At 41.5% G+C, this 1,028,146-nt stretch overlaps 6 protein-coding genes, 2 long non-coding RNA genes, 1 other non-coding gene and 1 pseudogene across 50 annotated transcripts; 3 read left to right on the top strand and 7 right to left on the bottom strand.

Moving 5' to 3' along the window:
* Window positions 1–13,633: 13,633 nt before the first annotated feature.
* LOC130542613 (uncharacterized) lies at window positions 13,634–25,830 on the bottom strand. 2 transcript variants are annotated; one of them, XR_008957286.1, is made up of 2 exons: window positions 25,616–25,830; window positions 13,634–14,211 (listed from the first exon to the last, which is right to left on the bottom strand). It is a non-coding gene; the product is annotated as an uncharacterized LOC130542613 (long non-coding RNA). The 2 variants fall into 2 exon arrangements; XR_008957287.1 differs by lacking the exon at window positions 25,616–25,830 and adding an exon at window positions 16,590–18,668.
* Window positions 25,831–29,523: 3,693 nt separating this feature from the next.
* Window positions 29,524–47,787, bottom strand: LOC113246905 (proteasome subunit alpha type-1-like; annotated as a pseudogene).
* Window positions 47,788–49,263: 1,476 nt separating this feature from the next.
* On the bottom strand, window positions 49,264–56,438 carry RPL22L1 (ribosomal protein L22 like 1). Of its 2 annotated transcripts, none has more exons than XM_026498739.4 (4): window positions 53,101–56,438; window positions 51,441–51,533; window positions 51,154–51,275; window positions 49,264–49,527 (listed from the first exon to the last, which is right to left on the bottom strand). In XM_026498739.4, the coding sequence occupies exons 1-4, from the start codon at window positions 53,107–53,109 to the stop codon at window positions 49,383–49,385; spliced, it is 369 nt and encodes a 122-aa protein (XP_026354524.1). In that variant the 5' UTR covers window positions 53,110–56,438; the 3' UTR covers window positions 49,264–49,382. The 2 variants fall into 2 exon arrangements, with proteins under 2 accessions (XP_026354524.1, XP_026354529.1); XM_026498744.4 differs by having other exon boundaries at window positions 51,441–51,530; window positions 53,101–53,174.
* Window positions 56,439–58,976: 2,538 nt separating this feature from the next.
* EIF5A2 (eukaryotic translation initiation factor 5A2) lies at window positions 58,977–72,206 on the bottom strand. 2 transcript variants are annotated; one of them, XM_026498718.4, is made up of 5 exons: window positions 72,024–72,206; window positions 71,102–71,301; window positions 70,457–70,561; window positions 64,292–64,423; window positions 58,977–63,723 (listed from the first exon to the last, which is right to left on the bottom strand). In XM_026498718.4, the coding sequence occupies exons 2-5, from the start codon at window positions 71,264–71,266 to the stop codon at window positions 63,664–63,666; spliced, it is 462 nt and encodes a 153-aa protein (XP_026354503.1). In that variant the 5' UTR covers window positions 71,267–71,301; window positions 72,024–72,206; the 3' UTR covers window positions 58,977–63,663. The 2 variants fall into 2 exon arrangements, with proteins under 2 accessions (XP_026354503.1, XP_057162467.1); XM_057306484.1 differs by having other exon boundaries at window positions 64,336–64,423; window positions 72,024–72,188.
* Window positions 64,721–64,863, top strand: LOC113257029 (small nucleolar RNA SNORA67). The gene has a single exon (XR_003316792.1). It is a non-coding gene; the product is annotated as a small nucleolar RNA SNORA67 (small nucleolar RNA).
* Window positions 72,207–118,019: 45,813 nt separating the features above from the next.
* SLC2A2 (solute carrier family 2 member 2) lies at window positions 118,020–149,846 on the bottom strand. Its single transcript, XM_026498643.4, has 11 exons — window positions 149,649–149,846; window positions 141,963–142,055; window positions 138,641–138,903; window positions 133,106–133,230; window positions 130,128–130,243; window positions 129,112–129,274; window positions 128,430–128,617; window positions 125,794–125,898; window positions 122,475–122,576; window positions 121,625–121,828; window positions 118,020–121,538 (listed from the first exon to the last, which is right to left on the bottom strand). The coding sequence occupies exons 1-11, from the start codon at window positions 149,661–149,663 to the stop codon at window positions 121,338–121,340; spliced, it is 1,575 nt and encodes a 524-aa protein (XP_026354428.1). The 5' UTR covers window positions 149,664–149,846; the 3' UTR covers window positions 118,020–121,337.
* On the top strand, window positions 149,735–178,774 carry LOC113255122 (uncharacterized). Of its 26 annotated transcripts, XR_007188683.2 has the most exons (10): window positions 152,952–164,690; window positions 166,461–166,593; window positions 167,090–167,415; window positions 167,704–167,789; window positions 171,186–171,737; window positions 173,123–173,323; window positions 173,551–173,629; window positions 174,315–174,444; window positions 175,593–175,803; window positions 177,197–178,774. It is a non-coding gene; the product is annotated as an uncharacterized LOC113255122 (long non-coding RNA). The 26 variants fall into 26 exon arrangements; XR_008957243.1 differs by lacking the exon at window positions 173,551–173,629 and adding an exon at window positions 151,470–151,600 and having other exon boundaries at window positions 164,537–164,690; window positions 171,186–173,323; XR_007188681.2 differs by lacking the exon at window positions 173,551–173,629.
* Window positions 178,541–653,980, bottom strand: TNIK (TRAF2 and NCK interacting kinase). 9 transcript variants are annotated; one of them, XM_057306485.1, is made up of 35 exons: window positions 653,330–653,980; window positions 641,646–641,732; window positions 470,649–470,714; window positions 329,853–329,909; window positions 316,711–316,836; window positions 300,862–300,972; window positions 297,370–297,460; window positions 295,335–295,465; window positions 284,547–284,601; window positions 282,495–282,573; window positions 274,798–274,973; window positions 270,203–270,269; window positions 266,327–266,531; window positions 248,161–248,271; window positions 247,212–247,298; window positions 246,013–246,201; window positions 236,996–237,160; window positions 234,603–234,842; window positions 231,451–231,557; window positions 222,495–222,658; window positions 220,392–220,489; window positions 219,518–219,541; window positions 213,734–213,918; window positions 205,405–205,534; window positions 199,730–199,894; window positions 198,175–198,286; window positions 197,860–197,946; window positions 197,200–197,370; window positions 195,405–195,548; window positions 191,908–192,042; window positions 188,221–188,321; window positions 185,888–186,037; window positions 183,903–184,062; window positions 183,482–183,621; window positions 178,541–181,265 (listed from the first exon to the last, which is right to left on the bottom strand). In XM_057306485.1, the coding sequence occupies exons 1-35, from the start codon at window positions 653,471–653,473 to the stop codon at window positions 181,182–181,184; spliced, it is 4,344 nt and encodes a 1,447-aa protein (XP_057162468.1). In that variant the 5' UTR covers window positions 653,474–653,980; the 3' UTR covers window positions 178,541–181,181. The 9 variants fall into 9 exon arrangements, with proteins under 9 accessions (XP_057162468.1, XP_057162469.1, XP_044240048.1 ...); XM_057306486.1 differs by lacking the exon at window positions 197,860–197,946 and having other exon boundaries at window positions 653,330–653,978; XM_044384113.3 differs by lacking the exons at window positions 641,646–641,732; window positions 653,330–653,980 and adding an exon at window positions 551,135–555,912.
* A 4,621-nt stretch (window positions 653,981–658,601) lies between these two features.
* Window positions 658,602–886,582, bottom strand: PLD1 (phospholipase D1). Of its 6 annotated transcripts, none has more exons than XM_044384107.3 (27): window positions 886,390–886,582; window positions 794,297–794,487; window positions 793,907–794,034; window positions 789,126–789,271; window positions 788,809–788,914; window positions 787,513–787,578; window positions 780,239–780,297; window positions 778,870–778,962; window positions 769,996–770,148; window positions 768,560–768,709; window positions 767,779–767,862; window positions 752,533–752,614; window positions 745,123–745,233; window positions 742,225–742,425; window positions 741,008–741,221; window positions 740,316–740,429; window positions 734,500–734,628; window positions 733,634–733,752; window positions 731,600–731,713; window positions 721,935–722,045; window positions 719,194–719,282; window positions 706,951–707,064; window positions 704,618–704,667; window positions 681,475–681,609; window positions 672,914–673,067; window positions 665,372–665,489; window positions 658,602–663,755 (listed from the first exon to the last, which is right to left on the bottom strand). In XM_044384107.3, the coding sequence occupies exons 2-27, from the start codon at window positions 794,454–794,456 to the stop codon at window positions 663,531–663,533; spliced, it is 3,225 nt and encodes a 1,074-aa protein (XP_044240042.1). In that variant the 5' UTR covers window positions 794,457–794,487; window positions 886,390–886,582; the 3' UTR covers window positions 658,602–663,530. The 6 variants fall into 6 exon arrangements, with proteins under 6 accessions (XP_044240042.1, XP_026354372.1, XP_026354363.1 ...); XM_026498587.4 differs by lacking the exon at window positions 886,390–886,582 and adding an exon at window positions 866,712–866,862; XM_026498578.4 differs by lacking the exon at window positions 886,390–886,582 and adding an exon at window positions 829,955–830,565.
* A 9,524-nt stretch (window positions 886,583–896,106) lies between these two features.
* On the top strand, window positions 896,107–928,635 carry TMEM212 (transmembrane protein 212). The gene is made up of 5 exons (XM_044384622.2): window positions 896,107–896,265; window positions 904,582–904,644; window positions 905,842–906,236; window positions 927,797–927,976; window positions 928,629–928,635. Exons 1-5 carry the CDS (start codon window positions 896,107–896,109, stop codon window positions 928,633–928,635), a joined length of 804 nt encoding a protein of 267 aa, XP_044240557.2.
* Window positions 928,636–1,028,146: the final 99,511 nt, after the last annotated feature.

Genomic DNA, 1,028,146 nt, shown 5'->3' on the forward strand with positions numbered 1-1,028,146 from the left:
TTTCTTGCACACCTGTGCTCTCAAGGGCTAGTCCCATAATCCCTGATATTTACTCTCATTCCTCCCAGAGTGGCCGAACAAATGCCTCTTTGACGTGTCTCTCCTACAGGGAGCCCTGACTCTGGAACCTCTCACCACAGTCCAGCTTCCTGTCTGAGGAAGCTCTATACTCTGTAGCTCATTTTAAGAACTGACAGGAAGTAGAACTGGATCAGATGCTAAACTAGTTGTTCTAGGGCTGAACTCCTGGCTTTTTGGTAACGAAGTTCTCTACCCATCCTCCCTCTACCATCCTCTAACCTCCTCCCTTCCCTAATGTCATCCTGCTTCCTTCCAAAGTAAAATCCCTCACATCTGAAAACATTGAGCTCACAGAAACAAGAACAGATCGGTGGTTGTGAGGGGGAGGGGATGGGTGCAGGTGGTCAAAGGATAAACTTCCAGTTACAAGAAGGCTAAGTCATGGGGATGTAATCTACAGCATGGTGACTGCAGTTAAGAATACTGTATTGTGTATTTGAAAGATGCCAAGAGAGTAGATCTTCAGCGTTCTCAACACACACACACACCTACAAAAAATTGTCACAATGTAAGGTAATAGATGCACTAATGATTATTTTGGAAATCATTTTTCAATATATACACATATCAAGTCATTGCATTGTACACTTTAAGTTTACACAATATTATATGTCAATTATATCTCAATAAAGTTGGAAAAAATTAAAAATTAAAATGAAAACAAATTTAAATCTAAATAAATAAATAAATCCTTCAGACTCAAAGAGACATTTTTTTATTTAAATTCAGTTAGTCAACATATGGTACATCATTAGCTTCAGAAGTAGAGTTCAATAATTCATCAGTTGCATATAACACCCAGTGTTCATCACAACACGTGCCCTTCTTAATGCCCATCACCCAGTTACCCCATCTCCCCATTCACCTTCCCTCCAGCAACCCTCAGTTTGTTTCCTAGAGTTAAGAGTCTCTCATGGTTTGTCTCCCTCTCTGATGACTTCCCATTCAGTTTTCCCTCCCTTCCCCTATTCAGAGAGACATTAATACACAATTTTCATTGAGGGAAGGGCAAGAGCCTTCCATTCCACAATCAAGCAAATAGTGTTCAAAAAGTAGGAAACTCCTATTTCAACAACCAATACATATAAAAATACATGGGATTTTTCTTCACTACTTGCCTCCCTCTTCCCACAATGGCAATTTGTGGATAAAAAAGACATGAGTCACAATTTTAAAATAAATAAGTGAAAGTACTTACGGAGCATTTGCTCGCATAGCTCCATGTTCAGCCACGTGCAGAGTGTTTCGCTTAAAGACAGAGGCTACTGACAAGAAGAATGGTGGGGACCGACTCACAAACATCGCACAGAGTTAGATGAAGATCAGCATTTCTCACTGTATAATATTGGCATTAAGTACATCTCACTGCCTAATAGCAGCACGAAGTGTATCTGTAAGAACTAAGGACCCACTGGAGTAGAAAGTCCGGTAATAAATAAGCACATGCTTCTCAAAGTAATACCTATTAAGATCCGCATATTTTTCAAAATTATGACAACAAAATCTAGAGGTTGTGGCAAAACTGACATCCTCATTACACTGCTGGCATCCTATTAGTTGATTTTTATAACTCTTTGGCTATATATAAGAAAGAAGGATAAGAATGTTCCAACATTATGCCCTTGTAATCACAACCCTGGGAATTTATCCTAAAGAAGTAATTTTTAAAAAGGAAAAAAATGGAAGGGCAGGAGAAAGATCCTAACATTTACTGAGTGTCCGCTATGTACTTACCCCAAAGCCAGCACTTTACTGCATCATCTCATTTAATCTTCGTACTAATTGTGCAAGACAAGCACGGCTTCTCTTCTTTTATGGGGGGAGCAAAATGCTTGCATGATCACCACAGGGTTAAACAAAGCCATCAAAGAGAATTTTCATAGAGGTGATCAGAAACAGCTAGGATGTGGGCCTAGTGTGCTTGGAAGAGAAATAAACTCCAGAATAGGAAGTGCGTTGTATATCCTGGGGAAAAAAGTGGCCAGAGGGAGAAATGGAGACTGGAGCAGTGGTTTTCAACCCCACAGAAGCCAAAGCTTCTTTTTATAATCACTGTTTTATGGTCCCTTTATCATCCCAAACTAAAATGTATAGATAATACAGCTTACTTGCATTCATATTTTTTAAACCAATGTAATGGCCCAATTGTTAGGTAAGAGAGAAATAAAAGGAAAGTAATTTGTGATTAAATACTATGTATTGCTTGACACAAACCACATGAAAAGACAGAAATTTTTTCTAAAATGCACTGTAGGAGCTGCCCTAGCTCCACTGAGAACGGATGAACTAGAAATAAAGGTAGATGGGTTAAAAAAAAAGGAAGGCTACAAACTGGAAGAGAAGAGTTTGATTTAGAAGATGAGGACCTTGGAGTTCACCTTGACATTGTCAGAGCATGGGTGGGGGGTGGATGAGACCACTGGAGCCCTTGGGCAGACTTGAGGAGACAGTGACAGCTGCCACCCGGGGGGGGGGGTGGAGATGACAGTCCCAGACCACCTGTAGCTCCATACTTGCAACAAATCTGACATATTTGAGCTGGATGAAAATTTCTGTCACTCTGGGTCATTTTCCTGTTTTCCCAGTGAAACAAGAGTAATGATTTTTCTGAGGTCTTAAACGTGTCCTGAAAGAAAATATTACAGACCCGCCCAACCACTTAGCTTCAAACCAGGTGTGTGAGATTAATGGTCGAGATGGAGTTGAAGGCAACTCTGAAAGTTAGTTTTCAGGACAGTCAGGAACTTGAGGTGATTGTTCCCTGAATAGAAGAAAGAAATGGAAGGGAAAGTCATAAAGGAATGTTGATCTGTGTGTTTAATCAAGGTTGGCGATTGGTAGCACTATACACAGTAAAGCATGCCGGCCTTGGAGTCAGGACAACCATATTCACGTTTGGGTTCTGCTGTTTATCACCTGTGTCTGGTTTTAGACAAGTCATTTAACTTGTCCGATCTTTTTTTTTCAGATAACAAGTTAGATATTCTAGGGGTGCCTGGGTGGCTCAGTCAGTTAAGCGTCCAACTCTTGGTTTCAGCTCAGGTCATGATCTCAGGGTTGTGGGATCAAGCCCCTTCTTGGCTCCAGGCTCAGTGGGGAGTGTGCTTGGGGATTCTCTCCCTCTGCCCCTCCCCCCATGCTCTCTCTCTGTCTCTCTCTCTCAAATAAATACATCTTTAAAAAAGAAAAGAAAATTCTAATAACCTACCTCAATAGAACTGTTGCAAAACACCAAGAAAATGTGTGTTTGGAGGAGCCTTGTAGTACTGGGAAATATTGGAGAAACATCAACAGTGTTTCCTACTATTACCTATTAAAATAATGCCAATGAATGTGCATTTCTGAAAGGGAATAGCCTCATAACTTCCGAATAATGAACGATAAACGATCAGGTTTCTTTGCCAAATATTCAAAGCACCCTGTAAAAGTCAAGATGTCATATAGAGTGGAGGTCAGGTGACATCTCCTGGAGTGAGGAAGCTGGCTCAGCTGTCCCTAGAACTCAAGAGTTTTCCCTCGGACACTGAGGAGAGACTAAATCAACAGAAACCTTTCGGTATTTTCCTTCCAAGCCAAAGGTTCAGGGTATTGACAAGACACAGGGGAAGTCGAGGATAGATCTTAAGTGGCACTTACTCCCAGTTCTAGTCCTTTCTGGCACCACAGGTGCTCCTGTGATTAATATGTCTTTTTAACAACATCCTCCAAGGAGCAACTCTGGGAGAGGCTCTATGTAGGAAGCGCATCGCATGAGCTTTCAGTCTTAATACGGTTGAAACCCAAATGGTTTGCAGCTGGAGAAAAACTCTGCTGACTTGCCAAGAATCACTGGGACAGTGTGCTCCAAACAGTATCGTTTAAGTAATAAACTCACAGCAGTGAGATTAGCCTTTGCTAGTTTCTTCCCCAAGGAACAGATATCGATTGTGATTAAAAAATTTCAGGAATAAAAGCCTTTGGCTGGGCAGCAAGTCCTCCCTCCGGGGAAACCAAAGGCAATGGCCAATGGCCAATTTGGCTCTGAGATTGGATTTGAACCACCTCTGAGATGCATAAATACTGAACAAAATACGCAGAAGCCTATGATCACCTTGGCCCCAGACAGACGTCACATAAACACTTGAGTCTGCTTTTAGTGAAGAAGACAGAATGTGAAGGAGAGGCGACTTGACTGAAAGGGTGAGCTATTTTCTTCGGTTTTTGGGGGGATGGAAGGTGTTGTGAGTTGCAGACCAGCAGCATAATCATTCTCAAACTCATGCCATCTCAAAAATGGGGACACTAAATTTGGAATATCAACTTAACTCTGCTGAGAGATCCTCCAAAGAATATTAAGTAAGGGGCATCTATGAAGTGGACCAATTTTCCTGCAGTCAGAATTAAAAGCCTTAGAAGCATAGTCTGAGTGTCCTCAGCCTACTTGACATGGGAAATTCACTGGGGGCTTCTCTGGTGTGATGTTGGACTCCAGCTATATTCCTTCAAGGAAACGGTATTTCTGTCACTTCAGACACAATACGTTCATCGTTTCTCATATCTGCGCCCTGTTGTAAAGGACTCATCCAAGCCAATGGCATCCCGCTTCAGATAATCCTGCAATGCAAGGAATCTGCTTCTTTCCTCCTAATGTCCTAACGGTGTTTCTCCATCTTCCAACAACTACTTCCTTTCCAATCACACACACGCGCACACACACACACACACACACACACACAAATAAATAAACAAATAAATAACTAGAAATAAACTCCAGAGGAGAGTTATATTTTCTTGGTGCAGTGGTGGTAGAATTTGTTGTGACCACATTCCCAAATTATAAATCCTAGCAAGAGAACAAAGTTAAATCAGAATGTCTCTGTGATAGATTACCAAGTTGGGGAAAAAAAAAAAAAGTCTGCTTTTAATCCAGTGGGGAAAAAAAAATAGAAGCAATATGCATAGATCACTAGCCTTCTTTTAAGTGTGGTATCTTGGGGAATCCTAGAGCCAGACTGCCTGGGTTCAAACCCTGGTTCTGTAATGTATCAGATGTCTGACACTGGGGAGTTATTTAACATCTCTGTGCCTCAATTTCCATCTAGAAATAATGTTAAGTACAAATATTAATCCATAGAGTTATTTTGAAGGTCAAATAAAATAATGTACGTAAAGCCCTTAGAATAGTGCCTGGGACGTACTAAGCACTGTACATATTAGCGTAGTGGCTATTATTCAGGTGAACGTGGCGTAGGATGTTGGTTTGTTTCAACATGGATAATTAAAATGTACTTGAAAGTAGAATAAGAGACAAATGCATGTGAGATATACTAAGGGCTTAGCAGTGGCTGGCACATAGGCAGAGAACAAAGAAATTATTACTGTCACAGCAAAGCCACAAGCTCAGCTGGCTGGAAGACAATGCTAAAAAGCTCTGTCTTATGGATTCAGCTGCTGGACTTCAAGGAGGTCCAATTGAGAGGGAGTGAGCTGTGCCCCATTACGTCACCAACCACAGAAAAACCACCTTCACCAGTGGTAGGACAACAGTGTCCTAGTTTGTGAAGGTCTGCATATTCTCTGGACATGACACTCTTAAAATGACAATGGCGTAATGCATCCTTTCCCTCCACAGCTCCCTCCAATGTACTTACTTTGGAAAGTACAAGTTCTTTCATTGGAAAGAATGTGATGAAAATGCCAGGGAATCATCAAATTGTGAGTCATATAATCTCTAAAGGTACTTAAAGGCAACCTTGTTCAACCCCACTTATTTGAATGAAGGTGAGGTGGGGTGGTATTGTTGACGGAATTGCCACGCCAGGTCCCGCGGCCAGCCAGTGGCAGAGCCAGACCTAGATGCAGACTTCCTGAGTCTAACTCCTCCCTGTGCTACATTGCCTCCCATTCCCACACTCTTCACCACCCAATGCAGCTTTTATTTATTTATTTATTTATTTATTTATTTATTTATTTTAATGATTTTTTATTATATTATGTTAGTCACCATACAGTACATCCCCGGTTTCCGATGTAAGGCTCGGTGATTCATTAGTTGCGTATAACACCCAGTGCACCATGCAATACGTGCCCTCCTTATTACCCATCACCAGTCTATCCCATTCCCCCACCCCCCTCCCCTCTGAGGCCCCCAGTTTGTTTCTCATAGTCCATAGTCTCTCATGTTTCATTCCCCCTTCTGATTACCCCCCTTTCTTTATCCCTTTCTTCCCCTACCGATCATCCTAGTTCTTATGTTCCATAGATGAGAGAAATCATATGATAGTTGTCTTTCTCTGCTTGACTTATTTCACTTAGCATTATCTCCTCCAGTGCCGTCCATGTTGTAGCAAATGTTGAGAACTCGTTCTTTCTGATAGCTGAGTAATATTCCATTGTATATATGGACCACAACTTCTTAATCCAGTCATCTGTTGAAGGGCATCTCGGCTCCTTCCATGATTTAGCTATTGTGGACATTGCTGCTATGAACCCAATGCAGCTTTTAAACCCTACAGCAACATCTCTTTGTGTCTCTGGAAGGTACCCCTCCCCAAGATGCCACGCCCTCGCAGACTTCTAAATCCTTGTTGGCTGCTGCCACCTAGGGAATTGGAGTGAGTTCTCTTCTGTAGGCTGTGGCCTGGGGACAGTCACCATGCACAGACAGCCTGTTCAGTGTCTGTCTCCGTAATGAGTCATCCTTCACACTCAGCTCACCAATTAGCAGAGCTATTCATATCTTGGGTATTCAGATAATGCCCATCTGACCCTTGTGGATGAACACATCCTTTTGTTTGTTCTTCGAAATATTGTTAGGGAGATATTTAAACTCTGGGGTTTAAAAATACTACTCCAGGAGTGTTGACTGGTTGCTGAGATCCAGTCTGAAGTCTGATTTTTTTCACGGTGCTGGGAAGAAGGGACTCATCTATTTCATCCAGCATTGCAGATAGGAGAACACCAGACCAGTTGACTCAGATTCAACGTGGCAAGACCAATTAACTCAAGTTCAACATTAGTCATACTGCCACGTTCCCTTGATCAGTCCTTACCTCATTGTTGTACAGCCAGAGTCTAGTAGTTGACAACAAAATAGCCATTCATTCCCTCAATCTCGATTACTTGAAAGCATTCATTGAATCAGAAACACCCATAAACTAGATCCCTAGGGATGAGCCCATTGACTGGTTATAGAAATGAGGAAAGGGACTTCTGACAAACAGTAACAGTCCAGGTCGGCTTCCCATGCAGTTAAAACCAGACTCCAGGAATTTCCAATACAGGAACAGGATAAATGAAAATAATCATAGTCAATTATTTTTCTAAGCAGGGAGAGTTAGAAAGCCGCCTGTTCTAGCATGTAAGCAGTTTTTGCCAGCTGCATCATTATACCAAGCCACATAAACATATAATTGTCCCCCTTTTTGCTATTATTTTAGGTTTTTAAAGGATCTTCTGAATAATCCTATAGGCCTGAGTTTTCCTCCATAGACTTAGTACTCTCGTGGTTTAAATACCTGGGCCTTTAGACAGTTACACTTCAGTTTAACTCCTGGCTTGATCACTTGATGTTGTATGGCCTTGTGCAAGTTTCCTAACACCCCTGCGTGTCAGGTGCCTCAGCTCTGCAATGCTGACAATGATACCAATGTCCGTGAGCGCTACTCTGAGGATTGAGGGTAAGGAAGGCTTGGTGTTCAGCACATGGCTTGGTCTGCAGAAAGTGCTCAGTAAAAGTCAACTGTTATCACCATTTGCATGGTCGTTGCCAATACAAAGAAGTTAGAGAATAAAGAAGGTATTGGAGACTAGCAAATGGAGAAGCTAGAGAATAGGGAAGAAGATTTCAGGTAGTTCTGGAAAAGTAGATGAAAGCATTAAAGCCGGGGCACCTGGGTGGCTCAGTCAGTTTTAGCGTTCGCCTTTGGCTCAGGTTATGATCCCAGGGTCCTGGGATCGAGCCCTTCATCGGGCTCCTTGCTTAGTAGGGAGCCTGCTGCTCCCCCTGCTTGTACACACACACTCTCTCTCAGTCAAACAAATAAATATAATCTAAGGGAAAAAAAAAAAAGGAAAGGAAACATTGAAGCTACGACTGAAAAATATACTAGTTTTTAACTCGGAATGTCTAAGTTCAAATGCCAAATCTGTATGACCATTAGAAGGTACTTCGCTTCTTTGGTCTTTGGTTTCCTCCTATGTAAAATGGAAATAGTACTAGAAAGCCTGCAAATCGGGGTGAAGGTTAAGTGACATAATGACACTGACAGGATCAAGCCCCATACTTGGCCCACAGGGAGCAAGCTTTCCTTCCCTTGCCCCATGACTCTCAAGGCCAGTGCCCTCCTGCAGATGAGGTGAGGGGGGCAAGCTCTCATCGAGAATGCTCCAGGGAAATCTGGTTGCATGCTTTCAATCTTTTCATCCCATAACCCCAAATATAAAGAAGGAGGCCCTCAGAGGTTTTCTCTTTAAGTATTTGAGGGAAGAAAGCAGGTTACCGTGTCTTGGAGACTTGAGGCGGCAGGCCCAAGAACATGAGGAGTACCAGCAAATTCTGGACCTGACCATTAGCCACAAATTGGTGTAGGGGGCCAGGAAAGAATAGGGGATGGCGGGGGGGTGGGGGAGCAAGTAGGACCTGGGGTTACCTGTGATCAGTGTCTCTGGCTTGGTGACTCACTTCCTCCTAGCATCTGGCAGCCTAAGCTAATACACCACTATTTATTTAAAGGCTCTCTGAAATATAGGCAGTATTTCACTGCAGGTGTATTTTGAAAAGATGACTCGATTTCAATACAACATTTTTTCCAAACAGAGGCAATATTTAGACAGTGTGGGACGTTAATGTATTTAAGTCAAGAGCATGGCTAATAATGTGCGCGCACGTGTGTGCACGTAGCTGCATAGTGTCCTCTCGCATGACGCACCACGTGCTCACACAAGGTAGTTAGCTCAAAATGAAGTTGTTTGGGACATCACACCGCAGAGCTCTTCAGGAGCTAGTATATAGGGACTGCTAGGTTTATAAAGGCCAGGTCAATACACACTATATTATTCCTTAAGTAATTCGATATTTGACATCCCTTCCCAGAAACCAAAACCGCTTCTAACCCCCACCCCCAATACCGCGCAGAATACTCCACCCTAAAGCCCTATCCCCGGTACTGTGGGTCCTTCCCTTACTCTTCAGAGGAGAGGGAGACCGTGCTCGCCCCCTAGTGGCTAAAGGGTATTCATTGCACTCCCAGTCCCTTCCTTTCTTGTTGGTTGACAGTTTTACCAGACAGGCTGTGGCCAAACTCAAGTGTCAAAATCAAGGACATTTTTGGGCTGCAGCGGGGAGATTTAGTCATATCTACTGAAGAGCTTAAAAGTCTCTGGGTCTGTGTAGCATACATCTTTCTGTTTGGTGTACCTTCTTTAGAATTTCCCTTGTCCACACAACTGGTTATATGAGAAGGGTTAGTAGCCTCCTTATCTTGTGACAACCCCCATCCCAGATTCTCCCACTCTGAAGACCTGTCCGCTCTGCCAAGGTGCCTCTCCACGCTAACCTGTAGCTACAATCAAGGGAATAGTGCAGCACAAATGAGAGAACTTGAACTCCAGGAAAATCCTGTGTTTAAGTTTAGGCCTGTTGCCAAAGTGCATTCCCATCCCTTAGTTCAGATTTCCTAGAAATTCATCTTATCGATACTTTTACGGGTCTAAATGCACAACTTCACCACCCCAAGAAAATAGCACCACCCCCACTCACCCAGAATATTTGCGGAGTTTGCTTGCTCAAGATCTAGCCATGAGAAAGGCCACACAGGAGTTACCACAGGCTGCAGACATCTGTTTCCAGGGGCCTCACAGTTCGTTGTACCTCTCATGACACTAATGGCTATGGAGTCAATCCCTAGAGTAGGAGCTCCTGAGCCCAGAGCCTAAAATGTGTTCATAAATTACTATTCTCACCTCCGAGCACAGGGCCCAGTACAAGTTATGGACTGAATCTTGTCCGCTCACCAAGTCCTATGTTGGAGCCCTAACCCCCGATGTGACTGTGTCGGAGACAGAACCTTTAAGCAGATCATTAAGATCAAATGAGGCAATGAGGATGGGACCCTAATCCCATAAGACTAGTGTCCTTATAAGAAGAGGTACCAGAGATCTTTCTCTTGCTTCAGGAGCATAGAGGAAGGGCCATGTGAGGACAGAGTGAAGGCAGCTTTCTACAAGCCAGGTAGAGAGGCCTCACTAGAACACAGCCTTGCTGGCACCTTGATCTTGGACATCTAACCTCCAGAACTATGAGAAAATAAATTTCTGTTGTTTAAGCTGCCCAAACTGTGGTATTGTGTGCAGCCTGTGCAGAAAGGAATACAGAAAGGAAAGCTCTTGGGGCACCTGAGTGGCTCAGTCGGTTAAGCATCTGACTCTTGGTTTAGGCTCAGGTCATGATCTCAGGGTCGCGAGATTGAGCCCCATGTCGGGCTCTGCACTGAGTGTGGAGCCACTTAAGACTCTCTCTCTCCCTTTCCCTCTGCCCCACCTCCCTAAATAAATTAATTAATTTAAAAATATTTTTAAAAAAGAAAGGAAGGCTCTTTAACAAAACTCCTACAACTAGACCACAGTGCAGTTCTAATTTCCAAAGAAGGAGCTAGGATGGCAAGTAATCTGTATTGAGAACCGATGTAAGAGACGGCTCTGTACCAGCTGCTTTTCAAAGAAACTCACCAACTGTCTTCCTGTCACACAAGCCCCAGGAAAACTTGTGTGCCCATCCAAACACCCACGGGTGAAGCATTTCCCCTGTGTTGTTTTGCCCCCACAGAACTCTCCCAGCTGTTGGCTGTCAGTGATTTCATGGGTAGGTGAGCTTGAAATCAACTTTTCACTAGGTGAGATGAAATTAGGGAGCACAAAGCTTCCCCCTGTTCCCCTCCCTGACATCCCCATGAACGTCTGCAAGCACCCAGGAGGGAATGCTGCATTTCTCACACCGCGTTGGGTTTTATGGTCTTTGTTCCATTTCGATCAACAAAATTGAGTGAGAAAACCAGGCTTCCTGTGAAGAATTAGCCAAAACCAGTGTCAGGTTCTCACCATGAACCTTATCTTTCCTTTAATAACAGACATCAGGCCACCTGCAAAAACATATCCACAGTTACTGATGACTTTTTAGAAAATAAATATTCACGACGGCTTTGTGAGGGAGCAAAGGCTGTTGCCTCTGAACTTCAAGTGGCCATTGAGAATCTCCTCCCCTTTGATCATGGAAACCATACACATGGGTAAGAGCAGAGAGCCGTGCAGCCTCGCATTTCAGGCAGGGCTCTTCCGGAGCTGCCGGCCTTGGACCCTGAGTGCTGTTCCCAGTTCAAGATGTGAGGCCTTGAGCAACTTCCGTCACCTCTGCCTGTCTCGGTTCTCTCATCTCGACTTCGGTGATGATAATATCGTATCATAAGGAGGATTAAATGAGCTGACACAAAGCACTGTCGAGAGTGCCTAGCAAAGAATTGGTGTTCGATAAGTCTTCAGTAGCTGTCCTTCCAACAGAAAGAAAATAAAAGGGAGAGTGATTGTTTAAAAAATGTAACCTTCTCTACAAAATAATTCTCGCAAGATTTTTCCTACAGCTCATTTTGTTGGCTTCTGGTCGAGACCTACAGATGTATATATGGAAAGTACATGTAAAGGATAGTACTTTAAGATGTTAACATTTTTTCCCCATGTTTCCTTAGGAGAAGCCCTCCCTCCCTTATTCAGTTGGAGGCTTTTATCAAGCCAGGTAAGGGTGAAACTGGAGAAAAGGGGAAGGTATGCCTTTGGAGACCAAAGTCAAAGTTTGGTTTGTAAATCCTAGAGCAGGAAGGAAGCCCGAGAATAAACAATGAACTTGGACCGCTGCCGCTGATGCAAGAGGCAGTTTGCCTGCCTCGGGGGAGCAAAAGCTTCTCCTTGCAGAAACAAAGAATTGCATTGAGAAGGGGCTCTGTGTTCTGCCCACTCCTGCCCCAGCCCCCAGCCAGTCCTGGGGGAGGGGAGACAAAACCCACAGGAGGGTTTGGGATAACCGGAGTGGAGCTGAGGAGGGCAGCAGGTGTGACGAAGCAACCCCAAATGCAACACGGGGGATGGCCGCAGAGTCTCAGGCAGCTGGGGCTGACATGGCCTCGCAGACTTCCCTGTTTCCCTGTTTCTCGAGGAGCAGCCAGATATTTCCAGAAGCTTTGGACCAGGAAGTAGTCCCCAGCATCATTCTGATCAACCAACTCTCTTTGAGGCCGGACGGGAATCAGGACACTTGAACAAGGACTTCGTGACTTCCCTGCCTCCCTCCTAATCCAGCACCACCACCAAACTTCCTGGAATTTACCTAAAATATTGGATAAAGAAGTAGGGTCCTAAATGAGCTGAGCCCAGGCCATCATGAGGAATGCAGGCTGTTCCCTGCATCGAGACACCCCGCCTGGGGAGCAGGAAGAGGCAGAACCGAGCTGGTTCCTTGCCGTGGCACCCGTGCGGGTGTGGGGCTGCACCGGCCTGAAGGGGCGGCTTTTCCGATTGGCACAGTGTGGCTGTCGGCTGGTGGCAGCTGACTGAGCAAACCTTGATTTGACAGAGGACCCTCTGAATTGACTGCAAAGTTTTCATCACAAGCAGATTGGGGCTCAAAGCAGAAATTAATTTGTAGTATATAAAAATAAAGTTAGGTCTCTTGCACACCTGAATTTGTGGCCTGAGGTTTGTTACCTTTATAGAGAGAAATATATAAAGACACTCACTGCCCCCCCCAAAACCCCACCTCTAATTGTACCACAGTTAATTGAGGGGTGTATTTTCTTCCAGTCTTTTCTTGATGTGTTTTTCTATAATTACTATCACACAGAAAATGCACTTTGGTATCATGCATTTTCCGCTTACAGTTTCATCACAGGGGGAATCACGTAGACAGTGGACCTCGACCTCATCTGCATTTTAAAAACACCTAAGGGGCTTACACGAGTGCCAGTCCCCAACGTCATAGCTCAAGACCAGTGGGATCAGAAACGTCCTATGCCGCCGGGACCCGGATCCCGAGCTCAGGGCACAAAGGTATTGAGAGCAGAGATGTCTGAGGACTGAACCTTGGAGAACTCCTTCCTCAGATGAGTGCTTTTGGACAGCTAATGTGGTGTGACTCGCTTGCAGGTGCTGTTAAGATGCAGATTCTGGGGGCGCCTGGGTGGCGCAGTCATTGTTAAGTGTCTGCCTTCAGCTCAGGGCGTGATCCCGGTGTTATGGGATCGAGCCCCACATCAGGCTCCTCCGCTGGGAGCCTGCTTCTTCCTCTCCCACTCCCCCTGCTGTGTTCCCTCTCTCACTGGCTGTCTATCTCTGTCAAATAAATAAATAAAATCTTAAAAAAAAAAAAAAAGATGCAGATTCTGATTCAGCAGACTGGGGTGGGGCTTGAGATTCCGTCACTGGTCAGTGACCCCCCCCTTCAGAGCACCACAGGCGTAGAGGTCAGGAAGATGAAGAAGTGCCAGAAAAATCATTTCTATTTGAAGCATTTCCCCAAGTTCTTTAAACACTCTTTCTTAACTTTTATTTTTCATATTTATGTATTTCAGACAATGAGTAAGCCACATTTTTTCTTAACCATTCCCCTCTCGTTTGTCATTTAAATTGTTTCCAACTTTCTTCTTATAACCAACGCAGCAATAAACTCCTTTGTGGAGACTTCTTTGTCACCAACTTTTGAATGAGCAACTAATGCAGGAAAACGATGAAGGTAGGCCCAGCTCCCAGAGGAGCAAACCATCCGAGGCACAAGTTCCCTTCCAGCACGGCCAGTGTGACTGTCCTCAGGCAACTCGAGCAAGGTTTCTTCGCCTCAGTTTTCTCTGCCATAAAATGGGCTTTTTCTTTTCTCATATCCTTAGGCTAAGAGGAGTGAAGAAAGTGATCAGTACATCCTTTGTGGAGCCACGGTGGCAGGCAGTATTTGTGACGGCTCCGGGACGGTGGCCGAATGGGCCGACTGCATCCCTGGCGTCACCCGGCCCCAAAGCCTACCAGAGACAGAATTGCGGGTGCCACAGTAGTGAATAAACATTGGGATTTGGCCCACTCTTAGCTGTTTGGATTTCAGTGCCAGGGGTAGGAGGTCTGAAAGACATGAAAAGAAACAGCTGAATTCCAAGGCACTCCTTCAGATAAAGTTTCCTTTAAAACATTTGTACCGTTCTTCATCAATATTTATAAAGTGATGACTAGATACAGCTGCATTCCTCCTAGGCTGTGTCTAGAACACACCCATAGGACCTGATCGAAATACAGGTGTTGTTTGTTGGGGGGAGAAGGGCCCCGCACAGCAAAAAAGGAAAATCACAATCGGTTACGTGAGCACAAAGAGATGAATGCAATTTTTTTAAGGGTAGAAAAATCATGGGATTTGGGGTCCTGGGTTTGGTTTCGATTGGCCTCTTGTTAGCAGAGGTTAACAAACAAGTTAATTAACCACTTTGAGGGGGGCCTGGGTGGCTCAGTCAGTTAAGCGTCTGCCTTCAGCTCAGGTCATGATCCCGGGGTCCTGGGATCAAGCCCCACATCAGGCTCCTTGCTCAGCAGGGAGCCTGCTTCCCCCTCTCCCACTCCCCCTGCTTGTGCTCTCTCTCATTCTGTCAAATAAATAAACAAAATCTTTAAAAAACAATGAACCACTTTGAACTGCAGTTTCTTCCTCATGAGGTACTATGGACGTTATTATGAATGCGGAGAAAAATATAACTTTTCTGGAAGGAGTTAGTTGATGTCTCTGGCCTTTTAAGCACACAGAATGTTACTAAATACTTGCTAACATGTTGAAGATTGAGGCCTCTTAGGATTTCATCCCATATTCCTGGTCTAATCTTTGAGAGACACCAGGAAAGGCAGCTAGCTTCCAACTAAGTCTGTCGGTAGGTGCCGCGTGGCGCCTGGAATGTCCAAACCGCTCATCTTTGGGTTATGATGCTCATTGCTTGCTTCTGTTAGAATTATCTGAGTAGGGGCACCTGGCTGGCGCAGTGGTTAAGCGTCTGCCTTCGGCTCAGGGCGTGATTCCGGCGTTCTGGGATCGAGCCCCACTTCAGGCTCCTCCGCTATGAGCCTGCTTCTTCCTCTCCCACTGCCCCTGCTTGTGTTCCCTCTCTCGCTGGCTGTCTCTGTCTCTGTCAAATAAATAAATAAAATCTTAAAAAATAAAAAAAGAATTGTCCGAGAAGGACTTTTTAAATGCCAGTGTCCAGGCCCCACCCTCAACCAACTAAGGCCATGCTCTGGTATTGTTTACAGAGTTCCCAAATGACTCTGTTGTATAGCCTGGGCTCAGAACCACTGAGTTACAGTCATAAGACACCTACTGAAAAATCCGGGGCAGGTAAAACTGTAAATCATTTTCTTTTCAACATTCCCAGTTTCAAGAAATGTATCCCCTTAGCTTGTCAGTCCTCGCAGTGCACTGCAGGAAGGGACATACACAGATGATTCTGGACACCCCAGTGAGGTGCAACAGAGACAAGCCTAGAGCATCATAGGTGCTCTGGATCTCTATGAAGAGTCAGAGAGAGGAGGGGAGAAGCGACAGGGATAATAAACTTGTACGTCCGTGACATCAACACTGACTACTATCGATGGAGTCACTACCAGGTGCCAAGTACCGTACACCGAGCATTTCACACTCTGTTCTTACGCTACTCATGTAGAGGCTGGAGACAGGGACGGAGGTAGTGGATGTGGAGTAGTAAAATAGTGCAGATTTTCTGGAAAGCAATTTGACAATATGCATCAAGAGCCCTCAAAATGTGCATACTCTTTGGCCATAGAATTCCACTTCAAGTGACAATCCCATGAAAAGGGTTCCGGACACCGATGGTGCTTTTGTTTACCAAGATGTTCATGACAGCGTGGTTTATTCTAGTAAGAAGCGTTGAATTACCCAACAAAATGGACGGTGATTACATGAACACTGCTACATTGTACACTGGAGTCTAATGTGGGCTTTAAGGATGTTTCCCTCTACAAACAAATTTTATGAAAAGATAATTTTATATTATAAAATATCGAGTAAAACAAAGTAAGACATAAAATGGTACCTACCATGTGATTCAAAATACCAGATATGGCAAGTGATTGTAAAATGGGTCGCATTACAAAGTCGGGTGCCATTGGCAGAACTCCATTTGTACCCACGTCTTCCTCAGAGAGCAAGCTTCCAAAGATTACAAATAGGGAGCGCCTGGGTGGCTCAGTCGGTTAAGTGTCTGCCTTCGGCTCAGGTCATGATCCCGGAGTCCTGGGATGGAGCCCCTGCACTGTCCAGGTCCCTGCTCAGCAGGGAGCCTGCTTCTCCCTCTGCCTCTGTCCCTCCCCCCTCGTGTTCTCTCTCACTCTGCTCTCTCTTGCTCAAATAAATACAATCTTAAAAACAAAACAAAATAAATAAAACCTTAAAACAAAACAAGACAAAAGATTCCAAATACGTTGCCAAAATGAAAATCTCTTACTAGCAAACTGTTGGGTTGGGTGTGCAGTGGTGCTGCGGAAACCTCCCGTCTTGGCCGCTCGCTAAGGCTTGAGTGTGCGTTCCCCTCTTCAAATAAACCCAGGCAGGGAGGCAGATGTAAATAGAGGAAATGGAAAACAAATGACAACTGATTTGTAATACAACCCAAATATTTGTTTCACAAGTTTTCCTCACGACTGGAATCAGGTTCTCTGTGGGTGTGAGAAGAAGAGCTGAGTAGGAAGGGCAGATCTGCAGAGGAGAAGACAAAAGGACGTGGAGAATGTGGGGGGTGGGAAGCAAACAGAATCACATTTCGGCTTGCGCAGGCATCCTGGACTGGGGATCCAGGCTATTTTTATGACATATAGTGGATACATAATAATGGTAGATATGATCATGATAGATGAAAATATAACTACAACATGTCATAAAACAGGATTCTTTCAGTTTTTCAATCTGGAAAGTAGGATTTCAATGAGGGCAGCAAAACTGAAATTATGGGAAGCTGAGCCTCAAAAAACTACAAGAATCTGATACCGTGTCAGTGTACTTGAAAGTAAAATTGCTCTCCAAGTATTTCAGAGCCAGGCAGATGATTTTTAGTCTAAAAACTACCTGGTTACAATAGATCGGGCTCTGGGGGCTTTGAGCATACCAATGTTCTTTAAAGATGTCTCTTAATCCAGATGTCCAGATCTCTTTGATCAGGGTGAATCCACCTGGGAACATATCAAAATGCAGCTTTCCTGTGAGGTTTTCTCTTTCTTCATCACATCCAGGCTCCTATGAAGTCAGAGCCCTCCCAGTGACTTGTCTCTTAGCATAATGGCCCCTTGTTTCAAGACGGATCAGATGTACATTTAAATCAGTTGTAAGAGTTGACAAAAATTGCATAAAGGATCCAACTGTCTTCTTCACCATTGGGAGGTACCACTACTCTCCAGCCTTTGGGATCATCTTTGATTTTAACAGCCAAACAAAATAACTATAACTTTAAGAAACCCAGTGCTTTCTACAAGTTTTCTGGGAGCACTCACATTATCCTGATACTCACCTGTCACCTCTCCCTCCAAACCTCCTCTCCTGGTCTCACTCCCATCCCCTCTGCTTTCCTCATCACTGCTCTCATCAGCTCTGTCCTTTCCATAATTACTTTGTGCCGAACATGAACATACTACCCTCTTCCTCATTCTCCAAGGCAACGCTGTTTTGTGTAATAGACTTGTACTGAATATTTGGAGGCAACAGAGAAGAATCCTAGCACAGATTAAGGAATAACTCATACAGATATGCAGCATCAGCGTTCTTGAATTTCCTCGGGCATCTTTTCCCAGCTTGTCACAATAAGAACTAGAGGATGTGGTGCGGACAAGTCAGAAGAGAACCATCATCACTATTGCAAGACCAAGTCCCAAATCAATCCTAGTGATGTAGGAAAGATGTTAGGGTTCAAAGCTGATGGCCAAGAAAGAATTCTTGAGACATCATTGGTGAAAAAAGGTGATTTTATTAAGCATGGGGACAGGACCCGTGGGCAGAAAGAGCTGCACCAGGGTCGTGAGGTGTGACCCATTATATACTTTCAAGTTGGGAGGGGGTTAGGGATAGTGTAAGTCTCTAAGGAATTTTGGAAGCAAGGTTTCCAGGACCTTGAGGGGGCTAGCTATTGTTGGGAAAAGGTCACTTATTACCGGCTAATGAAACCTTAGCCATGAGACCCTTCAGACGTATATCGGTGGGCCATATGCTTGGGAGATGATTGCCAACATGTATCTTGGGGGGTTTAGAGATAAAGGAAATTTCTAAAGGAATTTTTATACATTAAAGTAGACTTACAGGATCCTGGGGGTGGGGGGTCAGGCTAGGATTGCCTTTGCCCTTAGCAAAGTACTACCATGGAGGCAATTGAGTCCCTAGAGGAATGCCACTCTACCTGTTTCAAGGACTTGTCAATGGGCTGTAGATAGTAAGGAAATTTAATAATTTTTCTTCTGCCTTCCTTTCCCACATCACTAGGACCCACATGGCCCAGATTCATGTGGTATTACATTCAAAGAAACAGCTGAGGAGCAAAAACATGCTTCAATCTGTAATTGCATCCACTGTAGGACATGAAAGGCATCTAGCCCATGGGCCACTGAACCCTTCTCCCCTCCTCCACTCCTGCTTGCAGCTCCCATGGTTAGTCTGGAGCCCCTCATTCTCTAAAGCCCCTCGCTCTCTGTTCTTCTCTGTAACTCTTCCCAGTGCCCAGCCAAAGTGGATTCTCAATCCATCACCCTTTCTTTAACACTTTACTGTGTACATCAGCTCAGCCTCTCAAGCTTCCTTTAGGTTTGGTTTGGTCTAGTTCCAGTATTCAGCCCCATAGAAAAGAACCTAGGAGTTGACCATCAAGCAAGAAGCTTCACCCACTGAGAAGCTGGGAAGGGGAAGAGGCGCAGGGACATTAAAAGGGAGGGGAAATCTGAAAGTGTAGACACTGATCATTCCTGTCCCCATTGTGCATTAATATGTTTCTCTGTTATAGTTTAGCAGGCAAACCCACCTTAGGAAGTTAGGACTGTAATGAGGGCCTGTTAGGAAGACAATGTCAGGACCATCCTTCTAGTAGAGGGAGCCAATAGAACAGTGGTTCTCCGAGTCTGGTCCCTGGACCAGCAGCATCAGCACTGCCTGGGAATTTGTTAGAAATGCAGTTTTTCGGACCCCACTGCAAATCCACTGAGTCAGGCATTCTGGGGTGGAACCCAGCACTGTTTCAAGGGATTTCAAGTGATCAAGCCCTCCACGTGCTTCTGAGGCAGCTAAAGTTTGAGAAGTAAACTTTTTTTCCCTAGCCTGGACTTCTCCAAGCCAAGGAACCGGTTGGACTCAATTCAGTCCTGGCTCTGCCCTTTCTAGCTCCGTGACCTCCACCAAACCATGTAAGCTCCCCAAGCCTGACAGACCACATAAGGCTTTCTGCTGCAGAGTGCCAGAGGTCCTTGTCCTGTCAAAGGCTGGCCCCAAAGGGTTATCTTTCTTGGCTCTCACCCACAAAGCCTACATCTGCTTTCTCTCTTCCTCTCTCTTTGGGGAGCTGCCATCATCTGCTCTGTCCCTTGGGGTGCCTCTTCCCCAAGTTTGGGGACCATTTCAATAATGATAACAATAACAATAAAATATAATAATAATAATAATAATAATAATAATTCCTAACCCCCTTTGTGATACTGACATTGAAATGACACCTCCAGAATCCACTAAGTCAGCTTACTCTTGGCCAACAGCTGGATCAAATTTGCTTCTCCGATGCAAACATGCTCCCTGAAAATCAGCACCCTTGGAAATGGGGTAGAGCATGTTGACCAAACACAGAAGTTCTGTTAGGTAAACGGGTCCCCTACAGCTAGAACAGGACCCCGGCAAGGCGTTAAAACCAAAAGTTAAAAAACAACGTTTCAATTTTAAATATATCTTTCTCCACTCATCACTTCCTAACCTCTCCTTCTCTTCAGCAAGCTCCTAATTATCATGGGTTTGATTTCTCAGCAGCAATTTCTTTCAATTTAAGTCATTTACAGCTTGCTCCATCACTGGGGAAATGCAGCCTCGACACTGTGCCCCTTAGTGCCCAACCAGAAGGGTTTTGGTCAACTGGAGGATGGCTTCTGCCTAGTTTCTGATTATCTGGGCTTTTTGGGAGAAGATGGCAAATAACCCTGGTCGAAGTGGGGTGTATCCTCATATGCAGCATAAGCCAGAAGCCACCAAGGGAGAACAGAAGAGCAGTTCCAGAGAGCCAAGAGCTACACCTGGTACCGACTTGCACACATGCTGGAAAGAAGAGAGGCAGGAAATAGAAACCATCTCCACACCCTGGAAATGTGGTCACACTCTCCCGAAGAAAATTTTTGGCTACCTAAACAAATGTGTCTCAAGTATTCATGTGCATACGAATCACGAATCACCGGAGGAACTTTTTTAGATGTACATTGATTAGGCAGGTCTGGGTGGGCCTGAGATTCTGAATTTCTAACCGGCTCCCTGGGGATGCTGATCCTACTGGGGCTTTGACTGCATTTTGAATAGCAAGAACCTAACACCTCCATTTGTGAGGTCCTTCGCTAAGAGAAAGAACTGTAAAAACACCAGAGATTCATTAGCTGGGAGTAATAGCAAGCATTTCTGCTGAGTGTTATCACCAGCAGTCTAAGTGAAGTGCAAATTTTGTTTTGCTGGAGTGCCTGGGTGGCTCAGTTGGTTGAGCGTCTGACTCTTGGTTTTGGCTCAGGTCATGATCATGGGGTCCTGGCATCAGGCCCCGAGTTGGGCTCTGTGCTCAGCTTGGGATTCTCTCCCACCCTTTCCCTCTGCCCTTCCCCTCACTGGCCTTCTCTCTCTAAAATGAATAAATAAATAAAATATTTTTATTTATTTGAGAGAGAGAGAGAGAGGATGAGAGCGGGGTGAGGAGCAGAGGGAGAAGCAGACTCACTGAGCAGGGAGCCCGATGCGGGGCTCCATCCCAGGACTCCGGAATCGTGACTGGAGCCGAAGGCACCTGCTTAACTGACTGAGCCATCCAGGCGCCCCACATAAATAAAATCTTTAAAAATATTATCTTGCTTGGAGTCCGTTGTCACCTTTTCAGAAAACAAATATTTTAAATAGTATGAGTGTGCTGTTGTGTGTTGATGTGTATTATATTTCCATTTTTTAGCTAAGTTTTTGCTTAAATACAAAACTAATTCCAAGGGGAATGATACGGGGGGACGAGTGTTACTTCTAGCCAGGGGAGCGGTTCAGTAGCTAGATCATGGGTTCAGATCAGATGATTCAGTTTCCTAGCCTCTTGCAGGCTATTTTCCAAAACACCAACTTGGCCAGTGCTTCTCATACTTGTTGAGAGGTTGAGTGCTTAGAAATCACAGTGCTCCCCACAAAGCACAATGGATGAAATACTCATATATTTTACAGAATGATATGCTACAATTTTACTGGCAGAAGCTATGGCTCTGATACATGGATACAACATAAAGTAACAGCCTGCCCTAAGTCCTTTTGGAAGTGAGCTTCAGTTTCATAAACGGTAAGGTGAAGGTAATAACACTACCTCACAGGAGACCTTTGATCCTTCATTTGGAATCCAAGACATGCTGGAGATCTTTGCTTCTGGTGTTTATGCAGTGATCACCGTAAGGCACACTAGGGCTTCTACCGCTACTGGCTACCATTTATTCGGCATCTGCCACATACCGGATACTAGCTGAGCGCCTTGCAAATATCTCATTGAACTTGACAACTACTCTGCTAGGTAAGTATTTTATTACCTCTGTGTTACAGATGAGGGAAATAAAAATGGTTCCGCTACAGTTCATTGGTGGAGTTCACTCCTCATTCATCTTGCCATGGGCCACTCACAGCCCATGCGACCAGCTCCTTCTCCCTTGCTAGAGATGTGCTTTCTTCACCAAGAAATTAACATGTGGCTTTTGACCAAGCAAGTCTCCACAGCAGCATTAACCCTTTCTGAGTCAAAATCCCTTTGACCATTCTTTGGAAAACATGAACCATCTTCCCAGAAAAATGCACATAAGCAAATACACCATCTTGCGCTCAACGTCAGGATCCCAAGCAAAGAACTTCTATCCTACAGAGTTTAGGAAGACAAAGAGGGCTTTTACAGGCTCCAAACTGAACATGACCTGCTATTACAAGCACTGACCTGAAATGTTTTCCTTAGCCATTTTCCTGATCGTTTTATTTTTCAAATATTTATATTGATAAAAGATTAAACAAGTCCTAAATGTCAAAAATGTTTCTTGGCTCCAGGGTGCCTATAGAGTTTCCAATTTTTTTTTTTTTTTTAGGCACTAGTCATCAAAGAGACTATCTTTTATTAGCAGACAATATCAGTTGAGATTAGTGAATGTCCAGAGAATGCTTGTTTCTCTTTCTCTGGTATCTAAATGAAACAAGATACTTAAAGCATAACAACATGATTGCTCCCTCCTGGCTTTTTGACATAAGAAGAGACTTGAGCTGTTGACAAAAAAATACAGAGGTGGGAAACACAGAGTTTGGTGGTTTCTATAACTTCCAAATATGAAAAAAAATGAAGCAGGAGTGGGGAGGGAACAAGGGAGGAAGGAAAGACAGAGATCAGGTACTTATACTCAGAATAATTTGAAATGAACCTCTGCTGTGCGTCCTGTTGAGCCACCGCTCTCGCAGTGTGCCCTCTGGACCGGCAGCATCAGCATCGGAATCACTGGGAACTTGTTGAAAATGCCAATTCTCAGCCCTCGCCTCAGGCCTGTTGAGTCAGGAACTTTAGCGATGACACCCAGCGGTCTGCTTTGAACAAGCCCTCACGGTGATTCTGACTCACGCTAAAATCTGAGAACCACTGGGGTGGACAGATCTTCTCTGATTGAAGTGACCCTGCCTGCTGGTCCTAAATCAAACCACTGACTCTGTAATGAACAGGGGACCATGAAGAGCACAATGGTGAGGACATCAGTGTTCACGGAGCAACGACTCCAAGTCAGGCACTGTGTGCTTGTGGTCTCATTTCACCACAAGCCCTAAGCATGTTTACTTTTATCTCCCTTTTAAAGATTCTTCTTAAAAGAGAGAGATTCCGAGAGGTAGTATCACTCCTCTAGCTTACAGACCTACTAAGGAGTGGGCTCACAGTAGGAAATTTGACAAGCATAAAGAGCTATAAAGAAGAATAGAGGAATACCCACAACCCCACTCCATTCAGTGTACCCCCGCGTAGTATCCCCCCCACCCCGCTCCATGTAAGACCTGATTTAAAGGCTACTTTGTGGTCTCTAACGGAGTTCAGGCTCCAGAGATGATTCCTTTCTCTGAGGTCTGAAAACCCAGGAACCAAAGCCTTAGCCCCCAGTTCTGTCCTGTTCCCCCTCTAAAAGCAGATGTCCAGATCCTTTAATTCTCCTTCCATCCCTATGTAGGATAATACACAGAAATAAGAGCTTAGTGAAACGAGTGAGCTACAATAAATGCTGAAAGCTGACCTAAAATGAAGTAGGAGTTAAGACCCTCCTTTAAGATTGAGCAGAAGTCACTTCAAGCCAGATGTAAAACAAGCTATTTATGCTCAGTTCCCTAGAAAAGGGATGGAGGCTCGTTCCAAGACGTGTGGATCTTGTGCTGGGGGGGGGGGGGCAGAGAGAACTGCTGTTTCTGGCACCCACTGCAAGTATCTGTCCTGGGCCAGGACATCATGGTCCCTGCACCACGAGCCAGGCATTGTGCACCAGAGTCAGGGAATGGAAGTCATCAAATTTCTGGACGGCACTTTGTGATGTTTGGATGGTTCTCTGTTTAACCCCCTGTGGAGGCTGGTGTGTGTCTGTTTCATGCCAGACTCAGAGAAAATAGTAAAGATAAAAGACAGGAGGCTTAGGCTTATAGATGTTGTTTTCATAAAGTGTTTGTTTTCCTTGCTGTTAAGACCACTTGTCCAAGTGAATCATTTTGAGTTGTGTTTGATTAAAGTACCTCAAAAAAAAAAAAAAAGCCAAATGTTTTTAGAATATATAGCTGTGGGAGCCAAACATAATGAGCTTCCTCTTTTGAGAAAGAAAGAAAGAAAGAAAGAGGCGGGGGAGGGAAAGAAAGAAGGAAAGAAAGAAAGAAAGAAAGAAAGAAAGAAAGAAAGAGAGAAAGAAAGAAAGGAAAGAAAGAAAGAAAGAAAGAAAGAAAGAAAGAAAGAAAGAAAGAAAGAAAGAAAGAAAGAAAGAAAAAGAAAAGCTTAGCTCTTTTGCCTGCCACTAATTCTATGAAACCTGGAAATATTTGCTGTCCCCTGGACCCAGAAGTCCTTAGCTTCCTCCTAACATAAAATGAAAATGAAGACAACCTGCAAAGATTTTATATGACACAGGGGCGCCTGGGTGGCTCAGTTTGTTAAGCGTCTGACTCTTGATCTCAGTTCGGGTCTTGATCTCATGGTCATGAGTTCAAGCCCTGCGTTGGGCTCCATGCTGGGCATGGAGCCTACTTAAAGAAAGAAAAAGAAAAGGTTTTCTATGAGAGAGATTTGTCGTATTTAGCCTGTGGATAATTGAAATTTACAATTAAGAATTTTGTCAGAAGGGGCGCCTGGGTGGCACAGCGGTTAAGCGTCTGCCTTCGGCTCAGGGCGTGATCCCAGCATTGTGGGATCGAGCCCCGCATCAGGCTCCTCTGCTATGAGCCTGCTTCTTCCTCTCCCACTCCCCCTGCTTGTGTTCCCTCTCTCACTGGCTGTCTCTATCTATGTCAAATAAATAAATAAAATCTTTAAAAAATAATAATAATAATTTTGTCAGAAGAATGCCTGTTAGTCTCAGGGGATCTTTATTATGTGTGCTAATGAGACAGTATAGTATAAAAGAAGGAAATGGGGCTTTTTAAAAAATATTTATTTTCAGAAAGAGAGAGCGAGTGCACAAGCGGGGGGGGGGGGGGGGCAGAGTGAGAAGCAGAGTCCTCATTGAGCCAGGAGCCCAACGTCGGATTTGATCCCAGGACCCTGAGATCATGACCTGAGCCAAAGGCAGCCGCTTAACCCACTGAGCCCCCCAGGTGCCCCAAGACAGTGGTTTCTAAAAACAATAGCACCATGATGGAAGTTAAGGAGTAACACAAGATATTCACTTATGAGAGAAAAGTTTCCACAAATTTTACTTTCTTACTTTTGAATAGGCAACACATTCATGTAGTTCAAAAGTCAAACAGAGCAAAAGGACAGAGAGTGAAAGACTCCCTACACGCCCCTGTTCTGCACACCCTAGTTTCCCTCTCCAGGTCTTCCGTAGAGCCAACGGGGACTTTTGTGTTCTGTCAGACGGACATTATACATAAATAAGCAACACACAAAATTCTTTGGCCCTGTTTTCTAACGCCAGTAGGAACACAGTACTCGACACATACCGCTCCACACCCTGCTTTTACGCTAAAAAACGTCTCTTGAGTGTGTTTTCATTTCAGTATATAAAGGACTTTTCCATATGTGATCCTTACCTTAAAATCACGCCCCATAGCAGAGGTTCCTTCTGGTTTGTCCCTTATTTTGTGTTTTTTTCTGTGCTCTTTTGGTTCTAAGCCTTCTTTCTATTCCTCTTACATTTCATCTGGCTTAAAGGATCATTGGATCATTGTGCCGCAGTGACCCTAAGCTTCTAAGAACTCTGGTGATGGCATGTCTGAAAAACGTTCCTGAGGTTGGAACCTAAACGTTTCTGGAGAGACAGATATGAACAGGAAGTAAACACCAAGGAGTAGAGACAGGAGAAATGGACCCAAGATTAAAGACAAAAGTAATGTGAAAGAGGGGCGCCCGGGTGGCTCAGTCATCAAGCGTCTGCCTTCGGCTCAGGGCGTGATCCCAGGGTCCTGGGATCGAGTCCCACATCGGGCTCCCTGCTCCGCTGAGAGCCTGCTTCTTCCTTTCCCACTCCCCTTGTTAGTATTCCCTCTCTCAGTGACTGTCTCTCTGTGAAATAAATAAAATCTTTAAAAAAAAAAAAGTAATGTGAAAGAACTAACATTTGGGATACATAAATCCCTAATATATTCATCATTGATCATGATTTAAATGTTCGAACCAGTAAAAGCTATTTTTCTATGACAGGAGTCCAGTAATGTGCAGAGGTGGTTAATGTGCTAAAGGAGTAGAGGAGGGATTATGCTGGAGAGACACATGAAAGTGTGCACGGCAGGCTAGAAAGATCCATACTGTCTCTACAGATGTTGACTATGAGTTGATATATTTCTATGGCCAATTTGGAAAAAATATCAAAAGGATTAAAAATGTACACACCCTATGAAATTGTTCAGAAACTCCTATTAATAAAACAAGGATAAATTTATCACATTCTTCAGAAAAACGTTATTCAGCAAAAAAAAAAAAAAAAAAAAGAAACCATCCACATATCAAACACAAGGTATTAATGAGTAAGTCATGGCTTATGTGCAAGATGAAATACTATCAGCTATGACACATGTTTACAGGCATGAGAAAATGTTCTCCATAAATTTCTAAATTTAAAAGAAATTATAATAGCAAAAAGGCTCACTCTGTGTATCTATTTTAATGTAATAATAATGTCAAATGTTCATTGAGACTCACCATGTACCACATATTTTAAATATGTACAACACCTTCATAAATTAGGAGCTATGAGTTTTCCCTATTTGCCCGTGAGAAAATTGAGATACAGAGCAATTTAGCAACTTGGATGAGATCACACAGTTGGCAGGTGGAAGGCTGGGACTTAGACCCAGGTATTCATATCTATACCGACACGCTGAACCACAAGTGACAGTGCCTACCTCCGTACCAAGAAACCCAGAAGACAAAACAGAATTAGGCATTCTTTTTTTCCTATGGCAACCACAGGGGGGAAATGCATCTCTGCATGGAGAGAAGTCATCCTTTGAAAGCAGCTCAGAGGGGCACTGGGGGAGGTGGGTCTAAGGTCATTTGTCTGCCCATGTTGCAAGGCTTCAGTTCCGATTAGGCTGACATGGGAAACTGAAATCAAGGGTGAACAAATAAGGAGAACTTCAAGGGACCAAAATGAATCAACTTAATACTTTGAAGATACTTTAATCACAAAATATGCCATGAAAATGTCTAGATTTAAAAAGAGAAACAACAATAACATACAAATATTTATGCATCTAAACTTGCAAAGTGATCAACTACTTATTTATTCACATAATAAATAGTTTCTTTAGCCTTAATGATTGCTTTAGGGTCCTCTTTATTTTCTTAATTTAAATTCAATTAATTAACATATAGTGTATTATTAGTTTCAGAGGCAGAGTTCAGTGATTCATCAGGCTTACACAACACCCAGTGCTCACTCCATCCCGTGCCCTCCTTAATGTAGGTGCTCTTTAAAAGTGAGCCCTCATCATGCGCTTGAAATCAAATTAAAATAAAATATTAAAAATAAAAGAGTAAAATAAGGTTCCTTGTTAAAAGATGAAATAGAACCCAAAAGTCTCAATACTCGCCTGTATATTGAATAACTGTATAAGGACACGTCGGTCGTATTTTGTAACTTTTCCTCAGAAATGCTTTCAAGGGGCGCCTGGGTGGCACAGCGGTTGAGCGTCTGCCTTCGGCTCAGGGCATGATCCCGGCGTTCTGGGATCGAGCCCCACATCAGGCTCCTCTGCTATGAGCCTGCTTCTTCCTCTCCCACTCCTCCTGCTTCTGTTCCCTCTCTCGCTGGCTGTCTCTATCTCTGTGGAATAAATAAAATCTTAAAAAAAAAAAAAAAAAGAAATGCTTTCAAAAGCATTAATGGATTATTCTACATTGTTTTTAGCAAAAAAATCACTTCACCTACATCATTTACCATACTTGTCGCCAAATGACTATGTTTCTAAAAGTTCAAACCCACTGACGAATGATGGTGATTTGGCACTACAGAGGCTATGTTAAAAACAGACTGAAGCTTTTCAAGACTCAAAGAGCTCTTTCTATAACATATTTGGTAATGTCAACATTGTTAGAGTATGTCTTCCTAAAATGGCTCCTGAGAAATTCTGACATTTTGTTTATCAACAAAATTAGTGACATTACTTTTTTTTTTATCACATATGTAACTTCAAGTTTAAAAAAATTTATTGTATAAATTGACTTATATTTATATACACATATCTAGAATTTATTTCAAGGCATGTGGGCACAGGACTCCTTAAAGTACACTAAACAGTATTTTCCTCTTCATGGCATAATGGCCTGGGGCCTTGAGCAAACTAAAATAAACTACGCTAATTTTTCAGTTGTACGTTAAAGCCTTAAATCCGCCACATAAATATTCCAAAACCAACTCAGGGCAGTAAGCTGATGGCTGGATGGAAAGCACAATCAGAGGGATTACTCTAAGGCTTTGAGGGAGCAGGGGAAAAGCGTTCCTTGACCTTCTGTACTGAAAGGCTCCTTTTCATCTGGTTTCAATTCTCTTGTTTGTGCACCTTGCCATATTTATTATTGAATTCCTGATTTCTTCTTCTTGTTTCACGTTCCATGTTCCAATGATTTATGAGAAATTGCTGATCTAGATGTTATCTTTGGCATCCAGCGAATGCACAGAGCCCCTCAGAATGCTAAGAGAACGAACGTGGTTTGAGCTCCACACTGCCCAAGCTGAACAGATGTCCATCGATTCATGACAAATGCCAGCTGAAGAAGCTTTAATAAGACACATTTTTCTTCTTAAACACAGCACCAGCAAGGATCACAGATTTTTTTTTTCCCTCTTTGGTGAAAGTGACTGTTATTAGAAATGGTAAGATTTTGTCCTAAAATAGTGATTTGAGGAGAAATCCGGCCAAAGATAGATTTTTTTTTAAGTTTTCTAAAGATGAGGTAGCTGTGTTTTCTATATCGGGGATCTGTCCTGTTTGGTTTGACTGAGAAATGAAATATGCTAATGACATTTCAGTTAATTTCTAAATATCTCTATAAAGACGATTTAGTTTATGTGTGTAGGGAATGAGAGGTTTTTTTTTTAATAGTGGCCAGCTTTCTCTTGCTTAACTAAGTGAAGACTAATTAGCAAGTCTAATGTGCTCAGAGAGAATCATCTAATTAGATAAATTTCACAGGCTAATCAAAATATTTGGAGATTTTTCCCTACACTTCTTCTCTCCACTAGAGGGGGTTAAACACAGCCCCAGAAAACCTTGCTGTCACTGAACATCTTTCTAGGCGAGCCCTCCTGTATTACCAAAATATTATGCCAAACACCCTAAAGCAGACATGTATACAGATGCCCTAGCAGGCTGTGTTTCTGACCTTGCTTGTAGAATTTAATAATTTTTAAACTACTACGGCATGAGAGAGATAGTAATAATAATTAAGATACCAAGTCCTGAATATTCAAAATTATTCTTCATTTATTTCCATCGCATTCCTTCGAGTAAAATCAGAAAGGCAGCACAGACAACATGTAAAGAGGTTAAGACATGATAACATATGATGCACTTGCAATAAAAGGTATATAATAGTAACAGGAGGAAAGAAGTGCCCTTTTTCTATGATAATAAGGGAGAGAATGGATGCTTTCCTTGTTGCTCCTTCACACACATGTATCGGCTATGCTAGAACACCTCGAGCAATTAATATATTTCTAGTTTGGTAGTTAAACAAATTAAGCAAAGAAGTAATTGGTTAGAGACGATTTTAATACATCAAATGTTCATTTCTGCAGTTCCACGTACTTAGAGCCTAGGATATTTAAGGAACAATTGAAAAAACCTGAATATTTCTCCTGTGAATTTCAAGAATTTTTAAAGGACATACATACCCCAATCTTGGCTAAGGTCCAAACTGTGATTTCCAGAGATGTTCTTTGTGGAGCTCATCACCCTAATTCCCAAAACTCGAAGTGAAACATGGTGGGCCATAAAGTTTTTATTTCTGAGCGGTGAGAGTCAGTGTGATTTTCGCTTTTCTCTTTATGCTTTCCCAGACTGTACTGTTTTTAGAATGCTTATTACTTTGGGGGAAATTGGGGAAAGGATACTGCGAACAAATCCTGAACACACACACCAAGTGCAATTCAGAAGCACACGGCACAACGATGAAGAAATGAGTTTTACTGAGACAGATTTTCTTAAGGATAGCTACTTACCTACTCTACCTTCCAGGATTCAGAAACATGGCCATGAATGGAATCTTGTGTCTATCTAGGGTAGGTACCTAAGTGTCTTTTCTAAGGATTTAATAAAAACTTAATTAAGAAGAACCAATCTCACACTAAAAATGACTTGTGATAAAGTTAATAAACATTTAAATGAAGGCCAAAACAGAAAGAGTATTATATAAATAATGTATAAATAAAACTGTATTACCCCCAAACTGTTCTCAACTCAGAAGAAACTGAATCAGAAGCGATTGGAGAAATTACTTCGGGAAGCCTCGGTCCCGTCTAGATTCTTGGATTCTCATAGCCTAGTTCAGTGTCATCCGCGGCTACCTCTCTGTGCCCTCGTGGAACCAGATCACATGCTACACTGAGTCCTCACTCAAACATTGCATTTTGTTATGTTATGTGTCAATTCATAGTCTTTCTGTGTCCAATTGTTCAAGTCTCAGACTCTAAGAAACAATGTCTTCTTTAATTATTAGACTGCTAATGGCCAGCTACTTCGTCTCTAATTGCCGTAGCACAGACCTTTGCAGATACAACTCTGTTCGAATGTCATAAATGTCCGCTGTTGTTCCCTGTTACAAAACACCTTCTTCTCTCCCAGACAATGGGTGCAGAAGGGTTTTTAGACCCCGGGACCTGCCAGGCAGTGCCCTAAGTGTTTTCCTTTATCATGAAGATATAGGCTGCCACTCATCCTTTACAGGCTGACTCTGTCTTCTCCCCACACCAGTTAGGACTCAGGCCCCTGCCCTGTTTTACACAAGAAACACAGTCATTCCCAGCATTTGGAGACTTTTTTTTTTTTTTTTTAATACACTCTACTAAAGATCTCAAAGGAGAAACAGTAAAGAGGTCTTCCATGACATGTTTTCAGCACCCTGCTGCAAACATCCAAATCAGAGCTGACTCTCCCTGGCTCCTCCAGTGGTTTTCAGCCTTCATCCCCTAGAGAGCACCTGGCCCGCTGCCGCCTTTCCTTCCTCCAGTGTCTCACCTGCAACCTGACCTGCCTACTTGTATACCAGTCGCCAGCAAATGAGAAGCCTTCCTTATCAAGTGAAGGGGAATTATGAATAACGATTTTATTTTCTACTGTTACGTTCACACTAAGTGCTCACAACAAGCCCTCGTAATGGGCTTCCTCACCCTCAGTTTACACTGAGGGAGGCCCCGGGGACAAAGCCAGGTTCTCTCCAGAGCTTCATTCTAAACTACTATACAATGTCTATTTCCTTGTACAATCAAAAGATGTCTGTATAACCCTCGCATAAAGGAGTGTGAAATACCCACATCAAAATCCAGACAGGACAGATCCAGGGATGACTTTTATAAAGCAAGACAGGGAAAACCCGCCACAGAATTATGTTTTTCTTTGTCTCTTTGTTTTAATAACGAAGGAAATGATCTCAAGATCAAATCCAACTTTGAAGTGTTCTCCCTACCTGAGTCACATAAAAAGAAAAAAAATCATTTTTAGGCATCAAGCATTTATGCAGAGTAACACTAAGCAACACATTCTTTTTTCTACCCCTACAGGCAGGTGAAACACTTTTATTTCACAGTTGTCTTTAAAACCACAAAGACAGTATGTTCTTCATATAAAAACATGGGTACAGATAACTATACTTTCTAGAAAATGATTATATAGATCATCTCAAAGAAAAATACACACCATTATATGGTTTCCGGCAAGCTGCTTGGGAAAAACACATCTGGACTGATTTCTAAAACATACCATAAGACCACCCTGCATCTTTTGGTTCAAAGTATAGATTATTGTCATCAGTACATGCTCCTGCATTCTTACAGATTTGATAAAACACGTATAGACTGATTTACGACTTAATGTTCGATTGGTTCACCAGCCTTTCCTGCAGGCTCATCAGCAGGTTGAGCAGGCTGTGTCCTTCTCCAAGACCTTCCAGGAATGGAGAATTCCTCCTCATCATAAATCGTAATCTCCAGGTCTTCACCAACAATTTCAGTGGAAACATTCTTTGTAGTTAGGTCCTGTTCTAGGAAGTGTCTCTTGTAAGGCACGCAAACCACGTTTACATTGAGATTGCACTCCATAAACCCAGACATATGTCTCTCCAAGCAAGTATGAGCTGATCGAGAATGGGCTCCAATGGACATGCTCTACAGTCGGAATAGTTGACAGATGCACAGGTTTGGGAAATGTGGGGGCCCATATCATCATAACCAGCAATAAGCAGTCCAACACCATATGGTCTCCAGCCATATCGTCGTGTTGGTATCTAGGTCTTGCTTCCAATTAGAGACACAAGACGAGACACAGGAAGAGGTCTGTCAAATACAAATCTGGAATCCAAACACTCGTGGCGCATAACATTACATAACAGTCTAGCATCGGCAGTAAGTCCTGTAATTGAGGTACCAATATGGTTGTCAAGGTGGAGAATTGTTTTTCTGATGAGCTGCACGCTCTGACTGTGCTCTCGTCAGTGCAACTAAAACTGCACGGGTTTTCGATTGCAGGCCAACTGTGGCTGAACCTTGTTTGACAGCTTCCATTGCATACTCAATTCGATGAATCCTGCCCTGAGGGCTCTGAACAGTGACGTCCTTGTCATACTGGTTGCGAAACAGGGTTCTGGTGCAAGTCTGGCTGTGGCCTCCTGCAGAAATGTGGACTCAGGAACGCTAAGCCACACATTCTTAACCTCCAGTATTTATAAAGATGCATGCAGTATATACATATATGTAAAAGAAAAAGGGAACACGGGTAATTAATTAAGCAAAAACATATTTTCAAAGTTAGTAGAAGAAACTGATGTGGTAAAAAACACCTAGCAGGAACAGACCTAGTAAATACATCATGAACACTGACAGTACTCTGTAGCATAATTCGTGTGTGTGTGTGTGTGCGCGCGTGTGTGTAATCTTGTATCTATACAAGATTAGGTTAATTGTTTAGTCATAATAATAAAGTTTGGTAAATGGTTATAATGGAAGAATTTAAAGGGAACTGAGATTATTTAAGCCAGAAATAGAAATCTGAGAAGAAAATCAACAGGTATTCTATTAAATATTTACTGAAAGCAGACAAATTTAAGCCAGATTAGAGAGCATTTCCTAAGCAGCAAAATCACAGCATTCTGGAACATAATGCCAAGGAAGTTAGGCAGTCTCCTTCCAAAGGGTCTGTTTTGTTTGAAGGAAAGATGACCACCTCTTCCAGAGACTAAGGTGAGTTCGTTTTGTCCGGAAAGCACTAAATGACTTCTCCACTGCCCCTGCAGTTTGAGTTGTAGGCGCACTGCCCTCTACATTCTTTTTCTGACTTTCTTAAAGACATCAGAAGACCAAGACGTACTTTTCAAAAGGAAATTAAAAGGTTTTCTTCTAGTCATATTACCTATAATGAACTAATTTTGGATTTTAAAATTTCTTATAGTACCTTCAAAAATGACCTCTTACATAGTTATTTTTCTTATTTACTAAAAAAAAAATACCATAGATTCATAATCTCTTTTCTAAAAGCCTTGGAGACAACTGTATTTTGGAGTTCAGTATTTTTCTAAGTTTGAAAAGATAACATGGCACAAATACCATATATCCTGCAACACTTCCAGTGGAGCTGGAGCGGGATCCGTAGTCAAACATGTTAATATTTCTGCAGTGATTCACACAAACATTCACACTGAGTGAGGAAAAGACCATAAATAGCCGCCTCACATCAGTATAGGCTGTATTTTCCCAACAAATAAGTTACAAAACTCTTTGGTTTTCGGAATGGGTTGCACAACAAAATACAGAAGGCCCAATTAAATGTGAATTTCAGATAAACAACAAATAACTTTTTGTATATTACAGACCCAAATATTTCACTGAACATCCTTACACTAGAAATGTTATCCAGTGTTTTAGAAAGAATTCAAATTTAGCTGAATTTCTTGGTTTTTTTATTTGCAAAATCTGGTTTTTGGATTTCAGAATCACACACACAGTGATTGAGGACCTGTATCTAGAAATATCCTAATTGAAACACTATTAACAGCTATCCTTCTAGGAGAAAAGTTTGGTTTGGGCCTTTTTGAAGGGGGTCACAAAAAGCAAAGTTTTTAAAATATGCTTTATATCAATAGCATGTAAAAAACAAAGACCTGTGCAAACGCATCCATTTTAACATAACTCAAGTTATTTTAAAAGTTAGAAATAACATGGCTACTCCAAAAACAATTTTAATTTGCATCTCTTTCCTGCTCCACTTTAAAACTCTTCATCTATAAAATATTCTTTTTATAAAATTCATGAAATTCTCCTGTAACAAAGATATAGCTCCATCTAATGGGAAAATACTCAATTACAGCCCTTCATGAAGCTAGGAACATTTCCATGAGTGTTCGTAAGACTATAAAGCGTGTGTGGACACACACACACACACACACACACACACGCACACACACGCACACACACACACACACACACAGCAGATGCTTTTCTGTGCCTCTCTCTCGCTTTTTTTTTTTTTTTGAAGCCAGAAAGGACCCAAAAGTAACATAGTCATAGCTTTTGCAAGATCTGCTTTTTCCTTAGATTTGGACTCTGAAATATAAAAACTAAGTATATTTATATTTCATAGTCTATTTCATCATATATATACATTCTTCTGTAAGGCTTCTAGGCCAAGAGTTTGAGGGGCCTATAAAGCCTTCAGAATTTGAAGGGGAGCAGAATATGCCACTCCAAAATATGCCACTTTGGCACATAGATTATCTTAAATTAAAATTACCTGGGAAACAGTCAGCGTAAGAATAATCAGAACCTCCTCTGTCTCCCTGAAAATAGGAAATAAAATCCCCATGTGAAAGTCACCTTCACTGTACCAGGCGGGTAGAAGGGATCATTACCACCAGAGACAGAACTTAGGGCTGAGAAGTCGCACAAACAAATCCTGCGACTTCTGTATTAATTTACTACCCTAAGCCCAAACCCCTTTGCCTTGTCAATTCTTCACGAATTCATTGTTTCCTTGTCTAAAAGGCTTACAAGCTTCCTGCTTTGGTCACTTCTTGCAGTTTCATATTTTTATGGGGCTCCTGTATATGCAGAATTAAATTTGTTTTTCTCCTGTTAACCTGTCCTATGTCAATTTAAGTATTAGATTAGCTAAAGAACCTAGAAGGGAAGAAAGAAAATTTTTTTCTCCCTTAAAAATTGTGTGCAAAATCTCTGGAGAGAGATTTCGATCCTCATTAAAGGAGCCCATGAGCCACTAAAGGTTACAAAGTTTTCCCTACACTGCCATTTACTTCTCCCCAAGGACCAGATGCCTTTGCTCCACTGTTTTTCCCAGATGACCACAAACTAACCCTATACCGGAAGTTCCTTCTTAGCTGCTGGCTGGGCTCAGCACTTAAAAACTGAGCCTGAACCTAAACACAGACTTCACTGTCAGCAAGAAAGAGCAGGCCCCATGAGGTTTATGTGTATTTTTATTTTCTTTTTTTTTAAAGATTTTATGTTTTTAAAGTAATTTCTACATGCATTTTTAAATGCATTTCACATGCATTTTTAAAACAACAGCAAGATCTAGCAGAGGTGGAACCAGGGACTAAAGGTAGGGTCAGAGATAAAGGGCATCAAAGTAAAAAAAGCCACTCTCTCAAAATTTTCAGTTTATCTCCTTAGCCTTCTCGTTAAATAAGGATAATTCAGTTTTCTTACTGATTTTAATTTTCTGAAATCTATATTTATTTATCACGCCATTTAGAAGAGAAAACCTTTTATTCTGGAAGTACTTCAGTTGACATTTTTCAGTATTGATTTTATATATAAATACGCCACATCTTCCTTGTTTAAGGTTTTTTTTTTTTTTAAGATTTTTATTTATTTATTTGACAGAGAGAGACAGCCAGCGAGAGAGGGAACACAAGCAGGGGGAGTGGGAGAGGAAGAAGAGGCTCCTAGCAGAGGAGCCTGATGTGGGGCTTGATCCCAGAACGCTGGGATCACACCCTGAGTCGAGGGCAGACGCTTAATGACTGAACCACCCAGGCGCCCCTTGTTTAAGGTATTTGAATAAGAACTGTTATAATCAAAGGTCAATTTATTTTGGAAAGATCTCCCCCTTGAGGACATTACTGTTTATGCATCAGTATATTGTAAACTTGAGCACTCTGCTAGATACTGGTGGGTGGGAACGGAGGTTAGATAGTGCAAACGTCGTGCAGAACAGTTTGCCCACATCTGTTAACATTACAAAACCCAGAAATACTAAGATCTATAGGCAAGGACAGTCGTGCAAGCAGTGCGTGGAGTCACAAAAGCTGTAAGCCACCTCACGTCCACACTGGGTGACAAGTCAAAGAAAGTGTGCTGACGCTCTCCATGAAATACCATGTAACTATTAAAAGCTGGAAAATCTATGAATACTGACATGGATTTCTTTTTCCTAGACATGCTGGCACACATATTTATACATATATAAAACTGCCTCCAGATGAATACTGATAATAGTTGTTGCCTCAGAGAGAAGAAACCAGTCAGCAGGGGTCAGGGAGAAGACCCTTTTATGTATGAACTGAATTTTTAACCATCTATTTATATTATTTGTAAATTAAAAAATCCAACAAATTAAATGTTTTGTAATATTTTTGAAGTAGAACTTATACAGAAAATGCACAAGTCATACGTGTAAAGGACAACAAATGTTTACAGAGTTAACGCATCCAGGTAACAAAAACTCATACTGAGCAAAAAGCACTACCAGTATTTATTTAAAAGAAAATCCCAGACACTTTATCATTTTATCTGTAAATATTTCAGTATGTATCTTTTGTGAAAGAACTGCAACCTAAAATGGAACCAGAGGAAATGAGATAGAGAATCTAACACATGCACCCTCAGGAAAACAACACTTAAGAACAGAGAGACTGATTTCCTGTAAGTGCCTGATTTACAGAAGACTAACACTTCTCTCCTGACCAATGAACATCCACCAAGAAACTCTCACCCTCCTCAAGCCAATGAACCTACTGTGTGGACTCTGGCTGGACTCCCCCTCTTTGCACTCCTTGCCCATAAATACAGTCCACCCCGAAGAGACTCACCTGTACCCTCTAGAGCATACGTTTTCCAAATTGCAGTTCCTCTGCTATCCCCCCATAAACTCTATTACTAGTAATTGAAGCTTGCCTCAGTTTACCTTTTTATTTTGGTTGACTCTTCACAGATGAAAACATAACCATAATACCACTATCAAATCCAATAAAGTTAACAATAATTAAATTTTTAAATGCTTAATGCTTACATTTTTTAATGCCCAGTTCATGTTCAATTTTCTTTGCGGTCTCAAAAATATCCATTTACATTTGATTTGTTTGAATCATAATCCAAACAGGTCTACACCTTACATTTGGTTGATTTTTCTCTTAAGTCTCTTTATTCTGCAACAGCCCCATCCCCTTTGGTTAATGCTACTTCTTTGTTGTGGAAGAAACTGGTCATTTACCTTGTAGAATTTCTCACATTCTGGATATGGCTAATTGATTATATCCTCCTGGTGTGATTTAACATGTTCTCCATCCACTGCATTTTTTGGAAGCCACTAGATAGACCTAGAGAACACACTTCTTGAGTTGGTAAGTAAAAATGTTCTATCATGCAGTATGTTGAGGAAACACTGTACAACTTTGTAAACCTACGCATAGAGGCTCACAAACACCTGAAAAGGCCCTAAGTGAGGAAATGTTGTTTAATTTTGCTTAACTGAGTATTCCCCCATGCGTTCTGTTGTTGTTGGACCACCCATGACATTCGCATGGAACTAGAGTCCGGTTTCACACAGTCCGATCAACTCTGGGAGGAGATCTGGTCTTCTCTGAGTTCTTTGATGTTGTGGGGTGCAAGACGCACTACAGATGTTCACGAGTTTGTTGGTAGATTAATCCAACAGACGTTTACTGCGTGTTTTCCATTTACAGGGTATTGTACTTTACTGTTTCTGTTCTCGAGAATGAAGACTGAACTGGTGAATCAGCATGGGTTCAGAAAGCAAAGGCACATGCTCCTTTAAAGCATAAAGCAGTACAACAATCCGCTGTGCCTATTGGAGAATTATGGAGTGGAGCGGCTTGGTGGGTTCATCAGGTAAACTCCGATGGCAAGATTAGCTCTGGAGTTCAGCAACAAGAATCGGCAGCAGATCTGAGCTGAAAAGGACCCCAGAAATTATCTGGTGTAGTTTCTTCGTGACATGAAGCCCAGGAATAGCAAAGGACTCTGTGGCTGATGAGGGATACAGTTTAAGATTAAAGCCAGATGTTCCTGCTGCTAAACTTAGTGAAACCCTGGGTACGTCCCATTCAAGATCATTTCTTTGTAGGTAAACTGCTTTGTTTTGTTTTCCTCTGGAGGCTTTTAGGATTTTCTCTTTATCCTTTGGAGTTCTGAAATTTCTTCAGGATGTGTCTAAGTACGAGCTTTTCCAAATGAACATCCTGCCTGGATTACATCTGGCCCTTGCAGTGCAGGGATTCAAGTTTCCTTAGGCTGAGGAAAACTTGTATTTCCATTTCTGGGTCAGTTGTTTCAATTTGGTCATCCCATTTGTTTTTCTGTGATGTTGTTTGTTTTATTCATTTTGGGTGATCCTTGGCTGATCCTTCCACATTTACGAATAAAAAGCCATGTTAATTAGTTGACTTGGGCTCATTTTGCAGTTTAAGGAGTTTACCCAGAAATGCACACTTAGATCAAGTTGACCTCGAAGTATTCACAGTCTAGTGAGGAAAGAAAACAAGTAAACCAAAAATTCTGTCAAAGTGTCAGCACACCTGTGTTGCAGCTTGGGCAAAGAGAAATAGGTGTGTGCCCGAGGGTTCCAAGTGTACCCCTCCCCCAACTTCAGTAGCTGCTTTGGGTCCTCCAGGGTTGGGCTGGAAATGCAGTGGGGGCACAGAAAAAAGGAAGGAGCAGAAAAGTTCTGACTTAAGAGCTATCGTTTGGTGGTGTGGCTCTCTGGACAAGAAGTTTAAGGCTTTTTCTTTCTCTTGAAGGATACATTTCTGAATTTCTCAAAGGTTTATCACGTCGAATCCTTAGCTGCAACAGTTGTGACCTGGGCAATGCATTTTCCTAGACTTTTCACTTACTACCTGGAGCCGTGGCCCATTCTACACAGTTTCTTTTCATTTGAGGACCCATCTCTCTTCCAAGTAGCTCTCTTAGATGGACAAAAACTTGACCCAGGCCTGGTCTTTCCCTATGCACCACATCTGTTCCAGAAGAAATACTCGTTTATCCCTGCATTTGTGGAAACACACCTCTCATCCCTCTGCCATTGTAGGTAAACTGCTCCAGCCCCTGCCTTTGGCCTTAATGTCTCAAGGGTGAGTCAAACATCCAGGAGTCTTCAACTTCTTGTATGTCCTGCAAGTAGGTAGTGAACGAAGGCTTACAAAACTGGAACCTGAGCAGCTCTTTTGTAAGCTCAGCAGAGATTGTAAACACCTCACTTTGGAAAGTGGGCATATTTGGCACCTTTAGTGTGGGGCCTCAGCTGAAAAGGGAGAGAAAAAGCCCCACTGTAAAAGCTTGTTTCGTGCCTAAATGAGAAGTATAGGGGTGATGAAATAAGGAATCTTCCCTGCTGTTCCGTCTAAGCAGTGGGCCAGCTCCCATGAGTGATTTTATTACAACAAACATGTTTGCCAGACAACCTCTATCAAGCCAATTTGTGGGTCTCAGGTGGGGGGGGGCTTGGTTCTCCCAAGAAGCTGAATGGAGCCAGTTGAATGTGCATCACTGGGAGAAAGGATTACCCCGCAGAGAGAAGTGTAGAAACATTTTTACACTGAGCCATGTACAGAGCATGAGCGTTGAAGTCAAACAGGCCTGGGCTGAGGGTTCAATTTGGAACTTACTAGCTGTGTGACCATGGGTGTTTAGCACTCTCAGCCCTTGCTTTTCTGATTTGTGAAAGGGAAGTGTAGCTAACTTGCAGGATGGCTGTAGAGATTAAATGAGATGTAGGACATAAAGATTCTAAAAGAGAAGGCCCCCAGTGAGCAGTAACCACTGGCACCACCCCCTTGTTCCATTAATTCCTATTCTTCCTTAAAGACAGCTCAGGGTCAGCCACATCCTCCAGAAGGCTTTTCTGGATTCCCTTTCCCACACCTCATGGTATAGGTGCTTCCAAAGCAACTTGTTATGTCTCTATCATGGCACTAACCACACTTACCTAAGGTTGTTTGTTCCTATGTTTGCTTCCCCCATTAGAACTGCAGGCTCCTGAAGTACAGAGAGCTTATCTAAGTCAACCCTAAGCTCTTAGCACAGGGCTCAGCAGAGCAGATATCAATGGCCACACAATTATGACATGCCTGGGATCTGTGTAATTCACCATCCTGCCTCAGAGACATAGGGAAAGAGCATTGGTATGTTAATAGATCCTGGGATGCCTGGATGGCTCAGTCAATTAAGTATCTGTCTTCAGCTCACGTCATGAACCCAGAGTCCTGGGATTGAGTCCCACATTGGGCTCCTTGCTCAGGGGGAGCCTGCGGCTTCTCCCTCTGCCTGCTCTGTCTGCCGCTCCCCATTTGCGCTGACAAATAAATAAATAAATAAATAAATAAAATCTTAAAAAAAAAATAGATCCCTCCCTTGGGGGAAACCATATCCAATCAATCGTAACTGAGATAGTAGATCCCTGATTCCCAGTCCGGTTTTTTGAATCACAGAAACCTAGAGCAGGGAAAAACTTTAGAGAGTACCACATCAAGCTGGGGAGGGGGCACATGCTACTCTCAAGGAGCATGCATGTCTTTAAAAAAAAAAAAACATATTTAACACTGTAAGTTTATATTTGGGAAATTTAAGAAGAACCTTACTTAGGTGTGTTTTGGAATAGAAATCCCAAAAAACCTTGGTTGGTGTGCATATTTATGCATCAGTCATATCATGGAGAGGGCAATCAGAACTGGGCAGGGCAACACGAAGTTTCTGTTTATCAAAAGGAGGCAAGGTTACCAAACTGATAAACGATGGCCTATCTGCAACCACTTCTTTACATACAGATGAGGAAACTGAGGTTGCAGAGAGCTCTACCCAAGGTTACAGGGCCAGGAGGCAGCTAGGGCAGAGTCTCCACATCCAGATTAGTGCTCCTCCACTGTCCTATGCCTGACGGTGGCCTTGTGCAGCGACCAAGTGCCTCAGCCCCAGTCCAGGAGAAGCACTGGCCTAGGACTGAGAGGTGGATGGCATGCTGTGATCCTGGGCAAGCCAGTTCATCTGAGACTCGTTTCCTCATACGCGAAGTGGGGAAGATCATATTCTGCCTCCCAGGGCTGCTGACAGATCAAAAAAGAAGAGAAAGGCCTTTATAAACGGTAACATATAATTTAAAAGTGGCCCTTCTGGCATTTAAATCATCCAGCTTGTAGAAGAGCGGGCACACTGAAGCTGTCAACGTAGACACTGCAACCACCTCAGCATAACCAAACAAGGATTTCCAGACAAGTAGGAAAATCAGTGCTAGTTAGAACTTCCTTAGTACTTTTTAATCAGGGGTCATGGTGTAAGTGGGCAACTACATGGGAAAAAGAAATGCAAATTGGATTTACTTGACTAACTGTAAACCAGGATAAATTCAAAATAGAAGGTGGACTTAAATTGTAAAAGTGAAACCAGATAAGCACTGGAAGAAAACATGAAGTCTTCCAAAACCTAGAAATGGGGAAAACTTTTCCAGCCGTGCCTCAAAATCCTGAAGTGACGAGGAAAAGATTAATAGATTTAATTACATAAAAATGATGGCTCTAAAGCAGCAAGACAAAACAAACACCATAAATACGGGGAAAAGACAAGTGACAAACTGAACAGAAAATGTGCAACACGCATCACAGACGAGGGTTTCATAGCCTTACCATAGAGGGAGCTTCTAAAAATAAAGAATAAAAAGACCAAGAATCCCGTGTATGTTGAACAAATATCAGCGGACGGCCCACAGGAAAAGAAATGCAGATGGTCCTTTACTTATGAGATGGCACTCATTCTCACTCCTAAGAGAAATGCAAATTTAAACTACCCTGAAAACCACATCTCACCTATCAAGATAGATTAAAAACTCAAAATGGACACTATAATCTGTTGGTAAGTCGACAGGAAAATGGACATTTTCATACTTTGCTGGTAGGAAGGATAGTGGGGGTGGCGATGGGGAACTTGGCAATCCATATTGAAATTACACATTCATTTATCTCTTGACCTAGGAATCTCACTTCTACAAATCCATTCCAAAGATTTAACAGCAAACATAAGAAAAGGCATGTGCAGGAGGCTTTCACTGAAGCACTAATTATAGCAAAAGGTTGGAAAGAACTCAAATGCCCATCAGTAGGGAACTGATTGAGTAAACTATGTTATATCCACAAAGAAGTGACTGGCTCCAGGATGTTATTAAGTGAAAAAGGGTAATATACAGTAAGGTATCATTTAAATAACGGTATATACCTTTAAAAAATGGATGGATAAACCATAAATTTCTTCATCAATGGCTATGTGCAGAGGGAGGGAGGACATGGAATGAAGGAGACTAATACGAGGCGCTAGACTGCTGTAAACATACTTTGTTTTGGACTTTGGAACCTTGTAAATATTTTACAGAATTAAATTAATTTGCATTAATTAAAATGCAAAAAGATTTTAAGTAAACTTTTAAAAATCCAAAGTAAAATGGAACAAATGAACCTGTATATCAAGTTTGTACCAAAACCAGAGAGAGATGAATCATTCCCAGTAGCTTTCAAACATAGGACTTTGTTCATTCCTAGTGGGATATACCGTAAGGACAAAAAGAGCTACAAAACAATCTTAATTGCAAAGTAATTATATTATAGGTAGTAACACTGTATTACTTTTGGGGAACTACTATGTGCATATTCTAAGGTAAAGCAAGTACGTACTTGTGTTGGTGTCATTGAAATTTTCAGCATGGAGAAAGAAAACAGGATGATACAAGAGATGAGATAAAAAAAACTCTGCTGTGCTAAATTTGAATTGGAAGTATCAATATAAATTTCTTAAGTATTTTGAAAAACAAACATGTATTTCCTTGCTCTGTCCACTGAAAAGGCTGAGAAACAATGAACAACACAGTAGCAATGAACATGCCTAGCACCTAGAACAGGATCCAGAGCTCCTTGGAGAAATGGGTGACTCTAGATCTGGGGAAGGAAATTTGGAAGAGCTAGAACATCTTATCATACCAGAAACCAAGCAATAAAACGTTAATGAGGTTACGTCACAGGACTCAGGAGCCAAATTGAAGAGGCTCCCATTGGTCAAATATGGGACCATTTGAGTATCAATAAAAGTAATTACAACGGATAAAACATATCAAATATTTTAACTTGAAAAATTACTACATAATGGAAAATAAGTAAGTACTTATCCTATCTTCCTTATAGGAAGGAACTGTACCTTGGGGCTGATAAGGGAAAGGACCTCTTTTAGGTATATTCCAGCCAATAAATGAAAAAAGAATGATAGAATTAAGAGTTTCCCCACTTGACAACCCCTAGGGAAATGATGAATGTAGGCAGTGGTCATCAGCGGTGCTAATATGACAAAAGAGGAAAGCAAACATTATATTACTCTTAACAGATGTACACAATGACAGCTGTAAGTATTGTAGCCAAAAAAAAAAAAAATCAAATTTGAATCTAATATTTGATCAAGCTTCTAGATCTAACTAGCAAGTCACAGGAAACACAGCGGACAGAGGAATAGGTTATATGACACCACTGGGACTGGAGGTATGTGTGTCATGGAAATTCAGATTGCAGAAAATTCTACAGAACAAATGACTCAGTTTGATCAACAAATAAATTGGGGAGTACAGGGGTACGGAGAGAGAGACAGAGAGAGTCAGAATCTCTAGGTTAAAGGAGGCTTTAGAGACAGCATTTCATTGCCACTCTTGGACCTTATTACAACCTTAATTTGCACAATTTAAAAGTTATGAGGTATATGGGGAAATTTAGCATTGATTGGACACTGAATAATATAAGAAAATATTGTTCATTTGGTATAGGTGTGATAATGGTAGAATAGGTATGCTTAAGAGTCCTTATTTTTTAGACACTGAAATTTAGAGAAACAAACAGAAGCCTATGGATAAAATGAACAATAAAAGAAAAGGCAACATACTGAAAGGGAGAAAATATATACAAATCATATATCTAATAAGAGGTAAATTTCTAAAATATATAACGAACTCACACAATTCAATAAAAAAAAATCCAATTAAAAAATGGGCAGAAGATCTGAATAGACATTTTTCCGAAGAAGATATACAAATGGCCAACAAGGACATGAACAGATGCTCTACATTATTAATCATCATGGAAATGCAAATCAAAACCACAATGAGATATCACCTCATACCTGTTAAGATGACTGTTATGAGAAAGACTAGAAATAACAAGTGTTGGTGAAGATAGGGAGAAAAGGGAACCCTCATGCATTATTGGTAAGACTGTAAACTGGTGCAGCCACTATGGACAAGAGTAAGGACAGTCCTCAAAAAATTAAAAATACTATATGATCCAGCAATACCACTTCTGGGTATTTACCCAAAGAAAGTGAAAACACTAAGTCAAAAGGATATACGCACCACCACGTTCATTGCAGCGTTACTTACAATAGCCAAGATACAGAAACAACCTAAATGTCCATCGATGGATAAAGACATTGTGATACACACACACAATGGAATATTATTCAGCCATAAAAAAGAAACCTTGCCACTTTTGATAAGGTTGGACCTTGAGGGCAATATCCTAAAGGAAATAAGTCCCAGAAAGACAAAACAGTATATGATCTCCCTTATATGTGGAATATATACATATATACATTCATTCACACATATATACATTCATTCATACATATATACACATACATATATATACATATATACATTCATATATACACATATATATTCATATTTATATATATATATTCACCAAGACCATAGATATGAAGAACAGATTGGTGGTTGCCAGAGGTTATATGTGTGGAGGGCCAGCAGGTAGGGGATGGGAGATACAGGTTAACCGTTAAAAAAAAGAAGAAAGAAAACATGATACTCCCTTTCCCCCTAAGTAAGGGCAGGAAGGGAAAAGCATAAACAGAAAAAAACACAAATAAAAATAGTGGAAATAAATTCAAGTACTGTTGGTAATCACAGGAAATGTAAATGTTCATACAATGGAAAACCACACAGAAATAAAAAAAAAACTGATCAGATTTGTATGTATCAACACAAATCTCATAAGCAATTGTGCTCAGTGCGTGAAATAAATTCAGAAGGATATAGTTCGGGACCACTTTGTAAATTATAAAATGACACAAAACAGTGTTATATATTATTTATGGATACAAATATATGTAGCAGAATTTGAATGGAAGAATATATACCAATTAAAAAACAAAATCCAATAAAGTTAAAAATAACTTTTCAGTTCATATAGAGATGCTGCAAGGTAAAGAAAATCTGAGAATCTTCCAGCCTTTCAGAATGACTTTATTCTTCACAGCTTTCAAACTGTGAAGTCACCTGACAGAATGCTCAGTCTGAGATTCTCTTAATTCCTGTAACTTGTTATCATAGACTAACAAAATACTCTGCTACAATCATTCATTTAAAATACGTCAAGTTATACTTCTCAGCTCAAGTCTACTAGTAGTTCCTCATTGTACTCAGGAAAATAGCTGAAGCAAATGGCCTGCCAGCTCTCCCTACTTGATATCCCTTGTAGTAGCCAGCCTCCAAGATGGCCTTGGATAGATCCCCACCTCCTGGTGTTCAAACTCTTGGGCAAACCCTTCTCACTCGTCCAAGTTTGGTCTGTGTGCTCAACAGCATAAAGGAGAAGCAATGGCACAATACTTATAGACACTGGAGCCTCCATCTTGGTTGTTTTCTCCTCCTGGCTTGGACCACTCACGCCGGGAAAAACCAGCTGCTATGTCATGAGCAGCTCCTTGCAGAATGCACCTGGCAAGAAACGATATTCTACCAACAGCCTTGTGAAGGAGCTTGGAAGTAGATCATTCAGCTCCAGTCAAGCTCAAAGGAAAGATTTTCTTAAAGAGCCAGACAGTAAAGTTTAGGTCTTAGAGGTCCTACGGTCCCTATTGCAACTATGCAACTCTGCCATTTTACACAACATGAAAAATAATGTTCAGGACTGCAGTTCCAATAAAACTTTATTTACAAAAACAAGCAGTAGTTTGTTAACTTTTGCATGACTGCAGCCAAGGCTCACAGTCTGACTGCAATTTCATGAAATCCTCAATCAGACCCACCCAGCTGAGCTGCTTCACAGGTTCTTGTACCTCAGAAACAGTAAGCTGACTCTTTCAAGCTGCTACATTTTGGCTTAATGGAACTCATACACTCCATCCTCCACCACCCCACCCACCACCAAGTACACACACATACCCTTCACCTTTCTAATTTCGCCTCCTTCTCCTCTCTACCACACATTCAGAGCTCAGATCAGAGATTTCCTTATTCTTTCTTGAATATACCAGAGGCACCCTTGACTCAGGGCCTTTGTTCTGCTAGTGTCTCTGCCTGCCTGGACGCTTCTCCCATAGGTATCTAGCTGTATCCACTAGCTTCTTTAGGTCTCTACGCACTGAGCCCTTCTTGGTAACGCCTTTCCTGACCCTATTTACAAGTGCAACACACCTTCCTCCTTACATTCCCTATCTCCTTTATTTTTCTCATATTCACCATGTTCCATACATTTTACTTTACTGTCTGTCTTCCTCCACTGGAGTATAAGCTTCACAAGGACAAGTGTTTCTATTTGTGATATTGCATTATGCAGCTGGCTTTCAATAAATTTTAAGTAAATTTGCTTGTCTCAACTAACCTGCCAACTCCTTAAAGGCCTAGTGTACACAGGCCTGAGCACACATTGTTAAATTAACTTTGAAGGATAATTTTAAACATCTGAACAACACAACCAGATCACTTGGAAGGATCTCTCCAGGGGAGGAATGGAGGTATTTGGTGTCTGCAATACTTAATCCTCACTCTACCTCCCCACAGGCAATTTCACCCCTCCCAACTGTTTATTACCACCTATGCACAGACGACTAGTGGACATCTTCACTTAGACTCTTCCTCAAAAGGACATCTTGTGGACCTCAAATTCAGCATGGCCTAAAATGAACTTTCCCCCTACTCCTCCTTCTCCTATTGTGACCAAACTCAGCAAATGCAATCTTCTAGTCAATTATGTCACCCTCAACACTTCTCCCTACCATCAATATCAATCACTAAGTCCCAGATTTTATCCTCTGAAATCTCTTAAAATCTGTCCACTTCTCCCCATCTCCTCAAACACCCCAAAGCTACCTACCATAGCCACAGGATACTGCCATATACCTTCCTGTCTCCTTGTATCTCCTATGACCCTTCTGAAAGTCATTTTCCACAATGCAGTCATAGATCTTTTCCAAAATGCACATCTCATTGGATCATTACTGTTCACTTAATATTCAGTAACTTCCTATTGCTCTGAAGATTAAAACATGTTTTTCTGTCCTGCATGGGCTGGCTTCCCCCTTACCTTGCCAAATTTTCCTCATAACCACAACTCTATCCCAGATATACTCTATACCAACCAGATTCTCCATGTGCTGACAACTTTACCTATGCCGTTCTACCCAAACACCCCTTACCCAGTTACTACTATGCCTGTTGTCTGTTGTAGGTCAGCTCCTGTTACCTTGAGTAGATCGAATTCCTTTTAGAAAGCTTGTATGGCATTACTTGGTCACTGCTTCCCTAACCATACTAGAGAGTAGGCTGTTTTTACTCCATTGTACCCACAGTGCTCAACAAAAAATCTGCAGGATTTTGGTAACTATCTAGAAAACATGAACTATTCAAACAGGGCAGTTAAGAGCTTATTGCAACTGTCTGGGAAAGAACAAAGGAGTTGCTGCACTAGAGCAGTACAATAATGTCGGGGAGCACTTAAACGAGTTCTTAATAATCAAGATTCAATTATCAATAACTGACACTCTTGATGAAATTATTCCCAACACTCCCCAAACCAATTATGTAAATCTGTACATTAGGCTGTAACAGTCTAGACATTATTTTGTTTCTACTGCTATCAGGGCCCAAGTACCTGAGGTGCTGACACCACTTTCAGGTTGAAAGTAGAAAAAGACACATTACTTGGGACCACTGGAAAACCAAGAAAACTGATAACAGCTCCAGTACTTCCCTCCCGTTATTCTCTTATCTCTTGCAATCTGGATTTTGCCAAACCATTCTATTTTTTCAAAGGCCTTTAATTTGGGGTGAAGGGTCCATCCACTGAGAACTAAGCAACAGATGACCATCACTTCTAGAATTACCAGGGAGGAGGCTTGAGAAAGGAGATGAGATTCCAACTGGCTGAGTGAATTATTTCTCAGACGAGGAACACATAAGCAGATTTGGTAGGTAAGATATCAAGAGTTATTTGAAGGTTTTGAGTTTCTAGTGCCTACAAGGCATCTGGTTGGAGATGTCTAATAGGTAATTAAACACTAGTTTAGAGCGGTACCATGCTCACCCATAGAGCTTTTATGCTAACTAGGAGTCAACACTCTCTGAAGCAGAGGGCAGGAGCGACTCAATAGGAGCACGTATGTGTACGAACTATTCCAGGCACTAAGAATTGCATTTACAAACTGTAAAAATGTTTAAGACTATCAAGAGAATTTTAAATATTTCACTATATGAAGTTACACACAATACTGTGCTTCATTATTTCCTATACAACACTACATACTTTAACTTGAAGACACCCATAAAAGGAATACATTTCAGAAATCCTGAAAAAATTCTACTAGCTATAGGCTATTTAAGTATTGCTTACAAAAACTATCAAAGGAAAGCCCAGAATCACGTAAATGGCATATACTTAAATAAGAGGCAGAAGCTTAACATACAGAGTATAATGCTTTTTATTCACCAATAAACTAAAAGCCCATTTCTAGATGTTTCTTTCTTTCACATGCTTCATTTGTTTTATTAACAAGCAAAACCCTGTAAGGTGCAGCTTCACCTAGTCTTCAGACTCAGATCCATCTTCATCTTGACTAATCTGGAAATAACGAAGTTCGTAAGTCTCCTTGTCAGATGCCACCACACGAAGCCAATCACGAAGATTGTTCTTCTTAAGGTATTTCTTGGTGAGATATTTCAAATACCTTTAAAATAAAGACACGAATGTCATTAAGAAATACAATTATCTACTATGCAAAGGCTTATTATATAAAAGATATGCAGTTGTAGTCATTTTTAATGTTCCCTTCAAACTATTTCATTTGTATCCAACATTGTTCAAGGTTGCTGGGGATCTAAGAATTAAGGTAGCTGCTCAACCCCGATTACAATCAGTCGATACCCTACAGACCCTATTTCCCCACCTCCCTAAAATTAACATCCTTTAAGTTGAAGCTAAAAAGAATAGTGGCTTCCTCTTCAGTTTTACTGCCATAACCAGATTACCTTTTAATATGTAATTTCATTCCTTTAATGTATTATGTTCTAAAATGTCAACATTCCTTTCACCAGTATCAACCTCCCTAACCTCAGTCCCATGATCAACAAAAGGAAACCTATCAACAGGACTGAACCCATTTACAAGTTCAAGATTATTGACACACCTGCAACTAACATATGGCTCAGTCCTTATAAAAAGCTTTCAACATGGTCTAATTTCATCACTCCAACCATTCTCTTCCACTTCCACTTTACAGCAATTCTGAAATATCAAGCAGTCCTTGAGTTTCCCTGTCCTTTCTTAGTGCTTTTCCCTCTGCTAGGAATACTTCATCCAGAGGCAACACTGAGCAATCTCAGCTTCTCTGCAAATTCTTATGTACTATCCCTACCTTCAACACAGCCATTACAGGATGTAATAATTATGTGCATGTCATTAAGATCCTTGAGAACATTATCTTTCATCCCCAAATCCCTAGTGATGAATTCATAACCACAGCTAACACGCACTGCTACTTTAGTCCAAGCCACAACCGGCTCACCTATTCTCACAGCAGGTTCTTCAGCTTCCACCATCAGTCTTTTTCAGCCACAACCATGAATTCCCTAATTTCCATGTCTCATTCCAAAACTTCATCTCAATGAGATTTCCTTGAACACCTTATCTAAAAATATTAACCCTGAAATCCTCCTTATGCATTCACACAGCACTTATCAACTACTTAATATTTCATCGTCCCTTTCCACTAGAATTTAAGCTCCTTAGTGGTAGGTACTTGTCTGCTTGGCTATCCAGTCCTACAAGAGTGCTGCCATGTAAGTACTTAACATGTTGAGTAAATTAAACGAACTAAAACTGGCAAAATGTTAGACTTTACCTTTGACTGGCTGCCTCTACTAAATAAACCACCAAAACCTTAAAAACCACACATCTAAGAAAACATTTATATTACTTAATTTGGGACATTACTTTCATGTTACACATTAAACATGTTTCTTGCAATGTATTATAATATTAAAACATCTAACACTGTTGAAGTTTATATATAATTTGGGTTTCAGGGATTACCATACACTGGATAGGAGCCCTGTTTATAACTTGTCTATATTACAACAATGAATTACGCTTACTGACAACTAGCCCAGGTAACTGGCCCAGTTACTGAACATATTTTCCATTCACACAGGCCATTAGTAAGTTCAAAACACTTGTTTGTATATCCCTGACCTTATCAACACATCTATTCCTGCCTATGAAGAGAAAATACAAGATTATGTATTCTCACAATTACCATAATTTCACTGAAGTGTTATGGGAAACATATACCAACCTTTTAGAGAACTGTTTCTCAGAAACAACTGTGATTTTATTCTTGAAGCGTTCAATGTGAACAACATTCCCCAGATTTCCAGTTTTTCCATTGACTTTAACCTTCTCCCGTAGAAACTGTTCCTATTTTAAAACAGAAAACACGCAAAACTAGGGAAGAAAACCCTAGATATTCACTAGGGAAGGTACCCTAGGAATAGAGCTTAGGTTAAAATCAAATATTACATACTTAAATCTTTAAGAACTCTATTACAATGATAAAAACAAGCTGAGGAGCGTGATACTCACAAAATTTCCAGAATCAAAAATTCCATCTTCTACTGGATGAGTAAGGTCCAAATTAAACTTCCAGGTTGACTTCTTAGGCTTCTTGTCTTTCTGCTACAGACAGTCAACATAATTACGACTATTTAATTTACTCACTTTATATACAAAACTTTAAAGTTTGTAGCATCCCAAAGATGTACAATGTACTATGATGTTATATATATGTATGAAATGGTGCAAAGTGCTAAAAAATTGCTTCGTATCTATTGTATATACCCTTTTTCTCAGGGGTACAATCCTTAACTTGGTTTCAACCAAGATTTTGTAAAATCCAACAGAAATTTTCCCCTCTCGCCACCCAAGTGTCTCAAAAGTGCAACACTCAAGAAAGCTCAAAGCACATGACAAGCCACTATTAGTTCCCTTCATCAGAAAATTCCAAAAAATCCTGTATTTAACTGGAAAAGATTAATGCAAGGATCAATCAACTTTTTACTGTAAATTAAAAACGAAACCCGCCCAGGGCTGGTTTGAACCTCTCAAGCCCACTCTGTTCCAATTATCAAGTGAAATTTTATGGGCTTTTAATGTTTTCCAGACCACTGACATTCAATTTTAAATTACCAGGTACTGTTTACTATAGGCCAGGCCCTATGGGACACAACTAGTATATACCACCTTGCCCAAACTCACTTAAATGCCAGAACAGGACATTCTATCTACTCTAGTCTAGAGAATTAAATCCTTATGTTGTTGTGGTGAGGGAGACCTTTAGTCCTGTAAAGACTTTTCAATTAAAAAAACAAACAAACATATGTAACTTTCGTTTTCCATACCCAAAACTTAGACTAATAAACATAATCGGCCTATCCAAGTAAAATGCTGCTGTACCTACCATCAATTACATTCAGACAATATGCTGAAAACCGACAAATCCGTATTTATCAGAGGATGCCATCTCCAAATCAGACCCACCCAAAAGGACACCAAGTACTAATGCCAGGTTGCTTTTAGATAGCCGAGTAATTTGTACCTCCCCCCCCCAAATATCCAAAACTTAGGACTGGTAAATTGTTGACATATACCTCTCTTTTCAAATGCTCTTTGGACTGGTTTAAATATCTTACTGACCCTCTTGTTAATTAAAACATAAAATCTTTGGTGCACGCTTTTACATCTGCGAGTCTTTACTTTTACCGTTAAAAACTTCATGAGGTAATAAAGAAACTTCTTCCCCAACTTTTCTAAAGTTCTCTGAAACTTCCGTAGCCTCGGAGCTCCCTCCGCTCCGACAAGGCCATCAGACCGGTCCGATTACCCCATCTCCTCCCTGGCGCAAACGAACAGGCTAGCATCGGCATTACCAGAAGCGAGATCGAAAAGAAATGGCCCAACGCTGTCCCATTAGCACGGTTCATCGCTGCGCCTCCTCCTTCCTTGCGGGGCCACAGCCACCCATCCTAAGCCAACTCCGGGCCCACCTCGAACTCCACCAGACCGCATGGCAGTCGCCAGGTGTCTCGAAAAACCAACTCAGAACCTTAACATCGTGCTTGTGTTCCTGACCCAGTCTCCACTTCTACCCTCCCTTTATCTTAAATGAGAGATCCCCAACTGGCCAGATGCAAAACTCATCTGCATTGGGGTAACACGGTCCCACCAAAATCCCACACTCACTCACCGGCGCCATCTTGAAAGGCGGTCTGGCGATCAAAGAGAAAGCTACCGTCGCGCGTCCCGTAGTTATACCAAAACGTGCTGCGTCACGCGCCGAGAGCGTACGCTCCCCACCTCCCGGAAGAGAGCGTGGGGAGGCCAGTAACCCAGGAAACCGGGGCGTGATCGGGGGAGCATAGGCTTCGGATGCAGTCCGGTTTCCTGGGCGTGCCGGCTAGCGGCCGTAGTAAAATGATTCAGGGTTTTCCGCCAATGACGACGTTCGTCCGTTGACTACAAAGGTCTCCGCAGTTACGCGAGGTGGTTCCCAGGTAAACACAACCGAGGGATGGAGGAATCATCTTTCACTGATCGCCTAGATCTTCTTTCCAATCAAGGCAAGGCAGTGTCTCAGGTTGCTTTGGGATCTCCTGTTTTATATTGTAATTACAATCCCACAGCGAAAACGTTACTTCTGTATTTGTGTTTTGTCTGAGAGTCTTGTTTTCTAAATGACTGTTGAGGGAAATAACTGCCTCAGGGAGCCAAAATAAACTAGGTTCTCGAGGAAAAAACTCTTAAGAAAAAAAAAAAAACAAAACCGTATTGCTCACTCGTTCACTTGTTGAGTTCACTGTTGCTTCACTTTTATCATGGGTTTTAGTTAACCCTGTGTAGAAATTAAGATGGAGTCACTCTTGTGAAGCAGAACTTTGGTCAAGCAGTGATGTAAGCAGCCAAGGGCATTGCAGCTAAGACCAGATGTCTTCGAAGCCAGCACAGGCTGACCACACCAAAAACTGGTAACAGGCGGAACCAGAGGAGGTCTACAAAGGTCCAAGACTGATGGAATCCCTCTAAGAAGGGAGGATTTAAAAAAAAAAAAAAGATTTTATTTATTTATTTGACAGAGAGAGAGAGAGCAGCCAATGAGAGAGGGAACACAAGCAGGGGGAGTGGGAGAGGAAGCAGCAGTCTCCAAGCGGAGGAGCCTGATGTGGGGCTCCATCCCGAAATGCCAGGATCACGGCCTGAGCAGAAGGCAGACGCTTAATGACTGAGCCACTCAGGCGCCCCAAGAAGGGAGGATTTTTGCAGCAAACCGTCAAGACTTTCCAGATGCTGACCCTTTCATCTCTGACCACATCAAAAAGGCAACTGCCCTGAAGACCCTGCCCAAATGGTCTTGGGACAGAACAGAAATCCTTCACCGCTTGAACATACTAAGTAGCAAGTGCTGAGAGTTGACCTAGACCGGAGGGAGGCCTTATCTCAACTGCACACTCACAAAATGACTGCGAGTTTGGTTGATTAACTTCCTACCCCTTGTTTTGTCTTGTTATGTGATTCTCTTGTGCTTTGTGTGATGTGTAAGAAAAGAGCTTAAACACTAATGAAATGTCATTGAGTTTAGAATCCTGAACCTGCTTTATAATTATGTTAACCTTGCTTTATGATCGCATAAAGCTGCCATTATGGAAAGACACAACTCATGTGTGCACCTTTATAGTGTGTTCATGACACGCTAGGACTCTTGACTTAAAGAAGTATGAGCTGGCAATTGTTTTAAATCACTAAATACACAGGAAAACAAGCCACTCTGAATGAAAATCAACCCCCAAAACCTATGAAATCAGACCAATATACATTGGAATTAGACAAAATATAAAATAAGTGTCTTGAATATATTTAAAAGCTAAAAGTATTTAAAATATGTTAAGGGAAAGGGGAACAATCAAATTGGCCAGGACTAAAAGAAAATAAGTTCTAGAAATTAAAAATAGCCTCAGTTAGAGTGGTTGAGTTAAACAGGAGAGTAGCCACAGCTGCAGGGAATATTACTTCAAATGCAACATAGAAAAAGCACTACCCCTCTCCAGAAAGTAATACTCAAATGACATTGTAGGACAGTCCTATGGAAGCAAACTGCACAGTTTTGACAAAGGATGTGCTCAGCCCAACTGTGCAAACAATGAGGCACTGAGAGAAACTTATTACCACTGAAGAATATTGCTTTTAACTCCTCCAACCTTGAATGTTCTTTGTCAAATTCTCATGAATGAAAGTTAAGAGCACCAGATACGGGAAATAGGAACTGAAATCACTGCTGCTTTTCCTTCCTTTACTAATTTGATTAGAAAGCATTAAAAAGTATGATTAAAAAATTTATGCTTGCTTCTATGCATCTTTTCTCTCAGTGTGTATTTAGGAAAAACTTTAGTGATAATTTGTTATTATTTCTAACAATAGCAATCTCAGAAGATTTTCCTGTTAGTGCCACAGGAATTCTGAATAATTGATCAAACTTAAAATGAGAATAAGTATCTTTTTAATTGCTTAATTTTTGTCATTTTTGTCTTATTTTTAGCTTGGTCATTCATCTATTGGTGGCCATTTAAATTATTTCTACTTTTACACTATTATAAACAATGCTTTAAGGAACTTCTTAAATTAACAAAATTAGTATCTTAAGCCAAAAGAAATGCTCCTGGAAAGAAATAGAGAGAAACAAAAAAGATAATGCATTAAAATATCTAAAATCCCATTTGAAAAAAAAAATCCCATTTGTTTGGAAATAGCTATTTAATGCTTTGTGGGCATGCATGTTTGTGAATGTGTATGTATAAACATAAATCATTTAGATTACACAAGTAATTACATTCATTTATAAAAATTGGATGGTACTATAGTTTTCTGAATTAAAAGATTTTATTTAGAAATAATTACCATACCAAAAGTTGTAAAAATTATGAAAATAGTTCAAAGAACACACACACAAATACATAAAAATCTGGACAAAAGATATATAAATACATACATGTGTCTATATATCCTTTATTCATATTTTTACCTATTATTAACACTTTGCTCCATTAATTTTCATTTGTTTTTCCTCTCTTTCTCTCCATCTATACATCTGTAAATCTTCATGGGATGGTTTCTTGATAACCTTTTCATTTATTTTATTAAAATTGCTCTGTTTAGGCTTTCTATTTCTACTGAGGTTGATTCTAATAACCACATTTTCCTGAGAAATTATATCATTTAGGTTTTCAAATTTATTTGAATAAATTTGTTTTATTTTTATTTCCTCTGCATTATTAGTCATTCCTCCTATTATTTCTCATTTTTTGTATTTGTGTTTTCTTCTTCCACCTTAAATAAATTGGTCAGGGTTTTGCTGTTTTAATTTTTCAAAGGACCAGAATTTTATTTTTTAATGTGCTATTTTTCTATCCACCTCACTAATTTCTGCTTTTATCTTTATCATTTCTTACCTTGTGCTCTCTTTGGTTTATTTTGCTGTTCTTTTTCTAGCTGTTTGAATTAGGGCTTTAATTTCACTTATGTTCATTCTTTCATTTTTATTGATAGAGATGTTAAGGCTACATTTTTTTTCTATTGCCTTATATAGATTCTGATATATGGTGTTTTCACTATCATTGTCTTTCAGGAATTGCTTCTGTTTGTAGTTCCCCTTTCAACATAGAATTATGTAACAGGTCTTTAAATTTCCAGGTAGAAGAGTATTCTTAATTTTCAATTTTGTTTTTAATTTCACTTGGAATTCGTATCAGAGTGTTATTTTAAATATTTCTACCTTATAGAAATTACTGTTTTCTTTGTGCCCTAAATATTCTTTATTCTGAAAGTTCCATTTGCCTTTGAAAGGAAGGTATATTCTCTAATATCAGGGTGTTAGTGATATGTATATAAAATCTCCAATAGATTGATCTCATTGATTGCACAGCAATTAAAATGAACTAGAGGGACAACAATTTTAAGTGAAACTCATACACATAATTGTGAACAAAGAAGGGCAGACATACTGTCAGTTTTAGGTAGGTGAGCTTCCATTCTCCTAATTAGAATCTGTCCTAGGAATCTGATGGCAACTAAGGTTGCCAAGCGTTTTTGGCCCTCCAAAACATGCTGGGACATGCCCAGGGGTGTGGCCCCAAAATTATTTGACTGGATCCAGAAATAAATCTCAAATTGGACAATGAATTGATGTAACCTTGTAGGTGGGCCCTTTTTAGCCAAAGCACACCCAGTGGTTGCAACTGATCCTGCTGAATGTATCACGGGAATATTAGCATACCTCATCTTGTACTTTGCTTTATTGCACTTCGCAGATATTGGTTTTTGGGTTTTGTTTGTTTGTTTGTTTTTTAACAAATTGAACGTTACAGCAACTGAGTCCAGGAAACCTATTTTTCCCGACACCATTTACTTACTTCATATCTCTGTGTCATATTTTGGTAATTCTCACAATATTTCACTTTTTCATTATTATTATATTTGAATTGCTGAAATCACATAAAACTTTAATGGGTTGGGGATGGCTTTTTATGGATGAGCAAGGAAAGTGGGTTTCTTGAGATGGAATCTACTCCTTGTGAAGATGCTGTAAAGATTGAAATGACCATAAAGGATTTGGAATATAACATAAACTTAATTGACACACTAGCGGCAGTGTTTGAGGTTTGAGAGGATTGACTCTAATTTTGAAAGAAGTTCTACTATGGTTAAAATGATATTAAACAGCATCGCATGCCTCAGAGAAATAATTTACAAAAGGAATAATTAATCAATGCAGCAAATTTAATTCTTGCCTTATTTTAAGAAATTGCCACAGCCACTCAACTTGACCAGTCAGTAGCTATCAACTTCGAGGCAAAACCCTCCAGCAACAAAAAGATTATGACTTGCTGAAAGCTCAGATGATGGTTAGCATTTTTAGCAATAAAGTATTTTTTAATTCATGTATGTACATTGCCTGTTGAGACATAATGGGATTGCACACTTCAGAGACTACAGTATAGTGTGAACGTAACTTTTATATGTACTGGGAAACCAAAAAATTCATTTGACTCACTTTGTTCTGATAGTCGCTTCATTGCAGTGGTCTGGAATCAAACCTGCAGTATGTCTGCGGTATGCCTATAGATGTTTTAAATTCCCAGTGGAACACGCACTTTAGACAGACAGTGTGAGTTCTAAATGTGGTAATTCCACAGGACACCTCCTATTTGGATAGGATGCTTAATTATAAGGTTGCGGATGGAGGAGAGGAGATTAAGACAGGCTGGCACATAACAAATAATTAGCCTTTTCACTCTTCTTTTTTTCCTCCCATGCCTCCCCCTGGGAGACCAGGCTACTGATATTTGCAAATAGCAAAAAGAGTGGGACTAAGAGCTGGAAGACTCTTACCTGGTACTTCGTTTCTTGCACAATTATCTCACTGGATTTGGAAGGGTATGGTTATCAATAATTCTGGCCACGGATATGAGGTCACAACGCCATGGTAGTCTTTTGGCATGGCTCAAATGTCGGAGTGGGAGATGTTCTAGAATGGTACAGCATGTAAAAGGAAGAAACGGTTGAGCCATCTAGGGATGAAACTGTCCAGATAGTGTTGATTACACATAGGATTGGAAAAACGATGAAGGGTTTTTCCAGGGACTCATCACACCATTCATATCACTATGGAAAGAGAACAGCAATGCAGGTAGAGAACACCTGAGTCTGGGAGGTCAGGAGTAGGGGAGGGACCATTAATTGCTTTTGCATTAAATGTCTCTGGAAGAATGCAAGGAAAAGGATGAAGATGGGAATGTTTTACTCTTGTAACTACAGAATTTTGAAACATGGGACTGTTTTACATATTTTAAAACTACTAAAAACTTAAAAATGAGAACTAAATTATACTCAAATCTAGGACTAAAATTTAAAAATTAACATTATCAGCCATAAAGCTAGGGTGCTCTCTAGTAAGGATCTAGACTATAAAAACATGGTAAAAACAAGTTAGATTTTAATAGTGCTAAACACATTAATCCATACTAGTTTCTAATATGAAAATGGTTTTAGGAAGGTATATATACAAGAATAGGGTAAGCTGTAAGTTAACTTTATTTTTATTTAATATAACTGATGAAGTTACCAGACAAATATATTTTAATGTAACAAAACTATAATTGATGTTCATCATCTATAATGTAAAGGATTTCAATATTTTAGGATAGCCAAAGACAACATTTGGATTTTACCCATTTCTGAAATGTAAAATGCACAATTATAATATCCATACTACAAATCTTACGATTTTAAAGTTTTAGCTAAAACATGAGTCTCTGTAGATAAAAGCAAGAATTCTCCTATACCTAAAACAAATAAAATGTGTTACTAATAAAGTGCCACTGGATTAGACAATGCCATTTCAACTATTTCCTTTTTGGAGAGGAGAACACAGGTACATAATAGTATGGAACTAGTCATTTTCATTATACTAGCATAGAACTACTCATTTGCATTATATTTTATAACAAGCACAAGAGTGCTTATTCATAATAGTAACCATAATAAGAATTCCTCTCAAGAAAGATCATAACTATGACTTATGACAAGCTGTACAGTCATCACTGAATACAGTTTAATGTCCAGAGTTTTTAAAAAATATAATCTCAAACTAAGATAAATCTAAGTGTACCAATACCAAGAAATAGTTTTAGGGACTTCATATAAATAAAAGAACCTCTCTCTCAATTGTAAAATAGTCTTCACCCAATTCTAAGGCGAGAGGAATAGTGATGGTTGGTTAAGTTTGGCAACAACTATGTTTCTAGCAGGTGAAAGCCTGATATGCATTGCTATAAGATGCATCTTTCACATAAGGAAAACATGCTAATTAGATGTAGACAGCACTTTTCAGGCACTTGACCTCACTTGGTAGTTAAGTTGATGCCCAGATGTATACTTAATAGAGAAACATTAAATTATATAGTGACTTCAAGTCATGTTCTCACAGAACATCTGTGTTCCATAAGCTAAATCCAAATGTTCCCTGCTAAAATCAAATAATGATGCCATATATCCAACTCAGGGGGGAAAATTTAATAGATTAAAGTTAATAGATTGAATTTTCTCAATTTTAAGATTTTTCCACAATAAATTTTTCATAGCCTTTGTTGTCTATTACTTGTCTGAATGCTAGGAGAAAAAAAGGCTTAAAAACTGTAAAATATTATGCCTAAGTTAGAAAATTTTAAACTGTCGATCAGTTCAGTATAACATATGGTTTATGGAAATATGCTTACAGTTTGCTCTTATACTGCTTAAGAGCCACATTTTCTCATAGTAAATTTGTTTCCAGTTCATATTATAGAATTCAGTATGTAAACATTTTCATGTACACAAAAGAGCATTATGAATTTTTATCTGTTGTCCCTAAATAAATTTGAGAACCACTACATCTTTGTATGGCTCTAAAAACTATCTTTGGGGTCATGCCAAAGGAATGCTTTCAGATATATCTTTAAGGTTTGGGTTCTAAGATAAGACTACCAAATTCTATTCTAAAATGAAAAAAATATGGCAAGATTCCAGTATAGATGTTATCAATGTTCCCATTTTTTTTCTTTAATACTTAGCATATAGGTTAAGTATGTTGATGTTAAGGATTTTTTTATTTGCATGTATCACTGTATTACAATTTGGGAAAATTTTGCAGTATACTTTCAGGCAGTTAGCTTTAAAATAATGCAACTTTAGCTCTTAGCACAAACAGCCCTGAGAACAACGCATTCAAATTACAGCTCAACTAGAAATAAGCTAATTGAGAAACTTTAAAGTTACAAAAACAAATTCTGGAAAAGTTGTAAATTAAAAAAAAAGTTACCAACATTTGAGGCACTACCAGACTACAGTACTTTTAAGAGTTGGAAGGACTTGGTAAAAAGAACAAACATACAAAGCTACGTGTGCATATGCACACACTCATGTTGTGCTAGAATGAAAAATTGTGTCCCCAAATTTTATAGCCTAAACCTTTTATTATAGCATCTCCTATTAAAGATATCATGCTCTGGCTGCAGGAGAGTTTTGGTAATCATTATACAGCATTGGTACAGAATTTTGTACCATAAATGGTAACGGATTCAAGAGCTTGGTTAGCAACAATTTCAAGTGACAGACAGCCCTTGGAGGGGAGAATGAGAGAAACATCATAATTATGTTTATGATGCAAATGTTAAGCTAAAGTAGCAATGATTTGATCTATTTCAGAGGGTATACAACTTTGTAGTAGCAAATAAGATATAACAAAGTCTTCACAATAGAAATAAAATACATTGCTCTAGAAAGAAACAAATATTTCACTTGTTAATATTGTATATAAATTGGTGAAATGCCTGCAGACAAAAATGGTGTATCATTGAATAATCTATCAATAGGACAGTCTACACTCTATACATGGTAACCTGTGATATTTAACATTTGCTACAAAAAAGTACAACAAATACTAGGAGTCAACTTTTAATATTTCTGATGTCAAAAAAGAATGAAGTCACTTCTGTTCTATGTTAAAAAATATGTTTACCTGCTTCCTTTTAATACAATTTATAAAGCTTTACTAAATGAAATATTTTGTTCTAGAGAAACATGTATTGACTTACTTGAAAATAAACAGTCCCATATCTTTAAAATCTATACTTATATATCAGAAGAGTATTTACACTTCATTATAATACTTAAAATATTTATGCATAAATAGCTTTTGCCATTCAAGGTGTGAAGATAGAGATGCATTATTATAATTTACATATGCTCACCTCACAATTAAAAATGTATTTATGTGAAGTTTGACAAGTTAGGAACAACAAGGGCATGCTAATCCAGAATTAATAGTAGACCAGAACACTAATGTGGTTAACTGGGATCATATGAGTGACCAGCAAGCAGCATGGATTGAGAACTTCCTGGGATTCCTGTGGGTAACAATGCCAACCAGCAACAAGTAAATCACACAGTACAGAGTACTAAAAACCTAGAGCAGTATGTAGTAGATACTTAAACGGAATACTGGAAAGAATTTAGCCTAATTCCTAACTGTGCTTTAGATGGGCGAAAGCTAAAATGTCACACTAAAATGATTAACTACAACCTCAGTATTTCTTGTGCTTTAGAATTCTCCTTGCATTTCTCTTAAAGTATTTTGTTTCTTCTCCAAATGAGTTTGCTGAGGCCAATACAAGATTTAAAAATGTGCACAAATTAAGTAACTAAAACCTTTGGTATCTTCTATTCCTAATGCTATATTCAGTCACTGATTAGACCAGTTACAGCATCATATATATTTTCCTCTAGATGATAGAAACAAAGGCCTTTCAGAGCTCAAGGGATGATGGGAAAGGTCTCATACTCAGTCTTAGAGAATGAAGGTATTTCTAAAGTAGTGATTTTGTTCTAAGTTTCATTTCAATATGATTGCTATTAAGTCAAAGGTCCTCACAAACCATGTGACCATGTCTGGAGTCCTGGAAATAAGATACACATGATCCAAAAGACTAAAGAGGGATGTAGCTGAGTCACCAAAAACAGTTTTTAAAATAATTCGGCTTGTAGAATTCTTTCCTAATTATGTTTCTTACCAGTAACCGAATTAAGTACATAACAATCAGAAAAAATACAAGTACGTCCTAAAATAAGTAAAATAATAATTATTACATAAAGTAACTCTTCTTCCATGATTTACTTTCATTTCACTTTAGAAAAAGTGTACATAAATTTAACAAATGTTCCAAATCAATTTAAAGTAAGAATTTCCAGTTTTTGTCTGACAACTAAATATTTTAATGTATATATATTAAAAAAAACTCCTTAAAAAAGGTTGGAAAGGAGTGACTACTATAAATACCAATAATTTATTCAACATAATAGATAAAAAGCACTGCATAGTATCCTATAAAGCAGGTCATTCCTTTAAATACGGAGAGAGAACAAAAGGAAAAAGCAAAAACAGTAACTAGAAAGAAACTTCCTATTTTTATGCTGATTACACAGGCCTCCAGTAAAGACCTATAGCTCTAACCAACCCCCTGGGCCACTGTCCCTTGCAGACTCCTTTACAATCTGACTTGCTAGTCACCCAACAGTTCAATGCCTCTCTGTCAACCACAAGCAGGTATCAAAATCACTACATAGGTTATGTTTAGTCCTCCAACAATTTGGCAAAGAAAAGTATGACTGAGGTAATACAGGTGGCTGCACATGCCTACTAAGATAATCGAAACTTTTTGATAACAGGATTTCTGTTTAAGGATTTGTGCTTGCCACACACAGGCTGAAGCTATGACAATTCCAATCCATTATCTACTCACTCTATATTAAGTCTGAAATTAATGTAGAACAATTCCACTTAAATGTGGTACTTCAATACCACTAGATGCTACATTGTCTGATTTAAAACCCTGGTTTATTTATCAACTAAAATTCAGGAATGATTTGCTCAGACAAATCATATCTGCTAAAGCCATCTTATCTGTTTCTTAGACTCACTGAAAACCACAGGAAAGTTATAGGGAAGACACCTACAAAATTTTTTTTAAAAAATCAACAGAATTACACATCTTGATTATTTTAAATAACCAACTGCCTGCAAAACTAACTCAGTACAATTTCAACACAATTAAAAAAGAAATGAGGTTGCTTGTGAAGGCCATAGCTTTGGTGACAACTTAGAAGCAAACTTCAGATCTGTGGTTGATCCAGACCTAAACAATTTGCTCATGCCTGATGTTCCCATTTATTTGCAGGGCTTTATGGCTACAGCATATTCTTCACTCATTGCACACATAACAGACACCTAGAATGGAAAAATGCAGGCAAAAAGTTATTCAGAAGGCAATACATATATGAGATATATTTAATTTATTATACACTGGATATTTGTTGATATTTTATACATATTGACTTTGGATAGAGGTATCCCAAGACCAGATAATCTACTTTCCTTATAGTTTTCCGAAGTAAAATTTCTCAAATTGTGGTTTTTAAGATAACTTCCAGGGAACAGGGAGAAAAGAGCTATAAATGCCCCAATACTTATTAGATGTTATACTTCTGAGGGTTATAACAAAGAGAAAGTAAATCACCTTCATGCGTTAGTATTCCCATAACATCCTTTCTCATTCTTAATAGCACAGACGCTGATCTTCAAAACAAATTTAGGGTCGGCAGTGTCTACCTAGCAAAAAATGAACTTTGATACTTTTCTTGGTAATGGGTCTCTAAGGGCATCATGGGAAAACTATCTTATAGAGATCATTTTCAATTTCAGCGGTATTTAAGAACTACATTTCATAGTTGGCATTTTTTGCTAACTAGATTAGGCCAAAGTTTTTATAAAAAGCAATCTCCCCATAGGTCTTTACCTGTACATCTTCACCTGCATTGTATTTTCCTTCTATTTCTTTACCTAGTTCACCTTCTGGCAGCTTAAGATCCTCACGAACTTCACCAGTTTCTGTCAGCAGGGAAAGGTAACCATCCTGAATGCATATTAGCTATTAAAAGAAATTATATCATTTGCACTGATTAGATTATATTCACTCTTTGTAATGTTTACATAGTTAAGTTGCAATCCACATTAATTTGTACAGGTACACAGTAATATATTAATATACTCTTAGAGCTTAAAAACGCTAAACATACAAAAGTATAAAAGATGTATAGACTAAAAGTATAAGTTCACTTCTTCCTGCACACCACCTTCCCCCAAATCTATATATATAGTATGTCCTGAAGAATTCGCATTTATGTACACAATACAAATACAGTTGCTTTAAAAAAAATAAATGGGAATCCAAAGTGACTCCCTTTCCAAGGGGCCTGCTCATGCCCCTCTTCAGGGAAGTAGCAACTTGGAATAAAATCTGGCATGCCTTAGGTTGTTGGAAGAGAGGGGATGTTTGTTTCCTTTGCCTTCCTTTGGCTGCCTACACATATACTTCAGTCCTTTCTGGATAGATTGTGCCCTCTTCTCATTCACAAGCTGAAGTTGTCCTCTCCCTTGACACTAGGCCAGAGGCATTAATGGGTAGCAGGTTTCTTTAATCACCAACTATGACCTTCCCACTAAAGGGGAAAACTATATCCACAGAATTGGTCGTGGTGGATGATTTGGCTGTGAGGGTGTGGCCATTAACATGGTGACAGAAGATGACAAGAGAACTCTTCAAGACATCGAGACCTTCTGCAACACCTCCGTTGAGGAGCTGCCCCTCAATGTTGCTGACCTCATCTGAGGGGCTGCCCTGCTACCTAGCCCTACCCAGGGTTCAGTCCATGGGGGGCTGAAGAGAAGGAGGAGTGGGAGGGAAGGGAGCCATGGCATGGACATCTTGTCACTTTTTTTCCTTTGAATAAATGTTACTTTTTGAGGCAAAAGAAAAAAAAAATGGGACATTACAGGTATTTTTCAGCAAGTTTTTTTCAGTTAACAATATGTCTTAGAAATCTTTCCAAATTGGAAACTATGGGCCTGCCTTAGTCTCTTTAACCACTTCACAACTGCACAGATAGACTGTAACTGATTAAACTGTTTTCCCATTAATGGGCATAAAGTTAATTTTAGTTTTCTATGATTACAATGTGTTTTATACTTTGATTATGAACAAACTTAAGTGGAGAACTTTTGGTTTTTAGTTCACTACTAACAATGTTAGATTTTTTTAAAAGACAAACACTAGCTTGTTGATGACATTAATGAGACAAACCCAGTCTAACCTTCAAAAAGGCACAGGTTTGATATCACTCAATTTTTTAAATTATAGGAATGAGGAAATAGCCAGGCTGTACTCATGTATTCTCAAAGCAGGTACGCCATCAGTATGCCTATACTAACAGATTTTATATAAGGCAGTTGTTCAGAATTCAAGATGCTAACATTGACAAACAAAAAGGGGTCAAAGATGTGATCCTTACGTCCCTGTAACTACTACAACATAACACAAGCATACCGTAGAGAGAGATTTCAAAGCTCTCTTCTATGGCACAACCAAATCTGGCTATGGCTTTCCACAGATACCCCAAGAGATTTCAGCTTTTGCACATGTCTAAAATCTCAAAAACAAAAAACCATCCTACAAAGCAACCACAAATACTTTTAATTCACCTTTACATCACTCAAACTTTTGTAAGGTGGTTGGTAGAGGAATGGGAAACAAGGAGGTTGAGGCAGAAGTGCAGTTTTTTTTTTTTTTTTAGATCATACCAATCTTTGTATATACTACAAAGTGATCACCACAATAAGTCTAGCTACCATCTGTCACCATACAATCGACCGCCTTTACCCATTTTGCTCATCTCCCGCCCCCCTCCTTTCTAATAACCAACTACTAATCTGCTCTATAAGTTTTGTTTTTGTTCATTTGTCTTTTACATTTCACATGTAAGTGAAATCATACGCTATTTTTCTTTCTCTCCCTGACTTATTTCACTTAGCATAGTACATTCAAGTTCCATCCAGGTTGTTCAAATGTTAACATTTCCTTTTTATGGCTGAGTAGTAGTCCACTGTGTACATACATCACATCTTCTTTATCCATTTGTCCATTAATGGACATTAATTGTTTCCATATCTTGGCTATCGTAAATAATGCCACAGTGAACATCCGGGTGCATATATCTTTTGAAATCAGTGTTTACATTTTCTTCATATAAATCCCCAGAAGTGGTATACCAGGATCATATGGTAGTTCTACTTCTATTTTTTGAGAAACCTCCATATTGCTTTCCATAGTGGCTGTACCAATATACATTCCCAGAAACAGTGCATGAAGGTTCCTTTTCTCTAGATCTTCTCCAACACTCGTTACTTTTTATCTTTTTGATAATAGCCATTCAAACAGGTATGAGGTGATACCTCATTGCGATTTTAATTTGAATTTCCCTGGCAATTAGTGATGTTGAACTTCTTCTCCTGTATCTGTTGGCCATCTGCATCTCTTCTTTGGAAAAATGTCTATTTAAATCCTCTGCCCATTTTTAAATCAAATTGCTTGGGTTTTGTTTATTTTGTTTTTTGTTTTTTTGCTATTGAGTTGAATTCTTTATATATTTTGGATATTACTGGATATATGTTTTACAAATATCTTCTCCCATTCAGTAGACTGCCCTTTCATCTTCTTGATGGTTTCCTTTGCTGTACAGAAGCTTCTTAGTTTGAGGCAGTCCCACTTGTTTATTTTTGCTTTTGCTGCCTTTGCTTTTGGTGTCAGATTCAAAAACTTAATGCCAAGACCAATGTCAAGAAGCTTACCACCAATGTTTTCTTCTAGTTTTGTAGTTTCAGGTCTTACATTCAAGTCTTTAACCAATTTTGAGTTAATTTTTGTGTATGGTGTAAGATAGTCTAGTTTCATTCTTTTGCATACGCCTGTCCAGTTTTCCCAACACCATTTATTGTATAATTTTAAACAATTAACCACAGGCTTACAAGGTAGATCTTTTTGATTTTGGCCCTTTTAGCAATTCCCTGAAGTAGAACTTGTCTATTTCAAGAATTAAAAGTTCCACTGTCATTAGTGACTGAAACATAAAAACCAAGTAATAATACTGATACTTGGTATTTATTTATAGAATGGTGGTTTTTATTTCTAAAGAGTTAAGAATTCATAAGTTAAACTGTGGGATGAAATAAAAAGCATTTCAAATAAAAAATGTATAGACATTATAAAACATCCAGTAAAACAACATATTTTAAAAATTAAACATCTTATTAAAATAAGCTGCTATGTGAAATAAAATTAAAATTTTCAAAAATAAAGCTAAACTATAGAAAAATAGAATTAAATACCGAAAATTATTTTATCTTCTTAATAAATTATTTAAAAATTTTCAGATATACAGAAAAGTTGCAAAAATAATACATCACAATCCCATGTCTTTTCCCTAGACTCACCCACTGTTAACATTTAACTACATGTGCCTTTTTTCTCTGTGCATAGAAATATATAAAATACATACAATATACATTTGTATTCTTTTCTTCTTTCTACTGAACCTTTTGAGAGTATGTTTCAAACATCACAACTCTTCAGCAATAAATACTTCAGTGTGTTTTCCTAAGAAAAATTCTTATATAATCAGCTTATCTTTCAAAATTAAAAAATGCAGTATTGCTAAAATATTATTTAATATATAGTCCATTCAAATTTGCCAATTGTTCCAATATTGTCTTTGGTAGAAACTTTTTCCTCCCAAAACCTTGTATTTATTCGGTGTGGATAGGTGCATGAAGGCCACCACAGCACAATAAATATAACTGAAAAGGCTCACAGAGCTAAATTTTTTAAATGAACAGAAATAAGTATTATATGCTGACTTGATAACGAAAGGATGTGTTTACTGAGTACTTACTGTGCAAGGCACTGCTCAAAGTATTAACTAATTAAACCTCCCAATGATCCCATGAGGACTTTACTATTCTTATCCTCATTTTATAAATAAAGAAAAAAAGGTGAGAGGTTAAGTAACTTGCCAACTAAGGTCACATAATTAGTAAGTATTAAAGTAAGGATTTGGACCCAGCCTGTCTGGCTTGAGTCGTTCTCTTGTACACGACACGGTGTAGACTACACAACAAAGGCTGAGATAGGATAAGGCAAGTGAGGCACTAATTTTGAATGCAAAATTTAAGGTGGCACCAAAAAAACTCATCAGTGATCAGACAAATATTTTAAAATTAGAATTAATGCAAAAAATCCATGATGAACAAAATATCAAAATTTTAAATAAAGATAGAATTTGAATTACTGATTTTTCCTTTTTGCCTAAGGCGCCTATGTGACTTGACACTGTTTGTTGTCCTGTTTTTATTTAAAATCTTGTGCTCACTTACCTCATTCCCCTACACCCTGCTGTATCCCCCAAAAAAACCCAAACCAAATTTTTCCTTTATGTTAAATCTTGAGCTCCAATCAATGATTGATTAATTTTATCATAGTAATTACTGCTGAATTAATGATACTATCTTTCTGAAACACTCAAAGGCAAAAGCATTCTATATTGAATGCATATTAACGTATATAACGATTACTGAACATTCAAAGCATTCACACTGTAAGGATGAAAACAGAAATCCATTTTTGGCAAAAAAAAAGTCTATGCTTAGCCTTAGCTGTACCATCCTTACTTCAATGAATAATCCCATATGCACTTAACAAATGTTTATTGAGCACCCAGTATAAGCCATGTCTAAATTAGGTGCTCCAGGTATAACAGAATGATTAAATGGAACATTTACACAGGAAAAGGGGGAGCAGAAAAGAACTACTTTTTGGTACATATCTACTTATGAGGTAATTATGGGATACATTTTCTCATTTAATCCTTCTACATTATCCTTCCTTTGTAGATAGGAAGACTGAGGCTCAGAGAGATTGTATAATTTGTCCACGGTCATCTAGCTAGAAAGTGACAGAACTAGATCCAAACCCAAATTGCCTTACTAAAAAAAAACCCCATAAGCTATTATTATAATAAGACAATTCAAATTTCTACAAAGACTTCAAAGCAACCTGGAAAACATTTGTAAGTGGGAAAGTGAAAATATAAAACTGCTTACTAGATTAAAACTATGTAAAAATATTTTTACATGTGGACAAAGAGTAAATCATGTTAATTGCAGTTGGTGGTAACATGCTTTAAAAATTATACAATAAGAGGTATAGTAAGAAATCAGTTTAAAATGAATAAAAAAAATCTAAGTGTCACACTTGTATTTTTCATTGTGTAACACAAACATTAAAGAGTTCTATGTATGGTATGCTCGACAGTGAGATTGAAGACTTACAAGAAAGACTTTAGTTATGATTAATCTGAGCTCCCACATCCTATGAGGTCAATGGTTTGGTTACCACCAATACTCCAAAACAACAAAATGCTATCATTAAACATGACCTATCCAAATGCATAATTGGAACTAAAAGCTGGAAGTCTAGACCTATAATTTAACTAAAGGTCACAGCATGGTCACTGAATGTAAATAAAACAATTACATAGTTTTGTATTTTCTTTACCATATGCACTGACCATGTAGTTTCTTTATATTAATGGCTTTCAACTTATTTCCCTATTTAAGAATACCAAATTCTGACTCACATTCACTAATACACAGATTTAGTTGGTGGAACATGAATTCCAATGATTTCTTAAAAAAATTAGTTTGATAAGTGAAAAGAAATAAAACATCCAGGAGGGAGTTATCTAAATTGGAAATATTTTACAACAAAGAGAATAGTAGTTTCACTAAACATTGAGCTTATTCAGGCACAACATGCAGTCACGTGGCCTGAGAAATAATGACATGTTCAACTTTAAAAACTCAAAAATGTTAAAAAAAAAAAAGAAGCAAATTAGCCAGAATTCTAGCTAAGCTACAAGGGTTAAGTATCACTATTTTTCCAATTTCTAAGATAGGTGGTGCCTAGTATTTGGTTAAAAAAATCTGCCAAACTACTACCAGGTTTTATTAAATTACAGTCGATAGTAGAATGTATTTACAAAGCAGCATTTTAAAGGAAGTTAGTACTCACTTGATAATCATTTCTCTTAATATTTGGAACATCCATGTTGTGAGTAGAAGGGCAAATATCCTCATATTTTTTGCCAGTGAAAATATCAATTCCAACAAGGTGAACCTTACAAAGAAGGGAGAACAGGAAACCTGTTTAATCTTTGCCAAGTATATCACTCATTACATACACAAGAGCACAACACCAAAGCTGATTATGACAGATTCTTTCTCCTTCCAAGGTCATCTAATTTTATTTTCTTAAAAAAAAATGCAGTGGTCATAGAATTGAGAAGCAGTGAACAACTAAACAGTTTCATGACATATCAAGACCCAATATCATATACAGCCCAATAATTCAATTGTAAGAGTGCATAAGAGAAATGAAGTTATGTTAGAACAGGTTTACTCATCTGTAAACTGAATAGATATTCTAAGTCACTAGGATTCAGGAAAGTTTCAATTACCAGCTAATTGAAATTATAAGGGCCCAAAAAGGAAATGCTACCTTTCACTATTCAAAGCAATAGCTGGTCACCCAGAAATTGTGGTAAGAAAAAAATGCAATTATTACAAAGTTATAAATATGGAAATCTCATTCATGTTCCGTACTAGACTACAAATGATCAAAATCCCAAAGCAAAGAGAGATCTGGAAGGGCACTTACCTTGGCATGACCGTGCTTTCCAGTTTTGGAAGTTGACATCTCCACTATTTTGCATGGTCGTCCTTTGAGAACCACGAAGCCGTTTTTGCGCAGGGCCGAGCACTGCATAGGGTAAGTGCTGGAAGCCCCTGCATCTCCAGTAGTGAAATCAATTTCATCCGCCATGGTGGGCTGAGGAGATGGTAGCTTTTCCGAAGGAACTACGCAAAAAGTTTGTGTTTGCTTTTTAACAACGGGAACGCAGGCGGGGAAACATCGCATTTCGGACAGGTTACGTACCAAGCATCATGGATCAATAGATTTTTGCATTTATAGAACACCTACCCTAGAATAGCGGGCACTTTCTAACTCCGGCCTCTATAAACTTTTCCAACCATTGGTGGGGAGGTGGGGAGATGGGGAGGGAAGTCGCAGATGAGCTCGAAGGGGGTGGGGGGGATACCCGCTCTGGGCACTCACCCGCGCCGGGGACAGCAAATCCTGGCCCCCATTGTCCCACCTCAAGAGAAGCCGGCGACCTTCCCGCATCGCGCCGCGCCACCCGGCCCTCCGCCACCGCCCTGATCCCACTGCGGGGGACCCAGTCCAGGCCGCACGTCCCCGCGAAGGATGGGGATAACGGGACCTGGCCAACAGCACCTGGCCCTCGGGCAGCGGGCTTGCACTCCGCCCTCCAGCCTGCGGCGCTGTCGCCCCGGCCTCTCAGGCGCCCCCTTGTCCTGCCGGCATCCCCGGCCCGGCCGGGCCGGGCCCGGCCCCGCATGGGCCTGAGTCCTGGTGGGTCCCGCGCTCGCCTCCGTTCCCCCATCCAACCTTCCTCCTTCCCTCGTTCAGAACTCGGCTCCGACCGCCTTCTCCAACCGCCTTTTCCGGCCCTGCCTTGCTCAGGTCCCGGCCCCACCAGCTTTTCCCCTGTCTTCACCTTTCAGCAGCGAAAGAAATCCTCTCGCCTGCGCACGGGCGCCGGTCCCCTACAGCTGCGGCGGCGGCAGCGGTGGCGGCCCCGGCAATTCCAAGAGACGGGGCGGGGCCGCCACACTTTCCACACCCCGGCCTCCCCGCCCTTTCCCGCCCCCACCTCAGCCCCACTTCCGGGATAGGTCCCGGCGCGTCACAGGCACCGCCCTCTCGGGCTCCCATTGGTTACAAGGTTCCTGAGGCCCCGCCCAGTCACGTGAAGCGCGCCCTGGCAACCCCACGTGCTGCGGATTAGTGCACTTCCGGCGTGAAGAGCACTTTCTGGAGTCCTGTAGCTGAGGGCGAACTCAATGGTAAGGCAACTTGCTACCTCAAACTTTAGGGTTCGTTGCGCTCTGGTCCCAGTCGAAGTTAATGGGAACCAAACCATGGGCTTGGTGGCCCTTGCCTTTAGGTGCGTGGTGGTTGTCACGTGAGTGTTGTTAGGATGCGCGAGGCACGCGAGTTCAACGGGTGTCCTGCGTGGTTACGGAGGGAACTTTGGGGTCGAACTCCTGGCACAGGTTGGTAGTCGAAACCACACTTGTTCCTCGAGAAAGAGCCCAAGTGCAGTATTTTATTACTAGCCCAGCCGCACCAGCTTACGGGACCCCAGCCATCTATGGGATTTGGCAGTAACTGCCCCTGGGTGCCTGGGCAGGGTCGGCAGGACCCTCAGGGGTGGGAACTGCTGAGACATCCAGTTACCAAACAGCAGCGCGAAATTACCCAGCCCATTCGTCACACTAGACTGTTGTGGCGTTGTGGAGGTGAATGGTTGTCCCGACTCCTACCGCATAGTCCCATCCAGAAACTCAGACAAGTCCAGTTCTGACAAATTTGGCTCTTCTTTCCTCTCAGCACTAGCATTCCTTTGAGTTTGAGGTATGTGCATACTCCATTAGGGCAGTTGGGTTGTCTTCATAATCGAACAGGAGCCAAAAGAACTTGACTAGGATTAAGGACCAAGGTTCTTAAATGTGCTCCTTTATGTTCTATTTAACAATGCACTACATTCTACTTTGGACAGGTGATCCACACCCACCAGTTTATGTGGTTCTGTAATTTTGTATTGCTGTCTCATGAATAGTCAATCCCCTTTCTCACATTACTGTGTGGCTCTACCATTTGCACAGATATTTATTTCACATATGTGGAATTTAACCTTTATAATAAGCAAGGGAACTCCCATAAACTGAATTCAGCCTGTAGCTAATATTTGAAAGAATCAAACTGGAACCCTGGTTCGTGAGTCTACTCTGCTTTTCCTTATACAACCTAAATTTTCCCTCTCTAATGTTATTAGAATGATTGTTAGCATTTATGTGAGTGAGTAGGGCATTAAATGTCTTATGTGCATTATTCCTTTAATCTTAACTGTTATTCTTTTTTAACCTCAAGTCTATTAAGTTATAATTTATACAAAGTAGAATTTACCCTTTTTAGTTCCATGAATTTTGCAAAACATAGGCAGTTATGTAACTACTACTGTAATCAAGATAAAGAATATTTGCCTCATTCCAAAAGTTTCCTCCTGCCTCTTTGTGGTCAGTGCCCTCCCTCCACACCCAGCCCCTGGCAGCCATTAACAACTACTGTTTTATCTACATTTTTAATTGTGAGAAAAAAAGCAGAGAAAAGTAATTTGCCCCAAATCACACAGTTAGCAAATCATAGAGCCAAGATTGAACTCTAGGCAGTTTGGCTCCACAATCACTGCTTTAACTACCACAATTACTGCATTTGCATAAGATTTGGATTTGGAATCAAGTGATCTGGGTTCATTCATTCAAAAAATACAGTCAATTCTAGTGAACTTGCTGGAACACTGAATCAGCATATACTGAACCATTGCTCCTAGGGGAAATGCAGAGTTAGGTTCCTCTGAGCCTCTGGTCACAACATTTTTGTCAACTGACCAATACATAATCTTGTTTAATGTGTGTTTTAGTTTAAGAACACCTTATTTAATATATATTGACTCATTAACATTTAACTCACAGCCAACAGCACTATAATTATGCCTGAGGGGAGCTTATCTAACACATGTATTTTCTCTATAAGGCATATCACAGCCTTCTTGTGCTTAGAAACACTACACAACATTTTAGCACTATGCTACGGGGCCATTTTAAATAGCCGTGTTACCAACAGAAGTCACAAAAATGTGAGAAGTGGCACTAATAGACTGAAAAGAAACACTTGTTTAATTTGACAGCTGTAATAAGGCAGAACATCACCTCATTTGACCTCAGCTAGGAAAATACACGGTGGATGGCTTCTATCTTTTGCTGTTCTGTGCTTGTCCATAAATGACTGTGAAAGCAGTGCTAGTACTGATTACAAGTAAATTGGATGCATAGGAAAATTCACAAATATGAGGTCTATGAATAATGGGGAGTCACTGTTTTTATTTTAGTACCCTTAGCACTGAAATTACCGTGTTGACCAAGACAGTCCCTTTTTCATTTGGTGCTTACAGTCTCCTACAGGATACAGTTACCAATTTTAATACATAAAATAAATACTCCTAAAGAAAAAACTACAGGGAATTGAAAAAAGGGTCTCCTCCTCATCTAGTCTAGGTATTGTCCAATCGAAATATAATGTAAGCCACATGTAACTTTGAGTTTTGTTGTAGCCACATTAAAAAAGTTAAAAAAGAGATAAAAATGAATTTCAATAATATATTTTATTTAACCCAATATATCCAAAATATCTCATATGTAACCAATATAAAATTATTAATAAGATAATTTTATAACTTTTAAACTGAGCGTTCAGTCACCTGTGTAGAGCACATCTCAATTCAGACTATCCATATTTTAAGTGCTTGGTAGGTATTTATGACTGGTGGCTATCACAGTGGACATCACAAGTCTGAAAAATTTCAAGACTGCTTCTGTAGGAGTGAATATATTAATCTGATATGAGAAAAATGAGTAGAAGTTGGCAATGAAGAGGGTTTTGGAAAGGGCATTTTAGGTTAAGGGATTGGGGGTACAAAGACTTATAGATGAGAAAATTGTGGCATCATAGTATCTTACTGGTGAAAAGCTATAAGGTATTCCTCTAAAATCAGGAACAAGACAAGGATACCCTCTCTCACCACCTTTATTCAACATAGTATTGGAAGTCCTAACCAGAGAAATTAGGTAAGAAAAGTAATAAACGGCATCCATATTGGAAAAGAAGTCAAATTATCTCTACTTGCAGATGATATTATATTGCATATAGGAAATCCTAAAGTCTCTACCAAAAAACTATTAGAATAAATGGATTCAGTAAAGTTGCAGGACACAAAATTAATATAGAAAAATAGTTGTGTTTCTGTACACTAGCAATGAACTATCAGAGAAATTAAGTAAATGATCGATTTATAATTGCATCAAAAAGAATAAAATATTTAGCAATAAATTTAACCAAGGTGGCGAAACACCTATACACTGATAACTCTAAGATGTTGATGAAAGAAATTGAGGAAGACACAAATAAATGGAAGTATTTTCTGTGTTCATGTATTGGAAGAATGAATATTATTAAAATGCCATACTACCTAAAGCAATCTACCGATTCAGTGCAAATCCCATCAAAATTCCAATGGCATTTTTGACATAAAGAGAAACTCCTTAAATTTGTATGGAACCATAAAAGACTCCAAGTAGCCAAAGTAATCTTGACAAAAACAAAGCTGCAGACATCACATTTTTTATTTCAAACTATATTCCAAAGCTATAGTAATCAAAACTGTATGGTATTGGCATAAAAACAGACATGTAGATCAATGGCCTACTGAAGGAGCCAGCAATAAAACCATGTCTATATGACCAATTAATTTATAACAAAGGAGGCATAAATATACAATGGGTAAAGGATAATCTTTTCAACAAGTGGTATTGGAAAAACTGGGTAGCCACATGCAAAAAAAAAAAAAAAAAAAAAAGAAAGAAAGAAAGAAACTGGAGCCGTATCTTACACCACACACAAAATTAACTCAAAATGAATTAGAGATTTGAACATAAGATCCCAAACTCTTTCCATTTACAACACACAGTGGACCTTGAGGGCATTATTCTAAGTGAAGTAAGCCAAATGGAGAAAGACAAATACTGCATTTAGATTCTATTACGTGTGGAATCAAAAAAGGCAAACTCATAGAAACAGAGTAGAATATTATTGCCAGAGAATGGGGTGGGGGATAAGGAGGAGTTGGTAAAAGGGTACAAACTTTCACCTATGGGATAAATAAGGTCTAAGAATCTAATGTATAACATGGTGATTACTGTTGATAACACTGTGTTGTATGAGAGTAGAACTTAAATCTTCTCACCAAAAGCAAAATCCCCCCGAAAAACCTAAGTATGCAAAATGATGAATGTGTTAATTAATTAGATGGGAGGAATCATTTCAGTATGATGGATATGTATAGCATATCATCATGATGTACACTTTAATTTTCTTACAATTTGTCAATTATTCCTCAATAAATTTGAAAAAAAGAAGGTAAAATATCTAATAATGTCTTATATTGGTTACGTGTTGTAATGATATTTTGGATATGTTAGATTAAATATATGTCAATTTCAAAAGAATTAGATGGGGCAAATAGGAACAAATAAAGAGATTTAATTTAACCATATCAATAATTACATTAAATATAAGTGGATTAAACATTCCAATTAAAAGGCGGAGATTGTCAGACCGGAGAATCTCATACCTAACTATATGCCACCTACCAGATACACTTTAAAAATAAAGATACATATATATTGAAAATAAAGGGATTTTAAAAAGATGCCAATCAGCATTAAAATGTTGGAGTGGCTTTACTGTTATCAGATAATGTAGACCTCAAGACAAGAGTATCACTGAAGGAAAAGAGACATTGGATAATAATAAAAGGATCAAATCATTAGGAAAATCTAATTTAAGTGTGTATATTAGTCATATACATGAAGCAAAAACTGACAGAACTAAATACATAGCCAAGTCTACAATCATAGTTGAGTATTTTAAAATACTTCTCTCAGCAATAGATGAAACAATAGACACAGCAGCATTAAGAATGTGGTGTAACTTAACATCATAATCCATCTTGATCTAATGGACATTTTTAGGGTGCTGAACCTAAAACCGGTAGAATATATTAAGTTCAAGTACACATTGATCATCATCCAAAGTATGCTTGATCAATTTTCAGAAACCATTGGCTGACTTCAGTGGAATTAAATTGGAAATCAGTAAGATATATTTAAAAATTGAAATTTTTAGAAATTAAAACATTTGCATGTAACCTCTAGATTAGAGTAAAAAAAAACAAGGAAAATAGTTTAAATTGAATAACAAAAATACAATATATTAAAATTTGTGGGCTATAATTAAAACACCTTTAGAGAAAAAAGTGATACTTTAAGTGTTTATTTTAGAAAAGGAGAAAAATTGTAAATCAATGGCATAGATTTCTACCTTATGCTAGTGAAAAAAGGCAAAGTAAATCTATAGCAGAGGTCTGCAAACTTTTCCAGTTAAAGGCCAAATAATAAATACTTTGGATTTTTCAGGCCATACACTGTCTATTGTAGCTACTCAAAGCATAGACAAAACATAAATGCACGAGCATGACTTTATTTCAATAAAATTTTACTTAACAGAGAAGTGGGCTAGATTTGTCCTGTGAAGTGTAGTTTGCAAACCCATGATCTAGAGTAAGTAGAAGGAAGGAAAACAAAAATGTAAGCATGAGATCAATGAGGTATTTAAAAAATAGAGGAAATAGCCAATGCTGAAAGTTTGTTATTGAAAACATTAGTTAGTTGATAATATCCTAGCTAGACTGGTAAATAAAAAAAAAAAAAAAAAGGAGAGAATATGCAAATAACTAAAGTTAGGAATGAAAGAAGGGGTATCACCATAGATCCTATACATAATAAAATGATAAGATAGTAGTATTATTACCAACTTCTGGCAATATTTTTAACAACTTAGATGAAATGGACAAATCCTTGAAAAATGCAATATATACCTAAATGGATGCAAGGTAAAATGGAAGATCAAAGTAGCCCTATTTTTTTTAATTAAACTCATTATCATAAACCTTTCCATAAGGAAATGTCCAGATGTCTTCTACTGAGTTCTATCAAAATTTTTGGGAAGAAATAATGCCAGGTTCACACAAAATCTTCTAGAAAATGAGAAGAGAACATTTCCCAACTCATTTTCTGTTTCCAACTCCTGACAATTACGAGAAAATTACAATCCAATATTTTTCATGAAGATAGATGCTGGAATTCTTAACAAAATATTAGCAAGTTGAATGCACCATATATAAAAACGGGTAATACATCACGATGAAGTCAGGAGGGATTCACCTCAGGAATGCAAGAGTTTGTTCAGTATTTAAAAATCAACCAATGTAGTAGTAAATGGATCTTTATGACCTTGAATTAGGCATTGGTTTCTTAAATATGGCACTAAAAGTACAAGTGATTAAAAAAAAAAAGATGAATTAGACTTCATCAAAGTTAAAAAATATTTGTACTTCAAAGGACACCATCAAGAAAGTGAAAAGAAAACCCATGAAATGGGAGAAAATATTTGCAAATTATATATCTGATAACAGATTTGTATCCAGAATATAGTAAAGAACTTTTCAACTTAATAAACAGATGAATGACCCAATTTTTTAAATTGGCAAAGGATTTGAATAGACATTTATCCAAAGAAGATACAGAAATGGCAATTAAGCACATAAAAAGATTATCAACAAAGTGCACTTTACACCCACTATGATGGCTAAAATGAGAAACACAGACAATAATAACTGTTGGTAAGGATATGGAGAAATTAGAACCTTCATACATTGCTAGTGGGACTAAAATAGTGCAGCCACTTTGGAAAACAGCTTGGTAGTTTCTCAAAATGTTAAAAACAGAGTCAGCATTTGAGAATTCCACACCTGGTCATATAATATTCCATTATATCCTATATAATGGAAAATATTTTATAATAAAAAAGAATGAAGTACTTATTAATAGTACAATGTGGATGAACCTTGAAAAATTATGCTACATGAAAGAAGTCAGTCACAAAAGGCTGCATATTGAATAATCCCATTTATATGAAGTATCTAGAATAAGCAAGTCCATAGAAACAGACAGTAGATTTGTGGTTGCCAGGATCTGGATGGAGGGGAGATTAGTAAGTTACTGCCAATGGGTGCCAGGTTTCTTTTGGGGTGATGAAAATGTACCAAAATTAGTGTGATGTTTGCATAACTCTGAATATACTAAAAAATCACTGAATTGTACACTTTACAAGGGGAATTTTATGATGTATGAATTATACCTCAAAGCTGTTATTTAAAAAAGTAAGCATAAGTATTCATCCACTCAGCATAAATAACTTTGACATGCCATAGTAAAGGTTCTTTCACAAACCTATTCCTTTATATCCTTACATGAAAAGCTCCATTTGTTACCATGACTTTCCTAAATATTAATTAAAAAGATTTAAAAAAATCAATGTAATTCACCACATTGACAGAAAAGTGTTGAAAAACTATATGATCATCTCAATTGATGCAAAAAAAGCCGCTGAGACAAAATTCTAAACCCATTCCTGAGAAATTTCAGCAAACTAGGATTTTCTTTATAATAATATTTTTTTATTATATCATGTTAGTCACCATACAGTACATCCCTGGTTTTTGATGTAAAGTTCGATGATTCATTAGTTGTGTATAACACCCAGTGAACCATGCAATATGTGCCCTCCTTACAAAGGAACTTCTTTAACGCAGTAAGACATCCATGAAAAAACCCAACAACTAACATTATACTCAGCAGTGAAATACTGAATATGTTCCCTCTATATTTCTTTTCTATTGTGGCCATAACAAAATTAACACAAATTAAGTGCCCTAAAATAACACCCACTTAATTCAGTTCTGTACATCAGCAGTCCATGAACAGTGTGGCTCAGTTTGTTTTCTGTCCTGGATTTCTGTCCTGTCCTAGCAGGCCAAATTGAAGGAATCAGCAGGGCTGTGTTTTTTTCTGGAGGCTCTCAAGATGAATCCACTTCCAATATCATTCAAGTTGTTGGCAGAATTTAGTTCCACACAGTGGTAGTACTAGGGTCCCTGTTTTCTTGCTGGCTGTCACTTGGAGATTGTTCTTAGCTTGTAGAAGCCCCTTGGCTCTTGGTCCCCTTCTTCCATCTTCAAAATTAGCAGTGGCAAGTCAAATTCTCATACGTTGAATCTTTCTGACCTCCCTTTCTTCATCATCTTCCCTTTGCTACTTCCTCTTCTTCACCATCTGACTGACTTTTCTGCCTTTCTTGTCTACTTTTAAGGGCTCACGTAATTACATTAGGCCCAATAGGATAATCTTCCTAATTTAAGGTTAGCTGATAAGTAACCTTAATTCCATATCAGAGTCTCTACACAGCAGTACCTAGTTTAGTATTTGATTGAATATTGGGAGAATGGGAATTTTGGGGGACATTTTTAGAATTCTGCCTACTATATCCTCTAAGAACAGGAACAAGGCAATGATGTTCACTGTAACCACTCTTATTCAGTGTTGTATTGGAGATCCTACCCAGTGCAACAAGGTAAGAAAAAGAAATAAAAGGTACACAGGTCAGAAGTTACTTTATTCATGATGTCATGATCGACTCTGTTGAAAATCCCAAGGAATCCATTAAACAGGGACTAGAATTAACAAGTGTGTTTACTAGAATTAATAAGTGAGGATATAGGCCAATAGGAAAATCACTTGTATTTCTATGTTAGCAACAAACAACCAAAAATAAATATTTTAGAAGAGAGAACCTTTATAATAGTACTAAAAATTTAAATACTTACAAATAAAATATGTATAGGGCCTATATATTGAAAACTACAAAATTTTCAAAGTATTCTGAGGATAAACTAAAAAAGACCTAAATAATTGGAGAAATATACCAAGTTTAGGGATCATGAGGCATAAGTATCACAATTCAGTGCTTCCTAAATGGATCCATAGATTAAATACTATCCTAATCAAAATCCCAGTAAGTTTTTGTATAGAAAGTGACAAGATTATTCTAAAGTTTACTTGGAAATTCTAAGGACCTATAATAACAAAAATAATTTATAAAAATAAAATATTTGAGAAATTCAAGGTTTATTATTAAGCTATAGTAATTAAAACGCTCAGACAACAAAAGACTGCTGTTTTTTAAAATGGGCAAGAGACTTGAATTGACATTTCTCCAAGGACAATATAGAAATATCCAAAAAGCACATGAAAAGATACTCAACATCATTAGTCAGTAGGGAAATGAAAATCAAAACCACAATGAGATACTACTTCACACCCACTAGAATGGCCATAACTTAAAAAAGGAACAAGTATTGGTTTGAATGTGGAGAAATTGGAACACAGTACATGCTGGTGGGAATGTAAAATGGTGCAGCCACTGTGCAAGGTGGTTTGGTGGTTTCTCAAAAAGTTAAATACAGAATTATCATACAAACCAGCAATTCCACTCCTAGGTATATACTCAAAAGAATTGAAAGCAGATACTCAAACAAATACTTGTGCACAAATTTCATAGTAGCACTATTCAAAATAGGCAAAAGGTGGAAACAACCCAAAAATCTTATTAACAGATGAATGGATAAACAATTATGGTACATACATACATCGAAGTATTAACCAACCATGAAAAGGAATAAAGTACTGATACATGCTACAGTGTGAGTGAATCTCGAAATTATGCTATGAGAAAGAAGCCAGACACATATTCTGTAATTACACTTATATAAAATATCCAGATTAAGTAAAACCATAGAGATAGAAAGCAGAATAATGTTTGCCAGGGCTGGAAAGAAGAATGGAATGGGGAAGAACTGCTTTATGGGTACAGGGTTGTCTTCTGGGGTGATGAAAATGTTATAAATTACTAGAGGTAGTTGTTGCTGCATTGTGAAATGTACTAAATACCACAGATTTGTACACTTTAAAATGATAGCTTTTGCTATGTGAATTTTACATCAGTGGAAAAAAAATGAAACTCTATATCTACCTCATATGTTATATAAAAATTAATTGAAAATAGATTGTGGACATAAACATAAAATACAATTTATAGAAAAAATATAGGAAAATATCTATGTACCCTGGGAGTAGACAAAGAATTTTTAGAAGACATAGAAGGCAATAGCCATAAAAGAAAAAGATCATGCGTTAAACTTCATCAAATATAAAATTTCTTATCAAAATGAATAGTCAAGTTAAGAGTGGAAGAAAATAATAATAAAAAGAAAGATAGCTAAGATACCTTTCAACAGGTGAATGGATAAACCCAGTGTGGTGTTTTCCTATAATGGAATATTACTCAATGACAAAACCCCCCACAAAACTATCAACCATTTATAAGCCTTAGATGCATATTGCTAAGTGAAAGAATCCAGCCTGAAAATGATTCCAATTACATGACCTTCTGGAATAAGCAAAACTATACAACCAGCAAGAGATCAGTTGTTGCCAGGGCTTTTGGGGAAGGAAGGAGAGTTTAATAGTTGAAGACAGGCAGTATTTTTAGGGCTGTGAAACTATTCTGTATGATACTGTAATGGTGGATACATGACATTATGCATTTGTTAAAACCCATACAGCTTCACAGCAGTAGAATGAAACATAATGTACGCATTAAAAGAAATCATTTAGGGGCACCTGGGTGGCTCAGTCGTTAAGCGTCTGCCTTCAGCTCAGGGTGTGATCCCAGCGTTCTGGGATGGAGCCCCACATCAGGCTTCTCCGGTAGGAGCCTGCTTCTTCCTCTCCCACTCCCCCTGCTTGTGTTCCCTCTCTTGCTGGCTGTCTCTCTATGTCAAATTAATAAATGAAATCTTAAAAAAAATAAAAGAAACCATTTAGGAGGTTGGGGGATCCAGGAAAGAATGCAGATGTGGCAAGAGAATGTAACTATTACAATGTATATAAAACCACCTCCTTGCTCTGTTAGCAAGGAAATAAATATCACAAGTCTATAGGGATATAAGTAAATGATTGACTAGGGAAGTGAATGAAGGAAAAGAGAGAAATATTCCTTACAGAAGAATTCTAAATGATTTATGTAGATGCTCTGCCCTAAAAGAGCATACCTCCTCACTGTGCATTAATGATTACCTTCCAAAGAGTACGGTGTGGAAAGGGAAAAAAAGAAAGAGTGACTTGACAGGGGAGAAATCTGACAGTACTATCTCAGCCGGGTGATCATGGTCAATATCAACAGTAATAAACCATATTCATAATATGTACCTTGATATGATATGAAGAAAACGGCACTTTGCCACTGTGGTCTTCATCTCCAAACCCATATCCCTAGTCTAATCATGAGAAAACATCAGACAAATTCCTTAGAGGGACATCCTACAAAATACTTGACCAGTACACCTCAAAACTGTAAAGATCACCAAAATAAAGGAAGTCTAAGAAACTCACAGCACTCACAGCTCCAAGAGGAGCCCAGGAAGACATGACAAGTAAATGCAGTGTACAATCCTGGATAGGATTCTGGAAAAGCAATATATGTTAAGTAAAAACAAAAAGAAAAACAAAACAAAACCTAAGGAAATCTGAGTAAACTATGCATTTTAGTTATTAATAATATAATAAAAAAAAGACTGGTAAGTCTTTTTATTATAACAAATGTACAATACTAGTGTAAGATGTTACTAATAGGGGAAACTGGGTGAGAGAGTATATGGGAACTCTGTACCATAGTCTCAATTTTTCTGTAAATCAAAAGCTTTTGTAAAAATAAAGTCTATTAAAAGTATTTGGCAAATGACAAAGGAATCCTACTTAGTAATAAATACAAACAATAAAAAGTGGGCAAATGACTGGAACAGCTCCTTCACAAACACGTGCCCAGTTACCAGGGAAATGCAAAAGTAAAACTACAACGAAAAACCACTATTGACCCGCTAGAATAACTAAAATTTAAAAGACTGAGAAGACCAAATATTGGTCAGGATGTGTGACTCCCATACATTGCTTGTGGGATTATAAAATGGTCCAACCACTTTGGGAAATGTTTGAGTTTCTCATAATACAGAACAATTCCAAGTTTAGATATTTGTTCATCAAAATGAAATCATATGTCTACAAAAAGGCTTGTACAGAAAACGTAAAGCACCTTCACTCATAATAGCTAAAAACTGGAAATAATTCCAAAGTCCAACATTGTTTATTGGATAAACAAACTGTTGTATTTATAAAATGGAATACTACTAAGTAATAATATGGAACAAACTATTGATAACCACAGCAATATGGATGAGTGAAAGAAGCCAGAACATATACTAAATGGAAGAAAACAGACACAAAATAATTCATACTGTAATGTACTTTATAGGATGTTCCAGAATAGGCAAAACCAATCTATGGTGGAAAAAAATCAGAAAAAGTATTTACTCTGGGAGAGAAGTGGTATATAGCCTAGGAGGGGGCATAAGAGCACTTTGCTGGGTGATGAAAATGTTCTATATCTAGACAAATGAAGATTATACCTGGGTATACGCATTTATCAAAAGTCATCATGTTGTGAAGTGAATACATGTGTATTTCAATATGTAAATTTACCTAAATAAAAAACTCTTAAGGAACAACTGGATTCTGATTTGGTAATTTTAATAAATTGAACAATTATTTTTTAAACTCTTGAATATTTTCTTATGCTTAAAAACTATCAACAAAGATGTTATAAAAAATTCAAGATGAGGTAATTTTGTCAAGAGATTTTTGCCAAGAAAGGAAGGAGAGAAATATAATAGAGCCAAATGTGGAGTCAAGGCAAAGTTTTTTATTTTATCTATTTATATTTAAACTTTTTCTTTTGAATGAATTTTAAACTTACAGAAGTGTTGTGAAGATAGAATAGAGTTTCCATACACCCTTAACCTAATGTTTATATCTTATATAATCATTGTACATTTATCTAAGAAATTCATATTAGTACAATATTGTTACTAAAGTAGAAACTTTCTTTGACTTTTGCCACTGATTTTCTTTTTTGTTCCAAGATCCAATTTTGGATAACATACCATTCTATTTTATTAGTCTCCTCCAATATGTGACAGTTTCCCAGTGTTTTCCTGTTTTTCATGACTTAGTTTTGAAGAGTACTGTGCAAGGTATTCTATAGAATGTTCCTCAGTATGAGTTTATGTGTTTTCTTAGATCCTGTATTCATCTATTTGGTATCCGTTGATCACAGGGCCAGACTAACAGCCAGAGTTCTTTGCATCTCCCCTGTAATCTAGCATTCACAAGTACATGAAAATCATATTATAAACCCTCCAACCAATTCTGGTCTGTACTCTCAACCACCAGCTTTATCTAACTCTCACATACCAAGCCAATATTCCCTGCATTTTAAATCACCCAGGGCCAGGTACCAGATCACTCCTATGGCTCAGAGCGAGTTGATATTATTGAAGTAGCCAGTCCTAAGCTGTTTCTCCTGTCCTGTCTTGCCTGTTCCATGGATAATACAATAGTTTTAGGTCCTGCTTCCCCCTTGCTCCTACTTCTGCCTCCTGACCGAATGTGGTGCTTCCCTATGTGGTCCTGCTTGGCATGGCATATCCCCTTCTCTTGGGAATTGTAAGTAATAAATTCTTTCAATTGTATTAGTCTCTCCATGTCATCACTTACTCACCTCCATAAATTGAAATCCCATGGGTACATTTTAATACATTTTGTCACTATTAGACGAGGGTTATGAGTTAGAGGGAAGAATACTATAGAAGCAAAGTGTTCTTATCATTTTAGGGTCACATGATACCAACATGACTTACTGGTTATGTTAACCTTGAATATTTGGTTAAGGTAATACCTGTCAGGTTTCTTTGCCATAAAGTTAATAGTTTTCCCTTTCTGTATTCTATTCAATAGAAGCAACTCACTAAATCTATCATGTGAAAGTGAAATTAAGTTCCACCTCTTGGTGGGAGAAATATCAAAGAATTTTTGGACATATGTTAAAAAGCACAATTCTTAATAAACATATTGGGGTAGATATTTCAACTTTATGGACATATTCTGTTTCTCCTTAAATTTTGCTGTAGAATTATAGCATTAATCTGTAGATCTTGCCTGCAGCAATTATTATTGGTGAATTGGTGAATTATTGGTATTTTAATGGTGAATTTCTATTTCCCTCATCTTTCTGCATTTATTATTTGAAATTCTTCCCTAAAGATTTGTTCCTTCTGTCACTCTCTGTTTGCTTATTTTATTTACATCAGTATGATATCATGGATAATTTATTTTACTCATTATTTTGTTGTTTAAATTGTTCTAGTGTTGGCCATTGGGAGTCTGTGTCCTTTTGATATGCCCCCATCTCCTCTCCTCATCTTTTTTTTTTAAGCACTTCTTTACTTCTAGGATTATATGATACACAGACTCATCTTGTTTTTTTCCCTGTTTGGCCCTAAAATCAAATGGTATTTATTTGCAGCTCAAGATCCTGTTGCTACAAGGCATGCTTGCTGCTTTTAGGCTCTCTGTAGACCAAACTAGAATATAAGTGTATGTATACTAACATGCATGCACACACCATTGGTGGTCCCCATGACTACTTTCAGGTTGTGTTTTGCTAGAAGGACTCACAGGCCTCTGAAGTCATTATTTTCACATCAGATGAAGTCTGGAGGAATTCAAATGCAAGTTTCCAAGAGTCTTCTCCCAGTGGAGTTTCACAGGATGCACTTGATTCCTCCAGCGTTGAATTGTAACTGCATGTTCAAACTGTTGTCTACTAGAGAAGCTTTCTTGAGCCTAGGAATCCAGACTTTGGATTGGGAGCCAGTCACATAAACAAACAGTGAATGCAATTTCTGAAGCTCCTGATGCCCAGAAGGAAAGAAAATATTCACTACAAATCACATTCACTATAAATCTATAAAATCACTATAAATCTAAACAGACTGGTGTAAGGTTTCAAGGCTTCTTTTACTTAGTAATGTAGCTGCATGAATCTATACTTTGTTCCTTTTTATTGCTGAGTAGAACTTCATTTTCAGGATATACCATAGTTTGTTTATTCACCCATTGAAGGATGTCTTCTAGGTTTTGGTGATTAATATAAAACTGCTATACACATTTGTATACAAGATTTTGTATGAACATAAATTTTCATTTCTCTTGGGTAAATATCTAGGAATGGGGTTGTTTGGTCATTTGTTTGAAAGAATGGCCACAATGTTTTACAAAATGCCTGTATAATTTTGCATGCCCACTAGCAGTGAATGAGACTTCCAGTTCCATTCTCAACAGCATTTAGAATTGTAAAATATTTTTATTTTAGCCATTCTTTTATGTGTTTACTAGTACCTCATTGTAAATTTTGTTTGCATTTCTCTAATAACCAATGGTGTTAAGCATCTTTTCATATACGTATTTGCATGTGAAGTGTCTGCTCATATCTATTACCTATATTTTTATTCAGTTCTTTACTTATTGTTGAGTTTTAAAAACTCAACTATAAAAGATCCTGTATAAAATCTATAAAAGATCCTATATAAAATCTATATAGGATTTTGGGAAGTTGGAAGGGTAGGAAGCACTAGGATTCTCTTTATCTAGACAACAACTCTGTGTGATGTAACTGTTTTAGAACCCTGGAGTCTATTGAAGGATTGCAACTGGCAGAGGAAGGCTCAGACAATAAATTTCATTTAAGTTCTGTCAGTTTCAGCTTAGCACAGTAGTAGCCACCCATCCTCCCATCCCCAGATCCCTGGCAGGCAGTTGTGCACATGTTCCAGGAGCAGCTTGCCTGCAGCATGTGGAAGCCACTGTAGGCAAAAGGGACCCTGTCACCTCCAGCATTATGTATCTGTTCTCTGATACAAGTTGGGGCTACCAATCTCAGAAGTATGGGCAAAGAGTTGGGCAGCCATTGTTATTTTACTTCCTTCATTGTTGGAACCCATTCCTCTTCCAGCTGAAGTGACATCCAGGGGACTTAAAGGGCCAGCACCTTTCCTCTTTATTTTTCTCTTTTTCCTTTTTTTGGAGCTAGACATTAAAAATGAACATTCAAACACAATCGTGTATATGGTGGAAATTAGAAAGTCACCACGTATCCAGGGATGAGCTCAGACTCAGCTAAGATGTATGATCTTTAGCATAGATATTGCCTACATTAAAACACAAAACAAAAACAGCAAACTCTGGGGGAAGGGGGAGAATCTAATTTCCAGTTACTACATTTTTAGACTCTAATGCCCAGTTGTCAACAACAACAACAAACATCACAAGACATATAAAGAAACAGGAAAATATGGCTCCTTCAAAGGAAAAAAGAAAGCATCAGAAACTGTCCCCGATAGCAGATCTGCTAGAGAAAAACTTTAAAGCAATTGTCTTAAAGATCCTTAAAGAACTAAAGGAAGATGTGGGGAAAGTCAAGAAATGATGTATGAAAATAAAAAATATCAATAAAGAGATAGAAAATCTAAAAAGAAACCAAAAAGAAATTTTAGAGCTGAAAAGTACAATTATTGAAATGAAGAATTCACAAGAGGGATTGAAGGGCATATTTGAGCAGGTGGAAGAATCGGTGAACTTGAAGATAGGGTGATGGAAATTATTAAGTGTGAGAGACAGAAAAAAAAATATTGAAAAGTGAACAGAACCTAAGGGACTTGTGGGCACCAGAACATACATGTTCTGGGAGTCCCAGAAAGAGAAGAGAGAGATAAAGGAACAGAAAGAATCTTTGAAGAAATAATGGCTGAAACTTCCCAAATTTGAGGAAAGACATGAATATAAACGTTTAGGAAGCTCAACTAACTCCAAGTAAGATGAACACTAAAGAGACCCATAGTGAGACACATAATCAAACTTTCAAGAGACAGAGACAGAGAATATTGAAAGTAGCCTGAGAGAAGTATTGGAAGCATTAGAGAGAAGCAATGTGTCACATCCAAGGGCTCCTCAATGAAATTATCAGTAAATTTATCATCAGATACTTTGGAGGCCATGCCAGAAGACAGTGAGATAATATATTCAATGTGCTAAAAAACAAACAAACAAAACCAAAAAAACCCCTGTCACCCAAGAATTTTATACCCAGCAAAACTGCCCTTCAAAAGTGAGGGAGAAATTAAAACATTAGCAGATAAACAAAGCTGAGGGGATTTGTTACCATTAGACCTGCCTTGCAATAAATGCTAAAGGAAATACTGCAAGTTAAAATGAAAGGTCACTAGATAGTAACTTGAAACCATGTGGAGAAATAGAGATCTCAGTAAAGCTAACACCTGAGAAATTATTTAAAAAAAAACTAGTATTAGTGTAACAATGGTTTGTAACTCCACTTTTTGTTTTCTACATGATTGAAGAGACTAATACATTTAAAAATGGTAGTTTAAAAGCTAATATTATTACAACTTTGGTTTGTAACTCCATATATTTTTCTATGTAATTTAAGAGATTAATGCATTTAAAAGAATTATTAGATTATTATTAGATTATACTAGATTATATTAGATTATTATTAGGTTATACTAGATTATATTAGATTATTATTATTAGATTATACACTGTGTGCCTTCACAAAAGATACCATTTTGTGACATTAACAACTAAAAGAGGTGAGGATAGAGTTGTAAAGGAGGAGAGTTTTTATATGTTATTGAAGTTAAAACTGAAAACTTCCTTTAAGATTAGGAACAAGGCAAGCATGTCCACTTTAACCACTTGTATTCTATGAGTTCTAGCCAGAGCAATTGGGCAAGAAAAATAAATAAAAGACATCCATATCAGGCAGGAAGAAATTAAATTATTTATGTTTACAGATGATAGGATCTTATACATAGAAAATCCTGAACAGTCCACAGAAGTGTTGTTAGAACACACAAGTAATACTGGGAAAACTGGATATCCACATGCTAAAGAATGATGTGGACCCTTACCTAACACCATGTACAAAAATTAACTCAAAGTGGATCAAGGACACAAATGTAAGAACTAAAACTATGAAACTTTTAGAAGAAAACAGGACAAAATTCCTGACATTAGATCTGGCAGTGATTTCTTAGATATGACACCAAGAAAAAAATAGACAATTTGGACTTTGTGAAAATATAAAAATTTTGTTTAAAAAAGGCAATCCACAGATTGTATAGTTACTACATTTTATATGAAGTGGTCAGTTTTGATGTTAAGTAGACTGAGGAAAGTTAAGGATATATATATTGAAATCTCTATAGTGACCATTGAAAGTTTAATGGAAAATGGTATAAGTAAAAGGGAGCAGATAAATTAAAATGTTTTTGTGTGTTTTTACAGTAGTTCATTCAAAAACAGACAAAAGGAGGGCTAGGGGAACAAAGAACAGGGAGCACATGCAGAAAGCAAAGTAATGAAATAGTAGACTTAAAGCATATCAGTAATCACATTCAATAATTATAATAAGACACCTAGAAGCACTCCAACTAATGCAGAGATTTTCAAACTCGATAAAAAAGCAAGACCCAACTATATGTTGTCTCTAAGAGAGGAGATAAATATAAATATTGGATGCCATATATATTTATAGATGAATATCATAACATGCACACATGGACACACACAATGTTTTTGAAAATAAAAATAGAAAAAGTTACATGATGCAATAAGTAAACAAAAATCTGGCTTCTATATTAATATTGATAAAGTAGACTCAAGGAAAAGTATTACTCAGAAATAGTACTTCAGTAAAGAGAGATATGTTATAATCATACAAGAAGTAATTCATCAGGAAGACATAAGAATCACAATTGTATATGTGTGTAACAATGGAGCTTCAAACCATGAAATAAGAATTGATGGAATTAATTGGAAAAATAGACGACTCCTTAATTATAGTTGGAGATTTTAACACCTTTCTGTCAGTAATTGATAGATTTTTTAAAATCAGGAAAGACATAGAAGATCTGAATAACTCTTGCTAACCACATTTACCTAACTGACATTAGTGGAACAATTCACTTAACAACTGGAGAATACACATTCTTTTCAAGTGGACATTGCTAAGTTTACCAGGATGGAATGTGTGCTGGGTCATAAACAAGTCAAAAAAATCTCCGAAGTGTTGAAATTTAACAGAAAATATTTTTTGACAAGAAAGCAATTATATTAAAGATCAATAACAATAAGATATATGGAGTAGTCCAATTACTTTGAAATTATCTGTGGGTCAAAGGAAAAATTCCAAGGAAAATTAGAAAATATTTCAAAGTAAATGTTAATGAAAATGAAATATATCAAAAATTATAGGATGCAGCTAGAGAATTTACAGCTTTAAAGGTTTATTTTAGAAAAGAAGAAAGGTGTAAAATTAACAATCTAAGGTTTTTGTCTTAGGAAGCCAGAGAAAAAGAGCAAAGTAAACCCAAAATAAGTAGAAAAAAAGAAAAACTAAAGATTGAAGTAGAAATCAATGAAAGGGGAAAACAGAAAAACAACATAGAAATTTCATAAAGCCTAAAGTTTATTCTTTGGAAAGGTCAACAAAGTTGATAGACTCCTATCCAGACTGATTAAGAAAAAGAGACCAAAATAACCAGTATTAGGAATTAAAGAGGAGTGATCACTACAAACTCTAAAGAAATTAACAGGATAATTAGAGAATGTTTTGGATAACTTTAAAGCAATGCATTTGACAGCTTGGTTAAAAAGGACAAATTCTTTGAAAAAGAAAACTTAAATTGACACATGATTAAATAACCCTATTTCCATTTAAAAAATGGATTCATTATTAAAAACCTTCCCATAACAAAAACTCCAAGCCCAGATGGTTTTATTGTTTCATTCTATCAAGGATTTAAGGAAGATATAAAATCAATCCTAACAAACTCCTTCAGAAAATAAAGGAATGACTACTTTCCAATTCATTTTAAGAGGCCAGCACAACCCAATATAACACCTAACAAAGACCTGACAGAAAAAGTAATTACAGATAGATATCCCAATAATCTTAGTATAAATATGCATAATAAACAATTAGCGAGTCAAATCCAGTGATACATAAAAAGGATAATACATGGTGACAAGTCAGTTTTATTCTGGGAAAAAAGATTGGTTTATATTTGAAAATCAATGAAAATAAGTCACCATATTAACAGAAAAAGGAGAAAACCATATTATCATTTAATACAGAAAAAAGCATTTGATAAACTTTATTCATTTGCTATTAAAAACTCTCAGAAACTAGAAATGGAAGGGAACTTCCTCAATCTGATAAATGGAATATATGAAAATGGCATATATGAAAAACTAACAGTACTATATAATGGTGAAATATTGGATGCTTTCCCAAAGATTAAGAACTAGGTGAGAATATCCATTTTTATTATTTATACTCACTGTCTTTAAGGTCTTAGCCATTTCAATAAGACAAGAAAAAGTAGTAAAAGGCATAAAAATTAGAAGAGAAAACCTGTTTTTTTTGTTGTGGTTGTTTTTTGGGCAGGTGTTACATAGAAAATTTTAAGGCATCTACAAAATAACTATTAGCAAAATTTTAGGATACAATGTTAATATGCTATTTTTGTATATTACCCTAAACTACTGGAAAATAACAAGTTAATTTCACTCACAATAGCATCAAAAAGGTGAAAATACTTAGGAATAAGTTTAATAAAAGAAATAGGGGCGCCTGGGTGGCACAGCGGTTAAGCGTCTGCCTTCGGCTCAGGGCGTGATCCCGGCGTTGTGGGATCGAGCCCCACATCAGGCTCCTCCGTTATGAGCCTGCTTCTTCCTCTCCCACTCCCCCTGCTTGTGTTCTCTCTCTCACTGGCTGTCTCTATCTCTGTCGAATAAATAAATAAAATCTTTAAAAAAAAAAAAAAGAAAGAAATGCAAGATATTTCCATTGAAAACTATGAAACATTGCTGAAAAAAAGGTTTACTTTATACGGAAATATATACCGTGTTCATGGGTTGGAAGACTCAGTATTGAACTGACTCAAAATGTCAGTTCTTCCCAAACTAATTATAGATTCAACACAATATAGCCACAGTTCCACCATGCTTTTGATAGAAATTGACGAACTTTTTCTAAAATTTACTTGGAAATGCAGAGGATCTATAATATTGGAAGCATCTTGAAAAAGAACAAAGTTGAAAGACCTAACTATTTAACTTCAAGACTATTATAAAGCTACAGTAATCAAAGCTGTATGGTACTAGCATAAGAATTGACATGTAAATTAGAGGACAGAATAGAGAGAATTAGACTCACACTTACACAGCTATTCAATTTTCACGAAGATGCCGAAGTCATCTGATAGGTAAAGAACAATCTTTTTAACAAATGTTTTTGGAATAATTGGATATCTGTATAGAAAAATTAACCTTCATGCTTGCTTCATATCATAAACAAAAATTTATTTTAGATAGATCATAGACACATAAAAAGTAAAACTATAAAGATTTTTTAGAAATTCAAATGACTTAAATTGAAAATTCTTAAAACTATAAAGATTTTAGAAGAATATCTGTGATTTGTGAGTAGGCAAAAGTTTTTTGGGCAGAACACAGAAAAGCAATAACCATAAAAGAAGAAAAAATGGGTAAATTGGACTTCATCATAATTAAAAACTGCTCATCAAAAACAAAAAACAAACAAACAAACAAAAAACAGTTAAGGGGTGCCTGGGTGACTCAGTTGGTTAAGTGTCCAGCTCTTGATTTTGGCTTGGGTCATGAGTTTGAGCTCCACATTGGACTCCTGTACTGTGTGTGGAACCTGCTTGGGATTCTCTCTCTCCCTCGCCCTCTGCTTCTCCCCCATCCCCTTCACACACACACAAAAAAAACTCAAAACAAAAAACTGTTAAGAAAATAATTAATAATATAGCCATACAATGAGAGAAAAGACTCAACAAAACATAGATCTGATAATGAACTCATACCCAGAAAACAGAAAGAAGTCCTTTCGCTCCATCAATCCAATAAAAATAGGTAGAAGATTTGAGCAGACATTTCACAAAGGAGATACACAAATGGCTAATCAGCACATGAGAAACCAAGATCTGGGTGCTAGCTATACTATTGCTACTGCAATATCTTTGTTTAACTAGGAAGTAATTTTTTTCTTTAATCATGAGTTAATATTGATAATTCTAATTCAAATGTAACATACAGCATTTTTCCTCACCTGATTTTATTTTATATGTATTTTTTTGCTCTTACAGTGAAATCCTGGGTCCTAATTTTATGAATATATCTTCTCATTGTTTTATTCTATAATTACATAAAAAGTTTCAGAATTACAATACCTATAGGATTATTGATAATGTACCAACTAAGTAAAGCTTAAAATTTCATGTACAGAGTACTTGGTCAAAATCTGCTTGAATCAATATTTTCTCTTATTTTATGTTTGATTTATAGGTAGGTTAATTTATTTTTGTTTCTCTTTAATAATTAATGTCAAAAGAATGATAGAGATAGAAAATCATCATTTTGCAATTCCAGTGTAATAACCGATTTAGGTAAGGAGTATCAATGTATGTCAAAATGTGTAAAGATTTGTTGAGGTGAAGATATTCACATGGTCTCAAAGGAACACTCCGCTCATGACATTAATTATATGGGGTAAATTTTGCAATCACCACTTTAACCAAGTGATCAAACTTAGCAACACCAGTTGTAGGACAAGCTGACATTAAGTTTTCCTGAAGAGATGCAGTTATACTACACAGAGTCACCTATGAATTATTCTTGCCAAAATGTTTACTATGAACCTAATCATGGGGATAATAGATAAATTCAAAATATGGGACATTCTATAAGTTAAACTGGTTGGGATGCTTTAAAAATGGTAATGTCATGGGAAGTGGGGGGAAAAAAGGTAGTGAAAATTGTTCTATTGTTCTAGATTTTAAAAGACCTAGAATCAGCAACTAATTGCAAAGCATAAATCTTGATTAGATCTTGGATTAAAAACATATAAACATTTTTATGAAAATTGGGAAAATTTGAACATATATAGCATATTATATGATGATATAAAATTATTGTTAATCAGTTCAGGTGACAATACTGTGTTTATGTAGAGGATATCCTTTTCTTAGGAGATTCATGCAGAAAATTTTGGAGCTTAAGTGTTTTTGTGTCTACAATTTATTTTCAAATGGTTTAGTTTTATGAACACATATAGAAAAAGATAAAGCCAGTGTAGCAAAACATTAACTATTGGTAAATGTAGATGATAGTATAGGGGTGTTTATTTTAGTATTCTTTCAGCTTTTATGTATGTGTGAAATTTTTTCAAAAAACAACTGAAAGAAGGAATCAGGACTGTTGGGGGGGGCAATCTGAATTATTGTCACCAGGTGGTGCTGGTGCTTTTCAAATAAACCTAAATAAACCGGTGAACAGTCTGTTGACAATTAATTGGATGTTTATTTAGGAAAAAACTTGGTTGTGTGTGGAGGGGAACAGAGACTATAAATCCAGCTTTTTAATTTTGCCAGTTTTCACGTTTTTATTATTATGTCCTACAACTTGAAGAGTTTCAGTTACACATTTTCTTTGCCTCACAGTCCGCCTCTTTACCTGCCCTCTCCCTTTCCAGGCCCTTATTTACTTCTTATGGGACTACTATAGTACTTCCCAATATCAGGTGCCTCTGTGATCCACATTGTGGAGGCATTAACCTTCCTGCAGCATATCTCCCTCCTTCATTAACTCCCCATTTCCCTCCAAATAATTTCCACTCCTCAGCAACATATTAAAATTTGATTATCATTCTGCTTCGCTGGTGTATCTCCCATTATTGCCTTGCCTTAACCATACTTATGAGACATCTCAATTGCTGCCCCCCTTCCCTTTGTTATGAATGTCACACACTTTCTTCCCTTTGGGCGTTTTGCTTTGTATGTCTTCATACCCAAGATGGCTTTCTCCCCACTGCTAGTCAAACTCTGACCTTACCTTTATCAAACTCCAGATTAAATGCCATTTCCTTTATGTAAACCTCCCAAACATCCTATTCAGAAATACTCTTTTTCCCATAGCACTTTGTAATTTTCTTACTGATTTTATCACATTTTGTATTATGTAATAATTATGTGTGAACACTAAATTGTGAACACTTTCAAGGTAGGCAGTTTATAGTCTCCACATTGTTTTTAGTACTATGTGGTATTCACTAAAGTTCAGTGGAATTGAATCTCAGGATTAGTCAAAGTTAGTTTACAGTAGGGGTGACAGTACTGACTAATCGCCACCAATTGCTAGCCTTACTCGGGCTTTCATTTCACAGATATACAATGAGAGGCCACTATAATGAGAAACCAACCTGGATGAAGAATGTCTGTGGCTTATCAACCCCCACTAACCAAAAAATTCATTAATTTGAAGTAAAATTCCCATTCAGTTTGACACTGTATGTCAAAACTCAAAACTTTTGCATGTCATTTGATTCATGTATCCCAGTTTTGGTAAGAATGTGATAAGAATGCTCAAATCACTCTTGAAAGACATTGAAGAAGACACAAAAAGAGGGAAAAATATTCCATGCTCATGGATCGGAAGAATTAACATAGTTAAAATGTCCATGCTACCCAGAGCAATCTACACTTTCAATGCTATCCCAATCAAAATACCAATCACATTTTTCAAAGAACTGGAACAAATAGTCCTTAAATTTGTGTGGAACCAGAAAAGGCCACAAATCTCCAAGGAAGTGTTGAAAAGGAAAAACAAAGCTGGGGGCATCACAATGCCGGATTTCAAGTTGTCCTACAAAGCTGTGTTCACAAAGACAACATGGTACTGGCACAAAAACAGACACATAGGCCAGTGGAACAGAATAGAGAACCCAGAAATGGGTTCTCTACTCTTTGGGCAACTAATCTTTGATAAAGCAGGAAAAAACATCCAGTGGAAAAAAGACAGTCTCTTCAATAAATGGTGCTGGGAAAATTGGACAGCTACATGCAAAAGAATGAAACTTGACCACTCTCTCACACCATACACAAAGATAAACTCCATATGGATGAAAGACCTCGATGTGAGACAGGATTCCATCAAAATCCTAGAGGAGAGCATAGGCAGCAACCTCTACGACATCGGCCACAGCAACCTTTTTCATGACACATCTCCAAAGGCAAGAGAAACAAAAGATAAAATGAACTTGTGGGACTTCATCAAGATAAAAAGCTTCTGCACAGCCAAGGAAACAGTCAAAAAAACTAAGAGGCAGCCCATGGAATGGGAGAATATATTTGCAAATGACACTACAGATAAAAGACTGATATCCAAGATCTACAAAGAACTTCTCAAACTCAATACACAAGAAACAAATAAATCATAAAATAGGCAGAAGATATGAACAGACACTTTTCCAATGAAGACATACAAATGGCTAACAGACACATGAAAAAGTGTTCAAAATCATTAGTCATCAGGGAAATTCAAATCAAAACCACACTGAGATACCACCTTATGCCAGTTAGAATGGCAAAAATTGACAAGGCAAGAAACAACAATTGTTGGAGAGGATGTGGAGAAAGGGGATCCCTCCTACATTGTTGGTGGAATTCAAGTTGGTATAGCCACTCTGGAAAACAGTGTGGAGGTCCCTTATAAAGTTGCACTACTGGGTATTTACCCCAAAGATACAGACGTAGTGAAGAGAAGGGCCATATGCACCCCAATGTTCATAGCAGCATTGTCCACAATAGCTAAATTGTGGAAGGAGCCGAGATGCCCTTCAACAGATGACTGGATTAAGAAGATGTGGTCCATATATACAATGGAATATTACTCAGCTCTCAAAAAGAACGATTTCTCAACATTTGCTACAACATGGACAGCACTGGAGGAGATAATGCTAAGTGAAATAAGTCAAGCAGAGAAAGACAATTATCATATGGTTTCTCTCATCTATGGAACATAAGAACTAGGAAGATCGGTAGGAGAAGAAAGGGATAAAGAAAGGGGGGGTAATCAGAAGGGGAAATGAAGCATAAGAGACTATGGACTCTGGGAAACAAACTGAGGGCTTCAGAGGGGAGGGGGGTGGGGGAATGGGATAGGCTGGTGATGGGTAGTAAGGAGGGCATGTATTGCATGGTGCACTGGGTGTTATACGCAACTAATGAATCATCGAACTTTACATCAAAAACCAGGGATGTACTGTATGGTGACTAACATAATAAAAAAATATGATTATAATAAAAAAAAAGAATGCTCAAAGATTTTTTTAAAAAATATTTGGAAGGACATAGTTATAAAAGGTAAAAATTGGAAGTAGCCTAATTACCCAACAATACAGGGTTGGTTAAACAAATTAACACTTATACAATGGATTACTATGGAGCCATTAAAGATGATGCTAGAGAATGGAAAGAGGTTCCCAATGTATTATTAAATCAGAAGAAATTACAGAATAGTGTTGACATCACAACACTTTTTAATGGAAGAAAAAATATGCATTGAAAAAAGACAAAGTAATGGAGATATTTCTAGGTTTGGAGATTAAATATTTCAAATTTCTTCGTTGCTATCTTTTTAAAAGTTTTAAGAATGAGCAGCTATATTAACACAATAAGAAAAGTTCATTTTAAAGAATTATAAAAGAATTATATCCTAAAATTTATTCTACTGTATACATGAAATTCAGTAATGCATGAAGGAATTTCAAGCTCTAACACTATTCCTTGGGCTTCACATAGAACCAAGGAACACTGAGGGTCAAATGATGACACAAGGGAAGATAATATTAACAGGTTGGATAGGTAGGGAACCCAGGCAGAAAAAATTGAGGGTCAAGGAGTACGATTACCATGCTCAGGAACAAAGGGAGTCAGGAGTGCAAGTAGAACCATAGAAATCAAGCAAGTACCAAGATGGTAATGTAGCACTAGGTAACTACAGTTAGATACCTAGGTCCAATATTTAGTGATGTTTAGTATTATTGCAAATGAGGTAGGTGGTCTTGAGTAAAAAAATTATATTTTTAAGGATCAGAAAATACTTTGGAGGTATTTTTATTTCCATTTTACAAGTGAGTAAAATGGCACTCAGCAAATGTAAATGAAGCCATATATAAATATAAGCTAGGGTTTCTCAACATTAACACTCCTGGCATTTTGGACCAGGTATATCTTTGTTGTGGAGAGCTGTTTCATATGAACAGGTAAATTAGTATGGGATGTGATGATGCCAATTTCAAAAAAGAGAGAGTTGCACAGTGAGAAGGAAAGCAAGCAAGAGTGATTTTGTAGTTCATCAAGAAACTAGAAATAATATGCCATTTTACATAAAATTTCCCTAAGTACTCAGTATATATCTCACCACTGAGTGCTCTTCCCTGGGGGGACTCTGGAGAACTTCAGTATCTGTAGTTGGCAGGCATATGCCCCAAATCTATTCAAGTCAAGTCAAGCTACCAGCGAACAGAACATTTCATGTGAGTTATTTTAAGTCCAGTCTTTGTCAGAAAGGGGCCTCATATCTTTCCTATCTATGCAGAGATGGGTCCTCAGGGTGGGTGGACCTGGTTCCCAGGTTATTGTTTATATGACTCCAAGGTATAGAGAGATGGAGCTGTTTATCCTCTGATTACCTCATGCTGTCATTTGGAGTGTCACCCCCACGATTTTTTGTTCTTACTCCCAATCTTGGTCATCAAACTTCAACCCTTTCCACAAATAGATGGAAAGAGGGCCAGTTTTCAATAACTTGCAGGCATACCCTCCTTCACTCATGCTCCCCTCCCTCCTTTAAAAAATAAAATTTTCCTGACCATTACTTGTATCAGTTGACAGTTGGATTCTTTTACAAGGGCAAGCAGCCAGCATTGCTCACCACCTTTTCTCTTCTTTCTTACCCTACTCCCTTGTCTCTTTCCACCCTTTCTTTTTTGTTGTTACTGCAAAGGAATAAATTCGGAAGTTAGAATCTTGGCATAACATTTATCAGAAGTTGCCAAACCCGGTATCACTGGAGGGAAAAAATAAGAACTAAAGAAATATCTAGAAAATCTTTTTTGCCTGGAATTTTTGTATATAATTTCCCCCATAAAATATGTAGTTCTAGGCCAAGAACCATCACTGCCTTACACCTGTTTTTTTTTTTTCCATTTCTGCATCTAGCTCTCATTTTTCTTTTTAGTGGTACGTTATTATGAAGGATTTTTTATTGCTTGCCTGTTTGTTTGTTTAAATCATTTAATGGGAGTTAGTATAATTATTATAATGCATGGAGAAAGACAAAACCATGAGGAAATTCACACCAGCACAATAGCCTTTGAATATTTAGTCAGGTTTGGGTGAGGATGTGCCTTTGTTTCCACTTTGAAAAAATATTTCCCAAGAGCCACCCATTTCCCTTACACAAGCCCACATATGGTATTTCAATTAAAGTTTTGGGAAAAAAGAGATAATTGAGTACATGGGTAGAAGTTGAACCCATTCCTTTCTGATTATTTTATATAAGTAATTCATTTGTATTTAGCAAAAAACAAAACCAAACCCATAACCCTTTATTTTTCCTCTTTACATATTCATTGTGGAAAATTTAGAAAATAGAGATAAATGAAATAGAAAAAACGTTGCCTGTAAAAAAATAAAAATTCATCTCTAATTCTGTAACAAAAACATTGCTAATTAGGGTTATAACATATCCTTTCAGTAATATTTATGTATATATACCATTTAATTTTTTTCTTTTTTCTTTTCTCACATGAACAAAATGGGTTTTTACTGGTTAATTATTTTTAAAAAATTAGTGCATTGAGAATGTGTTTCCATGTCATTATTTTTCAACATCATTTTTAATAGAAGTCCAATATTCTACTGGGTCAACAGATAGTAATTTATTTAACTAATCTCCTATTGTTAAATATATACATATATATTTTAGTAAGCAACATACAGTAAGCATGAGGGGATATAGGATATGCTTTTTAAAGACACTTCTAGTGTGTATGTGTTTTCTTCTAGTCTTCATTCTAGAGTCTAGTTCTGTAGTAAGACTTGGCAAAATTTAAATTGTAGAAAAATGGGATTTACCATTGATTTATTTTATCTTTTATTCACTTATTCAACAAGTACTTACTGACTACCTACTATGTGCCAGGCACTGTGTTAGATATTCGGGATATAATGATTAAGAAGGTAGAAACAGTCCTTATTCTGAGGAAGTTTAAGTTTGTGTGGGAGAAACACAGTAGGTAATTATAAAGTGATTGGATAGGTGTTATTATAGAGAAAGTACAAGCGTCCAAGGGAACACATTAGAGAGGTAACTATTCTAGACTCGGGAAGGAGTGGCTAAGTGAAAATGTTCACATTGCATGAAAATTCTCTGTGACATATTCTCATGGTTGGAAAAGACTTCAAATGTCATTTAGTTCAAACCTCCTCTGCTGCTGGAATTCTCTGTGTCAAGTGGTGATTCCCTAACACAGGGCTTTGCGATATGGTCAGTGGACGTAGACTGCCTGGATTTGAGTCCTGGCTCTACTCATTTACTATCTGCATGTGTGATTTGGGGCATATTGTTTAAAATTCCTGTGCCTGTTTCATCTGTAAAATGGAATAAATAATAGTACTCACTTAAAGATGTTGTGGTAGAAGATTGAAGATAGGCAAAGCACTCAAAAGAGTGTCTAGCCCATAGTGTGTGTGCAATTCCTGTGTGCTCAATTCATGTAGTGGTTATGTTGATAGGGAACTCACTGTCCACCAAAGCCTATGAATTGTTAGAAAGTCATTCCTCGGGTGCCTGGGTGGCTCAGTCGGTTAAGCGTCTGACTCTTGATTTTGGCTCAGGTCACGATCTCAGGGTTGTGAGATCAAGCCCTGCATCAGACTCCATGCCGGGCATGGAGCCTGCTTAGGATTTTCTCTCTCCCTCTTCCTCTGCCCCTCTCCACCCCACCCCCTAAAAAAAAATCATTCTTCATAATAACCTTAAATTGGACTGCTGAAGCTTTTATCTGGAAGCTGTTCTCACCTGAAAAATGGAAGAAATTTCAGGGAGGCAGATTTTGATTCAATTTAATGAACTAGTTTTCAACATTTAGAGCTAAAGGAAATGGACTGCTTAAGGAGAGGTGATTAAAATAACCACACCCCTTTTTGGTTGCGGAGAGTTCCTTGGATAAAATCCAAAATAGCAGATTTCAGAGCTTATCTGTACTACAGGTGGACTCTGAAATGTGTTTGGAAATCACGTGAACACAGACATGTTAAACTTTGAATTTGTACTACAGTAACACTGTTATTGGCAAACTCGACTTGAAATTACAGATTTGCTTCAGAACATGAGTGTATTATCTCTCATTCAGTTCCACAAATGAATTTAATATGCCCACAATACTCAGATTAAACTTGGCTCTATAATAGATAATTGGACACCACTCTCTTTTGCTATTTTTGAATCAATCAGTATTTGTGGTGAAATTTAGTTTACGGCATTGGCAATTGAAACCAGCCTTCTACCAGAGACTCTTCAAAATATTTTTCCTGCAATAAAGAGACATTAAAAACAAGACAAAAGGAGCCATCTTCCATTTTGTTAAGCTTGTTTCCAAAGTTTAAGTGAAACCAATATGCTTACTACTGAGAGAAATTTTCACCATGGGTTTCCTAGGGTGAGAGGTTTATGACAGATTTTGGACTAATGGAAACAGCTATTCTTTGGAACAGAGTGTAAGTGAGAATTGATGAGTGCTTATCAGTTTTGAACTGATTTACAATTCATGAAGCCCTTAGATGGCAGAAAAGAATGACTACTGCATGAGGCACCTTGGTGAAGGTCACAGGGATAATCAATAGAAGTCAGCAGTGCATGAGGGTTGTGAGTGCAGCCTAGCGAGAGAACCCACTGCTATTGCTGTAGCAGCCATTTGGTAACATAGAGGGGCTGACTCTGTGGCCTCTTATCTCTTCCTATATAGTATTTTCATGTCCTTCAAGATATAATCTGTATAATACAACTAAGCAGTTTATTCTTTGAGGATATTATTTACGTTGGATTATTTGTACAAACTATGTAGAGATTTACGTTTGAAAATTAGAAATGGTGTCATATAGGATAGCATTATAATAATTGTGGGGTTTTTTTTTTCCTTTAAGAAAATGTTTGGGTCTTCTACTTTTAGATGAGTTTACCACCTTTGAAGGGGCAATTTTGGGAGAGGGGGGACATTTGAATTCAGAACTGACTTCCTTATAGTCCTCTTGAAACCACTTCTCTTTTCTCAGCGAAGGTCTATGACATCATCTGTTCAAGCCAGGTAGGCTCAAATCTGAGTCTCAAAACTATAGTATCTCAGGATTGGAAGGCACCTTAAAGAATCCTTAGTTCAGTCACTCATTTAATACTTAAAGGCTTTACCATCATCTGATTTGTGATGCCCCAAGTATTGGAGCATCTACGCAATACCAGTCACAGTACTCATTCCACTGAATAATAATTTCTGCCAGATATTGAGCATCTCGGGAAAGAAAGAAAATTTAGTCATAACAAGATGTAGCCTGCCTTAGAGACAGCTGAGAACATTTTAATATGTTGTAGAAGTGCTTTGCAGAGGTAATGCAGAGAACTGGGGGAAGAGAGGAAGGATGCCTAGCTCAGAAGCAGCTCTAAGAAGAGGATTTGGAGCCTGGTTTCTACACTAGGGAACACTAAAAGTGTCTTGAGGGATGACTGGAGTGATCTGGTGACTGACAAATGTGTGTTCCTGGCAAGGAAACTATGAGGGCAAAATCACAAAGGGACCATGTATATCTCTCTAAATCTTAGTTTCCTTAGAAGTAATAGTGTTTAGTTTACAGGATTGTCATGAAGAATAAATGAGAGAATATTTGTCTTTATAAAGGACATAATAAGTGCTTACCAGGTTATTATTATAGCATTATTATAACAGCTACAATAGATTAGTGCAGACCAGATGACCCTCTAGGCCCATAATTCTTGCCTGATAAGTATACTAACATAACTATAGTTGGAATGTTCTAATCTGAAACGATCTCAGAGCCTAATGCTTAAATTTGAGACACTTAAATCATAACAACTCCCCTCACTTGCTAGCATTCCTTGTTCACTAAGAACCATATTGGTTTGGCTTCCCCTGGGGTCACGTCAGGTCAACAGGAGTATCCAGGTTGCTTGACAACTCTGTTTCCTCATTGAAAAATAATTTATCACTCTGGTATTGTGACCAATGTCTTATTAGTTTTGCGATAACACTCATAAGGCATGAACTATATGCCAGACACTGATCTTAAGACTTAGATCTCATCGTCCTTCCTCAACTGACTAAAGAGAGTGGTGGGCCATCTCTTGCTTTCAAGATATCAAATGCACTGGCCTTCACTGAAATTTCAGCTTGTCTTCCATTGGATCCAAAGATTGCCCTAATCTGAACTGGAAGAACCTTTAAGACTGAGAAAAAAAATCTCTGAGGCATATAGTGGAACATTTCTTTAGCAATATTCTGAATGAGGATTTACATTCTTTGGTTAGAATTGGTTATTCCATTGCCATGGGCAATCTTACAGTTTAGATTTTTCTCTGATGAAGACAGAGGTGGCCAGCCACTCACCATTACGGTCTCCCTAAGAGAACCATATACAGAAGCCATATTCCAGGAGAATACACATTGCTTTTTCCTGTATAACTTTGAACCCCAACTCCTGTTGACCCCAAGACATCCTGGCCTTGCTAAACTAGGTGAACTGTGAGTGAAGGAGGAGAACGCTTTTTGCTTTTCTAGCCTAAGGCCAAATCTGAATAGGTTTTCATCACCCCTTTCTCAAAGCCCACACTTCCTACTTGACCTCTAAGGTCTTAATCACACTGATGACAAAAAGAAGCAAGAACAAGTGAATTGCTAAACTCCAGGGTAATTTTGGCTTTATCTCCCCACCTCCAGGCCTCTCCAGAGCAGGGGGACCCTCTTCAGGCAGGATTCAGATCTATCCACAGAAACATCCTGGAAGGGAATAAAGATAAGGTAGCTAAGAACTGAGAGAAGCTGGAAAGAAAGACATAACTCCATAGAGCCCTTCATGCCAAAGCAAGGTCTTTTACCTTCTTTGGACACACTGAAAGCTGTATTTCCTAACAACACCCCTTAAGAATGTCCCCTTCAGTGCTACTTGAAGGTAGGATGAGATTGTGTTGCGTGGTGGTGGAGATGGGAGAGAGTGGAGGCTGGGATGGCACTTGAGCAACGCCGGAAGTGGGCTTGTACCACAAATACCTTGTAAAGGGCATATAAAGTCATGGCCTCATCTTACCTGCTCTTGAAATTCACAGATGAGAGAGTTCAACATATCATGGGGGCGAAGAGCAAGGACTCCGGAGTCAAACTACCTCAATTTGAAATCCAAGTGGCCTTGTACATTTACTTAACTTTCCTTGTGCCACAGTTTCCTTATTTTTAAAATGGTGATTATAATAATAGTAGAGTTCAGAATGGTAAAAAATGTCAAGGAGGAGTACATATGGTGGTGGCACAGGTTATACAACTAGGCAAATCCAGTCACAGTTGGAGATTTCAATACTTCTCTCAGTAATCAGAGAACAAGTAAAGGAAAAATCATCAGTAAGGAAACAGGAGACCTGAACAGCACTATTAACCACTATTAATACTGTTGACCTGACTGACATTCAGAGAACACTCTAACCCATGACATAGACCACACAACTAGACTCTCTGCCAGCTGATCCAGTGCCAAAGTTATTAGAGGTTTTCTTTGTTTCTAATTTCTAATGACAAAAAATGAAAATTTATATAATTGCAGAGCCAATAGAACAATGATTCTTACTTCGTAGTATATGTATATAACTCATCTCACATTTTTCCTCGTTCTGTTAGTTCTCTCATGTTTACATGATTTAGATGCTTTCTGCTTTTGTAACGTGTGGTGTGAGGGACATGTACCTCATTCATCCCTCCCTGTGCTGGAATGTGAGTGGGCAATGGAGGATGGCAGAGATGGGAAGGGGCATCTGGAGATGGGCACTGAATTTCCAAAAATAATAATGAGGTGGGAGACGAAGATGGGTTTGGCCATGTTGTCACGCTGTTATTTGTTGTTATTTTCTTGGCTTTCACTGAACTGCTCTGATTTCATCATCATCTGTTTCTTATTCCAGCAAAGTGATGTTAGGTGATGTAATAGTTAATTGCCTAGGACATCCAAGATTGGTTTCCCTACACACAAATTAGGCTTCTTAGCACCAATTAAGAATAGTGGGGCAAAGCAGATCCTATACACAAGGAAAAAAAAAAAAACGAAACAATTAGTGAGAAGAGCATGAGATAGTGCAAGCAAATGAAGAAATCTGTACCGCGGTGGATGAATCATTGTCCTGACTTCCCCCTGGGTTTTGCTTGCTGAAGCCCTCCTGCTGAGATAGATGTGCTTTTGCAAGGCAGAATTGGAGATGAGTAAGTAAGAAGGTGCTCATTCACTTTTATCACCACGGCAACCCACATGTCAGTTCAAGAAAATGCTAATGAAGAAAATTCTGTAAGATTTTGGAATCAGAACCAAATTACTTTTAGAATTAAAAGAATCAGAGTAGGACAGCACACTTATCTGATGAAACAAGAGAAGGCCTGATGGAGATCATCTTGGTGCATTAGGAAAACAACCTCAGGGCTCCTGCTGACAGGACACTTTTCCCAAGTACTATTAATTATAATGCATTATTAGCTAACTGCAGGCCGTGGACACCCTTTGCATGTTAACTAAAGCGCACTAGCCATTTAGCTAGTGGGGCCTGCTCGGTCTTTAAAATTGTCTTAATCATTAGTGAATTAGTTAAACTATAACGTTAGGAGATAAAAATAATCACCTGTGCCCCTTGGGAACAAGTCTAAACTGGAACTGGTTGTTAGAGGCTCTGAATACAGACATTCCTGACTTTGCAGATTGACGGATGACAATCGACACAGCTCCAGACCGAGCCAGCTTCACCCTATCTCCTCAGGGTTGTGCAATATCATGAGATCATTGTTATAGGGTTGATTTCTGCTTCAGAGTGTTGTAGGTGTGTGAAACGAGCAGCAGTACCATGGCCCTTATATTCAGTTCTCAATCATTCAGAGATTGATGATGCAGTTAGCAGATTTTTGAAACTCATGTTCCTTTCAGTGCTCTTTTTGGGCCATTTCACTGATTATTAATGGCTCCACCTGGGGAGGTCTGGCAATAATGCTGAAACTCAATCAAGGCTCTTTGGCAGTTCTGGAAAGAGGTTTTGAGTGTAGCTCAGTGACTGTGAAGAGAAGCTAAATTGTGTTTAGGATTATGTCTGGATTTTGATGATTGGCATATTCCTCTTCTGCTGCAAATCACCTAGAGTTAACAGAATAAACAAGGTTTAAATGGTTTGGTTTTGGTTCATGTTTTGATAACCGACCATAGGCAGAAAACATGGGAAAAAAAAAACTCTCCTCAGGTAACCTAAGAAGAAGTTCATTGCCTTTTCTTTTATCCAAATTTTTAAAAACATTAAATTGATGTTTTTTAAATTGATGTTTTAAATTTTACGTACAGTAAAATTCACTCTTTTTGTTATACAGTTCTATGCGTTTGGACAAATATATAGTCCAGTAAACCACCACCACAATCAAGATAAAGAACATTCTGTTACTCCCCCAAATTCCCTCATGCAGCTCCTTTACGAATTGACCCTGATCCTTTGCAAATACTACCCTACTCTGAATTCTAGTCCTGTCCTGTCCTATCCATCCTATCCTATCCTTTTAGATCTCATATTAGTAGAATCATAGATTATGTAGCCTTTTGAGTCTGGTTTTGTTCATTTAGCCTAATATATTTGTGTTTCATCCATGTCATTGCATGTGTTAAATTAATTAAACAAGGAAGCCATCAGACTGAGGTGGCTTTAATGCCTTGGATGTCTATATGAGCAAACCCAAACCTAAGTCTGTAAATGCCTAGAGGGTGGGAAATCAAAATCTAAGGATGGCCAATCACAACCAGCCAACTAGGCTTTCCCAAATAAAGCACCCTATAACCAATCATATAATTTTTTGTTTTGTTTCTGCATCTTCTCTATGGAGGTCTTGCTCCTAGCTTCTGTTGGTGGAGCACTCCTAATCATGTCCTTTTTGGCACTGCCCAATTCTAATTGACATATGTTCAAATAAATTCTTAAAATTTTTAATAAGCCTCAGTTTATCTTTTAACATATTTTCAATTATTCAGTCTTTTTTATGGCTGAGTAGTAATCTATAGTTTCTTTATTATCTATAGTTTCTAGTATTATCCATTCATCATATAAATGACATATGGGTGTTTAGTTTTTGATGACTATGAAAAAAGCCACTGTAAACATTTATGTACCATTTTTTCATGTAAACGTAACTTTTTATTTCTCTCAAATGCCTGAGTGTGAGATTACTGGGTCTTATGTTAAGTATATATTTAACTTTATAAGAAACCACCAAACTGTTTTCCAAAATGACTCTGCCATTGTGCCAGGAATGAGTAAGAGTTCCAGTTATTCTGTATCCCCACTAGCAGTTGGTATTATTAAGTAATTTTCTGTTATTGATTTCTAGCTTAATTTTTTCTGATTAGAGAACACACTTTGTATGATTTCAATTTTTTTTTTCATTTATTAAGACATGTTCTGTAGCCCGGAATATGGCTTATCTTGGTGAATGTTTCATGTGCGCTTGAAAAAAATGTGTGTTCTGTGTAGCTTAGAGTGTTTTTTAAATGTTGATTAGTGTTTTTAAATTGTCATTTGTTGGGTTTTTTAATTTTTTTTTGTCTACACGTTCTGTCATTTACTGAGAGAAGGGTGTTGGCAGTCTTCAGCTGTAGTTGTGGATTTGTCTATTTTTTTTCCTTTTGTTTCTATTACTTCATGTATTTTGAAACTCTTGTTGTTAGGTGCATATGTATTTAGGATTGTTGTATCATCTTGGCTAATTGACCCTTTTATTGTGTAATAGCTCTTTTATCTCCCGTAGTATTTCTTGTTCTGAAGTCTATCTGATTTTAATATAGCCACTACAACCTTTTTTTTTTTTTTTTTAGTGTTTACATGATAAAGTTTTTCAGGTCTTTCACTTTTAATCTATCTGTGTCTTTATATTTATAGTGGATCCCTTGTGGACAGAACACAGTTAAGTCTTATTTTTATGCCCAGTCTCATAGTTTGTCTTTTAATTGGTCCTTCAGACCATTTACATTTATTATAATTATTAATGTAGTTGGATTTAAGTCTACTATTTATTATTTGTTTTCTGTGTTTCCTCTTTTATTTCTTCTATTTTCTTTTCCCTGCCTTCTTTTATATACTTAATTATTTTAATATTCCATTTTATTTATTGTCTTTTTGGCTATATTTCTTTATATTATTTTTCTAGTGGTGGCTCTAGGTATTACAATATACATACCTAACCATTTACAGACTACTTAAAATTAATATATTACCCCTTCAAGCAAAATGTATAAGCCTTAAAACCATATAAGTCATTCTGCTCCCCTGCTTTTTTGTTACAATGGAATTATTACCTCTCTGTATGTATTATTACTTCAGTATACATTGAAAACCTTATCACACAATGTTATATCTTTTGTTTTCAACAGTTGCACATGTTTTAAGGAATTTAAGATGAAAATAGTTTTTAAAAATATCAGATATTTACCAATTCCTTAACTTTTCCTTTATTCCTGAAGTTCCAAGTTTCCCTTTAGTATCATTTCCTTCCTCCTAAAGAAATGCTAAGGAAATGTGTTCAGCATTTCTTTTAGAGTAGGTCTAACGGCAACATAAATCTCTTGGATTTTCTTAGTCTGAAAATGCTTTTGCTTTCCCTTCATTCCTAAAAAATATTTTGCCTACATATACCAACTTATGTTTTCATAAGCAGTGTATCAGTGCCCTGCTGATTTTCTTAGCACTCTTGCTAGCCTCAGTGTTACCGTTTTTGATAGATCTGCTGATTTGACAGGGAAAAAATGGCATCTTATTTTTTAGGCATTAAGAATGTCTTTTGTTGGGGCGCCTGGGTGGCACAGCGGTTAAACGTCTGCCTTCGGCTCAGGGCGTGATTCCAGCGTTATGGGATCGAGCCCCACATCAGGCTCCTCCGCTATGAGCCTGCTTCTTCCTCTCCCACTCCCCCTGCTTGTGTTCCCTCTCTTACTGGCTGTTTCTATCTCTGTCAAATAAATAAATAAAATCTTAAAAAAAAAAAAAGGAATGTCTTTTGTTGGGGCGCCTGGGTGGCTCAGTTGTTGGGTATCTGCCTTTGGCTCAGGGCATGATCCCGGAGTCTGGGGATTGAGCCCCACATCGGGCTCCTTTGCTGGGAGCCTGCTTCTTCCTCTCCCACTCACACTGCTTGTGTTCCCTCTCTCGCTGGTTGTCTCTCTCTGTGTCAAAGAAGTAAAATCTTAAAAAAAAAAAAAAAAGAATCTCCTTTGTTATATAATTTGCCATTTCCCCCCACTTTATTATGTATTTGTAAAAGACATACACAAGTGTTTATTTAATTCCTAGATAGAAAAAGCTATCTTTTTTTCCCTTCTACTTTTCTCCCTTTGCTTTTATTTAGAAAGATGTTTTACACCCCAAGGTCAGATAAATGTTCATCTACATTTTCTTTTGACTCTTAGTTGTTGTTGCCTAAGTTTAGCACTCTTCTCCATTTGCCTAATTGTTTTGGTTAGTGTGAGGTAGGCATCTAAATTTATTTTTTCTAACTAGTAAATATGTTCAGTAACATTTATCAAATTATATATACTTTCCCCTTGTTTGAAAAACCTACTTTGTTAAGTATTTTTTTTAATTTTTTATTTTAATTCCAGTTAGTTAACATACAGTGTTATATTAGTTTTAGGTATACAATATGGTGATTCAACATTTCCATACCTCACTCTGTGCTCATCAAGACAAGTGCACCCCTTAATCCCCATCACTTATTTCACCCATCCCCTCACCCGCCTTGCCTCTGTTAACCATCAGATTGTTCTCTATAATTAAGAGTCCTTTTCTTTCTTTCTCTCTATTTTTTCCCGTTGCTTGTTTGTTTTGTTTCTTAAATTGCACATGTGAGTGAAGTCATATGATATTGATCTTTCTCCAGCTGACTTATTTCGCTTAGCGTTATACTCTCTAGCCCCATCCATGTTATTGCAAATGTCAAGATTTCATTCTTTTTTTTATGGCTGAATAATATTTCATTGTGTATATATACCACCTCTTCCTTATCCATTCATCAGTCGATGGACACTTGGGCTGCTTCCATATCTTAGCTATTGTAAATAATACTGCTATGAACATAGAGATGCATGTATCCCTTTGAATGAGTGTTTTTGTAGTCTTTAGGTAAATACAAAGTTGTTTTTTTGTTTGTTTGTTTGTTTGTTTTTAAGTAAGTTCTATGCCCAGCGTGGGGTTTGAACTCACAAATCTGAGATTAAGAGTTGCATGCTTTACTGACTGAACCAGCCAGGTGCCCTTCCCACTTTGTTAAGTATTAATTACTTTTATGGAGTTGTGACTGTTTCTGGGTTTTTAATTATATTATGCCAGCCTATGTATTTGTTTTGTGCCACGCTTTTATAATGATAATTTTTTAGTATTGCCAGATTTAGTAAATGAAAATACAGAACACCCAGTAAAATTTGAATTTCAGAGAAGTAATGAATAATATTTTTAGTATATGTATGTTCCAAATATTGCATGAAATTCTTAAATTCAAATTTAACTGAGTGTCCTGTATTTTATCTGGCAACCCTAAAATCCAGTATCTAGCCATACAGATTGCCTTCAGTCTTTTCCCCTTTTAAAAGTGTTCTATTTTTTATTTTTTTATTTTATTTTTTTAAGTAGAGTCCTTTAAAAATTGGTGGATAGGTTCTTTGGGGAAGTATTTAAGTGTGATTAATGGCTACACCAGCAAAAGAAAACCAAAATGGGTTACATTTCATTCTTCAAAACAGACTAATTTTAAAACATATTAATTCCTCTGAGGGTAGTCGGCCCTTTGCCCCACTCCACCCTTCCCTTTTATCCTGGAGATAAAAGTTCTTTACCATTTGTCATAGACTAAATGTTTGTGTCTCCTCCCACTCCCCTCCTTCCATTCATATGTTGAACCCCTAAACCCCAGTGTGACTTGGAGACAGGGCCTTCAAGGAAGTAATAAAGGTGATAGGAGGTTATAAGGGTGAGACCCTAATCTCATAAAGTTGGTGCCCTTATAAGAAGAGGGAGAAACAGTAGAGCCCTTTCTCTGCTATGTGAAGACACAGCGAGAAGGTGACCACCTCCAAGCCTGGAAGAGAGCTTTCACCAAGGAAGCAAATCAGCTGGAAATGTAATCTTGAACTTTTTAGCCTCTAGAACTCTGAGAAATAAATTTCTGTTGTTTAAACCATATAGTCTATGGTATTTTGTTATGGCACCCTGAGCTCATTAATACACCATTTGCTAACTCAAATATTTGCATATTATATAGCACATTTCAGGTAAAAAATTTTAAAACAATTATTCGTGTTTCAAAAGATCCTATAATTTAAGCAAAATTGATGCCATCTTCATTTTCATTTTACTTTCGAGCAAATGTTTGACACTTTAGAAGATTATGTAACCTACCCAAATGACTCAGTTGTTAACTTTTTATAATCAAGGCTGAACATTGGGATGCAATTGATTTCTTGGGGTTAGTCCAGGAATCATTTATCTCCAGGATTCCTGCTCTGGGTATGAGCTCATCTAGCACTTTCCTTTTCTAGCTGAAAAGGAACAGTTAATCTGATAAAAGCAACCTCAGTTTTTCTACTGTTTGTCCCTAAATGTTTCCATATCTTTATTCGTTTTTCCCTTTTCTCTCACCTTTCCGTCTTCTCCTTCCTAATATCACTATCTGTGATTTTTGTAACAAACTTTCCCATGCTTTGCTTTTCCTCCTCTCATCCTAAAATTCTTTCTTTATTTTTCTTCTCCTTTAGTCTACAAACACATTCACACGCCTCCCACTGTAATAAAATGTCATATTATTTTTCAGATCTCAGACTCCTTTCTCTTTTCTCACCATCTATTTTTAAAAGAAAGTTAATTTCTCCCACATTTATTTTTATCCTATTACAAACATAATATACATGCACAATGAAAACAAGTTAGACCACATCCTCATACACACACTATCTGAAATCCTACTGCCCATGGATAACCACTAACCTCTGTTAGCATTGTTCTTTCTCTCTCCCACCCTCCCTCTCTCTTCAGCTATTTCCTGCTCTTTCTAACCCTTTTTACTTTCTCAGTGTCTCATCTATCTAAAATCTATTGTGTATATATAATCCCATCTGCTTTTGTGCTTTATAGTTTTTTAAGGTTGATTTAATATTTTATTAAAATGTTATTGAATTATTGTTTTTATTTTTATAAAATAATGCAAGTCTATAATTTAAAGGTCAATAATAATGCAAGGCTTATATTAAACATATTTAAAAACCACACACAATAGTTTCTTGCCCCATTCCTCTCCACCCATGCATCTCCTTATAGATGAACACTTGAAAAGTTTTTAGCTGTCCCTTAAAACTTTAATTTTCATATTCTGATTCATATGCTACATTGCTTAGGGTCCCAGTAGACAAAGAGGTGATTAAAGAAGTTTAATGAAGAGATGATTTACAAAGGAGAAGGCCAAGTTAAGGAAGCAGGAAGGGATAATAAAACACCTGGGACTTTTATTAGTGGAACTAATAATAGTAGGATGCCATTATCAACTCTAGGATTGACGGGGCAAGGTCAGAGGAGCAATCACCAGAACACAGTAAGAACAGTAGGTGGAGGAGAGGGCCAACTTTGTAGAGCTGTAACCATAGGTGGAGGAATGCAGACACTGCCCAACCAAGGGTGGGAGGGTGGAATCTACAGGAACCAATAGCCTACTTTCTACCTCTTCCTGTCCTCCCATTTCCCACTAATACATCCCATTAAGCAAACCCAAGTAGAAGTTAAAGACAAGGAACCCAGATGATAGTCTGAATAGACCAGCCTTCAGAGCAGGTTAAAAGGGTTACAATAGATCTGCAAGAGCACAGGGAAAATCACCAGCACATAGGCCTATACAAATATTTTTTGCCTTATGGATTTATATGTTGACAACTAACTATGATAATAATTGAACACTTTTCCTCACACTTTCTCACCTTTTCTTTCCATATATCTCATAATGTAGTACTTCATAAATTTTATTTGGAAACAAAAATTGCAGCAATACCCAGTTGTTTACATAATTATGTAAATAATTATTCACTGTTGAGCCAAGTAGTGTACTATGATGTTTCCATTTTTTACCACTACCTACCTTACTTTATCCCCAGAAATTCATAATTGCCCTATATCTTCATTTGTTTAGTTTTCCATGTGTTTGTCACTATTTTTGTCCCAAGTTATTCTTCATATGGCCAAACACATCAGCAAATCTTTCAGTTCAGTTTTCCCCTGGAACATTCTTTTCCTTGCTTCAATTTGAATCAGTTGCTTTCTTGGCCCTGTTGCTAGCTATCCATCCATGACTTGTGTCCTCACATTTATCTGTCTTTATTCCCTTTTGCTTTATTCCGTGTCTTACTCTGTTGTGACTTTCTTCTTGTTTTGGCAGAGTACACCATCTACTTGTTTTATAAGAGAAGGTGCAAAAGAGGTAAAATTTTGAGTCATGCCTGTCTGGAAATATCTTTATTTTACTTTCACACTCAATTGATAATATGTCTGGGGATAGAATTCTAGGTTGAAAATTGTTGTCCTTCAGAATTTTATAGGCATTGCTCCACAACCTTTTAGCTTCCACAGTTGCCGTTCACCAAGTACATGCTGCGATGACTCTTGTTCATTTGTATGTGACCTGTCTTTCCTTTCTTAATCTCTGGTGTTCTGAAATTTCATGGTGAAATTTTGAGCTTTTGTTTATTGTGTTTGACACACAATAAACTTTCAATCTCATCTTGTTTTTCAGCTCAGCAAAATTCCAATATAATGTGTCTTTAATAATGTTTTCCCCCTCTATTTTGTTTTCTCCTCTCTTTTGAACTCCTGTTGTTTGGGTGCTGGATCTTCTGATTCTCTAAGTTTTATTCTGCACCCTGCCCACCCCAGCATTTAGTTTGTGAATAACTTGTAATAACTGTTTTCAAAGTTGGGTCGTATTATCTCTTTATATGGGCAAAAACATATACTTTCATACCCAATGTATGCCTAATATTCATTTGACCGGTTCTTCTTTCCAAACACTTTTCATAATTGTCCTTCTCAATGGATCCTGACTCTCGCCATGGTGTATTGCCACAGAGTGTTAAACTATTAAAGACACCAAACAAAGGAATACTTGGAAATAATGTTACCTGTGAAGCCTACCTTAATTAAGATGGCATAAGAAATAGTATATTTTGGCCCAAGTTAGAATATTTTGAATTCGGGCTTCGTAGAACAGGATAATGACCACTTTTGTTTAGCAGACCTTACCCAATTATTTTCAATGTGTATTGCTCCTGAGGGGAAGATCCATAAAAGTAAAGAAAGTAAAGCATCTGTTAGAAATGCAGGAGACAGATTTATGGCATGTATCCATGTGGAATTACTGGAATTCAAACATGAGATAGCTGTCACAGGAATGAGTACTAAGGTACTTATTGGAAGTGAAAAATTAAGTCCAATAGAAAGTAAATCTGATTTGGAAAATTAGTTTGACAATGAGGACTGAATTTGCCCACTAGGTTATTTATGACAGATATTTTCCATGAATTAAGCAAGCTAACAAGCTAAATACAAGTTCTAATGGTTTGATGTAAATACGGCATGTGATAAAATCAAAGAATTTTATTATATATTTGAAAATATGTAAAATTAGTATTTCAATTCTCCCAATCCCTTCTTAATATATCAGGTTAAGCAAGTTACCTTTAAGTAAAAGATTTAGCAGTATAATTAATAGTCTTTTATTAAGTCTTGGTAAAACCTTTTTGGTATACTGCCCAGAAACTAACTGAAGAATGATTATAATAACTGGATAACAAATCCTTCCACAATATATTTGATTTCAACAAAATTAAAAAAGGGTCCAATGGAGTTGTTAGCTGAGAGATTATTAAAGTTTATTTTTATTAAAAAAACAGATAAAATTAATTTTTATGATTAATTTTTATGTGCTTTTTGTCTGTAATTTGGAAATAGTTTATGGAATCAATTTTCCATTCCTATACTATTATTTATGAAAATAAGATTTTTTTAGAAGATTTTATTTATTTGAGAGAGAGAGAGCATGAGCGGGGGGAGGGGTGGAGGGAGAGGGGGAAGCAGGCTCCCCACGGAGCGGGGAGCCCAATATGGGACTCCATCCCAGGACCCTGGAATCATGACCTGAGCCAAAGACAGACACTTAACCGACTGAGCCACTCAGGCACCTAAGAATAAGATTTTTAAAATACATCTATAATAACAAAGTGTAATAATAGGATTTATGCTGAACACTCTTTAACTTTAGCAGTAAGAAATATCCACCCATTAATATTTTAATTGATTGAAAAATAAATAACTCATGCTTCTCATTGAGATGAAATTTAAAATAATGACTTTAAAAATTAATAATTCTATCAAAAGGCGCAATACAGATTTTTTCATCATGTGTATACTACTAATAATCATAAATGCTGACTCAATCCAGAAAAAAATGTTAAACATTTTGACCTTTTTGACATGGGACGTTTTTATTTATCTTTATTTATTTTATTTATTTTTTTTTTAAGATTTTATTTATTTATTTGACAGAGATAGACACAGCCAGCGAGAGAGGGAACACAAGCAGGGGGAGTAGGAGAGGAAGAAGCAGGCTCATAGCAGAGGAGCCTGATGTGGGGCTCGATCCCATAACGCCGGGATCACGCCCTGAGCCAAAGGCAGACGCTTAACCGCTGTGCCACCCAGGCACCCGACATGGGACATTTTTAAACATAAAAATTCAAATTATAGATATTTTTGTCACAGAAACTCAGAATCATCAAAGAGTTGTTTTAAAACATTTAAATTTGTTGTTTGGGATAAAATTCTTTGGGGGAAATGTAAAGGAAATATGAGAATAGAGAAGAATGCAGTAAAATTTCTAACTGCTAATATATATGTATATATATATTTATATATATCTTAATGGTTGTGGTGAGTAAAAATTACTACGGTATTTATATTCCATTGGATAAATAGAGCCCAACAATTTTTAAATATCAGTATATACTGTATTTTTAAAAAGAACATCCTTTGCAGCTATTTAAACAAAAATTTTAGAGGTCAACTTAAAAACCACTGTAGTTTTTTTTCTATTTTCTCCTTCATACTGTAACTATTTGTTTTAAACTTTTATCCCTTTTATGAGAATGCAAGTGATATGGACCATGTTTTCTAAGTTTTGTGTCTTTCACAGATTTTAACAAGTGTCTTATTTACAGTGGGAGTTCAACTAAATATTTCCTGAAGAAATTATTTTTATTTTATCAAAGGGAGTCAGTTGTTCTTACCTAGACTTCAGGTTAGTTTTCCTACTCTTGATAATCAAAACAACTGCCTGATGGAAAGAAAATTTGAATTTAAAAAGTAACTCACATATATCTTTAAAATGAGAATAGGAACAATACTGTAAGAAAGAAACAAGGATATATTATAGTAAACCAATATTCATTTTCTTAAGTGTGGTTTTTTTTTTATAAAATAAAACCACACTTAAGCATTCAGAAATGTTATTTATTGACATAAAACTATAGTGTATATAAACCCCTAATTAAAACCAGTGTCTTTTCATGATGATTCTTCCTAATGTGCACCAAATTAGAAAGCAGTAAAAACACAAGCAGATGGTTCAGAGTGGTTGACAACAAACCTTTTCTCCTCAGGTCACTGATAGAATTTTAATGAAAAATTATATATTCTTTTACACTTTACTCAGCACCTCTTCTTAGGACACCATAAGCACAAGATATTGCCTGACATTGCCTTATCTGCTGCATGTGCTATAATCTAGCAAGAAGAAGTAGCTTATGCATGCACACCGGTTTACATGTATATAACACCGCTGCAGTTCTTGAGGATTATCAAGAAGGTTTGGTCTTGTCCTGTGATTATAATCTTGTTGAATTGCATTTAAGTAGACAGCATTTTACTCTGTACTTAGTATTATTCAAGAAATAATATTACATAACAACCTTTTAAAAAATAACTTAGGCAAAAGCAAACTTTAAAAATACAATAAACACTCATAACCAACTTGGAAATATCAAGTTTGGGTTTAGGAATTAGATAGCCTAAAATCTCCCTTATTTTTTTTTACCATTCCTTTGTCATTGTGAAATTGCTGCTTGAAATAAGAAAATATTATATTGAATTTATAAAATTTCTTATACTCAAAAGAAATTTGGAAAAAAAATAAGAAAAAATTTAAAAAGTAAAGAAAAACGTGGAACTGTCAATATATATGACAAACTTTTATTTTAGCAGTATCTTTGTGAATACTAATTCTAGGTAACATTTATTGAGCACCTCCTTTGTACCAGGAACTCTGCTTAGCACTTTACATTTAATCCTCACAACTCTCTGAGGTAGGTAATATTACTGTGCCCATTTTATAAGGTCTCCAAATCAAGTTTCATGGGTGGCAAAAGGCACACATGGGGACATTCATATTCTGGTCTTCCTGAGCTGCTTATTAGACTGTGAGCTCTTTGAGGAGGAAGGGGGCAGAGTCTTAGTGTATCTCAGTGCCATTACAGTGCTGATTGCATAGAGGAGAAAGAGAGGACCCTTTCACTGGTGTCATGACAGTGGGCAATAGCTAGGTGTAGCAGGTGAGTGGCCAGACCAAGAATTGTAATCATGTTTTAAAGCTAAGAAAAATCACAAGCTAAGAAAAATCACATTTGTTAGGACATTAGAATATGAAAAGACTTCCAGAAAAATGATAGAATACTATGAAAATTAAATGTTCAGACTCACATCTAATTTCCCAATGATTACATCTAATTAATCAGTGCCAATTGTATTATTTATTATGATGTATGCAATTGAAGACCAGGGAGTTTCTATTATGTTAAGCTAGTTCCTTTGTCCTCCTATAAAGCTTTAACAGCTTCTTTCTTCACCTTAAGGTTTCTTTTCAACTCATTTGTATCTCTGCAAGGAAAAGAATGTGGAAGGGAAACAATGTAAATTAGTTCAATTTCTCTGAGGCAGAAAACTCCAGGCTATGAATTTCTGGTGTTTATGCATCAGTCGAAAAAAGTAATTAGAACTTAAAAGTGGTCTTTTGCATTCTTTATTTAAATGTTTACTACTTTTTTTTCTTAGTAAATGAGATCAAGAATAGCAATTTGATTAAATGAGATTCATCACCTATAAAAATATTAAACTTCTTTATCATTGTAACTTTGGGCTTCTCAAAGACCACCAGCATCCTGAAGAAAAGGACAAGAGCCACACAGGAGCCATTCTCCTGCTCTTGCCCAATTCAGAGTCCTCACAATTTTTCTGGAGTTCACAAGCTGGCACCAAAGTCTTTTGAACTATAAGCTCGCTTTAACTGTGTCCTGAAGTCCTAAGTAAAAATAATTTATTCCAAATTAGTCCAAAGGGAATAAAAAGCAAAGTGAAAAGAAATAATTTTATGTTGTCTGGACTCCAAATTGTATAAAGGTAAACAACTCTAGGGAAAAAAAGTGTTCAGCATTTTTTCCACCTTCACTCATAAAAAGTACTTTTTAAAAAAGTACCTTTCTTTTATGCACATTAAAGCAAACATAAAAAGGATTGACTCAGTGCTCCACTTTGTGGGGAAAACAGCCTGGAGATACTTTAGCTCCCTGCTAAGCCTTTGGTGTCCATCAGAACTGTATTTCCATAGTTGTAAAATTGACTATAAGTGAAAGTCTGTTTAATCATCTGTGCATTTCCAATTTGCCTACATAGGTAAAAGCACTTAGAAGGGTGCCTGGCACATAGATAGTACACAGGAAATGTTAGCAATAGCAATAAGACGGCTTAGATAGCATCCATATACTGCCATGACAAAGAAGGAACATCAAAGGGGATGACTATCCAGAAAAGTAAATAGGGATTTTGATCAAGTCTGAAATTAAGCCTTCATGAAGTTTCAGGAGCCTACCTTTAGGATTCCTGCAATCTTACTCTTTCAACTTGTCTTGAAACATAATACAGAAAATATGTTTTAACAAACAGAGCAGTCCTTTATTTCAAATTTCCCTTAGACTGCTCTAACTTATTTAGGGTTTGAGGAGATACAAAAATGCCCAGCTTAATCACTGTTTGAATGTACTTTATAAAAAATGCAGCTGAGGAAACAAGGCTGTGCTCAATTTAAAAGCAAACCACAGTAGAGCTCAAAGGACTGAACTAGCAAGGAATTAACATAGTTTTATAACAGATATTAATATTAACTGATAACCCAGGCTATATGACTAGTAAAATCTTTTCAGTGTTTAGTTTTATAAAAATCATTTGGTCATCAAGCAAAGGAACTAATTTTTTTTTCTTCTGAGTACCAAAAGATTTGGTAGGACTACCAAAAATAACAGTTTTTCTCTATGAATATATCTTAATATACTCAAGAAACCATTTCACGTGAAAATACAGAAAAAATAAAATTTTAAACAAAATACAAATTCTAATACAGAAGAAAAAAGCTGAGTGGGAGAAATAGAAAAGTTATCAATTTTAACATGAACCTTATTACCACTAGCCAAAGCTCCTTTCGTATGAGGTCTGTGGGTAAGAAAATGTCAACATAATCATATTCAAATATGTAAATGAGCTGCAGCTTCAGGTTTCCAGTCACATGCTTAACGAAGAGGTAACATGATACATTGAAACTGCTTCCATTTCAGGAGAACCTCCTTATAAAGAAATAGAGCTAGGAACAATACAATGTACTCGCTCTTTGGTGTAGTAAAATGAGCTAGACTTTTGGTTTACTTAATAACAGAGTCTTACTATCAAAAATAGATGCTCTAACTTAAAAAAAAATACTTTCTTTGGTAACTTTTGATGACATTTCTGAGAAGAGTGCATAAAAGCTCTCTAAAAAATAAAACAATACTTCAAGACGTAGATATAAAATTCTCAAAGAATCGTCAGTTAAAAACACACAACTTCCTTCCTGTTTCTGTTCTTGTCAAAAAAGCAGGTTATCTTTACACAGTCTCTGTAGCTCCAAGGAACTCCATTTCCACAGCAGCTTTTGGCGATTGGGCCGAGCTACTCTTCTTTCGGAATTCTGCTGCGATTTCCTCAAAGGACTTTCCTTTGGTTTCTGGGACTTTGAAAAATGTAAACAGAGTAAAGGCCAGGACCACTCCAGCAAAGAGGAAAAACACATAAGGTCCACAGAACTTCTGCACAGAGAACAAACAGAGTTCCAGTTAGCAGCTGTTCTACTCCATCTCTATTCAGCAAATTTGCACAATATTAGGCTGCTTACCGCAATGTACTGGAAACACAGAGCTACAATGAAATTGCAGGTCCAGTTGCTAAATGCAGCTATTGCTAAAGCAGCAGGCCGTGGGCCTTGACTGAAGAACTCTGCCACCATGAACCAGGGGATGGGGCCAGGCCCAATCTCGAAGAAACTGACAAAGAGGAAGATGGCTACCATGCTCACATAACTCATCCAAGCCAGCTTATCCTGAGGAAAAAACAAAACGAAAACAAAAGTGGAGTTGGGATTATTGGCTGCTGCTTCCTTTAGCTAAGTGGGCTCTCTTCTTGATATGTTTATGTACAAATAACTATAAATTATTCTGGTTTGAGACAAGTTTATTCTAGTCTGAGTCATGCTTAAATCTTGTGAACTCTGTTACAGGAAATCCTCTGGATTAGGACTTTATATGATTCTCAGTCACTCTTTGCCTATGATAGAAGCAAGGCAAGAATCTAGTGACCTTTGCTCCTATTCATACCAAGATTGCTAGACAGGATGCATTACCCTCCATGAAGCAGTGGACAAGGATGCTGGGCTGGAGACGTCCTGGTTCTTGCCCTACACCACCAAATGGCAGAGCTAGTGTTAGAACCTGAGCAGGGCTGACCCCAGAGACTATGCTGTGACCATTTTGTGACACTGCCTCCCTTGGTAACAAGTACAATTTACTCGTGACATTTAAGTCTTTAAACCCCGAAAGCTACATTTCTCCCTTGTATTCTATGCTGTCCCTCTGGCTTTATTTCATAAGTCGATCTCAAATGTTTTAACGTACAGAGCACTTTAACCTGGAGCACAGAAGTGCTATCATATGGTAACCAAAAGTCTCAGTGCAAAAATCTATACTTACCAGTAGTATAAGTCCCACGGACATGAAGACGGCACAGACAAACATCCCACTCATTCCTATTAGAAACAGAGAGCGTCGCCCTGCCTTCTCCACAAGGAATACCTAGGAGAGTTTTAAAACACGCTGACTTAAGTAGTTTTTACTGCCGAACAGGTCATTTTAATTTATACAGCTGGAAGGAGGCAGTTCTAGAATCCCATTTTACAGATGTGGAACTGAGTTGGGGGGTCACTCTTGCCTCAGGTGGCAGAACTGGTCTCAGTGAGCAGAAGTAATTAACAGATACCTGCTTCTTTTAGTCACAGTGATTTAACAGTCCATTCTGGAGAAAGAACCATAACCTTACCATCACTCTGCAATTATCACTGGGGAACAATATTAAGAGGCTGTACATCTCAGATCTCTTCCAATAGATTTCTTGTACATTTGAAATGGCTCTACATAAAAAGGACATTAATTTATCTTTCGGTAATTATCCTGTTATAAGTACAAGGTTTTGTGCACTGCAGACACCTGAAATAGTTTAATTGTTGGGTTGTCAACCATTCTCATCCAACTTTCTCACTGCTAATAAAGTCAAATTACGACCACTCACCTGGCAACTTTCATTTTTCTGTTGTGCCTAAATATATTTGGTGCTGGAAGTGAATTATCTATTATCTATTTAAAGCAGAAGCTTAAAGTGCTTTCTTATCCTAATTTAGGAGATGTGTCATTGATACATTTGGGTCTGTGGACCTTTGCATTAATGGTTAACATTTACAATTAGCCAAGACCAATGTTTGTTAAATAGACTCTTCTTGCTTGATCCTTGGGATATACTGCCAAGGTTGGTGAATCACACACAAATATTATCTGTCATAATTTCTCACTTCAATGAGTAAATTGGCTTGGCTCATAAATCCATCAGTAAATCAACAGCAACCCAATACCCTTGAGCTCTGGCTCTGAGAATATCTGAGAAACATTTGTTTTTACCTACAGTGAAAGCCCCTTTCATTCCAGTGGCAATTCATATTCAAGTTTCAGATCACTTCAGGATGATGAGCAAAGAGCCCACACTTACTGTTGAGAAGGTAGTAGGCAAAACACCTCTTGCCCAAGTTCATAACATTTCTCTATATAATTTGGCTCTGTAAGTATGACTTTAAAAGTTGACTTGATAACACCATGTCAAGCTATCAAGAAAATAGAAGCATTTCTTCAGGCATGAGGGCTTTTACTATGTTTCTTCTGTTTCTGAACAATTATTATTAATAGGATAATAAATTCTAAACTCACTCCTTGAGGACAGAGATGTCTGCCTGACCAAACCCCTTGTCTTTGCCCAAGACAGTGTGTGGTCATGCAGATCCTGGATGCCTCTGCTTCTTCTCTAGACCCATCTGTGTCCCCGTGCCCTCCACATTTCTTCCTGTTTTGTGTTCTTTTAAGTTTACATGTCCTCTTCTACTGGCCCATTAGTGTGGAAGAAAATATGGAATGTGGAAACATGATTCAGCATGGAGTGAGGAAAGTCTTTCTTTTCCCAAATATTCATTCAGGAAAAAAAAAGGTTAATTATGCCCCTTCCAAGTTTGTGAAACATTAATATCTTATCAGTGCATATTCCTACTTGTATATCTTTATTTGAAAGGATACACGGAATTCATTAACATTGATTAGTTTAGGGGAGAGGAATTAGGCGACTGAGGACTATCCTTTTTGTACTTTTTGATCCTTAAAACAACTTTTCAAAAATAAATAGAATTAAAAATTCTAAATGTTATCTGTAGCCCTGGAGGGTTAATTAGACAGATGATTAGGTCTGACTTTTAAAATGTCAGTCATCTGTTCAGAAACTTTCACAGAATAAAAGGATAAACTCTAAAAGGGCATATTCAAAATAATCAAGAAACTTTTCAAAACAACTCCTCCTGCTCCAGCTGGGGTTGGTGGGGAGGGGGGCAAAAATGAAATTCTGCAGTAGTTTCCTTTATAGGCATTTAGAGTTTGGGTTACCCACTTTTGACAACTTCATGCTTTGCATAACAAATCCTGTTACATATAAAATGTTTTAAGCATAATCTCTATGTTAGAAAAATATGTTGAAATAGGATTTGTAAAAAATATATCTCAGGAGACAAAAGAATGTGAGTAGCTCTTGGATTACATCCCAGTGGCAGGCCTTCATCGATTTTGAGTGGCCTTTTGGCTTGAACAGGCATTATCTCTAAAGGCATGTCTACAGAACTGCTGGTGTTCCCTTGTTATCTGTTCTCCTTCCTCTTTCCAAGGTCCAGTGCTGTTTAATGTAGTCTGGACAAATCTGCTTTTTGATCTCGGTAGCCAGGCTGTAATTTATTGACCACCCTAAGGTAATAGTTAAAAGTCCATGTGCAGAGAATGAAAAACAAGTGACTAAAGTATATTGAATATAACATGGTGACCAACATTAAAAAGCACAAGCTTTTTGAATATCCTGCATTAAAGGCAAAAATAAGCCCAATTATGCTCATTTTAGAGTGAATTACATGAGTTGGGAAGTTTTAGGGGTTTTTTTGCTGTTTGTTTACTTTAATTCTTAGATTGTTTATGTTAAATATTATTGTCAAGATACTGAATCATTCCTCATATAAGGTATTCGGTCTTTATACTCCATCTCTTATAATATCACACACATTTTTATGCATCACCAGAAATTAGGGCCTTGTGAGCTATCTGGAAGCTCTATCCATTAACCTAATATCATAAGAATTCGCTGAGTCTGTTTAACCCTGTCACAGGCATAGATATGTTACAGAAGACCTTATTTTTTTTAAAGTATTTTTAAAGTATTATTTGAAGTATTTTTTAAAGTATTTAAAGTATTTTTTTAAGTAAAGTATTTAAAGTATTTATTTCATAAAGTGTCATTTGGCCAAGACATCAGTATTAAAAAAAGAATTTCAACCATAGAAAGAGAGGAACCTAGGTAGAAGACCCAATATTGATAGAAATGACAAGTAGTCACCTGACCCCAACAGATTCAAGTATAGAGCAAAGGAAAAGGAATCCAACTATTTACACAAGGAAGAAGTCTTCTGTGCCCCAAGTAAGTTATTGATTCACAAATGAATGACTAAATGGCATTGTCCCCAGCAAATGGGGACAACCAGTGATCCACCTGTTCAGCTATGCTAGTAGTTTGTTATTTGCATATGAACTCTTCCTGTGACCCACTTGGTTCTATACACCCAATACACATGAACAATAAATCACTGGTTGTTTTTAGATCACAAAGCCCCCCCCCCCATTTCTGAGCTGAGGAACAAGTAGCATATTTAGGGTATTAACTCACAGAGAGAGCAGTGAAAACCATGTTGATGGCACCAACTCCAATGGTTGCATAAACAGGTTGGCTGATTCCAGCTGTCTGAAAAATGCTGGTTGAGTAGTAAAAGATCTGTAAAGCAAATGATTTAGCTTTAATCAAGAATCCTAGCACTGATAGCTTTAGCAAGAAATATTTTAGGTTGTTTATTTTTAGTAGTTTCTATGGAACCATGGTCCCTAGAACACCCTAAAGATTTTATCTGTCCTCTACTTCCAGGCAGTGAGAAACCGCTTTCAACCTTTAGTGTTTGAAACTTCTGATTGCTTAAAGTTCTCTTTAAATTTAGCTGAAAACTCTGAATCTGCATTATGTTGATAAAGACTTTTTTAATTTTTTAATTTTTGTTAAGGTATAAAATATATACAAAAAAGTACACACAACATGAGTATACAGATTAATTTTCACATACTGAACACACCTGTGTAACCAGCACACAGATTAAGAAATAAATCATTTCCAGTCTTCCAGAATCCCCCAGAATGTCCCCCTATTTTTCCAAGGATGTTCTTCAACTTCTAGCAACATGATAAATTTTGCCTAGTTTTATACTTGCTATAAATGGAAACACAGTGTGAATTATTTGGTATCTGTCTTCAACATTACCTTTGCAAGAATTATCCATATAGCTGTGTGTGTTTGTACACTGTTTATTATCATTGCTTAGTGTTTTATTTGTAATAATATACCACTATTTATTATCCAATCTACTACTGATGGTTATTTAGGTAGTTGTCATTTGGGCAAATACGAAGGGTCCTGTTATGAACATTCTAGTACAGTCTTTGTGGTGAAATATGTACACATTGACATCCAGGAATAGAATTACTAGACCATAGTGTATGCATATGCTTAGCTTTGATAGATACTGGCAAATGGTTTTCCAGAAAAGTTGTGTCAATTCTGGTTGCTATTGCTCTAATCCAAAAATTTTCACTAACTCATGGACAGGGAGAAATCTTCAAAATCTCTCTAATAGCCTTTATTATTGATCATGTTTTTAGATTTATAATGGTTTTTTAAGGCCATTCTGTCATCCTCTCTCATTCCTTCCCCATTTAACATGTCCTGTTGCTGGCATCTCTTCTGGCAGATAGGGCTAATGGAGAAGGACTGTACAGATTGTGCTCAGTGAAGAGTAGCTTATAGCACACTATCCCACATTTTTAGGCTGCCCAACAGCCTCAGTTCAGCATTTCCTGGATGCCTCTATGTCAGGCACTGGGATAGAAGCTAAAGCAGGGAGGTTCAGAAAGACTAAATATTGTTCCTTTGGATATACAGGCAGAGCTGAGAAAAGGGATACAAATTTGGTCTCCAAACCCTGAAGTTATATAGAGTGTTATATTTCAATGGACATCAAGGACCCATTAAAGGAAGATAGAGATGACAGAAGAGCAGTATTCAGCTTGTTGAGTGAGGTTCAGGTCTCCTTTTGTTCCAACAGATGAGAATTACTTTCTTTACCTCTCCCAAGGTTCTGCCCATCCACAAGCCACCTCCTTGTGGATGTGTGATTAGCTCATAACAGGAAGACCAAACCACATTTTTAACAGCAGTAAAAGAGGATAAGTGACTTTTTAAATCTAGGTTTGTTTTTTTTTTAGCAAATGATTACTTTTTTCTTCTAGTAGCTAATTGCCAGCAGAACAATTTTAGTCTGTGTAATGCAATGATTTCAGTGCAAAACCTAAAAGCTAGCTAGTTTAACATTCAGTTCAGTATGTTTTTCAATCATGTCTTGTCTACTGCCCTCACTCACCAATGCCATGCCGGTTCACACTATTGTTTCTTTTGTATGCTGGCTCCCCAAACAGAGTGGAAGTTTCTTGCATGGCAGGAAACTTCTTTGCACCTAGCTATTTGGTTTTGTTTCATTTATCTATCTATCTATCTATCTATCTATCTATCTATCTATCTATTTATTTATTTTTAAGTAGGCTTCACACCGAGTGCAGAGCCCAACGCAGAGCCCAGTGTAAGGCCTGAACCCATAGTCCCGAGATCAAGATCAAGAGTCTGATCCTCCACCAACTGAGCCACCTAGGCGCCCCTGGTATACTTCATTTAAATAGATGAAGGGTGGGGGGTGCTTGGCTGCCTCAATGAGTTAAGCATCTGCCTTGGCTCAGGTCACAGGGAGCCTGCTTGTCCTTCTCCCTCTGCCCCCCACCATGCTCTCTCTCTCAAATAAATAAATAAAATCTTTAAAAATAAATAAAGATATATAGATAAAGGAACCATGAACTCCTTTTGCCTGGACTATCAGGAATCTTAAATTTGCTTTTCAAGTCTAGGAGTCCCTTATAATTTAGGGTTTTTTTGGTTATAATTATTCTCCTTTTCCCTCTTTTGTATTAATTACGATTTTTGCTTTTCACCTTCCATCTTAGTAGACACACAGTACCATTGATTGTTGACATTTTAAAAAATTCTAATCCAATTTTAGAAAGTAGATGAGGCAAAACAAAGAAAATTAATGCTCAATATATGTTTATTATAGTAAAACATGATGTCAACATTCTTAAATGCCTTTTAGTTATTTAAATTTATACCCCTTTCTTTCCTTATTTTAGGGAGTTAGAGAGTATTCTGAAACTTACCCCATTGATTCCAGAAAATTGCTGAGCCACGTGCAGCATCAATGCCACTAGAATAGGCTGTCGGTAGTTGGAATTGGTGAAGAGCTGAATTATGGAGACTTTCTGTTCACTGGACGCTTCTTCTTTCTCTTTTCTCATCTCACTGATGTCTTTGGTGACATCAACACCTCCTCTGAGTCTTTTCAAGCCTGCCCACAAAATGATCAGTTTGACACAACTTAGGTCAAAACAAAAGTAAGTTTATTTTTATTATGTTAATGAAAGAGCTATAGTTCTGCATAGCCCTTTCTATTGCTTTACAGCATGATGGCAATTTTTTTTTTTGTTAAATTAAATCCTGTTTTTAAATTTTGAGAAAAATATTTGGCTTTATCTAATGACAAAGAAAACTGTGATCTTTGTTATCATAGAAGCATAATGCAGGTAAAGGTCTTTTAGAAGACTCTGGTTGAGTCTAATACCCTGCACGTGGGTTTCCCATTTGGGCTCAAGTGTTTATGGGTTTGAAATGGCATGCATGAGTCATATTGACGTGATCTTGCACATTCTTCTTACATGTAATCGTTGACTTCATTTGGAAAGTGCTCATACCAACTTGACCAAAAACATTCATGCATACTGTTTTTCATTAGCTGATAGTTCCAAAACAATAGGAAGAAAAAAAAAACACCCACAGACTTACTTTTCTTTGCTTTGACTTCTTCATCCAACTTGATGTAAAGGTACCTGGGGCTTTCCGGACAGAAGAAGAGCAGCAGAGACTGGATGATGGCTCGCACAGCAGACAAACCAAGCAGGATATGCCACCGCTCATGATTGCCCAGGATAAAGTTGAGGCCGACAATCTGAAAAGGCAGGGAGGAAGCATGGCAACTGCACAACACTTTGGGTCTGCCTTCCGTAACCATTTGTTGAAAAGGTACGTTGGTTATTTAATAGTAATCCCTGACAACTTTGATTCAAGTACGCCCAAAGCAGAAACTATTACTAGTGTGTCTTCCTTAACTAAATTCAGGACTATTTGTTTTACAAAGTGTTCACTTAGGTTTGTTTTCATTAACTTATATGGCCATTTAGGATGCGAAACAACCAAACTTTTAAGAACACATTTGACATCTAAAGCAATACCAAAAATCATGTGTAACTTTCGACCCTAATAGATTTCTTCTTAGATTACCCAGAGAAATAAAATGGGATTACATAGATAGAACAATTATTATAATGAGAACCAAATTTATCATCCTTATTGCAGTGGTTTATGTTCTGGATAATCCTAGGTTAGGGGTTCTGAGAACTTCGAGTCCGTGGAATAGAAGGGAAGGGTAGAGCCAGCTGAACAATAAACTGCTATGGTAATCAGATACATATTAATTGTCCAGGTACGATGCTCAAAACAAAGAAAATCCAGCAGTCAAAAATGTGAAGTTCCTATTCTTTGAAATCTGCACAGAATAATTTAATTCTAGACTAGCTCCAGAAGTTCAAGACCTGGCATGTTGGGTCATCTCTAGTGCCAACCCTACCACAGATCCAAGGGGAGAAGTGAGGAATGGAACAATAATAATTTGGCTTTGAGCTAAAAAGCCTAAGTCTCTACAGCATCCCCCACTCTAGTTTTTTTTCTGCTGTGTGGTCTGTGAGGGAGGGAGAAGCTGGATAAAGTAGCGGATAGGTGAAGTAGGGGATGGGAGATTTTACCTGACTAATAAGAATGCCCGTGACAATGGCCAGCTGGTGAAGTGTGCCAAGAGCACCCCTGAGTGTGGTTGGAGCAATTTCACCAATGTACATTGGAACCAAGCCTGAAATTAGTCCTGCATAAAAAATGAACATAAATGTGAAAGTGCAGCCAAGACTATCTCAATAAACCAAACAATAATTTGGTTTAAGTATAGTCAATATCCTGACTAAAAGGCCCTTTCAGAGGCTGTTGGAAGGAAGACCCCTTGTCCCCACTCATAGACACAGTTTATGCAAAGAATATTTGTTGATAAGACTTGATTGAAGTTGTAGTTGGGTATAGGAATAGAAAGAAATGGTTGGTCATGGATTTGGCAGTTATTCATAGCATTGCCTTATTTAGTTAAGACCGTGTTAAAAAATTGATTTACATCATAATGCCTCAAGTTGTCTTCAGAAAAGAGACTAAAGAATGCTTTAATAATATTCTTGATCTAAACTCATGGTATTAAAGGAAATTATAACATATCTAGGCCAGTCTCTTTACTTTATAGAGGTTAGAAAGTTTATCCAAGATCACAGTGCAATAGGGCTTTAGCACGAGAACTACAAGCTCTGAATCCCCACAATGTGCAAGTGCCTCAAGATCACTGTTAGAGTGGTGAGGGAGGTGTGGACAGGTGGAAGAGGTTAAGGAATTCAGGGGCTTGTCCCTCAATTACTCCAACCAGGCCAACCCAGCTTCTTCTTTATTCTCTCCTAACAATGGGCTTCAGGAAAGATTTTGGTGCTTAAAGGAATACCAAAAAATTGAAACGCACTAGGCAATTCTGCCGTCTTCTGTAGCTTTCTTAAATGCAGATGTCATCAGTCATGTTGGACTTGGTGGAGTATCCAGCCATTTGCTGAGTGCAAATAAGGTCAGACACTATCAACAAGCAAGGCTGAATGCAATGTTTAGCATTTTCTTAGGAATTTAAAAATAACAGTTGTCAGAGTCTTCCTCTTAGAGAGTTTGTCTATAAGATGGAAATGTATGGTTTTTGTGTAAAAGATGAATTTGGGAACTGTTTCAATATGTTTTTAATGCGTTAAATTGTTCTTAGCATCTCACATGAACAGTTGTATGATTGCTATGGCATCTGAATTTTGGCTGACATTTACATGTGACTCTACTGTGTGGCCTGTTGATCTTAAATAAGAAAAAGCCCAGTTGTTTGTCCTTTTGCAAGCTGTACTCTCTGTGTAATACTTCCTATTGTATCTCAAGAACATAGTAATGTAGATAAACTCACAGGTCTGAGTTCACAGAAGTTTGAAATAAAAATGTATTTCCTATAATTTTTAGCAATTTTAATACTCAGAACAGGACCGGGCATAATTTTAAAACATGGTTGGGGAGTACAAGTTACTTGGCTATGCTAGTGATAGGTTGCTCCACAATGTTTGTAACATTTCTTTTCAATTTTCCCAAAAATATTTATGATTTTTTTTCATACTGTATTTTTTTTTTAAGATTTTATTTATTTAGTTGACAGAAATAGAGACAGCCAGCGAGGGAGGGGACACAAGCAGGGGGAGTGGGAGAGGAAGAAGCAGGCTCCCAGTGGAGGAGCCTGATGTGGGGCTCGATCCCATAACGCCGGGATCACGCCCTGAGCCAAAGGCAGACGCTTAACAACTGCGCCACTCAGGCGCCCCCTCATACTGTATTTTTTAAATGGAGAGAGAAGAAAGAAGAATCATGATTTGGACCTCCTTGATAGTGTTATTCTTTGCATTTTACAGAAGATCCAGTTAATATATCTAAGGCCAGGCAAAGACAGTGCCAGGATTGATTTATTCTGAATCTAAATCTCTCCACATGTGGGTTGTCTCTTCACCTTGATAAAGCTATCCTAACTTTCAGCTATTTGTATTAACATTGAAAATAATGAAAAGAGGCTTTTAATTAAGTTATTAACTTGTAGGTATTTTGGCCTGTGTTTCAGGGCATCATTGAAGACACATGAAGTTATCTATAGTCTTTTCTCTTTCTAAGTAAAAACTGTATAAACATTTTATGCATCATTTTGTATCCTCACATCCTCCCCCAGCCCCAGTGGATATTAGTGCTTTGAAAGACAGTTCTATGATTTGGGACAATGGGTTAAAACCTTGGCTCCAAACCATCAGAATCAGGGCTTCATTGGCATTGAGAAGCTAAAGATTTGGCTATTTTAGAGATGAAGTGATCCTCCTTTGTTCAGACCTCTGCTGATGGAAATTTACTTCTGAAAGTTTGGAACTTCCGAAAGTTTGAAAAGCTATTTCCAAGAACTAGTGATTCCAGATATTCAGATGTGAGGTTCACAGGGGAGCATCCTTTGCCCATTATGAACTTCTCTACCAGCTGCTCCTGCCTGACTCCCTCTCCCTGTGGTCACTGCCACGGTAATACTTCACCCAGCCACATCTGGAATCCAGCCGCTAAGGGAATGTGATCTGAGAGATGGGCTTGGGTGTCAAGGTCTTTCCAGAAAGGAGAGACAGAGACCTAGGTGGCAAGTAGGCCATAAGAGCTGAGCTGCAGGTTCCGGGGGTAGCAGTGTGCCACTGTCTACTGCACAACAGGAGCAGTAACAACAGCTAGCTTTTCTCGGCAGCGTACTGTAGGCAGATTCTAGGCTGAGCATTTTACATGTGTTCTCACAAGTGCCCTACATCGCAGACACTGCCTCCTTCATTTAAGAGATAAGGAAGCTGTGAGTTAAATAATTTATCTGCAATTATACCACTAGAAATTGCCATGAGCAAGAAGATATTTTCACAACTCCCACTTACTGGTCCCAAACCTCCCTGATTCACGACTTCAATTTTACACTATTGCCTTTCCCTTTTGTGATGCCACCTCTGGCTCAAAAACGTGCCTGCATGTTATAGTATCTGCCTCTAGAATAATTCAGACAAATGTGTGTGTGTGTGTGTGTGTGTGTGTGTGTGCATGCATGACTTACCACAATAGAGTCCTGATATGCTTCTTCCTGAAATTATAAGAATGTGAGATGGTCCCAGCTTTGAAAACCCCATCAAGAGAGCTCCAGCTAGTGAGAGAATGTTTGCTACCAACATGGCTTTGACTCTGAAATTTTAAAAAGCAAGGATTACAAATTCAGCATCAAAACTTGATAAAATTATTTGCTTTCAGAGTATGCTATTTACTTAAGAGCAGTTATTTTACTTTGCTGAAAAAGTTAGTTGGAGAATTTTAAACCATGATTGATAGCTTGATTTATCTGTGGACTAAAGCATTAACGGTAAATAACGTTTATAATGAGAAAATCGGGCTTTATGCATGTGATCTCCACATTTTAATAGAGATGATTCAATTGTAGTGATGACTGGTTTGATTTAAGATAACGCTTCTGAAACTTTTTGAAACAGTTAACTAATTAAGTTTCCTACAAGTTGATTGTTTTAAGTAATAATTGCCTGGTGATAGCTACATTCAACACTGTAGTTGTAACCTATTACATCCTCTTTCTTTCTCCCTCTTTCTTCCTTCTCTTGTCTTCTCTTCTCTTTTTTCTTCTCTTTTCTCTTCCCCTTCCTTCCTCCTTCCCTCCCTCCCCCTTCCTTTGCTTCCTTCTTCCTTTCCTCTCCTTCCTTTATCCCTTTTTCTTTCTTTCTTTCTTTCTTTCTTTCTTTCTTTCTTTCTTTCTTTCTTTCTTTCTTCTTTCTCTTTCTTTCTTTCTTTCTTTCTTTCTTTCTTTCTTTCTTCTTTCTCTTTCTTTCTTTCTTTCTTTCTTTCTTTCTTTCTTAATGGTGCAGGGTTTTAGTTGATGTAGATGATGTAAGGAACTTCGAAGTTAAAGGAAATTTAAATTATTTGGAAGTAAATTAAAATGTACTTTTACTTTAAGCCTTATCATAGAGAATTATAATTATTCTTTTTTTAAAAAAATATTTTATTTATTTAACAGAGACAGCCAGCGAGAGAGGGAACACAAGCAGGGGGAGTGGGAGAGGAAGAAGCAGGCTCCTAGTGGAGGGGCCTGATGTGGGGCTCGATCCCAGAACACTGGGGTCACATCCTGAGCCGAAGGCAGACGCTTAACGACTGTGCCACCCAGGTGCCCCGAGAATTATAATTATTCTTATTTTAACATTGTATGTCATCATATTTCCAGAACCTATGAATTAATATCAACCAATGTAAAATATGTAATAAAGCTGACAATAGCAACAAAAACATCATTTTCAAAATCATACAAAAATTAACAACATTTGCTGATATCCGATACTTTTATTCCTATTAAATGAGAAAGTGGGGCACGAAAACCTTCTTTAAAGTTCAATAGATGATGATAAGGCCAGTAAAAGAATCTGAATTGATAGGTGTGGAAATATTTGTGCCACAAAGAAATGTAAACATCTTGTTATATTCTGTGTCAATGTTTCAAACTTGAATAGGTGAGCTTTTTCTAAGCAAGTATCTTTAATGCCAGACAGATTTTTCTTTTCTGGAGAGTAAAACTATGTAGTCTTATACTGCAATGATTGCCTAACAAGTATGTGATAGGTTTAATAATATCCCATAAGAGTCCCCATCCTAATCCTCAGACTCTGGGAATATATTACCTTATATAATAAAAGGGATTTTGTAGATGTGATTAAATTAAAGATCTTGAGATAAAGAGATTATCTTGGGTTATCCTGGTGGGCCCAGTGATGGAATCACAAGTATTCTTACAAGAGGAGGGCAGAGGAGAAGATAATGTAATGACAGAAATATGATTGGAGTAATATGCTTTGAAGATTGAAGGAGGGGCCACAAGCCAAGCAATATGGTGACCAAAGGCCAAGGAAATGGGTTCTTCCCTCAGAAGCTGCAGAAGGAACCAGCCCTGCTGACACTTTGGCTTCAGCCAAATGAAACTGAATTTGAGCTTCTGACAAATAACTGTTGTTTCCAGCCACTGTTTATGGTAACTCATTAGAGCAGTAATAGAAAACCAACATGTGGAAAATGTCAACTACTCAAAGGGAGGGGAAACAGTGATTTAGAGACGGCCAGTTTCAGAGCTACAGAGCAGAAAAAGACAGGGCTATTTCTCTGTGAAGTGCCTTTTCTCTACTCAGGAATGGAGGGCAAACTAATTCAATAATTTACCTCAAGAAATTGTTACTAGCTGGCTACTAGTATTATTCTGTTAGGGAATATATTCTTTTAGGGAGAAAAACTCTTAAAAGAGAGCCTGAAAGTATATCTGATGCCAGATTGCTCTAAAGTCCCTCTTCTTTACCATCAGTGGATGCTAGAGCACTTTGTGCGGCTTAAAGGATTTTAACTTCTGCTCAGACATGAGAAATGGCCAAGAATAAATAATCCAAAAATACATGAAGTCACTGAATCAGGGAGAAAGAAATATATTTCTAAGTATATTTCTTTAAATGTTGCTCTAAATACTCCTATTAGCGTAGGCTTTAACACTGTCATCATTATTGTTCATCACCACCGTCATCAGCAGCAGCTTCAAAATAAGGCTGCATTCAATGCCTGCTTGTTATGTGCTGGGCATTGTGATAAATCCTCTCTCTGTGCTCTCATGTAATTCTCACAATAATGCCATGAGTTAGGTATTATTTGTTCCCACATTGTAGATGGATGGGGAAACAGAGAACCTAAGTAACTTGCTCATTTTCACACAACTATTAAGTGTCAGAGCTGGGGCTTGATCTGTGTGAAACCAAAGGTTAATGCTTGATTTTAGTGAGTTCCATTTTTTATACAAATGAAAGAACGCGGGGCGCCTGGGTGGCTCACTGGTTGGGCGTCTGCCTTCGGCTCAGGGCGTGATCCTGGAGTTCTGGGATTGAGCCCCACATCAGGCTCCTCTGCTGGGAGCCTGCTTCTTCCTCTCCCACTCCCCTGCTGTGTTCCCTCTCTCGCTGGCTGTCTCTCTTTGACAAATAAATAAATAAAATCTTTAAAACAAAACAAAACAAAAAACAAAAGAAAGAATGCATTCAAAGGCAGGCTATGTATACTTTCCTTCACTCCAGTAGTGTGGATTGCACAGACCATGGTCTCCTCCACCATATCATTGTAATTAAATTTTAAGTGCACAGCTTCTGGAAAAATTGACCCTGAGAAGCCAAATCTATAAAACGGTGGCCACAGACATTTATTGCCTATTACACTATTATAAGGAAAGACTTGTTTTTTAAGCAGTAATGGAAAAATAAGTTTTTATTTACTTATTTTTAATTGATGAAACAATGACCTGGTCAATAAGGAAAATCATGTCATTTCTCAGTGAACCTTCCTAGAAAAATAGTTTTATAGGAGACACTGAACTCTTTTGTCTTAATTTTGATGTTTAAATTATCAATTTTGTGGCTATTATTCATGGAGAATCATTTTTCTACTGAGACTTGCAAGAAGCCTCACTTTTAGTTTACCATAAGTCATTCAATAAATGATCATTTAACGTTGTTTTGGGGTAAGACCATTGTTGATGCTAAATTCTAAGGCTTGAGAGGGTATGCATCCTGTTCCCACATGAATTCAATGCTTTAGAATACATCACTGGACCTGTCAAAATCTCATTTCTAAATGAGATGAGAACAAGGTCTTTCTTTCTTTCTTTCTTTCTTTCTTTCTTTCTTTCTTTCTTTCAGCTCCATGCCCAACTTGGGACTTGAACTCATGATCCTGAGATAAGAGTCACAGGCTTCACCCACTGAGCCAGGCAGGCAGCCCTTAGATTTTTTCTTTAGGGGTGGGAAGAAGTATAGAACATTAGTAGCTGCTAAAAGAATTGGTTGATTCATATTTTAAAATTTAACTTTGCTTAATTTTATTTATTTTAGAAATAATTAGAAAATTTTCCAATTACTAAATAAACCAATTTGGTTCAAATTAAAATGATTTAAAAAATTTTTAAACAATTAAAGTCAGTTTACAAACCCTGTAACTTGCAGATTCTGATTTTAAGTTCAGCTAAATACCAGCAAATTGATAAAAATGTGAGAAACTGAGTGTTATCTTTTATGGTAGAGGAAAGTCCCTTTCAAATAGGAATAAGAATAAAACTTGGGTTATTATGCTACTCATATTTTAAAGATTTTATTTATTTATTTGAGAGAGACAGTGAGAGAGTGTGAGAGCAGAATGACGGCCAGAGGGAGAAGCAGACTCCTTGCTAAGCAGGGAGCCTGATGCAGGCTGATCCTGATCTCAGGTCATCATCTGAGCCGAAGGCAGATGCTTAACTGACTGAGCCACCCAGGTGCCCCAATGCTACTCATTGTTTAAGAAAACTTCTTATAGTCTTATTATATAAAATCTCCAGTGCAAGAGGGGGAAATTATCAGAATTTTAATAATGAGAGAGATATAATTTAAGGTAGGAATTTTAAAAACTAAATGAGTTGTAATCCAGAATTACTAAAATGGTTACCTATATCATTTACATCTTTAGAGGTTTTTACATTTTCTAAATTTTCCATATTTGCATATTTATTTTTATCATCAGAGAAAAAGATAATTAATAAACAAAAGGTGGCCTCAAAACAGAAAATAAATCTAAAAAACCAAACATTCAATTTTCTGATTTTATTTCATCTCTCTGTGTGTGGGGGTGGAATCCCAGTTTAGTATGTCACATGACTAAGTGAATGAAATTTAAGTGTAAAGGAGTTCCAGTGACTTTTTTTAAATGACATTTTTAATCTAAGACACTTGATTAAAAACCAGAGTAAAGAAGCGGAGACACTACTTACTTCATCTCTGGTTAGAGCTTTGAGAGAGCAGTAGCAGCAGCTAGAAACCCATGCCAAGTATATTGGGCAATTGGGAGTTGGGGATATTGATTTGACCTTAGGACTTGACTGATCCAAATGCCAAATTCTAATTTGAAAATGAAAAACTGGATGTCTGAGGAATGGAGTGATTTGGTGAAGCAAAAAATGGATTCCCTGGTTAAAAATTTCACTCTTGGCTCTGCCGTTGAGTTCCTGAGTTAACCATTTGTGTAGTGGTTTCTTAATATGTTTTATTTTATTTTAGTTTTTTAAAGATTTTATTTATTTGAGAAAGAGAGAGAGGGAGCGTCAGCAGGGGGAGGGGCAGAGGGAGAGGGAGAGTATTTCTGGCAGACTCCCCACTGAGCGGGGAGCCTGACTGGGGGGGCTGGATCTCAGGACCTTGAGATCATGACCGAGCCAAAATCAAGAGTCAGACACCCAACTGACTGAGCCACCCAGGCACCCCAATATGTTTTAAAACTAACAAATTTAGAAAATCAAATCATTTCTGTGGGGATACACACCAAACTCACTTTTGCTACAAATGCCTCCATGATTAAGCAGACCAGGGCAACAGCTTTCTCCATCATTTGTTCTAAAACCTAATTCAGGGTCATGAATTGAAAAGAACAACTCTAAAACTATTCCACAAAAGAAAAGATGATTTCTTTCTAAACAAAGTCTTAGAAACCCCAAATACTAAACTTTCCATGTTTATACTTATTTATGAAACTTGCGTACCTTCCAAGCCGATCCCCTAGCCACCCACCACAGAACGATGCAATCATTCCACCAACTGCAAAGCTAGACACAGACAAGGACCAGAGCATGGTGACGAGGCTAGCAGATGCTGCGGTCTCTTCCTCCACCAAAGATGCTGGTATTGAATCCCCTAGGTATGGGTCCGTGGGCAGTTCCTTTGTACTGTTGATAGTATAGTTGTTGATAGCTTTTCGGTCATCCAGTGGAACACCCAAAACATATTCATAATGGGATATTATTACCTGAGGAAATAAAATAAAGAAAAATAGCTCCAACATTTCAAAAATATTCTATATACCTTTTGTTTGCTTTTCCTTTAGAATGTTTGTTGGGTGTTTAAAAGGGTCATCCCAATGATGTGTATTATATCATACAATCACAGATAGATTTACTTATAGTTGACCATATCCTGTCAAACAGAGCTTGCAACTTCCAGTGCCCACAGGAACTAGGCGGAAACAAATAAGTGAAGGAGAACATTGGTAACTAGAGGACTGAAATACTGTCTCTACTATTGAGAATGTAAGAGCCAGTGGGCAAGATTATAGCACTGGAGAACATTTGCCCCACCTAAAGAAGGAAGCTGCAAATGTGAGACTAGTATTGCATGACTTTTAATTTTTAAAAAGGAAGCCAGAAATCTGGGTTTTATGTAAAATTCTTCAAGTTTTAAATGCAGGCAGCTATTCAAATTGAAAATATTCTGCAGATAAAAAGATACATTTTCACACCAGTGTTACCTCTGCATAGCAGGGTTTTTTTTTTTTTTTAAGATTTTATTTATTCATTCGACAGAGAGAGAGACAGCCAGCGAGAGAGGGAACACAAGCAGGGGGAGTGGGAGAGGAAGAAGCAGGCACCCAGCAGAGGAGCCTGACGTGGGGCTCGATCCCAGAATGCCGGGATCACACCCTGAGCCGAAGGCAGACGCTTAATGACTGAGCCACCCAGGCGCCCCTGCATAGCAGGGTTTAAATTGATTTATGGAAATATTCTAATAGAAGCATAAAAATGGCTCTAAGAAAAAAGATTGGGAAAGATAAGAGGAAGCCAAAAATAAAGTTAGTATACAAAATATAAGCACTAGGTGCTATATCCTTGCTAGAAATATGCTATAAGTTTACCAATAAACTTCCTAGCAGCCAGCACAGAGAGGAAAATAATCACATATATTGATGAATTTCAAAGATAAAAACAACTCAATGGCTCCTGAGAAGGGACTGATACCTAAAGGAGTTTCTTCCTCTGTGTCCTCACAAATTTCAGTATGTAACAGAATGAACAGCATTCAAAACTAAATTTCACAGAGCCATAGTTTATCCTGGTTTCAGTAGAGGCAAAGATCCTATCAAAGTATAATTGGGTAAAGGCACAGCCTTCGGGCTTCTTTCCTTGTCCTTCCTCTCAGTGCTGACTTGGTCACTATTCAGTGCCATGGGAGGACCTCTGACGAGGACCTAGAACGTAGCTGCTCTAGGTTGCCACTCATGGGCAAGGCCCTATGTGGTAAAATCAGCTGAGTGAGGGAGGGAATTGATATCCTCTTATGATAAAAGGAGTCTGACCAAGACATTTGCCTCATTAGCAGACCATTCTACATGGATAATATGCATAGAAAAAAGGCTGGAAGGAAATATCTGAAATGTTCTCAGCTGTTTGCTCTATGTGATAGAATAAATGTAGGTGATTTGTTCCAAATACTTTCTGTAACAGGTATGTATAATTTTTACAATCATAAAAAAGGGTGATTTAAAAATATCTGAAAATAATGCCATGTGTCTTTCCACTAACAAACACAAACGAAGCTGAACAACTATTCTTCTATAATGATGTTTAAGCGGCTTGTTAAACACAGAAAGAGGGGCTCTAGGGAGAACACCAAGCCTGATGCCAGTGGGGGATCCCTATTTTCAGGTTTGGCTCTAGGACTTGGATTGAAGGAAGGGAAACCTTAGATTAATTTTCCCTCTCCTTCCCTGGAGAAGGTGGTTTAAATAGGACGTGAAAAGGTCTTCCACAAAAAGAGGCGTTACTAATTCTGAATTATGGTGATGCTGAACCAGATTTCAAGAAGGCTGCTTAATTGACACGTGTTGTCATCACCCACAGAAAAAAAGCTGTGACCCCAGCATTGTTATCTAAATCTCTCAACCTCGGCAAGACCACCACACTCATAATAATGTGCAGCACATCTTCTGGCCCAAGGAGCAATCCTTTCAGGTGATAGACTGTGGTCAGTACACGTTTTCCTTGGAGTCCAACATTGTAAGGGAAGCAGATGAAATATGATGTATTCATAGAAGGCACCCAACAAATGCTTATATCTTCATTTTACACCCCCCCCCCCCGCTTCTCTCCTCACTTTCTCTCTTTCCTCACTAAACACTTTATTGAACACCTCCTTTATGCCAACCATTGTGCTTGGCACCGGTGACAGAAAGAGGAAGAAGATGTCAATCCTGCCCTAAGTGACCTGACAGCCTTCATTAGAGCAAAGGGAATGAAGTCTTGGTTCTCCCACTTACAGGCTGTGGGAGCTGAGAAAAATGACATCCCTCTCCTGTTTATTCACTGGATACCAGAATAGGGATGCACAAATAAATGAGACAAATGATAGAAATTATTCAATATTTTTAAAAACACCCATCCAAATAGTTATCATGGAGAAATCCAAATTTTGTTGGACTTCTTGACTATTATTTAGCAGTTATATATTATTTTACTTTGAATTAGCTAGGGGAAGAACAGGACCTATTTAGTGTTAGGGCTCCTAAAGTCTTTCATCTGGCCTGCAGTTGGGCATAATAAGGCTTTTGGAGGTTAGAGTAGGGAGAACGTATGTTAAAGCACTCGATGCACCGTGAGTTGGCACCCAGTAAAAGCATGTGCATAAAATGAAACGTATACTTCTATTGCTTTCTCTTCCTCCCCAGCATTTTTCATTCATTTTTTTCACTCACGTATGGCTGGGAGCTCTGAATGAAGGCTGCAATAAGTTCTTAAGTTTTTTAAAACACCGTCTGTAGGCACGTGGTATTCTGCTTGGAGTTTTCTGTGAGCTCAGCGAACAGCAGAGTCAGAGATCAAGAATTGTTTATTGCCCTTTCTTTGTGCAGGTTATTGAGGAGTCAAGGCCAAGTTATCAGCTTTGAAACCACGCACATGGTGCCTGAGAGAATGCTGGCAAAAACCTATGCTCCCCACATGGGCACACTTTATCTCTGTGTATAAGGAACACAGATCTTTTAGTCACTGACAGAAATTGCCAAAAAGATATTTGAATTGGACATGTTTCACTTGCCTCTTGAGGTGCATTGATCACACCAATGTCATATCCAAACTGGAAGGAACCCAGTGCAGCAGTGAAGACAGTGAAAACCAAGGTCCTGGTGATCTGTGGGGAATGAAACACAGGGCAATTTCAGTTACCTACCATCCTGTCAGTCTGCAGCTTGGACTTCTGACAGGCTCCACAGGCTGGTTCTTGCTCCTTGATACTCATTCACGGTGTGCCCTATGCTCCCAACAGGGGTCATTCATACAGGAATGCAAGAGCCATCCAGCAAGGGCCCTACACTGCTAAAGCCGAGAAAAGTTTGGGACAATTTCTTCCAAGAGAAGAACCAAACATCCTTTTCCATACATGTATTTAAGATTCAAAATCACGACTGAAGACTAGAATTGCTGCTGACCGAAGGAAACCACCATGATAAAAACAGTCAATCTCTATCATTTGGAGAGGTAAAAAAGATACCAGAAACAAAGAGATAGGGAGGTCTCCTGGGCATTGCTATGGTACAAAAACACCTCAAAATTCATACAAGAGGCATCAGCCAGGCTTTATCAAGACCACATCAATATCCAGGTAAGGATAATTTCCAAGATTTGCAACTAGTTGAACCTAGAGTTATGGATTGAAGGATGTTATTTTCTTTCCAACTCCATGTAGCTACAAAACTCAGTGTAGAAAGGGACAGAATATTCATTCCCTTCAACTCATAATTACATATCTAACCATCTTAGAGAAATCATATGATACATATAGAATCTCATATCAGGATATTTGATGCAGCACTGTGTGTGTGTGTGTGTGTGTGTGTGTGTGTGTGTGTGTGTTAGCAAAAATCGTAGATAGAACCAAAATGTCATTCAATGGAAAATGGCCAGATAGATTCAAATACATCATAATACACACCACATGTTATGTTGCAGCTAAAAAGAGTAATGTGATCATTTTGTACTTATTGTGAAGTGAAAAAGGAAGCTGTGTAATCTCATTAATTTTTTGGAAAGGCTTAAACTTGAGCATTCTTTGATTTGTACATGCCGTATGTAAGTCACAGAATATTTTCTTGAAGAACAAATAACAAAAGGATGACCATTGAGTAGGAATGTGAGACTAGAGAAGGGGGATAAATAAGCATTTTTCTTTTATTTATATTATCCAACATTTTATAAGGAAATAATTTCCTGTATAGTTGCATAATTTAAATGTTTAAATAAATAACATGGGATATTGTAGAAACTTCATTGAACAAATGAACGATTCATAGCAACATAATTCCAGTTCCCATTCTGATGTTTAGGGAGTATGTGACCCAAACCACTTTTCCTATAGGATCTTCAGTTTTTCTCTAAGTAGGGGCATGGTTGTAAATCCCTACTCCAGCATGAAAAGTAGCTTATTAACCAAGTCCCCTTATTCCCTAATAAAGCTAGAGATCAGAAATTCCAGTCTCATCATCAACAAAGTGTTATCACAGAACCAGTCTGAGGGCCCTTGAAGTTATGGAATCTAGGGGTTCTAAAACGAGACCCTCATTGGAGATCTTGTTATAGGTGTCGCTTCCTGGGATTCACCCCAGACCGTCTATTGGATTGGAATCTCTGCAGTGAGAATTGGAAATCTGTAGGTTCTCTTTTCACTAATTCAGAATTAATTTCAGGTGGTACCTCTGTAGGATTTTTTTTTTTCTTCCCAGCAACGTCCTTCCTGAAAGGACTTAAAACTTTCTCCAAAGATATGATGATATTATATTATCCTAAAAGAAGCATATATATCCTATACCCATATATATCCTGAAAGAAGCATATATACCATATAAAATACATTATATATTGATAGAAATCATATATGCATATACATAATAAAATAATTACAAATATATTCAAAGTATGTTCACTGTAAAATGTACCTGTATGCACGTCTGTGTGCGTGCACATACACACACACACACACACAATATGTTACATGGTATGGGATTACCAGAGATTTTGAATATTATCCTTTAATATGTAACTAGATACCTAATGCCTAGTGCCTCAGGCAACCAAAGCTAAAATGGGTTTCATTTATTTGGTTGGTTTCTCCTCAAATCCTTTTTTCCCTTCAGCTGTTTCCAAGGACAAGGATTTTTATCTTTTCATTTTATTTGTAGGAAGTAACCATTATCAGCAGTGAGGGGACCAGGGGGCACCTTGACAAGGCTTCCACCCACTTCCCTGATAGTCTCCATCACTACAATCTAGACAATCCAATATTAGGTGCAATGGAAACACAACTTCAAGGCCTAAAACTGAATATTTCTGCCTGCTGCATGCCTATTTATTGCTCTATGTGATCGTTTCTTTTAACTCTGTCAGTTTTCTCTTGTTCCTATAACAGATAACACAAGTTTGTTATCTTACAGTTCTTGTAGGTCAGAAGTCTAGTACAAGTCTCACCAGACTAAAATTAACATGTCGGCAGGCCGTGTTCCTTTCTGGAGGCTGTCGGGGGAAAATTTGGTTTGATGGTAGAATTCTTTTTTTTTATAATAATTTTTTATTATGTTAGTCACCATACATACATCCCAAGTTTTTGATGTAAAGTTCCATGATTCTGATGGTAGAATTCTGTTCCTCATGGCTGTAGGACCAAGATCTGTGTTTTTGTGCTGGCTGTAAAGTGAGGGCCGTTCCCAGCTTTAGAAGCCGCCACATTCCTTGGTTAGTGGTGCCCTTCCTCTATCTTCATAGCCAGAAATGGGCTGGCCAGGTCCTCACATTGCATCTCTCTGATCCTGACTACAGCCCAAAAAGTTCTTCCCTTTGAAGAATTTATGGGATTAGATTTGGCTGTCTGGATAATCCAGGTTAATCTTCCTACCTTAAGGTCCATAATCTTAATGACATTTGCAAAGTCCTTTTTGCCATTTAAGGTAACATAGTTACACATTCTGGAGACCGGGTAATGGACACTTCTCATGACAGCACCAATAGTATCCCTATTTTTTAGATAACTAGACTAGGTTACGGTCTCACAGCCAGTAACTTGTACAATAATAATTTAGATCCAAACCCTATGCTTTTAACTAATTGGTTATTTTGCATTTCTCATTGGTCAGAAACAGACATTCAAAAGTCAAAGCACATCTAAAAATCTAGGATCATAATCTTTCTAAATAAAAAAAAAATCTAAGAGCGCGCATATTCATAGAATTTGCTAAGTGTGATGCTGAAGCCAAATCACCAACACCCACCAGTTTCAAGTGCATTTTCCCACTGCCCACAATGCAAATCCCCTCCTTCCTCATCTACCCACAGAAAACTTTTGTGACGTTTCTGTACAAAAATGCAAAAGGGAAGAAGCTACTCAACTGCTCATCTGTAGCTCAGTTGGAGAAGAACCTCGTGGCCTTCCCATCACCAAGCCCAGGGCCATGATATATACTCACCCAGTTTCATCCCTGCATCTCCTTTTCTTCCTGTAGCAGACTGTCCAAGCACTTGGTGTCTTAGTGACTGCCCTTCCCACTCCATCCCTGGGCTTCTGCTCTCTGCTGGCTTTCTCTTCCTGCCCCCAACAGACAATCATATAGTCCTTTCTTCTTATTTTAATAATCCAACTAGTGACCATGGCAATGGTGAGCAGGGGTGCTATGGAAATGGAAGTTAGGGGTGAAGGTGGTGGCCGTAGCAGATTTGTTTCCCCGTAATCTCCATCGGACCTCCCCTGCCACTCCAAATACACACTCTAAGTCACAACAGTGTTAGCTGCTCCTACATTACTTTGATAAAAATGAACTTTAATTTTCAAAGACTGAAGTTCTCTGGAGCTCCTGTCTCATTACTTTCTAATCAAATTGTTCTAAGAGCTCCTGTCTCATTACTTTCTAATCAAATTATTATTATAGCAATTCTGGGGCTGCCCCTAAGACCAATTTCTCTTGTTGTAGAAATAACGGAAAAAGGAACTGTGAAGGAGATAGAGTCTTTAAACATTTAGAAATCTTAGAGTGTCCTTAAAGTCCTTGTCCTCTGGCCTTCCTGGCTTCTTTTTCAGAGTTGGCTTTGTGTTGCCATCCTGGGGGGCTGCAGTTTCCCCACTTTAACTTCCTAAGATAGAAATTTTACCTAGTTGGTCAGGTAAGGAACAATGTTATCAATTTTAAGAAGGTCGCTTGAATTCCCAACTCAAGTGATGATCCCAAATATAGAAGTCTCTGAAACTTTGATTGCATCCTTCCTTCCTTTTCTTTTCTTTTCCTTCCTTTCCTGCCCTTCCTTCCTTTTTCTTTTTTCTTTTCTTTTCTTTTCTTTTCTTTTCTTTTTTCTTTTCTTTTCTTCCCTCCCTCCTTCATTTGTTTCTTCCTTCCTTTCTTTCTTTTCTGTCTCCCTCTCTTTCTTTCTTTCTTTCTTTCTTTCTTTCTTTCTTTCTTTCTTTCTTTCTTCTTTCTCTTTTATTTTCAGGTTTAATTTCCCTCTCTGAACTTTACCTTAAACTGGCTCTTTGCTTTTCATCTTTTCTTTTTCTGTCATGAAATGAAAGAGATAACATTTACAGTCAATCTTCTATGTGTCTTGGTACTAGGCTTGGACGGAAAATTTTGTTTATGAGAGGGGAAATTTCTGAAGACTGCTAAGTCTGAATTAGCCCATCAATCCTATCCATTAATGTCCAAGGGGTTGACTCAAGGATAGGTACCTAGGAGCTAATGAAAACAGTGAGAACTTAGGATCTTACTTTGTCCGGGCTCTGGGTTCTAAATGGTTTGCCTGTTCTTTCAACAACTCTGTAGGTAGTAATTATTATTATCATGTAACATATGGAAAAACCAGTACACAAAGGTAAGGAACTTTTCCAAAGCCATATACCCACAAAGTGGCTGGAGATCTTCAAGCTTTGTCTCTCACCTCTTCATAGGCTACAAGATATTAAGCCTGTCTCTTAGAAAAAATATCTTCACTTAGAGCTTAACAATTTTAAGTTAGAGAAACTAGGTTCCACATCCAATGAAAGATATGCCACAGGATAAATGTGGGAGTACATAGAATGGGCAAGTGGCTGAGCCCTAACATAAAACAAAATGTGGTATTTATCTTGTGGCTTAGAAATCAGATGGGGTTTGTTAGAAAGAACAAATAGACTTGGAATTCAGAAAACCTAAAAGAGTACCAGCTAGGCCCTTAACATCCCTGAATCGGCTTCTTTGCCAAAAAAATGGGTATAATAATAGTTATTGCATGGGATTATCATAAAGATTAAATAAGATACATAATGTGTTCTTCCTATAAATAATGAAAGTGCTATAAAACAATTGCATCTTTAATCACATTAGCATATCATCTATCTCTCTTGTCAACCAACCACCTGTCAACTTTTCATACGTCACCAATAATCTTCACAACAATACTATAAAGTAAAAGAAATTATCCCCATTTTGGGGCGCCTGGGTGGCACAGCGGTTAAGCGGCTGCCTTTGGCTCAGGGCGTGTTCCCGGTGTTATGGGATCGAGCCCCACATCAGGCTCTTCAGCTATGGGCCTGCTTCTTCCTCTCCCACTCCCCCTGCTTGTGTTCCCCCTCTCGCTGGCTGTCTCTATCTCTGTCAAATAAATAAATAAAATCTTTAAAAAAAAAAAAAAAGAAATTACCCCCATTTTGCAGGTGAGGAAACCAGGGCTTATAGAAGATTTAGTAATATGCTAAATATCATACAGCTAGTAAGTAACAGATATTCTAGCATTCGAACCCAGAGCTGGTGTTCTTAAACTCCCATTTCTATCAACAAAGCAGATGTTCAGCAGTTACAGACTGACTAGGTAGGGAGGAGAAGCTGATGTCTTTCCTCCAAACTGCATGGCCCCAAATGCAAACCTAAAGGTGATCTTGCACCCAACTTTGGGAAGCTCCAGGGGCCTCTCAAGCCATAGAATTTTCATGCTGAAAGGGACCATAGAGAACAGAGGATTCTAATCTAAGTTCTTCATTTTTCACTCGAAGAAACTGAATTCAGGTCCTTTGAGTTATACAGTGCATTATTGGGCATATTCAGTGTAAGAACTCAGGTCTCCTAACCCTCAGTTCCATGCTTATCCAGGCAGATTTACAAAGCTGAAACATTGTGCTTTACATCAATTCTCAATATTTCTGGGTTCCATTATTAGGCAATTCCTTGGTTCTCAAGAAAAGTCCTACAACAATTTCTAAAGGGAATTTAGTGATAGTTCACAATGAAGCTTGAGTATTTAGTATGTGTCAGACACTGTGGAAAGCACAGTTCCTTCCCTTTTGCAATAGCTTATAAACTTCAGTTATTTGAACACTACCTTTATGATTTTTGCCAAATCTGCATACTATCTGTATAGTTATTAACTTAATATTTGTCTTTATATCATCTTTAAAATGCTAACTACTTTAGCTTTATCCTGGGCTATAATAGGAAATCATCAAGTCCTAGTTATTTTTAAAATACATCATATAAATACATAACTATTAACATTAAAATGTTTGTCACCTGTGTTTCTCAAATATTAGCTCATTTAAATACTCCCAGACTATAAAGAACTGTTGGAATCCCTGTATATTATGTTATATCCTCTTATTATATCCCAATATGTTCTTATTTTGTCACAATATAGAAAACCCAAGCTCAGTTAAATAACTTAACTTTGGTCTCACAGAAAGTGAGTAGCATCACCACACTCCAAATCCAAGCCTGGCGAACTGCAAAGTCCGCCTCCTAGCCTTGTCACTTACATGAAGAAATGCTCAGCAGAGTAAGTTACAACAGGTCAGAACTTGAGACATCCTGCTCTAACAGGTTTACCTACTTGTGTGATTGCGTGAAGGGGTGGGTACGTTTGTTTGGGGAAAACTTACAAGGGAACAACAGCACTATGACCTTTTTATATTTAAGTTTTTATTTTGGAAAGTATCATATCTACAGAGACGTTGAAAAAGTAGGGCAGTGAACACTCCATAACCTGTGTTCAGGAATGGTTAACATGTACATTTGTTTAACTTTCACTGTGTATGTGTGTACATGCACGGGTATGTATGTAGTGTGGTTGGAATCATTTGAAAATCAGTTGCAGATATTAGTGTCACTTCATTCCTAAATATTTAAGCATGTACTCACTAAGAATGAAGACATTCTTCTACATAATTGCAATACCATCATCATATCCAAGAATGCAATAGATATACTAATATTATCTAATATAACAGCCCATTTTCAAAATTTCCCAACTGTCCCCATATTGTCCCTTACAGCTGTTTTCTTCTTCACAGGATCTAAGATCACTTGTTGCACTTGGTTGTCAGTTCTTAGTCTCCTTTTATCTAAAACAGTCCTTCTACCTCTTGTTTTTCATTCATTGTCATTTTTGAAAATTTCAGACCAATTTTCATGGTTAGTTAGATTCAGGTTAAGCTACCCTGTTTTTTGCACATTCCTTCAGTAATACAGTTATGCAGAATCACTCGAGAGAAGTTACACAGGCTGTCAGAAAACAGAGCAAATATCCTTAAAATTCTGAATAAAATCCTAAATATGATATATGCTTTAGCAGCTAAATGTACTATCAGTTGGCCAAGAGAAGTAGCTTCGATCTATGGTAGCTACACCCAACACCCCCCCAACCCTCCCTATGGCCACCGACTTGAACAAATCCCCCTATTCTTTCCTCAAGCCGATTTAAAATGAACATAATGCTGCTTTACCTTATCTTCTGTCATTTTATCGGTTGAGAGTCCTCCTCTTACTTCCAAGTCCTGTGGTGAGTGTGGCACATGCAGCTGGCCAGCGCCTGCCTTCCTCAGCTTTCTACTAGTTATACATTAGAGGGGGAGGAGCAAGCAAGGACGCAGCCTGGCCATTTCCTTTAAAGTCCAAATCTAATCCTACAAAAGGCTGAATACTGAGGATAATCTAATCAATAAATGCTTCGCCTTAGTGACTTGTGGCTTCAGTGCTTGTGCACCAGCAAAAGAAAATGGGAGCAGGTCCCTCGGGCGTAAGTCACAAACCAGAGATGGTCACACTTTAACAGATGTTAAGTACACCAGTAACCAGGGACAGGTGAGAAAAGAAATCTTTGGGGTCTTTTGTAGAAGATGAGATGCTGGGTTGACATTTCATGTTGTGGGGGTGGCAAAGACAAGGGACATGGGAGGTGCTCTGCACTCTGCAGAGAACCGGTACTGTGGTGTTTGTGCCTTAGAGCTGGGCTGTGTGGCCAGAGGCCATTGGAGACTTGAGTGGTTTACCTGAATGAGCTTTGTTTGAATCTCAACGTTTTACTGGTGGTCTTACCTCAAGCAGTTGGCTCCCAGTGACTTTTCTGTGCCTTAGTTTTTTCACTGAATAAAATGAAAATAACAACACACTTTGTTTTGCTATATGGATTAAATGTGCTAGGAAAGTGGTTAACCCAGTGCGCAATAAGTGCTCAGCAAAATGTTCGTTGTTATTGTTTTTGCTATTATTACTATTGGTTTGGTGTATGTCAAGAGGTGCTTGTTGGAGTGTGGAGTTCTCAAATAAATCTGCTCATTTGGCTTGAGTCTGGGTACCCTTCTTTTATTTATTTATTCATTTTTTAAAGAGAGAGCAAGCAAGAAAGAGCCCAAGTTGGGGGGAGGGGCAGAGAGAGAGGGACAAGCAGACTCTCCACTGAGCAGGGAGCCCGATGTGGGGATGTGGGGCTGGATCCCAGGACTCTGGGATCATGACCTGAGCCAAAGGCAGAGGCTTAACCAACTGAGCCACCCAGGCACCCGAGTCTGTACCCTCTGTGTCCTCTATAATGTTCAGTCCCTGTGGGAGCCCAAACAGTATCAAAATCTGTTGAGCTTGAACTGTGTTTGGTGACTATTGTCACTGGTTCCACGCGGAGGCTCAGCCGGAACCAGTTCCCAGAGCAGATATATAACAGACAGTCCCCCAAACCAGGGCTGTTATGAAGAAGCAGACAGTGACAAAGTGACGAGGTAAAGGAGACTCTGATTTCATGTGTCTTTTATTTCACCACTGCCCTTTAATTTCTGTTACCTCTGCAGGGCAACCCAACTGAGTAAGTAATTCAGCTCAAACCACAACCTTGAGCCCAGCACAGTCCCAGGCTCTGAAATGCATGAGATAAGTAAGACACTTAGGAGTTCATAATGTATAAGAACAGAAAAATGGAATCACAAACACTCAATACAGTTTTTTTTTTTAAGTAGAAAAACACTAACGAATACTATTAGGGATAGTTAATCTTTATTGAGTTGTTGCTTGTGGCCAGGTGCTGCTCTCCGCATTTTGCATGGATTAACTCGTTCATCATAACGTAAGGCACTCTCCGTTATAGAGCTAAGCTTTGGGGAGCAAAGTTAGCCCAGTTAGCCCACACTGACGCTAGTGCAAAGCCAGCGCCCGGCTTTCTGCACCAGTTTCGGCCTGTGATGCGCCCGCCCACTTGTCAGAGCGTCTGCAATCTGGAGAGAATTTCTTAGCAATCATTTTCCAGTGACGGAAAATCCTAGCCCTGGGAGGACTGCTATCCACTGATACTGCAAGAAGTCTTTGGGTGACTGTGAAAAATGAGTTCCCTTCTGATTTTTACCAACCTTTGTTTTTCGAATCTTCCTTTTAAGAGACAGAATTGGGCTTGATCGCGGCGTGGGGTCAGGTGAGCCTTTAACTTCTCCTGCCGGGTCGGAGCTGCGCGTGCGTGCAGGGAGCTGTCCTTCTCTTCCTTGGGAGAGCGCTCTCGCTAACCCCGGGCACACGCGGGACCTTGAGCCACCCAGACCAGCTTCCTCTGGATTAGCCAGCACCTCTCTTGTTCTGTCCTTGCTCAGAAATGAGTAATCTGCACCATTTAGGGATGGGCTGGAACTATCTCCGGGGTGGGGGTGGAGGGAGTTAGCCACGGTGATTGCGTTGGTGGATTTTAGCCCCGGGAGGACTGCTATTCCTTTTCGGCCTCTCAGGAGAGTTTGCTTAAGCGCCCACAAGAGGAGCTGCGGGTCGGATTGCACCGAGGCATCTTTGCGTTTACCTGGCTGTGATAAAGTCAGGCTTTTTGTGTTTTGCTGTCGGGCTGCGGGCCGCTCAGAGAAGTGTTTCAGTGCTCAGAATCACCAAGAGATCCGGCTGGGTGGGGTGAAACCAGTTCTGCGTGGTTCTTCTTTCGGCTTCACAATTTAAACCCGTTAGATCAGATTTTGATTACATCTTGATCAGTCTTCGTAATAGATACCAATAGCTCTAGGTGGTGAGAGTTTCCAAGTATAGAAAAGAGCCCCTTCTTTTCTCATTATTATTCCTCCTTTCATTAACATGAGACTTTAGCTTATTTCTATAAAAGGGAAGAAAGAAAACCAGCTATCCCAGCATGCTGCATTCCTCTCTCATTGGGGCAGGTGCGGGTAATGCAAAGGCATCTCTGCGGAACCAAATCAAGTAAGTTCAAACTGGGCCAAGCTAGGAGCGCAAGGGAGTACTGGAAACTCCTTGTCCCTGAGGAAGTCCAGTGTATTTTAAGATTTCTGAGTCAGATTTGCCCTTATTGTAGCTTGTCTCTTCTCACCCTTTCTAGCTAACTCTCTGGTCCAAGCCACCAGTATCTCTCCTGTGAGTACCTGGCCTCCCTGTCCCCATTCTTACCCTTCAGTCCCTTTTGACCGAACACCAACAATGATTTAAAAATTAAACCAGACCATAAGCCCCTTTGCTTGAAAGTATCCAGAGGCTTCCCAGTCACCCTTAGAAGGAAACCCACATTCTTTACTACGCAGAAGAGGCATTCATTCCTTGACGCTGAGACCTTCTCCCCTACTCCTCTCCTCCTTGTCCGCTCAGCCCCACTGGCCTCAGACTTGTTTAATGAGTTCCAGGCTCAGCACCTTTGTACTCCGTGGGTCTCTGCCTAGAACTGTCTGCCCCAGATTTATATGTGGCTGGCACCTCTGCGTTCAGACGACAACTCAGGCCCTCTGACCAGGCTTCTTAAGGTGGACACCACCTACCCCTTCCAACTCATTCTCAGTCCTGTTACTCTGCTTTCTTTTCTTCATAGCACTTAAGCTTGAAATTTTATTTACTAATATTTTATAATTAAAACATTAAATATTTAGATAATAAGTTAATGAATAATAATTATAATAATATAATTGTCATCTATAACATATTGTTTTATTAGTAATAATTAAAATATTTAATTGTTTAAATATTAAAATTATTTTAATTAAAATTTATTATTTTATTATTTACCTGTCTATTATTTATTGTGTTCCACTTTCCCCACCATATCTAAGTCCCATGGGTGTGGAGATCTTGCCCATTTTGTTATTTCCAGTGCCTGTGAGAGTGCCTGGTGCATAGTAGGCACTCAGTAAGTATTTGTTTAATAAACGAAGGCAGTTCAAGGAGAACTGCCACATGCTTTCTTGCAATGGAGGAGGAGTCTGAGACTGGCACTGGACATTTATGGATTTAATGTTCAATAAATGCAATATTGACACTGCATTTTGCTAGGCATCGGTTACAACAGGGAACGGAACAGACAGGTCTCTGCTCTTGTGGGGCTTACATTCTGTGAAAGAAACAGAATGAGTGCCGAGGTAGAGAACAACAGAAGGCGCCCACTTTAGAAAAACATGTTCAGAAAAATGTTCTTTGAAGAGATGCCTTTTTCCCTGAAGCATGGGCAGGCAAGGTGGAGGGGGGAAGTATGTGCCAAACTTGAGGGATGAAAAATCTTAGGTTGAAGAATAAGAGAAGTTTGTTGAAAGCAAGGGAGCGAGAGGAAGTGGCAAGGGATGCTGCTGGGGAAATAGCAGCTGTGCTCAGGCAGGGCCTTGAAAGCCCTGGGAATGAGCTTGGATTCATGCCAAGGGCAATGGGACTCACTGGAGGGGATTAAGCATGGAAGTGATACAATCCAATATATGATTTAAGATTACTCATGCTGCTGAGTGAGGGGTGGATTGTGTGGGCACCCGTGAAAGAGGAGAGACACGATTAATTGCAAGGCTCTTACAACAGTTCATACTTGCTATTGACCACCAAAAATAATGGTGGTAGCAGGGAAGGAGAAGTAACAAATTCAAGATGTATTTTGGCGATGAAGCTGGACTTTTTCCTAAATGTTTTGGGAGAGGGAAAACTCAGGATGGCAGATAGGTTTCTGGCTTGTTAAATTGGGAGGATGTGGTGCTATTTAATGCTACAGGTGCTGGATTGTTTATTCATCTGAGTGATCATCTAAGTTCATCTCCCAGGTCTCAAGGAGGGTTGCAATAAAATAATCAAAACAGATATATTTTGTTTTACTTTTTCGAAGTTAAACTTTTTCACATAATTGTAGTTTCACATGTAGTTGTAAGAAAAAATACAGAATTCCCATATACTCTTTACCCAGTTTCCCCCAATGTAACATCTTGTAAAACTCCAATATCACAGGATATTCACATCAGTAGTCAAGATACAGAACATTCTCATTACCACAAGGCTCCCTCATGCTGCCCTTGTGTGGCCACACCTACTTCCCTCTTACCCTTACTAAATCCCAAACTGTGGCAACCACTAATCTTTCCTCCATTCCTATAATTTTCATTTAAAGACTGTAACATAAATGGAATTAGCTGGTATGTGTATTGGTCAGTGTTCTCCAGGGAAACAGAACCAATAGGAGGTGTGTATATACATGAGAATATGAAAAAAAGAGATTTATTTTAAGGAATTGTCTTATGTGATTGTGGAGGCTTGGTGAGTCCAAATTCTGGTGGGGAAGACCAGCAGACTGGGGACTCAGGAAGGAGTTGCACTTCAAGTCCAAAGGCTAGAGAATTCCCTCTTGCACTGGGTAGGTCCGCCTTCTGTTCTATCAGACCATAAACTGATTGGATGAGACCCACCCACATTCTGGAAGACAATCTACTTTACTCAAAGTCCACCAGTTTAAATGTAAATCTCATCCAAAACACTGCCACAGAAACATCCAGTATTATCTTTGACCAAATATCTGGGTACAGTAGCCCTGACAATTTAACACATCAAACTAATTGTTGCAGTACATAACCTTTGAGCTTGCTGTTTTTGCTCCGTATAATTTTCTCAAGATGCGTTCAGCTTGTTGCATGTATCAATAGTTTGTTGGGTTTTATTGCTGAGTGGTGGTTCATGGTGTAGATGTACCGCAGTTTGTTAAACCACTTACCTTTGAGGACACCTGAGTTGTTTCCTGTGTTTGGTTTTTCCAAATAAAACTATAAACATTCGTGTAAACAAAAACCAAAAACAAAACTTGTTTTGTGTGCGCATGTCTTTTCTCTGGAATAAATGTCCATGAGCGCAGCTGCTGGCCCATATAGTAGTTGCATGTTTAGTTTTTAAGAAACTTCTATTTTACATTCCTACCAGCAGTGTAAGAGTGACCCACTTTCTCTACATCCTCATCACCTGATATCATCACTATTTTTTAATTTAGCCATGCTGAAAGGTATGTAGTGCTATCTCATTATGATTTTATTTTGTTTTTCTTTGTTTTTTTAAATTTAATTAATTTATTTAAAAGAACAACAACATGGTCAGATTTAATTTCTTTTCATGAGACTGTTACTTTTTTTTTTTTTTTTAGTATAGTTGACACAAAATGTTACATTAGTTTCGGCTGTGGAAGTTAGTGAGCTGACAAGTTTAGGCATTATGCTATGTTCATCACAAATGTAGCTACTCTGTCCTATGACATCACTATGACAATACCATTGACTGTATTCGTTATGCTCTACTTATCATTCCCATGACTTACTCATTTCATAAGTGGAGGCCTGAATCTCCCTCTCCCCTTCACCCATTTTGCCCAACCCACCGCCTCCCTTCCCTCTGACAGCCATCAGTTTGTTCTCTGTATTTATAGTTCTGATTCTGTTTTTTGATTGTTCATTTTTTAAAGATTTTATTTATTTATTTGACAGAGAGACAGCCAGCGAGAGAGGGAACACAAGCAGGGGGAGTGGGAGAGGAAGACGCAGGCTCCCAGCAGAGGAGCCTGACATGGGCCTTGATCCCGGAACGCCAGGATCACGCCCTGAGCCGAAGGCAGACGCTTAACGACTGAGCCACCCAGGCGCCCCTGATTGTTCATTTTTTAAACAGATTCCATTTATGAGTGGAATCCTATGGTATTTGTCTTTCTCAGTCTGACTTATTTAATTTAGCATAATACCCTCTAGGTCCATCCGTGTTGCCTCAAATGGCACAATCTCATCCTTTTTATGGTTGTATAATATTCCATTATGTATATACACCATATTTTCCTTATCCATTCATCTATTGGTAGACACTTGAGTTGCTTCCAAGTCTTGGCTATTGTAAATAATGCTGCAGCAAACATAGGGGTGCATATATCCATTTGAGTTAGTGTTTTCCCTGGGTAAATACTCAAGATGGAATTAATGGAGCATATGGTATATCTATTTTTTAATTTTCTGAGAAACCTTCACACTGTTTTCCACAGTGGCTGCATCAGTTTACATTCCCACCAACAGTGCATGAGAGGTCCTTTTTCTCCACATCCTTGTCAATGCTTGTTTCTTATCTATTTGATTTCTTTGATGGTTAGTGATGTTGAACATATTATCATTTACTTATTTGACATCTGTGTATGCTTTTTGGTGAAATCTCTTCCTGCCTTCTGCTCATCTTCTAATTGGATTATTGTTTTGTTTGTTTAGTGTGTAGGTGTGTGTTTTCTGTTGACTTTTGATAGTTTCTTATATATTTTAACTACTGTGCTTTGTTGGATAAGTGGTTGGCAAATATTTTCTCCCATTTTCTAGCTTGTCTTTTCATCCTGACAGGATCTTTCACAGAGCAAAAAAATTTAATTTTGCTGAAGGCCAGTTTATCAATTTTTCTTTTTATGGATTGAGCTTTTGATGTCAAGTCTTACTTTTTGTCTAGCCCTACATCCTGAAGATTTTCTTTTTTTTTTTTTTCTGAAGATTTTCTTCTATGTCATTTTTTTTCTTGAAGAGCTATTATTTTACAATTTATAATTAAGTCTGTGATCAACTGAATTGTTTTTGTATAGTGTGAGACCTAGATTGAGGTTCATTTTTGCCTATGGATGATGTCCAATTGCTCCAGCACCATTTATTGAACAGGTATCTTTCCTCCATTAAATTGCTTCTGCACCTTTGTCAAAAATCAGTTGAGCATATTTACATGGATTTATTTCTGGGTTTTCTGTTCTGTTCCATTTATGTGCATATCTGTCTCTCTACCAAAAACACGGCATGTTGATTACTATGGGTGTATTAGTCTTGAAATCAGTAGACTGATTCCTCCCACTTTATTCTTCTTTCTGAAACCTGTAGTTCCTTTACCTTCCCATACGAAATTTAGAATAATTTCATATATATTTACAAAAACTTCTTGCTGGGATTTTGATGGGAATTCCATTGAATGTGTGTATCAGTTTGGGAACAATTGATATATTTACCATGTTGAATCTTCCAGTCCATCAACATGCTCTTCATTTATTTGACTCTTCTTTGATTTCTTTTATAGGTATAATTTTCAGCATACAAATCTTATACATGTTTTGTCAGATTTATACTTAACTCTTTTATTTTTCTCAGTGATTGTAAATAGTATTGTATTTTTATTTTTAGTGTCCATGTGTTTGATGCTAGAATATAGAAGTATAATTAATTTTTGTGTGTTCATCATGTATCCTATGACCTTGCTGAACTAACTTGTTCGTTCTAGGAGTTTTTAGTAGATTTCTTGGACTTATCTATGTAGACAGTAATGTCATCTGAAAATAGGGAGAGTATTATTTGTTACATTCTGATCTATAGGCCTTTATTTCCTTTTCTTAACTGATGATACTGGAAACAACTTCTAGCACTGTGATGAGTAAGAGTGATACAGATGAATATCCTTGCCTCCTTCTTGGTCATAGGGGAAAGGATTAGTCTCTCACGATTAAGTATAACGTTAGTTCTCGGTTTTCTGTAGATGCTCTTTATCAGGAGGAAGTTCATCTCCATACCTATTTTTCTAGGATTTTTTAAAAAAATCATGACTCAGTATTGAATTTTGTCAATTTTTTTTTGCATCAATTGATACGATCAGTGATTTTTTTTTCTTCTTTAGCCTGTTAATATGGTGGATTACAATGAATGATTTTCAAATATGGAATCAGAATTGTTTCTCTGGAATAGCCCCACTTGGTCATGAAGTATAATATTTTTTTATATATTGCTGAGTTCTATTTTCGTGTATTTTGTTAAGGATTTTTATGTCAGGGGTGCCTGGGTGGCTCAGTCACTAAGCATCTGACTTTGGCCCAGGGCCTGATCCCATTGTCCTGGGATCGAGCCCCGCATCAAGCTCGCTGCTCCGCTGTGAGCCTGGTTCTTCCTCTCCCACTCCCCCTGCTTGTGTTTCCTCTCTCGCTGGCTCTCTTTCTGTCTGTCAAATAAATAAATAAAATCTTTAAAAAAAAAAAAGGATTTTTATGTCAATATTCATGAGAAATGCTAGAGTTTTCTTTTTGTAACATCTTTTTCTGGTTTTGATATCAGGGTGATATTAGCTTCATAAAAAGTCATCTTTCTTCTTTAGTTTTCCAGGAAGGATTGTATAAAAATGATGTTTGGTAGGATTCTCCAATGAAACAGTATGGGTCTCAAGATTTCTTTTCGGGAGGTTTTAAATTATAGATTCAATTTCCTCAGTAGTTACAAGGTGATTCAAATGATCTGTTTCATAATGGATGAGTTGTGGCAGTTTGTGGAAGTAATATATTTCATCTAAGTTGTCAAATTTATGTCTTTCCTAGTATTCCCTGATCACTCTTTTTGTGTCTGCATAGTTTATAGTGATCATCTTGCTTCATTCCTGATACTGATAATGTTTGTCTTCCCTCTTTTTTTTTGTCAGTCTTGCTAGAGGTTTGTAAATCTTATTGATTTTTTTTCAAAGAAGCAGATCTTTATTTCATTGATTTTTCTGTTTTCAATTTTATCAATTTCTGCTCTTATCTTTATTAGTTTCTTCCTTCTGCTTGCTTTGGGTTTATTCTAGTATTCTGTTTCTAGGTTCTTGAAATGGAAGATTAACTGATTGCTTTGGGGAATTTTCTTCCTTTCTAAAGTAGGAACTTTGCTATAATATTCCTTTTCAGCACTGTTTTAACAGTGTCGCACCAGTTTTGACATGTTGCATTTCAATTTTCATTCTGTTCAATGTATTTTTTAAATATCCCTTGAGACTTCCTCTTTGACCCATGGATTATTTTAAAAGTTTATTGTTTAGTTTCCAAGTGTTGGGAGTTTTTTCTCTTTCTGTTATTGATTTCTAGATTGGTTCCACTGTGGTCAGAAAAAACGCTCTGTATGATTTCAATTCTTTTAAATTTGTTGAGGTTTGTGTTACGCCCCAAGATACGGTCTATCTTGGAATATGTTCCATGAGCATTTGAAAGGTATCTCTCTTCTGCTGTTTTTGGGCGGAATGATTGATCAATGTTGATTAGGGCCTGTTGGTTAATGATGTTGTTGAGTTCTTCTAGCTCTGTGGTCTAGTTGTTCTATCAATTGTTGCGAGAGGAGTGTTAGAATCTACAATGGTAATTATGGATTTATCTATTATTGCCAAGTAAGGGTAAAAGTCCATGTTGCCAATTCAGCCTACATTGACACCCAAGGTAGTGGGAGAGTTCTTCATTCATGCTGAGTAAGGGTGGGATTTCCTGCTCCCCATGTGGTCTCCACTGACACCATGCTGGGGAGGACCTCATTACTGATGGGCAAAGTAAAATTCCTATCTCTCCACTAGGCCTCCTCTGACAATACCGTAGCAGGAAGGGAGAGGGGGGCTTTGTTATTTCAGGTAGGGGGTAAAGTCTAGAGTCTCCACATGATTTCCGGTGATGCTGCTGAAGGGGAGTCTCAATAAAATATGGATAAAAGTCCTGCTCCCTACTTGGCCTTCTTCGACACCATCCTGGTAGAGATGTTGGGGTTTTTTGTTAGGGCATCACAATGGTGGAAGTCTCAGCTCCCTACTCAGTCTTTGCTGGCATCATTTGGCTTGAGGCCACAATATTTTCGGTGGTGATTGGTTGGAATAAAGCAGTTATTATCCAAAAGATTTTTGCCTTACTAAGTTTCCCTTTTCCTTACCCTTTGGCTAGAGAGAGCAGGTTTTTGAAGGGCTTTTTGTTTGCTTGTTTGTACCCATTGGCATTTCTGGGTTGCTGACTTCTTCATTCCAGATCAGGAATATATGAGGCAGTGGAATTCACCACTGCCATTTTTCCGATCTTGAGGTTTCTAGCCAGTTAGCCCTCTATCCTCCACCTTCTATAGTCTTCTTATGTTTGTTTTATATTAATGTCCAGGATTTTTAATTGTACTTAGCAGGAAGAATAGGGAAAAATATGTCTACCTCAACTTCGTGGTTGCAGAGGCCTTGTTCCACGTTTAAAAGACTTTAGGGAAAGAAAGCTAATTAATTATAAAACAAACACAGAACAAATAAATAAACAAAAGATGAAGTCAAACCAAACAAAAACAAAACAAAAAGCTTTATGGCATTTAACCTAACTTTCCCTTGCAGCAACTTTAGGTCTTTCTGCTCTTTTTGTTTTTTCTTATTTCATCAATACTAGAGTTGAGAAGTTACTGTTTTTCATCCTCTGTACTTTGGCTTATCATATTTGGGGTGAGATACAGGGGAAGGAGAATGAGCTAAGGAGGCAGATAAAGGTGGACTCAAGACTATCTCTCTTCAAGCGTCAGGATATTAACTGCCTACTCACTATCTTCCTGTAAGTGTCTAATAAGTACAATCTGAATTTTATCATAAGTAAGCAGAAATCTTGACTTCTTACCTTCCTATCCTCAAATATGCCATTTGCTGCTAATGTAGCTTTGGGGCCTCAGTATCCACTCCTGTGAGACTGTTATGGTAATGCCTACTTCTCGGGTTAGTTATAACCTTTAGTCTTCTCCAAAGCCAGTGCCCACACTCTTGTTCTAGCCCCTCATACTTTCTTAAGGACCTCATTCCTGCAGTTATCCACTTTCTCTTCTTGCAATCAAGAGAATCAATTTCCCCATCTCTACTGAATTTACTTCAGTGGTGTAAAGCACATTAATTTGGCCCATCTGGGGGGAAAATATCTCCCTTAACTTCCTAGATGTTGCTGCATTTCTGTTTCCTCTCATGGCAAGCCTCTTCCCAAAAATTGTGAACACTAGCTATCTTCACTCTTCACCATTTTTTTCCTCCTCAGTCTACATTAAGTGGGCTTTTGTCCCTCACCACACCTCTGAAATAGTTCTTCATGATTTCCCCACAATCTACATCTCTCCAAGGCTAAAGGACAATTCTCTGTCCATTGGACCACTCCCCTTTTTCTTGGAACATTTTCTTCTCTTGACCTTGTGACAAATGGATCACTTGAACTCAAGGGCCACTGTCTCTCATTTTCTGACTTCGTCTTCATTTCCAGACTTAATGGTGTTATAGTCCAGGGCTCAGTCCTTGGCCTATTTCTCTTTTTATACACATTCATTCTGTAGATAATCTCATCAGACCTAATAGCTGGTACCCAGTAAAATGTTCTGTGATAATAAAAATGTTCTTCATCTGTGCTGTCCAATATAGTTGCCACTAGCCACATGTGACTATTTAAATTTAAATTAATTAAAATTTAAAAATTCTGTTGCTCAGTCATACTAGCTATATTTCAAGTGCTCAGTATCCATGTAAGGCTAATGGCTATTATATTGGACAGCATAGAAGTACAATATTTATTTCTTTCTCCAAGCTTCAGACAATACTCAACATCTCCACTTAAATGTCTAGGAGTTTTTATCTTAAGTAAATCCTATGTAAATAGAACTCCTACTTTCTCCACTTCTTATCCTTAAATTTGCTACCCAACAAGTCATTCCTTGTTCAGTAAATGGCATCAAAATTGTTCTAGGAGTCAGTTCCTGTCTTTTAAGTCTTATAGCCAATTCACCGGAAAGCTCTGCCCACTATGCCTTCCAGATATACCCTGAATCTGACCACATCTCACCATCTCTGCCACCATCATTCTGGTCCAAGGAGCCACCCTCTCTTGCCTTGACTATTGCAATGGCCTCTGAACTGCTCTCCCTGTCCTAATTCTTGCTTCTCTACAGTTCATCTTCCCCGTAGTTGCCAGAAAATCTTTAATAAGTAAATAAATATTAAAAAAATAAAAAGTCAGAAGACATTTCCTAGTTTAAAATGCTCCAATTGCTTTCCATTTAAAGGAGAATCAATCAAAACTCCTAACCTTACCTAAAAGGCCTGCATTTGATTCTTTGCTAATTTTTTTAACAACCCCTCCATCTTCAACTTGTTCATTTTGCTGCAGCCATCATGTTACCTGAGCCCATTAAGCTAGGTTCTTTCTGTCTGGAACACTCTTCCCTGGATGGATGCCTCCTTCTGATAACTTAGGTCTCAGTTCAGACATGTCCCTCTGACCCTTGCCTCCTTCTTCCCTCATCTTACTCCCACCACCCTCCCTGACCACCCTAGCTAAAATAGCATCTTCCCTCCTTTTACTTATTAACATAATTACCCAATTATAATTTGTTCATTGCATTTGTTAAGACCTAAACCCACCTTATGTATTTGTTTCCATGTTTATTTTTAGTCTCTCCCCTAATACAATACAATTGTCCCCCTTGAGGGACAGACTCTATCACACCCACTGTTGTATTCCCAGCCCCCAGAATATTATTAGTATACCCACACAGTTAGGTGCTCCTAAAAGACTGACTTATTAACTTTAGGCTCTTCTGGGAGTATTATATTTGTTGATTAATTCATAATTAGGCAATATACACAATTTGCCAGGTTCCCTTACTAGCTTACATCTGGAATAGACTACCTAAATATGATGTTTAGCTGTGTGACCTTGGGAAAGTTACTTAAATTTTCTGTGTCATGGTTTCCTCATCTGTAAAATGGGGCACATAATAGAGCTTCTCTCATCAGATGGGTAAGGATTAAAGAAGTTACTACATGTCCCTGAAATGCTTGGAATAGTTCCAAGGCCCATAATGAGTATTTGCTGCTACTATTATTATTATTATTTATTACTGAACATATGCTGCATTTCATTAAAGGGCACCTTCATTTTGAAGATTTTCAGTAAGGACATTGGGTTTCAAGGGATGGATGATGATATTTCAAGAATTTCCTGACTCTGATCAAAACATGGCAACTGTAGTGGTTATTATAGATTTTTATTTATTTAAATAAATATTTATTCTCTTTTTAATCAATGATACTTAGAATTAGTCCCAGGAAGCAGTTCGAAAACATCATCTCTTGCCCACTCAGAGAGAAAAGGAAAAAAACTTTAACTCTTAGTATGGCTTTCCCCACTAGGGGGTTACTGATGGGCAGCTTTAAACCTTGGAAGAGTCCACAGGACCTTAGCATCCTCCCACTGCAGTGTTTGTCTGGCAAGAAAGATCTTGATATTATCCTTAACCTTTAGAAAATAGCCATCAAGGCAAGAGGCAGCTTCACAAAAGGACTAGGAATTAGAACAGTAACCAATAACCAAATTCTTACCCCTCTTTCTAAACTACTGAACACCTGCCATAGTTCAAAATTTTACACAATTTTCACTTCATCCCTGTAACACCATTTGAGTAAGACATTATTTTCACTTACTGGTGAGGAGACTGAGGCTCAAAGCATTGGAGGATCTGTCCCAAGCTACCATGGCTAACCAGTGGCAAAACTGTTTAAAAAATGTTTGAAGATTATCTTGTATGTGCCCGAACTAGAGAGAAGAGTGAACTAATCAGATAAGATTCCTGTCTTCCTAGAATTTATATTCTTAGAGGTATTAGGATCCAAATTTTAGAACCTATCTTGAGAGCACCTCAAATGTTTCCAAATGACAACCTATGGGGGATGAGGTGGGAAATGAACAAATGTGTTAACAAATACATCAGAGCAGTGAATAACCACTGCAGCAGCCACAGATATTTAAGGAACACCTTGTAGGTACTAGTGCTTATAGGTTCTAATGACAGCTGGAAAGAAAATAGACACAAACCCAGAGCTAACAGAACTTTCAAAAAAGGTTGGCAAACATGTGCTTAACAGGGTGGGGCAAGTAATATAATCAAAAAGGTCTATGCATTGTATCCTTTGAACATAGATATACGTTGTGTATTAAACAATTACATATGCTCTTCAGTTTTCAAAGGAATATGCCTTTGTCTAATTTTCTTAAAACACAGGTGTCTTTGCCTAGCTTTTGTTTTCCTAATTTTGCGAGAGACACTCTATCTCGTTTCCCACTTTGTATGGGAAAAGCAGCAGCACACATACGGCGATGAATGGCATCTGACGCTTGGCCTCAACCTCAAAGAATAATAGAGATGTAAGGTCTGTGACAACCTGGAGAGGCTACTTCTGATAAGGCGGATAGTCACTACCTAATTCTAGATGATTTCACCGTCCAGGACCAGGGATTTGTGTTGCCAGAGCAAATGTAAGTCATAAGTAAATGTGGGTTGTTTGTTTTGAGTTCTTCCAGAACTGACAAACCCAAGAAGAAAGAAAGAAGATAAAATCTGAGGAGTTTAAAGGCAAGAATTAGCTAAGCTTCAGATCCTTTTGCTCTATCCCGCTATCTTTGTCATGGTCTGGAAGCCATTTATAAAGAGTGTCATCATATGATCTATACCACAGTGAGTGTTTGGTGCTCTCTACATGCATGTGCTGTACGGCCAAAGTGATTCTTCCACCAAGTGCAAAACATACTCCTTCTTTTGGTCCTACTCACAATCCAAATAGAGGGTCATCTATTGCATGGTCAATCTCCATATAATAATACTTATGATATTTTTCTTTGTGAAAACATAAAATGAGGACTTCATGGAATGTATTGAAGTCGAGCATTGAGATGATTTAATTTTAGAAGACATTAAAGAATTTGAGTAAACAACTTAGAGATAATTTAGTGGCCACAAAAATGTTTCAGATTCAAACCTTAATTAAACTTTGTGTCCATAAGCAATGTAAGGTAGTTGGGCCAATAACATTAGACCCTTATATCTTAGAGTAGGTCTTTGGGATAAATAAGCCAATGAGCGCTAGCCTGAGCTCTGATGTGATAGACTCGAGGGAGAGAGCTTGGTAAAGAGTGGCTATTTCTCTGACAGGCAGCAGTGTGAGTAAGGTTTGGGTAGGGCAATGGGTGGAAGAGGATAGAGGGGGAACACTAAAAAGAATGGAGTCCAGGTCTAGAGCAAGGCCTGGTGAAGCAGGTATATTGTTCCTGTTTGAATGCTCTGGGGTTCAAACTGACCTCGTGGCCTTTCCCTGGAATGGAGGGGTCCAGGGAGGAAGTGCAATCATGGTCTCTATCTCTAGCCACACCCATGGCTCCGGGGTACTGCTAGGAGCTTAAGGATAGTGTCCTGTGCTGTGATTAACAGGGAAGAACATGGGGCAGACTGTTGGTGCCAGTTCTGTCTGTGGCAGCCAATACACGGGCCCATTTCCTTCATTCCTTTTCTTTTCCTTCCTTTAATCTTGCCTGTAATTGAGTCAATTCAACGGATTTGTATAGGATCAGAAGGAATGAGTGGACTCTTCTGGCTAGCTCAGTGGTTACCTGGAGAGACTCAGACAATCTAAGGTGACAAACCCAGATGTACCCTGAGGCCTGTGGGACCCCTTGACCCCATCCCAAAGGCAGACCTCTGGCTACCAAGTACAAGGCAGAGGAGGTAGCCCCGGTCACTGAGGCTGTGACTGTTAAGACTCCTTGGACAGATGCAGTGACCTTAATAGCCTTACAACGGCCCACACTGGGAATCACAGTTACCAGATGAAAATTTACCCGGTGGCTTGTACAAGTCTAGGCGCCATTCCCACCTTTTTGCTCTTTTTTCTAACTGGAGCTCATGATATTTGGCATGAGGACAGCTCTCATTAAAAGAGCAAGAGGTCTACTGAACGGGCAGCCCCCAGAATTCGGGCCATTCATGTCACGAAGGTTTGACAGTCTGTGGCAAATTCCTTGGACAGGTGCATATCTATGGCAATTTTTCAGTGAGCACTGTCCCAAATTAATTAATCATTGGGTAATTTGGTCTAAATTGAACGGTGCTGCTGCATGTGGAAAATTTTTGTTTGCAATTCTTAAGTCATCTCAGTGTAAATTAAGTCTATTCTCTGTTCCTAGCCAGTTTTCGATCAAAGATGCCTAAATGGCCACAACACTCTGCAGGGCATCTTTCTGCTATGAGTTTGTGTCTCTTTAATGTTCGTGGGTTAATCATTTTCAGACAGTGTTTGTGATACATTTTCTATCATTGCCTTCAACCGTTTGCTGCTAATTTGCGGGGTGCTAAGGGAGGCTTATGAGGTCGACATAAAAAAGCGGGAGCAAAGATCACGAAGTCATCACTGAGGTTTAACAAACAATGTTACTCTGTGTTATTGACCAATAGGTCACCGATGAAAGGAGCAGCGTCAGGGAGAAATGGTTCTCGTGACAGCTGTTTACCCGCCACGGAGGAGTTCCAGGAATGTACCGTCACAAGCAGATGGTGCAATTTGGCGGTGGGCAAGCTGTCGGTCCAGGTACTCTCTTGTCTTGCAGATCTCTGAGTGACACAGCCAGCTTCCATTGAGTAGCCCCGTTCCCTTCAGAAAATCCCCAGGCCACTTCGGGCATCCCTTCAGAGACATTTGAGAGGCAGTGGCAAGACCGGCAAACATAAAAGCAAACAATTTCTCTCCCTTGCAACTTGAAATCACCCCCTTTCTTTGAGCAAGACAAGTGGATTTGGTGAAGCACGTTTTGGTGGTTGGTGGGAAGACGAAGCAGTTTTTATTTGTCTTCCGTGACTCCAACCAGCATATGGAAATTGAGGAGTCGTGCGTCAGTGCCTGTTTCCGCAGTCCTAGGAGCAATCCTATGGGCCTCTAGGGAGGTTCCAGGCAGCCTCAGAATGGAGCCCTCCTCTGTGGTGGCTACAGTTTCCCCTCACAGGGTGAGTCTCCCCAGAGGCCATGTCACTGCCTTTCCTCTCACCTCCCTCCCCCTTTTTCTTCTCTCTTCCCAAACTCTCCTCAGGCGGCCTGTGCTGATCTGAAGGGGGGAAATTGCTCTGCTTTGCTACAGCGAGAGCACAGGCGCCCATCTCTCTTACCCTGACCCAGCTGCCAGATTCCAGCCAAGCCTTATGGGGGGCTCCGTTGCCACACAACAAAGCCATGGCCTTTATTTTGCCGCTGACGGGAGAAGCGTGAAGATCACGAAAACGGCTTGGTGGACAGGAGGGAGTGCTGTCCTCGGAGTCTGGGGATGAGCCTGCTCGTTCCATCGTTGCTGCGGGCCTTCAGGCCACCTTGAGCCACTCAGTTCTGGTCTCTGGAGGGGAGGCTCTAAGTTCCTTGCAGGTACGCAGTTATGTCCTGTTGAGACCTGTAAGATCACAGCAGGGCCCGGTTCCTTGCTGATGCAGTCACACTGAAGGGCAAAGAGATGCTCTGAGCGTTCCCACAGTAAGAGTCTTGAGTGCCGAATGCTATTCTAGTGATGAGGATGGCCCCCGCCAAGAGGAGGCCTAACACTAGAACGTGCCTGACCCTTTGTCCTCATCACTTAGCACCCAGCCTGACTCATCTGTGGTCCTTGCTCCCAGATTGCTTGCCAGTGAGAATTCACTCAGCATCTTAATCCATTAGCTCGCTGCTGCCCAGCTGGCTCTGCCGGGAGATGACTGCTCCAGAGGCCGAGGCACTCAGGGATCGCTGTCTGCGAAGTTTATTGGGTAAGGAAATTTTAAAAATCTCAAATACCAGATGTACAAGGTAATTTTTTTTCTGGTTGTCATTGTTAACTTCCACAAAGATTGTAGCTGGAACGTTTGTGGGAACGTAGGAGTACAAAACAGATCAAGGAAGAAATGACAGGATTGCCACAGAAGCCGCTGCTTGATGGGTGAGGCTAAATGTGAGTCTGAAGACAGACGTTCTTACAAAGTAGCTCTCATTAAGGCAGAGCTATATTCATTTTTCTTAACCATCAAAGCTTAGGGAATGAAGCAGGCCAACGCACGCATGTAATGCAGGAATATAAAGCCAAGAGCACCAGACGGAAATGTGCAAGAAACAATAGAAAGTCAATAAAAAGTAATTTGTCTTTTTTTTAAAGGAGGAAGAGGGGAAAAATATGATTTGGGGTATTGAGTGGCATAGGCACCTTCTTCTTCTTCTTCTTCTTCTTTTTTTTTTTTTTAAGATTTTATTTATCTATTTGAAAGAGCAGAAGCAGGGAGAGGGGGAGAGAGAGGAGGAGGGGCAGAGGGAGAGGACAAGCAGACAACCAGCTGAGCGCAGAGCCCAATCCCAGGACCCAAGATCACTACCAGGGTTCAAGTCAGATGCTTAACCGGACCAAGCCACCCAGGCGCCCCTATTCTTTTCCTCTTTAAATGGATAGATACACACATTAAAAGAGTAACAATGGTATTCTTTTTATGTAGTGATTCCTCTGACCTTTCTTTTGAATTTTATGGTCATGACAAGAACAACTACACACAAAATTTACAAAGAGCTTTTCCATCTATGACCCGATGTTATCAACATAACCCAACTGTGAGGCGGGCACGACTGGTCTCATTACCCCCGTGCTGGAAGTAAGAACACAGAGGCTTGGAGAGGTGTGTTTACCTAGGGTCGCGTGTTGTATTGGCTTCAGAGTCTGTTCTTCCAAGTAGCCTAGGAATAAAGTCCCACTTCTCAGCTTTCCCCTTTTCGCTTGATTTTCACATGTCCTTTTAGTCAAAGGCCGAGGAACAACCTTCCCCCTGGGTGATCACTGACGTTGAATCCGTCTCCACTCTGATGTCTCAGGAACCAAATGCTCTTTGAAGAGGTGCTACTCTGGTGTTCTTTATTTGAAAGAAGGTTCTTATTCGCATAGTCCTTGTTACTGCAATGGTCTGGTGGATAGAGCACCAGGCCAGTGACCAAACGAGCAGGCTTCTTATTTCAGTCTTACCATTGCCCGCCTGAAGATTTTGAGCAAATTCTTTCTAACTCTGCATTTCAGCATCCCCCTTTACAAATGGGGATTAAATAGAATGAGTTCTAAATTAAATTTAAAATTAGGGAGAAAAAATTTTAAATATGATGGAAAAATAATTATAATGAATTAAACAATGATTAGGACATAGGATAGACAAAACCAATAATGCAAACGAAGAGACCAATAAATTAAGAGTTAAAAAAGAGGGGCGCCTGGGTGGCACAGCGGTTAAGCGTCTGCCTTCGGCTCAGGGCGTGATCCCGGCGTTGTGGGATCGAGCCCCACATCAGGCTCCTCCGCTAGGAGCCTGCTCCTTCCTCTCCCACTCCCCCTGCTTGTGTTCCCTCTCTCGCTGGCTGTCTATATCTCTGTCAAATAAATAAATAAAATCTTAAAAAAAAAAAGAGTTAAAAAAGAACATAAATGCAGACTAAAGCATATAGATTACGTGCAAATAAAAAGAGGAGAAAGTGAAAAACAACATACCAAAGTGAAGGCAGACATTTAATCATAAAAATATTCAAAGAAGAACAAAGTAAGAGGATTTAAAGTCACAAAGATGTAGAAATCAAGACAGTTGCCAAATAAAAGGGAAACGCAAAAAAAGAACAAAAAAGTAAAGAGCTAAGTCGGAAGAAATCAGAAGTCGGTTATCAAAGAGAGAAGTATTGAACTAAATAAGTAGTAATAAAAATTTTATCTCAACCTCAATCTAAGAGACAATGAAAAGGATGGTAAGAATAGATGGAGTTTTGAAGACGAGGCAGGAAGGGTACACCTGAAAGAAGTGGGAGGCTCTGGGCTCGGGAGGAGCGCTCCCCCGATGGTGCGGAGCCGGCCTGGCATCAAGTGCGGAGGAAGAGTGGGGTCCGTGGTCAGAGAGCCAGTTCCAGGTGGTTGGGCACAGCAGCCTCTAGGCAACCCTCTCTTCTCAAAGCCTTACTTGGCACAGAAGATGGGACCAGAGGCCTGCATAACAAAAAGTGGTGGTTTTTGGACACACTTTCTGTGTGGAAAGCAGCAAGAAGTTCAATAGCACTTTCACATGAAATTGCATTTTATAAGCCACATTCATCTGCTCAAAGAGAGTCGTTCAAAGGGGAAGAAGAAAAAGCTCAGAAGTGTAAAATGTGTCGCAAAGCGTGGGACTGGGGGTGGGGGTTGTTCAGGGGCATCAACATTACAGAGTCCTAATGCAGCAGGGTGGGCGATCCAGAAGTCTGCCTTAGTAACAGGCATGCAGGTGATTCTTACTATCAGGAGAATCTGGGCTAGTAGGGCCACAGGACCGCTTCATGCTTCAAAGCTGGGGTTCAGTGAGGAAATCTGGGGGCTTAGTCCTACAGACAGCAAGTCCAAGAATGCAGGGAATTACATGCACAAAATCATGCGTTCAAAGGGCTCCTGAGACCAACACACAGGAATCACTGGCATTCCCGACTGATGCTGTGATTCATTCCTCAAGCATTGCCCGTGGGGGCCAGGCAGCTGGCTGAATCCGGATCTGGAGAGCTCTGGAGCCTATGTCAGAGGATGGGTGTAGGGGTGAAGAGGGTATGCTGTACGTTCATGTAGTCCGGCGATTGCGTTTTCTGCTCCACCAGCACCTTCTCTGTTTGTGCTAAGCTACGTGTCCTTTACTGTGCCCCCATGCTCTTCATTCCTCTGTGCCTTTGTTCAAGCCGACCCTTCGAACTGGAATGTCTCCCTCCCTTTTCCTGTCCTATAGTCTGGTAGGGCCACCTCCTCCTGAAAGTCCTCCATAACCCTTCTCTCCGGTCCCATAGCAATCCCTGCCTTCCTTTATCAAACGCTAGGCTCTGCGCACAGTTGTATCCCTCCCCTGCGGTCCCCATCTCCCCTGTAGCAAAAGGAGACCGCAGCTCCTTACACGTGGGGATCCCTGCTTCCTCAGCTGTTTCTGTCGCAGCATCCAGTGTGAGCTTGCCATGTAATAGGCAACTGGCAAATAAATAGCTACTTTGCTTTTCTTCACACAGGTCGCTAAGAGCTGGGTTTGCTTTAGTGGCTTGTCAAAAGTCTGATCATAGATGCCGCAAATACTTAGAGAAATAAGATGGCATATAAACAGGCAAAAATATAAAAATACTAGGATGATTTTTTTTTTTTTTTTTAGTTCTCTGATACCTGAAGGTGACAAGGGCAGCCTTCTTAAGATGAACGGAACAATGACCGCTAACACATCCACATCAAACATCGCCGTAAAACAAGACAAAGGCGCCGATGGCGGTGCTTAGGGAAAATGTTTACGGTTACATTTTCCAAATTATGGATCAGGAACCTCAGCGGGGCTTAGGGTGTGGAACTATAACAAGGGGTCCAGTGCACTTGTGTATACCAGACGTTGTTTGTAGACTATAAATGACTCACGTGTCGTAGTACTTTTTTTTCAGATGAATGTGGCTTATAAAATGCAGTTTCATTTGAAAATGTTATTGAACTTCTTGCTGCTTTTCAGTTTCTTAGGTGGTTGTGACGGAGGTCATCATATTTGAGAAGATTGGGAACCACAGGCTGATAAGGCGCCTGGACGCAGGGGATAACATGCGGGTTTTGCGGGGTCTTCCCCTCACAGCGTGTCTGCTCTGATGGCACAGCCTCCTGTGGGCGTGGCCTGAATTCTGCCCCCGCTGAACCACCGCTTCCTCGCTTTGATAAAGCCGGCAATGTAAGTCTCAATCATGGACTCCAGGTGGAGTGTCTGCTTTGTTCCCGGTGCTGGAATATGCTGCCCCCCCACCCCCGCCCCCCCAAGCTTTTTGAAATATTTATCCCATCGATTTTTGAGATGGTTAGTACATTTCTATGCTGAAAAAAGATCTGGACTTTTACAAGTACTTTGGAGCAGTCATTACCACATTTTTTGGGATTTCACTAAGCAGAAAAATTTGGAAAACAAAACCAAAGCCTCCCTACACCAAGCCCAAATCTTGTGAGGACCAACAAAAATGCTGCCAACTTTTAATTTTTCTGAATTAGAACCATGTGTAAAAACAAAAACTAGCCACTGCCCCCAAACACCCCCAAAACTCCAAAACCAATCCCACCCCTACTCCCGAAACCCGAACTTGAACATTTAATAAAATGGACGGCTATATATATTATCAGCATCAGCTCTTGAATACATCTTATCACTCTATGATGAGAGCATGCTGTCTCCAACTAAGAGTGTCTTTGAATGAGCTTTATGGGAAACTCACTGTGTTGTCCTTTCTGATCGCTTTGCCTTGGCCTGGTGATAACCTTGGCATGCTCTGGGTTATGGGCTTCGATTATGAATGGCTGTTCTAGTGAGGGGGAACGAGGAGAAGGGGTGAGAGCCTCAGGTGCATCTGAAGGCTGTCCTGATTCTTTCTGCTCCAGGGCTGCCTTCTGGTTCTAAATGCTTTCGTCTTCCAAGTGCCATCTACTTGACCAAGGGAGGTGAGGAATACAAGATAACCCGAGGTCGGGGAGCACTGGGGATGGGGCTGAAAAATCTGGTCCTACCACAATGCTGCTCCTCCATGTTTTCATGACATCTTCTGGTAAATTAACTTTGAATTCTGGAAACCAAGACGACAATTCTGGGGAGGGGACAGGTGACCCTCTGTCACGTTGTTGTCACAGAACTTGGACTTAGTTGCTTATGGAAATATAAAAACACATTCAGGCTGGCGATAGTCAGTTTTAAAGAAAACCCAACGTTAACGTGCTTTTTCACATAAACGATGGAAAGCTCATTTTGCAGGAACACCTTGGGCCTTCCTTAGCATCTCTTTCACATGCTCCATCTGTAAGAGAAACCAGTGCCTCGCATCTTTTGTAAAGAACGTCAGGAATCTGCAGCTAAGCACCGTGGAATCCCCAAAAGGCTTTGGTCCTGGAAAAGGCTGATGAAGACCTTGATCCTCACTATTTAGCACGAATTACACATTGTCCTTCATCTTGACAGATTTGTGAACAGACACAGATAATAAAAAAAGAACAAAAAATTATTTCATTGTCATAGTGCTTCGTATCATGTGATTTCATTATCCTCTTCCTTTATTTTTACATGTTTCTTTTATTAAGTGAGCAGGAAAATACATAATTGAACAGATCAAAACTACAAGGTGTGCCCTTTACAAGACTGAGTGAAAGAACACATTCATCGGAAGGCATGTTTCAGTTTCCTAAAGGAGGCTTCATGCAACAACATCCAGGGGCAGCGAATATACACAGAGGTCAGAGCCTGCCCGGCAAGCCTCGGAGCGCCTGTCACTTGGACAGAGGGTAAGACCTGAACGTCATTAGGTTTACTCAAAGCTGCCTTTGGCAGGGGGATACATTTCCTGTTGTTTATTTGTTTTAGGGAAAAAATGTTGTCATTTTTGAACATTTAGACCAGGAAACAAAATGCAGAACCCTCTTGCCATCCCAATAACTCTGCAATACCAGTAGCTTAAGATGGATCCTTATCTGTATAAATGCAAGAGTTTTGAAATGCTGCTTTTCTCCAGGTTCTGTAGGACATTCTCTCCTCCAGCCCTGCAGCTTGGCCTTTTAAGGTGATTAATGGAGAAGTACAGAGTAAGTCAGGTGTGTTCCCTCCACAGTAGCCTTCCAGGAAAGAAAATCACAGGGTTTTCTGTTTTCTACATGAAAGCAAATCAATGGTTTTATGATATCAACTTTGGACACAGCTTTTTGTTTTGATATTGAAGTGAAATGACCATGTAGTTCTATAGCTTTTTTCAATGCCAAAACTCTGTTGTTGTTTATTTTCCTTCATTCATTAAGTCATCCGATAAATACACCTACTGTGTGTTGGCTACTCTCCCAAGTACTGGAGCCAGGCCAATGAACAAAGGAGATGCCGATACGTTCTATGAAAAGCAATAAAGCAGAAAATGAGTGGGCGATTCAAGATTATCTATGTCTCTGACAGTAAAGGAACATTTGTGTAGGGGCCTAAAGGAAAGGAGGAACAAGTCATGCAGAGGTGTGGGGGAAGAGATGTCTGGACAGAGGACGCAGCCAGGGCTAAGACCCTGAGACCAGAGCACACTTTGAGAGTGTTCTGGGTAAAGCAAGGGAGGTGTGATGGAGCAAATGAACTAGGGAAACAGTAGATGAGGCCAGAGAAGTGGTAGTAGTGGTTGGAGATGGGGCAAAGGATACGTCAGATTTATGAGGGCTTTAGAGTGACTGTAAGGACTGGGAGTTGGAAAGACATTGTGGACTTGAGCAGAGAAGTGCCATAACCTATGTATGTTTTTAAAAGTGTCATCCCAGGCAAGATGTGGCATGGACTCATATATCCATGGATTGTGGATATATTCTGAAGCGAGGAAAAACAGATTTTTTTTCCTCCCAGTGGATTGTATGTGATACGTACAAGAGAAAATTTAAAGGTAACTACAAGATTTTCTGGTCTGGGAGAACAGAGTTGTTATTTACTCACACAGGACATATGTGATGGGAGTAGAACAGTGGGTGGGGTACAAATCAGCTTGGTTTTGGACACGTTGAGTTGGAGATGCCGACGACACATCCTAATGAAGATATCAAGTAGGAAGTTTGACACAGAACTCCGGCATTCGGGAAAGAGGTTAGGGCTGGAGTTAAAAATGTGGGTGTTTCCATGGATGGGTCCCAACACTGGAAAAGATCATTTAGAGAGGGAATGTCCAGTGCTGGGCACTCCAGGAACTTGGCAAAGGAGACCAAGAAGGAGTGGCCAGAGACCCGAGACCCAAGAGAACATGAGGGATATTCCAGAGCTGAGGAAGTATCCCAGAAAAGAAGTTGTTACTGTGTTCCAGACTGCAGAGAAGTCAAAAGCATGAAACCAGAGACCTAACCATTGCATTTAACAGCATGGAGATCACCTTTCTCTTAGCAAGAGCTATTATGGTGGGGATAAGAGCCTGATTTAAGTTGGTTCAAGAGACCAAGGGAGGGTGGGACTGAAGACAGTAAGTATACATAATCTCCTCTGAGCAGTTTTTCTGTGAAGGGGAGCAGATGAGTAAGATGGTAGTTAGGGTGGGGTGGTCAAGGTGAGTGTTTGTAAGACAAGAGATAGCAGCACGAATGTAGTGAAATCCTCCAATGGATTGGGGGGAAATGGTGAGGCAGGAGAGGGAGGGAATTGTTGGGCCAGTGGCCTTTATTTGTTGAGGTTGCAGGGGACGGACCCAGAGCAAACAGGAAGCAGCACCTGCTACGAATTAAGGGGGCAGTGCAGTAATTGGTGATATGTCTCACTGGACAAGACCACGAGACTGAGAAAGCAGGGTATTTGTGGGCTTGTCCAAGTGCATACTGAAATCCCCAAGAGTTAAGGAAGGGTGGTGCTGGAGCCAGGGACAGGAGCCAAAACTCCAAGTACTTGAGCACGGCGAGGGGTGCTGGAAGGTAAACACGGACTCTGTAGGTTGATGGCAAGAGCTTCAAAGCACTGGGTGTTTAGGAGGGACAGATAATGGTCTGGAAGTGGCAGTGAGGCACAAGCAGGCATCCTACTACTGTTAATGCTTTATTACTCACATTTTGACAGAGATAACAGAATATATTCCAAGGCATGGCAGTGACTCACTCTATGGGAAAACCTTGGCTTAGAACCCACCAGATCACTTCTAGCTACTGCTCGGAACAGCTGTGCACAACAGCTGAAGGTTTTGTGTATGCAGGAAAAAAATACCGGCAAGTACCCAAAAGGTTCAGACCAGAAAATACGTCAAGAATATTTTCTCTATACCCTAACACAGGTGAGACTTACCCAGTTTCAGCATATTTTTGACAATGTGAAACACTTAAGAAAACTGGAGATTTCAACAATGTAAACACTTGTAGGCATAGCAGAATGATAGTCTCCCTTCCCAATCTTGTAAATTTGGCATCTCTACAGTTCTGCTGACATTGTAAATAAGACAGCAAAATTGCACAAAAACAGTTTCGCAACATCCAATTTTAAAGTTCATCCAAGCCGTCATTTTTTCCCCCTGCTGTGATTTCTTGCTGTCACCTAACATCTGAAATTCTAATTCAGGGTAATAACTGAGGTTTTTAAACAAAGCATAATACAGTATTACTATTCCTTCACACGGACCCCAGGGGAAGAGAGTAAGAGGAAGGGGCATCTGGGGCATAGACATTTGCTCTGTACACATAACGACCCACTGCTGGAAACGAGAACTCACCTCTCCAGCAGCCTTTGCTCAGGCTCGATGGCGCAATGCCACGCACTGAGGATAAAAACCAACCAGCACAACCAAACCATCGTGCAAGGAGTTGAGTTAGTTTGAGGATATCTACACAACGCCGGAAATCTGTAATCTTTAGACCATATCTATTTCTATCTGTGTTGCTTAGTCTTCATCCAAATGTGTGGCCTCACGGACACAGAGTCCAAGATTTTGATCTGGATTTAAAATATCTCGAAAGCGTATCCAGGGACTTTTGTTTAAAAACACACTTTTACTGGCATTTTAGTTTTGGTGCATTCTGGCACTTCCTGGAATGGCAGGCCTAGAAGAATAAGGTTCCCAGCAGAGAGTTAGGGTCCCATACTGTTTAACACTATGCAATTTTTTTGATTATTCTAGCTGCCTGTGGAAACATGCCCAGAACAATGATACAGTATGAAAATCAAACAACACTAGAAAATGCTTGGTAGAAATGTACAAATGGTCCGTTTTGAACCTGAAAGTTCTCAAGGGATTTTATTCTTTGCTGGGGCTTCTGAAAAGAGTTAGGTTATATCATTTTGAGACCCATGGAAGGACAGCACACTTTAGGGTTCCCGATACCACTATACCCAGCAAAGCCAAACTGTAGTGGCATTTGAGAAATATTGGCAGGAAAATGAAATCACATTTAGACTTTTGGATTTTATGTTGTAACTATGTCGTCTCAGGGGAGGCCAGTTATAGATTTGTTTGTTATGCTTCATTTGATTTGGTCCGATTCAAGTTTTTAAGGAGTGAACTAAACGGTAGCTGATAATTCACAGCAACTGTTGAGATGGCCAGAACATAGTATCAGAAAGGATTCTGGAATATCAGGGGCTTGGCAGGATGATTCTGAATTGTTAACAGTGTGTTGTGGCTATTCTCCTGTTTTCCTCCAGTGGGTTACATTTTTTTATTTTCTTTCTTAAAGTTAAGGTAGCACATCTCCTATCTTAAAGCAGTCAGCACAGACGCAGTGATGCCTGTTCAAGCAGACTTCCAAGACAGCACACACCACTGACACAAAGAGCGCCTCCACATTTCAAGAATACAGCGACGCGAACTGGTACAAATAATAGTAAAGAAAAAAAAATTTTTTTTTGACTTCATGGAATGGGAGGTCAGACTTGAGGCACTTCTTTGTCTGGCAGTGGACAAAACCAAAAGGGCTCTGACCTGAATTTCCCATCTCTTTCTAATTTACCGCACAAGAGGGACCAGAGACACCAATGACCAATGAGTCACAAGAGCAGACAGAAAACTGTTAGTAGGTCTTGACAACCAGGAATGAAGATGCTTTTTAAAAATGTGTACTTGATGCCAAGTATGTCCGAAATGTATCTTAGAAAGCAATGCCATTGTGTTAGAAAAGTGGGGTCCCTGTCCAGGTGGCCTTTCATCTGGACCTTGATCTCCACTGTTGAATTAGCCCTAGGTCTTCTTGAAGCATTTAAAAGTCATCAAGAAAAATGATGACATCTGTATAAACAAAGCCATTAATTCTGTGTGGAACTTAGTGCCAGCCGTCTTCCTTCATATTGTGGGCACTGGCAATGGTCGGGGTGTAACTGGCACGGGGAGGACTGTCACCATTCGGACAGAGATCCTCGAGGTCGTCTGTTTCTTAACCACCCCCCAGGAGCAGGAATCCAAACTACAGTGCCCCTGACTGGCACCCTAGAATGCCGGTCACCTGTCGGAACCCGGGCAAGACTATGGCTTGGGCAGGCTCCGTGGATTTTACAGTGTGATGATCAATTTTGAGCAATAGGACTGAAAAGATCTAGAGAAACTTACTTTGGGGGGAGGGCTCAGTTTCTCTCTGTAGAACAACAAGAATACAATGAGCCAATTCCAGAAACAAAATCCCCTCTGGTAAGATCTAAAAACTAAACGCTGAAACTAGTTTCAAAATTAAAGAAATTTTTATTAAGGTGCTATTAAGATGGATGAAAAGCACAATCCTCCCCTCACCACAAAAAAAAAAAAAAAAAAAAAAAAAAAAAAAAAAAAGAAAGCAAGCAAGCAAACCAGAAAGTTGGGAACTGTTATGAGCCGTAAGGACAATAGCCTGAAATATTGTGCATGACCGGGGTCTCAGTGGGTCAGGGCTGGGGCCTGTCCTGATGGAAGAAAATGTATTTTTGAAGATAAAAGCTTCAAGGAATTCCTTAGATATCGGTTAAGGAACACAGCTTTGTTAGGGGCCCTTTTAAATTTAGTTTTGCCTTGTACTCCGTGGAAAATATTTGTACAAAAATATAAAAGGCATGGCTTGCTGTTTAACGTCTGTGTTTTATTGTTGTTGGCACCAGAAAAAGCTCACGTTCTATGTCATGTCACTGTACATACTGTAAACAAGACTCATTAATATTGTTTTTATGAGTTTTTGTTTCAATGACTCTAGGTTTTAAAAAATACATTCACAAACTACCTTATGTTTAAACACAATGATTCCCTTTTATTTCTTAACTGTACCCAAAATCCCACAATAAAAAAATCATTTAAAGCTGTGTGTTTCGAACTCATCACTTAGAAATCAAAACAAAACATAGCATAAAAACAAAGGTCAGTTTGCAACATAATTTAAAGAAGCTTCTGGTTTAAAACACCACAGCAGCAATATAAAGAGCTGGTGGCAATCACATTTGGGGATGGGCCCCAATCGATACATTCTGTCCACGTCAGCCTCCAATTAACAGTAGTTGCTAAATTCAATCCGAAAAGTTATTGCTGAATTTGTTGCACGGAATTTGGGAGGACGGGACTGTTTAGCAGCAGAGCCAGAGCAGTAAAAATGAGAACGGGAGGATTTCATTGCTTTTGAGAGCTAACGGGACCACGATGGGGACATCCTGATCGCCGGAAGATGATCCCCAATTCCATTATTGTGCGTTACCCGCTTAAAATAAACGCAAACGATAACCGCCTTTGCAGGAGGGGCGTGATCCTCCACTCAGAGACTGGACTAACCCCCCGCCCTTCCCCCGTTTGCCCAAACCACCAGACTGAACTGGCTCCATTTTCCTAACATATGTTTTGTTCTCATTAATAGTACATCAGCTGCTAATGCATTTAGGCAAAAACCAGTAGGATCACAGACTTTAAAAAAAAAAAAAAATCTGTTTACAGTGATTGCTTTCTCCAGAAACAAGCCACATAAGTTTTTGTCGATGTTGGATTTTTTTTTTTTTTAATTTTTGAAGAAGAACAATTTGGTCAACTACTGTTTTGCTTAGAAAATATTAAATACACCTGAGATTGCCAGTTGAGCTCTCTATATGTCTCCTGGAGATAACACTGCTGTGATGAACAGTGAAACGAAACAAACGAAACGAGGTAGGTTAAAACAGGAAGCGCAACACAGACACCGTTTTGCAACACCTCGATACCACAGGCGGCCATGCTTGTAGCTTTGGAAAAAAGACCCCAGACAGTCACGTAAAAGTTCAAATCATCCGAGTAAGAGTTTATAAGGACACAAGTCAACCTGAACTAAATACATACATATCTCTGCACAAATGTTGTTTACCGTGTGTTGGGTAATTTGGAGGAAGGGAAAATGATTAGGGTCTCAGAATTCTGGCCAAAGCCTTGCTTCATTTTAAGTTCTATAACCAGTGATGCCTGCCGTGTCTCGGGCAGGCTCAGTAGTCTAGTCCCTTCTCTCACCAACCCAGAGAGAACACGGGCAGCTCAGAAACATTTATTATTATTATTTTTTCAGTCACAGTTTTCATCTTGAGAAAGTGGCACCCTCAGGAGAAAGCTGGGAATGACCAGAGTCTGGCTGTCATTCACTCCCCAATTCCCAGGAAGAACTCAACAGTCTCACTCCTAATGAAGCCCGAAGCCAGTCACCTCTTAGCTAGAGGCTTTGTGCATTAAAAAAAGAATGTGTGTGTATATATATATATCCGTGTGTGTGTGTATATATACACACACACACGGATATATATATATACATATAATTTTTTTTTAAGTTTGTTTCCCAGAAGCTCTTTTTGTCCAACCCCATCAGTCATCCCATCTTTTGCCCTGATCTGCATAATTGCTGAGGGAAAGTTGTGTTACAGAGTCCCTCAATCCCTAGAGCCAACTCAACTCAATGGCACTACTATCCCATTCAACACATTCCATTCTGCACAGGGCCATATAGAAACAGGGCCTGTCAGACTCACAAACATGGTAGTTGATTTTATTAGTCTAAGGCTAGTAGTTTAGCCATTTAAAATCTATTTCCCCGAAGAGGGGAAAACTAGTATTTTTCTTCTCTTTTAAAAATTCATTAGCCAGTTGCTGTCAAAAAGCAACCTTTTTGGGTTGGTGAAGGCAAAAGAGTTCTAAAATTACCCCACTATGCAATTATGGCCTTCAGTGTAAGGAGATAAGGTACATTTATTGTGCTGTCTCTCACCATTTGAAATCGGAAATTTTACAACATATTGTATACTTGAAACTAGCAGGCAGACAGAATTAAAAACAGACTCATTTTCTCAGTATGCATTCTCTCCCCATTCTTACAAAGTAAGGGGGTAAAGAAAAAAGGTAGAAAAACAAAACAAAACGAAACTCAAAACCGACCGTAACACAGCTTAATCATAAGAGCACACAATATTTGTTTCTATCCCTAACTCCGAAGGGCACACGGTCCATCTTTGTCCACAAACAACGCAGCATTCTTGGGGATCTCCTGGAAATTCCTGCCACCTTTTTCTCTCCTTCTCAACCAGGCTGCAACACTGAAAGATGGACTGTGGACTGTACTGGGACGGGTGGAGGGAGAGGAAAAGGGGAAAGCGGTTATGTTCAACCAAGCCTTCTGATTCTGCCTCTAGACTGGCATAAGTCCACATGAGTTATGTTCTTTTTAATTAGAAACAACGCCATGAAGATAAGTGCCAAGTGCTCTTCTGTTACCAGTTCATCATGGAATTTCTGTTGAGGGTCATGAAAAACACTTGGCTACTTCCTCCAGATCGCACGGATGCAAAAAATACCTGTTTGAAATTAAAAAGAAGTTAGTTCAACTGCATGGTTTCTTTTCCTCTTTTCTTCAACCGTCCATCCATTTTCTCTCACATGTCCTATCCTTGCCATGTGTCAGCTCTTAAGACTCAACGGCTGGTGTTTATAAAAGTGCCTTTTAATACAGTGCGTCCTCTGGAAACACTCGTGACTTGATTACTGTGACTGTTACTATTACGTACGTGGTCCTGGCCTTCAGGAACATGGGAGGGGCTATATGTTGATTTGCAACATCCCTTAGGATGCTCACATTTGAAAAGGGAGTTTCATGGTAGCTAATGTGCTAGATTTTTGCCCTAGGACCCAACAGGTCCTTTGTTAATCTCTGGAAAGCCACAGAGGCTTCCCTTCTCCCCCCCCGTAATGACGAGAGGGCAGACTTTAGGACTGAAGAGAATCCTTTCAAATTCCCAAAGTTGGGGCTGGGGGGGATTTTGGGTCTACTGACTACTATACAACTTGAGTTATCAATTTCTAAAATAAAAAAACATGGTGTGGTGGGATAGGATAAGGTGTTTCATGCCTATTCACTTTGGTATATCAAGAGTTAACTCTTGGCTCGTCTGCTGGTGCAGGCATACCCTAGGCCAAAGGAGAGCTGGCATTAATAAATAGAACCACAGTCCCATTAGGTCTGGGTCTGTTAAATCATTTCATCAAACAACTAAGAAGAATGAGCAAAATTTGGGTTACTGCTTGCTTGAATGTCCGTGAACCACTGCCCTGGGAAAATAATATTCTGGGCTGTGGCCTAGCCCTTAGTCAGCCAACACCAAACTTCGGTCGAAGGCGTTTACTGTCGTCACTAGTGTAAAGTCTCTGCTGCTTCATTTCCACAGCTCCTTCAGAAGAAGGCGGCCTCTCCCGACAACTTCTGAGGGAGTCCTGGGGAAGTGCTTGGCATTCAGCTAGTGCTACATACGTAAGTACAGCTGCTGTTAGGGTCAGTTAATCACGATGGGGAAGCACGAGGACCCACGGAAACACATGGGGGGCGAGGGGAAGGAAGGGCTGCTGTTCTCTCCAGGCTGTGTGCACCCTGGGCTCTGAACCTTGGGCCCCGGATACGGATGTGGTCCCGGCCTGCTCCCGAGGGTGTGGGCGTGGCTTCGAACAGGCTTGCTGGGCTGGGTCTTCAATGAACTGAAGTATGAGGATCGACACCCACATCACTCCTAATCTTACGATCCCCAGAGACTGGGTTGGGCCTGGAGTTTTACTAGGGGTCAGGTCTACTGACATACTCTGGACGGCCTGGAAGCATCCTTGGCACCCACGGCTGTTGTCCACCCAGACTGCACCAGGTCAGAATAGTTGGCCAGGGTCAAATAGAGTCTGGACTCACACCCCCAGGGTTGGACTATGACCAACCTGGCCTCTGGGGAACCAGGATGGACCAAGAGATGTCCATCCGCTCAACCCATCACATTCTTTACTATGGGTGTTTATGCCTGCTGTTTGGGGACAGCATTTCTAAGTTGGCCACAGTCACAGAGGATGAAGTCACAAACGAGCACAGCTCAGCTACTAAAAACTCTGGGTTAGTCTACAGGGAGGGCAAGGGACAAGCAGCACTGCTGCAGAATACCCTTCTGAGGCGACTCGTCATGCCAGACGGACTCCACCAATGTCACTGCAAAACAGTCCCCCTATGACACTTCAGAAGAAACACGGCTGGAATGACACAGGACATGGCACTAGTTGAGTTTGCAACTGTACATTTCTTAAGGAATGGGTGACATTTTAAAGAAAGTTTCTATTTCTCCAGGTCAAATGATTTACATTTAAAGGCGAATATAATGTGATGGGTTGGGTCCCCCATAGTGACTTTGTGAAAAGTCTCAGAGTGGAGTGTAAAGGTGACCCGCTGTGAGCGATTAAGGACGGGCCAACTCTCCCACGTGCGCAGGAGAATTTGGGATGTCTGCTGAGTGAGCATAAGGCCTGCAGGCCACAAACGTTGCTAAGAGTTTACAAGAAATTTTTAGAAGTTTTAGTGTCTTCTTAAATACTGAATAATATATTTTGAGGGTTCACATGAATCAAACCAAATAATGCCATTTCGAGAGAATATTGATTGTTTAACACAGATGTGATTCAAATCAGGATAAAGGAAAATGAAGGTTTCACAGGTACCTGGTGGTCTCTTAAAATGCAAACACTAATGCAAATGTTGAAACGGATTTACCTTATCATTTCTTTCACATAGAAACTTTAACCTTTGAGCTCGCTTATGCATAAACACTCCATCCAAATGTCCTGTTTCCACTGACCGGATCTCAATAGCTTTCTCGCCCCAGCCCATTATCTGATTGGAATGAATGTAGGCTGTCAAAAGGAATTTCCAAAACTGCATTAAAAACATTAGATGGGCAATAACTCACAGCATCTGTTCACATCTTAACCACAAAAATGACAAACGACTTGAGATAAACAGACAAAGCAAGTCTTACAAGTGTTATTCACAGACTGTTTTTTTGTTTGTTTTTTGGTTTTTTGGGTTTGGTTTTTTTTTTTTTTGTGGAATCAAATGGTGGTTTCACATTTCTTGACTTTCGTTTCATTTGGGGGCTGTAACTGCTGAAGGAGATAAGGAATGGTTAACCTACCCACAGACGTGGGCATTTCTCCCCATTGGAGCACCACATCCTTAGTTATCCGGCCGTAGGTGTTTACATACACCCCCTCGTCCTCATAGCAAACAAGCATTTCCATTCCATCTGTTTTAGGCAAGATGACAATGGCATGAGGAGTGATATTGCCCTGAATCTAGGAGACAAAGAAAGGCCACGCATTATTCTTTTTAAAAATAAGACAGCATCTTGACTATTCATCTCTAAGAATTGCAAAAAAGAGGATCCCCACCCCCCACCCACCATTTTTATTCTAGACACTGACATTTTGCTTTGCTTTGCTTAACTGAACCACTGACCTGTCAAATACCCTGGTAGACAAATACAGACTTAGGCACTAGTCGAGAATCCAACCGACCTGTTCCTAAAACAACTGTATATATATATACATATGTAAGTATGGAACACCTGCTGCGTGCCGAGCACTGGGCTCTTTACATACGTCATTTCTAGGCCTTAGGACAGTTCCCCGTGGCAGATACTGTCCTCTACGGACGAGGCAGGTCCACGTCAGAGGGGTTATGTAGACTGAGCAGAGCTGCACTGGTATTTGCTGGTAGAACTGGGCTTTGCGCACGTGTCTCATGGACAATAAAAAATCACGTGTTTTCCATCTACTTCTAAAAAAAGCTGAGGGGCATGCAAACCAGCCGAATCTGATGGAAACAGCCTAAACAGGGTCAAAGGGTGGGACCCAAACAGACGCCTACCGAACAGGCTCTGAGCTACGACATCTGGGTGCCTACACGCCACGATAGTCCAAATGAATGGCTTGCTGAGAAGAACATTTAAAATGACCACTCATTATAAAAAGTCATGCTATCGGAGTCACTGCAGATGTCACTTGCTGTCGGAGAGGAGAGGCAGTGCTGCTGGGTCCCCTGGCTGAGGCTGTTCTGGCAGCCTGACAGCTGCCCGGCTGGGAGACGAGAGGACCGAGGACGATCACGGTGATGCCCCAGTCGCCTCACCAAGCACGGGAGCTGTGAGTCCTGCGTGCACATGCACACACGTGTGAAAAGCTAGGATGCAGCAGTGAATGCTGTGCGCGTGTGTGAGAGAGAACGTGTGTGTGTGCACGTGTGTGTGTCTTGTACCGAAACAACTTTTTTCAATCGTTGCGCTTTTTTTCAGTAAAGCCTATAAACTGTCAAAACACCAATCGGCAACAGATCGGGCCTCAGACTCTCCTGACGGTGTCTACTGTATGTCAGCCTCGCGGCCACAGGAAACATGACTTGCACTGCACCAGTCCTAACAAGTGACACCATGGGCTGCCATTCTGTTTGGCAGGTTTTCGGCAGTGCTCCAGTGTCGCAATATTCGTACGACAATTTGCAGGGGCTTGTGCCAAGGACCTTAGAGGTATTACCTCATTTAATGCTGATGATAATGCTCTGGAATAGGTCCTTTTATCCCCATTTTACAGATGGGAAAGCTGAGGGGTCAGAGAGACTGTTGCAAGTGAACACAGGCTTGCACCAGGGTGGCCTCCAGTGTCTGCTTCCACTACCCAGCACCCCCCTCAAGTGCAAGAGGGCAACGAAGACAGCAAAAGGGGGCCACTGACTTCCCAAGTAACATGAACCCATCTCCCTTCAACAACTGAAAACAGGAAGTCGTCTATTATACTCTTGCTAAAAAAACACAATTTATGCCTCTGAAGGAAAAATATCGTACGTATTTTAACCTAAAGTCCAATAAGACAACATGTCTAGTAAATGGCGAAGAATTGCTGTTATGTGTTACTCAGTTTTAAGCACTCATAAAAATCAGTTACATTCCCATGTTTAATGTATTAAAAGCACCGTCTATTTAGTGAAGGCTTTTAGCCTTTTTAGTCCATCTGCTGTAGCGATTAGTAAAAATTAGCATGACTTCCACTAAAAATGTGCACGAACAAATCCCTTTTCTACGTGCACGTTGCTGTACAGGCTGGACAGAGGCTCTCAGAAACTTACATGAGATGGTATGTAGATATCGTAAGAGTTTCCTGAATCAACATCAATTACATGAAAACCAGTGTGTGAACCAAAAATAACCTTCAATCTTTGACCTTCTTCTACCGTGAGATCCACAAGCAGTGGCTTGTGCTGGAGATCTGCAAAAGACTTTAAAAAAGCAGCCCATGAGTGTCCGCATCGTTCGAAGAGGTTATCTTAATTCTTGCTTCATTTAGCCACAGCTTGGTGAAGTTAATGTCCGGCTTTCTTACATTGAAAAGCCAGGAGATTTCTCTTTCAGCTTTAGGTCTATTCGTATTCTGGCTCTAGGAGGAAGGGTCTAGCACGCCTCTGTGGCCCCTTCTCCACCCCTCGTCCTCTAGGGCACAGAAGTGGTTTACAGTTGTCAATTTCGACAGTGTTGTGATCCTTGAAAAACTTGGCATCTGGGTGCAGCTGTTCTTTCCTGTTTATTTCTGGCCTTTTCTCTCCGGGGAAGGCCCAGCCACCTCTCTGGCCCCTCTCCTTCCCATGGAACAGTCGGGCCCTCGCATGGCCATGACCCTTTCAGAGACCGCCTGGGGTGGGCAGCTGGACCGGCTCTGTGCTAAGTCCGTTCAGAATTAACGGGCACGCTCCGGTTCTGATTTTCCTTCAGCGAGTGAGTGGGCCTCAGACTGGTACCTCTTTAAACACACTGTTGAGATCTGAGACTTAGGTTTGGGCAATAGAGAAGGAGGGGAGGCTGGAACGTCACAAGACTCACGGCTTACGTTGGCCAGTTCTTAAGTAGGAAGGAAAAACGAGAGCTGCGGCCAAGTTTATCAAGGTTCCATGTGTTTCGATCCAGAGCCCAAGCCCCAACTAGCTGTCAGGCATTCCTCTGTTTTCTTTTGCCATTATTTCGGCACGGTCTACTTTTATTGGGCCTTGACGTCTGGGAGAGAACTTGTGAAACCACAAGTGACTCAGCTATAATGCCACTGCCACCCAACGGAGGCCTCTTTCTTCGGCTTTTGCTGACGGAGTGTCCCAGTAGGGGAGGCTCCCGTCCTTCCCGGTCCGGGCCTGGCCTGTGCACCGCCCTCCTGCCAGGCTGGGCGTGGTCTCCCGAACACGGCATTTTGCACCCTCTCCTGCACTTTGGCCGGGAAACGGAGGGCAGGAACTTCCCAACCGAATCAGAATGGGACCTCGATTGAAAACTTTTGTGGACCTAGATTTTGGCACAACGGCAGCACTGCTTTAGCTTTTAGGTGTCACCCCTTAAGTGTTATTACTAACCTAATACATTCCAAAACTCTCTCTCCATGCAAGTGGGGTCACGGAGGAAGCCCATCTCCACTGATGTATCTGTCTTCCCGAGCACATCACAAATGAGCCCTTTGCACTAAGGGAACAAGACAGCCTCCAAGAGCACCTCACAGTGTTCCCAAGGCAGCTCTGCCCTCACAGGGCATAAGTGGCAAGAAAGAATACATCAAGGGTCAGAGGAAGATGAAGTCCCAAGGGCGGGGAGAAAAAGTGAGGGCCAATGTGCTTGAAGAAAACGAGAGACACCAGCGGAGAGAGACAGGGAACAGCAGGTAAACTCTCACGGGCTCTGGATAGAGCCCGCAGCCCTGTAAACCTCCAGTGCCTGCACGTACTTGTCCTTCTGGCATCTGGGGGTCACCTCTCACGAGCTGGGCTCCACGGCACCAGCATACCCTTATCCCACTCCTGCTGAGTGTCGCGACTGACCAATCCAACCAGGGTCGGTACAGACGCAGGCACGGTCAAAAATGGAAAAGCACAATGTCATTTCCTTATAGAATTACATTCGGCATTTACTTCGGAGAAGGCCGGTGACCTCGGGGATGCACGTGCACTATGTGAGCTGTAGGAACTTTACCCCAAAAGGCTTATCAAGATGACAAGACTTGGAGACACGCTTCATCCTTGAGATCTGGTGCTGCCGTTGGTCTGCCTTTTTGAGATGACATATCAGAGATTACCCTAGTTAGGCGCCTTTATAACGACTCTCATTGCCTAATACCACAATTAATGCTTTGCCCAGCAGCCATCCCATACTAACTGCCCCTAGGAGACGAGGATTTGTAGACCTGATATGGAGGAGGCCACACCCCCCGTTTTCCCCATTCACTCAACCCCCCACCCCAGTAAATTTTATAGCATTTATTAGTGCTTAGTCTTGCTTTTGGAATAAAAGCCTTAGAATTCCTACACTTTTAAAAGGGGTTTATTATATATAGAAAAATTGGTCCTAGTCGACGTGCCAGACAGACAACTTTGTTAACTGGTGTGAACCTAAAATTAAAAAAAATCCCTTTTTTTAGGTAATCGCTTACCTTAAATGCCATGAACTTATGATACGGCTTAGGAGCCCAAGCATATATCTCCACAGCATTCTTTAAGGCAATCACTAGGAATTTAATCCTTTCGTATTTAACTGTAATAGACAAATTAGAAATTAAAAACGTATACCAACTTATTCAGGTTTTTGCATTAACAGAATGTGTAAGCCACGATATGTAAATGCACCTTATAACTGAGGGTGATGTTCTTGGTGTGAGATTTGCTCATAGGTACAGATCGAACTTTCTTGAAAGCACTCGGTCTGCAGAATACTTGGGGACTTTGCTTTATACTGAAGGCTCTTTTCTTCACCAGAAGGCTTAGGACTCTCTTTTATCACTAGGTCTAGACGTGACTTACTCATTGTGATAAGAACCAGCATAATCGCCTTCATGTTCCCCTCCCTGGCTTTGACAGTCACCCACATGCTAGAAGCTGAAAGCTGGTATGGCCAAATGGTAGAAAAATTAGCAGATGCGTAGAGATGTAAAGGGGGCATTTGCTTATGACCCAAATTTGAATTCCACTGATTAGGGACTTGTAAGTGATTAGTACCTTTATAAAAAAGGGCCTAGAGACATGTCTCTCTCCATACACTGCATGAGGTTGTAGTAAAAAGCACCAGGAAGCAGGCCCTCAGCAGCCGCTGAGTCTGCCCTTGATCCTGGTCACCCAGCCTCCAGAGCCGTGAGAGACAGATTCCTGTTGTCCACAGAATTCCGCTAGGGCAACCTCAACAGGCTAAGACGGCCCACGCGGCAGGCATTTCCTCTGTAGAATATTCGAATGAACTGAATACTCATGTCCTAAAGAAACTGGACAGCCCTCAGCAACGAACCAAATTCTTGCTCCCTGAGCTCTTTTTCTTTAGTGTGCCCCTGCTGTTTACGTAGTCTGTCTTTAATATACTTTCAACTACTGCCTTGGCTATTTATTTCCATATTTCTCAACAATATGCTAATAATGTTATTTCTTGATTTTTTTCAGTTGGAGATATTATCTATTGACTTGAGAGTATGGGAAGGATTCAGTCCCTTATAACTGTCTCCTCTCTCTAGTTCTCTCTCTCTCTCACACATACACACATTTCTTCCTCCCCCACACGACTAATAGTTCAAATTTTTGGTTAAATCAAGATCCCATGCTGAAATGATTTTGTGCACAGCTGAGGCGTATAGCATGCCACAACTGCATTTTCTTTCTTGTTTTCCATCTTTTCCCCCCACTTCCTCCTTCTCCATGCATCTGTCTCTAAGCACGTGCAGACTTTCTGCTAGTACTGTCAGTGCCTTCAGTGTGGTCAAATGTGGCAGATAACCTACTGGTGACACTTTATTTTCCCCGAAGGCACCCCTTTTAGAACATTCCCTTGTTCCACTCTACGTGGACTGATTTCTCTCTAGGCCTGTGGCACGGTTCTCACCCACATTTCCTTCACCATCATTCTGGGTATTTTCTTCACTTTTTACCTGGATTCCTAGGTGTATGCCTTTATTTTGGTGGAATATATTGGTCAGTAGTTTCCTGAGAAACAGTGTATGGAACATAAACGTGAGACCCTGCACGTCTGAACGTGTCTACGTACTGCATTCAAAGCTGACCAGTGGTTTGATGGTGTGACGGTTAATTTTATGTGTCCACCTGATTGGGCCTCGAAGTGCCCAGATATTGGTCACATGTCATTCTGGGTGTGTCTGTGAGGGTTTTTCTGGACCATAATGACATTGGAGCAGACACACTGAGGAAAGCAGACTGCCCTCTCAGGACGGATGGATCTCGTCCAGTTCATTACAGACCTGAACAGAATAACAAGATTGAGTAAGAGGACACCGCCTGCCTGCCTGCCTGTTGAGCTGGGAAACTGGTCTTTTCCGGACTTCAGACTGGGTCTGAGAGACTGGCTCTCCTGAGTCTCCAGCTTGCCAACTACAGATCTGGGGACTTCTTAGCCTCCATAATGGTGAGGCAACTTCTAGAATAAACCTCTTTATATAGAGAGAGTATATTTACACACACACTTATGTGTGTGTATATATAGATATATATATATATATCTATATATACACCTCTTTATATGTATACACACACACACGTGTGTGTGTGTGTGTATCCTATTAGTTCTGTTTCTCTGGGTTATAAAATACTAGTTGAAGGCTTTGTTCCATCATCTTCTAAGCTTCTAGTATTGCTGCTGAATCTCAAGCCACCTAATATATAAACTATTTGTTTATTTATTTAATTATAATCTGGAAGCTTTCAGGACCTCCTTGTTTCCTGGGTACTAAAATGTCATGTTAATATATATTGCTGAGTCTTTTTTTTCCATTCACTATACTGGGTTTTCACAGTGAATCCTTTTAATTTGGGATTTCAAGTCCTTAGTTCTAGAAATTTCCTTATATTATTTGATACTTTCCTCCCTTTCCAATTCTTATTTTCTCTTTTTCCTGAACTCACGTTACTTAGATTTTGAAGCACTTGGACTGATCCTTTTACTTTCTTATCTTTTTGTCTCCTTTTCTTTTCCCTTTTTTCTTGCCTTTTCTTCTTGTCCTACTTTCTAGGAGATGCTTCATCTTTATCTTCCAATACACCTGCTACACTTTTTATCCCTGCAAATATATTCAAATTTCCAAGATTTTTTTTCTTGCTCTCTGAATGACCTCCCTTTTCTAACTGTTCTTCATCGTGGTCCCTATTCTTCTCTTCCAGAAATAGTTTTTCTAATCTCTCTGAAATTATTACAGTTTCTTTTTCATTTTCTTCTACTCCTCATTATCTTTGTTTGCCCTAAAGTTCTTTCTTTCTGGGTAAGTTTCCTTCCTATCAGTGGATGTCCCCATGTCCGGTACCAGGGGCTGACCCGCTGCTGGGCTTCAGCTTGAGATGGTTACATAGCAAGCTTTCCATGTCAGTTCAAATATTAGTACCTGGACGGCTTTTCTTCCTGGCTATTTAGTTTCTCCAAAGACAAATCTTTCAGTCTCTTGCTTGGGAATATAAGTATGGCTGCCAACATCCTGGGAGCTAAACAGAGGATGAGGGGTGTGTGCGTGTATGTGTCCTGGCAATTCCATATTCCCACAATTCAGATTGGCTGTGTCAACTTTTCATCCTCTGTTGCAGTGGGAGAGAAGTTGGGTTTCATCACCTCCCAATAATCCTTCTGTTTTCAGTTCCGCCGTATACCTCCATCTCAGATACACCTGGGGCTTCAGACCTTGGGCCTTTCTGGGTTCTGTTAAGTGGATGGATTGATTTTGATGACTTTCCTCACTGCAGACATAGAATTCAGCATTTTCTGGTCATCTAGTTAGTTACTCGTCATCCAACTATTCTGGTTCAATTCTGTTGACATCTCCTGTTTGCTGGTTTCTCTTCTTCTGGTCCCTTTGTCCTTGTGGGTTTATGGCATTTTTATTCCTTCACTGTTACTTTAATGGGTATTTGGGAGGGAGTGGATATAAATGTTTAAACTGGAGTATACAGGTCTTTACTCCGAATGTACTCTTAGAACTTCATCAATCTGACTTTCTGGAAACAATGCAAGTATACCTAAAGTTCTAACAACATCTCACATTGGTAACAAATACATCATCAATACCTAATAGAAAAAACCAGAATGAAACTTAAACTGAATAATTAGGATTGAGTAAACAATTCCATGTCTTGACACTCACCAACTTTGTAATGTATGCAGCCTTCCAAGTCCCCGACCGTGATCCAGCCTTGTTTCTTTTCTACTTCTGGGTCATTGTGTAGTATTCTGTTTCTTAACCATGAAAGATAGTAAACTCGTAGTTTGTTCTTCTTTCCTGTTGAAATAACAGAGCTCTAATTTCAAGTCCCTGTGACAGCTTTTTCTCTCAGTCCTTCCCCATCTCTATCCTATTTTATTCATTTATTTTTATTTTATTTTATTTACAAGTGTGGAGGCGTGTGAAGGCACAATAACCGGTGTCCCCAGCAATATCAGAGTGTCTACGCCAACAGCTCCAAGTGTTTTGGACAAATCACCATTTTATAATCTGACTTTGCTCTTACCCTCTCTTCTCAATGCAAAGGGCAGTGTCAAGACCTAACTCTGTAATGGAGTCGTTGGTCAGAGTTCCAGAACATTCTAGATCGAATTACATGAAGGAGTGTTGATAACTGGACATTTTTTTTTTTTTCATGCTGGGGCTTCATCACAACGAGAAGCCTTGAATTTACTATGAACACTGAGAGTCCTCGTTACAGATTTAATCTCCCCTGGTTCAAAAGCTCCCATACTCCCGGGGAACCTGGCTTCGCTCTGGCCCAGGGAGTAAACCTGCAGCAGTGCTATTTGAAGGGCTTCTGGGAGCATCTGTATTCTTTTTTTTTTATAATAATACTTTTTTATTATATTATGTTAGTCACCATACAGTACATTCCTGGTTTTTGATGTAAAGTTCGATGATTCATTAGTTGCGTATAACACCCAGCTCACCATGCAATACGTGCCCTCCTTACTACCCATCACCAGCCTATCCCATTCCCCCACCCCCCCCCCCCTCTGAAGCCCTCAGTTTGCTTCTCAGAGTCTGATAACTGGACACTTTATCTTAAAGTGCTTATGTGTGACTGTATTTCCCTCACCCTCTAACCTCACAGCATATGTTAATGAGAGCCTCTTATTCACCTCCTCTATTACTCTGAAGATGACAGCTGGGAGTATTTTTACTTTACCTGACTAACAACAACAACAAAAATTATAAGGACACAAGAGAAACAATTTTAATGAAGGCAACCTGGGCTCAACAGAGAACCCTGGACACATTTATGATTCTAGATCGCTGAAAGAAATACCAAACAAAAATAATAGAGAAAAAGATGTTTACTTGGGAAAGACTGAAGATGTGCACTTGGGAAGAAACAAAGTTCCCTTTTGGTAAAGTGCTTCTGGAATAGGAATTCAATGATAAGAAAACATCTTAAAAATGTTGAGGAGGACACAGGAGTAAAATTTAATATACTCTGTGAGATTATCTGAGTACCAGATACGAAAATGTTCTTGGGTGGCTCTTCTTTCATTGGGCGGTGGGGTGGGGAGGTGGCTGTTCCTGAGTGATGAGACATTTAGGCCTGTGGGTTATACTTCCTGGGTACTTATTTTCCCTTGATTTCTCTTAGGCATCAAAAGAAGTTTTTTTTTTTACAGATGTGATACATATAAGAGGAAGAACATTTATTAAAGCACTGCACCCTGGATTTCACGGGACAGTGCTTTCATAAATTAAGGGAGTCACTGCCAAAGGCCCAGAATTGATCGCAACAGCTGGAATGGGCAGAAAGGACAGTGCTTCCTCATTTCTATGCCAACGCAGATCTGAGGGCAGGTCAAGAATCATTTGCTCCTATTTTCATTCTCTTCTTTCCCCAACTATACTTCATGATAAGAGGAGGTGGTTACTTTTTTTAAGAATGGGAACGTGTCACTCACAACATAATGAATTTTCTGGCATCATTTCCACTTTCGGGAGGGGAGTGGCTGCTGTACATTTTGAATGGGATTTGGCAGGTCCAGCAATCAAGCAAGCAATTAGGAAGAGAAAAAAAGACTACACAGAATTAAGCTCAAAGGATAATACAAGAAGAATTTACTCGGCTAACTCTTTTTGGGCAGATTAAAAAAAGATGAAACTCTGAGCATTCGCGGAAAGGCAGAAGAAAGTGGGAACGGTAGCCGCAAGGGAAGGCAGTTTTCCAAAACAGAAATACAGCTCAAGAGCTGAAGTTTATTCAAGGTTGAACCCAGTGGCGCTGTTTTTCTCTTTGTGAAACGATGGCCGAGCATAGAGCCGGGGCTCTCGAACTTGGCTGCATGCTGGAAACACCTCAGGAACTATGAGAGCTATTGATCCCTGGGCCCTCCTCCCAGGGATTCTGACCCACAGGTCTGGGGTACATCCTGGGTTCTTCCCATCCATTCAAGTGGTTCTAGCGTGCAAAGGTATGGTGCTTTCACACTGGATGGGATGGGAAGGCTGGGGATACTTAAAGGGCTATCCTTCAAATGTCCTCAGAAAGCAAAGAACTTTCAATAAACAGAGACTCTTTTAGGTTACATTGCTTACTGGTCAGTAACAAGGCCTTCACTTCTGTGTCCATGTTTTTTTTTTTTTTTTTTTAAGATTTTATTTATTTATTTGACAGAGATAGAGACAGCCAGCGAGAGAGGGAACACAAGCAGGGGGAGTGGGAGAGGAAGAAGCAGGCTCATAGCGGAGGAGCCTGATGGGGGGCTCGATCCCACAACACCGGGATCACGCCCTGAGCCGAAGGCAGACGCTTAACCGCTGTGCCACCCAGGCGCCCCGCATGTTTTTTTTTTTTTAAAGTTCTTTTTTTGGGAACCAGAAAGCTGCACAGTGTAGCCGTAATGATTCCCACATCCCAATCTCTTTACAGACTCAGTCACCCAGCAGGCCAGCTGCACTTGCGGAGGCATCAACGCAGTATAAGCTAGAACAATTCTTGAGAGAAAAGAGACCAGAGAAGTTTCTGCTTACAAAATTCTCCACTCTGAGAAGCCTATATTTTTATGTTCTCCACCCGAGAGTAGGTGGCAATGACTGGAGCTCAGACTTCAAAAGATCCTTGCTGAGTCCCGGCAGAGGTTAAAGGCCTATAAACATACAGCCTTTGGGGTACGTCTGCCTGATTCAGAGATCATGCAGAGGTGAGAGGTTTCCCTTCAGAGGGCAGTGTCTCCCAGAGTTACAAGACGGGTGATCTCACTCTGGCCATACTGCTATAAATCACTTTGTCACTGTTAGCCAGGGAGGATGGAACTTGCTGCTTCTTTTAGAACTGAGGTGATGGCCTTTCCTACCTGTGCGGACCTGGAGGTCTCGGTCATCCCAGTAACACACCGGTAACATACGTGATATCATCACCAGGACATTCAGTCCCTCCCAGTAACACACCAGTAACATACGTGATATCGTCACCAGGACATTCAGCCCCTCCCAGTAACACACCGGTAACATACGTGATATCGTCACCAGGACATTCAGCTCCTCCCAGTAACACACCGGTAACATACCTGATATCGTCACCAGGACATTCAGCCCCTCCCAGTAACACACTGGTAACATACCTGATATCGTCACCAGGACATTCAGCCCCTCCCAGTAACACACCGGTAACATACCTGATATCGTCACCAGGACATTCAGCCCCTCCAGCACGTCCATCTGCTGAAATCGCCTCCGGTTGATCAGATTATAGACTTTGCCTTGCCCACTTCGGTCCAAAAGCATCAGGCCATTTTCGGTTCCCACCAGGAGATTTACACCTGCAAATTTAAGGAGCACCCCAAGACTGACTTTTTATATGCTTCAACCTTTCTGCACCCGGGGTCCCTGTGAAGCCTAAGAAACTGTGCCTTGTTAATATAAACTAATGGGCAAGCAGGTACTGCAGTAGGGAGGGAAGACGTGGGGGCTCTGCCACAGTAATTAAATCACTGTCCCTCTGGTAACACAATTAGTTTTCTTTTATAAAGTGGTAGCAGCATTCATTACATCTGGCCGTGTACTACCCTGTATAGAGTCCTTCTCACGAGAAGCCTTGGGCACAGCTGTGACACGAGTACAATTAGCCTTTATTTCTTTCCTGGCTCTCTCTATAAATCCCACCTCGAGACTTGCCCAAGATTCATCCCCACCCTTGTTCATGCAGGGATTTCTAGCCTACCCACCTTCAGCACACAGCAGAGTGCCCCATTTCCATACCCCACTGGAAGAAAAGCCCTTCCTCCTTTTCACGCCAAAGCTTACATATGTCTAATACCCTCAAGGTTCTGCTGGCTGTCAGGGAAATGACAAGCCAATGCAAGCAGAGGTGTTAATAGCCTGAGAGTTGCAGGGCTGTAAGGGACCACTCAAATATCTAAATCTAGCCCAGCCCATCTCCTGTACACTAATCCCTATTACAAAAGCTCTAGCAGGTAAGTGGTCTTGTCTGGATAGTTGCCATCCTAAAAATTCATGCAAATTAACTCTCACCTGCCCTGCAACACACACACACACACACACACACACACGTTAAGGGTCCACCGTGTAGTGGACTATATTCATGAACAGGTACTTCTCTAACTTCTCTTGCTTTTGTACATCTATTTTTCGAGTAACATAAATGTCTATTCTTTTGTCCATAAATCATTCCATATTCAACATGGCCATCATGTCTCCTGTCTCTTCTCCAGAGGACAGAGCCTTACTCCTTGCATCGTATCTCCCATGAAATAGTCTCCAGCCTTCAACGACTTCTCCAAACATCTCAAATGCTTTTGCCTTTATAAAATTGTGGTGCCCCAAACAAGGCCTAGCATTTTAGGTGGATACAGATGGGCCATATCCTTCCTTAATCGGCATGTGACGTTTGCAGGAACACAGACCAGGACGTTGATAGAACCTCAGCCCACCCAGAGGGAGTTTGAGGGCAGCTACAACCTGCGTATCATCTTCATGGGACTGCAGGTTGGTGTCTGAACTAAGAAGGAAAGTCATCATCTGTCGTCCTTTCCAAGTTTTATCTTGCTACTACTAACCTTTAATAATTCACTCAAAGATGCCAGGCTGGCTTCCCAGCTGTGAAATGCGGGTGATGCCCTTCCTCCCCTTGCAGGATATCGCACAGATCACAGAGGCAGAGTGCTGGGCACAGAGTGGGTGTGCGGTAAGCGGCAGCCTGTTCTCTCGTTGACTTTAGCTCGTCACTGTTATGTGACGGGGTCATTCTGAATCTGATCTTGTTATCTTGGGCGTTAGGTTATCACTTCTCGCTACATGTAAAACTGCCCTTGATCTCTCCTGAGGCCAAGACAGTCCTGAGTCGGGACTCTGACACCCATGATTCAACCACCGCTCTCCGGATGGTGAGCTCCACGGGCTTTTAAGGTTTGAGGGTCGATTTATGACCGAGTGGTAAAAAGCAGCACTTACCCCAGAGAGCTGCACAGAGTATTTCTGAGTTGAATCGTTTCTTGTATTTTCTGATTTCTGGTGTGTCGCTATGAGGCCGGATGTTGGTAGGGTTTACGTTTACCACTGAAATCTTTCTTGCTTCATTGAGTTTGGCCTGTTCTTGCCTAAGAAGTTCGCTAGTAAACAGAGCTTTGAGAAAAAGAATCAGAGAAGTCAGTGGCATCTTAAAAAATAACCAATGGAGTTACGGAGAAGGCACTTCAAAACATTATGATTTCTCCTTGTTTAGTGCACATTATAGAAAAGGAGAGAAACTGCAACTATGCACATTTTACAGTTTGTTTTAGTAGAATACAGTATAAGTCATTCACAGAAGCAGTATTTTATCCATTAGTCAAACAGACTTATGGGTACAACTTGGGTAGTTTAGAGAATATTCATCTCACAAAATTGAACACACTGTCTCCTCATACACTGGAAGATGTACTTTTTACAATTCCGTGTGATCAACTGACAACCTGGCCTAAGCTTCTCCTGATGATTAGTGAGTTGTGTAAGTCCAGAAAGCATGACTCTCCCCTAAACCAGCCAGGCCCGGGCAGCAGGAAGCGCATACCTAGAACCCAACACAACTCGACACGCACTTATTAAGTGTCTACTGCGTGCACAGCATTGTACCCAGAAATTGCTTTTGAGAAGTATGTGGTAAGTTTGGAGGTCTCTGAGGAACAGCTTTTCCCAGGGCCCCTGGATACCTCTGGGTTCCTACCAGAAGCAAAATAGAAGAGACGAAAAAAAATGGAGAGAAAGAAATTGTTTTAGAAATCCTATAAAAATAATAATAATAATCAAATCAAAACAAAACAAAACAAAACACAATTTCCCTTGAAGGCAGGGCCTAAGCAGAAAATGGCGTAACTACCGGACCACTAGTTAATTCCCTTGTCAGGTCCTATCAGAAAGGAAAACCAAGCTGCGGGCCTCCCAGCTTACCCGCAGCTGAGGATTCTTCATCTTCTTCGTCTTCGTCGGTGGGAGACGTCTGGTATACTCTGGGGTCCACAAACGGGGTGAAGGAGGCCTTCGTGCTGCTCCCCATGCCATACTACTCGATATGCAAGAGGATTAAGAAAAGCAGGTAAATAAACACTACAGGAGTGAACAATGCCAGGAATATCTTGCTTGGGCTTTCAAACGATAACATTCTTCAATCTGTTTAGCTGTTCACACTCTCAGCCCCGAGTCCGAGTATATATATGCCTCTCTCTCCAGCTTCGCCCGGTCTCGGGTGGTTACTCACCATCGTGCCTTTGCTAGGGCCCCATGAACGGTCAGACTGGAGGGGCTGCAGTGAGCGAATTACATTTTGGACCGTATGGTAAGATGACTGTGGTGACAGAGCTCCTCTCTCCCTTGAAGTAAAAACCACCTCATATTGACCACATGGTCTGAAGGAAAGCTGACACAATTGGGCAATAAACTAAGTAAGCATGTCCACATAGCAACGTTCCATCCCGAACATATGGTCAAGCTCCTCTCGGAGCTTTCGCATACGTTCTCTCGGTCGATGTTCAGGACGAGTCTGTGAGGGGGGCTCCCACTTAGAGCCGGAGCAGCAGCAGCATTTGGACCGGAGTCCAACCCCACGGGGTTCTTTCTGGTGCCGCGAGAGGTGTTCAGGCAGAGAAAACCTGCCCACACCGCGTGAGGCCACCAGAGGAAATGCTGCCCCGTCAACGCGCCCCTCTGTTCTTTCCCTTGGGGGACACAAAGCTCGTGTGCTCCGTAACTGTAGAATCCAAAAAGGGGGTATCCTAGAAAGTGTGTGGACAGCATCAAACACACCAGTGCAGATGCTTCACAATTAGCTTCAGGGCCTACGCGGGACTCACAGGACTAGTCATGAACCAAGCACCGCGAACTCACCCACCGGTCAAGCCAGGACAGCCACACCTAGGAGCACTGCCTGGCAGACGGGATTTATTCAGCCTATTTCCGGGGACTGTTTCTATACAGGAAAGATAGTGTCTCGGTTCTCCCTTTCCCATACAATCCGGAGTTTAGGAAGAGGAATGCTTGGAGAACCTATTTATTGCTTTTTATCTTTCATTGAACAAATAATTTCAACCTCATTTTAGGTCCGACTTAGTTTGACTAAATCGATGTAAACATGCACCTCAACTTGGCCTTGGGATCTCTATAGGCAGAAGTTTCTAGCACTGGCCTGGGAGATAGGAAATCCCGGGTCTACAGAGATCTGTCACAAACCAGCTGTGTGCCTCGGGCAAGTCACTTTACCTCTCTGAGCCTCAATATTCTCATCTGTGAAAACAGCTTTGGGGCTAGGCGATATCTGAGAACATTTGCCGCTGTGCTTCTATGACTTTCTGCCATTTAAGTATTTGCATAAGTAGTTATATAGTAGAAACCAACCAACACATTTCAGGGAGCTTAGCAAAGCCCCATTCCTGGAGCCTGCTCCCCACCTCGCTCCCCCCCCCCCCCCCACGGGAGAACAGAGCTGTCGAGGCTGTTGCCCAGCACCTACTTCAGTCCCAGATTCCATCTCCTGGGAATGGGTGGAGACGCGCCCCAGGCCCTCAGTTGGTGTCCCGGCCGGGGAATGGCTCTGCTGTACCAGGTCTGGGAGATTGATGTGGCCAGCGAAGCCATTGCTGTCACTGTGGCCAGATCGCTTCTTCTCTCCAGACGTCTGAGGGAGCACAACACATGGGGAGCATTAGATAGGGAGGGCAAAGGCCATGGAGCGATGTCACCCCGCACACAGCACAGGCACAATGGTCTCCAAATGGACTCGCTGGGGTGTGTGGGAAGATAACATTCACATTTCTATTTTACTAAGAAAAAGAAGAAGTTAAACTTTGCTACTATTTAGTATATGGACTGACAATGGAGCCTTTTGCTTCTGCATGAGGGGCCTTCAGGGACACACAGGATGTGGGGGTTCCCTGGGGTAAGACAGGAATGCCGCACGCAGGTGGAGGGGCTGAGTACCGAGGTGCGCATTGGCTCGGTCCCCTTCTGTCGTATCCGCGTCTGTGCCTGTGAGCACACCAGTTAACTGCATTTGCAGATTATATTACCAGGTCGCAAACACAAACCCACAAGACACATACAAGACCGAAAATATTGCTGAAATGAAGAGGATGGGATGAGATAATGCTAATAATCCATGTACCACGTACCCCAAGAAAATGCAGAGATGATATCAACCAGACTCACAGCGCTCTGTCAGTTGTGAGCTTAAAACAATGATTAATGAACCAGATCTGACAGGAGTTACAAAAAAATGTACTGAAATAATCTACAGATGATTTGAAACTACGGGTTTATGTCCGCTATTAATATTGACTCTCTCATAAGCAATTATGGTGCCATGTAGTAAAAAATGGAAGTCATCATGACTAGCAAAGCATTTGAAATATTGTTTATGGCAACCCTTTTTAATGTCCTTTCAAGGTATTTTATAATATACGTAAAATGTGTGCAGTAGGACACACGCATGATTTGCAAATAAATACACTGTAATTATGGGGCACCGGGGTGGCTCAGTCCGTACGGCGTCTGACTCTTGATTTCGGCTCAGGTCATGATCTCAGGGTTGTGAGATCGAGCCTCACATGGTGCTTAAGATTCTCTCTCTCTCCCTCTCCCTCTGCCCCTCTCCCCACTCCTCCCAACTCCTATGTCCATGCTCTTTCTCTCTCTCTCTCTCTTAAAAAAAATACATCGTAATTATGTGGCATGCTTTAAAATTTTTACTGATAGGGTTGTACGACCTAACAAGTTTGGAAACCACTGGTCTGGAAGCAAAGCCTCCTCCCAAAAATCCCAGGGAAGAAATGCAGGATTAAAAGACAACTCTGCTTCCTGAAGGCCGGTGCCCACCCTGTAGGCCTGGCCAGTACTGTGCTAACTGACGTAACAGCTATGCGACCAGCTCCCGGAGGTTTCTTAGAGCAGACCTAAGTAACAAGTCCCTTCTTCACCTTTGCTTTCATTCCCTCATTCACCTAACATTTCTGAGTGCCTACTGAGTGTGATGCGTTTTGCTGAACATGGCGGAATGAGCCAGGATCAGGGCAGGCAGAAGCACTCCCCGCTTTCTTTGGGGCTGGCTGGCACGGGCTCACTGGCCTATCGTCCCCCTTCCAGAGCCTGGCCTGGTCTTGCAATGACCCTCTGTACCTGCTTCTGGCTAAAAGTGAAAGGAGGCACTTTTTGAGGGGGAGAGGACACAGATCCCCAAGTTCCTGAAGAGGTGCATGTAATGGGTGTTGCCAGGGAGCTTGAGAAATAACTGGAAAGCGGAAGCATGCTCTGTTTCTTGGCAGCACTGCTCTGGCGAGGGGTCTTTTCTGGATTCATTCCGTCCCGCTGCTCATCCACAACAGTACGAGTGCCTGTTCTCAGAACTGAACGCTTTGTCTTCTAAATGACATTTATGGGGTTCAGTCCTGATTCATCTCACTGTCTCCAATTTTATGTGTACTGGGCAGCTTTTCCTTCCTTGTAACTTCTGTTCAAATGCTGAAAGGCTTTTTAACATTTCCCCCCAATCTCCCAGTAGCATAAATCACACATGGTGTCTCTTTAGAGTTTTACAGGCTCTCTAGTCTACCCCTAGCATTTTGCCTCAAGCCAAAAATGGATGCAGACACATTGCTTATCAAAGAAAGCCAGAAGAGACTAATAGGGGAAAAGGCCGAGACAGTGAGAAGCCTGAAGGAATCCAGTGGTGACCCCTGAGTCTCCCCACTCTGAGTCATCAGCCTTTTGTCCATTCAGCCAGCTCCTTACAATTAAATACCTTCTGCGTGCCAGGCACTCTGCGGGGAATGCAGAGATAAACGCACAAGAGCCCTGCCCCCTAGGACCTCCTCGCAGAGCCCAACAATTTCTATAGTCTTTCCACCCTCACCATTCCCATGGGGGTGGGCACTAAGATGTTCCGACCAACAACACGTATCCAGGACCATGCCAAATGCTTTAGGTATGGTATTCTGCACAGCCCGTAAGATAACACCATGGGGTGGCTTTCATTATCCTCATTTTACAGACGGAAAAACTGCACTGCAAAGAATTCAGTTGACTTGCTCCAAGTGACATGGGTTCTAAGTGCTGCAGTGGGGGGCTGTCAGGTAGCAGAGCCCAGGTTTTCTGGGCTGCGGCCATACGAGGTGGCTCTGCTCTCGGCCGTAGCTGATCAGACCTGGAGTGGACACGTGAACCACACAGGATCAAATTCCCTTTTGCATTTCATGTTGGGTCTGAGAGACACTGGTCAGTTTCTGCGGGACAGCTGAACTGGGCGCCTATCTTGCAACTGGGGGGCGGGGAGAAGCGAGAGCTTGTGCGTGCAGAGGGAGAGAAAGCGGGTCTGTGCACCAGACAGAACAAAGGAGCAATGGAGGAAAGAGAAACGAGGGAAAGGAGAGACTGGCATCGAGGGAAGCAGAGATGAGGGTAAGGAGAGACAGGCAGGGAGAGAGCCAGAGAGAGGCACATGAAGCTGCCTGGACTCCTGCTCCTTTTTAGTTTCTGGTTCCAGTGCTGCAGAGTTCCAACTTACTCTTCGCCTTTGGATCCCTTGTATGAAATGCCTCTGAATTTCTATTCCCCTATCTCTGATACCTACCCCACCTTTTCTCCCCACCTTAAGCTGTTTTAAGTGGATTCTTTTTCCTATTATTTACTATTACCAGCGGGTCAGTAAGGAAGATGCTATGGACAGAGGCCCATGGGGTCCCAAGAGAGGCTTCAAGGAGAAAGGGAAGGCTGAGCCAGACCCAGGGAACCTGCTGGGTGACGAGTGGGCAGCAGGGGCAGTGGGGAAGGGAGAAGAGCTCTTCTGGCAAATGGATGGAAGCGGGAGATGACAGCTGGTGTGGTGAGTTCTAGAACTAGAGTAGGGAAAGGTCCTATAGGGCCATTGGATAGGGAGAGAGACAACCACAGGGCCCAGGTGTGCATAAATTTGTGCATCTTGGCAAGACTGTGGGTAGTAGAGCCAGCACCCTCTGGAACCATCCTGTCTACTTGAGTACGAATGCTGACATGACTGAGTTCTCCTTGATGTCCATTTTGGGGAACTGAATGATAACACCCTATAAGCTAAGTTCTGTTATGAGTTTTTCTTTTCTTTTCTTACTGTTTTGTCAGGGACATACTTTTATTTGCATTCAACTTTTTAATACCTGCTCCTTTAATGGATTCCAACTCAAGGTTTGTTATTTTAAAAGCCCACCTTTGGGAAAAGTGGAATTTTAGAAACTGAGAGACAGAAAGATTTTGGGCCCTCAATAGATCAAATTCATATAAGACCCTGGTGAGTGCTATTTTCAAAGTGATTGGCTGTGGTCATAAAATACTGGAGTGCTTTAAATAACATGGAACCGTCTGGATATGTCTGGCGACTGAACTGAAAATGTGCCTCCTGATAATCTTCTTCAAGGTACTGACTCTGTCATAAAGACTCAAGCAAATTTTAAACTGCATTAGAAATCAGAGTCCTTTTATTTGGAGTCAGAGAGTAACTCACTCCAGAACATTTTCCCTCAAGTTTTCCAAGTAGCAAGTTATAGTGACGGCAGCCTTTAATACTTGCATTGGAATTATCCACTCTCCACGCCGGGAGATTTACACACCAGCGCTAGGCCATCGACTGCAGCCAAGTCCATTTCCTATTTCAGGCTTACATGAGAGGACTCTTTAAAGTCTACTTCAAAGATTCGGCAAGGCCATATAATGAAATTCTAGCAAGTTGCTGTGTGAACTATTCTTCCAGTGACAGCCCTACTGCCAATTATTATTTCAAAGGCCTTATTCATCTCAAAATCTCAGTTCCTTTCTTTCCTGGGGAGCAAAGCCTGCTATTATGGTTTCCCAAACTCTCCTGGCTGAAGAATGACAGATGATACACATTGTTTCAGAGGCAAGAGTGGGGAGTGATAACGAGTAAAAGAAGAACTCGATTCTGTGGTGACAGCGAGATAAAATAAAGTAGAGTTGACCCTTGAACAACATGGGGGCTAGGGGCACTGAGCCCCGGGGCACTTGAAAATCCAAACAGAACTTTTGACTTCCCAAAAGCTTAACTTCCACTGTTGACCGGAGGCCTTACCAATACCACCCCAGTTGATTAATGCATATTCTGTACACGTATTAAATATATATATGTATGTGTTTTTATAATAAAGTCAGCTAAAGAAAATGTTATTAAGAAAATCATAAGGACAAGAAAACACCGTTACAGTATTAGACCATATTGAAAAACAACGCACGTGAGCGGTCTACACAGTTCACGCTCGTGCTGTGCGGGGGTCGCCTGTGTGTGCGTTTACGGAACGCTTCCATGTATTAAGTCACTGGCCCCCCAGTCATCCCATGAGAGTCAGCTACTATTATTTATGAAATTTTACAGATGATAACACGGGCCCAGGGGACATCAAGTCATGTTTGCCCAACATTACCAGCCATTACTTTCCTTCCAGGCAAAGATTTGGTGTCAAGCTTGCATGACGACGAGGAAGTGAGAAAGAAGAGAAGACAGATTCTGATTTGTCAAGGCCCTGCCGGTTGGCATGGACGCCGAGAGGAAGTCCTGCCTGTGGGACCTCAAATGACATGACGTGCTTCGAGTTTAAAAAAACAAAATCATACAAACTGCCAAGGTACATTTTCAAGGAGATCTGCATTTTTCTTTGTTCTTTCATCAAAATAGCTTAATAGCCTTTTAATGTGGACTTAATTAGCTAAGATGAAATCACCCTTTCTTGGAACTTCTAAGCATTTTCTCCATAAAATCCACAAGGATAAAGCCACTGGGGGGGAGGACACATACCAAGGGCTCGGATGCTGCTGAGCGAGCCCATTCATTTCTGTTTTCCTGCTGTAGGAAACATCTGGGTTTGCCAGTTTTACATCCTCAAGCTCAAATTCTATATTCCGATTTGCATAGCTCCTACTGAAGAATTTGGACTAATGTAATTAAGTCACACTGCAGAAGCTTAGAAGGATGCAGGAAAGGGAGGCGGTGGCCAATTAAAATCACTCAGCCATTGAGAAGCACAGGTTCCCCCTGCCCCCCGGCCCCCATTCACAAGGCTTAAACTACATGCCGTAAGCATTCTCCGGGAAAGCTCTAATGTCGAAACCACTCAAGAAATGCACTTCCTCTGCACAGTTTTTATACCAACTTACCTCTCTTATCATCAGGGTTCCTTCTCTTGAAATACTGCTGCTGAAAGTGTCCGCGTGAGAGGTCTCCAGCCCATGCGTGCCGACCATTCCCACATTGTACTGCTCGGTGCTCCCGGGGGCTCCTGTTGGTCTGAGATGGGAAGGGACAATATTAACAGCAATGTATGTTTAGGGAATGCCTGTTTCTTGGTGTCCTGAATGGGTGTCCCACATCTGTAGCACCCTCTCCCCGCCTGCTCTCCATGCAGCAGCCCTAGCAAGGACCAGACTGCCCCGGCCGTGTCAGAGGCCGCCAGGCTCCACAGGGTTTCCAAGCCCTCCCTACTCCTTCCACCAGCAGGCACCCTGACCTGCACTTTGCACATGGTGTTACCAATAATAGCTTTTGATTATGGAAAATTCCTACAGACTTCTGTATGTTCCAAATCACCTCTTTACAGAATTCTTTTTTTTTTTAATTTTTAAATTTTTTTTGAAGTTTATTTATTTATTTAAGTAATCTCTACGCCCAATGTGGGGCTTGAACTCACAACCCTGAGATCAGGAGTCCCATGTTCTTCCAAATGAGCCAGCCAGGAGCTCCCAGAATTCTTTTTAAAAGGCATGGTATCTTCCTTCAAATACTAAGGTTCACTCTTCAAACTGTTGCTCCTTATACTTGACTTCTAGCATCTTAAGGAAATTCCTTAAGTCAATTCTTAGCTCTCAAGTTCAATGACTGCTCTTTGATACTTTGTCTGTCTACTATTACTGACCCTTCTACTCCATCCTTCTCTGCTCCCCTGACCATGGCACTCTTCTGCTTTCGACCTTCAGGAGCTCCCAATTAACCAGAGGATAAACCTGTGGCTTACAAGCCTTCCTTTATCTGGTCCTTGCCTATTTCTCTAGCCTGTGGTTTCAACAAAACCTACCTTCCATTTTTAACTCGAACAACATGTGAGTTCTAGTAGTTTCCTACATGCACCATGCTACCAAAACCCTTGGGCAACTTTAGTCTATCTTCTCTTCCTGAATGGTTCTTTTACATTCTCTCCTTCCCTTTGGGTAACTCCTCCTTTAAACTGCAGTTCAGGCACTCCCAAACCCCACCCCAGCCCCACTGGGATGGTATAGGTGGCTCTCCACTCCGCTTCCACATTAGCCTCTGCACGCCTCTAACCATGCACTCAATACACAGTCCAGAGCTCAGTACTGTTGGTATCTTCAGGGCCAACCGCTGTGCCTGGCAGGTAGGTGACATCCAGTAAATGTTTTATAAGTCAACAAAGACTGTTTAATAACTAGCAAACATTTCACTCAAGTTTATTGCCAAAAGATAGCTCTTTTATGAACTGATGAGCAATCAGCTATGAGAATTATTATTACCATGTTTAAAGTGTCCTCAATAACTAATATTGAGTTTTGTCTTTTTAAAATTTAAAAAGTAACTTTGGCATTGGATCACTTTTATATATGGGCTATGCCAAAATAATTTTCTTGTAACTGTTATTACAGGATAACTAAAACATTCGTTCAGCTATGTCACTGAACTTTATAGTATGGGCAGTGAACTCTGATGTATGTTAATAAAAATAAATCATTTAGCAGGTTGGGGGATCCCAGGAAAGAAGGCCGACTGTGAAAAGAGAATCTAATTGCATTACAAACATATTTAAAAAATCTCACTGAGTGGGGGATGGGGAAAAGGTTGACCTAAGTATTTCTGGAAATAAATGGAGTCCCATAAGACTAAAGATAAAAGGAACTGCTTGTAAGCACTGTACTCCAACTGCTAAAGTTGTTGCCCACTGGCAGACAGGTTAAGCATTCTGATACTTCTATCCATGTGCACCGGATAGAAGTAAGCGAATGTTGGCAGACGGTGAGAGCCTGGTTTCCCACTCCTGGTGTGGGAATTTCCATGTAAGGAAGGGGAGGCGGCAAGAATGATCCATGTGTTAATGAATCAGAGTTGGAGATATCAGGAAAAACTTTTATTTAATGTAATACAGATGGCTATATGTAGAAACATTTATAGATATGTGTACATAATGGGTCAATACACACATATATATTTTCTTGCTCTGTCAGCTAGAGGGCCTAAAAGAAATGATACACCAGTAGCAACGAGCACCCCCAGTGCCCGTATCTTGGTTCTGATATCATTCTTTAATAAAAGGAATCAAGGCTCCCAGGAGCAATGGCTGATTCCAGGACTAGAACAAGAAATACACAAGGTAAGCCTGGAGCACCTTATAGTGTCAGAAGGTAAGGAAGTGCTTGATGTCAGCCACAGCGGTATAAAAGCCAACTGAGGGGCGCCTGGGTGGCTCAGTCGGTTAAGTGTCTGCCTTCGGCTCAGGGCGTGATCCCAGCATCGTGGGATCGAGCCCCGCATCGGGCTCCCTGCTCCGCTGGGAGCCTGCTTCTTCCTCTCCCACTCCCCCTGCTTGTGTTCCCTCTCTCGCTGGCTGTCTATCTCTGTCAAATAAATAAATAAATAAAATCTTAAAAAAAAAAAAAAGAAGCCAACTGAAAGAGCATCCAGTGGTTGACAGTGGAACAATTCAAGCAGCAAACCGAAGTATCGGACCACAATCCAAAGTACAAAATAAATATCCATGAGTCTATATTGATATAAATAAATGACTGAATAAATTAATAAACAGAGAGGAGATAAATCTCTGCCGAATAATTTCAAATAAATTATGTAGAGACTCCATCCTAAAGGAACGTAACTCCTCACTCCATAAGCGCAGGCGGTGCACGCTGGCTTCCCTCCAAAGACTACAGTGTGGAAAGGGGGAGAAATTACATTACAGCAGAGAAACCTGGCAAGCATTACCTCAGCCAGATATCAAGGTCAACGCCAATCGTCCTAAGTCACATTTATAGTACACACCCTTGATATGAAGTGATAAAAATGACATGTGACCTCTGTGATCTTTCTCCTCCAAATCCACAGCCTGAGGCGAATCATGACGAGAACATCAGACAAATCCCAGCAGAGTGGAATTTCTATGGTATTCCTAATTAGTACTCCTCAAAACCGCCAAGTTCACTAAAAACAAAGGGGGTCTGAGAACCTGTCACAGCCAACAGGAGTAACTAAACAAATAAATGTAACATGGGATCCTGGATGGGATCCTGATACATAAAAATGGATTTTAGGTAAAAACTAAGGAAATCTGAATAAACTATTAAAATATATCAATTTTGGTTGATTAATTGTAACATATGTACATACTAATTATAGTGCTTATAATAGGGATAACTGAGTGCAGGGGGTAGGAGGAGTAACAGGGGGACTTTGTACTATCTGCTCAATTTTTTTGTGAATTTAAAACTGTCCTAAAAAATAAAGTTTATTAATAATAAAAGAATGAAAAAAGGCAATGATTAAAAAAAAACCACTCAGGCCCAAACCACTAAAACATTTTATAGTTAAAGTAATCCTTTGTTCTAAAAATTATTTCCAAGACAGAGTCTGGATGGGAACAATTAGTTGTCCAAATTCCTATAAAGACTATAACAAAACAAAACAAAACACTTCCACTGATTAGAAGGAAAACTATAGGAAATTTACTGTGATGAGGCCACAGGTGTAGAACAATAATTTCCACTCACAGGATGTGTCGAAGTGTTCCTGTAAGTACTGATTTAATTCAATTCAGTACACATTTATTGAACACCTGCTATACGAACAGCCCTTGGTTTGGCACTGGGTAGGGGTGCCAGGGTGGCTCAGTCGTTAAGTGTCTGACTTGATTTCGGCTCGGGTCGCGAGATCAAGCCTCACACTGGGCTCTGCACTGGGCATGGAGCCTGCTTAAGATTCTCTCTTGGCATCCAAAGTGCGTAAGAACATGACATGAACACTCAAATGCACGGCAGGATGAAAGTGGGAGTGCAAAACAGACGAAGAGGTCACTGCAAGAACAGGTGCAACACTGGACAAGTACAAGGCGTTTATTTGCAAGAACCGATCGGTCAGTTTGGCCGGAGCTTGAGGCGATCGCGAGCCCCAGGGATGAAGAGGCTTGTAGGGTACTAGGGTACCGCATGACCAGAGCCACGCTTCTGCAACACTAGTAAGACCAGAACCGGAAAAATGGACAGGAGGGCAGAGAGGACCGCAGGCAAGGAAGGGGAGGACTACAACAGCCTGGGGGGGCAACAGGGTCAGAACCACGGCTTTCCAGTGCTAACGGAATGAAGAGGACACACGATAAATGGCTTTCATTGTGCAGACTGCATTTTATAAGACTGTACAGAACTCAAGGGCTATGCTAGCAGGGGATAGTCGTACCGGTTACGACTGGGCCTCCCGTGTACTGCTCTGAAGCAGGCGCAGACACTTGGGGGAAGACGCTGATACAAGAGGATCTTCTTGGGCTTGCTTGATCTGATGCAATCAACTTAGCACTTTTCCTTCCCTTCCTCCTGTTCTAGAAAGCTTTTGTTCTTTTCCTGATTATAAAAATAGTAAATGCTCATCATAAAATTGGGGATCTACATAAAATAAAACCACTCGTAGCCGTATAATCAAGAGGTAATCACTTTGTAATTCTAGTCTATTTCCCTCCACCCATTACTTTTCTATGCATGAGGCATTGGGAAATAGTGCTGTTGGTTAGTTAGGGGAATAATCTCACTTACGTACACTCTCACAGGTCCTACCTTATACTGTAAATACGAAACCAGCACTGTCCATAAAGTAAGTTGTTTTGAGCATTAGGACCTACAGCTGTTGGTCTGAACGGCTGGGCTCCGTTTCCGAGAAGCTCTTTTTGTATACATTTCACGGCAGCAAACTAGGTTGCTGTATATGTATCTCTCTCTCTCTCTCTCTCTCTCTAAAAATATGTAGCACAGAATGTAAAGGCTTATCTTAACAATAGAAAATAAAAATGATAAGAATGTATATGTCTTCTAACTCTGAAATACCCTATTCCAAAAGAAACAATTGTTTTATAATGAATTTTTTTAATACTGTGAAATTTCTTAGTATACAGCTATCATGCTATGGCAGAAAAGACTGCATATATTTTATACTCACAAAAATGCACATATTTACCAAACGGGAATAAACACACATACACACACCCACACACTTGTATTCTGACTTGTCTCTAAGTATATCTCCTATATCATTAACTATTTTAAATGTTCTTTAGTGGATGATCATTTTAATCTGTCCAAAATTTACCAGTTGTTTAAGAGCCACGTCAACTTTTGCCTCCATTATATGCATTCAATGATAGCCCATTCATTATTTCTGGATGACAGTAATAGATCCTCTGAATTGCTTTACCAGTGTCTAGCCTGTTCTTTTTACAAATCATCTTGCCGAAATGATTTCTCTCAAACATAGCACTGATCATGTCACTTCCCAGCCCAGGGGGCCTTCCACGGTTCCCAACGGCCGCATGATAAAGCACACACTTCTTGGTCTGGTTTCACTGGTCCAGACCACCCCCCTCCCACCCCCATACACCCGACATTCCTACCCAAGTCAACCTTCTGTGCCTTTACTTCCATTTCCCCTCGCCTGAGATTCTAATATTGCCCCACGTTCCCTCTATCTTGATGACAGTTACTTGTGAACGTGTCTTTCTTCTGGATTGGGCTATAAACTCCAGGAAGCCAGGACTTGCCAATTTCAGTTCAGTGCAATTAAATATAAATCAAAGTCACTGAAGACCACCTCTATTCCAGACACCACGCAAGGTGTTAAGAGTAGGGATAAAGAAGATGTGGTCCATATATACAATGGAATATTACTCAGCCATCAGAAAGAACGATTACCCAACATTTGCAGCAACATGGACGGGACTGGAGGAGATAATGCTAAGTGAAATAAGTCAAGCAGAGAAAGACAATTATCATATGGTTTCACTCATCTATGGAACATAAGAAATAGCAGGAAGATCGGTAGGAGAAGGAAGGGAAGAAGAAAGGGGAGGTAAACAGAAGGGGGAATGAACCATGAGAGACTATGGACTCTGGCAAACAAACTGAGGGCTTCAGAGGGGAGGGGGGTGGGGGAATGGGATAGGCTGGTGACAGGTATTAAGGAAGGCACGTATTGCATGGTGCCCTGGGTGTTATACGCAACTAATGAATCATGGAACATTGCATCAAAAACTAAGGATATACTGTATGGTGACTAACATAGCATAATAAAAAATTATTATTAGGAAAAAAAAAAGGAGTAGAGAGATGAATGAGACACAGTCCTCACCCTCAGGGATCTCAGAGCCCAGAGAGGGAGACAACGTGTAATAAATATCCCGATTCGGCACTACACGAAACTGCGGGAATATGCTCCAGATCCAGGGGCCACACAGAGGAAGGTACCGGCGCCCCCTGTGCAGGCTGGGCTGTAAGCAGATGATTTCCAAAGGGACAGGAGGGTACTTCTGGAGTGAGGGAAGCAGTGGGTGTGCCCTTACCGGTAGCAGGGTCAACACCGTCAACAGCCTTGCAAAACTGATTGAACATCTCTTCCAAGGCTGTCTTTGGTCATTCTTCCAAATATTTTAGATTAGTCAGAAGTTTCCACGTATCATCTTGTTTCTCTCCAACTAGAATGTACACTTTTCGAAGGCAGAATGTGTGTGTGTGCCCTTGCTGAATGTCTCAAAGCCCTCAGTATGGTGTGGAACAGAGTGGAAGTTTTATCAATATTTTAAGTTCATAATCCACCCCTCGTCCTGGTAGTTGGAGGCTCAGTGCTTACAGGGAATTCAAAACATCTGTTAGAAAAATGAACCATGGGGCGCCTGGGTGGCACAGCGGTTGGGAGTCTGCCTTTGGCTCAGGGCGTGATCCCGGCGTTGTGGGATCGAGCCCCACATCAGGCTCCTCCACTATGAGCCTGCTTCTTCCTCTCCCGCTCCCCCTGCTTGTGTTCCCTCTCTCACTGGCTGTCTCTATCTCTGTTAAATAAATAAATAAAATCTTTAAAAAAAAAAAAAAAGAAAAATGAACCAATGCTGAGTCAAGATAAAAACTGAAAGGACCAGCATATTTTGCAGAAATGTTTTGGATTAGTGATTTTGCCGCTAGAACAATTTTATTTGCTGTTAAAAAAGCAATTTAATGCAATTTGTTTCAAATGTCATATTTTAGCATACTTATGGTTGTCAATAACTGTGTAATCAAGAGCAGAACAACAAGTATAAGTTTTCAGCTACGATAATTAGATCTGCCTCTCAGAATTGCTTGTGTATAATGACTGTTAATCAATGAATGACATTCCCTGCAGACTGGCCAGCCCTCTCTCTCCAATCTCTGCTGGACAGGACCGTAATCTGTGACCTGATACGGCATCTTCTCTATGGGGAGTGAGAGTAGTGTGATGACCAATACTAGCAGCCGAGCCAAAGAAATGGAGGTGAACGAAGCGCAAAGTTGGAATCGTCAGTGTCTCACTCGGTCACATTTATAGCAAATCAGAGCAACAGCACCTTGTGTTTATTTGGGGGAGGAAGCAAGAAATGGATGTGAGTGTGACTGTCTGAATCTGTTGTTTAAACAGGAGAAGCAATAAGGCAGAGGAATTTTCTCATAGGACCCTGTCCAACGGGAACATAAAGAGTGAGCGTCCCCCTCACGAAACGAAGAAAAGGAGTAAAGGCTATCACATAAGTAAATAATAAGGGAAATGCAGGTAGGCATAAATGCAAATATAAATAGCCAAAAAGAGACTGCAAAGAAATGCACAGAACATGGCGGGGGTGGGGGGCAAGTCACAGGCCACAGAGAAGAAGATCACATAGGAGAGACAGTGAAGAAGAAGAAAATGATAACTAGGATATATTTAGGTGAAACACTCAGAAGGTTCTCTGCAGAATGGTCTGAATCCGGAATCTTTCGCTGGGATGCTAACCCACGCTACGTGCATTCCTCCTTATGTAGTGGTGGGGGGTGGGGGGGAATGATGGAATATGTCTCCTGTTGTTAATTTTAACTCCTAAATATCATTGTCCAAAATTCTGGTCTTGCAGTTCTAGGGGCACAGGCAAGTGACAACAGTCTGGTTGTCAATATCATTTTCCCTGGAGATGACAAGAACCACTCAAATGTCACCAGAGGGAGAGTCAATCCCACAAGAGCACCTGGATAAAGCAAACACAGTAGGAACATCGCTGTGTATTCCAGGCGACGGTGTCCGTGGAGAGAGGTAACTATAGGACTATGCTCTGATAAAAACTCAAACCCCCAAAGTCGGTTGATCCTGCCAGAGACCCATAAATGATCCTCTATTTAATTCACATTTCTTGTCCTTTCATTTTGGAGACCTCGCCCGCCCCGGCCGACATGTGAAAAGCAGCCCTCTTACATCAGTCTGGGTATGTCACTGACAGCCACCGTCCCGTCGTGGGTCTCACTCTCTCCATCCTCCTCCTCTTCATCACTACTTTCCGACTCCTCACTGGAGGAGGAGTAATCAGTCACCTTCTTCAGAGGGCGGTTTGTTTCTTCGATTCGGAGTTCTCGTAATTCTTTGGCTAATGCCGTCAGATCCTACAAAAGAAAAGTTCGTTCGGCATGTATGAATCGTAGAGGGGACCAAAGTCACATCTCTCAGCAAGTCAGTGCTCCAGCTTAAGCAACAAGAAAAGAAAGCTCTAGATAGAACTGTTACAAACATAGTGGCTGCATGGAGCGAAGAAAACGGTGTTTGTAGCGCAGAGAAACTAGAAAAGAAAGATGGAATAAATTTAAACTTTGTTGAAAACCAATGGCTCGACTGAGACGGTTCAGTTCTGAATATACATGCGTATATATGTGTATGTGCGGTGTGTGTACACATATATACAAACGTCGGGTTCTCATTTTATTTTGGGAAGGTGAAGTTGGTCACCCTCAGAGTGAAGGGGAAGACACATGGGCTGAGCAACTGTTCCCCAGGATTTTAGGACTCCTGCCCAAGCCATGGTCGTGGCCTTTCCCCTCTTGGATTGCTACTGTACCAAAATCTAGCATCAGTCACGGAACAGAGTAATTCCCACGGTTCCAGCTACTACAATGACTCATTTGGTGTGTCATCACTCCCTGGAGAGCAGAGGCACCGAATCAAATAACAGCCCACCCCAAAACCCAGTGCCACTGAAACTTAGAGCCCCAGAGCTGAGTTAATCAAGAGGAACAACCCCCCCGCCCAAAAAAAGGAATTCTCTTCCAGAACGATAGGTGTTTCATTTTCTTTTGTTTAAAACTACAGTCACCTGGCAGAAACCCTCGTGAGGAATACTGAAATGAATGTGCAAACACCAAAGAGGAAGAGATTGTTTTTCAGGCTTCCATGAGTATGATGCAGTCTTGAGCCTTATGGAGGTGATGGCGTGGTATCTAGTCACGAGGCACATTGCAGGCAGTGTGCTGGATCTCTGACTACCTTTGACTTCACATGCTTTCAGAGCAATGCAGACGGCAGCAGTCCTGCGGAAGCGTGGACGCTCTAATTTGCATGGGTTACACTGCCCGTGGCACATGGCATGCAAATGAGGAAAAAGCAATTGGACATCAGTCTTACCATTTCTCCCTACATTAGTGACCCATGTGGGAATCAGAGCATTCAGTGAGAGACAGGGCATTAGGGAGAAAGAAACTCATTGAAAGATACTAAATCCCACAGTTTTCTTATGGCCATATTCTCTCTTTATTTCAATTCAGAAATGTATTTATTTGTCCAATTCACCTGAATGTCAGATTAGAGCAATGCAGATGGTCTAAATGGCATCTCCTAAACTGGCCTAATCGGTTAGAAGAAACTCCGTGATGAATGTGTACGGTTAAATTATAAATGTAATTTTATTTGGGGAAGATCACAAATCATCATGTTTCCTTACCATCCCCCCTATGTCAGGCATTACTATGTTGGTTAAGACGAGGGGAGGAAACGTTTCAGGTGTTTCATTTGGTCTAGAAATTTAGGAAGTTCAAGGTAGTAAGTGGAGGAGCCATTTCTTCTAATTTCATCATAAAATCAAAGGAACACAATCATGGCTTTTACATTTGTTCTGAAGTCACCTGAAGCACTTGGAAAGGAAAGCTTTTAAAATTCAAATTGTGCATTTTTCACCCAACCATGCTTGCTGGGCTTTTTACACACATGCATACACGCATGGCCTCAATCTCAGTGGATATATTTACCCCATCTGTGAAAATCAAAAGTGAATTGTATTAAAGGTGTTTAAAACATAATGTATACTGTTAAAGAAGAAAAGTACCACATAGAGAGAATTTTATGCAAATTTATTTCTTGTTTCTCTGGCAATGGCCCAAAATTAGGAAGAGGCAATATTCAGATTTCAGCTTTATACCCCTTATTTCCTCTGGACATTGCCAATGTTTATCTTTATCAGACTGAGAAGACAGTGAAGGGGATGCAATACTCCGGCAGAGTGGGAAATACAGTTTAGGAATTTGTTAAAGCTATGAATAGAAAAGGATATTATAATCATCCAACCCAGTAAAGCAGTAACAGATAAATTTATTTTGTATTTTGTCTTCTATATGTTAGGAGGATGTTCAATCACACCAAAGAATGTAAAGCATTTAAAATGTTACTTATCATTAAAAAATGCATTTTATTATAATTTAAAGAGAGAATATGGTTTAAAATAATTTATTTCTAATGTCAATAATTCTGAGTAAAATATAGTAATATTAGCTGTGATTTGTTTAAATTTATAATACATTTTCCCTGAGGGGAAAATTTTCCTTATCTCTGACATTTCAAAACAAGACAAACGAGATTTGAAAGAAATCAAAACTCTAGCAATATTTAGCCGGTTCAAAGCCCATTGATTTCAAGGAACTCTCATTCGTGAAAATGAGCTAATTTTTTCTAAACACTGTATTTAGGAAAAGTTTAAAGTTCTGACCTGTTTTATAATTTCACTTGTAATTCGAATATGGTTTGTTTCTACAGTATTAAAAAGCTATCTTCCTTGAAACACTGAAAGTAACTGCAAATTCCTTGTAAGTTTACTTGGTCACAGCTCGGACGGTGCGGCACAGATGAGAGTCCCAACGTAACAATAATGAGTAACTCCAAGGTAATACGCCAGCCAAAGAAAATTAATCTCCCGTTGCCAGCGGTCTACACGCTAAGCTGCGGTTCCGTTCCTTACCCACCCACTCTGCAAGAATTTACAACAGCAAAGTTCTAGAAAATAGACACAATCTAAAACTGACACCACTGGGTTCAGATCCATTTTCATACATTTTCTTTTCTGACAATACCAATTTTCTCCATATAATGAGTTTTTGTGGTAATTTATTGCTTGGCTGTCTCAAGCCTGGAGCTAAAAAGTATTAAAAAAGAAAAAAAAGTGCTATTTAGCATGAAAATATTTGAGAAATGCATAGTATAACTAAAAAAGAAATACAGCAAAATGGTAAGATTTTTTGACTATGCAGTCAATGTGAAGATAGGAAGCTCTCACCCGGAGGCTTCTTTGTTATAACACTTTTTAAAATTAATTTGATATATATTTTTTTCATTAAAAAAACTTTTCTTTAATCTGACGATTATGCATACTTTACCTAAAAAGGTGCTTTTTTAGGTCTCTTTTTAGAAACAACGTAGTTTATTTTGATTTTAGTTCGATTTATTTTAACTATTAGAATAACAGTTAAGAATCTTTAGGCTGGTCTTTTCTTTATGTATAAAAAGAATTTATTTCCTTTTTAGGAAATCCTAAGAAATGACATTGGGGAAGTTACTTAACCTCAGTATCCTCATGTGAGAAAAAAGGTTTTAGACCACTAGCTATTGTTCAAGTTCTATCCAATCTGTGGATGTGCTCTGGAATTTTTCAGATTCTTCCATAGGAACAAAAAAATACTGCCAAAGCCAGCGTTTGCTTATGTATCTAATCTTCCTGTCCTATGTTTAATCTACTCAAGTAAAAAGGATACTTATTTTCAATGATTATGTTAATCACAGGCTATATTGCACAATCTTATATTCCATTAGAAGAGAAGGCCAAATTAATGGACACCCCCTCCGATCGATGTTCATGAAAAATCAAACCATTAGATTAACAATAACAAGCAAGCCTTTTCATTTCAATCCTGGGTTATCTAAATGGCCAATCAGTCACTAGAGAAGGAAGCCATATCAGAACCTACGAATGAAGATGGGAGAAAGGTTTATCTAATTCAAGGTTTCCCAATGGTGGCACTATTGCCATTTGCGGCCAGAACGCTCTCTACTACGGGTTGCTCCCCTGTGCATGGAAGGGTGTTTACAGCAGCGTCTCTCTGCTCTGCCCACGAGACACCAGTAGGCACTGCCTCCACCTCCAAGTTGTGACAACCAAAATTGCCCCCGGACTTTGCCAAATATCTCCTAAGGGGGATGGGGAGAGGAGGAAAAAGGACAAGAGGAATCGTCTCGGTTTGAGAACTACGGAGTCAAGTACAACCGAGTAATCCTGTATTTTGAGTGGTTTAGATCAGTGACATTCAAGGGTAGGGAGGGGTATCAGAATCAACTGGAGGGCTTTTTCCAACCACACATGGTTCCAGAGATTTCAGTGGACAGCTAACATCCCCTCAATTACTTGTACTTCCGTTGCCCCCGTGATCTCTCTCCAGTGTACGAGAGTAAAGCAAAATAAATAAAGCAATTTTTAAAAGCCTAAAATATCCTGGGTTAACCAGATGAAATCCATTTCCCTCATGACAGCCACCTTCAAGCTAATTCTGTGCTCACGAGATTTCCCTTGAGTTGCGTGCACACCCGCCGCCATTTTACTGGCAGCCATGGCACCAGAATATCGTTCTCTTTCTTCAACAATTTGGGAGAAAATTGATGCAGGTTGTGATAGTTGCTGTCCTTTTGACTATCAGGAGGGGACAGGCCAGGCTATGGCCCAGAGCAATGAGGAACCTCCTCGGTTTCCTTTCTACAAACGCCGTCCACACACTGTCAACGTGCAGTCTCATTTTTTTATGAGCAGCAATCATTACCTAAGAAATAACATTCTATATCACGCTGAATGGTCAGGTGTCCTCATTCTGAAAAAGTCAGGTTCTTTGGTAAAGATCAGATGCATAGAAACCCACTTCTGCCGCCTGCCAAAATGGCTCCATGTCGCGGGCCCAAACCCGAGCGTGAGGAGAACCTCTTGGCTTTACGCTTCATACAAGGCTCTCACACACGTGATCTTGAGTGATCCTAATCAACCTTGTGATCGAGGCAGAGCAGGCGTCTTTATCCCCATCGTAACCACGAAGAAACTGGCCCAGAGCGGTTATGAGCCTGGTCCTGGCCAATATCTTATTGGGGGAGCTAGAATTTGAGTTTGTTGACTCCAAAGCCCGTGCTTTTTCCCTAGCATTTCACAGAAATGGTGCTCAGCAGAGCTACAGCCGGAAAGCCGTAAGAGTACTCTCTAGATTCCATGCAGCTAGGATCTTGGCAAGGCCTCTCTCTTACAACAACAACGACGACACGCATTTACTATGCTGTGTTCATGCAGGTCTGACAAACAGCAGTAAGGCAGTCATCCTTCTTAGCCAGCTACCCAAGATTGACAAAGCCATATATTTTTCTAATGGAAAAATGTCTCCACAGATAAGGAAATAAAGTCACTTAACTCGCCAGGATTCATTAACTAAAGCTGCTGTTGCAGCTGATGCTGTAGTTAACATCCCACAGAATTAACCTAACAAAACCCAGTAACTCCTTGCTCACAAATCACACACTATATATTGGGAGTGCTTTTGAATGATGTCTCTCCCCTTTGTTAGTAACACTGCCATCCCCTCCAAAGCTGGTGCGTACAGTGAAGAGCTAGGCTTTGCTATTGGAAGACACTGGAAGGAAAAACTGCCAATAACAAAGCACGACTGCTTATCTTTAGCCGGACTGTGGCATTGGAAAAGTGACATTTTGGCTTAGAAGGAAGGTCTCTGGAGCTTCGCACAAGTGTCTGAGGGCCTCAGGCTGGCTGTAGTTGAAGGGGCTTGCCTTCCAGCAGACCATTCCAGAGCACTGAACTTTAAAGCCGTGATCCAACAGGCCGCCTCTCTGAATGTCAACATCAGGAAATAAGCATTATATTTACATCTTGTGACAGCATGACCGAGAAAAGGTAATACTAACCTCATCTATCGCTTTCTTATAGCTCTGAGATAGGAGGACCCCAATCCAGAAGAATCCACAGGAGGGGAAAAGCCAGAAGAAAGGCAGCAGGTTAGACACAAAATGGGAATTGTTAGTACACAACTGATAAATGCAAAGGAGCAGAGAGAACCTCAGTCCGGAGTGGGGCAGATCCCCTTCAGGATTGTTCTCACTCTGCCTCCTGACTTTAATACGGACAAACCAGAGTAAACCAAAAAGTCCTCACATTCATTTCATTGAAAAGATTCTCCAAAATTTTAAAGAAAGTAAGTGGATAGTAAGTCATCCCAAATTAACTTCCAACTTTCAAATGTCAGCCTCTGTGCTCCTATTTCTTTTGCTAAAGCTATTTGGGGTCTGTCCTGTCTTGGCAAGGAAGCTAGATTTCAAGTTGTCAGGCCCCTTGTCAAACCATGGTTAGCACATTTTGGTTCAGAAATATATAGTCCTGAAGGCATGAAGAACAGCAAAAATTACATTAATTCATATGGCAAATAATCTGGGGAGAGGGAGGAGCAGACAACAGAAACCCACAGCAAGTACCCACATCTCCTTAACTGTAGCTCCGTATCTTTTTGCCAAGGCTGCTGAGTAGAAATTACGTAATGATGGGAGCTCCTTCTCCCCCTTTTTAATTCTCGAAAGTAGTGCTAATGATCAGCAAAATGCCTAAAGGCAGAAAAGCAATCCAAGATCTGTTCACTTCTTTCCTAATCAGGTATGACTTCCTTCTGGATGCTTCTAGCATCCATTCTTCATCCTAAGTAAATTTTATTTCATAGTCATGAGTGTATCCCCGACTACTTTACCCCACAGCCTCTCTGGTAACTTAAGAGAGTTCAAGAGCACTCACAGCTGGTCGACTAGGTCGGGTAATGTCCCTGGATTCTTCCGGCTTCACCTTGGAAGGCTCGTGGGGGAGCACAGGAGATCCTTCCGACTTACTGTTGGCTAGATAGAAAAACAGGGGCCAAGAAAAAATAGTGACCATCACAAAGTGTTGACTCAAGTCCTGCAGTTCTGTGGTGAGTCACCCTTGATTACTCAGGGATACATCATTCACTGAGGCAAATCCTCAAACACATCTGTGAAAAGACTGTTCACGTTCAGGCAAACGCATTTAGGCTTGTGACCTGGAAGTCACTATTCATAATAAGAAAAACTAGCAAGCACCACCACCACCACCATTTACTGAGTGCTAAACGTGCGTCCCACTTAATGCTAAATGCCATCTACGTCAACTGTCTCATCGGGTTCTTGCTCCAACCCAATGTGTGGCACTCTTTTCCCATTTTATAGTTCATCGCAGACTTCGAGAGATGGCATACTAGCCTAAGGTCATGCAGAAGTTACGGGCAGAGCTGGGATTCGGTCTGGCTTATCCAGGTCCTATTCTTGGTTATTACCCCAAACCAGCTTCTGTCTAATGTTCTTCTTTTAACACTTACCCATCAGGACAGGTTATTTTGATGGCACAGAAACCTATTTTACTGATGGAATGGCTTTTAAATGGGAGGCGGGCGTTGTCCGGGTTCTTTAAGGAAGAAGGGATGAGGTGGGGACAAGAAGGAGAGTATCGGTGACAGAGGAAGAGCCCCAGGACAGAGGGACGGAGCGGGAATGGGGGAGGGCTCCCCAACAGCTCCAGAGTGAAGAGCATCTCTCTGATTTACTTATAGGTAGAGAAAATCAATCTGGTATAGGAGAGATTCTTTTGTTTTAAAGCGGTCTTTCCTGGGAAGAAACACACTAGGGATACAACAGTGTTCTTAACCCAGAGGACCTAGGGGCCAAAGCACAGAAGGTAAGAATTAAACCCAAACCAGATCAAAGAATTAAAATGATATGCATAACTCCACTTTTCTTTTTTTTCTTGCTGTAAGGATATCAAGTTGCTTATGAATAGAAAAAAAGATAAGCCAATGGCAGTTTTCTAAATTAAGTAAATTTATATTTGGCTTAAAGCAACAAAAATACACATGGCTATGGGCTGGGCCATATGAAGAATGCATATGGCAGCAGCCACACCCCAGTCCAGAGACATGAGCATCGCACGCCGGGTTTCAACCTTTTCAAAACGGACATACAGCGATTTTACTTATTTAAAACGTTAAAAAGATAGTAGGTGGCCAACCCTGGTTGTGTCTAATGAAGAAGCTAAGAAAAAAATAGAGGATTGGTGGTTTTTTCTCAGGCAGAGTAATTTGTTAATATTTGTCAAATTGCGTTTTAAAAAGTTTTAGTCCTTATTACTTGGAAGCAAAATTATCTTCCGAAGGAGGTTGTTCAGAAAGAGGGAAAGAAACAGTGTGTTGTCATGTGTAATTAGCTGGACATGATGCTGTTTTTCACAAGCTTCTTCATTAATGAGAACTGCATGGTGATGAAAGACTTGAAAGGTCAGAAAGGCTCATATTTTATTCCTCTTTAGTAGGAATAACCCAAAGAGTCAAATATACTTTTTAAGTCCAAGAGTTTACTTCTTCTTTAAAGTGCATACATATTCCACGTTAGTCTTTACCGAATTCCACTTTGAGAGATCCTTAGTATTATGAACAATATTCAGAATACCACAAAGGGACGATTGGTGTAACGGGAAAGGAGGATACTTGGGGGTACATGAAACTCAAAACAGGCAACAAATGGAAATGGCAATTTAGGGGACTCACAAGTGATTATCTTTACAAATAAGACCAATGATCTATGATCTTCTTGGAAAACAATGTCACGTGCAATGAGAAAAGATTTAGTCCAAACTCTGATGTCGCACGTGAAACTGAGGATGGTGGTTCTCTCATCGGAGGACTGAGGCCACCGGCAGTTCGAGGACTTTAGCACTGCACAGTGGTGGCCACGCCAGGGGCAGGGGTCACAGAAATCCGGAACTAAGCTGAGTCCATGCCCACAGCTCTCCGCCCCAGGCAGTGTCATCAGGGAAAGGCAGGGGAAAGCTTACCTCGAACTCTGGTCCGTTCACTGGACCCCGCTTGCGATCCAGGCTGAGACCCTCCTTGGGAACTGGGCTGGGAGCTAGGGGTGCTGGAGCTGGAGGAACTGCCACTGCTGGTCCTCTGCAAGGGGCTCTCCAAGATGGGCTCAGTTCTCCGCAGGTCAGGGTTGCTGAAGGGAAGGCAGAGCACGGTGACTACCCCCTCCAGACCTTGCCATTCCCAACAGAAGCATAGTCCCGTTCTGTCCCCGGTACCAAGGAGCAACCAGAGCCCTTGTGTCACCCTGCTCGGAAAGGGTCAACGGGAATGACAGTCATGTTGTTCTCTGTGGAGCTCCCAGCCTGATACTGCTGATGGGATGACCTCTTGACCCAGTTCCTGGGTCATCACACCAAAGTATTAGCTCTGAAATGGTGCTCTTCAAAGGAGGCTTTCTTTTAAACCCTTATTCCCCTGTTCATTGTAAAAAAAACCCAAAAAAACAAAAAACAAAAACCTTGAAAAATATTAAAAGAAAAAAAAAAAGAAAGCAGCACATGCCATCTCTGACCCAAGAGAAATCCAACTATATTTTACTATTTGGCATAGTCCTTCCAGACTTTTTTCTTTGGTATACATGGAAGCATGCTGTAGGTTCGGTTTTGCAGCTTGCTTTTCCCCCACACTGCACTGCGAGCGGGTACTTACGCTTACAAAACAATAATGGCTGCGAAATCGTCAGCACGTGGGTGAATTAGCTTAACGGTTCCCCTACGGGTGGATATTAAGGTACTTCCAATACATTAGCCTGACACATTGCACTGAAATAGGTATCTCTGTAGGCATACAAATACCCAGTCATATCTCCTTCCTGGACCAGGAATTCTTGGGTGGAAGGACATGAACTGGGATGTGTGTGTTGCATATGTTTGTACGTGAGTGTGTAATGGTGTTACCAGTTTTCGCTGAAGGGTATGAAATGGTCCATCTTATGGAATTCTTAACCACGCCTTATTATGAGCAGTTTGCTAATTTGTAAAAAAAAAAAAAAAAAAAAAAAGTATCTCGTTTTAATGCTGTTTTAAAACATTACTATTGAGGGAGAATAATTTTTATTCACATTTATTTACCATTTATAATTCTTCTTCTGTGAATTGCTTAATCAAGTTCTTCGCTTATGTAGTTAGTGGTATATTTGCATTTTTAAACTTCTTTCAGGAAGTCTTTATATACTTTGGCTCTTATCCAAGGGAGGTGTGTTTTAAAAGAACTGCTATTAAGCGCTAATTCAAGAGCAAATGCTAGTGGTCCCCACTTGCAGTAAGACCTTGCTGTATTATTCACTTTCATAGCTTAACTGGCCCCAAAGAGCGGTATTTAGTTGCTCCCTCAGTTGGTCATACCGAGCACTGGGTCAGGCGTTTGAGATACGGGAATGAGCACGACACAGCCCTTGTCATCCGCCAGCATAGCCAGGCACGCGCAGCCAACCTCATTCACGCTCTGCCCGCCGGGAGCCCGGGGCAGCACGGGAGCGCGGAACGGGACCACCCGGGCCACTTCCCGTGCTCGTGGAAACCGTACTAGGACAGCGGCGGGAAACAACTGCTGAGGCTTTTATGATTTTGTTATAAAAAGAAGCAGCCTCCTCCAAGTTTCCAGAAAGCTCTTCCTTTTTAATTTATAACTCATCAGCCTTTTCATTTTTCCTTCACACTTGCACAATGCTGGGCCTAAACGGGTAATTCGGTGAGACCTGAAACTCGGAGCTCAAATCTTCTGCCAGCCGCCTGCCCCAGGGACCCCTCTGCATTTCCGATGCCTTCCGTTCTCCAAACAGAGCCGCACATCTTTGCTAACAGTCACCATCGTGTGATCGGAGACTATGATTTTAAGGCAGGAAGTCCTGTGAAAATGTAATTTTATGCTTTCATCTGGCTCCGCTCATTTCGAGAATGTCAAGTGCACTCTGAACTGTGTTGGGTCTCCCGTGTTTCACGTATAAAAATGAAAATAATATGGCTTCTTCCCTTGAGACATTAGCATTCTAGTGTACCAAAAATCTGCCCACAGAATGGCAGCATTATAGCAGCAACTAGACCAAAAATTTCGTTTCGATAACACAAGAACCTTGCTTTTTGGTGAGGCAGCTGCCAAAAACATCTGATCGAGTTACAAACATTTTTAAATATTGGGTTATTGGAAGACATGGCTGGTGGCCCTGGAAAACGTGTAAAAATAAATATGTCCTCATAACTTATTAATTCAGATTGTATAAATGTATAATTCGTGACAATATTTATCTTTTAAGTTTTTACGGCGAAGGAGCTGCCGAGTCAACCCAGCACTACAACCAACTGCAGCAGAGTGATTAGCAAGCTTAAGGAAAAGGTTTAAAATTCTCAATATTTTCACAGAACTCCTTTGCGTAGTAATTAGTTTTGGAAAAACTGCTAGCATTTAACCGGTTTAAACAGATTTGGATCCATACTGGAAACCGCCCTGGTTTGGAGAAGACCTAACACGATAAGGACATAATAACCGTGCAATAGCCTACCTTTCGATTTCTCCTTAAAGAAACACTCTTATCTCCTTTTAGTCCCAAATAATAAATTATTTCCCATGGTCCCTCTTTTATTAAACAGTGGTGGTCAGGAATTAGTTCTATATAATTAATAAAGTCCAAAAATATTTTTTTCTAAAAATTCTATCGCTAACCAACTGTATTGCAGATTGAAGGTGAGGGGCTTCGGCTTCGTGGTAGCTGCTTTCATTCTGTAGAATGGTAACGTAGTGTTCTTTATCAACAGAAACAGCCATGAAGAGAGGGGTGGCTGTGAGCTCTACATTTTTTCCTCTGGCGGCTGTGGTGTGCGAGCGGGATCCAGCTGTTTGCTTGAACACGGCACTCCTCTGATCGTTTAACCCACACCTTTCTATGAAGCACCTACGTTGTGGGCCTCATGGGACCAGTAGGAGGGATGGAGGCGAGCACAGGTCACAGGTGCAAGGTGCAAGAGAATTCTAGAGATGGGACATGTGCAGTGGAGATCACAGTGGGTAAGGCAAATCTCTATGTTGTGTGGGAAGGAACCTGTAAGTATTGTTAGTATTTGGGCAACAAGAAACGTGGCCCAGAGTGGTCGAGGTGGTGTCAAGATGGAGACAGGACTTGACTGGGTCTTGGAGGGGGGAGCAGGAAGTCTGGGGGAAGCACCTGAGCAAGGACACAGGGGCCGGGGTTTTCCTGGGGCTCGCCGTGTAGGGAGGACATCACGCCGGTGGAGGAGTAGGGAGGAGTACCACGCGTGTGCCGGGTTACCCGGAAGAGCAGCTCATCAGAAGGGATGGACGGCTTAGGCAGCAGTGCCTGTAAGGCCCGGCGGAGCACACAGATGGCCCCGGGCAGGGTTACATGGGACCGGCCGGGAGAGAGGCAGGCTGACCAGGTGGGAGGCTGCCACCACCCTGATGATAAGGCCTGGGCCAGGGCTGTCAAGGAGGGGCACGGGGATTGGCAGGAACAGCTGGGACCTGCACGCGTCTCCCACGGGACCCAGAGCCTTGTTCGGTGTGAAGTTAATTGGATCCTACGGGCATTAAATCCCTGACCTGGGCCTCATTAGCACGGGTCCTCCTCACTGGAGCTCACCAGCATGGGCGCTGATCTTCGCAGGCTGCTGGAGACTGAAAGAACCATTTCGTTTCTGTACAACCACACATAGAAATTGGGAAAACTTTAAAATGCTTTTGTTACCTTATTTTTTTTTTTGAAAATATAAGTATTTTGAGAAAATGTCATACCGTTCATATTTTTCTTTTCCTTATTATGTGGTAATATGGTCTGGCCTTGGGGCCAAAGGGTCTGAGATAAATGCTTTTAGAGGGAATTTCAGAAGAATTCTATGAAATAACAGATTTCCTTTGGTCACATATTAACTGCAACTACTCAGATCCAAATGTGTAAAAACTTGAAAACATTCATATATATTTCTTTAAAATGCTAACTTTTAGTTAATATATTTGCCATCCCACAGACAATGCTGTTGGGTCTATAAAACACACAGTAAAGCGAAAATGTGGCAATTATTCCATTTACTCGAGTCACATAAAGAGTCAAAACAGAAAATTAGGATTACAAAGTGATTTCTTGGCCCAAATACTTGGGCCAAGTCTATAATTAACTGGCTGACTGCCAAAATTCACTTTACTTTGTTCTTTGATGACACAGCCAATGAGAACAAATGAGCCATAGGAAGATAGGTCTGGGACGGGACAGAGAATTATTTTTTGAAATTAAGCATTTAGTCATTGGGTTTTAACTGGGTGTTTCTGGCTTAATTTAAATCTTTTCATATTCTGAATATACTTGTTCGATCAAATTTTAATTTGCTTTAAAGGAACACGTGAATCAAATATTAAAGTATCTGGAATTTTTTTAAACAATATTTAAAAAAAATGAACAAATCAAATCTTGATTTAGACTCAAATGATCACCTTGGCAACATAAGGCAGCTGGGAGCCCAGACAGCAGGTAAGAACCACACACCGATGTGCACGTGCATGAGACGGGACAAACAGGTGCAGGGGGTCATGGGGACTGCCAAATGCGCGTAATGACATGAGTACCAGCTTGAGTAGGAAAGCTTTGGGGACATAAATAGGTCCACGGGACAATAACTTTTAAAAGGTAGTCAAGTCACAAGATGAGAATCGATAACAACAGGATTAAGAGGAGCTACTAACACAGTCACCAAATCCACGGTGGGAAAGGTGGAGGCATGGTGCCTTGTCAGTCGATAAATCAGGAGTCCCCTTTCCCTTGGGAACATGAGGCAGCAACGCCAGCTGCACTCAGGGCTGAACAGGTAAGCAGGGCATGGTTCTTCAGAGCGTGGACTTTGGTGCAATGCTAGTAGGTTCAAATGGTGGCTCTGCCCCTTAGTCATCTTGTCACCTTGGGCAATTTACTTACCTAGTGTTCATCTCAGTTTCCCTTCTATAAAATAGAGGTGATTACGGCCACTACCTCACAGAGTTGTTATATGGTTTACGCTAGTTAGCATTTGAGAGGCGCATCGAATACTGCCTCACAAATAAAGATGTTCCAGAAGTGTTAACTAACTAACTAACTGACTAACTAACTAACTAACTAACAAATCGCCCCAAACCAAGCAGAAGGCAGGCATGCACGGGGATCACTCAGGAACACTTTTCTGACCAACTAATGCCACTATAGCTGTATTGCTCGATACATATCTATTTAAAAACGTATTCTTTATAGGGCTCTTTTCGATTTCGTGTAGTGTGTGTAGACAGGGGAAGAGTGACATAATTGGAAGTTTTTTTTCTGGGAGAAGGAAGGCTTTTGAAAATAGTAAAGCTCTGCTTTTTTCCTCGAGTTACAGGTACGTGCTTGCATACTCCCATTTTAACTCACTTCAAGAATCTTCCATTCAGGGTGCTAAGTAGTTTGTTGATTTAAACATACTGTTTCTTATAGTCTCAGAAATTATCACACATTCTGCAGTCACTAGAGAATATACAACATCTTGCATCTAGTACCTGGAGTTCATTAGTACTTGAATTGAAGAGGCAAAAACTACGTTTTTTAACCGTTAGCCTCTACTTTCTATTCTTTCTTTTCCCTACTGGCTTAGCACAAAAGTGGCTTATTTCCCACTCATCTCATGATATACACAGAACTGCTCTTCTTGCTGGTTCTTCTTCAGGTGGGGACTTGGGGACCCAGGTTCCTTCCATGTTCAGACACTGCTGCCTTAAACTTGTGGTCCCTAAGTTTGCCACAGAAGGAGAAGAGAGAGCTTCTGCCTTCTTTTGCTTTCTTTAGATAAGTCTATTCACGTATTTACCCCAAAGCAAAATAAGAAAGCAAAGCAAGGAACAGAATTTTGCCCCTAATAATGCCTGTAGCCCCAAAGAGTAGCAGGCATCGTATATCCTCTGACCCGTGGGCCCTAAACTCAGGCGGTCTTGGTTGAGTCACTGGCTCCCAAGGTTCCCTGTGGCCCTTCACACCACAGGTCCTCAGTACACATTTGCTGAATTTAGCAAATGAAAAATAATAATGACAAAACAGCCTGAATTTCTCCTTTATTACATGTGTGATTTTTCTTGGGATCCATTTTTACATTGCCAATGTCCCACTCTACCTCGAGGATCATTTCAAGGAAAAGGGCTGGGAGGATAAAAAGGAATACTGACCAACTGTAAGAAATATAGCTTATAAACACTGTAAAGGATTATGTAAAAGCAAACCCTTTTTATGGCTTTATGGATGGGCAACTGCCTGAAAAATGGTACAAAAAGAACTATGAGAACTTCATTAAGACCAGTGAAAACAGGAGAGTCTGCTTTATGGTAATGCCCCCAGCAAATCACATCTCCCATTGTCTATGGCCCTGTGTGTTTCCTTTACACTTTGATTCAGTGTGGTTGCCAATGGGGCATCGGCAAAGATGATGCAAGCAAGGGCTTGAAAAATGCTGGTGCATTGATTGGGGGCTTTCCCTGCGGGAAGGCTGTCCTGAGATCGGCAAACAGTAAAGACCAGGATGAAAGCCCACCAAAAGGTACCGCTGACCCATCAGCTCAGTGCAGCTGCATAAAGTAAGCCCCAAGCGAGACCAGCAGAAAAACTTATTAGCCAACCCACAGAACCGTAACAAATAATAAATTGTTACTATTTCGGACCACTAAGTTTTAGGGTGTTTTATTACGAAGCAAAGGTGACGTAAAGCTATCTCTATCTTTAAAAAATGCAATCCAATCTAGAGTCGCAAAATCTGATCCACATCTGAATTGTCAGTCACTCGGGGATAGGTGATAGCAAGAAGCAGAGTGTTCGCGGAGCCTGGGTGGCTCAGGCGGTTAAGGTTAAGCGTGTGCCTTAGGCTCAGGTCATGATCCTAGGACTCCGGGATCCAGTCCCACATGGGGCTCCCTGCTTGGCGGGAAGTCTGCTTTTCCCTCTGCCCCTCCTCTCTGCTCGTGCCCTCTCCCTCTCTCTCTCTCTCTCTCTCAAATAAATAAATAAAATCTTAAAAAGAGAAAAGCAGCAGAACGTTCGGTAGGATTATTGCACATGGCAGAGATGCGTATTCCCCCCCCCCCACAAACCCTCTGACTTTCATTGTAGGTAAGTAATTATTACCTCCTGGCTCCCTCCCTCCCTCCTTCCTCTGTAAGCTGAACAATGTTAGCTGTCTCACAAAGTCTGCATTCTTTGGACAAAGTACACATTTAAGTGGTTCTGGGGGAAAGGCTCATGTTTGACAAGCCACTGACCATCAAAAGCCAACCATCTCGGACCTAATGTCATTAAAATAACACTTCAGTGGGAGCAGAGAGCTGCTTTTTATTTGATTATATAATGATAGTGCTCTTTCTTTTGGGTTGATAGAAGGAAAAAAGACTTACAGTCGAAAGGATGCCTGATTTATAGCCCCTAAAATTCTAAGCAACTGATCCAATGAACAGAGCCTTGAGGGCAGGGACCAAAGGACTAAGACGCACTGATAACTGGGGCTTCCTGCCGCTCAAACAGGGGACTGACAAAGTTCACACCGCCAATCCCAGGGCTGCTGTTCCTTTGGCCCTCGGTCACAGAACGCTCTGGTCTTCCTCCTCAGCGCTGCTTAGCAACACCAGCTCAGGGTGAAGCTGACATGTCCCTGGGAAAAAATGGCTCATTCGGACCTTCCTGGAATTGGCAATCTGCTCAGTATGGGCTAACTTCTTTGCCCTAAAGGGATTACTGTGCTTAGTACAGTTTCATTTTATTTATGGACTGACCTCTTCCTAAAGCTCCTCATGTGAAGAGGAAAATTAGAGCTTCACAATCCAAACATTCCATATATTAAAGATATGTACAAATAATCCTAACCTTCGTTTCCAGTCTCTCGTTCTTACTAGCAAGGGAGAGTCCTTCTCTTATGAACACAGTGAGGAATGTCACAGCCTGCCCAAGCTCATCCTTTTTATAGTCTCAGCAGAGAGCATTTGCTATTTCAGTTGATCCTAAAAAGCAGTGCATTCATCATGAAAAATCGGAGGGAAGCTCAGCGAACTAGAGCAGCAAACAGCATCTGTTACCACATAAAATCAGCCCAGATACAGTAAAGATATTGTTTACTTTCCAGATTCTCTTGAGACCTCTGCACCATGTGGTTTCCTGACTGTAGGAATATCCATCGTTGATGGAAAATTCTAGGAGAGCACAGAGCAGCAGTGGGAGCATAACTGTATCTCAGTGACCCTCCATAATGCCACGGAGGTGATTTCTTGCTAAGAAATAGTCCTTTTGTAATCTGCCAAGCTAGGAAGCTCTGCAGCTGGCCACTAATGCATCTCTTTGGCAATGACGTTGTAACGACTTTTTCTTTTTTTTTAAGTAGGTTCCATACCCAGCAAGGAGCCCAACACAGGGCTTGAACTCGTGACCCTGAGATCACGACCTGATTTGAGATCAAGAGTCAGATGCGCAACCCACTGAACCACCCAGGCGCCCCTGACTTTTGTAATGTCTTCCTGGCTCCCGGGGCACGTCTCTCGACCTGATGCTAAAAATCCCCTCAAACCAGGCCATTTTGGTCTGCTGACTTCACGAAATGGTCTCCAAAGTAATGGTTTGGGGTATTCCAACGAGACTGATATTTGCAATTTTACTCCCCAATTTTTAAAATTGTCAAGTGAGGTACACCTGCTTAGCTTCTGGGCTTTCTCATTTCTTCATCCCCTCACTCATTCATTCATTCACGAGGCGCCACTGTACATGGATTTCTGTGAGAGGCTACTGAGGAAATGAAAGGCGTATGTTTTGGCCCCACCAAAGCTTACAGTCTAAGTGGCCAGTCAGCATGCCTCTGAAGTGAAAAAAGGACAAAGACAATTTTTAGGAAAGCAATAATGACATGATAGGGGCGGGCTTTTTCCTTCACTTCACCATCTTCCTCGCCTTACCTTGCTCTGATGGGCTGAGATCCTAGTCTGGGTCCCAGAGCACTACCATTTCCAGGAGAATTCTTTCTGGCCAATGCTGGGGATATAGAAGTTGTTCTTTGAGGCACCTGAAAGAAAAACCAGAAATCAGAAATATTTTCCATAAGCTAGCTCCCATAAGCTCCGACCTGAAAAGCAGCCTCCTCCTTCCCTAAAATTCACCAGGAGTTACAGAAACTATCCGAAACGGGAAAGACATAGTGTTCATTTTCCAAAGAAATATTTAACTCCCTAAACAAAACCACGCAGAAGGCACTGAGGCACATACCGTGATCATGAAGGCCGATGGTCTTTACTCTCAAAAACAAATGAAAAAAGCAGACCAAGCTGATTATTTTGGTTCACTGAGCTAAAACAGTTGACCCCCTTTGCTTGTGTAAGAGCGGTGGATACCAGAAATTTCTTTGGGGTACCATTAACTCAGCTGATCATTGGAAATTGCATCAGGTGAGAGTCATGCAGATAAGCTGAGCTCCACCCCAACTGATAAACAGATAAGGAGATGATGAAATCTGGTGAGAAACGAGGCTATCAGGCTAGAATTTCGGACAGAAGCCACATGCCTGGGAGCTCGGAGAAACTACTGCAAGGGATCTTAAGTGTCCTCACTTCCTAATCAACTTGCAGTCATTAACTAAAAACAAGCATCCCCCAAACACTGCGCTTCGGAAGGTCAATTTGCAAATGTAATGCAAAACAGGATTACTCTTGAAAATACCGGCAGGGTCTTCAAAAAGGCTATGTGCACACCATCAGGCACGCTGTAGGGAAATACATCATCATTAGCTTATCTGACAAGGGCGTAAGGTGGAACTCAAGTATGCCTCACTTTATTAAACATTTTTCGTGAAATCAAATGTTGAAAGTGTACTACAGGGGTCCACCATGAGGAAAGAGAGTAATACTTTATAAAAGTGACCAGGAAATGGAAATGTAGGTATCTCATGATAACTGGTTGGGTCAAACATTTGTCGGGTGCTTCAATTTTCATTCATTTCTTGGGGCTCTTTTAAAGTGGGTTTTGTGTTTTATACCAGATATTTTAAAAATGTGCTTTGCTACAATATTATTATTTAATATGTTAAGTGATATTTAACATTCATATCAATTTTATTGGTTATTATAATACATTTAAAGACAAAGACCTAGAAAGATGAGTCCAGTGAAGATAAACAGAATGTCCGAATCAGGGCTCCTACCTGCTCGATTTAAATACTCCTTTTTTCCTTTTGTAAACTTAAATAGTTGTAGAGAAGAAAGAGTCTAACAAATTATTAAAACCTAAAATCTTTGTATGGATGTCAAATTTTCTCCCAGAGTTAGAAATGTATGCCTGCATGTTTTCAGAGAGTTGACCAATAATGTCCATTTTCAGTTTTCCCAGCTCTCACGCCGCTACCCTGCCCATCTGATCTTTGACACTGTGGCATCCCTGCTTCCACAAAAGGAAAGCATCAACAAAAAAGTCATAATCAGCTAATTTTCATCTCCCAAATCATGGAAATCCTGCTATAATACCCTTTTCAGTGGAACAGGAAGAAAAATATTTGAAAATCATTGGGTAAAAACTATTCTTTTTTTTTCCTGGAGTCAACAATGGCATTGATCTCTGCAAATCACGGGACATTCCATTTGTCAAAGCTCCTATAGTAAGCTCAGGAGAAAGGGCAATCTTGAATCAGGAAGAATGTAATGCAAAAATTTTTCTAGTATTTTGAACTACTTCCAGGATGTCTGCAGCGAGATGCATGGCCACATTTCACGACAACTTTTGGAATGAGTAACAACGGGTATAGGTAAAAACAACAACAACAACAAAAGAAACCAGCTCCAGGATTATTCTGTCCAGTGGATGGCTAGTCAATTCACCCTACAGTTTTTTGCTCAGGAGTCAAATTATGACCTGGGTTAGAAGGAGGTTTCCTCAAAACAGAGACAATTTTAAGAGCGGTACTATCTTCTGAACACCTGTAATCTGGTTTCACTTTCTGTTATTAAAAGTAGGAATAAATGCTAAGTGAAATAAGTCAAGCAGAGAAAGACAATTATCATATGGTTTCTCTCATCTATGGAACATAAGAAGTAGGAAGATCGGTAGGGGAAGAAAGGGATAAAGAAGGGGGGGTAATCAGAAGGGGGAACGAAGCATGAGAGACTATGGACTCTGAGAAACAAACTGAGGGCCTCAGAGGGGAGGGGGTGGGGGAATGGGATAGGCTGGTGATGGGTAGTAAGGAGGGCACGTATTGCATGGTGCACTGGGTGTTATACGCAACTAATGAATCATCGAGCCTTACATCGGAAACCAGGGATGTACTGTATGGTGACTAACATAATATAATAAAAAATTTTTAAAAAAAAGTAGGAATAAATCAATTTTCTGCTTTTTGTCTGGAAGTTTTCAATTTATCTAGATGTAGATTCTGCGACTGATGAAAATATCCATTATTCCACTTTTGTCTGTCTCCTTTTTAAGTAAGCTATATGCCCAACGTGGGGCTTGGACTCATGACCCTGAGATCAAGAGTCACATGCTCTACCGACTGAGCCAGCCAGGCGCCCCCATTATTCTGTTTCTTAACACAGATAGTAAAATAATAGTTTGGAATGCTTGAGGCTGGGGCGCCTGGGTGGCTCAGTCGTCAAGCGTCTGCCTTTGGCTCAGGTCGTGATCTCAGGGTCCTGGGATCGAGCCCCGCATCTTGCTCCCTGCTCTGCTGGGGGCCTGCTTCTTCCTCTCCCACTCCCCCTGCTTGTGTTCCCTCTCTCGCTGGCTGTCTCTCTCTCTGTCAAATAAATAAATAAAATCTTAAAAAAAAAAAAAAAAAAGGAATGCTTGAGGCTGAGAGTTCTAATTCTGGATACAGGATAGATGTTTCCAAGTCATTCAATCTACCCGAGCCTCTATTTCTTGGGAGAATGAAGGTCAGGAGTGATAAACGACAATCCAAGTCTTAGCTTGGGAATGAAGAGGAAAACAAGCATGGGAAGGGGCGCTGCTTTGGCATTCTCATGCTCCTCATTACTATAACAGGTCTGGAATAGAGGTAATACTAATAATAAACTATGATGATGATGACAGTGGCGGTGATAAAAGCAGGCCAGCCTATTACCTTTGGTGGAATGTCTTCTTCCTGTCGTAACCAAGAGCTTCGGTCAAACTTCTCAATGCGAGTGGGGAGAGGAGGGTTTTCAGAGGTGGGATCCGAGTTCTGGCGCGGCATCTCAACGCGGTGAGAGGTCACGTTCAGAGCCTCCTGAAACCCAGAGAGGCCCTTGGTGGGCTGCTCGTGCACTGACTGGGAAGCGGTCAAGGCAGGTCCCTGGGATTTTACAGCTACCAGGTGTGGAATCTAAACATCAAACCAACAGTAGAGCAATATTATTAGAAGAAAGAGCCGATCAGCCAGTACCGCATTCAGTGGAAGGGAAAATACCATTTTAGAGCATAAGATAAGAACGGAAGGACCTGGAGCCCATCACAGCTGTCTCCAGCATGCTTTTAGAAGCTCTTCCAAATTTCCCAGTTACAGCCATGTGTAGGGCTGACCGAGGGCATCTGGCCAAGATTAAGTGATTTACTCGGGACGGCTAAAAAGTCAATGAAATAGGTGTGATGATAATAATAGCAATTTTCAGTGGCCATTTACTGGCCAGCAGTATAATATATTTACAAGCACTTCTAATATTATAAACGTCCTCCTTCAAACCCCTTAACTTTGACTTTAGAGAGTGCTATTGCTCTGTAAAACAAGAATTGCTCTGGTCATCTGACTTCTTGTGAACTCACTAAATCCACCTGGAGGTGGATACAATCATTTTCACCCTTCTTCACGTGAGACTGGAAGGTCTGGAGAAGTTAAGTAACAACTTGGATTGCACAGCTGATATGTGCCAGAGCCCGGACTAGAACCCTCGCTCACCTCCTGGTCCATTCACCTAGCTCTATGCTCTTCTGCTTTCTGGCGAGCTCTTACCACCCATGATCTTACATATCTCTCCACACCAGGATATTTCCTTTCGAGGTGTAAGCCCCGTAATTTGGCATGCATTGATATTGTTCATGCAGGGAAGACATGCTGTCTTTGGATAGAAATGTGGCTCTTTAAGGCAAATCACTAAAATCAAGAGTTCAGAGGGCTCTTGGTCATTAGCTCTGCTAACACTTTATTGGTGTGACCGTAACTGTCTCCTCCTCCACTAGGAAGGTAAACTCCCTGGAGATGGGAGCCATGTCTGGCATGGGAGCCCTCAGTCCACACTGTGCCTGGCATGTGGAATGTGGTCCATAAATCTTGGCTGGGGAAACATCTAGAGTCCTTTCTAAATTAAACTGTTAAGTCGATAAACACTAATCTTATATCTGCTTTGTGCAAGGGACCTATCAGACTCTCTTGGGTCTGAAATTTCAATGCCAGACCACTGGGGACCATTTGTTTTCATGGCCCTCTTCCGCCAGCCTGGCCCTGTTCCTTTTGCCCTTCAGGTCCTATCCCTGGAGCAGCCCTGCCCTTGCTTCTTCAGACCCTCTTGGGTCTGAAATCTGAAATGTTATTAATTACAGTTCAGAGAAAATCCTCAAGGTCTAGTTCAGGTGAATGTTACGCTTCAACCAGAAAACAACTGTAACCAATCAAATTTTTATTAATGTTAATTACCATGAATATAATAATAATATTAAATAAGGCATATTTTTAAAATATAGCACAAAATACAAACCTATTTTAAAAGAGTTTTCAAAGACATTTGGGTGAAACCAGCTGCATCATTACCTTTATTTTTCATAAAATTCCATACTTTATTTCACTTCATATTTCAGTTTTAGTATTTATAATTTAAGTCCTCTAAAACCTCTAGAAACTTGTCCTGGAGTGGAGTAATTTTTTCTTTTTTAAATAGCTTACCGCAGTGACTCTCGAGTCCTAGAGTGCATCAGGGGCACCCAGAGGGCTTGCTAAACCGCAGACCGCCAGAGCCCCGCAGACGGGCTCATCAGCTGAGGCGGACCCGAGAAACTGCATTTCTACCAAGTTCCCAGGTGACGCCGATGCTAATGGTCCAGTGACCACCCTTTGGAAACCACTGACTTAGAAGACACAGTTTCATCTAAGATCATTTAATTTTTCTGGTTAAAGACCATACCCAAATCCCAGTGAACAAAAGATAATATAATAGTTTATACACGACTAATATCTATACAAATGTTGGCTTGACAATTATAACTAAACGGATGCTTCTTGCTACCTTGCAGATACTCCCATGGGTCTCCAGAGAGGCCAGTTTACCAAGAAGTGACCTTGCAGTTGGCTCAAAATTAATAAGGTGCTTTTTTTTCCCCTCACCCCTTCAAATCCAGTGGGGTCTCCTCTATCACTATAGATTCTGTATTAAGGGCCATTGTCAGACTGGCCCTGTGTATGAATCCGAGTTACAATCCCCTGTTCTTTCAGTAGACTTAATTGCACACCCTGTTGAGATGGCCGATGGAACAAAGGGGAACAGGTACCTGGGGATCGACTGGTCTGAGCATGGGGGGCGTCCGAGCAGGCTGAACCCCACTGATACTGAAGGACTCCGACCTCGGGGGCAGGTTGGGGTCAGATATCCTGTTGGCAACCTTGTGAGGCATGGCCGGCGAACTCTGCCGGTTGAGCCTTGACCGCTCTTCTACCTAGAAGCAGGAAAAAAAAAAAAAGGTGCTTCAGTGGATAGATGGATAGAAGCTGATTTACTGCCTCGAAAGGATTATCTGTAGTCACCTGCACAGCCATTTTTGTGTCCCTCTGATCAATTCAGCTTAAGGGGCCCAAACTCTCCATACTTGCTCTTCATGGAGAACTCTGGAAAAAGCTCCTTTCTGTCAGAGTAAACACTAGCTCAAAAAATGCAGAACACGTAAGCCATCACCCTTCTGGTCCCCAGTATCTTGTGCTATGTCAGTTAGCTGGGAATTTGGGACCTGCTTAAGAGTTTACCTTGTACTGATTGGAGATTATCTTACTGAGATCGGTCACAAAGCCATGGAGTCAGTGAGGGAGACGGAGGGAACTGGGGTGGGCACAGACTGCTGGCAGAAAGCAGAAAACTGCTCGGAGCTGACTCATGGGACAGGGGAGGGAAGACCACTCACCCTGTGTTTCCTCACAGGCCCTACTGTTCCAGGCACTGTCTTAATGAGCTGGCCGGCCTTTAGCAGATGTCCTGTACTGTTTTTCCCCTCTCTTCAGGACCCTTTCTTTTCACTTGTCTCCCTGCTCCCTAATATGCGTCTTTCCATTTCCAGCCTGGACTCCACTGCCTCACTCTCCCCCCTTCTCCCTCTTTGTCCCTGTGTGCCATTGTTCTTGCTTCTCCCCCTCTTCTCTCCCCACCTCCAACCCTCTCTCTTCTGGGGCCACTTCACTTCGCTTGTCATCCCCTTTCTTGCTGAGTCTGTCTCAGCCCAGAACAGGTAACTGGTCAGAAAGGTTCCACAGGAAAGGCTCACGGTTCCAGGGAATGCCCTTTCTATGGGGAAGATGCCCCTCAGTTCGTGTCTGCAGCACACAGGCCGTCACAGAGCCTATTTCCAAGTGGAAATTTAGATAAACAAGATGTACACTGCAAGGTATGATTTAATCTTTGACAACTTCAAGAGGTCTAGGACTTTTCTTTCAGATCCATCTCATCCTGCCCTTTAATTCTTTCAGGTCAGTTTGGCAGCTGTATTTTCCAAACCTGCTGGCAGCCCAGCCAGCTCCTGGGTGACTGATGTTTCTTCAGTGTGAGCCTGAAGTCCCTTCTGCTGACTCACTGATGAGCGTTCCAAGTGCCCGGCCCGGAACCCACATGCAGCTAAGACATATCTGTTTGCAGCTCTGTATTCATTGCACTGCCTGGTTTGAAATAAAAATTCAAAAGTGCTATTCCTTCCCATCCTTCCTATTTCATTTTGAATCTTTCTAGAGGCAGACTCAGTCTCATATACAGAGTAAGTCTGTTTTTAAGCCTTCGTATTTGCAAACATGTTAGCATAATAAGGGACGCTGCAGAACAGAAAACCACCCCCACACTTCTACTCCGGGGTAACTCAACATCTCCTGTCCCGCCATGGCTGTGCAGGGTACGTACAAGTGCCAACCCGGCTGACTTCGCTTTTGAAGCTCCATGTCCCGGCTTACCACACACCAAACAGGGTTAGCTACCACGAGCCAGATCTACACACCAGACCATGCATACTTTGTGTACGTGTGTGGACAAAGTATTACATCAGCCGGAATTATCTGGCTATTGCACGGAGCAAAAGAAAAGAATAAAGCCAGTTTTGAGCTGAGACCAGAAAGAAGAGACAGTCCCACAAAGACAGTGGTAGATCAACGGAGACCAAGCCATGCAATGTACTGCTTTTCTAAATACCAGACTCCTTGGAAAGGAAGTGACTATTTCCAGACCGCTGGAATTGGTCAAATATTAGCCATTTTCTTATTTCGACGGAAGATCATTAATAGATAAATCACATATACGAGCCCCCCCTCACCATCCAAACGCCCACAGTCCAAGCCGTTTGCTATCTGAGCTAAAGGAACCCAAGAGATTCAGACACATTTTCAGATAAATACCTGGCTATCCAAACCATAGCCACCTGTTACCCAACAGTCAGGAACCAAATATATTCAGAGTGGAGAATACTTGTCATTATTTTTTTAAGCTATAAAATACTCTCAGTTTTAAACATATACTTAGAGACAGCACATTAAGAACAGCACTAGAAAAAGTCTGCCTTGAGGGGATGGAGTCGAAAAAGACTCCATCTTGAGCAAAGAAACCACTTTTGGCAACAGCCAGCAGCAAGGTTCCAGTGAAGGAGGTATTCTTACCACAGGCCACACGGGCTTGAGAGCTGTCATGGGAAAGGAACAGGGCAGAAAAGTGAGGGGCTGACTTTCACAGGCAGGTAATGGGTTCAATTAGTTGTGAATAACTATTACTAATATACTTCTAGTAAAGTTTCCTATGCCTTCTGTCAGTTGGCTTCCATACTAAAACTTACCATTTGTGTGTGTCAGGCTGTACCACTCTAAAATATATGGTATAAATAATCTACTGTTACACTTTGCAAATTATTTCAGGATGATTCAATTTGGTGATATCTCCTGGGTTGGAGCTTGTCCAAGGAAGTCTGAAAATCTATGAGAAAGGTGTAATAAAGAGCTATCTGGCTATAGACTTTGTCTGAAGAGAACCTTGTCCTAAAGTTTTTAGGAAGAGAACTCTGCCTGCTGCTTTTGCACCAAAGCAACAGCATGAAGACTGGAGCAAAGGTATCAAATCAGACATCCTACTATCAGACAAACAAAGGAGAAGCCGGGCGGTGTATCTAGGCTCATCCTATGTCAGACAAACAAAGGAGGAGCCGGGCGGTGTATCCAGGCTCAGGCCCCTTCTGATGATTTGGATACTGGGCAAAGGCCTGTCTCCTGATTCACCAAATCTTATTCCTACTAATTGAAAAGGAGATGGATATGTGAGTGAGACAAAAAAAAAAAAGAAAGAAAGAAAGAAAGAAAGAAAGAAAGTGGTTTTTTCACCGAGAATAAGGATATATGTGATTAAACACTGGGGTACAATGAAGATATGTTTCCATCTGCTGTGCATGATACTAAAAATAAATCCATTAGCCGAGCCTCTGCTCCAACCTCCTGCTCCAAGGAGATGTAAAATGTCAGAAGTACCACCAAAAAAGAATGTTCTAGTAGCAACAAACATAGAGTGTTAAGGTGCTGGACCATGAGAACAAAAGATATCTGTTACGAAGGATTTCATACTCGAAGGGCTTGTCAGTGAATATAGAGAACAAGATTAGGAGAGACTGATCAGTTTTAGGACAAAAGCAAATTTTTTTTCTTATTCAAAGGATCGTTTTAACATCAAAACAAAAATTTGGAGAGGTTTATATCACCTCTGCAGAAATGCTTTCCTATGTGCTGCAGCATTACAGGGAGAAAAAAAAAAACCATAATTGTGGTCTCAGAAATAAAATTCTGCTCCAGGCATGGCTGTGTTGTCCATTGGGTTCTATAGACGTGATGTCTGAGGCCTCTGAGATGCATAAAGCTATATAAACACAGAGGACCTGAAAATAAATTTGTTGATTTCAGGATTTCAAAAAATTTCTCAACATAAATAAAAATATGTTTAAACATGTATAAAAGGAAACATATCAATGTCCATTGTTAAATTAGTTTGTACGTTGACAACAATTCATAGCTTACAATGTCTCACTTAGCAATAATGAGTGATAGCTGCCGGGAGAAAAAGATTTCAAAACAAAATTATAGCAGTAATTTTTTAGATGTTGACAGCAAAATATATTTACAATGTCATATGGGTGCATTTTTATAATATTTTATATGATGCGGCATCCGTGGAGTCTATAAAGGTCTAGAATGCCTTACTTAAAAGCTTATTTATACATGGTGAATTAAACACAATCCTATGGGAATTCCTTTTTTTCCCCCAACTGAACAACTGATGTTTTTGTTTTTATTGGCAATGTCGGAGAAAGAGAAAGAAGTCAACAAATAACCTTTAAGTGCTCATTAGATACTTTAGGACCCTGGTCACATAAAGAGTTGAGTCATATTGTCCTTTGGCAAAACCACAGGAGCAGATGGTGACTGAACAAGATTGGGGATATCCCTTCTCTGAGGCACCTCTGAGAGCAGGGGAGACTCTCATTCATGTGAAATGCTTAAATGGAGTCTCATCTGAAGACAAAAGCCTGACTACGTGTCCAATATCCACTCTTAACCAATGACTCCAGAGAAGAGTATAGGTCTTCATGGGGATGGAGCATGTAACTTAAAAATAATAAGGTGATACTTCCGCAAGTGGAGATGGGAAATGAAGACGTGTGTATGTATCCCTGGGGAGATGTGGGTTGGGGAGATGGGGCTGCATGAGGACTGCCCTTGTGAAATCCAAACCAGAAACAAGAGGCAAACACTGATTCCTTGTGGGTGACAGTGGCCTTGGAAACAAAATATGACTGTGCTGAAGACTAGATTTTATGTATATCTGCATAGTGCCTATTGTTTCAATGGCACATTCACAGACACGATGGCCCAGGGGCATTCCCGAAAGAAGGGAGTGTAAGTAGGGAAGCTTCGCCTCAGAAAAGCGACAAGACTCTTCCCAGGTCACTCAGCCAGGGGGTGGAAGAACTTGAACTCAAACTCCTTACTACTTTCACGGTCTCTCTTAGGCCAGATCGTAAGCGAAGTAGAAACTGAGGAAAGAAGGAAGCAGAGCTGTACACTCTCTAAGTGGTAATTTGGGACCTCATATATAAAATGACTCATATAAAAAGGGGAAAAAAAAAACATCAGTGTAGAGTAGGGGAAACCAAGTGGAGAAGTTCTTACATACAGGATTTCAGAGTCCAATGGGCTGACAAGATATAAAGAGACATCCTGGCCCATCGTTTGCCAAATAAAACCATGACCAGATGACTGAAATGCATCACGGAGTAAGAACATGATGGAGTGTTGAATTAAAATACAAACTCATACAGTATTCATGTAGAGAAAGCATTCTGTCACTGCTGTGTGTTGATGAAAATTTTAAAAAATATGGGGGGGGTGCACACACACAATTACTGCCAGGCCCAATCACATGCCATTTTAGGAAAGGAATCCTCCCTGTTATAAGCAAAGGTATTATAAGAAAAGGCATCTCCATCTTTCAAAAAGTGGCAATGAGAAAAAAAAAAAAAAAGACCTTCAAATTTTGCTGATGTTGAACAGAATATCATACTGATGTTTTTACAGAACAAATCTGACTTCCATCCCAATCCAGAACTAGCTGCGAATTTGCAAGGGGTGAAAATGCCACCACCTCTCCTTTTAATAGAGACAGGAATGCTTCTCTCTGGTCGAAATCTGAAAATCCCAGTTGAAGTGACCATCGGGACAGATAGAATACTCTGTAAAAGGAGAAAGGGAAGACCTCGACAAGATTTGCAAATGACTGAGTATTTTCATTTCTTCTTATTACATCCAATAAATTAATGAGAAAGCTAACGTGAAATGAGGTGATGACTTACGTTTTACGAAATGAAGCAACACAATCACCGAGGGTGAGGCATTATAACATTACACCAGCTAACGAAAAACTGTCGATTTGAAAAAAAGAAGAGAAATAAGGGGATGAAAAAGTAACCAAAGAGGGACAGACCAACCTGGGGAGTTGGTAGAGAGCTGAGTTAGAAGACAAATATGGTGCAAGTCACAGAGGCTGCCGGGGGGGAAGACAACTGGGGGGGGGGGCTCTCAAGGGCACAGGGGGCAAAAAAGTTCTGGACCCTGCATCACAGGAGCCCGTGGCATGGACACAGCTGCCCATTCCTCCCTGGCAAGGATAATTTCCATTTTATACCCTGGTAGAGGATGCATTTGAAAAAGAGAGGATACCTTTTATTCTAACTCCTAAAGACAGCTTGACTCAGGTGCTTTTTCTTGGCTGATAATTAAGATATGACTGGGCTCGAAATTCTCTCCGTATCTAAAGTTTTGAAATGTGTTTTGCCGTCTAGCTACTTCCAGCTCCATCTACCTCACCACTATAGGGAAAGAAACCCTTAAGTAATGCTCGAAAAGTGCATACATTGCTACGAGAAGCATTAAAAAGTCAAGAAGATAAGGATCCTCACACCCAGTTTTATTCCCATTTTAAGAAGTGGGTGTTAAGAAAATGATGAATCAAACCAAAGCAGACAATTATTTGTTCTTATTTGTACACGAGTCACCCCGACCCCAAATTTAGCACCGTCACTCATTCCATGATCTAAATGTTTCATCTCTCTTCTAAAATACGAACACCCACTCTAAGACTTGGGAACTGCTTCATGAATAGATTGGTTAGTTGGAAGCCGGATTACGTTAACCACACCCAGGAGGATAGGACTAAATATGAATCGCAAAAGAATGTTCCCACATATGTCTAGAACTGCATGAAGCCCAAAGAAGAATGCCAGCTGCTAGGAAGCCAGGGACCTTGGAAGATGTCACCCACCAGAGGTGGCCCAGCTTTATGACGGCCGGGGAACCTCACATCGGGAGTGCTTGCTGACACAGCTGGGTTGCTTGCACACCCAACTGCTGTGTTTCTTTCACTGCTAGGAGCCTGGCCAGGAAGCATAGGGGAATTAGAAGGTCTGGAAAACCACTTTGCTGACATCTGCAAAGATTGGCCCCCAGGAATGCCATGGCTTCTGAAAGCTCGGGAACCGTGAACTAGTTCTGAACAGAGAGGATAGGCCAGGAAACTCAGCGAGGAGGACAAAGAGTAACTAGATAACAATGGAGTCACGGTGATGAAGTTCACATCAGAACGTGCTGGGTAGAGGCGGAAGGAAGGACGTGGGAACTGCTCCAGGCTTTTCCCCCTTTTCTGGTACATTTGCACATAAGAGAGCTGCACAGGGGAGAGAAGGAATTCTGGGATGCTTTGCAAAGAACCATGGTCTTCTCCAATGGGCTCTGTAGGTGTCCCTCTCCTAAACTTATGCTGGGGGCTGGGAACACGGAGGGCCATGTGGTCATGCATCAAGAAGAGGTCATTTAGCGATGCCGCACTCCTTAGAGGCATTGAGGTCCTTGGAAGGAGGCACACATTGATGCCCCTCCTACCCCGAGGTCCACAGGAGTCTCTACGGCCCTCCTTACTTGCAGTGATGGACACCTTGGGGCTTGTCGCTTTGAAGATGTTGGGAGAGGACACACAAATGACCTTAGATCCTAACTCTTGAGTTGAACTACATCCTTGGGAGCAAGATTGCCTTGGGGATCTCACTGCGGTCCTTGAGGCTTCCTGGGCCTTCAGGTGCTCTTCAAGACCAACTCTAACAGGACAAGCTGGTCCGCCTCTGTTCCGTGAGTGATGCTCCAGAAGGAGTCTTGATCTGGAATCATTAATTTCTGCAGGTGCTACTGGCATTAGCTTAGCGGAGCCTAGTTTTTCAGCCTTCTGAACACCTGCCGTGATCGGGAGCTGTGAGCGTGGCTTAGCTGAGGGTTTCGACTTGGCAGGGCTAGAAAATGGTTTAGCAGAGGAGGAAGGTGGCACATCTCTGCCAGCCAGGACGCATGTCAGCTGCTGTCTAACAGCAGACTGAGTCTGCTGAGCTGGAAGAACAGGTGGGTTATTAAAGGGTCGGCGCTGTACCTGGGAGCAGGATCACAAAATTGAGTTACCGATCTCAGAGAAAGAGGCAGCTGTTACAGACATAGGTAAATACAAATCATCTTTATAGACTCTAAAGGAAAGTGATCAAAAACATTCTTCACGTGAAATCAAACGATTTTCTCTACAGATTCAGTTTTTTAAGTTTTTAGAAAGTTTGATCTTTGTAAAAATAGCACATGATCATTAGAGAAGATTTAAACAATATAACAGTACAAAAAAGTTTAAAGAAAACACCCTGCAGTTTCTACTGCCCTTAAGCAATCATCCTTAACATTAGGGCAACACCATTTCAAGCATTTTCTGTACATACACAAAAGAGAATAAAAAAATATAAAAAGATGGAAACATCTTTATAAAAATAGGATCTTATGTAGGAAATCTAGTTCTGGTAAGACTGTAGTCTAGATAACTTGAAATAAGCTCTAGCTATAAATACCTGAAGATACTAGAACAAAATGCAAAGTAACACAACCATCCTCTTAAATGACTAGCTACGCTCACAAGAAAATAAAGGAAATCACTGGGTGCCACAAACAATGACAGAACAGAAAAGCAGGCTGTTATGCTCACGAGCTGACACAGTGGCTCTTGCGAGGGTGGTTCATCTTGGCCGACCTTGTTCCTTCGCTTTGCCCAGTTTGTTATCATCTTTTTATACCACCATCCAAATAGTTTTTAATTCGATTTTTAAAACAGCTCACCACAGAGCCAAGTTCTTGGAAAATCCGTCCTCACTCTAGTAGCTGAATTGCAAAAGAAATACAAATGACCTCTGATCCCGGAAGTGGTTACCACAACCGCAGGTCCGAGACCAACTGTGCGTCCATTCGTATCACACCAGAACAAGGGAGTGTCAGCGACAGTGCTAATGATCACTCTGAGCGTCTACGTATGGAAAGGAAATGATTTTGCCTAAAATTCCCTAAGTCTTTATTAAATCACATTCTTTCAGGGGGAAGTCACTAAAAATCCTCATGCCACAAACTCATTTGGACACCTATGAGAAAAATGATTTTTCTACTTCCTGCTATTGCTTACAAAAATCCCCTAAATCCATGATACCAAAGAAATCCCTGAAAAACAAAAACCACTAATGGATTAAGGTGCCTTGTCAATTCCCTACAGAAATAACATTCTGGCTCTTCCAAAAGCAAAGCATGCACTTCTTATGATGAATTATTTTCCAGTTGCGTAGCACTAGTTTAATCCTCTGCTTCTACTGGGTGAACTCACTGGGTGAACTCACTAGAGTCACCAGCCTGGGCAACAGGACATGGCTACGCTCAGTAGTGCACTTACCTCCTTGGCCCATGCTGGTTTCTCGCTAGGACTCATCCCTTCTTTGTAATGGTACAGCGGCTTCTTCTCCACAGGCCTCTGCTCCTGCCGCTGATGCTGGAGAGACACCAAGTAGTCTCTCTCTTGCTTTAGCTGTCTCTGTAGTCTTTCTGCTTGTCTCTGTTCTTCCAACTGTTTGCGCTTATATTCCTACCCAGACCAGAAAAGAGAAGCAAAGGAAAGGCCAAATCACCATATGGAAACCTCTGGCCGGCACTGCAGAAACATGCAATGGAGCCGGAAGAGATGATAACAGGAAAAGCGAACAGGACCACAGATGGCTGTCAGGGCATGCCACAGAGATAGGCTACGGCCAGGGCTTAGCATTTCCCAAAAACACTACTGCTTTAACGGCAATCCCTATAGACCACCACCCCTTGCAAAGTGACTTGTCCCTGACCGGAGACCAAGAAAGTAGCAATAATGAGGACATTTGGATGGTCAGCATACAACCCCATAAGGAGCCATCCGCTTCCCAGTTTAGCAATTAACCCATTCGAACATGTCCAGTTAAGTACAAAACTAAAGAAGTACAGATATTGCTCAAATCATCTTTTGTTTCACAAAACTTGGACCAATAAAGGCCATCAGCAAGGGTATGCACAGCTCAAAAAATATCATAGTGCCGCTGAATAAGAAGTTCAAAAAATGTATCAAGCAGCTCATTTGGAGAGCAGGGCGATAATAATAAAAAAGTACTTCAAGAGGAAGCCGCGTGAGCAGGGAACACAAAATGTTCCCATCGTAAGGGTAAAGCTAATAGTCTGCAAATGAAATATGACTGCAGAGCTGAGTGGGTTCTTACAGGAGAGGTGCATTTTGCTGTGATTGTACTCCAGCATGTTGCAAATGACCTTCAGAGTTACTCTGCAATAAACACAGTGGGTCTCGAAAACGGCCCAAACTTGTAATAAGCCTGGATTCATGCTCAAGTTTCACAGAGACGGAGTTACTAAAGAATGCATGACAAGGGTCTCCAATGTCTTAAGATGGCCAGCTAGGTCAGGAAATGTATTGGGTCTCCACAAGACTTTTGAGGTCCAACAGACTTGGAGGATCCCCCCTCGTGGACTGGCAGGTTAGGGGGACACGCACGGAGACACACGCACACACAGAGGATGAACACAGAGCAGGTGGCTGGCCCTCGGCTTTCCCATTACCAGAAGTAGGGCTTGTTCATGCAGTAGCTGCTGCTGCAAGATCTCTAACTGTCTCTGCTCCTCCTCTAACTGTCGCCTGATGTACTCCTGGAGAGGCAGGCAGCAGAGCATTCAGAGGAACACAACGAGAGAAAGAGAGAGAAAAAGAACTGGTAATTTCTTTTAGGTGACAAGAGCTGCCAAGCAAAGTGTGGAAGGAAGGAGGGGAAACAAAAACAAAAACAAAACCAAAAAAATACCCAGACACCTCCTCACCACACAGGCAAAGTCCCGAAGCAAAAGCATTTCAATGCAGTCAAAAGCACAAGTCGTCCACCTGCAGCGACTGAGCGGCTCAGTGCTTCGCTGTGACTGCTCGGTTTTAATAAACCCAGCTACACTGTAAGCTTTTCATTGCAGGTACCCTCTTTCTGGCCCCCCGGAATTAACAATGCTATCAAGTTTGGAGGCTCCTGTGCAAGCAGCAGGAATAAAATAATCGTGGACCGCCAGCCTGCCCGGTCTTTGTAACGGAATCGCCCTGCAGAGCGCCACCGCGGGGTCCGAATGCGCTTCTAACGAGGACAGAGGGCCCTGCATCCGTGGCGCAGGCGTGGAGACCAGACACGGCAGGAGCAGAAGAGCCCTTCTCAAGCACTGAAAGACGACCACGTGGCTCAGGTATCATGCTTCGGCGCTACCTTCAAAGTAGATACCCAGGGTTGGGAGAACCCAGAGATCAAGGCATGTCAGGGGGCTTTGGCCTGGGCAGGAAGCGAGGCTCAACGAGTGGGCACTGCCAAGGCTGTGCGTTTGACTTCTTGAATAGGTGAGAATAGCAGCTTGAGAAAGAGTAGACACCGGCTTTCACTGAGCAGCCCTAAGAGAAGGTGACCCGCACCCCAGGGACGGACGGCTGGCGCTGGAGCTCCCTCTGGGGCCGTCTGCGCGCCCCGGGGCCCCGCTGTACCTGCTCGTGCTCCGCGCGCCGCCTCTCCTCCTCCCGGCGCATCTGCTCCTCGTAGTGTCGGCGCTGCTCGCGCTCCTGCTGCTTCCGCAGCTCCTTCTCCCGCCGTTGTTGCTGTGGGGCCCCAAGCAGACAACCATGAAGGAAACGGGCCTCGTGCGGAGCTGCGCGGAAAGCTGCAGCGACGCGGCCCAACCGCAGACGCGCGCCCTCCTCCACAGGTGCCTACGTGCCCGAAGGCTCTTTCCGTCCTGTGCTTTCGGGGGACTTGCTGGTGAGGATGGCGGGATAGATTCAGTGTCACGCAAATACCCTGTGATTTCCCCAGCAAGTAGACTCCCCGGAAGTTCCTGTTACTCCTCCCAAGAAGTTCCTGTTAAGTGTATTCGCCCTATTGGCTGATGGTGGTACTTAGAACATATCATTGAACTGTTTATATGAGAGTCTATGGGTTTTAAAACATTTCCAATGCTCATGTCATTCACTCAACACCACCTAGGGCAAACATTTCATAGAGAAGAGAAAGCAAGATTCATAGAGATGAAGTGACATTTTCAAGGCCGCACAGTAATTAATGGCTGAGAGTACAATAGAGATCATTGACTCTGACCCCGTCCATTACCCTATCCGACACATCATGCTGCCTTTCTTTATCTTCTGGAGTATTCACTTGTAAGTGTCAATTTCAACTTCTCATTCAAGTAAGACCCTTAAACTCCTCATCACTATCTCATACAATCACCATGCCCCCAACAGTGGACAGTGTGGTAAGCACCTTTATCTTACTTAATCTTCACAAAAACCTGCTGATGTAGATATTATTATTATCCCCATTTTATATGAGAAAACTGAAGCACAGGGAGATTAAGCAATTCTTGAAGGCCATGCCCCAGTAAGTGGTGGAGCTCCATTCAAAGCTGGGCAATGCAACTCCACAGTCTGACCTCAGGCGTTACAGAAGATGAAGAGGCAACAGGAGTGATAGAAAGATCACAAACTAATCCAGCTCTTCATTATGCTCTCAGAAAAGGAGAACATCTTAGGAATAATTTCAGGATTCAATGTTTCTCAATGGGACAGTATCGTGCCCCAATCTCCGGAGCATGTGCAATGTACAGGACATGGGGGAGTTTCTCTGGTGGTCTCTATGATTAGAGGTCATGGCTGGCACTTAGTATGAGGGGCCAGGGATGCCGAACACCCCTTAACGCTCAGGACAGTCACACGTCACAAAGTGGTTTCCTATACCACAGGCCGTTAGCGCTCCTTCGGAGAAGCGCCGCAGCCCTTGGTGTCGGCACCCTGTGCTGGCGTTAGGATTTCTTCTTCCTCAAATATGAGGTTTTGGGGAACCTATTAGGGGGGTAAGTTCCCCTTTAACATTCTCAACAGCACTTTCCTGCCTCACGGAGAAAATACGAGTTATCTAAAACAGCATGGATTGTGACTAGATCACGCTGACAAGCTAGCTTTATGCAACCGGGGAAAGAGCCTTCTAGGACAAAAGCTCTCTGTCACAGCCCCACCGAAACCGAGCAGACATTCAGAAGTCCAAAGAAGCCTCTGAATGAGGAGGTCTCCCTAATGTGGCTCCCGCCTGCAATCTGCTGGACCCGCTGTCTTCCAATGACCCCTGAGGCTTGGAGCTAAGCTTCCAGATCCACAATTATGTGTCCCCCTTAGATTGTAGGTGACAGGAGCCACTGAAGGACTTCCTGCAGTCAATGCCATGACCAGACTTGCATTTTCAAGGTGCCTCCTGACAGCCATGGGAGGGGGCAAGACTAGAAGCTGAAGTGCAGTGCTAGGCCATTCTAGGGGTGCAGGCAGAAAATGACAGGGCATCAATGAGTTAAGCAGAGGCAGTGGGAGAGTCCAAGTTCATAATTGCTGCTGAGAATGAAGACGCAGCCAAAAGGAAAACAGACTAAAAGCTATCCACGTTTCCAGTTCTTCTAACAGGACTGGAGTGGACGCCAACTTACAAGGAGAAATTAGAATGAGGCCCGAATCAAATAGACAGGATCTGGGGACTCTGGAGCTTGTGAGGGTGAGTCAAGTTCCTGGCCAAGGGGCAGAGCAGATGGTTTGAAAGAGAGGAGGAAAAGCAGGTTTAGGGAAAGGAACAAGGGGGAGTGGGGATGAGTCAAGCTCCAGACGTGTAATTATTTGTTTTACAGAAAAATAATACAGGAAGATGTGAGTAGAAAACATCATCAGAGGAACTGACTGAATAATTTGGATTACAGACCCAAAACAGAGATCTTTCCAACATTCAACCCAAGTGAATCAATGCCATCACAGAGGATGAAATAATTATGTGTATAGATCTGGCTCCTGGCCGGAACTAGCCCTACTTTAGCTAATATTTCAAGTTTTTTACTTCCACCATCGGTCTCTTTCTTGACCAAAATATATACATACATACATAAAAATAATCGGGGGGCCTGGGTGGCACAGCGGTTAAGCATCTGCCTTCGGCTCAGGGCGTGATCCCGGTGTTATGGGATCGAGCCCCACATCAGGCTCCTCTGCTATGAGCCTGCTTCTTCCTCTCCCACTCCCCCTGCTGTGTTCCCTCTCTCGCTGGCTGTCTGTCAAATAAATAAATAAAATCTTAAAAAATAATAATCAAGGCTTTTGAAGATGTAGCTGATCTTTATGTGAAGGATTTGTACATTTTCAACCCCTTTGCCGGGAATCAATACTGTTTTATAATCACATGCTGCTCAGGTCCTTGTGCAAGGTGTACACAGTATTGACTGCAACTCAGGAGGGTCTGTAGTTCCTGGGAAAGACACTCAGAAGTGACTAATAATTAATAATGATCTCACTCAGATCAGCTGCCGCTAACACATGGAGGCATCTGCCAGGGCTTTGGCTCCCGTGGTGAGGTTGGAAAAATAAATCACTTCCCCAACCTTCGGAGGGCACCTTGCCAATTTCCAGCTGCTGTGTTTCAATGTCAATGTCTTTCCTGGAAAAATCTTTGCTCTCTTTCCTCCTGGGCGTGGAGCTGTTTGAGGGGACATACCAAAACATGTCAGAGAAAGACCAAGTCCCCGAGCTCAAGCAGACACCTCTACAAAGCTCTGATGACTCTTGCTAGAAGCAGCCCATTGAGATAAGGCCTATGTTTGATTCCTGCTGGACCTGCTGGACCCGCAGCCCCTCGTGTGGGGCTGGGCACCTGGCAGGGACACAGATTTGTTTGAACTGAACCAAGTAAGAAACTTGGGGCAAAAGAAGACAACACAATATCTTACATTTCTTTGAAAGCATTTTCTGTCTTCTCAATCCTTAGAGTTTATCTCACAGTGCCTTAAATTATGGTTATCTGAGTATGTCTTACCTACTCTACAATCTAGGTTGAAAGATATTTGTGGGCAGGGTCTCTGTTCCACTCTACTTTTTCTCTCACACTAAATCCCACTAAATCCCTAATACCACTGATACTTGTTGCACTCAATATGGTAAACTGGGTAGCAAGAGAAGAGGAGAAAGGCTGGCAGAGAGCCTCAGACCACCCCTCCACCCTTCTATGCTTTTCTCAGACAGCCCTTCTAGGCCTGAATGTTCTTTTATGCTGAGCATAGACAAGGCTTGAGAGTATTTTTCTAACCAGAGAGCCACCAATGACTAGCGTTGGCATGGCACCTATTTGCCATCTTAAAGAAAGGCGGGAAAATGGGGACTAAGAGTCTAAGCATTTCTAAATTTCATTTAAACTATGCATGCAGATGACAGTGGTCCTGTTGTCAAAAAAGAATGGCTGAAACCAACTATCCTAAAACTTTTGGCCAATGCCCACCTTTACCGAACTGCCTAGCAGTATGTTTTCATCTACATCTTCTTCACAAGTTGTATCATTTAAAATTAGATATTCAATGGGTTCTTATAAGTTTCTTAATTTTTTTTCCTGGTTGGGGGATGATCGATAATATCCACTCTGAAAATTTTCCAGGCTCCAATTACTATTGGCTTGCTCTATTGGAGTAGGTCACTGGGGTCTTCTTGCCCCTCTGTCTTCTGTGGATGTTCCCAAGGAATAATTTTGTTTAGAGCACTTTTGGTTCTCCCCTTGGGTGTTTCCCTCAGGCTACCTCCAGGTGGAGGCCTTGTGGATGTACTTCAAGTATGTGAACTGGTTAGTTTATCCAAATGAAATAATCCTGTTCCCTTGCTCAGGGGACTCTCAAAGGTTATATGTCTATCCCAAATTGATGATGCAGAATTTTGGCTCTTCAAATTCTTGCAGGAGACTATCACCTTAACTCTTAAGTATTCAATTTTTCTTAAAGTTGTAACAAATAATCCTCACGGCTGATTGTCACAAAAGCCTTGGTGTTGATCTTTCTTTCCTTTTGTTTCTTTCAAGGCTCCTTTTAGATGAGGTTTAACCAGCAGAAATGTGTGAACTCCACTGGGGTGCTCTGGCTCTCGTAGAAGTGACTTTGATGAACTGTCAGGCCATACGTTGCCCTTTACAATGTTAACAGGACTGCTGAATTGAGCTAAGCACTGTGTTTGTGGGAGGAACATCACCACACACATTATTCACAGTGCTATTCAACCACTGCTAGGCAAGTGTGCAGCTTTTCAGTTATCTCAGAACACTTGCCTGAGTAATAAAGTTACTCATATCCAATGGACAACATGAATCTCAAGCCACTTGAGTTTGCCTCTTTTCTTAGTTGCTGGGGCTCTCAGAGTCAGACGGTGGCCCCGTTCAGGCCCCTGCACCAGGCATCGTGTTGTGCAGGCATTTTGTGAACTAACCCTACCCTGGCTTTGTCTTGTTTTCTTCTGCTGCTTTATAGTCCCTTCTCCTTAATTTTCTCTTTTTTTAAAATTTCTAATTGCTATATTCATCTTTGTAGGCCACCTTACATCCTCTTTTCTGGAATAAAGCAGAAGCACAAAGAAAGGTATACACAAACAAATGAACAAACAAATCTTGGCTCTCCACAGATTTTGAAACCTTAAACCCTCCTTGGAAAGACCAAAATGAGATGAACAAAAAATTGTAGGCTTGTAATTTGGGTCTTTAAGAAGGTGGCACCTCTGTTGATGTCACCTGAGCAAGTGGTTCAGGTTGTTTTTACAGCTGTGGGCGTCCGTTTGCTCTGATCCCACCATGCCCTCTCACTGAAGGGCTGTCTAAGTGAGCAGTGATGACCCATGCAGAACTGGCTGGGACTGAAAGAGAACACAGTCTCCTTTCTATCTAAAAGATCATGCTAGGCACCTGAGCCAATGTGGCGAAATGCAGCTCACCCATCATTCAAGGATGTGGAGTCTTTTGGGGAAAAGAAGTACAGGATATGTATGGCATTATTTTTACCTAAAAAAGTACCGCATCATAGATTATTCTAATTAGAGCCTCACGTTAGCTCTGTCAGGTGTGTGAGGCAAATGTCATTTTCTTTCTTTTCCTTTCCAGACTCTCAAGAAGGTTCATTGCTTTGTCAATGGCCGCGTGCTAGGTTAAGGGAAAATCACGAAATGAATACAAATCATCATATCTGGCACTGCCTATGGGGGTCAGGTATTTGCTTGGCTATTTCCATGCGTCAACTCATTTAATCTCACAATACGACTACAGACTTTATTATTATTATTCCCATTTTACAGATAAGCAAATGGCAGCTTAAGAAGTAAACTGTTTCATGTCACTCAGCTGGAAAATGGTGGAGCTTGGAATCAAGCCCAGGTTGGTCCGACTCCACGCTCTTTCCACTCCATATCCTACCACTTCCCAGCTCCTGGAACCTGGAAGAGTATTCCAGCAATTGGAGACGTAATGGGAAGTACAGATCAGAGTGTGCAGGGAGTAACTGAGCAAAAGATACCTCGTCTATCCTACCGCCATCAGCATTTGCTTCAATATCCTTAAGAAATTCTAGATAGGACACTTGGCTCCTTTTTCTACTTTCTGAATGTTCAGGTTGAATTTGAATCTTGTTCTTATTACATTCTGGCAGATTTGGGGCTCTGCGTCTATCTATCATATACATTACATTTCCCAACATACAGACTCAGAGGTAACACCTATGTTGGAGAATTAATATCCCATAGCTGCAGTGACATGTCACTGGGAGAGGAAGGGGAAGGTAAGAGAGACCCTAGGGCCTGGGGAAAGAACACTGGATCAGAAATAGTAAACCAAGTGCTGGTCCTGTTCTGCCACCAAAACCAACATGTGGACCAGAGTCTCAAGAATTGTTTAACAAATGAGTGAATGTTACACGACCTTGAATAAGTCACCTTAACCCAACCTTCAGCACGGGAGCAGATTAGGTGATCTCACAAGTCTGTTCATCTGAGTCTAAGCAAGGGTGTGCTGGCAAAAATCTAATAATTCAGAACGAGAAGTGAAACAGAGCAGAAATTTGGTTTGCTCTTGGATAGCTCCACTTGCTTTTCAATCTGGGTGACCTCCTGGAAGTGGTGAGAGGGGACCCCATTGATTGAGGAAGACCTGAGTTGGCCTCCAGAAAACAGGCCAGCAGCTGACACAGGATGCAGTTGGGCTCCTTGGCAAGTACCTCAAACCATCCCCTCCACAAAGAAGCTCTGTTCAAAGAGACTCAGAATGAAAGGACCCAGTGTGGTCTTTTGATTTGACCACACAGTTCTGGACAAGCTTTACAGCAGCTGTGAGGAGAGGTGTGCAAGCCTTTGGGCATTCTGTTCACCCATTTTAACGTTTGCTCACTTTTCAGTTTTGGAAAGACCGTGGCGAACCAACCACTCACAGGGCAAGGGCACGATTCCTTGCAACTCACACTAGGATTCCAAACAAACACTAGGTGGTTCCTCCTATGATGCCAGGCACCGGCCCGAGCCCTTCACTCGTATTAACGCACAAATTCTCACCACAACCCTGTGCAGCATGCACGGCTGTCACCACCCCCACCTGACAGACAAGGAAACCGTGGCGCACGCACACGTCCATATCTTGCCCAAGTTCACTCACCAAGTGCAAAGCCCGGATGATACTCTATGTCTGGCTCTTGAATGCTGTCGCTATGGATTCAAAAGAAGCCAGTTGAAACACATACGCAAAGTGAAAGGTGTTGTCTTATGTTTTTGCAAGTGGCCATTTCCCCTTCCTTTCATCTTTTCCCTTCTTTTCATCTCACTTTTCAGAGAACAGACCAGATAGGCCTCATTCTTTACACTTGCTTTATACTACTAAAGTTAAGCCATCAAGCCTATCCATTCAGAGGTTTCCAGGAAAATTAACTGCCTGAGTGAAGCTCTTCCTTTGGGCTCCTGGGCCAACTTTTGATCAGTAGGCAGCCCTATGGCCAAGCACCGTCTGAGTACCTGTGTGCTAAGCCACTTTTCATGCAAGCAGCACAAGGAATGAAAGTTCTAACCAGACTGAGCTAAGAGAAGGCTTAATGAAGAATTCTGGTCCTGTCTCTTTCTCCGGGTGCGATCACGCTCCTGATTATCTCCGGGCTGCAGTCTTACCCCAGGGGAGAGGGTACTGGGGTCTTCCTGGGCATCCTACAGGGAAGCCAGAATGACTTCCTGAGTACCTATGACTTCGTAGGTTAGGGTAAAAGTCAAGGGCAGTTGTAATTCCATATTCCTTCTGCCATCATTTGGAAGCCTTAAGAGGAGACTCTCAGATGGGGTCCTATGAAAACAAGACCGTTATGGATCAGTTTATTAACATAATGTCCCCCATCTGGGATAGTACTGAAGCTGCTAAGTTGTATCATACACAGAAAGGCTGCAGGAACTGGTGACAGCCGGGGAAGAGCACTCTCATTGCCACAAACATTGCTGGGGCTGATGTGGAAGGTGATTCAAGTTTCCTTTGCCATAACTTGTGTTAACGCAGGACGATCACAAGGACTTGAATCAATAATAGGATAAATTTTCTAACATTAGGAGCTGCTCCAATACAGAATATGCTTCCTCAAGCCTCTAAGCATATAAGCAGAGATTATATGTGAAACAGGTTAAGTGACTACCTAAGGACTATTGTCAAAGGGATTCCTGCTTTGAGAGAAGACATGGCTTAGACCACTTTTGGGGTCCCTTATGTTCCCCAGCCTCTATGATTCTACAACACTGCTCACTGAAGAAAACAAGAGGGGAAATGAAAATAATTCAATCTAAAAGTCATGTGAAATAATTCTTTCTGTGAAACTATTGTTGTCAAAGTTCTGTGGTTAGGGACAACCAAGAATATTGACTGTAAAGCGCAGAGATGCAGACCAGATGTAGTAACAGAGGTTCCACGAAGACTCTACATACTGGGAGGCAGGTCTGCAACGCCCATTCCATGCTGTCACTGACAGGCCATCCCCGCCATCCATCTAAGATGCTCTGGAGCCACGGAGGGGCAGGAACTGCCCAACACTGGCTTTTTTCCAGTATGACATGCTCTAAGTATGAAATACTAGCATATCCTTCCCATTCCTCAGAAATGGGGAAAAGGATTTCGAATCTGAAGCCGCCATACAGGCATTTCAGCCCACCTTCTTCACCCTGCCAGAAAACCCCTCCCGTCACAGGTGCAGGTGACCAAGCAGCATGGCGGGTCCGTCAGGACAAGGCCCTTCGGGGATGCACTGAGGAGCGTTGCAGACCACTACGCAGACCACATGGCCTCCCGAAGCACCAGCGTGACTTACACGCGCGTGTGACTGCAGGCCACTGTCAGAGGCCGTGGGCATCCAGTTTGCCAGCCTGGCTCCCAGCTGTTTCATAATTTCTGTTCAGTTATTGAAATAAGAGAACAAAAGCACGACTAGCAAGCGTTCAGTCTTCCTGCTGATGCTAACGACATTCGGGATAAAGGGCTGCTCTGCCTCCCCGCCGGCGGCCGCGCGCAAGACACATTAGGAAGCCTACAGCTAATGACTGAGTGAATTAAAGGCCATTTCTCAGCACTGCCAATGAATTAACACCCCAGGCTCTGAATGGGGGAGTTATTCTTGTTCACGGTGCTTCCTTCCGGCCGAGGGCTGGGGAGCGTGGTCCAGTGGGTGGGCACACAGCACGGGGGAAAATCCACCCCGATTTCCCCATCTCCTGCTTCTGCGTGCCGAGCTTGCTCACGCTGCCTTCAACTGCAAGCACCCCGAAAAGATGACTCAGGGTAGCAACCGCATGCCGATCATGGGGTACAAAGATCTTCCCCTTCCTGTGCAACTCTCTTCTTGAACTGATTTAGGTACCCACTCAGCGCCAGGGAATGATCTCAGTGCTTTCTGTGTATTAACTCATTTAATCCTTGAAACTGGCACTATCCCCTTGCACAAACAGGCCACCTGAGGCAGAGAGGTCATGTCTCGCCCAAGACCACCAAGGCGGCAAGCGGCCGAGCAGGATTCAAACCCGGGCAGTTTATGATAGATCTGACTGCCTCGCCTCTACCTTCTCAGTGAAAGGGTTCACTCCTAAGGTACAATGTCCCGGAGGCCCAGAAGCTTCCTATTGAGAAGGAGAAGATCTCTGTCTTCTAATGGGTTTTATTTAGGTGCTGGTAGGACATAAGATTCCATGCAGCTCCTTGGTGGCAATGACGGGATTGGAACTACGCAGTGTTGGAAACGACAGCAAGAACTACTGATAAAAGAATACATCCCAGGGCAGTGTCTCCAACGGAAGGTCCTGTGAGGCTTGGCTGGTAAGAGACTTCCCCCAGGAAGCAGCTGTTGACCCTCCTACATGAGCTACATCCGGAAGGATGGAGAGTGGGCCACCTCCCTGGGCCCGCAAGGCCAGGACTGCTGGCTAAGTCACCAGCGGACTGATACCCCAGCAAGACACCACGAGAGGGGTGTGTGTGCTCAGAGAAGAGCCGTCATAAAGGGATGGAAAAGTCCACGTGTTACGGTAAGCAGAGAAGGTGCATTAGAGAATTAAGGCAGGCAGGCAATGGGAAATGCTATCTCTAGAGAAGGCCCTAACAAGGGGCGCCTGGGTGGCACAGCGGTTAAGCGTCTGCCTTCGGCTCAGGGCGTGATCCCAGCATTATGGGATCGAGCCCCACATCAGGCTCCTCCGCTGGGAGCCTGCTTCTTCCTCTCCCACTCCCCCTGCTTGTGTTCCCTCTCTCGCTGGCTGGCTCTCGGTCAAATAAATAAATAAAATCTTAAAAAAAAGGAGAAAAAAAAAAAAGCAAGCCCTAACAAGCACTTTGAATCATCCGTTCCAAAATAACAATAGAACTTTCACCTAACTATATCAATCATTCTTGTGTCAGGATTGTATCAAGCTTTCCCTATCCATGATTTCCTTTACTTCTCACAACCGTCCTGCAACGTAAATAGTATGTTGATTGTGTACATAAAGAAGCTGGGGTTCAGAGAGGGGAAGTAATTCGCTCAAGGCCACATAGCTTGACCCGCATCTCGGTTTCTGCGGCTTCAAAGCTGGCATACTTCGCCTCTGCACTAATGCGCCATCCAGTCATTTAGAAAAACTGTTGACATTTTTTTCCTCCTAATGATGTAAATGAATTTCTACTAGTATAACGAATATTCTTCCCAAGACATGAATAAAAGCTTACCTGTTGGTGTATTTATTGTAATAAATTCAAGAGGGTTTTACTACTGCACATAGAAGAGTTCAAACTTTTGGAAATTATACTTCTGACTTCAGCCAAAGGAACCCATTCAAAAAATAATAATAAGTAATATTTATTGAGTGTGTTCTAAGTATCAGTCACATTCTAAGGTTTTCCACGAACTAACTCATTTAATTGTCTTGACAGTCCTGGAAGGGAGATGCTACTGTTCTTTCTAGTTTTACAAATGAAGAAATTGAGGCACAAAGAACATACATTTGATAAGGAAGACAACTGCTAACCAAAATACTACCATCAAAAGACTCTCCCCCAAATGCTCTGTTGCCTATGGAAATTTTCAGAGCTTTATTATCTTGTCCTTAAAAAGACATGTGCAGGCTCCCCCCCCCCCCCCGGTCCCCTTTTCCTTGGTTTAAAAACACCTGGGAGAAACTACATAGGTTCCAAAGAATAACCTTGCTGGCCAGCAGCTGCTCTGGGTTCGGGCTGCAGCTGGTACAGGTTCTCCAAGACTAGTCTGCTTACCCTGGGCGGAAGCAAATGCCAAGAGAGAATGTGAGCCAAAGCTGACCATGAATGGATGAGCACGGAACTGTGAAGAGCTCTCTAAACAGAAGCACGAGGTGGGGCTCATGAACAATCTTTAAAGCAGACTGAACAAGTCCTTTAGAACAGAGATCTGTCCAGCTTCAGGCAGTGGACAGAGTTCTTCACACCCCTCTTCCTGGTTAATCCCCAACACCACTTAGGTGATGGGAACAAGCTTTGTTGGGGGCCTCTCTGCAGAGCCCCGGAAGCGGGGCTGGGGAGACTCAGAGAGCGGCCGGGGCGTGCAGGAGGTGCACGGCGGCCCTCGGATCCGAATCGACGTCTTCGCACCCCAAATTCAGATCTCACTTGCTGATCAGATTGCTGCCCTTTCTCCCAACCAGGAAATGAATGCACTTTTAGAGAGTACAACACAAAAACTACCTTTTTACATAACGTCTTTGTCATTGAAACTAATGGACAATGTTATCTTACACGACCTTGGGGCAGCATTCTGCAAAGCTGGCCCCTTTAACTTGTTCCTTATGCTGGAATACTCGATTTTCTTTGCAATAACATCAAATTCTGCTGGTGTGCCTTCTGCACTCTTCTCAGTCTTCTTTGCTGGCTTCTCCTCTCCCATTCTTGTTCTTAGACTGCAGGCCCACGCTCTCTCTTCTCGATGTATACTTCTAGTACCATAAGCCAATAACTCTCCCTTTATCCCACCCCCGACCTCCCTTCCCTGGCTCTCTCCATATACTCCAACTGCATCCTTCGCGTCACCACTGGCCACCATATCTTAAATTCACTGTCTTCCAAACTGATCTAACCTCCTGCTCCCAAGCCTGGTCCCCCACGCGGATGTTCCAGCCCACATCGGAACCTTCTGTGTCTGCTCACTCTCTTCTATCTCTGACATCTCACCAGGCATCACATGCACCTTGTGCACGTTCTACAAGCTGCATCCCTTCCAAATGTGTCCACTTCTCTCCATGCCCCCTTCCACCGCCATCCACAAGACCACCACCCTCCCGGGCCTGTGCTAACTGGGCTCTCTCATCCACCCTTGCTTCTTCTAGTCACTCAACCTTGCAGCCGCCCAAGTACCCTCTTAAAAATGCAGATCTGATTGCATTCCCTTGGTTAACACACATCAATGGTTTCCCACTATTAGGATAAAATTTAAGAATCCTTAACTTGGCCTGGGAAGCCCTACAGGATTGTGCCTTGGCCTCCCTGGCTGCATCTCTGTGTGCCCCTCCCTCCCAGTCCTTCAGCTGGAATCTCCGGCAGGTCTCCCAGCCAGGCTGGGCTGCTTTCTCTACCTCGCACCCTCCCCAAGTTCGTTCCTTAGCCTGCCATTCCTCTCTACCACAACGGCCTGGCAATAATAATGAATGACTATTTGGGTCACTATTGGCCCGGTGCCTGTTTCCCTTACAGATCTGGTGAACACCAGGGCAGACGGTATTCCTAGTGTCCCGTATAGCGGAGGTATGAATTCATGAACTTTATTGAATGACTGCCTATAAGAATAGGAAGAAGGTTTTAATTCTACTGTGCCCTTTTTAAAAAGCAGTTGAACTTAGTATCCTTGAAAGCCTAGCCACTCACCATGAAAAGTTAGAGGCTTATAGGGAATTTGCACACATTGAGACTGCTAGGCTCTCATTTTTTTATATTAGTGCTCCACTACGACTGGCCAATGAGATATTGGTGGCATTTCTCTAAAAATTTTTTCAGCCAATAGAACCAAAGCAGTATAATATCTTTTAGCTAGAACTGGCTGTTTCTATAACTGGCCGATGTTACGACAGTCTGGAAGGGCACTAAATGACACTCAGGTGGCTTGAAAAACTTAACACAATTCTCTGAAGAATAAAACTTACCCCACCGAGCAGTTTGGTGCCCGCGGGGTCGATCTGATTATTCCTGTGACTTACAGATATTCTCCTCCTGCTCCAAGGCAAGGAATGCTCTCAGTAAGTTGAAAAAAATATATATCAATCACTAAAATCATGCCCAAACTCTTAAGCACAGTTAAGCGTCACCACAAATCTTCTGGCCAGGGCTCTGTCTGAAAAGAGGACCAGGGTAAATGCCTTACTGATTCTTGTGACTCCTCTCCTGCATCCTGCCCCTGATTCTTGGACCCTAACTCTGTGACGGAGAAAAAAACAAGAGGGACTTTGTGTAGGCCAAGTGATAGAAATTTTTATTGAACTAAATAAAAATAAAAGAGGCCTTCTTTGTACTTTTCTCACTATTGATGGACTCATTCACCTTAGTTAGGTTTAATCAATTTCCTGGACCTTGGTTATAAATTGTACTTTATCAGTGGTCAAAAGCTGAAAGTCTTATACCTAACATTTCATGGGTCCAAAGCCACGTCCTTTTCATGAAGCTGATGAATGACTACATCCAGTGCACGAAGTCCTTCTAAGAATACACAGATACTGATTTAGAATCTACCCAAATCCACATGGTTATCCATAAATAGCAAAGGACATGCAGGACTTCCTTAGAAACCAAACCTCTGGCAGGAGGTGACATCTGAGATCGCCAGGGAAGACAAAGGCTACAACCTACACAGCCCTGTGTCACCAAAGGGGCATCTGACGGGACTTCATTTGAGAATGGGAATGGTTTTCCCAGGATGCCTACGAAAGCCCACCTGACCCACAAGGAAGCTAAATGTGCAAGTCTAACTGTGGGCTTTAACTGCCTCCATGTGCCGGGTAGGTCAAGTTCCTCTTCTGGACACCACAAACCCAAGCCGTCACCACTGGCCAGGGCAGCAGACATGGACAGGACCCGGCAGGGGCAGGATGCCAAAAAGGAGTGCCTGGTGACAGAGATAGTTATTACTCAGGGGTTCAGAATTTACAGCCATCTGAGTATTTAGTATTTCTTTTTCTTCCTATTGGGGAATAGGAGCAAGACGAAGGCTCAACAGATAAAGCCGGTATAATCTCTTAATGTCCCGTGGTCACAGTGTTCCTGCTTCCGATGAGAAGCCAGGGCTCATGCATATTGGTGCGTAAAGCAAAGTGTCCTTGGGCACGCTGTTGCCTTCGGTGCAAGTGGGGACTTAGAGGGCATGTCCCCATGGATGTGTGTGCCCTGCTGAGTCTGAACTCTGACTTGCTTCCAAGATAGAGGCTCCAGAAAGTGCCACAGAAGAGGAGACATGAGGGGGTCTTTGCCATAGCTCTGATGGGGAGCATGAGAGCCAGAACCCACACCTGCTGGGTGCAGCTTCTCTGCCCTTGCTCAAAAATCCTGAAGTTCTCAGAGTAAAAGACCATAGAAGCAGACGCCAGGTAAAGAATATGGGAAAACATAACTGGCTTATCAGCTGAGAGGCAGGATGGAGGCAGTGACAGTGCTTGGGCTCGGGAGTCCGATCCCCTGGGCTTGAAACCTGTTTTTCCCCTAAGCTGTGTGACCTGTAGCAAGTTATTAACCTCTCTGAGACTCAGCTGCATTAGTTTGAGACTGTGGGTTATTGTGAGGATTAAATGAGATGATTCAGGTCAAGTGTGGAACAGAGTAATTGTCGTAGGGTAAATGCCTTGGAAAGTGTTAGATATTGTTATTTTAGCAACTTGAAAAAACATATAAAGCTCCAATAAATCATATCAGGTAAGAAGGGAAGAAAATATAGATTGAGAGGATGTGGAGAAAGGGGATCCCTCCTACATTGTTGGTGGGAATGCAAGTTGGTACAGCCACTTTGGAAAACAGTGTGGAGGTCCCTTAAAAAGTTAAAAATTGAGCTACTCTATGATCCAGCAATTGCACTACTGGGTATTTACCCCAAAGATACAGACGTAGTGAAGAGAAGGGCCATATGCACCCCAATGTTCATAGCAGCATTGTCCACAATAGCTAAATTGTGGAAGGAGCCAAGATGCCCTTCAACAAATGACTGGATTAAGAAGATGTGGTCCATATATACAATGGAATATTACTCAGCTATCAGAAAGAACGAATTCTCAACATTTGCTGCAACATGGACGGCACTGGAGGAGATAATGCTAAGCGAAATAAGTCAAGCAGAGAAAGACAATTATCATATGGTTTCACTCATTTACGGAACATAAGAAGTAGGAAGATCGGTAGGAGAAGAAAGGGAAGAAGAAAAGGGGGTAAACAGAAGGGGGAATGAACCATGAGAGACTATGGACTCTGGGAAACAAACTGAGGGCTTCAGAGGGGAGGAGGGTGAGGGGAATGGGATAGACCGGTGATGGGTATTAAGGAGGGCACGTATTGCATGGTGCACTGGGTGTTATATGCAACTAATGAATCATGGAACATTGCATCAAAAACTAGGGATGTACTGTATGGTGACTAACATAACATAATAAAAAATTATTATTAAAAAAAAGAAAATATAGATTAAAACAAAACAAAACAGGGGCGCCTGGGTGGCTCAGTCGTTAAGCGCCTGCCTTTGGCTCAGGGCGTGATCCCGGCGTTCTGCGATCGAGCCCCACATCAGGCTTCTGTGCTGGGAGCCTGCTTCTTCCTCTCCCACTCCCCCTGCTTGTGTTCCCTCTCTCTCACTGTGTCTGTCTCTGTCCAGTAAATAAATAAAGTCTTTTAAAAAAACAAAGCAAAACAAAATAACACAATGCGCCCTCTGGAAAGACTCTGCATTAACTGAGGACGTAGGCTCAAGGGCCGAAAGTTCTTATGTTAAAATTAAAAAAAAAAAAAAAAAAGGAAAGAAAAAGAAGGAACTGCACGTAAGTGTGTGTGCGCGCACAGGCATATTTGCATTCCTGAGTATTTGAAATGTTCTGTGGGATGACTGGGGATTTTCTAGAGTTTACATGGTAAGTGCCTTTGGCTTGAGAGTAACGGTAACAATTGCTAGGCAAGGAGCCTACGAACTAAGGCAAATGGTCAAGGTGGTCAAGGGTGTGAGGCTCCAAGGAGGTGGTGGCCTTCGGAAAGACTCTTGGAAGGAACAAACCACAAGGAACGAAGCAGGAAAGGCAGGATGTGGGGGCAGAGCCTGACAGGACACTGCTTAGGTGAGGGGAGAGGTGTGACCAGAGTCCAAAGGCATAAACGTGGGGTCCAACCAGCGGAGGCATCTGGTTCTCAGGAGAACTGGAGGAAAGGGCACAGCTCTCGGTCGAGGGCTTGTAAAAGAGGCCCCAGCTGGCCTGGCTGGGCTGCCGAGGACAGCAGGGCAGAGCTGCAAGGAATCTCAGTTTGTGCCCAGGAGGGGGACCAGAGGTGGGGCAGGCACCCGCACAGCCACGCTCCAAGCCTCGCTTCTGAGAGCTGCCCGATTAACACCCACCCCTCCCTTCACCTGCCTCCGCCTGGGCCTTTGAAGGTCTCTGCCCCACAGCACCACAGGGACTCTGTCTACTACAGTGTCATTCTCAGGACAGAAGATGGTGAACTTCAAGCTTCTCATGCACTGAGCATTCTTTGCCCTAACAATACGACAGACTTATAAACTTAAATTGCAAAGTGTTTCGCTTGCCTACTGCTGCTTGCAGAAGCCTACAAGGTCCAGTTTTGAGGATCACAGTTCAAGGCTTTGATTACTTATCTATACTTCCCTTCTTGGGGCTTAGGTGGACATTGAGATCAGATAGACCTGGGTGTGAACACTGTGCACTTACTGGCCCTGTGACATGGGACTAATTACTTCCCCTCCCTGAACTTTGGTTTCCTCTGTGTTAAATGGGGTTTGCATGCATTCTGCATGAGGGGCAATGGCTACAGGCAAAGAGAGAATGATAGTAGATGAGATCATGGACATAAGCAAAGAACCTCACCCAGGCACATAGAAGTCACTTAATAATTGCAACTGCTGGGTCTTATTGTTGCTGGTCTGCATATGAGGACCTAGGAGGTTGATGGGATTTTACTGCAAACTGGAACGGAGGTCCTCACTGATTTCAACCAGGGATGCTGGGCCTGGATGGGCCAATTAAAAAGCAATCTGCTCCTGGTGCCCACAATCCACCAGCCTCGAATTGCAGCGGCCACCCGACAAAGCAAGTGAATTGCCCTAAACCGTTGATGAGGAGCAAGATGGCGTCTGGGAACCCCGTTCCTGTGCAGTTGGTTAACCTCTCATCTGCCATCCGGCTTTCCCAATAGCTATGCTCTCAGCTGCCTAATTGTCTAGAGGCTTTGACTTATCCGACAAAGGAAGGCGGCTTTAACAACATCAGTAAGGCCACAAGGCTGAGGGCCTCGCCCAGGACGAGCCACGCAGGACAGTGTGGCCGGTGCTATGGTTTCCCACACGGGTGGCAGCAGTGTCCGCCAGTGAAGGCCAGGGCGGCCCTCCAGCCGGAGGACAGGCCCTGGATACTAAAGGGTGTGCGGAAGGCCTTGGGACGTGCTTTCCCCAGGGTTCAGGGGAGTAGCTAAGGAAGACCCTCTTTTCCATACTTGACACTTCACTCGCCTGCCTAGTCACTGTGGTCTAGTTAACGCGTACGTACGACCTCTCAGTCATGGACTCATCTATTCCTGGATGAGTTCGTTCATTCCACGAATATCCACGAGGCATCTCCCACGTGCACAGCCCTGTTCTAGGCGCGAGAGATACACGATGGAGAGATACATCGGGGATAAAACAGACAAAATCCTCTGTCCTCAGGAGCTTACGCTGCAGAGTAAGACACAGGAAGGTCCACAGAGAGTACGTGTGCGGGAGGTAAGAGCTATGTATAATAAAGCAGGGAGGGCAACAGACATGCTAACGGGAGGGGTGCAATCTTAAGTAAGGTGGTCAAGGAGGCTGCACCCAGGACGTGATATCTGAGTACTATCTGAAGGGGCGGAGGGCTTTACCTGCTTTTCCGACTGACCACACCAAGGTCACGTCACACCAAGGTCACATGGCCACTCTTGACAAGCAAAGGAAGTCCTTTGCTTGTAAGAGCACTCAGGCCTCATCCTCTTTTGCAAGTTAAGGTGTGTGCTTCCAGGGGACCCCAAGTCCCACAAGGGGGGGACCCCGGCACAACGCTGGACACCCAGGAAGCGATGTGGCCGAGAGATGGGGGCTCCCCTGGGGCGCAGGCAGGCCCTCACCTCCTCCAGCCGCCGCCGCTGCTCCTTCTGCTCCTCTATGCGCTTCTGGCGCTCGGCCAGCAGCTGCCGCTTGTGCTCCTCGTTCTCCCGCTGCTGCTGCTCCAGCTGCTGCCGCCGCAGGGCCTCCGAGCGCTCCTTGTTGGCCAGCTGGAGCCTCAGGAAGTCCCGCCGCAGCGTGGACTCCCCCGGCAGGTTCAGAATGGAGCTGCGGGAGGGAGACAGAGAGATGGGGAGCCTGCGTGTGGCGGGGGCCATCGCTACCCAGGCGCTGGGGGCGGCCGGCCCGGCAAGCGGCTCGCCCGTAGGCCAGCACAGGCTCTCAGAGCCTCCATTACTCACAGTACTCAGCCCCAGAGAAACTGAGTCAAGGCGACAACAGAGCAGTGTTCAGCCTCCTTTTCAGTGTGACCCTGGGCATACACACGCGGTCACCATCTGTAGAGAGACGTCACCTTCCTGGTGTCGTCACCTCTCTCCAGCACCGTCCACACTGCTCCCTCACCCTTGTGACATGCAAAGATCTGCTTCTAAACGTTTTAGGGAGTGTGTGAGCCCTCGGGCCTGGATCAGCTGACTTTCACATTGAAGAAAGGCATGAACAAAGCCAGCAAGTGAAAGGAACAACCGGGAGCAGCAAGGGGGCATGTTCTACCAAGAGGACATCACTGTCCCCGCAGCATCTCCACGACTCCTGGCACCCAGCCCCAGGAGGCAAAGGGCGGGCTGCTCATGTAAAGACGTGATAAGCCAGGGAGGGAAAACATCTGAGTCAAGGTCACCACAGAGCAGACGATGAACCCACACCTGCCAAAGTCAGAGTTCAGGGCTCATCTCACTGCACCACGGTTAAAGGGAAGTGACATGGTTCGGCTCTGGAACAGACGGTGTAGCTAGGACTTCAACCCAGCTCACTGATTCCTAGATTCTGTTGAAGCACCGTGGGCCTCAGTTTTCTCATCTGTAAAATGGTAGCTGTGCATCATGTATGTGTGTGTGTGTGTGTGTGTGCGTGTGCGTGTGCGTGTGTGACAGGAAGAAAAAGAGGACAGAAAACACCGTAAAGAAACTCCACCTACTTCCCTGGTGATCTAGGGCTGCCCTATTCACATCTCACTCATAGGAACAACTCAGTGTTAGAGTCTTGGTTTGTGCATAGCAGCCTAACAGGAAGGTGGGGCAGGCTTCTACCTGTTCATGCAAACCTAGCCCTTTTAATCTTTCTGGCGACTTCCACTTGAAATAACTCCGCTAAATAACTAGTGAGCCGCTTCTGTGTCACAGGCACCGTAATAGGCTCTAGCGGATAGGCCAGTAGCTAAACAAATTCCCTCTCTCGTTATCCTCTTGTAGGGAAGAGAGACAGACAAACGACTAATCTCACATATGAACAGGCTCTACAGAAGATGTAACAGTTTAAGAGTGACAGTGGCAGGAGGCTGGGACGAGGATTAAGGGTTCTGCCTCAGACTGGGTGATCAGGGGAGACCTCTCTGAGAAGGTGCCAGATGAGCTGAGACTCAAATGATGAACAGTCGGTCCCATGAAGAGGTAGCGGAAGAACCTTTTGAGCAGAGAGAAAAGCAAATGCAAAGAGGCCTGTGGTGGGAACAGGTGGGGCCTCTCTGAGGACTTCCCAGAGCAGAGTGAAGGAGAGAGGTGGCCCAGGAGGAGGCCAGGGACAGTGGGCAGACCTGGGGAGGCACATGGCATGGGAATCACACATGGAAAGGTTATAGTCAGGAGACTGACGTGATGGGATTTGTTTGGCTGCTGAGGGACAACTGTCTACAGAGGGCAGGAGGTCAAGCAAGTCCACCAGCTGGGCTGCTGCTGCAGTGGCTCTGTAGGGCGGGGCGGGGCAAGGGGACAGAGGTGGAGAGAAGCACTGGTGGCAGAGTTAATGAAGCCTGTTGATGGATCCAATGTGTGGAGTGAGCGATGACTTGCAGGTTTTGTCTTGGCACCTGGACAGTGATGGTGATGCCAGCTGGGGAGGTGAATGGCGGGGGGAGCAAGTCTGGTGGTATTTGACAAGGGGATCATTCTGTGTTGGACAGTGTAACCACTGTGCTGTGTGACTGCCGTCTATGTGCAAAAATGACATAAAAAGGCTTCGTTCACGAGGTCCTAAAGACAGTGCTTGGATTCCATGAGCACACCCCCTCTAAAACTTACAGCTTTTGTGTAGAACACTAAAACAAACCCCCAGTGACAGTGCCACAAGCTCTGTGCAAAGGCGGTGGGACTTAGGGAACCAGGCACAGGAGGAGGCTCCATTAATATAAACTGATGTTGAATCAATGTCAGGCGATTGGAGCTGTAGTAGTGGCTCAATCATTAACTTGGTGTGTGGCTTGGGTGCCATCTTTGGGCTCTCACCCCATTTCTAAAATGAGATAACCACTGTCCCTTTCTACTTTTCAGAATGTAATGAAGATGAATTACATGGGTCCATAGACAGGACTTGGAACATAATCTTCAATGTGATACAATGACACGTTACAATTATCGCAGCGTGAAGACATGGCTAGGTCAGCTCGCTAAGAGACTCCTAACACGCAGTTTGGCAAGTATCAGTTAAAACAGGGCTTCTCCGTTCTATAGAGAGTGATCGCAGGGCCGACATGACATCTGGGTAAGCTTTGGAAAAAGAAGAATAGTACGCAACTTCTCCGAGAGCAGGGCATTGGTCCTTTGCCTTTATAAGAATATTCATTTTCCATGTCACCGCTTGGCAAACATCATCTTTATGCAGCTAAACTGGAGGCAGCCAATGCGTAAAGTATCAGATGGAAGGAAAAATTCTCCTTCAGTCTTTGACCTTGAAAATTCCTGTAAGCAGGTGTAGAGAAAAACTGGATGGCCCTGTAAGTCCCTCCCCCTTCTGGTAGTTTAGCAGTAATCCAGCTTTGTAGATCTTGAGTTAACTCCGAAAAACAAGCCACTAGCTTGTTCTAGCAGCAATGACGGAGCTGGCCCCTCTCCTGAGCAAGCAGCTCTGCCTCAGCAGTACGGGAATTACTTCTCCTGGACCACTGGAGCCCCCTCCTTGGAATGGCTAGAGGACGGGGACCCATTTCGCCAGTGAGCCTTCTGCTTGTGCGTTTTCCCCACTCAATCTCACTTCACGTGTATAGGGCACTGACCACGGTGTATGTGCCTCTCACTCACCAAACTGCCACAGCTGACTTCTCTCGTGCAAGAGAAATCCTGGCAACGTGAGCACACTAACCTTAATTATTCATAAACAGACTGGAAGGAAGTCAGAATCAATGTCAAGTGAAATTCAAAACACACGCATCATAGCGATAAAGCAACATTGATCCTGGAGTCCAACATGGGACAACTGGAATGAGCATGAAAGTTTCTAGTTAGGATTCCCCTCTGGAGTGTGATTTGATTTCCTGGAAATCATTTCCTCTTGGATTAGCTTGGGGTGAAAATACCAAGACATGTGACAAGGACAGTGGCTGCCCAAATGGGCTTCTCAAAGGTATGGAGTAACGAACTGAATAATTTGAGTCCAAAAATACCACTTAGGTCTCCTGAAAGTTGCAGTTTTAAGGCCTTTGAGTCTTGCATTACCCAGATAACTGCCTCCTACCCATTCTACACGTTACATACGTGGGGAAACAAGGTCTTAGAATAGAGACCATAAATCTTAGGAGACAAGATAAAGAATATGCTGATTTCCACATTTTTGTAAGAGTCTGCCTGGGGACATTTTCCCAAATTAATGAGTATGTTCATGGGCAATAAATTAAATAAGACCACCTTGCTGGATTCTTAAAAATGAACCTATAAATCAAAAGGAAGTTAGTTTCACACAAGCACAATTCAGAACGTGAAAATAAGACTTGGCGTTTGCTCTCCTACCTGGGCTCTCCTGAGTCATTCTCCTCCTCCTCTTCCTCACTTCCGCTGTACTCATACTCGGTCTCATCTAAAGAGATACTCACAGAATGTTAGTGCATAAAAAGATGCCATAGCTCAGTCAATCCCATCCCCCTCGTTTTATATATAAGTAATCTGAGGCCCAAAGAGTTGTCAACAATGCTGACCTGGGACGGGCTCCAGGCCTCCTGACTTGTGACCTAACAGTTCCCACCAGCAGAGCTGGATTCAAGAACGTGGAATTCACATCCAAGACTGTCCCAGCTGACTCTAGAGATCTGTCCCTAATGCCTGCTGTTCACATGAAAGTCAAGGCAAGGAACTGAAAAATAGGTGTTCGGTTTGTATGAACTCCCATTAGAGGATTATCTAAACCAATCTTTTATTGGCCCACTATTAACTTATTGTCTGTATTAATCATTTTTTAAGTAAGAACCCACAAATTGTCTTTAGATATCTTGATAAACACCAGAAAAAAAAACTGACAGCGTGTGCTATTAGAAATATAGAGTTAAATGATCCACTGGGGACATTCATTTAATTCAGTAATATGTTAAGCAAGTTAACGTAATAATGAATAAGACTGAGTCTTTGCTTTGGAGGAGATCAGAATCTAATGGGCGAGATGGACAAATAGGTAATCAGATCTGCCATGATTATTAAGAAATTAATCTTTATTGGGTGTCTCCCATGCTAGTCACCTTACTAGATACTTTACTTATGTTCTCTCATTTATTTTGCTAAACAAACCTTTAACAAACTACCCACTTTTCAAGCAGACACTATTACAAGAGGTTAAATGATAGGACCAAAGACTTATTAATAAAAGGTCGATCAATCTGGGATTTGGATTTAGAATTCCACCCAGAACTTTCCCAACATTAAAACTAGTGTTCTTTCCAACATATTATATACTAAATAGAAATGTATAAAAAGAGCAATGAGATATCAGAGAAAGGAGCAAGTTCCGTTGGTCATAATGGGGAAAGGGGCCAGCAAGTCTTTTGAGGAGGAAATGAGCTGGGCCTTGCAATGCTGGTGGCCCTGTTCCAGGCAGATGGCAGCTGAAAAGGGCATTCTAAGCAACATAACCATGTGAGTAAGGCTGACAGTAGTGCAGGGCATGACATGTTCACGGTGAGTTGTGAGTGGCTTAGATGTCTGGCTGTGAGAAAAGCAGACGGAATGAGTAAGCCCAGCATGTCTGATATGACTTCCTGATTCTTACATATACCTTGCCGAGGACTTTTCTGTGGGCAATGGGGAATTTTGGAGGAGCTTTAATTTTAAGCAAGGGAGGGTGTCACATTACTGTGATCCTTTCACAGCTGTGGGTTAGTAATTACAACCTTGAAGGCATTTGTGTAGCCCTAAAAAGGAACTAAAACTGCAATTTGGTTGTGTTACCACCAGGAGGCAGCACCTATGACACTAACTAAACACTTTGCCTTCCATACTCTTGAGGCAATAAAGGGATAATGAAAAGGAGCCAAAAGCACAATGACTTCAAGTGTATTTTTTTTTAAATCACAAGTCAGCTTCAAATATTTAGATATGTATGAAGTTTTCAGGCAACTTATTTTTTGAGTATTATTTCACCAAAATGTAAAGGACCTTCATAAAGTGTTTCAATATTCCACACTGAAAGTAGACTATTCCAAACTTTCCTGAAATGAATCAACAGAGAGTTTGAAATAAACTGCAGAAATTTTATCTAGCAAAGGAAATTCTAGCAAGGGAAAAAAGCGCACAATTAATCCAAATATTTCTACTCTCTAGGGTAAAACCTTCATTTGTCAGGCCCTTGAATTGTAATACTTCACCAGAATCTGGTCTTATTGCTTTTATATTACTGGCATAAATTAGCATATGTCAACATATCTTCGGGAAAAAATAATATCAGGTTAAAAAAATCATAAATCAATTCTCATTAAAACTGTTTGATTGTACCAAAAGCTGGTCTTAGAGCTACAGAGAGAGTGTGAAAGTATTAGAGGAAGTAAATTAAGTCATTTGATGAAACTGAGCAAATGGAATGAGACCTCGCTTGATCAATACTCTTTCTGGGGAGCAGACAAAAAAGAAGGCTTCTGATGGCTCTAACTGTAAACAGAATCAGGTTCCTTACGTTACCAGGTCACTCTTGAGTTCATCTGCTACCATGAATCTTACTCTTCTACTCTTCAGAGAAGGAACACATTAAAAATAGTCTACTGTCATTGAATGGGGAGCTCTGAGCCACAATCCAGCATCTGTGCCCCCCAAATGTGAAAACAACCCAAGGCACAAGCTTTACCCATTCTACTCGCAGGTCAAAGGCAAAGAGGTCACGAGTTGTCAGAAAGTAACTCTGAATTGTGCTGGAAAATTATAGGTCAATAAGGAACTGTTTATGTAAGAATAGCTAATATTTATTGAGTATGTTTATATGCCAGACATTGTATTAAACATTTTAATGCCTCCTCTCATTTAATCTGCGACAATGCCAGGCGATACTGATTACTATCATATCCCCTCTCTTATTCTAAAGATGAGAAAACTGGGATGAAGTTCACGTAACTATTCAGGGGGTAGAGCTAGAATGTGAACTCAGAATTTGAATCTGGAAACAACAGGCCCAAAGAAGAAGAAACTTCCCTTTCCAAGAAGTCATCTTTAATGGTTGCATGTTTGATGAAAAATCGGTCCTGGAACCTTTTTTTTTTTTTTTTGGAGGCGTGGGAGGGGAGGGGCAGGGGGAGAAGGAGAGAGAGTCTCAAGCAGACTCCATGCTCAGCACTCAGCACGGAGCCTGACACAGGGCTCGATCTGACAAACCTGAGATCATGACCTGAGCTGAAATCAAGAGTCGGATGTTTAACCGCCCGAGCCACCCAGGTACCCCAATCCTGGAACTTTTTGATCTTGACTCACTATATCTCTCATGCCTGGTTCTTCCTGGTTCCTCCAATTCCCCTCCCAGCTCCTTCCGACAGACACCTCAACCGTCTCCACCCACGAATAAGTGGAGATGGGCCTCCTTTTTTTAAAATTTTTTGTTTTGTTTTGTTCGGGATTTTTATTTATGTATTTATTTTCCAGGGCTGTCATAATTTTATGTTCCATCAAAATAGGCAAGGAAGCTTCACTTCCTATTTAGCACTTGAAGTAAACATAGTTTGATCCCCAAACATTTAACAGTGTATCTTTTTTTTTTAATTGAAGTATAGTTGACATACACTATTTTATTAGTTCAGGGGATGGGCCTCCTTTTTGGCTTAGCTTCATAACCTCCTACTCCTGAGTGGAACCTGATCGCACATTTCCCTGAGCTCCGGAGGCTGGCAGCCAGGAAAAAACTCTTCCTGTGAGCCTTCACTGAGGGTTTCTCCTCCTGCTCAGGCCTCTGCGGCTCTTACCTCCGCCCAGTCTTGACTCACATTACTCACCGCCCACCCCACACACCCGCCCATACCTTACCACATTACAGACAGAAACTGCAGAGCAAAGAAGGGGATTTCAGATAAGAGAGCGCCCCCCCCCCCCCCGTCCTGTGCTGCCCACCCCCTCCAATGCTCCACCTGGCTTGGAAAGAACAGAGGAGAGAGAACGGTGTCCGCGACAGAAGCGAGGAAAAGCACACAGCCATGTGCCTCCCACCCTTGGTGCCTGGCCTTCGCCTTTCCTCTCCACTCCGCACATGCTTGGTGCTCACCTCGCCAGCCCTATAACGCCTCCTCACTGTCATCCCTCCTCCCCCCCAACCCTCTGCTCTTCCTGCCTCCACCCAGGGAGGACTCACCCCGTCTGTCCTCTGGATCTTTCCCTTCCCCGCCCAGTACCTCAACCTTCCCTACCTCCCACCCACCGAGGCACAAAACCTGCCCCCGACCACGTGAGTTTTCTCCTTGGTCAGGAGGCTAGATAAGGAGGTCTGAGTCTCTATTCAAACAACCAGGATACAGCCCCAGGACTCCAAGTTTGCCTCCTGTCCTTTCCAGTGATGCCCTGAAAAGACAGTGTGGTACAACAGTAGAGCTATAAGGGGTGAGAATTTTGACTCTATAAAATAAAGAAGCACATTAAATGATCTTCCAGCTCAAAGTTCAATGCTCCATCTATCAAGTCTGGCAACTCTGTGATTATAAGAAAATTCATTCTGACTTCTGAAACAAATTCGAAATGAGCCTCAGAGCACAAAAACTTAAATGTTGAAGACTGGAGGAACAGAAAAATGTCAACTAAGTGTTTTTTTTTTTAGGTTGTCTTCTGTCGGTTTTTAGTCTTTAAAACATGAATATTCATGTGAACTAAGAAAATCACTTGTCATATTAAACCACTTCATAGTATTACTCAACATGACTTTTTGTCAGTGCCTGGAAAAGGTAATATGCCTTACAGTTCTAGCCTTTCATGAAGATTCCATTTCACAGTCTCACTCCATTGATGCCTGCAGGCTGCGAGCTCAGAGGCAGCCCTTCACACTAAAGAATAATGCAGGCCCAGCTGAAACCCCCACGGCCCCTCCAGATGTATCAAGAGCCCACGACCCACTCCATCTTTTGTTTCCTTTGCGGAAATACAAACGTGCTTCTCACCTTTCTCTCCTCGCTTCTTCTTTGTTCTGTCAATATGGTCCTTGAGTTGAATGCGGACCTGTCGTTCATTAGGTTGGTCTCGTATAAACGGATGCTTCATCAATTGTTCTGTTGCTGGCCGCTGGCTGTGATTCTTTACCAAGCAGCTCTCAATAAATGACTGGAATTTCTTTGACCTGCCACACGAAAGAGATGAATCCACAGATAAAAAGACGATCCAAAGAAAAAGCAAACTTCCATTTTTTAGAACACTACAATGAAAAAAAGAAGAAATCAGGTTCAATTAATCAACACAGGGATCAACCAATCACAGAGTAGGTCTAGAACTTTATTAGGCACCATGGGGTTCAAAGGCATCATCACCATCAACACACAATTCGGGCGATGTATGGGAGTTACATGCATAAAAGCATTTTTGCACAGTTTAGATATAATATCACACAAGAGAACAAAAGGAATTGGAGAAGAGAAAGACCTTGGTGAGAGTCATATCTGGAAGGTCTATTGTAATGCGGGAACCCGAGCTGGGCTTTAAAGAATGAAGGGGAAATCACTCTGGGAAGACAGTTCAGGGAGGCAGGAAATAGTGAAAAACTAAGGTTGGGGCTGAGCACATGACACGTCGGGGGACGCTGAGGTAAGCTGTCTAAATGAGGCAGGAGATGCAAGCTGGGGGACAGCAAAATCAAGGCTGGCTGGGTAAGGAGGAGTACTTTCTGTAGAAATGAGAAAGATTCTTACTTGGTAAAGTGAACTTGGTTAGGTAAATTTTATAATTAGTAATTTCAAAATTACTTTTGAACTTTGTTCTCCAATTAATAAGAACAGGGTGTATGTGTATGTTTGCTATCAACCCATGGACTTGGAAACTTAGGGCTAAGTTCGTACCCAGACGCGTACTTATCTCCCTCTAGAAAGGCACTATTTCCTCAAAGATAAACCCTGTGCCAAAAAGGCACAGGGCAGGGGAGAGCTGGTGAGAGACACTATAGCAATGAGTAAGGCAGCAAGTCCACACGGTGGTAGAAATGAACGGTGGACTTTAGCTATGATTCATGAGTTGGGCATGCATGTACTTGCTAAGAGTTCTAAAAAACTGTCCAGCATCGTCAATAATTACTTCACGCCTATATAGCATGCCTTTCTGGTGTGCTCCACTGGCAGCCTGGCACATCGCCCTCAGAGACCTTAGGGGAACTCTGGTCACCCTCTTGAGGTCCCCACTCTGCTCAGAGCAGGAGGGAATCCATTTTGTGCTCTCCGTCGCCCTCCTGTGGAGCGCTGTGGAGTAACAAGATCGGATCCCAGAAGCCAGCTATCCCGGATCGGCCACAGACTTCAGGCTTGAACGTAGTCCTCATCACACAGAACACAACTGTGAGCATATTCTTTAAAATTCAAATGCAAGAGGGCACTCAATGCAAGAGGGCACTCACAGATGCACCACTCTCCACTTCGGCCCAGGTCAAAGCAGTTTCTCATCTTAGTCCGTGTTTTTAAAGGACTGAATTATTCCTATTGTTTCCTCCTTAAATTTCTAAGCTAAGTTCAAGCTTTTAAATTATTTTACATAGAAGCAGAGGTACCCTGCTATGCTTGGGGTCACCCCAGGATCAATCAGGATCGGCCACCCTGTGGACTGCGGAAAACAGTAACAACAGGGTAGACGTTCTATGCACCTTCTTGCCTGTCCTTCCGCCCAGACCCCTGCTTCCTCGCAGCAGCGTCTCCAGTGTCCACGTGCCTGGGTCATCTTTGCAGCCAGAGCACACTTCCTGCCCTCATACGCTTGACCGAAGGAATGCACGCATGGCTATCAGATGTGAGTTCTGGACAAGTGTGTGAAATGGCTACCTTGTGAGGGGCAGAGAGGGAGGTCTGGAGAGGAGATAGTATAGAAAATGCTTTCTTTTTCAGACCCACCAGCCGAATCCGTGGAAGCACAAATGTGGTATCATCTAAGGAGACCCTGTGAAATAAACCGTCATGGAATAATGGGCTGTCCTAAGCAATAAACTGAGGAGAATGAGTTAACCTGCATAAGGAAGAAGGCAAATTCCACACCGCACTTTTCTAGGTAGAAAATCAATATCGAGAACATGAAAACAAAAACAAATTAAGACAGGGAGCTGTTAAATATTCATGAGAAATGCAAATGAAAGCTCTGGGTTTTTTTCTCCTGCTTGCAACTAGAAGGAAGTGCTTTCTTTTTATAAAGTGCTCAACTATTAATTAGAAGGTGATAAATAAAAGAAATCACACCCAATTTAAAAATGAGATCCAGACTTGATAAATTGTACATTCCGTTCCACAATACTGACACCTAACAAAAGGCAGTGGCATCTCTAGGAGGAGAGGGTGCTCAGAGTTCAGCAGAACCAGGGAAAGAGGACTGTGTACCTCTTTTTTTTTTTTTTTAAAGATTTTATTTATTTATTTGACAGAGATAGAGACAGCCAGCGAGAGAGGGAACACAAGCAGGGGGAGTGGGAGAGGAAGAAGCAGGCTCCTAGCGGAGAAGCCTGATGTGGGGCTCGATCCCCGAACGCAGGGATCACGCCCTGAGCCGAAGGCAGACGCTTAACCGCTGCGCCACCCAGGAGCCCCTCCCCTACCTCTTGCGGTGGGAAGGAACCTTCAGAGATACTCAGGAGAATAACTCCGGGCCCAAAGGTTGGGCCAATATGTGTAGGACCATAAAGCTGGCAACGTATCTCATGTCTTCTTCAAATAGTACCGTTTGAAGAGAAAATAATGCTTCCTTAAAACAAATCTTCGAAGAAAGATTCATTGTCTTTTAAGTTAGTGTGCAAAGAATCAATATGCTTAATTACACGTTTAATTAAAAGTAAAAACCCTTCCCCTATGTTGAACACCACTTGACTGTTTGCCAAGTGGTCTAACGGGTTTAAAGTACATTTATATAACTTTATTGTTTGCGTCTCTGCTGCTGGTAATTTAGTTCTGTCTCTTAAAAAAAAATGCCTAAGATTAGTAATACTAATTTCCCCAGGGTTGGCCTAGAGAGAGATGTTAATGTTTGCTGCTTACAGCCGGAAGCCCCGGTTCTAATACCAGCCTCGCCAAACACTTTATCTTCCAAGAGTTTCTCTACTTATATATTTAATTGTGTTAGAGGAATTAAAAACGCCTGAAAGATGATTACATTAGTCATTATAACCAGTTGGGCTAAAAGGTTTTGGTAATCACAGGACTCCCTAAATGCAATTTGAGCTTCAGAATTTGCATTTGCCCAGAACTACCCTTTTTCTCTATGTTAGGCTCTATCACTTCTTAACTGTGTGACTTTGGGCAGATTATTTTAGCTTCTCTGTGCCTCAGTTTCCCTGGCTGTAAATGGTGATCTTGTTAGGATTTATCTCAAAAGACCGCAGATGATTCAATGAATGAATTCATGTAAAATACTTAGCATGGTACCTGTTACATCATAAAAGGTATGTGTATAAACATAAGGTGTATGCATGTTTGCTGTTGTTAGGACTATTATGAATGACGATGAGGTCCTGGCAACCTCTGACCATCACCAGGCTTAAACAACAGGAGTATCTCTCTGCCTTTATGGCTGAGGGTAAAAATTTGAAGTTCAACTTCTGTCGAACTGAATAGCATAGTGTTCTTAAAGGGAATTATTTCACATATATTTGGGTTAGATATGCTAGCAGGAAGAGTCAACGAGACCATTGTCTTCAAAGAGACCATGCAAAAAAAGTTAATTTTAAAAATCTGTGCAGCAGTTTTTGTTTTGATTTTAATAAAGTCCAAAGTCACATTACTACTAGCAAATTCAGTTAATTTGAAATATTTTCTAATATTTGCTTTATATTAGTATTATTTCATTTGGAACACACACATACCCCTAAATAGCTTTGTCATTTCTTTTTTTTCTTTTTCTTTGTTAAAGATTTTATTTACTCATTTGAGATAGAGAGATACAGAGAGAGAGAGAGAGAGCATGAGCAGGGGGAGGGGAAGAGGGAGAGGGAAAGCAGACTCCCCTCTGAGCTGGGAGTCTGACGTGGGATTCGATCCCAGGACCCAGAGACCATGACCTGAGCCAAAGGCAAATGCTTAACCATCTGAGCCACCCAGGTGCCCCAGCTTTGTCATTTCTTAAAAAAAAAAAAAAAAAAAAAGTGTCTGGGGCGCTTGAGTGGTGCAGTCCGTAAGGACCAGGTTCTGGTAAGTGGGAATGATTTCCTTCCCCCGCACGCCACCCCGACAACGTAAGGTGCAAAGAGCAGTGCTCCTGCCTCTCTTTCCCTAATATTAAGGCTCAGGAAAAGAATGTTCAACTAAGAGACTAGTATCCCGTTCTCTATCACTCTAACCTTGAACTTAAGAGGCTGGATGATCCAGAAGAGAGAATGGGTATTACGAACTTGGGAAACTAAAAGATTGTACAGACTTGTGCAAGGAACATAACCCACCCAAGCCTCAATCTTACAGCTACAGAATGAGGATCAGAGAATCTACCTGGCAGGGTTGTCATTAAGATTAAATTTATATATATGTATAAAACTATATATATATATACATATAATCATAAATATAATAAATATATACGCACACACAAAAATTACTGAGTCTACAACATGCATATGCCTTATATGTCCTGTTTGTTGTAGACTTAGCAAGTTAGTTGTTAATGACCCTTAACTGAATGCTTATAGTAAAGAGTTCATGGCCCATCTCTACCACAATGGTGCCTCCCTTTGGCAGTACTTGGATATATACCCCGAGAACAGTGTACTTCCTCTGACAATTCATTAGGCAGAGAATAGCTGGATATAAAAAGAACACTTTGGAGTTTTGTTTCTTTTGATGGGTGGGGAGAAGGATCCTCTCCCTTAAAAAATAAAAGGAAACGAAATATTGCTCTTCCTCCCAAATACCAGGGCATAGTAAAGCAAACCCTAACTTATTTCAAATCACTTTGGACCTGGTCATTCAACAAAGTACTCTGCAGTGCTTAAATATTTTCACTTAAAAAGTAGAATTCTCTAGGGCCACCTGGATGGCTCAGTTGGGGTCGGGCATCTGCCTTTGGCTCAGGTCATGATCTCAGGGTCCTGGGATCGAGCCCCACATCAGGCTCCCTGCTCCACGGGGAGTCTGCTTCTCCCTCTGCCTGCTGCTCCCCCTGCTTGTGCGCCCCCCACCCCCGACAAATAAATAAATAAAATCTTTAAAAAAAAGTAGAATTCTATTGCAGAGAATTGGGAGCCGCATCCTGTGCCCTATGGCCTGGTGCAGGGGGAGGGGTGGAGGGCTGCATGGCCATCTTATAAAGGCCAGGTTCTGAGTGAGAAAGAGTCCTTCACCAGGGCTTCTGTTTTCCCACTCACTCTCAAACAGCCAAGTCATTTCCCTTTCTCTGTCCAGCAGTGTGGCACTCACACTCCTAACTGGCTTTTCTTCAGAGTCAGGGAGGTCGGGTGAGATGGAGGCCTGACCTCTCACTGTCCCTGGACTGACCCAATTCCCAGCAGCACCACCAGAATGAGTTCTTGTTGTCAAAGGCTGGAAGCAGAAAAGTCAGCCTGTATTTTCCTCAAAGTCCGTATTTCTCAAACAAGGTCAATGCAGAGTTGATCTTTTTAGGAGCAGAGTCAATGAAAATGAAAGCTGTAGTGCAGGGGCTGTTCCCTCACTTTTCTAAGGGGACAGACAGGTCATGCAAAGGGCAGTGCAGGCCCAGGATAAGAGGAAAACAGGGTAAGTGCAGTGACCAGCTTCGGAGTTGGGGAGAGGAGGCGACGGGCAGAAGGGCCATCTGGTACCTAGAAGGGGCAGGAGCCGCTCACCGGGCAGCGCGGCTGCATCTCTGCACAAAAGGCCCGAAATGCGAACGTGATGCTCAAGCCCCTGATTTCTAAAAGCTGGCAATGAATACCGACGCTTCTGAGACACAGTGCGCAGGCGCACTGTGCTGACCAAACGTAACGCGTGTGTGGAAGGCCAGCGTGTCCTCCGTGGGCTGACCCCTGGAAACCCCTGTCCGGCCGCAGTGTGGGAGCGGGAAGCGAGGGAAGGCACGCGGCAAGGAAAGCCCACTGTCTCCAGTGTGTGTGTGGCGGGCAGGGGGACAGGGAGGCGTGGCCCGAACGACAGGCAGAAAGCTAGCAGAGCGCTTTGCAGCGCTCCTGGTGCTTCCCGGGAAGGAACTGAGCTCAATTCTTTCCTGGGGAGTCTGTTCCGGGGAGCAGGGAGGAAGCAGGGCGTCTAGGCCCTGCTGGTCATGTGCCACGCAGGGGCCCAATGGGAGGCTGTTGCTGGGGAGAGAACGACCGGCTCACACAGGGACCCTCCAGAGTGAGGAGGAGGAGCGGGGCTGCTCTGCCCCCTTGTTGCCAATAGAAACCCTCAAGCTCTTCGCCTACAGGCCTCGGCAGCTGGGGACTGCCCGTCCCCTCCGGCTAGTTCCCTCGCTTCTCTGTGCCGTGTGCCTTTCTCTTGTCTCACCGGGGTTGCTCCGTCATTACTAGGTGACTGTACTCATTAAGACTGCTCTCTGTATAGCGGAGGGTGAAGCTGCGGGTGGGAGGGGACATAAGGGTCCCAGTGAAGGGTGATCGTGAAGTGATCACGAAGTATGAAAAGGGGCAGAAAGGTCTTGAGCCTTCATGCTCTAACTGACCAGAATATGTCTCTAGAAAAAGATAGGGGGTCATAAGTGGTCCAGGAATTGGCCCCAGGCCAGGGCAATCAGAGATTCAAGAATGTATTGGGATGTATCAGGATACACCATATACATGGGGAAGAAAGGAGCCATGAATTTTTGTTATGCAATGATAACGTACAAAGACCCTCATACAAGTACACACAGAAGCCCAACTTCTGGTCTAACCTATAGAACTGTATTTCCCACACTTGAGTCAATCGCATACTATCAACACAGTTTCTTGTCTGTTTGTTTTTTAAATAGGCTCCACACCCAGCCTGGAGCCCAAAACGGGGCTTGAACTCATGACCAAGAGAGTAACCTGAGCGGAGATCAAGAGTCAGACGCTTAACTGACTGAGCCACCCAGGCGCCCCCCATCAACACAATTTTTAACCAGACTCTTACGTCATCCACTTGGTATTTTTCTTTAAATTAGGTCAATTTTTTTATGTGAATAAATTTATTAAACAGGAAGTTTGTATTACTGCCCCAAATAAGAAGCCAATATCACGTGCCACAAAGGGAAAACAATAGTAAAAACAAATATTACAAATATTTATGCACAAACCAGTGAAATCATCCCATATTACCAGGTGTGTGTATGCACTCAACAGGATTGCCATCTTAAGGAGGGAAGAAAGCCAGCCAACCTAACCAGCTGAGTTTTGGAACTATCACCCCCTCTGACGAGATGTCTTGTGCTGCCAGGCAAGATCTTTCTCGGGAGGATGAGAAATCAAAGAGCTTTCGTGTTCTTACTTGGGTTCCACTACTAACTTTAGCTAAAAGCTCCTTACCTTGAAGGGTGTGGTGATAAAGCCTTGCAGTGCAAACAGTAGGTACTTAATATGTGCTTTAAGATGAGTGGCAGCCTATGGAAAATCACTCACCAGATCTCGGTGTATGTTGGCCTCATCATGCAGCTGGACCTAAGGGTCTGAGCTCATCCAAGGGCGCGTGGCAGGAGAACCCTGCCCTTGGATCGGCAAAGCACTGAAGGAGACCAAACTCACCACTTCTTCGACTTCAGGCGAGGCGCTGGGTTCCGGGGGATGAGGAAGAGGGCTCTCATGGGGTGCATGTCACAGAGAGCTGCAAGAGACCAAAGCAAGGGCCCGCTCAGGTTCGGAGGCCAAACCCAGGCCAAACGGCTCTGAGGCCAGACATGCTCAGTGAGCACAGGTGGAAGATGGCGAAGCTTCTATGTGTTGAGCATTTAAGAGAGCTGATGTCTAATTACAGAAGTCTCAGAAAATACAGGCTTCAACTAGACATTGTTAACATTCCTACTTCTCCTTCATATTTAAGAAAACTAAGTTAAAGGGTCAAAGCCTTTGCTTTGCTATAAAGAACCATCGCAGATTCAGAGTAAACAACAAGAAAACAACACAATGGAGATGGCAGGTTCTTTTTAATTCGTAAAAGCCTAAGTCATAAAATGAAAGATAGAGGCTCTATTTCTTATACACTGAAGGCTCATACACATGCAATGCTATCTCCATAGATTTTTTTTAGAGTATATAGCACTAGACCCGAACACCTTTCTCTCTGTATTTCCAAATATTCGGATGGCTTTTCAGGTTTCATGACAGGCTTGTTTCTGTTTTTTGTTTGTTTGTTTGTTTGTTCACTGGCTGCAGGAAGAACAGAGAGATCAAGGTGAAGAGTGTCTGCTGGAAAAGTTATTAAAATATCTCAACTTGTACACATGGCATTATGGTTTATAGAGAAAGCACTCATGCATTCTTATTTTAACCAAAATATTTCACTAGTTTACTTTTCAAACCTCCGGGGGTATCTTTTCCTTTGTGCCCAGAATAAGAATATATTCTCCCTAAAAGCTAAAGGATTCTGTGGGGTAGAAGTTTATTTTTAGTCCCCTCTACTACTCATCAAGAATGATAATATGGGAATAACATTTCAGACTGCAATATATGATTTTTCTGATTCATAAATGCCTATTAGCATTGTGAAGGAGGGGAATTTTGTCCACAAACACTTCAAATCCATCATGCTACAGATGAATTCTACCAACTCTAGAGTGGCAAATTCAAAGGCTACGGTAACGTGAAGACAGTTGCATGAGCAAAAGGACCTGCCCTGCACGGAAAGGGGCTCCTTTGGGTTCAGGTCCTCTAGAAAGCAGACACCAAAGCAGCACGAACCACACGAGAAGATGGTACCAGGGGAAACTGCTGCCTGAAAGGCAGTTGGGAGGCGGCCAGGGCAGGCTGGTAGAGCTGTCACATTGCTCTGCAAGTCTGATCGGGGAGAAAGCGAGAGGCAGACCAGGTAGATGGAAGTGTGCTAGACTGTCCTGCCACCTGCGGGAACTAAGTGGTGGAAACGAGGAGTGAGAGTTGCCTACGAAGGCATCTTGTGTGTTTGAGAAAAACGTCTGCCTTATATCCCTGTGATGCTAGGGACACTGAATGCGGGGGTGGGGTAGTACGGGACTTGGGGGCTGCAGCACCAGCGGGACCCTTGCTGAGCTGTGCTTCCTGCAGGGAAGTCCGTGGAGCCCAAGGTCATGGCCAGCGCGGCTGGCGGAGGTGCTCTGCAGCACCAATGGAACTCAAGGCATTTCAGATGTTCCCCGGGGGGCCGGAGCCCTGGCCACCTGGCCTCACACCTAAAAATCTAAACAGCAGTATCCTATTAGGAGTGAGAGCAGCTGAGTACAAGGGTTTGCGTAACTCGCGTACTGAGAATCAGTTCCGGATTCTTATTAAGTAGGAGCTTACAGACTGTGGGTTGGCCCCAGTTTTGCATTAGGTAAAGAGCAGTGCAAGAATAAACGACACGCGGAACCTGTCAAACAAACCAGATTCCCGAAGTTCCTTTCCCTTTCCTTTCTTTTTCCCTTTAAACACAAGATCCTCACACAGCTCTGAAATGAATGGATTTGGTTGAGCTACGATGACTTTGCTTTCTAAACACGCCAGCTCGAACCCACACTGGGCTCGGCGTAGCAGAAGGAAAGCTAGGATGGCGCCTGGCAAGGAAGGCTCGGTACCTGCAGAGAGCCGCCCAGCAACAGAGCTCACCCAGAGGAAGGTACTTACGGGGGGCACCTTCTGCCATCTCGATAGCGGTGATTCCCAAAGACCACAGGTCACTCTGAAAGAGACGGAAGGTACACACACATGCGTAAGTGCAGGCAACAAAGAATAACTGCTCCAGCTGGTAACTGCTCCAGGACTCCCTGTAGGAAAGCCATTCCTTTATCAACCGACTTCACCCACGAAGCTTAAAAGTAGGGACAGCCTTTTTTTTTTTTTTTTTAATTGCTTTTCATAGGTAGCATCTTTCACGGTCTGATCTGACACATGGTGGGTTTTCAGAAAATCTGTGAAAAATGAATATGAGGTTTTAAAAATTAACTGATCACCAAAATTTATCTGTAGATAGAACCATATGAAATTGGTATGATCCTACTGTTTTTTAACACCTTTATTCAGGTATAATTATCATAGAATTAACTGCTTATATTTAAAGTGTGTCATTTGGGAAGTTTTGACACGTATGCACCTGTGAAGCCATCACCACAATCAACACTGCGAATATATTCTGCACCCCCAAAAAGTTGCACCTGCTCCTGTGTAGTCTCCCTTCCTGCCCTTGCTGTCCCCTGACCCGGTCCCTGCTCTGAGGCAACCACTGGTCTGCCTTCTGTCACTAAGGATTTATTTCCATCTTCTGACATTTTATAGACATTAAATCATTCCATCTCTTCTGCTAACGTAATGGATTAAGGTCTAGCCTTGTCACCGTGCACAGTAGTCCTTCAGTCCTTGTCACTGCCGACTGCTGAAGTTCCATCGTGTGCACAGACTTACTACACTCTGTTCATCCATTCACTTGTGGATGGACATTCAGAGTGTTTCCAGTCTGAACTACGGCAAAGAAGCTGCTACAGACATTCACGTACAAGTCTTTGTATGGACAAATGCTTTGACTTCCTTTACGTAAACACCTAGGAGGGGAATGGCTGAATCATATAGTAGACACATATTCAGTGCCTCGTCTTGACCCACAAAGACAGCAATTTCAGATGGTTTAACCAAAGAAGACGAGGACAGGGAAACTTTTGGGTGGTGGCATTCACTGATACATCTCCAAGGCCTCGGACAGAGCCAGGCGCCCGCCATGGTAGGTGCTCGATATGTTTGTTGAATGAATGAACAACATCTCCTATCTTGTAAGTAGACAATACGTAGAACAGAGAGCCTGTACCCTTATATTCTTTCTTATGGTAGGACTGACTTTGATGTTCTTGTCAGAATGTTCTAGATTAATGCTTTTACCCCTGCCTGTGCAATCTGTACCTGCAACAGTATGCTGATCCTTCACTCCGTGTGTATGGCTCGGTTGTCCCTAAGAATTGCATAGGAGGGAGCAAATCAAAAGAAGGGGGAAACCAGGTTAGGAAACCCCAGAAGAGAGGCTTGCTGCTTCAACGTCCCAGCAGATTGGTAAGGACACACAATGTGGAATTTGGTTCAATGGCCTACAATCCTGATGAGGACTTTCATCCCCCATTCATTTTCAATATATCCTGCATTTTGTATGTTATGCCGAATTCTCTCCTATAACCTCATGCAGATTACAGAGATCAAAGTTAAGTTTCCTTGCTATTCCCATCAAATGTCAAGGCCATAAGAAAGGAGGTATACCTAGAAAAGGGACTATGAAATCCATGCTGAGCCACTGCCCAGAACTAAACTTCTCAGTATCCCGAGTGACAGTCAGCCCTGTTCAGTATTTGGACAGAGGCCCTCACATACATGGAGGGGGCTTTCTGGGGGTCTAGCCTCTTGCCTGGAGTGTCATCTATTTCAGAGTAGGTGCCTGGGACACACACTAACCCCATATTAGGACCAAGGGGAGATTCTTTTAATTCATGAGCTTATCAATCTATTCACATGTTACATGTTCTCAGTTCAACTTGGGATAAAAACACACCTGCACAATACGACTGTTCTCAGATCCCGAGTCACCTCTCTGCTTAGAACACAACTCAGGAAGGCAACTCTCATCCTTTCTCTTTGTAACATTTCAAGATGGGCTCAAAGTTGTCATAAGACACACACACACACACACACACACACACACACACATTTGCACAGCCCTGCAAGTGACTGAGTTTTCCTGCAGGCTCCTGGCCTTGCTTAGTGAGGCCCATCTGCAGCTAATGAGGAAGGCCCAGCCCATGACCACAGGCTGACTCAGGAGCAGTAACTGGTAAAGCAGAAAATGCAGCTCTCTCGTACCTGGGGTTTTAGGGTTGATTAACACAGACAATCATTTGAGAACATGACAAAAACACTGAGTCACTCACAGTGCAGGAGGCATTAAACAGCAAACACAGCAGGAATAGTCTAGAAATGGTGGGCTGTGCTATTTTGATAAGATTTCAGTATCTCTAGGACTTGGTGGTTCTCCCATCTTCCCTCTATCCCCAGAAATCGAGTGTTTCTGTCATGTGCAATGAGGTGCAAATATAAAGGTGGTGGCCAGGTTCTCTGTCCTTAAGGGCCACAGCAGGGTCAAACCTAAGTGGCCTTCAACTCCTGGAAGTTTGAGCTGGTTTGAAAGCCAACTGAAGGCCAAGACTTCTGAAAGAGAATGACGGGGCTGGGGTGAGAAGGGCTCCAGGTCAGTCCTCAGATGGGGAAAAACCGCGCAGAAAATCCACGCAAACGTCTGCCTCCAAGTCTTTGCTTTAGTTATCCCCTCTGCCTGCAGCCACAACCCTAATTGTGTGCTGGCTGACACCGTAGCTCTCCGCAGTCTTTGCTCAAATGCTGTGTTTTCAATGCTGACCCTTGAATGTCTCCCCGGCCCTGCCAGACCCCGTCCCTTTTCCCACTTTGTCCCCCAGAGATCGAATCTTCTTCTCACATCTGTGTCATTTGCTCATCCCTAATCTACATGGTGCTAATCTAATTGTGTCCCTGCCCCCAACACACACAAACTAGATAGAACATAAGATCCACAAGGGCAGGGATCTTTGTTTTATCTGGTATATTCCAAATGCATAAGGCAGCGTCCAGCACACAGTCGGCACTTAAGAAATAACTGTTGAATGAGTGAACAAACAAAAGACGCATGAGGGAAAGGAGCAAAACCTATGTCCTAGGACTGTCAGACTCCTCATAGGGCATCTCCAACCTTCCATTTCACAGACAAAGGGAAAGGACTTACGCAAGACCACAGAGCATCTCAGCACCGGGTTTGGAGCAGAGCTGGGTCTCCTGCCTCCTGGGCCACTCCTCTTTTAACTGTCATGATGCCGTGAAAACCTGAATATTCATCTTCCAAATAAAACTGATGAGGGGCCCATAAAAGAATTGTTCCTAATTCCTACTTTGTTTATGGGTAACAGGAGGTGCTGGAGACGCAATGAAGGTGCTAAGACACCCCAAGACCGGTGCTGGCCTCAACTTCCCAGAGGCAGCGTGAACAGTCTTTGAAGTCAGACGGGTCTGGATTCAAATCCAGATTCCTAACTACCTGCAGAACACTGCTCAGAGCTTAGCTTCCTCAGTGTACAACAGGGCTCACTGGGACAGGCACGCACGCAGGTCTGCTGCCTGGCACTGTCTCAGGCACACTGTAAGCTCAAGCATATGAATTTCCCTCTTCTCTACTGTTAGGTGGGACTGCCTGTGCTTGCCCAATACAGTCTTCTATGAGACCCTCTCTCTGGTTGTGGCAGGCCTTGTTTGTTGGCTAACCCCACGGGCATTTTCAGTCCCCATTTCCCTCGCTGCCTCCACCTCAGAGTACAGGAAAGCTAAACTTGTTTATCCAGACTCCCCTACAGCTAAGAATGGCTGGTAAGGATGGGACAGAGTTCTGGCCAATAACACACAGGTGAATGTCCTCCGGGAGAATCAGGGCAAGCTTTTGTTTTTCCCAATACGAGTGACCAATACAGCTGGTGTCTTGACAACTCTTTCCTGCTTCTTAGCGCCTTGAATAGAAACATGATATCCAGAGTTACAGCATCCATCTTGCAACCATGAGGCAGGAAGTCAACAAATTCATTAGGACAGGGCAGCATGGTAGGAGCCTGGGTTTTGAATACATCAACGAGCCACTACACCAAGCCTGGACGGCCTGCCTCCAGACTTCAGACGATGTAAGAGACATAAGTACAGCTGAAAGCGTTCCTTAGTTATCATATGTATACAACAATAATCTGAGGGAACATACTCCAGCAGTAGGAAAGTGGAGAGGTCCCAGGTGTTAGGTGATCCTGGTTCTACCCCACAGGAAGCAGTAAGAATCAGTGAAGAGAGAGGTTTCTCTTACTCAGGACACATCATCTCAGATCCCCCTTAGAAGGTTCCCCCCCAAAACCCCAAAACAACCCCTTCAAACCAAAGGTCACACCATCCCAAGTCCTGTGCAACCTCTGTCACATGACCAGGCCAGAAATTGCTTCTTCTTTAAGCCCTCATTTGATATCATCATTAGGATTTTTTTTTTTTTTTTTTTTTTTTTTTTTTTTGCTGGGGTTCTCTTTTTTTCCAAAAGGAATATTTATATTCCTGGCCATATATACCCAGAGCTGCTTGTAAGCTACACTTAACTGCCCAAGCTAGACAGCAATAAACGTCCTTGACGGGACTTGTTTTAAGCCTTTGGATACATTAGCAAGTCCCAAAGACACTTCAGAACTTAAATACGGGAGAAAATGTTCCAATTACAACTGGCAAGACAGATCACAGGAGACGAGAAAGCGAAGAGGGAGGAACAAGATGGGGAGAGAGTCAGGGAGAGATAAGTTTCCTTTGTGGCCATGGTGTGACTCATTTTGGCAGGAGCTGGGTAATTCATTATTCCAGAGGCTCTGTGCAGCCTGGCCTGTGGCATGATTAATAGCCCAGTCCTGTGTGCATTGCAAATGCAACAGAGACAAATTCTAGCGCCTCTGAGAAGGCAGAGGCGAGCACGCAATTCTGGCTGGTGGGGGGTCAGCTGGCAACCCGAACAGAGCAAAAGAGCATTCTTTTTGGGGCGAGGCTGCCCAACCCATGAAGAAAAGGACACTTGCAGATGGCTCAACCAATCACACAAGGAAAGAGAGGGTTACAGGCGCATGGTAAAGAGCCCCCCGTGCACATGAAGAGGCAGACAGAGCTCACGCTAGACAGACAGACAGATCTAGATTTGACTCTCAGCTCTGACAACTAGCTTGCAAGCCACTTAACTCCTCGGAGCCCATTTCCTCACCTAGAACGTGAAGAGAACACTTGTCTTGCAGGGTTAATACCAGAACTCAATAAGGTGAGATACACACACACACACACACACACACACGCACAGTGCTTAACACAATGCAGTGCAAATAGTGGGTATTTCACAAGCACCGGCATCGGTATCAGTGACTGGCAGTGCAGCCAGCACACCGGGGTCAGGAACGGTGGCAGTGGGCTCTGCCACTTCATGGCTCTCAAAGAAGTCACTGAGATGATGCGGACAGCTTATGGGAAGAAGGAAAGGGCGAGCCCTGCGTCCTCTGGCCTTGAGGTCTCCCTTTCCTGGCAGAGCCTCATAAGAAGGCAGATGGACAGGCAGAAGTGGGGTTTGCTGAGTGCTGGCACCATTATCCCAAAGCACAGGGTAGCAAGGCAGTGTAGACTTGACAGACAATAGCTTAATAACAGGCACAACTAGGCTAGTCGACTCTACCAAGTCTCAAGGACCAGAAAACAGTCTTCCATTGCGACTTACTGTTATTCTCTTTGTAGGAATGTTCTAGCTGGAAAAAGGAAATTGTATTTATTGGGCGCAGGCCCTAAGGAGGTAGAAGTGTTGGAGAAGCAGATTCTGACTCAACATAAGCAGACAACTAAAGGTGTGTAATACAAATATGGGGTTTGACTCATATGGTGGCGCTGGCTTTTTTAGGTTAAAAAAAAAAAAAAGACCCCAAATAGCAGTACCTTCCTATGACACGCAGACACAAATAGTAGCTGTCATGCGCGGAGGAGCTACCAAGGGTCAGGCACCGAATTCTTTCCTCTGTGCGTGTCTGGTCATTTCAATGCAACCTTGTGATACCCGATTTATTACTCCCATTTCACAGAGGCTCGGGAAGGTTAAATAACTTCCCTAGGTGGCAGAGCAAACAGGAGGCAAAGTCTACATTTCAAACCAGTCCTGTCTGACTTCGAAAGCTGCACTCTGATTCACTACACCATACACCTGTACTCTACATTCTACATGAAGAGCCAAGGTGGCGAGTCACGTAGGATCGGTGGGGGGGTATGTTCAAGCACAGGGAGTCATGAATAATTCCATTTCCCACATAAAACAAGTGCCTTGTTCATCTGCATGTGTTATCCGACCCAAGGGGAAACAGTAGAATAGCTTTACTACCTTCAGCTGGGGACGCACGGGAGGGGGCGGAGGGGGCGCGGCTGTGTCCCACTGAGGACCCTTAGACAGGTCGCTGGGAACGCGGAGCCACAAGGAATGCATTTAATAGCAATTTCAGCTTCTTACTGGTGATAATAACACGGTGTCTGTATCATCCTTCCCTCCTTCCGAACTGGGGGCGGGGCTGATGTGACTGTCAGCAGACGGAGGCCAGGCCTTGCTTGAGAATGCAAATCTCGTTCTGCAATCTGAATTTTGTCCTCTCGCATCACCCCCTGCATGACTCTGGGTGACGCCCGACGGGTCGAGATTTCTCCTTCCATCCTGCCTGATTAAAGCCAGTTATCTGTAACATAGGAGCATGAGTGCTCACTCTACAGCCTGAGGACAATACTCACCCAAGCCCTGGAGCAGACACCGATGGCTGCAAATGAACTGTGCGCGAAGTCTCCTAAGTAGAGTTGAGGTGACTAATACACAACATAGTGCAAGTCTGGCCAGAGGATGGGGGAGTGCGGGGTGGGGTGAGGGGCTATGCCGTTTTACCAGACTTCTCTTACTTTACTAATTTAATATAAAAGCAAGGTCAGTTTATTGGGGGGGGGCAGGACAAAAATATATATAAAATAAAATATATATAAAAATATAAAAATACATAAAATAAAAATTTTAAGCTCTTCACTCCCATGTCATATATCCATAGGGCACGGGCGAGTGAGACAAGATCACGTGTACTATATACACCGTGAGCTGCTCTTTGCGTCTAACACTCTATCCTGGGATCTGTCCAACTTCAGCACGCACGCTGCCCCATCGCTCAAACGGCTGCATGGTATTCCACTGGCCAGATGCTCTTGGCCTTATTCCACCAGTTCCCTATCTCTGAGAATTTGGCTGCAGAGAACTTTCATTAGTGAGCAGTTCTGTTAAAGCAATAGATACACAGGGCTATAGAATACAGTGAGTAGTTACACAGATACATAGATACACAGGGCTATAAAGTACAGTGAGTAGTTACACAGATACATAGATACACAGGGCTATAAAATACTTGACAATTCCCATCCAACTGAACTGAAATTCAAATTTCAAAAATAACAGTTTAAACAGCTTAGGAATTTTGAACAATTTTATTAATTTTAAATCTTTTGAATGCTTATTATTAAATGAGAAAGCTCCCATTATTGCCCCACATACTTATCAGGGAAATGAAACCTTTCCTTTTGCTTGAAGTGTTTTGACAGAATTTCTGAAAACAAGAAAGGAAGGGCCTCTAGGGGAAAGTGAACACACCAGGCATATGAGATTCTGGTGCTCCTCCTTTGGAGAGGGGTTATTTTCCATCAGTTACTCACCATGCCTGGTAGCTATCAGACAAAACCAGATTGCACTGAAAAGCACGACCTCTTCAGACTACCTTCCTACAGAGACCTTTCTTTTATTGAATTACTGTAGTTTTTAGAAAACTCTATAGCAGTCTTTTTTTTTTTTAATTTTATGATGTTATGTTAGTCACCATATAATACATCATTAGTTTTTGATGTAGTGTTCCATGATTCACCGTTTGCGTATAACACCCAGTGCTCCATAGCAGTCTTTAAAGAGATCTTATATAGTAGATATCTCAAGATATCTCAAATAGTAGCTCATAATCAATAAACAATAAATCAAATAATAAAACTATATTTTTCTCTTACATTGGTCTTTATTTTCAAGGAAGGGCTTCTGTGAAATCTAACAAAGCCTGGTAGGTTTCAAGTCGTCTTTTATTGCAAACATACCCCCTAGGTGGAAAGTAAAGCCCAAAGTACTGACGTAAGTTTCCAAGGCTGGGAGATACGCCGGGTCCAGCGGACCACGGATGCACCGTACCAAACGCCTGAACTTGATGGGGTTGCAAACGAACTTTATGTGTCAGCAGCTGCAGGTACAGATGCAGCTTGGCTCATTCTCTACACGTGGTGGGCATTTAATAAATACGTGCTGAGTGAATGAAGAAATGGTTTTGAAAGGCAACATATTGTCAAGTTGTCTCCTGGCGACAGACCACATTCCTAAGAACGGTGAACAGAAGAAAGGATAAAATCTGGTGCCAAGAAAGAAGTATAAAGATTATATTTCCAGAAGCGTGCCTCTCTGGTCCACTGTAAAAGTGTGAAGCGATTGAAATAAATCTTCAAGGAACACGCAAACCTTCCTATCTGCCCAGTCTTCCTAATTCACCCTTTTGTCCTGCCCGTTCCTGTACCCATGAAAATGACGAGGGAGGCTCAATTCTTGCCAGGGCTTCGTCCTCCTCTCGTAACACTCGCACTCATAACAATCCTAATAAAGTAACTCTCACTAAGGTCTAAATGACTAATGTTCTTTCAGCAGGATTTCTTATATAGTCACACAGACCTTCCAGAACCTCTGAAATCACCCCATGCAGCATGAGGCCCCCCATGGTTACTCTTACACCAGGCTTTGTCCACTCCTAGAATTGTGCATTGGGCTCCAAATTCTTTCACTGATCCCAAACTATATTCCTTAGCATTAATCTGAGGAAAGAGGACCAAGGTATCAATATAATTCTAGGCTTTGGCTTCGCCAGAAGTCAGTCCTCTTCTACCTTACTGACAACCTCTAAGTCACAGGGATCGATTTTATGTCACCAAAAATAAGTCCCACATATAGTACAGCCACTCAGAACAGTTAGAAGGCTAAACCAAGGGTAAACGTTTGAAACACCCTGATTCTCTACGGTACATTATAAAGCAGTCAAAAATATCTGTGGCCCAGAAGCAAACTAGTTAGTTCTTGTTAAGTATAACTATTGTTTGAAGAATTGCTTATAGGCAATTATGATACACACGTCTGGTCTGGGACGTATATTTTGTAGTGGCTCCTCTGAAGGGATCTGCAAATTAAATTATTTAAGTGTGCTTATCATTAGCAGTTTAAATAAATGACATTTATTTTGGCAAGAGATTAATTTTTAACGTGGCAGCTGTTTTCAGACAGATTGTTGTCAGGTTATGACAGTGACTAACTTTGAGAGAAGGAAGACATTTACAGGAGATTATTTTGGTTTTAGACTTTCAGCTTCCATTTCTCCAAAGAGGCAAAAAATGTTGTCGATGCCCTGAGATCCTGGGTCCCGAAGACATTGCAATGTTGGCATCTTTGTGACCTGATTGCAATAATAACCCCACATGTGGAGAACTAAAAATGTTCTTTAAAAGAGAAACTCTTCAAATATACTGTGCGGAAGCTGTTTTGTGGGTAAGCTGGAGATTTATATAGGAGTACATCATAGAGGAGCGGGGTTATATACTGGTAATCTTCTGAAAAGAGAGTTGGAAGATGTGGGTTCAAGTCCCAACTCTGAGAAGCCCAGTAACTTGGTGTGCACTTGAAAAGGCTTCTGGCCTCAGCGTCCCATCTGCAAGAGGAGGGCATGTGGAGGTCCCCGCTAAAATCCTTTGGTGAAAAGTCCACACACCTGTGAAACCAGCCTGGGCAGTATCAGATGTTGCCCAAGTTTGTGCTGTGGCTTATACGAAGACCACAGCGTATCTCTCCATCTATTGCACTGAAAACCCACAGTTCCTACATCCCATTTGCCTCCAATTTTCACGTCTAAACTTTCAGCCTCCATTCCTGACAATACTGTCACCTGACATTGCAGCTATCAATGGGATAGTAATCCCAAATTATGTTTGATTACGGGCTAGCAGAATGGAAAAGAAGGGGGCTTCCTGGAGAAGGGGACAACTGTCACCATCTATTTAAACACTGCTTTGAATTTATTAGCAAATTGCCAGTTTATGATACAAAGTAACAAGCCACAAATCAAATTTCAATGAAACAGCATGACAGGCTACAGAAATAACATGAAGTAGGTACCAACATCCCGTTCCATTTGCTCTCCTTGAAAAGAAACTTCAATATTAAACTTTGAGCAATGGAGAAATGAGGAAGCCTATTTTTAATCAGAAAAAGATGACCCAAGACAACAAACTGGCTTTTTTTTTTAACATAAAAAGCTCTCAGAATATATATATATATATATATTGCTAACAATATAAACTATAATCAAAATAGAAATTTGTTATCTATTTTTAAGTTTTTATTTAAATGCCAGTTAACATACAGTGTAATATTAGTCTCAGGTGTGCAATATAGTGATTCAACACCTTCATAAGAAATCTATTCTCTAATAAGAAACAAGAGTAAGTTCAAGACAATATAGAAAACGGTTTCAACATTTTTTGACAAAGAGGCAATCAGAAAAAAATGGGTGAATTCATGGAAAAGACTCTCACTTGAGTGTCTTATCATTTTGAATTCGAATAAGGCTTTTCAGTTCTCCCTCTGGATTACATAAATCATAGGCCCAAAGGCACGTGAGAATTCTCCCACTGCAAGACTCAGGACGAGACATGAGGCGCAGTTTTCAAACAATGAAGAAGTCATACCTTGAAATCGTAGGTGGCGTCTGGGTTTTCGTCACAAGCAATGACTTCGGGTGCCATCCAGTAAGGGGTCCCAATGAAGGTATTTCTCCTGCCCACTGTTCGATCGAGCTGGGCACTGACGCCGAAGTCCACTATTTAAGAGAAGACAAATGAATAAAATCTATGATCCTTACATGGTGATAAAACGAATGTGCATTTTTTTTTTTTACTGCGACAAAATAAACATATCACAAAACGTATAATTTTAGTCATTCTTAAGTGTACAGTCTATCTCATTACATACGTTCACATTGTTGGGCCACCATCACCACCGTCCGACTCCAGAACGCTTTCATCTTCCCAAACTGAAATTCTGTACTCATTTAAATAGTAACTCTCCATCTTCCCCTCTCCCCAGCCCCTGGCAAGCACCATTCTACTTTCGGTCTCTATAAATCTGGACTCCTACAGCTACCTCATATAAGTGGAGTCATACAGTATTTGTCTTTGTGTGACTGGCTTATTTCAATTAGCATAATGTCCTCAAAGGTCATCCATGTTAGAGCATGAGTCAGCGTTTCCTAACTTTTTAAGGCTCAATATTCCACTGTACATAGGCGCCATGTTGTGTTTACCCGCTCATCTGTTGATGGCCAACTCGGGTAGCTTCTCCTTTTAGCTATTGTGAAAGTCTACTTTTAAAATGCATGTATTAATGGATAAAGTGTACCAATGAGGAAAGCCCAAAATGTTGTGTTTGGTTAAACCAAGGGTCCGTAGGGACCAAACACAGGTGTTAAATCAAAAGCCAGCCAGTTTACCATAGAAGATAGTACTTCGGGGATGCAAAGAAAGTGGTTAAGAGCCAAGTTTCTGGAGTCAGACTGCCTAAGTCTGCACCCCATTTCTGCCACTTACTAGTGATGTGACCTGGGGCTAGCAGATCAACTTCTTTAAGCTTCAGTTTCCAAATTTATAAAATGAGGGTGATGATGTTTACTTACATAAGGTTGCTGTGATATAAAAGTGTGTACAGGGCCTGACATAATATTCTCTCAACAAGTGACTGTTAATTAGTGATGAGTGAATATTCTGAGGATACATTATCTAGGCAGTCCATACAAACATATGTACACACACACACACACACACACACACACACACACACGCCTTCCCTAAGTAAAGTATGCTTTTGTTTTAAAAGGGAATATTCATGAGATTTTGGCCCCAAATGCTGAGAAAAAATGGAAATTATATATTTTAACAAAAAGGCAAGAACACATGTTTGGGATATAAACATAGGACGTATTTCAATCTCTTTGAAAATAAACAATCATATGGCCAATAACTCCTTTCTAGACGACAATCCCAGGCACATCCTAGGCTGGCTGTCAATCCATGCTCTTACTCATTGACACTAAGCAGGTGGAGTCTGTGCAGCGTGCGGAGATTCTCTACCTATCTGGACAGTCCCAGCACCAAGGAAAAGGGTTCCCTCACTGGTAACTCCAGCACACAGAAGTAGGAGAACCAGCATGCTTACAAAGAAAATACCGAACACCTCTTTTGTACAGGTGCCCTAGGTAATAATGAAGTCGATGTAAATAGAACTTAAAACATATGGGAATATAGCAGGAATTCATTATTCTAAATACGTCTAACTGTGGGTATTTTTCAGTAAAAAAATGGGTCATCACTGTTCTGTTATAGCAGCAACAAAGTAAACAAATGGTGAGATACAGGAAACCATTGCAAGGTCAGTCACTTCCAGTCTAAATGGCTTTTGCTTAAGAAACCCTCAGTTACTTCTGCGTAGTAAGCAAATGGTCCTGTCTGCCATATTGTGTATCAGTTCACTCCTCAAGTGCTTTTAGAAAATGTTTTGAAATAGACAAAGAAACATTTTCCTTCTCATACTTTAGTACAATGACCTCCACATTCAGTGACAAATTTACATTCATTAAAAACAAAACAAAACGACAACAAAAACCAACCAGCTGTTGAAATAGTCTTATCGATGCCTTCAATTCCTAGGCTCACTGGATTCTGTTCTTACCTAGTTTAACTTCTGCATTCTCAGTCAGCAAGACATTCTGCCCTTTAATATCTCGATGAATCACTTTATGCTGGTGCAGATGACTCAGCCCCTGGAGTAGCAGGAAGTTGAGAAGGGTTAACGGGAACATAAGCCAAATGCAAATAAATTATTTGGGTTGTCAATGATCCAAAAAAGATGTAAACTCACTCATACGTTCTTTATTTTTTTTTTTGAACTTGCATTATCATACTCGTCTTCCACGTGTGTATAGTGCATTTCTAAACTAGGCAATTGATCAATATAAACGGAAATACAGAAGCAGTCTTTGCAGTGCATGCTGCTGGATTAAATGAACTGCCTGCATATCGGCCGTGGTCTCAGGTAGCACGGACCCACGAGAACAATGACGCGGTTCTGGCATGCACGAGTTTTAGCTAACACTGCTAGGAAAAGTGAGGATTGCCTGCATCTGCTAGTTTGTAAGAGGAACATCTATCATCTCTGTGCAGAAAACTAACCTGCTTTAACGAAGTCCTCCGCTTTTTTTCTTTTTTAGCAATATTTGAGAGTTAAAAGTTGCTCACTAAATTTGACTCCTGAAACCAATACTGCAGTCTGTGTTAACTCACTTGAATTTAAATAAAAACTTGGAAGAAAAAAAATAGTTAAAAGTTACATTATATCATATACTTTTAATTAAGCACAATATAGTATTTCTCAGAGCTGACAAGAAATCTCCCATTGTCTTTAGCCAATGGGGCTCACATTAAAAAAAAGAAAACAATAGTTTCTAGTTCCTTTATTGGCACCCGTCACTGTTACCTTAACGCTTTATGATATTTGTGACTTTGTGTTCATTGTATAAAATAATTATTTGGTGACATCCAAACCTGACTGTGTTCCATTTCTCCATGAATTACTTCCTCTTTGGCTTATTTATGGCGTGAGTTCTGAAACCTACGGACTTGCTCTAAGGTAGTGATACGTTTCTCAAAGTAATCCCAAATCGGAGTCTAGAAGCAAATTATGTTATGCTAACATTTGCTAATTCAAGGCACTGTATACTTAAGTATTGTCATTTTATTACTTATACTTTTCTGTACTTTTAATTTTCCTCCATAACGAAAAAACGCTGGCATGGAAAGATGAGGTGGACACAAAAAGAAACAAAACTAAATATCTGAATTCTTTTGTTGAAAACACTCAGCATGAGAATCTGGATGCCCCAGAAAGATCCATGTGTACATTCAGGAAGATCAGTAAACACAAACTATGTGAGAAATTGAATCGCTGGTTTGGGTTTTAAAAAAATGACCTTTCCTCTCTAGTCAGTTCCGCTCAAGGTAGGCGTCAAGCAGAATAAAGTGTATGGTTTTCCAGCTTACGCACATGCCGTGAGCACTTGGAGGGACAGAAGACCCCCACACTCCTTCACTAGCAAAGTGGTTGGAAGTGGGTAGAGCACGTAAGTGAGCCAAACAGTGTAGCTAATGAGACCATACGGCGCATGGGAGGCTATCTCTGAAACTGCTTGTCACTGAATGTCCCTTCCAGTGAGTCACCTTACCTCAAATGCCAATATCTTTTGGGAAAATGTATTGGAAGAAACACACTCTAATAAGGTACTGAGAGATACTCATAGGCTGAAACATCAGCTGCTTTCAGACCCATGGCTGATCCCCAGGGCTCCCCATCCATGGGTCCCCAGCAGAGCAGAAAGGTGTATTGCAGGACCAGCACCGGAGACAGATTCTTGGCCCCACTGGGTGGTCTGGACGCCTAAAATAATCCCTTGTGCTTTCTCTAAATGAGTGAAATTCTAAGTCAGAAATTCAAATGAAGTTTACACAAAAGCACCTCAACACTCGAAAATAAATGTCAGATTTGAAGGACAGCAGCAACCATACCCCCTTGTTTCCCGCTCAAATTTTGTCGTGTTCTGAATCAGAAATCTTTTTTGCCCACCCAAGCCATGGAGGTTTTATCCTATGTTTGCTCTTAAGAGCTTTATTTATTTATGTTTTTGTATCTTTTACATTTATATCTCTAATCCAGCTGGAATTAATTTTTGAATATGGTATGAAGCAGGTATCAAGTTTCATGTTTTCCCATGACTCTTCAATTGATCAAGCACTATTTAATGATAAGAGCACCCCTTCCCCATGGCCTGTAGCGCTTCTTTTGCCATAAATCAGGTGTCCAGATGAAGTGGGTCTGTTCCTGGAATCCTGATTCTTCTGTTCCCTTGGCCATTTGCCTATTCTTGGGATAATACCACTCTGTCTTATTTACTTAGTAGCTTTATAATAAGTCTCTATAACTGGCAGCATAAGTCCTCCAGCTCTATTCTTCAAGATTGCCTTGCTGTTCTTGGCCCTTTGCATTTCCATATAATGTTTTAAAAATCAGCTTGTCAATATCCACAGCTATACCTAGAAGGATTTTGATGGGGAGTTCAATGAAACCATGGATCAAGCCAGGGAGAAATCACATCTTCATAATATTAAGTATTCTTATCTGTGAAATGGTATACCCCTTCATTTATTAAGGTCTCCTTTAATTTCTCTCAGTAATATTTTGTGGTTTTCAGTGTAGAAGTCATTCACATCTTTCTGTAAACTTATTTCTAAGTATTTGACTTTTATGCTATTATAAATAATTATTTTTAAGGTTCACTTTTTTTTTGTCCTAATGTGATTTGAATATTTTTAATGTCTTCCATTCATCCATCCGTAAACAGCACATAAGCTGTCTCTCAAAAGTGTATCTTGGACACGTCATGAAAATAGTTTTAACTTGTACTCCCTTAGATTAAGAAGGTAGGGATTATAAATAAATTAGATCGCCAAGCACATCTGGTAAGAATGCTCAGTGAACACACATAGCCTCTATATGGGTAGCAAGAGATAATTAAACTAGTCTGACTGAACTAAAATATGACCATTCACCTTCTTCTCCCTGAACTGAGCTCAGTAACTTTGACACTATCGTCCAGATCGCCTGACTGAGGTCAGTGGACAAAACTGGACAAACAGACATAGTCCTGACTAGCTATTTTGATCAATTTAAGTGACAAAGTCTCAAAGACTCTTTTTTAAATTTAAAATCAGTTAAACTAGGTTCTATATGCTAAAATGGTCAATGTCACGCAATCCTTAAACTAGTTATAAACTTTCACAAATGGAAAATTCAAATGAGTAATCAAAATACCTCCAAGAAATTCATTTCCTAGGTGAGACCTGATCTCTATGATCTAAAATCAGATTTCTAATTGGAAATATCACGGGAAATGAATCCCTTGCTAAGGGAAGTCACCCAATGTCAACCCTCCAAATGAGAGTGCACAGAGCCTGCTCAGAACGGCTCTCACCTCCATGGGAACAGACCCCAAAACTACCACTACCATCATCACTGTTAGAATAAAGACGTTTAAAAACGTCTGCAATGCTTTTGTGAATGTCAGTGGAAGGTTGGTACAAAGTTCAACACGATACTCCGGTCGTCACTTACTCGTAAGATCTCCCTGCAGATGTATGCGATCCACTCCTCCTTCAAGGTGTTACCTTTTGTGTTCTTGATCAGGTCAGTGACAGAGCCAGCGCCACAGAACTCCATCACCAACTGGCAAAGGAAGCAAACATGCTATTATTATAATTACACTTCAACAGCTTCCACTGGGTTGAGTTAAGAAAGCATAAGTCATTCCAGTTGGCTGCTTTAGAATGCCATTCCTGTAGAGAATAAGTGATCATAAGACAGCATGGAAAACATAAACTTGTATCTTAATTTCTTTCTAAAATGACGGAAAAGAAAGATTATTTTTAATTTTCCAACCGGAAAATTATAGTTGGAAATTGAGGGAAATCCCCATATTCTAAGTATTTTTAAAAATGAGGGCAGCTAGGTGGCTCAGATGTAATCTGAGAATATCTCTGTGTTCTTAGCCAGCAACTGATCTCATCTTTCCTACAAAAGTGGATCATTCCCCTGTCTGAAAGAACTATGGTTTTCTAGGCAACCTGATGTTAGGACAATAAAGTATATACTGTTTATGCTATTGGTTTGTAAGTGGCACTGTAAGCTGTCAGAGTGGAGACTATCTGTTTTTAATTAACTTCAGCAAATGTTCCCAGGAGGTTAGACACATCAAATAAATTCAATAAACAATAAGCCTTAATTTAGCACCTTTCATCCAAAAAGCTTCAAGTTCTCTATAAATATAAACTCATTACAGCACTCAGCAACTTTATCAAATAGGCAGAAAATAATCATCTCCCTTATTTAATGGAGAAATAGAGACTAGACAGGAAAAGCAATTCATCTGATTTTACATTCATTTTCTAGGTTTAGGAAACACATCCATTTCCTTACTTTCTCCCCTTTCTTAAAAAAAAAAAAGAAAGAAAGAAAGAAAGAAAGAAAGAAAGAAAGAAAAGAAAGAAAGAGGAAAGGTCTCCAACAAATGGCATCTTATTATTAACTACTTATATTTTTTTCATAATTATATGAAAATAATTCAGAATACTTAGCAATCGAGCTCTGACTAGACACTAGAAACAGAACTAAAATGGACCCATAATGAAATTACACTGACGGCTTTGGCTTTGTCCAAATGTATATTCTTAACATCAGCACCATGTATGCCTAGTAGAAACTCAGTAAAACTCATGAAGTGAGTTTCATGAATGAGTTTCCAATGCCTTTTCTGACTGGTCTTATGATTCCACAAAAGGTAGGGAAACCCTACCATCTTCTCTAGTACCAGTGGAAGTAAAAAGTCCTCGCAGGAGATTTTGTAAGGAAATTTGAGAACTACCCCAGAAGACCACATTGCAGCCCAATAAGAGCTGTGAAATTATCATATGTGATAGTCAGGAAGCTATTAAAGACATAGGTCATGTTAGAAAGAACTCAAGAGTCAACTTGAAGAGGTTCTCACTGGCCAAAAATGGGATGATTTGAGCATCAGTAAGAATAACAACTGCAATGGCTTGAAACATATTAAATTTACCCAAATGCATTAACAAACAGCCCTCAAAAAGAACGGAACTGGCACTGGCTTATTTTGAGACTGGTAAATGGAAGGAAAGAATTTCTTAGACGAGTTTTAGCGCTGGATAATTAAGTAATTAAAAGGGGCAAATCTTCTCTTTATAAAATGCAGGCATTCCATGTAATAAATGAAGAGGACATAATAGAATTAAATGTCACTATTTCATAGTCCCTGACAAACGAATGAATTTAAGCACTGATGAGCAGTGGCTGCTAACATAAAAAACCTAAAAGTAAGGTTAGACAGCATCTGCCTCTCGATTAGAATAACAACATCACCTAAGAAGGAACCTGGCCAAAACCAAATAACAAAAAACAAACCAAAAGAACCCCAGAATCTGATCAAGCATCTATTTCCAACTACCACATTACAGAAAATTCAGAGGACTGAGGAACACGTTACCTCATGGGGATACAACTGAGAAAACCCAGCACAGGAAACTCCACAGGGCAAATGACCCATTTGCTTCAACAAATAAATTGCAAGAAGGAAAAAAGGAGATGGAGGGGATATCTATAGACTTAAAAACAGTAAAAAGATATACCAACAATCTGCAAGGGATGCAACTTATCTGGATATGAGGGTTTCTTTTTTAATCTCAAAATTTTGAGGCAATTAAAGCTTTGAATACAGATTAGATATTTGATGATGCTAAGGAAATATGAGGGTTTTTTGAAGTGTGATAATGGTACTGTGGTTATGTAAAAAAAAGTTCTTATCTGAATTACTATGGATAAAATGATATGATGGTCTTTTCTATAAATGGTGCTGGGACAACTGGATATCCACATGTAAATGATTAGTGTTGAACCCTGACCTCACCACACAAAAAATTATCTCAAAATGGATCAGAGACCTAAATATAAGAGCTGAAACTACAAAACTCTGAGGAGAGAACATAGAGGGAAATCTCCATGACCTTGGACTTGGCAATGGTTTCTTAGCTATGACAATAAAAATACAGGCAACAAAAGAAAAAACAGATAAGGTGGGTTACATTAAAATTGAAAACTTCTGTGCATCAAAGCATACAATGGAGAGAGTGAAATGAAAACCAACTGAATGGGAAAAGTATTTGTAAATCATATACCCAGTAAGAGTCTAGTATCCAGAATATATAAAGGACACTTACAGATCAACAATAAAAATATAAATAACATAATTTAAAAATGGGAAACAGAGTTGAATAGACATTTCTCCAAAGAAGATACACAAATAACAATCACATGAACTGATGCCTAACATCAACAGTCATTAGGAAAGTGCAAATCAATGGGGTAATTGGGTGATAGGCATTAAGGAGGACATGTGGTGTGATGAGCACTGGGTGTTACAGGCAACTGATAAATTACTGAACACTACATCTGAAACTAATGATGTACTATATGTTGGCTAATTGAATTTTTAAAAAAAGTGTAAATAAAAATCACAATAAGATACCACTTTCTACCCACTAGGATAGTTTTAATTTTTGAAAAAAGCCAGAAAATAACATGTGTTGGCAAGGATGTGGAGAAATTGGAACCCTTGTTGGAGGGAATGTAAAATGTTGCAGTCACAGACAGTTTGATGGTTTCACAATAAGTTAACACAGAATTGCCATATGACCTAGCAATTCCCCTTCTAGGCATATGCTCGAAAGAATTGAAAACAAGTATTCAAACAAAAACTTGCATCTGAATGTTCAAAGCACCACTACTCACAATAGACAAAAGGTGGAAGTAACCAAAATGTCCACTATCAGATGAATAACAAAATGTGGTCTATCCATATAACAGAGTATTATTCTGCTATGGAAAGGAAGGACGTACTGATGCCTGACACAACATGGATGGATCTTGAAAACATTATACTCATTGAGAGAAGGACCAAAAAGGCTATGTACTGCATAAATCCATTTACATGAAATATCCAGAAAGCAGATGAGTGGTTGCCAGGTACCGGGGGGAGGGAGGAATGGTGTGAATGGGCGCAGAGTTTCCTTTTGGGGTGATGAAAAAGTTCTGGAACTAGATAGTGGTAACAGATGTACAATACTATGAACTTCATGCCACTGAATTACATATTTTAAAATGGTTAATATGCTAAATTTTGTTATATATATTTTGCCAGAACTTAGAAAAAGTGAGATGATGAGAAGATTGGTTTTGAAATAATAGTAGAAGGGAAGACGTGGGTGAGCATGTGTTTGGGGCAGGACTGGTCAATGATGGAGGGTTGTTGGGGCTAGTTTAGGGCACATGGGTGTCCATTATATTGTTCTCTTACTATTGTGTGTTTGGGGGATTCTCTATAACACAGAGTTAAAGAAAATCCCATTATGTAGCAAACCCTAGTTCAATGGCAGCAGGACAGACCAAAGGAACATCCTTGGGTAGAAAGAAAATATTTTCCCAAGTGAGCAAAATATGTTCGTGCCCTTTCTCAAATCCTATTTTGAAGAACACAGTGACCAGACCTCCTACGAATGCCCCCATTGCTCCTGTATCAGCTGGAGAACACGTCCTACCACTGAGCTCTATTAGGCCACGTAATTATAGTTCCCAAAGAACGCAGTGGAAGCCCAGTGGCTCTGGTCTTTTAAAATTAGATTGGACAAAACACTTTCAAATATTCAGTAGGAAACCATCCTGCTCTAGCCGGGCACTAATGTCAGTGATTTCTGTAATTTGCTTCTCTATTCAGCTCCAGCTGAAGGCTGCTAAATTCTTTTCATCTCACTACGGAATGAAGTGATTGTTAAATTATGTAATGGGATTTTTTTTTTTTAAGAGAAAGAAAGGAAGAAACCAGCATTTGCTAGGAACAGGTTCCCACAGCCACACAGCAACACTGATAATTACTGCCACCACGCAGCAGGGACCCTCCCTCACCACAAGTAACCTCATCACATCAATAAACAGAAACAGGGCTCAACATGTCAAGCCCAGCAGCGGTAAGTCAATAACTTCCCATCTCACAAGCAAGAAATAATGGATCATTAATATTCTCCCCAAAAGAAAGTTCTCAAAGAGTTGACACTGGGGCAACAATACTCGTTCACATTTACTGAGAATTTGCCACGTGCCAGGCACTGGGCTCAGTGATTTGCAACTACTGTTTCATTAATTCTCCTTCCCCTCAATTCCCTTTTCCTTATTTACTTGGAAATGAAGCTTAGTTATGGTCTGCAGGCGTATCCAGAGTCTATATAGTTATTAAGTAAGTAGAGCGGGGTTGAAAGCATGGTGCTCTCTCAAGTACTAGCTATGTGACCTTGGGCATGCATGTTCTCTAACCACCCTGGGCTCAGCACCCCACCACCAGCACTATAAAATGGAAAATAAAATAAAATAAAATAAAATAAAATAAAATAAAATAAAATAAAATAAAATAAAATGTATGATGTGAACATTAAGTGTGTCTATGAATGTAAAACTCCTAGTAGCCCCAAATCTTAAACTGTATTTATTACTTTTTATCTATTGGTCTGTTTGTACTTCTTAAAAAAAAGTAATGAGGAAGAGTTTCCAACTCAAACAATGGTATCAATAGCTTCCCAAGATCCACTTTACTTGGATGGTGAAAAAATGGCTGACAGGTGCGTATAAAGGGCATTGCACACATGTGTTTCTAAAACCCCTAATTAATAAAAGAGCACGAAGGACACATGTCCTTTTTTCAAGCTGGTATCTCATGGCAAGAAGAAACATGCATTCCAGGATGTTGGATCTTTTATTTGGAAAGCTGAAGAGGTGGAGGGAGAGGTTTAGAAGGAATGGCACATTTGAAATGCTCATTCAATACCACCTAAACAACTGGGTCAGAAACAGGATACACCTACATGTCACTTGGGAAGACAGAAGGATGGCTGGGTTGGAGGTGAGGACAGAAGCAAGCTCATGCAGGATGGGGGTTGGACCTGGACCTAGAACTGGAACCATTCCACAGAGGAGATATTTGAGAAACAGCACAGTAGGGATGCCTGGGTGGCTCAGTCAGTTAAGCGTCTGCCTTTGGCTCAGGTCATGGTCCCAGGGTCCTGGAATCGAGTCCCACATCAGGCTCTCTGCTCAGAGGGGGGCCTGCTTCTCACTCTCCCTCTGCCTCTCCCCCTGCTCATACTCCTTCTCTCTCTCTTTCAAATAAATAAATAAAATCTTTAAAAAAGAGAGAGAGAGAAGAGAAACAGCACATTTAGTGCAACCCAATTAAGAGGGAAAGGGTTACTTGGATGACTTAGACATAGTAGTTATTTCTATCTAAATTAAAAAGTCAAATTATTTCCAGAGCCTGAAAATCTGGGGTTAAGTCTAATGTTTCTAACCATTAAATAACATATTTTTAATTACATAAAAAAAGGTTAACTTTTAAAAACAAAGAGTTTTTTTTTTAAAAAAAACAAAGAGTTCTAACATATGTCACAACTTACGTGGTTGTTCATCATGTATTTTTGTCAGTTGTCTTCTATTTCTGACCACCAAGTTGTTTTTTCTTAGAAGTTGTGGGGGGAGGGGACAGTATTTAAGCAAAAGGTCTTTCATCTCAATTGAGCCCAGAGGGAATTTCAGAATCAGTGTCTGAGCCAGCCCTGAGCTCACCTCCTCATCGGGAGGGACCTTCAGGATGCAGTCACTTGCTGTGGTCACTTCTGACCTGCGCTTTCCAGCCCCTATCACCTCTCAAGGAATTTTAAAAGGTGTATCCTTAGAGCCAGCTTAAGAAGCTTAGGACGATTTCGGGGGTCCCTACAGTATTCGCTTATATGCTGGTTAACTGGTTTTAAGTTCCTGTAACAAGAAACACTTTATGGTATTTAAAAACTACAGGCACTAGCCAAAAATACCCTAATTTTTTCCCCCGAAATGTCACTAGTCAGTCAGTCACCCACAGGAATAACTGACTACTAACAGGTCCTTTCTTTTATAGTAAAAGGAGGGGCAAGAGACAGGGGAGAGGAAGAGGAGGGGGCAGGATGCCAAAGGTCCATCTGAAACGAGAGAGGTTTGAACCCAGCAATTGCAGGGGCACTCGAAGAAAGGGGTAGGGAAGATAAACATCCAAGAATTCACAGCTCTGCAGAGGATCAGCCTATTGACCTTGAAGGTCCAGAAACATCAGCAAGGCAAGGGTATTTTTATCATGTGTGGCTGCGAATAGCCACACATCTCATCTGCATGATTTATGAAGGTGGAAACAAAACCAGGACTTTGTTATAGAATGCTGTCTCACTTGCCAGAGGGAGTTTAAAGTCCCACAATATCAAATACATGTGTATACAAGTACAAAAAACTGGGAGGCATACCTATGAACACATTTATCATTTAAATCAACTTATGTAAAGGTGAGGTAAAACTGTTGGGAATTCCAAATTTGAAGAAGCAACCTAAACAATTCTTTGCATTCATTTTTAAACTAGCATGTATTTCTTTTTAAGATTTTATTTATTTATTTGACAGAGAGAGTGAGAGAGCACAAGCAGGGGGAACAGTACAGGGAGAGGGTGAGGGAGAAGCAGTGGGGCTCCATCCCAGGACCCTGGGATCATGACCTGAGCCCAAGGCAGACGCTCACCCATCTGAGCCTCCCAGGCGTCCCCATAAACTAGCATGTATTTGAAAAAAAGTATTCCTTTGGTATTTACATTATAATTTTAGACTTGAAAAAGAAGTGCTTGAACTATAAATTCTAAGTTTTCCAAAGATAAAAAAATCGAGTCTCAAGGATGTGAAGTGTCCCAAACTTTATCGATATAGTTTCTGGATAATGAACAACTTTATACCTTGAGAATGACAATGGCGGTTTGAGTATACAGCGCCAACTGGTATTTTTAGCCACAAGAAGCCATTGGAAAGTCTCAACGGTCAATGGTCACCACGTCTAAGGAGAGAGCGTCTCAGCGTCAGCATGGCTCTATTTAAGGAATGAGGGAAGTTAGTTGCATCTTGTATTTGATTTCTGGTGCTCTCATTTCTCAGTATGTATGCAAGATCTGCTGGCGAATTTTTCCTATTAGGAGTAAACCATTACACGTCCATTCTGGCCAGGGACCCGCTCACAGAAACTAACCTTATGAAGGCTGTAAGAAATGTTCAAGTCTGCTCGTCAGAATGTTACACCCAAATAGAAGGCCATGGGGAGGGGATGGGAAAGCAAGCTTTCAGACAAGTAAAAATAGGAAAAGAAAAGAAAATACTAGCCTTAGAGGACTTACGATTAAACAACTTGATAGTTGAGGATTTTGAGAAGCACAACTTAAATGGAACACAGACTTTAGCTCAGAATTCATCTAGAAAAGGAACCGGGGGTTTGTATAGCCCAATAGCAGAATAACTTTGGGCACACAGAAGTCTTCCTTCTGCTAAGCTGAAAAGCAGTTTAAGCACAATTCAAATGAAATTCATTGGCATAAAAGAAGAAATCATTTGTATATTCTTGTCACAGAATCATGCACCAATTCATTAAAATGGCTCTTTTAAAGCTGAACCCAGGCCCTACTGCGATGTATTAAATTAGGAATGGCTTTCACTCTGATTGTACGGAAGTAGCATATCCTCTCTCTTTAGGTCATGCAAGAGGGCAGCTCTGAGTCTGGGAGCCTGTTCACAATCACTCCTCCTAATATTGTAGACACTCCTTCTCTAATTACCAAAGTCTGCCTTTCAAAAATTTCTACTCACAAATAATAAGATTCAATCCCTTCTTCAGACAAGTGACCTAGGTTCTACATATATGAAGAAGGGAGTTCTTTACTTACATAAGTGACACGGGGGGGGGGGGGAAGAAAGGAAAGGAAAAAAAAGTCTCATTTCTGATACATAGAACTCAAAAAAGACAAATTTCAAATTGTTCAAAAGACTCAGCTACAGGTGGCTTGAATTTTTAATAATGCTATCTGCAGCACTGCATATTTAAATCTTAAAACAACCAAAAAAATGCAAGTGGGCTTGACCTTTGGCCAGACAAGATGCTACAGCAAATGTAAACGATATAAGTCCTAGGTTTGGGGACTGTGGCCAATATCACTGCAGATTCTAGAAAGGTTCTCTCGTGCGTACATCTCAGTATCTCCTTCCCAGATGATGTTTTGCAGGAGCCGGACAAGTAATGTCAATGCATGAAGTTGAGTGTGTGCAGAAGGCAACAGGGAACACTGGGACCTCTGGTCCAAACTGGAGTGGGCATGTGCTCTCCAAACAGCTATCACAACCTACTGCTACTAGGGATTTCAGGCCCACATTTCCATATCATCCTATTTTTCAAAACTTTTCAAGGAATCCAGACTTTCGTGTGAAAACTATTTGATTTTTTTCTAATGTTGGCATAATTAAACCACCACCACCTTATGCGAATCAAACTAAATACATTCACCTGGACAGTATTTAGCCTCTGGGCCGTCAGTTTGAAAACCCAAACCTACTCTAACATTGCCATTTTTTAATAAGATTTTTATTATTTATTTTTGAGAGAGAAAAAGACAGACAGGGAGAGAATGAGTGGGGGGAGGAGCAGAGGCAGGGGGAGAAGCAAACTCCCCGCTGAGCAGGGAGGCTGACATGGGGCTCCCCTTGAGGACCCTGGGATCATGACCTGAGCCGAAGGCAGACACTTAACTGACTGAGCCTCCCGGGTGCCCCTGCCATTTTTTTCTTTAAGTTACCACTTTTATAAGGAAGAAACCGAATGTCAGAGATGCTGCTTCTGCCGATCCTAGAACCCAGGTCTCTGGATTCCAGGTTCTGATTCTTCAGCCCACTGCTACTATGTTTGTCCCCAAAATGCACCCATAATTTGTTAACTCTTGGCTCTGCAATGCTACACTCTTGCAATCTAACGAATGGCTTACGGAGACATTGCAGTACAGTAATCTGCTGTCTTACTTGACCACCCTACATTTCCGAAGCTAATCAGAAATTTATTGTTTTTAGGGTTTCAGAGGGGAGGAGGTGGGGGACTGGGCTAGCCAGTGATGGGTATTAAGGAGGGCATGTACTGCATGGAGCACTGGGTGTTATATGCAAACAATGACTCATGGAACACTACATCAAAAACTAAGGACATACTGTATGGTGACTAACATATCAGAATAAAAGAAAAAAAGAAAAAAAAAGAGAAAAAAATATATTTATTGTATTCATAACATACTCTAGTCCTGTGATTGTGGTGGCATCAGAACAGACAGCAAAACATGTGTGATTTTGCTTTCTAGTGTCGGAGAAATTGGTGTGCCTGGTGGATGGTACTTGTCCCTCACTCCCGGTGCCTGAATGGTATGCAGCAGAATGGAGAGCTTCTCCCCACCGAGGTGAGGCGGAATGAGATGGCAATGTCGTGTGACAGAGCTTGCTTGTTTCCAAGAGATCAGAATCTTTATTGAAAGAGCTCTCTTTTTTGATTTCCGGTTCAGGCCCTCAGCAGTTGATAAAGTAGAATTACTTAGCCATTATCAGAAGTAGTTGTATTTCCGCAAAGAGATGGTTCTAAACAAGAGTTTATCTCTACAACAAGATTGATAGAATTCGCACAGATTATAATTCAATCAGACACCTTAAACAGCACACATATTGGCTGGTAGGCTATGTGCAAAAGCTCCAGCCACGACAAAGGAAATAACTGGGGAATATTTCATGTAGTCTGAATACTGGGAATAAATGTTAGCAAGTGCTGCTTTGGGTGGCTATAGGTTATGTCTCTATATAATTCAGAATAACATTTTTATATAAATGCAATGCCAACCGAATGCCATTAGTACAAAGAGTCAACTATCTGTGACCTTTGCAATTGTTTGCTAAAACATTCCCGGAAGGTTTAATGTACTCTCCAAAGCATATTTCTTAGACTTTGCATCAGTCTTATTAGTAGCTAACTGGTCCTGCTACCCTCTTTGAAATTTGGGGTACTGAGGAATGAAGGTTAAAGGTGAAGTAAAAATAATTGAAACCCAAAGCCTCAATCCTATTTGGAACACCAACTTTTGATATCAGAACTATTTCTCACAACTTAAAAAAAAAAAAAAGAGTGTAGAACTCAGGGGCTCGATTCTAGCATCAGACAGCCTGGAGTTGGCTAACACACTGGCTTTATCACCCACCAGCTGGGAGACCCTGGACAAATTTCTTAATTTCTCTGAGCCAAATTTCCTGATCTGTAAAGTGGGAATAATGATAATATCTAATTTGTAGAGTGGTTGTAAAGATCTAATGAAATAATATGACAAAGCAAAAACACAAAAACTTGGCATGTGATAAGCAAGCAATAAATATTACCTGCTACTGTTATTATTAACACGGAATGGCTCAAATTTAGTGAGTCAGAGGCCTTGGAATAGCTATACACTACCATATTCTACAATCAAGTTCTCACCAACATCGTAATCTGGTACTAATTTCCTAATTATTATGTTTCTACTCTGCCTTTACTTTTCCAAGTTCCCCGTCGGTTTGTTGTCCAATAGAAAGAGCACAACCAGAAAAAGAAGATGCTCTTGCCCTCGGGAGCATTTCATGGCTTTGTATTTTCATCTCCAGTGACACAGAAGCTAACGGACGATTAGGGACATGGGGATGGACAGAACGTCCTCTGTAGGAGCACCAACAGATAAATGCTAGGTCCTCTGTCTCCCAAGCAGAACATGGGGCCGGTAATATTTCATTGCAGATGGGAAAATGGAACGTGAAGGCCAGGATCCTCCCATGGGGCCTGGGTTTGGGAGGGATCACTACTTGCAGACCTCCCTTTGCCAACTTCAGGAAGGGGATTAGCTTGTTAAAACAGTCTCCTAACTGGTCTCCTTGCTTCTGCTCTGGCCCCCATCTGGTCTAATCTCAACCCAGCAACGAGAGGGACCCCTTAACCATGTGGATCAGTTTCCATCCCTCCATGTTCAAAGCCCTCCAGTGGCCCCTCACCTCACTCAGAGTAAAAGCTGACATCTTTCCCACGGTCTGTAAGGCCCTGCATGATCCGGCCCCACGTCTCATCTCCCCATGTTTCTGGTCACACTGCTCCCGTTGTTATTCTCGGAAAACACCAGGCTTGGAATGCCCTTCCTTGAGTTACCTACAATGGGGCTTCCCCTGGCTGCAACCCTATTAACTTCCCCTGCTCGACAAGGCACTGGTCAGCTTCCAGCATTCTCTGCAGTCTTCTTACGAATCATGTTTATTGCCTGTGGTCTATAGTAGGACGTATGCTATGTGGAAGGAGGAGCTTTCTTCAGTTTTGTTCACTGACATAGCCTGAGTGCCCAGAAGAGCGTCTTGTGCCCAGCCAACGTTTGATATATATTTGCTGGATGAATGAATGGATGGATGGTGAATCAGTAAGCGAATATATACGCATGCAGATTCTCGATTCCCAGCAACCACTGCTGTCTTCATGGGAGGAGCAACTGGCCAGGGTGAGAACCGGCAGGCAGCAACTGGTTCCCAAGAGTACAAAACCTCCTGTTCACGCCATGCAGATGCAAATAGGCATGCTGCTTTCTCCCAGTGCCAACTGGAAAACGGGCTGCAGGTTTCGCTTATTAAAAAACAAAAACCGAAAAACAAACTTCCAGTGCCTTTCACAGAACTTCAGGCCAAGCTAAATTGTCACAATTCAAGACGCTAGCATTCTGGCTCTGCATTCATCCATTAATGAGCTTTGAGGCCCTGGGAAAGTCAGTTAACTTCATGGGGACCCAGCAAAATAAAGGACAACTAATTTTCTTTCCAACTTAAAAAATCACAGCATTAGGAAAAGGAAAAAAACCAGTCAATCCCTGCTTGACCACTCTTCTCTTTCCTTCAACCAATGAATTCCAAATAAATATCCAGATTTTAACACCACACTCTCACAAGAAAACCAACAATCCTATCTGGCCCATCTCACAAAAGAAATGATATTAATAGTTGGGTGTGACTCAGCTTATTTTCCTGCAGGTGATTCCTGAAGGTGGTGGTTCCAAAGCTCCATTAATGCTTTCTTTTAACTGGGAACCATGCCCCTGACCAAACAAAACATCTCTCTCCAGACAGTACTAGAATGGCTAGCATTCTCCATTTGTTATCTGCTGAAGCTTATGGCAATATGGGGTCATTGCTAAAAAGCTAGATTCTTGATGATGTAGAATTCCTGTAGAAACACAGAGATATTCCAGCTTTCGTCATCTCATCATTTCTGTTGACCCCATAGGCCATAGGTAAATGAGCTCTCCAAGTACCTGTAGCAATCTGCTTTGTACCAACAATATTAACAACCAAGTGTGTGGGAATGATAATCACTTTCCTTTACAGACCAACTATTTTATCAGCATCATACGCCCAGTACCTTCCCAGCACTGAGGACACTGAGCTGCAAACAACACAATCCTTGTCCTCAGGGAACTGACTGTCTATGAGGAGCAAAGACAGCCCCATGAGAAGCAATTAAAAAAAAAGAAGGAACAGAAATGGCTCTGATGTTCAAGTTAAAAGAAAGCTTAGAAGAAAAAAAAGCAGACATAAAAAAGAAAAAAGATTTCAAAAATTAAATTACTGAAATGACTACCCAGATACAAATATCTTCAACATCATTGGTATATATTATTCTAGACATCCCCACCATTTATATATATATAGATGGAGAGATAGATACATTTTTTTCTTTTCTTCCTTTTTTTGACAAAAATGAAAATGTGTTTTATCTAATCATAGCATTTAAAAAAGGCTTTTAAAAAACCTCATTATAATAGTTAATCGTCCATTGTAAATATACATCTATAGCATTTTAACTGGCTGAGATACCTTTCACAGCACCCTTTAATGGACTGACTTTAAGCAATTCCCTATTGGTTAACTTCTACATACATCTTTATGTAGTTACCCAAATATTTATTTAGGATACATTCCTGTATATCTGTGTGTGTGTGTGTGTGAGAGAGAGAGAGAGAGACAGACAGACAGACAGAGAGCATGTTTACCCATATGTATTCCAATTGCCTTTGAGTAAAGATAGAGTACCAACCTCCAACCTTCATTTCCATAAGCAGGGGCTGCGAGTGTCCATTCTGGGTACATCATTTAAAGAAAAAAATCTTTGCCAATCTACAAGTTAAGAAATGGTATTTCATTCTTGTTTCCTTTTGCATTTATGTTGTTGGTATGATTATATTTAGAACATCTTTACAGGTAATTGATATTTCTTACTTTGTTAATCAGTCTTGTTCTTTTTTTTTTTTTTTAAAGATTTTATTTATTTATTTGACAGAGAGGGAGACAGCCAGTGAGAGAGGGAACACAAGCAGGGGGAGTGGGAGAGGGAGAAGCAGGCTCCCAGCGGAGGAGCCTGATGTGGGGCTCGATCCCACAACGCTGGGATCACGCCCTGAGCCGAAGGCAGATGCCCAACCAACTGAGCCACCCAGGCGCCCCTAATCAGTCTTGTTCTTAACTCAATCTTTCCCTTAGTTTCACATTTTACTATTGATTTATAAAAACTTTCCATCTCTAAAGGCTACTAAATTCTTTCTCATCATATACCAAATGGATATTTTTCCCGAATCAGTTATTTCCATTTTTACTCTGTTTATTATGTTTGGGGGGTTTTTTGTTTTTTTGTTTGTTTGTTTGTTTTTGTAATGGGAAATTTTAAGAAATGTATATAGGCAAGTTCATTAAAATTCTGTTCTGTGGATATGCCCTAGCATATATGCCCTCATATATCTTTCTTTACAGCAATTTTCTCCTACTACTTTTACATTTTTAATTTTCACATTTATACCTACAAGACATTTAAGAGGCCATGATTAAAATCTTACTATAACTCTTTCAGAAATCACATAAAAATATATAAAATCAATGTGATCTTACAAAGAGGGTTTATTTACCCAAAAATACTTTTTTAAATTTTAAATTTAAAGATGGGACTTATAGGGAAAAAAAATAACCAGCAGCTCTTTTCACTTCCAGAGATTGTAGTATTCAATTATCAAATGACATGAAAATCTTGTTATTTTTCTGAGCTAACATTACTATATTCTTTTTGGTCACCCATTCTGTTCACTGTGTATGTTTTATCTTCTCAGCTGGACCACAGATGTCTTTTGCATTAAGAGAGTAGACTGAGATTCTTTGATAAATTATCCATGAAATAGTAGTCATGGGATTCACACAATTTAGTATATAATTTGGCATATAGTAAGCTCTGCCTAATTAAATAAATTTTGTGTGCCAGACACATATTAAGAACTCCAGAAAATGAATAAGATGATAAGTGGTTAAAAGGGTATTTTTAAAGTAATTAATCCAATGGCAACATATGGGATGAACAGAGATTCAAGAAAGAGAGAGACGGGTAGACCAAGTAGAAGTCTACTGCAAAATCTAGGCTTCCGCTGAATGGGCCCACCAGCCTGAGAGACTAAGAATGAATGAATGATCCATGGACAGTAATCAGGAAGATGAGACGAAGAGCAATCTGAGCAGGGCAGGGAGGGGAGTAGTGGTTTTGGTATCAGACCTACTGAACCTACTTTCAGTGGGACAGACTGTCAAAGATACAGGACCGGGGCACACAGCTAACTGTACTTATACCATAGCACACTGTGTTAGCTATTTCACTCACAGAATGGGAATTTAAATTTCAGTCATCCACACATTAGTGATAGGCTAGGAAAAAGACTCCAAGAGCTTGGTTTGATCATTGCTCTGCCACTTCTAGCTATAAAGACCTTAGGGCAATTTATTACCATCTTTGTAAGCCTAAGTTTTGTCATCTACGAAATGAGGAAATAATAATGTCTCCCTCGAAGAGCTGGAATAAATGATATAATACATAAAAAGCAAACAGCATGATGCCTAAAATGCAATAAAAACTCAATACATGTAGTAAGTAGTGGAAAAACCAGAGAACTTAATAACTTGCTCTAGGGATGGTCCACATTAAGGGATAAAAGATAAAGATGGTTAAAAGATGGAGGGGCGCCTAGGTGGCTCAGTGTGTGAGATGTCTGACCCTTGGTTTTGTCTCAGGTCATGATCTCGAGGTCATGAGATCAAGCCCCATGTCAGGCTCCATGCTCAGCGTGCAGTCTGCCTGAGATTCTCTCTCTCCTTCTCCCTCTGCCCCTCCCCCAACTTGTACACGCACACACACACACTCTCTCTTTCAGTCTCTAAATAAATAAAATCTTTTAAAAAAAGATACTTAAAAGATGGGAAAGAACCTTGAAAACACAATGTTATGGAAATCATGGGGCTAAGAGTTTCAAAGAAGGAGTTAATCAATCCAACATGAGGACAGAGAAACGAACCATTTGGCCCTGGTTGTCCTTCATGTAAGAAGCAAATCTGGAGAGCACTACATACCCAAAGTTGGTCGTCCATGCCTGGTGGGTTCTTTTTGATAAAAGCACCATAGTATGTAGCAATATTTCGGTGATGAGAATATTTCTTCAACATGTTAATTTCTTGTTTGATTTCTTCCTCTTCATCCTGTATTAGAACAAAAATATTCTGTCATAAAAATCCATTGTCTTTAGTAGGATTCTGTTTTTTTTAATCACCATCTATATCAACTATGTAATAAATTCTTAAGTTTTTTCTTCTGTAGTGATAAACAAGCATAATTTTTATATAACTTGACTTTCTCTCTTGACTACAAAAAAAAATTACAAGACAACATATCAGCAATCTAAGAGGGTCTTCTGTTTGTACAGCAAACAGGCAGAGCATGTAACCTGCTAGGGAAAAAAATCTCATCCTTTCACCCTGAAAAGATCAAGGTAGACAGACTATTGAGATAAAATTCACTCTCGGCTTCTGGGAACTATGTCCACTGAGTACCTACCACTGATCATATCTGGTATAGGAAAGATTGGGGAAAGAAAAAAATACAGGCTCTGAGATTTAAAATTTGTTAGGTTCATTTTCTTTGAAGCCTACTTTTATTGAAGTAACTGATTGAAGATGATGAAAGTCAGATGGGAAAGGGAGCGAGGGTAGTTTCTAGATCTGAGGAAGTTCACAAAACAGGAGTACTCATCTCACCTTCAGGAAACTAAACATAAAAAGAAAGGAGGAATGTGGTAGTGCCATGGATGTGAAAAGAGGTAACTCTCCTACAGACTAAGTTTCCTGGTATTCAGGTTCCGTTCATTCTGAATTTCAGTTTGGAGTCCGTCAACTTGGGCCACGTTTGGAAGCCCTGGCATTACCAGCGGAGTGTGCAGGTGCTCTCCCATAATTTTATTTTGATATGTACACATTAATTGGACTGTAAACCATTTTATTTCTAAGACTGGTGGAAAAAATTCCATCCAAGGAGAGTTGTTTCAGATGCAGCAGTAGTAACAATGATCTCTGTGTGTAGGTTGTTTAATCACCTTTACCTGCAAGGCTGCTCATGCTGTGTCCCTGTCTGTCCCTTTATCCCTTGAGCTGTTCAGCCTCACTTCAGTGTCAACAAGGTCCTGCCCTTCTGTGGTCTTCCATGGGATGTTTTCTTTCCCCTTCCTCATCTTCACATAATTTTTACTCATTATTCCTATTGAGTTTATATGACCCTCCTCAGGATGTCTTCCCTAATTCTCTCAGGCCATGTTAAGTCCCCATCTCCCCCCACACCGCTATATCTTATCCACCCCCTACACTTCATACGCGCACCCTATTTGTTGGTCCCCGTATGGAGATGTGTCATAACTGCTCTTTTACTTGACTCTCTTCTCCATGGATTGTAAGGCCTCCTCTGCCTTCAGGTCTCTGTTCCAGACTCCCTTCCCCAGCAAAGCTCCCTGATCTGACTGACTTGGTTTGAGCCTCACAGATCATCACATGTGTCTCCCTTTGTAGCACCTTTCCATTTGACCATTTGATTAAACTCTCTCTTCCCCATCAGTCCATAATAACTGTTAACACAGGAATGGTTCCTGCTTTTGCTCTCTGTAACATGCCCAGCACCAGCCAAAGTGCCTGTGAAGAAACATGAATAAAAGAACGAACAGCCACGGGGCGCCTGGGGGGCACAGCGGTTGAGCGTCTGCCTTCGGCTCAGGGCATGATCCTGGCATTATGGGATCGAGCCCCACGTTGGGCTCCTCCGCTATGAGCCTGCTTCTTCCTCTCCCACTCCCCCTGCTTGTGTTCCCTCTCTCACTGGCTGTCTCTATCTCTGTCAAATAAATAAATAAAATCTTTAAAAAACAAAAAAAAAATGAACACCTGCAAAGGGCGAGCTGCTTACAGCAGCATTAGTGGGGCTTGAAAGGAAATGGTAAGAATGAGATGAGAAGAATGGTGAAATGCTGACATTTTCTGACCACGCAAAAATAAGTTTTACTGAAAAACAATGGAGATCTGCCAACCTAAGAGAATGAAACGTGTTACATGTCACATGGCTTAACAAAATCGAAGACTAGGTATCTCAAAATAGAACGTATGATTGGGGTGCTGAGCTGAGGAGAAGCACGTGGCCCTCACGGTGAGGAGGGGAGTTCAGGAGGGAGGGGCTGGGACGGTGGCTGAGGGAGGGGATGTCGTACTGCTGACCGCTGAGTTCTTCCCTGCAACTATCAGAAACTACCTACACTTTTACCGTTGGCCTGGGGAGAGACTGACCTTCACAGACCTTCCACTTATTGAAGGGTGCCCACAGCACACCTCAGATGTCTTACTGTGGTGCATAGTGAGCTATTTTAAACCTACCACGTGGGGCCAAATAATTGCAGACGAATGCAGGATGTGAGCGGATGTACCTTAGGGAAGCCCACACAGAAGGGGAGAAAACAGACCTGAGGGTTTCTGTGGGCAGCCTGGTATCGACAGCTGCTTCCACTAAAGAGGCAACTACATGAGGCAATAAAACACCCATCCCTCTCCCATGGCAGCCGGCCAGCCTCACCTCCAGTCATTCTTAGCGACAAGTTGGTTCTATAAGAATTGCTGCTGGCTTCCTAGGTTCTCAACAGGATGGAGGGTCACGTGGGAGAATCCACGGTGGGGCGGGGGGGGGGGGAGTGTCGTAAAAAAAGCTTACTGTACTATTAAGAAAATGAGACTTTATGAAATAGTTAAATAACAGTATAATTCAATATATAATTAAATCCAAAATAAATGGTATTGGAGATCAGAATGAAGGCAGTATGCTCTCCATCACTTTGTAAAGGTAAACTGAGGCAATATGAAAATGAAGAAAGCATATGCACTGAGTCAGAAAAATGAGGGTGGGCAGGTGGGGTGCATGTTCTCTTTGGGCTCCATGATCTTAGGAAAGTAACCCACCTTTTACAATTTCAGTTTTCTCTTCTATAAATAGATATAGATTTTATAATAGTATTTTATTATATGCCCCTGTCTTTTGTGATATTTGAACGAAGTATGTGAAAGTTATAACGTGTAATACAAAATAAACATTATTATTAATCTTGTCAACCAATAAATAAATAAATAACAAGAGTAGAAGAGCAGGAATGAAAGCATCCTGAATTTTAGTTTAAATTGCATGGCTTCCAAGCACAATTACGGAACCACTATGGGTCATGGTTATGTAGCTCTAGCACAGAACCTTGACCTTGATATTATATGACCTTGTAAGTGGGCATGCATTTTATTGGGCTACTATTTATCCCAATTTCTAGTCTACGGCATTGGTGGCAGCAAGTTAGTCAGTGGCATTGAAAGGGACACACTTACTAGTAACTACAAGAATTTATTTAACCACTCGACAAGAACCCTACCCTCTCACAACATGGCTATTGAAAAGCATGAGTCATAATGCTTTCAAAAAGACAAAGACAACAACAGAGGCCAGAGTTAGATTACAAAGTTATAAGAGAAGGAAGTCTTGTGTTTTGTAAATGGACTATTCTCATGTCTTAAGAATTAGCAAAAGGATCGAGTCCACTGGGAAATTAATGACCTTTGGGTCATAATGAAAAACAAAGTAATGGTATCAAACTGTCACAAATTTTAAAAGGGACTAGTTTTAATAAGCCAAGTCCAGTACACTAGGAAGAACCATTACCTCGGTCATGAGACTTCTAAATCTAGTCCAAGCTGATTCATTATGTACCCTCAGACATTGCATATGGACTCTCTAAATATCAGTTATGTGAATGAAAATAAGAATATCTATTTAAACCACCTCTCAGGCTTAGAAATTATCAAGTGCTTATTTAAGCATAGCTTTATTATCAAAATAGAGACGATTGTCTTTTTCTCAAGATCATGGGAATCTATTCATTGCTTTGTATTTGTGGTAGACTTGGGTAGGGGAGGGGTGGCAAGGCCGTGATATTTGGCAGCCTCCCTCATGAAGGGATGGGATCCATTTCCTCTTCCTGTCTCTGGATTTGGCCATGTGACTTGCTCTGGGCAATGAGACGTAGCAGAGGCTGGAAAATTACTTGTGCACTGGGGCTAGCTCTCTCTCACTGCTTACAGAAAAACCTTCCGTGTAAGAAGCCAGGACTGGCCTCCTGGAGGATGGCAAACCATGTAAGAGAAAGTGGTTTTCAAATGCAAAGAAATGGATGCTTCCAGGAGACGCTTTTAAGCCACTGGCTACCTCTGATGATGATCTCATTTAATGATATGATACTGTGGTCAGAAAATATAGCCAAAGCCAACCTTACGTAATGTTTGCTGCGCACCAGAAGCTGTGTATTTAATATGCAAAACAGCTCTATGAAGTAGATGATTTAATGATCCCATATAAGTGAGCAAAATTAATTTCAGACAGGTTAAGTAACCCCCCAAGTTCACTCGTATATTAAATGTCAGAGCTAAGATTCAAAGCGAGATTCGTCTGACTCCAAAGCCAGTGCTCGTAATTCATTCTCTACTGGAGACGCATAGACAGAAGAACAGCTCCCCATGGGGATAAAACTCAAGCGGCTCATGACGAAGGAAGTGTCTGGGAGCATGTTAAGCCAGTGATGAAGAGAAACCTGCCTTTGGTCCTCCAATTAAAGAAGCTTGTTAGCACACAATAGTATTTGCTTATGAATGACATCAGGGGATAAAGGAGGGATTTTAAGTTGCATATTTAATACACAGGGAATATCCTTTAAGCATCTACAATATGCTAGGACTGAAACATGGACTTAATAAGATAATATTAGTGTGCTCTATAACAAAGAGGTTGCCCAACATTTAGCTCTCAATCCACAGAACAAGAATAAAACTGTGTAACTCGTATAATAATCCAAGGGCCTGGTCAGTTTGAACTCAGAAGAAAGTACGAGATGTAGAGACTCCTAAGTGCCACTTCACCCTAGGTGTGTGGATACTGGTCGGAACCACTTCTGCTCTCTCCATAGCACTTGCAGCATTAGGCAGTTCTGTCAACGTCCCTGTTGACAGAATATGACACAAAGTTGAAGATAGTTCATTGTTAAAGAATCACAGGCAGTAGAATGTGAAGGGATTGTTGACATTTTCTAGGATGTAATTTTATAATGTTTTAAAATAATTTGTAATAGTGAAATCCCTGCCTCCAGGAGAAATTTTATTCAGGATGGCAACACAGAGCATCAACAAAAACTGGATTTTAAAAATCAGTAACATTTATTTTTATGAGTTTAACTACGTCATATCTCGACAAAGAAGCAGTTTTAGTGAATACAAAATTAGAGTTTTTGAAAGCAATACAAAGTCACATATCAGCTTCAATATCTCATTAATTTTCAGTTTCGTTTTGTTTCCAAAGGAGAGAGAAAACCTACATTCCTAAGATAAGTAATTGCAAATTTCTCTTTTTAAAGGGAAGGCTTTGAAATTTCAGTGGAAATTCTTCTTGCTGAATGAAATTCTGCGCACGAATGGAGGAATCTCACAGTATAAATTGAGAGGTTGCCATACTCTAGAGTGTGTTTGTTGGTATATAGCATACCGTCTGAGGTTCGTTTTTGTATCACAATTTATTAAATATGAAAATGTATTAAAAATTAAATGATAATTTAGCATGTATGGATCTCATCAAATTATCTCAAGGTGGGGTTATACACCTATAAATTATACTTTTACAGACTGAAGGAAACAGACCCAGAATGAGTCTGAATTCTGAAGGCCTTGTGGGGGTTACCCATTTAGGAAGAGAGAAAAACGTGATGCAGTGTGACTAAGGAGGGAACCATTTTTTTCTAGCAGAAAACTAGTGATTGCCAAGGCCCTGTAGCTGGAAGGAGCGTAGCATGTTGCCTCCTACAGGGATTGTTGGTACCGCGGAGAGAAAAAGGAAGAATGTCTGCAAGAGACATTAATAATAATAATACACACTGACACACCGAACATAGCGTTCTACATATTGTTCTCAAATGCTTTCTTTATAAATAACTCTGCTTACTTCTCACATAAACTTCATGAGAGGAGGGGTATTACCCACAAGGCGAGGTTAAGCAACATGCCCAGGGGATGGGAGCCCTGAAGTGTCAAAACTAGGATAGCCCCCGATGCAAGCGCCAATCTGCTGTGCTCCCCCTGACCGTGAGCCTGTTCTCCCCTGCTGGGAAACGCTGTCCCTCCGAGAAACAGCTCACGCAGTCCCATGCACCTTTTTCTCCCAGCCAAGCCTCCCCCGATGACCACTCCCAAGAAAACCATGAATTAAGAAAAAAAAGACCCGGGGCGCCTGGGTGGCACAGCGGTTAAGCGTCTGCCTTCGGCTCAGGGCGTGATCCCGGCGTTACGGGATCGAGCCCCACATCAGGCTCCTCCGCTATGAGCCTGCTTCTTCCTCTCCCACTCCCCCTGCCTGTGTTCCCTCTCTCGCTGGCTGTCTCTATCTCTGTCGAATAAATAAATAAAATCTTTAAAAAAAAAAATTTTCTTAAAAAAAAAAAAAAAAAAGAAAAGACCCATGCTCAATAACCCAGAAGTCAATGAGTTCTACCCCCGGTAGTGCTGTCACTAACTTGCCTAAAGTCTTCCATAAATGAAGTGGCTTAGAGTGCTCTTAAGCCTTCTCTCTGATATGTTGTGCATACACGTACAACGAGCCTACACATCCAGGCCACACGCCCAGTGTGCGCGCACATGTGCGGAGACCTAGACACACATAAGCCACCAAGAGAGGTACATGTACTCTGTAGGCAAGATGGGGCAGACGCAGAAGTGTGCATGTATGGGCAGCTCGGCTTGTTCGTTTTTAGGACTCTAGAAGCCTTCCAAGCTCTACATGCTGTATACCGTACAGAACGGAAGCACTAAATACCTCCCCAAAGGTAGAGGGTATTACGGAGACAAAAATAACATTTGCTTATCTTTGTTAAAAGTTCTCATCATGTGTTTCATCAGAGGGTCTCTCTGCTAAAGACACCTACCCGAAGAGCCCCAAAGGAGTCCCAAGGAGGCGTGTTCAGAAGGGTCTCTGCAGCAGAAGGCCCTGGGTGGGGATTCCCAGGCTTTGTGGAACCCACTGGAGGGTCAGACTCCTACAGCTGAGAATGCCCTTCTCCCAGCCCCACCAACGCAGAACCAAGATCTACTCATTCTTGGATCTCATGGATCTGTCACTTTATCAGGAAACATACGAGCAGCCCAAAGAGATTAGTTTCCTCTTAAATGCTCTCTTAATACTCTCCGCACGCTCCTTAAAAGCTCATCAGAACTGTGATGCAGTCATTGTTCAACTGTTTGTTAAACATCTTTTATGCATGCTGGAATGTAAGATTCCAGAAGACAGTGAGCGTGTCTGTTCTCCTCACCGCCATCGCTCTACAACATAGCACAGCCAGCCACTCCTAAACGCATGAATGAATGAATGAATGAATGAATGAATAATAATAGTGTCAGTCTTCAGCTTCTGGAGGAATCTAGCCGTACGTTCTCTCCTAGATCCTGCTCCATACGAGGTCATTTTGTCTATGCTCGGGGCGAGACTAACACTGTTCGGGGGAGACTGCAACTCTGTGACTGAAGCTGTGACCAGGCTCCAGCTCTCTTTGAGGAGTGAAGAAGTGGTTGGTCTCCCAGGAGCCTCTGGTAGAGGGCTCTGCCCATAGTTAATGGGTTCAGTGAATGTCTGCTGGTGAAGACAGGGCTGAGTCAAACTATTTACGCGTATTAACGAGTAGCTAAGCCAGGTATGGCGCGTAGTTCATAGCACAGGCTGCCATCCCCACGCTCTCATCTACCAATGACAGAAGGTCAAGGCACTCTCTACAATGCTCTTTCCATTCTTGCTGCCTGCCCCATTCAGCATTCACTGTATCTTTCCAGGACTAATAATTGAAATCGTTTATTGAGGACCTGTTATGTGCCAGGCACTACATATTATACCATTTTAGCTGCAACACAAGTTGGGGATGTTTGTATTTCCACCTAACAGATAAGAAAAATGGGACTCGGCAAGGTTAAGAAAGCTGCCCAAGGTCACAGTCAGTAAGGAGGGGAGTAGGGTGCGATCTCAGCTCTACCTGAGTCCGCAGGCCACGCTCCAGTGGTACGCCATCATCTTCCATTCCTGTAACTGGGCTGTGGGGACGGTGGACACACCCTGGCTGAACTTGAACTCCAACCCTTTTATTTACTATCTGTGGGGCTTGGGCAAGTTCCTCAGGCTCTTCGTGCCCTCAATTACTCATTCATAAAATGAACACAGTAGCTGTAATGGGAGCTGTTTTGAGGATTAAATGAGCTAACATATGGTTAACGAAGTACAACTGTGCTTGGCACGGAATAAGTACTCAGCCATTTTTATTTGACCATGGTTGTTGTTGTTATTACTATTATTAATGATGTTATGTTCTGTGCTACCAATCACTCCAAAGAATGGCCTCTCTTTGGGAGGGAGGAACCAAACATGCTTGCAACAGTGTGTCCCTTGACTCTTCCAAACAACTCAAGATGAAAAGATTTTTTTTTTCTTTTTGTCCAATTTCAGCAAACATTCACTAAACCCATTAACTATGGGCAAAGCCCTCTACCAGAGGCTCCTGGGAGACCACTTCCTTACTCCTCAAAGAGAGCTGGAGCCTGGTCATAACCTTCGGTTACAGGAATTTGGTAAGCAAGACAGAAATGGGAACTCAGTCAAGCAGGGTTTAAAACAGATCCTCCTGGTAGGCAAACATTTAGTAAATACTTACTGAATAAATTAATGGAAGAACTCACACTAAATTAAATACTAAATGCCCTTCTATATTAATGGGAGACTTATAGCAATGTGGTGGAGAGGATGGACTTCGAGGATAGAGTTCAACTGCTCGGGCTGAAATAGTCACCCCACCCTGTACATGTGACATTGAGCAAGATACTTAATACGCCGGGTCTTCTCATCTCTGTAATGGTACTGTTAATGGAAGCTGTTTTGTAGGTTGCTGGAAAGGATTAAATAATCAATATATAGCAAGGATTTAAGAGTTCTGGCTCATAATAATCACTCCACCAGTGTTAGTCACCATTATTATTACTTTTGGCTGAAACATAACAAAGGCCCTTGGAGAAGCACTTTACTTAAGGACCAAATCGGTTTTACGCACATCCACTACAATGATATTTGCAATCAGAGAGGTGTGATTCTCCTGGTTTTGCCTACTCAGCCACCTTCCCACCCTCTTCTCAAATATCTCTCGTGCTTTTCTTTGAGGAATCATCCTTTCCAACCCTTAGTCCCTGTAGGTTCTAGGGCCAGGTACCCAATCCAGATATGGAGGAAGGAAAACAAGGGTTGGTTCAGGATTGGGGACATGACCCGAGCTGCGCCACTGATATTCGGACTGGCACTTTGCTGGGACTAACAATAACGAAGTGATCAGAACATGAATCAGGAGCTGTTGGTGGGAAGAAAGCAGAGCCCAGGGACAGAGAGAGATGACATTCCTAATCATATCATGTGACTTCTAATAAATCCCATTTTCAGCTTCATTTGGTTTGAGTGGGGCTTTGGTACGACAACCCAAAGTGTCCTGAGTACTAAGGGCAGAACCAATCATTGTAAAGTGAAAGGCTATGATATTAAGTTATAATCTCCTTAAGTCCTGTGTGGGCTTCAAGGTATCATTGTAAAGGGACTAGTTTACATCAGGAATTTTTATCCAAATGAAAATGAGGATTATTTTCAGGGTTATCAAAGAACAGCAGTCTCTTCACATAGGGTGGCCAGGAAGCAGTGAATATAAAAGCCTAGAAAAGCGCCCCTCTGACTTTCATATATCTGGAGTTCCTTAAGGGGCTTGTAGAAAAGGCGGGTTCAGAGGCTCCGCCCAGAAATTCTACAGCAGGTCTGGAAATGTGCATTTCTAAGGAATACCACCGGAGGGCTGACAGTTCACGGAAGCTGGTAGTCCACTTGGAGAAACACTACCCCAGAGGGCCCAATTTTGTTTAGATATTGCAGGCAAATCTAGAGTACACAAACCCAGCTGGGAAGGAATCCCCAGAAAGCTGCGAAGTGAAGAAATTCTCATAATTATTTCAGGAACTAAAACAACCTCAAAGACTGAGTCTAAGTTGAAGTACTAATTCTGAAGCAAATATTGGCAAATTTGGAAATGTCTCAGCTCTAAAACCAGAAGAGCAGAAGCATTATATCCAGTTCTTTCTGTGGCTAGTTTCTATTAAAAAAAAAAAAAAAAAAGAGGAAGTGGTGTAGAGTAAAAACAATAATCTAAAAATTGATTTCATGCTTATGGTTTTATCAATTTCATTACAATAAACTATAGTAACTGCCGTAGCTTGCTGCAAACAATTAACAAAGACGACCTTTGAGAATTCATCTCCGTTTTTAGCAGAGCAGCTATAATGAGCACAATTATAATAATTGGTAAGAAGCTTTTGCAGCATTCCATAATACACAGAAGACAACATGGCAAAATGAAATAGATTGTTTTCCGAGGCTACCGCACAAATTTCACAAAGGAAATCTTACGCTGACTGTAGTGTGTAAGGGGGTGATACGGAAGTCATTCGATGCTGTATTAGACACCACGGGAAATAAGAAAACTCTCTCCTGATGTGATGTTCGTATTTATCTTTGTTAAGGGTCAGTGGTTACAAAATAGTGATGTGCGTAAATCAAGAAAATTACCCAGCCCTGTTGGCAAGGGTTCCCTAAGAAAATTAAGTCCAAGCTCCTAAAGCATCCACTGTATGCAATGGACTGACTCTCCTATGTCCTGACAACAGCCTCGGCTCTGTACCGTTCTCTGCAGAATCGAGAAAAGAGTCTCTCATACTCATTTCTGCAGAGCTTTGCTATCTTGTGGAACCCAGTTTAGAAAGGCTAATGGGCATCCCTTGAATGAAAATACAGATGCGGGGATAAATAGCTGTGTTGATTCCAAAGCAAGGTGGTTTAATAGTAAGTGGTTCTTCAAGAATCTTAAAGTCTCGAACATAGAACCAGAAACTATGACAGTAATATTCAGTGCTCTCAAGTCCTACTTCATGCATCAACATACAACTTTGTGCACTGACTAACGATGGCAGCGGGAATCACCGTAGTCCCACACAACAGAGCTTGACAGCACGAATGTCTTGGAACGTCCACACCCAGTAACTGTGAAATTGCCGAGTGCCCCACACTACGTGGAGACCCTATTCAAGGAAAACAGAGTATTAGGACTTCGGCAGAATTGCAAAATACATTCTGACTTGTTTTGTGGTAAAAACTTTGTAAAAGCTTTCCATATTTATTATGGGTTTTTGCGTAGACTGATTGTACCTGATCTTGATTTTTTTGTGTCAGGTCTGCTAACTGATCACACCGATATCCCTTCTCCCTCCATGCCTGACAGAACACAGATTTTTAACTGCACCTATTGGGAGAATAAAAGACTACATTTCCCGGTTTCCCTTGCAGCTAGGTATAGCCAGGGAAAGCAGAAGTTAACTACAGCTCTTTTCTGAACCCGTCTGCTTCCACCCCCTCACTCTCCTTTTCTTGCCGCCAAAGAATGTGGTCCAGGGAAATCTAACAACCACCTTGCACCTAAGTGTGGAAGCCACTCCACCACATCGCTGCCATACACCCCGGGCTGTAGCTTCCAGACCCCTTAACATGGGAGAGCAAGACCCTGGCCTCGTACCTGAGCCTGTGTGATTTCGCGTTTTCTGTTTCAAGTGGCAGAACCTAAACGTAACTAATATAATACACGTGTAGTTTCTTATTCAGTAAAGGCCAGCTGAATTAATAAACTAATAGGATCAAATATCTGAACTGGTTTGGAACCTTTGAAATTTGAATAATGTATTTTTTTGTATTTATTGTATTTTTTATCAAAAATGTATTTATTACAGGCTTCATCGGTAGGAGCCTGCTGCTTCCTCTCCCACTCCCCCTGCTTGTGTTCCCTCTCTCGCTGTCTGTCTGTCAAATAAATAAATAAAATCTTTAAAAAAAAGGCATTAAAAGTGTATTTATTATATTTATTTATCAAATATATTATTCAAATAAAAGGACAAATAAACGGAAGTAGTACTTTATCTAATGCCAATAAACGTGGAAATAATTTTTTGCTGGTGAAAAATATATTTAATTTAAAGACAAACTCAGATCGATGATAAGGAAGGAAAGGAAGTCAGTACAAGGTGTGGAATAAATGAACATTAGTGAAATCAATACTATGGGAGGGTACCATATAATATATACTTATTAAAGGTAACAAACTGGGCCAGAAAAGACATAGACTGAAATCTGACAAGCAGATCTATTGTGTGCCTTTTTAAATTTGTATGTTGGTTCTTGATATCTTTGTGTGATTCATTCATTCTATGTCTATTTACATTGAATAAACCACTTCCGGGCTGAATGGAAGACTTTGGTCTTTTCGCTTTTATGTACGGGGGCAGGCAGACATCTTAGAAAAATCCCCAGAGCAATAGAAAATTATTAACATGCTTTTGATGTCCAGTGAGTCCTTTCAAGTCTGCTTTTTGCTCTATACTCTCAAAAAGGCATTAAAATATTTTAAATAGACCTAGCAAAAAGGACTGAAAGCATGAGATTTCATTTAAAATAAAGTCTATTCCTTAGATTGCTTTCGATCATCCAAGCAGAAATTTTATTTCAGTGGTGCTCCATGATAACAATAATTTTTGGTTATTGGGATTGTTTGGTCAATATCTTGGAGTAGGGAAATATTCATGTGAAATATCCTAATGAAATTGCAGTAGCTACCCAAACTCTTATCCACTCCAGTATTAGGTGGACCTTTGGGAAAACTGTTAAGACCCATCTCTTCTGTGTAATCTCAGTATTATTCTTTTAATACCTTCAAATCCATGTTCTGTCTTCATATGCAAATATCTGTGGTTGTGTTTATGTAAATTTTCAACACACATTATTCACTCTAACTACATAAGGCAGTGGGTAGGTATCTAATTTAATTAGAGTGATTTACCCATGGTCTTCTCGGTCAGATGTTCAATACTCTCAAGTGCTTTATGTTCAGCTCAGTGGGGAAAGACCTTAGATGTTTAAGAAGATTCTATTTCTGTAAAATGATTTTTTACCACTAATTTCTCTATCACAAATATATAGCTACTGAGATGGCAAGACAGAGATACGTTACCCCTGTGACATCCATAACCTTAATGGCTGCGAGCTGGCCCGTTTTAACATGACGACCCTGTAAAGAAAAAAAATAATAAAAGACTTTAGTTCTGATAAGCAATGTCCACATTCAGTTCCATCTATAGAGATCAGTTACCTAGATCACTGTTAGAGAGTGTGGCTGGGGAAAACGGACACACACACATATACACACACAAATCTTAGTTGCTGTAAGGATCAATTTCCATTTAGTGTTTCCTTTGTAAACCATCTCCACCACTTTGTTTTTGGGTTTGCTTTCATAGTGATTGTTAAGTTAATTGAATAATTTGGTTCTATCTTTTGTCCGAGGTGGTAGGTAAGGGCTTGTGTGGGAGGAAGGGGAGGCAGGCCTGGGTGGAGGTGACCTAAGTATCTCCTTGTCAGAAAATACTTGGTATGTGAAGAAACTTTAGTTTCCTTGATTATGAAAATATCTTGTATTGTCTCAACTGGATAGGATTCTGCTCTTACTTGAGACTGTAAATGTCTCTTTATCTTAAAAGTGAGCCTAAAATAGAACAGATAGTTGTAAGTCCAAATTTGTGATCAAAGAGGCAGCGTTGAGCATAAGCAACTGCTTGCCCAAAGCAGGCATCTTCGGTCTTTGGAACTACCACAGAGTGTCAGCCACACAGAATCAGAAGAGAATGGGGTGTGGTGAGAGGGCAACCTCGGATCAGCAGCTTTCTCTACACTTGCTCCTTGAGAAACTCTCAGACGGTAGCAAAGATGGTCAATCCGCATTACTTCTAAATGCGTTTTATACGTGGCTTCTAAAATACGTTGCAACGATGACTGCTACCAGGCAGTATTCTACTGCCTGCAAGATCAGCTGGATTCAAATATCAGCTGCATGACCTTAGACCAGCCCCCTTACCTTCCCTAACCTTCTAGGCTGCAGTGTCTTCTTCTGAAACATGGAGACAGTGGTACCTGACTCCTAGTATCGCAGTGAGGACTAAATGTGCTAAGGGAGATACAGTGTGTGACGGTGCCTGGCACATGGGAGCCGTCCGCAGATGCGGCCTCTGATTAGTTATGACCCTGTCTTGTGATGAATGTTAAATGTTGTCTTTCCTTCTAGGCTGTATGTTTGATGAAGGCCAGGGCCATGTCTCGTCGTTGTAGTCCCAGTGCCCGGAAGGGTGGGTGCTCACCCCACAGCCGGAGTGGCATGGTTATGGATGAAAACAGCAGGTGATGGAGGCATGGATGCTTGTAGATGAGAAGAGGGGATAGGTTAGGTGCTGTTTGCCCCTTTTCTTCTCATCTCTCTCAGCTTTTTACGCCTATTTACTCTCATTCCGATAGCGCTTCCTTCAGCTTTCGACCTCCCATTCTGCTCCCTCCCTTTCCTCCTGGGTCAGGAAAGAGCGAAAAGAAGGAGGCATCAACTCTGTAACCCAATATGGTCAAGGGCACAGCCCCTCCTACTTATTTCAACTTTCAAGACAGTAAGGGAAAGGCCTGGAGTGCTACCGCACAGAGCCCTGGACTGGAATTTCAGAGGCCTGGTTCTTGTCCAGGTTCTGCTCATGACCAGTATGTTCACCTGGGACAAGCGATGTAACCCATCTGGGCCCTCGTTACCCTGTTGCAGAATATGGGGGAAAAGGGCTCAGGGGTTGTGGGGTGGTGGGGGTGGACGAGGCGGAAGGTATCATTGTTACCACCACCCCTTTCCACCCCAAGGAGCATTTGGAAATGCAATTTTCACAATGGCTGAGTGGGAAGAGTAGTGCCACCACAATTCAGCGTCCAGAGGCCAGGAATCCTAACTTCCTGCACAGTTACTCTCACACCTGGGAGAAGCAGGAACAGTGCCCTCTGTTGATAAACACTGAATGGCCTCCCGAGTTGTCCAGGTCCCAGTAGGAGTCTAGGATGCTGTAATGATGACCTTAGCAAAGGAATAAGCAGCTTTTCTGTGGGAATACAGTTGACTCTTGAACAATGTGAGGGTTAGGTTAACTTTTGACTCCTCGAAAACTTAACTACTAATAGTCTACTATTGACCAGAAGAATTACCAATAAAACAGTTGATTAACATATACCTTGTATGTTGTATGGATTATACACCGTATTCTTATAATAAAGTCAGCTAGAGACAAGAAAATGTGATTAAGAAAATCACAAGGAAGAGAAAATCTGCATCTACGTGAACCTCGTGTTGTTCAGGGGCCGACTGTATACAGTCCTCACCATAAGGGCTATCAATCATACCGTAAGCAACGGCTGTTTCTCTACTAAAGCACTAGGGGAGTGTAGGGAAACCAGAGACATATACAGAGCGTCTGCTTGGTGTCCTATAGTTGATTCACCTCGCCGTTCTTCGAGGGGCGCCACACAGCCGGGTAAAGGCAAACACCTGTCTATGGCTTGTACGTCCGCCTGAGACCCGACCCTCTCTCTGCCGTACCACCTTGGGAGGCTCCCGTCTGCGCTTATCCTGGGGTCTTTGAGACGAAACTGTTTGTGTTCTCTAAATGTACTATGTTGTTTCTTGCCTCTCTGATAATGTGTTTTCTTGGCCTAAGATACCCTTCTCCTCCTGAATCGCCAATAAACTTACTCAATCTTCTTAGATTCAACTCAAGTACCACCTCCTCGGACACCTCACTGTCTAGCCCTCTTCACCTCTGAACATGTCCATGGTTCTATTACTCCATTGAGCCCAAAAGACCAGTGCTCCCTCCTGCCCCTCTCTGTTTTTCCTTCCCACTCTCCCTTCCTTGTCCTCTGACTTCATTTGAGCAGAAGCCCCAGCCCCACCCCCACCAAAAAGAAAAATAAATCTTCAATAGGATCCTCCTGGTTCAAGCAGGGGCTTGACCAGCAAAGTCTGGTCTGCTCTGACCACCAGCTTGTTCGCTTCCTCGGTGGAAGCCCCAGAGGCACCCTTGTCAATACACAGTTTGAGAACGCTACACTTGGTCTTTATCTCCTTAAGAAAAAGGGAATCCTCTCGGAATGAGTAATTTGTCACAAGGACATGTCAACACCTAGTTTTTTCCACCAGCAGCCTGGGAGCCCAGCAGATCTAGCCCTTGGCCCAGGCCCAGGCCCAAGGCCAGGGAGCCGTCGGAATACAAGCATTCCACTTCATGTTTCAAACACAAGGTATGGGGCAGTTCTTGGTTTGAAAGAAATAAATTAAATATCTGCAACTTTTCTGAATTTCGGATATGGTGTTGTTTTTTGCCTTTGTTTTTATTCTAGTAATGGCTATAATGTCATTGAAGGCAACACTGAGGAAGAAAATAACCTACTTCTCTCCTGTTTTCAATTTCACTCCCAAGCTGAAGAACAGTTCTCGATGGCTCTGACAGATGACTGAATGATACACCTCGGGATGGCAGTTTGGGCTTAAATGAGATCCTGGAGATGGAACAATGAGCAGCCTCGGCTCAGTCCCAGGCACAGACATCCCCCGCACTCTGGACTAGGAAGGCTGCTGAGCTGTCAACTTTGGACAGAGGAGGACCACAGAGGAGGCCGCTTGCCATAAGGTGCCTTTTACGTCACTGGACAATGTCAACCCAAATTAGGATCCAGATTAAGGCCGACTTTGAGGGAATAGCCGGGAGTCAGCTGACCTAAAGATCACTAGAAACCTGAGGCACAGTCACTGTTAGGACAGTGTTTAAAGAGGCAACTTCATAAAATCACAAATAAATTGAGTAGGAAGAGCCCCTAAGGTGTCTAATCCAATACCCTGCTAGAGATGAGGCCAAAATCTCACAGTTCATGAGCTCCTACCCGCAGGATACTTTCTCCTCTCTCCCACTTCTGCCATCCAGCTCCTGAATTAAAACTTCTTGTGAAAATTTTAAGAAATTTTTAAACAAACCTTCTTTTCATATCTTACTTCAGGAGTTAAACATTGAACCATTCATCACTATTTCAGGTAGGATTAAATTTTTTTTTTTTTTTTTTTACTTGAGGGCAAGGCAACACAGGAGGATATTATGACAGGAGAATTATAAAGTAAAAATTTAACATTACTCCTAATTTTAATTTATTTCCACTTATGAAGTAATGAAAAATCTAAACATAGACTCCATTTAAATCTGAATCTAAAATACATATTCAGCCAAGGACAAAAAAAATTTAATTCTGGGGGGAAAAAAAGACTTTAAAGGGAGACAAAAGGGTTAAATTTTTTTTTCTCCACAAAAATTAGAAAAAAATATCTTGTTGGACTGCAGTTGCTGAGTCATTTTTTAATAAAAGAATGAAGTGGTTTTTTTCCCGCTGAAATAACGAACAATAACAAAAATAAAAGGCTAAATCTAGACTAAAAAGCATAATTGGTATTCCAGTAGGACCCAAAGCCTATTGTCAGTCATGTCCCCCAGCATAACAAGCAGGCCCACAAGGAAGGAGGAAGAACGGGCATCAAATCGAGAAGAGCAAAGGGTGTGGGGTCACTCAGAACTGGTGAGTGCGGTCCGGCCCCACCCTCAGACACGCGTCCAAACACAACTCTGCTCCCCTCTTCCTTTCTTCTACCTCACACCTGAGGTTAAAAAATACATATGCTCACATATTGCATGGTGCACTGGGTGTTATACACAACTAATGAATCATCGAGCCTTACATCGAAAACCGGGGATGTACTGTATGGTGACTAACATAATATAATAAAAAATCATTATAAAAAAAAATAAATAAAATAAAAAAAAATACATATGCTGATTCTTGTTCTTTACAACATAACACTGCAGGGAAATCCAAATCACTCAAGGATTATAGTACTCTACCCCTTTACCTCCTCCCTAAAATGAATGCAAAAGAAAAACAATGGTTTTGTCTGAAATAGCCAGGTAAGCCTTGGCTCTGTTACTGCTGTTCTTTTCTAAGGAACAGCAAGATGGCTTTAGAGCCGCTAGCCTGAGGCTAGCCTGGAAGAAAGAGTACTTTCATTTCTAGGTCACTGAAATACATTTGTTTCCAGCAGAGCACAGGAGCAAACTGGGTTTGTGGAAAATGCAGACACTCTACCTACTATTTCCTTCCCTGCCGTCCAAGGACACACACACACAGAGGTAGAATGTTTTTAGCATCTCGTGTTTAGCTTAGATTAGATCTTGCCTTTATTGAGGAAGACTTCTTCACTTTCCTAATTGTAAGCGAGTGCCCTACCTTTTTGTTTCCACAGCATCCTACATGAACCGTACTGATCATATCCAATGCTGTGATTTTTCAAAATGTGCTTCACAAGAACCATGAAAATTGGGGCGCCTGGCTGGCTCACTTGATAGAGCATGTGACTCTTGATCTTGGGGTCGTGAGTTCAATTCTCATGTTGGGCATTGAGCTAACTTAAAAACAAAGAAACACACAAAAACCCCACAGAGAACCATGACAATAAACCAAATCAAATGGAAAAAAATCAGAGTGTATCACATGTGGTTATGGCTATTCTTTCGTGGATCAAATGTCATAGTTATGTCTATCTATTTATCCATCTATTTATCCATCATTAATGCTATAGGGCACCACCCAGATTCTCCCTTCAAGACTGAAATATCTGACAGCTCCCAGCTAGTTTGATCCCTGGGAACTGGCCTCAACCACAAAAAGCACTGCCAAAGTCACAGTCCCTTCTGGAGACAGCCAAATCAATGACTGGTTGACCCGGGAGTACAAAGGCCCAGCCCTCTTCTCTTAAAGTGGGACAATTCTGAAGGACCATCTCAGTTCCTGACCTCCTCCAGGGATGGCCGTGGTTTTTGTTAAGACTGCACTGCAGTGACACTCTTTCTTCTGCACAGTTCTGTTTTCGTCATAGATGTAGACCCTGAGACCACTCCCCAGTGAAATTCCTGCATGTAAATCTCCCTCTCAGGGTCTGTTTCTGGGGGAACTCTACCTAAGACAGTTGGTGACAGGAATGGCCCAAGGAAACAGGCTTTAAGAGTAGCTGTCAAGGAGACCCCCATCAGTGGTGGCAGTGGCTCCTGGATAGCCCCTAGCATGCTTTAGCAGTGTCACGGTCAAGACTGTTCACTACTGGGGAACTGGAGTAGGATAGGGGTGCCAAAGAATACACTAGTGACTCCAACATCTCAGACGTAGAGAGGTCCAGAAGAAAGAGTAATTTTAAAAAATGGAATCAGATGGCTTTTGCTGAGAGCCCCTGATGTGCTAGAGAAAAACAATGAAAAGCCAAGAGCAATTAATCACCAACATAAGGCAACCTGTGAAAATCATCAGGGAGGTGTGGTTAAATCCTGAGGCCTGTCTTTAAGTAAGATAGGAACATCACTGCTGTAGGCTCAGAGGGGTTGGGGAAATCAGAGATTTCAAGCTCTGAAGTGCTTCAGCTTGGATGTCTTCATTCCAAGCTTCAGAGCCTTATTCCTTCCCAACTGGACTTGAACTGAGGATTCAACCTTTTTCTTCTACCCTGATAATTAATTCCTGAGTCTGGTCCTCAGCTTTTTCTACTCTCAGACTGTAGAAGATAAGAGGTTTTTTTAAAATGCCACCCAAAATTTTGGTAAAGGGACAACAGCAGCAGTCAAGCCTGAGAAGGCATGGTAGGCATGTCTTAGATGTCTCAGTCACCCCAACAAGTCAGCCATACAGACCAGCAAAGATGCTAACCAGGGAGAAGAGAAGTAAAATGGAGAGGAGAGGAGGGAAACGATGAGCCTAGGTTGCAACCATCAGATAAGATGCAATTGGGGCTTCTTATAACTTTGTCAAGGAAAAGAGACCAGCTAGAATACTAGAGGAGCTGTTTCCAGACTTATACAAAACAAGCAGGTCCCAGCATCACAAGAGATTGGCTATAGTGGCCACTGTGGAGGGCCATCCAGATCCCTTCTTCAGGACTGAAGTGTTCTGCTCCTCTCTGGGAGCTGTCCCTCACCAAGGAGAAGAACTGGACCCAAGGTCATGCTCCCTGCCTAAAGTAATGCCCCTTACCTGGAGGCAGCAAGCGTTCAATGACTGGTCCATGTAGGACTATAAAAGCTTACACCACTTATGTCAAGATGGAACAATTCTGAGGGGCCATTCCAGCTCTGAAGCTCCTTTTTGGGATTGCTTTCAATTTCTTTCTCTGCTCAAATCTGTCTTCACTCTCCCATAGGTATTGATTCTGAGATCACGCCCCAAAATACTTCCGACAATCTCTGTCCTCAAAATTCATTTCCCAGGGAACTCAATCAAAGACTCCATCCTTGGGGTGTGAGGCTCAGTCAGTTAAACATCTGTCTTCAGCTCAGGTCGTGATACCAGGGTCCTGGGATCAAGCCCCACATTGGGCTCCCTGCTCAGTGGGGAGGCCCTTCTCCCTCTTCTCCCTGCTCCTGCTCTCTGTCACTATCTCTGTCCCTATCTATGTCTCTCTCTCTCTCAAATAAAAAAATAAAATCTTAAAAAACAAAACCACACACAAAAAACAAAAGACTCCATCCTTCCACCTACTTTCCCTCCTTCCTTCCTTCCTTCCCTCCTTCCCTCCTTCCTTCCTTCCTTCCTTCCTTCCTTCCTTCCTTCCTTCCTTCCCTCCTTCCTTCCTTCCCTCCTTCCTTCCTTCCTTCCCTTTCCTTTTCCTTTTTCTTCTCTTCTCTTCTCTTCTCTTCTCTTCTCTTTCTCTTTCTCTTTCTTGATATTAATGTACAATATTTCTTACTGGATCTGAGGTGAAAGTTTTTTTTTTTACAAAGGCTCTGACCTAAAGGATAAACAGAATGAACTAAGTCAAGTGTTAGGAAATATATCCAGATAATGGGAACAGCATGTTCAAAGGTCCTGTTATGTTACATATTTGAGCATTTCAGTAACTAAAAGTAGGCCAGTATGCCAGAGTAGAGAGAAAGTGTCTAACAAGTCCATGCAGGGCCTCACAGGCTATTTTGAGCAGCCCTGCCTTTACCCTAAGACCAAGGGGCAACCACTAAAGGGTCTGAAGCAAGGGTGTAAAGTCACCAAGTTTGCATTTTGAAAAGATTGCTCTAGGGGTAGAGCAGAGAATGGAGGCCACAAAAAAGATGATGGAAAAATAGCATTTATAATGTTACTTAGTCATTAATTCAGCTGAGAGAGGATGGGAACTTGAACTAGGATGGAAGTAAGGGAGAGGGTGAAAAGTGGATGGAGTCAAGAGATTTTCTACAGAACTTGGGAATGGCTTAGATACATATTTACCCTGTACCTCCCACCGTGCTCTTGGCACAGCAGGGACTCAGAGTAAATATTTGCGAACTAGTGGACTGAAACAAGTAGTGAGGGCTGAGGGGTGTTTTCAGGTTCTTGGTCCACACCACCCATATGTCCACATCGGTTTCTCCCAGTTCGCCCCATTTCTATCCAGGGCTAAAGTGTACAGGAGCAGATGGGGGGGAGGGGCTGTGAGCAAGAATTTCAATCATCTCACTCATAAATAAGACATGAGAAGCTGAATTTGGTGGATGAAGTTCCCTTAAACTCGACAGATAGGCCCATCTACTTCCCCCCTCCACAGATCACAGAGACTAGCGGTTGGTTTCAGCCTTCCCTCTGGGCTATAAACGATGAGAGTGCAGTGAACTCTTGATGCTCTGGTCGCAGTTAAGATTAAAGCATAGTTGAGATACCTACCTGGACATCTTCAAGAATGCTACCTTTCTTTGATACAACATGTCTCGAGGCAATGAAGTAGGCAAAACAACCTATGAAAAGACTCCAACGATCCTTCTAATCAAGGAACAGGGATGGTCACAGGATCTATTTGGACCAGTGTCTACTCCTAGGGTTTCCCCAGGTTAAATAAGGACTTTATTTTTCCTTGGCCTGCGTGTGCCATCCATCAGTAGCTTAAAAAAGTCCTGTTCTCCACTCTGCAGAGCTGCGATCCAGCCATCACTGCTCCCAGACTTGCGGCAAGGATGGAGTAAGGCTCGACACAGGCCAGTTCCCAAGCAACCGCTCCCCATCTCAACACCACTCACTGTGAATTCCTCTGCTTGGCACCCCGGCCAGGCAGAAAATGGATGGTTTTCAAGATTGTTCAGGGATGGGCCAACTGAGAACTGAGGCATGCTCACAGACACGGGGTGGGGAAGAAAAGACTGTCTCATTTTTCTTTGTTAGAAACTAGGATTCCTGTCTTCAGGGCTGCCAGTTTGCCTCAGTTGATAAATCAAAATGTATGATTAAAGGGAAAAAAATCAAATAGTCACAATTTTTAGCAGACAATAGTTAATGTATGCAGATTCCATGGCAGGGAGCCTGATGCCTGTACCCAGGAAAGGCACGCACAGCTGAAGTGACAGCAGAGACGAGGCAGACAGGCTGCAGGGTGACGAGAGCTCAAAAAAGTAGCAGAACCAGTCTCTTGGCCATGGCCGTAAGCCAAGAACACACTTCCCAGTAACCTCTTCTCTCACCCCCCCCAAAAAAGGGGAGCACAAGACCAAAGATCTTATGAGCTCCCCTCTAATTTATGCCACAGAATTATCACAATCTTTGGTGGCTTTTATACATTAATTGCTGGGAAGATAGATCCTCCCAGAAATTTAAACCCCCTAGATGGAGGGGTGCAAAAGATGGAGAAAAAAACCTGTGTATGCAGCCAACTCCTAAGCCTCCCCAGGGTCCCACCCCCACCCCCCACCCCCCCAAAAGCCCTCCCTATTCCCTGAATCAGAGTGGTCCCTGCAGATATAGATGGCATTTAAAAGCCCTGGTTCCTGAACACAGTTCAGAATGAAGTGTATACTCAACTTCAGTAAAAGGAGGAAAATAAGGACCCTGTGGCTTTTTTTTTTTCTCCAGAAAAGCCAGAGGTATTTGGCTTAAATAGGTTTCTTTAAAATTTTTGGTGGAAAACTATCCTTAATGAAATGTTCTTAATTTTTAAAACATAAAAGTAAACAACTTTATGTTGATTCTCAGTGGTTGTTTTTGTTTTTTTAACTGGGGTTTTCTTATTGGGTGAGATTTTATAGTACTCTGAAATCTGAGAGTCCAAGCAGTGTCTTTTTTTTTTTTTAATCAGTTAATTAACATAGAGTGTAGTATTCGTTTCAGAGCACAGGGTCTTAAAATACAGGGGTATTGTATGATGGAGAGGTCAACAATCCCCTGAAGATGCCTCTTCAGAGCTGACAACGGGCAGCGTGAATGATCCTGGAGCCAGCTTGTCTCTCCCCTGAGTTCCCTTAGCTCCCGATACCTTGGACCTTCAGCCCACCAGGCACGTGGCTGCTGTGCGCTGGGAGCAAAAGCTCCTCAAAGGCAGGGACTCGGCCTTATGTTTGCTTAATCCTCTGTCGTTGCCTAGGACAGCATCTGACAGAGAAGCTGCTGAGTCCCACCTGGACGCAGGAAGTTTCTAGGCCTGGTGGACCTTGGAAGCTGCCTCAAATCACAGTGGACAGAGAGACTCCAGCGATCCGTCCTGGCTTAACCTGGGAGAAGCATGATAGAACTTAGAGAAATGTCTACTTAAGAAGGCAGATAGTGTCCTCTTAAGAAATACGGGACTGTATGGCCCCCAGTATGGTAACTGAAGGAAAAGGCCACATGGTCCGATAGCAGTATTTTGCTCAAGAAGGTTTTGTTTTGGTGTTCTTTTCCAAGTGCTAAGCAACACACTGGGTCACTGGAGTGAGGCCTGGAGGTGTGAGCAGACATTAGCATTCTGTAGTTCACGATCTCACAATTTACTTGACTGAGGAAAGGGTCAGGGAGAGAAAGCTGTGACCAGAGAGAAGCCAGGCCCAGACCCTGCCCTGCTCAAGTTCCTCCGTCTCTGCCTTCCCTTTTCCTGAGAGAATACTAACCCACAGACACATCTAACTGTTCTTAGAGAAGGGCAGCTCATTTTGTCGGAGTTTCACTCCACAGCTCTCTCAGGACGGACTACTTCAGGGGGGAACTCTGTCTTTCCCCCAGGATCTCGGACAGACCCTTCTGCTCACTCCATCCCACTTCCCGGCTGCAGATTAAGGAGATACATTATGTTCTCTCCCTAGTCCTGCATCGGTTTGTCAGTTACAGCCCAACACCAGCCCTGTCTTTTTGGAGATTTACAACCACGTGGTCAGGAGTGGGCGGGTTGGCTTTGCACCACGAGGCAGCACAGGCAGCAAGGCAGAGATAAATAACAATGATGATGATAAAAAAGACAGTGCTGCATTTCATTTCACCTAATTTATGGCTTCAATAGGAAGCCGTTCTACCCACAGTGCCGTCTGGGTTACTTAATAACAGCGCGTCTGTGGCAGCAGCAAGATCAGGTCTGGACGCTTGGAGTTATGGGGGAAGAAAAGAATGGCACCAGTGTGGTAAGGAAAAAAACAAAGGGAAAGGACCACCGGGTCCCCGGCTATCGTTCTCGGGCAGCAGGGACACAAAGAGGGACCCACTTGACTCTTTATCAGGGCTGTTGATGAATAAACTCTCTCCCACAGTGTCCTCAAACCTCCAGAAGTTTTCATTAAAACAAAAGAAATGTCAGCAGGAGAAGCACTGGAATATAATTAGGGCCCACCAAATCTAAAGTAATGCGGGGAAAAAAGACTAGTAATGAAAGGGAGGCTTTCATGTTCTTACTGAATCCCTGCTCTGTTGCTGACACAAAAATCAATTTCAATAGGCTTTAGTTGTATCTGAGCAGGAACGCAGGCGACAGATGAAATTTAGTGAGCAATTTACTGGAGTCATAATGATTCCCAGGGAAAAAAGACCATAATGACTGCTTCCAACCAAATGCCTCCTCTGTAAGGACTCCGTAAGAATGTGTATGTGCGTAGATAGATGATATGGGTATGAGTATGAGTATGGGTGTGGGTGTAAGTATGGGTATGGGTACAGGCATGCATGTGGGTATGGTGAGATGTGTATGGGTTTGGGTATAGGCGTGGGTGTGGGTATGGGTCTAAGTATCAGTATGAGTATCGGTATAGGTATGAGTATGGGTGTAGGTGTGGGTATGGCTATGGTATAGGTATAGGCATAGATGGGGGTGAATTTTAAGCAGTCATATATGTTTTATACTAAAAAATGTAGTTAAATTCTCTATCTCACCCCATTTAAAGGGTAGTTTTCATTCAGCCCCCAAAAGACGTTTGGGGGTGTCTGGGGACGTTTTCTGATGGTCAGGACTGGTACTACTGATACCTCGTGGGTAGAAGATGCTACTGGACCTTATATGATGCACAGCACATTCCCCTCCCCCAACAAAGACTCGTTGGGCTCAAAATGCCAATGGAGCCAAGACTGAAAAACCCTGCTTTAGAAGAATTTGACATTTAATAGGTGCTCAATGAATGCTGAATTCTATTAAAAGTCATATTCTCCACAAGGTCACAAAGATCAAAAGCTAAGGCCTTGTCCTTAGGGATCTCCCATAGCGGGTGAGAGGAGGGAGAGAGGTGGCATTGTTCTTTCTTTGCTTAGCAGCATTTACAAATGAGGGACATATTTCTCAAATTCCAACACCCATGGTCTTCTGGAACACAGGTAATACCCAATGGCCCATAAGACCACTTTCCATCTGGTTTTTGTATGTGTAAGAGACCCATTCCAAGATCTTCCTGTCTCCTAATTAAGGAGCGTTTTCTAAATTAAAACAAACAAACAAAAACCCTAATAAAGTAGTATTGGGGCTAGACAGAATTTGGTTTATGATATTTGCACACAGAGGTATAATTTTGCTAATTACATTAATTTCTGAAAGAATAGCCTATTTTCATTTCTCAACAACTTTTTATAGTGTGTGTGTGTTCTTTCCCCCTTTTTCAAATGGTTAGTCATAGTTTTTAATTATTGGCAGCTCGATTCAGGAATACATTGTTTGTTTGATTAAAATATAAATCAAGGGGAGTCCTGGGTGGCTCAGTCAGTGAGGGACCTGCCTTCAGCTCAGGTCATGATCCCAGGGTCCTGGGATCGAGCACCGTGTTGGGCTCCCTGCTCAGTGGGGAGCCTGCTTCTCCCTCTTCCTCTGCCCTTCCCCTGCTCTGGCTTGCTCTTTCTCACGCACACACTCTCTCTCGCTCTCTCATAAGTAAATGAATAAAATCTTTAAAAAAAATAAAGTATAAAATATAAAATGATGATGAAACTGTAAGAGAATAAAGGTGCTTGCTTTTCTCCAACGTAAGTTCTTCAAACGAAGGGATATAGGAATCTTGCCGTTGCTGTTGATCTGTTTCCAAGAAATAAGGAAAGCATAACTTGTATTTGTAGAAAGAATAAGATGAGCAGCGTTATGCTTTATCAGTGACAACCATTCACCACCTTTTAGTTCCCTGCGGATTCAGGAACTCAAGTCTCTTGAAGGCGGCCAAGGAATAACATCCAAATACGGATCCCCACACAGCGTCTGACAGGAGTGATGACGGCACAGTAATGGCTCCACCTGCAACAGCCTGAGACCCAGATCCCTGCAAAGGCTGAAAAATCTCTCTCCCCCTAACAGAAGTCTTCTGTGTCAGCACAGACTGCATTAGCGATTGTGCTTTCCAGGCGAAGGCCTGCAAATCCGTCTCTGGGTAGGAGGGCGAGAGGACAAAAAGGACGCTTGAAAGCAGAATGCCAGTTTATGAATGCAGGACAGCTCCTACATACTCATAATCTTTCAAACTGGTGGCCACCAAGGACAACAGCAATTTGTCAGCAGGCACATCCGTCCCTGGGAAGCTAGCTGCTGGGAGCAAGAACTCATGTGCCTCTCAGAAACACACGCCCTCCGTCCGACAATAAGGCTGAGAACACTCCTGCCTGGAATCTGGGGGAGAGGGGTGAAATATGGTAACACCGTGAGAAACAACTTGGGCTTTTTTAGGCGAATATGACATGTCCTGAGCTCTGGGCAGGCTGGAAAGGGCGGGTAGCTGACTAGCTCAAAAATACACTGCCTTCCAGCTAAATTTAGCTGATCTGACTTTGACCTGTCAGGTAGCTTCCTCTCAAGGGGGACAAGGTTTCCCTGACTCCAGTGAAATTCTCTCCCACCACATTTTTATGCCTCCCGCTTAGACTGACTGATGAGGGATGGTGAGAAGGGCAAGGAGAGCATCTTGCTGGACTTCCCTGACCATCTTCTCTTCTCAAGCAGGGCTTTCCCCTGGTCTAGGAGAGAGTCAGCGAGCTGAGCTGGGGCTCCACAGCTCCTACAGAGGAGTGTGGAAATCAAGAGACAAGGCTTGGGAGGAGGTGTGAGGTGCCCTTGTATGATTTCCCGGGTCTAGAGCTACTTTTGGTCAATAGTTTCCTTATCTGTAAAACAGGTATAAAATAATAAGGATTAACTTAATATATATAAACACGCTTGCTACAGTGCCTGGGTAAATGATGGGGATGTGGCGAGTTTTTAGTGTTACTGCAGGGTTCTATTTGCAGCCTCATCTACTGTTACTCCCCCACCCCACCCCGGCTCACTCTGCGCTCCAGGCACAGAGCCTGTCCCCCTTCCCTCCGCCATGTTGTCACTCTCCTCCCGCTCTGCTCCTTCGCCTGCTTCCTTCAGATCCTGACCCAAAAGTCACCTTCTCCAGGAGTCCTTTCCCGGCCATCCTATCTAAAACTTCAACTCTGCCCTCTTACTGCCCGCCTTCCCTGCTTGACTACCATCTAACAAATTACGTTTTGCTGATTTATCGTGTGTATTGGACATCTGTCTCCAGAATGGGGGCGTCTTGAGGGTGGGCCCTTCTCTGTGTGTTGGGCACTACTCCAGCCTCAGTAGCGGATCGTGCCTACACAGAGTGGGTACTCGGCAGGTAGACACCGTCTGAATGAATGGCCAACCTCTCTGTGGAAACATTTTTCCAAGTCCCTCGGTTCTCTCTTTTAAAGAGCACAGCAGCTCTCACTTGAAGGCATAACAACTGTGACGGAACAAGTACCGTCATCAGATGAGGCTACTGAGGCTCAGCGAAGCAAGGTACTTGCAAGGCCATAATTTCCTTTCAGACTGGCCTTGCATCTAAGTAAGCCAAGCAAGAAGGTACCACCTCCATCTTTTTCCCTAAAATTCTCCCTAAAGCTGAAAGGGTAAAGAACAGAGCTATAAATTCAAATGCCTGAGAGTCTGAGTATATATTTTATCTAGGAAGACTGGTGTAACTATATGTAACTGCTTTTATTTAGATATTAACAACACGATTGATGAGTTACATAATACAGAATATTGAAACACTACTGCTAGCAGCAGCCGACAGATCAACCTTAACAGGTAGCAATTAACGACCGAGCTGTGCTTTTTGAACCGACTGAGCTGTGCTTTTTGAACCAAAGAGAACATCTGATAACCTTCCCTTGACAGAAATACGGAAAGATGGAGCTAGCAACTCTGCTTAAACCTTTTAGACCCCAATCAGCTAAGGTCACCTGCACAAAACAATGAGGAATTGCCTTTCCTTCCTCTTCCTCATTTCCAGCTGTGGGATAGGGATAGAGATATAGCCTCAGATGCACATATCCAGTCTGATTTAAACCTAGTTGCCAGGACCTGATTTCTCTCTCCTGGGGCCTTACGTACTTGCCTACTATCCAAAAGATTGGTATCAGTCTGCATTCCCTTGGCATTTAACTCAGCAATCTTGCAAGTGCAACAATAGTGGTTTATTTCTTCGGTGGCTTCTGTCTTCAGAAGGGATGGTAAGAAAATCAGAATGGTGCTCATTCAAGCAAATAACTGAACTAAGAGTTTTTAGTTACTTAAATACACCATATGATATCTCAGTAACTCCTAACTAGAAAGTCTGTCTTAGATTTAATAAACCATAAAATGATTATAATTTAAAGATTGCAATTTAATGCCAATAATACAATATATTAATTTATTAATCATTGATGGACATTCTACAGTTCATAGATCTGACTACTGAAATTACATAAGAATTGTACCTATTATGCTTAAAAAGCTTAAACTGTACTTTAAAAATACATTAAATTTCTATTTTTACACTTTTTAATGTTTTCAAAAATCTTTTTTGAGAACAGATTTTAGAAAACAAATTCAAAAGTCATGAAAAATCTTTGTAAGAGAGTAAATGCAGTGGACCTGAAGGAGTAAAAAAAACATATATTCTATTCAGAATCTGATCTGTTTTCAATTTTTCAACAAGGCTCTAGGCAAATCTCTTTAATTTTTCATGTACTTCCTAAAGAAAGAAAATGGAAATACTCGTTACACCGGTTTTCCCTTACGGGACAAAAATGTAAACAGAAGGAACCAGATAGTGAGTTCTTATGACTCACCTTAGCAAGTCAACACTTCATATGTATTGTTCATGATCGCTTCCAATGGAGCTGTCTGACCTTGACAGTTTCTGTTCCAGTCTCACAATATATCATACATACAATCAGTACCATATTTCACTATTAAGCAAAATGACATCAATAAAAAACTTGCCAGAAAGGAATCATTTCTATAAATTGAAACGGATTTCAGTGCACATCGGAATGTGGTTAAGTTTTTACAAAGAAAGGTCTTATGGGGGTCACCTGGGTGGCTCAGTTGGTTAAGAGTCCAGCTCTTGATTTCAGCTCAGGTCATGATCTCAGGGTCCTGGGACGGAGGGCCCTGAAATCATGACCTGAGCCTCTGATGGAGGACTCGCATTGGGCTACCCTCTCAGCAGGAAGTCTGCTTGTCACCCTCTGCCTCCGCCCCTCCCCCTGCAGGTTCTCTCTCTGAAATAAATAAATCTTAAAAAAAAAAAAAGAAAAAGAAAAAGAAAGGTCTTATGAAGAAAATATACTAATTTCACATAAAATGAGCAGAACAATTATAATAATTTTTTTTTAAGAAAAACGTTCTTACCCTAGTGATAAGTCACATAGTTACACAACTCCAAGAGACACCAGTCTTATTCTTTTCTGTATGAATGGAGTTTCCTGGAGTTGACCAGGATGGCAGCCCTGTTGATTAAAATGTAAACTCACAGGCTATTTACTAAGCCTCTACTGTACATAAAGTGCTGTGTCCATCTCTGAGGGTGTGAATCATCATCAGCATCATCAAAATTATTAAAATTTCCTACACTAGTTTAATTTCATTTTAATAAATTTTACTCCGAAAAGAAGATTTAAAGAAATGTAAGGTTTTTTTTTCACCTGTTTGCTCCATTTTCAGAAGCTTCCTCAAAATTAACCATGACCAACATAAAATCATGGCATGTCGTTTTGGAGAAGCCATCATTAAAAACAAAATTCTAATATATGTTGGCCTTATAAGTCACAATTATTACCTAGAAGAAAAATAGCAAGAAAGAAATCTAACTTATCTCATTGAGAAAGAACCATTTTTATTAGATCCAGAATATCCTTCCCTAATTTACTTTGTGAGGTCCTCCAAAACAACCCTAATGCAGAAAAACAGGTTGAAGAGGACTGAGATTCCTACAGAGGCTGTTTTCTAAGGCCACGACACAATCTAAATTTTGCGCTTTGTACTATACTATTCTCAGATTCTATTTTACTCTAATAATCGGGATTCTAATCCATTCTTAAACATAGTCCATTATCCTGGGGAGGGGGAACTTTTCTCAAATTGTTTAATAAATAGTAGCAAAACACAGGACTTCCTGAATTCTTTTTTTTTTTCTTTGCTATTGTATAACATCTTTATTTTTTCCAGCTTTATTTACAAAAATCTTACATATAACACTGTGTAAATTTAAGGCGTACACGGTGTTGGTTTGATACATTTATATATTGCAAAGAGATCGCCCTCATAGCATTAGCCAAAACCTCCATCCTGTCATATACTTACCATTTCCTTTTTGCGTAAGGACATTTAGGATTTACTCTTAGCAACTTTCAAGTATATAAAACAGCATTAAGTGTATCAACATACTCTGCATTAGATCTCTAGAGCTTGCTAATCTTATTTTTTAAATTTTATTTTATTATTATTGTTTATTATTATGTTACGCTAGTCACCATACAGTATGTCACCCTGCATTCAAATTCGTATTTGCCAGCCCAAGATCACTCGCTAGTCCGGTCACATACTATTTCTGCCACAGCTTTAGGTGAACATACTATTAGGAAAAATATCACTCTTTTCAACTTGACGTTTAATTTACTGGCTTCTGTGTTACAAGGGTCATTATGATTGTATTTTACTAATTGACACACCCATATTTGTTATACTTCACCTACGAGAAAAACTAAAAAAACTAATTCAATGGCAATAGTATAACAACAACTTGCTGGTTCTCTATAGAGCATGTTTAGGTTTCAGCAAGAGACCTGAAATTATTATGGGATTTTGAAAAAAAGAGCAAGGAGGTTAGGTCGAGCAATCTGTATAAGCTTCCTAACTATACTGCTTTTCAATACACCATTAACTATTTATAAACAATTTTTTTCTGCATTGTCAATATTCTCACAGACTCTTAGGAAATACGGTGTTAAAGCAAATGACTGGGGGAAGGAAGTTGGAATAAAAGGACATAGTGATGTGAGTCTGATGAACTTCTATTTCCATTGTGTCTAAAGGAGCTGGCTGCGTAGGGATTTGGGTCCCACGGAACAAAGACCTTTTCACTCTTCGATAATGCACGTAGGTAAAGATGTAAATACCACAAACCCCAACAACCGAATCAAAGTTAGGGAAGTCAGAGGATTTTGCGACAGTGACCTGAATGGTTTGGTAAACAGAAACTACTGGGGAAAGACAGCAATACATTTATGATATTACAGCCTAAGGAGCAGGCTGGGCAAAAAATATAATGACAAACAGTAAATATATGCTGTTGCTAAAACTGCTGACCATCTTTCTGTATCAAAAACAAGAGAAATAATAGATTTAAGCCATAATTTAAAATTTCTAATTTTCTTACAGATTTATGTAGGTTATCAAACGGTTGGAGTTATGTAGGAAGGGTGGGACATTTTTTGAAGATTACTTCTGCAAAGACAGAATTAGATCCTCATGATTTTGGTGTGAAGATGGTATCATAGTACTCCAGAATGGAAGAAGGAAAGACTAGATTAGATTTTTTTTTAAATTTGTGTAGTAATTTATACAGTTTATACATTTATGCCGTATAGATCATCTCATTTGATTCTGATCATTTTCCTTAAAGGAAAGTTCTTACTCTAATACCAATATGAGTAAAATGTTATTTCTTGCCCTCGGGGGACTTACAGGCGTAGCTTTCCTCCATCACACATTTGTAATATTGTGCGTATTTTAATATAAGTAAATGGACATCAAGTCCTGTTGGAAGTAGTAGGGAAAAGAGAACTGGACACGGGGAGCAGGAAAAGAGTAGCAGTCAGCGTTTGTGTAGGGCAGCCTGGGAAACAGAAGGGAGCAGAGGCAAGGAGAGGCCAGGAAAACCAAGTAGAGAGCGAAGAGCTGTGTGGCGAATGAGAAAGCGTGAGCGTGAGCACGTGAGAGCGTGCTGCCAACAGGGCTCATAAAGCCGGCTCAGACTGCTCTGCCACTTTCTGGACGTCTTGGACAGAGCTAACCCTGTGCTCTGGGGAAGCGAGGTGAGAAATGCATAATGAGGCTGCCCTGAGCTGAACCTGCTTAGATAAACATCATCCCCCAAACCCTTCCCAAGTCAAGTAAAAAGGTACATCTTTTGAGACAAAAGTGGAAACTAAGATGACTCAACAATTATGAGGAATAAATTAGACCCTCTGAACACTCAGGTAAAGAATCAGTCAGAGAAAATGTGTCTTCATAGTCATACTTCCAAACAAGACAGATTCTAATCACTTTAGTAAAGAGAGAAATAATAAGTGTGTAGCAATCATAGCTGCTAAGGGAAAATTATTATTAATAATTAATACCTACTTCATGCTTACTATGTCAGGCATTGTTTCAAGCATTCTACATATATTAACTCATAACAAGCTATGAGGTAGGTATTATTATTATCCTCATTTTACAGACAAGGAATCTAAAGCACAAAGAAATTATATGACTTGCCCCAAATATCTATTATTTAAGATATGTAGCATCTTAAATACTACTTAAATTACTTAAGATATGTAACACTGACATTCATTTCACTGACAGCATTTTCCTTATTGCTTCATTTTAGTAAACAAAAAATACTTCTCAAGGCTCTTGGGAGTTCACTTACAGCCTTAATCTTTCTAGCACTGGGTTCTTTCTCAAGATCTTGGCTTTTCGGCTATGATTGCTCAAAATGGAGTTCTCAGCTTGGGAAACTTAAAACATGATGGGCCTATTCCCAAATATTACACATAACTGTAATTCAGTCCTAAATGATCCAAGGGACTAGATCAGGAGAAAGACAGAGAAGGGCATTTAAGGCACTGAGCATAAAGGCACTGATTGACCAACATATTAGGAAGGGTCGGAATCTGTGTATGGCTGTGACCTCACACATATATGGAAAACAGCAGGAAATAAGCTTGGACAAGTAGACAGCATCCCAATCAGGAAGAACTTCCCATGTCATGCTAAGGAGTTTGACATAAAAGGGTTTAGGCTGGGAGTTACAGCATCAGAATGGATTCCAGAAAGGATACCCTATTACCATCTTCCCCACTCCTTCCCCACCTTCCCACTCACTATCACCCGCTCCCAGCTGTGAGATTACAATTCATCAATCCTCCTCCAAGATTTGTAGACTATTAACAAAGAGTTAATGAAAGAAACAAAGTCTGTGGCAGAGAGAAGACAAGGAATCCAAGGGTCCAAGGAATAAAAGGTAGAATCAAAAGGAGTTTTACATGGGGTTCGGAGAATTGAGAGAGAAGAACTCTAGGAAGAAGTTGGCATTTCTGGTGGGTGCATCTGGGTGGATAAGCATACCCCTTATGGAGACAGAAGACTCGGAGGGAAACATGAAGAAGGAAGAAGGTGCCTTCAGTCAAGATGCACATTTCCAGGGTCATGATGGACATCCAGATAGATGTGTCCACTAAGCATCCCAGCTGTGGGAACCAAGCTTCAGGTGGTTGAGCTGGTTTCATGGAGACAGAAGGGCTCACAAAGGACACTAATAAAAAACACAGATAGTGGGAAAAGAGAAAGTTGTAAAGCCACTAAAAATCAAGGAAGGAGAAAATTTCAGAAAGGAGGTTGGGATGCATTTCAAAAAGGAGGATATGATCAGAAATGCTACAGGAGACCAAGTGAAATAAGGACTGAGAAGGGCTCATTCAATCTGGCAATTATGGGGCCCCTGGAGATTAGAAGCAGGGATTATGAGATAGGGATAGAGGCCAGATCATACAGAGGCAAGGAAAAAAATGGAAGGTCACAAGTGAAGACTAAGAAGATAGAAAAAAATTGGCCCAGTCTGGAAAAAGATGGCAACTCATCACTGAGATCTCATTGAAAATGTCTGTGTGCCAAGGAGAAAGAGGCAATACAGGGAAATGGGTGGGAGACAGCAGAAACAGGAGGAGCAGGGAGCCCACACCCCGCTGGAGAGTCCTTCCTGGGTGGACGGAAAGAAGAGTCTTACACACAAGGCAGGACAGAAGAAGATAAGAATGTGGGTGGGCACAGAGAAGTTGCGGGAGGGAAGAGGGAGGCATCATGGGACATCGGAGCCACGGCTCCACTCTCTCTAGGAGGCAGCAAGAAGGCCATCTGCTGAGAGTAATAAGGCAGCGGCAGCGGAGGCAAGAAAGATGGAGCTTTGGAGTGACTCTTCGAGGGCACAGGAGAAGGAGCCGAGTAGGCACATACTATAGATGACTGAGTAGTACTGAGTGTCTCACTGGGGTTGGGGTTTGTTCTTTTCTCTGAGCTGTGCAGCCCCAGTGCCGAAAAGGAAAGCAAATGGCTGTTCTGATCTTAGGGAGGGGGTCTGCACACTGGAAATTCTCAAAGAAGAAAGGGCAAAGGAGATAACCTGTTGGCTTAAAGTGATTAAATTAAGGAATCATGAGGCCCAAGGCTGGATGGACAAGCTTGTAAAGTTTCTTGGGGCCTGAAGAGGCTGCCAGAAGAGGCCTGAGGGCTTAGTCAACATCAAAGAGCAGGCGTGCGGGGTGGGAGGGAGTATACTCTAGGAGGGGCAAAGGCTGTGTTCTCATATTTAAGATTTTTAAGAGCAGAACAGAGGTGGGTCCTGGTAAGTCCAAGGTGTGAGTCACAAGAGTGGGGTGTCATTACAGTTAATAGTACCACAGCTACAGGATCCACGTTATCTCATTTTACTAACAAGCTAAAGATGAGGAGACTTATTCGGAGTCACAGCTGGTTAATGGCAAGACCAAGGTTTTAATCCAGACCTTTGCCACCAAATCCTGTGATCGTGCCACACAAAATCATTTCATTTGGTACCGTTTTCTTCCAACCTTTGAATAAAAAATAGCAAGATGGTGATTTTGCTTTTACTCTAGAACCATGTTAGAAATGAAAGAAATCTATAAATCTGACTTAAAATTCAGGTGAAAGTTTTATTTTCCATATTCTGGTTATTACACCTATGTATATGAAATTCTGTTAAAACGTATCTTTGCAAATGTTTTCTTATTACAAAAGCATTAAACATAAATAGCTATCTAATGTGGCAAGAAAAATAGTTAAGAACCATCTTAGCTCGTAAAACATAGATGGAACCTGAAGTTCGGGGTTGGCCATTATTTTGCCACACGATACCCCCGCTACTACCCAGTAGCAGCGCTGCTGCGGTAGGGGTCGGGCTGAGTTAGGAAGTTAGCGAGGTGCTCTATCCCGTATTCCTCAACCCAGGTACACTCAGGCATATTCCCAAATGTGAACATCAGATTTCTTCAAATGCAAATGGGGCTGTCATTTCCTTTGATGAAGAATCATTACTGTCACCAGACCACGGAAGGAGCCAAGCTAGAGGATGCAGGGGCTGTCCTAGAAATGGCCATTAGAGGCCCTACTGCTGTTAGCTACGGCTAACCCCGTCGTGGGCAGCCCTTAGGTCTTTATACATTTAAAGGCAGATTCAAATGGAGCACTGGTGGTAAACGGTAGCAAAATTCAACCTCGAATAATTCATGACAAAAGACAAATGAACAAATGTTAAATTTGCTACGTATGACATTAGTTATCACTGCCCTTTACTATGTATTAGAGCAAGGCGCCCGCATTCTCACACATGATCCTTCCACAGCTCTTCATGTCACCCACTCCTGCAGCAGGCAGGGGTGGCGCCTGTTAGCGGGTGGGGCCCACCCAACCCAACCTACCAAGACTCTCTGGGTGTTCCTAGTTTTTCTGTTCCTCACAAACCTTGTCGCTCAGAGCTTGCTTTTCCTGCCTATTTGTTTGCCAGGTTAGGACTTTACAAGGATACTATCGCACCCCCCCATCAGCCACGTGAAGTGGTACCGTTACCACCCCCATTCCACAGATGAGGCGACGGAGGCACCATCCCAAGACCAAACAACTCGCAAGGCCAGGCTCTTCGCCGTGCCCATATATCCTCTCCACGCCCCTGCCTGCACTACCTCCCCCACCGAATCTCACCCAACTCCCTCTCTACAGCTCAGATGCCACAGGTTCAGTCCACACGGATCTCTCCCTCGTCAGAGGCAGCTCGGTCTCTGCTAGCTGCGGCACCCCCAAGAGTCACAGGGAGGCCTCGGGCAGATAAACGGGCCCTGCCTGCCTGGGACACTGGTGCTGACCGATGAGACAGCTTCCTCACAGAAGAGAGGTTTGGGTTAATCAACTTCAGCACCTGAAAAACCGTAAATGCAACCCAAACCCTGGCTCTCCGAAGCGTTCAGGAATAGAGATTTCTGGAAATCTGAATTATGCCTTTTCTTTCATCTCATACGCTCAGAACTGGTAGATGTAAAGAGACCAGAAAAAGAGAATGTTGGAGCTGTTGGAGACATCCGTGCCTATGATATTAGCCCCTTCCACCCCGCTCCTCCAAGGCCACTCGACAAACTCAGAGAAAAGCAAGGATTCCAACCGCGTTGGCTATGGGAGGAGGAAGAACGGCAGCCCCGTGGCCACCGTGGCCAGAGACCATGGGTCTGCACCAGGTGCTGCCACCCACTAGCCACACGACCTTGGGCAAATCACTCAAATCTCTCTGGGCCTCAGTTTCCATCTGTAACGTCAGAGGAATGATACCTAAGGCTGCTGGAAAAATTAAATGAGTTGGCCTGAGAAGATTGAAGAAAATGTATAACACTCTAAATATGCTACAAGTTTCCATTATTACTTTACATTTGGGGTTTCTGGCTTCCACATTGGAGATTTATTCTTTTCCTCAAATCCTCTGTTTGCAGCAATCATCAGTTGAGGATATCCAAGACCACTTGCCAAGTACCATGTGTATTGTTCAAAGGCACCACGTAAGAGATGACCACGAGCCTAGAGAGTTCTGTGCATCCGAAAGTGTGCGACTGAAGAACGGCGAAAGCTCATCTACACAGCAACAAGAAGGCCAGTGATGAGTCCTTTAAAAGATGATGATTTCAAGAGTTTCAAGACCGCTCTGGTCTGTTCTAGCACAAGATGGGTCACTCCTGTTGTCAGAGGCCTGACCTCATGTTTGAACATGTTGGGTTAAAGACTCTGATGACATGCATTGACAGCTGGGCCCAGAAATGAGAAATAGGAAATGCCAGAATAGTTATCAACCTTCCCGTCACCGTCTGGGATACTTTCCTCTGGTCTGGGCAGATAAGCAGGCCCGGGCTGGGGCCGGAGCAGGGTGCAAGACATTCCTTAGGAGATTTTTCATTGAACTCAGACCCACAGAATACATGTGTCTAGTTGGGGCCTAAACTATCAAGAACCTGAATTTCCTACATACACTATTCAATATTTAGTATAAATAAACGTCCAATCTGATTTAACGAAACTACCAGGACTTGCTTTCAAAATAGATTTTGTCTCTAGGCTCTAATACCATTGATGTTTAAATCATTTTCAAATTGCCTTCATTGTTTTCCTCTGAATATTGAAAAAGAATTATGACCCATCTTTAGATTGTTAGAAAATATATTTGATTTCTTGCAAGAATTTAGTATCTCTCCCAACAGGTAAAGATGGAGAGGGATCAAGGTGGATAAAACCACTGGAAAACTGAAATGACAAGTGATCCAAAAGTAAGTTTGTGGTCTGTGCATGTCATCACCAAAAGAAAGGTAGCCCTCGAACACGTGGAACAATTGCAGCACTTTTGAAAGAAACAGGAACCTCCCTCTACTTTATTTTTTTTAATTTTTATTTTTTTAAGATTATTTATTTATTTATTTTAAGATTTTATTTACTCATTTGACAGAGACAGAGACAGCCAGCGAGAGAGGGAACACAAGCAGGGGGAGTGGGAGAGGAAGAAGCAGGCTCATAGCAGAGCAGCCTGATGTGGGGCTCGATCCCAGAACGCCGGGATCACGACCTGAGCTAAAGGCAGACGCTTAAGGACTGAGCCACCCAGGAGCCCCTCCCTCCACTTTAGAGGAAAGACACAGATAAGTTCTGGGGGAGGTGTACGTTCTCTTAATAGCTCACCAAAAAACAAACAAACAAACAAACAAAATCGTCTTGTGTTACTCTAGTTTTTTGTGTTTTGGGTGTTTGCTTGCCTTTTTCTAATAAATATGTCTTCACCTTAAGCAGTTTCTGGGAGAGAGAATGCCTCTGTATTTCCTTATGCTACTGGCTGGTTACAGCCTAGTGTCGGGCAGACAGTAGGTACGGAATAAATGACTGACTTGGTCTTAAAACTTAACTCTAGATAAGTGGTCTCAACACAAAAACTAGGACACCAAAGAGATCTGGGTATCTGGTGGAAAATTAACATGCTGCTTACACAGGTAATGCTAAAAACTGGGGGTGGGAGGAAAGGTTAAGGATATAAACAAAATCATGGGAAGACCTGCAGGTGGCCTGCCAGTGTGAACTGAATTAGAGCACATTGTGCATGGTTGCATAGAACCGGTGCTTGACACTCACCATGTAACTTACATGTAAGTAAACAGTTGGGTCAGTTGGCTTCTTCATGAGGCGGGAAAAACAACTTGCCCAGGTTTGTAAGAAAGCAAACAAGGGATAAGGGTGGCGGGAGGCAGGAACACTGGGCCTCAGTGATATCATCCAGTTCCTCCAAAAATGTGAAAATCTGCAGCTGGGATTTTACCAGGGAAGGCAGAGAAAAGGGACATTTACAAAAAATGTAAATGGAGTGAGGGTGTGGAGAAGTATTTCATATTTAAGAATGCATAGACTTCCTAAGGGCAGAAGAGCAAAGCCACTCTTCCTTGATTTTGTGAAATACTGAAATGTCTGTGAATATTAACCTAGGACTTGACAGCAGTCCCCTCGGCAGCCCGAGGGAGGCTGGCAAGGTCTCTGATTGCAGCCTCTCACTTTGGCTCCCTTCCTCTACCCCCAGGTTTGGTTTGACTGGTTAGTGCAGATAAAGCAAAATCTGTGAAGAGGTCTCGACTTATGTCTCCCCAACCCTCACCTTGCGCGTGAGACCAAACGGCTGTTTAAAACCCTTCTCTCACAGATTCGATTTCAAGACTATAAGAAATCAGAAGATGATCCTTCTTTTTTTAATGCTCTCAAATGCCCCAACTCAGAGGACGTGTAAGCTGGCAGGGCCACTCAGACCCTAGGGTAAATGTGAGTAACAGACTTCCTCCATCGCCCTCCCACACGGAACTCTGATCGACTGAATTCGGCTACTCTCTTCCTTAAAGACCAAAATCCACAAAATTCAGTTAAGAGTTAGTTATTGAAGACTGGAAAAATAGCAGGAACTATCTTTATCCTATTCATTAGTACTGCTGAGAAGTAATCAGAACAAAGGCTGTAACCAGAGGGACTTCCATTGTTCAAATAAGTGCTTGTAAAAACACATAACTGGCAAAATTATGAAATGTTTCATAACTGTCAGGATCTGGACATGGCTCAGACAACCAGCCCTCTCAATCTCCCTCTACATTTCATTTTTAAAAATCTGTTCTTAAATCCTCGATTCACACCAAAATGCAAATGACTGACTAATAACAACATTATATATCCTCTTTCTTAGGCATATGTTCATTTTAGCAAGAAATAACAGTAACTTCCAGCTCTTGTAGAACACAACAGAGATATGTCATAGCTCATTTATGCTGATCTTCTTAATGTAGGCTGCCTATTATTAAAGGCATTTTACAGAATAAAAATCCAAGAAAGTCTTAAGAAGTTGAACGGACTCTCTGAAAGTCCACTCTCCAATTCTTTGACCTCAAAGACCACCCACCTCTTCCTCTATCAGATGCCACAAGGCCAAGGATGATGAACTAATTTATAGAATGTCAGGTTTTACCCAGGCGCCTGGAGGATTCAATCCCTAGGGTTTCAGTATTTGTTCGCTACTCCCCATATAAACCACAGAGTCCCACACGAAAACCCAGACTCCCTGCAACTCTTAAATTTCGTTTCTGGGTATACATCACCAAAACAGATACAGTTAGATAGAAGCATCACCTCGAAGTCTTGCACTGTGTTGATACAACCCCACAAACCTCTCTTTTTGGTGGAAAACAAACAACAATATTATTACTAATCAAATTTCTATTACTAGATGACGATTCAACTGCTGACTAATACAGCTACATACCATGTATCTATCCACCCCTTACAACCAAGATTTAAGAGCTAAATGGAAATCCTACTTTTATAGCATTAATCCATCATTGTGATAAAGTTCGTGGGTAGATAACACAACAGAGACCCATTGTTTTAATCCTATTTCATAATCAGAAAGAAGTGATATGCAAAATACAGGCACAGAAAAGCTATTTGCAGAAAATATGATCTGATTTTTCACTGTTTTTGAACAAGCAAGATAAATATGTTCTCGTTTGGAGTATGGTAATGGCTTAGGGAATTGTGTTCTGAGAAGCAAAATAAAAAGGGATTTAGTATGTAAATTAATCATATGGCTTTCCCAAAGATTCGAAATGAGAGAGCCATTTTTAATGTATCTGAAAATCACTCTGAATTTGCAGTGCCCACCCCACCTCAGCCTCATCTCCTAATTTTGGTTCATCTTGTTCTGCGGGGTTGCGGCTGATTTGGAAGTTGCAATGTGTTTCATTTGATGCCAACTCAATTTAGAAAATAAAGGAGTAAATTCTTGAAAGAAACATCCGGCCAACAATACCTGATATGGGCCGAGGAGCTATCAATCATTCCTTTGGTTTTTGGAGAAAGCCCAGGTTTAAATAAACCAAAAAGATTCTTCAAGTTCAATCCCCTCACTCTCCATGAAGAAACAGTCGATTTTTCTCCAGCTGTTTGGGTGACAAATGCTGTCTGGTTATAAGTGATGCTCCGTGGCTTAGCCAGAGCAAAGACGGTTTCAAAACCAAACTACAAATCATTTTGAAAGCTCCCCGCTTCACAAACTCCGGATACAAGCTTTAGCGACCCTTCTATTCACTACCTAGACATCACCTGCTCATCAACAGATTTTAAAACATTTTGCAGGGGCAAATTTCCAAAAAAAGGTCTTCACAGGTAGCCTAAGTACTTATCCACTATACACCTCTTCAAAAACAGCAGAGTGTAAATACCAACTTGTCTGATGAGTCAGGAGAAAAGACAAATTCAAGTCGAAGTGCCTCAACACAGGCAAAGGAATGTCTGGTGTCACAGGCCCAAAGAACAAAGCTGGTCTTGTTGTACATCCTTAGCTGTCGTGGCTCACATCCTGGAGTTACCTTTAGAAACCACAGGGATGGTGCTCAGTGTTTCAGCAATGTCCTTCTGTGGGAAGGACACTGAAGTCATCAACATGACAGTTTGCCCTCTACTTTCTAAGCCCTCGGTGGTTTTGAAATGGTGTCCCCTGCCCTTGAGTTCACACTCAAGACTGGGTATAGGATACTGTGGACGAGGGGGTGGGAAAAGGATCTCGTTCCCCAGACCCGCAGAAAGGAGTAGAATTGTACAACAAAGGATTTGGGGCAGCCAAGAAGACAGGCATTTACTACTTTCCCACACAGAGAAAAAAAAGAAGGAAAACATAAACCCCAGCAAAGCAGAAAGAAACAGTGTCTGCTGCGTCTCTGCCTTGCCTGCTTGGAGCACGGCTGCTGTCTCAGGACGCCTCCAGCAAGTCTTGTTTTCTTCTTCAGTGCTTGTCTCTGCCTTCTAGGCCGGCTTCCTTCAGCTCTATGCATCAGCACCGAGAGCAAACTATTAGAAATTCTCACACTGCCAGAAATTCAACAAATAACTCTACCAATCCCAAGGCCCAGGGCCTAGAGAAATAGCAGCTGAGAATTAAAGCAAGCAGAAGGGAAAATCCATAAAGAGGTTAATTAGTTTGTGTGATACAGTCAGAACATTTTGCTGAAAAATAGCCAGGGTGTCCCAACAGGGAGACACTATCTTCTTAACCGAGGGAGAGGCCTGGGGAACCCTTTTCTGCAATACTTCACAAATACTCAAACAAAAGCCACAAACACGAAGGACAAAGGGCTAACCATGAAGGCTCATGGGAAGGGAGTTCATGGACACCTCAGGAAATACTATATTCTCCTTCCTCCAACTTCCTCCAAGCTCCAAGGTCAGACAGAACTTTAAAGAGGGTGACTAGCTGAGGGGTCATTTCATTTACTTCCTGGTGACATAAGAGAAGCCATTTATTACCCCTAGTGCAGATAGATGGGTTCTGGATCACCCCATTCTGAGGCCTGGGCCTTTTTTGTGATGCCAGAAGGATATTTGCAAGCAGCTTAGCTGAAATGAAAACTGCAGTTTGAGGCCCAGGATGCTCACCGGGAAAGTACAATAACTTTGGCCTCTATCATGCAGAGTCCTCTGCCCTTCCCCAGGGACGGTGTGTGACCGAGTGTTTCCAGTTTGGTATAAAAAATCAGGAAAAAAAGTAACTCTGCTGAGAGACACTTCCACTTCCCCAGATCTAAACATCCTTTCCATCTTTTTTTAAACTTGTAAAGTACCCACCGGGGACTGTTTATTCTGGTTCTAAAGGGGGTTTGACTTGATAAGTTGCTGCTCAGAAATGGCCTGGGGAAGAAGGAAGTCATGAGGGAGGCAGCCCTAGGCCTGTTGCATCCCAAGGGAAAGACACTGCTCACCACGGTGTGGCCCTCTGCAGAGGTCCTGGGGTGTCTGAGGAATCGGGGAACTGTGCGGGGGCCATCAGGGCACGTGCTGCTCTAGGGCTGGCAAGTCATTTCCCACGCGCTCCACAGAGAAAGAGGCCCAATGATGACATGTACCTGCCCCTTGTGGCAGCATGCAAGCATACTTAGCTTACAGGAGTCCAAATCCCGTCTCGGCCTCTCCCAGCCATGTGACCGTGACACCATTTTAGGCCTCGGTCTCCTCATCGAAGAAGAATAACACTTCCCACCTCACAGAGAAGCTGGGAGAGAGTCCACGGAAAACACAAAGGCCACGATAACTATCATTACTGCAGTCCTAATTTGATTGTACTTATACTCATCACAGCACTCTGTCCTCTGATCTGGCTTCTCAGAATAGAAAATAGCATTTTGAGGACAATGAAAGCAAGCTGGACAGGCCAGGTACCTGAGAATCCATGCCACCTGAAAAGCCCCGCCAGGGTTCCCACTGGCCACCGAGTGCCAGCGAGGCCATCCACCCCAAAGCACCATCCCTCACAGCATTAACGGCCATTCATCTTTGCCATAAACCAGGCCCCCCTTGATGTGCCATTCCAGAGGGCAGGCATCCCTACTCTTTCCTTGCGGCCCAGACTATGTGATTGCATTACCCTGCCCATGGGAATTGAATTCCACATATGCTGTCAGCACAACAGCTTCTCGAAACACCTCTGCAGTGCCAACTGTTGCTCGGGGGTCTGGTCTCATTGCTGATGAATCTCATTCCAGAGGTACAAGTCAGAGCACCTTTTTTGGTTTCTGCATTCAGAGACGGTCCCTTGCCACCGCAGACAAACACATAATTTTTTCTTATAGATCGGTGCTTTTTTTTCCCCCTCGTCTTCATTTTTCCACCACAGTGATGATTGATGCCCCGAGATCTCACAAAGAATAATGGCAGCAAAATGTAAAGCATATGTGTCATCTCTGGGAAGACACGTGGGCAGTAAAATAGAACAGTACCAAGGCTTCGTGGCCATAACTCTTAATATCTCTGTGCGACTGGAAATGATAACGAAAACTTTAAGATTAATAGTCTATCTAGAACTCCCACCACTGTGGAGAAACCGAACAAAGGCAATACACATTCCCAAGGCCCTTCGCATCAATAAATAAGGAACCCTTACAAAACCACATTATCCCACTGATAATTTCCCGACTGGCCCAAATCAACTTTCTGAGAGAAAATGCAAGTAATAAAGACCTGGGGGTGGGGAGGATGACTTGTTTGTTTCTCCCTCTAACTGTTTTCTAATTCCCCTCTCCAATTTCCAAAGCCCCCTGTCAGTCAAAGAAAGAAGAGCCAACAGGGACCCAGCCTTCAAAACAACTGCCTTCAGCCACTGTGCAAGCTGCCCGGGAAACTGGTCAAGGAAAGCAGAGCTCAGGCTCCTCTCGGTGAGGACTGGCTACGTTCCAACTCACAACAGATAAAAGGGAAGTTCTTTTAAGCCAAGCCCGATTCCCTCCATCTCTTCCAGGGACACCATACCTCGGCCTGCCCCCTTTCTGCCCATTCAGCCGACTTCCCATGATTTTTCTTTCTGTCTCCCTGACCCTCTCAGGTCAAGTAGAAGCCTGGTGAAGTATAAGCCAAGACAACTGGATGATGGTGATCTTATTACAATTTCAGTAGCCGGTTATCCTTGTCTGCCCCTCGTACTACTCAGTTCAATTCCACACACACACGCACAGGCCATTTAAGTTTGATTTTTCCCTGTAACTGTCCATGAGTCTGTCAGCTTTATAATGTAGCATAATGACCTGTTTGTGGTTTCTAGATGCACACTTACGTCCCACAAAGTCCACAAAGTCAATGACCGTGTGCTGTTCTGTGTGTGTGTGTGTGTGTGTGTGTGTAGTGTGTGTGTGTACCACAGGGTGTGCTTAATAAATGTTTGGGGAATGAATCTTAGACTTAAACTTACATTCAGGCAGAGTGCTGACACCAAGTTATAGGCACAGATCTAACACTTAAACATCACCTTTAAGGAGGAGACAGCCATATTGGTCTTTCAGGGGCCATCATCCGGGATCTATCTCATGGATGATGCACTAAAAGCCTTAGGTTTTAGTAGTAAGGAAGAATTGGCCATTGTCAACTGGCAGTTGATAACTACCTCTGAAAACTGCCGGAAGACCTAGAAGCTGAACCGCATAGGAATCCAACCAAGTCTACCAAAGATGTGATGAGCCTCTAACGCTGAGCTCCTGAACGAAGACGGTTGAAAGAATCCTTGAGCCTTACAGTTTGCTTCACACATGTGTTGGGAAGACCTGAGGACCCACAAATGGAAAGGAATGGTCCAGCAGATTAGTATGTAGAAGGAGAGGAGAAACAACAAATGATTTGTCTAACCACATGGCTAAAGGTCAAGAATTCATAGAGATTAAGGCAAAACTGAAAAGGGGTATCCACAACTAAAAATCACTCACTTTTTATACATTTTAGCCAGGCACTCTTTATAATATCATAGAATAGCAGTTTTAAATTCTGTCATTGTTTCATTGCCCTCACCCCTCACCGTATGCTCTTTGAGAGATCTAGTTAAGCTCTAACTTGCTTTGAGCTCCTCAAAAGGCTTCTATCTTTCTTCTTGCCCTCATTAATTAACGCCCTAGAAGTGTTCATCTGCAGTGTAGGGCTTGACTGCCCCCCCCAATACCATGTAAGAAGATAAAAACCTGGGGAAACGGCATCGTTTCCTATCCCCTCCTCCTCCCTAAGACAGACAGACAGCAGACAGACAGACAGACACACACACACACACACACACACACACACACACACATTTTACTGAGAGCATTAATTTTCAAGAGGGTAAGTTTGTGTTGATTTGGCAGGATGGGGTGGATGGGGTGACAAGGGTACAGAGGCTCCCAGAATTAATTGCATCTTTGTCCTGTGAGTTCTGGGGAGCTAAATTGACATGCACTTCAGAGAACAAGAGAGTTGAGCTCGGCTCACAATGGTGGCTGCACCATCTGGTTCCCAATGAGTTGTTTTCAGCTAAATCTTCAGTTAGGTTCATTAAAATCTAAGGCACTTTGGTGTTCAGCTTAAACAAATGGGTTCACACAGCATTTAAAAAACTCAGTAGAACTTTCCTTTCCTTTCCTTTAATGGCTAAAATGCTTTACGAAATTCATTTGGGTCAGATGGAGTGTTTTTCCAAAGCCAACTGGTTTAAGGGTGTTATTGAATAACTTCTTACCAAATAACTAGGGTTACCATTGAAATAATACAGATTTTTATTTTCAAATCTTTTCCTAGACCAAGGGTTTGTTTTGTATTAGGTATTTCATAAAAATCTAGGGTGACTAATAATACATTATTTAAAAACTTATGAATTATATTTTCTAGAAATTTGTCTGCTTTCCTTTCTTCCTCCATCAAAGCCCTACTGTGTACAAGCACAATGTTATGTTAAGTGCTGGAAATCAGCAGCGAGTAAGACACAGTCAGTCCATTTTCATGCTGTGGGACCAGGGCAAGCAAAACCCTGAATCCCCAGCCAGGGATCTCCTCTGCCACTGGAGCCTACCCTGCACAGCCTGCTTCATCTTTGTTAATCAAAGGTAAACCCAGTCACATCTGGTTGCTTTGAGATTTAAATAAGAATTGGTGGAAAGCCCTTTCTCTAGTGGGAGTGGCAGGTGGCTGGGTGTGGCGGCAGCAGTAATGGCAGGCGTAGGAATAGCAGTAGTATTTTCCACCATTTTCCTCAATGCTGCCGCCATTTTAAGTGAAACGTTGCTTGGCGATGGCCAGCCTGCCCTGTAGCCTACCATATTGCAGTAAGTTATAGGGAGGAGACTGATGGATTTCAACAAAAACATCTTTATAACACAGTGGCACAGAAGTACATATGATACACAGAAAAGATTACAAATCCTTTTCATGAATTGCCTTCTACACAATGCTCAAGAAAAGCAATAATAGAAGTTAAGCGTGGCAACTTAGCATGTGTAATTTTAACTTTAACAGAGAGTTCTGTAACTGCTAATACCTACAACTCTCTGTCAATATGTCCATTCACACATAAATCTACCCATTTGCCTGTCATTTGTCTTTTCATCTATCTATTAATCTTTTTATCTCTTTGAAAGGATGCTAATTCAAAGCACAGCTAGGCATGCATGGTAAAATTCTGGAATATAATTCTGCTGACTACTTTCACTAACAGTATAAACCCTGAGTCCCCAGTAAGTCCAGCTGCATCCTTTGTCTTCCCAGTTATATCCATAAAGCTTTCCTGATTGGAATGGAAAAAAATAATAATAAAGGCTCTGAAGTCCCAGATTTGGATTTAAATCCTTGGTCTGCTAGTTACAAAGCCATATGAGTCTGGAAAGTTACTCCACTTCCATGAGCCTCAGATCTTCATCTGTCCTTATTTCTCAGGGCTTGTACATGAAATGAGTAGCACATATAAAGAAGCCCAAACAGCAACTGGTACATTTTAGGGAGATGCTAAAAAAGTTTGCTTATTTTCATGTATACCACTCCACTAATGTCCAAATATTTGTTTTTTACTGTGATATTTTCATTTTAAAGTTTTAGGTATGGGGAGGGAGACTTAGTTATTCTAAGCAAACGTGGAAATATATTATCGATATGACCCAATTACTTTAAAATAAATGAATTCTTTTTTTTCAATTCATTATATGCAAATAAGCATACCCATATTGGAGGTATTTATTTGAATATTGAATAAACGTAGCTCTACTCAAGGCAACACTCAAAACTTACAAAGATTTTCATATAATCCCTTGCATACAACACAGGACAAGATTTAAATCCAATAAAGCAACTCCTCTCTATAGCAAATGCTAGTAAAATCTTACACCACAAATAATAATGTTTCCTTCATCACCACTTACAACTGTATATGGAGACCCAGAAAGGCCTGGTTCACTTAGAGTTGAACCTATTAAACACAGGATGTTACTTGTAAGGCTGAGGCTTGGCTACCATAAGTGTCTCAATAGGGTCACATTAGTAAGTGCAGGACCCTGCTTCCCAACCCAGCGCTCCTTACCCCAAATCCTCCAAATCCAGTCCTCTTCTCACTACACATGTGTTCCAAAGTAGACATACAAAGGAGGTTTAATTCATGAAACCTAGCAGACATGAGACATTTAGATTCTACCTTACCATGACATGAGGGGTCCTTTATCATGTAGCCCCAGATGCCTACTCTCATCCATTAGCCCCTTCCATTCAGCAGGCTCACTGAATCACGCTTGTATGCACGCAACCAACACCAACAGATGTAGGGGCCCTAACAACAGGGAATGATTCTTACCATCTCCATAGCAGAATACCCGACACATAGCAGACATAGTGCATTTCTTTTGACTCACTAAGTCATCTTAACTCTTTTCCAAGCTCTCTTATGCATGTCCTTCAAACCTTTAAAGGTTCATCTCATGTTTCAGATGAGGAATCTTTTTTCCCAGATAACTAACCCTAGTTTCTATAACTATTACTTGTGTATCAGATGGATCCCAAACTCTTCATCATTTTGACTATTTTCTTCCACCAGAAGTACCACATGGTCAATATTCCTGCTAAAATCTGGAGACCCAAACCCGACCGTAGTGCTGGGCAGAGGCGGGTGGGGCTGTTTACTTCCCTGAGCTGGACAACACCCATTCGTTTCTCAGAAGAGTTGCTTATAAGGATACCTTTCTCCTTCTCCTCATTTGCTGAGTTCATTTCGTGGTGTTACATTAGTCCCGAGGCAATGTCACCTTGGCTCATATTGCTTCCACTCCATTAAAATAATTTTAATTTTATCAAGTCACAGTTTAGTGATCCCCATCACTTTTGTGTCATTTATAAATTCCATATTCAGGTCTCCAACATGTTTATCAAAGGCACTGATTTTTAAAAGGTAAGAAAAGAAAAAAGAAAAGGACAACTGCCATTAGAAACTTCTACTAGCTGGACGATGGCCCATAAATCAACACAGGGATGTGCGAGAAGCCATGAATCAAAGCCAGCTCTATTGTTATCTCACCAGTACATTTTCATAAATGATGTCTCTAAGACACAACACTGATAACTACATTGCCTAGTATAAATCACCTGATAGCTCTTCATATCCTATTCATATCTATTTTATGGACAAAAGTAAAAATCCTTAATATAATGTACAAAGCCCTCCCTGCATAGCCTTTGCCTGGCTCTCCAGTCTCAACTTTGGCGCCATATGCCCTCCCCGCACCTTCATCTTTACGAGTCTACTCTCTGGCTCTCTGGGACGAAAGCATTTCTTCCACCATTCCAAGTGATGCCACATCTCTACATCCTTGCTCATGCTGATTTTCCAGCCATGATTGCTCTCCTTTTTTTCCCCTCTTGGTAAACAGTTACCTATATGTCATGATCCAACCCAAGCATTATTTTCTGTGTACACTTCTTCCCAGGCAGAATCAATCATTTCCTCCTTATATGAACTGTATTCACGGTATCTGCACATTTACTTCTTTACGTGTCTGTCTCCTCTATTAAATGCCAATCTACTTCCAAATAGGGGCCTCAGCACCAAGGATAGTTTCTAGTAAGTAATCAATAAATATTTGTTGGGTGGATGGATGGATAAATGAATATCATTTTTGCCAAAACAAGGCAAATGGCCATGCCATAACACCAAGGGTAAATAAATCTATTTTAATTTCCTGTCTTTCTTATATAAAGTATGACTTCCTTGTATAAAGTATGACTCATCCATTCAACAACTGAGCACCTATCCTGTGGGTCATTGTTCTAGGAGCTGGAGCTACAGCAGTAAGCAGGGATGACAAGATCCTTGTTCTAATGAAGTTAAAAGTAAATCCATGAAGTAAATACGTAAATAAAGACTGTTTCTGATCAAGATATGTGGTATTCAGAAAATAAAGCAAGTGGCAAAACCCAGGGCAGGGAGGCTTGGAGGGAGTAGGTACAAAATTTACATTGGCTTGGGTAGAAAAAGTCTCTCCAAGGAGGTAACATTTAAGCTAATTCCTGGATAATAGGAAGATGTCAGATCATATGAGCAACAGGAGTCAAATATGAATATGCCTATTTATAACCTCTTTCAATCTAACCCAACAGTGGGGTCAATGGTAGATCGTTCTGGGGGCACGGGGAGCAAGTCAAGGACCATGACCTAGCTCTGCTCACCAGAGACCTCTCCAAAGGACTTGTCACTGCTGGGCTGATTAACCGTCCTAGGACAAAGACAGACTAACCTAGAGAGACTTACTTTTTCTTAGTTCTGTTTATAAAACCTGTCTGCACTGTTTGATTTCACTGACCTTTTAATAAAACAACCAGATTTAGCGCTTCTGCTGTCTCTCTAGTGTCCCCCCCCCCAATCACGCCATACCCCACCCCACCCCACCTCCTCTCCGAAATGAGCCTGAATGCCATTCCTCATCACTTTCATCTGGACATTGACAGAAAGAACAAAAACTGGCATTCGACATCTCAATTTATCTGCTTCCCCTCCAGAGCCCATAAATAAAACAAAAAATTCTAACACAACTCCTAAAAATACTCTGAAAGATGAAAGATCAATGTCTGGAAGCAACTTCTCTCAGTCATTCAGGGCAGAATCAGCAAGTAAGGAATGGAGCCACCCCTTCCTAAACTTGAAGTGATGTCACCCGGCTTTCCAAGGTGAGTAGCATTTGCAAAGCCCTGTGGTTGAAGCACGATGGGCAGCAGTGATACTAATGCACTTGTGGAAAATCAGAAAGGGATTCAAGTTCAAGGTTTGTTACTAAGTCATTGATTGTCTATCAAAAAAAATTTTTTTTCACCTTCTACCTGGATAAGGGATCCACAGTTTTATTCTACTATCCACCCCTCAACGAAATGACATTATTCCAAATTCAGGTGTAAATCCTGACCTATCCTGGCAATCCTAGCCCTCCTTCAAGTGACTGGCTTAGGGGTGGATGTGACCCATTCTGGGTAAAAGAGAGAAGGCCAAATCTGTGGGAGGCCTTCTGGGAGAAGCTTCCTTGCTGAGGAAAACACCCACAGAAAGACAGAGACCCCCTTGTGTTGCTGGACATTATCATACCTGCATCTGACACGTGGAACGTCATGTAGACGCCCCAGAGAAGCCAATCTGAAGACAAGCTGAAAGCCTTCCAATTCATAACTTCTGCTACTTCAAAAAGTCGCCACGCTAACCCCAGACTTAAAAGCAAATGAGTTTAGCTACATAAATTTTAAGGCACTCTCTAGCTGAAGAAAAGTAAGAGAGTCTCACAGAGGCACATGTAAGCACTATTTTAAGTAGTAGAGCCAGTGTTGACGTGTGTGATGTTCTCTGTAGAAACCCTGCCAGCTGACCAGAGCCTTGTACAGGTTTTTGTTCAGAGGGAGACATGAGTTTGGATTTGTATGAAGGCTTTCAACTTCTTTGCAATGAATCAAGAATTAGAGAGGGTTAAGAAAGGGCATTAGTTAGGAGAATATCAAGCTTACACTCGCTATTCCAGATTGCAACTCTGTGAATAGAAAGGAACAATTTTGAGGAAGAGAAAAGGTAGGGCTCTCAAATTTCGATGATTTAAAAATGATTTCAATGATGCTAATTTTTTAAACCTCCATGTATTCATTTATCCACCCAACAAATATTTACAGAGCATCTAGTATTGGGCAGATAATGTCTGTATGCAATGACGTATAAAAAACACAATTCCTTTCCTCAAGAAGTGAACAGGATGGTGAAGGCTGTAGGTAGGTAAAGATATTACAATATTTCTGAAAAGAGCCATGAGTAGAAGAGAGCCCAAGGGATGATGGGAAGTCAGATGATGGTCTCTCATCCTGGCCTGGAAACAACTCTTATTAGAGATCTGAAGTAGGGGGGCCTGGTGGGAGGGGTGCCCACTGTGGGGACACAGGTGTTTCCGTGAGGCTGGCTCACTGGCTCTGTGGCGGGGAGCCGTGGAGCTAGAGAGGTAAAAGCTGGGACCAAGGAGTTGGGGAGCTCTGACGAGCACCTGGGAGAGCCGTGAAGCAAGGAAGTTTGCCTGCAGTGGTGTTCCTCCTTCCCTCCCTTCAGGCCCCACAGCCCCGGTTCCCTCAGGCTTTCTATCCTCTACGCAAAACTCGCCTCTGGAGGCACAAAAATTGAAAGGAGATCCCACAAACCAGCTTATACTGTGGAATAAATGAATGAGCACAGCATAACATACAACTATGTGTTCTAAAGGGGGATAATCTCTCAACACAGATGAATGAAGCCACAGTCCTGCATGTTAGAGATTAAGGAGCTCCTGGAGACACATTTGGATCAACTCAACTTACAGCTGAAGAGATGGAGGCCCAGAAATGTTGTGGAGCATTCCCCAAGCTCACCCACAGCAATTCAGACCTCTGCCATTTGAGGGGGTGGTGGGGGGCTTCCCTTCAGAGGCTGTTGGGTGAGGCCCTTCAGGCTGCCAGCTCCCGAGAACAGTCTGTCTTACCTCACTGAACGCGTCAACCTTGAGGACAGGAACCTTGCAAGTGCTTCTCGTGGCACGGCACACGAAATATGGACCCATTACACATTTACCGGAGGAGGGGAGGACCCTGCTGCTATTCCTCACGTGCAAGTGAAAGCCGGTTCTCTCTGCCGTAGGCACCAAGAAGCAGAATATGGTGCATGAAGTGTATTTTCAAAAGAGAAAGCCGGCAAATGACAGAATCCCAAAAAATTGGCACGGCTGCTTGCCATTTAAAGAATCAAATACTGAAAATATTTCAAATAATAAAAGGAAATCTGGAAGAATTATAACTTAGGACCCATTTGGAAAGAATTTTGAAGCAGATAATGTTCAGTTTAAAGAGATATCTGGATGCTCATTTTCAAACCTACACTGACTTTTTTTCAGAAAAGCCATAGGCAGAAGTTCCTCAGCGAAACTCGACTCTCTTCTCTTTAATGACACGACAGGTATTTCCACGACCTGTGTGGTCCCAGACCTGTATTCATCCTGACAGAGAAACAGATTTCAAAGCTGTCTGGTGGGGGAAAAACAATGTATCCTTCAAGTGTTTAATTTTTTCATATTTGCTGTTGAAGCAGATGTCCTCAACACATGCAAGAATGGTTAAAGGTTGCAGGAAGAGGGTAATTAAGGTCATCCTCGTGAGGTGATTCATTTTTGTGAATGCGACCAGTGACAGACAAGCCAACAGTCATGTAATCAAGGTTAACTGGAAGGCAGCAGGAAAGGGGGACCTTAAAAAGAGAACAGCCAGTGGTTGAGTTTGAACAGAATTGGCCTGAACCACTGGCATTTGCTTTAAAGAAGCACTGGGTTTTCCCCCCTTCGTAAAGTCTTGAAAAGGGCAAAATTACCAGATATGGATCTACAACTGTTCAGGAACCCTGCAGCTCCTGGGGGCCTCCAGGAGCAACCTGTGGCGGCCCCTCAAATTTAGACATACCTCCTGGCTCAGCGCACTTCCCAATGCAGCCTAGAATCAAGAGGAGGCTGATGCTAATGGGGCAAGACCCAGGGAGCTGTCAGAGTTGAGAAACAAAGAGAAAGTGTAGAAGGGAAGAAGGGGGGAAGGAGAGAAGGAAGGAAAAAGGGAAGAAGGAAGAAGATAGAGGAGAAAAGGGAAGGAGAAGGAAGCAAGGGAGTCCCTACTCTGCAAATCAGTTCACTGCTGACACAGGGCTGTGGACATGAGTTTTACAAAATGAAAAACAAAAATAATATAAGTACTGAAGTTTCCAGGAATTGTCATTTCACCACCCTTCCCGGGGGATAACTGCTCGAGAGATGAAGAATTCTTCAATATTTTGAAAAATTTAAAAAGCCTTCATTAGGGTCTCATACTTGGGAGCATTAAAAAAAAAAAAAAAGTTCTCTGGAAGCATCTGCCTTCTAGGTTTCTTTCCATCTTCCCCCAAAGTAGGGAGGAATGAGTTTGACTAAGGTTGCCCCCAAAGGTCTGTGACCTCAGGATACGGAATGGGGCTGGGCTCCTCTTCATCTGAAATGCCTCTACGGGGTTCTTAGTCATTACTGTGTCCTCCTGCTAATTTAGAATGCAGCCCTGCTCTGCCACACTTGTGTGAGATTTGCCAAGTGTCTAATCCAACCGAGTTGTGAAATCTGGATGCTTACAAGGGAAAGCTTGGTCTTAGCAGGAAAAGAGTTCATTTTACACAAAGGGAACCAAATAGAAATTTGGAAAAAACAACCTGGAAAAAAAATCATAGGATGCCTTGAAAACACTTCCTTCCTCTGGCCTTAGGAAACCAGAGCCAATGTCTTTCAAGTTGCAAATTGGTCCAGCTTAAGTTAAACTGGCTTCCTTCTGTTCTCCAAAGCAGATGATTATCATATTTGACTATTCTCACTCAGAGTCTGTTCAGAACAGCCTGGCCAGTGTAAAATCCAAAAACATTTCGCTTTCAGATTGCTGCTTAAAATGCCTCTCTTGTACTGACAAGCCTGGACACGGCAAATGACATTTTCAGCTTTACTAGACTTTTTCTACTGATAAGAAGCTGGCACAGATAAATCTATGCTATATTTATTGGGACACGACCGTTTTTTTTTCCCATTTTCATTTGTAAGGATTTGTAGAAAAAAATATTACTTAGGGTGTAAGTGAAAGGAGAGTTTGTGATCAAACCGTCTTGTGCGATAGCAGTATTCACCCTCTGGGGCAGGGATGGGTCACTGTGGAAGAGTTGGTAAATACAGAGTTGACATCTTGCTTAGAGGAGCCCAGAGGTTCTCAGAAAGCCAGCCAAGGCTGCTAGTGCAGGGCTGCTTTCTTCACCTGGCTTGGTTAAATACAGTACCAAAGGGTTCCTAGATTAGCAGGCTCTGAGAGAAAATGAGGGGCCGACCTCTTCCAAGAAGAGATAAGGCCCAGCCAAGAAGGAACATGGCAGGGCTCAGGAGCCTGAAATGAGAATCAGATACTCCCAGGTCCAATGGGCCCCTCTCTCCATCTGAATGTTCCACTCATGGGGGATGGTCATGAGCTCAAATATTCTTCCTTACAAGGCAAGTCTCCAGACTACAATGTACTATTGTGACAGCAAAATGCTTAGCCATCACCCTTCTGATTCCAGAGACTACCCACATGGCCATCAACCTCTCTCCTTATGGATAAGTCACAGCGTTGTCCACACGGCAAGTACTGGCAATTTTCTAGTGACCATGGCCTTTGGATAGCACAGGAAAAATAAAGTAATTTTTCATAAAACTGAGCTGTGTAAGAGAAGAGAGCACAGTTCAACCTAGGTACCAGTTCCCTTATCTGTGAAATTCATTCATCCATCTAACAAATGTACAGAACTGCCCTTATTTATCTCCAGGGATTAAGGATTCACCAGTACACAAGACGGACACAGAACTCATGTCCACTCCCTGCCAAATCCAAACCTTGACAATGGCCCCGAACCCTCACCTCCCTTTCCGTCTTCATCAGAAGAAACCTAATATGGCTCTTCCACGGTACTGCATTACATCAGGACTGAGTCCTCCCAGAAGGCTGGCTCAAACTTGAGCCAGATTTGGAGATGATTTGCTCCTCACTTAATATACAACCCTTCCTCTTAGAATATTAGGCTTGCCAGTGACAATGAGTCTCTCCATGACCAAACTTGAGTTAGGCTCCTCTGTATCCTTTAGACACCTGGGTCTCCACTTTGGGACCTCCATGCCCACCTTTACATTGCCCAGTGTTAGCAAAAATCCTCTCAAGTCAGTTTTGCCAGAATCCTTCACCTTCGATATCTGATCACTTTCCTCATACGCCACTGTCCCCCAGGCAATATCTTATGACCCTGGACTGCCTTCAGCAAGCATCCTGTTAGGTATGTTGGCAAGAATGACCCTACTCTCCACGTAATTTTTCCATCCAGCCACCCCACCCTGCTCCTTGGCTACAAATCCCCACTGTTCTTGTTGTATTTGGGGCTGAGCCCAGTTCAATACTGAGGCCTCTTTCCCCCTAGTGCCATAGTCCTGAGTATAATCTCTTCTTACCACTACTATCCAATTCTGGTTTTCTCTGATGCCAGTTCCCCAAAACTGAACATAAATTACATCAGTGACTCCATGGTTTCTAACCTTAAGTAAGTAGAGACCAGCTGTGGAAAGGAATCAGAGTTTCCTTTTGGGAGAAGCTGAGGGGGATGGTAATTCAGTGAGAAGATCTAGGTGGAATGCTCTAAGAGGAGGCATTGGATAGGCCAAAGACCGGAGCTCCAGGAAGGGGGACAGAGCACTGCAAGGGGAGAGCAGAAGAGGGACAAAATGCGCGGTGCCAGTGACACTGTAGCTGGCAGATCTCAGAAGGGCTTCCATAGCCAAAACAATGGCTGCTACACAGAGGGATACAAATACAAAGGCATGGCACGTCACAGCAATTTACACCTTCCAGAAGTATATCCACCCCATGAAGAGAAAAGCTATTTTATATTTTTTTCCTCAGAGTAACTCAACTTGTATTTGATATAGTTCACTCAAGTTACCAAAGTCTTCTTACTGACATAGCAATACAAAATCTTTCAGGATTATTCAGAGCTCATTTGAAAAGCTTCAAAAAATTGTAATTAAAAGTACAAAATGGCTGCATTTGGCTTCTTGCAAAAAATCAAACTATAATTTTTCTTACAATGAAAGAGTAATACTGTCTGTAATTTATTTAGAGAGATCTAGTGTAATGCAGACATGCATATTAAACACTCTCTATTTCATTTCATCTGACTAAATGAATAAATACATTATACCATCCAGACACGCAGTTGAAACATTTCCCCGAGTATTCTTTAAACACAATGTGCAAGATTGCAATGGCATCATGACTGATAAAAATGACAAAGACGCTGTTAATCAAGTAAATAAAAAACAACAGCATGAATTATTTATGCCAATAATATTTGTAACCGTACAAATTATATATTGATGTTATATTGGAGTGCTTAGTATTTCAGCTAACATACATCACACAATGTCCCCAACCCACCCCCGCCTCTATATTTAATTTCCTTGAAAAGCTTTAATTCAGTAGTACCACTTAAAACAGAACCACGGATACAATGGCAATTTTTTTTTTTTTGGTTGTCTCAAAATGTGATTTTTCTCTTAATGTGAAATAGTTACTCCGCAAACTATGGCCGTGGCTGGTGTTCTTTCAGAACTCCCTACATGAAAGACCACAGAACTGGCCTATGCCAGGGAGACTGGAGTTCCACTTGCCTTCATCTTCAGAGAGAAGGGGGGATACAGGACAATCACTGTTCAAATGGTCTTTTCTCACTTCTGTATTAGAGTAAAAACAATTTTAGGGAGGGGCAGCTAAAGCAACTCTCCTAAGCCAGGGGCCACAAAGATTTTCTTCTGTTAACCTAAAAATATCAGAGAACTTCTGAAATATTGAATCTCTAGAAAAATTTTTACTTCTCCTTCACATATGAGATCAATCATCGACTCTGATTCCTACATCGCGATAGAAAATACTTTCACAATCACACACATACTCACACATGCACACCCACGTTAAGCAGTTCAGCTCCTGCTTGGAAACTGTGAAGACAATTATTTTTCCTTCTCTAACTCCATCCTTCCAAGTTTGGAAGGAGCTACTCAGGTACTTGACCCAGCTGGGCTGGACACCCACCAAGGTACTGAACCCCTTAGGAAAGAGCTAGAAGGTAGTGCTACACCTACCTTCTTGAGATGCATTTCCCTGCTCACAAAGAAATGGAACATCTATGGAATGCACTAGAGCGTGTCTGCCAGTGTGGACAAAGGAGGCCAAACAGAGAATGCCTGGTAACTTCAAAAGCAGCCACCCATCATCTCCTTAGTGTGAAACTCCCACCCAAATATCACAGCAGTTAAACTCATCTCTTGTCTCCAACCTCCTTCTTCCAATTCTCTGTATGCCTTTCTATGTGTCCATTTCACTTCCTGAAATACCCTTCCCCAGCTTTGCTGGCCCCTCTCTAACCACCACCCAGCTCTCTCCTGATGGGATGGAGGGGTTCAGAGCATGGACTTGGGTTTGAATCCTGCCTCTACCCCTGCCTGGTTGGGTGATTCTGGGGAAATTCATGCTCAGTTTCTTCATCCAGATAATAGGGATAATAAAAGCTCCTGCTTCATAGGGTTGTCAGGAAGGTTAAATGAATTAATAGATGCAAAATGATTACAATGGAGTCTGGCACATAACAGGTGGATTTTAAGTGATCGCTGTCATCCTTTCTGTTATTTTATCCACAGCTGGACCTTGGAGATGCACTTAATGCATCTCCCTTCTTCTCCCCTATAAGCCAAACTCAGGAACTATTTCTTATTTGTTCACCCTTCTGCCTCCCCTATAAGCCAAACTGAGGAACTATTTCTCATTCCTGTGAGTGTAGCACCTGATCCGTGGTGGAGACTGCGTTTCAGCGCCGCCCCCCCCCCCCCCGCCCAGGACCACCTGATCCTCGCTGTGCCTGGGTTCAAACGTGTCTGCAAGTGTGTAACAACTCTGCTTCTAAACGAGTATCTTTCCTACTTGTGTCACCAACTCTTAATAGTTTCAGCACTAACACATCAATTGCACTTTTCCATTGTTCTCATAATTTGCCTTCCTTCTTCATCCTCTTACACATCATCTGAATCATCTTTCCGAGAGCCATTCTGATTATTTTTTTAAAGAAGAAAGTAGTTATTGGCTTCACTCAGATTATCGACATCAAATTCAAGCCCTCCTGCCTGGCCCTACGACTCCTTTACGATAAGACCCTGACTTATCTTTTCGACATCATGGCCCATGACTTGCCCAACATACACCTCTAACTCGCCTTGCATTTCCTATATCCAACTCCGTGCTCAAGCTGGGCCTTCATCCTGGGAACGCTGCTGTCTGTCTGTTAAAATCTTATTCATTTCTCAAGATCAAAACCAAGTGCCATTTCCTCCATAAAAGTTCTTTTAGAAATTAATCTCTACCTCCCATATTGCTCCAAAACACTCTTTATAGGAAGTCTGCTTTTATTCAAGTATTTGTGACTGTTTTGACTTTGGTTACTACATATATATTAAGTTCTTGGAAAACAGGGACTGGGACCTCATCATACCTGGATCCAGAAATGTGCTGAGAGTGGAATTCTACAAACTACCGCATATGATATTTTAAATTGAATTTAAAAGTAAAAAATTAATTGATGCGTAGGATGGTAGGACCTATATATGCTTATAAGCAAATTTAAATTTTTTAATTAATTAAGTTTCACTTTCAGAGTTACCTTTGAGTGTTAGATACTTGCTTGAACCCCGCTATTTGATTACAGGCTGCAAAGTCTCCCTTGTATGCTCTGAAGCATCTTTCACACAACAGGCACACAAAATATTTACTGGATATAATTGCTCAATTAAAAGTTCATATGACTGGGGAGCTTGCTTGTCTCCGTCTGCCTCTCCCACACCCCCCGCCCCCCGCCAGCCCGCCCCGCCGCTGCTCCTGTGAGCGCATGCCCTCTCGCGCGCTCTCTCTCTCCCTCTCAATCACACACATACATACATACATAAAATCTTAAAAAAAAAAAGGCAGATATTCAGAAATGAAACTTTAGGTTCCTGATTCACAAAATGCACTCTGTTCATTTCAATTTGGCAGCAGTTTGCGGACCCACTAAGAGTTTTTATTTAATGTTATTTTGTTTCTTTTTTTAAGAATGACTTTTAGACTAACAACTCTAGGTGAGAGTAAGAAGGGGAAATTAGAAAAGGTCAAGGGAATCAGAGCAATGTGCAACTCAGTTACTGTGTGATAGTTAAATATTTATTAAACAACAATATATATTTTAACTATGCCTGCATCATTTTCACAAACTGGAAGCCCCCCCGTGACAAATTTTTTAAAGTTGTATTTTGAATGTTGCCACATCTTATTTAAAAAGTCAGCTTGTATTTGTCTACATATTTGTGTAGAATCAGTGGTACCACATAAGAGGCTATTCACCCAACTTAAATGTGTGCCATTTTGCACTGTGTTATGGTTATTATCTATTTGTACCATATTAAATAAATATAATTATATTTGCATATGGGTTGGCCTGACAGCTTAACCCTAATATATTACCATAATATATTATGGATTATAATAGTATAATTAATATATTATAAATAACAGATTATATTGGAATATATTATATTTTTACTGTATTAAAGTTATTTTCATAACCTACATTTACCTACAGGGTTAGCTCATCAGTGCCCTGAAGGACAGTGTTCGTGATCCATGTCTCAGCTACCCACATCTCTCACAGTGCAAACCTGTGAGCAGAACAATGGGAGATGAATGAGTAAATACACAAAAAAAGCAATTTTCCAAGGACTCATTCTGATTTTCATCAGCAGTAATTCCTTTTTAGAAGTTGATGAGTCCGTCTCCCCTTTTAAGTCCATACATGTGGTCTTGGGTGCACATCATCGAGGTGGCACATACTACAGCCCGGGCTGTCGTAGCAAGCCACCTTCAAGAGGGGTCATCAGCATCCATTTATGGAGGCCAAATTTAGGGTAGCTTGTAGTCAACAGAACTATGCTTACTTCAGCCAGATACCCACTGTCTCCCTTTTAACCACTCCCCTATTTCCTATTGTATTTTGGTTTAATAAACACAACAGCATACTCTGCATTCAGAGACTCTGCTATCCCAGAGAAAAGTGTTCTGTCTAAATGGAAAGCCCATCACAGGGTCACTTAGATGCTTTCTCCTAACTGCACATATATTCCAGGTTTCTGAAGAGCAGTCTAGACAAGGTTCCCGGAAGATACACGAGCAATTAAAAGGAAATGGTGGACGGTGCTATCATAGGCACTTATCCAAAGGAGGAACGAGGAACGTGATTGCAGGGCAATGACCAGCCCATACTCACACACAAGGTAGTGGGTTCAAGCAGAATCAGCTGGAGCCTCAGTTTATATGGGGCACGCCACCATCGCCACCATCAGGACTTCATCCGGGAAGCCTCATGAAAACTTTGGGTCTGATCATTCCTGGTGCTTGTAGGAAGGCTTAGAAAATCAGCCTCAATTGTTTCAATTAATTAACTTGTTTACTGGGGCGCCTGGGTAGCGCAGTCGTTAAAGCGTCTGCCTTCGGCTCAGGGCGTGATCCTGGTGTACCGGGATCGAGTCCCACATCAGGCTCCTCCGCTATGAGCCTGCTTCTTCCTCTCCCACTACCCCTGCTGTGTTCCCTCTCTCGCTGGCTGTCTCTATCTCTGTCACATAAATAAATAAAATCTTAAAAAAAAAAAAAAATTAACCTGTTTACTTACTCATTTATCTTCAGTTTTTTTTTTTAAAGCAGAAATTTACAGCTTTCTCATAACTTTTTAACCCTGGGAGCCTCAAAATTTACTATTTAGGTTATGTGTTGCAAAGTTTCTTATTAAGTTAAAATGTGACTAAAGCCTGAAGAAAGCTGCATAGGAATATTGGAGACTTTTTGACAACAGACAATGAACCATGATGCCATTTGTTTTGTTTTCTCAGGAAGGAAATCAGAGCTGGAAAATCTGTGAATCAACAGCTTGATTTATTCTGAACTTGCATGAAAAAGCCAGGAAGATCAATAAGACATAAGTCTTCCTAAGGAGCTGAGCACAGACACCCCAAATATCTGATTTCTCTCCCTCATTTTGAAGAACATACATTATATCCATCATAAGGGCTGGATAGAAAGTGGGAGCTAGTGAGTTAACAACCTGTTGTCAACAATGCCTCGTTCTGTGTTTAAGGGGAAATAAGCGTCACGGGGCCCTGTGTCCCGGCCAGCTTGTCACTATTCTTTAGCCTGCAGGGAAAGGCTTCAGCCAAGGGAAAGGCACACAAGAAACACGAGTGTTTTCATTAGAATCGTCTGTAATCCTCAAGGGTTAATTGGGGATGTTTGAGACTTTCAGGCCCAAAAAGCAAGACACACTCTAACTTAACAAAATACAATTTACTGTCAAAGCCAGGATAAACTCATTCTCCCTCTCAGGTTGCTTGTAGGATCTGAGGCCCAGGAGGAAGTGGCAATCACCTCAGGAGCAGCTGAGAGGTACTGGCTGCCTAATGAATAAGGAGCTACCCCCTCCAGCCCCCTCGGTCTCTGCAAGCATCAGTGAACGTATGAGGAGGGAATTAAGAAGAGAGAAGTAGAAAGAGTTATGGTATAGTGTAGGATAGAAATATGGTTCTAGCATCCTGAGTTTCAGTTAGTTCTCACACAGATAAAGGTTAAGTTGGCAGGCCAACCCATATACCGCTATGAAATGGACAATAGCATAATATACTGGCTAATAATAACTCAAAATAAGGTGTAGAAAACAATATTGTGACTTCCTTTTTTTTTAAGATTTTATTTATTTATTTGACAGAGAGAGAGACACAGTGAGAGAAGGAACACAAGCAGGGGGAGTGGGAGAGGAAGAAGCAGGCTCCCAGTGGAGCAGGGAGCCCGATGTGGGGCTTGATCCCAGAACCCTGGGATCACGCCCTGAGCAGAAGGCAGATGCTTAAAGGCTGAGCCACCCAGGCGCCCCAATATTGTGACTTCTAATTCATCTTTCTCCATCAATCAACCCCACTAAAATGAGAGTTAAAAGATTAAAAATAGTGTAGGGGCACCTGGGTGGCGCAGTCGTTAAGCGTCTGCCTTCGGCTCAGGGCGTGATCCCAGCGTTATGGGATCGAGCCTCACATCAGGCTCCTCCGCTAGGAGCCTGCTTCTTCCTCTTCCACCCCCCCCCCCCAGCTTGTGTTCCCTCTCTCCCTGGCTGTCTCTCTCTGCCAAATAAATAAATAAAATCTTAAATTAAAAAAAAGATTAAAAATAGTGTAAATCCACACATTTTTTTTTAGTGCAAGAGTCCCAAAAAGGTTGGAGATTCAAGCCAGAAGAAGATGTAAGGGTGATAATCAAACGTGGCAGAACAGTAGTCTCTCATATGAAAATCCATGAAAAAGACTTAACTGATTTTGCAGAACTTGGCAACACGTGGGATTCTTGTAGGACAAAGAATGAGAGTAAGATATAAAGCAGGAAAAAGAATTTGAAAGCCTGTATATGGAGCAACCAACCCCTTATGCGTACCATGTGCCTCCGGCATCCTGCCAACAAACGATCTCTTTCTCTCATCCCTCCTCTCCCTTCTCTCTGCCATCCTAGAGCCTGTTTTGCCACAAAATAAATAAATACATGGGTTTGTAGCAATATTCTGTGAAGAAATTGGAAAGCCCCAGTGAACAAAGATTCCGCATTCAGATGCCAACCCACTCAACTTTCATAAAACTAAGCCCACATAGAGGGCCACAAAGCAGCTGATTAATAGCCTGATTCTTAATTATGAATTGACAATTATGGGCTAATAGATAAATCAGGAAAACCTCCAACAAGAAAGAGCACAAGCTGGATTTTTAAAAGGGGGAAATGGTCCTGGAAGAAACACAAATAAAACAAGCAATAGAAGAGAAATACCAATATCCCCAAAAGAGTCAAGAACATAAAACAAGAAGAGAATGCTATAGAAAAGGAAGAATGAGTAAGCAGGAAAAAATCCTGGTAATTGAAAGTTCTATTCAAAATTAGAAATTGGGGTGCTGTGTGGCTCAGTTGGAAATAATTTTCATCCTAGAATTCTATATTCAACCTGATCATCAATCAAAACTGAGAATAAAAACATTTTCAAACATTCAAAGACTCAGAAAAGTTAGTCTGTTTGCACCCTTTTTCATAGGAATATAACTGAAGATAGGTAGAACGAAATTGAAGCATCCGACTCCTGATTTCAGCTCAGGTCATGATCTCCTGGTCAAGGGATCAAGCCCCATGTTGGACTCCATATACTGTGAGGAGTCTGCTTGAGATTCTCTTTCCCTTTCTCTCTCTCTCCCCCTCTGCCCCTCCCCCCTTGCCCTCTTTCTCTCTCTAAAACAAACAAATAAATCTTTTTTAAAAAATAAAAATTAAAAATTAAATGGGAGATAAATCAGGAAATATTCTCATTTCTCATAAAATGATGACAATTTTAGAATTTGAATTTACCATAAAATTCACCTTTGTATAAAGAGAAGGAAAAAGAAACATTCGTCCTCTACAAAGGGATAGGAATCAGCAGAAATGGGGATCAGATTTTTCAGAAGCAAGCCTGGAAGACTGAAGACAAAGAAAACCCCTATTGCCAACTTTCCCTTTCCCTCCATCCCACACTAAACACTCACCCTCCCAATTTCTAACAATGGAGCCAGAAGGAAATACCTTTCATCCTAGAATTCTATATTCAACCTAATCATCAATCCAAACTGAGAACAGAAACATTGTCAGACATTCAAAGACTCAGAAAAGTTAGTCCTTCTACACCCTTTTTCATAGGAATATAACTGAAGATACGTACAACCAAATTGAAGGAGTTGCCATAGGATGAAGACGGGGTGATCTGGAGGAACCAGCTGATCCCAAGCAGAAGTTCCCAGAGGGACAGGTAAACAGCAGGCCTGGAGAGCAGTGAGGGGGCTGCTGGGTAGGAGGGTCCCACAAAGGGCACTGCAGTGAACCAATGTGAGAGTGACAAATACTGAAATTGTGCCGAAAGCACCAAAAGGGCAGGGAAAAAGAATGACTTTTGGAAATTCCATGAAAATAGAAATCTATACAAACAAGAAAATTGAACCATAGTGATCATTAGCTCCACTGGAAACAGTAAGTTGCAAATACTAATGTTACTTGATTTTCAATTTTTAGAATCAAACTTTCCATAAAGCTCTAAAGATTTAAGTGCAGTTATATAACAGAATGAAATATTATGAGTCTTGTTATACAAAAATAAAAAGAGGTAGGAAGAGCAGGAGTGCTAAAATCTTGATTTTACAAAAAAGGGAATCTAAGATACTATTAGCGAAAATTTGTCAAGCTATAGATTTAAGAAGTGAACTCTGCTATGAATTTCAGTAACAAGTAGAGAAACAAAAATCACAATAGAATTGTGTTGCAAATACAGAGGAATGGGCATGTAAGAGCATCGTGAACTTTAGCAGAAAGTCAACAGATGTCTAAAACTAATAAATGAGGAAACAACAATAAAAGCCTATTACACTGAGATTTGAAGACAACATCCAGAAGAAACAGCTGAAAGAGAAACAAGCAGTTGTTGTTGTTGTTGTTTTTAAATTATATATTTACTTATTTATTTGAGAGAGAGTAAGGGAAGGGGCAGGGGGAGAGGGACAAGCAGACTCCATGCAGAGTGCAGAGTCTGACACAGGGCTCGATCCCAGGACCCTGAGATCATGACCCGAGCCAAAATCAAGAGTCAGGCACTTAACTGACTGAGCCACCCAGGCACCCTCAAGCAGTTGCTTTTTGACAAGCACTGGTGCTATTTTGATTTTAAAATTAATAAATTGTAAAGAAAATAGTATTGTTGTAAATGTACAATGTATCAACAACTTGTAAGAAAGTAAGTTTCTGTGAGCTGGTCTGGGAAATGAGTGGTCATTTGTAACAGGCACTGACAATCTAAATCCAGTTCACTATCTGTTTTTATAAATGAAGTTTTATTGTAACACAGTCACACACCCATTTGTTTACATATTGTCTATGCCTGCTTTCTGCTACAACAGCAGAGCTGAATAGTTGCAACAGCTCACCAAGCCTAACATATTTACTGTCTAACCCTTTACAGAAAAAGTTCACCAATCCCTGACTTGTAAATACTGGTTTTCTACCAAAATGTTATCTATAATCAACTTGATTTTTAGAGAAGAGTTGGTTTCTAAGTTGGGGTTGCCCCCTCTCTTAAAAGTACAGTTCACTCGATGCGAACAGATGTGCCCCAGGACTTCGTGTCTAATGTTTTCCTGCTTCGGGCGTGTAAAAGGTGCAATATACTATCCCTGTCTCCAATATATAGCGATGGAAGGAGTCTGTCATTACGTTGTAATTCTCCTGACCTTTCAGGTGACAGTAAAAACCTAGCCCTTGTGTTTTTATTGCTACATGCTGGATGTTACCTGTCAAAAAAGAGCAGTCCTCACATGCTCACATAAAAATGAATTTCTGCCCGTATGTCGATGTGGATATTAGAATGAAATTTATTGACACCCACTAACACACAGCACTAAGCATTCTGGGCCAAAGACCCAGCAGCTGGGCATTAAAAGACATACTACAGATGACTTGCTTTGTTTTAAAAAGACACACTAATCTAAATGCCCTATCCCGGGCTCGTTTCATCATGGTCCTTTAAACTGCCATATTGCCTGGAGGTAAATCCAACTATGGGAAGAGGAAATGAGAACCGAAGTAACGGTCTGCTAAGGAGACCATTAAAACAAAAAAGCAATATTCTTCCTAAATGACAAGGGCTGACTTAGCCTAAATTGCGTATTCAGAATGAACATTAAATAATCCTATTTCTTAAGTATTAACTAGTTCATAGGAGGTCTATCCACACAGAACCCATTTGACCTTCAAAAGAATTTAGGCTGTGACAAAAACCTTTATCCGGTATCAGGGATTCTCAGCGGGTCTAATGGTAGAATGTGTAGGTTTCACGTCCCTTGAAATCATATCAAAATTTCAGGGTGGAAGGAGCCTTTCTAAATTGCACTTGCTCAAGTTAGTGAGAAATATTAGTGCACTGATTAGAATTTGTTGCACGCCTCAAGTATATTGATGAGGATGACAGTACTACGTAATTCTCCTCTCCAGGGGAACAAGACTCCCATCAGGATCTCATCATTCTTAATATTTGGATGAAAGTTATATATAGACATTAATGGATAAAACTGCATAACTAGCAAAATCAAAGTGTAAGCAAATTTCGAAAGTGAGAAGTTAATTTACTACCTCTGGCTTTAAAATACACTACAAAAAAACCAAACCTCATTTGAGGGTATCTACTAAGGCATATTTTTATTAGGAGACATCTCTATATATCATGTTTGTTGCTTGTCTTTTTTCACTTACTTTATTATCAAATCTTTTCATGTCTGTAAACATAAATCTCTATTTTTTTAAAAGATTTTATTTATTTATTTGACCGAGAGAGAGAGAGAGAGAGACAGCCAGCGAGAGAGGGAACACAAGCAGGGGGAGTGGAAGAGGAAGAAGCAGGCTCCCAGCAGAGGAGCCTGATGTGGGGCTCGATTCCAGAACTCCAGGATCACGCCCTAAGCCGAAGGCAGACATCTAACGACTGAGCCACCCAGGCGCCCCATAAATCTCTATTTTTAATATCTTCAATTAACATCCTTCCACATAATTTAGGCATATGTCACATTGTTCCTAGGGCAGAACTCCTAGGTCAAAGGGCTTGCCCCTTTTTAGGACTTTTGCTACCAGATCTCCTGACTGACCTGCCAAGAGTTATCTAACTTGCCCTACCACTGACCTGCCGCATATGATTGTGTAAGACGCCCACCCCTTTGCCAGCTCTACTACTGACATTCATTTCCATGACTGCTGTCTTAACGACTCTTACAAAGGTGCATAACTTGGTAGGGCTCTGTTTGAGCTGCTCTATCCAAGGCAACTGTTAACTGCACTTAGCATCTCCGACAACAGCAACAACAATGGTGGTGGTGGGGAGAATGGGATAAAGGGCTGCTATTTCTACAGATGAAGAAAGTAAGGGTCAGACAGACTGTGTAAATTGCCTAAGCCTACAAAGCTAATAAGAGGTAGAACTAGGTAGGATTCAAACCCCCGCAGTGTGGTGCTAGAATCCTTCAGAATCGATCTTGTCTCTGCAGCTATCAATGCATACCTGCTCAGAGTCCATCCGCCGTAAGGAAAAAAGATGCACAAATATAGAGAGATCACCATCCATTCCCACCCTTGGAAAAATAGTTCTAGTTTCTGCAATTTTACAGCTGTGAGCGTACTGAAATACCATTAGCTGAGTACTTTCCCACCTGGAATCCATTCTCTTGTTGAACCCATGCCCCGCCTGCTCCCTCCTGGATACCAGGCACTCGTGAATGGAGAGGTACCATCTCCGTGTATCGCACCAGCCAATCAGCCAATCTCTCAGCCTTGCACCAGTCACATGGCCTGAACCCTGCCCAGTGTCCAGATAATCTCACGAAGCTTCCACGGAGTCCATTCTCACAAGTGCTGTGGTTCTACCTGATCGCTGTACATGAGACTTTTTGAACAGGAGAAGAGACTCTGGGGTTTTAACAGGCAGTTGAGCATCGTTTGCCTTCCAGGGTCCACCATTTAGGAGCTGTGCGCTCTTGAATCAGATGCTTCCGCTGTGAACCTCATTTGTATTTATCTGAGAAGTGAGATAAAAATATTTACGGCTCATAGAATGAGAAATGTGTATAAAAGGCTTAGCACTATGCCTGGCACGTGGTAAATTCTTGATAAATAGTATTGTTATCTCCAGATGTTTCAAAGGTTAGCTCCTTTTGTTAATCCTCTTGACCCCACTTTGAGAATTATCATGATGCTCTACAGTCCAAACTCTCTAAATTAAAATTGCCTCCAGGGGCGCCTGGGTGGCTCAGTTGGTTTAGGATCTGGCTCATGATTTCCGCTCAGGTCAGGATCTCATGGATAGTGGGATCAAGGCTCTGCGCTAAGTGGGGAGTCAGCTTGAGTTCCTCTCCCTCTCCCTCTGCCCCTCCCTCTTCCTCTGCTCTTCCCCCTACTTGCACGATTTCTCTCTCTCTCTCAAATAAATAAATACAATTTTTTAAAAAAGGAATTGCCTCCAAAAGAACAATTTCTCAGGGATGTATCATAAGATGAAGTGAAAGCACTCTAAAAGGAATCAATATTAATGTATAATATTATGTAATATTTTCTTATTATCAGCTCTATAGGCTTTAGGACTCTGCTGTTACTCAAACTAGGGCTAATACTTTAATACTTGCTACCCAATAAATGTTAACTGTCAACATCAATGCATTATTTATTAATATTGGTATAGTTAATTAATAATTATAATTATTGATGCAATCTTATACAATAATTACTACAATACCAATAGAGAAATCGATATTTCATGCCCCTGTAATGCTGACCATGACTCGAAGAATAACCTGACAACATCTAGGGCAGCCAGGAAAACAGATGGGGCTGAGAACCTACTGAATAAACGGTCTCAGCCACGCTTCCAGGAAGCACCCCGCTGAAGAAGCTCGGCACTGATCATGTCCTCAGAGGAGGGCATGGCATTCAACACAAATAGTTCCCATTATTAGTGGCAAATATAATATTCTCGTTAAATTGAGATGGACTAGATGTCGTCCCCAAATTTTGCTTGGACGGGAGCTACTCTCTATTTCCCGTGTGGCTTAAACAAATAACAGAACACTGCAGGTGAGGCACTGGACTAGAGGGAGGAGAATGGGAGGCAGACTCCCCAGCCCTTTCTCACATGGAAAACCCGAAGCGGGCCAAGAAGAGGAATGGCATTACACAGTCAACGAGGTTTGACCACACTAGATCACAACTAGATGTTTCCTCAGGGTAGCAAAGCGTATAACAACTTTGCTTTTAAGCCAGAGACATATGGGTTCAGAGTCTGGTGCTGCTACTCACCAGCTGTGAAGTCATGAACAAGTGATTTATCTCCTTTTAGTCTCAGTTTGTTCATCTGTAGAATGGGGATTATAGTAGAATCCCCCTTATGGGGCTGTGTGAGGACTAAGTAAGGCAATGCATATACAGCATCAAACGAGCAAGGAATTTATTTTAAACATTATTAATATTTTTGATGGATCAACAGTTAACACTAACACGGTATCAAATATAATTATTTTGCTCTCTCTCTCTCTCTCTCTCTCTCTCACACACACACACACACACACACATCTATATACATCTCAGCCCTCTGGAACTTGCTGTACCCCAGGGTCAACGAGGGCAATGTTTGCTGCCATTGTATAAAACTTTGATTATGTAAACGGGTACCCTGTGACCCACTCACAGGGCAGAGCCGAGATGTGATCTCCAGAACGGACTGTTGGGGCCACAAGAAATCATCAAGGCCATGATCAGTGTCTTCAATCCGGGTACAGGTTAAAATCTTCAGTTATCCTCAAAATAGCATTTGCCTCGCAGCATCGGGCCAACATCTCCATCCCAGTGAATCACAAAGAGGAGAGGGAAGAGCCAGCAGGAGTATTTATAGGTCACTGCCTTGGTCCAGGGCCACACGTATTTTTCTAACGACCACTCCTGCCAGAGGAACTCTGTGTGTTCTTCTAATGGTATCGTGAAGCTTTTTAAAATAACAAATGAAATTGAAAAGAAAAACAGAGATATGAAAACAGCTCTACCGAACTATTCTCTGATGGTGAACAAATGATGTAGAAATCTCAGGAAAGACACTGAAACTATTTTCTTTAAAATTCAAAACAGAAATTTAGAATGCAGAACTCCAGGAGAGAGAGAAGGGAGAGAAGTGGAAGCAACAGGAAGGGCCCAGAACCCTAATCTTATAACAGACTTAGGCAATGGCTTGTTCTTTATTCCAACACAAGGCTGAGGCAGGTGTGCTCTCTCCAGGCTGGCACCGAGCCTGTGTCACCTGCAAAGGGAGAGTGAAACCCTGGCACAGACACGCCCCACACTACCTTCCTATGAAAACGCTTATGAATAAGAAAGCAGTGGCCTTTATAAAGGAATCCTTTTATTAAAATTGTGTAAACTGGAAATTTTTCATAGGTTTTTTGTGGGGGAGAGGGGGAGGAAGCTAAATTTTCTACTAACTTTTAAAAAATCTCATGTAATCTTAACTGACCGAATTCTCCTTGAATTTCATATGTATCAGGAAAAGGAGCTAAGAAAACATTACAGTCTCCTGAAATGTTTCCTGGATTCTTTCCTCTTTTTCCACAAAAATAGAACTACCCTTTTTTTTTTCCTTTTTTGATGGGAGATGAGGATTATATAGGAGATTTGGCAAACTGAATGCACATATGAGAAAGCCAATTGTGTAACGAAAAGAAGTGGATCCTCCATAATTATTCACTTAGGAGGATTTCAAACTGTGGTGCTAAAGCTTCAAAATGATAAGCGTCATCATCTGAATGTTCCTTCCCACCAAGGGGCTGAGGAATTCAGTCTTGCTATCCACCAGGTAAGGGCTCTAAAAAAGAAGGGCTTCTTGACAGCCAGACAAAGCTGGTCATCCAGAAGGCTCCATCGTTCCTGCCCTCTGTAAACCAAGGGAAAGATGGAACAGAATTCTAGGAGGCCTGGAAGAAACCTTACAAATTCAGGGCTGTGGGGAGGACGGATGAGGAACAGGAATTCCCACCATCCCACTAAAGATCTGGAAGCTCTGGGAAACTGCCAGGCACTGCAATGCAATATCAGTAACGGGTTCCCAGAGAAGTGCCTCAAATCACAGGCCGCGAGGAAGCCACACAAGTATGGAGCTGTGTGGGCACGGAAGCCAACCCGTCTCCCCAGAGCTACTTTTGAGGGCACCGTCTCTCCACCATCTGCCGGGCCGCCCCAAACCCCTGAGGGTTCCTTCAGGCAGGTGTAAGTTGAGTTACATGTGAGATGAAGTCATAGTACAACTTCACTCGGAGGCTACATGGGTACCTCACACCTCACGCCTGAATGTTCTGGGTTTCACTAATCTTTGCTCCTTACCCAGTCAGAATCGTCAGCATCCCCTGGGCGCTTGTTCACGAATGCAGAGTCTCGGCTCCACACCAGACCTCCGAATCTGAAACCCCGGAGGAGGGGCCCAGCCATCCGGGTACCAACCAGCCCTCCTCGGGCTCCCAGGCATGGGAGTCTGAGAACCTCCGAGCATTCATGCTAGAGCAACACAATCTCATGAAACATTAGCCTTGAGAACAATATCTGGATGCATGTCGGGCAACAGACAGGAGCCTGAATCGAAGAAACCCTCTCTGTCCACAGTCGGTTTCCACTCCCGAACTATATAACTGACCAGCTCCCCTTTGCCAAAAACGTCCTGTCACAGGCAGCACTGTATAAGGAGCAATCCAGCGCAAAGAGCCAGCATCACACAAATTCCCCTGCCTTTGTAGTTTCCCTCAAAATTGCGCATGATTGAAGGGACCTGTCTTTTACACATTTTTAAATAACACCTAGAGCAATAAAAATCCTCCACCAGCTCTAACGAATATGGACTAATACAATATTAAGTCATTTAGGAGCCAGCACTGAAATTAGTAAGGTCTGGCTTCCTGCAGATTACCAAAGGGTGAGGAGAGGGAAGGGGGAGAACTCAGATAAAATGTGCACAGACTAAAAGGCAGAAAGGAAGCAGAAAATTTATTCTGAACAGATGCCAAGACTTCGCCACATGCTTACAGTAAGAGAACGAAGAGCAGAGAAAATTATTTTTAAAACCTTCTTTCCTTGAGAACTATGTTAATAATAGCCCTGCTTTAAGATATTAAGCCAATACTTTTTCAATGGAAGACATTCAGCAAACACAGAATATTAGCATGAAATATGCCTTAGATTATATAAAGGATACAGACTGTTTATCTTCCATGGACAGGAATCACCTGTCTTCAATGATAAAATTCAAGCAGATAATTTTTTGATAAAACTGTATTCTTTATAGGCTGTTGATAATGTATCATTTCTATCCCAGGGCTGGGATGAGCACATCAGCCAGTGAAATTCCTCAGCAGTCCTCAGGCTGCTGAATTTATTAGCAGTGGTAATGCAGGATAGCCCGCCTGACGCTAACTGCATTTATTCCCAGGAAAAAGTGGATGAGGTGGCAAGAATGTAGAGATGATGGGACGGAGTAAAAACGTGATGAACAAACAATAATTGTGAAGAAGCACCCATTTCTACTTTCAATCTATTCGTCAGATGTTGATAACATTAATCATTATTCTTCCATTCGGCAGGTATTAAGGTTCTAGCCCAGGAGTTCTCAATCCTGGCTATACATTAGATTCCCTCAGGGCGCTTTAAAACAAAACCAAAAACTGCCAGCCCGCCACAGAACATTTGGATCACAGTGCCTGGGGCTGGGGCCCGGGCATTGGCGATTCTGGTGCGTTCGGAGGGTTAAGACACATTCTGCAGAATTTTTCTTTACGAAAATCAGTTTGGAGCAAATTGGCTATTCTGCAACTTGGTCATTTGGTGGACTGGTTTCTCCATTCCTGTAGGATCAAGAGTAGGACACAGCTTTAGCCTATCTTAGCATTCCTGGGAGATGTCAAGTGTACCATGGTTATGAAGGAGAAAAAAAAACACTTCAAGATTTCCCTGTCACCCTTGGTGGAAAGAGAGGAGACTATATCTCAAAATGAGCCATTGAAATAGCGTGTCTGAATTAAGCGAGACGGTAGAACAAAGAGAGAGAAGTGGGGTTAGCTGTTATTCTTAAAAAACATTCTTCTTCTTCCTCACCATCATCTGCCACCATAACAGATATATAAGGAGCCCTCCTACAGCACCTAGAACACAAACTGAGAGGAAAAGGATAATTCATGAATGCCTGACTCCCCTCGAAATAAAAGGGTAGTAAGAGACTGGTTCAGGCATCTTTGGAAGAAGCCCACATCTTCCCATACTTCACTGTCTGATATTCTTTCATAGCAAAATATAAATTGCAAATTGAGATATAAAATTGCAGATGCAGACATGTCACCTTGGAGAGCAAATAGATGTTGAATATTTGTTCTGAGTCCATTAAAATGATCTTGTACTAAATATAAGCCAGGACTCTGCCAGGTACTTCCATTCACACAATCTCATTTATGACACAGTGTTGTAGTTGGAAGAGCTCTGTGTACCATTTTCTAGAACAGAGGGACCTCTCGCCATAATCAATTGCTATGGAAGCTTTATGCTACTAGAATTTTACTCTATATTTCATATCTGTTTTTATAGCTTATTTTTGGCAACATGGTTTATATGATGCCAAGTCTTTGTTCAGAAGAGCTGCTTCCCTCCATGATGTTGTTCTCATAAAATATATATCTGTTTTAAAATAAATCACTTTGTGTTACTGTTTCCAGGAATACGGGAAGGCAGAACGTAGGCACTTTTGCTGTGGTCCTCAAGGCAAATCAAAATGACTTTGAGTATGATATGCTGTTGCAAATCTTCCCCTTTTCCTTGCCCAACTCAAAAGCTGGACAAAAATTCTCATTTTAATTGCTGAGCAAGTTCTCAACGCTGATATCTTAGTGTATGACATCAAATTCTATTTTTATCATTGGTCCTTTTCAAATTCAATATATCTAAACCTCAAACTCATACCTAAAAATGGCCTTAGATATATCTAATCAATTAGTTTTGTGGTTTCTCCTTTGGTTCTAATGCACACACCAGGATAAAAACATCTATGAAAGTTACCCAGTTGTGAAGAAGGTGAATCCAATAGGATTTCTGTGTCTAGTAGCTTTACCTTGGAATAAGGGCTCATTGACAAATAACCGTCTCGCCTAAAAATATCCATTTAAGGAATGTTTTATGATATATTTTGGAAACCTACTGGGGATTTTATTGTATTTCATAGTGATATGGCTTTAAAAGATTACAAGTTTTTATTCCAATCAAACCTAGTGTATCAGCCAGTCAAAGAAGATGTTGAATGTGGTTGAGTATTTTACTCAAGGTCAGTATTTGTAGCACTGGCAAACTATTCAAGATTACCAAAGTCAGTGAACTTCCTCCTTCACATGTCTTTCCCTCTTCAAGTTCATTAATCACCTTCAAATGAAAACTCGTCCCAAAATGGGTTAAAAATTTAAGTTATAACATGTATTTTCATTTTAAGCATCTTTTCAAGGATAATAGTTCAAGAGACATAAAGGGAATCTTTGCAAAGAGCTCGTTACCTAAAGAAGTAGACTAAGGGGAAGTGGAAGGAATGCCCTAAGTTGGGAGTTAGGACTCCTGAATGGTAGCCCTCATTCTAGAATGACTAACTGTACGTCTCTGCCTCTGAAGTGGACATTATACTGCACCTGAAAAAAGAGAATATGAATAGTGTTCTCTAAGATTCTTTCACCCTTTTAAAAGGCTATGGTTCTAAGTACACTAGAAATTTAATTTTGTAAGGTCTTAAAAACTCTTCAGCTTTCCAATTAAAAAATGTTTCATCTCCTGTAAATGTCACTACCAATCTGATATCCTGCCATGACATTCCAGACATGAGACAGGAGAAAATGTGACAAGCTTATGTAGATGCTATTCCCATCCTCTTACTACTCTGACTTTGCCAGGAGCCAGCTCAATCCTGGAACACTTCAAAAAATATGTCCTTACCACTAAAGTTCTAGAATAGGGATTCAAATTTCAAATGTAAGAAAAGGCCTCAGTTTAGATCTGAGCCCAGACATATGACTTCACACCTTCCCCTTACACTACCATTCATCTGGGCCTCAGTTTATTCCTCTGAATAGTGGAAAAGAACAAATCATGTGGGCGAATGTTATGAGATCTACGTAGACTAATAGTTTTAAGAGAGACGTGAAGGAGGATGGGAAGAAGAGCTTCTAGCACCTTGGGCTCTTGGTAAGGCATGTACTAGCCCTGCCATTGCCACTGACCACGTATCTTACTGCAACTTGTTATTCTCAAGTGCTCAAAAATATCCATGATGATGACAAAGCAGGTGTCAACATTTAGATGTGATAAACTTCAGAAAAGAGGAAACGTGATGTGTAGGAAGGGTTTCAAACCCCAGCCAACCATCATTAACTTGACCTCCCTATGCCTATTTCTCCATCTGTACAATAGGAAAATTGTCATTTTCCTTGTTGACATTGTTTTGAGTATTAAAAGATATAGGACATGTAAAGGGTCAGTATAATGTCTAGCACATAATAGGTGTGTGATAAGTGGCAGGGATTATTATGCAGCAAAAATTGACTATATTAAGCAAACTCAAATGTCCTCGTCATCAGATCCCTCTTACCCACCACTAATAGTATGAGCTACTTGTAAGACATCCACAGTCATCTTTGACTTGTCACTTGCTAGAACCCTATCTTTAAGAAAATATTTTACTTCATCTGAAACTTCCAAATCCTCGTCTCCATAAGTAATGAATTATTTCAAGTTTCCTTAGAACCATAGCCTTTTAACAGTATAAAGGAATCTTGCAGAATGGCATTCTCATATTCCATTTTTACAGGTGTTTTCAAGACCAAGAGGGATTTAATGTCCACTTCAGAGGCAGGGACATAGTCATCCCAGAACCAGGGCTAACATTCAAGTGTCCGAACTCCCAACGTAGGGCATTCCTTACCACATCACTGAAGGAACAGCACCATAAGCCCGAAACTCACACACTCATGGGGAATGGAGAAACACCGGGACAACGTGCAGTAGACTCCACGGGAAGAGTTCAGTGAGAACGGCCAGAGAAGTAGGAAGGAATGGTAAATACGATGAATTCCATGACCAGTCAGTCCACAGAACCAAAAACGATCAGCGATCCCACTGTTAGTCTATCTAGACCACAAATACCTCAATTAGTTTTTAGAATTCCGTTTTAAATTACCCATTGGCTTTTTAACGACGCCTCTTTGCAGTATTTTTTTTTTCTTAGTATTGCTCTAGAGCAAGCACTTCCTTAACTTTTCATAATCTACTTTGAGTCAATATTGTACAACTTCACAGAAAATGTAGAAACCTTGCAACCATATATTCCATCTAACTCTCCTCCGTACACACACCATACTGTACTTTACATGCTATGGTTGTCATCGTATTACTTCTATATACATTATAAACCCCACAAGGTAATGACACAATTTTTGCTATAAATAGTCACATGTTTTTTAATTGAGAAAAATGCAGTCTTTTATTCACACAAATATGTCCCATTTCTGATGCTTTATATTACTTCCTAAAAATTCGGGTTTCCTTCTCATATTATTCTCTACAGCTTAAAGGACTTTTCTGGAATTTCTTGAAGTACAGATCTGCTGGCAATGAAATCTCTCATGTTTCTTTTTATTTACAAATATCTTTGCCTTGGGGCACCTGGGTGGCTCAGCCAGTTGGGTGACCAACTCTTGGTTCTGGCTCAGGTTGTGATCTTGTGATCTCGGGACTATGGGATGGAGCTCCAGCACTGGGCTCTGTGCTCAGTGTGAATGCAGCTGGAGATTCTTTCTCTCCTTCTCCCTCCCCTTCGGGCCCTTCCCCCGCCCACGCACGTGCTCGCTAGCTCTTTCTCAAATAAATAAATAAAATCTTTAAAAATATGCATCTTTGCCTCTATGCTCAAAGGACGCTTTCATCGGATATAAGTTTCTGGTCTGACAGGGACTATTTTTCTCCCTTCTAGAACTTTGAAGGTATTGTTCTTCTCTTTCTGGCCTTCGTAGCTTCAGATGGGAAGTCCACAAGTATTGGAATCAGTTCTCCTGTACGTAATGCGCGCCATCTTCCTCTGCCTGCTTTCAAGATTTTTCTCTTCATCAGCAGTTTATCTACAATGTGCATTGGTGTGTCTTTCTTTCCATTTAGGTTGTTTTGGTGTCACCAAGCTTTTCGAATCCGTAAATTTATATTTTTCATGAAACTTGGAAGTTTGGGTGACTTTCTCTTCTATATTTCTCTGCTCCATTCTCTCTTTCCTTTCTTGCTGGGACATTAAACATATGTTGGACTTAATTTTTGTCCCACAGTCTTAAGACTTCACTTTTTTCAATCCTTTTTTCTTTTTTCATCAGGGATCATTTCTATTGATTAATCTTTAGGATTACTGAATTTTCCCCCATTACTTCCATTCTGTTATTAATTTAAGTCCATATGGAAAATTTTAAAATTTCAGACATTGAAATTTTTTAAATTTCTCTTTATTCTTTTTTACATTTTCTGTTTTCCTACTGGAATTCCTTATACTTTCATTCACTGATTACAAGAATATTTCCCTTTATCTCAATTTTATAGTTGCTTTAAAATCATTGTCTGATAATTCCAACATGTGCGTCACCTCAGGGCTGGCTTCTGACAATTTTCTCTTGAGAATGGGTTACATTTTCCTGGTTCTTTGTAAGGGTCAAGTAATCTCAGATTATACACTGAACATTGTGAGTGCTCTGTGTAGAGGCTCTAGATTCTGTTACAGTCCTGTCAACAGTGTTGATGTTTCTTGTGACAGGCAATTAACCTTGTGAAATTATAAATGTCGTCTTGCCTACAGCAGGGAACAAATACAATCTCAGTTAAGTTCTTCGATATTTACCTGTGCTGCTTTGAGTCTGTCCCAATGCATGTATGGTTCAGGAGTCAACCAGAGACTCAGGCACAGCCCAAGGGGCTCTCCTTGTGTGACCCTCTCTTTTCTGAAACTCCCCTCTCAGTCTCAAGTAGCTGTGGTCACTCTGGCCTCTGTCCTCTTGTAACTAGGCAAGAAAGATTGCAGTTGTTATCAGAGCTTCAGCTGTTCTGTGCCAGGTCACAACTGCTGCCTGCCTCTGGGTTTTATATATATATTTATTATATAATATGTATATATTATGTATATAATATGTATATATAATATGTATATAGTATATATAATATGTATATGTGTATATATAATATGTATATTATATATATATATAACAATTATATATATTATATGTACACATAATTTTAAACAGTGAACTATAGTCTGCCAGGTTTCTCTGTGCCTGCTTCAGTCCCATTTCACCCCACCCTCACAAAAGTCATGCCGGGTCTATCTACCATGGCCAATACATATCCTCTATTGTGCATTTCAACCCATCCTCAAGCCTTCACTCATATCTGGTCTCTACTTAGTAAGCTTTTGTTTTCCAAGGGCAAGATGTGCACCATTGGGTGGCTGAGATCGAACATTAATAGCACTGAATCTGAATCACACTAAGGGAAAGTTATATTCAATTCTTTTTCAACTCTTCTAATTCTGTCAAGGAATAAATCTCAGTTTGGTGCTAATATGCCTTTAACACCTTTCTAATAAAGGTTAATTTCCCCCTTTCAAACCTAGAGACAACAGGTCTCATGTGAAGAATGTTCTCCAGGCAACAGCACCTAGCTAGAAATGAATAACATTATTTTGTTTCACTCAATGTATTTTTAGAGTTGCCTTCTATTTGTAGTGATACTGTTTTCCATTTGCGATAATGATATAAAGTTTAATTTTAAAATAAAAATTCACAAAAATTAAATCGATTTTAAAGTAATAAATGACAGTATAGGACATATACAGATAAGACTGGGAAAATGATTTGTAGTAGAGTAGATAATTCTAGGTGCTATAACAGATATCCACCCCAATTCCCAAATCAGTAGCTCAACACAACAGAACTTATTTCTTAATCATGAAAATGCCGACTGAATGCTTCTGATGTGTGGTAGTTTTCCATTTGTTCATTCAGGGACTGAGAATTGCAAAGTTTCTCCCTTCTTTAACACATGGATTCTAGGATCACTTTAAGTATATCCGGCCAACAGACAGGAAAGAAAAAGCATGACATACATACAGTACGGGAGTTTTTTATTGGCAGGCTTGGAAAAGAGATACATCCTTCTGGCCACATTCCCCTGGCTGGAACTCAGTCTATGGCCATGCTTAACTGTGAGAAGCCAGGAGGAAACTGGTTTAACACTGTGCCCAGGAGAAAGAGAATTTGGGGTTTGGGTGAGCATAGAATATGGAAAACTGCACTTGAGTTTCGGAACTCCCGCCTAGGTTATGTTCCTTCAAAGCAAAGGAGAGGAGGGAGTCATCACATCTCAGAAACTTCACTGCATCTTGTAAGAATGACTCTGGATATTAACGTCTCTTCTTCCTGCTCACCTTCCTGCACCTGGCATTAGACCTCTACCCAACACATGCAGAGAGACAGACAGGCAGTCCCAGAGATGTTCTGTCCATTTCAACAGACCTCGCCCCACACACGATCCTAGGAGGCTCACTTAAGCTCCACACTGCCCAAGGTTCCTGTCCCCCCACCAGTCCTTTTCTTCCTGGCACTTTTGCAGTCACAACTGACCAACCCTGCCTCTCACCCTCTCTACAAAGTCTTTGTTTTCTGAGAGTTCAATTAGCTAACCTGAAAATGTAACCAGTGTTCATGTTAATTGAAAGCTCTTCCTTCCCTCCCTCCAGGGAAATTAAGAACATTTTACACAATGGCTTCCTGGAGCCCATGATGTTGCTCCCAGTGTGTCCCAGCAAGACACGGCAACTGCTGCTCCTGCCTCGGCCCCCACACCAGGGAGGGAGCCCTTGTGGGGGCGGGGGAAGGGGGGTGTCTTCCTGATGGGATCTCTGCCACTCCACCAACCCCACTTCTAGAGCATCTGGCCAGTTCTTATTTGGCCACTCCCTTATGCAAGAAAGGGTGCCAGCTGTTTAAAAGCTAGGAAACGTCCCTCCCTAGGATCTTCCTTTGCTCTCCGCAGATCAGAAGCACCTAGTTCAGGGTCTGAGCTCTTTACTTGGCCTCAGTAAATGTAACTGAATCAAATTCAAATTATTGATTCAGCACCACTGAGACATGAGCAGTCATTCAAATTAGGTTCTACGTGTTCCTTAAAAACAGAATAATCTTAAACAATCAGGAACAGTAAGTGTCAAACCTTTGATCATTCCCAAAACACTATAATTAAAGAGTCGGCTCCTCACGCTTGGTCAGAGCACAGTGGAAGACTCCCATGGACTCAAGCCTTCCCTCAAAGATGACCAGTGCTTGACCCCCGTGATTTTAAATTCATGAACTTTTGGCACAGCGTGGCAGCAAATATTAATTTCTGTGACTATGTTTCAGGAGAGAAGTGCCCCTGCAATAAGCTGGTGTTTCATGAGAGTATCAATAAAATGCCACACTGGAGGAGAAGACTTCCGGTACTGAATCCTAAACCCACTCTCCACACATTCACACCCTTCTAAGAAAATAAGTAAAACACTTAGATTCAAAGGTAGGGTGGGGATGTCCCCAGAAGGTTTTGCTTATTACTTGGTTAAACTAATTTTGAGAACAACTCCAATCTAACTGGGCTTCTCCTCCGCCTTGTGTCCCCCCACCCCACCCCCCCACCCCCGCCCCAGAACTTCTAGAGCCAGACTGCAGAGGTCTGAATCCTGGAATCACCACTCTCTAATTGTGAGATTTGGAGTAAGTTATTGCACACGATGCTTAGGACCCATTCTGAAATTTTCTAACCAAAAAAATCAAAGGGGGACGGGCGACAGAGTAGTGAAATCGGACAAAATATTGATGATTACAGAAGACAGGTGCGGTTTGGGTTAAGTCATTCTATCTACTTCCATGTTTGTTTGGAACTGGTATAATTACTTCTTAAAGAACACTTTTAAATTATCGAGAGCATAAATAATTTTCAAGTCCTCCTTTCATGAAACAACTTTCTCCCGTTAAAAAGAACCACAGGCCCCAAATGATGTCACTTAGGCCAAGTCACCAAATGGGGCTTAACACCTAAGCTAACTGCAGCTGCAGCGTCCCCAGAAATGCTGTCCTAACCGGTCAGCTGGGAATTTTCTGATCAGCAGCCATGAGGTCATCCATCACATGGGCCCTCCTCACCCCCACAAGGAAGATGAGGTCATCTGCATAATAAAGCTCCCTCTGACCTTCTCCCACATGGGGGGGGGGCAATCTTGCCAGAAACATTTTTTTTTCTTTTGCTAATAACTTCCTTGCCCCCCTCCCTTTCCTAGGAAAACCTTCCATTTTGTACAAGTCCTCAGAGCTCCCCTCTGCTTGTTTGATGGGACGTGGCCTAAATATGAACTAATAAAGCCAAAGAGATCTTCCACCTTCCAGCTTACTTGACTGAATTCTGTTGAACACTCCTCTACTTCAGAGGTATGTGATAGACCATACACTGGGAAGTCTCCCTTATTTTACAGAACAATTTCTTTCAGGCTTCCCTGTTCTTATACATTAATGATTGAACAAGAATTTTACTTTTTTTCCTTCTACCACTTCAGCCGTTCAGACCTAGCAGGAAATCAAATTCCCTGACACGTATTACACTGTGATCCTTGTCCCTTACAGGCCAGTTAAGATCCTAGGTATCTGGACACAGCTATAATTTAGTGCTGTTCTCAGTGTTTGCTCGGAGATTCCAGTCTCTCAATACCTCCCCTTTCCAAAAGGGGAGACACTGGAGGCGGGAGGAGGAGGAGATGAGAAGAAAAGGAATATCTTGTCTTCCTTTTTCAAGCACCAAACACAATTCTGTTTTTCTCCCCTTCTCCTGGTTGACTCAACATCTGGAAAGTTCAAAACACAGACGTCACATCCATGAAGAGGGGAGACGAGTGAGGTGATGTGTTGGGATCAACATAAACTTTTCTTTTCTACCCTGACCTCATCTTTCACATGCCTGTAATGCACTTAGAAAAAGAGATGGTTTCCTGCTGGAGCTCCAACGATGCCCACATAAACTGCTGGCTTCCCCCAAGTGATATTAACGTAACTGACTCACCGGTGATCCCCGTCAGGGCTACATGTGATAACGTCAAAACCGTACGGATTGGGGGAAAGGCTATTTAAAACGCTTTCCCCACAATGATCAATTTTTAGTTATATGCCAACAAAATATTGGTATCTCCTTTATTACTGGCAGAGCACATTAAATTCGGGCATGTTTTCCTTCACGTCTTTCAGAAAAATTGAACTCAGAATATAATTTTATTACTTCTTTCCTATGTCTTCATCAATTAACTTAACATGGGTCACTTCTTTTAAATTATTTTTAGTGTAAAAAATGAAATCAGTTGGAAGCTTATGTTGAAACTCAATAATTATAACCAAAGTAAAGGTTAGAAATACATTTAAAACCAGTTAATATCAGCATCACAGCAAGAGAAAGTAGATGATGACAGTTGTAATTATTACGTGCTCTTGTTTTTCACTTCCGAAGAGCAGCAAGTAAACCTCACCTCAGACTTACGTGGAGAGTACGATGTTCTGCACCTGCAACACTGACCCGGTTCCACTCCCTCCAATGGCGGAAGGGTTTACCTCCTGCCTCCACAGATTCCGGGTCAGAACGGTGGACGCAAACTGTTTCAAGAACAGCACAGTGTTTATGATGATTTAGAATGGTGTTCATCCACCACCTGATTTCCATTCAATACGAACAAGTACAAAATGACCCCCCTGCCTCTACCAAAATCAGTGCAGACTGAAGCATGTGTTGGTTTCCACCCAAACAGCGAACGCGGACCGACGGTAGCTTCTGAGGACTGACAATACCGTCATTCACTGTCTCAGCCATGGACCAACCCCTTCCTCCCAACCTCTGAATCTCTGCCTCTTACTACAGGCCATAATTGTGAAAGCATTGTTGTAAAATCTAAAGCATTCACACATGAAATCTTTCTTGGTCACTATCCACTTGTAAACGTGCTCAGCCAGACTGATAGTTTGACTTCGCAAAAATGCATGCCTGTGGCACAGTGTGCTCACTAAATGTTCCATCTGTTCCCCCACTGTTCCCAGCCCTCGCAGTTAGGTTGTGCCCTGTGATAGTTCTGAGCAGTAAGCTGTGGGCAGAAGTGACCTGTGTCGCTTTTAGGCCAAAGTATGAAAGGGCTGGCGCATGATCTTCTGGCTATGTCTTTTCCTGTCATGGTGACTGAGGTGTCATGAGTGACAGACGTTAGCACTACAAGATGTTAGACTGCTGGCATCAGCCTGAGTCCCCGAGTGACTGTGCGGAGTACAAGACCACCACAGCTCTTGCCGGCTATGGACAGTGAAGAAACAAACCTCTGTGTGTTATGCTCCATACAAAGATGGAGGATGGGGTTATCTAGTTCCTGCAGCACATCTATCCTACCCTGAATAAAAGAACGTCTAAAGCCCAAAAACCTTAAAATGTTCACCTAATCAGCTTCACACAACTCCAGATGCCCTATTTCTGCACTTCCTCCCACACCGATGGCCGAGATGAAGGGCAGTGTGTAGGGAATGGCCCCACCAGGGCTCCCTGGCAACCCTGCCCGTCTCCACACAGGCCACGAAGGCAAAGCTTACCCACAGTCTAACCCGAGTCTTGGCAGGCTGCCCTGCAACTCCTTCCAAAATGAAGGGAGATAAGCAGCCCTGTGGGGAGCTGCCATGTGGCAGTTTCTCATCGACTTCCCAATCTTGTGAGATGGCCACAAGATGGTTTCCCACCCATCTCCCCCGGTTCAGTTGAGCACAGGACTTTCCTCCTACCCACCCTTCCCACTTAGGGCACAGCTGCAGGCTTCCATGTCTACAAAACTACTTGGCTATCATTTAGATATGGCTCCTCTAGGACAGAGTGACCCACCACTCATGCCACCTGCCAGCTGGCCCCTCTAGCTCAGAGTCACCCTGTGTGTGGAACAAGGGAGATGGAGAACTGATGCCATGTTGATCTTGCTTTTGCTGTCTGAGCGTGTAATACATGTCTGAATCCATCCGGACCCTTGTCCCCTTTAGTGGCCAAATCTACGGAAGTGTGGAGAGCCAACGAATAGCTGCCCTATTAGCCACCACCATTAAGCTGCTGCCTGGGGACTGCCTGACCACATGTCACAATAAAAGGTGCTTTCATGATAACTATGTGCTGCCCAACTTCAGACGGTTTTGTGCCAGGATGTCTTTCTCCTGCTTAAAAGAATGAAATGGGGCTCTAAGTGGGATTATAAATAGCTTTCTGATTTGAAGTTGGAGAGCAAATGAGTCAGGCTGATTTCCCACCGCTTTCGCCTCTTCAACATTCTAGTCAAATTCGCATGAGGTTTACAGAAGTTAGAAAGCTCCATCAACCCGGGCCCAGCTTCAGATATTTGGTGGCAACAGGGGGTGATGGAGTCTAAAGTGTGCTGAGTGGTGGCCTCAGACTTTGGTCAATCCCAGAAGAGACCATCAAGACACTACCTAACATGCAAAGGGATGACTTGTGGCATTTTGTATTTTTGCCATTCCAATGAGCCAGAAACATAGATCACAGAAATGAGTAATTTCTTTCAAATTAAACAATCCGATGGTGATGCTAACAGTACATTTCCTGAATATTAACAAACGTGAATGGTACACAAATTCGGTTACGAACTATTAAACATCAGGAAGTGTGACAGAGAGTGGGTTTACAGAGATAAATATAATTCCATCTTTAGATGTAAACCAGAAGTTTTCCAAGATAGGCAATGTTTCTGACTGGAAGCGAGGTCCAGAAATATACCCTGGATTATGAGTCTTTGGATGTGAGATGATTTATAGGTAGCTTTGTGACTGGTAAACCTGTAGTACCTATTAAAATAGTGAACCACACACAACATTCTGTTGGCAAATTACACAACACGGCCATGCCCGACAGAACCACTGAGAATGGTGGTGCAGCCTTGCTTCTCTCAAGTTTACGAATGCCTTATTGAGAGCAAAAATCAACATGACATGTCTTACTGGTTGAAAGGGAGAGATTTTTTTCATAAAGAGAAAAAGAAAAAATACCTCACATTATTTCTGGAAAGGAGACATCATTTCCTTACAGGACTTGGAAATATGTTGCTCTAAGGATAATTCTAGGGGAGCCTGGCTGGCTCAGTTGGTAGAGCATGTGACTCTTGATCTTGGGGTAGTGAGTTCAAGGCCCACACTGGGAGTAGAGATTACATAAAAAATAAATAAATAAATAAATAAATAAATAAATAAATAAATATCTTTTAAAAAAATAAAATAAAGATGATTCTGGTCATAGAATGGTGAGCAGAAATCTGTGCTTTCAATGACAACTATGGGGATAGAAAAACTGCTGAAGGGTGGTAGGAACCCCATGAATAAGGTACTCAAACATTGATGCTTTTCTGAGGGAAAAGGCCTAGTGTTCTAAGCAGAAACTGTTAGAATTAATCAAAAGGAAATAGTAAAGTGTTGTCCTTATTACTATTCTCTCAATTGTAAATGTTTGTGTGGACCTTTCTCCACGCCAGGCATGCTGCGAGGCAGAAAGAGTACAAAGAGCGGAATACGTGTTTGCTCAATCAGTGCCCCGCACTGTTAATTGAAGCTCCATTTCCTCGGAGCTTCCTTGGTTCCTACGGTAACCGGTAGTGCTCAGTTAAAAGTTTCTGGGCTTTGGCAACCTTCAAAATAATAACTGATTCAGGCAAAGATTCTCAATGGACGTCAAAACCATTGGGTCAAAGTTTGGAAGGGATCAGGAGAGTCGCACAGTTCTCAAAGAATTACCCCACAGGTTACTTATTAATTACAAAAAGGAAAAAGAGAAATCACCGTAATGGAGAAATCTGGTGGGTACCGGTTTAAACAAGGGATTCAACTCAGTACCACCAGCAATGGGACAAACATTTGTGGCTCCTGATGTGACGCAACAGAAAGGACAAAATGCTGCCTCCGTGACACTCTTGCAAAATGAATTAACTTGAATCTAATCATGAGGAAGTAAGCAGACGAAACCAGATTATGAGATATTGTACCAAACAACCAAGCTGAACTTTCTGAATCCTGCAAGACAGTTTTATAAAAGGCAAGAGAAGTGGATTTTTCTAGATTAAAGAAGACTAAAGCAACAGAACAGCTAAGGCAATACATGAGCCTTGATCAACCCAAACAACTGTACAGATAATTCTTTGAACTACTGGGGATATCCAAACAAGGTCTGTGTACTAAATGGCATGATTATGCTGGGGTCAAATTCTTTTGTACTTCATGGCTTTGTATTATGTAGGGACCAACCAGTCTTTGTTTTTAGGTGAGAATACTGAAGTACTTGGGGGTGAGGTGGCATGATGTCTGCCACTTACTTTCAAATGGTTCAGAAAAAAGCCAAATATGTGTGTGTAGAACTACAGATACATTTGAGGAGACACAGAGCAAAAATGGCAAAATGTTCACAATTGGTACATTTAGATGAGAAGTATACAGGTGTACACTCACTATTCTCATAGTGCTTTGCTTCATTCGAAACTTTTCATTAAAAAGGCAGGTGGGGTGGGGGAAGAAAAACACAGCAGCTGGCTGAGCTCAGGTTACAGCTGTAGGTCACAGGAAACAGAAATGCCAAGGGGCCACGTGGACAAACCCCACGCTCTGGGCCTCACAAGCCACCCTCTCCGGGGGGGGGGGGGCTCATCTGAATGATGGGACAGCCCAGGAGGTGCGTTCCTAGTTTGAAATGGTTCAAGATACTTCAATGGCCACACCCGGAGAGATTCATCTGTTTTACTGAGTCTACAGATTTAACGTAACTACACTTCAGACAATGGACAACTTCTCACTTGTTATTTAAGCCAATGAAAACCAGCACAAATTCTACAACTGAAGTAGTATGAACTACTCTGTAACCGACTTCAGGACAGAGTCAGTACAGCTTTGGGACAATGTGGGTAGTGTGCCTATAGCCTCAAACGCGGTCTCGACCAAGCCCTGGCTCCAGTGGGAACCTAAACATTAGTCTTTAAATTTTTCTTCTGAATTATGAATTTGAATTATGAATAGTCAATGCCTTAAAATTCTGGCAGAAGTCCACGTATGAATGAATTCATTATACGTTTTAAAGGAAAGTCATGAATCCTTTGTAAATATTCTTTTGGGATCTACAGAGAAAATTCAAAAGATGTTATCTGTACATAGAAGAATGACAACTGAGAGTCCAACCTTCCACCTTCTCTTTGCAGCTGAGAAGACACTGAGCTCTTTTCCATCCTAGAGCCCCCATCTCCACCCTCTGTACCGCATCTAGTCTAAGTCTCTCTTATTCAGGTCATCTAGTTTCCTTACTGTGATCAGTCAGCCTTTTCCGTTTGCGTCTCCATGATGTAAAATCAGATTCACATTACAAAGTGATTATTTTTCTTTCCCGACTGTCTAATACTGACAGAACAAAATGCTTCATAACAAAGGGCTAACACGAGCCAACACAAAATTCAGAAGTCAAACAAAGTAAAATTTCTATCACGGAGCTCAAAGTAATATTCCTACAAAAATTGAGGAGAGCCAAAGTGACTCTTCCCTTATCTTTTATTGTTCTGTAACAGGGTGAAGTAAATAGGCAATTCTTACTCAGGAAAGTTTTGAGTTGGAAACAGTCAGCCGGCCCTCCTGCATATGCCAAAGAATCTGAGCGTCCATGTCCATTCCTCCAGGTCCAAACTCTAGACCTTATAGGTAGGGCCGAATTTATGGTTTTAGCATTATTTAAACTAATAATCTGTGGTATTTTCATATTATAACTTTCATTTAACATTGTGAAACACATCATTCAAGTACCAAAGTATCTGACGTTAGTGTAGAGCTGGAAGAGTCTTTTATTCAACTTAAAAATATTTTTTAGTCTACCACACGTCCTTATTTTTCTAAATATATACATAGAGAATATATAACATTTCACAACACTCAGATTATATGACTAAATGCTTGCCTTTGCATCAAGAATTTGAGGCATTATACGGCATAGCCTTCACACAGAAAGCTTAGAACTAGGCACCCCATGGTTCAACTCATTTTTCTTGTGCTGGCTCCCGTCTGTCAAACATACGTGTATTCAATCATTCTTCTAAGACCAACTCTTTAAAAGCTGGCATGTGTGAGTAAACACTATGCATGGTCCCCTTCCACCGGAGTCCTCTGGTGCTGTGAGGGGAATGTCATTGCTAGCTGTGGAGCTGTCCCCAGTAGGGAGGCAACACCAGGACTTGCATGATAATGCAGAGAATACACTGGATTTGTGCAGAGAACTGGAAGGAGTCCAGCAACGCAGACCCACTGCTTAGTTTGGGAAGGCCTAGGAAAGGAGCACCTGGGGGCTCAGTGGGTTAAACGTCTGACTCTTGGTTTTAGCACAGGTCATGATCGCAGGGTGGTGAGATTGAGTCCCGAGTCAGGCCTGGACCCTGCTTAAGAATCTCCCCACCCCCTCCACCTCTCAATCTCTCTCTCTCAAAAAAAAAAAAAAAAAAAAAGCAGGAGGGGGGTGGGGGGCGGTGGTAGGCCCAGGGAGGAAGCATGACCTGAGCTGGGCCTTGAGGGAGGGGAATCCAGAGGGGGATCTACATGAGAGGAATTATGTAAAAGGAGAGACAGAAAGAACAGCATGGGACGTGCGCAAGGAAGTGACGCTACCCCAGTCTCATGAGGATCAAGGAGCAGTAAAAATACCTCCCGCTAGGTCGGCAGGCACCCAAAACAAGAAAGCCCTACAGAGAAAGAGGGGAGGAGCCAGGTCCATTGGCTAAGGAAGAGGGGACCACCGGCAAGCTTTCCGTAAGAAAGGGGCTTGAGAACAACAGTTCAAACGAAACCCTGGATTAACAATGGTAGTAACTTGGCAAACTAAATATGACCCTGCCGCAATGTGGCCATTACATAGCAGACACGATTTTGTGTTGGTTTTCCTTCTTTCTCTTCAACCAGACCACTAAGAAAAAGGCCACACTGAGGTCAGGAGCAACTGAAGATCCGAAGCGCTCTGTTAAAGAAAATACTTCATTTGGAAATTCCTTTGGAACTCTTCTGATAGCTCTGCATCCCAGATCTGCTAGTGTGGAGTGGAAAGCACCATTATATAAAATAAGGAGACGGGTTCTAGATGCCAGCTGTGCTCCTCAGGGCGTGCAAAATGACTTGTTACCGGATTTAAAGCAGAAAAAATAAGCAAGTGAAATTTTTTAATCTTTCCGTTTCAATGATCAATGGCGAGACTGTTAGACATTTGGACTCAATTTGAACCAAAAAAAGAAGTATATCTGGATGCCAAGTGTCTCACTCAAATAGATATTCATGAAACAATGAAATGACAGGGCCCAAATGTAAATACCACCAAAGCCCCAGGAAGTCGAAAAGGAAAACAACCAGTAGGGAAAATTTGCTCTCGGTGGTCAGACACAGCAGCAGTCATTCCCAGCAAGCCCATCCTCAGCTTTTCTTGAAATAACAAAGTCTCTAAAGAGAGAAGAGAAGGCATGTGTGCTCTGCTGTCGTGGTGATGGGAAAAATCTCGGCTGGCAGCAATGGGAACTGACTGGGCAGATTTGGCAGACACGGGGCCTGGGAACAGAGTCAACAGCATGCTTCGTGTTTTAGGGAGGGTCCTCGGTGCATCCTCAGAGCAAAGACTAATAGTGGGACTCATGGCCACAGTCAGAGGTCGCCTAGAGAAAGGGCAGCAGTGAGTGTCAAAAACGTCTGCCCTGATACCAAACCTTGCTTTATATAAGCTTGCCAAACCCTGGTTTTCCATTTAATTCTTTTGGCCTTTGAACTCTTCAGGCCGGGAATTTGATGAGTGACGGTGGGGAGTGGGGAGAGTGAGGGCAGCTGGATGTGACAGAGTGGCGAATCTGTGCTATCACTCTGGGAGGAAACTCGAAGGCTCAAAGTGATGGCTGACCAATGGTACTCAACTTCAAACCCTGCCTCCAGGCTCATCCATGGAAACCAGGACTCTGGGGGGAAGGCCGCTTCTTAAATGGTTTCCAGTTTGGAGACGCCACACACATTCCATGCTCACTTACGCCAAGGGTCAAGAAGGTCCTCATGGTATATGATTAAAATACATTGTCTTCACTTGACTGACTCAAATCTGACTAAACATGTTAAAAACAATGGAAAAGTTAGAAACCATTGAATACTTTTCTTGTGTTGTAACTGTTGATCTTGCTTTCTTTTTTACTACAAACAGTTCCAATTCTGGACCACAAAGCAACATGTGAGAGTCGACCTTCTTTATTTTTAACCCTTTGTACAAAGTTACTCATCCTGGAAAAAGGAGGAAGTGACAGCTGACTGAATGAAAGACTCAGCACAATCACCCTCGAATCTTGAGTACAGACAGCTATCGTGTCAGTAACGTGAGTGGTTCTCTGAGGGTCTCGGAAACCACTTTCAGGTGTCCATGACGTCAAACCATCTCTATCACAGTACACGACGATGCTCTTTGCCTCCTTCGTTCTCTCCTTCCACAGCTGTACAGTGCAGCTTTCCAGAGGCTGCAGCCTCAGGAGGATATCATCACTCTGAAGCTAATGGCGTGTGTGTTGGTACATTCTTGTACTTTAAAAATTCCTGTGTTTTATAAATTCTCATTTATTGATAATACAATAAAAATGGATAGATATAAGCCACCTGAGCAAAAGCTTTTTGGAGACCTCAGTACCTTTTAAGAAAGTAAAGGGGCCTTGAGACCAACATTTTATAAGAGGTAGGAGTCTTTCTAAGAGACCCCTTTCATTCAGAATCTTACTAAGGCATAACCTTGTAACATGGTGTCAAGCAAGCAGCTGGGTGTTTAAAAGATGAAAAACTTAAACATCCTTCAACTATTTTCTTCAAGTGGTAGAATTCTAGGGATCTCTCGCTCTTACCAGTAGCCTGGCTTTTTCCTTCCCTGGAGCTCTGTTTGCTGATTCACCTCTTGGGGAGAAAGAATTTATCTAATACGCCATCACTATTTCTCCAATTTGCTTTTGCAAATAAGTCGTTTTCCTGAAATCCCATCAGGACAGCTCACTGAAGCTCTTAGTCACATACCTCCTTGCCTGTTACTTAACCTCTCCCCATTGGCGTAATCACCTTTACTTCTTTACTCATTTTTAATTATTACTTACAATTTATCTACTCTTTAAAATTTGCTCTATCCCAAAAGATACACATTACTGCCTCTCATAAAAAGTCTTTCCCATAGCTCTGTGCCTGGCAAAGTACATGATTCCCATACGCAGCCCTGGGCTGAGTCTTCTCCCTGCACAGACGATGGGTCTGTTCTTGATGGAATACAGCCTCTGTTGACTATGGGTTTCTCAAGATTGTGAGATATATAGGACTTTTTTTCTTTCCCTTATAACTAACACAGAAATATGTTTGAGGACTGAATCAATTAATGAGTACATGACTATTAATTTAGAAATTAAAAATTTATGGAAGAAAAAGGGAAGCAAATGAGCAAAATAACAAAGCTACAGTAACTATTTATAGTACATTAAATCTGATTCTGGCCTTCCAGAAGGCTAAAGGAGAAAAAATAAAGGTTTGACTTCATTTCCCCCATCTAATACAATAGGTGCTTAATTAATACTCCCTGTAAACTAATGCCTCTTCTCAACAAAGTCCAAGTTTTCTGCTCAACGATATATTGGATATTACCCAAGATGCATCTCTAGGGAGGTGCGACTTCTGAAGAAACCTCTGTCACCCATTTCTAAAGACAGAATCAAACTTCAGACTTTCCATATTACAACCTCTGTCTTTTCCCTTCAGGATGGGTTTAATGACAAAAACAGTTACTCCACTATGAAATGACAGAAACTTAAGGGAATTCAGTTTAGTGAGAGGAAATGCATCGAGCTTAGAAAAATCGGCTCAGTAGTGAGGGGGATTAAAACCCAAGGTTGGAAAATAAGGAGTTTCCCTCAATGTCGTTTACCTCTTTGTATGAAAACTTTTCTCAATCCCTCTTCCTGCTCTACACTATTATTAAGCAATCTCTTGCTACATATGAATATTTAATATTTAAATTAAGCTTATATTTTTGAGCATTACAATACAAAGTCTACTTGTCCCTCGCCTTATACGTTAAGAAGCGGAACAAAAAGCTAATAACCACACTCTTCAGATTGGCTGCCACAAGCAAACAGCAATACTCTTTACGTCTAAATTTTTCTTCCGGGAATCTATCAAGTACATGTGCCACCGACTTATTGCAGATCATAATCTGTTTCCCCAAATGTGTCCATCTTTTCAACTCGTAACACAAAGTGACCCCCAAATCCCAATCTCCCCCTCCTTGTTCCCGCTCACTGAAATTCTTGGAGTTGATGAGAATGTCATAAAGAGAAGCACCACCAGCTTGATTAACAAACGTAAGAACATGTTCTGACAGCAAAGCAGAGAAGATTTTTTCAATTCAGTGACTTTCACTCTCATCCAAATCCTTTGAGTATGAGGGAAGGAAATCTCAAATCACAGCTATGATGAAAACCTTTTCTGCTGATCAACATTATACAAATCGTTTAGTGCAAGGTGTTTATCTGGGTAAATATTAGCATCCCGTTATCGCCATCACTCACTGCCTCGAGGATGAACTGTATTCCTCTGCACGTGTCCCAGAACCTCTGGGGAAAACAGGAGGAATGAGCTCACTAGTAAGCACCTACTGTGTCCCAGGGAACACCCCATGTCTTTTCACTGAAGCTCCCTAAACCTCTGGGAAGTACGCATCACTGCCTGTAGCCCACAGGTGAGGAAACCGATGTTTACAAATAGGTGTACAATGTGCTCAAGATGGTGCCAAGGAGCTGAGGGAAACCAGCCCTCAGTTCCAGGTCTGTCTGCTTCCAAGGCTCGCGCTGGTTCCTCTACACTAGGCGGCCTCCTGGGAGCAATCTTTAATATCAGGAACCTGCCCCCAAACCAGACATGTGTCATCTGACCCCAGTTGACCCAGAAATACTAATTAGAAAGATTCTTCAAGCATTTTCCCCCTGCTTTTCCACGATTCTAACAAGTTCTGTCATGTAGAATGACATAGCCACTAATACCTATGCTTTACGAAAGAATTTAGAGAACAAAAACCATATTTTGCTCTTTCACCATCAACTTTGCTGTAATTTAGATTAAGCTAAATTTTGCTCAGCCACCCAGATGTTTATAGCTGGGCAGGAAGGGGCAGGAAGGGTTTTAGCAACTAACATACGAGCAAGGCCAGGGAGTGTCACAGCCCCAAGAGTACATATGACATCCCCCAACCCCCAGGGTGTGACATGGGAAGGTGCCTATCCACTCCGAACAGGGTGTCTCCAAGTCCAGCCCTTCCTCGGGAAGCTGCCAGTCCACTCACCACCCACTGCAGTGGTGAGGGGAAGAGGGAGGGGGGATATTTCATGGCCCCGATCCTCATGCCCTCAGCTCTCCCTAATGGCTGCTCCAAATCAGAAAAGACGACACAATACATAGCATATCTGATTTTCAAAATGTGAGCACAATTATGTATGTGTTGTGCTTAAAATATGAATGAGAAAAAGAAAAGACTAGAAGGAAATATAGGAAGGGGTTAATAAAACGTTGTATCTGGAGAGCAGGATTAAACAACGGTGAGTTCCTTCTGTATTTTCCTACTTCTTCCAAAATTATCAGAAAATATGTTATGTTTATAATAAGAAAGAAATGTCTGTGTAACTATATAGTATATCACTTAAAATATTTCCATTTTCAAATTAGAATTAAGTTGAAGCTAGAGGGTGATAGCTTGACTTTCCACAATAGCCACTTTCTGATGGGTCCCAGAAAACCGCAGTCCTGTGGAGGATTTCACTACTACAGACACAAACCACTTGGGACGTGTTTGCCCAAATTATCCTGTTCTTGATGGATATCCAATGGGCCGGAGATCTATTTAACTGAAAGCTTTCAACCTTTTGTGCCAGGCCTCTTCTTTTGACAGGGGTCTCTTTTCTGTTTCATTATCAATTTTCAAATTTCTGAAACACATCCAGTAAATTTACCATTCCCTTTGTCTATGGTGCTGAATCTTAATAAATTGCCCCACTTTTTCCAGCAGGAATGGCACAATGCCCAGGTCATTAATTCAGTAGTATCACCTGGGTGTCTCTGGCAACACTAACTACTCTGGCTTTCACAAGATGCATATATCCGAATTCTGGTTTATGGCTGAAATCCAGCAGCTCCCAAACGGGGTACTTCCTTGAGTATGGCAATTGCTAATGCTTAAAGATGAGGGTATTGGACCACAGAGTGCCATTAGATGTACTTCTGACCTTCAAGATCTGTGCGTGCTTAACCTCACGTGGCTCCTGCTTGCTCCCAGCATGCCTCGATGAATAAGAGATTACATTTCAGAGGCATCGCTCTGCAATCACAGAGATGGTGTTTTAAAAATGAAGGGAGGAAGAATACAAATGTTTAGAAACCACTCGGGAGATTTTTTACCAGCAAGTAGTTTATAAATTCAATACCAGGAATATTGCCTCTAAGGATTCTAGCTTGTCCAATTTTGAAAAATTTATCTTTGTCTCATTTGTGGTACCATTTACCAACTTTTAACTTACACACAAAAAAGGCTAGAATCACACCCAGCTAAAATCACAGAACAGTAGAACTAGAGGGAATGTAGAGGTCCTCAGCTTCAACCTGCTCGTTTTAAACATTAGGGAAGTCGTGGGTGTGAGAGATTAAGTGATTGATGGAAGACACACAGAATGAGTGGCAGAGGGGGTCCCAGAAACAGCTTCTCTTTTTCTTTTTTTTTTTTTTTTAAGATTTTATTTATTTATTCGACAGAGATAGAGACAGCCAGCGAGAGAGGGAACACAAGCAGGGGGAGTGGGAGAGGAAGAAGCAGGCTCATAGCGGAGGAGTCTGACGTGGGGCTCGATCCCATAACGCCGGGATCACGCCCTGAGCCGAAGGCAGACGCTTAACCGCTGTGCCACCCAGGCGCCCCCAGCTTCTCTTTTTCTTATCTACCAGTCCTAGAAAGTAAAGTCCATAATTGCTCCTTTTGTCATTAGATGGAGAGTTCATAAGGGTACTCTTGCAAGTACAAATAACCCCAACGGTGTGAAATTCACTTGTAATAGTAATTTTCAAAGATTATTGTGAAATAACAAACATGTAGCCATGTATTCTCAAAGCGGGGCTCTGGCTTGGGGGAGAGGTGGAAGAAAAGGAGCCCCAGCATTTAAACAATGCAGAAAAAACACATATAGACACACAGCAGGTCTATCACCCTGAGACCTGCAATCCCACTATGCTAATCTTGAGAATAAAGGCCGATAGAAGTTTTCTCTGCAAATTCATCCCCTTCAATAAGTCATTTATTGTACTAAATTACCTGCTAGGAGACTCCTTCCTTTAGGTACTGTTCCTGATCTGAGTGTCCTGAAAACACGCCTTCATCAGGCTTGATATGTGTGCAATCAAATGGGTACACAGAGGGTGAACATCCTAGCCTGAACGTTCTAGGTGCTCAGTAAATGTTGACCGTTCCATGCCATATCATATGACACTCATACAGACACACAGAGGAGAAGTAATCACGCGCAGAAAATGAGCCACGCTCTCCAGAGTTGAGGACTGCCGTGCCCTGTTGCTGGAGTCCCCTGACAACCACATCCCTTAATGCGAACTTCAGGCATGACAGAAGATTTCTGTATTAGGAGAACCCCCAATTCTGCCTTATCCTTCCGTACTGAGAGCCACAATGGCTGATTTGGCCTGCCTCCTCTGGCTATGACTCTGGTTGGCACGTCTGAGCAAGGGTCTCATGAGGACAGCCTGGGAAAATGACTGACTCAATTCTCTACGGACAACATAAGTAGGAGATCCATGGAGAGCTCAAGGCTGACCTTCTCCAGCTGCAGTGCCATCCTACTCCTGCCTCTGCGTGATTTACTTAGGTACTCACCACAGGGTTTCATGGGTATGGTCTTAGCTGTATAAAATGGGAAGCTGGCTGGCAAAAGACTGGCTAGTCCCAGCCTAAATCAACTCTAGGAATTTCATTCACTCATGTATCCGATCACTCATGCAAGAGTTGGTTACTGATACCCACTGGTTACCTCTCCTCCGGGGACTCATCATCTACTTGGGAAAACCCACATAAACAAAACTTCATCTAATGAAGTGCAATGGAGACTTGTGAGACAAGAGGAGATCATGTGGACTTTACAGAGGTGGCGTCGTGATGGACCGAGCATGAGAAGGACTCAGGAGGCAGAGGAAGGGTAAGGGTCTCCAGGAAGAAGAAAGAGAGCGGTACCCCAGATTAGTGAATATCTGATCAGTGTAGCTTTCAATTGTCACTGAACATCTTGGTCCCTTGTTTTCTCTTTACGAACAGAAAACAGTACATCACGAATGCCTGAGTGCTATGGAACGCAAGCAACAACTATAAAACACTTTATAAAAATATGAAATGGAACACAAATTCTAACAATCGTAAACAACAACCCCTCTTCCCTCCTCCCAAAAAAAAAAAAAAAAAAAAAAAGGTAAATGCTGCTTAATCTTGAAGTGAACCATCCAATCAGAGGGACAAGCAGAAATTGCTTGAGAAAGTCGGGGATGGAAATATAAAGACTAAGACTCTACTTTGGAGGAAAAAGGGGAAAGAGTTGCTGCTATTTCAATATTTAGTAATCCTAGGTTTTTAAAACCCCCTCACTAGCCACAGTGACAAAAACACAGCTTTATTTCTAAAGACAGAGTCCCATGGGCAATTAAGTAATTCAGTTCGGCCTCCTCAACGGATGACAATGTTGTTAACTGGGAACCCACTTTTTTTTTTTTCTTCTTAAAGAGTTGGAACACAAAGAAATATCCTGAACTCACCCTGGTCTCTTAATATTGAAGAGAACAAACACAATACTCTGTTCATTCATTCAATCATTTATACAAATTCATGCATTTACCCAAACATTAGTGCATTGTGGTGCTGTGTGCTAGTTCATAAGAACTTCCCTCTAAGAGAGAATATTTGTTTCCTAGGACTGCCAGAACAAATCACCACAGACTGGGTGGCCGAAAAAAGAAAAAAAAAATTATTCTCTCACAGTTCTGGGGGCTAGAAGTCTGAAATCCAAGTGCCATCAGAGTTGGTTTCTGCTGGAGGTTCTGAGGGAGAATCTGTTCCATGCCTCCCCTCCAGCTGTTGGTGAGTGCTGCCATTCCTTGGTGTTTGTTGGCTTATAAACTCATCACTCCAATCCCTGGGTCTGTCTTCACATGACCTCCCTTGTGTCTGTGTCTTTTCTCCTATTCTTATTGGACACCAGTCATATTGGATTAGGGCCCACCTAATTGAGTATGACCTCATCTTAACTTGATTACATCTGCAAAGACTCTATTCCAAATAAAATCATGTTCACATGTACTGGGGCTTAGAACTCCCGCACATCTTTTCAGGGGACAGAATTCAACCCCCAACAGAGCACGAACCCCACTATATGGTTGTAGCTGACTTATTCTATTGCCTTCTCTACCAAGCAAGAGTCTGTCACTGACATTAAGGAGCTTAGAGTCTAGAAAGAGAGATACACAAATCTCTCTATCTTCCTTGCTCTTATCACAGCTGCAGTTTTAGCTTTGTGGGTGTTGCTGTGTCTTTACTGCCCGTTTCCACCTGAAGACTCAAAGCTCCCAAACCACGGGCGCTATGTCTGTTTTCGGCTTCCCACTACATTCCCATATCCTTGCACAGTGCCAGGGCTAGAGCAAGCTTCCAAGAAATAGTTGTTGAATAAATGTACGGATGGACGAATGAATTAACTAGATACAAGCAGGAATGAGCAAAGCCTACAACCGGTAACAGTAATACACACAATAGACCAACAATGAGGAAGAAAGCTTTGATTCTGATTAGTAGACCTATGGAAGGTTTCATGAAAGAGAAGCCATCTGAACTCAGTCTTGTGGGATCAGTAGGATCTTATAAATGAAATAAGGAGTAAAATTTATCACTTACTGACCAATCAGAAGGAGCAAAGGCCTGGACATATAAAGCACGGTCTTTGGGGGAACAGCTAACAGACCCAGTAACCTGGAGCAAAGGGTTCCTAAAGGACATGAAAATACTTGGGATGAAAAATGAGATGAAAGGCAGCTCTGAGAGGCTTCCAAGTACAGGCTATTCTGGGTACAGTAAGACGCCACTGGACTTCGTTGAGAAGGGAAATGACATGATCCTACCCGTGCTTCAAAAGGAGAAAAACATATATATAGAAATGATTCATGCATATGCTCCTTCTTTATCCTCCTGCCTGAGTGGTAGTTCTTATATTACTACCAGGAGTAGTTTATATTTACCTGGTATCTCCTACGTACTTATTTGCCTGAGGATCTAAGAACCATACAATTGACCCTTGAGTAACAGAAGTCTGAACTGTGCAGGTCCACTTATTCACAGATTTTTTTTTCAATAAATACAGTACATATTGTAAATGTATTTTCTCTTCCTTATGATTTTCTTAATAACATTTTCTCTTCTCTAGCTTACTTTCTTGTAAGAATACAGTATATAATAGAGGTCCCAGGGTGGCGCAGTAGGTTAAGAGCTAACTCTTGGTTTCAGCTTTGGTCACGATCTCAGGGTCACGGGATCAAGCCCCACATGGGGCCCTGTGCTCTGCATGAAGTCTGCTTGTCCCTCTCCCTCTGTTCCTCCCCCTGCCTCACTCCCCCTCTACCTCTATATCTAAAATAAATAAAGAAAATCTTAAATAAAAAAGAATACAGCATAAAATAGGTGTAACATACAAAATATATGCTAATAGACTGTTCATGTTATCAGTAAGGCTTCCAATCAACAGTAGGCTATTAGTAGTTAAGTTCTGGGGAAGTCAAAACTTACATGCAGATTTTTGACTGTGTGGGGGATCAGTACCCCTAACCCCCACATTGTTCAAGGGTCAACTGTACATAAGTGGTTACCTTTCATAATTATTAATTAATTATATTAAATGTACTGTACTATTATAGAATTATATAATATTAATTTTATAATTAAAAGATCATATCTTAGAATAACTTAAATAGGATGATGTCACAGGTCCTAAACCTCGTCTCAGAATAGAAACCTGAAATTTAAAGCCCAAGAGAAGATGATTTTCTACCACTATAATAACAAGGACTTTTACCTGTAGCAAAGCATTCCAACTTCCAGGTCCAGCCTAATTCTTTGGTTTGGAACTGAGCCTGGCAAGCCCACAAACCAGCAACATTCAAACTTGAGGCAGGGTGGGGCTACCACCTGCTGTTCTCTCCATGAAGCACCAGGGACCCCACCACTTACCACTGATATAGGGCGAGCAGCCAGGCACCATGATGGTAGGACCTGAGGAGAGACCCCAGTTACCCACGGAGGCCTGTTCAGTAGCTGAAATTCTGTCAAATGGAGAGATGTTTAGTATGGTTTTGATGCCTCCAAAGGTCTTTGGTAATAATGCAAACATTCTCAGGAAGAAGTACTTAGCCATTCACCTATAAGAGAATTCACTGTATGGATCTGTTAACCAAGAGAAACAGCTAACCCAGAGAGAACGTGGCTCAGTGAGCAAGTTCTGCTAAGGCAAATGGGGGGCTGAGTGGGAAGAGAGGGCCTGAGTGAGCAGGATGGAGATGCCATGAAGGAGAAAGAAAACTCATTTCATCCTCACAGACCCTAGAAGGTAGGCCCCAGAATTTCTAGTTGATGGTCATCTCCTTATTATTGAGACTGTAAGACAACAGAAGGGTCGGGACTGTGTTTACCTGTTTCACACTGGTATGCAAGTCCTAGGACGATGCGTAGCACATACTCAGATGTCCAATAAGTGTGTGCTGAAAAGGAGTGAGCTGCCAAGCAGAAATGCCCCTACTCTGGGGCACTTAGCACATTTCTCTGACCATGAGAATAGCCATCACATATATTAAGATTTTGCCTCTGAGTCTACCTCTCCCACTGGACAATAACCTCCCTAAGAAAAGGAAAGATGTCTGCTTATTCCTAGTATAGTGCCTGGCATTTAGAAAGCATACAATTCTTTTTTTTTTTTTTTAAGATTTTATTTATTTATTTGACAGAGAGAGAGGCAGCCAGCGAGAGAGGGAACACAAGCAGGGGGAGTGGGAGAGGAAGAAGCAGGCTCCCAGCAGAGGAGCCTGATGCGGGGCTTGATCCCAGAACGCCGGGATCACGCCCTGAGCCGAAGGCAGATGCTCAACGACTGAGCCACCCAGGCGCCCCAGAAAGCATACAATTTTTGAGTCTTAGAATTGTACATGAAGGACGTTAAGAGGCTGAGCTTTAAGCTAGGTCCCTCTCTATTTCAAACCTATGCTTTTTCTATATACTTCCCTGTAGAAAGGCATCCTGCTCCATGGTTTGACCTGCAACTGGCCTTGTGAAAGCAGGTTCATCGGAAACAGATTAGTCACTGTGCTCTGGCCTTGTAAGACAGGCAATCTGTATAATTTTTTACTATGTGCATTTCAGTTATTTAATGCTTGGTAAAAATACAGGCACAGCAAATAATTTAACACATGCAGAAGTGCATACATCTCAAAAGTTGAGTCTAAGTAATCATTTTCCAAAATATAGACTTCTAAATTTCTGCTTAAATAGGATGAGCTTAGGTAGAGATAGAAAATTTTAGGAAAATCCAAAGCAAAATTATTAATAAGTCAATTCCTATTTTATGTATATTCTAGCTCTCATTAGGAAATATTGAAAATGTCCTTTTCAAACCTATTTTCCTAAAACCCCTAGCCATGTTCAGACTCAAACAAAAAAAGAAAAGAAGGAATCTTTAAAAGCTAATTATTTTTACACTGAAGTTCCTCACATAGCCTGTGGACTTTATCCCTTGCCAAAAGACCAAAAAAAAATTTTAATTGAAAAAAGCAACTTCTAAAATGCACTAAGCTTAAATCCTCTTTTATAAGCTCTCGAACTAAGTTAAATTAGTTTAAGCTTTCATGCAATATATTCCATTCTAGTGGACTCCAAAAATTAATATTGTACTGACCAATATTCCAGTAATGTGAGTGTGAAAGAAAATTTATACTAGACTCATAGTGTGAAATATTGCATGTAAAAACATCAGGAAAGAAATTCTATCCTGACAAATGCTTTATCCTTTTAACTTTATAGTTTTGCAGATGTACAAATTTCTATAATTTTGTAGAAAATTTTGCTGCTGTTGGACAAGAATTATGCATAGTTGAGCCCTTAATAGGGCTGGAAAAAATTTAACATGAAGACAAGTTAAAATGACAGTGTTGTTGGGCGGCTGGGTGGCTCAATCGTTAAGCATCTGCCTTTGGCTCACGTCATGATTCCAGGGTCCTGGGATCGAGCCCCGCATTGGGCTCCCTGCTCAGCAAGAAGCCTGCTTCTCCCTCTCCCACTCCCCCTGTTTGTGTTCCCTCTCTCGCTGTGTCTCTCTCTGTCAAATAAATAAAATCGTAAAAAAAAAAAAAATGACAGTGTTGCTTATCCCATTACTGATAAATTAACAAGTCTAACTATTAAGTTTTATAAAACACACCTTTACCATCCTTTCTTGGTATTCTTAATAAGCTTTACAAGAGTTTCAAGAACAAGTTCCAGAGCAAAACTTACTCAGTGAAGTTGGTCGGTTGGCTGGTTGGTTGGGTAGTTGGTTGAGTAGGTAATTGATTGGTTGGACAAATGAATCTTAAACATCTCGGATTTCTGAACCAAGAAAATCGATTTCTTAGCAGTTGCTTGGAGAATCAAGTTTCTTAAAACTCCTTTAAAGCCTATAGCCTCTCAAGGGATTCAAGAGAAAGCACTGGGACCTTTTTAAAGTACTAGAAGTTAACAGGGAAAATGTCCTCAAAAGCTCATTAAGAGACACTCCAAAAAGTTAACACCACTTAGTCGTAGATCCCAGCTACCCTAATGGGTATTCCAATGATGCCTTTCCGAAGCGTCAATTTGAGAGGGCAAGATGCCTTAACTACCCCTCTACAGGGTGAGTCGGTTTCTAAATACTGAAATTTAAAACAGCGGTCCTCACCTACTCTTGGAAGGCTGCTGAAAAAATTAGGAATAAAATGATTGAAAGCACTGTCCTCCAGAAGAGGACAGTCAACCCTGGGGCTACTCATAAGTATCGTTAACCCCTGAACAACAATGTGGGGCTCTAGGGGGCCTACCCCCAACACAATCAACAATCTGTACACAACTTCTGACTCCTCAAAAACTTAACTACTGATAGCCTACTGTTGGCCAGAAGTCTTAGTGATAACATATACAGCCAACTAACACATATTTTGTGTATGTATTATGCAATATACTCCTTTTTTTAAAAGATTTTATTTATTTATTTATTTATTTGAGAGAGAGAGAGGGAGAGAATCTCAAGCAAACGCCCTGCTGAGTGTGGAGCCAGACGTAGGGCTCAATCTCAGGACCCTGAGATCATCTCCTGAGCTGAAATCAAGAGTCAGACGCTTAACCGACGGAGCTATCCAGGCACCCCGGTACTATATTCTTATAATAAAGATAAGCTAGAAAAAAGAAAATGCTGTTAAGAAAATCAAAGAAGAGAAAAGACATTTACAGTATTAGACTGACTTTATCCAAAAAAAAAAAAAAAAAATCCATGTTCAAGGGTCAACTGTCCTTGATTTTGCCAGTGCCTACAAAAGAACCTCATTCTTAGCAGAAGATGACCAGCCTGATCTGCTTCCTTATTACTGATCAAGCCAGAGGAAAGGGAGCCTTCCATGGCCCCCTGGCTTCTTCCTCATCGGCTCATTACACTTGAGCTGCTTACCTGTTATTTAATTAGCAACCAGAGCTAATAGAATAATGATATTTCGATTGAAAGTTCTAGTTAAGTACCCATGGTGACATTCTAATACGTCTTGTCTTTTGACTATAAATTGACTAATAAAATTATATTAACTGCTATTGGGGATTTCACTATAATGATCTGCAAATAAAAAGTAAGCTCAGTAAAGATAAAAAGAAAACACTCAGGAAAATGACCTACGAAGGGAAACAAAGAAACTGATTTGGCCATGTCACGGTCAGTCTCCTCAAATTTAAACTGTAAAGTGGAAAGAGATGAGATTGAGTTTTATATTTAAAAAGAAAAGGCAATTCTGGTTTCAGTACTATTGAAAAGGATAAGTCACTATTTAATTCTTTGTTGCTCAAAGGTATGAGTTTTTCACCCTCAAGATTTCCTTCCCAAGGACATGATTCTTGCAAAAAGAAACAAAAAGGATCAACGCCTATCTATTGGTTTGGACGCAAAACAACAGCAGCAACAACAACAAACTTGCTAGTGGTCTTCTAACAAAGTAACAACAATCCCATGTGGGCATACTTCATGCAGAGTAATATCACTTGGACCTCACATTTATTAAAGAGCTTTGCTACCTTCATAAATTGACTTTCCTTGACAGGACAAAGCAAGACGGCACGGTAAAGAGGCTTGTTGGAGAGAAAAAACTTACTTGGTTATTCACATTCCTGCTCCTGCTGGCCTGCCTAACACAGGACTGGCTGTGTTCTACCAACATCTTCTACCAACATCAAGATACAATGGGACCCTGCAAATCAAATGTGTCATCCTCCACCCACAGGCGCCTTCAAAGGGAAGAGGGTGTCAGATCAGACACCCTGAAGCTGTGACATCTGTAAATCAGTTAATTCCAATTAAAAGTACAAAAGAAAACATAATAATAATAGTAATAATTTTTAAAACCCTGTATATTAGTGACGCTGAAGGAGGGGCAAAAACAGCCATTTTTTTTTAGCAACAGCTGCACAGACTAATTTTTTTTTTTTAAATCACTCATATACTTTCAAAAGCATTCATTCCCAACTGCTGCCTTCCTCCTGGCAAACCCAAGAAATTCAAGACATGTAAACAAGAATAGATTTGCCCTTAAATCCCAAGGTCAAAGACAGCATCTGTTGTTTCAGAGAACAAGGAGGGCTTTCTTTTTGCTGGTTAGTTTGTTATAGGTTTTTTTAGCAGAAAAAAAAGTAAACACAAATTTTCTAGATGTTTCCCCCATCGCTTTAAGTGGTGCAAAATAGAGAAACCTGCATAAAAGAAAACAAACATCCAATGAGTTGCATGGATGAAAGGCTGGCCATGCTGCGATTTTTAAAGCTGACAGGAAAATTCATTTTCATACCCAGTTTCCCTCATGCCATTTGGCTATTAAATTATTCAAGGAATTTCTCTGCTTATAAAGATTAATAACATCAACCCAAACCACTTCTGAAAAGTACTTTCACCTCCTGTAGGAGACAGATGGACAACAGGAAAGCAGCCTATCATATTACAGGCAGACAAAAAGATTTCAGATTACCAGATTAACACACCAGGCGGGGAAAGAATGATGGAAGGAGCAAGATATGGGATACTGACAAATGGAACCAAATATTCTTCAGAGCCTTCATTGTGAAAATAAACATAATTTGGAGCCCATTGTATTTCAATTTTACCTGTTCTGAGCTTACAAACCCAGCTAATTAGCATAAATGTCAGTTCCAATCTAACCAAAGACTTTGAAAAGGCTAGTGGAGCCTTATTAAAACACATTGGTATCAGGGGACAAAGGCACCACCCGCTTTAAAGGCCTTTTGTGTTCTAGTAAGAAGTGTGTTTTAAAATCTGGGGTATATAGTTTGGATCCATAATATTGCCGACTGTGGGCTTTTTTAATTTGGTACTTTTACATTATTTTAAATACCAGCAACCCTTGAGAAGATATTTTTGTGCCTACAAAACCTAACACTCCCTAATTATCAATTCTCTCATAGTTGAAGGGATTTCTCAAAAGCTGTATTTCAGAAAGGGTCAATATGAAAAGACTACAATAATAATAAAATCACAGATGAATTGTATTTGTAGATTCACAGAAGCCAGCAATGTTTACTTTTTCATGAATATATTTTTTAATTAAATACTTCACTAATTTTAATTCCACAAATAATACAAGAATCCTTTCCTTTTTAAATTAAATAATTCAGAAAAAGGTCATGTACCCTCCCCCCTTCACCAATCCCACTCCCAACTGTCATGGATAAACACTGTTATCATATAGTAAATACATACCTTCCAGAACTTCTTACAAGCATTTTTTTTTTGGTATAATGTGCTTTTTAAAAAAATTGGGATAATACTGTATCTTCTACAATTCCCTCTCACCATCCCAAATGGCTAAGAAAATAAATCAAATGCAATCTGAAATCTTGGTCCTACTTCTATCAATATGTACGTAAGCACATAGGCAAGCATCCATGTACATTTAAACACAAAATGGCACAAAAATAAGCCACTAAGAAAAAGCTCCTTTGTTCCTCATTAGTGCTTAGCTACCTGGGGAAGCTATAAGGCAGATAAAGCAAAAATGCTCTGTTTCCCCAACACAGCTTTGAATTTGGTATTTGTTTTTTCTTTTTGTTTGTTTGCTTGCTTTTGGGGGAGGGGGGCACCAAACTGGAGATCATCTAATTGACCAGTGGGCCACATCTGGTCAATCACCTATTTTTATATAGCCTGTAAGTTAAGAATGTTTCTACATTATTAAATGTTCGGAGGAAAAGATTTTTTAAAGAATAACAGTCCATGTTATGTGCAAGTTACACGAAATTCACATTTCAGTGTCCATAAGCGTCTGACTGGAACACAGTCATGCTCATGCCTTTGCCTGTTGTCTGTCACTCCTTAATCCCTACGAGGGCAGTAACTGACATAAGCTGCAACGAAGGCTCTAACCACAAAGCCTGAAATATTTACTATCTAGCTCTTTATGGAAAAAGTTTGCCAACCTCTGTTTCAGTACATGAGATTTATTTTCCTAATATCTCACTTGTAAAACAATTCTTTATCTGCTACGTGGACACTCTTTTAGTGGGTAAAGATGACCAGAAGTAGGCAGAGAGGCAGCAGTAGAAAAAGATCACGTAGCCCAATAAACAGGTAATTTACATACGGACAAATCTCCAGCTTCGCTTTCTAGACTTTCTGAGAATTCTCTCGGTCCTAAAATATTACTGACAGTCTGCTATTGGAGTAAGGATGTCATGGATTACGTTGCTAGAAAGTCTAACCCACGTGTCCACCTACTGGCACCTACTGTGCTCCAGGTCAGTGCTGGGCACTGTCAGTGCCAGAGTCAACAAGATGGACATCATCTCTGCCCTCGGGACTCCCAGCCCAGTACACGCATTACAACTGTGAGAAGCTATAAAAGCCAAGATGAGGGAACTACACATGATCTAAAGGATGGGGTGGGATTAAAAGGGATATGAGGTAATTTCATCGTCATCAGATCGCAAAATCTTAAAAACCAAAGTGTAGTTACCGCACAAGAAATGAGAGAAACTGCCACCACCTCACTGTCTGTGTGTCCTCACTCTCTGTTCTTTATAAGCTATGATTAAGAGCAAAAGGAGTACTTTAGCTTCTGATTAAGACGGGATCTCGATCCAGTTTATGACCAAGGTCAAACTATGGGAGTGCTCTGCACCATCAACAGATGCTGAGTTTAAATTTCATTTTTTTAGTGGATCTAACCCAACCACCAAACCCCAGAGCCCTCCATGGAAAAAAGAAGTGAGACTACTGTACATCCAGTAACCATCCAATGGCATTTGAAAACAAAAAGCAAAAAAAACAACAAACACCCTGCCTCATTCCACAAAGTAATCCCAGCAGCCACTCCCAAGTAGAACCCCACTCCGATAACAACGGCTTTGTGTCCAAATAAAAGAAATCAACAGTATTTTTTTATACACCTGAAATCCCCATACACACAAAGTGAGAAGAGGAGAGGAATGGGAGAAAGATGATTTCAGCAAGAGTCTGCAATCCCAACATAGGGCGGAGTTTGGGTGAAGCTCTAGTAACTTCTACGGCCTGCGCCTTTAAGGCTTGACAATCTTTTGAGTAACGGAACTATGGGGACATTCAAATTAGGTCAGAGTTTCTCACTCTTACAGGCTTCCTTGGTGTCCTATGTTCCTGTTGCCTTCATAGAGAACTAAGCAAGCATATAAGGTCTCTAGAGAGAAGCAGCAACTGGAATCTGGGACAGAAAGAATAAAATGACTTCACCTTGCTGCTAGTAGGTCTCCGGTATCTGCACAGAAGGCTGAGTGGGCCCTACCAAGTAAAGTTGTATCCGACACTAGCTGCACCGGTTTTTCCATCAGGACCTGAGTTGCTGGGGGTCAGGTGTTCTTATTCATCTAATTGATGGTAATTAGGTGGGCTAACTGTGCCTACACAAAGAACTAGGCTTGAAAGTTAGGTTTTGTGATTCACCAAAGATAAAAATCATGAAAGAGAACTGCAGCTAGCTAAGCTTTCAGAAATACCAGGCTTTCTGAGCCACAAAGATCCAGACATTACCCAGCTCCAAAATGGAAAGATTAACCTAATCTTCAGGGCGAGACCAGTTTGTTAAACGGAACTCAGCTTGGCTGATACCGTTTCTGACAGGTCAGCCTTTCTCTCTGCAAACAGGCAGAGACCAGCAACACCATCTCTCCAAGAGAGGAGAAAGGACAAGCTGCCCAAGACGAGAGTGGCAAAAAGAAAGTAACAATGGCTTAATAAACAGAGTCTAAAGGTAAAATGCCTCTGCTGACCAGGAGCCATGTCTATGGGTTAGTAAGAAGTTCTGTACATCTTGGTGGCTCCAAGTATTCCTTCATCATCGGTTACATGAGTTGTAGCCAATACAAGTTATTCAGCAAGTAAACATTTCTCGACGTCCAGTTAAATTGAAATTTCAGTTAAACTTTTTAGTGTAAATATGCCCCATAACTAAGAATGTAATACGGAATATACTTATATTTAAAAAAAATTTAATTGTTCACCCAAAATTCAAATGGTCATACTCTATATTCAAGTTTTCAAGTTATTCAAATATTACATACATAACTATAGGACATACACTAAAGTGTTACTCATTGTTTATCTGAAATTTAAATTTAACTGAGAGTCCTGTATTTTCTCAGGCAAGTTTAGTTGTGGCGAACACAAGCAGCTATGGTCAGTGACATCGGAAAGATTTAGGGAAGCAGAGGGCCATTCCTTCACATGCTAGAAGACCATTTTTGGAAGGGTTTATTTTGGGCCTTGATTCATTAACTGCTGTTTGTAGAAGGGCCAGGAGAGTAGGCATTTTTATCTTAAACCTGCTTTTCCACTTGTATGGAAAAGAGGCAAACACTTCTAACACCAGGGACTTGCTCCAGGAAACAAATCTCAGAGTCGTTGTAGTGTTGGGCCCACTATGTCCCCAAGCCTCCTCGCCTCCACCCCGCAGACGCCATAACGGCTGAGGTCCATGATGCTCTCTTTGGGTTCCTGTGGGTTTAATTTGTTTAGAGCTTTTCATCTGTGGTATGTGGCGGGAGAGGAATATTTCCAATAAATAGGTTAGGATTACACAGTGCTGGTCCCCACAAAACCATCACACCCAGAGTTCTGGGTAGACAAAGAGGAGAGTGGCTGAGAGTAATCAGTAAAACCAAGAGGGAAAACTGCAAACGTGTTTTGAATCAATCTGTGCTTTAAAATGCTTTCAAAATAGATTAGCTCATTTCTTCTGCTTTATTATGTAATGTATGTGAAACACAACTGGTAATCTTAGGCACTTGAACTGCCTCAAGTTACCTTTCTAGACATTGATTCTCCCTACAGAGTGTTGTAGGCAGACGTACAAAAGAAGCAGGCATCTAATTTAAAAGAGCAGTTTCTCTGTCAAGCATCCTGAAGGCTTATGTCCGTCTCTTTCTCCCACAGGAAAAAAAAATCCCATTCAGATTCCCTTATTACTTAGGTTTAGACAAAACTATAATCAGTAGGTACAATCTATGCCAGAGATTCTCAAACACTGATATGCATAAAAATCACCTGGAGAGCTGTCAAAACACAGATTGCTGCCTTCATCCCCAGAATTCCAAATTCTGTAAGTGTGAGGTACGGTCTAAGAATCTGCATTTCTTAAAAGTTCCAGATGATGCTAATGCGTCTGGTCTAGACACCAGCCTTTGAGAAACCCGGGGCTGTGCAATTATAGGTAATGGTATTGTTGAATTCATTTGTTCACATTGAGTCCTTAAGATTTGTCACACCATAAAGGCAAACCACTCCTACCCTTGACTGTGCCCTTCCTAGATTCTTGTCTTGTCTGCTTTTATTTTTAGACTGTCTAGAAAGTCCCCAACTCATAAACACCGTACTCAGAATCATCCCCTCCTACAGGATGTCTGCTCTGGCCCTTAAAAACCCCCGCTGCCAATAACACGAGAAGCGATGTAAAAAATGATGAATTTTTGGAGAATCTATGCTAAAGAAAGGAACAAAGCTATGCCATCCCTGGGATGGGACTCCTACTTTAAGAAAAAAAAAAAAAGATTTCTGGGAAGGATGCGGTAGGAGGATCTGTTATGCGATTACACCTCAGTGTGATTTAGTTTAACCAGGCTGGGATCTTCCTCGAGCTACACTGAACCACGGCTGAGGTCAGAGAGGCCAGGAATCCTGAGCATAGACTTCAGTACCCAGCAAACCTGGAGGAAAAAACACAAAGAACCTGCAGCAAATTGCATCAGGGAGTGGCCGACAGACGGCAGCGACACAGACAATCCCGTGTGCGTGCTCACCAACTCCTTCTCTTGCCTCCTGAGCACCTAAGCTCCCTTTCTTGGCCCCCTGCATCGGGCAGGAGTCAAGCGACTAGCTCTGCCTAATAGAATATGGGCAGAAGGGCCAGACAGTTCCAGGTGTGAGCCCTAAAATGGCCCATAAAGATGGACACGCTCTCTCTCTTCAGCTGACTCTGCAGGAGTCTCCCGGAAGGCCCTAAGGGACACGGAGTGACTGGATGAGAGTCACCAGTATACAGCGCTTAGAGGGGAGCTCCCCATCCAGAACACTGGTCCTGGGCTCCGCAAGAGCAAGAAACAGACTTGAGAGCATTAAGCCACTGAGATTTGGTGGTTGTCACTGCAGCATAGCCTAGCCTTCCCTAACTAAGACAGCTAACATAAGAGAAAGTGTAACAACTGTGCCTCCCTCAGCTGAGCCAAACTAGACGGATGCCACATTCTGTTCTTCTGTATTACACAGAACCGATCTTGTCTTTGCTCCAGACCAGTAGCTCTCAGATTGGCTCATTAAGAAAATCACTTGTTTGGAAAAAGAATCCTGAGCTCTCTCCAAACCCACTGAATTCAGAATCTCCAAGTCTGAGACAGGCCACAGGCTTCTTAAACACACAGCCGACTGACCCGCCTGGGGCTAAATCGAAATGCCTCTTCCAGAGGGCCAGTTTGCCCCTATCTGGAGACCTGGGTTATGCCTTGCCAGGTGCAGAGTCTAGGACATTTTGGAAGGCTTACTAATCTTTACCGAATTATTTTTGAAGTGAGGATTTTAAATTATGTATTGGCAGGAATCAAATATTCAAGTGTAATGGATTTAATTAATTTAAAAGCTTCTCTTTAAAGATGATGCAATAATTGGCGTAAAGCTGAACGCCTGAAATACCTACCAGTGAGAAGGATTTAAATGCTCAATTAAAACAATTTGAGTTTTATTGGCTGTGAAGGAGGTATTTAAATATGCAAACAAGATTGACTCCCCAAGCGCTCCAGCCTGGGAGTAGTTTCTGCCTACCTTTCCTCACCCCCTTTAAAGGAGTTTCTATGCCCCTTGAGGATGGAGCAGCCAGAGTGGACTTGGGCCATCACTGGAAGTCATTGAGGAAGCCCAGCCTGAAGATCCACTCTTGGTCAGAGCATAAGATCCCCATCTGAACCATCTAAGACTGCCAATTCCTTGTTGATCCTCAAATATAACACTGTCACTCTACCTCAGGGCCTTTGCACTTACTATTTCTGCTGCAGTCTTCCTCTAGTTGTCTGAAAGACTTGCTGTGGCACTTCACTTATGCTCAAATGTCACACTATCCTTGAGGCCTTCAATGAAGCAAGAACCCCTCACTACACACACACACACACACACACACACACACACACTTCTTTGTGCCTGATTTTATTTTTCCCTCTAGCAGTTTCACCATCTCACATGTTAAATATTACTTGTTTATTTGTATATTATCTATTTCCTCTCACTTACATGAGTTTCATGTATCCGTAGGGTTCAGAAGCTGGCACTTAAGTGTGTGCACAATAAATGTTTTGAATGAATAAATAACCAATCCTGTCCTTCAAAGTTTAGTTAATTTAAATAATCTGAGTATTTGGGGGGCTTTAAATAAAAGATGAGTATGGACTGGCCCAGATATATTGGCTATACAAATGAGAGGGTTTTCTTATCACAAAATTGGTTGGTTTTCATTCCACACCGTCTAGTAATTTGCTCCATTCTGGGCAAATTTGCCACAGAAGTAAAGACATTCTATCTAAAAGAGTTGCCCCCAAAATGTTTAATTTCTCATGTCCAGAAAAATATATTTAAACTGAATACTTTTTTGTTTTCTGTTTGCAAATTTATATTTTAAAGCACTACATATATGATAAGCTGTGTTCTAAAAACATGTAACTCAGGGTCTGATTTCCCTCAAAGGGATGTAATTAGGTGGCACGGTGGCCAGTCAACAAGTTACTAAAGTAACTCTACCCCAGTCCCCAATAATAGTCATGTGACATGGGAAAGCATGTCCTGGTCAGGATGAGAAGGTTAAGAGTATCCCCCTCCTCCTATTGCATCAATGCGGGAATGGCTATATGCAAAAGTGCAAAGAACTCTAGGTTTGACCTCAATGTCCTACCAGGGCCTTCTAACCTCTCCTGAGGCCACAAGTCCCCACATGTAAGAGCCCAACCTCATCCTCGATCAGTCTTTCAGAGGGAGAAAGTGTAACCATTAAAATACTCTTTAGAAATGTGTTCAATGGGGCGCCTGGGTGGCTCAGTCAGTTGAGGGTCCAACTCTTGGTTTCAGCTCAGGTCATGATCTCAGGGTTGGGAGATCGAGCCCCATATCAGGTTCTGTGCTCAGTTCAGAATCTACTGGAGATTCTCTCTCCCTCGCCCTTTGCCTCTCCCCGCTACTCACGAGCATGCTCTCTCTCTCTCCCTTTCTCTCTCAAATAAAAAAATAAATAAAAACTTTTTAAAAAAAAGAAAAAGAAATTTGTTTAAGACAAGAGGATTAGAAGAAAACCCAACTCCATAATTATTTTCCCATGAAAATTATTGATACTTTAAAAATTTTATTTTTCTGCAATAAAATATTACAAGAACACAAAACCAAAAGACTAATATTTAATTTCATTGCCGTTTATATTGATTGTTTACAGATCATTACCATTTTATGCTAAAGTCGAGTTGCTATAGTGAGATGAAGCATTTGGAGTATGAAGACAGCTGGCCCAGGGTTTGGATCCCAGCTTTTCCATTAACTGCCTTTGCAACCTTCCTGGGACAAGTGCCCCAACCTGTTTGAGACTCATCAGTAAAATCTGGAAAAACATGGAATGCATCTCTCTGGATCACTTTGAGAGCTAAATAATGCTTTGTGCATACTAACTGCTCAATTCAAGTAGTGCTGTTTTCATTTTTTGAAATTATTTAATATTACAGTAAATATTTTTCATTGTCTTATGAGACATTAAGATTGCAATTTTGGGGGGCGCCTGGGTGGCACAGCGGTTAAGCGTCTGCCTTTGGCTCAGGGCACGATCCCGGAGTTCTGGGATCGAGACCCACGTCAGGCTCTTCCGCTATGAGCCTGCTTCTTCCTCTCCCACTCCCCCTGCTTGTGTTCCCTCTCTCGCTGGCTGTCTCTCTCTCTGTCGAATAAATAAATAAAATCTTAAAAAAAAAAAAAAAAGATTGCAATTTTGGGGCATCTGGGTGGCTCAGTCGGTTAAGCATCTGATTCTTGATCCCAGCTCAGGTCTTGATCTCCAGGTTGTGAGTTCAACCCCTGCATTGGGCTCTACTCTGAACAATTTTACTGCAGTTTAATTATTTTTCACTACTACATTTCAAAAATGTAAAAAAAATCTTTTAACGAAAAATAATGTAGTAGAAAACATCAGGACTTCCGACAGAGAAATGTGTCCAAATCTTTTACTAATGAGCTGAACGTCCTTGGGCCATTTACCATGAGCTCTCTGTGTTTCAATTCCCTCACATATAAAAAAATTAGGATAAAAATTCCAACTTTCAGCATTGTCGTGAGGATGAGAAATGAAAAAGTAAAAGCCCCTAGCACATAATGGGCCCCACTGATATTCTGAAGGAGTAGATGGCAAAATCAAGAAAATAAGAAAATCAATGCCTCTTCATTTAGGCCAGTCATTAGTTAACGACCAGCCACTGTGAAAGAAAAAAAGCCTAGTAAAGTCAATAAAATGTGAAGCCTAATTCATTTTTACAATATGACCTACTTTCAGCTATTTTTGATTCACACGAACGACCAATGTTACAAGGAGCTGATTCTGCAAGGACTGTTCATTAAAAGCATTTTCTTTTCTTTTCGTTATGGCTTTCAACTTTGAGGGGTTAAAAAAAAAAGATTTTCAGTTTCAGTTAGAAGCATCCACTGAAAGACTGCTGGTACTAATCTTACAGTGTGACTTTCAAAATCTACGCAGTGTCAAAGGTCACTGCGGACGGGGGAGGGAGGGAGGACCTGAAGCAAATAGGTTTTTAATTCCACTCAATTATGCAGCTCCCATCAGGCAGCTCTGAATGCCCTAAATAGATTATTTAGATCTGAGCATTTGAAGGTTTGGAAAAATAAAATTCGGAATGATCTTCTCCCTGCCCACGGAGTACCAGCAGACACACCTCGGTTTGTGACCTGTGGAGAAGACCTAGCTGTTGCTAGTTTTTCATTTGGGAAACAAATGTGCTTATTAGATCCTGACCCCAAATCACTTACGTGCCACTGAAGCTGAGACAGCAAAACAGCTGAAGGAAGATATTTTCAGCTGCTTTGGAGTATCTTTGTAAAGAGCCATTGTCTTTTCTCTCCGGGACAGTGGCATTCTTTAGCCAATCGAATCTACCTGCTAACAAAGGCGGAAGAAGGAAGGCCTATTTTCCCAAAGGCTACACAAGGATTAATGACTGCCAAACTAACTGTCTCTTAATTTTCTTTCCTACTCCCTCTCTCGCTGGCCTTCTAGAGATAGAGTATACAGACCTTCCCTTTGTTAAGAGCATTAACTCAGAAGACCGCCGCACACCGGCAACAAAGAGTGGGGTTTTGGTGTTTTGGGTTTTGTTTTTGACATCCCAGGGATTCTGCCTTATAAACTGGAGGAAGGATGGGGACATTTTATAACTGGGGTATTTCTAAGCAGGCAGATGGGAGGTGTGGGGGACAACACCTTCTGGGAGAACCTGATATAGGATCCTTATATTCCCACTATATTTTCCAAACCAAACCCAAATGAGAACCACCGGTCCTTCAGACTTACCACCCCACTTACAATGGCAGCAAAGGAGTCATCATGGCACCCTCTTCCTACCCTAAGAGACCCCTGGGTGGAAACATCCACGGGGCTCCTACCCAAAGAGGAGTAAATGACGAGTGAGCAGATGGCATAGATCTGCTTGTCTTCATTTCAAAATAAAGAGACAAAAGACATACATGGTCCTCTTATAAACAACAGAAAAAGTAATGTTATAGAAGTGCCAGTGGTGACTGAATTTTTGAAGTTAACAACATAAGTCTTAGAAACTGTGACATGAAAATAAGATTTTGTGATCCTCTGAAAAGGCAGTACGCATGCTAATCCCAATGAGAGAGAAAAGCACTGGGGATTGTTAACTAGTACCCAACCCTCTGGTGAAACAGCTCCTCTCCTCCCTGAGAGAAGAAAGGAGCCCCACAGCGCCTTATACTCCAAATCCAACAGGGGCCACCAGCTCCGCCCCAGCACCCGGGCCACTCCCGGCCCCTTACCACAGAGCTTCCATTCAGGAATCACGTGGCAAAGAAAACCTCCCAAATGCCAGCTGCTGTCATTTCTCAATGTTTTTTGTGATGGCTTGACTTGCTAACATGACAGGGTTTATTATTTTTAGCTTTCAGCTTTGGTGAGTTGATCAGTCAAAACAAAGGATTAAAATAGCACCTACTTGGTAAATTCAATTTCAGATGACTACATCTTAAACCCATTATAGACTCCTATAAACCTGACTTTTACATGGCTAAGGAAGTTTGAGAAGAAATAATAAATTTCTCGCTCAAAAGGCAGGATGAATAACTTCTTTTGTCTTAAATAGGAGTCTGTTTTGGAATCACATCGCAAAGTAAGTCAATGATAAACAACAGATTCATTTAAGCCCGTTCAGGACACACAGCAATGAGGGTTTCAGAGGGTTTTTGAGAGTTCTAATGTTCCATCCAGTACTTGTGAAATGCTTGAGATCTCAGTTAAACACAGCATTACAAATAAGTAAGAAAGTAAGTAAATGGTCGTCCTAGTCACATATGCTTTTTAATGAAGAACACGATTTTTTCTTTGAAAACCTCCCTTAAAATAACCTAGGGGTGCCTGGCTGACTCAGCCAGGAGAGCATGTGACTCTTGATCTTGGGGTTGTGAGTTCAAGCCCCACGTTGGGTGTAGAGTTGATTTTACAAATAAATAAATAAATAAATAAATAAATAAATAAATAAAGTAACCTAAATAAGTATGAAAAATTATATTGTGATAATGTAAGCCACTGAAAGCTGTTTTTAAATAACTTATTCTGATTTTTAAAAATAATGCAAGTATAGGGTAAACTGGATAAGGTATATTGGAACTCTGTACTACCTTTGCAACGTTTCTCTTTCAGAGAAAATTTAAAAGTTTATTCCAAATTTATTCTAAAATTTAAAAGTTTATTTTTTTAAAAAAATTTTGTTTTATTGGAGAATATTTGGAAAAAATATAGAAACTTGTAAAAAAAGAAAAATACCTATAAAAATAGGTATACATATAACTACAACTCTGTGTGTGTGTATATATATATATAGTTTTATATCCTGTCTTCTTTGGATATTATGGCATTTTCCCATAACATTAAAAATTCTTCATAAATATTCTTTTATAGGGCTGCTTATCATTATCTCATATGGCTAAACCCAAAATTTGTTTAATCATTCTCCGACCCGGGGAACATTTAACTTGCTTTCTATTTTTAGTTATTGGAATTAGCCTTACAAACAATATAATTGTGCATATTTCTGATCGTTTCTTCAAAGACAGACGTACATTTTTAGACATGGCCTAACTGCTTTCCAGAAAATTAACTTATTCTTAAAGAGCATGCATCACCCAACCTCAGCTCCAAGCACAGTCACACGTGACAACCTTCCACAATGGAATGCAGCCAGTTTAGCGCTAGGGCTCTTCCTGGGAAGAGCCTCGGGGACTGAGTATCTGCTGTGAGTCAGGGCTGCCGGAGCCAAAGAAAGGTGTGCGATGCTCAAATGTCTCCTCCAGGTAACCCTCCTGCCAGCCGGCCACCTCCTGATTCCGCTATAACCAAAAGCCAGGTGCATTTACTCAAACAAAATCCACTGAAATCGGAGTAAGGGGAAGAATGGCTAAGACAGAAAGATTTTACAAGGGTTTGAGTGTCACATTTGGCCCAAGATATTTCTCAACAAATGAAATGCAGACAGAGATACTTGGATAATACCTATAATAATTCTGAAAAACAAAAACAGAAACAAAACAAAAAAAACCTCAGCTGGGGACAGGAATATCGTCTCCCTAGGAGTTATTTGCAAATCTGCTGGCACTTTACCTGGGCAGAATGACAGGAAAGCAATATTGTGGGGAGGGAGGCGAAGTGGGGAGACTAGAAATCTGTGAGTTCCAGAGGAGAAAGGATAGTTCTACTCAAAATGCCAACAGCATAGTGACATTCTTGAAGATACTTTGACCAGAACGAGAAGCAGAGGGGCTCTTTTTAATTTTAAATTCAAATTTAGGGCACCTGGGTGGCTCAGTCAGTAATGGGTCCAACTCCTGATTTCGGCTCAGGTCATGATCTCAGGGTTGTGAGATCAAACGCTGCCTCAGGCTCCATGCTGGGTATGAAGCCTGTTTAAGATTCTCTCTCTCAGGGCACCTGGGTGGTGCAGTCGTTAAGTGTCTGCCTTCGGCTCTGGGCGTGATCCCAGCGTTCTGGGATCGAGGCCCACGTCAGGCTCCTCAGCTAGGAGCCTGCTTCTTCCTCTCCCACTCCCCCTACTTGTGATCCCTCTCTCGCTGGCTGTCTCTGTCAAATAAATAAATAAATAAAATCTTAAAAAAAAAAAAAAAAAAAGATTCTCTCTCTCCCCCTCTATCCCCCCCCCCCAAAAAATTATAAACTCAAATTTAACATTTGGAATTTTAACATAAAATCTAGCTTCTCTCAGAAAATTGGAAGACCTGACAACATTGAGCCTAAATTCCCATGGCAACAACTGCTGGGAAATGAGTAGTGGCTGCCCCCTTGATCTGAGAAGACTGATCAGTGTCAGGCATTAAAATTACCTGCCTGGCAAGCCCCTTCCTAACCACAAGGTCTTTCAAGGAGTTCCTCAATTCCTTCAACTGGGAAAATTCTAGGAAGGCCCCAAGTAGTGCCGTTCCCCGTTGCCCCCCATGTTCAATTACCGGAGAGATGCAACACTGAGAGCTCGTCCTGCCAAAGGTCGTTGTCACTCTGGGGCAGCAAGTTTGTCTTTTATTCACCATCTCCTGGCCTACTGAGTTGGACAACCCAGAAGTCCTCTTCCTGGAGCCTGAGAGCAAGCTGTCCAGTGCCGGAGTCTTGTTTCTTCCCCAACACCATCACCACCATCCTAACCATCACCACCTGGCCCCAGACCAGTGAAGCATCAGTGCCTCCTCCAGAAAGACCCCACTCCAAACTCCTGAGGAACTTCACAGGTGCACCAGGAGCTCCAAACGAAAAAGGCTTAGCAGAGCGTGCGGCCAAGAAGAAAGAAGACATAAGAAGACATAAGAAAGTGTCCATTGAGGACACTGCCAAAGAAAAGAATCCTCCCAGATCCATACCTCTGGTCCAGACTCTGAGATTACCTCTCCTATGGCCTTGGCCTTGTCACTTAGTCCCTCAAAGTTCCAGTTTCCCCATTTGTAAAATGGGGATAACAAGACATCCTTCACAAGGTTGCTGGGAGGTGTGAACGAGGATCACGAATGTGCAAACGTCCTTCCTACAGCTCACGCTCAGGAAATGCCAGGTGAATGTGAAGCTAGTTAATAATAATGCTTTTACTTACTCTGCACCTGGGCTAACATGTCCCCGTCTACACAGCTGCACCTGGGAAAACAAACTGAGCCTTATCTGCCCCTGGGCACAGGGCATTATTAGCTGCTTCCTGTAACTTCCGGGATCAAATGGGGTCACTTCTTTTATCATTGTTTATTCGATGATGCTTTGAGCAAGCATTAACTGAGCACCTACAATGTGCTAGGGCAGAGATACAAAGGGGAGAAATCACAACTGCAAGAAACCAAAGTGTAGTGACCAAAACAAGCATATATAACTCATAATTAGCCCTTAGTCTAATAAATCCTCAATCAGTGATTTGTAATGGAGCTCAGGGAAGCAGGGGTGACTGACGCCTCCAAGCTAAAGGGGGCCAAGCGATCAGGAAAGAAAAGGAGAGCTTTAAGTTCCACCTGAAGACGCACTGGCAATTCGCCCAGAAGACAAAAGGAAGAGGTGCAGGTCAGACAGAAGGCACACAAACGAAGCCATGGAGAAGTGTCATGGTGCTTTTGAGGAAGTACAAGTAGTTGGCATAACCAACGCAGGTGTTAGGGAGGGAGGGGGCCGGGGGTAAGCTCGAGGAGAGAACACCGCTTGGATTTTGGAAATAAGAAGGGGATTAAGAACTGGAAGCAGGTGTCTGATTTGGCTTTTAGAAAGAGATTACCCAAGCAGCCTGTATGCTCTTCAGTTTCTCTCTCCCTCTCTCTCCACATACACAACGCCCACCACTGTGACTGTAGGAACCCAAGGGCCCCTCCCCGAGGAGATGGGGTGAAAGGAATAGAATATTGGAGAAGGTGCTTGGGGAGGTGAAGGAGCATAATGGAGAAGAGAAGGCAGCACAGACACAGAGAGCTTCTGCAGGACCCGTGGGCTCCACATATTTTTCAGGGGGTAGGACTGATTCATGGCCACACCACGGATATCCAGAAATGGCCTTGCCCTGCAAGGATCTCAAAAACGTGACATTCAGGTATAGTGTGGAAGAACCTTCCAAAAACAGGCTAGAATCAAGCTGCATTTTCGGCCTGTTCCTCCTTTCTTTTAAAGATTAACTACCTGAAGGCTGTGCAAAAACAACAAAAAATAAAACCAAGGGTGGGTCAGGGGACCAGACTCATGAAGGCCCGAGCAGGCACTGCTGTTGACTCACCAGGGCTGACAGCACCATAGTGTTTCTGCGCCTCAAACATGCCAGTAATTCCCTTAGGGAGAAGTAAAGTATGAAGGGAAGGGAGCTTGTATTCAATTTAAAAACCTAAGTCCTAAACAGTTGATCTTTATAAGCTAGGGTTTTTGGGGAATTGACCATAAACTGTCACAACCCCTCTGATGACGGAATCTATCACTCTACTAGTACTCGCCACAGCTTACCATCATTTGAGGTGACTTGGAGGATCTTTTTAACTTTTTTTTCCCCCCAGCTCAGGGGGATCTCACCACCCTGAGATCAAGAACTGAGCTGAGATCAGGGGTCAAAGACTGAACCGACTGAGCCTCCCAGGTGTCCCAGAGTCTTTTTAGAGATAAGGATGATTAACAATGTGTCCCCTCAAACATGCTCTCCTAAAAGCCAGCCACTAGCAACCTTCTGTTAGCTGGGTTAATATTGGAGAATCCTCTAATGCAAAAGGGTGCAGGGCAAGGTCACATTTCATTTATATTTCTACCCCCAAGGGCAGGCACAGTGCCTGGCATACTGTTGACATGCAATAAAATTTTGTTGAAAGGCTAGATAAATAAAAGAAAATGTGCAGATTATTTATGATTTTAGTAAAGCAATTTCCAAATTTTTGGATTTTTAAAAACTGGTGTACAATTTATATATAATAAAATTCACCCTTTTAAAGTGTACAGTTTGATGGTTTTGACAAATATACATAGTCATGAAACCACCATCCCCAAAATTCCTCATGCCCCATTGTAGTCAAGTCCCTTCTCCATAGTACTGGTCTGTTACTACGCTTTGCCTTTTCTAGAATGTCATATTAATGGAATCAGAGAGGCTTTTTTCACTTAGCGTCTTGAGCTCCATTTATGTTGTTGCTTGTATCAGTACTGCATTCATTTTTATTGCTGAGGAGTATTCTATTGTTTAGATGTAACACAAATTGTTTTTCCACTCTCCCGTTGATGGATACTCAGATCATTTCCAGCTTTTGGCTATTACAACTAAAGCTGCTAGGAACGTTCCCATATAGATCTCTGTGTTGGCACGTGTTTTCCTTCTCCTGGGTAAATACCTACAAATGGACTTGCCTGGACTTAGGGTAAGCATACAAATAACTTGATAAGAAATTGAGAAAGTGTGTTCAAAGTAGCCCTATCATTTTATATTCTATCAGCAATGCATAAGAGTTCCGGTTGCTTCATATATTTGCCAACATTTGATATTGTCAGTCTTTTTAATTTTAGCCACGCTCATGGTGAGGAGCATAGCTCACTGCAATTGTAATTTGCATCTGCCTGATGACTGATGTTGGGTATCTTTACATGTGCTCACTTGGCTGCATACAGCCTCTCTCGTGAACCAAATATCTTTTAATGAAAATTAAACCTACATTATTCATGTAGATTTCTCCAATACGTTCAATTAATATTCGAAACTGACAAAATACTTTTTCATTATCTTCTGTTTTTCATGGAAAATTTCTAAGATGAATCAAACACTTCTTTGACTCCTTAGCATTCTTAACCATCTTCTTACAGAGATGACTGAGGCACTGTACCCATACCAATCGGCTATGTGCTTTCCTTTTGAAAATGAGGTTTGTGTTTCATTTTCACAGTTCTTCTCTCTGCTCGTCAGGGATACTACTTGTTGCTGTCCCTGTGCTTGTCTAAAACTGCACATTGTGATCTGTTATATAATTAGCTACGAGCTTGTGTAATTACTTAAAAAATAAGCATACGTGGTTCCGAGCACAGGCCTGAGGGTCTCTCCAAGAATCAGGCCCGTAGGCTTCTCCTACGTACCTCATGACATACATTTTATGGCTTATTTCCAGGTCGGGACTCTGCTTGAGAGATAGGTCAAGTCGGCTAATAAATGCCCCCAGGATCAGTGAAGAGAATCTCTATCAGAATTTCCAGATGTACAGACAGTTTGGGAAGGACTCAAAGTTTTGGGGAATGCAACTCTGACGCACCCCGGAAGGAACCAATTTTTCTATTCTGTGGCCTTAATGATACCAAGTAAAATACAGTTCATGCTCCAGTACAGTGTCTTAAAATAAGTTCCCAGCTTTCCTTTTTGTGGGTGGCAAGGGCACGGCTGTCCCTGGCAGAGAGCGTCATGCTGACTGAAACTCCTGTAGGGGTAAGAAGCTCGGGCACCTCCTGCCTGGACAGCCCTGGACTCCAGCATGACTCCACCCCTCCCAGCGACTACGGCCCCACTGCTGCTGGTTTCCTCATCCATAAAATGACGATAAAGTACATACCGCCCACCCCAGAGCACCTCGTGCCCGTCAAACAGGAAAGAGGAGGTGAGCGTGCTGCGTCAAGAGTATCTGACTACAGGAGACCAGTCTTACCACCATGGCTCAAACGGAAACCTGACTCATGCCAAGGCAGAACGTTCCTATGAAGAGACACAACAACAAACACACAAATACCCTTTGAACAGGACCAAAAAAGGACAAGAGCCTCCCATGAGACGGAGTGACACAGGGGCCCCCTCGGAAGGAGGAGAAACAGAAACAGGTTTTGAGCATAGAAGAAGCAAGACAGCCCGGTAAGCAAGGGTAAGGAAGGAACAGGAAGTCCAGAGGCTGAATGAAGAAACAGCAAGGCTGGGCATGGCTTAAACCTGGCATTCTGTCCACACAGCGACAGCCACAATGTCACGCTTCAATCTGGAGTTTGCAGGGGTCAAGGCTTCCAGTGAAACGTCAGCCCCCTCATTCCCACTGAAGTGTTGCTTATCCATAAAACAGATGCCAATTACGTATACTCCCACCCTCTTACTGCATCTTCTAATGGAATTTTTATTCCGGCCCAAGTTTCTGAACAGTCTAAAGTAGGTCCTCTGTTTAGAGGAAGTGCCTGGCCATGGGATTACTCACAGAAATATTTTCTCAAGATTTTTCCGTGAAAGCAACAGACCTTCAGAGGCAAAAAGATTCCTAGACTCTTCCCAGAGTGAGCACTTCAAAACACCCTTGGGATCAATGAGCCAGAGCCAAAACAAAATAGGATGCCGACAGGGAACCCTAGCTCTGCGTCTTTTTTCCTCTAATACCATCCTAGCCTGAGCAGGAGGGAGAGAGGCTGTTCCCACAAAGAGAGAACAATAAATCCATTTAGCAGTTTAATCTGCCCCTTTAACCATGTACCTCCAAGTCTCTAATTCTATCAGGCCCTTTTATATGGACCCATTTTTCTGTAATTATTATCGCAATGTGATTGAAGAAAGATTCATCATGTGGCTTCCTCCCCTAAGTCTTTTATGTTCAATCAATGAACAATTAAATTTAAGATAATATTACGTATGCTAAACTTTCTGCTCTCCCTTGCCTTGTCTCTAAACTGTGAGAGGGTTTCGTTTCAGTACGAATAGCAGGTGATAAGTATAGATGGGTGTGCATAAAATTCCATCACAGTTCATCTTTACAAAAACAGTAACCTGTCTCAATTTTCTAAGGTCATTTATAGTGATAAAAAGGAAAGCCAGACTTCATCAGAGAACATGTAATATGTTAATAATATCCCCTCAGAAGCTACTCATTAAAAAATTATTATTGTCTTTTATTAAGTAACATTGATTAAGTGCCAGGAAATGCACTCAGCTGTTTACAAGAATTGTCTCACAGTCCTAAAGTGTGGTAAGTACTATGATTAGCACAATTTACAGATGAGAAAACTGAGGCTCAGAAATGTTAAGGAATCGATTCAAGATTTCAAAGGTTTTGAGAATGGAAGAGCTAATATCTGAATCTAGGACTCCAGAGCCCAAACTCATAATGACTATGTCACAGCTCTCCCATATCTTTCCCATAATGCTCATCCTTCTTTTCTCCAAAATTTATGCATTCCTTTAACAAAACTTTATTGAAAACCTATCAGAATACATGCCAGGCAGGAGGCTAGGTGCCGTAACGCATCCCTGAATTGTCCATTTTGGTCACTGGCACTAAGTTAACTCCTATCTCCCATAAGCCGGTAGGAACACCCAGGTACCAGCACTAGACCCCCATCTGTAGGATGAGCCAGATGCTCCTTGTGTGGATGAATGTGACCTTAGACCAGACAGATGCACTCCCGGGCCTCTCTTCCATGACTTGGTGATGGTAAGTCGCTGTTGCTAGGAGTTTGGCTCTGGCCTTGTGCATTCTGAGAGTCACTCTGTCCCTTCCCCACACCTGAGTCTGTCTTGGATACACACTCAATATTCCAGTTCCACAAGAACTGGGCTCTAGCATGCCTTTGTCAGTCCCATCCAAGGAAGAGTTTCCTCACTAGGATGTAAGTCCCCTGGGAGCAGAGATCTGCCTGTTCATGAAGGAACCCCAAGCTCTGAGCACAGCACCTGCTACACAGTAGACCCTAGATGACATCTGCAGGTGGAAGGGACTCAGGTTCTTCCGCTGAAGCCCAGGCTGACTGATGGCCACATGCTTCCTGAAAGAATCCTGATACTTACTTCCTCTTTTCCTGTCTTAAGACCATCTCAGCAGACTTCTTGGGAAACTCTACAAGTCCCTGAAAACCCTGAAGCCAAGTGACGACCAGAATCCAGTCTGGTGCTGTAATTTTCAGATTGTATGCCTTGGCTGGCAGACTAGGCCTTCCGGCGGCACCTGCAAGGTGAGTTCGTTGGCCCATCCCAGGTCATGGGCTGGTTTCCAGCCCCTCCCAGCTGGCCTTGTTTGGCAGTGTTCATTGGTCTTTGCCTAGTTTTATCCAGAAATATTTTTATATAATTATATACAAAAATCATGTAAAATTCATAGAAATATATGTACAAAGATGTCATAGCAAGAAATCGGAATGAATAATAAAGCTGTTCAATAAAATAGGGCAGATACACAAACTGGGCTTTAATTCGGCCATCAAAACATTATAAAGAATTCTGCTGACATGAGAAAATGCTTATACAAGAAGTTATAAGATCTTACACGTAGCATGATCCTACCTATGGGAAAACACATTCTTAAAAAGACCAGCAATAACAGTGGAATGATGAATGATTCAGGTTCATCATTAACATTTTTCTGCCTATTTCTATATTTCCACAACAAGCATATATTACTTTCATAATATGAAAAAAACCTGTAAATTTCATGTTGCAAATGTGTCCTAAAGCAGATATCACTGTGCCTTGACAATACTGGACTCAAACTTCTCAGCCATTAGAATCTGAATTATTAGCCTATGGTTTATCAGGTAACCTAATTAGATAAAATAAAATGAAAACAATTTGAATTTTAGTTTACTCCCTTTTTATTTCAAACTAGTGAATAAGTCTACAGACTGGGGTAGGGTACAGCCTGCTCACACAGCACAGAGCTCGAGTCTTCTGGAATGCCTGACACCATGCCCTGTTAATTATACTTACTTGTGGACTTCACTCATTTCTCCCAAAAGGCTATCACGTCCCTGAGGATATTCCTAGAGTGCCTGACACAGACCCCACACGATGCCTATTGAGTGAATTAATTTTCAGAGTATACCAAACTAGTTCAAAGGCAGTCAGCTTCTTTCAAAGTTACCATAAATGTAAACAAATTAAAAGCAAATTAACAAACAAACCCAGTTAAGTCCAATGGAAAAAAAAATCTCTATTCAGTCAAAATGTCCCTCCTCAGGGCACCTAGGTGGCTCAGCTGGGTAAGTGCTGGACTCTTGGTTTCAGCTCAGGTCATGACCTCAGGGTTGTGAGACTGAGCCCCAAGTGGGGCTCCACACTGAGCATGGAGTCTGCTCGAGATTCTCTCACTTTCCTTCCCTCTCCCCCTCTAGCCCCTCCCCTCACAAGCTTATGCTCTCACTCTATCTCCCTCTCTTAAATAAATAAATACATAAATACATACATAAATCTTAAAAAAAAAGTCCCTCCTCTATCTCTTTCATCACAATAGCATAAAAATCCTTGGTCTTTTAAAATAAAAAACAAACTACAAATTCAGAAATAAGCAAGCTGCCTCTTGTAAGGTAGACCAAACTTCGGAAGGAATGGATGAATATTTATTTATGAATATTTAAGAGGTGGATGGGAGTTAGGTGAGGTACCTCAATAGCCCAGTTGATCAAACTGCCACGTTACAGAGAGAATCAGCTCCGATACTTATCATTCAGGCTATCCCAGGGTGATTTCAGGAGTCCAAATAGATTTCTTATAGCATAAGCCTGCCACAACTCCACATCCCACTCAAACATTCCCCGTCCACTAATGAGTGCTTTAAGTTTCACAATGCAGTAAACAACCCTTTCTCTGAAATGTTTCTCAATATAGGTTAGGTGAGTAAACATTTTAGGTGATACATGGATTAATATTTCTAGATTAATAAATATGCATTGATTTTAATGTTGACTAGAAAGTCTATAACAAAGACTGCAACACCATAAGTTTATGGTTATCAAAACAGTTGTGAATCAGGCAAAAAGAATCAATTTTAAAAATACTCTTTAGTTAGTACGGTACAGATGAATTTGTCAAACCTCGTGAAGTATACACTTATGAATTTTACATTTCATCGTATGGAAATCCTACCTCAATTTTTTTAAAAAGTAACAGAACAGAATGGGTTGTATGCAGATTTAGTATTAGTCCTAAGCTATTAAAGGTGTTATATGGAAACAGAAGCCTGAAAAATAGTGTGCTCATTCCACAAATACTCACTGAGTTCATACTACGTATATACCAGGCATTGTTCTAGGCACCGGTGGCAGGTACAACCCAAAGTCTTTCTCCTTGTGGTACTTACATTCTAGTAGAGGAGAGGCCCAGTATGAAAATAATCCCATATATTCATTCTGGTTCACCAAGCACTGTTGAATTCACCATCTTATTTGATCCTAGTAAGGAACCCCTGAAGTCTACAGAGCTGCTACCACAGGTCTACAAAAATGGATCCAGTGTCCTCCATCTCTAAGCAAGCCCATATACCCCATCTCTAAGAATATTCCTCCACATCAGTATATTTTCAAGATTTCTCGTATCTTCATTTCAAAACAAAACAAAACAAAAACAAAAAACAACCAATCATCTTGGTTTAGAGTAATTTTTTAATGTTTTCCTATGGAACAACATGCATTAATCTGAACACAACTAAAAGATATACTGAGTTTATCACTCTTTATATGACCACTCATAAAACTCATGAAATCTGTCGGTGGTTTTCAAACTTGAAGAGTGTCTCAGAATCACCTGGAAGGTTTGGCAAATATAGGTTGCTGAGTCTCACTCCCAGCATTTCTGCTTCAAGAGGTCTAGAATGGGACCAGAGAATATGCATATCTAACAAGTTCCCAGGTGATGCCGATTCTGCTGGTCCCAGAAACACAGTTTGAGAGCCACTGATCTACAATAAACTTCAAAACAAACAACTCTAGAATCTCACTGGCTTAATAGAAATCTGTTTTCTTCATAAGAATAAATGTTCCTCACAAGTTAGTAGAAAGGCTTTTCTTGTCGTAGTCACTCAAAGACCAAGGCTCTGGAGCGTCCTGTAATACCAGAAAGTAAGAAAGTGCTCAAAAAACAAAAAAAGTCTCGTGTCAAAGGGACACAGCTGATAACCAAAAGAGTTTCCAATGGCCAAATCCAGAACAATTTGAGCAACAAAATAAATAAGGTAGTACTAGAGTATACTATGAAGTATAAAACACAATATCTCTGTGTCCATACTGATAGAAATTTGAGAGAAAAGACAAATCTCACGTGCAGAAGAACTGCAAATGACTTACGTAAATACTCTGTCCTCAAGAAAGAGCATAACTCTCCATTCCCTATGTGTGGGCTGGGCATAGAGACATCCTTCCAAAGAGGACAGGATGGAAAGGAGGTGAATGCACAAAGGAAGAACCTGACAGATGCTACTCTAGCCGGGTGATCATGGTCAACTTCAACAGAGACAAGTCCTGTTGATAGTATGCACCTTTAATGATGTGACGAGAATGGTGCTTTACCTCTTCAGACTTCCTCCCCAAAACCCAGTTTAATCATGAGAAAAACATCAGACTATTGAAGGGCATCCTATAAAATATCTGATCAGTACTCCTCAAAACTGCAAGGTCATCAAAAACAAGGAAGTCTGAGACGCTGTCATAGCCAAGACAAACTTAAGGAGACATGACAAGTAAATGTAATGTGGTGTCCTGGATGGGATCCTGGAACAGAAAAGGACATTAGGGGAAAACCAGTGAAAGCCAAATAAAATATCAACTTCATTTAACTTAAAAACGACAAAACACTCAGGTGCAATGAGCAGCCACCATCTCTAAGAATGTTGGTCATCTTGACGAGCGAAAGAGAAGGCTGAAGGTGCTGGCACCTGTAATGAAAGGCTTTACTCCACGACTTTCATTGGTCGTAACTAGTCACATGGCCCCACCCACCCAGAAGGGCACGAGGACATGTGAGAACCACTGTATGCCCAGAGTAAAGGGAGAACACAACTACTAGACGAACAGTACCAGTGACTTCCATAGCACCTGCTTTCCATCCTTTTGAAACAGAACCTTGGGCCACTTAGGCCTTGTTCTGCAGATTCTTTAGAGCCAACCTGTAGACTGATGGGCGCCATGACTGAGCATGTTGCATGGTCTCCATATGGAGATTCTTTATGCTGCATCTAATTTCCTCTGCTTCCAAGTGTCTCCTAGGTTATGTATCATCATCAGTCTAGTCTTTGTCTCTGATGATTCTTTTGATTTTACCTCAGACCCAGCACACAATCTCATCCACGTGGGCTATTTAACAGTTGTTTGGTCGTTTACTCAAAAGGCACAAATGAGTTTCAATGCCTCACTCACTTGTTTCAGTAAAACGAAAAGGGCAGCCCCTTTTTCACATAAACCTGCTCAGCCAGTTTACAAACCAAGCCCTCAAGATGTCTGGTCTGAGAAGAAATCAATATTTCAAACTTAGTGTGCTTCCCTCTTCCCCTCCCATTACTCAACTCGGTTCTTGGTCTTTGCCTCTTCTTAGGAACAGTTGCATTTCATTTCTTTTCTTTTCCATATCCACCCCTCCCCCAAAACAGCAAATAAATAAATTAATTAATTAATTAATTAATTAATAAACAAGCAAGCAAGCAAACCAAGCTTAATTCTCTTTTAATGCCTGGCTCTTGATTCTGTTTATATTTCTCTCTGCATGACTACAGGGAGACTTTAATTTTCATTTTGCTTTCGCATGTCTGGGAAGTTAAACACATGACCACCAGTGGGCAGTTCTGGTAACTTCCTCCCAAAGGACATAGCTTGACCTTGAAATTGTCTACAAACTCCAAAAGTAACTATCTCTTTCAACAAACAAGCGTTCTTCATGTTCTTTATAGGCTATGAGACAACCACAAAAAGGTGTTGCTTCTGTGTAGGGGTTTTGTGGTGATAGTGGAGGTGGTGTGGAGGTCGTGTGTGTGTGCGCGCACGCGCACTTGTTGTGTGCATGTGTGGGTGTTTTCATCCTCTTTTTTTCTTAATGCAGTAGTTTTTATAGCAGAGACATACTATGGCCATTCAGTGCTGAAAACCGTACAAAAGACATCTGAGCAAAGAATTACTGACGGCCTCATTTCGGCAAAGTATTAACGATCAGCCCTCCTTACATATTCTGCACAGCTCAGAATTCTGAAAGTCACAGCCAAAGTTTTGTGAACATTGCCCAAAAATATCATCAAACCAAGATCAAGTAGTTTAACCCACTAAGCGAATTGTTTTCTTAAATTATCTTTTTTACATCGACATTAAGAAATTCTCATTTTTCTTAAAAGACTCCTCCTGCATGAAACCATCCCCATTTGATTATGACAAATTTGCTACTATGGTTTAAGAGTCTTAGCCTTGCCAAAACTATGGATTTTCTTTTCTGGAGTAGGAGTATTTAACTCTTTCTGTATTTACAATATTTTTTTATTTCTATATTTCTATATTTACTTACATGATTGCCATAAGGACCAAACCGATTTAGAAGCTATCGGGATTAATATCTCATTTGCATACATATCATGTACTTTGGCCCAGGCTCCAACACCATCAACACTTTTCCTAAATTGGTGTTCCCAATCCTTTATTAGAGATAATGAATTCATCTCATGGCTGGGAGCAGATAGTGATTTCCATGGTCTCAACTGATATGAATCAATCCCCCCAGGGCTGGGAATATGTCTTAATTGTATACTTGTTCTTGAACAAAACCACTGCTTCCATTCGATTTCTTCCCCCCTTTACTTACCCAAATGATTTTCATTCTTACCTCACTCATCAACTTGTCAATTGGAGAACAGGAGCTATTCCTTTCTTTGTTTGGGATTCTGGCCACAACCCAGGCACCATTTTCCAAGTAATTAATGAGCCCTGCAATGTCCTGGCTTGTGACCACCAACCTCTTCCTTTGTTATATTACATCTCGCCAGGGGAAGGACTGAATGCAAGAATAGGCAGTAGGCTGCAGCTTAATGAAGAGCAAGCTGCTATTTTTAAGTGAAAATACCCTAAGGTCTTTTACTTTTGCCACATGGCAAAAGTGTGTGCTTACAGTTAAATCTTCGGCTCACGAAGAAAGCCCCAGAAGCCCAAGTATTTAAGAGTTATAGATTTCTTACAGACTGTCAAGAGCGGAAATGGAGCACACCATCCGGTAGGGTGGGAGGGAACTCGACCTTTGCGCCTACCTGCACCACCAGCCCCCCGCCAAACTGTCTTCCTTGCATCAGCAATGAGAAAACACCAGGATCCCCAATTTGGGGTGAAGGGCAAAAAGAGGTCAAAAGATGAAAGTGGACTTTTCTTTCCTTCCTTATTCCTTAGAAGCAAGGGGATAAAATGTTAAGGTTTTCTTCACTATGATCATTCATGCATTCAAAAAATATGCTTTTAATGTCTGCTAGGTATCGAACATTAATACAGTTGCTAGGGGCAGAGTACTAGTCAAACAGAATCCTTATCTTTAAGAGAGAGTTTAGCGGAAAGAGACTGAAAAGAATGAGGGAAGGAAGGAAGGAAGGAAGGAAGGAAGGAAGGAAGGAAGGAAGGAAGGAAGGAAGGAAGGAAGGAAGGAAGGAAGGAAGGAATGGCAGATGGTGATGAGTACCATGGGGGGAAAAAAGGCAAGCACAGTAAGGAGAAAAAGGAATGGGAGGCCGAGAAGGTGGGCGTTTCTATGAGGCGGTCAGGGAAGGTCTCTCTAATAAAATGACATTTGAGCAGAGACCTAGAAGAAGTGAAGAAGCAAGTAATAGGGGTATCTGAAGCGGAGAACTCCAGGCCAATGGCACAGCAGGTGCAAAGGCACTGCAGTCAGCACCTGTTTGCACGGCTGATCATTAATTACTCTGAAAGCTCAACAGTCTATGCAGAATTGAGTTACTGTAGATAAATACTCTTTTAAGTCCCCAAACATTCATTTTACCATTTTTGAATAAAAATCATTGAAAATGAGTTATGTAACCCTCTACCCTGTTAGAAATATGGTCCACAGTTAAATCTCTTCTGGTGACTCCCACGTGTAAGTATCATCCTTTATTCATGTATATATTAAGCACATCACCTATGTACCATATTCCAGTTCCTCTTTATCTATCAATCATCTACTCTTTACTAGGTAGCATGTTAGTTCCTGAGAATGCTATGATACGCACAGCAGGAAGTCCCTGTCCCCATGGAGCTTCCAGTCTGACGAGGGAGAACGGCATTATCCAACTAATATATACCACTGTAATCTGAGCTTAGTGCCCTGAAGGAATGTGCAGGGCCTATGAGAGCTCAAAACACGGCCCAGGATCTTCTGGAGGATGAAGAAAGGTTTTCGTGAGGAAATGACATGAAGGAATTCATAAGAGGAGAAGAGTATTCCAAGAAGTAGGAACAGCATGTGCCAAGGCCCTGAGGTGCAGGAACAAACCGGCCTTGCTGTATTAAAAGAAAGCAATACGTCTGGATCCCAAAGAGTGAGGGGGAACTGCAATCAAACTGATTTTGGAGAAGGAGACTATAGTCACATCATGCTGGGCCTTGTTGGCTAAGCTTGGTCTTGATCAACAGGAAAACATTTGAAAGGTTTTAGGCAGGAGAAAGACATGGTCCAATAACCATTTTTCTACGACCTCGCTGGCTGCACAGTGGGAGTGCAGGGGCTTTAAGGATACTATCAGGGGACAATCCACTGAGGTCCTCAGCAGGCAGAGAGAGAGAGATTCATTGCCTGCACAAGGAGAATGGTGGGAGAGACAGGAAACAGAAGAGGGAATCAAGAAGCATTAAGGAAGTAGAGTCAGCCAAGCTTGGTCATGGATTTAAATTCAGGAGATTAAGATGGGTCATGCGTTGGGGTGCCTGGGTGGCTCAGTCGGTTCAGCGGCTGCCTTCAGCTCAGGTTATGATTCCAGAATTCTGGGATCGAGCCCCACATCAGGCTCCTTGCTCAGCGGGGAGCCTGCTTCCCCCCTGCCTGCTGGTCCTCCTGCTTGTGCTTGCTCTCTCCCTCCCTCTCTCTCTGTCAAATAAATAAATAAAATCTTAGAAAAAAAAAAAAAAAGATGGGTCATGGGTGACTCCTACTTGGCTTCTGGATGATGCCCATCATTCTTTTGTTCATTTGCTAGGAAAAAGGAAGAAGAAAAAAAAGACAAGCATTCCGAGCTCAGGCACCAAACACACAGAGTGCAGTGTCTCTCTTCTTCTTGGCAGCCAGGCTGGTTCTAAGTTAGTACCCAGCTCCCTGGTATTCAAGTCTTCAGTGCCCTTGGCTGAAAAGGGTCTATCACAAAAAAATTAAAAAGAAGCCCATAGTCTACATCAGACGGGGGATAAATGAGCTTCTGATCCAGATGACTTCTGTTTCAACTCCATTATTGTGGCACTTAGCTGGTCACACCTACAAAGAAATCAGCAAACTGGGTGACTCATTAGGATTTTCTTTTCAAGAGAGCAAAGCACCTAAATAAAGAGCCTCACATTTAGCATACAATCCCGAGAAGTCATCTGAGCAGGGCGGCAGCAATTTGGGAGAACTTCAAGTGTGGCATTTAGGTTTGAGAGGGGAAGTTAGAAATCAGAGAACTGATCTCACAAACAAAAAGCTTTTATAATAGCCTGTCCTGGATAAGACAGTAATGAGAGGACAAAGAGAACAGCCGTCCGCCTCTTAATGCCAAGGAAACCTAGGGAAGTGACTTCTTAAAAAGGAGCAGGTGAAAAGAAGAATTTTAGTGTCATCAAGAGTGACTGTTCTTCCTCTTTGCTAGAAATAGCTGAAAAAGTCCAAATCACTCACAAGGCCCTAAGCAAGGAGGTGCTTATAATAGAGCTTGAAACCAAACGGTGCTGTATAGATTCTTCCAGGCTCTTCTAAGAATCCTGATGGACTTTATTCACCTGAAGACCATCTGTTCACAGTCACAGAAGGTTAGGATACCTGTAGTTTATTCGTTTTGTATGCGAATCCATCATAAACCCAACTCCTTTCATTGACCATACGTTATTTAAAAAAAAAAAAAAGTCTTTCTGAGCCTTAAATGCATTATGCCTGTGTTTCCAAACCAGAGAATGTGCACTATGGGGGGGGGGGGGGGCTGTGGGGGATGCATGCTATCCTATGCCAAGTAGGGGCAGGAAATAACAGATTTTTTTAAGTCTACCTTTCGTAGGAATTAAGTTCAAATAATTTTATTTTTTTTAAGATTTACTTATTTATTAGAGGGAGAGAGGGAGAGAGAGCGCACACGCGAGCACAAGTGGGGGGAGGAGCAGAGGGAGAGAGTCCCAAGCAAACTCCCCATTGAGCAAGGAAACTGAGCAGAGAGGACTCAATCTCAGGACCCTGAGATCACGACCTAAGCCAAAATCAAAGATTCCGATGCTTAACCAACTAAGCCACCGAGGCACCCCAAGTTCAAATAATTTTAAATTGAAGCAACAATAACTTCCATAGTCTAAAAGGCAAACTCCAACTGAACTTTTAAGATAAAGCACAAGGTTTCAAATACATTTCATTCTTGTGATTTCTCCGCCACCACCTCGAACAAAGCCCCCAGACTCCGCATGGGGATTGGCAGGTAGAGGCTGACACCCCTCCCCCCACTAGGCATGGTGGGCACAGAGCCTTGGGTCCTACAAGTGCTTTTCAAAGCTGTCAGTAATGTCATACTAATTTTTAAATAAGAAGAAAACGATTAACTTTTAAGTAGAAGAAAATGTTTTAATATATAATATTAATGTATTTGGCTTTATGCCAAAACAGTTGTAAAATCTAATTTTAAAATTTTTTTATGGACTCAGGTGACCAGAAAGGAAAAAATGCCTAGGACCCACGGCGAGTCCTGGGTCCCTCCTAAGGTAAACCTCAGAACAAAAGTGACAGCTGACGTAGGAAAGATGTTCAAGAAAGAATTCTTGAGACGTCTTTGGTGCAAAAAAGGAGGCTTCATTGAAGCACAGGGACAGGACCCGTAGGAAGAAAGAGCTGCAAGGGGGTCATGAGGCGTGGCCCATTCTATACTTTCAAGTTGGGAGGGGGTTCAGGATCATGAAAATCTCTAAAGAATTTTGAAAGCAAGGTTTCCAGGACCGTGAAGGGGCTAGTTATTGTTAGGAAAAGGTCATTTATTACTGTCTAATAAAAATCTTAGTCATGAGACCCTCCCGATGTATATCACTGGGTCAGATGCTTGGGGGATGATTGCCAACATGTATCTTGGGGGAGGGGGTGTAGAGATAAAGGAAGTTTCCAAAGGAATTTTTTTATATGTTAAAGAAGACTTACAGGATCCTGAAGGTCAGGAAAATGCTGAGCTCCGACTGCCTTTTGCCCTCAGCAAGATACTAACGTTGAGGCAGCTGAGTCCCTAGAGGAAGGTCACTCTGCCCGTTTCAAGGACTTGTCAGTGGGCTGTAGGTAGTAAGGAAATTTAATTTTTCTTTTTGCCTTTGTTTCCCACAACAACAATGGTATGTTTTAAAATATGGTGATCCAAACATCACGGTGATTTGGTGGGACAGTGGCAAGCATTTTAAATTTGAAAAGTATGTACTATGTTTTAAAGTCTGGTCAAAAATGGTGGGTTTCCTACTGACAGTAGCAGTAAAGTTTCCTTTCTGGGAAGTCAGAATTTTTGAATACTGGTCTGATTGCTTACTTCCATTTTTAAATCATATACGATAATGTTTTTCAGAATTAGTGGGTCGAACTGTTAAGAGGAAGAAATATTTTTGGTTGGGACAAAGCATGTCTCACTAGCACATGAAATGATCCTGCATAATAGCTCTTGCATTATACAAATGGAGGCAGAAAACTGATACAGATTCCCCACAAGAATGAGATGTTCACACAGAAACGCGGTCAGCAAGTCCAGTCCGACCAGCTGGGATAACTTTACAAGGGTCAGTCAGCCCTGGGGCATAAACTCATCACTCCGGGGTCTGGAGGAAGCCGACTCCTGATTCCCCAGGGACAGCATCACACAATTAAATTGTTTACCCTTGCTCAACACAAATTTGACACGTTTTCCAAAAACCACCTTCTGGGGTTCTGTCAAAATGGATGATGGAAAGTCAGAATAATTTTCTGGCCCAGAATGCCTAGCATTCCAATAATCCATTCTATTTCTGTCCTGTTTTGGATGTAGAGAAGGATATTTTCCTCAGTAATATTTGAAATCAATCCATTCTTGCATGCTTTACTGCCCCCCACCCCAAGCATAGACCCCCTGTTGAATCGGAAGAAGGCAGTGGCATCCAGGAGCTTCTAAAAGTAGTATCCTAAAGCTTCTTTTTTTCTTTTTTCTTGTATGTCATGGAGTTCTTAACTCAGAGAGAAGGAACTTACCTACTCCCAAAGCAAGAAGGCCTTATATTATTTTTAATGGCCAATGAAATTTTTCCCAGGTTGCTGGAAGAAAGCTGTCCAAAGAAAAAAATTCTCTATATTTCTCGTGAACATCCAAGCTACAAAATAAATAAGACACAGAATACAACATTATCACAAACATTTTTTTAAGATTTTATTTATTTGAGAGAGAGAGCATGAGCAGGGAGGAGGGACGAGGCAGAGGAAAAAGCAGACTCCTCAATGGCAGGCAGTCTGACGTGGGGCTCAATCCCAGGACCCCAGGATCATGATCTGAGCTGAAGGCAGACACTACCCAGGTGTTCCCTATTACAAACATTTCTGGAAAGGGTAAATAAGATTCTCAATTGGTTCATTCAACCTTGCCAATATTTGCTATACCATCATCCTTACCTAGTATTTTCATAAAATATTGTCACTGGTAATAAGCAGAATTGGGATTTGAACTCAGGTCTGCTTAGGCCTAAACTCCTGCTCTTACCCCCTACATGAGAACAGTGCCTGGAACAAAGCTGCTAGTCAATATATATTTTTGAATCTGAATCTAGATTAGGAAGTGGGCTGCTTGATCCAGGATTCTGAGGTATTTTCTGGAGCTCCTTTACAGCTAATCTCAACTCCCAGCATGAAAAGGTTCCTTAAAACCTCTGATAGGATTCGAGGACCACATCTGATAATGCCTTAACTCAAATATTCTCAGGTTAATTTTACTCCTTACTGAAATTCAATTAGGATGAGAAAAAATAACTATTACAATTAAGTAAGCAAAAAGAAGTAAGAGATTTCCATACAGAAAGATTAAAGTTCTGTTGCTTTAAAGAAAGGAATGACCAAAGAAACTCAATCATTTAACTGGATTCCAGATCACAGAGTGTACTGCACATATACAAAACTAGCTAACTTGGTTTTTTGGGGTTTTTTGAGTACTCATTTCATTCTTGAAACTCCTCTAAATGCATTTCACGAATTATCTCACTTAATCCTTGAGGTAGGTATTATTACTATTCCTATTGTTCAGCAGAATAAACCACAGTGGAGAGAGGCGAAGCAATTAACTCCACGTCAAACAGCCAATAAGTGGCAGAGACAAGATTCTGGACCCAATGGACCTAATGCGAAAGCGTGTGCACTGAACCGCTTTGCTCTGTTGCTTCCTATAATAATAACTACTACTTACCGGACACTTCAATGTGTCCCATATATCCTTTATACACATTATCTCATTTACTATTCCCAGGAACCACAGGCTTGTATGTACCAGCGTGTATATGGATGCATGCAGATACAGAAATAGGCTTGTGTGAATAACCCCATCTTTTATCCCATCACTGTAAATCATTTGACCAATCTTTCAATCCTTGAAAGAAAGTCATCTTAGATATACTACGATTAATCACATGAAGAACTCACACAAAAATTGCATTATGTATCATCTTTCTCAAATTTCCATTAGGTGTTTTAGGTGAATCCTCATTGCAAGATTTCAAGTTGAACAGAATTCATGTACTCTCATGTTCTTGTTCTGTTTTTTTTTTCTTTTATATGAAATATAATAGCACCAAAGGAAGTTCTGCAATATCTTAAAGGACAGAGTTTTAAGACTATCAGAGTTTTAGGACTATCACTGAACTTAAAAAAGTTCAGAGGAAAGTCTCCAATGCATAGTAGCGGCCAAATGCCTCATGTCTGTATGTACGGTCCACTGAGTATTACAAGACTCCATCATGTGTCCTGGTGATTGCCAGAGCTAAGAAGATCTGCCTGCTCCTCTTCACTTACTCAAGTGTGTGATTTATCTCTGTGGGGTGTGACAAGCCAACGAGCACCAACGAGCACTGGGCATCAAGGCCTTCCCCTCATCCTCTCACTTCCCAGAAAAACAGTCCATTCCAGGCACCAGCCCACCCTGAATCTGGTCTTACACCTTCTCTTTAATTAGGAAAGGTGTTTCACCTAATCAAGTGATCTCTAGTTCTCAGGGCCAATAAAGTGGCCTAAGTTCATGCTTCCCAAATTTAAAGGTGTATATAAATCACCTGGAGAATTTTGTTAAAAAGCAGGTTCTGATTCAGTGGGTCTGGGAGGGCCTCAGATTCTGCATTTCTAACTCTCTCCCAGGCGGTGACCACCACTCCGCTGGACAGCAGACCACAGCTGGAATGGCAAGCCTCTAGTAAATAGGCAAATGCAAAAAATAAAGGTCTGTGCTTCTGTTTTTGAGAGGTTCATCTTGGGTTCAAATCCAGAGGGATCTATACAATTTTCCATTATCTTCATGTGGCATTAAAAACTCTGGACAATCCTTAGATCTATTCACTTTTTTAGCCGCAAGACTCCTCAAAGTTATCTCAGTCCAAGCAGGGAGGGAGACCATTATCCCAGACATAAAGTTAAAGGCATCCCTTCTGTCGTTTGCCACGCGTCCTCTTATATCCATTTATCCAGAGAGTAAGCAACTAATGACTTCAAAATGGTGGATCCGTGACACAGATGTGTTTAATACTCAGCTTCTCTACCTCAGACTACTTTGGATGCAAGGGTTGGTACCACTATGTAAATAAGGGACGATTTTACTGTATAGCTTAATGAACCAAGTACAGGCAGCACAAATTCCTTGGAGAAAATGCTTTAACACTGAATAACAACTTGTGATTAGCATACCAATAGGAACAAATACACAGTAGTTTTAAGATACCTGAGGGTACTTAAGGACAGAGGTTTTTTTTCAACAAACTTCTTAAACTTCTGTTCGTACTCCTAAACTACTTGGTTAATTCTTCTTAGACACTTTAAAAGGTCAAGTTCAGCCCAGGTCTCCTGTCTGAAAATTAATAAGGTTTTAATGTACTCAGAAATGCAGAAGTGGTGTCAAGGTTACTTGATTGACCCAAGGCAAAGAAACTTCTAGAATAGCAACATATTTTGGCTAGGTTTCTACCTATCCTCTTAAGTGTGGTATTTTAAAGAACATTTATTTCAACATATTGGCAGAATTACTAGGTCACTTGCAAGAAGCAGGATAAAAGTCTTTTACTGTTTTTAACTGGTCAGAGAGGAGCCATAAAGCATGTGGACAATGATGAAGGGAAAATAGCTGGTCAGTGTGACTTCTCCACTTTTAAATGGGATCCTAAGAACTAGAGACAGCAGTTCTCCATTAAACCAGAAATGTTTAAATGTTCTGATCACTGAACATTTGCATTAAGCAGTCAGCCCCACCATGCTGTCATCCTTCCAAGAACTGTATCTGCTTCAGTCTTTGATGTCAAAAGGTTTGCAGACGGCTCACCTCTAGATCGCATCACTTACTGTCCGTGTGACCTAGGGCAAGTCAAACTTTCTAAGATTCAGATTCTTCATCCGTGGAGCAGAGATAATAAGTAGTAAGTATGTATCTTCCTCATGGCGCGGTGGAACAGAGGCTTTCGTATAATGGGCAGAAATACTATTTATATGCTCTGTACATCTGTGTTTGCCCATCGATACTGCTCCTACTATTAGAAGAATGGGGTTCAGTCTTCGAGCTTCAAAAAGACACACGAACCATGAGAATAGTCAAGAACTACCACCAAGCTCCATACTAAATCAGTGAAACTCCTAGGCACAGAGAGGATCCACGGTAAAAAATCTAAAGAGATTGTTCCTTCACAAACTATGGGAAGAGTTCTGAATGGCGCTTAACTTCTAAGGTTCAGGTCTAGAAAGATGTGACCTCAGAGTGACCTTCTAGAGCACACAAGCCCACAGGGCTGTGTTCTGCCTTAAGTCAGTTCTTAGGCTTAGGTGTTTCATTGTGATGTCTAGGCCTTCATCTGGGCCAAGCTGATATTTGTTATTTCTTACAACTGTTATCTAGAGGATCTTTGTAAATAACCTCTACCCTCCAAATCCACCAAAAAGTGTATGTTAGTATAAAGTACCATTATCCTAACAAAATCAGCCTTTTTAGGCCACATTTGTATCTTAGGGTGACACTGCACCACCAGGAAAAGAAGTGTCCTCGACTGCTACTTGTTAGGGAAAAATCTAACTTGAATAATGCATATAACTCAGTCAACAAGAACACCAAATGGAAACATATACCCTTCTATGTCTTCTTTCTTTTTGTTTTTAAACTAATATTCAGTGCTTCCACTCTATCCCAAAAGACTGACTGTGAAGAAGGGATTTTTCTCCCCCATACTTACTTTGGAAATAGACACAAGCCATAGAGAAGTTAGTTGATCTCACATGCCCACAAACCCGTCGCACCTCGGCTGATCAGCTCCCTGAGCTGTGTTCCTCGAGGAAATCTGGAAAGAAAACCTCTCAGCTTTAACCAGGACCTCAGAGAGCTGAGAGGGCAGCTCTAGCAGAGCTCTGTGAACTAAGACTATAGGCCTAGGAGTTGTGTGTGTCACACCCTGCCTGAGAAGAAAGATCCTGAGTAAGACGGTGAAACTTGGGTGTTTATGTTCTCACTCGGCAGTGGCTTTCATAATCGCAACTAATCTCCAGCTTTGCTTGTTAGAATTACAACATAATGACCACAGACTTGGAAATGCAAAGATGTTCCCCGGAAGAAGATGATCTGCAAATCATATATCCACTAATGGGTTAATAACCAAAATATATAAAGAACTCCTACAACTCAGTAACACCAAAAAAATCCAATTAAAAAATGGGCAGGGGATCTATGAGTAGACATTTTTCCAAAGAAGACAGACAGATGGCCACAGGCACATAAAAAGAAGCTCAACATCACTAATCATCAGGAAGATGCAACTCAAAACCACAATGAGATATCGCCTTATACCTGTCAGAATGGCTATTATCGAAAAGACAAGAAATAACAAGTGTTGACAAGGATGAGAAGAAAGGGAGCCCTCATGCACTGTTGGTGGCAACGTAAACTGGTGCAGCCACTATGGAAAACAGTGTGAAGATTCCTTTAAAAATTAAAAATAGAACTCTCCATCTATGATCTGGCAATTCCATTATTGGGTATCGATCCAAAGAAAACAAAAACACTAACCGGAAAAGATATATACACCCTTACATTCATTACAGCATTATTTACAATAGCCAAGAGATGGAAGCAACCTGTGTCCACTGATGGGTACATGGATAAAAAAGATCTGACATGTATGTGTATATATACATAAACATGCAAATATATATATATGGCCTTGTATACAAATATCGAATCACTGCTGTACACCTGAAAGTAATATAATATTATATGTCAGCTATAAATAATAAATAAATAACAAATTTAAAATAAAATTAAAAAGGAATACGTGAAAAAAATTAACTTAAAAAAACAAACAGATGCTCCCTAGAGACTATTGTACAGAATAAGGAGTCCCTTCAACACTGAGATGCAGATGACAGAATGCTGGGGTATGAGGTTAAGTGGTGAGTGGGGTGTGACGGGAAACCTACTTACTTTTAGGTATTAACAATATATAGATTTGAACAAGAACTAACACTACAATGCACAGTATTAAAGCCAAATTTCAAAGAGCACACTTAACCACGGTGTTATTCATCAGCTTAACCAGAAATTCATAAATCTGTGCTTCTGGACTGAAAATCAATATTCCACACAAGGCTTTTTGTTTTGGAGGCTGCTGTTTTGTTTTGGGTTTTGTTGGTAGACTTTCTTGTTTCTAGTTTGTGTTTTCCCCCCATCCCTTACCAACACTGGTTTCTTGGCCACATCTTAAATTTATAACATATTTACTCAGATGATTAACTGCAGGCATTAGTCTTGTTCGAGCAAGTCTTGTCCTGAGCAACAGATAAACCGGAGACCCAAGGAGGAAAGCAGCCACAGCTCCTCCTCGGTCATGGGCTCACCTCACCCCATTTCCCCAGTAAAGCTGGGGTTAGCTGGAGGGCTGGGTGCCAAGCATCCTCTCCTGTGAACCCTCACACAGGGGCATATTCACATGTGGAGGGGAGCAGTTTGGGTGATTAGCTTCCATGATAAGTTTCTTCAGAGAATGAAAGGTTTTGAAAGTTTTGAAGTATCTCTCAAAGTGCTTAAGTGGGTACAAAATGGTAGAACAAAATGTACTGACCATTTAGGTAACAAAACATTCCTCTTCTGCTAAAATCTCCAGAAAGGTTAGCTGAGGGAAATCAGGATCAGCTTAATTTGAAACTCGTTTTAAGAGAATCTACAATCGGTTCTCTCCTGGCTGGCTCACTGGGAAGAGCCCAAGAGTCTTGATCTCGGGGTTTGTGAGTTTGAACCCCATGCTGGGTGTAGAGATGTGGATGGATGGATGGATGGATAGATATAGATGATAGATAGATAGATAGATAGATAGATAGATAGATAGATAGATAGACAGATAAGCAAACACAAACAAACCTTAAAAAGAGAGAATATCTGCTATCAAGTCTGCCTCCATTCAAAGAAAAAGACACAGTGCCCTGTGTTGTCACTAGCCTTCACTGTTTTGACACATTACTAAGAGAAAGAATGAGATCGACATGGGTAAGACTTGCCATTGAATCATCTGATAATAGCTTTTAGAGGCACTGCGAGTGTCCTGGGTCATGGGTGCTACATACCTACAATGTGTAGGGAAAGAAGAGTGAATACTGTGGTCCTTAATGGCAACAGAAATCGAGAATTTGTACACAGGTATTCCCAACTTGCATTCATGATAAATTATCCAGTAAATAGTTTGCAACCTCATCATGTAGCCAGGTCAGAAATTCTGTCCTGAGCAACAGATCAACCAGAAACAATAAACCAGAAATTCTTTTCTATCATCTTCTGTCTCATTATTGCTCGCAGCCCCCAACCCCCAACACACAAACCTAGGTCCCCCTGAGAGGGGGAAATATAAAAGCTAAGAGTAAGCCCTTTGTCACAGTGCCACGCCAGGTTACAGCTACCTGGCTTTCTCTCTGCTCAGGATCAAGAAGAGTACGGATTATGCACCTGGCAAATATTTGCATGGTCTCCAGAGCAGTTAGAGTCATCCATTTGCTCACAAAAGTACATAACTACAGCTGAGAGAATGAATCAATTCAATTCAGCAAACATTTAGCAAGCTCCAGTCTGATTGCAGTCTTTTGCAAAGGAAAAAAAAAGCACCTGGCTATTGGAGCTGATTTTTTAAGAAGTCCAGAAATATGCTATTCTCTCCCCTCTCCCACCAAAAAACAAATCATGAGAAAAGAAGCAACCAATTCCCTCAAATGATCAGCACAGCAGCATTTCATATTGTAAATGTAACAAGCTTTAGTAAAGCCTGCCAATTCCTTTTTGTAGATGGAAAAGAATCCCCTTCTTATCTTTGTGGGAAAATAGCAATTTTGTTTGCTGTATAAAAAAACAGTGTCTCCGCTTGCTAAGAAATTAGTGATTAATTACCCAGTCGTTGATCACGCATCGGTATTTTGGATACAAAGATGAGAAGAACTACATATTGAAATAAGTCATGACACCATTGCTTTAGGTTATAAATTCAGACTTGTCGGGGATCTACTGAAAATGAATTCTGAACATGCAATGCAAGGGAAGGGCAAGACCAAGCCCTGCCAGACATTTAAAGGGATTTAGGCTTCTTGACCACGAGCCAGGCTCTACCGCCTACTTGGTGATATTAGGAAAGTCATGTATAAGCTCTGAGATCCCAAGTGCTCCATCCATACCTCTGTTATCTCATTTGTTGGGGAACTGTAAAGGTCAAGTGAAATAATGAGCATGAAGGTTGTAGGAAAATGGTTACAACCATCAGTACTGATGTTTAACTTCACAGTCCCAAAGACAAGGCAGAAGGAAAACCTAAGAAAACTCATATACATGAGTATATGCACTACTGGATAGCAGGGTCTCTGCAAGTTTAGATGAGCTGTGGCCCCTTTTGTTTTCCCACATGGACACTTTTAGAATTATGTCCATGAGGCTAGTTTTAGAAAGAAGGGAAAACATTTTCTCCTTATCCTATTTTTGTTACATTGCACAGTAGGTGGACACTTTTTATTTGACTTATCAGTATTTAAGCTGCTGTTGGCTATTAAATTATTATTATATAAATTTTCCTGGATTAAACACTTGAGAGTAAGCAAAAAATGACACATATTTCACTAAGACAGAGCCTTTCAAACTCAGCAAAATATAGGAGCGGTATGTTTTTTGTTTTTGTTTTTTGCCATCTACTCTGCATTGGCACTAGAGAAAAAGTAAGGTAACGTTCTGGACCTCAAAGAGCTCAGAGTTTAGGGTGGAAACAATCAGACCATTACAAAACTGTGAGGTCAGTGCAGTGAAGAGGTCAGCAGGTGTCAAAGGGTACGGAGAAGGGGGCTGAGCCTGAGCCAAGTGTTCAGGACGTAGGACAGCTAGCACGAATAAGTAGAAAGCATGTGGGCTCTGCATGAGAGCCGAGCAATGAGACAGTACTGAAGCACAAGGGAGTCGGGATGCGCCAAGGACGAGGCTCGAGGGAGAGGCAGAGATCCCATCACGAGGGACCTGGGAATGGGGGAGGTAGAACTAAGTGTGGGGCCACCACGTGGATTGATGCAGGGCGGGGAGTATCAGGTGAGTGTCGCACTGATGAAGGAATAGCTGCATGAAGGGGACCCCAGCAGTCCTCCACCCAGAACATTCTGCTGTTGTGTGAAATACTGCATTTACTATGAAAAAAGAAATTTCCTGGGGTGCCTGGGTGGCTCAGTTAGGGAAGCATCTATCTTTGGCTCAGGTCATGATCCCCTGGGATCCCATAGGGAGCCTGCTTCTCCCTCTCCCTCTGCCCCTGCTTGGGCGCGCGCTCTCTCTCTCTCTGTGTGTCAAATAAATAAATAAAAAGAAAGAAAAGAAAAAAGAAATATACTGCTAAAAAAGAAAATACTTGATACATCTAAAAGTAAAAGGGAACCTCATTCATAAAACTGTAATAAATACAACCACAGCCTAGAACATGTGAGTAGAGAAAACATGAACCGCACTCTTTTAGGAATCATACAAAATGCTTGTACATTTTTATGGACCTTGACCTCTACTTCCACCTCAACCCTATTTTTTAAAAGAAAGACCAGAGGCCTGGGGGAGGAAGGGAAGTAGGGAATGAGGAGTTATTGCGGAATGGGTGCTGAGTTCCTGTGCGGGACAGTGGAAAGTTCTGGATTTGGCTGGTGCCGGTGGATACACAGCAGCGTGAATGTACTTGCTGTTACTGCACGGTATTCTGTGCTTGTGTATTTTACCACAATAAATAAGACAGAGAGAAGCAAAACTAAAAAGTAGCAAGATTTCTAGTCAATTCAGCTAGGAGCCTCATACTGTTTTCCTGACCAAGACTCAATTGCTCAAGAAATACTTGAAAGAAAGGTGTCACCTGGAACATGCTAGTGGCCTGTGAAAGACTGTATATCCTAGCGGCCAAATTATATAACTAGGGCAAGTTTTTTAAAATAATCGAGCATCTTCCCCCTAAAGGAGACTGAGCTCTTCACATCATCTGGTTCGTAACTCTTCCGTACAGCCTAGGAGGATGATATTGTTATTATCCCCATATTATGGCAGTAGCTATTTGGTATTTATTAAGCGTTCTCAGTGAGCCAGCTGCTCTCCTTTGTTGTAGATATGAACAACAACAACAAAAAATACAAGTTCTGTCATTGCTTTGGAAAGTAAGCAACAGGACCCAAATCAGAAGCGATGCCCAAGGCCACAGCACTGGGCAGAAGGAGTAGCACTCAGCCTGACTTGGAGGCCCCGGAAAGGCTCTGTTCCCCTGTTCTGAATTCTCACCACCAAGCAGGGCTCCAACGTAGAAAAGAGTATGTATTTGCTTGTCAAGCTGCAAATACTTATTCTTGCACATGCAAAATGTCCAAGTAGATTTAATAAAATTACATTTGAGGTTAAACCACAGAGATAAGAAATTCAGTCTCAGGGCTCCAATTAATTAACTGGTTAATAAGAATTGGTTATTCTTTTTCAAAAGGGTCACAAATGTTTCCCATGTACAAAATAGTTAAAACTTTGCACAGCTCTAAATTCTGTGCCTGTAATCCTGGCAGAGTTTTATTTTACAGGTGACAAATAACCCAAAATAATGGTAATTATGCACAGTAAGTATCAGCTGTTTAATTACGTGAGACTGCCTTATAATCACCAAGTCATTAAGGGTGTTATGAGATCGAAAAACTACAAGTCACCAGGGTGTTGTGCATCAAGTTATCCGGCAATTCACTGATATGAGATGAAATGGAAGTATTTTGAACTAAAACAATCTAAACACTTCCAACGGAAGATGGGCACACACGTGACAAGCCTATAATAGACGCTTATTATAAAGGCTGACGCTGAATAAATGAATAAGCGAGGTAAACAAAACCCGAAGATAGAGGTAAGAGTGGCAGAGACTCCTTCTCAAAAGCAAAGACACCAAGAGGAGCCCCTGTATCACCTGAGAAGCAATACCTTAGTCCAGTGGCTCTCAGTTCTGGCTGCCTATTAGAAGCACCTGGAAAGTTCCAGAAGCTAACTCTACCCAATCATACACCAAACCAATGAAAACCAAGTCTCTGGAGAAGGGCCCAGGTCTATCTAGTTTTTCAAAGGTATCCAGATGATTACTACAAACAGTGAGGGCTGAGAACTACTTGTAGCAACAAGAAAGCCCACATCATCCACTGTGGTAAGTTTTGGGAGCCACTCTGGAGGTCCCGCCACCTCGCAGGGAAAGAGACCTTGCCTTTTGACATGGGGCATACAGGCGCTCATGAAGGTCTTCCCTCTGTGCTCATGTGGCAACCATCTAATTCATTACCCCCGACAGATCAGAGCACGAGGTGCCTTGGTCTCGAGCCAAGTTAGATGCAAACAACATGGCGATCTCTGAGGATGAAGAGCTTATCCAGACAACACATTTCAAGGGTAAATGATTCACTCTCATGTCCCCTAAAGTTCCAGAGAGCTACAAGCAATTCTTCTTTCCCCTAATCATCTATCTTTTCTTTACAAATTACAGGATGTTGGGGGTTTTTTTTAATCCTAAAAATCAACTACAGTATCTAATTGGCAATTAAATCATCAAATACCTTATAAGAAGTATTGCGAACTGGATTTAATATAAATAATGCAATTCTGAGCATACATAAATACCAAGAAATCAAAGATAGAAGGGGAAGCACAAAGCTATCTATGTTTCTGACCTCATCTTCTATGAATGCCTCTTTCAGGTCATAAAATTTATAAAAATAAGACCATGGAAAGAACTGGTAAGCTAGGCTCCACGGGCACGTGTGTTTGGGAAGAAGCAAAGGTTGCTGAGTGCCTACTGTGCGTCAGGCACTGCGCTGAGGTCTTCCAGACATGTTACACCCCAAGCTCCTTAACAGCCCTCCACTGCGCTATTACTAACAGATGAAGAAATCTCGATGCAGAGAGCTGGCTATCTTCACACACCAGAACGAGGCAGAACCAGGCTGGAAATCCAGCTCAGTCCTGCTCCAAAATTCTTTTTACTACACTCCTCTCCACTTAATAAAATGCTAAGTTACACTCCAAGATGTGCAAATGCCAAGGCCTCCAGGCTTCTTCCATATCCCCCTTCCATAGTCCCATCGGGTCTCCACTCTGCCTGCGCAGCATTACTGCTCCATACTCTACACTCCCACTGTCTCTGCCCACCAATTTTAAGAGTTTTGCTATCTTGTCTTATCCTTAAAGAAGTGATTCCCACTGGGGATAACTGTGCTCCCCAGGAAATATTCGGCAACGTCGGGAGAAATTTCTGATTGTCATGACTTTGAAGTGCTACTGATAGCTCATGGATAGAGGCCGGGGCTGCTGCGAAACACCCTACCATGCACAGGACAGCCGCCCCCCCCCCCCCCAGCAAAGAGTTAGCCCTCCCAAAATGCCAACAGCTCCAAGATGGAGAAGCCCTGCACTCGAGCGATAATGTGGTTTAATAAACAGTGCTTTAGTTCCTTCCCCTACAAAATCATGAGGCGTAACTAGGACAATATACAGGAAAACTTTGAGCACATAGTAAGCACTCAGAGTCCTAATGAGATCATCTGATCGCATGCTTCTACAGAGTAGGAACCCCCTCTGTTGGCTCTACATTCTTCCCACACAGAGCACAGGGCTTTTTTTCATTGGCACCCAACAACTGTTGAAATAATGCATTCCTTGTATTGGAAATTCTTGATTAAAAAAAACAAATGCCACTATTATCTAAGAAACACAACATTCTCCCCATACTCCTTACCAAAAGAGAAGTGAATAGTATAATTCATGATTCATGAGAACAGACTATGAAAGCTACACTGCATCCTGAGTGTATCATGTAGTCACCTCCATATCAAAACTACTGATGAGCTCACTATTAAAATGCTTTGTCTTACTTTAACAGAAGGTTCATTAGGAGATCACACTGTACAGACTTGAGGAAATCACATGCAGCAGGCTCAGACTCTCCTATCTATACCAAGGCGGTTTGACCATATTGATTCTCAGGTCTTGAGTTGAATTATTCAGGACAACCTTAAACTGTAATCACAACATGTCAAATAAAAACACTAAAAGTTTAATCGCTCAGTGAGTACATCAAAAGTGGTTGGCATCATATCTCAGGTCAGGATCTTTATGGTTTTGACTTCTCAGTTGACGCAAGTTGGAGTCAGCATGGAAATCCTAAAGTAAATGATTACAAAAAGCATGAGGATTAGCATTCACTCAAGTGGCCCTACAACAGGGTAATCCACACTCATTTTTGTAGTTTCTGGAGTCATGTCCCCAAGGCCATAAATATCAGAATGAATCCACACGCTTAATAAAAGTGCAGATTCCTGGACCCCACCCCAGACCTACTGAATCAAAATTTCAGAGATTGAGCCTAGCAATCTATATTTTTAATAATTTCCCAAATATTTGTTTTGCACACTAGAGTTTAAGAACCTTTGCCAGGAGACTGAAACCCCAGACAATGGATTTGCCTCATTCTGTAAATGTCCAGCATGGGCCTGGCTTTTATAGATTATCAACAATTCATTTAACATAAAATGCACACCCACTTCCCATCATAAAATACAAGTAGGGCATTTTGTTGGTTATTTTGTGCAAATATGCATTTCTGAAATAAGCAGACTAATAATATTTTAGGGGAAATGCTGAAAAACTGGAAATGAACATAAAAAGAATGATCAAGGAAAACAAAGCTCAATTCTGGGCCCACCATTGTCAGCATCTACTATGTACCAGACTAGGGATACAATGGTGGTTAGACACACTAGGCTCTACCCTGATTTTTCCTTTATTTATGCATTCAAATTGTTTACTGTGTACTCAAACAAAGAAGCAAGACGATTTCAGAGAGTGGCAATGCCATGAAGACAATAAGACAAGCTGATGTAACAAAGAAAGTCTGTGGGGGAGGAGGCAGAGGTAGTGGCGGTCTGTATTAGATACAAGGATGGAAAGTGGTTTCCTTGAGGAGGTCACATTTGAACTGAGACCTGAAGGAGAAGGAGCCAGTCACGACAGGGTTGGGGGAAAGTGTTCTAGACAGAGGAAACTATTGCTATAAAGACCTGGAGTTAAGAACAAGGTTCTCATGAAATTATAGGAATTAAATCAGAAATTAGATCATATATACAAAATGGTTTACAAAACAGAAAACTATTTAAAAGTATAAAGTATTATTTTTAAGGGCACCTGGGTGGCTCAGTCTGTTAAGCATGCGACTCTTGATTTCAGCTCAGGTCATGATCAAATGGGTCATGGGTCCAGCCTCACATCGGTCTTCGCACTCAGCGGGGAGTCTGCTTGAGGATTCTCTCTTTGCCCCCTCCTATCACGCGCTCACACGTGCGTTCTTTCTCTCTCTCTTTCAAATAAATAAATAAATAAATAAACCTTTCTAAAAAAGTATAAAGTGTAATTTTTAGTAATATATTAGAATAGTTCTGGATACAGGTTACAATAATGAAGGGCCTCAGGTCTGTGTCATACGAAGAATTAATCAAGCAACTTGAAGCTATATTGCCTAAAGAACGGGAGACACAAGTATGGATTTGGGGGAAGAAAGGAAAAGTCTTCAAATATCTGAGGACTATGTTCTTGTGGAAGGAGATTAAGTTTTATTTTTTAAAATAGCTCTGAGGGTATGGAATGAGCTTGAAATGGTAAACATTTTAGGAAGGCAGAATGTTGGCTCAAAATGATGATGAACATTCAAAGAGAGTTGCAAGAAAATGGACTGACTGGGAGGTAGGGAGTTCTACATGACCAGAAGTGACCAAGGTTGGGCTGAACAGACATTTGGCAGAGGAATGATTTGATTAGATGCCCTATAAGGACCTCTGAAATCCTTTGAAAGCTCATGCACGCACTCACTCCAGTGCTCCTCACACATGTTCTGTAACACTCAAGGCGGCCTCCTTAGTCCATGCTTTACAATCTTAAGGAGGTTTTGAGAAAAACCTGAGAGATACTTAGGATTCTACCATATTTCTAATTCACACTGTCACCCTGGGATCGAGTACATCTCCATCTCTGTAATAACCAGTGTATATTTCAAAAGGGCAAATTAAGAAACAGGATAGACCAACATTCATTTTGAAATCTGTGGCTAAGATTTAGTGGTGTTTCAGCAGCAACATTAAACAATTTTCTCAACTTATTAAAATTCCATTAGCTCCCAGTATGTGGCATGTCAACGAACAGCCAAAACTGCTAGAAAATAGGTATGTGGCCTTTGGTTGGTTTGGTTTTTAATGGAACCCATGGGCCCAGGAAGATGATTTCCTCAATAAAAGTCCTGACAGAGAATCACTACTCTATTATTTATGTACTCAGACCAATAAATAAAGTAAAAAAGTACTGAGTTGCCACTTGACCACCTGGGACCAAAATGCTAAAGATCAACAAATCTAGCCTTCCGAGGACAGAGAGCCCAAGCCAGACTTGGAAGTAAGACTAGAAATAACTTTGAAAAGCTAAACATTACTATGACCTTTATATAAAATATTTATATTTCCACAACCAGATGTATGTGGCTCATATTCAAATAGACTGCAGAAAACATTCTCTTAATATCTACAATTTTTGTGCACATTTTTGTTTATTGTATTAAGTAGGTTTCTTAAAAACTACTTGTAAATAAAATTATATCATGACCTTCTTAGGACAACTTATAAAAAGAAACTTATAATGCATCTTTCCATAAAATAAAGACAATGTTTATATAATTGCCCCCAAAAATTATACTTCATTTTATGAAATTCAGGAACACCAAAAGCTGGATTTACAAAAAATTAAAATCAAAGGTTTAATACTTAATTTAAAGAAAGAATTTATCATGAATTTTTTTGTGTAGGAATCTCTTCTTAGGGCTATAAAGTTTCTATTTATGTCTACAGTATTTTAGAAATACACTTATTCCCTAAAAGATAAATATAACCTATAATGTAAACAATCACTTTGTAACTTATTTTTCTTTAGGTTCACAAGTATTTGATTTCGCTATTTTATTTTTAAAGATTTAGTTATTTATTTGAGCGAGAGAAAGTGGGGGAGGGGCAGAGGGAGAGAGAGAATCTCAAGCAGACTCGTCACTGAGCACAGAGCGAGACAGAGCACAGAGCTCACTCCCAAGGCCCTAAGATCATGACCTGAACCAAAATCAAGCATCAGACGCTTAATGGACTGAGCCACCCAGGGGCCTCTGACTTTTCTATTTTTTTAAGCTTTAATCCTTCAGAACTCAGGGTGACAAAAGGACTGGACTAGTGGCTCAGGAAACCCAGGTATCTCTGTTCATAAGCAGGTGCCACTTAATATCATCTGAGTTGCCTAGAAACCAACCCCTTAAATGAGGAGGGAGTTATAATTCCTCAGATATATCATTACAATCCCCAAAGCATTTCTAACTGTACTCTAACTTGACTAACGCACAGAAAAGCTGCGATGCCGCAACACAATACTTAGGGCTGGTAAAAGGGACCAAGTCTTCTGTCCCGGACTCCAAAGCGTTCGCTAAGGCCTTTCTCTGCAGTCTCCCTTCAGCCTGAGTGCTGCCAAAGTTTTGTATCAACCACTAAAAGAATGGCATCTTTTTTCCTCCCTTCCTCCCATCCTCCCTCCCTCCCTTCCTTCTTTCCTTCTTTCCTTTCTTCATTTATTTTAAGTAGATTCCATGCCCAGCATGGAACCCAACACAGGGCTCGAACTCACCACTGTGAGATCAAGACCTGAGCCAAGATCAAGACCTGAGCCGAGATCAAGAGTCGGACACTCAACCAACTGAACCACCCAGGTGCCCCAACAATGGCATCTTTAGAATAATGTTAACATAGTTGGTAAATATCTTTCCTTTCTAAAAAGACCTAACACCTCTTAACACTTGTTTCCTTTTCTTTTCTTTTCGGGTGACAAGAAATTAGAGATAATTCTGAATTTTCCAAACATTCTCATCCCTAACTTAATCTCTTTGTTGTCTTCTTTTGCAAGAGTGTCCACCTCTTAGATTAGTAGACAAAGCTGTGAATTGTCCCCCAGATGCATAGTCTACAGGTGGGAAGCTTAGAACAATGGAATGGTTCTAAGGAAAGGCACCATAAAACCAAGAGCATACAACAGAGTTGCAACTCCATACTGTCAGCAAATCAGAAGTAATTTTCTACCTAAATCAGAGCTCAATTCATTAGCTCACATTAATTCACAAGTTCAATCCAATTTCTCAAAATGCAATAACACAATCTTCCAACCTAATTATCTTCATCGACAGTATTTAAAAGCATTTGCTGAGACACATTTCTTTCTTGTGTCAGACAGGATCAACATCAAGTGAACAGCTTGGGTGGACTACATTCTGTCTAATTGCAAGGGGTTGACATTTTAGGAAACAATCGTTCCTTGCAAGGGAAAAATTTTCCCCTGGGTGGACACCAAAGGCTACCTCCCAATAAGTAAAGGTTTAAATGTATCTGTTTACAATTTTGTTCAAATTCTCAAGAACATCGTGTGTGTGTGTGTGTGTGTGTGTGTGTGTGTGTGTACTTTGACATCCTCTAGAATTGGAAATATTACAATATGGATGAGTTCTACAGTAATTTTAATCACTAAGAGAAGTTTAGGGATCAGAGAAGTAACTTTTAAAAAGAAAACAAAAAGAGATCGTTTATAATGAAAACACCATCCCATCTCACTACCACTCAGGAAAATGATGGATATTTCCCTAGAAACAATCATGAGAAAAGAATTGGTTTGTTTTGAAGGCATTTATTTCAATAGCTCATTTACTAAAACTCCCTGAATTTTAATCCAAAAACAGTCCATTTCCATTTCCTTTTGATAATCAAGAGGGAAATCAACCCACATTTTTAAACAGTCATTTTTTTAAGATCCTTTACTGGGGGGCAATATCTTTTAAAAGCATTTTTGAGTGAACTTACAAGCAAAAACTAGTAAAAGGACAAAAATACTTCTTATTCCTCAACTCAGGTTTAACTTTTATTTATTGCCTGTCTTCTAAAAGTCACTGCTGCCATCAGGCCTTTGCTTTGTGACGTGGCCAGTCTCCTAACACTGTCCACTAAGCTCAGTTTAATTCACGCCCTGGGCCAGTAACAAATCGACTTTTCCAGCCGCAATACTTAAATAGCGTAAATTTCTACAGTAAAAGGCATCCTTTACTCCTTTGAAAACCAGTTCTGGCAGTGTTAAAGGAAAGGAAACCAGACAGTAAAGAGCTTCAAATATGCAGCACTGGAATTCACGTGTCAGATGTACACATTATAATATATAAGGAAGGACAAGGCCCAAATCCCAGAATCCCGTTCAGACAATGGGACCACAGACATCTTTTAAAAAACGAAGAGTCAATTAAGAAGCATATTATTTTGTTTTAAATCTGTTGTGAGGCATAGATGAGCAAGAAAAGACAGCACTGCTACTACACAGTATTCATGAGTCAAAAACCACACAGCGGCCGTGTTCAAACTGCGTGAACTTACCTTATAAACTTGTCCGTATGTTCCATTTCCAACAAGTTCCACTAATTCAAAGATCCCTGCAGGGTCCTAAAAAAAAATAAACAAAAATTCAAAACAATATTCCAGGCATTGTCTTAATCAAAAGCAAACATTTTTAAAAAGTGAATAAATAACAATTTTAGCTTTGGGGGCACTCATGTGTGAACATTAATTACTATTAAAATTTAAGTCAGTTGCAGCTATGAAACTAGTCAAAATCCACTTTGTCTCCATTTTACATTTCTATGAGATGTGTTTAGATCAGACAAAAGGAGACATGACTTCCACCAAAACGATAAAAAAGAATGAACACATTTCTCGCTGCCAAATGGAAATACACTTGCAGGTACATCAGGATAAAATGAAAGACCCATCATCCTGGGAGGGGATTCTAATTTCTCAGATCTTTCTCTTTGAAGCTTCTGAGCTGCCCATTCTGTTGAACACTGTAAAGAAAGGGGTGTTTCTGTATTGCGGGGAAATCGTACCCAAGGTAGTCAATGGTTCCCAAAAGCCGAGGCAAGCAACATAGCTGCCTCTCCCCGAATGTTTTTGTCTGGCTTCCCCTCTCCCCCTCTACAACACTGTCCCTGCGAAATATGTTTCTGTGCCTGGTCTCCGGATCCTGAAGGACCTGAAGAGGACCTGCAGGATTTTGAATACCAACTGAACTGAAGATTTATGCACGTCTTGACCACCAAACAGGTGTCTACTAACGCTGAGAGTCAGCTAAATGTTGGGGTTCTCAGTAAATGTCCAGTAACTGCTGCTATTTATTACTGAATTATTATCCCCCCAAACTGAAAAAAATATCGAAGCCTGTAAAATTGAACTCAAAAGCATACACTGACTCTGGCTTCTACTGCTACCTCACTGGACAGAAATTGTTTCTTTAAGGGCCTAAATGAGGCATCACAAACTTAAACGTCCACAGAGGCTAATCAAGTAACGCAAAAGAATGAAGGGGGCCAGCTGGGGTCTGTGGCAACCTGAAGAAGCCATATCTCCCTGCGGGGGTGGGGGGTCGGGGGTCACGTAGCCGGACCCAGTTGTTACGTCCACCTATGAGCACTATATTGCTGGTCTGAAGGTTTTCGTTTTGTTTTGTTTGTCTCCAAGGTGGACTAATTTTTACATGTTAGGCACTAACTCACGTTTTAAAAAAAAAAAAAATGCTCTGAGGGAGGGACAAATACAAAAGACTACGAAGACTACGAAAGAGTCAATGCTTTTAGGAGAGCACTGCCATACATCGTTAGGGTGACTGAGAGGCAGGAGAGGGAAAGCCTGGGCTTTGGGTGCAGACAGACCTGGGTCAAACACCAGCTTTCCCTTGACTGACTGCATGATCGTAGGACACCCTGAGAGAGCAATTCAGCCTCTGGGCAATTTAAATGGAGATGACACCTGCCTTGCAGAGCTCTGCTGAAGAGGGAGTGAGGGCCTAGCACCACCCCTGCACATAGCTGGCAACCCGCTCGTGTCTAATAGCAATCATTTTTAAGCTGAGGAACTGCACACCACTAGTAGCATTTAGTCTTGAGGGGTGCCTGGGTGGCTCAGTTGGTTAAGCGACTTGATCTCGGCTCTGGACATGATCCCGGGGTCCTGGGATCCCGCTCCCTGCTCAGCTGGGGTCTGCTTGTTTCCCTCTCTCTCTGCCCCTCCCCCTGCTCATTCACTCGCTCTCTCAAATGAAGAAATAAACTTAAGAAAGAAAGAAAGAAAGAAAGAAAGAAAGAAAGAAAGAAAGAAAGAAAGAAAGAAAGAGAAAGAAAGAAAGAGGGGCTCCTGGGTGGCTCCGTCGTTAAGCGTCTGCCTCCGGCTCAGGGTGTGATCCCAGCATTCTGGGATCAAGCCCCACATCAGGCTCCTATGCTGGGAGCCTGCTTCTTCCTCTCCCACTCCCCCTGCTTGTGTTCCCTCTCCCGCTGGCTGTCTCTCTCTGTCAAATAAATAAATAAAATCTTTAAAAAAAAAAAGAAGAAAGAAAGAAAGAAAGAAAGAAAAGAAAGAAAGAAAGAAAGAAAGAAAGAAAGAAAGAAAGAAAGAAAGAAAAATTAATTTATTGTCTTTAGGCAAACCAGGCCCAAGATAAGCCCTTTACTGTGTGCCTTCGAAGATTCCACATAGGAAACAAAAAAATAGAACAGAAACCCAACAGTGGGGGCGCCTGGGTGGCACAGCGGTTAAGCGTCTGCCTTCGGCTCAGGGCGTGATCCTGGCGTTATGGGATCGAGCCCCACATCAGGCTCCTCCGCTATGAGCCTGCTTCTTCCTCTCCCACTCCCCTGCTGTGTTCCCTCTCTCGCTGGCTGTCTCTCTGTCACATAAATAAATAAAATCTTAAAAAAAAAAAAAAAAAAAAAAGAAACCCAACAGTGGAAGCACTTTCTCCCTGAGAAAGAACTGTCGTCCATATAATCCATCGTTATAAAGCTGGGAGGGCAAAAAACCCCACTGCAGACTCGACCCGGGCTTCACAGCCTGAGAAGTCCGGGAGTTCCAGCTACACCCCACCGGGTCAGGGGCTGCGGACAACGTTCCCGATGGAACCTCGGGACAGGAGCAACGGTCCGGGCCCAGAGCTCTGGGGACGGAGAGCCCGTGGCTGAAAGACCACCTGGGAGGCCTCAGGATGGGAACGAGAACGGTGTGCGTGAAACTGCTAGGCCTTCGGGGCGCCAGGTTCTATTACAAACAGAATCAGAAAGAAATGAGGGAACAGGGAAAAAAGCCCACAAATGGTGGCAGCTGCTGTTTGTTTCTAAGCTGTGCTCCCAGTAGTTTGTTTGCTCAGTGGTGTTTCTGCAACAAATTCTGAGAGAGTTTCTACATTTGCTCGAAATATCTCAATTGTGTTTTCAACATTCGTTTTGGTTTTTTTCTTTTCCTTGACTAAAAAACAGAATTTGAACAAACGAGAGGAGCAGGACGGTAACTACCACCTGCTTTAAGGAGCCGAGGAAGCCTGAGGGGGGGGAGGGTGAAGGGAAGCACGAGAGCAGAGACCGAATGCAGAGCTGGGACCAGCTTCTATGGCCAGGGGCCACCCCACTGAATGGACCCCTCCTCAGGGCTGGGGTTCAACGGGCTGGTCTCAGGAAGAGCGGGGCAACTGACTTCTAGCTCTTTCCTTTCCCTGAACAGTCCACTAATGGGCCTATGGCTCAGCCAACCAGAACCAAGGAAGTGAAATGCCAAGACTTTTGTTCCAACTGCTAGGAAATGGGGTCTTTCCCCTGGACACATCCAAGGGGCTCAAAAGCAAAGGTCAGAGTAACCACAGTTGGATTGGCGACCCACCTTGGGTAGGCAACCAAACCGGAAACAATCATCAAATGAGGGTGACTCCCCAGGAAACGGGCCTCAGAATCACGGAGATTTAGGGAGGAAGTTTATTGGGGTGTGCCTCAGAATCAAGACCAGTTGGGAGTGAAGGAAGAAGGACAGGACTGAGCAGAAGCAATGAGTTCCGCTGTGATGCAGTGGGACCAAAACTTCATCTGATCCCACACGAACTCTGGAGTTGGGGTTACTCTCCCAAATTATCCCACCCTGAGGCATGGAGGCCTTTGTGGCCCACCTCCACTGACCAGTCATTGCATGCAGGCTATCCCATCCCCAGCCCAGAGGTTATGATCATGCGTGAAGTGACACTCTTCTGCAAAGGACAATCTCCAGGTGAGAACAATCACTAGCTGCCTACACGCCCAGCAGGTGGCCAATGAGTGCCTGAGGTGCAGAGAGGAGATCTGGGTGACACATCACAGCAACCACTACAAGCATGATGGCTAGAAATGAGTACCGGTTTGGAAGCGGAAGAGACGTCTGCAAGTGTCTATCTTCTACGGTACGCTGACAGTAATAAGACAAAATGGCACAGTTATAGTCGTGGTATTTGTAAGGAGGGGGCTCTCTGAGGCCCTAGAAAGCAGAAGGCAGAGGTATTGCTCAGGGACACTTGAACTAAGCCCTGATCCTAAGCTTCCCTCTCCCCCACCTCCACTCCAAGTAGCTGGAGAGCTGACGTTTCTGGATATTCCCTTACACAAATGCATCTAATTGCTAGTTAGGCTCTTGAGGAATAGTGCTATAGATTGAACATGGTAAGCACTCATTCATCTGTTTTCTCCACTCTTGTAGGACTCTAACGTAATTTCTTCCAAGGATCACCAATGACTCAATCTCATCTATAATGGTCTCTTCTCAGTCCTGTCCTGGTTGTTCCCTTTGAGGTATTTACATTGCCGAGCACCGCCACTCTTGTTGAAATATCTCCCCTCCCTTGTCTTCCAGGGTACCACTCAGTCTCTCTCAGAGACTCTGCTTCTTCTACCCAGACTTTAAAGGTAGGCTGACCCCAAAGTTCCAACCTTGTGCTGTTCACTAAGTGCTAATGAATTCATCTCCAAATGTCCATTATATCCATGTACTCCACTCCATTCATGCAAAAGGCTTCACCTCCTTTTGCTGGGACTACTTACTTTCAACCAATTCTTCCCTCCTTCACACTGAACTTTCTAAAATAGACACAACACACCATGCTTTAGAATCCTACACAGTGTGGTTCAAACTGAAATTCAAGGTCCTGTCATTCTTAGGCCCAGTCTTCATTCCCAGTCTCCCGTTCCATCATTTCGTACAAAAACCAACCACTTCAAACCGCCCGCCATCTCCCTAACACACCACTCAGCTGGGTCTCTTTGCCTGGGTTCATGACGTCTGTCTGCCAAGATTATTCCTTCTACCATTCTCCACCAGGCAAGCCCATCCTTAAAAGCCCAGTATGCCACCTCCCCTGTGAAGCTTTCCTCAAATTAGCGCCACCAACTCTCTGCCCCCACAGCATGTAGTACACCGCTCTATGATAACCATGTTCCCATAGTGCCAACCCCTCTTCCATTTCTTGCCCTCAAAAATGACAAATGCCCTGAAAATCAGGGACTGTAACATATTTATTTTAGTATTTCCCAGCACTTAGCATGGTGTCCAACACATAACTGCTAGACATAATGATTTACCAAATAAGGCGGATATCCCACTCCCAACTCTCCACAACATGTGTAGAGAAGTCTGCAAAAAAAATGGGATCAGAATGTTGAGCCAAAGGTTTAGCAAACTTACATCATTTCTTTTTCAATCTAGACAAGCTGTCCCAGCCCCTACCCCTTCCATCCCCCTTACCCCGTTTCTGATTGCACTTAACTGTCACATACATTAGCTCCTATGGTATTCCCAGCTCTAAAGAAAACTCACGAAGCCCGTTGGTGTAATCAGTGCTTCAGGTGCACTGAGAAGACAGGCTGTCAGGATGTGGCCACGTGCAACGCAACGAGAGGATGTACCTAATAATCATGTTACAAAGACAGGAAAGCTAAGAGACAAGAATCAGCTTAATTCTCCCGCTCGTGTTTGTTTAGCTACTCATAAAGCCAGGATGGACAGCATGGAAGAAGGTTACATACACCAAGGAGGAAAGAGCAAATCACTGACATTTACCGAAGTCAGGAATCCCTGTTGGCTATACATGCCTTTATTCAGATCTTAACCTTTGCCGGGAGATGGAGAAGAGAATTTAATTCTAAGGTAGAGTAGTTTATTTCATACTGAAACATAACTACATATCAAAAGGCAAGGTGTTCCATAAAATAAAATGTAACTTTTCAGCAAGTACTGATCAAGGCAAATTTGGTTAGCCACCACAATAAAGATCACAATAATAGCTCTCATTTCATGAGCATTTATGTGCCAGGCACTGTTCTAAGCATTTTCCATGAATAGGTCATTTAATTATTTCAATTGTGTCAAGTGGATGCTATTGTTGTCTTTATTTTACAGATGAGGGCATCGAGGCACAGAGAGGTGAAGCAGGTGGTTAAGGTCACACTAGGACGGGTGCCCAGCTGGTGAGACGCCAAACCCTGGGCTCTTAACCACTCAGCACTCTATCAGCTTCATGGAATCAGCATTCCCAGCCTTGACTTACCAATTGTTAGCTCTCCAGCCTCGGGCATGCTTTGAGTCTCGGTTCCTTCATCTTTAAAATGGGGATAATACTACCTTCTTCCAGGATCACCGTGACAGCTCTGAAAATATCTAGACTAGCTCAGGGCCCGACACATAATAGTACTTCAACAAACAGTAACCTCCTTCCTTCCTTTTTTTTTTTTTTCCTCTTTGGAAAAAAAGTTCATTTAACATACAGGGAATATGCCACAGAAAAATTCCATCTGTATTTCGTCTATTTTCAACTAACAAAGCCAATAAAAGAAAACCTATTGTTTTTTAACCACCACCACCACACGCTTAGCAAAGAGGGTCAGATATTTATGGGCAAACAGATGTCTCTTTAGAAATTACTGAGAAATTGGAAGGACACATTAACTTTTTTGGGCTCCTGGGATGCTGGAATAAATTGTCTCTTCCATCAGCTGATGCCATTCAGGCGGTATAGGCAGCTCAGGCCTGGCTTCGCAGCAGAGTGCAGAGGCTTAAGACGTGGGGTTAACAGTCCCCGTCAGTGAGTTATGCTTTAATTCTTCCAAGGCCTCTGAATGACATTGGATTTATCAGAACACTAAATAACATCTCTAGACGAGATCCCGAAGATTGAGAAAGACAAACCTAAATATATAACTAGGATGACTGCCTCCTTAGTATCATAAAAGATGATGTCTATTCTTCCCAGCTCTTCTCCCTTCTCTGAAATGAAATTAAGAGAGGGATTGGGAGAGATTATGGCCAATGGTTTAGATTCTAGACATCCTTTCTCCCCAGCATCTCTCAAAGACAGCCGTTCTGTGACAGATCTTTCACTTGAGGTCACCAGTCCTTGGAAGCAGGGTGAAATCGACCCCAATAGAGTACGAATGGCTGATACAGCTCCCAGAATGACTGCCCACCCCCAGATTCCCTACCGACATCTGCCAAATGACTGTGCTTACTCTAAACTTATGGGCCTTGAAAAGACCAAAATGTTATTTCTCTTAGAACCATATTTAGCAGCTGTTTTGTTCGGTTTCAGCCCTAACTGACAAGCATATGCTTACCAAAGCAAAACAGCACAAAGAAAACAAGAACAGTAGGAGAATTCTCCATATTTATCTTGAGCCTTCAGGCTTTTCAACACCATCATTCTTCCCAAGTAAGCATAGTGCTGGGAAACATCATACTGATGCAACATGGCCCAATGCTAGCCCATGCTGTGCTCACAGACAGGCAAGGTCCCTCATTTTTTACTGACCTTCCCTCCTTCCAATGTCGGGATCTGAGGAGCCAAAGGTCTTACCTTCCACAATGGGGTTTATTTAATCCCTGAGTGCTACCTACACTTCCACACCCAATTACTTTCCAACGTGGAAGGACAGGTACGCTGGTCCCTGCCTCCTGGTGCTTCCAATCTGATGAAGGAATAGACATGAGCACATAACTACACGTACACAGTCATTAAATTACAATTAAATTATAGTGACAAGCAACATGCAGAAGAAAGGCAAGGTGCTCTGAGAGTATATACCTGGGAGATCTAGAATATAATCTAGACTTATCTTCATTAACATACTACCCAAGCCAGCATTTCAAATAGAACAGGTAATTCAAGTAAAAGAATATACTAAAAAATATAAAAATAAAACAGTGAATGCTGAATTTTCTCATTTGATCATTTGTGCAGAACAAATTACATGATGCAGACCTATCAGATGATTTACATAAAAAAGTTAGGGTTCAGTTTGGGATTCTAGTCTTTGCCAAGGTTATCTGACCTCTCATATTCTGGTTTTCCCATCTGTAAAATGGGGTAATCCCGCTTAGACTGCTTTCCTGGCAAGGCTGCATCCTGCATGCGAATGTGCTAGACACATCCTCAGCTCCACGCGTCCAGTGTTGTCCTTTGGGAAGGGTGGTACTGATTGCAGGCTGACTCCAGGACACCATCTGCCCCCATATAGTTGGGCCTGGCTGCATGGTATCTGTTTCCAAAACCGGCTCCTGGCAGGGTCAGGACATGGTCCCCGCCAAGCCTCAAGCAACACCTTCCTTGATGATGGTGGCTTCTAGCGCATGGAACAGGGAGGCCAGAGCCTCCTCACCTCCTGCTTGGCTTCCTACCTGTTTCATTCCACCTGCTACGGAGCAGCCATTAGTAGTGAAATAGCTTCCCACGCACCTTGCCCCTGATCACCTGCTCACTCAGGACTCTGCCACTCCAGCCTGTCCTCAAAAAGGCAGCCTTTAAAATTAGATCTGAAACCTAGCTCCTCAGAACAATAGCTACCAGGCCATAAGCTATGATGGTCCTTATCTCAGTCTCTGGGATAGACAATGGCCGGATGTATTTTTTCATATTGAATCCTTACAGCAACCATGGGGAGTACATATTACTAAACCCCATTTTCAGAGGATAAAACTAAGACTTCAAGGAATTAAGTAACTTACCCCAAGTTAAGGAGTATGTGGTGGAGACAACAGCCAAGACCAGGCTGTAATGTGAGGAGAAAAATACCTCCTGTGAGGATTGTCCTGAGCCCCAGAAACAACATATGAAAAGCATTTAGCACAATGCACAGTAATGCTTCATAAATACAAGCCACTGATATTATTATTGCCATTGCTGCTGGTATTATTAAAAGTTGCCCGAGGTGACAGCATTGGTTAGTAGTAGAGGTGGGAGTCAAATCCAGATATTTTGAACGCAAGTCTGTCATTACTCACTCCTCTACAAATGGCCTACACTGAAATTAACCTGGAGTTACGGGGATGGTCAAGACCTTGCAGTTTAACAATGGAGCCAGAGAAGGGCCAGTGACTTCCAACTAGGTAGTGCAACCAGCCAAGCAGCTGGGAACCAGAAGTTAAATGTACTAGTGATTACTCAGTGCTCCCGCCTTCCCATGAAAGCCTGGATGGACTTAAATAATTAACTTGAATATTTATTTTTATTTTGGTAGACCAGTTGCTTTAATCTTTTGTTGACTATTGGGATTCATCAGCCAGCCTTTCCCACACTTCCTGATGCAGAGATCCTGAGCCATGCCCACTGACCAGCCTATGCACACGTGCAATACACAAAGCCCACTGCTCTGTTCAGAGACTATTTCCAATCACCCACTGCCAGGAAAAGACATACTAACTCCATAAAGCAGATGGAGAAATTTCTCCAGGATACTAAGCCAAAACATAGATTTTAGACAAGGATAGGGGTCTCCACCTTCCAGAACTTTCCTCAACTCTCCCACAGTCTGTTTAAGCTCAAACATGGTAAGCTGCTCTAAAGGTCAGTATGTATATAAGGGCCCCTGGTCCCTTCCCTCCCAACATCAGGTTGTCCCAGAGATCATACACTGTTTGGGGAAATGTATCATACAGTGTTCAGAGATATGCAAACATGAGATCTCTCTAGGCCTGTTAGGACAGAGTAACTTTCCAGTATTTGCAGCAACATGAGGTTGAAATTATGGGAACCAGATTAGCAAAGATTTGGGCATTTTGCCTTTTTCAGAGATGCTTAGATGAAGAAAAAGGATAGCATTTGCAGCAGATGGACTTTAAAGACAAGAACTGATTACCCAAATAATGAAGTAAGAAATATTAGGAAACCATCAAGGTTCCATTTTGGGAAGAAGAGCCTTAACCCTTCCCTCAAAGGTTTACAAGAGACCAACGACACATATTTGCTTGAAAGCATTTTCAGCACTTCTCCCAACACCTGCAGGCAACCTGTAGTTGACAACAGACTCTCTCTAAGGTGTGAGGAGGCTAATATTGGCTAGGTGGATCCTCTGTTATTCTTCTACTTCTGGAGAGGAGCGGGCCGACCAAGAGCCACGTAGGAACAGACAAGAGCCCATCAACACGTACCTGGGGCAGGAGCCTGTCACCTGGCAGATGATGGTAATGAGCCCATCTCAGTCCATCATTTGGTGTCATCACTAATGGTATAGATAGCTGGTTAGTTAATACCAACTCTTACAAAGGTTAGTATAACAGAGCTTCACTGGCATCTGATCTATTTTTTTTTCCTTCAAGGCTTTTGTCTCTATGGCTAGGCTAGCATAAAGAATACACAAGCGTGTTTGTCTGTTTGTTTTATAAGGCAGATAATTTTTTGAGTGGGGGTTTGTTCAAGGATCTAAAAACTTTCTGGCAGATTCAAGAAGCTAAAGCTAAATTTCTCTGTCCCTCCAGGCTTCCAAAGGTGTTAGATTTCCATTGTCAAGAAAGTCTGGGAACACTGAGTCTAAAAGATTAGCAATTTAGGAACACCTGGGTGGCTCAGTTGGTTAAGCATCCAACTCTTGGGTTCAGCTCAGGTCATGACCTCAGGCTTGTGAGATGGGCCCAAAGTCTGGCTCATGCTCAGCGCAAAGTCTCCTTGAGATTCTTTCTCCTCCCTATCCCTCCCGCTCTGTCCCTCCACCTGCTTGCGCTGGCTCTCTCTTTCTCTCATAAATAAATAAATAAATAAATAAATAAATAAATAAATAAAGTATCTTAAAAGATTAGAATTTAGCTCACTCTTTACTGCACAGCCTCTCAGAGCCTTTAACGTGTTAATGTTCCCTGTGAATCTCCAAGACAGGGGCCAAGCTTTCCACATTTCCTAAACCTGTCTGGCTATGGAACGCTTTTTAAGGGAATCTTGTGTCTCTCTAAAGCACTCATGTTTTGTGGAGCACAGGATAGAAAATGATAAAGTTTAGAGCAATCTTTCCCTTCTCATCAGCATTTAACCAAAGCCTGCAGTTTACCTTACTATAGCAGGGACTGCTCAATGCCACCCAATGCTCTTTCTCCCATTGTTCCTTAGTAACAAAAAATCCAATTTTATTTGGGAAGCCAATGCATCCAAGTCAAAAACTACATGCCCTAGCTCCACTGAAGCTAGGAATGAAGAGGTGACTCAGTTCTGGCCAACGATATGTAAGCAGAATTACTGTGTAGGACTTTCAGACAGGTTGCTTAAATGGAGCTGACTTAGCTGAGAGAAAGGCTCTTTTGTCTTCCACCTTCCTCCTTCTAGCTGCCTGGAATGTAGACGTGATGGCCAGAACTCTGCAGCCATTTCTGACCCTAAGGTGAATTTAAGGATTGAAGCCTTTTGCTAGGTTGTCACAGCCTAATCCTAAGCCTCTGATGACCATGGAACTACCATACACCACTGCTCTGCTTATGTCTGGACCTCTCTGTCACGAGAGAGATATAAGCATCTGCCGTCCTCAACCCACTACTATTTTAGGTTTTCTGTTTGATGCAACTGAATTCCAATTGATTTGCTTGAATTTTACCATTTGGGTATTTTTATTTATTTATGTTTAATTATTGGTCCTTCTTGAAAGCACTCCTCTCCATCAGCCTTTTGATCTTTGATAGAGATGACAGTCATTATAACTGTTCAACAAATATTCCAGTTCTGCCGGAGTGTTATACGATATGACCCCCCCTCAACTCTTTAAGTTGGGTGTGGCCACACAGATTTGCTTTTGCCAATGCAATGGTGAGTGAAAGTGATGTGTCACTTTCAGACGAAATATGTGATTGTTGTATAAGATACTGTGATGACTATGGAAGCATACATAGACATGAAGTCTCCACTGGTCTGTGTCTTTGGGTAGCTGATCAATAGAATCCTCTCTTGATGGGTTCTGGACATGTGGCATGGTCAAGAAATAAACTCTAGTTATATTAAGTCTCTAAGATTGTTTGTCATTACAGCACATCCTAGCCTACTCTGACTGACAGAATAGAAACAACCAAATGGTGGTGACACTAATAATCTCACTGCATAATGCTTTATGATTTCTGAGACGATATTTCTGAAAAGAGCCACTTTTGACTGGGCCCATCTGAATCCTCAGACACCGAGCAGGCCATTTTGCAAAACTCATTTTATTTAATCTCTCTGCCTTGATCCTGTGAGGTACATTGTTTACAAAAGAGAAGACCAAAGCTAGGAGAGTAACCGACACAAGATCGATGTCCAATGCCCAAATGCACACTCTTCCCCGCTGTCTCCCACCTGCAACATCTGAAGCCAGCCCTGGGGAAAGAAAAATGCTCACAAAGCTGGCTGGTGACACAGGAATTGCAGGAGCCCTTTGTTACCAGGAAAGGGGAGGAAACATTAAAACATGGAGTTTGCATTCACATGGCTGACCACATCCTATAGGCCTACACCGGGGCACGCCGGGGCTTGTAGTCCCTGCACCCCACTGAGGACAGCAGAACTGTAAGTCCCCCAGCTGCTCATTTGAGTCCTTTGAACTCAAAACCTGCTTTTGAGCCACTGTCAAGGTAACCAGGCAGCTGAAAATAACTAATTGGGCAACATTCTCTGACTGCTGGCATGGGCAGTTATAATCGCAGCATCTCCGTGGCAACCTGACTGGAATTCTGGTTATTCGCACAAAGAAAAACCAGTCTCCCTTCAGACCAGGGCTGCATTTTGTCTCTATTCCACTTTTCTCATTACAAGTTGCTACTAAAGGAACAACGTGTCTTTTATGAAGAATGTTTATTACTGGTCTGTGGTAAAACAGCATTTTTGTAATCTGGAAAAATTCGGAAAGGGGGGAAATGGTAATGTATCCTTTACTGCCACACGCAAAGATGTTTTATTAAGACAGGCTCTATCACCTCTAGTAAAGGTAACCATGGAGTAAGTGACCTAGAATCAGGCCACGGAATTCTATGGAGATGTCAATGGCATCATCCAGGCAATGACTCCCTAAACAACTACACTGCAATAAATTGACCAGTGCTCATCTCCTGGGCGCCGACAAGGTGCTATTGTAAACCCCTCCTCCAAATCCCAGCGGCTCCCCTGGCCTACTCCGCTCCACCATCCTACCCCCCTGGGTACCCGTCAGGAGGGAACATTTGCTGGAGGAACTGCTGTAATCCATTTCCCAAGTACCCCGCTCAGAAAGGAGAGGGATGGAGTGTAGGAACCCTGCTCCAACCAGCCAAACAGGCCGAACACAACGTCAACGCTAAGGGAGCCCAGATGGGCGGGAAATCAGTTCACACTGACCCAGCCAAGGAAGACTGAAAGGAAAAGGTGGGCATCAGGTGGGACTTGGGAATACAAACAGGATTTGCAGAAGTAGAGAGAGCTGAGCTGAGGGACAAAAATTGTCTTCTTAATGGTATCATTTAAAAAGGATACATTTAATCACCTGTAGCACTTCTCTCAGAAAGGACAAAAGCTTAGAGTCATGTCACCTTCAGGAAAGCACCTTCATTCAGCAAGTTTTACCTCATTTCTAGAAACCATGGTTCCATAAGCATTTTGTAAGGCACACAGATTTCAAGTACTGAACGCACATGCCTATAACAAAGGGGCAGGCACACATGGGCTAAAGAATATATAAAGCCATTAATTTTTTTTAAACAAAATGCTACGTTTGTTCCAGGCAACAAAGGAACCGGTATATAAATGGCATCGCTGTAGTAATTTGTAGTAATTGCTTCCGCACTCACTATGCCCCTCCCGCCACAGAGCAGGGGCCAGGCTTTCTTCAAAGAAACATCCTTAGCAACATGACCAGTACCCAGGCTACCGAAGGCATTTAATAAAATATTGGTTGAGTCAATAAATCATTTTATCAAGACTGACAAGAGAATATACATGTTATTTACTTTTTCATTGGTGAAATAAAGACATAAGTAAGGAAGACGATATATCCTGAAGATATGGATACACATTTTTCAGGAGTACACAGCTGGGTACCGGAGAACGTGCGAGGCCACATTCAAACACGGAAAGGCTTCCTGGAAAGCTCATTTTCCACAAGGACTTAAGTGTTTGTTATTTTCATAAATTTGGTTACACATGGGTAAATTTGTATCAGTATTTTTTCAGTAGAGTTCCATAGTCAGCCCACCAGGATCTCTACGGGTTGGAATTTAGTCTCCTTCACCAATAGGAATGGCTTGGTAAAAACATCCAGAAGCATATTGTCCACATATACCACTTATATCCCTGATTTTCAAATACTGTTTTTTTAAGATGTATTTATTTATTTTAGAGAGAGTGCAGAGGGGAGAGACAAAGGAAGAGGGGGAAAGAGTCTCAAGCAGACTCTGCCCCATGGAGCCTGACACAGGGCTCAATCCCACGCTCCTGAGATCACGACCTGAGCCAAAACCAACAGCTGGATGCCTAACTGACTATGCCATGCAGGCGCCCCAGTAAATGTTCTTTATTTCACCTCTTTCATTCAGAATCTGCCATTACTTAGATAAGACCTGGACAGCAGTTTAATTTTCCATTGTCCACACAGAGAAGATTTTAAGAAAAGGAATACTTATTTCAAAACAACAACAACAAAAAAAAAACCATTTCAAATAGTCAAGTGTCATTCACATCTGGCCGGCTAGTTGCAATCAGAATCTCTACTAAAGTCGGTGCTCTAGGGCCTGTGTAGACAACACTGCTATTCTAGTATCTCTTAGTGACTGTCTACACCGAAAAGGGAATTAGACTCTTTACAAACTATTATTGTCTTACTTTTCACCAATATGAAAAAACCCGCCTGTTTCTCCTAATTCTTTGGATTAGTGAGGCTGTCCTGTGAGACAAAAAGGATCACACTGGTTCTCAAATACAGAGATGGTCTAGTAGCCACACTGGTGCTCATTAAAGGAGCTGAACATTTTTGTTTTGTGCACTTTTCAATATATATTTTACAATTAAAAGGACCAAAAAATAATTTAATCACGAAGAAGGCAACTTCAATAGAAATAGATAAAAGCAGCAACCCACCAATTAAAATATCAGTTCCCTGTCCTAGGAGTCCCTCGGAGCTCAGTAAGTGAGGCCTAGTTAAAACCCTCTAGGTAAAAGTCTTTTGTTACGGCACAGAAATTCTTGCCCTGATTATTGAATTCCACTCAGTAGTTACCCACACCACACAGTACAATGCTAAGCATATAATTCTTGTACTTCAGCAACTACTGTTTGCCAGTGAATATGTGAGTAAAAGAAATCTATGACCACATCCCCAAACCTGACATCAGCTCTCACGTCTTCCACAGTTGTTGCAAAATCTTCCAGAGATAGATCCTTCAAACAGCCCTCTCCTGTGCCCTTCTCAGCCACTACATTCAAATTCGTTTTCAAGACAAGAAACTTGGGGAGTATGTGGTTGGACATATTGTTAGGAAGGTGGGATTTTGTGCCACTCATTGTCAAGGCAAACAATGGATTAAGAATTATGACAATGACTGAAAATCTGCAAGTCATTAGAGTAAACTTTCTCTCTTGAGTAGAACCGTTTGGCTTGTCCCAAAGCCAGCTGCAGACTGAGATTCTAACCATGAAGTGTGAGGCATGGGAAGTTCTAGCAAGCACTGGTAGGGAGACACTAGGTCTCTTCTCTGCAGCATCTCATGGGTGAAGGTGGAGCGATTCTAAGTTCTCAGCGGGACAAACACACAGTCACAATGGCTTAGCGGTGCAGAACTGGAGCTCCAAGCAAAACCAAAGCAATGGCGACACCATCAGTAATACTGACAGAGAAGATGAGGAAGGGTGGACCTTTCCAAAGTAGAGAAAAGCTCCCTGCCAGTGACCTGCCTGGCTATTTGATATGCTTATTTTACTTCAATCCTCTCCAGGAAGAATAAAAAATGACTGAACAGCCTTGCATGCATTTCCATACACAGAAAGTACTCAACAGAGACACAGCCCAGGGGTGGAGCTGGTGAGCATGCCCTCCGCCTCATCCCACCAGAGGCTGGGTCTTCTTTTCCTCCTCAAAAGAGTTGCCTCTTGCCTTGCTGGAGAAGGCCACTAGATCTCACTGTACCTAAACAACCACGGCTGAAAGCCCTGGCTTTTATAACACAAAACTTGCTGCTGACACATACTGTGAGCTAGAAATACTCTCCTCCTGTTAGAGTGGGGGCTCTAAGAAGTACTATAAGGCATTTTTAAGAATGTAATTCATATATTTTTTAAATTAGGTACAAAAAAGGTAGAAAGGACTGGCACTATAGAAATCATTTCAACTCAAATTTTAGACCCTGCTATTTACTAGCTGTGTGACCTTGAGCAAGATGCTTACTTTGGTGAGTTTCCCGAAGTTCTTGGGAATGAAAAGTATCTCCCACATAGGGTAGGTACTTCTTCCCCTACCACATCTGCACACACACACACCCTCACACACACACACACCAGCCCCTGCTCTACTTCAACTACTTTCTTTTTTTTTTTTAAGATTTTATTTATTTATTTGAGAGATAGAGCAAGAGTGCACATGGTGGAGGGGGGAGGAACAGAGGCAGAGAGAGAAGCAAGCTCCCGTTGAGCAGGGAGCCAGATGTAGGACTTGATCCCAAGACCCTGAGATCATGACCTGAGCTGCTTAACCAACTGAGCCACCCAGATGCCCCTCAACTACTTTCAATTAGTCTGTGCACAAGCGACTTCTTACAAGCTGGTTTTCACCTTCAAGTCGTATAAGACCTCACATCCAAGCCCTTCCTCAAACCCACCTCCTACTCCCTAGCAGAGCTTTGTTGGTCCTCCTCTGTGTTCTCACAGTATTTGTTCTAGACGAGTACCACAGCACCTGCCATATATGGTAATTATGCATTTAAGTGTCTGACTCCCCCTCTAGACTATAAGTAAACAACTTGAGGTATTTCTGAGTCATCCTGATATCTCTAGCTTCTAACAGTGTCACACTCACAGAAGGTCCTCAATAAGTGTTAAATGAATAAATGAATGTATGTTAACAGTGTGCATTTCTTGAGCATTTACTTTGTGACTAAGCATTTACATACATTATCTGTAACCCTGACAAGAGTTCTATAAGGTAGACATGAAAATTGTAATTTTATAGATGAGAAACTACAGGCCCAAACCCAGCAAACGAGTTATTAAAGTCAGGGTTGGACCAACCCACAATCTGCCTACAAAGAATCTAGTACAACACCTAGCACTTATTAGGGCCTCAAAAAAAATGGTATCATTCTTTCTTCTGTGCAATCAACAATAAGGGTATGACTTTCATAATATATCAGAAACTAGACTCACTGGTGTTGGGTAACACTGTAACCTATGAAATTTGAAAGAAAAAAGCTCATTTCACCAAATTCTGCATAGTACTCAAGACCAGTTTTTTCAACCACACATTAATCATTCCCAAAACATTTTCCAAGTGCCTGTTCCATGGCAGCTCTGTACTGTGCACGGGGGAGCTGCAGATAAGAAGTCATGATCCCAGTCTTCCAGGAGCCGACACCAGGAGGTACCAGCATTTGTAGAGCACCTGCTATGGGAACTTCTGAGTGCCTCAGAGCACATATTCTTAATGGGCAGATGTTACATGCCCATTAAGTTTGCCATTAGGGGGATCTATGAAACATTTAATGGAACACAGGGCAGCCTGCTCTGTGCAATGTATGTGGCCAGAAAAGATTCTTTTAGGAACATAATGTTAATGTTACAATTGAAGAGCAGCCCACATGTAGACTCCTGCCACCTGGGGTAATGAAGTGAGCGCTTAGGGAACTAATCAGAGTTTCCAAAGAAATGGCAATATGGCTGCTGCCTAGCAAAGCAGTGAGCAGCAAGACATCAAAGCCATCCATCATTGAGATTTTACCACACATGCCCTGCCAACCTGTCCCTGGAGGAACCCCCTGTTTCCACCAAGCCATTAAGTTCATCTTGAGCCTGGCAACCCAGTGTGCCTCTGCTCACAACACCAAGAGGCATCGTTCATGTAGCATCCTATGTAAATCCCACCCTGCATCACAACACAGTGTGACAGAATACACCTTGAATGATGTGTAACAGAAGTGGTCCTGGCCACCAAGGGAACGAAGATTCCCAAACACCTTCAGTGGCCACACCATGATCGGCAAATCCAATTTTTAGGCAACATGTGGGAAGTCTACTTAGCCTTTCCAGCACTGACCAGCCTCAGCAAAGCAAAGCCTAATGATCAAGGTGCATCTTCCTGCCCAAAAGCATGAGCATGCCATCAGCCACATATAACAGACCCTGACAAATTCTCTCAGCACTAAACACTTTTCTTGGCTTAAAACACTTTTCCTTTGTCTTGTCCCTTTTCTACAAATGTATTGCTTTTCTGTTAAGAGATGCTATGTAAGCCAAAGTTCTAACCACCTCTTTGAGTTACTCATCACTGAGTTCTCTTGTTTCTATGCACAGTGTAGTGTTTAAAAAACTGTGTTTCTATTGTTAATCTTTTTTTAGACTGATAGTCTAATCTGCAAGGCCCCAACCAATGAAGCAAAGAGGGGTAGAGAAAAAAGGTTCCCCCCCCACCGACACTATATTCTATCAAATAATTCTTAACCTGTGCCCATGAGGGGTACAGGGTCTGTGAATTTCCTGAAACTAGATTTCATGTTTTGTGTATGTGCATTTTTATGGGGAAGGGAATCCAAGCATTTGATCATCTGAAAGGACTCTAATATCCAGACTCTCAGTTGTCCTTCAATAATCCTTCAACATGAGCTAAAATGGTGGTACATTCACCTCCATTTCATAAGGGAAGAACAAACTGAATTATTATAACTCACCTGAGTCACCCGAGAAAGGTCAGGGAGCCCTCCTACTCCTAATCCACATCTTGTTTCTTTTTTTTTTTAAATTGATTTTATTTATTTGTTTGTTTGTTTATCTATCTACTTGAAAGGGAGAGAGTTTGAGCATGCAAGCAGGGGGAGGAGCAGAGGGAGAGGGAGAGAGAAACTTAAGCAGACTTGCACTGAGTGCAGAGCCTCATGACCCTGAGATGACCTGACCTGAGACCATGACCCTGAGATCATAACCTGAGCCAAAAGCATGAGTCAGACGCCTAACCAACTGAGCCACCCAGGTGCCTCTCCTAATCCATATCTTTACATGGAATGCATCCACTATCTTTAGGACCCACCCTGCACAGACCACCTTGGCTGGGATAACTTACTTCTCACCTAGACTCTAAGTCCTGAGGACAAACTTATTTTATCTATTTTATATCATCTTTGCGTGTATTGGGGAAGGGCATTTGTGTATAACAGTAACCATAATCAGTCAATTGATGGAAAGCACCTTTGGTTTTTAGAAATATCTATTTTTATTTTCTGTCACAAGACACTTATAGGACAAAATTTTTTAATGACTGTATATAAGGCCATAAGATGTGGAGGGACAAGACTTTGACAAGCCTATAACAGATACCAGGATAAGTCTGCTGGGTGACAGAGAGAAACTTCAAGATCTAGAAGTTCCCAATACTCTATAATTGCTAAACACTGACTAAAATTCTAACAAGGTAACAGCTCAAAATCTCCTTTGAAGTCCTCACAAAATCAATTAACGTATTCGAAAAAATATTAAGCCACTCTACCAGGGTTTTACAGAGAACACAAAGATCAATCAAGTGTGGGTCCTCCCCTCAATGAGCTTAGGGAGTATGCTTAGAGGGAGAAAAACCACTAAGCAAGAACACCTGGCCCTTCATGGCTTCCCAGAATGCCTCTTGGTTTTCAATCCTAAAGCTGCAGAAATGTATATTTGACCCCAAAGCTCAAAACAACATTTTAAATGAAACACAATGTGAAAGAAAAGTTTCAGGTCACACTTAAAACTCAGTTGGTGTAACAGCAGAATGATGTGTGCATGATTTTGCAAAGTGCCAAATTCAGCCAACAAAGAGGGTGTGGTCGGGATGCTGCTAGCTGCAGCACCCTTCGTGATCAGGAAGCTAAGGTTTTAACATTTGAGAGCCTAACAAAAGAGCTTAATCATTGGTATTTTTACTGTGTTTTAGCTACACTCTAAGAAATTGGTTGGGGCTTTGGAGTTGACATGTAACATATTCTCATTTTTCTCATTTAAAAAAAAAAGAAAGATCTGCCTCAAGTAGCTTTTCAGGCAGAATGTCTGGTTTTAGGAAAAATTAATGCCTGTATCTGTGACACAGTTAACAAATAGTTAGAAGCACCCAAACAAGGACAAGTGGAGCCTCGGCAGTTCAAAAAAGGGAGACATTATTTCTAATAGGTAAGAGGGACGGAATATTTTGTTTAGGGGCCTAAGTTTGAGCCCAGATGTTGAAAGGCAGAATTTAGACAAATATTTATTGGTTGGGATCACCCAGCAGAAGGACTAAAAACTGGTCAGGAAAGTTCAGGGCAGGGGAAGAGCAAAGGCTACATGAAGGGAGTGATGGAGAGCTGGGTGTTTCAAGCAAGTTCTAGTGTTCCTGGTTTTCTAAACTCGTGGCTATGTGAAAGGGGAGGAGGAATTTGAAGAGCATGACCAATGTTAATGACAGAAATCCTCCCAAAGCTAACAAGGGCCCACCTAAGAGAAAGGCACAGTGACATAATCAATGTGTAGTAATTCAACGTATGAAAACAGCACATCCTTGATCTGTCCAAAGACCATCAGTCTGGATTTTAACTTGCTGTTAAAAAAAATACAATTATCATACACAAGGATCTTTCAAATGCATTCTTTTGTCTCCTAAGAAAGGGAATTTTCAACCATTTTACTGGGCACAAAAATAACCATCCTAGTCTGTTTCTCTCTTATTGTCCAATAAAAACAATGGTATTCTCCCCCGACACAATGTGGCATGCCCATATAAGTCACACTTCTAAGAATCATAGTAAGAGGGCCACTTTATCAGTCTATCTGAGAGCAGACAGCCCTTTCAACCCTCTCTCCTAGCTCAGTGCACCCTCTCCGTTGCACAAGTACAAACACATGGAGAATGTGAAGAATGTATCTAAGTTTGGCAGCGCTTAGCTGCATTCTGCCTGTAGACGTTCCCCCGAATGGTGCGAACTGAAGCAAAACAGCCACAGAGGCAAAATGCAATCTCGAGGTCAGTGCAGACCCAGCTGCCCTTGTCTCTTAGACATTCCTGGCTGGAATTCCACTGAGCAAATGTGGGGGAAAAGCAGACAAGACAGACCAGAGGATCAGGAAATACCCAGCTGCAGTGGGAGACAGCAATCACCAAACCCCTAAGCTAAGCAGACAAACAGCAATTTCCCTCCAGGGGTGCCCCTGCGGGTGGACCTGTAAATTATCCCAGGCTACTTCTTTGCAATCTTGCCCTGACCTTCCCACTGCTTTTTAAACCCCTCCTCTTGAGTTACAGGGGGTCAGGAGGAAGTCCACAGACAGCTCCCACTATTCCACCTCAAATCCCAATAGAATAACGTCACCCCCATTGAGCAGCTTTCTCATCCAGCCACTTCTGAAATCTTTTTTCCCAAAACTTCTATTGAGAGTAATCGTTACACCCACAAAAGGACAAGTGTTCAAGGAAAACCATCAGTTGTTTCTTTCGTAATCTCAACGTGTCAACTAAAGGAAGCCGCACAACTTAGAATCAAGTGTAATGTTCATTTCTCAGGTATTTATTCTCTTCCAGGTCTACACAGGAAATGGACAGGAAAGATACATGCATCCAATCTTTGACAAATATAAATAAAGTGCGGGGCGCCTGGGTGGCACAGCGGTTAAGCGTCTGCCTTCGGCTCAGGGCGTGATCCCGGCGTTATGGGATCGAGCCCCACGTCAGGCTCCTCCACTATGAGCCTGCTTCTTCCTCTCCCACTCCCCCTGCTTGTGTTCCCTCTCTCGCTGGCTGTCTCTATCTCTGTCAAATAAATAAATAAAATCTTTAAAAAAAAAAAAAATATATATATATATATATATATATATATATATACATATATAAAGTGCTTACAACTGCATTTCACCAATTCTAAAATACACATTTTTGGGGCGCCTGGGTGGCACAGTGGTTAAGCGTCTGCCTTCGGCTCAGAGCGTGATCCCGGCATTATGGGATCGAGCCCCACATCAGGCTCCTCCGCTATGAGCCAGCTTTTCCTCTTCCACTCCCCCTGCTTGTGTTCCCTCTCTCGCTGGCTGTCTCTATCTCTGTCAAATAAATAAATAAAATCTTTAAAAAAAAAAATACACATTTTTGTCACATTTTAACATCTCTGGAACTGAGAGTCTGCTGAAAATTAAGATGTTGGTTTCCTTCTTTTAGTATATAAAATAAAATAGCATGTTACAGTCAATTACATGTGCCACACAGGAACTGCTCGATACTTCCCAACTGAGAAAAACCATCTTTCCCCTTGACTTTGTCTTTCCCTCTCCAATGCATCCTTGGAGACTGCTACCCGAGCAATCTCTACAGCAAAGCTGATCACGTTACCCTTCCCCTGGTCTGAATGAGCCAGTGAATTCCCTTTACCTATGGGTAAGCAGGGAGTGAGAGGTTCTTCATGATGTGTCCCAGGACTACTGCCTCATCATCACCTCCTTGTGCCTCTGGCCAAATGATGAGCATTTTCCTCAATGTACCCCATTTCTCTCAACTCAACATAACTTTTGGGATTCCGCTCAAGTATCGACTGCTTGAAATCTCTTCCTCTGACACCTCTCCTCCCCCCAAGGCTGAAACAGATGTCCATCTTCTGAGGACCCACCTGTGTTACAGCATTATCATACTCTAACTTGGGCCTCTTTACCGATATCCTCCAATAAACCATGACTTCTGCAAAGGCAGATTGCATCTTCCATGTTTCTAATCAAAGCCCTTGGGACCCTGGGACACTGCCCAGCATGGAGCTGGAGATCAGAGCATAATTAATGAACAGATGGGTGAACAAACTTCATATTATTCTCTTCCTTGGTTCATGAGATGACTCACAAGTTCACAAAGTTCATGACTTTTAGAGGTCATCAGCAATCAGATAGAGTTTCACGTCCTTTTGGTTACTCTTAATTTCAGGTCCCCCTTCTCTGAAAAATGACACTCCTAAATTGATGGTCTCTAGTCTCCTTCTCTTCTACAATTCCGTTATGCATACTCCAGTGAAAGCTATCTGCTATTCTGCTCATGCTGCATTGATCAAACACTGGTTTTGAAGATGGATTCTCAGATTGGCAAAATAGCCCGGCTCTCAAGATTCTCAAGGTTGTGTGTTGAGGAAAGAGCATGTCTAAACTCCAGAGGAAATACGTCATTTGAAAATGCACATTCAGTAGAATTCTAGATTTGGAAATCAAACACTCCATTCATTATAAACTAAAGAATATAAGGCTTAACAAAGTGATCTTAGCAGGTAGAGAAAGAAAAATAGAGTGATTCTCAATTGAAGAGAGATGATATATCTTTATGAAGTTTACCAAAGGGGGCATGGGTTTTAGAAGTTCACAAAACACTGGTAAAATAATGGCATTGACAGGAGGAGCATAGACTCTAGTATTCCTCTGGGTTGAAATTCCAAATCTATCCCTTACTAACTAGCTCTGTAGATTCTGAACACTTAATCTCCCCAAGCCTTAAGTTTTGTCATCAGTAAAACAGGAATTATCATCCACCTATCACAGGGTCATTACAGGAATTAAATTTTAAAAGACTGCACATAAAGCTCCTCCGACAGTGCTTGGCATTTAGCAGGGCCCTAATGAATGATCGCAATTATTACAACTATTACTAATACCCCTTCTCCAAACAGAGACCATGTTATATACTCTATTAAACTGCACAGGGCACTGGAGATGTACACAGGCACTCAGGAAATATTGGCCAAAGGTGATGGTAATGATGATAATGAGACAAAGTAATAAGTACCCATTGAACGACATTTGATTTTTAAAAATCATATATTACAAAGAGATCTTTTCTATGATGTCACCAGCTTTTTCTTTTTGGATCTGAGATTTTTTTTTTTAATTCATGAAATACACCACAGATAGCAAGAGTGCTTATGATATATGTGTGCAGTTTATATAACAATTATAATACATTGAACACAGTGAACATCCATGTACCCAGCTTAGAAAACAGAACATTAGTCACCTCCCACTTCCCAGGGTAACTGCTACCTTGAATGTTTCTCATGCTTATCGTTTCTTGCTTTTTAAAAAAACAGTTTGATTGAGATATAATTCACAAACCATAAATCACCATTTAAAAGAGTACAATTTAGTGTTTGTCGCATATTCACAGACATGTGAGACCATGACCACAGTCAATTTTAAAATATTTTTATCACCTCAAAAAGAAACCCTATGCCCTTTGGTTACCACCCCCATCCCCTCCTCCTCCCCACCCTCAGCTCTAAGCGACCACTAATCTACTTTCTGCCCCTGCAGATTTTCCTGTTTTGGACATTTCATATGAATGAAATCGTCCAGTATGTGACCTTTTGTGACAGGCTTCTTTTACTTAACACGTCTTCAAGGTTCATCCATGAAGTAGCACATATCAGTATTTCATTCCTTTTTATGGTGGAATGATACTCCCTTGTACGGAGATACCAAATTTTCTTTATCCACTCACCAGCTCATGGACATGTGGGTTGTCGCCATCTTTTGACTGCTACGGATGGTGCTGCCAGGATCATTCCCGTACAACTTTCCGAACAGACATATGTTTTCATTTCTCTTGGGCATAAAATACCTAGGAATGGACTCGCTCGGTCATACGGTAACTCTGCTTAACCTTGTGAGAAACTGGGTTCCCCAGCTTTCGTGCTAAAGATAAAAGTTTACTAATGACTTACGATGCTAAACCAACCTATTCGGCCAAAGGCAGACCCTCATCTACCTTATAAAGAATTACGTACCAATTATTCATATATAAGCAGGTACCGTCTTGCAAGAATGGAAATTTTCTAGCTGTTCAAGACAGCCAGGAGCAAGAAGAGAAGTGGATTTAATAGAATCAAGGTGTCCCCACTTCCTGGCCAGTCTTGGTTGACTCCTTTCACTTAACAGAAGGCCATTTTTAAAACATTGTTCTTTTAGATTCAGCCCCATTATTTTTGTGGATGGCAATTCTAATGATGCACTCATTAAAGGTACAATATAAAAAAGGACCAATATTGAAGACTTAAAGAAATATCAACCCATTAAGCATAGGCTGTTTTTTCAGATTTATTTTCCAGCAAGAATGTTTTTAAAAATTAAGGTAAATCTACTTCCCACCAAGAATCTGAATTGCCAGGAATATGTGGGTATCATATGATGTGACATCATATGATGACCAGAAAGTGGGCGAGGGGTGGCAAGAAGGAGATTAAGGAACAGAAACTTCATTTGAGAACGTCTGAAATGTGACATCTGGAAAATCTATTCACACCCTCACAAATCACTGCAGGTCTGACGTGTCGGTCTCTAAAGCCCTCGATACAAGAGTGCTAAGGGCATCTGTCTGTGATTTTCCTACTGAATGCCTGCCTTGTTTTCCACGGTCTGCTGCACTCCTCTTTTATTAGTCATGGCTGGATTGATGGACAGACAGAGGTGACAGACCAAAGAGTACATTACTTACCTTTCTGTTAGTATGTTGAGGGGGTTAAGAAGTTGGCCAATACAGAAATGTCTCTGAATTTTAATATGGTATTTCCGAGTGTCTTTGACTCATGTAATACCATTGCTCAGAAAAATGTGGGGTAGGCTTCAGGAAGCAAGGACTCTAAATACCCCATGGTAACTGGCATGAAAATATGCTGACTGTTCACCCAGTCATGTGAACTCCATGTCCCCCTACTCTTGAAGTGCAATTAGTTGAGAACAAAGAGAAAATAAGGTAAAATTTCTCCTTGTATCAACTATACCTGAGTTTTAAAAAAGTAAAAAAAAAAAAAAATTTAATTCCTCCTTGCAATGATAAATGGGCTTGCAAAATGACAATATATTTAAAAATTGTATTTATATTTGAAACAGAGATATCACTGTAATATACTTATATCCCAAATGAAATACATATACAAAGGTTTGCATGCTTTCCTAAAATCCAGATGCATTCAGACAATCCATACACAGCAGGCATTAGTACGGAGCTTATCAAAGAAACTACTCCTGTAACACAACACAAACACTTTTTCTTTTCTGCTTAGTTCTACGGTCGAGATTTATGACACTTACAAAATGCAAAAATAGTAAAGCAAAGCGCGACGTAACACCCCTTTAGGGATCCTAACATTTTTATCTTCTTTCTTAACCTTGCTGCTGCAGAATTCTTAGGTCTTAGAGATGAAGTGATATGGGTAGAATAGGAAATGCTGGAAAAAGAAAATATAGTGGCAATATGTGGAGGCTTAATTTATGTTGGCCAAAACACAATTTTCCCATTTACTGATTCTTTTCACACCAGTCACAGTAAATAGCACAGAACTTTTGGAGACACCAAAATAACTGAGGTTTTACTATTAGCACTTTTCAAATCATTCCTCCTTAGACTGTCACCTTTTGCCAGCTCAAAACAGACTTCACGACTGCAAGTTTCCACTGTGTAATTCCAACATTGCAATATTTTCCCCAAAGAGGTGTGAAACAGGTCAGTGTGCGGAGCTAATAGCATCAAATGGTTATTTAGAGGGAAAGAACGCATAGCATGGAATTGTTACGATCACAGAATAGGAAGCCAGCTGCATGAGTCTGTAAGCCACTTGAGGACTCATGTCTTCTCCTTCCACAGTGGTCTGTAATGCAAGGACTGTCCCTAAACAGCTGACAAAGGAATCCAGACTCCTCCTTGCAGGGCCCACAAATCAGCCCTTCGCAATCTGCACCCAGCCTAACCTTCCACCTCATGGGCCATGATCCTTCAGCCGTGTGCCCAAACCAATACTACCTAACTTTCTCATATGGCACACTGAGGCGAAGGCTGAACCGGCCCAGCGCTGAGGGGCTTGGGCCCCAGGACAGGCAGAGTCACTGCCTACACACACCTGTTACCTTGTGTGGCACTGAGGTTGGGAAGTTCTACCTAGATGCCACCTATGGGACTGTATCCCCAGGTTCCTGGACTGGTCAAGTCACCGTCACAACTCTGTGCTGTGGTGCCTGCTGTTCTCTCTCCCTGGAACACCTTCCCCCACTCTGCAAAAACAAATAGTTCTTGTTCTTCAGGATTCTATTCAAGACATCACAGTGCAGTCCTTAACCTGAAGAATGGGAGACTCTTTCCTGTGCCTTCAGGGCAGTTCTCACCCACAATAGGCCTTTTCCCTAGCTGGCTCTGGCACTGCGAGTAAGCCCGTTGGAGGGCTTATTTACTTCTGCATCCCCGGAGGTAAGCACCGTGCGTGGCAAATCGTAGGTGCTCCACTGCTGTTCTCTGAAACATTTCAGAACTCATCCAGAGCACGAGGATACAAGATTTCAGAACCAGTCTCTAGCAAACAGGGATTTATTCTGAGGCGAATGTGTTCAATTTCACTCATGGTGGTGCATGCCATGTATGGAATCCTGAAGAAATTCTTTAAAGCCTCCTTCTGAAACCCAGCATGCAGTCTAGAAGATCTCAAGCAGATGTGAACAGCAGCAGGCAAATTCCCTTGGCCCCCGAGCCTCCCTCCCTCTTGGAGGCCGGTTTAGCTGGAGGCCCATCAGTCACAAGAGTCCTGGTCTCACCCTGAAAACCCAGCAACATTCAGGATTCAGAAATTTATGTCCGAAAGAAATAATCAGCAATGCACCAGCAATTATGTTCAAGGTTATTAAATGCAGCATTATTTATAAGAGCACATTGGAAACAGCCTAAATGTTCAACAACAGGGGATTAGTTAAATAAATTATGAACATCTCAATGCTGGGCAACCATTAAAAAAAAATCATGTTGATAAGAACTTTTCATGACATAATAAGGATTACTGCCCAAATATACAGAATAAACACACTATATACAGTTTTATCCAATTTAATTAATAGAAACATGTATATGAGTGTCCGCATAAATAAGAAGACTGGAAGGAAATATACTAACATGTCTGGCAGTGTCTATATCTGAATGATGGAATAATGGATGATGATAAGCTTTATTTTGCTCTCCATTCTTTTTTAGTGTTTTCCAGGTTTCCTATACTAAGTATGCTCTACTTTTGCAGAAAGCAGGAGGTTGAAGTAAGATGGAATAAAGAAAAAATCAAAGCAGAAGGAAATGAAGAATGCTGATGAATGTCCCACTCTGGGCTGCACATAATTGTCCAGCCAGGATCTGGGAAACAAGTTCATTGTCAGTGTCACAGGACACATAAATAGTAAGACTCTTCCAGGAATATGTACACAAGGATGCCCAAGATCTGACCTAGCTTCCAGCAAATTTACCAGACTCAAAAATGGATCTAGGGATTGACAGATTTTCTTGAATCAGTAGAAACCACACTGTGGACCCACAATTCCCCTTCCATCCTAGGATGAAACCAAAGACCTAAAATTGTAAGTTTTCTGAATTTCATATTTAGAGATAGATAGAGGTTGGAAGATATTACACCAAATTCTTCTCCTGAAGTGCCCATTTTCCCCACAGAAAATGCTAGATCCAGATCTCTGCCAGAAAAACATTTCCTCCCCATCTCTACTCTCCTACTACTCCATTTTGTAAATAAAATAAAATTCTACTTTGTTGAAAAAAAATTTTTTAGACACACTCAAAAAGAGGAAGAGATTGATCAGGAGCATGAGGACTGCATGGTGTCACCAAAGGTGACAGAAGAGAGTCTCCTGAGCATCATATGCTCCAAGGAAGCTGAGATGAGACACAGCCCAAAAGCACCCTTTGGATTTGGCTTCTATAAGCCCTGATGGTCTTTACCAGAGTGATTCAGGCAGAACCAAAGTCAGAATCACATAGGGTAAAAACTATGAACAATTCTTTCAGGGGCTTGTCTAAGAATGGCAGATGAAACATAGGCCAGTGGTCACATAGATCAAGAGAAGAATTCTAATCTGTGTTTGAAGCCACAGTGAAGGACACAGGGGAAAGGAGACCAACGAAAATTCAGGACAAACGGGAATAATGGTGGAGCAGGTCTAGCCCTGAAAGACAAGAAAGAGGGGCTAAGAACGAGAGCCTAGTGAGAGATCACTCTTGAGTAAAAGAGGCACCTTGTCTTCTGAAGCTCAACCTGGTGATTCTCACCCAGGGAGCACAACAGAATCTCCTGAGAAGATTTTAAAACCACCACACACCTGGACCCCACCTGCTGAACTCTCATCTTCAAGGACGGGGAGCAGGCTAACAGTGTTTTAAAGTTGCCATGGGATTCTGATGCACACTGATGGGGAAAGAGGAGAGGGTGAGTTCAGAGGGAAATATGTCCATGCGTGTAAGGGCAGAAAACTGAAGGAAGAGAGGATTCAAACTTAGGAGGTAGGTCATACTGAAAGAGAAGGCAGGAGGTGAGCTGAGCAGTGAAGTCTTAGAATGATTTCTGGGTATGGCTCAGAGCAAGACATCTGGGAGCAGGAGGTGGGAGCAGCCATCGTATGGAACGTCCAGGAGTGCCAATGAACACCATGGAATTGTTTCTCCCCAGTAGGGCTCAGCCATGCAGAGACCCAGTGAGAAGCAGATGGTCAGATCAATCTAAATGTGGGAGTTTCACAGGGAATTGGCATAAAAGAGCAAAGAAGCAATTTCATGTCAACCTCACACGGCTGTTGGAAGAATTAAACAATGCATTTAAACACGGCCCAGTGTCTCACACAAAATGAGAGTTCAATAAATGTTAGCTGTTATTGTCATTGCTGCTACTGCTGTTGTTATTTATTTTTGGAACCAGGCAAAGTGATCCCTGTTTATGGGGGCCTACAAAATATAAGTCAGCAGTTACTCCTCAATTAACAGGAAAATTCACAAACTATGTGGGGTGTTAAACCCTTCAAACAAGAGACGCTAATGACTGTATTTCTATAGGTTTCCATTTATGCTTACTTTTGAATAGTCAGTGGTTGAGCATTCTTGTGATAATGACTGAAGATAACTGGTACCGTTGTTACCACAAATATGGCAGCACAAAAGATTTTAAAAACTGAATGGAAAATAACGCTGTCTTTAGAAAGTCCACGTGAGGCTGTTTTCGGGTAAGACATTCTGAGCCTGTGTATTCCATTATTGCTGCCCCCATCTCATTTTTAAAGGATCTGTGGAGGTGGTCAAAGACACAAGCAGAACAAAATTAAGAAAAGAAAGTGAGGCAATTTGTCTAAAGAAAACTAAAGGGTAGGGAAATATATATTTGGTGCCCGATGGAAATGAATGGACATGCTAACAGGTCCTTTTTCTTGATGCCAGTGGTAGGTGTCAAATTTGGCTGTGAATCACCTAGCAGTGAACACAAAGAGAAAAGCAGAACCCACAGCGTAACAACTCACGGGTTCCGGGAGTAAGGGAAAACGCTGGGAACGCTGTTTCTGAAGTATAAACCTTCCTTCCTTTATACATTGACAGGAGCCCAGTGAACGTCGTCTACAGTATCATCCTTAGAGCAACACTTAGCTGATTAAAAGATACCATTCTTTCATCTTGTAAAACACTCCTAATTCCCAGTAAAAGAGACTAGGTACCAGAATCAAAGCATAGCTCTCCAAAATTTCTAATTTTGTTCTATATTGTTTATTAGTCCTTTTGGTTCCGTAGTAGGCAGAACCACTTAGAAACATATCCAGTTCAAATCCATTCATGTTTCTCCCTTTTGGAGGAAATAAACTCACACATTACACATGACTGATAGGATCACTCCTCTACAAATTAAGTGTAATTTCCAACCTAGAATTCCTTACCAGACAAAACCATCCAAACAAAAAATCCTGAGACCATGATAATGACACGTTCACTCTTCTACAAATTAAGTGTAATTTCCAACCTAGAATTCCTTACCAGACAAAACCATCCAAACAAAAAATCCTGAGACCATGATAATGACACGTTCAGACAGGCAGTGTCTAAAAATCATCCACCCTTTCTCTGAAAGCTACTGAAAGATGTGCTCCTTGACAGTAAGGGAGTGAATGAAGAAAGAGAGGACATGGGATCCAGGCAAGATCCAACACAAAGGGGCAAAGGATGGCGGCGAAAGAGAAGCCCGGGATCAGGCCAAGGGCACAGGCGGCCACCCAGAGCCATCAGAGGCTCCAGAAGAAAGGACTCCAAGGAGACAGAAGACCAGAACACCTGCTGGAGCTAAATATACAGTGACAAGGCAGTTCATACACAGGACAGGAGTGTAGGATGATGAGTACACAGGACACCAACCATGCAAGCAAGGGTCTGCACTACGAAAGGGAGGTAATTACTCCATACATCCATTTCCAACATAAAGAAACAATGGAAGCACAATCAGAAATTCATAAAAATGGAGACTTATAGGAGGCGGAGGGAAATGAACAGGTTAGTTCAAGCATAGGAGTGCGACTCTTTCAAGTCTACCTTTTATGTTGTTTTAATTTTTGGACCATGAGCATGTATTAGCTATTCAAAAATAAATAAAAAGAAAAGAAATATTAAAAGTGAACAAAGAAAAAAGAATGTTGATTCCTATTAAAGTGATGGCCAGTGAGCGGCGTTACTCATGCTGGTTTCATACGGCAACAACTGTTGACCTACATCTGACTTTCTGTATCGCTCACATCTACAGAGAATCAAAGGCAAAGGATCACAGAACAGGCCTACAGCCTTGAGAATGAAATCAATGTAGATAAAAGAAGTGGGGAAGCATTTCCGATTTATCAAAACATGAAATACAGCCATTTGTTTTCTAATACAAGTAATACCGGTTATGTACCCGCCGTAGGACCTGTGTTCATGGATAGAAATCGGGTAACAAGTTGTTTTTCCTGGGGGCGCTATTACAGTTCTGGGCGGGGTAAGTCTTTGTGAAGCTAGGCTGCTCTGCTCATCGCAGGGGGTTTAGCACCCCTGGCCCCTGCCCACCGAATGCCATTATGACGCCCCACTCATCCTGACAACCAAAAATGCCTGCCCTGGCACCCTACATCTCCAAAAGCCTCTACCCCTGACTGAGAACCACTGCATGCAATAAGTAAAAAGAATTAAAATTAAAACTTGCCAACTTTTTTCCCATCACTGCAGCTAATTTTCATCAGTTAATTAATTTAATGAATTTTCATAACACATTCGTTAAGAAATCATGAGCAATCTGATCTGACAAATGTCTGACTGTTACTAAAAATAATTGTGCCTTGAGTTTAAAAAAAAAATGATCTAAAGAAAATCTGAGGAATCTAGAATCCCTGCCAGCTTTCAGTCAAACCTACTTCTCAGAGTGCACAGTTTAATGTTTTTAAGTGTATATATATATATATATATATATATATATATATATATATATACTCTCATTGATTATGCTAATTAAATCTCTTAAGAGTCCTCTAAGCTTGACAAGGAAAATATTATTTTCCCCATTTTCACAGCCAGGGAGTCTAAGGCTCCGAGTGGTTAAGTGATTTTTCCAAGCCCATAATTGACAGAACTTGGGGTAGAAACCAGAACTTTTGGTTGCCAGCCTGGTGGGTTTTTTCCTCTCACTCTAGATAGTATTTCTTCTATGCCAAGCTGGTAACATATTGATTCAATTCAAACCCGTAATTCAATAATTATTAATTCGAAATGTAGCATCGTCTTTTTAAACAGTTAGGCCAGAGATAATGGTCCTCAGGACGATGTGACTCGAAATCAATAAGGCTGACTTTATGAGCTCACACAGGTTGTAGAGGTGGGGGCAGCCATTATTCCATTTTATAGGTGAGGAAAGGGAGGTAGAGCAAGGGGTAAGCACTGTGGTAAAGGTCACACATTCATAAGAATGGGATTTGGCTGTGTGGGATTTGAATGCAGGCAGTCTAAATCCGAAGGGAAAACTTAAAATCAATTAAATTTAAAAATAAATCACAAGAAAAATTGGTAGGTGGAATGCTTTATATAAGCAATGAAATGTTCTCTTTAGCTTTGTAAATAAATCAGTATCCCTCATTAAATTTTGGTTGATTTGTAACAGTGATTTCGCAGTATAGGAACAATCACACAGAGGTGCCTGGCTGGCTCCATCTTTAGAGCATGTGACTCTTGTTCCTGGGGCCCTGAGTTCGAGCCCCATGTTGGGTGTGGAAATTACTTAAAAAATAAAAAAATTTAAAAATCTAACAAAAACAAAAACACAGAACAGGGACATCTGGATGGCTCAGCTGGTTAAGCATCCAACTCTTGATCTCAGCTCAGATCTTGATCTCAGGGTCATGAGTTCAAGCCTCATGTTGTGCTCCATGTTGGGTGTGGAGCCTACTTTAAAAAGAGAAAAAAGAAAAAGGAACAATCATGCAGCTAGTCGTTTGTCAAATTAGCCAGTATTTTAACTACTCAAGTAGAAGGCAGTTAGTAAGTTTTTGATTTCCTACTCCAATAATGCTTCTGTGAAAACAAAATAACTCCGAATAATTAAATAAGACTCTTGGACATCTTATTTGGATGACATGAAGGACTTAAAATTTTTCTACCCTTCCTCTACTAATGTATAGGTGAAAAGATTAAATAAATAAATGCACAAAGAACTCCCTAATATCGATTTGGCACAAGATTGCAACAAAAATAATACAGAGGCAAACGGCAGGCAAGAAAATAGATCCACTTAGTTCCAACAACTTCAAAATAGAAATGGAGAAGTTGAGTCCACCTACTCCACATAGCAGGTTATAATGCTTATGATGCGTAACCATTGCCGAAGATGATACATTTTCTCCTCTACAATTTCGACAGAGCATCTCAAAATTCTATTTTTTAACCAAATTTAATCTCTAGAAATAAGAATATGTTATCCTACTAGGAATACTACTTAAAATAGAAATTCACAGTTGTCAGATAGTTTAGCAGAAAGGGTCACGCTCATGCCTGATAACCCAAACCAGGTTGAGGGCAAGTGAGAAATTAAGGAAAAGCTTGAGCTATAACTAAAGAAATCATTTGTCTGACTTCTCAGAAGATCCAGAGCTCTACAGAGGTAAGAAGAAAAGGGCTGCAGAAAAGGCAGAGTTAGTAAAACTCCGTATGGCCTAAACTTTGTGATGATTTATGTTTGATGCCACAGTATAGGTTGACAAGTGTATTTTGGTCTACAGTACTAGGATTGCAAACACACAATCGAGTTAATAATTAGGTAGTCAATGATCCATGACCAAAGAAGAGCTAGAAGAAAAAACACAGCGTCTACTTGCTATTGATTCAATGGTGGTCCCGTCCCTGCTGCCCCTAGAAATTCATTAATCGCAGAACATTGTCTTCCTTGTGCATTCCTGGAGTTTCTTCCTAGGCAGCTCCTGGCGGGGCTCTGGAGCCAGATCAACACACAGTCAGTGACTGAGAAGAACCCAGAGTTCTGTGGTGTGCAGCAGACACTCCGCATACCAAGAGCAAGCATGGTCCAAAGGCTCTCTAGAAAAGATCCCCCAAATTAACCAGCCAGAGTAAGAGACCATGTTCCCATTTTACAGATGGCAAACAGAGGCACCCAAAAGTGTGATATTCTTCAGTTCGCTGGGTCAATATTGAACACCTGAGGTAGGAAGCTTAGTGATTTGCTGACCAGGATCATAACAGATCCCGTAAGACTCAGGCTAGAGGAAAAGGGGAGGGAGGCAGAATAGGAGTGGAGGAGGCCCTTCCAGCCACACTTAGTTTGGGGGGGGTGGAAGTGGGGAGAGGCAGAAGAGCACAAGAAGAAGCCCTTCTAGTAGTGGGCAGGAGAGGCAAGGTCAGGAGGAGTTAGAAAGGGATGGGAACAGGGAGGGGGTTCTCCAGTGCTATTTAGTAGGTGAAAGGGGGGAGGGCAAAGCAGAAAAACCTGTTAAGCTAAAGAAAGTGGGAGAAAGAAGTAGAAGAGAATGAGGGCGGCTCTCACCGCAGTCATTGTGGAAAGGGAGGAAGGCAGGTGCAGGGAATGATGAGGATCTTGGCAGGAGTGTCATAAAAAGAATGCAAGCATCTACCTAGATGACCTTCAATAGTGCTAAGATTCTATTAACTTTCCAGAATTATCTGCTCCAAATTTAGAAACTCTTTTACTTGTAAAGTGAAAACTGCCTTGTTGGTGTGGTCCATTTTCTCTCGTTTTAAATGGAGTGGGGTTGGGGGACAGCTGACCACCATGACTGAAATAATAATTTTCACTGGCTTCACAATACCTTGAATAGTCTGGGGGGCAGACCCCTCGTACTGGCGGGGAGGGCAAGGCAGGCAAGGAAGCAGCACCTGCCCTCCGCAGATCAGCACTCAGTACCTGCCCTTTAGGGACAAGAGAACTCATACCTCCACTTTCCAGAGGAACAGAAACATCCAAGAGTTTAATGGTTTTAACTTGAACCTAACAAGCGTTTCGAGGCTCTGACTACAGGCTAGGCTTACCCAAGTGTGCACAGGGAAATACCGGGAGGTCCCACTATGGAACATACGAGAATCAAAGCGCTGTGAGCTGTGCCCATCTAGCGTCAGGCTCATCCAAAACATCAGCTGCATCATCAACAGTCCAGAAAGGCAGGAGTCCAGGTGCCTCACGGCTGCTTCCTGTCTCCAATCCCCTCAGTAATTACGGTTCTGAGTCAGCTTCATAACCCGCAGTGAGTGACACACCTACTCGAGCACACTTCTGATATAACAAAGCCCATAAAAGGCTAAAGAGAAAAGAAAAAATCATAACAGTATGATGGGAATCATAACAAGATATAATTTCCATAAAAATCATCTCAGTGGCAGCTTCTTCTAAAAAAAGGCGCACAGTAAACGTAACATCCGTCACATTATGTTTATGTTCTGTACCTGGTATAAATTCTATTTCTTCATTAAAGAGAAGGGAGGAAAAAGTCTACACAGAGAACTAAAATACTACATGAGGAATTGTTTTCTCCCCATTCAATTTGGAAAGTTTTTGCAAAAGTGGAGCATTTATTTATGGAAGCCCTAACTTTCTCACCTTATTTAATGAGGAAACTTTTAGCTTCGGTGAAGGGCAAAGATCACAGTGGCTCATTTAGCCACTAAGGGAAGCTTTGGCAAAGGCAGGGGCCAAGACTTGTCAAGGAAGGCCCCTACAACAAGGACGCTTGGGTAGCGGCCGTCTGATTCATTCTGACACTAAGCACCCTTACTCGGCATCAGAAGATGGGCATTCTCTTCTCTTTGGGCCAGGAGACACCAGGAAGCAGGCAGATAGGAATCAAACCCAGGCTCCGGCACTCATGAGCTGCCTCGGTGGTGTGGCTTAATCTCCCGGAGCCTCAGGTCCTTTGATGGTCAGATGAGAAGGAGACCAGTACCTACCTCAGTGGGTTGTGGTGGTGAGGTGAAATGTTCATGGTTTAGGCTCGTACAACACATACCAGCCCTCTTCACTTCCCCTTACCTCCCTGCCGGCCAAACCCCATGCCAGCAGGACAGCATGCTAAAGACCTCTAACTTTCACTTTCCTCAGTTGCGAACTGCTGAAGGCTAATAGAGGGGGAAGCATTAAATCGACGTACCGATGTGAAGAAATAGTAGTAGTAGCAACCAGCACTCCTCCCTCAAAACTGTATTTCACAGAACAAGAGTTAGAAGCATTTCTCAGGCAGTTTCTCCCCCACCTGCTTACCACTAAATGTTGATATACTTTTATATTAGTACTCCCCGAGGGGGATTAAACTGTGCTTTATAGTTATTTTCATTTTCATTTTGTTCATTTAATTAATGCTTTTATTTCCATGCTCATACTCTGGGGTAAAATTTAAGAAAACCAGAATTTTTTTTTTAAAGATTTTATTTATTTATTTGACAGAGAGAGAGCACCAGCGAGAGAGGGAACACAAGCAAGGGGAGCGGGAGAGGAAGAAGCAGGCTCTTAGCAGAGGAGCCTGATGTGGGGCTCGATCCCAGAACGCCGGGATCACGCCCTGAGCCGAAGGCAGACGCTTAACGACTGAGCCACCCAGGCGCCCCAAGAAAACCAGATTTTGAAATGCTAAAGACAAATATTAGCAGTAAGCAACTTGATTTTTACTTCTCCTTGCACCCACAATCCAAAAGGGATATTTAGAAAACACACAGGATTAAAAAAACAAAAACAAAAAAAACAAACATCGGGAGAAAGAGGAATGTGAGTTCTCTGGGATGAAACGTGCCTTAGAGTCCTCAGTGCCTAGCAAAGGGCCCAGTACTTTCTCCACCTAGAGAAACAACGCAACTTCAACCTACCATCACCCATTAATGAAAAGAAAAAGTTAAAAACTCAATCTGAAAGGCACTAACATCCTTCTGCTGATAGGTATTTCTACCGAGTAAACAGGAGGGCCACCTGTAGCCTATGGATGTACATGGCCTTCAACTCTGAGCTGTTTAAAATACACAGACCTTAACCCCCATTACCTATATCTCTGAGAAGATAACCTTGATGGACAGGCAAAGCCTGGTATCTAATCTCATCCTACCATCTCCTACATACCACCCATGCCTCGTGGCTTTCAGAGAAACCCCAGTGCACCTAGTCACTTTGAACTGTCTTCTCATTCAGGATGACAAACGTTAAATAATCATAATCAAGACCAAAAATTCTGGAGTTTTCTCTCTCCATTCTTAGTACAAGCACCACTATTTCCCCTAACGGCTAATCATTTTTCCTCTCTCCTTTCTGCCAATTTCTAGGTTCTTCCCACCTGCCCCAGTGTTTCTTCTGGCCCATGCAACACTAGCTTTGCATGGATTTCATGCCAGAAGAATGGAAATTTATATTCACAAATTTGTAACAAACAAGTAAGGCAAAGTTAAACAGAAATCAGAAGGCTGCTGAGAGCAGCAATTAAACTGGGTTCTTTGGTCCATGAGGAATCTTAAAAGAACCCCAATAACATCAATCTAAAGAGGTTTTCAGCATCTGGCTGTAAAAATTCTGGACTGTCAAAGCATCTTCTCTACTCTGACAGTGAAGAATAAAACATCTCCTTACTCTGGTTATCTGATGCTGGATGGCCAACCACTCCAAAACTCATTGGCTCAAAATAACATCTTTTTACTATCATTCATGGTTCTAAGGGCTTGCTTCCCATCTGAAGCTGGAATCACCTGAAGGCTTTTCTTCACATGACTGGCACCTTGCTGAGATCACTGGCTGGCATCCCTCTCTCCACACAACCTCTCTACCCAAGTGTCTTGAGCTTCCTGCCAGCATGGTGGTCTCAGCATAGTCGGACTTCTTACACCACAGCTGGCTTCTCCCGGGGCAAGTGTTCTGATACACAGGGAGTGAAGGCTGCAGGCTCTTGAAACCTGGGCCCAGAAAACTGGCCCAGAGTCACTGCTGCCATACTTTATACAACAACACAGTCATCAGACCCATTCAGATTGAAAGAGAAGGAGGGACAGACCCCACCTCTCAAGAGAAGAACTGAGTTTGAAGGCAGTATTAACACACTGTGCTCAGATACCCTTGCATGGTAGCGTCACAAACGTCGGGCTGATGGCAGACCGAGCCCCAGTGGCTCAGATTTGAGTACATGTAGATACCCACTCTCCCACGGGACATCATAATCTAAATGCTGGGAGACAGAGGCACTGGTCAACGGTGCTAGCTGGCTATTTACAGAGCTTTCGTTTCAGTGCGGGTCACAAGTTTGGGGATGTAGGCTGGTGATGGGTAGTAAGGAGGGCACATATTGCATGGTGCACTGGGTGTTATATGCAAGTAATGAATCATGGAACATTGCATCAAAAACTGGGGATGTACTGTGTGGTGACTAATATAACAAAATAAATATTTAAAAAAATAAATTAATAAAAAAAGAAAGAAAGAGTAAAAGAGTTTTCTTTGATCACTAACAATCATCACATTTACATATTTACTGCATGTGTTTTAAGTCTTCTGGTTAAAAAACAAAACAAATACCATTAGTAATTTCATGGAGGTGCAAGAGGTTTAACTTCAAATTTTGATCATTATAAGAGTTCACTGCTCATCTTCTTGTACTGGTCCTCCACGTGCAAATGGATGGATAATTAGTCAGTTACTGGACAAACAGATTTTTGGGACATTAGCAATGTAAACCTGTGCATGAATTCCTGTGGTGAATATTCATTTCGCAAAGCCGCCAAACTTCAGGTTATTTTAAATTAGACCCAGAAATTGATCCTACTAGTACTGAAGACTGTATCTGTATATAAAACTGCTCATTAAAGCCAGGCAAGAAAAGAAGTAACTCCTGGAAAGGCCAATTGAGCAATTACACCAAAGCTTATCCCCACCAGTGACTCGTTAATGAATATCTCTGGCATTCTAGGCCCTAGAAGAACACACAAAGGACAAGGCAAGGAGTTTTCAGGTTTCGATGACTATTAAGCCCTGTGGGAGTTGGTTCCCTTTGAATCCTTTGTCTTCTCCCTTCCTGATAACTGCAACCAAGGCTTTTTTGCCCTGCTTCTCTGGTTTCATAACCACCTATTTCAAATCTGCTGAGTGACTTCTTCAGAACTCTCAAACCATCAATTACTTGAGTTCATCCTTGCCCCACACGGTCAAAATAAGGTAGGGCAGCTCCAATAACTCTTCAGCGAAGGGAAAGGCAGCTCTTCCCTGGTGAGGACAAGGCGAGGGGGACGGTGAGGCAACATCAAGTTCTTCTTGCTTCACCAGCGTCAGGTGGCCAGAATACAGCAGAGAACAACAGCCTATATGATGACTGGGACGGCACAGAAAAGAGGGTGCGTAGTATCAACATGGAAACTGGGTTAAGAAAATCCCAGGGAAAAAGATAACTAATTAGAGATTTCCAATCAACACACACATACCGCAATGAATTTTCAAAGACTTTCTTTTTTTCGTGTGTGCGAGAACTTAAGCCTTTTTCTGAGCACCAGAAAAGTTACAGCCAACAGAAAGATTTGGTGATAGAAAATAAGAAGAAAATTAATCACGAAAGAGCCATTCGTTGAGCCCTTATAATATGCCAGGTGGATACCATGACTAATCAATCCCATTTTACACATGAGGAAAATGGGGCACGAACCATATTTAATAACCTGCCCAGGAGCACTTAGCAGGCCAGGGGGCAGAGCTGGCCAGCAATTAAGTTCATACTACCACTAGTATAGAAGAAGAATCGAGGGTTTTCTGACTAGACAAGGCTAGTTTCCAATCCCAACTCCACCATTACTATGCTAGTTATGTGACTTTAATTGTTAACCTCTCCGAGCCTCAGTCTCCCCACCAACAAAAGAGAGATACCACTTAATTCTTCCAATTGCTGTGAATTCCCAGAACATAGTTGGTTTTCAATAAATGATAGCTATTTTTATTACGCAGGCCAGAGGCAAAATGGACCAGTTAACAAAAATAAACCACAAAAACGAGAAGGAAACCTGGAAGCATTAAGAACATGAACACTGCATCCTGAGCTCCCGAGGAAAACCATACCTTGGAGAAGGCTCCCTCTCTACAGCCTTGACCCTCTCCTCACACGCGGACTGTACACAATCTTGAGAGAGTTTGTATAGTCTGTATTCACAACTCAAGGAATTAATACACACTTTCCTTTTCCTTTTACCTAGAGATACATATTAATATATAACATACAAAATCATGTTTTTATTCCTATCCAATCTCTTCTAACTCCAACAGGTCCTTACATCTGATTCTAAATTAAGTCCTCTTCAGACACAGCTCTGATTAAATCTCACGGGCTTCCAAGCCAGGGAAGGATCTTTAATGCTAACAGAATAAAATCCAGCCCCTGCCGTCTGGCCTCCTCTGCCTCACGGCAGAGATTCCGGCTTCCATTCTCATCCTGTCTCCCCTCATGCCTCATCTGGAACTCCCCTTCAAGGAAGGACAAGGCCCCTCAGCCCACTTGTCCCTGGACACAGACCTTGGCTCATTCCCCTCTGTATCTCTGCGCTGGCCAGTTCCCCTGAGCACCAGCTCCTGCTCACCTTCTCCTGGTCAAATGTCTTCAACCTTTTAACGCCCCACAAAAGGGCCTCCTCTTCCAACAAAACTCCTGATATGGTCTGAATGTTTGAGCCTCCCCTAAAACCCGTATGTTGACATTCTAACCCCCAAGGTGACAGTCCCCGGAAGTGGGCCTTTGGGAAGTGATTAGGTCATGGGAGTGAGGCTCATTAATGGGGTTAGTGCCCTTAGTTTTTAAAAAAAGCCCAGAGAGCTTCCTTGTCCCTTTCACCGTGTGAAGATGCTATAAGTCTGTGACCCAGAAAAGGGCCCTTACCCAACCATGGTGGCATCCTGACCGCAGAGTAATAAATTTCTGTTGTTTATAAGCTGCCCAGCCTGTAAGACTTTGTTATAGCAGCCCAGACAGACTAAGACACTCATCCCATAAGCAGTTCAGCCCCCAGTAAATCATCCTCTTCTCCCTCTAAATTCCTACCACGCATTAGCCTTTCTTCTCTCCATTGCATGTATGCATGGTTCAGTATTGCTACATAACTTCCCTCAGAGACAATTATCTCTCCAGTGATACCACATGCAACTTGAGAGAACATATATGATTTAAGGTCTAGGATTGTAGGCAGGCAAATCTAAAGTCAAACCCCAGCTCTGCAATTTTCTAGCTATATGACCTTGAGCAAGCTACTGAACCTCTCTAAATAGTATTTTCCTCTCTTGTAAAATAGACTAATAATATTAGTTACCACCTCTGATTTGAGGGAGGGGTCATGCCAGGCACATGTAAGTGCTTAATAATGTCAGTTATAATTATTACTAATACCCATTTTTCATACACTTTTCTACCCTCCACAGCACCAACTAGCTAATCTATTTATCTACCTACCTATCCATCCTCTTATCTTCCCATTTATCTGTGTAAGACACTCAATGAATCTTTGCCTATTGCCTAATTTAGATGCACCAATCCTTCTCACATTTCCATTTCTCCAAGAAGCACAAAGCTGTTTCTAACTTATTAATCTGGCATTGAAACTCAAGAAGATTCTCCAGATAGGATCTCACACAGAGCATGATTTCCAGGAGACTGAAATGGGAGTGAAAAGTGATCATTTCCTTAGTTCAGATACGCTGTTTCGAAGAACAGCTGAATAATTCATTAGGTCCTTTAAAGTGCATTGATCAGATCTGACTCTTTGAGAAACATTTTACCTTGAAGTAAACTATTTTTCATTCTCCTTTCCAATGAGAGGTAGATAACAGACTGCCTGTGTTTAACGAAACTATAATAAAGGTCTAAATGATAATAATCGCTTAGACTTGCAAAGTGCATCACAGTCGATAGAGCACACTCAGATCTATCATCCCATTGCATCCTTCCAGCAGCCCCATCAGACAACCAGAGGGCTTCTCACTGTGATAAATGGGAATGCTCAGGAATGTTTAAGAGCTTTCCCACATGCCAGCTTGTTGGTTCAAATCTTCCAACTCCTAATTCAGGGCACCTTTTACAGCACTACAGAATTTAAAACTATTTGCACATCTTTACAAAGAGATACCCAGCTGAAAAGAATGGAACCCACTGCTCATTTGTATTTTGGTGAAAGTACTTGTGTCATCACCTTGGAGATTATGAACGCAAAGCAAAAATGTCAAACAGTATTGAATGCAGTTCTATACAACACGAGACCAAGTGGGAGACCTCAGCTGAAAAGTCTATTTTAATGCTAGCCATTTCAGGGTCTTTCGTACTTGTTTTCCTGTCAGTAACACAGGCGTGTACAGCTCCGGTCTCCAGAGATTTCCTGCTACGATACTCAGGGTGGACCACAACTGAATACTCTTCCTAGGTCTAGTGTTCTACCAGACCCCCCTCCCCCACTCACTGCCCTCCAGCTGCCCAACCAGCTACTGGGCTCCCCTCAGACATACAGTGTGTTCGATATGAACACCTGGGCCATTCAGGGGCCATTCCCATCTGCAGCCTGCTCCTTATCTCATTCACTGCTTTGCACAATTACCTCCCCCCACCATACCCAGTAACCACTTTCCTACTGTTCCATCATGGTACGTATCCCTGCTTGACATTTTACAAAATTTTTATCTCACTGTTTATGACTGGTCTCCCCACTAGAATGTAAGCCCCGTGAGGGCAGGGCTTTGAATAGTTCATGACTATTCCACCAGGACTTAGAAGAGTGCCTGACCATAGGAAGCTCCCAATAAATACTTGTTGAACAAGGGAATACAGCCTACAAATTTCCCTGTTTAGAATCTCTACTTCTTCCAATGTGAAAAGATTCTTACATATGAAACTAAAAGAACAAAAACGAATCTCACAACCAGGACAAATGCGAAGAAAATGAGTGCCATGGAAGGGCCTCGGAACATGTGGGTAGAAACCCTGGGACCCGAACAACCACGATGGCAACTAGGTGACATCACTAGAGCTGATGCCATTCAATGGATAAGAACCCATTAAGGACCAACGCTCCTCTCCCATCCCACCCATTGGTGTCTCATGGCCTAAGGTAACTCCATCAAATGCCTCAGGCTATTCCTTTTGGAAAGTGGCCCAAGTTATTTCCTGGATTTTCCACGTATGGCAGCAACCTGGCATTCATCACGTGGGAGTAGCCCAACATGACATTACACCCTTCAGTCTGATGTGATAACAACGACTCAACATCGGTCATGAAGTATTCTTGTTAAAAATATTTAACCTGAATGTAATAATGAGAAAATCATCACATGTCCAGAGTGTTGGATATTATACAGGGCAACTGGCCAGGACTCCGAAAAAGTTAATGTCAGGAAGGGAAAAAAAAAAAAAAAAAAAAGACAGGAAGATGCTCGTAGATTAAATAAATAAATAATTAATTAAATAATTAAATAGATTGGATCCTGCGGTTGGCAGAACAGCTATAAAATTAAGCCAGAAAAACTGAATATGGGCAGCATAGCTCACACAAGCTCCATCGGCTATACCCATTTATTCTGTGTTATTGAAAGCCAAGATCCAATTTATCATGAGTCACCCCTACAAGTAATCATTCTGCATTTTCCACATACATCACGTCGTCCAGTAGCATACATCTGGTCACAGTAAAATCTATATCCTGAGTTCAACAGGGCTTAGCATACACGGAGCGTCTTAAATGCTAACTGGAGGAGACAGGGTTTGTAAATCCTTAATACAAGATGATTCTGAAAACTGTATTTCCTAAGCCTGCCTTTTGCATTTCTACTATTCTTTCCATGTATTTCTCCACCTGCCTTCTCTCTCTCTTTGCAGCAGGAGGAGGGTGACTGTTAACATTTATTAAAGTTCTTACAAAATACTACTTCAGCCGCTAAATTGTAAATTCCTTGAGAGTAGAAAGTGATACCTGGTTAATCTTTGCATTCCTCGTGGCAAATACAATGTCTCACATAGAGTACATAGCTCATAATTGGTTGTTTAATTCTAAAAATCGCCATACTTCAATTTAGAGCATGTAATGACTATTTATTGGCTTGAATTTTTCAACGACCCTGACTCTCTGTAAAGAGAGTACAGACTCTCTGTACTACAAAATGTACCAAGGAACTAATACATTTCTCATATTTTGCAACTTTCATTCAATCGTCAAGACTCTTAAACATCTCATGAAATGTTTAACAATAAAGCTACTCTTCACATCTCAAGAAATATTTTCGAAGAAATTGTAAAATCAAAACATCCTTTCCATGTATAAAAAAAATTCAGTAAGTTATTCAATAAGTCAGTATTATACCTTATTTCAAAATTAGATGGCATGAAGCATTTAGTAAGATCTTCTAAATACACTTATCTCTATCTGCTAGAAAAAGGCCTGTTGCGCCAAATAACCCTTGCATCATGATTTACCCACCTTTCTGCCTCCCCATCACCACATGTCCACTCACTCTCTTCAATGAGAAATTTTACACTTGCTTATTTCTTTCTTATTGAATCGATGCCAGTAATGTGAAAGGTATTATAACATTTAAAAACCATTTAACTTTCTGCTTTTCAGCTCACACCTTGCTTTTTTAACTTCCATTTCCATTTATGAATCTTGACATTTGTAAATGTCCTGCATCATCAGGCTCTGAGACATTCACATTCTACTTTACTGAAATCAGACTGCTCGTTGCACTTCAACAATCACGTTTCTTTCACACTCGCTGACACTCTTTCATGACGATCTCCAAGACCAGTACCTCCACAGGAGCCTCAGGTACCCCCTTTCCTATAACCAAAATGCTTTGCAAGACAAGCTTTCTCTAGGCCACATAGCATATCCCGAAGATTACTAGAATGTCACTCCAGATAGATTTCAGCCAGCGGCAAATAATATATGAAGCATCTTTACTTCAGGAACTGAGCCCCGTTTCTAAGAACCGCTCCTTCTTTGAGAGGGTAACCTGAGGAAGTCACCCCCTTAGAGAAAAACGATGTATTTGGTCCCCGTCCAGCCACTACCCGGACACACAATTAGAGACGTGTGTCTCTGAACTTTAGTTTCCCCGTCTTTAAAATAAAGCACTATTATTAGGTCACCTCTCACTTGCCTTCCACTTCTAAGATTCTGTAATTCCATGGAGTGTTCCTATGTGGGACAGAGGACAAACATGATTATCAAAAAAAAAATTTTTTTTTAAGCATAAACCTTTGGGTAGCTCTTCTGTATTTCGCTACCTCAAAGTATTGTGGGTACTCTGGCAACTTCCACAAGGATCTATAAAACCTTAGAGATTAAAACACGGCCCAATCCAATGCCACAGCAGTTGCACTCTTAGGTCTATACCCAAGAGAAATAAAAACATGTGTCCATACAATACCTGCACACAAATGTTCACAGCAGCATTATTCACACTAGACCAAAAAAACAAAAATAACGACAATGTCCATCAACTAATGAATGGATTAAAAAAACATGGTACATCCATACAATGGTGTATTATTCAAAAAGGACTGAAATACTTCTACCTGCCACAACACAGATGACTCTTGCAACTATTACGCTAAGTGAGAGAAGCCAGTCACAAAGCCAGTCACACATGTTATGTAAACCTATTTCTATGAAACGTCCATCATAGGCAAATCTATAAAAACAGAAAGTGAATTGACAGTTGCCTAAGGCTGGAGTGGGGAGAGAGTTGGAGGGAAATGGGCAATAACTGCTAATAAGTGAAAGGGTTCTTTTTGGAGTGATGAAAGTGTTCTAAACTTGATGATGGCTGCACGACGCTGTGAGTACACTAAAATTCACTGAATTACACACGTCAAATGGATGAACTGTATGGTATGTGAATTACATCTTGACAAAACTGTTTTTAAAAAATGAATGCCCCACGGGCGCTTGGGTGGCTTAGTTGGTTAAGAGTCTGCCTTTGGCTCAGGTCATAATCCCAGGGTCCTGGGATTGAGCCCTGTATCTGGTTCCCCGCTCAACAGGGAGTCTGCTTCTCCCTCTTCCTCTGCCTCTCCCCACCGTGCATGCTTTCTCGCACTCTCAAATAAATAAATAAAATATTTTTTAAAAAATTAACACCCCAGATTTCTGCCTAAGGATAAAAGAATAGGGGCGCCTGGGTGGCTCAGTCGTTAAGCGTCTGCCTTCGGCTCAGGGCGTGATCCCAGCGTTCTGGGATCGAGCCCCGCATCAGACTCCTCCACTGGGAGCCTGGTTCTTCCTCTCCCACTCCCCCTGCTTGTGTTCCCTCTCCCGCTGACTGTCTCTCTCTCTGTCAAATAAATAAATAAAATCTTAAAAAAAAAAAAAAGGACAAAAGAATAAAAAAGGCTTTTGAAGGAAGCCCTGGGTTCGAATCCTAGTGCTCCCACTCAACAGCTGCGTGATCCTGAGCTAGTCTCTTAACCCCGTTTCCTAACCTGTGAAGTGAGGAGAGCACTGCAATCCCCCCTCCCCTCGCTGGTGAGGATTAAGTGAGGTAATATACGATGTCCAATATATACTAAGCATTTAATAAACGGTGGCTGTCGTTATGATCTCACCAATGGAAAAACTGGCTACCTATTTTGTGAAATGAACTGATATCAAAGCTCAGGCCCTGAATTTAACTGCAAGTTTATAGCAGGTACTGCATAAGTGGAAACACTCATTTTTTTTCATTTTCTGGCTATCCTATCAGTGCGGTTATTTTTTTAAAGATTTTATTTATTTATTAGGGAGAGAGCACAAGCAGAGGGAGCGGCAAGCAGAGGGAGAGGGAGAAGCAGGCTTCCCGCTGAGCAGGGAGCCCAATGCGGGGCTTGATCCCAGGACCCTGGGATCATGACCTGAGCCAAAGGCAGACGTTTAACTGACTGAGCCACCCAGGCGTCCCCTATCAGTGTGTTTTGACTCAAGAAGAGGCAGGTCAGTAAAATCAAAATGGCTTTTAGGTAGTTCCAAAGAAGAATGGCACCAAATTTCCAGGTAGTCAAAATACTTCAATGACTTATGCCCAGAACAGGTCCTCAATGATTACCTTATTCATGCCTGACTTGGGAAGAGTTCTATTTCAACCATGACGTAGTAAGTGTTGGTGAGATCGGTCTGGTGTTGGTCTTTGGGGGTGCCCAGAAGGAACGGACCTGGCCCCTGCCTTTGGGGCATTTGTGTTCTAGCATTCAGTCCTAAACTCATGTTAAAATTTACTTTCACCTTAAAAGACAGTCTCTTCAATAAATGGTGCTGGGAAAATTGGACAGCTACAGGCAAAAGAATGAAACTTGACCACTCTCTCACACCATACACAAAAATAAACTCCAAATGGATGAAAGACCTCGATGTGAGACAGGAATCCATCAAAATTCTAGAGGAGAACACAGGCAGCAACCTCTACGACATCGGCCAAAGCAACCTTTTTCATGATACATCCCCAAAGGCAAGAGAAACAAAAGATAAAATGAATTTATGGGACTTCATCAAGATTAAAAGTTTCTGCACAGCCAAGGAAACAATCAGAAAAACTAAGAGGCAGCCCACGGAATGGGAGAATATATTTGCAAATGACACTACAGATAAAGGACTGGTATCCAAGATCTACAAAGAACTTCTCAAACTCAATACACGAGAAACAAATAAACAAATCAAAAAATGGGCAGAAGATATGAACAGACACTTTTCCAATGAAGACATACAAATGGCTAACAGACACATGAAAAAATGTTCAAAATCATTAGCCATCAAGGAAATTCAAATCAAAACCACACTGAGATACCACCTTACGCCAGTTAGAATGGCAAAAATAGACAAGGCAAGAAACAACAATTGTTGGAGAGGATGTGGAGAAAGGGGATCCCTCCTACATTGTTGGTGGGAATGCAAGTTGGTACAGCCACTCTGGAAAACAGTGTGGAGGTCCCTTAAAAAGTTAAAAATTGAGCTACCCTATGATCCAGCCATTGCACTACTGGGTGTTTACCCCAAAGATACAGACGCAGTAAAGAGAAGGGCCATATGCACCGGAATGTTCATGGCAGCAATGTCCACAATAGCTAAATCGTGGAAGGAGCCGAGATGCCCTTCAACAGATGACTGGATTAAGAAGTTGTGGTCCATATATACAATGGAATATTACTCAGCTATCAGAAAGAACGAGTTCTCAACATTTGCTGCAACATGGACGGCACTGGAGGAGATAATGCTAAGTGAAATAAGTCAAGCAGAGAAAGACAACTATCATATGATTTCTCTCATCTATGGAACATAAGAACTAGGATGATCAGTAGGGGAAGAAAGGGATAAAGAAAGGGGGGGTAATCAGAAGGGGGAATGAAACATGAGAGACTGTGGACTATGAGAAACAAACTGAGGGCCTCAGACGGGAGGAGGGTGGGGGAATGGGATAGACCGGTGATGGGTAGTAAGGGGGGCACGTATTGCATGGTGCACTGGGTGTTATGTGCAACTAATGAATCACCGAGCCTTACACTGGAAACCGGGGATGTACTGTATGGTGACTAACATAATATAATAAAAAATCATTAAAAAGCAAAAAAAAAAAAAAAAAAAAAAAAAGAAACCCCACCTCCCCATATCAATTCAGCAAGTGTCCCCAATCCAGGGACAAAAGAAGCAAAGTCAAATAAAGTTGTGGAGATGTGGAAAAAAAAAAAAATTTACTTTCACCTTAATTTTGCCACAATGCCAGCTCTCCATATGAAAAAGAATAAATCTGCTCAGTACATGGAGGCAGGTAGTCAAAAGGAGTAGCAACACTCAAGGTGGTGCTCACGTCTCTGGGCATTTCTGAGGCTCAGTTCCCCTCAGAGCCCGGAGGATAGAACTCTGCACCCCAGGCTGAGAGATCAGAGTTCTTTCTGTTCCTAACTCCATCACTGGGCAGCCGTGAGTCTAAACCACTTCACCCCTCTGTGCCTCTGGTTCCATCACTGAAATAGGCAGGGCTGAGCCTAGATATTTAATTAAACTTCTCCATCACTTAGGACCAAAAAATGCTTACACTAGTTGCACATAAATTTTCCCCAGCTTTACTGATATAACTGACAAAGGACATTGTGTAAGTTTAAGGTGTACAACATGACGATTTGATATATGTAAAATTGAGAAATGATGACAGTAAGGGAACGTATCCATCTCTAGTTGCAGGTAGAGTGTCAATGACAGTGACAGTTCTCATTATAAATTAAAAATTGGTACAACATTCCATACAAGATGCAGAACACTCCCCTCCCACCCACCCACTTGCATGTGCACACACACACACACACACACAACCCAGAAAACATAAAGTGAGGTCCCTGAACCTGCATGGCAGGAATGACCCATTATGGTAAATTCACCGTGTGAGAGGTGTCCTCTAGGGAGACAGCCTACCAACCTACCCTCTAGAAAACACACATTTCTTTCCACGGCCCTTGTATGCTACTGCACGTCAAGTAATGCTATAGTTCAACTTTGATGCATATTCTTCCTCTGAGGTCCTATTATTATCAGCCTTTAGGGCATCCATGATTGTATGCCACAAATACACACACACATTCATACGTATGCATTCAAATTCACACACTGTTTCTAATTGGGCCATTTACTTCTGTGAATTAGTAAATCAGACTGTAAAGACGAATATAATATTCATATGGTATTTAAAAACTAGCTAAATGGTGTCTGCTTTAACTCAATAATTTATTGTTTTTCTAAACTCTCTACTTTCTCAAAATACCTTCTTTTGTTTTACTACTTTTTAAGAACTACTATCAGAAAATGGGAAAATGAACTTACTCTTGGCAATTATACAGTCATCAAACATCTAACATGGGGTTGGGCAAAATGGAGGAAGGGGAGTGGGAGGTGCAGGCTTCCCATTGTGGAATGAGTAAATCATGGGAATAAAAGGCACAGCATAGGGAAAATAGTCAATGACATTGTAATAGGATTGTATAGTGACAGATGGTGAGAAGAGCATCAGGTATACACTTGTGGAGTCATTATGTCGTACACCTGAAACTAATGTATCATCGTGTGTCAACTACCCTCAAATAAAATTTTTTTAAAAGACTTAACATGTACCAGACTTTGTGCCATCCACTCTCAAAGGTGAAGAAGTAATACGGGACCTCAGTTAGCCCCACTCTTAAAGAGCTCAGCGTCCAGTGAAACTTCAGTAAATTTTTTAAAATTGTTAACAATTTGTTCAGCTTTATTGAAACATAGTTGACATACAACATCGTGTAAGTTTAAGGTGTACGACACGTTGATTTGATGCATTTATACAAAGCGAGTGATTACCACTGTAGCATTAGCGAACACCACCTAGTCACATAATTACCGTGTTCTTTTTTGAGGTGAGAACATTCCAGATCTCCTCTCTTAACCATTTTCACGAATATAATAACATTCTTGCTAACTATACGCACATGATGAACTTACTCATTTTCTAACTGGAAGTCTATAGCCTTTGACCAACAGCTCATTTCCCCCAGCCTTGGCCCCTGAAAAAACTTTTTTTACTCAACCAAATTAAGTCTCTTCATTGATATAAAAAAAGTGAGTTCTCGTTAGTGTTCTAATACCTCCTAGATGGGTTGGCTTTGAGCAGCTGAAATCTTTGGAAGTTTAGAATCTTCCTCCGCACACATGAGAAGGCAGATCAAGAAGTCTATCACACTCCTTCTTTAATGAAAATACGTGCTTCTGATTGCTATTTTAAGCCAGGTTGAACTTTCCTTCAGTTTTCATAAGGTTCCACGGCTGAAGCTGAAGATATTTCAGCCAATGTGCAAATCAGTCAATGTGTAGCACTGTGTCAATATGTGAATAGTTACATATCACATTGCTATATAAACTTGTACACAAGTTATTAAATAGAGGAAATGACTACGACCACCCAGACCATTTAAAAACAAATTCTTTATATTAAAAAATAATCCGAATTCATATATATCGGTATATTGTATTTGTATGTGCTCCCATTCAATTGACACATGATTAATTTGTGTGCTTCAGAAAAAAGCAATGAAATCAATACCTGTTTTTAATATGCATACACTAATTTCAAAAACTACAATTTAAGCAACCTACCAAATATTAAAACATGGGTATGCAAGCTAATAATTCTTCTCAGATATCTGTTGGTAAGGTTATAAATAGTAACATTAATTCACACTAATATAAATGCCAACTTTTCAGCACCTCTTTGGCTAAATAGAGAAGTATGCATAATTTGACGACAAATTCTAATTTTAAGAAATTATATTTATCATTCATGCTATATTTATAATCCATACCTACATAGTATTTATCTTAAATGCTGTGCAGAAGACAACCCATTGGTAATTTTTTCCATATTTGAAAACAAAGGTTTAATGTGAACAATATGGGTTCTACTTAACCAAAAAAAAAAGGAAGAAATAACAGCAACATGAATGTAAAAATGCACATTTTTTTCAACATCACCATCATCTTGGAATACATACAAACCTATTGTAAACAGGAACAAGTTTTATTCCGGTCTACCTTGCTTCAAATCTCTGCCCATTGTGACTGGAGCTCCATTCTCTATAGACCCTTCAAATCTTCCTACCCTTCTTAATATCTGTCCATTAGCCCTTCTCAGCACACCCTGCTACTGTTAACCCTTCCCTGCTTTCCTTATAAGGCCACGGATTCCTTAACTCCAGCCACAGGTTCCAGGGACTGCGAAGGGGCAGAGGTTAAGGTCAGTGAATTTGGGGTGGGCAGCGAACAGCAAGAGCCAGGTGTTGAATGGCCAGCTACCTGGGCAAATAATTAAGGCAGGTGCAGCCACTATGGAAAACAGTATGGAGGTTCCTCAAAAAAATTAAAAATAGAACTATCACATGATCCAACAATTCTACTTCTGGGTATTTATCCAAAAAGAATGAAAGAAAACACTGACTTAAAAAGATCTTGCACCCCCATGTTCACTGAAGAACAGTGGATGAAGGCAGAACAATGAGGGGAAGGGACCAAGAAGGGTACAAATCCGGTCTTACAGAGCCTTGAAGGCCATTGTAAGGAATTCAGCATTTACTTTGAGTGAGTAGAAGAGCAGGAGCCCCTGATGAAATCTGTACGGTGGCATGATCCAACTTAACCTTTGTTAGGATCCCTCTGAACACTGTTGAGGACAAGCTCAAGGTCAAGGAAGGAAGAGGAAGACCAGTTAGGAGACTATTTCCATATTCAGGACAAAGACGACAGTGGCTGGCTGATGTCAATAAAGGTAAGAAGTCGTTGGATCCTGGAGCTATTTGTGAAGGGCATGTAATACCCAAAGGATTTTCTGATGGATCCAATGTGCAGCGCAGAAAAGGGGAGGGGCCAATGATGACTCCCAAGGATTTTGTCCCCAGCAGCTGGAAGAACCAAGTGGTCCTTTAGTGGACAATGCCTTTATCTCTCCTGGACCATTGCTTCCTGCCCACTAACAGCCCGAAGGTCTTCCTTGCTTTAAGAATAGAAAAGAAAGCATGCCAGCTTTCTGCTGTCCTAATCTCTCCTAATGCTTGACACTAAATTTCCTTGCAAAATTGCTCTGTAACCACTGCCTTCACCTCTCCCGGCCTCTACAACAGACACCTCCCCTTCCCTTCCAAAGAACGCTCCCCGCAGGCCATGAGGACATTCCAATCATCCAGCCCAGCTTCTGGAATTCTCTACTATAGTGTACCCTTCTTGCTACACTGTAGCATCCGGCATGGCCTAAATACCTCCTTCCTCAAATTCTGGCCTTTGGGGGAAGATCCGGTATCCTGACTTCCTGTGATGGCTGGGATCATTCCTTCCACATTCTCCTTTCTCCTTTATTCTCTCCTTCATTTCTGCTCTCAAGTGTCACGTCCTCTAACTTCCTCTCTGTCCCTCTGTGCACTACCAGGACCTTCCACTCATAGCCATTCTGACTGTTCCCTACACGGGGTCCCAAGCAGCCAGTTCAGCGTCTGCAACATCGCTGATTGCACAAATGAATGAATCAATCCGTCCATCAATCGTCACGTCTCTATTTAGCTTTCACCTGTCTCCCAAGCTCCTGTTCTGTTATTACAACCATGAGCTGCACATTCCCATTAAGTTCCCTGAGTCTAAATGAAACACTCCCTCTTAACTATCCCTCCACAGAGCAAGCTGCTTCACTCTGACTACCATATTTATTTTAAGGATGTAACGATCCCTACATAAAAACTTTTATTTCCTCAAGACTAACATTTCTGCAAGAACCTCCCTTCTGCCCTCTTCAGTTCTTTTTACAATGCTACCAGCTTAACTTTCTTTCTTTCTTTTTTTTTTTTTTTTAAGATTTTATTTATTTATTTGACAGAGATAGAGACAGCCAGCGAGAGAGGGAACACAAGCAGGGGGAATGGGAGAGGAAGAAGCAGGCTCATAGCAGAGGAGCCTGATGTGGGGCTCGATCCCATAACACCGGGATCACGCCCTGAGCCGAAGGCAGATGCCCAACCGCTGTGCCACCCAGGCGCCCCCCAGCTTAACTTTCTAAAGCACCAGTTTGATCGTGCCATTCTTCTAATCAAGAATATTTATTGGCTCCACATTGCCTTCAGAAGTTGAGAGACAGAGGGAGACAAAGAGAGACAGAGAGAGAGAAGGAAAGAAAAAGAGGAAGGAAGGAGAGAGAGCAAGAGAATATTAGCTAGGCTTGACTTTGGTTATTTTTTTCTTTTCTTTTAAATAAACTTTCTCCTTTTTTTGCCCTACTTTGCACACCAGTTGTATTACAAGCTGTTCCTCAGGGCTACTTTTTAGATACACTTTTCTCCTCCTAAATTCTAACATACTCCATCTGGCCCCTTGACTAGCCAAAGTGTAGCACAAGCCTTTCGCTATATATTAGAGTCTTTTAAAAGTCTAGTCTGTATCAACCTGTCCAATCTTACTCCCTACAAATGTCCGCCAAAAACCCATTTTCTCCCTTCAGATGGTATCTCCACCCCTCTAACAAGCCTTACACACCACTGCTCTCACAGTTCCCTGCCTGGTTGTTTTCTCCTCCAGCTTCTCTTTGGACCCTGCACTACGAGTTCGTCAACGTCCCCCTCAAATCCTATGCTGCCCCAGAAGCTGTGTGCACACTTCCCAGCCAAGAGTGGTTTGCAGCATTCCTGCTCTAGAATTTACTGTACCCGCCACTCCTGTGGCACTGATAACACCGGTTCTCAGCCTGTGGCCCTGGGATCTGCAGCATCAGTAGCACTTTGTTAAAATGTAAATGCTTACGTGTGCCACTCCTCCCCGTCGCCCCCGCCCCGCCCTGCGCCAGCCCTACTGAATGGAATCTCTAAAGACAGAGTCCAGCAATCTGTGATTTAACAAAATCTCCAGGAAAGGCTAATGCACGTTGAAGTCTGAGAACCACTGACTTATAATAAAACACTGCCTTACAATGTTTTATCTTGCCAACCAAACAATATGCAAAATGCCAAGAGCACTATCTAATGTATAGCTGTCCCTCTAGAAACTTGAGTTTGCGACACTATTTTCAGTAATGGCATCGCATTAAATATCAAGGCAATTTTGCCCCAAACCTCTAATTTTTTTTTTTTAAGATTTTATTTATTTATTCAACAGGATAGAGACAGCCAGCGAGAGAGGGAACACAAGCAGGGGGAGTGGGAGAGGAAGAAGCAGGCTCATAGCAGAAGAGCCTGATGTGGGGCTCGATCCCAGATCTCCGGGATCACGCCCTGAGCCGAAGGCAGATGCTTAACCGCTGTGCCACCCAGGCGCCCCCAAACCTCTAATTTTGAGGGAAAAAATGACAAGAAACAATAAAAGTACTCTAATTTTTAATATGAACCAAGAAAATAAATTAATATTATTTTAATCAAAAGTTTAAGCTTTTTAGTATTAGATAACACAAAATTAAATGCTTTTATCTAATACTAAATAAGTTAATATTAAGTAAACAAACAGAATCGTCTTTTCTATTTCCTTTATATTTCAGCTTTGGAAAAACAGTTCTGAAGTTCTGAGGTCATATCTTAATCATGAATACAGGAGACGGTACCTAAATAAAAATCCCTGCGACAAGACTAGACCTTAATTTTAAACAATTTGTATATTACAGAAGATGAAAAGTCAAACCAAGTCAAGTTGAACATTCATGTTTAATATTCTGCTTTCAGGAAATTCAGTAATAATGAGTCACACTTCAGTCCAGCCTACTTGTTTCTAATCTTCAGACAACCACATTTGAGAAAGAATTAATTAAAAGCCCCAAATTAAAAAATCTTGTGTCCTGGATAAAAAGGAAATAGTTATTAACACTAAAAATGCCTTGGGATAGTATAATATGTTCTCTTTATTCCCTATACTGATGAGATTTCTTCATGTCTACTGTGAGGAGGACACAGTGGTAGCTACGTTAGGTCTTAGCCTATTTTTGTATACTTAGCCTCTTTGAAGTTTTATTGCCAAAATGTCCAGGGTTCCAAACCAGTATATTTTTTTAATATGATTATTTTTTAAAGCAGAAAGACTGGAAAAGACTATGCCAAAATAATAAGAAGAGTTATCTCTAGTACCACATAATTTTTTTACTTCTTGTTTTGTAATAACCAATTTTTTTTTCAATGAGCATATATTAACTTTCAAAATCTGGAGGAAAAAAGTTTTAAGGACATATTTTTGTTTTATGTAAGAAATAGTATAATAGTTCATTTCTTCATTTAGGAGAGTGTGTGTGTGTGTGTGTGTGTGTGTGTGTGTGTTTTTCACATCTCGTTTAACACTCACAATAACTCTATAAGGTAAAATCATTATTCACATTTTGCAGATAGGAAAACTGAGTCACAGAGAAATTAAATATATTATACATAGGACTCAAACATGTGCAGAATGACATTAAAGTGCACTAAAGTCACCCATCATTAAGGTTGCCATCCAGGCTGAAACTTACACCTTGCCTTCTGGCAACTCCGAAGACTGGTTAATTACTTCCTTTTGAGAATGCAGACAGAAACAGAACAGCAAAAACAACAGACCTGTAACATTGGGTCATTATCTCATTTCTCTTCTTCGGCACAATGTCCTGATGACTCAAAAGGAAACATACAAAACATAACACATAAAAATTTGAGAATGCCCCTTCATGGTGTCCTCAGACGGGGGAATTGCAAGAGGGAATGGGCTGCTTGAGACTGAAACAAACAGCAAAAAGGGAAGAAAACACTGAGAGGAGGACAAAAATGAGAAAACACACACACACAGAGCCTAAAAACCCACTGCAAAAACACAGGCAGTAAAGAACAGAACTGATACTGTGGAAAATAATATCCACACTGTGAAAGACAAACAGGAAACACTCTACCAGCAGCAATTTCAAAGACAGATATAAAAATAAAGACAGGAAAGGTGACATATAAGGACCATAGGAGATAGAGATCCAAATCAAGCACATAGATATTTCACAAGATGAAATTCAACCGGAAGGAATACAATTAATAAAAATAGTAAGGGTAAAAAAAATATGTGGACCAAAACCAGTTCCCAGGAGCAAAAGTACACAGAGTTCTAAGCAAAACAACTGAAAACAGATCCCACCTGTGCCCAAAAAAGTAATTTCTAATTTTTTTCAAAATTCATATAACTAACCAGGCAGGAAATCAGGTTAACTACAAAGTAATATCAAACTAGGCCCAAACCTCTCTTTCACAATATTAAACACCACAAGCCAATGAATTATCCACAAAATTTGGTGAGGAAAGGATGGTGATAAAGTAACTGTATTCCCCAATTATTGTTCACGAAAAAAGGCAAAAGAAAAATTTGAAGCTAGGCAAGAACTCATAAAATAGGACAAGTACATAATATTCATAAAAAAGTAAAGTATACATTTCAGCTAACTGAAAGATAAATCAAAAATAGAGAACTCAAAATTATAATAAGAGCAAAAAACAACCAATTTAGTGGAACCAATTTAAGGCTAAACACAAAAAGTATCCTTGAAAAACAATGTATTGTTTTTAGTACCTTCTAATATTAATTTAACATTTAATCTTTTATAAAATAAGTATATAATATTAAGTTGAAATCAGATAACATAACATATATATCCAATCTATAATGTCAGATTGAATTAAACACTGGAAAGAGCAGAAGCAACATGGGATCAGGGTAGGGAAATAAGGTTTCACTCTTTGTTATGCAACAGGGACATTAAAGACTCCCATTTTACTATGAATTTGCATAATTTGAGAACTACAGGCTTAAGTACATATTTCAATTGCATTTTTGAAAAAATTCTATATAGGAAAACAAAAAAAATACTACAGAAGATGGGACTTTAAAAAGAGAGACAATCACACATATCATAAGTAATCAATAAAACCACACGATTTAAACTCTCTCTCTGAAAGAAATGAAAACCCTCAGATTAGATCCAAAAATAAAATCTTATTCACAATATATACTTTCATCAAATCCTAAAACTAATCAAATCCTAAAACCTAAAACTAATACACTGTCAATTATATCTCATTAAAAGACAAAAAACAAAATCATATCATGTATATGCTTTCTTACAGCAAAAATAAATCTAGACAAAGCCTAGAAATTAAAAGAAAATCAAAAATATCAAGCAAGCAGAAAGAAACATTCTTAAAAAAACAAAAATAATTTTTCATGATAAGCACTGAGTAATGTATAGAATTGCTGAATCACTATTTGGACAACTGAAACACGTTAACTACACCAGAATTCAAATAAAAAAATGTAATTAAAAAATGATAATAACAATTTCTAAGAAAAGCTATTACCTGGGACAGAGTGTTTTTGTATTCATAAAAATTATAATCTACTATGAAGTTGTAACCCTTAAAACTTTCATATAACGAATAATACAGTAAGACATATATAACACATATGAATGACAGAAACGCAAACCATACCAGGAGACCGGGAAGCTACTTTTGTCTGATCATTCTTTCCCAGATGAAATTTACAATCATTTTGTAAAATCCTAAAACAAATTCTTGCTTGAAATTTGTATTGGAATCCCATGTTAACGTATGAAGAATAGACACCTTTACATTACTAAGTTCTCCTTTCTAGGAACACGAGATACCTTTGCATTTAACTCAAGTCTTCAGTATATCCTTTGTTAAGATTTAAGTTTTTCTTCAAATAAGTCCTACAGAGATCTTGTTAAATTTATTCCTAGACATTTTATATTTTTTGTTATCACTGTAAAGGTATCATTTTTCAAATACATTTTCTAATTGGTTAATTTGGTTCCCTAATAAGAATGCTACTAGTTTGGGTATACTTACTTTATATCCAGCCATACTGCTAAATTATTATTGCTCTATTTTTTTTTCAGTTGATTCTCCTAAGTGTAAGTTATCATCTGTAAATAATGAAAACATCACTGTCATCTAATACTTATAATTCTTGTTTCTTTAGTCTTGTCTTATTTCAATGGCTAAAAGTCCCGGAATAGTACATATTATTATTGGTCCTTATCTTAACCCTGACATCTTTGTATGATACCTGATTTTAAAAGGAATATACCAGATAGTCCCTGACTTATGATGATTTGATGTATGATTTTTCTACTTTAAGATGGTGTGAAAGCAATATGCATTCAGTAGAAACCATACTTGGAATTTGCATTTTGATCTCTTCCTGGGCTATCAATATGCAGTACGATACTCTCTCATGATGCTGGGCAGTGGTAGCGAGCTGTGGCTCCCACTCACCCACACAACCAGGAGGGTAAACAACCAATATACTTACAAACTCTCTGTACCTATACGACCAGTCTATTTTTCATTTTCAGTACAGTATTCAATCTATTATATGAGATACTCGACACTTTATTACAAAATTGGGCTTTGCATTAGATGATATTGTCCAACTATAGGCTAACATAAGTATTCTGAGCACAGTTAAGGTAGGCTAGCCTAAACTATGGTGTTCGGTACTGTATTTCTGCCTCATGATATTTCCAACTCACAATGGGTTTTTTGGGTCGTAACTCCATTGTAAGTCAAGAAAGATCTGTGCATCAAGTGCAAATAAAAGAATACACAACTATAGTGGCTTAAAAATGAGGAAATTGTTAGCTAATATAATATATATTATAATATATATGAAATTATATATATAATATAATATAATATAATATAATATAATATAATATAATATAAAATCTGGAGTCAGGACAGTCCTAGGGTTGATTAATTCAACTACTCCACGAGAATGTAGGGATCTAAGTCAGTTTTTCTGTGATTCTCCAGGCCTTCCCTTCATGATTGTCAGATGGCTACAGCAAATCTAAGCATCACGGTCTTCTACACAATATCCAAGTCCAGAAGAGGGAAAGTCTCATTTTTAAAAACCCAATTGTAAAAGTGAGGATACCCTTCCCACAAACTCCCCTGACTCCTTCATCAGCCCTTCATCCCCTGACTTCACCATCAGTTGTGGCATATGACTTGCCTAAATTCATCAACAAAAGGAATGGAATCCAATCCTTAATCTAGTCCACCTCGTCCATGCTGGGGCCAAGGAGGTGGGGTGGGGGCATCTACTTCCTCTGAGAATGTGGGAGGGTTGTAAACATCAACACAAATTCAGAGCACTGACATCAAGAAAGGAGATGGGAATGGCTGGTAGGTAGTTAACCAACAGTATCACCACACAGAGACTCTCTGGTGTTTGGAGAATAGGGATGAAGTGAGCTGTTGGTTTAAGACATATTCTCCACCAAGTTAAGAAAGAATCCCCTTATTCTTAGTTTATTAAGAATAGTTGGAATGGGGTACTTGGCTGGCTCAGTCAGTACAGCATGCAACTCTTGATCTCAGGGTCATGAATTCAAGCCTCACATTGGGTGTAGAGCTTACTTTAAAAAAAAAGAAGAAGAAGAAGAAGAGGAGGAGGAGGGAGAAGAGGAGGGAGGAGGGGGAGGAGAAGAGGAGGCAGGAGAGGGAGGAGAAGAGGAGGGAGGAGGGGGAGGAGAAGAGGAGGGAGGAGGGGGAGGAGAAGGGGGGAGGAGAAGGAGGAGGAGAAGGAGGAAAATAGGGGCACCTGGGTGGCTCAGTCAGTTAAACATCAACTCTTGATTTAGTTAAGCATAGACTCTTGATTTTGACTCAGGTCGTGATCTCAAGGTTGTGAGATCAAGCCCATGTTGGGCTCAGCCACTGGGCATGGAGCCTGTTTAAGATTCTCTTTCTTTCTCTCTTTCTGTCCACTTCCCCCTAAATAAATAAATAAATAAATAAATAAATAAATAAATAAATAAATAAAATTTTTAGAAAAGAATAGTTGGGTTTGGGGGGGAGGTTAATTCAAGAATGACAGCTAAATTTTACATCTTTTGACATCTGTGGAAATGACTCCAGAGTTACCATCCTTTGGCCTACTAATGTGTTGTATTGTATTAATAGATTTCCCAAGACGGAAACAAAAGTGCTTAAAAGGCATTTTCTGTGTTTTCAGTTCCATACTGATTTGCAATATTTAGGCTTCCTCATACAAAGCAGGACACACACTGCTGCTTATAAATAAACAACACTATATATATATATGTGTGTGTATATATATATATGTGTGTGTGTGTGTGTGTGTGTATATATATATATATATGTATTTCCCCCCCCTTCAGATCCCATGTCAAAAAGATTGAATAGGGAAAGACTAGAGTTAGGGGGCAGCAGGCAGGATAGAAAGAGGCAGGAAATAATTCAGCTAGCTCTGGGTAAGGATGGCAGGGCAGAAGAGATGCAAAGGCTACTACTTCTAAGAAACAACTCACACTTCATCCATGTCAGTATTTGGCACCAATGGCACCTCCCAACACAGAACCACTGAAAATTGCTCTAAGGTATTTCAGCCCCTGAAACATGCCGCTCACCATCTTGGCCTACTTCCCCCACCTCCCAGTCCCCTATACAGCTGGCCATCCACCCCAGAGCTTCTACCAAACATGGGTTTTTACGTGTGTCTCTTGGAGCTCCTTGAAGGCACACCCGATACCTTGTAAGCCTATATACACCCAATTGCTTGCACGGCCCACATTAACAGTGGGTCTACCAGTTGCTTAAAAAAGCGATGCTGACGTTGAACATGCTGAAAATCATGTCATGCTTTTGTAATATGACAAGCACTGTCCTAAGTACTTTACATAAAAGATTTTTTTTTAATTCCTGCAATATCCCCACATGTCTTACTATTATCTCCATTTTACAGGTGTGGAAAAAACCTAAAGAATTTACATACCTTGCCCCAAGACGCAAAGCTTTTAAGCTGTACTGCCAGAACCCAAATGCAGAATCTGACCCCTAAGCTAACCTCTAAGCCATTTTGCTTCCTGTAACTCTGAAAACAAACGGGATAAGCCACAAGCTCACGAGTCTAATTTATGTCACGATCACCTCCCATATAGGTTACTCTCTGTGGAACTGCCAAAAATGCTCTGGCTGACTTCACTGCCAAGTTGTCATCTAGAGAATCCTAACCAAACGCCAGCAGCCATCAACATTCATTGACATTCCCCGATTTTAGAAGGACTGAGAACAGGTTCAAGATTTGAACATTTCAGCACAAATCCACATCGGAAGAGGCAGCGTGTCCACCTCGCTGTCCTTTCCCTGTCCTCATCCAGAGCCCTCAGCACATTTCCCGCTGAGGATCACTAACTTGGCCAGCTCGCCAAGAATCTCAACACACCTCAAAAAGAATGAAATCATCAAGTGCGACTGTATCGGGAGCCGTTCCCCTCTCCTTTTATTGCTACCCCAATGCCTAAAAAAGCTTGCAATCTATTAATTCTATGTTTATAGCAGGGATTTCTATTCATTATTACGTGAAAAAGGAAGAGTCAATTTAATACACTTGATTTCACAGATTCTATCCAACAAAGCCGGAGTCCATTATAGTCCTATCAGCTAATTACTGTAAAGTGCAACAGTCTGCATTTATTAAAGGAAAAAGTATCCAAGCTTAGCAGGCTCTACCCAGTAGAGAACACAGAGACACGATGATCGCCTTTGTCACTGAATTGCATTTTCAGATCTGATGAAGAAAGCTCCCCCTTCACCTTGCTCTGTTCCCAGAATGCCAGTTAGCTGTCATGGGCCTTCTCCCCCTACAGCTGTAAGAAAGGAGCCAGGAGACCCAGTGAGCACTCACCAAACTAATCAATATTTAGAAGCTAAAAATAAAACAGAGAAATAGACAAGGGTCAGCACAAGCAGAGGAAAGGGGCTTTTTCCTTGTGCCCCCGAGACTTCGTTCTAGGCTAATTCCGATGACTGTTTCTGAGATGCTCTGGGATTTACAGCTGCACGAGCTACTCAAGCAACTTAATCTCTGAAGAACAGCTGAGTCCTCCTTCTGTCCCAGACCAGCCCAGCACGTGCAGAACTCTCTCCCACAGCAGTCAGGGAGGCGAGAGTGAGTCTGTGGCCAAGGTGGGCCTCATCATTCCCAACTTCTATTAGGTCACTGCAATCCATGTATCATCTGCTGCCACACCAAGAGGCGACCCTTGACTTCATCTGATGCCTCTGGACAAGGGAGAGAGGATCTTTCTTTACATACACCTCACAAAAGTAAACTTGGAAGGTTCCAGATGACTTCATTCGACAGATATGAGTGCCTACAATGTGCCATAAACGACAGGTGCTGAGGAAATCCAGGGGATTGATAACGAGCCCTTTGGCTAGTTAGCCACCCACACCGTGATGTCACATAATGTCCTTTACCCTGCCTTCCTGCTAGTCGCTGGGGAAGCTGCCCCACAGGCAGTGCCTTTCAGAGTCCACAGAACAAAAGTGGGAATACACTGCTGTATGTTCGCAGTGACTTGTCAACAATAAAAATTCACCCGTGTCTCAATTTACTGAGCCTGCGTTTATAAAGAGGTTTACAGTCTGCTCTGCTAATGAACCACTTTAACATGATAGAAAAGTAATAACTAAAGACCCTTTCGCCATCTCAGAGCCCCTTTCTGCTTCTTGCCATTCACGTTCGTAGGACCCTGGAAGGTTTCTAATCACGCCAACATGAAGTCCCACAGTTGCCCCGGACGTGGGTCTTTCAATTTCTCAGGAGTCACTATGCTTTCTTAAGGTCTGATTTCCTAGTATCATAATCTCTCCTCTCCAAAGCTGAAAATACACTAAATTGATAGCCAGTCTAGAATCCATCCAGTGCACGGTGGGGCTGCAGGATTCAAACAGGATAACTCCAGGAATGCACCTGACTCTGAATTATGTGTTAGGCATTCTGTGGCACACAGAGGTAAACCAGACATTACTCTTGTCCTTAAGGAGTTTATAATTTAAAGACACTAATGACTATATGGGTAAACCATTCTAAAGCAAGACACAGCTGCAGGTGAATCTAAGTATAAACAAAATGTTAATAAGGTAGAGGGGTGTCTTACTAACAAGGGTTTTCGTAGATTGATCAGGGTCACAAAAGGAAGGGTGGGTGAATTTAACAAGACCTGTCTAGCCACCACTCATGGCGGATCAGTATTCTGACCTGAGCAGGGTACAGACCTAAAGATCAGAGCCAACCCCAGCCTCATGACAGCCACAGAAGGTCAATTTCTGATTACATTTTCAGATTCCCAAGTCCCTCCAAAATCAGGAACACACTGCCCTGGAGAGCACACAGCAGCTCCACCACGTAAAAGGTATCACCGCTATATACTGAGAAAACAGGAAGTAGCAACAGCACAATGCTCACATTTCATACTTTTCCAATTGGACCAGCCTGCGTTCAAAGCCAGGCTTCATCATTTCCCACAAGTCACTTAACCTAAGCCTCAGTTTGCACATCTGTAAAATTAGAATAATAGTATATATCACAGGGGTGCCTGGGTGGCTCTGTTGGTTAAGCATCTGCCTTTGGCTCGGGTCACAATCCCAGGGTCCTGGGATCAAATCCCTCATCAGGGTCCCTGCTCAGTGGGGAGCCTACTTCTCCCTCTCCCTCTGCCCCTCCCTCTGCTCATTCTCTCTCTCTCAAATAAATAAAATAAAATCTTTTAAAAAATAGTACATATCACAAAATTTGACTGTGTTAATAAGACCAGACTTTTAAAGTAAGTAGCCCAGAGCTTCACACGTGGCAAGTGGTCAGGGAGGATATTAGCTATTAATATTGGCATTATTATTATTATTAAATAAATTGTATTCCAGAACAGTGTCAGGTGCATCTGTGTGTCAGTGTGGCCTGAGACTCGGCATCCTGACCACATCATGTTCTGGGAACTGTAAAGCTGAGGACCAGATCTCTGCCCTAATCAAGGGCAGCAGGAGCCAGCAGCCTGGGCCGCATGCCTTCCAGCCCCTCCCTCGGCACCTGGCACAAGCAGACCCCAAAAATGAAACATGGATTCAGTCTCCACTGGTTTCAGGAACATTATACCCTGCCCCCCAGCCACTCAGAGGAAAGGTCATCCTCTCCCTGCCTCCCAGCCTCCCTCGGGCACACAAGACAGAACTGCTCCCTCCAGTTTTCCGGTATATAGTTTGACAGGTCTACAGTTTTTCTCTGTCTCTTTTTTTTATAATATCCAAGACCACCTGAGCCTGCGGGATGACCTCAATGATAACTGTCTCTGAGCCCCTACCCAATTCTGCCACTTCTTTTTTTTTGTTTGTTTGTTTTTGTTTTTGTTTTTGTTTTAAAGATTTTATTTATTTATTTGACAGAGACAGAGACAGCCAGCGAGAGAGGGAACACAAGCAGGGGGAGTGGGAGAGGAAGAAGCAGGCTCATAGCGGAGGAGCCTGACGTGGGGCTCGATCCCAGACGCCGGGATCACGCCCTGAGCCGAAGGCAGACGCTTAACCGCTGTGCCACGCAGGCGCCCCCCAATTCTGCTACTTCTGCTAAGCTCCCAAGCCCCATCCTCTCCCCATGTTTCCCAAAGCGCGCTCTTGTGGCTATGGTGACTCTTGCAATATCCAGCAACTTGTTCCTCCATGCAGAATGACCCTTTCAGTCCTCAGCTGTAACCCCCAGAGCTCAGCGCTTCTGCTCTCACCAAGTTGGAGAATGCCTTTTATCAAGTGATCATAGCTCCTTTTAGCCTCTGTCTTCCTCAAATCTCTCTGCAAATACCAAATGTCATTGAACTTGATGAAAAGTAGCAGAAGATGTGTCTCATTCCTCTGAGTGAAGGTCTGAAAGATGAATAGGTGTTCATTACAGAGTTGGTGGAGCAAAGGCGGGGCTTGGGGTTTCCCAAGCAGCACGAGCAACGGCATGCACTTTTGCATCTTGCAGTCGGACTGTGTCTTGTGTTCGCCAGGGCAAGGCACCCAGGGCCCCAGCAGTGCTCCTAGCTCTCAGACGGTGTTTCAGAGACGAACAGAAGGCCACAGTCAGCTAGGTGGATGTCAGCAACTGCAGTGTCTTATCGTTTCTTAAAATGCAGGACACATACATCCAAATTATGTGTGGGTCACAGAGTTGCAGATTTGTGGGTCCCTGGCTGGATAACTGAACTAGAATTTGCTAACTAGATTCCCTCTAGGTGAATCGTATGCAGTCTTATGAACTAAGCCAGAGCAGTTAACTTCAACCTTGTTGTGCCCTTACCCTGTAAGAAATACATTCTACACTGTAACTTAATACACAAGTATATACAATATACGCACAGTAATAGTTTTCTACTCTATTCTAGTTAATTTTTTTAAAAGCCAATTGCAACTCATTAAACTCACTCCACAACTCATTACACTTTGAAAGACTCTGGAGAGGGAGCAGGGTGGTGATTGCTGATATTGTAAAAAAAGTAAGGAATGGCTAGGCCTTCAAAGGCACTGCTAAATTAAGGAGTTCAGCCTTATGCTCTAAGTCATGAGAAGTCATTCATTTCATTAATAAATAGAGGCAGATCAACAAACACAAGTCCTGCCCTGTGGAAATTACAGTCTCCTGGTGGGGGGAGGGGATTAGAAGGGGAGGAGACAAATAAATTATCTACGAACAGTAAGGACTGGAGAAGACTTCTAAGCAGGGGGAACAGCACACGGAACAGCAGAAGGGTGAGCAGAAACACTTAGAGAATTGAAAGCGGTTCAGTAAGGAACGGTTTCAGACTGAATAGCTATTCCAGTCCTTTCTCTTGGAGGGGAGAGAAGTTACCAGCCACCTTATCTTAAAGGAAATTACTATGATTACGTTTATAAAATAGGAGATATCCTTCAAAATATGAGATAACATGAACGTAAGTACAAGGCAGAAGACTGGACCAGACTTCCCACGTCTCAAGGGCTTGAAGAGATGGTCCTCCTAGAAACACCAGAGCAGCCTGACTGGGGAGCCTGCCCTCATGGGGTAGGGAGTTGGTACAGCTGTGAAGCAATGTCTCAGGCACATGATAGCTTAACAGGTTTATTGAGGTGTAATTTACATGCCATAAAATTCACTCATGTCCCCACCATCCAATTGTAGAACATATTCCATCACCTCAAAAAGAGCCCACATGCCTACGTGCAATCACTCTCTGTTTTCATCACCAGCCCCAGCCAACCACTAAGCCACTTTCTGTCTCTACGGATTTGCCTTTTTGGACATTTCATATAAATAGACTCATACAATATGTGACCGTTTGCACTGCCTTCTTCAACTTAGCACAGCGTCCGCATCGTAGCACGCATCAGCACTTCACTCCTTCTTACTGAGGGCTAGTATCCCATTGTACTCCACCATATTTTGTTTACCTCTTCATCGGTGGATAGACACTTGAGTTGTCTCCACTTTTGGCTGTGATGAACATTCAGGTTACAAGTTTTTGCCTGGACATATGTTTGCATGTCTCCTGGGAAGATAATTCAGAAGTGAAATTGCTGAGTCATAGAGTAAACTTATATTTAACTTTTTCAGAAAGAGCCAAACTGTTTTCCAAAGTGGCTTAACCATTTTATAATCCCCACCAGCAAAGTATGAGTGTCAGGGTATCCACATTCTCAGGGATATTTTAAAATCACATTTACATTTATGATGGCATGAAGCAGAGTCTGAATACAGTTTTCACTAGCCGTTCTGGGAACCGTGAGGTTCACATGGCCTTGTAATTTATTCGCATTCCAAATTTCACTGAAAGTAGAAAAGAAATGATCAGAGATGTTCATTTGAACCAAGTTTGAAATCACTTCGCATTGACATGCAATATCAAACAAACGGTCACAGAAAACTGGACCAAACTATTTGTCGAAAGGGAGTTATCAAGGAACCAAGCATGACAAACGAGAATGGACTTTGCACACTAAACAGAGTCTCCGCAGGGACAAAATCCTAATTGTGAATCCTGCAAACAAGCAGCAACTTACAGAAGGCAGGAACTCAGAAAGAAGGTCAGCAAACTATTTCTTTAAATCTGATGCAACTTGCCTTGGATCAGGTGATAAGCTACGAAGTAGAGACCCTGCTTCCAGAAAAGAAAAGAAACAGACCTGGCCTCAAGGGGACAGAGAACACTCACAGTAATGCCCGTGCTGCTTTGTAAACCCCAAGCACCTTTTACAAACACACTCACAAATTAAAGGAGGGGGTGGTCACCCGGAGAACCAGCAAGAGCTTTGGTTCAGAGACGAGAGGGACACGAAGCTCTCAAACCTCTGCCATTTGTATTTTCCAATCTAGAAAACAAACCCTCTGTCTGGGGCTCGGATCTCTGTGCCTCTCACATTTTACTTGAAGTGTCATAGATATTTCACTGAAGGAGTACAACCCCCTCTCTTCACAAAGAGGCTTCCACCTTGGGAGGGACCCTTTTTGTTCTTAGGGATGAAGACCTATGAGGACCTACGCTAATTACCTGCTAGCACTCTTTCTGGGGCCATCAGTTAAGGGGAGATTTAGGTACCCAGCTGGTCAGGTTCCAAGAGATTTCCCCTGCTAATTTTCAGTCACTCAAGGAAAACAAAGGAGTAACTAAGATTGAGTTACCATGATTTTAAAGAAACAGTGTTCCTCCTCCCCTTCTCTCCCGAAACCCCCCCAAAATGTGTAAACTTCTGTATTTCACACTTTTACATCTGTTCTTCTCCCAAAATAAAAGCTGTTTATATTCAAGAAATTATGACTACAATACCAGTGTGAGTTACATCTTTAAAATACTCACGGAGAGAACATACCTATTGTTCTGACCAAAGTGCGTGTGCAATGTTCCTTCCCAGGGTAGCATCTGGGTATTAAGCTCCGGAGGAGCACAGTAGGGCTCTTCTTTATTTGCATGAAAAGAAAACCCAGTTCTCTCTGACTGGTGCTAGAGCTACCAGTTTAAAGAAAAGAAAACAGACGGGTGCCATTTTGAGAACAGCAAGCACTTGGCTTTGACCTTATCAACCATACTTGAGTAGGACACCAGCACCAGAACCATCCATCTGAGCCCAGTGGCCTCTAAGAGAGTCAGTCTTATAAGTTCAACTGGAAAACGGCAGCACACCCAAACTCACAGGACCCGTTCACCCATGCAGATGGCTGCAAAGAAGCCATGTCAAATTCATAGTTTCCTGGGCCTAAGATACCACCACTACAGGAAAAAAAGCTGTCCCGAACTTGGTCCCAGGAAGAACCTTTTGAGTGACATAGAGAGTCACTGGAGAGTAACACCATCTACAGAGTAGCTAACATTCCTGTTTAAAATGCTTGCACAGTTCATTGACACTTTAATGAGATTAAGATCTCTTCTGAGAAAGTGGGATCTGTCCCCCCAGCTGCACATTACAAAAACTGAATCATCTTTAACTAGGTATTTTTGATACCCAGTCTAATGATGACTATCTCACATCTCTTTTTCCCTTTAAAACAGGCCTTCTAAGAGGGGGGGTCTTTGAATTCAGTTTTTCGAAAGCATCTTCCCAGCAGAAAGTATGAAATAAAACTTTGATGCATACTCCTTTTCAAGTTGTATACAGAGTTACCTTAACAACCCCAAGTGAAAAACCACCCAATATAAGCAGTGTGTTTGTCTAAGAACTACAGATTAAAATAACGATGTGGGACATCTTGGTAGCTAGGTAAGAGATGTTTACGATTGTTGTCACAAGGAAAGTCATCCTTTAACCTCTTGCCTAGATTCCAAAAGTCCATTTCATTTTTTGTTTCACAAAGTAAACAACTCAAAGATTTCAGGCTTCAAACAAAAGTAGAGCTGAAAGAGCTGTGAATATGGATCCCTTTTTCAGCTTCTAGGCAAATACCAGCATCTCCTGGGGCTTCTAACTGAATCCCTACAGGTCCATAGGGAAAAACAGGAAATTAGCATCAAAAAGATGCATCTTCTTGGTCATGGGGGTGGGGTTTCTGCCCCCTGAATTAAACTTGCTAAAACAAAAAAAAAAAGGCAATGCAAAAAACAGCCCAGGATTACGTTTGCAGGTAAAGTATCCCCCTTTCTTACAAACAATTCAAATGCATGTATCAGTGTGAAATTTTCAATTCCATATTCCTAAAAGTATGCACCTTCCACAATTTGAAGCCATACGCCTTACGAAAAAGTTGCAGTTCCCTTATATAAATAAATCACTATTTTCTACTCTGCAACATTTTCAGGCATACTCAAATTTCTGTGGATATGCTGTGTTTTTCCAAAACAACCTGTATTTAGTAAGTCATTCTTACAATTATTTCTTTAACATATGCTTCTCCCCATTTATTAGGCACCAAGATTCACGAGGACAATGTTCACACGTGTCTTCTTCACCAAATCCTCAGCATCTAGCACGATGCTAGGCACACAGTAGATGTTTCATTAGTATTTTTTGAATGAATTAATAAACCAGCATGAAAGAAACGAGAAAAAAAAAAACTGTATTTTAAAAATTTAGGCCAGTGATTCCAAAACTCTGAAGTACATCAAAATTACCTGGAAGGCTTCTTAATGCACAGGTTACTTGACCCCATCCCCAGTCTCTGATTCAGTAGGTCAGTGAAGCTGGACCTAAGAGATGAGCTACTGTTCCAGAGATCTCACTTTGAGAACCACTGTCTAGGCAGTCAACCTGTCAACCAGCTCTTAGAAAAATCACAATGCACAGGATAACATTTACTAAAAATCTACCAACTGCAGACTCCTGCACTTCCTACTGAGTAAGCCACGCAGGTCCTTGCTCCAAACTCTATCGAAATTGCCAACACAGGACATACGTGCAAGGGGACGATACCCAGACACATGTCCAAACAGCAAGAAGTCATTAGTACATTCGAAGTAAAGATGTTTCATTTCTCCAGTGCATTTCTTTATGATGTACCCTACTGTGCGATTTAATCTATTTTTCTCAGATGGAAATTACCAAACCGCAATGCACAGCCGTTCTTCCTTGCACAACCCCACTTCATTTCACTTACTAACGGGAGTTTCATCTGAGGCCAGGGCACGAAATGCAGCAAGGAGGCCCATTTTGAGGCTTATTGATGTTGTTTGTATTTTAGTGTCTGTAAGGACCAGAGCAATGATCAACACTTAGTCCTTAATGATCAGAAAATAAGCAGAGGCATTAATAAGGAACAGATTTAATCTAAACCTGTCACCAGGTTTAACAAAAGGATACACAAAACCAATCTAACAGAATCCCAAGCTGTAACTTTAATCATTGCATAGGTTTTTAAAGAATAGCTAGCACTAACTTTCAAATTTATATATTTCTCATGACCCTGTTCTGAATTTAAGTGCATTTATATACAGATTATAATCAGAGAGAGTATTTAATTAGATAATGTTTGCAAGTACTTTGAAGATATTAAGTGCTCTATAAATGTTAAATATTATTATTATTATTATTATTTAAATACAGTTTGCAATTACTGCTTACAACCTATTCCACCCACCACACTGCTATAATTTGATTACAGGCAGCTAAAAAAAATTTAAAAAACAAAACCAAAAAAAAAAAACAAACAAACAAACCCTAGAAGTAGAAATGATGAAACAATGTCCATGTGAAGTTCTGGATTTCTACCCTAGGCATAAATAATTTATAGGCATTTTAAATGGAGGGTTTGGGTATAAAAACTAATAAAGCAAGGCAGTTGGCCTCCACAAAACAGACAACGCCAAAGGTATGTCAGTTTTAATAGTTTCTTACTTATAAGCCTGGTGGAAAACAGACTGTGGTCCAGAATGCAAGGCCCTTTACCCTTCTGGCTGCCAGCTGCATCTTCCATTTTCTCCACTGTAATCTTAAAATATCTATAATCATTTCAAAAAAGGTACAACTCAAGATTTTGACTTTAATCATTATCTGACAGATAAAGGCTTGAACATGGCCTCTGCTATAACATATCTTCTGGCTCATCTTGCTAGCTTCTGCAATAATCACAAATTCAGTGGGCTCCAATTCTTAAAAAATGGAAACCTTTGAGCCCAATTCCACATGTCTTCCAAACACACCTGTCAGGTGATTTTCCAAAGAGAATGACAGAGTGAAGGTAAACTTGCCTTACACCCAGTGTACAAAGAAGTCACTGCTAATCCCCGAACAGTTCATATTTTATGTTTTTACATTTTTAAGGCAAGAAAAAGAACAATTAACATATCCTAAACTGACCACGGTTATTTAAAAAACAAAACCATAAGGAAATAACACTCGAACACCATAAGTTCATCAAAGAGAGCTTGTGCCCAAAAGAAAACCTTCTGGGAAATCTGTGAACTTTAGGGAGATACTATATCAGATAATTCTGACGTCCTGACAAGGTCTACGGGGCAAATAATGGCCATGTGAGTCACTATTGGCAGTGGCTTTGGGGCAGGTCAGTTGTAAGTGCAGCCATTTCATAGCTCTATGACTTTTAGTAAATTAACTGATTTTTCTAAGCCTTGTATGTTCACCTATAAATGATATACACTTACCTCACAGGAAATTTAGAGGAAATCTGACAGTATCAAGAGCTTTAGAGGTCATTTACACACTTTCATCATAAACTGCACTTCTAAGAAGTTATTCTAAGGACACAGCGACGTATACAAAGGCTGTACGTTTACTGACACACTAGTTACAAGGCTTGTGTAACAACACCAAAGCTTCATCAATACGAACTGGTTACATATAGTATGATTCATCCCCACAATAAAATGCTAAGCAGTCATTAAAAACATATGATTAGAAATTTGAACCCTGACTGAATACTTGAAGAAATTTTAAATTATATACTAATTTTGAAGCCTGATAATAGTATTGTGGTTATGTATTTTTAAGAGTGTTTATCTTTTTAGAGATGCATACTGGAATATTTACAAAAGAAATGATATGATGCTTGAAAGTAATATGGGGGAGGAAGCAGAGGGAGGTGTAGGTAAAACACAACTGGGCATGAATGGATCGTTGTTAAGCTGGGGGCTCATTCTACTATTCTATTTTACATATCAGTTTTATTCAGATTAAATTCACACTTCATAAAATTCACCCTTTTGAAGTGAACAAGTGATTTTCAGTATGTTCACAGAGCTGAGCAACCATCACCACTGCCTAATTTTAAGACATTAGCAGTGATTTTCCACCGCCCCTCAAGCTCTAGAAAACCACTAATCCCCTTTTCTTCTCTAAAGATTTGCCTATTTGGGGCGTTTCATATAAATGGAGTCCTATAACATGCAGCCTTCTGTGTGTGGCTTCTCTCTCCTACCATATTGCTCGTCCATATCATCACGTGTATCAGCACTTTATTGATGAATGATATTCCACTGGATGGATACACCACATTCCATTTATTCACTCATCAGTTGGTGGGCATTTGGGTTATTTCCACTTTTTGGCTAGGATGACTGGTAATGCTACGAACATTTGTATATGTTTTCAGTTCTCTTGGGTACATACCTAGGACTGGAACTGCTGGGTCACATGTAACTCTTATTATTTAACATTTTGAGGAACTGCCAAGCTGTTTTACAAAGTGGCCATACCACTTGACATTCCCACCAGCAATGTATAAGCATTCCAATATTCCTTCTGCTGTTAAATAAGTTTAAAATTCCCCATGACAAAGAATTTTTTTAAATTATGTTATAGAAAAAGATAAACAGCATGCAAAAAGGGTGACTATTAAGTTTAAAAAACAGGTTGTAGGGCACCTGGCTGACTCAGTAGAGTAGGGGACTTTTGATCTTGAGGTCATGAGTTTGAGCCCCACATTGGGTGCAGAGTTTACTTTATAAATAAATAAATAAGCAAACAAAAGCGGCAAACAACTGAAAACACATTTTCGAAAAAAAAAGGTTGCAGATAATATATAAAATATGATCTTAATTTTTACATCTATCTAGTTAGCGGGGCACCTGGGTGGTGCAGTCTGTTGGGTGTCCAACTCTTGTCTGAGCTTAAGTTGTCATCTAAGGGTTGTGAGATTGAGCCCCGCCTTGGCTCCACACTCAGCACAGAGTCTGCTTTGGGGTTCTCTCTCCCTCTCCCTCTCTCCCCACCCCCCGCCCCACACATGCTCTCTCTCTCAAACAAATAAATAAATCTTTAGGGGGGAAAAAGGCTATCTAGTTAGCTATGCATAGAAAAAACGTACTAAACCATATACCAAAAGGAGTCCCGCATCCCCAAAGGTCATCCTGGTGGCTGGTGGCGAGCACTAAGAAAATCAAATATAGGCGCTGCCTTCATGAAGTTTACTGTCTAGTAGTGAATATGATCCAGGATAGAAAGTTCTTTTTTAAAAAAGATTTTTATTTATTTATTTGAGAGGGAAAGAGCTCGAGTGGGGTGAGGCACAGAGGGAGAAGCAGACTCTCCTCTGAGCAGGGAGCCCGAGGCGGGGCTCGATCCTGGAACTCCCGGATCATGACCTGAGCCAAAGGCAGACCCTTAACCGACTGAGTCACCCAGGCGTCCCCCAGGATAGAAAGTCTGAGTGTGAGGTCAGTTCTGAAAGGGTGTACAAATGGGATGGATAACTACCACCTGAGAGAAATGAGGGACAATTCTGTGGAAAGGGTGGCATGTGAATGCTTCGGTTAGGCTAGTCGGTACAGAAAAGGAGTATGAGGTAGGGCACCCCCTAAAGAGCAACCACGGGGAAAAGGAAGCTGTTCTCTGTGGCAGGAGTGAAGGACGGGGCGTCAGCACTGCAGCACGTGGCGGGAGGCCCGGCTGAATTACAGCGGCCTCGCTGCTGGGCTGAGGAGTTCTGTCTTTGGTCTGTAGAGGGTGAGGAGGAGTCAGGGAAGGCCGTGAATAAGAAATCCGGAGAGCAAAAACATGCTGCCTGAAGAGCAATGCGGCTGCAGGGACGAGTGCAGGGAGACTAGTCGGGAGAAGGCTGGTGGCAGAGACAGGAGGCAAGTCTTGTCACTGCACTGCTTGGAGGGAGGCATGGAGCGGAAGGCCTCATGCAAGAGACAGTAAGGAAGGCCGTGTAAGATTGGGGTGAAATAAAATGTGTTTTGAGAATTTCCAGGCACCCCTAGAGACAACTGGAGAACAGCCTGGGCGTGTAAAAAGCAGAGAGCGAATCATCTTTCTCTAGAGGGAAATAAGCTTCCAACCAGAATGAAAGAAATTACAAGCGGAATTCATCCAACGTTTTCTATTTAAGTCCTCCCTCTCTCTCCTCTAGGAACCTTATATTTATATGAGCAGAATAACATTTCATTCAAAAAATATCACCCAGATTTTCTTGGAATTCTCAGCACACTGCTAGTTCAGGCCCTGTTCTCAGACAGCTACTTCCCCCACAAAAATGGAAGAACCAATTTGACATAAAAGTGTGTTTCAGACACAAGTTATCCCAAATTCTCTCAGAAACACAGACTCAGAGGCTGGGGGTGCTCAGCTGGGCATGGCAGCCATGATCCAGTCACAGTAGCTCAAAGCCGGGTGGATGTTAGAACCATACCCCTGAAGGAAGGAATGGCATAGAACGAGAAGGGCATGGATGACGTGTACCGGTGCAGACACACAGAAACACAGAAAGAAGATTCAAAATTACAAGATTTCAAAGAGCCTTACAGGTAAGGCGGCAGGCAGTGTGATATTTTCGTGAAGGAAAAATGCTGGGTATTCTTTCATCAACAAAATATTCTATGACCTCCTGAGTTGACAATTATGCAAACTTATATTCGCTTTTTGTACTAAGATTACTCCAGTTAATAATGGATATTGAAAATGATTATGTATCTTTCTCTGATATTCTGACTGATAAGTACCACTACACACTGTTTTATTACGAGGCAATGTCATGGCAAAGACACCTGTTTAATGTCTCTAAAAAACAACAAATATATCTAATTTAAAAGCTGCTCTGCTATTATCGTTTTAAGACACTCTCATCTTACCAATTCTTGCAAATCTACTAAATTCTCACCTAAGACCAAATTAAATTAAGTGCACTAGGGCAAGAAATTAATAATGTTTTAAGATTTCTTTAACCCCCCTGAGATCTCTGGCCAGAGGTTTTAAATATGGGACTAGTATTGTATCATTTCAGGTGCCCACTCTCCTCCCCAGTCCACAAACTTTGAAAAGGCATAGGCATAATAAATGTGGTTTTATTTAAATAATGGTTAATCCATGAGGGGGGAAAGTTTAAAAGAGAGAGAGAGAGAAGAAAAAAAGAAGAAAGTTTTAATGAATAATGCTGATACCTGATACTGGTTTAGAAATACACTAGGGGCGCCTGGCTCTAGATCTCGGGGTTGTGATTTTAAGACCCATGTTGGGTGTAGAGATTACTTAAAAATAAAATCTTTAAAAAAAAAAAAAAGTAATGAATGCTGACACTGGGGCAAAGGTCAACCGAGGGTTGGCAGAGAAACATACAAGGTCATGTTGACACATAAAAAGGAAAAGGTACTATTAGAAAGATGCAGGACTTTCTGTTATGTTTTTCTCTGGATCATTTTCAATTAGGTGAAATCACTGGGATCAAATGGTAGAATCAAAATTTCCATAAAATCCTATTTAATCATGGAATAGTGTATGTGTGCAGTGCTCTACAGTTTTCACAGCATTGCCATAAACACTGATTGGTGAAGTCAGCACATGAGGAAGGCAAGCAGTTGAGATCATTCCCATTTTTAAATGCATTATGGTTACATGACTTACCCAGAGTCACAGAACTACCAAAACACGCACACAGAACCCAGTGCTCAGTCCACTCCATTCACTTACTCACTAACGCAGAGCTAACTGCAATCACAGACTCAAAGACGGGCAGGACCTAACCTCCAGCCTCATGGAGCCTACGGTTTATTAAGGAAGCAGAAAATAATCCCCACACCATTTATAACAAGGACGAAAAGTGCGGCAGGAAAGATGTGTGCAAGTCTTCCAGAGGAGATCAGTTCTTAAATCTAGGTCTTAAGAGACAAAGAAATAGCTGGGCCTCGAAGGCAATGAGGGGTAGGGGAAAAGAAAGCAGAGGTCATCTCATTCCGTTCAAATAGAAAACTGAGTGCGAGTCCTGGCAGAAACATAGTGTATGAAGTCAGCAGCAGCCAATCTTGGCCTTGAACACCTTCCTCTGTGGGCCAAACTAAGGACAGCCAAGGTGCTCAGGCTCAGATATATGCTAATCTCCAAAAAGCTTTCTGGGCTGATCTCACCTCATATGTAATAAAGCATCCGGGTGGCAAATTTCATTTCTTTTAATACTGTGATGTCTTGAAGAGAGAATGACTCAAGCCTTGAGTTTGAATGAGTAGATTGTTTTCTGTAGCCTATGTATGTATACACACATTTCATACGCCCACATGGATAGTTTATAACCATAACACTATATACGAGTATCCACATAGATTATGCAAAACATACATAGAACTCTATAAACCTCACATGCAGAGACATCTGAATAGTGCGCGTGTCTAGACTGACCCCATGGGACAAACTCAGATGGAGATGGGTTACTGAGAGAGGGTACTATGCAGGACAACCATCTGTCCTAGATGATTCAGACAGTCATTTGCCAACAGAGGAAAAATTGAGGGGGGGTTGAACGAGATGAATTCCACCTTAATGCTCCATGGTTTTACATATGACGAGCTTACACGCATGAAGCAGTTTCTCTATTCTCGATAAATACAATTCCATGACTCTGGTGAAATAATTTCTCTCTGCCATTTTTTTGTGCTCAGGCAGAAAATGTATTATTGATTTCTGATTCAGCCACAGACAGTGTGACTTAGAGAAAAGAGCACTGAATGAGAAGTCAGGAAACCTAGATTTTCTTCCCAAACCACCCTTTTCACCTCCCTCGCTCCCACCCCAGAGGAGACAGGGCTGTGTGACCTTGGACAATGACTATACCTCTCTGGGCTTCAGTTTAGTATTAAAGGAAAGGAGTAGCTAAGTGTTCTCCAATTCCCTTCCAGCTCTAAATCTATGAAATCATCCCCCTCCCCCAACACTTAGTTTATCTCCAGAGCTCTAAAAATCAGGACTAATAAAAAGGGACTCAGATCATCTCTTTTCTAACCAAAGAAGATCCTGTTTTATCTTACTTTCTAAAACCATCCAAATCTTGCATAATTTAAATGATCAGTACTGTCACTGGTTGCTCTGGTCTAAATTATGCATTGTTGCTATTTGGGGAAAATTTAGACTGGGTCCAGTCTGGGATCACTGGCTGAGAACAATAAGCCCCCAAAGTGAGAAGGATAAAGGCCTCTCCAGACAGGATCCGCTTTTAATGCCTTGAGCTCAGGGTTTACAAAAAGAGCATTGATTGTGTACATTAAAGAGCCACAGAGACAGCAAGGGACTGGTTAAGGCTGCAGCAAATTCTCCTAGATGCCACTGACCTTGGCTGCATTTCAGGGGTCACGAGGTTCTCAGCAGGCGGGCTTTCCTGAGGGGTTAGGAACAAATGAGACCTCTGATCTAGATAAACCCACCTCTCCTAATTTGGGAAGGCAGAGAGACATTATCTGCCCTCTGGTTTGTGGAGATCACCTAGGTGGCCTGTGGACTCAACAGCCGGCCTGCACACCTCATCCCCTACAAGACTGGTCGTACCCCCCAGCAGCCGGGATGCATTTGTCTCCACATCTGCATTTAAGTCTTTCAGCCAGCAGTTCCCATCTCTAGAGCTGGCCTCAGCCCTCCCTCTTTCCACACCTCCTGCAGGCAGAAATACAGAGGCAAAGCACCAAACCCAGGCCACAAAGAGCGATTTCAGTGAAGCCTGCAAAGATATCTTTTCAAAATACAGATCTCTGGAGCACAGGCCTCCCGTGTGTGAATCACACTCCAGGCAGGCCGGTGAGCCCTCGTGGTTGCTCACAAGCCTGCAGGCTCTGTGCTCCCTATCTCAGAAAACCTTCCCCAGGAAAAAAGCCCACAAGGGACACCTCCGACCAAGCCCAACTTAAAAATCGCATCTGAGCGCTTTCCATTAGAGGAGCAACGTCGAGATTCTAGCTCAGGAAAACCACAAGCCTTGCCCATTGTTCAGACTCTTTCCCCCTACCCCCCACCCCACCCCCTCCCGGGGTTTTGCCACTTTCCTCTACCCTGTAGTCTGGGCCATCCATCCACCTGATTAACCCGCTGGCAGCAACTCCCAGCGCTGAAAGTAGGGCAAATGAACACACAGAGTCTGTAAGGCAGGAAACCACAGACTTAGCCAAAGCACCCACCCTGCTACCAGCCCCCACCCCCAGCTGCCCAGGGGGCAGCGGGTTCTGAATGTGGCATTTCTGCGCCAGGGAAATAGACAGCTTACTGTAATATCACATGAATGAGCTTTTGCTGCCCAACTATCAAAAAAGCCATTTCAAATGGCATCTGTGTTCTTTCTCAACCCCGGGGCTGCCTTGCAGAAACCTCACCTCTTGGAAGGATTAAGAAGAGGAGGGGAAGTTAAAAAGAGGAGGCTATGTAAGGAGAGAGGATTAATGAGACTAAAGAAAAAGTACCACTTTGACGGTAAAGGTAGCTTTAAAATAACGGTGGAGAATGAGGCAATGTCAGGCGAAGTAATGAAGATTCAGGTCTATAATCCCAAGATTTGGCATCGGTCTAACAATGTATGCCTCAGGAGGGCGTGTGAACTTCCCAGCTTCACCCATCCTGCGTGTCTGTGTTGAGAGCCACCATCAATTCGGTCTCACCGACCCTCCATGCTTCAAGTAGATATGTGGTTGCCTTTTTTTTTATTTTATTTTTTTTATTCTTGGTTCAGGAGAGGAAGAAGCCATCCTTAAGTTGGCATCCAATCCTTCTCAGACCCCCGCTGCTGCCGCCACCCCCACCCCTCACCCCCTTTTCGGCAGGCAGCATCTAATTAAAATGGCAAGAAAGCTCTGCCCCCTTCCCCGAAAGTGTGTTGGGAGTCGGGGGTGGGGGTGGGGAGTCGTCGAGGCTACACTGGGATTCCTGGGATTCAGATCTCAAAACAACAGCAAAATGGATTCTATAGCGGGGATGTCTTAGTCAATACAATGAAAAGGCGTCCGAGGCAATTCACGTGAAGGTAAACGCAGACCAGGGGGGCTGGAGGGAAGTAGATGCTCTCTACAAAGGACTGGCCACAGACACAGAGTGAACACGCACACACACACACGGGAGTTCCGGTCTGACTGGGGAAAAGCAGAGAACACATCCTTTCACCTGCTTAAGTTCAGCCATAAAACTGAAACGTCAGAGGCACCAAGTCAGAAAGCCCAGGCAGGGCTAAGTTAAACCATAAATAAAGGTGAGTGGCGACTGGCACTGAGGGAGCGCCGAGAGCGAGTCGCGGCGCGGAAGGTGGAAAGGGGGTAGAGGAGGCAGTTGCCATCTACAAGACCAGCACTGCAACAGCTGCCCCCTTGCAGCGGCACGTTCGGCTTCGTGGGGACAGTCAGGCTCACCATGTCATCTTGCAGGTAGCTGGAAAAAAGTGAGTGGCCAGTGCCTTTATTCACGCTGCTGTTATTCTTTTTACAAAGAGGGACGGTGGGGTCTCGCGCCTTGGCACAAGATGACCGTCCGGGGCGTGTGTGCACACCACATACACACACACACGAGCATTGCATTTCATTTTTAAGGCTCTTACACTGGTCTAAGATGAAACTGGCACAAGCTCCCCTGGTTCTCGGGGGAGTCCTGGCCACAACCGAAGGAGGACACATACCGCACAGCCCTTGCGTGGAGGCTTAGCCCAGAGCAACCTCAGCAGACCCCGAAGCAAAACCAGAAGCCAGGTTCCCTCCGCGTCGCGATTCGCCTCTACCCACCAGTTCCGGCCCCCCGTTCACGCACTGAGCCCATTCACCCCGACCCAAAACCCCTGGAAAGAAATCAGAAAACATATTCTGCTCACCCTCAGAGCCGAGAGATCGATTTCATCCAGGCTGCGAGCCGGGGAGTCGCTCGCCATGTCTACTTCTTCGCGGGAGAAATGGTCCAAAACCACCCTGAAGCTTCTCTCTTGGAAATTCCACCTCGGTCTATTTTACTCGCGTCCTCATGCGGGTGTCGCGCCAGAGGCCCCGGGCCCAGCCTCCCCCGCCCACCCCGGCCCCACAGCACCCGATCCCGAACCTCCGCTCTTCGGTCCGCGGGGTCCGGGAGCCCAACCTGCGCGGATCTCCAAGCCCGGAGCCGCGGTGCGTGTGGGCTGCGCGCCCTGCTCAGCTAAGGGCGCTGGGGCTGCGTGGGTGTATTTAAATGGGACATGCTTCTTTGCTTGTGCGTGGATGGCGGCTGCATTGGCTGTTATAATGAGACACATCAACTCCTCCACTCTGCTGGGGGGGTGGGGGTGGAGAACCACACAGAACTGTCTATCACCGCTTCCTGGGAGGAGTAAAGAAGGGGGGGGAGGCGGAGGAGGCGTGGTCTCCGACTGGGGAGAGGCCGAGCTTCCTGACCCGGTCCCTCTGCACCAGCCTGGATGGGGGAGGGGCGTACACCCTTTCCGCCCCGGCTTTTGCAGGCTAATCTGGCTGGATGTGAAAAGCTGTTCCTGAACCCTGCCGTGCTTATCGTAGGGGCAAAGGAGCTTTATTTGTGTGTGTCCAATTCGTGCACTGCAGCACAATGGCTCTCAATCGCATCAGGGCGGTTTTCGGCAGGGTTCACTGCTCTAGCGCTGAACAAATCCAGAGGGGAGAAAAAAAAGAGTGACGGCCTCCCTCCCCCATTAATTATTTGTGGGGCTGGAGTAACACGGGCTGGTGCAACCGGTGCATATAAGGACTTGTGTGCAGGGAAGGGGATCCGCCTCCAGGCGCGGAACGAATGGGGGAGAAGCGCACTCGCACCCTGCGCTCCAGCGATTTGCTTCGGCGGCGGGGTCTGTCCGGCAGCGACCCCCGGAATCCCGGAAGGCGGGTCTCGAGTGCCGGTCACTCGCCGGTCAGGGGCTGGGAAGGTTTGCCAGAAGCGGGAAGACGGAGATCTGAGTTCCCTGTTGGCATCGCCACACCCAGGACCTGCCCCTACCGCAATTCCCCACGGAAACGCCCGAATTGAAACGAGAAGCTTTTTCTCTGGGTGCAAGAGCTTGAATGCTTCAGGTAATTCCGAAGGCAACACCGGGTAAGGCAGCACACACCGCCTCCGGACCCTGCGTTTTCCTTCCAGGCAGCATTTCCGCCGCTGACCTACTCATACTGATGGAGAAAGTTTGGCTGGTGGGTAAAATGTAACATAACAAAATGCACGGCGTGAGAGCGATCTCACTCCACCCGCTTTCTCATTTAAAGGTTGAACGTTTACAGTCGTAAACATGACATTCCGTAATCAAAAGTATGAAGTCACTTCCCCCAGCCCCCCGCACAGCCCTTCCCCTCTGGCTTTGACCACGCGAAATACATAGGAAGAAACGTTAAAATTGAACTTTCCCCCAAATACAGCAGTAGTTTTGAAAGCATTATCTGCACCTCTGTTAATATGAGAATTTACATCTGGCCAAGTGCAGTGAGAGCTTTTGAATCCTGTGGTGTGAATGTCAGTTTCAGAATAAGACTTTTGAATGAATGAACGGAAGTCAATGCAGTTAGCTCATCATGACTGCAGACACTGAAGACTTTTAAACAGCATTCGCTACGCGCTGTATTTTTGTTGTTGTTGTTGTTGTTGTTAATATTACTGTCCTTATTTATATGCACAGGGGAACATGAAACTGGAAAATGTTCCAACATCCCATTGACCACACAGTTGTTTAGGAGCTTTTGCTCTTAAAACGCCAAACGTTAAAATGTGTTATATTGAGAACGCTCGATTTGATCTCTCATTTTCTAATGAAATCATCCAGCCTAACTAAGGTGCAGTAAACCACCAAGTAATGTAGAAATGACATAAAAAAACCTGTCATTTCTCATCACGGTCCTTATTTTTCCCTTCCCTGTCCTTTTTTTACCCTTAATCTAGATGACAAAGTAATGTATAGTCTCAGTGTTGAAAGAAATCATTAAGATCAGGTATTTAGATCTATGAACGTAACTATTTTAAAACTCCAAACATATGAAAAATGAGATAAACATTTTTTTCACGGACAATCTTTTATACCCCAGATTTTATCTGAAACATCCTTTCTTCCCACCTTAATAAGCTGTTCAGGCCATGATGATGCTGTGATACTGGCACTAAATTCTACCGTCGGATTTAGAATTGGAAGGCTATATGTTAAATACAGTGATGGGTACTAATTGGGGGAGGGCTTTGTAGAGGCTGACTGGATGAGCAGAGTCAAGTGGAGGCGGCGTTGGGTGGGTGGGGGGGGGCAGTGATGGATGCAGGAAATACCATAAAAGGAGAGATTACAATAGCCAAGGCACCTTCAGCTAGGAAGGGAAGGAGCAAACTTCAAGCTGTTTGTGCTGGAGGGAGGTAATAGTGGTGACTGGACTGAGAAGGAAAGCAAAGTTCAGCTTCTCATGTCTCATTAAGGAACGTGAACATTATCCTTTTGGTCAAGTGTGTATCAAATTTCAGCCATTTCAATACAAACTCCTCTAATTTTTTGTCATGTCTCTGAACCTCCCATACTATTATCTACTTAATATTTTTCTTTAAATCGACACTTTGCTTTTTTTCTTATTTGATTTGAAAGGAAACAGGGGTGCCTGGGTGGCGCAGTCGTTTGGGCATCTGACTCTTGATTTTGGCTCAGGTCATGATCTCAGAGTAATGAGATGAGCCCCACTTTCGGATCAGCACTGGGTGTGGAGCCTGCTTAAGATTCTCACTCCCTCTCTCTCTCTCTCCTGTCCATTCCCCTCCTCCCCATCCACTGGAACGGATGCACCCTCTCTCTCAAGTAAATAAATAAATAAATCACTACTGTAAATGGAAAGGTAGCAACACTTGCTAAAAAAATAGAAGGAAGCCATCAAAATAAATATAATGGGAAATAAAGCAATATTATTTAATTCTAGCTATGGCTGCCTGCTCCAGGCTTCTAGCCTGAGGCCTGCTATTCCTTTGTTAAAAGAGAAATAGGCAAATGCCAGAAAAGGCATTCAAAATTTGACCAGAGCTAGATTTTTCTCTTGGTGTAATCTGAAGGATTAAAAGAATGTCTATCATTTATGTGCAATTTGAAATCCTGTAAGACAGTACAAAATGCGGTTTCTGTCTATAAACATATAATGTATATGTTTATAAAACATAGATATGTTTATAAACATGTATAAAAAGCATGGACACAGGCAGGAAGGACACAGTTCAACTTCAGGATAGTCAGAAGGGTGGAAGGGGAATGGAGTGAGAAGGTACCAAGGAGGCTCCAACAATGGTATCTAATTTATTTAAAAAAAAAAAAGACCTTAAGCAAATATTGCTAAATATTTGGAATTCTGAAATCTGGATGATTACTAATTAGTACTTATTCTATTGTTCTCTGTATCTTTCTGTATATTTGAAATATTTTTATATTTTAAAAATGTTTCTAAAAAAGAGGGAATCCCAAAGGGGGTTAGATTCCCTCTGTTAGATTCGATGTCATTTAATGTCATATCCATGCTCCAACTAAAATAAACACTGTGGAAATCAGTAACACAGCTTCTCCAGCTTCTAAAAGCACACTCTGTACATCTCCTATCACCACAAATCCCTAGATATAACAGGAAATATTTTTTTAAAAATTCATTAGAGTTCTGGAAGACAAAAAAGGGAGCATCGGTGGTCCAGCAATTCAGAGGACTTCCTGGATTACATAAAGCAAGGTAGGATTTGATTGCCAGTGGATCTGTAAACCAAAACTGTACAGGGTACGACCAGGGTGAGAGCTGGAGAGGCTTCAAGTTCAGAGGCAACAGTTACAAGGAACAGGCAATTTCATTATGGTAAGCAACTCAAGAATGGCATTAATCCATTCATTCCATAAATACAGAAATCATTTACTCTGTGCAAGGCACAATGCTAGGTCCTGGAGATTTGCTTTCACAGAGGCAAATAATCAAATTGTAAATAAATGATCCATAACTAAGATTATGTTAGGTGGCGACAAATGATATGACAAAAATCAAGCACGATAATGAGAATCAGCAGGTGGACATGTCCACCCCAACACAGACAGATGCTCTCTGTAAGTACAGGGGCTTGGGTCAAGGAGACAGGGTATCATCACCAGGGGCTGCTGACCAGTGGCCAGGAGAAAGGAGACTACACACACACACGCACGCGCACATGCACAGACACACACAGCAGGTGAAGTACCTGCCTCCCCTGCCCTGCAGGACAGTCTGTGCTGCTCCCCTTCCCGCTGCAGTCCACAGAGCAAACACCCAGAATTAGAATCAGCACCGCAAGGGTTCCTGGGTGCCTCGGGCGGTTAAGCATCTCACCCTTGGTTTCCGCTCAGGTCATGATCTCAGGGTCATGGGATCCAGCCTTGAGTTGTGCTCCCCACTCAGTGGGGAGTCCGCTTGGGTTTCTCTCTCCCTCTCCTTCTGCCCCTCCCCCTACTCATGCTCTCTCTCCAATAAACAAATAAACAAATAAATAAATAAAATCTTTTAGAGTGAGCACCACAGATAGGCAAATGAGACTTTCAGACAACCCACCAATTGTTCCTAAAAAGCTATTACTATGAAAGAGGGGAACCAACTGCAATCAATAGATTGAGCACCCAAAGTTATTGTTCATAGACCAAAAAGAAGTTTTATAACATATCTATACATATATGTTATAAATATATATATATATGTTATAAAAACATTATATTTTATCCTCAAAAAAATAATATAGGATCTTACATTCATAAAACAACCAAGTTATTATGAAAACAAACCAGTTAGATGAATAATTAATATATCTATTGAAATTTTTAAAATGAATGTATAGGGGCACCTGGGTGGCTCAGTCAGCTGAGCATGTACCTTCAGCTCAGGTCATGATCCTGGGGTCCTGGGATCAAGTCTCGTTATGGGCTCCCTGCTCAGGATCAAATCCCAAACCAGGATTTGATCTTTTTTTTTTTTTTAATAAATTAGATACCATTGTTGGAGCCTCCTTGGTACCTTCTCATTCCATTCCCCTTCCACCCTTCTGACTATCCTGAAGTTGAACTGTGTCCTTCCTGCCTGTGTCCATGCTTTTTACACATGTTTTATAAACGTATCTATGGTTTATAAACATATACATTATATGTTTATAGACAGAAACAGCATATTGTACTGTCTTACAGGATTTCAAATTGCACATAAATGATAGACATTCTTTTAATCCTTCAGATTACACCAAAAGAAAAATCTCACTTTGGTCAAATTTTGAATGCCTTTTCTGGCATTTGCCTATCCTCCAGTTCTCTACCCAACTGCTCAGCGGGGAGCCTGCTTCTCCCTCTCCCTCTGCCCCACCCACCTCTCATGCTTGTGCTCTCGCTCTCTCTCTCAAATAAATAAATAAATAATCTTTAAATAAAATAAAATGAATGTATAGATTGAACAATAGTAATACTATGCTGCAGCTACTCCTCTAAGCATTCATGCATTAACATATTTAATCTTTACAATCTTCTAAAGTAGGCAATAATATTAGCATATTCATTTTACATATGAGTAAACTGAAGACATGAAAGTTTAATTAACTTACTCACGGCAACACAGTAATATAAATGGCTGAACCAGGATTTGAACTCAGGCTTTTAATCACCATGCTATACTGACTCAAGCTGAACCAAAAGGTGAATTAATAAGCTAGAAGATTGGGCCCAGTTTTATCCCAAATTGCAGAAGAAAGGATAGATAAAGCAATGAGCAAAAATTTAAGTAATTTGGAGAATAAATCAAAGTTCCAACATTCATCTGATATCCATCTAGAGAATGGACAGAAGGGAATACTCAAAGAAATAATAGAAAATGTATCTTCAGGCCGCCTGGGTGGCTCAGTCAGTTCAGTGTCTGCCTTTGGCTTGGGTCATGATCTCAGGGTCCTGGGATTGAGTCCCACATCGGGCTCTCTCCTCAGCAGGGAGTCTGCTTCTCCCTCTCACTCTCCCTTTGTGCTCTCCCTCCCTCTCTCTCTCTCTCAAATAAATAAATAAATAAAATGTTAAAAACAAGAAAAAAGAAAAGAAAAGAAAATTTATCTTCAGGCTAAAAGCTCCCATTCAGTGCATAAGTAAAAAATACTAGACTTGAACACATCATGATGGAATTTCAGAACATCAAGGATAAGGAAATTCTAACCAGCTCACCTGTTTTTCATCAGCAACAATGGATGCTGGGACAAATCACTCTAATATATGGGATAATGGGATAATGGGACAAACTATTCTAATGTAGAATTCTCTACCGAACTAAATTAGCATTTAAGAAAGTACGAAATAATCACATATTTTCAGAGACCTAGGGATTCAAATGGTTGGTTATTTCTTAAATCATTATTGGAAAATGTATTCCACCAAAGAGAAAAGTGAATCCAAGAAGAAAATGTGTGATACAAAAGACAATGGGAAGCAAAGATAGCAAACCCTGTGCATGACTCATACAAAGTCATTCTCTTTCTTCCTTACTAACAAAACTCTGATTTTGAGAATTTATCCTCCGTGTATTGAAAGAAGATGAGTTCTCCCTAGTACCAGAGGGAGACAATATTAACTGGTCTAAAATCATCATATAATTTTCTATTCTTTGTCCTAGTGACTGCTTTAGGCACAGACATATCTTGCAACACTGACTTAAGGGAAGTGAAGAGAAGTCTGGTGGGGTTATAAAATGGTTATAAAAATGGTTTTCCTCTTTGAAAACTGAAAAAAGAAAAGGGACCAAAGAGAAGAGAAGAGGGCCAGGAACAGCTTTCTGCCTGTGGTAACCATTCTCGAAGATGGATTCCAATAAACCTCAGCTCCTGGTATTTACACCCTTGTGTAGGGCCCTCTAACTTGGAATACAGAGGACTGCCAAAGCTAGGTAAGAAGAGGCATTTCAGCTTTTACTTTGCTCTCTTGGTTCACAGCTCCAGCACCAGGGTTCTCAACCTCAACACTATTAACACTTTGGGTCTGATAACTTGTTGCAGGAAGGCTACCCTGTACAGTGTAGGATGTTTAACCGCATTCCTGGTCTCTACCCACTAGCTGCCAATAACCCCTTCCCAGTTATGACAACCCAAAATATCTCCAGACATTGCTAGATGTCCCCTGGCAGGCAAGATCATTCCCAGTCAAGAACCACAGCAGTAAGGGGAGCCAGTCATTATATCCCATGGACATTTCATGCATCTTGCCAGCCTCGTAAGTGAGCTGCCCAGCCCAGTCGAGCCTTCAGATGACTGCAAGTCCAGTGGGCTCTGACTGCAATTTCATGAGAGACCCTGAGCTATGACACTTCAATCAAGCTGCTCTCAAATCCCTGACCCACAGAAACCATGAGAGATCATAAAGTTTACTGTTCTTTTAAGCCACTTGATTTGCTACACCGTAGTAGGTAACAAGTGCATTGTCTTCAGATGCGGGTATGTGTGGATATAATTGCTAGAGCTATAGCAGCTGTCTTCCTACAGGTCACGATGAGCTTGGGAACGAGAGCAAAAGACGAAAGGTATCTAGGTCCCTAATAACGTCATTAGATTTGTCACTAAATTAACTAATCCAGGAACAAGATGTCTGACCTTCTTGTTATGTGACATAATACGTTTTTCTCAATTTGTTTAAGCCACCTTTAGTTGGGTATTCTGTTCTTTGTAACCAAACACTTCTTGTTACAGAAAATAAAAATTAAAACTTTTCATTGTCTTTATCATTGCTGATTCATAGAGTAAAAATGAAATAATGATAACCTATAACTAAAATCATCTTATCATGAGGGTAAAAGGAAGGGAGAGAGAGAAAACCATGTGAAGATTTTTTTCTTATTTGGGGATGTATTTATATACAATCTCTAAACATACACAGAAAAATGTAAGTCAATTATGCATGATAAATATAAGGGTCACCATACAGGCAAATATAAATTGGATGTTTAAGAGGCACCTGAGTGGCTCGGTCGGTTAAGCGTCTGCCTTTGGCTCAGGTCATGATCTCAGGGTCCTGGGATAGAGCCCCGTATCAGTCTGTCTGCTCAGCGGGGAGTCTGCCTCTGCCTCTCCCTCTCCCTCTCCCTCTCCCTCTGCTCTTCCCCCCCCCAACTCCCCACCAACTCATACTCACTCTCTCTCTCTCAAATAAATAAAATCTTTTTTTTTGAAAAGCCAATAAATCAGATATTTAAGTTACAAACTAGTTGAGTGGGGGGAAAAAATGGAACAAGGGCAGCTTGACAAATTTAATAAAATGAAGAAGAAAGAAAATATAAACCATTGAGATTAAATAGTGTTAAAGGCGTGTTTTCAGAGTGGCGGGCCTACACAGTATCCATTCTGCTTTTGTATACTATGATGGGTAGACTGATAGCACCCCAAAGATATCTATGTTCCAGTCCCCAGAACCTACTAATATGTCATCTTAGATGGCAAGAGGAACTTTGTGGCTGTGATTAAGTTAAGGAATTTAAGATGAGAAGATTAGTCTAAATTTTCAAGATGAGTCCAGTGTAATAACAAGGGCGCCTAAAAATGAAAGAAGAAGGCAGAAAAGCAGTCATAGTTAGATGAAGATGTGCCATGGAAGAAAGTCACAGAGAAATGCCACATTATTACCTTTGAAAATGAAGGAAGGGGCCATAAGCCAAGGACTGCTGACACCTATAGATACTGTAAAGGCAAAAACAAAAACAAACAAAAAACAGATTCTCCCCTAGAGCCTCCAGAAAGGGATGCAGACACCTTAATTTTAGCCCTGTGAGACCCATTTTGGATTTCTGACCTGCAGACTGTGAGATAATTTGTGTTGCTTAAAGCCACTAAGTTTGTGGTAATTTGTCACAACAGTGATAAAAAAACTAATAAGACTTACTGTATCTATATTTCCTTTTGAATGATTGTTTCCCTGTGGTTACATATTACTGGGGCTATTTCCTAGGTTTTCTGCCCATTGGTAGCCAAAAGGCGAGTGAGTATCTGAAATCAGAACTGAGGCAGCCCCCTGAAGAGGAACCTAGAACTTAAGAATGAAAATGGTTAGTAGTCCTTCATTCCATTTGTGGTCCCTACCCATAGGTATTTACCAGAGTCCGTTTTGCCTTCCTACTTCTCAGAAGTTGCCTAGTTGCTTGACCATTTTTAAGCTTGGTTCTCTGTACCAGTTACCTATTGCTGTGCAATAAACCACCTCAAAATGTAATGAATAAAACAACAATTAATCTTGTTAGCTCACAAATCTGTAATCTGGGCAGGGTTTGGTGGGGTAAGGCTCATGTGCTGCACAGACCATCAGCTAGGGCTGGAGGACGCATTTCCAAAATGACTCACTCACTGACCTAGTAAATTTGGTGCTGGCTACCTACTGAATGTTCAGCCAAAGCTGATGGCTGGAAACTTTGGTTCCTCTCCAGGTTAGTCCCTCCAAAGGGTGTTGGGTCTTCTAGACATGGTGGCTGAATTTCAAGAGCAAGCATCCCATGAAAACCAGATATAAGTTGTATCACCTTTTATGACCTAGCCTCAGAAGTCACGTGACTTTAATTCTGCCATTGTCACAAATTGACCTAAATTCAAGAGGAAGGCACATATTTCCCATCTTTTGATGTAAGGAGTGTCCACATCACATTAAAGAAGAGCATGTGGGATGGAAGTTGTTGCAATATTTTTGGAAACTTAAGACCTACTGCATGCTTCCAGCCTTACTATTAATTTTCTGTAGTCAATATCTTTGCCTTTTGTTCATGTTAACCAGAGGTGGTTCCTGTTGTTGCTTGCAACCAAGGAATAATGTAGCAGGCATAAGCACAAACATCTCAGACTAAGTATAAATATTTAAGTTTCCTTATTAAAAGACAGAAGCTCTCCGAGTAGGTGAAAGCAAAGCAAAACAAGCACAGTCAACTAAGAATACATATGCTTTCCAAATCTGCCATTAGAAACTGACAAAATTTGACATGGCCACAAGGTAAAGTTTGATACTTTCCAAAAGGCAGCAATCATAGATACCACATTCTCAGACCACATCACTGGGAGGTTTCAATATTCATGCCACAGATTTATTTAAATAAGTAATTCACAATTCTTGGAGTTTCTTCAAGAAAACTTGTCTCTCATAGCATTGAACTTACTTCCAGGGACCCAACCAGAAATTTATCATCATCTTAAACAGCTCTGCCTTAGAAAATAAAATTTCAATTTCCCACTATCCAATTACAAACCCAATCCTTCTAGCTTTCTTATAGCCTTCACTAACATCACCACTGGTTTCAGTCACACAGACTCCGTTTCTGTCCATTGGTAGTGTTCGTCATTCTTTTGCAAATGGTTTTCCTCTTACCCTTTCTTCCTTCCCTTTCCAAGCTGGATCTCAAAGTATTTAGGAGCCTGAAATTTAATTTACTGCATTCTGTACAGTATGATCTAAGGTGAAGACCGTGGTTTCTGGAGTTGATCAGCCTGAGATCAAATCCCAAAATAGAAAAAGAAAAATAATACAGTTGTTTTATAGTTCTCATTTTTTGTTACAGATAGAGAGTTTTTTTAACCTTAGTTGCCCTTGAAATAATAATGCCAAGCGACTACATCTCTTTTGTCTTAAATGGGTACAGAACAATTTTCATAATTCTAGCACCATTTAAGCCCAAAGACAAACACAATACTTTATTTAAAATACCATTATTATACTTTCCCCAAATACAGAAAACTATTTTTACTAAAAATTTGGCAAGCCCTTTCAAAACAGTATTTTCTGTTTTCATACTTTGGGAAATTCCTCATGGCAAATATGTACAGAAATTTTAATATGCAGCTGTAATCCTTCAATATTTATTATAAAAGTTTAATTGTTATTACACTGTGTGTTCACTAACTGGAATTTAATAAAAACTGGAAAAAGAAAAAAAATAAAAGTTTAATTGTTTATCACTTTTTTTAGGAATTGCTTCATCTTTTTAAATCCTGAAGCAGTTTTAATTTTAACTATATTCTAGTCAAATAATGAAATTTTCAGCTTACTTTTTGTCTCAGTATTTTGAGGACCTAACCTAGTGTCTTGCAACAGTAAGCATTCCTTACATTTCTGGTCAATGACCAAACATACTATAATAGAAACGCTGAAAGGACCTCCATTCTGACCACCGGGCCTATCCAGACCATGTCAAAAGTCTGCTCCCTGCTAGCTATCTCAATTAGTTTCCACTTCTTCTTTTCCTTTCTTTTTTTTTAAATTTTATTTAATTATTTTAAGTAATCTCTATATCCAACGTGGGCTCAAACTCACTACCCCAAGATCAAGAGTTGCACACTCCTCCAACTAAGCCAGTCAGGCGCCCCGCAATTACTTCTCACTTTTTCTATCTAATTTTTCTACAGGACTATATCTTTTTAAGTTTTAGAGTCTAAGCTTCATGCCCCAACATACACAAAATACTTTTCAGTTTTTTATTTCACGTCCATATATTCGAATGGCATAACCCCATAGGTTAGCCCAGAGCTGGGAGAGGGGAGGAGTAGCCCAACTGGATCTTTACATGAAGTCATAGGGCAGATAAAAGCTCTTATCAGACTTTTCGAGCTGGAAGGAACATTAGAGATAACCCAGGTCCAACCCTCTCATTTTACAGATAAGGAAACCAAGGTCCAGAGACTCTATGACTTGCTCAATGTCACAGAGTTAACACAGGAAAGGGCTCTGGGGACTGATGGCTTTGTGCAAAAAAAAAAAAAAAAGGAGGAAAAAGAAAAAAAAAATCAAGTCTGTGTTTTTATTGTTACGGTTTCCCTCAGACTCCTGATTCTCTGTTCCTTCACTATACCATATTGCTCCCCAGACATTTAAAGTACTATCCACTCGTGTTGTGCTTTTTATCTTAAGGAAACTGTAAAGTATGTAACCGATCGTATTCCCCTTAACATGTGGGCTGCCTGAGAGCGAAGCTAAATGAGTAGGTTTGCCATGCCTGGTACTGGCTGTAGCGTGGGTGGAAGAGCCAAAACTGGAGCCAAGACACTTGTCTGAGTGGGATCTTTAAGCCACAGAACCCAAGCAACAAAATGAGGAATGGGTAGTTGTTTTGATCACTTGGCCACAAAAGGTAGAGCCGGAACATTTCTAGACATTTAACACCCTCCGTTCATGCAATTACATGGATGACTTGTAAAGTCTACACTGGAAAATGTGTTCTCTCTTAGATCATTTAAAACACTTTAGTGCAGTCGTTGGTTTTCTTTTCCACCATGGAGCTATTGAGCACCAGGAATTCTCTTACCCAGGTCTATTTCTCTAGTGCCTCGCGTAACGCCTGTGATAAGGTGGTTATAAAATTAATCAATAAATCAGTGTAGTGAAGAAGCTGGTAAACGTGGACAGAACTAGCCATGTTGAAGCCAGAAAACAGGGCAAGTCTTTTAAGCCCTGTAAGTGTCATCATTTTTATACTTGTTATGATTTTGCATGACTAGTCAATTTTGAGAACAAAGCAAGTGACCTACGGCCATGACTGTGTCAAAAGCTGATAATAAGAATTAGTGGATCCACTTTTCTCATCCATTCACAAAGAGTATAAATTCGTTCACTCATTAGTGTATCCATTCATCAGAAACATGTATTAAATAGAGGGATCACCAAGATGGTCTTTGCCTTCATAACTTAGGTAGTGTTTCTAAAAGCATAGTCCATGAAGCAATTATATCGAACAGGGAGACAGAGCTTAATTAACATGTGGGGGAGCAGAATTTTGGGGGAGCAGGGTTCAGGAATTTTCATCTTGAAACAAATACCTTCCCAGGTGATTTTTTCCCCCCATTCCCAAATATTGATTGTGCATCTTTGATGGGCAAGGACCTTACCTGATTAAACCAAAGGAATAATGGGAGTAAATTATGCTCTGCAAGTATCTTGGTCTGTTTGGGCCGCTATAACAAATTATCATACACTGGGTGGCTTAGAAATAACAGAAATCTATTCCTCACAGTCTTAGAGGCTGGAAGTCCAAGATCAAGGTATTGGCTGACTCAGCATGTGGTGAGAGCCTGCTTCCTCATAGACGGCTATCTTTTTACTCTGTCCTCAAAAGGCAGAAGGGGCAGACTAGCTCTCTGGGGTGTCTTACAAGGGTACAAATCGTAATCATGAGAGTCCCACCTTCACGATCTAATCACCTTCCAAAAGACCCAACATCCAAATACCATCACCTTAGGGGTTAGGATTTTAATATATGCTTTGGAGTTGTGGGGGGTAACACAAATATTTAGTCCATACTAACAAGAGACAAAATCCAATTTAATAAGTATAATGAAATTTATTATATTAAATGCCCTGGGTCAGAAGAGCTGAGAAGGGTGAGAGGAATTCAGGGACAGAGTCCAGTGTATGAAGGAAAAAAATAGGATCCTAAAGCTGGTTAGATAGATATTCTAGACATTATACATGTTGTAGGTAATCTCTCAGTGAAAGAGACCCAAAAATTGTCTTAAAATTCTTCATCTTCTAGTATATACATTGCCTGTTTCTATAGTCACAAGCATATCACCATAGTTAATTTTATCTAAATCCCCTCTCTATGGTTTTTTTTCTTTGCTAATTTTTTTAAAAAAATTCTAAAAAGATTTCATTTATTTGAGAGAGAGAGTGAGCAAGAGAGAACACAAGTGGGGGGAGGGGCAATGGGAGAGGGAGAAGCAGGCTCCCCACTGAGCAGGAAGCCCAATGCTGGGCTTGATCCCAGGACCCTGAGATCATGACCTGAGCCAAAGGTAGATGCTTAACCTACTGAGCCACCCAGGCACCCCTGCTAAAATATTTTAAAACAAATATTTAATATCATGTTATTTCATCCCTAAATATTTCAGTACATAGCTAAAAACCCTTTTAGGGAGGGTGAGTGTGGACTGTGCGTATTGACTTGTTTCCAAAGAATAATGTATGCAAAGAGGTGTGAAAGTAACTCTACAGTGGAAAAGTCTAGCAAACAACAAACACCACCTTGGCCAATAAATCAAATTAACATCATCAGTGATAAGTCATGTTGATAGAATGCACCGCAATATGATATGAGAAAGACACTAGCAAAATTCAAATAAAGCATATAGTTTAGTTGAGAGTAATATGCCCGTATTGGTTCCTTAGTTGCAACAAATGTATCAGAGTAAGGTAAGATGTCAAAATAGGGAAAACTGGGTCTGTGATATATAGGAACTCTGTACTGTCTTTGCAATATTTTGGTAAACCTAAAACTATTCTAAAAATTTTTTAAGTTTATTATTAAAAAGAAGGCAGTATAACAAATTGGATAGCCTGGAAGAAGTAGATAAATTCCAAGAAACATACTAAGACTGAATTACAAAGAAATAGAAAATTTGAACATATCAATATTGAGCGAGGGGATTGAGTCATAATACAAAAATCTCCCAAAAAAGAAAAGCCCAGGACCAGATGGTTTTACTGGTGAATTCTATCAAACGTTTTAAAAGAATTAATGCCAATCCCTCTCAAATTCTTTCAAAAAGTTAAAGAGGAGTGAACATTCCCAAATTCATTTTTACAAAGCCAGCTACATAAGGACTCTGCAAACAAAGCAAAACAAAAAAACAAACAAATCCCCAAAACAATAGACCAATATCCCTGATAAATATAGACGCAAAAATTCTCAACAAAATACTAACAAACCAAATTTAACAGTCCATTAAAAGTATCATGCACCATGATCAAGTGTGATTTATCTCTGGGATGCAAGGATGGTTCAACATACCCAGATCAATAAATGTGATACATTGCATTTAAAAAATGCAGGATAAAAATCATACGATCATCTCAATAGATACAGAAAAAGCATTTGACAAAATACAACATCCTTTCATGATAAAAACTCTCAACAAATTGGGTATAGAAGGAATATACCTCAATATAATGAAGGCCATAGATGACAAGCCCACAGCCTACATCATACTCAGTGATGGAAAGTTGAAAGCTTTTCCTCTAAGATCAGGAAAAGACAAGAGTGCACATTTTCATCACTCCCATTCAACATGGTACAGAGCAATCCTGCAAGAAAAAGTAAGGAAAAGCATCCAAATTGGATTGGAAGAAGTAAAATTGTTTCTGTTTACAGATGATATGATCTAATATACTTAAAATATCCTAAGGGCTCTGCCAAGAACCTGTTAGAACTAAAAAACAAATTTAGTAAACTTGCTAGGACACAAAATCAACCTCAGAAATCAATTGTACTTCTATACACTATCAACAAAATACCTGAAAAAGAGAACAATACCATTTACAATAGCATCAGAAACAATAAAAATCCTAAGGAATAAATTTAACCAAGAAGATGAAAGATCTGTACCCTGAAAACGATAAGATTTTGATGAAAGAAACTGAGGAAGACACAAGTAAATCCCCTGTTCATAGGTCAGAAGAATTAATACTGTTAAGATGTCCATACTACCCAAAGCCATTTATAGATATAATGCAATTCCTATCAAAATTCCAATGGCATTTTTCACAGAAATAGAAAAAAAAATCCAAAATTCATGTGAAATTACAAAAAACCCTGAATAGCCAAAGCAATCCTGAGAAAGAAGAACAAAGCTGGAGACATCACATTTCCTGATTTCAAACTATATCACAAGACAGTTATCAACCAGTATGGCACTGACATAAAAACAGAGACATAGACCAATAGAACAGAGCTGAGAGCCTAGAAATAAACTGTTGCATAAATGGTCAACTAACATTTGACAAGAGAGCCAAGAATGGTCAGAAAGGAAAGGATGATCTCTTCACTAAATGGTGTTGAGTAAGCTGGATAATCACATGCAAAGGAATGAAATCAAACCCCTATTTTGTACCATTCATAAAAATTAACTTGAAATGGATTAAATACTTAAAGATAAGAGCCAAAACCATAAAACTAGAAAAAAAATAGGGAAAAAGCTCCTTGACATTGGTCTTGGCAATGATTTTTTGGATATGACACCAAAAGCCCAAGAAACAAAAGCAAAAATAAACAAATGGGACTACATCAAACCCCCCAAATTTTCTGTACAAAAGAAACAACAAAATGAAAAGGCAATGTATGGAATGGGAGAAAATATTTGCAAGCTATCTATCTGGTAAGGGGTCACTATCCAAATACTTAAGAAGACATACAACTCAATAGCAAGAAAACCAAGCAATTCAATTAAAAAATGAGAAGAGGAACTTAACAGATGTTTTCCTAAAGAAGACATACAAACAGCCAACAGGTATATGAAAAGAACAGGTATATGAAAACATCACTAATCATCAGGGAAATGTAATTCAAACCCACAATGAGATACCACCTCACACCTGTTAGAATGACTATTATCAAAAAAACAAATGTGGGTGAGGATGTGGAGAAAGGGAACCTTTGTGAGCTGTTGGTGGGCATGTGAACTGATACAGCCACTATGGAAAACAGTATGGAGATTCCTTAAAAAATTAAAAATAGAAATAGCATAGAGCCAGCAATCCCACTTCTGGGTATTGAAATGAAACAGGAAAGGAAATAGGATATGGAAGAGATCTCTGCACTCCTGTTTACCGCAGAATCATTCACAGTAGCCAAGATACGGAGGCAGTTTAGTGTCTGTCAACAGATGAATGGATAAAGAATATGGGATATCTATGGATTTCCTCCTTTCTCGTGGTCATGAGAAAGGAGGAAATCCTACAATATGTGACAACGTGGATGGACCTTGGGGACATTATGCTAAGTGCAGTAAATTCAACAAAGAAGGACAAATATTGTATTTTCTCACTTATCTTTGCGATCTAACACAGCTGAACTCAGGTGACTGCCAGGTGCTCGAACGGTGAGGGGTCGGGGAACAAGCAAATGTTGATCAAAAAACACAAACTTCCAGTTATAAGATGAGTAAGTTTTAGGGATCTAATGTACAACATGGTGACTATAGTTAACAATATGTATTATATACTTGAAAGTTGCTAAAAGAGTCAATCTTTTTTGTTAAGACTCATTTATTTCTTTGAGAGAGAGAGAGCAAGCATGTGAGGGGGGGTCAGAAGAAGAGGGAGAGAAAGAATCTCAAGCAGACTCCCCACTAAGCACAGAGCCCAATGCAGTGCTCAATATTACAACCTTGAGATCAGGACCTGAGTCGAAACCAAGAGTCAGACACCTAACCAACTGAGCCACCAGGAGGCCCGAGAGTCGATCTTAAATGTTGTCATTACACAGGCAAAAAATTGCAATTATGTAAAGTGAGAGAGGTTTTAACTAACTCTATTATGGTAATCATGTCACAATATATATTTATATGAAATCATCATGCTATGCACTTTGAACTTACACAGTGTTATATATCAATTTTATCTCAATAAAGCTGGGAAAAAATAAAACAGAAATTAATATTATAAATAAATAAAATATGTAATTCCAACCTCATGATTTTCTCATTCTGTCCTAAATTAAGAGTAAACCTTTGCGGAAAAAGCATCTGTTGTTTTCAATAGATACTTACCAAAATCTTCATTAAAAAAAAAAAGAGAAGAAGGGAGAGGGCAGTATGACAACACCATTCTCACACTTAAAAAAAAACTTGTGGGACACCTGGCTGGCTCAGTCTGTGGAGCATGCAACTTTTAATCTAAGAATCATGAGTTCGGGCCCCATGTGGGTGTGGAGATTACTTAAAAACTAAAACAAAACAACTTGTCTCAAACAGGGTCAGAGACAGAATATTTTTGCATAACGTAACTCATAACCACCTTCTGCAAATATATTTACATCCATGATAAAATTCTTAAGCACTTTCCTGTGAATCTAATGAGACTAAAGCTAGTCTGAAAACCAGTTATTGTCCCACCCAAATGGCTGCCAGTCAAGGATCCAGTGAACTTTTGTTTTGTTTTGTTTTTTTAGTCTGTTCTATGTTGAATATCTTACCAGTCTCTTTTTCCATAAAATAAGAGTGAATCTTTGAATGGGCCTGATAAGACCTTTCTCCTTGAACAGTAGCAATGAAAAATCTTCACGTATGTTCATAATTAAATTATCTGAAAAGTTTTCTATAATAGCGCCTAAAAAAATCATTCCTTAACATCGTCTAATACCCAGTCATATTTGTCTTTGACTATTATATGCAGATGGTTCTTAAACTCACTAATGTTTGGGAATCACAGGCCTCTGTTGGACAGATTGGAAGAGCTGATAACTGGCTCTGGCTTTGTAAAAGGAAGATCATAGTCCATGATCACGGCATGGACTACTTAGTCCACGAGTCCCAAACTTCCCTTATTTTATGGACATTTTTGATAATTTTGAAGCTACACAACATCTCCCCAGAAATATGCACATCTGCACACATCTGACTTTTTTTTTTAAGTAGGCTCTTTGCCCAACATGGGGCTTGAACTCATGACCCTGAGATCAAGAGACACAGGCTCTCCTGATTCAGCCAGCCAGGCACCCCTGCACACATCTGAAATTTTTGCCTATAATTTCAGGGGGGATTCACGGAGCTCTTGAAGTTCATCCAAAGGGTCTCAGACCCAGGGAAAGAACACACACTTTAAACATTCCTTCCCAGTTGTCACTCTGCTTCTCTCACAAGTGGGCCGTTATCAACAAGACACACATTGCTTTGTTTCTTGTGCCATTGTCACGGCCTCCACACTCTGTAGTCACATGATAGAGGAGAAAAAGCCCTAAGTTTGGTGGCAGAAGACTTAGATTCTCCAAGATAGTTTTTCAGTACTTTGAGAAAATCACGTAAGGGAACGCAGATACGGTTAAGGTTAGAAACTTACAGGGCAAAGAACTCCACAATACTATCATTTCCATTTTACAAATTAGGACCTGAGAATTGGAGAGGTTCAATAACTCATCCAAAGTAGTCTGCAGCTTATATATAGATATTCAGTCAAGTTTCATCAACACTGGGCTTGTCCGAATTCAAAATTTATTTTTTTTTCAAATTACACTGATGGTCTGCGAGTTGTGCTTAAGAGAACCTTCTGGGAGTGGTTGGCCCCAGCAATGTGGGGGTAAAGGGTACCTTTGGCCCACTGGTTTTATACATATGACTTTTTAATTAGAATTTGCTAGGCTGGAAAAACGTTTGGAAACCACTGCGTTTCACTCTGCTGTTCAGTCTCCAGAGGTATACTGCTAATATCTACTTTATTGTGAAGGGTAAGCAGGAAGTGCTCGTGCAACAGCTGTGTAAACTTCTAGGCATTATTCAGATGGGAAATATTAGTGTAATTGCTCTATGGTGGTGGAATGGAGAGTTTCCCTCCTTAAAAATCTTTACTACAATCAACCCACACATTTGGTGTCATGTTTCATGCACCTGAGAAAGCATGTTGGCTTGCAAATGATTTGGGGGGGGCTGCTGGTTTAGGTCTGAAAGTTCTATGTAAAGGGTGGTGTCTCTCTATATTTTTGGAAGTTTAATTATTAATATACTATTAAATGCATAATTGGATTATAAGCAACCATGGATACATCTTCTCAGATGTGTTTGAATTGATCCACTTTTCATTTAAAATCTGTAAGGCTAACTTAGAATTCCTGAGAAATTTCAGGTATGATTTGGGGTTTATCATAATTCAAAAATATTATTATAATTTTAGTTGGGGACTAAAGGTCAATTCTAGGATTTGGAGCCTAGCCTTCTCTGCCAGTCTTTCACTTGGTGACTGGTGAAACCATGTCAGGTTGCACAACTGTAATGAATGCAACAGGAGAATGGCCTCCAGAAGTCTGCTGAAGCTTTCAGAGACCAGGCATCCAAAATCAAAGGAGAAATCTAAAGCGTTATTACTGAGCTGACTTGTGGGTAGACATAACATCTTCCAGAACTGAGACCTCTCAGAGGTGGAAAAATATTTCCATTTCCAAAAAATTTTTTTTTGAAAAATCAAACAGTGAAAAAAAAATACCTACAAAAAGAAAAGTCCCCTTGTATGCTTCATACTTCAAAACAATATCACTTTCATTACTGAGTCATCAAAACTTCCTGAGTATTTCTTTTTTAAGTGAAAAGACCAATCACTAACCCATTTTGTTTTCCACCCCGGCATCTACAGCAAAAACAATTCAGAAACAGTCTTTGGTAGAACTGCAAAGTAGGCAAGGTTTTTCTCTGGTTTCTTCCACCTCCTCTCTTTTAGTCCCCTGCCTCACTGATGGCCCAGCCCCCTCCCTGCTTCTGTGAGCCCCAGCTGTCTTAGGGGATAGAATGTTCCCCAAGGTGACTGTCTCTGAAACTTCCCAGGACCAAAGTTACCTTTTCCCTCCCTTCCTGACAAACCCAACCACCATCTTTCCCTGCTGCGGTCTGACCTTTCCTACATCTCCAGTTCATGCCGGTCACATCCCAGCATCCTTTCCTAGCATTTTCCTGCTGCCAGGCCCCACCACCCACACTCACCTTGCCATCTTTGTGTAAGCCACTTTGCCGGCTCCCATACCATCTGCTGGAGACGGGCAGCTGGTTGCCACACTGGCAGTGGATTCCACGTAAATGAGTCCCCTGGAGTTGTGCACGTGAGCCCAGTGTGAATGAGGCCAGGGGTAAGCAAAGTCACTGTCCTGGATAAGGCCATCTAACAGGAAAGCCCAGGGCTCAGCAGCCAGTCCACCTCAGGATTCATCTTCATCTTCATTTCCTCCCCCTCCTTGGAATGCTTTGAATTTAACAGACTGGTTTGAAGGGTGGCACTGCCACTTTCTAACTCCGTGACCCAGGGAAAGTCACTTAAGTCTTCCAGAAAAGCAGGATAATAATGACACTTAGGTCTAGTGTAATCAGGTGGACTAAATAGGGAAATGGTAAGAGCGCTGGCCCAGGGGCAAGCTCAACAGTACCCGGCGATGGTCGCCTGGCTGGCTCAACCTGACTCTTCTTTTTTTTTTTTTTTTTTAAAGATTTTATTTATTTGACAGAGATAGAGACAGCCAGCGAGAGAGGGAACACAAGCAAGGGGAGTGGGAGAGGAAGAAGCAGGCTCATAGTGAAGGAGCCTGATGTGGGGCTCGATCCCACAGCACCGGGATCACGCCCTGAGCCGAAGGCAGACGCTTAACGGCTGTGCCACCCAGGCGCCCCTCAACCTGACTCTTATCTTGGGGTTGTGATTTCGAGCCCCACGTTGGGTGTAAAGATTACTTAAATAAGTAAGTAAATAAACTTAAAAAAAAGTTATCTGGAGAAGTAATTCTTAATTCTAAGGTTAAGTTTCCACCCATGAAGTCCACGAAGCCCCTCTTCGAACTGTGTAGAAATTATCTTTATGCTCCCCTCGGTTCTCCATACTAATCATAATCTTTCTCCATAGTTTTTGAACACATTTTATCAGACTGATAGTTAATTCAATTAAAGCAGTCCTTATGTCCTATCATGATTAAATTATTAACACAGTCTCTGCTCTGAAGTTCTCTCATGTATTTTAGCCTTGTATCTCTTATCCTCTGCACTTCCTCACCCTGTGTTCTTTATCAACAACAACAACAGTAGTAGTGGTAGTAGTAATAATAGTTACCATTCACTAAATGTGTTTTGTGTCGGACACCTTACTGCATCGCTCAATTTAATCTCCACAGCGGGTTGGCATTCTTATTTCCATTGTAGAGTCAAGGACACTGAAGGCAGATGTTTTTAAACACATTGTCCAAGATTTCCAGGCTTGTAATGTTGAATCCGGGGATGGCTTCTTCTAAAACCCGTCCCTACTCTTTGCCCCAGGCAACCACTACCCGGCCTTCTGTCTCTAGACACAGGGTCTTTGTGCCTGAGAGACGGGGTTTGCCTGTTCTGAACATTCCATATAAATGGAATCCTGTCATATGTGATCTTTCGTGACTGGCCTCTCTCAGCATATTTTCAAGGTCCTTCCATGTTATTACATGTATCAGTAATTCATTCCTCTTATGGCTAAATAACATTCCATGGGATGATGTAGCACATTTTGTTTATCTGTTCATCAGATGATGGACATTTGGGTCATTTCCATTTTGCATATTATGAATAATGCTGCTGTGAACATTTATGTAGAAAGCTTTTGTGTGAAGATACAAATCTCTCTCTTGTCAAATCTCTTACTAAGAGTGGAATTGCTAGGTAGTCATATGGGAAATACAAGTTTAAGAAACCGCTAACCTATTTTCTAAAGTGGCGTACCATTTTGTACTCCCACCGGTAACGTATGAGAGGTCCAGTCTCCTCATATTCTTGCCAACACTTGTTACTGTCCATCTTCTTTATTACAGCCACCCCGTGGGTATGAAGTGGTATCACACCATGGTTTTGATATGCATTTCCCTAATAACTAATGATGTTGAGAGCACTATCTAATTTTACATTAGTGTTCTTTGGGTGAAAATACAATGTCAAGGTTTAGGGGATGCTGAATGAAGAATGATCTAGATAGGGGCACCTGGCTGGCTCAATTAGTACAGCATGTGGCTCTTGATCTTAGGGTTGTAAATTCACGCCCCATGTTGGATGTAGAGATTACTTTAAAAAAATAAAGTCTTTTAAAAAAGATCTCGATAAATGTTTCTCTTGTCTTTAATTCCCATACTGAACTTAATATAGCATTTAAAAAATTAATCTGTGGAGGCAGCTGGGGGGCTCAGTCAGTTGAGTGTCCAACTCTTGATTTTGGCTCAGGTCATAAGCTCAGGATCCTGGGATCGAGCCTCACATGGGGTTCCATGCTCAGTGGCTCAGTGGGATTCTGCTAGAGGATTTCCCTCCCTCTTCCTTTGCCCCTACCCCCACTTGTATGCATGCTCTGTCTCTCTCTCTCTCTCAAAAAATTAATAAATCCTAAAAAAGATTAATTTGCTTTTTTGCACTAGCCAAAAAAAAAAAAAAAAAAGCTTTGTCCTTGTTGCAGGGGTATGTGTGTATGTATTTTGTTTTTAAATAAAGAGGTTTAAATACAAAAGAAATAAGTATATACCCTGGAGTTCTCTGAACCACATGCTCTCAGCCCACCTAACTTCAGGGCAACTGTGATGGTCAGTTCCATGTAGTTCCTGTGCCCAGCTTGAGGGCTTATTCCTGGCATGGTCTGGTCTAGGCCTCAGGGCTTTCTCCAAGACCACAGAAAGCTGTTTGCTTGATACTAGGGCCCAGAAGTGCTGGAGCAGGAGATTGGAGAGTAGACTGACCCCCCAGAGGGAAACTCCAGGCTGTAAGGCTGGGAGTTGATGGATAAACACTCCCATGCCTCGATGAGACAATTGTGCAGGCATGTTCTACTCAGTCCCTTAGAAGTCCCCTGTATGAGTAAGGTGCAGTTGCTCATAGTGGAAACTCACCCCTCAACAAACATTATTTTGACATTTCTCCTTTCCCTAGAAACTTCCCAACTCCCACACTCTTGCTTCCTAGAATCACCTCACAAATAAGCCCCCAGCTCACAAGTCCTTATCTCTGTCTTTGGTTTTAGAGAAACCCAAATTAAGCAAAATTCTATACATGAGAATTGGTTAAATGGGCAAAGTCAGCATTAACTGGTTAAAAAGTTAGAAATCATTTACTTTGAAGATTCCCTTTTGTTATTTTACCACTGTGTACCAAATGTTTTAAAGATTTCGTCTACAAAATAAATTGCATTTATGAAGTAATAAATGTTATTGTTTTAAGGCCAATGACAATCTGCTTTCAATACCAATGTTTCTCTGCCAAGATAACATCATTTTTGCCAAAGAGCAAAGAAGATTGGAGTTTTAACTAGCCCACTTAACCTTAGTGTGGCTGAATGTGTATATTCCATTAGATTTGTTTGAAACATTTCCCCAAATCTGATTGCTACTACTGTGTTAATGATCAAATTGGCACATGGTACATGGGTGAACTCCAGAGGCTGAGAACTCCATGCTGGCAAGTTCTTCACATGATGGACTTTCTGGGAACCAGGGAGTAGGGCAGTGCCCATCCTCAGTTCCTAGTTGCATTCAGAGCTTTTTACAGCCTTGTCATAAGCTGCCCCTTCTTTGACTTGTGGTATTCCAGTTTGGCTTGCTGTCCATGAACATTTCACAACTCCTCTGTCAGTGTTATCATAAGTCTGCACTCTTCCTACTTAACCCAGACTTGGCAGCTCTGTTTGGCCATCACTCCACATATGTTTGTCATCCCCCAATACTCCATTCTGCCGAACTGCAATCCTCTGCTAAGCTGAGAAATGAAGAGACTGGCTTAGATGGTATAGAATGGTGGCAAGCACCCAGAAGTCCTGAGTTCCAGTGCCAGACCTGACCCTTCCCAGCCTTGAGACATTGGACAACTCAGAACCTCTCTGAGCTCTATTTCCCCATTATTTTTTTAAATTAAGACTTAACGGTTTGTTCGTTTGTTTGTTTGTTTGTTTTAAACTAAACTTTGCACCTAACGTGGGGCTTGAACTCACAACCCTGAGATCAAGAGTCATATGCTTTATGGACTGAGCCAGCCCAGCATTCCAAGGCATAATATTTTAGAGCAGTATTAGGTTCATGGCAAAATTGGGGAGAAAATACAGAGATTTCCCATATATGCGCCGTCTCCACATATGCATAAACTCCCCAAATATCAGCATCCCTCCCAGAGTAGTACACTTGTTATCATTGATGAACCCACACAGACACATCATAATTACTCAAAGCCCATAGTTTACATTATGGTTCATTCTTGGTGTTGTACATTCTATGGATTTGGACAAATGTATAATGATATGTATTCATTATGGTATCATACAGACAAGTTTCACAGTCCAATATTTCTTCATCTCTAACGTGGCACAACACCATCAATTCCAAATAGTCACAGGATTTGAGAAGACAAAAACTGCCTGGGTGTCTCAGTCAATAAAGCGTCTGCCTTTGGCTCAGGTCATGATCCAGGAGTCCTGCTCAGCAGGGAGCCTGCTTCTCCCTCTCCTTCTGCCCCTCTCCCTGCTTGTGTTCTCTCTCTCTCAAATAAATAAATAAAATCTTTAAAAAAGAACAATAAGGTAAGAAAGTTCAGTGTAGTTTTGTTTTGAGAGTGAAAAATTAGAATTGTACTTAATTTAAATATCCAAACACCTCAGCCCAGTTAAATAAATTACAATGTAATCAACAGAATCTTTACAGTCATTAAAAATTATGTTGAAGAATAGTTAAAGGTACAGGATAATTAAGAGAAAAAATTACAAAACAATGTGTACAAGTCGAGGTTATTAGGGTCTATGGGGGGGCAGGGCTAGAGAGTTATTGTTTAATGGGCATAGAGTTTTTGTTTAGGATAATGGAAAAGTTCTAGAAATGGATAGTAGTGATGGCTGCACAACATCACGAATGTACTTGATGCCACTGAATTGTGCACTTAAAAATGCTTAAAACGGTAAATTTTATGCCATATATATTTTACCACCACACAAAAAAGTAGCTGGAAGGTTGCAGAGAGTTCTTGGCAAGGTCAAAAACAATTCCCATGTGACGGCATGGTGGTTTCTTATAGTTTGCTCATTTCCATTATCATAATTGATGTTCTATTAAATTATTTACTAATATTTTTGACGCAAAAAGAAAAGTGTTTTGTTTAAAATATAATATGCACAGGATGAAACTATTCCTTAAATCTATCTATCTACCTCTTATATCTATGTCTCTATATATCCATATATAGATATATACACACATTACATGCATGCCTGCTTTTTTTAAATTTTCTGTGATGAATATATATTACTCCTACACCAAAACTTTATTTATAAAAATGTATGAAGCATTATATAAACCGTAAGGAAATGGTATTATTCATATAAGGGCTTTGGCCTATCACAGTGTAGAATATACAACTGTTGCTAAAGAAATCTGTCTCAGGTCATCTCCAAGACAGTGGTTGACTTTAACTTACGGGAAGAGAAAACCATATATGCAAAGTTCAAAAAGCACTAGACTACCTGGCTTCTTTGAGACCTTGCAATAAGCTCATTATGTTTGGAGCATTAGTCTGTGAGTGGATGGTGTTGACAACAAAGGGCTCTGGATAAGTCTGGAGAGGTGGGCAGGTAACAAATGAAGAGTTGACCAAATTAAAGAGTTTGGACTTTATCCTAAAGACAACAGCAAACCGCTAATGGGTTTTAAGCCAATGATATGATTAGATTTGCATATTAGAAAGATTATGGTCCTTGCATCATGGCAAATGGCTTGGAGACCAGCAACACTGGAAGCAGAGAGGTTGATTAGAAGTCTGTTGTAGTCATCAGGGCCATCTGGACAGGAATGGTCACAATGGGTACAAAGCACATGGATCTCAGACCCATTAGAAAGTAGAACTCTGGTGTCCCACTTGGTATTGTTTGGATATGAGAACCAGAGGATCTAGAGTGCCTCCTGGCATTAGCCTTGGGCAATCAGGAGGGGCTATGTCACTCACTGAGATGGGAGTCGAGGGAGGCGGGAAGTAAGGCGTTCAGCCTGATACCAGATGAGCTTGACGGGCCTGTGCAGTTGGAAATCCAGGACAGGGAGAACTCAGAAGAAGGACTGACAGTCAGGAGCACATGGAGAGCAACCGAAGCCAGACGAGTAGGTAAGATTTCCGTGGAAAGAGATGTAGAGAACAGGTTTTTAGCCTTTCTTGAGGGTGAAGGAGGGAGAATCTGAAGAATACTATGAACATTTTCTCCAGACATTTCTTTAAAGAATCTGGCTGTTAAGCGAATGAAAGAAATCAGGATATAGTTGAGGGTTGTCATAAGATCATAAGAGCTCTTTTTCAGCTGAGAGACTTGAGTAGTGAGGGAGTGATTAAAGAAACAGGAAAGAGGAGGAATAACTAGAAGACTAGATCTCTGGGAAGAGACAAAGAAACAGCCTCTAACCCAGAGCAAAAGGCCTGGGTCAGGCAGAGTAGGGACACATTTTTTTTTAAGACAGGAAATAAGGAGGCAAGACTAGAAGATAATGCAGGAGAGTTTGTGGGTTGCACGTCTGGAAGTTGAAGGCTTTCTTATCAGATGACCCCTCTGGACTCAATGAGTAGGAGGTGAGGCCATCTATAATGAGGGCGGCCACAGGTCAGAAGTCTGTCAAATGGACACCGTATAGATTAGGGCATATGATCAGGGAGACATCATAGGATTTCTAGGCTGTGGAAGCCCAGCTGAATATTTATAAATAGGAATCAATCTGGATGATTTTTCTGCAGCAAATCTCAGGATCTTGGTGTAAGTGAGAAGATGGCAATAGTTCAATTTTTTTAAGACTATAGATTTGCCAAGAATCATGAGTGGGGCAAAGGACAGTGGGGCAAAGCTGATGAGGAGTCAAGTAAGAACTGCCCATAGATTCCTCACAAAGTTAAAAATAGAACTACACAACGATTCAGCAAATCTCACTACTGGATATTACCCAAAGAATACAAAAACAGAAAAATGTTCAACATCACTCAGCATCAGGGAAATACAAACCAAAACCACAGTGAGATACCACCTCACACCAGTCAGAACGGCTAAAATTAACAAGTCAGGAAACAACAGATTTTGGCAAGGATGCAGAGAAAGGGGAACTCTATTACACTGTTGGTGGGAATGCAAGCTGGTATAGCCACTCTGGAAAACAGTATGGAGGTTCCTCAAAAACTTGAAAATAGAGTTACCCTGTGACTCAGCAATTACATTACCCCAAAGATAAAAAGGTGGTGATCTGAAGGGAAACACACACCCCAATGTTTATAGCAACAATGTCCACAATAGCCAAACTATGGAAAGAGCCCAGGTGTCCATCGACAGATGAATGGATAAAGAAGATGTGGTATATATATACAATGGAATACTACTCAGCCATCGAAAAATGAAATCTTGCCATTTGCAACAACGTGGATGAGGGTATTATGCTAAGGGAAATAAGTCAGTCAGAGAAAGACAATTATCATATGATCTCACTCATATGTGGAATTTAAGAAACAAAACAGAGGATTATAAGGGAAGAGAGGAAAAAAATAAAACAAGACAAAATCAGAGAGGGAGACAAACCATAAGAGACTCTTAATCATAGGAGACAAACTGAAGGTTGCTGGAGAGGAGAAGGGTGGGGGGTTGGGGTAACTGGATGATGGACATTAAGGAGGGCTCATGATGTAATAAGCACTGGGTATTATATAAGACTGATGAATCACTGACCTCTACCTCTGAAACCAATAATACATTGTATGTTAAGTAATTGAATTTAAATAAAAATTTAAAGAAAGAATACAAAAAAGTAATTCAAAAGGATACATACACCCCAATATTTACAGCAGCATTATCTACAATAGCCAAATATGGAAGCAGCCCAAGTGTCCATTGATTGATGAATGGATAAAGAAGATGTGGTATATATAAATATAATGGAATATTACTTCGCCATAAAAAAGAATGAAATCTTGCCATTTGCAACACCACGGATGGAGCTAGAGAGCATAATGCTAAGCAAAGTAAGTCAGTCAGAGAAAGACAAATACCATATGATTTCACTTGTACGTGGAATTAAAGAAACAAACAAAAATGAGCAAAGGAAAAAAAGAGGGAGAGACAGAAACAAACCAAGAAACAAACTCTTAACTATAAGGAACAAACAGATGGTTACCAGAGGGGAGGTGGGTGGGAGAGGGGTGAAATAGGTGATGGGGATTAAGGAGGGCACTTGCTGTGATGTGCACCGGGTGATGTACGAAAGTGTTGAACCACTATTTTATACACCGGAAAGTAATATTACACTGTATGTTAACTTTACTGGAATTAAAATAAAATTTAATTTAATTTTAAAAAATAAAGAAGAAAAAAAAAAAAGAATTGACCATAGAATGATGTGCCCATTGTCAAAGCTATATAGAAGAAGTGAGGTCAGGAAGGAAATAAGGGAAAGAGAAAATGAAAATATCTAAGAATTGAAAGTACCAAAGTTCTCAGTGATTCATTTTAAGGCAGGACATTTATTTTCATTTTTGTTATTTTTTAAACTCACCAAGTGTCTTGGTGCATCTATGCTGTAGGTTGATCATGAAAACTTGGCCGGAACACTGAAACTAAGAGAAGCCATTTGAAAAAAAATTCCTTGCCTCAACATAATTGCAAAGACTACTGTATAATCACTCATTTGTCTTTCAGATATAAGGCCAGAATCAACCATTAAAATACATCTTCTTTTCCCATACTCAAGGCCAATATTACTTTGCATAAATAAAGTCTATGGACCGGGTATTAGATAATATCGGAGATTTAGAAATATATATGTATAAAGGACTTATGGTTATGTAGGTCAATATCCTCAGTGTTAGGAGATGCCTTCTAAAATATATGGGGGGGTGTGGCTAGCTGGAGAGCATGAGACTCTTGTTCTTGTGGTTATGAGTTTGAGCCCCATGTTGGGCATAGAGTTTACTTAAAAATAAATAAATAGATACAATTAAAATTTTTAAAATATATGGGTGTGAACTACCGGCATACCTGCAAATTGTTTTCAAATGGTTTTGAAAAAAATTGTATAATAGAGCAAATATAACAACATGGTAATTTTTTTTTATCGGATTGTTTCTCATTGGGGGAGAGGGAACAATTTTACTTTCTAGGAGATATTTGGCAATGTTTGGAGACATTTCTGGCTGTCACAAGTGAAGGGTGGGGCTACTACTGGCATCGAGTAAGTAGCAGCCAGGAATGCGGCTAAGGACCCTATGATGCACAGGGCAGCCCCCAACGACAACAATTATCTGTACCCAAGTGTCTTATGCTGAGGCTGAGAAACTATTCTGGGCAGTAGGTAGGCAGATGACTATGGTGCTAGGGCTAGCCTTTCAAATGCCCAAGGTACGTTAGAATTATTATTAAAGGAAACTTAGGGGTGCCTGGGTGGCACAGCAGTTAAGCGTCTGCCTTCGTCTCAGGGCGTGATCCCGGCATTGTGGGATCGAGCCCCACATCAGGCTCCTCCGCTATGAGCCTGCTTCTTCCTCTCCCACTCCCCCTGCTTCTGTTCCCTCTCTCGCTGGCTGTCTCTATCTCTGTCGAATAAATTAAAAAAAATAAAATAAAATAAAGGAAACTTAAAAACTAAAATATGAGAAGAAAATCAATCTTTACCAAGTAGTCAGCAATAAATTGTTTTTGACGGTGGTCAAATACAGACCATTGTTTTGAATGTGACAAGGGATGGTCTCAGAAACCATGGCTTTTAGGGGATGGCTGGAAACCATTCCTCATCCTCCTTCAATCAATCAATCAACATGGAACACTGTCTTTATTCAGTACTTGAATTTTTGTACAAAATGTTTTCGAAGAGAGGAAAGGAAGCAAAAGGGAGAGGAATAGACATTTGTAGAACACTTCTGTGACCCAGGCAACATGCTGGGCACTTTTCATACATCATCCAGTCTGACAGAGTGAAGTCGGTGTGTCACACAATGACTAATTAGAAGCATTAATTCAGTGGTTCACTTGTCCATTCAACAAACCTTTATTAGATACCTACTATGTTCCAGACACTATGCTAGGCCCTGGGGATAGAGAAATAAAAGACGTAAAACTCCTTGGTCTCAGGGTGCGTACAGCCTATTGAGGGAGACAGAAAATTTAATACTAGTCATATGAAATGATCATTCTTAGAGGAATGGGTAGGTTTCTCTGGGAGCACATAGGTGGGCAACCAACCCAGAGAAGTCTTCTCATACCTGGAATAGTGAGGAGTAAATCAACTCAAGGGATGCTGAGTCAAGAATGAAGTGAGTGAGGATAAGGAGTGTGGGGAACCAGGGCCAAAGGCGTTCCAGGCAGGTAGGACATCGTGTAAAGGCCCAGAGATAAGAGGTAGGGAGTAGAATGCCTTAGAGAGCGTCTCTAACTTGATCATACATCAGAATCTCCTGGAGAGCCTGAGCCCAGGCAGGCTGATATGTAAAATGAACTATCACAGCCCATATGTCTTCATCTGCAATAGGGGAGACTAATAGCTATCAAATTGTCTAACTATCTCTCAGCATTCTTTTGAGAATAAAACCAAGCAACATTACATATGTAAGTTTAGATTACTGTAGAGATATCAGAGATAATTCTTAAAATCAAATCATATCTATGTCAATTATACCTTCATACAGTCTAAAAAAATAAAATAAAATCAGCTCATTTAAAGCCAGAAATACTGTCATTTTCCAGATAACAAAACTGAGGAAGAGCAGCGGAGATGGTGCCAGCCAAAGGCTAGCCTGGGCCTGACTCCTGCACGCTCACCACTGTACCACCCTGCCCCTCTCTGCCACTCCAGTTCATAGGAAGCATTTCCCAGAGTCATAAAAGCCCTCCTCTACCAGTTGTCAACCTGTCTGCCTGTTGACCATAACCCACTGAATGAGGTGAATGACAAGGCTGATTGTCCCAGTTTGGAATGTTAGAGAATGACTCACCAAGAAGTTAAATATCTAACCCAGTTGAGCAAAGGCAACTGGTAAACCTAAGGTCAGACAGGCTCATGAATTCAGTTTCACCCACTAGATCATACTTGAGGTTCAAGAATAGACTCAGGGTTGTTTTTGCAGGGGGAAGCTAGGCCCTGAGACTGGCTCAGTCAGCAACTCAAACCCAAAAGGAGAACTCAGAAGCTTCATTTTGGAACCTCTGTTAAGGGAAAGCAGGATAGTTTGGGGAATTGGCATCTTCGGGTGTTCCTATTATGAGCTGCAAGAAACCTTGCCTTTTTAAAAATCCTCACATTTCCATATCACTTTACACTTTAGATTTGCTTTTATTTTTACTTTTTGTTTAGTTCTCATGGGTAGTACTATTGTCGCATTTTACAAATGAGAGTTTCAGTGACTTATTTGGGATGACACAACTAACAGGTCTTTGGATTCCAATTCTTCTTCACTGAACTCCACCAAAATATTTATGTGGAATAGGTGTGACCTGTGCCAATTGTTTTCAGTAGACATGGTGACTGTGTATGTAGTATATGTGCATATATGTGTATGTGTATGCGTGTGTGTGTGTGTGCGTGCGTGTGTGTGTGTGTGTGTGTGTGTGTGTCTTACATGCTTTTATGTCCTAGTTTTCTTTTGCTAATACCACTTTGGCACGTCATCTGCTTTTTTGTTGTTGCTTGTTTTTTGTTTCTGTTTAACCACCTGGAATCTATTCATAAAAATTAGAAAGTATTTTTGGTGAAAATAATCTTTGAAATATTTGGATTTAAAACAGTAGGAATTTGTTATTTGATGGAATAAAATGAAATTACTAAAAAATGTAAGCTTAATGGTGAACACTCTGACCAGTAAAAAGAACATTGAGTTGGTTTCAGGATCTATCATGAGTTTTTCTTAATTAAGAAAATAAAGGTTCAGGAGCTCCTTGAAACATTTTCCACAGATAACACATAGGACATCTGTGAGGGAAGTCAGAGTGCTAAATAAAGTAAAAAGAGAGGTTTTGATCAGCTCCCTCCACAGCTTAGATAATCCAGCTCCATAAACTATGAAGGACTCAAGGCTGGGTAGAGATCAGAATTCAAGTTCAGAAAGCCACCAGAAGCAGAACTGGAGAGACTTATGCCTGTGAGTGATGCCAGCAGCAGGGAGAAGCACGCATCCAGTGATACACACATCATTCAAATATTTTAAACATTGCTTCCTCTCTTCCTGAATAACATCTGGCTTGCATGGAAGACCCTTAGGGTCATCAAGTTTTCACCTTACAAAGATATATGTATATAAGCTTACAAAAACCTGGGCTTAATAGAAGGTTTGTCTTTTTAAAATCCAGAATCCATTTATTTTTTAAGAAAAGATACTACTGTCCTTGGAATCATAAAACACCTTGATGCTGACACAGAGCTTATACACCATCCCGGTGAAGACGGAAGAGTTTACCCAGAGTCACCCAGCCAAGTGGGCCCCTAGTTTCCAAACTTTCTGCTTTGGTGCTCTCACTATGGTTCTGAGGAAATAAAAGAGATGCAAACAAAAATAACATGAAATATTTAATGGCATGGGGGAAATGTTTGCAATAAATTTTTGTGTACAGAAAGCACATTCCATAATATGTATCACATGATTCTGTTTTGGGGGGAAATAGAGAAGACACATGTGCTAGGTATAAAAAGCCTGGGGGCAGGTTAGCAGGCCTGAAGTCTCTAAGTGGGGCAATTAGCAGGATTTGCTCTTTTCCTCTTTTAGTTGTTTTTTAAATTTTTTGGATTTTTATAATAAAGTCTAACTGATAATGAAAAAGAAATTAATGTTATAAACAAAGAATTAAGAGCATCCTAGGAAAGTCAGGCAGCACATTTCAGAAGTATAGAGACAAGTAACATTAGAACTCTTTCTTCTCAAGGGCTGGGAGGGAGAGGATTCTATCTATAGAAGAGGAGTGTTTGGCCAGAGTTGTACTATAGGATGGCTAGAGCTGATGGAAAAATGGACACCTAACAGCCAATGCATGGGCCACAAGAAAAATATTTGGGGTGGAGGAAGAAGTGAGAGCTTCCCTTTAGAGGGAATATCAGCTTACATACTGTTTCCCACCTTCTCTTAACATCTAAACAACTGGGAAATATTGAGCTATGAACCCTTGTGTTCACTTCTTTAGAGGCATGAAATATTCCTCTGGAATTGATACTTTCTGAAGGAAGCTAATCTTTCATGGCTACTCCTTTTCTTTTTCCTACCTTGACTGTATAGCTGATACTCAGACCTGGTAAAGACTAGGAAAAAAGGAATAAAGATAATAAGTAGATGGATAGATGGATGGATGGATGGATGGACGGACTACTTTCATTTATAGGGTACCTCCTATTTACTTGCCAGACTAATTTATGAGCTGTATGATTTCTAATCCTTGGCATTGCTGCTAATCCTTACATTATTTCCAACTTCAACAGGAAGCCATTATTATTTCCATTTCAGAGATGGTAAAACTGAGGCTGAGAGAAGTTGAGCTACCATAGAGAATAGGATTAGAACCTAGGCCAGTCTGACCCAAAGGCCACTGCCTCCTTTCTGCACCCTGGAATGCCCTACCCCTTCTCAGTGGATCCAGTAGACTGATGTAGGGGTAAGAAGAGCATTGGATTAGGAGTCTGTTGCTGGATGCACCCTAGGCACGGATAGATGGATAGTTGTCTAAATGATCTCCAAATGGCCCCTGGCTGACCCTCTCCCATCTTCATAGCTTGCCCACACAACAGACATTCTTTGCCACAGTTGTTTTGTTTTTATAATATGTTGACCCAAATTGACTCACTGAGATAGAAAATCTGTTTGAATGAGAAAAGATAGAACTTGGAATGAAGTCTGTTTCAGAAACAATTTAGGATAGAGGTTAAAGGTAGGATGGGTTTTCTGAAAAGTGAACCCCAAATGGCAGAGCCCTCACTGTCAAACTTTATTTCCTTTTCTCATTTCCTTTTCATTTCATGCACCTCTCATAAATGCTTTCCTGTCCTCTGTGAACCAATGAACCAACTAATGTTAGGACAGAAAGAACCTCAATTTCCTCAGAGCTCTTTTAAGGGGACCAACCCTAATGTGGTTTCTGTGTAATTAACTGGTAGGCTCTTGTTAAGTAAACAACCCAACTTTGATACCAGAGAGTTTGTGGTCAGGATGGGGGTTGAGGTTGAAGGGGAGAAGAAGCAGGCTTGGGGGAAATTTTAAGTAGAAGATTTCTCTTCAAAAAAGAAAACAAAGTCTTGGCTAAAACCGTTCTTTATTTCACCGGTTGGGACCCATCTTCAGGCACTCTACACTGACCACATACTGCACTCTATTCTTTATACTTGCCCTGCCCTCTACCCTTGGCCTTGGGCTATACGCCTACACTGAGCGATGTCAGAGAAGTTGCTCTATGTCCTACATGAAGATCATTGAGAATGTGGCTCACTTAACCACACAAGAGAAATTCTTCTTAGTTCTCTTTTCCAGAAAAGCCATCTTTCTACTAATGACTGGTATGTTTTATCTTATGAATGTTGGGAATCAAGTAGTTGATTTTCTTTCTTTGTGTTAGCTGCAAGGAAACTCACAGCCAAATTTGGGATCCACTTTTAGTAGAGTGTGCTGGGCCTCGTGGCATATTTTGAAGTACCAGTCTTACCTCTTTTTCGTTGGATTCCTCCCAACTACTTCTTTTCCTTTCCACTAGGTCTCCTTGTTCAAATGCTATTTAAAAATATATTGCACAATGGGGCGCCTGGAGGGCTCACTCAGTTAAGCATCTGCCTTTGGCTCAGGTCATGATCCTGGGGTCCTGGGACTGAGCTCCGCATCGGTCTCCCTGCTCGATGGGGAGTCTGTTTCTCCCTCTGCCTTTCCCCTTGGCTTGTGTTCTCTCTCTCAAATAAATAAATAAAATCATTAAAAAAAATAAAAATAAAATAATCTTTAAAAATTAAAAATAAAAAAAATATTGCATTGCTTATATCTTTGTAAGCTGCCTTAAATTATTCTGGAACAAGTACGAATAACTGTATATATTTGCCACACCATGTTTTTCCTAAACTACAGTAGCACCCTCCTTTTTCTTTAAGATTCATGGGAATGGGGTCCCCTGCAAACCTGTTTGCACCATGGGATCCTGCCTGTCTGGCCAACTTGACTGGAATTGAGGTATCTACTTGACCCAAGCTAAGCCACAGACTCTTTCCTCCAGAAATTTGAAATTGGGACTTGACAAATGATCTACTAAGCTGATTCCTTGACCATGTAATATATTTACAGCATTGATTCTCAACATTGCAGGCCCTATAAAGTCACTTGGGGCACTTTTTAAAAATATGGATTCATCCCTGATTATCAAGGAAAGCAAAGATACATACAGATATGTAACCAAATAGATCTACTGATTGGATTTACCCAGTGTCCTTTCTCTAAAGAGTTGTGACTGGAGAATATGAGCCCAAACCCTTAAATGGCCCACCTCTCGGTGAAAATTGTGACCTAGGAAGCATATGAAACTGAAGCACCTTCTATTCACTTAAGTCCCAACCATCTGTGTGTGGACAGACAGAATCGTGAATGAAGTGAAGAACCTTTCACTACGCTGGACTTTATTTTTGGATTGTTTTATTAGATTTCACTCCTCCAAATAGATTGATTTATTTAACATACGTTTGTTGAACCCTCCTAAATTGGAATCCCTCTGCTGGATGCTGTGGGAAAAGGTTGGGGGAGAGAAAGAAAGTAGGCACCTAGATGAACCTGACCCTGGAGAGGCAGGTGACAAGGAACGTGGCAAAGGATGATGGTGACATTCTCAGGATACAGCAATAGGAAGGCACCAGAAGTTTGTTCCAAGCAGCACTAGTGGTTCTCCTCATCTTGTTTTACGTCCAGTAATCTATTATTATTTCCATTTATGGAAGTAATCAAGGGTTGGCTAAAGTGACATCCAAATTATGTCCATGAAGAGGCTAGATGCAACCGGCCTCCAAGAACAGTCTCATTTAAATCTAGATAAAAATCCATCTGATATTCTGCATATTAGAACTCCCACTTGAATTCCCTGCTCAACACCAATTTTCTCAGCTGGCCTTTCCTGCCCTTTCTTTTTATTATTTATCTACCTTTGAAAATAACAAAGAAATGGAGTGGGAAATGGAAAATTACTCTGTTGGAAAATCTTACCTTCCTAAATGTGAGCTTTGAATGCATTCAGAAATAGTCTATAGCTTTGCTGAGTGCTCCCAGACATCCCCAGCAGCCAGTGTAACTGACACAGGTTCAGGTTGGAGAGAAAAGAAATAACAGTAATACTTGCAATTTATTGAGTACCTACACGCCAGACATTCTTCTAAGAACTTAGATGCAATATCTTGTGTAATAGTCAGAACAACCTTGGAATAATTCTATCTTCTCTGTGTAACAGGAGAGCAAACTGAGGCTGAAGAGGTGAAGGGAGGTCCCCAAGGTCACACAGGTCATTAGTGGTAGAGAATGGAGCAGCATCTCAGCCTGTCCACTGAAAGCAAAGTCTTTATTTTTGATGCTTGCTGTATCTATGATGCTTCAAGCAGTGCTGGGCACTTGGAAAGCACTCAATAAATATTTGCTAAATGAGTGAATAAGTGAATGACTCTCTGGCTACAGAAGCAAACCATTAGCAAGCAGGTAGACAGAACCACACAGCTAGTGGATAAGTCTCCGACACCATGGATTCTGAGCTTGGGTTCCATGTGGCACAGAGGTGTCCTCTTTCACAAATGCGTGGGGGAACAGAAATAGTATCCCATGACCCAGAAGAGCTAGGTGCTAATCTTGGCTCTCCTGTGGTGTGACCTTGGACTCATGATCCCCGGGCCTTTCGGAGTTTCAGGTGTCTTTTCAGCAAAATGAGGCCCCAAAGAGTACCTCTAAATTCTCTTCCAAATCTAACAGCCTGTCATTCACAAGGATTTTACACTACAGAGTTTATCTTCTGGATGAACCACTCTAAGGGCAAACCACAAATGGCATCAAGAGCTGTGGGGAAAGAAGCATTCCCATTTTCCAGCCTGTATTTGGTACCACCTCCTGTCTTCCTAGATTCTCCGCTGGGATGCTCTACATTGTTTTTCGTTTTGCCTTTTCCTTTCTTCTTCTTTTTTCCATTTTCCAACTTTTAATTTTGAAATAATTTTTGACTTGCTAAAAAGTCGGAAAAATAGCACAGAGAATTCCCGAATACCTATCACATAGTTTCCCCGAATGTTACCATTTTTCACGCCACAGTGAAAAGATCACAATCGGAAAGTTAACATTAACAAAATACTATTATCTGACCCACAGTCCTCACGTTCACCAACTGTCCCACTGATGTTCTTTTTCTGGCCCAGAATCCAGTCCAAGTTCACATGTTACATGTGGTTGTCTCGTTTCGTCAGTCTCCCTTAATACAGACTCCCAGTCTGTCTCCGTCTTGCACGCCCTCGACACAGGAAGATTTACTGCCCAGGTATTTTTCGGAAGATCCCTTCACTTAGGTTTGTCTGATCTTGATTGACTCCATGCTGTACACTTCCAGTAAGAACAGCACAGAAGCGATTTTATTTCCTTCTGAGTGCATTTCATCAGAAGCTACGCGGTGTCACTTTCTTGCAGCATTACCCGGGAGGCAACTTTGATTACTCCTTTTGTTTTTTCACATTCTACATATTTTTTCAGAAAAACAGAGTGATAATAGTACCTGGCTCCCAGGGTTGTTGCAAGAACTACATAGAAAAGAAAAACAGCATATGAAGCACTTAACCCAGTTCCTGGGACACAGTGAGACTTAACTATTATCACCGCATCACCGTTTTTGTTTTTGTTTTTTTCTTTTGAAAGCAGATCGAACAATTAGGAACTTGTTTCAGTAAAAATGGGAGCTGCTGGTGGAGCTGCGCTTGGGGCATCTGCAGACACGCATTCTGCTCGTGCATTTGCTGCTGCAGCTGTGCCCCCTAAGCCCGGAGAATTCCAGCAGGCTCCGAAGGGTCACAGCCCTCAGCGTTCCTCTGTAAGGGCAGCAAATGTAACTAGAGTGTCATCTGAGTGTTTGGCAATTGTATACTCGGTGGCAGGAGACATGTCCATTCAGCCCCGGATCTGGCCTACAAGATGTCAGGTAACCTTTTCAAGTCCAGGAGATTTTAATAGACCTCAAAGTCAAGTTACCAGAGATGATATTTTTGCCTGGGTAAAACATATGATTAATGTATAAATCTGAGTTTTACAAGTGACATCTGAAACTGTGTTTATTTAACTAACTGCAGACTGATTGACACGTAGGCATTCTGTAATATTTTCCTATTAGTCTGTGAATAGGCAGTCCGATGAATTATTTATTGGCCTAACACATCCTGGCGCTTTTTTTTTTTTTTTTAAGAGAACACTGTCTCTTGGAAGTCCTGGCCTTGCTTAGTCAATTAACCTTCCCCTGTCCAGATCTCCTCTCTTGAGGAATAAACCATCAAAATCCAAAGTAGCATTTTAGTGTCAGAGGAAGGGATCATGCCTGCTCAAGACCTTAGTCCCCTCTTGTTGTAATCTCCCCACAGTCAGATGTAAAACCTTATTCCCAAATCAATTGCAATTGATGTACACACATGCAGTTACCGTGTTTTTCTGGAAATGAGCTAAAGCCTCTGTGGCAAAGGAGAAAGAGAGATGGCAGACCCCTGTTCCTGCCAAATTTAGCCTCATCGCCCTGACGATAACCAAGGGTGCCAGGGATGGGGACAGGGTGGAGGGTGGAGGAGGTGACAACTAGAGCTGTTGAATCATGTCACTTTTATTTTCCCCTTTTCCTTTACTCTCTTGCTCCCTCTGGTGCTACTTTCTCCCTAGCTCCCCCTCTACCCTAAGGCTGTGCTGGTAGTTCAAGTGAGACATGGTGGTGGCCTTTGGTGGGTGAGGAGGAGGTGACGATCAATGGGGTCAAATTCAGAGGATACTTTGAAGCTAGAGCTGACAGGACTGGCTAATAGATTGGTTGAATGGTGTGAGTGAAAGAGAGATCAATGATAATGCCAGATTTGTGGCCTGAACAGCTGGCTGGGTGCTGGTGACATTTACTGAGGTAGAGAACCCAGAGAAGAATGAATTTGGCGGTGGGGAAACTCAAGACTTTGTTTTAGGACCTCTTGCGTTCAAGATGCCTATAACAGAACAAAGGAGAAATGCCAAGTAAGCAGTTTGGATGCACAGTTGAAAATATAGGGTAGAGTATAGTGAAAAGAACATGGGATTTTTTTTAAATGGGATTTTATGTGGTACATTCATATTATAATCGTATAATTATAATACGATTTATAATTATAATCTTATTATAAGATCTTATAATCTTATAATCATATTACAAGATCTTAACAATATATTTAACTTCTCTGAACCCCAATTTTCATATTTGTCAATTGCACATTATGTTACCCATATTGCAGTTGCTTACTGCTTTGTAAGAAATCACTCCAGGTATAGTGGCTTAAGATAACCGTTATTTATTATGTTTTTATGATTCTGGGGGGTGGGACTCAGCTGGGTGGTTCTCCTGCTAGTTTTGCCTGAATATCTTATGTACCTGCATTTCACAGGGAGTTTCATGAGGCTGAAATAATCTAAGACGGCCTCTCATCACTTAGAACCTCTTTCCATGTGGCCTCTCGTTATTTTGTAATTTAGCCTGAGCTTTTTACATGGCAACTAAATCTCAAGAGGAAAAATCCAATGCCAAAGCACTATTCAGCCTTGGCTTCTACTGTGTCTGCTAACGTCCCATTGCGCAAAGTAAATCACCTGGCCGAGCCCAGGTCCACATGGCAAGGGAATACATAGGGTGTTGATACTGAGGGGTGTGGCTAACTGGGGGCACCGTGCGAGAGTCTAGCACAATGGGCTTGGCTGGGTTTTTGTGGAGATAAAATTGTCTGCCATGTGGTAGATACTCAATAAATATTAGCTGTTATTATTAAGACGTAACAACCTTCAAAATCAATCCCCAGGACCTATATTTCCTATTTTACTAATAAAGGTAACGGGAAGAAAATTACCCTGCTTTTTGGTCTCTTTTCTATGTTCTCCAGCAGAAGTAGAACTATAGTCTTTTTAACTTTGCACTCAATTGTGCTGCCTAAGAGATGTACTGCGATTATTCAAAACCCAGCAAAGATGTGGTCTGATATTAAGATTTCGGAAGAGTAAAAATTCTCATATCTTCTCATTAAAAATGGCTTTGAAACCAAAATTAAAAATCTGAACATCCATGCTCTTCCAATGGTTTTTCCAAACATAAAAGTTATGTTTGATTTTTGTGATTTTAACCTAAGTCCAGTATAAGTCCTTATTTCTGACTATAATTCTCCCACTATTTCTTCACCATTTGTTATTTCTTTCTACATCAGTCACATCAAGGTCACTACACATATTTCAATAGTAAGGGAACAAATCACCCGTACTTTAATCACAGCTCTTCTCCTCCACAAAAACACACAAAGCAATTCATTGTTTAGCAGAGACGTGGAAATAAAGATGGGACATATATGTGTTGTTTGTCCCATTCTGGGCCCCAGAATCTTGACTGTAATAGTCCCGCAAAGAGTCTGCCAGCCCAGATATCTCCGTATCTCTCTACAGCTCTGCCCAGAAGGGTTCTGAAACTCGGGACTTCTTAAAGATGGCAAATGATTTTTGAGAATGATTGTACTTAGGCTATGACCACATATAGATGTATGGATGTACACACACAAACGCTTTATGTATAATAACTACAGCTCTATGTAGGAGAGCTCTGTCAGCCCCGGTAGGGTAAAAATACTTAGCCAGTGGTGTTTGATGAATATTTCTTTTCTTCTTGTATTTTATTAAGTTCCAGGAATTCTGTTTGAATTCTGGCCCCAGATCTCAGGCCTACTCATACTGAAAGGCATTTCTATGGGGCCCTTCATTTCTATGGCAGAGCGTGTCTGGTCCGTCTTCCAAAATGATTTGTAAAGTGTTATCTCCCTGTCGTACACGTGAGCCTCCGTTTCCGGGCCGCCGCAGCTCTACCTGACCTTCTGCACCCTGCGTGTGCTGCTGCTTGTGTGACCCTGGTAAAGACGATTTATTCTCTTTCTTTGGACAAGCAAAATAACTTCCCGTTTGGGATCCAAACATAAAATCTCCATCCATTGGCGGCAGCTTGATTGTCAGAACACGTCCTGTGTAACACCTCTGAACACCTCTCTCCATCAAAGCCGCACATGGGTGCTCTTACTAAATCACAATGCACACGATGTTGTCTGGGTAACAACAGTAAAAGGACACAAAACACATCACATATGGGTCAATTCGGAGTCTCAGAATTGACTTTTCCCTTTCTTACTGAATTGTTGGTGCCACTTTCATAAAAACCCATGGCTTACTTTATTCCTATGAGTCGAACAACTTCCTTTCTTCCCTCTGTTTATAGAAATGCATTAGGAAATTATTTTCCAATTGGAAAATCATTGGCTATGAAAATGTGTTTTTATTTGTTTCAGATATCACAATCCCAGTACCAACTTATGCATTTTCATAAAGTGAAAAGACATTGATCCACTTTTCACCTTCTTTTCATACAGTAATTATATAGAACTATATGAGTCAAGATAACCTCAGTTATTTTTGTAGTAACAATCAACCCTGAATTTCAGTGCTTTAATAAGGTTTATTCTCACTCATTCTACCTCCTAATGTGAATCGGCTGGAGACCTCTGGTCAACACGGTCACCCAAGGGCCCAGACTGGCAGACGCTCTATCTCAGTTCATGCCTGCTCATCCAGGCGGGCAGTAGGGAACGTGGCCAACTGTGCCCGGACTCTCACAGTTTCTTGCCGGAGAAGCCACGTCACCTTACTCATATGTCACTGGCCAGAGCAAGTCATGCACCCAAGCCTATCTTTACAGGGGGAGAGGTCCGAACCTACTGTGTTTCCAGCTGGACAATATGTGGAAAATGGGTGAAGGGCCCCAGTGATTGCTCCAGCGCTTAAGAATCAACTTCACCAAGGGGCGCCTGGGTGGCACAGCAGTTAAGCGTCTGCCTTCAGCTCAGGGCGTGATCCCGGTGTTATGGGATCGAGCCCCACATCAGGCTCTTCCACTATGAGCCTGCTTCTTCCTCTCCCACTCCCCCTGCTTGTGTTCCCTCTCTCGCTGGCTGTCTCTATCTCTGTCGAATAAATAAATAAAATCTTTAAAAAAAAAAAAAAGAATCAACTTCACCAAAAATCAAAGTAACCTAAAACATTTGAATGAAGAAAAAGAAAAAAAGTGGGGTGCCTGAGTGGCTCAGTCGGTTAAGCATCTGCCTTCAGCTCAGGTCATGATCCCAGGGTCCTGGGATCGAGTCCCACATGGGGCTCCCTGCTCAGCAGGGAGTCTGCTTCTCCCTCTGCCTGCTGCTCCCCCTGCTTGTGCTCTCTCTCTCTCTCTCCGTGGCAAATAGCGAAATAAAATCTTAGAAAGGAAGAAGAAAGAAAGAAAGAAAGAAAGAAAGAAAGAAAGAAAAAAAATTACTCAGCGCTACCAAAGTAACAGTGATATGGTCACTCTCTCAAGGGCAGTGGACTGTTAAACAGCCACCAAACATTACTGAAGAATTTATAATGATGTGGTAAAATGTTCAAGGTGTAATGTTAAGTGAAAACTGTCAAGGTATGACATTGTTTGGGTTTTGTTTTTTGCTTTTTGTGGGTTTTTTTTAAGATTTATTTATTTATTTTAGAGAGAGAGAGAGGGACAGCATGATCAGGAAGGACAGAGGGAGAAGGAGAATCTCAAGCAGATCCCATGCTGAGGCCAACGTAGGACTCAATCCCAGGGCCCTGAGATCATGACCTCAGAGTCGGAAGCCCAACTGACTCTGCCACCCAGGGGCCCCGGTGTAATATTCTTTTCAGTATTAGCTCATTAACAGAGTTAGCAGGAGTTATCTCTGGCTGGTGGGATTAAGGGTTTTGTTATCCATGTGTATACCTTGCACACGTTCTAAAATACACATGTCGATTTTTATTGAAAATTATAAATGAACTTAGAAAATACACAAAACGTGTTTCATAGCTTTATTGGAATATAACTTACATGCCTTAACATTCACCCATCTAAACTATACAGTTACATGAGTTTTAGCAAATATATAGAGTCATGCAACTCTCACCACAATAAAAATTTTGAATATTCAGTGCCCCCAAAGTTCCTTCAGTCCCTCTGGGGTCCGCCCTTGCACTCCCAACAAGCTGCTTGTCTGTTTTCTGCTGCCATATCATGTTGCTTTTGTTAGAGAGTTCATATAAATGCATCTTTTACATCTATCTTCTTTTACTCAGCATGATGGTTTTGAGATTCATTCATGTCGTTACACGTGTCAGTAGTTCATTCCTCTTTATTACCAAACAGCATTCCGTAAAATGGAAACAGCGTTCATCAGCTGGTAGGTATTTGAGTTGTTCCCAGATTTTGGTTATTATGAATAATGCTGCTGTCGCATTGCATACAGATCTTGGTCACGTACTTTGAGTTCCCTTGGGTAGATACCTACGAGTGGAATTTCTAGGTCATACAGGAAACGTTGGCTTAATTTTTTAAGAACTGCCAACTAGTTTTCCCAAGTGGCTGTACTATTCTGCATTCTTATCAACAATGTAAGAGGGTTCTAGTTTCCCCGCATTCTGGCCAAAACTTGAAATTGTCCATCTTTTAAATTTTAGCTATTCTAGTGGATAAAAAATACACAACACTTGGACAGCTCACTCACAGACATTTAGTTGGCATTTAGCGTGTGGTAGCAAGCCCCACTCTCCCGGCAGCTGAAATCTTGAGCTCCATGATTGCAGGCCTCCACCAACCCAAGCAAAGCTAAGGTAAATCTTCATTAACTACCAAAAGCTTCGTGTCCTCATGACTATGGACTTGGGCCAGGTAAGTTTCTTACAGTAACACAACATAGAAAACTCAGCTTACATACAAACTAACTAGACTAGATATTTGTGCTTCTGGAAAATGTGTGTGTTGCGGGTAAGGGAATGGAGGTGGAATTATGTTGTGAAATTTTCTCCATGCATGAAAGCTAATCAAGGAGCAGTCGTGCCACTGGACTTCTCCTTTCCTTTTGTTTTTCTTTTTTGGTTTGCCAAGACAAAGTGTGGACTGAATCTATAATTATTTCTTGATAACTACAAGGACAGGAAGCAACTGCTACAGTACTAATGAGATCCTTTGGTCTGGGATGAGCCTAGGGAAATGGGATTCTTACGTGTAAGAAAGGTAAAGGAGATAAATCCCCAGAAAACTATTTGTAAGGTTAATGTTATGTATGAAGAGATGTTCTGCACTGTTGTTGATGAACATTGTGCAAGAAGAAAAATGTTCTAGGTCCAAATTTAGGTCTTCCATTTATCAGCTGTGTGGCCTTAGATGTGTCATTTAATATCTCTGGTTTCCTCATTTGTAAAATGACTATGATGCTATCCGACCTACCTAGTGCATGGTGACCAGGGAGGCAAGCAGCCCTATAGAGCCATATCTGTACTGCGATTTACGTTATTTGTACATAGTACATTTGTACTTTTCGTTTCATCTTTTATCTTATGTGATTGCCAAATAATCTATTGAAGTAGGAAAGAGTAGTTATTATCTCTATTTATAGACTAAACTGAGACTCAGAGGGTTTGAAATCCCCCAGTGAATTTGTTGCAAAAGAAAGTCTTCTAATTCCCTGACCAATAGATTATTATTTTGTGTTCTAATTCTTATATGTTACATGTCGTGCTGTAATTTGTAATGCTGTAATTGGAATACGGCCACAGTCGCATCATTTATGTATTGTCTATGACTGCTTTTGTGCCACAAGGGTAGAGTGAGTCATTGCCTGAGACACCACACGTCTTACAGCCTGGAATATTTACTATATGGCGCTTTAAGAAAATATTTGCTAACCCTTCCTTTAAATGCTTTGTGTATGTATGGATTCATTTTTCCCTCCTAACAATCCTATGAGGCAGGTTATGTTAGGATCCCTATTATCCATTTGAGGAAACTGAGGCACAGAAAGGCAGAACTACTACATCAAAGTCAAACAGTGAGTAAACAGAGGAGCTGACGTTTGTCCCCCAAGTACTCTGGCTTCAGAACTTTTGCTCTTAATCCCTTTCACTTTGGTCTCTCTTACTCCTGCTGGACTGTATTTCATTCAGGCAACTGAAATTCACCGAGCAGCTATTCACTGCACTGTTCTAGGTAACGGACACCATTCTAGGGACTGGGGAGACGGTAGACCCAGCTCTCATGAAGATCACCTTCCAGTGGGGGAGAAAGACAATTAAAAAGTAACCAAATAAACAAGACAATCGCAGAGAGTGATGAAGCCTGTGAAAAAAGGACCATAGTGACAAGAACAGAGAAATGGGTGGAGGGGGTAGGGAGGGGGACAGGGAGAGTTGCTGCCAGAAACTAGCTGCGACTGTGATCTTCCCCAAGGCAAGGTGCGTGCTTATCCTTCTTTGTCTCTCCAGCCCCCGACACAGAGTAGGCCCTCAAAAGCCATGCGAGTCCATCTGATGGCTCCTTCCTTCACCTGCCTTCCCACAGGCCTTTGCCTGCCCCTTCATCTGGCTTGGTATCTGAGGGTTCACATGGCTCCTTCTTTCACACAAAATTACGATCCACCGATGGTCAACACCTCTGACTCTGCGCTCCACGGACAGTCCAGAGTTCTGCCCAGAAACGGCCCTCAAGAATAATTTCTAAATGATTTATCATCAACCGTCAGCCTGGAGTGTTTCAAAAATAGCCGTGGAAGTTGAAATGGTAGTTAAGACTGCATGCCGTCCATAGTTTTGTCTCATTTCTGAGGTGATAGGGAGGGAGCTGCAGGCATTTGTAACAACAGGTCAGGCACCCGTCCTCTGTGTGGCTCTGGGAGGGGCCAGTGGCACTTCCATACCGTGGCTCCATTCACCTGGCCCTGGGAATCCAGCCCACGGCGGGGGGGGGGGGGGGGGGGTAGGGGTGGGGGGAGGGGAGGCTTCTGATACAGAAGTGGGGAGCAGGGAATGCCCCAAGTCCCTATAGGTAACACACAAATAGACTGCTACACCAGTAGCTGATTAAAGGTTGATTTTAGATTGATACTGTCATCTCATAGGAAACACAGCTTTCCAGGAATGATTTAAGTAGAAATTCCATCCTAGTGCCAAACTAGCCCTCTGCAAGCATAAGCAAACCCAGAGCCCCCGTGATGTAGGATGGAAGGAATGACTGAATGCCTGGAGAGAATCTGACATGGGCATTTGCAGTGCTGGCTTCTGGCCTGACCTTGTATGACCTTTGCAATCATCCTGGGCAGGCTGACTTCACGACGCCTGTCCTCATAGCAACTGTCAACGCCAGCCCCACCTGGCCCCGCTCAGCTGGAAGCTGGCTCTGGCCGACACTGCGTGCTGCTACCCTGCTGACACCCACATTTGCCTTTATGGCTTTCCTTTCGCCCTTATCTCCTTTGCTGCCTCCTCTTACTTTTTTTTTTTTTTTTTACCCCGATGCACTCCTATGGCTACTGGTTGCACATGTTTGAAAATGTCCTGTTGCCGAAAAGTGTTTTGTTCTGGATATGACACTTTTTCCAGGAAAGGCCGGGAACAAATCCTAGAGAGAAAAAAAGCTATTTGTATGTGTATTAGTTTCCTAGGGCTGCCGTATCAAATTGCCACAAATTGGGTGGGTTAAAGCAACAGAAATATATTCTCGCACAGTTCTGGAAGCTAGGAATCTGAGATTAAGGTTTTGGCAGGGCCTCATTCCCTCTAACAGCTCTAGGGAAGAATCCTTCCTCACCTCTTCCAGCTCTGGTGCTTGCCAGCAATCCTTGCCATTCCTTGGCGTGGAGCTGTATCAGTCCAATCTCTGTCGTCACATGGCTTTTTTCCCTGTGTGTGTCTCTGTGTCCAAGTCTCCCTCTCCTTTCTCTTATAAAGATACCAGCCATTGGATTTAGGGCCCACTCCCATCCAGTATGACCTCATCTTAACTTGATTACATCTGCAAACATCTGAGAAGGTCCAATAAGGTCACATTCCAAAAAAGGTCACATTCTCAGATACCAGGGATTAAGACTTGGACATACCTTTTGGGGGGCGGCAATATGTGTTGGGTGTATTTAGGCTTTCGAGGTCACGCTTGGCCCACGCCATGCTGCCATCTGACATTTGGACTGCACTTTGAAAGCCCTCCCCAATGAGGAAGGGAATGGATTTGGTGAGATGGCAGAAGCCCAAAAAAGTGAGATTGGTCTCACAACATCTTCCTGCTAGCTGCAGATGAACAGGTTTGGTTTGTGCCAAATGTCCTCTTCTGCACTTTTGAGACAGGAGTCCAACTTGCCAGAATCCCAGCCAGTCTCCTCTTGCAACTTGTCTGTTTCCATCTTTTATTTATTGAGCATCTCCTATGTAGCAGACCTCATGTGAGCCCTTTCTTCCCTGAAAATTCTGAGGTGGCGCCTCCTAGCACTACTTTGGAGATAGTAAACCTGAGGCTTTGAAAGTATAAGTAAGTAACGTGCCCACAAAACACACCTGGGAAGTAGCACAGCTGGGAGCGGAATTCCATGTTGTCCGTGTCTTTAGTCCACTCTCTTTGTTTCATTCATTCATATATTCATGTAATCATTCAACTTATAATCATTACGTATCAGTTACATGTTAGACCCTAGTGATAAAGCGGGGAAGCAGATGGCCATGGCCCTGGGTTCACTAGTTGAAGTAGAACCCTGAAGGATGCTGAGGAATGAATTACATGAGAAGTCAGGAGAAGAGCATTCCATGATTTCTCTTGACGGAGCTTAACTGTCTGAATGGCTGTCATTTTTAGCATGGAGGATGTGACCTATTTTGTCATTTTGGTACACCTTCACGATCCATGAGAGGAGTTTATCATTAGAGGGCAGGGAATTTGTCCGTTAAGATGGCTTATGATTCAAGCCTACTCTCATTCCAGGGACCCAGAACTTACCACTCTGTTGCTAGCCTCTCTTTGATTAAGTTCCCAAGATTGTAAAACAGAGAGGGCAACCCCTTGAGTTAGTTCAAGGGTTGTTCAAAGGACATGTTGAGTATAAAGTTCAAAAGTGAATATGATTGGGCTTTACAAATAACCACTTGGCTTGACCACAAGGTTTAGTATTTATGCCCCACAAATATCGGATGTCATTAATTGCTTTCATTTTAGTATCAAGATACTTCCAAAGAAGGTGGAGAAAGAGCTACAAATTAGCCTGGGCTCGCAAACATGTTGTATGGCACTGAGAATGTTGTCATCCTTGCTTGTGTGGTGGTCTCAGGAAACCTGCAAGCTCCTGGTTTGGCACTGGCAGTTGGCACCTCCGAGAGCGCCGCGCAAGGAGAGATGATGGGAAAGACCCCGCTGCTCCATATGCTTTCCTCACAGCCGGAATGCACAGCCTACCCCTGAGTGACAGCCCCCCACACGGGGGGAGGTTTCATCCGATGGTGTCACTTTCCATCTCACAGGACATTGGAGAGCTGCCCAGGGAGTGGAGAATACCTACAGTCCAAACATGCTCCCTCCACCTGGCCTCCAAAGCCCTCCGTGGTCTGGCTTGTACATTCTTACCCACCTTAGTCTTCTGCCTCCCTCTGCCTCCTCCCTGACCTGCCGTGAGTCAGTGCTGTGAGTGCGCATGCCCCTCATTATGCCCGGCCCGGTCCAGCCTCCCCAGCCGGCTCAGCCTTTTCCTTCCGCTTCTGTGGCAGATTGCAAAAATGGCCACAGTTATGTATTTTCCTTGCTATAACCCTACCCCTCTGGAAGGCGACTTTCCATTTTCTTTCATCAAGAAGTGGAACTTCTCCCCACCCCTTGAAGGTGAGCTGGACTTGTGACTCGCCTTGGCCAGCAGGACGTAACCGAAGTGAGGGAATACGAGCTCTGAGCCTCAGCCTTAAGAGGCCGGGCATGCTTTTGTTCACTCACTTGGAACCCTACTGTCACAGTGGGAGCAAGTCTAGGCTGATCTGCTAGTTGATAAGACGTATGTGGCTCAGTCACTCTGTCCCTCAACCCGACAGCCATCCAGCCGCTAATGGAGCCACCAGAGGTTTGTGGATGGTGCAGGGAGGGATGGCTGCTGGCACGGAGATCGACCATGCTGGGCCCAGAGCAGCAGAGCTGTCCATCTCCTCTGTGCACGGGCAAGCAACAATAATTGGCGGTTGTTTCAAGCCACTAAGTTTGGAGGTGGATTAACAGGCAGCAAGAGATAACTAACACACCCCGGAATTTCTTTTCCCTTCATCCAACAAACACACACCCAAGGCCTCCGCGTCAGTCTACCTGTGCTCGGCCCGGGGGCTTAGAACGAACACAGACTAGCTCCAAGGAGTTCCCATTTCCTCGGTTTGGGCCTTTGAAGTTCAGTTTTTTCAAGATAGCCAAATCCCATTTCCCAGATGTCTTCCCAGGTCTTCCCAGTCAGAATGAGTCTCTCCCTTTCCCAGCCTCCACTGAGCACGTCTCCCTCATAGCACGCGGCTGGATTCTCTCTCTCCTGGACTGCTGTGAGGGCTGGTGAAGTGGGCTCTCTGTCTAGCCTCTTCACCAATCTGTCCTCCACAGTCTTAACAGTGAGCTTTCTGAGTGCAAATCATATTGTGACTCCCCGAGTAAATCCCTGCACTGGTCTTCTCTCAGCCTCCCCCCCCCCAGACAAGGTCCCAAATCCCTCCCTCATGCTCTGACACCACACCCCCAGCCTAATCTTCTGCCATTCCCAATCCCAGCTCACACTTTTACAGTCCAGCTATCAGTAAGGCACTCTCCCAGTTCTCTTCCAGGATTCTCCCCACCCTAGTCTGCCTGATATGCTGCTATTTAGGTTTTAGACTCAGTTGTCACCTCTTCCAGGAAGTCTTTACTCAACGCGCTCTCCCTGCCCCACCCTCTCCAAAGAGAGTTGATCACTTCCCACTCTGTGCTTTGTAATATTGCTGTTGCGTACCTTTGTAATTGCTTGTGTTTACATGTCTGGGGTCAAATATTTGTTCATTCAAGGCCTAGGCATTAATATTATCTATATACCTAGCTAGCGCTTAGGTAAAATGTTTTCAGTTAGGAGATACTCAATAAATGTTCTCTGAGTGAGTGAGACAATAAATGAAATATGAAACGAATAAAGACTACCACTACAGTTCCCCCACACTCCAAAAGGATAATTTCACCTATCTATATAGCACACGTATCCTATCCTTGCACAAATAAAATTTCTTTATTTCCTAAGAGAAAATTTCACCTACCAGATGCAGGAAGAGAATTGAAGTGTCTTGAGAAAAGGTGAAGAAATATCAGTTGTAATGGGAGATTGATCATAACCACTGTCCAATTTTGTATGATCTTTATGAATCCTGGGTCATGAGGTCCAGTCTCTGTATTTCTAAAAAGAAAATTCTAATCTTCTTTAACATTTCTGAAAGATGGTAAAGAGGACGTACTTAATCCTAGTGCCATTGCCTATTTATTCTTGTCATCCCTCCCTGAGTCTTGGACACCACATGCTTTCTGGAGCCTATCACCCCCAGCACCACACCTGACCAAAGAAAACTACCTTCAGCTGCTGGGATGCTTTTCCTTCTCTCCCACTCGTCTTCACCCCTCTCTTTCCCAGTTCTTTAATCAACTTCTTTTTTAAAAAATACTTTCTTTAGGGGCGCCTGGGTGGCGCAGTCGCTAAGCGTCTGCCTTCAGCTCAGGGCGTGATCCCGGGGTTCTGGGATCGAGCCCCACATCAGGCTCTTCCGCTAGGAGCCTGCTTCTTCCTCTCCCACTCCCCCTGATTGTGTTCCCTCTCTCTCTGGCTGTCTCTCTCTGTCAAATAAATAAATTAAAAAATTTTTTTCTTTACTTATTTATATTGAAGAATAATTGACATACAAATATTGTATTAGTTTCAGGCATACAACCTAGTGCCTCAATATTCATAGATATTCCGAAATGGTCACCACAGTAAGGCGAGTTACCATCTGTCATCATGCAGTTGTTACAGTATTTCTGACTACATTCCCTATGCCGCACATTACCTCTCAGTGTCCTATTTCTTTTATCACTGCAAGATGCAACTTCTTCTAATCATCCCTAACTGGTCTTTCTCTCCTTTGTCTTTCTCTGCCCATTATCAAATCACCAAAGCCAAAGGAACCTGTGTGGCAGAGAAATCTAACTTTATTAGAAAAGAAGACCTAGAAGAGAAGAAAATTTTATAAGGAAATGATAGCATTCCCTTAATGAGAGCAAGGTGGGCGAGGCTAGGAACCACTGTACTCTAACACAGCCTGGTAGACTAATTATTCTATCCCCACTTGGTAAGATCTGATTCATTGGTCCATAACAAAATGAGAAAAATAAAGTAAACTGAATATTCATGAAAACAATTATTAAAATAAATTTAAAAAACTGTCTTTTCGTTTAGTCTCTACCTTCCTGAGTTGTCCTTTCTTTAATGAAATCATTGTAATAGAAGATAGTTTTTTATTGTTCTTATTTGGCAAAATAGAAAGTTGGCAAGCATATGCAAGTCTACTACTTAAAAACATTTTTTTTACTAGTCCATAAAATCCTAAAGTTTGGGAACTATTAATCTACTGTTAAGAGTTAAGGGAAAAGGGGGCATGGGCTCCAGTTGAGGGAGAAGAAGTAGGAAAAGAGAGGGGGATAGATGTTCCAAACTCTAGTAAAACATTTCCAAAAGCTATTCTTACTCCTTGCCCTGCTCCCAGTCTGGACTTCTGGACCCTATGGACCTTCAGAGGTACTCTACTGAGGGTACTCAAGCTATTGGCAATATTCCAAAAAGTCTAAAGAAAACAATCATTTGCTAAAAATTAGTCTATATAGACTAGACAGCAAATTTCTCTGCTTGTGGCTAAAGAGATGAAAGTCAATATAGTAGCAAGAGTTACCTCATGCCGATGAGAAGCACCAATTAATGTCTATGTGTTTATTTTTAAAAAATAGAACATTGTTGATTAATTGTTTTATTTGAAAAAGTTTGGCGGTTTCTTAAAGTTAAATGTAGAGTCACTGTGTGACCCAGAAATTCCACTGCTAGGTGTATATACCTGAGAGAATTGTAAACACACATCCATAGAGAAACTCATATAAGAATGTTCATAGTAGCTTAAAAGCGGAAACAACCCAAATGTCCATTAACTGACAAATGGAGAAAAAAATGCAGTGTAGCCATACTATGGAATATTACTTGGCAATAAAAAAGAACAAACAACAAAGTAGGGCTGTAAGGTGAGTGAACCTTGAAAACATTATACGAAGTAAAAGAAGCCAGGCAGAAAAGAGCACCAACTGTGAAATTCCACTGATATGCAACGTCCACCCGAGGTAAATCCAGAGAGGCGGGAGGCAGACTAGATTGGTGCTTGCCAGAGCCTGGGGGGGAGAAGGGAACTAGGGACGGACTGCTAATGGGTTTCATGATAATGTCATGGGATTAAATAACGGTGATGGTTGTCATTTCGTGAATATACTAAAACGCACGGAATTGGGCACTTTAAAAATAAAAATTAAACTAAAAATGTCGTATTTGTTTCATAGGTAGTAGCATTTAAAACACATCAGGGAAAAGGAATAAAAATGAATCCTTGGAAAGAGGTTTGGGAAATACTGCTCTAGACAGATTAAATCTATATCAGAAGTCAAGTGTTCTGTATCCTGAGTTGACCCGCGTCCAAACAAACAGGGTGGCCCTCACATTATCTCTAATGTCTAAGTTCAAAGGTCCCCTACCCCTTCCTATGTAAGAGCGTGAGTGCATGAACAGGCCTCTCTCGGCCAAACCACAGGGAGTCCCAGGAAGAAAGGAGAAAGAGGTCAAATCCCGTTTTCCCTCTCTTTGCCCCCCAGGCCTTGTTCCACAGAAAATCTTGCGAGCGTGAGGGCTTGTACTTCTCCCTGTGGCTGCCGGACCATCTCCCTGGGACTCAGACGGGCGGATGGGCCCTGCTCAGGACCAGAACTGGGCTATTTCCCCCCATCCCCACCCATTTACTCCCACAGGACCGGCGGTGTCCTGATCCCAGTTCGTCAGACAGTTACACTCAGCTTCGAACTACAGTTCCGCTGAGGCTCCCCCCAACTCCTACCGCATTACATTCCCAAACGATCTTCCCCACATCAAGCATTTTGAGGCCAGGATTAAAAAAGAAAAAGAGATGAAGTAAAGATGAAATAAAATTAAGGAATGGATTTTCTCAAAGTTTTAGCTTTTTGGGATTCTAGGGTCCTATCTATCCCCTGACGAAATAGTGTTATGCCATCACGTGAAGGAAAGGAGCGCCAGTCAAGGACTGTTCAAATTTCCCAGGGAAACCGTTGGTGTCAGAGAGTCTAGGCCTGGACGGGGCATCCCAGCGCCTCTGGACAACACCTCAGCCACTGCAGGGATCAGTTCTAGTACGTTCCTGGCTGAGGTCCATCAAGCTCCAACCTCATACATCTCAGGAAGAGGTACTCTCCTCTTACACATTGCTATATAAGCTTTTGTGGACCCCTGCTTTTGCTTTTAGTTAAAGCCCACTGTTTACGTACTCTATCACTAACGAAACCATGCTCGGGTGTCTTGTTTTATTTTATTTTTACACCAATCCTGTAGGAAAGGCACCGCTATCTCTATGCTACCTTTGAGGAAACTGAGTTTCAAAGGCATTAAATGAATCTCTGAAGGTTACAGAGTCAGGATTCAAACTCTGAGCTTCTAATTTCTTTTTTTCTTTAGTTTATTTATTTAAGTAATCTGTACACCCAACATGGGACTTGAACCCATGACCCCAAGATCAAGAGTTGCGTGCTCCTCCAACTGAGCCAGTCAGGCCCCCCTGAGCTTCTAATTTCAAATCCAATATTGTTTTCACACTAATCTGAAGCCTTCTAGAGCTTTCAGAGGATAGAAACCATTATGTTTATGCCTTTTTGTGCAGTGCCTTAATAAATACTGTTTTAGTAAATTAATTCATTTTCCAGACATAATTTCACTTAGTAGATAGAATGTAGCATAGAGGAATCCTAAAGTGCTAGATCTGAGCTCCACCTTGGCTACCTACAAGCTGTTTGACCTTGGACAAGTAACTTAACCTTGCAGACGTTAATTCTCTCATTTATAATATGATTTGTTATAAATATTTATACTCTTTATAAATGTATATATCTGCTAGTCTCCAAGGATGATCCCTCAATGAGTCACACGGCTTAGTATCTATACCTGTGAATCTGGGTTGGTCCTGTGACTCACTTCTGACCGATAGAATTGGTGAAAGCCGCTTGGCATGACCTTGGAGCTAAGTCATGAAAAATCTTGCAGCTTCCACCTTGGGACCCTCAATCTAGGGAAAGAAAGCTACCATATGAAAAAAAAAATCTGAATCCTCTAAGACTGTGATGCTTTGAGGAAGCCCAAGCTGGTGGATGGAGAGAGACAAGAACCCAGCCAGCCCCCAGATGTCCCAGCTTCCCCAGCGAGGGGGACAGACATGAGAGAAGAAGCCACTGTGGCTATCTAGCACAACTGCATGCAATTCCAAAAGAGAACTGCTCAGCTGAGCCCACAGAACAACAAGGGATAGCAAGAAATTATTTTAAGCCCCTGAGTTTGGGGGTGGTTTGCTAAACAGCAGCAGAGAGACAGAATGCACGACAGTGAAAACCATACCTACCATATGGAAATGGGGCAAACATCACATGATGAGGAAGGCAGTCAGTAAACTGCAAATTATGATTATTACTGTTATACTTCATTCTAGGGCTCATTGAGGTCCTTACTTAAGGTAGCTGATTTATACATATGTCCCACAGATGTACATTTCACAACTGGGAGAGCAGAGAGTATTTGCCCAGCGAAAGCGAATGTCCATCAGCCTAGAGCCCTAAGGAGGGCTGGACCCTCTGCCATTTCCTGAAGTCTTTTTCTCTATTCTTTTTACCTAGTTTTGTTGGGCTGGTTTCTGTTCCCTCCAGTTTCAGCATGTCACTAGGATCTTATCTGCTGTGTTTAGAGTGTTCCTTTGATCCACCAATACAAACCACTTAAAGTGAATCACCATTCACAGCCATGCCAGTTGTCTGTCAGCATAAACTCCGCTCAGTTTTGCTCTTTCCAAAGTGGAAAAAAAAAAAAAAAAAACCAAAAACCTTTTTAAAAATATATTGGTGCTACCAAAAATATTTATTAATAGAAGGACCAGAAGGTCTTATTTAATAATATTTAGACCCTAAATGCAGCCTATGCAGGCCCGTCCCTGTGCTTTTAAACTCATGCAAATACGTAATCCTAAGTTTGCCCAGGTATGATGTCCAACACTCATCCCGTGTGATGAAATGTAAGAGGGCATCAAGACTCACAAATTGATGATGAAGGGTTTGGGCTTAGGTGAACTAATGGAGCATGTATTTTTTAAATCAGGAATAATTTTATAAAGCCAACCGAGCAGTCACCAGTTGAACGGTCATGTGGCTTGGCTTTGATAAGTATATCTGATACTTCCGTGGTGGTTTCCCATTTCAAAGGGTTTTCCTATTTAAGTCCCAAACCTGCTCTGGAAACAATGAGGACTGCGATTTTCATCCCCATTTCACAGAGGAGGAAAGAGGCGCAGAGAGGTTAAACAATTTCATTCAGGTGTCCCAACTTCTAGTCTAAGACTGGTTCCATGATGATCAAGTAACTCTTAGGCCAAGAACCAAGTTCCAGTTCAGCAAGAGAGAGAAATAGAAATTCATGAATGTGAAGATGAGGTCAACCTTTTCATTAAGTAGAGACTTTTATGGTGTTTTTATACTATGGGTATATAATTTCTTATCTACAATCCCTGGGGTTATATGTGCTTTGAGATTTAGAATATTTCAGATATACACACACACTAGCAGGGTATACCTTATAATTGAACATTAATTTTTTGCAGCACAATCTGTAAATATTCCTGCTAAATAAGATAAAGATTATAAATAGCTCCAAGACAGTTCATGTCCGATTTCACCACCACATGAACTTGCTGAAGACTTATAAACAAAATAAAAACTTTTGTTTTTCAGAGCTTTTCAGACTTGAGGACTGCAGAAAATGGGTTGTGGAATTGTATTCAGAGTATGAAAATGATCATTTTCTTGGTGCTTTCTGCTGTTGGGAATGTCACTTGCTGGCCTAGAGGGCTTGTTCTCCAGCTTTCTGCAGGAAGGCTGACTGGAACAAACAGTTTGCACCTGCTTGCCTGTCTTCCGTAGCTGGCACGCTCTCAAAGGAAGGGCCTTGGCTAAGTTTGAAGCATAGTTCCAAGCTTTGGGGCGACAAGCCAGTGAACTCGACTAATAAACTCTTTTATCCAAAATCCCTAAGGGTGAGAGGAGAAAAGAAAAAGAAATTAAAATGGAATAGCAGCCTGCTTTCAACTCCATGAGAGCTGATCATATGATGAAGCCAGAGGCATCTCATCAAGAAAGGCCAAATTTGATGAAGCAATTTTGTTCTGGAAGCCTTTGACTCGTCAGACCTGCAATGAACCCATTAGAAGGTCATCAAGATGGGTCGATAGAAATGGAATCCATGCATTAATATTCATGGTAGTTATAATTATGATACCACTCCCCATTTCAGTGCCTGCCTGTGAGACAAGGCTGGGCCCCTCCCTGTGCCGAGAGGAGACAGCGAACATTTTCCAAGGACACTGAAGACTTGCTGTGTTGTCGCAACTGGCCTTCTTCTCAGTGTACTTCAAACAGAGGTGTGTCCACTCTGCCGTCTGGTCATTCCTGGTGACCGCATCCGTTGAAAATCATTTTGTGTCCAAGGTGATGACACCTCTTACAGGGGGTGGGTACGTGATGAGGAGATGGGTAAGTGAATGGTATGGGGGTGAGCCCAGCACCCACAGGCCCCAATGACCTGCACTCTGCAGGGGTCTGCTGACCCCTATGCAAAGACTGGGGTGGTTGCTGCTGTGGATTCAGCGTTGCATGCGTGCTCAGTGTGTGTATACCGTATATATATTCAGTGTGTGTATACTCGATGCATGTATGCTGTGTGTATACTGTATGTATGCACGGTGTCTACTCAGTGCATGTGTCCTGCATGTATACTGTGTGTATGCCCAGGGTAAGAATATTCCATATACCGTATGTATACTGCACGTACGCTCAGGTATGGATACTCAGTGCCTGGGTATTGTGTATATACTCAGCGTCTACTTAGTGCATGTATACTCAGGATATGCTGGGAGGTTTGGGCACAAGCAGCAAGGGGAAAACGCCCACCTGAGAGAAAGCATTTTGAACAAAGCTTTTCTTGTGCCCCCCCTTTCTTTTTTAACTCCACTAACATTCATTTCCTTTGTAGTTTATTCACAATAATCTCTGAAATCTAATCAATTATTTGGTATCTTCCTTGTTATGAAGGAAAAATATCAGGGCCTCTAATCTCCTCAGGGCTAACTTCTTTTGCCAAGTGATTCCCTTATCTCTGGGTGCACCTGACTCAATTCAATTTCTGAAAAAACCGTTTTTGAGCCTTTCCTGTGTGTGTGGAGCTCTGATGGCACAGATAATCGGGTTTGAATTCCAAGCCAACTGCTGACTAACTGTGTGAATCTGGACGAGTTACTTAACCATCACAGGACGCAATTTCCTCAATTATAAAGTGGTAGTAACACAGGAGAAGTTTGTTGTGAGAATTAAATGAAGGAATAAGAGTGCTTATTTACCCCACAGACACTCAAGAAAGGTTTATTATAATAAGATGCTGAGGGGAACATGAAGGTAAAGAAAACATACATATTTCTTCAGTGCAGGGAAAAATATATAAAGGATCCCTAAATTGGCTTGAGAGCCCAGAGAGAAGTCACATTAATTAAATTGTGCAGTGGAGGGTATGCATTTGATTCAGGTCTGGACAGACACAAAGAATACTAGACTATCAACAGGCCGGGGAATGAGAGTGAGGAGATTGAGGAAGGAAGGACAAAAATGCTTCTAGGCATAAAAAAAAAAAGTGATACAGAGGCAGGAAAGAAGTGGGAAGGAGAAATCACACCACAAGACCTAGACTTTTCCAGTACTGTACAGATTGAGAATATTTTCCTCTGATAGCCTCACAATTATTCTTTTATTTGTCAAAGAAAGTGTTCTGATTTGGGGATTGAAAAATAGTCATGCTAACATCCATTGTGCCATTGCAACATATAATAGATGTGAGGTTGGAGGCATGGGGTGGAGGGTGGGGGACTTTAGTGAATTGCGATTACAAAGGCCTTGAGTGCCCGGAAAGGAAAGGAGACGTCCTTGAAGTGTCCTCTAGCAAGAAGCCCTAATAGGCTTTAGGATTTGAGTGACACGAGTTTGGGAAGGTTTTGCCATCAGTGTGCAGGATGAGTTGAAGGGAAGAGACAAAAGGCAGAGCAAGAGGATTCAACTAGGAGTTACTGTAGAATAAATAAGAGATCATGCAATTTTCCAAACACAAAAGGAAAAGACATGACTTCACAGCCAGAAGAGCTACTTCAGAAAGCAGGCTCGCGGCTAGAAGGCCAAACAGGACTCAGGGAGGCTCTGCTCATGTCCCAGCCCTGCCACAGGGCTTGCTCTGTCTGAGCTGGGGACTCAGCCACTCACTCCAGTGACAGTGCTCAGACCTTTCAACATACAGCAATCCAAAAAATGAGTCACCATGCTTAGCTACTACCATTAAGAAAGTTATTCTCATCACAACATGTCTGCCAGTAGAGGAGGATCTCACAGAGCAGAGCATTTGAAACAGGTGACAAAGTGGGCAAACACAACCTATTAAGCATAGCTAGCTCCTGAGCCACCGTGGCAAACAATTTTATGTGATTATAGAAGCTTTGCAGTCAGCGTAGATGGTGGTTGTCTGTCTTTATATCTGCCTGTGTGTCTGTCTTGCCTGCCTTCCAGCCTTTTCTCCTTCCTTTCTTATAAGAGGTGAGACCAACCCATCTGTAAAATTCTAGTTGAGATTTGGAAGAAAATGCAGGAAACTCAGGTAACTTGAAGATGGTTTGGAATGTGCTATGATCAGGTGGGAACTCCTAAATTCATCAAAAGACCTTCTGAACAGCTGTTCATTATAAGAATTACAACAAAAGAATTTTCTACTGAATTGACCAAGACTAGCAAAATACTTCTAAATTTGTACACCTGGGAACTCCCATGACTTTCCCTGGTAAGTTGAAGTTTTCCTCTAGGGGAATCATTCTGCTTCTCTCCTCTCTGAAGGTCAGCCTTGAGTGCACAGTAGAAATTGCCTGCAGCTACCGTGCTGTGCCTAGAAGCATCCTCCAGAAAGAAATTAAATGCATTCAAAAATCAGCCATCCTCTTAAATGACACGAACAGGGATGTAAGGCAAACTGGAGAAGATGCTCCAAATGTTTGTTCCTTCCTGGCTACCAGACATACCCTTGGCTGCTAGATGGAATGAGGTGCATGATAGAGCTATGGTCTCAAGGCAAAACTAGACATCTCTGGCTTGGTGTAGTCATTTCATCTGTCCACCCTGGACTTGGCAGAAGCCTTCTCAGTATTTGTTTTACAGGCTGATTTGAGCAATTGAATTTGGGAAGAATTTTCTGGAAGATGCTGAGGTGTGTGTTGATACAGGTTGCAAACAGAGAAGCTCCGACCTTAGCATAGGACTTGCCTACCTGGGAATTCAACTTGTCTTAAGTTCGTTCTTTCTTTCTTTCTTTCTTTCTTTCTTTCTTTCTTTCTTTCTTTCAGATTTATTTATTTATTTGAGAGAGAGAGAAAGTGAGCAGAGGGAGGGGCAAAGGGAGAGGGAGCAGACTCCCCGCTGAGCATAGAGCCAGGGGTGGGGCTTGATCTCAGGGCTCTGAGACCTTGACCTGAGCTGAGATCAAGAATCAGATGCTCAACCGACTGAGCTACCGAGGCTCCCCAAGTTCCCCCTTTCTTATATTTAATTATTATACCTGGCATACAGCTCCTGCCACCTTCTGGGAGAAAGAAATGTGGGTTTCTTTAAATGCTGTCCAGGGACCCCTTTGGCACTCACACCTTGCCTTAAGTTGGCCACTCAATTCCACAGTCCTTGGAGTTATTTCCCTCACACTTTTCATATGCCAGAGACACTGTACAAGCCAGTGCATCCCCTTCCCCTAGTATTCCATCTCTGTTCTCTACAAGTGAAAGTTTTAGCACTTTCTCTGTTACGGCATGCCAGGAACTATCAATACCTATCCCTAACGATGAGGTCCTCATTGTCATCTGGTGAGTGAGTAAACCGTTCCAGAATTCTGATATTAGCGTCCAATTTCCAGAAACACTCAATTATGTCAGGTTGATTGGATAGTGTTGTGCAAGTCTTCTATGTGCTTACTGATCTCTACCAAGTTGTTCTATCAGTTCACAAGGGAGGGGTTTTGAAATTTCCAAATATAATTGTGAATTTCTTTCTTTCTTTTTTCTTTCTTTTTTTCTTTTTTCTTTCTTCTTTCTTTCTTTCTTTCTTTCTTTCTTTCAGTTCTTTCAGTTTCTGTTTCATGTATTTTGAAGCTGTATTATTAGGTGCATACATGTTGAGAACTGTTACCATATCTCAGTGAATTGACCTCTTTAACTATATAATGTTCCTTTCCCTCTCTAATAATATTCCTTGTTCTGAAATCTACTTTGATATTAATAATGTCACTCTAGTTTTCTTTTTCTTTTAAGTAAGCTCTACACCCAAGCTCAAACCAACAACCCTGAGATCAAGAATTGCATGCTCTCCCAAATGGATCTCCTAGACACCCCACTCTAGTTTTCTTTTTAATTAGTGTTTGCCTACTTATGTTTTGTCACCTCTTCCTTCAACCTAGCTGTACTGTTTCATTTAAAGTAGGTTTATTCTGGACAATATATAGTTGGTCTTGCTTTTGTATCCAAGCTGACAATCTCTGCCTTTTAATTGGAATGTTTAGACTATTTATATTTGATGTAATAATTGATATGGTCACATTTAAATCTACCATATTGCTGTTTGTTTTTCATTTATTCCACCTGTTCTTTGTTTCTTTCTTCCTCTTTTACTCCTTTCTTTTACTTTATGTTTTATTATCTCATTTTAGCTTCACTGTCAGTTTATTAGCTGTACCTCTTCAGTTTCTTTTATTGTTATTGTTATTTATTTTTAGTGATTGCTCAAGGATTTATTTATACACCTTTAACTTACCATAGTCTACCTTCAACTTTACATATAGTATAAAATCTTTCATTTATTTCCCTGGTTAGTCCTTGATGCCATTCATTTAAATTTTACATATGGTAGAAACCCTACAATTAAAGAATGAGGAAAAGTTGTTTTTTATATTACACACACATCTTCCATTTCCACTGTTCTTTATTCCTTTGTCATGTCAGATTGCCACCTGACATCACTTTCCTTCTACCTGAAAACCTTCCTTTAACACTTCTTGTAGTGGAGGTCTTCTGACTCTTGTTTGTATTAAAAAGTAAGTATTTTGCCTTTGTTTTTGGAAGATTTTTTTCATTGGGTATAAAATTCTAGGTTGCCTGTTGTGCTTTCCCTTAGTGCTTTAAAGATGTCACTCCATTATCTTCTGGCTGCATATTTTCCAAGAGGACATAGGTTCTTATTCTAGCTTGTTTCTTTTCTCTGGTTGCTCTTTATCACTGTTTTTCAGCAAGTTAACTATAATGTGCTCTATGTAGTTTTCCTCCTGTTTATTCTGTCTGCAGTTCATTGAGGTTTTTGGATCTGCTGGTTTGCCATTTTTATTAAACTTTAGAGATTTTCAACCATTATTTCTGCAAATATCTAAGGTTTCCCCCTCTCTCCTCTCCTCTTAGAACACCACATACAATATGCTTGATATTTTCACAAAGTCCTTGGTTCATTTTTTAAAATCCTTTTCCTTTTTTCTTTCATTTTTCATTTTTTTAGATTAAAAAAAATTTTTTTAAGTAATTTCTCCCGCAAAATGGGGCTCAAACTCAACCCTGAGATCAAGAGTTGCATGCTCCACTGACTGAGCCAGCAAGGTGCCCCAAAAAATCCTTTTCCTTTTTGTGTTTCCTTTAGGATAATTTCTATTCTTAGGTCTTCATGTTCACTAATTTTTCATTTTGTAGTATCTAATTTATAGTTAATTCTACCCAGTGTGTTTTTTTATTTAAAACTTTGTATTCTTTTTCTCTAGAAGTTCTGTTCAGGTTTTCTTTTTATATCTTCTATTCCTCTTATCATTATATTCATGTTTTCCTTTACATTACTGAGCATATGGAGTATATTTCTAATAATTGCTTTAGTCTTTTTCTTCTAATTTCACCCTCTATGTCATTTCTGGACTTGTTTGTATTGATTTATTGTTATCCTGATTATGAGTCATATTTTTCTGCTTTTTTCATGCCTGGTAATTTTTTATTAGATCACAGACATTGTGAATTTTTTTGTTTTGTTTGAGTGCTGGATTTTGTTGCATTCTTTTAAATAATTGTGGACTTTTTTCTGATTAAGTTACTTGGAAACAGTTTGAGTTTCTCAAGGCTTTCTTTTAAGCTTTGTTAGGCTGGGTCCAAAGAAGCCTTCACTTTAGGATAATTTAGTCCCACTAAGAAGGCAACACCTTCTGAGGATTCTGTTGAATGTGCTGTGTATTATGTGGTCTTTCTGCTCTGACTGATACGAATGTGAACATTTACCAGCCTGGGGCGAACTCCAGGAATTGCTCAGTTTACTTTTTTTGTTTTTCTTTTTCCAGCTTCATGGTTTCACTCCACACTCTCATAGGTTAGTATTCAGTTGAAGATTCTAAGGGGTCTGTCTATAGATTTCCAGGGCTCTCTCTTTGTACATCTCCCTTTTTTCTGATATTTTGACCCGCTGACCCTATTTGCCTTGGCCTCCCTGAAATCTGATCTCTATCTTCTCATCTCAAAGAGACTGATGTATTCTGTTTGGGTTTCCCCTTTTCTGCATTATGTCTGGAAACAGCCTCCTGGCAGTAACTGAGGTAGTCATAGGGAAGGCTCATGTTGTATGTTTCCCTTCTTTCAGACATTACAGTCCTGCTTTGCCTTCTGTCTAAAGTCTGAAAACAGTGGTTGCATTTATTTCATCTGTTCTCTAGTTGTGTGTATCAAGGCAGCAATTCCTATTGCAGTTAATAATTCATAGGCAGAAAGAGAAATCTTTTAAAGGCATTTTCTACCACTTTTCTCCAAAGTGACCTTTCAGTGTTCTCAGTATAATATTCAAAATAATTATATGAGGCTAAGTGTGATGTGTGTGCATGTGTGTGTGCATGTGTGTGTATATGTGTGTGATTATCCTCACTGTTCATAATCTATTAGATCCTAAGTTCAGATAGAAAGATTCTTGACAGAGTCTGGATAGCAAAGGATACCTCATTACCTGGATCATTCAGTTCTTAAGTTTGAGTTAGTAAGGTAGCAGAATTGGGAAAAGAAGGAATTCTCAATTGGAGTTTCAACTGGAAACAGATGGTATATTTGAAGAGCTTAATGAAAGAGGAATAAAGGAAGGTTGGTTAAGAGAGCCAACAAGAACCCAAGGGCTAGTACTAATGGAAGGCAATCAACATCACTAAACCTCAAGGACAAGGAGAAAGAATGGTGTTCTCAGGGCCTCCATGACAACTGGAGTCCTGGAAGGGGGGGCATCCAACAGAATCTGTAGCTGTAGATGGAGTTCAGCCACCACTGATGTTGTGATGAAACTCTAGGGGAATGCATATGGGGGAGGTCTTAGTTGAGGTTCTCCAAAAACAGATCCTGAGGTGAGAATTCACATGTAAGTAAATTATTGAAAAATTGCTCTCTGTAGACCTCTTGGAACCAAGATAAAGAAGGGAAGAAAGATTTGCAAGGGTGCATTTTCAAGCAAAGTCCTAGTCCTAGCCTAACACCATAGGTTTTTCTGGAATGAAATCATACCCCAGAGTTGTTACACCTGAGTTTGTCCCACCTCAAGGCAAAGGAGCAGGGCTTTTATCTTCTCATACCAGTTACTGGCTAATGTCTGGGGGATATGACCTCCTAGGCATTCCCAGCTCTCTACTTGTACTAGATGAAGTAGCTCTGGTGGTCTAAAGGTGGATTTCTGAAAAAAAGTTACAGCTATCAGCCAAGAGAAGCAAAGGACACAGAAGTTTACAAATGGACACACAGAAACAGTTATTTGGGCGTAATACCAACAGTGTCCACCACAGGGAAGGAGGGAAATAAATACCACAACCACACATCACTTCACTCTCTCATTGGCTGTACCCAACTAGAAGCTAGTGGGCAGGGTAACCCAGGTGATGCAGGCCTTAGGCATCAGTCTCCTGAGTCATAGAATAGGCCCTGGAGGGTAGAAATGGGTCTGGAGAGTAAAGAGAGCATAATTAGGACAGCAGGAATAGATCCAAAATTTTATACATATTCATTTGGTTCTTGAATTCATATAGTGATAGTTTGGAAAGCAAGACATATCTGCATGTGTGTGTAGATATATGTAATTAACATTTACTATACTAATAACCATCATATAACAGCATGGATTATACCCTTAATGTTACTTCTGTGACTTTAGACCAGCTTCTCTGGGTCGAATTCCCCATTTATAAAATTTTAAAAACCCCAAAAGGCGTGTTTCCTAGCTCCAGCAGGGAACAGTTATAATAATGTGCCAAGTGACTGAGATGAAAAGAACTACTTCTGAGTTTTACTCGATACTTGAAAACATGTCACTATTTTTGTGTGTGTGTTTAAGTTCCAGGTACTGATGAGATAGAAATTAAAAGGTATCCTGATAGTATCTTTAAGAATTTAGATTCTAAAAAGGCATTGATGCTTGTGATCTTAAGTCCTACATAAAATCGTTGTTCCTTGCTTTTTGGAGCATTTTGCCTGTATTTAATTTCCTTTCTGATATATGCCACTAACTTTGTGGCAAAATAGAACTACCAGTAAAAGCCAAGATTCCAAGGCCCATAATGAGCAAAAGTTTGCACTGGGAGGATATGGGCCAGGTATCAAGTGTTGGGTGATGTAATGATCATATCCATTCCACTGCAGTGCCAAGATTATGCACTAAAATTTCATTGGGCACCATTCCCAGTATTGATATAACTTACCCAAGCCTCTTCTTAAGCTCACTAATAGTATATCTAAAATTTGGACCCTTTATAAAAGGGTTTCCCTTCATGGGCTCATATAGGCCCTATGCAAGTGTTTGTAGAATTCTCTTTCTTTCCTTCCTTCCTTACTTTTCTCTTCTTTATTTCTTTTCACATGCTCACCATTTTGCCAATCCATGGGGTCAGGAATGGTCACTGTGAGAAGAGAAGAGCTCTCCCTGGACCTTAGGGTTAGAGTCAGAGGAGGGAACAAAAGAAGCGTGTTCAGGCACCTGTTCTGCAAAGTAATTATGATTATTTTCATTTTTTTAGAAAGTTTTTTTCAAGATTTTATTTATTTATTTGACACAGAGAGAGAGGGCATGCACAAGCAGGGGGAGGGGCAGGCAGAGGGAGAAGCAGGCTCCTGGCTGAGCAGAGAGCCCAATGTGGGGCTCAATCCCAGGACCCTGGGATCATGACCTGAGCTGAAGGCAGATGCTTAACCGACTGAGCCACCCAGGCGCCCCTTGACTATTGTCATTTTTAAAGATGAGATAGCCATGTCTCACTGAGGGCAAGGGACTCCTTTAAGTCTATAGAGGTAATAAGTGCAAAGCTGTGATTGATGAGAGGCAATGTATTATAGAGATAAGAGCTCAGATCCTAAGACCAGATAAATCTAAGCCCAAATCCCTGCTCTGCTACTTACCTGCCATAGTCTGGGATGAATTACTTTACTTCTCTGCCTCTGATTTCTCCACATAAATATGGGCTATATTTATATATACTATATGTAATATATAGATATATACATATATATACTATATAATTATAGTATCTCCTTCATTAAGACACGTATGAGGATTAAATGAGGTAACACATGAAAAGTGCCCAGCGCCATGCCAGCCATCATGTAACGGCTGCTTAAATATTTGCTGTTATTATTGGCTAGGAATTGAACTTACTAAGTATGTCTGTTTCAAAGCAGCACCTATGTGGTTCGTGAGTCTCACAGGAATTTATTGCCATTGCTTTGCTCTGTTCTCGGGCTCAATAACTTTGGAATTTTTACACGTGGTCCACAATGAGGTTATGAACATAGTCTCCATCACCCCTGATCAGAGAGGCCACTACCAGTCACGAAATGGGCTTGAGCAATTGACTGGAAGTCCAAACCCAGTCTCAGAAATCAAGGATTCCAGCCAAGTCCTATTACCAGAGGACATTCTACCCATTTACCTGAAAAGCTAATGTAGTCTCCCAACTGAGAGCACTAACATCATCCGTGCTCCCCAACAGGACACAGGCAACGGTGGCCTGTCACTCATTCACTCATCATGTGTTTATTCTGCATTTACTATGTGTAGCCCCTGAGCTCTGCATATTGGATATTTACACATCAAAAGAAACTCTCCTGGTTGAAAAACCAAAAAGGTATTGCGTTCTTGGACAGAAGACCAGTCAGGGGAGAAAACTTAAAAATACATATTATCTGACAAAATTCTCCTTGAAACCAAGCTTGTGAAAATTTGAAAAAGTTTCTCAAGAGGGAGAAATTAGAAATGGAAATTAAGTGTAGTATCCATTCTTACTTAACTCATGGTGTATAAAAATATCAATGATGTTCTCTTAAAAGCACAAAGTGTACTTTTTTGTGTTGGACAAAACTTCCATGAGCACATTACCAAGGGAATGGTTCTGGCAAAATACATGAGGCTAACCGTGCTTGTGTGAAAGATGCCTCAGCTTGATAACCTGTGAAAAATGCCCATTATTCTTAATCACAGTTTATTGATAGGTATTCATTAATTATAATAATATTTTGTTGGTCCATGGATCCTTTCATCCCTAATTTTCAAAGTGCTTTACAACCAGTAATTAATTCCTCCAACATCATAAAGACACATTTAAAGGGAACTTGCAGCAAAACTTGCATGGATGCTCAGAATACCTGACTCAGAACTTGGGGACCCCGACTGTGGTTTTGTTGCCTGAAGTCTCAGAATGAGGAGCAGCCAGTTCCCAAATTGTACCCAGAAGGGGGCCCAACAGAGGGAAACTCTTCCTACGCTCTCAAAGGAAGACATTCAGGGTGTGGGAAAGGCCACAGATGATGGTGGCACTTACAGGTGGCATGACCTGTTGGCTAAAACAGAACCCATGTGGAGTTACAGGAGCTGCCTAAAATGCCTGGTCTCACCATTCGTAACAGGAGAGAGATGCTCTCTCCCGTCCCCCAACTCCATGCAACACGCGGACTGTGACACAGCAGAGGACGGAGAGCCCTGGCTCAGGAGTCCAGGGACTGGGCTGTCGGTGCTTATTCCATCACGGCTTGGCTGTGTGACCCAGAGTGAGACACTTCCCCTCTTAGAGTCTTATTTCTTCATCCACGAACCTCGTTTGGATTAGTTTAAAGCCATATGTCACAGACGGGCAGCCTGCATGACAACATTGGCCGGTAGCCCTGTTTTCTTTGGCTCACACAGTGTTTTTTAAAATGCATGTACTTCTGGTTTGCCTCAGCCCCCACCATTCCTTGTGACCTTCCACCCAGCCTTCCTCACTCATTTGTGTCCCTTTTCTGGTCCCCAGAGGCATCTGAGGTTGCAATCGCTGGGTTAGATGATCTCAGACGCTACTTCCAACCCTGACACCCAGTAGTCTAGGTCCTGAGAGGTGACGAAGCCCCATCAGTCAGAATTATAGGACTATGAAGCTGTGGAGCTCTTTTTAAAAATACTTTCCAGACTCTTCTATCTGCAAGCTGATGTTTAATCTCCTAAGCCTCTTCCTATAGATCCCCAACAGCCAAGCTCTCCACTGTACTCACACGGTTAGCCTTTCCATCTCTTGTTCACAACAAGTGATAGCACACAGCTTAGATCCCTGGGTTGTGTTGGGTTTTGGTTTGTTTGTTTGTTTATTTGTTTGTTTTTTCTAATTCTTTCTCCTTCACTCTTGGAGGCCAGCTAAGGGAATCATCCAGAGGGCAAAAAGCTCTTGTCAGGAGCCAGGCTTGAAGCAATGATGGAGCAAAGAGAGGTGAGAAAGAAAAGGTCACTGCTATGGGAGAATTTCCCCCCAAATTTAAGTTAGAAAGGAGTCACAGAGGCAAGCTAGCAATTTTAGGATTATCTTCCGCACATTCCCAAACTTCCTGCCTCTTTCGACAGCTCCAGCTCTTGCTGTGAGCTTTCCTAGTGGGACAGGTTTCATGGAGCCCTCCAGCACGGCTCCCTGTCTGCAGGGCAATTTGTTCCCGTTGACCCTAGGGCACACAGCTGCCACAGGCCCCTGGGGCACAGGCAGTCTGTACAATGCAACCCTGTTGTAGAAACTTCCCCACATATGTCCGCACACAGGAGTTCTGTCATGAATGTGGTCTGGGTCATGGGGTGGAATGCGCAAAGGGTGGAGAAAAAGATCTCTTTTTCAAAAGCTTTCTTTTTATAAGCTTTGTCCCCTGTGCCCCTGCCCCTGACAACTTAGAATTTTCTCCTGTCGCTGAAGAAACATATTTCTCTTAAATACGACCCAGGCAGTTGTGCGTCCCGAAGCATCTGTTGGCCAAACAGATAAGTGAGAGGACAGTGGAAAAGGAGCCAACTCCAGGTGAAAATCTAGAAGCTGAGTCCATGAGCCACATGACAATTGTGGTTTAGCAATCAACTCTCCTTTCGTAAGTGATTAATTGTCTCCTTCATGATCAAGGACAATCATACTCACTATGGAAATCAAGGGAGTGACAAACAATCACCCACAACCTCACCACCCAAAGATTTCCTGTTAGCACATTTTCTGGAGACTTCCTATGCCCAGGAATATGTCTTTAAATGAAGTTGAGATCATATTAGTCTCATCACTTAAAGCCACACTTTTCTTTTCAGGACATTGTGAAATTTCTCTCCGGGTAGAAAGAAGGCTTATGTAACTCATTTGTAATAAGATATTCAAGATTTCAGGAGAGATGGAAACATTGGTCCAGAACCACAGAATCTTAGTCATTGAGAAAGGAGATTCAATACTTCCTAAAAAATGCCGCAGGTTATAGCTTTATTGGACTTAAGCTGTGGAACCCAGATCTCAAATTCTTGCCCACACACATCTTCCATGGGACTCCTGGCCATCTACTGAAAGTCACCCTCATAGAAACACATGGGAAAATAACTCTATTTCTTTATTCCTATTATTATCTCCTAATGAACCTCTGAGATTTGACTCAGAACCAGCAGGTTTTAAAGCAGGCTTGGGAGAAGTCCCAGTGTATCTCCACATCCCAAGGGTTTTGCCCTGGGAGCATAAACAAGTGGTCTATATGGGGAGGCAGAGGGGTACACATAAGGGAAGGAGGGCTAACAAGTGGTGTTTTCAGTGTTAAAAAAATAAATGAAAAAGTTTATGTAAATGACCGTATATTCAGCCTCAAGCTTTAAGCAGATTTCTAGCACTATCTAGAAAGCATGAGCTCAGCACGAGAACTGGTACCCCATAAACACATTTCCCTTGTTATATCCATCTGCAAGGTGAAGAGACTCCCAGGATGAGCGTTGTTGAGGAATTCGGCACAATGAAGAGCAGCAATGCTAGCGGAAGGCCTCTTGCTCTGCCTTAGCCTGGCCAATCCCAGATTCAGGGCACGAGCCCCCTGATGCTGCCACACAAGGCAGTTTTCCAGGGCGCCATGAGCTCAGGGCTCTTTGTCCCTGATTAAAGCATGCCCCAGAACCACACTGATGACGGCCTTTCCTTGGGGGTTGTTGCAGAGATGAGCATCGTTGACCCCCTCAATGGTGTAGATCACAATGAGGAGGCAGAGGAAATGAAATGCAAAGCTGCTCTCTCAAGAAGCGAGCATTCAGCACAATTATGTGAACTTCCCAAATGGCTCAGGTAAATGACGTCTTTCAAAATTCTACTACCTAATTTATTCAGGCCTTGGAAAACGAGCGATTTGTCTGAAACTAGCACTTACTAGATGGGCATCGTACTCTGGGGGCATTCCTGCTTGAGAGCTTTGCTGAAAGACGAACATGGCACACTCCCCACAGTAAGGAAAAGGCCGAGGGAAGGCAGGTGCTGCTCCCCCCCGCCCCGTAGTTACAGTTGCCAAATCCGAGGTAGGCAGAAAGCCCACTGTCTGACTTTTAAGGCTTGCCTGGTACCTGATTGGCTCCATTGGGTGTCAACTCTGGCTGGAATGAGATGGAACTGGGTCTCACCTCCCTCAGAAGGTGGGCTTGTACAGAGTGCCAGCTGCCCCATGTTGCTAAGAGCAGAGCTCATGCTGTATTCCTGAATCCCTAGATGTACCACTCAGGGCTTCTTCTGGAAACTTCCTTTCCTTAAAGTCTCATTTATAGAAATTGAAAATATTCCTACTTGTCTTTTCTTATCACCAAAACAAAATCTGTTCATTGTAAAAAAAAAAAAAATTGGAATATAAAATATGTACCTTGAGGGGGAAAAAAGGAAAGAAAAACCCCCACCCACTTACTAGCGATAACTACTATTAGTACTCAATATCTATCCTCGTTACACATATTTGTGTGCGAGTATACATATTGTAACGTCCATGGCTTTGTAACCTGTATTTTATCCTTACTCTATGGTGATCATCTTTCCACGTCACTAAAGATTCATTCCTTAACAACTGCACTTTCTGACACCACCAGAAGTGACACCAGCTCCAACAAGGACTGTCCGTCTACAAGGAACTGGTCTTGAAATACGGGGAAGACTGTTGAACATTCTGCTAAGAACAGATGTCCAAGCACCTCAAAACATTCAAAGAAAGGTCTAATGGATAGACACAAAATGAGTGGGACCCAGGAAATGCACCTGCTTCCTATGAGGCAGAAAACAAGTCAGAATGACCGAGGATCCCCAGAGTCACTTGAGGCCACCACACGTGACAGAAAAGCGCCAGGGCTGGTGTGATAGTAAAGAGGGCTGCTCGCTGCTGAGGAGTCAACCTGCTTAGCGAGGTGGACCTCCTTTTCTTCAGATGGAGCCTGGCCAGCCTGGTGGGACTTCGACTTTGGGCCATTTCCCTGACTCTTCCTTCTGCCCAAGTAGAAGTCAGGGAGAAAGAGCGCACTGCCCTCTGCAAAAGTGAGGCTTACACAGATTACAAAGTCTTTCCTGAGAAAAGACGATTGTTAATTCAGAGAAGATGTCAGCCAAGCACCACACCGAGCTAGAAGCCCTGAGCCCATGAAAGGAGAGACTGCATCTCTCATACTTGCATTTTCAGGAAAGTTAAAAACCCGTCAACATCTTGAAGCACACCAGACACTTCTGTTTCTCCACAGTGGCAGACCTTCCCACTGAAAATAAACCCAGGTATCTGGAGTTTTCTGTTCTGTTCTGGTTTCTGTGCAGTGCTTAATGCACAATTGTCAGTGCTTCATGGCTGAGGACCTGAACATTTTCCCCTGGTCACCTGTTTGTTTGTTTTTTTAAAGATTTTATTTATTTATTTGAGAGAGAGAGAGAGAGAACATGAGCAGAGGGGAGGGGCAGAGGGAGAAGAAGAAGGAGACTCCCCGCTGAACCAGGAGCCCGACGTGGGGCTCGATGCCAGGACCCTGGGACCATGACCTGAGCCCAAGGCAGATGCTTAACTGACTGAGTCACCCAGGCGCCCCTCCCTTGGTCATCCTTTATAGTCCATGTAGGAGAGGGGTCTTCTGTGAGTGGGCACATCAAATGGAACAGAGTATTGTACTACCTACATAACTAATTTTGTCTGAGCAGAAGTTCTCTTTCCCAACTTTGAAATCAATCCAGACCAGCAACTATAACTGGGGACTTCCAAGGTTCTGGCAATTGTCTCAGAAATGCCCTGAGAGTCATTTCTGCTTTATTCTTACTTTGCTTAGCGAGAAAAACTGCGAGGTCTCAGCTGTCCATTATGCTCAAGGTGAAGGTTAGTAACAAAATTTGTAATTTCATTCTCCTATATTGTTACTCAAGCCACAGATAACTGTGGGAACGATCTGGTTCTCCTGACACTGTTATCCCCAATAACTCTGTATTATAATCCATGTTTTCTAGCTGGCCCCATTTGGAGAGGAGATAAAAATGCACACTACTTTGTTAGCAAAACAACGTAATAATATCATTGGTTTTGATAGGCATTTTTAGAAAAATAAGGGATGGAAAATCTTTCAGTTTTATTTATGTGGCTCCAACATTCATTTATTCATTCAACAACCATGTGTGAAGCTCTGCCCCTGTGCTGGGTGCTGTAGGAGATGCAAAGATGAAAAAAGGCACAGTCCTGTCCCCTTACCTCCTAGTAGGGAGACAAAACCTGTTCACAAGCAAGCATATAGTATAATTTAATCAGCAATATAGGAGAAGTAAAGGTACATTTTATGAGACTTCAAGAAAAGGAAAGAAATAGTGAGAGCATGGAAGAAGACTTCACAGAGGAAACAGCATTTGAGCTGGACCCTACCAGGTATGTGCGGATGGGTGGGAGGCAATTCCAGGCAGAAGGAACAGCAACAGCAAAGGCACAGAAGTAAGAAAGCCTGGATCCACAGCAAACAGTGAGGAGTTTTGCATGACTCGGGTATAGGGTACATAACAGGGTGGACAAGGATGATTAAAAGTGAAAGTCAGACGAATATTTTGGAGGACCTTGAATATCAAGCTCAGATGGCTGCATGACATCATCAGAGCAGAGAAATAGTGTGGTCTGAGCGGACTGGAAGAGAGTGAGGGATGCGAGGGGACACTAGTGCTGGCTGTTGCCATAATGTAGGCGGGAACGAACAGGGCCTGAGCTGGGACAGCGACAAACAAGAAGGCAGAGGCAGAATTCACAGAACTTCCCGCCTGGTTGTGAGGACGGAGCCAAGGATTTACGCCAACGACGTTCTTTTGCTGGGTCTGTGGTTCTCCAGCTTCATCAGAATCACTTGGAGGGCTTGTTAAGATACAGCCTGTGGGCCCCAGCCTCAGAATTTCTAACGGAGTCCGGCATGGGCCCCCAGAGACTGGCCCGGCTAGCAAGCTCCCAGGGGAAGCTGATGTTGCCAGTCTGGGGACCATTCTTTGAGACCCACTGCTCCAAGTCCTGTGTGGCTCACCTTTGTGACTCTAGGGAAGCAACTGCAAAGGGACACGGTGGGGGAGGGGAGACAATAGAGTCCCGATAAGCGATTTGGAGGGGACTTGTCCTTTGAACCTGTAGCATCCTAGATGTCTGGCGCAAAAGGGCTTGGTTAGAGATGTTAACTGTACACAAAAACATTTGTATCCATCTCTGAGCTGGAGTACAGAAGGGCATTAATCTAGGGCTCAGGTGTCTTGTCTTTGAAAATACAATCTCCATGGAGCCTTACATCGGAAACCGGGGATGTACTGTATGGTGACTAACATAATATAATAAAAAATCATTTAAAAAAAAAAAAAGAAAGAAAATACAATCTCATGGGGAGGCAGGGTTATGATGTCATGTTAGAATCCACAGCCCTGAGTTAAAATCCTGACTCCGCCCCTTCTGCCAATGGTTTCACGTCTTGAAGTCTCGGTGACTCGATATGAAAGCTGGGGTGACAGTGCGAGGGCACGGCATTGTGGCGAATACATGGGGAAACCCACCGGGAGCACTTGGCACCGTGCCCGGCACGCCGCGGGGCTCCATAAATTTTGGTTTCCTCCCTACCCCACCCCTAGGAGAAGGAGGGAAGTGGGTGTGGCCTGTGGCGAAAACTTCGGCGGCCCCTTAGAGTCGGGGGTGCCACAGTGACCCAGTCACGCCTCTGGCGTCAGCCCTGCCGCAGCGTAGCCGCAATGCCCGCACGCCGACGCCCTAGAGTGCGCGGGACGCGGCTTGGTTCGCTATGTTCTGCCTGCTGGGGGGCACTGGGAAGGGCTGAGAAGGGGCATTGGACATGGCCCAAGGACACAGTGGGAGGAGTCGCTGCGACAAAGGAAAGTTTCGTGTCCTTCAGCATTGTATCCAGGCCCGGCAGGCCTTGGCCAGAGCAGTTTCACTTCGGGCCTCTTGAGGCTTTGCTCCTCGCAGGGAGGCCCGTGAGAACCGCACAGGATTTTCAGAGGGCCCGGGGAAAGGAGTGAGCGGCGAAGCGTTTTCTCCGTTAACCAGAAATCTGATGTCATAACATCCCCAGACAGGAAAGCAGAATGCAGACGTGCCCATGAATCACAGGGGGAAGGGCGTCTCACTGAGCCGGTGTCAGGGGAACTTGATGACAATAAGAGGGCCAGAGGCCCCGCAGCCCCAGCCAGGGAGAAAGGGTTTGGGAAACAGCTCCGCCACTTCAGCCAGATGAAGCTGCTGTGGGGGAGGGCGACTGGAGGAGAATGGGGTGTCACACAAGTGGGTCCCCTGTTCTGGGCTGATCAAACCAAGTAGCAGGGTCAGAGTTGGTAGTGGGGTCAGGTCCCTACTTGTCCCTTTAGTGGGGGATGGAGAGAGGAAGGGGAAGGGGTTTCACTAAATGACTGCTGGGTGCCCACCCCACAGGCCATTTTGTGGGTCTGTGATGGGAGCTAACAAGGCCGACAGGAGCCAAGCCTCCCCTTGATGTCCATCCAGTGCTGAGTAATGAGCGGAACATGAGTAATTCAGGCGCACGGGTCCCTAGCTGTGAACTGGCACCCTTCATTTTTTAAAGTTTATTTCCTTCCCCCCCAAATAGATCCAGTACAAATACAAAGGAATACTACGCAGCTAAAGTAAGTACCTTTGCAGGGCACTGCATGACAAGGAAAGGAAAGACAGGTCCCTGATGTCCGGTAAAAAATCAAATGAAACAGGGGCGCTTGGGTGGCTCAGTTGGTGGAGTGGCCAACTCTTGATGTCGGCTCAGCTCATGATCTCAGGGTCTTGAGATCGAGCTCCCCCCTTAGGCTTCATGCTTGGTGGGGAGTCTGCTTGAGATTTTCTCTCCCTCTTTTGCTGCCCCTTCCCCCAGCACTATCTCTCTCTCTCTCTCTCTCTAAAATAAATAAATAAATCTTAAAAAAAAAAAACAAATGAAACAAAGACTGGAAAAACATCTCAGAGGTGACTGTGATGATCAAATTACAGATACTTCCCCCCCTTTTCTTATCTGCATTTTTGAAATTATTTACAAATAAGCATGTATTCCCTTTGAAGTAAGAAAAGACAAAATTATTTAATTAAAAAAATAGGCCCACTATACAAAATGGTGCTCTCTTTTACTAAATACAAATATAAACTACCTGAAACTAATAGAACACTGTGTGTTAACTACACTGGAATTAAAATAAAATTTTTAAAAATGTGAATATAAACTACATACAATTTTGTGACCTGTACTTAAGTATTTTCCATGTTGTTAAAAAGTCACTAGTATTATTTTTAATAGTATTATTTTTAATTTCATTTTTAGTGTTATTTTTAAAATAAATACTGCATACATTTTTGTCTCAATCCCCAATTTGCTTGCTGTTTTTATTGCTTCCACCTTTTTATTATTACAAACGTTACAATCAATATCTTTTTAGCTTATTTAATTTTCCCATAGCTTTCTTCGAAAATTAGCCACCTACAGATTTTATCTTGCCCCTAATTGCCTTGGCAATTTCCACAGATTCACACAACTGCAGCAACATATTTTTCAATATATAGCAATAAACTCTTAATCTTTTTTATAAGATCTCTCTCTCACAGTAAGATTTTCTTGTAAGGGGTGCCTGGATGGTGCAGCTGGTTGGGCATCTGCCTTCAGCTCAGGTCATGAGCCCAGGTTCCTGGGATCGAGCCCAGCATCAGGGTCCCTGCTTAGTGGGGAGCCTGCTTCTCCCTCTCCCTCTGCTGCTCCCCCTGCTTGTTCTCTCTCTGTCTCTGTAAAATAAATAAACAAAATCTTGAAAAAAAAAGATTTTCTTGTAAGATTGTTAGGCATTTGAATTGCCAAGATCGTTGTCAGTCACAAAGTTGAGTTTTCAAGGTTACTCAGTCCTATGTTCATTTATAGGCAGGAAGCTGAGGCCCCGAGAAGTGACATGACCAGCCCAAGGGCATACATGGTTAATTGTGACCCAGCTGGAAAAACAATTTCATGAATATTTTCCAAGGACTGGAAACTTCGGAAGATCATGAAACACTATATGATGACAGAGCAGAAGATAGAGAGAATGAAAAAAGATGAGGTGGAAGTGGGGGAAGGAATAGAAGGATTAGTAGTTCAGAAGGAAGGCAGGTTTGCTTAGGGGGAGAGGGAGAGAATGGACCAAGAACAGCAACATAAAAGGAAAAAGAGAAAGTAATGGGGAAAATTAATTGAGATCGTTTACAGCAGAGGTTCTCAGCCTTGGCACTACTGGCATTTGGGGCCAGCAGAGCTTTGTTGTGGAGGGCTGTCCTGTGCCTCCTAGGATGTTTCGCACTGTCCCTAGCTCCTACCCCCTAGATATCAGTAGCACCTCCCGCTACTGGGAGTTGTGACAACCAGAAACATTCCCAGACTTTGCCAAATGTCTCCTGGGGGCCAGATCAGCCCAAGTCCAGAACCACTGCTCTGTAGCATTGTTCTCCCCTGAGACCACTGGAGAAATACTCCCCCTCACCCCCACCTTATTGCTGGAAAGGAATGTAAAATACCTGCTGTAAGAGGAAATTGGAAGCAAAACCTTTGAACGCATTTTAGAGAATGTCCCCAAACCATAAGGTTGTGTGTGCTGCCAGGGATGGAAGGAAAATTAATAAATAAAGCCCATTTTTCAGATAAAGAAAATAAGACTGGAAATATATAATTTGCTTGAGGCACTAAGATGAGTCAGAGAGAAACCAGCAAGAGAAACATGAACTTAGGCTCTGTCCTTTAGAAAGAAGAAAACAATTTGATCATGAACCCCTGCCCACTTAAATCCTGGATCTTTGTGAGAAAAAGGGAGGAAATTTCCATTCTACCTAGGAGCTGATGAAGCATCAGAAATTGGTAGTAACATTTAGATCTTTATTTTTTTCCTATGAAGGATAAAAGCAGAGAGTGGTTAAGAGTTAGATTCCCTGATTTCAATTAAAAAAAAGGGGAGCGCCTGGGAGCCTGCTTCTTCCTCTCCCACTCCCCCTGCTTGTGTTCTCTCTCTTGCTGGCTGTCTCTCTCTCTGTCAAATAAATAAATAAAATCTTTAAAGAAAAAGAAAGTCACTGTGCACCAAACGCTCTGAAGTGCCTCACATGCGCCATCTCCCAAAACCTCGCATCGGCCCTTTCAGTTGGGCCCTGTTATTATTTGACAGATGATGAGCTGAGGGTCAGACGTTAGGTAACTTGTGCAAGGTCACACACTAAGTGAAGAGACAGAGATTTCAAACCAGGCCTGCCCAGTCCTCAAGGCAGGACAGTCCCCTCGGCATCCCTGCCTCTATGCCATTGACAAACCTACTCCTGTAAGCTCGCCATTCTGTCTCATTTTAGAGTGTTTTCTAAGAAACCCCACAGTTCACTTCATCGTGGACATGGACAAGCGTATCAGGCATTGCCTGTAACAGAGGCGTCCCATCTGGAAGCTTCCCTGGGGGGGGGGAGGGGGGAGCTCACCTGTATCCTAACTATGCAGGAAAATCAACAGAATATATCTCATAAGGTGCCATCAGAATTCCAGTCCTGGGCTTGTACCCATCCAGTCCCTTCCTCTGGCTGCCTTTCACAGAACACAGAGGACACCGACACTGCCCCAGCCGCCCCCCCCCCCAATTGCCGCTGCCCTGGCACAGCAGGGCCGCCATGTTCCCATCAAGTGCTTTGCTTCCTTTCTTTCACCAACACAATTAGGGCATCACTGTCAGACTTTAATATTTTTTTTTCACTATTGAAGTACAGTTTTTGTTTTTTTTTAAAAAAGATTTTATATATTTGTTTGACCGAGAGAGAGAGAACACAAATAGGGAGAGCAGCAGACAGAGGGAGAGGGAGAAGCAGTCTCCCCACTCAGTGGGGAGCCCAAGGCGGGGCTCGATCCCAGGACTCCGGGATTTGACCTGAGCCGAAGGCAGACACTTAATGACTGAGCCAGCCAGGCACCCCAAAGTGTAGTTTGACGTAACAGTGTTATATTAGTTTTAGGTGTAAAGCACAAGGATTTGACAATTCTATAGATAAGCAGAGTCACCATTTGTCACCATATAACATTATTATGATATTATTGATTATATTCCCTACACTGTACTTTTCTTCCACATTGGCTTTTTTGTCTGTTTACTTAAATTCAATTAGCATATAGTACATCATTAGTTTTGCTCTTCATATCACATGCCCTCCTTAATGCCCATCACCCAGTTACCCCATCCCCCTCCACATTTGTTTTTAAGGCCATTCTTTTTAGTACAGTTTTAGGTTCATAGCAAAATTGAGCAGAAGGTGCAGAGATTTTTCATATACCCAGCCTGCCTCCACACAGGCACAGCCTCCCCCATCACCAGCGTCGCCTACCAGAGGGGTACATTTGCTACCATTGGTGAACCTACAGTGACACATCATCATCACCCAAAGCCCATAGTTTACATTAGGGTTTACTCTTGATGACGAATTTTTTAATTTTTGAAGAACTTTTTTGGGAACCGTCCTTGGTATTTTTAAAAAGAACTTCTATGGGATTATATTTTAAAAGCCATTTTGTTCACACCAAAAGGAGGACTTCAGAAGGCAAGAGCTGTTCTTCCTGCCTTTGCCCTTGTGCGAAAATACTCCATGAGCTATTTGGATGTTTCATGCCTCCCCTGGCTTCCAAGATGACAAATGGTTGCATTTAGTTGTAATAATAGTTATATGTAATAGTTACCACAACAACGGCAGACAGTACAATCCGCTTACTCTGAGCCGCGCACTGTTCTCCATGAGCCATGCGCTTCAGACTTTCATACATGAAGAACTGAGGTCCAGAGAAGGTACGTTATTTGTCGAGGTCATACAACTAAGTAGTGCAAAAACTTTGTACAACAGAAGAGCGGAAAATTTTATTATGATTAAAAAGGATGTCTGCTTTCAATATAAGCTGCATATGGGCAGTTCTCAGGGTGCAGCCTTGCTTTCTTCCACAAATATGTATTGAAACCCTCCTATGAGCTGTTCAGAGAAGGATGGTGCCTCAGGCAAGATTAGAATTCCTAGCCTTGATTTCAGCCCTGGATAGACACATGCAAGGTCACAAGAAAGTCTTTGTAACATAAGGAAAAAATCTCTCTCTTATTTCACGCCTCCAGGTGGCAATCCCCCTCCCAATGCTCCTCCTCAGAGATGGCAGCAGCTGGCACCTCCTTTCTGTTCATCTGCATCCACTCAACCCAGGGCTTCCGCTCCTGCTTCACCAAATGCCGCCCAAGCAGAACAGCGCCCTCCTAAAGGCCAGGCCCTCCTCTCACTGTCTTCTCTGTGGCATTTGACACTCTTACCAACTTCCTCTTCCTGGAAACTCCCTTTTCTTGCAACTCTGGCTCCCACACCCCTCCCACTCCTCTGAGGCTCTCTCGCAGTCCCTTTCGGTACCATTAATTTCAAAACTTGGATCTTAAAATATGCTTTGAGCATCATTAACCTACGATGGTTTTGATGAACTAAATCAGCACCACGCCCACTGGCGGGATGGGAAAACTTGAGCTTGCCCCATGATTCAGCGAGAAGCTGGATTCCCAGATCCAGCACAGCGATGAGCTTGGCTGTGTCTCTTCTGGGCATTTACTGTCAACCTTCAAAGCAGGAGCAGCTCATTGTTTGCTATGAACTATATTTAGGAAAGACAAAGCCTGCTGGGTATGGAAAGACTGCAGGTTTGGGCAGAGGGTGGGGCTTCAAAGGTCTGGACCCGTGAACAACACTCATTTCTTTGAGTGCTAATTTTAAATGTGAATTTTCTAACAATAGGGCCCCAGGTTCTGCTGCCCTTAAAGGGTTGCAGATTTCCCCTCCCAGTGACAGATTGCACAGCTACCTCCCAGAAGACATAAAACTTCTTCCAGTCATCCCAGAATTAGGTTCATAGATTTCCAGTTATAGAAGAGAGCCATTCTGGGTAACGCAGCAGATGTAAATTGTGTGCCTGAATTGATTTTGCATTAATTTCTTGTAGGCTATTTCCATGCTGCTTAAATACCACTCTTTAAAGCTTTTATGGTATTGTATTTTAAAAGCTGATCTGTTTCCACCAAAGAGAGGGCTCCAAAAGGCAAGAGCTATTTTTCAAACCCTTCTCCTTGTGGGAAAGTATTTTCACCAGTGACGAGTTCTTGGTAATGAGCTGTCTGTTTGCACAACTCCTGTGTGCATGTTCTCGTGCTTCTTCTGGGTTCTTCCTTTTGCAAGACACATCATGAGGCACAAGCTTCAGCTTTCATACCTCCTTAAAGGACCAGCCCTGCACCCACTGGAAGGGGTAGAGTGGCCGTGTAGAGGCCCAGGGGCTCAGATAAGGGCACCGTGTGTCTTTACTGTACAGTGTCTTATGCTGTGAGCTCTTGGCTCTCCTAGTTGAACCAAATGCTTTTAGAAACCATCAGATGATGAGCAGAAAGATAATCTATAAACCCATCTTTTTTTTTTTTTAAGAGAGATTGGGGTTGGACTCAGACTGAAGCCCTGAACATGATACAGAAGCTTACCTTACAACTATCAAAGCACACTTTTCTCCCATGTTAAATGTACATAGCATTCAGCAAAGTAACAGCACATCAGCTGTTCCTGCTACCAACACGTGCCTCGAACAGGGGCTCTCGAGTTGCACTTCTCCATTGCTGTGGCCCTGTTTGCAAGGCATAGGTTTACTTTTGAGACCTTTTCCAAATGGTTTGATGAATTCCCAATTAAGTCGTACAGTACTGAGAGAATTGAAAATGCAATGGAATAGGTGTGTGAAGCTATGATGAAAATGAAAGTTTCCATAAAAACGGAAAGAAAGGGAAGATGAATGTGGATCAATGACAGGAATCATTCCACAGGACGAAGAGGGAGCCATACAACAGAATGTACAACTGACAGTTGGCCAGCGGTTAGAACACCAGCACTGACATGGGATTTCTGTTAGCCTAAGATTAATTCAGAAGAAGTCTCTGGACTCAAGGACAATTGGACTAAACATTCCATTTAGAGATGTGGTGTCAAAGGGAAAGGTAATTTTGCACCAAGCCTCAGCTTGTACCAGGGGCGTGCTCATTTTTAGATTCTAGCACCACCTAGAGGCGAGGAAGAAATAATTTCCACCCGTCTCTGAGTCAAAGGAATCTTTCCTCCACCATTTCCTCTTTTCAAGGCACTTGCATTTTAATATCTCATTTGATATTCAGGTAATTTTCCTTGAGACAGGAATTCCTATCTTCATGGTATGGATGAGGAAATTCATCTCTCAGCAGCTTAGTGTACAAAGAACTTGATCAATTTTTCATGTGACCGAGTGTTCTCCAGTTTTTTTAACGGTATTCAGGTATAATTTCCATACCGTGAAGTTCACTAATGTTAAATATACAAGTCAATAATTTTTAGTAAATTTACTAAGTTGTGTAGCCATCACCATAATGCAGGTTTAGAACATTTTCATTAGCACAGCACAATCCCTTCAGCCTCTTTCACACTGAATCTCCCTTCCCACCCCCCCACCCCGGGCCATCACCACTCTGCTTTCTGTCCCCATAGATTTTCCATCCCTGGGTGTTCCATATGAATGGAATGATACAACACGTGCTTTTTTGTGGCTGGCTTCTTCTACTTAGCACCACGTTTTTGAGGTTTATCTAGGATCAGGGTTTATTCCTTCTAACCACTGAGTATCAATGTTCTATTGTATCGATGGACCACATTTTACTTGTCCATTAACCAGTTGGTGGATATTTGGGTTGTTTCCAGGTTTTTGCTATTATGAATAATATTCATGCGAAAGTCATCTTTTTAAGCAAGAATCTTTCATTACTAAAGAGGGCAGTGAATAAAATGTGTGGAATGAGATTGACTACATAAATTGTGTGTATTGGGGGGGGATTAGGATAAACTATCTGGAGATGCCCAAGAGAAAGACATCTGGGTCCTGTGTTCAATATATATACCCAGGAACCAAGGGGCTCTCGGAAACATACTCTTGCAAAAACGAAGTGTGGGGGGAATAATTGAGGATGTGTTTCAATGGATTAACAGGATTCAAAAGAAAATTGTTGTGTAAGTCATCTCTATGCCCAACGTGGGGCTTGACCTCCAACCCGAAGCTTATGAGTTGTATGTTCTACCGACTGAGCCAGCCAGGCACCCCTCAAAGACAGTTCTTAAGGAGTTTTTTTCTTATTAAGTCAATGCAATATGTAGCAGATACAGACTTAGTTACCACATCTGAGGTTGGGGGTTCCATTATATTCCTCTCATCATGAAGATTGTGTCAAGGGGTCCTTTCAAGAGTTAAAAATAAACTACGGGGATAGTGCATCTGAGTCTAAATCCAGGCTCTGCCAATATGTTTAAGGCCTTGGTTGGTCAATGTCCCGGAAGGCAGTAGCATCTACCTTACAGGGCCCATGTGAGGACTCGCTACAATGGTGTATGTAAAGCACGTAGCACAGGGCCTGGCACACAGTGAGTTCTGATGTTATTTTTGTAGGGTTGGATTGTGCCCTAGATACCCAGAAACAATGACATTGACCTCTGCTTATTCCAGAGAACATTTTTTTAAATGTTTTTTTATTATATTATGTTAGTCACCATACAGTACATCCCTGGTTTTTGATATATAGTTCGATAATCCATTAGTTGCGTATAGAGAACATTTTATGCATTTTCGTTGGATGTTTCTGGCTTGAGGTCCAGGCAAACAGAGGTATAAATTTCTTTTAGAGGAGATACAATATTTGTGGAAGTGGAACCTAATTAAAAAAATATTGCTTATCACCCAGAATGCCATAGGCTGGTAGGAAGATGTAGTGCAAATCTGAAGGGAGTGCTTAGGACTTAGGGGGATAACACCAGAACAATTAGCATGATAAGTTAGCGACTCATTTTGCATATAAAAACATTGCCTAAGACTCTGCAGAGTTTTCTCTATTTATGGAAGCCAGTCAGAGGTTCTTGGGTTTAATCAAAATTTAATACCTTGTGAGGGGAAATATGAAGAATACAAATTCTCAGTAATAGGCAATATGTCAAATGCAGTAATAGCCAGTTTTAAACAGTCCTTTCTGCTGTCCCTCTCCTTGTCAGCCTGCGCACCTGATTTGTAGTTAGGAAAACATGGCCAGAGCCATATTAAGTCTCCGGAAAAACAAAGGAATGAAATACATATTCTGTAACAGGAACTATGTCAAAGACTCAACAAAACCAGTATCTTTAAAATGACAAAGTGACATATTCAAAAGGATTTAAATCAGGGGATTTCCCCCCAAGAACATGTGAAAGCTCTTGTTTGGTGTGAGGTAGGGGCGAGGGGGACTTCTGGGAGCCGCACACACCTTGATATTCACCAGAAGGTAAATTTAAGAGGCTAAAGTAACCGTGACTTCCAGAAATCTTTCTGTTGAAGAAGCCAAAATTGGAGGAGGAAAAGTCATGGATGTGCTGCTCTGACAAACAAGAAAGGGAATACACATGTGCTGCAGGCCCTACTTAGGGAAATACCGGAAGGAACCGACGTGGTGAGACCCAAGCGTGGGGAGTCGCGATCCTCTCAGATATTTTGGTACATTGATTTACGGGCACCAATTTTTGTAGCCATGTCACCCGCCCTTTGCCCTGTGACTCTGCGAGAGGATTGGGTGTTGGGTTTAAACATGAGACTTGCTGTGACCCATGGATTGTGGGCAGGCGACCAAGAGCCAGGGCCACTCAGTCTTGAGAAGACGTATGTGCTTTCAGTCGCCCCATTGTGCCTCTGCCATTGTCCTGAGAAGAACATGTTGTGGTCAGCCCGGTGGTCTAGGGAGGAGGAGGAGAGACGCAGAAAGCAGGTCTGGACACACACTCAGCCTAGATCAGCCGCCCCCCCAGACAACCCACAGACGTCCCAGCCAGAGTACGGAATTTAAAGTTCAAGCTGTGGATTCTGAAGCTGCCCAGAAGCATCATGGTTAGTGATATAAACGGCTATTTTATAGGGTTAGTGGAAAGAAAGACTGAGAGAATATTAACCTGAGAACTATCAGCTCTTCCTCTTCACATTCTGTCTGGATAATAGAAAGTTAAATTTTCTACAGAAACCTGAGCATATCCTATATCGAAAACTGATAGTTGGACCATGTGAGAACCTACAAAACAATTTCCATGCAGATTTATCCAGGATGGGGGTTGGGAACAAGTGTGCTTGGATTTTTCTTTAGATTATTCCACCTCATGCAGCCCACTCTGAAGACACTCTTCTCCTCACACCCTCCCTTCCCAAATGACAGAAGACATGTCAGTTTTCTGTTTTTCTACTTGAAGTCCTCTCTTTCCAAATCCCGCTGGGTTTTGTGCAGCATGAATTCTCATTTGTCAGCCTTGTAGACTAATGTTGGGGTACCCCTAAGAGCTGGCAGAGCCTTCTGACTTAAAGTGGGAAGGGAGCAGGTGTTAAGGCCATGCTGACAGCCTAGGGAACCCCTAACAGAGCTGAATGGACACAGGAATTGGGACAAAGCTTGGCGTCAGGTCTGGGTTGGAACTTTAGTCCTAATTGCTTGTGAGGCAAACATTTCCAGATTTGCTATTTCATACTCCATCTTGGATAAATGGAGGGCTAGGGCTCAGATTCCAGACTGGAATTCCAGAAGCCTGAGTTGGGTATGAGTTTGTGGTGGGCCGGTGGACAGCAGGTATGAAGCAAGGGCCAGTCCTAAGCACCAACCAGTAAGAGACAATATAGTCAGAACTAGACTGGAACAGCTGGAACACACTGGAACAGCAGGTAGGATCAAGGCCTGAAGAGATGCTCTGGGCCCCACTACATGGCTGGGGGGCTGGGTAGGTCCTATTGGCTTTGCCTGGCTATAGCTCTGGGCTAGTTTGGAGCCCGGCTCAGTGAGGATGAGATGGGAGAATTGGTACTGGTCTGGGCCTACCAGTCATGAGTAGCAGTGAGAGCCCTTCCCTCATTCTGGCTTTCTTTCCTGAATTCCTATCTCTGTCTGAATAAGACCCTCCCCCCCAAAAAAATCACCTAGTATGTTCCAGCTTTTTGGCCATTTAGAACTCACTAGAGAAAGGTCTTTCTTCCACTGCAAACCAGGAATTTTTGTACTTCAAAATGTCTGAACCCACGCCTGCATGCCTCCACCACTTTATTTTCCTGCCAGGAGATAACAGCTTTCTGCCTCCTTGAGGGGGATTAAGTCAATGTCTCACTGAGGGCTGAAGATAGAAGCTAAAGAGGAGACGAGGCATGAACCTAAGAAGAAGAGCTTTAGCTGCTCTTGAAGAGAGGAGAGACGTAGGTGGCTATCTGCGCGTGTGGTGACCTACCATGCTACTGGGGTGACAACCCATCCAGTTCGTGTTAGATTGAGGGATTTCCCAGGAGAAAAGGCTTTCAGTAGTAATACTGGGCCAGTCACTGGGTTTATGCCCTAGAAGATGACAGAGTCTTTAAAGGGTTGGCATATGGATGCAAAGGAAGAGAAAACCTGGTAAAGTGGCTATATAGGGTATATATTGCCAAGTAACAAACTGTATTAGTTTTCTATGGCTACATGACAAATCACTACAAATTCAGTGGCTTCAATCAGCACACATTTATTTTCTCACAGTTCTCTGGGTTAGGAGTGTGGGGATGGCTCAGTTGGTCCTCTGCTCAGGGCTGCACAAGGCTATAAGCAAGGTGTCAGCTGGGCTGCATTTTCATATAAAGGCTTGCCTGGGGAAAAATATGCTTCCAAATTCATTCAGGTTGTTGGCAGAATTCATTTCCTTGCAATAGCACTCCTGATGACTTGCTTCTTTAATAACAGAGAAAGAGTCACTGGCCTCAGAGAGGACCCAGTTCCTCTCTTAGGCCTTTCACTTGATTAAATCAGGGTCACCCAGGATAATCTCTCTTTTGACTAACTCAGAATCACCAGACTTTATTTATGCCTGAAGAATCGCTTCACCTTTGCCATATTCTATTGGCTAGAAGCAAGTCACAGGTCCCGTCCACACTTAAGGGGAAGGGATTGTGCAGGATGTGAACACCTGAGATTTGGAATCACGGGGGCCATCCTACAAACCATTGTCATACACTTCATCTCAAAACATAGTGGCTTAAAAAACTTTTTTTTAAAAATGATATTTCCTCATGATTCCATGTGCCAGTAATTTGGGCTGGGTTTATCTGGGCAGTTCGTTCTTTCTTTCTTTCTTTCTTTCTTTCTTTCTTTCTTTCTTTCTTTCTTTTTTTTTTTTTTTTTTTAGATTGATTGATTGATTGATTTTGGAGAGGGAGAGAGAGAGAGAGAGAGGGACGGAGAGTGGGAAGGGCATAGAAAGAGAGAGAATCTCCAGCAGACTTCCTGCTGAGTATGGAGCCTGATGTGGGGCTCGATCCCACTACCCTGAGATCATGACCTGAGGTGAAATGAAGAGTTGGATGCTTAACTGACTGTGCCACCCAGCTGCCCCTTGCCGGACAGTTCTGCTGTTACACCTGAGGTCACTAATCTGATTACAGACACTGGCAGATTGGCTGGGAGCAAATTAATCTAGGAGGTCTCAGCTGGGACAGCTTGGCTTGGCTCCATGTGGTCTCATCCTCCAGTAGAATGACCTGGGCTTCTTCATGTGGCAGTCCGCCAGTAGCCAGAGAGAACAAGCCCTGGTGTGCAAGTTATTTTCCGGCTTGCAGCATGTTTTCTAATATCCCATTGGCCAAAGCAAGTCATCTGGCAAAAGCTTGAGTCAGTGTGGGAGGGAATTATACAAGGGCATGAATAGAGGAAGATGGGATTCATTAGGGGTCATTACTGTAACAATAGCATTGGGAGATACAATTGAAAATCCTCTTGTTCAGGTGTGGAAGAAGGGCCAATAATTACCCCTCTCTAGTGGAACAGGAAGGCTATACAGCCCACATAGCAATAGCAGCTACAAAGTCCTCAAGAAGAGAGGCCTGTCCCCAAGTTTTCTGGATGGTCTGAGCTTTATGGGCTTCATAAATGGCCCTCGGTACAGGGAGGGACCTTCTTAGTAACAACTGACGTTGGACCTCTCAGTACATTGGCAGGTGCAGATTTGGAAATGGCTTTAGTTTGACTTAGAAAAAGTAAACCATAAGAGGCTTGAGCAGTAATTTATAATTTGAAATCATAACACCTTGGTGCACATTTCACATCATGATCACCCCTGGAAAAGCCTTTGTTAGCCTTTTCCTTAGCTCTGTTTCTCAAACTGGATAAATTCCAGCATAGACAAGAATCTTTTATGCCAATACCCAAATTCCTAATAACTGCTGTCATAAAGGCCATTGAAATATCTGCATCCTAGGCTGAAAAGAATGAAAGCACAGAATTTTAAATGAGAAATTATGAGCAAAAATAACAAAAACTTTGAGATTTCACCTACATCCTGAATAAATGAAGGAGTCGAGAAAGTGGATGAGAGGAGAAAGCAGGAGAAAGAAGCATGGTGCTCTTCTTCCTTTTCAGTTATTACCTGGACCCAATAATAATTTTTTTAAACATTAATTAAAATTAGGTGATGTATTACCTTAAACCAATTTGGTCTTTCATGAAGGTTCTGTGGAGGTGGGTGTTGCGAGCTTCCTGTGATGGAGTTTGTGAGAGCCGCAGATTTCCTCACAACCTTTCTACTGGGTAGTATGCTACAGCTAAAGGAATCTCGGATGGAATGCTTCCATGCATAAAAGCATGTGTTAGCAAACAGGCCCACAAGAAGGCATGCCTGTTCCTTGAGCTCAGAAAAAAGACTATGGCCTCTTGCATGGCTGAAGGCTCCAATATTCTGACAATAGGATTTTATTCTTTTTAGCCTAAAGCACGATTGGTCATCCATTGGATCATGCAACAGACTTAGCTGTATTTCTCTTAAGTGTTGGCACACAAGACCTAATGGAATCCTAGAGTTGAGGTGTTACTCTGAAGATAGTACGGTGTGGACTTGCCTGGTTCTGACACCATATATCTGGAACACTATTTGCCCAAGAAAATCTGTTTCTTATAAATGTAATACACAAAGGCACTCTTGAAAAATTTGATACATTAAAGACAAAGTTAAAATCTTTTCTATGATAGCCCCCGATCTCAGTTTCATTCCCAAAGGGAACCACTATTCTGTGTGAGTCTTCATATAATTTTTCTGTGGGATAGGTTCTTAGATATGTACTTATAAACATTTTACGTAATGGTCATGTTATTCCAAAATGAATCTTTTACTTTTTATCTCACAAACTTTTAAAAAAAGATTTTATTTATTTATTTGGAGAGAGATTGAGAGAGTGAGAGCGCGAGGAGGGGGCAGAAGGAGAAGGAGAAGCAGGCTCCCTGCTGAGCAGGGAGCCCAATGCGGGACTCGATCCCAGGACATTGGGATCATGACCTGAGCTGAAGGCAGGAACTTAACTGATCGAGCCACCCAGGCACCCCTCCCCAACTTTTTATTATGAAAGCTTTCAAATGTATGAAAAGTTGAAAAAGCATTCGTCCTCACATACTCTCCACCTGGGTTCAACAATTGCTTACATTCTGCTATATTTATTCGATCTTTTTCTATAAATTCATGTATTTTACTGTATCTTTTGAAAGTATACAATGATACCTCATTCTTTTTTTTTTTTTTTTGAGAGAGAGAGAGTGCATGTGCACATGCCCATGTGGTGGGGTGGGGAGGGCAGAGGGAGAGGGAGACAGGGAATCCCAAGCAGACTACATGCCCAGTGTTAAACCCCACATGGGGCTCTGTCTCACGACCCTGAGATCATGGCCTGACCTGAAATTGAGAGTTGGACACTTAACCTACTGAGCCACCCAGGTGCTCCAGTACTTCATTCTTAAATACGTCACATGCAGCTCTGAAAAATATTTCTATCATCGAAACGCAATTACCAAATCCTCTAAATTTGAAAGTGTTATAAAAACTTTGGAAAGAAAAAAGAGCATAAAGAAGAAAAGGAAAAGCAGACATAAGACCACCACCCAGAGATAGCTCTACTTACATTTTGCTCTTTAATTCTAATCTTCTTTTTGAAATACATATTTCTTAAATTTGATTTAAGCAAAAATCACCATTTCTTAAGGTGTATTTCATGATATGTGAAAAGGCATTCTATGACAAAAAGAGTTCACTCGTTCACTGAATTTTAAATATGTAAGTTTTAAAGCTTTCCATGTGATTCCAATGTGCTACCTTGTGCTCATCAAAACACAGGGTCCATAAAATCACTCATTTGTTAAAATGCAGATCCTGATCAGTGGGGACCAAGATCCCGCATTTCTAGCATCTTCCTAGTTGATGCTGAAGCTGCTGGTGTGTGGACTGTCTTTAGAGTATGAAGGTTTCACAGCACGAGAGAAGGGTAGCAGATGTGCTATAAGTTTGGAAGACTCTTCCTAAATAATTACTCTACCTACCCAAGGCCCGCTGCTTTACACGTCCCAGGTTATAAGTTTAGTATAATAATAAAAACAACCACCTTTTATTAAGTAATCCCTATTTCTATGTGCTCTGGATACATTATCCCACTTAAACCTCAAAATACCCCTAGGGAGCAGTACAGCAACACTGTCGACGTCCCCTCCCAGACCCCCTTGCTCCACGTCCCCATGCACCTGAGGCCATGGTGGATGGTTCCCACGCACCTGCTTACCTTCAGCCCCCGTGTTGCTCTGCTGCTCAGCCAGAGGATCGGGGATGCCTGGAATGCCAACCACCATCCGATCACATACCTGTTCAAATACAAGAATGTTCATAGAAGTTTTATTAATAATAGCTCCAAGATGTAAACAACCCAAAAATCCATTAACTGATGGATAAAGGACGGTTTATTTTTACAGTGGAAAACTGCAGAGCAATAAAAAAATAATGGACTTCCGCTGCACACTACAGTACGGATGAATCTCACAGGTACCACGTCAAGCAAAAGCCCAACAAGTTACAAGAAGTTCAAGGACAGAAAAACTAATCAACAGTGATAGAAGTCAGTACAGTTCTGAGTGGGGGGTTGAGTGGGGAGTGTTACGGGGGAAAGGGCACCTGCTGGGGTGCTGGAAATGTTCCGTATCATGAGCTAGGTTTTGGTTTCACGTACACTTGTAAATATTTATCAAGCATCACTCTAATACTTGTGTGTTTCCTGCACTTCACTGTATTTTTCTTTTTTCTTTTTAAAAATTTTTAAAAATTTTTATTTATTTGACAGAGAGAGAGACAGACAGCCAGAGAGAGAACACAAGCAGGGGGAGTGGGAGAGGAAGAAGCAGGCTCATAGCGGAGGAGCCTGATGTGGGGTTCGATCCCAGAATGCTGGGATCACGCCCTGAGCCAAAGGCTGACGCTTAACGACTGTGCCACCCAGGCGCCCCTTCACTGTATTTTTCATTTCACACCTAAAAAACCTCCAGAAACCAAAACCAAAACCAAACAAACAAAACATAAAGACCGCGGTGGCTACCTGTGGCTCTCTGGAGCCTCTCAAAGCAGGGCTCCCAGTCAGGCTGCCCTGCCAGCCACGGCTGTTCTCCTGGGTCTGATCCACGCAGCCCCTGCCACTCGGTTCCAGTATTGAGTGGGTGAACACGTTCTTTTCTTTTTTTTTTTTTCTTAAGGTTTTAATTTCAGTTAGTTCCCATACAGTGTTATATTAGTTTTAGGTGTACAATACAGTGATTCAGCACTTGCATACATCACCTGGGGGTGATGCCATTAGGAAGGGGGGCTAGAACCGTTGGGTATGAACTCTTCTCTCTGCAGGCAGGTGCACTCCTTCATCCCCATCACCTATTTCACCCCTCCCTGTACCTACCTCCCCACTGGTGACCATCAGCTTGTTCTCTAGAGTTCAGAGTCTATTTCTTGGTTTGTCTCTCTCTCTCTCTCTCTCTCTCTCTCTCTCTCTTTTTCCCCTTAGCTCATTTGTCAGGTTTCTTATATTGCACATATGAGAGGCACCTGGGTGGCTCAGTTGGTTAAGCATCTGCCTTCAGCTCAGGTCCCGATCCCGGGATCCTGGGATCAAGCCCCACATCAGGTTCCTGGCTCAGCGGGATTCCTGCTTCTTTCTCTCCCTCTACCTGCGGCTCCCCCGCTTGTGCTCTCTCTCTGTCTGTCAAATAAATAAAATCTTTTTTTAAAAATTCCCCATGTGAATGAGACGATATGGTATTTGTCTCTCTCTTACTGACTTATTTTACTTGGTATCATAATCCCTAGCTTCATCCATGTGTTGCAAACGGAAAGATTCCATCCTTTTTATGGCTCAGCAACATCGCATTATATAGATACAGATCACTTTTTTTCATTTTGGTCAAATTTTTTATTTAGTATTCTGTAGTTGCTTCACACACGCTGAAGTGGTCTTATTAGAGGAGAGAAAAGAGGAGGTGCTTGCAGATTCCCAAGGCAATGTCAGAAAGACAAAATATGGCCAGCATTATCCATTTGCTATTTTGGATTACTGGGCGAATAGCACTTTCCTTACGTGAGCGTCTGTATTGCTCACACCAAGTTAACCAGGCTTGGGAAGCAGTAAGTGGTGAGTCCTCTGGATGCCTTGGTAAGACACATGTGAGCCAGATGGTGTGAGAAAATCCAGGAGACAATTCTGTAAAGGTTTTAGAGATCCAATAATCCCTCCACGCCAGAACATCTCCACTAAAAAAAATAAAATAAAATAAAAATGAACAAATTACTGCATCTACACTAAGAGAGGGAAGCAGCCTTATCACAGCTCCTCAGAGATACGATCCCCAGCAGAGGTCTGAGGCCCAGGAAGTTCTTCAAGCTTCTAGGTTTTAAAAATCCCACCTTCCCTTTGTTTTTCCTGCTCAGGAGTGGTAGCTGCTTCCTGCAGACACCATCTCTATGGTACTTCAGCTTTACCATCTGGCCTTTGCAGTCCTCCAGTGACAGTTTAGTCCATCCTTATAGTAAATGCTCTCTGTTAAAGTGACCAATGCGGTTCCTTCTTTCATCAGTCAGGATTCAAAACCAGAAGGAGATTATATATTAAGAGATTTCTTGCAAAGAATTACCTTATGCAATTGTGGGGGCTGGCGAGGCAAGGCTGAAATCTGTAGGGCAGGCCATTAGGAAGGGGGGGCTAGAACCGTTGGGTATGAACTCTTCTCTCTGCAGGCAGAATTTCTTCTCCCTCAGGAATGCATCAGTTCGGCTCTTGAAGCCTTTCAGCGGGTGGACTCAGGCCCACCCAGAGTACCCAGGATAATTTCCCATACTGAAAGTCAACTGATCATGAACTTTAATCACATCTCCACAACACCTTCACGGCCACATCTGGCTGAGGATTTGTTTGAAGAACCAGGGACTGCCTAGCCATGCTGACACGAGCCCTGTTGACAATCACAGCCCACCCCTGACTTCCCCCAAAGCTGTGATGGACAGTTGTACGCACGCAGAGCTTCTCGAGTGTGCAGGCATCTCTTCTGCTTTGCTGAGGGCTTTCTCAGGCGACCAGAGTCATGTTGCACATGATCCCTGGGAAGCGGTCCGGAGCCTGATGCTCCCAGCGCAGCCTGTCACGAGTGCTCTCGTATTGGTGCTTCCCCTTCCCTGCCTCACTTTTTCTTCTCCTCCATGTGTGCTTTCTGGGGTTACCTCCCCCGTGAATTACCTGCATCCTGGTCCATCCTGCAGGGTCTGCCACTGAGAAAACACTGGGTATGACAAGTATCATTGTCGGCTCCATTCTAGGCCTTCCTTTCCTCCATACTAGCCAAAATAACACGCTAAAAATGGTTGTATCAGTCCTCCCACCTCAACTCCATGTAGACTTCTCCAATGGATTAACACTTAGGATAAGATTCAAACTCCTAACGAAGACTTGAAGATTCTACGTGGCCTGCAATTGTTGTGACTCCGATGTCATTCACTACTGTCTCCTCACTCACTTCCGGCTACACTGGCCTACTGCTCTGCCTTCAACACACCAGAGTCATTCCTGCCTCACACTTTGCCCCTGCCATCCCTACTGCCAGAAACATTTCCACCTATGCTTCTACATGGATGAGTCCTCTCACCACCCAGATCGCCCTGAAATGCCACTTCCTTAGAGAGACCTTCCTTAATCATCCTAACGTAACACTCTCTCTTCTAAGCCGGACAAATTCATTATTCACCCCACATCGCCACCATTTTTCTTTTGGACTTTCTACCATCTGAAAGTCTTTTATTCTTCCTCTTTTTCTTCCTTACTACTTGTCTCCTTTCCCTCTGTGGGCAAGCGCTGGACTATATTGTTCACCAGGACTCAGAATAATGCCCATGACATTGTAGACCCTTGTTAAATATTTGATGAATAAATAAATAATTAGCAAAACACACATAGTTTAAAAACCTGAAAATCACTTCAGACCATGTCTGTGAGTCATCGTGGGGATGAATGACTAAGGTGGAGTAAATGTGAATTTCACAAGTGTTGGAGTAGAGGTCAACGTATTGAGAGGTCAAGGTCTTAGAAGAGCTACCTATCTGTAAGGGATGACCCTAGTTAACAGTAAATAACAATGAAAAATCTCTGTGGTTTGGGTGGGTGTGAACAAAGGATTGGTAGATGATAGGTAGAGAGCGATAAAATATATATAAAATATAAAAATGAGGCATTAGTTGTGTTTTGGGTTTTTTTTTTATGATCTTCAAAAATCCCCTCCAGATTTTTTATTGTATTATAAATTCCAAAGACACTCAATAATCCTATTGTTCATTTCTTACCATGTTTAGAGATTATAGATTTTCTTACCACGTTTCCCATAATACTCTCAAGGCACAGGGATTCACACAATGTAAGCACTCAATTAATATTTGTGTAGTAAAAGAAACTGAGGTTTAGAATGATTGTGTTACTTGCCCAAAGATACTGCGTGAAATATTGACAGAGCTGGGATTTGACTCCAGAGTCCATTCTCTTAATTATTAAACAATGCTGCCTTTGTCTATGGACTGTTTTAGTAAATAGACTTATGCTTTCCTGCAGAGTTACAACTGTATATGTTTTTAAAATTCCCCAAATACTCTTAGGATAAGACTCAAGAGTCGAGCAGATCACTAGGATTTTTGTAAATGGGATGGAGAAGGTCAGGAAAGGTCCATGAAGCATTTAAACCGGGGCTCGAGTTGGTGTGATTTGTAGCCTGATGCTACGGGGGAGTGAGAGGAAGCACGGCGCAGTTTACAAGGCTGCTTTAGCTGGACGTACTCCTTCAACCTCATGGGGTCAGCTTGAAATACTTGGGGGGGGGGGTGGTCTGTAACAAGCTAGCAGCTGCTCTCATCCGCCATGCGCATCTGTCCTGGGATCATACTTGGAAATGTTTTCGGCTCTTTGGAGAAGGGCAAACCACTTGATGGCTTTACACCGCTCCTCCGTATTGGGTCTGGGGCATGGTCTCTGGAATTACCAAACCCAAAGCAATAATCCTGAAGTAATTCCGAAGCAGTTTCTGGCCGTGGGTACATGCTTTATGTTTGTGGAGCCCTTTACAACTGGCACAGCACTTTCACTTATTGACTTCTGTATTCTTACCACAAGTCCTACCCTCCACAGGAAAACCAGAAGCGTAGCCTCTAATGGATATTCAATTAACATTATCTGTCTTTAATTCCTCCAAATGTTCATTCCTAACTACAGATCTCTGGAGAGATCAAACAAGCCCCCCCCCCCCCCAATCTATTTAGTCTTGCTTGAAGTTTACCAATTTTGGTGCCATTTGTGAAGGAGATAAATGAATGGTCCTTTGGCTTGTGTCTACCTCAAGTTGGACGCAGGCTGAGTGGTGCGCACGTGAGGTAGGTTTCTCGTAGGCGGCTTACTTTAGACGGGAACAAAGAGCTCTCTGAGGCTCTCAGACACTCTGGGCTCCTCAAAATAAAAAGTAGTCAAGAGAAAACTTATGTCGAAGAAGTTTGCTTCCGTGTTGAAGCGCTCAATCATGGTAACTATACAAACTCAGGTAAGGTTCAATAATTTATTTCTCTGGCCAACATGATGGGAGAAACTCTCAGGCTGAATGACTTTACTTTCCCCTTGGACCCTCCACGCTCGTCTGTAGCTCACTTTGGATAGTAACGGCTGCATTTGTGCTGAACAGCATTTTTGCCTCAATAAATAAAAAATGGCAGGGATGAATTGACACACTTTTATTTTTTCCTAATGAAAACTGAATTTTTGGTTCCCTATTGTATTGCTATTATTTATGATCATTAATATTTCGTCTGATGTGCATCTGTGTCTTCCTGTGTAAAAAACACAAAGGCCAGAGTAGCAGAAACAAAAAGAATACTTATCACTTAAGCTTTTCATGGAGTATCATTTCAGAGCTGTTACAATGGCCATTTTGTTTGTAATAAAACATCCCTTTCAGAAACCACTGCATTTGTTGTAGCTTTCTCTGGCCAATAAAAGTGTCAAAGAGGATGCTTCTCTCTTCTAAACTTCTCTTAACTTCTAAAAAGACAAGATATCTTACTAATATGTTACGTGCAAGTACATTTTAAAAATGAAATCACATGAAACAGATCCCACTACTTATAACAATAGGAAGAAGAGTTGAGGTTGGCTTAAGTGAACAAGAAGTACCCTGGCTTAATTGGAATTCAGGTTCCTGAATACAACGGGCTGCTTTTCCAGGTGTTGGAAATGTATCATGATAGAACTCTATCATGACAGCCTTTGACGACCATTTAACAATTCTTACACTAGAACTCAGTGTGAATATGAAGACAAAAGGCTTCGAAATTTTTTCAAGCACAGGAAGGTAATGTACATCTTCTAGACTGCAGACTTATCTCCAAATAATCAACTCATGAAAAGAACAGAGCAATAACTGGGGGCGCCTGGCTGGCTCAGTTTGTTAAGCATCTGACTCTTGGTTTCAGCTCAGGTTGCGATCTCATGGGTTGTGGGATGGAGCCCCACATGGAGCCCTGTGTAGGGCTGTGTAGTCTGCTTGAAAGATTCTCTTCCTCTGCCCCTCCCGCCAACTCGCTCAGGGGCTCTCTCTCAAAAAAATAAATACATCTTTTTTTTTTTTTAAAGAATAGAACAATAACCAAATATCTACTAGGAAAACAAGAAATCTGGGGCAAAAAAATAAAAAACAAACAAACAAAAAACCCCACAGAAGTGTAATGGCCAATGTGTGTGGTAGCTAGCAGCCAAGATGACCCCAGTAACACCTGCCTCCCGGTGTTCATGCTGTGAATACTCTTCTCCTACACTGAATAGGGCTGACTGGTGTAATCGATAAAATATTGCTGTGATGACTCTTTATGATTTCCAAGGCAAGGTCATAAGAGACATGTGGCTTCTACTTTGCCCTTTCTTGGACCATTCACTCTCAGGGAAGCCAGTTGCCATGTTGTGAGCTCACTCAAGCAGTCCTATAGTATGAAGATTTTTCACGGCAGCACATGTGGGGTGATGTGTAGCTGGAAGTAACCTGAGTGTCAATCTTTGGAAAAGTAATGGGTTAAGTGTGGTGATAACATAACATTAAACACCATGATTAAACTCAAGAGATTAAACCTAGATACATCAACAGAGCCGGATTTAAAAATAGTGCTTTGTCAGAAATCTCACCCATGCAAATAAAAATTCCTCAAATAACAATACACATTTTTCAAGAAAATATTTAAATATAAAAGATATACAAAAATACATTAAAATGCTGACCTATGGCAGGGAGGAGAAAATGAATAGGGTGTGGAGATAAAAACAAATAAATGGATTAAACAAGAGAGAGAATCTTAAATTCCAGTCAGTTAACACACAGTGTAATATTAGTTTCAAGTGTACAACTCAGTGATTCAACAATTCCATACAACACCCAGTGCTCATCACAAGTGCCCTCCTTAATCCCTGTCACCTGTTTCACCCATCCCTCCACCCACCTCTCCTCTGATAATCATCAGTTTGTTCTCTAGAGTTAAGTTTCTTGGTTTGCCTTTCTCTCTTTTTTTCCTCAATGATCTTTTGTTTCTTAAATTCCACATATGAGTGAGATCATATGGTGTTTGTCTTTCTCTGACTTATTTAGCTTGGCATAATACTCTCTAGCTCCATCCATGTTGTTGGAAATGGCAAGAGTTCATTCTTTTCTAAGAATGAGTAATATTCCATTGTATATATATTCCATTTCTTCTTTATCCAGTCATTAGTCAATGGACATTTGGGCTCTTTCCATAATTTGGCTATTGTTGATAATGTTGCTATAAACATCGGGGTGCATGTGTCCTTTGGAATTAGTATTTTTGTATCTTTGGGTAAATACTTATTAGTGCAATTGCTGAACCGTAGGGTAGTCCTATTTTTAGCTTTTTGAGGAACCTCCATACTGTTTTCCAGAGTGACTGCACCAGTTTACATTCCCATCAACAGTGTAAGAAGGTCCCCCTTTCTCCACATCTTCGCCAACACATGTTGTTTCTTATGTTGTTAATTTTAGCCATTCTGACTGGTGTGAGGTGATATCTCATTGCAATTTTGATTTGCAGTTCCTTGATGATAAGTGATGATAAGCATCTTTTCATGTGTTTGTTTAAATTCCAGTTTTATGATGTTGAGTTATGTTCCCTCTTTTTTTTTTTATCATGAATGGATGTTGTACTTTGTCAAATGCTTTTTCTGCATCTAATGAAAGGATCATATGTTTCTTATCCTTTCTTTTATTAATGTGGTGTATTATGTTGATTGATTTGTGAATATTGGACCACCCTTAGAGCCCTGGAATAAATCTCACTTGATCGTGGTGAATGATTCTTTGAATGTACTTTGGATTTGGTTTGCTAGTATTTTATTGAGAATTTTTGCATCCATGTTCATCAGGGATATTGGCCTGTAGTTCTCTTTTTTAGTGGCATCTTTCCCTGGTTTTGGCATCAGGGTAATGCTTGCCTCATATAATTAATTTGGAAGTTTTCCTTCCATTTCTATTTTTTTTTTGAATAGTTTGAGAAGAATAGGTATTAATTCTTCTTTAAATTTGGTAGAATTCACCTGTGAAACCATCTGGCTCTGTACTCTTGTTTGTTGGGAGATTTTTGATTACTGATTCAGTTTCTTTGCTGATTATCAGTATGTTCACGTTTTCTATTTCTTCCTGTTTCAGTTTTGGTAGTTTATATGTTTCTAGGAGTTTATCCATTTCTTTCGGGTTGTCCAATTTGTCGGCATATAGTTTTTCATAATATTCTAATTGTTTATATTTCTGTGGTGCAGTTATTTCTCCTCTTTCACTTGTGATTTTATTTGGGTCCTCTTTTCTTTCTAGTAAGTCTGGCTAAGGGTTTATCAATTTTATTAATTTTTTTCAAGGACCAGCCCTTGATTACATTGATCTGTTCTATTGTTTTTTTTAAGTTTCTGTAACATTTATTTCTGCTCTAATTTTTATTATTTCTTTCCTTCTGCTGCCTTTCGCTATGTTTGCTGTTCTTCTTCTGGCTCCTTTAGGTTTAAGGTTAGGCTGTTTATTTGAGATTTTTCTTGCTTCTTGAGGTAGGCCTGTATTCCTATAACCTTCCCTCTTGGAACAGCTTTTATTGCATCCCAAAGGTTTTGGATGGTTGTGTTTTCATTTTCATTTGTTTCCATGTATTTTTTAATACCTTCTTTGATTTCCTGGTTGACCCATTCATTGTTTAGTAGTATGTTGTTTAACTTCCATGTATTTGTGGTCTTTCCAATTTTTTTCTTATGATGACTTCGTTTCGTAGCATCATTGTAGAAAATATGATTGGTATGATCTCAATCTTTCTGTACTTGTTGAGGTTTGGTTTGTGACCTAATATGTGATCTATTCTGGAGAATGTCTCATGTGCACCTGAAAAGAATATGTATTCTGCTGCTTTAGGATGGAATGTTCTCAATTTATCTGTTAAGTCCATCTGGTCCAGTGTGTCATTCAAAGCCATTGTTTCCTTGTTGATTTTCTGCTTAGATGGTCCATTGATGGAAGTGGGGTGTTAAAATCCCCTACTATCATTGTATTATTATCTATGAGTTCCTTTATGTTTGTTATTAATTGTTTTATATATTTGGGCGCTCCCATGTTGGGTGCATAAATATTTATAATTGTTAGATCTTTCTGTTGGCTTTTCCCCTTTATGATGATATAGTGCCCTTGTTCATCTCTTGTTACAGTCTTTGGTTTAAAATCTAGATGTCTGATATAAGTATTGCTACTTACAGCTTTCTTTTGATGTCCATGCACATGATAAATATTCCTCTATCTCCTCACTTTCAATCTGCAGGTGACTTTAGGTCTAAAATGAGTCTCTTGTTGAGTCTTGTTTTTTAATCCATTCTGACACCTTATGTCTTTTGATTGGAGCATTCAGTCCATTTAGCTCCAGAGTAATTATTGATAGATATGTATTTAGTACCATTTTATCACTTGTATTGTCATTGTTTCTGGAGATTTTCTCTGTTCCTTTCTTGTCTTCGTTACTTTTGGTTTTTCCTTTCCACTCAAAGAGTCTCCTTTAATATTTCCTGCAGGGCTCATTTCGTGGTCACAAACTCCTTCAGTTTTTGTTTGTCTGGGGATCTTTTTATCTCTGCTTCTAAATTGAATGATAGCCTTGCTGGATAGAGTATTCTTGGCTGCAGATTTTTCCCATTCAGCACGTTGAATATATAATGCCACTTTCTTCTGGCTTGCCAGGTTTCTGTGGAGAGATCTGCAGCTAGGCTTATGGGTCTTCCCTTGTATGTTAGGGACTTCTTTGGTCTTGCTGCTTTTAAGATATTTTCTTTATCACTATATTTTGCAAATTTAATTACAATATGTCTTTGTGTTGGCCTGTTTTTGTTGATTTTGATGGGAGTTCTCTGTGCCTCCTGGATCTGGAGGACTGTTTCCTTCCCCAGATTAGGAAAGTTTTCAGCTATTACTTCCTCAAATTTTCTGCCTTCTCTTCTCCTCCTTCTGAGACTCCTACAATATGAATGTTATTACATTTGATGGAGTCACTGATTTTCCTAAGTCTATTCTTGTGTTCCATAATTCTTCTTTCTCTCTTTTGTTCAGTTTCCTTATTTTCCATTATTTTGTCTTCTATATCCCTTATTTGTTCCTCTTCTTCCAGCCTTGTGTTCGTTGCATCAAGCCTGTTTCCAATCTCAGTTCTCATATTTTGCATTTCTGATTCTTTTAAAATTCTGTTATTTCTGTGACAAGGGTCTCCGTGAAGTCTTCCATTCTTTTCTCAAGCCCAGTGAGTATCCTTCTGATTATTATTTTAAATTCTCCATCAGGCACATTACTTATATCTGTTTTGCTTAGATCTCTAACCATGGCCTTATCTTGTTGTTTCATTTGGGATGAATTCCTCCATCTTGGCATTTTATCTAAGCCTTGGTCTTCTGTGCATTAGAAAATGCCATTACGTTTCCTGCTCCTGGGAGTAATGGCTTTATGAAGAAGAGGTTATATAGTGTTCAGGGCCCGGAGCTTCAGAAGTGTCTCCAATGTGTGCTGTGTGCACTCTGCCGCTGTGTTTTGGCTGCTCTGTCCTTTAGGCCAATCATCTGCAAAGGCTCTCCTTGCCTGTAGTGGGCAGTGTTTGGTCCTTGGGCAGAGTGTGGCTGGTTTTAACTAGGTGTGTTCTGGTCTGCTTGTTACGTGAGACCTGATACTACTTCCACTAGAAATGAAGTTTTGCAGAACTCTCTGGTCAGGAGACATAGTGTGGGCAGGGTTTCTGCTGGTCTTCTGGGTCAGGGGCCCACCACACAGGAGCTGAGGCAAGCTTGCCCGAGAAGGGCAGATGCACCAGAGTGCAGGGGTGTGGGATTTGGAGCACGCAGGGTAGGCAGCCAGTGTGGGGCTGAGCTGCCCTTAGCAGGTGGCTCTGCACCTATGCTGAAGGGCAGGGGAAGGAAATGGTGCCGCCAGCTCCTTTGTCCTGGGAGAGGTGGAGAGGCGCCTCTGTAAAGGCTACTCCAGGAAGAGTGAATCCTCTCCCCTCAGTGTGCCCCAGGTTTTCCTCAGATCACTGTTTCCATGCTGTCTGCCCTGGGGTTGTTTACCTGCCTCCTCTGCCAGGGCAGGTCAGTGCCAGGTCAGGGCTCTATCCCAGCCAAGCCCACGGACCTCTAAAACTCCAGTCTTTGAGCCCTGCTGCTTGCAAGTACTCACAAAAATCAGCCCCTGTCATTTTCCCAGCCAACAGCTTTGGGGAAATGTTCTTGTGTACTCACCTGTGTGCTCCTCTCTCTCTTTCCTGCCTTTCTCTGAAACTACAGCTTCCTCCCTTCCGCAGCACCGTGATCCATTTCTCCCCCAAGCCCTGTCTCTGTACTTCCTATCTGATGTGGCTTCTTTTCTCCCTTTAGTTGGCCAGTTTGTTCTGTCAGTCTTCCGATTTCTGGAGTATTTAGGATGATTTGAAAGTTACCTAGTTGATAACTATGGGATGAGAGGAGCCTAGGGTTTTCTAAGTACGCCGCCATCTTAGCTCCCTTCTCCAAAAACCCAGACTTTAAAAAGAGAGGGCATATGAAAGAGTGATTAAAAAAGGATTTGCATCCAGTGTCCCCTCAGACCAGTTTCAAAACAAAGAGGAGTCTGTGATAGATCTGGGTTGTTCTAGACAGAAAAGCGGTTAATTAGCTTAGTGAAGGGAAGGTAAGTCAAGAACTTCCGGATTTTCACTTCACTTTGGGGTCCCTGTGTCTTTATCTAAAGAATGCATTGTAACGTAAGTTTCTTAAAAAGGAAGAAGGGTTATGAAAAAAGGCTCCGGAAATATGTGTTTATTTTAAAAGACGTTTCAAAACTACTCCTTCTGTTGTTTTTCACAAATCACCAAGTGTTTGCCTACTGAGTTATCTGGTGCGGTTCTGAACTAAGTCCTTTGGGCAACTGTCCAGCAAGTGAATAGTCAAATATCATGGGGAAAACTATTGAATTTTAATTTTCCATGATCTTTCAAATGAGATTTTGACTCAATGTTTGAAAGTTCCATTATGACAGCTTTAACTATATTTTATATTATTTTTTAAAATAATTTTTAAATAATTTTTTATTATATTACGTTAGTCACCCTAGTTTTTGATGTAAAGTTCCATGATTCACTACTTGCGTATAACACCCAGCGCACCATGCAATACATTAAGGAGGGCACGTATTGTGTATTTCATATTTTTAGAAAGTGATTGAGACTTAACAAATACTAAAGAAAAATTTAGAAATCCAATTCTTACTGCAGCACTCTAACATAAAAACAACTCATTTCTTTGGGTTCTCCTCTGCACTTTCTGGATTGGCCCAAAGCATCCCACATATCAGAGCACAGACAGACTTGGGGGAAGAGGGTAGAGATGACAACATTTCAATCCATTTTTCACATAATCTGAACAATGTACTCCGCGTGGTGATAAGCCAAATGCAGAGTATTAAAAAAGTTAGAGACTGCCTGCCTTCGGGGCAGTTACGTGCCTCTAAAAAGTATAAAAATGACGCCATCCTGAAAAATTAAAGGCCTGTGCTCCCCTGTGCGCTCCCCTCCTTTCCTGCCTTTCTCTGAAACCACAGTCCCTCCCCTCCACAACACCCATGACCCCTTTCTCCCCCAAACCACGTCTCCGTACTTCCTACCTGATGTGGCTTCTTTTCTCCCTTTAGTTGGCCTGTTTGTTCTGTCAGTCTTCTAAAAGTCAGTAACTTTTGAAAATCAGGGCGCTGTTGATGTCGCACCCTCTCTGCCTGCTGCCTGCCTCTGAGCTCCGTGGCAGCCGCAGTTGCGGTTCCCCTCGTTGTCGTTTTGCCTCATGGGCTTCTTGCTGCTTCTCCACCGGCTCTCTCCGACACACAGCAGCTTGCTGGACCTGTCCGCAGGGAGTTCCAGAAATGCCCGGGATGTGGCACTGCCGAGGGCAAGGTTCAACCAATGAGAAATGGAAGCTTGTGGATAAGGACGGCAGCCTCCCGGGCCTTCAGGGGTCTAAACAAGATCCGGCCCTGCTGCCTTCAGTGGGAACTCCCTCTTTAATCTTGATTGGCTTTGCCTGTCCCCAGCCTGCTTTACCCCCTTCTCCTCACGTGCTTCCTGAGAGTGAGTTCTAAGGAAACGGACTGCGGGTGAGCACGCTGCTGGCGGGGAAGCTGCCGCAGGCGGTGGGATCGCCTGAGCCTCACGCAGCGTGAGAAGACCCGGGGGCTCGGGCGGGAGCCTGAGGTGGGATCGCCTGAGCGTCGCGCAGCGTGAGAAGACCCGGGGGCTCGGGCCGGAGCCTGAGGTGGGATCGCCTGAGCGTCGCGCAGCGTGAGAAGACCCGGGGCTCGGGCGGGAGCCTGAGGTGGGATCGCCTGAGCGTCGCGCAGCGTGAGAAGACCCGGGGCTCGGGCGGGAGCCTGAGGTGGGATCGCCTGAGCGTCGCGCAGCGTGAGAAGACCCGGGGGCTCGGGCGGGAGCCTGAGGTGGGATCGCCTGAGCGTCGCGCAGCGTGAGAAGACCCGGGGGCTCGGGCCGGAGCCTGAGGTGGGATCGCCTGAGCGTCGCGCAGCGTGAGAAGACCCGGGGGCTCGGGCCGGAGCCTGAGGTGGGATCGCCTGAGCCTCACGCAGCGTGAGAAGACCCGGGGGCTCGGGCCGGAGCCTGAGGTGGGATCGCCTGAGCGTCGCGCAGCGTGAGAAGACCCGGGGCTCGGGCGGGAGCCTGAGGTGGGATCGCCTGAGCGTCGCGCAGCGTGAGAAGACCCGGGGGCTCGGGCGGGAGCCTGAGGTGGGATCGCCTGAGCGTCGCGCAGCGTGAGAAGACCCGGGGGCTCGGGCCGGAGCCTGAGGTGGGATCGCCTGAGCGTCGCGCAGCGTGAGAAGACCCGGGGGCTCGGGCCGGAGCCTGAGGTGGGATCGCCTGAGCGTCGCGCAGCGTGAGAAGACCCGGGGGCTCGGGCCGGAGCCTGAGGTGGGATCGCCGGAGCTTCGCGCAGCGTGAGAAGACCCGGGGGCTCGGGCCGGAGCCTGAGGTGGGATCGCCTAGCCTCACGCAGCGTGAGAAGACCCGGGGGCTCGGGCGGGAGCCTGGCGTTGTGAAATGGAGGAAGGGGAGCCGCCATGATTTTAAAGAGTGGCCAGTCACCTGCAAGCCAAGGAAAGCGTCAGGCCTAGTGAGAGAAACACTGAACATGTCTTTGTTGAAAAAGCCAGCGGAGGTACAAAAATAGGCAAAAGGAACCTGTGCTTCAAGAAGTCAGGGAGTTGGTAGTGACTGGAAGGGGAGGGGAGGGAAGGGGGCTTCCCTTTCTCGAGTTGGGTGCTGCTGAGCTGTGTATGTTAAGTTCCTGAAAACACACCAGGCTGCCTATTTATCACGGAGGCACTTTCTGTAGGTATGTTGTTATTCGTAAAAGGTGTGAATGGACCAGAGGTAGGCCAGTTTAGGGGGAGGGGCCGGAAACCAGCTGGCAGCAGGCCGCAGAGCAGCTAGAGTGTGAAAAAGGAAAAACGGAATACGCCGAAGAAGCTAGACTCTATCAGTTGTCTACTGCTGTGTCACAAACCATCGCAGAGCTTAGGGGCTTATGACAGTGACTGTTCCATTTGCTTATAATTCTGTGGGTCAGCCATTTGGGCTGGGCTCAGCTGGGCGGTCCTTCCGCTGGTTTCGGTGGCAGTTGGACTGGGCCAGGGTGAGCTAGCAGGGCCTCACACCCAGTCAGGTAGTTGGTGCTGGCTGTCATCTGGTCCTCTCTCTTGCCTTCGTCTCTCATCCTCACTTGGTGAGAGCATTTCAGGATGGTAAGAGTGGACGCTGCAGTCTTCCGGGGGCGTAGGTTTGAAAGTTGTATAGTGTCATTGCCGCCACGTTCTATTGGTCAAAGCAAGTCATAAGCCCCGCCCCGGTTTAACAGTAGGGAATGGGGGGCGACTGTGGGGACCTAGAGAGCACATGCCTTATCTTAAAGGGACAGCTGTTCAGCTCCAACAGGAATTAATGCCATGTGTCCCATTGTTCCTAGACATTCTGATTTTGCGTAGAAGTCAGAAATCGAAACATGTGAAATCTATCAATTTTTATATTTAGCAACTAATTCACAATATTAAACATTATATGGTCCAAATAATATGCCTCTGAGCTTGATGCCGCCTGTGAACCTTGAACTTATAACCTCTGCCTCAGATGATAGCAAGACTTTGAATAATCGAGACTATCATTCTCCGAATAAAAGTGGAAACGAATTAAAGAAATCCACACTCTCTCTTTGGCCTGTGGGGCATCAGTCTATGACTTTTGGTTTATTTCCATAGTGTAGGAGACCAACAATGTAAGCATAATAGGAATTTGGAGAAAACCACCTTTTATTTCCACCCCTTAGACACCTCTCTCTGCCCTCCCTCCAGCTTAGAACCTCCACTTGGAAATTATTATTTTTATTTTATTTTAGTTATTTTTTAAATTGAAGTAAAGTTGACATACAATATCCTTTTACTTTCAGATATACATCATAGTGATTCAACATTTTTACACATTATAAAATGACCCCCCAAAAATCTAGTCACCATCCAGAAATCACTATCATTTTATTGCCTTCTGGAAGTGAGAAAGAAGTCCAGACCATGGGTGTGGGTATGGGGTGTGTTGTCCTCTCTATTCAAGATGGCCTGCCTCACGTTCAGAGAGTAGATGAAAGGCATCTGCTGTGGCTTGATAGAAACACCTGTGTGCGCGGCATTGCGCTTTTACCTACCTATCTCATTGGCCTTCACGAGTGAGGCTCTATTACCACATAATCCTCTGAGAGGATTATTTGCTGGCAGAGTCCCACAGCTAGCAAGTGGCAGGGTGGAGCTTGGGGGTGAGCTCTCTTGAATGCTGAAGCCCATGCTTTTCCCACTGGTGTGTGCTGTTCAGCCCCACACCTATCCCTCATATACCTGGGTGTTGTATGTACGCCCCCGGAGTCTTGAAGAGGGGGTAAAGGACAGTCTCAGGGCCATGACCATTCCTGAGTATGTACCTCCAGAGCTGTTGAATGAGCTGAAACATGTCAACTGCTTAGAAGACGTCCTGGCCAACAAATTCACTCATGATAGCTATTACTGTTATGGGTAGTAGTAATATGGCTGTTTCCTGGTTTCTACTCTGGTGTCCTCGAAGACTGACATTTATTCTATTTCACCCTAGTCTTTGCTGTTTTCTCCAGCTTGGTAATTCCCCTACTTGCGCCCAAATGCCTCCTATTTCAGGCACTTTCTTAGTTTGAGAATGGCAGTAACTTTGCACTCTCAATTCACTAGAATGTGGACACCAAAAAGGCCCACCTGCTCTGACTCGTTCACCGATGCGCCCCAGCACCCTCACTAGCCTTCCTCAGTATGTGCTGACTGGAAGCTGTCTCGGTCTTTTCAAAGAAATCCAGCACCTCACTCTAGCATCACACCTCACGGGTCAGAGGCCTGGGAGAAGCAGAGGACGCTGAGATCTGAGGCTACCTTCGTGGGGGCCCACGACTGGGGTGTGGGCGGGGGCTCCACAGACACGCTGTTCCGTCTCAAGCTCAGACATGCAGCACTCTGGCTCTCAAGACCCCGGTGCAGAGCAACGAATCTGGTTTTCAAATAAAGGGACACTGCTGATTTCACACTTTTAATGATTTAATTAATGAATATTTACATTTTTAAAAAGCGGTTAAGGAACCAGGCACAGAGAGCATTGATTGTGAGGCAGAGAATGGATACATGGACCATTTCCAATGCTTCACAGATGGAAAGTTCACGGGAAACTGAGTCTTCCTGAGTTCACAGTTCTCATTCTGAATACAAACCCTCCAGCCTGCCCATCCTCATTTTCTAACACTTTAGTTACAAACATTGTCAATGTATGCCGATGAGTGCTCAGCTGGGAGACGCCTGCTTTAGCTGACAACATGTCTTTCCAGAACCAAAACCATGTGATTTTATTCCTAAAAGGACTTGACCTTGTTCTTCAAATAAATCCATTGTAGAATGTTGGGCTCTGGGATAGGGAGACTTGAAAACCTTGTTAGGGAAGAGATTAGAACTCACCCAACTCTGTTTGGTTGAGGGACGCTGTCTGGACATTCTCTGCTACCTCTAGAGGAAGGACCAGTAGGCTTTTCTTAAAGATGGTGAATATTTTAGGATTTGCAGATCATTTGGTCATGAATGCATGGAAATGAATGGACGTGGCTGTGTTCAAATAAAACTTTATTTACAAAAACAGGAGGCCCAGCCTTGGTGTGCCAAGTGCTGCAATAGAGGTGAGGCTAGAAGCCTGAGTTCTGTCCAGATTATGGAAATATTCTGAATGGATGTTCCTTGTCAAGTATTTTGTGTATGTGTGTGTGTGAGTGACACGTGCTTCAACTGCAATACTTCGGCATGAAGTTTTAGAGTGGTTTAGGAGAATATCAGTACCTTTGGCCCAGACTATTTTGTGTGAAGAATCCAAGTAGATCTACATTAGGAGGGCGGGATGTTCTGTTTCCTAGTGTGCAGCAGAATTAGGGTGACATTCACTCACGTGCATTTATCAAGAATAAAGTGAACAACTATAGTTGCTTGGGCAAAGAGGAAGTGAGCAAGCACCTTGGCTGGACTGCCATCCTAGTCTCTGACTTTACAACCTCCAAATGCTTAGCGTGACACATTTTCATGTATCGTATGTTTGATTACTGTTCTTAAGTTACAAATTAAAAATAGTATAAAGGAAAAATAAAATAACCTATAAGAAATTAAGTCATAAAACATTAGGTTCCTTTAATGAAAGCTTCTAATCTCAAGTCAAAGTCAGTGCCATCTCGCATGTGAATTACATGCCGTCTGGAATCATTTTATGGTACCTAGCCACCCCCCTAAAAATAATTCGAATCCATTGACTTTTCGCCTGCAACTTTCTGAGAGATGCTGATGAATTCTTTTTCTAGTGCTTTTCTAGATTCAAGAATTTCTCAAGGCCCACCCATTTGAAACCTCCCAACTGCCAGTAGTAATTGGCCTCCAAGGATCTTCCAGGGAAATAAAAATGTATTCCTAAGCACACTTCAAGTCCTTTAGCCTTTGCTCATTTTATACAACAGAGTAGAGAGGGATGAGGAGACATGAAGGACCCTCTCTGCCCCTGCGTAGAGGGTGACAGACATCAGAAAACGCTCAAGGGCCGTATCAAATCAGGGATGTTCATGAGACGATTACCTCTGGTAAAAAATAATAATATTTTGTCAGTCACTTAAAAGGGAAGTGAAGCTGAAGATTTGTTGTAGAAGCCTCATTTTGTCTTTTCAGAAACCCTCTTCTTGTCCTCTAGGATGGTTTACATAATAAGGAGGTGCCCTGCCTGGGGACAGAGGCCGAAGGAATAAGGGGTGAGGAGCTGCAGGACGGGGAGGTTCTTCTTGAAGAGCGTGCAAACCGGGTCTGCCCCTAGTCTGACGGCTGCAGGAAGGCTTCTCCGCCCGCTGTTTTCACCTGGGAGACGATTCGTTCATGATACATCACAACTTCCCAAGTTAGCACACAAGAGATGAACTGCTCACGTTTTTGACCTACAGATGAAGTTTTCTTCCAAAGGTGCTACTAAAAGAAAACCAATATTTTGTTTTACGATATGCCACTCAATTATCTAGCGACCGCCTCTCCGAGCCTCTGCGCGATGCCTTACAGGTGAGAATTAAGAACATCCCAAGGAAGGGCGAGTCACCGAGTGGACACTTGATACCCAGCAAATGCCTGCACCAGACCTGCTGTGTTGAGTATCCTCCAACGACTGAGCTTGGACAGTCCGGACAGTTTGAGTGGCTATTCGACTTCCTGCCAGTCCTTTTGTATAATCATAGGATTTTCCCTTCTTGAAAATAAAAATTATTACAGAGATTATCAGAGTATTGGGTACAGCATTTATAGGCATTTCAGAAGATTACAGTTGACTTCAAATGTGGAGCAGATTCATAATAGCTTTTCAAGGCTTTGAATCATTTGCATTTTAAAGTTGATACCAGATATTGCAATGTTAAAGATAAACTATTTGAACTTCTATTATTAGGTAATAGTGGTGTCAGAATGATGGCTAATTAGACCATGCAGTACACCTCGTGTCCACACCCCATGTGACTTGCAGAATGTTGCTCTATGTAAGCTGCTGTTGCAAATAGGCCATTATTGCATAGAATCTTCCAGAAAATCCACCCAAGTAAAGCTGGTAACCTCTCTCTTTGCAGAAGAACATCTTGCCTTTCAGAAGGTGCAGTAGAAAGGAAACTGGCCCCAGAAACCAACAGTAAGATTTCTTGCCTGAGATGCCGTAAGTTTGTCATTTCATTAGCTCTCTCCTGCACCTCGTTTATTCACCCACCAGTTACTGAGCACCTCCACTGTGCCCAGTACTGTTCCAGGCTCTGAGGATACACTATGAACAAAACACAGCAAAGTCCCTGCCCCGGGGAGCTTACATTCAAACAGGGGAAGACAGATGAACACTTAAGTACATGATATCACGGTGTTCAAAGCAGCTTAGAGATATCCTGACTGAAATCTGTTTACTGCCTCTCCTCACTTGTGGACAGTGATGACATCAAGAGAGAGGCTAGGAATGGACCACAGCAATTTCACTAGTCCTGCCTCTACCATCTCTCAGATGGGTGAACTCAAGTGCGTCCTTCAACCAATCTGGGCCTCAGTTTTGTCATCTATAAAATGGGGAGAGACTGGACTAAGTGATTTTTTTTTTAAGAGAAGGGGACGTTTTAGGCTTTTATTTTTCATGGTGTTAGGAGAGCATTTTGCACAAAAACAAAAGCCAGCGTGTTGACTGTTCTATAGTTTAAAAAATATTTAAAAGTAAACTATTAGTAATCCTTCAGTATTCCACATCCACTCAACCCTTTAAATGCCAATCTAAACTTCATAAATAGCAAATGTCTTATTTACAGCTGCTGTAGAATGAAGTTGTTTTACCACCTTCAGCCATCTGAGAAATTATTTATTCATAAAGCATAGTCCCACCTCATTTGTGAAATGTTCTCTAGGTGTGAAATCCTCTCCTGAGTGTGACATTCTCTCCTACTCACCCAGGTTATTGACTTTGTACTCCTGTTTAACCTCTTCCTAACTCCATGAAAACAAAGATTGGGCCCTCGCTTTTTTTTAAAGAACGACTCCAGTGAGATTCTGTCCCGGGAATCCTTACATGTGTGATCAATGCACCTGCATCACGTTTTACGGGCACGGGCCTCTGGGAATGCACAGCAGCTCTTCAGGCTGGAAGAAGAGTTCCGTTCAGGAACGTAGAGCTAGGGTGCGCCAAAGGGAACGCTACTATTCAAAAAGGAAAAATGGGTTTCCAGAACGATTAGTAGACTAGGACAATGTGAATTAATGAAGATCCTAACCTCTTTGGAAGCCTGCTGGAATGTTCATGCATATTTAATGATACAAGTTAAATAGCAAGTATTTTGCAATCAATTAATTTTTCTTAAAGAAGGTAACATAGCTGAGAGCTGAATGTCAAATAAGGTTAGCCTTCTACTTATTAATTTCGTAGGAGTTAGGAAGACTCTGGTTCTCTTGAAAGACAAATTGCATTCACTGGTTTGGTTTTCAAATGTAGAAACTCAAATTTCAATCAATCCCGCAGCTAAGGATGATAGGAATTTTCCAGGACTATAAGGAATCTTCTTTTCTTGTCTGGATCCGATCCCCACAGCCACCTTGCAGGCTTCTGAAGGCTGCGTTCTTTGTCTCTGAGTTTCATCAGCTGCTGTGTAATGACATAGCCTCCATGTGTTTTCAAATTTGATCGGGTGGACCCTATCAAAAGACCATATCTTGTCATTGCCTTTGGAGGCAAAGTAAAATCTCTGCCTCAATAACCAAATTTAATTCCTTCCTACTGCTCTGTGGTGTTAAGATCTATAGTGTTGATGTTATCAGAAGCACCTAACATGGGCAGCTGTATACATAATGTCTACCCTGTCCTTTCAGTCACTGAACAGGGATAAGGACCACATCCTTGCTTGGGTGAACACTCCTACTTCAGGACCAGATGGGCAGGGGTATCCCCATTACTTTAAAGAACCTGGAAGCAGCATCACAACATCCTCCAGTTATAAACAATATCTTAAACCGTGTGTGTATGTACTATGAAGTGAGGGCAGGTGCAACAGTCATCAGCTGCATTCATGAGGGTCAGAGAAGAATAAGGAGGTTTCGACAATTTCTGGCAGCCTCCATCACAGGCACAGGTGAAGTTTTGTTAGCAAAGGAAATGCATTTTGGTGTACACCGTGGAATTCGTTGTTGAGCATGTGCTCCCAGTAAGAATACAGTCCCTTTTTCACAGGGATAAGCAGGAAGAGTTAGAAAGCCCACCTGATGTTCAGCGTCCTTCTATCAGTAGGACCGCAGTCCTGCCCGGCCAATCCAGGGGGTGCATGGGGTGGATCCCTGCGTGCACTGGGGCTGGCTGCGGCTCTGAGGATCTCCCTGAAGTCACTGTGTGCAGTGCACTTTTCAAGGTGGAAGTCCTTGAGCTGCAAACGAGTATCACCCTTAAGTCCAAACCTCTGTGGGCACTATGGCTTCTTTGGTTCCAACGGAAGGCAGTAGGCTTTCTTCAGACAGGAAATAAAAGGGGAATTGCACTAAGAACCCGCGGATCTTCTTCAGTTCTTCCTCAGCTCTAATGGGATCTTCCCTTGCCAAGATGGGCTTGGTTATAAAGTCTCTCAGTTGAATTAAATTGTGTACTTCATCATTGGGAAGGCACCGGAACACCTGATTAAAACACAAATAGGAAGAAACTAGGTCATAAGTTTAAAAGAAAAGATATCCCCTTTATGGAACACACTCATTCAAAGAGACAAAATCTTTGCTAGGTTTATGGCACAGCACAGACCTGATTAAGAGTTGCTTCTCTTATTTGGTACCAAGAAACCACTAGATTTGCTTCCATCAAAAAAAAAAAAAATCATAGACAGATCCTTCTAGCTGATCTACACAAGTCATTGCCTTCAGGATAAAGTCAAGCTAGTGGTAGGGGAATTCCACTGATGTCAGCCCACATTCAGGTTAGGATTTTGGATAATAATTCCTAGAATTTCACTGGAGGTTCTGGTCTAAGAGGAAAATTGCAGATTATATTGTCTCTAACTTTTTATTTTCAAAAATGTTCATATCTGTACTTCTACTTAAAGTTATCAATTCTACACTTATATTGCTAATTGAAAATGAGCTTCCCATGTCAGAATACTTCCCTCCTAAATACTTCGGCATGTATTAAGCATAAGAATGTGCCTATATAACCACAATAGCATTCTCACAACCCCAGAAAATCAATTCCAAGTCATTTACGATATGGTCCATATTCAGATTTATCCTATGTTCCCAAATGTTTTTTTATAGCTGCTATTCCACACCCCCTGCCCCCGCCATGAGGATCCAAAAAAGGCTGTGCACTGCATTTTTAAAATTGCATTTTAAAAGACTCCATGCCCATGACCTATTTGCTCGTGGCCTTGAGTCCGCAGTATGAAATAAGTCTATGTAGACTGTCATGTTTCATTAGGAATGATGAATTCTCCAGGCTGGAAGGGACTCCAGAAGTCATGAAGAACAACACACTCTTACTCAATTTCTCAAAGATGGTCAGCGGATCTCAGCTTGGATATTTTCTATGACAGAAAGCTGGCTACTTCACGAAGTAACTTGCTCCCCTTTTGGACAACTCTTAACTCTTGTACATTCTTTATCATAACCCAAGGATAGAACTTACCAAAAGATACATTTGGCCTCCCTAACACATGGAGCTGGTTTTAAAACACCTTTCCAAAATTAGAGATGCCTAACAAAGGACGTGTTTCGTTATTAGTAAGTTCCAGCATGAGGAAGGGTACCATTTACTATGCACTATGTGCTAAATACACTTAAAAGACTATTCTTTATTTTCATAACCACCCCAGTGAATATTCCTTCTGGTTTATAGGAGAAGAAAGGAGGGCTCAGAAAGTCAAACACTAGATACAAAGTTATATCACCAGCAACTGGGTGAGCTGGGTTGAACCCAGGTCTAACTCATTTTTGGATCCCATCTGCCTCTTCTCTCTGTGTCACTAGATCCGTCCAAAGGCTGGGTAACCACCTTTGCTCAGGATGGGATCCCAGAGTCAGATGAGAGATCAGAATGCCACTAATGGCTCTTCTAAACCATAATCCATCATATTTTTTGACACTGTTTTTTAATGTCTACAAAGAGGTATTTTATTACAACTAGGAAATATACTGTTTTTTTACACTCATTAAGAATACTCTGTACCAATAATATGCAGTAATAATGATGTGCTTTTGTGATATGATTCAATTAAAAAAGGTGGGGGGTGACACGCAAACCTCACCTTATCATAAATTGTAGCATTTCGAGCTGCCGTTGCAACCCACACCTCCTTGAAGAATTTGTCACTCACTGGATCCTGAATGTTTTCACTTGGGTCAGAAAGATAGCCAAGGACAACCCTGAAATACAAGTACCCTCCAAAATGAGTAACTGAGATAAAGAAGTTTGCTGCAGGCATTGTTTCTAATGGTAATGTAATTCAGGCACTCAACCATAGAAGTCCTTTTTTAAAAAAAAAAAAAAAAGAAAAAAGAAAATCAGAGGAAGCCATTAAAACTGTGTGTGTGTGTATATAAAACCTTAGTTGCAAAACAAAACAAAACAAATCTAAGCTGTTATGATGCTTGGAAGTTTTAACTGTTGGATAGACAGAGAGACCTCAGTTTAGTTCCAAGTGAGTCCTTGGAATTTGGCCAAAGCGGGTGAGAACTTTGGAGGATAGGGTTAATATTCAAAACATGGGCCAGGGGGCGCCTGGGTGGCTCATCTGGTTGGGCATCTGACTCTTGATTTTGGCTCAGGTCATGGTCTCGGGGTTCTGGGCTCAAGTCCCATGTTAGGCTCCATGCTCAGTGGAGTCTGCTTGGGGATTCTTTCTCTCCCTCTCCTTCTGCCCCTCACACTCCTCTCTCTCTCTTTCTCAAATAAATAAATCTTTAAAACACACACACACACACACACACACACACACACACACAACCCATAGGCCAGCAAATGTACTGAGCCCTTTCCAAGAACTGTCTCAGTAAATCCTCAACAATCTTATCAAGAAGCAACTATTATTATCTCCAGTTTACAAATAAGGGAACTAAGGCACAGAGAGGGTAAGTAACTTGTTCAAGGTCATCCAGCTGATAAGCTGTAGATCTGGGACTCCAGACCATCTGACTCCCAAACCTGTGCTCTTAACCGGGATGAAATACCCCTTTCTCTTCCATCTCTCCCTATTTCCCTCCCTTTCTCCCTTCCTTCTACCCTCCCTCCCTCCCTTCTTTCTCTTGGGCCAAGAACAATGCCAAACTCTAGGGTACAGAAATGAATACAAAAGACATGGAGCTTCTTTGGGTAATTAAACTTAATGGGTAAGATCAACAACGAATAAATAATTATCCTTAAAAAGAATGAAGTACTGTGATAAATACTGGGTGTGCTTTAAAAGTATGATATGGGAGTAGTCAGGGATCCCTCCCCCACCCTTCCTGTTTGCCTGACCCCACCTACCATCTTTCAGCATTCAGTGCAAGGCTTCCCCTTGATTCATGGCTCCCCCTTCTCCCATATCCCATTTTTCTCTCTCAGTCCTCAGAGATTTGAACATTCTTCTTTTGCTCCCCCACTATACTTCATATATGCTTTGTTTTGTCAGAACACCTGCAATACTTGACGCACTTTTTGTTTTTAACAGGCTTACGTCCCACATTGATCAGGTTAATTCTTCAAGAGAACATGGCCTGGCTACTCTCACATCCCCAGAGTGCTTGGCTAAAAAAAAAGCCACATACTAGATGTTGTCTGACTTGATCATATCTAAACAGCGGACTGGAAGCGAGACATTCTTAAGCAAAGCAAGATAAGCTTTAGAGGCCATATTGGAAAATAACCTCTAAATGAAATGAAAAACCCTTATACTTACAGAACACCTTGGAGGAAAAAAAAAATTCAACCTCAATCCTGTGAGGTACATGGTACATGATTCCCATTTTGCAGATGGGAAGCTAAAATCTGGAGACATACTACTAACAAAGCTTTCAAACGGAGATTTCAAACGGAGTCTAAAGTCCTTCCTCACATGCCTGATAGGTTCAAAGAAAATCAAAAAGGCTTATGTTACATTGAATAGAAGTGAGGAAATAGGTCTTAGAATGACTTTGGCTTTGACGCTGAGTGAAACTGGGACATATTGCAGACACTGGAGCAGAGGAGTGACAGGATCTGACTTACATACGAAAATACGGCTGCTGTGTTGAGAAGACAATGTGCAGGGCAAGGGCTGCAACAGGGAGGCCACTTGGGAGCTCCTGCAGTAATCTGAGTGAGAGATGGTGGGGGCTTAGACAGTGGAGAGGAAGGTAGAGTAGAGCCACAGGTTTTACTGACAGAGTAGCCATCTAGGCATACAATGTGAGAAGAAGTGATGTCATCAAGGATGACAACGGGGTTTTGGCGTGAGCAACTAGAAGAATGTGGTTGCCATTGGCTGACATGGGGAATTCTGTTGGTAGAGCCAGTTTGTGAGAGAAGACCAGAAATTCCGTGTTGAACCTGTTGAGACTTCCATTAAACATTCAGGGGTAATGCAAAGTAGGCAGCTGGAGAAATGAATCTGGACTTGGGGAGAGGGGGCCTGTCTGGAGATATAAATTTGAGAACTGGGGTGCCTCAGCGGGAGGGAAGAGGAGGAGCAGCCAGTGAGCCTGGAGAAAAGCAAGGGTGTCGTATCCTGGAACCACAAGCAGTTCACCAAGGAGAACTGTGTCAAATTCAGATGAGAACTGACCACTGGATTCGACAGTGTGGAGGTCCTTCTATGGTTACCCTCTCTGTATTTAAATAAATGTGGATTGACATTATTGTTCTTAATGGTTGCATAATTTCCCATCATGTGAAATTTCTTTAACCAATTATTTTATTATGACCTTTTGGATGGTTTCCAGTTTTTCATTATTCTGAACAATTTTACAATGAACGTAATTTATTCATCATGCATAATACTTTGTGAATTTATAGGACTCTTTCCCCAGAAAAAACTTTAGAATTAAAATTTACTTCAAGAAAGGCTCTTCCAACACAGACGCTGTAACCATGCACGTTCTCCCCAGTCATCCCCAACATGATTAATTCCTGAAAAAGCTCAGCCATTTTTACAAGGATAAAAGGACATCACATTTTAGTTTCAGTCTGCACTTTTCCCACTATCTAAAAATTCTTTAAAATAAATGGATTTGGCACCATGGGCTCACTTAGGATTTTTTAGAGTTTTATAACCTAAAAATTTTATTTCCACTTCAAATAATGTCTCCTTCAGACTGTAGAAGAATAACTTTAAAAATGGATTTAAGGGGTGGTGTTTGCACCCAGATGCTGGCTGTCATTAACACCCAAAGCAAAATCTGCACCAAATCTGAAGGACCGTGCAAGTTATGACAACACATTATAATAATACCTCTGATGGGGATCGGGTCTAACCAGCTGCAAACGTAGCAAAAAGAACATTTCTGTGACTTTGCTTTTAACTTAAAACAAGAGGTGACACAATGTGTCCACCAAGTTATCAGCTAAGAGCTTTTTTGTAGACTAAGTATTTAAGTAAGTCTGTAACAGGTAATTTTTAGTAATAAATTATTTTCCCTGTCAGTTTTCTCATGTTAAAATGCACAGTAAAATGAAATTCTCTGGATATGCTTTTGAGGACTAAGGTGAGGGAAAACTCACCTGATTTAACGTAGGTGTGTATAATGGGAATTATTTAATGATTAATGGTTTATGCATCAGTGGAACAGGAGGAAAACTGCAGAAAATAGTTCCTGTTCTCTCCATTCCTCATGTCTATCGCTTTACATGACTCTGAGCTCTACTTGGGTGGATAATGGTTTCTGTTGAGTGATGGTTACATCTGTAGAGTTGGATAATTTTCTAGGACTTAATGAACTGTTCGGCACATAGTTGCGACATTCAGTGCAGTACCCTGATGTTTGACGCTATTTGGAATTGATTTCACATCGAAATGTGTCTCTCTGTTTCTTTTCAAAAATAACCCAGATGGAAAATGGATTGAAGCTGCATTTTTTTTTAAGTGAGAAAATGGCTGTATTCTAGGCCTGAACATTATCTTTGAGAACATTTCCTAATAAAATCAACATGAGGTTTTTTGTGGTGCTTTTTAATATATTAGCTGTGTTTGCCATTGGGGCAAAGTGAAAAATGATTGTTCGCGAACAAATGCCTCTTTAAGACAGTCTGAAAATTGTCAGTGAATTAAGAGCACCTGAGAATATGGTTAGCATGAAATGTATAAGATCAGCATAAAAAAGTTAAAATAAAACTCTAATGATTACTGAAGAGCAACGCCCCCCAATAATGAAAACCCTAGAGCTTTATTAAAGAAAAATTCAAAAAGAATTTGAATAAATTGAAGTCTATACTTCGTTCCTCAAGAGGATGACTCAACATTATAAATACATTAATCTTTTTATATTAATCTATAAATCTACCGTAATCTCAACAACAGTAAAAAAAAAAAAATGAAGAGAACATGAATAAATAATTCTAAAGTTCATGTGGGAGAGTGAACGTCTAAGGGTAGGCAGATTATTCTGCCAAAGAATACTGATTTGGGAATTGGGGTGGCAAAAAGCAGTATTAAAGCACACAGCTATGATGATGAAACTGGTGTCACACTGGGATGCAAGTAATCAGATTATAACAGCACCCGATGCAGAGACTAGAGATGAGTGGGGCTATACAGCGACGCGGGGTATCGTAAGGAAGCACCGTATGTTAGAGCGGCGAGGAGTCCTGTACATCATTCAGTTCCGGATGATTGGAAGGCTGGGGGGGATGTTAGAGTCTTTACCTCATTTCGTACATTAAAATAAATTGCAGGTGTTAAATGTAAAAAGCAGTATCAAATAAGTACTAGAAGAAAATACAGTATTTGATCTTGGGTTGGGGAAACTATACTAAGCATGCAAGAAAAGGAGGGAAAAAACCTGGATAGATTTGATTAATCAGATTTTGAGTTTCCCCCAAATATTCTAAATATGATTCAAGGGCAATTGACAAATCAGATTTGCAACCAGTGTGACAAAAGAATAGCCTCGCATACACTTAAATTACTTATAAATCATTCAAAGAAAGGGAAACATTACAACAAAATGGACAGAAGACATGAATAGGCTAGGTAATTCCTAAAAGAACAATTAATTACTAGAACAATATGGCTAAGGAACACATTTTTTTGAACCCTCAAAAATGTAAATTAACATAATGAAATTCCATTTGAAATCCAACAAATTGGCAAAGATTAAATAAAATAATAGAACTCAGTGTTGGTAAAGACGGGAAGAATAGGCCCTTGAAAGCATTACTAGCGAGACAGCAAGAAGTTAGAGGGTAAAGGAAGCAGCACACTTTCTTTGATTAGAAATTCCATAGTTAGGATCTAGCTAAGGAAACAATTAAGAAGGTAAATAAGATGCTATCTACAAATATATCAACTTATTTATTTGTTCATTTATTTTAAAGATTTTATTTTTATTTTTTATTTTATTTTTTTTTAAGATTTTATTTATTTATTTGACAGAGATAGAGACAGCCAGCGAGAGAGGAAACACAAGCAGGGGGAGTGGGAGAGGAAGAAGCAGGCTCATAGCAGAGGAGCCTGATGCGGGGCCCGATCCCATAACGCCGGTATCACGCCCTGAGCCGAAGGCAACCGCTGTGCCACCCAGGCGCCCCAAAGATTTTATTTTTAAGCAACCTCCACAGGCAACACGGGGCTTGAACTCTCAACCCTGAGACTAAGAGTCACGTGCTCCACCGGCTGAACCAGCCAGGCACCCCCATATCCACTTTTTTATATCAGTGAGAACCCTGCTTATCAGTGAGGTATTAAAGGAGTCACAGCATACTCACATGATGTAATACAGTGCAGCCATTAAATGTTACAGAAAAATACTTAAGGACACAGAAGTATGTAACATTATTTACATAATAAAGAACTTCCCAGGACTGCAAGATCCTAATTATGTTTTTAAAAAGAAATACAGTATAGTAGTATACATGTACTGAACAAAGGGGAATGATATACAGCAAATGTTAAAGCTGCTAGCTCTGGGCGGTAGGATTACAGATGAATTTAATTTTCTTTTTGCTTAACGGTATTTGCCAAATTTTCTCCCACAAAAATAGGCTGCAATCAGAACCACCTACACCTTTATAATTATCACACATTTAGAAAGTTAATAAAGAAGCTCAGCGCTTTCAAGAGAATGCTTACGTTCTCACGAAACCGAAAAGACATTTATTTCTAGTTTATACAAAGAAATATTTGCCGCTTCATAGATGCTGCCGTAGGCAATCAGTGGGCTGATTAACAGGGTCCTAATTTTAATCTCTTCCCCACTAAACAAAGCAAATTAACACTAGAAGCTAATTGAAATATCAATGGTTTGAAAAAAAAAATCTTACCGGCAAAACAATTAGTAAGGAGGGCAATAAATACAGCCATAAACACCGTGAGGAAGTATTGACAGATTTTGAGGGATGGATTGGCCAAGCTCCTGGAGCAGAGAGAGCTGACCCCGCTCTGGAACTGAAGGCTCTGAAGCTTCTCTTGCTTTTGCAGAGCCGGAGCCTGGGCTGCTAGACAGGAGGGACATGGCGGCCAGCATTTGCAGGGAGCCCAGTGCTCATGACGCGCCTGCCAGTGCACCCGGTTCCAAGCTCTAGCATTCACGCCACGGGGTTAAAACAACCTCGCAACAGGACCGTGCTGCTGTGTCTTTCCCCAAATAGCTGAAAGCTTCATCAGGGCCACTGGCTGCCTCTCACTGTGGAGGCCACAGAGAAAGCCCACCCTGGCTGATGCAGCTCTAGAATCGTGCATAGGGACTCACTGCCAAGGCCCAGGCGTAGGACAGTGCTCAGGGTGTTCCACGGACCATGAGTGAAGTCACAGGATCCAGGCTGGGTTCTAGAAGGATCATTCTGACCACCGAGACTAGATTACAGGCACTGGGGTAGGGCCAGTTAGAGCCCAGCCCTGGAAAGTTCTCAGGAACATTAAGGGAAAGAAAGACTCATTTAGGGCCCCCCAGCCTTTGCTGCCCCACACAGTGTTCTCTCAGCTTGAGCACAGGTCAGTGTAAAAGTCACATCTTCTTAAAGATCAGGAATCTTTCGTGTCTGGAGCTGAAGTTTCCAAACTTCACCATCAGCCGTCACTCGCACCCTCCTTTAATACTTTCTATTACATCCCTGTATTATTGGGACTATTATAATTTTTAAAAAATGGACTTACTTTAAAAAACTTAAATAGGGGTGACTGAGTGGCTCAGTTGCTTAAGCACCCAATACTTGGTTCCGGCTCAGGTTGTGATCTCGGGGTTGTGGGATCGAGCCCCCAGTCAGGCTCTACACCCAGCAGGGAGTCTGCTTGAGATTCTCTCTCTCCCGCTCTCTCTGCCCCTCCCCCCACTCACCCTCTCTCTCTAAAATAAATAAAATCTTTAAAAAAAAGCCAAACAGACAGACACTAGATGGGTTGACCGGGCCTGGTCCTAAATCAATGAATAAATTTAAGATGTTATTTTTCTTGATTACACATAAAAATAATAAAAACGATTAAAATAGAAAATACTTATGCCCCACATAAAGTCATTTGCGCACTACTGGTGATTCACCTCCCATACTCTGGGGGAAGCTGTTTTAGACAAAGAAGAGCCTGGGGATGACATGTGTGCTAAGGGTGGGAGGCGGGGCTGGGTTCCAGCACCCACCGCAGTGAAACCACGTCAGAGGGACACAGCTCTGGAGGGCCTACCTGAAGCACTGCAGCCGAAGTCCCTGGGCGAAGCGGCCAGCCTGGTACTCTTCTCCGTCCATCACCGAAGGGACCGTCTCCGTGTCCTGCACAATGACAGCCATTTCACTGTCACGCTTTCCCAGCATGCTTCGGTCGTTGATGTTGGCAGAGCCTATCATGGGAAACAGTGACATCGAACAGTCTTCTCGGCAAAGCAGACACTGTTGTTTGCCCTCCCCACTCAATTCTTCCTTGCTAAGAAAACATTAATTTTGTTCAGGTTATCAAGAGATGCTGAGTTTTGGGAAAGGAAGGCCCATCCTAACCCAGGCCTGAGTCTTGATCAGTCTAAGCCAGCTATGGTTTTTGTGATTTTTACCCATGACTGGCTCAGGAATGGGCACTTGACATCATGGTAGCCAGTGTGACATGAAGAAAAGTCTGCTGGGGGCTTCTAAGAAAGTCTTATCTCCTTATAAACAGACACCAGACTGGGATGCTGTCTCTTACAGCCTTTTGATATTTTGGTTTGAATGTTGGGTGAGGATGTGATTCCAAGAGCTGCTGCAGCCATTTTGTAACCACTAGGGGACAAGCAGACAAGTTGAAGATGGCAGAGCAGAAAGAAGAAACACTCTGGTTCTTCAAGTCACTGAACATTTGTGAAATAATACATTTTCCTTATTGTTTCCCATACCTCCAGCTGAATTTTCCATCTGGTGGTTCAAAGGATTCTAAGTAATATAATCATTAAGCACACAAAGAAAAAAGACACCAATTCAATTTGGTCAGCTTTCAGACTTACTCTGCAGAGTCTGATGACTTAACTCATGGCCATATAATTACGAATGTCAAAACCCCAGAGTAACTTCACCATCAAGAGTCCACTCTCAAATAAGGATTAGCATTAGTGGCTTGGGTTTTTACATTCTCTTGCCTCATTTGTGTGGCATGCCAACAGGCTCTGTATCAACTTCCTTCCATTCTATTTTTAAATCCAAATGAGCTGAGAATGTTGACTTTCACATGCGAAGGGCAAGTATTTTAATATTAGTTCAACCTGTGCTTTCTCCACTCCTCTGCTGTGCATTCAAAAACCCCAGCACGTTTTTCTGCATTCATCACTATGGATTCATGCTTCTGAGTCCTTGAGGTGTCCTACAAACCATAGAAGGAACCTGACTCTTTTTTCTTCGTCTTCCCCTAGTCACACATTCCACTGCTTCTGCAGGCATGCAGCAGAAGGGCCGGCCTGAAGAGGAGCAAGAGGCTACCCTCTGGGATGCGGACAGTCAGGGTGTAAGGTGATAGTATAGCCCTGCTCTGAGCCCAAATGGCAGCATGCTGTACATGAGAAAAAGCTGGCCCTTCTAAGGAGGTTTTACTGCCATTTGCCATAATGTTGTCCTGTATTTAATATGCAAATCTATGGTAACTGTGGATGCAAATGTGCCCACAGTGACCCTGGGTGACAGAGAAAGGATGGAGCACCTCACAGAAATTTGGGAGCATTACTGGAGCTCTGAAAGGTGGAAACGATTGACACACTTTGTTTTGTTAGCAACAGATTGTCTATTAGACATGCACTTACATTTCGATGATGCTATAAAATTTGTAGCCATATCTTTGGGCTTCACAGTTGGCCCAGCATTAATTTGGACAAAGTCATTTAATCTTTTTCACCTTTAATTTGATCTTTTATAAACTGAGATCATAATATAGATCTTTTTCTTTTTTAAGCAGTTCTTTTTTTTTTTTTAAGATTTTACTTATTTGACAGAGAAAGAGAGAGAGTGAGCACACAAGCAAGGGGAGTGGCAGAGACAGGCTCCCCACTGAGCAGGGAGCCTGACGTTGGGCTCGATTCCAGGACCCTGAGATCACGATCTGAGCTGAAGGCAGATGCTTAACCAAGTGAGCCACCCAGGTGCCCCCATAATATAGATCTTGTAGGGTTCCTGTGAGAAGTAAGATCATGCGAAAGAACTTACTCACTTATAATCTGCTCTACAGTGTTAAATATTATTGGCATTATTATCAGATACTTTGTTAAGACTGCACTAGCTAGAAGACACGGCCATAGGAACGGGCAATTTGCTGGCATGTAGCATTTGTATGAAACTAGCTTCCTGTCTGGGTTCACCACCTCCCAGTCAGGTGTGTGGGCCGGAAGGAGGAGAGGAAGAAAGTGCCCACAGCGCTGCTGCGGGAGTCCACTATGTCCGGGCCGCCAGAGGCTGCTGTGGGGCTGGGGGCTGCTGGATTGGGTGGCCATTGTTGCTCATCACTGCCTGGAAAACTGGGGATGTGAGACCCCCAGGGAAGTCTCCTCTACACACACACACACACACACACACACACACACACACACACACACACGTTCACACCAGGTCCCTCAGTCTCCCTCCTCCCACCACGGTGGGCTCCACATTCCAAAGGGGGGAGTACATTCCCGGCCCTCTGAGCTGGAATTCCTAGAGTGCGGTTCTTGCACATCAAGGGCCCATCTGGAGTCACCCGACCACGCAGGATAAGTGAGTTGGCTAGTATTTAATAGGAATGAGAAGAAAAGGATGAGGGAATTTTAGATGAATAATTGAGATACTGAAAATGAGATATTGGTGTAATGTTACCTGCATTCTTATTGTTAAACAGTCCCATACTCTGAAAATCAAATTCAGAACAGCAGATATATTATTATCCCATTTCTATAGAACATGAGGAAAAAGAGAAAGGGCCCTAGAAAGGCTCACATTGAACTGTTAAGAGTGCTGGGTTCTTTCTAGCAAGAGGGATTTTTTTACCTTTTATTCAATATGTGTCCTTAGAGTTTGAATTGTTTACTAAACAAATATGCTTCGTATTCTGTGTATTACTTTTTATGGTAACTGCAATCCCTTGTTTTTATTAGGACATTGCCCTGATAATTTAAAACCACTTAATTGGGGCACCTGAGTGGCTCAGTTGGTTAAGCGTCTGCCTTCGGCTCAGTCCCGTGGTCAAGTTCTGCATCCGGCTCCCTGCTCAGCAGGGAGTCTGCTTCTCCCTCTGCTGCCGCTGCCCCTGCCTGTACTCTCCCTCTCTCTTTGTCAAATACATAAATAAGATTTTTTTAAAAAAGAAATAAAACCACTTAATTTTTAGAGAATGACCTTTTCTAAGTCTGCTTTTAGGGAACATTTAGAACATTGTGAAATACAGCAAAATACAAAAGAATATATGAAACATATATGTACAATATATGAAACATATATGTACAATTTAGGCAATAATAAAATATTCACCCAGGCTGAAAAACAGAACACTACCACATCCCAGAAGCCCTCAGGTGTCTTCCCACGCAGGTCTTTGCCCATCACAAGAGAGATTTTATATAGAATTTTGTGTTCAACATGCTCTCCCTGTTTTCCTAATCAAAGAAATAGTTTACTATTGACTTGTCTTTAAATTACATAAGTGGACCCATATAGTAGATAATCTTTTGAGATTTGTTTCTTTCATTCAATGTTTTATCTTTGGGATTTAGCTGCGTCTGATTGTAAAGCATTATTTTCCTCAAATGAGCACGGCAGGACTTATTCATTCTAAATCTGTGGGTGGATGTTTGGGTTGTTTCTAGTGTTTTCTATGGTGCACACTTATGCTCTCCATATGTTTCCTGGTGTGCACATGTGGGACTCTGCCTGGGCTCTGTCCATAGGAGTGGAGTCCCAAGTGCTCCATGGCCTTGTCAATACCTGGATTGTCCAACTTTTACATTTTTGCCAATTGGTATTTCTTAAAAACTGTTCTTTGTCTCATTAGGCTAATGAGGATGAACATCTTTCAAATGTTTACGGGCCTCAGGTATGTCTTCTTTGGTGTCATTCCTACACAATTCCTTTGCCCATTTTCCTTTGGATGTTGTCTTTGGTTCTTGGTTTACAGTTTTTTTTTTATAGGTTTTGAATATTAACTGCATGGCAAATACCCTGTTTTTAGCTTATGGTTTAATTATCTTTTTATTCTCTTATAGTGCTTTTTAATGAATAGGTTCTGAATTTTAATGCAGTTGGATTTATCTGTCTTTTCCTTTTCGGTGTGTGCTTTTTAAAAATGTTTCAGAAATTGTGAATCTTTCTGTTGTAGGCGGAATAATGGCCCCCAAAGATGACCACGTTCTAATCCCCAAAGCCTGTGAATAAGTTATGTTACATGGCAAAGGGGAATAAAGGTTGCTAATTAGCTGGCTTTAAAACAGGATGATTAGTCTGGATGATCCAGGTGGGCCCAAAAGAACCAGAAGAGTCTTTAAAAGTGAAGGGGGTTCACTAAGCATCATCCCCTCCAGTTCCATCCATGTCAATGCAAATGGTGGGTATTCATCCTTTCTAATGGCTGAGTAATATTCTATTGTATACGTGAACCATATCTTCTTTATCCATTCGTCTGTTGAAGGGCATCATACGTGGAACATAAGGAAGAGCATGGAGCACTTTAGGAGAAGGAAGGGAAAACTGAAGCGGGGGCAATCAGAGGGGGAGATGAACCACGACAGACTATGGACTCCAAGAACCAAACTGAAGGTTTCAGAGGGGAGGGGTGATGGGTATTAAGGAGGGCATGTATTACGATGAGCACTGGGTGTTATATGCAAACAGTGAATCATGGAACACTACATCAAAAACTAGTGAAGTACTGTATGGTGACTAAGGTGATAATAAAAAAAAAAGTAAAGGGGATTCAGAGGCAGATGTGGTTACAGAAGTATGGGTTGAGACTTTGGGGAACCTTCAGAGAGATGTCATGTCATGGAGGAAGGGGGCCATGAGCTGACAGACTCTAGCACTGGAAAAGGCAAGGAATTAGATTCTCTCTTGGAGCCTCTGGAAAGGAATGTGGTCCTGCTGACACCCTGATTTTAGCCCAGGGAGACCCACATTGGACTTCTAACCTACAGGACTGCTGGATTATAAATTTGTGCTGTTTTAAGCCACCAAGTTTGTGGCCATTTGTTACAGCAGTCACAGACAACGACTAACCAACTCTACCCTGTTTTAGCTTAGTTGGTTTTGAGGGAAAACCGATTCTTCTATTGAGCCCGAATGGGCTACTTAGAACTTTCTACCCACTGGTGTTCCCTGTACCTCCAGTTCAGAAGATCTCGGCTCAGACTGAATGTTAGCTGCACCCAGTAGGCTTTAAAAAAAATACCGGGGCCAAAAACAAAAATAAAAACCTTGATGCCTGGGCCCCAAACTGGACCAATTAGTCAGAATTTCTGTTAGTAGGAACCAGACATTAGTATTTTTCCCCCAGTACTGCTCCGTCCCTTTATCCATTAATGCATCTTTTTGGGGGGATCTATTTTTTTTTTTAAGATTTATTTTATTTGCAAAAGAGAGAGCACATGCATGAGCGGGGGGGGGGGGGAGGGGCAGAGGGAGAGTGAGAGAGAGAATCTCAAGCAGGCTCCCTGCTGAGTGGGGAGCTTGACTTGGAGCCTGATCCCAGAATGCTGAGATCATAACCTGAGCCAAAATCAAGAGTCAGACACTTAACAGACTGAGCCACTCAGGCGCCCCTTGGGGGACTCTAGTTTAAAGTAAATTGCAGGGGCGCCTGGGTAGCACAGCGGTTAAAGCGTCTGCCTTCAGCTCAGGGCGTGATCTCGGCGTTCTGGGATCGAGCCCCACCTCAGGCTCTTCGGCTATGAGCCTGCTTCTTCCTCTCCCACTCCCCCTGCTTGTGTTCCCTCTCTCGCTGGCTGTCTCTATCTCTGTCAAATGAATAAATAAAATCTTTAAAAAAAAAATAAAGTAAATTACAGACTTGAATAAACTTCCCCCTAAATGATATCTATCTATCTATCTATCTATCTATCTATCTATCTATCATCTATCTATCATCTATCTATCTATCTATCTATCTATCTATCTATCTATCTATCTATCTATCATCCCCAGGCAACTCTAATGCAGCCAGGGTTGAGATCCATGGGATTAGGTCAAGGGTAAACCCTCTTGCCTGGGGCAGCCCTTCAACAACAGACTCTGATCTGCCACTCTCAAGCCTGTTCTTTAAGCACTGATACCCATTTCCTCTACGTAGCTTCCCACCTACCAATCTCATTGATTGCCTCTGGACCTTCTTACTCCCGCTCAGCAATACCCACCCCGATGTTTCTGGTGTTACCTCCCTCCCCTCTAGCCCTTGAGCTCTGTAGGGCAGAGGCACTGTTTGATTCAATTTTTGTATCTCCCTTTAGTGCTTAGTGGATTAGTGAACACTGAGAAAAACTGTTTCCCTTCATCAACAGGACAGGTTCAAATTCTACTTAAGGATAGCCTTATTCTGTTCAGGAAAGCAAACAAAACGTTAGTTTGGTTAAGTGCCAATATTAAGATGGATTAGAAAAGTGGACTTGGTCACAGATTTCATGACCAGCAAGGGCACTCAGGACAAGAGATAATTAAAGCTCCGCACAAAAGAGATCTTTAGTGTGAGAAAGCCAGAGTTTCCTTGTGAGGAAAAAGGGAGAATAAACAATTAGTTGTTTTTCTTCCATTCATTATTCAATAATTCTGGCATACATTTGCCACGTTAGAAAATTTAACCACAGGTTACTTTAACCTCTTTGAACACCTGTAAAATATTTTCAACCTAACCTCTCAAACTCCTTTCTGAGAATTTGAAATACTGTTCTCGGTGTTATGAATTTAAGCAGGGCTGATGTGTGAGAGCAGCAACAAACCTACTGCTCTTAGAGTTTCCCCTGAGATACAAAAAAACAGAAGTATCTTTGGATTTTTCCACGGGGAAATCTGTTTTGCCCATGGGGAAGGAGAAAAAGAAATCCAGTCCCTAAAGACTAGCAAGTAAAACCTCTTCATACTCCCAAGGCCACTTCTTTGGTTTCAAGAAAATGGACAAGAATTATGTACAGGATTGATCAATTATTGCTAGCCTAAATAAACTGTAGGCTTTGAGAGTTCAGAGAACCTTCTAGAAAATAAGTCAATTAGAAAACTCAACTTATTTAATCATTAGCTCTGTTATGGCAAACTACTTTGCATTTACACTTTATTTAAAGTAAAGCAGGCTGAAAGCCAAAATGACCTTTAAAAGGAAAATATTTACATCTGTCAATATTTATTTACTTCAAGAGTTCTGAAATCTTGAAGAAATCAACTAAATTTTATTTAGCTTTGCTTGTTTTTCCATTTCAGCACACATCAATACTTTTCTTTTCCTACTGTCACCGCCAAATTTAATATGAAAATTTTCTGAGATTGGCTTCTGAAGAGCAAGGCCAGAGTAGCTTGGTGGAAATTAAAGAAACCCTGTTTATTGGGGGAATCTGAGAGTAAATAAATCCCTAAAGAAGTCTGATCCCTATAGAGCAAGAGATAGAAGACACAGATATTTTTCTAAATGCCCTACGTAAGTATGAAGAGAGAGAGAGAGAGAGAGTGTGTGTGTGTGTGTGTGTGTGTGTGTGTGTACACGCATATATATGTATCACCACACTGTGGTCTATACATTTTCTGGCTGCAGAATTGCTTTTTCTTTCTTTTCAGTCATGTTCCAGATAAGACAATCTCATTACTCCTAGATACGAGATTTTTTTTTCTTTTCTCAGCGGAAGATAGAGATGGAAATGGCATATTTACCGCCAAAAAATTTCAAAACACTCTACAACATTTAGTTTCTCATAGAATAGGGAAGATAAGGAAGTATCTAATTATAGTTGGCAAACTACACTTTATTTTTTTTTCTGGGAATTTATTTTTTTAAGTTTCTATTTAAATTCCAGGTAGTTGACATACAGTGTAATAATTAGTTTCAGGTGTACAATATAGTGATTCAACACTTCCATACAATACGTGGTGCTCATCACAACAAGTGCCCTCCTACCATCACCTATTTCACACATCCTCCCAAGCCCTCCCCTCTGGCAACCATCAGTTTGTTCTCAATGGTTAGGAGTCTGTTTTTTGGCTTCTCTCTCTCTCTTTTTCCCTTTGTTTGTTTTGTTTCTTCAGTTTCACATATGAGTGAAGTCATAGGGTATTTGTCTTTCTCAGACTGACCTATTTCACTTAGCATCATACTCTCTAGTTCCATCCAAGTCATTGCAAATGGCAAGACTTCATTCTTTTTTATGGCTGAGTAATCTTCCATTGTGTATATATACTACATCTTCTTTATCCATTCATCAGCCACTAGACACTTGGGCTGCTCATTTTTCCTCCCCGTGTCTCCACCTCTAGCCCCTGAAATCTAGGTACTTGGATTAAAAATAAGGGGGTAATAAAGAATTAATGAGAACAGGCTGATTACCACTCTCCTGGGCTAAACCACTGCTCTCTGGCTACTGTAATTTGCACACTGGCCATTTAATTGCTCCAGGCCTCTGTTTCTTTGCAGATAAAAAGAGGGATTAGAAAGGACATAAGTGGAAAATACTGCCTCAGAAATGTTTTAGATGTCATGTTATGGTCCCGCTCAACTGTAAAGGAATCTTGGGGGGAAGAGAAAGGATTTTTGTATGAAGTAAGTCAACTAGCAAGCAACACAATTATAGACCATGTACTCACCAATAATAACAGTGTTGTCATCAGCAATTAGCAACTTGCTGTGGACGTAGATGAGCTCAGTGACTAGATTTCCTTCAAGCTCTGCATGTGTTCGAAGGCCACAGAATGATATGTAATTTATCCACTGATTGCCAACTACAACGTAAAAAAGAAAGTACTAACATGAATATGACCAAGTTCATTGAAGGTACATTAAATTTTACTGTTTTTCAAAACAAATATACTACTTAAATAGGTGGTTAAGAATAGATTGTATACTGTGTGTGTGTGTGTGTGTGTGTGTGTGTAATTTCAGAACTCACCCAGGATCTATTTTTGCTATCAGAAGAGTCTTTTACTATTACTATGAATGGATATACATTTTTAGAAAACCATACTGGAGTGCTTTCTATGAATTACCTTTTCCCAAGGCAATCCAAAACTATATCCAATACGAACAATTTATTTTAATGATTTGGTGAGTAACTACTGGAGAGTGATCATTAAAGCCGAGCCAGAGTAGATAACCCAAGGCCTCAGTGTGACATCTGCATCCATCTTGGTTGACACCTGCTGCAGTTTAAATCAGATGCAAAAACAATGCTCAAACGACGTGATGTGTACGTAGTGTAGCGTACTCAGTGCAGAGCAGCAGTTAATTGTATAGACTTTGGGTAAATAAAAATAACACTCCTTATACATCAGTAACATTAGGAAATGAAAGAATCCTAACTACGTTTGACTTTGGAGAATCATCCTCAGAGCAAGCAGTACCGGGTTTGTACTTTAAAACGCTGCCCCGTTATCACGTGAGGGCCATTCCTGTGATAAGAAGAAACGAATTCCATACGAAGCCAACCCATAACCATTATCCTGGCATGAACATTAGTCACACAATTTTATGGTCTCTATCCCACATAGCGGTTGTCCTGGATAAGGAAAGTCTTATACTAAGAATAAACGGAGTGGAACCAAACCATCATGAGTTCTAATAGAAACAGAATATAAATTTTTTTTTCTTTAAGAGAATCTGAAGCATACTAATAGAAACAATGGCATTTCGTGTTCTGTTTACTGAAGTTTCCATGTATTACTGATGCTTTCTATTATTCTGTTGATGTTACTCGGTGTTTCTATTAAATTTGGGTATCTTGGAAAGAAATTCATTCAGAGGTTATGGATAGAGATTCCTCCATCTACAGGTAACCTTTCCCTTATATATGTACATAATATTGTAGCTGTTTGCCAAGAGCTGACATCATGGGTAAGAGATGCGCTCCTAAAACGTTTCATGTAAATAAGATTTTTGTAAATCAATTTCTTCCCCATTTGTTAATGTTATATTGGATAGATACTTCATCTAAAGCATCAACTTCTCTTTAAATCTTCTCTGATCCAGGAGAAAGAGGTATTTCCTCTTTTAAGCCCATCATACCCATAAAATTCCTGGAAAATATTTCTAACATAACATCTAATATATTATTTTACAACCATTCATTTACCCCTCCATTTCTCCTACCGTTATAGAGGTCTTAAACATTTCTGTGTCCCCATTCTTGCATAGTGCTAAAAGAAGTTGAATAAATGAGTGAATTGATGAATGGACAGTCAGGTGACAGCTATTATTTTAGCTTTTGGTTTTTCTGTATCATCTATTTTTCTGCAGCTGGCTCATGATCTAAAATTTTGAGATATAAAGCAGATTTTTCAAGAAATCATGGAGCAAACTCTTTGTTAAAGTAAATAATTTTTTGCAGTCACTTCCCATAAAAAATCCACATTGAACAATATGGTAGACCAATGGTTCTCAGTGTGCACAAGGACTGCTTCTGTGAGGGCCTGTTAGAAGTAAAATCTGGAGGGGCACCTGGGTGGCACAGCGGTTAAGCGTCTGCCTTCGGCTCAGGGCGTGATCCCGGTGATCTGGGATCGAGCCCCACATCAGGCTCTTCTGCTATGAGCCTGCTTCTTCCTCTCCCACTCCCCCTGCTTGTGTTCCCTCTCTCGCTGGCTGTCTCTATCTCTGTCGAATAAATAAAATAAAAAATCTTTAAAAAAAAAAAAAAAAGAAGTAAAATCTGGAAATCCTTCCCAGAGGTTCTGATGCAGCAGAAACCCATAATTCAGTAAGTGCCCTAGGGGATATCACTCTTCGAACGACACTGTTGTAGAGCTTTGGTATTTATAGTTTTAAGATTAGTGGCACACTTTCAGGAAATAATACACCCTGATAAAGTGAGATGCATTCCAGTGGTGCAAGTCTGCTCAATATGAGGACATCCATTAATATAACACATGATACTGACCAATCTAGGGAGAAAAATCATATGATTATTATAACAGATGCTGAAAAGTTTTTGACACAACTCAGCACCCATTCTGGATAAAAACAGTGAAGAAAGAAGAAAATGATGAATACTTGCTTAACATGATTAAAAAATATATATACATTATACATACATAATATGTGTACGTGTGTGGAATATCTTCAATACTGTATAACATTGCCTTGGAGGTATCAGCCAATACAATTAAACAAGAAAAATCACATAAGGAAAACCAGCTCCGTTTCCAGATATGGTAGTATGCTTGGGGAATCAATGATAAAACTATCTCAAATGGCTAAAGAATTAAACATGAAAACAGGATATAAATTAACATATAGAAATCAATAGCCTTCATACACACAAACAACAAACATTTAGAGGATAAAATCAGACAACACATTGCTTACGATGGCAGCAAAAAAGATAAACACAAAGATAAACAATAAACTTATCAATAGATGTGTGCAATTTTTATGAAGAAAAAATTAAAATGCTATCAAAAGACACAAGAATAGACTTGAACAAATGAAATGACATCCCTCGTTCTGGAATAGAACAATTCAACATCAAAAAGATGCCGACTCTCTCCATGTTAATTTATAAATTTAATATAATCTCAGTAGAAATACCAACGTGTTTTTATGAAGTTAGAGAACTTGACATTACAGTTCATGTGGACAAATAAACATCCAAGAATGACTATGAAAAAAAACTGGAAAAGAAAAGCACTGAGGAGAGGCAGTAGCCCTATGGACAGTGCTGCCCCAGCACCCAAACAGACAACTAAATCACTGAATAGAAAGTCAAGAAAGAGACCCAAGCTCATACAAAAATTTTGCATATGATAAAAGTGGCATCTCAAATGACCACAACTTTTTTTTTTTTTTAAGATTTTGTTTATTTATTTGACAGAGAGAGAGACAGCCAGCGAGAGAGGGGACACAAGCAGGGGGAGTGGGAGAGGAAGAAGCAGGCTCATAGCAGAGGAGCCTGATGTGGGGCTCGATCCCACAACGCCGGATCACGCCCTGAGCCGAAGGCAGATGCTTAACCACTGTGCCACCCAGGCGCCCCTCAAATGACCACAACTTTTGCATAAAGGCCTAGGGCTTCACATATATGTGGCACATAAGGAATAGCAGGGAGGACATCAGGAGAAGGAAGGGGAAAATGAAGGGGGGGAAATCAGAGGGGGAGATGAACCATGAGAGACTATGAACTCCGGGAAACAAACTAAGGGTCTCAGAGGGGAAGGGGGTTGAGGGACGGGTTAACATGGTGATGGGTATTAAGGAGGGCACGTATTGTGATGAGCACTGGGTGCTATACACAAACACTGAGTCATGGAACACTACATCAACAACTAAGGATGTACTGTATGGTGACTAACATATCATAACAAAAGAAGTAAGCAAGATAAAATAAAATAAAATCTATAGAATTAGGGAAGTTCTTCCCAGATCTCCCTCATCAGAGTCACCAGGAGGGGGGCCCTGGCTATATGTGTTTTAAACAGTTCCCATGATTCTGATGTTCTAGGGTTGAAAACCAATGTAAAAAGTTAATAAAAGAAAAATGATATCTTAAAAAAAAAAGGCCTAGGGCCTTTAAATAAAAGGTGCTAGTATCATTGCATAGCTATTTGAAAAAGAAAAATTACATGCATACCTCATACCAATCACAAGAATAAACTCCAAATGGACCAGAGAGAGAAATGCAAGCATACGAAATGACACGTGTTAGAAGAGAAAACAGAGTGAATTCTTACACAACCCGAGTGTAAGGAAGGCTTTATCTATAGGCAATAAAAGAAAAATATCAATAACTTTGCTTAGATTTTAAAAAACCACATGACAAAACACCACAAGCCAAAAAAAAAAAGGGGGGGAGGACAAATGACAAAGTCGGAGAAAGTATTTGCAGTGCATGTCACAGATAAAGAGCTTAGAGTCCAAACCTATAAAGAAGTCTCAAAATCTTGATAGAAAGAATGGGCAAAAGACATAAATGGACAATTCACATACATGAAAAGATATCTGAAAGATATTCTTCCTCACTCATAATAGAAATGCAAAACTACACTGAGAAACCATTTCTTACCTATGATAACAGCAAAAATATAACACATTCTATCAGTGAGACTGGGTTGAAGAAGGCTCTCTCGTACACTGGTGGTGAGAAACCAAACTGGTACAAATTTTTTTTGGGGGGGAGTTTATATCTAACAAATATCTAACAGATATCTAACAAAAAGTATATTTTAAAAATTATTTTATTTTATATCTAACAAATATCTAACAAAAAGTATATTTTAAAAATTATTTTATTTTTTCATCATGATAAAGTGCACTCCTGTATCCCTTTTACCGATTTACCCCATCCCCCACCCACCTCCCCTCTGGGAACCATCAGTTTGTTCTCTGCAGTTAAGAGTCTGTTTCTTGGTTTGCCTCTCTTTTCCCTTTGCTTGTTTGTTTTGTTTCTTAAATTCCACAGACGAGTGAAATCCTATGGTATTTGTTTTTCTCTGACTGACTTATTTCACTTAGCAGTAGCAATCCTGCCCTAGAAATTTACCCTAAATAAACACTTTCAACAAATAATATATATGCACAAGGTTATTCACTGTATAACTGTAATCAAAAAATACTGAAAATAATCAAAACACCCATACAGAGGCGAACGAGTGAACTGAGTGTGGCAAATCTATACATGGAAGACTGCAAACATAAAGGAACGAAGAGCTCTATGAACTGGTATGCAAGAAATAAGAACATATACATATATCTGCTCATTTCTACAAAAAGAAAACATTGCAAGAATAATCTAGAAACTGACAAAATTGGCTACCAATAGTGGATGTGAGGGAACAGGATAGAAAAGATGAGTGTGGAGGAAACTGACAAAAAGTAAGAGAAGTGACACTTAGCTAAGTATGCCATTTTTACGGTTCCGAGTATTGGAAGTATATTGCACACACTCAAAGAAAAATCAAGAAAGATATAGAAAAAAAACCCTCTAAAATGGAATACAAACTGAAGGAAATGAACCCAACTATATTTCAAATTAATAACATAATCCAAGTAAATTTTGAACACTGACTTTTGAGTATATACCCTTAGGCTAAAGACAAAAGAACTGTAAACAAATACTGAATTCTAGTGAGTAGATTTATTTTTCATAGTGGTATGGGTTAGCGATTCTAAACCTATTTTCTGTATATTCTAGGATTGAGGAAAGAAATGCATATATTGTATCTACAACACAATACAAAGCCTGAGCCAGGTTTCTCACTGTGAGACAAAGGGTTATAAAAAGAGAGAGACGGCTAGAAGGAACTCTGTGGTGTGGGACTGGAATTGGAAGCATTAATACAAAGACAGACAGATGGACAAATAGATTTATCGATGGGTGATAGACAGGTAATGTGTACACGATGGGTCTTAACGCAATGACATCCCAGAAGCCATGATCACATCTAACACCTAGATGTTGGTTCCTAAATGTCATTTTCCACTAGAAGAATCTAGGTTCCTTGGAGAAACCGTTGATTCTAGGGCTAGTTCTGGACATATACAGGATGAGTGTGGAACTCGGCTTGTGCCACCAAGAAAAAAAGGCTGATGGGAACATATCAAAAGCACATAGGAGCCAACTTTTAAGGTGCTCACTGGCCAAACCTGTGCAACTAGGAATTGAAATTATACACACTGAATAAAATAAGAATCCATATGTCCGTACCAATACAAATACATAGATAAATCCACAAATGGGGAAGAAAAGGGGAAACCTTCCTTACAGTAGAATTCCAACTAAGAAATTGAGAAGAAAGTAATAAATACAGAAGAAATGATGAGATGAAAAAAATCAGCATCTGGCAACTATCATAGTAGTAATACCTGAATCATAGTTGCAATAATTGATTCAGGTGAGAATCATTAACGTATGCTAAAACCACTGGGTGAATGTTTGATGAAAAGCAGGACATTTATATAGACTCGAAGGGTTTTCCATGAAGTATTTATCATTACAAAAGGAAAAATCGTTATTCTATGGGGCAGGAACCTGGCAGATAGCACCCTCACTAAATGATCAAAGGCACAACAAGTAATGTGGCAAATCAAGACCCCGTTCTTCCTGATACGGAGCACGAAGAGCCTATGGCTTCTGGGATCTTCCTGCTCCAAATGCCTGCATCTCATCATGAGGAAACAGTAGATAAAACCAAACTGAAGGCTATTTTTACAAAATAACCAGTCTGTACTCTTCAAATATATCAAGATCACGAAAGTACCCCCACCCTCCAAAAAAAAAAAAAAAAAAAAGATCGAGGAATTATTATTAAAGGAAAATAATGACACATGACAACCACATTGCAACACATGACTGCCGAATGTCTCCTGCGCGAGAAAGAAACATTTCCTCCCTTTTGTTATGAAGGACATTAGTAAGCAATTGGCAAAATTTCAATAAGGTCTACAAACCAGATAATAGTATTATATCAATGTTAATTTTATTAATTTTGATTATTGAACTATAGCTGCTTTTTAAAATGTCTTGCTTTTTCCAGAAACACACACTCAAGTATTTACGGGTAAATGGGCATTATGGCTGTGACCTATTCCCAAATGGGTCATAGGGGAAAAACCCACCTATCTGTCTATGTATTTATCTATTAAAAAGAACGATAAAGCAAAGAAGGTAAAAGATTAAAATTTGGGAAATCAGGATGAAGTGTGTATGACAGTTCTAGAATCCCTTCTATCAGTCAGAAATTATTATTATTATTATTTTAAAGATGTATTTACTTATTTGAGAAAGTGAGTGAGAGCAAGCATGAGTGCCGGGGTGGGAGGGGCAGAGGGCAGAGGGAGAGAATCTTAAGCAGATGCCCTGCTGAGTGCAGAGCCCAATGCAGGGTTGGATGCCATGACCCTGAGATCATGACCTGAACAGAAATCAAGAGCCAGACACTTAACTGACTGAGCCATCCAGGAGCCCCAAGTCTGAAATTACTTTAAAATAATTTCCAAAAAAGATCAGTGATGCTAACTAGCTTAGCAGCCTGAAGGTTGAAGACATGTAATAATATGTAATTTTCTAAGGCAGGGATTTGTGCTATTCCCTAGCAAGGCTGGAGAATATCGACAACATATCAATTGGCTGGATAGCTTCACAGCCCATCATCCATACCTCCTTCCCATCCATCCTGGCCTTTGAAATAACTCCAATGAAGTGATAAAAAAAACTTTGTTTCTTTGTGAAAAATGCCCCTCACAGAAGAAGAAAGCTAAAAGTTAGTACCAATAACAGAACCCAAAAGGAAAGACCAGGGTCCTAGCCAGAAAGTGGACATTTTGGATTAAAGCATAGCCTGTCAAGTGCATGGGGGTACCCACCCAAGATGTGAATGATTCCACCAGAAAAGAAGAAAAAGCAAACTGAGAAGCTGTTTCAGCCAGTACTGTATTCCGTGAAGAAGTGGCTCAACAGGGGACAGATACAAAGTTGGAGATGTTAACTTGAGCTGTGAGGATATACTGAGCAAACAAGTGCCTTCTGAGAAAGTATGAGAATGTCAGGAGCATGCAGAAGCAGTGATAAAAAGCCATTACTGGAAAAGCACCGAGAGGTTTCCAAATTGTATGTCCTAGTGGTATCTGAGAATCTGGAGGTGTATACTGGGCCCCTAGGACATATCTTTAGGAACACTGGTGCGTATGTACCTCAAAAGATGGGAATTCAAGGGGTGCCTGGGTGGCTCAGTCAGTTAAGCGTCTGCCTTCAGCTCAGGTCATGATCCCAGGGTCCTGGGATCCAGTCCGGCATCAGGCTCCCTGCTCAGTGGGGAGTCTACTTCTCCTTCCCCCTCACCTGCTGCTCTGCCTGCTTGTGCTCTCTGTCAAATAAATAAATAAAATCTTAAACAAAAAAAGATGGGAATTCAATACAACAGACTCTTGATATTTACAAGGAAGCTTAATGAAAAGGCTGAGAGTTGTTACAGGCTTTTGTTACTGAAAAAGTTGTAGCACTTCGTATAGGTACATTACTACATCCTGACAGAAAACCTCTAGACCTTGTGTTCAATTACACTCAATTGGCTGCTGAAGTGCCACGATTCACAAAAATTATAGAAATGAGAAAGAAATGCTTTCAATTGAACACTAAATCCCTAAGGATTGGTGCGTATGATAATTGCAGTCCACTAATAGCTGCTAGTTTTCTTTTCAGGAATTTCAACATATTCATAGCAGAAGTTTTGTTATTTCTAAAGAACTGAAATAGTAGAGAACCACAGTTCTCTATCCAATTAGAGATTAGTTATTTCATATATTTAAAACCCACTACACATTTACAAAAACAAAACCAACAATATAACATCGTACCTCGGAAAGAGGCATTATGTAATTCTTCCGTTCTTTATGTTTAGAGTATGAACATTTTTCCCACTGAGATGCCTGATTCTGACTTGTTCCCAGGGTGCTTGGAAATCTTTTCATAAAAGGGCTTAACATTGAAATTACTTCTTGTGTTAAAATCCAATTTTTCCCCTGAATAGGCAAAGACAGGCAAAGGGTCCAGAGCCAAAGGAATGCTTTATAATAAGCTCGGGCATTTTTATGGTTGAGAAACTAAATAATAGGCTTGTTCTGACTTTTTGTTCTCCTAGAACCTCACCTTTGCATTTTTGCTAGTCACTGTCACCACCGAGTGGCTTTCCGGATTTTGTTTTTGTCAATACTTCTTTTAGAGACATCCATTCATTATCATCTTCATTTTAAGCCATTAGGAACAGAGACAGTGATAATGCTCTGGTAAATCTCTGTCCTAGATGCAATTAGATACAACTTTGGAAAGTATTTATTATGGGTGATGTACATATCTCATGTCTACAGTTGTCTAGAGAGTTGCCTGAGCAGCCCATTAGTGAAAAATTATTAAAACACACACACACGCACAGTATAGATTTTAAATTATCATGTACTAAAAGCTTAATTATTTTGAAAGCTTCCAAATCATTTATAAATCCATATAACATACAATTCACCCCTTTAAAATGTACAATTCATTGCGTTTTTTTTTTTTTTTTTTAGCACATTCACAAAGCTGTGTGATCACCACTATCTAATTTTAAGACATTGGTATCACACCAAAAAGAAATGCCATACCCATTAGGAGTCACTCCTCATTCCACTCTATCCAGATCCTAGCACTGACTAATTTACTGTCCTGACTCTGCAGATTTACCTATTAAAAACATTTCACAAAAATGGAATTATGCAATATGTGACCTTTTGTGCCTGGCTTCTTTCTATTTACTATCATATTCGCAAGGTTCATCTATTTTGTAGCATGTATCAGTACATACATTTTTACATATAGATAATATTCCATTATATGGACATAAACGTTTTGTTTCTACATTCATCAGTTAATGGATACTTGCGTTGTTTCAAGTTTTTCACTATTATGAATAATGCTGCTATAAACATTCATGTGCAGGTTTTTGTGTGGACATATGTTTTCAGTTCTCTTCAGTATATACTATGGAGCAGAACTGCTGGGTTACATGGTAATTCTATGTTTAATTTATAAGGAATTACCAATTTGCTTTTCAAAGAGCCTGTACCATTTTTTAAAAGTTTTTATTTAAATTCCAGTTAGTTAACAGACAGTGTAATATTAGTCTCAGGTGTGTAATACAGTGATTCAACACTTCCATACGTCACCCTGTGCTCATCACAGCAAGTGCACTCCTTAATCCCCATCACCCACTTCCCTCTCCCTTTCTTCCTCCCCCTCTGGTAACCATCAGTTAGTTCTCTATAGTCTGTTTCTTGGTTTGACTCTCTCTTTCTCTTTTTCCCTTTGGCTCATTTGTTTTGTTTCTTAATTTCCACATGAGTGAAACCATGGTATTTATCTTTCTCTGAGTTATTTTGCTTAGCATTATACTCTTTAGGTCCATCCATGTCATTGTAAATGGCAAAATTTCATTATTTCTTATGGCTGAGTAATATTCCACTGTGTGTTTGTGGTGTGTGTGCGCATGCCACATTTTCTTTTTCCATTCATCAGTTGATGGACAGTTGGGCTCTTTCCATAAATTGACTATTGTAGTAATGCTGCTATAAACATCAGGGTGCATGTATCTCTTTGAATTAGTATTTTTGTATTCTTTGGGTAAATACCTAGTAGTACAATTGCTGGATCATAGGATAGCTCTATTTTTAGCTTTCTGAAGAACCTCCACTCTCCTTTCTAGATTGGCTGCGCCAGTTTGCATTCCCGAACAGCACAAGAGGGTTCCTCTTTTTCCACATCCTCGCCAACATCTGTTATTTCTTGTGTTGTTGGTTTTACCCATTCTAACAGGTGTGATGTGATATCTCATTGTAGTTTTGACCTGTATTTACATTATTAGACTCAGTTTGTAATATTTCACTAAGGTATTTTGTGTCTATATTCATACGGGATATTGTTTTGTAGCTTTCTTTTCTTTTCTTTTTTTAAGATTTTATTTATTTATTTGACAGAGAGAGAGAGACAGCCAGCGAGAGAAGGAACACAAGCAGGGGTAGTGAGAGAGGAAGAAGCAGGCTTCCAGAGGAGTAGCCTGATGTGGGGCTCAATCCCAGAATGCCGGGATCACACCCTGAACCGAAGGCAGACGCCCAATGACTGAGCCACCCACGCGCCCCTGTAGCTTTCTTTTCTTATAATGACTTTGGTTTTGACATCAAGGCAATATTGATTTCGTAGAATGGGCTGGGAAGTATTCCCTTCTCCCATATTTTTTGGGCGGGAAGAACTGGTGTTCTTTGTGAAGAACCAGTGTTCTTTTGTGGATGGTAGAATTCACCCGCAAAGCCACCTGAGCCTGGGCTTTTCTTTGTAGGACGACTCTTGATTACTCAGTTTCTTTGCTTATTATAAATCTACTCAGAGTTTCAATTTCTTGTTGAGTCAGTTTTGGTAGTTTGTCTTTCTAGGAATTTGTCCATCTTATCTAGGTTAACTAACTTGTTGACCCATAACTGTTTGTAGTGTTCTTTTATATTCCTTTTTTTTTGTAATTTGAGTTTTGTCTGTTTTTTTACTTGGTCAGTCTAGCTAAAGATTTGTCAATTTTGTCCATCTTTTCAAAAAAACAATGTTTGGTTTCATAATTATATTGTTTTTCCATTCTCTATTTATGTCCCCTCTGATCTATATTATTTCCTTCATTCTGTTATCTTTGAGTTTAATTTGTTCTTCAGTTTCTTAGGGTGTAGGGTTTGGTTACTGATTTGAAATCTTTCTTCTATGTTTAATATAGGTATGTTTATAGCTACAAATTTCTCCTAGCATTGCTTTTTTTTTATTTTTAAAAAGATTTTATTTATTTATTTATTTATTTATTTATTTCTTTATTTGACAGCGAGAGAGCCAGCCAGCGAGAGAGGGAACACAAGCAGGGGGAGCGGGAGAGGGAGAAGCAGGCTCCCAGCAGAGCAGGGAGCCCAATGAGGGGCTCGGTCCCAGGAGTCTGGGATCACGCCCTGAGCCGAAGGCAGATGCTCAACGACTGAGCCACCCAGGCGCCCCTCTAAGCATTGCTTTACAGTGTCTCCCAAGTTTTGATATGTTGTCTCCATTTTCATTCATCTCAAAATATGTTCTAATATCCCTGTTTCTTCTTTGATTCTTTGGTTATTCCATCTATTTGTGAATTCCTAAAATTTCCTTTTGTTATTAACGTATAATTTCATGCTACTGTGGTCAGAGAACATACTTTGTATGATTTCATTCCTTTTAAATTCATTGTAACTTGTTTTATGGCCTGCTATTTGGTCTATCCTGGTGAATGTTTCATGTGTACTTGAGAATGTATATTCTGTTGTTATTAAGTGGAATCTTCTATAGATGTCTGCTAGGTCTAGTTGACTTACAGTCTTACGTCTTTGGTTTCGGTGCTGATCCCTGGTCCAACTGTTCTATACGAAAGTGAACATGGGGTATTGAAGACACCAACTATTATTTCTAAATTGTCTATTTCTCACTTCAATTCTGTCAGTTTTTGCTTCGTGTACTTTGGGTTCTGTTGTTAGTTGTATATATGTTTATAATTCTTGTATTTTCTTGATGAATTGACCTTTTTATCATTACATAGTATCCTCTCATAAAAGTTTTTTTTTCCTTTTTTTTTTTTAATGATTTTTTATTATATTATGTTAGTCACCATACAGTACATCCCCGGTTTCCGATGTAAGGCTCGATGATTCATTAGTTGTGTATAACACCCAGTGCACCAGGCAATACGTGCCCTCCTTACTACCCATCACCAATCTATCCCATTCCCCTACCCCCCTCCCCTCTGAGGCCCTCAGTTTGTTTCTCATAGTCCATAGTCTCTCATGTTTCAATCCCCTTCTGATTACCCCCCCTTTCTTTATCCCTTTCTTCCCCTACTGATCATCCTAGTTCTTATGTTCCATAGATGAGAGAAATCATATGATAGTTGTCTTTCTCTGCTTGACTTATTTCACTTAGCATTATCTCCTCCAGTGCCGTCCATGTTGTAGCAAATGTTGAGAACTCGTTCTTTCTGATAGCTGAGTAATATTCCATTGTATATATGGACCACATCTTCTTAATCCAGTCATCTGTTGAAGGGCATCTCGGCTCCTTCCACGATTTAGTTATTGTGGACATTGCTGCTATGAACATTGGGGTGCATATGGCCCTTCTCTTCACTACGTCTGTATCTTTGGGGTAAACACCCAGTAGTGCAATGGCTGGATCATAGGGTAGCTCAATTTTTAACTTTTTAAGGGACCTCCACACTGTTTTCCAGAGTGGCTGTACCAACTTGCATTCCCACCAACAATGTAGGAGGGATCCCCTTTCTCCACATCCTCTCCAACAATTGTTGTTTCTTGCCTTGTCTATTTTTGCCATTCTAACTAGCGTAAGGTGGTATCTCAGTGTGGTTTTGACTTGAATTTCCTTGATGGCTAATGATTTTGAACATTTTTTTCATGTGTCTGTTAGCCATTTGTATGTCTTCATTGGAAAAGTGTCTGTTCATATCTTCTGCCCATTTTTTTATTTGTTTATTTGTTTCTCGTGTATTGAGTTTGAGAAGTTCTTTGTAGATCTTGGATACCAGTCCTTTATCTGTAGTGTCATTTGCAAATATATTCTCCCATTCCGTGGGCTGCCTCTTAGTTTTTCTGACTGTTTCCTTGGCTGTGCAGAAACTTTTAATCTTGATGAAGTCCCATAAATTCATTTTATCTTTTGTTTCTCTTGCCTTTGGGGATGTGTCATGAAAAAGGTTGCTTTGGCCGATGTCGTAGAGGTTGCTGCCTATGTTCTCCTCTAGAATTTTGATGGATTCCTCTCTCACATCGAGGTCTTTCATCCATTTGGAGTTTATTTTTGTGTATGGTGTGAGATAGTGGTCAAGTTTCATTCTTTTGCATGTAGCTGTCCAATTTTCCCAGCACCATTTATTGAAGAGACTGTCTTTTTCCCACCGGATGTTTTTTCCTGCTTTATCAAATATTAGTTGCCTAAAGAGCCAAGGGTCCATTTCTGGGCTCTCTATTCTGTTCCATTGGTCTATGTGTCTGTTTTTGTGCCAGTACCATGCTGTCTTTGTGATCACAGCTTTGTAGTACAGCTCGAAATCCGGCATTGTGATGCCCCCAGCTTTGTTTTTCCTTTTCAACAGTTCCTTGGAGATTCGGGGCCTTTTCTGTTTCCATACAAATTTAAGGACTATTTGTTCCAGTTGTTGAAAAATGTCCTCGGTATTTTGATCGGGATAGCATTGAAAGTGTAGATTACTCTGGGTAGCATGGACATTTTAACTATGTTAATGCTTCCGATCCATGAGCATGGAATATCTTTCCATCTTTTTATGTCTTCCTCAATGTCTTTCAAGAGTGATTTATAGTTTCTAGAATATAGGTCCTTTACGTCTCTGGTTAAGTTAATTCCAAGGTAACGTATGGTTTTTGGTGCTATTGTAAATGGGATGGATTCTCTAATTTCTCTTTCTTCGGTCTCGTTATTCATGTATAGAAATGCAACTGATTTCTGAGCATTGATTTTGTATCCCGCCACGTTACTGAATTGCTCTATAACTTCTAATAGTTTGGGAGTGGCTTCTTTTGGGTTTTCCATATAGAGTATCATGTCATCTGCAAAGAGAGACATTTTGACTTCTTCTTTGCCGATTTGAATACCTTTGATCCCTTTTTGTCGTCTGATTGCTGTTGCAAGGACTTCTAGTACTATGTTGAATAATAGTGGCGAGAGTGGGCATCCTTGTCGAGTTCCTGATCTTAAGGGAAAGGCTTCCAGCTTTTCTCCATTGAGAATAATATTTGCAGTAGGCTTTTCATAGATGGCTTTTATGAGATTGAGAAATGTACCTTCTATTCCTACACTCTGAAGGGTTTTAATCAGGAAAGGATGCTGTATTTTGTCAAATGCTTTTTCGGCATCGATTGAGAGGATCATATGGTTCCTGAGTCTTTTCTTGTTGATATGATGTATCACGCTGATTGATTTGCAAATATTGAACCACGCTTGCATCCCAGGTATGAATCCCACTTGATTGTGATGGATAATCCTTTTAATGTACTGTTGGATTCTATTAGCAAGTATCTTGTTGAGGATTTTGGTGTCCATATTCATTAGGGAGATCGGTCTGTAATTCTCCTTTTTGAGGGGGTCTTTGCCTGGTTTGGGGATCAAGGTAATATTGGCCTCATAGAATGAGTTTGGTAGCTTTCCTTCTGTTTCTATTTTTTGAAATAGCTTTAGGAGAATAGGTATTATTTCTTCTTTGAATGTTTGGTAGAATTCCCCAGGAAAACCATCCGGGCCTGGAGTTTTGTTATTTGGAAGGTTGTTTATCACTGACTCAATTTCTTCATAATTAATTGGCCTGTTTAAGAAATCAATTTCTTCCGGTTTCAATCTTGGTAGTTTATAGGTTTCCAGGAAGGATTCCATCTCTTCCAGATTGCTTAGTTTATTGGCATATAGCTGTTGATAAAAATTTCTAATAATCCTTCCAATTTCAATGGTGTTTGTCGTGACCTCTCCTTTTTCATTCATAATTTTAATAATCTGGGTCCTTTCTCTTTTCTTTTGGATAAGTGTTGCCAGTGGTCTGTCAATTTTATTGATTCTCTCCAAGAACCAGCTTCTAGTCCTGTTGATCTGCTCTATTGTAATTCTGGTTTCTGCTTGATTGATCTCAGCTCTAATTTTGGTCAACTGCTTCCTCGTGAGTGGATTAGGCCTGTCCCTCTGTTGCTGTTCCAGCTTCTTGAGGTGAGAATATAAAAACTGCATTTTAGATTTTTCTATTCTTTTGAGTGAGGCTTGGATGGCTATGTATTTCCCCCTTAGGACTGCCTTTGCAGTATCCCATAGGTTTTGGACTGTTGTATTTTCATTCTCATTGGTCTCCATAAATTGTTTAATTTGATTTTTGACTTCCTGGTTTATCGAGTCATTCCTGAGCAGGATGGTTCTTAGTCTCCAAGTGTTTGAGTTTCTTCCAAATTTTTCCTTGTGGTTGAGTTCCAATTTCAGAGCGTTGTGGTCTGAGAATATGCAGGGGATAATTTCAATCTTTTGGTATCGGCTGAGACCTGTTTTGTGTCCCAGAACATGGTCTATTCTTGAGAATGTTCCATGGGCATTAGAATAGAATGAGTATTCTTTGGTTCTGGGGTGTAGTGTTCTATATATATCTATGAGGTCCAACTCGTCGAGTATGGCATTCAAAGCCTTTGATTCTTTGCTTAGTTTTCGCCAGGGTGTTCTATTTCTGATAGTGGAGTGTTGAGGTCCCCTACTATTAATGTATTTTTATTTATATGTCTCTTTATTCTGGTTAAGAGTTGGCTTGTGTATCTTGCTGCTCCCCTGTTGGGGGCATATATATTTATAATTGTCATATCCACTTGTTGAATACTTCCTTTAAGAATAATATAGTGCCCTTCTGTGTCTCTAACTATAGTCTGTAGTTTAAAATTTTATCTGATATGAGAATTGCTACCCCAGCTTTCTTTTGAGGTCCACTTGTGTGAAAGATGGTACTCCATCCCCTTACTCTCAGTCTGAATGCATCTTTGGGTTCGAAATGAGTCTCTTGTAGACAGCAAACGGATGGGTCATTTCTTTTTATCCAATCTGCAACCCTGTGGCGTTTTATGGGAGAATGTAAGCCATTCACATTAAGACTGAGTACTGAGAGATATGATTTTAATGATGCCATGTTGCCAGTAAAGTCTTTGTTTGTATTGGCTGTGACTTTCTGTTCTGTATCACTCTTGGGGCCTTTTACTTTTATAGAACCCCCCGTAATATCTCCTGTAGGGCTGGTTTCGTGGTTACAAAATTGCTTAGTGACTGGCGATTCTGAAATGTCTTTATTTCTCCATCAATTCTGAACGACAGCCTTGCTGGATAAAGGATCCTTGGCTGCATGTTTTTCTCTGAAAGAGCTTTAAATATGCTCCCCCAACCCTTTCTCTCATTCCAGGTCTGTGTAGACAGGTCTGACGTAATTCTGATGCCTTTGCCTTGGTACGTGAGAGATTTCTTTGCCCTGGCCACTTTCAATACTGTATCCTTGGATCTAATATTTGCGAATTGCACTATGACGTGACGTGGCGTAGGTTTGTCATGGTTGAGCTTGGGAGGGGTCCTCTCTGCCTCTTGGACACGAATGTTTGTTTCCCTTGCTAGATTAGGGAAGTTTTCAGCTATAATTTGTTCAAATATCTCTTCTAGACCTCTGTTTTTCTCCACCCCCTCGGGGATGCCGATGATTCTAACATTGGATCGTTTCATTGAGTCAGTAATCTCCCGTAACCTACATTCGTGGGCGTGGATTTTTTTAAAAGCAGCTTCTATTTTGGTTTTTTCTTCTATTAACCCATCCTCCAATTCACTAACCCATTCCTCTGCTTCTGTGACCCTGGCCGTCAGAGCCTCTAGTTTTGCCTGCATTTGGCTCATAGAATTTTTAATTTCTGGGGCGCCTGGGTGGCACAGCGGTTAAGCGTCTGCCTTCGGCTCAGGGCGTGATCCTGGTGTTATGGGATCGAGTCCCACATCAGGCTCCTCCATTATGAGCCTGCTTCTTCCTCTCCCACTCCCCCTGCTTGTGTTCCCTCTCTCACTGGCTGTCTCTATCTCTGTCAAATAAATAAATAAAATCTTTAAAAAAAAAAAAAAAAAAAAAAAAAAAAAAAAAAAGAATTTTTAATTTCTGTCAGATTCGCTCTCATTTCTGTCCTTAGGGATTCTATATTCTCAGTAACCTTTTCATTAATAGTTTTTTCAATTCTACTCATCATTTTGACCATCGTTACTCTGAATTCCATTTCTGATACTTTGGTTACATCCATATCCATTATTTCTGTGGCAGAGGCCACAGACTCACTGTCTTTTCTTTGCTGGGGGGGGGGGCTTCTCCTTCTTGTCATTCTGATGAGGAGAGGTTGCGGGGTTGTCCAGAGCCCAAATTATTGACTGGGTCCCAGGCCGTGCCCCTTGTTTTATAGGGATCTTAGGGATGTGTGCTTCTTCTTTAAAGATTTTATTTATTTATTTATGTGGCAGCCAACCAGCGAGAGAGGGAACAGAAGCAGGGGAGTGGGAAAGGAAGAAGCAGGCTCCCAGCGGAGGAGCCCGATGAGGGACTCCTTTCCGGAACGCCGGGATCACGCCCTAAGCCGAAGACAGGCGCTCAATGACTGCGCCACCCAGGCGCCCGGGTTGTGGGCTTCTTGATTTTTCAGCCTGCCTTCTGTGTTCTGGGGGAGGGGCCTGCCGCGCCGATATTCAGGCAACCCTGTTTGGGTAGAGTCTCCGCGTCCCCTGCGAGGGGGGATGGGGATGGGCGCTCTCTGAGCCGGTATTTCCAGGCTTTTGTTCTCTGGCGGCTTTCCCTGGCGGTTTGCTGTGCCTCTTCTGAGAGTCAGAGCAGCCGCGGCCGAATTTCAGCCTCTGTCACAGAACAGAGGGATTGCGGCCCGTTCTCCACTAATGTTCTGGCCACTTCAACTCTGTTTCTGTTGGTGCTGCTCAACCCTGCAGCGTCCCGGGATGTGCGCCCCACACCCGGCGTCCCAGCCCTCACTTCCAGGGCCGGCGCGTCTCTGTCCTTTGTGTTTCTAACGCCGCCAGCCGCCCCGCGCGCGCTGGGGAAGCTCCCGGTCTCAGTCTGGATCCAGTGAGCGCACCGGGATTCCGGTGTTCCGCGAGATGCCTGGTGGCGCGCGCACCCGGCTCACGGTCTCAGTCTGCTGTTTTGCGGGTGCCGTCCGCGAGCCCCGCCCGCTCCCCCGTGCAGGTGGCTACCGCTTCCCGGCGCCCGAACACGGCGGCTCCCTCCCCCTTCCGTTTATCTTCCGATATCTGTGCGCAGTTTCACGGCTCCCCACTTCGTACCTCAATACTCAGCGCTGGAGATGTTCATTTGTAGAGATCTAGATGCGTCTTCCTGCGTCTCAGGCTGGTTCCGTGGTTGTTTAGGCTGGTCTGGTACCTATCCAGCTCGACTCGGGGGACCGGCTGAAAAAGGTGTCTCCTACTCCTCCGCCATCTTAACTCCTCTCTCATAAAAGTTTTTTTCTTAAGATCTATTTTGTCTGGTATTGTTATAGCCACTCTAGCTATTTTTTTTTGGAGGGGTTACTGTTTGTATAGAATATATTTTATCATCCTTCTACTTTCAAACTATTTGTATCTTGAATCTAGAGTCTCTGATAGATAGTGTATAGTTGGGTCATTTTAAAAAAAATTCCAGGGTTGCTTGGGTGGCTCAGTCAGTTAAGCATCCAACTCTTGACCTCAGCTCAGGTCTTGATCTCAGGGTCATGGGTTCAAGCCCTGTGTTGGGCTCCACACCCAGTGTAGAGCCTACTTAAAAACAAACAAGCAAACAAGCAAACAAACAAAAGACACTCCATTCTGTTTATCTCCATACTTAATTGGAAGCTTAATCCATTCTATATCTGGAAGGAGTTATTACTGCCATTTTTCTACTTGTTTTCCACATGTGTCATATCTATTTTGTTCCTCCATTACTCCATATCTGCCATCTTTTATGTTACATAGGTATTTTCTAGTGTAACATTTTAATCTCTTTGTTGTTTCTTTTACTATATATTTTTTAAAGATTTTATTTATTTATTTGAGAGAAAGAGAGACTGAGAGAGAGTGTGAGCAGGGCAGAGAGAGAGGGACAAGCAGATTCCCGGCTGAGCAGGGAGCCTGATGCGGAACTCGATCCCAGGACCCCAGGATCATGACCTGAGCTGAAAACAGACGCATTAACTGACTGAGCCACCCAAGCAGCCCCTTTTTTACTATATTTTGAAAGTAATTTCATTAGTGGTTTTCCTGGGTATTACAAACAATCTAGTTTGGATTAATATGAATTTAATTTCATAGTATACTAAAATTTTTATCTTATATAGCTCCATTCCCTTCTCCCTCTCTTATGCTATTATCATCATACAAATTAGATTTTTAAAAATTACATACCCATCAACACACATTTATAATTATTGCTTTGGACAGCTGCCTTTTACTTTTGATTGGAGGAAAAAAAGTTAGAAAAAGAAAATATATCTATACAGTCTTTTTAATTTACCTATATAGTTACCATTGTTGTGCTTTTTATTTCTTTGTCAACACTCCAGTTACTTTCCAGGAACTTCATTTCTACATGAGGGCTCCTGTTAGCATTTCTTGTAGGGAAGGTCTGCTAGTGATAAATTCTCTCCGTTTTTGCTTATCTGAAAATGCCTTAATTTCTCCTTCATTTTTGAAGGATAGTTTTGCTGGACACAGAGTTCTTGGTTGATAGTCTTTTCTTCCAGCACTTTGAATATGTCGTCATGGTGCACTCAGAACTCCATAGTTTCTGATAAGAAATTGGCTATTCATCTTAAGGAGGATGCCTTATATTTCACGATTTGCTTCTCTTGCTGCTTTCAAGATTATTTTGTCTTTGTCTTTGGATAGTTTGGTTATGATGTGTTTTGGTACGGGTATCTCTTTATCCTTGTTGGAGTTTGTTGAGCTTCTTGGATGTGTAGATTCATATTTCCCATTAAATTTGGGAAGTTTCCAGTCATTTTTTAAAAAGATTTTATTTATTTGAGAGAGATGGAGAGAGAGAGAGAGTATGAGCGGGGGGAAGGGCAGAGGGGGAGGAAGAGGGAGAGAAAATCAGTAGACTCCCAGCTGAGCATGGAGCCTGATGCAGGGCTCGATCTCATGACCCTGAGATCATGACATGAGCTGAAACCAAGTCTAATGCTTAACCGACTGAGCCACCCAGGTGCCCTCAGTCATTATTTCTTTAAATATTCTTCCTACACTTTTCTCTCCCTTCTTTTTGGGATTCCCATTATGTGTATGTTGCTGTGTTTGATGGTGTTTCACAGGTCTGCAAGGCTCTGTTTATTTGTCTTCTTTTTTCTTTCTGTTCCTCAGGCTATATAATTTCAATTGATCTGTCTTCAGGTTTGTTGGTTTTTCTGCCCACTCCAATCTGCAACTAAGCTCCTCTAACATACACTTCATTTTTCAACTCTAGAATTTATGTGTGGTTCCTTTTTCTTCACAAAAAAATTTTATAGAAACTTTTTAATTAAAAAATTCTATTTTTTTAATATTCTCTATTTAGGAAGAAATTGTTTCTTTGTTCTCTTTAGTTCTTTAGATATTGTGCTCGCTTCGGCAGCACATATACTAAAATAGTTCTTTAGATATTATTTCCTTTAGTTCTTCGAACATAGTTACACTAGGTCTTTTAAAGTCATCTAAACTGTCAGGTCAAATTATGACAGTTCCCTGAGAACTGCCAGAGGATGGGAGCTTCACACCCATGGCTCCCTTTGGAAGCTCATAGGCTGCTGGTGATGAAGAGCTGATTTTCAAAGCTGCTGTGGAACTGAGGAGAGGGTGAGGGGTATATGGCAAATTAAAATGCCACAAAACTTGCTGCTTTTACCAAGATTCTGCTGTGTCTTTTTTTTTTTTTTTTTAATAAACACTCCTCAGAGTGTTACAAGCCTTTGGTTAATGCCCAGAGTTCTAAAATAGTTGATTTTGACACTCTCTGTCAGTGTTTTTGTTGCTTTTATAAAGAAGTGGATTTTTGGAGATTCTTACTATGTCATTCCTGCTTATATCCCAATTCTTTATTTTTAAGTGAAAAATATACATACATGGAAGCACTAATATTCTCTCACACATTCTTTTTTAGTTTTTTAAAAGATTTATTTATTTGAGAGAGAGAGAGAGTGAGAGAGAGCGAGGGGAGGCAAAGAGAGAGGGAGAGAGAGAATCCTCAAGCAGACTCCCACTGAGCATGAAGCATGATGTGGGGGGTTCAATTCCAGAACTCCAAGATCATGACCTGAGCTGAAATCAAGAGTTGGCTGCTTAACTGACTGAGCCACCCAGGTGCCCCTCTCTTCACATTCTGATACATCATTATCTCTTGCCTACCACTAGTCTCTCTCTATTTTGCTTACCAACAGTAAGTGAATCTTTGCATTAGACACTACTCTGATAGGTTCACTCCAGGGAGCAGAGCTTCCACCAACCTTATCTTGTCTTCTTCAGGATAAAATCTAGTTCTTTTTAATGTGGGCCTCCAAGTTTTCACAATCTGTATCCAATCTGCACTGGAGGTCAGACAAGTTGGGTTCTGACTCCAGCTCACCTTTTGTGGAAGCTTCTGTACCTATTGTACAAGCTATAGAACATTATCGAGAACCTACTATGTGCTGAACTTAGTATCAGGAAATACAGATAAGTAAACCCATAGTTATAATACCTGGTAGCTGGGAACTATGTAGAAGGGTCAATTAAGAAGATACCTGAGGGATGCCTGGGTGGCTCAGTCAGTTGATCATCCGACTTTGGGTCAGGTCATGATCTCAGGGTCCTGCACTTGAGTTCTGCATTGGGCTCCCTGCTCAGCAAGGAGTCTGCTTCTCCCTCTCCCTCTGACCCTCCCCCCACTCATGCATGCTCTCACAAAGAAAGAAAGAAAGAAAGAAAGAAAGAAAGAAAGAAAGAAGGAAGGAAGGAAGGAAAGAAAGAAAGAAAGAAAGAAAGAAAGAAAGAAAGAAAGAAAGAAAGAAAGAAAGAAAATCTTTTAAAAAAAGAAGATATCTGAAAAAGTGCCTTTGAAAATGTGAAGAACTACAGAAGTGAAAGGTATTACTGTGGGCTTTTTCCTGATTTATTTACCTCTAAGTATACTACCTTCAAAGGTTTAGTCTAAAATAAATGAAATAAATAAATAAAAGTGGTTTTCTTCCCTAAATATAAGACAGTATTGTGACAGCCTTGGGACTTCTGCATAATAGGAGGCCGCATGAAGACCTGTTGGCCTTGCAGCATTTGTGTCCTCGGCTTTAAAGCAGGAATGACACCTGCCCTGCTTATTACTTCCCAGGACTGTGGTGAAGGACCACAGGAGAAGACACATGGAGGGTCCTTGTGAAGTTGCTTACAAATCTTACTTATTATCAAAATAATTGGTATAAATAAATAAAAATAAATAAGAAAAATCCTCTTATTTTTTATTACCTATGCGTCTGCAGTTGTGGCATCTTCATTTGAACTTTGCTTGGGGCAATGTAATGAGAATAAATAATTTGTCTCAGTTAAACATTTTGTGGGTTACCTTTCGTGAACAGAGTGCCCCAGTCACACTGTGAAAACATGAATGATTACGGATATGTCATCAAAAACAACTGTGGAAGAAAATAAAAGCTGTTACTTACGCTTTGCGTTTAATTGTCCAAGGATGGAATTTTCTCCTCTGCACATGGTCCTGAACACATGTAAAGGAAAGAACTAATTACAGAGGTTTCAAAGGAACCAATTCCAACTGCGATATCTGTGGAGTATGGTCCTACCCCAAGTAAAAACAGCAAGTGCTTTTATGAAAAGATGTACATTTAAAAAGCTAAAAAACCCACCTGGATATCACTTTTATAATGTTACGGGGGATGGGACAAGATAGTCGTTTTGAGGTAGGTAAATGGAAAAGTCATAAAATTGACATTAGATTTCAGAAAGAGGTGCTATTTTAAAAAGATGGGCTATGAATGAACTTTCCCTCTTATAGAAAATTTGGTGACAGCAAAGATAAATTTAGAACACCTCAACAGATGAGAACACGTACAGACTCACGTTACTTTCAGAGGTGTTTAAAAGGGCAAACACTTAGCAGAATAATTTCAGAGTTAAACTATATACTGAGGCTGTCTCTGTAAAGTCGGCAAATGCCTGGAAAGTGAAAAATAGAGTCTCAAATAACTGACTCTGCTAATGATTTTGTTTCTCACAACTCCGCTAAGAGTCAATGAATTATAAAGACTGACAAAACAAAAAAAATTCTATGCGCCATCTGCTTGCTCTGTAAAAGTAATTAAAAATACAGTTACGCTTGGGAAATACTGATATTCTTAAAGATGATGCCAGCAAATGGAGATGTTTTTGCATAATAAAAGGTTAGAATTTTTGTTGCTGAACGAAAGCCAAGCGTGTTATTTCATTCAGCTGGTTCAAACCCAAGAAAACAGTCATCGAAAATAATTACAATTGACAATATTCCAAAAATAATATTAGAATGGCAAACAAAGTGGATAAAATCCAATTAAACATTATGTCAGTGCCTTAAATACATGAAAAGCTTTGTTTGTCATGTTATAGATCAGATAATATTAGAAATGGGCAAATCTTCAATCAAAGCGTATACACCAAAGCATAGTTACAGCTCTCTTATACTGTAACCAGGCAAAATTGCCCCAGAAGAAACTAAAAAAAAAAAATCTTGAGATCCTGGCAGACAGGCATACCTCAAAAAGTCAATAAGAAATGAGGATTAAAAAAAACAAACAAACACACACCATCACACAATGGTGCTCACAAACTATTTCCAGGACCCTCACATACTGTAGGGGGTACGTGTGGGGGCAAGTGGCAGGGGGGCATCTCTGCCCCTCCCCACCATTTGACCAGGTACCTGAAACCTTATCTGCTTTAAATATTAGGGGTTCTGTGTAAGGTCTCATTGGTCCCTCCCCAACAAAAAGGTTTGGTTAGAAAGGTGGGAAGCTACAGATGGTTCTGAAAGACAAAGCATATTAAAAGAAAATATCCAGGTTCTAGTCCTTCTTTGACTTAGAACAAGTGTGATCCTGAGCAGGGCTCTTTTGTATCTCAGGTCACAGTGCTTGTTACTGGAAGCTGGGATTCATGCCCGGACCCGTCCACTTACCTCTTCACTGCCATTCTCTTTCCCAGCTAAGTGACCCGGAGAGAATGTTAGGGGGACCTTTCCATTACTTTCTACACCACCTCTCTGTCTGCTCACCAGACATACCTCCCAACCCTCTTCATGATGCTCTACTGGCAAAGTCTGAAGCTTCACGGGTCTTTTTTTTTGAGTGAATATGGCAGTTCTGCTTTTTAGAATATTGAGAATAGGATTTAATACTTTTCTTAAAAATTTCAACAAAGATACGGCAGAGAAAACAGAATTAAAATTCCAGGAGATAGGAAAGAACCTTCATGCTTCATTTACCAGCCAAGGCCATCATTACGAACCTTGTTGAAAACCTGGCTACCTAAAGAATCATAAACAAACACATAGAAAATCATACTACTTTAAACATTTAATTTTTTTTCTTCAAAGAATATGGAATGCTCAATAACTATGTGGTGGCTGAAAGATAATTTTTAAATCAATATTCTATGTAGGTATATATTATATATATATGTACATACATTTATATATATATAAAGTCCTTGTCTCCGCTTATAAGATCTATGTATATGTATGCCTTGTGTATAGGCAATGAATATAAAAGAGAGATTTATATTTCAGTTCTTTTTATATTTGCCATTTGTTCTAGGCCTGCCATTTACGATTTTAGGCTCTATTTGAATTTTATCAACTAGTAAACAGGCCAAGATCCAAAAGTAAAATAAAGCGTTCATCTGTTCAACACTCCCTGAATAGATGTGGAGAAACATTTCCATTCCTCTCACCAGCTTACGGGCATGACTGAGAGAAAGCTGAAAACAGACGACTTTAGAACTTTGGCACCTGTAGTTGAAGTGCATTATTGCCTGCAGAGCGTTTCCTCCACCGGTTGAGATGTCTCCTTCAAACCCTGGCAGCAGTGGGATCACCACATACACCCGGTATCTCTGGCTTTCCCTACAAAAGTCAGATGCAGAGCCATTCACCAAAAAATGATAGTTCAGCAGTTCCCATGGTTTTAGAGATTGAGCTAACGACTTCCTACAATACATTCATTACCATTGTAGGGCTTGGAAGGTGCTGTTGGATTGGAGGCCAGAAGCTGTTATCCAGGTAACAGTTCATAACAACCTAAAAAATAAGCTGAACTTGGCAGTAGAGTAGGAACTCTACTCACTATCTCTCTGCAGCATAATTCTTCCTAGAACAAAATCCATGTAAGCAACCCATGCTTGCTTACAACCCATGGAAGGTGGGGTGGGGGGTTAAAACAAAGTTTTGAAAAAGATGTCATCATAATACTTTTATGTATAACAAGTTGTATCCGTTAGTACGTTGCTCAGAGCCTAGCAGATAACAGGCATTCAGTTAATGATTGTTGAATCAGTGAGTTCCCACAGCCTAGATCTCAGAGGCAGAAGACATACATCCTGGTCCCAGTACAGTTTCCAATGCAAAAATCATCATTGCTTAGAAACTTCGATTCAGCTCTGAAAACTGGTTCCACTACAAGATGGTATCCTGGGCCCTTCAATTCTGAGTAACTGATGATTTTTTAAATTCTCTGCATATGTAACTCAAAATTTCTTGGGCCACTGTTCCAATGGATTGAGGACTGCCTTTGAAAGAAAAGCCTTTGAGTAGCCTTTGCTACTCAGTGATGTAACAAATAAAAGGAGGTGGGACTACTTATTTGATCTCCTTTCAGAAAGTAAAAGATTTGGAGAATTATGTTCAAATAGGTATCACTATTTGGAGGCCCGGCTGTTACAGTCCCTGGCTCTATTTATAGGATACACAGGAGGAAGTAAAAGCTGAAAATGACTGTGGTTGAGAAATCTTGTCCATATATCTGAGAGATCCATAGTCACACAAAGATGCTGCTACTTACATTCTTCTATTAATACTTAATTTCTAAGGATCATTTTCTTCTAAACAACTACCTTTTTCTTTCATGTGAATATTACTACCCCTCCCCGAGGGGTCAGATTTCATTGCAACGCGTGCAAACACCAATGTTTGTATCAGGGCACGTGGACAGTGAAGTTCAGGGCAGAAGTGATGGCCAACACCACGGAGTCTGGAGGCCTGCGAGCCTAACTGCCACGCTGAGGAACCAGGCATCTGAATTAGGTTGTTGCAATGGCATGAATTAATCACTAGATGGCAAACATAGTTTGAGTTGGAAAAATGAATTAAAAAAAAAAAAAGTAAACTCTTCAAGCTCTCTGCCTGCTAAGGGTAAGGGGCTCACATCCTTAAATGGTAAACAAGATAGTGGGGAAAGAAGAACAGAAGGAATACCTAAGCTATTTTCCCATCGCCAGCATTTGAAAGTCCAAATGAGTCAAAGCAGACACTTAGAAATGGACACCATCTAGCCACAACTGTCTTTCCAGAATCTCCTTCCCATGAGATCTTCCCAGACCCACAGGCCAGTGCCAGAATACTGCCCTTTGCTCAGAGGTGTCCCTCCCTACTAAGGAAGGTTGGCTCACCTGCCCTCTGAGTCTGGAATACCCGTCCTGCTCACAGAGTCCCAATTCTCCTTCCTGGGCAGCTGAAAGGCACCTTCCTTGGTCAAACCATCCTGAATCTTCCAGTCAAAGCTGGCTTGCTCCTGCCTCTGCACTCCCATGGCACGTGGCCGGGATGTCTCTTCAGCATTCTTTTTGCTTTACACCATAGTGACACACAGATCTGCTGCCTAGGTTACGGTGATAAGCTCTTCTGAAACCCAGGACATAGGTCCACATATCTTTCTATTTTGGGCAGTGCCCAACAGAGGATCCTTGCACACGCTATGCACGCGGTACTATCTGCTTTGGGAGAAGGGGGTCAGGTTGGAAGAAGGTTTGTTTCTGGGAAGTTACTGGCAGAGAAGGGATTAGGCTGTAAAAATTAAATTAGGTTTTTCTTTAAATTACATTTTATTTGCATTTTTATTGTGGTACAATATATATATCACAAAATCGGCCATTTTAACCATTTTTAAGTGTACCATTCAGTGGCATTAACTACATTCACACGTGTGCAACCCTCACGATACCTACTTCTATAACTTCATGATGCTAAACAGAAACTCTGTGATAGCTGAGCAATAGCGCCTACATTTTCCCTCCCTGCAACCCCCAGTAACCTCTCATCTACTTTGTGTCTCTATGAATTTGCCATTTTAGATATTTCCTCTAAATGGAATCATTCAGTAGTTGTCCTTTCGTGTATGACTTATTCCACTTAGCATAACATCCTCAAGATTCATCCATGTGTCAGAATTCCTTCCTTCCTGTGGCTGAATAACATTGCATTGCGGGGGTAGCCCACATGTTGTTTATCCCCTCATCTGTTGATGGGCACCTGGGTGTTTCCACCTTTTGGCTACTGTGAAGCACGTTGCAGTGAACGCCGGCATCCAGAACCTCTGTCCCTGTTTCCAGTGCTTCTGGGTATGTACCCAGGAATGGCATTGCCGGCTCATATATTTATTCTATATTTAGCCTTTGAGGAATCACCAATTAACTTATATTTTCTAATGGATACTATATTGCTTAGAGTACAACATTTAAGAGGTAGAAGATTTTATGATGAAAACAAAATTCTCTCTCTCCTTTGTCCCCAGGCACTGTTTCCCCTCCCTGAGGGCAACTCCTATTACTTTTCATGTTCTTTCAGAAATAGTCTACGAATCTATAAGCATACATATATGTACTTTTCTGTGAAAATATTAGAATACTATAAACACTTTCATGAATGTTATTTTTATTTATGTCTGTACATTGTCCATGTTTTAATAACAATGATACAGAATTCCACATACATCCTTCCCATAATACTTACAGCAGTTCTCTATCGATGGGCATTTAAATTGTTTCTAAGTTTTTACTACTTTGAAATACCTATTGTTATGGATGCTGACCCACATGAGTCATAATTGTGAAATGTGAATACCCCTTTGGAGTGATACTGATGGTCTTAAAACCAAGGGTTTGTGATTCTGTTTGTAAAAGATGGTTCCCTTTATCGTTGTGTTCTCTAAGAGGAGAAATGACCTCAAAACAGAGACCTCACATGTAGGATACTGGGAAACGTCCTATACAAATCTTATGTCTTCAGATAAAATATTCTTGCAAATTTAGTTTGTAGGAATCAGAATGTCCACGTTTTCTTGTTCTTGGGACTCTGTTAGCTCCATATCAAGGTCTTTGCCTTTTTACAATGAAGTAGTTCTTGAATTTCCTGAATGATGAAAATTTTAAACTGTTCAGCCAGTTAGCAGAAATTACTTAGATTTTCACTGTTGTAGAAAAGGGGGCTCTTGAATTTCAAACATAAAATGATGGCTGAGTTTAAGCCAACGAAGAGAAAAATTCTACGCGATACTATGTCCAATCTCCTTCCTTGATCTCATCCCCAGAAGACACCAGCTCTCAGCTGCCGAGGACTCTGAAACACTGGCTCCTCATACAGTCGGGGCGGTGCAGATGACAGCCATCAGCTTAGGGCAAGAACCTGCGCCCCTAGCGGGCAGAATTATTTATGATCTTGAAAACAAGATAAGAGCTGGTGGGCTCCAAACCATCACGTAGGTTCATCCACTGCAGAGCAGAACAATTTTCTAAAATGGCTTTCTTGGGCTTTTTCCTAAAATGAGTTTTCTTTCAAACCTCACAACCACTCATAGCAGTGCTGTGTCTAATATCTAAAAATTGGAAATCAATGTCCAATAACGGAGGATGGTTAACTAAATTATGTTACAGCCACTCAAAGAGTGGGCATTCTGCAGCCACGAAAATGACCACGATGACGACTCACTAGCGAAATACTTCCGGTACTGTGTTCAAACAGCCTGAATGCAAAGTTACAATCACGAGACAATTACAGATGTGGCAGGCTGATACTATGAAATATGCAGTAACTTTTCCCCTTAAATGCATTACCTTCCCTCACCCTGTGCCTGGAGATAGGAAGCAGGCATTGTTCTCAGGTGGCACTCTCCCAAGGGAACCAAGGCACAAGATATCAACTTCTTAGATCTGGGGAGCTGCGTAGAGATCCTCTGAGCTGAGCCAAGAGGATAAAGATACAAGGGTGAGACTCAGTGCAGGGGTCCTGCTCTTCACCCTCAAGCAGAATTCCAGGGAGAACAGGACAGACCCCATCGCTTTTCAACAGGACAGGGGAGCCATGAGGGTCTGAGTGTGAGACATAATCTTGCTTCCCAGGGAAGCCTGGAGAAAGGTCCACCAGCCCCCATGATGTGCAGCAACAGAAGAGAAGTGGAGGAAAGGCAGGTCTGACAGGAGAAGGGAGAGGCCCCCACGTCGCGGTAAGCAGACGCCAGAACAGCCCAAGAGAGATCAATGCTGAGGGCTGGAAGTGTCTTCGCAAAGACCCGGGGCCCCTTACCATCCATACCAAGGACGGGGCACGTCAGGGAGGGGAAGAGAAGAAAAGGCTGGGTTGTGCCTGAGTGACAGCATACAGAGCAGAAAGAGCAAATAGCAAGAAATTGCTGAATTTGGCCACACTTAAGTGTGGAAGTGACTAGACTAAATTTCCTTCTATTGTGTGGAAATGGAATAAAAATTCAGGCGAGCTATAGAAAAAGGAAATAAATTACAACTCAACAGAAAATATATGTATATTAGTACGAACAAAAAAGATAAGATAGTAAAAAGTGAGTTCCTGGGTGGTGAGAGTGTGGGACCTTTAATATTTTCCATTTTTGTGATCGCTGAAATATTGCCTGTACCTTTAAAAACAGAGCACTAATTCACCATGTAAACGGTCATGGCTTTCCGCTACACTACCCTCCTTGTTCTTCCCTCAGGAAAAACCCTCTCCTCTTTCTTCATCAGAAGTGGGGCTGCCTAAAGTGGCATCTCAGGATCTGTACGAAGGCCCCTGAGGAGCTCGCCGTGCTTCTCCAATGATGAGATGCTTTGTTTTTTGAGAATTCGGGATTCATAGATCATATTTCATTGCTATAAGCTCCGAGAGCTGGTATAAATCCTATCATTGCGGATTTTGCAGCAGTGAACACGGCCAGAACCAAGCAGAGCCGTGGCTGGGGCAGAGTGTTCTTGTGGGGAGAATCTACACTGTAGGGGTATCGGTTACATGACACTCGGGTCGGCAGCTTCTCAGTGGTTTGGGACGGAACCCATTTTATTTTACGTTTGGCAAATCTTTAAAAGTGCAGTAGCCCTTTTCAGGCTTCAGTTTTCCCATCTGCAAATGAGGGAGTTGGCTAAAATCACAGCTAGCCCACCAGAGACGCTGGCCCCACTTGTCAGTGACTTTGCATATCGTATGTGCAACTTTGTAGATTACGGCATCATACATACTGCGCATGCACACGCACGTCGTGATTTCATTGGTTATGTTTTGGAGACGCAAGCTCCTCAATGGAAGGATGCTGAAGGTTAGCCCAGCACGTCTAAGACTTCACTCTTGACTTGATAAGCTTTGTGAGAAAGGCCCCTCTGTTGCCCCCAAATAAAACCCTACAAAATGATTGCTGGGCTCTGCCCTGTGCTAATCTTTACATCTCTCTATCTTCTGAGATTACCATTTATATAATTTTTGGATTCAAACAAAAGCCATTAAATGATCTAAATCGAATATTCTCCTGCCATGATCTCTTGTCATCTCTGTCCCAGTGTAACCTCTTCTCAGGTTATTTTACAGAGCTTAGAGGTTGGCCTCCAAGAAAAAAATATGAACCCAGCAATTGGCATACTTAATCTACATGCTTTTTGTTCTTTCTATTACAACTGCAGTTTAAATTTCTTTAAGACAGTGCTTCTGAAACACGCCCAGCATGTCCTTTCAGTGTGGTTCACAAATTATAGGCTATGGTAATTACAGGAGGCAGACTTTTCTGTAAGCTGAAGAACTTCTTACCTATCAAACAATTACTTTAAAAAAATAAAACGTTCATCTGATTTCTTTATTTTAAAAATAAAGTATCTCTCATAGCTTTCTGGGAGGCTTACTATTAGAACATTTCTACTTCCCTTGAAATGAGGGCAGCTTTGTAGCTGAGTGGTACAGAGCACAAGCCGAAGTTCCTAAAGACATGGTTTCAGTCTCAGATCCACTCATCAATAGCTGTGTGACTCACGCCAGTTACTAACCTCTCTGGGCTTCACTGCCGCATTGTAGAATGGGAAAAATTATACATCCGCTAGGTATAGGAATTAAATAAGGTAATGGGTGTAGAGCACCTCGAACGTGGAACAACTCAAAAACTACTTGATAACATTATTAGTTTACAACCACCAATTTCAAGGAGAAAGCTTATACACCTTCAAAGAATAATAAAGGAAACGGGACCTAAAATTAAAACAAATTAAAGCAAAACTGAATTCATTTTAGGCTACAGAATACCTTCTGTTTTATTTTACATTTGGGGGGGATGTTTATCAGATCAATAAGAAGTCCAACGACTGATTCCCAGGAGCAGAAGGCAGCTATGGACTTCTGGTAGGACACCTCCAGACAGTGTTTTCATAATGCATCTCTACGTGTCACAGGTGAACGAGCACCCGCAGCAGGAAACCAAAGTAAGTTTCACCTATCCAGCAGTTGCCGTCTAATAATTTAAAACCAGGCATGTTAAACAGCTCTTTAAACAGTTGTTTCTATCATAAATATTAATTCTGAAACAGTTGATTTGAGTATTGTGCTTCTTGATCCCTGCTTAAATTTACAGTGAGCGACCAGATTTCCAGAAGATGAATTTCCTGGAGATAACATCATCGTGTCTTACGTGAACTGATATGTTACTCTTTTTAAATTGCTTTCACATCCATTCATATGAGCCAGGTAGAACAGGTAAGATTTTCTCTGTTACTCAAAAAGCAGTGTCAGAAAGGTAAACTGATAGATTGAAAGGTCACATACCTGTAGATAACAGAGTTGAAAAGAACTCAAGTCTCCAGACACCTGGTCCCCAAATAATTCCAGATTCCCCAGGGGAGTATTCCCCATGCCACCCACTCCTGGGCAAACTGCAAGCACTGTCTGGCACTGTTCTACAGTTATAGGAAGCAGGAAGAATTTGAGCAATTTTCAAAACTGTGTGTTTTTCAAAGTAGTTCAATATTAGAATATGGAGGCATTAAACCAACGGCCTATTTTCATTGTATGTGTCAACTCTGTTGATAGTGCAAAATGGACTCTCTCACTTCTTGTTTACCAAAGCAGCAGAATTATGCACGTCAAGTTCCCAGAAAGAACTGTTTCATCCTCAGAAATCATTTATTCATGGCACACTGTGTTTTAAAATTTCTACCTGGATCAGTGGGTTCTAACTCCTTCTTGGCTTATTCAAACATGGTATAAAGCAGATGAGTTCTTCTCCCCGATCTGCAATCAGATTTGAGTTGTCAAAGATGGGCTTCCAGTGGGTTGGCAGCTGGTCTCAACTCCAGGACAGTTTTACTCATTAGAGGAGACTTTCTGTTTTCTGCCGAGATTCCCACAGCAACTCTTGGTTCGCCATGGGATGAACAACATTCTGAGGCTCTAGGTCATGGATCAGAGCGTGAAGTCTTTGCAAAAACCTGTTTCTGCAAAGCACTATGGCTGTTGAGAAGGAACCAGGAGGAAGTGAAGAAAGCGGAGAACTCACTTCAGGGAACTGGTATTCCCTGGATTCCAGCACTGGCAGAAAAATAAAGTCTCAGCCCGGTCGAGGGAGCTGGCAACTAAACGACTCTGATCTTTCCAGGGTGGGAGGGACCTGGAAGGGAGCCTGTGTTCCTTGGTCAGGCCTGGCTGAATGCTGACTGTCATTTCCCTCCGTCTGCTTTGTGCTAGATTCTATTCTTTTTCCAACAGCCAAAATTATACTTGTTGCTAGGCACGTGACATGGCAGGGAAGTTCTGAGTCTCAGAAGAGTGAGCACAGAGAAGTCAATAAAGGAAGAGAGGGGGTGAACTTGGGCATGGCGCACAGTGGCCCTCAGTGAAAGGGGGATGGGGAGCATTGCAGGCAGGCTGCACGATGAGCTCCCTAATCCCACCCCTCCCTTTCCTAAGAATACAAGCTCACAGACTTGAAATTATTAAATGAAAACATATTTTACAGTTATTATGAACACAGGAGATGAACAATAATGTGGAGCTACAGAGAAGGGGGAAAATGTAAAATATATTTCCAGGATACACGTGCGTATCCGTGAAAAGTTTTATGTGTGATATACACACCCTCTGAAATGTGACTGTCAAAGAAAGGGAGACGATGGAGAGATCAGAGCTAAATAACACAGTTAATTTGAAATTCAATGGACTCATTTCCCATTTCCTATACAAAGTAGGCTTGAAACTGCATCTTTAATGTGCTCTGTGAACTTCCAAGTGTGAGACAGTCTGCAGCAGATGCTACCCTCCCGTGCCCTCTCATCACAGATCCCTTCTCTTTTTAGGAGCAGCTCACAGGATCACTGGGAAATGTTCAATCAGAAAATATCTTAAAGGTCTTTACAGCCCTGAAATACTATGATTTCAGAAGAAGTCCAGATTTTTAAAGACAAACGAATATGCTAAGGAAAAATGTTCTTCCAGGCTCCCAAGCCCTTTAAAAACAAATCTTACAGGTACTTACTAATATATGGACTACAGGGAGCTAACAGCTCGCATGAGCAAAGCTGAGAGTCGTCCTGCTTTCCTTACTAGCTGATCACGGTCACAATATTCGTCATTCACCGCTCAGCCCAGGGAGCTCATTTGTCTGCTTAATGGATTTCTGCAACTCATTTCAATTTCATGAAAAAAATATTTTTCTTCTTTGTCAAATGTGCTTTATAGATAAAGTGGATACTCTTGCATCAATGAAATGGAAGAGGTGACAGAAAATTTAATTTTGTAAATTAAACATAAATTGACCCACAGAATTAAGAGACCGGCATGTGTTATGTTTAACTGTAAATAAGGCTGTTTTTAAGTCATTTCAGAAACAGCTCCCCCAGTAACTTTCTGGAAAAAAGTATGTGAGAAGGCAAAAGATAGAAGTCACCTGGAAAGGCACAGATCATCATTAATACTTGGGGCCATGCGTGCTGTTCTCGGTGAGTACTGAGCAGTCTTGGCCGTGCCCTGGAGTTACCTTGGACCATTATGAAACACAAGTGCCTGGGCCCCACTCCAGGAAATTCTGACTCAGCAAGTCTGGATTGAGTCCAGCTCTCTGGATTTTTGTAAAAGTCCAATGGTGAGGGGCGCCTGGGTGGTTCAGTTGGTTAAGAGTCCGACTCTTGATTTTGGCTCAGGTCATGATCTCAGGGTCGTGACAGCGAGCCCTGTATCAGGCTCCACAATGGGCGTGGGGCCTGCTTAAGATTTTCTCTTTCTTTCTCCCTTTGCCCCTCCCCACCCCTGCACTCTCTCTCTCTCTCTAAAATAATAAATAAATCTTTTCTTAAAAAGTCCAAGGGTGACTTTGATGTGTAGTCAGGGGTGAGATCTATTCTACACCTTGCAGGATGTGGTGGGTACTGTGATGTGCTGCTTAAATGCCCTCACCGTGGGCTCAAGACAGCCATTCCCTTCCCCCTGAGAGTGCTGGCTGCTGACTACTCACAGTGAAGTCCTTCTCCAGGATTTGCCCTCCCTGCCCTCACCCAAGGTCATGCTCATTTCCTCAAGTCAGCCTGGACCTGATGACTGGCTAATGGGAGGAGGGGACAACAAAGGCCCAACCCACTTGCCTCAAATTGTGGGAACCCTGAAGGGGTCTTAAATCCCACCTGTCAATGAACTGAAGTTATGTGGTATGGGGAGAGGCACTGGGTTGGAAGTCCAAGGGCTCCGGCTCAAAGGCATTTTTGCCTATTGCTTTCAGTGGCTTAGTCAAGCCACGTCACCTCTTGAATCTTAGTTTTTAACTCTACAAATGGGGACAGCAATGACAATAATAAAAGTAACCACCACGAGGACTATATGATCTACTTTCAAGAGTAGTTATGAATATTCAGTAACAGTCTAGAAACTACCGATCATATAAAATACTGGTAGTTATTGTTGTAACATGTTCTTAGGTCGAAAAATCCCCACGTATTATGTGGGGAAAAAAAAAGATATTAAAGGGCCATGTGACGCTGGAAGTAAAATGATGTTTTAATCCCCAAATGTGTATGTACTTAACATTCTCCACTGCATGTGTTCAAGGAACTGAAATAATAAAATATAATCGTGTTGCTTGTTTGTTTATTTTGTTGCCTTTACACAGAGCTAAAATCAGCCATAAAAAGAAGAGTCTGGATGCCAGGACAACTCAGTGGAGAAAGAACAGTCTTTTCAACAAATGGTATTGGAACAACTGTATATCCCCATATAAAGGAATGAAGTGGGACTGCTGCCTCACGCCATGTATGAAAATAACCCAAAATGAATCCAAGACCTAAGTGTAAGGAGTAAAACTATAAAATTCTTAGGAGAAAAGAAGTATAAATCTTCATGATCTTGGATTAGGCGGTGATTTTGTGGCTATGGTACCAAAGCAGAAGCAATAAAAGAAAAAACAGATAAACTGGACTTTATCAAAATTAAAAACTTTTGTGTTTCAAAAGATATTATCAAGAAAGTATAAAAGAAAACACCCTGCATAGGGGAAAATATTGGCAAGTCATAAATCTGATATGATATTTGTATCTAGAATATATAAAGAACTCTTACAACTCAACACTGAAAAAACGAACTAAGTAAAAAATGGACAAGAAATTTGAATATATATTTCTCCAGAGATAATTACAAGAAATGGCAAATAAACAAACAAAAAAATACACAACATCATTAGTCATTAGGGAAATTCAAATCCAAACCACAATGAGATACCATTTCACACCTATTAGGATGGCCATAATCCAAAAGACAGATAATAGTAAGTACTGGCAATGATACAGAGAAACTGGAGCCCTCATACACAATAGGAATGTAAAATGGTGTAGCTGTTTTTGAAAACCTTCTGGCAGCTTCTCAAAACGTTAAACATAGAATTACCATATAACCCTGCAATTCTACCTCTAGAGTAATAAAAATATGTCTGTAGAAAAACTATGACAGAATATTTATAGCAGCATTAATCAGAACAGCCAAACATTGGAAACATCCCAAATATCTACCAACTGATGAATGGATAAATAGAATATAGTATATTCTATATATTTCTATATTCAGAAATATATATAATATATGTGATACATTAATTATTATGTATATTAATATACAATGTATATATTATATACAATTACATATATTATATAGAATAATATATTCTATATATTTCTATATTCAGAAAATGGAATATTACCTGGCAATAAGTATAAATGAAATACTGTTAACATCCTATAACATAGATGAGTCTTGGAAACATTAAATTAGGTGAAAGTAGTCAGTCACAAAAGACCACATATTGTATGATTCCATTTATATGCAATGCCCAGAGTAGGCAATCTATATGGAAAGAAAGAAGTTTAGCGGTTGCAAGAGGATCAAGTAAGGAGAAGTAGACAGTGACTGCTAATAGCTACAAGGTTTCTTTCCGGGGTGATGAAAATGTCCTAAAACTGATTAGGTATAGTTGCACAATGCTGTCAATATGCTGAAAGTCCCTGAATTGTACACGTCAAGTGGCTGGATTGTATGGTATGTGAATTATATCTTAATAACATTGTTATTAAAAAAATAATCCCATGAGCTGAAGAAGTAAGACAGAGGGTAACAAGCATTTAAATAGAACCCATGGAAAAATATGATGAGTATTTTGCTTTGATTTTTAAGTGAACACAGTTCACTGTCTGCCACTAAATAAATCAAATCACAACTCTAATGGCGTGGGAAAGAGACTGGCCAGGAAAAAATGACTGGGCCCTGGAAGAATTCCGATTGCTTCAAAAATGGGACTCAAAATTCTCAGCAACTGAAATCACATTGAAGGAACCAATAACCTACCGCTAGCTGAACTCAATTTATGCCTGCTAGGAAAAGACCGTATTTTAACACAGGCTTTCAAAAGTCATTTTAGCAGGAAAGGCAAGAACATTCGCAGTAACCACTCCTAGCCAAAGGCCAAAACATTACCTGTGAGCTTTCAGTATCCTCTGAGCAATGGCATCACCTATCTTGTTGAACACAACTTTGTCATCAGCGCAACTTATGAAAAACTGGTTCTGTAAGAAAGACAGTGATCACGTAAGCCTTTCTTATCTTAGTAGTGTATATACATGGAAAACGTGCTCTATTACAAACACTACACCAATGTTAAAAAAAGTTTCACATAGCAGACATGTTCTTATTAGTAAAATCATTTAGGAAAGTCAATGACCCTGAGACTAAAAGAAGCCTCATCTCACTCTGGGTCTCATGTGTTTCCAGGCATTTCACATATCATATCTCAGTCCAGTGGGAGGCTACACTGTTATTTCATCATGTGAGTTCTTTGTCGCTGACATTTTTAGAAAGGTAAGAACACTCCAAATTTAATCATTAGGGACCCAAGGTTTACAGATTCATGTATTGTGTAAATGCTCATGATTTAAAATCCTATATTGGTTGGGGTGCCTGGGTGGCTCAATCGTTAGGCGTCTGCCTTCGGCTTAGGGCGTGATCCCAGGGTCCTGGGATCGAGCCCCGCATTGGGCTCCTTGCTCTGCTGTGAGCCTGCTTCTTCCCTCTCCCACTCCCCCTGCTTGTGTTCCCTCTCTCGCTGGCTGTCTCTCTCTCTGTCAAATAAATAAATAATAAAAAACCTTAAAAAAATAATAACATAAAATAAAATAAAATAAAATAAAATAAAATCCTATACTGGTAAATTTTCTGTCTCCTGCTCAATTTACCTTTTTAACAGGGTAGATGGCTGAATCCTGGTCTAGTTTTCTCCACGCATTCTCTATCATTGCCTAGTATCTGCTTTTGCCTTGTCTCATTTGTTTGGGTCACTTACTATTTCTGAAATTCTATTTTAAGTAGCTTCAAATCTCTTTCACAAGTATGTTTGGTACATATAAATAAGCCAACAAACTGGAAAAAGAAATATTTTTCTTTTTTTCTTTAAGTAACCTATACTATTCATTAACCCATAAAACATTCTTTAAAACTCTTCCTAAAAAACCTGGGTACATTATTATCATAATGGTGTAAAAGATTTAGTCGCGGCATAAAGGAATGTTAGTAATTAGGTACAAATACTATCACTATCACATACTTACATGCATTGTTATAATACACCTGTAACATAATCATCATAAAGTAATCTTTGCTAATCATTGTAAAGAGACACAGAAGCAATGACTCGAACTAGGATTATCATCCCTTTGCAACATCATTATTTTTACTAGTTTACATGTTTTTAGACTTAAGTGCATAAATCTCTAAAGTGCCCCCATAAGACAAACTTTCCAGGAGACATTGTGCGGGAACCCTCTCGAGAATGTGTTTTCCCTTAAGGCATCCAACAATAAAAAGTCAGTGGCAACCAAACCATGTTTGTTTTTCTGAATTCATATTACAGAGAAGCTTCGCGTTCCTCGGCAGCTGTGAACACCCACCGGCCGCATGTCACAGCCTGTTCTCCTCTTTTGGGGAGAGCAGGGTAGTTGCCAACCCCTTAGCTCGGCTAGACGTGTAACAGGTCTGTGCTCACAGCCACGTGCGTCCACACGGCATTACGGACGTCACTGAGCGCTGTGGTAGCACTAATAAGAAAGGCTGACTTAATGCTACTACAAAGAGCTAAGGCACAAGGAGTCTGGGTCATGGATGAGGCGGCCGTGAACATGGTCTATCGTGATGGCATAACTGCTGAGATCAGTAATACTAATTATATCAGTACTGCAAAGCTCCAGACCTTGATATTCACAGTCCTTTTCCTGTCCCATCCAGGATACTGTATTTCATTTAGCCTGCTAAGTTTTGAAATCAGCGTCTCTTCCTCCAGGCCTGTGAAATAAACAAAGCTCTAATTCTTTCCCACTTGCCCTTCGTGATTAGTCACTATATGGAGGGGGAGATGGGAAGGAACACGGGGCTAGGACAGTTTTCTCCAAGAAACCCATCTCCCTCCACACAATGAAAAAATTCAATGGAAAAGACAAGATGAAAATAAAGAAGAGAGATGTGCTCTGATTTATTTTTACATTATCGTGAGTTCTAATTTTTTTTCAGGACTGTCCACGTGCTCTGAGCTAGCTTCACATCTACTCTGAAGTGCAATTAAGGTCCCCAAACTAAGTGTAGTGGCCCTAGGTCTTCTCCTCTCCTCTGAACACAAACTCTGGCATCTGACCAAGCTTTAAAAGGAACAACGGTTCATACGGGATTGAAGGAGGTGACGCTTGCCCTCCATAACCTCACACCTTCCTTTTCTACGTCCCTTTCCCAGCACTCTCCCTATTCCAGTATTGCCAAACCAGCGGCACCCAGCGGTCTGCATTTGAGCACTTACCCTTGTAACCCAGTAACCACTCCTAGCCAAAGGAGTGGTTACTACTGCTCTCCTGAAGCAGCACATGCCTCCCACTCAGACCCTGCACCTCAAGACAAATAAAAACTTACTCATCCACCTTGTGGTATTTCTGGCTGGTAAGAGTATAGTGAGTTCACACACTTTAATAACAAGAACTTGGGGGACTCCTCCTAGAGGCCTGAACTGAAAATGCAAAGTGCATGTCAGGTATGCTGGGGACGTAAAAATTCAGGTGGCTCGAACTCACATCTCGACACATGCCGATTAACGTACAGATCCTCAGTCTGGGACCCTGAGGTCTTTCAAGCTATTTATGGGAAGGCAGGTTGTCACGCTAACTTACGTGAGCCGGACTTACTTCTATATAGATGTAGTGCTTGCTGTTCTCTATCACGTGGACGTAAGCAGTGTGGATGGACTCTTCATGGTACTTTATACCAGCCGACCAGTCAGCAGCGGAGCGAAGCAGCTACAAGGCAACAATCGGAAATGAGCGGACAATCGAGAGGACGCCAGATGTATTCATAAAATGAAATCAATCCTTTTTCTTCTGCACAACTGAATGATTACAGTGGCTTGGGTGTCATGTGTGGGCCCACGGAGAGGAAGTGGGTGGGACATCGGTCCTTGGACATAATCCATAAGGAAGGAGCCAGGCTAGAAGTCAAGCCCTGAATACTTCCTCCTCCACCCAGGATTATTGTCATTCGAAACTGGAAACCATAAAGTGTAGTTTCTACAAAGAGTATTCCAAAAGTCCCTCTTTCGGTGGCTATGAGTAGGGTGACCATTGGTATTCTTTTTTTCATGATGGTTCCACAATTACACCAGAATGCCTGTTGTTCTGGTGAATTTGTTAATAGTACCACTTTTACTCTCCAAAGTGTCCTGTTCTGAGCCATAAGATATGGTCACCCTAGCTCTGACCTGATAATGTGCTGATTCCTTTTTCCCCAAATAGATAGGGTTCAGATCCATACATTTTGAAATATAAACAGCTTCATTTAGATATATAACCTTGACTTTGCCTTCAATTAGCTGACTGATTCTTCGTGTGCCTCTCCTGGCTCATCTTTCTCATCCCTACTGCCTCCCCCTATTCAGACACTCACCTGCTCCCATCAGGATTACATTAAGGGCTTCCAGCCCAGACACCTGAGTATAAGGTAAGTACACTGATACTTAGCGGGACTGCCTAGTTCAAAGCCTAGCCCAGCCACTCAGTAGCTTTGATCTTGGTCAAGTTTCTCAACTTCCTGGTGCCTCAGATTTCTGTTCTGTTCAATTGAGTATCTATTTTATAGGGTTACAGAGAGGATTAGATGAATTACTGTGAAGCGTGCAGGAGGCCTACTACCTGGTACGTGGTATGTGAGTGTTTGCTATTACTAATGAGAACATTAGAGGATGCATTTGAGTTGTGGCTCATCACAGCTGAGCCGCCGTAGAGACTGTGGCTGTGCACAGGATGGTGGCCCAGAGGACATATAAGCCTTTCCAACTAAGAACCACTGTTCGTTACTTTTTCCAGTATTCTAACTATGACTACAGTACAACGTTGGGCAGACAGCAGGTGCTCAGTAAATATTTATTAACCGATTTTCCTTAAGCAATAGCATGACATTGCAGAAGAATCACTATAAAAAATAGATTTGCTATTCCTGATTTGAAATGAATACTGCAATGGTCTCTCACGAGGTCAACTGAAATTGAAAACAAAAGAATGGCTCCACATTATTAGGAATCTATAAAGTGATCCACTATGTAATTGGTCTTGTCTATTATATATAAAAGATCTCATAAAATTCTTCATCTAGTCAATAACTTTAAAAGTTGTTATCGATAACACTCATGAAATTCAAACTAGAACTTACTAACATCATGGATTTTATCCTCAAAATCTTACTCTTTAGTATGAGGTATTTATTACAAAATAGCTTCCCCTCAAAACACTTACTGAATTTTATCAGATGAATACGTGCCATTGGAAAGTTTAATTGTGAGCATCAATCATCAAATATCTCAAAAGAAAACTCACAAGGAAATTTATATAAACATGATCCACACTGGGAAAATATCTCGACTTCACATCATCTCTAAGGAACTGCATTATTGTCCACCAGTAGAAATGACAAAGTTCTGAACAAATAGGAGTTTCAGTTGTTAGTCCTCTCAAATTTATGTCGAATTGGGATGCGGAGAGGCATAGCCCTGAAAATGCAGGCTACCTAGAGAAGATTCTTCTCCTACACATCCTGATCTGATTCGCGAGAACTCTGGAAACAACGTATAAAATGGCAGAGTATGCTGGGCAGATAGGAACTCCAGAGATCTGTGCTACAGCTCTGCCCTTACGAGCCCTTTCACCTTCAACAAGTCCTTTTAATATCAGGGAGGCTTGCTTTCCTCCACTGTACAACTGAGATCTCTCTCTCTCTCTCCCTCTCACACACACACACACACACTCACACGCAGAGGCTCGCGCGCCACAGCTGCTGAGTGAAGAAATAAATGGCATAACAAACACAGCTCTATGGTCTGGGGAACGTGGTAGATATTTGATGTATATGCTCCCTAAAAACTTACAGGCGAAGTTTATGTACCACCTTTGGTGGTCACTTCTCAGTCTTCCCCTCAAATCCAGAAACCTTACACTTTCCTTTCTCACTCTCCAAACTTGCCCTGATTCAACGATTTAATAAGCTCATTAACGTAAGATATAAATGAGGAGGGCCAAATAGGTTTCAAGTCTAATCAGTTTGGAGTAGTTTCCTGGACAGCTATGCCAGAAAGAGGCTCCTTGGAACAAGACACGCTGGGGAGGAAAGCTAAGATGGATGGCGGAGAGCTCCAGGAAGGGAAAGCAGGCAAGTTCAAGGTAGAGGTGATACACAGATCCATTCAACTGCTTTAAATGCTTGATAGTCCAGAAAGTTTGTAAACAGCCAAGCAGGCCAAACACATTGCGACGGACTCCCTTCTGTTTTAAATTTAAGATTTACTCTCTCCTTTTTCTTAACTGGTCTGACCAACTTGTCCCGCATTTCTGTTTTAAACCAGCGTAACTGAGACAAGCCTCAAACTCTTGCTTACATATGCAGAAATAGGCCTTATCTTACTGCCATATGTATACTGAGAATCAAATCTAACCCTCACTTTTCAAACCTCAACTCTGAATACACAATTTTAAAGCATATAAAAAGCCCATATTTCTAATTTTATGTTTTAGCTTCAAAACTGTAACCAGAACCAGTCATTTTCCTTTGTACTATGTCCTATTTTTTAACTTAAAAGATAGCCTTCTCAGGCAAAATAGGTGAAGGGGATTAAGAGGTCAAACTTCCAGTTATAAAATAAGTCAGTCACAGAGATGGCACAGAGGATAGAGTCAATGATACTGTAATAATGTTGTATAGTGACAGATAGTGACCACACTTACCATGGTGAGCACTGAGTCATGTACAGAATGGTTGAATTGTTATGTAAAAATAGATAGATACGGGGCGCCTGGGTGGCACAGCGGTTAAGCGTCTGCCTTCGGCTCAGGGCGTGATCCCAGCGTTATGGGATCGAGCCCCACATCAGGCTCCCCTGCTATGAGCCTGCTTCTTCCTCTCCCACTCCCCCTGCTTGTGTTCCCTCTCTCACTGGCTGTCTCTATCTGTCAAATAAATAAATAAAATCTTTAAAAAAAAAATAGATAGATACATAGATATAGATAGACAGACAGACAGGCAGGAAGATAACCTTCTCTTTTATCCACAAGCCCTAATCCCTTATACACAGTGGGCCCAAGTTGAATATATGGATCGAAACTCAGAAATCTCTTCTCGAAGGAAAACTTTCAAAGCTTTCTTAGTATGTGTCCCAAGTTGCTTTTCTCTTACTGTTATGCTTTTCTTCCATATAAATTCAGCACATATCTTAATTTCTTTGTGTTTTCCTTAACTCCCAAGTCAGTCAGCTGTGGACCAGAGACTGTTAGGACAAGAGCCATTTATATGTCTCTCAAGCAGAAGTTGGCTTCCATGGAGAAGCCCATCAGTGGCACGGGTCAGGAGACAAGGGAAGCACTCAGACTGTTGGGCCTTATTCTTCCAGTCTGTACCCAGGACAAAAGCAGGCCAGGAGCACCAAGAAACGGACTTTGTTCAAGAATTCACCTCACACTATCAAGCCCTTCCTTCTAATCACCACTTTCGTACCACCGAGTGTCACCCATTCACCACACAACATGGGAAGATCCTTTCGCTTGAACAATAGGGAAAAGTTAACCTTGAGGCTGAAGGAGAGGAAGAAAATAAACTTCTGAAGAATAAAACTGAAGGGGAGAGAAGTCCTAGGAAGAAAGGTGTCGATGGGGGCTCTTGGGAGCCACGAAGAAGCAAGAGGGTTAGGGAAGGACTTGGGGCTGCTGCAACAGAAGAGGATCCTGAATGGCAAGCCGGACATGCAGCTCCGCCTGGCCCAAGCCCTTGGTGGTTACGACCAGCCAGATCTTGTCGGAAACAGCCTGTGCCTGGTGGTGACCACCTCGGGCCTGGAGCCAGACCGCTCAGCCTCAGCCTCACCGTTCCTCCCTGGGTTATTTTAACCTCCCAAAGTCTTGCTTTCCTCATCTGTGAAAACAAGAGGTCGCACAGGAGTCCGGTGTAGAGACTGGTGAATACTGAATGAGATAATCCACGAAGAGCTTAATGCAGTGCTGGGCAGGAGTAAACACTCGCCGTTCATGGCTCTCCCTCCAAGAACCGCAGCGGCGAGCACAGAATGCCACTGCATGAAGACCTGGTCCACAGACGGGAAACAGCCTCCATGTTAGGAAACAGCCTTAGAGGAAGTTAAGTGGCTTTCTTTTACCCCTCCCTACCTACTTCATTTTTTCACAACACAAAACATGCTGTGGGCCTTTGACATCTACATTGATTCCTACAGTGACATCCTGCAGAGAGTCATGTGGGCATTTTCCCCAAGTGTAGGAACAAGTTTTTCCACTAATATAATCTAGATGTCATTCACACTTGCCTGTATAGTTTCTTTCCTGTTTAATTTTTTTTAACAGACAGAGAGATCAAAGACCTAACTCCACTGGAATTATTTCCCTCAATTTGGCAGGACTTCTCAACAACGATTGTCTAAGGAATGGCTTTTCTACAAGAAGCTGCCCAATTTAATAAAGAGGATTGTTCCCTATATTGATTCCATATTGATGCTAATTTGGCATCAGGCATGGTCTTTTACCTTGATAGACATGCCGAATGTCCTGTCTTGGTCATTTACCTGACATGGCAATGATAGCATTTGGGCATCCAGTTTGTTCCTTTTCAGGAGAGAACAAGTTCTTTTATACAAGAACTGGGCATAAGTGGTTTCAGAACCATCTTTCCGCCACCCCTCAGCCCCGAGCCTTTCTCCTGCTTTGTCTTCTCTAAATGATCTTGGCAGGCTTCTGAGAATGCCCAGCTCAGAGGGGAAACACCTGAGATTATTTTAAAAGTGTCGGTGGAAGTTGCTGAAGTCAGCTTTCAGGTTCGGATGACTTTTTTTTTTAGGAGCAGAAACTCGTGTTGGTGGGGGCAGCCTCCGTTCCCCCCTGGACTGGCCGCCCTGGCTGCTTGTGGCAAGCCTTCTGCGATGGCTGGGCATCACGGCTGGTGTGCAATTACCAAGGATAATTGGACCCAATGTTTTTGTGTTAAGAGAATTAAATCAGTGGGTTCCCTTTTGCAAATAAAAGAACGTGAATCTTACCTACTACCTATTTCATTATGTCAAATGCTCTTTTTCTCCATTTCAATAAATTTATGGTATAAAGATTTTGTAGCCAGAATAACCCTCCTGACCCACCCAGAAAAATGTCCTCTTCTTTGTTCCACGCTTTTGAAAACACGAGGGAAAGCTTGAGGACTGAAGCTAACATTGATATGATCCAAACTAGTGCACTTTCTAAGTGCTTTTGCATGGATTTCACTTAGCTCTCACCACCAACCCTATGAGGCAGATGCTATTATGATGTCTGTTTTATTGATGAAGAAAATGCATATGGAGATGTGAAGCAATTTTCCCAAGGGTGCACGGCTAGTGTGTAGCAAAGCTGGGATTTGAACACACTCTGACTCTAGAATCTACCTCTTCCACTTGCTACATCCCCTTGCTCCTTTTGAGTTAATTAAAGCTTGCGGTCTCTAAATTACGTTATGAACAATAAACTGTTAAAAATTATGCTAAAATTTGTTTTTAAAAAAGAACAAACCTAAGAAAGAACTTTATTAAATAGTGTTAAATTTCTCAACCGAGAGTATGTAAGAGTTATTTGGCTATTGCCACATGATAGCTGAGAGAGTGAAGGGCCTAGAAGTATGACAATTAACCCTTTAAAGATCAAGTTGCCTACAACGTACTGGGTTCCACCTCCCAGCTCCCTTCTGGAGTCTCTGGAAAACCAGGGATTCAGCTCGATTATGGCTTTGGGCTTCTAAGTTCTATTTGCTCATGACTTGAAAACAAGAATGTCTAGAACAAGACGAATAATGTGGAGAGCCAGTAAATAACGTGAAGTGAAACAACACCACAGTCAGAACTTTACAGAAAAGGAGAACAGAAGCAGGGTCATTTCTTTTCTTTTTTTGGTTTCTGGTCCTCTCAGACTTTCCTGACTTAGAAAAGTTGCCACTGGCTGGCTGGGCCCACTGTTTACACCACTGGAGTTGTTTTGGCCATTCTGAAAAACATCTTCTGGTGACCAGTAACACTTCTTAAATTGTGGGGGGGTCCTCTTCAGGAAAAAGAATGCTAATTTACAAATGCAAACTTTGCATACGCTCGAACCACAGTCACAGCCTCCTCACTGGTATCCTTGCTCTTGCTCTCTTTTTTGTCTAAGTTCTCCCTATGTATAACCTATAGGTGCCCGAGTGGGTTTGTTCAGAGAGATGGGAACAGACACATGACAAAATGAGAGATCCTCCATCCATTGGGCTTGGGAAATTCTCACAGCACATTCATTCTTAGCGATTCCCTGATACACATCAGCATAACAAAGGCGCTAGGAAGTCCTGTGCTTAGAAGATCTGCAAAAGCTTCTCTGTCCATGGAAGTCTTTTTTGTGACATAGCTATTAGCATTTCACAGGTAAAACCAGGTTTGGAAACTCTGATCTGGGTTAGTTTTCATAAAGCATTCCTATATCATGCTGCTTCCTGGATGGGGGAAAAAAAAGTTCCAAAGTTCACTAACGCCTCCAGGATCTGGTCCCAATTAACCAAGCTGGCACTCCACGGTATCCCCAATCTGGCCTTACGCCATCTCAACTTCACCTGCCAAGCCCTCAAGAGCAAATGGTCTGCGGCAGTCGGATCTCCCATCCACGGAGCAGGCAGGCTTATTACTTACAGCAGACACCCAGTTCTCTCGTCGTCACTGCCAGACTCGCACAGCGTGCTGGGCCCTACTTGCATGCCATCGGTTAGTCCCGGACCACACCTAGCATTGTTAACTACATGGTTCAATGTCATAGCTTTCTCTCCCCCAGCTAACTAGGCTTCCAGAGGCAGAGAACTTTTGTCTTCTTCCTCAGCACCCAAGTATGCACTGATGACTTCACTGTGCAAACAGATGGCTCTTAATAAACATATGTTGACGGAATAAATGAGTTAATGAGTAAGTCTTGGTAGACTTCCTTTCCAATCAATTGGCTCTACAGGTTCCTGAGTCCAGGCCATCCGAGCAAATCGAGGATGGACACAGAAGCATATCAGGAGATATCCCGGTTCCAGCCCCACCTCTAACACCGCATTCAGGGATGCAGAGAGGGTGACTCCAGGAGGCATCTGACAGAGCGGTCACGCAGTTTCTGTCTACTTGCCAGGGAATTGGATGAGAATATAGAAAACAGGGCTTTATCCACAGGTAAGAGATGATGTATGTTTATGCAACACCAGCGTACAACTTCCTTTGCTGTTCACAAAAATATGCAATTCCCAGAAATTCCTTTTCAACAGATGCTTAATTAGCATCTGCTAACTTTGATAAGTTGATCCCTGAGTCAATTTTAATGCCATCTCAAATCTTAAATTAAATTCTCTTATTTTCTTAACATGAAGGCTCCTATTTTATCTTACAGCATGGATAATTTTTCCCTCCAAGTAGAATAAAATTAAACAGGTTCATAAAATATTCATTAACTTACATGTGAACACATATATATCTGTGCCTCTAAGTTTAAATTAATTGTCTCCTGTAGCCTGGGATAACTAAATATTTGCTATAGGTATTTCTCTTGAGTGGTTTATCTCTTTGATTGTTCTCTTATTTGATCTATGGCCTGAAATGTCTTTTTATTTCTTAGCTACAAATATTACTTGTATATAGTAAAAGTAACTGATTTAGGCATTTCATTTACATAATCGTATTCACTAGAATCCATGTCCAGATTACATAAATCTGTATTAGTGATGTCCATAGCAGACTGCTGGATCTTTACTCAAACAATCCTTTTTTTTTTTTTTTTTTTTTAAGAAAGGGGGGCTGGGTAGGGGCAGAGGGAGAGGGAGAAAGAGAATCTTAAGCAGGATCCACACCCAGCGCTGAGCCCAGTGTGGGGCTCAGTCTCACGACCCTGAGATCATGTCCTGAGGTAAAAACAAGAGTCGGATGCATAACTGACCGAGCCACTCAGGCACTCTTACTTAAACAATACTTTTGATGCTGATAGTGAATGACCTTGAACAAAAGGCAATGTCAAAGGCGGCCCATCCTAGTTCTGCCCCTGATGATCTCAAGATATCTGAGCTGCGGTAACAATGGACTAGAGCAGGATTTCAAGTCCTACCTCTACCTATAACCAGCTGGTGACCCTGGACAAGTCTCATAGCTCCACTGGGTCTTAATGTTCCTATTTGTAATCTGAGATGCTTCGACTGAATGTGGTAAAATGATGTGACTCCATTAAGCAAATTCCATATTCTATTAAAAGAGCCTCTAAAAGGCATTTGGTTAATTAGGAACTAAAATTAGATTGAAGTATAACTAGCTTCTTAGATGTGAAGTTTCAGCCACATTCCTGGTGGTTAACCGGTATCAGTCCCTGGCTGCCGGTGTATCATGTTGCTAGGGTCACTTCCGAAGGAATTACAGGACAAGCCTTTCCTTGACTGGCCTTTTCTAAGAATATTTATTTACTTATGCATTTACCATTTAAGAACGCGTTTATTGGAATCCTTGTGACATAAAGATTCTTAATTTATATGTAAACTTAATACATTTTTGAGGAAACTACAACCAGACCCTTTAGAGTCAAATGTTATGAGTGGAGGACAAAGAAACTTTTTGAACTATTTTGTAAGTGTAGATGAGCTATTCCAGACTGATTAACCCTCTTTAGTCATTTTGCAACCTACCAGTGATAATATCAAACATAGTAAAAAAGAAAAAAAAAGCAAAAAGATAGAAATATAAATTTCTTGAGCATTTGATGCTTTTACAATTTATGCATGAAAGATTATACAGTTTAAGAATACACATGCTTTCTGTGAGACCCTCTCATAAGGGAAATGCTTCTTAACAATGATTGTTTTATATTTCAGTTCTAAAGTGACTCAGCTAAGGAGATTATCCATCACCCACTCTAGGGTAAGTGTAAGACTCTAGGATAGCTACAGTGGGAGGAAGAGAGGCATGAAAGAGATGAGTGTGTCGCTGAAGAAACGATAATACAGGTGAAATAAGAGACAGACACGTAAAGATAATGATGAATATACTGCAGTGTAGAATAAACGAGAGTGACAGAGGTAACAAGTGGTAAGGAAGTAAAACTGTGCATTTACTATATTTATAAGAGTTTTTAAAAGAGGATAAATGGAATCTACTTTAAATAGGAAATATAATACTAAATTTTAAAAGGTCTATTCAGATTTGCTTTGGAGTTGTCCTCATTGAAAAATCTGAAGCCAGTGTAATAGGCACTTAATCCAGAAGAGTGATTTCACCCAGTAGCATTTGGTGAAACAGAGAAGCCAGCCTTACCTGTACACTGGCACTGACGGACCCAGGCACTTGATATTTCAACTCATGGGCTGTTGTTTGCGATTTGGGAAGCAGGAAAGGATAAGAGAGGGACCGATATTTGGACTTCATAATCTAAAATAAACAAAAACAGGTAAAAAAAAAAAAAGATCCACATGAGAAAATAGCTCCATTCCTGCCTACTTTGTGGTTACAAAGAAATTCAGATTCATTTGAAAAAGAAAAAGAAAAACATTAACAGTGGAGTTTCTAGTTGAAGAGGCAAGAGATTATTTTTCTGTTCTTTCTATTTTCCAGAGGCAGAAAACTCCTTTTATCCTTCTTTTTTTTTTTAATCTTTTGTAGTGGGCATTTATTGTTTTATATTTTTAAAGAAACTTTAGATGCAATCTAGAGTTATAGAGGTATATAATTGCAAAAATGGTATTTTTTTGTCAATCGATTTCTTACTATGTTGTAGATATCTTGTCACAGTACAGCACTGTATATCCTATTTTAATAACTTCCTAAGAAAATGATACAGAAGAACCATAATTTGTTAAATAAATTCCTATTAATGTGCATTTGAGTTATTTCTCATTTTATCAGAATTATTAGACACAATATCAAAATAAATTACCTATCAGATTACTTTTTTTTTAGATTTTGTTTTTTTTACTTATTTGCCAGAGAGAGAGCGAGAGCACAAGCAGAGGGAGAGGGAGAAGCAGACTCCCTACTGAGCAGGAAGCCTGACACGGGGCCCGATTCCAGGACCCTGGGATCATGACCTGAGCTGAAGGCAGACACTTAACCGACTGAGCCACCAGGCACCCCAGATTACTTCTTTAACTTAAATACCCAAAAAAGATTTTCTAAGTTAAAGGTTGTATACTTTTTAAAAGCTTTCTGGGGTTTACCAATTTATCCTGTCAGGAAGAGAATATAAAAGCATTGGAAATCCCAAAACCAATCACAGATACCAGTAGGTTAAAAGTAATATTTCTTCATTTATTCTTTCATGCTTCCTTAAATTTTGTTAAAAATCTTTCCATTACTTCTCAGACTCTGTGCTCAGTGGACAGTCTGCTTGAGATTCCCTCTCCCTCTCCCTCCGCCCCTCCCCCCTTTCTCTAAAATAGATAAATGAATCTTAAAAAATATTTCCAGTATTTCTAAAAGGTTATAACATTTATGTAAATAAAAGCTTACATAAATGAAAAATTAAGTGATATTCTAAGTTATTGATAAAACAATTTTTCCCAAATTATCAAGGAGACTAATACCTTGTCGTAAGGTATTACAGTGAGTAAGATGGAACCTTAATGACACCTGGATGGTAGGTACTTAAGTTATTCCTATATGTAGTGATGGCATACGACACAGTCTGAAAAAAAGGAAAATGGCCCCATCTTCTCACACTCCTCCCCTCGCTCAGAGCCACCTCCCAGAAGCTTGGACCAGTATGAACCCAGCGTAATGCCAGGACTGGGAGGATGTGAAAGCTGGAGCTCTCTCATCCAAACAAGGCCCTTTTCCCCCCTACGATAGCCCTCCAGGTGCCCATCAGCCCAGACCAGATACTTAACACTGAGTACCCACACTGTGAAAGGATCACAATAGGCCCTGAAAGTGGCATCTATCTCTCTGTGCTCTGAACTGTCTGTGGTGGGAAAGTTCAGGAACACCTTCTTTTTCTTTTCCCCACAGACCCTGGCATGCTGACAGCCAGGCACTCAAGAGCAGATGGGCCACCACAGTACCTTCTTGCCAACCCTCTAGGTTTCTCCTCTTCCAGGTTCTCTCTCTCTTTTTTTTTTAGATTTTATTTATTTAATTGACAGAGAGACAGCCAGCGAAAGAGGGAACACAGGCAGGGGCAGAGGGAGAGGAAGAAGCAGGCTCCCAACGGAGGAGCCTGATGTGGGGCTTGATCCCAGAGCGCTGGGATGACGCTCTGAGACGAAGGCAGATGCCTAAAGACCGAGCCACCCAGGCGCCCCTCTTCCAGGCTCTCTTTATGTGGCCTGAATCATGACAAAACGATCCACGTACCTTCGTGAAGTTCCAGCGCTGGATGAAGTGACGGGCCACGTCACGAGCCGCCTTCCCGTGGACCGCAGAGGCAATGTCATGCCACGGCATCCGGGGAGTGGAGTATCTGTCAATGAAATCTGCCCAGGTGCCCCGGGCAAGGCTCATCACGAACTGCTGTGCCAGGGACAGAGCCATCCGCTGCCAGCACGGACCCCAACCGCAATACGTCAAAGGAAACATGGTAATGTTCACTAAGCATATAGTACTTGGCTGGGGTGCAACAATACCTTTATAGCCAAAGGAAACACAGATACACACTGAGGAGCACAGTCCCCCACGGGCCTCCCCCAGGATGTGTCCATCTCACTTAGTATGAGATAATCACTAGGCAAGGAGAGATGTGAGTTGGTGTAAATTACCTAGGGCTACGTACTTAATATTACATTTTTCTTTTGTGTCCTGTTGAAATAACCTCAGGCTATGTGTATACAGTTCCATCTCTATTTTCTCTTAGATACATCAGCACAGTGATAATCTGAAAATGTGCCATTTTAATGCTGGAAGATGAAGATGATACGCAGAAAAGGAGATGATCAAAGGAAAGGCACCATCTCTTGCAGAATTATAGATTATTACCCCCAAAATATGCCTCGATGAAACCTGGAGGTTTCAAACAGTAAGCTATATCTCATGCTCTTTTCTTATTGTAACTACAAGGAGAAGTCCTTTAGTATGTGACTGAATGACAGTCTCCAAAGTTTTACCAAATATTCAAAACAAACCGAAGCAGAACAAAGGACATTATATCCTGCACATGCGTACTCGTTCTATGCTGACAAGTAAAAGACCAAATACGAGCATCCACCCATGATCCCGGCACTCACCAGCAAAAGGCTTATCCAGTTGAACCCAGTCTTTGAAGACAAAATTGCAGTAGTCCTTCCCATGCCAGAACCTGGTCTCCCCATGGAGCTCTCCCATGCCTGTCTGCAAACTGCGGACGGAGCTGGTGTCTGTAAAGGCAGCGGACACGGTGTTCAGGTAGGCCCTGGGGGGAGGGGGCTCACCCTCACTCATTAAACACCTCAGGACTTCTCAACTGTTCCCCTTAAGGCTCAGCTCTAGGGGAGCATGTGCTCACCCCTCTGAGGCTGTGGGCTGGCAAGGTTTCACACTGCACACAAGTTTATCATTAGTGGGCAGTTGGGGCTGCAACGAGGCTCATCACTTGACGATGAAATTCAACATTCTTCTCCCCATCTACCAGATCACTAAAGAATGGATCACAGAGCTAACCGTGAATAAAGAACTCACTGGGAGGAATAATAGAAGAGCAGTAAAGCCAGGTCAGGCAGAGAAACATAGAGGCAGAGGCCATGAAGAAATCATGCCCTTGGCTCTCCCCAGTGGATATGGGACACACCCATACGTAATGCTTATCTTTTGCATCTCAAAAGCAAGAACTTCAAATATGCAGACAGCCTCTGTTCAGCCCTGGAACTGTCAGGCTAAGTGACACTGAGCTTCATTTTTGGGGGTCAGAAATTCTTTATACATAAAAGGAAGAATTTGGCCTAGATGGCATCTAAGATCTTTGCGTTCTAACATTCTGTATTCCCAGCATCATAAATGACATCCATGAAAAATATCACAACAACACACAGAACTTACGATCACATAGGCACAAAAGCAGCATTCCACTGCAACGTTTCACAGAGCTCTGCTGGGACCGTTTTACTTAAGGGTGAATACTTTGACTTAAACAGTTTTTACATTTATGGGATATGTTGACCACAAAGACGACGAAGCAGGAAGACAAGCACAACTACAAATCACAGATGCAGCGCTTGGCACAAAAGAGGCACTTAACAAATGAGACACTCGATGCAAAACTATTTGTTGAATGAATACATGGTAGCACGTGCCAGTGAGAGTAGTGGACTGGCCCCTCCCACCACGTGTCCCAGAACTGTCTTTCTAAAATGCAGACTGTTGGCTTAACAGCCTTTTAAGAGCACCTGCTGCCTACAGGGAGTCAAATCCTAAACGCTGAGTGTGCACAGAAGGCTCTTTGCAAACTGGTGCCAACCTCCCTTTCTGAGCCCTCTTCCCCCCAGCCAGGCAGAGCACGCTTCTCACAGGATTTTGACAGGCGTGGTCTGTTACGTCTTGGTGCATCTGGCACATTATTCCTTCGGTCTGGACTGATCTTCCTTCCCTCTCATCCTCAACTTCACGTCCTTCCAGAGCCACATTAGCTGTTCCCTGCCCTACTGATACCGCCCAGATCCCGGCAGGCACAGGCAGCCACGTGCAGTGCTGTGGAACCACCCGGGGCTGCACACCCCAGGGCCTCCGACTCTGCGCCACAGCCGTGGAAGGATGCACCCCCCTGCTGTGTGTCCCAGCTGTGTAAGGGTGCTCCCCACCAGGCTGTAAACTCCTCAGGGCTGGAGAGTGTAACTTCACTGCTTGGCAGAGCTCTCGGTAGTCAGTAGGCAATCAATAAGTATTTGCAGAGCAAAAGTTTTTAAACAATCACCACACACACTGCTAATATTCTACCTCGAACTGAATAATTAACCTCCAAAGGTTACTGAAATTTTCTATAAAAGAAAAATGTCTTGGGGCGCCTGGGTGGCTCAGTGGGTTAAGCACCGGACTCTTGATTTCGGCTCAGGTCGTGAGATGGAGCCCCACGTCCGGCTCTGTGCTGGGTGTGGAGCCTGCTTAAGATTCTCCCCCTCTCCGTCCGCTCCTCCCCGCCTCTTAAAACAAAAGAAAAATGTGTTGAAGTGCTAAATATTTATTATTTTTTAAAGATTTTATTTATTTGAGAGAGAGAGCGCATGCGTGTGAGCAGGGGGAGGGGCAGAGGGAGAAGGAGAAAGAAGCCCACGCAGACTCTGCACTGAGCTCAGAGCTGGACGCCAGGCTCTCCATCTTAGAACCCTGAGATCATGATCGGAGCCGAAACCAGGAGCCGGATGCTCAACCGACTGAGCCACCCAGGCACCCCTGAAAGTGCCGATTATTAACAAAACTAAATAATGTTAAAAATAGGATTCTATTGACTTCTCCCAGTGATTTATTTTCCTGCTTTGTTAAGACTGAAAGGCCAAAGTACTGGTAATCTGTTTGCTCACCTGTAAAATCTTTACAGTAAGCATGGCACTTTGTATTTAAAAAAAGAGAGAGAAAGAAAACAGGAACAAAGAATGAGATAAATAATGGGTCAAATTCCAAAATTAAAAGTACACATATGTAAGATAATATATTATACATATAAGCCAGAGCTTTACATTTACATACATACACTTGTTTAAAAATTAACTTTCTTCTAATAATCAGTTATAAGAAAAACAAAGCAAATTCTAGTCTCAGAAAATTATGTTGGTTCTAATTGGATCCAACCTGTTCAGAATTCAAATCTGTTTTTGGCTTCAGTCTCAATAATCTTGGCCTAAGTTATTCCAAATAAATCAGGGTCTTCCTCAGAACAAATGAGATATTAAGGCACTAGAGCCAAGGGTTCCTAGTAACTGTGATTACTGCTCCGACGTGCATGAGCACCTAAAGCAGAAAGAGAGGCTTTCTACGTCGGCAGTGCTGATCTGAGGGCTTCTCCTTACTCTGCATCTGGCTCCCCGTTGATTTCATGATGGTACCTGCCTTGTCTTCAGCATAGGTTTCCAGGCTAGTTTTCTGCTATCCTCATCCGTCAGTGGCCCAGACCCTGCCCGCCAAGGCTGCATCCCCTACACCATTACTCCAACCCCCCCTTCTTGACCTTCTTTCCTAGTCCCTCTCATCCCTAGCAAAGTTCTCCCCGACCTTCTCCTACATGTGCCCCTCTAGCTCTGGTTTCTCCTTTGGCTCTAAGATGGACAGCCTCTTCCAGGGTCTCACCTTGGCCTCGTCCACCTCGTTGCCCCATCAGCACTTAAAATCACGGGTTTAACACTAGAATCATTATTGTCCTCACAAAATCAAGCCTGCTCCTGAGATTTCTGCTTTCTGTTTATAGTGGCTCAAGCTCAAACCTCGAAATCAACATCGGCTCCTCTCTTTTCTTTGTTATCTTCTCCACCTACCTCCCCATTGCCACTTCCCAAATCCTAGAGAAATTCTGCTGATTCTTTGGAAAAAATTTGTTCCATTTACTTCATTCCTGGGACAAGCTAGTCAGACTCCTTGAGTCTCTAGTGTAATTTCATAAAACACCACCCTTAAGCCCTCCATCCCCCCACCGCCCATCTTCTCCAACCCCTCTCCCCCCAGGGATTCTCCAACATTTAGTGAATGAAGTTCAATGTTGCAGCCTGATTTTCAAGGCCCTCCATATACAGGTACAGATCTGTCGCATCAACCCAATCTATACATAAATTTATTCATCTTTTAACCATAATTCCAAAACCCAAAAGCTCTGAAAATTCAAGTGTTTTCTTACAGCTCATTTGTTGGTAAAATCTGACCCGAACTGACAAGAGATTGTAATCTTTATTTATTCCACCTAGTGCTGCAGAAATATAAATGATTTGCTTATAGGGTATTTCCAGGACCCTGCCAGCAGGATAACATGAAGTATAGGTATTGCATTACCTTTCTAAAACCCCAAATCTTCTAATTTCTGAAGTACCTCTGACCCCTAGAATTTTGAATAAGAAATGGTAGACCTCTATGTATTTACCACATGGCACACCTGAGATTCTGCAATAAACACTCTTGGCATTTCCCATATATGTGCTTTAGGATACAATGTCTACATAGGATGTCTGTTTTTCTCCCTTCTTCGGCTCTACCTACTGAATTTTTGCCTATATTCAGGGCCAGTTCCAAAACAGGTCCTCAATGAGTTATATTTTTTAAAAACCTTCTGATTTTTGAAACTGGGATTTTAGAATCGTGGATCAGGGTTTACCTTTGTGGACAAGGCCTCACTGGCAACTCTTGCCAGTAGGGGTATTTCCCCCTGATGGATTACTAAGACACTAGGTTAGAGAAACATTTAAAACTGATGCTTATCTATTAGCTAATAACCTCTTCGACAGGAGAAAATATGTCTTATACATCTTATACGATTGCATCCTGAGAACAGAGTTTAGAAACGATTTAACCTACTATTCTTTATCCCTTATGATTAGATCTCTGGGGTTGAAACACTGTCTCAACTAAATCGCAAAAACTATTTCCTCCCCTCAGCCATTTATTTAATCTTGCTTAAAAAAGTTTAACTGTTTAAAAATAACACAGTTATCAAGCAAAGCCACTGCAACTTGAAATTCTCCCTCTTGCAACATCATTTTGAGAGAAGAAAAATCTTAAAGATGGCTGAATGATTTTGTATGTATACTACAGAAATATACCATGACTACTAATCACATTCAATACGAACTGATTTTGGTGAATCTTCTCCTTCTCACTGTGGAGTGAGCTTGCACGCACGCTCCACACTGATTTCTGTACAACACCAGTGACGTTCACTAGGAGCCCAGTTCATCATGGTTTTGTTTTTTTTTTTTAAGATTTGTTTATTTTTTGAGAAACAGAGAGAGCAGGGGGAGGGACAAAGGGAGAGGGAGAGAGAGAATCTTAACAACCCCCCCCCCCCCCACTCTGAGCATGAGTCCCACTCTGGGCTCCATGTGGGGCTTGATCTCATGAGCATGAGATCATGATCTGAGCTGAAATCCAGTCGGAGGCTTAACCAACTACACCGCCTAGGCGCCCCCATCAAGGTCTTTTCCGTTCAAGTGAAACTGACATTGCAAAGAAGCTAACCCAGTTTATAGACTCAGGAAAGGAAGTTATTAACTTAAGCAAATACTCAGTTTCAGTTTCTCATGAAGAGTTCCTCTACGTTTAATTCGGGTTTCAAGTCCTGTGAGACAATGTAAGTTTAAGTCATTACACAATTTAAATGTATAACTGTGCTCTTTAAACTCCTTTTATTATTAATACTAGACCCTTACTTTTTTTTCCCCCCAACACAAATTCATAGGGAACTTCAATATGCATATGGAAGCAGGACTTCTCTGTTTGAAGCAAGGACCAATAGAGGTGGGACGGTCTGGGCCCGCCTCCACAATATTCCCCTCAGAGCCCCCTGAGAAACACCAGAGTCCACAAGTGACTCAGACCCAGCCGGGGTAACTGGGCTCTCCTTCAGTCTTCTAAATAGCACACTAGAACCGTGGCCTTGGAATTCAGCCAACTGCTCGTGATGGAGTAATCTGCGTTTTTGCTAAATCATAAATCCGAATTAGGAGCTCTGGGAGGCTGATAAACTGGAACACCACTGTGCAAGTTACTTATCATCTCTGACCCCCAGCTTCCTCATCTGTAGAAAGGGAGATAACACTATGACTACCAAGCGTCGACCAGTGCTCAGGGTCGGCACAGGCAGTCTGCACACGACAAACTAGCTTGTAAGATTTTACTGCGGTCGCCATACATTACGCTCGTTACTTATCCCTTTAGGTGATCGGCTGCCACGTTCCTCTTCATCCACCGCATTTTAGGCCCTGATGAACTTATTCAAATCCCTAGTTCTTGCAAAAGCTTATGAGATTGCAGTTTCTGATAACACGTGTGGTGTGAACACGGAGCAAACAGAAAGCCAGGCCACAAACACACGCACTCTGCTCACGCAGCAACAGCGCACGCCTGAGGACGTTCCGCAGCCTCACACGTCACTTACCCACGTCAGGTCTAGCGAGGCCCTGCTCAGACTTACTGGAGGAGCGAAAGAGTTTCAGGTGGGGTTTTAAACCATGGATTAAATTCTGACGACTTCTACAGTGATTACAATAACCTGGAGAAAGTTGAGAGTTCTTTTTTTTTAAAGAAATATAAGTACATCAAGTTTTCTAAAGTGAAAAGCAGGCTCAATCATTTTTAACACTAGGCAAGGCTATAAAATCAGTCACAAATTCTGTGTAACAGAAAACGGCAGAGCTTTAAGACAGATGTGAAATGAAGAGCAAATTTACAAGATGGAGGAAATCTAATGTTTGAAGATAAAAGCTTCCTGTATTTCTGGATAGGAAGAGAAATGAGATTCCTTCTATGAAAAGGGAAGGATGCCTCATACTTTTCTTTTTTCTTTATAACGTGGCATTATTTTAGAAATGCTGAGTCATTCTGCTACCATCAGAAGTATGAATTGTGGTTGTTAGGACTCCTTAGGTGAATAACACAATAAATCTGTTCTAAAATGAGGCCCACAAAGCCACAAAACGGCAGGATATTGATTAGGGTGATGGAGCCACCTTTCAGCATTGCTCCTATGATGCCATTCCAGAAAGACAGGTTTTAAAGACTGGTACGCAGTACCCAGCTGTGGGGGGAAGAACGTCATGAGGACACATTCCAGCAAAGACCAAGGCTTACTGGAGGCGCTGTCCAGGCTGCTGACGCTGTCCGCCTTGTGTACGTGCTGCCTGTGCAGCTGCCTGTAGAGGCTGAATGTAGAGAACTTTCTGGACTTTCCTATTCCTTTCAGTTTTGAATCCATATCATCAACACTCTTCAGGGTAGGCGGATTTTTACTAGGTTCATTTTTGTCTTTGAGGCTCAAGGATTCCATGGACCCTGTTGTTTCAGCCTGAGAAAATTAAAAAAAAAAAAAAAGACACTGCATAAGATACGCTGCAATGTGATCCTTTCATTCCCGCTAAGCTGAGGTGTCAAGTTCACACGGGATGGAGGCTCTCTATCAGACACACAATAATGGGTGAGGTCAGCCCGGGGGCAGGGAGGATTCTTAGGAGCTGTTTCAATGCTAGCAAAGGGATACCAGGCATTCCTTTGTAGCTCCCCCTTCACTAGACCAAATTCCTGAAATTTCATACCAGCTAACCTTTTTATCTCAAATAGTTACGTGAGTTACATTCGCTGTGGAGCAACTGACCTTCTGCCTCTGATAAACGTTAAGTTGTGCTGCTTCTGCCAGTGATTTTCCTGGCTATCTAGTCACTAAATCGTTTTTTTTTTTTTCTCCGGAAAAGTTACCAACATATCCGGCAGTAAAATAAGATGGAGCCCGTCGAAAATTTTAATAAGTGTATTGATATTCTGGCAATGGTTGGGGTTGAAACAGTAAGTACTGCATATGGACACAGGCATATGGGTATCTTGGCAGCTCTTGATTTGAAAGGTACTTTGAGAAGTTACTGACTTCCGGGATTCAGAAAGAAGCCCCTCCATGACTCCACACTGACCTAGCCTTTATTTGCGCGTCCTTAGGAGGAAGATTTCAAAAGCCTTGGCAGGTCCTTGTAATAAGGCTGCTTATTTAACTTCAAGCCCAACTGATGCATATTTTAGTTTATGAACTTTTTTTTTCCAAATAGGGAATGAATCTTTCGTTTAAATGGAGAACGAAGGAGTGGACTGTGAGCGAGCAAATGTGCTATTGTATCTCTTCTGAGGGAAGAGACTGAGATCACAAGATGCAAACTTACAGACGTGCTCGGAGGTATTTGAAATCAGGTGTGTCCATCCAGGAAGAGGCCGCCCCTCATTCAACCAGTCAGTCAGTCATGCTATTAACACATACACAAATCATGTCCCTTTCACGCAGTTCCATAAAGGTGAACTTCACTTACAGTGAAGGAACCCAGAGACGATCCTACGGTGACACGCTTCACACTGCCCACGTCTGTGAGTCTGTGTTCATTGTCATCCCACCTTCCATAGGCCAGGTCAATCCCACCCACAAAGGCCACTGACTGGTCGATGACAACAAGTTTCTCATGATGAGCCCATAGATATACACTGGATGATACATGATCTGGGTGCCTCATCACCTTGGGAGGGAAAAGAAAAACCTACATGTAATGCACTTTTTAAAATTTCTTTCATGTTGTAATAAAATAGATCTGTTTTCTCCCCTGAATAGCATTTTCCTTCTTTCCTTTCTCCTTCCCTCCCTTCGTAGCTTCCTTCCTTTCTTTGTTTTGCTTTGGTTTTCTTTCAAGGGTTTATTTAAATTCAAGTTAGTTAATATATAAGGTAGTATTAGTTTCAGGGGTAGAATTTAGTGATTCATCACTTGCTCATTACAACAAGTGTTCTCCTTAATGCCCATCACCCCATTTACCCCATTCCCCCACCACATCCCCTCCAGCAACACACAGTTTGTTCCCTATAGTTAAGAGTCTCTTAAAAAATGGTTTGCCTCCCTCTGTTTTTATCTCTTTTTCCTTCCTCTGTGTTCATCTGTTTCTTCTCTTAAATTCCACACACTAGTGAAATCATATGGTTTTTCTCTTTCTCTGATTTATTTTGCCTGCATAATACCCTCTAGTTTCATCCTCGTCATTGCAAATGGCAAGATTTCATTCTTTTTGATGGCTGAGTAATTTTCCATTGTATATACATACAACTTCTTCTATAGCTATTCCTCAGTCAATGACATTTAGGCTCTTTCCATAGTGTGGCTATTGTGGACATTGCGGTTATAAACATTGGGGTGCATGTGCCCCTTTGAATCACTATGTTTGTATGCTTTGGATAAATACCTAGTAGTGCAATTGCTGGGTTGTAGGGTAGCTCTATGTTTAACTTTTTGTGGAACCTCCATACTGTTTTCCAGAGTGACTGCACGAGTTTGCATTCCCACCAACAGTGCAAGAGGGCTCCCCTTTCTCTGCATCCTTCCCAACATCTGTTGTTTCTTGTATTGTTAATTTTAGCCATTTTCCCCTGAATAGCATATTCTATAATTCAAATACCAAAATGTGCTATGTATACACCAAAGTTCTAATTTCATTCTCAGTATTTAAAGAAAACGACTCCTAGTTACTTTTTAAGTCTCTCTACCAGCCCCACCCCATACCACATTTTGGGGTAGCTGCCATTTAGCTAGAAATTTGGCCACATAGTTTAGTAAAAGTCAGCTCAACATAATAGCTGATTCTTTTTTCCACTTTAAAGAATTCCGTTACACCTGATATTATTTTAAAAACTCTAAAAATGTTTAATCAACAACTATCTCCAACAAATTTTTAATATGTATATTGATATTTTGGCAGCCATTGAATTAAAATGGCAAGTATACGGAGATAGGGATATACATACTTTGGCAGCTCTTGATTAGAAAGATATTTTGAGACGTTATTAACCTCCTGCTTTCAAATAGAATTCTTTTTAAATGATCCCAGGCTGACCTATTTTTTTATATCTTTAAGTAGAAACATTCCAAAAACTTCGGAGACTACTTTTTTTTTTCTTTTTAGTAACCTACTTCTTTTGTGTGTGGTAAAATACACATAACATAAAATTTACCATATTGACCGTTTTTAAATGTACAGTACAGTGGTATTAATAAGTACATTCATATTGTTCAATCATCACCACTATCTCCAGAACTGTTCATTTTGCAAAACTGAAACTCTATACCCATTGAACAATAATTCCCCCATTCCCTCCTCCCTGCAACCCCTGGGAAATACCATTCTACTCTCTGTCTCTATGACTTTGACTTATATATATCAATAGAATCATACAATACTTGCCTTTTTGTGATTGGCTTATTTCATGTAGGATAATGTCTTCAAGGTTCACCTATGTTTTAGCATCTGTCAGAATCTCCTTCCTTTTTAAGACTGAAATGTATTCCACTGTATGTACATGCCAATCATTATTGAGAGTGGGATATTGAAGTGTCCCACTGTTATTGCAGAACTGTCTATTCTGCCCTTCAATTCTGTCAATATTTGCTTTATATATTTTGATGGTGATTATTAGGTAGGTACATGTTTATAACTGTTTTATCTTCTTGCTGCATTGAAACTTTTATTAACATATAATATCCTTTCTTGTCTACTATAAACTTTTCCTATTAAAGTCAATTTCATCTGATATTAGTACAGCCACTCCCGCTCTCTTTTGATTACTATTTTACATGGAACATCTTTTTTTTTTAACTAAATAAAATATATCATTGGTATATATTTTAAGCCTGTTGGAGATTTATTAATTCATTGCTTTGATGTATCTCAATGACTGAGGAATAACTACTGATAGGCTTTAAATCTTTGGTAAATATCAAATAGCTTTTTTCAAGCTGCTTATTGTGTTTATTTACTTTATTAGGTTTTTATACAAGTTGCTATTAAGAAAAAGCTTCTCAAATCCTAGAGGAGCTCTCTGTTGCTATCAGCATTCAAGGGATGTCACAAGGAGGTCACATCTAAGAGGTTCTGGGACAATCTTAATGTGGAGCATGGGAACTTGACAGAGCTCCTGAATATTAAAACAGTTCTAAGAGATGTGTTCTTGACTAAATGATCAGGGTTGGAAACATGAACTCTGCTGACCCCATCAATACCAGAAGTACAAGAAAGCAGAGTATTTTGTTTTATTTCTAAGAAGGATACAATGTTATTTATTCAAAACATACATTAGAGAATTCTACAGATTACACTGCTCAAAGCAAAACACATCTGAAAAACTACAGAATAATAGAGAAGAAGGATTGTTCAGAAGGATGAACCTAGTACCTTTATGTTGGGGTGTAGACGCATGAGAGTCCTCTTGCTGTATTCACTGTTGATTCCGAGAGCAAGTTCTACCTCTTTGTACAGCATTACAAAGATTCTCACTCCCTGTTGCTGTCACAAGAGAAAACACAGGGAGGAATGAGAATTTCTGGAAGTAGATTACGATTTTCTTTTTCTTTTTCCTTCCTGTGTATTAAAAACTTTCTTCTACAAACAAGTATAATAAAATATTTAATGAAAAGTATAATACAAGAAGGTGACACATCAGTGTATTTTAAAACACAAATATCAAAAATAAAAATTTATCTCCTTTCCATTCCTATGACTTGTCATACCAAGAGACGGTATCAATATTTGATTCATTATAGCCAGGAGGCTGAAATGGTAACCTCATCTGCTAAAGGTGTCTGATGATCTTACACCTCTGGACATTTTCAAACACTTACCATTGAGGAAAGTTTTGGCCTGATTCATGTTACAGGATTAAGGTTTTTGGTTTTTATTATACTTCAATTAGTTGAAATAGCAGTGCCACAAAATTCTGACGCACTAAATTATACTAAATATCTCTTAAATGTTTCTGGAGCATTTTAATAGAATTTTTCTTTATTAAAAAACATTTAAATAAAAAAATTTATCTACAAAGATGAATATATTGATTCGTACTCTTAACCACAATTACATTATTAATGTCTGTTCGTGAAATGACTTCTTTCAGTTTCTCTAACATTCAAAAATCCCTGAGTTTTAACAATAGCACAAAATTAACATTGATCTAACCTGAGACCCTGGACTTAAAAGAAGATAGCTAAGGCCATTGTGACGGTCAAATTAAAAGTGCCTGATAAACTTTAACATGCTATACATATAACATTTTTTTATTAATATCAACTATCAAAAAGATAATGTCTAACAGCTGGTAGTGTAAAAAAAAAAAAAAAAAAAAAAACCAAACCACTGGGGTGCCTGGGTGCCTTAGTCAGTTAAGCGTCTGCCTTCGGCTCAGGTCATGATCTCAGGGTCCTGGGATAGAGTCCCACGTTGGGCTCCCTGCTCATAAGGGAATCTGCTTCTCCTTCTGCCCCTCCCCCTGTTCATGCTCTCTCTCTCTCTCTCTCTCAAATTAATAAAATATTTAAAAAAAAACCAAATTAGTATTTCCTCTTCTAGTTCTGGGTAGTGATAAGGTTTTAGCCTGTACTAAACTGTCCCACACCTGAATGTCCTTCCTCTTCTCCCTGTCCAGTCACACGGTTCCCTCACTAACATATAGTTCAGAACGTATTCCTCCAGGATACTCTTATCTTATTTACTCCCATTTTTTGTATGACCTTTTTACTTTTTCAGGTTTGCATCCTCAGTATTGCTGTGCAGTTCGCAACATCTGAACGTGCATTCTCTCTATCCAGCAGCTCTGAAGGCATTCTGAAACAAAGTGCATCCACACTGGAGAATGTATCTACACCTAGACATTTACTATCCTAGGAATAAAAGGCAAGAATTTCCCCATGATACAGTGCTTTCTAAAGCATTAGAAATACAGGCATATCTAATAAAACTATGGTGACAAAGAATAATTTAGTTACAATTTAAATTAATAATCCATGGTAATTAGGCATAGGCGTAGTTCTAAATGGAAATTTGAGTCATTAATTTAAGAAGCCAGCTGGGTTGAACACATCTAATTTATAAGAACTGGTTACTTTCTCAATGCTATAAAAATGTGAAATAACACAGGAGTTAATATTTTTAGGTTGCAGGGTATAAAATCTTGGAGTAAGCCAAATATATGTATAGTTCCCCAATACCGGCCTGCTAATATTAAGAAGCATATTTCGGCCCCTAAATCCTTATAAGAACACATCACTTCAAAATACAAATATTCTGTAACATGTAAAAAGTGTATACATTTTTGGAGGAACATACTAAATATATGTTCTAAGCTGCACTAAGGAAATTTGAGTACTATAAGACTCATTCTGACTTAAAAAAATAGGATAAAAATATATATGTCATCTTATTTCTGGTTGACAGCTGACTTTTGGAACTTGCTTATTACTAGTTATAATTATGCAACTACTATTGCAACCAAGTGTATAAGTACAGATATAAATAAAGAAATAGGTAGTGAAAGTGTAAGCAAGAAATGAACAGATTAACTTCTAACAGTTTTGGCCACTGAGGGCTCTGCAATAAACCACTAATGGAGGGCTTGAAATGAAAATTACAGCATTATTTTTTTTCTTCTACTGTTCATATGTACCTGCTATTTGAATATTTTAGGATTCAGCACTGGATAAGTGTGATAAAAAACAGCCTCCCATCGAAAGATATAGTATAAAGTTTAAAACCCCAAATTGCAACCTGAATTATAAAATGTTACACCTGACTTCTTTCATCATGGTTCATTTGTTTTAAATGAATGAAATCCTGCTTCTCAGGCTTATGAAATTACTACTCTTGAAGGACAGTAGTTACAATTTAGAAACTGGCCTAAATCTTATAGTTTGCCATTTACCTGCATAACTAATGGATTTTTGAAATAATAGAGATGTTAACACTAATGGATTACATTACTACCCCTCATCTATTAATACCTGACATTTTCTTCCATACTTTGTCTTTTCTCCTGGAAATAAATTAACTCCAAAGGAAACAGGATAGAGACTTTTAAATCTTTTTAGCTTATACACAAAGGACTAATAAGGAAGTAATTGAAGAAAACAGTTCATTTTAGGTAGTCTGATTTACAATTATTTACTTACATCCATATAATAAACGGTTAACTAGTGACAAGATTTCTATGATAATAAAGCAATAAATTCCTCTTTTTTTGTCAAGGTATTACAACACTATCATAAACTCTAAACTACAAAGGGCAAAGGAAAAATGTTTCTGGACAATGAAGGCATTTGCCAGGTCATAATAGTGCAGACTTACACAATATGTGGGAAATACTTGTGTAAAATGAAAGGCACATTAGAAAAGAAAAAAGGACTGATGTTAATTCTGTAATTTAAGAAATACACATTTGAAGCATCCAATGTTTTACCAATGCCTTTTCATGACCCTAAGGGAAAATACTTTTTGCTTAGAGAGGAAGAAGAAAAGTACTAATACGGCAAGTAGAAAAGTGGATGGCTTGGAGTGGGCTATGTGATGCCATGTTTCTTATCTCTGCTGAAGTCATGTAACCCAAAGCTTAGCAGAATATACTTCGTGGTGTAACACAGAATAAACTTCATGAAACCTGAGTTTTAAAAGATGAAAGTTCTATCCTCTTTTCTAATTAGTTTTGAATCAAGTAGAGCAGACATACTACTAGATACAGTAGGAATTTTTAGGAGCTTTTTATATACAAAATACATGTAAAGACAATAAAAAATAAGATTTTTTTATAGTTGAAGTCAAAGAGACTCTTTTGAGCCAATTTTTTCCTCTAATTACTCAAGGTACTATGGTCAAGATATTTTCTAAATGCAGCCAAGTTTGTCCACTTCTTCAAGATAGCTTAACGTATGCATCCCCAGGAAAATCCTAATTTTATCATTTGTCAAAGATTTTCCCAGGGGGCATGATATTTCGGGAAAATGAAAAGTAAAGGACAAAAAGAAATCATATCCTCGTCACTCAAATGTAAGCAATGTGAAAGAGCACAAATGTTCCTATGCCTTTTTTTTTTTTTTGAACCCAGTTCTATTTGAAGCACAGTTCTCAAGGTGGAAGACACATTCTTCCCTTCCCAGACATGCCCCCCAGCCCACCACTTTGATAAGATACTGTTTGATCTTTCTGGGTGAAGACGTGATTATTTGTCTCATTTGACAAACCTGAATATCTTCCCTCCTAACGATCACTGACTGCAACTCTAGAATGTATCCTGTGGTCTAGGACAGAAAGAAATTGCCTGACAACAAAATCCCACCGGAGCACCTATACCCTTTTCTGTAAGTCTGCAGGTTGCTGCACTTGAAGATTCTTTTGGTGCAGGTCCCATCAGCAATATCACAGGTTTCTAAGGTTGAAATATACACATTGGATACAGGAATACAGTTGCCATAACTATGATGCAGCTTAGCTCCTGGGGCAGGGGCAGTAAATGCAGACCTGTGGGAAACACTGGGATGTTGACTTGAGTTGTAATCAGCCTGTAAGCCAAGGTTGCCTTATACTATTTTATTTTATTTTATTTTATTTTTTAAAATATTTAATTTGTTTATTTGACAGAGAGAGAAAGAGAGAGCACAAGCAGAGGGAGTGGAAGGCAGAGGGAGAGAGAGAAACAGGCTCCCCTCTGATGCGGGACTCAATCCCAGAACCCTGGGATCATGACCTGAGCCAAAGGCAGACGCTTAACCAACGGAGCCACCCAGGTACCTGCCTTATACTATTTTAAATGATAACACTGTTTAACAAAAGGCCAAAGAAATAGGAAAATATCAACTTGGCTATCACCAGAGAAACAAAATATTGTATTTCTTCCCTAAAAACATATCTTGGCTATGACACAAAGACACTAAATTCCTCCTCTCAAATCAACACAATGAGATAGAAGGAAAAAGCCTTTATTTTAATCAGCCTTGTGGACCTCTGGGGCCCATTAATGTAAGAATAAATGTTATTTTCAAGCCAGTACTTTGTGAAGGTAGTGGGTTTCAGAAACTAAATTATTTATGTGAAATTGTTTATCAGCATAGAAGATGTCAATTTAGAATGATCTGGGAGGTGTAGCGAGATTAAGGAAGAGCAATTCTGCCAAATGTACCATAGAAAATTAACATTTTAGAGTATTATTATTTCCTTAGGAAATTTTTAAAATCATTATGTACAATTTAAAAATTTCAAGTTTCCTGAAGCAGATGAAATTGAAAGGAAGCACGATTTTCATGCAATAATATTTACTTGGCCATGGTGTTCACCTAGGACCTCACCAGGGTTCGTGGGCCATCAAAGCAAAGAAAACCCATGCTAGTGACAGAAAAGTAACCTGGCCAGTATCTGAAGGGGGAAGTAAACACAGGAGAGTTACCATGACGTGGAGGGCTAGGCCTGCAGGTTCTGAGCCCTGCGCAGGCATTTGGAGCTTTCTGGAGTTTACTCAGATGTCCCGTAGGCACCTCACACTCAAGTCAGCTAGAATTTAGCTCCTTGAGCCTGAGTTCTCCCCACGTCCTCCCCCTGCCAGATTCACTTTCCTCACACACCATCTTGATCAGATCACCCCTCCTCCCCCAGGCTCCGTTCCCCAGTAGTTCACCATTTTCTTCCATAAAGTCCAAACCACGGACGTGGCTCACAAGCGTCCACATCTGGCTAGAACTGCCTTTCCTGCTTAAGCCCCCCTCCTACTTAAGCTAACACTCCGGTGTAATCAACCTTGTCACTCTACCATCACTGACAAAGCCCTCAGAGTCCCTGTCTCCAGAATGTTTCTGCACCACATTTTCTACACCTAGAAGCCTCCTCCTTTCGTTTCAAACTTTTTTGCCCATTCTAAATGCCCTAAATTCCTCATATTGAGAGGGGCTTCTCCACTAGAGCTACTCAGTGGTCTCCCTCCTGCCTCTGAATCTTAGCACTGCCTCTGTATCCAGTTGACTCTTGTGTAGATAGAGTTTTAAGCTCTTTCAGGTCAGGAATCATGTGTTTTATTTATGTACATCCCCATATGATAAGCCAGGTGCCCTGCACATAGTAGGCACTCAACAAATACATGTTGATTGAAACCTACAGCAGTGAAGTGTTGGATAGGTACCATGAAAAGAGGATTTACTAGTATGGTTGACAATTGCTAGGCAAGACTGGAACAACTTAACTAAAATGGAATCTTGAAGACAGATGGGAAAGATGTCATATCACAGAGAGAAACATGGAGAAAGTTCTAGCCCATTCAATATATAGAAAGAAGTTTGGTAAGGCTAGATCTGACCCAGGACATGAGTCCTTTAGCAAGCCCTGCATGGGCAGGGATGGAATCCTATTCACACATATGGTATCTTTAGTAATTAGTGTAGTACTTGGCTCATAGGAGACACTCAATAACTGTATGCTAAATTATTTAAGGAATACGCAAATAATGCTTTTCAGGACCAGAATTTCCAATATTGTGAACGGAATTCTGTTGAGACAATGAATTAGACTAGGCACGAAAATGACGCTGTTTGGCAGTACATATGTCTGAAATAAAGCTTATCAGCTTTTTCCATCAACATTAGCAGTGAGGTCTTACTGTATCTATGGATACCTTCAGAAATCTCAAGGTGAAGGCACGCGGAAAAGACATTGAAAGAAGGGAGATGCGTGAGTGGGGAAAGGAATAGGGGAATGTGGAGAATGGGAAAGAAGAAACGAGTCACAACTTTAAGAAACAGAAAGATGCTACCCCCAATTACCCAGGATCTACAAATCATGCTAGCATGTTTAAGGATAGAATAAAAAAGATTAAGACAATTGCAAGAAATAGTAAAAAGGCCCACACTTCCTAATTTGACACGATTAATAATAGATCCAGATCTATTCTTTTTTTTTTTTTTTAAAGGTTTTATTTATTTATTTATTTGACAGAGAGACAGCCAGCAAGAAAGGGAACACAAGCAGGGGGAGTGGGAGAGGAAGAAGCAGGCTCATAGCAGAGGAGCCCGATGTGGGGCTCGATCCCACAATGCCGAGATCACGCCCTGAGCCGAAGGCAGACGCCCAACCGCTGTGCCACCCAGGCGCCCCTAGATCTACTCTAATTCAACTCTATTTAACCTGGTTGAGAGACAGCTACCTAATAACACTCATTAGAAATATGGATGTAAAGTAGCTATTGGTGAGCCCATACTGCTTCAGTTACGGACTTTTTATACCAAAAAGAATACATTGGCGCTCACCCAGAATCTACAGGGTCAACTGGAGAGGAAACAATTTCCCATTTTTACTATGAACTGTCCCCAAACTGGAACCAAAGCAACAGCCGATTCTTAATGTCCTTCCTCTCTGATACTCTTCGACATTAGTTTGGCCCCATCCGACTGAAACCATTCTCCTCATGACCTTATCTTTTGCTCAAATGCAGAATAATAAATAGAATAAAATGCTACATTTCATTTCACCCTTTATTATTCAATAATAAAATCTTGTTACAATTTTTTTTACTTATAAAATTAACTGCCTATCACTGATTAAAAATCAGAAATTAGAGTTCCTAATATAATCCATGCTGTGAATTAGGCCAAAATATTTACGTAGTCAAGAGTAACAGGAAAAAAACCAGAATGAAGTAAACCTGAAAACAAGTATTCTACTTTGGGTCAAACTCTACAGAAAAAAGTTGTACTTATATATGGAAGACTTTGAAAGAGAAAAGACATTTCAGAGACAACAAACATTTAAAAAATTACACCAGCATATGTTTGGAATACGTACTGCTTTTCGCTTGAGAATGCAGTCCAACCTCCAACGATTTCCTTCAACCACCGGGCGTTTCAGGAAGATTTCTGGACTCAACCTGAAACCAAAAAACCAAGATTTTAAGAAACTAAAACAAAATAAAAAGTTCCGATTGTGTCATAGGAAACAAAGGCAGTTTTAGCCCAAGTGCCATCATGCACCTGCAGTGTGGCGGGTCAGAGCCCTGCTCTGAGGTCACGTACAGCTTCACCTGGAAACAAGAGCCGCGAGCCAGAAAAAAAGAAAAAAAAGAAAAAAAATCAATCTGGATTTCTCTCTTTCTCTCACATGCAAATATATACACATATGCAGATGCTGTTGCCAGCCCAGCCAACAGCCATTCTCCAGCTTCTTTCTTTGGTGGGAACCTAAATCTACCTCCCACTCTACCATGTGAATATTCTAAAGACTTGCTTCCCCAGCCTCCCGCGCACCTAGAGCACAAGGTGACCCAATCCTGGATGGAAAGACATACGAGAAAGCACACATGGGGTGAATGGGGAAGCTTTTCCTTTTTGAGCTCTTACACACACACACACACACACACACACACACACACACACACACACACAAAGCGGCTGTAGGACAGATGTTGCATGGGGATAGGATGTTGAGACAGGGATAGCCATGTTGAAATTCTAAGGGGAAGACCAGAACCCTGAAATCACTAGACCATCTCAACAACTTTAGGACTGCCTAACTTGGATTTCTTATTAAATGAGACAGCCACATTTAGTTGAGCTTTCTGTTAATTCAAGCCAAGAGTATTCTGATAGATATAAACACGGACTTCCTATACCAGCAAGCAGTGTCCCCAGGACCCCAGGGCTTTCTGAGCCGGGAAGAAGGCAGGTTTGTGGGGAGATGAAATTTTTCCAATGTAAGAAGGGATCCCTGGATTCTTCTCTTTTGTGCCACAGGCAGCTAAGAGTACAGTACAGTCACTTTTTCCCTTGGGGTTGAGTTTCTTTTTGTTTTTGTTTTGTTTTTTTTTTAAAGATTTCATTTATCCATTTGTCAGAGAGAGAGAGAGAAAAAGAGCCCAAGCAGGGGGAACAGCAGCCAGAGGGAGAAGCAGGGAGCCCAACGTGGGGCTTGATCCCAGGACCCGAGGATCATGAGCTGAGCCGAAGGCAGACACTTAACCAACCAAGCCACCCAGGCATCCCTCTTGGGGTTGAGTTCTAAAGTCGGTGTCTGAGTTAAATCTGCATGTGATATAACTCCTATAATGAGGAAAAACAAAAAATGAACAATAAAGAAAACTTTGGGGTTCCTGGGTGGCTCAGTTGGTTAAAGTGTCCGACTTTTGATTCTGGCTCAGCTCATGATTTCAGGGCCGTGAGATCAAGCCCTGCCTAGGGCTCTGTGGTCAGTGGGGACTGTGCTTGAGATTCTCTCTCTCTCCCTCTGCCCCTCCTTCCTGATCTCTCTCTCTCTAAAATAAATAAATCTTTAAAAAAAAAAGAAAAGAAAAAGAAAAGAAAGTAAAGAAGACCTTATTTGCTGAAATGCCAGACCCAAAGGAGCAGGAGTAGACAGCACAGGATTAAAGCCGTGTAGAATTCTAGACTGGAATACTGCCTTGCCAGTGAGTCTTCCTAGCATGTGAAACCAACAAGGTTTTAAGGAGCGAAAGAAATTTTTAAAATCTTTTTATGCTCTATTTCATTCAGTTAAAGAAAAATAAAACCCCAATGATAAAGTAATTAAAGGAAACCCATACTGTAGAACATAAATAAGAAAATAGACAAATAGTGGGGTGTATGCGGTATAAATACTTGCATATGTAATTTAGAGTACGAAAGGAATACAAAGGTAATCTATGCCCAAACAAAGAAACAAAAATGCAGCAATTGATAGCAAAAGATCTAAAATGAATTAAAAAGAGGTCTGTTTCAGGTAGAAAAGTGCATTGCTGTGGAACACAATGCTTGTTCCCTGAAGGTGAGAGATATCCAATAACATATAGATACTTGCAATTTTTTAAAAGGATTGATTTATTTATTTTAGAGAGAGAGAGAGAGCTGTAGCAGGGGGAGGTGCGACGGGAGAGGGAAAGAATCCTATAACAGACTCCTGCTGAGCGCAGAGCCCCATGCAGGGCTCGATCTTACAACCCTGAGATCATGACCTGAGCTGAAATCAAGGGTCGGATGCCCAACTGACTGAGCCACTCACGTGCCCCTTGTAACCTTTTGATGTATACATTAATTGTCAACTCAGAGATCTTCCATTTGGGGGTCACTTTTAATGCTATACTCTGCAATTAAGTCTTTATTATTCTTTAATCTATAAGCGTTGTGTACACTGTGTGCAGAACATTTTATTAGATACTTTGGAGGATCTTAACATAGCTCTCGAGGAACCCTTAGTTTTGAGGATAATGCATAAAAAGATAAAAGACCAAAATTCATGCTTAAAACAAAGTATAAACAATGGTCTCCCTGGCAAGGAGAAAGTAGCTATTTGAGTATGACTCACAAGCATCATTATGTCAGCATCTTCACTAAGCAACTATTAGATAAGCAAAGCTCACAAGAATTGTATAATAACTACATTTCATTGAATCTAGGACATTAATAATTGTAAGATGCATCATTACTATTTGTACTGCTGAGAAAGAAAAACATGACAAGTATAGCTGTGAGACGATCTGGAGTGTAATATGCATCCTGATTTCAGAGATGGAAACATGCACCTCTACAGAAATGTTCCTCTCAGAAGATTTTATAGCTTCCAATGCTGCTAAGAGAAAGACCAAGTTTCAAACCAGTGATCAGAGCTTCCATCTTAAGAATAAGAAAAGAGAGGGGCATCTGGCTGACTCAGTTGGAAGAGCATGTGATTCTTGATCTCGGGATCATGAGTTCGAGCCCCACATTGGGTGTAGGGATTACGAAAATAAATAAATAAATAAATAAATAAATAAATAAATACTTCTAAAAAAAGAATAAGAAAAGAGAACAAATTAAACCTGAAATAAGAAGGAAGAGAATAATAGACAAGAATACAACTCAATGCAATCTAAAACAGAAAAATAATATGGAAAACTCAATGAAACTGGGGCACCTGGGTGGCTCAGTGCCTGCCTTTGCAGCTCAGGTCCTGTCCTAGGGTCCTGGGATGGAGCCCTGAGTTGTGCCCCCTGCTCAGCAGGGAGTCTGCTCCTCCCTCTCCCTCTGCCCTGGCTGTGTGCTCTCTCAAATACATAAATAAATAAAATCTTAAAAAAAAAAAAAAAACAACTCCATGAAACCTAGAGCTAGCTCTTTGAAAAGACTGATAAAACTGACAAACTTCTAGCTAGATTAAAAAAAGAAAAAAGAGAGTTTCACAATGAGATTCCTCATGTCAGTGGAATCAGGTAGCATTTGTTCTTCTGTGTCTCGCTTATTTCACTTAGTATAATGTGCTCCATTATGCATTATATTTCCACGTTATATAACATATTTCCACCTTATATAACATTATATTTCCATGTTATTGCAAATGGCAGGTTTCCTTCTTTCTTAAGGCTGAACAATATTGCATTGAATGTAAATACAACACTTTCTTTATCCATCATCCCTCAATGGACATTTAGGTTGCTTCCATGTCTTGGCTATTTTGAAAAATGCTGTAATAAACATGACAATGCATATACTTCTTTAAGACCTTGATTTCAGGGGTGCCTGGGTGGCTCAGTCGTTGAGCGTCTGCCTTCGGCTCAGGTCATGATCCCAGGGTCCTGGGATCGAGCCCCGCATCGGGCTCCGTGCTCGGTGGGAAGTCTGCTTCTCCCTCTCCCACCACCCCTGCTTGTGTTCCCTCTCTCACTGTGTCTCTCTCTGTCAAATAAATAAAATCTTAAAAAAAAAAAAAAGACCTTGATTTCAGTTCCTCTGGTTATATGTCCAGAAGTGGGAATGCTGGATCATATGGTAATTTTATTTTTAATGTTTTGAGAAACCTCCATTCTGTTCTCCATAGTGGCTGCACCAATGTATATTCCCACCAACAAGGGCTGCATCTATACTCTGCAATTAAGTCTTTATCACCCTTTATTTAATCCACCAGCACTGTGAACCCTGTATGCAGAGCATTCTATTAGGTATTTTGGAGGATCTTAAAATAGCTCTCAAGAGGCCCTCAATTTTGAGGATAACGCATTAAAAAGATAAAAGACTGATATACGTAAGTGGTGGTTACCAGGCCTAGGGAGAGGAGGAAACAAAGTCTTGGTCAAAGGGTACAAAGTTTCCGTTATGTAAGAAAATAAGCCCTAGAGATCCACTGTACAGCATAGTGCCTATAGTTAACGATGCTATATTGCATACTTAAACATTTGCTAAGAGGGTAGATCTTATGTTAAGTGTTCTTATTACAAAAGCTAAAAATAAATAAAGAAGATGGGAGGAAACTTTCGGAGGTGATTGATATGTTTTATGGCACTGATTATGGTGATGGTTTCACAGGTGGATGCTTATCTCCAAACTCACCAAGTTGTATATATTAAATATATACAGCTCTTTCTGTATGGCAATCATACATCAATAAAGGGTATGCTTTTTAAAAAGGTGAGTAAAACGCATGGCCATTGAAAATATATAACATATTCTCAGATGGAGAAATATGTAATTTTATATATGCTGATATTTCATGTTTAAAAAAGAAATGTATGTGTATATACAAGGATTAGAAGATAAAAAAATAAAAATTTTCTTAACTTAGTAAAAAAAAGAAAAAGGAAAAGCATGAGTTATCGATATAAAAAAATGAATGAAAGAAAATCACTACAGGGCCTGCAGACATTAAAATGATATTAAATCAATAATAAGGAAATACTATAGGGGCGCCTGGGTGGCACAGTGGTTAAGCGTCTGCCTTCAGCTCAGGCTGTTGATCCCGGCGTTGTGGGATCGAGCCCCACATCAGGCTCCTCCACTATGAGCCTGCTTCTTCCTCTCCCACTCCCCCTGCTTGTGCTCCCTCTCTCGCTGGCTGTCTCTATCTCTGTCAAATAAATAAATAAAATCTTTAAAAAAAAAAGGAAATATTATAAATAATCTTATATGAATATGATAATTTAGAAAAACCAACAATGTCCTTGAAAGAAATGAGTTACCAAGACAGAAGTAAAAAGAAATTGAAACTTTAGTCCTATGTCTATTAAAAACTGAATTCAGAATTTAAAAAACACCAGAACTTATAAAAAGGATAATAGATCACAACAAAGTGAGGTTATCCTAAGAATGCAAGGTTGCTTTAAAAGCTGAAAATCCATCAATACAATTCACCACATTAACAGGGAAAAAAATGATCAATTCAATAAATGCAGAAAAAAGTTTTGACAAAATTCAATACCATTCATAACAAAAACTCTCAAATTATAGGTACAGGCAGAAAGGAATTTCCTCAAAATAATAAAAGGCACCTATAAGAAATCTAACTAAAGCATAATACAACGAGCTGAATGCTGATTTCTCCCAACACTGAGAACAAGGCATAGATGTTCATTCTTATCACTGCTGTTCAGCACTTTACTGATGGTCCCAGCCAAAGCAATAAGGGAATAACATAAAATGGAAGGTATACAAATTAGGAAGGGAAAAGTAAAATGGCCATTATTCACACATCACATGATCATCTATGGAGAAAATCCTAAGGCATCTACAATAAAGCTACTAGCACCAATAAGTGAACTAAGCAAAGTTGCAGTATGTAAGATCGATATAAAAAATCAATTGTATTTCTATACACCAGCAGTGAAAAACTGGAACATAAATTTTAAAAAACACCATTTACAGTAATACTAAGAAATATAAATTACTTGGTGATAAATAACAAAATATGGGCAAGAACTGTACAATAGCACCCCCTTATCCGTGGGGTTTGCATTCCAAAACTCCCAGTGGATGCCTGAAACTGCCGATAGTACCAAATCATATACACTTATCTTGCATATACCATGTTGTCTTCCTACACGCATGTCAATGATAAAGTTTAATTTATAAATTAGGGACAGAAGATTAACAACAATACTAATAAAATAGAGCAATTATAACAATAATTGTAATAAAACTGTAATAAAAAACAAAATAAATAAATTAACTTGTAAATAAAACTGTAATTTATTTTACGCGAATGTGGTCTCTCTCTCCCAAAACATCTTATTGTACTGTACTCACCCTTCTTCTTGTGATAATGGGAGATGATAAAATGCCTACATGATAAGATAAAGTGAGGTGAATGATGTAGGCATTGTGATGTAGCATTAGGCAGACTACTACTCATCTTCTGACAACAGGTCAGAAGGAGGATCACCTGCTTCCAGACTGTGGCTGACCTTGACTAACTGACTCTGCAGAAGCAAAACCACACATAAAGGGTACTATTGTGTGTAGAAAGTACAAAACATTGATGAAAAAAAAAATTAAGATCTAAATAAATGGAGAGATATGCGGTGTTCATGAATTCAGGAAGAACAGAGCTTGATGTACCATCTAACCAATGGGGACTTTACCATTGTTTTCCCATATGATTCATCATCCTGAAGGGAGAACCCAGTAACAGGCATTGGTACAGGCAGAGAGAACTCAGGTAAAAGTCCTCTGTTTCAGGCTTGAGGAGAAAGAATGGGATCTTCTGGCAGTGATGGGGTGGCAGCATGGGCTCACCGGCACCAGAAACACTGAGGGATTGGAACTTTCCTCTCCACATAGAAGAACTGTGGTTTCTAGAGGACAATGTAAGTATCCATTGCTTGGCTCTAGACACAAGTATCATTGCAGAAAGCATGTAGCAGAGCAGGGAAAATAAAGCCCCACTTTTCTAGTTAGAGGACTGAAAAAAAAAAAGAAAAAGAAAAAACAAACTACAGGAAACCCAAAAGTGGTGGAGAGGTCACGGAGAAAGCAGAGTTCAGGAAAGCAACCCTATAAAGTAGTTTATCAACTTCTAGCTCACTCCCAAGTTGCCCTTGCATGGATTTGATCCTAAACATTATAACAAAGTTTGAGAACTGAACTAAGAATTAGACCACTGCCAAGGGATGAAAAAGTATTCACCATGCAAATGGAAGAAAAAAAGAAAAAAAAAAAGCCAGGGTAGCAATCCTTATATTACACAAAATAGACTTTAAAACCAAGACTATAACAAGAAACAAAGAAGGGCATTACATGTCAATAAAGGGATCAATTCCAATACTGGAGCACCAATCTGAATTGGTAATCAAAAATCTGCTAAGAAATGAATGTCCAGGACCAGAAGGATTCACAGATAAGCTTTATCAAACATTTAAAAAAGAGTTAATACCTATTCTCTTCAAACTATTCCAAAAATAGAAGAGGAAGGAAAGCTTCCAAATACATTCTATGAGACCAGCATTACCCTGATAGCAAAACCAGCAAAGATATCACTAAAAAAGAGAACTACAAGCCAATATCCCTAATTAACTTAGATGCAAAAATCCTCAACAAAATATTAACAAACCAAATCTAACAATATATTTAAAAAAAAATCATTCACCACAATCAAGTGGGACTTATTCCAAGGATGCAAGGATGGTTCAATATTAACAATCAATCATCATTATACAACATATTAACGAGAGAAAGGATAAAAACCATATGACCATTTCAATAGATGCAGGAAAGCATCTGACAAGATTCAACATCCATTCATGATAAAATCTGTCAATAAAGTAGGTTTTTAAACGTAACACACCTCAACACAATAAAGGCCATACATGAAAAACCCACAGCTAACATCACACTCAGTGGCAAAAAACTGAGAGCTTTTCCTCTAAGATCAGGAACAACATAAAGATGTCCACTCTTGCTACTTTTATTCAACATAGACTGGAACGCCTAGCCACAGCAATCAGACAAGAAAACGAAATAAGAGGCATCCAAATCACTAAAGAAGATGTAAAACATTCACCACTTGCTGATGACAAGATAGTAGATATAGAAAACCCTAAAGACTCCATAAAAAACTACTAGAACTGATACATGAATTCAGTAAACTCACAGGACACAAAATCAATGTATAGAAATCTGGTGCATTTCTATATACTAATAATGAAGCAGTAGAAAGAGAAATTAAGAAAACAATTCCTTTTACAATCATATCAAAAATAATAAAATACCTAGGAATAAACTTAACCAAAGAGCTGAAAGACTTGTGCTCAGAAAACTATAAAACATTGATAAAAGAAATTCACGATGACACAAAGAACTGGAAATACATACCATGCTCATGGATGGGAAGAACAAATATTGTTAAAAAGTCTATACTACCCAAAGATTTAATGTAATTTGTATCAAAATACCACCAGCATTTTTCACAGAGCTAGAACAATCCTAAAATTTGTATGGAACCGCAAAAGACCCCAAATAGCCAAGCAACACCAAAAAAGGAAAACAAAACTAGAGGTATCACAATTCCCAACTTCAAGTTATAAAGCCGTAGTAATCAAAGCAGTATAGTACTGGCACAAAAATAGACACACAGATCAAGAGAACAGAGTAGAAGAAGATCCAGAAATACACCCACAGTTATATGGCCAATTAATATCTGACAAAGCAGAAAAGAATATGGTATGGGAAAAAGTCTCTTCAACAAATGGTGTTGGGAAAACTGGACAGCTACATGCAAAAGAATGAAACTGTACCACTTTCTTATACCAAAATAAACTCACAATGGATTAAAGACCTAAATGTGAGACCCGAAACCATAAAAATCCTAGAAGAGAACACAGGCAGTAATTTCTTTAACATCGGCCCTAGCAACATTTTTCTAGATAGGTCTCCTGAGGCAAGGGAAATAAAAAACAAAAATAAACTATTGAGACTACTTCAAAATAAAAAGCTTCTGCACAGGGAAGAAGACCATCCACAAAACTAAAAGGCAACTGGTCTTAATCCACACCAGCAGGTGGAGCTGCAGTTAAAGTTTCCCAGTCCATTCTGGGAGTGGGAGCCCATCTTGCTCCAGGCTGAGGCCCTGCAGGAAGGTATGTGGTTTTATTTCAGGCTGATGCACCCAATCCAGGACTCATTCCAGATACAGATGCAATAGGTGTAACAGTTGTGCTAATTACATGCACCTATTAAGATCAAGAATTTATTAGAGTTGGCTATTATGTAAATAATGAATATACCGAGACAGAATTAAGGAAAAATCTGCCAGTAAAACCAGACTTTTCTAACATTCAAAGGAATATTTTGGTATCTAATCCTAGAGTCATGAGATTTCACATTATGTGGGAAGATAACACAGGAAAACTGGAAGATGTAGAGAGCAATAGTCCAAAATTACGATCGCTTCTTTCAACAGATGCATTACCTTCAGCATCAAAGGGATGATTCACATCAGAAAACTCACTAACTGGCATGTTAGAATCTCACATGACCTGCATGTGACCACCTGCCCTCCCTTCAGTACAAATTAAGCTATAAAAATACACAGAACTATTTCCGTGAAATTCCGTGAGAACACAGTCAAGACACCATTTAGAACTTCTTTAAAAAACATCCTGTAGAAAGTTTATAAGAAAACCAGTATTTGAGCAAATTGTGGAATATAAATACAACTATTTTTAAGTAAAAAACAAACAAACAACAAAACAAAACAAAAACCCTAAAAGGCATCCTACTATACTTGCAAATGACATATCTGATGATAAGGGGCTAGTATCTAAATACATAAAGAACTGATACAACTCAACACCCAAAAAACAAATAATCCAATTTAAAAATGGGCAGAAGACATGAACAGACATTTCGCCAAAGAAGACATCCAGATGGCCAACAGACACATGAAAGGATGCTCAACATCATTCATCATCAGGGAAATGCAAATCAAAACTATAATGAGATATTACCTCACCACGGTCAGAATGGCTAAAATCAAAAACACAAGAGATAACAAATGTCGGCAAGGATTTGGAGAAACAGAAACCCTCAAGCACTGTTGGTGGGAAAGCAAATTGGTGCAGCCACTGTGGAAAACACTATGGAGGTTTTTTCAAAAAGTTAAAAATAAAACTGCCCTACAATCTAGTAATCGCACTACTGGGTATTACCCAAAGAATACAAAAATACTAATTCAAAGGGATACCTGCACTCTTATGTTTATAACAGCATTATTTACAATAGATAAATTATGGAAGCAGCCCAAGTATCCACTGATAGATAAATGGATAAAGAAGAACTGGTACATGTTTGTGTGTGTGAATATTATTCAGCCATAAAAAAGAATGAAATCTTGCCATTTGCAACAACATGGATGGAGCTAGAGAGTATAATGCTAAGTGAAATAAGTCAGAGAAAGCTAACTATCATACAATCTCACTCATATGTTGAATTTGAAAAATAAAACAAATGAGCAAGGGAAAAAAAGAGAGACAAACCAAGAAACAGACTTTCATTCTTTTCTTCCTTCCTTCCTCCCTCCCTCCTTCCCTCCCTCCCTCCCTCCCTCCCTCCCTCCCTCCCTCCCTCCCTTCCTTCCTTCCTTCCTTCCTTTTTAGAAGGGAAGGGAATATTTTTTTTTTTTTTAAAGAGAGGGTGAGGTGGGGGGAGGGACAGAGGGAGAGGAAGAGAAAAAGAATCTTAAGCAGGCTCCATGTCCAGTGCAGAGCCCGACTCAGGGGTCGACCTCACAACCCTGAGATCATGACCTGAGCCAAAATCAAGAGTCAGATGCTTAACTGACTGAGCCACACAGGCATCCACCCCGGGTTTGTTTTTTTTTTAATTAATTAATTAGAGAGAGGGGGAGAAACAAGCAGGGGGAGGGGCAGAATCTCAAGCAGATGCCGCACCCCCTCCCCAAGCAAGGAGCCTGATGCAGGGCTTGATCCCATCACCCTAAGATCATGACCTGAGCCAAAATCAAGAGTCACATGCTTAACCCCTCAACCGACTGAGCTCCCTGGGCGCCTCCCAAGAAACAGACCCCTAACTATAGAGAACAAACTAACTGATGGTTACCAGAGGGGAACTGAGTAGGGGACTGGGTAAAATAGGTGTTAGGGATTCAAGAGTACACTTAGGATGAGCACTGAGTAATGCACAGAACTGTTGAATGACTATAGTGCACACCTGAAACTAATAGAACACTATTAACTCTACTGGAATTAAAATTTAAAATTTTTTAAAAATGAAAAATCTCTTTTTAAACATTCTTCAGTTTTACTAATCCTATCTATTTCTGACATGGTTAACGCAGAGGCTCAGGCGCTGGGGCAAACCCCACTTGCACCGCTACCCCTGATGGGCTGGATAAAGAACCAACTATGGCGAACCCTCAACACACTTGCTGCACACGTCCCTGCTGCCCAGGGGTAATCAGAACCACCACCACCAAGAGGTAATGGGAGCTAAGCCGCAGTCTCTGGATCTGCCCTAAGAGCAATTAGCCATTTGGCAATGGAGCTCGTAGCCACATCTTGGTGTCCAACCTCATTTTGGACATACTCCAATGAACACCGGCTAGTTAATTCACAGGTGACTTGAAATAGCACCAAGTACAGAAAAGGCATAAAACCAGTATTCTGGCTAATCCATATTAACTTGTGAAGAATGTTCAGTACTCTTTATATAGAAACTACCTCTTAGGACACCTTCAATACCCAACTGGAATTTACTCTTCACTTTAGTTTTTTGATAGTCTGGGCTGTTCAATGGGTCATTATCTCTTCTAACTTGACAGCCTACCTCAGAATTTACCTCTTCAGAAAATTTCTCCAAGCCAAATCTACCCAAATCTGATTGCTTATTTATTCAGTACCTCAAAACAGTTCAGTCTGTTCTTAAAGAATCTCAGATCTAAAAGGAACTGCAGGGGCGCCTGGGTGGCTCAGTCAGTTTAGTCTCCGACTTCGGCTCAGATCATGATCTCAGGGTCCTGGGACTGAGCCCCATGCTGGGCTCTGCACTCAGTGGGGAGGCTGCTTGTCTCTCTGCCCGTACCCCACTCATGCACACACTCTCTCTCACTCTGTCAAATAAATAAATAGAACCTTTAAAAATAAGTAAATTAAAGGAACTTCAGGCACCGTGCAGTGCAGCAGGCCCTCTCCGAGAGGCAGCTCCGTGACACAGGGGCTCCAGAGCAGACACGCCTGGGTCCCAGCCAGCACTGGCTTCTGCCAACTGCCTGACCGTGGGCAGTGTCCTTACCTACCTCATGCGTCTCACTTTTCACAACTATAACATAGCCTCTGGCACTTGTAACAATTTAACAAATGGTAGCTGCTATCGTCAATGTTACTTTGTGCCTTAGAAACCACTCGCCCCAAGTCTGTAAGAGTTAGGTCCCGAAGGTGGTCTGAGCAAAGACCCTCACCATTTCTCTCCTGGACTACAACAGTAGCTTGCCAAGTGGGCTCTACAACCAGTGTTTAATTCCTCTTCTGCCTTATTACCAGAATGATCCCTTTTAGAAAACAAATGTGACTGAACTCCCCAGGTTTAAAAATTGTCAGTGGTTTCCAGTGTTCACAGCAGTAAGTGCAAACTCCTCAGCAGCTCCCCCAGTGCCCTTCACAATTTCCCCCTGACGCATCTCTTCGCTGCCATCTCCACCCGCCATCCCCAAGGATGCCATGCGTCAGCCATCCACAGCCTCCACCCTCCCCCCGAGCTGCTGGGCACTCTCACACTTCTATGCCTCGGTCCTGGCTATCCCCCTGCCAAAACATTCACCTGTCTTTGTCTCATCAAGTCCATCACCGAGCCCCAGGCCAGCCTTCTCTTCCGTGAAGCTTCCAAAGCTTCTGTAGGCTCAGGCATTGCCCCACCTCAGGGCTCCTCCTTCTTTACAGCCTTCTGCTCTCTTAATCCTCATCACCTGCTTTTCCCCAGTCTGTGGTTTTCCATATGACTTCCTGCCTCTCTTGTTCTAGGGTAGGGGCTGCTTCTCCATCATCTTCATAGTTCAGCATCTGTCAGAGTGGGTGCTCATTAAATAGTTCTGGAATGAATCACTAAGTTAACAAGTAAATGGATGGGTGGTTACATGGATTAATGAACTAGAAGGTCCCAGGCTGTTTCTCATTTCACTACCTCCATCTTTGTTTGTTTGCACACTAATTATTTTATAAACTTATTAGCACAATTTTCACTTAAACATATGATATCTCTTGAATTAGATTAGAAGCTTCTAAAGGACAAGTGCATCTTCCAACTATGCTTTTCACTCTCTCAGTATACCAATACTGGACATACCAGTATTGGTTAAGTTGCTGAATGCTCTCTTTTGCAATATACTTGCATGACAAGAATTTTCTTCACTTGTCATGAGGGAAGTTACAATGGAGGCTTTATGTCAAAGGGAGTGTGGTAATAAGATGTTATCCTAGACAGTTATAGAAAAGAAATAACCTGGTTTATTTTCTTTCCAACAACAGAAAACAGTCAGGGTTCCATCTCTTTAGATGTTTAAATGGGAGCCTGTATTTTAGTGTTCAGAACCTTCAAAAGAGATATTATTTTCTTGCATAAAACATGAAAATATGGGCTCAATGGAAAAACTATCTTCAGTCTCTCTCATGTCTTCATCAAACTTTCAGAAATATTATCTAAAGGAATATAGTACTACATTAAGCATAAATTTATTCTCCTAAGTGTTTATAAAGTATTCAACCAAAGAAATAGCTCTTAAGTACGAAACTTTCTTTTATTCCTGGTAACTGAGTGAAGGGACAAAATGTGACAATAAAGGCCAAGATTTAGCTCTGCCACACATGAGAATAAATAGGCTCACAGACATGCAGACTGTCACACACTTATCTACTGACCCTAGATTAATGATTCTCAACCAAGACGGACTCTGTCCTCCACGGGACATTCAGCAATCTCTGAAGACACGACAGCAACCAGGAGCTTGCTATTGACATCCAGTCGGTGAAAGCCAGACATGCTGATGGTGCTAAATATCCGACAATGCACAGAACCACCTCCCATAACAAAGAATTATCTGGCTCAAAATGACAATAGTGCCAAGGTTGGGAAAGCATGCTCTAGAATTATAGATTTCCATATCACTAAGGCAAAAGAGTAGAAAAGCTGAGTTCATATTCCTAATTACTCTCCCCTCTCCCCAAAATCTAGAATTAGGAAGAAATAAATTATGATATTGTCGCAGTTTATATGTAAGACAGCATTTGAAAGGAAACAAGACAGGGAAAAATAAGGAGCAGCTCAGCAACTAAATTCTTAGAAGGAAAACACATTTTAGACATACATGTTCATTTCCACTGCGGTCAATTTTGGCATCTGCAACTGGTTTTAACTGTCCGGGCAGATGGGTAATTGGAACTGAAGTCAAACTATAAAGCCTACACCAACTCCAAGAGTACAATTTCCCAAGAGCTAAATGAGTTTTAAGTATGAGATTTCCAGTGGCTCTGATAAGCATCGCAACTCTCATGGGTATCTGTAAAGGGGGTCAAAAAGTTGAAATCTGATGTATCTCCAAAAAAGTCGACCAGGCCTAATCATTTCGTAACAGGCAAACTGGAACCATTCCAGCTTCAAAGGGACAATTCAGAAGTATATTCACTGGACCCGGTGACTGAAATACCAAATGAAGGCACCCAAGGAAGATTATTTTCTATCATGTCTCAAACTGTACTTGCATTACAAAATAATCTTTACTAAGATGAATATTTGGGTGTCTATTTCTAAATGGAAAGACAAAAACAGGGACGCCTGGGGCTCAGTTGGTTAAGTGTCTGCCTTTAGCTGAGGTCGTGATCCCAGGGTCCTGGAATCGAGTCCCACATTGGGCTCCTTGCTCAGTGGGGAGGCTGCTTCTCCCTCTGCCTGCAGCTCCCCCTGCTTATGCTTTCTCCCTCTGACAAAAAAATAAATAAAATCTAGAAGGAAGGAAGGAAGGAAGGAAGGAAGGAAGGAAGGAAAGAAAGAAAGAAAGAAAGAAAGAAAGAAAGAAAGAAAGAAAGAAAGAAAGAAAGAAAGAGGGAAAGAAAGAAAGAAAGAAAAAAAGACAGACAAAAAATTAAGCTAAATATTTTAAGGATATATTTGGAGGTCAAGTTTTTTGAAAAGACTTTTTACTGAAGCCTATTATAGTTAGTTGGTTGAGACTGTAGCCAAACCATCTATGGGTACTGTTGGTTTTCATAATGTACGATTCTGGAACAGCACAACACTGTTTTACACGTCTAATTGTAGAAACCTCCAAACAAAACCCCCATAGATAAATACTAACCACCAATCCGTGATAAAAATCTCTTCTTCTGCCTCTTCCATAGCACTTGCCACATCTTCAAAATACCCTTTGGCATTAACGTACCTGAAAGACGAGATTTTTGTTTCATTTATTTTTTTTTACAAAAAGAAAGAAAGGAAACATATCTTATGGCAAAGTAAAAGATGAAAGCCACTGTCTGAGTCTCTACAAAGCCACCAGTTTACTTTGTATAGCTGAAGACCAAGGATTGAAAATCCCATCTTTCGTCTGCCATGCAGGAAGTACAGCAAGGAGATGGAAGTAAGTGACCAGATTCTGCTGAGAGGACAACAAATTGGTCTCATCATCACATGAGTCAGATGAACCCTCTCATCTTGTCGAACTCACACCATTGTTCTTCTGAGACTGAAAACAGACTGGTTTCCAATCCGTGGGCAGAAAAACATGGAAAGCATTTTATTTAAAAGAAATACCCAGCAAGTAAATTCTCATTCTTAAATTGTAGCTAATAACTTAAGTAAACATTCCATTTGCATCAATAAAAAATGGAAAAGTTAGATTTTAAAATCAAACTTCAAAATCTAAAGCTAGCTATTGAATGCTCACTATGAAAATCTTAAATACAAACATTGGAAAACTAATCTATGCTCAAGTAGTCCTATGAAGAAAGGCCCTTGTCAAGGGTATAATGAAGAATATGTTTCCACAGCTTCGAAAATTGATTCCAGATGAAGTTAGGCCTGCTATAATGTTAGATACTATGACTATAAAAAATAGTCTTAGAGCAAGACAATCTTACCATTTAGCTAAAGTATTCTCCTGGACAGCAGCATATGACCCAAATCGATGGTCTTTGAGAAAGTCGGTGCCGTGTTTCTGGATGAATTCTTCTATAGCCCCTCCCCACCACCGAGCATGTCTATAGCTGTTGCATTTTAAAGTAAGTGTCCTTCAAAGAAAATCAAAGTGCGGAAAAGAATGATCACTCTGTGTTCTGTCTCTTCAAAAAAATTGAACAATGAAACATGGGCCATTTTGTTTCCGTATTGCAGCAAACATAGGTTGGAAATTTTAAGCAAAGAGCATCCTGTTTATATCAAAAAAGCAGACTTCTGAACATGTTGGGCAGGATTTTAAACTATATACAATATAGCTAAAATAAATTTTCAGGTTATTTACTCGTTCATTCATGCTCACATGCATAAAGTTACTTACTATGACTAGCACTATACTAGGCTGTTGGGGGCAGATAATCGTAAATCTACAGTCAGAAAAGATAAGGAAGTTCAGCACCTTTTTACACACATACATACACAGACACACACACAAAACACATGCCAATGTGTACTACACAGTGTGTATGAGTTTGAATAAATAAATAAATAGATATTAAATACATATATTAGTCAATATGTGAAAAGAAAGAAATATATATTTGTATACATGAGGCTGAACTTTGTAGAACCAAACGTATATATAGAGAAAAAGACATACACATATTACATAACTACGATCTTCCAGAAAGAAACATTTATTAACACAAACACACTCACTAATAAAATCTGTAGTAAACGTACACTTGAGTATCCTTTCAAGGTATTTTTCTTAAAATCTGTGTGCAAACAGAATTTTTGTAAATCAAATCACTGTTTAGGGGCACCTGGGTGGCACAGCGGTTAAGCATCTGCCTTCAGCTCAGGGCGTGATCCCGGCATTATGGGATCGAGCCCCACATCAGGCTCCTCCGCTATGAGCCTGCTTCTTCCTCTCCCACTCCCCCTGCTTCTGTTTCCTCTCTCGCTGGCTGTCTCTCTCACTGTCAAGTAAATAAATAAAATCTTTAAAAAAAAAATCACTGTTCATGTGTTTCTGTTAATTAAAGGATATCAATTTATAAAATAAAATTTTATTTTTTAAAAAACGTGAAACTATCACTCCTTAATTTATCTGTTTGGTAAACTGCTATTACTGGGTAATTAATTTTGTAATAGGCATACATTTTGTTGAAACAATCATAAATCAACACATGCGGTTATTTATTCTGACTGTTGCACATTGGATATTCTATACTTAAAAATATATAGAAAGAAAAGCAGTTTCATTATTTTTGATTGAAGAGGAGTTCTAAAGAACAACTTTCTAAGATTTAAATTATTTTACTTCCTTCTTGACTTAAGGTTGGGAGAAGAACTTTGTTTTTGAGGGAAATCTTTGAAAAATATTTGAAATTTCTACCTTGAAAGATTATCGATTCGGAGCCCATATTTCGTCTCTGTCTCCTTCTTCCCCACCTTAATTTTGAATTCTTTATCTACCAGCAGCACAAAGGCAATAGCACCGCTGTCTGGCTTCATATATAATAAAAATGAATCTTTCACTATCAACCACCTGTAAGAAGAAAATAAATATTTTTAGAGTTATATTGGATTACTGAAACAAAAAGAACAAATTATGACAAGTTAAGTAAACACTCGCAGACTGTAGATATCATTTTATTTTTTAAATAAAAATGTCCAGTAGTGATTTTTAAAAAAAATCACTATTCAATAACAGCAATAACAAAAAACGAATAAGTCTATGAGGTTTTTCTAAGAAGTACCAGCACCAAGCAATTCAAAGTAACTCATGAGCTTTCTGCACACTAATGGCAAAGCCGGAAACGGCGCTGACACGGCCACGTAGGGCTTGTAGGATGTAGAGCGGGAGCCTCAGCTGCTGGAAAAATGGAAATGCGTTGGGAAAATGTTTGCTAAAATAAACGGTCATAAAAGAGGCAAATAAGTCTCTCAGGAGGTAAAAATCCTCCTCTAAAAACCACCCAGTAAGCATCTAATACTCCACATATTCTGTTTTCATTCAAATTACTTGTGGTTTTAAGGGCTATTAATAAATGATGTTCAATAGGACACGATTTCTCAGAAGCATATATGTAAGCAACTCAATATATATTTAAGGGTTTCATAATGGAAAAAAAGAGTGATAAGCTGGGAGTTGGGGCAGAGGTAGAAACAGCACAGAGGTAAAGGAGACATGCCCTCCAAGTCGCTTACTAGGCTAGTGGGGGCACAAAGAAGGTCCGAAAAACTGAAAAGGTAATGGGTATGAGGAAAAGGGAGTCCTTAGTTCTGACTAAGAGAAAGAGCTAGAGTCACTGTCCCGGGGTGTCTGAGCAAGGCCAGAAAGGATCCGATCAAATAAAACCCAAAGCAGGGTGGCCGAGGCATACATCCCACATGGAGGGAAGAGTTGGCAAAGGCACATGGAGGTGTGGAAATGCTGCATGCGGTGGGAGAAAGTCTGGGGAGGCCAGGGTCTCGGGTCTCGGGGAGTATAGTAAGGAAAAATGGGCACATGAGTGTCGCGTGGGGAAAACGGGCAAAGGCCACACTGAGGAGGGGCTGAAGGCCATGCTCAGGAGGCTGATTTCATAGCATGGAACCAGTGTTTCCTCAACTTGCTTTGCCATCAGAAGCTCTGGAGATGCTTGTTAAAAAATCATAGTTTCCCACGCCCCACATGGATCTATTAAGAAGGCGTGACAATCTGTGTTTTTAACAAAAATACTAGGATGATTATTAGGTAAGAGAATCCTCATGCCCTGGCAAGGAAGGAGATGAGAATAACACTGTAACTGTGTTTCAGGAAGAAAGGTATGAAGGACAAAGAGGGATGTGATGTATCAGGTTAGCAAACTACTACAATAATATAGAACAACCCTTCTTATACTTCACTGTAAATATGGCTCTCCTGTTAAAATGCAGATTCCGTGGCTAGTACCAGACGGACAAGAAATAACAAGTGTTGGTGAGGATGTGGAGGAAAGGGAACCCTGGTGCACTGTTGGTGGGAAAGTAAATTGGTGCAGCCACTGTGGACAACAGTATGGAGGTTCCTCAAGAAAATAAAGATAGAAATACTAATGATCCAGCATTTCCACTTTTGGACTATTTACCTGAAGAAAACAAAAACACTAACTCGAAAAGATGCATGCACCCCTACATTTACTGCAACATTATTTACAATAGCCGAGATATGGAAGTAACTTATCGATGAACAGATACAGAAAATGTGGTGGAATATTACTCAGCCATAAAAAAAAAAGATCTTGCCATTTGCAACAACATGGATGGACCTAGAGAGGGTATTATGCTAAGTGATAGAAGTCACACAGAAAAAGACAGATACTATATGATTTCACTTATGTGTGGAATCTAAAAACAAAAACCAACCAACGAAACACAGCAAAACAGAAATAGACTCATAAATACAGAGAACAAATTACTGGTTACCAGAACAGGGAGGGATGGAAGGACAGGCAAACAGGTGAAGGAGATTAAGAGGTACAAACTTCCAGTTGTAAAACAAATAAGTCCCAGGGATGCAAAGTACAGCACAGGGAATACAGTCAATGATATTTTAATAACTTTGCATGATGACAGATGGTAACTATATGCATCGTAGCGAGCATTTGGTAATGTATATGAATGTTGAATCGCAATGTTGTACACCTGAAACTAATATACTACTATATGCCAACTATACGTCCATGAAAAATAATAGTAATAAAATAAATAATAGAAATAAAATGCAGATTCTGATTCAGTAGATGTGGGGCAGGGCCTGAAATTCTGCATTGCTAACAAGCTCATGGGTGATGGCACGCTGGGATGACATTTGAGCAGTAAGGACGTAGATGGCAGGCACGACAATGACGGTGAGAAGAGGCAGACCGTAGGGACTGATTTAAAATGAATACAAATAGCAATGGTGTCATGCTGCCTACACCCCCCTATAATCGCGTTTACTTACAGTTGTAGCAATCAAATAAATCAGTTCATAACTGAATAAAATAACAGTGGGCACATTATATCGAATACCAGAGAAAGTAAAGCATATTAGAGAACAGGAAAGGCCAGAACACCTGAATATAAGTAATACTGTAAATGTGACATGGGAAGTCAGCATCTTAAAAAGTCTATAATAAATTGTTGCTGAAATTGCTAGCCACATTATGACTTACTGGCTTTGGAGTTTGGGATTTAATACAGACAAATCTACGTTGGTTTCCACCTAGTTTCATTTCATTCATTTGTTTCTTAACGTACAGGCTGGCTCCTTCCCGATAAAAGGGGATGGGATGGACTTAGGATCACTAACAGTGAAGGACATACATGTGGCATGGTTAACAAAGGAAAAACGTTAAGGTCACAGAAAGCAAATACCTGACCACAACATTAACATAATTATGGTGATGGCATGCCAACTTGCGTCTGAGCTTCCTGGTGTTCCTTACCCAGTGAAGAAATTACCGAAATAAGAAGGTGTCCCCCCCCCAAAAAATATTAAATTCCAAAGGAAGTTTCTCATTTGGGACCTAACAGCAGGCAACTGAGTAGTATAATGGGCAACATTCTCAATAATTGTCACCAAATGCAGGAATTACTACATTTTGTAAGAATTCTCCGAACGCTGCTCAGTGTAAATGCCCAGCCATGGTATAAACAAGGCCTCGGCGGCTTGGAGGGCCTGCGTTATGAGTGCAGACATGCAGCTGCCTATCGATAAACCTCAGTTCAGGATAAAAGAGAGCGGGATGGATCACGAATCTGTTAAAGTTCCTTCCTTAGCGCAGTCCCTTCTCCCAGCTGCACTGCGGTTCAAGTTAGCGGGCACGCAGCAGGGCACAGGCCCAGAGCACTGCTGTGCTAGCCTGCCGACTGGGAAGGAGCCAGAGGCTTTGAAAACCACAGCTGTCAGGCTTGCCAACTTAAGAAGAAAGTCAAACACAGCAGACTCATGAACCTGTGTGCCTAGAAGTCAAGCACTCCTAAGTGCAGCAGAGCCAGCTCTCATCAGAGCACCACCCGGGGACAACAGTGCAGGATTACGGCAGGGTGACCCCTACCCAGGTGTACCCGCTCCTATGATTGGCAGTACAAAACAAGTCTCAGAAATCCTTCTGAGAGCAGAGGCTGGTGGCACAACCACCAGGACAAAGGCTACCAAACATGGTCTTAGGGACAGGACACAAGGTACCACTGTACAGACAGGCCCTACACCTGGTGCAGGGGGCTGTGATGTTGGCTATGCTGCATAGCCACATTATGTCACATTATATCATGCTGCAGAAATGGGTACTTCTCTCTAATTGACACAGAGGCTCTGTATAGGCTATCAACAGCCTTGTTCACAATGGCAAGGAGCTGGCTGGGTGTACTGCGGGGTGAGAGCACTAGTCGGCACTGGGGGTACCATTCATGTGGTATCCTATGTGCATTCCTGCCCTGCCCCTCCAAGATGTGGCAGCCTGGAAATACAGAAAAGTTTAGTAGAAACAGCTGGGTTTTTTTTGTTTTTTTTTTTAAAGTAGGCTCCATGCCCAATGTGGAGTCCAATGCGGGGCTTGAACTCACGACACTGAGATCAAGACCTGAGCTGAGATCAAGGGTCAGATGCTTAACGGAGCCACCCAGGCACCCCTGCTGGATTTTGAAAGCTGAATGCCAAAGATAATAATTTTTGTTTTGGTAATGAATTCTTTTTAATAGTCATTAGATATCAGAGTGAATTGATTCCTGGCCTTTAATATTAAGCTCTTCTTAATCATGCCATTCATTAAAACTCTTCTGATTTCTTTCCTTTATCACTTTTGTCGATAGACTTTTTTTCTTTAATGAGAGGATATGCATCAAGAAAGGAACTAATCAACCCATCTTCTGGAAGTCGGCACCAGCTACCCAGGGAGTAAGCACCTACCTACCAGTCATCCTCCCTGGCCTCCGATGCCAGCTCGGCCACCCGCCTGACTGTGCGAACATGCGTAACTGAGCCTGAGGTCTCCGTCCATAACATGAGGACGACAGCGATGCCCAGCTCATCCGTGTTTGTGCGAAATAACGGTGATGATTCACATACATTGCTCAGCCCTGCGCCTCACGCCAGTAACTAGGCACTTTTACAAACATTCTTGTTCTCAAGTAGGTGAGATCATAGTCTGTTCGAACAAGATGCCTCCTGCCTGAGCCACTCCTTGCCGTGGTACTAAAATGCAGACACGCCACCGGAGTCGGCCTTCTCAGCCTCACCTCCTCCTGTTCTCTCCCACCTCCGAGGTCTGGCTGGTCCTCAGATTTGCCAAGGTTGTTCTCTGGGCTTCTACATTTGCTATTCTTCCACCTAGAAATTATTTCTTCCAGATCCTCCCAGAGGCAGTCCTTCCCTGTTCATCGACTCTCTGCTGAAACACTCCTCCCCAGGGAGGCCTTCCCAGGCCACTCAATCTTAAACCGGCCCCACCCCACCACGCTTCACTTCCTCATGACACTTCCCTGGAATTACTTGTCTACTTGCTCACTGTCTGTAGAATTCTTGGTGTAGCTCAAAGCTTGGCAAAATAAATGCTACATTTATTTCTTAAAATCTATACATCTCCTTCTTTCAGACATTATTTGAGATAAGAAGCTTATCATCTAGTCCACCACCCGATGCAAGAGAAGTTGCTCAACAGATAGGCTGTTTAAGCAGAGATTTTAAATTGTTGGAAGAAATGTTTGCCATGTTTGTCTTTTTTTTTTTTTCTCCTTTTACTTGTCCCTGAGACAAGGTCATTATGAGACTTGATTGAAAGTTTAATTGCCCCATTTGCTTTGTCTTGATTTGTCAATGTAGCATAAATAAGAAAGTGAAGGGAATGCTTTTTATGGGTACAAAAATAAAAAAGAGAGTTATGAATGTGTCATCCTTAAAAGCGACTCCTATTTAGATAATAATAGTTTCTATCATGAGAAAATTTCTAAACTAATTTTGTCAGCTATAGCTTGTCATTTTATTTGGTACTCATACTTTATAACCCACACGTGTAACTCAGGAAATACTTATTAATGGGGAACCAGGGCTTCAATCTCCGTGGAAAGATTTACACAATTTAAAATGATGACACATTTCATTCCAGGGAGGATCATATCTCTTTAGATTGTCCTGGTTGAAAGCCTGATTTAATCCCAAGTTTAAGATGTGAGGGAGCTAGGTTCTTTTACAGAACAAAGTCTGGCTCCCATCTTTTCTGGCTGCCCCTTCTCATGGAGGTTGTAACTCCGACAGCAGTCCCTTGACCCCGGGAGCTAAAGTCGCCCCCTCCGGTCCTCAAGTCCCTCACCATCCCACTGCCTTCGTTTCCCTTCAAAGGTCTGGTCACAGCTGCACGGATACCGTTCACACTGCTTGTCACCTTCATCGCTGACTTCCTTTCTCCTCTAGTAAAGCTCTGTGAGGGCAGAGACTTCGATTTTTTACAGGAGCGAGCACACAACCTGACAAACATTAAGCACTCAGTAAATGACTACATGGACCAGACCAAGACTTCCATTTCTGGAGCTGATGTCTCAGGTTGGGTAGGCCCACAAGTCTGCTCTGCGACAAGGAGGTAAGTAAAAGCCGTTTATAAAGGGACATACTGGGGAGTTATTAGGAGCCAGGGCAGGGAAGGAGAAGGAGGAGGAGCTGGAAAGGAGCCATCAAGGATGTGTTGTGTTTGCATGTCCTTTATTGTGGGCAGGGGGGCTGCAAACCTGCCAGAGGACGCTAGAGACAGTGCAGAGCTTGTGGCAGAATCACCCTGCCAGAGGGCTGCCAGGGCAGGACTCTGCCAGCTGTTGGCCAAGGGCTGCTCCTGGGGGCTGCGAATGCTCCAGTCTGCTCTGTACGCCTGCAAATGGACCCTAACTGCCCAGAGCGTCTGCAGTCAGAGACTCACGAGGGCTTGCCTTTGGAAACCTTGTGCCTGGCCCCCAGCAGCTAGCTGCCTGCAGATGGACCCTAACTGCCCAGAGCAGACGCAGTCAGAGACTCATAAGGGCTTGCCTTTGGAAACCTTGTGACTGGCCCCCAGCAGCTAGCTCCCCCAGCAGCTAGCTCCCTTAGCCAAAGCCGATGCGGGATCGGGGGAGGTTGCTCAGGAGTATTCTGCACCAGGGCCCTACTACTGCTTATGTAAGTTACAGCAGTTTATTTGAAAACAGATATTTTATAGTAGACTACTTCCTTTTTTATTTTAGTAAAATTGTTTTACTGGAACACAGAGATTTTTAATTTTTCCAGTCTAATCTCTTGATCTTTTCCTTGTAATTTCTTCCATCCTTTCAAAACCAAGAAAATACGAGCCTGGCTTAATGATATTTTTTGCTGGTAGTGTACTTTAAATACGTTTAAAGGTAAATCTTAGTTTAGAGCTCATATATTTTTAATATACACTTAGCTCAATTTCATATTTACACGTGAGCTCATATATCTTTTTTAAGGTTGGGGAAATAATTTATACTTCTTAATATTTTTCCAAAATCCCAGTAAATTATTATTATAACAAACAACTTATCTGTTACAGTCAAAATATTATGATAAATGCTTTGAGGACACAAGTAAGAATCAGATGAGGATACTGATCCCCAGGATTCTTTGGTTGGATAGGACACAGGATATGAATTAAAGATCTCTGTCTGGAAAGACAACTATCATATGATTTCTCTCATCTATGGAACATAAGAACTAGGATGATCGGTAGGGGAAGAAAGGGATAAAGAAAGGGGGGTAATCAGAAGGGGGAATGAAACATGAGAGACTATGGACTATGAGAAACAAACTGAGGACCTCAGAGGGGAGGGGGGTGGGTGAATGGGATAGACCGGTGATGGGTAGTAAGGAGGGCACGTATTGCATGGTGCACTGGGTGTTATACACAACTAATGAATCATCGAGCCTTAGAGTGGAAACCGGGGATGTACTGTATGGTGACTAACATAATATAATAAAAAATCATTAAAAAAAAAATAAAGTTCTCTGTCTGTATCACACAGCACAATATACATCCTCACAAATGTAAGTCTAAAATTATCATCCTTGAAGTCTGACCAATTTTTCTTTTTTAGTTTAAAAGTATACAAGTCAGTGGTTTTTAGTACATTCATAAAGTTGTATACCATCACCACTAATATCTAATTTCAGAATATTGTCACCACCCAAAAGAAACCCCATATCCATTAGCAGTCACTTCCCATTCTCCTTTCCTCCCAGCCCCTGGAGACCACTTATCTACTCTGTCTCTATACATTTGTCTATTCTGGACATTTCATATGAATAGAATCATATAATATGTGGCCTTTTGTGTCTGGCTTTTTTCACTTAGCATGATGTTTCTGAGATTCATTCAGGATATAGCATGAATTAACACTTCATTCTTTTTTTTTTTTTCATTAAAAATTTCTAAACATTTTATTCATATACAGTAAAACTTTTCCTTTAAAAGTATATAATATGGTGCTTTATAATATATTCAAAACGTTGTACAACCAGATATCTTCATCAACCCAGAAAGAAACCCCAAGTCCATTAATCTTCATTCCTTTTTTTTATGGCCAAATAATACTCCACTGTATGGATATACCACATTTGTTAACCATTCATCAGGTGATGGACATTTGGGTGGCTCATACCTTTTGGCTATTCTGAATAATGCTGCTATGAAGATTCTTCTACAAGTTTTGATACAGACTTATTTTTTCAATTCTTTTGGGTATATACCTAGAGTTACCATATGCCCCAGTAATCCCACATCCTATGTTTAACACACTGCACTGTTTTCTAGAGTGGATGCACCATTTTCTACTTCTACCAGCAATGTAGAAGTGTTCCGATGTCTCTACATCCTTGTCAACAACACTTGTTACTGTGTATCTTTTTCATGACCATCATCCTAGTGGGTGTGAAGGTGGACCCCACTGTGCTTTTGATTTGCATTTCCCCTTATGACTAGAAATGTTGAGATATCTATGTGTGCTTATCGGCCATTTGTATACGTTGCTGACCAGTGTTTGAGTTCTAGTGCCCACCAGGTTTTTATGTATATAATAAAATTTGTACACTCTGCCTACCTACAAGTCCAGGTTTGAGTTAGAAAGCTTACATGGATACTGAAATCTAGAACTTAAAATAATTTAGAGTGTGCTCTGTTACGACCTTCAAAGGATAGATAATCAATTCATAATTGAAAACTAGTATGTGAAAATTCCCCAAATATCCAGTTCATTAAAACAAACGCACAAAACTGCTAAGACCTACCTTTTTGACCAGCGGTAGCAGGCTCTTCCCTGACCACAGCAATTCAAGCCTGGTATTCTGTGTCCCCCGGATCTTTTCATTATCATACCTTCTCTGAAAGAGACATCAAGGTAACCCAGCATCCTCAAATTTCCAGCTCACACTTAACTGATACAGCCTCATGACTTGGGACTAAATAAACTATTTCATTCTCATGTCACTTTCCTCTCCTTCCTTCTTCACCCTCAAATAGCTCGATAAGGCATTCACTAGGCTGGATACTCTGGCAACTGATCTCTAAAAGCACCTGGTTGGATTGGAGGCAGCAAAATTCCCTTGCACATAGTGCAGGACCTTAAGCATTCTGGCTTCTGGCTCCAAATGCTGAGTGTGTGCTCCAGTCATTGCGACAAGCTGAAAAAGACCCCACACATTGCCAAGGGCCTGCACAGGGATGGTTCAGCTGCTACTGAGATCATTGGAGGTGCTCACCCAAAGGTTTCCAAATATTCCTCATCCTTTTTACCTGCAGTTCTAGGATCAAGCCATACCAAAGGAATAGAGCACAGCTATTAGAGCTTTGGAAAGAGAAATGTCTTGATTTCGAAAAACAGGACAAGAAATAACAATACTAATTGCTTAACAAAATAAAAATATTAAAACAACTACTAACAATGCCCTTTACTAAAGAAGCTAAGCTCTTGATAACATCAAGCTCTCACATTATGAAGGAAAATAATCATTAAGTTAATTTCAATCTTGTTACCTAGCATAAATTTTACACAGTATTATTTTTAATCATGAAAATGAATGATAAACAACTAACTTTTATAAGTTATTAAAAGAAGGGATTTGGTATATTTGGTATATTTGATTTTTTTAAAATTGAGACATAATTGACATACAACATCATACTAGTTTCGGGTATACGACACATAAATTTGGTATTTGTATATATTGCAAAAATGATCACCTTAATAAGTCTAGTGCACATCCATCACTGTACGTAGCTATAATTCTTTTCTTGTGATGAGAACTTTTAAGATCTGTTCTCTTAGCGACTTTCGAATATACAACACAGTATCTTTATTTCTAATGCTTTCTCCCACATACCATATTTGCTACCTGTATAAAACATTCCCATTGCTGAGCCAGAGGAAATCTGTGCTGTAAGCACATAAGAAAGAGAATGGAGCCGTTGCTACCCTTGTTCAGTATAGCAAGGTAGCACTGTGTATAAAGAGATTCCCCGAGTGGCTCTGACTCTGTTGGGAAGAAAAGAAGCAGGTGGTAAAGCCGGGTGAGCTCTGTCACCAGGGCATGCTGATAAATCAATGGTGATGCTTATCAGCTTCCACACTTCTCTTTAACATGCAACACTGGAACTTACATGCCCTTTGGTCCCAAATCATGGATGAAAGACAGCTGGCTTATGTCAAGGAATTCTGTCTGAAAAGAGGCCAAAAATCCATACTTTAGAAAGGCAGAAAGAAAAAAGATAAATTCATGAATTTGAAAAAAACATGCATTAGAAACACACATGGGGGACTACACAGATCAAAAGATGGCACTGCCCTGAAAGAACGGACTGCAAGTGTATACCGAACTAAGACACAGCCAAGAAAGGGGTGTGCTCTGTCCAACGCAGAGACAGAATGCTCTAGAAAGTTGCCAACAGAGATTTTACTCCCAAAATTCTTCTGTGTTTTTGTTGTTGGGGAAGGAGGATTGTGTGGTGCAGTGGAGACACAAATAGTGTTGTGTGAAGGCAGTGATGTTGGTGCCAGGTTCTGGAAGGTAGACTAGACCTGGCATATGGAAATGGGAGATGAAGGGGAAGAGAGGACAGGGAAGGTGTATAAAGGTCACTGGGTGTACAGTTGGGCTACAGTGAGTAAGATGAAGACAGTAATGCGAAATTAAATGTAAAGTGGGCTGAAGGGAGTTTGGGGAGATCTTTGAACATCAGGAATACCAGAATATTTTCAAACAAATGAAATAAAATAAGGGGCGCCTGGGTAGCTCAGTTGGTTGAGTGTCTGACTCTTGATTTCATCTCAGGCCATGATCTCAGGGTTGTGAGGTCAAGCCCCACACACATCAGGCTCATGCTCAGCGGGGAGTCTGCTCGAGATTCTCCTACTCCCTCTGCCCTTCCCCTGATCCCATACTCTCTCTAAAAAAAGAAATAAAAGAAAATAATTTTACATAAGAATAATATAAAAATAATTCTATTTTTAGAGAGTAGAAAAGGAGAATTTCAGGCCCACCTTTACCACATAAATTATGGGAAGATAAAAACTACAAATATTATGATGACAACATCAACAGCTAACATTTACTAAGTGCTTAATATCTATCTGTTGGCCCTGTACTAAGCACTTTTCACACATTATCTCAAATCTCTCTGAAATAGGTGCTATTTTTTCCATTGTACAGAAGAGGAAACTGAGGTTTAGAGCAGGGATATGCAAACGTTCTCTGCAGAGTCAGACATAAAAATTTTAGGCTCTGTGAATTGTATACTTTAACTATTACAGCATAAAAGCAGCCGTAGACAATACATAGATGAATAAACATGGCCGTATTCCATTAAAACTTAATTTACGCATACTAAAATACAAATTTAATATAATTTTTATGTCATGAAATATTCTTCTTAAATTTTTTTGCAAACATTTAAGAACATAAAACTATTCTTAGCTCATGGACCCAATAATAGCCATTGGGCTCGATCTGGTCCATGGGCCATAGTTTACCAACCCCTGATGTAGAGAAGTTAAATAAATTGTCCAAGATAGAGGCGCCTGGGTGGCTCAGTCAGTTAAGCATCTAACTCTTGGTTTCGACTCAGGTCGTGATCTCAGGGTCGTGAGATCCAGCCTCAAGTTGGGTTTCACGCTCAGCAAAGAGTCTGCTTAAGACTCCCTCTCCCTCTGCCCCCTCCACCCCCGCATGCGCTCTGTCTCTAAAATAAATAAATCTTAAAAAAAAAAATTGCCCAAGATAATATAATCAGCAAGGGACAGATTCAGAATTAGGTCAGACCAGACCGTATCCTCAAAACAAAGCTGCAAAAGCAGTAAAATCATTCACCATGAGTGTTAGATGAAACCGTGAGAGCACAAAGGGGAAAACCAATGGACATTACAAAATTCTCAGCACACACAGGAGTTTCACCTCATGTAAACAGCTAGAATTAGATATCCTGCTCCCAAATTACAGAATTTTCTTTATAAGTAGCCACAGTAGGCCCAGATCTACCAATGGCTGTACACCATGTCAATAACAGCATTAACAGAAAACTCAAAATTAAGAAGATATGTTCCTGGCATCAGGAAGCAGAGGCGAGACCAGACATGGAAAACACTCCACATCAGCAAAGTTCTGGAAGGTGGAAGAACCACAACAATTACATGTCAAAATAGTTACAGAGGGAAGGTGACCACTTCCCAAGCCAATGTGACACCTAAGAAGAAATTGCATTTGATCCAGGCTTATAAATGGGATTAATAAAATGAAACATAGCAGTTTTCCTTTAAAGTTTTGTATATGTGATTGGAAATAATCTAACATTGACCTTGTGAGCAAAAAATTACAAATCTCTCACTGCTGTCAGTCTTTACCCAGTTAAATGCTTCCATTTCTTTCTTAGGGTTATTTGAGGAAGTATTTAAAATTCAGAAAGACTTGGGGGGCCTGGGTGGCTCAGTCCATTAAGCATTTGCCTTCAGCTCAAGTCATGATCCTGGAGTCCTGGGACTGAGCCCCACATAGCGCCCCACATTAGGCTCCTTGCTCAGCGGTGAGTCTGCATCTCCCTCTCCTTCTGCCCGCGCCCCCACCCCTGCTCATGTTTTCTCTCCCCCCTCACTCCTCCTCGCTTACTTGCTCTCAAATAAAGAAAATCTTTTAAAAAATTCAGAAAGACTTAAAAACCCCAAATCAAACATATTCTCACAATAAATTTTTTATAAAGATTTTACAAAGTCTTCATGTTTCATTTCTGTATAAAATATTGTGATTCAGTATCATATTTTTTAATCTGATTTGTGGAAATGCTTCTAATTGGAAAATATAGTAATGCATAAGTTATTAGAAGTGACACTGCAGACTTGAGCACAGAATCCAAAATGTTTTAAAACCCTAAGCCACAACTTCTCATTTTATCTCGAGGGAGCAGAAAGAAAACGTCAATCCTAGTTTACACCGGTAGAAATTATTACAGCGGTGTAACTAATTTATATGCAAAGCTACAGAACAGTTAAATGGAACAACAGGAAATGAAAAGGAAAAATCAAGGAAACCATTTAGCTAATACCTGGATAGCTTTTTATTTATATGGCTCTTACAATTGAATTGACAGCACAAGTATTCTTTGAAATAATTCAGAAATTGTATCTTCAGAATATCATAATAAAATTGCTAAGTGTAAAGAATTTCATCTAAATAAAAAAATACATTAGTAATGCAGAAAATTTAAAGTTGTGCACCAATATAAAATTTAAAATTATCCTAATCACTTTAGTTTGACTAGGGAGAGATTTCAAGAAACAACTAGCCCTGTTACAGACCAAAAAAAAAAAAAAAAAAAAAAAAAAAATATATATATATATATATATATATATATATATATATATATATATATATCTGGCAATACATGTTCTAATACAGATTTATCAGATTAAAAGTAAATGTGGCAAGGTCAATTTAGAAGCAAACCCAAATAACACTATGTGAAACTGAACAAAGATTGTGTTGTCCACACTTCTCAATGCATCCTCAGTGATAACATTTCCGTTCTCTGTTTGCTCAGGTGAGTCTCAACATGAATTTAATGATCAGTTTAGCTGGACAATATTCCACAGGGCTTATTGATCTCTTGAATAATGTATTAATCAATATTTTTTTTCCAAAGGAACTTGTGAAAAGTACAAGTAAATGTTAGGCAAACAGGGAAGTGAAGTTCCAATGACAAGGGACAAGCAATTAGCCCAAGGGGTAACAACAAACCCTGGAAATTACCTGGCAATCATGCATACACTGCTCCTCTACCTCGTCTTTGTACTGGAAGGGAAGGGGGTGCTCAGAGGCCACCTGTGTGCCTGAGGTAGCAAAAATTCAAGCAAGTGCCCAAGGGGGAAATTCTCAGAAACAAAGGAGGCCAGAGCGTTGGGTTGGGCAGTGCCCTTATGGGGAGGGTGGGAGGTTGGCTCACCTATTCAAAGAAAGCCTGCCTTCCAGGTCAGACCGTGAACAGAGCCCCAGAGAAAAGAGAAGACATCTCATCAGTGGAGGACACGGAGAGGCTAGCCTCTCTCAACTCTTAAGACTCAATCATGAGAATGACGAGACTTCCCTTACTTTGCAGATGCAGCTGTCTAACAGTACAGCTTCTCTTTGTTGGCATGGCAACACTGTGTGCATCCTCATTCCTCTTTACCCACGCTTCCCCTCAAACTAAATTCACTCACCTTATAAAACAAGGGAGGGCTGAACTCAGTATTATTAGTCTGTGGGATGTTTATCTTCAGATTCCTTACTTCCCAGAGGGTGATTAGCTTGAAATTACCTTCTTGGAGGTAAGGAATCTGAGTTACGACAGTCAAATGATTTACTGGACGTTAGCAATACCATCGTATCAACCCAGGACGCTTCTCCTGGAAATGATGCATTTCCTTCATTTCTAGATTTTATTTTCAGCTGGAAAAAAAGGTGCATTTACTGTTCCTAATTACTCTTCCTTTCAATTCCCTGCAAGCTAAGCATTTTCCAGTTACTAATTAAAATGCTCAGCTAGTGGGTTCAGTACTAGAGCTAGCACTAATACAATTCAGAATATAAAAAGGAATCCTGTTTGAGATTTTGTTTGTTACAATTGAGTAAACAAATCTCTCTCTTTTTTTAAATATCTATGCCTTGAAGAGAGTGCAAAGACATTTGTCCCTATTTTCCAAATGAGTAAAGAAAATAAAATGAATTACCAATAATCTCTGAGGGAATTATCCGATGTTAAATCCACTAAAATACTAAGATGTTGGTTTTTCAGAACCTCAAGGAGGAAAAAAGGAATTAAAAAAGTTGTTCTCCTGGAGAAAAAAAGTTCCTGATCTAAATACTAACCTAAGCAATGACCATATGAAAATAAGAAAAGCTGTTCATGTCTGGTTTCATTGAAATTCTATGGAAATTAGAGGCATGATCCTATCTGATCCCTTGACCTATGATCCATGATCTCTGCCCTAAAGACCCAAATTAACTTCTAATAGGCTTGCTTTACACTTATAAAAATGTAAATTAATCATATGTGATTGTATAACAATAGCTCTTAATATGATTTTATGGACAGGAGTTTTTTTTTTTTAATATTTATTTGTTTGATGGAGAGAGAGACAGCCAGTGAGAGAGGGAACACAAGCAGGGGGAGTGGGAGAGGAAGAAGCAGGCTCATAGCGGAAGAGCCTGATGTGGGGCTGGATCCCATAACGCCGGGATCACGCCCTGAGCCGAAGGCAGATGCTTAATGACTGAGCCACCCAGGTGCCCCTAGGGATAGGAGTTTTAATATTTCTCACAATTATCAAAGGAGACACAAAGATGCCAATCTAATCTCACAAATATGAGGCAAAAGTCTATAAATCTAGTCTCTAAGCCAGATTACATTAAAGTTCAATAATGTTAGAAAATTAAGATAGATCAAGTTGTATCTTATATCTGAATCATTCTGGAGAATTCCATCCCTGGGGTAAATAAGTGCCCATCAAAAATGTGGAGTAACATATATTTGGGTCAGTTGTAACCAGGTTTTTCCCTTTCAAAGGAAACGTTTAGAAGACATTCTAGAATTTCTAGATATAATATGGCTCAACTCTTGAAAGATTTTTATGATTGGAAAATAAATTAAGATGAACATTTAAGAAAATGTACACATTCTTTAATCAACATCAGAATCCAAAACGTAGTACTCTACGTAGAAAGAGAAGACTAAAGTCAGCAATTACTGTTGGAAAGCTAAAAGAAACAGCACAGTAGTAAAGTCACAGGCAGGCAGAAGAGTAAAGCGAATGGAAAAATCATTGCATGCTGGTACCAGTACACACTGAAAAAATTCTCCATTACAGAACACAGCATCTTTGACTGCAGAGAACACAACAGGGAGCAGCTTATTTAGCCGTAGCAATGGCAGTTATACAGTTGGAAATAATGGCAGTAACATCCTTACTCGTTATACTCTTTCAAAGATGCATGTTCCTGAGTCCCAGAAGGGAAGAAATCCCTCCCATCATCCTTCTCTTGAGATCCTCTGGTTGGACCCGAGTTGCTGGTTTCCCTGGGAAAACTCCAGGATTATGAAACCACATACGCTCCTTCAAGTCCATCAAATGGAACAGTGCCAACTGCTGCAGAAGGTGGGCCATGGGCTCGGCCCCGGATCATTTGTGTGCGGGGACCAGGGGACCAGCTGGGTGCTTGTCCAACCTCCAGATAATACCCTGGCAGGCAGCAAGGATGCAGCGCGTCACCAGAAAACACGGAGCTCTTGCTTCCTCTGCTAAATACACAGAGGGCTTCCTTCTTCCTTTCTTTTTTATAAAAGATATTATTTATCTATTTACTTGAGAGTGAGTGAGCCAGTGCAGGTATGCGGGGTGGGAAAGGAGCAGAGGGGGAGGGAAGGGGGGGAAGAATCTCTAGCAGACGCTGCGCTGAGTGTGGAGCCCCATGTGGGGCTCGATCACAGGACCCTGAGATCATGACCTGAGCAGAAACCAATAGTCAGATGCTTCACTGACTGAGCGCCCCAGGTGCCCCTTCCCTCTTTCTATTTAAGTATTAAATAAGGCCATTCTCTAAACTAGAGGCCACGTCTAGTAGGCCATGACCGCCTACTCCTCATTTCTGCACATTTACCATACACATACGCTCAACCCCACACTGGTACAGTTTATACATACACAGACACAAAACACATTCTCAGTTATCTGGTCCTTTGGATAACTGAAGTTTAACCCTTTAAAAACACCCCTTCACGGCCTCAGAGAGGACTGACGTTACTGTTTTCTGGGAACTTCTGTAAAAGCCCTCTCCCTCCTCTTTGGCAGCTGTGTCTCCTAGCTGCTTCTAAGCCCCACCACCTCTTTTCTCTTATTTCCTAAGAAGTTTTTCTCCCCCTTGCTTTTCCCATGCTTCTCACTTTCACATGAAAAGACAGGCCTTTTAGAAGCATCGCAGGCCAATCTGATGGCTAACCAGGCAGGACGCTCTGTATGAGCTTTGGCCATTCAACTCTGCTCAGCTCTTTTCATCACCTACTACTCAAGTGTTTTTTCCTTCAGGGTTAGAAATGCTTTCGGGCATTATTCTGGAAGCCCGAGGAGAAAAGGACGTTGGTTTCTAGATAATTTAGCCTAGAGCAGTGTTTCAATTTCATTTAAATCTACTGTTCTAGACACGGTAATTCATATTTGATATTTTTAAAATAGCATCACCATGAACTAAATTAATGCTGTCAAATCAATTTTGCATTCATTTCATTAATTGTAACTTAAGGAACACTGCAGAAGGGGATACAAGCACTTGTGTTAATAAAACGATCCAACATTTAGCTGGCAATTTATGATTTTATAAAGTATTTCAAAATTTAAGTCACTGAACAGTACTTACTGTCGCATGGTAGTTTCTATACATGGGCATTTTTAGTAGCTTTGTCAAATAATCTTCCAGTTGTTTCTGTAACACAAATAGATTAGATGAGAGATGACAGTGATGTGATCATTATCCCATCTTAACTTCTGCAAACTTATTCAATTATTTATTCATATTATTACTGGGCAAGGAATCTTGAACAGCATTAAGGAGTTATTTCCATAGTTCCCCTGAATCATTATTCAAATTGCTTCTTGCTATTTAACTTTTCACATGCTTATGTCTTTTATAAACTGCTGACAAGGCCCAAGCTGTATATTCTTTTAATCTTTCATAGTTACTAGCACAGGACTTGCCCACAGTACACAGTCTTAGGGCATTTGTTGATTTTATCAAAAACCTGAATTTCCTTAATTCTAACACTGAATCTACTGGTGAATCTATTACAGTTTTTTAACAGCTGTTGGGCGGGGGGCGGGGGGGAGGAGATATTACAAAATAGGAGAGAGGGAGACTTTCTAGTAAGTTATACCTGATTTCAACTATGTTCAAATGTGGGAGGGTAATGTCGATCACATCGACTGTGAGGATGTGTGGAAGCACGAACTGTTAAAGCCACAGCTTCTCATGTTCGACTGCATTCATATAAGTGCACACAGAAACCCCAGACTGCAGAGTTTTACATATCCAGGTATCTTGGAAAATATTTATTCTAGATCCCTAAAAAGATTTTAAACAAGGTGACAACTATATGAAGGAAAGATCAAATATCACTTTCAGAGCATAAAAGTTTCAGATTACAAAACAGAACTGACATTTACTTGTTAATTTTCTAGCAAAAAAACAGTCTCCTACCCTGTATGGCACCATATGACTGATGTGGAGCCCCTGCGCCTGGGGCTTCCATCCTACCCCTCTCTGACCCTAATGGCTCCACCCATATTTTGGGCATGAGACTTCACATATATTTAGGTAGGACAACCTACTAGAAAGCCTGGAGCAAACAGATGAAAATATATGCTTTTAAAAGAGGAGCTCTCAAAACCCTCAATGATGAGCTCAATCTTGACTCCCAAAAAGCCCAGAGGCTCCTGCTGGGAGGAGAGCGTCTTCATAGAACACTCCTCCTCGCCCCAGGTCAGAATGGCTTGGGGAAGAAGGGCTGCCTAACAAGTTCCAGAGAAGCCAGCCTGGGTGAGGGATCACGGGGCGAGAACAGTTGCAGCTAGGCAGCCCGTCACCCCCCAGGAGCCGCCATGTTTCTACAGAACTGCAAAATTATATTCCGAACAGCAGAAGACTGGAAGGACTTACCCTTCTGCCAAAGAATTGTTCTTCTCTGATCATGTTTTCAGATGAACGGGGCAAACTTGGCATCTCTCGAGGCTCTTCTTTGACATTCTGTCTTCTAAATGTGTGCCTAAAATTCACACACAATGGAAACATCAGATTATTCTTTGAATGATATTACTCTTGTAATATCTTTCATAAAATGGCTTATTTTTAGAAAAGCCTATTTAATAGAAAATACCCACTGACAATGGACGAGTTAACCCATGACACTGATAAAATACTCTTTCCACCCAACTTGTATACTGGGATAACTTTATAATTAATTCTGAAACAGTTACCTTCTAGTGGGAATGGGGATTCGGATAAAAGCTTTGTACTTGAGCAGCTCTCTGTGAAATTCTTGAAAGTGCTTGAATTTCCTCTTAACTTGCCACTTAAACTCCCCATGTGTTAATTCAATAGTGTAAAGATTGATACTTGGAACCTACAGTGATCAATAAAAATGATTGATACTTTAGATAACAACAAAAATTCTAAAATCTCTCCATGAACAATAGCTAATTATTAAGTAACTTAAATCCGACCTACATATTTTGGGTAAGTACTTAGGCCAAATGTTTTCTAAAACAACTGATTACAGAAATAGCATTCCCTTCGATGTTCACCTTATAACTACATAAAGAGAAACCCTGAATCACACCAAAGACAAACTTCCACAAATCATATTGCTCCAAATACACACACACACACACACACACACACACACACACACACATACACACATGTGCACACACACGCACACGCATACACACACGCACACACATACACACACGCACACACATACACACACGCACACACACATACACACACGCACATGCGCGCGCGCGCACACACACACACACACACACACACACACACAGAACCCTGAAACAAGAAACCAGGCAAAGGAGACAATGCGTGAAGACCCTAATTAGTCATCAGCAGTAATTTTGCTCGTCTAAAAGTACAAGCAGTGAACAGAAACTGGAAGGGGTGAGAAGAAAGCTAGAGGAAATGGATTCCAGGAACGTGATAAGATCTTAGCCCACTTCTTGCCCTTCACAAATGACATTAATGCCTTCTCCTCCTGAAACACAAGGTCTATCCTTGTCTACAGCATCTCCCTGTCTGGAAGAACCACCTGTGACCAGCAAGGTACAGGATGATTAGAGGGAAAGAAGCCAAAGAATTTCCTACACACAAAATAGTTTTTCCAATTACTTAACTAAAATGAACCCATTTAAAATTTTAAAAATACTTCTTATTAAAATGCAAATATTGACGAGTGAATTACTTCAATCAGAAAAACTAACAGATCTGGGGGATAGTTTTGATACAGTACAAAGCATAGGAAACTAAGGGATGTTTATAAAACAGAGGAGGAGGGCGCCTGGGTGGCTCAGTTGGTTAAGCGTCTGCCTTTGGCTCAGGTCACGATCCCAGGATTCTGGGATCAAGCCCTGTGCAAGGCTCCTTGCTCAGCGGGGAGTCTGTTTCTCCCTCTGCCCCTCCCCACTGCTCATGCTCGCTCTCTCTCTCTCTCTGTCTCCCTCTCACAAAAATAAAGAAATAAAAATCTTTAAAAAAATAAAAATTAAAAAATAAAGCAGAGGAGCAGAGGAGATCTTGAAAGAAGGTCCACGAGTTGGGGGAGGGGAGGGAGTAGGGAGATGGCAGGGCACTGGACATTCTGGACCACCTAGAGGACACTGGCCTCTGCTGGGAGGTTTAGGCACCAAAGGTGTTAGGGATAGGAGAAAGTACATGTCCCTTTCTCTGCTAGTTCATCCAGGCTCTGGTGTCAGCAAGCCCATGGGTGATTCCTGGCCCACTGTCATTCATTACTGATGTTTGGCACACTTTGCAAACTTCGACAGCATGACCACTCTGTGTAGATGTAGTATAGAAAACAGGAGCCTGAGAATCAAGGCAACTTAAGTGTCCTTAAGTCTGGAATCCAACCACATCACTGGTAAATATTGAAAACTAGTAATTGCTTTGCCTCTAATTAGGATTCGTGACAGTTACTACAACTGGAAGTTGAAAAACACCAGTTCTGGGTTTCAAGATTATAAGCCTGCTTTTACATTGGCTAACATGACAGGCATCATCCTCCATCATGCTTCACAGACAAGAATACAGGAAACTCAGAGTGGCCAGAAATGTTACATTCACGTGAAAGGCTCAATTTAAAATGAGCCAAATAAATAAGAAAGATTATACCATTTAGGCAAGTAGCTACATTTCCTAGGATTATACTTCCCATCCTATGAAAACTGAATACTTAGAAAATACTGCAAATATCCAGTTTTATCCCTCACATATAAACCCCAAATTTCGTATACTAAACTTCTTAGCGATTGTGAGGCAGTAGGGTACCATGGAAACAGGCTAGCACAGCCGTTTTGAAGCTTTTAAAGGTCTGAAACCCTGTGGTGCAGCCTGCCAGCTGTGAAACTTCAGCCAAGTGTTACCAAGTGTTACCTCTGTCAGACAACATCCCAGCAGAATTATAGGAATTCTTTGGAATTGGAATAATCTGAAGACTTTTCATAAAGGAACTGCTTACGAAGACATGCTGGGGGTAAGGAAATTGCAGGACAGTAACCTGGGATTCTGAAGGCATCCCCAGTCCTGAAGGGACAAGAGGCAGGACCAGGTACTGGAACAAGGAGAGAACCGTGCGAAGATGGCTGCCTTGGGGGTAGAAGTGCCGTTGGCCAAGGAGCATAGCCAGCCCAAGGTGACCCCCATCTCCTCTGGGCTCTCCATTGTCGGAACCCTAGCAGAGGACAAAAGCAGAGCCTAGAGGGGCAGGGCATGGGGTGGAGGAGAAGGGTGGGAGGGGGTGTAGGGGGCAAATGGAAACCTCCAGCCTGAGAGGGCCCCAATAACATCTGCCTCATTGGGGTGTCATGCAAACGAAGAGAGAAGTGCCCTGCCTTGAGCCGGCACTTAGAATGTGTTCAGTAATTAGAGAAAGTATATTTTTATTTACCTGGAATCACATTTAAACCTCATGAATTTAGTTGGTATTTCTTGGATAAAGATGATCCTTTGCTTTCTCACACAGACTAAGATTAAACAGAGCTAAACCAAACTCACTTGACTAACAGGAGAGTACAAGCAAAGAGAAGGCCCTGGCTTGGGGCCTTGAATATTTCTCTTCGTGAATAACTTCAGCAGACACCTCATGTTAATAATAATAGTATTATACAGTGGTGCTTCTGTAACCCTGTAAGCGCCGAGGGCAGGCCGCTTTGGTATGAAGATTACTTTGAGTTAAAAAGCAATCAACACCCAGCAGATCCAGGAAAAGCTCTTTACCTGCCCCTCAACTGCCCAGAAAGAATTTATCTAGAGGACCTGCTCCAGGAGGAGCGCTCTCACCACACAGGATGACGTTATACTGTGGACTAGGTATGGCAGACAGGGAGAACCAGCAAGGCCTCTTTGATCAAAGTCCTCTGTGTCTCCTTGCTTCCCAAAGGCCCAGCAAACATTTGTTTACCAAACATTTGCTCTTTTTCATCTCCCTGTGAATCGCATTCCTTCCCTTTGAAGTCCCAGACCCCTACCCAGTTCTCCATAGTAGTTCGGAATGACAAACAGACCTCCTTTTGCCTGTCTTTGGAATTTCCATGTCTGTGTGGATTTCCCATACATATGAAATTAGATGTGATTTTCTCCTATTAATCTGTGTCATGTTAATCTGAGTCTTTATCTGGCTAGAAGGACCTTTGAAGGGGACAGGAAGTTCTTGCTCCCCAATAATATAATATACAATATTCTTGTCAAATCCTATGTATAATTATTCTTAAGTTCTCATAACAAACCTATACGGTAGGCACTGTTACACCCATCATTCACACGAGGAAACTGAGAAACAGAAAGATGAAGTAACTTGCTGGAGATCACGAAGCAAAGCCAGGAATTAACCATGCAGCCTGCCTCTGGAGTCTGTGCATTTAATCCCTTGAGCATGCTTACCTGCTCTCAATCTAAAAGCTGGTACGCAAAATAAGAAAGCAAAGGTCATCTCAAAGACATTTTTGAGTGGGCCATGCTCGGTGGTGTCTCAGGGAAGTAAAGACTCATCTCATACAAAGAGCCTAAAGGAAAGGCTGCACACAGAGGTGGGTGTAAACCAGGGGTCAAGACATGCGCACAAGCACGGGCAGGTCAGGACAGACCACTAAGCAGAACTATGAGGACCAAGGTAGCACGTGTAATCCTGCAAAAGACAAGGAGGGAAGGCAGGCAGAACCGGCCTCTGGAGAAAGGTTTTTCTACACCTCCCCAAGGCAGGAGCCAAGCTGGCCTTCCTCTGCCTGGACCAGAGCTTAACCTGAGGGGACAAAGACCACCAGCCTGCAGCAATGTCCTCTACTTATCAGACTTGACCTCCGTGATAAACAGTCAGTAACAGAGCAAAGGCAGCTGCCCTAACAGCCTCTCCTCCAACCCGGTTCAAGGAGGGATGCTTGCTTGATGAGGTCATCTTCACAGAAGACGCCTTTCCAGTACTCAGAGAAAACCTGGAAACAGGGCCTAAAGGGCAGGTGCTACGAGCAAATCAGAGTGGCAGAGGCCGCCAGCAGAATTCGCTGCAGTGCTTCCGGCTAATGACACGGGCTGATCCAGCACCCTGGCCTTTTTCCTTTCAAGAGCCAGATGGCATCATGATTTTCTTGCTAAACGAGCATTAAGAAAGCTAAGCTTTTCCTTGGCTTATATGTGGCATTCTAGGTGCAATGGCTATGCCCCAGGAGCCCATATTAAACAGAAAATTGGGGAGAGAGGAGAACTAGGAGAGGCGCTCGGCAACTTATTAAACTTATAAATTGCCTTAGGTACCTCTTTTTCTTTTTAAAAGGCATTTTCCAGAATGAGGAAAGAGGCATAAGAGAATAAAGACTAAATGGAAAGCAAAAACTTGAGAGGCGGTGAGGGCTTATAAGTGATTTAAAAAAAAAAAAAATCTGAAAACACGGTCACAGCTACAAGGAAGGAAAACGGAAGTCAGAGTGTTGCGTCGTATACACTGACTAACACAAGGTGAGTCCATAAACATTCTGACCCTTGTTGTAGACGTAAAGCGTTCCACTTCCAGGACTTGGGCTTTTATTGGACAGCCGGAGAGATACGTCTGTATGTTAGGCTCCTTAAATCCTTGAGTCTTATAAATAGCAGAGAACGGAATACACGCTAAAACAAACAAACAAATAAATAACGTTATTGCAGGAATACAATGACATCGCAAGAATACATGACATTAGCCTAACTTGCCTTTTATGGGCCTCTCCCTAAGAATCATAACCTGCTACAATGAGCACACAGCTAATGAAGCGGTCTCAGCCCGGAGCGAGGACATCCGCAGGAACATCAATCATTTGCTGGTTATTTCAAATCCGCGCTCTGCCAAGCAACCCCGATCAACTCCTTCCTGGCTCAGACCATCCGTCTTTACCTTCCTGTGTCTTGGGATCGCTGGGAGACACATCGTAATCCACCTCCTCTCCCTCAAAGTGCAGCTCCCGCGTGTCCAGATTTTCTATCAAATTACTCATGTCAGCAGCGATTTTCTGCAGTGCAGAGGTATTTACTCTTGGCTCATTTTTCAGGGACATGTTGGCTTCCGACAGGGTAAGAGCAAAGGGGCTGGGGAAGAAAAGGGGGTTACAAGGACTTAATATTTCGAATGAATCCAGGCTTAGAGACGGCATATGGAAACAAGTCCACTAGCGCTGTGTGAGCCCCAGTTATCTCAAACAACTTTTTCATTTATTTTCCTGTTTAACATTTAAAGGATTCCTAGCTTGTAAATTAAATTGGAGTGAGATCCTTAATCACAAGCAAGTAAGAAAGAGAAACACTACACTGAATAAATGCCAACATATCTTTCATCCAATTTCATTAACTTGGATAAATGAGGAGAGACTCCAGGGAGGCTGGTTTGGCAATGGTGATTCAGAGAAAAGGAATGGATTCTTAACTCTAACAAATACATGGAAAAAATGTCATGTAAAATAAAGCAACTTTAAATATTTTCTAAAGAAAACTGAGGGCATTTTACAATAATTTCAGTACGCTGATTTAAAGTATTTTCATGACAATGTAACCTTTCTACGGTTCCTCTGTAGGTGATACCCCAAGCAACGTATATATACCATTGGTTTGAAATAGGAGGTCTGGCCATGACTTTACATGAGTTATAATAATGTACGTGTCCTGAAAGGTAATTGATAAGCATGCCTCTTCTGAAAGATACCGGAGGTGCTCAAATTGTACTTCTCTCCTTTTTTAAGAAAACCAGTTCTATCTCACTTCGACATTTAATAACACAAGTCGTTGCACACCAGTACCCAGGGAAGAAGAGTTCATATAGATTTTATTTTTCCTTTAAAATACGGAGATTTATGCCTTGAGCACTGTCTTCAGAGTTGGATGAAAAATTCCTCTTGCTGGAAATAATCTCTCTGTTACAACCAGGCCCTAAAATGGCAGGATTTTCATACGAGCAACTCCACCACACATGCTCACTTATTACTGCACACCACAAACATTTACAGAGCATCTGCCACTCACTCATTGCGAGATGCCATGAGCAAATACGTCAAGATGAATAAGGCTGGTCCCTGTGATTAAGGAGCGCCTGACTTGGGTACATGACCCCAAGTTCATTCCTGGCCTCCTCCAAGGTCTTTAGCCTTCCTGAGAATGGCACGTGCTGAGTGGAAGACCCTCGGGCCAGGTTCCCTCCTACTGGTATGGCCAAGAAGCTGGGGGAGAGGGGAAAGGAAGGGGAGGGCTCTGTGGGCAACACTAAGAGAGTCTTGGCCAAACTTGGGCAGCCCTTATGGTAATTCAGCAAGTCTCTGAAACCTGTACTACCATGTCTGGTAGAAAGAGATCTTGTCTAGAATACTGGGGTAGAGGAATGTGGTTCTGGTTTGGCCAGATATACGTAATTAATAGAACAAAGTTCTCTGTGAAACACATAATCGATCATGTTTCTTTCTCCACGTCGGCTGTAAGGAAGTTTGGAGCCACATCGGTGGCCTACTATTAGCAAAACAGAGAGCTGTCCTTGCCTACATCACTTCCCTTCACCTTTCTTTCCCACTTCTAATTTATATTTTAATAACAGGAAGTGTGTACCGATTGCTTCCTACGCACCTGATTTGGTGATTGTCCTTTATATACATTATCACCTTTGTCATCAATAATAAATCTGTGAAGGTTTGTTATTTCTATTGAAGAGGACAAGAGCTTATCATCCCCTCTTTACAGATAAAAACACGGAGGCATAGAGAGATTAGGTAACTTGATGAATACCTTGGACAATGTGTCCAAGGTCACAGAGCTTGTAAGCAGTGAAGAAGGGATTTAAAACCAGGTCTCTCTGACCCAAGAGCGGATGTTCTCAACCACAGTCTTTATCTTCCTGTATATTTTTGGTAGCTACATAAGTGTCCCTGCAATAGATGGAAGTTTTAGTAAACAAAGTGCCCTTGGACAACACTCAAATGGGAAGATAGGAAGTGACTTCCTCTTGAAGGTCAGCACCTCGGGACGGGGCCATTTACACTCTCAGGGCCTTGGTTTCTCCGCCGTAAACTAAGGAGGTTGACCATTTCATCTCTAGGGTCCCTTTAACACTAGAACCCTAACTGTAGATTAAAAATCCTGTATACTGTTCAGCTTCCCCATATAAGTAATTACTTTAATTCAAGAAATTAACCCAAGTAGTTTTTCATGTGAAGACAAGAAGCAGGTGGCAGATGTTTTCCAACCTGGATAATTTAACGAAGGGTCTGTTCAGCTTCCGTCGAGAAGCTTGTTGCCTCTGGTCACAATTAAAATATTTATCTTCTTCCCTCTCAACTCAATAAACCCTTATTAGATGCCACCCATGAGCTAGGTTTTGCTTTATTTAAAATACAAGGTAATGAAAAACTTAGAGGAAATGAGATAAGGAAAAACAAGTAAGAAATTACATCATATCATTGCTACTCATGAATCTGTAAAGCCCTTGGGTATTTTCTATTGATTGAACTGTCTTACGGTTAACTCTGCCAACTTCCTCAGCACAGCAAAGGAAAACAAGAGTTACTCCAATGACTTTCCTTTTGGACAGAATGTCAGTGTTAAAATGCGTGTTAAAGTTAAGATATATAGAGATCAGAATAACTATATGCTGCAAGAAAACTGGAATAAATGGTACAGAGTCCCTGGACCAAGCTAAAATAAAAATCCTTTTTCAGATAGGGAGAAAAAAGCAAATAAACTTGTGAAGAACTTGAGTGAGAAGAGAAATAGAAAGGAATCCTCTTATCATTTATACTCGTGTTTATTACATGCTAATAAATAAGCACAATTTTAGCACAGTTTTGTTATTTAATACTCACAATGATACCACCTGCTATTTATGATTATTCTGAAAGACTTAGTTAAGTAGCTTGCCTGAGGTCACTTAACTTGTGTCAGTGTGGAGTTTACTTATAAAACAGATTGTTTGGCTCTGAAATCTCATGGACTTGGTTACAGAGGTTCATAATTATTGATTTTATTTAATGGGTTGAATGTCTATAAATTAATCTTTTCTATAAAGTTTATGTTTCATAACAACAAAAGATATTATCTACTTCAATCCCTATACCTTAAAAGGGGTCCTACTAGCCCTATAGTCATTATAATTGTAGAAACAACATATCCCAACAGCCTCCTACATTTCTTTTTAACCTTTTATTCTTGTGATTCATAATATTTTATAAGATTGCATGGAGTTTCAGTGGACCCAAAGGGTTTGCAGACTTTTTTTCAAGCTTTTGTGAAGACTCTACCATTTAATAATGGAAAATGAACCAAACTGTCCACGTTACTGTCTTTACTCATGTCCATGGTTGCTTTGCGTTGACGTTTTATCCATCAATTGTATTGCTGGCTTCATTCTAGATTATCAAACTGTAAGGCCATCTACACTTGTATGTTGTCAAATCTTAATTTATTAGCCTATGTTTTCTTTTATCTAAATTAATCTATACTGGTGGGTGAACAGCTGCCACAGTTACAGCCTATCTTAACCAGCAATGGGATAAGGCCTTCAGTGTTTACACTTGAGATAATGTAATTGATTTTGTTATCTCCTTATAAAATTATACTGCAAGATCATTATCTCTCTCGGTACCAAGTAGAGATGGTGCCCATGGAGTGATTAACAGCAGCTGTGTTTTACTTCTGTTTGCATCTCTATCTGGGAAGTAAATGGGGTCGATTTTTTTTTCTTCCTGGTATTGAATACTAGAATTATAATTTTTTGCAGGGAACATTTTTAAATTACCTCCTGTTATTCAGTGGTGAAATCAGAGAACTCTAGAGTTTTCTTCTCATCTTAATGTTCAACATGACTGAGAAGTAGAACATCAAGGGAAGCAGATATTTTCCTTTCAGACAGTACATAAACAGCGCCTACGCCAAAATATAATAATAATAACTAATATGTTAAAATAAATATTAATATTAGTTAATATTTGCTGAGTATATACTATATGCCAGGCACTATTCAAAAAGATTAACTGCACAATCTCATTGAATTTCACAACAACCTTAGGAGCTGGGCCCTAAGTTTTTGTTTTGATGGTGGGGGATGGGGGGGCAGAGGGAAAGGGAGAGAGAGAATCTTAAGCAGACTCCATGCTCAGTGCTGAGCCTGACCCAGGGCTCGATTTCACCACAATGAGATCACAACCTGAGCCAAAATCAAGAGTCAGATGCTTAGCCAACCAAGCCATCCAGGCATCCCTGTTATCCCCATTTTTAAGATGAGAAGCTTAGAGAGGATGGGCAACTCTCCCAGAGCCTGTGGCTAGGAAGTGATTAGAGCTGGACCCAACCCTGGTTGATCCGACTCCAAAGTCCAGCTACTTAACCAGCCAGAAGTGGATCTGGGGGTGGCAGGAGGGATAGACACTGAAGACTTTTACTCCTTACTTCACATAGTCATAGAATAAAACAATTCAAAAAGGAACAACAATAACAAAAAACTCAGTATTCATTCTGTGAAGATAAAGGACTTGCTTCTTGCTTCCCTTTCTAACATAACATGCAAAGTTCTCCCCTATTTTTAATATATTATTTGTGCTTGCCAAGAAAAATAAATGCAATATATTTCTAAATCAAAACTCATAGCATGATGCTTGGATGTGAAATGAATTATAATTAGATCATTTAAAACCAAGCTGAGTCATAGGGATTTCTTGTTTTCCCATTTTTCGTTATGATGAAATTAATTGGTGGACCCATACTATATAACCTCCCAGAACACATTATATAGCAATGATTTGTACAGAACTGACTAGATGTTCCCTGAAATGCAAACATCATAAATGTGGACTCAAGTACTAAACTCAATCTCTAGTGACATAGTAAACCTTGAATAAATATTTTTTGAGTTGAGCCGACTTTGAATAAAGTAAATGATATTATCATAGTTTACATTCCAGATGATATATTTTGAGAAAATAACACATCAAAAAAAGGAAAAAAGACTCTTGGTGTTTACTTGGATCTTTGATTTTTTTTAAAAAAGAACATTAGTTCCACAAATATCAATGGAGGGCTTATTACGCACCTTGGACATATAATTCAATGTCAGTGGTGGAGGGGGCAGGCTGGATGACCAAGGTTATTCTACCATGATTATCAGTGTAACCTGGGCAACCAACAGCCTCTAGGGTTTCAGCATCCCCTCTGTACGATGGAAACAGTGCCACCTACACTTCCTACCTAAGGAAGCTGTGAGGAGCCAACGTCATAATGCATACACAACCACAGGCAAAAGTAATCTAGGTTGCTAATTCTACCTTCAAATTCTATTAACAGGAGGGACGCCTGGGTGGCTCAGTCAGTTCAATGTCTGCCTTTGGCTCAGGTCATGATCCCAGGGTCCTGGGATCGAGCTCCCCACTGGACTCCCTGCTCAACAGGAAGGCTGCTTCTCCCTCTGCCTGCCGCTCCCCCTGCTCACCCTCTCTCTCTGACAAATAAATAAATAAATCTAAAAAATAATAAAAATAAATTCTATTAACTGGCAGCCCCTGCAAAATAACCTTAGGAAACTTTCTTTCATTTCAGTGTTTTTCAGGGCTGACAGGCTCGGAAATATCCTGCCTTTCTCTCTTATTTAGCTCCCAAATTAATATACCATCTAGCAGCTGTCTTTCTGGCTGCGCTCCACTAAGAATGGGACTCTCCCATTCAGCCAGTCCTGAAATTTTCCCCATTTGCAGAGAAACTCACCAAACCTTCCCCGGCAAAGACAATCACCAGGCGCTAAGCAGCAAGCCCAGTTAGGGCACTGCCTGTTCCTTGCACATCTCCCCGGCCTCGTCCGCCTCTCCCTGTCTGGCAAGCCATCCCTTCTCCTGCACTGGGTCACTTCCGTTCACTGCAGTGGCTCCTGCTCCCTTTTGGGTCCAGTGCCCTTCATGACTTTGATGAGATCTATGGACTGCCCCCAACCCCAGAAAAAAAATGAACGTATTTTGCGTATATTTTCATAGGTTCGTGGATGTCCCTTCAAGACCCTTCGGTTCAAAAGCCCTTGCACTGAGCTGCGATCATGAGCTGATGGGCTGACATGTCCATCTTCCCACCAGGTGGGGACACTCTGAGGTAGGAGAGGGTGAGAGCCAGACCTTTCACCACAGACACCTTGCTGAGCACCTGCTCCATAAATATTTGTTGATTGGTTGTAGACAAGTCGTAGACTAAGACAGTGAACTGCCATCAGGGGTAACTGCGCACCGGGATTCTGCCAAGGGCCCTTCATGCGTCCTCACAATGCCGTGAGGGAGGTACGGTCACCATTCCCCCTTTACAGAAAACGAGACAGGCGGACCCGGGCGACATGTCAGAAAGTTAGTACGCCAGCTCCCAGCACAGCTCTGGCTGACGGGAAAGCCATCGTCCTGTTCTGCTTCTGTGTCCACTGGCACCCATGTCAGGAAAGGGAGAGGCTCCGTGGAACCACACACTCCCTTCTCCTGTGCGTAGGCTTTGAGTCCAGACTCGCTAGTACTTATATGGTTCCAGGAAGGAGAAGTTTGACTCCCAAACACTATCAACTATCCTCCCAGCTTCAGATCTGATCTGACCTTGGGGCCCGCTGCGCCTAGCAATCTCCCATTTACTCATCCTTCTTTCCTGGTTTCATAACACAGCCTCCGCCGGTCTAACACGGACTCTGCTATTCTCCCTGAGGTGCCAGGGTTGCAGATGATGGTGCTAAATAACCCAGACTCCCTGCGTGCACAGAACAAGAGCTGGAAGCCACGTTCTCTCCTTTACCCCCACTACAAATCTACAACTACATAAAGCAATTTTTAGCATGAAAATCATCTCTCGATTCTCATGATTTTCCCTGAATCCTGTGACCTCCTTGGATGGCCTCTCTTCTCTGCCGTAAACTTTCTCAGTCGTTTCCTCTGACGTGTCCTCGGGTTAACTATTCCCCGCTTTGCTCTAGCACCAGCTTCCTTTGTTTCAGCTCAGCCATATCTTTGAAATCAAACAGATGTTTTATTTCCAGAGGCAAATACAAGTGTTAAGGGAAACTGATATCTATTTCAAATATGGGTGGATATGAAAGCATTACCTGTCATTTACTGAGCGCCTCCGCCGGGCCAAGCACTGAAGGCACATTACATAGGTTTCCTCTGATCCTCAGGACAATCTCACTTAGAAGCGAGGCCATGGAGCAGTAGCAGCTCACTGAGACCGCGCAGTGGTGCGCAGCAAGGCTGGCCCCAACACATGGGCCACCCCGATGGTTCACACGGCCCGCCTCCCCAGCTTCTGCCACTGGCTCAGCAGAGATCCACTCCATTCTTAACCTCTCCTCACCCCACCATCCATTTCTGTCTCTCCCCGGCTGAGGGCAGGGCTTCCGCACAGCCTGCACCCCACACAGCCCAGCAGGGGCTAGTGTGGCTCTCGCACCCCAGCTCCACCCACCTCTGGCCGGAACCCCAGAGGCACTGGCTCTTCCTCAGGCTTCTGGATTCAGAGGCAGTGCAGCACCAGGGCTGGAACCCAGCTTCCTCTGGAGTTGGGGGGAGGGGCAAGGGGGACATGGGGAACTGAGTCACACAGCCCATAAGATCAGGGGAGTTAAGGCACCGGTGGATACATGCATTTCCCCTCTCCTCCCACCTGACTGCACTGAGCACTTGGGTACCCCACAGCCAACCTGGAAGCTGTCCTAGGTGACTGAGCAACTGGCTGATTTTCTTGCGAAGCTATGTCTGGCCAGGTAATACACCACCTTTCTCTCTCTCTCACTCTCTCTCTCCCATCTCTTCTCCCCTTACTCTTGCTGCTGGGTAAAGCCCACCATGCAACCTTAGCTCAGGCTCTATTATACAGGAAACTGGGGCTACGGTTGTGTTGGAATCAGCAGGAGCCATGAAGCATCCTGCCTCCTGCAGAAATCTATCTTGTGCTGAAGTTAATAGTAATCATAAAAAGCAAACTGGCATAATGCTTTTGTGCCAAACAGTGATCTAGGCCCTTTGCGTGTGTTAACTCAACTGCCCTTACAACAGCCCTATGAAGAGGGTACTATCTCATCCCCTTTTTATAGACAAGGCAACTGAGGGCACAGACAGGCTAAGTGACTTGCTCAAGGTCACACAGCAACTTGATGGGAGCCAACTGCCTAGTTTACTTCTATTTTTGCCTTGACTAACCTGGACAAGATCACTTCAGTGCTCAGCATCTAGTTGTCTGTGTTTAGACTTTATAACAGATACATTATTGTAAGAAAGACTCCTATTTCAGCATCACTAAATGCCAGAGAAAACAACACATTCTAAGCAACCCCACCCCGGAGATAAAAACCTACCCCATAGGTCAAGGGTATTCAGATGTTCTGAGCCAACACCTAAGTAAGACTCGTTCCTGCTTCTGTTGATGGCAACGTACACTTAACCCTTTGTGCTTGGAGAAAATGGGGGGGGGGCCTCTTAATTCCAAAGTTTGTTAATAAATTTATTAGGTGTGAGTGAGAGACTTTGTATAAGCACAGGATTGATTTAAACAATAAGGATCCCACGGGGAAAATTCTCTATTTAAAAAAAAAGGTAATTAACACTGCTAAAAACTGTGATCAGACTTCTAAAAATGACATCTTTGGTATTAAATAAATACTCAGTTTTTTATGGCCAAGAGTAGAATATGCATGTATTGTGATGGGTCTTTAGGAGAGGGAAGCTAACTACATGTGACTTTATAGGAACAAACATTATGCTTGTTGACAAACTCTGCTAATTAACGTGATATAAGCCTTTTTCTCTCCAAGGCAGACTCAGAGCATCAATGATTCAGTGGGTGAGCAATATATGAATGAAATAAATATTTTCTCCAGGATAGAGTTAATTTGCATTAAATGGCTTTAAGAAAAAATTTCTTTCACTGGCTCAAAACAGTAAAGACTATTTTTAGTGAATACATGTCGCTTTTGATAAGAACACATGTTGACCAAGAAGCTAAGCTAGGAATTCAAAAGTGTTGACGTCACCGTTTCTACTATCATTGCTTCTTTTTTTTTAAACTGCTCTTTGCATCTTATGATGACAACCCCATTCAGCAGGAATCTGCATTCCCTCAGACAGACTTTATCATCAAAATTCTTTCCAGCTGTCTAAACTTCTATGATTCTTCCCTTTCACTTCTCTCCAAAGGAGCAAACAACCTCCTTTACAGTGAGTTTAGGCAACACAGGGAGCATTTTCAGTGATAACCCACATATCTCACCTATGAGAAGAACGAAGCTGGCAAGCACACGTGTGTAAACTCCTCCAGACATTCTCCAGTGCCAATGAGCCCTCAAATCTTGCCATGACTACTGATAAACATAGCAAAGCCTCACTTTTTTTTTTTACCCATCCACATACTTAACAAAAAATATTTATTGAGGCAGCAGAGTACCATGGAAAGTATACGATTTTTGAGTCGAACAGCTTAAATTCTGACTCTCCTTACTAAAACAAGTTATCTACATCTCTAAAGCTCAGTCTCCTCATCTATAAAGTGGAAGTAATACTATTAAAGTATTGTAAGAATTATATGATACAAAGTGAGTGGCTTCGAGTTAGGGCTCTAGCAGATGCTGAAATAATGTTAATTGTTCCTATGCCCTCAGCTATTCCTAGAGCTACAAGACGTCTGACCAAGTCCCTGTATCCACACCAGAGCCTAGTCCCACTGCTGAGGACGAGAACTAGCAGTCAGAATTGTATTCTGGGGATGGTCTGATGTCACCCACTATAGAAAACACTGCTACAAATATCTGCCAACAGAATGATGAAGCTAATGAAGTGGACCCTTTCCCACCACAAACCCAGAATTGCTGAATAAATTGTAATCTTATTTTAAAAATACTTAGTTAAGGATAAAAGCAGAGGCAGCAACAACAAAAGCAATAATGAAGGAAAACCTCCAGTTTCCAAGGATGAAGACACAAATTAAAGTGAGATGAGTACACCAGAACTAAAGCTGAAGGCGCCCAAGGGTGTTGGTGTTGGATAAAAGATCTGGGATTACAGTTCTGTCCCCACATGAATGTTAGGAGACATGACCCCAGGACGATAGGAGGCAGGGGCTCGGAAGCAGCCTCCTCCAAATAACCTAAGCCTCAAAGAGTTACCCTATGTGTTTAAAAGAGACTAGAAAAACTATACCCAGGAGCCCTGGAAAGAAACCGCATGGAACTGAGGTAACTACAAAATGAAAACCTTTATATAAAACTGATCCAGGATTAAAATTTCTGGCTTTCAGAAATGGAGGTGTAGTTCCTATTAGATCAGCCACCCTGCAGATAATGACTATAAATTCAATTATAAAAAATAACTGAAGAACAACCACAAAGAAGTAGAAACTGGAAGGTAATCTACATTTGGAAGAAAGGAATGGCATGGTTTTTGTCTAAAGGCAGATTAAGTCCATGCTAGGTTGGGTGACTAAAACTCAGATAGAAAATCATAATTCTACTGGCTTGAGGACCCAGACAACAGGCTTCATGGCTTTCACAGCAGCTGAAAAATGAAGTGGGAAACTCTGGAAGGGAGAGACACAGAGGAGGAGTGCCAGATTCTGTACAGGCTGACTCTTGAACCATGCAGGCATGGGCACACTCCAAAGCAACTCAGATAGAACTAAAATGACCTCCACAGAGATTTCTGCAGCTGCCCACCACAGGAAAGACAGAGTTTGGAGTTTAAGTCCAGCCAAATTAACTACCCACTCAAAAACCAAAAAACCTCTTGAAAGGAACATAACTGAATTGAGTTTCTACAATATATCAATCATAATGTCACCTAAAATTATTAGACATAGAAGAAACAGAAAAATGTGACCCATTCTGAAGAGAAAAGACTATCATCAAAAGTCTATCATCAATCTCATTCTGAGATTATGAAATCAGCTGACAAGGATTTTATTTTATTTTTTCTTAAAGATTATTTATTTATTTAAGGGGGGAGGGGCAGAGGGAGAAGGAGAGAGAATCCCAAGCCACCCAGGCACCTCCAGCTGACAAGAATTTTAAAGCAACTAGTATAACAAACTCAAGAATGTAAAGGAAAGTACATTTTTCATGAACAAATAGAAAATATTAGTGGGAAAAAAGAAAAATTCACTGGATGGGCTTAACAGCAGAATGGCAATGACAAAAGAAAGAGTCGGTGAACTCGAAGACAGATCAATAGAAATTATCCAATCTGAAGAACAGATAGAAGAGGAGGAAGAAGACTTCTAATAAATGAATAGAGCCCCAGTGACCTATGTAATAATATCAAAAGATCAAACATACATGCAATTTGAGGCCCAGAAAGTTGGGCTAGAGAAAAAATGAGGAAGAAAAAAAATGTTTAAAGAAATAATGGCCAAAAATCGTATCAACTTTGGTAAACAAAATAAATTTACAGATTGAAGAAGTTTAGTGAATCCCAAGCAGGAATAAATACAAAGAAAATCACATCTATCATATTAAAGTCAAACTGCTAAAATGTAAAGAAAAGAGATGTTAAAAATAGCCAGATAAAAAGGACTTACTACATTTAAGAGAACCATGCTAAGGACCACTAAACTCTCATCAGAAACAAATGGGGGTGGGGCACCTGGGTGGCTCAGTCAGTTAAGCATCAGACTCTTGGTTTTGGCTCAGGTCATGATCTCAGGGTTGTGAGATCAAGCCCCACAGCAGGCTCCACGCTCAGTGCAGAATTCTTTCCCCCACTCCCTCTCCCTTCCCCTCTGCTCCTCCCACCCCTCGTTCTCCCTCTCTCTTTCTCTCTCTCTCTCAAACAAATAAAATCTTTTTAAAAAATAGCAAAAAACAAATGGGGGCTATAAGACAGTGAAATGATATCCTAAAATTCAATAAATATGAAACCAAGTAAATGAATATGTTACTTTCCCTGAAACTAATCTACTAATTCAAATTCCAGAGAATTTCTCACAGAACTTGACAATATGACTCTAAAATTCATAACAGAAAAGAATTAAGAATCAGCAGATAAGTTTTGTCCAACCAGATATCAAGAATTATTATAAAGCTGGAGAAATTAAAATAGTGTGGTACTGACACAGAAATAGACACACAGAACCAAATAGTGACTCCCCCAAATAAACTTATGCATATATGGGTCTTGGTGTATGACAGAAGAGGTATGAAAAAGAATCAGTAAAGAAAGAATGAACCCTTTGATAAACAATGCTAGCACTACTGGCAATTCACAAAGAACTATAAAACAGAATTAGTTCTCAATCTCACAGCTCCCATAAGAATAATTTTTGTATGGATTAATGTCCTAAATGTGAAAAAAAAATTCTGACCTATAGAAGAATGTCTTTATGATCTCAGGGTCATGAAAGCATCTTAACAAGACATAAAAAGCACAAACCATAAAGGAAAAGCTAATAAATTTAACTACACTAAAATTTAAAACTTCAATTAGACAAATGGCAAAACTAAACAACAAACCCAAATTTGGAGAAAACATACATAGAATATATGAAGAACTCCTATGAATACATAAAAAGAAGATCCAAAGACCAGCAGAAAATAGACCAGGAGTACATGTGGGCAATTCATAGAAGATGAACTCTAAATTTACACTGATTCTTTAAACATGTTTAACCCTTCTAGTGATCAGGGAAGTCATATTAAAACAATAAGATACTTTCTCACATCCATTTAATTAGTAAAATTTTTGCAAGTCAGAAATTATAACGTATTGGTTAGATAATGGAACTCTCATACACCACTTGGTAGAAGTGTGAGTTAAAATAATGTGTTGGAGGGGCACCTGGGTGGCTCAGTTGGTTAAGCATCTGCCTTTGGCTCAGGTCATGATCTCAGAGTCCTGGGATCGAGCCCTGCATCGGGCTCCTTGCTCAGCAGAGAGTATGCTTCTCCCTCTCCCTCTGACCCTCCTCTCTTGCTCTCTCTCTCTGTCTCAAATAAATAAAATCTTTAAAAATAAAATAAAATACCCCATTGGAAAGCAATTTGGTGAGGTCTAATAAACTTGAACATGGCATAACCTTCCCCTGCAATTCTCCCTCTCAATATATTCACCAAGAAACTCAACCATGGGTGAGTTTAGGTAAGAAAATATATTATGAACGAGCACTGAAGCACTGTTCACAGTAAAGAAAACTGGACAATCAAAATGTCCACCTATCAGAGAATGGATAAATGAATTACATTTTTAATGAAGTACTATATGGCAGAGAAAATAAACAGATCAGAACTGCCTGTATCAACATGAATAATCTCAACACAAAGTTTGGCGAAAAAAAGACAACTTAAAATTTTTGTTTAATATTAAAAAACACACAGAATAATCCTATATGGTGCCCATTAACATACCTAGAAGTAGGACATACAAAGCAATTGAGGAAATAATATACAACAACTTCAGAAGGACAGTCACCTTTAGAGAGAGAGAGAATGAGAAAGAATGCAATCAGGAAGGGGTACTAAGAGGACTCAATATACCAGCAACATTTTCTTTGTTTCTTACTTTGATTCAGAAGGCTATATGCCTAAATGATAAAACTTGTTAAATTTGGATGTTATAGGCACATAGGTTTTTATTTCCTAAATGTTAATCTGTATTTTTTAAATATTTCATGCAAAACAAATTTAAAAACTATCAAATAAAAGTGACATTTTACTAATGTCCTTAAATCCAATCTTCGTGGATGATTTTTGCATTCTTTGCGAAAACGAGATGCACTATTCCTTCTAAATTCAGACAGTACTGGTGACCCAATAATAGGGTAATATATAAAATACCGTGACATGCTTTGTCCCCCACTGTCCCTCACCCACCCTTGGGAAAGAATATGCTTTGGTAGACTCCAATTTGATTTCCCTTAAAATCAACAGCTGGCATGCACAAACTTTGGCCATGCTTGGCGATTGGTTCAACATCAGTGCTAGAAAGATGAAGTTAAACAGGCCTATAGTGGAACTGAAAGCAAATCTGGTCTTTTTTGTGGCAACTAAACCTTCCAAGTAGAGCCCTGATGATCCACGGCTCTGGTCTACAAAGTGGGAATTTCCACTATTAACAGTGGTGATGCTTGGGCAAGGGAAAAACGACATCAAAATTGAAGCTGTATTTGCTTTTGCCTTCTCAGAGGAGTTATTAAAAGTGATTCAATTAAACTTAAAAAAAAAAAAAAGAAAGCCTTTATATATTCATTTGAAAATTTCCTCTCCTTAGCACCAGGTAATCTAACACATCAAATTAGGAAGTCCTTTTCTTCATTCCAGAAGTCCAAGCATTTCAAATATAATGAAGCTCATTTCACAAGTTCCTCAAAAATGGAAGTAAAAATGATAATACATATGATTAAAATTATAGCCAATGTAGCATTTTGCTTCTTTTAACACATTCTCCTATACTTGATCGCATTGATCTTTAGAATACTCAATAAAGGAAGTACCATTGTCCCTTCTACAGTGGACGTGTCCCTTCTACAGAAGCTCAAGGAAGAGAGGAGAGGGGCGTCACTTCAGGTCATTGGGCTATAGTGTGCAGTGGGGCCAGGAGTCCCTCCCGAACTCTAGTGAAATTAAGAACAGATATCTCAGACGAAGACAAATATGTAGCCCCCCATTAGAGAAACACCTGAGCCACTGGCCCTCGCTACCACCTGCATTCTGGTTGAGAGACAGTGTACTAGAGTGATATGGCTACCTAGTTTGTATGTCCATTCCACCACTTACTGGCTGTATAATCCTAGACAGGTAACTTAACCTCTCTGTGCCTCATTTTCCAATAAATAAAATGGGCAGAGTAATAATGCCTACATTATTGGGTTGTTGTGAGATTAAATTAGTTCACATATAAAATGCTAAAAATAATATTCGATCCAAAGTAAGTGCCATGTGTACATTAGCTGCTGTTATTGTAAGCTGGTCTTCTTACTTTTTAAATGCAAAACAAGGTAAATAATGACACCAGTAAGTTCCTCCAAAAAGCAATATTTGTGAGACCACTGTCCTATTTAAATTCTACTCATGGTAGGGGCACCTGGCTGGCTCAGTTGGAAGAGTACACGACTCTTGATCTCAGGGTTCTGAGCTCAAGCCCCATGATGGCTGTAGAGATTACTTGAATACGTAAACTTAAAAAAAAATAAAAATAAACAAATTCTACTCATGATAGCAGTTTTCAATAAGCCATCTGGGAAAAGTATTTTTGGATTTCCTTAAGCACAAATCTTTCTTTCAGTAGACATCCTTCTTAGATTTCTTCCTTTTAGTTAGATTTGTTCTTTTTATACTTCTTGATTTTTAAGACTCATGCTTCTCCCTAGACTTATTCATATAATATTTGTATGCTAGTCACAAAAGTATTTATACTATGAATTTACCATTTCCTATTACACAGTTTCACTAAGAAGCATTTATAGGAAATTGTTAGCAACCTTATATCATAGTACTACAGAAAATGATAACCAACCATGCATATTATTTCAAGATTTCAGACACTCTTTAGTTCACCCTTTTAACATTGATCAATAGAGTCACTTGCATGTAGATATGTGGCTGGAAAAGATACCTGTGAAGATGATGTTCTTTGGCTCAGAAACCTACAAAGTGACCCTCCTAGTCTCCCAGCTCCATACACACACACACACACACACACACACACACACACACACACACACAGCTGGACCATAGCCCAAGATCACAATTATCCCATTTGGATTTCTGATCTCAAAATGCCTTTATAGCCCAATCTCCTACTCAAGTTCTACTCATTTGCTACTGTCTGTTCCGATGGGTCCTAGGAATCGAGCCTCAGTCTGATCAGGCCTCTGGAGTCAACTACCAATTTACAGGAGCTAATACAGAGGGGCATGTTGAATGGTACCATGACAATAGTCAGCAAAACCCAGACCACAGGCAACTCTACAGGTCAAAGAGCCTGGGGTTTTATTCAAGAAAAATTACAAGGAAAAGATAAGGATGCAAGAAAATCTGTAGATTAAAAGTTGTTCAAAATACATATAAAATAAGAAAATCATAAAACAAGCAAGATTAAACCCTAGCGTCTGGGGATGCACACTCAGATGATGAAACTATCAAGAAACGCAGAGAGTGATTACTTTGGGGACAGGGGACTGGCACTGGGGCCAGCTTCTGAAGTGGCCGGCGCAGTTCTTTTTCTTGACCTGAGTAGTAGTTACATGGGTGTTTGATTTAGAACTATGTAAGACTGTACATTTGGCCCTGGTCCTTCCCCCGACCCGTGCATTTCCCTGTCACTTTAAATACCCCTCCTCCTCCAATCTCTGCCTGCCGAGACCTTCCACATTCCCTCTCACTGAGACTTTCCAGGCTCTTCTCAACCCATTCCCTGCAGGCAGAGACAACATCTCTCTTGACTAAGCGTTGTATCATCTGGTTTCTAAGTTTTTGGTGGCACGTGTATCTCAGAGGTTTGGGGGCACGCCTCATGTCCTCTGTGATGTTGTAAACTCTTGGGAATACGAAGCTGGGTCATTCCCACAGATGAGCACAATAAGCCATCAAGTCTTTTCCGAGTTAAATAAACAAACAAAAAACCACAAAAAAAAAACCCACTACTCAATTAAAATTAAAAATGAGATGAAAGCTTTGAATCCACCAGGCTTACCCGCTCTCAAGATCCCCATCTTCTTTAAGATTCCACAGTCTATCCTCACTCATTCCTTCGGCTTATCTGCAACCAACGTACAGACCCTGGGCCCAGTGGCTTAAGAACAGAAGCACTTAATCCTGGCTCTGCCACTTAGGAGTCTTATAACTAGTAACTTCTTGCTTTGCTTATATAACTCTGGGCCTCTCTGAGCTTCAGTTCTGTCATCTATAAAATGAGACGAATCTTAAGGATCTAAGAAAGTACTCAACCCAGCACCTGACACAAAGTAAGAACCCAATACATCATTGATTGTAGAAATATTACTGCTAACTATGAGTATCATTAATGGGAAAGGTACACCCATCATCAAGCACCAACGCTCTAGCCAAGAGAAGTAAAAAAAACAAAACCTCAAACAGACGTGTTTCCTAAATGCCAAGCCAACCACGGAAAGTAGAAAACTCAGTGCATTTGTCATTCCTTTGGTCTCCATCATACAAATCCAAAATTTTTTTGCTAAAGTGAAGTTATCTGTGTGTCTCTTTTATTCTTCCTGAGCTGGGAGCTCCTTGGAGACCCCGCATGACCATGTCTTGAACTTGTGTCCAGACTCCCTAGTCACAACCCCCTGGCCAGCATCGCGATGGGAGCACACCCACTGTCTCCTCTGAGCCTCAGTGAAGCCTCTGAATTCTTCTGACCTCCCACTTCAGGGGCTTCAAGCTCCTTGCCATCTCTGAAAGAAATCAAGTACGATCTGTCTCATATCTTTAGCATTTGTCGAGAAGAAATGAGTTGAACGAACACGTAAATTACACAATCGACAGGTATTATTTCACTTTGCCTGCCTGTGTGGGTGTGTATCTGAGAAGAAAGAGGAGCTGACACAATCCAGTTCAATAAACCTGTGGCACACGTATTTGGTGGCAGCCACTAAGTAAGAATTGAGGATACAATCTTTGGACTAATGAAGCCAATGGGTACAAAACTCGGTCAGCGCCATCGAGCACACGTGATGACCTACGTCATCATTCGGTCCAACCTCCGCCAGTGCACTGAGAAGACAGAGGCCCGGGGTCCCACAGAGAAAGGAGAGGCGAGTCTAGAACTCAGGTCTCTTTTGTACCCCGCATACTCACACCAGCCCTTTCAGGGCCAGCTTGTTTCCACAGAATGCGGCTTTGACCCACGTTCAAAATGTGTAAGAAGGACAACCCGACAGGCAGGATAAACTGCCTTTGTCTCAGCTGCCGCCAGACTCTGCTCAGTAGGTGGGGACGGGCTGCCAGCGTCGCTGAGAAGAACAAGTTTGGGATTGCTCAAGAAGCTGTCACTCCCCTGACTGTCGCGAAGGAACAGGATTTTCTCGTGACACCTGACTCTGCAACATCCCTGAGGCTCCAAAGCGCATGGGTCGCATCCACGCTAAGGAGAGACGGCAAACAGAAAGACAGGCTGCCGCACTTCAGTGCACCCGAGAGCGGCCAGCCCTCGTGCCTGCCAGTCGCGCAGCGCGGCCTGTGCGGCTTCTCCAGCGGCTCAGGATGACGGTAATTCCCTCACCAGCTACTCACTGCGCAACCACAATGCGCTGAGCCCCGCGCTGGGCTCTGGGAAACAAATGACCTCACATATCTCACTTTACTATGAAAAGAAGGGCCTGAGGGAAGGAACCCTCTCCTGACTCCTCACCTTCCTCTGTGTATTTCCCTCCTTCCCACCCAAACCCCAGAAGTGGGCTCCTCCCACCTCACCCATCCCCTGCCCTGCTGCTTTCAAACCCTCCTTTCCATTCATCAACTCCTGTATCAACCTCAGCGCTCTCGGGTTTCTTCCTATGACCACTTAAAATATCCCGAAGCACCTCATTTACACGTATGTTCCCCTCTACCTCTTGCTTCTCTTATGCTGTGACTTCACAAGTCAAGCTTTGGAAGGTATGATGTTTCCCTGCTCAGCTGGACTGAGCCTAACATGCTCCATGCTCTCCAACTTCTCAGCCTCCCAAAAGCTGCTCCCTCTACAGCTTTGCCTTCCTCCAGCTTCCTTCTTGGCCTGATTAACTCTTTGCATTGAGGCTTATCACAGGTGCCACCTCCTCGAGGAAGCCTCCCTTGACCTCCCAGTCTATTTTAGATGCCTCTCCTCAGTGCTTCGACAGCATTTAGGGGAGTCCATTGAGGACACTCCTTTCCACTTAGCCTTCGTCTCCTCTAGAAGATTCTCAGTCCCCCGAAGGGAGAGGTCATCTCTAGATTCCCAGTTCCTCGTGTCTTCTGGACTCTCAGAACTATAGACCAACTGAGGAATGAATATGAATAAGACTTAGAACAGCTCACAATATGGGCAAAACAGAGATCATGTGCATAATGCTTTCCAGATTACAAAGCATTTTTCACAAATACATCTTTTTTTCCTCATCCTGCAGGCAAACTATTATTTTTTGCCCTCTTTTCAGCTAAAGAAGCAATGATTCAAAATGATTAGGAGGTCTGACCAGGGTCATACTGTGTAAGTAGTGGGTCTGAGATTCAAATCATGACTCCTGAACTTCACGTTGCCCGCTTTGTCCATTCCCTAGAAGCCACGTTCTTCATATTCCGAGGTACACAATACTCAACAAACTCTCTTCAAACCTGGTATCTGCAAACCGTGCTACATGGCTTGTGCCTAACCAAACTACTTAAGAGAAGGGACATAAATGGATTTTGCTTAATTTTAACAAAAGAAGTAAATCTAGAAAAAGAAATAATACAGCCAGAACAATAGAGATACCATTTCCACCTTCCTTTGGTGGGATGGATGAATATAGATGATTAATGGCATCATAACCTCCCCCAAACCTGCAAAGCATCCCAAATTTAGGGCTCACGATGAAATGGCTACAGATCTGCCCTGTGACTCATTCACTATTAAGACCAGGAGACCATCATCCTTTTTTGGTGAAACAGCAGCAAAGACAACTTGTCTCCAAGAACACCTTTGACGCCCAGCAACAACTGCATCTCGGACAAGCCTGTTCCCTCAGCCCATGGCAGGCCTCACAACCCCTGTTCATCCAGTCATGGTTCATGACTCCAGCTCCTCTATTGCTGAAAACCTCTCCTTGCTGGTCCCACTGTCCTTCTGTCGCACTCACCTGGGAAACCAAACCCTGGGCCAAGCCAACCCACTACCTTCTTGGCCCCCTCCCCAAGGTTTCTAAACATGGGTGCAGAAAAAGCATTCAACTGCATGGACTCCAACCTCGGCTGACTCTATCCTGCTCTCTCGCTCTCTCACCCCTATTTCAAGGCACACTGTTTAAAAAAGTTATCTGCTTGCTCCTTTGTATCTTGTCACTCCTCCCTCATTCTTCAATCCACTGCACCTGGCTTGCAACTCGACCCCGCCAGCTTTCGACAAAGTTCCTAACCACCTGTATATTGTGCAATCCTAAAGACACCTCCCCGTTCTTATTTTCATTTAGATTTCTGTTGCGTAACCCTTGACTCCATTCTTCTTGACTCCCTGATTTCTCCCGGCTTTCATGCTCCCACACCCTTCTAGTGGTCCTCCTCCTTCTCCAGCCACTGAGCTGGAATGTTCTTTGAAGCTGTTGTTCTGCTCAATATTTACATGCTAGCATTTTTCAGAGTCCTGTGACCCTTCTTTCCCACTCTACCCACCTCTCAGGGTGATCTCATTCGCTCTAAGGATTACAACACATGCTGAGGTTTCCCTTCTTTGGGGTTTTGAAACCACCATTGAGTACATTTCTTTCCACAGGGTACATGCCTCTCAGTCTTCTGGAAGACTGGGAGCTCCCTGAAGACAGAAGCCAATCTCTGCATTCCCAGTCGCTGGTGTCTACTGGGCTCTCAAGAGCTGTTTCCAGCCTATTCTTTCTCCTAAGCCTCAGATCTATATATCGAACTTTCCCATTGGGTGAACCTAATATGCTCAAATTAGAATTCATCATCTTCCAAATGCCAAAACAGTTCCTTGTCCTATATTTCTTTCCTGAATGAACAGGAAACATCCTCTACGCAGCTGCATAAACTGAATCCTGGAACTCAACCTTAGCAATTATCTTTCCCTAATTCTCTATATCCAATCAATTACTAAGTCCTGCCAAATTCTAAATATCTCTTCAATATGACCACCATATTTTCTGTCCATAACCATGGCAGGTTTGAGGAAATGAAAAAGGTGCAGTGTAGCTGGACATTGGGTCCAGGCAGGTGATTAAGGCATTTAGACTTTATCTCAAAGTCACTACCCACCACCTCCCATTCCCTCCTCTAGATGCTAGAGGCCTGGAGCTACAAGGCATTCAATAATAATAAACTTGGGCTGCCTCAAATAGAATTTTGCAGGATAAGTAACATCAATTTCAATTGGTTATTGTTTTATTAGTCAGCTAAACAATGGCGTTCTTTCACAAATAAAAAAGATACTGAGCTGAACAGAAAACTGGTTCTGCTCTGCTTTGAAGTCACTACAGTGAACAACAATCTCCAGACCAGCTTCCGCCGTGGGGAGCAATACCTTCATGGGACCATCCGGGTTCGGTTCGGTCACACTGTAGAATCAATGCAATATTTAAAGTAAACAAGCCAAACTGGATGTGTGTGGAGGGTGAGGTTTGCAGGAAGGAAGGATAGAGGAGCAACGAGAAACATGCCAGGCTTAATAACACATGGACATAGTTGACAGATGATGATTCATCATTAAACAGCACTAATACAAAGTTAATAAAAAGCCACAATGTAGTCAGGAAGTGCCTTCAGTGTGTAGCTTCCACAAACTCATTGTTATGGACCCTATAAATGCCCAAAACTATAAGTAGTAAGAAAATTCATTAAAAGAATGGTAATAAGAAGGAGTGTGGGCTACACAGTAGAAAGAGGAAAGAAAAATGTACTGTCAAAAATCTGCAAAGACAATTCTGTGAATATATGAAAAACTTTGAACTGTATATTTCAAATGGGTGAATTTTACGGTTTGTGAATTATAACCCAATGAAGCTGTTGTTAAAAAAAAAAATCTGCAAAGTCACGGAAAAAAAAGACACGGAAATAATAAACAGAGTTGTAATAATCGATCAACATATATCAACACTCAAAGGAAGAGCAGGTAATTTTCCTTGATCCTACAGAGGAACAACCAATGCAAAATCACTTCTACATTTCTTGTAACAAAAATAGACAAATTGCTACTTATAACCGGAAAGACACGAAGGAAAAAGCCATTGTCAAAGCACTTAAAAGAAAGCAATCGGTCTGTGCTTACAATGAATATTGCTCAAATTCCATTGTTTTCACCATCTGAAGACTGCTCAATGAGATTATCATGTTTTCACAAACACAACAGTCACACTGGGAAGTGTCTGCCAAACCAGTACCTTCTTAAAAAATCACAAAAGTATGTGCCACACATATACAAACTAATCTAAGCTCAGGAAAAGCATGCATGTCTCAGTAACTAAAAAACAATTAGATAAAGAAAAGATGAATTCTGAGTCCGTGATCTTTCCTTTCCAAAGAAAGGTAGCAAAGATGGTGGAAAGTGGAAACACCTAGCTCCCCATAGGCACACATGCATTTGTGTTGGGTTGTTGGCTTGTTGCAAAAGAGGCAGGGTGCCTATGTTTTTAGTCTGTTTTAGGAAAACAAGTCAGGTCATGCAAAGACCTTTTGAAATCACTTTAAAAGGTGCCAAAATGGAGGGCAGACGTATGCTCAGAATTTGATCCACCGGAGAACAGAAACTGATGATGCCTATTCCTTTGATACCACTCCTTTCTCGCTGATCAAGCAAAACAATTCAGCTGACAAGAAACAAAACAAAAACCGATCCTTCAACTTCTATCCTCACAGATAACTCGTGCAAACCCAAGGAACCAGGCACAACTGACTTTCGGTTTTAAAAAGAACATGTTGAATCCACTGAGACTCAGTGTATGGGTTCCACTTAATTAAAGTTGTCTGAAACCAAGTTTGCATTAATGATGGCTACACATCTTAAGAAACAGCCAATGAGCACACAGAAAAGAAGGGCACCGGACTTGGAGTCAAAAGTTTTAGATCTAATCTCGACTCCAGGGACTTGCAAATAAACCAATTCAATCCCAATTGAAATTAAAGAGTTGCCTTGTAATCTTTACATACCTATCTTGACATGCCAGGCATGCAGGAGCTGTTCAGTAAATGCTTTCTGCATTATTACTACTAATAACTACTAATAGCAAGCACTTACTAAGTACTTACATGAATGTTATCATTTAATCATCAAGATAATCTTATACATAGGTTTTCAGATTATCTGCCTGTCACAAATTCAGAAACTCAGGTTTAGAGAGATTAGTAATGTGCACATGTGATTCAAGTGCTGGAGGGCAGATGAGGACTGCAGGTTCCAAGCTTCTTTTTTTTTTTTTTTAAGATTTTATTTATTTATTTGACAGAGAGACAGAGGGAGAGCACAAGCAGAGGGAGCAACAGGCAGAGGAAGAAGCAGGCTCCGTGCTGAGCAAGCAGCCCAACGTGGGGCTCAATCCCAGGACCCTGAGACCACGACTGAGCCAAAGGCAGATGCCCAACCGACTGAGCCACCCAGGTGCCCCAGGTCCCAAGCTTCTTAGTAATGTGCACTGCTGCCTCTCTGAACTCAGCTGGGCACCCGCCAAAGTAATCATAGTCGTCAATGAACATATGAGTCTCCTCCCCGTAATGTTTGTTTTATCACCCACCCTTTCCCACCACCTGTCTCCCTGGGAGCACTGACAGTGAAAACCTTGAGATTTTTGTTCCTCAAAGGGTGGTCTATGGACTGGAAGCAGAGGCATCTCCCTGAAGATGGTTGGAAATGTAGAGCCTTCGGCATATCCCAAAAACAGAATTTGCATTTTTTAAAAAAGATTTTATTTATCTATTTGAGGGGGGCACAGAGGGAGAGTGAGAGGGAGAAGCAGACACCCTGCTGAGCAGGGAGCCCCATGTGGGACTCAATCCCAGGACCCTGCAATCATAACCTGAGCCAAAGGCAAATGCTTAACAGACTGAGCCACCCAGGTGTCCCTCAGAATTTGCATTTTAACAAGATCCCAGGCGATTCAAAGGGACAGCAGTTTGAAAGACACTGGTTTAGACTAGTCCAAAATTATGTATTTACTTTAATGACAGGAGGAAGGGAGGTCTGAGAAGGAAACTATGACAGAAGGGATATTTCAGTGAGAACAAAACCAGCCTTCTATGGCTCTATCAAGACCTAATTCGCCTGGATGGTGGCACACAGATACTGTAAAGAACCTTTAGCGATCCCTAGGGAACTGCTGAGAGAGGCAAGAGCTGCATCTATAAAGGAATATATCTGTAGTCTCACGCCCTTCTAAAATTTCCTAACCTGTGTCTTTAAAAGTCTCTAGCATGTAGCAAATAAAAATATATTAAGCTTTTGACAAATCGTGAATCCCTCATCAGGGATGATAAGTACTTTGGCAAAGGGTAGGGCTGTGCTGTGGATTGATTAAACTCAAGCTCTGTACGGTATTATTACCACCTTCCCTCACAATCCAGGGGTCACTTCTTATCAAGGCAACTTTATCACAGTTTTCTAACACAACACCGAAGTCAACCTACATTTGAGTTTATACTTGACTTAACTTGAGTTATTTCAATATGGTGCATGGTTTTCTTTTTAAGTGCTAAACTTCCATTTGTGGACAGCAAAGGGCTATCTTATATTTTAGCCAAGAAGTACAGGATAGCAATGGTCCTCTCACAAGAAGCAGGAGTTATGTTGGGCTCAGAGCTGACATCTAAAGAAGCATCTGATGGAGTTAATTTTTACTCAAAATTCCTTACCTGTTTAAACTGAGTTATGAAAGCCTAATAACTCCATATATAAAAGCCATGCACGTAACTAAAAGTGGTCTTCTAGAAGGTTAGATGTATATTTGACTTTTTTTTTATTCCCATTTTTAAAATAAAAAATACATTACATCTGTTTCCTAGTCACAAATCGATACTTGCAGGAGCTAAGAGACTACACTGCATACAGGTGGAAATTCTTTCTCTTCTTTAGTTCTAGCCTTTTTGTTACCTGAAGTCTACTAGGCAGGTTCTTTTCCTTAAAACCTTCAATTATACATTTTTTTTTAAAGATTTTATTTATTTATTAGACAGAGAGAGAGACAGCCAGCGAGAGAGGGAATACAAGCAGGGGGAGTGGGAGAGGAAGAAGCAGGCTCTCAGCAGAGCAGCCTGATGTGGGGCTCGATCCCGGACCGCCGGGATCACGCCCTGAGCCGAAGGCAGACGCTTAACGACTGTGCCACCCAGGCGCCCCCAATTATACATTCTTGACACTGTCTACTTCTTCCTTGTCTTCATCGAGAAAGAACTAGAACAACCAGAATGGACTTCTTGCTAATTAATCATCCAGATATCTCCTGGAAGGTCTGCAAGATATTCCTCCTTCAACAACAATGGGTCTACAAAAAGAACTGCTTTTAATTCGCAGACCACTCATTGTGTTACTGTCATGATCGTCGTCTGGATTCAGAGATTTTCTATAAACTGCTCATAACCCAGGATTTTACAGTAAAGGAAAAGGAAAGACGTTGCTCAAAGTCAGAGGGCAAGTGGGAAGCAGAGCAAAGTTTGGGGTCAGTGTGGCCCCCCAGGGATTCTGACTCAGAGCCAGGTCCAGAGGCCACAGAAACAGAGAGGCACATATTAACTACAAGGGAACACTGACAAGGTAACTCACAGGCCTGAGTCGGCCTAGGATAGGGGCTTCAGGGAGCCCGCAGACAATCAAATGCATGAGTTTCCCACAACAGATCCGAACTCCCAGTCCCAGTGAGACCAGTAATGGATTGTATTTAAAAATCATAACAATTGTGCTAAACCAACCGCATTGCTGGTAGGTTTAGGAACGCATCACTTTCAGGCATCCCTATGTAATATGTTTGCAGACACACACACACACACACACACACACACACACACACCATGTATATGCTTTGATCTGGTAACCACGCTCTAAAACACGGGGAGAGGAGCATTGAGAAAGCTGTTCACTGCTAAGGATAAATGCAGACATCTGCATTTAGGTTGAAACACACTGGCAAGTTCAGGCAGGGGTTGCCTGGATTGACAGCGGTTTTGTGAGAAAGCCCTGGGAACTGGGGAGGAGCCAACTTCACCTTGAGCTTCTTGGGAGGGAGTAGAGTGAATGGTAGGAGCACACACTGCATCAGCACAACTGGGCCTGAACCCCCCGTGCTCTCTTCTCCAGACTGTGGAGTTGCTCAAATTCCTTCGGCTTAGTCTCCTTACCTGGAGACTGAAGATACCATATTTCCTTGATTCTTTCTGCCCCCCTTCTCTCAATATGTACACATTTTAACTTTCCTGATTTTTTGCAATTTCATGCCAATTTTACATTTTTTTAAAGATTTTTTGTTGATTTTTCTGAAAGAGAAAGAGAAAGACCATGAGCCGGGGGAGGTGCAGAGGGACAAGCAGACTCCCTGACTCGGGGCTCAATCTCAGGACCCTGAGATCATGACCTGAGCCAAAGTCAGACATTTAACCAATGAGCCACCCAGGCGCCCTGACTATTGCATTTTATATCTACATTCAGCGTGATGGCATTTTCTTTCCTCTCTTTCCCCTGAAAAGCTGAAATTTAACTGATCATGTATCTTGCCATTAACAGTGTCTTCAAATCAAGGAAATACAATAATAATCCTGACCTTAGCACCGTGAAGATTAAGTGACATAACGTATTTAAGGCACTTTGGCACATTGCTTTGAAACAGAACAACTGTACAAAAAATGGCGTATGTTAATATTGGTATTTTTATGATCTGATGCATTCTTAGGATACATTATCAGAAGAGCAGTATCCAGGAACACAGCCAACAATCCCAGCCTGCTACTCAGTCTATAGTTGGAGTACTGCATTCAATCCAAGGACCACAGAACAACAAGGACAAACCATGGACACTCAGAGAATAGAGACCAGGCTGGAAAAGAGTCTGCAAAACACGATATCATGAGAAATGGTTGAGCTGAGCAAAAATGAGAAGGCTTTTGAACATATCCAGGCCCGTGGGTGTAAGTAGACGTTTCCTCTGTGGATCCAGGGGATGGAGCTGGAACACAAGGATGGTTATTCTAGAGAGGCCCACGTCACCTCAGCATAAAGGAGAACTTTCTTAGGCTTTGGGCTCCCTAAGGACAGAAAGGGCCCTGGAAAGCGGAAAGCTTCCTAAAACAGTAAGTGTGCGATCAGCGCCTTGCTGGCACCGCATCAGCTCTCTCCAGAAAAGCCTCCTTCTTGGTTTCGTGGCTGCACTCTACGTCCACGTCAACTCTAGAATTCTCTGCCTCAGTCTTCCTCCCCCAGGCTTAGGCCAGATCTCTAGGGACCACTCAGAGCAGTAATGGCACCCTACGCCTCCACCAGCATGGCCTTTCTTCTAGGGAAAAGCTAGTACAAAAGTGGCCCAAAAGTTAATGGAGAAGATGGATGTACTGGGGTGCCTGGTACTGTAACAACTCACATGGGAGGTGAAGACTCAGTTTGGACAGAGAGGACTGTAAATTCTGACTCATATGGCAAGAGGCAGAGCTCCAGGGTTCACACAGTGGAGAAGTATGAAGTCTAGCTCTCAAAGCAGCACTCCACAACTCCTGAGACTGGATCACACCAGCACTTCCCCCACTACAAGCAGACTGTCCCAGCTAGGGCCTAATGAATTCGCTTAAGACGCACACCAGTTTTCTGAATTACAGCAAAGCCTTGGTGAGATCCACATTCTTTCTTCCAGTTACACGCCAGCTCCCTTATTGCCTCAGTTATATCTATTTTTCTTAAGTTAACCCTCTATCCTGCTTTAAGGAAAAACTCCATGCTCTATGAAAAACTGCTACAATCTCAAAACAGAATGATGACTTTGGACTGTATCTTCTTATCAGCATTTACTTGAATACCGGTATGAAGCTTACTGTGAACTTTGTGATTCAATCACATTGTCAATGTCAGAATCATTTTATCTAAATCTCTCCGAGCAAAGGTATGGGTATCAGCCTTGCCCAATACACAAGCAAGCATCTTGCTCATGTCAGGATATTAGCGGATAATTTCACTGTGTGAAAATGAACGGCACAGTAACCACCCGAAAGAACAGTGCGGCAACCAACTGAAACCAACTTTCAGTCAGCTTCCCAAAAAGATGCTACTTTTGGTCCAAGAGAAGTCACAGGCTACGGCTTTTTAGTTTTCTACCTCAGCTCTCAGTTAATCAAAGTTTACCTGCACGTCTTTTGTCCAAAGACATTTATAACTGATAGCTCTGTAAAATCAGACATAGGTAGGAATCCATAGGATGTAAGATCAAAATCTCTCTTCCACTGTATCGAGCAGTTAGCCCATGTCCAGCACACGGATGGAGTTTAGGAGCACAAAGGTCAATAGCTCACAGTCCAGGGGTGGAGACAGACTTTTAAGAGCTGATTCTCAGAGTGTGAAGAGAAGTGTAGTGGGAGCCTCGAGGAGGAAGTGCTCAATCTGGGGCCCGGGGAAGGTTTCTGCTGGAAAGGCACATCGGAAGGGAATCTTGAAGACGACTTCCGAGTTCACTGTGCATACTCAAAAGGAACACATTCCAGGAAAAAAGAAGAGTTGCAGTGTGTTAAACTATATAATCTAAGGAACAATAAAAAATAACCCCACATGTTTGAGCAAGAGACTGATGACTGTCTTCAGATATAGAGGGACTGTCTGATTAGGTGTCCGCTTTTCCATGTAGACGGTACTATGAAGCTCGGGGGGAGAAAAACCAAGAGAGTGCCCATTTCAGTGTATTATGTGTAAGACCATTCTTAAAAAGAATTATTAAGGAAACTGGTTGCCTTGAGCAGTGCGTTTACACAATAATTATACAGTTTCAGAGTCAATTTGGGCCCTAACTCTAGCTTAGCTCATGGGAAGTGCTTAATAAATAGTTGCCATACACCTAGTGAGATGGCGAGCTCGCCCTGACACCGTGAGTTCCAACACCACACCAAGGGGTCATCTATGGCGAGGTCTCCTGCACGGGGTAGGAAGGCAGACTGTCTCTGCCCCTTTCTGATCTGACGTTATTCCCTCCACTCACTAGGAAAGATGCTACTGAAATATCCACTGAAAAGCTGCTTCCTAAATCTTAGCTCTCATTACTATTGTTATTATACTTTCTTCTGATATTATCTTTGTACTAATTTGATCATCCCTGGTTTTGTTTTATTCCTCTGTGTGTGTTTCATGGTAGGCAAATCCTCTTGCAAAGCCTACTCAAATCCTTCGGAGGGCATAGATAAAGTCATTAAAAAACAAAGTAAAATACCATTCTATAGTTTATTATAAATGACACTAATAACAATAACTAACACTCACTTAACACCTATGAAGCCTCGAGGGCTATGGCAGGCCTTTTAATATAATATTTCACTTAATTCTCACAACAACCCTACAAGGTTAGTACTTATATTTTAATCCCCACTGTATAGATAAGAAAATTAAGTCTTAGTGAAGTGATTTGATGCACTCAAGGTCCCAATAAGCAGTGGTCTAACCTAACAATTTTGCAACACCATCTGCAACAATCTCATACTAATGGGTAGGTATTCCCATACAGTTTTAAAATTCTAATACTGAATATTTTAATTTGAATCTTAAATATAGGGACTCCGGAAAACACACATGAGTCACTTAATCTAATAAACAGGTGACAACAGTGAGTTCATTTTGTCTTCAGTCTCGTACTTCAGGACACTATTGATAAGAAAGGGCCCTTATAGTGACCAGGTCATGTTTACCTAAGTCTCCCTTGAGCATCAAATTAAAATTCCCAGCTTTCTAACATAAGGAATGATTCTATTCATATGAAATGTCCTGAGTGGGCAAATCTAGAGAGACAGAAGCTAGAACATGGGTTACCTTGGGGTAGAGAAGGAAAAATGGGAGCAAGGGAGTGAGTACAAGGTTTCTTCTTGAAATGATGAAAATGCTCTAAAATTACATTACGGTGATGGTTACACAACTCTGTAAATACACTAAAAACCACTGGATTGTACACTTGCAAGGGGCTGACTTTATGATATGTAAATTATACAATATATTAAAGCTGCTAGAAAATGGTTTCCAGGGTTCAGTATCAAGTGATCTCTAGTCATTCCACGTGGCTGCTGTCTTCCAGAATAAACATGAAAACCAGATGTGCATTAAATAAGCCTTACCCAAGAACAAAATGTTCAAACAATGATGAGAATAAAGACCATGCCTGTGAAGTTGGTGAGTTTTCTTTGGAAGCAGCAATGGGCCTTCAGCCTCTTTCTCAAATGTCATTAGGGAAGCGGTGAATGGTATTACCTTTTTATTTTACCAAGCCAGAAAAAATGGAAATATACTTTCATTCATCAATACTAAAATGCTTTTAAGTGTACAGAATGGAGTATTAGAAATAACAGCAATTGGGGAATCAAAAGACCTCAAAAGGCCCAAAAGACTCCAAGTCAACTAGAACCTTGTGGCCTTGGGGACTCAATCATTCTTCAACTGTAAAATGAAGAGGGGGAATAATGAAGTCAATTCCTCTAAGATTCACTTCCATCTTCATTATTCCAGTTGAATCACCTCTTCTAAGGATCATCTCGGTATGTGACTTGTCCCTTTCTAAATAGCATCAGCTGCTTTTACAGCAAGGAAAGTGTTATTGAGACACACCGGAAATCCACAAGAGTGTCTTTTCTAGACTGATGTTTCAAGTATTTAAGTGAGCTTCATCCCACATCCCTTAGAAATAAACTATCTACCTTAACATCGGATTGGCTAAACCACTGACTAAAATTTTAAACCTGATAGATAAAATCAAAGGGCAACTTCCTATAACAATGCATAAACACAGCGAAACAATTGTTCTCCAAAGTGAAATTATCCTGTCCTTTATAAAAATTGATCTTGCCTCAAATCTAACCTGTCCCTCCTAATCTATTTTAATTATTATTATGAAAATGATAATTTCTTCTTAAAGGAAATCTTAGATTTGCAAGCTATTTGAGGAAAATTAAAATCATTCTGAAAGCCACCACCTTAAACAGATTATGGGTGATGTTAACCCACAATTAAACTTTGGTATATCTTGTTCTCATTTTTTTCTCTCCATAATAGTTTTTTTTTTCAAATATAATCATGTTTAAAGATATTAGTATGTGGAAAAGTATAGAGAGAAAAGAAAATATAAACTACCAGAAATTCCCACCTTCAAAATAATCCCTAAACCCCTAGTACCTTAAGGTGACCACCGTTTCTGCTCTCCCTAACCATAAGACACACCGAGATGGGTATATTTCAAACATGGTCAAGTATGTGACGCACAAATAGTCTGACTTGGAGTGCTTTAAGTTAAAGATCTATCATCACCACTTCCTATTACGATTTTTTCATATAGTTGGAAAATTGTCATAGGTGCATGATTGTTCCTCGTGTACTTTTCTTCTGTATGTTTTGAATATTTCCAACCTTTCATGATAGTAAGTGAGGAGTTTTGTGTTTAGAGCTTTTACACTCCTACCCGGAAAACTCCAACCTATTACCCTATTCCTCTTGTGATTTCTTCTATTGGTTTTAGAAAGAGAAAGTCCTTCCCCACCCAAAGATCAGAATTTTTATTGTTTGATTTCTTTTCTTTCCTTTTCTTCTCTTTAAACTTAGTTCCTTAATCTGTGGGCTGTTTTTAAATATTGTTAAAGATTCTAGACTTATTTGTCACATGTTTAACTTTTAGCAAAAGCTAGAGTAAAGTTATTTGCCCAACATTTTCAAACACACACTTACATTTTTTAAGGAGATACACATCTCATAGTCTTGGCTTTCCACTAAGCCTCAGACAGCCTTCAGGACTGACAAAATAACCAGAGCTTTGATTATCAGCAGGAAATCATGCTGGGCAGAAATAAAGAGGACACTCACCCAGGCCAAATTAAAGCGAAACAATCAGAAGATCCAAGTTCCTAGCCTTAGTGGTTTTATTATTTTAGCCTTTAAGAATCTCAGAAGTTCCAAGGTTAGCTTAAGTACATAGTTAAAAGATAGTTTTCAATGCTATGGGCTTATTCTCCATGTGGACTGGTCACCATTGGTCTCGTTCAGTGACCATGGGCAAACTCTGCACCTTGCCATTGGTCACAAGCAGAACAAGGCGAGAGAGGAGGGTACAAGCTCGCCTCCCACCCAGTAGAAAAAGAACACAAAGGACATGCCTCACTTGTTAACAGTAGGTCAATAGAAGCGTCTTTGAGTAAGAAGAGCAGCACAGATGGCAAAGTCTATATGGTTGTTTCTCATTAATAAGAAATACTGGATTATAGTTCCCAACATCATCCACTTCTCATACTATTTTTTTTTTCCCCACCAAGCATTCCTCGGAGGCACAACACTGTTACTGCTGCTACCTGCTATGACATGGGATAGAGTGTACAACCTTCCCGGGACAGTTTCCTCGACCATAAACTGAGGATAAGGACAACTGGCCTCTTAGGGTTGTTGTGAGGAGTATCTAAGAGGCTTAGGGCAGGGAGTGCCCTTAGGAAATGGTTTCAGTATTAGCTGTTGTTGTTGTTCTGTTGTTATTACCACCACCTCTCCTACTCTTGCTATGACTATTATTACCACTCACACCAGAAATGCCAGAATGTAAAACTTAGGTCAGGTTTTTCAGAATGAAATGGGGAACTGGAAAGGTCTGTGGTCAGATCAGCCTCAGGAGTAAAATCTGTCCTCAGGCTTTGTAATCTGTCTGGGACGTTAGTATTTACTGTCACCGTGAAACAGTGAGTGTCTGGGTTGGGCGGCGGGAAGCACCACGATCCCCTCCCCCAACACACACACACACTTTCTGATACACCAGCACAAGACTCCTATACATCAGCCCCCTCAGTGAGCAGGGCCAAGCAAGGACCCAGGGGTTATGGGGCGCCTGGGTGGCTCAGCCAGTTAAGTGTCTGCCTTCGGCTCAGGGCATGATCCCAAGGTCTTGGCATCGAGTCCCACATCGGGCTCCTTGCTCAGTGGGGAGCCTGCTTCTCCCTCTGCCTGCCGCTCCCCCTGCCCATCCACACTTGCTCACTCTCTTTCTCTCTCTGACAAATAAATAAAGAAAATCTCAAAAAAAAAAAAAAAAAAAAGAACCCTGGACTTAGGTCTGAAAAAGGAGGTGGTGGCACTGCTCACCGGAGCCTTTCTGTGAATCCCACAAGACCCGAACCTGCAGACCAAGAGCCAACACCCCCCCAAACGGGCACTGCGAAGATCCAGCCCAGGGGGTGGAATGAGAGCCATGTGGGCCGTGAATGGATTTATCGAGGTTCAGCAGTCAGAAAACTGACTTCTAGGGGCGCCTGGGTGGCACAGCGGTTAAGCGTCTGCCTTCGGCTCAGGGCGTGATCCCGGCGTTATGGGATCGAGCCCCACATCAGGCTCCTCCGCTGTGAGCCTGCTTCTTCCTCTCCCACTCCCCCTGCTTGTGTTCCCTCTCTCGCTGGCTGTCTCTATCTCTGTCAAATAAATAAATAAAATCTTAAAAAAAAAAAAAGAAAAGAAAACTGACTTCTAATGTCACAATTACTCCTACATATTCATTTCTTCCCTCCGAGTGCCTGTCTTCCACGGCCAGTCAGTTCTGCTGATGTTTGGGATGTGGGCCAATTCATACTGGCATCACTTGCCTAAAGATTGGTCTCTGACCTTGAAGCTCTGAATCCTTTTAAAAGAAAATAGAGATCACGTGCTTCTGCCTCACCAGCTAGGTTCATAAGGCATCTGAGATTCGGGAGACATCGAGAGTACTCCGAACACCAGCAAGACGGCATGTTTGATAAAAAGTAATCAGCTCAAAGCTTCACTTAAAATTAGATGGTACGGAATGAGAAAAATACCCGTCTCTGCTTGATTTCAGGCAAAAGGCAGAGACGTAACAAAACTAAGCGAGCCGAGCAAGATGAGAACGAGAACTACAGCACGTGCTAGAGTCAGGAGTAAGGTCTGCTTAGATGCTTTGTCCTCACATTACAGATTCTGAACACCCTACCGTATGGTCTTTTTTTTTTCCCCTCCCCATGTTTGAAGGAAACTATTTTAATGAATATTCTTTGGGAAAACCCTAAAATCTGGCGTTTAGGGAGTTTCCCCTCTTATTCTATACTTCGCCACATTTGTTTATTTGTGCTTCTACTCCGTGGTATTTGGTTTGGTTCTCCTCTCTTGATGAAAGGCTGTAAAGCCCTTGGGAACACAGAAACAGATTTCCCAGACAAAAATGAGTTTTATGTGAGCTTTTTTTCACCTGTGCCAATTAAGCACAAATAATTGATGAGCAAAATATTCTTAACATGGTTCTTTAAAATCATGGGACAGCTACAGTCACATTGACAAAAGTCTTCCTTTAAATTTTAAATTAAGGACATTTAATAATAATAGTATAATGGTACAAATATGTAGTGAGAGCATCTATTAAAGCACGTTATAGCAGTCTTAGCTTTTTTTTTTTTTTCCTTTTTTTTAAAGCTAAAATGACCTAGTGGATTTGCTGATTAAAAAGGTCTACACAGGCAGGGACAATATTATAACTGAACCATTGTGTCTCAGGGTATACAGGACAGTCAATTTTGTAATCCTGAAATGGCATGTTGTCATAACTTAACAACTTCAGCCTCAGCAGATACGGAGACTGCGCTCCTTAAGGAGCTGAGGTCCTTAAAGTTTAGCAAGTCACCCCAAAGATTTTTTTAAAGTTCCTTTTTGTCTCTCTTTTTTGTCAATTTTATTTTTTTAAACAAAAAAGAACATGGAAGAACAGATCCTTTCTAATATATTGTATTTCCCAGTGGGGGAAAAGGGGGGCAAAATAAAGCAACAATAACAGAAGCATATTTGCATTATTTAAAAACACAAGTACATTACATACTTAACATAAAAAAAAAGAATATTTCGTAGAGTGTTACAAACTTTCAAACATTATCCAATTTAACTTCTCTTGTACGACAATTTCATGCGGGGTTGCTTTGGTGACAAATTAATAAAGGTAAAAACCACTCTCTAGGTCTTTAATGAAATTAAAGAAGATACTCTCTTGGCACTTACTGTTATTCACGGAATTTCATTTTATTACTATTAGCAATACTTCTGTGTTTTACAAGGCACACTCCATTGTCAGTCAGATTTACTCCAAAAGTAATCTCAGATCCCGAGGAATTACATAAGAATAAAAAGTGACAAAGAAGGACTCAGTCCAGCCTGACCCACCTGTAGACTCTGCCCACATCGATAGCTATTAAGTATTTTTGACGCATTCTAGAAAAATGCCAGACTTTTCAAAGAGAAAATCACCATGATATTCTGGTCCATTGTAACTATGAGAAGTAGGCCCAAGGGAAAACCGTGCATCAGGCAATCACGCACAAGGGTGTGAGGCAAAACGCCGCTAGCCGGATGGCAACGCACGGCTGCCCGAGGTTCAAAAAAGTACCTTCAACCATGTATAAAATCACAGTTATGCCTAGAATATTTAATGGGAGGGCACAAAGAAAGGAATTCGGAAAAAAGAGCTGAAAATGCTTACAAAGGAGTACAAATCTCTAGACGACCAATCCAACACACATATGCCATTTCATCCTCGTTTCCATGTGCCTTTAATATTGTCTAACAATGCATACATTATAAGGAGAATCCTAACCTCCAAGCCTGCCCACGATCACCGAACTCACATTATTTTCTAAAGGACCACAGCAACGGCACAACTGCTAGGCTGACTGTCATACCGCCCGCCCGGGAGTACAGAAAGAAAATCTGACATATGCAGCAGAAAGTTCAAAATGTTATTTACTAACCTGGTGCCCCTGTGTAAGTAGACGCTTCATACTGCTCTACAGAAAGAACCTTTACTATGAAACTAATCTCCAAAGCAGCTGATAGCCCGGAGGGGAGGAAACGGACTACCCAGGGAATCCACATACACAAGGAAAGCAGTTTGTTCCCAACTTGGCAACTTAAGTCATAGCCAAGCCCACAAAGCACTTTAGCCTATAAGCTTTAGTAATGAACTTGAAACCACTCCCCATATGTTAAATAGACACCGGGCTGCTGCGAGAAATAAAACCCACATACACAATTGAGCAAAGGCTTCGAGCTTCATTTTTGAACTTGCTGCCTAAGAAAACCATAACACACAAACTTAAAGAGAACCCTCACTCCCCTCTCACTCCTCAGATACTGTATTAAAGTGACTCATTCATTTTAAATAGGAGGAATACAGTCCCCCCCCCCCCATTAGAGCCCTGAATTTTACAATGTTGCCCAAGTGGTTAAGTGGTGGTGATACAGCACTGCAATTTCATTTTACATAAGAGGGACATACAAAGTTACTATTTCTGAGAGAATCAAAGTCACGTACTGTTTTCAGATTTGGGGGGATAGCATTAATTAAGCCTAAAACCTCATGAATTTCTAAAGTCTAAAAATCAACTTAAGTTCAAAAGGCATATTTATTAAAGAACTTCCAACTTTAAGGTTTTTATTTGAGTATAGTTAACACACAATTAGTTAGAAGTGTGTAGCATAGTGATTCAATATTTCTATACATTATGTTGTGCTCGCCACAAGCACAGCTACCACCCAAGGATCGTTCTAACTTAGGATTCCGACTTGGTGTCTGTATAAACTCATAATTCAGTTTCACCACCTACATTTTGGTTATATTCATAAGACAAAAGATTTTTTGGTAATATTATGGTTGTTTATAGTTTAAAATATGGAACTGAATATGACTTTCCATGGTTTCAAACTAAGAAATTTAAATTTTATTTCTCATTCTAGAAATAGGCAATTGATAATTTCTTTAAGGCATTTAGATCTTAAAACAGTCCATAATGTTCCAGCACGTTGCTGAAGAAATAATGAAAATCCACGCTCTGCTTTTTAATGGAACGTGTGCACAGTGCCATATACACAGTTTGCCCCCAGTTTTCAACTCCAAGGACAGTTTTAATCGCCGTGCTTGCTTCCATGATTTCTACTTTATTTAAAGAAGACCTATTTAACTAGTGGTCAAGAAGACCAAACTCTTGTTTCTTCTAAGCCAAAAATTCAGACCAAAGAGTCCAGGAAAACTCGATTCACTTGCCACCAAACAAGATTTACACGTATTGCCGGTAAAATCAAGTTGCTCAAAACCTGTGAAACTTAAGCCATGAGCATAGAAGCACAACAAGCTCAGGCATGAAAACCTGGAGACTCCCTGAGATCTCACACATGTCCCGCCTGCCACCCGCACCCACTCCCAGGTCAGGGCTCAACGTTTTCTCGCGGGGTCACGTTAGAACGACAGGGGGTCAAGACAGGCACCTCAGTGAGAAAACGAGATAAGAGGCCCTTGCCTTAAAAAGGAGTCAGAACCCCACCTGGTGGCAAAACCAAGAAAAGGCTGGAACAGTTAAAGCTCAGGGGAAATACAACTCTCCCACTGGAAGAAAAACGGAAAAGCAGAAAAGGAGCCTTTGTAAGGGTACATTAATGTCGCACACCACGTGCGGTAAGGGTCATGAAAAGTTGCCCCCCCCACAAGCGCAGAAAATTCTTAAGGATATGAAAGCACTCATGCAAAAAAATAATAATAATTACACTGAAAACCATCTCTTTTATGTGGATCTGGTTTGCAAACATACACAATGATTTACATTCCCAGAAAAATCCTCTGATAAGTAATATTCATCTCTCCTTTACCCCAAAAGCTGTGAGGAAAAATGCCCGCGAGGTCAACATCATCTCTGAAATGGAAGAAATATGGATAAACCCCCAACTCAACCAGCTGAGTACTGGTGGGTCAGTGTCCACCACTCTATGAAAAGGCTGAATCCCTAACACTGTTCCTGCCTCTCTGTCAAAAGTATTTCCTTTGGTCTCATATAAATTATTTCAGCCAACAATGTACAGCATCAGCCTCAATGGAGATGAAAATAGTTACATACTGGGTTTCAAATTACACTAGAGTAATAAACTCCAGAAAAAATAAAAGTATAGTAGGAAGTGACTTTTTTTTTTTTTTAAGATTTTATTTATTTGACAGAGAGAGATACAGCGAGAGAGGGAACACAAGCAGGGGGAGTGGGAGAGGGAGAAGCAGGCTTCCTGCCGACAGGGAGCCCGATACGGGGCTCGATTCCAGGACCCTGGGATCAAGACCTGAGCCGAAGGCAGACGCTTAACGACTGAGCCACCCAGGCGCCCCAGGATCTGACTTTTAAATAAGCCCAAGCCACATTACTGAAACCAAAACTAGTAATAATAGCAGCTAATATTTAAGCTCTTACTACAAGAGCTTAAATGGTGGGCATGGTTCTAAACTTCACCAGTAGTAAATCATTTAAATCTCACCAGTGTCTTATTATACCAGTTTTACAGATGAGAAAACTGAGGTCCCTAAAGGCTAAGCACCTTGCCAAACAGTGAGCGGTGGAGCCGGGATGAGAACCCAAGCACTGGCTCTGATGTAAACACTCCTAGCCACGTGCTTTAATAACTCTGTCCTCCCGAGTGCATGCCACTTGGGAAACCCTGCCAGACTCTGGTCAGACACAAGGAAGGGCAGATGGGAGAGGAGAACTGTCCCATAGACAGTCCTTGTGGTGGCGCAGAGTGGGAAAGGCTTCGCAGCCAGGCAGCCACAGAACTGAGACCAGAAGGCTACATGGCAAGTAAGGGACCCCTAGCCAGAGGGCACCCACTCAGCCTTCCAAGCAAAGAGGGAAATGGGGAACAGGCCACTGGAGGGACCACAGGGAACAGAAGAAAAGGCTGCAAACGAGGCAGGGGTCCTCTGATGTCAATTGCACAGAGGCAAAGAGGCATCCAGAGAGTTTAAACCAGAAAGTGATGAGATGTGCATGTTGGAAAGATAAATAAGGAGCCAGGCCTTGTAGAGTGAGTAGAAATTAAGAAGACATTCCAGGTAGATGGAAAGGCAGACCAGTGCAGTCAAATGTACAAGCTTACACTTTCCCAAGCGTTACCAAGGAGGCTGGGGCCGTAATGCAGGCCGCAGGGATGCTAGCTAGTTCTCTTGCAGAAGCTAGGTTCGGGGCCTGAGCCACTTGGAGGTTGCTGAGGCATCCACAGAGCTGGGAACATGGGAGGAGGAGGGGCTGGCCAGAGGAAGAGGGGTGGCGTAGCCAAGCCCCTGGGTTGGACTTTAGAGGCAGAGCGGGGGTCCTGCAGGCCAGCCTGCGTGGACGTGCGGGAGATACAGGTCTGGAGCTCCAGTTCCCGGCCTGCACAGAAGGTGCACAACTAGCAGACATTGCACGGAAAGGATGGAGGCCGGCAGCTGGAGGGCACAAATGAGTCTGCTCAGAGAACACACAGCCATACCTGTGACTTGTCACAGTAGAAATCAAAGGTATCTTCGTATCACATCATGGTCATGGCAAATAACTCAAAGTGTCTTTTCCACTCATCACTACTTCAAAAGTGTAGTAGTTACTACACCTGCCACTAGTTCTTGATATGTATTATCAATATAAATAAGAAAGGATATGTATTATAATGTTACGCATTTTTTGGTATACGGATAACTGTGTATCAGTATAATTGGTTTCCTTTGTAATCCAATGCATTCTAACTTTATGCATGTAAGTCTAGGCATTTAATTTCATGCATTAAACATTATTCTGAAAAGGGATTCATTAACTTCTCTAGAATGCCAAAGGCACCCCATGGCGCACACACAAAAATAAAGAACATCTAGGGGGCGCTGAGTGGCTCAGTCAGTGAAACATCTGACTCTTGATCTCGGCTCAGGTCATGATCTCAGGGTCATGAGATCAAGTGCCACTGTGGCGGCCTCCCTGCTCAGCGGGGAGTCTGCTTAAGATTCTCTTCCTGGGACTCTCCCCCTGCTCACACGTGCACACACTCTCTCTCTCTCTAAAATCAACAAATAAATCTTTAAAAAAAAAAAAAAGAACATCTGTATGATTTAAGGGGAGAAAGAAAAAACCACAGAGATTTTTAAAAGGAATTCAGAAAAGGGGGGACCTAGTAGATGACCCAGGATTCAAACCCAGGATCTCTGACTTGTGTTCTTTCCTCCACCAACTGCACACCCTAAAAATAGTATATAAAAATACTTCATCCCTTCATTTGTGTCAGCAAAGTGCTTTCACGTGTATCAGCTCATTAGCTCATCACAAAGATCCAGAGTAGGAAAAGTCAACCCCAACGGCGTGGAACTTCAGAGAGGCCACAACCCGGGAAGACACCTCTCCTGGGGGATGGGAGTGAGAGGACGTGGCATCCACCACCCTCGCTCTATGGGGCTGCAGTCGTGAGCACAGAAGAGTGTGTGAAGTCTATCCCTTTTATCAAATCAGCGAGAACCTGACCCGGAGAGGAAGGAATAGTGAGTGCAGAGCCCAAAGAGTTGATCCTGCTTCTTTCCGGGCTTCCATCTTTAGGCAAGCCTCACAATTTATTTGGATTCTTTGCTCAAAGCTCTTTTATTTAGTTCTCGTTGGCGATCCAGGGTGAGTTACAAAATTTACAATATTTCAACTGTTTAATTTTCCTTTGGCTATAACCAGAGCAGAAGCCTGTACTTAAGCAATTAGTTTGAAATTAGATAGACAAACTAAAACAATGCACTCTCTGTTCCCTCCTCGCTGTGCCCGCTAACTGGCGTTCATTATTTAATCTGTGACGCGTGTTGCCAGGGCTGCATCAGTAACAACATAGCTTATTGTCTTCACATCCGCTCTCCATTCTGCATCCTCTGTCATGGCTCCTATCTATATATATATTTTTTTATTTTGCTTCTTTTACAGAGTCATTTTCTTAACTGCTAAAAATTGCTCTAAACTATATTCTAACCCCCCAAAAGGTAACAACATTTTGTAACTTGGTAATAAGAAGAAACTTAAGGTGTAAGGACAGACACCCTTTTAGGTTACTGCAAATTTGCACAAAATTATATCATTAAAGCAGATTTTATCTCATGGCTGACTAAAAAACTTATCTTAATCTTTCTTTATAACCTGATCAATTCACAGATTACTTGGCACCTTCTCATATAATGCATGCATTTCCTTTTCACAATGTGGCTTTATACGACTGACATAATATGGTCTTCCGAAAAACAAGTTGTGTACTTCTTAACATGCGTGTTAAAACATAAATTATTATGTTTATTAATGGGCTTTTAATTTCTAAATTCCTTTTTCTTTCTTTCCATAATAAGGAGCCATAGTAAAAATGGTCACTTGCCTTCTACTCACATCACCTAAAAATTAGAATGGGAATTCTTGTGGGTAAAAACGAAAGTTCAAAATTGGTCTCCAGACCCTAGGAACAGAAGAATGGTGCCCTCCTGCTGCTGCCTCACTGTGGACACGTGGACATGTTGGACACACGGACTCAGCACAGCCATGCACTGTATGTGCTGTGAACGGTAACACCCTGGCCACCTGGTGGGGGGGGGGGCAGCGGGCACTGAACCTGGCGGCAACAAGCCTGTGATGCTACCTTCTTTCCTAACCACCCAGAAGCACTGCCTGCCTAGCTTGCCCAATCTAAGTAACTGGAAGGACTCCTGTGCCCCAGCAGTTCCTGTTGCCCAAAGCCACCTGTTTTGTTCCCACCCTGTTTTCTTTACATTGCTCTCAAATAGCTTCCTCGTTATATTTCTTCCACCAGTCACAAAGGTTTATTCAATCTTCACACCCCCTAGTTCTTCCCCTGCTTCAGGTTTGTGTCATGGCCCCACCTGTGATGCCTTTCTCCTTCACAATCAGTAAAAGACTAAAATCCTCCCCAGCTGTTCCTGGGGCAACCCAAACCCACATTGTCCACAAAGCCTTCTCAGATCACCTGGGTTTAGAAAAAAAATCGTTTTTATTTATCACACCTCGAACAATCAGCAGCAAACACATTAGACAGCTAATCATGCTTGATGATGTTTCCACTGTTGTCCGGATTGGTTATTTAAATATCCTATGGCATTTAACTTTTCATGTGGTTGTATCTATTTCCTCCAACTAAGTTATCAAGAACTGCAGATCATAGGTTACACCTCTAAAACCAACCATTATCGAAAGCATACACCAGGCAAATTAATTTTACCTTAGAGAGCATTCATATCTATTTGTTGATCATGAGACTTAAATCATTTATATTATTAAATAGTAATTATAATAACAGCCAACACTATCACCATACTATCTTACTACACCCAATACTCTGACATGCACATCTGCCCTATGAGGTAGATATCATTATTTCCCCCACTTCTCAGATGAAGAAAACAGGGCCAGCAAGGTTAACTTGCCCGGAGTCATCCATTCTACATGTATTTATTGAGCAGCTATTATGTCGACAGCCACTGTTAACAGCATTTAATGATTCCAAGCAGAAATTCCCTATCCTCAGGGAACTTGTATTCTATTAGGACAGATAGACTACCAACAAATAAATAGCAAACCAGATAATGCTAAGTGCTAAGAAGAAAACCAAAGCAGGGTAAGGGACTGGGGAGTGATCATTGGGTAGGCGGCCCACTCCTTAGGGAGGGTAGTCAGAAAAAGCCTCTTTGGGGAGATGACACTTAAGCAGAGACCTGAATGGAGTAAGCTAACAAGCCATGTAATTATCTGGAGGAAAGGTTCCAGGCAAAAGAAACAGTAACAGCAGAGGCCCTGAGGTCAAACCAAGCTTGGAGTGTTCAAGAACAATAGAAAGGTCGGTGCAGTCAGAGTGCTGTGAAAGAGAGAGCAACAGAAGAGAGTGACGTCAGAGAGCAAACAGAGAGGTCTGATCGCATAAAGCTCTGCAAACCACTGCACAGTCCCCCCCCCGGAAATATAATGGAAAAGCCCCGAAAGGTTTTAATCAGGGGAGTGAAATGCTGTGACATTTTAAAACATTACTCCAGTTGTGTGACTGAAGAATAGACCAAGAGAAAGCAGATTACTTAGGAGAATCCTGCAGTAAACCAGGTGGGAGATGTTGGTGGCTTGGACTGGAATGATGGCTATGTAGAAAAATCTAAAGTATATTGTGAAGATAGAGCCAAGAGAATATTCTGATGTGGGTTGTCGGTCTTCTGTGCGGGATGTAAAAGAAAAAGAGGTGTCAAGGAAAACTCTAAGACTGGCATATAAGCAACAGGGAGAAAAGTCCAGTGACCGAGCTGGGACACAGTGCGTAGTGGAGGGTAAGGAGGGGCAGTATGTTTTAGAGGCAAATCAAGAGCTCCATTTTGCATGATTAAGTTTGAAATACTTTTTATTTTTTATTGTTTTTAAGATTTTATTTATTTATTGAGAGAGAGAGAGAGAGCATTCGAGTGGAGGGAGGGGGAGAAGGAGAGGGAGAGAGAGAATCTCAAGCTGGCTCTACACTGAGCATGGAGCCTGACACAGGACTCGATCCCATGACCCCGAGATCATGACCTGAGCTGAAATCGAGTTGGATACTTAACCAGCTGAGTCCCTGATACACCTTTTAGATAACCAAACGAGGATCAGTAGGACGTTGTATATATAAGTCTGAGGTTTGGCTATGTAAGGCCAGGATTCTGAACTGAGATATAAAATTGGAAGTCAGTTGGCTTTTAATAACATATTTACACCATTTGACCTACTGAGAATGGATAAAGCACAGAAGGATAAGGACTGAGGCTGAGGGCCCTCTAACATCTAAATGTTAGAAAGAAGAGAAGGATTATCAAAGGAGGCCAAAAAAGAGCAGATGGTGAGTTGGGAAGAAAAGCAGGAAAACATGATGAGATAGAAGCCAGGTGAACAGGGGCGCCTGGGTGGCACAGCGGTTAAGCATCTGCCTTCGGCTCAGGGCGTGATCCCGGCATTATGGGATCGAGCCCCACATCAGGCTCCTCTGCTATGAGCCTGCTTCTTCCTCTCCCACTCCCCCTGCTTGTGTTCCCTCTCTCGCTGGCTGTCTCTGTCTCTGTTAAATAAATAAATAAAATCTAAAAAAAAAAAAAAAAGAAGGCAGGTGAACAAAATGCTTCAAGTATAGAGTGATCAATTATGTCAAAGGCAGCTGAGAAATGAAGTAAGAGGAAGACTGAACTTGCCATTGGATACAACAACATGGAGGTCACTGGTGATGAGGCAAGAGTGGTTTCAGGGGAACTGGGCACAAAAACCTAAACAGAGTGAGTTCAAATGAGAATGTGACTACAAGACATTGCTGAAAGAAATTAAAGACCTAAATAAGTGGATATACCATATTCATGGATTAAAAAACTAAATATTGATGTCAATTTTCCACAAACTGATCCAACAGATTCAACAATCCTAATCACAAACATCTCATTGGACTTTTTTGTAGAAATTGACAAGCTTATTCTAAAATGTGTATAGAAATGCAAATGACCTAGAATAGCCAAAGCCATCATAAAAAGTAAGACCAAAGCTGGAGGACTTATACTACCTGACATTAAGACTTTGACTACTAAGTCGACAGTAACCAAGACAGTGTGATAACTGACATGGAATCAACAAATAGACCAATGAGACAGAAAAGAGAGCTCAGGGACAGACCCACACTTATATGGATATTTGAATTTTCACAAATCAACAGAAAAATCCAATAAAGAATGAAAGGATCTACACCTGAGGCTAAAAAACTAAATTCCTATATGACAAAAATAAATAAATCTCGACCTCAACCTTGGACCATATATAAAAATTAATTTCAGATGGTTCATAACCCTAAATGTAAACGCTAAAACTGTAAAGCTTTTAGATGACACAGAAAGCAATAAACGCAAAGGGAAAAAAATCAGACTTCATCAAAGTTAAAAATTTCTGTTCATCAAAAAGACACCATTAAGAAAAAGAATAGGTAAATCAAAGCCTAGAAGAAAATATATGTAAATACATGTAAATCATATATCTGACAAAGGACTACAGTTCAGTAAAAAGACAGCAAAAGATTTGATGGGACATTTCACAGAGGAAAATAAACTAATGATTAATAAGCACATGAAAAAATGCTTAATGTTAATATTGATCAAAGAAACGACATACATACACACCAGAATGGACAAAATCAAATGCTGGCAAGAATGCAGAACAACCAGAATTCTCATATACTCTTGGTCCAAGTGTAAAACAAGACAACCATTTTAGAAGAAGTTCTGGCAGTTTCTCATAGAACAAATATATACCTACCCCACAACCAAATAATTTCACACCGAAGTGTTTCGTCAAGAGAAAAGAAAACACATATGCACAAAACGACTTTTGTGTTTTTTCATGGCAAGTTAATGGCCCAAACCAGAAAGAGCTCAGGTATCCACCAAGAAAATGAGATACAACTGTTGTATGGTCAAACAATGGAATAATAATAATTAGCTACAGAATACTTAATAATGGAATGATACTGAGCAATGGAAAGACATGAAATATACATGATATGGATGAATCTCAAAAATATTACGTTGAGTGAAAGAACTTACAAATAAAAGTACATACTGGAGCATGGAGCGTGAGGGAAACTTCTGCGGTGATGGTCATACCCCATACCTTGAGGAGGGTTTGGTTGCAGAGGTGGTGTGTTCATTCATCAGAACTCTGAGGGGTGCACTTAAGATCTGTTATTTCAGGGTATATAAATTATACCTCAAAAGATAAAATAACTATAGACAAATACTGAACTCCAGTTAACAATATGCACACTGGAGAGTTTAAGACAGAGTCTACTGATGCCTGCAACTTAGTTTAAAATGTATCCAAACATAAGATGGGTTGATGAAATGATAGGGGATGGACAGATGGCAAGATATGTGTTTGTTATAGTTAGTAAGACATAACATTAATTGCAGAGTCTAGGTGGTGGTTACAGCAGTATTCACTTTAAAATTCTTTCAACTTATCTGTATATTTGAAAATGTTCATAATAAAATGCCGGGCAGGGGAGAAAGTAAAAGGTAAGGAACTGGAGGGAGCAAGAGCAGACAACTCACTCAAGAGTTTTGCTTTGAAGAGGAACAGAGAGGGGCGCCTGGGTGGCGCTGTCGGTTAAGCATCGGTCTCTTGGTTTCAGCTCAGGTCCTGATCTCAGCGTTGTGGGACTGAGCCCGGAATCTACTTAAGGTGCTCTCTCCCTCTCCCTCTGCCCCTCTCCTGCCCCCATCCTTTCTGAAATAAATAAATCTTTAAAAAAAATTAAGAGGAGCAGAGAGGTGGGGCAAAGCCGGTGAGAAACAAAAGATTAAAAGGTGTATTTTTAAAGAAGAGAGAGATTACAGAATGTTTGAATAGTAAGAATGACCCAGTGAAAAGAGGTACAATGATGAAGCTAGTGGGAGAATCCTGTAGAAACCAAGTTCTGAACAGACAAGAGCACAAGACCTGGTGGGTTGTGGGTAAGGTGGACCTCTGCCAGGAGCACACACAGCTCATCCGTGGCAAAGAGCGGACTTTGGGGGACAGAATTATGTGTGAAGGCAGGAGGATCTGGCAGTGGGGAGAGGAGGTGCTGCTCTTCTGACTGCTTCTATTTTCCCTGTGAAATAAGCAGCAGGATCATTAGCAGAGAGACGGACAGGAGGAGATATTAGAGGCTTGAGCAAAGAGGCAAAAGGTATGAAATAGTTACTTGGGAGAGGGAAAGTATGAACTTACTGGGGAATGTGGTAGGATTGCCGGAGTGCTGAGTGTCACTGGAGAGGGTGGAGTGATCAATTTAATGTCATCAGAGAGGTGTGGGGGGGGGGGGTGTGCGTGTTTCCCAGATATACTCAGCTGTTTGGAGCAGAGTGCAGAATAATAACTGTATAACCCTGATTTTTACCCGGACTGGGTTTTGCAGGAGAGTAAGGCAGAGGGAGGAGAGGGGCAACACAATGGACAAGATGAAAAGGTGAGTAAAAGGGGAAAGGCAGAACACACGGGGCATTAATGGAAAGCAAAAAGGTAGCAGTCAAGGGCTGGAGGTAAAAATCAATCTGGGAATATCAGAAGTGAGCAGAAAAGCTGGTGGATGGTGAAGCTGGGATTTGAACCCTCATATCTGACTCCTGTGTCCACTCTCCTAACTGTAACACTCCCCAGCATCTTCAGCCCTCTGGCCTCTATAATTCTCTGTGCTTGGACAGTGTGTGTACCAATTTTGTCTAAGACGCTAAGGCTATTTGCCCTCATTTGCTTAAAAATAATTTCTATAGAAATGTTCTTTATTTTCAAGGAATGGGAAATGCAAGACAAAGGGTTGGTATGATTTTCCATCCCAACAAATTGGCTAGGAGAGAAAAATTTATTCTCCTGTCCCTTAACACATGCCTTCTGGTCTTATATTTCCCATTCCTAAGGGGAATGAGTTGCTACTTGGAACAAAATAAATAGAACATTAGAAGGATTTGAAGAAACTAGACTCAAAGTAATTATTTCAAAAGAATTTATTTTAAAAACATTTAAGCACTGGGGCGCCTGGGTGGCTCAGTCAGTTAAGTGTCCGACTCTTGGTTTCAGCTCAGGTCATGATCTCAGGGTTGTGGAATCAAGCCTGGATTGGATTCCATGCTCAGTGGGGAGTCTGCTTGGGATTCTCTCTTCCTTCCCCTCTGCCCCTCCCCCTACTCACACTTGCACACTCTCCCTCTCTCAAATAAATAAATAAATAAATAAATAAATAAATAAATAAATAAAATCTTTTAAAAATTTTAAGCATTAAGTCACCTCACTCTCAAGAAGAAAAAAAAAAAAAAAGATGCCACGACTCAGGCATTCAGAATTTTAGACAGACTGCTAGTCGGGTATTTGAGAAACTGTTTTAAGGCACCACACACTCACTGGCATTTAAGCACTACGGGGAAAAGTCCAGATTCCTAAGCCTGACCTTCTGCCATTCAAGTCCAGCCTTTACCACCGCCCTGCACAAACATCATGGCCCAGGCAGGTGAACTCCCTTTCCTCCTACAAGACCCCTCCAGCCTCACCTCTGACCTCCTGTTCTTACTGTCCCCTCTGCCTAGTCCATCCCTTGCACCTGCCCAATCTCTGCCCATGCACATCCTCCTATCCTCGGGTTCCAGCTCAAACACAGGCAGTGACCACAGTCCTCTGCAGGTGCCAGAGTTCTACATCAGCACCTCTTCAGAGGTCTATCCGGTTGTATCTGGTATCATAGCCACTCGGTACCTACAGAATCGACCCCTTACAGAGACTCATCTAAAATTCCAGCCTGGAACTCTCCATGATTTATCTTTGTATTGGACTCAGAATGCCTCACACGGTGCCTGGCATCATAATGAATCAATGAACAGCCGTTGACAGTACAAATAAACGTTTTAGAGGGACTAATGAGAAAAGTTCAACACAATGGTAGGTGTGCCTATTTTAAGCTCAGCATCCCGTGTCTGACTAAGTTAACTCAGAGATCCAGATTTTTGAATCATTGGCTCTTGCCAAATTATCCTTCAAAAAGTTTACCCCAACTTAAATGCCCATCGTGAGGTTCTAGCAATTTATATACGTGCCCTGCCTGTGTAATAGCATCGTCCCAACAGATACACAGTGTGACACAGAAATGTGAACCACGTATGTCATGTTAAATTTTCTTTTTTTTTTTTTAAGATTTTTATTTATTCGACAGAGACAGAGACAGAGACAGCCAGCGAGAGAGGGAACACAAGCAGGGGGAGTGGGAGAGGAAGAAGCAGGCTCATAGCGGAAGAGCCTGATGTGGGGCTCGATCCCAGAACACTGAGATCACGCCCTGAGCTGAAGGCAGACGCTTAACCGCTGTGCCACCCAGGCGCCCTCATGTTAAATTTTCTAGCAGTCACATTAAAAAGTAAAAGAAACTGAAAATAATTTAGTGACATTTTATTTAACTAAATTTATCCAAAAATGCTATGTAATTTCAACATGATTCATATAAAATTATTAAAGAAATATGTTACATTTCTTTTGTACTCAATCTTTGAAATCCAGTGTGCAGTTTACCCTTAGAGCACATTTCAGTTTGGACTGGCCACATTTCCAGTGCTTCCTAGCCACACGTACCCATATCAAACTGGACGGCACAGGTCTAGAATGTCTTTAAGGATAGCGGCTGCTTCTTTCAGCCCTATATTCTCCACAGTGATTTAGGGGCCACAAGCATGCAAACTCAAGTGTGTAAAAGCACCAAGCTTGCACAAGGCTTGCAGCATAAACAGGGTTCAACCGCGGATGGCTCCCTTTCCTCTACATGCAACAGTGCTCAATAAATGCCCCTGGGATCAAACTTCCGAGGTAGAAACGGTGCTTCCCGATCAAGGCCATCAGGCTCCCTTTGCTCTGTACTCTCCAAGGACCCCTGTGACCTTAATGTGGTTTCACACCACATTTTCCTAGTATAAGAATATTTTACTCACCAATAAACTATCCGAACTACATGGAAATAATAGCTTCTTAAATAAAATAGTAACCTGGTCTTCATCGGCCCCTGGTGACTTTGATTTCTAGCAAATGTGTAGGGTTCCCTGACCCCTGGCTGAATTCATGAAAGTGAATTTCTGAAGCTGCAAAGCTGAAGAAAAGATTCAGGAAGCTAGAACCACGGGGGAGCTGATCAGAACTGGCTGGGCAGACCGACCCGACCCTCCGTTCCTGCATGAGGGGTTAGTAAAACAACTGAGCGACCTATGCAGTTCCTAGGGCCTTGAATGCTCAAGGAATTAGAATAGGGTAAACAAGTGAGAACCCTAAAAATAACCTAACATCATTAAATACTATTTAAGAATTCAAAAGGCATTTCAGAATCTCTTAGGCCTCAAAGCAACATTATAATCATGAATTTATATTGGACGGTACCATAAAGGCTGCTAATTTGAGCATTCGTGTTGTCTGAGCTTCTGTGATGTTTGATTACATACTCAAAATGCAAATGAACAAGTCTATCATATATATACACATATATCACACGTACATAATACAAAGCTCAACTGGACAAAATTTCGACTAGAATGGGTAACATGGGAATTGCCCTACCAATTCTGGTCTCTCACGCAAACGTTCTAGCCAAGCAAATATATCTTATAACACATGCATTGCCTTGTGGTTATGTCTCATGCTAATGAACTCCCTTTATTAATTAGGAGGTCATCATTGCTTTAAATCTTCTATTCTCTGTCCACCCATTCTTTGCGCCTTGGACATTCACCCAATGCATCCATGCAGCGTTCACTGAACAAATGGTTACAAGTGCGCATCTCCAGCAGAATGCTAGGCACCCAGCAAACGACAGAGAATGAGAAAATGTGGTCTTGGCCCTGGGGAAGCTTACAGTTGAATTCTCACTGCTCATTCTGCTCTTCCACTGCCAGCCTCCCTCCGAGATGCCCAAGGCTGCAGGCCTGTGTGGAAGTACCCACTAACAGGAACCTGGCTGGGGTTTTACTGACTCTATGCCATAAATCAGGCTGTCTGGTGAATTTCCTTCCTTAGAATATGGTCATCTGTGTTCAACACAGACTGACTTTCCAAATTAGTTATGTTGAAAGGGTCTATCTGCACTGAATATTTTTCCCCTTTTATCTTAAAATCAAATTACTTTCTGTTGGCGATTACTGCCGTTTGGGAATTTTTTTTTTTTCCATTAAATAAATACCTGGGTGCCCCCAAGTGGCTGATGCTTCTTTCACACAGCAAGAACTGACTGTACAAAATGCAGCACCCTCGAAAAACCGCACAACCATAATATTAACCTAAGTGACAATGTTATGAATGTATGTACCAGGAAAGGAATCTAAGTATATTTGCATATGTTATAATTTATTTGATGTCAGCATGCCCAGAAAATTAAATTCAGGACTTTTACCCTTTTTAATGTTCATGGTGTGGTATTCATGTTCGTGGTGTTTAATGTCCGTGGCGTGGTGTGTGTTAGGGGGGAGGAGTGCGGCCGTTCCAGTATACGCAGGGTATGTAGAGGCAGGGTGAGGGCAGGTACCTCCCACGAAGCAGCACATTCACTGTGCCGGGATACTCATTTGGGAAAAGGGACTATCTTTTCCCTCATTATCTAATGAAATTCAGATAATACAAGAATTAATTTGGATTTTAAAAAAAAGAGAGAAAAAGACTTTTTTTAGAAAAACCATTATGACGGTCAGCCTGAAACGCAAAAAATCCCTCTGTGCTTGTGAGTGCGTCTGCACTTTCTCTTTGCGAGCACTGAAGGCAGGATACGTGCACCTGTAAACCGAGGAGACGGCTAATGGACAGCAACAGCAGTGTCAGTTACCAACCGCCGAGAAACCAGGCCAGGTCCACAGGCGGACAAGGCCAGGGAGGTGGCAGGCATGGACTGTCCCTTCATGCCCAGCATTCCCAGAGCACGCATACAGCTGAGTGCATTCAGTTAGCACGTCCGTAAACCAAACAGCTTGCCTCTGGTTTTCCAACAGCCTGGCTCTCATTAACTCACCAAATAAAAACCAAAACCAACAGACAAAAACAATGCAGCAACAAATAGAAGAATAACAAATTTTATTACACATTCTTTGAATTGTTCTAAAAAAACTTTTCACGTCCCCTGAACACCGACCCGGGAAAGTACTGCCAAAATGACAACGAAACTCAGTTCAGTCCTAGACAAAATAGCTTTGACACTTTTGCTGACCTGTGGTTCTCTGCGTCTGCAAAAACATATCACTGCCGAAGACACTCACGCTTGTTAGAATTCTGTTTATATACTTCAACTGCCAAGTCCGGTGATGTGTCTGCGCTTAAATTCTCTGTGGCCATTACAGGGGTTGGTTGGCCTCCGTTCCTAAGACGGCTTATTTGAATTTTATCTCTTCGTTCCATGACCTACTGAATGCCTACTCTCTGCTAGGCACTCTGCTAGGCACTGAGGATTCAAAACTGAATAAAACATACACTGTCCCCAAAACGCTGGCAAACCCACAGAGGAGGCTGCCTGTGTGGCCCAACAACAAAAGTCTACTGGGCACGAGCAGAGCTGTGCCTGAAAGGAGGGGACAGAAGTGGCTCAGAATGCAGGGAAGATGGGTGGTCAGGGAAGACTCCAGAAGGACAGAGGAGGTTTCCATATATAAGTGGACAAGGGAGGAAGGGCATCTTATTCAAAGAGCCCTAAAGCTGCAGAGCGCAATGTCCACGGTCTGCACGGAGACTCCTGGACTGGGGCAGAGAAAGAGACCGAGAGAGGTCAAGAAGAGGTGTGTCTGAAGCCACGTGACAGCCACTTTGCGAAAGGTCTTGCTTCGGCCTAAATGTTTGTGTCCCCCCCCCAAAACTCCTATGTTGACATCATAACCAGCGAAGATAATGGAGGTAGATGTGGGAACTTTGGGGAGGTTCTTAAGTCACACACCTTTTGTTAGATCCTTCACTCGTGCTTGCAACAAATCTTTATTAGCACTACGTGCCAGACACGGTACTAGACGTGGTACTGGGGAGAGCGCGGCAAACAACCAAGACATCTGCTCTAATGTTACCAGCCGTGGAGAGGGAGGCTTCAGTGGCAGACATACAACCCAGAGCTCAAAAGACATAGCAGAGCAAGTGATGGAGCAGGCCTGGGCGCTCCTTCCGAGAGATGCTCAGGGGAGGCCTCTCCAAGAGGTGATGTTTAAGAAGAGGATAGGAAGGAAGGGAGGATGCGAACCACACCGCAGTGGAAACCCTTCAATTCATATCTCCCTAGCTGCAGCAACACTCGCTGCGCTTCCCAGAATCTGGGTCCACTTCTTGGAAGACCTTAGTCACGTTGCTGCTATCTGCTGTTACACCAACCCCTAGAAGACCTGGGTTTCTCATGGAATGTTGAGATGTGTTCTCAAGACCTGTGGTCCCTTCCCTCCTGCAAATCCACAGTTATGGGATCCCCACGCACGGGGTCTGCTAGTTCCAGCGCAGTGACTTTACCAATCCCTCCGCCCACCTGACCACAAGGTTTCTGACAGTCTCACTGGACACTAGCTTGACACCGAGTCACGTTCAATAAATATTTGTTGAACAAACGAATGAAAGCCCTGATTTCGAAATACATCCGAGGGAATAATATACTTAAATTTGGTAGAAAATCCCATAACAAAGGCCTTATGTGTATTCTTTTCACAAAATCAAGCTCAACCGTTTGCAACTCTGCCCTTTCCAAAAGTCGCCAACTCCTGTTTTCAAGTGAATTTAAATTGGATAACAGAACTAAGTTTTTCAAACTCTTCACTGTCTTAAGATATTCACATCTATATTTAATATAAAAGAATATAGCAGTTCTGGAATTAGTGGTGATTAACTCAAAGCTTTGTGAATATACTAAAAATCACTGACTTGTACACTCTAAAAAGGTGAACTCCATAGTGTGCCAATCATATTTCAATAGAGCCATTATTTTCAAAGAGAATATAGAGAACTCTTCCAATAAAAGATGAATGAGCATCTGAGTCTCATCACGGAAAACAAATCTGAAGCGCTACTAATTCTTCCTTTAGTTACAAAGCTATTTTTGGTTTGAATAAAGAATGAAAGGCACCGTTCACATCTCTATATATAGAAGACAGAAAGGTACAGATGAGAAAAATGATTTGTGCAATTAAAAAATTGGACATCTTGCCAGAATCGTTTTAAAAATAAATTTTAAGTTCTGTTAACTTTGATAAGCTCACAAGGGCTGATGAGCCTCAAAGCCCTTTACTTGCTAGTGAAAATATTAAGAATAAAGTCTTATCTATCTCTGATAAAGAGAGAGGGAAAACAAAGCAGAAAAATTAAAATGCGCAATACCAGGCTCTCATTAGCTACCAATGGCAGGTCAGTCCACCTTCCTCCAGAATATCAGAAATGAGGAAACACTGATTTGTTTTTACCCCAGCTCTCTCGAGATGACAGCTAAATCATGGTATATGATGGCTTTGTCATGTGTCAACTTGGCTAGCCTCAACTACATGTCCCAGAATTACCTTCCTTGTATGTTTTCTGTACAGGTTGGCGGCAACGAATATTCTCTTTCGAGCACCAGGGGAAAGAAGGGAGGCAGCAGCCTTTTTCAACATACGCACACCTTTCCCCAGTTAGTTAATCAAATACTAACTTAGTGCCGCTGTGAAGGGGATCTGCAGATGTAATTTAGGCATGTCATCAGTTGAATTTAGTCAAAAGAAAGATTACGGTACTGAATGGGACTGACAGAATTAGCTGAGAGCTCTTTAAAGAAAGGCTTAAACCCTCCCTGAATTCAGAGACTCGAGGCTTTAGCTCTTGTTCTTGAAGATCCAGTCTGCTCATGATAGATTTTTCTTGACCACCTGAATTTCAAAATCCTTATGGATTTCCAGCATGCTTTGCAAGCCCCATAAATGAGTAAGCCGATTCCTTATAATAAATCCCTTAATTCATATAACCTACTAGCTCTGCCTCTTCGATCTACCCTGACTAGTTCATGATATTGGAGTTATTACTATTGAGAAGACGGAGAAAGACCTCTTGGCATGGAATCATCCAGAAAGAAACTAAAGAATCTTACTCTTCCATGAGCTCTCTCCCAATCTCTTGCAATAATGACCAGGGGAACAGAAGATTGGGGGTGAATTAATTTTTAAAAGATGAGATTTATAACAATTTAGAGATGGAGTGAATTCACCTCAATGCCACAGCGAGGCCATAGTGCCTCATCTCTGGCCAGTGAGATGTACGTAAGAGTGACCGAACTCTGATGCAGGTCCTTGGGAGACAGCAGGCCCTTCTTCCCCCTCTTCATCCTCTCCCTGCTCTGTAAATACGAGGTTTGGAGCTCCAGCAGCCATCTTGGACAAGCGCCACAACCAGGACAGGGCAGACTGGAGAGCTGGTGAGAGCCACCACCAGCTGAGGGTGCCTGCAACCATCAGGCCAGTCACAACTGCCTGCCTGCAGACTGCTTTTTACAAGACAAGCAAAGCCACAGGCAGCGGCGGGGGGTGGGGGGGGGGGTGTTCTGATGCCTGTAGCTAAACACAATACCTGACTGATCCAAGGATCTTTTCCTCTAGTTTTCCTATTTCCGTAGCAGTTGACTAACACATCCATGTTGATGCATTATAAGAAATAGCTGTACTTAATCTCACTGCTATGTGCATGGGGACACACTAAGTGTTTAAGAGGATTAGAGCAGACAGACAGCTATCGTCAAAGTCCATCTTTATTTCTCCTTGCTTCTGTGCTCTCACAAAAGGATACGAGAACGTTTTCACAGTCTGCAATAAATGTCTTCCCAAAGCCACTAACTTTAATTCCCATGGAGTAGAATTTCATGTGGCAAGCCTGTGGTCACATCCAAATCCACTTATTCGGCAGATTTGTGATGTAGAAAATTCACTCTACTATCCCTAGATAGGCTCTGTCTTTTCATGGCGGAGTCATCTAATTTCTCCCAAACCAACAACCCTTGAACATGTCTGGGGTTGATTTTTTGCTGAATGCAAACCACACAGACGGTCGTCTCAAAGCCTATAAATTCAGCTCAGTAGCACCGGGCTTTCCGGATGCTCGTGAACAGAACCACCAAGGGTAGCACACACTTTGGGTGGTAACCTTGCCTGCAGGAGCTCTACTGTGTCACTCCATCATGGTGAGAAAGTGCCTGGCACGCCAGGCAGCTGACAACTGTGAGAGAGAAAAAATATCAGGCCCGTGACCAAGGGAGAAAATGAAGTGATTAATATGGAAAACACAGCGAGCAACATCAAACAGGAAAAAAGTTGACGTTTCCCTTTAGCTTAAAGTAAGTTTGTTTACTCCTCACACAGACTATAAAAGACCGGATCAAAGTATTGAATCGTGCAAAAGTGTCAGATGTCTTCCTGACCCTGGGTCATTTATGATAACTGCAGAGTCTCTGACTCCTTTATTTAGAGGGAGGAAAGGAGGCGAGTGTGCATAATCGTAACTCTGAAGAGATAAACTTGGGGAACTGTGAGCGTGAACACAATGGGCCAAACTGCTCCCAGCACGAACCACGACCGTGGTGCCTCCGCTCCTTTGTGCCATTTCCTTCCGTTCAGAGTTCCCCGGACATTCCTCCCTGTCCGGTTCTTGGGCCCCTGACCCCTGACACCATTCCTGAGCACTGCTGTTCCCTGGGGTTCTGAGCTCTGGCAAGTCTACCTGTCAATGCCTCTCATTCCACATCCTCATGGGAGGAGCGTCTCAGGCCCGGCCTCACCAGCTTTACGACTCGCAATGCCACCAATTCTCTCCTCTCTTTCCCCGAATGCCCCCAACCCACTGAACTATTGTTCCACAGGCACCTGTCATCTAGTTCAAAACTGAACACGATCAAAATCGGCCTCGCCTCTCCATTCCATCCTCTTTCCCTTTTCCCCAGCCCAGCCACACACATGTGTCCCCCACCCCCCATATTCCACACCTCAGTTCCTGGCTCCACCACGCACCCAGGGGCCATGTTCGCCCTTGTATCTACTCCCTTATTTTTCTACTCCGAGTAGTGGGGGCTGGGTGACCCACAAATGAAATTCACCCACTCCAGGAGTTCCAATGGATCACGGGGCTCCTGGCCTTCAGGCATTCATCTCCACCAGCTAATCTGCAAGGAGGGAAGGGGGCCTTCGGACAGAGAGGCCTCTGTGACTTCCAGGGGCCAAATCAGCAGAGGGCAAGGGGCTGTTTCCCGGCCCAGCTCCACAGCAGTGGAGACTGTGGCAGTCAGCAGCTGCGGGAAGACATGGAAAAGGCTGTCTGCCCCCTCGCCTCTGTGAGTCATGGAAAAACCACCTGGCGACATTGGGCTCCTGGACACAAATGTATGCAAGGTGTCCGAGGTACACACCATTTCTTTCTAGCACCTCCTCCCTCAGATTTGCAAACTTAGGAAAATAAAGCCGGGCACATGGCTTCCTTGGCATGGATCCCATTCTCCATGAAGGCACCCACAGCTACAGTGGGGGCAGGGCCTCACCTCCAAATCCTTTTGGCCATTGGTCATCAACAAAGCAGCCAAAGCAGAAGTTGCCAAGGGCATGGGCTCTGCAAGCACAGGTAAGGTATCTCTGACTCCAAGAGCACCTGGAAGAGACTTTTAGTAAAGGTCCTACGTATCCACGTTTGAACGCAGACCAGTAAAGTCTGCATTACCTCTATTAACCTGACTTCCTTTGAACCCTCATGCTGGCAGAGTCTGAAGACATTCCCCAAGTCTGTCTTCTACTTTTCACCCCTACTGTGGCTCAGATACCTTTTCCCCACACCCTCTTTCAAAATATTTCTACAGATTGCTACCAAAGTGATCTTCTAGAAGTGTAACGCCAGGAGTGTGCTGGGCTGAGAACTGATTGGTAAGTTTTCAAAAATTTTATGACTCATTTGTTAAACACACAATTATGAAAAATTAAATTACATAAACTTACAGTAAAATAAATTATATTAAACCCGAAGATAATAGGTACTCAAAATTCATCATTTCTTTACTACTATAATACATTTTTACTAATATATATGTCCTCGAGGTTATTTAGGTCCGTTTTGCCCATGTGACAATACTGTGAACTGTGCTGCTACGGGGCATCTGCTCCCTATAACCTGAAGTTGGCTGCAGTGGGAGTCTTTTCACACGGACACAGACAAGCCCTATAAATTATAGTTTGATTTTTGTTTGGTGGATTGTCTAGGCTTAAAAAACTGAGGGAGAAAATGTTGATAAAATATGTGGTGCTTGTGGGAAGTATACTGTGAATAAAATGAAAAGCTGAGGAAGTAATTCTTCTAATACTATCCAGTTCACAAAGATGCTTCATGAACGAGGGAAGTTCTGGGACACGGCTTCATTGTTTCACTTTGTTCTTACTCCATACTGTAACAAGAAAACACCAACTACCCTTTTTCATCAATTATAACCATAGGTTGGCTATAAACACAAAATTCAGCAAAAACCGACAGAAAGTTTTCAGAATTAATGAGCTATACGGACTTTACAATAAAGAAAATTGTATGTTTTATTATTTATTTGTAAATTGTGTGCTATACATCCTTCACATCAGGAAAATTTATAACTCACACACACACACACACACAAAACTTATTTTTCTGGAGAGCTGGTTGTTAACCATTTACCAGCACACCACTGCAGAAATCTGACGAGGTGGTTCCTTTGTTCCAAATCCTTCCATAGCTCCCTATGTCCGCCACCTTTTATGCTCTGCTTCAAATCCTCTCAGACTCACCTCATGTTCCCGCCATTGCGACGGCAGCCAGTCCTGAGAAGAATCCGGCCAGCTTCATATACGTGCAGCCTGACAGGGCCTCTCCAGCCCAGGCTGCCCTGATACTGCTTCATGAGGTGCCCTTGGGAACCCACCTGGCGGTCAGGCATACCCAATCTCCAAAAGTGGAGCTGCCTTCAATCAGTGGGAGACGAGTAACAGATTAAAGCTTCTCCCGTCACCTTCTCCAGGTAAGCTGTGCTGAGAGACATTTCATAAGACCTCTCCTGAGAAGGCCCCCCGGAATCAAGCAACCACTTGCTCCCAGCAACGGCCAACTCAATAACGCCTGCTTCCCGGTGTGATTCTCCCTGGGCCTTCACTCCTGCTCCCAGGTAGCACTCCCAATTAAACCACCTCAACAAAACCTTCTGAAACTGGGCTCCAGCCAACCTGTCACACCCTGGTCACACAGAATACGCATACTCTTTCCCATTCCTGATGCTTTGCTTTGCTCATCCCTGTTCCCTGCTTAGAATTCTAAGGGTGTGCAGAGAGGTAGAAAATTCTATAATTTACTACAGCCACAACCTTACAAAGGAGGAAATTGAGGCCCAGAGTAGAAAAATCTGGCCCAAGGGGCTCGATGGCTAATTTAAGACAGAACTGAAAGCTCTCCTGGTTTTTATGAGCTTCTGCTTCTGATTCCTGAAGTGTCCATGAATATCTACGTTCTAGTCCTGAAAGTCTACTGAATTAATTGTTTCCTCTTCCAACCTCTCAAAATACGTGGATTTCCATTTCCCTGTAAACCACAACTTTTTATTGCCTGAGCCATTTTGTCTCCCACTGAAGAAACAGATAGTAATTGACTTTTACTCAGTGGTTCAATCCAGTTCCTCCAACATTTGCTGGCCACTTTATACAATCACTCGTGATGAGTGCAGTGAGGAAGTCAAAAATGATCGACACGTCCTTACTTAAAAGGAGTTTAAATCCAGTGGATAAGAGGGAAGGTTGTGCAGGAATATATCAACATACGCTATGATTGTTATAATGGGAGAACAAGCCAAAAAGATTTAAAATATCTACTCTAGTGATTCAACATATATGCATAGAAACACATGCAGAAAATGTCCACATGCATAGGATATAAAATAGGAGCAAGAACAAGTCAACATACTTAGAAAACTGTAAGTTCAAAAAGAAGGCTATTTACAGATGTCAGTATTTTAGAGCCAATAATCATCCGGGATCAATCAACCAACAAATATATTAGTGCTTGTTCCATACAGGCCATTTGCTTTTTATACAAATGTATGCCACAGTGTTTCAGACAACCAGCAACCAAAACATTGATTACAATCAAACAGAATGAGACCTTTAAAAGCATCCGGTCCAGTGCCCTCCTAAGGAAACCAAGGTTCCACGTGTTTGTTTTCTTATCCAATCTATTTCCCCTGAGGAATTTGGCCACTCTCGTGCTTCCCCAACAACTCAGACTTGAATCTTCAACCTCTCTTGATCTTTCCATCTCCCTCATCCCCAGGAGCCAATCAACTCCCACATCTGTGGCTTCTGCGCAGATCCATTCCCTAACTGTATCCCTCCCACCTTCATGTTCTTTAGCCCGTCCCTGCATGGAGATGGGGCTGCCCCAATACGTCCTGAAATCACCGTCTCTTCCCAAGCATGCATCACAGTGCCGGGGCTGCTCTTCTTAAACATGGCTCTGATCATGCTGTTCCCTTGCTGCCAAAATCCAAACACCAAAAACATGTTTAGTTAAACAGCCCAGCTCCCTCATTCTCAATTCCATCTGTTTCTGGTTGTTCCTTCCCCCACACCAAAACTCAGTCCACCTATGCGAGACTACCCCCCCACTCCCACACACATCCTGCACTCGCCCTCCCATCAAAAGGTTGGGATGGTGGCATCCCCCAAAACGCCCTACCTGTCAAGGCTTTATCTGCTTGCCAAGATGCTGCTCGACCTCTCCCTCTTCCATCAGGGCTTCCTAGATCACCAGCTGTTCATTCATTTTTTGACCCACTTCTCCACACCCTGTTTCCCACTGCGCATTACTTATACTTATTTCACAGCATTTAATCTTTGGATTGTGGTTCCTGATGTGTCAGCTAAACCATTAGATCAGTGCTTCTCAAATCATGGTCCCCAAACCAGCCACATCAGCATCATCTGGGGACTTGTTAGAAATGCAAATTTTCCGCCCAGCCCAGACCTACTGAATCAGAAACTCTAGGGTGAGGCCCAGCCCTCTGCTCTGATGAGCCCTCCAGGGGATTCTGATGCGCAGTGGAGTGTGAGAACCACTGAACTAGACTGTAAATCCCCCGAGGGTAGTGACTAGGGCTAGGTTAATTCATTCCAGCTTCAGAGGCAGGGCCTGAAACAGACAAGAGTACTAGTGGAACTTCCGAAAATAAATGGCCCAGGGTCATACTAAGTCAGTTGCCGAGATGAAACCAGAACTCAGGTTACCATGAATATCAGACCAGAGTTCTTTCCAGTATGACCACAGTCTCTAATTGTGAATATAGGCCATTTAAGTTCATGTATAAGCGCCTGTGCGTTGTAGAAAATGCACTTAAATTGTCTAAGAATGACAAATCGTGCAATTAACAAATCAGGTCATTTTCAGTCTGTAACTTCAAAAGGATGAATTAGCGGAGCTGGTCCAGGAGGCTTACTTGGAAATGTCCTGCTTGTGGAAAAGGAGATCCTGCAAGAACTGAAGAATAGTCAGCCACTAAAATTGGGTTCCTCAAGTCTCGCAAGACTATGAAAAAGTAAACTATGCTCACAGAATGGATTTCCAGGCAGACTCAGAAGGTTGTCTTTTTAAAGACAGACCATATTGTAGCTATCTTTCTCTTAAATGCATTTTTTAAGTAAGCAGCTTTTGACCAAAACATCTGCAAATATCTTAATAATGTGAAAAAAGCTGGCATTTCCTGATGTAAATAAGTTTTTTAATTTCTCACTTATTTATTTTGGGCCTCCTATTTAAAGTTGACTGAAGTTGGCTGAAGTTTTTGAGAGTTTATTCTTTTTCTCTCCATCTTTAAAGGCTCCCTACTCCATAAGTGCCGCTCTTCCTTACGTATTGTGATGGCTGTCATGTGAGCCATCACATGGGAAAACCCGTTTTCCATTTTTTCATGACTCATTCGTAAAATGATAGATAAATGGAAGTATCACTGATCCCTTAAAATGTGAAACCTAAAGAAACTTTAAAAGGAAGGAAAAAGTGTTCGGGCTACGGAGCCCAAATAACGCTCACCCATACATAAGTAAGGCGGTCCTTCTGCTGTGTAATCAGCCACAGCAGGAAAGTGGGCTTGATAAGATCAAACGGGACAGGTCAAATGCTGTGGGAGGCGTTGCAAAACTCAATGGCAAGAGTGTGCTCAGTAAATTACGATCCCTTAAACATCCTCCACTAACGTAATTCTAAACTCATTTTTGCAGCATTAAGCAGTGCATCTACATTTTGAAGAAAACCAAGCCTCTGTTTTGGGAAACAAGGTCTCCCAAGCCTACCCTCTGAGGAGAAGAGGCTCCAGGGTGGCTGGAGAGCCCAGAGGCTAATCCAGGGCCTGACGACTCGCAGTGGAGGGGGGCACCATCCTCCCTGCCCAGGGGCTGTGACGCCTGCCTTGCACATCAGCTCTGGGGGCTGTGGTGAAGAGATTCCCAGGGCTCAAGAAGCCAGGCCTTATCTGAAGCGATGCCTCTCCATCCTTGGCCCACACCCGGCTTGGTTTATGTGCTACGACAAAGAAAAAAAATTATATTCACTTCTGGTCATTCCTGCTCATTGAATATAGGGTCATTTTAATTATAGACAAATTTCATAGCCTCCCTATGTCCTTGGCCCTAGGATAATCACCGTGTAAGGAAATGTTTACTGTATAGAAGTCATCAGATTAAAGGTCTATGACTTAGTGAATAAACAAATTAAATTGAGAAAAAAAATCCTGGGTGGAATCAGAAAGTAGACAACTTTGATGAGAAAGAATGAGAATTGAATGTCTGATCTGGTTATGCTAAAATAATTCTAATTACAGTCAATTAAGTGAGGTGCTTATCCTTTATGCTTAACTTGTGCTTAATTATCATGCAATACAATAATGACTTCTCAACATGTTCTAAATTAATACCGTTATTCTTTATTGGATTGCAATAGTGAGCCCCTCATGCCTGTGTAGCCAGATGTCAATGTCCAGCTCTGGATCCTGTTGGGAAGTGATTCATAGACCCGATAGCCACTTACGGGGTCAGCCAAGCTGGGATGGGCCTCACACTCTCTGTGGGAGGACTGAGTCCTCAGTGGGGCATCAGAGCACTAGGGCTCCATGGGTAACCCACAGCACACTAAGCCACTAACCAATACCGGACTCAGAGCGTCTCTCTGGCTCAAATGGCCAGGTCATCTGGTCTCCACATATAATTGCCCACAACTTGGATTTTAAAATAGGAGAATTTATCTGAGACTAACACCACACCACTCCCTGAAGTAGTTCTGTGTGTGAACTGACACAGAAACAAGAATGCCTAAAAGCACTGAATTTTAGAACAAAATTAATAAAATATAAAAGAAAATCTAGAACACTAAAAGAAGTAAAGGGAATGAAATATTTTTAGGATGCTTTTCCTTTATTTTAAGCCAGGTCAACAGGCAGGTGAGGACATGTTAGACTTTTAGATACTTCAAAAAGGGGTGAGATATAAGTTTACATGGTCTCTTTAACTTTATTCTTTAATAGAGAAAAATACTGCACACCAGAGATTTGTCTTAGAAACAGAAGGCATGGAAGACTGGCATGGGGTCTCTTGTAACAAGTCTACCATTCTCTCAGCAGTAAGACAGTATGCTGAGCAGCATTTTCAAAGTTTCTATTTAAGGAAAATCTCAAGAAAAAAAGACAGGAAGGCCAAAAATTACTCCTAAACCCCTGTATGTTATTTCACTTCCTAAGGAGTTTTTAAAAGACAGATCCCTACAGGGGCACCTGGGTGGCTCCGTGGGTTAAGCACCTGACTCTTGGTTTCAGCTCGAGATGGAGCCCTGGGTCAGGCTCCGTGCTCAGCAGGGAGTCTGCTGGAGATTCTCTCTCTACCTCTCCCTCTGCCCCTCCCTCTGCTTATGCTCTCTAAATAAATAAATAAAATCTTTAAAAGACAGATGACTACAAATTTCCCTAGAGTTGATCTCAGCAATAATTTAAAATACTGAGTGCACACTCAGTATACAATAGGGGCAAAGATGCCTTTTGACCTCTACTCCTCCAAAAAAAACCACTGAAATACTTATATTTTAACTTTACTCCTGCAAACAATAAAGAAAAATCTAAGTGATAATTTGTTCTTTATTGCTCCAAATAAATGCATAAATAGGATATTTAAAGGAATAAAAGGGGTAAAGAGTTTAAAAAAAAAAAAACAATAGTTTTCTAACATTTTTAAATAACAGGATTTTATTTGTTTGAATAAAATTCCTAAAAAGCCAAATATAAGTAAATAGCACAGTATTGGATTATATATAATCGAAAGTATAAGTATCCATGTGTCCGCACTGACATAAATAATTGAATAACTAAATAAATAAACAAATAGGGATGAAAAGATAAATCTCCCATGCAGAAACAATCTAAATAATTTATGAGGGGCGCCTGGGTGGCACAGCGGTTAAGCGTCTGCCTTCGGCTCAGGGCGTGATCCTGGCGTTATGGGATCGAGCCCCACATCAGGCTCCTCTGCTATGAGCCTGCTTCTTCCTCTCCCACTTCCCCTGCTTGTGTTCCCTCTCTCGCTGGCTGTCTCTATCTCTGTCAAATAAATAAAATCTTTAAAAAAAAAATAAAAAATAAATAAATAAATAAATAAATAAATAATTTATGTAACTACTACTCTCTCTAGGAGGTAGGGCATAACTCCGCATCTCAATAGTGTGGGCTGCACCAGTGACTTCTTTCCAAAGGGTTCAGTATTGAAAAGGGGAAAATAAATAACTTGGCAATGGAGAACCCTAACCAACATGACCTCAGCCAGGTGATCAAACTCACCATCAACAAAAACACATCATGTTGATAATGCGTGCCCTTGATACAGTGTGATGAAAATGGTACTTTACTGCTGTGGTTCTCCCCTCAAAACCCATAATCCCAGCCTAATCGGGAGAAAAACATCATAAAAGTTGAGGGACATTCGACAAAATACCAGTACCCCCTTTGAACAGTCAAGGTCACTGAAAACGTGGAAAAGTCTGAGAAACAATCACAGGCAAGAGAAGCCCAAGCAGGCAGGACTACTAAAACGAGGGAACAGTATCGTGGATGGGTACTGGAGTAGAAAAAGGACACTAGGCAAAAGCTGAGAAAATCTGAATAAAGTATGGACTTCAGTTAATAATGCGTTAATATTGGCTCATTAATTCTAACAAATGTACCACCCCAACGTAAGATGTTAATAACAGAGGAAACAATAGCTTACCCATGTACACTATCTTTGCAACTTTTCTGTAAATCTAAAAAGTTTATTGGGGCACCTGGGGGGCTCAGTTGGTTAAGTGTCTGCCTTCAGCTCAGGTCATGATCCTGGGGCCCTGGGATAGAGCCCTGCATCAGGCTCCTGGAGTCTGCTTCTCCCTCTGCTCCTCCCCCCCGCCCACCACCACTTGTGTTCCCTTTCTCTCATTCACTCTCTTAAATAAATAAGTAATCTTTTAAAAAAATAAATAAAAAGCTTTTTTTAAAAAGGCAAATATACAAAATTATGGTTTTTGAATGAGATGCTGTTGGGGAAAGTGGGGTTTAAAGAAGTTCCAGACCTCTGCTCTCTGCATTCCCACCCCAGCCCAGTTCCAATCCTAGCCTGCCCCTGAAACATGGAGCAGTTTGAAAACCCCGATCTTGAAACATTGGGACCTGTTGTCATTACAAAATGCCAGCCCAGTCCAGGTGGTGGGACAGGCTGCACGATTCGGTCCTGCCTTCAGCCGACCACAAGCCCCGGCCGGCAGCACCACGTCTTATGCACACGACCACATGCTGAGCACTCTGCTGGCATCGAAGCCCTCTGCGTGGTAAGCTCTCCAGCACCAGCATGAGCAGGGACCGCCGCAAACACAGGGTGCCGGCTTCCAGTGTCAGCCCTATCAGCCTTCTTGGCAATAGATCTGCAGAAATCACCTCACTGTTGGTCAAGTCTGCTCAGTGTCTTCTGGTGAGATGGGACAGGGCACACGTCTCCAACACGCATTTCTGGCCTCCTGGTGTCGTAAGGGTGATGCACGCGCTCCAGTTCCCCTTGCCCTGCCAAAACTGCCCCTCGTAGTACTCAAAAGAAGGGGGGGGGACAGGAGTTTCTCCCCAAATTGATCAGGTTTACTTGACATTACTTGCATACTTAATTGATCCATTCTGTCACAGATTATTCACCCACAAGACAGATGGGGGCAGCTGAATCACATCCTTATAAGCTCTCTGAAAATGAAATGTGACGTTCACAAAGAAAGCTACAGATTTTACTTCCCACTAGTCAACAGTGACCTTTGTTCCAAAGGCAGTGACATTCCACAATGAATCATTGCCATGAACGTGATAACATCTGCGGGGTCAGAAAAGAACAAATCGGAGAGTAGTTGAACCATTTGGGAAACCAGTGTTCACACTAATATCATACACTCATACGGCAATTTGGAGAGGCATTTGCTTCACACGTGGTTAATGAGCACCTACTATGGGCCAGGCGAGCCCTGCTGTCACAGAGCCTACGTTCTTACGCAGAAAACTCTGTGTTCAAGAAAACAAGACTGGAAGAAGAATTCAGATAGGGGTAAGTGTTGGGATGAAAAGCCCCATAATAACGGGCTAGGAGGGAGTCGGTAGGTAAAGCAACGCAGACTGAGTAGGGAAGCAGATCTCATGGTCAGGGAAAGCCTTTCTAGGGAGGTAACATTTGAACTTTTTCTCATGGACCTAAAAGTTAAAAGGACGCAAGCCATGCAGGGACTTAGGACAAGGGTGTTCCAGACAGAGGGAACAGTGCCATGCAAAGGCCCTGTGGTGGAATCCAACTCAGTGTGTTCCAGAAACAGAATCCTTCTGACACCCCCCAAGAAATGGGCAGTGGCAGTTAAGAAAGGTGAAAACAGAGGCAGTGCCTTCACATCTGCTCCTAGCAGCCCTGGGCTTCCAGAGCTGAGGGGCAGCTGGTGCTGCCAGGTGGTGGTCAGGGAGGGAAGACTGGAGGACACAGCTGGCTTGCTGTCCCCATCTAGGAATTGTCAAGAAGAACAGCTCTCCTTTGGGTATCTTACGAAATGGGATTTCACAGAATAGCTCGTTTAGAAAAGTGGTTCTTAGGGGTGGGGGTGGAGAACGGTACCCATAATTTTTTTTAAAGAGTGAGAATTGCTGGTTCAGGCTATTGACAGACAGTCTATACTTCCATCCCTGATGCCTGCGGATATGTATTACTCACACCCTTATGAAGATAATGGTGCCAGCGATGCCCGTCTCCCATATCACATGAAGCTAAGGAACGTGATGGGAAGGGTGTTTTTCTGACATCGCATAAGCTAGTCCACTCTACCTGGAGAGTATACTCTGTTCTTCTTCATGCTAAATACATTTTAAAAACACACCTCTATATATACACTCATTGGTAAAGAGCAATGAATCATCCTTCTCCTATTAAATACTATGCTTCTATTATATGAATCGGGGTTCCTCTATTACATGCCATGTTACACTTACAGACTAAGAAAAATCAAATTCTCTAGCTAATGTCAAAACATATACCCTAAAAGTGTGATTATCAAAGGCATACCGTTCATTCTCTCCAGTAATAACCAGATTTGCAGGCAGAAGTCTTTCCACTACTTCTCATCACTGGGGTCTCATGAAATCGCATTCTCATTCAAGATTTCCTCCAGGCAGAATTCATTTCTCCCTCAGCCATACTCCCATAGGGCCACATCTCTACTCTAGCAGCCATTCTAGATTGCTTGGTTATTTGTGGATGCCACTCCTACACAATTGGGACAGGGACAGGAAGGCAATGTGTGAAAGAGGGGACCTAACATTTCCTGTGCCATTTCTATGTTCCAGGCTCTATGCTAAACAGTTTCCAGGCATTGTTTCCTGCAGTCGTCACAACAGTCCTGTGAGACAGGTACAACTTTGATCCCTGTTTTACAGAGGGAGAAACTAAAGCATAGAGAATTTTGAAGTTACTTGTCTTACACCACGCGGTGCTAGAGTCCTCTGGATCTGAATCCAAGCTCTCTGGCCCAAGGCTGAGGCCCACAGTCATTATTTCTCCCAGTGGGGATTTTGCGGAGCCCAGCTGTGCCGTACAAGCCTCACGGACCTGCTTTGCTTAGTCGGTGCCCCATCACCCTGCATTTCCAGCCACAAGAGTAGCAGCTTGGTGTTGGGATTGAGGCAATGCAAGGGTCGGAGTTAGAGTCTTTGCTCCATGTTGCTAGTTTTGAAATATTTTCCATCTACATATCCCAACAGGTGGGTTTTTCCTTAGGATAACAGGGTTCTGGCTAGATTTCTGTTTTGTTGTGGTGGTGGTGGTTCTTTTTGTTACGATCATGTTAGTATCACAAATATACTTCATCTCCAAATCCCGTGCCCCTACCTTGGCTTCTACGTTTTTATTCCAAAGTGGGAACAATGGTGAGATTTTTTTAAACAATGTCAGATTTCACCTTCAGTTTGTTATTTTTCCTCCTCTTAGAGCTTTTTATCAAATTTCCCACTTTAGGCTCTGCGCACTCATACCACCGCTCCTCCATACACCTGGAAATGTTTTCCTGCTCCAAGCCACGGAGCCCCCATCCCAATCTGTTGCCGCCTCTCCAATCTCATTTCAAAGGACTCTTTCAACAAAACTTGGGTAGAGAACATTGCAGAAAAAAGGCAAAACTAACTAACTAACTAAACAAATAAGTACAGATGATAAATCCCACAGACTGTTCACTCCACATCTACAAATGTATTTGTAAGAATGGTTAAATGGCACAGTGGAACAAATAACTAAGTAAAACATTAACCATAAAAACCTCCTTTTCTGGAAATATCTATATATTTTGAATAAAATGAATCACACTATCTTCCTTCATCCATTACGTGTACCTTTTCATTCAGCTCACAACTATCGTTCACCACAATGGACACTAGAGACACAAAAATGGCAAAAACAGTCTATAGCCCCTAGGACCTTCCCCTCCCACAGGGAAGACAGATACTAAAGAAAACAATTGCAAACTTGGTGATTCCAATAACATGCTCTATATAAAATCCATGCATACAAAAGTGGTATATACAAAAATAGACTAGATTGGTATGAAGATCCCAAGCAAGGGCTAAAGAGTCCCCTGGTACCTCATTGTCCCCATCCTTTATTGATTAGCAATAGTTTTAAGCACCATTAAAATCACTTCCTAATAAACCAAAGGAAAGATAACTTTCAACTTCGTTTGGCATCTCAAAGAGCATTAGGAAGAAACACACTGCAATGCAGCCTTGTAGAAAGAACTGGAGAGGTCTTAGCCCTGTCTTCTTCTGCACGTCCTCTTCCACTTTCTCCTCTCTCTGCATTTGTCTCTCCCTCCCTGCTCACCACTTTTCTTTTCTCGTGTTTATTCCTTATTCTCCCTCCTCCAAATGTACTCTGTAAAAGCCGACTTTGAAAAAAAAAATCACTGTTGAATAGTGAATTTTGATTTTCTTGTTCTTAATAGAAAGTTTGTCAGTTTATGCCCTTAGACACGTCTCTCTCTGTCTCTCAACAAAAGGACCAACCAAATTATTTTTATTTCCATGTTGCTCTTGGCTGATTTTCTTTTGTGCGTCAGAGGTTTTCAAAAGGTTCCCAACTCTAGGTCCAAAAAGCTCAAAAAATGATTGAGCCTAGAATAAAGTATTCCCTTCATGCAGATGGGAGTCCAGTGCCACAAGCATCACCAACAACCGGGGAAGGAATCTGGGATCTGGAGCCCTAAGCGGCAAGCCTTGCCATGGCCCACAGGTGGCCATAAGCTTGTGCTCTGTGCACCCCTGACATCACCCAGGACTTAATTTAGCAGATGAGCTCCAGGATGGTCAAAATGATTATTAAAATACAGAAGCATTTCCCCCCGATTGACAAATACTTCCCCCTCAAAACAAAACAAAACAAAACAAAACAAAAAACAAAAAACAGCACATACCCTGGCCTTTCCAGACCTTCCCAGGATCCCTATCCCAACCTCCTGAATCAGGAGGTAAGGCTTAGTTAGCCCAGTAGAAGGTTTCCAAGACCCTGCTCTGGAAATACTGGACATAACCAAACTCCCCCTTAATTTCCTCTTCTGAAAAATAAGGGAGTTGAACTGATTTTCCGATTGCAGTTATGTCAAATTATCTCTTCCTAAGGACAGGACAAGCTAGGAATATCACAACCTGAAAAAAGTTTGTTTGGAGGCTGGAATCTCAGGTTATACTGTACTGGTGACACAGCCGTGCCCAGATTCTGGGTACAGGCTGCTGGAGACGGAGCCCCAGCTCTGCCATATGCTAGCTATATGATCTCCCTGTGCTTCCAATCACCTCATCTTTTAAATGGAGATGATATTATTACCTATTTCCCAGGGTTATTTTGAGGATTAAGTGTGTTCAGGTCTGTAAAATGCATAGAAATAGTGCCTGGCACATAGAAAGTGCTATATAAATGTTGGTTAAATAAACCAATCATTTTCTTCTGTCACTGCAATGTTTGTGGAATAAATTCAAAAATTAAGAAAATTTCACAACAGAAAAAAAAAAACCCTGTGACACTATGAAACACTTACATAACATACACTATTGTTGAATGACCCAGCACGAAACATCTGGGACCCAGACTTTACACTGCACTGTGAATTTAGGGAAACCACCGTACTGGAATGCATTCCCACTGCAGCAAAAGATATGATTTGTAGAACTCCTTTTCTAATCAGAAAAGTCACAGGCTTATAGGAAATTTAGGTTACAAGTTTCTCATCTTCACTCTGCAACAACATTTATCCACAGCCCAGCTGGAGAATACATTTTATTGTGTGGTGCTAACACTTAAAGGATTGTAAACATACAACCAGGCCTGGCACAGGGACAACTGTCTCCAGAACACAATGACTCAGACCAACTGTGAGTTTAAAGAGCCCCATCTCATGCTGGGTCCGCTGGCTCCCATCAATGTTTAGTAAACACCTGGAGTGCAGAAGAAATCGCTACACCCCAAAGCTAGCTTGGTCAAAACTGCTTCTAGCTACTAAAAAGGTACCCTGATCTGAGCTCAAGCATCATTTAGACACATGCTACAGCACAGCTAAAGGAGACAAAAGTATTTCAATGTTAGATACACGCTACGCACAGCTCAAGGAGACAAAAGTACTTCCATGTTCTGTGAGATATTAAGGGGAGGAAACTATCAACAACAATAACTCCCTCCTGGATTCCTCCCTCTCCGTAGCTAAACTTCACAATACTTTTATATGCAAATTTAAATAGCTCACCAGCTTATCCTTACATAGTAATGTCGCAGATCTTTCTTGATGGAGATAAGACTGACTAAACAAAAACTGGCTGTGGCTTTTCACCTTTCCTCTTTAAAAGTGCATTTCTGCAACGCTACGAGAAGGAACTCAAACTCTGCTTCATGAGAAAGCTAAAGCCTGCAGCACAATCACTGTCATCAAAATGTTCTGAAAACCCTGTAGGAAAGACGAACAGTGTTCTGTGGATGGACAGTGGAGATGGAAGCACAGCAATGAGAAAGCACTTAATGGACTGAACCGTAAGCTTACAAATGGTTAATGTGGCAAATTTTATGTGTTGTATTTACCACAATAAAAATAAAATAAAAAACTCTGTAAGAGTTAAAGGTAAATGAATTTCATAATAAATTTTCATTAAGAAACCCACACTTGGTCATCAGACAACTTTCCAGGAGCAGGGTCTCCCACTACCCAGTTTTAAGTGAATCGACAAACCTAAATGAGCTTTATACAGCACTTATCAGTGAGGTTAATAAATACTCTGACATCCGTGACAGACATGGCAAAGACACATCTTCCTCAAATCCTTAACTAGTCCTGCTTTTTATATGGATTGTGAGTTATACTGGATCCTGGAAAGACACACTGGGAGCTACACGATTCATTGAAAGGTCCTCAAACAACATTTAAAGGCTGTGGACAAACTCAAGCTAAAAGCTAGTGTACAAATGCACTTGTATGTACCTTACAAAACACTGAATACTGAAAGATCTTTATTCAAACAGGCAATGTGTAAATGTGGTGTCTGCTAACAGTTCAAGCTGTAGATTCTTTTCAGTCTTTATGCTTTCATTACACCACCATTAATTAGCCCTTTTAAGCATCACTAAGGTCTCTGGGTACCTACTCTCAAAAGCCCTCAAAAGGCCCACAAGGCGTTATCTCAACTGCAATTGGCAGACCTGCCACATAAAGTTGGTGGAACTCTCCATTCTGGGGAAAGACCTAGGGATGATCAAACCAGAACCCTGTGGTCCTTAAGCATCTACTTGCGTCTAGTACTTCCCGGAGTAAAGAAGGCAATAAACCAAGACTTGGAGAAGAAGCAAATACAGGCGTGGCGGTAGCTCTGGACTGATTGTACAAGGGCGGTTCTGAAGGGCGTCACACGATCCTATTCAATGCTTGGAGCACCCCGCTCTTGGATCTGAGACTCAGGTCTCAAACACCTCGAGCTGGAGAAAGAAAAACAAGCCCTTTCACACACACCCCGCTCCGGGCCCCGGGCCCTTGCCCCACCCCAGCGTCATCCCCTCGTGGGCGCACAGAGCAGCTGCGTGCCCACACGCCCGGACCGTGCATCTGGCACGCTGGGCTCCAAGCCCTGGAGCGCAGCACTTCCTGGTTGGTCCGGGATGCTGGTCCCCTAGCGCCGCCATCCCCGTCATCCCACAGCGCACGCGAACCCCCGGCGCGCGAGAGGACCGGGGGCACCAGCCCCCCTGCACAGGCGAGGCCCGACGTGCACCTGAGGGCACGCCCCCGATCTCCCCCGCAGCCCGCGCGGCTCTGCGCCCCAGGCAGCGCCCGCCCCGGCAACAGCGCGCGCCGAAGTTGGTCTGCGTCGACCCTGCGAGAACTGGGCCCGAAGGCGCGCACAGGAGGCCCACAGGCCGCCAAGGAGGCTGGTCCCGCGGGGCCGCCCGGCGCTGGCGCCCGCCGCCGTCGCCTCTGCCAAGGTCCCGTCCGAGCTGGGCGGGGAGCGGCCAGCTGCCCGGGGCCGGCAGGAGGAGGGACGGAAGGCGAGCGCCGCGGAAACCAGACGCCCGCGGGAGCCTGGCGCGCCCGGCGGCGGCGCGGCTCCTACCTGTAGGACTAAGGCGGCCGCGGGCACCTGCGCGGTGACGGCGGGTTCTCCGGGCTCGGGTGCAGCTGGCACAGCTGGAGGCGCGGGAGGAGGGGAGGGGGGAGGGCCTGAGGGGGGCCCGCGCTGCGCCGCCGCCCGGAACTCGAGGCCCGGATTCGCCCCGGCCTGGCAGGGGTGGGGCGAGGCGGTGCCGGGTCCGGGTGCGTCGCGGCGCAGGCTGGCCGTCCCCGCGGGGCAGGAGGGTTTCGCAGGCCGGGCCTCTCTGCTCGTTCCCGTTTCTTCTTCTCTCTTCTCCCGGAGTTTAGTGACTCAACCGCACCAACCTACGGAATGTTCAGGAGCATTATTGTTATCCTCAGGCACTCTCAAGCCCCCAAGGGCCCAGGCACCGTTCCAGGAGCTTTGCCTGTGTTCCCTCACCCTCGTCTACTGCAGCCGGTAGCCACAAGTGGCCCACTTTGCAGGTGGGAAAACACGGGTCGAAAAGGTGAAATAACTTGCTTCAGGTGACACGGTTAAGAAGTAGGCGCCTTGATGACGTCACCTATAAGCCTTCTTCCAACTTCCTAAACTGGTGTTACTGCTAATTTATAGGGAAGGAAACTGAGGCCCAGAAAAGTGAAGTCACCAGCGTAAGATCACACAATTTAGAGACTACTGGAATTTGTGCCTTGATGTCTTTAAAACTCGAGCTAATTCAGAAATCGCAGCATAAAATAATAAGTCGGGAGTAAAACATGGAAAATTCCCGTTCTGCCCATGGAACCGTACAAATACAGCAATTTTTATATTTTTAGTCCACCTAGAATAAAGTCTTAAGAGAAAGAGAACCTGTTATCTTGTGGTTTGACTAACAGGCCTTTTGGAATATAGTTTTGAATATAGGCCAGCTCCAGCCTCATTACACAATATTACATTCGACCAAGGCCAAAGGAAGCAATCCCTCCACATACACCAAACTGTTAATAACGATGGCCACTTTAAAGCACTTAGTGGATATTGCACAGCTGAGACTGGCTGAGTTACATAATGTCTTACTGCAAACATGGAACTACATGAACTGAAAAATAGACTATTCCAGTCCAGGGAAAGGAAGGGGGGTGAAATTGCAGTCTGGAACTCTTTTTCCTGTAACATATAGTTGCTCATCCCTCCCAAGACTACATTTTTTTCTCTTGAGCACATCTTTTCCTAATGATAGTAGAGTCACACAGCCGTCACTCTTTCCTTGTTGACAGAAATGATTGATGTCTTTTAAATCCTAGGATACTGACAGATTTTTACAATTAAACACATGGCCCTCTGAGCAAACAGAGTATTGCCTAAGAAGAGTTTGGCCAGTGTAAGACAGGCATGTTACTGACAGGCTGAATACTCTTTCCTCCTCTTCTTTCTCAAGTTTTATTAGTCACAGATGATTTGGCAAGTATTCTACACACAATTAACTGCACTCTTACAAGCTTGTCTTTAGAAATTATAATGCTTTTGATTGAGAAGCAGCAGGCTATAAAACTGCATCCCAAATTCCCAGTGTCATCATTCAAACATTTGGCACTAACCTACAACAATAGGTCTTTCTATTAACTATAATTAAAAATAAAATTATTCAAGTGCCCTCCCAATAGTTGAATTTCTGCTTCCTGGTGCTAGAGGAATCAAATAGTAAAAGGCCGCTATGGACTGCCAAAGAGAAGTTTTAGATATGGTATGATTCTGTATGTAAGTATTTCTATTTTCCTGAGTGGTTTGCTGATTGTTGGTTTTTGCTGTTATTTTCCCAAATCTCGCCTGTCTTCAGAGATGTCAAGAAAAAAATGACAACAAAATCCTATTATATAGCCATCTGGATACATATTTGACATTTTTATCAGACAAATGATATTCTAAATCCTTTTTAATTTTCATCTTTTCTTCTCAGTATTAAAGTAATATACGCCCATTTTTATAATTTCTACATTTATATTTTACAAAAATATAAAGTTTTGGAGATAACAGAAAACAATTTTTTTAATTAAAATTACCTATAGCCCCCCCCCAGCATATTACCCATTGTTAACATTTTGGTGTATTCCTTTCTTGTTCATGTTCTATACAGAAACAAATGTTTATTACAAAATTAGCACCGTGCTGTACAAGTTAGAATCCTGCTTGTCTCACTGCTTGAATATTTATAAGTTGACTTTTTTACTGTGACTAATTTTTTAAATATAATTTTTAATGGTTGAAAAATATTCCAGCCGTTTTTTAATCTATGTATCTATTGATGGTTTGAGGATGTTTCCAGACCTTTAGGCAATTTACAAACATGCTAGAATGAATACTGTAAATACCAATCTTTGCTGAGATCTCTATATTGCTAGAAAAGAGTCCTAAAAGTGGTGCTACTGGGTCAACATTTGTCAACACATCAAAGCTCTGTGAAATGCTGCAAAGACACCTTCCAATAGTCAGTATTGCTTGCTTATATTTGAACATGTGATGGATCAAAATCATATCTTGTTTTAATTGGCACTGATTCAATATCAATAATGATGAACACTATTTTTTCATGTTTACTATTTGTGCTATTGACTGAGAATGATATATTAATGTCCATTGCCTGGTTTTTAGTGTAATATTATTGCTCTTTTTGTTAATTTGCATTAATGTTTTCAATGGAAACGTATTATTTATATATACGTACACATTACTTATAGAATACTTTATAAAATATAATGAATACTAATACACATATTATTTATAGATTGCTCTATAAAATTTGCACACCGATGTGCTCCCCCAGATTTCCCTCATGGTATTTTTTAATATGTGCACTGCTGTCCAAATCATCTAGGTCAGTTTGGGAGGACCAGCATCTATCATCTTTTGTTAACAGTTCCACTTTGTCTCTTTTTTCTTTTTTCTTCAGAGAGGGAGGGAGGTAAGGCAGAGAGAATCTCAAGCAGGCTCCACACCCAGCACGGAGCTTGATGCAGGGCTTGATGTCACAACCTAGAGATCATGACCTGAGCTGAAATCAAGTGTCAGGCCCTTAACTGACTGAGCCACCCAGGCACCCCTGGTAGTTCCATTTCTTATAGAGCACCCCTCCCCAAATGTATATCGTCTTAGCAGTCTCCAAGGCAAAGGGCAGATCCTTCCTCTGTATTCCCACCACCACCCCATTTACCCCAAAGGCCAAGTAGAGCGAATCTCAAGGAATGAGGGAGCAGATGATGTTTGGGGTGGGACTCACTGAGCAGAGGCAGAAGCAGCCCCAGCAACAGCTTTGCCCTGACCAGGGTGACCCAGTGAGAGACAGTTTCCTACTTCCTGATTTTTTGTGTGTTTAACCTTCTGCACTTCCTTAGTGCTTGCTGTTCCCAGCCTTGCCTTAAGTCTGTGAGCCCCCGGTGCTCTTTTCCTTCAGATAACAAGAGTCTGAATTCATTGTTTGCCCCCAGTGTTTGCCTCCCTGACATAACCTGTGTGATTTCTGTGTCTTTGGGTCCACCTGATAGTCCCCTGATTAGCAATCATTCACTTCATTTATAAACATTTAATTATTAATGCTCATTAACTAACCACAGCACATAGCTATGCTTAAGACACAAAGTACAGAGGAAGGGATTTTATCCTAGATCACGTGCTGACATAAATCAACTCAGCCATCATAACAGTGACAGAAAGATAAGAACAGTGTGGTTATCAAGACTTACAGTTTTTAAAAATGCATGACCGTGGCTTGCACCAAAAATCTCGAGAGAGAATGAGGAGCAGAGTACATATTGCCAAGGTATGTGAAAGCTCTGTGTCTCTGTATTTTCATTTTAGCTTTCTGTGGACCATTCATAGTCTATATAATTTCTCCTAACAATGTTCAGCTTATGGACTGTCCAGCACATGACTCTTTAAAACGGGCCACACTTGACACCTCCAGCCCCAACTGAAACACCTGAGATGAATCTTCTCAGTTGCCCTTAGCCATCCCTTTGAAGTGTTTTCTTATCCAACAGTCATTAAATAGACCTAATAACTTATTTAAAATATCTCTATATTTTCAATGTTTACTTGCTGTTTAAAATTGTACTCATTTTTGGGCGCCTGGGTGGCTCAGTCGATTAAGTATCTGCCTTCAGCTCAAGTCATGATCCCAGGATCCTGGGAACGAGCCCCACGTCGGTCTCCCTGCTCAGCGGGGAACATGCTTCTCCCTCTCCGCCCCACCTGTGCTCTCTCTTGTTCTCTCTGTCGCTATCTCTGTCTCTCTCAAAAAAACCAAATAAAATCCTCAAAAATAAATAAATAAATAAATAAATAAATAAATAAAATTGTACTCGTTTTCATGGATTTGCATATATGTATAAGGTAGCGTGATTACTAAATAAGAAAACATACAAAATAAAAGAGTGAATATTTGTTTAGAACAGTCCAAGTATATGTCAATTGATTGCTACAATTGTATTGGAGTAACTATAAAAGCAACTGTACTCAGTTTCCAAAAAAATCCATAAATTGCACAGTAAAGAATAATCCCAAGAAAGTAATGGCTCTAGGAACACATAATAAAGAAAAACAACCTTTTTTTTCTTCAAAGCAATTTTATCCAAACATACTCGTGTATTTTTGACTGTTAGACTTAACATCAAATACAAGTATTTATTCACTCATTCCTCCTGAAAACCCACCATACTGCAGGTACTGTTATTGGAGCTGGGGATATGGCATGAACAGAACAGAAGCCTCTGCTTTTCCGTAGGAAGACAGGCCTGAAATATAGAGGAGATCCTGGGTACAATGGAGGACTATAAAGCAGGGCAGAGGAAAAAGCTTCCGCTCTGGGGTTGGGGGAGATGGACAGGGAAGGCTCCTGTGATAAGGTGACATTGGAGCAGAACAAAGGAGCAAAGCCTTGCAGATGCCTGAGGAAAGATCATCTAGGCAGAGGGCCTGGGAGGTACAAAGGCCACGAGGTGGAAGTGTGTTTGGTGTTTTCAGGGAAGGGTAAGGGGGCAAAGGTGAATAGAGTGGTGTGAGCAAGGAGAAAGGTAACAGAGACTAGAATCAAGAGGGGCGATAGGGAGCAAGTTCCTAAAAGGAAGAAGTTTGAATTTAATGTCATTGATATGGAAAGCTTCGGGCCAAAGAATGACATAATCGGACTTTTGTTTCGGAAGGACCACACTGACTGCTGTATGAGAATAGACTGCAAGGGGGTGAGGGTAGAAGCTTGAAGACAAAGCAACCGTCCAAGCAAGGGTGGACTCGAGCGAAAGTCGTGGAGGTGTTGGAAGTGGTCGGATTCTGTATCTTGGTATAGATAGGAAAGAAGCCAGTATTCAGGAAAACCAAATATTCAGGATGAGCCTCATTTGGCAGGGTTATCCGTTATGATTCCCTAATGATAAAAAGTTCATGGGGGCAGGTGAATTAGTGAAGACATCAATGGGGCCAATTAGTTGCACTTTTTATCTTCAGTGAGGCAAATGTTCTATGTGTTTGTGGAATGTAAGTCTGAGCTCTTGCAATCTTGCCCTGTAGAACTTAGCTCTACCATCTTTAGACCAGTTCCTGTATCGTACATATTCCCATTTCAAAATTACAGACAGATTTCTTTCTTATCAAGTTTTTGACTCAGCCTTCACCTAAATAGACATACAACCAATTCAGCATTTTAGTTCCTAACTGCAGTGCTGGTTGAAATCAGATATAACACCTTTATTTTTTTTTTTAAGATTTTATTTATTTATTTGACAGAGAGAGACAGCCAGCAAGAGAGGGAACACAGGCAGGGGGAGTGGGAGAGGAAGAAGCAGGCTCCTAGTGGAGAAGCCTGATGTGGGGCTCGATCCCAGAATGCGGGGATCACGCCCTGAGCCGAAGGCAGACGCTTAACGACTGTGCCACCCAGGCGCCCCCAGATATGACACCTTTAGTCTCAGAATCATCTAGTTTCAGACTCCCTTCTACTCCATTATAATTAGCATTCTCTTGTTTGGTTTTGTAACTTTCCTTGTTCAGTTTAGATTTAGAAAGTTATGTTTGTCATACCAGCAAATGTTTTTGCTTGGAATAGAAATAGAAGGACTTGTTATAAAAGGTTTCTTTAATGATAGTAAGAAAGGCAAAACTTCCCAGGGTGAAAGCCACTTGGAACCCTGCCCATGTGCCTTCTAATCTTTTAGAACCTCCAGAGAATTATAGAAGTGTTTTCTTGGCAAACATTTACTAACAGCTAAGAGGTTTGGAAAACGTTTTCATCTCCCTGCATCATTTTTCATTTTCTAGGAGAAATGCAGTCCTATGGATGGACGGACACTCTAAATCGTTGCTGGTATAGGTTCTCACACTTGTACAGTCTCTTGAATCAAATGTGCACTTTCAAACTCGTGCCTTCGGCTAGTTTGTAAAGCCAGTCAAGACACCCCTACGCTCACACCCCAGATAGAGCAAAAGCAGCTCTCAAAAACCTCTTAGCTCGCAGCTTCAGTGGAGCTCAGAGTGTTCCCAGGAATCAGAACTTCCCTGTAAGGACAAAGTGGAATAAATGAATGAAAGAATGAATGGTTTCTTTATTAGGACAATTTATTTGGTTTACGTTTTAACTTTGACTTACAGACCCTCTGCCCAAAGATGTAACTGCACTATCCTTGTAACAACAAAAAATCAGGGAACAAATTTTGGAATTATAGATCCTTAATATAAAAATACAATGAAAAAGACCCCTGCATAACATCAAAAATACTTTCCAATTCTTTACTCATCTCCTGTCCACTGCTGGGAATTTGCACAGGCCCATAGCCTCCGAAACCCTTAGGACCAGAGAAAATTAGGATATTCAGAATTTTACAAATTTTGGAAAATTCATATAGCATAGCATTGACACATATTGTACCTCCAGCAAGACCTGGGATAGCGCCCCCTAACTGAACACCTTATGGTTGTGCAGCAAAAGATGTAATAAGCACAATGTATGGAAATATAAAGACGATTAATAGCCTTAAATCAATGCAGGTCAGGTTTTGCTGTCAAGTGAGTTATGAACAAAACTTGGTTTTCAGAGTTTTTTGAGTTTTAGAATTGTGGATTAGGCATCGGGGGACCTGAATTAAAACAGAATTAAATAGACTGCAGTAAAAGAACACTTTAAAAGCCTTTTCCTACTCTCACCCATTCATTCATTATCTTAAGGAACAGTATTTCCTTGCTGTTAGACGATAGTTTTTACAGTTTTTACAGTTTTGACAATTGTATTTAGCAAGGAGATCCAAAACCCAATTGACAGTCATTTGGGGCAAGATTTATAAAATGAATTAGTAATGTCTACCTCCAAGTTTTTTGAAGTGGGCAGATACGAGCATTTTTACAGGTGACATGTTTTTCTCAAGCCAATCAGTCAGGAAGGAAGAACGTGCAAAGGTGCGTCATCATAACGCGCAGACCAACTTCCCTTCAAAAGCAGAAACTGCCTTGCAATCAAAGCAACACTTTTATTTTGAAGGCAAAGGGTATTTTAAAATTCTGCTGTCCTATCACAGAATTGCTAGGCACTTGTTATCCGAGAAAAGACAGAATGTGGAACACTAGTGTTTTTAAAAACAAGAACATGTAATTCCTTTAAATTGGACAGTTCTGCAAGGTACTCAGCCATGATAAAATTGGAGACCTTGTCCATGATACACAATGTTTCCAACATCACTCACCATCTCTACCAAGAACAGCGAATAGTTTACAATAGTTTAAAGATCTGGTTTTGTCCTATCGCCTCTACCAGCGACATCTCGTAGCAATTTTTACATTTCTGGCTTCACTTCCTTTGCTGCAAGAGCTTCTTACCTCTGAATGACACAGTGAGTAAACTTATTTTTGAAGCAATTTCTTTTTTTTTTTTTTTAAAGATTTTATTTATTTATTTGACAGAGAGACAGCCAGCGAGAGAGGGAACACAAGCAGGGGGAGTGGGAGAGGAAGAAGCAGGCTCCCAGTGGAGGAGCCTGATGTGGGACTCGAACCCAGAACGCTGGGATCACGCTCCGAGCCGAAGGCAGATGCTTAACCACTGCGCTACCCAGGCGCCCCTGAAGCGATTTCTGTATCCTTATCCCAGACTCCAAATTTTATTCCAGACAAAGCAGTTCTTCCATCAATAGTGACGTTGACACCATTTTTCCATAAAACATTGTTTTTGTTATGGAATTCGTATATGTTGGGAATATATTTTTCTCTGTTAGTACATCTTCCCATTATTCAGTAGCTCTCAGCCCTGTCAGACCAACACACCTTTTGTATTGTGGTAACATTCCCTTTATTAGCTTGAAATGGAATTAATTTATAGTTTCAAAAACTCCATGTAATGTATTGGCAACAAGGGGGAAGTAAGAAAAAGTAAGTTATCATAAAATAGACTATCTCTCAATATGTAAAATTCTCAGACAAACCACACTAGAAGACATAAATAAAAGGATCCACTGTTGGTAGTATTACCTGTAATGAACACATTTTTATTTAAGACAGATTTCCATCTAATTATTGTCTACATAATTGCTCCTCAAATTTTGATGTGCATACAAGTCACCCGTGGTTCTTGTTAAAATATGGATTCTGATTTCACAGGTCAAGAATGGAGCATTTCTAGTAAGTTCGCAAGTAATTGCAGTGCTACTGGTCCCCTCAAAGCGGGACATCTTGAATAGGGAGGGTCAACGCAATTTCTTTATGTTGACATTTGAATGTGACAGTTACAACTGTTGACTGATAAAGGTGTTGCCATGAGTGACATAATTTTCCAAATAGCCTCAAATCAATTCAGGTCAGATTTTGCTGCCAAGTGAGTTAGAGACAATCAGCTCATGAATGATGAATGACCAAGAGTTGTTGCTTACTGGCTCTTAGCAAACAAAGTACAGTTTTCCCTCAATTTGTACACTGGTTACGTTCTCCAAAAATGCAGTGTACATGAAAGGCGTGCAAACAATATTTTGAACGTATATGTAAAACAGTTTAGGTTCTAGGCAATAGCATGCTTTCACTTGCACGAATGTCCAATAAGACCTTTGGAAGTTGTGTGGGACAAGGGACGGCTCTTCATTGTACAAAACCATTCCACACATAGCAGACTTCTAGCATCCCTGGCCTCCACCCATCACATGCCAGCAAGTGGCCCCCAATCACTGTTGATCAAAAATGCACCCCCCCCTTTTCCGGAATATTCCAGAGAGGCAGGCAGCATGACCTCTGTTGATTGATCGCCACTGCTTAAGTGAAACTCAAAATTCCTTTTAGCATTTAATTAAACTGGAATCCAACAGAAACCTAGACATTATAGAAACATTTTTTCCTCCAACTGTATTTTAAGCCTTCCACAGTGTAATTCGTTCTAACACTTGTTTCTCAAATTTTTCCACAATTTGATTTATGCATCTTCCACAATTATTTGCTGATGTTTGTTTGCCGTATTGTTTTGCTCACGTTATTTTAATTATTTTTACTTCAAGAAAAACTTGAGGGAGGATGTCTGCATCTACCAAAATATTTTATTGAAACCATTTTCTTCTTGGAGTCCCTGGGTGGCTCAGTTGGTTAAGCGTCTGATTCTTGATTTCAACTCAGGTCATGACCTCAGGGTCCTAAGATCTAGCCCTATGTCAGCCTCTGCCCTGGGCATGGAACCCGTTTGGTATTCTCTGTCTCTCTCAGCCCCTCCCTTTGCCCCCGCTCATGTGCTCGCTCTCGCTCAAAAATAAATAAATAAATAAATAGATATTTTCTTCTTATTAAGAAATAATTTAATCTTTTCTTCCTACTCTTCTGAAAATTGTAAGACAAGTTATTTCTTTTGGGTTGTACAGTTCAATGTGTGTTCTCAGAAATTCTGATTTTTAGGTAATAAATAAATTACAGAGTGTATTCTAATGTTAATCCTTTTCTTTCCGTTAATCACTGTAAGAAAATTTCTGTAGGCTTCGATCTTATGCAAATAGGTTGATTAATATATATACAAACCAAGGAATCTTTTCTCATCACTTTGTTTACAAAGCCAGAACTTTAAGAAGTCTGTTAGGCTAACACTTAACAGAGATTGATATTTGCAATAAATGCTAAAATGCAATTTAGGTTCAATAGTTAAAAATGAGGAATATATTAACTTCTCTTTTTTCTTTGAGCTTTGTTTTTATATAATTAAGCTACTGTACACCAATTAAAGCATATGGATAGTAAGCAATGTAAATTTTTTATTTTACACGAATTACATATGGATCACCAAAATTTTGCATATAAATATTGAAGACAACAATGAATAAGTTAAAATCTGTTCAAAGAAATAAAGAAAATGAAGCAACTAGTTATGATCGAGGAACACCTATAAGGCTATCAGCTGATTTTTCAGCAGAAAGTCTGCAGGCTAGAAAGGAGTGGCATGATATAGTCAAAAGTGCGGAAGGGAAAAACACTTCCAGCCAAGAATACTCTGCCTGGCAAGGTTATTATTCAGAATTGAAGGAGAGATAAAGAGTTTCCCAGGCAAACAAAAGTTGGAGGAATTTATCACAACTAAGCCATCCTTACTGACTTAAGTGGGAAAAAAAAAAAGCCGTAAGTAGAGGAAAATCATGAAAGAAAACATTCCATTGGTAAAAGCAAACATATAGCAAAGGTAGTGGTTCAATCACTTGTAAAGCTTCTGTGAAGGTTAAAAGACGAAAGCAGTAAACGCCGCTATATCTATAAAATTAGTTAAGGAGGTGATGCTGCTTTCTCTCTCCCACAATACCTCCCACTCTTCCTTTCCATCCAGGGCCTGGCAGAACGGCTCCCACAAAGAAGGGTGGTAGGAAGAAGGGCCTTTCTACCGTCAGTGAGGTAGGGACCAGAGAATACACCATCCACATTCACAAGCACAGACAGAGAGTGAGTTTCAAGAAGTGTGCCCGTTGGGCACTCAAAGAGATCCAGAAATTTGCTCTGAAGGAGGTGGGAACTCCAGATGTGTGCATTGACACCAGGCTCAACAAAGCTGTCTGGGCCAGAGGAATAAGGAATGTTCCATACCGCATTCGTACAGTTGTCCGGAAAACATAGCAAGGATGAAGATTCATCAAACAAGCTCTATACATTGGTTACCTGTGTACCTGTCACCACCTTCAAAAATGTACAGACAGTTAATGTGGATGAAAACTCATCACTGATTTGTCAAAGAAAGGTATAAAACTGCAAAAAAAAATTAGTTAAGGTATACACAAAATAAAAAATGTAAAATATGACATCAAATTTATAAATTGTGGGGAGGGGAGTAAAAATCTAGTGCTTTTAGAATGTATTTGAACTTAAGCAACTTAAAATAGATCACTATCTATAGAATCTTATATATGAACCTCATGGTAACCACAAACTAAAACCTATATAAGATAAACAAAAAATAGGGCTGCCTGGGTGGCTCAGTTGGTTAAGCATCTGCCTTTGGCTCAAGTCATGATCCCAGGGTCCTGGGATCGAGCCCCACATCGGGCTCCCTGCTCTGCGGGGAACCTGCTTCTCCCTCTGCCTGCTGCTCCCCCTGCTGTGTGCTCTCTTTCTCACTCTCTGTCAAATAAATAAATAAAATATTTTTAAAAACAAAAAAGGAATCAGAATATCATTAAAGAAATTCGTCAAATCACAAGAGTAGAGAGCAAGAGAAGAAGATAGCGAAACTACAAAAATAACCAGAAACAATGAACAAAATGGTAACAAGTATATACTTATCAATAATTTCTTTAAATGTAAATGGACTAAATGCTCCTATCGTATGCTCCATGTCAAAGATAAAGACTAAGTGGTTAAAAAAACAAGACCCATCTATATGCTGCCTACAAGAGACTCACTTCAAACTTTAAGACACAAACAGACTGAAAGCGACAGGATGGAAAAAGAGTTCATGCAATGGGAACAAACTAATAACAAAAAAGCTGGGGTAGTAATAGTTATAGCAGACAAAATAGACTTTAAAACAAACTAGCAAGAGACCAAGAAGGGCATTACATAATGACAAAGGGATCAATCCAACAGGAAGACATAACAATTATAAATATCTATGCACCCAACATCAGGAGAACCTAAATACGCAAAGCAAATATGAACATAAAAAGAGCAACTGATAGTAATACAATCATAGTAGGGGACTTATATCAATGGATAGATTATCCAGATGCAAAGTTAATAAAGAAACAGTGGCTTTGACCAATACATTAGAAGCAGATGAACTTAACAGATAAATACAGAACATTCCATCCCAAAACGGCAGAATATACATTCTTTTCAAGTGCACCGGGAATGTTCTCCAGAATAGATCACATGTTAGGCTACAAAAGAGTCTCCGTAAATTTAAGATTGAAATCATATCAAACATCTTCTCTGACCACAACAGTATGAAGCTGGAAATCAATTAAAAGAAAAAACAAACAAAAAATGAGAAAAACAAACAGAGACTAAACAGCATGCTACTGAACAATGGGTCAATGAAGAAATTAAAGAGAAAATTTCTAAAATACCTGGAGACAAATGAAAATGGAAACAGAACATTCCAAAATCTTTGGTATACAACAAGAGCAGTTCTAAGAGGGAAGTTTACAGTGATACTGGCCTACCTCAAGAAACAAGAAAAATCTCAAATAAACCATCTAGCCTTACACCTAAATTAATTAGAAAAAGAGTAAAGCCCCAAGTTAGTAGAGCACTGACTGTGTCTGGCTTATTTCACTTCGGGTAATGTCCTAAAGTTTCATGCATACTGTGGCATATTACAGAATTTCCTTCCTTCTTAAGACTGACTAGTATTCCATCATACATATGTTATTATTCTATAATCATATATAACATATATCACACTTTGCACTTGGGTAGGTGTTGTGTTTCTAGTAATTTGTTCATTTCATCTAGGTTACCCAATTTTTTGAGGTACATTGATTAGTAGTCCCTTATAATCTTGTTTTTGCAGAATCAATAGTATTGTCCCCACTTTCTTCTCTGATTTTAGTAACTTGGGTTTCCCCCCTTTTCTTTCTTACTCCATCTAGCTAAAGGTTGTCAACTTTGTTGATCTTTCCAAAGAACCAACTTTGGTTTCATTGATTTTCTCCATTGTTTTTTTCGTCTCTATTTCACTTATCTCTGCTCTAAAATTTAGTATTTCCTTCCTTCTGCTAGCTTTGCGTTTAGTTTGTTCTTCTTTTTCTAGTTCCCTAAGTTGCCAAGTTGGGTTGTCAATTTGAGATCAGAAAGTGTCTACTTTTTTTTCTTAGCATTTACAACAGCCAAAAATGGAAACCCTGAATATACTCACACACAAACTGTAAACATTAGAAAAGCAGTTTAAAAAAAAACATTCAGAGAAATTCTGACATGACTGCATAGTAAGAGACCCTTCAGGGAATGTTCTTGGAGGTTCTTGGCCCTCCAAAGTAGAGATAGAAAAGATGGAAAGAGGGACCCAAAATTCAAAAGAGTAAGAATTTTATTAGAAAGTCTCAAGCCCTGAATAAGGGGCCTCACGATAAAGACTAAGTTCAAATTTAAAAGGCTATTTCCTAACACAATAGTTGGAGCAAGAAATAGGAGGAAGAAGAGATGAAATCATTGCTGGGTCAAACGGCAAAGAGAAAGCAAAAGAATTTAATTTCTATTTAAGCCTTGTCTTTATGAAAGGAATAACTTTCAAGCTAAAAAATAGAGAACAGCCAAAAGGCTTAAAGCTAAGATAAGTGAAGAATCAGATAAGAAGAGAACTCTTAACTCCTCTAAGTTCCAGTTTCTAAACCTAGATGTTTGACATTCCAGGATACTAAAAATACTGTGGTTGCAATTGCAGAGTCTGTGCTTGGTAATGAGTCAAGAAGAAGCTGAAGATCACCAGGAGACTGGAAAATGAAAACTGATGTCCAAGTGTCCAGCAAGAAAAAAAAATGTGACTCTAGATAATATGAACTAATCAGCCATAATTTACTGAACACCTAACCTATGCTAAACCCTGTGCATGGTTTGGGGGCTATAAGAGGAAAATAGAATCCCTAGCCTACAGGTAGCTTACATTCTAGCGGGGGACCAGATTAGAACATGAAAAGTTAACAGCGCTGCAGTAGAGATCAGTGTTACAGCGAAGACAGGAAGTGGGTACTGTGCAAGTCAGGGAGGGACAGCCTAACCCTACCTCGAGAGGTAGGCGGGGCTTGGGCGCAGATAGAGAGACTGACCTTCACCAGCTGATGGGTGGAAATGCTAGGGAGGAAGAATGAGCAAAAAGCAGGGAGAACGTGGGGTGGAAGTTTCCTCTGCTGGGTGAAGAAGAAAGACTATCTTCAGAGTGGGGGAGGTCTGGCAACAGTCATCTTAAGCTGGGCTTCTGGTTCATATGTCAGATTAAATATATATATATGTTGGAGGGCAGATGACGATGGTTTCACTTGGGGGTCAAATTCATTTAACGCAGGTAGGGCTTTAAGCTAATGCAAGTTGAGTTATCTGATCCTCTGATATCACTGTGACAAGTGGGGCAAAGCCTTGGCCACAGAAGAGTATAACCTCGAGGCAGTTGACTGGCCACTATTGACTGGTGGTTTCCACGGGACATCAGCAAGAACACCTGGGCACTGACGTGGCACCCATGCGGCTCCCTTGTGCAGATGACAGCCTGAGGTTGTGTTCTCTTGATCTAGGGGTTTCACGATGGTGATATCTCCAAGGCTACACCTCAGCCTTCCTTGACTCCCTCTGACTTGTTCAAGAATACTCGCTCTGCCCATAGGCCTGCAGACTTTTCTTTTTTACGGTTAGTCTCGCAGTTTTTGACCTGAGGGGTCAAAATTCTCTTACCCTTTTTTTCTGGTTTTGTTGTACTCATATCCCCTCAAAGTGCCCCTGATTCTTTGAGCTGGGGGAAGGGAAGGCAACAGGGGACTGAACAAGATGTGTGCATGGGAGAGGACAAGAGAGAGGAGTGGAGATAGGAAGCCATCCGAAAGGAAATTAGCCAAACTGTTTACAGGGCAAAGTAGTGAGATTTTGAGCAGCTTTTGTTTCCTTTTCTATGCATCTATTTTAAAAACCTGTTTGCAAAGAGCCACTTAGTACTTTTATAAACAGAAAACTACTCATGAATATTATTCTTTTTCTCAGATGAGGAAGAACCACAATGAGCCAGCAAGAGTTCCCCAGGAATTAGTTTAAGCCTGATATAATATTTGGATAGAACTATTGGGTGGATAAATCAAGGGAATGCGTGGTATTTCTGATTATTTTATTATGTGGAACCGAAGTCGATTGAATAATCATATCCCAAAAGTGTTTATTATAATGTGTGACTATCAACCTGAAGCAATGCTTTTAGTGGGCTGCCACAAGACTCCACATAGCTTCATCCAATACTTTACATGAAAATAACTAACTTGTGTTTATTAAATTTGCAGATGGAAACTGAGGGAACATATCAGAATCAAAGTTCACGATGACTTCAATAGAACAGGCAAGCGGGTCAAATTACTGAGATACCAAGCAGAGATAAGCGTCCAACTGGACCAATCAGCTCTCCACGGCTGGGATGGGAGACAACTGGAGAGAGAGTGGGTGTGAAGCCAGGAGTTTGACCTGCCTGCAGGCTCAGAATGATCTGTAACACTTCCCTGGCCCAAAGCTACCACGTTGTTAGCGTTGATGCAAATGCCACACCTAGAACAAGGTGAAGAATATTCCTCCCTTCTCTGATTAGATGACAACCTTCGTTACTTATATATTAGTGTCCTACTGGCCCCGTTGCATTGAGTGGAGGAGGGGGGAAAGCAGAGGTGTTCCTCATAGCAGAGAATCTGGGAGACATTTTCCAGTGCCAGTGGACCAATACAATGGCTGCCGGTCTTCTTGAAGTTCACACATTTGCTTGGATCCAATACTTAAATCAGCAAATGAACAGATACCTTTCTGCAATTTCCCTAACTTGTAACTTCCTCCCCATTGAGAGTATTTGTGCAAAAATGTTGCACAAGGACTTTCAAAAATTGTTAAAGCTATGCTTGTTTCTAAAGTCCAGGCAACAGTTGAATTTAAGATTCATGGATAGAGGATGTTTTCTACCCTCCTGTGCTAAAACCATGAACCTGGATTTGGTCCTAGGCAGAGAAGATGTTCTTTGAGATGACATCTCCTATAAGAGGAGCTTCCTACCTAGCTTGACTGGTATTGATTGATTGTTTGCCAAAAGTCTTAAGTTGGCATCTAGCATGACTGGGTGGCTCAGTCGGTTAGGCATCTGCCTTCTGCTCAGGCTGTGATCCCAGGGTCCTAGGATAGAGCCCTGCATTAGTCTCCCTGCTCAGCCGGGAGTCTGCTTCTCCCTCTGCCTCTCCCCCTGCTTGTGCACTGGCTCGCTCTCTGTCTCTTTCTCTCTCAAATAAATAAAATCTTAAAAAAAAAAAAGTTGGCATCTAGATATGCTCTCTGATTTAGTCATCTTATGAAATCTGCAGTGTATTTAGATATGAATAATTATAACCAAGTAGATAATAAACTTCTTACAGGCAGGAAACATGTACCTTTTAGGATTTTCATTTCTAGTCCTTTCATCTTTTTAAAATTAATTTTCTTTCTGTCTTCCTTTCTTTCTCCCTCTCTCTCATCTTCCTTTCTTTCTCTTTCTCTCTCTCTCTCTTTCTTTCCTTCTTTCCTTCTTCTTTTCCTTCTTCTTCCTTTCTTCCCCCCCTTCCTTCCTATCTTTCTATAGAGTCAAGCTGTACTAAACACAAAGCAGTTGATGACCGATAGTAATAGCCCCAATCTTTATGTAACAGAGGACCCCCAGGCTAGCCTAAACTGTTGCAAATTCAGACAAGCCTAGGGAGGTTTCAGGGCCAGCTGTATTTGTGTGAGGCCCAGGAGTCCCCTGGGAAAGAAAACTCACAAGGAAGGAGGAGTCAAGGCCAGGGGCTTGACTCAGAGATAATGGACTAGACCATACTAAGACCATCCGCCAAGGACTTGCAGCGGCGGGAGCATCACATCAGCTGTCGGATGAAGGCCCAGGGCCCCGGCAGCTGGAGGAAACAAGTGTGGGAGCCCGTGTGGCAGGAATAGCCGACTCCCAGAAGGAAACAGGAGACGTTCTCTTGCTGAATTCTGCAGGAGGGAATAAAGTCAGAGGAAAATGGTAGAGCCTAGAGAATCAGAGTGTTTTGAAATATTTTAGAAAAAAAATCTGAAGGGAAAACTGATGTACATCAAAGAACACATTCCCTTACCATTCATCATGAAAAAATGCTGATCAAAGGTACCTCCCTTGTGCTATAGGAGTAGGCCCTCTGTTTACAAACGCCACACTTAGGTTAAGGAGAGCCTATGGCTTGCTCATTCCAAAGCCACTCTAACAGGGGTATTCAAAAGGAAGACTTTTACTTGCTTAAAAGGGCACCCAGAAAAAGTTGCAAATCTCTCCTCTAAGGAAATAGAGCACAAAGTTTGCCTAACTGAAATTATTATACTTTTCAAAACATAACTAAATCGATGTTGGGAATACTTCTTTTATTCAACAAAAGTACAAGTGCTCTTTGAAATGTCTTTCTTATACTTACTGTCCTTAACCCAGTATTAACAAGAAAAAAGTGAGTTGATTTGGGGAAATTTTTTATTGCTATTATTATAAACACATAAAATGAATTCTCCACAGTGTGTGTGGGCTTCGCTGGTTGTAAGCAAACATCTCTAGGCTTTGATAATGCTAGACTTTCATACGCTTTTTATTAGCACCTTGCAATAATATGGTCTGCCCTCATCACTCCATTTTCTCATTCGTGGACCTCAGCGAGCACAACCTCAGGCTTCAGTCCAGGCCAACCTCAACCCTGCTGGGAGCATTAAGAACTTATGCTTTATCATTGGCCCAAAATGCATATAGTTGGGTTCTATAATGTTTTCCAGGGTTTCTTTTTCTTTTTTTTCTATCAAGAGAGGAGAAAAAAAATATAAATTGCATGTGGTCTAAAATGGACGTCTTTTAGAGATTGCAACTTGTGTTAACTACATAGCCTTGCTTCCTGTCCACAGAACATGTGCCCATTTCAATATTTACAGAATGTATTATTAGGGAACATAGAATAATAAAACATGAAATGAGGCAAAAGCATAGGAATTTGGCTTTTATTTTGCTTTTGGTAGAGAGATTTTTGTCTCAGTCTTGGAACGAACTTAAAAAATAGAGGTTGTTAAGCTAGGCTGGAAACAATTTTTTTTTATTATTATATTATGTTAGTCACCATACAGTACATCCCCGGTTTCCGATGTAAAGTTCGATGATTCATTAGTTGCGTATGACACCCAGTGCACCATGCAATACGTGCCCTCCTTACTACCCATCACCGGTCTATCCCATTCCCCCACCCTCCTCCCCTCTGAAGCCCTCAGTTTGTTTCTCAGAGTCCTTAGTCTCCCATGCTTTATTTCCCTTTCTGATTACCCCCTTTCTTTATCCCTTTCTTCCCCTACTGATCTGGAAACAATTTTTAAGCAAGAGCAGGAGCCATATTCACCTTTATGGAATCATGCAAATACAATCTGCTTGGAGAATAAAAAGGGATGGACGAGATTAGCAGAGGACATTAGAAGAGCTCATACAACGGCATTTAAAAAAAACAAACTTTGGTCAGTTTAGCATTAAGAAAAAACAAAGGGTAAGCATTTTGTAATTTGTGTGCGCATGTCTGTGTGTGTACATGGCAAGTCTATTTTCATAGCTCTTATGTTTCTTACCCCTCCACATGCCGGTAGACTTACCAAAAACGGTCCATTTGGTAAGATGGCAGAAACTTCCTCAATGTCTACCTCATGGTGCCTTTCCTTCCTGCCACTCACCAAATACATGATTTCCAAAATGGATGCTTTCAAAAATTCTTCTCTCCCTCCCTTTTATAGGAAATGGCCAATTTTCCTAACACATAAACGCCTCTGACCCCACATTTACAAGAACATGGATCGGGAGTTTGACCTATCCCTTTTGAAAAGTTGCCTATCTTTAACATGGAGCATAACAAGTGAAGTGAAAAGATCCTAGGGGATACTACTTTACATCATCATCAAGGCTATCAGGAGCGAGGAAAGGGGAACCCCTGTGAAGACAGAATTGGGAGAAAAAGTGGAATTCACTCTGTTTTTAAATATCCTAAGTGAATATGGTATAAAAACCACAAAGCATAGTTTTATCCTCAAAGGATGTAAAGGAAATAGAATTTTCAGAAGAGAAAGGCTGGTTTGTGCTGGGGAGAAAGCTGAAAAGAACATTTTATAAGAAAGTCAAACTTCAGCCAAGCACTTAGTTTTTCAGCCTGAGGCCTGAACTGTAAAAATTGGAAGGAACCCTCTCTTCAGGCCTAGGCGGAAGAGTTTGTATTATGGGTCCTAGCAGCTAACTTTCAGCTACATCTCTCCCTCTACGCTCAACTCGGTAATGGGATTAGGGTGCTTCCATTCTGGCTTCCCTCTTCCACTTGTCTTCCTGCTGAAAATCTAGGAATGTTATTAGCATCATTGCCTGATTATTGGCATTACAAATAGTTATTGGTAAATAACGAAAACTGAAAAAAATAACATGTTTAGCAACAATGTACGAGACATTGTTTTGTTACATGATAATGATTTTAAGCTCAGTATTAGATGATTATAACATTTGACTTGCAGAACTTTAACTCACTTTATGCTGAGTTTCTGTCACATTTATCCAAGTTGAGGGGTGCCTGGTTGGCTCAGTGCGTTCAGCGTCCGACTCGCGGTTTCAACTCAGGTCATGGTCTCGCTGTTGTGGGATCAAGCCCCGTGGCGGGCTCTGCGCTCAGTCCGGAGTCTGCTCCAGATTCTCTCTTCCTTCTCCTCTGCCCTTCCCCCTGCTCGCGTGCACTCTCTCTCTGTCTCTCTCTCTCTAAAATAAATAAATAACATTTTAAAAAAATTTTATCCAAGTTGAAACAACTGAGCAATGATGTTAAAGATTCATCTTTAATAGGAATTTCATTCCCTTTAAAACTTGGAGGTGAATTGAAAATTTGCCCTCTTCCTGAACCATGAAATTCTTAAAGCAGGACCTGTTTCTCCCTATGGTATTACCATTCAAACTGAACAGCTGAGCTAATCCTATGATGCATCTGTCACTAGAGGGGGTTAAAGCATTTCTGTCCTCTGCTGCCATGGGGAAAGAAAGGTTCTAGAAATTTGTCCTTTCTCCCCCTTGGAATGTGTGGGAGTATTAAACCCCAAATAGAACAGTGGTAAACTTTTTTTTTCATATTTTGTTTTTCTATAAACAAAGTTTATCTGTGGCCTTGTAGCAGACAGTCAGTTCCAGGAAACACCCCGCAACAATGTCATTCCCCTTGTGTTGCACATAATATAAAAACAGAGTTTAAGTAAATATTTGAATTAGGACCATTTGAAAAATTTGACTTTGGATTCGCCTTTCCCTGGTACGTATCGATCCCTTCTTTCCAGAGTGGCTGTTTCAGTGGATTCAGGGCGCCACACCTGAGCCATTTAAAGGAAGCTGCTTCCATGAAACAGACCAGCAGGGTAGCGTCTTAAAAAACGACATCTGCAGAATGGAACTCAAATTAGGAGGCTCAGCTTCTGCTGCGTAGCTAAGAAATCGGGTCTAGAAATAGCAGTAGAGCAACACCTAGTGCTAAACGTAGATATAGCAGAAAGATCAGCGGTCACAGCGGGCTTGCTAAACTGCCGGGGAAGGGTGCCGTTCGACAGCTCTTTGTACTGGTATCTTAACCGTGGAATTCATCTGTGAAATGACAGGCGTGGGCTAGCTGATCTCTCAGGTCCTGTTCCATTCTGCGATTCTGCAGCTGGGTCTAACTAGGTAATTTTCATTCTCATTGCCCCACGTGCTTTCTAGTGAGCTTGTCCATTGGGTCAAGGAGGCTTGCCTAGTAGCCTAGCTTTTATCTTAAATGTCAATTAGCTTTGGGTGGATCAAGAGAAACAAAAAGAAAGCCTTCTGTGCTGGGACAAGGAGATGGGGAAGTATCAAGAAATGCCCTTTTCTCCCCCTTTAAAAATAAATATATAAATAAATAAAAACCAGGGCAGGATATCTGCATTGTTGAAAAGGGAAAGGAAAGCGTGGGCCTTTGTGTACAAACACAACACCATCACCTGGTCAAAGTAGGCAATGTCTGGCCTGGGCTAGCCAACTCCTTATACCAGGATGATGCACTGAGTTTGTCAGTTGTCCTGTCTCAGAAAAGATCACAATATCATCTGCGTGGAAACACAATAGGAGTATTAGTTTGTATCATCAAATTCTCGTGAATAAGAATGTTATTTTATTATTTTTTTAATTTTTTAAGGATTTTACTTATTTGAGAGAGAGCTCCAGAAAGAGAAAGAGAACACAAGCAGGGGGAGGGACAGAGGAAGAAGCAGGCTCCCTGCTGAGCAGGAAGCCCAATGCAGGGCTCAATCCTAGGACCCTGGGATCATGACCTGAGCCTAAGGCAGACGCTTAAGCACTTAACCGACTGAGCCACGCAAGCGTCCTTTGTGAAAAAAAAATTTTTAATCTTTGCTATCACTTTTCTACAGAGTAGGGGAAAATACTTGTTATCTATGAAAAGTAGTCAGACAAAGAAATAGATAACACCTCTGAATATACAGAGACAAGTAAGAACCATTCGATTAGACAGATCACCAGTGAACATGAGCTGCTTTAAAAGCTGGCACCACCCTGAACTAAAAAGCACTTTAGAGCTTTCTCCCAGAGGCGGAAGTTCTTGCTAGACTCACGAGGTTGGTCTGTGACCTTGCGTCTTCCTCTATTTAACAATCATGTGGCAGTATGTCACATGCCGGTATAGCAAGGCCAAACACTCCCAGCGTGGGCACACCTCTCCCATATATTCACATACAATGCACGTGTATTTACAGTGCAGTCTCACAGCGGAGCGAGCTAACCCAGAAAATTTCCCTTGTGTTTCCGTGTGGATTTTCATGGGGAGGGGATGGAGAGATTCAAGGTACCAAAACATTAAATGTTTCTAAGTGAAGGCCTGAAGGACTAGCTTTGTCAGCAAAATGGTCTAGATAAACTAGGAACTGTGATAAGCAGTTTCTTTCACTCATTCACTCATTCACTCATTCATCAGTACTTCCTAAGCATCTACTATGGGCCAGGTATTGTTCTGGGCTCTGGAATGTAGCAGGGAGCAGCACAAAGTTCTTGCCTTCATGGAGCTTTCATTCTAGTTGGGAAGACACGCAGGGAACAAATGAGCCAAGGGCAATGAAGAATCAAGTCAGGTGGTAATGAGTAAGCTCAACAGAGGGAGGGGGAAAGAGATTGAGGAGAAAGGTCTGTGATGAGGGGCTTTTTGAGCGGAGACCTGGATGAATTGAGGGAGCGAGTCAACTGTTGCTCCATTCTTACTTAGCTCACGTTGCTTTCCTGCATTCTGAATATACAGAAAACTGAGGTTCCCAATATTTTAACCGTTGCTTGGAAAACAGGGTAAGGACTCTGTTTCCTGGCCAATCAGAAGTTGATTTAGAGGGGTGCCTGGGTGGCTCAGCCGGTTAAGAGTGCGACTCTTGATTTCGGCTGAGGTCATGATGTCAGGGTCATAATCTCAGAGTCGTGAGATTGAGCCCCATTTGGGCTCCCACACCAGATGTGGAGCCTACTTAAGATTCTCTCTACCTCACCTTCTGCCCCTACCCCCTCCTGGGCTCGCTCTCTCTCTCAAAAAAAAAAAAAAAAAGAATCTGATTTAGAGAGGTTAACCCTGCTGGCCCCTCTCTGCCCATGGATGGGGATTTGTCTTTTTGAGTTTGTGCACACCCAGATCCTCACTGAATTCTCGCCTCTCCACCTACACCAGGCACTGCACGACTTGGGATGTTACCAGTTCCCTCCCAGTTTGGCAACCCTTTTCAAGTAGCTAGAAAAGAAGAGTGATTTGGCTTTATGCTCCTTCAATCCTTACCCTTCCGGGCCTCTGCTGTGTGGGTTGATAAGTTTTAATTATTTTATGACACAGTCACCAGAGCTGGGCTGAGGTCACTAATTTGTTACTCAAAGGCTGTTAATGATGCAGCCGGTGGGTGCCGGCTCCCAGCTGGTGGGTGCCGGCCTCCTGGCTGCCTATTTGTGGGCCAGGAGGGCAAAGGGAGGCCTCTGCAGAGGAACTCGGCATGGGCTCTATCCGGCAGGAATCCGGTTGGCCAATAGACCATGTCCGTCCTGGTCTGGTCTCCGTTGCTGATACCAGCCAGACGTGGATGCAGTTGGTGGTTCCCGGTGCTGGAGGAGATAACATTTTTACTGATAAAGGCTGCTGGGAGCTAGGCGTTTTGGCCACGCAGGCACTTCAGCTCCTTGGGGATTTCTTTCAAGTCATGGAATCTGAGATATGGAAGGAATCTGAGAAATTATCTAGTCTAACCTCCACATGTCCCGGAGAAGGACACCAAGATAATGAGGGTTTTGGATTGACTCGAGGTCACACAGCCGTGGTCTCTTCCTGCTGCGTTAGACCGCTCCTCATCTTGCTCCTTTGTTTGGGCCTGTGCCCCCTCGGCCGGCCATTCAGCCACAATGCCTGCGACAGTCAGCCTCGTCCATCTCCAGCACGCGCGCCAAGCCCTGAGAAATGCAAAACTAGACACAGCAATGCTCTAGATACAAAGTCCAGATTTTTACGTCAATACATAGGAATGAAACTTTGGTTGTGGTTCTCCCCTTTGTCCTAATTTTATAAAAAGAAAGGGCGAGGAATGTCTCTCTGTGTGTCTCTCTCTGTCGCTGGGAGTAGAGTCGGCAGTTCTAAAAATGTCTCCTTTGTGCGCATGCGGCATCGCCTCCACTCCTATCACGCCCTGGGATTGGGTACAGCCCTATCTGGCACATGTCACGGATCAATTTCCATCTACGCGTATGTGTTTTAAAAGGTGTAGTACACCCGTGTCCTCATCTGCTAGTGGAAAACAAAAATTACAGACTCCCGAGTCAAGCATTCGTAGGTTCAAAACCAGGATTCCATGCTGATTAACTGTGTCACCGTCACTGTTTAACACCTGAAAAGCTGTAAAATGGAAAAAATAATGACAGAGGGCTTTAGTGAAACCATCTGCACTGTTCCTGCCTCTCTGTTGCCTTTAACGTGGATATAATGGGATCCAAAAATGTTTAGTTTCTCACTGAACAGTTTGGTTCTTTCCTTTTTCAAAAATGCCAAGAGAAGGAACTAAATGAATATACATTTCCTGTTTAAGAGGATTTAAAGCTTTGTCCCTAAAAGCAACTTAGAAACACGCACAACCTGAGAACATTTCAGGATACTTAGAACGCCTTCTTTCTCATCCCACTTTTCTTGCCCTTTCCCTCCATTTATTTCCCTTTTGTCCACCCTACAAATATCTTTTGTAAAATGTACATGAGTGGCCCATGGCTTCCATCGCTCCTCTGTCCCGGAATCAACTCTGTCCAGACCCAAGCTTGGGATCCGTGAGTGACGCAAGATGCTGTTTTTGGCTTCGGGAATGTTTTCCTCTATGTTCTGACTCCTCTCTTGTTGTCCTTCTTTCCTCTCCATCTTCTCTCCACCTCTCTTCCCCAGACACCCCCACTGTTTCTCTCTTCCTGTTTTCTTAGTTTCTTCCCCCGCCCAGAGCAGAGAGCACCGATCAGTCACAGCCGCTGTCGCAATCCCACTTCTATCTGTGGCTCCTCTATCTCCGTGATTAAACAAGATAGGAGCAGCCTTTCGAAAAGACAGACGATCTCCACAGTAGCCTGTGGGAGGCTGCCTGGTGAGGTCAAGTCTGCCAATACGAGCGTTTCCTTGCAGCTGCAGGGCTTGGGAGAGCAAACTGACAGCTAGCTGCATACGTTTGCCGGTGACACACTTAAGTTGTTTTGCTTTGCAAAAACATGGGAAAATTCTGATAAATTCCAGATGATTTCAAAACACATCCGAGGGTCAGATATACAAAAGGCAGATAACATCTAAACTAGGTAAGTACAAGTTGATGCACAAGTCTCTATTTGGGTCCAAACATCTTGCAGATTGGAAGGCTTTAAATGTGACAATTCCCAGCTAGGGATGATAACAACTGAACTTCGCTCTCCTTAAACCCCAAGCCATTATGAGAAGAGAGGATTCACTCAAAGTTGAAGTCGAATGGCTAGTAAAAAGCAGAAGGAAATGTGCATTATGAAGGAGCGTTAGAAAGGTTTGTTTTAATCCAGTGAAGAAACTGGAATAGCTGGAAAGACAAAAGAGTATATAAACGACACCCATCATTGAGTGTGCAAGACTGGTGTATCTTCCCAGTGTAACCTAACATACCTGTTGCATCACCCCTATTCGAGGAAGACCAGTGCCATGTTCATGCTAAAGGGGGGACAGAGCAGCTTTTCCTTATACTCCTTACCCTGTGACCTGCAGGCATCGATATTCTTGGGGATTATTGAGCCAGCGTGGCTGTATGTCTGCGTAGAAGTTAGACCTTTCATTTTATGCAGTTCACAGAACTATTGTTTTTCCTTTTGTTCTCTCACATTTTAATTTAAAATGTTCAGACCTATAGAAAAGTTGGGAAAAAAGCATAAAGAACACTAACTTAACTAGTTTCACCAATAGGACATTCTCTTATAACTATCATGTCATTCATACTCAAGATACTCAGCATTGATACACTAATAAAATCCATTCTTATTTTTATTTTATTATTTTTTAAAGTCTTTATTTATTTAAAGAGCGAGAACGATCAGGGGGAGGGGCAGAGGGAGAGAGGAACTCTCCAGCAGACTCGGAGATGAGCGCAGAGCCCAATGCACTGCTTGATCCCACAGCCCTGAGATCATGACCTGAGCTGAAATCAAGAGCCAGACCACCAACTGCCTGAGCCACCCAGGTGCCCCATAAAATCCGTATTTAAATATCCCCAAATGTCTCAGCGATCTTTTATTATCTTTTGTGACGTGGGCAATTTTTGAAGAGTCCAGGCTAGTGTTTTTTAAAATGTCCCTGTAATCTAAAAAAAAATAAAAATAAAAATAAAATGTCCCTGTAATCTGAATTTGTCTGATCATTTCTTTGTGAGTAGAGTCAGGCTGAACATGTTTGCCAAAAACACCACGCATGTGAAGGTGTGTGCTTCCCTTGTATCATTTCGGGAGGCAGTGACGTCACTGTGTCCTGGTGTTGGTGATATCAAGCCTGATCACTCGGCTCAGGTGGTGATTGCCATATTTTCCATTGTAGAGGGAGTGTTTTCCTCTGTGTTTGAATCGGTTACTGCACGGGGTTAGCAGTGTTCATATTCTCATTTTTCATTCCTTTTGTAGATCTTAGATGGAATCCTTAGTCCTAAACCCAGGTCTCTCTCATATCAAAGTTCATGCTCTTTCTGCTACCGGAGTTCTCTCTCTACTATGAAAAAAATGAAACGGGTCACCTGAAGCTGCTGGGACAATAAAGCATTTTAATTTCATCTCTTGTTTAGCGCTCCATTCTCTTTTATCTTGGCAAAAATGGACCCCTTCCGGAACTTTGAAACCTCCTTTAAAAAAAAACCCCAGACCGTAGCACATGCAGGCTATTTCCAGGGCTCACACGTAGAGGAACATATCCAAAGGGGCAGAGTATCCAAATCAGCTTCTCTCCCTCAGTCAGCATCGGTGACGTTATCCCACATCTTTTGGGGGTCTGGATTACATTTTTTTTTTCTTCTTTGTTTCTTCTTCTTCTTCTTCTTCTTCTTCTTCTTCTTCTTCTTCTTAGTGGCAAAGCTGGATTAAAAAGTTTGGTGCAACTTCTGCCATTCTTTCCTGAGCGAAGGTTGCTGGATCCCCTTGGGTGAGAGGGAAGGTAGGGTCTGCAAAGCAGAGAGCAAAGACCTTGACCCCACCGCCTTCACGGAAGATTACAGATCCACCTTCCAGCGGTGCCGAAGGGGAGGCAGGGAGCCCCGGAGGGGGCAGGAGGGGGGCCCTGTGAGCCTTGCTGGCTGCAGACACCGGGAGCACAGATGACATGGCCCAGCTGAGAGGAAGCCCTGGTCGGAGGCAGAATTACACTTTCTCTTCTTTCCCAGTAGCTGCCCTCCCTGAAAGTCCCTGTGCTTTAAGGAAATTAGTGCGGATAGATTCCAGCGGGAAGGGGCGGCTGGGAAACACCTTGTGAGAAATCCCTAGCTCTACCTCTGCCCCTTCTCTTCGTTGCACTAAGGGGCAACGACACTTCTCATCATGGGTATACTCAGGTTCATAAGCCACACTGGCCATGTCAGGCTTAGCCTGTCAGTGTTACAAACACTAAAAAATCCCCCCCAACTTAAAACAAAAAATATTCTCTTTGTTTGCCATCCTTGTACTGTTTAACATGAGTATTTCAACAGTCTTTATTTTCCAAACATGCAAACAGGAGAGAGTGATCTGACCCATGGTATTTGACATGTCACATAGCTATGACCTTGAGATAAAAAGTAAAGGAAAAAGTCAAAACAGCCCAAACCGAATACTAACACAAACACGTCTTTCTTCAGCCCAGATCCCTTGCCTCTGTCACCAGGGGACACACTAGCATTGGCACGCAGCGGCGTCCTGGACACACACAGCTCTAGGCCGGGGCAGACCCTCGGGGCCGCAAGTACAGCGGGAAGGTCTGAAGTAGTCATTCATTAATTCAGCAAATGTGTGTTAAGTCTCTACCATGGGCCAGACACAGTTCTAGGTGTTGGGAACGTCTTATACATCTAGGGGATGCATAAGGCTCGGAAGGCCTCTACCCTTGTGGAACCTACCTAGTGGCATGAGGAAGAAAGAGAGAGAGAATATACTCCCGCAGTGTTGAGAGGAGATGGGAGATAACAGCCAGAGCAGAAAGCCTGAGCTGGTTTCCTCAGTCCTGTGTATCCAGGAAGCAACTGCTCCAAAATCTGGGTCCCACGGTGGAATGGCTATTAAAGGCAGAAAGACAGAAAGAAAAAAAAGCAGAGAATCCGAGAGCAGCTTCCCTCCTCCCTGGACATGGAAGGTTCCTTTGGGAGCTGCGTAAGATGCAGTACGATGCAATAAGATAATGTATAAAAGCAAGAGTAATGACAGGGCCTCTGTTCCTTGCCGAAATGCCCAGCGTAACAATAGGTAAAGGACTAAGCTTCTTCGTTCTGCGGAGCCCGGTGCTGAGCGTTTCACATGTATTGGCTCATTTACTTTTCTCAATCACCACCTGGTGAGATAAACACTAATTTTATTCCCATATGAAGAAACAGACCTAGAAAGCGAAGTGGCTTGCCCTTGCCCAGGGACACATACCTGGCAGATAATGGATCCTCCGTCTCATGCCAAAATCCATGTTCTAAACCACTGCATTTCCATCCATAAAATTATTTTTCATCATCTCATTTAAGGGAAAGGCATTTATATTGAATAGGAAAATTATTCAGATATCTTCAGAAAGTGGTCTGTGTTTCCAAGATTTTATCTTAGAAGAGACAAACATGTCCTATTAGTCAAAAGCAAATATGTACCACTTCCTCAAATGCGTGAGAAATTAAGAAATGAACTTTTACAGTCGCTTACATGTACAGGAGCCCAACATCCAAAACTTGAATTATGATTTAAGAATGATTGGAGGTCCGAATTTTATGCAGCTAATAATTACTCCTCAAAGTTTATTTCGCAACTACGTACATGTCCATCTTTGTCCTCTACCTGATATTTGAATTAACTGTAAAATAAGGTAAAGCTGGTTTCATGAAAACAAGCCAGAACTCCATAATGAAGCCTATGCCTCTTTGGGAATGGAACCGTGTCAAAAATCTTTATCAAAAATTCAAAACTAATTGTCGTAGAATTGAATTTTGAAAGATGGGGAGAGGTCTTGTTTTTGCTCTAAATCATTTAAATTCCATGTAATGAAAAGTGATCAGAGTGCTTATTTTTACTTTGTTTTGTGGGAAATTGTGCTGGGAATGTGGATCTATTGTGCACAAAGGATGTTGGCTTTAGGCTGCAGCCACCAGGCGGGTTGAGTTGAGAAACAATGAGCTCAGTCAGCAAGCCTTTGAGTCTGATTAAGCCCGGAAGTGGGCGCTCACCACGACAGGGCAGAATGAAGGGAATGGAGGCCGTAGTCCAAAACAAGGAACGACTTCTCTCTCTCTCTCTCTCTCTTAGTAAACTAGTATTAGAATTTATCCTATCAAATTTATGTCAAGGATTATTTCATTACATGTTATTATCTTTGGTGAAACAAATAGAAGCTTGTTTCCAAGTAGATCAACAGTCCACATGTGTCATGGCTACCGTCTCTAAGACACTTCTGTTTACTGAGGCCTCACATACCCTCATGTTTTGGTAACAAAACATCTTTGAGATCGAGGACCCAAGTCACAGAAGAAAATGCAGAGCCTATACCAGGCTGCTGGCCGGATTCTCATTTCCCTGGGGATTCTCAGTGTGTTCTCTGGAGTTATCGCTTTCTTCCCTGTCTTTTCTTGCAAGATTTGGTTCACAGGATGGAGTGTCTGGATTGCTTGTCCCATCTGGAATGGAGCTTTGGTAGGAAAATGTTTGATTACGTATATTGAGAGAATAAAGAAAGAAGGGAGGGAGAGAAGGAAAAGAATAGCCCGTCCTTTCTAGGTTTTCTAACAATACAGAGAAATCCAAATTCTAAGGAAATGAGAATTTACCGTAGAACATTGATTTCCATTAGTTGCCTCTTAAAAGTAGGATCTTTCTTAATACCATTTTATCATATATACCATCATGTGTACTATAATGAAATGCTGTTCAAGAAATTCTTAAAAAGTTATTTTAATCTTCTCACCTTGGTATTCTCTTTTGTGAAATCTGAATTTATAAAAAATGTAAACCATAAAAAATAATGTAAAAATGGAGAACAAAGTAAAATAATTTTCAGACTAATGCTTTCACTGGAAACACCGAGGTGTGTCGACATGATCCAAAGATTTGCAAGCCCCAAATCTTAGTTCTCCCACATTTGTCCTTGCATGCACCTGTTTGCACTGAAAGTCATTCTAGAAGGTGGGTGATGTACCTCTCGAACGTCGCAGGTCATTAGGAAAGGGTGCATGGGCCCAGTACAAGCCCGCGCTCCACGTCTGCTGATTGAATGACTGCACGAATGAAGGGTTGCACTGGTACCCCAGCTCTGGGGGTCAAAGAAATGAACACATCTAGCCCTGCGAATGCATGTCTTCCATGGTGGTGTGGTTTAAGAGGAGTTACAGAGGCTTGCAACAAATCCTTCTCTCATTGCTTCCTGCGATGCCAGACATTCACCACTGGAGACTAGAGAATTTTGACTTTAAAGGCCTTTTGATCTTTAGCAGTTTTCTATTAAAACGTAGCCACTCTTGAGAGAGGCAATATCTTAAGTCTTAAAAAAAAAAAATTCAACTTTAGCTGGAATATCACCTAGAACATACCATTTTAATCTATTTATCAAATAAATATGTATTGATAGCCTACTGCATGCTTGAGTTACGATGGAAAAAAACAAACAAACAAACAAGGTCTCAATTGTTAAAAAAAAACAAAAACAAAAAAACTCCATCTAGTGGTTTCAAGGATCTCAAGAAGATGGGAGAAAGCAGAATGGTGGGAGTGTGGAACTGAACAAGGAAAGGGTGGGATGGTGTTTTCTTTTTTCTTTTCTTTTCGAATACGTTCTTTTACATCTGCCTCCCCAGTCTTGCCCATCTGCTCTTTCCGCCATCTCCTGCCTGAAGCCATACGTTCATTCAAAGAAATATTTATTAAACATCTACTGAATGCAAAGATGACAGTTACATTGATTCAAGCCGCTGCCACACTTTTCACTGATCACCCAGAGTAAGAAAAACATTTCACATCAGGACCTACAATGTACGTAAATACATCTATATAATTCTCTCTAGGTAAATAGGTTGATTTGGATACATACATATAACTAAATCTATATAACAAAAGTTTCATAAAACAATATTTAGCTTTCTATGTGAAATGAATTCTGGCATTTTCTATTCTATTAATTTCTTTTAATTCTGATTTCAGAACTGACCCAAAGTTTAAAACCACAATTCTAGTCCAACACTGTATCCCTTTTTAAAAATTCTTTGTTTAGCCCTGCTATCATAGAATATTCAACAGACACTGAGATTTGATTAGAATCAAAAATTATTGAATGTAGGCTTGTTCTATGCCAATATCTGTTTTATCAGTTAGACCCAGAGAAATGACGAGATCTGTGTCCAGCATATAGCTAGTTGGTGGCTATTTGATTCCGAGATTGACACATGCGGAATTGGAATCCAAAAGGTAGGACTGGGGCAATGGGGCCTATGTTCAAGTCCAGATTCTGACATTCTTGGTATATGGCAAGAGCTGGACCCTCACTCAGCTAGTTCTTCATTGCTTTTACCTAGAGCACAAGGAATTTTGCAGGTAAAGAGAGTCTGTGTGACACTATCTAACCCTAAGATGGTCAGTGAGAACGACCAAATTTGAACAAAGCTTGTATAATAAAGAGCTTTGCCAATTTTAAAGCTCTACACACATGCTAGTTAATATCATGCCCTTTGTTTGTGCTGTGAAGGAGGAAACCTACCCTCCAGGTGCAGGGAGGGTACCCTTCACATGGGGACTTCATTTCCTGCTCTCAGGGAGACAGAGGAGAGTAAGTGTTCTTGCACCAGCTGTTTCTTAAATAACTTTAATTCAAAATAATCAATATGCCAAAGTTGCATATTTGGGGGCCACCTGCCCTGAATCCCATCAGTGCCCAATCTCTGTCCAAACCCTTCCTTCCTAATCTCTTGCCATCTGCTCACTTTCCCATTCCATCCCCTGATGAGCAGCCGAGTTCCCCATCCTGTTACCTTCCAGAACCTCATCTCCTACCACTCTTCCCTTAGGTCATTCCATCCCCCTAGCCATCACACTGGCTCCTTGTTATGTTCAAATATTCCAAGGTGTGTTATTTGCCTCAGGGCCTTTGCACTGTCTGTTTTCTGCCCTAAGCCTCTTCCCACACATGGCTTGTTCCCTAACTTCCTTTAATTTTTGAAGACATGTCACTTTCTCCTTGATGCTTTCCTTCATTACCCTCATTATTCTACTTAAAATTGTAAATTTCCCTCACACCTGGCATCCCCAATTTCTCATTCCCGGTTCTGTTCTTTTCCCCATGGCCCTTGTTACCATCTAATATACTATATAATGTACTTATTTATTGTTTGTTTGTATGCCTCCCAAAAAAAGGTATATATTATGCAAGGGTGGGGATTTTTTTTTTCTTTTTGTTTACTGCTGGACCTCCAGCACTCGGAACAGAGTGAGTCACATACTAGGTGTTCAATAAATATTGTTCAATAAATACGGTTGAGTAAGTGAATGAGTCCCATGCTCTGGTGGTACAAAATTTTCACACCATTGAACTCTGATTAGGTTGCAAGGACTAAAAGTCAAGCTGGTATTGATACTAAAGCAGGGGGAAAAATCCTCATGAGAAGGAAAGCAATAAGAATGCTCACTCTTTCAGTGATGTCTAAGTTTGGAACAATGTGATTTTTTTCTTTTTCCTAGTGAGTTTCCTAGCGAACCACAGCTCTATCTCATCAGGGTCAACTTCAAAAGGTCTCTGATTCATTCCACAACCTTCTACCAGTCACTTTTGTTTGTTTTGTTTTTAAAGATTTATTTATTTATTTATTTATTTATTTATTTATTTGAGAGAGGGAGAGAGAGAGAGAGCATGGAGGGCGGGGCAGAGGGAGAGAGAGAGAGAGAGAGAGAATCCCAAGCAGACTCCCTGCTGAGCTCAGGGTCAATGCAGGGCTCCATCTCACACCCTGAGATCATGACCTGAGCCAAAATCAAGAGTCGGACGCTTAACCAACTGAGCCACCCTGGCGTCCCTACCAGTCACTTCTTAACTTGCCTGCAGAGTGAATCTTCCTCTGGTGGAAAGACAATTTGTACATTTCAATCATATTGATATTTCCTTTTGCAAAAGGCTCCATATCTCTTTTGAGACTTACAAAAGATAGATTTTTATGAATGATACAGAACTTTGTATTTGTTCAGTGCTTTCATTCCAGACTTTCTAAATTCTTTGCAAATATCAGTCCTCAGACTCTCCTAACTCTCTTCTGACAGCCACATGATAAGCAGATTTCCTCTAATTTCTGAACTAGGTTATTTAAAGGCATCAGCTGCTAGAAAGTATGCAGCAGAGAGATCACAGTGCCTTAAGGACTGGGCTCTACTTGGCTCCTGGAGAACGTGGCTTGGCAACTCCGGTGAGTTAGTTAATGGCAAGTGGAGTGCTGCACCCAGAATCCTGCCTGGAGACAAGACCTTAGGAGAAAGGCCCCAGTGTCCTCCTCAGTCAGAGAAGGCACTTGATTATACCATCACTTGAGCCTCTTACAGCTTCAACAGTCCTATGATTTCCAAACACCTGATGGCCAATTTTCCACTTGAATATTCTAAACTTCTTTTTTTTTTAAAGAGTTTTATTTATTTGAGAGAGACAGTGGCGGGGGGGAGCACAAAGGGAGAGGGAGAAGAAGACTCCCCGCTGAGCAGGGAGCCTGATACGGGGCTCGATCCCAGGACCCCGAGATCATGACTTGAGTTGAAGGCAGACGCTTAAATAACTGAGCCCTCCAGGTGCCCCTAGAGATCCCAAGCTTCTTTAAGCTCAGCTTGTCCCCTCCAAATCATCTCATCACCAAAAGCAATGATTTCGTCTCCTGACTTTCCTGGCTCTGAACCCAATTTCAAACTCTAGAGTGACTTTTGACTCAATCCTTCCCACCAAACTAGTGCTTCTCAAACTGTAATGTGCATATGTATCACCCTGGGGATCTTGTTTAAATGTATAAAGCTTGGTTCAGGCCTGAGACTCTGCCTGTCTCACAAGTTTCCAAGGGATGCCAATTGGTTCTAGGACTGTGCTCTGGGCAACGGTGCCCTAAACCAACCTACCCTTGGCCCCACTCCTACCCCACTGCATCCATCCATTGCCAGCTAACTTTTATTTTTCCTGTGAAGCATATCCCTATGCACGCTTTCCTCTCATTCTCAGTGTGCACCACCTCCCCCTCAACTCCTTATCACTTCCCACCCCCACCCAGGTTTTATGCCTACATAACTTCAATAGCCAAACTGTGGGAACCCATTCATGAATGAGTTATAAAACCAATCTATTGGGTAGCTAGCGGCATTTATAAAACATGGATAGGATAGGATAGGATAGGATAGGATAGGATAGGATAGAATCAGACTGTATCTCACATAGTAACAGTATTATGATTTTGGTTAGATATAAAAATATTTATAACCTGGCCATGATGCAAAATATATTTCTTGCTATGGATAGAGGTTTAAATAAAAGATCGGAGAGGGGGTTGCCTGGCTGGCTCTGTCTGTGGAACGTGCGACTCTTCATCTCGGGGTTGTGGGTTCGAGCTCCACATTGGGCGTAGAGATTACTTTATAAAGGTGAAACCTTGAAAAAAATAATAGTAAAGAAAAAGATTTGTTTCAAGTTCCTACAGAGACACCTAGACCTCCCTGCATCCCGACCCAAATGCACGTGCTCACAGGCTCCTCTTTCTGTCAGTAAGGCTCCTTCTTTAAGAGCCTTCAGTGTCACTTCATCGTCCAAAGTCCAGATATGTTAGCCTGATTTTCCAGGCCTTTCTCAACCTGGCCTCACGTGGCTTTCAAGCCTGATTTCCTACTCACTTGTGCCCAGAACCAGCCCTGCCCCCCATCTGGGCCCCTGTCGCACTGTCCCCCAAGCCTGCCTGCTGTGTTCCCACCTTTGCACGTGTCACTCACTCAGACTGCCCAGACTGCCCCTTCCTCAGCCACCTCCCACTGGAATCACATCCACCCTCCAAACCGGCTTCGGCTCCTGTTTCCCCCAGGGTGCTTTCATCAGCGATCTTTCCCACGGAAGTGGTATCTTGTCACTGGGCTCTTCTCACACGGAAGGCACTCACTCGTCTTGCCTCATTCGGTGGACGCTCTTCTAGGTGCATGACTTTCCCATCTGGACTGTAAATCCCGAGGACAGTTGGCATCGTTACGTCTATAATCATTACTTGGTGAGCTCGCTCATCTGATTCAGCCTCTCGGTGCCTCGTTTGAAAAGTAGGAGGACATCTCCATCATCATAAGGATTACATGAGTTAACACGTGTAAAGTGTTTAGTGTAGTGCTTGGCATACAGTCAGCGCTTATAGATGTTAATTGTTATGATGCCGTCTGTACGGTGCCTATCACACCCCTTGTTCGTAGTAGACCCACAATAGATGTTTGTAAGTGAATACATTAGTGCATATTAAAATGATTCCTCTAAAAGTTTCTATTTCTGTTGTGACTGTTCCCCACTTCCTTCAATTCATCAGCTTCTGGGAACTGAGTCCTTTACGTGGGCTTTAAAGATTCAGAGGGAGGGCTCACAAGCATCATGCAATCAGAGTGTTAGCAGCTACTCTTGCAAAACCCAAGTCAAGTCCCAGGAACTGCCCGGTGGAGCAGAAAGCTAGCCTGCCAGAAAGAGCGGAGGGAGGAGAGTGCAGGACGGGCCTTCTCTCCAGGCTCATACCTCCCCAGGCACCACCTCCTGGTCCTTCCTGAAACCTGACTGCCCTGCTTGCCTCTCAGACACTGCCTCTCCCATTTCCTTTTCCCTCTTCTCTTCCCTACCCTCAAAACTCTTCCTTTTACATTCTTTTCCCTCTCCCTCTCTAAGTATAAGGTTTTTAAAAAGAAAAGCTGGCCCCTGGGTGGCTCAGTCAGTTGAGTGTCAGACTCTTGGTTCTGGCTCAGGTCATCATCTGAAGGTGGTGACATGGAGCCCAGCATTCGGGCTCCGCGCGCAGCGGGGAGCCTGCCGGAGACTCTTTCTCCCTCTGCCCCCCCCCCATATGTGTGCTCGTGCGCTCTGTCAAATAAATACATAATTTTTTAAAGAAAAAGAAAAGAAAGCAAGGAAAGGGAGGCTGTGACTCAGGGGACACCTCACCCTCTGTCTCACAGGCCCGGGGGGGGGGGGGCGCCCCAGGAAAGGTGGGTGTGCTCGCTCCTGAACCTCCCGCGTCCACAGGGTGGATTTCACAAGTTACTGAAAGGCATTCATACACCAGCCGAGTCCATGAAAGATCTTTTCAAAGTTTTGTGTAAACAAAGCAAGATTCAAGCTGGCGGCTACCGCAGAAATAACAGGCCACTGCAAGGCTGCAGCATTTTTCAGCGTTCGAAAGGAGAGCAACGGTTCCTGCCAGAGTAGCTAAGGCGGCGTGCGTGCGGGCGTCTGCTAACGCCAGCTGTCTGCGCGCAGGCGCACCAGCAGCGACTGTCGCCTCTGCTTTTCTCCTGTTCGGTCCAGTGTTGCTGTCTCACACGGGCGTGACGCGCGCACTGACGGCGCCTTGCCTCTGAAAGCAAACACCGGCCCCGGCTCGGCATCGGGGCTCGGCTGCTCTTAGGAATTCGCCTGTTTTGGGGTGCTATATATGCTGGCTCGACCTCCGCAGGGTCCCTTGGAAACTTTCCTCTTGGAGAATCAAACCAACCTCTTTCGACTAGAGAAGGTTCTGTTTTTATCCACGGGAGTTTTATGCTATGGCAATGCCACGTCTGGAATTTCGGACTTAGCTATCCGAGAAGCCCGGGTGAACACACGTGTGTGAGCTTCCCCCCAGCCCTCCCCGCCCCCCGGCCACCAAATTCTCCAAGTCGGACATTCGAAATAAAATATGCCAGGAAAGGGAAAAGCTGGATCTCAAAAAAAAAAAAAAAAAAAAACCACCCGAAAAAATCAAAAACAACAACAGACCAGGCGGGACACCCCAAAAACCGTATTGCTAGAAACTGATTTTTCCCCACAAATTTGTTGATACTCTACATACAGTCATATTTGTTTCTCTGTCAAAAACCTAATTTGTAACTACTTTTAGTCCTGCCCTCATTCTGTATCTTGTTTCAGGCACATCTCTTCCTGGTTTTCTCTCTCAACCTCAAATCATTCCCCCACCAGGAACAAATGATTTATGGGCCAGGAAGACGCGGTTTCCAGGCTCAGTGACCACAAAGGTCTCCTTCATCAGACCCGGAGTGGAATCAAAGATGAGCTCAGAAATTTTTTTTTTTTTTTCATTATATATTGCTCAGTTCTGGTGATACCATTCCCTCCTTTGTTTAACTATTTTCATTCTGCACCTTCGGTCTTTTTCCCTTAGAGGAGACTAACAACAACAACAAAAACAACAAAACAAAAAAACCTCTTGAAACCTGGACACACTGCACCCAGAATGATTAACGTCCCACCACGCATTCACTCTAATTATAATCTTTGTTACTATTTGCATCCCACCAGCAGGCCGAGGCTGCAGAAGCTCGAAAGAAAAGCAGAAAGTAAAAGATAACGCTGTTGCTGGGCGGGTTTTCAGGGTTCTGTGGCATGTTTCCTTTCCGGTTCCTCCCATTTGTAATTTCAGCAATTTGTGAGAAAGATGAACGATAGACAATGAATCAAAATAAAACATATGGCAAGGGTTATAAAGCCAAGCTTTTATGCCAGTGACACCTTACAGTAGTGAGGGTTATAATTGTGATGGCAAAGGCAACACAGAAAATCAAAAAATGAGCTTGTATGAATCATGTCTTTATGACACTGATGGCTTCTTTGCCTCATTGTCATCCCAGATGAGGAGGAGATCAGAGCCATAAATCCATTTAGCCATTTGCTGTTCTTTCTAGTTCATAATAAAGTTGTCAAACCGTGAGACAGATTGAACTCTTTTCAGAGCTACCTTCTATCATAGATGTTATTTTCCCATTTTCCTCTCACAGGCCGTCAAGACTGGGATACTTCTTCTGCTGTTGGCTCACAAACAGCGGACCAAGAGATACCTGGTAAATATGTAGACATGGAGGAGGATGGTTGAATAGATTTGAAGGTCAAATCTCTACCAGTTCAGGATGGAACATGGGGAACGTGATTTCCAATTATCATTGAATTCTGTCTGATTGATGTCTTACTCTAATGGATTTCAGCGATAAACTAGGTTTTAAATGGATAATTTTTATCTGATTTCTTCTCCAAACACTTTCTACAAGTTCCTGTGATTATTCTAAATATGTAAGTGTTCCAGTTGGGAGAGGACACAACCAATACTGATGGGCCTGAACTTCACTTTGAATAAATGGATCTTTGTTTTCTTATTATTTATTTTTTTTATAATAATATTTTTTATTATATTATGTTAGTCACCATACAGTACATCCCTGGTTTCCGATGTAAGGCTCGATGATTCATTAGTTGTGTATAACACCCAGTGCACCATGCAATATGTGCCCTCCTTACTACCCATCACCGGTCTATCCCAATCCCCACCCCTCTCCCCTCTGAGGCCCTCAGTTTGTTTCTCAGAGTCCATAGTCTCTCATGCTTCTGTAGGTTACTCTGTTTTTAATCATGTATTTTTAAGGCTCACCTCCTCAGTTTGGGATCTCCTTCCAATGTCTCTGTTACTTCTCCCCCTAAAAAAGGATGCAAAGTCTATGATACCTTGCATTTCAATCGTATGGAGCCAAGTACTCCCACAGTATAGAAAGACTACCTTGATGTGATCATAGATTTAATGTACATGTGAATCTCGTGGGAGTCTGGTTAAAATGCCAAGTCTGATTCAGGAGATCTGGGTGAGGTGTGAGAGTCTACATTTCCAACAAACTTCCAGGGACGTCAGTGCTGCTGGACCACGGACCATGCCCTGATTAGCAAGGTACTAGGATAAGGCAAGGATTCTGTGTAATGTTTGTTTTTCCCAGCCCAGACTGGCTGTCAACACATGACAGAAGAAAAATAAACACATGTTTGTTGAATGGAATTCATTTCAATTTTGGCCCAGTTGGCTGATATGTTATTCTCCTATAGCGTAGATTCAGAAGGAGAACAAAGGGGCCTGAAAGAGAAAGTTGTAATGCATTTCTCCTTTGCTTCCCAGTAAAAGAGATTAATACCCGACGTCTCCTTCTTTCTTCATATTGCTGAGAAGCTTTTGAAGTATTCGTTCCCAAAGTAACAATTTGTTTTTGCTTTCTTTTCAGTGGGAAGCTAGCTTCACCTTTGTGATTGTAAGCATGATGGCATGTCCACTTCATTTTGCAGTAGCCTTGGAATCTGCTCTCCTTGGCCCATATTGCTTCTACTCATTTTCAGGGATAGCAGGGACCGGTTACCTCGGTTATGCAGTCGCCTTTCCTTTCCCATATGCAAACTTCCCATCAGCTTGTGTGGACCCGCCACACTATGAAGAGTACCACCTGACGCTTCAAGCCTTTGACCTCTGCCTGAGCTTTGCCATGCTCTGTGTGTCCCTGGCAGCATTCATCAAGCTTTCTGCAGGACTTATCTGGAAGAGACACTTACAGGTAAGTTTCCAGAAAGGGGGAACAAGTTCTTATTCCATCCGGAATGCTAAAATGGAAAGTCTGCCAGATTTGTATTTAATCTGCCTCTCTTATTTATCACTGTATCTTGTATAACCAAAATTTTCCCACCCTTTCTACCTTTGCCCCAGCAGAGAGGCTGATATAACATCAAATTTAGCTTTCTAACTTTTTCCCAGATGGTTAAGAATAATATTGATAATACGATAGTAATAGAAATATGAACTGAATGTTTACTGTCAGTGTTCTTCCCATTTTCTAAGATAGTAGACTGAGCCTAAAGGGTTTATGTAACTTGTCCAAGGTCACACAGCTAGTGAGCAGTAGGGTCAGATTCAGAACCCAGAACTCTTTCTCTCAACAGGCCAGATTTATCCTGGGCCCCCTTGTCACACACCTTGTACGCTCTCTCCTCCGTTAGATCATTAAGATGCATGGTTCCAGCCTCCAGGACGGTTAGGACAGAACCACTGGGAGTGATTTCTGATTCCAAATTCCTATGCCTGATGCTGGGTCACTCCATTGTGAGTTGAACAGCCTCCTCCTGGAAAGAGATCTTTCCCACGACAAACTCCGATACTGGCTTTATGATTCCAGTTAGTATTATACGAAGGTCAGGTGAATTGGGGTTATGTTAGCCAATTTTTTTTCCAGTTTGATCCCATCAACACAAATCAGCAAAGCTAGAAGACAAGAACTTGGCTCTCTCAATGCCTTTTGTGGTCAGTCTTGTCCTCTTCAACTTCTGCATAAGTCTGCAAAGGAAATCCTGTACATTCTTAGGAACAGAGTGGATTTTACAAGGACGCCTACTGAGAATTGAGGCTAGCTGACTAAAATTACCTCCCCTGCTGTACTGCCAGTGCATCTAGAAGTTTAGAATTTGAGATTTCTCCCTTTTAGGGACCATCCAACTTCCTAGAGCCCTTTGTTCAAAGGAACATAAACCCAGGAGAATCACGCATTAAAGCATTGGCTACCCATAACCTCTTGGCCTGAACAGCTAATCAGACATCTGGCTGCCATCTTGGGCATGACACCCAATGTTTAACACTGAATGGAGGGCAGAGAGAAAAGAATGAAAAGATATCTGCAGAGCCTGGTAATTCAGCCTCATGGAAACCCAATAGTGAGGCTACCTAAAGTGCCTGGAAAGAGAAAAAATTAATTGAAAACAGAGCAAAGTTCCCCAGCTTCAGAATTTTGCCTTTGCCCATCTTGCTCAGAGTAGTTTCTTGGTGTGTGATTTCTAAACTAGCTGTAGGACCCAACACAACTACAACATGTTTCTCAAAGTGGATCAATGACAGCAGAATCACCATGGTTCTTGTTAAACCATATTTCTGGCTTCCGTCCTGGCCCATTCTTAGGGCAGAAACTCTGGGGTTAAAGGCAGGGGATACACATTTTTAACACATGCCCCAAGAGATTCTGGTGAAAATTCTCTTCCTAGCACAGGATTCTCTTAATGTAACTTCTGGACAGAATCTCAATTTTCCCATCTGCATAAAATGCAACGCTAGTTTGGGTGAGAGTTCTCAATAAATTTAATAAGCAGCAAAACTTCAGTGAGCATTTTTGGATGACTTGACACAACTTAATCCATAATGATGGCAGATCATGTTTCATTAGCAAGGCTGAGTGGCTGACATAACGGGACATGAGTTTCTGTATTAATAAATACGCCATTGCCCCCTGAGCCCACAAGGAGCACATGTAGCTTGAACAAACCTTTGTTACCATGTGGGACACCTCAGTGGCTCAGTCGGTTGTCTGACTCTTGATTTCAGCTCAGGTCATGATCTCAGGGTTGTGGGAGAGAGCACCACGTCAGGCTCTGTGCTTGACATGGAGTCTGCTTGAGATTCTCTCTCTTCCCCTCTGCCCCTGCCCCCACTTGTGCTCTCTCTATCTCTCTCTTTCTGTCTCTCCCTCTCAAAATAAATAAATAAAATCTTTAAAAAAAAACCACCTTCATTACCATGTTAGCATGTAGAAATCTCAGCTTTTTGAGGCACAATTTCCAGCAGTGAAATAATGTATTGTTTGTCAAAATTCTAGAAAACACATAACTTTTTTAGAAGAAATGGCAAATCACTTGTTAGGATATAGAATCCTACAGGGTGATTCTGCATTTAATGAGCCTCCATATAGTTATATTGTTAGGTTCCCTTCATGCTGAAAGAGATAAGTAATATTTTTATTTTTTAAATATTTTATTTAAATTCAATTTAGTTAACACACACTGTATCATTAGTTTCAGAGGTAGGATTCAGTGATTCATCATTTAATGATTCATCGTTAAAATCATTTTGCATCCCAGTCAGCTCGAGCTGTTATAAGTAAATACCATAGACATGGCGGCTTAACCGACACATTTGTTTCTCTCAGTGCTGGAGGCTGGAAGCCCAAGATCAAGGTACCAGTATGGTCGGTCTTTGGTCTATGGTCTTCTCTTCCTGGCATGTGGACAGTCACCTCCCTGTGTCCTCACATGGTCCTTCCTGTGCCTGCTCCTGGACTGAGAAGATCTCTGTCCTCTTCTTATAAGGGCAGTAATCCCATCATGGGGGGTCTCATCCTCATGACCTCATTTAAACTTAATTGTCTCCCAAATCACTTACCTTCAGAGACCATCCCAGTGGGGATTAGGGCTTTAACATGCAATTGGGGAGGGAGACACTAACAGTTGATAGCGTCTCATGGAAGGTCACACAGTGTTGGTGTGTGAGCATGTGGTCAGTTGGTACCCAACCAAAACCACAGTGAGAAATGCTTGAAAGAGACATAAAGAGTGTGATGATTTGGATAAAAGCATTATACGAGCGCTACAGACCGAATGTTTGTGTCTTTGCAAAATTCCCTAGCCCCTGCTGTGATGATATTAAGAGGTGGGGCCTTTGGGAGATAATTAGGTTTAGCGAGGTCAGAAGGGTAGAGCTCCCGTGATGGGATTAGCTTCCATGATGCTCTTATAAGAAAATGAGGAGGCCAGAGTTGTCTCTCTCCGCCATGGAAGGAGACAGCCAGAAGGTGGCCATCTGCCAAATAGGAAGAGGGCTCTCCCCAGACGATGAATCTGCTGACACCTTGATCTTGGCCATACAGGCACTAGAACCGTGAGAAATGGTTGTTGTTAAGGCACCCAGCCTATGGTATCCGTGATAGCAGCCCAGGCTAAGACCGCGAGCCCTTCCAGATTTCCAGAGCCTCATGGGAAGAGGTGGAACTGGAAAAGGAATAGGAGCCCCCCTTGTGTGGCTCTGTGCAGCACGCTCAAGTGACCCTGTCGGCTTAGGACTCAGTGCAGGGGGCAAAGGGGCACCACATAGGATTAAGTCGAGAAACTAAAACGCAAAACAACCATAGCCGAAATTGTCTACATTCTTGGTCCAGTAAGTAATAAAGGGACGGGAAAGGAAAGAATTGGGACACCAGACGCGCCGCAGCTGTCCCCTGCAGCTACTCTGCCCCTCCTCCGACGAATGGAACGGCTCCGTCTGTTTTCCTTTCATTATTCATTGTTATGTTTGGGGTTTTGCTTTTTTTTTTTTTTTAATGAAAGGGGAAAGAAAATATTTTCCCCCTTATCATGTGATACAGTGGTTTTCTTCCTTTCCTTTTTTTTTCAATGAATTGGGAAATATTTAGTTCCCATAACAGATGTAGGTAAACCCTTTAAACAGTTCAAAAACATAGGAGGACAGAATATTTACCAGCGGAACAGCCTCTTCCTCCAAACAAAAGACAAATTTGCGGAAATACACTGGCCCCAAATCTTCCAGCAAATGTACCCTGTATCATTAGCAGTAGAAATGTGTTTTGAAACAAATTCATCTCTGACTCTCATTCTAAAGGTCTGAGACCTCATGTGGGGCTTTAGCAAGGTCTCTCTGGTGCTTCTGGGAACTAAATCCCCACGGGGAGATTCAAGTAAACCTCAAGCAGGACCACACAACAGTCAGCATCCACTGTATTTCTTCCTCACAAGTTCCTTTATGTGGTCTCCTCGAAGTGGTCAACAGAAAAATCAGAATCCAGAAAGATAATTGCGGTTCGGGGCATTAGCATTGCCTTCAGCTCATGATGTCGTCTGGAGTAATGATGGTGGTGACATGAGCCTGCGGAGGGCAGCGTAATTGTGGGGACTATTTATTGGGCAGTGAATACTTGTCGGGGCTTCACCTCCTTCATTCCTCACTGCCCTGCAAAGCTCATCAGCCCCGTTTTCATGGAGGACAACATTGAGCTGGTCAGGGGGAGTCAGGATTCGCTCCCAGGCTCAAAGGGTCCGGAGGCCAGGCCCTCACTGCTGGCCCACACCTCATAGGCGGTGTTTCTTCAGTTTTACAGGATCCACGTGGCTTTGCATAGGCATGCGTTTTGTGGACAGTCTTTCTTATGTTTCTCACAGACAAAAAATTAGAAATGGAAGGTATTTTTTTTCCAGAATCTTTTCATTTCATTTAATCAGTGAGACCACACCAAGGATGATAGCAACGTAGGAAGAGAGGAAATGAGACCAAAGTGTCTACCGTGATGTGTTAAAATAAGCTTGGCATTTCGTCAGAACAGAAGCAATAGGTGAGGAGGGAAGTGGACAACTGCTTCTTGTCAGTTTTTACTTATAATCATTGTGCTCATCAGCATATTTTCCTTTTGACGTTCAGCCGGCTTAATCTTTTAATATAAAATGTCCTGCTGGGTTTTTTCCCCCTGCTCCTTACTTTTAATCTAAAATGGTATTGTTATGGGACGCCTGGGTGGCTCAGTCGGTTAAGTGTCTGCCTTTGGCTCAGGTCATGATCTCAGCGTCCTGGGATCGAGTCCAGCATCAGGCTCTCCACTCAGCAAGGACTCAGCTTCTTCCTCTCACTCTCCTCTGTGTTCTCTCTCTCTCAAATAAATAAATAAAATCTTTAAAAAAAAACACACACTGAAGGAATTTTGGCTTTATAAAAGGGCAGAAACTTAAGTAGAAATCAGAAGCCTCCATTCTCTATAATCCTATAAATTCAGTTTCAACAAAGAAAACTGAATTAATACTAGTGAATATTTCAGAATGGCCATGATGGTGCTAATATGTGAACACAAACCATTTAGGAAAGTAACAATGTTGGTGGGACTCTTCTCACTGTATTAATTAACCAGGAGAACATGCAGTGGTTGTTACTGGGTGTTACAGGGTTCATTCCCCCAGGAAAGAGAGAGAAACAGACGAAGTCATTAGGGTCAAACACAACGAAGGCTGTGAGGGGTGAGGAATGACACAATGTCACTTCCCCTCCCAGACTGGCCCTACAAGCCGGGGGCTGTGGACAAGGCCACGGTTCACCCCTGCGTGCGTCCGTAGTTGCAAACTTGAGCCTCCTCATCTAAGACCGCAGGGCTTGGCCAGGCACATCCAAAAAGCTTTCCAGCTCTGCTGCAGTCTGTGATTTTCGTTCTTTCTTTTCTTTCCTTCTTTCTTTCTTTCTTTCTTTCTTTCTTTCTTTCTTTCTTTCTCTTTTTTTCTTTCTTTCTTTCTTTCTTTCTTTCTTTCTTTCTTTCTTTCTTTCTTTCTTTCTTTCTTTTTCTTCCTTCCTTCCTTCCTTTCTTTCTTTCTTTCTTTCTTTCTTTCTCTTCCTTTCTTTTTTTCTTTCTGATTTTATTTATTTATTTGCAAGAGCACACGAGTAGGGGGAAGGATAGAGGGAGAGGGAGAAGCAGGCTCCTCACTGAGCAGGGAGCCCAACTTGGGGCTCAATCCCAGGACCCTGAGATCATGACCTGAGCCCATGTCAGATGTTTAACTGACTGAGCCACTCAGGGGCTTCTCAGTCTGTGGTTTTCAAATAAAACTTTATTCCACTGGAGAAGATTAACATTCAGAAGGGAGGACTGTTAGTAGCAAGGAGTGGCTCTTTACTTGTCCTAAGCCTTACCAGTACGTCCTTGGGGTACATCACACTGCCTTTACTCTGCTAGCTCAAGAAGCAATATATGCCAACAATATTACTCAAATGAGACGAGTATGAGAGTTGTTACAGATACACGGATCACTTGAATCATTTTAGAAAAACCATTTTCTTTGCTCAGTAGTCAATCTATTGGGGTGCCTGGGTGACTCAGTGGGTTAAGCATCGCACTCTTGATTTTGGCTCAGGTCATGATCTCAGGGTCATGAGATCAAGCCCCACAAAGGGCTCTGCATTTGGCATGGAGCCTTCTTAAGATTCTGTCTTTCCTTCTCCCTTTGCCATTCCCCACTTGCACTCTCTCTCTCTCTCTCAAAAAAAAAAAAAAATCAATCTCATATCAAACCAACCAGAATTATCTTGTTGGTTGTCTTTCTTTTTTAATTATTTGAGTATAACTGACATACAGTGTTATATTAATTTTAGGTGTATGATATAAGGATTCAACAATTCTATACATTTCTCAGTGTTCAGCAAGAAAATGTACTCTTTGTACTCTTGACCCCCTATATCTATTTTACCCACTCCACCACCCACCCCCCTCTGGCAGCCACCAGTTTGTTCTGTGCTTAAGGGTCTGTTTTTTTCATTTGTCTCATTTTTTTGTTTCTTCTGTTTCTTAAATCCAACATATGAGTGATATTGATGGTATTTGTCTTTCTCTGATTGACCTATTTCCCTTAGCATTACATTCTCTAGATCCATCTGTGTTGTTGCAGAACTTACCATTGTATTTCTAAATAAGTGACGAACTTAAAACTCCAGTTTATTTGCACAAATATTGTTCCAAATGTTTTTTTCTCTTGTTTCATATAATTAACCTAGTGTCATGGATGAGAAAGAAAGCTGCTACTTAAAGCAATAGAATTACTAGGTACTGGCTGGTAATTCGTACCTATTTGACAAGAGGAATATCTCGTGTTCACTAGTATGTGACTTTCCTCTTGTCATGTGTTGAGCAATATGCCTCCAAAGCCCTAAATACAACATTCATTACTTATACTTGCCTCTCAACATTTACTGAGCATATATTATGTGCCAGATACTGTGCTAAAGGCTAAAGGTGGAGACAGACATAGCTTGGTCCTCCACTGACTTATAGGAACCGAGGGGAAATGTCACCTGGGCCAGGAGGACCAAGAGCCCAGATGAGGAATAATGAGGTTTGAATTAGATAGTGCTAGTGGGCATGGAGAAGAGGTGATGCATTTGAGAGATATTTAGAAGGTAGAATCAGAGGCGCCTGGGTGGCTCAGTTGGTTAAGCATCTACCTTCAGCTCAGGTCATGATCCCAGGGTCCTGGGATGGAGTCCCACATCTGGCTCCCTGCTCAGCGGGGAGTCTGCTTTTCCCTCTGTTCCTGCGCCCCTTCCCCCTGTTCCTGCTCTCTCTCTCTCTCGCATGTGCACGTGTGTGCAAAAATAGATAAATACAATCTTTAAAAAAAAACAGAAGGTAGAATCAACAGGACTTAGTAGCAGTTAGCATGTGGGACAAGGAAGGAGCCCAGGGAACTATAAAGGGGTTTCTTGACCAAGACAAGACAGAATGATTGGATTTAATGTGTGAGTCCTACTCTTGTCACTTAAGGTTAATTCAGTTTCACATCTCATCATTAATAAAAAGCCGTTTTAAGAACCTAATAGAAGGCATTAAGACGATTTCTGCCTGGGATTCTAGCCAATGAGGTACGGAAGCTTGCCACAGGACACTCCACGGCTTCAGATACAAATGAAGCTTTGCTTTGAGTCCATAACAAGCCTAGTTCATAACAAGAGCACGTGCTATAAGACAGTTTCGATCTAGGCTACATTTAACAGCTTATCTCTCCTTTTCTTCTCCTGATGCTCCCATGGCGAAGATTGTCAACGAACACCTGTACATAGCCAAGCCCAATGGAGTCTTTTCGATCTGTGTTTTCCTTGACCTCTCCACAGCCTTTGAAACTATTGACCACTTTCTTCATGAAATCCTCTCCCCTTTGACTTCCACCCACCATTTGCTTTGGTTTTCTTCCTTTTCCAAGGCTTTACCTCCTCAGCCTATCTGAAGGCTCCTTTGCTCTGCTCACTCCTTAAAGGCTGGTGGCCTCAGTTATCACCTTTGGGCTGATACCCCACACATCCATATTTGCAGCCCAGTCCCTTCTCCTGCTCTATTGAGCTCTACATTGGACTATTTTCTGGATACTCTCCTGGGTGTCCTACAGACACATCAATCTCAAGACGTTTATAATGGAGCTGATGATCTCCTTGTCCCCAACACCTGCTCATCTCCCTGCATCTCCAGCTCGATTGCCAGCACTCATGACACTCCGGACAAGCCTAACACCTAGAGTCACCCTCGACCCCTGACCCCTGAGTGGATCACCATATCCTGGCAATAGCACCTCTTAAGTATTTATTCCCTGTGTCCCCCTTTCTCTGTATGACTGGGATGGCCCTGGTTCAGCTCTCCATCTTCTCTCCCTCAGATAGCTTTGTTTCCAATCTCGTCTTTCTTAAGAAGTATCCTCCACACAGGCTCTGGAATGAGCTCTCTCAAGTCCAAATCTGCTCTTATTACTCTCCTGTGGAGTAATAGTAATAGTATAAGTAATAAATATTATTTTATACTAATAGTATAAGTAATAAATATTATCTCATTATATCCTTATGTGGCTCCCCTTAACACTCAAGACACAGCCAAGCTCCTTCATGTGACATTCATGTGTGCGCAGCTCCTCTCCAAGAATATGGACTAAGGTGAGCAGAAAAGGTGCGACTGGGAGTGTGGGGGTCAAAAGAGTAGCAGAGTGGCAGGCTGCAATACTAGATGTCACTCTTATGGCTTCCTAGCCATAGCTAAAATCTTACATAAATGTCTATGTCAGGAATGTTTCAAATTTAAAAACAATTCACACATCGTAGGGGAATATTTACTGTGGTCATGGAATCCAAGAAGAATCTGCAGGAAGGGAAACAGAGGAAAAGTCGATTTGAATTTCCATACCAAGGAATGGTGCCTTATTGAAGACGCATTGGGTTCAGCATTATTTATGACACATGGAGAACCTGATATGCCATGGTACGTTCGAAGTCAGACGGTTTGAGGTATAATCGTTTCCTTCATCACCTACCACCGAGCAGGCTTGAGCAAATCAATATTGAACCTCTTTGCACCTAAGAGACAAAATGTACCTCACATGTTGCCATATGAAATGGCATAATGACTAGTGAGAGCCTTACACAGGCTTGACACTTGATAGTTGCTCAAGAAATGCTTGCTTTCTTCCCCTTACTTCTAATCAAATTTAAATTCTTGGCTCTCATTTGAAGATTTTAGAAAGTACCCTTTAACCCTCTGTTAATTTTCAAAGAGCCCCAAACCAACCCAAACCAGACAAAACAAATAGCAAATGACCAAAAAGGATATTCAATGGAGAGATCCCTCACTTCCTTAGACAGTCCCTGCCCACAAAAGTAATGGTTCTTCTGAATTGCTTTATGCTTATGCCAGATATTTTATTACACATCTATTTCTTTTTTATATTTTTCTGCCATCCCCCTCCACCAACATCGCCAATATTGTTCTCTCTGGTGATTCCTCTTAAATCCTTAAATGGTACCATGTTGCTGTTACTTGAATCATCCTTCATTGGGTTCCTGTGACATAAAAAAGGCTAAATTAAATGTCAGAAGTGACACTCTATTTTCTTTGATAAATTGTAGAAATAAACACTACTTCATTTTTTTTCTTCCTAGGGTCAAAAGAATGGACAATAAATTTGAAGCAGTGTTCCTCTTAAATTTGTTATATTCGTGGCCATTATTTTGAAATATTTGCAAAATAATTTTATCCTCAAACTTTTTCCTCTAAGGTCTTATGAAATAAAAAATTGAGAGAATAGTTCATTGCAGCCCTTTTAGATTGTTAACCCCTCTTATTGTTTTTCTGATTTACCTGTTATGATTTTAAAAATTGAAATTTTATCATCATTGTCATAGAAATTTTAAAATCTGAAATATAAATTTGGAGTGAATGGATGTTTTCTTTAAATTCTTCTTGTCCCTGTGTGATGTTTTATTAAACTATAATCCTATATTCTTACCTACACTAAGGAACCATTTTTCTCAGCATTTCGTCATTGCCATTACCAAGGCAACTGTAGATCTTCCGGTACAATTAAAACATGAAATAGTGCCCATAACGAGAAGGTCCTTCTGCAGGGGGAGAATGACCCTCCCTCCTGGGCTCTCTGTAGCTCATCTATGGCACTCATGACAGTTTAATAGTTAGAAGGGACCTTAGCTGTCCTCTGAGCCAACTTCTTGTCAAATGTCCCAAGATCTAAACGCCCCTGACAGCTGAACCATTCCCAAGAGGGAAACTCATTCAGCTGTTATGTGGCTTTAAAGGTAAAGCTAGGGTGCCCAGCTGGCTCAGTCGGTAGAGCATGAAACTCTTGATGTCAGGGTTGTGAGTTCAAGCCCCACGTTGTATGTAGAGATTACTCAAAAATAAAATCTTAAAAAAAAAAAATGTCAGAGGTCTTTCTTAATCTGGCCAGAGATTTACTTCTTATATTCTCGATGTCATATATTCTTTTTTTAAAAAGATTTATTTATTTATTTGAGAGAGAGAGAGAGAAAGAGGAAGGGCACGAGCCGGGGAGGGACAGAGGGAGAGGGAGAGAGAATTTCAAGCAGACTCCCCACTGAGCACAGAGCTCCACTTGGGGCTCGATCTCACGACCCTGAGATCATGACCTGAGACGAAATCAAGAGTCATCTGCCAACTGCCTGAGCCACCCAGGTGTCCCTCTATGTCATATATTCTTAAGAGTCTCTATGTCTCTATGCCTGCAACTCTTAATAATACAGCACATTGGTTCTCACATGTGATTCCCATGCCAGCAGCATCAACCTCACCCAGGAACTTGTATGAACTGGAAACTTGAGGGTTGGGTCCCAACAGTCTGTGTCAGGAAGCCCTCCTCCTGGTGATTCTGATGCATGCTAACGTTTGAGAAGCACCGGTGGAGGGTAGCAGAAAGGGGGTGAGACTTCAGAATGAGAAACATCTGGTTTCAAATCCTGGCCTTCTTTTGGGCTTAGGCAAGAGCCTCAGTCCCTCCCCGGTCTGATGGCACTGATGAAGATAGCTAACTCCCAGTCTTGCTGAGAGAATTCAATTTCACTATAGAGGTAAACCACACAGCAGAAAATCTAACACTATTTAAGCACAAAAATAGTGTCTAGTGTTCTTGATTCAACTCAGCACATTAGACGCCTTTGGATATCAGTCTCTATAGAGTCCATTCATTTGAGAATGCACAAGTACAGAATGAAAATTTCAGACATATCATGAAAACTGTGATATGTAGAGAAGCTTAATGACATGTTCCAGGACACACAGCTCAATCATTGGCGTCTGGAAGTCCTGTAGGTGCCACCCAGACCTCAACTGTTCAATCAACCCATGTTCATCTGTCACTTAATGAAGCTACAAGACGTCTAGTTCTGGGCCTGGTGATTACACAAGTAAGGATTTAAATTTTCTCAGTATACTGTCTGAATTCATTTTAACCTTACTGAAGCATTTCTCCCCAGTACTGAGTGCCTGGCTATTTATTTATTTACTTCCATTTTCCTTTCTCAGTTGTATGCCTCTCTGTTCTGAAAGGGTTTAAGGTGACCATCGGACATTCTGTCAAGAGTTGGCATTCCGGCTGCTACGGCACCAACCGTGGGACCAGCGAGGTGCAGTGATTGCTTCCCAGAACTTTCGTGCTCAGTAAAGTGTGCACAGTTCTGAAGATCCCAAACTGATTCATAAGTGAAGTGGTCTAAGACCAAGTGCTTTAGGTTAACTGGGATCCCATGTATAACGTGTTAAAAATTATATTCAGTCATCAAGAAATATGTTATTTTTGGGTTATTTCTTGCCCTTGCTTTCACAAAGAAATGTGCAGACATTTTACTATGCCCTTGCTGGGGAGAAGTAAATTGTTAATGTTCACCATCACAGGCCAAAAACAGTCTGCTCTACAGGCCTTCCGGAAGGAATAAGGCACCTTTACTTTCAAACAGCCTGTTTCCAGTTTTGTGTGGTTGATGATATTACTGGACTAGTGACAGAGGCCGAGGTAGAAAAATAGACTGGGTTACTTATAACTCTTTGAATGTGGACACATCAGCTTGTGGGAAGGAAACTATTTAAAATGGGGCTTAGGGAAAGGGGGGAAAAATCCCCTTTCTCCATATGAGATTCTTCCACAGTGTTGTCATGCAATCTTGAAAACCTCCATAGAACAGTGGATCACTCTCATTGGATATATGCAAATTATCTGAGACCCAGTGGTTTCCTGCCAGGCAAAAACTTATAATAACAGAGCAAGAATGCAATCCGAGCCCTTGCTCTCTGAAATCCCTGAAAGAACAGAGTCGCTCTTGACAGGGCGATTTCAGCCCTTGACATTCCAGGAAATAGCTTAATAATGTCATTTAGGCTGGGGTTGTAACCAATCCTAAGATACAGAGACACAAATGCCGTGTGTAAGATTTAAAATATCAGTTCAGGAACCATTTTTCATTTTCACAGAGAGTTTAACAACAAAAGCGCCACTACCACAAAAACGAAGCAATGCATCCTAATTAAATTTAGCATTGTCCCCGCTAATTAAACCCAATCTAGGAAAAAGGAAGGGATTCTGCCAAGAAATTACAGGCACATCCTGAACACTATTTCTTTTCCATTTACTTTCCTAGCTACTAGGTCCGTGTCATATCCAGGATGTGATACCCAAACAAAACTGTGTTCTGATCATTAATATAGGTGTAGAAGTGAACCCCACCCTTGGGGCCTCAAAGGCCTTTATGAGACACGCTGGCCTTTACATTTCAATGTGTTTCATTTTCTCTGGGTGCAGCACAGCTGAAAAAGGTTACAAGACTCAGGTTAAAAGTCAGGAAGTGGATCAGGGCCCCACACTCTGACATCACTTTCTTACAATGCAATGATGCAATGACATTTCCTACAGGAAAATGATTCGAGCTGACAGGCAGCCTTAGTTCCCTGCTGTGGAAGGTGTCAGGCCTCCCTCACTCCAGCTCCTGCCTCCCTCCCTCCTGCCCCTTGTCTGGGGCTTCTCAGAGGTCAGAGAGAGAGAGAGAGACCCAAGCCACTTTAATTTGCGGCAGTCCTGATGTATTTAAAATGAAGATGTGCTAGAATTTAGTTGAAAAATTGTGAAATATTTTAACTGTTAAAGCAATTAATGCTTTTAAACACAACATATGCAATTTTGCCATTCACAAGACAGTTTCCAGATTTATTATTAAAAGCGACATGCAGGCAGAGGCACAAGGGATGGTTGTTCGTGTTGGCCGAAGGGAAGAGCCAGGGTTCAAATCTGGCTCACTCTCTGATCGCGAACCACGCTTGCTGGTGGAGCACTAGATCTGCCTTTTTCTGATGCATGCGCACGTCTCACCGCCAGTGATGGATGGATGGTCTTGTAACAGACCCAGGTTTAAGTCGAATGATGAATTCGTCTTCTGCTTTCAGTCCTGGGTGTCTCTATAGCTGCAGGTGTAACATCTTTCAGAGGAGTCTCCAGATGTGCCCATTTGAGGACCCGCCTGGTTCTGAATTCTGGGCAAATGAGTCTCCTGGCAGTATCACCCCAGCCCATACAGAGCCTTTGGGGAGGGGGGACTTATAAACAGGTGCTGCCCATGAACCCCCACAGGCTGTGTGAGGAACATGGCTTGGTGAGTAGCAGCGCTGAGCTGGGTTCCAACCTGGCCAAGTAATTTTATGCTATAACTATAATACCGTAACGGCGCGCCTGGCCCCCAATATGGTAGACGCTGCTCTGGACTCCCATACAGACACAGCTGCTCCAGCCCTTAAGACCGAGTTAGAGACCTGAATCCAGGCAAGAAGAAATTTAAGGGCTGGCGCTAGTCCTGGGACTCCACATCAAACTGTCCTTGCTTTTGCATCCGTGGCCTTGTAACTCGGGTCCTGGTTTCTGCGTCTGTGTGAGTTCTAGTGGCTGGTGCCTGGGCAGTGCTGCCTGGGACTAAGCATTGATTGCCTGATTTACTTACCGTGCCTCTTCTGGAGACCTCAGGTCTGCCCCATAAAGCACGGAAGGAGGAGTCCAGACTTAGAACCTTCTGTCATTTTTCTTCTGTCTGTCGTCCAGCTTGGATCGCCTCGGGAGTTCATGGAATCTGCCAAGCCATGACTGCAGATAAGGCAAGAGAACAGCTTCCTGATGCTTCCTTTGTCTGTTTCAAAACAAAATTCATACTGAGTCACGTTGATGTCAGAGGAGAGTCACCAGGAGAGGTCTCAACGACAAAAAAATCAAACAGTATGACTTCAGAAATGTAAAGTCCTACTATCCGTGATGGATTTATCTGCCAGAAGCAATGCTTCTAGATACTCTGCTAAGTTTGCCAGACAGGTTTAAGCTCTCTATGGCCGTTGAGTGGCTAGGCATCAGGGATGCTTTGAGACACAGTTTACGCAGCGCCCCCAAGTTGGGAGTGCCTCTTCAAATCATTACACTGTAACTGGATGCAGCTTGCAGTGACAAATACGCTATCTCTGGGAAAGTTCACCAATATCTGAAGACCTAATACATTCCTTTAGGATGAGTCAAAAACACAAGGCAGTTGTCACACCTTTCCTCATTACCCTCTGGCTGTTCCCTCAGACATGTGGGGTCTTCATAAGTGAGTAACTGTTTCCAAAGTCTTTCAAAGTATCAGTGGTTACAACCTGGGAAGCATAACATGCCTAGAAAGGAGTATAGAATGTAAAATGTCCGAAATTACTGGGGTTTTACTACTCTGCCAAATTTGCATTCTTACACTATCTAATCACTCCCTTTTTAAGGCCTCGTTATTTCCTATAGTCAAACTTCCGAGGAAAACAGGGATTTCTTTTACATTTGGTACATTTGTAGAGTCACAAGATCTGGGGCCTGTATTTTTCACCGTTTGAGGAAACTTCTGCTTGCCCGTACGTGTTGGAAGTGTCATTTCACCTGAAAACACAGATCAGACTTGCTGAAGACTGTACCCTTTCACCTTGCTCGAGGCGAGGAGAAAGATCAAAGCTTCCTGTTTTTTTAGGGATGACCCCTTCTTTGTTCCGAACACTTCTCACATCTCCTGTTTGTGGAAGCTTCTGCAAAGACTGAATTGTTTTTCTATTCCATAAATCCACTTCGGATAAGCAAGTCTGTCATTGCCCATTTGGCCTCCTAGATGAGGGAACTTACTATGTGGTTAGATTCTTTCCTTTATAATGGCTCTTTAAAATCATAGTATCTAAAACACATGTTTTAGGAGAAAGAATTGTCGGAATTAGATTTTTTTTTAAAGGTATTTGTAATCAATACGCTATAATGATAAGATGGCTATAGACCAAGGAAAAAACTCTTGTTATCAAGTCTGCAATGAACAAACCAAATGCCTGAACGGCCTTCTGTATTTATTTGTTAATTTCCTTAGTTCTTTTTGGGTTGAAGTAGAATACAAACTAAACCATGATATATTGTTTCACTTAGTTCAGTCCCTGATTATTGATTAAGAATATGTGGAGGGATTGCCAGAGGACCAGGTGCAATGACTCAGGAAATGAAATCTCCTCGTTGACAAAAGAGAGATGATACAGAGATAAACACCACAACGACTACTCAGGTTCAATACTTCCCAGGCGAAGGACTGGAAAGCAAATCATTTCACCTTTTTTGGTCTTAGTTTTCTCATCTATAAAACGGAGGAGCCAAATAATTGTACGGTCCCTTTAGCTCTTAAATTCTGGGACTAAAAGAAATACAGGCCAGTGTTAAAAAGCACATTTAAAAAGCGCAACCCCTCACGGGCTTTGTTTGGCAAATAGCACGAGGGAGATAAGCTCAAATCTGAATTACGACCACTGATAGGGAGCCGGCCGCTATTACAGACACAGTGAACAACGGAAGGAAAACGATGGAGCTTAGCCAGCGGTGGGAGAAAACATCGAAATGGCACAGACAGACTGGCCGGGAGGGAGCCGGAGCAGAGAGCTATAGAGCAGGATGGGGCTGAGCGCACTGCAGGTCTCAGATCAATCAATCAGCGAGGATTTTATTCTACTCGGGTTACTCTATTTGTGAAGGGATTCTTAAGGGGGCGCCTGAGATAACATGGCCAAGGATTATAAGCCATACTAAGTATAGAAGACTGCGAAAATATCCTAGCATCCAGCTCTCTAAGGCTAGCGGAGGAAGGGCATGTGTAAGTAAAGAGGGCTTAGAAAATATTTTAAGAATGCTCTGAGGTTCCTCTTCAAACAGAGGGGTCTGGCTAAGGATTGGGAAGAAACGGCAGTTACAAGCAGCCAGGGGACGGCAACCAAAATGGAGTTACTCTCCCCAAGCGAAGACTTTGGACAACACCAACTGGGGCGGGTATTACCAAACTGTTGCAAGCCATCAGTGCGGCTGCCCACGAAGGAAGACTCCTCACATGTCCTCAAGACACAAGCGACACCTCAGTGTCGTAGGAAGATTTCCCACAGGACTCATTTGTCTCAGAGATAGAAAAGTACGTGATGCCGGGTAATGCTGTGTTCTCTTCCACAGTGAGAACTAGGTGAAGCCCACTGCATTGCCCTTTTTGCTCTGCTGGCTAGGAAGCCGGAGACAGAATTTAGATTCAATTTCGGGACTTCCACTTCAATATCTAACCTACTGTTTTAAAATGGGTAACTTCTCACCTGATCTGTTGTGCTTAGCAATTTTGCGGTATTTGTGTGTTTACTTACATGCCACCTCCTTCATTCATTTATTTCGCAGGGTATTCATAAAGCATTTATTATGCGCCAGGCACATCCAGTCATTTAGGAGGGCAGGTGGAATGTGGCTCTGGCCTGGCAGGCAGGAGACTTGGTCTCTGGCTTGTGCTGTGTTTAGGTCTTACGGCTTGGTGTTTATATTCGGGATACAGTTCAAGCATTTTCCAGATGAACAAGGGTTCTGGGACATATAGCTGGTTTTCCTAATAACTCACTCCATTTCATCTCAGTTAGGAGTGGATTTTTCCCCTGAGGGTCTTTGATCCTACGGCTGCAGACATTCTGGCACCAGGGAGCCTTAGAGGTCAAGGCTCCAGGACACACAGAGGTCAATGAAATCAGGGGACATCTTAGAAACCGCTGACAACCAACAGGGGTGAGCTCTGTGGCTTCCAAGATGGATGGATGATGTCATGTGTGGTATAAATAAGTGTGTGCTTCCTAAGCTCCGACTGGGATCCAACAGGTGTGTCCCTGAACAGTGCTCTTCGGAAGAGACCCTCTGAGGAAAAAATAGTCAATAAACTTTGTGCTTCCCTGAATCTAGGAAGTCTCCTTTTTTATGTCAGCCTACCCAAAATTGAGCACCGTGACGTACAAAGGCAAGAGTTGGAACTTGCGTTTCAATTTCCCCATCTGTAGAATAAAGGAGCTGGACTTACTAGACTTCTAGCCCCTTCTAGCTCTAATCATCTGGCATTTTATGACCCAGTTCTCCTTCCAGTACTTTGGCCACACCGCTCCACACAGATAGTCATCATTATCATCCTCTTCAAAACTAATAAAGAGCAATACATAGTATGCAAACAAGTCCAGAGGTAACACCTGTGTATTGGCAACACTGAACGACAAGCTTGAGACCTACTGAAAGTTATGGCAAAGACCTACTAGACACGGTTGCTTTTCAGGATAGATCATTTTCCTCATAGCATATCCAAGTCCATGGCAAAATATTGACACGAGGTCTTAATGTACACCTACATTCGTACCCACAGTCACATATTAGCACAGCAATGTGTATATAATACGTGTGAGAAGAATCCAAATAACGTGTGAACTTAGGAAGTGGTTTATCAACATTTTTATTTCATATCAGTGATTTATATATAAAACAAACATCTGGGAGTATAACAGACACAAATAAAGGGAAGACGCAATTTCTGTCCCGAAGAATTTATGACTCGGCAGAAGTGTTTAAAAATGTAACCAGCATTGCGTGCAAAACATTTCAATAGGTTCAGTGATATTTAAAATATGTACAGAGGAAAGCAACACAGTCATTTATAGTGAAATATCAATATTGAGTACTATCTGCTATGCTAAATGCTGACTAAAAATGGTAACAGAGGGGCGCCTGGGTGGCACAGCGGTTAAGCGTCTGCCTTCAGCTCAGGGCGTGATCCCGGCATTGTGGGATCGAGCCCCACATCAGGCTCTTCTGCTATGAGCCTGCTTCCTCTCCCACTCCCCCTGCTTGTGTTCCCTCTCTCGCTGGCTGTCTCTATCTCTGTCAAATAAATAAATAAAAAATCTAAAAAAAAAAAATGGTAACAGAGATCTCTGCACTTTATACCCTTAACATCTGATTAAAAGGATACTTATTTCATTCATTCATTCATTCATTCATTCATTCAATTTATTCTGCAAACAATTATTGAATGCTTACTATGGCAAAAGCACAGTGATAGGCACTTTGGAGGACAGAGGCATGATCTCTTAAGGATTCCTGTCTTCAAGGATCTTAAAATTTAGTGGCAGTAAGGAAACAGCTAACAAAGCAGAATGGAAAAGAAGTATCAGTAAAGGGCCAGGGAACACTTTGAGGACAGAGTAATCATGCCCAGAGGTTAGGAAAGCCTCCTAGGGGAGATGGCCCTGGAGCAAGAAAGATGAGAAACATTTTAATGATGGAGGCAAAGGGGAAGGTCATCTCAGAAGGAGAGTTCAGTGAGAACAGAGGCACAGAGGCATGAAAATTAATGCATGCCCTGGGAATAGCAAGTAGCCTGGGATGGCTGAGCGTGGTATCCAAAGAGAACAGGCGAGACGAGGCCAGGAACTTAGGATGGAGCCAGCACATGGATCACTCCCAAAGGCACATTAAACCTACAGATTCTATTCAGCTAAAGTAGGGAGTCAGCAGAGGTTCGTAAGGATCCGGACAAATAGGAGGCTGGCCACATCCTCCATATCGAACATGGAACTTCCGTAACGAACTACTGCTAACGAGTAATTAAGTAGGGTAGGGGAAAAAAGGGCCTTCTAGATTAGAAGATTTAGGGGCTCCAGGGCAACAAGAGGAAGTCTTGTGTGGGATGTATTCACCTAGCCAACTCCAACACATCCTTTAGATATCAAAGTGAACATTTCTTCCTCACGAAAGCCTCCCTGCACCCTGATTGAATCAGGTCTCTCTACTGTGGAACCACAGAGATCCTTGCACCTTTCTTTCACAGAGTTTGTGATTACACACTTGGCTGCATTTGATTCATGTGTGTGTCCCTCATTGGACTGTAAGGTCCACAAAGGCAGGGATTCTGTGTTTGTTTCGCCCTTCAATTTTACTGTAGGCTACTCGATATGTCTGACCCAGAGTAGGGACTAAAATATCTGATGAATGAATGAAAACGGAAGGACTGAAGGATTGAAGGAGGACAGAAGGAAAAAAAGAAAGGAAGGAGGGAAGAAAGAAGGAAAGAGAGAAATATGGGAATGGACACATTGTTGGAGAAGAGTAATGAACAATAATGTTTGGGAACTTATAAGCGGGTGTGGTGGTTTTAAAATACAGCTGCAAAATTTTTTGACATTGCTCTCATTGAAAGGTGGGACAGCCTTCTCCCTTGAACCCGAGCAGCCTTGTGATGAACAGAATGCAGTGCAGAGGATGGTGTATGATTTCCAAGGCTAGGTTGAAACTACTTGGTTCTCTTAATACGCTCACTCTGGGAGAAGCCAGCTACCATGTAAAAAGTTGGACCACCTTGAGACCACCAGGCTGAAGAAACCACCTTGCTGGACGTTCCAGAACAGACTGAGCTCATCTCTGCCAAAAGGGAAAAAAAAAAAAAAGTGAATCAAGTTGTCTCGAACCCTTGAGACCATCTCACTGCCAGCTGAGTGCCTTTGAGTGACCTTAGTAATTTCCCCGAGAAGCAAAAGAATTGTCCAGCTGAGCCCAGCCTGTAGAGCTAACCCACAGAATCTTTTGCACAATAAAATGGTTTTTGTTTTATGCCAGTCAATTTGGGATAATTGTTAATAGCAGTAGTAACTGGCACGTCAACCAAAGTCTCGTAGAATCCTCTCCAATCACCACCCGCCCGTAGCAGTTCAGGAAACTGAGATCCAGAGAGATTAGCTTGTTTAACCATGTTTCTACATTGGCAGCAGTAAAGCAAGGCATACGAACAAATCTTCTGACCCCCAGGCCATTGCCTTTTTCTTTCTAATACATGATAATGCATTAAGAAAAATTTCTGTTTAATTATATGCAGGGTCCCGAGAACAACTCTTTGTCATGCCACAATTTTATTCCCATTGATGCTTTCTTTCCATTGATAATTAATGGATTAGTCAAACTCCTTGACGTATATACAAAAAGCGAACTGTGGGCTCCCCGTGTGCGGAGCTTACAAATGCTGTCGATGATTTGGACATTTGAATGCAACTACCTCCCAATTAGAGGAAGAAGCATGTTCAACTATATAAAACACAATAACATTTCTTCTCAAGTTTGTGGCATTCGAATTCTTAGCTGACTAGGTTTTCAAGGCTGTCAGTTCCAAATTCACTGAAAGATCTTTTCTGCTGAAAGAAAAATGCCGCCTCTATTAATATCCACCTTTTCCTCTGCAGACACTTGCTAGCTGGTGATTTATTATGGACAAGCTGCTTCCTGTTCCTTTTGAAATTTAGATTCTTTCTTTTCTCTTCTTTTTCTTTTTCTTTTTTTTTTTTTTAAATTCTGCAAGTAGAGGAAGAATGCCTCATCTCTTGTCCCCAGGGCGATTTAGTTAAAGCTAATCTTTAGGACAGAGTTTGGGTATTTACAACTCACAAATTAATGCGGCCTGATCCCACACAAAAGAGAGAGGGTCTCGCGGCTGTATCCGATGTCAACTGGGAATGAATCCGAGCAACAAATAAGGAAGACCAGCTCTCCCGCACCGTGTATGGGAAAAGGTTCTTTGAGATTTTGGAACTCCGGGATTACATTGCAAAGATGGGAACCTTTTCCCTTAAAAAGATCAAAGATATTAATTATCCTTTTGTTAGTGATAATGTCACTATTTTTTAGAGAGACTCCATCTGAGGAAAACAACCAATCTAACACGTATGCTCTCCATTAACTCTATCTCAAAGAAAACCATGTACACTGGTGACTCAAAAGTTAATGTTTATCTTACTACATTTTTCCTATTCCTACAGTGAAACCCATGAAAAATCTAAGGAAAAACAATGTCGAATTCAATTTTATTCAGAATTTCTCATAATCACAGCTTCACAGATTGTAACGAATGCTAATCTCTTAAAAATCCCACTCGTGATGTAGAAAGTACTTGAGAAGAGTGTGCGGATGCGGCCGTTAGGTGATGTTAGGTATTAGGACTCTCTGAGTTGCAAATGCCAGAACACCCACCTCAATCCAGTTTTAACAAAAGCGGAATTGATTTGCTTACATAACAGAGAAGTACAGACTTAGAATGTGCCTCAGGCACAGCTAGAAGAGGGGGCACTTTGGGGCTAGGCTTCTACCTCCAGATGCTGTCTCCCTCACTCTGTTTTCCTCAGTGTTGGTTGGCACCTTTCTCAGGCTGAACCCGTGTAATGGAAAAGATGACCACTGGCAGCTCTCAGCTCATTCGGCTAGCTTCCAAACTCAGCAGAAGAATTCTGGGTCACTTCAGACACAGGCCTGGGGCCCTGATCCTGTCTGGTCCCTCTTGAGTCATGTGCCCACACTTGTGGAATTCTCCGTGGCCACACCTGTAAGGTACTGAGGATGTATTTTAGAACTTACCAGGAGTTGTATTTAGATTTTGGCATAATTTATTTTTAAATAAAATCTTTGCCTTAAAGACAGTGTGTAAAATGGCATGCCAAGTTATACAGCTAAGCTTTCCAGAAACTCTGCCTTTCTCTTAAGCTATTTTCCCATACATATCTTCACCTTCTTTTCAATACCAAACTTACCGAAAGCTTAATCTATATTTGCTTATTCTCCTTTCCTGCCACAATCCTCCTGCCATCTAATCTCACTTCTTTACTAAAGTGGCTTTCCCAAACATCACTCGTCACCTCTCCACAGCCAAATCCAATGGCATCTTTCTGGTCTCCTCCTGCTTGTCCTCTTGGCAACATTAGACACTCTGAGCCACTCCCCTATTTCTTGGCTCACTCTATTCCTGCAGCTTGTGCTCCTTCTTTTTCTCCAATAGATTCTTCCTGGTTTTCTTTACTAGCTTCTGCTAATGTTCAGCAAACTCCGTAAACATACATTTTCTCCAAGGTTCGGTCTTCAGTCTTCTTTTCTTCTAACTTTATAGTCTGTCATTGGGAACCTTCATTCAGTTCCATGGCCTCAACCTTCTCCTAACTGTTGTTGACTTTATGATCTCTAAGTTTAGTCTCCTGTCTGTTCTTAGGTGTTAGACAGTAATTTTTGAGTGTTCCTCAAAAATTCCACTTTGACGTCTGACTTTGTGTGTTCGGACTGCTGTAACAGAATACCATAGACATGGTAGTTATGAGCAATAGCTCTGGAGGCTGGGAAGTCCAAGATCAAGGCATCAGCAGATTCGGTGTCTGGCAAAGACCTGCTTCCTGGTTCATAGCTGTCTTCTTGCTGTGTCCTCACATAGCAGAAGGGGTGAAGGCACTCTCTGAGGTCTCTTTGATAAAGGTGTTGATCTTATTCATGAAGGCTCCATTCTCATGACCTATCACCTCCCAAAGATCCCCACCTCCTAAGACCATCACCTTGGGCATTAGAATTTCAGCATCTGAATTTGGGAGAGGACACAAACATTCAGCCTATAGCAATGTCCTTCTATCGTCAGAAACTCAATATTTTCAGAAGCAAATTTATCAATTTACTCCATGCTGTCCTCTGTAGCCTTTGAAATGTTACCACCATTCTTCCAGTCATCCAGGGCAGAAGAAAGTGGAATAATTTCCGCTCTTCATTTTTGCCTAATATCCAGATGGACCTCCAAAGACCCCAACCTGCGCTTTCCTATTCCAATTGCCTCTGTTCTGGTTCAGGGCTTCATCCACTCTTCCCTGGCTGTTAAAATAACATCCCAATTTCTTATTTATTTTATCTAAGCCATCTTACTAAAAAATCCATGTTCACTACTCTCAAAATTGTTCATTCCATCCCATGCTCTAAGTCCAAAATACTTCATTTTCGAGACTTTCTATTACTAAACTCAATCCTTCTTTCTAACCTCATCTCCCATATGTTCATTTCAGACATTTTCTGGTTGAGCCACACCACCCACCCCTCCACATCTCTGTTCATCTTATTCCTTGGGTTTCAACAGTGTTCTTTCATCACCTGTCAATATTCCGCTCATCCTTTAAGATCCACTTGTGGTAGACAACAGTGTGGGTCATCAAGTATTTTTGGTTCTTCCCCCTTCTAAACACATGATAGATTGTGCTCTTCTCACCCCTTTGCATTCGGCAGAGACATGTGACTCAATTTGGCCGGTGAAATATAAGTACAGTGACACATGACACTTCTGGACAGAAGCTATATAATTTAGTGTGAGTTGGACTATTTTTTCTTTCGTTCTTCTTTTTTTTTTCTTTTTATTCACTGAAGTGATTGGCAATGTCCCAGATAACAATTGCTCAGACAGTCTAGAGTAAAGATGTCATGGACCAAAGCTCCCACTCGAACTGTGATGGGCAAGTAACATGAGCAAGAAATAAATGTAGGTTGTCTTCATGTAATAAAAAGTCTGACTCCATTTTTTGATGTCGGACTGCTGACATCTTTTAAGCCTCACCCCTCCCTCTTCCCTTCTGTCCCACATCTGCAGGAGATGATAAAAAACCCTGGGTGCACCTTTCTTTGATGGGAAGTTCAGACCATGCAAGCCTCTTCTCGCATCAGAGAACACTCCCCCGGCCCACCTTCTAACTATTATTAAAATCTCAGGCTGGTCTCTTTTTTTTGTTCTCTCAAGCCGTTTTTAGACCAGTTTGGGAGAACTTCCCTACTCCCCCCAGAAAGCCTCACTATGTGACAAACCTCATATCATCTTGCTATATGTGTAGTGTTATTACCCTTGACATCTGAACCAAATTTGGTATGGGAGGCCCCATCCTGCTTTTGAGAAATGACCATAATAGTTTGTGAGTTGGGCTTTGGTTTCCTTTTCAGAGGTCGTAACTAGGCTCCTAGGAAAGTGCTATTTCTTGATCTATGTGTTCATTATAGACGATTGTTCACTTTGCAAAAACTAATTGGTCTGTATGTTTATGATCTGTGCACTTCTTATAAGCATGTTATACTACAGTAAAAGATTATTTTAAACATTTATTGGGAGTATCCTTAAATAATCTCTACCTTGTTTTCTTTATCACTATCTGAGTATATTTATTGAAATAAGGCCATGTATATGTATGTATATGATGAAAAAGTAGTTGATGATAGAAGAAGGAAGCAGACATTTAACAAGAAAGCTAATTATTAAGAAAGGCAGAATGATATAAACTTTAAATAGAAAAACAAGCAATATTCCTTTGTCATCGCAGAAGGAGAATATCAGATAAAGCTTCAGAGAGAGGGTGGCATTTTTCAGAGTGTATCAGTCAGGGTGGGTGAGATTATGCTGCATAACCACTATTTTGATATCTGTTACCATGACTGTCAGTGAATCTTGCCTGTCTGTGAACTTCATATAAATATAATCTTAGGGTATACTTTTCTTTTGTGTCTAGCTTCTCCCGCTTAGCATTACATTTATGAGATTCATTCATTTTGTTGCATATATTGGGAATACAATCTTTTTTGTTGTTCTGTAGTATACGTTGTATGAATATACCCACAATTCATTTCGCCAGTTTCTTGTTGATGGTCAGTTTTTGACTGCTACGAATAATGCTGCTGTGAACAAGTCTTTTGTACACACACGAATGTGTTTCTATTATGTTTATACAGAGGACTGAAATCATTTGGCATCTGATATACTTATGTCCTATTTTAGGAGATATCGCCAAATTGTCGTCTAGATTATACCAATTTACATTTCTACCAGCAGTGTATGTTTTTCTGTATCTTTGTCAGCTCTTTGTATTGTCAGTCCTCTTAATTTTAGCCATTTTAGTTCAAGTGCAGTGAAATCACATATGTTTTTCCCTAATGGATAGTAATATTTACTGGCCTTTTGAGTATCTTCTTTTGTACATCTTTGTTCCAGTCTTTTGTGCATTTTTCTACTGGATTGTCTGCTCTGTTTCTTACTGATTTTTAGAAGTTCTTTAAAAATTGTGGCTCTGAGTCATTTTTGAGTTCTATGCATTGCAAATATATTCTTCTGTTTTGTGGCTTGTGTTTTTATTCTCTTCAGGGTGCCTTTTGTGTGACAGAAGCTCTTACTTTTATCAATGTCTAATACACCAATATTTTCCTTTATTGTTAGTATTTTCTATGCCCTGTTTAAGAACTAGTTTTCTACTTCAAAGTCACAAAGATATTTTCCTGTTATTTTCCAGGGGCTTTATTGTTTTTCCTTTTACATTTAGTTCTATAATCCATCTGGAATGGCTTTTTCAGTATGGTGTAAGGTCAGGGGTCAAGATTCATTTTTCATATCTGTCTATCTATCTATCTATCTATCTATCCAATACATGTATGCACATCGATTCTTGGTGTAATTTAATCCATTAAACACATTAATTATTTCTCAAATCTCAGTTTCCATAAGTTTATTATATCATTCTTGAGATTCCCAAACCACTAACTATAAAGTGGCAGGCTCTGTTGAAAACTCCTCATGGTTTCCTGAAATCATTTTATTGATCAGGAGTAGGGAGAAACAGTCATGCCTCCTTATCACTAGTCCTAGAGATTGGTGGGCTGGTACTTCCTCCAGAGCCAGCAATTTCAAGGCTTTGAGGAGATAACAATAATTTTTGTCCACCAAAATAAAGACCCTCTGTCCTTCTTTCTTGGTCCTTTTGGCCCACCAGCAAATATATATTCTTTATTATAAATTAAGTTCCATTCTCTTGCACAGTATTTTGTGAAAATATTTTTTTCTTGAGTTTATGAGTTCTAGCAGTCTACATAGAGGCAGTGCTCAGCAAAGAGTGGACCACAGCCTCTTAGCTATGGGAAGATGTTCTCTTACCTCCCAAATGATGAGCTACAAGGAGCAGCTTGATGCAGCTGTGGAAGGGCCAAGGCCTGGCTTTGGATAAAACTGTCCAAGTTCTGATTCCAGTTCTATTTCCCATGAGCAGTGCAACCCTATGCAATTCCCTTAACCATCCAAAGCTCAGTCTCATTCCTCTGCTCACTCAGGATAATACTACCTTAGTATTATCACGGGCTCTGTCTTAGTATTATCATGGGGTTGTTGTGCAGAATAGGACATGTAAAGCGGTGGTCTCACTGCCTCTCGTATAGTCTTCACCTAATAAATGTCAACTACTATTATTTTCTGCTATTAATGCAGAAGCCCAACCAATCCTCATCGTAGGGGCCCTTCACAAAAGGAAGTTAAAAAAAAAACTGTTACAAAGAGGCGAAATGCTAGTTTTTATTAGTGTACACATAGCCAAATGCCCCACGATATGTTCTCAGGTTTCTTCCTCACAACCCAACGACACACTTTGAAAAAAAGAAAAACATCCTTAATGTCAAGCTTTTTCCAGAGATAGACGGAGTGAAATAAATAGGTAATAAACATGCCAGCAGTGAAATGAAAAAGAAATGTGTTCTTTGGTTACAGTCTCCTTGGATTATCACAGTGACATTGCTTTAGGGTGTCACTTTCAAAGTGACTTTTTCATAGGACTCTAAATCTCCAGGGAAAGGAGAGTCCTCTCTTATTGAATAGGCCCTTAATGGTATGGGGGGGGGATAATTATAGTTACAAAAAATAAGTCAATTTTAAGATTATAAAGTTTCTTAGACTTTAATTGATATAGTAATAGGGATGGAAGGCCAAATTTCTAAAGACGGGGCTTTATGCGGACAGAAGATAAATGTAGCCATCAGGAGGGCTAAAGACAACTTTTACTTTTTCTTCCACACAAATCCTAAGAATTACTGTGAACCTATTTAACTAAGGTAGCCAAAAAGTCTTTCCTCAGAGAACGAAGGAGACTGAACTCTTCAAATAAGAATACTTATCTCTTCCCTAGAAGTAACTTTTGAATGACTTTGTGCTTTGCTTGATTTGATCCTCTTTTTTTCTCCAAAAACATTCAGGGTTCCCAACACCCACTTGATGAGTAGTTTCAAAGATGAGGCCAAGACTATCTGAGCTGTGAAGACTTTACTAAGTATGCAAACTCCTCTTCCTTTTAAAACATTCCTTGATACAGGGAAAAGCAGAGGAAGGAGAAGAGTTACCTCTCCTCCATCCAGCTTTTCCAGAGACCCGCCAAGGAGGGGACTCCCTTAAACCCAGTTAAGGTGATTCTTGGCTAGCGGACTTGAAAAAGGGTGGAATTCTTTCACATTATCAGGCTTGTGGGCCAAGAATTTAAATATTGACAGGGACTCAGTATAATGCTTCATCCATGCTGTTTAAGTTAGAGGAATATAATCTTGCTCCCCAAGCAAGTGAGCAGAAAACCAGGCATATCTGAGCGGAGATAGGATTTAACTTGGATAAAAATCAATTTTACTAACAGTTGCACCTCTCCAGTTGCAGTCCTTTTCCCAAGAGGGAAACCAGTCACAGCCCAAGGGGCCTACTCAGAGCAAAATAGCATCCCAAGATGGATTTCTTTGGTCGCGTGCAGAGAAGCGTCTATGAATCACCTGGACAGATCTGGAGATGAAAAAAAATAAGGCTCCAGGTCACTGCAGGTCATTTACTGAATTCAGGAGTGATAAGTCAATGGGATGGGGCCCTGGGGTTGGCCTCTAGAAACTGAGATTCAGTGAGACCCAGTCACCTCGCCAATACCCTCCGCACCACACCGGAAGTCTGACCCCATCCTCCAATTCTCCCAACGCATACAAATCAACCCAAATAAAACAGAAAGCATAGAGCCTAAAACTGTTTAGGAAAGGACAACTTTGTTGTTAGCTTTTACATTGAGGTTCGATTATCTAGCTACTGTGGTGAACAACTCTTATTGTAGCTTTATATGCCCTTCTATACACAAAATTATTTTCTTCATGCACTATGTTACTCAAAACTTCTTCGATCAGTATTATTTTGCTGAAGTATCCCTCTGATTCTTCACAAATAAAAACCACAAACAGAAGACTTCTACCACCCTACAAATCAGCAGATAATGGGTAGCTCTGGGATTATTTTTCCTTCACAATTAGAAAGGAAACATGGACAACATTCTTCTCTCGGGAATTGTGGAGCATTAATACTGGAGCACTGCTAGTAACATACTATTAAATTTCAGGCAAGCCACTTAACCTCTCTGCCCTTTCTCCATCTGGAAATTCAGAAGATAAGTAGCCTACATCAACAATACTGTTTCAAAGGCAGACTGGTAAAAGATTGGTAAGCACTTCACAAATACGAAGTACTCCATAATTACTGCTTGTCGTGACAAACTCTATTTTCAATCCATCCAGGATACAAAAAAATACTTCCCTGACTTCTAGTCTAAGCTGACCGGTATGATCTGGGCAAAAATATAGCAAAAAGGAAAATGAATCCTTAGTAGATATTTGGCTACTATGAGGAATGGTGCTCCCAAGAGAAATTTGAAGAAGCAAACTTTGATATATTGAAGGGGGATATGAAAGCACAAATAATGCTACTCCAGCCACTGATTCCTTCTTTCCCTATAACGGGTACGACACAGATGTCCTCAAAACCTCTCTTCTGTTAAAATATAGAACTTGAAATGGGTACTACAACTAGGGTGGCTCTTTTACCAATTAAATGTAAGGCATTACGACCAGAGCAGAAGTGGAATTATCCTCAACCTGAAATCACACAAACTTAAACCTTGAAGGCGTTCAAGGTTTCCTCCATAGAGAAAAATGTCTGGGCATGAAGATTATTAAATCTCCATATTCTTTGGGCCAGCAAGGTGGGCTTGCAAAACATGTTCCTTTTCCAAATTTTTAATCAATTAACAAGTACTGATTGACCACCTACTACTGTGTGTAAAGTACTGTGCTAAACTCCTATGTGTGATACGGTTGAAAATAAAATAAAATTAAATTAAAAAAAACAAAAGATAGTCGCCCTTGCTCTTAAGAGCTCTGAATCTAATTGGACAGATAAGACATACACATGGGGCGAGATAAGTGGCACCACCAGGCTGTCATTGATACGGGCCAAATGGCTAGTGCAAATAGTAAGTGAGAGACCAACAGGGCAAAGTGTCCTGGGCTGGGGTGGTCAGGGAAGGCTTCTGAGGACAAGCGGGATAAGCACTGGATTTTAGTGTATGGGGGGGGGGGGGCGGGGCGGGGGAGCAGGTTGTGGAGAATGAATTTAAGGATGACTGTGTGAAGTAAATGAAATGAAGGTCAGACTATAAGCCCACTGTACCAATTCTCTTCTCTCCTCTCTCTCTCTCTCTCTCTTCCTCTCTCTCTCTCCCTCCCTCTTTCTCTCACAGGCAGGCACATATATACACATGAAATATAAGGGGAGAAAGTGCTCAGAGGTAAGCGTGCCATACTTTTTGGCCCTTAAACATTAAACAAATTTCCACTGTACTCATCTTTCCTCCCTTCTCCTCCCTGCCTCCCCACCCCCCCTTTCAATTCTTTCCCTCTTTAGCCCTGGTCTGCTTGGGAATTGGAGTACTGGTCACTTTCAACTGTCCTGGGGCACTACAAAAGACTCAAGAAATTCTTGCGGCTGCTTCTGCGGAATTCCAAGGCTCTGGGTCTCAGAACCACAGAATCCTATCAACAAAGGAGTTTTAAAAGCCACTTAGTTCATGCTGCTCTAAACAAGCCTGACGCTGAACCCTTGCAACAACTAGCATGATGTTCTGGCCCATTCCTAATATGGCTCTGATGCTGTTAGAAGAAAATACCTCTGGGGACCCTTCAACTTACTTCGTGCAGAAACTAAGTCTAAGCTCTGATTGTGATCCATTTTTTTTGGCCATTTATTGTTTGCATTAAGTTATTACACATCACTGAAGTACTTTGGTAAAATGCTGATAGCATCAGTTTGAAGATCTAATTTCAAATCCAAGAGCAAGCTATAGCTCACCAGAAACCAGCTGCATACATTGAAGTATCTTCCCTGATTCTGGCCAGTGGACATCAAGGAAGAACAGGAGAGAAGGGGAAAGGGAAGGAAGGCAATGCCTTTAATTAAGGGCTTCCCGTAGGAAATTACCCAAAATGTGAGTTGAGTTGCTAGAGAAGTCACGTCGTTCAGATTCATGTTCTGTAACACTTAGAAATAACAGCCAAGTCAGCTTGCTGGGCATTTAAATTACGGGAGCAGTAGGCTTTCCCAGGTTTGACTATCTCACAAGTTGCACTTAGACTTGAGTGTGTCTTATTCCCTCCAACCTCCCCACCCCCAAACATCCACACAGAGGGAGTCTTTGACCACCACCACCCGTTATATATAGGGGGATCCGAATCTAGAAAATGAAACTGAAACTCATTCCTAGAATAACAGAAGACTAGCATTCGCCAAACAATAAACAAGTGACTTTTTATAAATCATGCTGTTATAATAACTGTGTTCTTTAATAGAAGAGTTTTTCACAAAATATATCCTTTGCTCCTTGAGCAAAGCATTTCAATCCTCAGAGGGGATTTGTGGGTCCTTGTGGTTTCGAGGACAGTTTACAAACTGGCATAACCCTGGATACAAGTTCTGAACAAAACTCAGGGAAGTATAGAAGCCTTTAAAATTGAATTTTAGCCATTTGGATTATAATGTTTGGTAAAGTAGTCTGTTAAAATCCACAACTAGGCCTGGTCATTTCCACCCACCTCTGGTAAAACCTAAGAACTTTATGATAAATGGATGTTTCTCTTAAACTAGTAATTGATTGGAATTAGCAGTTTTTATTCTTTTAGGAAAATTTAACACATGAAACTAAAATGGAAAAATGAAGACATTGTGGCGTTCAATCAAGCAGGATCAAGCAGTCCTTTTCATTTTAAATGCCTGGTCAAAAGTAAATAATTTTGAGGAATTTTTATTGTATTACTAACATGTTCCTTTCTGAACCAACTCTTTATTTGCCCAAAAGTATACTCAGTATCTTACTGCAATACAGTGACATTCTCCATACATCCAAAGACTCTGTAAGACTGTCTTATTTTTATTTATTTATTTATTTATTTATTTATTTATTTATTTATTTATTTATGTATTTATGTATTTATTTATTTTTAGGCAACTCTCCTCAAATGCCTGAAACGAAAGGGAGTTATTGATGTCTTCCAGAACTTTAATTGCAAGAACAGCTTTATCTCCCAGGCAGACAGACACTACACAAATGTTTGGTTTACTCCGTATCACACAGTTAACAAGGTTCTTGTAGGTTCAAGGAAAACAGATTGTGAGGCTTTGCCAGGAGGACTTAACATTCTAGGGGGGGGAAAAAACCCAACCCTGACAGATAACTCTGAAGGGAGTGAAATTAAAATAATTTCAACTTAGACATAATCCTCCAGGAAAAAGTAGAGTGTGGAATGGGAGTTTTTAGACAAGATGAGAAAAAATGTAAAAGGCAAAGAAAGAAATTGTGATTTTTGACTCCTGTGCCCTAAGTACAACCATCCTAAGAAGCTGGTCTGTGCATTGCAATTGCCCTCATTTCTGACCTAATAATCCAATCTTCCTAATTCCAAATCGTTCAAACTATAGAAAAAACCTGATGATCAGAGCCCTCTCAGCTGACTTGCGGGTGCCAGTTCAATACTAAGTAAATCTTTCAGCGGAGCTTTGGAAACGTCGATCACGTGTGCGCTGCGCAGCCTCGCTCCGCAGGCCGGCCTCGCACGCACGGGCTCCCCACGCCGCCCTCGCACGCACGGGCTCCGCACGCACGGGCTCCTCACGCCGGCCTCGCACGCACGGGCTCCCCACGCGGGCCTCGCACGCACGGGCTCCCCACGCCGCCCTCGCACGCACGGGCTCCCCACGCCGGCCTCGCACGCACGGGCTCCCCACGCCGGCCTCGCACGCACGGCCTCCACACGCACGGGCTCCTCACGCGGGCCTCGCACGCACGGGCTCCACACGCACGGGCTCCCCACGCCGGCCTCGCACGCACGGGCTCCGCACGCACGGGCTCCTCACGCGGGCCTCGCACGCACGGGCTCCCCACGCCGGCCTCGCACGCACGGGCTCCCCACGCCGGCCTCGCACGCACGGGCTCCGCACGCCGGCCTCGCACCGCGCCGGGGACAGAAGGGCGCAAGGTGTGTTTCCTCGCGTGTTGTGAGCGCACATGGCGTCTGCTTTACGGACTTACCGATGGGCGCTGTTTGTGAGGCAGTTACCAGACTGCCATTTATGGCTCTCCAGGCAACTGAGAACGAGAAGAAGAGATCCCGGATCTTAAAGCCGTTGACCAGCTGCAGGTAAAGGTCGACTTCGGGCACCAACCCCCGGACCAAATCCGAAGGTATCAGAGGCGGCTCTTCTCCTCGTCTCGGGTCAGGCTGTAAAACGCAAAAGCTGCGCGCGTAGGGCGGTCTCGTGCCAGCCTCAGTGAAGGCGGGGGGAAGAAATTCCATGGACTTCTGAGAGAAATGGAGTCTGGGAAGACCAGCTCTTTGCTCAGACGCCATGAGTTAAATTGCTTCAGAGCAGACGCTGTGGTTGTGGTTCCCCGCCATGTGGTGTTTGCTGAGCTCTCTCTGGATATCCTAAAACACTTAAGCCGAAAGGGTTTAGGATGCCTTTGGAGGCCGTAATTTGGAGAGAACAACTTTATCTTTGTGGGAGATGCAGGACACAACACAAATGCTTGTTGGATTCCTCCTCCTCTTCTCGACAAGGGGCTTATCAGTTCTCAAGCACATGATTTCGTGGAGGAGAGCCACTGTGGTTCAGAGCGCTGAGGCTCAAGGCTTCGGTCAGGTGATAGTCGAGGTTTACAGAGAATTAAAGACAAGCTGGAACACAGTTCATCAAAAGTCAGTAAGGTACGGGTGATACACCTTGACGTGGGATTTGTAGGGGAATGCCGAGAAATTTCAAACGTGGGGATTTGTTACAATGGTAGCGAGGTAAACATTCCAGACCAATGCGAGCAGAGGTGGCGGGAGAGGTCAGCAGATACCTAGAAAGGGATTGTCTAAAAGAAGGCCTACTCTTTAGATTGGAGACTTTTCTCTCCTATTGAAGGGGCTGCTTGGGCCAAAGAACTCGCAGGGGGTAGTCAGAATAGAACTTTCAAACTGACAGGAATGTTGAAATATTCATAAACCACACAGAGATCATCTCATCTCTGCTTAAAATCTTCCAGGGGCTTCTTCCCACTGCTCTTCATGTGAAACTCATGGCCTGGCTCCCCCGTACATGCTTGCCTCTGCAGCCTCCTCCCACTGGGGCAGCCTCTCCAACCCCCACCTCAAGCCCCCTCCTCCCTGCACCTCCCACCACCCAGCCCCACCCCTGGCACCCCCTCTGTGGGCGGTCCTCATACTCACCTAACTTGCCAGCCTCAGGGGCTCTGTCAAGCTCCAGTGGCCTGAGTGCTCTTTCTTTGCCTGAGGGACCCACCCCCATTTGTATTATTCATTTAATGGTTTATTTGTTTTCTGTCTACTTGCACTAGAGGATAAGCATCGTAAAATCAAAGACCCAGTCTCTCCTGTTCTCTGTTTTATCATCAGGGTGAATCACAATACCTGGCCCCTGATAGGGGCTACACAAAAAATTTGTTAAACAAAAGCATGCAAATGAGGGCATTGAGGTTAAAAGAGGTAATTTCCTGGAGCTCTCCCAAACAGTTGGGAGTGGGTACTCAGGTTTCCTGAGAAGCCCTGGTTTCTGAGGGTAGCTGGAATACTCTCAGGTAAGAGTTAGGGTCGACATTTATACAGGAGTTGTGACTTATGCTTTTGGAGCAATCATTCAGGAGAACAAGTTTTGAGAATGAGACTGAATGAAGTCATCTGCCCTGGGGGTGTCCAGAGGTGAGCTGACACTCAGGACCACATCTGCCACCTCCCACGCCTATTCAAGGGTTCCCTCCTCTCTCTTCTCTTGGAGTTACTCTCCCATGGCTGCTGGTTCTCACTCTCTGGTTTTCTTTCTTATTTCTATCCATTGCTCTGCTCCACCCTTTGGAATGTCCTATCTATATACCTAGACCATTGCTTTGAGGTGAAATGACAGCTTTTACTTTCTTGTGCTTATTTTGGGGGGTGTGGAAGAGCAAGATGGAAGGAAGGGGCAAGGGATTGAAATAACACTTTGGTGTCAGCCAGGGTATGAAGCCAGCCATTTACGAGATGTTATCTTATATTAAGAAGAGGCCACTTTATTTATTTACTTTTCTATTAATATGTTAAAGGAAATCTCAGTCTTGATTTTGTAACTCCCCAGAGGACATTCAGTAGCACAAAGGGTGTTACAAAAAAAAAATCTAAGATCTCAAGCAGCTAAAATCATTTAAACTAATAAACGTGTCACAGGATACTTTGTGGGACCTTAGTATCGTGAAATCAAGCGATGATCAGCTTTTAAAACTCCCCAAAGGACAGTCATCACAGGCTGAGTGATTTGTTGGTGTTCATTTTTTTTTTCACCTTGTCTTTCCTTTGTAATCATCCCAGTTATGCTCCTAGACCCTTTTGCAGGCAATAATACTAATGATAGCTACCCTTTATGGAATATCTACTATGAGCCACACATTACATTTTCTCTAATCCTTACAACAACCTTAATAGGTTGGACGGTTATTAGCATCTCAGACAAAAAAAAAAGAACATTTAGAGAAGTTAAGTATATTGCTCAAGATTATAGCAAGTAAGGTCTGTCAGATACTCTAAGTCTGTACCTAACACCAGAGGCTGGACCCTTGGTAGGGGATTGGGGTCAGGGGGGAGACTTCAGTCCTGCCCCACATCCCAATCTCCACCAGCCCAAATACACAATCCAAAGACAGAAAAACTGTGTTTGCAAACCCTACTTTGGAGTAATTTGCTTGGTCTCCTCACCCTTTCCAACAAGTTTGCCACATCTGAGATCACTTTATATGTATCATTATATTACATATTATTATGTCCTATAACATGCAAACAAAATCAAGTGCCAGGGAAATTTGAACAATTGGATTTGAACAATCTCGTGTACTGGATTTTGCATCATGGGCAGCAAACAAATTTTTACACAGCAAAATTTTCTTCAGCTCTCTGTATTTCCAAAATGCTTGTGTTTGACGCTCTCTATGCACTTGTGAACTACATTAGGACATGAAGTGCCCATTTGATCTTTCGGGAAGCATCGGAGTCTTGGGAAGCCCATTACATTAGAACTTCTTTGTTCAATATAAACAGGGAGAGAAACCAAATGTGTCTAACTGATGTACGAATCTTGGAAGTCTGATTGCTAGCAGCAGTAAGAAGCTGCTGAAGGAGATTGTAAAGTCGCTTTTGGTACACAGCCCCTCCCCCATTGCCCTTTCTGTGAAGCCAGCCCCAGTGAAGCTAGTTTCCAGAGGCCCTCACAACCAAAAGAACACAACAGATCCTACACCCTTGTGGAATTGAAGTAACACAGCACTAGACAATTTTAGGAATGATAATTTTAAAGACTAGGTAAGAATATGGGATGTGCTTATAGTCGATTTAAAAAGTAGAAAGGAAAATTTTTATCTATGTTACTGTGTCAGAAGAGTCTTTTTGAGACATTAATTTTCCTCAGTTTTTCCTTTTCTGCCTTGACCCCTCCCTCTGCTCAAGCATCTGATTTGACCTTCGTCATCTCAGGAAAAAGTCAGGGTAGCATCAAGCAGAGAAAGGGAGTCTTCACATTTCTGAACGGAGTTCCTTAGGAGAAGAGAAAGGCCTCAGACTAGAAAAAGATTGGAAGAGGAGAATTGGAAGGGGAACAGAGATAGCAGTGACAGGGGCCCGTCCTTCATGCCACAGGCCAAGCTCTGGGGGAAGGGGGGATTCGAGGTCACAGAGAAGAAACGGTGGCATATTTAATGGTTAAGCTCCCCTTCCCAGCTCCCAGCCCTGCCATGGTGTGAGAGTTCAACAGTGATCTCCCAACCCACAGGTGGCGCAGAAGCAGTCCTGAAATCCCAGGGGCCACATGGGTTGTTACGATAGGAGTCTCTCCAGTGGCTTCTTCAACGGCTGGCACTAAACACTGCTCAAGGAACAGTCTGGGTGATGGACATCTCAGAAGATGCCAGTGTGGCAAGATGAAATTGAGGATCCAGCGCAAGCCCCCGGAACAAAGATGCGACCAGAAGGAACAGAGCTACGTATGGCAAATCGACCGAAATCACGTTTCCGCCACACCCGGAAGAATTCATATCCTGAGTCAGAGCCAAGTAAAGAAAGTTAGGTATCTTGCTCTTCTTCATTTAAGGACTAAATTTCATACCTTCTAACCTGTGATTAAAACCGTGGTGAGATTTGTGAAGCAACATTTTAAAAAATGAGGAAACATCATGATTTCTCTGAAACGTGTTTTTGTCTTCAAAATAGGGAGTAATAAAGATGTCTACAATCTAAACAGAAGTCTATAATCTAGAGTTAGTGTGCATATAAAGAAATAATAAATTGCTATCAAATGATACTAAAGTAATTAGGCGTTGGGGTTGTTGGATTGTGAGTTTTTCTTTTCTTTCATTTTTATTTCCCATGTTTATGGGTTTTGTTATTGTTCCTGTTGTTTTAAGAAATAAAGATGAAAGGAGAAAGACGGGAGAGAGAGAGAGGAATGAAAGAAAGGGATTAAGAAAAGAAGAACCTTGAAGTAATATTATGGAGCTAGAACAGGAGGCCAGTGGTAAACGATGGTGTGGGAAATGCGGCTGGGGAGGAAGTGTAGAGGGTCTTAAATCTCAGACTAAGACATTTAGACTGTATCCTGTAATCAATGAAGAGCTTCAGAAGGTTAAAATAGAGGAGTAACATGGTCAAGTCTGTTTAAAAACAGCACTTTGGTAGTTTGGGGTGGGGCTCCTAACAACAGAGAGGGGGAATCCATGCCCAAGTTACTGCAATAAGGAGACAGAAAATCGAGAAGAACTCAGGCAGTGGTAACAGGAATGGAGAAGCAGGGTGGAGGAAAGAGCTGTTTAGGAGGTAGCAAGTTGGTGATCGATTCGTGAAAACCATCACTGCTCAGAACTACACGGAGATACCAAATAGTCCCCCTCATCTTGATGTGGCTGGGTTGAGCAGGTTGGGTGACACTGTGAAACTGGACAGAACTGAGGACGGCTCAGGAACGCTGGCCACTTAGCAGCTGCCAAGTTAGCAGTTTGAGAGCACAGCTACCTACGGGCTCACCTGCGGCCCTAGGCCTCCTCCTCCCCCACGGCTCCACGCTGCCTGGCAGCGGATGGGAAATGCCTGCAACCAGAACAAAAATAAAGCACCAAAGCTTCCAGATCCTCTCCTCACACCGTCCCAACTAGGAGAGGAAAAGCTGAGTCAGGAGTTCCTGCCTCCGTTTCTGTGAGATTCATCTCCTTTCAGCAGCTCCTTTGCACCACGCTCCAGCTGGTGGAGCATGGCTCTCCCTAAGCATGGCCACAAGGATCTTCCCTTTTTGCTCTCCAAGCCGAAAGGAGGCCAGTGTGTTTGAACAAGATTTTATTGAAGGCTTGGGTATTACAAAAAATAAAACTATTCGGGGGACAACATGAATCCCCCAAATTCGTGAGCTACAGCACTCCGGGATCACGCAGCCCATTTCATCCCCATGGGCTCCAGGATAGAAGCAGGAACCCCCTGCACTCTCCATCCTTGGCCTCAAACTCCTTCCTCTTGGTAGAGGCCATCTCCAACTCCTGCCACTCCAGGGGCACAGCACTCCTGAGCATTTGTACTCTGGATTTACTGTTTTGTTTACAGTTGCCCTTGGTCCCTGGGAATTCTGAAAAAAGTAGTTGTGCCGTTTTTATTAATATTTTAAGTTTTGAAATAAGCCACCTTTAAGAAAGGTTAAAATTAGGGGTGCCTGGGTGACTCAGTCAGGTAAGCATCTGCCTTTGGCTCAGGTCATGATCTCAGGGTTCTGGGATCTAGCCCCGCATCGGGCTTCCTGCTCAAAGGGGAGTCCGCTTCTCCCTCTCCCTCTCCCTCTTCCCCTCCCCCCTGCTCATGCTCTCTCACTCTCGCACTCTCGCGCTCTCTCTCAAATAAATAAAATCTTAAAAAAAAAAAGGAAATTTTTAAAATTGCTCATAGATTTTAAAAACCTTCAGAAAACATGAACTATTAGTGTTTCTGTACATTCTTTCTTCTAGTGTGTATATTAAATATATATCACATAATTTTAATCATACCAAATATACATATACTGCTTTTTGTCATACTTACTATATCATAGTCATGTTTTCATACTGACTTTTATACCCTTTATCTTATCTTTTTTAATGATTCCTAAAGTTCCATAATTGTATTACCATTTCTATATTTGGGGCTTTAGATTGCTTCCATTATAAAATTACTTCTAACTCATTTTTTTCTGCTTCTATAAATAAAGATTCTCATTGTAGAAAATTTGGACTATCAGGGAAATAACAAAAACTACCTATACATGAAATTGTGATATACAGAGGTATGGATTTGATTTCAACTTTTTCTCGTTTATTTTAGCCTTATATGGTTCCGTGGCTTGCGCGGTTCTAAGGATTTAAGCTTATATGGTTATTCCTCCTAGAGGAAATGTGCTCTAAGGTTACTGTCAGTCATTTGATCCCGATGAAGCTCTTGTCTCAGCACAAAGTCCCAGGCTGTCCTTTCCCACATGGAGGCCAGCCCAAATATCAGTGTCTAGATAGTACCACTGCCATCAGCAGCCAGCAGGCAGCAACCCTGTCTCCCCTTTGGCTCGCCCCTCCAGGCCACAGATCTTAGTCTCCCACTTTCTCTTCTTTCTTCCTGTGGAAGAGGCAAGTTCGTGTAGACTTGCACTCCTCTTGTGATACCAGCAGAATCTCCGAGAATGTGTCCTCCCCAGGGCTGGTGGTCCTACATCAAGAGCTTGCCTAGGAGCTCCCAGTCTGTAGCACCCAAAATGCTCAAAGCAGGAGCAGCAGATTTCTTCATTTCTACATTATTTTTTACATTGCTGAGTGTTTTATAATTGCTTTGCTCAGCAAGCCTGGGAAATATGTAAGTAGTCATCAGTTTTACAGATGTGGGAATTACGGTTCAGAAAGGTTAAATGACCTGCCTTGAATAGACACAAAGTGATATCATTAGAGAATCAAATGAGAACTCTCTCTTCTATCAAAATTACTTTCCTCTTGGGGTAAAGAGAAAGGAAGCTGTAATAAAGAGAGTACAGGTGTTGGTCTAATAAAGAGGTGGGGGGCGAAACAGCAGAGGGAAGGTGAAGGAGAATGGACAAACGGAGAGCTGCAACGAAAGGCAGAGGTTATAGGGAGAAAACAATTTTGTAGCCCTGTCCTCTTAAAAATGTTCATTGTTCGTGGGGGTGCATGTCGGTTCCCAGTTTGATCTACCTGTGGGCTGTTTGCCAACTGGCTCACCTCCATTCTTGTAAGAGCAGGAAGGAGCCTTCCCTCCCATTCCCTGCCCCTTTCCATCAAGGGTCACTTTTCAGTTGCACATTTGTAGACGGAGGCTTTGGGCCTCACCCCAGATTCGAGTCAGTGCGCACTGCAACTCGCACCTTCACTAGGTTTTCAGCCATGCCTTCAAGCCATGCCGTGATCTTCTGCTATCCCTGCTGCTCAGCACTATCCCGAACTCCTGGACAGCTATCTCCCTCCACCCTACCCCAAATCATGCTGTCCTTGCCAAGCTGGCTACCGAGGAGGGGTTGGGCTGCAAGGCTACATGTCTCTTCATTGTCTCAACCCTCAGGTCCTCATAGCACCATTGAACAAGACTGCTCTGTTCAAGGTTTGAGGTTGATCAGAGGAAATGTTTATGGGTGAAGGGGGAGGGGAAGGTTTCCTTTCCCTGTGTACTCTTTGTGTAGCTTTTACATTTTGTATTCATTTTGTTTATTACTTGCTCAAAAGTAAAAACTAAGATAAAGTCATGAATACCGTATATAACTTTCCAGAGTCCAAATAAAGGAAACCTCTTGCAGAGTTCTTACCAGGTCTGACTTTTTTGTTTTAGGATCCCCTATTTCCTCCCTCTCTCCTGGTAAGGGTCACGTTCCAATTCTTACAGTGAGAATCTCCAGTCATTCATAGAAACCCCAACCTCCTGGCCACAATGGTATGCCTTGACCTATGATCTGTTTCAATAACCAAAATGACCCACCAGACACAATAATCAACAGAAGTCTAATTCTCAAAATCTGAATGATTCCATCTAAAATAATCATTATAAAATTGTAACCTAGAACAATAGTAATCCAGGATGGCCTTTGCCAACCCATTTCCCAATATTTTCGGGATTCCCTCTGCCAGGGTCAAGCGGAGACACGATTTCTCATCCTCTTTGTGATCTTCTGATCTTGACTGTGTGTGTCCTATGGGTAAATACACACCCACACACACTTCTGAAATAATAATTCTTAGAGATCATATTGTCCAAATCATATTAAATGGAAAAATCTTTCTAAATGTTCTGATAATCTGCAATGACTTACCCTGAAATAAACTCTGAAAATAGGCCTTTACATTATTACCCAGTGTCATTATTCTTTTCCTTTCTTCAGTCTCCAACTTCCAGGCTATGGCTTTACAGGTGACAAACACATTGCCATCACAAGTCCTGCTCAGACAGAAGAACTATTTACCTCTGATCTTTATTCTTAACTACATTAAAAAAAAAAAAAAAAAAAAAAGCCAACCCTGACAGACACTTTGAATTCACAGGTTCTGATAAGGTCATTGTCATCTGCGAATAGAGATAGCTTTACTTCTTTCTTTCCACTCTGGATGCATTTTTTTCTCTTTAATTGCTTAATTTCCTTGGCTATAACCACAAGTACAATGTTGAATAGAAATAGTAAAAGCAGACATCCTTATCTTGTTTCTGATCATAGGAAGAAAGCTTTCAGTCTTTCACTATTGTGTATGTGAGCCATGCATATTTTGTAGATGCCCTTTATCTGCTTGAGGAAGTTCCTATTCATTTCTAGTTTGTTGAGTGTTTTTAACATGAAATATGTTGGGGTTTCCTTCAAATGCTTTTTCTCCATCTATTGTAAAGATCACATGGTTTTTATCCTTTATTTTATTTGTACGATGTATTATAATAATTGATTTTTGCATGTTGAGCTAACCTTGCATTCCTGTGATAAAACTGACTTGGTCATGGTGTATAATCCTTTTCATATGTTGCTGGATTTGGTTTGTTAGTATTTTGTTGAAGATTTTAAGATCTGTATTTGTAAAGGAAACTGGTCTTTTGTTTTCTTGTGAGGTCTTGGTCTACTTTTGGTTTCAGGGCAATACTGGTCTCATGAAACGTGTCAGTAAGTGTTCCTTCCTCTTCCATTTTTTTGAAGGAGTTTGTGAAGGATTCATGTTAATTCTTCTCTAAACATTTGGTAAGAATCACCAATGAAGCCATCTGGGCCTGAGATTTTCTTTGTAAAAATTTTTTTGAGTATAGATGAATTTAATGGTGAATTCTTTTCTTGCTTCTTAACAAATATAGAATGATTCATGGCCCCCAGAATTCCACTGTACTTCAACTCCTCTTGGTCTGGGATTGAGGAGAAGAATCACTGTGGAAGAGATTGGATATGAGTTGTTAATTGACCTCAGAAGTGATTTCCTACACTCTCTTTGGTGCTTTTGCCAAGTGAGGATTTTCAGTCTTTTCTAACAAAGAGTCAGGGACATAGATAACAATGAGAATTGAGCAGTTATAGCTTCCTGACGAAAACTTTCTGTTATAAATTGCAAGAAAATTTAGACATAATATTTATAAATACTATTCCTATTTATTTTGAACCCTCGTTAATAGATGTTAAACTACTTATTTATTAAAATGTTGATAATCTAGTCAGTTGTAAAAATTTATTATTAGACACCTGTCTGCACCAAAAGTATAAAAATGTACATGGGTGGGATACAAACAGGATAATAGTTATTTCTGGAGAGTGGGAACGAATTGGAGGTAGAACTTTAGTTGTATGGATAAATATTTGTTTTTTGCTTTTTGGGTTTTTTTAAGAGAAGAAGACAGAAATTTGAAGCAAATGTGGTATTCATGATGACATGTAAAATTTGGGTAGAATCCTGCGTGTCTAGTTCTGATGGGCAAATCAAAACAGAATATTTAAATAAAGAGAACATTGATGTTCTTCGTGGTACTTTTTAAATTTAATGTTATGATAATAAGTAAAGGAAGTGAACAGACAAATTACAAAGAGGAAATGAAATTGCCCCACCCTAATTACCCTTCTAGACTGAGGGACTTACGCCCCCAGCTTTGGGAATTGTCTTGGCTAAAGAAAGCTGCCTCACCCATGAGCATGGTCCCCTTATTCAATCTTCCTTCATCCATTGATTGGTCAATGCAGGTATGAAAGTCTGTTCCCCTTGCTCTAACTTGGAACAATTCTGAGGAGACATCCCAGGTTCAAAATCCCCCTATGGTTCATCTGAGACATTTGTGAGACTGCCCCTCAGCCCAGCTTCTCCCTCTGTTGAGTCCTGCTTTCTTCCCCTCCCCCACAGGTTTTTTTATTTTTATTTTTTTGAAGATTTTATTTATTTATTTGCCAGAGGGAGAGAGAGAGAGAGAGCACAAGCAGGGAGAGCTGCAAGCAGAGGGAAAAGCAGGCTCCCCGCTGAGCAAGGAGCCCGATGCGGGACTCAATCTCAAGACCCTGGGATCATGACCTGAGCCGAAGGCAGATGCTTCACCAATTGAACCACCCAGGCTTCCCTGGGAGTCTTATAAATGAAACTTTGTCCACCTTAGGTATTTTAGCCACTTAGTTTAGGTTTTTTTTTTAACTTTTAATATCTTTATTTTTTTGAAGTGTCTATTACAGTGACTTTATTCACTTGTTCCTTTGTTTTTGCCACTGTTAGTTTTTATTTTCTATCATAAACTGCCAAACCTAATTATCATTGAAACAAATGGATTATTTTATGGTCTGCAGGTGAAATAGAAAGTGAAAACGTAATTTTGGGAAATAATTTGGCTTGTAAACGTTCTTATGGGGTAATTCTATTTGCAGAAACACATCCTAAGGAGTGTGTGTGTGTGTGTGTGCGTGTATGTGTGTGTGAGGTTTTAACAACAGAGACATTTATATTATAAGAAAAATAGAAACTACTTAAACAGCAACATAATGGTGTGGGTAATAAAATATTATATATTCATTGAATTAAGAAATTAAAGAAACAAAGAACACTTTTATTTTAAAAAGCATTTTGTGGTAACAATTTAAAAATATAGAATTTTATGAAGTAGAAACAATGGTCTCCCTCGCCTATTATAACATCCTCACTCCTGACTGTTGACAGTCTAATGTATATCTTTCCATAATTTTTCCTTTGTCTATACAAATAAATACAGATATGCATTTATATTCACAAGGTATTTTAAAATTGGATTATCATACGCAAATAAAAGAAAAATTATCAGTAACATGGAAACATGCTCATAGTACAATAAAAAGTTTCATAAATAATATGTAAGTTTGATATACAGCAAGATCTCAATTACTTTTCAAAGCGTGCCTAGAAAGAAAAAAAAAAGACTAGAGTAAAATATATAAATAAATCTGTAAATGAATGACTAGTAAATTCTAATTGCCAGTATTAATAAATAGTTTATTATTAGTGATAAATATATGTTCTCTTAGAACTAATGCAGAGTTTTTTCCACAATCCCCATAAGGCTAAAGGTAAAAAAACATCTTACTAAATTTCAGGGGAAATACGGGATACAGAGGGCACATATTTGAACCACCTGCCTCTCAGTCCCATTCAGAATGACCTAGAAAATTTAAAAATATGCAAAACCCAAATCAGTACTGGAAGCTAGGGAAGGAAACCATACAAATGCCAGAAACTTCAAAGAATTTCTTCTAAATCCTGTGCAGTTGGGACCAGATTTAAAAAATACATCCAAGGCCAACTTACCAAATACCAAAGGCGCAGCTTAACCTGGAGGGGTGAGGCCTGGAAGCTGACTGCAGGACCACATCAGTGATTCTTTTGGCTCTGCAAAATTGTGCAAGCTTGAGAGTAGCAAAGGTGGCAAACAACAGTAAAGGCTTCAAGCAGAAAGCTCATTCATGGTGGCCATGGTTATATTATTGGATGGTTTCCCCAAGCTTTGGAGACCTTCACTGATTCTGCTGAGCTGGGCATGAGGGCAAGGCCTGAGTGCCCATCCCCTCCCCCCAAGCAGCAGACTGTCACTAGCAGCAGTATTTCTTGATGATGCCCGGGGCACTGGGCTAGAAACCTTGGCCTGGGTAGTTATATCACCCACCAGCAGGGAGCTCAGAGGTGCCTCTGGAAGCCCTAGAGAGGAAGCCCGCCACAAAATCTGTCAAATTGCACAGCCCTTTGACGAAATGCAAAGAAGAAACTTTGTAAGTTGAAATTTAGATAACCATATTTTTTTCAATTTTGACCTCACCCTCACACAGTACATAAGAATTAATTTGAGATGGATCATAGACATAAATGCGAAAAGTAAATCAATAAAGCTCCTAGTGGAAAGCTAAATGTCTTCATGATCTCTGGACAAAATTTCTTAAATAGAACATCAAAAACAGCATCCAGAAAATACAAGATTGGAAAACTGAACTTCATTAAAACAAAGAGGTTACATTTGTCAAAAGACAATATTAAGAGAGTAATAATGCAAGCAACAGATGGGGAGAAGATATTTACAAAACATATACCCGACAAAGGACTCATATCCACACTGTATAAAGAATTCCGACCAATCAATAATGGGTAAAGTACTTAAACAGTCACTTTAGAACGTACCCAGTAAGTGTGAACATTATTAGTCACAGGAAAGCAAATGGTTAACAATACCAAGTGTTGGCAAAGATGTACAGCAACCAGAACACTCATACATTGCTGACATAGGTGTCAGCTGATTTTTAAAAAATCACTTTAGGAAGATGTTTGACGATGTCCACTAAAGCCAAACATATGTATACCCTAGGGCCCAGAACTCCACTTTTAGGTATACATCCTACAGAAATGATTACATGTATCTATCGAAATACATGTGCAAGGATGGTCATAGCTTTAGTTATGAAGCCCAGCATCTATAGTAGAACAAGTATATGTATTTTAGAATATCCATATCCATGTCCATATCCATATGAAAGAAGAACAGACTATTGCTATATGCAAAAATGTGGATGAGTCTCAACATCATATTGAGCAAAACAAGCCAGACTCAAAAAAGTAGGATGACAGTTGTGTCCTCCAAGAAGCAGATGTCAAAACTGAGTTAGAAGCCCACAAGATTTGCTGGAAATAGGAATGGGCAGGGAGAGCCTCCAAGCCTGACATTTAGAAGAGAAAGGACACAAGCTGGGTAGAAGGAGCCTCAGCCTTCAGTGCGGCTCCGGGAAAATCTCGGTGAGCTCAGTGAGGAGCTTCAACATAAAGAGGGGTCTCTCAGTAGCCAGAAGTGAAAAGCCCTGGTACTGCCATGTTCGATCATTGACTGGTGCTACCCAGGAAGTACATGACCTTCACTCAAAAGCTGAAGGGTCACCAGGACAAAAGGCCCAGCTTAGGGAATATGGTCAATGTATTGGAATGGCGTTGTGCGGTGACAGATGGCTGCTACACTGTGGTGAGCAGAGCATGACATAGACTTGTCAGATCACTATACTGTACACCTGAAACTAACGTAACAGCACGTGTCAACCATACTTCGATGTAGATAAATAAATAACAGCAACATCAACAAAAACTGAGACACATACACACCTGGAGATTGTCAACTGACTGCACTCCTTGTGGTGGGTTATCTCTTGAAGATGATCTGAGTGACACACCCAGGTGGCTGCCACAGGTACACACCAAATGATCCCACGTGTATGAAGTCCAACCAACGTTGTCTAATCGCATCTAGTCCACAGCGACAGAGGTCAGAAGAGCAAGGATTGTGACTGGGAGGGGGGTGAGGGGGAGCCCGATAGATTGTAGGAAATAACTTATTTCTAGATTTGGATGGTAAATACATATATTTGCATCGATATAATTTATGCAACTTATGATATGTAGGTTATACTACTGTTAAAAAGGGGAGGGAATGATAGGGATGGAAGTTTCCCTTCCAGGATTGCACATGGCCCTGACTCCCCAAGGTTGTTTGTCTAAGGAACCAGCCACACACCTCCTATTTAGATTTAAGAGGTCCCTAAAAGTATTTTTAAGAAAAAGAGTCAAAAGATTTTTTTCAATCCCCTTACCTGGTTTCTGGAGACAGCTAAAAAATAATTCCCAATGTTTAAATGTAAAGACACAGCAAAGTCCCGTATCAAGCAGGACTAGGTTTAGCCGTGACAGACAATCCAAAGTAATAGTGACTTAAAGAAGATAGAATTTATTTCACTATCACCTAAAAGAAGTCCAGAGGTAGACAGTCCAGTCCTAATTTGGTGCTGATCAATGGGCTCCTTTTATCTTAACATTCCACCATTCTTGGCACATGGTTTTTACCTCACTGTCCAAGAGGGCACCTTCAGCTGCAATCACTACATCTGCATTCTAGCTACGAGGAAAAAATGACAAAGGGACAGACACTCTCCCATATAGAGACATGACCCAGAAGTTACACATAGCGGTGGAACTTGTTCTATGAGCACGCCTAGCAACAAGGCAGTCTGGGGCACACAGGTTTTATTTCAGGTGCCGCGTACCCAGCTAGAAAGCAGAGTTCTATTGCTAAGGACAAAGGCAAAACAGATCCTGAAGGACAGCAAGCTAGTCCTGCCATAACCCACAGATGAATTTGTAGGATAAAGGAAAGAAAACAGCATGCAAAAGGTAGAAGAGGATCATATCAGAGAAACATATATACTTCAAGAACAAAACTTTTTAGATGCACCTGTATTATGCTCTTAATTTTAAAAAAAATGCTATACACTCAAGGATGCCTGGGTGTTGCAGTTGGTTAAACGTCTGACTTGATTTCGGCAAGCTTCCTGATCCAGGGGTTGTGAGATCGAGCCCCGAGTCGGGCTCTGTCTGCACTCAGCGCAGAGTCTGCTGGAGATTCTGTCTCCCTCTCCCTCTGCCCCTCCCGCTCATGCTCTCTCTCTCTAAAATAAATAAATATTTGTCAAAAAAAAAAATGCTATACCCTTGGAAACAAGTAATACAAGATAAATTGAACAGACAGAGTTTAGGAGGGCATCAGTTAAGAAATAGAAATAGAAAGAGAACTGGGTGACGAACGAAAAAAGCATCTTGAAATTAATTCTGCAATGGCGAGATTTCGTACTTCATAAGAAGCAGCGGAGAGCAGAACTGACAATGAAGAAAACTGTATCATTAGTACAGTTGACGAGCTTGCTGATTTTTTGCATGGCAACAAGAAAGGGAAAGCAGACGGGAGAGATGTGCCTTTGGAGAGAAAACAGATGTGGAGCATTAACAATGAGGGGCCACTGTGTGGATAATGGTAGTTTTGAAGAAAAGATCTAAACAAATGGAAGAGGAACAATATTTAAAGCCACAAACAAAGAAAATGTTTATAAGTTAAAAGTAGAATTTAAAAAAAGATTTTATTTGTTTACTTGTGAGAGAGAGAAAGAGAGCATTAGAAAGAGAGAGAGCAAGAACGAGTTGGGAGCAGAGGGAGAAGCAGATTCCCTGCTGAGCAGGGAGCGCGACGCGGGGTTTAGTCCCAGGACCCCGGGATCATGACCTGAGCCGAAGGCAGACTCTTCACCAACTGAGCCACCCAGGTGCCCCTAAAGGCAAAACTTAATCTGCAGATCAACATAGCTTCCTAGATAGCAGGAAGAAAATAATAAATGAAAAGAAACCTAGACACATCCTGGTGAAAAGTCTGACTTTCAAGGTAAAATAAAGATTCCTATGAGAATCCAGGCAGAAGAAAAATATCCTTCACCTAGAAAGGAAGGAAAATAATTTTTTCTTCAATTTCTCCCTTGCTATACTTGAAGCCTGGACATAATGGGGCAACATCTACGGAGTGGAAAAGGTGCGAGCAGGAAGAGCTAATCCTGTTGGTGACTTCGCAGGATTAGGATACAGAGGTCGTACACTTGTGTTAAAGAGAGCCATGCTCCCTTTCTAGATGGATCCATTGTGTCTTAGATATCTAAGTAAAGACTTTGAAGATGGGGATATGTGAATACCTGCTAGAAAATCCCAGTGATTTCTGCCAGCTGTTTTACAGTGGATGAGTCCTACGGGACAAGAACAAGTGATTGGAAAATAATGGTGGACTCCCAGTCAGAAGAGCGGGAAAACCTTGCAACTTCCATAGCTGTCATCCAAGCAAACCTAGAGCAGTGGCAGTAGCACCAGGCCAAGTGGACTTCATGCGTGTGCAGGAACACACGCTCACTTTCTGAGCCTCTCTCCCTTGCTCTTTGATACTGAGCAGGGACAGAACTTCGTTTAGACCAGGAGTCCCTCACGGGGACAGGAGCTTTCATGTAGGGATCACAGAGATCTGAAGAGTTGGTCTGTGAAGTGATATGTGACTATGATGTGGCCATTTTGGGGAGGGAGGATAGAATCCAACTTTAATTGAGTTCTCAAAAGAGTCTGTGACCCCCCAAAAGATCCAGAACCAGTCCTGATGGCTTTGTAAACAAACTGAAAACAGTGATAAAATGAGAGAAAATAAGGAAAAGATAAGGGAGAGATCCCGGAAATACAGTCAACATGTCCTAAGCATCCAAGAAAGAGAAAAGAGAAGAGATACGATATTCCAATATTCCAATATTCAAAGGAATAACTGGGGGAAATTGCTGAGTTTATAGAATTAAAGATTACCAGGCGGTAAGAAAGAGACATAGGCACCTAGACATATCCTGTTGAATATTTCAAGATTTAAGGAGAAGTAAAAAACCTCTAAAAGCATCCAGGCAAGAAGAAACAGCTTATTTCTTAAGCAGTGCTTCTCAACCCCAGCTATGTAGTAAAATCATTGGGTGAGCCTTTAAAAAATACTCATGTCTGGGCTCCATCCTTAAACATTCTGATTTAATTACTCTGGGATTGAGCCTGGGCATTGACATTTAAAAAATCTCCCTCAGTGATTTGAACATGCAGCCAGGGTGGAGAATCACTGCCCCTAGGGAAGAAAAACCATCCACTTCTCCAGAGAACCAAAGAGCAGCAGTAAGGGGAGACTGGCTTCCAAGCTGGGGAGGAAAAGAGCGATATGCTCAGTCAAGAGATTATCTGTAGGGGAGACCAGGCTGGTGGTCAGAAAGTATTGCAATCACAGTTTAGAGATACGATCCAGCCAGCCCAGGGATGGACCGAGATAAAGACCTCGAGAATGAGGGTAACATAATAAAAAGCGATGTTAGGAAGCAGTGGAAACTAAGTAAACCTAGAGTAATGTCTGGAAAACTGTCATCAATATGATTATAAGACAAAACAAATTTCAAAAATCAATCTCCAAAGAAAAGTTAATGTACAATAACAATAAAAATTTAGATCTAGGGCACACGGGTGGCTCAGTCAGTTAAGCGTCCGGCTCTTAATTTCAGCTCAGGTCTTGATCTCAGGGTGGTGAGATCCAGTTCCCATGTCGGGCTCCTTGACGGTCTGTCAGCTTGAGATTCTCTCTCTTCCTCTGCCCCTCCTCCACCCTGGCCGCTTGCCCTTTCTCTCTCCCTCAAAAAACAAAACAAAACACAAAAACAAAAAAACATTTAGATCTAAATTCCAGAGTACATCAATCGAAATTTTGAGGTGGGGAGAGACAGCAAAGACAGTAAAAGCCTGAAAGAGTTCTCATTTTACACAGATGATAATTAATAGTTATAGTTAAGCTTGATAAGCAGAGATAAACATATTTCAAACTATGTTTAATTACAAAAAGATTCTCACTAATCGAAAAAAATGTAATTATAGCTTTAAACTACTAAAGAAATAAAAGCTAAAAAACCTAGTTGGTGAAAATATAGCAGGATATGAAAACTATTATATAATATCCAGTTTTATAAATGTATAAATAACACGTATAAAAGAATACAAAAAAGAAACAGCCCCTTATTAACAGTGGTTGTCTTCAACGGGTTGGGATTATGGAATTTGTGGTTTATTTTTTTACTAATGTGTTTCAACTTTTTCTAGATGTTTTACAATTAGAATGCTATTTTTTGTAATTTAAAAAAATCAATGAACACTAAAATTTCAAATTAATACTCATCTATCTTTTATCTTCTATGCAATTCCATAGTGCTTATTTACTACGCAGGATAAAAGTTAAGTTTTTTAATGTGCTAATTATAGCAATTATAGGATTTAAAAAATCCGATCCTACATATTTCTGAAGACTAAACAAACACCTATGAAGAGTATAAAGGTGTTTCTATTAACATTTCTTACTAAGTCACTTTCTGGAAGTAACATGTTTGTGTAAAATCTTGCCAAAAACAAGAATATTAAAATGTGTTCTGCATTAAGAAGGAATCCACATCACAAGTATATTAGAAGTTAACAAGATTTGGGAGTAAAAAACATGAAGCCAGAAGAACTTGGGGAAATGTGCTTGCAACTATAAATTCTGTAATTAATTTGCTTTACAAGTTTTTTTGGAGATGCTAGGTCACCAAGTAACATCTTGGATTTGCTTTTTATTCAGTAAAACATATAAAAGCTTACATTACTTGCGGCAGGACTGTGGTCTCAATGTATTTTCCATCCAACTCTCCAATTTTGATATGAAGAACACCGCACAAAGTCATATTGTTCTTTAATTTCACTGCAATTATTCCTTACATCTGTCCCACGCAGAGCTCAGGATTTGATTTAATCCATGTTTTCCCAGGCTTCCACAGCCTAAGGGTACTAATGGAGTCGCATTAAGAAGCATCCAAATTCAATGGGCCTCTAACCTACCTTCCTTGGGTACCTTCTGCGGGGACCTCAATTGCCTGCGGCAATTAAGTACTTCTAGATGCCCCTGGGTGTATATACTACACGTGCTCCCAGAGGGGTCTGCCTTTGCTGGTTGCTCTTCCTGCTGTGCTGTCCCACTGGGCAACCTCTGCATGCTGCCACGTCTGGGAATCCCACTGCCTTTTGCCACAGTGGATTACAACATCCTTCCCGAAGGCTTAAAGCTTCAGAGTGTTATGGTGGGTAGAAGGCAAGAATATTTCATTCCTCTCTTGCCATTTTGCAGGCAGCCAGTTTTGCTCCTGCTTTGGCGTCGTGTGTTTAAATAAAGCTCCTCTTGGTTTTGCTTTCTGATAACCCTGCTCTCTCTTTCTCTATGTAGCTTGGATACAATTCCAGTGGGGCTTGGGCCTGGAGTGAAATCTGAGTGACAACCACCTCCCAAACTCATTTTTCCCTCCCCTCCGAAGTCTAAAGTGTCTTAGACTCAAGCTGGGACTCCTGTTGCATTCATCATACTCCAAAAAGGCTACATCCTCCTTCTAAAGAAATGTTTCACAATCTTGGTGTCGGATAAGTTTACTGTAATGAATTCATTGTGAATAGAGATAAATGTGGTCTTTCTAAAATAGCACATTATTAAGCCATTGAGTTAGCTATCAGTCTCATTCTTGGGAGTTGTTTGTGGTTTCTTTTCTGCACTCTATTCTGTGTTGGTTTTCATTTTAGAGAAGATTGCTACCTGGTCTAGTACTGCTAACTAGGAGATAAAATCACCCTGGGGTTAAAATGTATTTTACTCACCCAGCTAGTTAGATAGTTCTTCTTATCAATATAAATAGATGCATTGCCAAAATACAAGAACAAACAAACAAAAAACTTCTGGGAATGGTGAGGAAAGCCCTTGGCCCCCAAAGACCTAAAACAAACAAAGCACTGTGAAGTATGTGAATTAAAAACAACAACATAGACTCTATTATCTCTTAACCACCCCCTTTTTAAGTTGTCTTCTAATCAATCAAAATCCTTGTGATCCTTCCACATTAAGATATTAATTTTGTATCATCACTCACTACTACATAGAGATTCACGGGAACTCCCTATTCCCACCCCCCAGCTTCACAAGGTCTTGAATATTTGTGGCTTGCTTATTCCTTAATTTCCTTGGCAGCCAATGTTTTTATTTCCTGAAGGATCCCTCCTTCCAAAGCAAAATTTTTCTAAGCAAAACTATCTTCTCTCTCCAATTCTGTGATTTTTTATTTTAAAGAATTTTCGCCCACTGAGCATCTTTCTGGAAGAGTCTTCAGACTTGTTCCTCAATAATTACTTTTTCTCCTTGATTCTCAATGGGAATTTCTCCTGAATTACTCTAATATATGTGGAATTTTAAAAAGTACTCTTCATACATGGAATTTTAAGAAGTCAAACTCCTAGGAACAGAACAGAACGGTGGTTGCTAGTGGCTGAACGTTGTGGGGAAATGGGAAGATGTTGGTCAAAGGCATATAAACTTTATGAATAAGTTCTGAGGCTCTAATGTACAGTTTGGTGACTATAGTTAACAATACTGTATTGTATCCTTGAAATTTGCTAACTGGGTAGATCTTAAATGTTCCCACGACAAAAAAGAAAAATGAGAAGATAACTATATAAGGTGGTGGATATGTTAACTAACCTTGTTGTAATCATTTCATCATGTATTGATATATCAAATGATCACGTCATACATCTTGAATTTATACAATATTATATGTCAATTATATCTCAGTAAAGCTGGGGGTAAAAAAATATTTCACTATAGTTCCTAGGATAAAAGCTCCAAAAAATGTAAGACCTTTTTTAGGTTTTGGTGTGAAATACCAAAGAAAATATAATTTAAAAATCATATTTATTCATTCGAGTACTTATTAACATCTTGGGTACTGGCTTAGAGCCTATGATTATAGTAAGTTATGAGATTCTGCCCAGGGTCTCAAGGAGCACACCATCTATTGGGGGCTCATGCTGTGCTCCAGGGAGAGTGGCCTCTCTCCTTTCTCCAGCATGCCAACCTCAGTCCTTCCTTGGGGACTCATGATCCATCCCCAGTTCGGTGTATAGTTTTCCTCTCCTCCAGCTTCTGGCCTCTACTTGAATATCACCTCCCTCAGAGAAGCCTTCCCTGATTCCCACTTACATACCCGCAACACTAGCTAATCAACATTTCACCCTATTTATTTCCTTCCAAGATTTGTAACACGTTTTTATTGCAAAATAAATTGTTCATATATTTATTGTTCATTTACTTCCGCTACCAAGCAGATTCCGAAAGAGCAGGATTTTTTCCTGGCTTCTTAATGGCACCAGGATCTCTTAACATCGAAGAGCAGCTGGTAAGCACACTATAACAGCATTGAGAAAGAGAATGGATGAATGGAAGTTAGATGCATGAATGCGGCAATTAACTCGTTGCAATCCAATACAATTATTGCCATGGTGGAGGAAAGATCTGGGTACTTCCTTATATCTAACAATCGACCGGTGTGGTAAACAAGGATTATTCTCTAGAGGGCATGAAAACATGGACTTGAGAGAGGGGCCTGCTCTGGGATATCCTGTAGCTTAGTATGTCTGGAGATGAAAGGAAGAGGGGAGTGGAGAAAGGCCTGGAGAAGGAGAAAATGGGCAGAAAGCAGGGACCCACCCTGAAAGGGTTAGGGAGCCCCAGGAGGGCATTCAGCCTTTATCCAAGGAGCAGTGGGGGAGCGGATAGACCCTGAACACTGACAGGTGAGGGAGAGAGAGGGAACAGGGACAAATCTGTTTTACAGAACGCTCACCTCGGAAGCAATATGGAGAACGGGATGGGATGGAAGAGACCAATAAGCCAGCCTGATGATTCAGTCATTTGGGCAAGAAATGATGCAGAATTGAACTAAAGCCAGGGTTATGGAAACAGAACACAGGGGAGGGTGCAAAATCTGGAAGTAAAATCAGTTGCAGAGGGAGGAGTCAAGTTCAATTTCTTGGGTAGCTAGGGTTCCTCAGCGGAAGTTCTTCACTTTCCATAAAGCAGTCCCAACGGCTGCTACTTGTTCTTTGGAGACTAGACTGAGCCTGAGAAAGCACCTTTCAGATCAACCTGATGGTTGAAAGGAGAGCCTCAGGGATCAGGCACTCCTGCCAGAGGCAGAAAACTTGGACCACACCTCTTTGTGTTGGCCCAGAGGTCAGCTTTTGCTTGGGCTGCTTATATTCTGATACATACGGTAGGATAGGGTTTCTGAAGCTTCTAGTTCCTTATTCATCAAAATTCCTTTTAGATAAGGGTATCTATTCACTTCTACACTTACCTAAAAAATATTTGGAGAAAGCCTACTAAGTGCTGGGTTCCAGGAACAAAGCCCCCCACCCTCAAGCAATCCAGAATTTATTTATTTATTTTTTAAGATTTATTTATTTGAGAGAAGAGAGTGTGTGTGGGGGGGGGTTGGGGTGGGGGGCAAAGGAAGAGGGAGAGAGAGAATCTCAAGCAGACTCCCCACTGAGCGAGAGCTGGACCAACCACAGGGCGGGACTTGATTCCAGGATCCTGAGATCACAACCTGAGCTGAAATCAAGTTGGCCTCTTAACCGACTGAGCCACCCAGGTACCCCAGCAATCCAGAATTTAGCACAAGAGACAAGAAGACCATTCCAATGCCCTGTGATAAGTACTGTAATAGATGTCCCAGAGACCCCTTAAGTCAAAAATGAGTTTAGGAGTGGGGGGTCTTAGATCAGCCAAAGATAAGAATCCTCAGAAAGAGGGGCGCCTGGGTGGCACAGCGGTTAAGCGTCTGCCTTCCGCTCAGGGCGTGATCCTGGCGTTATGGGATCGAGCCCCACATCAGGCTCCTCCACTATGAGCCTGCTTCTTCCTCTCCCACTCCACCTGCTTGTGTTCCCTCTCTCGCTGACTGTCTCTATCTCTGTCAAATAAATAAATAAAATCTTTAAAAAAAAAAAAAAAAAAAAAGAATCCTCAGAAAGAAAAACAACTTGTAACTAAAGAAAAATACTCATTAAAAAAATAATGCCAGCTCATGTCTAAATAAACACAAGTGCATCAAAAACATCCACAGTTAATATGAATACGTGACATTTATTGAGTGCATGAAATGTGTCAGGAGCAATGGATCTTGTCTATGTTTTCCTCATTGCATTCTCATACCAACCTTATGAGGTAGTCACACCTCCTCAATTCACAGGTGGGAAAGCCAAGGTTCACAGAGGTTAGACACTTGGCCCCAGGTCACACAACAGTGGAGCTGGGATTCACACTGGAGGATCTGAACGGAGTTCTTAGCAGGGATGTGGCCCTACCCTCGGCAGTTAGAGCCATCTGCCTACCCACCGGTCAGTGCTCCACAGTGTTTAAAAGAGACCTGCCCACTGTCCCCATGGTACGAATGGATGAAGAACTCAATCCAGTTGGCTGATCTCCAGGGCATCTGCTCTTTCCACAGCCGTGTCTTTGGGCTGAGCATACAGCTTCCATGGAGAAAAAGAATGAGGAAATACACTGTAGAAAATTCACTTTCCCCTCATTTTCTTTGTCTCAATTCTCTACAGGAGGAGCCAAGTGCCGCCTCCTGCCTCAGTGCCTCTGTTCCACAGGGGACTTTGTCAGAGGTTACAAGGCCAGGGGCAGGAGAGGGTGGGCTGGCTCACACGGTGCTCCACCGTTTGCCTGCGGGTGCTGAGAAAGCTGGCAGTCCATGATGGGAAGTCATTCTCAAGGAACATTCAACTGTAACTGAGGTATTGTGTGAACAAATAAATACTTTTTTTTCCCCAAAAACACTAATTGGGACTGTGCAGTTGCTATAGTGTTTATGAAAAACTGGAAGGTTAGCCAGAATTTATGCTGAGATTCTTCCGTGTTTGTACGTCAGCATCCCAAGAGCTGGCTCATCATAGTGATAGAGGTCCATATTACCGCATTACCATTGACAGCTCCCTCCCATATGCTGCAGGACCTAGGTCTTTCCCCACCTGAAGGAGGCTCCACGTTATTTTTGTGAGAGTCTGGGATGATTCTCTTGGATGTCCCTCTCAGGTCTCCAGAGGTCAGAGCCACTCCTTGTGCTCCCTGAGGGAGAGCTGCTTTCATGCCCCTTCCTGCTGCATCTCTCAAAGGCACAAATGAGCTGGGCTTTCTTTAGGTTTCCCTCTGCAAGAAGGCTGGCTCTTTCCATCAAAATTTGGACATGCCTTTCTCCTCACCTTTCCCTTATGTCTTTCCAGCTGGGACCTGCTCCAGCATTACTTGAGTCATAGCTCTTGGGAAGGCAAGGCCCTCAACATCTGCTCCCAGACCCTTTCTCCATGCTCAGACTGGAAAGAGGATTCCTTCCCCATCCTTCACCCCACCTCCCTCCCAGGTCTCTGCATCAAGGAGACTCTTTTGCTCTTATGCCTACTGAAGAGCCCAAAGCGAGGCCTCGTTCAAAGTGGGAACCCAGGGGGCCCATTCACCCCACCCAATCTAAACCCTTGCCTTGGCCCAGAAGCTACCTTGTCTAATGAATACAATCACCTAAAAAATGATTGAGGAGATACTGGATTATCTCTAGTAGGAGTAAGGATGTCATGGGATGAGAAAGAAATGAGAGATGACATCAATACTGAGACGAATCCAAGTACCCATGAATCACGGATTCCTACAATCCCTGAAGTACATGTATATAGGGACTTCAGAAAATGGAGCCCAAGAAAGAAGCTTTCTCATGTCTTTTTGGAGCCTTTGGCCCACACTGGGAGCCCGGGCAGCATAAGGTAGAGGAGATGCTGTGGCCTGGCTAGTCGCAGAGCCTGCATGGTTGGGGGCGGGAGCCCAGCATGGAGAACAGGACGACATGAATCTGTGCCCAATGCAGATGATTCCACCATCCTGACTGGGTCGTTCATGCTCAATGTAATTATCTACATTTTGTAAACCACAAGAATCAAAAAATATTAGCTATTATAATATTGCTTGCAAGGAAGAACTAGAACAGAAGTTGAGTTGGGGGCAAGGGTGAGGAAAGGGGAAGGAGCAGGCGGTTGAGGCAAGGGGAGTGGCCTCTAAAGACTATGGGACACGGTGTGGGTAGCGGGGTATGGAGGGGGCACCAGTACAGGCCAGTGGAGGTGCCACAGGAGGGGGGAAGACGTCCCGGGAGACAGGAAGAGAAGACTGAAGGAGGCAAACAGGGCCAAAGATGCAATCCAGAGGGAGGTTTTCTCAAGAGTCCTAGATGCTTTTCAAATGTTCCAGCCATTCCCAGCTTGGTGTCAGAGATCGTTCCTCCTTGGCACGCTGCAGAAACCTGAGGTCAGGAGCCTCGGAAGCCGAAACACAAGCCAGGAAGTATGAATCAGTGCCACTCAGACTTCCCAGCTGAAAATTCTGTGAGGTGTGTGTGTGCACCTGTCTCACAAGGGCAGGCCTCAACCCCAAGTCTGAGCTACACAGAACCAAAAAAGCAGAGGTTCCCCAGTTCACCTCTACTTGCTGAGCTCTTTTTAGTACTGCTGACGTAATATTCAAAATTTCCTTCAAAGGCCCAGTGTGATTCTGGCAGGAGGAGATGGTCATTCAGACTGGTAATGAAAACAAGTTGTTTTGGGGCACCTGGGTAGTTCAGTCGGTTAAGCGTCTGCCTTCGGCTCAGGTCATGTTCCCAGGGGTCTGGGAATGAGACCCATATTGGGCTCCCTGCTCAGCGTGGAGTCTGCTTGTCTGCCTCTCCCTCTGCCCCTCCCCACCTCTCGTGCTCTGTCAAATATATAAAATCTAAAAAGAAAAAAGAAAAGAAAGAAATTGTTTTGAAGGGATGGCTAAAATTATGTATGCTAGGAATTAAATATTCAGGGTAATATTTAATTAATCGTGAGAGTGGTTTTTTAAGACTAATGCAATAAATGCTTCCCTTGAGACTTCTGGCTGAAGTACAGGGTTTCACCTCAGGAAGCATTTAAGTATAAAGTATTCTAATTGTAGAGGTTGCAAGGGAGGGCATTTAAAATATGCAGAGTGATTGGCACGCTCTCAAACTCCAGGTGCGACTCTGTCCCTAACTGATAAGGCAAGAGTTGATATCCAGAGGCCCCATTCAAGAAGTGGTTTTGTCCCCCAAAATGGGGGGAACCACTTTGACAGTCTTGGATTCTGGTCATGGTGGGGCAGCTCTAAGGAATTCCAGGCGGGCCCATCCTCACAGTCGGAAAGCAAACAAGGCAGAGAGTCAATTGTCTAATCTCAGTTCTTCCCATCTGCCTCACCTGGAGAGTAAATTACTTTGTGTTGTGTAAAAACAGTTCACACCCCTCTTAAGAAGTAGGAAGAAGGAAGAGTAGGCAGCAGGAACGAAGGAAGCACCTGCTTGAAAATCACCCTTTTCACTCGTTGCCTCAGGGGTCCCTGTGCTAGGAGCAATAACTCAGGTTTTGATACAAAAGAACTTTGGATGAAACTCTACAATGCTCCCCTACCCTAGGGTTAGTTAACAGGGTAAGGAAACTTTAGGGTGAGTGTAATGCTGACTACAAAGGAAAGAAGCAATAATGGTTGAATCTTAGGCACCTAGACAGGCGGTCAGAGAATCTTTGGGATGATTTCCCTGGCTCCTTGCACACTGCAAGCCACTGCCTGACACACAGGACTGGCCTCTGTGCATATAGACGTATGTCCAGTGTGCAGAGGAAGTTTGCTTTGGCTTCTCTTGGACGCATCCATATGTCCAGGGAGGTCTGGATGGCCAATGAAGGCCCTGCTTTCCTTGCCATCTTAGCAGCTTTAAGAGGGTGGAGTATTTTTCTTTGAGGCCAAGGTTGGCACAGACAACTTCCTCGCTGAAATTTTCTGCCAGGCTGGGTTGCTTTTCTTGCATAATTCCACCCCCCCTCCCCCGCCAGCCTTTGGTCAAATTTCTGGAGATTTTAGCATATGTTTGTGGGATTGTATCTATTCTTTCCTGATGTGGTGGATGCAAAGATAGGCTTTCTCTTGGGTGAAATTTACAAGCACGTTTTCCTCCTTGACAGGAACAGAGAGCCACAAATATTTCCTAAGGGGAGAAGAAGGCTTCCAGATGCAAGGCTCCAAATGTGAGGGTTGTTTTTTATTTCCTTTTTCTTTGGCATTTTTAAAGTTTAATAATTACACTGGACATATTTATCCAGAAGAAGGTCCACAATTTTCATCCTAACAAGGACTTCACAAAAAGCTCCAAGTCACAAACACATCTGCATCTCTGATCTTCTTGAAGCAGAGACCACAGAGGCCTTGCGTTTCAACCCTGACTAGAGACTGCAGAAGATAGGAGAAGGCCCCCTTTCCTCTCCTTTTCCTTAGCCATGGTAGCCCAGACTGCAGAATAAGAAAGGGGGGGACCATTTCTAAACTCTTGAACTCTCAACAAACTACTTTTAAATTGTCTCTAGTTAAAGGGCTACTGGGAAGAGAATTATAAATGTCAAGAAGACCTTTTAGCAAACTTTTACAACCCACGGCAGAGTTTTATATTTTTAAAACTAAAGCATTCTAATTGGTGTCATTTTCTATTTTAGAATAGTATTTTCCAGGGTTAAAGAAATCTTTAGTTTATATGACCTATAATCTAAAAATGTTCTGTCACTATGATCAGAATAACTGTGGGAGATACTTCGCTCACATGTAGAAAATCACTATCACCCACAATTTAAAAAAAAAAAAAGCTTTGAAGAAATAAGCTACTTTATATTTGATTAGAAAAACATTTCTTTTTTAAGTGTTGGCAAAGAAAAAGACTAAGTCTTAAGAAATCTTTTTGGCTATATATCTTACCTTGACTTCTAAGCAATTGTGGAGACATTTAATGCAGGTAAATGGCTTTAGCCCATTTTTATTCTAAGAGGGACAAAACTCAGGTGCGTATGAATCAGGTTCTGCCTTAGCGGGTCTGGGGCTAGAGCGATAGTCTGCATCTCTAACAAGCTCCCAGGGATGGACACACTGCTGGTCCATGGAGCACAGCGCACAGAGAATGTAGGGGACAGTACATCTGCCTTTCCCTCAGCCTCCAGTCAAGGGTGAGACAGTGGATACTGAGTCACACAGCCCCAAGATGGCGGGAAAGGGACTGGACCCTCTAGAGATTCTCTTGGCATGTTCTCATAGTGAGGTGAAAAGTAGTTTGATCTGAACTATTCGAAAAATTGGTGAATCCCTCCTAAGTTCAAAGCCCTAAACTAGGTACCGTATAACATTACGTAATACTATATAATTTAAAGGTAATAATCTCTTTAGGGGCACCTGGGTGGCTCAGTCAGTTAAGCACCTGCCTTCAGCTCAGGTCATGATCCCAGGGTCCTGGGATAGAGTCCTGAGTTGGGCTTCTTCCTCAGCAGGGACCCTGCTTCTCCCTCTCCCTCTGCTCCTCCCTCTGCTCATGCTCTCTCTCAAATAAATAAATAAAATCTTAAAAAATAATAACAATAATCTCTTTAAATTTAACATCTGTGCTCTGATTATCACCTCTATTACTGTTTCTCCTACACACACACACACACACACACACACACACACACACACTTTCTATTTTGAAAATTTGCAAACTTGGAAAGATGAAAACTAATGTAACAGCTTTAAGTTTAGATTTACCAATCTTGAACATAAATAGACATATCCATTTATACATATATAATGTATATTATACATATATAAATAAATATATATTTAGCTTATTTTAATGTTTGTGGCCAAGTTGTTGAAAAATAAGTTGCAGGTCTTGGGGCTCCTGGCTGGCTCAGTTGGAGGACCATGAGATTCTTGCTCTTGGAGTCGTGAGTTCAAGCCCTATATTGGGTGTAGATATTACTTAAAAATAAAATTTGAGAGAAAGAAAGAAAGAAAGAAAGAAAGAAAGAAAGAAAGAGAAAAGAAAGAAAAAGAAAGAACAAAAAGAAAGAAAAGAAAGAAAGAAAGAAAGAAAGAAAGAAAGAAAGAAAGAAAGAAAGAAAAAGAAAGAAAGAAAAAGAGAAAAGGGGAGGGAGGAAGAAAGAGAGAGAGAAAGGAAGGAAGTAAGGAAGGAAAGGGAGAAAGAAAAAGAAAGTAAGTTGCAGCTCTCCATTGTTCTTTATCATGCTGCTATCATTTGTCTCCATTGACGGGCCCAGCTACAAACTGACTTGTTAACAGAGAGCTTTGTGTGTGCAGGAAACCAAAGCAGCTTGGAGTTTCCCAGACTTTCTATGATTGGGGCTTACAGAGGAGAAAGCGGGCGGTAGAAACCTCTCCACCTTAAAAAAAACCTTCAACAGTTCACCCTTATGTTCTATCTAGTCACCCAGCTCTACACCATCTTTAAAAAGTTATGGAGCAATCAATCTGGAGACCACCAGAAACAGGGACTCGAAGATGAGAAGTGAAGAATGACTTATTTTGCTAAGCTATATGAAAATAGAAGGTGAGTTTATTTCTTCCTCAGTGAGTTGGCATTTAGCTAGTGAACCTTTGTGTCTATGCTAGGAAAGGCAAAGGTCAGTCTTATTCCAATGTGATTAAAATAATTGCCTATGCAATTATTTTGTGACATTACAAAAGAAATGTTTCAATGCTTGCTTAATCTCTATGTACCTGACTTCACCTTTTTATTCCAAAATGGCCAAAAATGAGCGCCCTGCAGAAGATCTCTACATTACTTGAGAATTTTCTAGAGAAATACCCCAAATATTTTCCTGATCAAGTCTAACTAGTATTTCCACCCTAACCTCCCCATCCTGCCATCACACTGCTGCCTCCATGGCTTATGACCAGAGGAAGAGCCCCCATGCCCTGTGATCCTCTTACTAACTCCCCTGCTCTGTACCACACACATACTCTCTCTCTCTAGCTCCCACTCTCTCCACTGGTGCTGAGCCACTTCCCATCCAGCCTGGTTCTTAGAAAAGTCTACATTTAGATATGGTTAAACAAAATATCTCAAATTACACAGGGTAGAGTCTTACAAACATACCCAATTTACATTCCAAAACAGAACATTAAAATGTTCCTACTTGGGGCACCTAGTTGGCTCAGCTGGTAGAGTGGTAGAGCGTGCAACTCGTGATCCCAGGGTCATGAGTTCGAGCCCCACATTGGGCATAGAGATTACTAAAAATTAATTAAACTTAAAAAAAAAAACCCTAAAATATTCCTGCTTAAGCAGCTGCACTGGATTACTTTCCTGCATTCAGTTCTTCCCCAAAGGCAAAAATCAGCTTGACGTTTTAAAAAGTCATAAAATCCAGTTTCTATACCATTATGCAGAAACCATGTACCACCTCCAAAACAACAGCCTAGCTACCTCTAGAATGCTCTTTGCTGCATTTGTATAAAGTTATCCCAGGTCTCTCGAATATTCTGCAGTGGTTGTCTCCTGAATTCCACTGGTCAGCATTGGTATATGGTGCCAGAGTCTATATACCTCAGAGTGACTTTTAAAGGAACTGCCAGAAAAAAAAAACACATTTCAAATAAAAGGAAAGGAACATTTTTTTTCTTGTTGTTAGTTTTTATTTAAGACAATCACACTGAGAGCAAATAGTGAATTAACACAATGACAAAAATTTAGAAAAGTTTTTTACAGCATAGAAACATTTCAGGAGTAGAATAAAAAAAAAACATTTTACACATAAAAACCCATCTTGACGATGTAGAATTTGAAACTAATAAAACTTAAAAAATAAAACTGTTAGCCTATGATTTGGACTCCCACTGAGGCCAAAATAGATGAGAAAAGTTTGAAGAGGATCAGATCCTTTTATATTGGATTTTTACATATGCTAGAGAAACACGACACTAAAATTCCAGCCACTGCCTTATTCATAAGAATGCACACTGAGATGTTATAATGTTGATGATGTTTTCTTTTCGACTGACTTGATTAACACAATAGCATAGTGGTTTATAAATTTGGGACAAAGTAGGACAACATATCTGACTGCCTTAACAGCAGCTGCTTGGCTAAATGTTTTGTAGAATGCATTGAATTCCACTAAATGGAAAGCTGTGTTTTTATTTTATCATGGTCAAACCAGTCATCTAGTGCTAAGGCAGCTGTCATGGTTGGTTGGCCAGAACTCTAGCCCGTATGTGAAAGAGGACACTAGATTGATCATTTTCAGCTAATTGGCAGTAAGCAACTGTTCACAGCCACACAATGAGGATACTTCTGAAGCAATATCTTCAAACTCTGAGCTGCAATCTGTTAATGGTCATGAAATCAATTTAGTGGATTGCATTTAGCATTTTTTCGAAATTGAAATGGAATAAAAAATATTACTAACATAGTAAAAGTAAGCGTGGTTCTGTGAAACTTAAGTTTCATCTATATATACACTCATATATAGATCATTACATATGGATATATAAATATATAATTATATATAAACCTCTCTCTTTATAATACACATATTCCATGGTTACTTTGGGCAATGTATTTCTCACTGTACGTCACAGCCAAAATAACTTAAAAGCCACTGTTCTAATGCTAGTGGGAGAAACCATAACTATCAAATCTCCTTTTACCAATGGAAAACATTTTATTTTACTTTTAAAAAATATTTTATTTACTTATTTGAGAGAAAGAGAGAGCACAAGCAAGGGAGAGGGGCAAAGGAGAGGGAGAAGCAGGCTCCCTGCTGACGAGGACCCTGGGATCATGACCTGAGCCAAAGGCAGATGTTTAACCAACTGAGTCACCCAGGTGCCCCTAATGGAAAGCATTTTAAAGAAATACCTACCATTCTCTTTGTTCAGCCTTAGATTGTGTTTCAAATATGTTAATTTCCGCAACAGGTCATGAAAACCTCACAAGGAACCTCTCCATCTGCAAAACTAGGATGTCAACATTCCCAAACGCACCATGTCTCAACACTTTTTCTCCTAGAACACACGAGAGAAATGACGTTCACATGAGTCTGAGCCACACAACCCTTTGGCCATGTCTGGATTTCACAGCTGTGGCAGAGATAAGGTCTTGGGCATGTGATATTCCTTCCGAACTCTCTATAACGTCATTCCCTTCTCTCATTCAAAAAAGCACAAGGTGATAGAAATTAGTGACAGTGGCCAGGATACTTGCATCCACTCTAATACTTTAAAAAGAGAGAGACAGAGAGAGAATAAATCATTTGCAAACTTTAATTTCTTATAATCCTTATTTATAATGAATGTTTGAGATGCCTCACAACGATGTCATTGACACCATGTAGCAGAGCATTGCTATAGGGAGCTGAGGGTATATTCATGTATCTCTCTCTTTTTCCACAACTGCTCATGGTTTTCCATACAACTGGCCGATTCACTATCTTCTTGCAGAGGACATCCAGGTACGAAACACAAAGGAGCATACTCAAGGAGTAGTGTCTAATTGCTGCCAGAACAGGGAATGGTCATGATTAAGAAAGGCTCCAGAAGTTCATCAGTGTGGATGACTTGACCTCAGGTCCCTTCTTTTCTGGCTTAAGATCAGTCATGAAACATATTTATCTTCTTCCCTGTTTTTCCTTCTCTTTCGATTTAGGGCTTTGGATAAAGAGCAGGTCTGGGGTTGGAAGGTTTGGAGGTGATGGAAATGCAAAGAGCAGATCATAATAGGTGAAAAATCCCTGTACTTTAGAACTCAAACTTCATCTGTCTTTGATGGGAAATGGAAATTCAGGGAATTGAAAGGACTTGCCAGGAGTCATGAGGCTTCCTAGTGGCAAAGACAGGGGAAGGGTCCTGGCACTGAGATTCCTAACAGTAGCCTCTCTCGGCGGGGGGGAGGGGGGGATGGGGGGTGGAATTAGGCCCCAGCCTGCTTGATTTATTAGAAGCTCTTCCAGCTGATAATCATTGTGCCTCTCAGAGTGAGGAGTGTCAGGCCTGGTGGCTGCATTTGGGAAAGAGATAACAAAGGCAAAATTTTGAGACACTAAAGAAGTGCTACTTAATTTATTCATTCACATGTGCACAGGATACAAAGATGGACAAGACCAAGCCCGCTCTCATAGAGTGTATACTGTAGCACAGAAAAAGATCATATATGCACCTAATTATGAAACAATCCTGGGAGGTTATAATGGTGGAATAAACCAGGGCCATATCTAAAGAGAGGTTGTGGTTCATTTTGCCTGGGCTTGAGCTGGTGTAGGGGATATGGGGGTATGTGCGGGTGTTGGGGGCTTATCCAGAAACCAGGTCAGCTGTGAAGAGAAGCAATTATGTCAGCAGTCCGTTTGAGAGGCCAGGTGGTCTAGCGACAGAGTCTCAAACTTTAATGTGGGAATCTTACTAGAACGCAGATTGTCATTGAGCAGCCAGAGGGGTGAGGCCTGAGATTTTGCATTTCTAACTAGATCCAGGTGGTTCCCTTGCTGGTTCTCCACAGTCCACACTGTGAGGAGCAGAGGTTTAGGAAAATGAGTAGGGATTTCACATTAGAGAGGAGAGAGTTTTCATCGGAGTCCTATCTCCTGTCGTTGGTGATGTTTGGGTAAATTCCTGAGACTCTGCTTCCTTACCTGTAAGAATGGCCATCATGTTATATACCTTGCAGCTTGTAAAGACTGAATGAGAATGTAAGCACGGTGCTCAAGACAAAGTAAAACTCAATTAAAATTAGTTCTTTTCCTATTGATTTTGAATTACACAATATAATTTGGCTCCAAAGAACAAGATTCACGTAGAAAGCCTTCTCATATGAATCCATTCAAAGTCTCATAACCCTTTTTCAAAGTAAGTATTCTTGATATGTATTTGTTTTTACAGCAAATTAAGGCATTAAGATTTTCCCTGAGGCAATAACAAAACAATGGCCAAGTCAGATAAGAATGCAGGAAGTATTATGCCTGGTCCCATAACTTAACCACTAACCCACTCAACCTTGCCCTTAATGAAGTAACGTAATAAATGGGTGAAACATGGGAAATTTTGGAGCTTCCCTATACAGCCAAGGGAAAAGGCCCTGCAATCATGTGGTTTCATAAACCTAAACTTTCTTTAATGTGTTTGGAAATTAGATAATCTGAAATAAACAGTAACCACATTTGCAAAGGGTTTTCGTGTGTCGTTTTCTCATGTATCAAGACATTGAACTTCAGAAAAACTGTGAGTCAGGAAGGTCAGATATTTTCACCTGTTTTGCAAATGAGGAAGCCGAGGCCCACAGCGGTGAAGTGACTGCCTCACTATACTCTAAGTCGTTGGGTTTTTTTAACGATTTATTTATTTTGAGAGACAGTGCGCATACGCGTGCTCAGGTGTGGGCGATGGGACAGAGGGAGAGAATCCTAAGCCAACAGACTCCCTGCTGAGTGCGGAGCAGAGCTCAGTCCTACGACCCATGAGATCAGGACGTGAGCCGAAACCAAAAGTCGTCAGGCACCCCTGTACTGCAAGTTCTTAAGGAACAGAAAGCCATGGCCCGTGTGGCTCATCTCCCAGGAATCTGCTTTGGTTTGCCGGGGGTGGGAGGTGATCATAGAGGGAGGTGGGAGTGCAAAGGTAGAGGTTTGTGTTGAGGGTGGGCAGCAGGGCAGCAAAGATTTCCTGAGAATGGAGTGTGGCTTTTGCCTTCTGGTCAACTGTGGTATTAAAGGCTTAGTGCCTGTGTTCACAGCTCCATTTGTTGGGCGAGAGTTAAATAAATCACATTGAAGGGGGAATGAAATCTCATATGAGATTTTAAAATGTTTTGGCAAATTCACAAGGAGCATTTTTGGGATTCACCCAATTTTTTTCTTGATTTCAATAAGCCTTCTTTTTTTTTTTTTGGCTTCAGTTTTTTCCTGTTTTCTCTATTTTTTTCTGATAAAATTCCAATTTGAGGAAGTTGGCAAATTATGAAAACACTTATATGAAATTCAGATTTCCTTCTTCCTGTATATATTTCAATATTTATTAATACCTGGGAAGCATAAAGTTATTTTAATGAAGAACATTTAAGTAATGGGATTAGCACTTTAAAGGTACAATTGCTATTTTGTACATGATGACAAGTCATTTTGATTCTTTTTTTTTCCTTCAGAGGAAATTTGTCCTATGAAAATTGAAAAAGGAAAAAAAGATAAGTACTTTAGAGAACTTTATAGCACAGACCACTGGGAGATAATGTAGTTTATTTGACATCCTACTACCAAGCAATCTTTAGTTACTAACTTTTAGACTCAATGATCATAGATGTTTATAAAAATAACACAAAGGGACAAGATTCATTGAACAAATACCCTTGATCAATGTTCACTGGGCACAGCTGAAACCATGTTGGAGAAGCTCCTGCCCTTAAGAAGCAGACATTCCAGTGCTTTCTCAAATATTTCTGTTTTTAAAGAAGATTTTATTTTATTTATTTGAGAGAGAGAGAGAGAGAGGGAGAGAGGGAGAGAAGGAGCAGGGGGGAGGGGCAGAGGGAGCAGCAGACTCCCTGCTGAGCAGGGAGCCTGACACAGAGCTCAATCCCAGGACTCTGAGATCATGACCGGAGGTGAAGGCAGATACTTAACCGACTGAGCCACCCAGGTGCCCTCTCAAATATTTCTGATCATGAAATAATCTGTTCATATCTTTGGAGTTGAATGTTTTATTGTATTTAAAAAATCGTAAATTGGCAATTGATTATAACATGCTAAATGTCTGTCCTTCACTTTGTATTAAAGAGTCCTTGAAGGCAGGAACCATATCTTGGCCATCCTTTTATATTTCTGTAATGACCAGCAGAGTGCTTCGCTTATAATAGACACTCAATAAACACTTGTGAATTCAAGTTTTTGGATGGAATTATTCGGAGAATTTGACAAACTGCATTAAGTACCAGAATTTATTAGATAAACAGATCTTTTTCATCCTAAATTCTCTGTTGCTTTTCAGGATCAAATATGAGACTGGGGTGAATAGCCAATCGATCTCTTTGAAAGAATATAAATAATCCTCTTCTAGCTTTAAAGAGGTAGGTAAAAAGCTGTTTGAACATTTTTCCCCCTGTAATGACCGGTCTGGCCCTCGTCATTGGTTCATTGTTGTTACAAAGCAATAAAGCCTGGTCACAAATACATAGGTGCCTACAGGTCAGCACACATCAAAGCTCAAATTCCAAATAGGTTATAAGATTCATCAGGTTGGATTTACATAAGCAATGACATTTAGGAATTCCCTACAATCACAAATAGCACTCACTGGTTGAGTGAGTGCTTTAAATGAACTTGTCTATCTCAAGAGTATCGAATATCCAGATAATAGAAAGGCTTATACCCACCCTGATAAAAACAAGCATCTCCGTGGAGGCTTGTGATCCACTTCTAATCTAAACGTGAAGCCTGAAGTCTAATATTTGCTTCAGTTACTTGTCTATTTCTTTCAAGCCCTATAAGGATCTGACAAATGATATGATTTCTTGAAGCAAAGATTATTAGGATCATATTTTATAAGAGTACTGACCCTCCAGACTTTATTCTTTTATACTCAGCACATTTCCATCTGTTTTGTCACCATTGCTCAAATAATTTAATAATTCAACTGGACTGTCTGGATCCCCATAAAATACGAGTAACAAAACCAGCTTTCCTACCTTGCCCATTGTGCTGAGGACTGACCAGCTGTAACAATTTACATTTCTTATTTAGGAAAGAGCCGTAGGTGGCGGCAATTGAATCTAAGACCATGCAACGTATCTAAAGCATCTGATATACCCAGTGGTGTGCTGGTAAATGTTTAACAACCAACTCCCTGAAAAGAAAAGAAAATAACCGTGATTTATAGCATTCGTTGATTTCATAGGACAAATACTGCCACCATAGCTGTTTTCAATCTGACAATGTGAAGTCTCTGAACTCAGTCTTGGGAAGATATGTCACAATGGGCTCTCACCACTCGGTAGGAGCCGGCTCCATCACACTACTCAGTAAAAAACACAAATGGATCATCTTTTCACAAAACCACTGAAAAAGTTTTTAAGGTCTGATCTGATCTAATGATTGACATTCAGAAGAAAGGCATTCCAAGACGTTTCTCGATCTATAAAGCCCTTATGGAATAATAGGGATGACATTTCACCGACTCAGAAGTCTGCAAAGATGGAAAGTTCAAGACCTCAGCTTTGGTAGCAGAGGTAAGTGTTATTACTTTTCTTTATCAAGATATTATTACCCAACCTTGTATGATTTTGATGGGTCAACCTTCACTAATCTTAAGAAGTAAAAAGTGTCTTATTCATTGTTGTCAGGGAATAAGGATTTTACAGAAGTGTTTTTTTAATAAGTAGAGTTTATCCCTCTAATCAAAAATGTTTAAATATTATTCTAATTGCATTGCGTTAAAAATTTGAGAAAATAGAGCAATTCTCTGACTTCTTAGAAAATGTATAATGATGCCATCACATTCCTGGTTCTTCTTTTAGGAGATTAAGAAAGACTTTAGACTGATTCATAAAACACTGCAGTGCACTGAGGAGTTATTTAAATAAATTGAGCTGCGGGAATCCCCCACTTACTGTTGTGTGCTTGAGTATTTAAGTTGGCTTTTTGTATTTCTCCCCTCGCTTCACCCTTCGTGCCTGCTGTGAGCTGTCACTTGCTGTCTGAGTGACGGCCTCTGGCTATTTCACTGTCTCCTCCCCATTTCTAATTTGCGGCTTCCAACCTGCTGAGGGCTAGGAAACAAAGCAGCTAGCCCACCTTCTTTTGCCTGATGTATCAGATAGACTCGGAGAGAGGGCCTGGGGGAGTTAAAGGGCAATGATTTCCATCCGTCAGTTCTGACAGCTGGTTTTCCTAATGGAACTTAATCTGTACATTTCCTAAGACAAAGGGGAAGGTACCAGTGTGGCTCTCATCCCGTACCACTGAAGTTGGGGCTGAGATCTATGTTGTCCACAAATTGACTAAGATATTAGTATTTTCTCTCATCTTACAACACCTTGAAATATTAAGAGTGTCTTTTTTCCTATCTCAGGACGTCTCAAAGAATTAGACCCATCCCACTATTCAGAGTTGGATTCCTGTAATGAAATCTGTCACCTCGCCCCCTCCCATTCAGAGTTCTCGATTGCCTCTAAATTGTCATCTGTAGTCACACACAGAAAGACAATTCGGCCTACAACTTGGGATCTTTCTTCCCTAGCCTTCCCTCTTCCCCTACCACAGGTAAACCTTATATACAGGAATGTGCAGATCTTAAGTGTACAATTCAGGGAGCTTGGGTCAAGGTATACATCTGAATATCCATCATCCCAATCATGATATAAAACATTCCTTCACCCCAGAGAGCTGTCTCATGCTCCTTCCGATCAGTTCCCACCCAAAGGCAGTCCCTGTTCTGATTGCCTGTTTCAGAGTTTTGTCTCTGACTTCTTTGGCTCAACATAGAGTTTCGGGGATTTAGCCATCTTGTACGTATCAGTGGTTCATTCCTTTTTACTGCTGAGTACCACTCCAGTGTGTACATACCCCACAGTTTGCACACCCATACTCCTGGTGATGGACATCTGGGTTGTTCCTAGTTTGGAACTATGACGAAGAATGCTGCTATAAATATGCTTGGAGAAATCTCCGTGTGAACATATTTTTTTTCATTTCTTTTGGGCAAGTACCTAGGAAAGGAACTGCTAGGTCATAGGGTAGGTGTATATTTAGTTTTTTTCTCAATATTTTTTAATGAAAAATTTCAAATATACAGAAAAAGTGGAAAGAGCTATACAATGGACAACTGTTCCCCAGTACCTAACTCCTAAATTCCACAAGTAGCGTTTTGCTAATTTGCTTTATCCTGTATCCCATATCTTTTCCTCTATTCACCCACCAATTCATCATATTTTCTGATGCATTTCAAAGTCAGTTGCAGACTTCAGTCTACTTTGCTCCTAAACACTTCAGCGTGTATCTCACTGACGAGAGTTCAGTATTCCTTTACAGATTTTTTAGGTATAATTTATATACAGTGACATGCACCAATCTTAAGTGTGGTTTTGATGAATTTGGGCAAATATAACCCAAATTCTTACCAAGATATAGAACATTCCCATCATGCCAGAAAGTTCCCTCAAGAAAATTCCCTTTTCCCACTTAATCCCCACTTTTGTTCACCATATGCAACCACTGTTACGAATTTTTTTTATCATAAATTAGTTTTGCCTGTTCTAGAACTTTTTATAAATGGAATCAATTATATCAAATGTAGTCTTTGGGATAAGGCTTCTTTGACTCAGCATAATGATTTTATGTTGCCTATATAAGGAGTTATTCCCTTTTTTTTTTTTTTTGGCCTAGCGGTATTCCTTTGAATGGATATACCACACAGTGGTGTTCTTCTGTTCATGGACACCTGGGATGTTTTCAGTTTGAAGCTATTATGAATGAAGCTGTTATAAATTTTTTTTTCATTTTATTTAAGTAATCTCTACACCAGCATGGGGTTTGAACCCATGAACCCAAGACCAACAGTTGCATGCTCTTCCAACTGAGCCAGCCAGGCACCCCCCTTTTTTTTTCTGTTATAAATTTTCTTATACAGATCCTTTTGTTTTCATTTCTCTGGGGTAAGTATCTAGGAATAGAATTGCTAGGTCAGAAAGTAGGTGTACCCTTAGTTTTACAACTATGGGACTGTATTTAAAATGGTTGCTCCATTATATGTACCTACCAGCATGTGTGAGGGTCCCAGTTTCTCCAGAACCTTACCAACACTTGGTAAAGTCAGTCTTTTAAAATTTAGCTATTCTAACAGGTGTGAAATGATATCTCATTTGTGGTTTTTATTTACATGTTCTTGATGACTGATGATATTGGCTATGTTTCCATGGGCATTTTGGCCATCTGTACATCTTCCTTTTGAAGTGGTTGCCTATTTTAAAAAATTGAGCTTATTTTTATTGTTAGATTGTATCAGTTCTTTATATATTCTGTGAGACATACATTTGTAAATATTTTCTTCCAGTCTGTGACTTGCCTTTTTAATTTTTTTAACAGTATCTTCTGAGGAGCTGTTTTCATTCTGATGAAGTCCAATTTTTTACTTTTTTTATGGTTAACACTTTCTGTTTTGTATTTAAGAAAACATTGCCAATGCCAAGGTTGCAAAAATTTCTCTGTTCTCTTCTGGAAGCATTATAGTTTTAGCTTTTACATTTAGCTGGGTGATTTTAAAGGCCTTTTCCGAAGTCCCGAAAACACTATTGATACACGTATTGGTAATATACAAAAGTTAGAACCAACAGCTAAGTTCATTATCTTCATCGTAAATCTTCTTCTTTCTTGAACCATTTGTTTCTATTTCTAAATGCTACTGGAACCGTTGTGGTTGTAAACAACAAGAAGGAATTCGTGTCTCCTCATTCCTAACACCAGGAGAAAATCTATTTTGTAGTTGAGTCGTTCTGTTGAATGAATGCTTCCCAGTTTGTGAGCTGACCAGGAACGGGAGTCCGCAGAGGGACAGAGCCCAGAGCAACGTGCAATGCTCTACAGCACAGGGTTGCTTTTGGGCCAGGGCGCCAGCAGGTGTTGTGGGTCTGGTTGCCTACTTGGTGTAGCAGAATCTTCTCTTTTTTACTCATTTTTTTTTAAAAGATTTTATTTATTTATTTGAGAGAAAGCATGGGCGGGGGAGAGGGAGGGGCAGAGGGAGAGAAAGAAGCGGACTCCCAGCTGAGCACAGAGCCCCACGTTCAGCTCATTAGCAGGACCCTGCAAGATCACGACCCCAGCCAAAGTCAGACACTCAACTGACTGAGCCACCCAGGTGACCCAAGTAGCAGAATCTTGATTAAAATTGTCCAAGACTCTTGGATCAGCTGTGTATTCTTAACAATATAATCTTAAAATCTGGAACCTTTTGAAGTTTTATTATCTGAGAATGACGACAGTACACTATAGAACAAACGTGCGTGTGTGCGCGCCTGCGTCCCTAGTAAAACACACACGATATTTCTCCTGTGAGGTCTCCAGCCGTCCTCGCTGACAAAATGTGAAAGGCCTTCCAGAATCTCAGGGAATTTCCTCTCTCCTTTGGGCAGCTTTGTTTCCTTTCCCATGATGCCAGTCCTGCACTGTCTGGTGCTCCTTCGCTCCGGGCCGCGCGGTAGTGGCTTGGGAGCAATTCTCCGTGTTCAGACACTTAACACCAATTACAGAGAGGGTTCTGGCTGGCTCTGTGCAGGTGCTCGAAGATCAGGCTTTTCACTTTTTTTTTCTTTTTGACTCTTCACCAACCTCTTTTCCACAACTCTGGCTAACCTCATATTAATCTTACAGAGCAAAAGGAGGTCCCCTGTGCCTCCTGCATACTCCACCCAATTCCTGGGGCCAGTTGTGCTTTTGGCCCCCAGAAGAGCAGCTAGGTTCTTGAGCTCTTCTCTACCCTTTTGCTCATGGTCTTGAAACGATGGCAGCGAGAGGGTTACATACCTCACTTTGGCCGTTGATGGAAGACGGTTTGTAGATATTCGAGATTGAACAGGTTTGAGACATCGATACTCCAATGTTAACTTTTAACAGCCCTTTGATTCCAGTGGCTTTGCTGCTCACTGTGTTCCAGTTAATTCCCTGAGTACACAGCCTCCATGGACTAGTAGGATTTGCTTAAAATAAGATAAATATTTAATTAAAAATCTATTTCTATCTTTTAAGAAATGGGATTCCCGTGATGCCAAATAATCAGATGAACTAAAATTTTAACTTTTTAACAGTTGTTTCGGTTTCTCGCCAACACAGCCTTTGTTGAGATACTTACTACTTTAATTTATGCAACCGTTAGTAATTCTCACTCCACGACTGGTTTAGTCTAAAAATATGGACATTTAATTATACCGAAGTCAGTAAATACGACCGTTTTTGCATGAGAATTCTCAGGAAAACATTTTAACCATCTAAAATATCATTAATTTAAAAACTAATTAGACTAAATAAGATTTGGCAAGTTCCACCCTAAAGACAAATCGCTCATATTTTTCTTAATTTGTTCGTGCACGTTACCATGGAGACAGTGAAGTCAAAACACACAAGCTAGTGCATTGTTCAGCTCTGCATTTCCTACTATAGATTTGATTAAGTAATTCTGGCCTACTCATTTGGGGAATTTGAGAACATAGCATTGTTTCTTTTGTAAAAACATGGTCAGCACTCAGACATGATCAATAATAAGGCAAGAAGAATTCGATCTTACTTGTAATCTTTGCTCCTTCTAATGTGATAAGAAAGAGGTAAATCGCTTCCTTCAATTAGTTATTTTTGTGGTAAATGTAATGCCTCTGATTCATTCCTCAGAGCAGCGGGGCTTGATCTTGTAAAAAAGGCTGAAAAAAACTGCTTATTTGGTGAATGAGGCAGGTGTCCTTTCAGACTAACGCACCAAAAAAGGCGATTTGGAGGCTCATTTCCTTTGCAGATGCCTTGAATATTATTCTCCATCTTCCTCCCCTACATTATACTTAGAACAATAGGAAAATGCACCTTCTTTTCAATGAAGTGTGTTTGTGGTCTTGTAATTTTGCCCTTATGAGACCCATTCGTGATGTGCTTCTGCTCTCTTGTGATAATGTCGTTTCTGTCTCCCCTGGAGCTCACCTAGAAAACCAAGATATTATTATCTCTGTATTCTATTTCCTTTGCCCTTAAGACTGGCAGAAGAGCCATTCTTAATGCTTTCACTTAACCCATTTCATGAAGGATGATACCAGTGGCTTAATAAAAGTAGGTTCTGCCCACGTGAGAGTCCCTTCCCCGGCACTTTGGGAGGGCATGGAAACAAAAATGCCTTAGATTTGTTTTGTTTCATTTTTTAAGTGAATTGTCTGAATCCCAGAGAATAGTCAGAGACCACCCCATTCTGCCGGTCTCCCACCACCAGGAAAACAAAAGTGATCCTCTTTAGGTGATCTCTAGTTTCTTTGTATCCAAACACTCCTGGGGATTTTCAGAGCTGACCAATGGTAGCAGTCTGGCTTCCTAGCCAGGGTTTTATTCAGTAATGGTCAAGTCACTCAGGCAACTGAATCATTTTGGTCCTTTTATAACAATGTTCCTGCTGCAGCAAACAATGAAATGATTTCGTGGCGACTACAGTGAATGAGCACAGCCTCACTCTTCAGGTTTTCCTACTTGACTCTATATGGAAGATATTTCAATAATAGTTCATTAATGTATTTCTTTCCAATAATTAAAACATGAATATTTAATCCCATAATTACATTTCATCAGTGGAAAAATTATGGGTACAATTTCTAGACCAATTCATGGAGTACAAAACCGCGATCCCAATCCCAGAAACGATCTCTCTCACAGCACTTAACTCGGGGCAGGTACCAGATGTCCGCGGCACACATCTCAGCCATGGTCACTCTGTAAATACCAGCATCGAGAGTGATCTCATGAGCAAGGAACTCTCCATTTGAATCAGCCCAGTACATGGTCTGTTGGAGAGCTCAGAGCTGAAGCAGGCCTCCTTCCCCCGTCTTGCTGGTTTGGAGGTGGAGGTCTGGGGACTGTTCTCTGCCTCAGGAAGCCTCGGCCCTCCCCTCCGAGGAGAGCCGGGACAGATGGGCAGTGTGTTTGACAAGGAACCCCTGCACCCTTGCTTCAACGCCCTTCTCCTCTACTTTAAAAGCAGTACTGTATTTTTTAAGTGTTGGAACTGGCAGCTCTGCCGGTCACTGGCTACAGTGAACAATCCTCCATTCAAACCAGGCAGCCCCAGCCCAGATCCAGGGGAAAGCTGTGATGCAGGACACAGAGGGAGGCCTCTCTGCCCTCCACCGTGCGGAGGGCGAGGGTTATGTCAGGCGCCCCGAAGATTCCAGAGTGGGGGAATTCAGCGGAGTCCTCATACAGCAGCTATTATACCAGTTTCACAAGGAGGATTTACGAACTGGAAAAAAAAAAAAAAAAAAGAAGAAGAAGTTTACCTTAGTTGGCTTCCTTTGACTGGTTCCACCAGGGTCTGAGCCTCCCCAAATCTCCTCCAAGCAGGAGGCCTGTCTCCCTCCCTCACTGGAGGCCTCTTCAACCAGGCCAGATTTTGTAGTGCTAACATTTCTAAGTAAACAGCAGAATAAAATGTCCCTTTTAAAGGAGCCAATGCAGAAAGAAGGTGAGGTAGGATTTGCAAGTTGCAGTAAGGCAAGGAAAGACAGAAGGGCAAAAAAGGAGGAAGAAAGGTGAAGAATCTGCTAGCCGTTTTAGACGGCTGGGGTCGGCTGAGTCTCCGAGGAGCTCATCCAGTACCTTCCAGCACCAGCAGCACCTTCCCCGCACACACAAGTATACGTGAGTACCCGCACACACGCACGCATGCCCCGCCCCTCCTCTGTGCAGCCCGCATCGCCAGCCTGAATCCTTGATGCGCTTCCCAGAGCGGCTATAACAAAGTGCCCCAAATTGGGTGGCTTAGAACAACAGAAATGTATCGGCTCACAATGCTGGAGGCTAGAAGTCCAAAATCAAGATCTTGGCAAGGCCAGGCTCTCTGTGACAGTTGTAGGGGAGACTCTTACCTTGCTTCTAGCTCCTGGTGGATGCCAGATCTCGCCCCCGCCACCTAACCATCTTCCGCCCGTGAGTCCTCACCTCATCTTCCCTCTGTGTGTGTGTCTCTGCGTCCGAATTTCTCCTTTTGATGAGGACACCAGTCATAGTGAATTAGGGCCCAGCCCTAAAGACTTCATTTTAATTTGATTAGCTCTGTAATTGCCCTGTTTTCATATAAGGTCCCATTCTGGGGTACTAAGGATTAGGACTTCAACCTGTCTTTTTTAGATGACACAATTCAACCCATAACAGGCCCACATTTGTGAAGCACCTCCCACTACCTTGCACTTACCTCCTCAAAGTTTGCCCACAGTAGGGAGACGAACGTCTAGATCAGGGCAGTGGGAAAAACAGGGTAAGACTGGTTTTTCTAGTACGCTGGGGTGTAGAAATAAAGGCATCAGGAAGGAATACACGAATAAACCCCTCGTCTCTTGGGGTCTCTGTGTACTAGGCCTGTAACCGGCACTTTCATGATCACCCTGTGTCTAAACAGCTGGATCACCCACTTCATTTTCACTTTGCCTTTTCCTCAAACCCCCCTTGAAGATTTTTGCTCTATAGGCGACTATGGATATGCCTTAGAAAAGAACATCACCCTGGACAAATTCTTAATTTTGTAGATGAAGAAACTTAGGGTCAGAGAGGCCAAGTAGTCTCTCCCAAGTTGCACAACTAGTTAGTGTCAGAGTAGGGCTAGAATCCAGTTTGATTCACTCCCACTCCAGCAGTCTTTGTTTCAATGTTGCTTTCCTATTTGACTTGATGTTATTTGCAGGTAGGAAATAAATCAACCTTATTTTACTCCTACCTTCCACAGAGATGAAATCACAGGCAGAGTAAATGGGAGGGCTGGCAGACCCTCCCTGGGATCATACCACTTCTTAGTTGTTTGTCCCCAGGATGGGAGCAAATTGCATATGACTAGGGTATAATATGTATGTCTCAGACCAAAATAACTCTGCCCTTACCAGGGCCTGTGTGGAAGGTCGAAATTCAGAGAGAAATGGATACAGACCCTGCCTTCAAGGCGTTCCGAGTCTTGCAGAAGATTTAGAAATGTAAAAAATAAATCATGCTCTGATGGAATAAGTGTCGCAATAAAGATTTTAAACAAGTCTAGAGGGAGTTTGGCAATGGCTAAGTTGTATGCGTCCCACGGACAAGTTTACCAGGCACAGTCAGTGGAGCAAGTGGGTCCAGGAAGAGAACCTGGGCTGTGGCCTCCAGTTCTGGGGACCAGCAAAGGTTTGTGATGGCTGATTACATAGGGGCTTTGGGGCAAACAAGTCATGAGTGTCAAAAAAGGAAAAAGGAAATGTAGGTTGGAGCCAGTTTCTTAAGATTCTTCATGCAATACTAAATCACTTAGACTTTGTCTATGGATAATAAAGGTGCAAAGTTGGTTTTAAAGCAGGGAAATGACAAGAATCAGATTTCTCTCCTCAGAAACAGGAAGAAGGCAGGGCTGGGACCAAGGAACCGTTGCAAGCACCAAACCTCACCTCCCTCGACCCCCAACACTAGTCCAGGGCCTTCAAGCTGAAGTAACCAACATCAGGTGACACCCCCAACCCCCAGCTGGGTTCCAGATCACACACTAGGGCTTCCAAGAAATGCAGAGGTCCGTAGTAAGCACTGCATACCCAGTTTACCTGTGGGAAAATGCAGCTCCAGTGCCACAGAGAAAGCCTCTGACAACTTGTTAGGGAAGTGTCAGCAGGAGGGAGTCCCTGACATTTCAGAAATCCCTTTCCCCCTCTCTTTGTCCTTCTCAGTCCGTGTCGTTAATTTCCAGGCCGTCTCCATAGCAGAGTCCAAAGCGCACCTCGGCATGTGTGTGGGAGTGTGTATCCGGCAGGGCCTTTTGGAGCCTTAGGTATGTTTTGAGTTTGATACCCAGTAAACTCTGAGTGGTAGACGCAGCCCCTTTCCTCAAAGGTTAAAAGCAATAAGACCGTCTTTGTGCCTTTGTGGTCTGACTTTTCGCAGGCTATTATGAAGGTTGGGGGGTGGGGTGGGGGAGAGCTTAATCCATATAATTTGCATGTTAATGTCCGGTCTAAAAATACTCACTGCGAGAGGAAAAAACACACTTTAAAATATGCTCCACGGGAACAACATTTCAATTCTTGTGATCCAAGTGCCTAGCGGTAAGGAAAAGGACATCAACTCATTTCAGATTAACTTCATTTATTACATGCCTTCGGATCAACAGTGATATTTAGGGTTTTGGTAAAACGTCATGTTTTTACGCTTATTAAACTCAGAATAGATTAAGGAAGTTCAAAAAGAGATTCTTTTCAAAAATTTCCGTTCTCCTCCTCCCTCAACACACGTCTCAGCCACGTGCTGCAGCACACTGAGGGGCCTCTACCTGCCTCACCCAGTATTTTATCAGGAGCCGAAATTAAATTGGGGTGTGCTTCTGGTCAGTCCTTTCCGTAACAGAAGGAAAGGAATCCATATTGCCGTGATCAAACTCACAAGGAGTTTTCTGATTTATGCAAATCAGGATACCGAGCTCTCCTGAAAGGAAAAACAAAATTCGTCTTTGAGGAAAATAGCACGGGCCACTAGGAGTGTGGTCTCTGTCCTCCGAGACTTGTCTGAGAGGGTGAGCCCCTTGGGCGTTCCTGCAGGGTGGCATGAAAGGAGCTGCTGTTACCTGCTGAATCACCCTCCCCACATCCTGGCCCGCCTGCCTGCTCCCCGGGGGGTGTCTGCCCTTTCAGTAATGGCCACACTTGCTCAGAGAAAGATGAGGTCACCAGCTGCGTACATCTCAAGGATGGCCAGAGAGTGGCCTCTTCAGATGAACTGGGTCCACCCCCAGGAGGCAGGAAGACTACTACCTTTTCCTGTGTACTTAACCTAGCAATTTGGGCAAATAATAAATAGAACTTGGAGGTTCTTCACAGCTTTCTTCACAGTTTCCATTCCCTTAATGTCTTTTGAAAAGAAAACCTTTCAGGTCTCTCTCTCAGTCTTCAGGGGTGAGGAGGGTAACACATGAAGCTTTAGCAATAACAATTAAACATGCAGTGAGAGTGAAAACTAGGGCAAAACAGATCAGGGAATCTGGGTTCTGGGTTTAGTTGTCATCTTCCTATGTGATCTGAGGACCATCAGTTGACCTCTGTGGAATGTCCTCCTCTTTGGGGATACTGCGTTAATTCACAGGGACATGCACTGTCGATATGTGTCATGAAAAGAGAAGGGTGATCTAAAATAATTTTTTCAAGTAAGCTCTATGCCCAAAGTGGGGCTTCAACTCATGACCCCAAGATCAAGAGTCGCATCCTCCCTGACTAAGCCAGCAGGGTGCCCCCCCAAATATTTTTTGAGAGCAAATACAGAAATAAACTGACAAGAAGGCAGAGGTTGGGGGGTGGGGAGAAAGGAATCAGGTCATGGACCAGTGTATAGAAGAAGGATATGGACGATATAAGGAATTGTCAGCAGAGAACTGAAGGGAGGAAGCCCAGCATAGTTTTGCCCCTAGCTTTATTGAGGACCAGAAAAAGCATTCTTCTGCTGGATCAAAGCATGAGATGAAAACAAGAAAAGAATTTTTTAAAGACAAGATGGCACATGAGCATCTTTTTTGAAGCCTTTTTGATGCATGCTCACTCAAATCAGTTGTCTTGTCCATCTTGGCGGATTTATTTGGGGAGAACACATGCCAGCCTGAAGCCCACAATAACCCATAGGCTGCCTTTAATTAAAGATATTTATGTGTGTTGGTTTTTTTTTTTTTTTAAGATTTTTTATTTATTTACTTGACAGAGAGAGAGATAGCCAGCAAGAGAGGGAACACAGGCAGGGGGAGTGGGAGAGGGAGAAGCAGGCTCCCAGCAGAGCAGGGAGCCCGTATGTGTATTGGGTTTTTATCCCAAGAAGCACTGGGAATTGATGAGCTTGTTGTCTTCTTCCCTGTTGCAGAGCGATGTGCATTGCTGTCCTCAGCTGGGGTTCTGAGTAGCGTGCACATGTCAGCTGTGGCCATGACAGATATTCAAATCAATAAACATTGATGGGACACCTTTTAGATTTTAGGTATCACTTGAAGACACAAAGAAAATACGACTTGGACCCTGCCCTCAGAAAGAGGCAGATGTGTAAACAAGCAAATTACAACATAACATCCTAAATGCCATGACACACGGTGGCCAGGGCAGCAAGGAGGAGGAAGTGATTAACTCCTTCTGGGAAGGCTTTGCAGGGATGACAAAGATGGGGGCAGGGAGATTGTATTACACAGTCTCTTGAATTATTTATAGAAATGTTTTTTTAAATGTGGGGAGGGGAGGGTTTCATAATCAAATAATTTAGACAGGCCCTTTACTGCAAGATTTACTATTACACATGTGATTTTAGGTAAGTTTCTTAATCTCTCTACACTTTTATTGGTTTAAGTATAGATTGGTGATAGTAAAACACACCTCATATCATTATTGTGATCATTGCAAGATATATCTATATATACAGATATAGACACACACATCTCTAATAAGTGGTACAGGCTATGCCCACCCACCAGGAGACACCCAGTAACAAAATAATTAGGGTTTGTGTGTGATGAAATATAAGCACAAGAAAAAAAATGACAAAGATTTTCCTAGCAGTGAAGTGGTATCTTGAATTCTCTTACTTCCCCAAAAGAGAAAAAATCAGTAGAGAGAACAGAAAATCATTATGGCGCATGTGAACTGGAAAAGACATGTTAATAAATACGTGTTCAACGAATTCCAAATAGTCTTCTTCAAGATCAGATGCAAAGATGAAATTAGCAATACCTCCATTTGCATGACAGGATGGGTCGTGACTGGGGATGAACAAATGACACGGTTTTAGATGCTGGGTATGAAGAGAGCTTTTGGAATGGGACAGTTTGCTTTTCGTTTTGTAAGACCCTGAATGGAAAAAATGAGAAAAAATGTTGACCATATTTTGTAGAAGTACTCTTGAGTAGACTAGGGATAACATTCCACCAAATCTTTAGCAATGAAACATTGCTAGTTCTAATTGGACTGCAGGGACCTGCTCTAAGAGAAGAGATTTCATTTTTTTTAAACCTTGCTTTTTTTTTTTTTTTTAAGCTTGTTTATGGATGGATGGATGTATTCTCTACACCCAATGTGGGGCTCAAACTCATAACCCCAAGATCAAGAATCGCATGCTTCTCTGACTGAACCAGCCAGGTAGCCCCTATAAAAGAGTTAATATTAATAGCTTCTATTTTTTAAAAGCCAAATAGTTCAAAGCATTGGCTTTGGGGTCAAATATGCCCAGAAATTGAAATCCCAGTTTTCACTCTTGCTGGTGCAGGATTTTGGACAATTTACTCTCTCTCTCTCTCTCTCTGTCTGTGCCCTCATACATAAAATAGAAGAACTAGTAACACCAACTTCGCAGAAGATCATATGAGGATTTAATGAGCTCACATATGTAAAGCACATAGCATAATACGTAGCAAAGTCTCCAAAATTAGCTATTCTTGTAATTACTGTATTATTCATTCCTGTGAGAGCAGAGAGAAAATAGGGGTTGATTTTTCCTGGAAATAGAGAAAGAGTCAGAGATGAATTCACAGAAGAAAAGTATGTACAGTACCCACTAGGATGGCTGTAATTTTTTTAAGATTTATTTATTTTGAGAGAAAGAGAACATGCACACGGGGTGCAGGGGCAGAGGGAGAGAATCTCCAGCAGACTCCCTGCTGAGTGTGGAGCCTGACACAGGGCTCCATCTCACCACCCTGAGATCATGACCTGATCCAAAATCAAGAGTCGGACGCTTAACCGACTGAGTCACCCAGGCGCCCCTATAATTTTTTTTAGAAAAAGAAAATAACGAAGTATGGGCAAGAATGTGGAGAAATTAGTTTGACCATTCCTCAAAAAGTCAAACACAGAGGTATGATACAACCCAGCAGTTCCCTTCCTAGGTATACACCCAAGAGAAATGAAAACATATTGATGCTAAAACTAGTACATGTTACTAGCAGTTTTATTCTTTTTTTTTTTTTAAGGATTTTATTTATTTGACAGAGAGCACAAGCAGGGGGTGTGGAAGGCAGAGGGAGAGGGAGACACAGACTCCCTGTTGAGTAGGGAGCCCCATGTGGGACTTGATCCCAGGACCCTTGAGCCAAAGGCAGCCGCTTAACCGACTGAGCCACCCAGTTTTATTTTTAATAGCCAAAAAATAGAAACAAGCCAAATGTCCATTAGCTGATGAAAATACAAACAAAATGTGATGTATCCATACAATAGAATATTATTCAGCCATAAAGAGGAATGAAGAACTGACATACGCTATGACATGGATGAATCTTGAAAAAATTACACTAGGTGAGAAAAGCCAGTCACAAAAGGCTATATATGATTCCACTGATACAAAATGTCCAGAAGAAGGAAATCCAGGGAGACATAAAGTAGTGGTTGTCAGGGGCTGGGGGGAGTGGGGAGTAGGTAGTGACTGCTAATGGGCTTCTTTGTTGGGTGACAGGAATGTTCTAGAATTAGGTAGTGATGACAATTGCAGATGTACTAGAACCACTAAAGTTTACACATTAAAATGGCAAACATATGTGAATTATTTCTCAAAAAATTTAGGGTGGGCCTTCAAAGACGAATAAGGATAGGCCAAGCAAAGGTAGGAGAACAGGGGCTGAAGGATAACCTAAGGTCAGAGTTCAAATGCAATAACAACCAAGGTTTATTCAAAACATAGTAAGCACCTGGTTTCTTTTCTTCCCACTGAGCACGGAGCCCAACATTGGAGCTCAATCCCATGAGCCCTATGGCTATGCTACTCAAAGTGTGGTCAGGGGACTGTGAATTGTTTGTTACGCTCTATGACCATATAAGGAAAGAAATCGTGAGTGAGCGAGCTATAGAAACGTTGGCAACTTGACACTGCACGGTCAGTGGCCTCTTGTCCTAGGACAGGATATGGACCAGGTGTGGTCAAGCTTGCATGGTAAGTGGCAGGTCAGCCAAGCTGCGCACTAGCCCTGCACAGTAGGACCACACAGCCAACCTTGATAGACGGGAAATGAGACAGCTGGTTCTGCACTTTGTGCAGTTTGAGAAGCACTGTCCTATGGGATGCATTATAGGGGGTATAGGCTGGAGAAGCATGTTGGGAACGAAGTGTGAAGGGCCTCATTAATAAAATAGTTTGGGATCACCTCTTTGTCCAGAATTCTTTACTAGGATGTGCCTCGTGATGCACCATAATTGTGACATTGTGGTATTTTAAAGCATGGATTATCTGTGAGGCCTGGAGAAAACAGAGCAATGGGGCAATTGTAGGGGAGAAAAAAATCTTTAAATACAAAACAAAACAAAACCCCCTGTGAAACAAGTAAGGGCATATCTACTCCTCTTGGAGTCAGCAACAAGTAGACGAAACAATCCCAAGGGTTAAGAGAGGCGTAGAGCACACTAATCAGCATCCAAAGGTTTGTTTCTATTTACTGAAGAAGAGAAACCAGAGTAAGCCATCCCAGGAAGAGAAAGAGTTGAGAGCGAGGTTAGTGGTCGAGAGACAAAGGAGGCAGGCAGAGGAGCAGGAGGAAATCCCACAGCTCAGCCTCCCGCAAAGGGAAAGCGCAAAGCCCGCCAGCTTCACGTGTGGGAAAATACTCAACCTCTCAGAAGAAGAGCGCTATATTGATTCCAGACATTGTTATTCCTGCGTGCAGGGGGGATGAAGAAAGGAAAGGAAACCAAGGTATTGACAGAGAAACCAGCTTCTACTTTCTCAAATGTCTTGGATGTCACTATGAAGCAACCGCGAGACTTCCCCTGTTGACTCATTCTTCCCCTGGCCAAGGCCATTTATTTAATGTCTTGTTTCGTTAAAGCCGATGAGAATTTGTTTCAGAGGCCGGGGCAGCGCTAATGTAAATGCTTGTTTGTCCGGGTGGCACAGAATGAGGGAAGTTCAGGCGCTGCACAAGCAAAGCAATGTGTCATGTCATATTGCCAAAAGGTTGCATCATTTCTAAACTTTCCGGAAGGCTGGATGGATGAGAGGTCATCTATGTTTATTTTGTGAAGTTTGGCCTACCAGGAAATGTGTGGGTACAAGAGATATTTTAGGCCCAGGAGACTCTCACTTTAGAAGCTGAATCCAGCAGCATGTGCTATAAGCTTCAGTCTCTAACTAAATCTTTGAGAAGAGTGGCAAGTTGTGAAGTATGCAAGGTTTTTTGGCTGTGCTAACAGAGCCACGTATAAAACGCTGTTGCCAAACAGAGACTAGAACCAGATGACAAAGACTGAAAACACACACCATGGATTGACTTTCTCTATAAAATACTCGTTACAACTTGATCCAGTACTGTTCATTTCTAGAATTGCATAATCGCTTACCAATCCATATGAATTAAATTTGTAAATTGACCTTGAGAGAAGATTTTTAAACAGAATTTTTCATGTTGAGTTTCTTTAAGAATATAATGGAATTGGGGCGCCTGGGTAGCGCAGTCGTTAAAGCGTCTGCCTTCGGCTCAGGGCGTGATCCCGGCGTACCGGGATCGAGTCCCACATCAGGCTCCTCTGCTATGAGCCTGCTTCTTCCTCTCCCACTCCCCCTGCTGTGTTCCCTCTCTTGCTGGCTGTCTCTATCTCTGTCAAATAAATAAATAAAATCTTTAAAAAAAAAAAAAAAAAAAAAAAAAAAAAAAAAAAAAAAGAATATAATGGAATTACTTCAACAAGGAAGAAAAAAAATGTGTTAAGGGAGTGATTTCTAGCATACAGGGTTTTGGGTTTTTTTAAGATCTATTAACTTATTTTAGAGCGTGCAAGACGGGGAGGGGCAGAGGGAGAGGGAGAGTCTCAAGCAGACTCCCCACTGAGTGAGGAGCCCGATGCCAGGCTGGATCTCCGGACCCTGAGATCAGGACCTGAGCTGAAGCCAAAAGTCGGACCCTCAACCGACTGCACCCCCAGGCGCCCCCAGCATACAGTTTAAAAGATGTGATCATTCGTGGCCCACCAGCAACTCTATTCCAGCCTGTTCATGGACGTTTTATTTGTAGTCTTCACAATTCTCTGTAATCCAGAAGGTAACACTATTCCTTCTCTCTACTTTTTTTCATATGGTTCTGGAGGGGGGAGGCTGCCAAAGAATATATCACGCATACACACATAACCCCCATGGACCTCAGCAAACACATGCACCCCTTCCTGCCCACATCACACTTGAAGCATAGGGCAAACCCAGAAAAGATACTCACACAGAGGGGAAGGTGAGGCCAACAGATGGAAAAAAAGACCAGCTCTATCCCTAGGAGGCACAGAAGTGAGCCAGTGTATCACCTCTATTGTTTCAGCTGTCTGAATTGAGTTTCTGTGACTTGCAACCAAGAGAATCCTAACGCCAAAACTCAAGATGTTCATCTCCCTAGTAGACAGTACTCCTTGCCGCGCCATTCTGGAATGGGGGCGGTGGGGGCGGGGAGGTGGAGGGAGGGCAGACTAGAATAGTGCAGTGAGGAATACTAGCTAGAGGACTGGCTAGGGAATAGTGTTTATGTGACTGCCACCACCAGGAACATACCCCATTTCCATAAGCTACGTGTGAGTTGCGCCCCCCGGAGTTGTGCAGTGCAAGAATGGAAGGGATCATAAACTCTCCTTGCTATACCCATCAGTGCCACTGATTTCTCCGCATACCTCCTGCTGCTTGGGTTTGGGTGAGCCTGCTTCTTCTCGAGCTTCCTTCGTAGCACTGCTATTCCTGCCACCACCACAGCCGGTTTTCATGAAATGTCTCTAAGAGAATGTTCCTCCGGTATTTTCCTTCTCTGGGTCCTCACAAGGCAGGCACACCTTCTCTATGGAGAATCTTTTAGTTCAGTCTCCAGGTGGAACAAGGCCACAGCAGCTTCTTACAGCAGCTGGGGGCCGATTGTTTCTACCCAATTCCTGGCTCCATGATTCTTGCCCCTAGAAACCATTGTATTCCCCATTTTCTTAGGGGCTACAAATGTCCTTCTCAAGAATCATCCTCAAGTCAGAGGCCCTTCCATTTTTTTTCCAGTTCCGTGATGGTTTCTTCTTTGACCTGTCCTCTCCTTCCTTATCAGGTGTGAAAATCCATCTTTCCTCTCTGCTTTTAATGTAACAGTAACTCAGAAAATGTTACTACCTCTTAAAAAAAAGATTAAGTGTTGGAAGCAGTATTTATCATAACTAGAAAGTTTCTTTACATGCAGGAATTTGCAGGCAGCCAAACCCTAGATTCTTTTCTAACTGGTTGCAGATAAATCTTTCCAATTCACTGTACACACCTCCAAGGGTCCTGCTAATTTATCAATAAAATATCAGGACCTCCTCTCTTGAAGAGAGAAGAGGGGAGGGGCCCCCTCCCTTGACAACGCACTTGATAAAAAATGTAAGACAAACTTCCTTGTCAAACCTCCGACCAAAAGGTATACAGTAAAGGGAGAAAATTGGAAGGAAAGTTAAAGATTAACTATTAAAAAAAGAAGCAACAAATGGACAATGACAACAACAACAACAACAACAGTGACGAGAGTTGCTGGCAGGAAAGAATCATCTCTCAAAGACACACGTACACAAGGAAGTAAGCTGATATGTGGGAAACCAGTCCAGCCATGTGCTCAACATTCTTCCAGGGACCAAGCTGGAAACTCTCCCCACAGCATCTCACAGCTTCTGCCTCCCACCTGTCCCGCGTCGGTCATTTGTCAAGTCACATCAGTTCTATTTCCACACTAGTCATGCGGTCACTCAGCACATGTTTATTGAACCCCTGCTGTGGGCCCGGAACCATTGTAGGCACTGGGAGGCGGAGCGAGAGGAGAGACAAGGCTCCTGCTCTCAAGGGGTTTATCATCTGGTGAGGGGGAAAAACTGTAGCCACATGAACATACGAGCAAGGTCATTTCACATTGTGACAGATACTGCAAACACAGTAAAGCAGGATCTCCAGATCTCTTGATCCAACCTTCTGTACATTCTCACAGTTACCGCCCTCCGGTGACCTTGCTTCCTTCTTGGTTGGTTGGTTGTGGTCACTTCCTACCGGTCTTCCCATTCCCTGCCTGCTGTCTGGTGCATGGCCGGTCATGTGATTTCTCACCTCCAATATCTCAGATATGTGCCAGAGTGGCGGCCACGTGAAACACAGATCCTCACCGTGCCATTGAAGACACTCATGTTGGGATCCCCAGCCCCCTTCTGGGCCCATCTCCCACCCTGCCACTTGTGCATTCTGCGTTTGAAGCAAACTGGACAACGCAGGGGGCCTAGACACTCCACAGGCTCTCCTGGTTCCCTTCCCTCTCCCGCAAACAGTTCACTTCTGTACGGCTCATCTCAGAGGTCATCTACCTATGGAAGCCATCCTGATGCTCTTCTCCCCTGCTCCCCCCAAGGGAGAGAACAACTGTTCCTTCTTTGGTGCCCTGAGAGAATTTATTTGTTTTTGTCTCTTGGGCTTTAGCTTACACTGCCTATCTTAGAATTTCTGCTGCCCTAGCTAATCACCCCTGAGAGCAGGGATGGTGGCTTCATAATTTCTGGATTCCTAGTGCCCATCACTGTGCTCAACAAACAGTAGCTTCCATATATTCATTATGAAAATTATTTAAAATGAAGTGAGTAACTAACAGTAACTTCTGATGAATTATTCCATCACGGCTGTACCTGAAGTCCCTCTAGATTGAGGTTAAGTGATGCTCAAGGCAAGCCTCACAACACTTAGTCTTGGTGTGCAAAACCACCTTCATGGATTAGCAGCTCAAGTTAGGAAAGGAGCAAGAACAGATATTATTGAGCACCTATTATAGAGACTATGCTAGACGCTTCACATCTGTTATCTCATTGAAGCAAGGAGACCACCTGCATGACAAAAGCAGGATTCTCAGGGTATAATTTTACCTGTCAGAGTTCTGGACAATTATATATAACAAACTATAAATTTACTTGTTGATTTATTATTTTTTAAATATTGTCCATCTTCTGCTATCTCCTTCCCCAACTAGAACAGACTTGTCTCTGTCTGTCTTCTTTTTCTCCCTTTTTTCTGTCCGCTGCCATGTTCCCAGCACCTAGAAGAGCTGGTGAACCAGAGTAGGCACTCAAGATACATGTAAAGATGAGATGATTTTACCTTCCTATTTTCTTTTCATGTCCCTGCAAACTCTACCCTAGCAGGTCTTGCGGTTGATTCCTGAGAACAAAATGACCATTTTGAACATTTGCATGTGAAGATCACATTCTTCTCTGCTGTAAATAAAACTCAAACATTTCTCCCAAGTGACCCAACTTCACAGGTGTACATCCTGAGAACCAGAAACATCTGGGGGAGGGGGGAGGGGAAACCTGCAACGTTCCAGCCCCACAAAATGCTTTTCAAAAGACAGAATGCAAGAAAGCTTTAGGCACAGCCAAAGCCTTTTGCAAAAAGAACTCCCTTGTGGAATGAGGGAAAAATTCGGAACAGAGGTTTCCCTGGGGCTGGAAGTGTTACTGGTCTCAAGAGTCATCTGAACTAACAGCACTGCTTGAGTGAGTGTGGGTTCCAAGCTCAGCACCTGCCAAGTCCAGGATTTCTCCTCCCCAGATCTGAGGACAAACCAGATAGAAATGAAATCTGTTGGAGATCTGAGGTACAAGGGGAAAGTACATGAAGCTATAAGGGAAGGAGTCATTTCTATTTATTTCTTAACACTAGGCTGTTCTTTGGTTGGCGTTCCCTACATTCTTGCATAATCGTGTTTCATTTACTTATGTGTGGGTGTTACTAGCAACTGCACACTCTTTCCTTCAATAAATAGGGCAGGTGGGACCTTGTCATTAGAAAATATATTGATTTGCCTTTGTTGTTGTTGTCGTTGTTGTTTTTAAACTTGTGGGATAAAGTAGTTAGCCTGTTTGTTTCAAGATACCTACCTAAAGAAACATTAAAAATTCTCAACAGTAAATATTTCTTAAATTTCAGCCCAGGAATCTGCTGCACTTCTGGGGGGTATTTTCTCCTCTTCCGTTTGAGTTTGTACTTTTTTTCCATTTGAATTATGAAAAGAAAATCAGAAAAGACTTATTTCTCCCATCCTGGCTCATCCTTTGTTTTCAGTATCATCTTTGAAATGGCAATGCCAAGGTCAGGAGAGGCTTCTCCAAGGGGCAGGTGTTTTTCCCTTGTCAAAGGAGATAAAGGGTAAGGGTGGGGAGCATCTGGCTCTCTGGCCTTGATACGAGATGCAAGGAGGAAAGTCTCTTTGGTCCTTTATCCCCTTTAAATCCATCTCTTGGGGCGCCTGGGTGGCACAGCGGTTAAGCGTCTGCCTTCAGCTCAGGGCGTGATCCTGGCGTTATGGGATCGAGCCCCACATCAGGCTCCTCCGCTATGAGCCTGCTTCTTCCTCTCCCACTACCCCTGCTTGTGTTCCCTCTCTCACTGGCTGTCTCTATATCTGTCAAATAAATAAATAAAATCTTTAAAAAAATCCATCTCTTATCTCCCTAATATTTCCCTCACCTAAAGTTCAAATTAAACTAATTTTTTATAAGTGTCCATCATATGTTATTCATGTGATTAATAGAGGTATTTATTCCTTTACTTAATAACTATTGAGCTCCTAACATGCACCAGGCACTGTCTAGACTCTAGAGTTAAAACCACAAAGAAGAAGAGGGTTCTTCCCTAAAGTCAAAGGGTAGACGGATCATTAAAGCAAACTTAGCACTGCGATGGAGGCAGACACATGACAGAAGATGGGAGGAACATCTAACTGTTACAAGGAGGCCATAGACGGCATCATGGAAAAAGTGATGAATAGGAGTTAACCTGCCAAGAGGGAAAGAACAGGGAAAAACATGTGCAAAAGTCCAGAGAAGGACACAGCAAACAACCTGATAGAGCTACAAATAGTTCAGTGTAGTTGAAGGATAAGTTGGGGGTGGCGGTGGTAAGTCACTGCGTGGGAGAGCACAGACCATGAAAAAGCTTTCTATCCTGTGGACAAGAGAAAGTCAATGAAGAATTTTAAGTAGGAGTGAGGGAAGGGACAAGATGAAAGATTCAGAAAGATCACGATGGGTGGAACATGTGGTCGAATGGAAGGCAGGGGAAGAGAGGCTTCCAACAGAGAAGGGAGTGGTGGACAGTGTCAAATGTTCAGAGGTCAGGTCAGATAAGAAATGAGCACTTGTTCACGAGATTTAGCGATATGGCAACAGTTTCTGACCTGCGTGAGAGCAGTTTCTGAGGAGAGGTGTGGGCAGAAACAGATTGCAGTCAATTGAGAGGAAAGGGAGGTGAGGAAATTGCAAAAAATGATAACAGTTATTTCAAGAGCTTGGGTTGTGACAGGGAGGAGGGATAGGAAGAAAGTGTGGGGCAGTGAGGGAAGGGAAGAGTTGGGGGGAATGGTTTCTGCTTTTTGTGTTCTTTTTAAGATGGAACAGACTTGAGGATAGTTAATGGGAAGGAGCCAGTGAAAATGTCAAGATGGAAATAATAGAAGAGGATAATTATTGGAGGGAAACATCCAAAGAAGCCCAAGATGGTAAGAGCCTGGGTTCAGGTAGAGAGGTCAGGTAGGGGAAGGTAGGCACAGGTGAAGGGACAGGTGAGGTGATGGGAGGGGTGACGGGAAATTGTAGGCATTCTCATCTGGCTTCTATGCTTTTGTGAAGTGGCAGGCAGTGTCATCCGAGGACTGAGGTGAGGCAGAAGTACAAAGGAGCCAAGTGGAAGGTCTGAGGCGAATGGAGGAAAGGTATTTTAATAAATACTATGGAGGCTGAAGGATCATGCTGACCAGGGAAGCGAGAGTTCCAGGGCATGCTGATAGCCCCAGTGGCACAGAAGCAAATTTGGACCACATACGTCCAGAAAGCTGGGTGCTTTTCTCCAGCAGTGCTCCCCAGCCCAGAACATGAAGAAGGCAGACAGCTATGGGTGGAAGAGTTCTGCCTGAAAGCTCTGAGGAAAAGTCAACTTGAGGATGCTGCAGGGGAAGCACAAAGTTCAGGAGTGAGCCAGAAAGTGGAGGCAGTTCGTGGAGAAGTGGAGAAGTGGAAGGTGGGTGTGAACACCTTCCAAAAAGAAATGGAAATGCTCAGGAGCAGTGGAGCAGGGGAGTGTGAGTTAAGGAAAAGGAAACCCAGAGCAGAGGAGTGAAACAGGAGAAAACGGTTGTCCCAAAAGAGTCACACCTTGGCCAGGGACCAGAGAAGGCAACAAGATAGAAGAAATGGTGGGCTTAGCTGACAACCAAGTATCTCCCCAAAATAAAACCCAGCAGCCATCTTGTAACTAGGAAAATCTCAGTCCTCCGTGAAGAAGTGAAGCCAGGCTTGCATTGATTGTCCGGGAATCCTGGCCCGTTCCGTAGGCTTGTCGGGTTAGCTGGTTCCTGTGACACTCCTGTTACAAACCAGAGGGACTGGAACACTCTAGTGCCTTTGGAAGGAGTGAGCCATATGTGGTTCAAAGGTGCTTTTCTCTCTTGAGCTCTCACCTTGTGTGATGAGTGGTAGTATTTCCCATTCACAGGTAAGGCTCAGAGCGTTTAAGAACTTGCTCGAGGCCCTCAGCTAACAAATGGCAGAGGCAGCATTAAGCAAGAATTTTCTCCAAGTTCAATGTTCTTTCAAATTATAGTCCTCAATCTTAGAGACCTATCAACCTCTCAGTTACGTCAAATCATATGGGGAGATGCCAGTGCAACATCTGTAATATTTTTGAAAATAATAAACATATATTTTTATTCCAATTAACTCCCAAAGTGTAGGTCCTCCTGATTCACATACTAGACAGGTTGTCAATGAGGGGTGAAAACTGCCTATCTTAGGGATGTTGCAGGGACACCTTTGATTGTCACATTGACTATGAAGTGCTGCCAGCATTTAGTAGGTGAAGGTCAGGAGTGCTGTAATGTTCAGCAATGCCTGGGACAGTCCTACCTAATCAACAGTTGTCTTACCCCACATGTCAGTGCTGTTCCCATTGAGAAACACTGGCAGAACAATGTGGTGGACAGCCTCCAAGATGGCCCCCGTTGATCCCTATCTCCTGGTATTTACACCCTTCTCTTGTCCCTCCCACTTTGGAGTAGGGTTGGTCTATGTGATCAGTAGAATATGGCAGAAGTGAGGGTATGTCACTCTTGAGATTAGATTATCTGGAGTCACTCACTCTGAGGGAAGCCATGTCATGGGCAGCCCTACTGAGAGGCCCACCAATGAAGAACTGGAACCTCCTTCCGGCATCCACATGGGTGAGCTCGGAAAAGAATCTTCCAGTCCCAGTCAAGTCTTCAGAGACAATAGTCCTGGGTGTAGTTTGACTATGACCCACCCAGCTAAGCGACTTTTGGATACTTGGCTCCCAGAAACTATGTGAAATTATAACTGTTTGTTATTTTCATTGCTAAATTTGGGGGGTAATTTAGTTCATGGCAGACTTGATATGACAGCCACACCCAGTAGACTCAGTTCATAGGGCTGTAACATGAGCCATAAGAATGGTAACTCAGGATATGACATAAAGGGAGTTTGTGACCCCAGAGAAAGGGGAAGTGGGAGCTTTTTGGGAAGGAGTTGAGAAGACAAGAGAAGGGAAGAAAAGAAAGCATTCAAATATTTGGGTTCTAGCTTCTTCCTCCAGCGCCACTACATGGGTTGTGCACTTTGCTTGCTGCACACAGATACCTTGCCAGGGAGCCAGGTAAGGATGTCTATCCAGGCCTTGTTCTACTCACCAAGCTTTGCAGCCTGGCCCAAAGGTACGTTGACTGGAGGAATGTCATTGTCTCATTTTCCCGAAGGTTCTATATGGGCTAGTCACCTCCCTGCCCCTCAGATATGTTTAGAGGTTTTCCAGAGCTTCTCTAGGTTTTCCTAACTTCTCTGGATACACACTGTGATGATTTCAAGTCCCTTAACGGAACCCCAGCTTTAACATGGCACAGTCCAAGCTGTTTCCAAGTCTAGTTGGAAATAGCCGAGGAGCAAGTCCAGGTTGGAAATAGCTGAGGAAAGAAGGCCAGAGAAGTGCCCCTAAGGTCTCCCTTGGCTTCCATGGGAAGTTCCCACATGACCCTTGCTGGGGATGACTGAGTAGAGAGCTGGTGACCTGCCAGCAGGTTGCCGAGGCCCCAGGGTAAGAGTGGACTTTCCCAACCCTGTTGGCTGGGGATGCAACCAGAGCTCTGCAGTGCCAGCAATAGCCTAGATCTTGGCTGAGTCAAGAGAACGCACACCAGTTTCATAACCAGAGATTTTGGCAGCAGATGTCAGCAAGATATGCCTGTAACCGGGAGGGATAAGGGACATCATCCACAAGCCATCACAGGCCTATTTTAATCCAGCAGCTCTAGGAGAACTCAAGGACCATCACCCCCTCTCCCAGCCTCACCTAGGATCATTAAGAGAAGATCGAGGGTTGAGGGAGGGTACCCAGAAACAATGAATATTTACCCAAAATGCATGAATTACCAAAAAAGTCTGTTTTAAAATGGAAGATCTTAAAATGTCTTTAACTGACAAGTTTATGCCCCATCCCAGCTACTCATGGAGTGGGCTAGAGAGCTATAAGAAATAGTTTGTAGAGATTTGCTAAAGCTTTTCTTTTCTTTTCTTTTGCATTTTCCAAGTTGTAGTAGGTTACTTTTTTTTTTTTTTTTTTTTAGAGAGAGCACAAAAGTGAGGGGATGGGAAAAGGGGCAGAGGGGGAGGGAGAGAGAGAATCTCGAGCAGGCTCCACGCTGAGCATGGAGCCTGACACAGGGCTCAATCCCACCACCCTGAGATCATGACCTGAGCCAAAATCAAGAGTCAGGCACTTAACAGACTGAGCCACCCAGGCGCCCCTGCAGTGGGTTACATTTTTGCTCTCACTAAAACGTCAATGTAGTAATTACAGCAATTGCTTGATTCTTTCCCTCTGAAATTTTTAAAAAGAAAACACTAAATGCAAATGCATTCTAAACTTCAAATAACATGACCATTGACTATAGTAGAAAAGTTATTTCCTGGGCGCCTGGCTCAGTCTGTTAAGCGTCTGCCTTTGGTTCGGGTCACGATCCCAGGGTCCTAGGATCAAGCCCCGCATCAGGCTCCCTGCTCAGTGGAGAGTCTACTTCTCCCTCTGCACCTCCCCTCACCCCCCTTGTGCTCACTCCTTCTCTCTCTGTCTCTCTGTCTCTCTCTCAATCTAAGAGAAAGAAAGAAAGAAAGAAAAAGAAAGAAAGAAAAAGAGAAAAAGGAAAGAGAAAGAAAGAAAGAAAGAAAGAAAGAAAGAAAGAAAGAAAGAAAGAAAGAAAAGAAAGGAAGAAAGATTTCCTAATAAAATGGGGAAAGATCTCAAAGATTAATAAATTTACCTGAAGTGGTAGAAGTCTGGGGTCTAAGTGCCTACAAAACTGTCTTCTGTTCCACAGTGGAATACAAAAAGGATGAGGAAGAGGTAAATTGGGGAGAATGATAATCCCACTTCTTAGCATTTACCCTCATTGTAATTTTACCTCCTTATTCTCCATTTATATATTATATTCTTCCACAGTCTCTTAAAACCTAGAAATAATCTTTCTCAAACTGAGGTCAACAGACTGTCAAGAGGTTCAGGCTGTTCTTGCTCTAACTCTTTGGAAAAGAGGGCAGGGATTGTAGCCCGCAAAGAACAACCAAAGAAAAAGAAATCTGTGGATGTGTAGGAACCTAGGAGACCCCCAAAGCTTAAATGGTCCATCTTCCTACTGGACTTGGAGTCACCAAAAGAGGGTGTGGACCCCAGTTTTGCTGTTTACTTCCTTTGTGGAAGTTCCCTGTCAGAATTCTTGGGCTACTTTGTATCTTGGCTTTCTCACCCATAAGATGGAAATGATAATGTCAATACTGCCTACGTCACCGAGCTGCTGTGAGAATTCAGGGAGATAACATATACGAGGGTGATGTCCCAAATCACACAGAAAGTATTACGGTGCGGGGCGCCTGGGTGGCTCCTTCGTTAAGCATCTGCCTTTGGCTCAGGGCGTGATCCCAGGGTCCTGGGGTCGAGTCCCACGTAGGGCTACCTGCTCGGCTGGAGCCTGCTTCTTCCTCTCCCACTCCCCCTGCTTGTGTTCCCTCTCTCGCTGTCTCTCTCTCTCTCTGTCAAATAAATAAATAAAATCTTTAAAGAAGAAAAAAAGAAAGTATTACACTGCATGCAGCTTATAGATGAGCAAGAAGTCATTCTTGTTGCCCCTTCCCCCACCACTTACCTCCCCAGCAAAACAAAGAAAATCTAAAGCACCAGAGAAAGCGGTTGCCAGCACCGGCATCCAAATGGTGCACAAATTAGCAGGCAGCAGCTGTTCCGGGGTTGACACGTCCATCCTGAGGAATCCGTGTCGTCAGGCACGACGCCCTGCAGCAAACGCAGACACCCCAGGACGGGCTAGATGACCTTCTAGCTGAGGCTTAGCAACAAGTCTGTGATGTTGGAACCAAGGGGTAACAAAGCCCTGGTACCTTTAGACGCCTGCTGCTGGAGTGGCATCGACCGAGCACCGCAGCAGTGTCGCCTGGGAGCGTGCTGGACAGGCAGCGTCTCAAGCTCTGCCTCAGACCCAGGGACCAGAATTTGCCCCTTCACATGCGCCCCGGGTGAACTGTGCACAGTACAGCTGGAAGGGCACCGCGCTGGAGGTCACTGGACACAAGCCCGTAAGATAAAGTGAATGCAGTGCTCAACCTGTGCTTCTGAGCGTTCGTGAGATGTCTGATTAGAGAACCCCGCTACGTATTATTACATGTAGACGTCTCCTGCAGGTGAACTCTCCCTGGCCGTTACTAAAGACTTGGATACACAGATGAGCGAAAAGATAAGCGTCCCCCTCGGGTGGATGTCTTCAATGCCCATCTGTGTCTGGGCCATGCTGCTACAAGCTCTAAGAGCGCTTACTGAGGACCCCAGTAAGAGTTTAGTTTTGTATCTTGAGCATTCATTTAAAAATCACTTATTCAGGGCGCCTGGGTGGCTCAGTCCTTAAGCGTCTGCCTTCAGCTCAGGTCGTGATCCCGGGGTCCTGGCATCGAGTCCCACGTAGGGCTACCTGCTCGGTGGGAGTCTGCTTCTCCCTCTCCTTCTGCCTGCCACCACCCTCCCCCCCACCTGCTTATATGCTCACTCGCTCTCTCTGTCAAATAAATAAATAAAATCTTTTAAAAAATCACTTATTGGACACATATTATGGGCAGGCTTCTATTCTTAGAGGAATAACCAAACCCGGAGTAAGTAATCTTTTTTTTTTCAACTTAAATTACACCAACCCATAAAAGTCAAAATCGACACATAATTGGAAAGCTTTTAAGTAAGGAAATTTAACGAATTTTACTCTTCTGTTTTTAAAACTGAAAAAAAATTAACAGAAAAAATTTTATGGAGAAATATTAGAAACCATAAAACACACACTTGAAATATGTTTTCTGGTCAGTTGACATGAACAACCTGGGAAAGGGAGGAAGGAAGAAAAATGCACCAAGCAAAGAAGCAGCAGGTGGGCTCAAAGAAAGGAGGCGAAGGATGAGATAGTGAGAGGTGAACAGAAGGGAGGCAGAGACACACAGAGAGTGAGGCAGACACAGATGCAATGGTGGGTGAGGTATTAGACAAGTTAGAGCCACTTCTGCCACACCTGACAGTCATTTGAGCTCATGGTAAGAGATCATTTCCTGTCCCTTCCTTTTGTGAGATTCTGTACTACGTAACTATCCACAGCTCTTCACCGTTCTTATCAAATATTGTTGAATCTAAAATTGAGGGGTACAGCAGCCCTTTTGTGCTTAGAGGTACTCAAGTATCACCTCCAATTGTGAGAGGAGGATTAATTAATTATCAACAGGGATAATTTGTAGAGTTCTAACATTTGTTGTGCTCTGTAAGACCTGCTGCAAGGACCCTGCCTTCTAATTAACCATTAGTCCTCAAAGCAATGATGTAATTAAACTGATTTGCACACTACAACACCAGGCTAATTGTTGTCTATTCTTCTCTAAAAGATACAGGTGACATCTCAGCAAATTAATAAATTTTTAACAGTTAAGGTATTCATCAGAAATCTAAAATTTATTTTAGTAGAGGACACATCAAGCTGTCTGAAGTGAGACACAATGGTTTTATTATCCATGAACATAGAAAAGTCTTGCTTCTTTTTTTTTCACTTTTAAGGTAGAAATTCTTATTCTTTTCAAGGCTTACGTTGCTCCTAGGATGAAGTGACGCGCACAACTTAGGCACATAAACTCACGCAGACCCAGTTTATATTTCATGCGTTGTGCCAGCAATGTGCAAGGAAGCAGAGAGACTAGTGAACTCATAGATCTAGAGAAATTTGAGAGTTCCCATACAAGTTATTCTAAAAACGGCAAGTGTCTTGTTTATGACAAACCAAGAACTGAAATGTTGGTTGTCATATTCTATACCACGCAGAGTGAAAGGCTTTCACATTTCAAATAAAATACACACGGGGGAATAAAATACACCCGGGGGCGGGGAGGGCAGGATTCATCTTGCTGAAGCTCTATTAGGCAAAATTATTTAGTTGGTTGTGAATGGAAATAAAATATGGTTGTGTATTGAAAGTAGAAAACATAACTTCAAGGGAGATCATCTGCTTTTTAGGAGATGAACCTGTGGGGGCTCCTGGGTGGCTCAGTGGGTTAAGCGTCTGCCTTGGCTCAGGTCATGATCCCAGGGGCCTGGGATGGAGCCCCGAGATGGGCTCCCTCCCTGCCCAGCAGGGAGTCTGCCTCTCCCTCTGCCCCTGCTCCTGTGCTCTCTCTCTCCCAAATAAATAAGTAAATTTTAAAAAGAAAATTAAAAAAGATGAACCCGTGATTCCACAACAACGATATGGAAGCCAAAGTGTGATTTCCTCGTCCTTATTACATTTTAGCCGTCCCCGAAACTAAAGTAATGGAAAAATTATATTCCTATGTACAAAGTGACTATAAATTATCCGTTCATTACAGAACATTTTACCCCTTATCTATTTAGATACAATTATAGCCTTGCTCTCCAGCGTTTTAGAAAACAGGATGTTGGTTAATAAAAATTCCAGTTAAAAGTAAGTATTCATTTTCTCTGAGCTAGCCTCACTCTTATTTTGTCCCTTATTCTTTCCTCCTAAGCTGGGCAAAAGACGTGTCCCAGTGATCTGACTTTTCTGTTCAAAAATTAGCAAGAGCAATACAGAACTGTCTAGCTAAAGTTTCCACTCTTTTTATAGTCTTCTGACATTGTCATTCAGTAAAAAGTTTTATAGGATGAACTCTCCGATGCACCGAATCTAAATAGATTAGTAAAATAACGGATAATAGCATTTGGCTGAATTACACTTTTAAAAACTGAGTATACAGATGCATATTTTTTCTGTGTGATGTATGTCTGTCATTTCTACTGGATTGCAAGCTCTGTGAAGGTAGTGATGGAGCCTGTCTTGTTCACTTCTGTACTCCCAAAACACAGCATAGTTTCTAGCATATAGCAGGCATGTACTCATTGGCCAATCTTCATTGAGCACCTACTCTCTTCCAGGCACTGTTTCTAGATGCTGGGGATATAGGCTTAAAGAAGAAAGAGGAAAAGAAAGTTTCTACTCTCGTGGTGTTTTATTCTAGTAGGGATGAACGAGCAAACCAATAAGTAAAACACACAGTAAGCACTTTGAGAAAAAAGAAAGCTGCATGAGGGAGGCAAAGTGATGGGTATGAGAGGCTACCAGATCCTGGGTAGTCATCACGGAAGCCGTGCTACCCAGATCCCCCATCCAGGTGAGGCCCTCATTCCCCAGCTGCCATGACCATTGACTGCTGAGCAGTCATAGCTGAGTCCTCTCCAGGAGCCACTCTCTGTAGGAGGAAGCTGCCTTGCCCAAGGTCGTGGCCCTCCTGGGGCCGGGCAGCCTGCATCGATGACTAGCTCATGCCACGGTACAGATCTCTTGCCTCAACTGGAACGATTCTGAGGACCCATCCCAGCTCCAGAGCTCCCAGCGCCATCAGCTGAGGGCCCTGCTGTAACTGCATCAACAGCTCAGCCACTCGCTCCTTCCCGGGCTGCCTCCTTCATCCTCACTTGTCACAGATACTGGTCCCAAATGCACTCCCCCCAAGTCTCAGAGTGAGCCACGGGGAAAGTGGCATTTGGATTTTATTCCAAGTAGAGGTGCTTGTATGTAATTCTGGAGCTCAGGGAAGAAGTGGAGCGGAGGATATAAATTTGGAAGTCGTCAGTGACAATGAAACCCATAGGACTAGATAAAAACCTCCCAGGGAGTAAGTATAAATAGAGAATAAAAGAGCCCCAAGGGTGGATTCGGGAGCCTTCCAACACTTAGAGATTAGCAGGAATGGAAAGAAACAGCAAGGAAAACTGAAAAGAAGCGCCATTATGATAGCAGAATCATGGGATGGAGTCCTGGTAACCAAAAGGGGGTAATGCTTCGAGGAGGAAGGAATGATCAGCTGGTCAAATGCTACAGACAGATCAAGCTGGTGAGAACTGAGTTGGTGATTAGATTTGGCCACATGGCGTCACTGACGACAAGAGTGGTTTCAGTGGAATGGTGGGGCAAGAGCATGATTCATGGAAAGAGCAGAACATATCTTAGTCAAGATTTATAAGATGCCTGCGATGTTAACTGCCTTTGTACTTCTTCCGTATTTGAGAGGGTAGGTGATCTGTATTCCCAGTGCCTAGGACAATACCTCGTATGATGTATGTGCTTAATGCATATTTTTTAGGGAATGAGTGAATTACATGATGTCATTTTTGTATGTACACAAGCCTCACTGACCTTAATAGTATAGAATTTTTAACATGAAAAGAGATTATAATCTTTCCACTAATTCAACTGCCTCTTTTTACGATCCAATGAGGCGTAGCCTGGGGAGATAGCCATACAGCTGAGCTGGGACCAGAATTCAAATCTTCGAAGCTGAATTCTTCATTTTAACCACTGCAACATTCTGGGATATGAAAACGTTTGCTTTTACGTGACTCTGTGGACCTATAATCACCTTCAGTTCAAATTAGAGAAAAATCGAAGATTTTTTTCATGATGTTAAAATAGTTATTCGCCTAATCCCTCAGTGAGATTTCTTAATGCTTCTAACTGGAGTACATTGCATGAAACTTTCTGATTAAAAATTTTACTTTTTAATTCTGTATTTTTATTTGATAGAATACTAAGAGGTGCAGATTGTTCTTAGTTCAAAAGTAACTCTTTGAAAGAAACAGCATGGGATTTAGGTTCTGTTGTTCTCACTCTAAGCAAAAAGTTAGGTTACTTCTTTTCAGATAAATCTTTAATAGAGCAATGAAACATAAACCTTATCATCTGAACAAACTTTAAAGTTCTTTCATATACATGGAAATTCTCTTGAAAAATGATTTCAGATGAAGCAGTTTGAACTGAAATAAATTTCTGTTGTACTAGGCACTTGTACTCAGAAGGGTCTACTTTATTTCAAAGACTCTAAGTATTTAACATCAAAAACCAGACAGTAAAAAGTGCAGTATTGTGAATTTCCTAATCTATTTTATAGAGGCAGATTTTGAATGTCATACTCAGAAAAATACTGCTTGTGGGTAAGATCACTGAACCAGGCTTTGGCAAAAACTTCAAAAAGAAACTGTCAAGTGCAGAAAAATAGAGACTAGATTAATAAAATTTTATTCTGGTAAGTTTTACTAATCAATACTGCTAATGCAGGTGCCAGAATCAAAAGTACAATATACTTATCGCATTGGCCAATATGTTACATTTTTTTTTTCCTGGAAGTGTCAGTCTAAGAGAAAACAGAAAGTATCAGCTGTGTTCAGTTTGGTCATGGAGACAATGAGCAAGCATGAAGTATAAGCCTATTTACATTGGGTCTACACAGGCCAAGACAAAAAGAAAGGAAGCCATTGTGTAGGTCATTCAGATTTCAAAACCCACCAAGGAACAAATACAAGGTTTTAAAAATGATTCAATGTACTTCAGTAAAGTTTATTTTAAATAATATAAGAGATACATTTGCAACCACCTAATGTAATTCATTTGGGCAAATATACAAAATCCACTGGATGATTGGGGAACAGGTTATTCATCTGGCCTCAAAGAAGCATCTCATATATTACTTGTTAAGGATAATGGGAAATGGTACTTTTATAAGGGAAAGCTGCAACAGGTAGACACATTCATACACATATAGGCATAAATACGTAACTTTAAAAAAATCTACATACCTCCCTGCAACTTGCTTTTCTTGGACAGTAATACCTGAAAGAATTTCTAAATCGACTAGTATCTCTATATTTTGCTATCTCTACCTTTTACAGTGATTAGAAAACATTCTGTGGTTGTGGATATAATGTGACTATTTCAACCAATTCCTCCATTGAGCTGCATTTTCTTTTCCCTCCAATCTGCCACCTCTATGGACAAGGCTATGAAATAAGCATCCTTGTGCATATTTCACATGTGCTGGTCCTTTATGTCAATGAAATTAACATCTAAGAGTGGTTCAAAGTGTGTCTGTATCTTATATTCATGCATGTTACCAAATTGCTTTTCAATGGCCTGATAACAGTTTGCAGTTAATATGAGGAAATATGAGATTTCCTATGAGGAAATATGAGATTCTTATTCTTCCTTAATCTTATTCCCACCAACAGTAGGAATTATTGCTCCATAATTTTCCCACTTTGATGGGGTAGAAAGTGATACCTCATTGATGCTTTAATTTGCATGATCTCGTCATGCTTCAGTTTATGCATGTGCTTAATTATCTATCTATCATCTATCTATCTATCTATCTATCTATCTATATCTATCATCTATCAACCATCTGTCTGTGCTCTTCATATTCTTTACCTAATTTTCTTTTGGATTCTCTGCCATTTTCTTGTTAACATCTAAGATTATCTTGGGCTGTTGTTTGGGCAGGGGTGGTTTGGTTTTTTTTAGATTTTTTTATTTATTTGAGATAGAGAGAGAGCACAGAGAGGGGCAGGGGGAAAGGGAGAGGAGCAGACTCCCCGCTGAGCATGGAGCCTGCTGTGGGGTTCGATCCCACAATCCTGAGATCATGACCTGAGCCAAAATCAAGAGTCAGAAGCTTAATCGACTGAGCCGCACAGGAGCCCCTAAAATTACCTTGTATTATCAGAAATATTCATGCTTTGTCACCTGCTGACACTTTTCTTCAAATATATTATTTTCTCAGTTCATATCATTTATGGCATCTTTGGTCATAAAAGTTTTTAATTTTTTTGTATGCATATATATTGTTATAACATATAGAAGTGTACTTTAGGATTTCCTATCTTAGTTCACAATGCCTCCCACACCCACAGAGGGAGAAACATGATTTTACAGTTTTCTTTATGTAAGTTCTTCACTTTCCTTGTTAAATATATTTCTAAGTTTTTCATTTTTTGTAATAGTTTTGTTGAGGTAGAACATATATACCATAAATAACCCACTGTAAATATGTAATTCAGTGTTTTTAGTGAATTTATATAATTATACATCCCTCACCACTATCCATTTCTAGAAGATTCCCATCACCCCAAAATGTTGCCTCTGCCTAGTCAGTCAATTCCTTCTCTTATCTCAGCCCTTGGCAACCACTGGTCTTTCTGACTACAGATTTGCCTTTTTGAAACTTTTGTATAAATGGAATCACACAGTATGTGTTTTTTGTTTCCGGCTTCATTTTCTTAGTTGGATGCTTTTGAGGTGATACTAGTTTCCTAAGGCTGCCGTAACAAATGACTACCAACCCGGTAGCTTCAAACAACAGAACTTTGTCGTCTCACAGTTCTGGAGGTCAGAGTCCCAGATCGAGGTGTCGGCAGCGCTGCACTCCCTCTGGAGGCTCGATGGGAGAACCTTGCCTTGGCTCTCACAGCTTCTGGTGGTCGCCAGCATTCCTGGGCATTCTTGGCTTGCGGCCACATCACTCAATCTCCGTCTCAGGCTTTATATCACCCTCTTCTGCATGCGTCTGTGTCTTTTCCTCTTCTGTCTTTCAAATCTCCTTCTGCCGTTCTCTTATAAGGACACTTGTCCCTTGTCATTGGATTCAGGGCCCACTTGCATAAAGGATGTTCTCTTCATTGGAAGATCCATAATTGAATTATATCTGCAAAGGCCCTTTTTCCAAATAAGGTAACGTTCACAGGTTCCAGAAATAAGGAGTAAGACAATCTTTTGGGGAGGCCGCCATTCACCTCACTACGCAGGTTCACCCATGGTGTAGCATGTATTAGTACTTCATTCCTTTTTATTGCCAAGTAATTCCATTGTATGGATACGCCATAGTTTTTATTCACTCTTCAGCTAATTCACATTTGGATTGTTTCTGCTTTTTGGCTCTTATTATGAGCAATGCTGCTATGAACATTCATGTGCAAGTTTTTGGTGGACACGTTTTCAATTCTCTTGGCTATATAGAAGTGAAATTGCTGAGTCTTATAGTTACTCTATGTTTAATCCTTTTAGATATTGCCAAGCCATTTTCTCTAGTGACTATAACATTTTACATTCCCCTCATCAATTTATGAGGGTTCCAGTTTCTCCATAGCCTCTCCAACATTTGATATTGGCCATCTTTTTTATTACAGTCATTTTAGTGGATACAAAGTGGTATCTCATTGTTATGATTTTTAATCTGTGTATTTCCTAGCTCTGTCCACTTAGAGAACCTGAAAACAGTGATATTTCTATAGCAACCAGCCACACCTAGTACCCAGATCTTGGCTTCTAAATAAATTTTCTTTTAAAGCAATGAGTCTTTCTAGGTCCTCCGGGTGGCTCATTTGGTTAAGCGTCCGACTCTTGGTTTCAGCTCAGGTCATGGTCTCAGGGTCGTGAGATTAAGCCCCACATCAGGCTCTGAGCTCAATGAGGAGTCTGCTGGAATTTCTCTCTTCCTCTGCCCTTCCCCTCTTTCTCTCTCTCCCTCCCTTCCTCCCTTTCTCTCCTTCTCTAAAAAAAAAAAAAAAGGAAAAAGAAAAGGAAAGGAAAGAAAAAGAAATAGATACGTACTAGGACATCTGGGTGGCTCAGTTGGTTAGTCTGACTTTGATGCACTTTTTATGCATGAAACAACATAGCAGCTAAATACATTTGAAAATATTAGAAATGCACGGGGCGCCCGGGTGGCACAGCGGTTAAGCGTCTGCCTTCGGCTCAGGGCGTGATCCTGGCGTTGTGGGATCGAGCCCCACATCAGGCTCCTCCGCTATGAGCCTGCTTCTTCCTCTCCCACTCCTCTGCTGTGTTCCTTCTCTCACTGGCTGTCTCTATCTCTGTCGAATAAATAAATTAAAAAATCTTAAAAAAAATATTAGAAATGCAATATAATATTTTATACAAGCAAGAAGTACTTAAGTCTATAAGTGAAAGACTTGAATATTAGGATTGGCCAGTTCTCATAGAGGTAGATACAGATAGACAGACAGATAAAGACATAGAGGAATGAAATAATATAGTCATTACACTTGTTTTATATAGATAGGATCATCTTCGTTATTTGTAGATTCCATATTTGTGAATTTGCCCACTCACTAAAATGCATTTGCAACCGTCAAATCAATATTTGTGGCACTTTTGCAGTCATTCACAGACATGTGGCAGGACGGCAAAAAATTTGAATTGCCCGATGGTCACGTTCCCAGCTCAAGTCAAACGAGGTAACACTCTGCCTTCTCATTTCAGTTCTCGTACTATAAGCAAGTATCTTTTCCCCAGGATATTTAGTGTCATGTTTTCCACACTTTTATGCTTTTTGCTGGTGATTTCACTGTTTAAAATGGCTGCCTGCGTATAGTGGTGAAGTAGAGAGTGGAAATACTGTCTAATGTCCTAAGCACAAGAGAGCTGGAATGTGCCCTGATGGAGATAATACACATAAGGAGATACGTTTCATTCAGACATGAGTTATTGTGCTGTTGGCTGTGAATTCAACCCTGATGAATCAGCAATACCTATTAAATAATCTGTCTTTAAACAGAAACACATATAAAGGAAGGTTATATATTGGTTGGTTGATGAAAAATGTTCTAACCAGAGGCTCAGGAAGCCTAACCCTGTGTTTCCCCTGGGAGCAACGGTTCAGTGTTCCCAGTGACTTTATAGAACATAGTTACTGTGCCGGAAATAATGAGGATCACCTGTATACAGATTTAGAGAGAACTCTTAAGTTCTTCCAATATAGAATATCCACTTTTTTATATTCCATGGAAGATTTCTAAAAATTATTATGTGTATTTCCTTAAGGAACAGCTAATTATGGTTTTCTGATCATAATTTAGTAAATTTAGAAATAAATAAAAGTGGTAAAAACACCTTAACTACATTGGAATTGATAAGTACATATCTATTTCTTTTTTTTTTTAAGATTTTATTTATTTTAGAGAGAGTGCACGAGCAGGGGGAGCAATAGAGGGACAAGCAGACTCCCCACTGAGCACAGAGACCAATGCAGGGCTCGATCTCAGAACCCTGGGATCATGACCTGAGCCCAAGACAGACGCTTAACCAACTGAGCCACCCAGGCGCCTCAAGTTTAGAGATTTTAAACTTAAATTCCAAGTTCTGCAGTATCAATATTACAACACCTGCTTTGAGAGTTTGCTCTCCTTTTGCATTGTGTTAATGGTTACTTTCCCAGCCCTCAGAGAAAGTCAAACCAGTATTTCCCTAGTATTGCATGAAAAAAAGACACCAACTTTCCCCTGAGTTTCATTACCCCATCGACACTCCCCACCCACCATACACAACTGGAGGAAAACGTCCATTGCAATTTCCTCCTCGATCCCCTCCCAAGAGATAAAGCCTTTGGGATATTTGTGCTTCCTTCCTCCTCATGTCCCTCCTCACAATTCTTTAGTTTTGCTGAGGTCGTTCAGTTCTTTAAATCCAAGATTATTATTAGAAGTTTCCTTTTTAGTACACTTCTCTATTTCTAGGATCTTTATTTAGTACTTGAGTTACACGTTCCCACTCTATCCTTGTTCGCTCGTTTGAAAGTAGGTATCACAAACTCATTGCTCACCATAGCTTTCTCTCCTGGTCAAGTCTGTGTTTTATTTGCTTGGGTCTTTTTATTATTATTATTATTATTATTATTATTACTAATAAAGTCTTTTTCTAGTATTTTTCCCAAAAGAGTAATGAGATGTGTGGCTTTTCTGAATTCATACATATCCGCAAACATCTTTCTTGTACCCTAACAGGTGAGATGTATTTTTATGTTGAAAATTCCATTGTCTTTCAGCTTCCAGTGTTGCAAGGGAGAATTTCAATAATAGTCTAATCTTTTTCTTCTATAAATAACTTACAAGCTTCTACACAGAAAGAATGAGATTTTCCACTTTATCTTTGGAGTCCAAAAGTTTTACCAGAATATGCCTCGCCATTTCAGTGTGCACATATACACATATAGAGAAATATGATATGTATACATATATAGATGAATACGTACAGATGTCCTTATCTCTCTATATAAATAAGTCAATTTTCATAAGTATCATTCTTGCCTCACCCTTGGGGGTCCTTTCTTCAGTCCAGAGAAATCTGTTTTGTATGCTTCTTTCTGTTTTGCCTAAATATGTCCTCTCCTTCACACGCATCAACTTCTTTTTCTCCAGATATTCTCATGTCAATTTTCTTAAATCTCTCTTTCATCTCTCTACTCATGATTTCCTTTTTTTTTTTTTTTTTTTGGCGCTGAGCTTTGTAGTATTTCTTGCCTCCGGTTTCTAGGTAATCCGTTGGATTTCAACAGTTAATCATTTTCTGCACCAGTGGTTTTGAATTTAAAAATCATGTTTTGTTTTAAAATCCAGGAAAACCTAGTCTGTGTACCCCTTGTATCCGGGTAGGTACTGGCATTACCTTTTCTGCTCCAGTTTAAGTTATGCTCTCTGCCCTCCAGCAAGTCTAACTCAGAGGGAGCCCGTTCTGAACGTTCGGCTTGCACTTCTCACTCTGGCTGCTTGGTCTCGAGTGACGTGCTCATCCAGGCTCAGCTCCAGCTGCTGGAACATGTCACACAGTGACAGTTCAGTGAACGGTGGCCTGCCTGGAAGTCTCTGCCTGTGAGGACCCACATGGTGACATTGGGCAGGCCGTCAGTGCCCTGTGAAGGCAGCAGACCGACGGCTGGCTGCACCCCATTTTATGGTTTCCCAGGAGAGATGATTCGGTCTACCTGTCTAGCTCCACCTGGAAGCCAGAAAGAATGTGCACATTCCCCTCTCGGATGTTAGGGTCTCTCACGCCTAACTTCACCCATTGTATTCTTTCGCTGATGTGTATTTTTTTATTTTTCTACAATTTTATTTGTAGGTTTTTGAAAAAAATAATAATTTATTTTGAAATGCTACTGCCCTTTCTCTACTTTTAAGCTCTCATACTCCTTATGAAGAAACTGTACTAGAATTCCTCTGTTACTAATTTATATTTAGGGAAATTAAGGAGGGGCAGAAAGTGTTTCTGGGGTAGGAAGAGCTTCTGTTTGACATGAGGAGATATACTTAATAACAGAGAAATGTTGAAGTTACATTAAGCCTCGGTAATATATTGGTTTCACATGTACATTGACGGAAGATCGGTTGTAGAATTTGAAAGTGAAGTCCAGAGTGTATCTATAATTCACATGAGAACCTATTTTTATAGAAAAATATATGAAAATGATTATTGCCATGTTTATAAGTTTTATTTTTAATATATGAATTAACATTTTAAATTGCTTTTTGAAAAAAAGCAAAGCACAGCTTGATTGCGTTGCTGAATTATGGTCCTACCTACAATTCTGTTAAGAACATCAAATTCTGTAGCCTCCAAGAAGTACTGGGACCTTAGAAAAAGCATGCAGGATTTTTTCTTTTTTCTTTCTTTCTCTCCTTTTTGTTCCTTTTGCTTTTTTTTATTAAGGTGAGATTCACACAACATAAAATTAACCATTTTATTTATTTAAGATTTTATTATTTTTAAGTAATCTCTACACCCAACATGAGACTCGAACTTACAACCCCGAGATCAAGAGTCGAGCACTCTGTGGACTGACCCAACCAGGTGCACCTAAAATTAACTATTTTAAGGTGAACAGCTCAATGGGATTAAGTACGTTCACAATGTTGGGTAACCACCACTTCCATCTACTTCCAAACCATTTTCATCACCCCAGAATGAAACTCTGTATCCGTTAAGCAGTTATTCCCTCATCTCCCCTTCCCTCAGCCCCTGGCAACTACCAATCTGACATCTTTCTCTATAGATTTACCTATTCTGAACACTTCATAAAAATGGAATCATACAATATGTGACTTTTGTGTCTGGTTTCTTTCGCTTAGCATGTTTTCAGGACACCTCCATGTTGTAGCATGAACCAGGACCTCATTCCTTTTTATGTTGGCATAATATCCCGTTGTATGCATATGCCCCAATTTGCTTATCCATTGATCCATTGCTGGACATTTGGATTGTTTCCACCTCTGGACTATTGAAAATAGTGATGCTAGGAAAATTTGTGTACAAGTATTTGTATGAGTACCTATTTTCAATAATTTGGGTATCTAGAAGTGCAATTACTGGATCATATGATAGTTCCAAGTCTGGCTTTTTGAGGAATTCTATTTGGCTTTATTTTTGCTTAACTAGCATGTAGCACTTAACTTGGACCTCTGTTTATTTCTGTTAGATCAATGAATTAACAGTTAATAGTCTAGGATTGTGACGACAATAATGATGCATATTCTTAATCACAGTTTGGCTCATGGAGCATTTTCTCTTTCCTCATTTTCTCTAAAACTGCCTCATAAAGTATTAAAGATCCTAAGAAACCCCGCTGTTCCCAAGTATACACTAAAAGACAGATCTTCAGGGGTGCCTGGTTAGCTCAGATGGGAGAGCATGCAACTCTGGATGTCAGGGTCACCAGTTCTAACCCCACATCGGGGGTAGAGATTACTAAAAAATCATTAAAAAATAAAAATAAAAGCCAGATCTTCCACTCTAGAACTAAGAGAACTTGTTAATAATCAATAAGGGATTGACAAACACTCGAGCTACAAATTCCAACATTGTGTTAATTATCAAATAAGTCCGGGGGGAGGAGAGAAAGGCAAAAAGAATAAGAAAGTGTATAACATTTAATAAAATAATATGGAATTTTATAGAATAAAATGTTAAAATCCGACCCTTGAAGTCCATGTAGTACCAGTTGATCTTAAATCTGTGCCCTTCAAAATCAAAACATAAGCACGTGCAGGTAAACCTTTTAGAGCATAATTTTTAAGGAGAACACCACCTTTTTGAAATGTTTTTAACCCTTTTGTTGTTTCTGAGAGCTACACACACCTACACACACTAATATATACCCATGCTGTGGCTGTTTGTTTTCGCTTCTTTTTAAGAGACAGCCAGCAGTCGTAAGACGACTGGGTTTATTCCACAGGCGTCACTATTTAAATCATATTTCAATTTCCATTTTCCCTCATGTCTCGCTCTCTTCTTTCTTCTTCTTCTCCTTCTCCTTCTCCTTCTCCTCCTTCTTTCTTAGTTGTCTTGAATGACAAGGAAGAAGACAAATCGAGAGTTGTAAAGCGTGCTGCAGGGGAAACTCAGGGGATATAACTACCTAATTATGAATTTCCTGAATGTGCAACTTGACCACCAGCAACTGGGTGTGATTAGTACAGTGGGCCTCACCTCCAGCTGTTCTACGAAAACAAATCAGTGAAGGATTTCCAAGGCACATTTTCCTTTGGACCTGGTTGGAGTTGTAACAATGCAAACAGTGCAGTGTTGCTCCTTTTTTTTTTTTTTTTTTATAGGTGACAGATTGTCTGAAAAGAAGCAAGAGTTTCCTACAACAAAAGAACTAACCTATGGCGCAATATACTTTGGCTTGCGGCAAATGTGTTTGAATCTGTGTAAAAAAAGTAAAAACTGCAAATCTGTCTCCTTCTATGTGGAACCAAATCTGGAAATATGTGCTGCAGAGGCAACTGTAAAATCATATTTCATTCTGGCAGATGGGCCAATGATTGTGTTGTGTGAGTAATGAGTATATGTAATCCATGTGGTAAGCTTTGTGGACTGAGAGAAAGTCAGCGTTATTCACTGAGGCTTGGCAAGCTGGAACCATTGATTTAGAAAAATTTACATGGGCTGAAATAATCTGAAAAATGTACTGTCCGGTTTGTCAATCTGTGAACATAGCAAAAACCATAGCACTCCCGATTAGCACAAAGGGTGAGGGAGGAAATCTCTTTTTGCTGTTTTCTAGTTGACACGTACAGAGGAGTGATTCCTCTTGTACAATAAGGGAATTTATAATTCATACTATCTTTCAGCAAATCAAGAAATCCAAATGGGTATCTGTAGGACGAGAAATCCAAAAAAAACTTTAGCCATATGATACACTTAGAGGAAAGTCAAAAATCTTTATAGAGTTTATTGTCATTGTGTTCAGATCAATTCTTAATTGTTTTTAGCTACGGATTCTTGAGTTTCAAAGTAATTGTAAAATCTTTTTACTAAGTGCAAAGTAGCTTAAGTTCTCAAGGATGTACAGCTCCATAGGAGGGAAAAACCGTGATGATAAACTTGGAGAGGCCCATTTATCTTTGTGAATAACAAGTTATCATTTAGACAGCAATTTTTTTTTCTTAAGCCCAAAGGCATTTAAAAAAGTAGAATCTTCAGCTCATAAAGGACCTTAGAAGTGATGCAGAGCGGGTAGGAGAAGACAGCATGGGCAGTTGGTCGGGGAAACTGGGAGTAAAGGTGGCTGGAACTCGAACAGAGTGAAAGATGATCCAGAACTGGGAGTTGGGTGAGCAATTATTGTTTAACAGGTACCGAGTTTCCGTTTGGATTGATTTTAAAATGCTGGAAAAGGCTAATGGTGATGGTTACACAACAATGTGAATGTAACTCATGCCATTGAAATAGAGACTTAAAAATGGCTAAAATGGTAAATTTTATGTCATGTGTATTTTACCACATAAAACCATAGTATGTTATGTTATTTATATTTTGCATTTAAAAATATTTTTTTAAAAAAAGGGACACCTGGGTGGTGCAGTTGGTTGAATGTCTGACTCTTGGTTTCGGCTTGGATCGTGATCTCCTGGTCTGGGATGGAGCCCGACGTAGGGCTCCACGCTCAGCATGGAGTCCACTTGAGACTCTCTCTACCTTTCCCTCTGCCTCTCCCCCCACCTCCATCTTCTCTCTCTCCCTCTCTCTCTTTCTCTCTCAAGTAAATAAATAAAATCAAAAAAATACAAGCTACCAAAACTCATTAAAAAAATAGATTCTCTGTATCTATTAAAGAAATTGAGTTTGTAGTTAAAAACCTTCTCACAGGGACGCCTGGGTGGCTCAGTCAATTAAGCGTCTGCCTTCAGCTCAGGTCATGATCCCAGAGTCCTGGGATGGAGCCATGCATCGGGCTCCTTCTTGGTCCGGAGCCTGCTTCTCCCTCTGCCTGCTGTTCTCCCTGCTTGTGCGCGCGCTCGCTCGCTCTCTGACAAATAAATAAATAGAATCTTAAAAGACAAAAAAAAAAAAAAAAACCTTCTCACAAACTCCAGTTTCAAATGGTTTCACTGGTGAGTTCTACTAAATATTTTAAAAAGATAAAATATCAATTCAATACAATACAATTGTTTTTGTGAAACCAGTATTATGGTGAGGTTAAAACCAAAAGCATCACAATATGTATGTCAGTAGGCACAAAAACCTTTAACAAAATTTTAAATATATAAAAAATTTCAGTAGGCACAAAAACCTTTAACAAAATTTTAAATATATAAAAAATTTCAAATCTAGAAATATATAAAAATGATATTATGTCATATCCAAGTGAAGTTTATCCCAGGAAGGCAAGGTTGTTTTATTATTGTTTAATTGAGATAGAATTTGTAGGCCATAAACCTCACTCATTTAAAGTGTACCGTGCAGTGGTGTTTACTTAGTATCTTTACAAACTTGGGTAACCGATCTAATTCCAGGACATTTTTATCACCCGAAAAAAGAAACCCTGCGTCCATTAGTAGTCACTCCCCAATCATCTCTTCCCTGTCACCGCAAGCCACTACTCTGCTTTCTGTCTCTGCATTTGCCTACTGGGGACATGTCATATCAATGGGATCGTACAATATGGGGTCTACTGTGACCGGCTTCTTTCAGTTCGTGTAATGTTTTTGAGGCTCATCCAAAATACTCAGTTTGTAGCATGTATCAGTTCTTAATTTCTTTTTACAGCTGAATATTATTCCATTGTATGGATAGGTCATATTTTGCTTATCTATTCATCAGTTGATGGACATCAGGGTCGTTTCCCCTTTGGGGGCTCTGACGAATAAGACTGCCATGAGCGTGCATGTACAAGTGTTCAGGGGGATATATGATTTCCCTTTTTTGAGTATATATCTAGAGTAGAATTGTTAGGTCATATGGTGACACTATGTTTAACTTTTTGAGGAACTGCCAAACTGTTTTCCAAAGTAGCTGCACCAGTTTACATTTTTCTCAACAATGTATGAGCGTTTCGCTTTCTCTACATCCTTACTGACGCTTGTTCTCGTTTGTCTCTTTGATTGGGACTGGTAGTAGGATTGGCTTGATATTTGAAAGTCAATCATTTTAGTAGACTTAAGAAGAAAAATTGTTTGATCATTTCAATAGATGCAGGAAAATCATTTGACAAAATTCAATACTCATACTTTATGACTGAATAAATAAGAACTCTTAGCAAACTACAAACAGAAACTTCTACAACTTGATAAAAGAGCATCTTTATAGCTGACATCCTCATAGGGGATATCACACTGAGGGGTGGAAACACTGAATGCTTTTCCCTTAATTTGGGTAAGAAGCAAGGATATTTACTCTAAAACTTCTATTCAGCATTGACCTGGGAGTCCTAATCAGTAAAGTAATACAAAGAAATAAAAGACATAGAGATTGCAAAGAGAAGAGTAAAACTGTATTTACTCACAGAGAACATGATCACATACATAGAAAAGTTTAAGAAATCTCCACAAACACTACTTGATCTAATGAGTGAGTTTAACAAAATTACAAGAAACAATGTCTGCATACAAAAATTAATTGTTATACTAGCAACAAACAATTAGAAAGTGAAAATTTTAAATATCATTTGCAACAGCATTGAAAACATACTACAGGAAAATTTTAACAAAAAGTGTACTAGACTTATACACTGAAAACTACAGAAGACTACTCAGAAAATTTAAAGAAGGCCTCCAGAATTAGAGGGATATATTATGTTAAATATTATTTATCAGTTAAGATGTCAATTTTTCTCAAACTTACCTGTAGATTCAATGCAATGCTGATCAAAACCCCAGAAGACTTTTTGTTTAGAAATTGAAAAGCTGATTATAAATTCTATATGGAAATGCAAAAAACCTAAAATGTGAAATACAATTTTTCAAAAGAAGAACAAAGTTGGAAGAGACTTACTATTTCAAGACTTACTATAAAGCTACATTAATCGAGATTATGGTGCCAGCATAATAGACAAAGAGATAAATGGAACAGAATAAGGAGTCCAAAGATAGACTCACACACGAAAGACCATTTGATTTTTGACAAACACGTACCAAGGTAATTCAGTAATGAAATAATGGTATTTTCAACAGACGACGATGGAACAATTGCATTTCCGGTTGCAAAGGTCTTGACTCTTGACTCTTTTACCATATTCAAAATATACCTACCGCCACAGGGATCTAGACCTAAGTGTAACGAATAAGCACATGAAAAAGTGCTCAACATCCAGAATTACGGGGGAGTGCCAATTCCAACTGTGATGATCCACCACTACGGGTCTATGAGAAGGACCCCGACTTAAAGACTTACCATACTCAGTGTTGGCAAGGGTGTGGAGCGACAGGAAATCTCATACATTGCTGGTAGGAATGTAAAATAGCACACCCATTTTGGCAAAGAGCTTCTCAAAAAGTGAAATGTGCACTGTCCATGTAACCTAACAATCTCACTCCTAAGTGTTTACCCAAGAGAAATGAAGACGAATGTCCACAAAAACATTTTTTTTAAAAGATTTTATTTATTTATTCAACAGAGATAGAGACAGCCAGCGAGAGAGGGAACACAAGCAGGGGGAGTGGGAGAGGAAGAAGCAGGCTCATAGCGGAGGAGCCTGATGTGGGGCTCGATCCCATAATGCCGGGATCACGCCCTGAGCCGAAGGCAGACGCTTAACCGCTGTGCCACCTAGGCGCCCCCCACAAAAACATTTGTACATGAATGGTCACAGCAGCTTCAAGATAACAAAAATCTGGAAACAAGCCTAATGTCCACCAACAAAGGAGTGGGTAAACAAATTTGGTCTATCAATTCAGTAGACCATCACTGAGCAATAACTACACGTGATCAACTGACACCTGCTATAACAGTGGTGAATCTCCAGAACCATGCCCAGGGAAAGAAACCACACATAAAATGTGAGATAACATTTACATGAAATTCTAGATTTAGCCACCAAAATCAGATTGGTGGCAGGCTAGGGCCGCGGGCAGGAGTGGGAGACTAACACAGAGGAAAAGGGAACTTTGTGGGGTGATAGGAACCTCCCATGTCTTGATTACAGTAGTTACATAGGTGTTTTCATTTGTTAAAATCCATGAAAATGAACATCATGGATGCATTTTTATCATATGTAGGCCAATACCTAAAGAAAGTAGATTTTTAGAAAAATTGCACAGAGGGCAATCATTTTGGAGAATGCGTGAGTTGTTTCCCTCACCCACTTGGCTATCTTGTTCTTTCTCCCCCCACGTCTCCTCCCCCACACCCACCCCCAGTTTCTGCTCTTAAGCCACAGCCTTCTTTCATGTGCCGGCTCTCCAAATATTTGGAGAGGTCTCTATCAATGGCTTCCTTCACCAGCCTCCCCCACCAAAATCTTCTCTTCTGTGGGTTAAACATTTCCAGTTCTTCAGCCGTTCACATCTCATGTCGTTTCTACTCTTGATAAAAACAGAGCTGGAAAAGCTGGGGGGCTTCCGCAGAGAGGCAAGATCTGGAGGGGTGGTGAATTCCCCAAACCTAGGGAGAGTATTAGAAGGGCAAGCAAAACAAAACAAACAAAAATGTGAGTGCTCACAGTGGAAAGGTGTACAGGGACCCAAATCATGGCAGGCACACAAGCCACGGGCAAGATTTTGTTTCCTCTTAAGCAGGTGCTCTACCCCAGGATACTCTCCTGCATTGGGCCCAGAGAATTTCTTTCAGTTAGCGTCCTTGGTTGCACACATCAGGGTACTAGTATCTAAGCAGCCCGTCATCCCTACCACTATTTGTCTTTTCAAATTTCCTGTACTCTATGAAGATCAGTATCTTTAAAACAGTATTTACATTTTGTTTTATCTCCCGTGTTCTCATTTCTTGAGCAGCTATCCTGGCTCAATTATGTGTAGGTTATTTAACTGCTCTCGGTTTTCCCACTTGTAAAATAAGGATAGCGATTGCAATAGTTTCAAAGTGTTGCTATGATGACTACATGTATTACTGTATGTGAAATGCTTTGAATATCTCCTGGCACGTAGTAAGCACTCTTTAAGATTTTATGTTATTGTTTACCCAAGGATAAACAAGGGAAATCTTTTTTTTTAAATAGAGAAAGAGAGAGAGCAGGGAAGGGGCAAAGGGAGAGGAGGAGAGAGAATCTTTTTTTTTTTTATTTTTTTTATTTTTTTTAATGATTTTTTATTATATTATGTTAGTCACCATACAGTACATCCCCGGTTTCCGATGTAAGGCTCGATGATTCATTAGTTGTGTATAACACCCAGTGCACCATGCAATACGTGCCCTCCTTACTACCCATCACCGGTCTATCCCATTCCCCCACCCTCCTCCCCTCTGAAGTCCTCAGTTTGTTTCTCATAGTCCATAGTCTCTCATGTTTCATTCCCCCTTCTGATTACCCCCCCTTTCTTTATCCCTTTCTTCCCCTACCGATCATCCTAGTTCTTATGTTCCATAGATGAGAGAAATCATATGATAGTTGTCTTTCTCTGCTTGACTTATTTCACTTAGCATTATCTCCTCCAGTGCTGTCCATGTTGTAGCAAATGTTGAGAACTCGTTCTTTCTGATAGCTGAGTAATATTCCATCGTATATATGGACCACAACTTCTTAATCCAGTCATCTGTTGAAGGGCATCTCGGCTCCTTCCACAATTTAGCTATTGTGGACATCGCTGCTATGAACATTGGGGTGCATATGGCCCTTCTCTTCACTACGTCTGTATCTTTGGGGTAAATACCCAGTAGTGCAATGGCTGGGTCATAGGGTAGCTCAATTTTTAACTTTTTAAGGGACCTCCACACTGTTTTCCAGAGTGGCTGTACCAACTTGCATTCCCACCAACAATGTAGGAGGGATCCCCTTTCTCCACATTCTCTCCAACAATTGTTGTTTCTTGCCTTGTCTATTTTTGCCATTCTAACTGGCGTAAGGTGGTATCTCAGTGTGGTTTTGATTTGAATTTCCTTGATGGCTAATGATTTTGAACATTTTTTCATGTGTCTGTTAGCCATTTGTATGTCTTCATTGGAAAAGTGTCTGTTCATATCTTCTGCCCATTTTTTGATTTGTTTATTTGTTTCTCGTGTGTTGAGTTTGAGAAGTTCTTTGTAGATCTTGGATACCAGTCCTTTATCTGTAGTGTCATTTGCAAATATATTCTCCCATTCCGTGGGCTGCCTCTTAGTTTTTCTGACTGTTTCCTTGGATGTGCAGAAACTTTTAATCTTGATGAAGTCCCATAAGTTCATTTTATCTTTTGTTTCTCTTGCCTTTGGGGATGTGTCATGAAAAAGGTTGCTTTGGCCGATGTCGTAGAGGTTGTTGCCTATGTTCGAGGAGAGAGAATCTTAAGCAGGCTTCATGCCCAGTGAGGAGCCCAACGTGGGGCTCAGTCTGATGACCCTGAGATCATAATCTAAGCCGAAGTGAAGAGTCCCAACATTCAACCAACTGAGCCATCCAGGCTCCCCAAAGAGGAAAATCTTACGAGCTTCTAGAAGAATGAATAAGTTATCTGTAAAGAGGGTGGGAGTGGGGCTAGGGGGCGGGGAATAGGCTGACAGTGAAATTCTTCTTTGCAGCATTAGAAGGTAGAAGGTAGTTTGAATACATTTCAAATTAAAGATCCTGTGACCAGTTGCTATATGTTTCACTTGTCAGAATGAAAGGTAATATTACATACATGTGAAATGCTTTCCCTACCCCATACTAAGGGCTCTGGAAGGGTTTTCTGTTACTGCTACATAGGACCTCAATCTGAGATTTCTAATCTACCTTCCTGCATTGTAACTATCTTCCACATGCCCACTGCCACTCTTTCATCTGACCCACCCTCCTTTCTGTCCTTTCCTCATTTAGATTTCCATTATTTCAGCCCTGGGAAGCCAGGAAGCCAGGAAACCACGTTCCATCTAAATTAATGGACTATCTCTCCCAATTTGGCCAGCTTTGTGTTAGTTATCAAAAGACTTCGATTAAAGGAGTAGGAAAAAATATATATATATACTTGGCCTACCAAAAATCTTAGAAAATGTAAGAATCCTGGAAAATACCAGAAAAGATTAGGCCTGTTTGATGAGGAGATCTCCCTTGTAATTTTTAAACTCCTAACTATATCTAAAAGGATTTCATATAACTGGAAAGTTCATTATTTTTGTGATTCGTATTATTTTTCTAGTTACCCTATTCATTGATTCGATTGGCTTTATTTCTTTAAAAAATAGATTATTCCATTATTGCTAAATTGGGAACTGTTTATGAAAACTGTAATTTGAAAATTTAGACTTTTTTTTAAGAGGAAGAAAAGGTTAAAAAAAATCTAAAGCATATTTGCCAAGAATTTTATGTCTGAATTTTTTTTTTTTAGCAATTTAAGGGAAAAAGTAATTCTTATGTTTCTGATTCATTTATGCTTGGATCATCAAATTGTTGTTTTTTTAAAAGCTATTTGATGTTCCACTAGCTTTTGAATCCTTTAAAACTTCTAATGTCTCTTTTTATGCCTCATTAAAGACGTTTTGCTCTCTCCGTGGGTTTTATCAGTCAAGTGTGTGTCTTGTATTTAATCCATCCTTATCAAACTGAGTGATTGCTTGAACAGGCTTATTCTTACCTTGGTGTCCTTGTGTGGTGCTTTTCTCCACCCGGAACATTCCTTTCTAGATACCTTCATGGCTAACTTCTTTATCTCCTTCGTTTCCAAGTCACATTTTCTTTCTTTTTTTTTTTTAAATATTTTTTTATTTATTTATTCGACAGAGATAGAGACAGCCAGCGAGAGAGGGAACACAAGCAGGGGGAGTGGGAGAGGAAGAAGCAGGCTCATAGTGGAGGAGCCTGATGTGGGGCTCGATCCCAGAACGCCGGGATCACGCCCTGAGCCGAAGGCAGCCGCTTAACCGCTGTGCCACCCAGGCGCCCCCCCAAGTCACATTTTCAATGAGGCCTACCTTGACCACCCAATTTCAAATTACAAAAATAAAATGTTGTCTGTGATGACATGTACAAATAATTGTGTAAATTAGCACAAAAAACAACCTATCCAAGTAAAACTTAGAATCCAAAAATGTTAAAGAGACTTTGCAGTTCTTCTAGTCCAAATTTCTCACTTTACAGATGAAGGCTTGAGAGGTTAAGTGGCTTCCCTCAGATCAGACAATCAATTACATTCAGAAATAAGTGTATCTAATAGGCATCTTACACTCAACATGCCCCAAACCGAACTCCTGCTGTTCCCCCAATCCTATTCCTCCCACAGCCCTCCCTGTCTTGGTTCATGGCATCATTCTGCCAATCGCTCACACCAAAAACCTTGGACTCATCCTTATCTTTCTTTCTTTTACACCCCCATATCTAATCTGTCAACAAATCTTGTTTGCTCCATCTTTGAGATAGATACGAAATCCTACCACCTTTCCATCTACCACACTGTGCAAGCGGCCATCACGTCCCTCCTAGATGACTGCAGTAGTCTCCTAACTGTCTCCCTGCTCCTGCTCTTGCCCCAATCATCTATTCTCAATCAGTAGCCAGAGGGACCCCTTCAAACCTAAGTCAGTTCTTGCCATTCTTTTTCTTTTTCTTTTTCTTTCTTTCTTTCTTTCTTTCTTTCTTTCTTTCTTTCTTTCTTTCTTTCTTTCTTTCTTTCTTTCTTTCTTTCTTTCTTTCTTTCAAGTAAGCTCTATACCCATCATGGGTCTTGAACTCATGACCCTGAGACTGAGAGTTGCATGCTCCAGTGAGTGAGTCAACCAGGTGCCCCAGTTCTTGCCTTTTTGAGCTCTGTTCCAAACCTTGTGTTAACTCCTCATTTCATTCAGGTAGTGCTTACAGAACCCTCCACCTTTTGGCCTCCATTTGCTCCAAACTTGACTTCTACTACTCTAGACCTTGCTTGCTGCACTCTAGATATAGTGACCCCCCCGCTATTTCTCAAATAAGCCAGGCGCATCCCCACCTTATGGTCTTTCACTAGCTCTCTCCTTGCCTGGAATGCTCTTCCTCTAGATATCCCCACAGTTAATTCCATCTGCTTTGTTCAAAAGGCATCTTCTCAATGACCATATCAAGCTTCTTGTTGAAAATTTAAACTCCCATTTATATCCCAGGGGCACCTGATTTCTCTTACCACGTTCTTCTTTACTTTTTCTTTCAGAACATATCAACTTCTGGGGCGCCTGGGTGGCACAGCGGTTAAGCTTCTGCCTTCGGCTCAGGGCGTGATCCCGGCGTTATGGGATCGAGCCCCACATCAGGCTCCTCCGCTATGAGCCTGCTTCTTCCTCTCCCACTCCCCCTGCTTGTGTTCCCTCTCTCGCTGGCTGTCTCTCTCTCTGTCAAATAAATAAATAAATTCTTAAAAAAAAAAGAACATATCAACTTCTAATATAGTATATCATTTACTTAGTCATTATATCATTTAGTGTCTATCTTCTCCTTGTTGTAATGTAAGCTCCACAAGAATAAGAATGTCTGTTTTATCATTGCATCCTCAGTGCCTGGAACTAGCACAAAATAGGCATTCAATAAATATTTTTTTGCAAGAAAGAAAGGAAGAAAGAGAGCGAGGACAGGTCTCCTTTCCCCTAGACATAGAGCCATTGGAGTATTTTACATTGCCCATACCAAGTGGACGAAACTAACTTCATTGCAAAAAAGCTTAAATAGAAAACAAGGCAAACCTTAGATTACCAGGAATTGGGTAGTATTGTTCTTCACATCCCCTTTCCAGTGCCTTCTTCATCAGGCAAAACTACAACTCTTATCTTTTATTCCACTCAGAATTTTTCTCATGGAGCTATTCATTTACCTGAAATCATATGAATGTTCTCACTTCCGTTTGGGTTTCCAGTGCGCTACACTTCCTTAGGTTACTAACATTTTAAGAGAAAATAGCAGAAATAGGAAAATACGTAGCCTGAAGCAGTGAGTTTTTATTGGTAAAATTTTAGGCGGTATGGTATATGGATGGTGAGAGAAGTCTCAGTTGCCCAACATAAATATCTATTTACTCTGGGTGAAATTAGCCAACTAGTATGGCTTTGCCAAAACACTTTAAAATCAATGTAAAGTATTAATTACAAATTGCAAAATGGAAACGACTGACGAGCCCAGATATGGCGAGGTCAATGGCGGGGATTAGCTGGACATACTCAGTAAGAAGCTCATGAAATTTAATAAAAAGTGGTTTATTTATTTTAGTTTATTTCCTTTTTTTTTTTTTTGAGAGAGAGAGAGAGAGAGAGTGTGTGAGGTGGGGGGAGGGACAGAGGAAGAGGCAGAAGAGAATCTTAAGCAGACTCCATGCCCAGCGAGGAGCCCACTGCAGGGCTTAATCTCATGACCCTGAGATCACGACCTGAGCTGAAATCAAGAGTTGGATGTTTAACTAACACCCAGGGACCCCATAGTTTATTTACTTATTTATTTATTAAGTAATCTTTATCCCAACATGGGGCTCGAACTCACAACCCCAAGAGCAAGAGTCACATACTCTTCCAACTGAGCCAGCCAGGCACCTCATAAAACGTGACTTAGAAGAAAATTAAAATATGATGAAAGGTAAAATTGTATAACAGAAATGTAGACGTGAATATTGAGTAGAGGGAGAAGAGTTGCGCTAAAGTATGGATGTATAAGGGATGAAAGTTAAA

This window comes from Ursus arctos, unplaced genomic scaffold (assembly GCF_023065955.2).
Source record: "Ursus arctos isolate Adak ecotype North America unplaced genomic scaffold, UrsArc2.0 scaffold_4, whole genome shotgun sequence".
In the NCBI taxonomy this organism is placed as follows: domain Eukaryota; kingdom Metazoa; phylum Chordata; class Mammalia; order Carnivora; family Ursidae; genus Ursus; species Ursus arctos.

Bases quoted from the DNA above. Each gene is read 5' to 3' on its own strand.
- TMEM212 (XM_044384622.2), top strand. From the start codon at position 896,107: ATGCAGAGCCTATACCAGGCTGCTGGCCGGATTCTCATTTCCCTGGGG. The intron at 904,645-905,841 runs GTAAATATGTAG...CTTTCTTTTCAG, and splicing joins AGCGGACCAAGAGATACCTG to TGGGAAGCTAGCTTCACCTT. The intron at 906,237-927,796 runs GTATTTAATCTG...CACCTTTCTCAG, and splicing joins ATGGAAAGTCTGCCAGATTT to GCTGAACCCGTGTAATGGAA.
- RPL22L1 (XM_026498739.4), bottom strand. The intron at 51,276-51,440 runs GTGAGTATCACG...GTTTTAAAATAG, and splicing joins TTTTTGATTCTGGAAATTTT to GAACAGTTTCTACGGGAGAA. The intron at 49,528-51,153 runs GTTGGTATATGT...TTTATTTTAAAG, and splicing joins GAGAAACAGTTCTCTAAAAG to GTATTTGAAATATCTCACCA.
- SLC2A2 (XM_026498643.4), bottom strand. The intron at 133,231-138,640 runs GTACGCAAGTTT...TTAAAATTTCAG, and splicing joins CTAGGGGATCGGCTTGGAAG to AGTCAAAGCCATGTTGGTAG. The intron at 129,275-130,127 runs GTAAAATCTCCC...CTGCCTTTTCAG, and splicing joins CGGGCATTCTTATTAGTCAG to ATTGTCGGCCTCAACTTTAT.
- PLD1 (XM_044384107.3), bottom strand. From the start codon at position 794,456: ATGTCCCTGAAAAATGAGCCAAGAGTAAATACCTCTGCACTGCAGAAA. The intron at 778,963-780,238 runs GTAAGTTCCAGT...TGTCTCTTTCAG, and splicing joins GATTTGGGACCAAAGGGCAT to AGAAGGTATGATAATGAAAA. The intron at 734,629-740,315 runs GTAAGTGACGTG...CTGCCTTTACAG, and splicing joins CCTCGCTAGACCTGACGTGG to ACACCAGCTCCGTCCGCAGT.
- TNIK (XM_057306485.1), bottom strand. From the start codon at position 653,473: ATGGCGGCGTACTTAGAAAACCCTAGGCTCCTCTCATCCCATAGTTAT. The intron at 284,602-295,334 runs GTATGACTTCTT...CGTCTCTTTCAG, and splicing joins ACGCCACCTACGATTTCAAG to AGTGACCTGTGGTCTTTGGG. The intron at 188,322-191,907 runs GTGAGTGTCAAG...TGTCTATTACAG, and splicing joins CTGCATACATTACAAAGTTG to TTAAATACGAAAGGATTAAA.
- EIF5A2 (XM_026498718.4), bottom strand. From the start codon at position 71,266: ATGGCGGATGAAATTGATTTCACTACTGGAGATGCAGGGGCTTCCAGC. The intron at 64,424-70,456 runs GTGAGTACTAAC...TTCTTTTAATAG, and splicing joins TTAAGAGAAATGATTATCAA to CTAATATGCATTCAGGATGG. The intron at 63,724-64,291 runs GTAAAGACCTAT...TTTCCATTCTAG, and splicing joins ATGCAGGTGAAGATGTACAG to GTGTCTGTTATGTGTGCAAT.